Source organism: Schistocerca gregaria, chromosome 1 (assembly GCF_023897955.1).
Source record: "Schistocerca gregaria isolate iqSchGreg1 chromosome 1, iqSchGreg1.2, whole genome shotgun sequence".
Lineage (NCBI taxonomy): Eukaryota > Metazoa > Arthropoda > Insecta > Orthoptera > Acrididae > Schistocerca > Schistocerca gregaria.
Genome location: NC_064920.1, coordinates 368,590,780 through 369,590,632, shown reverse-complemented (window position 1 = coordinate 369,590,632; position 999,853 = coordinate 368,590,780). Strand labels below are relative to the sequence as shown.

The 999,853-nt window shown below is 43.3% G+C and overlaps 1 protein-coding gene and 1 pseudogene across 2 annotated transcripts; one reads left to right on the top strand and one right to left on the bottom strand.

Annotated features, from left to right (window-relative positions):
* Positions 1–103,677: 103,677 nt before the first annotated feature.
* Positions 103,678–619,016, bottom strand: LOC126346926 (sestrin homolog). Of its 2 annotated transcripts, none has more exons than XM_050002228.1 (8): positions 618,810–619,016; positions 107,583–107,753; positions 107,214–107,396; positions 106,423–106,660; positions 106,001–106,290; positions 105,709–105,899; positions 105,455–105,599; positions 103,678–105,338 (listed from the first exon to the last, which is right to left on the bottom strand). In XM_050002228.1, exons 1-8 carry the CDS (start codon positions 618,951–618,953, stop codon positions 105,252–105,254), a joined length of 1,449 nt encoding a protein of 482 aa, XP_049858185.1. In that variant the 5' UTR covers positions 618,954–619,016; the 3' UTR covers positions 103,678–105,251. The 2 variants fall into 2 exon arrangements, with proteins under 2 accessions (XP_049858185.1, XP_049858186.1); XM_050002229.1 differs by lacking the exon at positions 618,810–619,016 and adding an exon at positions 110,411–111,151.
* Positions 619,017–620,670: 1,654 nt separating this feature from the next.
* LOC126290726 (5S ribosomal RNA) lies at positions 620,671–620,788 on the top strand (annotated as a pseudogene).
* Positions 620,789–999,853: the final 379,065 nt, after the last annotated feature.

The window sequence follows — 999,853 nt, the reverse complement described above, 5'->3', positions numbered from 1 at the left end:
TAGCTATTCATGGGAGTATAAATCAACAGATGGCAGAGTTCCACTTGTTACGTCTCACTGTGTACGATTTGTATTGCTGAAATTTCGTAAACGCTCAAAGTGGGTGTTCATTGTGGTAAATTTTCTTACAGACCTAACTTTCCAACAAAAGGTCATGACATTGTCCAGTGCTTGGATTTTAATCTTGAGAGAAAATCGCCTTATATAAAACAATTCTAGGTGCAATAATGTCATCTCACTTACATACACTGACAGAAAAAATCACTACACCAAGAAGTAGTTGTGTGACAAAGTTGGTTGGCATGTTTCTGTATATGAAAGATGATGTTTGTTCAACCTTTGCACCCTTCGTGTGACAGTGGCGCTACTAGTGCCACTATGAAAATGGAAATCAGATTTGCACACACTGTAACAGTCGTGAGTGTTAGTTACTTTTGAGACTGGACGTGGTGAGTTGAGGTTAGTCAAGAATGCCTTTAAGGCAACAGAGATTCCATTATCATCACCTCACTGAATTTGAACAAGGTCGTGTAATAGGGCTATGAGAACCTGAATGTCCCTTCTGCGATATTGCAGAAAGACTTGGTAGGAATGTAACCATTGTACAAGACTGCTAGCAGTGGTGGTCACTAGAATCCAGGATGCATCAGAAAGAATTACCTGATTTAAAAAAAATCATATGTATTATGTTATTTGAGATATGTGGATGAACAACATACTGTTGGAAAGAGTGTACATTGAAGTTTTACGTGGTTCCCACTAGGTAGAAGCAGTGCGTGCCCTCTCCAGTTCTGGTAAAAATGGTGTCGGGACAACAGAAAGCATTTTATGTTCTACATTTTGCACAGTGCAGGTCAGTAGTAATTGTTCAGCATGACTTTCGTTCTGGAGATGGTGTGAGTTGTCCTACAGCACAGAGCATTAGACAATGGCATGAACAGTTCTGAGCAACAGATTGTTCGTGCAGAAGTAATCCACTGGGCCATCCCATAGTGTCTAACACAGACATCGAACACATCCACCATAGTTTCACAAGGAGTCAGCAGAAATCCATTCACAGTGCACCTCGACAGCTCAACATGCCCCCAATGTCATCTGGCATGTGTTGTATCGACATTTACGCATGAAACCATACAAAATTCAGCTACTGCAAACTCTTCATGAAGTTGACAAATAACGAGTGGAGTTCTGTAATTTTGTTCTTGGCAAGATGGAGAATGACAGTTTCCTTCCACATTTTAGTGACGAGGCAACATTCCATTTAAATGGAAAGGTGAACCATCATAATGTGAGAATATTGAGTATGGAACAATCACATGAAGTTGTACAACATGAGAGGGACTCTCCCAATTTTTTTTTTTTTTTTTTTTTTCACTTTCTCAAGAGGAGTAGTATTGTATTGTATGTTAACCAGGGGCCCGCCGCAACTGCAGTGGTCCACAACCCCATGACGACTACCGCAGTCCATTTCACCCCTCCCCCACCCCACACCGAACCCAGGGTTACAGTGTGGTTCAGCCTCCGGTGGACCTCCCCCCCCCCCCCCCCCGCCCCCCCCCCCCTCACAGCACGTCTCACTCCAGACGAGTGTAACACCTATGTTTGCATGGTAGAGTAATGGTGGTTTACGCATACATGGAGAACTTGTTTGCACAAGGGGAACGAGCCCGAATTTGCTGTGGCAGATGGAAAACCGCCTAAAAACCATCCACAGACTGGCCGGCTCACCGGACCTCGGCACAAGTCCACCGAGTGCATTCTTGCTGGGGACCAGGCACTCCTTCCTGCCTGGAAAGCTGTGCATTAGAGTGCATGGCCAATCCAGGCAGGCAAAAGGAGTATGGTCCATTTTTCTGTGCTGAGAACAGTGTTACAGGAAACATACATTTCAATACGCTTGAGAACTTTCTTTTCCCACAGTTGGAGACTGATCCAAATGACTTCCTTTACCAACAGGTTGAGCCACTGTCACACTGGCATCTGGAAGTGCAGGAATTTTTTAATCAAAGGATTACTGAACAATGAATTGGTCTCCCTGGATCAAATGATTCAGCCTTACATTACTGGCCTCCAAGGTCACTGGACCTGACTGTATGTGATTATTTCTTGTGGGGGTTTATGGCTCATCTTACTGTGTCTGCAGCAGCAATTTGAGCAGCAGTTGGCACCACAATGACACAATAAACCGTTACAAATTGGTTACTTTAAGGACACCTCCAAGCCAAATGACTTGTAGCATCCTTCCCACTGGCCTTAAATCACTGCAATTTGTGATTTCAGTGTTGTCAAGGAAGAACTCAATGGGGGGAAAGATGAAGGTGCTCTGTTTTGTTTTCCGATAAAAGCTCCTTCTGCCTCGACGCCATTGATGGTCAGTTGAAGCCCTACAACCAACCTATCTGCCTGCTAGACACACTTGCCTACACAATGTGTTATGGCCTGGGGTGTGATTTTGTATGATAGCAGGAGTACTCTTTTTGGTTATCCCATGCACCTGACTGCAGATTTGTATGGCAATGACCTGTTATGCTGCCATTCATGAACAGAACTACAGGGGGTATTTCCAGCAAATTAACACATACCGACTACAAACTAGCTCTACAGAGTATCGAGATGCTGCCTTGGCCTTCTAGATCATCAAATTTGTCTCCAATTGAGCATGTATGGGATGTCATTGGGTGATAACTCCAGCATCATGCACAAACAGCATTAACCATCCCTATATTGTCTGACCAAGTGCAACAGGCATAGAACTCTATCACACAAATTGAACTCTTGCTTTCAGCATTCTAGTGGTTACACTGGTTATTAATGATGAGAATTCCACATTTGCAAAGGCTTGTCTCGCACTGTGATCTTACAGTGTTAATCTTTACATGTGTTACCTAGACAAATGTATTTTCAAAATTTCACTATTCTACAATTATTGTTCAGCATTGTGATTTGTTTTCCTGTCATTGTGTGTTCCATCTCTGAGCTGTTAATTGGACATTCGTTAGTGAATAATATTATATAGTGAGAGGCAATACAGTCCAAGAGCTGTCAATTAGTCATTACTGGTGTGGAGGTTAGTTTTCACCTTCTCATTTGAATTCATGTTGCTTAGTCAATCTTTGATATTTGTTTATTGTAAGGTGTGTATCACTGTAAGATTGTCTAGTTGGTACTGTCCTACGACTTGGGAAAGAGATGTACACATTAAGCTACTCTCAACTCACCAGTATGTGACCACATAATAAATTTCATGAACCTGATAGCTAGTACTAGAAAGAACATCAGAAAGTACTATTAATTCCACTATCACTAAATTACCATTTTTGTTTTCTGAGGTATCATTCTTATTTCGGTTTACATCATGTTACCAAAGACTGATTCTGTTGTTACATGATTAATGACTGATGGTGCAAGGATATCCAACACAAACTACAAACAAATGCAGAAAAAAAATACAGTGTATTAATCTGACAGCTTGTTGTCTATGGTTAGTATCACTGCCTCTTGATCATGGGGTTTCGAGTTTAATTTCCAGCCTGGTCAGAAATTTTCTTCACTCAGGGACTGGGTGTTTGTGTTGTCCTAACTGTTCTATCTCATCTTCATTGACACACAAGTCACCAAAGTGGTGCTAGACAGACAGACTTGTACTGGGCAGCCAAACGGACAATAGTGCCACCCATCTGGCAGGTGAAGCAAAGTAATTTGTAAACACAGGAATCCTGATAGAAATTATATACAGGTTGGTCCATTGATTGTGACTGGGCCAAATATCTTACAAAATAAGCGTCAAACAAAAAACTACAAAGAACGAAACTTGTCTAGCTTGAAGAGGGGAAACCAGGTGGCGCTATGGTTGACCCACTATATGGCGCTGCCTTAGGTCAAACGGATATCAACTGTGTTTTTTTAAATAGGAACCCACATTTTTTATTACATATTTGTGTAGTACGTAAAGAAATATGAATGTTTTGGTTGGACCACTCTTTTCCCTTTGTGATAGATGGCGCTGTGATAGTCACAAACATATGGCTCACAATTTTAGATGAACAGTTGGTAACAGGTAGGTTTTTTAAATTAAAATACAGAACGTAGGTATGTTTGAACCTTTTTTTCTGTTGTTCCAATGTGATACATGTACATTTGTGAACTGATCATTTCTGAGAATGCATGTTTTTACAGCATGATTACCTGTAAATACCACATTAATGCAATAAATGCTCAAAATGATGTCCGTCAGCCTCAATGCATTTGTCAATAAGTGTAACAACATTCCTCTCAACAGCGAGTAGTTTGCCTATTGTTATTTTCACACATGCATTGACAATGCGCTGACGCATGTTGTCAGGCATTGTCGGTGGATCACAATAGCAAATATCCTTCAACTTTCCCCACACAAAGAAATCCGGGGATGTCAGGTCCACCTGTCATGAAATATGCTATTCAATACCGCTTCAACCTCACGCAAGCTATGTGCCGGACATCCATCATGTTGGAAGTACATCGCCATTCTGTCATACAGTGAAATATCTCGTAGTAACATCAGTAGAACATTACATAGGAAATCAGCATACATTGCACCATTTAGATTGCCATTGGTAAAATGGGGGCCAATTATCCTTCCTCCCATAATGCCACACCATACATTAATTTGCAATGGCGGAATGTTTCGTTATACCATGTACTTATACGTTTGTGACTATTACAGCGCCATCCATCACAAAGCGAAAAAAGTGGTCCACCTAAAACATTCAATTCCTTTACGTACTACATGAATATGTAACAAAAATGGGGGTTCCTTTAAAAAAAACGCAGTTGATATCCATTTGACCTATAGCAATGCCATCTAGCGGGCCAACCATAGCACCATCTGGTTTCCCCCTTCAAGCTAGACGAGTTGCGGTCTTTGTAGTTTTTTCGTTTGATGCTTATTTCGTGAGATATTTGGTCCACTCACTATCAGTGGATCACGCTGTATGTTCTTAATGATCAAGTTACAATGGTAGAAACAGAGGAATTGCGTGAGGAAGGGATGAAACAGAAAAGTAGTTGACATGGTTTCACTACATTTAGTGATAGCCTGCATTCTCTGACTACAGTAGAGCTCGGACCGCAGGTCAAAACCCGAGGCTAGATTTGCAGTAGCCACCAGAAAGATCGCGGGAGGCGCACATCGGCACAGCGCGTCACGGACGGTAGGTAGTTGCCGCAAGTAGAGTCCCGTCCACCAGAGGGCACACGAGAATTCGGCCGAGACCTCTGCCGGCGGAACAACAACAACAACAACTCAGGCAGCATGGGCCGTGCCCAGTCAGTTCACATCGGGCATGCCTAGGAGACAGTTCCCGGTCTACGTTATGTGAAGGGCGACGAAAAACGTGAACCGTGTTACTACACAATTGGCGACGAGGATGGGCTCGTACTTTCGCGTGTTGCGTCGTTGTTCCGGTTTTGCAGCTTATCCACGGCATGGAGGATTTAGTGCGGGTTTTGGTTCAACAGCAGACGGAGCTCATGGCAACCATGAAACAAGTGCTTCCGGCGTTGCTCTCCACGTAGTCTGCTTCAGCGCCGTTCCCTCCTCCTTTTCCCCCGTATGACGAGACGGCGGAGGATTGGGACGCATATGAACATCGGCTTCAGCAGCATTTTCAGGTGTTTCATGTTGCCGATGCGGAGGCATGTCATGCTCTTTTCTTGTCTTGGACATCTCCCTCGCTGTATCAAGTTTTACGGCAGCTAGCGCCGTAGTAGGAACCTTCGTCCTCGTCTTTTGACGCATTGTGTTCATTGCTGTCTTCATATTATCGCCGCCGCACGCATGTTGCGGCGGCTAGGGTCGAGTTGTATCAATGCAGGAAGCAGCCCCATCAGTCTTACCGGGCGTGGGACGCTACCCTGCGCAGTCTTAGTCGCAAGTGTCATTTTGTCATGGAGCTGTCGCGAGAGTCGTATGCCCACGTTATGGTGCGCGACGTCATCGGTCGTTCGGCCCCTGATAGGGAGGTCCTTTCCTTGAGGAAGTCCTGTCCATTGCTCAATCGTATGAAGTCTATCACGCTGCAGGTCAACATTAGGAAGCGTGGTGCGACGTCGCGGCGGTTCAGGGCGGCGCGGCCGCTTCCACTGCGTCCGGGGTGAACGACGTGCGAGCGGTACAATCCGGCAGTTACGTCTGCTCCCGCGCACGGGGCATAAACAGAGCTCCGACCGCCGGCCCCTGTTAACCGCCCTGTGTGTCGTGCTATATACATCACGATCAGTCAGAGTGCCCCCAGCGTTGGGCCGTTTGTCGCAAATGTAATAAAAAAGGACACATTGCTAAAGTCTGAGGCTCAACCTCATAAGAATCGTAGGAAGCAGGTACAGAGGACATGGACGTTGACATTCAGGAAGTTTCATCAGGCCAGGCTCCCGACGCATCGGCACACAAACTCTTTATCGAGGTGTCGGTTTGGTCGCGCCGATTACAACTGCAAGTAGATACGGGTGCGGCAGTTTCTTTGTTGAATGCACAAACTTACTCCGACCGTGGGTCGCCCCCGTTGGCGCCAGTTTACCGGCGTGTACGCAGTTATGGTAAACAGTTCATTCCCCTACTGGGTCAATTCACTACCGACGTGACTTACAAATCAGTCACTCGGCCCATTACTTTTATTGTTGTCAGTGATGCGAGCTTCGCTAACCTTTTTGGCTTGGATGCCTTTCAAGCTTTCGGTTTTTCTATCGCTGACACCGTACAGTCGGTCTCCGAAGACGTTCCCTATCAATCATTGGAATCTTTGATCTCTGACTTTCCGGATATCTTTGAGGAGGGCCTGTGGCGTGTTCCAGACTTTGAAGCTCATTTAACGCTGAAGGCGTCGGCTGGCCCTCGTTTTCTACGCACGAGGCAGATCCCCTTGGCTCTCCGCACTCAGGTAAAAGAAGAGCTAGACCGACTGAAAGCCCTTGCGGTCGTTCTTCCCATTTCTTCTAGTGAGTGGGCTTCGCCCCCTCGGTATTGTCAGGAAACCCTCAGGAAAATTGCGTCTTTGTGGCGATTTCAAGGCCACCATTAATTCCCAATTGGTGGTGGACACCTATCCTTTGCCTCGTGTGGATGAGTTGTTCTCTGCCCTGGCGGGAGGCCAATATTTTTCGAAAATCGATCTTTCGGAGGCTTATCATCAGATACCACTTGATGAGGACTCCAAACGGCTGGCGGTCGTCAACACCCCGTTTGGCCTTTACCAATACCAGAAGGCCAAACAGGTTCCTCGTGCAGCATTATAGAAACAGAACTTCACCTGGGTCTCGACTTTTTTACCATTTTGAAGGAAAATGAAGGATGAGAGATTGGGTTCAATGTCTGTTCCACTTCCTCCCTTATGACATCTTGATTGCTAGCCGTGCAATTCAAGTGCCTTCTGAACTTCCTCTCTCACTATCTGACGAACACTTGTGAAATAAGTTGCTTCCTCCATCACAAACATCAATACAATGTTTTGAAGCAGTTCAACTTTCTTGCATGTAATTCTTTTTTAATGCATTGTCTCGATATACTGGCATCATTTTATGAAGTTGTCTGCTGTTGAAACCTCCTTCAGGAGTAGGGCTCGATACGTGTCCTCAACAACACTCTTCATGACATGTGCAACCTTATCTTCCTCCTTCATTCTAAGATCCACTATTTTACACAGCTCCAAGATGTCTTGAGTGTAAGATGCTATCGTTTCTCCTGGACGCTGTGCCCTGCACTTTAATTCATCTTCAGCCTTGCACTTCTGTTGTTATGTGTTGCCGAAATACTTCCGCAGTTCCACCTGGAATACTTCCCAGCTTGTGAACTTCTCCTTGTTGTTCTCATATCATTGCTTGGCAGTGCCCTCCAAGTAGAAAAATATGTTATCCAAACACACAGCGTCATCCCATTTGTTAAATTTGGCTATACACTCAAATACCTTCATCCACTTGTTTGCATCTTGGCCATCATCACCAGAGAACCTGGAAGGACGTCTCATGTGGTGGCACACAGTTGCCGTCATTGTGACATCCCCTTCTTCTTCCGTCTCTGATAGTTTGCGATCTGTAGAATATGGCTCAAACTCGGGTTTCTCACAATGCAAACGGCGGCTCTGTCATGGCCTGATGGGAGCCACTGTGTAATCGATAACGTGTGGTATCACAAGTTACAATACCCAGCGTCTTCTCCAGAATAATGTCACATAGAGGAAGGTGTAAGTAAATGAATGATGAACACTAAATTCACTTAATGAAGGTTTATTCAGCACTTGCATATGCAAGAGTGCAGAGCGAACTGCCTCTGGTCAGAACACATACAGTATACATACTTCTACAGAACATTCCAGTACAATGATTCTTGCCATTTGTGGATACTTCTAGAATGTCCTTGAACCACATATAGATATTAAAATTTTACAGTTAAGGTGAGTTTTGAGCTCACGACCCTCCGTGCAACAATCTAGTACCTTAACCACTACACTACAGCGACTACGCTACTCAGCTTCTTCTGCAACAATATTATATCTGTTATCTATTGTCAGCTAAAAACTTACGATTTTGGAGAAGTCAATTTGCTATAGACTCACCTTGTGGCAATCTAAATAGAGCTGTTTCACCTTGGAGGGAATGTGTGTGACAGTGTCTCTGTGTCAACTCCCTCGAATCATAAAGAGAAAATAAATAAATAAAAAAATAGAAAAGGTGAAGAGAAAATGTGCTCAGTGAGAAGATTAAGTTATAAGTGACTGATAAACTGTGTATTAATTTGTTCTAAAATGTTCTAGAATGAATAATAGGCCACCACATTGTTGTCTGAAGTGCTTGGAGAAGTAGTACCAGTGTGTGCAGTGACAGTAGGTGATGGACTTTCTACCACTGGCATTTGGGATGCCACTGTTGCTACTGAAGAAATGATGAAAATTGTTATAATTCATCAGACTATTTTAAAGTAAACTGTTGATAGTTGAATATTTGAAGATAGCCATGGAATGCAAGATACATTAAGTGTGTTATGAAAAGTATAAGAATATAATTAAAATGTATTCTAGTATGCGAAGATATTTGTGTGACTGTAAGGAACTGTGAGAACTGATCAATAATGAATACCCAGTGTAACTTTTAATTAATTTCAAAGATATTTGTGAGAACTGAAAGACATAGCTATTCTGTAGAATTCCTAAAAACTCAGATGACTTCAGTTTTGGATTCTGTGTAGCTTCTGTCTCAAGAAAATAATATCTACATACAAATTATTTGACTTGTCCTATATCATTATGTACCCCTGTACAGTATATGATTCACAGGACCAATAAATAAATATACAATACATGATTTACCAAAGACATTGGAAGCCTCTTTGAAAAATGTAATGTTTCTGGATGATCAGACAGAAGAATAAGCTGTTTGCTGTGCATCAGAATATTAGAGGACAAAAAAAATCAAAGTGAGTGCCATGTAAATATGAGAATCCATAAGTTAAACATAGAGGACTGTAAATTAGCCCATTTCTGCAAGAAAAATATAGTGGGAGGAGGACGTAGTTCAGATTTGAAACTTATTGACAGATCAAAACTGTGTATTGGATCAAAACACAATTTAATCTGCAAGGACATTTCCAATTGGTGCTTAATCTACTGCAGAGTAAAAATTCATTCTGGGAGCACAAATCTATTGAAACTACTACCTTCTGCTTAGATCAGCAAATGGAATCCTATGTTTGTGAGTTGCTACTACAGGAAAACTCATTTATAATCATTGCAGTATAAAGATCCCCATTGGAAAAACTTTCAAATATTCTTAGAAAAACTCAATTCTGCAGTCACTCGAGTGGAGCTGACACATTAATGATGCAGTCATTATAATGGAGCTGGATGAGGTATTTGAAGTAACATAGAAAGGAAGGGGCACTGGAAATGAGAGGATTTACATGAGGGAGTTCAAAAGAGTCTCTCTACAAAATATTTTAATTTTCTGAGAGACCCAGATAAAAGAAACTGTTCAGCTATGTTACTTGTAAGGTTAGTTCTGATGTTTCCAACTGAATCACCCAGGAAAGTGCTAAACTAATATTTTTGTAGCTAAGTATTAGTGGTACCCCAACATTTTTGTAGATGAGTACTTTATCAATGACATAAATGCTTATCCTATTATGAAGGGCCTCTCCGACAATGATACACAATCAGCTATACTAAATAACTTATTTGATTAGAAAGAAGTAACAGAATCAAAAACAGAGTAATTAATGAATAGACAACAGAAATTTTCAAGGCAGCCGTACAGGAAGCTTGGTACAGGGATGTGTAAAATGTGACAGATGTCAGTTTCAAATTTAATCATTTATAGATGGACTTCTATCGATATTTAATACTTGATTTCACAAAGGGACAGCAAAGTATTGCTCTAATAATACACCAAGATGGCCCTGGATTAGAACAGGAATCAAAAGAGAAAGAAAAAGAAATTTTGTGAAAATGATTAGCACAAGCAGAGTAGAAGGACTGATTACATATTATAATAAATAGACAAACTCTGCTGCAAGGAGGAAAATATGAAAAAAGACCTCTGTACACTGTCTGAAATCAATAATTCAATAATTTTGATAACAAAATTAAATCTATATATAGGCAATAGTTAAAAGAAAAAATGCAGATTGAGCCTTTTAAACATACATTGTTAGGGAGAAGATGTGCAATCTTGTAGTAACACGGTTCACGTTTTCCGGCGCCCTTCACATAACGTAGACCAGGAACTGTCTTCTAGGCATGCCCGATGTGAACTGACTGGGCACAGCCCGTGCTGCCTGAGTAGTTGTTGTTGTTCTGCCGGCAGAGGTCGCGGCCGAATTCTCGCGTGCCCTCTGGTGGATGGGACTCTAATTGCGGCAACTACCGCCGTGACGCGCTGTGCTGATGTGCACCTCCCGTGATCTTTCTGGTGGCTACTGCACTTCTCCTCCTTCGGGGGGTGAAGCCACTGTGATCCACTGCATCGGAAGGTGGAGCGTCATGCCGGAGCAATGGCCTCCACGTCCATCGGTTGGCTGGAGTCGAGGGGATCTGCCAACCCTAGGGCTGGAACCTTCAAATATGGCTGGATGTGACCCACATGAAGAGGCCCCCATCGTTCCACCACCAGAGCCCGGGACAGAGCGGGAGACAAGCCGTTGGACTCCGGATCCTGGTCCACCTTGGGAGGGCCAAGACCCAGTGACGGGGAAGGTACGACCACAGGTGAACCAGCCTCCTGAGAAACCGGGCCTGAGCAGGGAGCAAGCTCTCACTGGGGCATCTCGAACAATGGTGATGCTGGTGCTGGAGCTACTCGAAGCTGCCAAGTCTGAGAACCATCGCAGTGCAGTGGAGTCATAGGGGGGGAGGGGCGGTAGCGTCCCCTGAGAAACCAACACGGGTGCCAGCAATGGGGAAGCCGGTGCCCGAGGGGTCGGAGGGTGGGTGCCCAAACGTGGACGTAGCTGATTTTGGTGACGACATACCTCCTGGTCCCCCATCTGCAAGGTATAGAGCCGGTGGCCATTTCGGCACAGGACCACCGCTGGTATCCAACGTGGATTGTGACCAAACCCACATGCCCAGACCAACATATCCAGTGGAAAGCCGGGTACTCCCTTTTGCAAAGACTGGTGAGGACCAGGCAGGAGGAGGTGCAGCAGAGTCCTAGGTTGGCGCCCGTGGAGGAGCTCTGCGGGGCTGCGTTCTCCCATTGGTGTGGGCCAGTATGCTGTCAGGAAAAACGTCAACACCTCCTCTGCAGGAAATTCGTGCACATATTTTTTCATCTGCGTCTTAAATGTGCACACCATGCGCTTGGCTTCCCCATTCGATTGTGGATGAAAGGGGGCAGAGCAAACGTGCTGAATACCAAAGTGCCTACAAAAATCCTGGAAGATCTGTGAAATAAACTGAGGTCCATTGTCCAAGACCAGGGTGATTGGCAGATCTTCCACAGGAAAGATTTTTGCCAGTGCCTGGATTGCAACTTCTGAAGTGGTTGAGGAGCAGCGAACCACATATGGGAATCGCTAATAAGCATCAATGACAATGAGCCAAAAGCCATTGAGAAACGAGCCCACAAAATTGATGTGAACACGTTCCCATGCCTGGGTTGCAGGCGGCCATGAAGAGAACGCTGACCTGGGGGATGCCTGTTGGCTTGCACACTGGGAACAGGCGACCACCAAGTGCTAAATTTCTCTGTCAATACCGGGCAAGTACACGTCTGTGAGCCAAGGTTTTAGTACAGGAAACACCCCACTGCCCCTCATGTAATAAAATGAGGACTACCCTTCACAAACTTGCAGGAACAACCACGTGAGGGGCTGTATCATCGGTAGCCAGAAGGAGAACTCCTTCCAAGACAGAGAGGCGGGCTCATAGAACAAAATAATTATGAAGAGAGTCCGAGGCCCGGCCTGGAGGTCGGGATGACCACCCCTGCTGAATGAGGCGAACTACTTGCCAGAGAACTGGGTCATCTGCCGTTTCCCTGGCGACTCTAGAACTAGTGATCAGGAAGCCATCAACCGCTTGGCGGGACGCCACATCGAAATGAAAACACATAATCTCCTCTCGATCGAACTTAGGATCCAGGCCCACCGGAAGATGTGAAAGAGCATCTGCATTGGCATGCTGTCCGGTAGGGCAAAAATGAATGTCATAATGATACATAGAGAGGAACAGGGCCCAGCACTGTAGTCTGTAGTATGTGGGCTGCCCTATCCGGAATCTGAGAGGCGGGGCCAAATAACAATATTAACGGCTTATGGTCAGTGATTACCTGAAACTTCATGCCATACAAGAGGGTGAAACTTGGTAACAGCGTAGACAATGGCCAAAGCTTCTTCCCCCACCTGGGAGTAATGGGCCTGCATGGGACTAAGAGTTTTAGACGCAAATGCCGGTGGCTGCTAGGAACCATCTGTGTTGCGATGGGCCAGGACCACCCCTACCCCATACTGCGAAGCATCTGTAGCCAGGACCAAGAGCTTATGGGGGTCAAAAGCAGCCAAACATGGCACTGATGTGAGGAGGCCTTTCAACAAGGTGAACGCTCGCTCACATGCAGGTGACCAATCAAAAGGAACACCCTTGCGCACAAGGCAGTACAAGGGGCAGGCTATGGTGGAAGCCCTGGGAATGAGCCAGTGCTAATAGGCAATCTTGCCTAAAAAAGCTTGTAACTCCTTCATCAAAGTGGACTGCGGAAGGTCGACAATACCTTGGACCAAACTTCCTAGCGGCTGGATGCCGTGACGACAGATGGTGTAGCCCACATACTCAATGGACGGTTGGAAGAAGTTTGACTTACGCAGGTTGCAACGCAAGCCCACGGACCTGAATTTGGGAAAGAGGGTGCGAAGGTTGTGCAAGTGTTGCTTCATGCTGTGGCCTGTGACAATCATGCCGTCCAGGTAATTAATACAATGAGGGATTGTCGACGTGACGTGCTCAAGATAACACTGGAATATCACCGGGGCACTCGATATTCCGAAGGCTGATGTCTGGAGGGCCCACCATAATCAACCAGTATGTTTCCACTGCGGACGACCAGGACATGTGGTGTGCTATTGTTGAGAAAGGCTGCAGTTATATGTGATGCCCACACCAGAAGACAGCAGATTGGCCTTAGGCAATGCCAACTCCAGGACGACGAAGATGAACAAGAAGATGTGGGTGCAGGATGACATAGGTCACAATCGCTGCAAGATAGCCACTGGTGAGGACTATCCCCAACACGCCGATCGAGGTCTCCATCACCTAGCCACTGTAACCTGGAAAACTAAAGGATGCGACCTTCCTTGGAGGTGAGACTGCCGAAGAGAAAAATCCTCTACGTTCAGTCACTACAAAAATGATTGGAAACTAACTTGATATCCTCATGGATGACCAGCCCAAGCTCTTGTGGACCCTGGAGCATCATATTCAGTCATTTCAGAGGAGTACCATTGCCAGTTGCAGAAAACTGTATTCGTTGAGAACAAAACATATCTGCTGAAGGTGGCTGATGGAAAATATGTAAAATCTACAGGAAGATGTCATTTGTGTGGGTATAAGTGGCCATACACAACCCTTAGAATTCATCATCTTACAAGAGTGTAGTCATGACATCATTCTTGGATGGGACTTCTCAGGCAATTATAGACTGTGGTCGCTCGAAGATTATGCTAGATGTGATAAGATACTGTGGACAGTAAGATGCTCATCCGAGTGTGTGGAGACTATGTGTGCTGGATGAAATGATCATTCCTGCAGTCAGCGCTAGAAAGGTAGCTGTCATGTGTCATGCCATGCATCAACCCACGGATCTTGTAGTGGAATGTAAGAGAAGCATACCACTGGTCATCCCAGCCTCTGTCATCTCGTTTAAGAATGGATTCGGTGAATTGTGGATAGTTATCTTTCAGCGAGAACTGCGGATCCTTCCAAGATGCTTGTGTGAAGCAAATGCTGAGCTGTTAATTGAAGAACAGCTGAGTGTTATAGAAACCTCCTATGTCGAGTCTGTTGGTGAAATTATCACTACCACTACGAGACAAGATCTTCTAGCTCAACTATCACCAGAAGGAAAAACGGAAGAAGCTACTTGCCATTCTTCAAGAGTTCTCTGAATGTTTCAATCCACAGGTGTGGACTGGAGACCATCAAACAATAAACCAGAGAGAATATCATGTGTCAGCAATGGAACATCAAATAATTCACAGTGAGGTAGAGAACATTATGAAGAATGACATCATTCAGCCTTCGCAGAGACCATGGTCATAACCAGGTTTTTTGTCAGGAAGAAGGATGGCAATTGGCACTTTTGTGTTGATTACAGGAAGCTTATTAAGATAACTAAAAAGGACATTCACCCTCTTCCACAAATTGATGATACACTAGATTGTCTGAAGGGGGCTAAGTTTTTCTCAACCACGGACAAGTACTCAGAATGCTGGTAAGCCAAAGTTGTTGAGGCTGATCATGAGAAAACTGCATTCATCACCCCCTGAGGGCCTGTATGAGTTTAAGTTAATGCCATTTGGTTTGTGTAATGCACCAGCAACTTTTGAACGAATGATGGATAATCTTCTAAGTCACCTGAAGTGGATTATGTGTCTTTGTTATTTAGATGACATTATAGTGTTTTCAGAGACATTTGATGAACACATAAAAAGGCTGAGGGCCATTCTTAAGTGTCTCCAACAAGCCAGACTGAAACTTAATCCAAGAAAGTATCTCTTTGGAGCAAAAGAAATCAGTATACTTGGACACCTTGTGTTAAACAAAGGTGCGCAGCCAGACCCAGAAAAGATGAGAGCTATAATGGAATTTCCTATTCCTAAAAGTTTTAGGGATCTGAGAAGCTTCTGTTTTTATTACTGTCATTTTATCAAAAACTTTAGTATCAAAGCCAGGCCACTTCAAGAGTTGTTAAAAGCTGATGCTAAATTTATCTGGGGTGGCACTCAAGAAGATTCTTTCAATGTGCTGCGTAAAGCTCTGACAACTTACCCTGTACTTGGTCTGTATGATGAGGGAGCACCTACAGAACTACACACAGATGCCAATGGGTATTGGATCGGTACTGTTCTGGTGCATATTTCAGATGGAAAAGAGAAGTTTATAGCCTATGCTTATAGGACACTTACAAAAGCCGAGAGAAACTACTCAACTACAGACAGAGATTGTCTTACTGTGACCTGGGCCATGTGCAAGTTTCAACAGTATCTCTATGGAAGGCCATTGTTACAGACCATCATTCACTTTCTTGGTTGGCAGGTCTTAAGGATCCAACAGGATGACTCACAAGGTGGGCACTACGTCTTCAAGAGTATGACATTACCATAGTGTACAAAAGTGGAAGAAAACACCAAGATGTCGACTGTCTCTCAAGAAACCCTGTGCGAGACCATCAGGACTTTGATGAAGACAGTGACTGTCTCACTGCACTCCACGATCTCTCTGCTGAGCAGAAGGAGGACGCCAAGATATCTCAAATTATGCTTGCCTTGAATCAGTCAAAGGATGTGAAGGGACAATTTAAGGTAGTTAATGGATTACTTTGCAAGAAAAACTTTGATCCATTTGGAAAGAGGTGGTTACCAGTGATTCCTAAACACAGGAATCTTTTCTACAGAAATTCCATGACACACACACATATTTAGGATTTATTAAGACATATGATAGGATCTGCAAGAGATTTTTCTGGCCAGGCTTATTTAGGAGTGTTCGTCACTTTCGAGAGTGCCAGAGGAGAATGGCAAACCAGCTGGACGACTCACACCAATTCCACCAGCTGAAATACTTTTCCAGCATGTTGGGATTGACCTCCTCAGACGATTTCCAATGTCTGCTAGTGGCAATAGATGGATTATTGTTTTCACTGATTATCTGATGTGCTATGCCATTACAAAATCCACAAGAGCTGAAGCATTTGCAGTAGCCAAATTCTTCATAGAAGACATTGTATTAAAACACGGTGCCCCAAGGTCATTAATTATGGATAGAGGGAAAGTTTTTCAGTCGAATCTTGTGACAGAGATAAACCATCGGTGCAACATTACTCACCACAAGGATGACTGCCTGCCATCCGCAAACTAACGGGCTTACTGAATGCCTTAATAAGACCTTGGCCAACATGCTATGAGTGTTCATCAATGTCGAGCAGAGCAACTGGGATGACCTTTCATGAGGTTTGCCTACAACACCACCAAACAAGATACTACAGGATTTACGCCATTTTTCCTGGTGCATGGGCGTGAGGCAATGACGATGATGGACACTGTGTTTCCTGATGATATGGATGGCAATTATATCGGCCAGGTGTTAACCAGAGCTGAGGAAGCTTGGCAGTTAGCTCGACTCTGCACACTGCAGGCTCAATAAAATGATCGCCGAAGGTGTGATGTGAGCAACCGGCATGTTATCACCCTGGTGACCTCATCTGGATCTTCACTCCTGTTTGTAAGGTTGGTCTCTCTGAGAAGCTACTCAGGCGCTACTTTGGACCTTATAAGCTTGTAAGACAGTTGTCTGATGTTATTTATGAAGTTGAAGATTTTACCCCAACACAAGAGGACAAAAGATCAGAGATATGGTCTATATCCTTCAAATGAAGCCATATAAGGATTCTGCAACCCAGGGTAAATTCGAAACTCCAGCAACAGGCAACAAGCGGAAAGGTAATGAAGAATGTGGTGGCAAGGGAAGTTCTAAGAATATCACCGCCAGGGTGAACATCAGTCATCAGGAGTCAGAGTATGCAGGACCAATGACTCATTCCCAGACTAAGAGAATGTAACACTCTTAAGGAGGGAGCAATGTTGCAGAAGACACTGAGTAGTTCAAATGGCTCTGAGCACTATGGGACTTAACATCTGTGGTCATCAGTCCCCTAGAACTTAGAACTACTTAAACCTAACTAACCTAAGGACATCACACACATCCATGCCCGAGGCAGGATTCGAACCTGCGACCGTAGCAGTCACGCGGTTCCGGACTGAGCGCCTTAACCGCGAGACCACCGCGGCCGGCCACTGAGTAGTACCATCACTGTAGTGTAGTGGTTAAGATACTAGGTTGTTATATGCAGGGTCATGACTTCAAAACTGACCTGAACTGTAAACTTTTAATTTCTATATGTGGTTTTAGGACATTCTAGAAGTATCCACAAATGGCAAGAATCATTGTACTGGGATGTTCCGTAGCTGTATATATTCTTCAGCTGTAAATATACCGTATGTGTTCTGGCCGGAGGCAGTTTTGCTCTGTGCTCTTGTGTGTGCAAATGCTGAATAAACCTTTATTAAGTGAAGTTAGTGTTCGTCATTCATCTACTTACACCTTCCTCCATGTGACAATATTTTAAGCAAGGTACCCATACCCAAGTCCCCCTCCCCCCCCCCCCCCCCCCCCAGATTTTTGGGAAAGGAAAAAAATATATAGAGTGGTCAAGCATTTTTCTTTCAAGACAATAATTTAAAAATCAGTATTATGCGGGTTTTTAAGAGAGTCAGAGGTGAAACTTTATAATGGCTACTTACAAGTCACCAATCATCTTCCAAAATATTAAAAATACTCCATACTCCCATTTCTTGTCGCCCCCCCTCCCCTACAAACTATTGTATGGGTGCCTTTGATTTTAAATTTTACAGTTGTAGGTTCAGACCTTTGTGGGTCATTGCTTTAACATTTCTAAGTACTTTATATTCTCAATATTATTAATCACACTTGTTTAAACAGATTGTTTTCATCCATATAATTGGGTGTTGCTACCTTCTAACCAATGTGTGCCTATTAAAATTTTTGTAGTGCTCTTCATTCCATAAACCATCATTATTAGCATTAAATTATAACCACTATCTTCAGTATGTCCATCTTTACATAAATCTTCTAATTTTCAATGCTCCTTCCTTCCCATTTGACTTTAAATACAATAAATATAACCATCATTTCTCATCCAGCTCCATTATAATGACTGCAACATAAATCTGCCAGCTCCAGTAAAGTGACTGCAGTTTAGGGTTAACAGCCCATCCAGTAGTTGTCTTACTCATTTTTGACAGCATCCCAAGCATGACTGAAACATTTATTTTAAACAGCTTCATCCAGTGCCTGTCATATCTGCTTAATGGCTCTACAAATGTAATTGTGATGAGTTTGTAAAAAAATTTGCATTTACACAGTGATGCTTACTTCACATACATCTTACATTCTTACAGGGTATAACAAAAATGTGTGTCAAAGATTTAGGAAACATTCCTTACACAGAGGAATAAAGTATCAATGAATATAGTCAATTTTTGGAAATATAATGTAATAGGATACAGAAAAAACCTGCTGACCAAGTAGTGGCAGAATAAAATATGTATAAAGGTATTGAAAATTTGCAAGCTTTTGGAGCCAGTGGCTCTTTCTCCTAGGAGAAGGTTCAAAGAGGAAGGAATAGGGGTAAAGGTACAGAAATGGTGGAGAGTTTGGAATAGTCACCCAGAAGCCCAGGTATTAGGAGACTTGCCACACAGGATGAGAAAGAAAGACTGACTGTTGGGGATGCACTGAATGAGATCTGGAAACCTGAGGGTTTAAAGCTGGAAGATAGGGTAATATGGAAGGCAGAGATTAGTGGCAAAGCATCATGCATGAGCTAATAAGAGTAGAAACTAAATGCATTGTATGCGGAGGAGAAGATAGTGGCGGGCAAGGAAAAATGGGCAGGTCAGAAAACAAAAAATACAGAAAACTAAAAGGGAGTGAAGAAAGGAATAATTGCTGAGAAGAAATGCTGAGATCCAAGAATCTAACGTAAATTAAGGCTAGGTTGGTGCTGAGAAACAACCAATAACATGTTGCAACACCAATTCCCAACTGCAGAGTTATGAGAAACTGGTGGCTGGGGAAGAATCTAGATGGCTTGTGTGGTGAAATAGGCACTGAGGTCATTATAGTCATTCTTTAGAGCAAGCTCTGCAACTGTGTGGTAGTCATGCCAATGAAAAAGGCCAAACAGCATTTATATATGTGACAGCTGGTACAAGACTTGTTGATTCACAGGTGGTTCTCCCTTCAATACTGTATGTTTTGTAAGTTACAGGACTGGTACAGCTGGTATTAGGAGGGTGTATAGGGTAAGTGTTACAGTGGGGAAGTTCATAGGAGTAGGAGGCACAGGATGGGGAAATTAATGTAGAAGGAACATAGAGTCTGAAAATGATACTGCAAAGATTGAGAGGGTGACAGAAAGCTGTTCCAGGTGTGGTAGGCAAAATCTCAGATAGAAAGAAAGAATGGACCTCATATCAGGGCATGATTTTAGGAAGCCATAGCCTTGTTGCAGTAGCTGATTAATCATTTCAGACCAGGAAAATACTGAGTGACAAGAAGTGTATTTTTAAAATTGTTTTTTATTTTTGGAAGGCCGGAGGGGTCAGCCATACTAAATTTGGATGTGATGGGCAGGGAAATGCGCCTTTGAACTAGGTTGGTGGGGTAATTACATCTAGTGAAGGCTGAGGTAAGAATCACAGTTTATTGCTGTAAGGAGTTGACATCTGAAGAAATATGTTGGCCAGGAATGCCAAGGCTCTAGGGGGAGAGAACATTATACATGGAAAGGATGGCAACTGCCAAAATGTAAGTACTACTGTTTGTTCATAGGTTTAATGTGAACAGAATTGTGTAGCTGACTCTTGGTGAGGAAAGTAATATGGAATTTGGAATAGGACCATTTGATATTTAATTGGAAAATTCTAAGAATTTTAACACATCAGTCTCTGAGTTCATATGGCAAAAATATCATCAATGTACCTAAACCAAACCAGGGCCTGCAGTTGTTGAAAAGTATAAAGTTGATTAAGGTGAGTGTGAAAAAGCAAGGTGCGAGTGGGAGAAGGTGCGAGTGGGACAGGCACAGATTCCAGACAATGTAGGAAACAATTGGCATCTTTAATGTAGGAGAGAAGTCTTTGTACTGTGGGTAGCAGGTGTTGATCAACTTAGAGAGGTACACATCCAGTGAGTGCTTTGAAGCCAGCAGGTAGGAGACAACCAGGGTGATTGGGTTTGTGGATCTTAGGAAGAAGGTGAAAGGTAGGGTGTGCGGTTTTGGTAGGTTAAAAGTTCTATGGATTGAGATGTTAGTTCTTGTGAGAGGCCTGAGCTTTTAAAAAGGGCAATAGGCCAATTCCCATCACAGAGATGTGATCTTGATGGCAGATTCTGTATATACAGCTGGCATAGACCCTCACTTACATACTCCAGTCAGTCAAGTACCACAGTGGTAGATCTCTTGTCCACTAGGAGGACAATGATGGAGTCTTCAGTTTTTATGGAACAAAGAGCCTGGAGTTCTGCAGTGGACAGGTTAAGATCATGCTGTAGGGACCTGTGGGAGTTAGGAATTATTGGAAGACTTGTATGGGATGATTTTGAGGGAGTGTGGTGGCGAATCATGTTGGGACCATAGTTGGAACTGTTCAAGGCAGGATTCAGTATCAGATTTACTGCTGGAAAGGCTTTGGGATTGGGTTGCAAACTGATATTTTCAGTTGATATTACAGGTGAGGGGAAGTACATCCTCCACCAAAGCAGCATGATTAAATGCACATTTAGGACTGAAAGTGAGACCCTTGGATAATAGAGGTGCAGGGCACTGTACTGTTGTGACTGGATCTTGTGATAATGCGTTATCTTTGCTCTGGGAAGCAGCAGAGAAGGTTAATGGATGTTAAGAAGATTGGCCAAGGTTAGTTTGTAGGAGAGGAGTTTTGGTTGATGGTGTGGCTGTTTAGGGAGCTGCAGAGGGAAATAAAGGGAAACACCACTGTCGAAGTGGTTTAAGGGAAGGTCTGCAGAAACCTGCCCGATCCTTGCACCAAGTAATATTGACCACATGACTGTCCGGAGACTGCTGCATGGGGCAATGGAATTATGGATATAAGGTCCATCTAACAGAAAATCAGTGGTACCTGGCAGAATTTTGTTACTGTTTTTATTTTTTGTATTGTCTAAGTCCAAGACATGTAAAATAAATAAATAAATAAATAATTTCATGCCAGTATATAATTTCTTGTACTGTATTTAATTATGTTTCTTAACCAACATTTTAATATTTAATACAACATCCATTTACTAACTATCTCTTCAAAAATGACTGTGATATTCACCTTGTAGTTCCCTATCTATCTTATCTCCTATAACAAACAGATTCAGTAAAATGACCACTACATTTATTACATAACTCTACAATCATGACTGTGATACTTTGCTTTAGATTTATGCTTACGCTCTGCTGCACTGAACCAACAATCCTGTTATAACAATTTAGCTCCACATGCTGTAGGTGAAAACAAATGAACAAGAATAACATGTTTTCATTACATAACTATTTAAATTCTCTTTACTTTATTCTTTTCATTAAACAATAAATGGATAAATAAGGATATTTTGCTGTGGGTAAGTGTATAAATCTTACCAAATAGCTCTTGAAATGACTAAATCTCTTTCCAATTCTGTCACTGGTCATGTGTGGAATTTCACACTTTGCAATCTTTTTAGATGCTCTCCAGATAAAATCTTATAGCAACCTTCCAGATCTGGGCAAAAAGTGCATCTTCAGTCTATACTTCCTACCTTCCTGTACCTATGCAGAAAATTGGGATAGGGATCAACGTAAATATGATTTCCGCCCTTTTTATTGCTCATGAGAACCACACATTGCATGTTGTCCACCATACAGGGAGACCTTCGGAGATGGTGGTCCAGATTGCTGTACACACCGGTACCACTAATACCCATTAGCACATCCTCTTGCATTGATGCATTCCTCTATTCATCATGGTATACTATCCACAAGTTCATCAAGGCACTGTCGCTCCAGATTATCCCATTCTTCAATGGCGATTTGGCGTATCTCCCTCAGAGTGGTTGGTGGGTCACGTCATCCATAAGCAGCCCTTTTCAGTCTATGCCAGGCATGTTCGATAGGTTTCATGTCTGGAGAACATGCTGGCCACTCTAGTTGAGTGATGTTGTTATCCTGAAGGACTTCATTCACAAGATGTGCATGATGGGGGGCATGAATCGTCATCCATGAAGATGAATGCCTCACCAGTATGCTGCTGGTATAGTTTAAACTATTGGTCAGAGAATGGCATTCACGTATTGTACAGCTGTTACGGCACCTTCCATGAGCACCAGCAACATACATCGGCCTCACATAATGCCACCCCAAAACAGCAGGGAACCTCCTCATTGCTGCACTTTCTGGACAGTGTGTCTAAGGTGTTCAGCCTGACCAGGTTGCCTGGTTGAAGGTATATGCGACACTCATCGGTGAAGAGAACATGATGACAATCCTGAGTGGTCCATTCAGCATGTTGTTGGGCCCATCTGTACCACCCTGCATGGTGCCATGGATGTTGGGAGTGAAGTTGCGTGTCATGCAGCCTATTGTGCACAGTTTCAGTCATAACACGACGTCCTGCAGCTGCATGAAAAGCGTTATTCAACATGGTGGCGTTGCTGTCAGGGTTTCTCCAAGCCATAATCCATAGGTAGTGCTCATCCGCCGGCCGTGGTGGTCTCGTGGTTCTAGGCGCCCAGTCCAGAACCGTGCGATTGCTACGGTCGCAGGTTCAAATCCTGCCTCAGGCATGGATGTGTGTGATGTCCTTAGGTTAGTTAGGTTTAAGTAGTTCTAAGTTCTAGGGGACTGATGACCACAGCAGTTGAGTCCCATAGTGCTCAGAGCCATTTGAACCATTTTGCTCATCCAAGGCAGTAGTAGCCCTTGTGTGGCCTGAGCGAGGCATCTCATCGACAGTTACCTCTATGTTTGAACAACATCACTTTGGTTCACTCCAAGATGCCTGGACACTTCCCTTGTTTAGAGCTCTTCCAGGCACAAAGTAGCAATGCAGACATGATTGAACTATGATACTGACCTTCCAGGCATGGCTGAACTACAGACAACAGGAGCCGTGTAATTCATTCATGGTGGAATGACTGGAAATGATCGGCTGTCGGTCCCCCTCCGTCTAATAGGTGCTGCTTATGCATGGTTGTTTACATCTACGGGCAGGTTTAGTGACATTTATGAAGAGTCAGAGGGACTGTGTCTGTGATACAATATCCACAGACAAAGTCTATCTCCAGGAGTTCTGGGAACTGGGGTGATGCAAAACTTTTTCTGATGTTAGTAATACTTTTTTTTTTTTTTTAAACATCGTACGTCTATGTAGTGTGCGATCAATTCTGATAACAATTCACATTCAGACGCTTATTGTAATAATATTTCAGACCAATGCACACTTGAATCAAACAATGGAAAATCACAGCAGGAATATCAACATTGTAGGAAAATATGCTGTTCAGAGGAGATCTCCACCCCCTCATATTTCCACGGACTTATGGACGGCCCTGCAAGAGTTATGGTGTCAATTCCCTCCAGCTCTACTTCAGATATTAGGTGAATCTATGCCACATCGTGTTGCAGCACTTCTGTGCTCATGGGGGCCCTACACAATATTAGCCAGGTGTACCTCTTTCTTTGGTTCTGCAGTGTATATTCAATTTGGTACCCCATTAATCTACAAAACATGACTATTGCTAAAAACAAATGCTTCCCTGTATTTATTTGTGTGCTTGGGCATTATTGTTAGGTATTGCTCTACCTACACGTACTATATGTTTATAGTTTCCTTAACATTTCTGTAGAACATCACACCTAGCTTCCTGAATATTCTCTGTCAGTAGCTTGTTTCAGTTTTTTCAACCACTTTTGTCTGATTACACTCAAATTTCCATTTTTTCCACATTTTCCAAATCAGTTTTTTACATCTGCTGTTAATTCTCTATGTATAGCATTCATTTTGTCACCAAAGTCTGTTAATTTATCAGTCATAGACTCTATCTGAGAATATAATTTTTTATGACCTGAGGATCCATGCGAAACTTTTTCACTTTTATAGTTTTAAATATTGACAGTATTTGGAGTAAGTGTAGTCACTGAGATAAGGGTAGTTGTGGGGATGAAGAGAAATCATCTTTTAAAATGAACCAAATGACATGAAATAATAATCATGAATTTATGATACATCTTTGTGTATACATTTCTATGGATCAAAAAATGTGTTTCGCATTCAGGATGTTTGTCCTAGCATGTACAGTGGGCTGATATCAGGGGCTGTCAGTAGGACCACATAACCTATAACTTCAACTCGACAAACATTTTCAGTTACATTAAGCACATTAAGCTGTAGTAGCAAATAGGTAAGTTACAATTCAAGGTGACAATGACAAATATGTTTGTTGCTTTCGAAAGTCAGCTTGTGAAATTGGTCTATCACAGTGGTCATGGTTATTATCTATGACAATGCTGTATTCAAATTATCCAGCTAATAAATACTTTAAAACAAATAAAATGGTACTTGTAATAAGATAATATGAAACAGGTGTCTCTTATTCATGATTAATAAGTTAGCATCTCAAAATATAGGTATGACAGTTAAAAGTCTATTTTGTGTTAAAATTTTTCACAAACAGTAAGTTTTAGTGGAAAATTGGTATGTAAGAAGTCGGTTAACAAACCTTTCTAGAAACAGCTCATTCACCCCTGGACTACTTGTATGTGTTAATAAAAAGGCATGCAGACTTGAGAAATAATATATATGATGATTTAACTAATTAATGGAAAATCTCATATAAAGATGTGAAACAATTACTAACAAAGAGATAGAGGGGCTGGCCAGTACTTACCTCAGCTCAGTAAAGCCGATAGAAACACAAAAAACAACCGAAAATTTAAGTTCCTAGCTTTCGGAATAAATGTTCCTTCATTATAAGATTAGCAAGGATGGAGGCGAACCATGCCTCCATCCTTGCTACCTTCCCTGTTTTCCTTTCCCTGTTGCTTCATAACCTGGGTTGTGAGTAACTAAATCCACTTTCCCTTCTTCCCTTTCTTTCCCCTCTCTCCTCCCCGATGAAGGAACATTTATTCCGAAAGCTAGGAACTTAAATTTTCGGTTGTTTTTTGTGTTTCTATCGGCTGTACTGAGCTGAGGTAAGTACTGGCCAGCCCCTCTATCTCTTTGTTAGTAATTATATATGATGATTAGCTGCTAACTTGCCAACCTTAATTCTTTGAAACCAGAGTCCAATTTGTCACATAAATTTCTTGGCCTACCATGGATTATTCCTGGCTAGTGGTGGTAATTCTTCTATTTTGCCTACTAACTACTGTAAAATGAATGCCATTAAAAACCTATCCAAAATATGTCAGCTATGACATTTTAGTGCAGCCACTGTGTACATCAGTCACTGACGAGGTTGTGTGTGTTACTATGATGAGGCTGTGATTGTGATTCCCTGCTTGCACAGCCAGACCCTTTGCTTAATGACCTCCCACACTTGAGTTTGAGGGCAAAACCAACACTCGCAGCCTGCAATATATGTCAGCATCGAGCCTGATGATACTTGGATACAGTACAGCATCCCCTCTAGGGTAAGTTCTGGACCACTAGACACAAAATCGCTCATACTGCTATAATGAAGTAAGTGAACTAGTGTGCTCACAGTCCACCCTGAGAATGCCACCTGTGCTGCCTCAAGGACCATACACCCTCAGCACCCCACACACGGAAGTCATCATGCCACCACAGATCACACCGCTCTCCCATCGTAACTTGACCTTCTCCCTAGTATCGGTTGTATAACAGTAATATTCTGGCAGAAAGGCACCAATGTGGCTTTTCTGCTTTTTGGGTGTGCAGGCATAAAATGAAACAGTCTACTTACCAGTATTATGAAAAACAAAGTTGCTACTCACCATATAGTTGAGATGCTGAGTCGCAGATAGGCACAACAAAAAGACTGTCACAATATAAGCTTTTGGCCAACAAGGCCTTTGTCGAAAATAGATGACAGACACACTTGTGTATGCACACTCATTCATATACACACACCCACACACACACACACACACACACACACACACACACTCACACACACACGACTGCAGCCTCTAGCAGCTGAAGTCACACTGTGTGTGTGTGTGTGTGTGTGTGTGTGTGTGTGTGTGTGTGTGTGTATCTATCATCTGTTTCTGACAAAGGCCCTGTTGGTCCTTTATATTCCATCCTGGATTTTCCATTGTTTAAACTGTCTACTTATTTGTTCCCACACTTCTGGTACTCAGCACTCAAAGAACAGTTCAGATATTACTCAGGTAAAACAACCCTCTAAAGGTACCTAAAATTAAAATCTCCAAACAAGCACAACAGACATTTAACCAAATTGGCAATATTTTGGCCCTGGATCTACATCTGACTGTGTATTTGGATAAATGCTTGCCTAAACAAAAACTAAAATTCAAGTCTTCAGAGCTCTTTTTCTGTGAATTCCAAGGAAAATTCATTACCGAGCAGTTCTCACAGTTCCTTACAATCACTCAAGTATCTCCAGCGGCCAATAAAACTGCTTCATTACATTTTAAATATATTCTGAAACTTTTTGTAATAGGCCTACATGTAATGCACCTTGCATCTCCTAGATGTCTTTCCTTAAAATAGTCTGGCCTGGTGGAACACAAGAGCATTAAGTCAGTTAGAAATTACACAAACCAAAGACTGATGAATTACAACAATCTGCATTATTTATTCATTAGGTTTGCTCTTTGGTTGCCGGTCCACTGTTATTACTGCTGTCTCTGCTCAAACGGACATAGCTTGGTATTTTGTGGTGGCATATTATTCTTTCTATAGCATTTTTAGAACAAATTAAACATGGTTTATTCCCCAATTGTGACAATCTCATCACTCAGCAAGCTTTCTCTTTACATTTTCCTGCTTCATTTACTTATTAGAGAGAGTAAAACAGGTGTATGAATGGTCAACATAGGCAGACCACCACATCCTTTCCAGTTATGTCCAAGTGAAACAGTGTAAGGTAGCTCCAGGTGGTAGACATCCAACAGGTTTCATCCTGATCTGAGGTCAGTCACATCTAGCTGCCTGCAGTTGTTCTTTGGCAACACATGGAGACATAGTGCTGAGCTGCGGAAACTTCTCCTGGATTTCAAACTAGAACTTGGTGTTTGATGGTCACAGTGTGGGTGAAAATGATTTAGTTCAACATCTTTCCTGCTCATGTCTATATGCACTGGTTTCAGAGGTCCAGTGATCAGTCATGTAGTTTCATTCATTGTGACATTGACCTGTTTTGCATGCAAATCATACGGGGCTCACATATGCCCCTGCAGAGAAACATAGTGTCATAGTGGAGGCTCTGATGGCTCGGGAATGGGCTCCCAAGCTATACCAGTGAGTTTCTAAATGGTATTATTTCAGGCTGATGCTTTTAGCTTGGTGCTGAAACATTGATTGTGGGATTTAAAGGAACTGTCTAAAATAATGTCAAGATGTGTGTTCCAATTTGGTATTCTCCCATTAACTTCATCTGTTCACCTGTCTGTTTCAAAGGGGGAAAAACAAAGACTTGCAATTTCTGAGGATTAAGTTTCAGATGGTTTGTACTATAACACTTGGTGAAAGTTTACAGTGTTGTTCTAAGAACTTGTTCAGCTTCCTAACTCTTCTTTGCTTGGATTGTTAATGCATGATTATCTGCACATTTGAAGCTTTTGCATGTATTAGGGGTTGTTTGGTTCTTGCTCTGTTGAATGGCTTCATGCAGTTCTTCTTCACCAAGTCTTCACCAAGTTTGCAGTGGTGTTCTAGGAACTTGTTCAGCTTCTTTAGTTTTCTTCACTTGGATTGTTAATACATGATTATCTGCATATTTTAAGCTTTTGCATGTATTGGGGGTTGTTTTGTTCTTGCTCTGTTGAATGGTTTCTTGCAACTCTTCTTCACTAAGTCTGCAAGAGAACACAGTAGTCTCAAGGAGGGCCGGCTGGTTTGAGAACATTTTTTCACAGCAGTGAATTTGTCATTTGGTGCCCTCCCCCTCATGTTTTCCATTGTACTCTTCCATCTATGTCAGTTTTTACTATAAAATGTGATATGTATTGTACAGAAATCTTGCAGTTGCTTCTTTCATCTTGGCACTCCAGGCAGCCACTACTAACTGCAATATGTTCTATACAGAAATCTTGCAATTGTAACACCTCTGTTGCCCTCTTGGCTTGGGGATCTAAGCTGCAACTTTTGTCTCTTGTACCTTAAAGTGGTCCTGGTTTCAGGCTAAGCTTGTCTCTGCATCTTAGCTCCAGCACCATGTTTGCCCACTTTCCCATTTAGTAGATGCAAATGAGCAACCTTATTTGGAGATACACTAATGGAAAAAAAATTGCAACAGCAAAAAAAAAATTAATGTAGACTAATGAAATCTTTGGTATACATTTGTCCAGGTAATATATCAAAGTGATTAACATTGCCAAGATGAAAGGTTAAAGTAAGCACAAAATAAGCCATTGCATATATGAAATGCTGGTTCATTAGTAACCAGTTTTTTTTTTTAAATTTAATCATATGGCTAGGGCACCCTGCCGGGCAGGCCGTTTGCCAGGTGCCGGTCTTTCAAATTGATGCCACTTCGGCGACCTGCATTCGATGAGGATGATGATGAGGACAGCACGACACCCAGACCCTGGGCAGAGAAAATTCCCCGATTCAGCTGGGAATCAAACCTGGGCCCAGAGGATTGACAATCCATTGCACTGACCATTCAGCTACCTGGGGTGAACTTAGTAACCAGTGTAACTGCTGGAATATTGAATGCAAGCATGCAAATGTGAATGCATTGTGTTGTACAGGTGCCGTATGTCACTTTGTGTGATGGAGTTCCATGTCTGTTGCACTTGGTTGGTCACTACAGGGATGGTCAGTGCTGTTTGTGGATGATACTGGGGTTGTCATCTTATGATGTCTCATACATACTTGACAGGAGACAGATCTGGTGACTGAGCAGGTCAGGGCAATGTGTCAACAAGCTGTAGAGCATGTTGGGTTATAACAGCAGTATGTGAGCAGGTGTCATCCTTTTGGAGAATGCCCCCAGGAATGCTGTTCATGAAGGGCAGCACAACAGGTCATATCACCAGACTGATGTACTAATTTGCAGTGAGGGTGTGTGGGACAACCACGAGAATGCTCCTGCTGTCATACAAAATCATAACCCAGACTATAACTCCATGTGTAGGACCAGTTTGTCTAACATACAGACAGGTTGGTTGCAGGCCCTCAACCGACCTCCTTCTAACCAACACATTGCCATCCCTGGCACCAAGCAGAGCCAGCTTTCATCAGAAAACTCAGCAGACCTCCATCCTGCTCTCCAGTGAGTTCTCATTCGAAATAACTGAAGTCACAGATGGGGATACTTTGGGGACAGTGGAAAGTATGCTACAGGGCCTCTGACTCAGAGCTGTCTTTAAATAATGATTTTTAACAGTTTGTTGTGTCACTGTGGCACCAACTGCTGCTCAGTTTGCTGCTGCAAATACAGTACAATGCGCCAGAGTCATATCCTCTCTCTCAGTAACACTATCTGGCCATCCAGAGCTCAGTCTTCTTGTGACTGTACATTCTCGTGACAACTGCTGCCAGAAAGAATGTATAGTGGCTAAATTCCTGCCAAGTGTTTCTTCAGTATTTCAAAATGATCATCCAGCTTCTTGTAACCCTATTACACTACTTTGTTTAAACTCAGTGAGGTGTTGATAATGGCATCCTTATTACCTCAAAAGTATTCTTGACTAAAATCAATTCACCATGTCCAATCTCAAAGGTAACTAACACTTATGGCTGTTACAGCATGTATGTAGAGCAAACCTGGTTTGCATCCTTATAGTGGCATTAATAGCATAACTCTTATGTGCCTAACAACTTCCGTTTCATTTGCACAAGTCCTTCTTGGCAGTGTGATGTTTATCACCATCACTGTATGTTAGTGTGAGTTATCTTCTGAGTAGGTTTGTTATTCAGCCAATGAAGTAGTCTCCACACTGTCTGACTGTCATTAGTCACATCCAGACTTTCTAAAATTTCTACTCAGTGTGTTTTCTTGGTTTCTGCCAGAGAGCTGGTAAGTTTCAAGATAGCATTGAAAGTTTGAGCACTGAATGGATTTGCATCAATGTGCTTCATACAGGATGTCCCAGGAGAAATCATCAATTTTAAGAGATATGACAGGAATGGTTATTCATAGCAGAAAAGTGTCATAAACATGGGCTCTAAAAGGTGTATCTTAAGAGCTATGAGTGATTATATCCCTGAAACTGACCAATCCTCCTGGGACACTCTGTATATTACTCAAAGCTTCACTATTAAGGCTGAGATTATACTGGGTGCTGCAGCCATGTGGAATTGATTTGCTAGATGATTCTTGCACAGCAATCACAAAGAGATTGTGTGATGTAGGTTATGGATTTATCTTGGACATGAGTCGATCTAGTGTCCCAGACAACCTGCTCCAATTGGCTTTCTTGTCATTACAATGCCTTTTGAATTATATTGTTTTAGGTCATACAGTGGGAAAAATTTACATGCAATAGGCCTGTGCTGAGTTTTGGGATTGGAGAGCTGATGCTTTTACCCCATAAGGGGGAGACTGTCTCTCTGATGAATCAGTGTTATATCCTTGTTTCCAAAGTCCACTATTAAACAATAGTGATAATTGCTGTTGTGTATTAATTGCAGATTAGTAGAGTCAGTACATTCTATAACTGCTTCACCATCAGCTTCATAATCCCAAACACTACTGAAACAAATGGAGTGCTTTCATTTATGTACATTGCTTGCTTTGTGAAAAGGAAAACCTGTGTCAGGTGGTTTATATACTGATGATCTACACTGCTAGTCACCTCAACTGAGAATCTGGACATCTTTCAACTCTATGAGTCCTGTGGAGAGCACTGACAAACCAGGTTTGACAAATATTGTACTATCATATTGTTGATGAGGTATTTTAGTCACAAGATATTTCTAGATACCTTGTGCATTCTTTTGTGTTTATCTCTATGAGTCTCCTGAACACACAAGACATCAAACTGACACTCATGGCAAAGGTCTTGCTGGAGTTCCTCTTTTGTTGCAGGTATTCTCTCTAACTGATAGATATAATTGTCTAAATTTGCCTTGAGAAAAACCTTTTAGAGTGGCAGATTCTGGAATTGAAAGTATCAGCCACCAGAAAATGTTCAGTCATTATGATGTTGCCCACTGTACACCTTCATGTAGGTTCCTTTCATATATGTAGTTCAAGAATAGATGTGGGCCAAGTAGGATGGCATATTTAATTTTATTCCTGTGGTATCATTTAGCATGTTAAGATATGACTCTATTCATAATTTTAATACCCTGAAGTTTTTATTTTCATTTAGTAACTACACAAGCAAAATCAGGTTTCAAAAATACCAACAGGATCTTTTTTCTTGTCTAGTTTCACCAGAAATGAGTTCATGAGATTATGTATTGCTTTGTCTCTAGAGAAACCTTTATAGAAGCCAAACTGAGCAGGTGTAAGAAGGTTATTGTTAATAATGTGATTCAGTATTCTGTTAGGAGTAATTTTTCAAAAAAAAAAATGCTTAAAGGTCACTTTCATAGCTTCTTTGTGCAAAACTGTGTTGTGACAGTATATTTCAGTGTTTCAGGAGATATGCATTGACTTATTGACTGTTTACAAAACAAATTCAGTGGGAGTGCTTTCCAGGTAGCATAAGTTTTCTGTTCTTAGGATGAAATACCATCAGAGTCAGGAGAGCTACTGCTTTTTAGTGGCCCAATGATTTATGTGATACCTAACAGCAGATTTGGTAAAATTGATGCCTTCTAGTGGAGTGGGCAATGCTTGTATGAGTAATGAACCTGCATTTCATGGTCCATTTTTTTCACCCTGTGCTAGGAGAAATAACTAAATTTAGTGACCAATGATTTAAAACTATGAAGTGTGATTGGAAAGTTTTAAGAATGGATCCGCTACTGCTTACTGATTTGGTGGGCAGGTACATGAAGGGTGGGGAGTGAGTCATTGCCTTGTCCTTGAATGCCCTCTGACAGGAAACTGCATTTGTGTTATTCAGTTCATTGTGGCAGCTGGATGAGTGCAGGTTGGTTAGGGCTTGTTGCTGGATTCCATCTGCATGAAAATGGACGTATAATCGGAGCAATGAGTTCCTGTGAAATTTTGTTTTAAAACCAGGAAATCTGCTTCTGAGACTTATGAATTATTAGAAACAACTTTTGGAGATAATTGTATGAAGCAGTCAAATTTTTTGTCTGGTTCAAAAGATTTAAAAATGGCCATGAATCATTTTAAGATGAACCACAGTCTGGCCATCCTTCCACTTCAAAAATTAATGAAAATGTTGTGAAAGTTCATAACATAGTGCACTCTGATTGTAGACTTACAATTAGGGAGATGGCTGATGAATTTTGACCAAATTCCAAATTTATGTTTTTCCACAACCACCATATTGCCCTGATTTGGCCCCTGCAGAATTCTACCTGTTTCCTAAACTGAAATTTTCACTGAAAGTGAAGCAATTTGACTCGATTGAAGACATCCAGGCAAATACGGAGAGCATCCTTAACACACTTCATGAAAAAAATTTCAAGGAATGTTTCTAAAAGTGGGAACACCATTGGAGTCAGTGTGTTCAGTCAGAAGGGGACTATTTTGAAGGAGAAGCATCACAGTAGCATGTAAGTATCACCACTGTACAATTACAAGCCCATTCTTAAAACTTTACAATCACACCTCGTATAATCACCACTACTGTGCAGTAACATGTAGATGTAGATGCAGATTCTTGTGAAGACATTATTTAATCATGTAAAAAGGTAGTACTACACTGTTCATTCATTTCAGAATGTAACACAACTGGCTGACATCATAACCATGGCAATGCCTTTTGCTTTACCATCTTCTACACAGCCTTAACTGTGTTCTTGGTATTTTGAATTTCAATGCCTTGTACATAGTTTTTGCTAATGCTAGTGCATCTTCAAGTCTAGCTTGTAGCTAGTCTTCTACTTTCTCCCACTGAATTTTGCTGTAGTTACCTTTGCCTCATTGTAAAGGAAAACTAGATTTATATTTTTGGGAAGAAATTAAATTTCTGTTCTATTTTGTGCCCTTGGCAATCTTCTTATCATTGTTTGTCTCTTTGGACAGGGGACTGAGAAAGCATCTATGGCAGTGAAATTGTACTTTTATTTTCTGAGCTTGATGTGTTTGATGAGGATACTTATTTACTGTCATTTGACCAGCATGGTCAAACAAACTATATTTATGGGGATCACAGGTATTTCAAGAAAATCAATGGTACTTAATAATAAATTAGCAACTCCTGATCCAAACCAAAATTGAAAACCAGCAAAATTATGTGAGCTCACTCAGTACTATTCAATATGAAATCAATGCTGAAATCACTACATACTTCTCAGTTATTCACTGTAAGTCTTATAATCTCTGTCTAACTTACTGATGAAGTTTAAAACATTTCCTGTTTGGGGCCCATACACTGTTAGAACCACTGCCTTGTATTCTTCTAAGCCTATTACTGAGACACAGCACTGTACTATCCTGTCCTGTACTGTGAAAACCACTGTGAAGTGCATGTCATAGTGTGTTTCTCAATGCATCAGTTATTAGGGGCTTCTTCCCATTCTACTCACATATTGAGTGTAGTAAAATTGATTGCTTAAAACCCTCTCAGTGAGATGCAATTAGCCTAATCTCATCTTCTGATCGCTATGTGGATGGTACATGTGGTATTGTAGCATATTCTTGGGTGCCTTGCTTAATGCTGGCTCTTGAAATTTTGTTAGTAGACTTTCATATGATAGTTTGCATCTGTCTTCAACTGTTCACCAGTACAGTTTCTTCAGCATCTCTGTGACACTCTCGCATGTGTCAAGCAAACCATTCCAATTTGGTACTGCTTCCACACACTCATGTAATATTTGTGGATGGGTCACAGAAGTGTATGGTAGGTAATCTCCTTGTAGACTGCATTTCCATATAGTGTTCTTCCAATCAAACAACATTAAGTTCTGAGTATTCTGGGATAGTAGCTCATGATGTCATGCTCCAAGTATCTGGTGCTGCTGATAGATGTCACATTCAGTGAGTCATCCCTATACAGAGATCCAGTCATCCTTTTCAAGAAAGTAATCACAATGTATTTGAATTATTGTCATATTTGTTATACACTATGTATGTGTTTGTATCCCAATCAGACAGCAGGCTGTATGCAGTCAGTAGGGGTAACTTTTTAGTGATCCAGGTATCTTAGTACCATTTACTGCTTTTCTTTGAAATGGCTGCTGCTTACACTACTTGCATTATTTTGTACTAAAAGTAACAGTTTTATTATCTCTGTGATCTCTAATTATTTTTCTGTTGTCTTGCTAACTTGTTGCAATCTTTTAGGTTTGTGATTATCCTTTAATTGTGTTGGCTGTGAAAAGAACTTTTGCTGACAGTGATTTCATTTGAAGAATGCTGGGTCAATACAAGTATTTTAATACTTCAAAGTAAAGCTACAGTACTGCTTTAACACTGTTTAGACTTGTTATTCCACACAGCATTTGATATAGGAAACATTTTTTGTTTGTTAAGTCTGTTTAAAGTTATCCTGAATGACTGTGTAACTTTGTATCAGCATTAAAATTGAAATTTTCCTCTAATAGGACATAGTTACTTTCACATTTACAAGCACTCAGGGACTGTAGTTGTAAAATATTACATTGTCTGTTTCGATGTGTAATTTATGTTGCGTCCAGTATTTTCAAAAAATGGTTAACAATGACACAAAGTTGCCCCAATTGACTGTACAGGAGATTTTATTTGACAAGGGAACCTTATGGACTTGTCACATTAGATTTTTTTATGTATGAAAGGATCTGAAACTCTGCAAACCGGCCATTAGTTTCATAAATCATTGCAACACAATTTGAAAGAAGAAAACGTTGAAAAGTTGCCTCTGAAATAAAAATTATTTCCTACCAATGTTAATTGCAATATTTACTCAAGTATTTTGTAGATGCTTGTTTGTATCAAAGTATGGTGACAGAAGAGTCTTCTTAACAATTTTTCTTACCTTTATTTAAGTTCTATATTTTTTACCAAGTGGAAACTGTAATAAAGAAATGGGTGGAAATGATGTTTATATTGATCTCTATTCCAATTTTCTGTACAGGTTCCGGAACTCTCAGAACTGAGGTGATACAAAACTTTTTTTGATGTGTGTAAAATGATGTTATTTTCATTAGAAAATTATCAAAATTTGCACTTGCATAAAATAGAATTTAAAAGTAATTGCCACAAAGCTGATTCAAGCCAGAGACTCTTCTGCCACCAGTTGTTGACACTAAAAAGTCAGCTACAGGCGTCTACAAAACATCTGCATAGATTTTGCTTTGAGCAGTGGTAGTAAATCCTCTCATTTTTAGAAGTAATTTTTTAAGTTTTTCTTTTTTAAATTTGTGTCCCAAAAACCTTTTGAAACTAGTATCTTCACACAGACTTTAAAATCCTATAAATATACATTAAAAAACTGAAGAATGCCAGTCCACAAGGTCCCCTTCTCAAACAGAAACTCATATATACACTCACATTCATAAAATCTATACAACTTCCTCTCTTATCAGATTGCAAACACATTCAGAGTGCATAACAAATCTGGCAATTTTTCAAATACCAGATGGTTACAATTACAGTACAGATACTCACAGAGGTGCAGTGTGGCTTGTAATATCATGTGGCAGCAGAACTTGGTCAATGCAGAACCAATTAATTCTGGGAAATAATTATTTTCAGTTGTGGCCACTAACAGCAAATCCGGAGCTGTACACTGTTTATATGAGGGTATGACATCTACATTGTCATTTGAAAAGCCATAAAGTGAGTGAACAATATGGCTATTCACTCTTAGTGAAACTGCTTTATGTGAATGGCAGCAATTGCAGTGCTGCATTGAGAGAGTATTGCTGACTGAAAGGTCATTGAATTGTTTAAAGAAGATGACAGTGAAATTCAAAAACACGGATGAGCTTCATATAGCACCTGCAACAGGGAGGCATCCTATCCCAGTGGAAGTTATTGTTGTGATCGGCGTTGCTCTAAATAACCGTGAAGCACATGCCTCAGGTACAACAAATGCTCATGCAGCAGCATGAGAATTGTCCAACCCATGGTCTACAGTACAGAAAGTTTTGCAATCTATTTTACACTGGTACCCATACAAGATCCAGACAGTGCAGCATCTGAAACCTAACAGTCTGCAATAACATTCTGAATTTGCTCTTTGGTTTCTGGCATGGACTGAAGTTGATGACATGTGGCCAGGCAATGTTCTATGGAATGAGGAGGCACAAGGTGTAGTGAATGCACAGACCTGCCAAATCTGGGATACTGTTCAACAATGTGTTGTGCATGAAGAGCCCTTACACTCACTAGTATGTGACTGTGTAGCATGGATTCACAAGCACCTTTATTCTAGGGCTGTTCTTTTTCAATGAAACTATATCCAGAGGGCCTGTAATGTGTACTGTAACATCTGCACATTTTCAAGACCTCTTTACACAGCATGTGAGTCCCGCTTTGGAAGAGCACAACTGTGCTGAAACCACTGTTTCATGCAAGCTGAGATAACATCCCGTGTCACTCCCACAGTGAAAGACCTACTTAAAGTAACCTTTCATTAATGCTGAGAAACAATTAATTTCGATTGTGGCCACTAAGAGCAAACCCGAAGCTGTGTATATGAGGGTATGGCATCTACACTGTCATTTGACAAGCCATAAATTGAATCTGAGTCTGGAGATATCGAAAAGAATGCATTTACCAGGACATATTGAATTTTTTCTTGATCTGCAGGCAATTGTACAGGAACACATTGCTCAGATTCACTGGAACTGTTGTGAGCAAATGTTGATCATGTTGTTTTATGGACGCACCATTTCATGAACATCTCCAGTGCTCATTTTGAACAAATTGTGTAAATGAAGCTTAATAATACAATTGAGCTGCTCAGGGGAACACAATGGTAAGCGCCATTGCCGTGTATTTTGCGGTAGATGGCTAATGACAACACCTGTGGGATGCACAATGCAGTAAACTTACTAGTAATTCCAATTTAACTCAACAGATGTCAGGGAGGAGCTTAATGGCAAGCGCCATTGTCTGTCTGTGGCGGAAACATAATGGTAAGTGACAGAGAGAATGCCGGCAAGTAAAAACATCTCTGAGATTATGACAATAGTGAACATGGCAGAAGACGAGGAATATACTTCCAATGATACTGATATCTTAGAGAGGGATCCAGAATATATTCCTAATGATTCAGATGACTCAGAGGTACGTTATTTTGTAAACATACTGTCTTTAGTACATTTCACGAACATAATGGTAAGTGCATGTACATACCATTATGTTCCTGAAGTACAATTGAAAATTATGTTCGCCGACAAGTACAAGATGTGTACAGTCCAGATCAGTGGTGCGAGATCATCAAGATGTCGGCTTGTATATAATATGAAATGAGAGGATTTCTATCAAATATGACACTCTAAAGAAGTGTTTGTCCTCAGAAAGAAGACAGTTGATGATCGAGCTGTCAACCTAAGGAAAATATGTAGGTGGAAGGTGACATTCGAATATCCATCATCTTTATTCATCAGCGAGACATTTTGCCATCACATTTGGCATGAAATAAACTTCAGGAAATGTGGAAGGCAAGGACCAGTTCCTACGCTTCGACTTAAATACAATGGGCCAAGGCTTATTGAAAAGAAGAAAGTTGCTGATGTCCTGTCGCTCCTAAATTACATACCTCCTGTCCACAATGGATTTTTCTTGTCACTAAACCCAACAGTTTTAGATGAAAAAGACATTAGTAATGAGAGTGATGAATGATTTTGCAGTTTCAGTAAAGTGTTGAAGACTTACTGTAAAATTTAATATGTAATGTTCTATCACTATGTGTTGTTAATGGTGTATGGTAATGTAATACCTTTCGTATATTTCATTTGTTTTAGTCAGTTCTGATTTTCATTTATGTCTGTATAGTAGAAGATAGATGTTAGAATCACTACAGAATAAAAGGACTGTTCAAAAAAAATTATACAGATTTGCAGATCAATTGAAACTTTAGATGTGCTGTATCTCGAAACTGTGATTTTGGCGCTTACCATTTTGTTCCCCCAAGCAGCACAATTAACATTATGTTTTACTCACTTGTTTAACTTTTTCTGCCCTTGTCCTGATGCTAATCCATTACACATGGAAAAAGATTAGCAACTGGTGGCCAAAACTGGAACTAATTTTCTTTGAGCATAAATTGGTTCTTTAGAATAATTACAGTTCACACTGAACCTATGTAAGTAGTTGCTCTTTAATTACAACCACCCAGTACATCACAGTCAGTTTCACATGTCCTGAAAAGGGACTACTCACTGAGTGTAACATCTACCCACCATACAAGATACTTGGTGGCATTACGTCATGAACTGTGACCCCAGAAAACTCAACCAAAGTTTTCCACCTACTTTACTTACAACTGCACATGTGATCATTCCATTTCATATTCATAATATTTTTTCATCTGGTGATGTGCACAATATTACACTTCTGAACAACGCCTGAAACTGGCCTGCATTCTGGTGAAGTCCCCTGTACTTAAACAGGCTTGGACAATTGGACTACTTTTGATCACATTAAAACGGGCCGTGAAAGATGTGCACAGACTGTCCATATTTGGGGAAGGACTGCATCACTGTCATGTGACTGTGGTGCTGAGTGACAGATAGTTCATATTTTATGTCCCGTATGTGTTGCAGGCTTGTTCGAAGCTTTCCTGTCATTGAAGAGTTCTCTTATAAACTATATAAAAGACCTTGATATTCACCTATAGTTATTGTCATCTGTATTGTATCTTGGTGGGGAGCTGTCTTGAGGTGTTTACATGTTGTAGTTTAGAAATATTTTTGTATATAGATAGTTATTCTTGTGATTCAAAAATTCATAATTTATACCATATGATAAATAAAATAATAATAATCTGAGCATCTACACCAAGTGATACCTATATCAATCATCTTTACACAGGTACAAAAATGAAACTGGGTAAATACACCTGGATTTTCATTTGTAAGGAAATATTTGAAAATGGGGTTGGGCTTTTCTGGTTTTGCATTGCTGTCAGCAGTTTCAGTTTAGTGACATTCATTACTAAGTTGGATGCCCAAAGAGACTTTACATACGGCCAGAATTTTTTGAGTTTTGTGAGAAACGGCTATTTTGTGTTCACAACTAATCCTGATTTCTTTATACAACAGTCATGCAGTCAGTGAACTGACTGAAACAAGGACTTAAGGGTGAAAATATTGGAAAATACAGGGATTTGACTGAGTGCTCTTGTTACACTGAATTATTCTGGAATTAATCATGCACGTAAAGTCTTACTGGAAGCATTCTGTCCCCTCTCTAATTGCCCAACTGGATCCTTGCAATGTATCTGAAACCTTGTAATTGATTTAGTTAATCATAACACTTACATTTAATAATCACAACTGCTTTAATATCTAATGAAAATACTAATGAAAAACATTTTTCCAAGCCTGAAAGCATGTTGTACATGTAAAATTCTCTAATTTTGGAGGCATTTTAATAACAAATCAGATATATGTTTTTTGGCTAGTAAGATAGATATGTTTCTAAAGTTCAGAATAAAATATGGAAAAAGAATGTCAGTTTCTGAATTTTCAAACATTTGTATGCAGATTGGGGAAACAGTTCAGGTGGAAGAATGAACACTGAAAAATAAATGGGGAAATATTATGCCTAGCAAAGAGCCTCAGTCTCATATAACGTACTGTACAATGTGCAAGATGATAAAGTTTTCATGGATTTCAACATAAGTTATTATGACAGAAAAAACTGTGGTGCTGTAGCTCCTATGGTTACTATAATTCTATGTAATGCAGCAGTGATTTTGAAATGAAAATTCGTGTGTGAAAAGTTAATTAATGGAATTAACATTGGGTGACTTAATGAATAAAACTGTAAATTCATAGTCTTTGTTTTCACATCCATTCTTTATCAATTTTTTCAATTCTTGCTCATATATGGATCCAGTTTTTATCTTGTAGTGGTTACTGATAGTTATACTCCAACATTTTCAGTAAACAACTATATACTGCTCCTGCAGCAATGGAACTGTTGTATGCATGAGTTTGGTTTATGCAATCACCTCTAGCAACTGTGGGAGATAGCATGAAGTGGCTGGTTTAGCCATTTAATTCCTGGCTTAAATTAAGGTTTTTATGCCTCTAATGTTGTGCTGTCAACCAGAATGTCAGCAAAATTCCAGTAATTGTTGACACATAATCCACAGGCAAGATTCACAAGAATATTGTAAGCATTACATAGTATGACTTCACCAGCTGCTGAAACATATCTGAAATGTGAATATTGTAAATATTCTGCCACCTACTTCTTGTATCCATTACAGGTACTGAAATTAATTGAGCTTGTAACAAAACAGGTGGGTTCTCACCATCTGTTACTTTTTTTCTTCCACCCCCCCTCCAAAAAAGTATTTCTTTTTTAAAATATTTTCAATATTATCATTTATATGGAATGTGCACAGTACCCAAAATCTCAAATATTGACTCAGGGTTTATCCAACTTTACTTTATTATCCATTACATTCTGTCAGTTATTTGGATTCCATCAATGTTATTTGTTTAGCTAAATACTGTGCTAATTACAAATACCAGTAATTTTAGATTGGGTTGACATTGTTTGGATGTAAACATATACCTGATTACTAACTTCCTGATAAAATAGATGAAAAAGATATGTAAATTTACTAGACTCTTGCTGATCTGACCATTCCTTGCATTTATGGGTACCATATTATTGGAAGTGCTTGATTATTGAGAGTGTCTTAAATTTAGTGATATAGTGTAAACAAATAAGAATTGTACTTTATTAATGGCAAAGATACATTCAATTCCATAGAAAAATTTGTCCTTGAGTGTGTATGTATGCTATTACTCACTATGAAATAGGTCCCAACAGCAATATGCTTTATTACATAACGGCTTTACAAGTATTACATTGGTATTGCATGTTTCTGATCGTTGCATATGTACTGCAGGAAGAAGTCTACAGATTCAGTATCAGCAGTGTGAGATATCTTCATGTTCCCTCCTCCTAAGTCTTCTTTTTCATCATTTACACCATAATTTTCTTGTGTGCTTTTGATTATCTCGATGTCTGTTAAGGTTTGGTCATAAATAACAGTTGCTCAGTTCAACTTATTTCTAATCGAAAGTTTCTGCTAGAAGTCTTGCATAGCATGTTTCCTTTTAGAGGCCATGATACTGTATGGTAAAGGAAGCTATCATTTCAAATATGTATGACATTGTAATTAATTAACACCACTGTTGAAAACAAGAATTTATTATTATATGCATCATTTCTGCTTGAGTGACTAGAGGCTAGATATGGGCTGGATTACTCAGAGACCAGACTACTGAGGGCCAGATTAGTGAGAGTTTTGTGTAACTATAATATTTATACAGTCAATATCACAAACATTTTATTTTGGAAAATACAGGGATTTAACAGAGTGCTCTTGTTATACTGAATTTAATTTCAGAGTTTTTTTAGTTAAAACATTATCACTGGTGTAGAATTTCATGTTTAGACAAACTAGCCAGTGTAATTCAATTGGAATTATTGTTGTATTTAAAATACCTCATCTAAAAACAATCTTCTTCCACTATTCAGTTACTCAGAAATGTATATCTTCAATTGTAATTTCTGAAAATTTAGTAAACAACAATAGGTCAATTCGATTTTAATTCTTATAAATCTATAAAGGTGTTGTGTTCGAAGCCATTTTGGGTCAATCTCCAGAAGATTATGAAATGTGCAACAATTATGCTCAAAAATATGGGATAATGTACTGTAGGTGATTCACTTCAGTTTATAAGCCATAAAATGTACCGTGATCTACCTAAATTTCATATATGGCAGTTCACTCCATGATTCAGTCAATGTTTTTTAATGACTGACTGTGAACTGCAATCAGTTTCATGAACTATGTTAATCTCCAGTCCTGCTTTTTGTGACAGTAGGGTCAGACTGTGAACTGTGTTGCTTCCAATAGTTGGTATCTTCATTCATTGTTTTCATGTAGAAATTACTGTTGAACTTTAAGGACAATGGTTAAGAACTTTATCAGTGACTATGTTAATTGTTTGTTTGCCACACACATGAACTGTTGTATCACTTCAGTGTTAGGTTATTGCACTTGAACAGTTACACTATAGATCATAAAGCAAGTGTAATATGTGGCTAGCTGATTATCTGTGCATAAATTAAGTAGATGAGACTTGATTTGCTTACAAACCGTAGGTTATTCAACATATAAATGCAATTAAAGTGTCTGAACTGTAATGGCAGTGTAGACTACATCATTGACAGTAGGCTACTTATTCAACCAGTTTACAGCCGAACTTGATGGTGGTGAAGCTACCAATAACATATGAGTGCTGGTAAAAGCAGATATGCTGCAATTCTGCAAGTTGTGTATAGTATACAATGCACATTAAACCATTATTTCACCACTTGGGGAATTCATTTTCATAAGGGATAATGTATGACACCACATACTAGTATACTAATGGCAATGAAGCTAAAAAAAAAAAGAAAAAAAGAAAAAAAAAAAACTCTTGTGCTCCTGTGAAAGTCAAGCAGCTAATTCATCAGTGCAATAGTCACATATAAAAGAAAAATTACACATGATGATTTCTGTGACAACTGAAGTCTGGTACAGAAGCCCATCAGTCATTTACCTTACAGGAAATTCCACCATCATATTGATTCTAACCAATATCGGAACACACATTTTCAAGAAAAGGAGTAACAATACTGTCTGTACAGTTCACAAAACATATCCCTAGCAACAACAAATGTGATGAAGATGTGTGCTATGAGAGACAATTTTGCTTCCTTTCAACAATAAAGAACCTATCATTTTAGTACTTCCACTAAATAACAGAATGTTGTTCTAAAATCACTGGAAAAATATTTTCTTTTATAAAAGTGCTGACCTTCAATGTTAAAAACCTTAAGAAATTTCAGGCTCCATACAAAATTAATCAAATAGATAAAACTAACCTTAACCAACACTGTATCAAAAGTCAAGTTCGGGGAGGAACAATCTGGGCCATCATCCTAAAAACAGGTTTAAGACAAGGAAATTGCTTGGCACCCCTACTGTTCAACTGTGCTTTAGGATACATAATGAGGGAATTAACCCAAATTGGAAGACCCAAAGACAACATAAGTTTAAATTGTCTAGGATTTGCTGATGATCTTGCTCTCTTGTCCAACAGTATTCAGGAAACCAACAAGAAGTTATCTCAGTACAAGAAATATCACAGAAAACTGGTCTTGGAATATCTTTTGAAAAAACAGTCATCATGTTAACAGACCCACCACTCTTAAACAAAATTACCTTAGGAAAACAAGAAATAAAAATTGTAGATAAATTTAAATATCTGGGAAAAATCATGGCATAATGTAACAGAATAAACAAACTGACTAGAGTACAATGTATCACCAAGAACACCTACAACAAAAAGAGCCTGTGAACAGCAGCAAAATTAAAACACTACAAAACAGACCCTCAACCAGAAATAACACACACAACTGAAACCATCTTCAAAACAACTAACACTGCACAAATAGACAAAATACTCAAAATAGATAGAAGAATCATCAGAACATGCATCAACAAATCATATCAGAAAGAGGGATACTGGAGAGTAGCTACAAATGAAACAGTCTACAAGGAAATAGAACTGGTAATGAGTACAATCAGGAAGAAATGCAATTCATTTTTCAGACATCTAATCAGTACACCAGAGAACAGGATCATCAGAAGAGTAACAGAAAAATTGTGGAAGACCTAAGAAACAAAACTGACAAAATCAGGAAACTCGCAGACAAACAAACCAGACTGCAAACGAGAATCAACAAACAGACAATAGGAAGAGTGATTTCTGATGAAGAAAGAAGGATGAGATCCGAGAGAATGAAGAAGTACTGGGTTGACAGGAAATGAAAAATTTTTGCAAAAAGTCAGCTAGAGTGGTCCAATGAAGGCTATAATGTAAATAAAATAATTAAAAAAATAAATAAAAGTACTGACATTGAAAGTTACCTGTATTACCAATGGGCAAGGAAACAGTTGGTACATTCCCATTAATTATAAGTCCTGGGAGAGGAAATGTTTCTTTTTTTTCAGCATTACTGGGCCTGTGCTGCTAAACAAAAAATATTCAGACATGGGGGATGTAAAAATGAAAACACTGGCATACTATGCTTACTTTCATTCCATAATGTCATATGGGATTATTTTTTGGGGTAATTCATCAAGCCAAGCTAAATTTTTCCAGGCACAGAAATGTGCAGTATGAGTTATATGTGGTGTGAACTCAAGAACATCCTGCAGAAGCCTGTTTAGGGAACTAGGGATAGTAACTACTGCTTCCCAATATATTTATTCATTAATGAAATTTGTCATTAAAAATTTACCACTTTTTCAAACCAACAATTCAATTCATGGAATCAGTACTAGAAAGAAGAATAATCTTCACAAGGATTTAAAGTCACTTATCTGGTACAAAAAGGTGTGCATTATTCAGGAACACACATTTTCAATAACTAGCCAGCAGCCATAATAAGCTTAACAACCAATGAAATTCAGTTTGAGAGAAGCCTAAAGGATTTATTGGTGGCCAAGTCCTTTTGCTCCATTGATGAATTTCTCAGTAGAACCAACTTATTTTTGTATTATAACTTCTGTACAATTTCAGTGCAGTAATGTGCTCATTGTAAATAAGTGTGTGTGTGTGTGTGTGTGTGTGTGTGTGTGTGTGTGTGTGTGTGTGTGTGTAAGTACAATCTAACTTCTGCACCATTTCAGTGCAGTAATGTGTTCATAGTAAATAAGTATTACAATACTTCTATTACATGTTTATTACATTATAAATAAATAAAAACTCTTTTATTTTAAATTCAGTGCATTAGTGTTTGTAAAATAATTCTTTCATACCATGTTCCATTAAGTTTCGGGTGTGCAGCCGCAAGAAATCTCCTTTCATATCATGTTCATTAAAAAAAATGAGAATCATTCCACTTGGGACCTGTGGAAGTTACATTAGCTTATTCATTTCAGTTGTAAATATTTGTCACGTATTATTGTTTTTCTGAAATGTTCTACATCCTGGAGCAATTGGAATGAAAGTAAATCTAATCTAATCTAATTCAGCAGGTGTATTCAAGGCTTTTCCTGGATGGCTGAACATGCTCTCATCAATGAAGGAATGACATGAAATTTTGAAATTCTGATAAGATAAAACTTATGTCCCAGTTAACACCATGTACTACATATAAAAAATAGAATTACACTATTAGGGTGTAGATTCATCTTCAGTCATATTATGCTGGATGGTCTACAGCTTCCTTCGACAAACAGAACCTAGTTATACATTCTGAGCTGATGTACTCTTTGAAATAATTGCACTGACATCTCACTTTCTTATTTCCACCCATTTAAGATGAAGAGGGGAAAAGTAAAATTTCACAGAATCATCTAACTTATTCCCCAGATAATCTGTCTAACCTAGCCCAAAACTGCTGAATAATTTATCTCAGTTTATACTTCTGTTAGAAATTATTCTACATCTATACTCTGCAAACAACCTTGAGGCGCATGGCAGTCCCATTGTATCAGTTATTAGGATTTCTTCCTGTTCCATTTGCATATGGTGTGTGGGAAAGATGACTGTTTGAGTGCCTTAGTGCATGCAGTAATTATTCTGACCTTATCTTCATGATTTCTGTGTGAGTGATATGTAGGTGGTTGTAGTACATCCCTAAGGTAATCACTTAAAGCTGGTTCTTCAAACTTTGTTAACAGACTTCCTCTGGATAGTTTATGTCTATCTGCAAGAGTCTTCCAGTTCAGTTCCTTCAATGTCCCTGTGACACTCTCCAATGGACTAAACAAACCAGTGACCATTCGTGCTGTCCTTCTCTGTATACATTCGATATCCTTTGTTAGTCCTATCTGGTACAACTCCCACACACTTGAGCAATATTCTAGGATGGATCACATGAGTGATTTGTAAGTAATCTCTTTTGTAGACTGAACACACTTACCCAGTATAGACCACCTGCTTTACCCACAATTGAATCTATGTCATCATTCCATTTCATATCCCTGCAAAGTGTTACACCCATGTATTTGTATGAGTTGGCCAATTCCAACAGTGACCCATTGATATTATAGTCATATTTATTCGTTTTGTGAATTGCAAAATTTTACATTTCTGAACATTTACAGCAAGTTGACACTTTCTGCACCACTTTCAAATCTTACCAAGATCTGACAATATTTATGTAGTTTCTCTCATATAGTATTTCATTACAAATAAGTGCATCATCTGCAAAAAGACTGATTTTACTAGTAATATTATCTATAAGATCATTAATATACAATATGAACAGCAAGGGTCACAACACCCTTTCCTGGGGCACACCCAAAGTTACTTCTAGATCTGTTGATGACTCTCAATCCAAGATAACAAGCTCTTTCCCCTGTACCAAAAAATCCTCAATCCAGACACAAATTTTACTTGAGGAGAGGTCAACAGATAATTGCACCACATATCTTAGCAGCATAGGTGTGGTATTGAGTCAAATGCTTTTCAGAAATCAAGGAACAATGCATTGACCTGGTTGTCTTGTCCACAGCTTTCAGCATGTCATGTCAGAAAAGTGCAAGTGGGGTTTTATATGATCAATGTTTTCGAAAACCATGCTGGTTGGCATTGAGAAGGTCATTCTGTTCATGATATCTCATTATGTTTGAGCTCAGAATATGTTCTAAGATTCTACAGCAAATTGATGTCAAGAATATTTGATGATAGTTTCGTGGATCACATCTGTTACCCTTCTTGTAGACAGGTGAGACCTGATACTTTTTCCAAGAACTAGGCACCATTTTTTGTTTGAGGGATCTACAATGGATTATAGTTAGAAAAGGGGCTGACTGGACTGCAAATTCAGTATAGAACATGACAGGAACTCCATCAGGGCCTGGAGCTTGTTCAGTTATAATGATTTCAGTTGTTTCTCAAAACCATTGACACTTAATACTTATTTCATTTGTCTTTTCTGTGCTACAAGGATTAAATTAGGGCAGTTCTCCTGGATTTTCCTTTGTTATGTGTTTCTCCATGCTATTCAGTTATGCTGAATTTGTACAACCATCATATGAGGGTTGGAAAGACCCAGTAAGATCCATCTGCTAAGGAATAGTCATGAAACCATAGAAATCGCTGGGCTGTGAATACCAAATACAGTATTTTAAAGCCAAGTGCAGTGCATTTGTCATCTGGTTCTATGGGAAAAGATCTTGGTAAACAAGATATTATAGTGATTATTGGGGTTATAGGAACAGTTATCACTGAAACCTCAACTTCAGAATTGATGATGACATCAGGCATACCACTGGTAATATCCCTCACACAAATGTGAAGAATGTGTCCCTATTTGAGAAATGTGACAAGCACTGGTTGAAGAGTTTGTTGAGCATGTAAATGCAGAATTTCAAAGACACCAAACAGAGTGGACTAATCAATGTGGGTGTGGCTGAGGTGTTGTTCTTACCTAGTTGCAATAGAAACAGAATGATCTATATCCAAATGGTTCTGGTATGAGATTACCTGCACATAATTGTAACAATAAGAAGAAAAACAAAAACAAAAAATTGGCAGGTCAAACAACACAGAAGGCATACAAATTGACTTTTCCACCAAATCATAAAAAGCTTGTTAAATGAGAAATAAGAGCTTCTTATATCACTACAGGTAAATGAAAAATCTGAAGATGTTTCTATAGATGTGCTCTGCATAACAGAGCATAATTTGGAAGTTACAGAAATTGAGCAGATACAAATTAGTATCATATTACTACAGGCATAATTTGAGAAAAGGGGGAGTAGATGTACAGGGTAGTTATAATTAAGCTTCCATTACTGGAACTAGTGTGGACAGAAAACTATTTACTGTAAGGGTACCCAGCTTTAAAGGAATGATCTTTTGATTGTGTGCTGCAGAATGTGCATTGTTAGTAGTGTTAGGGCTTTCATTTGCCATTAGGCACTGGTACTGGTAAGGCAACATAGGGCTCAAACACAAGAATCATTGCAAAGTACACATGCTGACAGTCAACATGGGTCTGGACAGTGTGAGCAGGGCTTTATTTGTAAAGCTGTTTTATTAAAACAACAGCAATAGTGCTGCTGCATTTCATGAGTATCAATGCATAAAATGAATACAGAGAGATCCTCTGTCTGTGCCGGGGTTTAAGACTATGATTTGGAAGTTCGCATTAACTAGTGATTTGGGTATTGCTACTGGAGAGGTCAACAGCCAGTTGCACCACATATTGTAGCACAAGTTACTGTTGCCAGGGCTGAGAACGGTGGACACAGTGTGCAATCTTCATTCCATGGTTCACCATTAAAAAAGTTTTATGAATAATTGTCCTGTAATATCTATATAGTGTGGGTCCAGGCTGTTGTGAATGTAGATGGCCATTACATTGAGTAATGTTTCTAACCTGGAATGTAAGCATAGTACACAATTAATAAATATGACCCTCCTATGTGGAAATTAAACTGTGTTTCTTTCAATGGTTTATTTTTTCTCTCTCTTCTGCATGTCCTTGCAAATGTTTCTACACTGTTTCATTTTCCTATGATCACATGTGGGCCCTCTCAAGCAGTAAAAAAACTGGAATAAGTCCCAAGCCACTACACTGGAAAGCACTTTTAATGTTGTACTTTAATAATAGACTTGGAAATATACAAATAACACTTGTGACAGAATGTAGGCTCTCTATTTTGTATGTTTAAAACTTCATCAAGGAATTTTGAGAGGGTACTTACTAATCAGACTTAGTAGAATTAAACATAAACTGCACTCATGGATTAGGTCTTTTGGCAGTTCTGACTTCTGTCTACAAGGCAGTATGAGTATCGGTAGGTCAGCAATCACCTCAGCTGTTAAATGCCCATAGATGAATGCTGGTGACGTTGCTGCTGCTTTATTTTAGAAGCCCCTCATTTGACCTTACAGGGGCTGAGTGAACTCCATACCAGACATCCCTAACCCAGAAAAAAAATCTGAGGAGGTACCAGGAATTGAACCCAGGTCCTTCTGCACCAAAGGGAGGTTTCAATACTGATTTTGCATCCAAGGGAATAATTGTATTTGGAGATTTCAATACTGATTTTGCATCCAATAGTTCTGACTCAAGGTATTTAGTATTGATGATGTCCATTTTTAGTTTGATTCCCAAAGTAGTGTTCCCATCATTTATATGAGGATAGACTGCAACAGCTACTGATAACTTATTTGTAAAGCCAATTGTCTTTCATCAAATGGATGTGAGTCCCATAAGAAATGATTGATTTGGTCATGATGGGCAAATGACAGCAGTACAACAACCCTATCAACCAATTTAAGGTAAGAAAGGAAAACTAAAATTTCAGAGAACAGTAAGTTCTGACTCAGTTTCCCTATACAGGGAGAATTGCTGGATGAACAACAGGAACAAGTTTACCTATTACACACTACAGATGACAAATTATGATATTTTCTAAAAATATTCTTGTATCACTATGAATCTAATTTTCGTTTACAACAGGTCAGGAACAACTACAATGGATGCTAAGAGGAAGATTGGCTAACACCCAGGATTGAAGTATCTTGTACCAGGAAGATACAACTTTATTGAAAGCAGAGGACTAGCTACAATTCAAACATTAAGATACATTACATACAATATAGCAAAATTATTCATTGTGTCATCAGAAAAGTTTGTATTAAGCACAAAAAATTCAAAGTACCAAGTACAAGTAAATGTCACAAAGAGCTTTAGTAGGCAGCAAATGAATAAAACTGATCAAACAAGTGATACTGAACTCTCTGATAACATCAGCAGTAAGACAGGTGGTATTAAATTCTAATCATTGGCCACTGAGTTCAATGAGTTCTTCCTACCAATACCTGAAAACACAGGGACAAAAATGCACCATTGAAAGCAAATTCATTAGACTTACTTGCACAGGCATTACATACTCCACCAACAAATATCAGTTTTGCAAAATCAACTGTTAGAGAGACCATAAAAATTATTGCATCACTAAGAAGCAGTAACTCTTCCAAATATGATGATATTTCTTCAGACATTGAAATTCTCTGCTGATTTGGAAGAGACCCTTTGCTTTAACTCTGTAATCATTGAATGGGAAAGTAAAATGTTATGGTTGTAAAGTATTCCCCTTCAAACGGATCTCATCTTATACTGACAATAGAAAATGACGATGACATTAAAAAGTGATACATATGGAAATAAGGCTAAATTTGGAGTGTGAAAAAAATTAAATATGGTGTCATGTAAGGCTTTGTGCATGGACCACATAAAATGATTTTTCTGGGACTCTTAAAAATTTTTGTTGATGGCATATGTATGCAAATAAAAGGTACAAACACCTTGCACACAGTTGATTCATGGTAAATAATTGAAATTTTAAATTTACAAAAACTCATACAGGATGGATCAGGTGGAAAGGTACTTGCTTTGATGGGTGACTCTGAACAAAAAATGTCATACGAACATATGTCCTTTTCTTAACAGTTTCCAAGGAAACTAATGAAAATGCAGGTGGTCTAACATTTTTTATAGTTGTGTACTTTTCCTTGCAAAAGATGTTAAAAAAAAGTCCACCATCAAATACAATGCATTTTGCAGCTCTTGTGGACAGCTGCTGTGTTGCTGATCAGAGTTCATTTGTATGGTCCTCTACTTGAGCACGTGCACATAAACTACATGCAAGAAGTTCCTCCTTTGTGTCCACTCTGCACTTGTAGAATTCACTCTGAAGCAAATTCCATAAAGAGTAATCCAATGGAGTAAGATCTGGTGACATTGGTGGCCATGAAATGCCTCTATGGTAACAATGACCAGGATACATTTTAGTGAGGTATTGTGCTGCTAGCTGTATGGAATGTGTAGGAGCAATGACATGCTGAAAGTACGTATGACATTGTGTTGCCAAAGGAATATACTCCAAGGAATGTGGCAATACATTTGTGGAAAATCAAGATACCATACTCCATTAAAACAATTATTTAAAACAGCTGGACAAATGAGTTGGTCTTCAATAATGCTGCACCTCACATTCACTGAGAAGCGTTGTTGGAAATTCATTTCCACAGTAGTGCGTATATTTTCATCTGCCCATCATCTACTGGTGAAGAAGGACATGTGGCTGATGCCCATGATTTTCAAATAGCTGTATGTCAAATACAGTTAAGAAAAGTGCAAATGCTCATTTGAAGTTTTTTTATTCAGAGTCACTAATACTATCAACCCTCAAAGCATGGACCCTTCCTCCTGACTCAACCTGTATTATGCAATTCAGAATAAATAAAACTAACATAAAGGTTCAAAAATAGAGATCAATGGGTCTACACTGGGTGAGGTGCCATGGGTATCCTGGCTGCAGTGTCAGCAAGACATGAACAAGTTAACCAGAAATCTCAGGCCTGCACTTACAATTCATGTGTTGGTCTGATTATGGTTTTTGACAAATTGTATTTGTAATTAATAAAATAAGTGAATTTAGGATGAACAGTGCAATTTACAGCCACAGTACAGTTCCGAAGTGAAGTGCAAATTAACCTCACAATTTTTTCAGATGATGCACTTACCTGTAATGCAGTGCCATCTGAAGGAAACTGCCCAAATATGTCTGATCTTGTGGTGAAAAAATTGGCAGCTTGCTTAAAATAATGTAAAACTGTGAACTTCACAAAATAAAAAAATGTAGCATCCTATGACATTAACATCAACTGAGTCACAATTGGAACTGGCCAACTCATACAAATATCTGGGTAAGGATATGGAATGCACCAATAACATGGCTCAGTTATGGATAAAGCAGGTGGTAGACTTCAGTTTACTGATAAAATACCAGGGAAGTGTCATCAGTCTACAAAGGAAATTGCTTACAAATTACATGTTGGAACCATTATACAATATTGTTCATGCATGTGGGATCCATACCAAATAGGATTATTGGAGGGATAGTGAACATACACAGAAAAGGTCAGTACATCTGGTCACAGGATTGTTATTGGTTTTCTAAGTATGTAATGAAAAAAATAATAAACCTCATCTGTCAACCTCTGCTAAAGTGATACCAGTCTTTAAAAAGGGAGATAAGCATCTGCCCCAGAACTATTGACTAGTTTCTATTCTTCCAATTTTCTCTAAAGTTTTTGAATATCTAAGTGAATAGTGAATAGTGTTTTATTCTTCTCATAACGTACAATTTCTAATCATATGATTAGCATACAGGAGACACGTCAAAAAATGGACAAAACAACTTAGACCTAATTGGTATAGAGAATTTTAACATTAATATAAACTTTTATTTTCCTATCCTCCCATTTGTGAAGGACAGCTACATTTGCACACAAGACTATATGTAAATTTATCCTGCTCAAATGTTCAGTTCATCCTTCATGAACTCCTCAACAGTGTAGTAGCAGCATTTGATAAGTATATCATATAGTTTAGTTTTCAGTGTCTCTAGGTTCATACTCAGAACATTCTTTCCTTTTAGCTTGTTATGAATTTTCATTGCCATATACTGAGGAGACTGCACATATAGGTTTAAGTGATGAGTAGGAAGCATGAAGTTGTCTTTGTTTCTCGTGTTATATGCATGATTGAAACAGTTTTTCTCAAATAACTCTATATTGCTGTTTAAAAATATGATAATATCATAGAGGTGTAAGGAGGGAACTGTTAATAACTGTTGTTTTTCAAATAGTGGCCGAAATGATCTCCTTGGATGGGCAGTACATGTTACTAATTTATCTTTTCCGTAACTTTAGTATGCGCAATATATCACTTGAATTTCCCCAAACAATAATACCATACCTTACAATTGATTGAAAGTAGCTGTGGTATGCAATTTTCCTTGTATTCATGTCTGTTACACCAGTTAATATTTGCATAGCAAATGCAAAGCTACACAGTTTGTTTAACAGGTAGTCAGTTTAAATTTTTATCTAGGTTTAACTCTAAAAACTTCACAGATTTCACTTCTTCTATATCCTGATTTTTATGAGTTACTTTAATTTCTTGGGGCTTTGACTGTTTTGTTCTGAAATGGGCCATGTGAGTTTTGGGGATGTTCAATCTTAAGCCATTCAGTTGGAACCATGTTTCTAGTTTGTTCATTGTGTTTATTATGTAGAGAGGGATGTTTTCTGTCTCCTGTGGAATCTGCAAATAAAATCGATGGAGCATTTATGTTGTTCGGTAAATCATTAACATAGAACAAAAAGAAAATAGGTCCTAGAATCAAGCCTTGAGGGACACCCTGGGTTACTGTTTTCCATTTTGAATAGTAATTTGCTGCATTTGATGAGACAATCACTCTTTGTTTCCAATTTGATAAGTATGGAGTAAGCCAATTTAGAACATTACCCTTGATCCCATACTTGTCAAGCTTATAGATGAGCAGTGCATGATTTACAGAGTCAAAGGCTTTTGTGAGATCACAAAAGATTCCTGTAACTTTATTATGGTTGTCTAATGATGTGCTGATCTTGTCGATAAACTTGTTAATTGCATCAATAGTACTTTTGCCATGCTGGAAACCAAATTGTTTTTCCGTAATAATATCATATTTCTCCATAAAATTTCGAATCTGCATAGCAGCAGCATTTTCAAAGATTTTTGGTAGGAGTGGAAGGAGGGAGATGGGACGATAATTCCTCATATCTTCTCGACCCTTTTTTGAGCAACGGGTTTACTTCTGCATACTTCAGCACCTCTGGGAAGCTTCCTTGTTCAAAGGATTGGTTTATTATTTTAGATAGTGTACATTCAACTAAATAACTATTTTGAAAAGCATGATCTCCTCTCCAACAGACAGTTTGCATATCAACATGGTAAAAATACCACTACTGCTGTCACTGAAGTTGTTAACCAGGTGTTAACTGCAATCGAAAATAAGGATCTAGTATCAGTTGTACTTTTTGATCTTAGCAAAGCCTTCGACTGTGTACCATCTAAAACTGCATGCAAAACTGGAATTTTATGGCATACACAAACCATCTGCAGATGTAATCGAATCATACTTAAGTAACAGGAGACAGTTTGTATCAATTAAAAATAGATGCTCCTCGCTGAAGGAAGTTCAGACTGGAGTGCCTCAGGGCTCGGTCCTAGGTCCTTTTCTGTTAATCATTAAAATTAATGACTTACTTTACCATGTAGGAATTCAAGTGTGTGTTGTGCAGATGACACAACATTGCTAGGTACACACCATGACACAACAGAACTGCATCAGGCAACACAGGAAAAACTAGAACTAGTAACGAACTGGTTTTCTTCTAATAAACTCCTAAGTAATCCTGATAAAACACAAGAACTAATTCTGGGATTAACTACAGCTGTTGAAAGCAAATCAGTAAAATTTTTAGGATGCCATATTGATTCAAAATTAAACTGGGAGGAACACATTAGCCATATCTGCAGGAGAATAGCAAGAGTTTGTTATCTCATCTGGAGACTGACAAATGCAGTCACTGATGAGTATCTAAAGGTGGTATACTTTGGCCTGTTTCAAACACACATTTCCTACGGCATATTGTTATGGGGACATTCTTGCTTTGTCAGTGAAGTTCTGAAAATTCAAAAAAAAGTAATCAGAATAATGAGGAAAGTGAAGCCCAAGGAACACTGCTGCCCCCTCTTTATCAAGCACATAATATTAACTGTTGTGAATCTATACATCTGCACAGCACTGATTTATGCCAAAAGCAATTTAAATGAGTTTGAGACCAGAGAGAACATATATCCCCACAACACCAGAGGCAAACTGGACTTCAACATACCAAGACACAGACTCACAAAGACTGCAAACTCATCTTCAATAAACTTCCAGCATCTGCTCGGTCACTGAGCAGTAATATTTTCAAATGTAAGATTTATGATTGGTTACTCAAACACCCATTTTATAAGATAAGAGAATATTTTGAAATACTCATTGACATTAACATACAGAGTGTCACAAAAAGGTATGGCCAAACTTTCAGGAAACATTTTTCACACACAAATAAAGAAAAGATGTTAAGAGGACATGTGGCCGGAAACACTTAATTTCCATGTTAGAGCTCATTTTAGTTTCGTTCAATGTAGCACGTTATCATGATTTCATATGGGATACTCTACCTGTGCTGCTAGAACATGTGCCTTTAAAAGTATGACACAACCTGTGGTTCATGCACGATGGAGCTCCTGCACATTTCAGTCGAAGTGTTCGTACGCTTCTCAACAACAGATTTGGTGACTGATGGATTGGTAGAGGCGGGCCAATTCCATGGCCTCCACACTCTCCTGACCTCAACCCTCTTGACTTTCATTTATGGGGGCATTTGAAAGCTCTTGTCTACGCAACCCCGGTACCAAATGTAGACTCTTCGTGCTGGTATTGTGGACAGCTGTGATACAATATGTCATACTCCAGGGCTGCATCAGAGATTCCATGTGATGGAGGGTGGATGCATGTATCCTTGCTAACGGAGGACATTTTGAACATTTCCTGTAACAAAGTGTTTGAGGTCATGCTGGTGCGTTCTGTTGCGGTGTGTTTCCATTCCATGATTAATGTGATATGAAGAGAAGTAATAGAATGAGTTCTTACATGGAAAGTAAGCATTTCCGGACACATGTCCACATAACATTTTTCTTTCTTTGTGTGTAAGGAATGTTTCCTGAAAGTTTGGCCGTACCTTTTTGTAACACCCTGTATAAGAACATTCCTAAAAGATAAGGAATTAAATTGTAAAAACTTTACTGTAAAGTTATTGTTAATCGTATATTTAATGTTCAGACCTATTCTGCTGTATGTGGTCAATGGTGAATAAACTGAATACTGAATGGGAGAGCGTCACAGAGGTAATGAAAGAACTGAACTGGAAAACTCTTGAAGATAGATGTAAACGATCTTGAGAAAGTGTACTAACAAAGGTTGAAGAAAAGGCTTTAAATGGTGATTCTAGGAATTTACTACAATGCCTTATGTATTGCTTACATCAGATTCGTAAAGACACAGATGCATTCATACAATCATTCTTCCTATGCTTCATACATGAATGGAACAGGAAGAAGCCGTAATACCTTGTACAGTGGGCCATACCCTACACCATGCACTTCACAGTGGTTTTCAGAGAATGAATATAGAGGGCTCTAGACTGGCATATGCCTGAAGATAAGCATCAGATTTTGGTTCATTGATAGAATGCTAGAGAAATGGAGACTATCTGAAGAGGAGACAGCTTGCAAAACACTAGTGGCACTCATCCTCCAATACTGCTCTGGTGTCTAAGACTCATACTAAAAAGGGCTAACACATACAAACAAGGGCAACATGAATGGTCGCAGTTTTATTTGACTGATGGAAGAGGGTAAAGGAGATACTGAAATGACTGAACTGGCAGAAAATGGAAGACAGATACAAACTGTCCTGTGAAAGCCTACTAACAGAGTTTCAAAAGTCAACTTCTAGTGATGAATCCAGGAACATGCTACAACCCACTATGAATTGCTTCCATAGGGATTGCACAGACAAGATTAGACTAATTACAGCACCCGGAGAGGCATTTAATCAATCATTCTTCCTATGCTCCATACATGAAAGGCAGGGGGAAAAAGCCCTAATAAGTGGTACAATTGCAAGTACCATCTGCAATGCACTTCACAGTGATTTGCAGAGTATGAATATAGAAACATTTCATATACCTTTACTGAATATATACAGGGGGAACGTTAATAAAACTGACAAACTGCAAGGGACTGATTCTTGGAAAATGGTGGAGAAAAGGTCTTACAAACATGTGTCTGCAAATGCAGCACTGCCGTGGTAGACAGAGCTGACAAATAACAGTTCCTCTGATCATGTGCCATGTGTTCCTTGTGTGTTGCAGCATTATGTAAGCAGCAGAATGATCCTGTCAGTATTCATGATGGGAACAAGCCAAGATAGTGATTGTGTGCAGCCAAGCAGATGGGAACAATGGAGAGGCAGCATGACTACACCAAAACAAGTACCCACACAGACACCAACCATGCCACATAACATTCCAAGCCCTTTTTAGGTGTTTGTGTGGTCATGGGTCCTTTCAGACAGACAGACATGCAGGACTGTCCATACATCAGATTTGGAGGTCCGGGTATGTGGCCTGCCAACATGGTCTAAGCCAAAGTACAGTTATGTATTCCTGCATGACAACTGCTACTGTCCCTATCACCTGCAATACCATGGATACCACTCAGAGCATCTATTGTGAAATGGATGCGATGCAGCTCTGTACAGCATTTTGAGATGAATTGTTGTTGTAGTATGTATATTGCCCATTTCTGGACATATATTCATGTTCAGAAAAAGCAGAACACCTTGAACAACAAGAGACAGGAAGTCAATATTCACAGGACATGTGCATTAGTATGTTCTGTACAATGAGCAGCATTTCATTAATCTCGGTTCAGCATGTGTCCTGTTGCCTAGTAGGCACAGGGTCCACCATGGATTGTGATAACTTGTTCCATGTATGATGGCTTCAACATGTATAAGGTGTGAATGGTGTCCTGTGTTATACCCATCCAAGCAGCATTCACCTGGTTCCAAAGTTCATCTGTAGTAGTTGCCATTGGGTCATAATACTGCACCCATTTTTGATTGGCAACAAGAGTGGCAATCTGGCCGACCTGGGCAAAAGGCTGACATCCTGTGACATCTAGAAGGCATGTATTCATGCAGCAATATGTGGTAGTGCATTATCTTGCTGAAAAATGGCATCTGTGCTGCTGTGCAGGAAGGGTATGTCTATGAGTCGCAGGACATCATTCACGTGGGTCACACTGGTCACAGTGCCCTGAATACATACCAACTATGATTTATGGTTGTACCTAATAGTACCCCATACCATAAGGCTTTGAGTTGGTGCTGTATGTCTTTCACAAATTCAGTCACTATGATGCCAGTCCCCAGCCTGTGGCGAACATAAATGTGGCCATCATTTTCAGATAAAAAGGACATGGATTCATCCAGAAACACTGTCTGATGCTATTCCTGTCCCCAGTGATGCCGTTCCATACACCATTGCCATCTGGCCTGCTTCTGCATATTCAGAAAAGGTATGTGGAGAAGGGGACGATGCACACGAAACCCTTAACATAACAAATAGTGATGGACTGTCACCCCTGGTACTGTACAATTGTTCCACTGTTCTCCTATTGTGCCACAGTCCAGGTGGATGCAGATCTGTCCTGCAGTATCATCCTGATGAGGTGTAGGTCTGCTCTGGGAAGTGGTCTGGGTGGTGTGACCTGACCCATCTCGTCATGTTCTATGGCCTTCTGTGAACCATTCTGCACACACCCATCATACTGCTGAAACACTTCATCCCACATGAGCAGTGATTTCCCAGATGGATGCATCACATTCTCTCATGCCAATGCTCTCTCTAAGACTCACTGATCCGATGACACGGTTCATGCATACATTTGCATGGCAACCTGCACATCTGCTCACGTCACACTGATCCATAAGCTTTGTTTTATAGCAATAAAGAGAGCTGTGGGCAGATTTTACCAGTAGGTGGTGTTGCACTGCAATTTTGATGTTGACCTTGAACCCATGGGCCAACATGGTTCAAATTTTAATCATTTCTGCACAACATACTAATGTACATATCTTGTGAATATGAACATCATATCTCTGCTCATTCAAGGTGTTCTGTTTCTTCTGTATATGAGCGAATGTTCATAGGACCTTTTTCCTCCATGAAGTTTATTGGTTTCATTAATGTTCGCTCTGTATACTGAGAGAAAAAAAAATTTAAATCTCAACTGGACTGACAGTCAAAGTTGGGATTATTAAACAATTTAATGTAGCTTCTGTAATCAGTAAAAACTGGACAGCAATTCGAAATTTGCCACTGCTGAATTGCAGTCTGTTGACTAATTCCAATGCAGAGTAAGCCACTATCACTCATGACAATATCAATAACACCTGTATTTAACAGCAGTGGTCTGACAAAAACAAAAATTTTAGGGATACATCTTTGTAAGCATACGGTGTGATATGACAGACAGTGAGCCGATTGGGTCTGTTGCGTGAACAGCAATGTTTCCATCATGGACCCATGTACATTACAGCCATCAGGTGGCACAGCATCTAAACCTAACACTCTCCAAAAAAGGGATCAGCAAATAATGTCAAGCTTCTACACCACCTAACCAATAAAACTGGACAAAAGTTATACTGAATATGTTATTTGAATTAGTTTGCACTAACACCTACTGCAATATTTATGATTCCACCTAAAACATACTGTACATGCATAATGATCATAATTTTCTTCTAATGTTAACCTACTGAATAATTTATGTTAAAATTTTATATCTTCTTGATGTGGCCAATAGGCAGTGCAGATAATAATTCCTTAAGTAGACAATATGTTTTTTTTGTAGTAATTCAAACTGTGATAGGAGAAAGGATAAGCCGTCATTTTTTGTCATTCATGTTTTAAAATATTGCCCCAGACTCAAACTAGGTGACATTTAATATAGTATCTATAAATCTGAGGACTCAAGAATATTATGAAAAGAATTGATCACTAGTCACCGTCCACATGGCATGTTGAGGAGGAGAGAAGTCAGCACTGCCTGGTGGAGTGTGCAGTAGCTATCCTTTCTTCTGTTGACAGGTTGGCATTCTTAGGAAGAGTCCTGTGCAAGGATGGTGAGGTTAAGCTGGAGGTAAGGAATTCTTAGAAAGTGGCCAGGGGATGGTAAGATGGGACGGGAGCACAGGATCACAGTTAGTTAGTTAGTTACATATTCCATGGATCATTTTGCATGATAGATGGTAATGATGTGGAATGTGTCATTTTACATTCACATCACAAATTAATTTGTCCATACAGCTACATTCTGAACATTTCAAAAGAAAAAAGACATGTAGATCTGAGTTAGTAATTCCTACCCACCACCTTTTACACATTACAGTAATAGAAATTCTTCAGTGGAATAAAAGGAAGCAACATTGTGCACCCCTTTTGTGCTAAAGACAAACTTAATGTGGAGAAACGAATATCATTTTTTCTTCTGGTATTGTAAGTTTATATCTCATTCTTCCTTTTGAACTGTAGTGTATTATTTACAACAAATTTCAAGAGGGAATAAATATTCTATGAAGCAGTAATCAGAATTCTCTATTCCCTAAACATGGATGGGGGCATGAACTGGGAGAGCAGGGAACAATGTTGGAATTACGGGGCATTGGTTGGAAGGATTGCTGGGGGGGAAGGAGAGTAGGTCTTTGACAAGTCCAACATGGTTAAATTCAAGTGTAGGGCTGAAGGTGAGCAACTGAAACTTCTGGGGAGCTGAGGGTTTTGGTGGAAAGATTAACAACAGTGATCTGGGATTGTTTCAGCTCTGGATTTATTGGAGTGTTTTTATAGGGAATTTTTGGAGATGTGTAAATCTGAAAAGGTCAGTTAGGCAGGCTCTGGGTGCTATGAGGAGTTGATGAGGAGGAACCCTGTAGGTAAGATAGATGTTGGATATTGGTGCCCAAGGCAGCAATAGGATGGCATAGGCTGCATGACTTGCGCAGGTAGTGTATGGAATGCTGGTGTGCAAGGGATTCAGTTTCAGATGTGGGATGTATGTAGCAGGGATTGCACAGTAGAATTATCTTTCAGAGGGAGCAGAGATGGTTCTGGGATTCTGGTGTCATGGAGATGTGTTTTTGCAGTTATCAGATTTGTGAAGGACAGGGACTGCAGACCCTGAAAAGGTGAAGGCATTGTGACAGGAGAGTTGGGATTCCGAAAATAAAATTTTATAATTAGGCCTTTTAGATTCAACTAGTTCTACTTCCCAGTGTTTGAATTCACATTAGGTCTTCTGGTGAGTAACCTAATTTTATTTTCCAGGAATTCATTTCTGCAGTTTCCTTTTTTTACATTAAGTTGGCTGGACCATTGCTTTACAAACTTTACTTTTTATTCTCAGCTAATATTACATGGTCCAGTAACACTGATATGAGCACTGCTATGTCTGACATCAGTTGAGCAACAACCACTCACAGACGGCAGGTAGCAGAACTGGCAGCGGAGGGTATGTAAAGTGTGTCGGGAGGACACGAAACAGTGCATTCATTGTCATAATGTGGAAATGGAGTGATTCATCTGACATGCTAAATGTCACAGTATTGGCTTTAGGGCCAAGAGTGGAAGCTTTTCTGGAATGCCTAGGTTTGTAAACTGTTCTTGTGTTGCTGTGATTACAGTATATCATGTAATGCAAAATGGCGCCATCCAAATTGAGCTCCAAGGGAACTGTGATGCACCACAGGCCATAGATGACATGGATGAACAACAGTAGTAAGGTATACATGTAACGTTGAACAGCTCACCACCCAGATGAACCAGGGGTTACCGACAGTGCCTCCTCAATGATCATTCAGTGAATGTTGCTGCACATGGACTTCCACAGCAGGCGCCTATTCCATGCACCCATAACAACTGTTGTTCATCGGTGAAGAAGACTGGCATTTTCATGCCGGTACCGCAACTGCACATCCATTGACTGGTAACAGGTGGCCTTTTCAGATTAATCGTGTTTTATGCTAGATTAGACAGATGGCCATTGGCGTGTACTGCATGAAACCTCTGAAAGCAAACACCTTACAACAGTTGTAGGAGTGATCCAGACGAGTAGAGGGAATGTCATAGGCTGGGGAAGAATGTTTTCATGGCATTACCTGGGTGATCTAGTCATTCTGGAAGGCACAATGGATCAACACAAGCATGCATCTATCGTTTGGTTTTCCTTAGTGGGATGGCATCTACCAGCAGGACAGTGCAATGTGTCATACCTCACAGTGTATGTGCACGATTTAAAGAGCATCGGGATGAGTTTACCATACTCCCCTAACCACCAAAATTCTTGGATGTAAACACAATCAAGAATCTGTTGGATCACTTTAACAGGAATCCTCAAACAAGAAACAAAACACATCTGCCCAAGGCACTGGAGTTAGCATGATTCCACATCACTGTCAGTCCACACTGCAGAAGGTGATCACATTAAGGTGACAGGACACTGTATTTTTTTTTATTTATAAAGGATGGTGCCACATATCCTTCCTTGAACTTAGACAGGGGACACAGCCTTACATTCGTGGAGGGATTGGGCATGTTCGCACGAAGCTGAGGACTATACTGATGGTAGTGTAGCTGCTGGCAGGTTTAAACAAAACTAATAAAATGGGTTGAAAAATGTTCCATCTTTTCCTACATCTTTTTTCCATAGGCCCATTTCCCCAGCGCCCTAGGACCCAATAGTGAAATGGACAGAAGAGGAACTTTTCACATCAGAGATACACAACAATCATGTAGACAGAAGAAGTCATGCCACATGAAGTCACTTCTCTACTGTCCTTGTGCTCATGACATTCTGTTGCAGTTCTAATGTCTAAAATCAAATGTCCCATGTCCATGTGCCACGACAATTTTTTTCCACAATTGTAGTCAATGGGTTATGTCTTTTCAAGCTGAGAAGCATCTTAAATAAAGTCAGGCGAATAGCAATTTTCCTGCTAGTTTTCTTTAAGTCTAGTGGTAATAGGATAAGAACAGTAGTAGCAGGCTTGTGTGAGACAGGAAGCTGCTAGTCTGAACCTGCACATTGACAGCAGATATGTGTTGGTCGTCTTTCTGAAAACGCCTGTGACTACTCAGGGATCAGTTCGCGCATCTGCCTCTGAGTTGGTCTATTTAGGATAACCAGTGCCTACCCTGAATAGGAATTACCCTAGAAAAGAGTAGTCATACTTACATCTAACTGGGAATATGCACCCTGGAAGTCACTCCCTATATGTAGGTGGAAACCATGAGAGAACAATATGATTATGACTATTGGAATATGATTATAACTTCTGGAACATCACCTGTGAGCCAGCCAGATTAGATAGGGATGTTGCTGCTTTAAGTTATCCCAGACTACCAGGTGAAGAATACCATCTTCGAAAAGAAAGGATGCAGGAGAGTCACACAGTTTGCAACAAAAACAAAATAGTGAAAGAACCTTGATTAATCCCTATTGCTATCAATGTAGGAATTATGATCTTCAAAGTCTTCTTTCTGGAAATGGTTTTATTATCCCTGTATCTGCCAATGAGCCCACTTTAGGCAGCAATGAAAATACAAGGAATCAGTTCTATCATCAAGTGAACAATGTTTGCATTAAGATACCCATTAAATATAAGCTCTTGTTACTTGGTGACTTCAATGCACACTGGAAGCTGCAATGCAAATGAGCTGCTACTTCTTGGTCTGTGTGCTGAGCATGAGCTTTTTATCACTAGTAAACACTTCTGTTTATCCAATCATTACAAGTGTGAGGATACACATACACTGCAAATACTGGCATATCATTGACTATGTCCTCAGTCACCAGTGTGACAGGAAAAACATTCTGGTCACAAAAACAGCTTGAAAAATTAATGATTGCTGGACTGGTCGCAAACTGCTAGTTAGCCATCTCATACACTGTAAACCTTGACCTTACTTCTCAAATCATTCCAGGAGAAAATTCAGCATCAAGAGCCTGCAGGATAAAACTGCTCTCTCTTTCAAGACAAACTTTAACTTAATGTAGAGAGATCTGCTTGAGTTACACTAATTATTCATTCAAACTGTAACTAGTTTGGGATTTTAAAATCAGATTTTCAAGTGTATGAAACTGTAACACAAAGAGGTGGAGGAAAGAAATATAATTCAACATATATGTAAATACCAAAAGAGCAGACTGTTGAAACAAAATGACTATTGTATTTAGTAACACATTACATGCAGTTGGACTAGTTAGTGCAATAGCTCCAATCACTGCACTTTGGCGGAACTATAAAAAAGGGGAGGGCCTAATAATTAAACCAACACAAAAATTAACATTCAGGCAGATGGGACAAAGGAAACAGAAACCGAGAACAAGTGCTGTAGTCACACTGCGCAATCATGTGGCAGGAATGGCAACCATGAGTGAGTGGAGGGCGATGTCGGAGATCTGGGACCAAAGTGTGGTGCAGGTGCCAATGGTGCACAAGCAAGTAAATTAACATTATCAGTGAAGATACAGAAAATATGAACTGATTGGTCAGAGCACCTACAGTAGTTCATTTAAGAAAATAATAGAATGCAAACAAGCTGTAGTATGACAATAGGCTAAATAACTCTCAACCACGTGACAGTACATGATATTTAGGCAACAAGGCAATGCCACATAGGTAAAATGAATGAAAAAAGAATAAAAACAGTAACTACAATGATAAAAATTAAGATAATATAGAGCATGCTAAGTAAACGATCACATGTATGATGCATTATGGGCTTAAGTGATGAAAAATAAAATGTATAAAACTGTCAACAAACTAAAATGTGCATGTATTAATGTAAGCAGTGAAATAACAAACAAAAATGATCATGCTGGGTGCCATACACTGTACACAGGAATAATGATATGAAGAGCTAGCTAAGATGGGAAGCAGCTAAATGAATAGGAGAAAAACAATCTTGAACCTTCCAGACTAGTTTAAAAAAAAAAAAAAGTGCCATAATAGGCAACAAGGCAAGTGCACATAGATCAAATGATTTAAGAGGGGAGTATACAGTAAAATCTATGATAAAAAGTAATGGTAAGATAAACTATACCAATTTATTCATCGTTTACGTATGATACATTATGGACTCAAGTGATGTGTGTGTGTGTGTGTGTGTGTGTGTGTGTGTGTGTGTGTGTGTGTGTGTGTGTGTGTATACTATCGTAAAAGTTCTAAAATATATGTATTGGGATGCTAGGAACAAAATGACAAATCAATATGATCATGCTGAGCATCCTTAGTTAGCTATAATAATAATAATACAGAAAGGACTAAGGCAAAAATATTAACAAACAAATGGAAGTTTAGAGAAATAGGCTTGAACCTATGGCATATTAGTTTAGAAAGATGTAGTTATTGCATATGTTTCAATGTGGTTTGCTCATTTATAGTGGATTCTGGTTTGAACTGTGTAAAATTTCAATTTCTTCAAATAAAGACTCAACTTTTTCACTTTATATAAAGAATACCTGTGTCAGGGAAGAATGGTTGCATGTACGTTATTAGTAAGGCAAATCTTGAACTGCTCAAGTCCTAGTGCTCTTTGAACTGAATTGCAAAAATACACCTTGTTTGTTGAACATAAACACATTGGCATTCATTACAGTTAATCTGATAGACACCTGACAGTGCAGGCAGTTTCTGGTTATGGATTTCATACCATCTAAACTGTAGGTCCACTTGGTTTGGTACGTAAAATGCAGTAGTTATACTGCATTTTTTTAATCATTTACACACTTCGTTAGAAATAATTCCTATGTTTGGTATTTTACAATACACCAATATCATGAGAAGGAAAATTGCTACTCACCATACAGCAGAGATGTTGAGTTGCAGATAAAAGATTTTCACACTTAAAGCTTTCGGCCAACCGCCTTGGTCAACAATACACACACACACACACACACACACACACACACACACACACACACACACACAGCTGCAGTCTCGGCCAAGTGTGGTTTCAGTTGCCTGAGACTGCAGCTGTGTGTATGAGTTACGTTTGTGTGTATGTGTGTGTGTGTGTGTGTGTGTGTGTGTGTGTGTGTGTGTGTGTAGTTGACAAAGGCCATTGGCCGAAAGCTTATCTGCAACTCAGCATCTCCGCTATATGGTGAGTAGCAACTTTCCTTCTCATAATATTGTTACATTCCATCATGGAATTTCCATTGTTTTGTTTTACAATATATGTTGCAAGCCATTTCCTTTAAAGACAGGTGTGAGAGAGATCCTGTGATTATTATCTTCCTGCCTCTTACACTGCATCTGCTCATTAAGCATGTCTACTATGTGCGTTGAATATCCATTAGTATGTGCTATGTACCTAATAATTTTCATGTCTTTCATTCTTTTGTGTGTTGAATGATACTTGGTTGGCCTGCTCCAACATGACATATAATGATGCCATCTTACATTCATATGGGTGGTTGGATGAACAGTGGATGATACTATTTGTACTTGTTTCCTATCTATAAATGTAATACATAATTTTATTTCCTTGTAAGGTGACAATGACATCCAGCTACAGCAAGGAGAAGTTGTTGTGGTGTTCAAGTGTAAATTTTATATTCGGATGCATGTTATTTAGATCTTGTTGCAATTGTTGGGCACATTCACTGGGACCACTGTACAAGAGAAGTACATAGCATCAATACCACACTATGTTGTGTAAATTATTCCTCTCCTTTGTATGTTACAGTTTCATTCATATGAAGTTGGGACTTTAAAATCCTGAAACTGGTCATGGTTTGGAAAAATAATTAGTACAGCTAAAGCAGATCTCTCTAAACACTTCTCAGTTGAGCATATCCTACATACCAAATATTGTACAAACTTATAGATCAACTTACCAAATGCCAGCTAACATAACAAATCTTGAACAGGAATGAAGTGCTTCAAAAACACCATCAAAATAATTACAGAGGAGGTCAATGGTCAACACAAAGAAGACAAACGACTGATTTTATGGCAAGAATGAAGTGTTTTGGGATCACAGTCAGATTATGTCACTTCTTGCCACAATATTTCAGCTGACAACCATTCATCCGTCTTCAGATGAGTGTTTTGCACTGGAGATTTCTAGTTCACATAACTAACTTTTCACCAAAAATTGGAATAGAGATGCATGCGCAGAGGTAGCTAGCTGCTACATGAGTGATCTCTGTCAAGTTTAGTGCCCTCTTCAAATATTTTTCCATCTATGCCATGTAGGTGCATGGGTAATGCATGTGCATGCTCTGTGTTGCAATGTGAATGCGTGGAGCTAAAATTCAGAGGTGAAAATTAACGAAATTAACTGCCACTAAACATGCCGTTAGTCATAAAATGTTTTCTTTCAGAAGAAATTTAAAAAATCACAGATCCCACACTTTATCCAGTTGAAAGCCGCCATCATGACTTCCACCAAATGTATTTCCATTGATTCCTCAAAAACTGAATCCCAGAATTATCTCATTGAGGAAAAGATTTTTGTGGTAAAATAATCCATCAACTGTCCTGTGGAGGTACACTGACTTAGTGGGCTGCAAAAGATGAGTGTGGCAATCATTTTCAGTGCATCTGTCATGCAATGTGCAAGTTGTTTGACCAATGTAGGCTTTGCCACAATGGCAAGGTATTCTGTAGATTCCAGCCCTCCACAGTTCCAGATCATCCTTTGCCAAGCTGACAAGAACACAAGTCTCTTTAGAAGAGTGAAAGATTACTTTGACACAATGTTTCCTCAAGATTTTGCCCAATTTTGACAAAATATTCCTAATGTGGAAGGAACAATCTGGACTTGAACCACTCCTCCTCCACTTGATCTTGTGGCTGGTCACATTTCTTCTTCTGTAACGCTGTGCTCATGTGATGTGGACAATTTCATTACCATCGAACACAGATTTTAAGTATTCCAGTTCCTTCCAAGATTGTCTCCATCAGACACATGTGCCCATTGCACTAAAGATGTCCATAGTTTCTGATGGGTGGTGGCTGATAAGACACCTGCAGATACAGGTCTGCACGTGTGGGCTTATGGCAAACAGAATGCCCCAATGATCCACACCAAGATGTTCAGAAGTTGCAGATAATCACCTTTCTCCACTTCCATCATACATTTGATGTTTTTATGGGCAGAATTCAGATGCCGCAAAAAGTGTGACACTTCTCCTTCACCATGGGGCCACACTAAGAAAGTATCACCAGAAGATTTTTGGTTTAAGTTCTGCTGAATCAAACAGAAATGTTAAACTGAGATACGAATGACCAAGAACAATTGATGGCAACAAAAAGCCATTGAATTGTAATGTCTGCCAGTTACCAGGAACTTGTGGGAAGCTGCCAACAGTACAACCAATCTCACTGACAGTGAGATCATCTTGAGTTACTGGAAAGAACATTTCAGTTAATTTTTAAACCATAGTTCTACTGCTGATAATGACTTCCTCAAACATGTCCCATAACATCCAGAACAATCTTGGATGGCAGTCCCATGACATTTCTAGAATTTAGCAAGTTTGTAGAACTAGATAGTATGAAACTGATAGAAGCATCCAAACCTGACGAGATTGCTGTGGAGGTCATTCAAAATGCTTCTAAAAACCAGCCTCTTTTCCTCATTTCTTCATATCTGGGAAACCTGCTAGGAACCAGCTGACATGAAGAACTCCATACTTACCACGTTTAAAAAAGATAACTGAAGCACCTGTAATAATTACTATGACACAGCTTTGCTCTCCATAGCTGGTTAAATTTTTGTGTAAATTCTGTTGTATTACCTGCAGACTCTTTCTGAGACCGTATTTTACAAATCCCAGTGTGGATTTTGCTCCTTCAGAGGCATTGTTGATATGATCCTCTGCGCTTGACAACAACAGGAATACTGCAGGGAGTGACAGAAGCCTTTATTACCAGTGTTCTGTGACCTAAAAAGGCCATTGATATGGTTCCCAGAGAAGCTATGTGGAAGGTCTTAAAACTATTTGGCTGCCCTGAACACTTCATTGGACTGAGTCATGCTTCCCATGATGCAAGGACTGTATCAGAATGAAACATCTGATAAATTCTCTATTATTAATGGGCTCAAACACTGATGTGTCATCACACCAATATTGTTTGCCCTGTATCTCGCAGCCTTACTTTGTGAGACATCATCTGTCAACAATGCATCTCAATGTATCTTAAATACAGATTTGAGAGAGGACATTTTTATCAGTCCAGGCTCCATTCTAAAAAGTAACTGCGGACAAGAATGTTTCTCCAGCCTCTACACCAGCAGAGCTGCAACTGTCTGTAAATTGTTTCAGTAGTGCATATGAATGATTTGGCCTGACCATCAATGTCCAAAAAAAAAAGAACTGTACTCATACAGCCAACTCCTGGAACTTTCTTTTCAGATTTCTCTATTTCCAGCACATCACTGAAATAAGTAGATCACTTCCTCTATATGTGCATGTTGCTTTTGGATGTGGCCCCAGACTGATGGTGAATCGGGCAGTTGTTTCTACCCTGCTCAATGGTTGCAAAACCAGAATGCTGTATTGCCTTGATGAAACAACCATCAAAACCTTAGATACATTATGATCATCGAATGGAATGACTTTTTAACAAACACAATGGTGTTTGGACAGGCAAAGACGAACAGAACAGAAGTCACTGCAATTGATGCTGAGGAAGTGAATGGCTATAATTTCTTCCCTTGTGAGGTTTGTGTTCTTGGGAAGGGGCCAAGGGAAAGATGGTGAGGCCAAGCTGAAGGTATGAGCAGGAGGAGACAATGTTCCAAGTTGGTATTAGGTTGGCTCTGAATGCATTCCTAAAGTAGTACTCCATGACCTATTCAACAAATGCCAAATCTTTGTCTATCCCCATGCCACTCCCAGTCCCTTGCCATATGGGCCATACACCTTTGGTAGATCCAGAGAAAAAACCTGCATGATTCACCTACCCAGCATACCCTATTCTAGGCCTGTCACAAGTTTATCTCTCCCATCAGAGGCAGGCCACCTGTGAAAGCAGCTATGCCATGTACTAGCTGTGCTGCAATTTTTGCCCAATATTTCATGTGGGCATGACTACAAAACAGCTATCCACTAGAATGAATGGCCACTCCACACTCTAGCCAAGAACAAAGTTGGCCACCTGTTGGGACAACATGCTGCTGAGCAGAACATGTTCAAGTTCAATGGCTGCTTCACAATGCATTCTTTTCTGAACTATGTAAATGAGACAATAGAAACTCCAGGTAGGAATATCAACATTGTATGAAAAGATAGACTGCTATTTACCATAAAGAAGATCTGTTAAGCTGCAGACTGGCACAGTTAAAAGACACTTACACAAAGCTTTCAGTCACAGCCTCCATCAGAAAAAGAGAAACATGCACCATCCATACATACAAAAAAGCACACCTCATGCACAAATGACTGCCATCTCCAGCAGCTTGGACCAGAATGTTACATAAATGAGAGTTATACTTGCAACATAACCTCCACTCCCATAATTCTCCTGGCCTCAACCTCTGCTAACCCATTGTCCCCACACCCTCTGTCCTATCAGCCCATCTCCACATCATCTTCAATGTGTGCAGCACATCACTGGCTCCAGTACCTGTGTGTCATGTGCCTAACTTTAACCTTAGCATTTTAAGCCCCACCAGCACAATGGTTGTGCAGATGTTAGTTAGTTAGTTAGTTAGTTAGTCTGTTTGTGTGTGTGTGTGTGTGTGTGTGTGTGTTGTCCATTTTCAACAAAGGCCTTGTTGGTTGAAAGCTCAGTTTCAACAGTCTTTTCATGGTGCTTATCTGCAACTCAGCATCTCTGCTATATGGCAACAACTGTCTGTTTCATAATATTATTACATTCCATCCTGTATTTTCCACTGTTTTATTTCATATATATTTATATAACTTTTGGATTCTCTGTATGTGGCTTATTTTAACTCAGTGATGTATTCAATATTCCATTACTTTAGAGAAATACAAAAGTTTTCAGGAACATAAAAGAAATAGAAAAACAGTTGGAGTCAAATGATGAAATGAGAGGAAAATAGCCCGTTTTCTGCATGCCCAGGGACCTCAATACATGATAAAGAAAATTTGTAATAAATTAAAAGGGAACTATTTGATGCAGATGAATTTAGGTCAAGGTAGCATTTGTTTGCAACTCGATTTCTTGTATTTTCTGTGTTACTTATTGGAGAATAAGTATATTGCCTGTAGTTGAGCTTACCTTTCTAAATACATTGTGTTCTCCAGTGAGAACTTTTTAAATTACTGTAAGGATGTAACTATTGGCAGATAAAAATTGTGTGGCAGACTGGGCCTCAAACCTAGAACCCTTGCTTTTCATGGGCAAATGCTCTGGATAACATCCATACCAACTCTCGGTGTTTCAATTACATCAATAATATCCTCATATTCTGTAAACTTCACAGAACTTCCTCTGTATGTAGTGGGACTAGCACTCCTGGAAGTAAAGATATTACAGAATGATGACTTAGTCACAGCCTTGGGGGCTCTTTCCTGAATGAATTTTTTCTGTTCTATACCTAAGCTGTGTATTAGACACTGAGCAAAACTTTATTCTACACATCAGCTAGATTTGGCACTTTGTGGTTTAGAATTTCACATGAACAAAACTGTGAGTACTTTATAGAAATAATTTACTAACATACTGTATATTTATGAAATTTTTGTGATACAATTACTAAGACACCACAGAATTTTACAAAAACATTTGTACCTCAGGCATAGTGACATGGATTTGTAAAGTAAATGTACTTTGAAAATAGTTTTATGGTGGAAGAACATCTATTGTACTTGGAAGGAAGGTCAGAACTTAACCTGACACACAGTTTGAACAAGAATTGGGAAATTGGTCATGGTTCTCTGAAAGGAACCATTTGACTTATACAAAAAAAAAAAAATGCATTAAATGGGAAGATGAGGTCCGAATTACATTTCAGAAATCTTAACCATCATACTACCTTACTTAGTATTTCTCATGGAATATTGTAGCACAGTGGTAAAGTTCCAGATTCCAAATGCAAAAGTCTCTGATTTGACCCCTACTTAATCCTAGGATTTCTGTCTGACACTTATTTTCTTTACATATGGCATTTTTTATGTAAAAATGTTGAGTTTTGTCATGGTTTAGAGTCCATATTAAACTGTAGGTCTCCTTGTAGCTGGCTGGATTAGCCAGTTCTAAAGATGGAAGAAGGCAATAGCATACCACCTCCAATAAAACCAAGCATATTTAAGCACTGTGAAGTTTAAATCAAACTTATTTATAGTCCCTTGCCCCTTCTGCTTCTAATAGTAGTATACATGGCTTCAGATTTGCTAAACTAATAATATTATTGTTGATCTTAGCATCCTTTATTATTGTTATTAATGCTAATTATTATTACTAGGAATGATTTGTAACACGTTTTGATATGTGTTTTTCATGGTCTTATGTAAAAGAGGTCCTTAAGTCCGTAATATGTAGCATGCAAAATAAACTATACATAAATAAATAAACATCCATGTACTGCTCACAAGTGACACACACCCTTCTTACAATGTTAGTAAGTTCATGAACTTTGTCCTCTACAAAATAAAACCCTCTTCGCATGGAGTTTGAGTGACCTGTCCACCTCACTGCACCCTATGAAATTTCTCTCTCCTTCCTGTAATTCCAAAAACTTAGGTCACTGCTGAACTTTTTAGTGTATTTCTAAAGACAGTGATGGGAGTTGCACCTTATGAAGGTAATTGTCAACTCATTTATATGTTCTTATTACCATCAGGACAGTAAAGCTTAATCTTCCTTTCTTTCTTCCTTCCTTCCAACCACACTATCAGTCAACAGAAGATGTATACTGAGTACCACCCTAGGGGGTGTGCAAATGAGACTCCCATATGTCCTGCTGAACATATTTTGTGTGAGGTTGTATGGCAAGAAATGAGTGAGTCTGACACCTTGCACATCCATCTTCTATACACTCCCCGCAAAAGTAACAGTCCTGGACAACCCACTGTCACTGGCTATTGTGGTCCTATTTAAACTATTTCCACTCTTGTTGACCAATACTTCCAATCAACTGTCCAAAACCTACCTCTAACATCAAAGATACAAACCACTTCCTTCACTTACCTTCCACCATCATTCCCCCATTACTTTCTGGATCCCAACTTGTCATTGTTAAAGCCTCTTCCCAATACACCAACACCCCTCATGCCATGGTCTTGCCGCTACTGAATATGTCTCCCAACATCCTCCAAACTCCATATCCACTACCTCATTCCTCATACACTTTACTTACTTTATCCTAACATACAACTACTTTTACAGTGAAACAAATAAATCTGTGGTACAGCCATGGGCAACCATATGGCACACTCCTGTGCCAACCTGTTTATGGGCCATGTAGAGGAAACCTTCCAGCCTCACAAAATGCCAACTCGTAGTCCATTTCAAGTTCATTTGATATTTTCATGATCTGGACTCAGGGCCAAGACACTCTATCCTCATTCCTTCACAACTTCAATACCTATTCTCCCACCTACTTCTGCTGGTCCTCCTAAACCCAAATTTTCACCTCCCTGGACACTGACCTCTGCCTCTCTGATGTCTCTAATTCACACTTCCAACACCAGCCACCAACAGTACCTGAATTTTGGCAGCTGCCATCCCTTCCACACTAAAAATCCCTCCCACACAGCTTGGCCTTCACAGACAGGCACTATCCCCCAGACCTAGTCCTCAAATGGATTTTCCATGCCGTATCCTCACACACCTCTAATCCTCCCACCAGCCCCAAGAATCAACTACAAATGAGTGTCACACGTATCATCTAACATCACCCCGAACTACTGAACCAAATAATTTGCCAGGGCCTTGATTACCTATCTTCATGCCCTGAGACATTCTACCTAGATCCTTCCCAGCTCTCCTGAAGTAGTGTTCTGCCACCCGTCCAACCAACACAACATCCTAAATCCATCTTTACACTATTCTCACTCCCATCTCCTTGATACAAGGATCATATCCCTGTGAGAGATAAAGGTACAAGACCTGCTAAGTCTACCCACTCAGCTCTTCCTATTCCAGTCCTGTCACAGACTCACTCTACCCCATCAGAGGCTGGGCCACTTTTGAAAGCAACCATGTCATATACCAACACTGCTGCAAATACTGCACAGTTTTCTTTAAGTCAGTATGACTGACAACCTGATGTCCACCAGGATGAATGGCAATGGCCAAGCTGTTGCCACAAACAAAGTTGACAACCCAGTGACACAACATGTAGCTGAATATACACTCCTGGAAATGGAAAAAAAGAACACATTGACACCGGTGTGTCAGACCCACCATACTTGCTCTGGACACTGCGAGAGGGCTGTACAAGCAATGATCACACGCACGGCACAGCGGACACACCAGGAACCGCGGTGTTGGCCGTCGAATGGCGCTAGCTGCGCAGCATTTGTGCACCACCGCCTTCAGTGTCAGCCAGTTTTCCGTGGCATACGGAGCTCCATCGCAGTCTTTAACACTGGTAGCATGCCGCGACAGCGTGGACGTGAACTGTATGTGCAGTTGACGGACTTTGAGCGAGGGCGTATAGTGGGCATGCGGGAGGCCGGGTGCACGTACAGCCGAATTGCTCAACACGTGGGGCGTGAGGTCTCCACAGTACATCGATGTTGTCGCCAGTGGTCGGCGGAAGGTGCACGTGCCCGTTGACCTGGGACCGGACTGTGGCGATGCACGGATGCACGCCAAGATCGTAGGATCCTACACAGTGCCGTAGGGGACCGCACCACCACTTCCCAGCAAATTAGGGATACTGTTGCTCCTGGGGTATCGGCGAGGACCATTCGCAACCGTCTCCATGAAGCTGGGCTACGGTCCCGCACACCGTTAGGCCGTCTTCCGCTCACGCCCCAACATCGTGCAGCCCCCCTCCAGTGGTGTCGCGACAGGCGTGAATGGAGGGACGAATGGAGACGTGTCGTCTTCAGTGATGAGAGTCACTTCTACCTTGGTGCCAATGATGGTCGTATGCGTGTTTGGCGCCATGCAGGTGAGCGCCACAATCAGGACTGCATACGACTGAGGCACACAGGGCCAACATCCGGCATCATGGTGTGGGGAGCGATCTCCTACACTGGCCCTACACCTCTGGTGATCGTCGAGGGGACACTGAATAGTGCACGGTACATCCAAACCGTCATCGAACCCATCGTTCTACCATTCCTAGACCGGCAAGGGAATTTGCTGTTTCAACAGGACAATGCACGTCCGCATGTATCCCGTGCCACCCAATGTGCTCTAGAAGGTGTAAGTCAACTACCCTGGCCAGCAAGATCTCCGGATCTGTCCCCCATTGAGCATGTTTGGGACTGGATGAAGCGTCGTCTCACGCGGTCTGCACGTCCAGCATGAACGCTGGTCCAACTGAGGCGCCAGGTGGAAATGGCATGGCAAGCCGTTCCACAGGACTACATCCAGCATCTCTACGATCGTCTCCATGGGAGAATAGCAGCCTGCATTGCTGTGAAAGGTGGATATACACTGTACTAGTGCCGACATTGTGCATGCTCTGTTGCCTGTGTCTATGTGCCTGTGGTTCTGTCAGTGTGATCATTTGATGTATCTGACCCCAGGAATGTGTCATCAAAGTTTCCCCTTCCTGGGACAATGAATTCACGGTGTTCTTATTTCAATTTCCAGGAGTGCATTATGCTCAGTTTCAATGGTTGCTCGACAACCTTGGTAATTTAGATTGTTGAATTCACTAACAGCTTCTCTGAATTACACAGGTGGGACTTGTGCTTGCAACACATCCTTCACTCCTGTAACGATTTTGGCCTCAATTTTCACTGTCCCTGTAGCCTCTGCCCAACAGTTTCCCTTCTTCCTCCATCCTGTTACTCCCTCTCCATTTGTATTCCCGCATCAGTCTCAGTATGGGTTTCTCCTCAACGGCTCCAACAACCATGCATCATATGTCGAGCCTACACACCTACAATGCCTCCCTCCCGCATTCTTAATCAGCAAACCGGCTGTCTTGCTCTGAGCCACTAGCCACCCATCCCCAACCTCTCCCCTGCCTCCTGCCACCCCAGCTGACACAACACCCATCCCAACCAAATTCAAATGCAGCGCTGGTATTGTTTGTTCAGCCGGCACCATGTAGGTGCCTAAGTGAGGGAGAGAGGGAGGGAGGGAGAGAGAGAGTGTTGTTTGTAGTCTAGCTCAAAAAAGGATTACTGTGGAAGCTTTCCTTTTTGTGCATATCTATCAAGAACTCAACATTTCTGCTTTTCAGTGAATGATTCCCTTTATTCCAAAGTATTTATATTCAACCAGAACTTCCCTACAACAATAATGAAATAATAAATAGAAAAGAGGCAATACTTTGCAGTAGCAGAGAAAAAGGGAAGAAGAAGCAAATAGTGGACAAAATGTGGCTGTAAATGGAAAACACTGCACTGTATTTTTTAATTCGTAAATCATTTGATGTGCTGTAGGTAAAGCTGAAGGGCAAGCTGACACAGGGATATTATACATTATGCTATGTGATGTAACAATAATTAGGGTGATCCACCACAAGATAATCTGCAAGTACTATCTTGATGAATATCCACAAAATATAAACAAAACAAAAAGAAATGTGAAAATTATGACACATTGACAAGGGAGGGAGGTAACAGAATGAAACAAACAGACTGCAACAGGAGCCAAAAACGCTTGCTATTACGGGGTTTGTGGCTGGAATCAAGCATATATCTGAAAAATTCTGAGATAGTGGTGATGGGAAGGAAAAATATAAACTGAGTTCATCATGAAGTGGGCATCAATGTTATGACTATAATACTGCAAGACATCCACTGTAATAGGCTATCATGTATTACCGGTGTATCATCTCTGAAATACTGGTGACAATCATTGTTTTTGCTATTACAGTAAGCAATAAGGAGGTACAAAAGTAGTAAGTTTTAATTATCACCTTGAAAAAAATTAAGCTGCAACCATGAATGTTGATGATAGTGTTGGTCCTTCTCTACACATTCTTTTCAGCATGGCACATACACTCTAAGACAAATAAAATGATGTGCTACAAAGGTATTATCCAAATGGAATGGAAATTGGTAGATGTGATGCACATGTACAGACAAACAAATTATTACAGTTCAGAAAAAATGAATGATTTATTCAACATAAGGAGCTTAAAAAATTGAACAAGTCAGTAATCTGTTAGTCCACCTCTGGTCCTTATTCAAGCCATTTTTCGGCCTGGTATTGACAGACGGAGTCCAATTGGTGCATTAGGTCATCAAAACTTAGAGATGGTTGGAGGGCCCTGCCCACAATGCTCCAAACACTTTCAATTGGTGAGAGATCTGGTGAGCTTGCAGGCCAAATTAGAGTTTGGCATGCACAAGGACAAGCAGCAGGAACTCTTGCTGTGTGTGGGTGGCCATTATCTTGCTGAAATGTGAAGCCCATTTTGCTGTCCTTCATGGCAAGCCACCCAGGGCTTGCATTTAAGCAAGATAATGCCCATCTGCAAATGATGAGAGTTTTTACAGCTTGTTTTCATGCTCATCAAAACCTACCTTGGCCAGCAAGGTCACCAGATATCTCCCCAATTGAGGAAGTCTGGACCATACTGGGAGAGCCCTCCATCCATCTCAGGATTGTGATGATGTAACACTCCAATTGGACAGAATCTGGCAGGATATCTCACTGGAGGACATCCAGTCAGTGGCAAGTTGAATAACTGCTTACATAAGCAGAGAATTTTGCTGTAGAAGACTGGATTTTGATGTCTTGAAGATCGTGTTGTTATTATCAAAATACCCAGTGGTTATAATTAAACTGATGGTATTCTGAGTGCTGCAATGCAGGCTGCATACATTGAAGAACACTAAATGTCATCGGGTTGTTTGTTGATTGGTGTGCTCACAGAGTATGTGGAAAAAATAATAGTTTCACTTTCTGTCACCATGTGAAAATATGGTGCAGCACACAGTCAGAATGTGGTGTCATTTAAGGAAAATAGGAGCAATGATCAGATACTTGATACTCATTGTTCTGGTACATTTATTAGGATATGGTCACAAGTCACAACATATGTTCAATTTGGCCTCCCTACTCATCAACATGCTGCATCTGTAACATGGCATAATTGGCAATTGCTTGCAGCATATCTGGTGTAATACATAAGTTTCCAATGCACTGCTTTGCTCCTTTGTCTTGGGGTCACAGTGAGAAATGCAGCACCTGTCCATGGTGATTAGGCAGCTAAGGAAATCATCTCAATTTGCCTGACACAGCTGCAACATTTCCACTAGTGCCTCAATCCTGCGGCCTTTTTCACAGATCATGAGCAGTCATCAGGCCCACAGGATGGCAACCTTTTACATGTACAAAATGTCAGGCAAGATATTTTTAATTTTTCACTGTCGCCATAACTGTGACATGCCTATCTTGGAGCAACAGACCTCCCACTTCTCTTATGGTATGTAGCTCTTCACTGAGAGATAGCCTGCCACTTCATTCTTTGTCGTTCACACCTGTCTGACTATACTGGAAGCATCTGGACCCCCTAATCACTGTGTCATAGAATGGTGAATTGTTGCCATACACTTCCACCAACTCAACATGTATTGTTGTAGTGTTGTCTCCTTTTAGTCCAATAGATTATTGCTCAAACAAATTATAAATGGAAGAGGTGCTTACTATTCTGCAAACTTTTAAGGCTGTAAGGATGTTAAACTTAACCAGAACAGAACGACAATAAGGTGCTTATGTTTATCACCAGTGCATCAATGAATGAGCCAAAATGACTAATATGAACATACTTGCAAAAGAAGCATCATACACAGTGGGAAAATCTTAATCAATCCCAATACCAAGATCCTCTCAAAAACAGAGCATAAACTGTATGGAAATTAGCAGACATCCTTTATAAGATTATTACTTCCTGGTTATAAATACAGGTTGTCCCAAGAGGACTGTTGAACATTCATAGATATTGAGAGAACAATCATTTGAAGCAATTATCTCTAAACATGGACTAAAATGCATACCTTATGAGCTATCAGCAGAACTTCATGTTCACCACTGTGAGGTATACCTCTTCTACTGACCAAGTGCTCATAGCTCTTAAAGTATGCATTTTACAGCCCATGTTTACTAGACAATTTATTCTTGTTTTGGTCTTTACTACCTCCTCCCAGAATATTGAAAGCAAAGAGTTGCAGTAAGAGAGATTTGTTTCGCAGTATCAAAAATGAAGAAATGCTCACTGCCCTTAAACTATGCATTTTTGAGGCGATATTTATTAGACTTTTTGCTTCGATTGACCACTCCTGTCATATCCCTGAATATTGACCGTACTTCCCAGGAAAACTTGTTATAACACAAGTCAAGACTGTGTCTCCCACTTGGATTCAAAATAAGATATCTACCTACTACAGACAGTGCACTACAAATTACCACAACTAGGAGCATACTGCTCACAAAAGGCAGACACTTGGATTTGAGTCATGGCTTATGATATGCAGAGCTGGGGTAAAAGAAATGAAACTAAAGAGGTTGAGATGGTATGAGTATCGAGCTAACATCCCAGAGATGTTGGGGCTCACATGCAATTCCTCTTCACTGAAATGTCTTGGCTCAAACTCATCTAGGGGTTGAACCACATGTGTTACCCTAAATTAGACACTTGTGACCCTTTGGTTAAGTTGTCTGGCTGATGCAAAGTTTGTGAAATACAAAGTTAATATAACATATAATAACAGTAATAATACTATCAGAAACTAAATTAATAACCTATAAATTATGTAGGCCACACAGTTGGCAATTGGTTAGAATAACATTTATTCAGGAAGCAAACTAATAGTGAAAGTGGTTGTATTTAAAGTTACTGTTACACTCGAGTGCATATCCATTTGACACAGTTCGATCATTCACTATCTCATCGTGAAACACAAGTCCAATACTCCACCTTGTTACTTACAGGAAAAGGTAGAGTTCACGCCAGGCGTGTGGATGCTCTCCACTCAGAGACTAAGTCTCGCAATACAACACAATGTAAAATTTTCTAAGTCTTTTCACTTCCTAGCTGCCTAAACACCGACTGTTCACTTTCACGTCTCAATCTGGACAGTACCCTTTGGTGTCTCCAGTCTAACTGTCTGCTTTCACGTCTGCCCCAGCACTGTCCCTCTGGCCATCCCCAGGCATGTTTTCCCCATGCTGAATGTCTCTCAACTGACTAGGGCAGTTCCCTTTCCTGAAGCTGTCTATCTGATTGGCTACAGCTTATTCTACATTATTTTATATTTTAACATATTTAAATTATCAAAGCTTGACCACTTTCATGTTCTAAATAAAGAAACAATAATATCTATTGTTAAATTCTTTTACATAAAACCAATACATCTTCCTTCTTAACTCCGAATGTCACGGCCAGTAGCCTTGCACCAATGTGCTTTCTGACAAATAAATAAGGAACAAAAGTAACTTTTATGCACTAAACTTTACATCAAATATTATATTACCTAATGATTCAATAAGGTGTCATGCAGTAATCGTCCAATGTGTTTTGTGTGGAGGAAATGATGAAATGATACTTAACTGAAAATACTGATAACTTAAATTTACTATGTCTTCTAAACAAATTAAGTTACAGAGTTTATATTTACAACATTTGTCATTTTAATGATGCGCTTCTATATGAAATGTGGATTGTTAAGATCGAGCAAGGCATTCGGATTTTAGCATTCAGGTCTTTGTTACAAAACCTGTTAATTTCACTTTAACAGTAAATCCTAAACTATTATACATATGATCAATATTCAAGTTTTATTGGCATGAAAGTTATAGAGGATGTCAGATTAAATTTACTGTGGCTTCATTCTCTGCATTACTACAGAATTACATAGTTTTCATAAATGTTTCCCTTTATGGCCAATCATAGGTCCACCATATTTAACACTGCTACATCTCCTTGGCTGTGAACAGCTTCTACTTGGTTTCCCTATGACGTAGGTTCTCGTCTGTCTCACTCACACTCTACAGCGCTTAGGCCTCAATAGACAATAGATGTCTGTGAGCTTCCCCATCTTGTGGTGAATCTGCACTCTTTGTGGCATCTGGTCCTGGACAATAGGGTTCCTTTCACAATTCCTGAAGGCTGACTCTTTTGGCCATATACTGAAATGAGAGAAAATGCTCGTTAACTCACACACCTCCACTTCATAACATGTTGGCCTGCTGTATATGTATTGAAGTAGCACCCAAATTTATAAGACACAAATTCATAATACAACAACATAAATAACCTAAGTGCCAGATCAATAGTGTAATTATTTGTAGTGGTGTTAATGTAGCATACTTTAAATTTAAAGAAACTTATATCTAACATAAACTATGAAATGCGGCATATTAATGAAATGCCAAATAAAACTATACTTTTACCAAAACTGACATGTCTATTGAAATGCCGGAAAAACATCAGAGCCACTGCGCTCACTTTCACAGAACCTTTTTGTCACAACAAAGTCTCCAATGGCGCCCCACAGAATCAGAACTGAGTACACTGATGAAATTCTGTATGGCTCTGCATTCCATCGCCAACATTTTTCGAGTACAAATCTGTTGAAATTCAAAGCGGGTGTATATACCAGAAAACAAAAAACCACCCAGAAGCTCCACTGAATGCTTCCACCAGTGGAATCAATACAAACAGATCTAAACTACACAGTAAGCAATTGATTTACAGCATTTGCAAGATGCTCATAAATTCTTCAATGATTGTGACACGTTATACAAGTCCCACTAGAGACATGCATCTCAGGACAGTTTCCCAATCAACTTCATCGGCAAATTAATATTTTATTTTAATTTAAATAACTCCCTTAGACTCAAAACTAACAATAATTGTGAACAAATCTCACCCCTCATTTAATTCCGTGCTTGAAGCTGCATACACAAATCGTTACTCCAAACAACAATAAATTATTCCTCCAAAAAATTCTCAGATAAGTAGATAAACACACATCTCTCTTCCTAGATATGCATTATTAATTTTCATTTTCCAAATTTCTCTGACCTCCATGCGCCCAAATTGGCACGACAATAACTTATAATTTGGAAAGTACAAAAACATAAAACCATCCAAAAACTTAAGCATAACACATACATACACATAAATAAATTCCTTATCTACCCCCAAACATCTAATTTATATGCATACTGTGCACTGATTTTTGACTTGGTGCCATTCACCAAATAATTGAGTTCTCCAACCTCCTAGAACCCAAATGTGCATCTAAACTATCTCTTTATAACTGCACATAGCTTATGCCAAAAAAACACTAATGCGACAAACAACAGACAGGCTACAATAAATCTTGAAATAAAACACTGCAACTCAACCCTCCAAACTTGCCACACATATTTTCTGTTCATCCCAATCATGTGTGCGATCTGGTTGTCCCCCATCAAAAGATTCTTAAATTTTACTTTCCTTTTTTCACCCTCAATTTCAAAATCAAAGCACCTTCCCACGCAGTGAAATGAAGTTGTGTATTTATATAAGAAATCTGTTACCCGCACTACATCTTTTACAAGTCCATTCACTACAAAGCATCCTATACTAAAATGATCCTCCTCACACTTGAATTCCAAGAGCACTTCTTGCCTGATTGGCTTACTTAAACTGCCAACTGCCATTTTAATTTTTACACTATTTACTTGTAGTAATACTAATTTCTTATTCTTTACCCTATGTACAAAATCTTCTGACACTACCAACACATTACTTCCAGAATCAAGCAGTGTGTCCTCTTTCTCATCATTTACTTTAATTTCAATGATAGGTTGTATATTAACCATTTCTTTTCCCTCTAAACACGGTTCCCTCAATAAATCATTCTCTACATCTCGTCCCTTCTCTTCCATCTCTAGAGTACACATATCCTGTTTGATACACCCCTCAATTTCGTACTCATCCCAAAATAATTCATTAAATGATTTTTTCACCCCAATTTCATTTTTTCTCCCTTCTAGACCACTCACTACCTTAAACATCTCTCAAGTCCATAACAATCATAATGTTCTACCATACCATTGCCAATCAGTTACAGTAAAATCACATTCCTCCTTAAGATACCATTCTGCCCAAATATCACTTTCTATATTAGAATCAAACTCACTGTGTTGTTCCTTAAAATTATTGACATTAATAGCTACATCATTATCACGAAATAAAGCATTACTTTTTATTTCCACATCATTACAAATACCTTCACAAACAGCCCTTTCAACAACCGATGATACATCATGTAACTCACTAAATAAAATGTCATTTACCTCCGTCGACAAATCACCAATATAAGAACCATTCATAGTTTCATCCCCCCCTCTGCTGTTACATCACATAAATTGTAGCTGCAGCATCGTGCAATTTCAGAATCAATAACAGTACCATTAAATTCCACTGCATTTTGATTTAAACCTGAGCATAATACCTTGTTCTCTCCTACACACTCTTGTGCCTCATTAATTTCAGATCACTTATCAAAGTCAGGTCCACATTCATACTCAAAAAAACATTCAAGGTGCACAGATCCATCCAGACTCTTGGGTTCACCTCCATTAGTAGAAAGATATGCACAGATTCCTTCCTCTCAAGTATCAATAGCAGCAGCTTCATCTTTCATAACTTTAGCACATAAAACATCATTACTACCTTCCTTCGAAAATAGTTCACCAATATCCGCCAATAAACACACAAATCATCAACAGCTGATGAGACTAATGCTACACTGCCCTCATTACCTCCTTTACAACTTTCTCCATCACAATATCACCTGAAACATCATCACTATAATCGTTACTGCTGGTTAGTACCTCTGTAGAATTTTCTATACCATCTAACTCCACCAAATTCAGCTCCACCACAGCCTTCTTTTTGCACATACAATCTTCCATTGCATTAACATTCACACACTCTTTTGTCTCACATTCATAAAAAAATCATTTAGCCCTAAATCATCATCATCGCCTTTATCATTATCTTTCATTAGCTTAGGATTGTGCCTTTTACATATGATCTGATTTGAAAATTCACATATTTGATTCTTATCTCTTACTAATTTCATTTAAATATTCTGATGCCTTTCTGCTGATTTATTGACACCTATCACATTCCGTTTACTTATGTCCTATTCATCGCCAGTTTATTTTGCCATCTGCAGACTTACGATGCGATGAAACTTAGTTTCCCGATCTTCCATTACGCTGGTTCATTTCGCCATGTGCCAGTCCTTAAAATCTACGTTCTTGGTCTCAGTCCCTGTTAAGAAAGTATCTGTTCCCATTACCGCATTGAAATTTATCATTGGATGTGTTCCTGTTACCATTTCCTTTATCAGAACTGCTGTTTGCGTTCCATTGACAACTTCCCGGATGTCTTTCATAGTAATCACTTCGACTGTAGTTATGATTTACACTTTGAAAACTATTTGTCTGCTTACTTGGCAGTTTAAATTTCAAGGCCTAATCTAATTATTCTACAAAAGTCCAAAAATTCATCTATTGATTTGCTAGGACTGTGCACTAGATCCCATTGCAAATTTTCCAGTAACTACCTTTCCAACACCGTAATTTCTGTAAGCACTCCCAATGAACGTTTCACATGCATTAACCTCGCAAGTTCACATTTAGAAAACTCTCTCATTGACCCGTTCCTGTATTTAAATGTTGGCCCATTCAGAAACTCATTTTGGAGTCATGTTTGCTTCACTTCACTAGAGAACTTGTTCAGGAAACTGCTTTCAAATATTCCATACGTAGTGAACGTATCACTGTATATATTTGCCCACGATTGCGGCTTACCTTTGAAATGTCTTTTCACAGATTTTATCTTTGCCTCGTTGGACATTCCCCTTATAAAACCATTTCTGCATGCTGCTAGAAAATTTACTGGGTGATATTTCCCATCATCTTCAAAACATGCGACCATTCCCAAATTCATCCACAGAACACTGATCATGGTAGGGGTCTGGTATGCAGCTAAAGAATTCAATTTGCTTTTTATTTCATTGATTTGGTTTTTAACTTCACCATTTTCAGTTTTAATGCCAGATTCTTCTTGTTCCTTTATTTTATCTACTTCTTTCTCCACTTTACCTATTCGAACGCATAAGTTGCTAATAGCCTCTGTTGTCTCAGCCATTAGAGCATCTTGGTTACTCATACAATTTCTTACATTGCCTCCCAGATCTGCCTGCAACTTCTCCACTTTATCACTGAAATTTTTCTCTGCTCAATCTACCTTAGAGTCAAGTCTCCCAACTTCGTCAGAAATTTTACCCATTTCTTCCTGAATGGTTTTTAATTTCCTGTCTTATCTATTCCTCAATTCAACTAGCCATTTTACCTACTTCATCTTTCAAAACCAAAGCTATTTCAGCTTGAACCGAATCAGTTTTTAAATTTACATCAACCATATCAGTTTTAACACAATCAATTTTGGATCCCAATCTTCTTATCATTTGCATTAACTGCAACATCATGTCCCCCCCCCCCCCCCAAATTCATCTCCCTTGCCTGATTTTGGACTACTTGCTCTAATAAATTCAAGTCGATCATGCTCTCCTGCTCTGACTTTGGGCTAAGCGGCTTGCTAGTATTTTCAGACCCACACAAACTGGCCGACTGCTTAATATTAGAAATGTCTATTACTGGCGATTGAACTACAGAATAATACATAATCTCACTATCAGCACAGGTACTTAGCTTTGTCATGCTGGATCCTTCTGCCATGGTACTGCTGCCAATGTTGTAGTTGAAGCCAACACTACATCTTGTAGGATCTGCTGTGGTATTGCCGCCACTGCTGCGTGATGAATCGCCATTGAAGATGCCACTGCTGGCTGGAATGACATGCTTTCGATGTCACCTCTTCTTCTGTGTTACTTTTTTATCGTTCTTAACCACTGCTAAAACTCGGTACACACAACTGCCGCAAATTTTGTAGCTCAGAGCCTCCCACACACAATGCCTAAACTGCCACAGACTTGGGACCTATGTCACAGAATTTTGTTAACTGTGAGAATTGCAATTGTAATTTCACAACTATTAAAGAAACCTAATTTTCAGTCCCAAAGCAATCTCACATTTAACTTTTGCAATAGGTTCTGCCTATCAAAGTTCAGATAATACTGTTGGAAACACTTTGCAGAATTCAAATCCCATTCTAAACTTTGCAGAGTTCATATTCTGCAACTAGCACTTTCCAAAATCCAATCCTGTTCCAACACTTTGCAAGATTATTATCCTTCAACTAACACTTTCCAAGTTCCTATCCCAGATGAGCCCCCAATTGCAAGCTAACATCCCACAGAAGTTCAGGCTCACATGCAGTTCCTCTCCATTGAAATGTCTTGACTCAAACTCATCTAGGGGTTGAAGAACTGCACGTGTCTCATTACACGCCCTAAATTAGACACTTGTGATTCTTTGGTTAAATTGTCTGGGTGATGGAAAGTTTGCAAAATACAAAGTTAATCTAACATATAACAACAGTAATAATAATATTGGGAACTAAATTAATGATCCATAAATGATGTAGGCCACACAGTTGGTATTTGGTTTGAATAATGTTTATTCAGGAAGCAAACTAATAGCGAAAGTGGTAATATTTAAAGTTACTGTTACACTCAAGCACATATCCATTTGACACAGCTCGATCATTCACAATCTTATAGCAAAACAAAAGTCCAATACTCCACCTCATTATTTACAGGAAAAGTTAGAATTCACACAAGACAAGCGGCTGCTGACCGCACAGAGACAAGTCCCGCAATGCCACACAATGTGAAATTTTCTAAGTCATTTCACTTCCTAGCTGCCTGAAGACTGACTGTCTGCTTACGTAACTCAATCCGAACTGTATCTTTCATGTCTCCAGCCGAACTGTTCACTTTCGCGTCTGCACCAGCACTGTCCCGTTGCCCGTCCCCATGCAAGTTTCCCATGCACTGAATATCGCTCAACTGACTAGGGCAGTTCCCTTTCCTGAAGCTGTCCATCTGATTGGCTACAGCTTATTCTACATTATTTTACATTTTAACATATTTAAATAATCAAAGCTTGACTACTTTCATGTTCTAAATAAAGTACCAATAATATCTATTGTTAAATTCTTTTACATAAAACCAATACATCTTCCTTCTTAACTCTGAATGTCACGGCCAGTAGCCTTGCACCAATGTGCTTTCTGACAAATAAATAAAGAACAAAAGTAACTTTTATGCACTAAACTTTACAGCAAATATTATATTACCTAATGATTCAATAAGGTGTCATGCAGTAATCGTCCAATGTGTTTTGTGTGGAGGAAATGATGAAATGATACTTAACTGAAAATACTGATAACTTAAATTTACTATGTCTTCTAAACAAATTAAGTTACAGAGTTGATATTTACAACATTTGTCCTTTTAATGATGCGCTTCAATGTGAAATGTGTATTTTTAAGATTGATCAAGGCATTCAGATTTTAACATTCAGGTCTTTGTTACAAAACCTGTTAATTTCACTTTAACAGTACATCCTAAACTATTATACATATGATCAATATTAAAGTTTTATTGGGACCAACATTAAAATTTACGGAGAATGTCAGATTAAAATTACTGTGGCTCCATTCCTTGCATTATTAAGGAATTAAATAGTTTTAATAAATGTTTCCCTTTATAGTCGGATCATAGGTCCACCATATTTAATACTGCTACATCTCCTTGGCCACAAACAGCTTCTACTAGGTTTCCCTATGACATAGGGTCTCATCTGTCTCACTTGCACAATACAGAGCTTAGGCCTCGATTGACAATAGACATCTGTGAGTTTCCCCATCTCATGGTGAATGTGTACTCTTTGTGGCACCTGGTCCTGGACAATAGCATTCATTTCACAACTCCTGAAGGCTGACTCTCTCAGCCATATACTGAAATGAGAGTGAAATGCTCATTAACTCACAAGTATTGAGTCAAATTTAACAAGAACATGGTACTATGAACCCACTTTCCTGCATGGTTTTGCACCCATTCTGGCCTGGATGGATACACTGAATTGGTTAGGAATGTGTTGCAAAAACATTGGGTCATCTCTTCAGGCAAGCTGGTACACAATTGTAACTGGCCCTTGATATCTCAGATACTGTCACTGGAGTTTATGGCTATTGAGGACAGATCTGGCAATCTTGCTGGCCACAGGAGCACCTTGACATCACACAGACAGTTCATAAAGCACTGTCCAGTTGAAATATGCTACCATAATATCACATCATCAGAGTTAACACATGTGGATGCAGAATGTATCTGATGTACTGTTGTGCCATCAGAGCTCCCTCAGTCATTTCATTCGTGACCAGAAGTTATACCAGATGACTCCCCACACCATGATGCCACGAATAACACCACTGTGCCTCTCCAAAACATTCGAAGAATGGGCCCTTTTCCCAAGTCGCTGTCATACTCACCAGGAAGGGTCATCCAGGATAGTACAGAACTATGATTCATCGCTTCCCGGTCATGGCACCACACCAAATGCAGCCATTTTTTTCTTGATGTTAATAGCAGACAATGCTTGGGACTTTAATTCCCCAGCCTGGCTGACAGTTTGGGGTGACACAGAATGTTGCACGGAGTCCACTACATGTTCTCGGATGGCAGATGCACACGAGAAAAGGCTACAGAATACCTGGTGTAGAATATGGCTATACTTCCTTGCGTTGATCAGATGTGGTCGATGGAAACTTGATGATGAGCATGCCTGCCCTCACCTTCTCATGCAATACAACTTTCAAACACCCCACAAATTTGGATCTTGAACATTTCAACCACCTGGCCAAATGGAGGTCCACAGTGAAACCCCTTTCAAACTCACTCTGGTGTCAATAATGATGTCCCACCTGAATATGCAGCATCTGCATGTTCTTCATCATGATCACACAACATCTGACTCTGTTCACAACCATCATATGCCTTACAACCCCTGGTACCAACACGAAACATGAACAATACTATGCAATTATTTTACATTGGCATCCAACCATGTCATCTTAGTGCTTCATGTTTTTTGTCAGACATCGTCGATTTAATGTGTCACATGTGTTCATTGGAGCATATAGTGTGCACACAACAAAATATTTATTTCTTTCCACTGCTATCACCATCAGGAAAGCAACAGGCAAATTCCATGCTGTTTATGCAAGACAGTATCACATAATTTTCTTTTATACTCACTATCTCAACCAAAAAATCAGTTTTTGTAAGAAATTAAGCATGATAATGCACCGGTTTCCCACCAATAATAATGTACTTTTCAGTGATTGTGAACCTGGCTGATTAACACATTGTCAATTGCATTGCTAGAAGCTTTACATTCTTACACAATGTTGCAATAATAGATAATGGCACCATATCTATGTCATGTTTGACATAATGCATCAAAAATGGCTCTGAGCACTATGGGACTTAACATCTGTGTTCATCAGTCCACTAGAACTTAGAACTACTTAAACCTAACTAACCTAAGGACATCACACACACACACCCATGCCCGAGGCAGGATTCGAACCTGCGACTGTAGCAGCAGCGCGGCTCTAGACTGGAGCGCATAGAACCGCACGGCCACCGCGGCCGGCTCATAATGCTTCATGGAGGCTATAGTGGACCTATAAGCTTAATGTATCAGTTATATATGAGATTGAATATGCATACTGATATCTTTTTTTACATGCCAGTATTTCTTACCTTGAGGTATTTATTCCCAGAGGTGAGGTCATGGCTCCAACAACAAAGTCAAAAATTCTACTGTGACAGTATGAACATTGGGTTGGGTTGTTTGGGGGAAGAGACCAAACTGCAAGATCATCGGTCTAGGGAAGGACAGGGAAGGAAGCCGTCTGTGCCCTTTCAAAGGAATCATCCCGGCATTTGCCTGGAGCGATTTAGGGAAATCACAGAAAACCTAAATCAGGATGGCCAGATGGGAGATCGAACCATCGTCCTCCCGAATGCTAGTCCAGTGTGCTAACCACTGCGACACCTCGCTCGGTCAGTATGAACAGACTAGTCTCTAATTGAGAGAAGTTTGTTTGTCACCATGGTGACTATGTTGAGAAATAAATTTGTAGAAATGAAGAATAAAAATGCAGATTGTTAATTGCATTTGTTTTATTTTTAAAAAAAAGCCTTAAGAGTTTTCACATACAAATTTCAGAGGCATTACTTTTCAACTCACCGTTGTAGATTTAGAAAAAGTTTTTAACGGTGTTGACTGAAACATACTCCTTGATATTCTGATGTTATCGGGGATAGAATATAGAGAGTGAAAGGTTATCTACAAGTTGTATGGAAACAAGGCTGCAGTTGTAAGAGCAAAGGATATGAAAGGTAGGCAGAAGTTGAGAAAGAAGAAATGTTCATATTTATTACTCAATTTCTCCATACAAAAAGCAGTAAATGAAGCTAAGGAGAAATTTGGAACCAAAATCAATGTTCAGTGTGAAGCAATAAAAACTTTATAATCAAAATATCCATGGATGTACTGCTGGTCTACAGTTTCCAACGTGCACAATATTTCGGCAATCATACATGTCGCCTTCATCAGGTAACTGACGGACTGAGCTCCTGTGAGCGTGCTGGCACGGAGATCCGTACGCTATGGCTGCTCAGAGGCAACTGGGTTTAGTCCCGGCGGCAGCTGATTTAAATACCCTCAGCCCGCGGCACACTCCAGAATATATTAATTAAGAGCGATATAGCATACACGCGCTGTGGTCTTACTACCTGCGTGTGCCTGCTGGTGCGCCAACCTAGTGCCGAGGCAAGCGGGTTGCGTAACCAGCCGGCTAGGGGCCCAACGGGCAGTCCGGCACTACACTTTGTTAATTTTTTCAAATTATTGCATCCTTGAGCCCCCGTTCACCAGATCTACATCTAGTGGTTTTAGGCTGACACCCTCTGTTACAGGAGACAAGGATAAATCTATATTAATAATTGTAATACAAAGTAATATCAGCAGTTACAGTTACATTCTCAGCAAGTACACCAAGTCCTTTCATCCAAACATGTATTTTCTCATCATTAGAAACTTTTCTACATGAACGAGTATACAGAGTAAAAACATATTACTATAAACAAAACTAGGCCTACTTTGGGTCTTCGGATCAATTCCACAGTGCCACGTCTTGTAGGCGATGACATCTCGGTCGGCAAAAGAGTCTAGTCCAGATAGCGATGCGTTCTCACAGCGACCACAGTGACCACCCACTGTCAGCATAAATGGGCCACTGCCGCGACCGAACCCAGTTCCCTCTGAGCAGCCATAGCGAACGGATCTCCGTGCCGGCACGTTCACAGGAGTTCAGTCCGTCAGTTCACCTGACATGTATGATTGCCAAAATATTGTGCCCGTTGTACACTGTAGACCGGCAGTACACCCGTGGATATTTTGATTATCAAATACACCGGTAGAAAACTCAAGAATCACAAAAGCTTTATAGTCCAACAGTGATACTGCAATTCTTTCACGAATACTAAGGGACTTGGAAGATTCGTTAAATGGAACTGATCATGTGTTTAAAACAGTTTATAATATGAACACCAATAAAAATAAAAGATAGGTAAGTGGGTGTAATTACATTAAGATAAAATATCTGATCACGTGGACATCCGCTACTGAGGAATATATTTATAAAATAAAAAATCCATTTCAGATACCAGTAATTTCTTAATTTATTGCAGGATTTGTTTCAAAACATAAAGCTTCATCTTCAGGTGCCAGCAAATAATTACATGAAGATACATTTTTGCCCTGATTACCACACATTTATGTGTCCACAATTATTTGGTGGCACCTGAAAATGAAGCTTTACGCATTGAATCTGGTAATTCAATAAATTAAGAAATTAGTATTGTGGAACATTAATATGTTACATTCAAGTTATTAATACGTCTATGTTCGTCCAAGAACCAATGGAATATTCCATAAATAGAATTAAGAAATTATTGGCACTTGAAATAATTTTTCTGTTTTGTAAATACATTAAGACAATTGATGCTGAAGAAAATAGATTGGGAAATCAGAATTTAAAAAGAAATTAGAAGTTAAATTTTATTATTTGGGTAGCAATTTAACTGATACTGAAAACTGGGGGTAGAAAGAAAAGCTTCTCTGGGAGGAAAAAGATCTTAATGCCAAATACGAATTTAAGTGGCAGAACATCTTTTATGAATGAGTGAGAGGTGATATGGAATGAAACATGGGTGATAAATAGTGCAGACAAGAAAAGAATTGAAGCTTTGAAACATGATGATACAGAAGAATATTCAAGGTGGATCAGGTAACTAATGAAGAGGTACTAAGGTGTCAAGGAACAGTCAGTAGTCGTACCTCCTTTTTTCATATTTATATGCACAGAACCGACACTTTCAGTGCAGCATTTGCCAGTGCAACAGCGGACATATGTGGGCTGTGCAAAGAAAGACAGAAAAAAGGAACTACACACTACAGACTCACAGTAAGCGAACCAAACTATTAATTAAATAAAAATTTAGAGTTGGTGAGACACAGTAGGTACGCAAATCGTTATTTTGCACAGGCCAGCTACAACATTCGAGAAGCAGTCAATAGAAAAGGTAATATTGATGAAGACGTAAATGTAACACATTAATTGAAACTCAATGAAAACCCACAACATGCCTTGGCATAAATACAACAATGTATAAAGTGGCTGGTTACTGTATTTCTTCAAGTAAAAAAATTTGTACACAATCAAGGTATGTGGATTTGAAAAATACTGTTCTTTATAATTTGTTCATCATATTTATAGGTACTTTTTTAAAAATAAAAATAAGTATGTTGTCATTTAAAGAAGAGATTTCATTCCTTTACGCATGTAACAACAGGTAATTGGCTAACAAAAGGTAACCACTAGTGGTAATGCTTAGAGCAGGTACTTATATTTGTGCAAAAGAAAGTGCTACATTAGTGTTGCACGGTTATCAGTGAAATCTTATATATGTTATGTTGCAGTATGACTAGGAGGTAGAAGTAGTGCAGTCACACCATCGATAACACCCTTCCTTACACAACTTTATACAATTTGTGTGAGATGTTATTCCACAAAAAGGTTCAGCATTATCACATTACTGATGATTAACTTAGGCAACTGGACTTAAATTAATTGTGTTTCTCCAAAACATGCCTTTAATCAGTGTAGAAAAAACAGTGCAGATTGTAGATGCAGACTGCCAATCTGATTCAGACCTATTTTTAATCAGGAAAGAAGTTGCAGTAATTGAACTTGAAATTTCAGTTAATAATTAACTGGGTTCACTACATTTTTACACCCAAGAGGTGACATTAACACATAATAACTGTAAAAAATAGTAGCATATTAGTACATTAAATCTTGCTGTTGACAACTATTTAACACAAGCTCTCCTTCTTATTGCATGTAAAATTTAGTGATTACCACTTCATAGAGATTTATGATCTCTGACTGCAGAAGATGATCTTTGTGTAGGGAGTTACACACCAAGCCTCACATTCTTGTCTCGGAATAGTACTATCTTTTTTAAGGCAGGTAATGGCCTAAGAAAATGATGTACATGTGGAACTATAGTTAGCAATGGAAGCTTAAATACTTGTTGGAAAACTGTAATTTCATTTCTTAAGGCACTATCCAAAAAGGTTGCCCATCAACGTGATCTTAAAATCGGTAAAGTGAAGCCATACGTCAGCTGGACTAAATTGTGATGCTTTTGTGTATTTCTGACAGATTTTCCAATACTGTGTTACTTCATCTTTGGAGGGGGTAAAGAGCAGTGAAAAACTACTGCAAGTGGCTGAAGAAGCCAAATCTTACCTTTATTGATATAGGATATCTCATGGCAAGGAGTTCTCCTTAGAAATGCAGATTCATCTCCACATCTTGGTTGGGAAAATAACTGTCTCTCATCTGGTATGCTGTCTTGGTTAATATAGCTGTACTATTTCCTGGAATTTCTGTGTATACTATCTTAACTCTTGGGCTGAAGTACATTGTGTTATTTAATTTTTTTTAATTTCATTGTTATACAAAAATAGAAATTCTTGCTTTTAGTTACCTGATTTGAATGAGACTGTAACACAACATCTGGATGTGAAGCATGTGCCAGAGAGTGGTCCGCCAATCATTGCCTATCTCACGTTATCCACACTGCCTCTGCACATGTACAAATGATTTACACAGGATGATAGAAAACAGTTTAGCTAGCTCTAATTGTGTTAGGTGTCTCATTGCTTATGCAGTTCTTGCAAATCCCTGTGTCTTCTGCTGTGTCATGCGGGTACACATAGTAGGTAAGTAAACTGTATTTTGCACAAAGCAACTGCAACAATTACGGAGCAGTGAACAAATACTGTAAAACTGATGAGGACGTAAATGTAATACATCAATTGAAACTGGATGAAAATAAATTAATTCTACAAACAAAGCAGTAAAACACTCGTATCTATAACTGCTGGTGTGGGAATCATAAGAAAAATCACACCAACATCAGAAATACTATTTTTCTGTGATTATATAATTGATTTGTCACTAACTGATCACTGCAGCAACCTACCTAAATGTTCACAATAAATGAGCAAAACAGGCCAACTAAAGTTGCAAACTGCCCTTTTGATAAAATTTATATTTTGGAATACTTAACAGTACAGTGCAACACAAAGTACCAAAGTCCAGAAAGGTATTACATCTAGCTGCCTCTATTGACAAATTGTATGCAGTCCTGTTTTTCATGTGATTACAAAAGGAACTATTTTGAAATATCTACTCTCATTTAACAGTGTGCTTTTGCAAATACAGCAGAGTTGTTTATTCCATTTTATGCTCAATATTTTGATGATCAATCCAGTTGTCTCCTTCAGGCGCTGACAGCTGTGTTGTTAATCGCATTCACTGCCTGGACTCCAATGAGAAATATTGTGCATAAAATGGAATCAAAAGCTTGGCTGTTTACCCACAAGGTCTTCGAGGAAACCTGAGACATCACATAGCTATACTTGTTCAACAATGACACTCATCATGAAGGGCAGCCTTCAGGGGTGATGAAGAATACTAACAAATTATGACTTGCACTAATCTATTCATAGTGTTAACTATGGGAACAACTTTTAAATTACTTTTCACATGTTTAAGGGTGTTAGGAGGAAACAGGTACTTTGGAACAATCCATCATTCCTCTGCTACTATACAGCTGTTGATTTTACCTGATGTGTTTAAACAAAGTATTTATGTATACTTACACAGACCATTATCAGCAGTCTGTATAACCATTAAACCAAAATCTGGTTAATATAAACATTTAAGTTAAGCCGAATCTCCATCCCTGGATCCAGATGTTCTTATTAACTGTAACCCAAGTGGCTAAGGATGTATTCTTTTACTTTATCTGTAAATGCCTGGGAGACTATTGCACCAGAATATAAGACTCCATTATGAATCCATCCAGTACTGTAATTGGGAATTTCACAGTTCATCCCCCACCCCCTTTTAAAAAAAGCTATGTTCCGTGAAACCCTGGAGTTCTGTGGAGATAGCTCAAGGGTTCTTTGAAATTTACCTACTTCTTTCAAGACATTCACCACTTTAAGAGAATTATATAAAAGGAAATGTTTGTATTAACAGTCTGATTTATTTTCCTTTGTTAACAATGTTATCAACAAATGTCTATTTAAACTTTATTCAGTGTTAAAGTATTTTTGTCTTAAAATCATATTTGATACTGGGATGCTAGGTGAAAACATTGTTATAAACAGCTGCACCAAACCCGTCAATATTTATTGTTAATGCACAACATAGTCTTAAGTCTGCCAAATAATACAAAACTTTTAGCATACTGACATCCAGTTCATTGCTGGAAGAAAAACTTAAATTAGTGGAATCCTAGTGCGTTTGGAAAGATGAATGTCCCCAATTTTCAGAAAAGACCATCTTGGTACATTCATTATTTGCAACTACATGTATGTGTGAAACAGGGTTCCTAACTTATGTTTTGAGAAAAAGAAAAAAAAAAATACTGCAACAGACTTTATGACAAGCCTCTCTGAGAATTCAACTTGTATCTGAAACACCTAGTTAAATAGTCTGCACTGTTAAGATCCAGTATCCCTCATCTCATTAGAATGTAAGATTCCTGTTTAAGTTCTTTTAAAAAAAATTGTATTAATTTAGAAATTACTTTTTGAAGTACATAAATACTATTGCATATATTTGTCATGTTTGGTGTAAATAATCTACTTGCTGAAGATTCCATTAAAAACATACCATGGAAACAAACCAGTGATCTCACAATAAAGTGGAGTGCTACTTATGGAAAAGATTCAGAAACACTTAAACAAATCCATTTAATTTGTCAATGAAGTTTACAACGTTTTCTGTCAGGTACATGGTCACTATGGGTGGGAAACCAGTGACCGATGGACCAAATACGGGCCACACTTATTTCAATCCACCCCACAGAAGAAACTCTGGGTGAACATATAATAAGTATACTCTCAAAAACATGTATTTTAAGGCATAATTTCTTGTCATGGTGTGTCAGGAAAGGGGTGCCATTCATATGAGTGTGTTACCCCATGAACATTAACACTATAGAAGCTATAGATTTGACTTTATGCACTAGAAGCACTGCTGTCATGTCACACAGCAAGGTGAGCCGCAAGCTTAAGCAGTCTTGTGACTCAGATGGATCACCGGAGTTTGCCTATGCCTGATGTAGACTGTTAGAACTAACTTGAACGTTTCAGCCTTTTTCTGGAGCACAGCACCGAAACATATGTCCAATGCAGTACTTGTTGTGGTCTATGACCTGTGAATTTCTTCCACCTTTATGTTTACAGCTACTCTTCCATTCCACAAATTCCAAATGTTTTGTTGTGCAAAGCACATCTGTAGAAATCCTCTTCCAGTTTACAGTTTTCTGTAGTGATGTGAGAAGCTTGTCTTTCTTACTTAACAACCTGTCTCTGTTCTAAGAAATGTCAAAATATTTTACAATTGTTGCTTTTGTGCTGCTGTTTTCTTTCTTCATTTACTGGCACAACTGTGTCTACAATTACTTAGGAAAAATATTATGCAAGACAGTGCTGCTAAGTTATGCAAATAAAGTCTTGTAAGAAACATTCGCATACAGACTATGTGGCATGTGGTGCTGTTATGTGAGGGGTAACTGTCAATCAAAACTCCACAAGATTGCCCCCCCCCCTCTTACTCTTTGGAGATTCCTGAAGCTCTGGACTACACACTCAACAGTACTTTGTCCAGAGCTGCTGGTATCACTCAAAGGGTGACACTTCAGATTTTTAGGAGGAGGATTCTTGGTGATATCCTCAATTGTAAAATTCAGATTCCAACTGGAGAAAAAGAAAATGTTATGAATTAGGACAGCATTACTTAATTTTGGAACTTGTGTTTGAGGAACAACTCAGTTCCTTTTTTGGGGGTAGAGAATGAGTTATGAACTATTTTCACAGTTAATTGACACTTCTTTCTTAATTTCACTGTGTGTCCACAGAAACAGATGAAAGAATATTCAGTTTAAACTAGAGTTACATTCTCTCTTCACTTGCATTTAAACTAATGAGCAAGCAACAAACCAGAATATTAATTAAGCCGTTCAATAATTCATAGGTGCCCAACTAGGAACATGTTAAAGGGTGTCACATATTGCAGTTAACTGCTTTTTTTATATATATCTACAATAACAAGAGCACACATTCTTGAGTGTCCTCTGTTACTAACATGAGATAACAATAACTTTTCTGGCACTACACTACAAGAGCAGAGGATTGAGAGAGAGAATTGTATCAGTTCAACTTTGTATGCACCTTGAGGACTATTCAGTAATGAACTGTCACAGAAAGCTTGAAACAGGATTGTTTACTGTTTTATGTTTAGCTAATTAATGTTTAGCTAATTAAAGACTGTGATTGTGAGTGAAGTAACATATTAAGCTATCTGTGTAAGCAGTCGTTCATCAGTGGAATATTTCCTGAATGGTTAAAATATGCTGAAGTTAAGCCACTGTTTAAGAAGGGAGATAAAGAAATAGCATCAAATTTCCGTCCAATTTCACTTTTGCCAGCATTCTCAAAAAATTTATAAAAAGTAATGTACAATCTGCTTTATAACCATCTTATCTCAAATAACATACAAACTCACAGTTTGGATTTCTAAAGGGTTCTGATATTGAGAAGGCTATCTACACTTACAGTGAAAATGTGCTTAATTCATTAGATAAAAAATTGCAGGCAACTGGTATATTTTGTGATCTGTCAAAGGCATTTGACTGTGTAAATCACAATCTCCTTTTAAGTAAATTAGAATATTATAATGTAACAGGAAATACTGCAAAATGGTTCAAATCTCACATCTCTGGCAGGAAACAAAGGGTGTTATTAGGTAAGAGACATGTATCAAGCTATCAGGCATCATCCAACTGGGAACTAATTACATGTGGGGTACCACAAGGTTCCATTTTACAGCACTTTTTCCTGTGTATATTTATGACCTTTCATCAATAACATTACCAGATGCCAGGTTGGTTTTGTTTGCCGATGATACAAACATTGCAATAAATAGCAAATCAAGTGTAGTCTTAGAAAGATCAGCTAATAAAATATTTTTGGACGTTAATTACTGGTTCCTAGTCAATTCCTTGTCACTAAACTTTGAAAAAACACACCACATGCTGTTCAGAACTTGTAAGGGGGTGTCCCACAAGTATATGCCTAACATATGATGACAAGCAGATAGAAGAATTGGACAGTGTTAAATTCTTGGAATTACAGCTTGATAATAAATTCAACTGGGAAAAGCACACCACAGAACTGCTGAAGTGTCGAATCTCTATTTGCAATGCAAATTGTGTCAGACATAGGGTATATAAAAATGAAAAAAACTGGCATACTATTATTACTTTCATTCCATAATGCCATAAGGGATAATTTTTTTGGAGTAATTCATCAAGCCAAGCTAAAGTTTATCGAGCACAAAAACATGCAGTAAGAGTTATATGTGGTGTGAACTCAAAAACATCCTGCAGAAGACTGTTTAGGAAACTAGGGATACTAACTACTGCTTCCCAATATATTTATTCTTTAATGAAATATGTCATTAAAAATATATCCCTTTTTCAAACCAACAGCTCAATTCATGGAATCAATACTAGAAATACGAATAATTTTCACAAGGATTTAAAGTCACTTAGTCTTGCACAAAAAGGTATGCATTATTCAGGAACACACATTTTCAATAACTTGCCAGCAGCCATAAAAAGCTTAACCAATGAAATTTAGTTTAAGAGAAGCCTAAAGGATTTATTGGCAGCCAACTCCCACTATGTTGATGAATTTCTCAGTAGAACCAACTGATTTTTGTGTATATATAAACATCTGCACAATTTCAGTGCAGTAATGTGTTCATTCTAAATAAGTAGTTGTAAATAAGTAGTTTTATTACACGTTTATTGCCTAATAAATAAAAATCTTTTTTTATTTTAAATTCACTGCATTAGTATTTGCAAAATAATTCTTTCATATAGTGTTCATTAAAAAATGACAACCATTCCACTTGGGTCCTGTGGAATGGTATGTTACCTTATTTGCTGGAGTTGTAAATATTTGTCATGTACTGTTTTTCTGACGTGTTCCACATCCTGGAGGACCTCCTCACCATGGATCAATTGGAATGAAAGTAAATCTAATCTAATCTAGCCTTAAACTTTGTTCTTGAGAAAAATTGAATCCAGCTGAAACTACCAGGTGTCATTGATGCAGGTTGATTTTGTCTAAGCTATAAGAATTAAATATCAGCTGAACAGCAACACAGGCCTGAATTTTTCTGTTGTATCATGTTTTTCAAGCTTTGATGATGGATTCCTGTGTGTATGCACTGCACCCAAAAATGAGCTTGGTGTTTTCCATCATTTTTGCAAATCAATTACTCAATGTATTTTATACTGAAAAGAATCACAGATATAAAGCTAACTGACAGACTTAAATACACTGGAAATGCTGTCATTTGTCAGTTTATGGTAAAAACTGACAAATCAGCAGATGGCAGCACTTCCACCATAACATTTGTTGTATGTCTGAACTGTTAGTGTTGACACTTTTTGTACATATTCTGTGATCAGAAGTGTGTGTCAGCAGGTCTATGTTAAAGGCAAACAGTGTTTGAAATGGCATCAAGAGGCTGTAAAAAAATTACATATTCCTTTTGAGGTGTAAAGGGCATCACATTCTGTGGCATTTCAATGTGACAGTAGATCAAAACAAAATTTTGGCACCCTGCTACATCTGCTGTGTGTGTTGAACTGAAGAGGTGGTCAATGGGTGAACAACATGCTTCCAGATTTGACATTCCAATGGTCTAGTGAGAGCCACAAAATCACAATGATTGTTACTTTTGTTCAACTAGTTTTAAGGTATCAACATAAAGAATAAAATTAACATTATCTATCCAAATCTGCCATCAGCTTAACATCCTGTCCCTCATGGTCAAGACAGAACACTGTCTATGCAACCAGAATAGTTATATGAAGTAGATGACTCAGAAATTTAATGAAGTGAAGAAACCAAACATAATGAGGAGGACTGTGAAACCTAGCAATTACACACCTCAACCATTTACACAAACTTAATTATTTGGCTTGCTACTCGCATCTGACCAAAGAGGCTTCAAAATTACTTGGTTCAAGGCTTAAAAATAAGAATTTGCTCACAGCCAACACTTTTCTTGGTGCAGGTACAGGAAAAAGATATTCCATACTTTTTGGAAGAAGCATACTTAGTATTCTGCAAAGATGTGTATGGACTGTTCCAACACATTCTGCACAAGCACACTGATTGGAGAGTGTTCCTTGATTTGTCAAAATGAAGCCTTGAAGTTATCCTGCTTCACAACAGAACCAGGTAAGCATCAACCCCCTTAAGGCATTCTGTACACTTCAAATAATAATATGACAATTTACAATTTGTTCTCCAGAAAACTAAGTATGACAATCTTAAGTATTACATGTGGTGAGTAATATTTAAGAGCTTTAGACAGCAAGGCAGATACACAAAGTTTCCTTGTTTATGTAAGTTGGAGAGAGGGAGAGAGAGAGAGAGAGAGAGAGAGAGAGAGAGAGAGAAATATTGGTCACAATGAGCTGCTTCAGAATTTTTCTCCAAAAACCTCTCACCAAGCAGACAGAAGTTCTTTTTCCACCTCTGCATATTAAATGAGGTTTGATGAAAAATTTGTGGAAGTCTTACCAAAAGATCATAAATATCTTGAGTACATTTTTAACAAATTTCCAGCCTTAACTGCAAAACAAAGAGGGGGTGTGTACAGATACCGACATAGAAAACAAAGATTGCAATTTTGAAAAAGAAATTGAAGTCACTGAAAAGTGGCCTGGGACACCTTTCAAGACTTAGTACCGCATGTTCTGAACACCACTACATGCATGGAAAGGTCCGAAACAGGGCATGGCTGGTCCAAATATATGTCAACATGGCTAAAATCATGAGACTTATTTTCTGTATTTTGTTTTTAAGTCAAAAAAAAAGCATTTTATACTAAACAAACTTATTTCACTGACACTAATTTCATATGGAATTTTTTGATATATACTACATTTGGAAAATTGTGATTTGTGAAGAATTCTGCCCAGAACTAAGGTCATTATCAGGTTCAGTGCACCAAGATGCAGATGAATCAATCACCAAAAGTTACAAAACAGAACCATCACAGGCTAGTGTAATTTCTTGTTTTTTAGAATAATCACTAATCAGCTGCATTACTTACACAGTCATGAGCTACCTACACACAAGCTTTTGTACAAACTTAAAATACCTCACATTTGAAATGCAAATTAAAATAACCATCCTGCCAACAACAAAAAACAATATGCAATTAATACAGGATTTTTGCTTTTAAGGACTCAAAACTCTCAATTTAGAACTGTAAATTTAAAGTCTTCCGCGCTGATGCGCTCCTAAATTAAATCAAATATTGTTCATGATGAAGGATGACAGCTAAAAACAGTTGCAGGATAAAAATTCACACTGTTGTCTTGATAGTTCATAGGCAAAGTAATGGTGCTAAAACTGTTCGCTTTGACCCTGTGCCCATAGTCATGTTGCACAAATGGAGAAGATGTCTTAATTATTGACGACACCTTTGGCTCAATTGTTTTATTAATCCTTATTGCATGATGTAATTTTAGATTTTTTACTTCTGATGAAGGTATATTTATATGTACTGAAACCTTGGTCAAGAATTTTAATAAATTTTTATCCTGCAACTGTTTTTGGCTGTCATCCTTTATCTTGAAGAATTTCACCAATTGCTGTTGCAGCCACGTTTAAAATCTTCAAATATCATTGCTTCCTGCTACTCTGTCCAATTGTTGCTAGTAAACTGCAAATGCAACCAGTAACTTCAGATTCAGTCTGTCATACAACATGCCATTAAACAAATTCTCTTTAAGTGTTCTCATTTAGTGCAAACATTTATAAATTAAGTTTAGTGAAAACATTACCAAAAAGCAAGGTAGAATCTCATTCTACATTCTTTCACCAACTTTGATCCTGTAAGAAACTTATACACAATGATCATGGGCTACAGGTAACGAGAGGCACACAGCAATCAGTCGCAATCCCATTAGTTATTGTAACTCTTGCATATCTAGATTTTGGCTATAAATAGCAATCTTTGGTGCACACAAATGCACTGAAGATAGGTATTTATAGCTGAAGATCTAGAAATGCAAGAGTAATAAAGACTAATGGGATTGTGACTGATTGTTGTGTGTGTTCTACGTACCTTCTAAAATCTGTGATAATATCATCTGAACCACTATACTTTAGAGGTGAAGAATTAGTCAATTATAATTTTACTGCACAGAATACAGAGGTTTAATGCTGGTAGTTTATTCACTTAATCCTCCAAGATGTCACACATAGCATACAGCTCAGTTGATTATTTGTAAAATTGATCTGTCATACGAAGAATCGGTATCTTCGGAGTGTCAAATGAAATGAGAAATAACACTATTTGATCAACTGTTTGCATTTTTCTTACTTGTGTGCAATTCTGATTCCCATAAAAAGGGGACATCTAATGTATGATAATCTATACTTTCAATAGTATCACAGTGCTTATTGTAGTGTGGTAAATATGGTTCAGAAAAAAGGTAGACAGTCAGATTAAAAACACATTTTCTTTATATTCACTGTAATTGAAGTCTCGTGTTGCAGATGAATTACAATAATTATTACCATAATACTGTGATCATGCTATGAGTAGAGAGCCTGCAAGTACACAGAGATGTTAACTGACTGACCAGAATGCAGACAAGAAAGAACCTCTATCACAAATCTACAAATCAAATAGCCAGTTGTAGACCTTGAGAACGTTTCAATTCAACAACACAATATCTGATAAAAACCATTAACTTTAAAAACTATCATGGAATGTGCAAGGAAGAAACAAACTTCTTTTGGGTTTAGAGAGGAAAGTTAAGTTAGTGGCTTGTACAATATGTTCTGCTACTGGGAGTAATACAATAGTTGCTGAAAGGTAGGTAAGTGTGTGTGTGTGTGTGTGTGTGTGTGTGTGTGTGTGAGAGAGAGAGAGAGAGAGAGAGAGAGAGAGAGAGAGAGAGAGAGAGAGAGAGAGAGAGAGAGAGAGAATATTTGGTTTCCCTTGCACAATCCGTAAAGTCAGGTAACAAAATACCAGTTAAGAGATCCAAGGTGCATAATGCATCAGGTGGGCTGTTATTCAAAACAATTTCTTTAGGATTGAGCGCAACTGTGACCATTACAGCAAATGAGAATGAACATCTCAACATTAACAATCACATTAAAATGCTGTTATATTCTCAGTGCACAATGGGCATAAAAAGCACATTAAATCATTCAAAATCTTCACATATCAACAATAACATAAAACTAGTCTAACTTGTGACTATTCACACATAAAGCTTCACTGAAGCAAATATAATTATTTGTTTTACAATTTTTAAAATCTGTTCTTCTGGTGTGTAAATATGCCAATTTAACAATATTCAATAAATGAGCTCCTCTGAGCTTGGGCTTACAAATTCGAAATATATTCTCACAATTAAAATGAGTCCAACCTGCTCGGTACTTTTTTTGCTAAATGCAGCTTCTAAGTACAATAAGATACTTGGATCTGAGTATTTTAGCCATGTTAGAGTCAAGCAACTGATTTTAATTGTTACATCATGAGGTCAGAAAGCTAATGTTCATGATTAAGCACTTAAAACTACAGAGATCTAATGGCTAAAACACTAATAATATTTTCACATTGCAAAAAATTTATTATATTCGTACTATTAATCAAATGGTACTTTCCACCTCAAAAGCTGCTGTTGAGTAAATGTGAGAAGATTGGACTCTTGTTACAAACCTACATGTAGAGCTAACATATTTCATCTAGAAACAGATCACAGTCATTCATTTATATGTTTGTGCTGTGCAAAACTTGGTGTAGTAAGGAAGGGTTGTGCTGCAGGGTGGGATACAATACTCCATCAGTGTGATACATCAGTTGTTTCATATTTGAAATACAGAAAGACATATGTAGAAACCACTGTGGCCAGCGTAGGTATCTGAATGGTTATCTCAAATGCAAATTCAAAGGTATTTTCGAATGTACAGTAACAGATACTGAACAAAATTTAATTCGGTCCTGCACAAGTCACACGCATTTTTATCACACACCTGTCTTTGGTCACTGCAGACTTTAAGAGAGCCTACGTCATATACTGCATCACAGCACGAAGTGCATATAAGAGCTCCGCCTGCATGCGAGCTTCCAGTACCATCAAATTCACGTGCACCTGTAATTTGAAATTCAAACATCATTCCATGCCCAAGTCATTTATACTATAGAGTAATTAAGACTGGCACTTTACATCTCATGCAAACACAAAATATACAGCGTGTATTAACTGACCTTTTCACTGTGCTTGAATTCTCTCAGTACTTTATCATAGTCTTTCTTTGTTACTCTCTCCGGGAAACAACACGCCAGCTTGATGAAAGCCTTGAGATTTCGCTCTAAGAGCTGATTTACTTCACCATAATCGTAATCATCATGCCTACAACAAAATAGTTGAAAGTAAGGTACCATGTCACTAATAGATGGAGCAGGGATCACACTGCAGCAAAATTCTATAATAATAGAGACTGATAATGAAAGGTATTTACCTTATGCCAAACATACACTGAATGTAATTCCAAATGGCACGACGGAAGCGAGATGTATCCACATCTTGACGGCAACCCATAGTGTAATAAGTGAGATTATATGCAGTCTTAAATTTCTCATCCAAAAGGTTTCCTACATCATTGTACAAACGGTTGACTAGTGAATAACCGTGGTCATCCCACGAGTAATCCTGTAAGCAAAAATAAATTAGTATGCTGACTGAAATAGCAATGGAGTGATAAATGATGACCACATAATATGCAGCATTTATTTTCCAACACGTGTACTCACCTGTACCCTAAATGTAGGAATGGAAACTTCCCCTCGACGGGCGAAGTCCTGGTACAGGTAAGTTGGATCCTCCACAAAATGACCAATGTCTGCTTTCAGTTGTGTCTGAGGCTCTGTAGCAGGAGAGAGTTCAGCACTTTGACTTTCAACATGCTCAAAGCGCTTAGTCTTCTCTTCCTGAGAAAATTCCTCAGCACGCTCAGACAGACTTTTCATACGCTGCATTAGCGTGTCCACGCCCACCTCTTGGTCGACTGGCGAAGCAACAGGGACAGGCCTGTGCCACTGATCTGTGAAAGTCAAAGACACAGTAAGTCAGTGTACACAAGGACGCCTATAGTTTCGGTACATAAAAACTATTTCTAGCTACGTTTCTTACAATTAGAAAGTGTCAAAATATATGAAACTGACTCGACACTCACCATCCCTGTCCGATGCAGCTGCTGGTCCTGACGTATTGGTTGCAGTGCGAGGTGAGGAACTGAGAGGAATGTCATCCTCACCAGCACTGTTGGCTGTCTGATGACTACCCTCATGATCCAACTCTTCATTCACACCACAGCCAAACACAAAGCTAGAGAGTGAGTGGAAGTGTGCCAGAAGAACAATGGCATGAACCACCTCTGCTAAGGACCAACTGTCTTTGCCCTTTGTCAGTCTCTGGAAAAGGAAAAGTCAAATCAAATTGTGCAATCATAGTGGAAAAGTTAAATAATAGTGAACAGTATGTGTACCAATTTCTCTCGAGTATACTGTCACAAGTAACGGTGTACAATACGTAGAAGTCAGGCATTTAAAAGTCTTTCATGTTACAACAGAAAATGATCTTATTTCTTCTTAATGATATATAATGTTATTATCATATCACAAATTAGAGTGGCTGAAAATCCCTTAGAGTAAAAATTTCACTACTCATTACAATTCTAAACTTTCTGCTGTTATCACAAACTGGTACTTTAGGTCATTTAAATTATATCCCTGAGAAACACTGAAGAAACCTTCAGAAGTGTCAAAACTACATGAAATTGTGCAAACTCAAAGGAAATATTTAAGGGCAATTTGTTTCATTAATGAAACCTTCAATTCCAAAAGCTACACTTTTCACACACACGTAATGACCAACACTTTAAACAAGAAATAGTAACAATTATTAATATGATAAATAAATTTCTCGGAATGAACTATTGATTGGTATATTTTGTTTTTGGCATACCTCAATATGATGTTTGTTGAGCAGCCATGGCCTGTGGGCCAGGATTTTATTGATATCATACAGGTCACGCAGTTTCTGAGGGATTTTTGATAATCCCTTCAGCCAATTCTGATCACCGCCCTGCAGCAGAAACTCTTGCTTCTGCAGATTGATGAGATAGCTGCACTGGTGGCGACCAGCAGCCTGCAGAAAAACAATTACAGCCCATGACCACAAGTTCACAATTTTCATTGCAGCATATGATACCAATCAACCGATAAGCCTCATGTACCAAGACTAATTAAACAACGGGCAGTATGGCTATGTCAAGGATGTACTTTCACATTTTAGTATTATCTTTAAGTGGACAATACTTTCAAAACAGCTTACCATAATGGCTATGAAATGCCTATAGTCGTATGGCAGTGGCCCATCCCCACGAAGGATGAAGTTCTGCGTCCGCAGGAAGATGTCCAGGTAAGTCGGGTGGTAGCCCATCACCTGTGTCACGTGATCTAGCCGATTGTTCTGCAGAAAGGCATCAATGAATAGTGCATGCGTCTGTAACAGAATGAAAAAGCAAATAAGTGTTTATGCAAAGTTTAATAACATAATTTTATATGCAAGGCTATTTTAACTGCATTTTAAACTGTGGTTACAATGGCAAAATGTTGTTAAACGATGTTTATGACAGCAGCACCAGGAATGCAGAGTAAACAGAAAATGATTGAAGTAAACATTCTTCGAAATATAACTTAGTTGAAGATAATTCACAGGAAAAATGCAGCAATCTCATGAAAGTTTGGTATTTTCTTTATAAATGAGTTAACATTCTGGATAATGGCTGTCTGCTGAAGATCTAAGCAGGGGAGTCTTGTCATGTTAAGTATACATTCTATCAGTTCCAATACTGTGCACAGAAAGTGCTATATTATAGTGGGGTATCACTCTGCTGTTTTATCACAAACTTGCTAGTATCTATGGCTGCTTTTTAAGTTCAATGCAAGACCAATTAACGATTCACTGTTACTGCTCATTGTTAATTGGTGCAGGAACTGCAATCACTAATGAAATTTACAAACAGAAAATGTTGGTCAGTATTGAATGATGTAACAATTTCTTATTGCCTTGTACCTATCAAATAATTATGTAGTTTTCCATTCCTTTCTGCTCGTTGATGGTCACATTCTGTGGACAATTATCACAATGAACAATCTTAACTGCTTTACTTGTTTTTGTTATTCTTGGATTTTTATATGTCACTGCTGCAACAAGGAATAGGACCCTACTGTAGAAATTTCCACAGGATTTGCTCTTAATAATTACGGGCTACAGCTATTTCACATTAAATTTCTCAGTTTTGTCAGTTATCAGTTCACTTCCACTACTACGGTCCTGTCACATTCAAGTGTTTCCTCCAATTCCAGCCTTAGGCATTAATACGATGTGGTATTTCAATGATACGGCAATAACAGGCGAATAATTGGATAACGAGATGTATATACCTGCGTCAGATTTCAATTATATAGGGCGCTATTCATGGTTAGTTTACCGGTCCTCGGTCTCACTAAGAAATCGGTTTTCCAGCTTTCGCGACATATTCCAGATAACTAGTGATAAGACTAGTAACCAACCTAACGGCATTCTAGTAATGCCTGCTCGGTCTAAGCATTATTTCCGAATAGGTACTTCAGCCTCTAGGCAAGGAGTTAAAATCATGATACAACTGATACGGCAAAGCAAGGAAGATACAGCTTCCCGCAAGCGTATGACAACGTCCTATCATCCGAGAAAAACGGACATTTTCCCACATTCCCGGTATCGTCGAATGCTCGCGGCCGGAGGCGAGTAGTGCATTTCGCCAGAAGTTCCACTTCCGCGCTTGCCGGCCGGTGCTTCAGCTGACGAGCGGTCAGCTGCGAGGCCGTCCACGGGCCGTGCTGTCCTAATTGGCAGGCCGCTGGCACTGGTGGAGCTGCCGCTGATAAGATGCGAGCCCATTGTCGTGGGAGACGGCAGTAGTCCATCTATTCAGATTAGGTGCAGGTTATCACTAGCGACCTCTGCCCAGACTGACAACGTGTCACAGTTTAACTAAACAACCTCACATATTCAATAACAGTAATTCTGAATATAGTGACTTAATTGGAATCATGCAAATACGTGCTTTTACAATGATATGCTGAATCACCATTCGTTGCATAATGTTTGAAAATACGGTTCACAGAATGTTCCGGCAAAGAGCGAAGGCTTCAAATCATCCGGCGTACCGTAATAAAGCTTGGGCCGTAGCTAAAATATCCGCTGAAGAAAGCAACGGACTGGCAGGATTACAACCTTATTCAAACCTGGGAGGCATACTGAAACAACCTAGATCTTTTTATCAGTTATAAAATTTACTTTTTCACGAATCTGTTAATAGAAAGTGGATTCTGACAAGTAACATGAAAATTACCGGACATCTCCCGTCTGTGTGCAACACTTAACATTTAAAACAATCATTCTGCTGCAAACAGATCTAATTCTACAGACTAGCGTTTCAGAATAAACAAAGCCTATTATTTCTGTTCCAATATATAATATTTCCTGCAGTTACAGACTTGAACTTCTACGCTAGCTGTAAGTTAAGCCCTATCAAGAAAGTATACACATCTCACCAAATATTCGTTACATCATAACTTACAATGAACAGCTGAGTATCATTCATTTATTTGGAACATACGACGATCGACTGAATTCAACAAAACGATGGAAACTGGCTACAATGAAGGCTCTCTTTACAATTCGGTAAAGACGTACTATTGAAAGGATGGCCAGACATCTGACGTTTCTTGACTAGTCGGCTTTAGGAATACTAAAGAGGGGCTGGTAGAGTGCCCCGTTATTTAACAGAATGTAGTTTCGTGGACTTGATGTGAAATTTGTAGGGCACATATGATCAGAGTTAAGCATCTCCTTTTTCTGAACTAACAAAATTACGAAATACCGGCAGCACTATTGTGTCCATGAGAGAAGCAGTTTTGGAAGCAAATGAAGTTTCGAGGGAAGAGAGAGCATAAAACAGTTTAGCTGTTGAGGGGAACTTAAAATTGCGTCAAGAAATTTTTCAGTTTTGCCGCACACGGTTGGTTTCAGCACAACTCGTCACACAATGGCCGTTGCGAAGCTCTTCGAAACGAGGATTGTTTTAGACAGAATAGTAAGATTTCGTTACTTACATCGTGGCCTATCTGTCCCATGTCGGCCGCAGGTGTGAGGGCCGAAGCCTCTGCGGTATCGCTGACGACGGGAATGGTGGTGGCCGAGCGCCTGTTTTTAAGAAAGCTAACACTGCACCTCACTCCACTCACTCATGTCACCGCAGCCAGCTCCCGACCCCGACTGACCGAACGCGTCCGCAGCAGCTTACAACTGAGGCTCTGCTGGCTCATGCGAGGTGGGGGGGACGGCCCGGGTGGGGGAAGCCGGTCTCCCATTGGTTCGTGAGGCAACCAAACAGCTGGTTACATCAGCCCACATAGCAACAAACCTCCGGCACATAGCGCGATCAGCTGCAGGCTGTGACAGGTCGCAGAGCGCAGCAGTTGTGGACAGCGCTTGTCTTCCAGCAACGGGTGGTTAGCGGATTCGATCAATATTCATAATACTGGGGTAGGAAAAAAAAGGAGGAAGTTCGAACGCCCCCTACAAACGACGCGCATTCTACGTGAGGGAGGAGCAGCAAACTCTCTCCCCCGGCAGGGTGGAGCGCTTCCCTGAGGCTACGTCCGGGCTAGAACAAAGAACTGGCGGTTGGGGGCAGGCGTGGCGCTTCAAACATGGCACGTTTTTCTACCACAGGGAGGCAGCGTCGTCTTCGATGGACAACAGCAGCACTCCGGCCGGAACTTCACACCGGTAGATAGCGTCAACGCACTTGCGCCTCGAAGTGTAGGGGAATAATGTAAAAAAAAAAAAAATCACGCGACATTAAGCAATAGTATCATATCCAGTGGAAGGATTATGTCTGCGCCAATGATTTGGTAGTTCGGAAAATTAACGATTTTTTTCCTGTTACTAATATGACTTCTGTTCTGTGTTATTTTTAAAGGTAGTGACCACTGCCAAAGGTGTTATTGCTTTGGGTTTCGTTATTGTACTAACTGACCATAAAGTAATATCTTGAAATAAATCGTCAGCAAATAGTGGCCTGAACTTTTCGGTTCCCTGTAAATGACTTTCGGTCGTATAATAGAATGTTACTGGACCAGCTGTAGACCCGTTTCGAACTGGAGAGAATTGTCGTTCATGTTCTTGAGCTTGCTAGCAACAGTTACCTCTTGCGGCGAATCTAATCCAGCGGTTTTTCCAAGTTTAGCCCACACAGAGAGAAATCTTACGGCAGTCTTCTTCCACAGACGATGCGATGCACGCTGTCAAGATGCGGAAGCGACTCTGCCTCTAGTACTAGTAACAGTTTTGTACATCTATGTATAAATTTTGCAAACATATTGGACCTGTCATGATGCTACAATTCCATAGGAAAAACAATTCGTTTACAGACTTGGCTTAGTTTGACAAGGATATGGAAATTCGTGGAGGTATGTGCCGTCTATGCAACTAAATGAAGGCAGTTTGTTGCCATATGCGTTTCGCTTCATTTATTTGGGAAGCATCATCAGTGGCCTGAAATACATGTTTCTTTTTTATATATACAATAAGCGTATTATCTGCTAGATATAATCTGTTGATATATTACATTTTGTCGGGTTTTTTAGGTTAGAAGCAACTTCTGTAGCATAAGTTCCATAAAATGATGTATCTTTCGTTTTACTTACGATTTCCAGCACTGCTAACACATAGGTGTTTCTGGAGATGTATTTGCTGGCCTTCATGCTCCAGTTAGCCGAATCAGGTGTTGTGAAAATTGTCGACAGTGGCCTTATCAGTAAGTAATTTAGCGAAAGCCTAAATAAAGAAGAATGAGTATTAATGATGTCCTGCGGCGGGACGCTGAACCTTTACAATCGCACCTTGCTTTCTTTTTCAGGCTGTCTGAGCACGATAGTTAAAATTTCTTAAATGTTTCAGCTGTTACCTGAATGATAGCAACGCGAGTGCCCTTGCATCAACGCATTTTATGCTTAACATTCCATCACAACAGAAATGTTTATGGTTGTATTCGCAGACCCGAAACAATTATATGCTGTAATAAAAAAAATCATAAAGCAGTACATTTACTTTACTCACAATCATTTTACGTCACTCGCGCGTGTTGGGGTGGGGGGTTATATCATTGTCAGAAGAAGCGAAAATGTCCACAGAAGGCGGCAAAACTAATGTTGGAGAAGTTCTATTAAAAAAGTCTTAAATAATTTAATAACAATTGGTTTGTTACGATAAATTAATGAGAAGTTAGTAGCTACATCACGACCAATTTCCGCAATGAGTACAGGTTCTTCCTGTACGGAACAGCTCTCATAGATGCGTTTCGTTGTTCACGAAATGAGTTGATCTGCAGGTCTGGACTTGTCGTCATGCCTCGTTCGGTCGCCAGAGGCGCTGCTGTCGCCCGCGTTGCCAGTTTGGGAACCCGCCTCTCTCAATACGTTTCCGTCAGTGTTTTTGGTTTCAAACGTCGGTTCCAAAGCGGAGCAGCTACATTAGAGTTTATACGAGGTGTAATCTCTTACACTGTCGCTGCGGATGTGTTCCGTCCTGCTGAGTGTCACATTAGAGAGATTCCTGTGTGCTGCGTGAGCCAGTTGTATTGGTTTTATGTGTTTGTCGACCTTATAGTGTAAAAATATGTCATTTTGTATGCGGCTAGTACTTAAATGTCAAACAACAAATTCATTGGTTCGTATTTAATTTCACGGATTGTTCTTGGATTCAGTTTGCGACTTGATGGATTTTTGTACTACAATAGGAAACAGTTTTCAAATATTAGGTAACAAGAGCAACCATTTAACGTTTGTCTGTTAAAAACTGTTGACACTGAAAATGCGTACCAGGATTACTTCACGCGTCAGATGCCAAAATCACTTTAAATCCAGGCACCAGTAAAGTATTTGTGTAGTACGCTAAGAAAAGTGGCAATCGACGAGTAGATTGGCTTGAATATTAGTGCTTCAGAGGTGGATCCCATGCCTTTTTCAGATAACCAACTCGCTCCCGTTAAAGAGGAACCAATAGCTCCAGGTTATAAAACAACCCGGCATGCACGAAACGAAACGACTACTAGAAAAAGTAGTAAGACAAAGAAGACGAAATACTAAGTTTGTTGCCTGGCACCTAGCAATCGTTTAACCTTGAATATTCATGACAAATCAGACACAGAAGACGAAATACTAAGTTTGTTGCCTGGCACCTAGCAATCTTTTAACCTTGAATATTCACCAGTTATGTTTTGTCTTTGTAGAAGATTAGGACAGGAATGCACAAATTTCCAGAAATAACACATCACGAAACATGACGTAAGTCGAATAGAAACTGGAACGAAATGTGACATAGGTATTACGATACAAATAGAAATTCAGCAATGACACAGAGCGAAGATCATAATACAGCGTACTACTCCAGCACACAATTTCCGCAAATCAAGCCAAGCTAACAACAAACATCATTTATATCGTAGCCAAATCATTTGTGGTCGCTGTAATAACTGTCTGCTGACAATACAGATAATAGAAACCAAAAACAGTAACGGCTAATTTAATATCATTTCTAGTATTTTTAGCTGTCACTTCCACGCGCCGACTGAGAAGTAATTATACTCGCGAGGAGCAAGGTCATACTGCCGTTTGGCCATTCATATTCTAATTTTTCGTTTTTTAATCTATATCGCTTCACCAAATGTCAGCATAGTACTGTAAACAGATCATTGTAAATTTCGCCATATACATCGGTTTCGATCGATTTAGCATCTTCTTTTATATCTTTATTTCACGAGTCACGGCGTGACGTTTGTGTCTGAGGGGTACTAGAGACTCGTTTGATGCAGCTCTCCATGCTACGCTATGCTGTGCAAGCTTCTTCATCTCCAAGTAACTACTGCACCCTACATCTTTCTGAATCTGCTTCATACTGGAACACACTATACCAGAAATACCCTCCCCCGCTCCCCACAAACCCCTAATTTGTTGTTATACTTTGTGATCAGGAACAGCAATATCGATAGGTATCAGCACACGAGATCTAAAAATCAAGTCGTATTTTGCGGTGAAACGCACTAGATTGTGTAAGCGGTGGTTAATAATAAAATCAACATTATGCCTTCGTCGCTAATTTACCCTTTCCTATCCAGATACCGTTCCTATTCCATTACATATGGAAACATTTTTATGCCTTCCTCGTGTTTACCGTTTCTTATGAAGATACCGTTCCTATTCCATTACATATGTAAACATTTCTACATTACTTTCTCCCATTCACAGCGCCATATTTGCACCTGGTGGTCAAAATTGGAACTACTTTTTCCCAGTATACCAAGTTTCACTGCCACGCCATAATTACAGCCCACAGTTTTCTTCTGTAAGTAGATGCACTTTAATTTTAACAACCCAACACAATAAAAGTGACAACAACGTCAGTAAAATTAGAAAGAATCAGATCTATGAAAAAGGATGTAGCCACTCGTTTCGCCCTATCACATTATTAGTGAACAGAATACGAAATAGGAGAGAGGGAGGGAGAGAGAGAGAGAGAGAGAGAGAGAGAGAGAGAGAGAGAAGGGGGACGGGGGGCTGGATAGTTTTGTATACTGTCTCGTTTCTACATTTTATGAGTCTTGTCGAAGATTTTGTGTCAAAGCAAGCATCAACGAGGCTGAATTTATGGTGACAGGCTCATCTCACAGGAAACAGCCTCTTAAAGTACATCTTGATGGAATCTGAACCAGACTGCTAGGTTTAAATATGTAGCGAGCACCTTAACACTGAAAAGTAATCTCGATGTTACATTCAGTTATGGATTGACGCTACTTCATCTGCTTCAGAGAAATTAATGCTCAAAATATTTCGCCCCCACGATATCGAACTGGCGACGATAAATTCTGTTTGTATGTCATTAGTACTCTCGAATCTGTTGTACTCTTCTTATGCGCCAGCCTTATACCGCAGGCACATACACACACTAGACAGATTCTATCTCCAATTTCTACCTTATATGTTATGCACCAACATCAGATATACAACGGCGAGTTTTGTGTGTTTGAGGACGCATGTTTGCTGCTTGCATCCGACTCTGACGGCGCCTAAAGGAGTATTAACTTTAAGGTATGTAATATTATAGGGCAACGTAGATATATTTACACGCGGGTCAGTAAAATAGTAATGCGAAGTAATGATTCGCGTTACCTTGTTTTATAGAACTTCATAGCGGGTTACTGTAGTCCAGAAACATGTTGTATAATTCAAACATTGTCCACAAGTAGTTCAGAATTTCAGTATTTCACAACAGATAATGTGGTCGAGTTGAGTCAGAAATTGGTGTTTCGAAGAGCTAAAGCAGCCATTACTTAAGGGTACCTAATGGGACAGCAGCTGCGTTGTTAGCTACACGTCTCGTGCATGACTGAAGAGAGAGGGGCGAAGCGCCTAGTCTATTCTTTGCCGGACGACGCCTAGTCTGTTCTTTGCCGGACGACACCTTGGGCAAGACGGCAGATTCTCAGTTACAAATATGTCCAAAACATAAGAGACAGTGCAACACTGAGCTTGTCCAAGTGGGAACCATCAGAAGTGCGGCGACTATAATGGAATGGTGAAGCTGAGACGACATGATTTCGAGGGACAATGGTCTCAACACTAAACGAGATAATTTGAATGCTATGCCACCTGCAGCCATAATATATGACTACGAGGGTCATTCCAAAATAAATGCATTTTTTTTAAATCCATCTTTTATCTACATGTTTGAAAGTTTTAGTGTGTAGATACATCCTTTAGGAACAATATGTTCACTTCTCCACATAATTTCCATCCCTCTCAACTGCCTCACTCCATCTTGGAACCAGCGCCTGTATACCCGCACGGTAAAATTCTGGATCAACCTGTTGGAGCCACTGTTTGGCAGTGTGCACAAGGGGGTTACCATCATCAAACCATGTTCCACGAAGAGAGTTTTTCAGTTTCCTAGAGAGATGATGGTCACAGGGAGCCAGGTCAAGACTGTAAGGCGGGTGTTTCAGTGTTGTCCATCCGAGTTTTGTGATCGCTTCCATGGTTTTTTGACTGACATGTGGCCGTGCATTGTCGTGCAACAGCAAAACATCGTGCTTTTGCCGATGTGGTCGAACATGACTCAGTCGAGCTTGAAGTTTTTTCAGTGTCGTCATATACGCATCAGAATTTATGGTTGTTCCACTTGGCATGGTGTTCACAAGCAAGAGCTCTTCGGAATCGAAAAACACCGTAGCCATAACTTTTCCAACAGAAGGAGTGGTTTTGAATTTTTTTCTTGGGTGAATTTGCATGTGTCACTCCACTGATTGCCTCTTCGTTTCTGTTTAAAAATGATGGAGCCATGTTTCATCACCTGTCACTGTTCTTCCCATAAATTCATCTTCGCCATTCTCGTACTATTCCAAAAGTTCGCTGCATACCGTTTTTCTTATTTCTTTGTGAGCCACTGTCAACATCCTGGGAACCCACCTGGCACAAACATTTTTTAACGCCAACACTTTCAGTATTCTGCAAACACTTCCTTCCCCTATCCCAACGTAGCGTGACAATTCGTTCACTGTGATGCGTCTGTCAGCAGTCACCAATTCGTTAACTCTCTGCACATTGTCTGGAGTGTGTGCAGTATGAGGCCTGCCGCTGCGAGGACGATCCTCAATATTGCGGTGCCCGCTTTCATCACGTAACCTGCTTACCCACCGACTAACTGTACTGCGATCGAAAGCAGCATCTCCATATACCTTTTTGAACCTCTTATGGATGTTTCCCACTTTCTCGTTTTCACAGCACAGGAATTCTGTGACAGCACGTAGCTTCTGACGAACGTCCAGTGCAGCAGCCACCTTGAAGCCATGCTGTGACGGCGCCACTCACGGGAACAGGTTGAACTAAGTTTGAAAACAAGCGGGAAGGATGTAGCTACACACTGTAAAACTTTCACACATGCAGAATGAAAACTGTGCTTTTACAAAAATAGTGTGCATTTCTTTTGAAGTGACCCTCGTATTTTAATGGTGTTCTGGGGTGCTCCACAAGCTCTCGTGCTTTCAAGGCCAAAACTTGGTACTGCTGCCATATTAGAGCACTTGAGCAGGGGACCAGCCAAGTCTCATCAAACTAACGACTACAGTCGCTATACGGGAAATCAGCTGGGACAGAATGGTGACTTTGCAGCCCTCTGTTACACATTTACACAGCTTACACCGTAAATTACGGGGTACAAAAGTGAAGGAAGATACTAGTCCACCGTATGTGGCAAGCCAAAGTCAGACTGAGGAAACGCTATAACAGTAACTACGCAATGTCTCCTGCCATAACTGGTCACGGCATGATATCATCCACATCATTGTTTCCCGACAGCACTAATTAGTGTTTACGCGCCTGTTGCCGTTACGCTGTTATCTGTTAGCGTAATGGAGCCGTTAGGGGATCACAGCAGCTCCTCTAGCGAGGAGAAAAAATTAACGCCGACTCTGGCAAGTTCTTGCCGCGTTTCACTGCTGCACTTGGACAAAGCGCAGCTGCGCCTTCCACGCCCTCCGCTGTTTATAACTGCCTGTTACTCTGTTCCTGAGGCAAACAGTGCCTCCTGTGAAATTACACTACTGGCCATTAAAATTACTACACCACGAAGATGACGTGCTACAGTCGCGAAATTTAACCGGCAGGAAGAAGATGCTCTGATATGCAAATGATTAGCTTTTCACACCATTCACACAAGGTTGGCGCCGGTGGCGACACCTACAGCGTGCTGACATGAGGAAAGTTTCCAACCGATTTCTCATACACAAACAGCAGTTGACCGACGTTGCCTGGTGACACGTTGTTTGATGCCTCGTGTAAGGAGGAGAAATGCGTACCATCACGTTTCCGACTTTGATAAAGGTCGGACTGCAGCCTACCGCGATTGCAGTTTATCGTATCGCGACATTGGCGCTCGCGTTGGTCGAGATCCAGAATATGGAATCGGTGGGTTCAGGAGGCTAATACGGAACGCCGTGCTGGATTCCAACGGCCTCGTACCACTAGCAGTCGAGATGACAGGCATTTTATCCGCATGGCTGTAACGGATCGTGCAGCCACGTCTCGATCCCTGAGTCAACAGATGGGGACGTTTGCAAGGCAATAACCATCTGCACGAACAGTTCGACGACGTTTGCAGCAGCATGGGCTATCAGCTCGGAGACCATGGCTGCGGTTACCCTTGACGCTGCGTCACAGACAGGAGCGCCTGCGATGGTGTACTCAACGACGAACCTGGGTGCACGATTGGCAAAATGTCATTTTTTCGGATGAATCCAGGTTCTGTTTACAGCATCATGATGGTCGCATCCGTGTCACCTCTTGTTCTCATTGATGGCAGTTTGAACAGTGTACGTTACATTTCAGATGTGCCACGACCCGTGGCTCTACCCTTCATTCGATCCCTGCGAATCCCTGCATTTCAGCAGAATAATGCACGACCTCATGTTGCAGGTCCTGTACAGGCCTTCCTGGATGCAGAAAATGTTCGACTGATGCCCTGGCCAGAACATTCTCCGGATCTCTCACCAATTGAAAACGTCTGGTCAATGGTGGCCGAGCAACTGGCTCGTCACTATACGCCAGTCACTGCTCTTGAGGAACTGTGGAATCGTGTTGAAGCTGCATGGGCAGCTGTACCTGTACGCGCCATTCAAGCTCTGTTTGACTCAATGCCCAGGCGTATCAAGGCCGTTATTACGGCCAGAGTTGGTTGGTCTGGGTACTGATTTCTCAGGATCTATGCACCCAAATTGCGTGAAAATGTAATCACATGTCAGTTCTAGTATAATACATTTGTCCGATGAATACCCGTTTATCGCCTGCATTTCTTCTTGGTGTAGCAATTTTGATGGCCACTGGAGTACAACCACGGATGGAAACCTCAAGAAAGTGCACCGTATGGTGGTAGAGTTAACTGTAAGGACGCTTCGCGTGAGATGAGTGCCTTACAGATCAGATGTTGGTCCAAACCAAACGCGATAACAAATTTCTCGGCAATTTTAGGATATTGTAAAAGAATGCGGCGAGTTGTTGCTCTGGTTGAGATGTGGCTTCTCCACGCCAGAAAACGAAACAGCATTGAAAGCAGTTGCTGCGAGCATATGGACCAGCGCCAAGAAAGGCGGAAGGCTATGGCCAGTATATTCTGCGATTCTTTTTTTTGATTGTCCCGAAAAGGGTAAAACAATAGCTGGCTATCATCACTTCCGCTTGTACTCGCACGTAAAGTAATATGTGGATGGAAAACGTTTTCAGTCCCGCGTACAGGCTTCGGCAGCCATAGGTGGATGTCTTGCACACATTGCGCAATGGCTTTTCAGGAATGGTATTTATTCACTCGAATGATGTCGCACAAATTAAATGCGCATTAAAACCTACGTCCAAACATTAGTGCCTTTTTTACCTAAAAAATAGAACATACTTCCAGGCCAAGAAATTGTCTACTTAACTTGTCATGCACGTCTCGTCGAGGGAAAACGAATAATCGAAATTAGACTCTTTGACATATTTACTTCAGGAACGTGACTCGTTCATGAAAGTGTACCTGCAAAGAGGATTGTCGATAATCTTCTTAGGTAAACGGAGACAATTGTCTTATGAGACAAAAACTCCTACCATATTCCTGCGTTGATGATAGCCGAAGCTGAGACTCAAAATCGAACAGTTGAATCACCTATAACAGTAAGAATCCACGAATAATGGTTTCCAGGAACGTACTACTGTTTCTATTCCACCATTAGGCCAGCAAGACGATTTCCTTTTTCGTCTAGCGATATGTCGACATCTATGTCACTGAGACGTGAGAGCTACTTCAAATACATACAGCTTAGGGAACTAATCGGTCCATGGTCTTGCTGAAGAAACAAACCCTCACTTCGCTAAATTAACCGAGGAGAAACTCTGTGGAAGCCACATGAAGCTCTACGTGAATTCAAACTAGGCTGTCTGCGGGTAGAATAAGAATTGACATCCTCTCCCAGCCCCACCTCAATTAACCTCATCAGCCTCTTCTAAAACACCTATTAGTGTGCGAACATTTTTTGACATTTACTTTCTTCTTTCAGACTCAGTTCACGTGGAGAGAATTATAATCGGAGTCGGCTTCTTGGTTAGCAAGTCATAAAGAGGCCCTTACACGTTCAATAATATTGTCAACCGTCAATATACTGACTGTCTGAGGATGCATATTAATGTATTGTCAGTACTAGAAATATGAAAAAGCAGTATTGATGGCTTTCAAGATATTCTCAGTGTTGTCAATACATATTGCATCTGTGAGGCCAACTATTGACGGCGTGACAATATTCTCCATTCAGATGTTGACAGCTTTACATATCAGCCACATGGACTTAGTGTGCGCTGGTTGTTGTCAATTCGTCTTTTTTCGGATCGCATCTCAGATTCAAATTTTTTTTAAAGTTTTCTTTTAACATAAAACAACTATAATAAACCTATGCGAAGGTGTTTATTGCATATACCACTTTAGGATGATTAAGAGAGAATTCTCTATGACACTGCTTGCTTTAGGATATGCTTACTAGTGTAGGTTGATGAATTACATAGCAGCTTGGAAAAACGCTTCCGCTAAAAAAAAATACATCATATATCTGCAATAATTAGTAACAGGTCTGCGAAATACATTTCAATGTCGCCAAATTATTACAAAACATAAGAAAATATTTTACGCCAGTTGCCTGGACATATCCTTGCGAGGCAGATATAATTGATTCACAGATTTCCTTAGAATTTTAGTAGCTTTGTTTGCTGATATTATAGAACTAGTCTTCGAGCATCCGAATGATCTTTATGTTGCCAGAAGTCTCAAAGGTAGTCCTAATCTCTCGTTGACTGCGATTGCCTCCCTCATTAACGTATCTGCTTCCGTGTTTTACCTCTTTTCAACATTAATATCTTCTTGTACCGGTACGGTGTATCACTCATCAGAAAAAGTATGAAATCTCTAAGGCGCTTTTTTTTTTCAACGCATCGTCGAACCTATTTCCACTTTTTCGCTGTCTTCTGCTGCTTGCGAGCTATAGGTAATATGACTGCAACAAACGCTCTCTTTTGGATGTTCCGACATCTTAGCCTTGTAAACCCGCGTTGTCAGCTGACGATCTTAGTAAATACTACTAATGGCGTGAGGTCGCTTCAGTCTACTGAAGATTTGACAAACTAGTATTGTCAATAAATACTGAACGTGGGCAGGCCCCTTAAACAGATGACTTGAATACGTTCCGCAATAAGTCGTCAAAGGTAAACTAATGAAAAACAAAACCGCATCAACCAGTCACAGATCTCTTTTAATAGCTTGCAAGTCAACACGGTGTTCTGAGGTCGATCTGCTTGCTTCATTATTTTAGGGGGGAAGGGAAGGGGAGAAACACTACTTTTTTCATGGTAACCATAATGCCTAATCTTGGGAAACCGAGACAATGAAACAAATGGGAAACTTAATAATAAATTACGAGTACTACATTTACAGCATATTATTATGACACTCTACGCTGCCTGGTCAAAAGTGCCTGGATACCTATTACTCGACATTGAAATGAAATGATCGTATGGCATTGTTGGCCGGGAGGCCCCATCTGGGGATGTTCGGCCGCCGTATTCCAAGTCCTTTTTAGTTGACGCCACTTCGGTGACTTGCGAGTCAATGATGATGAAATGATGATGAAGAACACACAACATCCAGTCATCACGGGGCAAAGAAAATCCCTGACCCCCAGAGATCGAACCCGGAACCCCGTGCGCGGGAAGCGAGAACGCTACCGCAAGACCACAAGCTGCGGTTTACTGGCCATTAATATGTCCACACTTTGCTTTTATGACAACTGGAAATCTCCTAGAATCACTTTTAATGAGACGTCTAAATGTATTGCTCTAGGACAGAAGACTGGCAATGCAATGCTCTCCGTCTTCTTTTAAACTGGAGGGTCTGCCTATCGTGACGTCGCGTTGTCAATTCCGCGTTACATAGAGGTGTGCGGATGCTTCTGATAGGATAGTGTAGATTTCGAAGACACAGTTTCATTTTTGTTATAAAACAACAAAAGACACTGATGATAAAATTGCCCGCATCTCGTGGTCGTGCGGTAGCGTTCTCGCTTCCCGCGCCCAGGTTCCCGGGTTCGATTCCTGGCGGGATCAGGGATTTTCTCTGCCTCGTGATGGCTGGGTGTTGTGTGTTGTCCTTAGGTTAGTTAGGTTTAAGTAGTTCTAGGGGACTGATGACCATAGATGTTAAGTCCCATAGTGCTCAGAGCCATTTTTTTAAATGATGAAATTGATTCGGAAATACACAGGGCATAACACAACGCTACAAAGACAGTAGACAAAATATGTCATTAAGTCTTCCAGAAAAAGAATATTGCTGACTTGAAGATCATGTCGTGCAAGTCACTGACAACACACGAGGCGGGAACTTTGACAAGTTATTATGTTTCATAATTCCTTTTTTGAAAATGATTTGATTAAAACTCTAAACCGGTTAACCATCTGTGTGATCAGAGGCTGAAAAATATAATTTAAAGAATCAGCAAAACGCTCAGTATTCCTCCCCTAGTTTGATTACGTTAAACTACGTCTTCGCGCTGAGACAAATTTCAATTTGTTTAAGTAACGCACTGCCAGTGGACGAGCAATTTATCCAACTCCTTGCAATTTGTTGTGTACGGCATCTGGCACGTAAGATACCATTCTGATGGTTCACATGTGAAAGTAGTGGAGCCTCGTTCATTTGGATTAGGTGGGACCGCAGGATATCCGGATTATCGAAAATACGAATAATCCAGAAATTAAACAAAAAATAAATGGTGTACGTTAAATGCCATAAAAGCGTTATATTTACTTTCACGTAATCACGCAGATTGTACCGTATTTTCGAGCTTTATGACCGGATAATGAAAAATACAGTGACTTATTCACACTGACGTAATCAGGAAAAAGTTTCTTTGGAACGAGGTCTGAAAGATCGACATATTCACCTGTTACTTTATTCAGTGTGCAAAAACGGCGCCGGTGAATCACAGATAGCTAGCCAAAGTGCATACAACTTGTTGTTTTTGGTCACTGCGACTTTCTTTTCTCTTTGATGTCATTTAACACTCGCAAAGACAGGGGGTAACACGCAAGTGCACAACCTAGTGTTAGCGTTTTAACCGTCACCGTGCAAGAATCCGTGTGTGGTGGTTCACCGTATTTGTCCTAGCAATACCTACGCATTTTACATAACGTGTACTAACAATGGGGGGGGGGGGGGGGATGCCTTATGCCCACCACAAAAATAGTGTTAGAAAAATGTCGGTTGATCTTTATGACCACTACAATTTAAAAAAGAAATACAGATTTCGTTAACTGCCGTTGACTTTTATTCACAAAACATTCCTTTTAAGTAGGTACTGGTGTATAAATAGGGTTCAGAAACTGAATTTATCTTTTAGCACAATTTTAGCAATATCAACCCATTTTTCGCAGGGTGTACACAGACAGGAGGGATCTTTATGACCACTACAATTTAAAAAAGAAATACAGATTTCGTTAACTGCCGTTGACTTTTATTCACAAAACACATTTTAAAGATATACTGATGTATAGCAAGAGTCCTCAACTTGTATGCAGGAATGCGACATTGTTACAAAAAGTCACATTCTCTACTAAGACTTAAATTTTTGGATTATGTTTCGCTGAAAAATTCAAAACTATTAAGAAATCTGGTATACGGAATCATTAAAAACAATACACTTTTTCCAGAATTTTAAAATATGAAGTACATGATCAGGTTACAATATTTTCACAAGGTTGACAAAGTTCACCTCAAAAATGGTTCAAATGGCTCTGAGCACTATGGGACTCAACATCTGAGGTCATCAGTTCCCTAGAACTACTTACACCTAAGGACATCACACACATCCATGCCCGAGGCAGGATTCGAACCTGCGACTGTAGCACCAACGTGGTCCTGGACTGGAACGCCTAGAACCGCTCGGCCACCACGGCCGGCGCCCCCCCCCCCCCCCCCCCCCCCCCCATCGAGCGAGGTGGCGCAGTGGTAGCACACTGGACTCGCATTCGGGAGGACAACGGTTCAATCCCACGTCCGGCCATCCTGAGTTAGGTTTTCCGTGATTTCCCTAAATCGCTCCAGGCAAATGCTGGGATGGTTCCTTTGAAAGGGCACGGCCGACTTCCTTCCCTGATCCGATGAGACCGATGACCTCGCTGTTTGGTCTCTTCCCCCAACCAACCAACCATCCCCCCCTCCCCACCTTGGTATTGTGAGGGTTGATTACAGGATTGTGGCCGCCGATTGATGCCCTAATTCCGGTGTACCAAATACTGCACAGTTAATGTACTAAAAAAAGTGAAAATATCAGGGGCCGGATGAGCCGGTAATTTGGATTAATGAGGACAGTGTAATCGAGGCTCCACTGCATTTCCTAAATATACTAACAGGGAAAAATCGCAACATCAAAAAATAATTAATATACAGTAATGAAAGTTCGAGAATACAGTTGTTAGGTAACATATTTAAGTGATTAAAATTGCAAAATATCAGATTAATGTAAGGGTGAGATTAGCCATTGCAAATGTGAAGTACTGGTACATTATTAACCGGTGCACCCGCCAGAATGTTGAATGCAAACATGCAAACGTGCTTGCATTCTTTCTACAGGTTCTGTATGTCAGTTTTTTGAACGGAGTGCCAGGCCTGTTCCACTTGGTTGCTCAATGCTGGTTGTGGATGAAAAAATGATTCAAATGGCTCTGAGCACTATGGGACTTAACTTCTAAGGTCATCAGTCCCTAGAACTTAGAATTACTTAAACCTAACTAACCTAAGTACATCACACACCTCCGTGCCCGAGGCAGGATTCGAACCTACGACCGTAGCGATCGCGCGGTTCCAGACTGTAGCGCCTAGAACCGCTCGGCCACCCCGACCAGCGGTTGTGGATGACGCTGGAGTTGCCGTCCGATGATGTTCCATATGTGCCCGATAGGAGACAGATCTGACGATCGAGCAGGCCAAGGCGACGATCTGTAGAGCCTGTTGGGTTACGACCGCGGTATGTGCTCGATATTATCCTGCTGGAAAACACTCTACGGAATGCTGTTCATAAATAGCAGCACAACAGGTCGAATCACCAGATTGACGTAAGAATTTGTGATGAGGATGCATAGGATAACCGAGGGAGTGCTCCTGCTGTCATACGAAATCGCACCCCAGACCATAACTCCTATTGTAGGTCCAGTGTGTCTAGCATCCAGAGGGGTGTTCGCAGACCCCCAACTGGCTTCCTTCTAAACAAGACACAGCCATCACTGGCATCGAAGTAGAACCAGCTCTCGCCAGAAAACACAACAGACTTCCACCCTGCCCCCCAATGAGCGCTCGTTTGACACCACTGAAGTCGCAAATTGTAGGGGTTGGGGGTCGGTCAGTGGAGTGCACGCTGCAGGACTTCTAACTCGGAGCTCTCCTTGAAGTAACCCATTTGTAACAGTTCGTTATGTCAGTATGGTGCTAACTGCTGCTGAAATTGCTTTTGCAGATGCAGTACATCTACATCTACATCTACATTTATACTCCGCAAGCCACCCAACGGTGTGTGGCGGAGGGCACTTTATGTGCCACTGTCATTATCTCCCCAGTACGGTGCCACAAAGCTATACTCCGAACACGACGGTCTTCCCTCTTGGTAGTGCTTCGTGGCCGTCCTTGGCCTATCTTTTGTGACTGTACATTCTCGTGCGCATCGCTGTCAGTGCTCGTGCACAGTTGCTAAATTTCTGCCACGTCTTTTTGCTGACTCCCAGGAAGAACACCCATCTTCTCGTAGCCCTATTAAAGGACCTCGTTCACACTCAGTTGGGTAATGATAATAGCGTCTTTGTCGCCTTAAAAGCATTCTTGACTAACATCAGTTCACCATGTCCACTCTTTTAGGTCACTAACGCTCACGACCGTTACAACGTGTATTTAAAGCAAACCTGATTTTCAACCTCATAGTGCGACTGGTGCGAAATCTGACCAGACGTCATATTTCAGATGTAGAAATACGCCCACCAACTTCCGTTTATGTCGCACAACTCCTGCTCGGTAGTGTGATTTTTTTTTTTTTTTTTTTTTACCTGTCAGTGTATACTGAGTTACTGGAGGTCGACACCAAGTGGGATACAAATTTGCATTCGTTGCTCGCACTGTTGGAAACGTTCATGCATGTCGCTTTCTGCGAGGCCGTGCCGAGTTCTGGCTTCTTTGCCTTCCGGTGGTGTGCAAGACCAAGTCTATAGTAAACTGTTCGGACACTGTCGCTTCGTTTGTGGACCAGCTGAAACTTACCACAGCCTACGAACACAGTTCGAGGTCGCAGAACAGTCACGTGCTAATACGCCACGAAAATAGCGCACTGACATTGAGAGCACTCTCTTGTATATATATCGTAGAAAGACTGACAGCAAAGTAACAGTCAAAAATCCCGCAACTGTAGGTATTGACAATGCACTGCAACTAGTCGCAAGATTCGTTGTAGTACTTGAGACTGTCTTTCTAGTCAAATTAGTGCTCAGAAGTCAATCTGTTTGTTCTGTTATTTTGGGGAAAAATATGTTCCAGCAAAGATCGTGTTGTAATAACGCGCAAAACGTTATCCCAATATGTAGGGTTGTCATATCTGGCTGGGACCTCGTCAGGACTCTCTGAGATGGGGGAGTTGAAATAAAGTAAAAATTTATTTAATATAATTACTTTTTATTTAGAGCACAATTACATGAAACTTGTTGCGGCAGAAGTAGTTGGTCCACCATATTTTTCGGAAGACTTCACCCTTTTCACCAAGTCTTTTTTTCCCTTTTACGTATTTACAGAACCCCATGAAAGTCAGCTTGTAGTTGAACTGGCGTAGTTCCTGGTAGCAGTCTACTTCGTTCATCAGTCTACTGGGCGAACATCAGGGAAAATACTCTTTCCACAATGTTTGTTTTGTGCGTAAATAGAAAACGAATACATGCATAATTTTAGCAGTTGGCTTTTGCGATCAGAATTTTCGGTTTCCTTAAGAAAGTAAATCAACCTTTCTTCCACGGAGTGTTTATACTTCCAATCATCAGAATCACGCTTAGTCTCTAAAAAGCTCTTCAGATACATACAGGGTGTTTCCGTAAACACGGGAAAAAAGTTACAGGGTATGGGGAATGCTCCTGCGAACAATTTGAGGTAGGGAGTTTGGGATCGGAGAAGCCAGCTTAAGGAGGTATGGAAGTGAACTTGCGTACCAGTTTACACGTACTGTGCTGTTTATTTACAAGTACATTTTTTATTTCCTGCAGGGATAAGCTTGATTACCAAGAAGTCGTGACGTACGTTTTGTTTACTTTACGTGTCCGTAAGGTGGCTCTGTTGTATCGAATTTACATTGTCCCATGACAGAACGTGCTATGAATCAACGACAGAGCCCTTCGTCACTCAGTGCTATTCGAAGACGTACAGTACAATACGATGGGGCAGAACCGGTACAATATTTCCTGGTCTCTGAATTGGAAGGGGAGGTCCTATTCCATGACCTACGAGGTCACCTGACCTGAATCCTCTCGATTAGTTCCTTCGGGGATTCCTAAAGTCACTTGTGTATGAGACCCCAGTGGGTAGGGAGATAGAATTAGTTGCCAGAATTGTAGCTGCCTGTGATGTGATTCGAAACACACCAAGGGTATTTGTCATGGTGCGTCAGGACCTTGTTTGCCCATGTCACGCGTGCACTGAGGTTGATGGCCGTCAGTTTCAGCACGTTTTGTAAGATAGAGTACAAATGGTACGTTCATTGTGTCAACGGTGGTATTTGAAGTTGACTACAACTAATGCAAATAAAAAGGTACACAGTAACGTCATTTTATTCCTATCATCTCTTTAAGCTGGCTTCTCCGACCCCAGGTTTCCTACCTCAAATTGTTCAGTGGAGAATCCTCTATGTCCTGTTAAATTTTTGCACGCTCTTACGGAAACATTCTGTATATTCCTGAAAACAACTGTCGCCTGAAATCTTCACACTATTTTTAGTCAGATATCTAAAGGTGTTTTCAATCATCACCCAATCTGAGATTTCAGATACTGTAATACAATCAAATACTTGAGAAATGAGCTATTTCTTCTAATAAATATCAAGTAATCGAATGCTATGGTACAGGAAGCCATTGCCTCTTCCTCAAATGTCGAAGTCAAATTAATTATTTCCTGGTTAGGATTCTCATTCTTTATTTTGTTCAAATTCATCTTGGTTTGCAGAACAATAAAACTGGCAGTCTTCCTTTCATTCAGACATATTTGAGTGTCGATTAACATATTTCTTATTTCACTTAGCGAGACTTTTATTCTTCTCCACGCTTTTTATTTTTATTTTTTCAAACAGAGCCAAATTTGACTCCAGAAACACGAAGTAAATTTCACTGATCGGACTACTGAAAAAAATCTGAAATTATTTTAGGTGGTCTGCCTTCGGCGTCAAAAAGTTGTTTTAATGGAATCAAGAGCTTAAGAATTCTCTCAACTGCGAGCATTAACGATAGCTATCTTCTTTTTGATTAAGATAGAGCACAGAACGCTTTCACCTTTTCTGTCCTTACCGTGTATATTGAAAAGTAATAAAATATTTTCATGGCGATTGTTTCAATGTCGACAGTTAAGACAGGAGCGCTTGATGTAATATTGTGGAGAGTACGGGCAGGGCATTAAATTCCTCCATTTTTTCCTAGTTGTTCTTTAATTTGGTGAAACACATACCGCAGTCCGCGTCGATGAAGCCCTCCGAAGTTGGTACAATGTATCCATAAAAAGCGATTAATAAATCGAATGGAATTTGCGGTTGTCTTAAAGTGCCTGGACAAAACATTGCAATTGTCTCCGATGTTTCGTTATTTAGCCAATCAAACGTCAACAGCTTTTGCTGGACTCCATCCGTTTCAGTAAAGTATTGAACAACTAAAGAAAATATCTTTAGGGCCTTGTGGTTCAATGCATCGGTGTCTGTGCCGTGAAATGAAACTTCCTGCGGTTGTTTTATGCATTCCGACACGGAGTGTAGTGCGAGAATATTTTGAACACTAGCTGCAGATTTGGTCCTGGCTGTAGACAGCTTTGCGGCGACTTAGGACTCAGCATACATACCGGCATTCACTTTTACGATACAATCAAGAGAACTCAAGGAATGACGATGCTTGACAAATTCAAAAGCTGTTGTTAGTTCTGAAGCAGCGAGCAATTCTTCCTGGGGATATTCTTTAACCGTGAATGTAGAAATAAGCTTTGATGTCGATGCTACCGCGAATCTATTTTTATAATTCTTCGCAGAAACGTGATGCCCCAAATTTGCCTTACGTCCATGAGTTACTGGGATGAAACAGCTACAAATTTCTTGTAGCCCTTCCGGCCGGTGTGGACGAGCGGTTCTGGGCGCTACAGTTTGGAACCGCGCGACCGCTACGGTCGCAGGTTCGTATCCTGCTTCGGGCATGGATGTGTGTGATGTCCTTAGGTTAGTTAGGTTTAAGTAGTTCTAGGGGACTGATGACCTCAGAAGTTAAGTCCCTTAGTGCTCAGAGCCATTTTGAACCTTCCTGATCCGTATGTCCTTTCTCGAGCAAAATCATCCTAGAAGTGACACTTTCCATCTTTAGGCATTTTCATAACCTATGGTAGGATAAGTTTATTAGACGGTAAACAGTCGACAATAACGCTTCAGTCATCGAAGTACACGTCACTGTATACTTCACGCCCGATATATCAGCAGTAAACACTTCAAACATTACTAATTTACACTCGTTGTTCGTATTACGTTACGAAAGAACCTTCTTTTCACATCGCTATTCAAATGGGAACTGCCTGATTCTTTAGTGGGGCGCTGCTTAAAAAGTTCCAGCCGCACCCTACCGGAAAGAATCTTCATCGAATAATAGCGCGAGGTTTAGGAAGTGTTTGCATCGTCGATACAAGATATGAAACATGCAACGCCATCTGTGAGGCAACCTTGTCAACATAAACTTGCTGAATAAATAAAACTGACTGAGGTTGCATTTTACATGTTGCGCTAACAGATGGCGTTACTTCAATACTTCCGCCAAGCTCGTAAGAGTGTCTTGCAAAATTGGGTCTTGTCGGGATGTCGGCACAAGAAGGTCCATAACTGTGACGGTCACGATATATCGGGACGTATGGCAACCCTGTCAATAGATTTACATATTTTATGCAGGGATGTTATCGTCTTGCTATAGACGTCTGCAAGTGGGTGAGTGGGCGCAGGAAGGACCACTTTCACCTCCTGGAGTTTGTGTACAGCATTTTTTTTTTTATTCATTACAGGATTCTCACTATTGTCTAGCAACGATCGTCTGCGATTCTACTAAACTGCATACCGGACACTCCCGAGTGCGATTTGAAACACTTTCGGCTTTTGCAACCACTACTTATCTTGGATATTTTGGGTCGTGAAGCTGTTTACGGTTAATTATACAGATGCCTTGCTGCAGCGGCTGTTTTGAGGCTGCCCTGCACTCAACGTGGATGCGTACCGTTGCTTAACGGTCCCGAAATAACGCAGTCAACCTTTTCTCAGGCACTTCCGTATAATGCCCTTGTCGAACTGCAAAACGTGACGAATGCAGTACACTATTGTGCGGTTTCACAGTACATTTTAAACAAGGCAGTCGTATTCGTGCCCGTCATCCATTCCCATTACTCTTACGGAAAAAACGAAGAACTCAAAATAATATAATATATCCAGTAACTTTATCATATGTAGCCAAACAAAGTGCTGTAGATGACATTGAAGTTGGACGAGTCTTTTTTAAAAGAATATTCTCTGTTTCTCCACTACGAGGAGTATCTTCTGGTGTCTACTTTTATTGACATCCAACAGGATTTCGTTCAGAGTTGTTTTTCTAGTATCTTTAATGTTTAGTTTCAACCAAACGTTACGGTAATAGAGTATATACTTTTTGTAACTGTTTTCTAGCCTTATTTCGTGGCTGGTAGGAAATCGTGGGTTTAATCGTATGAGAATAGAATTTTAGGTTGTTGGCTCAAAAAGGTGACGTCCATATTCACATTAAAACAATAAAGACATTTACTTTATGAATATGCTGTTGAAGTACGGTTATTATGTAGGAATCAAAGTAACTTATTTTAAAAATATTAGCCGGATATCAATCATCTGAGATACACGGAGTTTGATCATATTTATTTCTTGTGGTGCAACATGTCTACAAACTTATCGAATCACTCACGTCAAAAGCGACCGTTTTGGAATCCTGTCCTCTCTTGGCAAAATTTCTGCGGGCGCCCGTACGTAAAGCTATAAAATAAAGCTAAAATCAGTCTTTATTTGTGTAGTGCCAGATGGGAGAGAATGCTTACATTCCCATTAAAACTTTTCTCCGTACGTCATCGCATCCTCATTGGCTTTATTGACAGCGTGGTGTCACTGGTCACGGTACCCTGAGTTCGAACAGTGCTCCAACTCTACGGAGTAATGGCGTCGTCGACATAGGGAGCGCTAATGAAACAATGTGTCAGAAGAATTAGAAGCGCAGAAACGGGTTTGATAGAAGGCACAATGGTACAAATTACTATAGGTATGCAGGCGAATGAAGACTCGCAGAAATAACTGAAGATACTTGACTGATTTAAGAAATATTAAAATGTAGGAAAAATTGGAGGAATAAGTGACAGAAATACCGACAAATAATTCAATAGACGCTGTTGAACTACAAGAAAAAAGTGCATCTGATTGAATGAAGGCGCGTAAGGGCGGAACAGACTCGAAATGATTAATCCTTCATTGTTGCTGCTGACGAATCGATCCTCCCTTTTTGACTAACGTTGGTCGCTAAGCGAGGCCCCAACGGCGAAGCTCCCATCACCGAAAAGAACTCTGGGCTGCAAAATAGTCCTCCCTATCCATTAGAGTACGTTATGAAAGATAATGAAAATGAAATATTATTATCTGTATTGGATCTGTCATATGGATATTTAATGAACGAGACACTAGAAGTCTTTTTTTTTTGACAGTTAACGTGGTGAGAAAATGGAAACGGATGGTACAAGGAACAATCAAATGCAAACGAGGCAGATGGAAAAAGGTAAATAAATTCAAGAATAAGATTTTCACTCTGCAGCGGAGTTAGCGCTGATATGAAACTTCCTGGCAGATTGAAACTATGTGCTGGACCGAGACTCGAACTCGGGACCTTTGCCTTTCGCGGGCAAGTGCTCTACCACAATCATTAGAGAACTTGCCCGCGAAAGGCAAAGGTCCCGAGTTCGAGTCTCGGTCCGGCACACAGTTTTAATCTGCCAAGAAGTTTCATATCAGCGCACACTCCGCTGCACAGTGAGAATCTCATTCTGGAGACATCCCCCAGGCCGTGGCTAAGCATGGTCTCCGCAATATCCTTTCTTTCAGGAGTGCTAGTTCTGCAAGGTTGGCAGGAGAGCTTCTGCAAAGCTTGGAAAGTAGGAGACGAGGTACTGGCAGAAGTAAAGCTGTGAGGATGGGGCGTGAGTCGTGCTAGGGTCAGTGGTAGAGCACTTGCCCACGAAAGGTAAAGGTGCCGAGTTCGCGTCTCGGTCCGGCACACAGTTTTAATCTGCCAGGAAGTTTAAAGGTAATTAAATTGTTTATTAATATAATTTCTTAGATTTCCCCCGTGATTTGTTGTCATCTCGTAGAATCGGATGTACTGCCGGTAGTCCACGTCCTCTCAACACGATGACAAACTGTCATTTCATAAGTAATCGCCGTAAGTGTAAATATATTTACCCCACGGTGAGACAAGACAGTCAGAGTCTCCATGGAAAAAATGTTTGTCGTTGCCCATGGAACCATGACTGAACCCAGGCGTCCACGTCTTCGCCGGAGCAAACCAACGGCCACGAATATCTGTCTTCAGGGCTTCAAGAATATGGAGATCGCATCGGGAGAGATGGAGATTGTATGGAGGATATGCGTAGCGTACGAGAAACAACCTTGGCACCAAAATTCCCGCCCACATGTCGCCGCTGGGAAGCCCCTACATATCCCCCACATGGTCCCGATCTCTCCCCCTGCGATTTCCATATTTTCGGAGCCCTGAAGAGACATTCGTGACGTCGATTTGCTTCGGACAAAGGGGTGTACACAAAAAGCGCAAATTGGTTACAAAATACGGCATGCACACACTTTTTTCAACATGTAAACGTTACTACAGAAATTGAGATTTACGTTATGATATGTTCCACACGCCTGCCATCATTGGCGCTGATGTGGCGCAGACGAATAGCGAAATTCTGCATGACCATCTGATGTGTCGGAACATCGATACTGTATATGACCTCCTGGATGGCTGTTTTCAGCTCAGCGGCGGCTTTGGGGTTATTGCTGTACACCTTGTATTTAATACAGGCCCTCAAAAAAGAAGTCGCATGTGCTCAGATCTGGAGAATATGGCAACCAATCGAGATCCCTGACAGTAGCCTCTGGGTACCTCAGAGCTAGAATGCTTTCCCCAGAGAGCTCCTCCAGGACACCAAACACTCTCCTGCTTCAATGTGCTGGAATTTCTCTTGCATGAACCACATCTTGTCGAAATCAAGGTCACTTTGGATAATGTGCATAAACCATCTTCCAAAACCTTCACGTACCGTTCTGTCAAGTCTGTGTGCGTGAGTTTCTAAGGGATCCAACTGTTGAGGTCATCGGTCCCTAGACTTACATACTACTTAAACTAACTTATGCCAAGAACAACGCAAACATCCGTGCCCGAGGGAGGACTCGAAACTCCCGCGAGAGGGGCCGCGCAATCCGTGACATAGCGTCTCAAACCACGCGGCCACACCGCGGCTACCCTTCGGTGGTCACCGCGCCATCGAGGAATATCTCACCGACTATTCCGTGACTGGACACTGCATACCTCACAGTCACCCGTTGAGGGTGACGAGACTTCTCGATCGCGAAATGCGTGTTATCAGTCTCCCAAATGCACCAATTTTGCTTATTGAACATATCGAAATGAAAGTGGGCTTCGTCGCTAAACCAAACCATACAGCGCTTACCAATTCCCGTCATGCCCCGCGGCCACCGTCCTACCGCAAACATTCAGAAGCTATGACGATTTTATTTCATACAGTTCAATAATTGTCACCCTGCATGACACCACTAGCGAGAACACAGCAGTTTATTCTAGAACAGTTTTTGGTAGCACTGACTTACCGCTCTATGGAAATATCGCATTGACGACACAAGCACCAAACGTGCTGCTTAAACCAGGCTGTTTCTGCGCTGACAGGCAGTTACAGGTATTTCTTTGAGGGCTCTGCTTCAAGTCGCGCGCGTGTGACATGCGCGGAAAGAAGTTTCCTGGAAAAGTTTCAGCAATATCGGAGGTGTCTCCACGGTGCACGGCAGTCTGGCAGACCTGTATACGTCGACTCACAGAAAGCGACAGCCGATTCCGGGAATACCAGTCAGTGCTCCGAGCAGCTGAATCGAAAGAGCCTCGTCCTGTCCCTATCTCTCACCTTATCTTATCGCGCTCGGGGTGTTAAATCCTACGTGATTCACCACTTCTGAAGTGAGACGGATATCACTAAATCCTGCTGCTTGCCCTCGCTGTTGGAAAAGGTTATTTCAAATTTAGATCCAGTTTACGCTCTCTAAAAGATTTTACTAATTGGATGCATTAAGTGACTCTCTGAAAAATGGCATTTTTCATTTGCAATGAAGTATGGCAAACACGGCGAAGTGACACATTGAAACTTTATATCCTGACGCTACGACTTATCTTAGAAGAAAGATTAAGGAAAGGCAAACCTACGTTTCTGGCATTTGTAGACTTAGAGAAATCTTTTGACAATGTTGATTGGAATACTCTCTTTCAAATTCTGAAGGTGTGAGGGGTAAAATACAGGGAGCGAAAGGCTACTTACAATTTGTAAGGAAACCAGATGGCAGTTATAAGAGTCGAGGGACATGAAAGGGAAGCAGTGGTTGGGAACGGAGTAAGACAGGGTTGTAGCCTATCCCCGATGTTATTCAATCTGTATATTGAGCAAGCAGTAAAGGAAACAAAAGAAAAATTCGGAGTAGATATTAAAATCCATGTAGAAGAAATACAAACTTTGAGGTTCGCCGATGACATTGTAATTCTGTCAGAGACGGCAAAGGACTTGGAAGAGCAGTTGAACGGAATGGACAGTGTCTTGAAAGGAGGATATAAGATGAACATTAACAAAAGCAAAACGAGGATAATGGAATGTAGTCAAATTAAATCGGGTGATGCTGAGGGAATTAGATTAGGAAATGAGACACTTAAAGTAGTAAAGGAGTTTTGCTATTTAGGAAGTAAAATAACTGATGATGGTCGAAGTAGAGAGGATATAAAATGTAGACTGGCAATGGCAAGGAAAGCGTTTCTGAAGAAGAGAAATTTGTTAACATCGAATATAGATTTATGTATCAGGAAGTCGTTTCTGAAAGTATTTGTTTGGAGTGTAGCCATGTATGGAAGTGAAACATGGACGATAACTAGTTTGGACAAGAAGAGAATAGAAGCTTTCGAAATATCGGAGGGGCTCCAATGTTAGGCGCGTAATGGGGCCCCATAGGGATATGGCGGCTAAGGAGGGGAAGAAATCCAGTGTGCACTCCGTGTGCATTCCGGGAGGAGTCATTCCTGATGTGGAAAGGGTCCTTCCGGATGCCATGAAGAGCACAGGGTGCAGCCAGCTGCAGGTGGTGGCACATGTCGGCACTAATGACGTGTGTCGCTTTGGATCTGAGGAAATTCTCTCTGGATTCCAGCGGCTATCTGATTTGGTGAAGGCTGCCGGTCTTGCTTACGAGATGAAGGCAGAGCTCACCATCTGCAGCATCGTTGACAGAACCGACTGCGGACCTTTGGTGCAGAGCCGGGTGGAGGGTCTCAATCAGAGGCTCAGACGGTTTTGCGACCGTATTGGCTGCAGATTCCTTGACTTGCGCCATAGGGTGGTGGGGTTTCGGGTTCCGCTGAATAGGTCAGGAGTTCACTACACTCAGCTGGCGGCTACACGGGTAGCGGAGGCTGTGTGGCATGGACTGGGCGGTTTTTTAGGTTAGAAGGCCTCGGGAAAGTGCGGGATGGGCTGCAATGTCAAAGGGTGCTTGGCAATTACAGGACGTGCTTGGATCAAGGAACAGTCGGAATTATAGTTGTAAACTGTTGTAGTTGCGCTGGAAAAGTCCCTGAGCTTCAAGCGCTAATAGAAAGCACAGAAGCTGATATCGTTATAGGTACAGAAAGCTGGCTAAAGCCTGAAATAAGTTCTGCAGAAATTTTTACGAAGTCTCAGACGGTGTTCAGGAAAGATAGATTAGGCAGAATTGGTGGTGGAGTGTTGGTGTCTGTCAGTAGTGGTTTATCTTGTAGTGAAGTCGAAGTAGATACTCCGTGCGAATTGGTGTGGGTGGAGGTTATACTTAACAGCCGAATTAAGTTAATAATTGGCTCCTTCTACCGACCCCCAGACTCCGATGATACAGTTGCGGAACAGTTCAGAGAAAGTTTGAGTCTCGTAACAAATAAATACCCCACTCATACGGTTATAGTTGGTGGGGACTTCAACCTACCCTCGGTATGTTGGCAAAAATACTTGTTCAAAACCGGTGGTAGGCAGAAAACGTCTTCCGAGATTGTCCTAAATGCATTCTCCGAAAATTATTTCGAGCAGTTAGTCCACGAACCCACGCGAATTGTAAATGGTTGCGAAAACACACTTGACCTCTTGGCCACAAACAATCCAGAGCTGATAGAGAGCATCATGACTGATACAGGGATTAGTGATCACAAGGTCATTGTAGCTAGGCTCAATACCATTTCTTCCAAATCCATCAGAAACAAACGCAAAATAATTTTATTTAAAAAAGCGGATAAAGTGCCACTAGAAGCCTTCCTAAAAGACAATTTCCATTCCTTCCGAACTGACTATGCGAATGTAGACGAGATGTGGCTCAAATTCAAAGATATAGTAGCAACAGCAATTGAGATATTCATACCTCATAAATTGGTAAGAGATGGAACGGATCCCCCGTGGTACACAAAAAAGGTCCGAACGCTGTTGCAGAGGCAACGGAAAAAGCATGCGAAGTTCAGAAGAACGCGAAATCCTGAAGATGGGCTAAAATTTACAGACGCGCGAAATTTGGCACGTACTTCGATGCGAGATGCCTTTAATAGGTTCCACAACGAAACATTGTCTCGAAATTTGGTAGAAAATCCGAAGAAATTCTGGTCGTATGTAAAGTACACAAGCGGCAAGACGCAGTCAATACCTTCGCTGCGCAGTGCCGATGGTACTGTTATCGACGACTGTGCCGCTAAAGCGGAGTTATTGAACGCAGTTTTCCGAAATTCCTTCACCAGGGAAGACGAATGGAATATTCCAGAATTTGAAACACGAACATCTGCTAGCATGAGTTACTTAGAAGTAGATACCTTAGGGGTTGCGAAGCAACTCAAATCGCTTGATACGGGCAAGTCTTCAGGTCCAGATTGTATACCGATTAGGTTCCTTTCAGATTACGCTGATACTATAGCTCCCTACTTAGCACTCATACACAACCGCTCGCTCACCGATAGATCTGTACCTACAGATTGGAAAATTGCGCATTTCGCACCAGTGTTCAAGAAGGGTAGTAGGAGTAATCCATTTAACTACAGACCTATATCATTGACGTCGGTTTGCAGTAGGGTTTTGGAGCATATACTGTATTCAAACATTATGAATCACCTCGAAGAGAACGATCTATTGACACGTAATCAGCATGGCTTCAGAAAACATCGCTCTTGTGCAACGCAGCTAGCTCTTTATTCGCACGAAGTAATGGCCGCTATCGACAGGGGATCTCAAGTTGATTCCGTATTTCTAGATTTCCGGAAAGCTTTTGACACCGTTCCTCACAAGCGACTTCTAATCAAGCTGCGGAGCTATGGGGTATCGTCTCAGTTGTGCGACTGGATTCGTGATTTCCTGTCAGGAAGGTCGCAGTTCGTAGTCATAGACGGCAAATCATCGAGTAAAACTGAAGTGATATCAGGTGTTCCCCAGGGGAGCGTCCTGGGACCTCTACTGTTCCTGATCTATATAAATGACCTGGGTGACAATCTGAGCAGTTCTCTTAGGTTGTTCGCAGATGATGCTGTAATTTACCGTCTAGTAAGGTCACCCGAAGACCAGTATCAGCTGCAAAGCGATTTAGAAAAGATTGCTGTATGGTGTGTCAGGTGGCAGTTGACGCTAAATAACGAAAAGTGTGAGATGATCCACATGAGTTCCAAAAGAAATCCGTTGGAATTCGATTACTCGATAAATAGTACAATTCTCAAGGCTGTCAATTCAACTAAGTACCTGGGTGTTAAAATTACGAACAACTTCAGTTGGAAGGACCACATAGATAATATTGTCGGGAAGGCGAGCCAAAGGTTGCGTATCATTGGCAGGACACTTAGAAGATGCAACAAGTCCACTAAAGAGACAGCTTACACTACACTCGTTCGTCCTCTGTTAGAATATTGCTGCGCGGTGTGGGATCCTTACCAGGTGGGATTGACGGAGGACATCGAGAGGGTGCAAAGAAGGGCAGCTCGTTTTGTATTATCGCGTTATAGGGGAGAGAGTGTGGCAGATATGATACACGAGTTGGGATGGAAGTCATTACAGCATAGACGTTTTTCGTCGCGGCGAGAGCTTTTTACGAAATTTCAGTCACCAACTTTCTCTTCCGAATGCGAAAATATTTTGTTGAGCCCAACCTACATAGGTAGGAATGATCATCAAAATAAAATAAGAGAAATCAGAGCTCGAACAGAAAGGTTTAGGTGTTCGTTTTTCCCCGCTCGCTGTTCGGGAGTGGAATAGTAGAGAGATAGTATGATTGTGGTTCGATGAACCCTCTGCCAAGCACTTAAATGTGAATTGTAGAGTAGTCATGTAGATGTAGATGTAGATGAGAGGAAATAAAAACTTTGAGGTTCGCCGATGACATTGTAATTCTGTCAGAGACAGCAAAGGACTTGGAAGAGCAGTTAAACGGAATGGACAGTGTCTTGAAAGGAGGACATAAGATGAACATCAACAAAAGCAAAACGAGGATAATGGAATGTAGTCGAATTAAGTCGGGCGATGCTGAGGGAATTAGATTAGGAAAAGAGACACTTAAAGTAGTAAAGGGGTTTTGCTATTTAGGAAGTAAAATAACTGATGATGGTGGAAGTAGAGAGGATATAAAATGTAGACTGGCAATGGCAAGGAAAGCGTTTCTGAAGAAGAGAAATTTGTTAACATCGAGTATAGATTTAAGTGTCAGGAAGTCGTTTCTGAAAGTATTTGTGTGGAGTGTAGCCATGTATGGAAGTAAAACGTGGACGATAAATAACTTAGACAAGAAGAGAATAAAAGCTTTCGAAATGTGGTGCTACAGAAGAATGCTGAAGATTAGATGGGTAGATCACATAACTAATGAGGAGGTATTGAATAGAATTGGGGAGAAGAGGAATTTGTGGCACAACTTGACTAGAAGAAGGGATCGGTTGGTAGACATGTTCTGATGCATCAAGGGATCACCAATTTAGCACTGGAGGGCAGCGTGGAGGGTAAAAATCGTAGAGGGAGACCGAGAAATGAATACACTAAGCAGATTCAGAAGGATGTAGGGTGCAGTAAGTACAGGGAGATGAAGAAGCTTGCACAGGATAGAGTAGCATGGAGAGCTGCATCAAACCAGTCTCAGGACTGAAGACCACAACAACAACAACATTTTATACAAGTGCGCCACGGCGATTAAATGTTTGTTATAGGCGTTTCGCTTTTTTTAGCATCCGTAGTAGCAGCAGTAGTAGTAGTAGTGGTAGTTTTCTTCACCCGCAGATCATTTTTACAAGGATACTGAACAAGTCGTGGTGTTACAGACAAGCTGAAAAAGGATAGTTTAATAAGAATGGGTGAGAGAGTCGGCCGCATCCTTTATTGTAGCAATCATCGCAGAATTTGTCTTAATTAATTTAGGAAGAGCACCCTAAAGCTAAATCAGGCTGGTCGGATACAGGCCAGTCCGTTTGATACAGGGCAAAATCATTCGGCTTTATGGCGCGAGTGTGATAGACATACAGAGTATTCGGACATTTCCATTACAAACTTCTAGGACTTGTAGGAGGGAGTGGGTACACAATATTTTGAACAGGAATTCCTGTCCGGGAGCGTATCGCTTCAGTTAAGATGTGTAACGCGTCCAAGTCAGCCGAGAGAGAGAAAATAGTCTGAGTTGCTCGTCCTAGTATACAACAGGACAGACAGGACTACTGCTGGTGGGGTCGTAGGCAAAGTTTAGTGTAGGGGACTACTGTAAAGACAGAGGAAGATCTGCTGCCACTAATTCTTCCCGTCATCTTCATCATCATTTAAGACTGATTATGCCTTTCAGCGTTCAGTCTGGAGCATAGCCCCCTTATAAAATTCCTCCATGATCCCCTATTCAGTGCTAACATCGGTGCCTCTTCTGATGTTAAACCTATTACTTCAAAATCATTCTTAACCGAATCCAGGTACCTTCTCCTTGGTCTGCCCCGACTCCTCCTACCTTCTACTGCTGAACCCATGAGTCTCTTGGGTAAACTTGCTTCTCCCATGCGTGTAACATGACCCCACCATCTAAGCCTGTTCGCCCTGACTGCTACATCTATAGAGTTCATTCCCAGTTTTTCTTTGATTTCCTCATTGTGAACACCCTCCTGCCATTGTTCCCATCTACTAGTACCTGCAATCATCCTAGCTACTTTCATATCCGTAACCTCAACCTTGTTGATAAGGTAACCTGAATCCACCCAGCTTTTGCTCACATACAACAAAGTTGGTCGAAAGACTGAACGGTGCACAGATAACTTAGTCTTGGTACTGACTTCCTTCTTGCAGAAGAGAGTAGATCGTAGCTGAGCGCTCACTGCATTAGTTTGCTACACCTCGCTTCCAGTTCTTTCACTATGTTGCCATCCTGTGAGAATACTTGAAACTGTCCACCAGCTCTAACTTTTGTTCTTCCTATTTGGCACTCAATCCGTTTATATTTCTTTCCCACTGACATTACTTTCGTTTTGGAGATGCTAATCTTCATACCATAGTCCTTACATTTCTGATCTAGCTCTGAAATATTACTTTGCAAACTTTCAATCGAATCTGCCATCACAACTAAGTCATCCGCATATGCAAGACTGCTTATCATGTGATCACATATCTTGATCTCACCCAGCCAGTCTATTGTTTTCAACATATGATCCATAAATAATATGAACAACAGTGGAGACAGGTTGCAGCCTTGTCTTACCCCTGAAACTACTCTGAACCATGAACTCAATTTACCGTCAACTCTAACTGCTGCCTGACTATCCATGTAAAGACCTTTAATTGCTTGCAAAAGTTTGCCCCCTATTCCATAATCTCGTAGAACAGACAATAACTTCCTCCTAGGAACCGGTCATATGCCTTTTCTAGACCTATAAAGCATAGATACAATTCCCTGTTCCACTCATAACAGTTCTCCATTATTTGCCGTAAGCTAAAGATCTGGTCCTGACAACCTCTAAGAGGCCTAAACCCACACTGATTTTCATCCAATTGGTCCTCAACTAATACTCGCACTTTCCTTTCAACAACACCTGAGAAGATTTTACCCACAACGCTGATTAAAGAGATACCTCTGTAATTGTTACAATATTTTCTGTTTCCATGTTTAAAGATTGGTGTGATTACTGCTTTTGTCCAGTCTGATGGAACCTATCCCGACTCCCAGGCCATTTCAATTATCCTGTGTAGCCATTTAAGATCTGACGTTCCACTGTATTTGATGAGTTCCGACTTAATTTCATCCACCCCAGCTGCTTTATTCCACTGCAATCTATTGACCATTTTCTCCACTTCCTCAAATGTGATCCTATTTCCATCATCATTCCTATCCCATTCTACCTCGAAATCTGAAACATTACTAATCGTATTTTCACCTACATTGAGCACCTCTTCAAAATATTCCCTCCATCTGCCCAAGGCATCCACGGGATTCACCAGCAGTTTTCCTGACCTGTCCAAAATACTTGTCATTTCCTTCTTACCTCCCTTTCGAAGACTGCTAATTACACTCCAGAATGGTTTTCCAGCAGCTTCACGCTTAGTCTCCAACCTGTTTCCAAAGTCAGTATGTTGTAATTCTTCCCGCTGTACTAGAAATTGAAGAGACACCTGGTGGGATGGAAAGTGTGTACCAGAAAGTGCTCCGTATGTACAATCTCTGTAACAACGTTGGTGGTCGCCACATGGAACCACTGTTGTAATGCATCAGTACTGCTCTGTACGTACAATATGCTGTGTTCTTTTCTGTTTTGGAATAACCCAAACACACAATGTTAAAGTGTTAATACAAACAAATGTGCTTAAGTGATAAATGGATGTTTGTGTATGTTTCCTTTCGAACTGTTACCTAACAACTGTACTGCATCAGGCCTAACTCATTTTCTCAACCAGAAGTGGATGAGTTAAACATCTGAATTGAAACCGTCTTAGAATGAAAACGATACGTTTCCGGACATCGGTTCCTGTTCAAAATATTATGTACTCACTCTCCTTCGCAAGTCCTAGACGTTTGTAACTCGAATTTCCGAACACTCCGTATGAAATCATTTCATTTGGTTACAGAAATTCACCAATACAAAAGAAAAGAAAATCGTAATTTATATCAGATACTAAGAGACCAGCAGTAGACGTACAAAGTGATGAGTACCATAACTGATATTTTATGAAGAAAGATTCGAGTATATTCCACTGCCCGTCGTAATCTGAGCGTCGCGTCTTGAAGGATCTATGTGAGTAGGAGAAACAGAATACCCTTTTCAATAACTTTAATACTAGTGAACTAATATTAGAATCAGTGAACTAATGTTACGTACAGGAAAGGCCTTACGCAGTTATCACTAGAAACATCCAATCGTTGTAAGTAAACATCTGGTGATAATCGTTGAATGTCAATTCTAAAAGTCGTCTATCTTTGTTGGAATGTTATTTTTGCACAGGAGCCAGATACACTAGCTGCATTCGTCAAACCGAGCTGCCTTTTTTTAATTCCATATGCTTCGCGAACGTTTCGCCAGGAGAAATTTCGTAAATACAGCTTCCGCAAAGCAATTAAATTGGAAAATTAACGACAGCCTATACGGAATACGATGAAAATAAAACACAATTCCAATTGACACATTAAGTTGATACTTAGAGCGTGACTGAAATGTACGAAATGGATGTGTCAGCTCGGCACCTGATTGCTTCGAACAATAAAATAACAATTTCAGCGATGTATGATTCCGTTAATGGTGGTGTCTATGATTTACATAGAAAGTGGTTGCTATTTGTTTCACAGAGATGCTCTCGGCACAGTAAGGGTCTGATGTCGAAAGCCGCGAACAGCGAAACATTCATGATAGCGCCACAGACATTCTTTATCGAATCACTTTATGCACTGAACTGTTTGTTGTTGTTGAAAATATACCTCCAGGACACAAATACCTTGTGATCGAGCATTTTCGTCTTTCAGGGTGAAATCACAACATATTATAACGACATAAGAACGTACGAGAATTATATCCAAAACACTGAAAGAGAACATTGAAATCTGCGAAATGATGATCGATTTGACTTTAATAAAGGCAAAGGCACCACAGAGGTACTTCTGATGTTACAGTCGATAATGCAAGAAAGATTTAAGAAAAATCAAAACCCGCTCATAGGATCTGGCGTCCTAGAAAAAGCGATCGACAATATAAAATACTGTAAAGAGTTTGAAATCCTGAGAAGGTATACGTACGCGCCAAAGGAAAAAAAAGATACTAAGTAATACGCACAGGAGTCAGGATGGGAAGATAACAATGGAAAAGAATGAGAGCAATGCTAAGACTAAAAGGGTACTGACGCAGGGGTGCTATATTTCAAAACTGAAAAGCATACGAATATTTATTCGGATATGAAAAAATGCAGGCCAAAATTCTATGGGTATATTAAAAGAATGGAATGGACCAGATTATCCGGACAGGTTACAGAATTGTACGAAAGTGGCAGTAAAGCTAAAATTGAAAAGATAAAATGGATCGGTGCAGTGAAAGAAGATCTGGAAGAATCGCAGATAACAGAGCTTGATGTCCTAGAAAGAAAGACAGAAAAATAGCAAATTCACAATTGGTCATTTGGCCAGGCAGAAAAACTATAGAGGACTTTGTCTGAAAAGTGGGAAAGAGCAGATTCAGCGAGAATGAAAGTAATATGGGCACAGGAAAAGCTAAAACGAAACTCTGAAGATGCCCTTTGTTGTACATTCCATTCGCCGGGATGCGTGGTACAGTGAGTCGCAAGTGGAACAGTGGCATCATGTAGCGACTTAGAGGATACGGCCTGCCTCCGAAACGGTGCGTTTGCACAGGTGCCGGTGGTTCCATCGCCAGGTTGGGTTGCACGTGAGCCGACCGCAGCCGGTTCTAGCAACGCCTGGCGATTAGATAACGCAACGTGGCTGCAGCCGCTATCTCCCAGATACCGCCCGCTGCTTCGTGCACATCTTGAGGAAGCGTGCTCGCCGACTCAGCACTGGGCGGCTGGTACAGGCTCCAACAATGACATTTTTTGCCAAATAATAAAACAAATTACACTCTCAGTTGCGCTATTTATATTTTATTTATTCGTGTCAGAAACATGTACATCTACATATCTGCATCAACATATATAGTCCGCAATCCACCATACGGTGCGTGGCGGAGGGTACCTCGTACCACAACTAGCATCTTCTCTCCCTGTTCCACTCCCAAACAGAACGAGGGAAAAATGACTGCCTATATGCCTCTGTACGAGCCCTAATCTCTCTTATTTAACCTTTGTAATCTTTCCGCGAAATGTAAGTTGGCGGCAGTAAAATTGTACTGCAGTCAGCCTCAAATGCTGGTTCTCTAAATTTCCTCAGTAGCGGTTCACGAAAAGAACGCCTCTAGAGACTCCCACCCGAGTTCCTGAAGCATTTCCGTAACACTCGCGCGATGATCAAACCTACCAGTAACAAATCTAGCAGCCCGCCTCTGAATTGCTTCTATGTCCTCCCTCAATCCGACCTGATAGGGATCCCAAACGCTCGAGCAGTACTCAAGAATAGGTCGTATTATTTTTTTACGAGCGGTCTCCTTTACAGATGAACCACATCTTCCCAAAATTCTACCAATAAACCGAAGACGAATATCCGCCTTCCCCACAACTGCCATTACATGCTTGTCCCACATCATATCGCTCTGCAATGTTGCGGCCAAATATTTAATTGACGTGACTGTGTCAAGCTCTACACTACTAATGGAGTATTCAAACATTACAGGATTCTTTTTCCTGTTCATCTGCATTAATTTACATTTATCTATATTTAGAATTAGCTGCCATTCTTTACACCAATCACAAATGATATACAAGCATTTACGATGTATAAAATAATGTTCAATATTTACATGTCGTGTTTATATATATTTACAAGACAATTATTTACACTTTTGCCGCCCAGAAGTTAGCGACCTGTATTGCATTTGGTGTTGCATGTAGCAGGGCTTCTGTTGTGCATGTTGCTAGACGTTAGGTAAACTGGAGCAGGTGGAAGGTCGACTGCGTTGCTCCACACACATAGCGCGGCGGCTACTCTAGGAAACCCCATTTAGTCGGATGTAACTAACATTCTCTTATCAAGGCTCGCTAAACGAATGTTCGTCAGCGGTAAAGTGACTGAAGTTATGCTCTAAATATACCTTAAATTAGTATGAAAATAACAGTGCATGAGAAACATATCACAGTCAGTCACATTGCAGTGTGCAGAAGCAATGGACTGAATGAACCTAAATCACACGAAGAGTAGAACAGATTTTAGATTAAGGGGAGCAGGACGTCAAACGGGCTGACTTGGAGCAGGAGAGGCACCACATGACATTTTAATTTCCACTGTCTATACTTTTATGAATAAATTCATAAAACTTTGTCACCATGACCAGGAAAGATTCAGGATTCACACTCATAGTAGTGGAAGTTGAAAAACAACAACAAGATAATTTTTTTACATGTGAATTTTCATCGTTTTTTCACTTACTAATGGCTGCATTTGTTGCAATAGGTACACTTTTCTTCGTAAGTAAGAGAGATTCTACGATGAATTTTGCACAACTTACACACCATACTTACAGGAGTATGAAACTCTAGAATTAATTTAATTTATAAAAAATGAATAGGCTATTACATTTTAAACTTCATATTTAGATAAAACTCAAATTTTATAGTTAATTATTCCAATTTTTACTGCAGTTTGTAAAAGATTTGGAAAATTCTACGGTTTCATACACCTGTAAGTAAGGTTTGTATGCTGTGGAAAATTCATTGAATAATCTCTCTTACTTATGAACAAATATGTACCTATAGCAACAAATGCAGCCAACAGTAAGTGCAAAATTCACAGGTAAACAAATTACTTTGTTATGTTTTTGAACTTCCACTGCTATGAGTGTAAATCGTGAATTCTTCCTCGTCATGCTGCACTGTTTTATGAATTTATTTGTAAAAGTATAGACAGTGGAAATTAAAATGTGCTGCTGTGCCTCTCATGCTCCAAGTCGCCGATTTGACGTCCTACCCCCATTAAGAAGTGATCGAGATAGCAATGGCAACAGCAGTTACCGTCAGATCTCTGAAGTAAAGTGCTGTCAGGCAACGGCTAATTTGGATGGGAGACCGTCCGGGTATGCCGAGTACTGTTGGCAAGCGGAGTGCACTGGGCCCTTGTGAGGCCAATTGTGGAGCTGCATGATTAAGACGTAGCGGCTCTTATCACGAAAACTGACAGCGGCCGGAAGAGCAGCATGTTGACCACATGCACCTCCATACCCATGTCCAGTGAGGATGACCCGGCGGTCGGTCGGTACCACTGCGGCTTCCGACGCCTGTTTGGATGGAGCAAAAACATAGGGTCCTATTTAGGATCTGCAAACCTCTAGGCTGAATCTGCAGTGGAGACACTACCAGGGAAAATTTTGTGAAATAACATTTCAGAGCAGTTTTCGAATTAAAAAACCACGACGCAGCATTTACTGTTTATTATTTAATTCTATAAAATTTTTCTATATAATTTATTATGTAACGAATTGATGAGATTAAACACAATTAAAGGAAATGAAGTACTGAAATCATTAAAACATTCAGTATGATAGCAACAGTTCATTACTTAACGATACGATAAGCTCAAAAAATTAAAGGAACTTAAATATTGAAATCATTTAAGATACTCAACACGATTTATTAGGTTGATAGTGTGTGGTACAGTGTGTGTATCTGAAGTGCATTAGTAAAAAATTATGCCCCTTGCAAATTTTACAGCATGAATTTATTAAAGCGGCTATTTCTGAAATGTAATTGCAGTTGCGCTCAAACGACTTGTGAAACAAGGACGCGAAAATTAAAGGTGAGTTTTACGTTCAAGCAACAATCAGTTTATTTCAGTTTTAAAGATAACGTATTGTAGGCAACCAGGGAAATACCAGACAAGATATGCAATGTAACAAAACCGGCGTTTTATTAAAATAAGGTTCGTTTGTGAATGAGAGTAAGAATGAAGCGCGATCGTTGCAGTAAGCATGCATAGTCTCCCAGCGCGCGTTTAGGCACCATTTGCTGTCTGTGCCCGGAGCTGCCGAAGTTTTTATATTGTTTAAGAACATTCAGTCACCCCCCGACTATGGGATATGATCTGTAATTCGATTCTAGAGAGAAGAAATTTGACATTAGCTTAAATTCACCGTCAGATTTGGGAAATTTACGGTGAATATGCTGTTGCTGACTGTAAAGTTCCAAAGTGGATGAGAATGTGTAAGGACGGGCGAGTTGTGCTTTATGAGTGACGCCTTGTGTGACTTTCTTTGATTTCTGAAGATCTGGTTCGTAATGTGAAGAACAAAATTCGAGAGAATCGACAATTAACGATGTATAAGTTATCAATTTCCACAGGTTCCAAGGTCAGTTTTGTACACGATTATTTCGGAGAAACTAAATTATCGAAAATTGTGTTGTCCGGGCGTTCCAAGACTGCTTTCGCAATACAGCAATTGGGGCAGTGCGTTATCATTTGTTACTCTTTACAACCAGGAAGGAGTTGAGATTTTGGACCACAACGTTACAGGAGATGAGACTTGGGTGTCTTGCATGACTCCTGAATGAAAGCAGCAGTCAATAGAACAGCGACACACATCGTTCACCTTACAGTCCAGATCTTGCATCGAGCAGTTTTTACTTACCGGAATTCAGTGGTGATCAACGGTTCAACAACGATGAACAAGTGAAAACTGAAGTCGTAAACAGTATTTTCTTTGACGTCGAAATCCAAAATCTGTTGAGTGGTATGACAAATGTTTGAATAACAATGCAAATTATATAGGAATGCAGATAAAAGTAGGTAGAAAATGGACACAAATATATATTTGTAACATTCATATACTTTTTTCCTTACTGAAAAACGGATCTTACTTTACAAGAATACCTCACGTATTATACAATAGTTCCCCGGAATATCTCGTTAACTAATAAAGCTGTATGAAAATAATTTCCTCAGCTTCAAGAGCTCAGTAATCTGCGTCTGGGGCAATAGGAGGTAAAATTATTTGCGAGTCACTGTTTGAATGAAATTAGGTATGGCAGAAATCTCGCTATTCCCCGATATTAAACTTACTTAAAACTGTGAAATTCCGTTATCCCTTCTTTTAAAAGTCTTGGCGGTTTTCCCAATTGAAGTGCCATGCGCTTGGCCAGTTGCCGCTAGGAATTCGATGCAAGGGGGAAAGGGGTTTGAGAGGTGAATGCTGACTCACATCAGCTGTCTACTGAAAAAATCTGCTGAATAAGCCCACATCCGATAAGCATATCCTCAACTTCTACGACTGCAAAATGATGCTCCAAAGTACTGAAATAATACTTTTTTACTTTAAATTTTTGTAGTTCGTGCCCCATCATGGTGCGGGCCACTCGGTTAAACCTGGATAGCCTGTGCATAAATGCTTCCCTGACTGGAAAGGTGAAAATTATCAAGCGTTTTCACTTTAAGGCATCACCTGTGGCCTCTATAATGATACAGTTATAATACACTTTTGTTTTGATATGTGTTATTCGTAGATTATAAAACGGTTCAGCCGCATGGTATAGGACGTCCTGTCACAGTTCGCGCAGCTCCTCCCTTTGGAGGTTCGAGTCCTCCCTTGTGTGTGTGTGTGTGTGTGTGTGTGTGTGTGTGTGTGCGTGTGCGTGTGTGCGTGTTGTCCTTAGCGTAAGTTAGTTTAAGTTGGATTAAGTAGTGTGTAAGTCTAGGGACCAATAACCTCAGCAGTTTGGTCCCTTAAGATGTTACCGCAAATTTCCAGAAACGGTTCACTTCTCACTTTTTATGCAAAGAAGTGAATGCTTAAAGTTCTTCGTGTTTTTAGTCGGTATCGGTGTTTCCTCTCATCTGGTCACATGTAGATCGCCTCCATGTGAAGGACTGTAAGTAATCACTTATTTACATAAAATGCGAGAAGTCAACTCTTTTATAATAAACGAAAAATCAAAACAAAAGTGTATTATAACTGTGTCATTGTAGATCCCATTGATGATACCTTAAAGTGAAAAAAGGTAAAACACTTCTGGGAGAGTATAATACAGTGCAGCAGGAGAAGCCGCTTTTTATTTACAAAACAAATATTTCTGTGCTTACGAGGGGCGTTTGAAAAGTCTGTGCAGAGTATGAGAGATGGCACCACCGGCGCGTATCGACGTCATGTTTAGTTAGTAGCATCTTTGAAATGAACGCACACCAAGTTTCAGCCATATTGGTCTACTTCTTTGTGTCTGGCATTCGTGTGAATCAAGGAAGTCGAGTGATTGTCAAAAAAGGGACGAAAAAGAATTTCGTGTGGCGATTAAACATTACTTTATGAAAGGCAAAACGCCTCAGGAGACCAAAGAGAAGCTTGATAAGCATTTCGATGACTCTGCCCTTCAATTAGAACAGTTTACCTTCGTTTCAAAATTTTCGGAGTGGCCATATGGACACAAGTGATGCTGAACGTTCTGGACGCCCTGTGGAGATTACTACTCCAGAAATCATTGATAAAATCCATGATATGGTGATGGATGACACAAGGGTTAATGTGCTGAGATTACTAGTGCTGTGGGCATCTCGAATGAACGGGTGCATAATATTTTGCATAAACATTTGGACATGAGAAAGCTATCCACAAGTCGGGTTCCGCAATTGTTCACGCTTGACCAAAAACGGAATCATGTGGAGTGTTGTAAGGATGGTTTGCAGCTGTTCAGAAAGAATCCGCAGGACTTTAAGAGTCGTTTCGTCACTGTGAATGAAACATGGATACATTACTATACTCCTGAGATCAAACAACAATCTAAACAATGGGTTACCAAGGGAGAATCTGCACCAAAAAAGGCGAAGACCATTCCTTCAGCCGGAAAGGTTGTGGCGACTGTCTCTTGTGATTCGCAAGGGATAGTCCTCAACAACTATCTGGAAAATGGTACAACTATTACAGGTGCATATTATTCGTCGTTATTAGACCGTTTGAAAACCGGGCTGCAATAAAAACGCCGGCGATTGGACCGCAAAAAAGTCATTTTCCTTCACGACAATGCACCAGCACACACCTCAGCAGTTGTGGTCGCAAAATTAATGGAAATAGGATTCCAACTCGTTTCACATCCCCCCTATTCTCCAGACTTGGCTACCTCGGATTACTATTTGTTCCCCAATTTGAAGACTTGGACAATTCCTATTATTGGAAAGGGATCAACAAATTAGAACAGCGTTGGACGAAGTGTATAAATCTAAAAGAACACTATGTCGAAAAATAAAAAAGATTCACCCCAAACACGTAAGTAGATTTTATTTTTGCACGGACTTTTCAAATGCCCCTCGTACTACGGAGAATGGTCACGCAAACAAACTTGCTAGAAGCATCTTCTTCACCAAGACTTTATCACCACACAGCTCACCATAGAAGCCAACTCCACCAAATCTTCAATACCCCGTATTTAATTACATCATATTTACCATCTGTGAATGATTTTTAATGTGACTTTTTACGTTAAAACACCTGTAAGCAGGAGAGAGATTACATCGCTGCTGCCAGTAGCACTCGCACGGGGAATTAAATAACAATAAACAAAAAAATCATTTTTTAAATTTTTGTTTCAAAATCGAGAATACTGCAAATTCCACTCGCATATAAATAAAATGTTTTATAGCCGTAAGCGGCAAATAAGTGTTTAATTCTTGGTCACTGTTCCCCAGCTGATGTCCACTCTTGATAATTTGTGCAATGGCATACAGATATCATGGATGGAAATCCCCTAGACTATATCTTAGCCGTATATGATTCCATGTCACGCTTTTAGCTGCTCTTATTGCACATTTCGGGGCTTCACACTACACTGCATTCCAGAAGTCACGGATTACGTAGAGCTCAGATACTTGCAATTATTTGTTCGTTGTCGGGACCGTAATCTACGATGTAAAGTTCATCTCAGTCTCAAGTATCTTCCTTGGAATCGCAATGTGATTCCAACTTCAGTGTATTATTTGTGTTCTCGGTCATGATTTCCCCTACACCACTAACCATTGCGCTATCAATTTGGAGGGTCTCTTAAGGTATTCCTTTTCTGGTTATTTACGTCTTTTCGTCAGGCTCCTGTCTGATCTTTTGATAATTCTATAACATCTCTTTTACACGTATTCTCTCTATTTTTCATTATAAGAGCAACCAAATCCGGGACGAGGAAGGAAGAGGACTGTATCATGTTCCGTACGCTTTGCCGAAGATAGTTATCCATCCAGCTGTGAAAAGAAGGTCAGTTTGTGACAAGTGATATCAAGCACAATCAAATGATAGCGGATAAGTCCCCAAAAATATGATACAACCTCATTATCTGAAAATAGTCTTCAAAACTGTTAAGGGTTTTATCGCACGGACAGACAAGGTCTTCAGTGTCCTCATTATGCATGTATTCAGGCAGATGACTGAAACGCAAAAAGCAGAGAAAAAAGTATAACTATACGGTGACCAAAAAATGCTAAATTAATAAGCAATAATGAAATTAAAAGAATCGAATCTGTTTTCTCTATAGATTATTAAACTAGTGAGGAACGAGGTACAGAGCTGCGGATAACTCGGAATAATTTTAAACATCTTTTAAGCATTTTGAATACTCCTTCACAGTAACCCTATATTATGCAATGCGGCTACTCTGTAAACTTATTTTGTGCACGGGAAAATGCAAGTGTCTTCACTCAATCGGAAGTTTTCGATCCATGCCAAGTCTCCAAAGTACTGGAGTATAATAACCATCCACCATTGAGCCCTTTGTACTTTTTTCCGCAATGTGTATGATCTGTTGTTGTTGTGGTCTTCAGTCCTGAGACTGGTTAGACACAGCTGTCCATGGTACCCTATCCTGTGCAAGCTTCTTCATGTCCCAGTACCTACTGCAACCTACATCCTTCTGAAGCTGCTTAGTGTATTCATCTCTTAGTCTCCCTCTATGATTTTTACCCTCAACGCTGCCCTCCAATACTAAATTGGTGATCCCTTGATGCCTCAGAACATGTCCTACCAACCGATCCCTTCTTCTAGTAAAGTTATGCCAAAAACTCCTCTTCTCCCCACTTCTATTCAATACCTCCTCATCAGTTACGTGATCTACCCATCTAATCTTTAGCATTCTTCTGTAGAACCACATTTCGAAAGCTTCTACATCTACATCTACATCTACATGATTACTCTGCAATTCACATTTAAGTTCTTGGCAGAGGGTTCAACGAACCACAATCATACTATCTCTCTACCATTCCACTCCCGAACAGCGCGCGGGAAAAACGAACACCTAAACCTTTCTGTTCGAGCTCTGATTTCTCTTATTTTATTTTTATGATTCTATTCTCTTCTGGTCTAAGTTATTTATCGTCCACGTTTTACTTCCATACATCGCTACACTCCACACAAATACTTTCAGAAACGACTTCCTGACACTTAAATCTATACTCGATGTTAACAAATTTCTCTTCTTCAGAAACGCTTTCCTTGCCATTGCCAGTCTACATTTTATATCCTCTCTACTTCGACCATCATCAGTTACTTTGCTCCCCAAATAGCAAAACTCCTTTACTACTTTAAGTGTCTCATTTCCTAATGTAATTCCCTCAGCTTCACCCAACGTCGACTAGTGTATGATCCTAGGTGGGTACAACGAAACATTTAAAATGCATTAATAGCGTGTAAAAGATTTTAAAACAAGTCTACTTCTACTCTCACCTTCCCCCTCTCCCTCGCTCCCCATCCCATACACTCCTACTCCCCGATGTCATGCAAAAGGCGGTTAGTTCGTTAAAAATACTGATGAGCTCATTTCAGTGTGATGAAGAAAGCGGAATGTCCCATTTATGTAAAGCATCTGACACCTATATTTCATCAGGATTGTAAAATCGATTCAGGCTAACATTGAAACGCAGCTTATCGTGAAAGAAAGACGAACATTAAACAGTCGATGCCTGTGGCGTCACCTTTGAATGCACGGAATCGACTTCAAACGAAGTGATATCGACACGTGAATCGCGCCCGCTTTTTGGACACAATTTAAAATCCACTGTGCCCGAGCGAAATGGATAAATTAACATAGTGTGTTTATAACTCGGTGGGGATGAATGAAACTGGGGTAGCCGGCCGAGTTGGCCGAGCGGTTCTAGGCGCTACAGTCTGGAACCGCGCGACCGCTACGGTCGCAGGTTCGAATCCTGCCTCGGCATGGATGTGTGTGATGTCCTTAGGTTAAATAGTTGTAAGTTCTAGGGGACTGAATGACCTCAGAAGTGAAGTCCCATAGTGCTCAGAGCATGTTGACAGATGTCTCCCAGTCGTGCACAGAAAACTGGACGCCACATGGCTTGAGGTCAACGTGATTATAGCGCCAAACCGGGCTGACCCAACAGCGAAAAGACAGTGCGTGTCAGTCAGCCGAGCAGTTATGGTGCACTGTGGTAGCGTTCTTCATTAAAACACAGCCAGGAGACAACGTATGGATGACTCCAGGCGGAGAAGGATCATCGGTAAACTGGGAGAAGGACGAAGTCACAAGAGAGTAGCCTGGGAGTTTGATATTGCTCACAACATTGATTCGTATGCATGGAAAGGGCATCGAGCCACAGGCACTGCCTCCTAGAGAGGAGATGGTCGACCAGGTCTACTACAGCAGCACTGTGCAATAGGCAAGATGGGATTCAAGTCATACGGCGTGTGCGATTCCAACCACATTTAACAGGACTGCAAGGCACACAGTCGCACACTCGGCAGTGGCACGTCAACTATACGGTTACGTCTCTTCGCCTGACACCAGAGCGTTGTTTCCGCTGACAGCCGCACTTCGGAGCCACCGTTTGCTATGGTGTCAGGAGCGTAGAAACTGGACCAACGAGGAATGGGGTCGTGTGTTGTTCTCGGATGAGAGTAGTTTCAGTATGAGTAGTGATTCTGGACGTACCCTCATATGCCGAGGGGTGGGAACCCTTAATCCACCCAGGAACATCGTCGAACATGACCGTTTTGGTGGTACAGATGTTAGAGTGTGGACAGGCATAATGTTGCATTGGCGTACTAACTTCCAAATTGTTGAACAAAGTAACTCACCGGTCTATGTTATTGCGACACTGTGCTCGTTCTTCATGCGCCTTTTCAAAGGTGGTTTCGGCTCTGGTTTATTTTTAAGGGGGACAATGCGCGACAGCTTCGGATAGCGCACTTTGAGGGACTCAGGTCATGAAAGAATGTTCATACATCCGAGCGCCGTATTTAGAACATGAATTCGTTTTAAGGAGATCCCAGATTCTAACCCCTGTTCGGATACCCCGATTTAACTTCTCATTGTTTCCTATAAAACACATCATTTGAATGATGGGAAGGTTGCAGGCCGTAACACCATCGTTTTCATTCTTTTCCAATTCCGGTAGTGGTCTCTCTCTCTCTCTCTCTCTCTCTCTCTCTCTCTCTCTCTCTCTCTCTCTCCCCTTCCTGGCCCTCTCTCCCGGTCGTTTCAAGCAAATTGATTTCTTTTGATCAGGCAAGAATAGTTCACGTTTGTCAGTCTTTTCTCGGCGTTTTCAATGCTTCAGTGATCTCGTGCAATTTGGCTTCTTCCTCTGTAATTTTCTCAGTTTTGAAATACGACAGTTGTTTTCACATCCTCGCTACTCGTAATTCCTGGTTTTTTTCGCTTTGTCTACTATTGGTCCGAAATCTGCCTGATCATTTCATTAAAAATTTCGTTCTTCTTAAATTTTTGGCTCGACTAGATGTGTAGGCCTCTTTGCGCCATAAATATTCTGCTTCCTCCTTTCTCGTCCCTACCTCTCCCCTGGGCCTCCATATCAAAGATGAGAAAAATGAAGTGGTGAGTCGTTTTATCACAGTGGCAGAACACTGTTTCCTCAGGCGATTTAACAACCATGAGCAATGACTACAAGTGAAATAGAGGGTGATTTTTTTCACTGTGCACTAACTCTAGGCATGTGACGATAAGAAACCAAAAAGATGTAATGAACTTCTGTCCAGAAATGCAAGTTTTCCATGCTACAAACCATATATTTAATCAAACACTGTTACGGAGACTGCAGTCTAATACTCACGGTGTCCTCCTACAGGATGGTATTATTCCTCATACGTCGTGCCCTAGCGCCCTCTCCTGCCATAGTAATTGGTAATGTTTTGTCCGATACATTTCTCTTGCTAACTCACTTCTTAATGGATGCGATGCAGCGTTCTACACAATGGTTCAGTATTCGAATCTACAGCTTGCCAACATGGTTTTTACTTACAGAAAGGCAAATGGCAATGGTCGGCGGGCAGCAAGGATGTATCGTGAGACTTTCACCCCCCGACTGCAACCACAGCATTCAATGCTTGCAACAGTGTTTCGCCGTATGTCTTGAGACAGGGTCGTTTCAGAAAACAAGAAATCATGAGGGACGTACCCGAAATGTTAGGACACCAGAGGAAGATGTGATTAACAGTGTGAAAGGCGACCACCGTGTCAGTACCAGACAATCGTGTGAAACATTATCCATGACAACTGTTACTACGGAATCACTTATAGCGTGTGTTGGGCTCATTAGCGACAGACTTTGCACATCGGGGGCAGTTTTCCCACTGGTTTCTTCGCCAGGCAACCACAACTCCGGGATCTGTGTCATCCTTCCTATTCACAGACCAGGTCACCTTTACGAGGAGTGCTGTCTTCAACTTTCGTAGCAGTCATCTGTGGGATAGTATGCAGAACCCCCATCATCAGCATCTGTACAGCCGGAATGTGTGGGCCGGGATAATAATCGACCGTATTTTGGGACCAGTCTTCCCCTCCACGTCGCCTAACAGGCCGGAACTATCGGCGTTCCTTGCGGGTGACTTTGCCTCCCCTGCTGGAAGAAGTTCCACTGATAATTCGAAGGGTTATGTGGCTGCTACATGATGGTGCTCCAGCTTCGTGGTTAACATCCGGACGCATCTCAATCGTGTCTTCCCTGGTCAATGGATAGTTGTTGCATGGCCTGCTCGTCCACCGGATCTTAATCTGTGCGATTTATGGTTATGGAGCCATCTCAGAAGTATCGTGTATGCAGCGTCCATTCCAGATGTAGAGAGAATAGAGCAGCGTATTCATGCTGCCTTTGACCCTGTTCGGATGCAGCTTGGCCGATGTGGACGTGTGAGACAGAACAAGCGCGTGCACGCATGCGTTGAGGCACATGGAAACCATTTTCAGCACATACTATAACTGTGGTTCCATGTTAGAGCGCGTAATAGATCACAGTCTCTGTAACAATGTATGATTGAGTACACGGTCTCTAGCCTGGAAACCGTTTCCGGACATAAGTTCTTTAGACCTTTTTTTGTTCCGGTTCCTCTCATCGATCAATCCCTACAGTTTGTACACGGTGTAAAAATTCACGGTGCATAATTGTTAAATTTGTGCAATTTGGAAATCGTTCCATAAATTCAAATTATTTCCAATTGTTAACAAGTTCATTATAATGTTTGACGGATTTCGCAGAGTAATGTACGCACATTACAAAACCTTGTTACAGTTTCAAAAACCACACAAGGCAAAAAGTTTTCACATATCGACAGTGGCAGTTCAATAGCGGAGTCAAGAGAGAAAACTGACACTACAATTACTTTTTGGCAAGTAAGTATGTGCGAGTATACACTTTCCTCGTTCAGTTGTGCGAACGTATTAATCTTTTTCAGATTCTCATCCAAGGAAATGTACGAGAAACACTTACACATAGAGGAGATGATGATCTATTCTTTACCATTTCGGTGACGCCTCACAACCCAAAATAGGAGACATGAAATAAAAACCGTCTTCATCTCGACCACAGATTTCGACTGTGTAAGGGGATGAAGTTGATGGAGCCCACTGACAAAAACCAACAGTCACACATAGGGTCAGTTGTTTTGCTGTCTGATCCTGCAGAAAGATATTCGTTAACAGAACTACGACATATCGTGTGCAACGGGATACCATTGAATTTCGAAGGAAAGGCTTCTGTAAAACGGGAATCGACAGTCTATTATAGCAGGGCAATAAATATCTTAACAGTTGGGAAGATAATAAATCAGATAACAAAGCTTTCTTTCATAAGACTTTTTGGCATCTGACCCGATTTCGTTCTACTGTCCCTGATACATTTACGGTAAGAGAAAAATTAGTAGATAACGCGATATCTACTAACAGCGTGCAAAATCTTTAAGGTCAAAATGATACAGACGATAGAGAACCCTAAACTGAGAATTTTTATTAACCTCTTGAAGAACGGCTCCAGAGCCTGTGTAATTTGTTTGAAAGACGTTTACATTTATCGCAGTTTATATTTTATTATGTGCTACTGTAGTTACGGCAATGTGCCGTTTTGAAAACAGTTTTCTTACAGACGACCAACAAAGTCGCTCCGGGCGGATATAATTAAAGTACCTCATTAGTTAACGATATTTAGTCTACACATTCTTCAACATTTTTCTATTGCACCACATTTGAAAACGATCCTTTCTGAGCTGCTTTGAAAGGCTTCGTAACATTTAAACTGATACTTGAGATAAAAAAGTCTCTATTTTATATTGTTTCTACTTTGGGCAGCATAAGTTATTTTGCTGCCCAAATAGCTAAACTCATCTAATACTAGTGTCTCATTTTCTCGTATGTTTCCCTCGGTTTCGTCTGATTCAGTTCGACTACATTCCATTACCCTTGTGTTACTTTCGTTGATGCTCATTGTATGATGTCTTTTCAAGACCATTCAGTTCAGTTGGTCTTAGGATTGATCAGCCATCTCTAACAGCACCCCAGTGTCGTCAGCAAACGTAAATGATTTCGTATCTTCTCCATGAATTTTTATTTCATTTTCAAATTTCTCCTTGGTTGGGGTTGGGTTGGGTTGTTTTGGGGAAGGAGACCAGACAGCGAGGTCATCGGTCTCGTCGGATTAGGGAAGGACGGCGAAGGAAGTCGGCCGTGCCCTTTTAAAGGAACCATCCCGGCATTTGCCTGGAGCGATTGAGGGAAATCACGGAAAACCTAAATCAGGATGGCCGGACGCGGGATTGAACCGTCGTCCTCCCGAATGCGAGTCCAGTGTTTAACCACTTCTCCTTGGTATCCTTCACAGCTTGTTCACTGTACAGACTGGACAACATCACGGATAAGCTACAACAGCCTCCATCACTTCTCAACTACTGCTTTCTTGTCACGTTCCTCGACTTTTAAACCTACTTTCTGTACTAGTTGTGAATAACCTTTCGCCCCTCGTGTTTGACCCCTACTACTTTCAGAGCGATAAGAAACCAACAGAAGGAAACGAATATGTCAGGTAGTCGAGTCTTGATTGGAGAATGAAACGCATGTTTGTAAAGTGCTTATATTTCTGCATCGAACTTCCAAAACAACATGTAATCGTCTGTGATGTGTCAGCTGAGGTTTTTACATATGGGGTTTCGTTAAGTGGCTGTTGTACGAAACCCCAGTACAAACTGAAGAAGAAGTGGTTCATACATCCGTAACTGCCTGTCCATTGTAAATGGGACATCACAGACAACTGAAAGAGTGTGGCTAAATTACGCGCACTTTTGCGGTGAACACATTCAGGATAGTGGTCGTAGATTTGAATAGTTGCTACGAACTTCAGTTGTCGCTATGAGATGCAAGTTGTCTTACAGTCTTTTTCGACTATTAGATCGTTACCTAAAAGTTGCAAAATACTGACAAGAATTATTTTAAAAAAAACTGGTAGAAGCTGACCTCGAAGAGGATCAGTTTGGTTTCTATAGAAATGTAGGAACGCTACGACTTACCTGCAAAGATAGGTCGAAGAAAGGCATACCAACGTCTGTAGCATTTGTAGATTTAGAGAAAGCTTTTGACAATGTTGACTGGAATACAATCTTTGAAATTTTGATAGAAGCAGCCAGGTAAAATATAGAGAATAAAAATTTATCTACTACTGGCACAGACTGCAGTGCTAAGAGTTAAAAGATATGAATAGCAAGCAGTAGTTCAGAAGGGAGCGAGAGAGGGTTGTACCCTTAACCTGACGTTATTCTATCTGTACAGTGAGCAAGCAGTGAACGAAAACAAGGAGAAATCTGGAGGGATAGTTTAGGTTCAGGGAGAGAGAATAAAGGCTTTGAGGTTTGCTGACGACATAGTAATTCTCTCACAAACGGTAATAGACTTGAAAGAGCAGTTGAACACAACATATAGTATGTTGGAAAAAAAAGGTTAGGCGATGAACATCAACAAAAGTAAAACAAGGGTAAATGAATGTGATCGAATGAAGTCTGTCGATGCCGAGGGAATTAGATTCAGAAATGAAACACTAAAAGTAGTAGGTGGATTTTTCTATTTGGGCAGCAAAATAACTGATGAGGACCAAAGTAGGGAGGGGGGGGGGGGGGGGTTTATAAACTTACAGGCTGGCAACAAGCAGAAACATTTCGGAAAAAGAGAAATTTGTCTTCAGTTAATATAAATCTGAATGTTGGAATGTCTTTTCAGAAGTGTAGTCTTGTACAGACGTGAAACATGGTCAATAGGGAGTTCAGAACAGAAGAGAAAAGAAGTTTTTGAAACGTGATGCTGCAGAATAATGATGAAGATTAGTTGGGTATATCGAATAACCGATGTAAGAGCACCGTTTGGAACTGGGGGAAAAAGAAAGCTATAGCACAGTTTGAGAAGAGGAAGGGATCGATTGGTAGTGCACGTCCAGAGGAATCATGGAATCTTGAATTTGGAAATGTAGTTTGGGGGATAAAATAGTAGCGGAAGACCACGGCGTGAATACAGTACCCGTACTCACATATCCCCTAACGTCTGTTTAATTTTGACTCCAAATGTTTGAACAACCTCCGAACACAGGAGAATATTGTCACTGGCTGACGGTGAAACTATACATAAGAGGCGTATATATTTGCGCACAACTTTTCCTTCGTGTTCATGTAAGGTTTATTACGGATTTAGAATAGTTTGCAAGTTACAGACATCTTTACATACAACTTTCCGCACCATTTTTGGTGATTTTTAGGCGACTGCGTCCAGGAGCTAACGATAACTAGTTGAGCACAAAGATAAACAAACTTTATAGGCCTGTACATTCACTAACTGTGATAACCGGTAACGTATTGCGTCACGGAAACTTTGTCACAGAGCCTATCTCGACGATCTGAAACGAAAAAATTAATCTATCCTAATCAGTTTAGCATTTACATAACCTACGCACTTAAACTTACGTGCTTTTGAGACTCTGACTGATGAGATAAGTACGCGGACAGGAAGTGGTAGTGACAAGCGACATAAAGCATGCACAGCTGTTCTAGTTATACTGCGGACCAATTTTTTTACCGTCAGGTGACAAGTAACTGTCGTCTTCGAAGCATGGTACGCGGAAACAGCACATACTGCAATAGAACTGGTCCGTCTGTTGATATCTGATTTTTTTGTGGGACTCGACAATACCGTTTCCGTGTCTTTACTAATACACTAAGTATTCCTGAGGGGGGGGGGGATAATCGGAACTATAGTGTCACACCACCACATAAAATAAAAGCAATCTCGGGCAATGCAACAGAACGCTCAGCATACGTATGTGATGGATGCGAAGAGAAAGCAGGAGGCGAGAGAGAGAGAGAGAGAGAGAGAGAGAGAGAGAGAGAGAGAGAGAGAGAGAGAGAGACGCAACAACACAATTGGAAAAGAATGTCAACGATGCCGTCATGACCTGGAACCATCCCATCATCCATTGTTATTGTTGTGGTCTTCAGTCCAGAGACTGGTTTGATGCAGCTCTCCACACTACTCTATCCTGTGCATGCTCCTTCATCTCCCAGTACCTACTGCAACCTACATCCTTCTGAATCTCCTTAGTGTACTCATCTCTTGGTCTCTTTCTACGATTTTTACCCTTCACGCTGCCCTCCAGTACCAAACTGGTGATCCCTTGATGCCTCAGAATATGCCCTACCAACCGATCCTTTCTTCTAGTCAAGTTGTGCCACAAATTTCTCTTCTCTCCAATTCTATTCAAATAGAATTTGAACCTATATTCTTCAGGAAACGAATCTGATTTCGAAGCACGCCGTTTGGATGTTGACTGATTGCTGATACTGAAATAGTCTCTTCGAGCTAGGATAAAACTTGCTATTAGTACAATTCCATTTATTATTATTTTTTCGACTAATTTATTCATAATTTAATGTTATACATCTGAAAAACTGAGGTTCTCTTGATGTCAAGGTCACTAGCGGCGGAAGAATCATGTGAGATGAGGTGATAATTGCTTCTACTTGTTGTGAATTAATTACATTTAAATACGATGGTGGTTTGATAAGTATTGTAAAAAAGCAAGAAAAATGTTTGTTTCGTAAACAACTCACATTACTTCTAGACATAGTCATCTTTGAGGAATATACACTTGGTTCAACAATCCTCGAGCTTTTTCATCCGATCGGAAAAATAGGTTTTGTCATACTCTGCAAAGTACTCGTCAATTGGAGCTATTGCAGCTGTCACATCCTCATTTTATGAAAACTTCTTCCCAGTAAACCAAACTTTCGAGTCAGGAGTCAGGAAGAAGCCACTTGGTGCTAAGTCAGGTGCTGAGGTGGACAACGAACCAATTGAAAGCCTAATTCATGCAATTTCGCCATTGTTATTGCTGGTGTGTGGGATGGTACATTATCCTGGTGACAACAAGTTGCGTGACAACTTTGGTGTTTTTTGAGTTAACGCAAGTCTCAAACGACCCAACAATGAAGCTTAGGAGTCTATTTCTGGTTACGCCTTTTTCCAAGTAATCTACGAGGATTATTCCTTTGGAATCCCAAAAAAACCAGTGCCCATTACCTTACCAGCTGACTAAATGGTTTTTGCCTTCTTCGGTGCACTTTCACCAGTCTTTGCCCACTGTTTTTTCTTCCATTTTGACTCTTGTGTGCAATGATGGATCCAGGTTTCGAAACTCCCCGGAAGATTAAAACTGTGAGCCGGACCGAGACTCGAACCCGCGAACTTTGCCTTTCACGGGAAGGTACTCTACCGACTGAGGTACCCAAGCGCGACTCAGGACCCGTCCCCACACCCTCAATTCTGGCAGTACCTCGTCTCCTACCTTCCAAACTTCACAGAAGCTTTTCGTTAACAGTCAGAAATCGGCACAAAAAACTTACGGATTACGATTAAACATCATCAGGCATTGTTTTGAAATGTTGTACTGGTGCGCTTTTGGTCGACTGTGAGCAATCGCGGCAGTCATCTCGCACAAAGCATCTTCTAGCGAATACTCCGTGCAGGACATAATGCACTCGTTCAGTTGAGATGCGTGCAGTCTCATGAATTTTTATTCGGCGGAGTCGCACTACCATGTCATGGGTTTTGTCAGTGGCTTCCTTTGTGGTAAACTCAACTGGACGGCCGGAGCGCGTTTTGTCTTCGGAGCTTGCCGGATGGGCTACATTTAAAAATTCATTAATCCAGAAGTACATAGTCTTCAACGATAATGTTAAGTCCGCGTGAACTTCATCCAGTTCTATTTTGATTCGTGTGGTAGTCCCCCATTTCAAATGAAAATGTTTAATAACAGTTTAACGGTTTTCTCCATTTTCAAGCGCAGTCGACACACTGACCAATTTAGAGGGCTGTCAACAATAAACTGCCCGCTGAACATTGTAGACATTAATTATTCGATCCTTGGAATAACAGAGCTTACCAACCGTAAAGGCGCAATAAAAATGTTCCATTCTTGCATGGAAATTAATCGAGACTTAGCAAACAACCCTCGTAATTATGAGTCTGTAAATTCCTTTAAATAAAAAGAAAATCTCTATCATATTAGTAAATAGTCGATGTTCAAAATCCTGTCGGCGTCGAGGTTACTTCAGAGAAACATAGTTATGATAAGGGTAAGATCGCTACTCACGATATAGAGGAGATTTTGAATCGCAGATAGCACAGTAAGAACGAACTAGGAAAGACAGGCCAATAAAAGCTTACATTTTCTTATCACAGCTGCGTGTCACTTCCAAGTGGACAATAAAACAAAATTACAATATCAGTTTATGTCTGTATGTCTTTCTGCACAGTCATATAGCGGCAAAAATCAACAAACAGCACAAGCCGTGAAAATGTCGCATTTTCATTTTATTATCGGTGCTTGCAATAAAGGTGTACTAATTTTGAAAGGAATACCGCTGTCGAACAAATATACCCACTGTTGCGTGCGGCTGATTGATGTAGTGAAGTATTTTGTCGTGGCTATATTAGGTACACCGCACACGGCTTGAGTTTGGTTTTAAGTTGAAGGTTTAAGAACAGCGTTGTAGTGACTGAGTGGTACCTGAACGTACAGTGTGTAACATAGTATTATAGTGAGCTTCTCAAATGCAGCAGGCTAAAATACAGCGCCGTGAGTGTCATTTCAATGACAAATGGTCACAAGAAACAGGCTTTTCGGGGTGGCTATCAAAACAATATGAATGTACGGGATACTGCAAATCATGCCGTAGAAGTTTTACATTGAAATACGACTCAGTGAAAGCGGTAAAGCATCCTGCCAGTACCAAGGCACATACTGATAATGTGCGGGATGTGTTAACAAATTCCACTGTTGAACTATATTTCGTGGCAATAGGAACTAGTCAGAAAGATGGCAGTAACGGAACTAACATTACCACATCATCGAGTGAAACATCATCATAATTACCTTTCACAAGATTGTGGAAATGCTCTCCTACCTCACTATCATCCAAAATTCACTGTGGACGGACTAAAGCTAAAGCTATCTATAGTAAAGAATTTTTTTGGCTCCACACACTCTGCAACAAATTCTAGAAAAAGTTGATACAACTCCATTCTTGATTGCATGTGATGCTGCAAATAAAGGAAATATGAAATTATTTGCAGTTGCTGCCCCGGTCTAGTAAACAGACATACGGACGGTAGAGCAGTGTGCTTACCACATGCCCCTTCATATCCACATCCAGTGATGCCTGTCGGCTGAGGATGACACGGCAGCCGGTCGGTGCCGTCGTGCCTTCGTGGCCTATTCGGCCGGAGTTTAGTTTTTTTATGCCGGTACTTCGACCAAGAAATGGGAACGACTTCATCTGTTATATATTTCGACGAAGACGCTGACGAAACGTCAACTTCTATAGCCAAGAAGCTTATAGATAGCATCATTGAGACTCGTCTTTCAGGATCGCAACTTGTTGCTTATTGTACGGACAACTATTCCAATTACGGAAAAAAACAATATGTTTTCGTGGAGTTGAAAGAAATGTTTGAAGCACCAAATCTTAGAACAGGAAACTGTCACGTGCGTGTACTGCACAATACAGCGTAATATGGACTAAAAGTACCGTCATACGATGTTAAGTCGTTAGTGGTTCAGGTATTTAGTGAGTTTTCTTCAAGCGCGAGGAAGGCGAGTGAGCCGAACAACTTTCTTGAGTTCCTGCAATCAGAGCACTTCACACTATTCTGAGATGTTCCTGACCGTTTTTGACTCTTTTTATCTGCTGAGATTACTCCAGAACTGGCCATTGTTCACGTCCTATTTTCCACGCCACTGTGAAGACAATACGGTCAAACTTATTTGGACCTTCGTAGCCCATGAAAACGACATTGAAGTGGACGATGAAGTAACACTCCCAGATTTTACATCTATTTTGTCCACAATGTTCTGCATTTATTTAATACAACCGTAAAACACGTGGTTCAAAAAATGATTCAAATGGCTCTGAGCACTATGCGACTTAACATCTGAGGTCATCAGTCCCCTACAACTTAGAACTACTTAAACCTAACTAACCTAAGGACATCACACACACCCATGCCCGAGGCAGGATTCGAACCTGCGACCGTAGCACTCGCGCGGTCCAGACTGAAGCGCCTAAAACACGTGGAAAGTGATTATATGCAGATAACTGATATATAATGTACATTCCTGAAGTTGTGTAAATAAATTATTAATAGACAAAGGAATAATTTCTTTGGATTCAAGGTATTGCAAGAGCTGAAAAATAGTCCGCAATATGAAGAAGCAAAATTTGTCAGAGCAGCTCAGCAAGGCTATACTAGGATTCTGCAATATCAAGAAAAGTGTTTTGACTTCAGTGAAGATTTAATTTTCATGTTTGGTACTCAGTTAAATCTTGAAGAGTCCCTTAAAATTGAGAACATAATGAAACATATGGATTATTTCAACAGTAATATTAACGTTGACTGACTATTTCCTGATATATGTGGGCTGAATGACGTCTTGCCATTCATTAAGGACTTAACCTGATTCAAACATTTCAAACAAATGGGTGACATTTTTTAAGATATACAAAGCACTTAATTTGCTGAAAGTAGTTCAACGTGTGCTAACAGGGCCAACGTTCATGGCGTTTGTAGAGCGGGTTTTCAGTGTGATGCTAAATATCCGGAGAAATGAAAGAAACAGACGAAGTGGAAATGGTGAGGGCTGAACTATTTGTGAATTTTAACTACCGTATGAAATGTGTTGATTTTATTAATTTGTCTAATCCGCCAAGGGGAAAGAAACCGTTAAAGCTGTGACGTCTGAAAAGAAGTGTAACTTCAAAACATAACTAGCAAAGAAACTAGAGGCTCGCAGAAATGGCTGGATTCGCAGTATTAACCGTGAGTATCGTGTTAAATAAATGCATGCTTCCTGTTGTAGCATCTGTAATGTATGTATTGTGTAAAGTGTTGTGAATAATAATAATACATTTTTCAGCTGTCCGGTTTTGGCTCCAGTGAAAGTTGGCATGCTGGGGCATGTGTCGAGAAAATAGCCAGGTCAGTTATAAGGGAACACTTGTAGCAATCGCCTGAAGGCATTGAACCCGCGGCATGTCCAAACGTGGATGTGAACTCTGTGACTCTCGGATAAGGGTACAGTCGTCACCGTTGGCTTTTTGCAGAGAAGACTTTTGTTTACTCCGTCTAGCCGGTCTTGCAGGTAGCTCTGGTGCGTGTTGGGTTTTGATACTGGGCGCGATGGATGGTTTTCTTTTACGAATTTGCTGTCCTAAGCCTACCCCTTCATAAGAGTTCACTTTGAAGGTGTTTATGACGTAAGTATTTATCCACTATTTTGTTGTGTTTAAAAAAATGGTTCAAATGGCTCTGAGCCTATGGGACTTAACTTCTGAGGTCATCAGTCCCCTAGAACTTAGAACTACCCAAACCTAACTAACCTAAGGACATCACACACATCCATGCCCGGGGCAGGATTCCAACTTACGACCTTAGCGGTCGTGCGGTTCCAGACTGCAGCGCCTAGAACCGCCCGGCTACTCCGGCCGGCTGTTGTGCTTCTTACCCTAGGAATTTTGAAGTGCTCTGTTGATCAGAGTAGTATTTAAGACGTGATACCACACACACACACACACACACACTATATATATATATATATATATATATATATATATATATATATATATATATATATATATATACGAGTACGCGCATTTGGGATACGCAGATGTCTGTGTGCACTCATTTTCTGGGAGAATAAGGAGAGGGCGGAATATTTTAAAGTGATTTCATCCTCAAGAATACGTCTTGTAGCCTGTGATTATTCGACTGTAGTCTGGAACATCCGAAAGAGTGAGTGAACCCATGACACGACGGTTGAATTGATAAACTGCATATCATTGTGGTATTTCTAACTAAGGTTCGAATCCTGCCTCGGGCATTGATGTGTGTGATGTGCTTAGGTTAGTTAGATTTAAGTAGTTCTAAGTTCTAGGGGATTGATGACTTCAGACGTTAAGTCCCATAGTGCTCAGAGCCATTTGAACCATTTGAACTCAGCGACCAGTTGCGGATATTTGTTCATATGAGCTTTTTGTGCCAGGAATCACCTCCTGTTGGTTACCCCTATTCTTACTGGCATCTTGATAGGGGCCCCTGCATGCAACCTGTCTGCGTACAAGGCACACTGTTGTGATTTCATATGACAGCAGGAGCGTTTCGTGGTTATCCCACGTCAGTTAAATGTACTCTCAAAACTTTCATTATGCGGCATTAATTATTTTTTGTACACTTCTGGCCATTAAAATTGCTACACCAAGAAGAAATGCATATGATAAACAGGTATTCATTGGACAAATATATTATACTACAACTGACATGTGGTTACATTTTCACGCAATTTGGGTGCATAGATCCTGAGAAATCAGTACCCAGAACAACCACCTCTGGCCGTAATAACGGCTTTCGTACGCCTAGGCATTGAGTCAAACAGAGATTGGATGGCGTGTACAGGTACAGCTGCCCATGAAGCTTCAACACGATTCCACAGTTCATCAAGAGTAGTGACTGGCGTATTGTGACGAGCCAGTTGCTCGGCCACCAATGGCCAGACGTTTTCAGTTGGTGAGAGATCTGGAGAATGTGCTGGCCAGGGCAGCAGTCGTACATTTTCTGTATTCAGAAACGCCCGTACAGAACCTGCAACATGTGATCGTGCATTATCCTGCTGAAATGTAGGCTTTCGCTGGGTACGAATGAAGGGTAGAGCCACGGGTCGTAACACATCTGAAATGTAACGTCCACTGTTCAAAGTGCCGTCAATGCGAAGAAGAGGTGACCGATACGTGTAAGCAATGGCACCCCATACCATCACGCCGGGTGATACGCCAGTCTGGCGATGACGAATTAACGCTTCCAATGTGTGTTCACCGCGATGTCGCCAAACACGGATGCGACTATCATGATGCTGTAAACAGAACCTGGATTCATCCGAAAAAATGACGTTTTCCCATTCGTGGACCCAGGTTCGTCGTTGAGTACATCATCGCAGGCACTCCTGTGTGTGATGCAGCGTCAAGGGTAACCGCAGCCACGGTCTCTGAGCTGATAGTCCATGCTGCTGGAAACGACGTCGAACTGTTCGTGCAGATGGTTGTTGTCTTGAAAACGTTCCCATCTGCTGACTTAGGGATCGAGACGTGGCTGCACGATCAGTTACAGCCATGCCGATAAGATGCCTGTCATCTCGACTGCTAGAATTACGAGGCCGTTGGGATCCAGCACGGCGTCCGTATTACCCTCCTGAACCCACCGACTCCATATTCTGCTAACAGTCATTGGATCTCGACCAACGCGGGGAGCTATGTCGCGATACGATAATCCGACATCGCGATAGGCTACAATCCGACCTTTATCAAAGTCGGAAACGTGATTGTACGCACTTCTCCTCCTTACACGAGGCATCACAACAACGTTTCACCAGGCAACGCCGGACAACTGCTGTTTGTGTATGAGAAATCGGTTGGAAACTTTCCTCATGTCAGCACGTAGTAGGTGTCGCCACCGGCGCCAACCTTGTGTGAATGCTCTGAAAAGCTAATCATTTGCATATCACAGCATCCTCTTCCTGTCGGTTAAATTTCGCGTCTGTAGCACGTCATCTTCGTGGTGTAGCAATTTTAATGGCCAGTAGTGTAGTTGCTATTTGTTCTGTCAGTGTATGTATGCTATGTTTACTGCTGACACGTTCCTCACTGAAACGTTTCATGTAAGTATGCTCTCCGGAACAAGTAACAAACCTAACTGACTAAAAAATCTTCCTGAGTCATACTTGCGAGTGAAAGTGAATACAACGGCGCAGAGTTCTCGGGGGACACGTAGGGCTCTAGAAACGCCGCCACTGCGCCGGGAAGTCCGCGATGAAGCGGCAGTCCACAATAAGCGGCACACCTTGCGTCCCAAAAATAAGGCGCCTCCCGGTCAGTGGTGCGGTCCGGATATAGTGTCACCTCACCTCGGCTCACCTCGGCTCGGCTCAGCGGGCGCCCCGTACAGAAGGCCGGTGGGCCGCCCACGGGCGCTGATTCAGGGCCGAGGACGGGCACCGGCCAATGGCAGAGCCGGCTCTTCCCGCCAAACCGTCTCCGTCTGGGCCGCCTTCCAACAGTCCGGGTTCCGCATTAACCGCCAAATGCAACTGTCCAGCTGTTGCCGTACTCGGCACTGGCTGCGGCAATGGAGGAGAACAAGAGCACAATGACGCTACAGCGATCGGCGGTTATCACCCACCTAGTGTTGGGATATGTGCTCAGCCATAGTCTGGATTTCAAAAGGTCTGCTCTATTAAAGACAGCTGCTTGTGCCTAATAAAAATTTTACATCATAATATATCACCACTTTGGGTTTTCGGTGACTTAACAAATACATTTGATAATGGCAATAATACACTAGTGGCCATTAAAATTGCTACACCACGAAGATGACGTGCTACATTTAACTGACAAGAAGAAGATGCTGTGATATGCAAATGATTAGCTTTTCAGAGCATTCACACAAGGTTGGCGCCGGTGGTTACACCTACAACGTGCTGACATGAGGAAAGGTTCCAACCCATTTCTCATACACAAACAGCAGTTAAAAGGCGTTGCCTGGTGAAACGTTGTTGTGATGCCTCGTGTAAGGAGGAGAAATGCGTACCATCACGTTTCCGACTTTGATAAAGGTCGGATTGTAGCCTATCGAGATTGCGGTTTATCGTATCCCGACATTGCTGCTCGCGTTGGTCGAGATCCAGTGACTGTTAGCAGAATGTGGAATAGGTGGGTTCAGGAGGGTAATACGGACGCCGTGCTGCATCCCAATGGCCTCGTAATTCTAGCAGTCGAGATGACAGGCATCTTATCCCCGTGGCTGTAACAGATCGTGCAAAACAACAACAATCTGCACGAACAATTCGACGACGTTTGCAGCAGCATGGACTGTCAGCTCGGAGACCGTGCCTGCGGTTAGCCTTGACGCTGCAACACACACAGGAGTGTCTGCGATGATGTACTCAACGACGAACCTGGGTGCACGAATGGGAAAACGTCATTTTTTCGAATGAATCAAGGTTCCGTTTACAGCATCATTATGGTCACATCCGTGTTTGGCGACATCGCGGTGAACGCACATTGGAAGCGTGCATTCGTTATCACCATACTGGCGTATCACCCGGCGTGATGGTATGGAGTGTCAATGGTTACACGTCTCGGTCACCTCTTGTCGCATTGAAGGCACTTTGAACAGTGGACCGTACATTTCAGATGTGTTACGACCCGTGGCTCTACCCTTCATTCGATCCCAGCGAAACCCTACATTTCAGCAGGATAATGCACGACCGCATGTTGCAGGTCCTGTACGGACGTTTCTGGATACAGAAAATGTTCGACTGCTGCCCTGGCCAGCACATTCTCCAGATCTTTCGCCAACTGAAAAGTCTGGTCAATGGTGGCCGAGCAACTGGCTCGTCACAATACTCCAGTCACTACTCTTGATGAACTGTGGTATCGTGTTGAAGCTGCATGGGCAGCTGTACCTGTACACGCCATCCAAGCTCTGTTTGACTCAAATCCCAGGCGTATCAAGGCCGTTATTACGGCCAGAGATGGTTGTTCAGGGTACTGATTTCTCAGGATCTATGCACCCAAATTGCGTAAAAATGTAATCACCTGTCAGTTCTAGTATAATGTATTTGTCCAATGAATACCCGCTTATCATCTGCATTTCTTCTTGGTGTAGCAATTTTAATGGCCAGTAATGTAATATAATTTTAGAAAACTTTAATTTTTATATGGATCACCACTCGTCTGGTTCCCTCCTATTTAAGAAACAGGATGCAGAAAGCTACACTAGGATGCCTAAATAAATCAAACAAGGAACGAATATCCTCTGCATAAAGAGAATTCAGAAATGAAGTCCCATAGCGTTACACTATGATTCCAATATTGTTCTTGCTCTATGTTAATAACCTACCTTTTTATTTGGATAAGAAAATAAAATTATTCCTTTTTGCGGAGGATACAGTCTCCATTGTCTAATCGGTCCAAGAAGCACGCAGAAGACAAATGGCGTTTTTGTTAAAATTATTACTTGGGCTCACACAAAAAAGACTAGCTTTAAACTGTGGAAAAATACAGCTCATTCAGATTTGTACTGTGAATACTCCCTATGCTGTGAATGCATTTCCTTACAAATAAATTGTAAACGGTGTATAAAGTTCTAAGCTCTTGAGCGTGTTTATGGACGAAAATTCAAGTTGGAAAACCCACATAATAAACCTGCCGAACTTTTCAGTTCAGCTGCTTTTCCCATAAGAATATTTGCCAAGTTTGGGACTTAGAAACCACTAAGCTAGCGCACGATAAGTTTACATATTTTCACTGTCTGATATCCCACAGGACAATATTCTAAGGTTAACATCTCTGTAAGGGAAAAAGTATTCACTGCACAAACAAAAGAAACTAGAATTTTGTGACGAGTTCATACACGTAAATCTTGTAGGCATCTCTTTAAACAATGAGTATTAGCCACAGCCTCAGGAAATTCCTTGTCAACAATCCACTGCAGCCTGAGAGTAGCAGAGATATCCAATTCTAGAAGCAAAAATGATCTGCACTTCCGTCTAGCTAATCTACCTAGCACACGACGAAATGCCATACTCAGCTACAAAAATCCTTGATAAACTGTCCATTGAAAAAAAAATGTCTGACACATAGCCTAAGGTTTTTTTCGAATGTCGAGTAAAGTTGTTTCTGCATCACAAGGAATGTCTTGAACTTACTGGTCAATTAAAAACCTGTTAATGACATTTCCACACCATAACCTTTATTCTGAATATGATCTAAAGAACATGGAACAAACTAACATGGAAGAGGAATGGAAACATAAAAGCTTCAAGTGAGAGCTACTACACAAAGATGGTCTGAACAATTTTCTGCGTGACAATGAGAATGAGAGTTTGTGTTTGGAAAACCTTATATTTTCCAACATAATCTCCTTTATCATTAATATACTTCATCCAGCGATGTTCCAGTGTCATATATTCCAGGTGACGATGTCAAAGCCGGCCGCTGTGACCGAGCGGTTCTAGGCCCTTCAGTCCGGAACCGCGCTGCTGCTACGGTTGCCGGTTCGAATCCTGCCTCAGGCATGGATGTTGTGTCATTAGGTTAGCTTAGAGCCATTTGAACCATTTGACGATGTCAATCAACACCTGCTGCATTGTCGAATCGAGCATGTGCTCCGTGTTAATACAGTGTACACGAAAGGGACAATCTGAGCACTACATCATTCCAATGCCACAAGTTCCAATTTGTTACCTAACCTAATGCAGTGAACGTCTTGGACACGAATGCTGGCTAATTTTTGTCCGCTGAAGTTAGTCACTTGTGGTATATCATAGCAGTAACGGAACAAGGAGCTAAAACACTTTTATTTAAAACGAGCTTGTATTTACAACAGACTTCCGCAGCTCGTGGTCTTCCGGTAGCGTTCTCGTTTCCCGCGCACGAGGTCCCGGGTTCGATTCCCGGCGGGGTCAGGAATTTTTCCTGCCTCGAGTTGACTGGGTGGTGTTGTGTCGTCCTCACCATCATCATACACCCCCATTATGGTCGGAGGAAGGCAACGGCAAACCACCTCCACTAGGACCCTGCCTAGTCGGCGGTGCGGGTCTCCCGCATCATCCCCTACGCTCCTCAGAGTATGGGACCTCATCATCACCACTTAAACGTATGTTACGCCTCTCTTTGTCTCCAGTAGTGCTTCCAGGTTAAAAATAGCTCTACAACTACTGTGAAATATACATATTGAACTACACATGCAACTCAGCAACACTCGTACACTCATTAATGTAGTCCAGTACCTATATACCATCATCATCCATTATCTCAGCCTTTACCCACGTCATCTGGTGCTTCTTAGCACTATTAAAATATCTTATCACAGTCAGCCCTTAAACACAGCAATTTCCAAAATTGGTTAACAGTATTCCAGCGTGCTTGAAGACCGTGGTCAGTTGGTTTAATTCGAAAGCTTTTTATCAAGGAGAAATAAATATTTGAGAAAATTTGCAGATCACGTGTTTCATCCACAAACTAACGGAAATGTATCATGACGGCTGCATCGATAAATTAATACCTATAACTCTGAATACGTAAAATTCAATGGTGCTCTATCGAGCTTACGTGCCGTTTCCCGTCCTCTTTACAGGTGGAACACATTGCTGTACAATGAGGTTAATAGCGACAACAATGGTTATAAAATTGACAGGAGCAGTTACGCACCCGGCTTTTGTGTAGAAAACGGCATTCCATAAAATGCCGCCACACTCGCTACTGAAGGTAATGGTGCGGTTTACGATAGTCTAGATCTTTGCACCCCCAGCTTTGTGGAATGAGGTTTTAAACGAGCAAATGAAAAGTAACCTACCTTGTAGTTGCAGGTGAGGTACGAGGCTAATGGTGCGCTTCTCGTAGATGAGGTCGTATTGGCTTTCCGAGATAAGAGTAGCCAATTTTCTACGATTAATCGCCCGAATTAGCAGACTAGAAAACACAGAATAAAGTGTTTTGAATGCAAAATTAATATTTCGATCAGATATGGACCTGTCGACAACTTTCACAAAGCGGGTGTGAGGAGCTTATTTCCTGTTGTACGAGAGAAGAGAACGCAGTAATGCGTTGTATAGCACACACACCCAATATAATTTCCTCTCCTTTTTCTTTCTCCCCTCTTCGACTCATTCTCATCTTTTCTCTCCCCCCCCTCCCTCCCCTCTCCAACTCCCACCCCCTACTTCTGTTTCTATGTCTCCTTGTCTATCTCCTCGACACTGTTTTCGCACCTCCTGTTGACACTATTGCGTCTTTCACCCTCCCCGCTCTCTTCCAGACCAATGTGATTTAACCTGTCAGAGTAAAAAATAAAACGTTTTTCGTATAAATAGGCGGAATAACCCGTTATTAAACTTGCTCCTTTCCTAGCAGCAGTATACCGTGGATCGCTGGAGGAGCGAGACGCAGGTCATTCGAAAAGATGAGCGAAGCTACAGTGCCATATCGCTGACATCAGTATGTTGAGGATTTTTGGTATATATTTTACGCTCGCGTATTTTGGCATTTCTAGAGACCGAAAGATCTCCGCCGTAAGAATCAACTTGGATTCCGCTAACAATGACCTACCACGCTTTGTTCGCCCACGGGACCCATGAAACAGTACATACAATCGTGCAGATTGACGCTTTATTCCCTTACTTTCAGAAGACGTTCGGTATAGCCTAGCGCTGCCGACTAATGAACGAAATAAGAGCATACGCAACATCAGACCAGATTTGTGATTGGACTGAAGAGTCCTCAGGAAACATAGCACAGTGTGTCTCAACGGTAACAAATCCCTAGCCGCACATGTATTCCGAGGGCGTGTTACAGAGCATAACATCGGAAGTCCCAAGAAGCTTTTCGTGGATGATGCTGTTCTATACAGAGAAGTCTCAACACTAGCAGACTGTAGTGAAACGCAGAAAAACCTGCAGGTATAGGAATTGGTGGTTGATCCACAATACAAACAAGTGGATTAATGTGTGATCAAATGATTGCTGAACAATCATTGCAAGCAGTTATTTCCATTAAATGTCTGGGAATAAGACTACCGAGTTAAAGTGGACGACTACATAAACCTAATCGCAAGTAAGGCAGTTGCCAGACTGAGATTCATTGGAAGAACGGGGTAGTGTAATCTACCCAGGAACGAAGTAGCTTACGAAATCCTCTTCTGACCAATATTTGAATATTACTCGCCAGACTGGGATCCGTTTCAGACAGGATTAATAGAGGAATTAGAGAAGATCCAAAATAGAGCAGCGCGTTTCTTTGTAAGTTCATTCGGTCAACGTGAAAGTGTCAGGGAGATGCTCATCCAACAGTGTAGACGCTATAAGACAGGCCAGTGTGCAACATAATGCTTTATTGTTATAGTTCTGAAAAGGTACGATCCTAGAAGATTTAATGACTATACTACTCCCTCAATGTTGGAACACGTGAGGCAATACTGACCCTACGACTTATCTTAGAAGCTAGATTAAGGAAGGGCAAACCTACGTTTATAGCATTTGTAGACTTGGAGAAAGCTTTTGACAATGTTGATTGGAATACTCTCTTTCAAATTCTGAAGGTAACAGGGGTAAAATACAGGGAGCGAAAGGCTATTTACAATTTGTACAGAAACCAGGTGACAGTTATAAGAGTCGAGGGACATGAAAGGGAAGCAGTGGTTGGGAAGGGAGTAAGACAGGGTTGTAGTCTATCCCCGATGTTATTCAATCTGTATATTGAGCAAGCAGTAAAGGAAACAAAAGAAAAATTCGGAGTAGGTATTAAAATCCATGGAAAAGAAATCAAAATGACATCGTAATTCTGTCAGAGACAGCAAAGGACTTGGGAGAGCAGTTGAACAGAATGGATAGTGTCTTGAAAGGAGGATATAAGATGAACATCAATAAAAGCAAAACGAGGATAATGGAATGTAGTCGAATTAAGTCGGGTGATGCTGAGGGAATTAGATTGGGAAATGAGACACTTAAAGTAGTAAAGGAGTTTTGCTATTTGGGGAGCAAAATAACTGATGATGGTCGAAGTAGAGAGGATATAAAATGTAGACTGGCAATGACAAGGAAAGCGTTTCTGAAGAAGAGAAATTTGTTAACATCGAATATAGATTTAAGTGTCAGGAAGTCGTTTCTGAAAGTATTTGTATGGTGTGTAGCCATGTATGGAAGTGAAACATGGACGATAAATAGTTTGGACAAGAAGAGAATAGAAGTTTTCGAAATGTGGTTCTACAGAAGACTGCTAAAGATGATTAGATGGGTAGTCACGTAACTAATGAGGAGGTATTGAATAGAAGTGGGGAGAAGAGGAGTTTTTGGCATAACTTGACTAGAAGAAGGGATCGGTTGCTAGGACATGTTCTGAGGCATCAAGGGATCACAAGTTTAGCATTGGAGGGCAGCGTGGAGGGTAAAAATCGTAGAGGGAGACCAAGAGATGACTACACTAAGCAGATTCAGAAGGATGTAGGTTGCAGTAGGTACTGGGAGATGAAGAAGCTTGCACAAGATAGAGTAGCATGGAGAACTGCATCAAACCAGTCTCAGGACTGAAGACCACAACAACAACAACAACAACAACTACTACTACTACTACTACTCCCTCCTACGTTCGTCTCGCGATAGGACTGTGAAGATAAAATTAGAGATTCGATCTCATACGGAGGCTTAACAATAAATATAATCGTTCTTTTCGCGAATCATTGGCGAGTGAGGTGCAAAGTACCCTCAGCCACACACCGCAACGAGATTACGCGAGTGCCGATTAGCCACTGGAATCGGACATATATACGTACAGAGCGATTTAATGTGGAACGACCACACAAAACTAATCGCAGGTAAGGCAGATGCCAAACTGAGTTTCACTGGAAGAATACTCGGGAAGTGCAGTTCACCCCCAGAGAAGGTAGCTTACAAAGCCGTAGTTCGATCGAAACTTGAGATTAACCTTTTCGCCGCGCACCATTCGTGACTCCAACGGGAAAGAGAGAAAGCGATACTGGTACACGAAGCAGCCTTCGTCACATACTGCGATAGCGTATGGGGTGCAGAAGTAGTGTAACCAAAGAATCTAAAAACCTTGGGTAACAAATAACAACGCTTACAAAATTCAGACTTACCTCTTTTTTTCCTGTGTGTCTGATTTTTACCAGTCGTCTTATTTGTGACTGACCATGCTTTCCTTGGAACCTCTGTAATGACTGCCATAATCAGTGTCATTTGTTATTTTGATCGCAGTATACTAGCAGTTAGAGGTGAGCCGCCAGTAGTGGTAGAAGTGGACAGAGAGATGGCAGAGTTTTGAAAGCCGACGATCTGGACGAGTGTCTGTCAGAAAAAGGAAGACGCGAGGGATTAGCCGAGCGGTCTAAGGCGCTGCAGTCATGAACTCGGGCATGGGTGTGTGTGTTTGTCCTTAGGATAATTTAGGTTAAGTAGTGTGTAAGCTTATGGACTGATGACCTTAGCAGTTAAGTCCCATAAGATTTCACACACATTTGAACATTTTTGAGAAAAAGGAAATTTGTAAGACTGGATGTCATGAACTGATATATATATGACTTTTGAACTTTATTAAGGTAAATACATTGTTTGTTCTCTATCAAAATCTTTCATTTGCTAACTATGCCTATCGCCGGCCGCGGTGGCCGTGCGGTTCTGGCGCTGCAGTCCGGAACCGCGAGGCTGCTACGGTCGCAGGTTCGAATCCTGCCTCGGGCATGGGTGTGTGTGATGTCCTTAGGTTAGTTAGGTTTAAGTAGTTCTAAGTTCTAGGGGACTGATGACCTCACAAGATAAGTCCCATAGTGCTCAGAGCCATTTGAACCATTTTGAACTATGCCTATCAGTAGTTAGTCCCTTCAGTATTTAAAATCTTTTATTTAGCTGGCAGTATTGGCGCTCGCTGTATTGCAGTGGTTCGAGTAACGAAGATTTTTGTGAGGTAAGTGATTCATGAAAGGTATAGGTTATTGTTAGTTAGGGCCATTCTTTTGTAGGGATTATTGAAAGTCAGATTGCGTTGCGCTTAAAAAAATATTGTGCGTCAGTTTAGTGATGATCAGAATAAGTAAAGAGAGAACTGTCTGAGTACGTACAGTTTTACTCAGCTACCTTTGTATCAAATAACGTAGAAGTTTACTAGCAAAGTAATTCATAATATTTCTAAGGGGATGTTAAGCGTATGACCGTCGCATTGAACGGAGATTGTGTTGAAAAATAGCTTTGTAGCCAAAAAAGTGGGCAATAATACGAACTATTGGAATTCTGAATAAAACCAACCTGCTTTCCGAAAAAAATGTGTTGCATTACTTATTGAACGCCCCTCGTCTGTTCGTATGTGAAGTAGCGTTTATCCTAAATGTAGCTCAACAACTGGCGACGTCTGCTGTTTTCACAATAAAACATGCATGTTATGTTGTTCAGCTTAAGACACTATCCCATTTAAATAAGGTAGAAAACATCGGTTCAGCGATTTCTGTTCTCTCAGCTTCCAGTGTAGGGGGTCCGCTGTTTTCCCACGATCTGGAAAATTTATTTAATTTTGACGTTGTTGGCAGATGCCCTTCCTGTCGCCACACTGTCATTTAACCTAAGGAAGGAAGGAGGGGGGAGCGGGTTTGCGTGCGCATCTGTCTCTAAATCGTGAAAACTTTGTTGTGTTGTGTTACCTGTTCGTGTAAACAATTTTCTGGGTAGGAGATTTGAGATCAGCCAAGCATCTCCTGAAAAGAACGTGGAAAACCGCCAAAAACTGATGCTGGCCCGTGTACCAGATCAACAAATCGTTAATCGGCCGTGCGGATTCAAAACGCTGTGGCCCACTTCCCAGTCTCGCAAGCTAGCACAATACGCGTTAAGGAACGCCAGCAAATATTTTCCTTCTCCTTCCAGTGAATATACGAAATCTGCTTCTCAGTATGCACTGCACCCAGATGTCATTTGTATCACATTTTCTTTCGCAGAACATGCCACGAAACGTATCTCTCTCTCTCTCTCTCTCTCTCTCTCTCTCTCTCTCTCTCTCTCTTTCTCCTTCTCTTTCCTCTAGTACTGCCCTCTTTCCTCTAGTACTGCTCGCTTTCTAATGATCTCATCTTCCTTCCTAGTCGACTCTACAAAATTTCACCCTGAACAGTTGCACAGTCTGTGTGCTACTTACCAAATTTCTCTTTACTTTTATGCATAGCATTGTTGCCGCAAGAAGCACCGTCATTAAATTCCTAATCTCGTTCGTTGAGCTTATGATTTACGACAAATCTCGTTCACACTGAAAGACCAGAGGAAGCGCTAATACTCTCCTTTCTTTCCCTTACCTCTTAAGCTTTGTAGATGACAGCTACAAGTTCGTTTGAGTCAAAATGAAACTATTTGTTCAGTAAGATTAGCAACTTACCGCATATTTTATGCACGTTGTCAGCCCGGCTAAGGTTTATATATTCTTTTATTAAAAGTCGGAAATATTGATGTATTTGTTTACAAAAATAGGAAGTATCAGTTCTTCCATAGCCGGCTGCGGTGGCCGAGCGGTTCTTGGCGCTTCAGTCCGGATCCGTGCGACTGCTACGGTTGCAGGTTCGAATCCTGCCTCGGGCATGGATGTGTGTCACATCCTTGGGTTAGTTAGGTTTAAGTAGTTTTAAGTTGTAGGGGACTGATGACCTCTGATGTTAAGTCCCACAGTGCTCAGAGCCATTTGAAACATTTTTGAAGTTCTTATATATAACAGAAAATGTTAATTTCAGCGCATTTACAGAAGGAAGTAGAAATGACGATAGGAAAGCGCAGAAAAGAAAGCTGCGAATTACGTGCCGCGCGTGAAAATGTTGACGCAACCTTAATGACAAAAGAATCACTAAAGTGGTCGGCAGGGATTAACGTGAAACTACGTTTCACCCTGTTCCCTCGAGGACCGTGTTATTATGTGATAGGCTTAAGCGCTGCACTTATGGCCGAAGCCCACAGATCGTTAACAACCTGGTGATTTCCTCCCGACCAGAAAATCAGGCTCGAGCGGTTGAAATCAGCGAAGGCTTTTATTAGAAAACCAGACCGATACTTGTCTCTAATTATAAAGGAAAATACGGCATGTATAAATCTGTAAGGCCGAGAGAGATTGCAGGTGCCCCTAATGGATAATCGTGACAACCATGCCACGACTAATTCCCCTCTTCCTCCTCCTCCTCCTCCCCCCCCCCCTCTGAAAACAGTTCTCTTCAGTGGTGGACAGTAAATTACAAATGGACTTTTAACAACCACCTACTACACGTACGTATGGCCTCACATGAGTCTTCCGAACAACAGTACATGTGGCAAGAACCAGGGCCTCATCTGTCGCGCGCGGGGTAGCTGTTCGGTCACGGGCGCCTTGCCACGGTTGGCGCGGCTCACCCCGTCGGAGGTTCGAGTTCTCCCTTGGGCAAGGGTGTGTGTGTTGTCCTTAGCGTAAATTAGATTAAGTAGTATGTAAGCCTAGGGACCGATGACCTCAGCAGTTTGGTCCCATGGAAATTTCCAAATTTTTCCTCATCTGTCAAACGGTTTTGGCATTTTATCCCCCAAGAAAATTCATGCAAACTTGGAAAACAAGTATGAAAATGGGAGGCTGAATACAAATTCAAATATGTGAGCGACATTCCAAAACTGCTTCTATAGATCCAAACATCGAGGGAATGGACAATGTGGTATTGGATGTTCGGTGGTTAAAGATTTGTGAAATAGTTGACGCTAAAAAGGGTAAAGGGACCCTCACATGCTCAATATTATTGCGCAATGCTAATCGTAATTATTGCCCAACAATATCGATCGGCCGAAAGTGGTATGGACGATTTGAGCAATATACTAAACGAAACTACAGAGCTTGAAAAATACTGACGCTCGCTCAATATGCTGCGCAATATATTGTACCGCGTAAGGGTGGTATTGTCGAACACACGGCACTTCCTTCTAGGAATTCGTGATTTGCTGACATGCAAAAAACTGATACAGCGACGCCATATGAATATGAATACATCAAAAAAGACGAAAGAATCATCTGTTGAAGTGCATTTAGGGGAGTAATTTAATTACATATTTAATACTTATTCTGTAATTAGCTGCAGTAACATTCGACAAATTTATTCGTTCGTCTCAGAAAGTCGAATTATTTATTACACAAATAGCTACCGAACAGCAATACTACCGTTCCCATACAGTTATGTGCCTTAGTCTTTTCAGGGTTATAGACAGCTTACAGCATTGAGGAAAGTGAAATCCGCCAAGTATATGAAAAGCAAATTTTCTGTGTACTCAAGGTGTAACGAAGTTCACCAGTTCGTTGAAAGATAGCACGTTCATCCTTATAAAAATTCCGACAGTCATCTGGCATTGCTTGAAGGTCTTTTAGCACGTTAGTATGGCCGTGTGTAGAACGCCTTCAAAGCCACCTTTTTGCCCCCCGCATCGCCGCTTCCTCCTGCTTTTTTTTTTTGCAGCACTGGGCTCCTGTAATCGCAATACATGGGAGTTCTAAATCATCGAGCGCAGACACGTTCTCTACGAAGGCAGAATTGTAGCTGACATGTACCGTGTATAAATATTGCGCAGTAATATTGTGCCATTCTTAACCTCATAATTTCGCGCAATGCAATGACACAATATTATTGTGTGCAATAAATACTGGCCATGTGAGGGGCCCCTTAACATACATTCCACACGAAGAATGAAGCACGAGAATCCTTTCTCCCGATAAATGTCACATTTGTAGGATGCTGTCCACATGCAAATATGAAAACTAATGTTTCAATCGTTAAAGGAATCCTCATGATTTTGAGTGCCGATTTGTCACTGTGGTTAAATTATGATTACTCTGTACGCCAATCTTAACGACAATTGCAAGCTTTAAAATTAAGTGGCATGCAGGATAGGGCTACTGACTAAACATTTTCTTCTCCGATTAATATTTCTGCTTCTGTGATGTTATTTTGAAGCTGTTTTTGCGAGAGCATACATGTATCATTGAGAGAATTGTGGAATTCTGTAGCTAAGTTGACGTTTTCGTCTTGGCTCGTCAATGTATCAATGGATTTAAATATTTTCCTTTCCGTGAGTGCCGTATTTCGTACTTGCTGCTTTATTTGTTAACTATGCCATTTTTTGTTGCTAAAATGGTCCTCTCACTCAAGCGTTCTTTGTGTACGCAGTTTTTCCCTAGGAGAATACTCGTTTTCGATGAGTTGTTCCTTGGTCTTTACTACGTTACACAACTCATCATTACGACGATTTTGCTGGAGTCTGGAAGAGTGCGACATGTGTCGTTCCCAATTTGTTTTGCAGAACATTCGAGAATATTCTAGAACTTCCGAAAACATTCGTTACCACTGGGTAGTATTCGCAGAGGCGCCAGAACATTACATAAAATCTCGTATTTTTCTCTTGAAAAATACATTAATGTTAAATAGACAGAAAACGTTCCAGTCAGCACAACGATACGTTGGAGGTTACTTCCTAACTCATATCTCCACAATCACAAAAGCTACCACCGCACAAGCCTTACAGTGCACGACGAGGGAGCCAAGGATAGCATCAGATACAAAAGTCAGTGATTGGAGATGGGTCGTTTTGGAAATATCGTCAACTTCACCCACAAGCACTTTAATGGTGGTTTTCCCATTCGTCATCTAAAGAGCCCTAAATACAGTCGACCACACTGGTAATGTGAATTTATTGCAATTTGTAAAATTACATTCTTTCTGTTTTGATTATACAGTATTTTGCCTTCTTGTATTTGACTTTGATGTCTACTTTCAAAACCGCTCAATTTCTCCCATTATATGGATTTTATCTGCTCTAAAGACAAACCGTACCAAGTCATCAGAAAAAATAAGATGATTCTGATGTGTTCCGTTAATACGTATTCCTTCTTCTTTTCCCCACCTACAGCTGGCTATTTCTTGCAGGTCGCAGCATTATCGAGAAAGCTTCGGAGATTTGGTTTCCTAAGTCTTCAACCAGTCCTAAATTTCCCAATACCCTTATGCGGTCTGCACAACCAGTTTCAGAATTCTAAGGTTGGTTGAATCAATGCTTTGTTTCTCAAACACCGTTAGTACACATTAAAAAATTCCTTAAAAAAATTAAGCACGCTTTTAGTTGAGACAGATCCTAGATTCTCGCACTAAACAAGTATTTCCACTGCTCTAATCAGAAGGTGCAACGCTAATTGACATTCCAGCTTGTATCTTACAGCTGCACATTTAACTTTTCTCTAAGTACGGAATTCCACTTGTTCATCTAAACTGCTTTACTTCTTATCACATACGCTCGTTGTCCTCATAATGCATCGTGAACGCCTACCCGTGCCACTGAGTTCGTCGTACAAAGTGACAAATACTGAAATCGGACACTCAACAAACAGATACCGACTACCGACGAGTAAACAAGTCGCTTATCAAAACAATGGACGATAAATATGATGACGCATGAGAACAGCACAGTCAGCGTTTTCTACTGTCTCGCATATCGTCATAGGTCACTCAATCCACTAACAAGTCCCCAATCTGAGGGAGTCATTGGTGCATGACGGTTGCTCACATGTTTATCATTCAGCGAACTAAACCACTTTTCAGTTTTTTCCATCCTCGGCTAGAGAAAGAGACTCGGTGGCATACAGTAGACATTACATCCATTTTTCCGCATAGAGGGAAAGCCGCTCTTTTTCTTTTCATACGTACAAGAATGTTGAAACGATATTTTGCCGCCCAGTCATCGACGAGATTATCAGCGGATATGAAATTTGTAAGATTATTTCACATGTAGAAAATGAGTTTTTGCTATCAGTCACATTATGACAGTTGTTTGATTTTGAACGTAAAACGACATTCATAAAGTTACTGATCCAGAAAAATCAATTTTTTTTTTATCGGAACAAACCTTATATTGATGAAGTCACAGGCTTTCTCGCAACCTTTGTACAATTTACAAAGAGAGAGCATGGTATTTGCTTACATTTCTCACGTTTACGGGAAGAAACAATCTCGTGTGTTACTTAATGAGCTGCGTTGTTGACGCCTGGAATGGCGGGACGGGGACAGAATTTAACGTACCGCCGACGTGGACAACATTACTATGGATCACGAACTCAAGGCTGAGGCTGAGAGGAATATCGCCCACCGCATTGTTGAAGGAACCATCCCAGCACTCGCAGGAAACGGGAAGGACCTGTCAGTCTTGTCGGATGAGGATCTAAAATCGGCTGCTTCCACTTGTGGATCCAGTGTTTTAACCTCTTTGTCTTTTCGTTCGGTAGCAACTGCGAGGCGACTGCGAAGTAAAACAAAAGTATACATGAGGCTGGAGCACTATTTCACAGTTGAAGATCTTATTCCTCCGGGGTAGCAGCATGATAGTTATATACCGTGTTCGAGAGCACTCACTTCAATTTCTGGTCTAGGATCCCAAACTAGGTTTCTCTTGTTTCCCACAAAGCTGGTGCTATTTATCAGAGAATATGCACTCAGCACTTCCCTTACTTCGTATCTGATGAAAGCCATGTACTGGAAACTTTGCAGTGTGACACTTCAAAATGGTTCAAATGGCTCGGAGCACTATGGGACTTAACTTCTGAGGTCATCAGTCCCCTAGAATTTAGAAGTACTTAAACCTAACTAACCTAAGGACATCATACACATCCATGTCCAAGGCAGGATTCGAACCTGCGACCGTAGCGGTCGCACGGTTCCAGACTGTAGCGCCTAGAACCGCTCGGCCACTCCGGCCGGCAGTGTGACACTTAGAGAGAGACAGAGATTTAATATGATTGCATGAAAAAACACAGGGGCGCTGTAATTAACTGAAATGTATTTTAGTTAGCAACTAAGTTATTAAATAATAAGACTAAACGTTTGAATGACTATTTACTGTGTATTTCCAATAATGGAAAGAAGCGGAAATTAGATCATGTTATTGCCGGCCGCGGTGGTCTCGCGGTTCTAGGCGCGCAGTCCGGAACCGTGCGACTGCTACGGTCGCAGGTTCGAATCCTGCCTCGGTCATGGATGTGTGTGATGTCCTTAGGTTAGTTAGGTTTAAGCAGTTCTAAGTTCTAGGGGACTAATGACCACAGCAGTTGAGTCCCATAGTGCTCAGAGCCATTTGAACCAAGATCATGTTATTCCTTAAACGTGTAAGTAATTTCGGGTTATTTTAATCATATTGTAACAACCTTGTATTCATAATTATTAATTTTTACGAAGATGGTGGTGACCGCAAGACAGGTTCCTTTGTACGAAACAGGATGCCATGAGCGAGGGGTACCAATGCTGAGAGGTGGATAGCGGTTGGGACAGGCCAGGCAAGGCAGCCAAATAGATCTGTAGGCTTCCCGAAAGACTAGCTTGAAACAGTAAACTAGTTCTTTCAGAAACTTCCATTTAGAGTGACAAGTGAAAATAATATCAACGACGGTAATACGCTGTTTTCCTGTTGGGACACAGGCTTTAAGTAGGCCCCAGTACGATCACTCAACCTCACTGCTGCCAGTTTTCTAATGCGGCTAACATGAAACGTTTTCGTGGCCATGTAAGTGGTTGTGTGCAAGGCTATAGTCAGATTTTAAATATTCACGTGGTTTCCATGTTTTCTGGATTACGTAATTTATAATCGCCATAAAGATTTTATACCCGTGCGATTCTAGGCGCTTCAGTCCGGAACCGCGCTGCTGCTACGGTCGCAGGTTCGAATCCTGTCGCGGGCAAGGATGTGCGTGGTGTCCTTAGGTTAGTTAGGTTTAAGTAGTTCTCAGTCTAGTGGACTGATGACCTCAGATGTTAGGTCCCATAGTGCTTAGAGCCATTTGAACCATTTGAACTTGACAGGCACAATATGTAAGTAATTTCAGTGTGTTCTTGTGTTACCGACATGGGTGTGCATACACTTGTCGTTTATCCTCTGTACAGCTTTCTCTATTCATCACATAGCTGTGATTAACGTAGATTCATTAATATAACATTTCACTGATTGTTTCACACGTATAATTAGAATTTAGAACCCGTTAAAACATTTATCCCACTATGACGCAAGACGGTCAGTGCCTTCATGGAAAAAAAACCATGATTGTACCCAGGCCAGCACCTCTTCGTCCGAAGCAAATCGACACCCACAAAAGTCTATCGTCAGGGATCCAAAAATATGGAAATCGCACGAGGAGGAATCAGGACTGTATGGAAGTTCTACAATGACTTCCCTGCACAACGTTTGCGCTCGGAACTACTTTGGCAACGTGCGACGTGCTCCATACAGCCTCGGTCTCTCGCCATGCGATTTCCATATTTTTGGAGATCTGAAGAAAGACATTCGTGGTCGTTTCGGACAGAGTGGTGCATGCCTTGGTACAATCATGGTTCCTCGGGCAACTGCGAACATTTTTCTATAAAAGCAGGTACGGTCTGGTCTCACAGTGGGAAAAATATATTACGGCGATTACTTATGAAATAATAATTTACTTTTTTTCACGTCTGTCTCGTTTCATTTGCCGCTTATATATTCTACCCTTATATACCGTATGTCCCTACGAATTATTCAATGCATATAGTGACTGCATGACATAGATCTATTTAAGTATGGCCTCAACAGATAATAAAAGACCTCTTTTACGAGACGCCTTGCCCTGACCAGCAGGGCCATGTTTTCTTACCGCAACAGCAGTTTCTGCTACAAGCCTGATGTGCGGCTCAGAAAACCGACACTGTACTTCACACACAAGTGATAGAAGAAATTGTGATCGTGCTTACTTGTATTTCAAGAGATTGTCATTCTCATTCCGTTCAGCATTTTACAGTTGTATAACACATACAAGTGACGATCTGTGTACCGCAGAGGTAAGACACTTAGTTTTTATCACCAGATAATGGACCCTATCGTGGCCACGAAGACGTTGTTGTATATAGAGCCATAATTAGATTTTAAATATCCACTGGTTTCTACGAGACGTATTCTAAAACTAAGGTCCGATGACCAAAATTGCTGATCGTAGGCGTGAATGAAGTTTCACGCATGCAGCACTCTCTACCGACTCTTCAGGAAACTACTGCAGTGTTGGTTTGATTCAGTAGACATTTGCCAGTCGGTGGGAACAGACTGCAATGGCCGAAACAAACGTAGATACCCGCCAGTTTTGAAGTGTGCAGTGTGATTACATTTTTACTGGCAGAACGATCTTCAGCTGTTGAAATCCATAGTGAGTTAAATCTAATGTATGGATCTGAAATAAGCTGGCCGCGATGGCCGAGCGCTTCTAGGCGCTTCAAGTCCGGAACTGCGCGACTGCTACGGTCGCAGGTTCGAATCCTGCTTGGGCATGGATGTATGTGATGTCCTTAGGTTAGTTAGGCTTAAGTAGTTCTAAGTTCTAAGGAACTGATGTTAAGTAAGTCCTATAGTGCTCAGAGCCATTTGAACCATTTTGAACCTGAAATAATGGGTGACAAAGAAGTTCGAAAATGGCGTAGAGAATTTCGAAATGGCCGCACAAACGTTCGCGATGAACAGCGCACTGGCAAGCCCAGTATTCGGACCGACGACGTCGTTAACCAGGCAAACAAAACTCATAAGTGAAAGGGCGATTGACGATTAATGGTCTGGCTAATGAATGCCAGAATGTTGCTCGAAACTCAATTTATAGGATTGTCTTTGTACAGCTATACGAGATGGGTTTCTAAAAATGCTCACTGATCTGCACAAAGAGCAAAGAATGAGTAGTGCACGACAGTTTTTGGAGCGCTAATAGACACGTTGGAGATGATTTGTTTTCCCACACTGTTACGCGCTACGAGAAGTGTATATCGTACGCCAAAGCAGAATCGAAACAACAGTCAATGCACTGGTGCCATTAAAGTTCACCCAAACCAAAAAAGTTTAAGCAATCTCCGTTCTCGAACCGAAAAATGACACCAATCGGTTTTTGGGACGAAAAGGGCGCTTTTCTGATTGATTTCATGGACAACTACAGCTGACGTATACTGTGAAACGGTAACCAAACTGTGACGTGCGATCCAAAATCGAAGCCACAGGGAACTGTCGTCTAGCATAATCCTCCTTCACGACAACGGACGCCCTCACACCGCTGCCAAAACCAAGGAGCAGATTCAAGATTTTCGTTGGGAATTTTTTAAACACCCTCCCTTCAGTCCTGACCTTACATCAAGCGACTATTTTCCCAGATGGCTCTAAGCACTACGGCACTTAACATCTGAGGTTATCAGTCGCCTAGAATTAGAACTACTTAAACCTAACTAACCTAAGGACATCACACACATCCATGCCCGAGGCAGGATTCGAACCTGCGACCATAGCAGCAGCGCGATTCCGGACTGAAGCGCCTAGAACCGATCGGCCACAGCGGCCGGCAAACAAAAAGGAAACCACGAAAGAATGTGGTCATAGGCTCTTACTTAGTTTATGTGAAACGCCGTTGAATTTCTCTTTTTCTATTTTCTCCTCTTGCATTTGAATAAGTGGCTGGGTGGACAAAGATTTCCAAACGAAGATGTACTCGATATTGACGTTACCAACTGGTTCAATTCCCGGGAGGCAAACTTCTACGCAAAGGGGTTAAAGAAGCCGGTACAGTGTTACAGCAAGCGTATAGATGTGAACGGCGAGTATGTGGAAGAGTATATGTTGATATGTAGTAAAATATTACTGTCAATAAAAATCTTTCCTTGTGAGTTTATTTTTTGTAATGACAAACCAGACCTTAGTTTCGAAATAGGTCTTGTATGTTTTCTAGATGACAGAATTTATAATCACCGTGAACATTTTACACTTGACGAGCACGTCGTTTGATGGTGACGTGCACAACATGTAAGTGATATTATGCTTCTGCTTTAGTGTGTTCTTGTGTTATTGACTCAGGTGTACATAAATTTGCTGTTTATCCTCTGTATCAGATACCACTGATGATGCATTGTACATCCTAATACCAGTTTGGCAAACAAATACGTTTGTGAAGTTTGTTTGCGCGGCCATCATCCGCAGCAAGCACAGAAAAATTGGATTTGTAAATAAAAACCGCCTTTTTCTTGTTTCACAATATTTTATTTGTTCCAGACGTGTTTCGTCTTTTAGTTTAAGGCATATCAGTGGAACAATTGTTCAAGTTTTTGACGCATTTGAGGCGCAGCGGACGGTATACAACAAGATTTCCTGTCTCAAAGAGTAATCACTTTGTTGGAGAACGGAAGTGCTAGCAGTAGGAAGCGGGCCACTTCCACGAAACCCAAGAGGCGTGTCGGCGGTACGCGTGAGAACAGCCGGCCACGCTCCAGACGGCTGCACTGGACGACTGGGACACGGGCAGGTATCACGAGACCCCCTGCCGGCCTTGGTACGGGACCGCAGGCACCGGTGTCTGCTTACCTACCGCCACCCTCCACACCTTAAGCGTGCTACACCCGTAACCGACCTTTCTTTTATATACACACGGCATTTTCCCGTCGTCTCGAGTACCATTTCCTGTTGTTCCGAGCCGTTCTCCTCCTAGAGTCTGCTGACCCACTGGGCCCCGAGTCCCCTCGTGCTCTGCCGGCCGTTGTAGCCGAGCGGTTCTAGACGCTTCAGTCTCGAACCGCGCGACCGCTACGGTCGCAGGTTCGAATCCTGCCTCGGGCATAGATGTGTGTGATGTCCTTAGGTTAGTCAAGTTTAAGTAGTTCTAAGTTCTAGAGGACTGATGACCTCAGATGTTAAGTCCTATATTGCTCAGAGCCATTTTTTGAACCCACGTGCTCTCGACGGGCAGCGAATGCCTCTTCCCCACCAGTTTACCCAACCAGCAAACACTATCACTTGTGGACAAGCAAACACAGTATATGACTTATGAGTCCGCAGCTCGTGGTCGTGCGATAGCGTTCTCGCTTCCCGCGCCCGGGTTCCCGGGTTCGATTCCCGGCGGGGTCAGGGATTTTCTCTGCCTCGTGATGACTGGTGAGGTGTGATGCCCTTAGGTTAGTTAGGTTTAAGTAGTTCTAAGTTCTAGGGGACTGATGACCATAGATGTTAAGTCCCATAGTGCTCAGAGCTATATGCCTTATGAAGCTGTGAGGGGCGTTCATAAGAAAAGACACGGAACAACGAAGTGGGAATAATATAAGTTTTTATTGAAAAGAAACTACCTGAGGCCTGAGTACAACTATCCCACTGCTTCACGAGCCGAATTCTTGTGGGTGTGGCAGAAGCCAGATCTCCACTGCGACCCTCAGTTCATCTTCCGACTTGAAGCGCTTCCTTTCCAGATGTTTGTTAGTGGACCAGACACCTGAAAGTCACAGGGCTACACGTGCGGGCTGTAGGGTGGATGCCCAAGCTGCTCCCACTTGAACTTGGCCATAACACTTTCTACATCTACATCTTCATTTATGCTCCGCAAGCCACCCAACGGTGTGTGGCGGAGGCCACTTTACGTGCCACTGTCATTACCTCCCTTTTCTGTTCCAGTCGCGTATGGTTCGCGGGAAGAACGACTGCCGGAAAGCCTCCGTGCGCGCTCGAATCTCTCTAATTTTGCATTAGTGATCTCCTCGGGAGGCCTAAGTAGTGGGAAGCACTTCCTTTGTTAATGGAGTACATTTTCTAAGGACTCTCCCAATGAATCTCAACCTGGCACCCGCCTTACCAACAATTAATTTTATATGATCATTCCACTTCAAATCGTTCCGAACGTATACTCCCAGATATTTTACAGAAGTAACTGCTACCAGTGTTGGTTCCGCTATCATATAATCATACAATAAAGGACCCTTCTTTGGCTCTGAGCACTATGGGACTTAACATCTGAGGTCATCAGTCCCCTAGAACTTAGAACTACTTAAACCTAACTAACCTAAGGACATCATACACATCCATGCCCGAGGCAGGATTCGAACCTGCGACCGTAGCAGTCGCGCGGTTCCGGACTTCGCGCCTAGAACCGCTAGGCCACCGCGGCCGGAGGACCCTTCTTTCTATGTATTCGCAATACATTACATTTGTCTATGTTAAGGGTCAGTTGCCTATCCGCTGCAGATCTTCCTGCATTTCGCTACAGTTTTCTAATGCTGCAACTTCTCAGTATACTACAGCATCATCCGCGAAAAGCCGCATAACTTCCGACACTATCTACTAGGTCATATATATATATATATATATATATATATATATATATATATATATATATATATATATATATATATATTATGAAAAGCAATGGTCCCATAACACTCCCCTGTGGCACGCCAGAGGTTACTTTAACGTCTATAGATGTTTCTCCATTGAGAACAACATGATGTGTTTTGTTTGCTAAATACTCTTCGATCCGGCCACACAGCTGGTCTGATATTCCGTAGGCTCTTACTTTGTTTATCAGGCGACAGTGAGAAACTGTATCGAACGCCTTCTGAAAGTCAAGGAAAATAGCATCTACCTGGGAGCCTGTATCTAATATTTTCTGGGTCTCATGAACAAATAAAGCGAGTCGGGGCTCAAACGAACGCTGTTTCCGGAATCCATGTTGATTCCTACAGAGTAGATTCTGGGTTTCCAGAAATGACATGATACGCAAGCAAAAAACATGTTCTAAAATTCTACAACAGATCGACGTCAGAGATACAGGTCTATAGTTTTGCGCATCTGCTCGACGACCCTTCTCGAAAACTGGGGCTACCTGCGCTCTTTTCCAATCATTTGGAACCTTCCGTTCCTCTAGGGACTTGCGGTACACGGCTATTAGAAGGGGGGGGGGGGGGGGGGGGCACTTTGTGTGACCTTGGAGACGTGTGGATGTCCATTATCGTTGGGCATAATCACTCCCTCAGTGAGCATACCAAGGCCGTTTGCTCTTGATAGACTTGAGTGCCTCACAGTACACGTCGCTGTTAAAATTTTTTTCGTATTTGAGAAGTACTTGAGAAATTCGATGAGTATCGGACCTCGGACATCGAAAAAGACGGCGAGCATCGCTTTGCCTGCCGAGGGCACAGCTTTGAACATTTTAGGAGGGGGCGACAATGCATGCCGGTCTCGTAAACTGACATACGGCCGGGAGAGCGGTGTGCTGACCACACGCCCCTCCACAGCCGCATCCAGTGACGCCTGTGGGCTGAGGATGACACGGCGGCCGGTCGGTACCGTTGGGCCTTCCAAGGCCTGTTCGGACGGAGTTTAGAGTTTAGACAAGACATGCTTCCATTGCCTAGATGTCTCAGTATGTCAGCCCAAAGCGGCATATGCAGAACTCAACTAGTTTGGTTGTTACACGGTTTCGTACATTTTTATTTGAACTTCTTATATCTTCTGAATGCACCTCGTGGTCTAGTGGTTGGCGTCCCTGCGGTAGCCGGCTCTCGGCAGGTCGGAGATTTTCTTCGCTCGGGGACTATCTGTTTTGTGTTGTCCTCCTCATTTCGTCTCATCTTCATTGACGCGCAAGTTGCCGATGTGGACTCAAATAGAAAAACTTCCACCAGGCAGCCGAACAACTCCAGACGGTGACTCCCGGTCAGTAGCGTCGTATGATAATTTTATTTTCATCTTCTTCACATATTTATAACCCAGACTTTTCCGTAAGAGGGATAGTTCTACAGTTTGAATTACCACCGCAAAAATTTAAATTATACAATTAAAATTTTATTTATTAAAACTTTACTTCGTTGACGGAACTGCGGTAACGCAGTCTTACGGCAATCTGGGTGCAAAGATGAATTTTTATCTGACTGCAATTGAATGAACTTCATTTTCGCTCTAAGACGATCAGTTTTGAGGCTTCTGGCCTCATCTTTACATGGATCTGTTCATATCTAGGAACTGCAGGAAGCTAGTGCATACGTAACACAAAAGCATTACTTACTGATTACGAACGGGAAACATCCTTGACCTCTTCGGGCCATGAGAATAATTAATGGCGTTATTTTCAACTAAAATATGCAAATAAAAATACAGTTTCATAAATCATAAGTCAGAAAAAGTTATACTACGACACTGTCCAATATACGTATGTTGAGTATCTTGTGAGAGTGCCGGTAATTATTTTATATTGTCGTATTGAAACTGCCAAACAGACACGACGGTTTTACAGTTTATTATTCGTACAGATTAAATTAATAAACATACACAATGTGTGTGTGTGTGTGTGTGTGTGTGTGTGTGTGTGTGTGTGTGTGTGTGTCACATTTCAGTGTCGTCAAACGTATTTGCGCCACAAATAAAGTCAAAACCTTTTGATGAAACCTCTGTAATTTACCGTCTAGTAAGGTTATCCGAAGACCAGTATCAGTTGCAAAGCGATTTAGAAAAGATTGCTGTATGGTATGGCAGGTGGCAGTTGACGCTAAATAACGAAAAGTGTGAGGTGATCCACATGAGTTCCAAAAGAAATCCGTTGGAATTCGATTACTCGATAAATAGTACAATTCTCAAGGCTGTCAATTTATCTAAGTACCTGGGTGTTAAAATTACGAACAACTTCAGTTGGAAAGACCACATAGATAATATTGTGGGGAAGGCGAGCCAAAGGTTGCGTTTCATTGGCAGAACACTTAGAAGATGCAACAAGTCCACTAAAGAGACAGCTTACACTACACTCGTTCGTCCTCTGTTAGAATATTGCTGCGCGGTGTGGGATCCTTACCAGGTGGGATTGACGGAGGACATCGAAAGGGTGCAAAAAAGGGCAGCTCGTTTTGTATTATCGCGTTATAGGGGAGAGAGTGTGGCAGATATGGTAAGCGAGTTGGGATGGAAGTCATTACAGCATAGACGTTTTTCGTCGCGGCGAGACCTTCTTACGAAATTTCAGTCACCAACTTTCTCTTCCGAATGCGAAAATATTTTGTTGAGCCCAGCCTACATAGTGAGGAATGATCATCAAAATAAAATATGAGAAATCAGAGCTCGAACAGAAAGGTTTAGGTGTTCGTTTTTCCCACGCGCTGTTCGGGAGTGGAATAGTAAAGAGATAGTATGATTGTGGTTCGATGAACCCTCTGCCAAGCACTTAAATGTGAATTGCAGAGTAGTCATGTAGATGTATTCTAAAAGGCACAGTCTTGTAAAAGTCATACCAATTCAGTTTCTAAAATATCACAGAGGAGTCCTACTACTGTTTACATCTACATGGATACGCTGCAAATCACATTTAAGTGCCTGGCAGAGGGTTCATCGAACCACCTTCACAATTCCCTATTATTCCAATCTCGTATAGCGCGAGGAAAGAACGAACACCTAAATCTTTCCGAACGAGATTCCCTTATTTTATCGTGCTCATCTATTCTCCCTATGTAGGTCGGCGTCAACAAAATATTTTCGCATTCACAGGAGAAAATTGGTCATCGAATTTCGTGAGAGGATCCCGTCGCAACGAAAAACGTCTTTATTTTAATTATGCCCATCCTGTGTCATTTCAGTGACATTCTTTCCCCTATTTCGGAATAATACAAAGCGTGCTGCCTTTCTCTGAACTTTTTCGATGTACGCAGGTATTGGACCTCCTCTTCCCATGCGATTCCCGGCTCTTCACAGAGATAGTCTGTCACACTGAAAACAAATTTCATTTAATAACTCAAAAAGTAAGGATGTATAGACGTATTTTCTTTCGTATGAGGAATCTGTACGCGAATTTTTGCCTTCAGTACGATGAATAAACTGTGGAAGATATGAGAAATGAAAACTTCCTTGACACAAAGTAATCGCTGCACAGAAAATGCTGTTACGATAATATCTGGTGCCCATCCTCAAACTTAATGTACACAACTGTTTTAAAAAAGAAGCATAATAAAACTAGCCTCACAACACACTTACTCTTCTACGGCATTTGCTGTGAATAACTGGGCAAAATTTAAAAATAAATAGCCTAGCCTCCACAATCCACGACTTAACATTACTGCTTCACAGAAGGAAGCAAAGTACGCAGGTATAAAAAATTTTACCACCTCTCACGTGATGAAAAAGGTGCTGGAAGGTAATGGAAGTTTTAAGTACAAATTGGAATCATTTCTATTCAATGACACCGTCTACTCATCAGTTGAATTCCTGAGTGGTTGTTATGTTTATCAAATTTTATAGAAAATTAAGTTTTAAAAAATCCAGTTATATAAACGTCTTTTAAGAAAAAGAATGTGTCTTATTTGTAAACCTGCTGACACACTGCGAGTTATCACTAATATGATCCACGGAACACGAAAAAAAAAACTCTGTTAGTACACAACTACATGCTATATCAGAAGGTCACCGCCCATTCATAACAATTTATACACACTTTAAATGCTTGAACTGTCTCCACAATATAGCCTCTTGGCGTCGTTCTGAATCGGTGCACAGTGAGAGCTGTCTTTTACCAGCGGCGTACTAGGGTTTCACGCTTATTCGCAACCTCACATCGAACAATTACGTCGCCGAATGTCTGTTGATGACGTAAGCCCCACCTGATTGCGTTTCATGTAATCTGCTCTGCTTTTGAAGAAAGTCAAGAACCAGGCAGCACGGGACACACGCATGTTCGTCGTGTGTGTCTCTCCTCTCGGAATCTTATCCGCTGCCAAGGATCCACTACCGGCAGAGCGCGTTGCACAATACCCCGCCAGTTTTGCGGCAGATGAATGTCGATACAGGCAAGCCACACCTCTTCACCTTTATTTACACGCGCCCAACTGCGTCCCAATGGTTCTTCAGACAAGGACACAACAACTTATGGGCACAGCCTTGATAAATCCGCGCACATGCATTTTTCCTTATCGGTGTCATTCATAGTCGAGGGCGAAAGAGGCAAATTTTGGTCCTCGTCAGCAGTGAGGCACTAGCTTATATCTGGCTACAAGGTTGGATTTTACGCTGATTTAGCGCTAAAACTGAGTAACTGGATCAAGCTGCTGGAAAACCATTCAGGAGTGTAATTAGCAGTCTTCGAAAGGGAGGTAAGGAGGAAATGACAAGTATTTTGGACAGGTCAGGAAAACTACTGGTGAATCCTGTGGATGCCTTGGGCAGATGGAGGGAATATTTTGAAGAGTTGCTCAATGTAGGTGAAAATACGATCAGTAATGTTTCAGATTTCGAGGTAGAATGGGGTAGGAATGATGATGGAAATAGGATCAAATTTGAGGAAGTGGAGAAAATGGTCAACAAATTGCAGTGCAATAAAGCAGCTGGGGGGGATGAAATTAGGTCGGAACTCATCAAATACAGTGGAATGTCAGGTCGTAAATGGCTGCACAGGATAATTGAAATGGCCTGGGAGTCGGGACAGGTTCCATCAGACTGGACAAAAGCAATAATCACGCCAATCTTTAAACATGGAAACAGAAAAGATTGTAACAACTACACAGGTATCTCTTTAATCAGCGTTGTGGGTAAAATCTTCTCAGGTATTGTTGAAAGGAAAGTTCGAGTATTAGTTGAGGACCCATTGGATGAAAATCAGTGTGGGTTTAGGCCTCTTAGAGGTTGTCAGGACCAGATCTTTAGCTTACGGCAAATAATGGAGAACTGTTATGAGTGGAACAGGGAATTGTATCTATGCTTTATAGATCTAGAAAAGGCATATGACCAAGTTCCTAGGAGGAAGTTATTGTCTGTTCTACGAGATTATGGAACAGGAGGCAAACTTTTGCAAGCAATTAAAGGTCTTTACGTAGATAGTCAGGCAGCAGTTAGAGTTGACGGTAAATTGAGTTCATGGTTCAGAGTAGTTTCAGGGGTAAGACAAGGCTGCAACCTGTCTCCACTGTTGTTCATATTATTTATGGATCGTATGTTAAAAACAATTGACTTGCTGGGTGAGATGAAGATATGTGAACACAAAATAAACAGTCTTGCATATGCGGATGACTTAGTTGTGATGGCAAATTCGATTGAAAGTTTGCAAAGTAAAATTTCAGAGCTAGATCAGAAATGCAAGGACTATGGTATGAAGATTAGCATCTTCAAAACGAAAGTAATGTCAGTGGGAAAGAAATATAAACGGATTGAGTGCCAAATAGGAAGAACAAAGTTAGAACTGGTGGACAGTTTCAAGTACTTAGGATGCATATTCTCACAGGATGGCAACATAGTGAAAGAACTGGAAGCGAGGTGTAGCAAAGCTAATGCAGTGAGCGCTCAGCTACGATCTACTCTCTTCTGCAAGAAGGAAGTCAGTACCAAGACTAAGTTATCTGTGCACCGTTCAATCTTTCGACCAACTTTGTTGTATGGGAGCGAAAGCTGGGTGGATTCAGGTTACCTTATCAACAAGGTTGAGGTTATGGATATGAAAGTAGCTAGGATGATTGCAGGTACTAGTAGATGGGAACAATGGCAGGAGGGTGTCCACAATGAGGAAATCAAAGAAAAACTGGGAATGAACTCTATAGATGTAGCAGTCAGGGCGAACAGGCTTATATGGTGGGGTCGTGTTAGACGCATGGGAGAAGCAAGGTTACCCAAGAGACTCATGGGTTCAGCAGTAGAGGGTAGGAGGAGTCGGGGCAGACCAAGGAGAAGGTACCTGGATTCGGTTAAGAATGATTTTGAAGTAATAGGTTTAACATCAGAAGAGGCACCAATGTTAGCACTGAATAGGGGAACATGGAGGAATTTTATAAGGGGGTTATGCTCCAGACTGAACGCTGAAAGGCACAATCAGTCTTAAATGATGATGATGATGATTACTGAGTATTAAATGAGAGTTCGCTTTGACCAGGGTTAGTAAACCTGACTTTGGAAACTTTCCTGTTTTCTTTTCTGCAAGCGCACGAGACATGACGCGCAAGGAAGTGCCCTAGATTTCCTTAGGATGCTCGAATACCTGCCGCAAGGTAGTCCTGTACAAACTTGTACCTGCAGCACCGCAACTGAAGGGCATGACCTTACGGCTAGCCGCTGGTGACCGCATGTCAGCTGACTGTGTGGACAGTCTGACATTGTGAAGTAATGCGTGTGTTGTGTGTGCAGTGACTGATAATGAGAAGTGAATGAAAAGTGTACCACCAGGCTTTTATTATTATTATTAAATAACTTGTTTGCAAAACAGTGTTACACACTTGAGATAAACCGAATGAAGTAGCACTGTTTTAAACAGCGTGCCGTTGTATTCAGAAGGATGGAGGTTCCATTCTTCATCCGACCATCCTCATTTACCGTTTTCGTTGTTTCCCTAAATTACTCTCCAGCCATGCCACCGCGGTCGACTACTTGTTCCATCGTTCTCAAACCAGCTGGCGAAACGTTACAAATATCGTCACAATAACATATCTCTTAGATATGATATTCTTGTTGTTCTTAAATTGTATCCCAGTAATATGTCCAATAAAATCACAAAATTCATCCACGAACTACCTTAAAAACTTCTACTACTACCACTACTCGTGCACCTATAAACTGAATATTTCACTTATAGTCCTTCCCGTCTCCTCTATATTTACTTTGGTGCAGACATTCCCTGCTACCATAGTTATTTCCAACATGACAAATATGAATTATTCCTACTTAATCCTATTAATGAAATATAAACATCTTTCATAAATTGTGGTTTGACAATAGACAATAGAAGTATACATGTCTTGCATTATCACTTAAGCCTTTTTCCGGGTAAAGTGAAACTATATCTCTGTTAAATTCTTTAGCAAGCATACCTTTCCTCGGTGGTGTCATTTTGTAGGGCAGTATGACCATATCTGACAAATCAGACGGCGAGGGGAAGGGAGAAGAACATCTGATGAACCAAAACATTCTACAGCGCACAAGACGCTAGTGCAACCAATTCCAGAGCGCCTACAGGGCGTTTGGAGTTCTTACCGTACCAGGTAAGCATGACTTTGTACATGAAAGGTTTTCAGAAACGCGCCGCTGCATCCACAACAGAGTACAGCCCTTATGGAAGTGTAACAGATGTGCTCAGACAACTTAAGTGTGGAACTTTCAAAGAAAGTCGATGTCGTTCTTGCGATACGTTGTATGGTTCATTTAAAAAACCGGTACTCGAGTTAGACTGAGAAATTCCGCCTCAGTGCTGCAACACGTGTCGGGTCATGAGAATAGTATGAGAGAGATTAGAGCCCATGACAATGCTTACATACAGTCATTTTATTATGGATCTATTCAAGAATCAAAAAGAATGGTAGGTGTCTAACACTTGTAGAAAGTAGCCTCCACCGATCACCATACAGTTGAAAGGTCTCTGTTGGATTCCTTTCATGTTAATGTCTTAAATGTGTTGTCATTTACGGCATAAATTCCTCTTCTAAATTTACTGTGGTGTTTCTAACTATCTGGGAGGAGACTGAGCAGTGAAACGTGTCACTTTTACACATAAACAAGAACGATCTGTCACACTACTACACTTTAAAACACAGTTTGTATGTAATTCATGTCACACAGTCTCATACGGAACCTACATCCGCTTTCTTTTATATACTGTGTATGATAAGATACTGTCATCCCCATTCCCTTCTGTATGAGAGGATGAATAAGCAAATGTATTTCTAGTTGCATGCTGTCTGCTAGAGAACAGTAGGACCAACGTCGGAACAGGTAGCTACGCTTTCTAGAAGCAAAGAGGTTTCTATTCCTAGTATGGTCCTGTCCGTCCCTTGTCATGTTGGTATAGGGAGCTGCCCCTCTGGTCACTTCCGTTTGTATTTGTGTAGCACGCTCGGTAGGATCCCAGGTCAGTCTGTCCGCGGCGGGCGTCTGAAGTGGTAAGATCTCCGGCTAAGCGCGTGTCTGCTAAGTCCGTAGGACAATGGATTTCTTAAGTTCAGCCTAACTGAAAATTTAATCACCTTTATTTTAGATTTAGCTCTAAAATATCTAATGTTATCTTAAATTGCAACGCAGTGTATTTCGACTGTGAATTCAGAATATCTTCCAGTAGTTGCTTTGTCACTACTTTGTGAGTGAAGTGGAACCACGTGTTGATCAGTAACTCTAAGATCATCATTCTTAAATGCGAATGTGCGTGAGATTGTAACGTCTCGTCTTGACAATATTTTTCAATATAGCAACTTTTCTTTATGTTCAACCAACGTGGGGTGTACTTTGTGAGACCAGTACCACGTGCTTATACAATTGTTTGACCCGTCAGGTTAATAGTAAGACGATAGTAATCAGTACGAGGTTTTTCTTTCGTAAATTGCTTTTCGATATAATTTATTTTAATCATCAAAATTATTGTGGAGTTACACTCTTTGTGTAAACCAAGTTGACCACGTGAAGCATGTGGTGTAATAATCAAAGTAGCCCCCAGCTATTCTTTTCTGGAAGATTTCACAGAGAGTTAGTATGAATTTAGTATACCAGTCTGTGGTAATTACATGACGGACAGGACTGCGCTACGAGTATAACTTCTTTGGGTGAAAATTGAATCGGTTGGTTGTGGTTAATTTCCTCTTGGATATGCTTCAACGTTCTTCGTGTGTTATTTTATGAATACAGTGTTGTATGCAGTCTCCCAATCTTGGCTCCATATTTGATGTGTTCCGTAAGATTACAAACTCACATTTTCACAATCCTAAATAAGGCACCAGTTTAGTTATGAATCAAGTTTAATATGCTGAAATTTCAATGATCAATGTTAAGATAAATTTCCAAATATAAACTGATTTATTTCCTTTTTAATTAAATTTTCTTTTTATATATATCACCGGTTGTCGTATGACGATTAAAAGATTATAATTAATGTTAGTCTGGTTGGTAATTTGGTAAGCTAGACTGGATACCTGGTGAAACAGTTGCGCAGTAATGCAAGGTTAACTTCCCCAGACAGCTCACAGCTTTTAACCCACTTTTGTGGTCTTGAATAGCAGCACCACTTGCAGAACAAATTAATGCAACAACATTGCACAGTGGATTGTAAAATATGCATGTAGATGTGAACGAGGACGGTAACGACTGTGCATAACAGACGATTCCTGCAAGGCCATGAATAGTGTTGCATTATTCCTCATCAAAGAAAAGCAGGACAGTTGGTGGCCCATCTGTATATAGCTCCCGAGCTTCTATAAGACAACATTGCAAACACACTGTAGCTCCGTCCTCTGGTCAAAATATGCTGAGATGAAATTTCTTGACAAATCAAAATTGCATGGTGGTTCAGGTTCCTAACGCGGGTATTCGCCTCTGCGGAAATCTCTCATACTGACGGAGCCCTTCCGATTAGGTCCGGTCAGTTACAAAAATTCAGTCTGCCAGTATCTGTCTCCAAATATTACGAACTTCACAGAGTGATTTAGCTATAGCCGTAAGCCTCAAATATGTCTTCAACCGTATAAGATACCTTAATTTTGTTTTCAACCAGATGAATTGTGATAAAGCTCTCACTAAATGACGTATAGTCTCTCTTCACAGCTCGATTACTTGCAGAGATATCGGTATCAACTTCACTTTTCGGGCAGAACTGTAGTAATTTTTGTTGCTAGTTCTAAAAAAAGAGAAATTCAACAGCGTTTCTTATAAATTAAGTAAGAGCCTGTGACCACATTCTAACGTGGTTTCCTTTTTGTTGCTGTTACTGATATGATTTTTCGGTGTTCGTGTGTACTTTGACTCATAACGCGAAATTGTTTAACAATATCTCAGTTCCCTGTTTATTAAACCCGTCCAGTTTTCCGACGCGCGCCTTTCGTTCAACGCTCTGGCAGAAACAAGAACAGAACTGTTACCGTAGTTAACGTGAATCTTCCGTATACGTCGCAAAATTATGTTGTCCTCCAGTTGGTACGTCTATTCAGATGTATATTATAACCAAGTGTTATTAGTATCAGTTTTAAGCCGAATAATACTCCACCATTCCGCTTTAGTAATTAGGCTCTCTTAGCCGAGTCAAATTGGAGCGCTCCACCAACGTGACTCGACAGTTCTGTACGAAGAAAAAGCCGTTCAAATGGCTCTGAGTGCTATGGGTCTTAACTTCAGACGTCATCAGTCCCCTAGAAGTTAGAACTACTTAAACCTAACTAACCTAAGGACATCACAAACATCCATGGCCGAGGCAGGATTCGAACCTGCGACCGTAAAGGTCGCGCGGTTCCAGACTACAGCACCTAGAACCGCTCGGCCACCCCGGCCGGGTGTATGAAAACACAAACTTCCGCGAAAGACAGCAATAGATTTCGTGTTCTAAAGAGATAAATCCTGTTTAGAATACTGTTATTTCCCGGCAACACCGTTTGCCTCTCTTAGAAATACAATATTAGCTGCAGAAACAGAAACATATCCATTTGAAAAGTTGATGCCGGTGTCCCTGTAATTAATGTAGTTATGAAAAGAGCTTATATCTCATTTACTGAGGACAATTCATTTGGGTGAAAACAGAACAGCGGTATCTCAAACGGTTCAGAAAGTATCCGAAGGCGAACAGCTAAACTGACTCACCCTTTTCGTCTTGCTGGGCTAGAAACTTGGGAGTAGGGAAAAAATGTGAGGCGTCCTGGTTGCAGTCCTGATCGGAAAAAAAAGAACTCGCTTGCAGACTGAAAAAAATAGTTCTTGCATACAGAGTTTAATTACCGTGATAAAGAGCAGGCAAAGAGGCTCACCCTGTGCTCCTTCCCCGGAGTCAGACATTGGATTCGTTATTGCCCTAGTCACTGCCGCCTAGTGTCCCGGGAGCTAGGCTGGCGTGGCGTGGTGTGAGCATGTGACCGGAGTCACAGACCGAACACGCGTCACCGTGCCTGGCCGCGCACTCGCCACTCTCACGTGAAGGATGCGCGTTTAACGTACCCTCCGTAATAAACGACTTAATATAATGAACACCCTACCCATAATGCACACCTAATGAAGCATCTGACGGTGAAGGTCGAAGGATTCGACCTCTCGTGCTACGAACAGCTGTTCGAGAACAAGAGGCCTCCATGCTTCCGCGGATAGTATGCAAGTCTCTCATGGTACCGAGAGCGTGTCGTATGAGGATCTGAGTAGGGCACCATTGGGCATAGTTACGTGTAGGCTGATCCAGAAGTATTCTAGGAGTTGATAGTGCAGAATATTTCGAATAAAACATTCCATATAACACGTGTTCCATTTTTAATGGTTACTGGGATATAGCTGGTTACAGATATAATTTTTCATTTCACGTGTTGGTACAACAGCTACTATGGGTTTATTTCTCGATTATCATTTTGGTTTTGAAGTTCAAGTTGTGAAGCTGTATCTGGGTTCACAGGACTCAATTTTTCAACTAGGACTGTGGTTAGTTAGCTAATTCTGCTGCATCGTTTAAGCATGTTGTACTTATTTACAAATCCTGAGGGTACCGATATGGTATTTGTGCACTGTTCTTGCAACGGAAACGCTGTTGCTGCTGGAATAGAATACGCTAGGTGATTACCTCGCTGCAAGTAACAGATTCAAGAGTGAAATGTTCACTCTACAGCGGAGTGTGCGCTGATATAAAACTTTCTGGCAGATTAAAACTGTGTACCGCGCCGAGATTTGAACTTGCGACCTTTGCCTTCGGTGGACAAGTGGAGCACTTGCCCGCGAAAGGCAAAGGTCCCGAGTTCGAGTCTCGGTCCGGCACACAGTTTTAATCTGCCAGGAAGTTCTCTAAGGAAACTACGTGAGTCTAGTGCAGTGACCAGCAGACGTTTTCCATCCGAACGTGCAAATGAACAATTCGTGTATCAAGAGGAAAATATTATTCTGGTTGTAGAACGTAATCCTTGAACAAGCAAAATTTCTGCAAGGCATCGTTATTCCACATACAACAATGCAAGCACGGCCTCTGCCTCTGTCGTTTGCAGCAGATTCAACATCTTCGAGAAGGAAATGCAAGTAAACGATTGAAAGTTTGCCATTTACCAATTGTAGGTCGTCAAGTAACCCCATTAGAAGAGATTACTGATGAAGCCACTTTCCCTCGTGATGGTATCAATAATAGTCGTCCGACGGAAATCCACATGCTTTTGTCGAGATACGTTCTCAAGTAAGGTTTTTTTGTAAATGTGTGGTGTTGTGCGACACCGTTCAGTTCATTGGGCCTGTTGCATTACCGCATCGTCTTACGGAGCCCCGATATCGAGACATTTTCGAAAGCGAGCTTCCGCCATTTCTGGAAGAGCTGCCTTTGGCTACTGGGGTTCTCCCAGCATGACGGGTCCTCGGGCGAATTCTAGTCGTTAGGTGACACATCAGCTAACTCCAAGATTCACAGGAAAATGGATCGGCAGTAATGGTCACGTTCCTTGTCCACCAAGGTTCCCAGATCCTATCCCTTTAGTTTTTTTCTATAAGGACGGTTGTAAGTCTACGAAGACAGAGTACAACACAACAGACGAACTTATCATCTGGATTACGAATAGCGTTCCTCACAGAAAAGAACGAAAAGACGACAGAAGTGCTCCAAGTGGTGTTTTCAATAGCTGGAGCCCACCCAAGATCACCTTGCAGATATTTATTTAAGCAACTCGGGATACTCACAGTACCTTCGCAATATATATATATATATATATATATATATATATATATATATATATATATATATATATATTCACGTATGAAATTTGTCATTAATAACCCATCCCAATTCAAAAATAAAAGCGAGAAGCATAGCTACAACACTAGAAGAAAGGATGATCTTCACTATTCCGGATTAAATCTCACTTTGGCACAGAAAGGGGTGAATTATGCTGCCACAAAAATCTTTGGTCATTTATTAGAAGTCTGACAGACAGGCAACTAACATTTAAAAGCAAATTAAAAGAATTTCTGAATGACAACTCCTTGTACTCAACACATGAATTCTTAGTAAAAAGAAAACTTATGTCGATATATATATATATAGTGTAAAGAAAACTTATGTCGAAGTGACACGTTCCACATCATTACGAAATGTCGTATTCATGATCTACGGAACAAGGATTAATGTATGAATGTATTCAAAAGTGCATGGAAGTCTGACGTAAAAGTTAAGAAGGTCGACTTTGGACTTAATCATTTGCCTCTGCTTCACATCTTCGAATATTTATTAGAGGTCCAGTCTCTCAGTTGTATCTGTATGATCAAGAAAAAACGGACACGCGTTATACGGAATCTTTTTATTCGTACTCCTGAAACAGCCTGTATGCTTCCACATTCCTCTAGACGTTGTACAGAGTACGAAGCAAAACACTTCCAACGAGTATTACGGATTTTCTGTAGTATTCCACTCGCGTATGGAGCTAGGGAAAATGATCTCTCTCATCTTATTCTCTTGATCCCTAGGTGAGGTATACGATGTAAGCAGTAGAACTAGGGCACAGGTTTCCTTGAATACTAGGCCTCTATATTTATTTAAACAGTGGTTCGCCTTGAAAGAGGTCGGTTTTCTTCCACAGATTACCATTTCGGATTCCTGAACGTCTGCATTACACTTTCATATGGGCTATCCCGGCCGGTTACGGTCCTGCAACCACGACTCTGGATTTGGTCGGAGTCTGCTTTCACGCCTACTTGGAAAGAGCTTCAGACGCTGCAGCAGTGCTCTATATTTCGTCACACTAACGTCTTTTTTTATGACTCAGATGCGCTGCACTTCCCCTGAACCCTTTGTACTTGTCTTCCCTACTACTGATTTTAATATTTCTGTATAATATAACCGCGAAATGTTTAACTTTGTTACGGTCTCCGCAAGTTTACCATTAACCTTGTAGTCGAACAGGTCTTCGTTGTGGACATTATATTGAACGTATCTACATTTAAAGAGATGTGGCACTTACGTTATGTACCAGGTAGAGTGGTCAATGTTCAGAAAAACGGCAGGAACGATCATTCGAAGCAAAATAATAAACATGGGCTCTAAAATGCATACCTTAAGCATTATGGGCACTACTTCACCTTCTATGCAGCGAAGCAAATCTCTTTTACTTCAAGATCTTTGCTTTCCATATTTTCAAAGGTGGCAGTATGGACTAAAACACGAAAAATTGTCTAGCAAAGATCGTTTCTATCATAGCCCTGAATATTGAGCATTTATCCTGAGATATCTGTATACTGTTGCGTGTTGTAATTTATCATTTTTGGCTAGAATGAGATAGGATACTCTTAAGAACCATCAATCATCATAGCAAAAATCGCGAAAATACAGAAAATATTAAGACGGCAACGAAGGGCTTCTTTACAATTTACATATGCTGTAGCAGTCTAATGCTAGTTAGTGCATCAAAATGGTTCAAATGGCTCTGAGCACTATGGGACTTTACATCTTAGGTCATCAGTACCCTAGAACTTAGAACTACTTAAACCTAACTAACCTAAGGACATCACACACATCCATGCCCGAGGCAGGAATCGAACCTGCGACCCTAGCAGTCCCGCGGTTCCGGACTGCAGCGCTAGAACCGCACGACCACCGCGACCGGCAGTTAGTACATCAATCAGTGTAATCATGACTAATGGATAGCTATATAGCAGATATTATAAGCATCTTGAATTACAAGCGTAAAATGTGGGTCTTCACATGTATCAAACTATTAAACTAGGAAGAGCAATTAGTACGTGAAGATAAAATGTTTTCTTCTCTATCTTATATGTTCTCTCCCTTGCAGACACATTTCTACTGATACAGACACCGACACAGCAGGTTCTCTAACAAAACCTGGAGTTTACAATCAGTTACTCAGAAATGAAATTATGTATTGCTTTTCACAGACAAGAAATGGCGATTTCCCGCCACGAAACAGATCAATAGTGGCGTGATACCTTTGCAGAATAGGTATTTCACTAGAAAGTATCTTTAAAAAAGGGCAGCAGCTGACAGGAGAAAGGTGTGATGGAAACTAAGTGCAGACGTGTGTGTGTGTGTGTGTGTGTGTGTGTGTGTGTGTGTGTGTGTGTGTGTGTACTCATGCTTGTGTGCAAGCTGCGGGGAAGGGGGTATAGGGGGGTGGGGATTCCCACCACTGCTATCGTCACATGCAGATTCTTTCTGACGGGCACTTCCTCATGTTACCTAATTTAGAACATTTGTATCCGATTTCAAGCGCGTTAGTAAACAGCGCCAGCAGTACATCACCAAACAGTACGAATAGTCTGTTGTAACATGCATTTTCACATTAGCATCTAGCGCTTTGCAGTAAGAGAAAAACAATCGTAAAAAATATATTTTTCAGTTCTTCTGAACAACAGGTTTATCTTTTCCGGGAGAGAACAGAAAGGCACTCCCAAGAACACGTCACTGTGTATTACAGTCTACTGATATGGGACGCCTTTGGCAACAAGACTTTTCTAAGTTAGACTAGGCATGGAAACTCATCTTTGTCGAAAGCTATTGACAGATGTGTGGTAGTCCCTTTCCGTCTTTCTGTTAGAAGAGGCGTCCTTTTATTGCAGATAATTTCATGAATGACTGAGGACAATCAGCTGTTGTAACTACCAAGAAACACACGCGATAGCAGCATCAGTTCCAATCTGTTGGTGGAGGATACCAAAACGTGAGGCTATCCACTGAATTCTGTCGCCCTCAAAAGAGGTGAAACGTGAATACGTCTTGGCGATTATTTTTTACGGTTTCAAAATGGGTTTGTCTGTGACTCAGTGCTTCAAGTGACTGTTTTGGGGGATATTTTTTTTTTCATTCGATGGTCATGATCATTCGTTAATTTGATGAAATAAGCCACGAAATAATATCCCTCGAGAAGCTAAATTGGACCAGAGACACAGCATAAACATTTTAAAACGTACAAGGGAAGAAATGTGCTTCGCGTTCGGAGAATGATGGAAGGGGATACCCTCTGTACTTAACACCACTGTTATTGTGCGTTTAGAATTTATCTGCAAATGTCTCTCAGATTTTTCATGAGAGCCGTTTTGACTAGAAAATTTGTATGACGCAAAACTGTTAACACAGGAACAGAAAGATCAGCTCTTGGGAGTTCTTGTCAACAGTCACAGTTTTCTGGAAAATCACGACTAAGATTCAACATCGGAATAAGGATTGAGGCAAAAAGAGCATAGAAACTTTTGCGATGTGGTGCTACAGAAGAACGCCGACAATTAGGTGGATGGATCGAAAATAAAAGAGAAGGTACTTAAACGAACTGGAGAGAAAAGAAATTTTTGACAAAGTGTGACTAAAAGGAATCCTGAGGAATCAAATACTAGTCTGTTTAGTAACGGAGGGAAGACTGAGGTGTAAGGGTACCATTATCGAAACCTTCCCTTAGACAGAACAGCTCAATTCCGCAATTGTGACATCGATGGTCTTCGAATGTTCAGGGCTTCACAGGCTCCCGTAGACGATCAAACCATTTGTCAAGCGTCACTTGTCTGTCAAATTATTTGGCACTGTGCTGCTTTGTCTGATGTATTTGCAAAACATAGACCGTATTTGAGAGCAATTTTGACTGAAGTCCAATTTGACAAATAGGTTTCGGTGTTTACACATGAGTTTTTCAAACAGAAGTGATTTGCTTACCGGTCTTCGAAGGTGTCGTACCTTACGAATGTTGATGTTTCGCCTCGCATTTTCGATTTAAAAGTTTTTTACTGCGTCTTAACTCTTACTATCGCGAGTTTCATAACTGTGGAGCACAAGGTCAAAAAAATTTATGAACAATAGCAAAAAATCATTGTATGTTACTAAACATTACACAAGCAGACGTAAAGAAAATAAAATCAATATTTTACGCATGACGACAAGAGAGAGTGTAGTAAAATAATACTGTCTACCAATATTTCATTTATTGCTTCGCATATTTTCACAATAACGGCAATCAATTTACGAGATACAATGCAGAACACAAATTTTAAATCCTCGGTATATTACAGATAATCGTTGAGAAACTGGAATAGTTTTTCACATAATAGTCTTTTTCAATAGGGGGGCGATGTACCTATAACAAGTTATTAAATGTTTGACTCACCATTCGGAGAAAGTTGATGTTATCATCAGGTTCTGAACGTAATATTTTCTTTAGCATTTTTTCAGGAGTATGTTTATTATCTACCAATTTCAGCCATTACCTAGACCAGTGTCTTGTTTTCCTTTTCTTCTTTATTCACAGCTGGTTGGTTGGTTGACATGGAGGAGGGGAACAAACAGTAAGGTCACCGGTCTCATGGGATTATGGAAGGATGGCGAACGAAGTCGGCCGTGCCCTTTCAAAGGAACCATCCTGGCATTTTCCTGAAGCGATTTAGGGAAATCATGGAAAACCTGAATCAGGATGTCTGGACGCAAGTTTGAGCCATCGTCCTCCCAAATGCTAGTCCGGTGTGTTAACCACTGTGCCACCTCGCTTGGTTGAGTCACAGTACTGAAGTCAATGCAAGAAATGCTTTTTCTGTATACGTAGCCATTTTCATAGCTACTTCAAGAGAGTGAGATAAGGATCGAGAAACTCAGTTTGTGCGTCTACACGCTTCTTTGACAAACATGTGGATAGTTAGTTCGTATACCGGTGTGTTAACGCTCCGCGCCAGAGGCTAACACTGTTGCTTACCGATAACGGTGGACCGTTAGACTGCTAGCGTTTTTAAAATGAGGGGAGGGAGGACGACACACGCACACACACACACACACACACACACACACACACACACACACACACAAATTGAGATAGAGAGAGAGAGAGAGAGAGAGGGGGGGGGGGGGGGGGAGAGATGGGGAGAGAGATGAGGAGGAGTCGGTGACGACTATCCGAGCGTGGAGGTTGGACTGCGGTCGTGTGTGAGAAGAAAAGTGATTTGCGGAGGGAACATACTGTGTATAATTGGGAAGAATGATCAGAGGCGAAGATGTATTTAAATACGAGATTTATTTGTGAAAAACTCTAAATCTCCGGTGTCGTATAGAGGCGGCATGGATTTGTTGGGTGAAGCTACTTTATTCGAAAACGATTCACCGTTGTCACTGAGCTTACTCAACGGCACAATTTTCACAATTAGTTCTGAAAATTCGCTAAAAAAATGAACTGTGCCTATATTTTTCAGTTTCTTACATAAAGTTGGGGAGAATTGTCAATATCTTATAACGTATGTCCGTATTTATAATACTATTACAGCTACTGCCATCATCAGATAAAACTTAGATCTTGTAAAACAAGGTTAAATGTTAGTATCAATCTCTTGTGCCAGTTTTAGAAGTTCTGTGTTTTGATCTAATGATAGCAGCAGCTGAAACGACCTTACAGATAAAAGACATATATTAAGAGTCCTGCATAGTTCTATTTCGAAAATATCGATATTCTTGAGCCAGTTAATAACTAAAACGCATTTTTACATCAGAGAAGAACCCTGCAACTAATGCAGCATTCTCTTCCCCAAGCTGTTAAAACAAATGGTTCACCTGTATTACTACACATGCTGGAGCTCCTTCTACAACAAACTTCTACATGCAGCAGCAAATGAAACGTCGAAAAAATCGCGTGACGAGTCTGAAAATGAAGCTGTCACAAAAACAGAAAATGAATTTTTCGATTCTGAATCAGATTCTGGAGATCCCGACCTGGAACCCCAACGAAGTTGTTTTTCATAATCATCAAAGTAAATTCTCCCAAAACAGAAAAGCAACCTTCTGAAACAAGGTTTTAAAAGGCATTGCGGTGGAAACCAGTGTAAAAACCGCAAATGGTACATTTCTGTTACACATAACAAAGAACTGGAGCAAAAATTGTTTTTGAATTTCAAATTTACCTTCTATTTGTAAACCATTTTAATCTCAAATGCCGAAAATTGTTTTCATTCGTGTAAATGTATAGTAGTTTGAATGAATGTTTTTATTTGTCGCTTATGAATAAGGAATAACAACTTTCAGTCGGGTTCGTTACTCGTCATTTAAGTACTTTTCGCCCAATTGTGCTCCTAATTCGTTGACAACTGTACACAGAAGTTCGTAAACCCTGGTCTGAAACAGAATAACCTATTCCACGCTAAACATCGATCATGTGAAACCCAACAAACACTTTTAACATAACATCCTGAATGCCATGCATCAAGATATGTGGATGCTTTATTTCTTGACTTCCGAAACCCATTTGACTCAGTACCACAAAAATGGTTCAAATGGCTCTGAGCACTAGGGGACTTAACATCTATGGTCATCAGTCCCCTAGAACTTAGAACTACTTAAACCTAACTAACCTAAGGACAACACACAACACCCAGCCATCACGAGGCAGAGAAAATCCCTGACCCCGCCGGGAATCGAACCCGGGAACCCGGGCGTGAATCAGTACCACACCTGAGCTTATTCTCGAAGGTACAATCTATGCGGCATTACGTAAAATTTGCGACGGGAATGAGGACTTTTTAGTAGGGAGGAAGCAGCATGTTATCGTAGAGGGAGTCATCAATACATGTAGAAGTAACTTCGGGAGTGCCCAGAGAAATATGTTGGGACTTCGCTGTTTCTGTTGTATTTTACAGACCTTGGAGACAATTTCAGTAGCAACTTAAGACTTTTTGTTGAAGTCATTATCTATACTGAAATACTGTATGACAAAATCTGCACAAATACTCAGTTGCATCTTCACAAAATTTTAAAGTGTTAAAGAAGATTGACAACTTGCTTTAAACGTTCAGTAATGTAAAATTATACACTTCACAAAATGAAGAAAACAGTATCGTATGACTACGAGTCACTGTCGGAATCGGTCATCTCATACGAATACCTGGAGGTAGCACTTCGGAGGGCTATGAAATGAAACATAAAGTCAACCAAAGGTAAAGCTTGTGGCAAACTTCCATTTACAGATAGAATACTTGTGAGTTGCAGTCAATCTACAAAGCATATTGCTTACAGATCACTCGTATGACCGATTCTAGAATATTGTTAAAGTGTGTGGGACCCATACAATACAAGATTAACAGGGAATGCTGAATGCACACAAATAAGGGCAGCATGATCGGGCACACAACTGTTTGGCTAATTGGAAAGTGAGACAAAAATGCTGAAAAACCTCAACCAGTACACGCTTGACGATAGATGCCAACTACCCGAGAAAGCCTACTTACAAAATCTTCAAGAACCAATTTCAAATGATGACTCTAAGAACACGCTACAAGCTCCTACTTATTGCTCTTGTAGTAACTGTGAGGACATGATTAGACTAATTAAAACGCACATTGGTGTTTAAACAACCATTCTTCCCGTGCTCCATATGGGGAAGGGAACGGGAAGAAGCCGTAATAACTCTGCCGTGTTCTTCACAGTAGTTTGAAGAGAAAGGATGTAGATGTAAACGTCTGTTGCCCCCAACAGAGTGGTAACGCAGTGGGGGGTCTTCAAACCCCATAACTCTCAACTGTTATATTAGAACAAATAAGCCCTCGGTCACAAATATTAAGTCAAAATTGACCAAGTTTCGACGCTACTATGAGCGTCGACTTAAGAATTAGACTAACTGTTGTAAAACATATTAAGTATATAATACATTAATAAAATTAAAGTTTGTACTGACTGGAAAAAGAGGCAGTACTTACAAGCCCTTAGCGGCTCGCCATCTTACTTACAACTATTCATGACGTCGCCTTTGCGGCTTAGATCTTTTTTTGTATGTGACTTGTAAGTACTGCATCTTTTTCCAGTCAGTACAAACTTTAATTTTATTATTGTATTATATACTTAATATGTTTTAGAACAGTTAGCCTAATTCTGAAGACGGCGCTCATAGTAGCGTCGAAACTTGGTCAATTTTGACTTAATATTTGTGACCGAGGGCTTATTTGTTCTGATATAATTCTGACACGGTCACTAAACCTTAGGAGCTATGTTCGAAGTTTTACTTTCAACTGGTTTTTTTTCCCCCGATCTGTCGCGATTTTCTTTTCACAACCCCCTATGTGATGTGGCTCATATTGTCTTGTCTCCACATGAATAAAGACGGCACTGATCAGTCCTAGTCGATGTAGATGATATCAGGTGGCTATAACTAAAGAGCAACTAGTTACGGAGGCCCATTGTCGGTTATAATTGTAGTATGGCAGCGAAACTTGGTACTTACGCAAATGCGTTAATACGGAACCGATTTTCGCTAGAAAAAATTAGTTCCCGTATTGCCTACCAGGTATAAATCTGACAGTGTATAACATCTCGTCGACGTCTCCAGAGCTAATATAAAAAAAAGGGTAAGCGGCGGTTAATAACAAAACCAAAATTATGCCTTTCTCATTTGTTTAACCTTTCCTGTCCACGTCCCGTTCCTAATCCATTACACATGGAAACATTGCGGCGCGGGGTAGCCACAGGGTCTCAGGAGCCTTGCCACGGTTCGCGTGGCTGCCCCCTCGGAGGTTCTAGTCTTCCCTCGGGCATGGGTGTATGTGTTGTCCTTAGCATCAGTTAGTTTAAGTTAGATAAAGTAGTGTGTAAACCTAGAGACCGATGACCTCAGCAATTTGGCCCCGTAGGAACTTACCACCACCATCACCACCACTATGGAAATACACTCCTGGAAATGGAAAAAAGAACACATTAACACCGGTGTGTCAGACCCACCATACTTGCTCCGGACACTGCGAGAGGGCTGTACAAGCAATGATCACACGCACGGCACAGCGGACACACCAGGAACCGCGGTGTTGGCCGTCGAATGGCGCTAGCTGCGCAGCATTTGTGCACCGCCGCCGTCAGTGTCAGCCAGTTTGCCGTGGCATACGGAGCTCCATCGCAGTCTTTAACACTGGTAGCATGCCGCGACAGCGTGGACGTGAACCGTATGTGCAGTTGACGGACTTTGAGCGAGGGCGTATAGTGGGCATGCGGGAGGCCGGGTGGACGTACCGCCGAATTGCTCAACACGTGGGGCGTGAGGTCTCCACAGTACATCGATGTAGTCGACAGTGGTCGGCGGAAGGTGCACGTGCCCGTCGACCTGGGACCGGACCGCAGCGACGCACGGATGCACGCCAAGACCGTAGGATCCTACGCAGTGCCGTAGGGGACCGCACCGCCATTTCCCAGCAAATTAGGGACACTGTTGCTCCTGGGGTATCGGCGAGGACCATTCGCAACCGTCTCCATGAAGCTGGGCTACGGTCCCGCACACCGTTAGGCCGTCTTCCGCTCACGCCCCAACATCGTGCAGCCCGCCTCCAGTGGTGTCGCGACAGGCGTGAATGGAGGGACGAATGGAGACGTGTCGTCTTCAGCGATGAGAGTCGCTTCTGCCTTAGTGCCAATGATGGTCGTATGCGTGTTTGGCGCCGTGCAGGTGAGCGCCACAATCAGGACTGAATACGACCGAGGCACACAGGGACAAGACCCGGCATCATGGTGTGGGGAGCGATCTCCTACACTGGCCGTACACCTCTGGTGATCGTCGAGGGGACACTAAATAGTGCACGGTACATCCAAACCGTCATCGAACCCATCGTTGTACCATTCCTAGACCGGCAAGGGAACTTGCTGTTCCAACAGGACAATGCACGTCTGCATGTATCCCGTGCCACCCAACGTGCTCTAGAAGGTGTAAGTCAACTACCCTGGCCAGCAAGATCTCCGGATCTGCTCCCCACTGAGCATGTTTGGGACTGGATCAAGCGTCGTCTCACGCGGTCTGCACGTCCAGCACGAACGCTGGTCCAACTGAGGCGCCAGGTAGAAATGGCATGGCAAGCCGTTCCACAGGACTGCATCCAGCATCTCTACGATCGTCTCCATGGGAGAATAGCAGCCTGCATTGCTGCGAAAGGTGGATATACACTGTACTAGTGCCGACATAGTGCATGCTCTGTTGCCTGTGTCTATGTGCCTGTGGTTCTGTCAGTGTGATCATGTGATGTATCTGACCCCTGGAATGTGACAATAAAGTTTCCCCTTCCTGGGACAATCAATTCACGGTGTTCTTATTTCAATTTCCAGGAGTGTATTTCGATGTGTCTTTCTAGCATTCACAGCGTCAGATTTACACCTGGTGGCCAAAATTGGAACTAATTTTTTCTCGTGGTAAATCGGTTCCTCATTAACGGATTTAGAATATCTACTAAGTTTCGGTGCCTTAGGATAGTTGCAACTCACCCTGGACCTCTGTGAGTAGCTGAACTGTAGTTATAAACACCCGGTACATCGACGTGTTGTTTGTGCCAGCGCATTACTTTGCACCTGTATCTTCAGGTGCGTCACCCGACTTGCGAGTTCCCATCATCAGATAAAGAAGCTCTCAGTGATTACAGCACTCTACGACACGTGTCCGGATGGAGTGGACGTGTCGGGCAATGCACTCCCGCTTTCCGCGAGCAGGGCAGAGCTTTTAGCGCTCCCAACGGCCGCGCATTACCACAAAGCAAGCAAACAGCGGGCGGTGTGCGCTTTCTGCAGGAGCCGTGGCATGACGAACGACGCGTCTGTCAGAATAGCTCGGGCGCCGGTGTTTGTTCGGCCGCCAAAGCGGCGAACACGTGGAGCAGCGGCCGGCCAGCCTTAATTACCAAACCGCGAGGCGGCAGCTGGCCTTGAGCCGCACCGAACACAGCGAGCGTCCTCGACATTCGCGTCGCAGGCTTCACGCGTGATGGCCGATTCTCCACGCCGCGTCGCTTTGTGGCCGAACCTATCGGAACACCGCAGAAATAAATCGAAGGAAAGAACTGCAGTGACATAACACACAACCGCCACGGACGGGGGGACTCTCCACCTATCACGCAATAGGTGCGCACGAGAAGCCCTCTGGCCTGCGCTTGCCAACATATAAAATTCACCTACAGTTTCTCTGAAACTGAGGAAATTTTAACTTGATATAAGGACTGGGAGCTCTCTTTATATGCGAATAAAGGTAAGACAATGTCCACAACAAATCGGTCTGCAAATTTAACCTTCACGTGCTCGCGCGGGTGGTGAAGTGACCGCTTTTTTGCAATTTCGCGCCATACTTACTCCACAAAGGTAACGAGACGGCGGGAGGGACATGTATTTTCTAGTTGCACCTTTTTCCGACAGATGTTGCTCAAAGTTCGTCCAAGTCGCACCTCCCTGCCTCTCAGGACAAGTTCAAATAGGTCCGAACACGTTCGGCGGTCAGTTTACCGCCTTGAGAGCGCTTACGGCACTTACAACAACGGTCAGTTACCGCCTTGCGACCGCTTACGAGACTTTGTTCCTACTCGTCTACTTCGGAATGTAAGTATTTCTTTCCTCTATAATTCCTCAATTTTATAGACTCTTCCAATTATCTAGTGAATGTGCATGTGCTCCAGAATTTCAACATCAAGAAGAACACAAAGGTGGCCTGCATGTATATTTTTCCGCTTACTTGACGTGGCAGGAATAAATTCGTTGCGCATTTTTGAATTCCACACAGGTAATATGAAAGAAAAAAGGAAAAGACAATTCTTACAAGCGTTATCTTTGGAACTGACGAGCGAAAACCTGAAAGAAAGAACTAAATTGAAGCATTTACCAAAAGATTTGTTAGTATTTTTGGAAAATTACAGAGACACTGACGTAGTTTATACAGCTGTATCAACCCCTACAAGGAGAGGAATATGTTATTTGTGTGGCTCAAAAAAGAATATAAAAACAAAGCGAGAATGCGGTGAATGTGGAAGAAACGCCTCTCTACGACATTCAACCACGACAGTTACGTGCAATAATTGTTGTCAGCCTCAAAACGAAAATGAAATGGATACAGACTGATCAACATTTTTCATGTGACAGAAATGTTTGTGACGTTTTCAATCAAAAATTCTTTTTTCAAATCAAAATTAGCTTTTCTTGTGACGAGCTAAGACAGTGAATAATTCTTGTTTAAGTATTACATTATATAGTCCCAAAACATTACAATTAAAAAAATGTTCTTATATTTCTTTTAGGTATTTGGCTTCCTTTTTGTATTCCATTGTATATTTTATTGTTAAATAAATAATTTTGATTACAAATGTGTTTGCAATGTTGTGTGAGATATCCTATGTCGATATTTTATAGAAATATGACGTTTAAAAACGGAAAACCTCAAGAGATTGATGATTGCGCTCGCGTGACTATTTCTAGAGCGAGCGCATGAAGGTTAAATACCTGGGGTCGTGCATACAGAGGGACGGAGACCTGGAAAGCGAGCTACAACACCGAATAAATTGCGGTTGGAACAACTGGAGGAAAATGAGTGGAGTGTTGTGTGACAAGAAGGTGAGCATTGGGTTGAAAGGGAAAGTGTACAAGTCGGTGGTAAGGCCTGCTATGATATACGGGGCAGAGACATGGCCAATCACAATAGCTCAGGAAAGGAAGATGGAAGTGGATGCTGAGGTGGATGTGTGGGGTAACAAGGAAGGACAGGATTAGAAATGAATTTGTTAGAGGAGCTGTGAAAGTGGGACCCATGGGGAAAAAGATACAAGAGAGCAGACTAAGGTGGTATGGACACATACAGAGAAAAGGAGAAGAGTATATCGTAAACAGAGTCGAAGGAGCGAGAAGGGGAGAAGGACCGTAGATGAGGTGGAAGGATAAGATGTCCGGGGGCCTAAGGGAGAAAGGATGGAAGAAGGAAGAGGCAATGGATAGAGTACTATGGAGGAGAAGGATCCAGAAGAGCAACGCCAACCCTGCGTGACGTGGAACAAGGCGACGATAAAGAAGAAAGAAGAAGAAGAATGTCCACAACAAATATTAGTAAAACAATAGTATCGGAGAATAGAGGTAATGATGTGTACAGTATTCGAGGGTAATACTAAGAAGCGATCATAGACATTCAAATAGAAAAAGGAATGCTACTCGGATAGTTTTGGGACGAATTCCTTTTACTCACCACAGGCGCAAAGAGACAAACAAATAATGCAAGTAGTTTGTTGAACATGTTACAGCAAGTAGCACATTACATTCTTTTTATATTTAAATGATTAGATTATATTAGATCTGGAATAATAACCGTTACCGGTCACAATAGAAGATGATTTTATTTAACACACGATCAGTTCCGGGCTTTTGTCCATCTTCAGGCGGTCTACATTCATGTGCATGTTTCCGCACTCGGTGCTGGAGATCACTGTTTAAATCAAAAACTAATAATATGATGGTGGCTAAGTAGACAGTAATAAAATATTTGGAAATGATTCGTTCGTGTCTATTTATTCATCACATTTTTGTTTTTGATTTAAACAGCGATGTTCAACATTGAGTATTGAAATATGTGTTGTTGTTGTAGCCTTCAGTCCAAAGACTGGTTTGATGCTACTCTCCATGCTACTCTATTCTGTGCAAGCCTTTTCATCTTCGAGTAACTACAGCAACCTACTTCCTTCTGAATCTGCTAACTACATTCATCTCTTGGTCGCTCTCTACGGTTTTCATCCCCCACGCTTCCCACCAGTACTAAATTGGTGATTCTTTGATGCCTCAGAATGTGTCCTACCAACCGAACGCTTCTAATCAGGTTGTGCCACAAATTTCTCTTATCTCCAATTCTATTCAGTACTTATCTATCCATCTAATCTTGAGCATTCTTCTGTAGCACCACTGCTTGTCTAAACTGTTTGTCGTCCATGTTTCACTTCCACACATGGCTACAATCCATACAAATACTTTCAGAAAGTCTTCCTGGCACTTAAATCTATACTCGATGTCAACAAATTTCTCTTCTTCAGAAAAGCTTTTCTTGCCATTGCCAGTCTGCGTTTTATATCCTTCCTTCTTGGACCATCATAAGTTATTTTACTTCCCAAATAGCAAAATGCATCTACTGTTTTAAGTGTCTCGTATCCTAATATAATTCATTCAGCATCACCTAATTTAATTTGATTATATTCCATTATCCTCGTTTTGCTTTTGTTGATGGTCGTCTTATATCTTTCTTTAAGCACACTGTCCATTCCGTTCAACTGCTCGTCCAAGTCCTTTGCTCTATCTGACAGAACTACGATGTCATCGGCAAACCTCAAAGCTTTTATTTCTTATCTCTGGACTTTAATCATACTCCAAATATTACTTTTGTTGCCTTTACTGCTAGCTCAATGTACATATTGAATAATATCGGGAAGAGGTTACAATCCTTTCTCACTACCTTCCCAACCAATGCTTCTCTTTCGTGCCCCTTGACTCCTATAACTGCAATCTGGTTTCTGCAAAAATTGTAAATAACCTTTCACTCCCTCTATTTTACCCCTGCCACCTTAGAATTTGAGAGACAGTATTGCAATCAACACTGTCAAAAGCTTTCTCTAAGTATACAAATGCCATAAACGTAGGCTTGCGTTTCCTTAATCTATCTTTTATGAGAAGTCGTAGGGTCAATATTGTCTCCCGTGTTCCCACATTTCTCCTGAATACAAACTGATCTTCCGCGAGGTCGGCTTCTACCAGTTTTTCATATGTTTATGAATGTAAGCCGCCCGATGGCTGGTAGCGGTTATTAATCTACATCCTGTAAAGGAACAGTCACTGAGTCCAAGTGCATCCGTTAGGCTTAAAATACATGTACGTTAGATGTATTTTTGTTCCACTGATCCATAGTGAGGAAATCCTTAAGTATATAGAACATGTCATAAAACAAGACTACCTAAAATAATTTGCAAAAAAGTGGGGGCCACGCTAATGTGTTTTCCGCACATCTCAAGTGAAACTGTGCTCATGAGTGTGCAATACGTCACAAATATCTTAAACACATTTTCTCTCGATAGATAAAATCCATCATGTCACAAAATATGTAAATGTACGATGTACTGAGCTGCATATGGATACTTCTTAGGTTTAGGCTTAGGTACGCATCATCAAAGAGAAAATCAGTTTACAATACTTACTTACATTGACCACATTACTCCACTGGGATATGGGCAGAAGTCAGATTTTATGTGAACTAGTGTTATTTGATATTAATAATAGCATACAGCCGGCCGTTGTTGCCGGGCGGTTCTAGGCGCTTCACTCTGGAACCGCGCGACCGCTACGGTCGCAGTTTTGAATCCTACCTCGGGCATCGATGTTTGTGTTGGCCTTAGGTTAGTTAGGTTTAAGTAGTTCTAAGTCATAGGGGACTGATGACCTCAGATGTTACGTCCCATAGTGCTCAGAGCCATTTGAATAACATACACACATCAATCGGACCATCTAGGAAATTTGTCAGTGGAATAAATGGAGTTGGCCACCAATAAATCCTTTAGGCTCCTCTTAAATGAACTTTATTGGCTCTTAAATCCCTTATGACTGCTGGAAACTTATTGCCAATATGTGTTCCTCAACAATGGACGTCTTTCTGGGTCAAAGAAGATTAATCTTATTTTTAATATTGTTACCATTAATTGAGATGTTGGTTTGAAATAGACATATTATATGACAAATTTGATTAAAGTAAAACTGTACTGGGAGTCAGTACTTATAACGGCAGTTAAATGAAAACGAGACAGATGGGAAAAAAGTAAGTAAACTGTGGGACGAGAAGGTCAGTGTTTCCATGGAAAAATTGTTGGAGGTGCCTACGAAATCATGATTGTACCCCGGCTTGCACCTCTTAATCCAAAGCAAATCGACGGTCAGCAATGGGTGAACCCACAAGTTGTCAAGGTTGTTTCAACTACCCTGCCGTTCGCGGTAAGCCATTGCACATCATCCATACAGCCCGATCTCTTCCCACACAATTTCCATGTCTTCGGAGCCCTGAAGAAAGGCATTCATTGGCCGTCGGTTTTGTGCGGACGAAGAGGCATGGTTCCGTAAGCAACCGCAAGCATTGTTCCGTGAAGGCATTGACCGTCTTGTCTCACAGTGGGATAACTGTATTAACAGTTACAGCAATTACTTCTTAAATAATAAACAGTTTACTTACTTTTTTTAATCTGTCTCATTTTCATTCGACTGTTCCTTATAGTAAATCTAGTTCTTTGACAAGCTCTCTGCAGGAGTTCTGCAGTTAATATCATAACTAATTCCTACTAAACGGTTTTGTACTTGAATGATTTAAGCTTGACTTGATGAGTTACCCCAAAAAATGATCCCGTACGGCATTATGGAAAGAAAAAAAAATGTTTTCACAAATGAGCCATCAGTTTTGTGTGTCATCTTGGCATAACAGTGTATCTCGTCGTCATCATCAATTACGGTACATTAGGGTGCACTGAATAATGACGACGCGCGATATGTCGTCGAAACGTGTCAATATGACATGGACAGCCCGAGACGTGCGGCATGCCGGAGAGGAGATTGTGATTCATCAAACCACTGCAAAACATGAGACATTAATTCTTCGTTTCTTTCTTATTTGGGAATGTTTGCATATGTTGTGCATGTGTTTCTCAGAGCGATGTGTGATGTCTCATTCCATTGTCAATGAAGAACACCTTTTTGCTCCCGGATGTGGTTGCATCCTGTTTTCGTCTTCCAGCTGAGTCACAGGAGGCATACAATGCAAATGTAAAATGGCTGAAAGAAGGCGATAAGCATTCTGAAAGAGGGTGCATATAAACACGCACGAACGTGACTCATGAATAAATAATCCTGAAAACAGTCTCGTCCCACATTTGAAAACCATGTACTGCAATGTAAGACACTTTTTTGGTGTTGGATTCTCTGTCAGTGTTTGGAAGAACATAATGACATTACTGTACAAGCAACACATTTCATAATATTCTGTAACTTTCAGTTACACCTTTTTGGTGTAACTTCACGTGAAATAATTTCTCCGACTATCCTACCTTTATTTAACTGTAGTTGCGATGTACCAGTTGCCATTTGAAGCCTGTCTCAGTAGCTGAAAACTGTTCCGTAAATGAATAAAAACTATTGAGGAACATCGAGATAGGTATAAAAAAGCATCGATTTTGTAATCAGTTTCTAAATTGTGAAACGTATTTATCAAGGAACGTCGAAATAGTTCACTAGCATACGACGAATGGCTGGCGTGTAATACCTTACGCAGACATATGAATGGATTGGAATAATTTAATAGATTAAAATCGAAAATATTCCTTAAAGTGTCATCTTTAATTATATATGTTTATTTTCAACGTAGTTTCCTGAAAAGTAGATACTCAGCTTGTGATGTTTATCTAGTTTAGTGAAGAAATCACGGAAGAACTCACCGCTCTGTTTCGACAAACAGTCCCTGACGACTATTCGAATTTCATCGCTGTTGTAATAGGATGCCCTCTTTAATTACGTATACCCTTTTTCAATGTAGTTACTTGAAAGAGAAAACAATTCTCACCGTGTGTAACCAATTTAGCGATGCAGTTACGGAAGAACTCAATGTTCTGTTTCCGAGAAACTTTCTTGAATCCTGTTAGCCGCACCGCACTGGCTATTATTGTTAGGATTAAATCATCCTATTATTTTCTAATGTTTATTATTATGTAGTTTCAGCTGTGTAGCCATTCTTAAGAGCAACGTAGTTAAACTCACGTAATTGGCTTACAGTCTAATTGTCTATGTCACACGATTTTAAAAGCAGCTGTGAACACCACTGAAACTGAAATATGCGACGTCCTCTGACGGCTGTGTGTCATGGTTACTGCAACGGGTTGATGGTGGAACGCCCTACCACAAAAATTCGTTACAACCTTGTGTACAACATGGGCGCGCGTTACAGAGCATGCGTTGGCGTCGATGGTGACCATACACCCTATTTAAAACGATATCTTGCGTTCTGTAATGTCCACCTCTTGCCATATGAGGGTAAGTCCGGCACTGTCGAACATGGTCATTTTGGTAGACCAGGTATTACGATGTGGGAAGGTACAATGTGCTGACCTCCAAATCTTTGAATAACTTACACTAATAGCTCAACGTTATCAATCAATAACGGTGACTTGAGCGTAATTATTGTTTTTGAATAAAAACGTCATGTCTGTTCGTCTCATTGCGTACTTCTTTCAATTATCTTCTGTATTATACGGTCGTGGTTCTTTTTATGCATAGTTCAATTTTCATCGAGATTGGCAGTGTCACATCATGCGAAGGTTACTTTCGTTCTTAATTCTTACTCACCATTGTATTTTGTCACTGGACATGTTTTGTTTCCGGAATGGAGTTCGTATCCGGTGTGGGCTGAGTCGGCAGTACTTATAAGCTTCTATTTTCTTCCACCGGGGTACATCTCGCGCGTGAAATACGTGGTCTGAGTGACTCGTGCGGGAACTGTATTCCTCCGACATCAGTTAGTTCACTTTATCCCCCTTTTTTTACAACTTGTTCATTTCGACTTAAAATTAAATTGTGATCTGACCAGAATGGGGAGATTATCTCTACTTTATACTTCCGTTCTTCTGTTCAGATAAATTTAAATTAACGCTAATTAAGGATATTTTCTCACTATGTAGCGCAAACATCATGTAGCGCCGACCGCGGTGGCCACGCGGTTCTAGGCGCTGCAGTCCGGAACCGCGCTGCTGCTCCGGTCGCAGGTTCGAATCCTGCCTCGGGCATGGATGTGTGTGGTGTCCTTAGGTTAGTTAGGTTTAAATATTTCTAAGTTCTAGGGGACTGATAACCCCAGATGTTAAGTCCCATAGTGCTCAGAGCCATTTGAACCATCATGTAGCAATAAAGAAGCACACGCTTTTTTTTCGTAGAGACCAGAAGTAAAGCAAACTGGGATTTGTGTTTGTATTCATAGAGGGAGGTCCACAGCAAATTTCAGAAACATCCATTTGCATCTAATGATATTGAGACGGAAGTAAGGAGTGACGAATATTTTTACGGGAGTTTGTCTCAACAGAACGGAAATTAACACTGCAAAATTTAGTCGTTTCACTGGCCTCTGATACCATCACAAAAATCGAGCGAGGTGGCGCAGTCATTAACACACTGGACTCGCATTCGGGAGGACGGCGGTTCAAACCCGTGTCCGGCCATCCTGATTTAGGTACTCCATGACTTCCCTAAATATATTCTATGGCTTGCGCCTATGTCCCGTATTGTGTCCGGGGTTGGCGTGGTTAATTCGGATTTGGCATGTTAAAGTGAAGTGGTGGCCGGATGCTCTTCCTGCCGCCACCCCGTACCCCTGGGACGGAACCAGAGTACCCCATCTATCTGCATCTAGTGTAAATCATGGAAAAGTGCAGATGTATTTCAAGTGTCTTTGAGTCGTGTAACTGAGGCGGGGCGTGAAGACCAGCCCGGTATTCACCTAGAGGAATGTGGAAAACCGCCTAAAAACCGCATCCAGGCCGGCCGGCACACCGGCCCTCGTCGTTAATCGGGCGGGCGGATTCGATCCGGGGCCGGCGCGCCTACCCGAATCCAGGAAGCTAACCTGGCGGGTCCATAACTTCCCTAAATCGATTGTGACAAATACCGGGGTGGTTCCTTTGAAAACGCACGGCAGACTTCCCTTCCCCATCCTTCCCTAAACCTATGGGACCGATGACCGTGTTGTTCGGTCCCCTCCACCGAATAAACCAACCAATCAGCCAACCACCACACAAGCGAGGGCGTTGGTTCCTTGATATGTTAGTAACACATCTGGAAATAATAAACCTGGTGCACACATCCTTCGAGATGGCACTGATCAGGGCCACTGTTTTCGTGTGTTGCAATTACGACAAGCGTCCAGTGTACTGTTTAGGTGTGTACGGCACTACGCACAGTAGAGGAAGCGCGGCGCGGAGCGACCTTGTTGTGAGCTGGCCTTGGCAGCTCCGTTCCGCCATACTGCACTCGCTAGTGACGCGGCTACTGTATAGGCTTGGGACGGCGCCCAATGCTCTGCGGTCACCTCTGCGCCGATACAATGACGACCCGCCGCAGAGGCCTTGGTGCTCCAGTCTGCGAGTAAAAGGCCGTCAGGCGCCAGCGGCCGCACGCAACTCTCCCATCTACGAGGGTCACTCCAAAAGAAAGGCACACTATTTTTTTTAATCCATCTTCCATTCTACATGTTTGTAAGTTTTACAGAGTGTAGATACATCCTTTAGGAAAAATATTTTCATTTCTCCACATAATTTCCATCCCTCCCAACTGCCTTACGCCATCTTGGAACCAGCGCCTATATACCCGAACAGTAAAATTCTGGACCAACCTGTTGGAGCCACTGTTTGGCAGCGTGCACAAGTGAGTCATCATCTTCAAAGAGTTTCCCAAAGAGATGATAGTCACATGGAGCCAGGTCAGGACTGTAAGGCGGGTGTTTCAGTGTTGTCCATCCGAGTTTTGTGATCGCTTCCATGGTTTTTTGACTGACATGTGGCCGTGCATTGTCGTGCAACTGAAAAACATCCTGCTTTTGCCGATGTGGTCGACCACGACTCAGTCGAGCTAGAAAGTTTCTTCAGTGTCGTCACATATGCATCAGAATTTTTGGTGGTTCCACTTGGCATGATGTCCATAAGCAAGAGTCCTTCGGAATCAAAAACACCGTAGCCATAACTTTTCCAGCAGAAGGTGTGGTTTTGAAATTTTTCTTGGGTGAATTTGCGTGATGCCACTCCATTGATTGCCTCTTCGTCTCTGGTGAAAAATGATGGAGCCATGTTTCATCACCTGTCACAGTTCTTCCGAGAAATCCATCTCCACCATTCTCGTACTGTTCCAAAATTTCGCTGCATACCGTTTTTCTTGTTTCTTTATGAGCCACTGTCAACATCCTGGGAACCCACCTGGCACAAACCTTTTTTAACGCCATCACTTTCAGTATTCTGCAAACACTTCTTTTCCCTATCCCAACGTAGCGTGACAATTCGTTCACTGTGATGCGTCTGTTAGCAGTCTGCACATTGTCTGGAGTGTGTGCAGTACGAGGCCTGCCGCTGCGAGGACAATCCTCAATATTGCCATGCCCGCTTTCATCACGTAACCTGCTTACCCACCGACTAACTGTACTGCGATTGAAAGCAGCATCTCCATACACCTTTTTGAACCTCTTGTGCATGTTTCCCACTTTCTCGTTTTCACAGCACAGGAATTCTGTGACAGCACATTGCTTCTGACGAACGTCAAGTGTAGCAGCTATCTTGAAAACATGCTGTGACAGAGCCACTCACGGGAAGAGGTTGAACTAAGTTTGAAAACAAGCGGGAAGGATGTATCTACACACTGTAGAACTTCCACACATGCAGGATGAAAACTTTATTTTTACAAAAATAGTGTCCATTTCTTTTGGAGTGAACCTCGTATCTCTGTTTCTCACAAATTTGCTAAACGTCATTCGGAAGTCTCTGTTTCTACGTGGGGCATTCAATAAGGATTGCAACGCATTTTTTTCTGAAGCATACTGGTTTTGTTCAGGATTCCAGTACACCATATTATACCTGCTCTTTTGGCTACAAAACCCTATTTTTTCAAAATAATTCTTCGTTCAATGCTGCAGCTTTACGCCACTTATTGGGAAGATCTGTATGCCCGAATGGTATCACTCTACTGGTCGACTCAGGAGCCAACGTCTTGCTGCATCAATAACCTCCCCATCATCCACGTACTGCACCCCGTGGAGTACATCCTTATCTGGGCCAACCATATGGAAATCGAAAGGTGCGAGATCTGGGCTGTAGGGTGGATGACGAAATACAGCCCAATGAAGCTTCGTGAGCTCCTCTCGGGTGCGCAGACATGGGCGTGGCCTTGCCACGTAGAAGAAGTTATTTTTTGTGGCCTGACACTAAAGCCGTTTCTTTAGTTTCCTGAGGGTGGCACAATACACTTTGTTATGTGTCGTTGGATTTGTTAATTTTGAATGCGGCAAAGGATAACGTTCTGACTGTTCAAGTCCAGGGTGGTAAACAGACATTCCATATAGCTATTAATTCTGGCCCTATTTCAAAGTAATCAAAAATGCTACTGTAACATTCCAAGAATACATAAACTGATATTAATGACAAGTCTGGGATTTAACCTAAAATGGTAACAATATCTCCCTTTTCCATATTACATTTAATTTACCAAAGCTCTCATGAATCAAGTTACAACCAATAAGCAAGTTTAATTACCTCTTCTCGCAATAAATCAGTTAATATTTAAACATTGAATATGTAAGTACTGAAACTATATCTCTATACGTGAAAATGTTATCAACTGAAACAAGTAAATCTTTAGCAGTGAAAATTAGACCTACGTCGCAGCTGTACAATGAACTACGGTGGGGGAGGATGACTTTATCTAATCTATTCTCATGTACTCATTGGAAGGTAGGTTAGTAATTAGCTCTTGAATTTCTCTATTCAAAGCGTACGCATGGTGGAGTATGCAACTCTCGCAAAATTGGACTCAACACTTAACTTCGCCAAAAGCGCTTCGTACATTACCAAACGGCAACTGCGGCGGCGTTGTCTCCATGCTGTATCTGAAATCGCTAATTCTCTACTCCAGCGCTATGCGTTCCGTGGAACGTTCAAATTCCCCTAGTCGAAATTATTGGCAATTTGCACACTCGCTCTGGGTTGAGGCGACGTGCGCAAAATTCAGCCAGAAAAGATTCCTGTAGGAATATTTAACTGTTGCCGATACATGAAGCGTATCGCCCTCACTTCGCAAACGTAAAGTAGAGTCGCGCCTTTACCACACGCAGGTGTGTGACCCGCCGCTAGATGTGAGCGCCCGCTCTCTCTGTCTCTGCGTCTTCAGTGAGTTCTCGAAGTACCTTTATATGACGTTATCATCCCCACCTTTATTCGTCACACGTCTGGCTTCCGCCGACTGCTCCTACGTTAAAGGTAAATTCCTATTTTTCTTAGTCGGGTCTCCACTGGTTAATGTACTCTGGCCACTTACTTGCGCCTCCGCCGTGTTTATTCTGATAGGTATTATACTGACTTTCCCTTATTTCTGTCTGCAGTGCACCTGGGCTTTCTATTGTTAAAGCTAATTGAGTCGTTCCAATGTCATTAGCCACCTGCCCTGTCCATCTCCAAGCTGCGTTCACTTTGTTATATTACATCTACATCTACATCTACATGACTACTCTGCAATTCACATTTAAGTGCTTCGCAGAGGGTTCATCGAACCACAATCATACTATCTCTCTACTATTCCACTCCCGAAAAGCGAGCGGGAAAAACGAACACCTAAACCTTTCTGTTCGAGCTCTGATTTCTCGTATTTTATTTTGATGATCATTCCTACCTATGTAGGTTGGGCTCAACATAATATTTTCGCATTCGGAAGAGAAAGTTGGTGACTGAAATTTCGTAAAAAGGTCTCGCCGCGACGAAAAACGTCTATGCTGTAATGACTTCCATCCCAACTCGTGTATCATATCTGCCACACTCTCTCCCCTATAACGCGATAATACAAAACGAGCTGCCCTTTTTTGCACCCTTTCGATGTCCTCCGTCAATCCCACCTGGTAAGGATCCCACACCGCGCAGCAATATTCTAACAGAGGACGAACGAGTGTAGTGTAAGCTGTCTCTTTAGTGGACTTGTTGCATCTTCTAAGTGTCCTGCCAATGAAACGCAACCTTTGGCTCGCCTTCCCGACAATATTATCTATGTGGTCCTTCCAACTGAAGTTGTTCGTAATTTTAACACCCAGGTACTTAGTTGAATTGACAGCCTTGAGAATTGTACTATTTATCGAGTAATCGAAATCCAACGGATTTCTTTTGGAACTCATGTGGATCATCTCACACTTTTCGTTATTTAGCGTCAACTGCCACCTGACACACCATACAGCAATCTTTTCTAAATCGCTTTGCAGCTGATACTGGTCTTCGGATGACCTTACTAGACGGTAAATTACAGCATCATCTGCGAACAGTCTAAGAGAACTGCTCAGATTGTCACCCAGGTCATTTATATAGATCAGGAACAGTAGAGGTCCCAGGACGCTTCCCTGGGGAACACCTGATATCACTTCAGTTTTACTCGATGATTTGCCGTCTATTACTACGAACTGCGACCTTCCTGACAGGAAATCACGAATCCAGTCGCACAACTGAGACGATACCCCATAGGCCCGCAGCTTGATTAGAAGTCGCTTGTGAGGAACGGTGTCAAAAGTTTTCCGGAAATCTAGAAATACGGAATCAACTTGAGATCCCCTGTCGATAGCGGCCATTACTTCGTGCGAATAAAGAGCTGCATATTACTCATGCCCCGTGTCATTAAAAGAATAAATCGTTTGTTATTCCGTACATGAGATGGTTCTAATTAATTACTGTTGTCAATAATATTATTTGCTGGGGATTTTATTCGGTATCGTTGTTATGAAGCTTATGTAAGGCCCGAAAATGTGGACACCTTACAATTTCAGAGTTGATCACAGTGCCATGAGGGAGGACATTAAACAGTATAACCCTTTCAGTGTCCCAAAAGACGATCGCCGTGACTTTAGCGGCCGAGGGTGCGGCTTCGAAGTTTTTCTTCCGAGGAGAGATGGTGTGGCGCCACTTCATCATTGCCAATTCCGGTTCGAAGTAAGAAACCGTGTTTCATCACCTGTGACGATATGCGACAAAAAAAAAATTGTTTATGTTCAGCCTCGCAACACACAAACAGTGCCGCATAGATGGTCTTTCATTGCTCTTTATGGTCTTCTGTTAGGCCGCGCGGTACCCAGCGGGTACTCACCAATTGGTGGAGCGTATCAACTACAGAGACGTCCAGTCGGGCATCGACGTGTTTGATTGTGATTCGTCAATAACCTCGAATGAGAGTGTCCGCACGTTTCAACATTGCAGGAGTCACAGCTGTGTGTCGGCACGCAGGACATCGGACAGGTTTGCGTGACCTTGTGTGATCATGACAGACGTCTCACCCGACGACTCACCGTGCTTTTGTTCACTGTTAGGTCTCCGTAGACATTCTGCGCCTATGAACATCTGCGATGCTCTGGTTTTCCATCAAAAGTAACTCAATGACAGCTCTGTACCTGGAACGCACCTCCGTTACTGTCGCCATTTTGAAGGCTACGTACAGCACCGCCACCAATCGGAAGTTCGTGAAATTCTGGGGTCTGAAGTGGGTATGTTCTACGAAGTCGTACAACAAATCCCGCACGCTTTCAACGCAAATTTTTCGAGAAAACAAATGTACTCCGCTACTTGTTGAACTGTGCGATGACTCTCGACTCGGATGTAAGCCGTTTCGAAGCCTGGTGGTGGAATATTTCCACTGCCTATATTTGGCCGGCAAGCCGAGGAGAGATGGTGGCTCGAAGTTCCTCATCACCAGTCTTTCCTCCAGTGTCCTGGATTAAACTGCGTACCTTCCCGCAGTGTCTCAAAGTGATCGCATGTCACACTCCAGATGATGTTCCGTCCATCGGATAGGGATGTTAAACTCGGCGGCCCCCATGGTGCGATTCGAAAGGCTAGGGCACCGGGTTTCGCCTTCTCCGTTTCCTTCATCCTCAGACAACGCAAAGCAAACATTAAACTGCACAAGCACTCAGCACGATCGTCCACGCTCCACAGAGACGCATTTCAGAAGAGGTCGAAGAAAGACAACGCCAAACCACCTGCACTAGTGCTTCGCCTACAACGGCGCTGCTGTATTCCTGCATCTGCTGCTCTACGTTCATTTCCTGAGTATGGGAATACTTTGATATTGGCGATAATTTAACCTGTTTTATTGTTCAATCTCCGATTTTCCCTAGCAATCAGTTAGCAAGTACAGGAAACTAGAGTTTCGCACAGATAGGCGGTAATCACCGGTATTTTGTTATTGCACCATTAACGACGGCAGCAGTCAGCCTGAGTGTATTTTTTTAGTCTGTTTCTCACGCTCGTTTAGGCAACTGCTGGGCTGGTCCCCACTTTCCACCCCAGACAACACAATTCGCAAACAGTTAAAACACGATCAGAACCAAAAAAAATGTTTACTCGATTCACAGGTAGGTGGCGCTCAAGACTTCTCTCCCTCAGGTAAGTGACGACTGCGGAGGCAGAATGAGCATCCGGCCAAAACTTGAGTAGAGCGCAGCCCGAAACAACATGGCGCAGACGATGACGAAAAGACATGAGAAACAGCAACAAGCAGTCACATCCGTTGAATATCAGGCAGCATGTGTACAGAGCGATTTAAAGTAGGACGACCATGTAAAATTAATGGTAACAAAGGCAGCTGTCAGACGGAAATTCACTGAAGTACGTTCGATACAGTTCCATATTGCCACTTAATGAACAAAACGCGAAAATGCGATATTAGACCAGACGTGTGACTGGATTAGAGAGTTCATAGCAAACGGAACATATCATCTCATTCTTAAAGGATATAAATCTTCGAACATAGAAGTAACTTCGGCCGTACCCCAGAGGAGTGATATACCGGGTGATCAAAAAGTCAGTATAAATTTGAAAACTTAATAAACCACGACATAATGTAGATAGAGAGGTAAAAATTGACACACATGCTTGGAATGACATGGGGTTTTATTAGAACCACCCCATATTGCTATACGCGTGAAAGATCTCTTGCGCGCGTCGTTTGGTGATGATCGTGTGCTCAGCGTACACTTTCGTCATGCTTGGCCCCCCAGGTCCCCATACCTCAGTCCGTGTGACTATTGGCTTTACTTACCTGAAGTCGCAAGTGTATCATGATCGACCGACATCTCTAGGGATGCTAAAAGACAACATACGACGCCAATGCCTTACCATAACTCCGAACATGCTTTACAGTGCTGTTCACAACGTTATTCCTCGACTACAGCTATTGCTGAGGAATGATGGTGCACATATTGAGTATTTCTTGTAAAAAACATCATCTTTCCTGTGTCTTACTTTGTTATGCTGATTATTGCTATTCTGATCAGATAAAGTGCCATCTGTCGGACGTTTTTGAACTCTCGTATTTCTTTTTCTAATAAAACCCCATGTCTATCCAAGCATGTGTGTCAATTTGTACCTCTCTGTCTACATTATTCCGTGACTTATTCAGTTCTCAAATTTATACTGACTCTTTGATCACCCAGTACATACGAGGGTGAGTCAAATGAAAACCTTAAATATTTTTTAAAATATTATTTATTGTGGAGAAGTTGTACAAAGCTGTATCACTTTTCAACATAATTTCCCCACACTCAATGCAAATCCTCCAGCGCTTACAAAGTGCATAAATTCATTTAGGAAAAAAATTCTTTTGATAGTCCGCGCAACCACTCATGCGCCACGTGGCGTACCTATTCATCAGAACGGAACTTCTTTCCTCCCATTGCGTCTCTGAGTGGTCCAAACATATGGAAATCACTTGGGGCAAGGTCTGGTGAGTACAGTTGATGAGGAAGACACTCAAAATGCAGGTCTGTGATTGTTGCAACTGTTGTACGGGCAGTGTAGGGCCTTGCATTGTCATGTTGCAAAAGGACACCTGCTGACAGCAATCCATGTCGCTTTGATTTGATTGCAGGCCGCAGATGATTTTTTAGGAGATCTGTGTATGATGCACTGGTGACAGCGGTCCCTCTAGGCATGTAATACTCCAAAATGACGCCTTTTTCTTCCTAAAAGAGAGTCAGCATAACCTTCCCTGCTGACGGTTCTGTTCGAAACTTCTTTGGCTTTGGTGATGAGGAATGGCGCCATTCCTTGTTCGCTCTCTTCGTTTCCGGTTGGTGTACGTGAACCCGGGTTTCGTCCCCAGTAACGATCCTTGCAAGGAAGCCACCGCCTTCTCGTTCAAAACGCCGAAGAATTTCTTCACAAGCATCAACACGTCGTTGTCTCATATCAGGAATCAGCTACCGTGGCACATATCTTTCAGACACTTTTCGAAACTGGAGCACATCATGCACAATGTGACCGAGCGGACTAAGGCGCTGCAGTCATGGACTGTGCGGCTGGTCCCGGCGGAGGTTCAAGTCCTCCCTCGGGCATGGGTGTGTGTGTTTGTCCTAGGATAATTTAGGTTAAGTAGTGTGTAAGCTTAGGGACTGATGACCTTAGCAGTTAAGTCTCATAAACTTCACACACATCTGAACATTTTTTAATCGCAGGTAAGGCAGACTGCCAGACTGAGATTCATTCGAAGAATCCTCAGGAAGTGTCGTCCACTCACGAAGGAGGTAGCTTACAAAAATTTCTTTTGACCTATACTTGTTCGTCAGTCTGGGATCCTTGACGTATATGACTGATGGAGGCTATAGAAATGATCCAAAGAAGAGCAGCGCGTTACGTCAGAGGTTAGTTAATCACTGTGAAATCACCATGCAGACGCTCATCGAACTCCACAAGAATGGAGTTGTGCATCACGGTGTGGTTTACTGTTAAAACTCTGTGTGCACATTTGCCTAGAAGAGTCAATCAATATATTCCTTTCCCCTAGAAAATCTCGCGAAAAGACCACGAAAATAAAATTAGGTTCTATCGCACAAGGAGGCTTCCTGCGGACCATTCGCAACTGCAACAGGAAACGGGTGTAGTGAAAGTAGTACCCTCCGTCATGCACCGTAAGGTGGCTCAGAGAGAACTGATGTAGATGCAGGCCGGCCCAGATCTAGAGGAGCGGCGATTTCAGGGGGGGGGGGGGCGACAAAAACATATTCTTGAAGAAAGAAACCCTGTTTCACAAAGCGCCTAGCATTCAGTGCACGCCTGTCTATCGATTATTCATATTATTTTGAAACGTATTCCAGTTAGTTTGTGAACATTTTTAACACATTCCAAGCTGATTTCTGAACGAATCATAAGTTGATTTTTTCATGCGTGCATAGTGTACATGATGACTCTGCCAGGGGAATCCCCGTCGTAACAAGAAATGAAAAACTTCCCCGCAGATAAAAGGGGCGGCGCTATAAGAGCTGAGTCGATTAAACCCGAGCGGGTGAATGCCAATCGCTGTCTGTTTATATAGTTGATTGGGTGTGCGAAAGATCAATGTTGTTATAATTATTAGCGAAATCCATACATTCAGACTACCAGAGTGGAAATAAACGACTAACAGGAATAACAGGTAAGAAAGGTTACATATTATCTTCTCGGCGTATCCAAGAAAATGACATTTTGACAGAAAATTTTTGCCAGGAGTTCTATTCTCGGAATAGCGCGGGTAAAAAGGCGCTTTACGAACACCTAATAACGCCTAACGGGAGAATAAACGGTGATAACTGAACTGGTGATTGTGGCTGGGTCAGCGAAGTTAACCAGAGAAAAAGTTTTTACAATGGCAGGAATTAGTGATGACAAGATCGTTTGTTAGAACGAGGACGGAGAAGAAAAGGGAGTCATCACACTAATTAAGTGGAAGAATACGACGATTTCAAATTTGTAGCCAGCCTCTGTGACCGAGCGGTTCTAGGCGCTTCAGTCTGGAACCGCGCGACCACTACGGTCGGAGGTTCGAATCCTGCCTCGGGCATGGATGTGTGTGATGTTCTTAGGTTAGTTAGGTTTAAGTAGTTCTAAGTTGTAGGTGACTGATGACCTCAGGTGTTAAGTCCCATAGTGCTCACAGCCATTTGAACCAAATTTATATAAACATTTCGTACTAGGGATTTTCGGTCACATGCTTGAGAAACTGGAGCATAAGAATGAAAAGTGAAACTATTTCGTAACATAAATCTTTTTTGCTTTCAGTAGACCTAAGAGGCATTGGTACTGGTACTTCGTGAATTATGTTCTGTCGTGTTCTGTATGTAAATGAGGTACATGAAAATGACCGTTTGTGCTGAGACTGTCTCACTTCTTTGGCGTGTGTTACAATTGCTGCAATGTTAGAAAGGCCTATTTCGTTTTATCTAGCAGATAGTGACAAAATAGACATAATCAAATCGAGAAATCACACCAGTCTTTGGTATTATTCACATTAACAGCTTTTTCTGCATTAGGCAGCGATATTTTGATTTTTCATGTAGCAAAACGTTTGATGATCTTTGATGAGGTGATAGATTCTTCCGCTGAAAGGAAAGAATGCCGTGTAAGGCCGTAGCAAGATTAGAGATAAAAGAAATTCCGGGACCTAAGGCTTGAAGAATTGTGTACTGTCTTGCTTGTCTCTTGTCTTTACTGGTTTTATGTTTACTATACTTTATTTTATGTCATACAAAAGAGACAGTTACTCGCTAATAGGCGACAGAGAGTTAAGTTTTGTGAAGATTTCTTATTCTCCCTGTGACAAATAATCCCAGCCAGTATAAATCGTGAGTCTTTTTAGAGGGTTACGATGTCAGACCGGCCGACTAGAAGCAGGAGAGGCTTCACATGGCATTTTAATTTCCTCTGTCCTGAATATAGGTCTGCTGACATCGATTACAAAACAGACACGAATTCCACGGAGCAAAATACAGGGACGTGCGATAGAAGATGCACCTGCTATCCCCATTCGCTCTCGCGACGATAACGACGCATTGCAGCGTTGTCTGCAATACAGATAATTTGAGGTGCTGAAATACAGGTAATTTGAGCTGCTGTGTTCATAAAAGCTGCGACAAGTTCCATCACAGCTGATCAGCTCAGCGGCAGTGTATGAGTAGTTTACTATAAAATTGTTCTAGTATGCTACTGCCAAAAAGAAAAACGTGAACGTAGTGGAACGAACGTTACTGATGCTGCAATGTTGTGTGCTTACTAAATGTCTCTGTCTACTTGTCTACTTACGTATACTTTGCAGACCACTTTTGAAAAGTTCCGTCACCTCCACTTACTTGTTTGTGCCATTCAACCAGCGTAGTTGCTACGTACGTTGTTTTTACGTTTGCTTACAGTGTGCTTGGGTGTTCCTTGAATGAACTGCGACTTGCTAGTCACCTACGCATTAGCTATGCCATAGTCCTGCAATACTCGTGCCAACGAAATACACTTGAAACCATTATGGTTACCGCTAAGCAAGTATACCTCAGTAATACCAACTTCACAAGCAGTATTGAATATCTTTAACTAAACGCACCATCAAGGAGGCCATGTGAACGTATTTCATAATACGGAGCGTCATAGTATGTTATATTGGGCTACGATATTGAAATAAAGCATAGATACTTTTAAAATGTTGTTGTTGTGGTCTTCAGTCCTGAGACTGGTTTGATGCAGCTCTCCATGCTACTGTATCCTGTGCAAGCTTCTTCATCTCCCAGGAGCTACTGCAATCGACATCCTTCTGAATCTGCTTAGTGTAATCCTCTCTTGGTCTTCCTCTACGATTTTTACCCTCCACGTTTCCCTCCAATACTAAATTGGTGATCCCTTGATGCCTCAGAAAAAGTCCTACCAAGCTATCCCCTCTTCTTTCTCTTTTCCCCAGTTCTATTCAATACCTCCTCATGAGTTATGTGATCTACCCATCTACTCTTCAGCATTCTTCTGGAGCACCACATTTCGAAAGCTTATATTCTCTTCTGTGTAAACTATTTATCGTCCACGTTTCACTTCCATACATGGCTACACTCTATACAAATACTTTCAGAAATGACTTCCTGGGACGTAAATCTATACTCGATGTAAACAAATTTCTCTTCTTCAGAAATGCTTTCCTTGCCATTGCCAGTCTACATTTTATATCCCCTCTACTTCGACCGTGATCAGTTATTTTGCTCCCCAAATAGCAAAACTTATTTACTAATTTAAGCGTCTAATTTCCTAATCTAATTCCCTCAGCATCACCAGATTTAATTCGACCACATTCCATTATCCTTGTTTTGCTTTTGTTGATGTTCATCTTATATCCTCCTTTCAACGCACTGTCCATTCCGTTCAGCTGCTCTTCCAGGTCCTTTGCTGTCTCTGACAGAATTACAATGTCATCGGCGAACCTCAAAGTTTTTATTTCTTCTCCACGGATTTTAATACCTACTCCGAATTTTTCTTTTGTTTCCTTTACTGCTTGCTCAATATACAGATTGAATAACATCGGGGAGAGGCTACAACCCTGTCTCACTCCTTTCCCAACCGTTGCTTCCCTTTCATGTCCCTCGACTCTTCTTGTAACTGCTATCCGGTTAGTCCTAGAATACTCGTGCCAACGAAATACACATGAAACCATTATGTTTACCTCTAAGCAAATATACCTCAGTAATACCAACTTCACAAGTAGTACTGAATATCTCGAATTAATCGCACCATCGAGGAGGCTATGTGAACTTGTTTCATATATGGAGCGTCATAGTGTCTTAGAAAATGGTGTAAGAGGTGCATGATTAAAGAATTTGTTGCTAGCGCAGTCGAGCAGATGTGATTTCGATGGATTGCTCACGCGCTGCCTGCGATATGTAAGCTAGAAGAGAATCTGAGACCAAAGAGCAGTATTGACTGCAGTAAGAAACTTGTGTAGCAGAAGGAGTAAGTTGTTACTAGCGAGCAGTCATGTCTGGTGTATCGTGTTGGCTGGGCCGGTCGTGTGCAGCGATGGCGAAGCCTGAGCGTTGTAGGATAAGGTAAAAGCAGCCTCGCGCATATGTAGTATTGTTACATCAAGTCCCATGTAAATGTTTTTTTAAAAAATCTGTTAATAATAATCTTTCTCATAAAAAGTAACTTTTGACAGTCATCTCAATTTAAAGAATTCACTAATGTCTCCAATCCTTGGCCATCCCGATTATTGGAAAGAAAAATCAGTTCTTTCCTTTTATATAAGACAAATCTATCGGCCAGCATTGCACTTGGCTGCGCCAGGAAAATTTCTTATAGGAGCAGATATATACGCGTTATCCGGCGATCTAATTAAGGTAAGATTTTTCAGTTTATTCAGAATGATGTATCAGGGTCATGACGCAGCATTGTTGACGTCCAAAATTTACCAGGTTAAATTGACTGTCAATTATTGAAAGGTTATAAGTGACCCACATTTTTTTATTGAGAGATTAGTCACATTCTATTATTGATACGTTACGCAATTTTCCTGTTGGTAGGTTATACTGAATGTGAACGACATAATTATATTTTTTTTTACTGTTGAGAGGTTTAGGAATTTTTCTGTTTTGAGGTTACACTAAATGAGAATATTATTCATATTATTTTATCTTGTGGGGAGGTTACAATGGAAATGGCTAAAATGGCTCTGAGCACTATGGAACTTAACATCTGAGGTCATCAGTCCCCTAGAACTTAGAACTACTTAAACATAACTAACCTAAGGACATCAGACACATCCATGACCGAGGCAGGATTCGAACCTGCGAGCTTAGCGGTCGCGCTGTTCCAGACTGAAGCGCCTAGAACCGCTCGGCCACACGGGCGGGTCATAGTATGTTAGATTAGGCTACGGTATTGAAATAAAGCATAGATACTTTTAAAATGTAGGATAGAAAAAAGTTATATTTTGAAACCTTGTATGACCGATAATTTCTAAAAAATGGAACATTGAGGCTTCCCGGCAGAACCCGAAGGGTACAAAGGGACTGGACCCAAAAATCGGAACAGTCTCGGCCAAACCGGGAGGTCTGGTCGCTTTGCCGAGTCATACTCAAGTGCTGCATAATCACAGCCCACTTACCATTAAAGACGGAGGGTCGCAGTTGGTTGGCCTGGTCGTTAAAGGCAAACTAGTGTGGGTGGCTGTAGCAAAAACTGAATGAGAGGAAAAGCACCAGCTGCTGTTGGAAAACGTGAGCAATTTCCAGCGAGACTATGCGAGCAATTAGACCGGAAGGGGGTGTTCTCCGAAAGTGTTTCGTCAGGCGAGGCGGCGTTCGTTGCCAACATATTAGCGATGCCCGCACCAAGGTCGCGCGGCCGAGCAAGGTCATGGGCTCAGCCGGGGAGCTCACGCGCTGACGCAACTCTCGACCCATGAGTTGCCCTCAAGTTTCAAACCACGCTGCCGCGCTGACCGCCGTACAGGTGATAAAAGTGAGTGGCAGTAGAATCCAAAGTGAGGAATAACTGCAGGACCTCTTGAATGGAATGGTCTAATGAGCACACGGCGTTGACTGAGGGTAGACCGTATAAAGACGAAAGGAACGAGTGGTACCAGAAATGAGACTAGCGATAAACTTAACATCAAAACTGGTGAGCACGAAGTGGACTAAGTTGAGGATTCTGCTACCCTGCAAGCAAAATAACACGTAACGGATGAATCAAGGAGAGCATAAAAAGCAGACCAGCACGTGCAATAAGGCCATTGCTGGTCAAAATAAGTCCAGTAGCATCAAACATCGGCCCTAATGTGAGTGAGAAATTTCTGAGTATATACGTTCGGAACACAGCACGGCATGGGAGTTATAATGGAACATATCAGTGTTACACTTTCATTTTTGAGTAAACAACACGATATATACAATAAAGGTGACATCCGTACAGTAACTATTTTCGTACACCTTTAATTTCAGACTTGCATTTGCGTTCAAACAGATAATAAACTAATTTCTTTGCATTCGAATGTAAAAATTTGTAGTGAATAGACATTTCGGAAGAAGTATTATAATACTAAACCTCTGTGAATCGTGTTCTGAAATCCTGGGAAAACTGATAACGTTAATTGTGACTTTAATTTTTGCTGTTCTTTGCAAATTAGGGTTTCAACATTAATGTTGGGAATATGTCCACAAAGTTAGAAAAATGGATTATACTCTAGAAATGGTTTTATCGTATTGTAATACGACATTTTTGTATAGTTGTTGCATGTTAGTACCTATTGCTTTCGGTGGGTTTCAGTAGTTGTGAGTTGGATGTCGTGTATGTTACGGCGGAGATGTGCGTACAAGTCGAACGTGCTGTATTTGGCCAGGTGAAGCTATGAAGTATGAATTAAAAAGTGTGAAGAGTCAAATTTAACTCCTGTGACATTTTATTAAAGCAATTAATCATTTAAGATAAAATGAAATCAACAACCTTCTTCATGAAGCAGAAAAAATGATGCTCCGAGATTAACTGTGCTAAGAGTACGACGATGTTGTATTGGACAATATTAGAAAATGTACAGTACTAATATCCAGAATCAAATCGAAATAGTCATCCTAATCATAATCTCTTATGTTCTACTTTTTAAGGAATTGAAATCCATTTGTACAAACCAGTATACCGTGGAAAAAGTGAAATTTGTCAAACAATATTTTAATACTTAGCACTGTAATTATTTAAAAGACTTAAGGTTAGAAAGTGAATAGTGAACTGTAGGAAGATATGAGAGGAAGACAATGGAAATGTTTGAAATGTTGTGCTGAGAAAGAGGTTTAAAGTTAATTAGACTGATAAGTAAGAGATGAGGAGGTTCTCCGAGAATCGGCGAGGAGAAGAACATTTGGGAAACGTTGACAAGAAGAAGGAACACGATGGACTTCTTTTAAGAGATCGGGGAATAACTTTCATGGTACTGTAAATTTTATACACGTCTTAATACACGTCTTATTCATTTAATTTGTGACATGTGCACTGTTCGCACAGCTGTTCTCTTATTGTATGGCGAAAGATAGTACTATGGGATATCGCACTATAAGGCATGTTTGCTTTTAATTTTTACCCATTTTATGTTAGTTTGACATTAAAATATTCCATAATTGTTCGTTTATGTAAATTACAATTCTGTACAATTAATGTGAAAAGTCGAAGAAATGGACTGGCCCTGTAATTTTTTTTCTTTACAAATGATCTGAAAGTGACGATGTAATTTCGCTGAACTAGTAATCATTGCGTATTTTTATGTGATCTGGACAAATGAACTTCTATAATAAGAACACAACCGTGTTTAGATTCCGAGATCGCCTCTAGTAAAGTTGACAATGCAGGTAAACGTCGTAACATATTAAAACACTTAGGTAGGTTTCTTTATCCTTCCTCTACGTACATGTCAAGTGCATATTACTGTGTTATGCATTCTTAATAGCGTGTAGTGTTGCCACGGCTGATTAGAGGAAAGAAAGATAGAGGAACTCTGGAAATTTGTGGTAAGGTCCTATGGGACCAAACTGCGGAGGTCATCGGTCCCTAAGCTTACACACTACTTAACCTAAATTATCCTAAGGACAAACACACACACCCATGCCCGAGGGAGGACTCGAACCTCCGCCGGGACCAGCCGCACAGTCCATGACTGCAGCGCTTCAGACCGCTCGGCTAGTCTCGCGCGGCGGTACCACCGCACTAGAATACGTTGGCAGCCTTGGCCACTGTGGTTAGTAGATTATGATTGAAAAAAAGAAAGCGTGAAGGAATTGCCTAATACGTCTGCGCTAGCCTTAACGCCCCGCCTTTTCACGTAGTGATAACGACGACATCGGAGTAGTATTTATCGGCAGCGCCATGCAAACATTCTACGGCAGACCGACAGTATGTTCCTAGTCTTCGAGCTGAGCAGACCGTAGTGTAATGGTGATTTCTCTGTAAGTAATTCTGTAAATAAATCAGTGTAATTTTCCTGACGTTGTAGTATTTGTTCCCTATACACGTAACGTCCGCCAGTGCCGGGACGATGATTCAGCCCATGTCTCTTAAACTAGCGCAGCACATCCTAACTTTCCAATCTTAAAATGTTAAGTAGGCGAATTCCTAGTCACTGTTTACTTCTCGTTCGCTTTTACATAATTGCCCTGCAGAAGGACACGAGCAATATAATTCTGACCGGTGATGAAAAATGCAGCGACTGCTGTCAGCATATTGTCTAGGCGTCATCAGTTCACTTGCCATCAGGACAGAAAGAATTGAAAACGAAGGAATACGTATATCACGGAAATGTTTTTATCTTGATCAGGTAAAACATATTTATTCAATAAATGAACAAAACATGTTAGTCAAATCTTTCATAATGCATATGCACTTTTGATTCTTACAAGGGAACCTCCCCATTACACCCCCCTCAGATTCTTTGGCACAGTGGATAGGCCTTGAAAAACTGAGCACAGATCAATCGAGAAAACAAGTTTAATTTTTCATTTTCAGACCATTATTATCCGTCCGTCCGATGCGAGGTAACTGCGCCGTAGTATGGGGACGCTACACCTAAACAAGAAAACCTAAATCGGGCAAGGTAGAAGAATCTTTTTACCCATTCGCCAAGTGTACAAGTTAGGTGGGTCCTCAACATATTCCTGTCATGTGACGCACATGCCGCCACCAGTGTCGTATAGAATATATCAGACGTGTTTTCCTGTGGAGAAATTGGTTTACCTATGACCTTGCGATCAAATGTTTTCCGATCCCATAGGAGAGGCACGGCCTTTCGTCTACTAATCGCACGGTTTTGCGGTGCGGTCGCAAAACACGGACACTAAACTTATTACAGTGAACAGAGACGTCAATGAACGAACGGACAGATCATAACTTTGCGAAAACAAAATTTTTACTCGAGGAAAGACTTTTTTTTAAGGTGGGGGAGGGCGGGGATGGCAGAGTGATCAGGGGTGGTAACCCGAGGCCTGGTCACAGTGTTCCCCTCGTCCGTCAAGGAATCAGGGATGGGAAGGAGAAATCTTCTGTGGGAATCATTATTTATTTATTTATTTATTTTTATTTACTGCTTTTTAATACAAAGTTAATGTGGTTTTACTTTATACCACAACAAAAATAAATGTATCTAGCACCGCATCGTGGTCTGAATCTCGGCACGTTCCTACACCGGGGTAATGTATATGGGGAAAACGAAAAAAAGAGTGCTTCATACAGGATGTAGAAGGGTGTGTCGCTACTCTCCTTACGCTTCATCATCAAAGGTACGTCTTCACGTATATCATGTTATTCCACCGAGAATCGAACTTAGTCTTGTCAGCTCAGTTAGTGGGTGTCTTCTCCTACCTGTTGATGATCCAGCTGCGTGGAGGGTCGCGTAGGGCACTCCCTAAGTAATTAGAAAAATACTGTCTGTATTTTGGGTTCCGTACGATCTTGCAATGACGTTCTTGTAGATAGTTCCAAAAGTCGAATACATCTTTAGGTCCATCGTGAAATAAGTAGTGTACCGCATGCACACGGATCCACGTAACAACGTTGGTCTTGGCGCGCGGGAAATACTGTTGATCCGAAAATAGTAGAAACCGAGGTGTAATGTGTTCCGGAGTCACTCGTAGAAAATACAATATTTGTCGCACCAAGCGTCATACGTCTTCTGCCGCGCCACATGTGAGACGGTGTTCGTCCGTGTCTGCTATCCCGCAGTCTACGCAGAGAGGAGATTCCGCCATGTTTATCTCGTGGAGGCGTGATCGGGTGATCTGTTTACCATTGACTGTGATATACCATGTGGATCGGACGGCTGTGTCCAGTGTAATCGCGTGAATCGTCTTCCACACCACCTTCCAATTAATCTGAGGGCTTTTGGTCTCCACGATGTTTGGTGGGCGCCACTGCTGTAGGACATGATATACACTCCTGGAAATTGAAATAAGAACACCGTGAATTCATTGTCCCAGGAAGGGGAAACTTTATTGACACATTCCTGGGGTCAGATACATCACATGATCACACTGACAGAACCACAGGCACATAGACTCAGGCAACAGAGCATGCAAAATGTCGGCACTAGTACAGTGTATATCCACCTTTCGCAGCAATGCAGGCTGCTATTCTCCCATGGAGACGATCGTAGAGATGCTGGATGTAGTCCTGTGGAACGGCTTGCCATGCCATTTCCACCTGGCGCCTCAGTTGGACCAGCGTTCGTGCTGGACGTGCAGACCGCGTGAGACGACACTTCATCCAGTCCCAAACATGCTCAATGCGGAGGCAGATCCGGAGATCTTGCTGGCCAGGGTAGTTGACTTACACCTTCTACAGCACGTTGGGTGGCACGGGATACATGCGGACGTGCATTGTCCTGTTGGAATAGCAAGTTCCCTTGCCGGTCTAGGAATGGTAGAACGATAGGTTCGATGACGGTTTGGATGTACCGTGAACTATTCAGTGTCCCCTCGACGATCACCAGAGGTGTACGGCCAGTGTAGGAGATCGCTCCCCACACCATGATGCCGGGTGTTGGCCCTGTGTGCCTCGATCGTATTCAGTCCTGATTGTGGCGCTCACCTGCACGGCGCCAAACACGCATACGACCATCATTGGCACCAAGGCAGAAGCGACTCTCATCGCTGAAGACGACACGTCTTCATTCGTCCCTCCATTCACGCCTGTCGCGACACCACTGGAGGCGGGCTGCACGATGTTGGGGCGTGAGCGGAAGACGGCCTAACGGTGTGCGGGACCGTAGCCCAGCTTCATGGAGACGGTTGCGAATGGTCCTCGCCGATACCCCAGGAGCAACAGTGTCCCTAATTTGCTGGGAAGTGGCGGTGCGGTCCCCTACGGCACTGCGTAGGATCCTACGGTCTTGGCGTGCATCCGTGCGTCGCTGCGGTCCGGTCCCAGGTCGACGGGCACGTGCACCTTCCGCTGACCACTGGCGACAACATCGATGTACTGTGGAGACCTCACGCCCCACGTGTTGAGCAATTCGGCGGTATGTCCACCCGGCCTCCCGCATGCCCACTATACGCCCTCGCTCAAAGTCCGTCAACTGCACATACGGTTCGCGTCCACGCTGTTGCGGCATGCTACCAGTGTTAAAGACTGCGATGGAGCTCCGTATGCCACGGCAAACTGGCTGACACTGACGGCGGCGGTACACAAATGCTGCGCAGCTAGCGCCATTCGACGGCCAACAGCCCTCTCGCAGTGTCCGGAGAAAGTATGATGGGTCTGACACACCGGTGTCAATGTGTTCTTTTTTCCATTTCCAGGAGTGTATATCCCGCGCCGACGCCTGTTTCGTCGGTGCTACTGCGATACGGACATAGCTGTGTTTAATGTAAAAGTTCCCGAAGTAATAGAAGGGTGGGGGTATGTCTTGCGTCGTCAGTGGGGGCATAAGGGAGGGCGGAGCTGAGACTCCAACAGCAAACCTGTCAAACTTTCCGGGCGGTGGCGCCACAGCTTGATGTGTCAGCTGACATACAGGGCCACAGCTCTGTCGTGGACATGGACTAGACCAAGACCTCCCCTTTCTGGGGGAAGGGTCAGTGACTCATAACTGACTTTGAAGAGCATGCCTGTATTGACGTAGGTTCCGAATGCCGCTAATAGACGTCGAGCCATCAGTAACGCTATTGGAAGAACACGCGCTATGTGTGGAAGGCGCGATGCGAGGTAAACATTGACGAAGTGTGTCCTTTGGAGTATGTCCAGGGTTCGCAGACGAAGGTTGAAGATCTGGACCCGAATTTGTTGTAATAAGCGGCGGTAGTTAAGAGCCGCAGTGCGCAGTATGTCGTTGTGAAACTCTATTCCGAGACATTTGATAGTGCCACGAAGCTGTAGGGGTTCGACACACGCTGGGGTCAACCCGTCTCCTATGGCCATGGCGACGGATTTGGCGACGTTGAGACAGCTGCCGGAAGCCACACCGTACGTGGTAATCCATTCTCGTGCTCTGTTGACATCGTCGCGATTGCGGAACACGAGGACCAGGTCGTCTGCATATGCTGTACAGCGAAATGTGACGTCACGTAGGTTAAGACCGGTGAGGCGTTGACGGAGGCCACAAAGGAGCGGTTCCAGTGCCAGAGCATATAGTAACGTCGACAAGGGGCAGCCTTGACGCACGGAGCGGTAAATCGCGAGGGACTGCGAGAGACGCCCGTTAACGAGTACTTTGGAAGCCTCGGAGGAGGCACATCACGATATCTGTGAATTGCTGTGGGTACTGCATATGCTGGAGAACGGACGTTAGGTACGCGTGATCCACTCGATCAAAAGCTTGGCTAAAATCTAGTGATACCAGCGCTCCCGGGATGCGGCGTGCCCTGGCTAGGGCTATTAAGTCACGGTATCGACACAGTGCTGTGTGGATGTTGTTGATACCCCCTAGGGAAGTCTGATCTGGCGAGATGACGTAAGGTAGCGTCGGTCGTAGACGGTTTGCTAACAGTCTGGAGAATATCTTCATGTCGCAGTTGACGAGTGTAAGCGGGCGGTAATCTTGTATTCGAGCCCCACCTTTAGGTTTGTGAACCGGTATAATTATTCCTTCTACGAAGGTCACAGGGAGCGGCACCGCGGGGGACATAAGTTCCCGACAGATGTCTGTTAACTTGGGAGCCAGTAAATAATGGAAAGTTCTATAAAACTCCACAGGGAGCCCGTCCGGGCCAAGAGATTTATTCGCAGCTCCTTTACCGATGGCGTCGATAACTTCGTCTTCCGTAATGTCGTTCAATAATTCAGTTTGTAAATCCTGTGAGACAACGCCGTAAACCAGTTGTGAGACTGCTGTCACCGTCGTTGGGTCGGAACATTGAGCAGAATAAAGTCGTGCGTAATAGTCGAAGAAGGCTGCAGCAATATCGCGTTGTGTGGTGTGACGACGGCCGTCCTCAGTGGTGACGGCATGTATCAGCGCCCGTCTTCGCAGTGTACGTTCTCGGATGACGTGGTACATGGTGGGTCGTTCCGCTGCGAGTCTGTCTTGTGTTCGCGCTCGGACGATCGTCCCTTCGAGGTGGCGACGCATATGGGCTACGATCTGTGCTTTCGCACGCTGAACTGTCAACTGTCGTTCCGGTGTGGGTGGCAAGGAGGCGCATTCGCGAAAGACGGTGAAATAAAAATCAAGGGTCTGCCGCCTCCAAGCAGCAATCTCACGACCATAAATAATAAAGGTTCGCCGTAGGGCCGGCTTGGCGCAGGTTAACCACCAACTAATCGACGTAGGATACTTTGGGAGGCGGCGGACGCACAAACTCCACGTGTCTTCGATGGCGCGCCGACAGTCCGGAGAAGCGAGATGAGCAAGGTTTAATTTCCAGGGATGTCGGCTACGCCACACCCGTTGGCGACGAAGGGTGACGGCACATATATAGGCCTCGTGATCAGAAAAGGCTACTGGCCACACCTCCGCGTCACTCACCGTTGCCGCGAGAGAACGGGAGACGTAAATCCTATCGATGCGACTAGACGAGTGACTCGTGAAATGGGTGTATCCAGGTCCATTTCCTCGAACATGTTCCCATGTATCTACCAGCTGGAGATCGTCGATGAGTGTCCCAAGTTCGGGGCACGGTGAATGGCGTGGCAGCTGATCTTTAGGTGCTTGGGTGCAATTGAAATCGCCCCCTAATATCAAGTCATCGTGCCTGCCCTCTAAAAGGGGTGCTATTCCTTCTGCGAAGAAGAGCGATCGGTCACGACGGCGATTCGTTTCGGAAGGGGCGTACACATTGATAAAGCGGACGCCTTGCACCGTTACGGCCATTCCTCTAGCGTCGGGGAGATATCGGACTTCGTCCGCCTCGAGGCCCTCTCTGAGGAGAATTGCGACTCCACTGTTAGTTGGCGAGGCGTGGGACACATGAGCCGTATAACCATACATCCCCGGGAAATCGGCGACGAAGACTTCTTGGAGAAAGACAATGTCAACGTCTGGTGCATTGAGCATGTCTTGGAGTAGCAACAACTTCGTACGTTTCCGAATGGTGTTAATGTTGATGGTCGTTAAGCGATAGGTCTGTAGATCGTGTCCTGCGGTGGGGGCCGCCGACAGTGTCACCGTAAAAGGTGGGGCCTGTGATCTGCTGTCCGCGTCCGCGCCGTCATCTGTTGCTACTCGGGAGGGGCCGAGTTGTGGGAGGAGAGACCCCTCTCCTCATCCACCACAGCGGCCGTAGAATCTTCTTCAATGTCATCCGCCCAAGGTCCGTAAGTTAACGGTGGCTGCGGTAGAACACTTGTGGGCTGAGTGACTAAGGGTGAATCCGCAGTTGTTTCCGGTCGTGTACCAACGGCGGGTAATGTGTTGGCCATCCGTTTGCCCGAGAGAGCGGAATCGGGTTTGACAAAATCAGACAAAGTGACCGGTGAGGGCGATCTCGTGTCATCCATTTTCCTCGTCGTTTCGTCGGGCGTCCGGTCGTCAACTGGAGAAGACGTCCGCTGGAGGCAATCGTCTGAGGGTGTGCGACGTCGCTTTTTATGTTTTCTCGGTGACCTTTGTTTGCGGACGTGGGTTTCTGTGTCCGAAAGAGCTTGTGGCTCCCGTATAACATCCCCCTCAGGTAGAAAGGCAGAGGTTGGTACAGCCCTAGCGTCGAGTTCCATTCTCTCGTCCGAATCTTCATGTGGAGTCGATGGGCGGCGTTCTCCAACCTCTGCAGACACCGTAATGGTGTTGGTCAATCCAGGACCGGCGACAGGCGCGCATTCTAACGCTTCCTGTCTTCCTGGGGGGTTGTCGTCTGTCATGACAGTCGATCGTGTCACCTCTGCGTAATTGAGGGGGAGGGCCGTGAGCGTAGAAGGTGGTGTCGTGTCATGCAATGGAAGTTGTGTAACCCGACGCTGAATACACGCCGAGCGCACATGACCCTCCTGGCCGTAACCAGAACAAGTACGAGGTTGTCTGTCGTACATTACTATTGCTCGAGAGCCACCTATGACTAAGTAGGACGGCACATGTTTCTTTAATTCAATTTTCACTTGACGGACGTGGTTGAGGACCTGGTACGTCTCGAAGGTGTTCCATTTTTCTGCCACGTGACTAATTACCGTCCCATAAGGGCGGAAAGCTGAGGTAACGACGTCCGGTGGTACTTCGAAAGGGAGTTCGAAGACTCTTAGTGTGCGTAATCCTAGTCCAGCATGTTCAACAGTAACCTCTCCGATGTGACCATCGGAGTGTTTTAACTTGAGAGTATTCACGCATCTGTTCACAACTGCATGACATAACTCATCATCGACCATCTTGACGTAAACGACGCTACTTGTGATGGATAGGTGGATACCGATGATGTGCTGTGTTGGTATTTGAACTTCGTCACGGATGAATCGTTGGACTTCAAAGGCTCGTGGTCGTGCGTAGTCGGGCTGGAAGGTGATCTTGATGGTAGCTTTTCTGTACGAATGAGCCATGGCGACTCAGTGTTAACGGACGCGAGTATTAGCTGCGGCGAGGAAGTAAACAAAGTAGGCGCGCTCGCGACTCTGCGGACGGGACGTAAACAAGACGTCCTCGCCGCTCACCGGTCGAAAGCAGACTGAATTTGAACCAAGGACCTCTCGTTCCACAGCTGCCTACGCTAATCACGGGACCACGGCGCTCCTTAACTCACACTATCCTTTATGTTGCTTATCTTACACATGGACTACTCAGTTTGTATCTTTTGCTTATTTTTTTCATAGTTTCACACAACTTCTTCCTGTGTTTTCGATTTATCTGTTTTCAGTTTTTCAAGGCCTATCCACTGTGCCAACTTATAACTAAATCTGAGGGGGGGGGGGGGAGATGCGATGGGGAGGTTCTCTTGTTAGAGACCACCTGCAAGTTAAGCTACGGTACTCTCTTGAGAACTAATGTTCAACAAAAAGACGTAATTTGCAACAGTCCCTTCATTCGAAGCAAAGCGAAACCTCCGATCTTCTCTTTGACTTCATGAAACAAGAATAGCTCGTAGGTTGCTGGATAACATGAACTGGATGGTTCAAATGGCTCTGAGCCAATGGGACTTAACATCTGAGGTCATCAGTCCCCTAGAACTTAGAACTACTTAAACCTAACTAACCTAAGGACATCACACACATCCATGATTGAGGCAGGATTCGAACCTGCGGCCGTAGCAGCAGCGCGGTTCCAGACTGAAGGGCCTAGAACCGCTCGGCTATGAACTGGATGGATGAAACATTTACAACAGATTTAGTTCAAGAAAACAATGCCAGACGCTGACAGAAACGGAATGAAAGCCCCTTACGCAAGGTGAAAGCTTACATCAGGCGACGTAATGCATTCTTGCTTTCGATCAAATGAAATTAGGGTAAGTAGTTTCAATCACACGGCAGTCTTTTAGTTTTATATTAGTTTAAGAGGAAAATTAGTAAAGGGTTATAATGCAGCACTCTCTCCCAAATGAACTGACGAGGTGAGAATCATGTACACGGTCCAATCACATTAACGTCATCACCACCCATGTTCGATGTCAACGTGCAATAACCACTCACAGACAATAGATGGCAGCGCTAGCAGTGGAGGGTACATTAAGTTTATTGAGGGTACGAGGCAAACAGGGCAGTAGTCGTAATGCAGAAACGGGGCGACTCATCTGACGTCTGAAAGTGTATGATCACTGGTTTTCGAGCCAAGGTTGGCAGCAATTACGAAACGGCTAAGTCTGTTAACTATTCGCGTGCTGGAAGTATACCGTGCACGGCAAAATCGCGCTATCCAAAACCGGCGCCGGGACATCTAAGGTGCATCATGAGCCACAGATCGCAGGGGTGAATGATGGTTACGGAGATGTGTAAAGATGAACAGACGTACAACTGTTGAGCAGCTATATCAAAACTGGACATTATTGTCTTTGGGATTGCCGCGATCGTTCTTTGAATAAAAATAAGGCATTTCAGTCTTTGATTTTTTTTTTTTTTCAGTGGCCAGTTTCAGGCTAGCTGCTCATCCTCAGATCATATATTGCAGTAACAGAGTAAACTGTCAGAACAGAACTTTTCTTTATGGCAGCGAACCAATAGTTCTGTACTGGCAGGTTACTCTGTAACTGCAATAGATAATCTGAAGATGGGCAACTAGGCTGAAACCGGTCATTGAAAATAAAAATAGCGATCAAAGGCTGAAATGCAATATTTTTACTGTTGCGCAACTGACGGCCATATGAACCAAGGGGCTACCAACAATCTCCCATCAACGATCGTTGAGCAAACGTTGCTGCCTCTCTGCAGCAGATGTCTGATTAATGCACCCATGCTGAATGCTGTTCATTGGCGAGGTGCATATATTTCACGCCAGTACTGCAACTGGATGCCAACCAAATGGCAATATGGGGCCTTTTCCGATGAATCACCTTTTATGCTCTATCGGACTGAAGGCAGTTACCCTGCAACAATCCTCTAAATGGTCCAGGCTGGAGGAGGGAGCATTATGGTCTGGGGAATGTTTTCGCGCATCTATCCTTGGGGACCACGTCCTCTCCTAAATGTAGTTTGTTTTTCCTCGGCACCCTGACGTCTACCAGCAGGACAAAGCAACATGTCACACAGTTCGCAGCGTACGCATGCGGTTCGTAGAGCACCAGGGTAATTTTACCGTTCTCCACTGGCCACCAAACTCCTCGGACTAAAACCCGATCCAGAATCTGTGGGACAATCTCGATCCTGCTTCGTGCCATGGATCATCCTCAGCCGGGAAACTTCCCGCAGCTGGTCACGGTAGTGGAGTCGACATGGTTCCAGAGAATCAATGACTCTCCCTGCACGTATCGGAGATGTGGTTACTCGGGCTTTTGAAAGGTGGTCACATCAATGTGACTGGAGAGCTTACCGCGATTAAGCACTCGGTAATCTCGTTTCCAGTCATCCACTGTCCAACGGCGTAGCTCTTTACACTAACTCAAATTTCTCCTGGCACTGAGTACAGAAACGAATGGCTTATGAGGAACTCTTCCATCATTTAACCCCATTATTTTTAACTCTCAACGGGCAGTCATTGTACTCGCTGCACTGCTATTAGCACTTTGGCAACGACGAGTGATTCCTTTCAAAGATATCACGTGATGTTTCTACAACCAAAGGCGATGGTCCTGTCAGTGCATGTGGTCTGTCTGGTCTTCGTTCAGATGTGAGTGCTCCTTCACTTTTCCACTTCACAATCACGTCACCTAAAATCGACTTGGGCAGCTGTAGAAGGATTGGTATGTCCCTGTCGGAAGTGTTACTCACGTGGCGTCTAATGACTAATCCATGTTCGAAGTCACTGAGCTGTCCTTATCGATCTTTTCTGCTGTTACAGTTTGTCCACTGACAATACTGCTCGGCTTCTCTTACACTGACGGATGCCCCTAACGTGACATCTATTGGTCGATTTCGCATTACATACGAGTGTCCGGATACTTTAAATAATATCTGATCAAAAGTATTGTTCGTAGGTCCCCAAAGAAAAATGTAAAATGATCATGTACTTCCTTTTGAAGATAACTTGGAGAGTTATGCTGGACCAGACCGTACGCAATGGACGGTCTCCTCACGACGAATTTGGACTCTTGGCGTCCTTCGTGATCAACACTGGAGATACACCGTGGTTCACAAGGGAACACCTGGAACGGAACCTGGATCAATAATGTTACGTTGTCTTCACTGGCGAGTGGAGCATTTGTATGGCGGCTAACTATCGTCGTAGAAGAGTATCAAGCAGGTGAGTTAGCAATGCACGTGTCAAGGATGCGTCTGCACAGGTGCAGCGGGTAGGTGAGACCGCCATGTTTTGAAATGGAATCGTCTACAGATGCCGGACGTCTCTCACTGCTATAGAGGGTAGCTTAGGGGATGTGCAGTATCCGGTCAATGTGTTTCAAACTACTGTCTAACCCCAGAGTCCACATTCAGGCTATGGATTGGTTTTCACGTCTACAATGCCGAAGTATAATACATCAATCAGGTGTCAAGTGAATGGAATGGCGGACAGTATCTGCTCACATTAATCCAACTGAGAGTGCTTCAGACCAGCTGAAACTTGCCGTGCCTTGTTGTAGCAACTTCCTCCCCCCCCCCCCCCCCCCCCCTACCCTGGCCACCAAACGGCGATGGTTTTGCGCACGCCCTTCTCAAACTTGTTACAACGCTTATCCGAATAAATAGGTTCTGGCCTGAAATAAGTTCTTGTTTCTTGCCTCCCCCGCGCCATGTACAGACCACAAGGATGCCGCCGTTGAAGAGGACAGAAATGTCCGGATCACCTTGCTAACAGCATTCCACAGCGGATCAAATTGTGTTAAAACGCACAGGATGCAACAATGCGACACTGAATGTTACCTAGTAACAGATTTTTTTACTTCACAGATGTACGCATTCGATCAGTCTCCCTTTGTTTATGAGTACATTTTTAGAGTTCCGTGAGGCTTAATTTTTGTTTTCCTCTTTAGTCGAATTTCAGCAAACACAACTTTACAGATATGCCGCTGCTGCAAAACCTTCTTTGAATAGTTTAATAAAAGTGATACACAACAACCTCAGCTCATTCATTCTTCCCAATGTCAGTAGAACGTTCCCAAGTAGTTGGCGGTGCGATATACAGGTTATCAACGAAATCCCATTAGTATTTCAACTACACTGACGGAAAAAAATCGCAACACCAAGAAGAGTGCGACATAAACGAAAGTTCGTAGCTCCACTATGGGTGCGTAAATCAGATTTGCTTTAAACACATACTGTAACGGTCGTGAGCGTTAGTTACCTTCGAGGTTTGACTTAGTGATTTGATGTTAGTCACGAATGCCTGTAAGGCGACAAAGAAGCTATTATCAACACCTCACTGAGTTTGAACGAGGTCGTGTGATAGGGCTACAAGAAAATGGATGTACCTTTTGCGATACTGCAGAAAGACTTGGCGGGAATGACTACTGACAGCGGTGGTCACGGGAAGATACGGAGGTAAGAAGACTGTGCTCCGAACGGCCACATGGCACTACCGAGAGGAAAGGGCATCGTGTTCAGCATTTGGCTCTGCCGCGTCGTACTGCGTCTGCAGCAGCAATTTGAGCAGCAGTTGACACCACAGCTACACAGCGAACTGTTACAAATCGGTTACTTCAAGGACAGCTCAGAGCCAGACGCCCTGCAGCGTGCATTCCACAGACCCCAAACCAACGCTATTTACGACCAGTGATGTCACGCCAGACATCATTGGGCCGGCCTTGGTGACTGTGCGGTTCTAGGCGCTACAGTCTGCAACCGAGCGACTGCTACGGTGGCAGGTTCGAATCCTGCCTCGGGCATTGATGTGTATGATGTCCTTAGATTAGTTAGGTCTAATTAGTTCTAAGTTCTAGGCGACTGATGACATCAGAAGTTAAGTCGCATAGTGCTCAGAGCCAATTGAACCATTTTGGGCGAGACCTCATTGGAGGGCAGGGTGGAGATCTGTTGTGTTGTCTGACGAAAGCTAGTTCTACCTCGATGCCAGTGATGGAATTGTGTTGGTTAAGAGGAGGCCAGCTGAGAGCCTCCAAACAACCTATCTGCATGTTAGACACACTGGACCCACACCTAGAGTTACGGTCTGAGATGTGATTTCGTATACAGCAGGAACGCCCTCATGGTTATCCCTCCCAACACGAGTGCAAATCTGTACGTACGTTTGGTGATACGACCTATTGTGGTGCCATTCATGAACTGCATTCCACGAAATGTTTTCCAACAGGATAACGCTCGCCCTCATACCGCTATTGTAACCCAGCACGCTCTACAGAGTGTCGCCATGGTCGATCACCAGACCTGTCTCGAACAGAGCACATGTGGGGCGTCACTGGACAACAACTTCAACGTCATCCACAAACGGCACTACGCAGCGCTGTAGTGACCTACCAAGTGCAACACGCATGGAACTCCATCCACCATATAGACATCCGGCACCTGTACAACACAATACATACACATTTACTTGCTTGCACTTATCATTCTGGCGGTTACACGGGTTATTTATGTCCCCCACTTAGGAAGTTCGAGTCCTCCCTCGGGCATGGGTGTGTGTGTTGTCTACAGCGTAAGTTAAAGTTAGATTAAGTATTTTGTAGGTTTATGGACCGATGACCTCAGCAGTTTGGTCCCGTAAGACCTTACCACAAATTTCCAATTTCCGGTTATTTACACTATTGGCCGTTAAAATTGCTACACCAAGAAGAAATGCAGGTGATAAACGGGTATTCATTGGACAAATATATTATACTACAACTCACATGTGATTAGATTTTCACGCAATTTCGGTGCACTGATCCTGAGAAATCAGTACCCAGAACAACCACCTCTGGCCGTAATAACGGCCTTGATACGCCTGGGCATTGAGTTAAACAGAGCTTGGATGGCGTGAACAGGTGCAGATGCCCATGCAGCTTCAATACGATAAAACAGTTCATCAAGAGTAGTGACTGGTGTATTGTGACACGAGCCAGTTGCTCGGCCACCACTGACCAGACGTTTAAACTTAGTGAGAGATCTGGAGAATGTGCTGGTCAGGACAGCAGTCGAACCTTTTCTGTATCCAGAAAGGGCCTACAGCACCTGCAACATGAGGTCGTGCATTATCCTGCTGAAATGTAGGGTTTCGCAGGGATCGAATGAAGGGTAGAGCCACGGGGCGTAACACATCTGAAATGTACGGTCCACTGTTCAAAGTGCCGTCAATGCGAACAAGAGGTGACCGAGACGTGTAACCAAAGGCATCCCATACCATCACGCCGGCTGATACGCCAGTATGGTGATGACGAATACACGCTTCGAATGTGCGTTCACCGCTATGTCGCCAAACACTGATGCGATCATCATGATGATGCAAACAGAACCTGGATTCATTCGAAAAAATAACGTTTTGCCATTCGTGCACCCAGGTTCGTCGTTGAGTACACCATCGCAGGCGCTCCTGTCTGTGATGCAGCGTCAAGGGTAACCGCAGCCATGGTCTCCGAGCTGATAGTCCATGCTGCTGCAAACGTCGCCGAACTGTTCGTGCAGATGGTGGTTGTCTTGCAAACGTGCCCATGTGTTGACTCAGCGATCGAGACGTGGCTGCACGATCCGTTACAGCCATGCGGATAAGATGCCTGTCATCTCGACTGCTAGTGATACGAGGCCGTATTACCTTCCTGAACCCACCGATTCCATATTCTGCTGACAGTCATCGGATCTCGACCAACGCGAGCAGCATTGTCGCGATACGATAAACCGCAATCGCGATAGGCTACAATCCGACCTTTATCAAAGTCGAAAACGTGATGGTACGCATTCCTCCTCCTTACACGAGGCATCACAACAACGTTTCACCAGGCAACGCCGGTCAACTGCTCTTTGTGCATGAGAAATCGGTTGGAAACTATCCTCATGTCAGCGCGTTGTAGGTGTCGTTACCGACGCCAACCTTGTGTGAATGCTTTGAAAAGCTAATCATTTGCATATCAATGTATCTTCTTCCTGTCGGTAAAATTTCGCGTCTTTAGCACGTCATATTCGTGGTGTAGCAATTTTGATGGCCAGTAGTGTATCTCACTTAGATGGGTAAATCACGTAACTAATGAGGAGATATTGAATAGAATTGCAGAGAAATTTGTGGCACAAATTGACTAGAAGAAGGGATCGGTTGGTGGGGCATATTCCGAGGCATCGAGGGATCACCAATTTAGTATTGGAGGGCAGCGTGGAGGGTAAAAATCGTAGAGGGAGACCAAGAGATGAATACACGAGACAGATTCGATGTAGGTTCCAGTAGGCAGTAGGAGATGAAGAAGCTTGCACAGGAGAGAGTAGCATGGTGAACTGCGTCAAACCAGTCTCTGGGCTGAAGACCACAACAACAACGTCACTTAAATGGTTGCCACATAAATGTATTCCTAAAATTTCATTACACTACTTTGATTATTTTTTGGTGTTGCGATTTTTTTCGTCAGTGTATGTTATTGTTATTTTGACGCTGTTGGAAACTTCTGATATGACCTCCGTATGCACAGGTATTTCTCTTCAGGGAACTACTGAGACATTCGCTATGGAGAAAGGGGACAGGTCCTGACAAGTGGACTGGTGGGTGTCCTTGAGGACCTGACCGTGAAATGGGACTCGCACTTTTCGTGACGAGGGGGCCATGACGTAGCCGATGCACATATCAGATAAAGCCGCGGCGACGGCTGGCCAGCTCGGCCGGATATCGCGGCACCTGGCGTGCTCGTAATTTTCCGCTCGCGACTCTACTTGACAGTTGGGCTTTAAGCCGGCCGCCGAGCGCTATCAGTGTGTGAACGCAGCGGAGCCGATAAACCCGCAACCAGCGCTCCCTCCGCAGAGCAGCATAGTGTTTCAACAGCAATTTGTCGCAAATTACTGGGCCGCATCACCGCCAAAAATATATTGCACTTATCGTGGCCACTACGTGCCAACTATTGTGGCTCGATCGTACAACCTGTACGAGCTGCTGCCACGACTCCTGTGAAACAAACAGAAATGAAGGAACGTTAGGGTTTCGTGTCCCGTCGACGACGAGATCGTTCGAGATGGATCGCTAGCTCGGACTGGGAGCGGATGAGAAAGTTCCTTTGGGCTTCTGGCGATAAATGGTTCGAGACAATTTTCTCTACTTCTACTTCGGTTCCTATGGAAGATTGGACTGAACATCAGTGTAATGATGGTTTAGGTGTGGTTCTTCATCTATGCATGCGCTTTCCAAATCTCTTCGTTTCTGAATACTTAGAACGTTCCACGTCCTCAGTAATCTGACTACGTATTCTAACCTTTGTCTCCCGTTCTCAAATTCCCCCGTATTCAGTATACCAACTGTTATTATTGTTGTTGTTGTTATTATAGATGCAGCTCCTCATGCCGTCTGTTCTGTGCAAGCGTCTTCATCTCTGCAAAACTTACGTAACCTGCAGTCAACTGAAAACTAGACAGGTGGAAAAAAAGTAAGTAAACTGTTTGTTATTTCAAAAGTAATCGCCATAACTGTTAATGCGTTTGTCCCGCTGTCAGACAAGACTTGAGACTCTGTCTCAAGTCAATAATACAATAAGAAACGGACGGTTCTGGTGGATATCGATATCTCCAGTTGGATACAAATAAATCTGTGTACACTAATATACAAGTTGTGATCGAAAAGTAACGGGAATTTTTGTTTCCTTAAAGAATCTTTATTTTGTTAATCAACATAAACATTGTCCCCTTCAAAGTAAATACCCTCCGATATAATACATTTGCGCCCGACCTTTTTCCTATCTTGGATGCACTTCTGGAACTCTCTTTCCATTATGTTGTTCAGGAGATGAGGGCCTTCAGCGATTCTGTTTTTATCTTACAACGGTGCCAAAATGAGGTGCTTCATGGTTGTCTTGAGCGTCGGGAATAAAAAAAGTCGCAGAGGGCCATGTCCGGCTAATACGATGGCTGAGGCAACATAACGATCTTACTTTTTTTGCCAAAAAATCACGAACAAGCATTGAAGTGTGAGTGGGGTCATTATCGTGACGTAAATTCCTCAAGTGAGTTCCTCACAGTTCTGGTCGTTTTCTTCGGATTGCTTGACTTAAACGGCGCTTAACTTCCAGGTAGTATTTCTTACTGACCGTGCGACCCTAAGACAGGAAATCATGATGCACTATCCCATTGTAATGGAAGAAAACAGTGAGAAAAACCATCACATGTGATCGAACTTGTCGAACATCGTTCGGTATTGACTCTTCATGCAGTTTCCATTGGGATCACAGGGCCTTGGCTTAGACGTCAAAAACCCATGTTTCGTTACGTGTTACAACCTTCTTTGAAAGGTCTGGATCATTGTCAACTTCATTCAAGAATTTCTAAGTGATGTCTACGCGATCTCGTTTTTGGTCGAAATTCGACAATTTCGGAACAAACTTAGCTGCGACAAGTATCGTGTCAAAACATCCCAAAAATTGCTTAGCATGAGCCAACGGATACGCCGACATCATCAGCAGCATTCCAGAACCATTTCTTTTACTTCTTCCACATTGTCGTCAGTCATTGATGTGCTAGGGCGTCCAGGGCGGTCACTGTTTTCAAAGTCTTCTCGACACTCTTCGAAACGTTTATACTACTCGAAAACTCGTGTCTTACTCAAAGCAGATCCGCCAAAACCCACAATCAATTTTCCTAACGCTGTGATGCACTTTATTCCATTTTTCAAGCAAAATTTTATAGAAACTCGTTGATCCATCTTTTTCGAAAATAAAAATTCGCCGAGCACTCTGAAGCACTTATATAACCTTATCGACTGTCAACAATAAAGTAAATTTTCAAAACAGATGAAAATGCAAACATAAACCAGGAACATGTGTACCAACAAGATAAAAATGGCTTTGAGCACTATGGGACTTAACATCTGAGGTCATTAGTCCCCTAGAACTTAAAACTACTTAAACCTAACTAACCTAAGGACATCACACACATCCATGCCCGAGGCAGGATTTGAACCTGCGACCGCGCAGCAGCGCGGCCCCGGACTGAAGCGCCTAGAACCGCTCGGCCACCGCGGCAGGACCGTCATTGCGTGCAGATGACTAAACGGCGTAATTTCTTCATCGAAAATCATACCTTTAATTATGACATTAATACCTACGTTATTTTACCGATGTTGGATCTCGTTGAACCCCGCAGCCCTTAAGAACAGTTGTTGAAGAAAGCAACCAGCATTAATAGTTTTAGAAAGACTTTATTTTAATGCCGTTGCCAGTTTCTACCTATAATGCCTATCTTCAGATTACTAACTTTGCAACTACAACAGTGTATTCGTCAGCAGTATGCTGTCACCTCCTGCTGAATTTTACAGTGGGCGGCGTTTCATTCAGTTCTTACGCCTTCAGTTGTGCACTTTTTCATCCGAAGCAGATCTATGGCCACAGGCGTTTTTTCTCTAGGCAGGGCCAAGGATGTCGCCATGGTTGTTATGAGTACGCTGCAGAAGTTTCGCTAGGAACCCCTTACACATTCTCCATAGACGTCCTATCTGTCCCCAAGTGATTTCCATATTTTCGGAGCCTTGAAGAAAGACATTCCTGGCGGCCAATTTTGTCCGGACGAAGAAATCCAATCGATGGCCAACCGCAAACATTTTTCCATGAAGTCACTGACCATATTGTCTCACGGTCAGAATACGTATAGGTAGTTATGGCGACTAGTTTTGAAATTATAAACAGTTTACTTAGCTCTTTTTCATCTGTCTCGCTTTCATTTAACTGCCCCTTACAGAGTGTTTGCAAATTCTTCAATGAATTCTGACCTTTCGACATTGGCACCAGTTCCTTATTCAGTGTACAAACTGTGTCAGCGGATTCGCATATGGCTGGTCATTGTGCATCTAACTTTTTGTCCTTGGACTTAACAACCTTCTCTCCCCTTGACGTCATTTTACAGTTCAACAAATGGGAGCAACACTGCTGCAGAAGTCAATGTTAACTTGTTAACTGGTACCGTGCCAGGATAGTGTATGACGGTTAGATGAATTTAAAGTTAATGACTGTCACCGTCTTTTGTTGCCGCTATTGCTTCTGAGTTATCAAATTCTGTACAGCTACTGAAAAAATAAAAAATAAAATAAAAAGATATGGATAAATCGGGTAATGAGGGCAGGATAAACAACGACGTTCCACTGTAGTTAATGTCCTTGATTATGACACTGTTGCAGAAAATCTTAAACCGTAAGGTGGATTTCAAACGCAGGATGCGTCGCTGAACGCAAGATTAACACGATTATTGCAAGCCTTCTAGGTGGTGGAATCGGGAAGGATGGAATCGGAGACTTCCACTACGCGCTTTTTCATCTCCGTCCCGCGCCGCTTTCCTTGTTCCAGGGCAATAAAATGACGGTTCGGAAGTGCAATAACGCGAGACCGGAGGAAGACTTATTGGCGCTCAAAGGAGCCGAGGAAGAGGGTTTGGTGTGGAGGGGGGGGGGGGGGGGGGGGAGGCGACGGTGGCGCCGACTGTGGCGAAAAGCTCGTTAACACGTAGCGATCTGCAGAGAATAGCGGCAACCGATCACGGGGAAGAATGGCCGACACTAAATCGCCGAATGCGGAAATTGGCGCCTCCAGTCGCGCACAAAGGGGAGCACAATGCGAAAAATGTCGTCCAGCGAACAGCAGCGAGAGAAAGCAGCCGCCAGAAGACATATTTAGGACTGGTGGTGGAGGAGGGGTGGGATGGATTTGTGAGCACGGCGAACAGATGGCGCGTAGCTAGCAGCAGGGAATTCGGAAAGTCCGCCGTCCTTATTTAACCGTAGCCTACCACCACAGGAGCCATTGTTCCGTTTATTTTCGACTGGTAGTATAGTTTGTCAGCTCGTCTTAACAGTCAGTTTCGTTCTCCAAGTAATTTAATGACATTCTTTTTGACTTGAGGGCGTTACTCCCTCATCTTCAGGAGATCAGACATAAGCTCACAATACAAAGTAATCGTCATCCCGTCAAAAAAAGGACACTGGTGGCTTCGGATCGGTGTAGATGGTAGCAGGCGATCGTGTGACTCTATACCGCTGACGTAAGTAAAGACTGTAGTACGTTCCACTAGGTTGTACAGGGAATCCTAGGAGGGACTGTCAATATTCAAGGATTTGAGAGGGACGCTCATATGAAGCACAAGCTTTATACTAACATGTATTTTATTCCGAACTATTTCCTAGATACAACACATGTAATGTGCATTGTTATTACTAGATCTGACGACTTTACATACAGCTGGTTTGAATCATACTTAACAAACAGAATGCAAAAAGTTGTGCTGAATAATTCAAACAACGTTGGAAATGTAGAACATTTTAGCGACTGGGGAGAAAACATTAAGGAAGTCTCACAGGACTCAATTTTTGGATTCACTGCTATTCCTAAGGCAGAAATACACCCCGAGCAAAGAGATTGAAACTAAAAGGATCTTTTGAGCTAGCATACAACGTGGAAGAGGTTGGGTGCGAAAGACATATACGTGAATGTCACTGACCCAAAAACAAATGTTCATTAAACGTGTTCTATCTCCGAAACCATTCAGAATGGAGTATATGTCCATACACGTTGGTTTGCCTCAAATGAGCGCTGCTTTCATATCCCTGAATACTGACCATTCCTTCTGGGACACCCATTATTAGGGATAGCAAAAACCGGCCGGGCAAAACAGAGACCAGTATTTTAGTTCTAAACAACTGGTATTTGTTTGGTGTCAGCTACAACAGGAATTTTTTTATATTTTACTACTAACCGGGTAAAAAATAGCATTCAATTTGTCACAACAGCGGTGCTAATTTTTTTATTTTTAAATAAAACTTTTTTTAAAAAAAACGGGTAATTCTGATTCGTCAAACTTCCACTGCTGTGAAATGTTGGGCTACTTTACGAAGTGGTAAACGTGACCAGTACTAGCTTAATAACAACGCCGATAGTTAGGAACGAGCACCACGCACATGACAAAAGGGCCTGTAGAACAGTGCTGACACAGTAATGTAACTGTTGTCCTTTTCCAGCCAGAAGCAGTGATCCTTTCATTATTTGATAGCACAGTAAAAGGTGTATGACAGGCATTTTAAATGTAGCCAACGTTATTTGTTGCTAATAGGAACTTCTGTGGCTTATGAAAGAGTGGTAACATCTTTGAATAAAATTGTTTCTGATAAAAGCAGTCAATTTACAGATCACCACAGTATAGAACGAGTATTTATGAAAACTATTTTAACTACTGTCAAGTAATTGTTCCTGGTAAACGGTCTATTTTTACCTACTATCTAAATTGCTCATTTGAATTTTTAAACAAGCATTTTTAGTTTCTGTCAGCATCAAATTCGTTGTATTCAATTTCTTATTAAAAAGAAAGTAAATACGTTTGAGTACAAGACGGGTTTTTTCATTCAAAATGATTGAAGGAAAAGAACGCAACAAATTTTACACAAAAGCTTATTTTCGTCCTTCCGTTTCTACGAAACAATAGAAATAATAAATAGAAAGGAAATTACGATAATAGAAATACATTAAAAACTTAATAAACGATTCATAGTTTTTAATAAAAATAGGAAGTAGCTAATCTGCTGCCCGTGTCTACATAATATGCTTTTATCTGCTTACAGCTGTTGGAATCGGATAACTTAACACGAAAAATAGAATTCTTCAACTCCGTTTTCACCCGCTGGCACTGACTTCGTAAAACCCGAATAATGGTATGATCCTCGTTCACCACGTTATTTTCGAGTTTAAAAATATTAGAATTAATAGGAGGATACCGGCTGTTTTTTGTAATATTCAAATGGCTCTGAGCACTATGGGACTTAACATCTGTGGTCATCAGTCCCCTATAACTTAAACTACTTAAACCTAAATAATGTAAGGACATCACACACATCCTTACCCGAGGCAGGATTCGAGCCATCGACCCTAGCAGCAGCGCGTTTCCGAACTGAAGCGCCTAGAACCGCTCGTCCACTCCTGCAGGCTGTAGTATTCAATCCCTTATTACATTTCGAGAAAATCAGCGAATGGTAGACAGACGAAGTTTTGTTATGTATTGTATGTGGTATTTTGATCGTATGTATCTTGAAACGTATAACGCAGAAGTCGCATGGAGTCTTAGAATATTTCAAAATTTCTTCCGTGATTACATTTATTACTAGAAATAACAGAAACAAAAAATCGAAATCAGTTATTTCAGAAACCGGTGGTTTTGAGCTATCTTAACAGTCAGGTTAAACTGGACATGAAAAAAAAATCGATAGGATCGAAAAGCGGTTGTTTCAGGGTAACCGAAATCACTGCCCTGTATGCGATCAGTGCAGTAACTTGTGTCGACCTGGAGTTGTTAAAGTATGTCAGAATGAAGCTATCGTGACCGAACATTTCCGTGACCACATCGTGAATGAAGTTGCAGATTTCTTGATGTGTCAAAGTGTCTACAAGCTGTTGCGTACCGTTCACAGCCACGTAACACGGCGTAATACCAGTGGTCGAGTGGTTGTAAAAAAAGCTACTAACCAAGGTACAGGTCTCGACGACAACCTGAACCGCTCTCCAAGTGATCACTGTGAAGGGAAGTGTATGCGGTGGGCGTATTTGGATTTGGGTACCTCGCAAAGGCCACGTATCACAGCGGTGTATAAAGCTGCACTTCGTCACTGAGACAAACAGCACAGAAACCGGACACTATCTGACTGGAGTGTGGTGCACGAGAAGCGATTCTGCCTGTTTTAAAATGATGCGAGGCGTCGACGACCCGATGACGCGTGATGTTTTGGGCGTGGTTTCGTCTTGGAGCCACTCATTGAAGTGGCCGTGAACGAGGAACAGGATGATTACTTCACCATTCTCCCCGTCCAAGTGTTTACCTTTCTCCTATATCCCCAAGATGCAATGTTGTGAAGACCAACGTTTTCTGAGTGACAACAACCGTGTTCAAAGGACTACGTCCGAAAGAGCCCTGGAATGGCCAACACTAAAGCACCCTGTGGCACCGCGACTGACCGAGTGGGTAAGCTGGTCTTAATACCACATAAGCCAACGACTTAGCCGCAGTGTTAACACCGGTTTCCGTCAGATCACCGAAGTTACGAGCTGTCAGGTTTGGCTAGTTGGGTCATCGTACGTGTCTATCGAGAGCCGTTGGCAATCGGGATGCGCTCAATCCTTGTGAGGCCAATTCAGGAGCTACTTGATTGAGAAGTAGCGGCTCCGGTCACGAAAACCACAACGGCCGCGAGAGCGGTGTGCTGACAAAATGCCCCTCTGTATCCGCATCAAGTGACGCCTATCGTCTGAGGATGACACGGTGGTCGGCCGGTCCCGTTCGGCTTTCCGCCTGTTCGGGCCAACACCATATTTACTGCCTGGAACTATTGGAAACAGCGGGTGGTACGTCACGCTCAACAACCCTGCAATTTCATAGCTTCACAGGATGTAGTCATCAATCAGTGTCTTCTTATGGGTATGGCATTCCTGAATAAACTTATGGACACTCTTCCTTGCCGAAAAGAGGCCATTCTGAAGGCTAGAAGCGGTGCTGGATTCATGTCTCCTGGGGACGGCTAATTTTTTCTACGGTGTGGTTAAATATTTTGCCGCATCTCAGTGGAGGCCCACAAGGGTTCCTTATTCGTTTCCTTGCTGCACACCCTGAACACAGCGGAACTCCCGACATCTCCACATAATCAGTATGATTGTCCAGCTTAGGGAGCGGAGACTCCACACCACTTGCGGCAAGTTGGAACTAGTTCTCCAACCCCGCGAACGGTCAAGCATTCGTCGTCACGAGACGCCCAGTCCATGTGGACTTGCAGCAGTAGACATCCTGGGTGCAGTTCTGCAACAAGGAAACACGGCCAAAAAGAGTTCGCAGTATGGCATTCCTGCAGCGTGTTGCATGACGTCAAAAGAGCCGGATAAGCAGGTGTTCAAGGGATCATTAATTCTGACCTTTCCCTTCGTCCTCAAGTGCAGGCCGTTGAATTACATATTTGCTGCTGTTGTCAGGAACAAAAACATCTTCTCATGTAAGTTCCTGTTCACACCGTAATCAACTCGCCGCCCTTGTTAGTCCTAAGAGTTTGTAAACGTTATGTACGAATACCATGTTTATTTGTAATTCATTCCCCCGCCTGAGACGTCGCAGTCTTGCCGAAGAACACTCGGACGGTCACCCGAATTCAGGTTTCCCGCGGACACCTGTACCAACCTAGGCGAATGCGGTGATGGTTCGCGTGGCAGAGCCACAGACTATTTTTGTCGCATCTCTAATTACCTCGATGTATGGCAGGCATGATGCAACACGTAATCCTGGATGGAGGGTCATTTGTAGACAAGAAGTAAAGACTTCTTGCGTCTCTCAATATAAAGGAAGACACAGACCAACAACGGAATGGTTCGGCCAGGAGGGCTTTGTGATTTGGAACGTGCGCTAGCCATTGGATGTCAACTGAGTAACAAATCCATCAGCGATATTTCAACACTTCTAAAGCTGCCCAAGTCTACTGTTGGTTACACGATGAAGGAACAACCACAACTAAACCACGATGAGTCAGACCTCATGGACCGTCGAAGTTGAGAAGTGCGAGGAGGGGGGGGGGGGGGAGGTAGCTGTAAAAATTGTATAAAACAAAGGGAAGGAATCATTCGTCAGTTCCAAAGCTAGCACACTGTGCTTAAGGAGTTAACAAAATTGGGTTCAATGGTCGAGAAACTCCTCACATGCCACACATTTGTGCAGTAATGCTAAGCAACGCTTTAGGCTGCGTAGAGAGCGACGCCAATGGGCATTCATTATTGGAAAGGGCGATTTGGAGAAGTGAAATACGCTATACACTGGAGCAACCCGACAGAACCTGGTACCATGTGTAGTGCCATCAAAGACGTACACAAGATGTGGTATTGCGATATGGGGGATGTTTTTCGTGATTAAGATGCGGTTCCCTTATTGCGCTTGAGAAAATGCTAAATGCTCAAGGATATGAACACATTTTACGGGACTCTTTACTGTGTACAGCAGGCGAACAGTATCGGGAAGGTTATTGTTTGTATCAGGTTCATAATGCACTCTGTCATAAGGCACCATTTCTTAGACAATGGTTTATGGACAACAGCATTCCCTAAGTGGACGGGTCCATCAGTGTCGAGATCTGAGCCCAGTGTAACACCTCTGGGATGAGCTACAACGTGGACATCTATCCAGAACCAATCGTCCAATATAACTACCTTCTCTGGTTTTGGCTTTTGAAGTAGAATGGGGTGCCATTCGTGCACAGACAATAAGACATCTCGCTGAAAGTGTCCCTAGCCGAGTGCAAGTCTTCATAAAGGCGAAAAGGGGACACACGGCATAGTAATGTTCACTAATAGGTGCCCAGAAACCGGTACTTTTGATGAAATGGTGTATACAGTTAGATCTCAGAACAGAGGAATAATGTGCACTTTCACGCAACGAAACTACATGCTATCCTTAACGTACTATTAACGAGCTGCAACTAGTCAGTCATACCATAAAATAGATCGAAGTAATAACGCGTTGAGTTACGGAGTTTGAAGATTGATTCGTCTCAGTTGGCGATAAAGCAACTGAAGGCTACGATTCAACCAGTGGTAGCTTAATAGGAAATTGCTGTTTGTCTGTAAAAGAGATTACGTACAAACTACTTGGCCGGTACATAGTCAAATATCACCGATGCGAATGTTCGCGGGCTCCTTTGACTGCCGATATACTGTACGTAAAAGAAATGTTAATAAATGGTGCCTGGCCTATAATCGAAGGAAGATGATGCCGTAAATCTCGTGAGAACGCGCCTGGAAAATTTTAAGTACTGTCTTCGAGGGCAGACACTGCGATATTCTCAACACCCAACGCATACATTCTGCAAAGACCGTGCAGATAAAATCAAACAAATAACATCTTTGCATGAGAGTAATTTCTTTTTTATTATTTTTTAACGCTCGAGCCTTGAATGGAATGGGAGAAACCTTAATATATATGAGAGCAATAAAAAGTACCCTTTGCCACGCACCTGACAATTATTCGCAGAGAACAACTGGCATACCTGTACTCCAGTCGCAAAATTTCAGAGGTTGTTCAAGGTTATTTTCTGAGTATTTTGGGTCTAAGGGACGCGTGGTCTCTTGTGACTCGTTACGAAGCAGTTACATTTTGTTGATTTCTTATATCCGTTTATCTTTGTATCTGTACCGCACTGAAAATACGTGCAAAAAAAGTGCCGTTGTCGTCGGTGAATTCTGCATGTCTTGTTTGGGAACAAAACTGTTGCATTTTCTCGCAAAATTTGCTGCTCAGATGAGTAACGTCACTTCACTCTTCGCCATGAATCATGCATTCGGTACTGCTTCATTCTCTTTCAGGTTCCTTTTCCCAGCAGCGTTAGTTGTACGTCAACAGCGGTACACAGTAGTATGCATAAATCAACTGAGGAAGAGTTGGTTGACACGCACCTCTTCAGAGGATACAATGGAAGAGCGGCAGAACGACTGTATGCTGAGCTGTTCTCGTGGCGATGGGAAGCATTTCACAGCACTTTCACCTCTGTGCAGAGGCGCCAATACCAAACTCGATACTTCCGTGTTAGAATGGAAGATACTGGCATCTCAGAATACCCGTCTCTAAAAGAATCTGTTACAGGTTATTGGCGATTTGGCTTCCAAAGAGATCAAACCATAACCACATTATGCAAGTCTACAAACTTATACCGTGCAGTTTGTTTTATCACTTTACGTGATCCTAACGCTTTTTGTTGTGCCAAGCTCATAAATGCCAAGAATTTCTCTGTATCACGTAAAATTTTTTCGCAAATTAACGGTGAAGATTTAGAAATTTCATACTAATCACAAAAAATCAAAAAACTTAATTGGAAGAAATATGATAAAATAAGGTGCCTTCCCATACTATAATGAATTATATATCTTCGGTACTACACACATCAAAAAAGTTTTGCATTACCCCAGTTCCTAGATCTCCTGAAGATAGACGTTGACTGTGGATATTATGTAACAGGCACAGTCGCTTTGACTGTTACGAGATGTCACTAAACCCGCCCAAGGATGTAAACAACCATGCATGAGCAGCGCCTATTAGACGCAGGTGGTCCGACAGCTGATCGGTTCTAGTCATTCCACCAGGAAGGAGGTACACGTCTCGTCTGTAGTGCAACCAAACCTAGACGGCCAATACCGCGGTTCGATTGCGTCCGCATTGTTGCTTTGAGTCAAGAAGGGCTCTTAACCAGGGAAGTGTCCAGGCGTCTCGGAATGAACCAAAGCGAGACAGCAACTACCGATGACATGCCTCGCTCAGGCCGCCCAAGTGCTACTACTGCAGTGGATGACGCTACCTACGAATTATGGCTCGGAGGAACCCTGACAGCAAGCCCACCATGATGAATAACGCTATTCGTGCAGCCACAGGATGTCGTGTTACTATCCAAACTGTGCGCAATAGGCTGGATGATGCGCAACTTCACTCCCGACGCCCGTGGCGAGGTCCATCGTTGCAACCACAGCACCATGCAGCGCGGTACAGATGAGCCCAACAAAATGTCGAACGGACCGCTCAGGATTGGCATCACGTTCTCTTCACCGATGAGTGTCGCAAATGCCTTCAATCGGGCAACCCGGTCAGGCTGAACGCCTTGGGCACACTGTCCAGCGAGTGCAGTAAGGTTGAGGTTCCCTGCTGGTTTGGCGTGGCATTATGTGGGGCCGACAGGCGCCGCTGTACGATACGTGAATGCCGTCCGATAGTGCAACCATATCGGAAGCATACTGACGAGGCATTCGTCTTCATGGACGACAATTCGCGCCCCCATGGAGCACATCTTATGAATGACTTTCTTCAGGATAACGACATCGCTGGACTAGAGTGGCCAGCATGTTCTCCAGACATGAATCCTATCGAACATGCCTGGGATAGATTGAAATGGACTGTTCGTGGACGACGTGACCCACCAACCCCTCTGAGGGATCTACGCCGGATCGCTTTTGAGGAGTGGGGCAATCTGGACCAACAGTGCCTTGATGAACTTGTGGATAGTATGCCACGACGAATACAGCATGCATCAATGTAAGAGGACGTGCTACAGGGTATTAGAGGTACCGGTGTGTATAGAAATTTGGACCACCACCTCTGAAGGTCTTGCTGTATGGTGGTACAATATGCAATGTGTGGTATTCATGAGCAATAAAAAGGGCGGAAATGATGTTTATGCTCTTCTCTATTCCAATTTTCTGTACAGGTTCCGAACCTATCGGAACCGATGTGATACAAAACTGTTTTGGATGTGTGTAATACAAAGGCGCAATCCTTATAGTCTATGCCTATCATCCTCTAAACTCCCAATTCGAACAATAATTTTATCTTGGAACTCTTCCATTTGGTCCGTGTTTGCAATTCGAAATTTTCCTTTTGTGCACTGCCTGGGGAAAATAAATATTTAGCTATCATGCTGATATTTCACTTGTCCTGGTACCTTTGTTCCATTCCTTTACTCTTTTGATGGATCCCCTCTCTCTGGAGAGTAGCTTATGTGTGAGTTATAATGTACCTCTTCAATACCGCATATTCGGTGAGTTGCCCTCAGACCGGACATTAGTCATTTTCGAGTGAGCTCCATCGAACGACACATCCGCATATGAAAATACGATGTTTTACTTAGTAAACTATCTTGCCGTCGGCTTTGTTGTCTTCTTTGTACACATGATAACGTCAACAGTTTTCCAGGATGAGATTTTTCACTCTGCAGCGGCGTGTGCTCTGATATGAAACTTCCTGGCATATTTCGTCAATAGGTTTTTTCCAATACAGAGAAAATTAACTAACAAAATGATTGTCAAAGTCGGGTAATTCTCTAGTGAACAAAAAAAAAAATCTGCTTTCTGAAACCTCATAAAACGACTCAATTTCCATTTACAGCCACTTCCCGCCAAGCCTCTACACAATGAAGAAGGACAGAGGTACTGTCCCAAGCAAAAAGGTTACGTCTTTGTCACAGAAAATCGTTGGTACATATTTAGTAGGATTAATAGAACTAAATTAACAACTTCTTTATGTTAAAACTTAAACATTATTTAAAACAGATATGAATGGAACAGAAATATTTAGGCGGGTAATAATTGATTCTTAAGGACACTATTTGTGTGTGAACTTTTTTTTATGTAAAGGAGGATACAGATAGCCCAGGTATCGTAGGATTTCTGATGTGTCATTACCTTGATTACATTACAGTGTTCAGGAAGTGCAGCTTCAAGCTCACTGAGGCATCCAATACTTCGAAGTGATACAGCATGTTTCTCACTGTACTCTAGTACTCAGTGTCTTTGTAGTTGCTGTGAAACTCGATGAAAACTTCTTTAAAGTATATCCACGCCGATATTTTAATGGATTTCATTATTAGTTAGTTTCCTAATGTTGGGGCCGACGGAAACACTTTCTTCCAGATTGGCTTCTGACAGTCTCGGAAACCTAATTGTCACGTACTTGAAAGTGTCACGACTTTGGGAGGACTTTATTAAATTTTCATTATTTCAAGTTTTACGTAAAGTGAAAGTAGGAATTTCTTTCTTTGTGCCACGAAAGATCGAGTGGTCTGTTTTCCACTCCAACTTTCGGCGTTCTACATAATCATATTTTCTAAGGCCAGAACTCGACTTCTACATAACTGTCCCATATGGAGGTAGGTGTGTAAGAGAATATGAGATAAAAGAATTATTTTGTAGCATGTAACAACGCAAAACATCACAAAAGAATACTGGTGCTATTGTAACATAGCTACATTTTGCGTACCTCTCGGAAAGTCTCAATTTGTGTCAATACTGCATGTGATTGAAAATTTTACGTACCTGAAATCAGCATCCAAAAATACGCTTAAAACAGCTTTTAGCCTTAAGGAGAAAGTATCATTGTTAATTAAATTGGAACTAAATTATGGACAACCACAGGGATTTGTTTTAGCCCCATCACTATTCAATTTATACATTACTGATATACCAACCACAATATCAACTAAATTCATCTATGCTGATGGCATCGCACTGTTAGCACAGAGCAGTAATTTCGAAGATGGTGAACGAATTCTTACGGAGGATCTGGAGAAAATGTCAACTTTCTTTAAGACCTGGAGATTGACCCCAAGCACATCAAAAACTGAAGTCTCTTGATTCCATCTAGAGAATCGTGCTGCGAACTACAAACCAAGAGTTCTGCTCAATGGACAAACGTTGAGGTACAATCCTTTCCCAAAATATCTCGGAATCACTCTAGACAGAACCCTGAGCTACAAAGAGCATATCACCAAGCTTTCTCATAAAGTTGCTGCAAGGAACAACATACTCCATAAACTCAGTGGTACCACCTGGGGAACCCCTGCTGACTGTCTGCGTTTAACTGGCATCAGTCTTGAGTACTCTGCTGCCGAGAACTGCACACCTGTCTGGTTGGAAAGTGTACATGTGAAGAAGGTAGACACAAAACTGAACGACACAATGCGCTGCATTACTGGTTCCATCAAATCAACCCCATGCCACTGGTTACCTGAACTGAGTCACATCCCACCACCTCACTTAAGGCGGAAACAGGCCAAGAAAATCTCTGCATCACCCTCTCTACAACTGCACCAGGAATTCTGTCATCCGCCACAGCAACGATTGCGATCAATCAGACCAGCAAGTGTTACTGCAGGACAACTCATCGCGGATGGTTTCGATCTAAATGAAAGCTGGAAGTATGAATGGTCAACAAAAACATTGGGAACAAGAGCCCATCACCTTGATCCCACAAAGAAGCCAAAAGGTTTTGACCTACCGAGGAACCTTTGGTGCAGCCTCAACAGGTTAAGGACTGGGCATGGTTGTTGTACGTACTTCAGGTACAAATGGGGCTGAATCAGTTCACCAGTGAGTGAATGTAATCAAGAAGAGCAGACAATCGAACATTTAGTCCAACGCTGTCCACTTCATTTATATCCTGGAATTCCCGATGACTTGTTCACTCTCACAACCAGCTTAATTAACTGGTTTAAAAACACGGACTTTAAGGTTTAATCTTGTCTAATATCATATGTATATTGTATAAAGTCATTTGGTTTATATCAACTGTATATTGCATAAAATCACCATACGATTAAATAAACTCTGGAACGAGCTATCGGAGACCATGGGTCCCTTATTCCAAAATAGAAAAGATCTCCGAATAACTTGAGAAATTATTCTCGGTAGAGTTCTGGTTCATCCTGTAGATGCTGGCATTAGAGCCTCAGATCCTTATCTTTACTTTATCAGAAAATACAGTACCATCTTTACTTGTGATGAAATGAAAACCGTATGTACTAGAAGAAAGGTTTTGTCACAGTTTCAGCGGGAGCACAAAGAAAGCGTATATGTTTTCGATGGCTATGGAACATTATTCGTAGAAAAGTGGGAAGCAGAACGTACCATTACTGCTGAGAAATCGGAAAGCACGATACGTGTCTGCCCGTCTCGAACGGTTATGTTCTTAGAAGTAGGAGACGGACGAGGCAGAAACAGCAACAAGTTCAGAGAAAAGTATCGACGTCAGTGGACAGAAGTGTAAACACGCCGCAAGAGCTCTCTTCTGGCCGAACAACAGGGCGGACGTGACTGGCGGCAGGTTGTCATTCTCGATCTGCAGTTCTGTCGCAAGGGCGCCGAGTGGGCAACAGGTAGGGGGCTGCACAGGTTGTTGGGTACGATGAGCCTCTGAGTCATCCAACGTCACCGTGGCCTTGAACTTCGTATTCCTTCAGATAAATAAAGTGAAACCACTTAGACGATAGTGTAACTAATAACACTGTCCGTCCTATACACAGCTATCTCCGAGAACAGCCTGGGACTTCAGCACCGAGGCTCTGGACAAAGTCGTAAAACAGGCAAGTTTAATTTCCTGTCGCCAATAAGCTCTTATTAGAGGCAGAGTAATGACTAAGCTACCCCCAGAAATTCACATACACAGATGAATTCAGTGATATCGATACACTGACTGTGCCCCCACTATATATCTATGAAACAATTAAGCACAGCTTTAATAGAGAAATACACACAGTGATAGTAGACAAATTAGGGGAGATTACTGTCTTGAAATTAAACGGTTTGTTTGAACTGGAAAGACTGCATTCTGTATATCAAACTACCGAACAGAATAAAAAGCACAGAATAGACAACAATGTTTCGAACTGAATTGAAAGATTACTAAATCTCAGGTGTTTCTATAGCGCAAAATAAGGTTTAGAGTAGAACATTTTCACAGCAAGTAGTCATTATGCAGTCAGAAGGTATAAGACATATATAATGCGTTATTGTGTAGAAGTATTTCTGCAGTTAATTTTTTTTTTGATTTTTCGTAGTTACATTTCAGTACGCTGCAAACTGCTTAAGTAAGAATTGAAAAGAAAAAAGGAGGAAGACTGGAGTTTATCGTCCCGTCGATGACGAGGTCATGAGATATGGAACTCAGGTTCGAAATGGGGAAAGAAAGAAGGCCTGCCCTTTCATAGAACCAGCCCGGAGTTTACCTTATGCGATTAGCGAAACCACGGAAAATCAAAACGCAGATGGCCGGATGGTGGTCTGAACCAGTGACCTCCTGAACCCGAACCCCGTGTCATACCACTTGGCCGTCTGACTCGGTGCACGTGTTAAGGAAGAACTGGCGTGAATGAATTGGACTAATTTAAAGATTCTTCTTTTTATAGTAAATTACGGTAAGATTGCAACAAAACTGTTGTGCACCTATGGCTCAAAAGTGCTATACGACTATTTTATAAGTTTCTTGTAGAGGCCTTTCTCCACCGCAGCAACATACATTATGAAAACAATAGCAACAACCCTAGTTAACATTTGATAAATTCAAAGATTTTTCTAAAACTTTATTTTTCAAATGGCTCTGAGCACCATGGGACTCAACTGCTGTGGTCATCAGTCCCCTAGAACTTAGAACTACTTAAACCTAACTAACCTAAGGACATCACACACATCCATGCCCGAGGCAGGATTCGAAATTGCGACCGTAGAGTCGCACGGTTCCGGACTGCGCGCCTAGAACCGCAAGACCACCGCGGCCGGATTTTCATTTTTTTTTTTCAAAGAAATAAAGAAACGTCTACTGAGGATGCCACAACTGTGTTGAAACATGTCAGGATAAAGACAAATATACATGTGTGTTGTGTTTCACGACGAAACTTGATATATTGTGGAAAGGGGCCAGTCGTGCTGTGTCCAGGCCTAACGTTAGACGGGCATACAAAGCTTCAAAGCTTTGTTAATGGTCGGAGGAATGCTGCTAACGACCAGAGGTACACAGATGAGAAACTGCTGTTGCTCAAGACTTTCTTTTCATAGGCTGCTACAATTTGCCTGCATCTAGTGTATGGTTTCTCACAGATCATGACGTACGCTGCACAGTCCGCTCAACTATGCCAAGAGATATGAATGTTATGCGGCATGCCTCAAATGCGATGGAGAGATGAATTTCAACACATCAGCCGTCAGTTTGGTGGATACGTAGCACATCATCATTAATTCAACGATAAAGGGCGGTCGTGCTACAAGCAATCAAAACCTGAAGAATTCAAAGAAATGTTTCCGCAACAGAGCGAATAAACGATATGCCAGTACATCTGTCAGTTTCTAAAAGGCACATGACCGCGTACACAAACAACCTCTCTTCAGAATATTGGCCCATAGAGACAAAATCAAAAGTAAAATTTCTGGGAGAGCACGGAGTTTAAAACAGACACAGGAGTATAACGAGAGGATGACTTACCACAGTTACTGCTCAATCGTGCCCTTGAAAAACTTCTAAGAGCAGGGCCTAGAGGAGGTGCACTAATACACCGACTAGGACCTAAACCCAAAGGTTTATAATTAAACTACTTAGCCGGCCGCGATGGTCTCGCGGTTCTAGGCGCGCAGTCCGGAACCGTGCGACTGCTACGGTCGCAGGTTCGAATCCTGCCTCGGGCATGGATGTGTGTGATGTCCTTAGGTTAGTTAGGTTTAAGTAGTTCTAAGTTCTAGGGGACTGATGACCACAGCAGTTGAGTCCCATAGTGCTCAGAGCCATTTATTAAACTACTTAGTCTTTGTAAACGACATAGCACTAACTACCATGTACATTACTGATGCACAAAACCAGCTTCAAATATCATAGGAACAAGATGGGAAATTAGACTAATAATTTCATCTGAAAAACAAAATTCATAACTGATATTTAAATAGCTGCAAGTGAGCTAAAACTCGAAAATAAAACAAGTATTCTGTGTTAAAATGTTAAATACTCTGGTGAATGAATTACTGAAAATTGTAAAGGAAAGAAGGCCATAGAATTCATACTTCAGAAAAGAGAAACCGCATTCCAGTTAACAAAAATACCTTTCCTGGAACTGCAAAAGCCCGCATCTCGTGGTCGTTCGGTAGCGTTCTCGCTTCCCACGCCCGGGTTCCCGGGTTCGATTCCCGGCGGGGTCAGGGATTTTCTTTGCCTCGTGATGGCTGGGTGTTGTGTGATGTCCTTACGTTAGTTAGGTTTAAGTAGTTCTAAGTTCTAGGGGACTGATGACCATAGATGTTAAGTCCGATAGAGCTCAGAGCCATTTGAACCATTTTTGAACTGCAAAATCCGACATTGTACAACAGTGAGCAAAACAGAAGCTCTCTATGTGTCAAGTACACTTATCTCCATAGCAGTCAAAGCACGTGAAATTATAGCAAAAGCCGAAGACTGAGAAAAAAATGGAATACATCGCCAAAAATCCAAAGCAGAAGTCTTCAGGCAAATTCCTGAAATAGCGGCTACAATGTGTATGCAAACAACCCAACTCATGGCACAGGCCCGAACTGACAAGGCAGTCAGGTTCTTACATTCTTCAAAAATAAGCTGACAAAACCCAACTGGTGCAAAGAGAAAACGACCTTAAGGAATCAAGCTATGCCAAATTTACAGTACCGAGATGCAAACAGGGCAGTCAGACAAACACAGGGGATTCGAGGAGGAAGAGAGAAGTATAGAAAAATAGACATGGACAGAGAAAACAAAACACACTCACGCGTTGTGGATGAAAGAATAGTGGGCCAAAGGGAAGGCTAAAAAGCGTTGGCTACGCGTGGTCCTAAGCAACCCATTTGCAACAAATGGTTCAAATGACTCTGAGCACTTTGGGACTTAACATCTGAGGTCATCAGTCGCCTAGAACTTGCAACTGCTTAAAACTAACTAACCTAAGAACATCACACACATCCATGCCCAATGCAGGATTCGAACCTGCGGCCGTAGCGGTCTCGCGGTTCCAGATTGAAGCGCCTAGAACCGCTCGGTCACAGCGGCCGGCCATTTGCAATAGAAGAAGATGTGCTTTCAATAGACTTTTGGTGGTGCACCTTACTGTGTCAACATGAAGCGAACACTTGCGTTGTATAATATACGATGGTTCACTTACATTAATGGCCCATCTTGATACAAATAGACGGTGGAAAAGAATATGGAAACATTGCAGATTCAACACATTACCATGCCTAAATTGGTGTATGGTACAAAACCTGTCGGTATTCAAAAAAGCTTCCAGCCGTCTCGGGATGGATAAATACAGGCCCGGTATGGTTATCAAGGAAATCTCACACCAATATTGCTGTAAAAAAGTGCCAAGCTCAGGTAATGATCATAGGGGTGAAGAGCAATCACGCACCCTTCTCTCCAAAGAAGACCACAAAGGCTAAATACTTGATTGTGGGGGTAAGGGGAGATGCGACAATTCATCTTCGAACTCTCAAAACCATTCTCGATCGGTGCCAGCTGCGTGAATTTGGCCCCTGCCGTCCTGGAACACATCATCCCCGATGAGGAACAAATATTGAAGCATCGGATGGACTTGGTCAAAAGGATGGTCACATAATCCTTGACAGTAATGCACCATTGCAGAGAAACCTAGGGGCCAATGAAAAACCGCGATATTGCTGCCCGAACATCACCGAACGACTGCCACGTTTTACTCTTGGGACTTACACTTGGCCAGAAGTTCCGGACAGTGTGCAACAAGACTCATCCGACCATATGAAGTTCTGCCGTTGCTCCATAATGTAGGTTTTATGGCTTCGGCACCACGTTCTACTGTTATGGGCATTTGCATTACTGATGAGTGGTTTTTGAATTCCAACTCGCACTGCAATTCCCTCCACATACAGGGTGAAAAGTATTTAAACCGACAAACTCTGAGAGGTTGTAGGGGACATCAAAACAAGTATTTTTCCCTAATGCCATTTTTTCCCCTGAGGAGTATTTAAACCGGTAGAGGAAGATGTCTCTGGCGGCAAATTAATTAAATCAACAAACACTTTTTCATTTTTTATGACCAAGTGACAACACATTAACACAACCCAATTTCAATTTCAGTAGATTTTCAAAAATGCCTCCATTGACACGTAAACAAAGGTTACACCGTCGGATCTTGTTCTGTCTGACACGGGCAAAAACTCACGGAGTATTCTGAATTGTTCCTGCTGCTGCTACTATCCGGGCAACCAGATCCTCTTCTGATGCAACAGGAGTTGCGTAAACAAAGTTACGCATCTCTCCCCACACAAACAAGTCCAGAGGAGACATATCTGGAGATCGAGAAGGCCGTGGTACAGGACCACCTCTGCCAAACCACGTTTCTGGGAACCGCCAGTCCAGGAATCGACGCACACGACGACTGAAATGTGCCGGCGCCCCGTCATGTTGGAACCACATGAGTTGTAGGGAGCGGGACGTCTTCCAGCAATTCTGGCAATGCTCTGGCGAGAAAATTGTAATAGTGCCTGCCATTTAATGGCCTAGGTAGCAGATACGGCCCAATTCAACAGTCCCACATATTAACGGAGAACCGCACTTCATGAGCGCTAGTAACTGTGGCATGTGGGTTATCCTCACTCCAAACATGCGAATTGTGCATGTTGAAGACTATCACGCACGAACGTTGCTTCATCGGTAAACAACACAGAGTATGGAAATGTAGGATGCATTTACACTGTTCCAGGTACCACTGCGAAAACTGTGCTCTGGGTTGGATAATCAACTGGTTCCATGTTGTGGACACGCTGTAATTGAAATGGACGTAACAACTGCTCTCGAGGGACTGTTCCTACATTCGTCTGATTCGTCCCCATGTTACGTGGAATTGCACGGGTGCTGATTGAAGGATCCCGCTCCATATGCTGCAAGACAGCTTCCTTAACTTACAGCGTTCCTACCGTGCGACGGCGTCCGTGTCCAGGTAATCTGCTAAATGACGACCTGGTCTCACGCAGACGTTGGTACACAGCAGCAAAGGTCGTATGTGTGGGCTACGGCGATTAGGATATTGTTGTTGATAAACCCGCTCAGTGTACTCACTCCAGATGTATCGCTCCATCAGTAAACAGAGACAATGCACTACTACACTGGTGGACAGCAGTTGCCTACAACTGAAGAGCGTAATACGCCCTCTAACAATTGAAGATCGTAATACGGCCTCTAAAAACTCAAGAGCGTAATATGGCGTCCACCGATTTAAATAATGCTCATAGGAAAAAGTGCCATTAGGGAAAAATATTTGCTTTAATGTCCCCTACAACCTCCCAGAGTTTGTCGGTTTAAATACTTTTCACCCTGTAGAACTCCCTTCCCGTTGTTTTGGTGCTGGCAGTGTTCGCGAGTGCCGCATTCAGTTCTGCAGTGATTTTTGCAGTTGTTGTCCCCTTATTTTTCGTCACAATCCTCTTCAATGTCCGTTCGTTATGATCACTGAGTGCACACTTTCGTCCGCGTTGTGAATTGGATTTTTTCCCCACGTTTCTTCGATATGGCGCCCCTTGAAACAACAAACATTTCGGCTATCTTGCACACGGAAGCACTAACAATTTGGCCACGTTCGAAATCACTTAGCTCCGACATTAAGCACTCTCAATACACACAACACTGTCTTGACCACGACTGCCACTTGTAACACATTGAGGACACTGAACAAATGCCGTTCGTGGTCAAACACAATAGCGTGACCTGCGCACTTGGCTGCATTTATGTACAAGCATGCACTTTTCGCGGTGTTTCCGTATTTTTGGCCAACCACAGTATCTACTGTATAGCAGGCTTTAGTTCATGTAATCGTATATCTAAGCGGTCAGAGAAGAGTGCTTTGTGATGTGGTTTCAAAAACCGTAACGTTCCTTCCAGTAGAATTTTATTACCGATGTTCTGCGATATCTGTCTGCGCTTACAGCACGCCCGCAGCTGGAGGACATCCATTCGTGATTTAGTAGGGCTGGAAACTACTTTGCTGAGACGCATGTTAGCTGTCTCGTGTGTTTACAGGCTTCAGTGGCGGACGAACTTTGTACACGCCGTTAAGGAGACGTAAAAACAGTCCGACACAGCGCCTATGAACGACGCCACTGCACAACAACGACGCTATTGCCCTCCGACGGTTGGAGGCCACTAAGGACGTGGTGACGTCACACTCCCGTGTTATCTCGTTGAGTACAGTTCCTTGTCAGGGTTGCCGATAACCCATTGTATATGCACCCTTGGTTGTACACAGTCGGGCGATGACGCACATAAAGGCAAACTTAATATTCTGGATAAAGCAATGTCAGTTACAGGAAATCCAGTATGTATTTAGACATCGTCTAAATAGTAATGCAATATGTTCGAACGCTCAGAGTAATATAACGTAATGCTTCTGGCCATCAAGATCAGCCTTATTGAATTGTACTAGTTTTATATGAATCTGCACAACCAGTGTGCTGAGGAAAACATTTGAGAGAAAAACAGAAAAAGAAGACAATAACAATGGTAACTTAGCCATACTTTGATACTGAAGCGTTTATCGTGCACTGAGGTGCGAACCTGCCGACTGATATATGTAAGAAGTAGAAGATACCGTGTCACTCATCCGAGTAGTTTTACAAATGAAAATTTCTCGTAGAACAACGTACTTATTTATTGTGTGTGGTAAATTGAAGATACGTAATGCACTAGGAATCGATTACCTGCCATTCTCTGGGAGTGCGGTATCAATTGAAGTATCCAATTACAGCTCACAACCGACTCAATATTTCAGCCATTTAAATTTTCTTCCAGTCTGTTCAACATCGGCATCGACATCTACATATATATACACAACCACATGCACATCCATATTTTACAAATCACTGGAAAGTGCATGGCGAGGGTACTTCTCATTCTACCACATATTAGAGTTTCTTCTCACTTAATTTACGTATACAGATCAGGAAGATGCTTAAATTGCCTTTATGCATTCACGCTGCGTCGACTTCGTCATTCGGATGGTATGTGAACATTTCGTAAGCATACCAGTCTCATGCAATGCGCAGCGAACTCTGGAAAACATTCTCTGATTAAGAATTCTGCACATAGACAGTATCGGCGGTACTACTGTTCAGCAGCTGACGACCTACCAACGCAGTGACCGTGAACAAAAGGCAAAACGGAGGGAAGTGACGTGTGAAGGCTGAGGAGACATGAAGGAGACGTACTGCCTTTAACAAAAGCAGACTTTGGAGTTTTCGGCTGCTGTCTTCACCGCACGATCTGTAAACGAACAAGCGTTCAGCAAAGATATTTAAGTTGGGATCCTGAATACGAGCTTAGATATTATCGGTTAACGAGAATAGTTTTAATGCAAGATAACATTGTGCAGCAAATTTGCTTTGAAGACCTGTAAATTACTTGTATTTTGGAATTCGGCATTTATTTAGATATGATGCAAATACTTAACTTGAGCTTCGTAAATACGGACACTGTTTTATATCGTGAAAATATTTATTTACCTAGCCTTATGTCCCATAATGTTTAGTTAAAGTTTTCTTAATAATTGTATATTTCTGAGGTGAAGAAGTAGTGGAATAACATAACACATTTGCACTGATAAGATTCAGTAAGCATCGACTCAAAACATTACTAAACTAAACCAAAATAAGAGGGTTGCCCAGAAAGAAATGCACCGTATTTTTTTTTTCTTCAACAATTCTTTATTGAACATAACGAGAATTACACACACGAAAGAATGGTGTTTTATCTACACACCCTATTTTTCCACGTAATTTCATCCCGGTCTATGGCCTTCCTCCAGTGTAAGCCCTGTTGGTACCAATCTTTGTCCTGGAAGCGGAGCCAGTGCTTCGCTGACTGAATCACCTCCTCATAGTCAAAATGTTTTCCTTTAATGGCTCAAACAAGTGAAAGTCAGAGGGAACTGGGGCAGGGCTGTAGGGTGCATAGGGTAACAGTGTCCAACACTGTTTTGCGATGTGTTGAGCACTACGCCGATTTGTGTGGGTCCAAGTGTTATCGTGTTGCAGCAAAACATCCCCTGGGTTGCTGTGCCGCCGAAGTGGCCGGAAGCGTGTCTTGAATTTTGTTAATGTGCTGACGTATGCTTCCAAATTAATGGTACCGCCTCCTGGCACCACATCAATGAGAATCACGCCTTCCCAGTCCCAGAACATGGTGATCATGACCTTACCGGCGGAAGCAGTTGCTTCGAATTTTGTCTTCTGTGGGGAGTGGAAATGGCGCCATTTAAACGATCGTCGTTTTGTTTCGGGCTCAAAATGGTGAACCCAGGTTTCATCACCTGTCACGGTCCGGGACAAGAAGGCTTCCCCCTCATATTCAAAACGTTACAACGGATCTAGAAAAAAAAAAAAAAAAAAAAAAAAAAAAAAAATCTGTGCGATTTGTGATCCACCGTTACACGCGGCAGGACCAGTCTTGAACACACTTCCGAATATCCAAGAGTGCAGATAATTGCATCTGCACTTCTTTTGCTGATTGACAGATGCCGCTCCAACTGCCGAGCCGTAATGCGTCTGCCCTCGCGAATGACAACTTCAGCTCGCTGCAACATGTCCGGTGTGACAGCCGTGGATGGTCTCCCCGATCGCTACAAATCGTGGAGCGCCGTCGAACTGCCTTCTGATGATCTCAGCCTCCGTGCGCAGCGACTAATTGTACTTCAGTCGACAGCAGTTGCTCCATAGACTTTGCTCAAGCGTTTGTGAATATTCCCAACAGTTTCTTTCTCCAGTGTCGGCATGTTCCTACAACTGCCCTGCACCTACAATATCTGTCCGAAGTGACGGAAACTTTGCGCGCTCACTCGGGAGACTTCAGATAATACATACGTAACGTTTCGCATTCGTAGCATTGTTTTCGGCTGAGAAGAAAAACGCGGTACAATACTTTCTGGGCAATCCTCGTAAACTGAAAAATTTTCTGCGTTTTTTATAGTTTCTTACAGAAATTATCAACTTCACGCAAAAAGTCATTAATGTATAATGGGTAAAGAAAATAATAGTAGGTACCGCTAGAGTACATGCTATTCAATACTATAGACACTTTAACCATCATTATTGTGTTCTGTCCTGGCAATTTGCAAAATTTTGATGAAAGTATAAGCCGGCTGCGAGTTTCAGCTTGTCAGTTTCACCTGGAGCGTCCGTAGCAACAGTTTAACGGTAATTATTCTCGGCCATAATGGCTATGTTTGTGAACCGTGACTGTCTGGGATAATTATTTATTTCTAATTTCAGCTACCAGTCATTGTATTTATTTTATGTTTAATCTAACATAATCCAACGCGTTTCAAACATGTTCTGTTCATCTTCAGGCGTTTATACATATATACATACATACAGAGAAATGTTACTTAAAAATTGACAGTCTTAAAGTAGATTAATCTAGAACTCTTTGCCCATTGTTTGTTACTGGAGCGGCTGGTGTGGCATTTGGGGAGGGGGGCAGTGGATGGCTAGAAATCGAAATCAGTGATGTATTCTGCTGATGTTCTTCCTTGTGGTTGTCTATGTATGATATCACAGCGTGTATAGAATGCAGATAGATTTGCATCAGTTATGTGTTACGAAAATAGTGTGAAAGGATTTTATACGACAGTTGTATTTTATCACTGAACTACGTTGGCAATCAAAGATAAAATACAATGTGCAATAGTGTAAAGTTAAACAGCTCCGCCATTACATCACTGATGCAAGTGAAACAGCAAGATGATGAAATCGTAAGTGATCAACTGTCATATCAAAGCCTTTCACACTATGTTCGTAACACATAACTGATGCAAATCTACTGCATACTATACAGGATGTGATATCATACATAGACAACCACAAGGAAGAACATCAGCAGAAGACATCACTGATTTCGATTTCTAGCCATCCACTCCCCCCCCCCCCCTCACCCCCCCCCCCTCCCGTCCCTTAAATACCACACCAGCCAAAGAGTTCCAGATTAATCTAGACTAAGACTGTTAATTTTTAAGTAACATTTCACTGTATATATGTATAAACGCCTGAAGATGGACAGAACATGTTTGAAACGCGTTGCATTATGTTAGATTAAACATAAAATGAAAAAGTGACTGGTAGCAGAAATTATAAATACATAAGTTTAACGGTAGTCTGGCAAAATGGCAAGGGGTAACTTCTCGGCACACCTCTTCTCCATGACTGCAACATCCTCATGTAATCGCTCGCCATACACATCAGAAACTGCTCTGCAATTTTCATAGAAAAAGTCGACGTGGACGTGAAGGATGTGTATTTCAAAGACATGCTACAGGCAGACTTTCCATAACACGAGAAAACTCACGTGCAGCCTCTTTTTAATTTTGTGCTCTATTGTTTAGTAAGAAAATGAAATTTAAAACTTTCCCGTGGAGCCTTTACATCGTCACTTAACATTTCCTGAAGCTGCTTGTCTCTGAAAAGCTCTCGAAGCTGCGGACCCTCTTTATCTTTTGATTCACTCAATCGTGGTAATTTTCCCTCAAAGTGCTTATAGGGCTCATTTCCTTTACAAAACTTTTCATGAGTTACATAAAAAATTCTTCAGGAAAAAACGTAAGAACAAATCACAATCACTACTGCCTACCGTACTAACTGAAGAAAGGTACTGAATTAATACGACACGATTTCTATTGTATTGCTTCATTCTTGTAATATACTCCGTCCAAAAGATTCTGCGGCTGGTTTTTTTCCCCTGCCGTACAAGCGACGTCAGGGCGGTAACTACAGTAGCAGCTTCAACTAACAACTGTAAACAGCACATGTGTATTCGACCAGTCAATTGTGAGCAGGCAGTGTTAAGTAATGGACGTGCGGCCGTAGTGTGTCAACGTTGCGTCACAAACTGCAGTGGAGCAACATCTCTAGATCAAGTGTCCGAGACATCCTCCAGAATATCTTGAAGAAGAGAAAGGTATGTGCACTGTTTGTACCACACACGTGGTCTTCTGAATAAAAACGACGACCCCTGGACGCCTGCCGTGACTAGGTTGAAATGAGAACGCGGACAGTTCTTTTCCGGAAAAAAACAACACAGGTGACGAGACTTGGTGTCACCAATACGAACCTCCCACAAAGCTACCAAGTGCGGAAAGTCACACGAAGGTCAACGCTTTGGCGACATAATCGACTTTCAAGACAATGTGATGCGCGACTTGGACAACATTGTACTCAAGTGGGTGGAGAACAAATGAAAGACTATAACCACCATTTTAACGTCTTTCAGTATTTTATCAATCCAGTTGCAACTTCCCCTTTGTATGTAAAGAAAGACTGTGCTGGTAAATTTCTACGTTATTTGATACAGAAACAGCTGAGTAAGACTGAACGTATTCAGACAGTTTTGTCTTTACTTATTCTGATCACTTCTAAAGTGACACAAAGTATTTTAGTGCAACGCAATCTGACGTTTAATAATCCCTGCAAAAGAATAGCGCTGACTAACAATAACCTATACCTTTCACGAATCACTTACGTCACAAAGATCTTCGTTACTCGAACTGCTGCAATACAGCGAGCGCTATATTGCCAGCTAAATAAAAGATTCTAACTACAGAAGGCACTAAATACTGATAGGCATATGGTTAGCAAATTAAAGATTTTGATAGGGAACAAACAATGTATTCACCTTAATAGTGTTCAAAAGTCATGATATATACAGGGTGTTCAAAGTCAGTATAAATTTGAAAACTTAATAAACCACGGAATAATGTAGATAGCGAGGTAAAAATTGACACACATGCTTGGAATAACATGGGGTTTTATTAGAACAAAAAAAAATAAGTTCACACTATGCCCGACAGATGGTGCTGGACAGCAAAACTGCTACCGTGTCGGTTGAGAGGTACGCCGACATGTTACAGAATCGCATCATCCCCAGCCTGGATGATAAACACCTGCTGGAACGTACGATGTTTATGCAGGATAGCGCTCCAGCCCATATTGCTAGACGCTTGAAAGATCTCTTGCGCGCGTCTTTTGGTGATGATCGTGTGCTCAGCCGCTACTTTCGTCATGCTTGACCTCCCAGGTCCCCAGACGTCAGTCCGTGCGATTATTGGCTTTGGGGTTACCTGAAGTCGCAAGTGTATCGTGATCGACCGTCTTTTCGAGGGATGCTGAAACACAACATCATACGCCAATGCCTCACCATAACTCCGGACATGCTTTACAGTGCTGTTCACAACATTATCCCTCAACTACAGCTATTGTTGTGGAATGATGGTGGACATATTGAGCATTTACTGTAAAGAACATCATCTTTACTTTGTCTTACTATGTTATGCTAATTATTGCAATTCTGATTAGATGAAGCGCCATCTGTCGGACATTTTTTGAACGTTTGTATTTTTTTTTTTTTTGTTCTAATAAAAGCCCATGTCATTCCAAGCATGTGTGTCAATTTGTACCTCTCTGTGATTTATTCAGTTTTCAAATTTATACTGACTTTTTGATCACCCGGTATATATAAATTCTTGACATCTATTTTGACAAATTTCCTTTTTTTGACGGAGTCACGTCCAGATCGTCCGCTCATATTAACATCACAAAACTCTATCATCTCTCTCCCCACATCCACCACTGCTGGCGGCTCACCAACTGCGCAACGCTACGGGCTGTTCACATCCAACTGCCCGACACTACACTAGCGAATAAGCCAATAATGCGTCCAACGAGCCACAAACTGCACACAGCGCACTCAGCGTGTTTAATAGAGAGCGCTACATAGCGTCACCAACATAAAAACCTAAACAACTTACTTACACAGTCTCGAAACTTTAGGGACTTACGTGGTATGGAATAACTGCACATACGTTGCCACCGAATGCCTTTTTTTCGCAGATGGAGGAAAACCTATGTAAAACAAAACCCAGTACTAGGTTTATATTTTCTTCTTGATGCTTACTATTAGCCCAATGGAACTGACACGAATTAGCTAATTTCACACAATTAACATTTTCACTGTTGCGTGATGTAACGATAAGGAACAATTGTAGGTTCCCTGGGTAATCGGGACCGTGCGAATACTGTCGCAACTGATAGTGAGCTCGCTTCGTCAGTAGTACTGAGCAATCAGCGAGTGGCTCAGACGGGGAAGCGAGGAAGGCGTCTGACCAGCGCTTCGTGTTCGCTGATCCTCGCTGACGTCCCCTCTGGGAGCCTCTCCCGCACTCTTCTTGTCCTGATGCTTCCTATTACTCTGTCCCACCTGCGAAAGCCGCAAGTCTCTCTGGTTCACGCTGCTACTGTTTACGGACGATTCGTTGTGAGAACTCCCTTCCTCGTCATTGCTTCTGCTGCCTAGCAGTGACCACACTGCTTCGTCTATCAGAATTACTCCGAACCGCTTCTTATATAGCTCTGCGCTTTGGTAAGCAGCCAGTCGTAAGGCTGAGAACTGTTTTGATCGAAAGCGAGGAGTCAGCAGCTGCTATCAGGCGTGCGCTATCTGGCTTCCGTTGATATGCAACTGAAAACTGGAAACGCGCGACGCTGCAATTCAGTGTTGTTATGTCTTCAAGTCGGCACAGAGCCGCTGACTCGGCTTGAGGATTACGCTACAAAAACGTCTGGTGGGGTCGTTAGAGGTATGGTGGTACTAGGACTGGGTGAAGGTGAAGATCGGGGCCGGCCGTGTCCTCCCTGAAGGTATCATCCCAGAATTCGTTTCAGTTGATTTGGGGAAGTACGACATGTCTAAAACTGGATGAGATGAAGGAGGCATGAAGTTCATTCCTCTCAAACACGAATCTGTCGTCGTGGCTTCGCAGTGCGTCTTTCAGGAGACGTAAACAGGTGGCATGACTACTTACTCCACAACTCTGTCGTTCACAGTGTTGTTAAACACCACCAGTCCAGTAGTTTACTACATATTACAGATACTAACCAAAAGCAAAAGTGAACGAGTCTCATGTGTCAACACATTTTCTGGCACAGCAGCGTTACTGGGGACATGTCTTACTTGAAAGGAACCAGAAGACTGTTATTTGTCTGCATGTACAGTCACAAAGTAACGCACATTACAATGTGGCTAGACAATGAAATTTAGCAATGTAAGCATTGGTCTTTTATCATCTAACCGACACCTAACTTTTATTTCAGGTTAAACAACACTAACGACCAGTCTGTTATGCGAGCCAAACGAGGTGGCACAGTCGTAAGGACGCTTGGAAGGAGTTGTCTTCAAATCTACGTAAGGCCATCTACATTTAGACTTGCTACTGTTTCTCCCCCCCACCCCATGAACCATGGACCTTGCCGTTGCTTGGGAGGCTTGCGTGCCTCAACGACACAGATAGCCGTACCGTAGGTGCAACCACAACGGAGGGGTATCTGCTGAGAGGCCAGACAAACGTGTGGTTCCTGAAGAGGGGCAGCAGCGTTTTCAGTAGTTGCACGGGCAACAGTCTGGATGATTGACTGATCTGGCCTTGTAACAATAACCAAAACGGCCTTGCTGTGCTGGTACTGTGAACGGCTGAAAGCAAGGGGAAACTACAGACGTAATGTTTCCCCAGGACATGAAGCTTTACTGTATGATTAAATGATGATGGCGTCCTCTTGGGTAAAATATTCCGGAGGTAAAATAGTCCCCCATTCGGATCTCCGGGCGGGCACTACTCAAGAAGACGTCGTTATCAGGAGAAAGAAAGCTGGCATTCTACGGATCGGAGCATGGAATGTCAGATCCCTTAATCGGGCAGGTAGGTTAGAAAATTTAAAAAGGGAAATGGATAGGTTAAAGTTAGAAATAGTGGGAATTAGTGAAGTTCTGTGGCAGGAGGAACAAGACTTCTGCTCAGGTGAATACAGGGTTATAAACACAAAATCAAATAGGGGTAATGCAGGAGTAGGTTTAATAAGAATAAAAAATAGGAGTGCGGGTAAACTACTACAAACAACATAGTAAACGTATTATAGTGGCCAAGATAGACACGAAGCCCATGCCGACTACAGTAGTACAAGTTTATATGCCAACTAGCTCTGCAGATGACGAAGAAATTGAAGAAATGTATGATGAGATAAAAGAAATTACTCAGGTAGTGAAGGGGGACGAAAATTTAATAGTCATGGGTGACTGGAATTCGACAGTAGGAAAAGGGAGAGAAGGAAACATAGTAGGTGAATATGGATTGGGGCTAAGAAATGAAAGAGGAAGCCGTCTTTTAGAATCTTGCACAGAGCATAACTTAATTATAGCTAACACTTGGTTCAAGAATCATAAGAGATGGTTGTATACATGGAAGAATCCCGGAGATACTAGAAGGTATCAGATAGATTATATAATGGTAAGACAGAGATTTAGGAACCAGGTTTTAAATTGTAGGACATTTCCAGGGGCATATTTAGATTCTGACCACAATCTATTGGTTACGAACTGTAGATTAAAACTGAAGAAATTTGCAAAAAGGAGGGAATTTAAGGAGATGGGACCTGGATAAACTGAAAGAACCAGAGGTTATACAGAGTTTCAGGGAGAGGATAAGGGAACAATTGACAGGAATGGGGGAAAGAAATACAGTAGAAGACGAATGGGTAGCTCTGAGGGATGAGGTAGTGAAGGCAGCAGAGGATCAAGTAGGTGAAAAGACGAGGCAAGAAGGAATTCAAACGTCTCAAAAATGAGATCGACACGAAGTGCAAAATGGCTAAGCAGGCATGGCTAGAGGACAAATGTAAGGATGTGGAGGCTTATCTCACTAGAGGTAGGATAGATACAGCCTACAAAAAAAATTAAAGAGACCTTTGGAGAAAAGAGAGCCACTTGTATGAATATCAAGACCTCAGATGGAAACCAGTTCTAAGCAAATAGGGAAAAGCAGAAAGGTGGAAGAAGTATATAGAGGGTCTAAACAAGCGCGATGTACTTGTGGACAATATTATGGAAATGGAAGAGGATGTAGATGAAGATGAAATGGGAGAAACGATACTGCGTGAAGAGTTTGACAGAGCACTGAAAGACCAGAGTCGAAAGAAGGCACCGGGAGTACACAACATTCCATTAGAACTACTGATGGCCTTGGGAGAGCCACTCCTGACAAAACACTTCCATCTGGTGAGCAAGATGTACGAGACAGGCGAAATACCCTCAGACGTCAGGAAGAATATAATAACTCCAATCCCAAAAAAAGCAGGTGCTGACGGATGTGAAAATTACCGAACTATCAGTTTAATAAGTAACAGCTACGAAATACTAACACCAATTATTTATAGACGAATGGAAAAACTGATAGAAGACGACCTCGGGGAAGATCAGTTTGGATTCCGTAGAAATGTTGGAACACGTGAGGCAATACTGACCTTACGACTTATCTTAGAAGAAAGATTAAGGAAAGGCAAACATACGTTTCTAGTATTTGTAGACTTAGAGAAAGCTTTTGACAATGTTGACTGGAATACTCTCATTCAAATTCTAAAGGTGGCAGATGTAAAATACAGGGCGCGAAAGGCTATTTACAATTTGTACAGAAACCAGATAGCAGTTATAAGAGTCGAGGGGCATGAAAGGGAAGCAGTGGTTGGGAAGGGAGTGAGACAGGGTTGTAGCCTCTCCCCGATGTTATTCAATCTGTATATTGAGCAAGCAGTAAAGGAAACAAAAGAAAAATTCAGAGTAGGTATTAAAATCTATGGAGAAGAAATAAAAACTTTGAGGTTCGTCGATGACATTGTAATTCTGTCAGAGACAGCAAAGACTTGAAAGAGCAGTTGAATGGAATGGACAGTGTCTTGAAAGGAGGATAGAAGATGAACATCATCATCATCATCATCATCATCATCATCATCATCATCATCATCATCATCATTTAAGACTGACTATCCCTTTCAGTGTTCAGTCTGGAGCATAGCCCCCTTATAAAATTCCTCCATGATCCCCAATGCAGTGCTAACATTGCTGCCTCTTCTGATGTTAAACCTATTACTTCAAAATCATTCTTAACCGAATCCAGGTACCTTCTCCTTGGTCTGCCCGACTCCTCCTACCCTCTACTACTGAACCCACGAGTCTCTTGGGTAACCTCGCTTCTCGCATGCGTGTAACATGACCCCACCATCTAAGCCTGTTCGCCCTGACTGCTACATCTATAGAGTTCATTCCCAGTTTTTCTTTGATTTCTTCATTGTGGACACCCTCCTGCCATTGTTCCCATCTACTAGTACCTGCAATCATCCTAGCTACTTTCATATCCGTAACCTCAACCTTGTTGATAAGGTAACCTGAATCCACCCAGCTTTCGCTCCCATACTACAAAGTTGGTTGAAAGATTGAACGGTGCACAGATAACTTAGTCTTGTTACTGACTTCCTTCTTGCAAAAGAGTGTAGATCGTAGCTGAGCACTCACTGCATTAGCTTTGCTACACATCGTCCCAGTTCTTTCACTATGTTGCCATCCTGTGAGAATATGCATCCTAAGTACTTGAAACCGTCCACCTGTTCTAACTTTGTTCCTCCTATTTGGCACTCATTCCGTTTTATATTTCTTTCCCACTGACATTACTTTCGTTTTGGAGATGCTAATCTTCATGCCATAGTCCTTACAATTCTGACCTAGGTCTGAAATATTACGTTGCAAACTTTCAATCGAATCTGCCATCACAACTAAGTCATCCGCATATGCAAGACTGCTTATTTTGTGTTCACATATCTTAATCTGACCCAGCCAGTCTATTGTTTTCAACATATGGTCCATAAATAATATGAACAACAGTGGAGACAGGTTGCAGCCTTGTCTTACCCCTGAAACTACTCTGAACCATGAACTCAATTTACCGTCAACTCTAACTGCTGCCTGACTATCGATGTAAAGACCTTTAATTGCTAGCAAAAGTTTGCCTACTATCCCATAATCTCGTAGAACAGACAATAACTTCCTCCTAGGAACCCTGTCATATGCCTTTTCTAGATCTATAAAGCATAGATACAATACCCTGTTCCACTCATAACACTTATCCATTATTTGCCGTAAGCTGAAGATCTGGTCCTGACAACCTCTAAGAGGCCTAAACCCACACTGATTTTCATCAAATTGGTCCTCAACTAATACTCGCACTTTCCTTTCAACAATGCCTCAGAAGATTTTACCCACAACGCTGATTAAAGAGATACCTCTGTAGTTGTTACAATCTTTTCTGTTTCCATATTTAAAGATGGCGTGATTACTGCTTTTGTCCAGTCTGATGGAATCTGTCCCTACTCTCAGGCCATTTCAATTATCCTGTGCAGCCATTTAAGACCTGACATTCCACTGTATTTGATGAGTTCCGAGCTAATTTCATCCCCCCCAGCAGCTTTATTGCACTGCAATCTATTGACTATTTTCCCCACTTCCTCAAATGTGATCCTATTTCCATCATCATTCCTATCCTGTTCTACTTCGAAATCTGAAACATTACTGATCGTATTTTCACCTACATTGAGCAACTCTTCAAAATATTCCCTCCATCTGGCAAGGCATCCACAGGATTCACCAGAAGTTTTCCTGACCTGTCCAAAACACTTGTCATTTCCTTCTTACCTCCCTTTCGAAGACTGCTAATTACATTCCAGAATGGTTTTCCAGCAGCTTGACCCATAGTCTCCAACGTGTTTCCAGAGTATTCCCAAGATTTCTTCTTGGTTGCTGCAAATATCTGTTTGGCTTTGTTTCTTTCCCTTTGTGCTCATACGGCAAAGACTACCAAATCCACTGGTTAGTCCCTCAGTTGTTAGGGGTAAAACCCAATGGGACTCGGGGCAAGTAGGGCTAGGAACCCGCTTCCCTGGTACTTTAAATATGATGCTGGCAACAATCAGAGATGAACATCAACAAAAGCAAAACGAGAATAATGGAATGTAGTCGAATTAAGTCGGGTGATGCTGAGGGATTAGATTAGAAAATGAGACACTTAAAGTAGTAAAGGAGTTTTGCTATTGGGGGAGCAAAATAACTGATGATGGTCGAAGTTGAGAGGATATAAAATGTATACTGGCAATGGCAAGGAAAGCGTTTGTGGAAAAGAGAAATTTGTTAACATCGAGTATAGATTTAAGTGTAAGGAAGTCATTTCTGAAAGTATTTGTATGGAGTGTAGCCATGTATGGAAGTGAAACATGGACGATAAATAGTTTGGACAAGAAGAGAATAGAAGCTTTCGAAATGTGTTGCTACAGAAGAATGCTGAAGATTAAATGGGTAGATCACATAACTAATGAGGAAGTATTGAATAGGATGGGGGAGAAGAGAAGTTTGTGGCACAACTTGACTAGAAGAAGGGATCGGTTGGTAGGACATGTTCTGAGGCATCAAGGGATCACCAATTTAGTATTGGAGGGCACCGTGGAGGGTAAAAATCGTAGAGGGAGACCAAGAGATGAATACAGTAAGCAGATTCAGAAGGACGTATGTTGCAGTAGGTACTGGGAGATAAAGAAGCTTGCACAGGATAGAGTAGCATGGAGAGCTGCATCAAACCAGTCTCAGGACTGAAGACCACCACAGCAACAACTGTTTCTCTAAATCACTTAATACGAATGCCACAATGATTTCCTTGTAAACGGTGTCAAGTCCAAAATCATGAGTTGTACGAACGTGACAGGGAAACAAAGGCTGCTGCAGAGAATTAAATGAGTAACAATTATACTGAGAGACAGTTAGAAACGTCCAACGCTTATTCTTACAGAATTTAATTAACTTTTGTATTTTTACTTGAGAAATGCGGTTTCTAAGTGTATGTGAGAGACCACAGCAGGGCCGACCACGTGTGGCATCAGGAAGAGTAACCATTATTTGTCTGTAAGGGTACAAGTGTACCGCCTTGGTACTGCACATTAAGTGGCAGCTGACATTACAACATCTATTGGACGTGTTGTACCGAGGCAAACGCTATACAGAAGCCTTCGGCAGAGTGGCCCTTAATGTCGGAGACTTTCTGTATGTGTATCTCTGAGGTATCGTCACAGAAGGGAACGTTTAGAGCGGAGTCGTCGACATGTCACCTGGACGATCGAACAGTGGGCCAATGTTCTTCTTACAGATGAGCCCCTATTTGGTCTGGAGAGTGTTTCTCGATGGAATCGCCTCTGGAGTGTACATGGACTGCGATTTCGGGAGACGATTTCGCGACCTAAAGACTGCGGAAAGAGACCGATATCGATGAGGATGATCCCTAAAGCAGTGCACAGGGATAAAGCCGACTGCGCGAACCGTTCTTCAGGAAATTGTACGAGTGAATCGGTAAGGTTTAGCTGCTGTCAGGTATCTTGGGACATCACGCGCGGCTGTCGCAAGGTGCTGTGGGCCCAGACTTTGTACTGATGGACAATAATGCTCGACCTCATAGAGCAGGGATGGTTGATGTTTTCTTGGGAACGGAAGACATTGCACGCATGGCGTGGTCTGTCCCCTCTCCCGATTTGAATTCCATAGAAGATGTCTGGGATGCACTCCGGAGACGGGTTGCATCCCGTCAGGGTTGCATCACGTCAGCATTCACCAACTACTCCCCCAAGACTTGCGAGCAGCTGTGCAGGAAGAATGGGCGTCATTTCTTCGACATGAGATTGACGCCATCTTTCACTCCGTGTCCCGTCGCTGTCACGCCTGTCTTGTTGTCTAAGGTCGTCACACCCAATACTGAGCACATTGATCAGTTGTCGGAATGCGTGTGCAAATCCGTTAAGATGAGAACACGAAGAACATTTTTGTCTACCATTACGCTAGTTGTAGTTGTATACATTCTGTATGCTTTATACTTTTTCTGCTTTATTGCCATCTTTCTTTCTTTTGCTACTGCCTGTACCCGCATTGTGCGCAGGTCGGCAGGGTTAAGTACGGAATGGGCATGGTTAATTTTAAGGGGTGGCCGGATGCCCTTACTGCCGCCACACCATACACCCTGGGACGGAAGTAGTGGACCCCAGCTGTCTAGTGAAATGTATTTCAAATGTCTGTGAGTCGTGTAACTAAGGCGGGACGTGGGGACCAGCCCAGTATTCACCTAGGAGGATGTGGAAAACCACCTAAAAACCACATCCAGGCTGGCCGGCACACCGGCCCTCGTCGTTAATCCGCTGGGCGGATTCGATACGGGGTGGCCGCGCCTACCCGAGTCCAGGAAGAAGCGCGTTAGCGCTCTCGGCTATCCTGGCGGGTCACTTTACTACTATCTGTTTATTCTGTTTTATGGCAAAATAAACGAAACTTTGCAAAAATTCCGTTTGTTGCTTTTATTTTGATACTAGTGTACTTAATGGATGTTTAAGGACACAACTGTTATTTCTGACACCGTCTACAATACCTCAACCATTGCCGGTAACACGGTGAAATGGCATAGACATACCTCAACAATAGGTCATAGATATTATCAAAGTTCATTTTGTCTCAGTCAATAGCTCTACTTCCCAAATTATAATTTCGTATCACAGTTACATTATAACCTACTAGCTGAAAGAAATATAGCAACAAGGAATTGGATGATTGCTATATTATATTCAGTTAACCGAATGTCCAGCCCATCTCTCTACAACTTTCATCACGGATAAAATAATATATATATATATATATATATATATATATATATATATATATATATATATATATATATATATTGTCTGAACTCCAGACCGGACGCACAAATTGTTGCGGCCGGATTTGAATTTAATTTTACGTTTGAATAATGGCATTTGTTCTACTGGTCTGCAGCTGTATTTCAGAGTTATTTATTTCTATTATATTTGGGTACAGAGGCCGCAACGGTGCGAATCATTAGAGAGGGACATTGTCTTTTACTTGGTACGGGAACTGCTGCATGCAAATGTTTCAGAACGTCACAGGTCGCTTTAGCAGCGAGAAGCATTTAGTGCAGTAAGATGACGTATAGTTCACATTTCGTCCAGTCTCTCAAGAGGAACATGCACTCCAGAGAACAGAGATAAAGTTTTCCTATCGGGAAGAAACACTTGAAATTTTAATATACTGATAATACATGACATGTGACAGCACGGCACGTGTTTACTTTTTTCCGTGGGCTTTCCGTGCTGCATCTTGACAAGATCTACTGAATGCGCGGGGCGACCATCAACTCCCGCTAACATTTCAAAGAAGCATAACTTGGGAACTACTGCGGGTGTGGGGGGGGGGGGGGGGGGGGTTAGGAAGGGGAAGGGGGAGGGAGAGAGAAGGAGAGAGAAAGAGAGAGAGAGAGAGAATATCGTTGTTTGTTGCAAATCGAGTATCAGCTCCCAAAATCTTCTGGCTTGTCATTTGTTACAGATTTGACTTGAAGTGCACTGGAATGACGACGGACAAGGAGAAGGCGCTGCGTGTCATCTGGTATGCAGACTCCAGATCTGTGACAACGGTTCAGCGAAATTACAGACGCCAGTATGACAGGCCACGACTGGAAAAAAAAATAATCAGGTGGTAAAAAACTTTAACGAGACAGGCACTGTCGAAGACCTTTCATCAAGCGGATGTCCCTTGCGTCTCAAACACGTGTCGTCAGAGGGTAAGCTGCATTTCAACGCAGCCGCCAGAGGTCTATCGGTCGTGTATATTATACCACGCGAACTGCAGAATGCAGGAAGCATGAGCTACTGGTACATAAAGTGTTTGCGTACAAAATGCAGATGGTCCAAGCATGCAGCCAAACGATCGTCCTTTGTCGTATGGATTCGTGGGATCCATGCTGGCCTCTATAGATGGTTACAACGACTGCTTAAAAAGTACCTATTTTCGGATGAAGCAACGTTTCATGTTTATGGACATGCGAATCACCACAATGTTATGATTTGGGGCTCTGAAAAACCCACAGAACACACGTGAACTCGTCCGCGATAGCAAGAAGTTTATAGCTTGGTGTGGCGTTGTGCACGATATGGTGATACTAGCATTTTTCTTCGCAGAGAAAACGGCAACGCGAAATGTTCACCTGGACATGCTCGAACAATTCCTACTGCTATACATGGAAGAGTTGGAGTCCATCAATCTTCCAATCTTCCACCATCACGGTGCACCCCCACATTGGAATTGGAGCGTATTGTAGTATATATATATATATATATATATATATATATATATATATATATATATATATATATATATACAAGTATCTTCTACTGCAAGCTCTTTGCTTTCCATATTTTGGGAAGTGGCAGTATGGATCAAAACAGGAAACAAATGTCCAGTAAACATGTATTCTAAAATTCATACCTTAAAAGTTACGAGCATTCGTTCATTAGAAGAGTTATGTTTCAGAGTAGTGAAGATGAAAAACTGCTCTTTGCTCTTAAGGTATACATTTTCGACCCTATGTTCACTGGGACTTTTTTGCTTCTAGTATCGCGTACTTTCAACTGCATGCGTTTACACCATTAATTACGATAGACCCTGTATATATAATAGTTAACCATTATCTATTTAAAAGAAATATATATATATATATATATATATATATATATATATATATATATATATGTATATATATATAATTTTGTCTCTGTGTAGTGTAATTGTAATGTGTTGTATGAAATTGTCACATAAATAGATAATAGTTAATTATTTTTGTCACCTATCTTCTTACACTCTTTTAAATTGTAAAAATGTTAACACAGACTTCTCACACCCAACATTTCGATGTCATAAATAATTATTTACTTTCATTGAAGTTATGTTATCGTGCAGATACTTTATTGCACACCAAAGCAAAAACGATATATGAACATGATCTCTTTTTGTCTCAGGAACTGAAACCGTAGGGTTCGAATGTATGTATAGTTATTAGCAGCACACTGATTTGCTGATTTTAATTGCATGAAGTGTATTTAGTTATAGCTTTCTCTGTAATGTTGCCTACGTGAATAATAACGTACTCGATATATGTGGCGCAGTACGGCAAAATTTGCATCAGAAAATAAAAATAATGGCGGTGATGCTTCAATACTTTCATAAATGCATAAACTGAGTAAGTTTTCTTAATAAAGCGTATAACACGGCGAAAATCCCCATTAATGTAGGAGTACACAATAAATACCCAGTCTTTGGAAGCGGTAACATCCATCAAGTATTTGGGTGTGACTATTCGAAATGATCTCAAATGGAATGCTCAAATTACACAAGTAACGGGCAAGACGAACTCCAGATTGCGGTTTATTGGTAGTATCCTGAATCGATGCAGTCCTTCAACAAAGGAAATAGCTTACAATACGTTAGTTCGTCCAGTCTCAGAGTATTCTTCGTCTGTATGGGGTCCTTGCTAGTTTGATCTGATTCAAGAGATTCAGAAGGTCCGAAGAAGAACGGCAAGACTCGTGACTGGTACGTTTAGCCATCGCGAGAGCGTTACAAATCTAATAGAAAGTTTGAAGTGGGACACACTTGCAGATAGACGGCGCGCCAAGGCGAAGGGGCTGCTCACTATATTCCGAAATCTGATCTTCGCCGAGGATGTGGAGCATATATTATTACCACCAACTTTCAAATCGCGCAATGATGACCATTTAAAGACAAGGGAAATTAGAGCTCGTACTGAGGCGTTCAGAGAGTCGTTTTTCCCTCGCGCGCTCCGCGAGTGGAATAGACGGGGAGAAACATGACTTTGGTACGAATTCCGCCCTCCGCCTCACACCGCTTGGTGGTTAGCGGAGTATATATACGTAGATGTAGATGTAGATACATTGCCGCTCCGAATCGACACGGAAAGGCCTCCGGACGTGCCTAAAGGTTGTCATTGAGACCACCCCTTGTTTTGGGGCTTTTGTTTACAAACATCTCGCGGTCGCTTTCTAAATGGATGCCTGTCACGGCAGCGCCTACGAGTCCACTGAATGACTGTCTGTGTACAGGAACATTCGTAAAATGCCCAACATGTGTGTGTGTGTGTGTGTGTGTGTGTGTGTGTGTGTGTGTGTGTGTGTGTGTATGTATGGTGGATGGCACCGAGGGTGTTGCGGAATTGAGGATCTTAGACGGATCTTATTCACGCCTGTGTCAACGTCGCATTACACCAGCGACCATGCCACATGGGGAGAGGGGGGGGGGGGGAGGGGGCTGAACAGGAAGACTTAAGAAGCATAAACACCCTTTGCTGCTTCAGCTCACGTTCAAATGTCGTAGAATGGTTTTGATCAGTCCCTTGTGGTTCCACCTCATACCCCAGAGCAAAACACTACAAAGAAGTGTGATGAAGTCCAATGCAGTTACAAGCCCACGATTCCTTAGAGAAGGGTTGGATCGCCTGTGGGGTGCCAGCAATGCCAAAGGGTGTCAACAACGTCGTCCTGTTGCTCGCCGCACTCCGAACTGTCGTTTTCGACCGCGAAATGTGCGGGAATCAACGTCTCAAGGAAAGCCCTATACGCCATCCCCTTAGATATTTTCGTGTCGATTCTGTGCGGTGGTGAGTCTGTAATGTTTTACTTGGCCAACTACAAGAATTTCGCGTTATTTCAACGCTAAGCGTCACGGCTTTGACCTCCATCCAAGAGTCCTCAAGACAAGGGGATAGACGTGAGTAAGGAGAGGTGTAAAGACTCACCAATTCTGAGACACGTCCGTGGTGGCGTTGGGCAGAATTGCGGTGAAATTTGGTCTCAATGTGCCATTGTTATTTATTTATTTATTTATTTGCTGCCATTTATAAACGACATGCCACCTTGATATTACAACAAGTTGTACTTTCACAGTACGCAATTGTACAGGTACATGATGTGAACTTAGTCATAGCTAACACTTGGTTTAAGACCAATGAAAGAAGGTTGCATACATGGAAGAACCCTGGAGATACTAAAAGGTATCAGATAGATTATATAATGGTAAGACAGAGATTTAGGAACCAGGTTTTAAATTGTAAGACATTTCCAGGGGCAGATGAGGACTCTGACCACGATCTATTGGTTATGACCTGCAGATTAAAACTGAAGAGACTGCAAAAAAGAGGAAATTTAAGGAGATGGGACCTGGATAAACTGAAAGAACCAGAGGTTGCACAGAGTTTCAGGGAGAGCATAAGGGAACAATTGACAGCAGTGGGGGAAAGAAGTACAGTAGAAGAAGAATGGTTAGCTCTGAGGGATGAAGTAGTGAAGGCAGCAGAAGATCAATTAGGTAAAAAGATGAGGGCTAGTAGAAATCCTTGGGTAACAGAAGAAATATTGAATTTAATTGACAAAATGAGAAAACATAAAAATGCAGTAAATAAAGCAGGCAAAAAGGAATACAAAAGTCTCAAAAGTGATATCGACAGGAGGTGCAAAATGGCTAAGCAGGGATGGCTAGAGGACAAATGTAAGGATGTAGAGGCTTATCTCACTAGGGGTAAGATAGATAGTGCCTACAGGAAAATTAAAGAGACCTTTGGAGAACAGAGAACCACTTGTATGCATATCAAGAGCTCAGATGGAAACCCAGTTCTAAGCAAAGAAGGGAAAGCAGAAAAGTGGAAGGAGTATATAGAGGGTCTATACAAGGGCGATGTACTTGAGGACAATATTATGGAAATGGAAGAGGATGTAGATGAAGATGAAATGGGAGATACGATACTGCGTGAAGAGTTTGACACAGCACTGAAAGACCTGAGTCGAAACAAGGCCCCTGGAGTAGACAACATTCCATTGTAACTACTGACAGCCTTGGGAGAGCCAGTCCTGACAAAACTGTACCATCTGGTGAGCAAGATGTATGAGACAGGCGAAATACCCTCAGCCTTCAAGAAGAATATAATAATACCAATTCCAAAGAAAGCAGGTGTTGACAGATGTGAAAATTACCGAACAATCAGTTTAATAAGCCACAGCTGCAAAATACTAACTCGAATTCTTTACAGACGAATGGAAAAACTAGTAGAAGCCGACCTCGGGGAAGATCAGTTTGGATTCCGTAGAAATACTGGAACACGTGAGGCAATACTGACCTTATGACTTATCTTAGAAGAAAGATTAAGGAAAGGCAAACCTACGTTTCTAGCATTTGTAGACTTAGAGAAAGCTTTTGACAATGTTGACTGGAATACTCTTTTTCAAATTCTAAAGGTGGCAGGGGTAAAATACAGAGAGCGAAAGGCTATTTACCATTTGTACAGAAACCAGATGGCAGTTATAAGAGTCGAGGGGCATGAAAGGGAAGCAGTGGTTGGGAAGGGGGTGAGACAGGGTTGTAGCCTCTCCCCAATGTTATTCAATCTGTATATTGCGCAAGCAGTAAAGGAAATGATAGAAAAATTCGGAGTAGGTATTAAAATCCATGGAGAAGAAATAAAAACTTTGAGGTTCGCCGATGACATTGTAACTCTATCAGAGACAGCAAAGGACTTGGAAGAGCAATTGAACGGAATGGAGAGTTTCTTGAAAGGAGGATATAAGATGAACATCAACAAAAGCAAAACGAGAATAATGGAATGTAGTCGAATAAAGTCGGGTGCTGCTGAGGGAATTAGATTAGGAAATGAGACACTTAAAGTAGTAAAGGAGTTTTGCTATTTGGGGAGCAAAATAACTGATGATGGTCGAAGTAGAGAGGATATAAAATGTAGACTGGCAATGGCAAGGAAAGCGTTTCTGAAGAAGAGAAATTTGTTAACATCGAGTATAGATTTGTCAGGAAGTCATTCCTGAAAGTACACTACTGGAAATGGAAAAAAGAACACATTGACACCGGTGTGTCAGACCCACCATTCTTGCTCCGGACACTGCGAGAGGGCTGTACAGGTTATGATCACACGCACGGCACAGCGGACACACCAGGAACCGCGGCGTTGGCCTTCGAATGGCGCTAGCTGCGCACCATTTGTGCACCGCCGCCGTCAGTGTCAGCCAGTTTGCCGTGGCATACGGAGCTCCATCGCAGTCTTTAACACTGGTAGAATGCCGCGACAGCGTGGACGTGAACCGTATGTGCAGTTGACGGACTTTGAGCGAGGGCGTATAGTGGGCATGCGGGAGGCCGGGTGGACGTACCGCCGAATTGCTCAACACGTGGGGCGTGAGGTCTCCACAGTACATCGATGTTGTCGCCAGTGGTCGGCGGAAGGTGCACGTGCGCGTCGACCTGGGACCGGACCGCAGCGACGCACGGATGCACGCCAAGACCGTAGGATCCTACGCAGTGCCGTAGGGGACCCCACCGCCACTTCCCAGCAAATTAGGGACACTGTTGCTCCTGGGGTATCGGCGAGGACCATTCGCAACCGTCTCCATGAAGCTGGGCTACGGTCCCGCACACCGTTAGGCCGTCTTCCGCTCACGCCCCAACATCGTGCGGCCTGCCTCCAGTGGTGTCGCGACAGGCGTGAATGGAGGGACGAATGGAGACGTGTCGTCTTCAGCGATGAGAGTCGCTTCTGCCTTGGTGCCAATGATGGTCGTATGCGTGTTTGGCGCCGTGCAGCTGAGCGCCACAATCAGGACTGCATACGACCGAGGCACACAGGGCCAACACCCGGCATCATGGTGTGGGGAGCGATCTCCTACACTGGCCGTACACCTCTGGTGATTGTCGAGGGGACACTGAATAGCGCACGGTACATCCAAACAGTCATCGAACCCATCGTTCTACCATTCCTAGACCGGCAAGAGAACTTGCTGTTCCAACAGGACAATGCACGTCCGCATGTATCTCGTGCCACCCAACGTGCTCTAGAAGGTGTAAGTCAACTACCCTGGCCAGCAAGATCTCCGGATCTGTCCCCCATTGAGCATGTTTGGGACTGGATGAAGCGTCGTCTCACGCGGTCTGCACGTCCAGCACGAACGCTGGTCCAACTGAGGCTCCAGGTGGAAATGGCATGGCAAGCCGTTCCACAGGACTACATCCAGCATCTCTACGATCGTCTCCATGGGAGAATAGCAGCCTACATTGCTGCGAAAGGTGGATATACACTGTACTAGTGCCGACATTGTGCATGCTCTGTTGCCTGTGTCTATGTGCCTGTGGTTCTGTCAGTGTGATCATGTGATGTATCTGACCCCAGGAATGTGTCAATAAAGTTTCCCCTTCCTGGGACAATGAATTCACGGTGTTCTTATTTCAATTTCCAGGAGTGTATTTGTATGGAGTGTAGCCATGTATGGAAGTGAAACATGGACGATAAATAGTTTGGACAAGAAGAGAATAGAAGCTTTCAAAATGTGGTGCTACAGAAGAATGCTGAAGATTAGATGGGTAGATCACATAACTAATGAGGAAGTATTGAATAGGATTGGGGAGAAGAGAAATTTGTGGCACAACTTGACCAGAAGAAGGGATCGGTTGGTAGGACATGTTCTGAGGCATCAAGGGATCACCAATTTAGTATTGGAGGGCAGCGTGGAGGGTAAAAATTGTAGAGGGAGACCAAGAGATGAATACACTAAGCAGATTCAGAAGGATGCAGGTTGTAGTAGGTACTGGGAGATGAAGAAGCTTGCACAGGATAGAGTAGCATCGAAAGCTGTATCAAACCAGTCTCAGGACTGAAGACAACAACAACAACAACATGATGTGAAACTTATTTGTTATTTCTTATTTTTAATAATGATTAATAATATTGCAACTTTAAATTCTTAAAGACTTAAAAGTAATTAAGAAAAGAAAATCTTAAAATCATCGATTTATGAACAGAAGATTGCTATTTCATCCCCAGAATATCTTACCAGTGAGAGTGATACGATGACTAATTTATATATTTGAACTGCATGCCCTTGAGGGGGAAAAAAAAGATCGCTATGGTTCTCTTTGCTTTCAGCCGTTAAAACATCAAATTTCCTACATCGCCGCGACCGGAAAAAGACCCTGCAAGAACGGATGCGACGACGACTGAAGACAATCGTTCAACGTGACAAGTGCAACCATTGCGCAAATTCCTGCAGATTTCAAGTGTCAAATTGCGAAGAATTCAACGAAACATCATCGATATGCGCTTTAGGAGCCGAAGGCACACTCTTGTACCCTTGATGACTGCACGACACAGAACTTTATGCCTCGCCTGGGCCTATCAACAACATGGGACTGTTGATGACCGGAAACATGTTTCCTGGTCGGACGAGTTTCAAATTGTATCGAGTGGATGGACATGTATGGATACGGAGACAACCTCATGTCAGCAGGGGACTGTTCGAGCTGGTGGAGGCTCTGTAATGATGTAGGTCGTGTGCAGTAGGAGTGATATGGGGCCACTGACGAGACGCTTCCAGGTGACACGAATGTAAGCACACTGTCTGATCGCCTGCATCCATTGATGTCCACTGTGCATTCAGACCGACTTGGGCAATTCCAGCACGACAATGCGACACCTCACACGTCCAGAATTGCTACAGAGTGGCTCCAGGAACACTCTTCTGAGTTTACACACTTCCGCTGGCCACCAAACTCCCAAGACATGAACATTATTGAGCATATCTAGGATGTCTTGCAAAGTGCTGTTCAGAACAGATTTCTTCCTCCTCTTACTCTCACGGATTTATTGGCAGCCCTGCAGGGTTCATGGTGTGAGTTCCCTCCAGCGCTACTCCAGACGTTTGTCGAATCCATGTAACGTAGTGTTGCGGCATTTCTGTGTGATCGCGAGAGCCTTACACGATATTAGGCAGGTACACCAGTTTCTTTGATTCTTCAATGCATAACTTTAATATATATTATGAATTAGGAAAAATTGTTGTAGAATAAACAAGAATCTTCTACTTTTGAAGGAGACGTAAAAGACAATAAACATTTGTGAAATTAACAAAATTTTGGAAAATCGAAATATAAACCCCCTGCAGGATCGGGAGCGCATGACCGCACAGGTGTGGTAGGGTACGTGCGTGACCGCGGTGAGCTGCCGTGGTATATTGACGCCCGAGGCCTACGAGATAGACAGTCAGCGGCGCGTACGTCACGAAGGTTGTCCTGCACTCGCTCGCTCAGCTCAGCAGACAAAATGCGTTTCTGAATCTGTCAACTAGCAGCTGGGCGTGTAAGTACTAACGAGAATTGCATCTTCCACTGGAATCTGCTATTATGAAGTCTTACTGATTAACAGTACTACAGCAAAATTTAAGATCAATACTCGATATAAATGGTGTAAGGGCTTGTTCATAGCACTTAGTCTCTTCTGCTTAACAGTACTCATTAAATGCTGGAAGTGGCGCCTTATGCAACTGATAATCATTTTAGCATGATTTTATTTTACTGTACGCCAGTACAGCCGCAACAAGTAGGCCCATGGACTTCCCATCATTATAGGACTAATCAGAGTAAGATTCCATAATAGCGGATTCCAGTAGAAGATTCAGTTTTCTTTTGTACGGACACGCCTAGTTACGAGTTAACAGGTGTAGAAACGTAGTTTGTCTGCTGATTTGAGCGAGCGAGCGCAGGACTACCTTCGTGACATATGCGCCGTGGCCTGTCTTTCTCGTAGGTCTCGATTTACGCCAATGTCACGTCATTAACACACCTCGTACTTCACACGAACTTCTGAGCGCTGGCCTTTATGTTGCACGCGTGGACACCTTGATGTCTGGAGCGCCGTCGAACCCGACGGTGACACCTCAGGCCGCTACGCTTATGCACCATTACCGACGAAGGTTGCAGACACATTTGAGCCAAGTTTCAAACTTCTGCTTCGCAATGGAAGGCAGTACTGGGGTTTGGAAAAAGTGACCCTTTGACAGTGTTGCGCGGTGTAGTTACAGAACAAGCGAGTGGAGGGTGTGCGGACATTTGCCACGAATTTACCTGCTCCGAAGGGTTGGGTCCCTTGTCTCCTCCTCCTCCTCCTCCTCCTCCCCATCGCTTACTGAGCCTTTCCGCTGGTTTACTTATCATAACACCAGAATCTCTCTGGATTTTCCGCCACACGTCTAGAGAGAGTTTCGTTGTGGAAACTATTAAATGCATCTCGCATTGAAATCCTCACCAAATTTCGAGCCTCAGTAAAACTTCGCCAGTCTTGGAGATTTTACGTTCGTCTAAATTGTCTTTTTCGGTGCTCCTGCAGGAGCTTTCTGTCCTGTTTTGTGTACCATGGGGGATCAGTTCCGTCTCGTATTAATATATTTGGTATCAATCTCTCGAGTGCTGTTGATACTATGACTGTGAACTTAAGCCACATATGGCCTTCACTTACACAGTTTGGAAGGATTGGAGACTGGCTCTTAGAAAGGCGTCAATCGAATTTTTAAGTTGCTTTTATAATTAGATATATTTCGCGTTTACTTTTGGTGAATTTCTTTGATACAGAATTGAGCCTCGCTACGTCTGTGTGTTCACTAATCCCTCGATCCGTCGTGATGCTTAGGATTATTTGTGGCTAAGAGATGAAGGGTGTCTTCGTAACCATTTACAACTTCGATGGCCTCGTGAATTAATTCTTCAGAATAATTTTAAAAAAAGCATTTAGAACAATTACGGAAGTTGTTTTCTATCTACAATAGGGTCTGAAAAAGTATTTTTGTCAACACACGGAAGGTAGATAGAAGTCAGTCCCAACTATAATTGTATGAGTACGGTACCTACTTGTGACGAGACTGAAGTTTTCTTTGAACTGTTCAGCAACTGTTTCATCTGAGACCGCGGTTGGTAAAAGGAACCAGTTATTAATTTATTCTGGTTGTCGAATATAACCTCTGCCCATACTAAGTCACAGGAACTATCTGCTACAATGTCGCTTGTGAGCTGGAACACATTTTATATTATTTTTCCATAAGTTGTGCTTCTTGTTTCTGTTGTAGTGCAGATGATTACAATTACGGCTTTTTCCTCCAAAACGTAGGATGCTGCCTCTGTGACCCTATAAATACCAGAGCTAAATAATGTAGAAAAACAACGTACGTTACAAGCACAGCACTCTGCATTACTTCATTTCCTTATTTCTAACATTTTAAAATTGTACGTCGACTTTAGATGACACGTCAATCATAGATGTTCTTACCTCTATTTAGTGAACGTATTTTCAGTCATGTTTTGAACACTGTCCTGCTACACTTTACCAACTAATGTTTCGCCGCAAGGGATATCGCATTATAGAGAGTACATTAATATCGAGTATGTCGTTCTTCTTTTCAAATATTCACATACCCATTTCTTGTTTCCTTGTTGTCTTTTGGGCACGCAGTTGTTGTAATTAAAGTAGGCACAAATGCAGTGATAAAAAATAAATGAGTAGCGTACATTCGCATTCTCTTTAGATCGCTCCTTTGTTGTTGCTCCCATGGCGATGGACTGTTTCTATCCCAATCAGTAAGCGTGAAAGGAAGCTACCGTACAGACAGAGGAATCTATATTAATACTTGGCAGAACTAATTACATACTGAAATAGTCGTCGGTATTGCTTTCGATTCCCAAAAGTTATATTTAGATTTCGGAAGAAGAAGGTCCCTTACGTACTGGTTGTATCAAGTAAGATGTGGAGACGGCGGTTTGAAAGCGGACAGAATTAGTACAAGGAGGGGCGTCCCTTATGTGAGGAATCGGTACCTGGCGAAGTGGCAAGTGTGGCAAATGTCCGGCATTCGAGTGGAGCAGGCGCCACCTGCAGAATCGGGAGAGCAGGGCCGCACAGGTGCGGTGGGGTACGTGCGTGACGCGGTGAGCTGCCGTGGTATATTTACGCCTGAGTCGCCGGCCGCGCCAGCGTGCCAGCGCCCTGTGCTAGGTGGTGGCGAGGCCGCCGTCACGTAGGCCCTGGCCCTGCAGCCATTAGCAGGACATGTCGAGCCAAATCCGGGCCCTCTCCTGTCGCCAGGACACCATTTGCCCGCCATTTGGCTCGCCAGACTGCCGCCCTAAGCGAGGTCCATTAGTTCTGACACGAGCTTCCCCTCACGTCGTTCTGATGTTCAACTGCACGCGACTATGTTGGCTGTTTACTGCACCGAGCTGCACACCTACAAACAGTAAATTGCTGAGTGGCACGGGGGGGGGAGGTCGATTTTAATGTTAACAGAATATTAAGGACAAAAAATTATGCGTCTGAACCTTACATAGTTGGACATTCGCTTTCGATTTAGTTGAACTTAATCAGGTGACGCTGAGGGAATTAGGGATATGGGGCACTAACAGTAGGAGATAAATTTTGCTATTTGGTGAACAAAACTGTCGGTGCCTGAAGTAGAAAGGATATAAAACTTAGACGGCCGAGGTGGCCGAGCGGTTCTAGGCGATACCGTCTGGTTCGAATCCTGCCTCGGGCATGGATGTGTATGATGTCCTTAGGTTAGTTAGGTTTAAGTAGATCTAAGTTCTAGGGGACTGATGACCTCAGAAGTTAACTCCCATAGTGCTCAGAGCCATTTGTTATAAAACGTAGCTTCGCAATAGCAGTAAACGCATTTCTGAAAAAGAGGTATAAGTTATCGTCTAAAATAAGAGTAAGTTTTAGCAAAAAATGGAAGGAAGGAGAGCAGCCGCGCGAGATTAGCCGAGCGTGTAAGGCGCTGCAGTCATGGACTGTGCGGCTGGTCCCGGCGGAGGTTCGAGTCCTCCCTCGGGCATGAGTTTCTGTGTTTGTCCTTAGGATAATTTAGGTTAAGTAGTGTGTAATCTTAGGGATTGGTGACCTTAAGAGTTAAGTCCCATAAGATTTCACACACATTCGAACATTTTTTTGAAGGAGAGCAGGAATGTTGGATTTAAAATTTTGCTGATTTGGTCTCCTCCCCCTGCTCAACCAACTGGCCTAGACAGGCCACCAGGCGTATTTTGGAAGCAGCACTCCGTCTACAGGCCACAAGTGGCCCATCGGGACCATCCGACCGCCGTGTCATCCTCAGATGAGGATGCAGATAGGAAGGGCGTGAGGTCAGCACACCGCTCTCCCGGTCGTTATGACGGTTTTCTTTGACCGGAGCCGCTAATATTCAGTCGTATAGCTCCTCAGTTAGCATCACGACGCTGAGTGCACCCCGAAAAACGGCAACAGCTCATTGCGGCCCGGATGGTCACCCATCCAAGAGCTGGCCACGCACGACAGCGCTTAACTTCGGTGATCTGACGGCAACCGTGTATCCACTGCAGCAATGCCGTTGCCGTATTTTGGAAGAGTTCCCTAGAAATTCGTACCCTGGAAATCCAAAAATTGGTTCAAATGGCTCTGAGCACTATGGGACTTAACATCTGAGGTCATCAGTCCCCTAGAACTTAGAACTACTTAAACCTAACTAATCTAAGGACATCACACACATCCATGCCCGAGGCAGGATTCGAACCTGCGACCGTAGCAGTCGCGCGGTTCCAGACTGAAGTGCCTACCGCTCGGCCAACAAGGCCGGCCCTGGAAATCCCTCGGACTTCTTGGGCAGTAGATCTGTTCAACATAATTTATAAATTAAGTGCATTTTTATTTGTATTTCTAAAGTGATACGTAAATGCCATATGAATAATAATAATAATAATAATAATAATAATAATAATAATAATGTACTCATTGGGATATTGAAGAAGATGTGACAATACCGTCAAGAGGTCTTCCCATTTCTTCCCATTTCGCAACTAATCAACAAGTCTCCTCTTATATATGGTTTAAGGACGACGTAAATCAGCCACGATCTTTCCTCTTTTGAATAAAATGACATTTTTACATTCCTCTGTTTCAGAGTAAGAATTTCGTCATACTGTATTTGGAGATTTTACATTCCTGCATTGGCAATGTTGTTTCGGCAGTATCTTTAAAATTAAATAAGTCATTTATATGCACTGAAATTACATGGAATGGTTTCATAGTTACAGCTTCCACAATATTTTCGAAAAACAATTTGTTTTGTCTGTTCTATTCTCTAAATTTTTTACTGCTTCTGAAGCCCAAATTGTCCCCTTCCATACGAAAGATATTTTACTGATGCAAGCAGAAGGTTACACAGACTCTGCTTACCACACGAACTTCACGTCAGCTAAACGGAGGAGCCTTAACGCACAGCACTTACAACTACATAGGGAAGCACTGTTTGGCGCGAAGGCCATGCGCCAGCTAGTGATGATTGTCTGAAACATTATCTCCACGATCTGGCACTTGGAACACATCTGGGGACATGCAACGGAGTACAGAGAACACAACGCCACTGAGAACGCATTTTGCGAAAAGAATGGCACTTCCAACGTTCGTCAACATCCATGCTTCAAACATTTGCTGAGAAATCCGGCAAGACAAATATGATGGAACGGACGAAAAAAAAAAATGATTGAAATGGCTGTGAGCACTATGGGACTTAACATCTGTGGTCATCAGTCACCTAAGACTCAGAACTACTTAAACCTAACTAACCTAAGGACATCACACACATCCATGCCCGAGGCAGGATTCGAACCTGCGACCGTAGCAGTCACGCGGTTCCGGACTGAGCGCCTAGAACCGCGAGACCACCGCGGCCGGCCGGATGAAAAATTGCAAGGGCGATAAGAATGTGACAACTTATTACAGGTAATCGAGGATGGAGTGTAGAAAGTATGGAGAGACGAGGCGCCCGGTAAAGAATCCAAAGAAACGGAGTACCGTTTCAAACTGATCGAAATATCAATTACTGAAAAGACGAGTGGAGAACAGGCGTCGACTATGCACGAAGAATGGTCTTCGGATTTGATTGAAGCGATTCCAGGACAGTCGAAAACTTTGATCAGGAGAATTTGAACCTCTCACCTTCTGCCGAATTCACTGTTTCATTACGTCTCCCGGTCTCAGCGTAACTCTCCGACAGGTAGATGTATCAAAGAATTCCGGCAGATTTCTGCGAGCACCCTACTGTCCGACCTCGCGTACCGTTGTGAAAGTTTCCACAGGAACGAGCTCTCTGTAATCGCACAATTCCTGCTTTGCACTGTGCCCTCCTTCGCGGAACATCGGGATCTCCTAATGGCCTCTGTCATCAAAACAATATACAGTAAATTCCACGTATCTCTGTCGAGCCTGAGGCTGTGTCGCGTAGCACCTCGTACTGTTACAGAGAGAAAACCCATTCTCTAAAAACAAATAACTGTAAGGTGTCTGTCCGTTCTGACTACACTCAGAATCATAAATAGTTGTTTGATATTACGCCGTTTGTCATTGCACACAAAAGTACGAACTTTGGTTACAATGAGGAACTGTGGATTCTCTGAGTTTCTGGTATTGTAAAGAATATGACTGGCTGAGTAGTAACAGTAATCAACAATAAGGAAGCAGAATGCTCTTTTTTTATCTCATCACGTTTTATAAACAACGCTTCTGCCGCATTAAATACAAATGTCTAGTTTGGCAAGAGTAGTTTCGGCAGCATGCGGCCATCATCAGGTGCTCATCTATTGATTATACAATTTTTGTACACAGGTACAATGTTTTTGTTGCTCTGTCTGCCGATGAGGTTAGGTGGCGAGGTCCTACCGAAAAAAACGTGCAGTGGGTTATGCTACAACTTTTACATTGTACACACTGATGAACCAAATCATTATGACTACATTATGTTCACCTTCCGCACGCTGTATTCTCAAAATGTCCTTGGTAGGTTTCCAGAGATATATGCCACCAGATGTCTATGTCCAGGTGACGGAATTCCCGTGAATTAACGCGGTTTGTGGATGTGGAGCTGTCGCCCGATAAGGTCCCAGATGTGTTCCATCGAATTCAGATCACACGAATTTGTTGACCAAGACATCAATGTGGCTCAACTATCAAGCTCCTTTAAGCTCTGTATTACTATTATGGCCTTCTTACACAGTTATCCTGCTAGAAGATGCCATCACCGTTGGGGAAGACATGAATGGGTACATATTACCCGCTATAATATTCAAGTAGTCCGCAGCTGTCGAAACCTCATAGGAATCCAGGTCAGTGTTCCCCGTAGCATAGTACTGCTCCCACAGGCCTGTGTCAGCGGCGCTGGGCAGCCGATCGCCTCGATGACAGCGTGTCGGGGCACGAGCATCGACTTGGTGTAGCAATAAACGTGATACAGCAGACCACGCGACACGTTTCCACTGATCCACAGTCCAATCTCGACGATCCCGTGCCAACTACAATCAAAAGTGAGATGTCATCGGGTTAGCATAGGGGAGCCCCGAGCTCAACGATGTGACCGAGCGAGGTGGCGCAGTGGTTAGCACACTGGACTCGCATTCGGGACGACGACGGTCCAATCCCGTCTCCAGCCATACTGATATAGGTTTTCCGTGATTTCCCTAAATCATTTCAGGCAAATTCCGGAATAATTCCTTTGAATGGGCACTGCCGATTTCCTTCCCAATCCTTCCCTAACCCGAGCTTGCGCTCCGTCTCTAATGACCTCGTTGTCGACGGGACGTTAAACACTAACCACCACCACCACCACCACCACCACCACCACCACCGATGTGCGCTTAAAGCCGTCGCTACACGGACCGTGCATCCGAACGTTGAGCGTGCCGAGTTTCTGGCGCCATAGCGTGGAATGTACTCGAATTAAGTCGGGTGATTCTGAGGGAATTAGATTAGGAAATGACACACTTAAAGTAGTAAAGGAGTTTTGCTATTTGGGGAGCAAAATAACTGATGATGGTCGAAGTAGAGAGGATATAAAATGTAGACTGGCAAAGGCAAGGAAAGCGTTTCTGAAGAAGAGAAATTTGTTAACATCGAGTAAAGATTTAAGTGTCAGGAAGTCATTTCTGAAAGTATTTGTATGGAGTGTAGCCATGTATGGAAGTGAATCATGGACGATAAATAGTTTGGACAAGAAGAGAATAGAAGCTTTCGAAATGTGGCGCTACAGAAGAATGCTGAAGTTTAGATGGGTAGATCACGTAACTAATGAGGAGGTGCTGAATAGGATTGGGGAGAAGAGGAGTTTTTGGCACAACTTGACTAGAAGAACGGATCGGTTGGTAGGACATGTTTTGAGGCATCAAGGGATCACCAATTTAGTATTGGAGGGCAGCGTAGAGGGTAAAAATCGTAGAGGGAGACCAAGAGATGAATACACTAAGCAGATTCAGAAGGATGTAGGTTGCAGTAGGTACTGGGAGATGAAGAAGCTTGCACAGGATAGAGTAGCATGGAGAGCAGCATCAAAGCAGTCTCAGGACTGAAGGCCACAACAACAACAACAACAACAGCATGGAATAGCACGTTCTGGAGCCTTTCCGAACGTGCACAGCAATATCTAGCATGTCAGATATTCTGATCATGCGTCTGAGCGTTGACCAATCAGATGGCACAACGCCGCCTACGTTACATGCACGCCATCTGCCTTCAGCATTGCGCTGTTAGGCGCCATATTGGCATTCAGTTCAAACCTAAACGTATATATGTCGTCTCTGACCACCAGCAAATTGAGAATCACACGAAAACCCGTTGTTAACTGCATGATTCGTTGCAACAAAATAATGAGAGATAACATATTTGTGGCAAAAGAATTATTGTAATTTGCGTATTATGAGAGTATGTCATTTGAAGGTAGTGACTCTCTGAGGTTCCACCAAAACACATTGTTCTTGGTACAATTTGTTATAATTACATTTCAGTTAGTAACATAGCTACGATTAAAGCGTTTAGCAAGTGACAACATCTTAGAATTGGCCATAAATGAATTGTTGTCACTTTAACGTAGTGAGTAGCGATGATGGCTCTGAGCAGTATAGGACTTAACTTCTGAGGTCATCAGTCGCCTAGAACTGAGAACTACTTAAACCTAACTAACCTAAGGACATCAGACACATCCATGCCCGAGGCAGGATTCGAACCTGCGACCGTAGCGATCGCGCGGTTGCAGACTGTAGTGTCTAGAACCGCTCGGCCACTCCGGCCGGCTTATGCGATTCAAGGATATCATGTAAAACCTACAGTACGATGAGCAGTACCTTAGAAGAGAATGCAAATACAAAATTTTATCCTCAGTGAAAAGTAATCTTGTATCATTACAGTAGGGCACTTTCCCACTGTTATTGGTTAATGGATAGAGTGAAGTACATGGGAAAAGTGGAAAGATGCGACAAAGTTTCGAATATGTAGCATTCTACATTTATACTCCGCAAGCCACCCAACGGTGTGTGGCGGAGGGCACTTTACGTGCCACTGTCATTACCTCCCTTTCCTGTTCCAGTCGCGTATGGTTCGAGGGAAGAACGGCTGTCTGAAAGCCTCCGTGCGCGCTCGAATATCTCTAATTTTACATCTCCTCGGGAGGTATAAGCAGGGGGAAGCAATATATTCGATACCACATCCAGAAACACACACTCTCGAAACCTGGCGAGCAAGCTACACTGCGATGCAAAGCGCCTCTCCTGCAGAGTCTGCCACTTGAGTTTGCTAAACATCTCCGTAACGCTATCACGGTTACCAAATAACCCTGTGACGATACGTGAAGCTCTTCGTTGGATCTTCTCTATCTCCTGTGTCAACCCGATATGGTAAGGATCCCACACTGATGAGCAATACTGAAGTATAGGTCGAACGAGTGTTTTGTAAGCCACCTTCTTTGTTAATGGACTACATTTTCTAAGGACTCTCCCAATGAATCTCAACCTGGTACCCGCCTTACCAACAATTAATTTTACATGATCATTCCACTTCAAATCGTTCCGCAAGCATACTCCCAGATATTTTACAGAAGTAACTGCTACCAGTGTTTGTTCCGCTATCATATAATCATACAATAAAGGATCCTTCTTTCTATGTATTCGCAATAGCAATGTTACTCAGGCTCTTGGCATAGCAAGTGTGGAGAAGTGAAGAGATTAGGAAAATGCAGACAAAGATGGAGCATGGAACTTAACCTGTCGTAAGACTGACGTTCCGTTCGGTCTTCCAGAACAGCCGAAATAACAGGAGAGAGAAGTATCTGGAACCACCTGTTGCCAAATGGCCGGGAAGCGAAGTAAACATGGCGACAAACAAAACCGTAACCTCCAACGAAGCTGGCCTGCTTAATGGATCGGAGCAGTTCTGGGCGCGTTTCGGATTGCGACAACGTCGCGATTGGGACAGAAGCGGCGAAAACATTCGAACAGGGGTCGTGTACACAGCGATTAAGCCCGAAATGAGGAAAAATCCGGAAACGGGCGGGCCGGGAGTGGAAACTAATGGACGGGGGGCAGTCACGACGGTCGAAATAACGACCACTGAAAGGGGCAGTGGGGGAGACCGTATCTACCGGGCGCGGCGCGGGGGCGCAGCTGTTGACCAACAACCAACCGGTGCCCGGCTACCGAGAAATACGCCGCTCTGTAAGAAAGCGGAACGAAAGCCATAAATCACGGCCAGGAAGCACACACGCGACTGGCGCGTATTGCTCAACAGCCGACGCCGGTCCACTTGGACGGGATGTTGACCCTTTCGCCAGTTGCTTGTCCGGGGCAATGCACCGGATCGCTTAGCGCAGCAACAATATACCATTACGACGGGCTGTCTTGTATGTTTTTGCAAAAGCAATGTAAGAAAAACAGCTTTTCGTACAAATATTGTTATTGAGAACGATGTCTTTTGCAACGGCACTGTTGCATAAAACATTTTCCGACTTCTCGTCGCATCAATTAAGCTTAAAACTTCAGGCTTTCCACGATGACCTCCATCGTACCCGTCAGGAGCAACCGACTGTTCAAAATGTAGCTGTAGTGGCTATTAACTGCAGTAAGTGTTCTCCAATAAAAGAAAACGTGAAAATGTTGAACATCCAAGCGATGAGTCATTGGCCGTATTCCTTCCTTTCTGCGGCGCTACACCCAAAAAAACAGGCAGACTCCTGGGAATAAGAGGTACACTATGTGATCAAAAGTTTGCGGACACATGGCTGAAAAGAATGGAAAATTCGTGGCGTCCTCTATCGGTAATGCTGGAATTCAATAGGGTGTTGGCTCACCCTTACTCTTGATGACAGCTTCCACTCTTTCCGGCGCACATTCAGTTAGGTACTGGAAGTTTTCTTGGGGAATGGAAGCCCATTCTTCACGGAGTACTGCACTGAGGAGAGGAATCGATGTCGGTCGGTGAGGCCTGGCATGATGTCGGCGTTCCAACACATCTCAAAGGTGTTCTGTAGGATTCAGGTCAGTCTATTACAGGGATGTTATTGTCGTGTGACCATTCAGCCACAGGCCGTGCATTGTGAATAGGGGCTCAATTGTGTTGAAAGATGCAACAGCCATCCCCGAGTTGCTCTTCAACAATGCGAGGCAAGAAGATGCTTAAATCATCAGTGTAGGTCTGTGCTGTGATAGTGCCACGCAAAACAACAAGGGGTGTAAGCCCCCTCCACGAAAAACACGACCACACCATGACATCAAAGCCTCTGAATTTTACTGTTGGCACTACACACGCTGGCAGATGATGTTCACCAGACATTCGCCATAACCACTCCCTGGCATCGGATCGCTAATTGTGTACCGTGATTCGCCACTCCACACAACGTTTTTGCACTGTTCAATCGTCTAATGTTTACGCTCCTTACACCAACCGAGGCGTCGTTTGGCATTTACCGGCGTGATGTGTGGCTTACGAGCAGCCTCTCGACCATGAAATCCAAGTTTTCTGACCTCCCGCGTAACTTTCATAGTACTTGCAGTGGATCCTGATGTTTGGAATTCCTGTGTGAAGACATGGATACATGTCTAACTATTGCACATTACAACCCTCTTCAACTGTCGGCGGCCTCTGTGAATCAAAAGACGGGGTCGGTCTGTACGCTTTTTTGCTGTATGTGTCCGTTCACGTTTCCACTTTACTATCACATCGGAAACAGTGGACCTAGGGACGTATAGGAGTGTGGAAATCTCACTTACAGACGTATGACACACCTGACCACGTTCCAAGTCCGTGTGTTCCACGGAGCGCCCCATTCTGCTCTCTCACGGTATCCAATGACTAGTGAGGTCGCTGATATGGAGTACCGGGCAGTAGGTGCCAACGCAATGCACCTAATATGAAAAACGTATGTTTTTGGGGGTGTCCGGGTACTTTTAATCACATCGTGTATAAGATCTATTTTCCGACATCCTAAGAAGATAAAGGAGATGCTACGCCCCGTGAGCGACAGTCTCAGCCTCAGAATCCCTGGGATTCATAATATCTCTTGTGACTGCCGAAACAACTGCATCTGTCAGTTCATCCGTATCGTTCCCGACGCTGTCTCACACGTGTACGCGTCATCTCTGCGTCCTTCACGGTTATCTGTCAAAATCTGACGCTGTTCTTGCATCGTGTGTACCTTACCAGGCCTGGTAACAACGCTAAACACAAACTGCACTAATGCTTTATGGTGGTCGTTCCACCTGTCTCAGAGAACTGCAAGCACTAATCGTCTACATGCTCGCCTATAATGTGGAGAATACGAAGTTACAGGGTGACAATTACAGAACTATATGAAATAAAATCGTCATAACTTCTGAACGGTTTGAGTTAGGGCGTTCAAACTGCACGGTTGGCCGCGGGGCACAGTATGCGCATGCATGGTTTCGTTTACTGACGAAGTCCACTTTCATTTGGATGGGTTCGTCAATAAGCAAAATTGGCCTATTAGGGGGATTGAGAATCCGCATTCCGCGACCGAGAAGTCTCCTCACCCTCAACAGGTGACTGTGAGGTACGACGTTCCAGTCACGTAATAATGAGTGTGATGTTTCTTGATGACACGGTGTCTACAGAACGGTACGTGAATGTTTTTCGAAGATGATTAATCCAAAGTGACCCAAGACGAAGCTCAGTCCCATCGAAGCAGGAGAGTGTTTGATGTCCTGGAGGAGCACTTTGGGGACAGCATTCTGGCTTCGGAGCACCCACAGGCATATGGCCGCCATATTCTCCGTATCTCAACACATGCGACCCCTTTTTGTGGGGCTATATTAAAGACAAGGTGTACAGCAATAACGCCAAAACCATTGCTGAGCTGAAAACAGCTATTCAGGAGGTCATCGACAGCATCGATGTTTCGATACTTCAACGGGTTATGCAGAATTTCGCTATTCGTCTGCGCCACATCCTCGTCAATGATGGAAAGTATACAGAACATGTCGTAATTTAAATGCGAATATCTGTAATGACGTTTACATGTTGAATGAAGTGAGTGCGCGCCTCAATTTGTAACTAATTTACGTTTTTTTCATATAGTTCAATAATTGTCACCCTGTGCATTGACATCTGACCATGTCTTCTGGATTCTCTCGCTGTTTTGTCAGGCATTGTACACAATACACTTTATTAGATGTTCTAGGTTAAATAAATAAACAGAACATCAGTGCCGCATCATTGTTCAAAAAATGAGTGTGAAATCTTATGGGACTTAACTGCTAAGGTTATCACTCCCAAAGCTTACACGCTACTTAACCTAAATTATCCTAAGGACAAACACACACATCCATGCCCGAGGCAGGACTCGAACCTCCGCCGGGACCCACCGCACAGTTCACGACTGCAGCGCCTCTGACTGCTCGGCTAATACCGCGCGGCGCCGCATCATTCAGTGTCCACTGTATAGTTGTAGAACGGCAAGATTGGAAAACAAAATGGTTCAAATGGCTCTAAGCACTATGGGACTTAACATCTGAGGTCATCAGTCCCCTAGAACTTAGAACTACGTAAACCTAACTAACCTAAGGACATCACACACATCCATGCCCAAGGCAGGATTCGAACCTGCGACCGAAGCAGCCGCGCCGTTCCGGACTGCGCGACTAGAACCGCTAGACTACCGCGATTGGTAAATCTTTAGGGGGTTGCCGCGAGATACCAGTACGTTCCGAGTGTAGAGTGTTTCAAGCGCTGAGCTGAGAGACCCCTTTTGACCGCGTGAACAATGCTTTCGTCAGGCTGTTGTCTGGGAGAGTTCCACTGCTGATCGCTGCAGACGGCACAACTCATTACTGCTGACGTGAGAGGATAACGGGGCAGCGCTCACGCCAGTGCCGTATAATAAAACATTAAGGCTTTGTTGTCTAGGCAGTGAGACTAGCTTCGTTATATGTTTCCAAGATTAACTTAATTCGTCGACACAGGAAGTTAAATCACCCTGACTATTCCTTGAATGGTGTTAGCTTACGGAAGAGTTCTAAATGTGGCACCAAAGAGACTTATATCCTCGTTACAGAAATGTACAGCTGTTTGTCAATACCCCTGTATCAACTACAGTATTAATTAAAAATTGACGACACATAAATAATAAGATAATAAGAGGTAAGATCAACATACGGGACGTCGATCTTGGCAACCAATTCGGCACGAGTGGCCGAGCGGTTCTAGGCGATCCAGTCTGGAACCATTTGGCAACCAATTACAACACGATACCCACCCCCATACTTCGGATATCGAGCAACGTAGTGCAGTAGTTAGCGCACAGGTTCAAAGTGGTTGAAATGGCTCTGAGCACTATGGGACTCAACATCTGAGGTCATCAGTCCCCTAGAACTTATAACTACTTAATCCTAACTAACCCAAGGACGTCACACACATCCATGCCCGAGGCAGGATTCGAACCTGCGACCGTAGCGGTCGCGCGGTTACAGACTGAAGCGCCTAGCGCACAGGACTCCTCATCGGAAAGACACCGCGTCGTGTGCCTATTTAAGCACAGAGGTTTAGGTTTTTTGCGATTTTCCTAAATTACGTAACACAAATATAGGCATGATTTCTTTCAGTATCCACGTCCAACCTAACCTTGTGGTCCGTCACTAGCCACATCCTGGTGGACATGAAGTTAACGTTCCAATCCTTTTTCACTTCTCCTTAGCAACCGAGTAAACTGTTTCATGTCCAGGAACATCTCTGTTGACGGAACAAAACTCGAAGTGCCTTACGGATGACAGACAGACCACAGTGTTCATGAGTGACCGATGGAGATTTTTACAATCCAGGATCCTGGCTCATTATACAGGGTGATTCAAAAAGAATACCACAACTTTAAAAATGTGTATTTAATGAAAAAAAACGTAATATAACCTTCTGTTATACATCATTACAAAGAGTATTTAAAAAGGTTTTTTTTTCACTCAAAAACAAGTTCAGAGATGTTCAATATGGCCCCCTCCAGACACTCGAGCAATATCAACCTGATACTCCAACTCGTTCCACACTCTCTGTAGCATATCAGGCGTAACAGTTTGGATAGCTGCTGTTATTTCTCGTTTCAAATCATCAATGGTGGCTGGGAGAGGTGGCCGGAACACCATATCCTTAACATACCCCCATAAGAAAAAATCGCAGGGGGTAATATCAGGGATTCTTGGAGGCCAGTGATGAAGTGCTCTGTCACGGGCTGCCTGGCGGCCGATCCATCGCCTCGGGTAGTTGACGTTCAGGTAGTTACGGACAGATAAGTGCCAATATGGTGGCGTTTCATCCTGCTGAAATATTAATTGTTGTGCTTCTTGTTCGAGCTGAGGGAACAGCCAATTCTCTAATATCTCCAGATACTGTAGTCCAGTTACAGTAGCACCTTCGAAGAAAAAGGGACCAAAAACTTTATTGGCTGAAAGGGCACAGAAAACGTTCACCTTAGGCGAGTCACGTTCATACTGAGTTGTTTCCCGCGGATTCTCAGTGCCCCATATACAGACATTCTGACGATTGACTTTCCTGTTAGTGTGGAAAGTTGCTTCATCACTAAACACAATCTTTGAAACGAAAGATTCATCTGTTTCCATTTGAGCAAGAATAAAATCACAGAAATCGATTCTTTTAATCTTATCAGCTGCAGAAAGTGCTTGAACCAATTTCCGACAATAAGGTTTCATAACTAACCTTTTTCGTAGGACTCTCCATACAGTTGATTGTGGAATTTGCAGCTCTCTGCTAGCTCTGCGAGTCGATTTTCCTGGGCTGCGAACAAATGCTTGCTGGATGCGTGCTACATTTTCATCACTCGTTCTCGGCCGTCCAGAACTTTTCCCTTGCACAAACACCCATTGTCTGTAAACTGTTTATACCAACGTTTAATACACCAGCTATCAGGAGGTTTAACACTATACTTCGTTCGAAATGCACGCTGAACAACTGTCGTCGATTCACTTCTGCCGTACTCAATAACACAAAAAGCTTTCTGTTGAGCGGTCGCCATCTTCGCATCAACTGACGCTGACGCCTAGTCAACAGCTCCTCGAGAGAACAAATGTATAACTAAATGAAACTTTATAGCTCCCTTAATTCGCCGACAGATAGTGCTTAGCTCTGCCTTTTGTCGTTGCAGAGTTTTAAATTCCTAAAGTTGTGGTATTCTTTTTGAATCACCCTTTATACAGAATTATTTTAGATGAAGCTCATCACGTTGTTTACTTTGAATTATCCAGCGTAGTGGAGTGGGGCTGAATGTTTGGAAACAGGACGCAACTGTGGACTCTGGGAATGCACTAAGCGTTATTGCTCATATTTGAGGGCAATGTAGGTTTCATCAGTCCTCCAGCTACCTATCAAGCACGAATCAGTCATGTCTATCCCTCTAGAAATGAAAACAGGTGAGGCTGTACTATTCGTTCAGTTTTGACGAAAGGTGTGATACCACTGACGGCTCCATTGCACATCTGGCATCGTTATTACACAGAAAACATATGAGGAAAGAATCGTAATGTTATTGTTTGTTTCAATGAGGAAGTTTCCTTCACGTATTACACACATGTTTTGACGGTACTTCTCCGCATGGGATAGGCACGGGGCATCCTTACATTTATTCTTCCGCTAATAGATATACAGAAACAAATCATGATACTTAATATTTTCTTGGCTCTTGATCTATGTCAGCGCTGAACCTACTACTAATTCTGTTTCTTTTTGAGAATGTTGCAGTTCATCATTTCTAGAAATCTGAGGATTGGAAGTTGAAGTGCGATGTAACAGATCTTATTTCACCCGTTAAAAAAGGATACGGGGCGCTGTCTTCTTCTTTTTATATTTCTTGGAATCCGGCAAAGATATTCCATTCGCCCAGCTGCCCACTTGCAGTTTACTTTCAATACAGGCATAATTCCGTGTGTTATTCCATTTTAAATTTACTGACCCATTCCTTTCCCCAATTAACAACTTGCTCAGCAGTCCTATTTACGAAAGTCCGCGCTCACTACGTTATCTTAGTTCTGGTTACAGACTGATAGTAAGCTTTTCGTCCAACACTCGTCGGGAACTCTCGGAAACTTTTACAACAGCATTCCATAGCGTTCGTCCCTTCTTTTTCGTTTTCCTGTTAATTCAATATTAGTACTCAGTTGCTCCAAAAACGAAAAATTCGCAACTCATTCACACCTGTTTTACTCTATTTTCATACGTTCTATAATTAGTTCTATTGGTCGTTGAAGTTTGTGTGTTTCTTTGAAGGTAAAAACTAAGTCAACAGCTCTGTCGTGGTCTACAGACTTTTGCGCCTGCTTAGATATCTGACAGTATCCTCACGCCGCTGGAAATAACCGAATAATACGAATTTCCACATGACAGATGACGTCCTGGAACAAACGTACAGCCTAACTATATGAGGCGACGAAAGTCATAGAATAGCGATATGCACACACACAGATGACCCAAGTATCTCCTACACAAGGTATAAAAGGGCAGTGAATTGGCGAAACTCTCATTTGCACTCCAGTGATTCATATGAAAAGGTTCCCGAAGTGATTATGGCCGCGCGACAGGAATTAACATGCTTCGAGCGCGGAGTGTTAGTTGGAGCTACACGCATGGAACATTCCATTTCAGGAATCGTTAGGGAATTCAGCATTCCGCCATTCACGCTATCAAGAGTGTGCGGGCAATACCAAATTTCGGACATTATCTCTCATTACAGGCAACGCAGTGCCCGAAATTTGAAATTTGTGATGTGGACTATGGGACGAAACTGCTGCGGTCATCGGTCCCTAGACTTATACACTAATTAGACTAACTTAACTTAATTTACGCTAAGGACAACACACACACACACACACACACACACACACACACACACACACACACCCATGCCCGAAGGAGGACTCTAACTTTGCGAACCGTGACAAGACGCCTAAGACCACGCGGCTACTCGGCGCGCAGTGACCGACGGCGTTCACTTAACGACCGGGAGAAGCGGCGTTTGCCTACAGTTGTCAGTGCTAACAGACAAACAACACTGCCTGAAATAACTAAAGAAATCAATGCGGGACGCACGTCGAACGCATCCATCAGGACAATGCGACGAAATTTGGTGTTAATGGGCTGTGGCAGCAGACAACCGACGAGAGTGTCTCTGCTAACAGCACGACATCGCTTGAAGCGCCTTCTCCTGGGCTCGTGACCCATATCGGTTCGAGCATAGGTGGCTAGAAGACTGTGGCCTGGCCAGATGAGTCCCGATTTCAGTTGGTAAGATCTGAAGGTAGGGTTCGAGTGTGGCGCACACCTGACGAAGCCAGGAACCCAAGCAGTCAAGGCACTGTGCAAGCTGATTGGAGCCCAATAATGGTCGGAGCTTCGTTTACATGGATGTTCAGCTACTTGAAACTATTCGCAACTTGAAAACTATTCGCAGCCATTCACAGATGTCATGTTCACAAACATCGATGGGATTTTTATGGATGACAATGCATTATGGGCTGTGCGGCTGGTTCCGGCGGAGGTTCGAGTCCTCCCTCGGGCATGGGTGCGTGTGTTTGTCCTTAGGATACTTTAGGTTAAGTAGTGTGTAAGCTTATGGACTGATAACCTTAGCAGTTAAGTCCCATAGGATTTCACACACATTTGAACATTTTTGAACAATGCACTATGTCACTGGACCACAACTATTCGCGACTGGTTTGAAGAACATTCTGGATAGTTCGAGTGAATCCCATCGAACATTTGGGGGGCGTTATTGAGAGGACACTTCGAACGAAAAATTATGCACCGGCAACACTTTCGCAATTATGGACGGCTATGGAGGCACCATGACCCAACATTTCTGCAGGGTACTTCCAACGATTTGTTGAGTCCATGCCACGTCGAGTTGGAGTTGCTGCACTACGCCGACAAAGGAAGATCCGATCCGATATTGGGAGATATCCCGTGACATTTGTCACCTCAACGTGTATACGGGATTCAACAGTGTTTGCTATTTACTGCGCTCGAAAACGCCGTCTGTAAGAGATACGAGAACGTGGCCACTACACAGAGGGTAAAGGTTCACTCACAGAGGACTGCTTTACCGAAAGATAGCACAAGTACATTTACATTTAGATTAATAGTTGCACTTTCTCGGATCCAGTGACCTCCCAACCCGCGTAGCGGAGGTGCTGTTTCCTACCTGGAATGATCTTCACCGGCGCAAGCGCGGAACTGTGTAAACAAAACCGTACTGTTGTACGGATAACGATTCTGTTCAGCGCTAATTTCCTTACACGATTCACCGCTCCCTCTAATGCCTCTAATTTGACGCCTGTTTTCATACCAACGCTAAGTGAGAGTACAGAATGGCGTGATATAGCTGCCCTTTGTGAAGGTCGCCTTCGTGATATGTAGTCTGTACCTACGTCGTTACTGTGAAAACTACTGTAAAGTGCATGGCAGAGGGAACTTCCTGTTGAGCCAGTTATTATAGCTTCTTTCTGTTCCTGTCACATACGAAGTGCGGGAAGGAAAATAGTCTGAATATCTCTGTGTGCACTTTAATTAGCCTAATCTTATCCTCACGCTGTCACTATTTCTCCTCCCCTCTCGCAACAAGTATTACTTGCCGTTAGCCAAACCTTTAATATGTCACCGGTGATATCATTATAATAATCTTTTAACAGAATAATTTGTTACACCGGAGTTGAGTACACAACTTCAGCACAACTCCAAGAAATCGCAATTCGGTGATATAAACCATTCGTATCACTAATTTAGGAGAATCTTGAAAATCTGCGGTAATACCAATCTCTGCCTTAGCTATCGTAAGAATCAAGCGTTTATCGGTAGCACAGATTACGAAACAACAGTCTATTGATCTGATGTCTTTGGCCTCCCAGTCAGAATGGCTCTGGCTCTGAGCGCTATGGGACTTAACTTCTGAGGTTATCAGTCCCCTAGGCCTTAGAACTACTTAAATCTAGCCAACATAAGGACATCACACACATCCATGCCCAAGGCAGGATTCGAACCTGCGACCGTAGCGGTCGCGCTGTTCGAGAATGTAGCGCCTAGAACGGCACGGCCACTCCGGCCGGCTCCAGTCAGAATGGGTCAAGGGTTTCGAACTAATAGCTATGTAATTAATTACCTGGAAAGTGAATGTCCAGATCTTTTGCACATAGATACTGACGGATCCGAAGCATAATAGAGAGTGGGCTGCGCATGTTATTGTCCTATGTTGCAGATAGTTAAAAAGATTCGATTTCCACAATTAAGTTGCATTTACACCGCAGAAGTATCCGCAATTAAAGAAGCAATTGTGTTTGGAACTGATTAAGGGAACAAAACATTAAGTCTAACGTACTCCAGAAGTGCTCTGGAGCAATCAGAGTGTCGATAGTGGAAATCTAGTAGCATTATGATGTGATAGAATTGGTAATAAAACCTAACAAAGAAAACAAATCCGATCACCAAATGTGGTTAAAGGGCTACTCATGTATTCCGTATAATGTAATATTGTAGATGCTCTTTTAAAAGACGGCATCGAAGAAGTGGGCCCAGTATTTACATAGCTTCCATACAGAGACTTTCTCCATGTTTCAAGAAACAATGGCAAATGTCGCAGCAGAAAAAGAGCTTTTCGTTCCCTTACGTCCAGCGCACGTTGCGACCCATACTGTGGTCCAGCCAGAAAAATTTCTCAATGAGTTACGCGACATTATTATTATATATGGGAAGCGCATATGAAACTCGTACGTATCAAATAGAGAACCTGTGATTTGCTGCTCACACTGAACATTTATAAGGTCCTTGGTAAACCTGTTTGATTTGCTCTTTCATTTGACATATCATTTATAACTGCAAGCTTAATATAATAAATATTATAAAGCGTTATAACCCCCATATTCATTTATAAACACCCTGTACTTCTCCTGCAGTGATGCCATCGTTTTACACTTTAATTGATAGCAGCCCTCCCAGCGGCAGGTTAAGGACCAGAAACTTGATAAATTTATTCTATTTCATTGTGCATGTGTGAGGCATTTGCCTGTTAGGCCATCTTGGTTGAAATTATTGAACTTTCCACCTTTTCCTCAGTCTTCCTAAATATCTTCTACTCAGAGAGTAATATCATTAATTCTGTTATTCGTCGTCTTACATTCTTTTGATCTGAGCCTTGCAGTTATTTCTACAGTTGTGAGTCTGCTCATTTAAGCTTTTCACTTCCAGTTTTTCCTAATGTCTGCATTCATCCTCCTGTTGGACAGCGTGTGCCCACATATTCTTCTTATGAATCGCATCTCTAATGTTTGTATTGTTTGTTCATTTCTTTTTGTTAACACACTAAAAACAGGATATCATAGACATAAGTAATTAATAACTGATGTTTGGTATCAGGGTAAACATTCTGTGACACCCCATGTAGTTGTACAACTGAAATACAAAAAGGATGACTGGGCAAATGGAAGTTGCACTTGAGTTACTTCATCGAAGGAAGTTTTTTTTTTTCAGATCGCATTGTCCGTGCCCTCACGAAAAGCACGTGCTTTAATAACTTCCCATGCCAGAGCAACCAGCGTTATAGAAAGACGGAGGAATAAAGACCAGCGAATTCTCCTCTGTTTTGAGTGCTGAAACGTCATTATCATTCGGAATCTTAATTACGAACAAATTAGCCAGCTTGGGCGGAAAAAAAATTACCCGCTCATATTACAACATTCTGTAGAAAGAGGGGCAAAATGTTCCATGAAGACTAATGAACCAACTTAGAAAGCGATTCGAGCTCTCGGGCTGATTACTTTCTCCTCCAGCAGGTATTAAGAGATTGCGATCGATTCGCTGATGTGCCTTTAATTAAAATGGGGAACGCGTCGGTAGAAGAGTAAAAATTCGCTCTCCGCCTCTGCTACAACTGACTTTCCTCAGCCCACGCATCTTCGGCGAGACGCTCCAAAAAATTGTGAAGACGATGGAACTTATCATGAATATTACGAAGATATCAGACGGACACTGACAGGTTGCAGTAGTAATATCCTTTCTCCTTCATACTACTCTGGTATCCTCGGATAAACGACTGAATATTCCCGGGCATCTACACGAGTGTGGCCAGGACGTGAGCTACGGTAAGAGGTTGACCGGGGGGTCTGTGGGGGAGGGGGGATGTTTACTCATATTATTTTAGTAGAAAGGGTAGTGGTGGCTAAAGCGAAGCCCAGTTTCTTGCAAAACTGTATTTATTAACGATCAAACATATTAATTCTACCATTGTAAAAGAGGTACACGCTAGCTACAATCTGCTTAACTCAGAAAGTGTAGTTTGCATCAGATCTATGAATGTTATTTTACTTCGAATCAGGCAATATTCAGCTAAATGCCAATACTTTCTATATTCACATTTTCAACAATTTTTGACGCAGAATACTAACACGGGAACATACATTGCCCGCTCAAGCTATCTGTCTTTTTCAGTGTCAAGAATAATAGCGACGAACGACAAAATACTGCAGAGATTTCTCGGAGGTCGGCTCTAAGTACACTTGCTGCTAGTCAGTTTTATCTTTGCATGTTCTGACTTTCTTCAAACGTATGAAAGTTGGAGAGGGCGGGGGGGGGGGGGGGGGGGGGAAGAGGGTGTAACAGGATGGTGCGAGTACAGTTTTGCGAATAATCATTCTTTGCATTGAGACCCTGTAGGATCACGTAAAGTATTCTGCTTCATTTGAGCATTCTTTCTTGTCTTCCACGATTCTTTCATTTTTTCGCCATGGAGTGAGTCTCTTTCTGCGCTCCGTCCACTTTGTCCCTGGTTTCTTTCCGACTTCATTCTCTGACCCAACATTCCACTCGTATATCTTCTCTCTGAATATGTCTTTCTTCTATTGGATCGATTTGTGCTTTTTCTGGGTAAAGTTTGACTTGTGTGATCCATGGTATTGTTGGCCTGACCCTTTGTATGTATGTCTGAATTCTGTTGGGTAGTCTTTAACCTTCTTGTTCTGTCACCTGCTGCTGTGCTTGACGTATTCTCTGTGGTTTTCTAGAGTGTTATCCGCATCTCACTTCTGTTAGCTTTGGGCCGCGAATTTTTCTCGTGGTTTTGCATTCTTCACTCAGCATGCTTCCCATGTCGCTTTTCGTATGAAGTGTTAGTGTCTCATATGCATACAGTATTTAAGGCTTGATTACTGTGTTGTAGTGTCCAAACTTTGGTTGAATGGATATGCATTTATTATTATCCACTGAAGTGCCATGGAAACTGGAACAGCTGCCTAATATCGTGTAGGGCCCCTGTGAGCACGCAGAAGTGCAGCAACACGACGTGGCTCAGACTCGACTAATGTCTGAAGTGGTGCTGGAGGGAACTGACACCATGAATCCTGCAGAGCTGTCCATAAATCCGTACGAGTACGAGGGGTGGAGATCTATTACGAACAGCAAGTTGCATGGCACCCCAGATACTCTCAATAATATTCATTTCTGGGGAGTCTGGTGGCCAGCGAAAGTGTTTAAACTCAGTAGGGCGTTCCTGGAGCCACTCTGTAGCAATTCTGGAAGCGTGGGGTGTCGCATTGTCCTGCTGGAATTGCTCATGTCCACAAAATGCACAATGGACATGAATAAATGCAGTTGATCAGACAGGACGTTTACGTACGTGTCACCTGTCAGAGCGTATTTAGACGTATCAGGGGTCCCATATCACTCCAACTGCACACACCCCACACCATTACAGAGCCTCCACCAGCTTGAACAGTCCCCTGCTGACATGCAGGGTCCATGGATTTATGAGGTTGTCTCCATACTCGTAAACATCCATCCGCTAGATACAACTTGAAACGAAACTCGTCCGAGCAGAAAACGTGTTTCCACACATCAGCAGTCCAGTGTGGGTGTTGACGGTCCCAGGCGAGGTATAAAGCTGTGTGTCGTGTAGTCGCGAAGGGTACACGAGTGGACTTTCGGCTCCGAAAGCCCATATCGATGATGTTTCGTTGAATGGTTCACACGCTGACACTTGTTGATGGCCAGCATTGAAATCTGCAGCAATTTGCGGAATGGTTGCACTTCTGTCACGTTGAACGAGTCTCTTTAATCGTCGTTGGTCGCGTTCTTGCACGATCTTTTTGCGGCCGCAGCATTACCGGATGCCTGATATTAACGGTACTCGTGAAATGGTCGTACGGGAAAATCCCCACTTCATCGCTAACTCAGAGATGCTGTACCCATCGTTCATGTTAGCTCTACGTCCAAACTCACTTAATTCCTGATAACCTGCCATTGTAGCAGCAGTAACCAATCTTAACAACATCACCAGACATTTGTTGTCTTATGCAAGCGTTGCCGACCTCAGCGTCACATTCTACCTGTTTACATATCTCTGTATTTAAATATGCATGCCTTGACCAGTTTCTTTGGCGCTTCAGCGTATCTTTCACTGAGAACCGCAGTTCTACTCATTTAGATAACCGCCGATGGTATGTACGTGCGCGAAATTACACTGACATCCGCTAACATCTGCAGTCTATTTAACTTATCTCGTTAGGCAGTATATAGGGTGAACCAGAATTCTGTTGACACTCTTTCAGAGGTTAAAATCACTCGACGCCATGACAACCGCGCTGGCACTACTTAGTGAATATTTTATTTCAGCCTTAGCAGTGAGTTAAGTTCTAGCGCGCCACCTGTGAGCCTTTTCGCTAAGGCTCCACAGGGCCTTGACACTTGGTTGGCTGTCTAGTTGAAGGCATGACAACGCGTGCTCACAGCGTCGTAAACAAACCGAATTTTGTTCGTGGGAAGGTTTCTTCATTGGTGAGTTATCATCGTCACAGCCAGTTCTCCGATTTGGCGCTGCTTATGGTTTCGTTGCTTCATATTTTTACTAAAATTTTTAGCTGTTTCCTAATTCTTTTTAGTGCCCATTCATTTGCCAATGGTGTATCAGCCTAGCCATTATATATGTGTATTTTGCATTCGTTAGTTTTTTCTGCTCACTGAATTTGCCTCTTTGCCTAAGTTAGGTACTCCATGCACGCTTTAACAGCTCTCATTTTCCTACTGTTATTGCCTTTTTTTCGTGTTGCTTTTAGGTCATGTAATGAAGCATTGACAGTGGCTGTCTGGCTGTTAGTTCTCAGCCCAGCTGTTAGCTCGAAGCCTCGGTCACGATTAGCAAGAATTTTTATCGGTAAGCTCAGTTATGGTGCAATATTTTATGACATGAAACTTATACCCCTCAGCATCCCTGAAACACAAATGTGGCCCTGTGCTCCACAGTCCAATTGACGTATCTATTCCTTTTGTTATTTTTAATTTATTCATTTATAACTGACTTTAATAGCAATTTAAACTTATACCAGTTTATAGTTTCGCCAGATTGTCTGATGACGCCTACAACAGGCAAAACACGTCACATGTGAAGGTTAAATGAAACTATCTTGTGCAACCAAGACACTTTTTTTTCTGTTCTCTTTTAGAGATGGCGGTATGGAGCAAAACAAGGAAAAAAATCCAATGAACATAGGCTCCGAAACATATACCCTATGAGATAGGAATACTTGTTCGAAAGACGAGCTGTTCTACAGAACAAGTGCTCATAGCTCTCAAGACATGGATTTTAGATATATTTACTGGACTTTTTTCTTTGTTTTGATCCATACTACCACCTACCAAAATATGGAAGCGAAGATATTGACGTATAAGGGATGTGTTCAGAAGTATCAGAGATGAACAAGTGCTCATAGCTGTTAAAGGTACGCATTTTAGAACCCGTATTTATTACTCATTTTTGTGTTGTTTCTGTTGAAGATCAGATCACTTGCAAAGCTTTCTCTTCACTGAACGCGCACAAACTGAGGAGAGGGCGCTGTCGTCAGTCTCTGTTGTAATTATGACTTCACATACCATTCGGATGCGACTACAACAACGACTGCTGGAAACTGGTGCGATCGCAACAATGGGGGGAGGGGGGGGGGCGACTGTGGTACTGTACGGACGCGTAAACACTATGCTTTTGAATCTTCGTACGCAGGAGAGAACCCAACGACGAGTTCTCGAAACACTGCCCACGTCATGGGCTCGTACAGAGTGTACAGGACGAAGCTCTTTGCCTCTGCTGTGTGTCTTCTGTGGTGCGGGAGATTTGAAACTGATTTATTTCACACCCAAATGGTTCGTTTTCGGATATGGATTCCTTACCAAAACGTTGCCTACTTAGCCCCTTCTACATACACTATGTAATGAAAAGTATCCGGACACCCCCAAAAACATAAGTTTTTCATATAAGATGCATAGTGCTGCCACCTACTGCCAGGTACTCCATATCAGCGACCTCATTAGTCACTAGACATCGTGAGAGAGCAGAATGGGACACTCTGCGGATCTCACGGACTTCGAACTTGGTCAGGTGATTATGTATCACGTGTGTCGTACCTCTGTACGCGAGATTTCCACACTCCTGAACATCCCTAGATTCACTGTTTCCGATGTGATAGTGAAGTGGAAACGTGAAGGGACACGTACAGCAAAAGAGCGTACAGGCCGACCTCGTCTGTAGACTGACAGAAATCGCCGACAGTTGAAGAGGGTCGTAATGTGTAATAGGCAGACATCTATCCGAACCATCACACAGGAATTCCAAACTGTACCGGGATCCACTGCAAGTGAAGCTGCTTATATGATATACAGTTTATATACATAAACTTTGGTATAGCATGTTGAAACATGAGTGTTCTCTTACGTCTAATGCTACATTACTCAACTTATTCAAATTATATTCGTCATCTTACTCAGAACACTTCAGCAATTTTTTAAAGTGTAGTCAGTCGGAGGGCATTTTCCTATTTAATAAATAAGTCGACTACATTACAAGACGTGTGCTTACGATTTGTCACACACACTCTTTATATGGTTGAGCAAAGAACTTGAGACGCCATTCGCAGCGTTCGTTACAAACTGCAGTACTGCTCTTCCCCTCACGTTACAGTAACGTTCGAAATTAGGAAGAAGAATAGAACATTGTCTTGTGCGAGACAGTTTGCAGCACCTGAAAAAGTTGTCATCGAATCAGAGCATGCTTCATTATTTGCTTTGCCTTACTCATGACGTAATTCAAAACACCTAAGAAAGTTTTGTTTGAGATGAAGGTCGCGAAGGGTGCCCTTGAAAGTCTGATTTCTGAGAAGACTTGGCGAGCGGCGTTTTCCAACATCGGAGAGTACGCTTAACGGCTGAGTCACCACATTACAGTGCAGTTTCTCAAACTCGTGGAATTCTGAGCAGAGCATGACTCGTGGAAAAGCCATTAGCAACATAATCTGTATTTCATCAAAAATGAACTCATTGTGGCCATGACGGATGTGACCGCACGTCGCTTAACTTGTCAACAGCGGACGATGTCCAGATGTTAACAGTGAGCAATGGTCTCCATCCGTCTGTGCCCCGTACATCTCGATACAAAAGACTGTCCTTGGATTTTTATTGATGGTAATATCTTCAGCTGTTATTGAGGATCCGGCATGGCAGCCTCAATTCGAATCGGCAAGATGACGGTAGAAATCCTCGCTCGGCCATCCAAATTTATGTCTGTCTTGATGTCCCTAAATGTCTTAATGCAAATGACGGGATGGATCCTTTGAAAGGTCGCGACCGATTCCCTTCCCTACCCTTCCATAATCCGAGCTTGTGCTCAGTCTCACATGACCTCAATGTCGCCGGGACGTTAGGGGCTAATCTTTCTTCCTCTTTCAATTCCAGTTGTTATATTACTAACCTGTAAAGCTCTTCTTACGGTTGGTATCGAACAACAGCATCAAGATTCATATTCCTCTTCAATTCCTTACCAATGTAAGGTAAGAATATAACCTTATACTGCAACAGTCGTCATCCGCTACTAGAGTTATGATAAAACAGGGTACTTATAAATTATTTATACAAAATAACATTTAATTGTATCTTCAAGTATTTTTCACGCCTAACACTGTTAGTTCCCAACGTTAGTACTAGGTGGCATGCTCAACTGATTTATTTTCGAATCATTGAGTCGTATAACGGTGCGAAGAGCCGTAGTGCTATTTATGCTTTCATGAATCCAAATCCGCTACTACAGTTTAGAGACAATTCAGGACTATGTATCACAAGTCAGCACTTCAAAGAGATGTTACTAATTGGTATAATCATTTCACTGGTTGTACACAGGGAGCCGGGTCAGGATCGACCAGTAGTGTCTGAAGCAACAATTGAACAAGTTCGGCGGTCTAACATTCGTAGTCTCAGAAAGTCAATAGAATGGAATATGCCTAGTGTTACAATGTGGAAGGTACTACGAGAACGCCTCTCATTCGGACCCTACAAACTGCAACATTAGCAACCTTTAACAGAAAGTGAAAAAAAAATAGCGAGCTGAGTTTCGAGTAAAAATGTCTAAGAAATTTCAGACTGAAGATGATTTTCTTTATAAAACTGTGTTCAGTGACGAAGCCATCTTCTGTAACTACCACAAAGTGAACTGGCATAATGTTTGGATACGGGGTGAGCAGAACCACGTCACATAATCGGACGTGTACGGGACTCGCCTAAGGTAAATGTTTTTAGCTCAGTAAGTTGTAACAAGACTTAGGGTCCTTTCTTTCTTTTTTCTTTTTTGTCGAGTCATCTGTATGTGGCACGTGGACATGCCTGAATATAATCTGATTACAACAGGATATGGACTCAGAATTTATTTTCCAGAAAGAAGGCGTGCCACGACATCATCATTCTGAAGCTGTCGCGTAAATCCGTAGGAATGTGCCGACCTGGATTAGACGTGGTGGAACAATATTCTGGCCACGACTATCACCAGACTTAACTCCAATGGAATGCTGTGTATCGGGTTACATTAAAGACTGAGTGCTTGTTGCTCCGCTTCATCAACGAGCTGCGAGAACGGATAACACAAGCAATTGCCACCGTAAATCAAGACTTGCTTCACAGGATTTGGCAAGAAAATTTTCTTACACCCTCTGCCTTTGTAGGGTTCCAGGAGGCTGTTACACTGAGCATTTGTACATAAAACATGAAGGTATACTGCATTCAGAGCTGTATCAGACATTTCTGTAAGTTGTTTACCTTCTCCACAATTAAAGGTTACTTTAGGGTAACTAATTTATGGCCGGCCGCGGTGGTCTCGCGATTCTAGGCGCGCAGTCCGGAACCGTGCGGCTGCTACGGTCGCAGGTTCGAATCCTGCCTCTGACATGGATGTCTGTGATGTCCTTAGGCTAGTTAGGTTTAATTAGTTCTAAGTTCTAGGGGACTGATGACCACAGCAGTTGAGTCCCATAGTGCTCAGAGCCATTTGAACCATTTTTTGAACTAATTTATGAACAGCGGGTATAAGCAAAGTGTGTCAGAAAATTGCCTCTTCGGGAACACTTAAAATAGCCGTAAGCGGAACATGTCTAACAATAACAACACTACTAGACAATTATAATGGCGTCAGAGTACCTCGTATGTAAGTCACTACTTTTGCTCCTATTAAAGCAATGTGTGTGTGTGCGTGTGTGTGTGTGTGTGTGTGTGTGTGTGTGTGTGTGTGTGAGAGAGAGAGAGAGAGAGAGAGAGAGAGAGAGAGAGAGAGAGAGAGAGAGAGAGAGAGAAAGAGAGAGTGAAAGAGAAAGAGAGAGAGAGAGAGAGAGAGAGAGAGAGAGAGAGAGAGAGAGAGAGAGAGAGGGGGGGGGGGGGTTGAATTTCTGTGGATATAATAATTTTCTTATTTGTTTAAAAGACTTTGCAATGAGAGAATGATGTGAGAAACAGTAAAATGGTTGGTGCTCAGAATGGTTCAAATGGCTCTAAGCACTATGGGACTTAACTTCTGAGGTCATCAGTCCCTCAGAACTTTGACCTACTTAAACCTAACTAACCTAAGGACATCACACACATCCACGCCCGAGACAGGATTCGAACGTGCGACCGCAGCAGCAGCGCGGTTCCGGACTGAAGCACCTAGAACCGCTCGGCCATACCGGCCGACTAATGGTTGGTGGCTGAAACAAATACGGAAGGGGGGAGGGCGGAGGGAAAGGCGGGGAATGACGAATATTCTGCCTGTGAGTGGAGGGGATGGGGTATCAGTTGAAATACACAAATAATTGTAACAAGTCTTTTATTTTATGTATACAGTATACATTTCGGACGATTGTCTCTCCATCATCAGGAGCGTTTATATAAATTAATAAGACACTGACAGGCATACACACAGACGAATGGCATATATGATTTCTCTCGGGAATTTATGGCACTATCTGGTAGCGGAGAAGCAAAACAAACTATTTTTAGTACCTGGCTCCATAGTACGTGGATGCCTTGATTGTACTGCTAAGTATTAACATAGAGTTATATACTTTTCAGTGCTCAGAGCATTTATTATGGCTTACCTATGCAATCAGAACATATTTGTAGCCATATACTAAAACATTTTGTTTTATGAATTATATGAATGCGTGGTGTCTCCTCTTTCTGTATGTCCGAAAGAACAGACACCACGGATTCATATTACTGATTCCCCTAGATGAGCAATGGATCCACCTTCCTCAGTGCGGATGCACAGGTGTGTCAGACCTCCTGCGGGAATCTCACAGTAGCCAACATGCAGGAAATGGACAGGGACTGCAGATAAGTGAAGCTCTGTGAAGATGTGGATCGGTCGTGAATCGCGCAGAAACAGCGTTGTTACGACAACAGTATCCCGGATAGCGCAGTAGTTAACACACCCGCCTAATAAGCAGGAGATTCTAAGTTCGAATGCCGGTTCAGCACAAATTTCCACTACCCACCGCTGATTCTGAGTAATGTCCCGATACAGCTGGCATCATTAATCTCTTTCCTTTCCTTTGAATTACGTAACCATTACGGCACCTCACCTCAACTTCCCGATACCAGCCGGCCGATGTGGCCATTACGGCACCTCACCTCAACTTCCCGATACCAGCCGGCCGATGTGGCCGTGCGGTTCTAGGCGCTTCAGTCTGGAACCGCGTGACCCCTAGAGTCGCAGGTTCGAATCCTACCTCGGGCATGGATGTATGTGATGTCCTTAGGTTAGTTAGCTTTAAGTAGTTCTAAGTGCTAGGGGACTGATGACCACAGATGTTTAGTCACATAGTGCTCCGAGCCATTTTTTTTTTCTCGATACCAGCAATATTCTACTGTGTTTCTGTTAAGAAGTGAACATATTTCTGAGACAACATTCAGATTTGATTTCATTAATGTAGAAATACTTTGATACATCGATATGTTTATATTGCAATGATATTATTCTTATGTGTATTCTTTCTTTTGTCACTATGATCTTTGTCGTACTTGTAACTCTGACTTTTGAGCACGTAAGCGATTATTAGAAAGTCAAGTCTTGGTCGTCAAGTTGAAAAGACGCAAAATTGTAGTCAGTTTACAAAATGTGAACTTTAACAGTGAGGAAGATTTTTTCAAGCATGTTTTATATTGTGAAGTGATGTTTTGTGTTACGTGATACTGCAACAAACGTAATAAAAAAAGAAGTGTAACTTAAATTCTGAGTGCTGATTACTTTTTTTACATCATCATCGTGCTAACTTGTAAAAGTTTAATCTTCAAGAATGGTTTATGAAACACATCTATAAAACTTTTGAATATCGCAGAATAACACCTAGGCCTCTTTGCATCCGAGCTTGGAATCATCACTACCTAGATTTTTCGACTATTGAGCCACGAGTTCACAACGAGCCCAGCGTGGGAAACACGAAAAGATGAGTTTCTAGTTTATCCATTATTTCATGAAATGACTTTATTAACTGTGCTCTAATGACACCTGCCACATAATGTAACTTTGTTGTTGCCCGAAAATGCAATATTTAGCAGCGTGAGCAACACTTCAATCATAATTAACTTTTGACCTTTGTTGTGGTAGGGTTGTTAGAAGGTGCCCCAAAAAGATCGATTTCACTCCTGCTTGTACGACTCTACTGTTTTATAAGACCGCAGCGACGCACGGATGCACGCCAAGACCGTAGGATCCTACGCAGTGCCGTAGGGGACCGCACCGCCACGTCCCAGCAAATTAGGGACACTGTTGCTCCTGGGGTATCGGCGAGGACCATTCGCAACCGTCTCCATGAAGCTGGGCTACGGTCCCGCACACCGTTAGGCCGTCTTCCGCTCACGCCCCAACATCGTGCAGCCCGCCTCCAGTGGTGTCGCGACAGGCGTGAATGGAGGGACGAATGGAGACGTGTCGTCTTCAGCGATGAGAGTCGCTTCTGCCTTGGTGCCAATGATGGTCGTATGCGTGTTTGGCGCCGTGCAGGTGAGCGCCACAATCAGGACTGCATACGACCGAGGCACACAGGGCCAACACCCGGCATCATGGTGTGGGGAACGATCTCCTACACTGGCCGTACACCTCTGGTGATCGTCGAGGGGACACTGAATAGTGCACGGTACATCCAAACCGTCATCGAACCCATCGTTCTACCATTCCTAGACCGGCAAGGGAACTTGCTGTTCCAACAGGACAATGCACGTCCGTAGGTATCCCGTGTCACCCAACGTGCTCTAGAAGGTGTAAGTCAACCACCCTGGCCAGCAAGATCTCCGGATCTGTCCCCCATTGAGCATGTTTGGGACTGGATGAAGCGTCGTCTCACGCGGTCTGCACGTCCAGCACGAACGCTGGTCCAACTGTGGCGCCAGGTGGAAATGGCATGGCAAGCCGTTCCACAGGACTACATCCAGCATCTCTACGATCGTCTCCATGGGAGAATAGCAGCCTGCATTGCTGCGAAAGGTGGATATACACTGTACTAGTGCCGACATTGTGCATGCTCTGTTGCCTGTGCCTATGTGCCTGTGGTTCTGTCAGTGTGATCATGTGATGTATCTGACCCCAGGAATGTGTCAATAAAGTTTCCCCTTCCTGGGACAATGAATTCACGGTGTTCTTATTTCAATTTCCAGGAGTGTAGATGATGCTTGTCCATTTGTTATAACAACTGAAGTCACAGTTTCTCGCGTTACAGCGAAAATGGCTGCCGTGGGTTTCACCCTTTCATTTCAGATGGCAACTGCAGTAACAGTATGAAAACGGAACGGAGCTCACGCGCGTTACCTAGCAAAACAAAGGCTGCGGACTGTTTGTCCTTCGACATCCGCTCAGCGCGCAGCAAACATCCGCAGAACTGGCGTCCGCAAGATTACCGCGCTTATCAACTGGGCTGCGTGTGTTCGCTTGCGGGGCTCTGCGTCCCACCTCCAACGTCTTCACTCAGCTAGACACTTCAAAATCTGAGCTCGCCGGAAAGAACTGCGCCAAATGTTTGGTGAATAACTACTTTCACAACTGTAATCATCAGTTTCCTAAGTGTAATCTAGGTTTTAAAAAGTACCTTACACGTAGCTCTCATAATGCTACGTGAAATGAATTCATGAAGATAATATGTAAGTCAGGTAGCATTTTAAGAAATGTTGTTTTTTCGTGGATTTCAGTGAGAATATTAATTTATGCGGCCCTCCATGCTAGTCTATCCTGTGCAAGTCCCTACATCTACGAATAACTCCTGCAACTTACATCAGTTTGAGACTCCTTACTGTATTTAACCTTCGTCTCCTTCTACAATTTTCAGTCCCCAAATTCCTCCCTCCAATACCAAACTGACAGTTCCTTGATGCCACAGGAAGTGTCCTGTCAGCCAATTCCTACGTTTAGTCAAGTTGGGCCAATTTTTTTTTTCTCCCCAATTCGACTCAGTTTCTCGTCACAGTTAAGCGATCTATCCTTCTCAGCTTCATCATTCTTTTGTAGCATTGCATTTAAGAATCTGTCAGCCGATTCCTGCGTTTAGTCAAGTTGGGCCAAATATGTTTTTTCCTCCCCAATTCAACTCATTTTCTCTTCATAGTTAAGCGATCTACCCATCTCAGCTTCGCCATTCTTTTATAGCATTGCATTTAAGAATCTTCCAGTCTCTTCTGGTCTGAACTATTTATCGTCCACGTTCCACTTCCGCATAAGCCTGCACGCCAAGACAAATACCTCCTGAAAAACTTTACTAGAACTTACATTTATATTCGATGTTAACAAATTCCTCTTTTTCAGAACCACTTTCCTTCCTATAAACATTCTGCATTTAATATTTCCTCTACTTCGGTTATCATCAGTTATTTTGCTGCTCACACAGTAAAACTACTTCTAGCATCCCATTTCCTTACCTAATTCCCTCAGCATCGCCTGATTTAACATGACTACATTCCATTACTCTTGTTTTACTTCTTAAGTTTTTCATCTTAAAATCTCGTTTGAAAACACATGCATTCCGGTCACCTGCTCTTCCAAGTTCTTAACTGTCTCTAAAATAATTACCATTTCATTGGAAAGTCTCTGAGTTTATATATCTTTTCCCTAGGCTTTAATTTCCTTTCCAAATTTCTACTTGATTTCCTTTACTGCTGTTCATTGTACAGACTGAATAACATCAGACATGTCTCACTCGCTTCTCAATTGTCGCTTCCATTACATGTCCGATTTCTACAACTACAGCTAGATTTCTGTGCAAGTTATAAATGACCTGTCTCCCTGTATTTTATCTCTGCTACCTTCAAAATTTCAGAGTGTTCTCCAGTCAACAGTGTCAAAGCTCTCTCTGAATGTAGAATCGCTGCAAATGTAGGTTATTACCTATCAGAGAGAAATATTTGTAAAATCACTAGAAGTATGGAACACTTTTGTTGTAACTTTCATGTGGATGAGTCTTATAGCAGCCACCTGAAATGATAGGTGTAACACGTGGTGCGGACGACAGAGTTAAAAACGTTTGTGTAAGACACACACGAATAAGGTAGCCTACAAAATCCTCGTTCGACCTGTTCTTCCATATTTGTTGCTCATCTTCAACCCTTAATAAGTAGGATTGTATTCGGAAAGACGACAGTTCAAACCCGCGCCCAGCCATCCTGATTTAGGTTTTCGGTGATTTCCCTAAATCGCTTCCTTTGAAAGGGCACGGCAGACTTCCTTCCCCATCCATCCCTAATCCGAGCGTGTACTCGATCTGTAATGATCTCGTTGTCGACGGGACTTTAAACACTGATCTCCTCCTCCTCCTCTTCTTCCTCCTCCTCCGAGTAGAGATGATAGAGGGGGTAAAGGATAAACACAGAAAAGAGCAAGTTTCGTGACAGATTCGTTTAGTAAACACAAAAACATCACGGAGGCGCTCCTAAAACGTCACTGGCAGCGTCTACAAGACAGGCGTTGTTTGTCGCAAGCGAATTTACTGTTAATATTCCGAGAGCGCTCGTTCCAAGAAAAGTCTAGCCGCAATTTACCTCCTCCTAGCCATATTTCACGAAATGACTGGAATGCTCAAAGCTGAGAAATTCTGTCTCATGCGGAGGCTCTCCCTACGCAACATTTGCGAATGGTTTGGCAAGAGAGAGCGGAGAGAGGGGGCGGGTGGGGGGGGGGGGGGGGGGGGAGATTTGTAGTGCTGCCTGAGACACCCTCCGCCTCACACCGTAACGTGGCTTGTTTCCAGTATTCTGCCTTCTCTTCTTTGATTAGTCCTAGTTAGCACCCGGAGACCTTAATATTCGAATAGGTACTCTATTTACTCCAAACGTTTCTTTAATTTTTCTACAGGAGGCACCGATATTTCCCATAGTCACGAACGCTTCAACAGATTTGCATATTCCTGTAGCCATTCCTACTTTGCCATTTTGCACTTTCTCTCAATATCATTTTTTTCAGAGGTCTGTGTTCCCTTTTGCCTGGTTCATTTGCTGTATTTTTATATTTCCTCCTGTTGTCAATTAAATTCAGCATGTCGGGCATTATAAACAGATTTCTACTCGGCCTTGTCTTTTCGATCCTCTGCCATTACTATTTCATCTCCCAAAACTAACAACTTCTCTCCTGTTGCAATTCTTTCACTTCTTCAGATATATATGCACATCTTCTTAACTGTTTGTTTAATGCGCCCTGGTATACTTTCCTTTTCTTGCATAATTTCTCAATAACTGATTTCCTGATGACGTTTTTTTGCTTCCAGTTATTTTTAGTCTCCGTTTCACCAGTCTACTATCACATGAAATTCCGAAGAGGCTTAAGCCCGACATATACTGTACCATTTCTTTTCAGTTTCTTAAAAAAATACTCACTTTCATTTACACTCCCATTTCGTCCTTGCCAAGATCATTTCCTTTCTGTTTGCTTTTAGAGAAGTATGATAATGATATATCCTTAGGCGGACGAATAAATGGTTGAAGAACTAAAGAAGTTCTTCGCTGGATTCCGGAAGATAGAAAAGACGCGTGGGAGCTACATAGATCTATACAGTTGTATACCGGAGTTCATGACAAGTGTGGAGGAAGACTTTATTCAGCAGTAGATGGCAAGTGACTGATAATGACTATGATTATTTCGATAATTTTAATATACAACTTGCTGCCAGGGGTCAAGCCCAAGGATCGAGCATAATTTGGAGACAGACTTTCCGGCAGTAAGGTATCCAGTCAAAAAAATGTCATTCTGAATGACAAGAGCGAGTACTTTAACAACTTATTAGTCATTAATAATACAAATAAAAGATTTAATACGAAAGTGAAAAAAGCGCCAGAACAAGAAAGAGTTGCGTTCTGTTGCCTGATCTCTCTCTCTCTCTCTCTCTCTCTCTCTCTCTCTCTCTCTCTCTCTATTCGTTTAGTCGGTTGCGACTCTCCATGACGCCATTAACCAAAGCACGCCAGTTTCTTCTGTCCTGCACTTTCTCTCGTAGGTTTTCCAGGTTCTAACACATTACTTCTGTGATACCATCGATCCATTTTGTGCTCTGAGGTCCTCTTCTTCTTGGGCCTTCAATCTTCCCCAGCATTAGTGTTTTTTCCATGTGTTCCATGTCGTCTCATTATGTGTCCAAAGAAGGTTAGCTTTTGTTTTAGTAACAGACCTTCCAGGGACCACTCTTGTTTTATTTGCTCTAATATTGACCTATTCGTCCTCTTAGCAGCCCACGGAACTTCAAGAAGTTTGCTCCAACACTGCATTTCAAAGGGTTCTATTCTTCGCCTTCACTTTCTAATGGTCCAGGTATCACATCAATACATCACAACAGGAAAAGCCTTGCAATACGGGTCTTTGTTTGCTAAAATTATATCTCTACTCCTTAAAACCTTGTCAAGGTTTGACACTGCCTTTCTACCAAGCAGCAAGCGTCTCCTGATTTCGTGGCTGCCAACACCATCAGCATAAATCTGGGGACCGAGACAACTGAACGCAGACATTACCTTCATTGTTTCTCCTCCTATATGTTATTAAATGATAGGTATAATTTCCATAATTTTCGTTTTCTCGACATTCAACCTAAGCCGAGCTTTTTCACTTTCTTCTGTCACTTTCAGCAAAAGAGTCTTTAACTCTCCTTCACTTCCTGCCAACAGTACAGCATCAGCTGCGTGTTTAAGGTTGTTTATATTTATCCCAGCTACTTTAATTCCGGTTTCTTTTTCATCTAGTCCGATATTCCTCACAACGTGCTCTGCATGCAGATTGAATAGGTAATCTGATAATATGCAGCCTTTCCGTACCCTTTCCTGAATCTTGATCCATTTAGTTGCTCCATACATAGTTCTCACCGCGGCATCTTGGTCGAAGTGTACATCTACATCTACATGGTTACTCTGCAATTCACACTTAAGTGCCTGGCAGAGGGTTCATCGAACCATTTTCGTACTACTTCTCTACCATTCCACTCTCGAATGGCGCGTGGGAGAAAGGAACACCTACTTTTTTCCGTTAGAGCTCTGATTTCTCTTATTTTATTATGATGATCGTTTCTCCCTACGTAGGTGGGTGTCAACAAAATATTTACGCATTCTGAAGAGAACGTTGGTAATTGAAATTTAGTAAATAGGTCTCGCCGCAAAGAAAACCACCTTTGTTTTGTGACTGCCACCCCTACTCGCGTATCATATCAGTGGCATTTTCACCCCTATTGCGCGATAACAAGAAATGAGCTGCCCTTCTTTCAACTTTTTCCATGTCCTCCGACAACCCTACCTGGTAAGGATCCCATACCGCACAGCAATATTCCAGCAGGGGACGGACAAGTGTAATGTAGGCTGTCTCTTTGGTGGATTTGTCGCATCTTCTAAGTGTCCCGTCAACAACGCTCCGTATGAGATGAATGAGCGGTATTTGGCCCTGGCGAACACTTCATTCCATCCGCTGCGATGGGTCGGACCATTGTATGATATACTCGGATAAAGTTGTGAATTAATTTTTAACTCGGGTGTAACGCCTGAGACCAAAAGTATGCGAACAACCCTATGTGAAGAAGAAACAAATACTAGATAACAGGAGAGGCGGTGTCGCCACTACAAAAGAAGTCGAGGAGTATTATGTCGGCAGTTGGGAAACAGTGACAGCAGAATGGGTCGGTCAGGAGGGGTTAATGGCTTCGAACGCGAGTGTTACTTGAGTAACAAATTCATCACGACTACTGTCCGCCCCCGGTAGCTGAATGGTCAGCGTGACGGATTGTCAGTCCTCTGGGCCCGGGTTCGATTCCCGGCTGGGTCGCCGCCTGCGGTGGTCTAGCGGTTCTAGGCGCTCAGTCCGGAACCGCGCGACCGCTACGGTCGCAGGTTCGAATCCTGCCTCGGGCATGGATGTGTGTGATGTCCATAGGTTAGTTAGGTTTAAGTAGTTCTAAGTTCTAGGGGACTTAAGACCACAGATGTTGAGTCCCATAGTGCTCAGAGCCATTTGACCCGGCTGGGTCGGGGAATTTTGTCTGCCCAGGGACTGGGTGTTGGGCTATCCTCATCATCCTCCTATCATCTCCACCGACTGCATGTCGCTGAAGTGGCGTCAAAGCGAAAGACTGGGACCCGGCGAAAGGCCTGCCCGACGGGGCGCCCTAGCCACACGATTAAATTAAATTAAAAATCAGGACTATCCCAACTCTTCCAAAGTTCCCAAGTCGACTCTTGGTGAAGTGAATGCAGAAATGAAAACGCGAAGGAGCAGCCATCACAGCTAAACCAAAACAAAGGGCACCTCATATATTAACGGTCAGGGATCGTCGAGTAGTGCGTAAAACCAGCGCAGAAAATCTCTCATGAATTCCAAAATGCTGTCAGTAGTCCAGCGTAGGAAGTTAAAAAGAATGAGGTATAACGGCCGAGCGGATCGTCATAAGCAACTCACTTCTTGCAGTCAGTGCTGAGAGACGTTTGAGGTGGTGCAAAGAGCGGGGCCACTGCCCACTAGCTGTCTGAAAACGAGTGATTTGGAGTGGTGAATCACGCTATACACTGTGGTAGTCAGACGGAAGGCCAACGGCCTTGCCGCAGTGGCCACACCGGTTCCCGTCTGATCACGAAGTCAAACACTGTCGAACTGGGCTGGCACTAGGATGGGTGACCATCCGGTCTGCCGAGCGCTGTTGGCAAGCGGGGTGTACTCAGCCCTTATGAGACAGGTTGAGGAACTACTTGACTGAGAAGTAACGGCTCCGGTCTCGTAAACTGACACACGGCGGGGAGAGCGGTGTGCTGACCACATGTCCTCCATATCCGCAACCAGTGACGCCTGTGTGTTGAGGATGACACGGCGGCCGGTCGGTGCCTTTAGACCTTCATGGCCTGTTCGGGCGGAGTTTAGTTTTAGTTTTTATCGAGATGGAATGGCTTCGATTTGGCAAATACCTGGAGAACTGCTGGGGCCTGCCATTCCTCCACAAGCATTTAGGAAGTGTCTCCAGCAGAGCTTAAGTGGTCATGGGTGGACACGCCTCATTTTAATGCCAACTAACTACTTTTGATTCTATAGCGTATGACGCATCGACTCTCGCTTGTTCAGTGTCATCTGCGCCACAGAGTGACATTATTTTACACAAATATTTCAGACTGGCAGACTGGTCGCGGTAACAAAAGACGGTGACAGATTGACTAGAGCAAGTTTGAGAAGAAAGTTGTTCCCTCGCACGTTGCACTGCTGTGATACAGCTCTCACCGCGGGCTGACAATTTCCTCTCCGCGGCAACAGCGCTGTTTAGGGTCTAAATAGGATGATGGCTGCCACTTGCGTCCCTCCACAGGCACAAGGCCCCTCTGCGACACGGGGCTTGCACGTGCTGGGTGTTCGCGTGGGCGGCGCGTGGGATTACATCAGCAGATAAGTAATTCCAGCGTCCGTCTGCGACAACTACACCGCCTCTGCACGCACCTGACCTACCTTCGAGGTGCACGTTCCGAATCCCGCACGTAGTACTTGCGCAGATATGGTGAGTTTTACCTGCACAGAGACTGTAGCTCATCTCTAATCTAGAAAGAGGGTGTAACTGTTGAAGAGAATTCGCCTTCCAGCCTAAATCTGTCCACTCCGATTTCAGTTTCCCGCAGTTGCTAAGTTTCATTTCAATAATATTGAAAGAAGCGTCTTCAACGAGCACACGGCTGATTCTTTTGGAAATAGTTTACAAGATGAAGTAGTGAATAAGTGGTAAACTTTTACTTTTAATGGTGGACACTGAAAGGAAAACAAAAAGAGGTGAAATGATTGTGATAAGTGGGGCCACAATGAAACTGTGTCAGAGCTATTACTACTGTTCAGTCGTGTGGGAGCACTGCGGCGAGGTGATAAGCGCCATCTTGTTAAGAAGTACCGTTGGAGCGCCACTGTAAGAGGTTCCTTAGAGGGTCTTTGATTGCACACACCATCTTGGCATGTAGGAGGTTTGATATAAGACTGTAAGATCAGGAAGGGGGATTGAATTTGACACAGCTTCCATTTAATCTGCGGTGCTAACACCACTATTATCGAGGTAATTTTCCTTCGTTGCTTGTATTTATTGACTCATTCTTTTTGTAACTACAAGACAAGAACTCTGTTTTGTTATTTATTTCGAAACCGTTCGAACAGGATATAGAAATAGATGGTGCAGGTTCAACACAAGAAGAATCTTATAGCTCTCCCTCTCTCCCTCTCTCTCTCTCTCTCTCTCTCTCTCTCTCTCTCTCTCTCTCTCTCTCTCTCTCTCTCTCTCTCTCTTTCTTTGCATCTCTCTCTCTCCTGTTAGAACACTAACTTTTAATGACAGTGCGCACGGAGATTTTTGATGTTTACAACACGTATTTTGTTTCTTTCAAATTATACTTCAGTCTCATAATTTTTTACAATTGACAAATAGGTTTATCAGCACTCGCTGCTAGTCAAATTTTTTGACACTTTACACAACTTTTATTACGCGACACACTTCGGGGTATAAATCAGGTCAACTGGCAATACAATGAGGTGACTTAACTCATGGGATAGCGATAGGCACATATGCAGATATATGAAGATGGTATCTGTTCTTTCAGATATACGGATACCATATTCATATTGACCATCTTCTGTGCGGATGCACACACTTTTCCCGAACTGTTACGGGAATCGGTAAAGCCACGAGTAATGAGTGTAATGGGCAGGGGCACTAAGAATATAGTGCGGGACAACAAGTTGAGAAAGTGAGTCCCACGGGAGGCGTGCCAGAGATAAGTCCCTGCAGTCGCACTATCGCCTGTGTCCTCGGTGGCTCAAACGGATAGAGCGTCCGCCATGTAAGTAGGAGATCCCGGGTTCGAGTTCCGGTCGGGGCCCACATTTTCAACTGTCCCCGTTGACGTATATCAATCCCTGTATACAACTAAGGGTTTTCATTTCATTGTATTGATTTAATTGTAAATACATATACAGATGGCAGCAGTACCGTGCACACAAAGTATGAAAGGGCAGTGCGTTGGCGCAGCTGTCATTTGTACTCAGATGATTAATGTGAAAAGGTTTCCTACGTAGTTATGGCCTCATCACGGGAATTAACAGACTCTGAACGCGGAATAGTAGTTGCAGCTAGACGCATGGAACATTCCATTTCGGAAATAGTTAGGGAATTCAATCCAGTGTGTCAAAAGCCTGCCGAGAATTCCAAATTTCAGCCAGCATTTCTCAGCGTCGACAACGCAGTGGCCTACGGCATTCACTTAACGACCGAGAACAGCGGCGTTAGCGTAGAGTTGCAGTGCTAAAAGGCAAGAAACACTGTGTGGAATGACCGCACAAACCAATGTGCGACCTACGACGAACGTATCTTTTTGGAAAGACCGGCGAAATTTGTTGTTAATGGGGCGGCAGCAACAATCGACGCGCGTGCCTTTGCTCGCGGCCGGCCGTTGTGGCAGAGCGGTTCTAAACGCTTCAGCCTGGAACCGCGCGACTGCTACGGTAGCAGGATCGAATCCTGCCTCGGGCATGGATGTGTGTGATGTCCTTAGGTTAGTTAGGTTTAAGTAGTTCTAAGTTCTACGGTACTAATGACCTCAGATGTTAAGTCCCATAGTTCTATGAGCCATTTTGAACCTTTGCTCGCAGCATCACTTCGCCTGCAGCGGGTCTCCTTGGTTTGGAGCCTAGAACCGTGACCTGGTCACATGAGACCCCATTTAAGTTGCTGAGCTTGGGCCCAAGTTGTCAATAAGGCGCTGTGCTAGCTGGTAGTTGCTGCAAAAGGTGTCAACTGTGTTTACGTGGAATGGACTGCGTCCTCTGGTCCATCTGAACTGGTTATTGACTGGAGACGGTTATGTTAGGCTCCGTGGAGACTATTTTCAGTCATTCGTGGATTTCATGTTCCCAAACAACGCTGTTATGTTATGGGGCCACAGCTAATCGCGACTGGCTGAAGAACATTATGGTCAATTCAAGCGAACGATTTGGCCGTGTCCGCATCTCGTCGTCGTGGGGTAGCGTTCTCGCTTCCCACGCCCGGGTTCCCGGCTTCGATTCCCGTCGGGGTCAGGGATTTTCTCTGCCTCGTGATGACTGAGTGTTGTGTGATGTCCTTATGTTAGGTTTAAGTAGTTCTAAGTTCTAGGGGACTGATGACCATAGATTTTAAGTCCCATAGTGTTCAGAGCCATTTGAACCATTTGATTTGGTCGTCCAGTTCGCCCGACAACATGAACCCCTTCGAACATTTATGGGACATAATCGAGAGGTCATATCTTGCACAAAATCCTGCAGCGGCAAGACTTTCACAGTCTACAGAGGCAACACTGCTCAGTATTTCTGCAGGCGACTTCAGACCACCAATTGAGTCCATACCACGTCGAGCTCCTGCACTACTCCAGGGTAATGGTTCAAATGACTCTGAGCACTATGGGACTTAACATCTGAGGTCATCAGTCTCCTAGACTTAAAACTACTTAAACCTAAGGACATCACACACATCTATGCCCGAGGCAGGATTCGAAACTGCGACCGTAGCGGTCGCGCGGTTCCAGACTGAAGCGCCTAGAACCGCTCGGCCACAACGGCGCGCTTACGCCGGGCAAAAGGAGGTTCAACACGGCATTAGTAGCTATCGCATGACTTTTGTCACCTAAGTATAAATGACAATACAAAATCATTTAGCATATTCGCATCAGTAAGTGTGGCGCACTGATATGGTTCATTTGGCATATGTTATGGAAGCTCTGGAGAGAAATAGAACCGAGCGAGGTGCCGCAGTGGTTAGACACTGGACTCGCATTCGGGAGGACGACGGTTCAATCCCGCGTCCGGCCATCCTGATTTAGGTTTTCCGTGATTTCCCTAAATCGCTCCAGGCAAATGCCGGGATGGTTACTTTCAAAGGACACGTCCGAATTCCTTCTCCGTCCTTTCCTAATCCGATGAGACCGATGACCTCGCTGTCTGGTCTCCTTCCCCACAACAACCAACCAAGAGAAATAGAAGCACATATTTTAGAGAATGACACTTCATATTAGCACTAGGGACGACACACTCCGTGTTTATCGATCTTGGACCTAAGCTTGAGAAGCACTGCCCTTCCACGGTCGCTATAGCAGATTTTGTTATTGTTGTCACTGCCTGGAGAGTCGTTTAATTTCACCAGGAATGTACCAGTCACTATACAGGACGTCAGGGTGTACTTATACAATGATGGCCCTCGCGCACTGACCACGAAGGCTAGAGAGCCAGCGAGTCTGAATGTGGTTTTTTATGCGGTTTCCTTCATCCTGCAAGGGGAATACTGGGCTGGTACCCACGTCCGGCCTCAGATACGCGCTACGCAAACATTTAGAAAGCATCTTCACACTTGCACATCAGATTTACTGTAGACGCAGACAAATTTGGTACACAGATTCCGGTGAATAAGAGACTCACGACCACAGATGCTTAGTCTCTTCAAATCCAGAATCATGATCATATCATCATCGTCACTATGATGCAAGATCAAAACAGATCTTTATTCAACTTCATATATGATGCTGACAGGTGGCAATATGTAACGGCTTCTGCGTTACCGGTCGGTGTACCTTTGGAATTAGCAGTTAAGGCTGCGAGACGATTTTAAAAATCTTGGCAGTTGACACTTATTCTGTGTTTGAGTTTTATGTGAAACAGTCATTTAAATTACCATGACCGGTATTACACTAAAGGTATAGGGATACCGTTTTTAATATATGAACTTTTCTGTAACGTAACTGACTAGAAATTAGGGAAGGACTGTGCCCTTGAAATCCGTCGTTGCTACGTTATTTAAAAGTCCAGTCTGAAATTTTTGTTAACGTACAGCAGCTGACATTTGCAGAAAGCTTGCTGTTAAAAATACCACACAGCAATTCGCTCTCGAGTGAAGGCCACCTTTGTTCCGTTGCCTGTTTTATTTGCTCTTTGCCTGTTCCGTTCGCAGTTATGATACTTCATAAATACTCTAGCTCATATGTCTCTGTCGTCTCTGAATGCGCGCTTTGTTGGAAGTGCAGAGAGGGACATTCTCACAGGGATATTTTTAAATTTGTTCCTAGCGGCTATTCTGTGCACGCTTTGACCTTCCATGAAAACATTGCCCAGTGCGCAATGAAGACGTGCTCGTAGGGAATTAGTAAAAAAGATAACAAATGAAATCAATGAATTAGGGAGCATCTGTGAAAAAATACGTCCAAAATTGTACTAATGAGAAAACAGTAGAGGAAGTAACAAATTTTAATTAACTGCGGCGCATGCAATGTATCACATGACGATGAGACTGATTTGAAATGTAAGACAAAAAATTTAACTTAATCAATGACGCTTTCAGATGAACCATACAAAGTAAGATAACAGACGCTTCTGCTACTTTACAAAACACTGCCCTCTCAGTTATAATGTATGGAAGCGAAACCTGCATAACAATAAAATAAGGATACTCTAAGAATGTGGAGCGTGGAAATGAGATTCCTCAGATTTGTAACAGGATACACAAGACGTGATCGAAAGACAAATACAGAATAAAAGTAGGATTAGGACTGATATCTCTAAAAGAGAAAGTAGAAGAATACAAAAAGACACTGAAAGAGCACATCACTAGAATGGAAGATGTTAGACCACCGAAAATACTATGTAAATACAAACCAACTGGACGGAGATACTTAGGCGGACTGAAAACCACATGGAAGGACTTGTACTAATTTCTGTTAATAGGTGTAACAGGCAAAGCCTAATGTGTGTGGCAGAGAATTATTATTATTATTATTATTATTATTATTATTATTATTATTATTATTATTATTATTCCAAAGCTCCCACAGTGGAAGACGCTTAGTAAAGATGGTTCATTTTCCGTCCTTGTTCTTCTGGTTATTTTTATTTGCCTATCAGTTTTTCATCGCTTCCGTGAATTTAGCTCTTCTTTCTTCGCTCCATTTTGTTCCGGTTCTTTGGGCTTCTGTCGCTGGTTGAACCTCCCATTTCTCTACTTTTATTCTAAAATTGTTCCTTACGTCTATTTCTTCTTTGGTGATTTTGGCTAATTGCAAGTCTTTTTTAATATTTTGGATCCATTCTCCTCCATTAGCGAGGGAATCTACGTATTTTACTATTCTCTTTGTTAGTCTGTGTTCGGAAAGCCTCATCATGTGGCCATAAACTTTGAGGCGTCTTTTCCTCATGTCTGTCTCTATGTGAGAATATTCTTCAATTTGGGACATTTTCTGTAGCCTATATCCATTCTCGGTCCATCTTGGTCCCAACATTTTCTTTAATTATTTTTCTTTCTTCTTTCTCTAGATTTTCTATATCAATTTTCCTATTTAGTGCCAAGGTTTCGCAGGCTTATAACACTGATGGTTTAATTACTGTTTTGTAATGTTTAATTTTGGCATTTAAAACTAAAAATTTTTGTTATAGAGATTTTGCAATAATCCTAAACCTTTACGAACTTTTTGTATTCTATCCTGTTCTGCATATTTTTCAGAGATAATTTCTCCTAGATATTTAAAGTGTGATACTCTGTTAATTTCCCCATATTTGATTTGTAATTTAAAAATTTCTAAATTTGTTGTTGTAAACACTCTCTTTTCAAATGATATGTGCAGGCCGACTTCCTCTGTGCATTCTTTTAGAGTTTCTGTATGTTTCATAACCGTCTCACAAGAATCTTATTGTGAGATCGTTTGCAAAGGCTAAGTAGGGGTTTCGTAGGTCCTTTTCTTTTTGGTTCCTAATGAAAAACATTTACGGTCAGGTGTTTGTTTGTGACAAAGACCGTTACAGGAAGCATATACCTGAATGTGTTACCGCAGGTACGAGAACATGCCGAAAATTTCATTTTTCAACAGGACGGAGCACCACCACCGCACTGCCATCATCATATTATAAGAGCATTCCTTAATAAAGAGCTGCCTCAACCACGGATAGGCCGTATGCGGCATACGAATCTCGCACTGCGTCACGGGCCTCCAGGTCGCCTCATCTCGCAGTATGTGGTACCTTTTTGTGAGCGTTAATGAAAGACTTCTATGCGCCTACTTAATCAACTACTCTGCGTCACTGTGACGCCGCTTAGCAACAGGAGTGTATTCAGCAACTACAGATCAGCTTGCAAAAGTATGGGACGAGTTCAACTATCAATCAGGATAATTATCGTGCGTCAGGCGGAGGACACGTTGAAGTTCGTGAAAGGTAAATGAAAACTTTGATCCTGAACGTAATGGTAAAAACTACTGCAATGTTTTATGCGCAGTTATCTAATTGCAGTTCTAAGATTTACCCAAGTTTCTACGTTGATTCATGTAGAAAATAAAGTTTTATTTTAGCTATTAGCAATAGCTGGTGAAAGCCCTAAGATTGGAAATGCAGATAAAAATTTGGGTATAAAGTACCGACGAAATAAAAACTATAAAACGGATCTGTTAGAGAAACGGTAGATACATTCACACTATAAAGAAAATATGAGGTTAAAATGTTGAATGAAAAACTTCAAATGCTTCGAGAATATCCGTAAATAAGCAAATGACATAGTGATACATCGTATCAAGTACCCGTGTAACAAATAAGCAAAAGATGGATTATATTATGTACAGAAAGTACCATCTGCAGAAAATCACATTGTACATATCTACTCTGTGGCAGTTCTGTGGCATCATGTCTCTGTTGACAATAGTCAACACATCTTTGTGACTATTTGTCGTTGCATTTATTTTTTTAGCTTGTACTGTGGAACGTCAAGTGTGTGGGATGTATACCGTGTGTGTGTTTATGAATAAGAGGGCAACAAAATGGTTCAAATGGCTCTAAGCACTATGGGACTTAACATCTGATGTCATCAGTCCCCTAGACTTTGAAACCACTTAAACCTAACTAACCTAAGGTCATCACACACATCCATGCCGGAGGCAGGATTCCAACCTGCGACAGTAGCAGCAGCGCGGTTCCCGACTGAAGTGCCTAGAACCGCTCGGCCACAGCGGCCGGCTGAGAGGACAACAACAAAACCCAAGTAAATGTTATTTCCACATTAGTCATTACCTATAGAGACAGATACATTAGTAAATACAAACCTGCGCCTCTTTATATTACAGTAAAGGCAGCAGAATACTGCAGCAACCCACACACCGAAAACATCACGCCTGAAAATGGCATCATTGTCGACAAAAGCACATGATGAGGGGAATTATTTCGCGAAACGCAAAAAGCCTCAATGGTTGTAACACGTGTCGCTTTGTAATGAACGGAACTACAGAAGACATAGTCACTGAAATCGGATGAATCTTCCTGGAACACCATGTACAGAGCATCCGCACTTTCTTTCGTAGATGCGGTATTGCAACAGCCCCGTTCTCATTTGTGGAGCTGGTGAAATTGTCGCCGCCGTGGTGAAAGCAGGGCGTGAGGGTAGCGGCGGCTCTGGTGATGGTCGGTGGCAGCGGCTCTGTGGCGACAGTCGACTTTCTGATGCAACCCCTGCGAACACTTGCGGCGCGGCGCTGGCAAACCTGCCCACCACCTGTTCGCGCGCTGACCGTGACAATGGCACAAACAACGTGCCGGTGCGCCCGTCCGCTATCGCCACTGCCATTCCGCAAAGAGTTCCTTCATACTGAATCTATATCACCCCTCACGCATTTACGTTTACATCTACACTCCGCAACCCTCCTGACGGTGTGTGGCGGAGGTTCCTCTGGCGACACTACCATTGCCACCCCTCTCTAGTCCTTCTCTCTAATGGTGCGCGGGAAGAACGACTATCGAAAAACTTCCATATGAGCTGTCATTACTCTGATTTTCTTGTCATGGTCATTTCACAGGGCCGCGCGGGATTAGCTTAGACGGCCGCGGTGGTCTCGCGGTTCTAGGCGCGCAGTCCGTAACCGTGCGGCTGCTACGTTCGCAGGTTCGAATCCTGCCTCGGGCATGGATGTGTGTGATGTCCTTAGGTTAGTTCTAAGTTCTAGGGGACTGATGACCACAGCAGTTGAGTCCCATAATGCTCAGAGCCATTTGAACCATTATTTTTTATTTTTTTTATTTTTTGATTAGCCGAGCGGTGTCAGGCGCTGCAGTCATGGACTGTGCGGCTGGTCCCGGCGGAGGTTCGAGTCCTCCCTCGGGCATGGGTGTGTGTGTTTGTCCTTAAGATAATTTAGGTTAAGTAGTGTGTAAGCGTAGGGACTGATAACCTTAGCAGTTAAGTCCCATAAGATTTCACGCCTATTTGAACATTTTGATCGTTTCACAGGACATAGGTGGGAGGGAGTAATACATTACGAGGCTCATCTTCGAACGTACGCTCTCTGAATTCCATCAGCAAGTACATCGCCTGTCTTGCAGCGTTTACCAGTGGACTCTGACGAATTTCTTCGAAATTCTCTCGCGTTTACTAAACGATACCGTGACGGAACCTACCGCTCTTCGTCGGATCCTCCCTACCTTTTCTGTAATCCTACTTGGTAAGGGTGTCAGACTATTAAACAAAATTCAAGTATCGATCGAACAAGTGTTGTACATAACACTTCTTTCGTGGTTCATTTTACATTTCCTCCAGATTTTTTCAATTAATCTCTGCCAGCCAGCTACTTTTTCTACAGTTGGATTTTGTGTTCATCCCACTTCAGCCGCCCTTGTGTGTTAACCCTCTCTGACAATCTGAACTTTCAACAATATTCACAGTCGTAACGGCAGGAAAGTAATTCACTGTCGAGAGAGTATCGGAATGATACAGGTGTACTTGATTTAGTAGTGGTTGGTTGGTTGTTTCTGGGAAGGAGACCAGACAGCGAGGTCATCGGTCTCATCAGATTAGGGAAGGACGGGGAAGGAAGTCGGCCGTGCCCTTTGAAAGGAACCATCCCGGCACTTGCCTGGAGCGATTTAGGGAAATCACGGAGAACCTAAATCAGGATGGCCGGACGCGGGATTGAACCGTCGTCCTCCCGAATGCGAGTCCAGTGTCTAACCACTGCGTCACCTCGCTCGGTGATTTAGTAGTGCTTCCTGCGACCAGAGATTGCACCGCACGAACAATGTAACGTCACTCGCAGTGTATTTATTTATATTACGGCCATACATCGTGATGACAATGACGAGGCTTGCCGTAACAAGTCCTCAGGTAACATTTAATACAGTGAAGCAAATACTATAGGGAAGTACGTGTTATTATTGTTATGGTCTTCAGTCCGAAGAAAGCTTTGGTGCAAGCTCTTGTATCCGGCGCACGTCTTTCTCTCTGCATAAACACCCCCAGTTGAACCTGCTTACTATATCCAGGCCCTGGTTTCCCGCTGTGATTTATACCTCTTACACTTGCTTTCATTACCAAACTGAAGATTCCGTGATGCTTCAGGATATATCCTATCAGCTGATCACTTCTTTTAGTCAAATAGTGCCAAAAATTTCTTTTCTCCCTAATTCGATTCAGTACGTCCTCGTTAGTTATTCGATATATCTATCTGCACTGAGGTGATAAAAGTCATGGATAGCGAATGCACATATACAGATGGCGATAACATCGCATAAACAATATATAAAAGGGCAGTGCATTGGCGGAGCTATCATTTGTACTCAGCTGATTCATGTGAAAAAGTGTCCGACGTCATTATGGCCGCACGATGGGAATTAAGAGACTTGAACGCGGAATGGTAATTGGAAATCCACAGTGTCAAGAGTGTGCCTTGAGTAGCAAATTTCGGGCATTCCCTCCCACCACCGACATCGGAGTGACCGACGGCTTTCAAATGGTTCGAATGGCTCTAAGCACTATGGGACTTAACATCTGAGGTCATCAGTCCCCTAGAACTTAGAACTACTTAAACCTAACTAACCTAAGGACATCACACACATCCATGCCCGAGGCAGGATTCGAACCTGCGACCGTAGCAGCAGCGCGGTTCCGGACTAAAGCGCCTAGAACCTCGCGGCCACAGAGGCCGGCGACGGCTTTCACTTAACGACTAAGAGCAGCGGTATTTGCGCAGAACCTCTGTTAATCCATTGCAGACCTTGGACAGCAACTGGTAAAATACTTAACAATGAAATTAGCCAATCAGCCGTGCAGTTGATAAGTTATTTTCTGTATCAGTTTCGGCTATTCATTATGCCATCTTCAGGTCCCATATGCGCCTCCTAAAAATAATGGATATTGTCATACTGGGGCCATATGTTTCTGGATGTTGTCAATTAGTACTTCAAGGGCTTCCTTCGAATACTTGACTGCAACTGTCAAGCCAAGTCTTTGAATGAAGAAGAACGAATTCACGACGTCCACATATGGGCCAAATATGCGAATTTCGTTTATTTTTAGAGCTGTATATGGTGCCTGAAGATGGCATAATGAATTGCCGAAACTGGTAGAGAACATAAAATAACTTCTCAATTGCACGGCTGTTTGGTGAATTTCACTGTTAAATATTTGCATAGAGTCGTCAGTGTTAACAGACAAGCAATATTGCCTGAAATAACCGCAGGCATCAATGTGGGAAGTACGACGAACGTATCCGTTAGGACAGTGCGACGAAATCTAGCGTCAGTGGGCAATGGCAGCAGACGACCGACTCCACCTCCAGCGCCTCTTCTGGGCTCGTGACATCGGTTGGAACCTGACGACCGGAAAACCGTGGCCTTGTCAGCTGAGGTCCGATTTCAGTTGGTAAGAAGTGATGGTAGGCTTCTAGTGTGGCGCAGATTCCACGAAGCCATGGACCCAAGTTATCAACCAAGCACTGTGCAAGCTGGTGGTGGCTCATTAATGGTGTAGGCTGTGTTTACACGGAATGGACTGGGTCCTTTGGTGCAACTAAGCCGAGCTTTTACTGGAAATTTCTATGTTCGTGTACTGGGAGACCATTTGCAGCCGTTCGTGTACTTCATGGTGCCAAATAACGATGAGATTTGATTGGATGACAATGCGTCTTGTCACCAAGAACATTCTGGACAGTTCGAGCGAATAGTTTGGCCACCTAGATCGAACGACATAAATCCTATCCAATATTTATAGGACATAATCAGGAGGTCAGTTCGTACAGCGAAATCCTGCACTGCTAACACTTCTACAATTATGTACGGCTATTGAGGCAGCATTGCTCAATACTGCTGCAGAGCACTTGCACTGACTTAAGTCCATGCTACGTGATGCTCCTGCACTACACAATATTAAGAGCAATTACATAATTGTTGTCACATCAGTGTAATCTTCAGCGTTCCTCTGCAACACGCCATTTCGAAAGCTTCCATTCTCTTTTTGCCTACGCTGTATATTGACCACGTTTTACGTCCCCACTAGGCTACACTGCAGATAATTATCTGCGCAAAATACTTCGTAACAGTTACATTTATATTCGATTTTAACAGAAATTCATATTCTTACTACTGCCAGTCTGCATTTTACATCTTCCCTACTTTAGGCGTTTAGGTTCAAATGGCCCTGAGCACTATGGGACTTAACATCTGAGATCATCAGCCCCCTAGAACTTAGAACTACTTAAACTTAACTAACCTAAGGACATCACACACATCCATGCCCGAGGCAGCATTCGAAACTACGACGGTAGCGGTCGCGCGGTTCCCGACTGAAGCGCCTAGAACCGGTCGGCCACACCGGCGGACAGTTACATTGCTGCCCAAAGAGAAAAACACATCTACTACTTTTAGTGCTTCATTTAGTTACTCTGCGCTTCCTTTCTTTTAGTCTTGTTGGTGTTCATCTATATTGTCTTTCTACGGCATTCTCCATTCCGTTTAGCTGGTCTTCCAAGTCCTTCACTGTCGCTGATAAGAGTTACAATGGCATCGGCAATCCTCAAAGCTTTTATTTGTAGTCCTTGAACTTTAATTCCATTCCAAAATGTTTCCTTGTTTTCCTCCACAGCTTGTTCGGAGTACATATTGAAAACATCAGGCAATAAGCTACAGCTGTGTCTCATTCCCACATCAGCTATCAAAAATGGTTCAAATGGCTCTGAGCACTATGGGACTTAACATCTGTGGTCATCAGTCCCCTAGAACTTAGAACTACTTAAACATAACTAACCTAAGAACATCACACACATCCACGCCCGAGGCAGGATTCGAACCTGCGACCGTAGCAGTCGCGCGGTTCCGGACTGAGCGCCTACAACCGCTAGACCACCGCGGCGGGCCATCAGCTATCGCTTCGTTTTCGTGTCCTGCGACTCTTGAAGCTGCAGTCTGGGTTTTTTTGGTATGAGTTGTAATTATTTTTTGCTCCCTGACTATAAATGCTACTTTGACAAATGTATTTCTCATCACTGTAAGCCATTGCTAGGTTTTCACTTTCTCTTGGTTACCCGCCTTCTTGCCCCTCTATCAGATTTTTTTTTCCATCTGTTCTTTTCCACATCTCCCTTCCCAAGTTCGTCTCTTTTACTCTCTGCCTCTGTTTCTCTCCATTATGTTCATATCTCTCTCTCTCTCTCTCTCTCTCTCTCTCTCTCTCTCTCTCTCTCTCTCTCTCTCTCTCTGTCCTACTCTCTCGCTCTCTCTCTGTGTCGTTCTCTCTCTCTCTCTCTCTCTCTCTCTCTATCTCTGTCCTTCTCTCTCGCTCTTTCTCCACCCCAACACCCCCGCCTTCTCTCTCTACCGACTTTTTCAACTCATCTGTCACAAATTCTTTACTTTCACCTCTTATTTGTTATTGCTCTCTCTTAAGCATTTCTGCAGTTAACTTTTAGAGTTAAATATCCTATTCCTTTGCAACTTAACACAACGCCTAACGTTTACCACACCTGTTTTGTCACCTTACATCAGCAACCCTGCAGCCTCCGACGTCGTTATTTTCGGTGCGCTGCTGCTGGTCCTGGAGAATGCCAGTAACGGATGCTCTGGAGCTGGAACAAAGGCAGCCACGCGGTGGCCGTTTCCTGCTGCACGAAACCAGGAGTTCAAGCGGAGCGTGTCGGGCCGTCGCCCGTGTACTGTATATATCACCGGCGGGTTTTTATCTTCGCCGACCACAGGCCACTGGGCACTCAGTGCGTGACCGAGATCCGATGCTATCTGTCACTTTAATAACAAGCCGCCGCGGAGGTCCGCAGCGCTACCGGTCCGATATCATCTGATCTGCCGCTGTCCCAATGTGCGCGGCGCCCTCTCCACCCCCTCTACATCCCGCGCCATCCATAATTCACAACCACAAACAAATGTTCGGCCAGTGGGAAGCGTTCCTCCAAATTACGGGAAATTTACGCACACACGAGAACAGGCACAACAGGGAACCTGGAGAAATGAAACTACGGGTGATCAAAAAGTCGGTATAAATTTGAAAACTGAATAAATCACGGATGCTTGGAATGACATGGGGTTTTGTTAGAACAAAAAAAAATACAAACGTTCAAAAAATTTCCGACAGATGGCGCTTCATCTGATCAGAATAGCAATAATTAGCATAACAAAGTAAGACAAAGCAAAGGTGATGTTCTTTACAGGAAATGCTCCATATGTCCACCATCATTCCTCAACAATAGCTGTAGTCGAGGAATAATGTTGTGAACAGCACTGTAAAGGACGTCCGGAGTTATGGTGAGGCATTGGCGTCTGATGTTGTCTTTCAGCATCCCTAGAGATGTCGGTCGAACACAATACACTTACGACTTCACGTAACCCCAAAGCCAATAATCGCACAGACTGAGGTCTGGAGACCTGGGAGGCCAAGCATGACGAAAGTGACGGCTGAGCACAAGATCATCACCAAACGACGCGCGCTAGAGAGATTCCACGCGTCTAGCAATATGGGGTGGAGCGCCATCCTGCATAAACATCGTACGTTCCAGCAGCTGTTTATCAGCCAGGCTGGGGATGATGCGATTCTGTAACATATCGGCGTACCTCTCACCCGTCACGATGAAGAACAAAGGCCCGATAACGGTAGCTGTGGTAAATCCAACCCATGCCGTGACTTTCTCGTCGTGCAATGGAGTTTCCACGACAGTTCTAGGATTTTCGGTAGCCCACATTCTGCAGCTGTGGGCGTTGACAGACCCTCGTAGTACCTCTCAGCTGTCAGGTAGCAGTTTTGCTGTCCAGCGCCATCCGTCGGACATTTTGTGAACTTTGTTTTTTTTTTTTTGTCTAATAAAACCCCATGTCATTCCAAGCAGGTGTGTCAATTTTTACCTCGCTATCTACGTTATTCCGTGGTTTATTAAGTTTTCAAATTTATACTGACTTTTTGATCACCCGGTACTTATCGCTACCGGAGACCAGAAAATTAATTGAAATAGGGTTTCACCGAAGAATGTCGCACATGATTAACGAATTATTCATATATGATCCAATACAAAGGGTTTAAGAACGAATAATAAATATTTTATGTGGTACTACTGTAGATTAATTCGAATAAATCATTCCGTTCAATTTTTATTGGTCGCAGAGACACAGATGGTTACAAAGGTAAGTCTTCATTTCGCGTGTGTTGTTACTCCAGTTATGGGTTTTCGTTGTTTTTTTCCGTTTTCTGTCGCTACTCTGTTGCTTCAAAATTCATTGAGGTTTGTTCCGCCTTTCCAGGTAAACGAAAGGCAGTTTGTTTATTGTTGTTTTTTGCCACAGGCGTTTCGCTTCTTTTATTTATGAAGGATCTTCAGTGAGCGGTTCTAGGCGCTTCAGTCTGGAACCGCGCGACCGCTACGGTCGCAGGTTCTAATCCTGCCTCGGGCAAGGATGTGTGTGATGTCCTTAGGTTAGTTACGTTTAAGTACTTCTAAGTTCTAGGGGACTGATGATCTCAGATGTTGAGTCCCATAGTGCTCAGAGCCACTTGAGCCATATATATATATATATATATATAAAGTGTATTATGTAATAGTTATGTTATTACGTTGCGTTTTCTCTAGTTTTTTCTCTTGTTTTTCAGGTTACAAACAACTTTTGCAACAAATGTTTCGTGAGGTTAAATTATCGTTTGCTGCTCTTTACGATTGCCAACGTTGCTAGTCTACGTATGCAATCGTGGAGATGTGTCCATTCGGTTCCCATACTCCAGCTGGCGTTTTTTCATCCACATTTATTAAAACACATCACCTGCAGTTTCCACTGTGTGATCAACATGTGTGCGTTTACAGTGTGTAGTGTTTCTAGCAAACAAAAGACGAAAAATAAGCACACTGCGACAGTTGGCAATACTACTCACTATAAACACACACATGTTGATCACACAATGAAAGTTGCAAGTGATGTGTTGTAATAAATGTGGGTGAAAAATCGTCAGCTGGAATATGAGAACCGAATGAACACAACTCCAGGAACACACTCTTGGCAATCTTAAGTGACGCCAAACGTTAATTTAACTTCACGAAAGTTATGCTGCAAAAATCTGAAAAATATGAGAAAAACATGAGAAAACGTAACGTAGTAACATATTTTTAACTACTTGTATGGTGTTCCAGACGTGATGGTCAATATTCAGAGATATAACAGGAATGATAATTCGAAACAAAAAAGTGAAGTAAACTTGGGCTCTAAAACGCACATCTTAAGAACTACGAGCAATTCTTGAAATTCGGTACTGTGAAACAATTCTCTTCTACTGCAAACTCGACGGCCGCAGTGGTCTCGCGGTTCTAGGCGCGCAGTCCGGAACCGTGCGACTGCTACGGTCGCAGGTTCGAATCCTGCCTCGGGCAAGGATGTGTGTGATGTCTTTAGGTTAGTTAGGTTTAAGTAGTTCTAAGTTCTAGGGGACTAATGACCACAGCAGTTGAGTCCCATAGTGCTCAGAGCCATTTGAACCATCTACTGCAAACTCTTTGCTTTTCATATTTTGGGAAGTGGTACTATGGATCAAAACAAGGGAAAAAGTCCAGTAAACAAGTGCTCTAAAGTGCATATCTTGAAAGCTGTGAGCACTTGTTCATTAGAAGACATGTGTTTCAAAGTAGCAAAGATGAATATGTGCTCACAGCTCTTAAGGTATGCATTTTAGGGTACGTGTTTACCGGAAGTTCTTTTTTCTTGTTTTGGTCTGCACTACCACATCCCAAAATATGAAAACCAAAGAGCTTGCAGTAGAAGAGATTTGTTTCACAGTATCGAAGATCAAGAATTGTTCACAGTTCTTAAGGTATGCGTTTCAGAGTCCATGTTTACTTCTCGAATGATCATTCCTGTCATATCCCTGAATACTGACCATCACTTCTGAAACGGCGGCGTCGAAGATCAAGAATTGTTCGCAGTTCTTAAGGTATGCGTTTTAGAGTCCATGTATACTCCTCGAATGATCATTCCTGTCATATACCTGAATACTGACCATCACTCATATAGCGAGGTGGCGCAGTGGTTAGCGCACTGGACTCCCATTCGGAAGGACGACGGTTCTAAGGTTCAAACCCACGTCCAGGCAACATGATTTAGATTTATGGTGAGTTCACTAAACTGTTTCAGGGAAATGCCTGGATGGTTCATTTAAAAGGGCACGGCCGACTTCCTTCCCCATCCTTCCCTAAACCGATGAGACCGACGACCTCGCTGTCTGGTCACCTCCCTCCGAATCACGCAACCAACCACATATATGACAGATCACTGACGATACTTCTTAAATAAAAGAGCGAAATGCGCAAGGCAAAAAAAAAGCGCCTTTCATTTAGTTGAAAAGAGGGAACATAACTCCATGAATGTTATGGGTTTATTTATCGACTGTCATTTTTTATTTGAAGTTCAAATTGGAAAGTAGACCTTGAGTTTACGTAACGTAAGTTTTCAACTGTTATTGTGATTTGTTCTAATTCTACTGTATCGTTTAAGCTGACCGCACGCCTTTAAAAATTCTGAGTACGTCGATACGATATCTGTCCGCTCATAATTGCAGAGTTCCAGATTCAAGAGCGCTTATTCGTGCTTTCATTAAACTGAGTGACCCTTGTACCGGGCCCAGCTGTCATACCTCGTCTGAACGTGCAAATGAACAGAGAATGCATAAAGTAGAAGACATTATTCAGTTGGTCGAATGTAGTCCTTCGGCAGGAAGCATGTGCAGAATTTCTACACGTTTCCCTGTTCCACATACAAGAATACGCCGGCCATTAGTAGGCGCAGCCTCTAACCTTATCATTTACATCTGGATCCGCGCCTTTCAGCAGGAGATGAAGGTACAAGAAGGACTTCTGTCATTGACTAATTGAAAAACGCCAGGTAATCCCATTAATACTGTCCTGACGGTATCAGTAACACCTGTAACTCACATCGGTATTGCGGCGATAATCCACATGCCTTTGTGGAGGTATATTTTCAAGCACGATTCGCTGCAAATTTGTGGTGTGGTCTGAGAGGCAATCAGTTGATTGCGCCTGTTGAGTTACAGCAGGAGATGAAGGTACAAGATGGACTACTGTCATTGACTAATTGCAAAACGCCAGGTAATCCCATTAATACTGTCCCGACGGTATCAGTAACACCTGTAACTCACATCGGTATTGCGGCGATAATCCACATGCCTTTGTGGAGGCATATTTTCAAGCACTATTCGCTGCAAATTTGTGGCGTGGTCTGAGAGACAATCAGTTGATTGGGCCTGTTGAGTTACAGCAGGAGATGAAGGTACAAGATGGACTACTGTCATTGACTAATTGCAAAACGCCAGGTAATCCCATTAATACTGTCACGACGGTATCAGTAACACCTGTAACTCACATCGGTATTGCGGCGATAATCCACATGCCTTTGTGGAGGCATATTTTCAAGCACTATTCGCTGCAAATTTGTGGCGTGGTCTGAGAGACAATCAGTTGATTGGGCCTGTTGAGTTACAGCAGGAGATGAAGGTACAAGATGGACTACTGTCATTGACTAATTGCAAAACGCCAGGTAATCCCATTAATACTGTCCCGACGGTATCAGTAACACCTGTAACTCACATCGGTATTGCGGCGATAATCCACATGCCTTTGTGGAGGCATATTTTCAAGCACTATTCGCTGCAAATTTGTGGCGTGGTCTGAGAGACAATCAGTTGATTGGGCCTGTTGAGTTACAGCAGGAGATGAAGGTACAAGATGGACTACTGTCATTGACTAATTGCAAAACGCCAGGTAATCCCATTAATACTGTCACGACGGTATCAGTAACACCTGTAACTCACATCGGTATTGCGGCGATAATCCACATGCCTTTGTGGAGGCATATTTTCAAGCACGATTCGCTGCAAACTTGTGGCGTGGTCTGAGAGACAATCAGTTGATTGGGCCTGTTGAGTTCACCATTTTACAGGTCCCTGTTACTAGACTTTCTTGAAAAAAAGCCTCCAGCATTACTGGAAGTAGTTCTTTTGGCTATAAGATCTGGTATGTTCATGATTCGGCGCCCGCACTTCCTAGTCACCATCTAAACCTAACATTCCCCAGAAGATGGATCTGCAGAAATAGTCACGTTTCTTGACCACGGAGGTCCCTGAAGCTTACCCGTCTATATTTTTTCCTGTGGGGATGACTGGAAGCCGAAGTCTACAAAGAAAAGGTAAACACAATAGACAAATTGGTATTTCGGATTATGAATAGTGGCGCACTGATAAAAGAACCCCAACATGACCTCAGAAGAGCTATACGTAATGCTGTCAGGATTCGAAAGTGCTTGATATTGAATTTAATCACCTGCCTTTACTGAACAGTACTTGTTTTGGTTACATTCTAACAGCTGAATCTCCGTAAACAATAAAAACTGACCAAAACAGGCAACTGGAGGTCAAACGCCTTGCGTGACGTGTCCGCTTCACGGCTTGGCTGCAGCAACGATCTCAGGTCAGTGCCAGCTCTATGTCCTTTATTCCCATGTGATACCGTGTGTTCACGTGTGGTTTCAATATTCTGCAGAAAGGTGCATCGACTCATTTTTTGTAGCGAGCGTAATGCAGGAGCGAGGACCGGTCGGTGTGCGTAAAGGGCGAAACGACATTCGAAAATAAACTAAAACTGTCGATTGAACGTGCTGAAGTTTATTTTACTGGTCTGACTAACAGTGAAGCAGCCAGGAATAATATAAATTCCGCGCAAGCTGATGAATTGGCCGTAAACGCTTGTGCCATTTCCGAATCGACAGTATTCTGTGTTAACGGTGCAGTAACATCGGCTGAATCTCCTAAATCAGCACGTCTTTTGAGTCTCCAACAAGAAACAGAATCGGAAACAAAAATCTTCGGAATTTGACGATTTTAACACAACAGTAGTTCGTAGAAATGTACTTGGTACGACTGTTGATATTTTTAAAAATATCGGGAGTCCGATATATCGACACATAGAATGATCGTTATACGGCATCGATATTTCGAGAAAATTATCGATATATCCGCAGAGACGATATCATACGGAGCTATAAAAATATCGCCTTCACATTGTAAATATACTTCCTGTTTTAGAGCTGTTTAATTACTGATTTATTATTAGATATTCTGTACATCAACAAGCTAGCAGCCTGCTTGTCCTTCTTAGAGCAAAAAATGAAAGGAAAGCTATGTACGTCGACGCTTGACGATAACCACTTCGCTAACAATGGTAACTGCATGTAAATTGCTCAATAGAAAATGTCTGATGGGTCAGTCGTTAGGATTCATCTACATCTACATCTACATGGATACACTGCAAATCACATTCAAGTACCTGGCAGAGGGTTCATCGAACCACCTGCACAATTCTGTATTATTCCAATCTCGTATAGCGCACGGAAAAAATGAACACCTATATCTTTCCGTACGAGCTCTGATTTCCCTTATTTTATCGTGGTGATAGTTCCTCCCTATGTAGGTCGGTGTCAACAAAATATTTTCGCATTCGGAGGAGAAAGTTGGTGATTGGAATTTCGTGAAAAGATTCCGTCGCAACGAAAAACGCCTTTCTTTTAATGATTTCCAGCCAAAATCCTGTATCATTTCTATGACACTCTCTCTCCCATATTTCGCGATAATACAAAACGTGGTGCCTTTCTTTGAACTTTTTCGATGTACTCCGTCAGTCCTATCTGGTAAGGATCCCACACCGCGCAGTAATATTCTAAAAGAGGACGGACAAGCGTAGTGTAGGCAGTCTCCTCAGTAGGTCTGTTACATTTTCTAAGTGTCCTGCCAATAAAACGCAGTCTTTGGTTAGCCTTCCCCACAATATTTTCTGTGTGTTCCTTTCAATTTAAGGATTCGTCAGATATCGGATTTGTCCGGAACACTTCATGTCTACTTCCTTGTTTTTTTTATTATTATTATTTTCATTTCTCCCAGTGCCAGCGACCCAGCAGTTGGAGTGTGAAAAATGCGTGGTGAAGCTAAACACTGCATTCTCTGTTGGTAGCGCCGAGCGTCAATTACGCCACCATTTCCCCTCACATGTCTCCGCCCACCGCAAAACCAATTTTGTCGTTTAGATTTCTAGCAACTGTTTTTAAAGAATGCCGACGTGAAGAAATAGCGCAGTACATAACATAAGTAATGTTATTCCTTTTACACAGCTGGCCAACTCTCCTCCCCTGCCAGTGTAATGAGACTTCTTTTTTGTGCCACCTATACTTGCTTCACACAGTCATAGAGAAAGACGACGTGATGAAGCTTCAAAAAGTACGACTCTTTCAGACAGTTAAAGTAAAATTACGCTCCACCATTTCAAAAAAAAAAAAAAAAAAAAAAAAAAAAAAAAAAAATATTTACCGAAAATTGTGAAAAAATATAATATAAAATGAAGATACGGGCACTCGATATTGCCATTCCGATATCAATATATCAAGGTGAAAGTACCACCGATATATTTGGATAGTTTTTGGAATAAATATCTATATTTTATGAACAGCCCTAGTCACGCGTTTGCGGTCGCTACAATGAGTTCTCCGAGTGCACTAGCAAGTACGGACGTCGTTACTGTCTTCGCGCTTCCCTCTGAGCGCGCATAAAATGGACAAGGTTTTCTTTACCAACCATGTTGTAACTGCTTTCTCCCGCGACCGCGACCCCCTGAGCAAGGCTTTATGTGTGCCTAATGCAGCTAAAGAAGACTCATTTATTTTTTGAGTCCTAATTTGTGTTTCTGTTCGTTTCTACAGGCTGAGGTAAAAAATAATGTTCTTGAAAACTTCAAGTAACTTAGCTTTTAGTTTTTTTCTCATATTCTAGACTAAAAATAGAGGTGTCCAATATTTTTTCGGTATTTTTACTAACATTCGAAATTATCACTAACAGGCAATAATGTAAGAAGTTTAGATGACCTTGACCTTTCTAGTTTAGTGGAGGTTACTACAGTTAGTATGTTTACCACCTCTTGAAGTAAATGTCTACTCCTCCAGAACCACCATGCGCATTTAGTTGTACGTAAACATTAGTCTAGGTTGCTTTAAGCATACCGTCATCTTGCCACCTCACCGGATAAAGTATTAGTGACCTTCTCGAAAGAGCACACTGGTCGGTGTGGAACACTGAATGGAAGGTGTGTGTAGGCCTTTCCAGCGAAACTTCCGCAGCATCTCTCCCCGTGCGGTTATCACATTTTTGGAGCCCCGAAGAAAGACGTTCGTGACCGTCTATCCAGTCCCAAGGAAGAGGTGCACGCCTGTGTACAATCATGTTCCGTAGGCAACTGCTAAAATTTTTTCCGTGAAGACACTTACCAACTTGTCTCACAGTGATATAAATTTAGCAACAGTTATAGCTATTAGTTTTGAAATAATGAACTGTTAACTTACTTTTCCCCGGTGTCTGGTTTTATTTGACTGCGTCTCATACACAGGGCGGTCAGAAACACTTTGAAAAGCTTGTAATTACGTGCTGAGAAATAATTGTTCACTACACGTTACGCCGATTCAGAGTTAACTAGCAGTGAAGTTAGCTAACCAGTCCATTCCCGAGCAAATTATAGCGGCCCGCTAGAGACGGTGTCACCAAAGTGTCCTTTGTCTGCTTTCCTAAAAACTAAACAAGAAAACGATGCTAAAGTTGTATTAAATTTGGAAATGGCACAGTAGTAAGGATAGACCCGGAGCCAAAGGCTGAGTAGTCTCGTGCGCTATCATCTGCGCTAGGAGAACAACTGACAGTAATTGTATATGGCGGGTCTTTCGGATCCGCGCGCGCAACGGTCTAATTGGCTAACTTCAATGCAAATATGATTCGGAAACGGCGCGACGTATCGATTTTTTCCCTTAACAACTATTTCTCAGCACAATCTACTCTGCAACATCCTTGCAATCTTTTCAGACTGCTCCTGACAACTTTGTATATCTGTGTACGTATGTACTTAGGAACAGGTAGATGGTATGTATAGCTGCCTTAAACGTCGCTGGAAAATGTAGGTAGCCTTCCAAAACACTGTTCAAGAATGGGGTTGCTATCATTACATTTGACCTAAGATACCCGATATTTAATTCAGGCAACAAAGGTCAAGGGTCCCGAAAATGAATAAATACTCTGATCAAGTTTTCCTTGAGGCTCGTCCTAGGCACATTACGAACATAAGCGTTCCACAAGGTGGGTACAAAAGTGGAGCGCCAATACACCTGCAGAAGTTCTCGCCCGAAAGCGTAGGCTTCTGAGTTCTGCCCGCGATGAGAAGACGAAGAAAATCCACAGTGATGCCTAATCAGCACAGCACGAGCGGTACTGAATGTCGGACCAGCTACGTACTCGTAATTAAGTTGATACAGTTCTTAGCAAACAGAACACAGCATTTGATTCTTAATGGAGATAAATCTTCAGATGAAAAAGCAACTTCGGGTGTACTCCAAAAGAGTGGTATAGGGCCATTATTTTTTGCAATACGCATAAATTACCTGACGTATGACGTCGAAAGTTTGATGAAGATTTTCGTGAATGATGCTATTGTATACAGAGGAGTCGCAACGCTACAAAATTGTAACAAAATGCAGGAAGACCTGCAGAGGATGGACGCATAACGCAGGGAGTGGCAGTTGACGCTCTACATAAAAAACTGTAACGTATTTCTTACAAAAAAGTGAATAATCATTCTTCTCACAAACTGTTCGGAACTGGAACGGGAAAGGGTACATAAAGTGCCCTCCGCCACTCACCATCAGGTGGCTTGCGGAGATACATAAAAACACAAAGAAGACATTCAAACATCATGCGAACTTACAGTTCCATAAGCACGTTGGAAGAAATACCATTCATGACATTCTCGATTAGAAATGAGCGGTAATGTATACTACTGAGCTTCTCACACAGCGAACACAACGGTTACGTCACATGGCTATTACAAGGAACATGGGCTTCATTCTCCATTTGGCTACCAGATTTCAGGTGTGACGGTTTCCTTGAATTCCTCTGGGCGGGTCCGGCGTTATTCCTGCAACTGGCTCAAAAGCCATTTCTTTCTCCACACTTCTCCAGTACATCTGAGCTTGTTCTCCACTTACAATGACTTGGATGTTGACGGGAAGCTCAACTCTCTCTTCCTCGCGGCCGCTGGAAGCAAGAAGCGAGCTCTGCGGGTAGTGCCTAGGTGACAGCACGCCTCTTATCAGCTAGCTTGCGGTGACTCTCTCCAGACTTGCGACGGCCCCTCTGAAGCAGATAGTGGTCCATATTTAGCTGCGAAGTGCCCCCTGGGGGCCACAATATTTTCTGCCCCGAAAATGACCTCCGTGGAAATCAGGACGGATTACTTAGACAACGACCACGAGAAACCCAACAATTCGAAACCCATTTGGCATTCTTCTCGCACGCTATACTAAGTACCGCGAATAGAAAACACTTTTGTGTGGGATATCTAATCATCTTTGAGATTGGTTTGCGAATCTATTAACAGGAACATTGGAGCACTTTATCCTGGATGGATCCATTATCTACAGACACAGAAGTAATACCTAGTGCGTCGCCGGCCGGTGTGGCCGAGCGGTTCTAGGCGCTACAGCCTGGAGCCGCGCGACCGCTACGGTCGCAGGTTCGAATCCTGCCTCGGGCATGGATGTGTGTGATGTCCTTAGGTTAGTTAGGCTTAACTAGTTCTGAGTTCTAGGGGACTGATAACCTCATATGTTAAGTCCCATAGTGCTCAGAGCCATTTGAACCATTTTTGAACCTAGTGCGTCACACAGAAGTGTAGGGCGATAGTTAGCAACGAATTTCATAGATCAAATTGATGGTAAAGATTGTGATACTGAAAAAATATATGCAAGTTGAAAAATAATTTATATGGCTACGAGCTGTACATTTACATGTTTTTTCTGTATAATTGGCTAATTATTTCCTCTACAGTACAGAAGTAGCTTTTAACGAGATATGTAGTCTACATTTGAAAATGCTTCATCAATCTGTCAGATGTTTTATTTCCCCAGGCAGATGGTCGAAAGCTTTACAGTTGTAACTTTCACACAGTTATATGCCAAAGTTTGAATCAATAAGGCTTTAAAGCAGATCATTTTTCACTGTAATGTTGTACTTGTGAATATATTTGTTCCTCTCAAACTCAAAAGGACTGTTGATAACAAATTTCAGAAGTGAATAAATGTACTTAACAAGACCCCTCCAAGATTACGTGTCTCAACTGTACTTATAATTATTGTTACTTTTTGTGCAATTAATACTTTTGGCCTAAGTGAGGAATTCCTTCAGACTATTATTACACGTGACATCAGCGAAAGAAAATATGCAATACATATTAACTTACGAATCTCTAAATCCCCAAAGTTGGCAATTATACTCATGTCAGAAGTAGTCGAACTTAAACGTTGTAGCAGGTCTACTATGTGGTTTTTCCAGATTAAATTTTCATCAGTTTGTACATCTAAGGACTTGGAATTTTCTCTTTATTCATTATTTCTTGTTGGTATACTAGGTTAATAGGATGAGGGGTATATTTGACTGTAGGAAGCCGAACGAACTGTGCTTTCAAAGTTTCAAGCTAGCCCATTTACGCAAAACCAGTCAGTACGTTTCCCAAAAACATCATATACTATTTTCTCTGTATATGCTTCTTGCTCGATTTCAGAAAAATGCTTGTATCATCTGCAAACAGGACTAATTCTGCCTCCAGATTCAAGTAAAATGGTGGTTGGAAGAAAATACTGCTGGTTTCTTACTGAAGATGAAAACAGTAACCAATCAGTTTTAGTTGCTCGGTGAGATACAGGTGGCTCCGTTACCAGTTCTGAAGTGACAGGTTCGTCTTCAAGTCGCTCTTCACATTTACTTTGTAACTTTAACTTATGAATGTGCAGACAACAAGATGTCGGCTGTTTAAAGCTGTGAGCAAAGTGTATGGGAACGGTGCTGAGAAGGAGTACGTTTCGTACAGAGGAACACCATTCTACAAAATATTACATAACCAGCTTCGTAAGTGGACAAGTTAGCTCTTTTATGAAGGAAGTTCTACGTGGTTTATGCATGGCTGGCATCTTATTCGGCTTTAGTCAAGAATCAGATACGCAGTGAATAGATAAGAGGTGGTTTTAAATCGGTGCCGATTACTACTACAGTTGATGAAATCCATGTGGGTGTGGTTCAGATACAGACTTGTCCAGAAAATTGTAATGAAGCAGAGCCTCTCCATTACTTCGAGTAAAAGGCACTAATGCTGACCTCTGACGGTTACGCAACTAACATATGTCCGGATGGAGGTGAAAAAGATGAGACTGGGTCAGTAAGATGCAGATTAGCGAAGGGAATGTGGCCTAAACCATACAATGTCTGCGTCTACACCTACGTCTAAACTCCGTAAGTCACTCTACGGTGTGTTGCGGAGGGTACCTACGATTGCACCGTCATTTTCACCATTTTCTGTTTAACTCGCGTATGGTGCGTGGAAATAATGACTGTTCATAAACATACTCTGATTTTCTGGTCGTAACCATTTAGCGAGACATACATGGGTTGGGCAAAAATATGGAGTCAACACGAGAAATAGGAGGGTTGGAAATTTAATAGTGGCAACTATTTTTTTACAGCTCGTACAAAATAGACAGGTGTTTCAGAGTTTTACTGACCTTCAAAGAAGTCACCAGCATTGTGTATAACCTGTTGCCAGCGATGTGGAAGTCGTAGGATACTCTTAGCAGTGCAAGTTGTGTTGACAGTTCGAGCGGCGCGGTCTATTGCCCGACGAATTTTTACCAGTTCTGAAGCGCATGCCGTGAAGTGTTTTCTTCACTTTAGAAATGGGAGTTCAACTTAGGCTTAAGCCAGGAGACTGCAGTAGGTGGTATAGCACTTAGCAGCCCCATCAGTCAAACAAATCAGTAACAGCTTGCACTGTTCGTGCTTGAGCATTGTCCTGCAGAAAGTGTCACCACTTCTGTCTCTATGCGGCTCATTTTTCGAACACAGCCTACGACTAGCTTAGAGACAGAAGTGATGACTATCGCTCTCCCCTGACTGATTTCGACAAATCGGTAATGCCCTCGCGCTCACTAAACAAACCCGAGACCAAACGCGCCGCTCATCGTTGAAACTTTGCTATCTGTTTTATTGCTCCCACTTGATAAGAGTCCCAACAAGGAACAATGCTCAATAACCGCACAACAAGCACATTGTAAGGCGCTTCTTAAGTTGATTCATTACATTTCCTTAAGATTGTTCCAATGGCTAGGATGGTTCAAAAATGGCTCTGAGCACTATGGCACTTAAGATGAGGTCACCGGTCCCCTAGAACTTAGAACTACTTAAACCTAACTAACCTAAGGACATCACAGACATCCATGCCCGAGGCAGGATTCGAACCTGCGACCGTAGCGGTCGCGCGGTTCCAGACTGAAGTGCCTACAACCGCTCTTCCACAGCTGTCGGCTAATGTCTCTAATGCTGGAAGATAGTTTATGTTGTGTTTTCATTCCACATTAGGCCGCTCCAGGTGGTTACTCCTAGGTATTTTACGGTTCTTACGGTTTCCAGTGACTTTTCCCCAACAGCGTAATGGAACAGTTAAGTATCTCTTCGCCTATTTACTCGCAGCACTTCACATTAATTTTCGTTCAGAGGCAACTGATCCTCCATAGGTCTACCTGCCTTCCGCAACAGTCTGCTGATATTACCACGTTCTTATAAACAACAGTGTCGTCTTGTCTGCAAAAAGGCTTGTGGAGCTTCCGACGCTATCCACTACATCACTTATATACAGGGCTACTATAAATAATTCATTCGTTTTCGAAGTTCTATAGTTTCTGAAGTAGTACACGTACAACTGTGCCTGATGCACAACTATAATCGTAAACTCACCGAGTTTGCACTGTGTCCACGAGTAGGCGTTATAAGAACAGTTCAGATGGTTCAAATGGCTCTGAGCACTATGGGACTTAACATCTGTGGTCATCAGTCCTCTAGAACTCAGAACTACTTAAACCTAACTAACCTAAGGACATCACACACATCCATGCCCGAGGCAGGATTCGAACCTGCGACCGTAGCAGTCGCGCGGTTCCGGACTGAGCGCCTAGAACCGCTAGACCACGACGGCCGGCTATAAGAACAGTGCCTTGACAAAGTGGCGACAAAGCAAGAAAAGAGTTGTTTTTTTTAGTTGGAATACGCGACATGTTTATCTGTTACAACAGTCCAGCGTGCATTCAGAAGAATATGGGAAAGAACCGGCATGTAAACAAGGCAATGTGCATTGTGTCGACAGTTTAGGAACACTGGTTGTCTTTGTAAACAGAAAAATACCGGTAGACCTAGTATGTCAGATGCAACCCTGGAGGAGAGGGGTAGTCAAAGTTTCGTATGCAGTCCGGAAAAGAGAAATATCAACAGTCCGTGCAAGCCACGAACTCCAAAAAGTACAACAAACTGTGTGGCTATTTTGCGATAGCGTTACATTTCACACCATACCATATGTTGCTTGTGCAACCATTAAAACCAGAAGACTATGGCCGGCGCCTTCGATTTTGTTTCACATTACAGGAAACACATGAGAAAGAAAGTTTCGCCTCCAAGCTGACATTCACCGACGAAGCAAACTTCCAGCAATCTAGAAAGGTTCATCACTTCAATATGAGAGTTTGGAGCACTGTACAGTCTCATGAAATTGCTGCGCACGAACGAGATTCGCCTAAAGATAATGTTTACCGTGCAATGTCATAGATGAAGCTGTACGGACCGTTTTTGTTCTGTGAAACGACAGCGACGGGTATATCTTACCTTGATATGTTGTAGTTGTGATTGTTTCGGCAACTGGCTACTGATTCAGAGAAGTTCATCTTCCAATAAGACGGCGCCCCACCTCATTGGAGCATCGCTTTCGTCACTATCTAAACGAGGGAACTACCTCATCGCGGAATTGGGCGTAGTGGTGAAGATGATGTGGGCCTGTTCCCTTAGTCCCCTACATCGCCAGACGTAACATCTTGTGACTTTTCCTTTGTGTAGTACATAACGGACCGTGTTCACGTACTCCACTGCCAAGAACCCTGGACAACATCAGAGATCGCATCAATGGTGCTGCGACGATCACTAAGAGGAAGTTGGTACATAGCCTGTGGAACGAACTTGACTTCCTCGTAGACATGTGTCTTGTGACTGGAGTGGCACTGACAGCACATTTGTAGAGTGGCAAAATACGAACTTGGTGAGTTTACAGTGCTAATCATGTCTTAATCTTATGTGTACATGTAATACACTACTGGCCATTAAAAATTCTACACCAAGAAGAAATGCAGATGATAAATGGGATTCATTGGACAAATATATTACACTAGAACTAACATGTGATTACATTTTCACGCAATTTGGGTGCATAGATCCTGAGAAATCAGTACCCAGAACAACCACCTCTGGCCGTACTAACGACCTTGATACGCCTGAGATTTGAGTTAAACAGAGCTTGGATGGCGTGTACAGGTACAGCTGCCCATGCAGCTTCAACACGGTACCACAGTTCATCACGAGTAGTGACTGGCGTATTGTGACGAGCCAGTTGCCCGGCCACCATTGACCAGACGTTTTCAAATGGTGAAAGAGCTGGAGAATGTGCTGGCCAGTGCAGCAGTCGAACATTTTCTGTATCCAGAAAGGCCCCTACAGGACCTGCAACATGCGGTCGTGCATTACCCTGCTGAAATGTAGGGTTTCGCAGGGATCGAATGAAGGGTAGAGCCACGGGTCGTAACACATCTGAAATGTAACGTCCACTGTTCAAAGTACCGTCAATGCGAACAAGAGGTGACCGAGACGTGTAACCAATGGCACCCCATACTATCACGCCAGGTGATACGCCACTATGGCGATGACGAATACACGCTTCCAATGTGCGGTCACCGCGATGTCGTCAAACACGGTTGCTACCGTCATGATGCTGCATGATGCATTCGTGCACCCAGATTCGTCGTTGAATACACCATCGCAGGCGAACCTGTCTGTGACGCGGCGTCAAGGTTGATAGCAGCCATGGTCTCCGAGCTGATAGTCCATGCTGCTGCAAACGTCGTCGAACTGTTCGTGCAGATGGTTGTTGTCTTGCAAACGTCGCCAGCTGTTGACTCAAGGATCGAGACGTGGCTGCACGATCCGTTATAGCCACGCGGATAAGACCCTGTCATCTCGACTGCTAGTGATACCGGGTCGTTAGGAGCCAGAACGGTGTTCCGTATTACCCTCCTGAACCCACTGATCCAAATTCTGTTAACAGTCATTGGATCTCGACCAACGAGAGCAGCAATGAGATAGGCTACAATCTGACCCTTCTCAAAGTCGGAAACGTGATGGTACGCATTTCGCCTCCTTACATGAGGCACTACAAGAACGTTTCACCAGGCAACGCCGGTCAACTGCTGTTTGTGTATGAGAAATCGGTTGGAAACATTCATCATGTCAGCACGTTGTAGGTATCGCCACTGGCGCCAACCTTGTGTGAATGCTCTGAAAAGCTGATCATTTGCATATCACAGCATCCTCTTCCTGTCGGTTAAATTTCGCGTCTGTAGCACGTCATCTTCGTGGCGTAGCAATTTTAATGGCCAGTAGTGTACTTTGTAAAATATAGAGTTCTAAATAAGAATGAATCAATTTCTTGGGACGGTGTACATAGCAAACCTGATTTGCATCCTCACTGAGGCGCTACTAGCACCACTATTACCCGACTGGCTCAAAATTTGAATAGACATCATCTTTCAGACGTAGAAACACGCCTACCAACTCTCGTTTTTATGTCGCACAGTTCCTTCTTGGTGCTGCGATTTTTTTTTTTTCGTTACTTTATACGGTCCGATACTCGGTAAATAAGTATTTTTCTGATGTGACTTCTGAAATTTTCCCGGCGTATTTGTTCTTCTAATAATTTCCGGGTATGCAGCCGGATCCCGTCGGCATTCTGTGGCAGAATGGAAAAGAAGAAGCAGAGTTGAACTTTCGTTATTTGCAACTTTTCCTTTTTCGCAGTCGATGTACTGCCGCTGGAATTGAGGAGGCGGTGCCCGAGTTCCTCGTGCTCAGATACCGGCCTGAGTAGATACTGCGAGCGAGGGAGGCGAACCTGCGGCCCGCGCCACGCGACAAATATTTATGCGGGGTGAGGCCTGGAAACCGCCCAGCGCCTGCGCGCGTCTCAGCCGTCTTCGGCGCCGCCACAGCCGCTGACGAAACCGCACTGGAGGGTTGCGCGCGGGTAGGATGGCTGGCCGACAGCCCTCCGACGTTTCCACTCGGCCGATACCTCGCAAACACCGCCGGTGACAGGCACAAACAACAACGCATCCGCGTTATTTTCCACCGGCGATTTGCTTTTTCGTGCTGTTTTTCCTCTCCTGTTGAGCAGCCGGTGGATGTCCAACGCCGAGGTAGTTGGAGTATTCCAGCTGTTAAAAGCCGATTTCCGGTAACGGCCAGAAAACATTTGTCTGTGCAGAGAATGTTTGTGTGAGGTCCATTCAGACAATATCATTAATGTACTTTATTTTTGCGAGGCAACGAAGCATCCTATTGACCTGCCGTTGGCGGATCTTTATCCGCCACAATTTCTGGAGTAACTACAATATTTCACATTGTTTGCCATCTCCTTTAGTTTAAGACCTTTTGTATTTTGAGTGTTCATTGTGATGTTTACAGTGATTCATTTACAAGACCAACAATCGAACATGAAATTTTGTGGGATACTGGGGTAAAACATAAAAAGAACATAAAGCCGTAAATAGCCACATCAGCAACAACTCCCTACAGCGCTTTATGGTACCTACTGGTTACGTCTCAGAATATCTTTACGTGACGCTTGGTTCGACTTCTTTTTCTCCTTAGCGCTCGTCCCGTCTCGTATGAGCTCAGCTGTAATCAAGACATCAAAAAAAAAATATTTTTTTAACTTTATGGTAGGATGCCATTTCTGCCGCCGCAGTTAAGAGAGGGAACACATTAGTGAGTTCCAATTGATGTACTGGCCCCCAACTCGCCAGATCTGAACCCGATCAAATACATCTGGGATTTGATTGAACGAGGCGTCAGAGCTTAATCGCGCCCGTCCCCGGAATTTCATGACACGACGCGTCGCCGCTGTTATCTGTGCCCAAGTTGGACGTACCGACGATTAGGTTAGTGCTCGTAATATTCAGGTTGATCAGTGTATAAATCAGTGCTGACTGGTAGCAAATGTCTTTAATTCTTTTGTCTACAGAACGTACCTCACTCTTCAAAAAAAATGTTTCAAATGGCTCTGAGCACTATGGGACTCAACATCTGTGGTCATCAGTCCCCTAGAACTTACAACTACTTAAACCTAACTAACCTAAGGACATCACACACATCCATGCCCGAGGCAGGATTCGAACCTGCGACCGTAGCAGTCGCGCGGCTCCGGACTGAGCGCCTAGAACCGTTAGACCACCGAGGCCGGCGTACTTCGCTCTTTCATTCAAAAATTCAGTAGCTGTACTACCACATTTAACTTCATTTATTCCGTAAAAATGATCTCAAGTGCCTGTGCAGAATCCCCATCAACTACTTCACCAACAAGGAGGGGCAGCCAAATAAAAACGACAGATGGATAAAAGTAAGCAACATGTATATTATTTCAAAGGTACATCTACAGACAAATAAATTATTGTAATTCAAGAAAAATTGGATGATTATTTTGCTGACATGTAAGCCCACGTTGGCTTACCATGAAGGCCAATAAAACGGGACGCAGAACACCGTCGACGTACCACTGTGCTAGAAGGGTGCCTCGCATGACAAACAGGTCATGCTACGAAATGAAATTGCACCTCAGACGATCACTGCTGGTTGTCGGACCGTATGGCGAGCGACAGTCAGACTGGTATAGCAGCACTGTATAGGGCGTCTACAGACACGTCTTCGCTAGTAATCAGGGCTCAGTTCGAAACAGGACTCATCACTGAAGACCATTCTAGCCCAGTAAATGAGATCCCAGTCCGAATGTGCCCGGCACCACTGCAAACATTCTCTTTTCGTTTCCAAACCATTTCATTCAAGCACACTCAAAACACGGGAACAAAAGTACAATACCGGTACAGCTCGTAACTCTGTAACGAACATATCAGTATTTAATAATTTTTTCTTAATGCGGGGCCACAGTCATATTATATTTCTTTGAAGTCAGTACCGTCGCAAGGCTGTTGTTTATTTCCAGTGTTACATTTACACTTACACAATCATGATGTCAGCTTCAAAGTGCCATTATCAAGTGTTTTCTCCAATGCACGTTTAGCTGGTCTTGAACTAGCTTTAGTGTTAATGTTAATGTAATTTGGTATGACTTGTTCAGTTCTCCATTTTTTTGTTAAATCTAATCCACTCAAAAGCTTTCAATAATTTTATCTTCAGCCGTTATGACTGTGGCCCCGCATTATGAAAAAATTATTAAATGTTTGCTTAGCCAAGCATTTGGGGATGCACTTCACTTCCAACAGCTGAAGAAAAAATTATTGAAAGCTATTAACTGCAACAGACTTAACAAAAAATGCAGAACTGAACAAGTGATACCAAATTACATTAACATTAAGACCAAAACTACTTCTAGACCAGCTAATAGCGCATTAGAGAAAATACTTGATAATAGCACTTTGAAGCCGAAATCATGATTGTGTAAGTGTAAATGTAACAATGGATATAAATAACATTCTAATGGCGGCACTAACTTTAAAGAAATATCCGTGTTTACCGTAGTAAATAGTTGGAAATATAGGACCCCTGATCTCTATGCCACCTGCAGTGCCAATGTAACAACACTACATATACCGTACCGTACTAACTCTATAGCATTCATTTTCGCATTAAAAAAGGAAATGTAAACAAAAAATTAATAAGGATAAAACGGAAATCTGGATTAATGAGGGCAGGGTAGAAGACTCTCTTCTGCACAACACGCTTGTAGTATCATTCTGTTTCACTGAGAGTACCGTAACGGCAACAGTTTACCTGGACATGTTGGGACTTCAGGTTGTACCACAGTTACATGGTAGTGTTTCAGCAAGACGATGCACCACCACAAGGGGGGTATTTGTTCGCCAGTTCTTGGATGAAACCTTCCCGGACACAGTAATAAGTAGAGACGATAAAATATCATGACAACCAATTTCACCAGACATAAACCCTCTCCACTTTCCGGGAGTTACGTTAAAGGTAAAATGTTCAGTTAATCAGCTACTGATGTTTCACCTCTTACGAGATGCTGTAGAGGCGCTGACGCATGAGATGCTGGCAAAGACACGGAGAGAAACTGATTATACCTTAGACATTCTGGGTGCAAGAAGCGGGGCACATGAGTTAAGCTACCATTCGCAGCAAACCGCATCTGTAAATTTTTGTAACCAGGGGAAGGTTTTATGCTCGCCCTATACTGTGTGACCAGCGATAGTTCCAATACGCTTTTCCGGAGCTTAATGAAGCAGGCAAAAAGGAATACAAACATCTAAAAAATGAGATCGACAGGAAGTGCAAAATGGCTAAGCAGGGATGGCTAGAGGACAAATGTAAGGATGTAGAAGCTTATCTCACTAGGGGTAAGATAGATACTGCCTACAGGAAAATTAAAGAGACCTTTGGAGAGAAGAGAACCACGTGTATGAATATCAAGAGCTCAGATGGCAGCCCAGTTCTAAGCAAAGAAGGGAAGGCAGAAAGGTGGAAGGAGTATATAGAAGGTTTATACAAGGGCGATGTACTTGAGGACAATATTATGGAAATAGAAGAGGATGTAGCTGAAGACGAAATGGGAGATACGATACTGCGTGAAGAGTTTGACAGAGCACTGAAAGACCTGAGTCGAAACAAGGCCCCCGGAGTAGACAACATTCCATAAGAACTACTGACGGCCTTGGGAGAGCCAGTCATGACAAAACTCTACCAGCTGGTGAGCAAGATGTCTGAGACAGGTGAAATACCCTCAGACTTCAAGAAGAATATAATAATTCCAATCCCAAAGAAAGCAGGTGCTGACAGATGTGAAAATTACCGAACAATCAGTTTAATAAGTCACAGCTGCAAAATACTAACGCGAATTCTTTACAGACGAATGGAAAAACTGGTAGATGCGGACCTCGGGGAGGATCAGTTTGGATTCCGTCGAAATGTTGGAACACGTGAGGCAATACTGACCTTACGACTTATCTTAGAAGCTAGATTAAGAAAAGGCAAACCTACGTTTCTGGCCTTTGTAGACTTGGAGAAAGCTTTTGACAATGTTGACTGGAATACTCTCTTTCAAATTCTGAAGGTGGCAGGGGTAAAATACAGGGAGCGAAAGGCTATTTACAATTTGTACAGAAACCAGATGGCAGTCATAAGAGTCGAGGCGCATGAAAGGGAACCAGTGGTTGGGAAAGGAGTGAGACAGGGTTGTAGCCTCTCCCCGATGTTATTCAATCTGTATATTGAGCAAGCAGTAAAGGAAACAAAAGAAAAATTTGGAGTAGGTATTAAAATTCATGGAGAAGAAATAAAAACTTTGAGGTTCGCCGATGACATTGTAATTCTGTCAGAGACAGCAAAGGACTTGGAAGAGCAGTTGAACGGAATGGACAGTGTCTTGAAAGGAGGATATAAGATGAACATCAACAAAAGCAAAACGAGGATAATGGAATGTGGTCAAATTAAATCGGGTGATGCTGAGGGAATTAGATTAGGAAATGAGACACTTAAAGTAGTAAAGGAGTTTTGCTATTTAGGAAGTAAAATAACTGATGATGGTCGAAGTAGAGAGGATATAAAATGTAGACTGGCAATGGCAAGGAAAGCGTTTCTCAAGAAGAGAAATTTGTTAACATCGAATATAGATTTATGTATCAGGAAGTCGTTTATGAAAGTATTTGTTTGGAGTGTAGCCATGTATGGAAGTGAAACATGGACGATAACTAGTTTGGACAAGAAGAGAATAGAAGCTTTCGAAATGTGGTGCTACAGAAGAATGCTGAAGATTAGATGGGTAGATCACGTAACTAATGAGGAGGTATTGAATAGGATTGGGGAGAAGAGAAGTTTGTGGCACAACTTGACTAGAAGAAGGGATCGGTTGGTAGGACATGTTTTGAGGCATCAAGGGATCACAAATTTAGCATTGGAGGGCAGCGTGGAGGGTAAAAATCGTAGAGGGAGACCAAGAGATGAATACACTAAGCAGATTCAGAAGGATGTAGGTTGCAATAGGTACTGGGAGATGAAGCAGCTTGCACAGGATAGAGTAGCATGGAGAGCTGCATCAAACCAGTCTCAGGACTGAAGACAACAACAACAACAAAGTTACTTTTACTTCTGCCGATGACTGCCCCTCCAAGATGACAAGCTCCGTCCTCCCTAACGGGAAATGCTCAAGGCAGTCACAAATTTTGTTTGGTAACTCATAAAGTCGCATTTTTGCTAATAACATTGATGTGGTGCTGATTCTAACACTTTTGAGAAGTCAAGAAATAGTTCAGCCACCTGACTTACTGTATCACAAGATTAACTCCAGTAGTCGCTTACTAATGGTTTAGTGACATGTTGTAACATGTTTCCTTTTCTCAATGTTTTTCTTTTCTTGTCTGGTGCACTCTTTTGCACCCTGGCTGAATTTCAGTCTAACGTTGCCGTCCTGAAATACTGTAGACAGAGCGCCGGAGTATTTTACAGCGTGACGTGTTACACACTTGCGCATGAGATACACATAATCTGTGGAAGCTTGTTATCCACTTGAAACAGTCGCATAATGTGAGAATTTCGGGAATATTTACTTTAGCTCAAAGAGAGCCGTCGGGAGATAATGCGAGCCTATCCTAGGCAGATAACTAAGCGCAAACTAGCAGCGGTTCGTTGACACAGGCGTCCGCTGTCAGAACGGAAGCCGACACGCAAACCGACAAGACAAGAGCTCTTCGCTAAGGAACAGCGGTAGCGGCTCGTCTATCTCAGCCCCCACTGACGTTCATCACCCTGTCCGCCCCTCTAACTAGCTGAACATGTCCCCGAGATTTCGCTACGCGGCATGTAGGACGACTGAACAGGCTCAGTATATCGGGTGCTCTTAAGCCTTACAAGTTGCTTCAGGGAATATGCCACGCTCCTCTACGGAACAAAAATGATGACAGCCATTTCGGATAATAGCTGGAAGTTGTTAATGCTGGAACTTGAAAGTACGCTCCAAATAACCTGAGCTACTTTTAACGAGTCATGACATTTGAGTTTTACAGACGAACTTTACAGACGAATGGAAAAACTGATGGAAGCCGACCTCGGGGAAGATCAGTTTGGATTCCGTAGAAATGTTGGAACACGTGTGGCAATACGGACCCTACGACTTATCTTAGAAAATACATTAAGGAAAGACAAACTTACGTTTCTAGCATTTGTAGACTTAGAGAAAGCTTTTGACAATGTTAACTGGAATACTCTCTTTCAAATTCTGAAGGTGGCAGGGGTAAAACAGAGGGAGCGAAAGGCTATTTAAAATTTGTACAGACACCAGATGGCAGTTATAAGAGTCGATGGGCATGAAAGCGAAGCAGTGGTTGAGAAGAGAGTAAGACAGGGTTGTAGCCTATCCCCGATGTTATTCAATCTGTATATTGAGCAAGCAGTAAAGGAAACAAAAGAAAAATTCGGAGTAGGTATTAAAATTCATGGAGAAGAAATAAAAACTTTGAGGTTCGCCGATGACATTGTAATTCTGTCAGAGACAGCAAAGGACTTGGAAGAGCAGTTGAACGGAATAGATAGTGTCTTGAAAGGAGGATATAAAATCAACATCAACAAAAGCAAAATGAGGATAATGGAATGTAGTCGAATTAAGTCGGGTGATGCTGACGGAATTAGATTAGGAAATGAGACACTTCAAGTAGTAAAGGAGTTTTGCTACTTGGGGAGCGGAATAACTGATTATGTTCGAAGTAGAGACGATATAAAATGTAGACTGGCAATGGCAAGGAAAGCATTTCTAAAGAAGAGAAATTTATTAACATCGAGCATACATTTAAGTGTCAGGAAGTCGTTTCTGAAACTATTTGTATGGAGTATAGCCAATTATGGAAGTGAAACATGGACGATAAATAGTTTGGACAAGAAGAGAACAGAAGCTTTCGAAATGTGGTGCAACACAAGAATGCGGAAGATTACATGGGTACATAACTAATGAGGAAGTATTGAACAGGATTGGGGAGAACAGAAGTTTGTGGCACAATTTGACTAGAAGAAGGGATCGGTTGGTAGGACATGTTCTGAGGCATTAAGGGATCACAAATGTAGTATTGGAGGGCAGCGTGGAGGGTAAAAATCGTAGAGGGAGACCAAGAGATAAATAACTAAGCAGATTCAGAAGGATGTAGGTTGCAGTAGGTACTGCGAGATGAAGAAGCTTGCACAGGATAGAGTAGCATGGAGAGCTGCATCAAACCAGTCTCAGGACTGAAGACCACAACAACAACAACATTTGAATCAATAATGGGACACATTTGCAAACTTGGGAGGTGATAATACAAAACTGAAAGATTAAATGCATACGAGGCGCGACAGTAAAGTAATGAGTCTGCTGCGAAAAAAATGATGCTTACCGTTTCAGTCAAGTTTAGTGTTGTCTCCTTCAAAGTAAGTCCCTTCTGGATGCACACACATTTTCCAGCGCTTCTGCCAGAGAAGGTAACATTTCTGGAACTCATCTTCTGTAATATCCTCCAAGACCTTCGTCACAGCTTTTTGGATATCTTGTGTTGTTTGAAAATGGAGTCCCGTGACCGCCGTTTTGACTGTTGGAAATAGAAAAAAGTCGCACGGGGCGATATCTGGTGAATAAGGTGGGGGAAATTTGTTTTGAGGTTAAAAATTGCTGTACTGACAAAGCAGTATAGGATGGCGCATTATCGTGATGCAGAATCCAAAATCATGTTCACTTCTCACAGAAGTTCAACAGCAACTGTAGCTTTCGCATTATGATGGTAAAATTAATTAGCGGCGTCAATGATTGCAGCACTTATGGGTAAAGTAAATATCCATAATGTTCGTATCTGACGGTCAAACTAATCTCATGAACTTGTACAACCTCGAAAAGATTCCCCAAAATTAAAGATTTTCTGTGCTGTGTCCCGACATCAATTTTTTTCCCCATAAACCTACCATAACAGGGGTGTCTTAACTGAATATGTTGCAAACATTGTTCTTTCCCGAATTAGAAGGTAAACATGAAAACTTTATTTGGCACCAAGTTTGAGGCTCTCCCCATTGGCATCTCTGTGTACGATAGTGGTTTAACCTCGAAGTTCGTGATACTTGGATTGGTCGTAATGGTCAGTACGATAGAACTCTCTTCTGCTGGCCTGCGCGTCCATATGGCCTCGCCATGTGATTATTTTCCTTCGCGACTTTATAAAAGATCATATCTATGTTCCGCCACTACCTAATGATGTGCTACAATCGAGACACATAATTGAAGAGGCTACCGACGCCATTACGCCGAACTTGTTAATCAAAGTGGTTTTTGGGTTGGATGTGTACCCGGTAACTGAATGTGGACATACTGAGCTTTTGTAAGAAAAACTGGGTCAGTGTTTCTTCAACTTGATGTTTGATTTGTTGTAAGTAGTCTAAATTAAACTAACGTAATATACATTCTAAGGCAATATAAAAAATAAAACTTCGCACTACCGAGGAGTTAAGCAAATTGGTCACAAATTGATAATCATACAGTTATCGAAGGAAAATGTACAGCTGCAGATGGATGAATCTGTGATGCCGCTGCGCAATTGCATCGCAGAGCTGACAAGGATAGTAAACATGGGACATGTCAATGCCAGAGCATAAATTCCTTGCAGATTTCCTTCCATGTACTCAGTCAGACAGTGACGATGCCTCGCAGACAAGCACGTGAGCAGTATACGCAGGTATCAGCATTTGAGAAAGGACGTGTTGTTGGGCTCAAAGATACCGGTTGGAGTGTTCGGCGAATCGTTCGAAATCTTAATATGGCCGGCCGCTGTGACCGAGCGGTTCTAGGCGCTTCAGTTTGGAACCGCGCGAGCGCTTTGGTTGCAAGTTCGAATCCTGCCTCGGGCATGGATGTGTGTGATGTCCTTAGGTTATTTAGGTTTAAGTAGTTCTAAGTTCTAGGGGACTGATGACCTCACATGTTAAGTCCCATAGTGCTCAGAGCCATTCGAACCATCTGAATATGAGATATGCCGCTATCCGATCATGTTGGCAGGAACGGTTGAACCACAGCCGAACGCAGCGGCGAGAAGGAAGCGGTCGACCTAGAGCGGCGACAGAATGTGAGGACCGCGTAATCGTCAGAGAAGAACTCAGGGCCCGATCATTATCATCGATCCTAAGTGCAGCTGGTGCTTCACCGGCCACAAGGATCATTAACAGGCGGCCCACAGTAGGGGGTGGGGTTAAGCTCACGACACCCCTTGGGCCAACAAGCGTGCTTGCGATGTTCTCGGGCACATTCGGCCTGGAATCTCATTTGCTGGAGTCGAATTGTTTTCAGTGATGAGGCCCGCTTCGAACTGAGCCCCCATGACCAGTGAAGACGTGCCTGGAGATGTCCCAGACAGCGGTGGGATACCAACCGGTGAGAGTTTCTACTGCTTGTCTACGTGCTTGTCAAACCCTAGCATGTCCAGAAAGGTCGACGGATCTCTCTCCAGCTGAGAACGTTTGGAGCATTAGGCGCAGGGTCCCCCAACCAGGTCGGGATTTTGACAACGTACTGGATAGAATGTGACATGATATACCTCAGGAGGACATTCATCAATTCCATCAATCTATGCCAAGCCGAATAACTGTTTGCATAGGCACCAGAGTTGGGTTGGGTTGGGTTGTGTTGATTTGGGAGGAAGAGACCAAACAGCAAGGTCATTGCTCTCATCGGATTAGGGAAGGAAGTAGGCCGTGCCCTGTCAAAGGAACCATCCCGGCAGCGGTTTAGGGAAATCACGGCAAACCTGAATCAGGATGGTCGGACGCGGGATTGAACCATCGTCCTCCCGAATGCGAGTGCAGTGTGCTAGCCACTGCGCCACCTCGCTCCCCAGACTTGGACCAACGCTTCACTGACTTGCTCAATGTATGTAGCTCTTTCTCTTGAATACATCATCCAGTCGTCTTGAAACTGTAATCATTCGTTCGTCTGAACATGTGCATCACATTTACAGATGTCCGTCTCATTCCGGTAAGTTCTTCGTGGTGCGTGGTTTTTTGTCTTAGAGTGTACCAGTGAAAATGGGACACTCTTTTATGACCACCTTGTATTGTGCACCCGTTGTTGCTTCGAGGTGTAGTTTTCAGACGCGCCCACCGCCGTTCCGAAAGACAGCGGATGCTCCTTCGGCAGGATTGCCGGAAAAGCGGCAGGAGGCCATGTCGCGCTGGAGCTATAGCGCTCTCTCTTCTGGTAATCTGCCGCCAGGCGGGCTCACAAGGGAGATAACCCCCCCCCCCCTCTCTCTCTCTCTCTCTCTCTCTCTCTCTCTCTTTCTCTCTCTCTCTCTCTCTCTCCCCAGGTTTCACCGCGGCAAACCTTCAACACAGCGGCACTCTTTGAACTCTCACGTTCCTCGGCGCACAACCGTCCATCCCTGTGATCTCAACGTCGGAGAGATTTGCATCGTTTTTCCCCTTCGTTTCCTTCAAGTCTCTTCCGTTAGTCGTTTTGTATCTACTGGAACAAAAAATTACACCGTGGGGAAACTGTAGTTTCCACTCAAAGAATTCACCCCAACTCAGGCAGAATATCAGCTCTTCTATAACGCTACTCAGTGGCAGAATACGAGCGTCCTCTTCTACATAATTTCCAGAAATTTGTCTACTTCGGATGTAAATTTAAGGTTAGGAGGCCTTTCCGCAAGGTATTTGTCTGAACTGCAGCACTGCACGGAAATGAAATGTTGTGACGACAAACAGATAAGAATAGATTGCAAGGTTTTGAAACATAGTACTACAAAGAATGCTGAAGACCAGATAGGTAGATCACATAACTAATGAGGAGGTATTCAATCGAACTGCGGAAGAAAGACATTTAAGGTAAAATTAGACGAAAAGAAATAATCGATAGACATGGCACACCAGCCACTATGGACTGAACTATTTGGTAATGGAGTGAACGCGCGCGCGCGTTTGTTTGTGTGTGTGTGTGTGTGTGTGTGTGAGAGAGAGAGAGAGAGACAGAGAGAGAGAGAGAGAGAGAGAGAGAGAGAGAGAGAGAGAGAGAGAGAGAGAGAGGGGGGGGAAGAGGGGGATGGAGAGGGGAGGCATTGTGCAGTGACCAGACTCAAGTGGATATAGGTCCCATTGTTACGTAGAAATTGAAAAGCTTGCACGGAAGATCCGCTTCGAGCCATACTTCCGACTGAAGACCACAACATACTGATTCTCGAAATTAGATCTTGAAAGATAACAAAATTCTGAGACGTGCACTTTCTTCACTCTGTTCTAAAATCTGCACGCCAACGAATATGCAATCAAAAATCAAACAGCAGTTATTAGTACGAAGAGCTATTATCACAGTTCAACTGTCAGATAATCGAGACAGGGAATTCCTCACAGCATCTTGAGTCTAGACTGTAGTATAACTCAGAAATACCCTGGCGAGATAATGTCTTTAAAACAGCTATCTTCTGGATAAATTGATTAGACTGTCAGATAATGGAGACGGGAAATTGTTTAAAGCATCCGGATTGTAGTATACTAAATAACTGATACATACGCTGGTAAAACAATGTATTTAAAATAGTTGTCTTCTGATTTTGTTGGTGGAGGCTCTGCGCGATGAGAGATGGATCAGTATGCTTGTGGTACAAAGAGTGAGCGAGCCCCCCTTCCTTTTGCTCTATCCAAATTTCTGAAACTGTCAACTTCAATTCTCTCTCTGCGCCGTCAGAGAAACAGGTGTTTGGTTGCTAGCTGTTCAAGGGCTCAAGGAACTACTCAAGAAGATCGACGTCTTGTGACCAGAGCATAAACGTATCGCCAACATAACGATAAAATGAAGTTGGGTGAAGCCGGACACTGCGACCAAGCGGTTCTAGGCGCTTCAGTCCGGAACCGCGCTGCTGCTACGGTCGCACGTTCGAATCCTGCCTCGAGAACGGATGTGTGTGACGTCCTTAGATTAGTTAGGTTTAAGTAGTTCTATGTCTAGGGGACTGATAACCTCAGCTGTTAACTCCCATAGTGCTTAGAGCCATTTGAACCATATATTTATTTATTTATTTATTTATTTTAAGATGGGTGAAATGGAGCCAAGTTTACCTCACAATCCTCAAAAGGATCCCTGTAGAAATTTTCCACTGCTGGGAACTATGGGAATCCCGTAGCCCTTTTGTAAGTCATTTTATAAAACGTATTTATTTATTTAGTGCTCATTTTGCCTTAACCCTAACGGCCCTCTCTTACATCTGACTATTCACAATAATAATAATAATAATAATAATAATAATAATAATAATAATGGAAACAAATTTGGGTGAAATCAACAGAGTCAAACACTTTAAGTATCTCGGCGAAGTTATTGAACCAACAGGACTCGAGAAAATAGCACAAAACAACCGAGTACAGAAATTCAAGAAAGCATTCGGACTTGTTCAAAGCATATATAACAAAAAATGCCTGTGAAAAGGAACTAAAATCAGACACTACAACACAGTTATCAAACCTACAGTCACATATGCAAGTGAAACGCTCTCACTGAATAAAAAACTAGATTTACAAGATATTAAGAAAATAGAGAGAAAAATTATTAGGAAAATTCTGGGACCACGATACACACAAGATGGATACAGACTGCAGACCATCGAAACAACTGAAAAACTATCAAATATCGAAAGTGACATCAGAAAGAGACGAATGAAATTTTATGGACACCTACACAGATTACCTGGAAACAGATTAACTAAACGTCTATTGGACTATGTGACATCACTTAAAGCAACAATACCCTGGGTAACTGAAGTTAAGAAGGATCTGACAAAAGCAAAAACTGACATAACAGACGCATCAGACAGGGATACATTCAGAAGAAAAATTGACAAGTGGAAGTTTACTTCAGAGACGGCACCAAAACCATACCGACCAAAGTGGACTGAAGAAAGAAAGAAGGCCTATGGGGAGAAAATGAAGAAATATTGGCAAAACAAGAAAAACCTAAAGAAATATTGATAAATCACCTGCTTATCGTTCTCCTATGGGGACATTCGCTAATAATAATAATAATAAAATAATAATGACACTAATTATAAGAACAATAATCATAGTAACTGTGAAGGGCATTAAGAGTGATACAGATTAGTTTAGCACATCTGAAGCGTCGCTTGGTATCGTCAGAAGCAAAAGGAATAAAGAAAGAGGAGAAGATTGAAATGACAGCGACAGTGCCTATTAGGAAAGAGAAGAATGTAAATATATAATTCTCTTGATAATGGGCAGAGAAAAGTTTCTGGGTGAATGGGAGATGGACGAGAGTGAGTTGCAGACTAGTATATGGAAGAGAAGGCTATTGTGACGCAAGTTCGGCCGTACCTGTCTCCTGAAATCTAGAAAGAACTCAATGTCTCTGGTGTTTTGAGGGTGATGGTGCCAATGTCAGGTACATGGTACAGAAAATGATTTAGAGAACGCGTCAGTGTGAAATGAAGGTACAGCGGAGATTTTACTTTGTGAGAACAAGTATTTCTGCTATCCTGTTCATCTAGTAGTGTAAGAGTTGATGATAAATAAGAGTGCATTGATCGAGAGGACGATATGGCAAACATTGAATATGATAGTCTCTACACTTATCGGCACGCAGTAGTGACAATTGTTCGTAGGCAGGGGTATTATGGTCGAAATGGCGTACGTCACAAACGTATGGTACACAAGCATTCACCGCCAGTTCTAGCCAGTGTGAACTTTGGTATGAAAGTCCATGGAGAATAGCGTCACCGTAGTCAGTTATGGAGAATATTAGTAAGTGTACGAGGTTCTTTTAAAGTTCGAAAGAAAATCCTTCCTTATACACTGAAGAGCCAAAGAAACTGGTACACATGCCTAATACCGAGTAGGGTCCCAGTGAGCACGCAGAAACGCAGGAACACGACTTGGCAGGAACACTACTCACATCTGAAGTAGTGCTGGAGATAATTGACACCATAAATCCTGCAGGGCTGTCTATAAATCCGTAAGAGTACGAGGTGAAGGAGATCTCTTCTGAACAGCACGTTGCAAGGCACCCCAGATATGCTCAATAATGTTCATGTCTGGGAAGTTCGGTGGCCAGCGGAAGTGTTTAAACTCAGAAAAGTGTTCCTGGAGCCACTCTGTAGCAATCCTACCTTCTGAAATGGTCCAAGTCCGCCGGAATGCACAATGGACATGAATGGATGCACGTTTTCAGACAGGATGACTACGTGCGTGTCACCTGTCAGAGTCGTATCTAGACGTGTCAGAGGTCCCATATTACTCCAACTGCACACGCCATTAGAGACCCTCCACCAGCTTGAACAGTCCCCTGCTGACGTGCCGGATCCATGTATGCATGAGGTGGTCTCCGTACCCGTTAACGTTCATCCGCTCGATACAATTTGAAATGAGACTCGTTCGACCAGGCAACATGTTTCCAGTCATAAACAGTCCAATGTCGGTGTTGACAAGCCCAGGCGAGGCATAAAGCCTTGTGTTGTGCAGTCATCAAGGGTACACGAGTGAGCCTTCGGCTCCGAAAGCCCTCTTCGGTGAGGTGTCGTTGAATGGTTCGCACGCTGATACTCGTTGATGGCCCAGCATTGATATATGCAGCAATTTGCAGAAGGGTTGAACTTCTGTCATGTTGAATGATTCTCTTCAGTCGTCGTTGGTCCTGTTCTTGCAGGATCTTTTTCCGGCCGCAGCGATGTCGAAGATTTGATGCCTTACCAGATTCCTGATATTTACAGTACACTCGTGAAATGGTTGTACGGGAAATTCCACACTTCATCGGTACCTCGGAGATGCTATGTCCCATCGCTCGTGCGCCGGTTGTAACACCATGTTCAATCTCAATTATCTCTTGATAACGTGCCATTGTAGCAGCAGTAATCGATCTAATAACTGCAACAGGCACTTCTTGTCTTATATAGGCACTGGCGACCGCAGCGCCATATTCTGCCTGTTTTCATGCCTCTATATTTGAATGCGCAACCCCATACCAGTTTCTTTGTCGCTTAAGTGTGTATTCCTGTACTAAGTGAAGTAAAGCTGAGAGTTTAGTACGAACTGCAGTTACGTGTTCAGTCCTGACTAATTGTTGGTCCAGAAATGTCCCCAAGTTCTTTGCTGAAGAAAGAAGGTGCCGTTTGGGATGAAAGGCGGAAAGACACACTGAACGTTTTTTGAGAGCGACCAGTATTGTTTGGTTTTAGATGGGTTAGCTTTTAAACCTGTATTCTGCTTCCATTAGGATAAGGCAAGTAAATAGCATTTACATGGTGGATGGCTGTGCACAAGTGTGTCGGACTTCCACTTCGACATAACCGAAAGTCGCCAGCGTACGGGTGATAAAATGCAGTGTGAGAGAATATTTGACACATCATCAACATATAATGAGGACAGTAGTGGGCCCAATACTGCACCTTGTGGGATCCCTAATACTACATTCTAGAGATGGGTCGTTCGCAAACAAACGGGTCCGAAGAAACGGTTCATCAAGATGAACGGAACGAGCGAGGAACGAATTCTAAGGAACGGTCTTTCATAGTTCACTTCGGTCGCGGCTTTCTACTTATAGTTCCCGGGAACGGGAAAACGGTCGGTCTCGTTCCCGCAACGGCACGTCGGCCGGTCTCGCTCCAGCCATTGTCGCGTTCTCGTCTGTCTCGGTCTCGGTCTCACTCGACCTTCTTCGCATGGCCTATCGTCGCGGTTCCACTGCGGACTGCTCATACTTAGTTCAGTATCGAGTTGTTGTTCGTTTCGTTCGCTCCGCACGCCAATGCTACATCTGTTTCATACCTTTTTTGAACTCTGAACTTCTGGATCTTTTCCTATTCTATTCAGCGTCCACGACCGGTAATTAAATTTTTTTTATAATTACGTAAATTACATAAAAATACCTGGTATGTAATACATACATCTTTTCAGGTAACAAAACAGCATACCAGCTTACTTCACTATTTCGATAAAGAGCAGAGGAAATACCTGTAAAAAGGAATATTTTTTTTGTTATTACACATGGAAAGGAAGACGGCACGGCACACAAGAGTGAACATTTTCCGCCTTTTTTTGATGCAAGGTAAAAGAGCATGTTCATTGTTATGGAAGGCAGACCGACTTACAACCAAATGAAGTCCGTGCTCCATAATCGGGTGTCTGGTGTCACATTTTGTAAAGAGAATATGATAACTTCTACAATATTATTTCAGTGGTACAGGGTGGCGCAGGAAAAATAGTGCCCGAGTACTAGACTGCTCATTGTCGACCACCAATCGTCATCTATTGTTTCGAAGTTGTTGTTTGCATTAACTTATTTGTTATTTATTCACTGCCTAATTATTACATGTTTATCCATTCTGCCCCTAGCGGTCAACAAATCGTGCGTAACTGGCGACCAGTCAGTACTCTGGGCCGGTTATTCGTGCTCCACCTTATAGTGTTGCACTACAATCAGCCACATAACGCTACAGTTGGCTAAATGCGAGGTTTTGCAGAATCACGAAAATTACAAGTATGTGAGAATTCTGTTATGAATAAGAACTCTGTACTCCAGGGGGGAGGCAAGTGCCCCTCTTGCCACCTTCCATCTTCAGTCACCTATGCCACTAATTTTCAATTTATGATAAGAACCACATACCAAGCACAAATGAACGGTGAACGAGTAAAAATGAACTGCTCCCAAAAAAGAGCGATCACCAGTGAACTAGTTCCCAAGGATGAACGAGTTTGCCCATCTCTACTACAGTCCTCCAGCGTGGCCGTATTGTTCGAGTCATTGCACACTGCTGGCGGAATGTAAGGTACGAGTGAACGATTTTAAAACACTTAGAGAAAATTTTTGCAAGAAGTAGATGGTCGTCTCTTGGAACGTCTCGAGGGCGTTAATTAAATAAATGAGGAAGAACTCGAACGAAATGCAATTATTCTGTAACGAGCCACAGAAGACGAGTCCCTAACAACAAAATTGTCAGAAAAGTCCCTGAAAATGGCTCTGAGCACTATGGGACTGAACATCTATGGTCATCAGCCCCCTAGAGCTTAGAAGTACTTAAACCTACCTAACCTAAGGACATCACACAACACCCAATCATCACGAGGCAGAGAAAATCCCTGACCCCGCCGCGAATCGAACCCGGGAACCAGGGCGTGGGAAGCGAGAACGCTACCGCATGACCACGAGCTGCGGACAAAATGTCCCTGAACAATCCGTGCTGCGAGAAGACATTTGGGTGTATACGCCATGCCTCTTCCATAGTTTGCGAGGAACGGGTTGGGCCGCTACTGTATACAACGGACGTGCCAGGGACAAAGATTCTCGCAGCAGATGACGACCCAGGAACTGCTAGAACGCCATCTGTCAGATGAAAGCTCTATCGGTACGGTAAGACTATGAGCTCGTGCTGAAACGAGCAAAAGCAGTGGCGCGTTACTACCCGCTGTTGAGTGCGGCAATCGCCAATCCCGGCTGCCGGCAGGGAACGGTCGGAACCAATCAACGTTACTCTTTTGTTCGAGGGCGCCGGCTGGAGTCCGCTAAGCACGTGCGAGGCTGTGTGTTCGCAAGAAACGCGGCGCGAGAAAGCCGCACCCGCGGGCATCGGCGTACAAAGAGCGCACGCGGTAACGGCGAATTACTGCCCGCCACGGTCCGAAAGCACGGTGTGACGACAGCTCCCGCAGTTATTACCCGCTACGTCCGCGGGCGAGCGCTGCCGCACTAGAGCGCCTTGTGACTGTAAACGGGGCTACTGCATTGTAAAAGTAAAATGGCGATCACCGCGAGGCTTTCTCTGTCGAGCACGTGTTCCAGCAGTCATTTGGCGGCTACTTATACGGCGGTACTTTGCTCTGGATTCGTGAAGAGAACACCTCGTCAGCACCTGAAGTTTCACGTGCAGACCAAGATGTGTGAGACGCCTATGAATCTGTACAAGTGTTCCAAAATAAAAATCCTCACCCGACATCTGAAGACATTGTGACACCGTGTTTTACTGTACTCGAAGCACTTTCCACAGATGCTCACAACAGCAGCATGCGTACAGGTGGCAAGCTTCGCCATTTGCGATATGCTCGTTCTAGGCGCTGGACCTTAATGATCTGGCCTTATGTCGATGTATTTCCCTATTTGCGACCCGTAGCGTCACTAGAAAGATTCCTCAATTCGTCTCTCTGCTCCGCATACGTGCAGGATTTCATACTAGTGCCTTCAGGGTATGAGAAGGCGACTGTGCGGACACTGCAACACACAAAGAAAATAGACACATTGCAAGACTCCGTCTGGAGTCGAGATTGGGAATTCAAGGCGCTACTGGGCTGAGGCTAAATAAAAGCTGTGCCCGTGATCTGGATGTAGGAGTTCTGTGTCGTCAGCAGAGAAGAAATATCGGGTGGGTGGGTCGGTCGGGAGAGTTCAGTGATTTTGAACGTGGACTGGTCACCTGTGTAAGAAATCAATCATGGAAATTTCAGTCCTTCTACAGCTGCCCGTATAAACTACTGGTGAGGTGGTCGTAAAGTGGGAACGAGCGCGAAGGAACAACGACAGCTAAACCACGACCAAGGAGACCTCGTGTACTGACGGACAGGGAGCATAGATCACTGCAGAAGGTGGTTGTAAAAATCACATAAAATTAGCGAAAGGACTCACTCGTGTGCTTCAGAGTGCTATCAGCAATCCAGCTGGGACAATGCTCGGCGTAGCGAATTAAAAACAACAACCGTCGAGCGGCTTCTCATAGAGCACACATTTACTAGTCAGTGCTCACCGACTCTTGGACTGTTGTAAAGAACGACGCGACTGAATAGTGGATGAATAGAAAAGAGTGATTTGCAGTGATGAACGACGCTCGATACTGTGGCAATGCGATGGAAGGGTTAGAGTTTGGCGAATGCCTGGAGAACGTCACCTCCCATCATATGTTGAGTGAAGAGTGAAGCAGTCGGTGTTGCGGTATGGGGTGTTTTACGCGGTTAGGGTGTGGTCCCTTTATTGCACTTAAAACCACGCTAAATGGGAAAGGATGCGAATCCATTTTACAGCATTGCGTACAGCGCACAGTAGAGGAATAGTTCAGAGGCGACGACTGTTTCTATCGGCATGACAATGCACCCGTTATAAAGCAGCATCTGCGAGGTTTGTAGGGAGCAACATTTCTGAAACGTACTGGCCTCCCTAGAGTCCCAACCTGAGCCCAATGTAACATCTCTGTGATGAGTTAGAACGTCGACCTCGCTCCAGACCCCAGCACAAAACAGCAGTAACATCTCTGGTTTCGCCTCTTGAGGAAGAATGGACCGCCATTCCTCCAAAAAGATTCAGCACTTCTCTGAAAATATCCCCAGCAAAGTTCAAGCTGTCATAAAGGCGAAGGGTCAAGACCTCTCATATTAACGACCACTAATACGTGTCCGGTTTGTTTTGACCAGAAAGTTCATAATAGTGGTTTGCTGTAAAGCTACACTGGAGAAGCGCTGCATGTATGGTGGGAGAGCGCGCTATCAATGAAGTAGTACTATTCAGGGCGAACTGAAAAAGAAAGCTGCTACCTTCCGTCAAATGCAGGAAGATCGGATATCTGTGCACGTGTGCTTCAGCGAGAAATAAGAAATTAAACACATTAGTTTGAAGTCTGTAATTTAGAGTCGTCCAGAGTACGAAAATGGCAAACGTAGCATTGGAAGTAATTAAACTATACTGGCTCCAGATATGTCAGATGACACTACTGTATTGCTGAAAATCGGCGGCGTTGTACAGATGACGGAGCGATGTGTGGAGTAGGAGTGTGGAGTAGGAGTAGTAGTAGTAGTAGTAGTAGTAGTAGTAGTAGTAATAGTAAGAAGAAGAAGAAGAAGAAGAAGAAGAAAAAGAAGAAAGAGGAGGAAAAGAAGAGCCTAGCTTGTACATCAAGGGACGGCCGCCAGCTATGGAAGTATACCGCGTATGACCGCAACCAGTGACGTCATAGTCCCAATTCAGTTCTTTCTGTGACGTCTATTCCGGAAGGAAGAAGTAAAGTTTGGGATTTAAAGTTCCGGCGACGATGGCGTCTTAGAGACGGAGCAAGGGCTCTGACTTGACAAAGATATGGAAGCAAAGAAAGACAGAAATGAAGATACGTACGACATTATTGGCTGGGAGACACCAAGGAGTGGGTTCAGCTGGCTCATCGGAAAGAGTTTTCTCCATCCGACCTCAGCGGCCTCTTTCCTGGCGATCTGTCCCAGTTGTGTCGAGGCAACAGCCAAGTACGGAGGAGGTGGTGTTACCATACATGGCAGTTTTTTGGGTCCCGTTATTGCACTTATGGAAATGTCGAATGTGGGAGGATATGAAGACATTTTACAGCATTGTATACTAGAACTGTTGATATTTTTAAAAATGTTGGGAGTCCATTGTATCGATATTTTAAAATGTATCACTGTCGGTTCCCGACATATCGAAAAATGTACCAATACGTCGATACAACGACGGAAAATATATCGACGTACCGGCCTCAAAATATCGGCTGCACATTGTAAATATACTGCCGGTTTTAGAGCTGTATATTTAAATACTGATTTATTATTAGACATACTGAACTTTAACAAGCCTGTCTTTGGAGCAAGAACTCATAGGAAAACAATGTACGTTCACGCTTGGCAAAAACTACTTTGCTAGCTTTTGTAACTGAATGTAAGTGGCGCAGTAAAAGGTGTCCGAAGGCTGCGCCGTGGAGTTTCCTCACATGACGGATTTGTCCGGAACATTTCGTGTCGTTTTCCCTGTTTTTCCGTTTCTGCCAAAGCCAGCGACCTAGAAACTGTAGTGTCAAAACTTAGTGGTGAAATTAACGTTGCATCTTTCTGTTGGGAGCGCCGAGTGCCAATTACGTCAGCATTTCCCCTCACAAGTCTCTGCCCACCACAAAAACCTACCATACCATTTAGATTTATGTTCATCATTTTCAGCAACTGTTTTTAAAGAATGCCGATATGAAGTAATAACACACTAGTCGCGTCATAAATTGTGTTTCAACGCAAGTGTGTGCCATTTCTTCACATTGGAAATCTTGTTATTGCATACACAACGCCAACCCTCCGCTCCCCCCCCCCCCCCCCCTCCCCCAAGTGCAATCGGACTATTACTTTTGTACCATCTATACTTGCTTCACATAGTCAAAGAGAAAGACTAGACGTAATGAAAGCTCGAAAAGTAGTAAGACTGCTTCACACGGGGAAAGTATAACTAAATTATACTATAATTTTAAAAGAACAACTTTAAATTTTCATCGAAAATTGCGAAAAGAAATTAAATAAAAATATCGGCACTCGATATTGCCATTTTGATATCGATATGACAGCAATATAATACCGACGATATGTATGGATAATTTTGAAAATTATCGATGTACCGATCTTTTATTGGCGTCCCTACGTTTGTAGTGCGTGTACAAGAAAAATTCGGAGATGATGGCTGCTGCAGCACCCTGGCACATAGCAGTGTCTGTGACCCAACGGTCTGTAGACAACAATAATTCCTGACATGGACTGGCCAGCCGAGAATCCTGACCTGAATCCAAAGGAACACCTTTGGGCTGAGTTACAAAGTCAACTTCGCTCCAGCCACTAACGCCCAACATTACTATCTTCTCTGGTTTCGGCTCTTGAGGATGAATAGACTGCCATTCCTTCATAGATATACCGACTCCTCATGGGAAATGTCCCCAGCAGAAATGAAGCCGTCGTGAAGGTCCAAGTGGTCCAAATGGCTCTAAGCACTATGGGACTTAACTTCTGAGGTCATCAGTCCCCTAGACTTACAACTACGTAAGCCTAACTAAGCTAAGGACATCAAACACATCCATGCCCGACGCAGGATTCGAATCTGTGACTGTAGTCATGAAAGCGAAAGTTGAACTGAACTCTTATTAATGCCCACTAGTAGGTGTCCTGATACTTCGGATCAAATGGGGTAAACAGTGGCTCTGGTATCTATCAGATTTCCTCTTAAGGAACACGTCGATGGGACAGGAAATGGCCACGGGCGAAGGGATCGCCCTGATATTTGTGTCAAGAGATTTAGGGAAACCACAAGAAACAGAGACGCGAGGTCCGCTTCCGTCAACGCTCTTACGCGAGGGTGTTCATGAAAAATACAAATTATTAAGAAGACGAACCAAATCCATAATTTTCAAGATAAGGGATGAAATTTAGTACTATGTTGTACATGAAATTAACAGGGTTTTCTGTTAATTTCATTGCATTATGTACATTTAAGCTTTTCATTAACACATTTACTGTTATAGAATTTAAATATTTAAATTTTAAAAAATAATGTAGGCCAATGTACATCTTTCACAGAAACTATTCAAGAGATTTCTGCAAAATATTCTGTTTAATGTCTTCAACCTCTCATGAAGGTTTTTGAATATTCCGATTAGGCGAATTTTAAGAATTTTTCAATTAGAATTCTCTAAGCATAATATAAAATCCACGCAAACTTCCAAGCTCTTTGCTTCGTATCTGAGCTTACACTCAGAATTTCAAAATCTACCCTTGAGTTTATAGAAGCAAGTGTATACTGTTTCGTAACTCTAGCCTTAATAGATGATGAGAAAGAGGAATATAAGGTTCATAAGATAAAATTTTCAGGAAACGCAATTTAAAGTTCAACCTAACCCCTTTTTTCTTATGTCACCTCTTCAGAAGGCCGCAGATTTGTACTCAGTGTCCTCTTTCCCTCCAAGGCTTCTTGTTTCTTGTTTTCTGCCATCTTTCCTTTACCAGGTATTCAATTGACTTTTCAGCTGTACAGAGGCGGCGAGACTCTTATTTCTCTCAAGATGTCTTGAGCGAAATTTCCTATGTTAAAGCCCATTCCCACGTTCGCATAACTAAATACAAGGACTGCGTAATAAGTTGCAATTATGACAATTGTAGCAGATGAAAATGAGGTTTTTGGGCATCGTTATCATATGAGTGAATTTGGACACATATGTGGATTCAGGATTTAGCAGTGACGACACTTTTTTAGAAGTTCAGGATCGGCTAGAAACCTGTGATGAGTTTGACAGAATCCAGGATACAATTTGGAAGCCTCTCCCTGTGAGTACAACCCACGCAATCGTTGCTCACCGAGATAGTATCGAAATGTTGCTTCAAAAAGTGGGTGTGGCAAGAAGGTCGTCTCACACATTTAATATTTTATTATCTTTTTTTTTCAGGCACTTCGAATGCAATTTCAGCAGGGAAGCTTTGGGAACTTATTCTCTATGATTTCTCCTGATAAATAAAAAAATACATTGAAAATTTACATTTTACGTCAGTTTCATGAACGTTCCACCTAGCTGCAAGTACAATACTGGCCATTAAAACTGCTACACCAAGAAGAAATGCAGATGATAAACGGGTATTCATTAGACAGATATATTATACTAGAGTTGACATGTGATTACATTTTCACGCAACTTGGGTGCATAGATCCTGAGAAATCAGTACCCAAGACAACCACCTCTGGCCGTAATAACAGCCTTGATACGCCTGGGCATTGAGTCAAACAGAGCTTGGATGGCGTGCCAGGTACAGCTGCTCATGCAGCTTCAGGACGATACCACAGTTCATCAAGAGTAGTGACTAGCGTATTGTGACGAGGCAGTTCCTCGGACACCATTGACCAGACGTTTTCAATTGGTGAGAGATCTGGATGATGTGCTGACCAGGGCAGCAGTTCAACATTTTCTGTATCCAGAAAGGCCCGTACAGGATCTACAACATACGGTCGTGCATTATGCTGCTGAAATGTAGGGTTTCGCAGGGATCGAATTAAGGATAGGGCCACGGGTCGTAACACATCTGAAATGTAACGTCCACTGTTCAAAGTGCCGTCAATGCGTACAAGAGGTGACCGAGACGTGTAACCAATGGCACCCCATACCATCACGCCGGGTGATACGCCACTATGCCGATGACGAATGCACGCTTCCAATGTGCGTCCACCGCGATTTCGCCAAACAGGTATGCGACAATGATGATGCTGTAAACAGAACCTGGATTCATCCGAAAAAAATGACTTTTGCCATTCGTGCACCCAGGTTCGTCGTTGAGTACTCCATCACAGGCGCTCCTGTCTGTGATGCAGCGTCAAGAGTATTCGCAGCCATGGTCTCCGAGCTGATAGTCCATGCTACTGCAAACGTCGCCGAACTGTTCGTGCAGATGGTTGTTGTCTTGCAAACGTCCCCATCTGTTGGCTCAGGGATCGAGACGTGGCTGCACGATCCGTAACAGCCATGCGGATAAGATGCCTGTCATCGGGACTGTTAGTGATACGAGGCCGTTCGGATCCAGCGCGGCATTCCGTATTACCCACCGGAACCTACCGACCCCATATTCTCCTAACAGGCATAGTTTCTCGACCAACGCGAGCAGCAATGTCGCGATACGATATACCGCAATCGCGATAGGCTACAATCCGACCTTTATCAAAGTCGGAAACGTGATGGTACGCATTTCTCCTCCTTACACGAGGCATCACAACAACGTTTCACCAGGCAACTCCGGTCAACTGCTGTTTGTGTTGAGAAATCGGTTGGAAACCTTCCTCATGTCAGCACCGGCGCCAACTTTGTGTGAATGCTCTGAAAAGCCAATCATTTGCATATCACAGCATCTTCTTCCTGTCGGTTAAATTTCGCGTTTGTTTCACGTCATCTACGTGGTGTAGCGATTTTAATGGCCAGTAGTGTAGTTGGACCTAGAGCTGTTTCCGCTACAGAGGCGCCGTACGCCTCTGCCGCGCTGTTCCTCGCAGCAGTGAAACCGGCGCTCCGCGGCCGCTGCCCCGGAGGGGCGAGGTGAGGTGGGGTGAAGGAGATGCGGCCACCGTCAGCAGCGCCTGCGCCTGCGCCCTACGCGTGTTTTTGCCGGCTCGGCTCGACGCTCAGCTGAGGCGGCTGACTCATAATTTCGGTCACGCTTTCGCAGGCTCCGGGTTCCGCGCGGCGAGCACAGGCGCCGCTCGCCGGCTCCCACGGGCGAAGCCACTTTAGCCGGCTTCCCCCGGCCAGGCCGCAACAGCTGTTGCCGGCACCAGCGCCTCCCAAGTGTTTCCGTCTCCACGGCGGTTCTCGCCGAAATACTGCTGCGCTGCACGACCCGGCTCAATGGCGGAAATTCTCGCGGGCGTGGAAGTAGCACGCCGGAAGCCTAAATCTATCTGGTGTAGACCGTGTCGTTTCATCATTTACACCTGCAGCTACAAAAAAAAATGTTTGTAATGGCTCTGAGCACTATGGGACTTAACATCTATGATCATCAGTCCCCTAGAACTTAGAACTACTTAAACCCAACTAACCTAAGGGCACACAACACCCAGTCATCACGAGGCAGAGAAAATCCCCGATCCCCGCACCTATATATATCTACATCTACATATCTACATATCTACATACATACTCCGCAGTCCACCATACGGTGCGTGGCGGAGAGTACCTCGCACCACAACTAACATCTCTCCCTGTTCCACTCCCAAACAGAATGAGGGAAAAATGACTGCTTATATGCCTCTGTATGAGCCCTAATCTCTCTTATCTTATCTTATCTTTGTGGTCTTTCCGCGAAATATAAGTTGACGGCAGTAAAACTGTAATGCAGTCAGCCTCAAATGCTGGTTCTCTAAATTTCCTCAGTAGCGATTCACGAAAAGAACGCCTCCTTTCCTCTAGAGACTCCCACCCGAGTTCCTCAAGCATTTCCGTAACACTCGCGTACACCTACCAGTAACAAATCTAGCAGTCCGCCTCTGAATTGCTTCTATGTCCTCCCTCAATCCGACCTGATAGGGATCCCAAACGCTCGAGCAGTACTCAAGAATAGGTAGTATTAGTGTTTTATAAGCGGACTCCTTTACAGATAAACCACATCTTCCCAAAATTCTACCAATGAACCGAAGACGACTATCCGCCTTCTCCACAACTGCCATTGCCCCACTTCATTCATATCGCTCTGCAATGTTACGCACAAATATTTAATCGACGTGACTGTCAAGCGCTACACTACAATGGAGTATTCAAACATTACAGGATTCTTTTTCCTATTCATCTCCATTAATTTACATTTTTCTATATTTAGATTTAGCTGCCATTCTTTACACCAATCACAAATCCTGTCCACGTCATCTTGTATCCTCCTACAGTCACTCAACGACGACACCTTCCCGTACACCACAGCATCATCAGCAAAAAGCCGCAAATTGCTATCAGCCCTATCCAAATGATCATTTTTGAAGATAGAAAACAACAACGGACATACCACACTTCCCTGGGGCACTCCAGATAATACCCTCACCTCCGATGAACACTCACCAATGAGGACAACGTACTGGGTTCTATTAATAAAGAAAAGTGTCTTATTTATCGTCACCTATCCAGAGAAGTTTGGCCAGGATCAATATAAGAAAATAGGCAGGTGCAAGTACCACTCGCGCTCTGACGGTTCCGGAATCTCGACGATTTTTGCCTGTTATCGACACTGATGCTGGCAGCATATCGGTCCAAGTCCAAGACTTTCGAGAATGTTAAAATTTTAGTTTTGAAGTCGGATAATAAATGGTAAAAGAAAAATTTCTTTCATGTGATATAGTAACGGATTAACTACTTTCTGATTTTTCCTTTACTGCCGGTTCCTGTGGACGAGCGGTTCTAGGCGCCTCAGTCCGGAACCACGAGGCTGCTACGGTCGCAGGTTCGAATCCTGCTTCGGGCATGGATGTGTGTGTGATGTCCTTAGGTTAGTTAGGTTTAAGCAGTTCTAAGTTCTAGGGGACTGATGACCTCAGAAGTTAAGTCTCATAGTGCTCAGATCCATTTGAACCATTTGAACAGCACTCCATATTTTTTACCTTCGAATCCGCATTCTCTCCTCAGTACCTGTTTACCAACGTAAGACAGTGGGCTTGTAAGGTGGCTATAATTTCGCATCTTACAAGTACTCATCTACTTACTTTGCCGTAAGTCACAACCGGAATTAGGTATCATTTGATAGTTTTTACATCGTATATATGAGTATGTAAAGAAGACTCACATTGTCACTTACAGCTTGTAAATAGTTGTTAAAGTTTATTGCATGAAAGGTAACTGAGTATCTGTATTATCAAAACGGCGCAATGAATGATTGCCTATACTAGTAGACGTTGGAACGCCAATGTAAATGAAACGGCAGGCGTAACTCAGGCCCTGGGTGGACAAGCCCGCGCAGGTGTGTTGATCCTGCTTAACACAGGAAGTGCCCCTAGACGGACGGTCGGGGCACCTGAGAGCTGAAGCATAACAGAGTGGCGGCTGGCCGGTACTGTAGCTATGCCGGAAGAAAAACGGTGAACTCTGAAAATCTTGGACGCAGCGGAGACGAGCAAGGAAGCGTTACTTCGGAAATCACGCAGGCTGGGTTATTTCCGAGGATTCTTACTCTGAGAAGCGTAACATTGTATGAATTCTTAATTAACGGGGATAGGTATTTCCCCGCAAACTTTCCGCGCTGGACGACAAAAGACTAAAATATGGTTGGTCGGCGTTCCGAAGAATCTGTAGAGAGGGAGAATATTCCGTGGTTTCTAGAATATGATTCGCCTTCTGCAGTTACGAGGGAGGGGAGCCGAGTTTTGCTGGGAAGCCAGCGGTGGAGAGAATGAGGTGTTCTGTTGTGAGCTCCCGTGTTTGACGGTCGCTCAGTATCATCTTTGTTGGTACAGGCGGACTTGCTGTCTTTGCTCTCAGGAGATTTTATAATTAGAACGGTTAGGTACTGTACTGTTGTGAACTCATACGATTCTGCACTTCGCCTCCGGTAAGGGAGTCGTCATTGAATACGCAGTGTTCAGTGGTTGAGAGCACTACTTCTGCCTATAGTCACGTGAGACATTATCTGAACTCCGTCCTTGTGGCTGGGAGTTCGCGTTTCTCGTCTGTAGAAGAAAGTATTAGATTATACTAGTCAAGAGGACCGTCTTTTGCCGTCCTAGTGTTTGAATGAGTTTTTTTTATATATATATTTTGTGGTTGGAGCTCTTCCGTCGTCACACACGTGTACGAGAACCATTACTCAGACGCACCGGACGCAGTTCATACGGTGATATTGCTAACTTCTTCGGCTTATTAGGGCTATAAAACTAAACAGCTGTGATCGCGTAAACTGTATTTTCACTGAGGTTGCATATTACTGTAGATCATCCTTGAAAGTAGTGTCTTCTAGTGTTTGGTATGTAGATGATGTCAGTCATCTCGCGTTAATTATATAAGATCGCGTAGCCGTAAAAAGGGACAGATCTGGACAACTGATCAATCGTATTAGTTATGAAATTCATATGTAAATCTTTATGTCTATTGGGCATTGATATATAAATCTAAAATATATCAATCTACAATGAATGTATAAGCAGAAACTGCATTTATCATTTTGTAGTTACTAGTGCCGTTTAGACACTGGACTCACATTCGGGAAGACGACGGTTCAATCCCGCCTCCGGCCATCCTGATTTAGGTTTTCCGTGATTTCCCTAAATCGCTCCAGACAAATGCCGGGATGGTTCCTTTCAAAGGGCACGGCCGACTTCCTTCCCCGTCCTTCCCTAATCCGATGAGACCGATGACCTCGCTGTCTGGTCTCCTTCCCCAAACACCCCAACTAGTTCCCTTAATCATTTATTTATGTGTAGGTTGTAATGTAAGTGTTTAAAGCGCAAGAAGAAGGAGATATCACCATTAAGTGATTCTAAGATCTGTTTCAGAGGGTAATCAAACAGGGTCAAATCTTCATTTTCGCGTTCAGTTTTTTCCGTTGCGCACATTCATTTTACGCCCGCCTGGAGTAGCATCTTGGAGACTATTCACATTAACATGACGTTATTAAGAACGCAAAACAAAAGTGACTCACTCTTACTAGTACACAAAGCAGGTGCCGAACGTCATGTAACTGGTCCACTTGCTCGAGGTGACATAAATAAATGCAAACACAAGGGAAATGCACATCGGTCATTCAGTTAACCGCCTTTCACTGATGGTTTGTTTACTGTTAGCTCCACCGAGTGTACGGGTTGCGTGACTCCGGGCGCCCGCACTGTGTGCTAGCACAGGAGAGTCGAAGTCAATTTTGTTTTACCTTTTGAATGACGTCATGTCAACATGAATATTATCCTGCGATAGGTTTTTGACACGCCTGGAAGAGAGGCGTTAGATTACCGAATAAAAAATATAAGGTGCTACTTAAAAAAAGACGTACTACTACAGTTCATGGATTCGTAACAAACAAAGATGCAGTAAAGATAATCATGTGGGGCAATATACCCCCAGAAGCTAAACAAAACGTGCTTGTTTTAAGCATAGGTTTTATGCTGTACTATTTATTTATTTACCCGCAGTAATACAAGTTATACTACGAGCTTGTTTCAGCATTTCGCCATTATCAAATGTACCTGTGAAGATGGTATAATGGATACAATATTGTTCCTTGCGTCAGTGGTACTCTGAGTCTACATATGGCACCTTATGCTTACGTCTTAGCTGGTATGACGTGCCCCATATGGCATCTTGGAGCGTATGTAGACATAGACTAACACAGACATAAGCAACAATATTGTATGTGTTATACCAACTTCACAGGTACGCCTGACGATGGTCAAGAGCCGAAACGACCTCGTCGTTTAATTTTTATCATTGCGAATAAATAAATAAATAAATAAATAAATAGCTCAGCAAAATACTTGTATATAAAATAAAATACTTTGAAGCGCCAAAGAAAATGGTATATGCATGCGTATTCAAATACAGAGATATATAAACAGGCACAATACGGCGCTAAGGTCAGCAACGCCTATATACAAGTGTCTCGCGCAGTTGTTGGATCGGCTACTACTGCTACAATGGCAGGTTATCAAGATTGAAGTGAGTTTGAAAGTAGTTTTCCGAGAGATGTGACACAGCATCTACAAGGTAGCGCTGAAGTGGGGATTTTGCCGTACGACCATTTCACGAGCGTGCCGTGAAAATCAGGAATCCGGTAAAAAATCCTATCTCCGACATCGCTGCGGCCGGAAAAAGATCATGCAAGAAAGGGACCATGACGACTGCAGAGAACCCTTCAACGTGACAGAAGTGCAGTCCTTCCGCTAATTGAAGGAGATTTCAAAGCTGAGCCGTCAACAAGTGCGAACCATTCAACTAAAGATCATCGATATGGGCTTTCGGAGCCGATGACTCTACGAGACAAAGCTTTACACCTCGCCTGGGCCTGTCAACACCAACACTTCCGCTGGCCACCTGACTCCCCAGGTATGAACATTATTGGGCATATCTAGGATGCCTTGCAACGAGCTGTTCAGAAGAGATCTCCACCCCGTCGCACTATTAGGGATTTATGGACAGCCCTACAGGATTCATGGGGACAGTTCCCTCCATCACTACTTCAGACATTAGTCGGGTCCATTCCACGTCATGCTGCGGCGCTTCTCCGTGCTCCTGGGGGCCCTACACTATATTAGGCAGGTGTACCAGTTTCTTTGGCTATTCAGCGTATGTCATTCTTCGATCTCACGGAAGCTGCGGGCCCACTAGAAAGAAAATTTGCTTGATATGTGTTTTATTTTGCTTATGGACAAAAAGCTACGTATCTGGGGTGCCAAGATCAACGGGACATCATGAATACTTCTCAGGCCACCTTTTGGTGTGTAGCGGAATATACTTTGCATGACACAGTCGTTCCCCTCTTTCCTATTCCGGTCTGCAATGGTGAGTTAAAAGAACGATTGTTGCTATGCCTCCCTGTGAGGTTGCCTCTCTCTCCAATTTTATATTCGTGGTCTTTTCATGAGACACACATTTAGGTTGAAGCTACTTATTGACTGACTCTTCTAGGAACGTACATTCTCCGAACAGTAACAGTAATCTTTCCGGTGATGCATATCGCCTCTCTTGTAGTGCCTGTTACTGAAGTTGGAATAGCTGGTCCGTGTCGCTATCGTGTTTACTAAAAGAACCAGTGACGAAAAGTGCTGCTCTTCTTTGAATGTTCTTTATTTCCGCTCTCAATTCTGTCACGTAAGAGCTCCAAGCTAGAGAGAGTATCAACGATCGACAGTTTTGCAAGCTACCTCCTCCGTGTGGTAGACTACATTTCCTGAGGATTCTCCCACTCAAATCGCAGTCTTGCACCTAGCTTTATGTGGTCGTTCTGCTTCCGTAGGCATGCTTCTCCATGTTTAATGGATGTGAATGGTTTTAGCGGCTGTTTTGCAATCGTCCAATCATACGATTATGGCTTTTACTAGCTGGCCGTTGTGGCCGATCGGTTCTAGGCGCTTCAGTTCGGCACCGCGCTGCTGCTATTGTCGCAGGTTCGAATCCTGCCTCGGGTATGAATGTGTGTGATGTCGTAAGGTTTAAGTAGTTCTAAGTATAGGGGACTGATGACCTCAGATGTTAAGTCCCATGGTGCTTAGAGACATTTTTTTGTATTTTACTGAATATTCACGCGCAATACATTGCTTTCGTTTATTTTCAGGATCAACTGCCAATCCCTGCATCAAACATCGGTTCTCGGTAGGTCTTTCTGCATGTCCCTACAATTTCCAGCGTTGCGACTTCTCTATATACAAAAGCATCAACTGTTAGCAGCCTCATGGGCCTTCCGACGTTATCCACTGGACGTTTACATATGTAGTGTCAACATTAATGATCCTTAGAACTCGCCTGCGGCAGATCCGAAGCTAATTCCACGCAGGTGTCTATAAAGTTTCTCTCCGTTAAGAATGTCATACTGTGTTCCACTTGCTAGAAACTCGTCACACAGTTGGTGATATTCCGGGGCCGGCCGCGGTGGTCTCGCGATTCTAGGCGCGAAGTTCGGAACCGTGCGACTGCTACGGTCGCAGGTTCGAATCCTGCCTCGGGCATGGATGTGTGTGATGTCCTTAGGTTAGTTAGGTTTAAGTAGTTCTAAGTTCTAGGGGACTAATGACCACAGCAGTTGAGTCCCATAGTGCTCAGAGCCATTTGACCCATTTTTTTTTAATATTCCGCTCATATCTGATTTATTAGGCGACAGTGCGGAATTGTATTGAACGCTTTCCGGAAGTCAAGCAACACGGTTTAATATTGGCGTTGGCAACTATTGCCTTGTACGCACGAACTTGTAAAGGAATACCAATACCCCTCCCCACAGAAGATCGAAATCATCCGGTTGGCAACAACCTTAGGTCTTCCACCAACTGTCTTTGCCATTTACTCCTGGCAGTTATCTTTTCTTACGAAATGGGTGTTCAAAAAGGCGCCACAACACCATACTGTAGTCCCACTCGAAAGAAGCAGGGTTGAAATCACCTCTTGCTATTCAGATATACACTCCTGGAAATGGAAAAAAGAACGCATTGACACCGGTGTGTCAGACCCACCATACTTGCTCCGGACACTGTGAGAGGGCTGTACAAGCAATGATCACACGCACGGCACAGCGGGCACACCAGGAACCGCGGTGTTGGCCGTCGAATGGCGCTAGCTGCACAGCATTTGTGCACCGCCGCCGTCAGTTTCAGCCAGTTTGCCGTGGCATACGGAGCTCCATCGCAGTCTTTAACACTGGTAGCATGCCGCGACAGCGTGGACGTGATCCGTATGTGCAGTTGATGGACTTCGAGCGAGGGCGTATAGTGGGCATGCGGGAGGCCGGGTGGACGTACCGCCGAATTGCTCAACACGTGGGGCGTGAGGTCTCCACAGTACAACGATGTTGTCGCCAGTCATTGTAGCTAGGCTCAATACCATTTCTTCCAAATCCATCAGAAACAAACGCAAAATAATTTTATTTAAAAAAGCGGATAAAGTGCCACTAGAAGCCTTCCTAAAAGACAATTTCCATTCCTTCCGAACTGACTATGCGAATGTAGACGAGATGTGGCTCAAATTCAAAGATATAGTAGCAACAGCAATTGAGATATTCATACCTCATAAATTGGTAAGAGATGGAACGGATCCCCCGTGGTACACAAAAAAGGTCCGAACGCTGTTGCAGAGGCAACGGAAAAAGCATGCGAAGTTCAGAAGAATGCGAAATCCTGAAGATGGGCTAAAATTTACAGACGCGCGAAATGTGGCACGTACTTCGATGCGAGATGCCTTTAATAGGTTCCACAACGAAACATTGTCTCGAAATTTGGTAGAAAATCCGAAGAAATTCTGGTCGTATGTAAAGTACACAAGCGGCAAGACGCAGTCAATACCTACGCTGCGCAGTGCCGATGGTACTGTTATCGACGACTGTGCCGCTAAAGCGGAGTTATTGAACGCAGTTTTCCGAAATTCCTTCACCAGGGAAGACGAATGGAATATTCCAGAATTTGAAACACGAACATCTGCTAGCATGAGTTTCTTAGAAGTAGATACCTTAGGGGTTGCGAAGCAACTCAAATCGCTTGATACGGGCAAGTCTTCAGGTCCAGATTGTATACCGATTAGGTTCCTTTCAGATTACGCTGATACTATAGCTCCCTACTTAGCACTCATTTACAACCGCTCGCTCACCGATAGATCTGTACCTACAGATTGGAAAATTGCGCAGGTCGCACCAGTGTTCAAGAAGGGTAGTAGGAGTAATCCATTTAACTACAGACCTATATCATTGACGTCGGTTTGCAGTAGGGTTTTGGAGCATATACTGTATTCAAACATTATGAATCACCTCGAAGAGAACGATCTATTGACACGTAATCAGCATGGCTTCAGAAAACATCGCTCTTGTGCAACGCAGCTAGCTCTTTATTCGCACGAAGTAATGGCCGCTATCGACAGGGGATCTCAAGTTGATTCCGTATTTCTAGATTTCCGGAAAGCTTTTGACACCGTTCCTCACAAGCGACTTCTAATCAAGCTGCGGGCCTATGGGGTATCGTCTCAGTTGTGCGACTGGATTCGTGATTTCCTGTCAGGAAGGTCGCAGAAGGTTGTTCGCAGATGATGCTGTAATTTACCGTCTAGTAAGGTCATCCGAAGACCAGTATCAGCTGCAAAGCGATTTAGAAAAGATTGCTGTATGGTGTGTCAGGTGGCAGTTGACGCTAAATAACGAAAAGTGTGAGATGATCCACATGAGTTCCAAAAGAACTCCGTTGGAATTCGATTACTCGATAAATAGTACAATTCTCAAGGCTGTCAATTCAACTAAGTACCTGGGTGTTAAAATTACGAACAACTTCAGTTGGAAGGACCACATAGATAATATTGTCGGGAAGGCGAGCCAAAGGTTGCGTTTCATTGGCAGGACACTTAGAAGATGCAACAAGTCCACTAAAGAGACAGCTTACACTACACTCGTTCGTCCTCTGTTAGAATATTGCTGCGCGGTGTGGGATCCTTACCAGGTGGGATTGACGGAGGACATCGAGAGGGTGCAAAGAAGGGCAGCTCGTTTTGTATTATCGCGTTATAGAGGAGAGAGTGTGGCAGATATGATACACGAGTTGGGATGGAAGTCATTACAGCATAGACGTTTTTCGTCGAGGCGAGAGCTTTTTACGAAATTTCAGTCACCAACTTTCTCTTCCGAATGCGAAAATATTTTGTTGAGCCCAACCTACATAGGTAGGAATGATCATCAAAATAAAATAAGAGAAATCAGAGCTCGAACAGAAAGGTTTAGGTGTTCGTTTTTCCCGCTCGCTGTTCGGGAGTGGAATAGTAGAGAGATAGTATGATTGTGGTTCGATGAACCCTCTGCCAAGCACTTAAATGTGAATGGCAGAGTAGTCATGTAGATGTAGTGGTCGGCGGAAGGTGCACGTGCCCGTCGACCTGGGACCGGACCGCAGCGACGCACGGATGCACGCCAAGACCGTAGGATCCTACGCAGTGCCGTAGGGGACCGCACCGCCACTTCCCAGCAAATTAGGGACACTGTTGCTCCTGGGGTATCGGCGAGGACCATTCACAACCGTCTCCATGAAGCTGGGCTACGGTCCCGCACACCGTTAGGCCGTCTTCCGCTCACGCCCCAACATCGTGCAGCCCGCCTCCAGTGGTGTCGCGACAGGCGTGAATGGAGGGACGAATGGACACGTGTCATCTTCAGCGATGAGAGTCGCTTCTGCCTTGGTGCCAATGATGGTCGTATGCGTGTTTGGCGCCGTGCAGGTGAGCGCCACAATCAGGACTGCATACGACCGAGGCACACAGGGCCAACACCCGGCATCATGGTGTGGGGAGCGATCTCCTACACTGGTCGTACACCTCTGGTGATCGTCGAGGGGACACTGAATAGTGCACGGTACATCCAAACCGTCATCGAACCCATCATTCTACCATTCCTAGACCGGCAAGGGAACTTGCTGTTCCAACAGGACAATGCACGTCCGCATGTATCCCGTGCCACCCAACGTACTCTAGAAGGTGTAAGTCAACTACCCTGGCCATCAAGATCTCCGGATCTGTCCCCCATTGAGCATGTTTGGGACTGGATGAAGCGTCGTCTCACGCGGTCTGCACGTCCAGCACGAACTCTGGTCCAACTGAGGCGCCAGGTGGAAATGGCATGGCAAGCCGTTCCACAGGACTACATCCAGCATCTCTACAATCGTCTCCATGGGAGAATAGCAGCCTGCATTGCTGCGAAAGGTGGATATACACTGTACTAGTGCCGACATTGTGCATGCTCTGTTGCCTGTGTCTATGTGCCTGTGGTTCTATCAGTGTGATCATGTGATGTATCTGACCCCAGGAATGTGTCAATAAAGTGTCCCCTTCCTGGGACAATGAATTCACGGTGTTCTTATTTCAATTTCCAGGAGTGTAGATTGTCCCAGAGACGTCAGTAATAATTATTTGCATTCAACTAATTTAATATCGCTTGAAACAAATCAACTACACGTTTCAAGGAACATTGCTCCCCTTATCAGATTTTTGACACTCAGTTTGTCACGTTAATTAAATTAAATGGTACAAAAAGCTTTCACGATTCCCACAGGAAAACTGAGTTCACCTCGGCATGGAAACTGGTGGTACTTCACAATTTCTAGATTTAAAAATTAAAAGGCAGGGTAATAAGCATGCTTTTAGCGTTTCTAAGAAACCGACAACTGATGCTGTAATTCTTAATGAGTCGTGCCGTCAGAGGGCTTATAAAGATGCTGCTTTTCGGAGTTTAGGGTACAGGGCGGTTAATATGCTGTCTTTCTAGTTCTAGCTATTCACCGCTGTGTCCAGCTGTTCCGGTTCATCCTGGAGATTTCATGGAACCATGCAAAATTACTCGACGCATTCTCAGGGTGGGAGGGTGTGATATTCTTTGATGCGATGAGTTCAAGCCTTGAACATTTTTTTAAAGAGTATGTGACTACATAAGGATATGAAGTTTTCTTTCAATAATAACAGAAACGTTAAGGATTTTCGATCATAAGTCTGTATCGAATCGTATTAGTACACTATATGATCCAAAATATCTTCAAACATACTATTGAACGTTAATAATGGGGTACGTCCGCCCTTCGCCTATAGGACGTCTTGAACTCTGCTAGGGACGCTTTCAACGAGGTGTCTGAATGTCTGTGAAGGAACGGCAGCCCATTCGTCCTCAAGAGAGTGGGTACCAATGGTGGAGCGTGGGCTCTGGAACGAAATCGGCGTTCTAACTGTTCCCAGAGGTATTCCATTGGGTTCAGATCGGGGCTCTGAGGAATGTTATCCACGAACTACACAGATGCTGCTTTATGACAGCAAGCATTGCCATACTGAAAGAATCATCGCGCCGAATTCTTCCTCAGATATGCAGCACTCAGTGCTGTAAACTGTCTTCATATCGTTCCGCATTTCGCGTTGTCGTTGTTTATTTCCGCTTTTTCGCGCCATTATTCACAACCATCCTACCCAGAGCTCAACTGTCGCTGGTCCGTCTGTACACGGGGTCTGCTTTGTCCCGATTTACACCACTGGCCATTAATATTGCTACAACAAGGAGAAATACAGATGATAAACGGCTATTCATTCGACAAATATATTATACTAGAACTGACATGTGATTACATTTTCAAGCAATTTGGGTGCATAGATCCTGAGAAATCAGTACCCAGAACAACCACCTCTGGCCCTAATAACGGCCTTGATACGCCTGGGCATTGAGTGAAACAGAGATTGGATGGCGTGTACACGTACAGCTGACCATGCAGCTTCAAGACGATACCACAGTTCATCAAGAGCCGTGACTGGCATATTGTGGAGAGCCAGTTACTCGGCCACCATTGACCAGACGTTTTCAGTTGGTGAGAGGTCTGGAGAATGTGCTAGCCAGGGCAGCAGTCGAACATATTCTGTATCCAGAAAGGCCAGTACAGGACCTGCAACATGCGGTCGTGCATTATGCTGCTGAAATGTAGGGTTTCGCAGAGATCGAATTAAGGATAGAGCCACGGGTCGAAACACATCAGAAATGTAACATCCACTGTTCAAAGTGCCGTCAATGCGAACAAGAGGTGACCGAGACGAGTAACCAATGGCACCCCATACCATCACGCCGGGTGATACGGCAGTATGGCGATGACGAATACACGCTTCCAATGTGCGTTCAACGCGATGTTGCCAAACACGGATGCGACCATCATGATGCTGTAAACAGAACCTGGATTCATCCGAAAAAATGACGTTTTGCCATTCGCGCACCCAGGTTCGTCGTTGAGTACACCATCGCAGGCGCTCCTGCCTGTGATGCAGCGTCAAGGGTAACCGCAGCCATGGTCTCCGAGCTGATAGTCCATGCTACTGCAAACGTCGTCGAACTGTTCGTGCAGATGGTTGTTGTCTTGCAAACGTCCCCATCTGTTGACTCAGGTATCGAGACGTGGCTGCACGATCCGTTATAGTAATGCGGAGAAGACGCCTGTCATCTCGACTGGTGGTGATACGAGGCCGTTGGGATCGAGCACGGCGTTTTTTATTACCCTCATGAACCCACCGATTCTGCTAACAGCCATTGGATCTGGACCAACACGAGCATCAATGTTGCGATACGATAAACCGCAATCGCGTTAGGCTACAATCCGACCTTTATCAAAGTCGGAAACGTGATGGTACGCATTTCTCCTCCTTACACGAGGCATCACAATAACGTTTCACCAGGCAACGCCGGTCGACTGCTGTTTGTGTACGAGAAATCGGTTGGAAACTTTCCTCATGTCAGCACGTTGTAGGTGTCGCCACCGGCGCCAACCTTGTGTGAATGCTCTGAATTGTTAACCATTTGCATATCGTAGCATCTTCTTCCTGTCGGTAAAATTTCGCGTCTGTAGCACGCCATCTTCGTGGTGCAGCAATTTTAATGGCCAGTAGTGTAGTACACATTGCGATAGTGCACAGTGTCTGCCTCTGAATGAATCCAGATTCCCCGAAGAGTGAGCGCAGTTCCAGGAGATCTGCGCGGGGAGGGCCGCTAAAAACCTAGCACCGGCACGACACGCCCGGCGGCAGGCGACCTGTGCCGTGCTGGACCTTTTCTCGTGTCGGGTGAACGACCCCGCGGAGGGCGGCCACGTGCTTCCTCGCGATAAGGACCAGCTGGCCGGCCTACCGGGAGCGGCGCTCGCTTTGTCCGGCGCCGTCGCCGTCGCCATCGCCTTCGCACGCGCAGCGTCCACCGCCGGCGAGAACGCCGCCGGATGTCCCAGAAGGGTGGAAGGCGTTCTCACCTCTCGCGAGAACCCATGCGAGTAGCAAATGATCCCGCGCAATCCAACAGGCCACATTTCTTTAAGAGATAAGCACTTGAAGACGTATAATTTCAAAAAATGGTTCATGGTTCTAAGCACTAAGGGACTTAACATCTGAGGTCATCTGTCCCCAAGGCATAGAACTAATTAAACCTATCTAACCTAAGGACATCAGGAACATCCATGTCCGAGGGAGGATTTGAACCTGCGACCGTAGCAGCAGCGCCGTTCCGGACTGAAGCGCCTAGAACCGCTAGGCCTCAGAGGCCTGCCGTATAATTTACTGTCGTCCTCAAGTTTCGCGCACCAGTGCAGTTTTAACGTATCGGGAAATTACATGGCCGGCCTTTGTGGCCGAGCGGTTCTAGGCACTTCAGTCCAGAACCACACTGCTGCTACGGTCGCAGGTTCGAATCCTGCCTCGGGCATGGATGTGTGTGGTGTTGTTGTATTAGTTAGGTTTAAGTAGTTCTAAGTCTAGGGGACTGATGACCTCAGATGTTAAGTCCCATAGTGCTCAGAGCCATTTGAACCATTTTTTTTTTTTTTTCAAGGCGCTGGAACATCGTTGGATCAAGTGCAAGGAGACAACGCTGAAAAATAAAAAAAAAGTTTCAGTGACGTACGGATTTTTTTTTCTACTCCGTTCCGAGATATTTTCAAACCACCCTCGTAGTACCGAAGATAAAGGAAAAAAAATACACAATGGGACGAATGGAAATTGCTCCGTTCAAAGACAATAATTTCGCTAAAGTGAACACAACTGTCGATAGTCTCCTGGACACTATGCTGTGTTCCCATAGTGGCCGTAAGTTTGGTAAGGAGTTCTTGCGTTAGGACGTTCAATTCCTTCAGCAGCGCTGCTGACCACTGCTGCAATGTCATTGGTGCATGGGACATGCTGCAATACGTCTAGCCAGCACGCCTTAGTCACTCTCTACGATTTAAGTCGGGGGAATGGGTAGGCCAGTCCTCTGGGTTCCAAGAGGTCATCCATCTGAGCAGCTCGTACCGGTTGCGGATCGTCATTATAGAAATGAATTCAGGGCAGAATGCATCCCTCTAAAAGAGAAAGATGGGAAAGGAATAAAGTGTGACAACAACATTAACTGGTGGGTGTGATGTGCTCAAAGATCTGGAGTTCAGTACACCCATGCTACATTGTGCTTCCCCAGACCATAATAACTGGACCACGAAAACGATAATATTCTACAATGGTTCAAATGGCTCTGAGCACTATGGGACTTAACTTCTAAGGTCATCAGTCCCCTAGAACTTAGAACTACTTAAACCTAACTAACCTAAGACCATCCATGCCCGAAGCAGGATTCGAACCTGCGACCGTAACGGTTCCGCGGTTCCAGACAGTAGCGCCTAGAACCGCTCGGCCAAACCGGCCGGCATACCAATACACTCACAGTAAACGTACATAGGCAGAAACAATATCAGATGACAACAGGTCGAGGTTCTAACGATACCTTCTGACCTGAAACAGGTAGAAATACGCCATTGCCAACCAACATGCTACATAGGCTATTTTACACATCCACATACTACAGGGAGGTCCATTGATAGTGACCGGGCCAAATATCTCACGAAATAAGCATCAAACGAAAAAACTCCAAAGATCGAAACTCGTCTAGCTTGAAGGGGGAAACCAGATAGCGCTATGGTTGGCCCGCTAGATGGCGCTCCCATACGTCAAACGGATATCAACTGCGTTTTTTAAAATAGGAACCCCCATTTTTTATTACAGATTCGTGTAATACGTAAAGAATTATGCATGTTTTAATTGAACCACTTTTTTCGTTTCGTGATAGATGGCGCTTAATAGTCACAAACGTGTAAGTACGTGGTATCACGTAACATTCCGCCAGTGCGGACGGTATTTTCTTAGTGATACATTACCCGTGTTAAAATGGACTGTTTACCAACTGCGTGTTGATGTATGGCTATTGTGATCAAAATGCCCAACGGGCGTGTGCTACGTATGCTGCACGGTATCCTGGACGACATCATCCAAGTGTCCGGACCGTTCGCCGGATAGTTACGTTATTTAAGGAAACAGGAAGTGTTCAGCCACATGTGAAACGTCAACCACGACCTACAACAAATGATGATGCCCAACTAGGTTTTTTAGCTGCTGTCGCGGGTAATCCGCACACCAGTAGCAGACAAACTGCGCGAGAATCGGGAATCTCAAAAACGTCAGTGTTGAGAATGCTACATCGACATCGATTGCACCTGTACCATAGTTCTATGCACCAGGAATTGCATGGCGACGACTTTGAACGTCGTGCACAGTTCTGCCACTGGACACAAGAGAAATTACGGGACGATGACAGATTTTTTGCACTCGTTCTAATTAGCGACGAAGCGTCATTCACCAACAGCGATAACGTAAACCGGCATAATATGCATTATTGGGCAACGGAAAATTCACGATGGCTGCGACAATTGGAATATCAGCGGCCTTGGCGTGTTAATGTATGCTGCGGCATTATGGGAGGAAGGATATTTGGCCCCCATTTTATCGATGGCAATCTAAATAGTGCAATGTATGCTGATTTCCTACGTAATGTTCTACCAATGTTACTACAAGATGTTTCACTGCATGACAGAATGGCGATGTACTTCCAACATGATGGATGTCCGGCACATAGCTCGCGTGCGGTTGAAGCGGTATTGAATAGCATATTTCATGTCAGGTGGATTGGTCGTCGAAGCACCATACCATGGCCCGCACGTTCACTGAGTCTGACGTCCGCGGATTTCTTTCAGTGGGGAAAGTTGAAGGATATTTGCTATCGTGATCCACCGACAACGCCAGAAAACATGCGTCAGCGCATTGTCAATGCATGTGCGAACATAACGGCAGGCGAACTACACGCTGTTGAGAGAAATGTCGTTACACGTATTGCCAAATGCACTGAGGTTGACGGACATCATTTTGAGCATTTATTGTATTAATGTGGTATTTAAAGGTAATCACGCTGTAACAGCATGCATTCTAAGAAATGATAAGTTCACAAAGGTACATGTATCACATTGGAACAACCGAAATAAAATGTCCAAACGTACCTACGTTCTGTATTTTAATTTAAAAAACGTACCTGTTACCAACAGTTCGTCTAAAATTGTGAGTCAATGTTTGTGACTATTACAGCGCCATGTATCACAAAGCGAAAAAAGTGGTCCAACAAAGACATCTATATTTTTTTACGTACTACACGAATAAGTAATAAAAAGTGGGGGTTCCTATTTTTAAAAGAACGCAGTTGATATCCGTTTGACCTATGGCAGCGCCATCTAGCGGGCCAACCATAGCGCCTTCTGGTTTCCCTTTCAAGCTAGACAAGTTTCGTTCTTTGTCGTTTTTTTCGTTTGACGCTAATTTCGCGAGATATTTGGCCCGGTCACGATCAATTGACCACCCTGTATATCACTTCCCTCTACATAATGCAAATTATTTCCACCACACTCACTGCATTACATTTTTCTTTTTCTTAGACATTTGCATGTATCAATTATATTCTCTTCAGCAAGGCAGAAACAAATTGTATAGAACCATTTTAACAACTGTTAAGTACTCAATTCGCTGTAACCTTAGAGTAATTTTTATATCATGTTCTTTATATTATTAAAAAAAGCATTAACAGCTGTATATCAATAACATTGTAATACTGAGAAGTTTTTGCTGTTGGATTCAGAAGCATCCGCCCCAACTTACATTTAAAGCCGGTGGGCTACTCTGTATTGTTAACGGATTAATACGCGTTAAAATAGCCAAACATATATGCATTTACGCTCTAAGAAATGCCAAAAATATACATTACAAGGTGAGTAATAGGCACTCAAAATACAGCAGCCACACGCCAAAAGTGAATCGACGAATACAAAATAGGATCTCATTACAGACTCATACATTAAATTAACAATCTCTGACATTTACGCCAGTAAGGTCAGCTTGCTGAAAGCTATTAGTGTTTTTTGTTATTACAATACAAGTGTTTTTTCCAAACTCTGCAGTAAATATCTTCTTTTGTCAGTCAAAGTAATTTTCAAATTTGAAACGATTCCGTCCACTACACACGGCTTTGGAGGACGGAACTCCAATGGATCCATGTCGCTACGCGTTTCGCATTGATTTCACCACTAACACCGATGTGACATCATGAATAAAATGTAAACACACTTTCGTTTCCTCTGTCCGCTCCTTGGTGACGGAATCATATAGTTCCAGAGAAGAGCCAAAGGAACTCCTGCTCCCTTCAGTCATTGGACTACTAATCTCTCGTTACTGTATTGATCTTGCCAAAAGCCGAGAAGCGATTCTTCTTGGTGTTGTAGGTCTCAGGGGCACTCTGGGATGCTCTCTGTATGAGGCACCTCTGGGTATCTCTGTGAGCCGCCGCTCAGCCAGTGCCGAGTCTATTTACATTAGCTATCAATTCTTGTTTTTCCACATACCTCACTGACAATCTGTCTGCTGTAAGATTCCACCGGTTTCAGGGCAAGCATTGACTGTGTAAAAAATGTTAAGGTCAACTGCAGCAGACAACTGACTATATATCCAGCCCGCAATTACGCATAGTGGAAACGCAACACGCTGTACGTGTGAGGAAGATTGAAGTTGGAAAGACGTTGACAGTGGTGGGAGAAGGGATCGATCGTAACCATGGAAAACAATGATTACTGCATTAAATTCAGTAGAGAACAGAAAATCAGTATTATAATGGTGAGACTGCGAACTGCATTCCTACAGAGTACCCGTCCGTTGTTTTGTCCAGTGAGCTACGGTATACAGCTTTGCTGGGAACAAGAAAGAAAAGAGGTTTATATCTCGTCGACCTGAAGGTTTCTGAACATTAAGCATTAGCAGAATGAGATTTTCACTCTGCAGCGGAGTGTGCGCTGATATGAAACTTCCTGGCAGATTAAAACTGTGTGCCGGACCGAGACTCGAACTCGGGACCTTTGCCTTTCGCGGGCAAAGAGCTGCGAAGAGCTTCTGTTAAGTTTGGAAGGTAGGACGCGAGGTACTGGCAGAAGTAAAGCTGTGAGGACGGGGCGTGAGTCGTGCTCGGGTAGCTCAGTTGGTAGAGCACTTGCCCACGAAAGGTAAAGGTCCCGAGTTCGAGTCTCGGTCCGGCACACAGTTTTAATCTGCCAGGAAGTTTCATTAAGCATTAGCTCCGATTGGACAGTAATGGTATGTGGTGAATGCCCGGAAGGGGGGGGGGGGTAGGGGGGGGGGGGTAGGGGGGGGGGGGGGGTAGAAACTGGTTCTTTAGTAATTTAGATAATTATACAAGTTAACCTACTACGTAAGTACATTAGTAAGTCCTATTTCTAACTGTTAACAATTGACAACCTGCAGCTTTTACTTTCTAACACTACAGGTTAATACTACAATGCCTTCACCACTATGGGGACTATTCTACTGTTATTTACTATGCATGTTGTTATGATGATTAGATTATATTTTCTTCTACTGTTAGAATTGGATACTAATTTTAATATGTTACTATGACTACTCTACCTGCAGCGTTACAGGTGTGCCAGTAGAAACAAACCTAATTTTGCTGGTCTTTCCCACTGAGCTAATCCCAGTGGGAGTGCCCCTGGCACTGGGCTGGCCGATGACTTTATCGCTGCAGTTCTACGCTAATCTAATTATCCTATTTCTGATCCTATAACTAATCTATCTCTATATCTACTGTCATGATCGGTGCAATGTCAAGTTCGGTGATGATGTACTACCCCCGCCCCCCCCCCCCCCTACCTAGTCCTAAAACATGGCGGATTCCAACCGTGAGGCGGCTGGCCAAGTCCATGCCCCGGCGGAACAGGGAAGGTGTACGGAGTCTAGGTCTGGTGTTTATTCTTTAACTGTTTCTTAGATATTCTTTGAGGACTTTGCTTGAGATCGCATCTGTTAGTTTATTCAGGACATTGAATGTGTCCTCTTGCCTGAGCAGGTGGTGCGTTTCGTTGTTGGGTAGTTGTTCCCTAAGTTGTGCAACATCGTCGAAGAGGGGGCACTCGTACACCACATGGTCTGGAGTGCTCTGCACTGCTCCACAGTGACACGCTGGTGTAGCTCTCTTCCCAAAGACACAGACATGTCGGGTAGGGTCCATGTCCGGTGAGGAAGTGCAGCAAGCCTCTAGTTGGTTTGTAACTTTTAAGTGTTTCTCTATGTTTGGTAGCAGCTCATGTGTTCTGCGCCCTGTCTCATCGTTATCCCAAAGATCCTGCCATAATTCAGTCCCCCTTCTTTTAATGCTTGATTTACCTCCTACGTGAGGAAGGGCAGAACAGAGATTTGAACACCGTCACCGTAACTATTTCACTGGTTGAGGCAGTGGTCTCGACTTGAAAGAATCGCGGTTCACACCCCCGACCAATAATTCATAATTAAACTTTTTATGGTTTCCCCTAAATGAGTTTAGTTGGATAGCTGGATGATCCATTTGAAACAAAAAGAGCCGATTTCATTCCTTATTCTTGTCCTATGCGTGCTTGCGCTAAATCTATCTTGTAAATCTATCGTTCATCCCATTTCGAGTCACCCTTTAACCAACGGTCCACCACCATAGGTTGGAACACGGAATATCTGAGAAAATAAATAATAAATTCCACTACCCTTACTGACGACGTTATTCTAACTTTGTCGGTAGTGTTGATCAGAAACTTTTCTGTACTAGAGCTAATTTTATTTTTGTTTTGTAGATAAGTAAAAAATTGAGTCATCTAAAAATGAAAAGACGTGCTACAGAATTATTTTCCTTCACGAAAGTCATTGGTTTCGCTAGTTATTCTTAAATATTACCACGTTTTATAGAATTTGTTGGGGTCTGTAACCACAGTTAAAAATTTAGAAATTGTTTATTAGTTTCAATCACTGTATTTTCCTATCTTTATTGACTCGACGCCTTTCGGTAGCAAGTTGCTGTCTTCAGGTGCTCTACAGTTATTCGTGATATCATCCTTTATCGAGCCGTCCCATCGGGTGTATCATTATCCACAGAAATTAAATGCTAGTTATTTTCATTTAAATAATGATGCAATTAATGAGTACCAAAGGAAGAACCGCAAGGTGCATTAATAGTCTACTGTATGGTTATCATTCTCACAATAAGAATTTTTTTTAAATGTCGGACTAACCGTGGTACTTTTATTTATACCATCATTCAACAAAGAGGATAAACCCACGTAGAAAACATCACTGGCGGAGGAGGCTGAAAGAAAAGCGAACCACGGTGAAAGTAGCAGTACGTTAGTGTCAGCTGACTAGCTTCGCTATGAAGTCGTGAGTAACAGTATACATTAGACCGATTGCTTACGCTCATATACTTGCTCCCAAATACCCAATGTTCTTCAAGAATCATTGAGGATTTAACACGAATCCCGCTAATATTACTAATTTTTAAATACTTTCTGTTCCGAATGAGATATTGCCAGAAATTCTTTTGGTTTGTGTCTGCTTTTTGTCATGTGTGTGGGAGGTGGCGAGGGGAGGGCGGGGGTTTGGGGCTCTTGACGACGATGCTATCATCGTGCATACGAAATCAGTACCATCGAACGTGCTTAAAACGGATAAGAAGTGCGACAAAAGAGATAATAATCAGTCTCAGATAAAATCCCATTCACTCTTCTCCAATCTCACCAACGATCACCCACGCAATCGCACTAGCTCGCATCATGGAAGACAGCGATACAACTGTTCAGATGTAAAACTGTTGAAAAAATGTAACTAAGATGTAACACAGTACGCATAATTGGCCAGTAATACGTAGCGTGAGGTGTGTGCATAAATGAACACCACTATCTTATCCTAGAGTGTTATGTTTTGCGTAAATGTTTTATTTGACAATTCCCAAGTTACTATTACCAACTTTATCGCCTTCGGTTGCTAAGTGTTCTTTGTTTCGCAGCACAACAGCACATGTAGTTCTGAGCTGTGCAGTATGGACAAATGTCACGCAATCAAGAGACACTTCTATGCCGAATAATTTATTACCTAGCACAATGTTTCTGTGAACTGTTCTCTACTATGCGGATCTGGTATTACAGCTAATCACTGGGTTATGTGCATGCATCTGATTTTCTTCTTTTGATACACAAAAAAGTTAAGTGGTCATCATTCAGAAAGCACGTTGGAGCATACAAAGATTTGACGGTATTGGAGGAGTAGTACTCCAATTTTTCCACAGCCCTACGAGCGGACTTGAGCAGCCATTTAATTGCCAACATATACTGTGAACCGAGGCGTCATCTGGAATTTGTCTCACACCTTCAATGTATTTCTGAGATGAAAGTCCTACTAACTGAGAAAAATATAATCCCAGAGGTGACCGGATATAGGAAGTTTAGGATTTATAACGAGACATTATCTACGAGGTGAAAAACTCAGTACTACCAATATTAAATGAATCCGTTAGCAAGTGAATCTTCTTCCCATTACAGTACCAATAACATGCACATGTCCCCGAATGAAGCCATACATGATCTACTTGAACTGATTCACTTTATTGGGAATACAACGAAAATACGTAACTCATACAAGAAGTGTGGAATGAGACTGCTTGAGATTCACGTCTGCTTAATATGAGATGCGAAGTGTAAGGTAACTTACATTGTATCATGCATTCAGAACGTTTTTCTCTTTCCGCTCTACGTTAGCATACAAGTTCATAAAAGGTTTAGCGTTACAGACTTTATCAGGCACCTTCGCACGAAAACTGAACCACAATGTCTACTCGTATGGCAGGCATGGGCGACGCTAACCACACATTGTTAAACGACATTTCCCAGCTGTGTCAAGGACGTGATGAGAAAGTAGTTACAAAATTATTTGTCCAATTTTTTTATCTGCTATACTTGCCACTGGAACGATGTAAATTTAAAGTGTGTGGCCAATTGGAAGGTCCGATGCTCACCTGCAACAGAAAGAGAAAATTAGAAAAATTAGACTGTACCAGAAATTTCCATTTGTGCACAGCAGAAGACAATGATAATTACAAAATCAACATTGAGAAAAGTATTTTTCCTTTAGTTGGGAAAGATACTTTTACTTTTAAATGGGAACATTTTACGGTAGGCTTTAAAGTGACTGTTATTGACATTAAATGAAACAAGTTTACTGTTCCCAGCCACTGTTTACTTATTTCCAAGAGGTGTTTCAAATGTTTAAACCTCCATCAACAGGTGGATTTCGCGTGCGTGTGCGTGTGTGTGTGTGGTGTTACGATTTTTTGGAGGAACTTACGGCATTCTCTAGTGGAGAAACAAAACACTACTTCCGAACTTAGTTTTGCGCTTTTTTTGACAAAAAACTAAATGCATGTCTAACGCAAAAAATAAAATAAGTAAAATGGAGCACCTCGCATGTAGTCAACACCTTTCTCTTCTGTTATATAATCCTAGCGCCTAATAGTTTCCAGACGTTATACATGTTTACAAAATATGACAGTTTACATGTGATGTATTACGACAGTGAAAGGAACCTGTGACCACTAGAGGTAGGGTACTCCATTTTACTTATTTTATTTTTACCGTTAGACATACGTTTAGTTTTTTAACAAAAAAAAAGCCCAAAAATATGTTCTGAAATAGTGTTTTGTTTGTACACTAAAGAGCTTGAAACGCCTCGCGGAGATAAACAAACAGCGACTGGTAACATTAAGCTAGTTGTTTCATTCAAAATACATTTAATTCACCATTTTATGTGTATCATTAGTTTCAGATACACTATAATCCATTAGAACATACCGAAACGTGTAAATTCGAGACAAGTTTTGGCAACAGTTGAATGGCTCGGATACAACTAGGACAGCAACAAATTTCCAACCCTTATTACGGATGAGCTATATGCCTCCACCATCGGTTGATGAGCGTTAGCCTCTACGTGATGAAGAGAGTAGCAACTGCAGCTTTTCACGACGACAACACTCACCACTGCACTAACGCGGTCTGATATATTTCATGAGTGAACTCTAGGCCCATGACGTGTAGAAACAGAAATAAATCTGAATATTTTGACTGAACTGAAGTGTTTAATTTCGTGCGACTGTTTTGTTTCCGATACTAATGAACTATCAAACTGAAACTTCTGTGTTGTTTCTAGCCTTCTGGTCAGGTCAGAAATCTGCCATGAATCCAATCAAACTGCCACGGGAATCACATCAACGGTATAAAAAATTACACCAATTTTACCTAGTCTCGCCGCTGAAAGCGAATCTGCCGACTTTTAGCAAGCCGGCCACTGAGACCGAGCGGTTCTAGGCGCTTCAGTCTGGAACCGCGCGACCGCTACCGTCGCAGGTTCGAATCCTTCCTTGGGCATGGATGTGTGGGATGTCAGGTTAGTTAGGTTTAAGTAGTTCTAAGTTCTAGGGGACTGATGACCTCAGATGTTGAGTCCTATAGTGCTCAGATCCATTTTTGACCTTTTTGCAGCTTCATCTCACAAGGGTAGGAAAGCATCGATTGATCAGGTAATCTGAGTTATGTATCTTCATTGGAAGAGGAGGAGATTAGTGATTAACGTCCCGTCGACAACGAGGTCATTAGGGACGGAGCATAAACTCGGATTAGGGGGGGATGAAAACAAAAGCGGCCGTCCCCTTTCAAGGGAACCACTCCAGCATTTACCTGAAGCGATTTAGGGAAATCACGGAAAACCTGAATCACTCTTTTATTGGAGGCGTAAAGAAGTCGCGTAGAGTTTAAAGCGCGCTTCGCACGTCGCTTGAAGCACGTGGCCAGCGGCGGTAGGTGGATTCTTACGCGACCTCGCGACAGGAAGCGGAAAAGAACATCTCAGCATTGGATCGCTGGTCGTCCAATGCCATACTGTACACTTTCTCAAAGCTTTCATTTGTATCTGCGGTTTTAAGACACCGCCTTCATTTGGATCATCTTCAGCGTAAGTACGGCTGGTTGGATTTCAGCTCCCTATCTCTTATTTCTTCTGAAGGACTCCTTATGAAGCCTCTATGTCTTTGGGTGCGTTTCCCGTTGATGATAAATCATCAAAAACAAAGCACTTTGTCACGTCAACAATTTCGTCCTATTTCGGTAATGCCAGATGTGTACCACGGTATTTCAACCGTATCTTTCCTTGAGCTTTAGCTTCCATCACATATTCTCGCGTTAGATTTCTGTGACTCTGCTTTCTTTTTCAGTCGAAACCTCAGTGAACTATAGGTTTGATTCAGTCCAGGAAGTGGAAAAAAAGAAAAAATACCAAATCGTCATCGTTTTCATTCGGGTTATGCGCCCATAGATAACAATCTTGGTTTATGCATGGTGCGTCACGTTTTTCACATGCTAGTATACTACTTATGTCTTCTTTGAAATTCGCCATTCTCCTTTATTGTGCTTCTTGTGTTTCTCGGTGGCTCAGTGGTAAAACGCCAATCTAAAGGTCTCTGTTTCAATACCAAGTCAGGTCCAGGATTTTTATCTGTCTCTTATCACCAATTTCATCTCGGACAATGATTCGTTAATTTGAAAAATATCGAGTTGCACTGAGGTTCGGAAACCACGTTACTCTGTAGCATAAATCCTGATTTCGAGAGCATCCGCAAGTGAAGATCACGTTGACTGAATTAAAAATTGGCTGCAGTTGTAAAAACATGCAGAGAATTTTTTCATTTAGTTATCTTGAAACTGAAGATCCTCCTGTAACTGGATGCACAGACCAGTTCGAAGGTGAGAGAAGGATATGGGATACCATCTCCACCTGAACCACGCATTGTAAAGCACTGTCGTGTTTGAACCAATCACGGACTGATAACAGCTGTACCCATTCTTGCGATATTCTTTACGATCTTTCTGTACTTGACTTCTAAATTCTCTTCCAGGATTTAACTGTTTACGATGCGATATTCTGCTGCACACTTTCGCCTCCGTAGGCGAGCGATCAGCGCTTACGACAGACATGCGAAGGATCCTCGTTCAACTCTCGGCACTGCCGGATTACGCCATATGGCAGTGGACGACTGCCGTCGGTCGACATATCACGGCGTATACAGGCTCACTGCTCCAAGGACTGCACAACAGCGTCTCAGCTTGACTTTAAGCGAAAAAATACCTTAAGTTAGCTGGTATAAAACTTCCCTTGCTGCTCTTAAATTTGAAGGCTACGAGGTTTCTTTCTCAGCGGTGTTCGGTTTTATCTGTTCTCGTAGGTGTCTGATTTTTCCTGACGTAAGTCTTGCTCTCTTTGCCTTGGCTTGGTGTTAATTATAAACACGGCTTTGGCTTTGAGTTCATTGTTTTCTCTTATTCTGTACCTATGAGATCGGAAATGATCGCTGGGTCGTTTGCGATAACTAACTGTTCGACTGTCTGGTTTGCGATTTTGAAGCCCATTTTGACCCTGTTACACAGTGCTTTGCACCACACCTGGATAACTATCTTCATGAGACAGCTGAAAAGTTGAAACGTCCAAACGTCCCCTTAGAACAATCATAAATTACTGTGCTGGTAAAACTCTTACGTTATTTGATTTTCAAACAACTACGCAAAACTGAACGTACTCAGATATTCTCTCTTTACTTATTCTGATCATCACTAAACTGACACACAATATTTTTAGCCGGCCGCGGTGGTCTAGCGGTACTAGGCGCTCAGTCCGAAACCGCGCGACTGCTACGGTCGCAGGTTCGAATCCTGCCTCGGGCATGGATGTGTGTGATGTCCTTAGGTTAGGAAGGTTTAAGTAGTTCTAAGTTCTAGGGGACTGATGACCACAGATATTAAGTCCCATAGTGCTCAGAGCCATTTGAATCATTTTGAACCAATATTTTTAGCACAACGCAATCTGCTTTCAATAATCCCTACAAAAGAATGGCACTGACTACCAATAACCCATACCTTTCATGAATCACTCACCTCACAAAAATATTCGTTAGTCGAACTACTGCAATACAGCGAGCGCCAATACTGCCAGCTAAATAAAAGATTCTAACAACGGAAGGAACTAACTAATGATAGGCATAGTTGGCAAATGAAAGATTTTGATAGAGAACAAACAATGTATTTACCTTAACAATGTTCAAAAGACATCATATATTTATCAGTTCATGATATCCAGTCTTACAAACTTCCTCTTTCTGACGGACACACGTCCATATCGTCCGCTCTCAAAACTCTGGCATCTCTGTCCCCACATCCACCACTGCTACGCTACGCGCTGTTCACATCCAACTGCCCAACCCTACACTAGCGAATATTCCAGCAATGAATACAACCAGCCACAGACTGCACACAGCACAGTCAGTGATTTTCATCCACAGCGCTACGTGGCGTTACCAACATAAAAACCTAAATAGCCTACTTACAAACTAAATGCGAAAGCTGGTCTTTAGTCCTGATATCGGCCGCGTCAGAACTCCCTCCTCGGAGTTTTGAGTTGGTATCAGTCGAGGACCGTTCGACAATCGCTCTTATTTTGTTATCTTATCCCGTTTTTACCAGTGTTTGGAACAGAGTGTTTTGTTATAGACAGTCTTACCCCTGCTGGGGAGCAACGAAGATCGTCACGAACTTGTTCCAGAAATCGAGATACGAAGTAACAGTTTAAGATTGATAACCTCCTCGGCATAAGAGTGACCTTTAGTAAATCATTCTTGATATTCTTCCAGTTATAAGACAAGCTGCGCCTCTGATTGGGTGTGAAAGACTTTCGAGAGAATCTTGGATGTACTCAGATGAGTAAGAGGCCACTGTAGTTTTTCGCCATAGATATGTCTCTTTTTGTGTAGATGTGAATCGGGGCTGATGTCCATCCATCTGGCACGTCCACAGCTACTACCGAAAGTCGTGTTAACGGAATATTTTCGCAGATTATATTGGCACTTTCTTACGTTACTACGCAAAAGTTACCATCATAACAATTACTACGACATCTATGCGTCAGGCAAAGACCTTCTCACCTTGCTGATGAGGACACATGCTTGCTTACCAGTTGCACAGTGATACAAATCAGTGACACAATTTCATAAACAATGGAATTACAACGGTCATTCGAGAGAAGATGAGGTTGGAGACACTGAGCAAGGAGCAGGTACTGGGGAAGTACCGCCGTTTAGCGACGTCTGTTCGCACAGTATGAGTAGTAGCTCACCAACTGTACCTATGGACAAATATTTGGGAAGCGCACTGACCCATTTTAGGGAAACCACCGACTTCCGTCTTGAAGCGACTCGTTGGTGGAAAATTACAGAACAAGTGAGAGCTTTCATCACCAGACGTCCGTTTCTCTGTGCCGATCGTCGCTTCCGATAACGCAGTGAGTCAGCCTAGCTGTTGGCCAAACAAGCGGACATACGAGACGCGCTGAACGTATGGCACGGCAGACGAGCTACGCGTGCTGTGCCATCGTTCTAGGTTTGCCTCCAGTGTCCAACTGTTTGAAACTTGTAACAAATTTACGAGATTTTTCTCCACCAAACTGGGCGTTCTCGTATTTCCTCTAATATTTATCGACTGTCCTCGAATATCGTTCACATTTTCAAACTTCCAGTTTCCAGTAAAATATACGAAGATCCAAGGTGGATTGTGTGGGGCATGGGGTGGAGGTGTAAAGTGAGTCATGACTCCCCCTGTAAAAAACACATTTCACTTGAAGCGTTTGTACACTGATGTGCAAAACTTAAGGACGAGATAGATACAGTAACAAAACACATTAACTACTCGGTGGAAATCAATGAAACTGCGGGGCTTTTATCGCGTATCCCTTCCCAACGTAAAGTCCCGAGCGACTGGAAAAAGGGGCAGGTGACGCCTATATATAAGAAGGGAAGAAGGACGCATCCTCAAAATTACAGACAAATATCGTTAACATCGGTTTGTTGCAGGATTCTCGAACATATTCTCAGTTCGAATATAATGAATTTCTTGAGACAGAGAAGTTGCTGTCTATGCATCAGCACGGCTATAGAAAGCATCGCTCCAGCGAAACGCAACTCGCCCTTTTTTCACATGATATCTTGCGAACCATGGATGAAGGATATCAGACGTAAGCCATAATCCTTGACTTTCGGAAAGCGTTTGACTTGGTGCCCCACTGCAGACTCCTAACTAAGGTACGAGCATATGGGATTGGTTCCCAAGTATGTGAGTGGCTTGAAACTTCTTAAGTAATATAACCCAGTACGTTGTCTTCGATGGTGAGTGTTCATCGGATGTGAGGGTATCATCTGGAATGCCCCAGGGAAGTGTGGTAGGTCCGCTGTTGTTTTCTATCTACATAAATAATCTTTTGGACAGCGGAGATAGCAATTTGCGGCTGTTTGCTGATGATGCTGTGGTGTACGGGAAGGTGTCGTCGTTGAGTGACTATAGGAGGATACAAGATGACTTGGACAGGATTTGTGATTGGTGTAAAGAATGGCAGCTAACTCTAAATATAGATAAATGTAAATTAATGCAGATGAATAGGAAAAAGAATCCTGTAATGTTTGAATTCTCCATTAGTAGTGTAGCGCTTGACACAGTCACGTCGATTAAATATTTCGGCGTAACATTGCAGAGCGATATGAAGTGCGACAAGGATGTAATGGCAGTTGTGGGGAAGGCGGATAGTCGTCTTCGGTTCATTGGTAGAATTTTGGGAAGATGTGGTTCATATGTGAAGGAGACCGCTTATAAAACACTAATATGACCTATTCTTGAGTACTGCAAGAGAGTTTGGGATCCCCATCAGGTCGGATTGAGGGAGGACATAGAATCAATTCATAGGCGGGCTGCTAGATTAGTTAATGGTAGGTTTGATCATCACGCGAGTGTTACGGAAATGCTTCAGGAACTCGGGTGGGAGTCTCTAGAGGAAAGGAGGCGTTCTTTTCGTGAATCGCTACTGAGGAAATTTAGAGAACCAGCATTTGAGGCTGACTGCAGTACAATTTTACTGCCGCCAACTTACATTTCGCGGAAAGACCACAAAGATAAGATAAGAGAGATTAGGGCTCGTACAGAGGCATGTAGGCAATCATTTTTCCCTCGTTCTGTTTGGAAATGGAACAGGGAGAGAAGATGCTAGTTGTGGTACGAGGTACCCTCCACCATATGGGTGATTGCGGAGTATGTATGTAGATGTAGATATTGATGTTGCCAGAGGCTTCCCGGTCATGCAGAGTAAGCGGGATCTCACGTGACATGGTTTCAGCATGAGAATAGCGCCAAATTGGACGGGCCTCACAACACGAGGCAGCTGAAGGAACTGGTAAAGAGAAAGAAAGACAGAGAGGGAGAAAGTACGTCAATCAACGAACAGTAACGGTGCAATTTGGTGGCGTTCTTCATTACAACGTGGCCCGGACACAACATTTGGATGACTTCATATGGAGAAGAATCATGAGCAAACTGCAACAAGGACACAGTGTGACGAGTGTAACGCAGGGGTTTGGCATTGTTCACAGCACTTTCTTACGTATCCATGGGGAGCGTTCCGAATCACATGCACAGCTGCCCTGACGGGTGGGACGGGGGATCGATCACGGTGAACTACTACAAATGGCTCTGAGCACGATGGGACTTAACATCTGAGGTCATCAGTCCCCTAGAACGAAGGACTACTTAAACCTAACTAAGCTAAGAACATTACACACATCCATGCCCGAGGCAGGATTCGAACCTATGGCCGTAGCGGTCGCGGTTCCAGACTGAAACGCCTAGAACCGCTCGGCCACTGCGGCCGGCCAACTATTACAGCTGCAGATGACTGCCACATTGTGGAACAGCGAAAAAGGGACCCACGACGAACAACAGGTGCAATTGCAACTAAATTCAACTGCAAGGCAAGTAGTCACACGGTCCACAGTGGCAAGACGACTGAATTGGGGTAGTCTGTTTGCCCAACTCCCAGTTTTATGGTTTCTCCTTTCATCAATTAAATTCAATATCTCTTCCGTTAACCAAGGATTTCTAACAGCTCTCGTCTTTTCACCAACTTAATCCTCTGCTGCCTTCAATATTTCATCTCTCAGAGCTACCCATTCTTCTTCTACTTTATTTATATCCACTGTTCTTGTCAACAGTTCCCTAATGCTCTCTCTGAAACTCTGCAACCTCTGGTTCTATCAATTTATCCAGGCCCACCTACTTAAATTCCTACCTTCTAGCAGTTCTTTCAGTTTTAATCTACAGTTCATAAGCATTAAATTGTGGTCAGAGTCCACACCTGTCCCTGGAAATGTCTAACAATTTAAAACCTAGTTCCTAAATCTGTTTCTTACCATTATATAATGCACCTGAAATCTTCCAGTGTTTCCAGGCGCCTTCCACGTATACAACTTTCTTTTATGATTCTTGAACCAAGCGTTAGATATGATTAAGTTATGCTCTGCGCAAAATTCTACCAAGCGACGACCTCTATCATTCCTTACCCCTAGTCCATATTCACGTACTACTTTTCATTCTCTTCCTTTCCCTACTATCGTATCACAGTTCCTCATGACTATTACATTTCCGTCTCCCTTAACTATATGAATATTTTCTTTTATCGCATCATACACTTTTTCATATAGTTCAATAATTGTCACCCTGTACTAGCGTGTGGCGAGTACACCATTGACAACAATTACTCCCGTATCTACATCTACATCTACAATCATACCCCGCAAGCCACCTGACGGTGTGTGGCGGAGGGTACTCAGAGTACATCTATCGGTTCTCCCTTCTATTCCATTCTCGTATTGTTCGTGAAAAGGAAGACTGTCGGTATGTCTCTGTGTGGGCTCTAATCTCTCTGGTTTTACCACCCACAACGAGTCTATGCAATGTTTTTGAATGTTAAAGTTGTTGTTGTAGTTGTGGTCTTCAATCCTGAGACTGGTTTGATGCAGCTCTCCATGCTACTCTATCCTGTGCAAGCTTCTTCATCTCCCAATACGTGCTGCAGCCTACATCCTTCTGATTTTCTTTTGTGTATTCATCTCTCGGTCTCCCTCTACGATTTTTACCCTCCACGCTGCCCTCCAATACTAAATTTGTGATCCCTTGACGCATCAGAACATGTCCTACCAATCGATCCCTTCTTCTTGTCAAGTTGTGCCACAAATATCTCTTCTCACCAATTCTATTCAATACCTCCTCATTAGTTATGTGATCTACCCATCTAATCTTCAGCATTCTTCTGTAGCACCACATTTTGAAAGCTTCTACTCTATTCTTGTCTAAACTATTTATCGTCCATGTTTCACTTCCATGCATGGCTACACTGCATACAAATACTTTCAGAAATGACTTCCTGACACTTAAATCTATACTCGATGTTAACAAATTTCTCTTCTTCAGAAACGCTTTCCTTGGCATTGCCAGTCTACATTTAATATCCTCTCTACTTCGACCACAAAAAATTATTTTGCTCCCCAAATAGCAAAACTCCTTTACTACTATGTGTGTGTCACTTCCTAATCTACTACATTCCATTATCCTCGTTTTGATTTTGTTGATGTTCATCTTATATCCTCCTTCCAAGACACTATTCATTCCGTTCAACTGCTCTTCCAAGTCCTTTGCTGTCTCTGACAGAATTACAATGTCATCGGGGAACCTCAAAGTTTTTACTTCTTCTCCATGGATTTTAATACCTACTCCGAATTTTTCTTTTGTTTCCTTTACTGCTTGCTCGATATACAGATTGAATAACATCGGGGATAGGCTACAACCCTGTCTCACTCCCTTCCCAACCACTGCTTCCCTTTCATGACCCTCGACACTTATAACTGCCATCTGGTTTCTGTACAAATTGGAAATACCCTTTCGCTAACTGTATTTTATCCCCGCTACCTTCAGAATTTGAAAGAGAGTATTCCAGTCAACATTGTCAAACTCTTTCCCCAAGTCTACAAATGCTAGAAACGTAGGTTTGCCTTTTCTTAATCTAGCTTCTAAGATAAGTCGTAGGGTCAGTATTGCCTCACGTGTTCCCATATTTCTCCGGAATCCAAACTGAGCTTCCCCGCGGTCGGCTTCTACCAGTTTTTCCATTCGTCTGTACAGAATTCGCGTTAGTATTTTGCAGCCGTGACTTATTAAACTGACAGTTCGGTAATTTTCACATCTGTCAACGCCAGCTTTCTTTAGGATTGGAATTATTATATTCTTCTTGAAGTCTGAGGGTATTTCGCCTGTCTCATACATTTTGCTCACCAGATGGTAGAGTTTTGTCAGCACTGCCTCTCCCAAGGCTGTCAGTAGTTCTAATGGAATGTTGTCTACTCCTGGGGCCTTGTTTCGACTCAGGTCTTTCAGTGGTCTGTCAAATTCTTCACGCAGTATCATATCTCCCACTTCATCTTCATCTACATCCTCCTCCATTTCCATAATATTGTCCTCAAAAACATCGTCCTTGTATAGTCCCTCCATATAATCCTTCCACCTTTCTGCTTTCCCTTCTTTGATTAGAACTGGGTTTCCATCTGAGCTCTTGATATGCATACAAGTGGTTCTCCTTTCTCCAAAGGTCTCTTTAATTTTCCTATAGGCAGTATCTATCTTACCCCTAGTGAGGTAAGCCTCTACATACTTACATTTGTCCTCTAACCATGCCTGCTTAGCCATCTTGCACTTCCTGTCGATCTCATTTTTGAGACGTTTGTATTCCTTTTTGCCTGCTTCATATACTGCATTTTTATATCTTCTCCTTTCATCAATTAAATTCAGTATTTCTTCTGTCACCCAAGGATTTCTACTAGCCCTCGTCTTTTTACCTACTTGATCCTCTGCTGCCTTCACCACTTCATCCCTCCAAGCTATCCATTCTTCTTCTACTGTATTTCTTTCCCCCATTCTTGTCAATTGTTCCCTTATGCTCTTCCTGAAACTCTGTACAACCTCTGGTTTAGTCAGTTTATCCAGGTCCCATCTCCTTAAATTCCCACCTTTTTGCAGTTTCTTAAGTTTTAATCTACAGTTCATAACCAATAGATTGTGTTCAGAGTCCAAATCTGCCCCTGGAAATGTCTTACAATTTAAAACCTGGTTCCTAAATCTCTGTCTTACCATTATATAATTTATCTGATATCTTCTAGTATCTCCAGGGTTCTTCCATATATACAACCTTCTTTCATGATTCTTGAACCAAGTGTTAGCTATGATTAAGTTATGCTCTGCGCAAAATTCTACTAGGCGGCTTCCTCTTTCATTTCTTAGCCCCAATCCATATTCACCTACTATGTTTCCTTCTCTCCCTTTTCCTACTCTCGCATTCCAATCACTCATGGCAATTAAATTTTCGTCTCCCTTCACTACCTGAATAATTTCTTTTATCATACATTTCTTCAATTTCTTCGTCATCCGGAGAGCTAATTGGCATATAAACTTGTACTACTGTGGTTGGCGTGGGCTTCGTATCTATCTTGGCCACAATAATGCGTTCTCTATACTGTTTGTAGTACCTTACCCGCATTCCTATTTTCCTATTCATTATTAAACCTACTCCTGCATTACCCCTATTTGATTTTATGTTTATAACTCTGTAGTCACCTGACCAAAAGTCTTGTTCCTCCTGCCACCGAACTTCATTAATTCCCACTATATCTAACTTTAACCTATCCACTTCCCTTTTTAAATTTTCTAACCTACCTGCCCGATTAAGGGATCTGACATTCCACGCTCCGATCCGTAGAACGCCAGTTTTCTTTCTCCTGATAACGACATCCTCTTGAGTAGTCCCCGCCCGAAGATCCGAATGGGGGACTATTTTACCTCCGAAATATTTTACCCAAGAGGACGCCATCATCATTTAATCATACAGTAAAGCTGCATGCCCTCGCGAAAAATTACGGCCGTAGTTTCCCCTTGCTTTCAGCCGTTCGCAGTACCAGCACAGCAAGGCCGTTTTGGTTAATGTTACAAGGCCAGATCAGTCAATCATCCAGACTGTTGCCCCCGCAACTACTGAAAAGGCTGCTGCCCCTCTTCAGGAACCATACGTTTGTCTGGCCTCTCAACAGATACTCCTCCGGTGTGGTTGCGCCCACTGTAAGGCTATCTGTATCGCCGAGGCACGCAAGCCTTCTCACCAACGGCAAGGTCTATAGTTTATGGGGGGGGGGGGGAGGGGGGTGTTGCAGTTAACTGTAGCTAGTAGCTAATGTAAATAAATGTAAACAAACACGTACACAGTAATGTGATTTTATTCCTATTATCTCCTGAAGCTGGCTTCTCCGACCAATGTCCTGTTAAATTTCTGCACGCTCTTAGGAAACACCCTGTATAGTGACTGATTACAGTTATTGTTCTACACCCTATAAATAAACTATCACGAAGTTCAACTGCACCCATTATGGATAAAATACATTTACAGTACATAAATTTCGTCGACAAAAACAGACAACAGCGCAGAATCGCTGCTGGCGCCAGCAAAAAAAGAAGGGAGACAGGCCGGGAGACGTCACGTGGAGCGGCTGGCGCCGACTGTCGGGAAGCGACATGGAAACTGAGCGACCGTGTCAGGCGTCGTGTGGCGTGACCGCCAGGGGGCTGTTTTCAGCGACAGGCCTAATAAATCTCAGCCTAGAAAGCAGGTCCTGTCCAGGCACGCAGAAGACCAGTCGCCAAAACAACCCCCCTGCCGCTGGTGGCTTTTACCACCCCCGCTACATCACACCACCCAGCCGCCATTAGGTGTTCTGCCTGTGCTCACGTACACAGCCGGGCCGACCAGTAGAGCACATACATTCTACATAACGCCCGCACTGCTCTGTAGTGACTATCACTACGAAAACTCCAAATAGTACTGAGAGCTGCGGTGCATACACACCCACCAAAATAAGTTTTGAATCACCCCGGTTCCCAGAACTCCTGAAGATAGACGTTGACTGTGGGTACTGTATCTCAGAAACAGTCCCTTTGACTCTTCAGAGATGTCACTAAACCCGTCCAAAGACGTAAACAACCATGCATGAGCAGCGCCTATTAGGCCGAGGGGGTCCGACAGCCGATCAGTTCCAGTCATTCCACCAGGTAGGACGTACACGGCTCGTGTTGTCTGTAGTTCAACCATGACTAGACGGTCAATACCGCGGTTTGATCGCGTCCGCATTGTTACTTTGTGCCAGAAAGGACTCTCAACAAGGGAACTGTCCAGGTGTCTCGGAGTAAACCAAAGCGATGTTGTTCGGACATGGAAGAGACACAGAGACGCAGGAACTGTTGATGACATGCCTCGCTCAGGCCGCCCAAGGTCTACAACTCCAGTCGATGACCGCTGCCTGCGGATTATGGCTCAGAGGAACCCTGACAACAACGCCACCATGTTGAATAATACTTTTCGTGCGGCCACAGGGCGTCGTGTTACGACTCAATGTGCTCAATAGGCTGCATGATGCGCAACTTCACTCCCGATGTACATGGCGAGGTCCATCTTTCCAACTACGACCCCATGCAGCGCGGTACAGATGGGCCCAACAACATGCCGAAAGGACCGCTCAGGATTACCATCACGTTCTCATCATTGATGAGTGTCGCATATGCCTTCAACCAGACAAACGTCGGAGACGTGTTTGGAAGCAAGTCGGTCAGGCTGAACGCCTTTACACACTGTTCAGCGAGTGCAGCAAAGTGGATATTCCCAGCTGTTTTCGGGTGGTATTATGTGGGGCCAACGTACTCCGCTGGTTGTCATGGAAGGCGCTGTCATGGCTGTTCGATACGTGAATGCCACGATAATTCGCGCCCCCATCGTGCATGTCTTGTGAATTACTTCCTTCAGGATAACGACATCGCCCGACTACAGAGGCCAGCATGTTCTCCAGACATGAACCGTATCGAACATGCCTGGGCTGGATTGCAAAGGGCTGTTTATGGACGACGTGACCCACCAACCACTCTGAGGGATCTACGGCGAATTGCCTTTGAAGGATGGGACAAACTGAACCAACAGTGTATTGATGAACTTGTGGATAGTATGCCACAACGAATGCAGGCAGGCATCAACACAAGAGGACGTGCTACTGGGTATTAGAGGTACCGGTGTGTACAGCAATCTGGACCACCACCTATGAAGGTCTCGCTGCATGGTGGTACAACATGCAAGGTGTGGTTTTCATAAGCAATAAAAAGACGGAAATAATGTTTATGTTAATCTCTATTCCAATTTTCTGTACAGGTTCCGCAACTCTCGGAACCGAGGTGATGCAAAACTTTTTTTCACGTGTGTATTTATTTACGTAGCGAGGCTCAGGACCAAAATCAAAACAATTAACAATGTTAATGAATTCTTCCACAATTAGTGAATGTCAGAGTTTCGGTCTTACATTAATTTTGCTCATCATAATCGATGTTACCGGAAAGCCTGTAACTGTATTATTGCTGATTTAAATAATGGAAAACTGCATCACGTACTTATTTTTTTGTGTTAAGCAGAACGCATTTTGAACGTTTATTCTCATTTTCCACTGCATTTACTAACAAATTATTTTTTGTGAAACATTGGCATTAGTGTTACTCAACCTCTCTTGCGCTGTGGTTCTCTTTTGGGGGTTATATTACTATCGGAAAATATGACAAAATGAATCTTGGAAAGTTTTTAAATCCTAATGTTAGAAATTGTATTTTTGTTTGTCTTCTTTAAGTATTGTGCCTCCTCCATTACAAAGAATATCACATAAAGGGGTAAATCATCAGCTACAGTGTTTGTGTAACCGAAAAATGCTACAGAGAGTTTACGTTACGACGGCTTCACATACAATTTGAACAGAGTCAGAAGGTCAAAACGCTGAATTGCAATGGAACTCCATCTTTTGTCTGTGGGAAGCGTTATGTTAATTTTTGCGTCGATAAAAGAAGGAACTCTTCTGTGGACTTTCACAAAGAGTAACAACTATACTGGTCAAAATTATCAAATTCCTACGTGTTTTCATGTGTCAGAAAACAATCTCTGTAATTATTTAGAATTTATGTTTAACTCATTTACATCCTTAAATTGTAACAAATGCAACAAATATGTAACACTTCTAAATATATTATATAAAAATGACACCTATTTAGCATCACAAATGTAGCACATATGACTTATCACAGTCAAAGTTACTGAAGACATGGCTGACAACGTTATATATCGGGTGATCAAAAAGTCAGTATAAATTTGAAAACAATAAACTACAGAATAATCTAGATAGAGAGGTAAAAATTGACACACGTGATTCGAATGACATGGGGTTTTATTAGAACCAAAAAAGACGCGTGAAAGACCTCTTGCGCGCGTCGTTTAGTGACGATCGTGTGCTCAGCCACCACTTTCGTCATGCTTGGCCTCCCAGCTCCCCAGACCTCGCTCTGTACGATTATTGGCTTTGGGGTTACCTGAAGTCACAAGTGAATCGTGATCGGCCGACATCTCTAGGGATGCTGAAAGACAACATCCGACGCCAATGCCTTACCATGCTTTACAGTGCTGTTCACAACATTATTCCTATATTACAGCCATTGTTGAGGAATGATGGCGGACATATTGAGCATTTCCTGTAAAGAACATCATCTTTGGTTTGTCTTACTTTGTTATGCTAATTATTGCTATTCTGATCAGATGAAGCGCCATCTGTCGGACATTTTTTGAACGTTTGTATTTTTTTTTTTTTTTTTTGTTCTAATAAAATTCTAAGCATGTGTGTCAGTTTGAACGTCTCTATCCACAGTATTCCGTGATTTATTCAGTTTTCAAATTTATACTAACTTTTTGATCACCCGGTATATTTTATGGCAGCCACTGCACGTTTTCTTCGCAATATGAGAGAGTGACATAAAAAATGTTTAATGCTCAATTGTGCACGCTGTTTTGAAATAGTTCAATTTATCAGTAAATTTGTTTTGAAGCTCTAAATTCTACAGTATTTGCAGATTAGTTTATGGGAACTCCGGCCCACCTATTATGCAATAACATTTCTCTTTTTTTCCGGAGAACTGTTTCATCTCATTTGTGCCATCACCAGAGGGTACTTTCAGTCAGGTCTTATTCTCTAGAATGTTATGTTCTATAGGACCTCATTTCTATTAATATATAGCTTGCCACACTTATTTTAGTCCCGGCCTCTGTGGCCGAGCGGTTCTAGGCGTTTCAGTCTGGAACCGCGCGACCGCTACGGTCGCAGGTTCGAATCCTGCCTCGGGCATAGATGTGTGTGCTGTCGTTAGGTTAGATAGGTTTGAGTAGTTCACCCCAGATGTTAAGTTCCACAGTGCTCAGAGCCATTTGAACTTATTTTAGTGCTAGTTGTCCTCATCTCCATTGCCATTTATTGCAGAAATGTCCTCAGAAGAACTGTTCTTCCATCTTCTGACTTAACTTGCGAATGTGATTCAGCAAAATCGCGTACCGTGATTCTATCCGCACTCCTGCCACAGACGTGGTTGCAATTGGGGGCAGGTACCACAAAAACAATTATTGCAAGGTGTATAACAACACAAGAAAGGTGTATACAACCAAACTCTCTACAGAATAAGACCTGAATATAAGTATCCACTGACAGTGGCACATATTTGTTTAAGCTCTTACAGCGTTAAAAATTTTTTTTTTTTTTGCATACTAGGAGACCCTAATTTCTGAGACGTAACTTATTACAAATGTATCATTTTGCCTCAAAGGTTCATCACAAGGGATTTAGCATAACAACTGACGGGCGTTCGCCACAATGCCAGCACTATGAAAACTTGTATCCCTCAAAGGTTAAGGAGAGTTTACACGGAGTAGTTATATATTTTTGCTGTAATCTTTAAGAAGGCCCGTATTACATTATCATTTTTCTTTGCCATAGAAATATGATCAAAACTCGTCAAAATTCGTTGACTATGTTCTTTGACGTGGCGCTAAAATGGGGTTCTTGTAGTCATATTTTTTTTCATAGTTCGGAATAACGGACAATAAACACTGATTATTATGCGCTGCAATTGTTTGTATCATAACTGCTTTGTGTAAGCGGCAGAAGAAAAGGAAAAAAATTGTTCAAATGGCTCTGAGCACTATGGGACTTAACATATGTGGTCATCAGTCCCCTAGAACTGAGAACGACTTGAACCTAACTAACCTAAGGATATCACACACACACACACCCATGCCCAAGGCAGGATTCGAACCTGCGACCGTAGCAGTCGCGCGGTTCCGGAGTGAGCGCCTAGAACCACGAGACCACCGCGGCCGGCGAAAAAAAGGAAACACAACTTGAGCGAAGCCGCGAGTTTAATGAGGAGATGATAAAAGCATTGAGCAAAATTTATTACGAGAGCTGCAAGCGGAATGGGGGAGTGTGCATTTCAGTATTTGCCCAGTAAAGTGGCTCCTAATATTACAAAGCAGAATACTCACTTGAATAATGCTATATGTGCAGAATACAGGTTCGCCATAACACTGCTATTTCTTGCTACAGAAGAGAACTGCTCAAACTTACTACACAGCATTCGAATACCACAGTGCACATTAACCAAAATAATTCCAGAAAAGTCTGAATTGATTTATAGAGCACTGAAAGAGGAATGTCTGAAGACAAATGAATGTTTAGTGCGCTATATTGGCATTAAGAACTGTTTTTATTATTGAATAATCTAAGTAATAGAATTAGTGTTCCAACAACAGCAAAATTAATAAAAATTACGAAAAGCTGAAGCACTTTTCAACCCATGGCTTCCAGAGTTAAAAAATAGACAAACCAGAATGGAGAGCTAAAAATTTTTTATTTTTTATTTTAGTGTGTGTCGTCCTATATTCTCACTTACTGAAAAAATGCATTGGTATTTCCCGATGTAGAGGCCGATAGCTGTAGCTGTGGTTGTGGATCTTAAGTTGCCTGCAGTTTATCTAACCTGGCCACCAGCACACGATTAATAGCATGCATTGTACCCCTCGCTCATTCCCTAACCTCTGTCGAATGAAGTTTATTATAAACAGTCGAAGGAACTCACCAACTAAACTCAGCAGCCGTCTTTACAAACACACTACATACCTCAAATAGCTGTAGCGATGCCAGCGCTCCAAGCGGTTACTTTTCACACTGCAGCGAACAGAAGACGAACGACTTTTATGATCTACAGCGAGGCCCTAGGTTTGGTCGTATTTCTTTGACGAAAGGCAAGATTTGACAAGATCGCCCCCCTTTACACTATCAAATTTCTTTGACATAAATATCTGACGTATAAACTTTGACTAACAATAAGAAATATGACAGTGTAACGGCGCGACCGCTATGGTCGCAGATTCGAAACCTGCCTCGGGCGTGATTGTGTGTGATGCCCTTAGGTTAGTTAGGTTTAAGTAGTTCTAAGTTCTAGGGGACTGATGACCTCCGATGTTAAGTCCCATAGTGCTCAGGGCCATTTGATAGTGTAATACCGGCCAAAACAGGAAAGTCACTGCACATTGCAATGCTCTTTCATTTCATCATGTCGTTTTCACAAAACTGCATACAAAACAGGAAGTGCTAAGTTTATGAAAATTAAATGGCGTTGGGAAGGAAACACGCCGCGATCTCAGAGACAAAGAGACAGGGCACCATTTGTAAGGTAACGACTTTGGTCGTTACAGGAAACGTGCGACTAGCGGCGTTCCGGAGAGGAACAAAGCAGAGCGGTAAGTCAAAGCGACACGAAGGCCTGGCTGCGGCTGGCTATGAAAAGAGCGGGGAAGACCGGTCGATGAACTATGGTTGCCAGTGAATGTTCTGCTTACCTGGGGCAGGCGCTATCGCAGCATTTTCTAAGACGACCGGCAAAATTATAATATTTCCACTTTCGTACACAAAGCGAAATGTTTAAACTGCTACACTTACACTGGCGCTCCCCAAGATAGTGTTATACGCCCCTTGCTGTTCCTTATCTATATAAACGATTTGGGAGACAATCTGAGCAGCCGCCTTAGGTTGTTTACAGATGACGTTGTCGTTTATCGACTAATAAAGTCATCAGAAGATCTAAACAAATTGCAAAACGATTTACAAAAGATATCTGAATGGTGCGAAAATTGGCAGTTGAGCCTATATAACGAAAAGTGTGAAGCCAACCACATGATTGCTAAAAGGAATCCGTTAAACTTCGGTCACACGAGAAATCGGTCAAATATAAAAGCCGTAAATTCAAGTAAATACCTTAGAATTACAATCACGGACAACTTACATTGGAAGGAACACACTGAAAATGTTGTGGGGAAGACTGCGTTTTATTGGCAGGGCACTTAGAAAATGTAACAGATCTACTAAGGAGACTGCCTACACTACATTTGTCCCTCCTCTTTTAGAATACTGCTGCGCGGTGTCGGATCCTTACCAGACAGGACTGACGGAGTAGGCCTACATCGAAAAATTTCAAGGAAGGGCAGCACGTTTTGTAATTATCGCGAAACATGCGAGAGAGTGTCACTGAAGTATTACAGGATTTGGGCTGGACAACATTAAAAGAAAGGGGTTTTTCGTTGCGACGGAATCTTCTCAAGAAATTCCAATCACCAACTTTCTCCTCCAAATGCGAAAATATTTGCGTTGACACCGACCTACTTACGGAGAAACGATCACCGCGATAAAATAAGGTAAATCAGAGCTCGTACGTTAAGATACAGGTGTTCGTTCTTTCAGCGCGCTATACGAGATTGGAATAATAGAGAATTGTGAACGTGGTTCGATGAACCCTCTGCCACGCACTTAAATGTGATTTGCAGAGTATCCATGTAGATGTAGAACCCTATGTCCCTCTAACCTGGAGAAGGCTATTTGTGAGGGCAACGTGATTCAGTTACAAGAATATGACAAGTTAACATATTCATTATACGCTATGTGATCAAAAGTATCCGGACACTTATTAGAGGACATTAATGTAGGGCGTGTCCATCATTCCCCTTTATGAAAGTACGTGAAATCTACTGGGGACACTTTTAATGAGACGTGTGAACGTCTGTTGAGGAGGGCAGCCAATAAATTCTTAAGAGCGAAAAGCATAGAAAATAGTGATGTTGGACGCTGGGGTCTGGACCGAACTCTACGTTCTAACACCTTCCAAAAAGGTTTCACTGTGCCTAAGGCAGGAATCTGTGCAGGGTAGTCCATTTCCGGGATACGTACAGAAAACGTTATCTCACACAAACTGCTTTATGACAGGGTGCATTGTCATCTTGATAGAAACACCCATAATCTCCGAACTATTCCTCTGGAAATGGAAATGAGCGTTTGGTGTCATTGGCCGGACCATGTCCGCCCGCCTTGGTGCAGGTCTTAATACATTCGACGCCACAGTGGGCGACCTGCACGCCGGAGGAGGATGAAATGATGATGAAGACAGCACAACACCCAGTCCCTGAGCGGAGAAAATCCCCGACCTACCCGGGAATCGGGCCCGGACCCCTTAGGACGGCACTCCGTCACGATTACCATTCAGCTATCTTTTTTTATCCCATTTTGTTCTATATTGTTCGTTGAATTTGTTCGGGGCGGACGTCCGATGACTCCCATTTAGATTGTCCGTTGATCTGTTCATTCAGTTTTCTGTTACACGCTGAGCTAGCGTGCCGGGATTATCGGGGCAGACACTGTTCCTCTAATGCATACATTACACAATGCTGTAAAATTTGCTCATATCCTTCCACATTTAGCGTTCTCTTGAACGCAATGAGGGCACCACAACCAAACCACGAGAAACGCCCTCATGCAGTAACACCACCTTCTCCATACTTCGCTGCGGACACTACACATGACTAGGGATAGTTTTCTCCAGCCATTCAAAAACCCCAAACCGTTCCATCTGATTGCTGCTGGGTACAACGTCACTCATCATTCTACATTACTCGTTTTCAGTCATCCACTGCCCGCTGGCGTCGCTCTTTAGACCACCTCGTGCGTCGCATAGTAGTGACTGCAGACGTGTATAGCTTATTAGCCGCTGTTGGCAGTTGTAAGCTGCTCTTTTTTTTTAAACTCCTGAGGCAAAAAATGGTTCAAATGGCTCTGAGTACTATGAGACTTAACATATGAGGTCATCAGTCCCCTAGACTTGGAACTACTAAAACCCAGCTAACCTAAAGTCATCACACACATCCATGCCCCAGGCAGGATTCGAACCTGTGGTTCCGGACTGAAGAGCCTAGAACCGCTCGGCCTCCTGAGACAAAGTCAGTGTGCTAGTTCGACTGCTGGTAGCACTTTTTGGAAACCACGAGTGGTTCCTTTCGCTAATTTCATGCGATTTTTTATAACGACATTCCGCAATCCCCGAGGATCTTGTCCATCAGTACATGAGGTCTACCCGGGCTTGGTTTACCTGTGCTAGTTCCTTCATCCACTTCACTGACAGCTGAAGAAATCCCAACTTATGACCTAGACATCTTAAGCCAATATTTTCGTAAATGAAGGCTCCAACAACCTCATTTTAAACGGAAGTTGCATGTTTCCTACCTGTCCAATAGATTGCCACAGCCTTGACGTCTAATTTGAGGAAAACAAACTTCATCATAATATGTGTCCAAAATACCTTGGAATCACGTCAGATATGACACTTCCTTTTAAGGAAAACTTGACCTGGACATTTGCAAAAGCTCGAAAGCAGAACCAACGCTCTCCATAAACTCTATGGCAGTCGCTGGCGATCGTCAGCAGACGCTGTTCGAGTATCACGTTCCACCTCCTGATATCAGATGGAAAAAAGACTACAATATGTGATCAAAAGTATCCGGACATCTGGCTGAAAAGGACTTAAAAGTTCGTGGCGCCCTCCATCGGCAATGCTGGAATTCAGTATGGTGTTGCCCCACCCTTAACCTTGACGGCAGCTTCCACTCTCGCAGGCATACGTTCCATCAGGTGCTGGAAGGTTTCTTCGGAAATGACAGCCCATTCTTCACGGAGTGCTGCACTGAGGAGAGGTATCGATGTCGTTCCGTGAGACCTGGCACAATTTCGGCATTGCAAAACATCACAAAGGTGTTCTATAGGATTCAGGTCAAAACCCTGTGCAGCAAATCAATTGTTGTTCTTGTCTTCAGTCCTGAGACTGGTTTGATGTAGCTCTCCATGCTACTCTATCCTGTGCAAGCTGCTTCATCTCCCAGTACCTACTGCAACCCACATCCTTCTGAATATGCTTAGTGTACTCATCTCTCGGTCTCCCTCTACGATTTTTACCCTCCACGCTGCCCTCCAATGCTAAATTTGTGATCCCTTGATGCCTCAAAACATGTCCTACCAACCGATCCCTTCTTCTAGTCAAGTTGTGCCACAAACTTCTCTTCTCTCCAATCCTATTCAATACCTCCTCATTAGTTATGTGATCTACCCACTTAATCTTCAGCATTCTTCTGTAGCACCACATTTCAAAAGCTTCTATTCTCTTCTTGTCCAAACTAGTTATCGTCCATGTTTCACTTCCATACATAGCTACACTCCAAACAAATACTTTCAGAAACGACTTCCTGATACATAAATCTATATTCGATGTTAACAAATTTCTCTTCTTCAGAAACGCTTTCCTTGCCATTGCCAGTCTACATTTTATATCCTCCCTACTTCGACCATCATCAGTTATTTTACTTCCTAAATAGCAAAACTCCTTCACTACTTTAAGTGTCTCATTTCCTAATCTAATTCCCTCAGCATCACCCGATTTAATTTGACTACATTCCATTATCCTAGTTTTGCTTTTGTTGATCTACATCTTATATCCTCTTTTCAAGACACTGTCCATTCCGCTCAACTGCTCTTCCAAATCCTTTGCCGTCTCTGACAGAATTACAATGTCATCGGCGAACCTCAAAGTTTTTACCTCTTCTCCATGAATTTTAATACCTCCTCCAAATTTTTCTTTTGTTTCCTTTACTGCTTGCTCAATATACAGATTGAATAACATCGGGGAGAGGCTACAACCCTGTCTCACTCCTTTCCCAACCACTGCTTCCCTTTCATGCCCCTCGACTTTAATAACTGCCACCTGGTTTCTGTACAAATTGTAAATAGCCTTTCGCTCCCTGTATTTTACCCCTGCCACCTTTAGTATTTGAAAGAGAGTATTCCAGTCAACATTGTCAAAAGCTTTCTCTAAGTCTACAAATGCTAGAAACGTAGGTTTGCCTTTTCTTAATCTTTCTTCTAAGATAAGTCGTAAGGTCAGTATTGCCTCACGTGTTCCAACATTTCGACGGAATCCAAACTGATCCTCCCCGAGGTCTGCATCTACCAGTTTTTCCATTCGTCTGTAAAGAATTCGCGTTAGTATTTTGCAGCCGTGGCTTATTAAACTGATAGTTCGGTAATTTTCACATCTGTCAGCACCTGCTTTTTTTGGGATTGGAATTATTATATTCTTCTTGAAGTCTGAGGGTATTTCGCCTGTCTCATACATCTTGCTCACTAGCTGGTAGAGTTTTGTCAGGACTGGTTCTCCCAAGGCCGTCAGTAGTTCTAATGGAATGTTGTCTACTCCGGGGGCCTTGTTTCGACTCAGGTCTTTCAGTGCTGTGTCAAACTCTTCACGCAGTATCGTATCTCCCATTTCGTCTTCATCTACATCTTCTTCCATTTCCATAATATTGTCCTCAAGTACATCGCTCTTGTATAAACCTTCTATATACTCCTTCCACCTTTCTGCCTTCCCTTCTTTGCTTAGAACTGGGCTGCCATCTGAGCTCTTGATATTCATACACATGGTTCTCTTCTCTCCAAAGGTCTCTCTAATTTTCCTGTAGGCAGTATCTATCTTTCCCCTAGTGAGATAAGCTTCTACATCCTTACATTTGTCCTCTAGCCATTCCTGTTTAGCCATTTTGCACTTCCTGTCGATCTCATTTTTGAGACGTTTGTATTCCTTTTTGCCTGCTTCATTTACTGCATTTTTATATTTTCTCCTTTCATCAATTAAATTCAATATTTCTTCTGTTACCCAAGGATTTCTAGCAGCCCTCGTCTTTGTACCTACTTTATCCTCTGCTGCCTTCACTACTTCATCCCTCAGAGCTACCCATTCTTCTTCTACTGTATTTCTTTCCCCTATTCCTGCCAATTGTTCCCTTATGCTCTCCCTGAAACTCTGTACAACCTCTGGTTCTTTCAGTTTATCCAGGTCCCATCTCCTTAATTTCCCACATTTTTGCAGTTTCTTCAGCTTTAATCTACAGGTCATAACCAATAGATTGTGGTCAGAGTCCACATCTGCCCCTGGAAATGTCTTACAACTTAAAACCTGGTTCCTAAATCTCTGTCTTACCATTATATAATCTGTCTTACCATTATATAATCTATCTATCAATTACAGGGATGTTATTGTCGTGTAACCACTCCGCCACAGACCGTGCATTATGAACAGGTGCTCGATCTTGTAGAAAGATGCAATCGCCATCCCCGAGTTGCTCTTCAACAGTGGAAAGCGAGAACGTGATAACAACATCAATGTAGGCTTGTGCTCCGACAGTGCCACGCAAGACAACAAGGGGTGCAAGGCCCCTCCATGAAAAACACGACCACACCATAACAGCACCGCCTCCGAATTTTACTGTTGGCACTACATACGCTGGCATTCGCCGTACCCACACCCTGCCATCAGTGCACACATTACACACACATCCTTTCGAATGACATCAGGAACTTAATATTATCGCTAAGTGTCCATTATGTCCACTACATACTTTGAACGTCCCCATTTATCCGTCTTGGTAATGTTTCGGCGTTGTTCAACACATCGGCTGTCAGAGACGGAACTCGAAATGAATGTGGAATCGTGAATGCGCAACACGAGAGATTCATCACAACTGGGAACAATGCAAGGAAAAAGGTAATCTAAGAATACGAAGACAGGAGCACAAGGCAGAATCCGCCGCATATCCTCCACTCTCTACACAATAAACGCGTCTCTGTATTTGATCTGGCATATGGCATTTAACATTTGCCACTACCCTGACTTCAGTGTTAAATACCATTTCACTACCGTATTTTAATTAACTTCATTATTACTGCTCCAAGACGACACGTAAATTGTTTGTTTTCTTCAGAATGAGATTTTCACTCTGCAGCGGAGTGTGCACTGATATGAGACTTCCTGGCAGATTAAAACTGTGTGCCCGACAGAGACTCGAACTCGTGCTTGGGTAGCTTAGTTGGTAGAGCACTTGCCCGCGAAAGGCAAAAGTCCCGAGTTCGAGTCTCGGTACGGCACACGGTTTTAATCTGCCAGAAAGTGATCGTTTTCTTGCTTACCGCTGTTGCTGAAACTCGTTCTAGTTTACTATCTAGCAGAGCACAAAGTAAGAAACCCGTTTTTACTTCGCGTTACGATGATATGACAGTCGAAACGCGTGGTGATCGAGACACAACTGTCACTTGTGACTAGCGCAGGAAACTCATTTACCGCGTCCACCCATTACTTGTGATAAAAACTGCCAGCGTTTCCATTGCTTTGTGGCAGCGTGTTGTCGCGTCCTATCTTTCGTGGGAACTCGGAGCGATCAGCAGTACGGGCAGTCATCTGCCACGGAGCAAAGAGGGATGGCTGACGCAACAGAACTATCTGTTAGCCCAGTGTTTCCGGAACCGGACAACATTCAAACCGTCTAGACGGCTGACGAAAGGACTTAACGGCCTACCGTTGGACGGTCAGATAAAGGCAAATTCAGAAAACACTCGCTCGTGTGTATTTGCCTGCTATCTGAAACAGTCGAACGCAAACGTTTATCTCCGACATCTCTCGGGAAAGCTACTGAGACTCTTGTTGCTCATTCTGCACATCAATGAATTGACAGACAGTATTAATAGCAACCTCAGACCTTCTGCAAAGGATGCTATTATCTAGAATGGAATACTACCTGAAAAATCTGCGCAAATATCAAAGCACATACTAGTAAGATCTCAAAATGGTGCGAAGATCCGGAACTTGCTAAATTTGTATACTTCACAAAACGTACAAAAGTAGAATCCTATGAGTACAGTATCAGTGAACTGCGATTGGAGTCAGTCATCAGATACAAATAACTGCATGATAAAATTTGAAGGGATATGAAATGGAATGATCACGTAGTCTCTCTCACGGCTGAAGTAAGTAGCGGCGTCAGTTCCTTGATACAAAACTAGGAAAATTCAGTTAGTCTACGAAGAGGATTGCGTACAAAATACACGTGTGATCCATCCTGGACTACTGCTGAAGTGTGTGGGACCCACACCAATTAGGACTAACGGGGGACGTTGGCCTTATATAAAGAACGGCAGCAAATCCGGTCAGAGGTTTCTTTCATCAGTGGGAAAGTGTCACAAAGATGCTGAAAGAATTCAACTAACAGACGCTAGAAGACAGACACAAACTATTACGTTAAAGGCTCGCAGAATATTTGAAGCACTTAAGAATGGAAAAACTGGTAGAGGCCGACCTAGGGGCAGATCAGTTTGGATTTCGGAGAAATGTAGGAACACGCGAGTCAATACTGCCCCTACGGCTTACCTTAGAAGATAGGTCAAGAAACGACAAATTTATGTTTATAGTGTTTGTATATTTAAACTTTTGACTAATTTGACCGGAATACTCTCTTTGATATTCTGAAGATAGTAAGGTTAAAATACAGGGAGCGAAATGTTATTTATGTCTTTTACAAAAACAGTTACAAGAGTCGAGGGGTACGAAAGGGACGCTACGGCTGGGAAGGGAGTCCGACGGGGTTGTATCCTATCCCCGATGTTACTTAAACTGCACACTGAGCATGCAGTCAAGGAAGCCAAGGGAGAATTTGGAGTAGGAATTAAAGTTCAGGGAGAAGAAAGAAACGCAGTGAGGATTGCTGATGATACTGTCATTCTGTCAGAGACAGCAAAGGACTTGGAAGAGCAGTTGAACGAAATCGACAGTGTCTTGAAAGAAGGATATAAGATGAACATCAACAAAAGCAAAACTAGGATAATAGAACGTAGTGGAATTAAATCAGATGATACTGACAGACTTAGGTTAGGAAACGTAGCTCTGAAAGTGGCAGATGAGATTTGCTACTTGGGCAGTAAAATAACTGACGATGGCCAAAGCAGACAGATTATAAAATGTAGACTAGCAATGACAAGAAAAGCGTTTCTGAAGAAGAGAAATATGTTAACATTGAATATTGTTCCGAGTGTTAGGAAGCCTTTTCTCAAAGTATTTGTACGGAGCGTAGTCATGTCTGGAAGTGAAACATGGACGATAAACAGTTTACACAAGAAGAGAATAGAAGCTTTTGAAATGTGGTGGTACAGAAGAATGCTGAAGATTAGGTGAGTAGTTCATATGACTAATGAGGAGGTAGTGAATGGAATTGGCGAGAAAAGCAATTTGTTGCACAAACTGATAGAAGAAGGAATCGGTTGATAGGACACACTCTGGGACATCAAGGGATCACCAATTTAGTATTGGAGGAAAGTGGAGAGGGGGAGAATAAAAACCGTAGAGGGACCAGTAAGCAGATTCAGAAGTATGTAAGTTGCAGTAATTATTCGGAACTGAAGAGGTACAGAACTGTGTAGCATGAGGAGCTGCATCAAACTAATCTTCGGACTGAAGACCACGACAACACAGCTTCAAATGTATCTTCCTTTTATGGGTGGCGAAGACGTAATTAGACTAACTGCAGCGCACAAAGAGGCATTTAATCAGTTGTTTCCCCCGCGCTTGATATGCGTTGGAAAGGGAAGAATCGCTACCATGCGTTTCAGCGCCAAGTACTCTCTTTTGTGCAGTTGGCATTAGTTTGCAGAAAAGATGTACAGATATACACTCCTGGAAATGGAAAAAAGAACACATTGACACCGGTGTGTCAGACCCACCATACTTGCTCCGGACACTGCGAGAGGGCTGTACAAGCAATGATCACACGCACGGCACAGCGGACACACCAGGAACCGCGCTGTTGGCCGTCGAATGGCGCTAGCTGCGCAGCATTTGTGCACCGCCGCCGTCAGTGTCAGCCAGTTTGCCGTGGCATACGGAGCTCCATCGCAGTCTTTAACACTGGTAGCATGCCACGACAGCGTGGACGTGAACCATATGTGCAGTTGACGGACTTTGAGCGAGGGCGTATAGTGGGCATGCGGGAGGCCGGGTGGACGTACCGCCGAATTGCTCAACATGTGGGGCGTGAGGTCTCCACAGTACATCGATGTTGTCGCCAGTGGTCGGCGGAAGGTGCACGTGCCCGTCGACCTGGAACCGGACCGCAGCGACGCACGGATGCACGCCAAGACCGTAGGATCTTACGCAGTGCCGTAGGGGACCGCACCGCCACTTCCCAGCAAATTAGGGACACTGTTGCTCCTGGGGTATCGGCGAGGACCATTCGCAACCGTCTCCATGAAGCTGGGCTACGGTCCCGCACACCGTTAGGCCGTCTTCCGCTCACGCCCCAACATCGTGCAGCCCGCCTCCAGTGGTGTCGCGACAGGTGTGAATGGAGGGACGAATGGAGACGTGTCGTCTTCAGCGATGAGAGTCGCTTCTGCCTTGGTGCCAATTATGGTCGTATGCGTGTTTGGCGCCGTGCAGGTGAGCGCCACAATCAGGACTGCATACGACCGAGGCACACAGGGCCAACACCCGGCATCATGGTGTGGGGAGCGATCTCCTACACTGGCCGTACACCTCTGGTGATCGTCGAGGGGACACTGAATAGTGCACTGTACATCCAAACCGTCATCGAACCCATCGTTCTACCATTCCTAGACCGGCAAGGGAACTTGCTGTTCCAATAGGACATTGCACGTCCGCATGTATCCCGTGCCACCCAACGTGCTCTAGAAGGTGTAAGTCAACTACCCTGGCCAGCAAGATCTCCGGATCTGTCCGACATTGAGCATGTTTGGGACTGGATTAAGCGTCGTCTCACGCGGTCTGCACGTCCAGCACGAACGCTGGTCCAACTGAGGCGCCAGGTGGAAATGGCATGGCAAGCCGTTCCACAGGACTACATTCAGCATCTCTACTATCGTCTCCATGGGAAAATAGCAGCCTGCATTGCTGCGAAAGGTGCCGACATTGTGCATGCTCTGTTGCCTGTGTCTATGTGCCTGTGGTTCTGTCAGTGTGATCATGTGATGTATCTGACCCCAGGAATGTGTCAATAAAGTTTCCCCTTCCTGGGACAATGAATTCACGGTGTTCTTATTTCAATTTCCAGGAGTGTAGAAACATTTGTTGTAGAACACGTCAGAAAGTAAGTCCTTCCAATTGATGTTTCTTCTAACATCTCACAGCTCGGCTTCATTTGTATTCAACTTTCCCACAATGATGGAATGATTAGTGAAGCTGAATATACCAGATTTCTGGGACTGAGGGCTTTCGTGGACATACGACTTTCCGAAGAATAGAATGTAGTTGCCTGTACGAATAGAATACTCTCTCAATCTGCGCGAGTAATATACAAGGGGAATTCAACAAATAGCGCAACACATTTTTTCTCGGCCAATTTCGGTTGGAAAAGTGCTGAATTTGCTGCGGAACATAGTGGAGTATTCCAAGGTTCAGTCCCTCTGGCTTCAAGGAGATGCGTTCCAAGCAGAGAGATGTTATTGAGTTTCCTTTGGCGGAAAACCAGAGCGTCATAGACATTGATAGGTGCTGGCAGAATGTGAACAAAAGCACGCTTAGTCGATGGCGAGGCGTCTACCATCGCAACAAGATAGCGCAAACCTGTCCGACCTCCGGCGTGCTGGTCAGCCGCACACAGCTATGACATCTGCACTGTTGGAACGTCACCTCACGCACAACTCGACACAACTCACACACTCGTCCGCCAGTTTGAGTACTCAAATGTGTGTTCCCGGTGGGTTCCTCGACGCCTAACAGAAGACGATAAAGAGCAACGAAGGAGCACCCATCCGGAATTCCATGGAACCACACTATTGGTCGTTGTCGGAGCCAACGTCTTGTTGCGTCAATGTCCTCTCCTCCATCGACGTACTGCCTCATGCCGAGTGCAGTCTTTATTGTGCCTAACAGATGGAAGTCAAGCGGTGCGAGATCTGGGCTGGAGGTAATACGTATCACTGATTAGTGGTTTTGCAATTCCATCTCGCCCTGCAATTCCCTGTTTATGTAACTCCCTTTGTGTTATTCTGGTGCCGACAGGGTTCGCGAGTGTGGCTTCAGATCTACAATGACTTTTGCATCTGTCGTCTGCTTATTTTTAATCATATTCCTCTTCAATGACAGTCCGTCACGATAATTCAACACACCCTTCTGTCCGCGTTGTGACTCAGCGTATGTTTTTCCCGCTTTTCCTTTATGCGGCGTAAATCTTCGACATAATGCCTTTTTAAATACACAACACTTCGGTGCGAACATCAAGAATTTACTTGCATTCGGATTCAATTATCTTCGACATAACGCCGTCACAACAAAACTCTGCTGTCGCCACGACTGACACTTGCAACGTATTGACGATATTTCGTAGGCGTCGTTCGTGATCAGATATAACAGCGCAACCTGCAGGCTTAGCTAGCACCTGCATATACGATGCAGAGCCAAAGAAACTGGTACAGCTGCCTAATATCGTGTAGTCCCCCCGCGAATACGCAAAAGTGCCGCAACACTTGAAACGTCCCCTTACAAAAATTATTGAATTACTGTGCTGATAAACCTCTTACATTATTTGATTTTCAAACAGCTGAGCAAAAGTGAACATACTCAGACATTTCGCTCTTTACATATTCTGATCAACACTAAACTGACACACAATATTTTTAGCGGAACGCAATCTGACTTTTAATGATCCCTACAAAAGAATGGCCCTGACTAACAATGACCTATACCTTTCATGAATTCTTGCCTCACAAAAATCTTCGTTACTGGAACTACTGCAATACAGCGAGCGCCACTACTGCCAGCTAAATAAAAGATTCAAACTACTGAAGGCACTAACTACTGATAGGCATAGTTAGCAAATGAAAGATTTTGATAGAGAACAATGTATTTACCTTTATAGTGTTCAAAGGTCATAATATATAGCAGTTCATGACATCCAGTCTACCAAATTTACTGTCTCTGATGGACACATGTCCAGATCATCCGCTCTCAGAATTCTGCCTTCTCTCTCCCCACATCCACCACTGCTGGCGGCTCACCTCCAACTGCGCAATGCTACACGCTGTTCACATCCAGCTGCCCAACACTACAATGGCAGACAACAATGCAAACTATCCACAGACTGCACACAGCACAGCCAGTGATTTTCATACAGAGCGCTACGTGGCGTTACCAATAAGAAAACCTACTTACACACTACGTGGCATGGACTCGACTAATGTCTGAAGTAATGCTGAAGGGAACCGATACCATGAATCCTGCGGGGCTGTCCATAAACCCTTAAGAGGTCGAGGCGGTGGAGATATCTTCTGCACAGCACGTTGCAAGGCATCCCAGATATGCTCAATAATGTTCATTATTGTGGAGTCTGGTAGCCAGCGGAAGTGCTTAAACTCAGAAGAGTGTTCCTGGAGCCACTCTGCAGCAATTCTGGAAGTGTGGAGTATCGCACTGTCCTGCTGGAATTGCCCAGGTCTCTCGCAATGCACAATGGACATGAATGGATGCAGGTGATCAGACATGATGCTTCCATACGTGTCACCTGTCAGAGTAGTACATATCAGGGGGCCTATATCACTCCAACTGCACGCGCCCCACACCATTACAGAGCCTCCACCAACTTGAATAGTCCCCTGTTGACATTCAGGGTACATGGATTCATGAGGTTGTCTCCATACCCGTACATATCCATCCGCTCGATACAATCAGAAACGAGACTTGTCCGACCAAGCAAAATGTTTCCAGTCATCAACAGGCCATTGTATGTGTCGAAGGGCCCAGGCAAGGCGTAAAAAATGGCTCTGAGCACTACGGGACTTAACTTCTGAGCTCATCAGTCCGCTATAACTTAGAACTACTTAAACCTAACTAACCTAAGGACATGACACACATCCATGCCCGAGGCAGGATTCGAACCTGCGGCCGTAGCTGTCGCGCGGTTCCAAATTGACGCGCCTAGAACCGCTCAGCCACAGCGGCCGGCGAGGCGTAAGGCTTTGTGTCGCGCAGCCATCAAGGGTACACGAGTGGGCCTTCGGCTCCGAAAGCCCATACCGATTATGTTTCGTTGAACGGTTTGCACGCTGGCAGTTGTTGATGGTCCAGCATGTGCAGCAACTTGAGGAAGGGTTGCTCTTGTGTCAGCCTGAACGACTCTCTTCAGTCGTCATTGGTCGCGTTCTTGCTGGGTCAGTCTCTGGCCGCAGTGATATCGGAGATTTGATGTTTTACCGGATTACTGATATTCACGGTACACATGTGGAAAGGTCGTACGGGAAAATCCCCACTTCATCGCTACCACGGAGATGCTGTGTCACGTCGCTCGTGCGCCGACTGTAACACCACGTTCAAACACACTTAAATCTTGGTAACCTGCCATTGTAGCAGCAGTAACCCATCCAACAACTGAGCGAGAAACTTGTCTTATAAAGGCGTTGCCGGCAGCAACGCCGTTTTCTGCCTGTTTACATATATCTTTATTTGAAAACGCATGCCTGTAACAGTTTCTTTGGCGCTTCAGTGTACTGGGTGATCAAAAAGTCAGTATAAATTTGAAAACTGAATAAATCACGGAATAATGTAGATAGAGAGGTACAAATTGACACAGAAGCTTGGAATGACATGGGGTTTTATTAGAACCAAAAAAATACAAAGTTCAAAACATGTGCGACAGATGGCGCTTCATCTGATCAGAATAGCAATAATTATCATAACAAAGTAAGACAGAGCGAAGATGATGTTCTTTACAGGAAATGCTCAATATGTCCACCAATATACCTAAACAATAGCTGTAGTCGAGGAATAATGTTGTGAACAGCACTGTAAAGCATGTCCGGAGTTATGGTGAGGCACTGGCGTCGGATGTTGTTCGGATGTTGTCTTTCAGCATCCCTAGAGATGTCAGTCGATCACGATACACTTGCGATTTGAGGTAACACCAAAGATAATAATCGGACGGACTGAGGTCTGGAGACCTGGGAGGCCAAGCATGACGAAGTGGCGGCTGAGCACACGATCATCACCAAACGACGCGCGCAAGAGATGTTTCACGTGTCTAGCAGAATTGTTTGTTTTTTTCTAATAAAACCCCATGTCATTCCAAGCATGTGTGTCAATTTTTACCTCTCTATCTACATTATTCCGTGGTTTATTAAGTTTTCAAATTTATACTGACTTTCTGATCACCCGGTATATTGAAACATGCATTTCTCGCGGTGTCTCCATATCTTTGTCCAACCCTTGGACTATGGTCTCTTGTTTCATTATTATTACCACTGTCTTGTGTTCTTATGGGAATGAAAGACCTAAGCACACCTCAATTAAAGCTCATGTATAAGGAACAAGTGCGTCAGCAGCAATCTGCATGTCGGCTATTGTGTGGGCGATATTAACATCAACCGTTACTTGGCGCATTCACGGTGGATTTTACACGCCCTGCTGTGGGCGGTGAATAGGGGCGCCTTTGTTGTCCGCCGCGAGTAGGAGGGTAGCTGCCGAGCTGTCAGCTGCCGAATCAGTGTGAAAGCCGGCGCGGGAATCGAATGGGGCCAAGTGAGCGCGCGGGCGCATATTTTTACAGCGACAAAGGGAAGGAGGCTGCGTGCGGCCACCTGCTATTCCGTTGCTCAGACTCAGCACTCGACACTGGGCTCGGCTCCCACAGTGGGGGAGGGTGACGGGGTGCAACCACCTGTTCCTGATCTCGCGGCCGTTGCCGCCCTCAAGACGCAACTTGCAGGTCACCTGCTCCGCTCACCTGCAAGCGCCGACCTGCACCTTCTCTCCATGAAGCGCACCTGGTCGCCGCCACTCCTCGGCGGCATTTTCGCACGGTGCTGCTCAGCAGACACACCCCGAACACCTGCATGGGCGTTTGAATTAGCAGTCTCCACCCACCTGAGTACAACGTACAGAACGTTCATACAACCACGCGAAATCGTTAGAAAGTACCTCCTTTGGCATGCAGTTCAAATCGCGCGGCACACTGGCTGCAGGGTGAGCTCTGTCATCAAAGCCTTGATCCTTCATGTGAACATTCGCAATTTGTGACTTTGTTGTAGCTTCGTATTGCTAACAACTCTCGTCACCCGTGACTGTTCTCTTTTTTTTCTGGTAAGAATTGTCCGCATTTTGCATTTCAATCACGTCACGGCAGCCGTCCACGCGTCCACCCGGTGCCAAACTGAATGTCTGCTTGCGTAAGTGCCAGAGATGGACAAATACGTTATTGACTCGCTCTATTTGTGAACCTCTTCCTCTTGAATAAATAATCCAGTTTCTTTGAAACTGTAATCATTTGTTCGTCTGTACTTACGGATTTCCGTCCCATTCGGGGTGCGTCCTTTTTTGTGTGTTAAGAGTGTACTGCAACCCATCACTTTCTGCTCCTGCGGGGATCGTGAAGACGTCAGGTTAATCACAACGCGCAGAGCGGTGTTCAAGCAGTCATTCTTCTCGCGCTCCATTCGCGAATTGAACGGGAGGAACCCTAATTACTGGTACAGTCGCAAGTATTCTCTGTCCGCAATATTGTGGGACTGTGTTCAAGGTAGAAAATTTATTGTGCGATTGGCCTAGTATAATACGACTAACCATATTCTTAATACACTACTGGCCATTAAAATTGCTACATCACGAAGATAACGTGCTACAGACGCGAAATTTAACCGACAGGAAGAAGATGCTGTGATATGCAAATGATTAGCTTTTCAGAGCATTCACACAACGTTGGCGCCGGTGCCGACACCTACAACGGGCTGACATGAAGAAAGTTTCCAACCGATTTCTCGTACACAAACAGTAGATGACCGGCGTTGCCTGGTGAAACGTTGTTGTGATGCCTCGTGTAAGGAGGATAAATGCGTACCATCACGTTTTCGACTTTGATAAAGATCGGATTGTAGCCTATCGCGATTGCGGTTCATCGTATCGCGACATTGCTGCTCGCGTTGGTCGAGATCCTATGACTGTTAGCAGAATATCGAAACGGTGGGTTCAGGAGGGTAATACGGAACGCCGTGCTGGATCCCAATGGCCTCGTATCACTAGCAGTCGAGATGACAGGCATCTTATCCGCATGATTGTAACGGATCGTGCATCCACGTCTCGATCCCAGAGTCAACAGATGGGGACGTTTGCAAGACAACAATCACCTGCACGAACAGTTCGGCGACGTTTGCAGTAGCATGGACTATCAGCTCGGAGACCATAGCTGCGGTTACCCTTGACGCTGCGAACCGCGCGAATGATAAGGTCGCAGGTTCGAAACCGGCATCGGGCATGGATGTGTGTGATGTCCTTAGGTTGGTTAGGTTTAAGCAGTTCTAAGTCTAGGGGACTTATGACCTCTGAAGTTAAGTCCCATAGTGCTTAGAGCAATTTGAACAAAAATCAACATTTTTCCGTAAGGTTGTGTCCACTTTTGAAAATCCTGAATGTCGCATGACAGCGCATCACTAGTCATTGCCTGAAGATGTCCAACAAGCAGAAAGGCTGCCCTGATTAGAAACCTCTCAGCAGCCTGTGGCCCCCAACGTCTTCTTTGAGACCGCGCATCGTTCTTTCCGACAGATAATTCGGTGGTCCGCCATGTGCATAGCCACGCACAGAGCTACTGCGTGGTTCGACGAATGTGACATGCTATCCACCGATAGTGAAACCGGCGCTAGGGCTGTAAAAGTTAACAACTAAATGTTCTATCGTATGTATTCGGTAATATCGAGAAACATGCCCGTTACAAAGTACTCGTTATTTTCGTTACTGAAGGTCATAACTCATTTAGCCACCACACATAAATAATGTTGTGCTGGATTAGCAAGTTATGGGCGATTACCCTGTTCTTGAGCTTGCTATCTAAGTGGTTTTTCTTTCCTGAAGAGACTTTTCTCTCTTCGTACTTACGCACAAATGACATGGCTGTACTGGCATTAATGGTAACAGCTGAAGTTGCAGGAGTTGCCCAAGGGAAGTGCGATAGGACCACTTTTGTTCTGTCTGCGCAAACAAGATCTGACGGATAGGATGAGTAGCAATCTGCAACTGTTTTTTGATGACACCGTACGGGAAAATGTCATCGCTGACTGACTGTACGAGAGTATAGAATGACGTAAACAGAACTTCTGTTTGGTACGGTGAATGGCAGCCTGCTCTAAATGTGGCTAGATGTACGTTAATGCAGATGAGTAGGAAAAACAATCCTGTAATATTACAATAGGTTATTAGTGGTTTGCTGCTTGATACATTCGCGTCGATTAAATATGTGGGGGTAACACTGCTAAGCAACATTAAATGGAACTAGCACGTAACATAGGCTGTAGGAAAGGTTTAGTTTAACAGAAGAATACACGGATAATGTACCTCATCTATAAAGGAGACCGCATACACAACACATGCGTTGACGATGGTGTCTGGTTTGTGGGGAGCTCAACTGCTCGGTCATCAGCGCCTGTACAAAGTCCCAATTTTTACAAAGTCGAATTTTAACACAGTCCAATCTTGCCACTGTCACGAATGATGATGATGATGATGATGAAATGATGAGGACAACAGCACAAACACCGGCGGCCGCTGGGACCGAGCGGTTCTAGGCTCTTCAGTCTGGAACCGCGCTGCTGCTCCGGTCGCAGGTTCGAATCCTGCCTCGGGCATGGACGTGTGTGATGTCCTTAGGTCAGTTAGGTTTAAGTAGTTCAAAGTCTAGGGGACTTATGACCTCAGCAGTTGAGTCCCATAGTGCTCAGAGCCATATGAACCATCGTCAGTCCCCTAGACTTAGAACTACTTAAACCTAACTGACCTAAGGACATCACACACGTCCATGCCCGAGGCAGGACTCGAACCTGCGACCGTAGCGGTCGCTCGGCTCCAGACTGTAACGCCTAGAACCGCACGGCCACTCCGCCGGCGGGGACTGATGACCTCAGATTTTAAGTCCCATAGTGCTTAGAACCATTTCAACAAACACCCAGTCCCCGGGGCAGAGAAAATCCCCAACCTGGCCGGGAATATAACACGAGACCCCGTGATCCAGAGGCAACAACGCTACGCACTAGGCCACGAGCTGCGAATATAACACTTGCGTGAAGCATTCTCGAGTCGTGCTTGGGTGTTTGGCGTCCCCGAAACATTTGTTACCAATAGATTAGATCAACAACCGAGTATTACGGAAATATTCCACGAACTCGAATGGGAATTTTTGGCGGTAAGAAGAGGTTATTTTCGCGACTCATTGTTGGGAATGTTAGGGACCAATATTTGTGGCAACTGCAGAGCAATTCTGCTGCCACCAACGAAAAATCCCGCTGAGCGTCCGTGAAGACAAGATAAATCAGGGCTCGTACGGAAACACAGACATAATCATTTTTCACACATTCCATTCACGAGTGGAACAAGTAAGACAAGAGTAGACGGCGGACTTTTAGGTAAAACCCTATTATTTCCCTGAGTTCCTAGTTGCTAATAACTGGTACTTACGGGTTTCATGGCTAACTAAACTTGAAACCGTTAATTTTATAGCATCTGAAATAGCCTAATTCGAAGTTAACGCCTGCTTTGCCTATTTCAGCGTTAAATTCTAAAAGGTACTTTTTCTGGAATTTAGCATAAAAGTGATATATATTCAAAACATTAGAATCGCTTACAAGGCTGCTAAGACGTTAGTAGTTTGCTTCTTAGGTTTTCCTACCACTCTGGTTTGCGATACTTGGGAAGGAAAAAATGACTGTAGCTCATATAATCCTAGCTAACTGCCTGTTCCGACGCAAAAAGAAATTAGCAGGCCCTGAAATGACCTCAGATGAAAGAACACATACCTAAGGCGAGACTTAAAGCTGCCTAGCCATTGCAAAAACAGAAAAACACTATCGCACTCCTTGGTTACACACGGACTCTCATTGTAGGAAAGCGAGGTCATTGTCGAATTTTTGTTATCCACCCGCCAACGTGAACTAGTGCGGAATGTGTTGACGGATGCATGAAGTGTTAAGATGCTCATAATTCAAAACCTATTCTAGTTTCAGTGCGCGCATAGTTCTGTACAAGAAAATGGCGAATACTGCTAGTTGAAAGTCTAGTCGTATAAGACTGTGGTTACCGTAGTTTCCGCACTATACGAAAGATGGAAAATTATGTTCTGACAAGCATGCAACAAAGCGTTTAGTTGTTATGTTTTTAAGCTTGTTAGGCTTTCTGCCATTACAGAATTGCGAATTTCTTTTCACGTCTTTCGCGATCAGAATATTTGTGAAGTAGATTATTTTATAAATACAATTTGAAATTATACTGAGAGACACTCACACACTGAAAACATTACGAAAAAATGGCGTAGCACAAAGAAACACACTTAAAAACGGGAATCACGTCCCTAAACGCCGTCGTGTAAAACATAAATAAAAGAAAGTCAGAACTGGTAGCAGACAATTATTTATAAACAAATCCAATGTTTTCACAGTCGCAGGCTTTCAAGGAAACCGTTTATGATGGACAAAATCAAACGGGGAATTAATTCGCGGAAAATTCCACAGAGCGTGCGCTTTGTATCCATTGTTATTGACGATGCAGTGGCGCTTGCGAGATTATGTAGGTCTTGTCAAGGACACCGAGTTATCAGCTTTGGCATGCCGACATTGTGAGTCACACGGGGAAACGTTCTAGTTATCAGAAGTGTAAAATTTTAAGCGGCGGCAACCGCATTCTTTTCCTTACGAAGCATTCCACGTCTCCAGCGACGTGGCTTCGGTACGTTTCCGAGGCGCTAGGGGACATGAATGTTCTCGAAACGAGGAAGCAAATAGAACGTACACTTACAGCATTATTTTAAATTTGACTTCGGTAACAAGTCTCATTTAATACAGATTATAACACACAGAACCGTCTTTACGAGGTCAAGCAAATAAACAGCACATACCCCAATATGTTTACTCATCCATGGTTCCTGACCGCGCGACTGCTACGGTCGTATGTTCGAATCCTGCCTCGGGCATGGATGTGCGTGATGTCCTTAGGTTCGTTAGGTTTAAGTAGTTCTAAGTTCTAGGGGACTGATGACCACAGATGTTACGTCCCATAGCTCTCAGAGCCATTTGAACCATTTGAACCATGGCTCCTGCAGTAATCAGCGTATCTCAATTTAAAGAGTAGTGTAATGCAGAGGCACGTGAAAATAAATAGAGCAACGAGTTTTACTCCACATTAGGTCTCTAATAACTAGTAGCAGAGGGAGTAATCAAGTGGAACAGCCATCAGCTGGACTTTTGCCTTGTACACCAGGCGTGGTCCTATTTCACATGGATGGTCTTGCCTTGTTTCTACCTGCTATCCATGGACCTACAGTTCAACGCACAATCCGATCGAAGGTGCACCTTGCTAATCATTGCAAATGACCGAGTACGATGTAACGGTCCATTCTTCTCAGTTACCCCATAAAATAAATGAATTTTACAATGTTGTTTATGAAGCAGGCAATGTAAATCTTTCACGTTCTTGGACAACATCATCTTTTTTTAAAGAAATTCAGTCATCATTAAGGGGCCCAACCGAGGAGTTAAAGCTGCTCGTCCAAAATGAGGTGTTCATGGCGGAAGTCCTACACTCTGCAAATGCTATCGGAAATTAAAAAAAGACAAATGATTTTGTTAAAGTGCAGGACGCAGCGCACGGAGAAATAGCACAGTAACTGAAATTTGAAAAAAGATACGATGATGGCGTATTTTTGAAACAAAGATGTAATTTTGTCGTGCGTTTTTGGTCACGCTTTTTGCAGTAACTGATAAATAAATTACAATTAAAAAATTAGCCTATTACTCCCTGTGGACATGTTCTAGGAGTAATTCAGCCGAATTTCAGAAAGATGTCTATATTAGTGCGCTTGAAATCCATTCCGTCAGCGTGAAATACACTGATACTGTGAAATACAATGGATCTTTTCATGACCACTTTTCTTACGCCCTGTTACAATGCTTTCTGATAGATACATTAGGTGTCAATCCGCGTAGATAAACGAGCAAATCGGACAACTTCATTCACGGGCGCGTCCGAAAACGATAGCATCTTCCTGCCATAACGATACTACAGTGCGTTTGTTCTGAATCAGGATGCAAAGCTCCTTTGGACACGCATGCATGTACAAAGGAACAGGCACTGCTGCGACTACAACCGTTATGAAATATACTAAATGTGTTCACAATTGCGAATATGTACAACCATCAGCTGTTGAATGGAATGTAGAGAATCAAAATTTGTGCCGGACCGAGACTCGAACCCGGATTTCCCACTTATCACGAGTGGTCGCTTTACCGTTTTTTTCCCTACATCTTTTTTTTTGTTTTTTGAACATCGAAAGTGTCAGGACTGAGGTTTTTTTATCCATTATTAAGAAAGGTACGAGAAACAGAAACCATCATTATTCACAAAATAATCATAATACGTCCTCAAACATGATAACTGTCCTGAAAGAAACCTCGCTGCCATCCTTCCATGCAGCATGAAATAACAACAAAGTCAAAGTGGGGCCACCTCCGGCACCCTAAAGATAAGTATTTATAGATGTTGTTGTTGTGGTCTTCAGTCCTGAGGCTGGTTTCATGCAGCTCTCCATGCTACTCTATCCTGTGCAATCTTCTTCATCTCCCAGTACCTACTGCAACCTACATCCTTCTGAATCTGCTTAGTGTATTCATCTCTTGGTCTCCCTCTACGATTTTTACCCTCCACACTGTCCTCCAGTTCTAAATTGGTAATCCATTGATGCCTCATATTATGCCCTACCAACTGATCCATTCCTCTAGTCAAATTGTGCCACAAATTTCTCTTCCCTCCAATTCTATTCAATACTTCCTCATTAGTTATGTGATCTACCCATCTAATCTTCAGCATTCTTCTGTAGCACCACATTTCTAAAGCTTCTATTCTCTTCTTGTCCAAACTATTTATCGTCCACGTTTCACTTCCATACATCGCTACACTCCATACAAATACTTTCAGAAATGACTTCCTGACACTTAAATCCATACTCGATGTTAACAAATTTCTCTTCTTCAGAAACGCTTTCCTTGCCATTGCCAGTCTACATTTTATATCCTCACTACTTCGACCATCATCAGTTATTTTGCTCCCCAAATAGCAGAACTCCTTTACTACTTTATATGTCTCATTTCCTAATCTAATTCCCTCAGTATCACCCGACTTAATTCGACTACATTCCATTATTCTCGTTTTGCTTTTGTTGATGTTCATCTAATATCCTCCTTTCAAGACACTGTCCATTCCGTTGAACTGCTCTTCCAAGTCCTTTGCTGTCTCTGACAGAATCACTATGTCATCGGCGAACCTCAATTTTTTATTTTTTCTCCATGGATTTTAATACCTACTCCGAATTTTTCTTTTGTTTCCTTTATTGCTTGCTCAATATACAGATTGAATAACATTGGGGAGAGACTACAACCCTGACTCACTCCCTTCCCAACCACTGTTTCCCTTTCATGTCCCTCGACTCTTATAACTGCCATTTGGTTTCTGTACAAATTGTAAATAGCTTTCGCTCCCTGTATTTTACCCCTGCTACCTTCAGAATTTGAAAGAGATTATTCCAGTCAACATTGTCAAAAGCTTCCTCCAAGTCTACAAAGGCCAGAAACGTAGGTTTGCCTTTTCTTAATCTAGCTTCTAAGATAAGTCGTAGGGTCAGTATTGCCTCACGTCTTCCAAAATATCTACGGAATCCAAACTGATCTTCCCCGAGGACGGCTTCTACCAGTTTTTCCATTCGTCTGTACAGAATTCGCGTCAGTATTTTGCAGCCGTGACTTATTAAACTGACAGTTCGGTAATTTTCACATCTGTCAACACCTGCTTTCTTTGGGATGCGAATTATTATATTCTTCTTGAAGTCTGATGGTATTTCGCCTGTCTCATACATTTTGCTCACCAGATGGTAGAGTTCTGTCAGGACTGGTACTACCAAGGCTGTCAGTAGTTCTAATGGAATGTTGTCTACTCCCGGGGCCTTGTTTAGACTTAGGTCTTTCAGTGCTCTGTCAAACTCTTCACGCAGTATCGTATCTCCCATTTCATCTTCCTCTACATCCTCTTCCATTTCCATAATTTTGTCCTCAAGTACATCGCCCTTGTATAGACCCTCTATATACTTCTTCCACCTATCTGCTTTCCCTTCTTTGCTTAGAACTGGGTTTCCATCTAAGCTCTTGATGTTCATACAAGTGGTTCTATTATCTTCAAAGGTCTCTTTAATTTTCCTGTAGGCTGTATCTATCTTACCCCTAGCGAGATAAGCCTCTACATCCTTACATTTGTCCTCTAGCCACCCTTGCTTAGCCATTTTGCACTTTCTGTCGATCTCATTTTTGAGAAGTTTGTATTCCTTTTTGCCTACTTCATTTACTGCATTTTTATATCTTCTCCTTTCATCAATTAAATTCAACATTTCTTCAGTTACCCAAGGATTTCTACTAGCCCTCTTCTTTTTACCTACTTGATCCTCTGCTGCCTTCACTACTTCATCCCTCAGAGCTACCCATTCGTCTTCTACTGTATTTCTTTTCCTCATTCCTGTCAACTGTTCCCTTATGCTCTCCCTGAAACTCTGTACAACCTCTGGTTCTTTCAGTTTAACCAGGACCCATCTCCTTAAATTCCCACCTTTTTGCAGTTTCTTCAGTTTTAGTCTACAGGTCATAAACAATAGATTGTGGTCAGAGGCCACATCTGCCCCTGGAAATGTTTTACAATTTAAAACCTGGATCCTAAATCTCTGTATTACCACTATATAATCTATCTGAAACCTGTCAGTATATCCAGGCTTCTTCCACAGATATGAAAACAAAATTCGAAGTACATCCCACTGCTAACTGTACAAGTGTAAGTTCTCCCTAGTCATATACTCGTATAGTTATCCTTAGCTGATCACTTTACTTGGTCGGTTTCACAATGCCGTTTGGCTACGCGAGCACGTTTCACGGCCATACATCGTCAGCCATATGTTAACAACCTGTATTCGTACATCGACTATGTATATTCCCGTGCAGGCCATATATTTTACTTACAGTATTGCAGTGCCTGTGTTATTCGGGGCAAGCTATTTTCAAGTAAAATGTGTCCCGGTTGACGACATATCGAAGTTTTGGATCTGGCCGTAAGTCGTGCACTGATAGCCAAATGATAAGGCGACCGACGCCCGGAGTGGCACAAATTTTCACTGTTGTCATTCTGTTCAACAACTGATAGTTGTCTATAATCGCAATTGCGAATACATTTAACGCATTCCTGCCACTTTGTCACGTTTCCGCGATGAACCATGTTACACCGCTAGTTCCATACAACCGACTGACATATACAGGGTGTTCGAAAATTCACGTTACAAACTTCCTGAACTTGTAGAGGCGAGTGAGTAGATAACTATCTGAATGGATCATGTGTGCAAAAATGTATCGTTCCCGTGATACAATCATTTGAAAACTTGTTGGTAACGCGACCACTTTTACAAGTAGCTGATTAGACATGACTCAGTACATCACATGTTTTACAATTCTACTCAGAAATAACCAAAGAAATTGCTCGTGTACCCGTTGGCGGTATTTCTTCAACGTGATGCTGTGCGGCATCTTGCAGCTCGGATGTGCGACGTCCGCTTGGAGCACCAAAGTCAAGCCAGCTGTCGGTGAAGGTACCGTTTCCCGAAGCCGTTGTGTAATTGTGGCGGAAAGGGTATGTGTTGGAGACGGACGTTGCGGAGAACGATCCTGATAAGAGCGACGAGCAGTTTTTCCATTACCGTGAGCTTGTCCATTCAGAAGGATTATGCCTGTGTGTTCTGCAAAAGTGTATTCCGCCGCCGGCCGGAGTGGCCGAGCGGTTCGAGCCGATTCAATCTAGAACCGCGCGATCGCTACGGTCGCAGGTTCGAATCCTGCTTCGGGCATGGATGTGTGTGATGTCCTTAGGTTAGTTAGGTTTAAGTAGTTGTAAGTGACTCTTGACCTAAGATGTTAAGTCCCATAGTGCTCAGAGCCATTTGAACCATTTTGTATTCAACCATGTTCCTCTAACACTCAGAGACTCGTGAATGACGCTTGACCAGGTCAGAGAAGTAGGGTAGACAGACGTTCGAAATGGTTCAAATGGCTCTGAGGACTGTGGGACTTAACATCTGAGGTCATCAGTCCCCTAGAACTTAGATCTACTTAAACCTAACTAACCTAAGGACGACACACATATCCATGCTAGAGGCAAGATTCGAACCTGCAACCGTAGCCGTCGCGTCGTTTCAGACTGGAGCGCCTAGAACCGCTCGGCCACTCCGACCGGCCTAGACAGACGTCAAGTGACAAATGACATATCCTGATCCGACGTAATCATCCGCCCCCCCCCCCCCCCCCGACCACAAGATGACTACCCTGTTGCATACCTACCTAATAAATATGTTGTCAAACGGCTATAGAAAGGGATAGGTATGTTTCCGGACATTGGTTCCTGTTCAGAATATTGTGTACTCTACAAAACCTAGAAGTTCATAACATGCATTTCCGAACACACTGTACATTCACTGTCACGACTTACGTACTGTACCAGTTCTAGACCATCTACGGCGACCATCGAGCCCACTTAAGGGTGTTATCAATATTTCGTCTGGTGAACTGGCATAGTCGCTTACATTATAGATTAGGTAGGCCCTACCAGCATGTGGTCGTACATCACGAGGTGTAGAGTTAAGCGACCCACTAATGGCTCCTCCATCATTCGTGAAAGTTTTCGTGGTCGTCACGGAAGCACCCTGGTGTGTTGGCTAGCCACAGGTTTTCAGAGGGAAACCGACCTGCGCTCTGTGGGCTGAAGAGGCCGCAGTGGAGTGTCCCCCCCTCGCCCCTCTGGACCGGACCGTTAACGAAGCACGGGTGGACGCGCAAAGGGCGGGTCGGTCATTAGCGACGCCGCGTTGTTTACTCAAAAAGTTGTCTACGCGCCGCGAGTCACGGGGCCCGTGCACAAAGTGGACAGATAGCGCGCGCGAGCTCGTGTCGCCGCGTAACTTTCCGTCCGTGTGTGCGGAGCAAATTATGTGTTTCGCTCCTTCCACCCACTCGTCAGTCACCACTCCAGTATGTTGCGACAGACAACGGCGTAAGCCACGCTACTGTTAAAGAAAAAAAAAGTCTAGGAAATGTACCACGCAGACTGCAGAACACATTTTAATCAGAGGTGCAGGCAACAATGTCGACATGGGATCTCAAGTTGATTCCGTATTTCTAGATTTCCGGAAAGCTTTTGACACCGTTCCTCACAAGCGACTTCTAATCAAGCTGCGGACCTATGGGGTATCGTCTCAGTTGTGCGACTGGATTCGTGATTTCCTGTCAGGAAGGTCGCAGTTCGTAGTAATAGACGGCAAATCATCGAGTAAAACTGAAGTGATATCAGGTGTTCCCAAGGGAAGCGTCCTGGGACCTCTGCTGTTCCCGATCTATATAAATGACCTGGGTGACAATCTGAGCAGTTCTCTTAGATTGTTCGCACATGATGCTGTAATTTACCGTCTAGTAAGGTCATCCGAAGACCAGTATCAGTTGCAAAGCGATTTAGAAAAGATTGCTGTATGGTGTGTCAGGTGGCAGTTGACGCTAAATAACGAAAAGTGTGAGATGATCCACATGAGTTCCAAAAGAAATCCGTTGAAATTCGATTACTCGATAAACAGTACAATTCTCAAGGCTGTAAATTCAACTAAGTACCTGGGTGTTAAAATTACGAACAACTTCAGTTGGAAGGACCACATAGATAATATTGTCGGGAAGGCGAGCCAAAGATTTTGCGTTTCATTGGCAGGACACTTAGAAGATGCAACAAGTCCACTAAAGAGACAGCTTACACTACACTCGTTCGTCCTCTGTTAGAATATTGCTGCGCGGTGTGGGATCCTTACCAGGTGGGGTTGACGGAGGACATCGAAAGGGTGCAAAAAAGGGCAGCTCGTTTTGTATTATCGCGTAATAGGGGAGAGAGTGTGGCAGATATGATAAACGAGTTGGGATGGAAGTCATTACAGCATAGACGTTTTTCGTCGCGGCGAGACCTTTTTACGAAATTTCAGTCACCAACTTTCTCTTCCGAATGCGAAAATACACTCCTGGCAATGGAAAAAAGAACACATTGACACCGGTGTGTCAGAGCCACCATACTTGCTCCGGACACTGCGAGAGGGCTGTACAAGCAATGATCACACGCACGGCACAGCGGACACACCAGGAACCGCGGTGTTGGCTGTTGAATGGCGCTAGCTGCGCAGCATTTGTGCACCGCCGCCGTCAGTGTCAGCCAGTTTGCCGTGGCATACGGAGCTCCATCGCAGTCTTTAACACTGGTAGCATGCCGCGACAGCGTGGACGTGAACCGTATGTGCAGGTGATGGACTTTGAGCGAGGGCGTATAGTGGGCATGCGGGAGGCCGGGTGGACGTACCGCCGAATTGCTCAACACGTGAGGCGTGAGGTCTCCACAGTACATCGATGTTGTCGCCAGGGGTCGGCGGAAGGTGCACGTGCCCGTCGACCTGGGACCGGACCGCAGCGACGCACGGATGCACGCCAAGACCGTAGGATCCTACGCAATGCCGTAGGCGACCGCACCGCCACTTCCCAGCAAATTAGGGACACTGTTGCTCCTGGGGTATCGGCGAGGACCATTCGCAACCGTCTCCATGAAGCTGGGCTACAGTCCCGCACACCGTTAGGCCGTCTTCCGCTCACGCCCCAACATCGTGCAGCCCGCCTCCAGTGGTGTCGCGACAGGCGTGAATGGAGGGACGAATGGAGACGTGTCGTCTTCAGCGATGAGAGTCGCTTCTGCCTTGGTGCCAATGATGGTCGTATGCGTGTTTGGCGCCGTGCAGGTGAGCGCCACAATCAGGACTGCATACGACCGAGGCATACAGGGCCAACACCCGGCATCATGGTGTGGGGAGCGATCTCCTACACTGGCCGTACGCCTCTGGTGATCGTCGAGGGGACACTGAATAGTGCACTGTACATCCAAACCGTCATCGAACCCATCGTTCTACCATTCCTAGACCGGCAAGGGAACTTGCTGTTCCAACAGGACAATGCATGTCCGCATGTATCCCGTGCCACCCAACGTGCTCTAGAAGGTGTAAGTCAACTACCCTGGCCAGCAAGATCTCCGGATCTGTCCCCCATTGAGCATGTTTGGGACTGGATGAAGCGTCGTCTCACGCGGTCTGCACGTCCAGCACGAACGCTGGTCCAACTGAGGCGCCAGGTGGAAATGGCATGGCAAGCCGTTCCACAGGACTACATCCAGCATCTCTACGATCGTCTCCATGGGAGAATAGCAGCCTGCATTGCTGCGAAAGGTGGATATACACTGTACTAGTGCCGACATTGTGCATGCTCTCTTGCCTGTGTGTATGTGCCTGTGGTTCTGTCAGTGTGATCATGTGATGTATCTGACCCCAGGAATGTGTCATTAAAGTTTCCCCTTCCTGGGACAATGAATTCACGGTGTTTTTATTTCAATTTCCAGGAGTGTATTTTGTTGAGCCCAACCTACGTAGGTAGGAATGATCATCAAAATAAAATAAGAGAAATCAGAGCTCGAACAGAAAGGTTTAGGTGTTCGTTTTTCCCGCTCGCTGTTCAGGAGTGGAATAGAAGAGAGATAGTATGATTGTGGTTCGATGAACCCTCTGCCAAGCACTTAAATGTGAATTGCAGAGTAGTCATGTAGATGTAGATGTAGATGTAGACATGTGAATGCCGTAAAGGCATAGACACGACAAAGTGTGCGAAACTTTACTTTGTGCTGAAGTCCATTCGAGCTATCGGAGAGCACATAAGGAAATCTCTCGCCTGAAGACATCTTACGCTGCTGACAATAGATGACAGAGGGTAATGGCCTTGCCGGCCGTTGTGACCAAGCGGTTCTAGGCGCTTCAATCTGGAACCGCGCGACCGCTACGGTCGCAGGTTCGAATTCTGCCTTGGGCATGGATGTGTGTTATGTCCTTAGGTTGGTTAGGTTTAAGTAGTTCTAAGTTCTAGGAGACTGATGACCTCAGATGTTAAGTCCCATAGTGCCCAGAGCAATTTCAGCCATTTGTACAGGGCTTTGTTTTTCTGCTTTTGTAGGTTGCATCATGATCAAGTGATATCAGTTTAATGTACCATCTGGTGAGCAAGATGTATGAAACAGGTGAATTACACTCAAACTTCAAGAATAATATAATATTTCCAACCCCAAGGAAGCAGGTGTTGGCAGATGTGAAAATTACCGAACAATCAGTTTAATAAGCCACAGCCTGAAAATACTAACTCGAATTCTTTACAGACGAATGGAAAAACTAGTAGAAGCCGACCTAGGGGAAGATCAGTTTGGATTCCGTAGAAATACTGGAACACGTGAGGCAATACTGACCTTACGGCTTATCCTAGGAGCTAGATTTAGGAAATGCAAACCTACGTTTCTAGCATTTGTAGACTTAGAGAAAGCTTTTGACAATGTTGACTGGAATACTCTCTTTCAAATTCTAAAGGTGGCAGGTGTAAAATACAGGGCGCGAAAGGCTACTTACAATTTGTACAGAAACCAGATAGCAGTTATAAGAGTCGAGGGGCATGAAAGGGAAGCAGTGGTTGGGAAGGGAGTGAGACAGGGTTGTAGCCTTTCCCCGATGTTATTCAATCTGTATATTGAGCAAGCAGTAAAGGAAACAAAAGAAAAATTCGGAGTAGGTATTAAAATTTATGGAGAAGAAATAAAAAATTGAGGTTCGCCGATGACATTGTAATTCTGTCAGAGACAGCAAAGGACTTGGAAGAGCAGTTGAACGGAATGGACAGTGTCTTGAAAGGAGGATATAAGATGAACATCAACAAAAGCAAAACGAGAGTAATGGAATGTAGTCGAATTAAGTCGGGTGATGCTGAGGGAATTAGATTAGGAAATGAGACACTTAAAGTAGTAAAGGAGTTTTGCTATTTGGGGAGCAAAATAACTGATGATGGTCGAAGTAGAGAGGATATAAAATGTAGACTGGCAATGGCAAGGAAAGCTTTTCTGTAGAAGAGAAATTTGTTAACATCGAGTATAGATTTGTAACTTGTTGCACGAAGATGTTTGACATGAGCAGTTTGGGAAGTAATATACTGACACATCGAGGTCAGATACCACCCACAGTATTTGATTATCGATAAGTCACAAAGGTCAATCACCTGTAGACCGTAATAATAAACAAAGAATGTACGTGCGAGTAAATCCGTGTAACACTAAAACAGATAAATGAAATAATAGCAAAATTTTTCCTCTTCACATCACAACCGAAACATCCAGTGGTAAATGCCAATGCACATTTATAATTATGAGCAACATTTAGTAAGAGCCTGCTACTACGTGGGGGAGAGAGAAAGAAATTAACCAGCGACCTGGTTCGCGCGCTTCATGCGCGGTCTCCGAGTCTGACGGTCTCACGACAATCGCGCGTCGAAAAAGATACGAATGCATTCGACCGAGCGATTGATTCTAGCCGGCCGTGGTTGCCGTGCGGTTCTAGGCGCTTCAGTCCGGAACCGCAGGACTGCTAGGGTCGCAGGTTCGAATCCTGCCACGGGCATGGATGTGTGAGATGTCCTTAGATTAGTTAGGTTTAAGTAGTTCTAAGTGCTAGGGGACTGATGACCTAAGATGTTAAGACCCATAGTGCTCAGAGCCATTTGAACCATTTTTGACTGATTCTACTGACTGTAAGACGCCGAGTCGAAAGAGCATGTGCACTGCTCCTCGAGACCTAAATACAGAACGTCTGTGTGTTTCTATAACCGAGTTGGAATGTTGCAGCTCGCTGGACCAGAGCAGTCCAATTCGGGTCCGTTTTAATGCCCCCTAGACGATCAAACGATCCGTCAAACTTAGCCTGTCTATCAAATTACTTGAGAGTGTGCTGCTCTGTCTGCAGTGTTTGTCAAATAAATACCGTGTTCGGGAAAAATTTTGATTGACAGCCTATTTAGAGAACATAGAGGAACAAAAAAAGTAATTTTGGCCTTGTGAGGGCTATTGGAGAGAATGATGGGTATGAACAGAAGAACTTCTACTACCTTCACTCACTCAGAATTTTTTTTTGAGAAAGTGAATTGGGGGTTACTCTTTAGAACTATGGAAAAAATAGGACTTAACTGGAAGGATACAAGCACCGTCCGAACAGGCCGTGGGGTTCCAACGGTACCGACCGGCCGCCGTGTCACCTTCAGTGGATGCCGGTTGCGGGCATGTGGTCAGCACAGCGCTCTCCCAGCCATTGTCAGTTTCCGTGAGTAGCGTCACTACTTCTCAAACAAGCAGCTTATCAATTTGCCTCACAAGGGCTGAGTGCACACCACTGGCCAACAGCACTCGACAGACCCAGACGGTGACCCACCCAAGTACTAGCCAAGCTCGACAGCGCTTAACTTCGGTATCTGGCGGGAACCGGTGATACCACCGCGGCGAGGCCGTTGGCTGACAGGAAGGATAGAACTGTATCAGAAACAAAGCAAAAAAATAAACATCAACAAGGTTGAGGAAAGGGCCATGATTAGAAAAGCAGTTGAACAAGGATTCCCATAGTTAATGTATTAGTTGAGGAAGCTATTCGAACGATGAAGGAGACGACGAAAATAAAAGCCTATGGGGAAAGGATACATCATGTCTGATTGCTTATAACACAGACCGATAAAAATGAGTAAAATGGTTCAGAGCACTATGGGACTTAACTTCTGAGGTCATCAGTCCCCTAGAACTTAGAACTACCTAAACCTAACTAACCTGAGGACATCACACAACACCCAGTCATCACGAGGCAGAGAAAATCCCTGACCCCGCCGCGAATCGAACGCGGGAACCCGGGCGCGGGAAGCGAGAACGCTACCGCACGACCACGAGCTGCGTACAATGAATAGAATGTCCCAAGTCCTATCAGACACTTTTATATTACGGAAATTAAATGTGAACAAAGGAAAACAAGAGTAATGGTAGTACGGAAAAATACGGGAGGAAAAAAAATCATGAAATTTTACAAACTTCCAACGTGCTCGAGTAACAACTTGTGTTAATCAGTACAACGAAAAACCAGTCCAGAGTTGTAAATTTTACATACTGATAACTGCGCTGTAACCGTTCGTTGCATATTTTTGATATGGTTTCCACATTTTCGGAAATACCATTTTTGACTATGTTACAACGATTTGAAAATGGCTCTCGGCCCGAAACCAGATGATAACCGCGCAGCTGAGCGCCCCACAAACCAAAGGTCATCATCTTTCACCTACGGGAAAGTTCCGGAGTGCGGACAGGTGGATTGGTGAACCTTTCCTCGACCTTTTCTGGGCGTAGATTTCACAGGGCGCAGTTTACAGGACATCGTATATCCTCTGCAATGCTCTTCACAGGGGTTAACGGGGTACGTTGTAAGAGGTCCATGATTAAGGAATTTGTTGCTAGCGCACTCGAGCAGATGTAATTTCGATGGATTGCTCACGCGCTACGTGCGATATGCAAGCTATAAGATGGTTCAAATGGCTCTGAGCACTATGCGACTTAACTTCTGAGGTCATCAGTCGCCTAGAACTTAGAACTAATTAAACCTAACTAACCTAAGGACATCACACACATCCATGCCCAAGGCAGGATTCGAACCTGCGACCGTAGCGGTAAGCTATAAGAGAATCTGAGACCAAAGAGCAGTGTTGAGTGCAGTGGGAACTGTGTAGCAGTAGGAGTAAGTAGTTGCTAGCTAGCAGTCTGGTGTGTGAAGTTGGCTGGGCCGGTCGTGTGGAGCGATGGCGGAGCCTGAGCGTTGTAGTATAAGGTAAAAGCAGCGTCGCGCAGATTTAGTATGGTTATATCAAGTCCCATGTAAATGTTTTAAAAAAGAATCTGTTAATAATAATCTTTCTCATAAAAAGTAACTTTTGACAATCATTCATTTCAATTTAAAGAATTCACTAATTTCTCCAATCCATGGCCATCTTGATTATTGTAAAGAAAAATCATTTGTTTCTTTCTATACATGACAAATCTATCGGCCAGCATTGCACTGGGCTGTGCCAGAAAAATTTCTTATAGGAGCAGATATATACGCGCTATCCGGCGACCTTATTGAGGTAAGAATTTTCAATTTATGCAGTATGATCTATCAGGGCCATGACGTCCAAAATTTACCAGTTTAAATTCAGAGTCAATTATTGAAAGGTTATAAGTGAGCCACAGTTTTTTATTGACAGATTAGTCACATTATATTATTGATAGGTTACGTAATTTATTTATTGGGAGGTTACGATAAATGTCAATGTTATAGTTATATTTTTTACTGTTGGGAGGTTTCGGAATTTTTCTGTTGGGAGGTTACACTAAATGTGAATGCTATTCATATTATTTTTTGTGGCGAGGCTACAACGTACTTGAATGTAGATGCAGAAAGACAAGGCAAGTCGCCTCTAGTAGGAGCACGAGCGCAATGCGAGGTAGCCGCGTTGGCGGCAAAGCTCTGAGGTGACTGTGGGGCGCCCGTCTCACTTCTCTTTGGACTGACAGCGAACAGTAAAGTACGAAAAGAGACTCGGGAGGACGTGGCCCACCTGCGGGCAAGGTCAGCTGCGGAGGCCGCGCTCCCTTCCGGTGGTCGGGAATGCAGCTGGCCGACCAGAACGCTGCCATCTGCGCGCCGTGCTGCTAATTCTGACTCTGCCGCGCGCCGACTTTAAAATACTCCGCCTCTGGACAAAGAGCCACGGACGCTCCCCCTACCCACCGCTCCGCCATACAGCAGTCACCGCGGCATGCAGTAGGAATAGGGTTGCCACCTGTCCCAATATATCGGGACCGTCGCCGTTATAGACCTTGTCCCGCACATCCAGACAAGACCCAATTTTGCAAAACACTGGTACGAGCTTGGCTCAATTACTGGAGTAATGCCACCTGTTAGCGCAACTAGTAAATGCAACATAAGTTAGTTTTATTTATGCCAATGTCCACCTGCTTAGCCGGATGGTAACGTTGTAACCTCCCAACGAGAGAAAAGTTCCAGAACCTCCCAACAGTCAAAAATATAACTATAACATTGACATTTAGCGTAACCTCCAAATAAATAAATTCCGTAACCTACCAATAATATAATGTGACTAATCTCTCAATAAAATTGTGGCTCACTTATAACCATCCAATAATTGATTCTGAATTTAAATTGGTAAATTTTGGACGTCAACAGTGCTGCGTCATGGCCCTGAAAGATCATTCTGAATAAATTGAAAATTCTTATCTCCATAAGGTCGCCGGGTAACGCATATATATCTGCTCCTATAAGAAATTTTTCTGTCACACCCGAGTGCAATGCTGGCCGATAGATTTGTCATGAATTAAAAGAAACAACTGATTTTTCTTTTCAGTAGTCGGGATGACCAAGGATTGGAGAAATTAGTTCAAATGGCTCTGAGCACTATGCGACTTAACTTCCGAGGTCATCAGTCACCTAGAACTTAGAACTAATTAAACCTAGCTAACCTAAGGACATCGCACACATCCATGCCCGAGGCAGGATTCGAACCTGCGACTGTAGCGGCCGCTCGGCTCCAGACTGCAGCGCCTAGAACCGCGCGGCCACACCGGCCGGCGGAGAAATTAGTAAATTCTTTAAACTGAAATGAATGATTGTCAAAAGTTACTTTTTATGAGAAAGATTATTGATAAGAGATTTTTTAAAAAAATACATGCGACCTGATATAACAATACTACACTCCTGGAAATTGAAATAAGAACACCATGAATTCATTGTTCCAGGAAGGGGAAACTTTATTGACACATTCCTGGAATCAGATACATCACATGATCACACTGACAGAATCACAGGCACATAGACACAGGCAACAGAGCATGCACAATGTCGGCACTAGTACAGTGTATATCCACCTTTCGCAGCAATGCAGGCTGCTATTCTCCCATGGAGACGATCGTAGAGATGCTGGATGTAGTCCTGTGGAACGGCTTGCCATGCTATTTCCACCTGGCGCCTCAGTTGGACCAGCGTTCGTGCTGGACGTGCACACCGCGTGAGACGACGCTTCATCCAGTCCCAAACATGCTCAATGGGGGACAGATCCGGAGATCTTGCAAGCCAGGGTAGTTGACTTACACCTTCTAGAGCACGTTGGGTGGCACGGGATACTTGCGGACGTGCATTGTCCTGTTGGAACAGCAAGTTCCCTTGCCGGTCTAGGAATGGTAGAACGATGGGTTCGATGACGGTTTGGATGTACCATGCACTATTCAGTGCCCCCTCGACGATCACCAGAGGTGTACGGCCAGTGTAGGAGATCGCTCCCCACACCATGATGCCGGGTGTTGGCCCTGTGTGCCTCGATCGTATGCAGTCCTGATTGTGGCGCTCACCTGGACGGCGCCAAACACGCATACGACCATCATTGGCACCAAGGCAGAAGCAACTCTCATCGCTGAAGACGACACGTCTCCATTCGTCCCTCCATTCACGCCTGTCGCGACACCACTGGAGGCGGGCTGCACGATGTTGGGGCGTGAGCGTAAGACGGCCTAACGGTGTGCGGGGCCGTAGCCCAGGTTCATGGAGACGGTTGCGAATGGTCCTCGCCGATACCCCAGGAGCAACAGTGTCCCTAATTTGCTGGGAAGTGGCGGTGTGGTCCCCTACGGCACTGCATAGAATCCTACGGTCTTGGCGTGCATCCGTGCGTCGCTGCGGTCCGGTCCCAGGTCGAAGGGCACGTGCACCTTCCGCCGACCACTGGCGACAACATCGATGTACTGTGGAGACCTCACGCCCCACGTGTTGAGCAATTCGGCGGTATGTCCACCCGGCCTCCCGCATGCCCACTATACGCCCTCGCTCAAAGTCCGTCAACTGCACATACGGTTCACGTGCACGCTGTCGCGACATGCTACCAGTGTTAAAGACTGCGATGGAGCTCCGTATGCCACGGCAAACTGGCTGACACTGACGGCGGCGGTGCACAAATGGTGCGCAGCTAGCGCCATTCGACAGCCAACACCGCGGTTCCTGGTGTGTCCGCTGTGCCGTGCGTGTGATCATTGCTTATACAGCCCTCTCGCAGTGTCCGGAGCAAGTATGGTGGGTCTGACACACCGGTGTCAATGTATTCTTTTTTCCATTTCCAGGAGTGTACATAGGCGCAGGGCTGCTTTTACCTCATAATACAACGATCAGGCTCCGCCTTCGTCCCCACGACTGGCCCAGCCAACTCCACACACACAACTGCTAGCAACAACTTACTCCTACTGCTACACAGTTCCTACTGCTGACAACACTGCCCTCTGGTCTAAGATTATCTTATAGCTTACGTATCGCAGGCAGCGCATGAGCAATCTATCGAAATTACATAAGCTCGAGTGCGCTAGCAACAAATTCTTTAATAATGGACCTCTTACAACGTGCTTGGCTCCCATGCACTGGGCCCGGGTTCGATTCCCGACTGGGTTGGAGGTTTTCTCCGCTCGGGGACTGGGTGTTGTGTTGTCCTCATCGCCGGCCGCAAGTCGCCCAATGTGGCGCCGACTGAAACAAGACTTGCACTTGGGGGCCGAACCCGACTGGGACATCCCGGCCAACAATGCCACACGATCATTTCATTTATGTCAACAAGTTAATGTTGACAAGGTCGTCTCACAGATTACACTGCATGTTGCGTATCCTGTATAGGCGATGCAAGCACATTATCTAGCGCTATCATTCGAGAAAATACCAGACTTCTCCCGTAGCACGGGGCTGGAAGTTTTTAAGCAGCGCGGAGGAATCGGTGAGTGTGATCTCATAAGACGATTCTTTCTGAACGTAATACGAACAACGAGTGCAAGTTAGTACTGTTTTAACTGTTTACTGCGGGTTGCATTGGGCGTGAAGTGTACAGTAACCCGTACATCGATGACTTAAGTGTTACTCTCGATTATTTACCGTCGAATAACCTTATCTTACTATAGCTTACGAAAATGATTAAGGATGGAAAGAGAAAGAGGAAATTTTCGGATGATTACCAAAAGGTCGGACGCGGTAGCCGAGCGGTTCTAGATGCTTCAGGCCTGAGCAGCGCTGCTGCTACGGTCGCAGGTTCGAATCCTGCCTTGGACATGGATGTGTGTGATGTCCTTAGGTTAGTTGGGTTTAAGTAGTTCTAAGTTCTAGGGGACTGATGACCTCACATGTTAAGTTCCATAATGCTCAGAGCCATCTGAACAATCTGATTCTGAACAGAATGGCGGCGAGCTGGTATGACACGGACATACAAAAACTGTCAAAGCGTCTACACAAATGCAGCGACAGAAATGGTAATTATGTCGCAAAATAGCTAAATGTTCAAGCAGTAAACTGATGTAAACCATTCTAGAAACAAACACGTCTATATACTTATAAAAAACTAGGAGACCTTACTTTTGGGATTACCCTCGTATATAGCCCCATATGAATCCTATCCAACATTTACGGAACGCAATCGAGAGGTCAGTATGTGCCCAAAATCCTGCACCGGCAGCACTTCCGCAATTATGGATGCCTTTAGAGGCAGCATGGCTCATTATCTCTGCAGTGGTGTACCGATGGTAGTTGAGTCCATGTCACTCGAGTTGCTGCACTACGAAGGGCAAAAGGAGATCCGACCCGATGTTAGGAGCTATCCCGTGATTTCTGTTACCTCAGTGTAGATGATGTACATTACTGGCCATTAAAATTGTTACACCACGAAGATAATGTGCTACAGACGCGAAATTTAACCCGCAGGGAGAAGATGCTGTGATATGCAAATAATTAGCTTTTCACAGCATTCATACAAGGTTGGCGGCGGTGCCGTCACCTATAACATGTTGACATGAGGAAAGTTTCCAACCAATTTCTCATGCACAAACAGCAGTTAACCGGCGTTGCCTGGTGAAACGTTGTTGTGATGGCTCGTGTAAGGTGGAGAAATGCGTACCATCACGTTTCCGACTTTGATAAAAGTCGGATTGTTGCCTATAGCGATTGCGCTTTATCGTATCGCGACATTGCTGCTCGCGTTGGTTGACATCCAATGACTGTTAGCAGAATATGGAATCGGTGGGTTCAGGAGGGTGATAAGGAATGCCGTGCTGGATCCCAACGGCCTCGTACCACTAGCAGTCGAGATGACAGGCAGCTTATCCGTATGGCTGTAACGGACTGTGCAGCAACGTCTCGATCCCTGAGTCAACAGATGGGGACGTTTGCAAGACAATAACCATCTGCACGAACAGTTCGACGATGTTTGCAGCAGCACGGACTATCAGCTCGGAGACCATGGCTGCGGTTACCCTTGACGCCTGCGATGGTGTACTCAGCGACGAACCTGGGTGCACGAATGGCGTAGCGTCATTTTTTTCGGATGAATCCAGGTTCTGTTTACAGCATGACGATGGTTGCATCTGTGTTTGGCGACATCGCGGTGAACGCACATGGGAAGAGTGTATTCCTAATCGCCATACTGGCGTATCACCCGGCTTGATGGTACGGGGTGCCATTGGTTACACGTCTCGGTCACCTCTTGTTCGCATTGACGGCACTTTGAACAGTGGACGTTACATTTCAGATGTGTTACGACCCGTGGATCTACCCTTCATTCGATCCCTGCGAAACCCTACATTTCTACAGGGTAATGCACGACCGCATGTTGCAGGTCCTGTACCGGCCTTTCTGGATACAGAAAATGTTCAACTGCTGGCGTAGCCAGCACATTCTCCAGATCTCTCACCAACTGACAACCCCTGGTCAATGGTGGCCGAGCAACTGGCTCGTCACAATACGCCAGTCACTACTCTTGATGAACTGTGGTATCGTGTTGAAGCTGCATGAGCAGCTGTACCTGTACACGCCATTCCAGCTCTGTTTGACTGAGTGCCCAGGCGTATCAAGGCCGTTATTACGGCCAGATATGGTTGTTCTAGGCTCTGATTTCTCAGCATCTATGTCCCCAAACTGCGTGAAAATGTAATCACATGTCAGTTCTAGTATAATATATTTGTCCAATAAATACCCGTTTATCATCTGCAATTTTAATGGCCAGAAGTGTAATTAGGTGTGGCCGACAGCAATGGTGAAATTAGCCGTCTGGAGTTCCCCTACTTCGAGCTGGTGCAGAGGTCCAGGAGCGAGGCGTGAGCACTGCTGGCGGCCTCCCCGTGCAGCCTCTGCCAGCCTAGCCTGCGGTCAGCCGGCACTCGCTTCCGCCAGTGCTTGGGTCCCACGGCCCCGCCCGCCGCAGCGAAACGCAGAGCGACGGAACGCAACGCCCACCCTGCGGTTATCGCCCAGCACCTTTTTAAATTTCCCCGCCGATTGTCACAGGAAGTTGCCGCCTTTCCCCTTTGCTACTAGCCGGCAAGACAGACTGTAAATCCTTTATGACCGTGTTCGCCAGCTTGCTTTCTCCACGTCTCTTACCACAGAGGAAAGCCAGGGAAGGAGTGCTCCTAAACGCTTGTACGGAAATCGCAGGAAGTTACGCTGCTTTGTCGCTCCGGACACATAAAACTCACAACCTCACGTAGTACGTCAGGCATCAGGAACGGCTGACCCCCAGCTGGGGGTCTGGTCAGTAGCTTTCTTTGTCCTAACTCGGATGTTATATTCGCCAAAGGAGAGAGTTCACGCAAGTGTGTTTAAATCCACTCCAGCACTACTGATTTACGTTCCGTATGTGTCTCTAAGCTCGTGCCGGCCGGTGTGGCCGATTCTAGGCGCTTCAGTCCGGAGCCGCGCGACTGCTACGGTCGCAGGTTCGAATCCTGTCTCGGGCATGGATATGTGTGATGTCCTTAGGTTGATTAGGTTTAAGTAGTTCTGAGTTCTAGCGGACTCATGACCTCAGATTTTAAGTCCCATAGTGCTCAGATCCATTTGAACCATTTCTAAGCTCGTATCAGACGAAAATCCGAATGGTTTTTAAGCCGGATGCGGCCGTTCTTTTGGGAGGACGACGGTTCAAACCCGCGTCCGGCCATCCAGATTCAGATTTTCAGTGATTTCCCTAAATCACTCGAGGCAAACGCTGGGACGGTTCTTTTCAGAGGACACGGCCGGTTTGATTCCCATCCTTGAAACAATCCGAGCTTGTGCTCCGTCTCTAAAAAAAAAAAAAAAAAAAAAAAAAAAAAAAAAAAAAAAAAAAAAAAAAAAAAAAAAAAAAAAGGGTTCTGAGCGCTATGGTACTTAATTTCTGAGGTGCCCTAGAATTTAGAACTAATTAAACCAAACTAACCTAAGGACATCACACACATCTATGCCCGAGGCAGGATTCGAACCTCCGACCGTCGCGGTCGAGCGGTTCCAGACTGTAGCGCCTAGAACCGCTCGGCCACTTTAGCCGGCGCTCCGTCTCTAATGACCTAGATGTTGGCACAATCTTGCTTCCCTCCTTTTACAGCTGTTCTTTCTTCGAGAGATGTGAGTTTCCGGTAGGTTATGGGATGGGGAGAAGAAACATGAGAAATGGTTCAAATGGCTCCACGCATTGTGGGACTCAACATCTGACGTCATCAGTCCCCTAGACTTAGACCTACTTAAACCTAACTGACCTAAGGACATCACACACATCCATGCCCGGGGCAGGATTCGAATCTGCGACCGTAGCAGCAGCGCGATTCCGAAGTGAAGAGCCTAGAACCGCTCGGGCACAGCGGTCGGCATCATGGGAAACAGATAGTCTGCAGAATGCATCGTTCCCTCTCCAGTGGTGTGCGTGGCGTTTTCAAGCTGTCAGATTGACATTGTGTGCTGGACCGAGAGTCGAACTCAGAAACTTCCATTTTAATGATAAGAATCCACAGTTTTTGTTCCTTTTTCTACACTGCCTGACAAAGTGAGACACCAAGAATTTCAGGGGTGAAACGAAATCAAACTTCAGCGGTTGAGAGGGCTGTGATGTTATTTGAGTGGTTACTGCCGTTATCATCATCATCATCATCATCATCATCATCATCTTCTTCTTCTTCTTCTTCTTCTTCTTCTTCTTCTTCTTTTTGCTTTCAAGGATAACGCTGTTGCCAGTTCCAAACTCACAAATAAAATCATTCCCATCCTTTTAGATGTCTTCCAATATCTCTTTTCCCTTTTAGTTGAAGATCACCTGAGGAATTCTGTGAACTGGTATTCTCGTATTTCTTACGGTGGTCAGACGTCACATCACCACGCATCCAAAATTGGGCCACTGTCACATCCGAATAACCCACAAACCTGGATCTAATCTTCACGATATTTTTGAATTTTTTCATTCATGTTCAAAAATATTTAAGTCTGTTATAATATCTTCGTTTTTAATCGTATCACTTATTGTGCAGTCCTTCGTCTATCTTACGAACATCATCTCTGCTCTTAGAATTTTATTGTATTTTTTATTTAATTTAATTTTTTGTGGTAACCCAGTTATCGCTTCCATCGGCTAACACAGAAACCGCCATTACTTTATAGAACTTCACGAGGTTTGTTTTTGTTCTCTACTGCTCAATGTTCTGTTGATGGTACCTCTGACAGCTTGGAAGCTGTGTATTTTACTCTCAATATCAGAGTCAAAATCAAAACGTGATTACTGTAATTTATAAATACCTTGGCAGTACATATCCATTTATCTGTATGATGTTACACCACTAAGGACCACAATGTGTCCAATTTCGGAATGACAACAAATTGTGACCTCCCCCAGAACCTTAACCTGGCTCGTCGCTTTTCATTCACAAAGCACACTGTATTATCGAGATGCCGGTTCTGGCGGTATTTGGGTTTCTTTTTTTTTTTTAAGAAAAAAAGAAAAGAAAAAGAGAGACGTAGAAGCTGACTAATTCGTGAGCAGGAGGTCGGGCGACTGTACCTGGCGTGACGCGGGGGTTCCTTTGAACTCCATGAGCGCTGTATAAGCTGATGATCACGTGCCGCGTGGGGAGCCTCGGGCCACGGAGCCAGGTCAGCTGGCCCACTGGGAAGCAGGGCGGGCCGTAGCTGTTGTACCTGTAGCAGCAGCTGTAGGCGCCCCGGCAGCCAGCAGCCAGCGGAGAGGTCTGTTCAACGCGCCTGGTCGCTTCCCCGCCCTGGTTTTGTATACTGGCCCTGCCGCTGCTGCCAGCTCTCGCATCATTCGGTACTTTGGCACTTCTGCCACTTCACGGTAAAGTCCGCAGCTCCTTCTCCTGGCAAAACCTTCACCGTCAGTTGGATATTTCAGGGCTTTTCCAATAAAATAAACGGTTTTCGTAGAACAGCTGCAATTAGTTTTATAGCGGAAGCCAATGTTATGATGTACAGTTGGCCGACAAAAATATGAAAATATCAGAAACACAGTTCATACTCGTAAAGCTTGCCTATCGCGGCGTAGGAAAACCATTGGCATTCAATACAGCCTCCACTTGCTTTGGAATTCATATATTGTATGGTTTTCGGCCGAGTGTCTTTAGAAAGCTATTAGTGTAAATCTAAATTGGTATGAATTACAGGCATGTAACTTGAATAGTACATAAGTTATTGGAGGTGAAAGTCGCCGATTACTATCGATCGCTTCAGGCCATAAGTACTCCACAGTTACACGAAAAAACGGTAGCAGAATGCTTATAAATACATTTATTCGTCTATGTCTTTGTTTATATCCGATATACACTATTCATGAAGAAATTGGTCAATTATATACTGTGTTTTAGAAAGCACAGAGACATTAGTCTACTGCCTTACTTCTGTTCTATTCCTTTGATGTTTATTTAATTGTTTATGTATTTAATAATGTGTGTTAGAGCGTGTTTATGGTCCAGCCGTAGGAATATTTATTTAATTTTAAGTTATTTAAATGTAAATCCAGTATTTCGAAGGTGTTTCATTATGAAACTTCCTGGCAGATTAAAACTGTGTGCCCGACCGAGACTCGAACTCGGGACCTTTGCCTTTCGCGGGCAAGTGCTCTACCAACTGAGCTACCGAAGCACGACTCACGTCCGGTACTCACAGCTTTACTTCTGCCAGTATCCGTCTCCTACCTTCCAAACTTTACAGAAGCTCTTCTGCGAACCTTGCAGAACTAGCACTCCTGAAAGAAAGGATACTGCGGAGACATGGCTTAGCCACAGCCTGGGGGATGGCAGAAGTAAAGCTGTGAGTACCGGGTGTGAGTCGTGCTTCGGTAGCTCAGTTGGTAGAGCACTTGCCCGCGAAAGGCAAAGGTCCCGAGTTCGAGTCTCGGTCGGGCACACAGTTTTAATCTGCCAGGAAGTTTCATATCAGCGCACACTCCGCTGCAGAGTGAAAATCTCATTCTGTGTTTCATTATGTTTGGGTGGGTGCGTTGTCCTGAAGACATGGCGCGAGCGCTCTAGCCAATCACAGCGCTCGTGTTGGGGAGAGTGGATGGAAGAAGGAGATGAGTTCTGGACCATTCAGAACGGTAAGGCACAGGACACTGGAGGCACTGAACAGAGTGTTCTGGACAGTTTGCGCTTGCCGACTTCTGCTCTTGTGATATTTCCGTGGCTTCTACAGTGAAGATGTAGTGGGCGTTTAGAAGTGAACATGTTGCCATTCGTAACTAATTACGTGCAGTGGGAATCTACAGTTTCCCTGTAATTCAACTTATATTTTATTTAACTGCTGGACCACCGACACCAATAAGTGTTTTGCAGAAATATACCGCGTATTCAAAAGTACTTCTACTATCGTACTCATCATTTAAAGTCGTTAAGATAGTACCTGCAGATTTTATTTAATTGGAGTCTTTCATTTATAAATATCTAACATTCATAATTCGCAATTGCCGAGTGATAGAAACCTTCGACCATTCAACTCATGTGTGCATTCTTATCGTATACTGTACACTCAGCAGTATTTGGCCTGTAATGCGGCAGCTACGTATCCCAGCCCCTAAACAAAACCAGCCAAAACTTTTTAATATTCCAACTCTTGAGTCGGAGGGTACGTAGTAGACGGCCATACCAACATCACCATTTCATTACCTTTTATCTGAAAGCTCGCAGTTGCTTGCCAGATATTTTAAAATATCGCCTGTTAAGTAAGATCGTGGTAGGCTTAATCAACAGAAAAATGTATCTGACAATAAACTAAAACATATATACATATCATATACGAACAAAGGAAAAATGCAAGGCACTTCGAGACATGCATGAAACCAAGTTTTCTGCATATTCAAATGGAAGAGACCCCCAAATGCATTCAATATGCGTTGACAGTTGTTTCAAATTGTAGATCTTCCTCCTTGCAACTTCTTTTTAACATAAAACCGTACATTTTCAACAGAATTGGCATCAGGCGACTGTCGAAGCCAGTCCAGTACCTGCACACGTTTCTCCTTTTCCCGGTCACTGAAAAGCCTGCTGTGGTGCTTCGGCATCGTTGTCCTCCTGCAGTATCCAATGTTCATTTTTGTCGATGAACCAACGTTTGGCAGTCGGCATCAAACATCTTTGATAAAGACGACACGTCACTTGCACTCATGTTCCTTCTTGTGTACCTCAGTCAAGAATTCAAAGTCAACTAATGCTTTATGGACACTGCATGGAGGACAAAGGTTTCCCCTGTTGGGTTGTAAAAGAATTACGGCGATACCTTCCACCACCTGTGTGTAACACCGCCCACGTTCATATTTAATGGACTGTACACCATACTCATTATTGGCGCTGCTTTACTGCTTGCAACATACTTTTGTACGTAGCTCTCACGAGTAGCCACTTTGATAGGCCGCAGAATGTCCCAATGCCGTTAGCATATGTGGTGCTCTAGCATGGCAGTTAATTATATTATTAGTCATTGGAGGCAGCTGCAAAAAATCTTTCAATCATACACTACTGGCCATTAAAATTGCTACACCAAGAAGAAGTGCAGATGATACGGGTATTTATTGGACAAATATATTATACTAGAAATGACATGTGATTACATTTTCACGCAGTTTGGGTGCATACATCCTCAGAAATCAGCACCCAGAACAACCACCTCTGGCCGTAATAACGGCCTTGATAAGCCTGGGCATTGAGTCAAACAGAGCTTGGATGGCGTGCACAGGTAGACCATGCAGCTTCAACACGATACTACAGTTCATCAAGAGTAGTGACTGGCGTATTGTGACGAGCCAGTTGCTCGGCCACCATGGACCAGACGTTTTCAATTGGTGAGAGATCTGGAGCATGTGCTGGCCAGGCCAGCAGTCGAACATTTTCTGTATCCAGAAAGGCCTGTACAGGAGATGCAACATGCGGTCGTGCATTATCCTGCTGAAATGTACGGTTCCGCAGGAATCGAATGAAGGGCAGAGCAACGGGTCGTAACACATCTGAAATGTAACGTCCACGGTTCAAAGTGCCGTCAATGCGAGCAAGAGGTGATCGAGACGTGTAAGCAATGGCACCCCATACCATCACGCCGGGTGATACGCCAGTCTGGCGATGACGAATACAGGCTTCCAATGTGCGTTCACCGAGATGTTGCCAAACACGTATGCGACCATCATGATGCTGTAAACGGAGCCTGGATTCATCCGAAAAAATGACGTTTTGCCATTTGTGCAGCCAGGTTCGTCGTTGAGTACACCATCGCAGGAGCTCCTGTCTGTGATGCCGCGTCAAGGGTAACCGCAGCCATGGTCTCCGAGCTGATAGTCCATGCTGCTGCAAACGTCGTCGAACTGTTCGTGCAGTTGGTTGTTGTCTTGCAAACGTCACCATCTGTTGACCCAGGGATCGAGACGTGGCTGCACGATCCATTACAGCCATGCGCATAAGATTCCTGTCATCTCGACTGCTAGTGGTACGAGGCCGTTGGGATCCAGCACGGCGTTCCGTATTACCCTCCTGAACCCACCGATTCCATATTCTGCTAACAGTCATTGGATGTCGACCAACACGAGCAGCAATGTCGCGATACGATAAACCGCAATCGCGATAGGCTACAATCCGATCTTTCTCAAAGTCGGAAACGTGATGGTACGCATTTCTCCTCCTTACACGAGCCATCACAACAACGTTTCACCAGGCAACGCCGATCACCTGCTGTTTGTGTATGAGAAATCGGCTGGAAACTTTCCTCATGTCAGCACGTTGTAGGTGTCGCCACCGGCGCCAGCCTTGTGTGAATGCTCTGAAAAGATAATCATTTGCATATCACAGCATCTTCATTCTTTCGGTTAACTTCCGCGTCTGTAGCACGTCATCTTCGTGGTGTAGCAATTTTAATGGCCAGTAGTGTATATTTCGTTGAATCAGATGTAGCGGATACTTCTTGAAGTAGTTTGAGCTCTGACTCTTTTCTTAGCTCATCACTTCCTTTTACAATTCGTTAAAACCAGATTACAATCCTTTTCATTGCAGTAATTGACTCAGGTAGTTTGTCAGTCTTTTCAAAGGTTTTTTTTCTGCTGCCAAATTGAAACTGTGAGCAGAACACGATGCATGACTTTTTCTGCGAAATGCTCTTCCTATCCTGTGGTCACTGTAACAATATTGTTATCAGACAGACTCAGAAAAACATTCATTTGGACGACAAAAAAAAAATTATTGACAGTATAGACTTTTTGCCACCAGCGTAGATCGATATTTCGTCTTTAACCGATTCAATAAGAGGAACGTGCTGGCGCGCGTCTCGTATTGAATGGGTCAGTATATTACGATATCTCACGGAGTTCAGTAACGATATTTAAATACCGATATTAGAAAAAAATGGCTCTGAGCACTATGGGACTCAACAGCTGAGGTCGTAAGTCCCCTGGAATTTAGAACCACTTAAACCTAACAAACCTAAGGACATCACACACACCCATGCCCGAGGTAGGATTCGAACCTGCGACCGTAGCAGTCGCGCGGTTCCGGACTACAGCGCCTAGAACCGCTCGGCCACCACGGCCGGCTATCGATATTAGAGCTCCCAGAGTCGACCTATTGTAAATATCTGTGATCATCGAGCGTACCCTACCCCGAATTCGGACGCACGCCTCGGGTACATCAATTCAGCGCTCTCCTAGTGGTGGTGTGTGGACCGTTGCCAGACGCGGGACTGGAGGATTGTGGGCGGCATGCCAGAAGGAAGAGCCGCGAGGCCGCACCGGCCGCCAGATTCCATCCGTGGCCACCCGGAACACCTCGGTGTCCACTGCGGCCGACCTCGCTAAACTACACGGCACCGCCGTCCTTGTGGCAATCGACACACAGCTGCCAATATGGTCTTTTGTTTTGTCCACGACGGAAATGTTTACAACCGCGAGTGCGTCACGTAATTCAGTGGCGAATAAAAGTCGCCTGGTCAGCGTATTGTTAACTTTGTAGCCACATATCTAGGTGACTTTATTAGTCGATAAACGACAGCGTCATGTGCGAACAACCGAAGACGGCTGCTCAGATTGTCTGCCAAATCGTTTATATAGATAAGGAAAAGCAAAGGGCCTGTGACACTACCTTGGGGAACGCCAGAAATCATCTCAGTTTTATTCGATGACTTTCTGCAAATTACTACGAACTGTGACCTCTCTCACAGGAAATCACAAATCCAGTCACGTAACTGAGACGATATTCCATAAGCAAGCAATTTCACTACGAGCCGCTTGTGTGGTACAGTGTCAAAAGCCTTCCGGAAATCCAGAAATACGGAATCAATCTGAAATCCCTTGTCAATAGCACTCATCACTTCATGTGAATAAAGTACTAGTTGTGTTTCACAGGAACGATGTTTTCTAAACCCATGTGGACTGTGTGTCAATAGACAGTTTTCTTCGAGGTAATTGATAATGTTCGAACACAATGTATGTTCTAAAATCCTGCTACAAGTCGAGGAATCTGCAGCCTACACGGTCGCAGAACCGTCTGAGCCTCTGATTCAGACCATCCACTCGGCTCTGTACCACAGGTCCTCAATCGGTTCTGTCGACTATGCTGCAAATGGTCAGCTCTGCTTTCATCTTGCAAGCAAGACTGGCAGCCTTTACCACCTCTGTTAGCCGCTTCAAACCAGAGACAATCTCTTCTGATCCAAAGTGACACACATCATTGGTACCGACGTGAGCAACCACCTGCAGTTGGCTGTACCGTGTGCTCTTCGTGGCATCCGGGAGGACCCTTTCCACATCTGGAATAATTCCACCCGCTATTCACACGGAATGCACATTGGTTTTCTTGCCCTTCTTGTCAGCCAAGTACCTAAGAGGCCCCATAACGCGCCTAATGCTGGAGCTCCCAACTACCAATACTCCCACCCTCTGCGATTGCCCGGATCTTGCAGGATGAGTGGTTTCCTCTGAAACAGGGCAGGCGACAGCGTCTGGCTCAGCGACAGTGTCAGCCACAGACAGCACCTGGAACCTGTTTGTCAGACAAACACACACACACACACAAACGCGCGCGTGCATTACATACATTCAGTCCTCTCCCAGCAGCCACACCACTCCAGTTCTGACGAAACATTCAGAATTAGCGCCACAACAAACATAAGACAAACGATGAACAAGTGGGCAGCGACAATAACATAACACCTCTCAGTGAGAATGGAGTCAGAACTATCAGCTCAGATCACGTTTCGCCACATTTAGTGTATGGGAACTAATGATCGAAAGCTGTGTGAAACACTATGTGGAAACACTGCACTGAATACTTCTGCACATGACATGCTGTCAAAAAAATGAAGAAAAAAGACAATAATAATGTAGTTCATCTAGCGATGTAATTTTAAGGCGAGAGTCTAAACAAAACAAATCAAATTGCACATATTGTTCGAATGGTTCAAATAGCTCTGAGCACTGTGGAACTTAAATATCTGAGGTCATCAGTCCCCTAGAACTTAGAACTACTTAAACATAATTAACCTAAGGACATCACACACATCCATGCCCGAGGCAGGATTCGAACCTGTGACCGTGGCGGTCGCACGATTCCAGACTGAAGCGCTAGGCCACACAGGCTGGCATGCATATATTGTCATTCTTAGGCCTGTAACAGTTAGATTATTACAAAATCTCATATTGTACTTGACAGAAATAAACATCTGACCCACAGGAGGTGACAAATAGGTGTCGAAACATGTCTGGATAAATAGAAAAGTAAACTAGTTGTGTTTGCATAAGGCGGCTTTCCATAACAACCCAGTTTTAAGATAATGGCTTAATGTCTTCTCGTCTCACCTGTGTCTCTTCAAGGAAACCAAGGAACATCTAACAAAGTCTAAATCGGAGTAATAGATAGAGATTTGACCGTTTAACTGAAGGTGGGGGAATGTATCTGACTTGTGCCACGTCAGTGGGAAATTTCATTATGATTTCCAGTGGCAGTCTTGACATGTAAGCGCCGTGCGGTTCTCGGCGCTACAGTCTGGAACCGAGCGACCGCTACGGGCGCAGGTTCGAATCCTGCCTCGGGCATGGATATGTGTGATGTCCTTAGGTTAGTTAGGTTTAATTAGTTCTAAGTTCTAGGCGACTGATGACCTCAGAAGTTAAGTCACATAGTGCTCAGAGCCATTTGAACCATTTTGACATGTAGGGCTGTAAGTAGGCTATTTAGGTTTTTATGTTGGTAACGTCACCTATCGCTCTGTATGAAAATCACTGGATGTGCTGTGTGCAGTCTGTGGCTGGTGGGCATTGTTGAAATAGTCGCTATTGTAGTGTTGGGCAGTTGGCTGTTAACAGCGCGTAGCGTTGCGCAGTTGGAGGTGAGCCGCCAGCAGTGGTGGATGTGGGGGGAGAGATGACGGAGTTTTAAGAGCGCATGATCTGGACGTGTGTCCATCAGAGACAGTAAATTTGTAAGACTGGATGTCATGAACAGATATATATATTATGACTTTTGAACACTATTAAGGTAAATACATTGTTTGTTCCTTATCAAAATCTTTCATTTGCTTACTATGCCTATCAGTAGTTAGTGCCTTCAGTAGTTAGAATCTTTTATATAGCTGGCAGTATTGGCGCTAGCTGTGTTGCAGTAGTTCGAGTAACGAAGATTTTTTTAAGGTAAGTGTTTCATGAAAGGTATAGGTTATTGTTAGTCAGGGCCATTCTTTTGTAGGGATTATTGAAAGTCAGATTGCGTTGCGCTAAAAATATTGTGTGTCAGTTTAGTGTTGTTCAGAATAAGTAAAGAGAGAACTGTCTGAGTACGTTCAGTTTTGCTCAGCTGTTTGAAAAGCAAATAATGTAAGAGGTTTATCAGCACAGTCATTCATAAATTTTTCTAAAGGAACGTTTCAAGGCAACCGAATACGTCCCTGTTCGCAGGGAGTTCTACACTGTTTGAGACTCTCGGGAAGTGGGCATAGGTTGTAACACACAAAGAAAGAAGTTACCATTAAAATCTTCATCTAATAGAACCAGGATATTTTAAATTGCCGAAAACAGTCTTCACAACAGTATGGTTGCAGCCAAGAATTAATAACTAATACACTGACAGTTAAGTACAAACAGACGTTTTTAATAAATTATTAAATGCCTAGTGGTAGGAGAGTAGCGCACAATGTGCCGTTACCCAGAACCTAAATATTACCTCTGCTCTCGAAATACTGTAGCAGACAAGCTTTCTTTATAAACTAGAAATATCAGTGCACAGATAAGAGTTCGGTCGAGGCGATAAATGGGGTCGGGTGGTCTGGGTGGCCAAATCATTCGCTCTAACTATCCAGAATCTTCTTCAAACCAATCGCGAACAATTGCCGCCTGGTGACCTAGCACATTGCCATCCATAAATTTTTTTTATTTTGCAATAGCTTTTAGTAATTTTGTATATGTAACGTCATTGTACTTCCTAGATCTAACCTCTCCGACAAAAATGTGGATCAAAAAAATTTCATAGTGCATATCAAAAACCTTCGCAGTCTATAACAACTTTTTTAGTTTCTATATGTGCAACACCCTTGCACTTCCTGTGGCTAAGTTCTTTGACCATAACCTATATGTTTCTGTATGAGCAACATCTTGACATCTGCTACAGCCAAGTTCTTTGACCAGAGCCCACATGTTTGTATGTAAACATAGTGTATTTCACAAGTGCACATCGTAATAGTGAAATATGCAGCTAAACTTGGTAAAACTGATATATGGGCGTGAAAATGATAATAAGTGTGCAACTAAGTGGCAAAATTGTCACCACAGCGTAACTATAATAACGGTGCTTGATCTCTATGTAAGTACAGATATATTTTCCTCAAATTTACCGCTTGCAATTGTATCTGTTTAGTCAGCAGCAAATAATTTTTTTGTATTTATACGGTGATCTCCAGCAGTATAAAAATGTGCATGTATGTATAAACACCTGTGGATGGGCACAAGCCCGAAAACAAACAAATAACCTTTTGTTGTGTCTGGTAGCGGATATTTTACTATATTCAATTTCATTTAATTTTCGTGTAAAGTGGATGGCCACACAGGTCTATTCTTTTGTGGTTATTATTATTATTATTATTATTTTATTATTATTATTACCGCCTGTACTTGGTCCAAATTGTCTCACAAATCATTCGGGCAGTATTTTCAAATGTGAATCACGACTTCTGCTTTACATTTCCAATCCATATCCTTAGCGAATTTTTGGAGCGGTAAGATATAAAAAAATCATTAATGAGCTTAGACGTGGTATTCTGACTCCATGATAATAAGTAAAATGTACAACATAACTATTTGTCAGATGCAAACGGTTAGTGGGTCCATAGTTCGATTTTTAAAGGAAAGAAGCTGGACTGACTGAAGTAACAGTTTAATCTATTTTCATTTTTTGATGTTAATCGTTTGCCTGGCGACCCAACTAAGAAAAGCAGATTGTAGCAGTGTTTCAGATAGAGTAGAAGAAACCTTAACAGCCCGATGATTAGAATCTTCAATCTCGAGAAAAACTACTGAGTTACGTAAAAACAGCCTATAGCGCGTTTTGATTCTGTCAAGCTATAACAATAGAAGTGTTACCGTTCTCAGTACCGACCATTTATGACAACAGGCAGTAAAACATTAGGAGCCTTGTAGAGGATGACGAAGGAACATAACGCTATAAAGTCTGTACAGATGTACAAAGGTCGCCACGCGGATGGCGTGGCTATGTACTACGAGAGAGAGAGACGGATTAGCGACTGACGCAAGTAATAAAGAAGGGTGGGTGGCAATGAGAGATATTGTTTTTAATGAGAAGTCCATCAGCTGGCTTACCGAGTTCGGTGTTTCCCTCTTGTGGGTAATGCTTGGCTCTACCACTGCAAAACGCAAACCACGAACTAATCCTTTCATCTTCTGCGGTCTGGCTCTCCCCACTGATAATTGTTCCTCGCAGAGTCAGACAGGCGACAACTCTTCACCGTTACAGAGCACTTAAAACTTCAGTCTCCAGAGAATGCCGGTCCGCTGGTCCACGCTTCTCTATAATGTGGCTTCAAGTGGGTTGTGCGCATCATAATTTATCGCTAGAGCACAATTCAGAAGCTCGCAGCTCGTAGCCTAGTGGCTAGCGTTGATACCTCAAGATCAAGGGGTCCCGGGTTCGATTCCCGCCCAGAGACTGGGTGTTCGTGTTATCCTCATCATTATTTAGGAAATGGCGAGGCGGGAACTGGAAAAATTGGGAAATTGTATGCGCGCTGATGACCTCGATGTTGAACGCCCCACAAGCCATCATCATCATCATCATCATCATCCTCATCTCATCATAACTGAGAAGGAGGTGAAGATGAAAGAGACTTTCAAATGCAGGAGAACAGAATGTTAATTTTAACATCCCATTGGCACCAAGGTAGTTGGAGATAGGACACTAGTTCTCCTATACAGGATAGTGGTAGGGGTATCTGCTGCGGCAGTCATTGCACACTTAAACTTTCCTCTTGGTTGACCTACCGATGTAACGCAGTGATTGGTACAGTACAGAGGAGGGCAGTTCAAACACCTGGGCGGAATTCCATCTTTATACAATATTTACAATGGTTTTCCTGTATCGCTTAAGGCAAGTGTCGGGGTAGTTCCTTTGGAAGAACACAGCCATTTGCCCCTCCCCCCATCCCCACCCCTCACCTAAACAAAGCTTTTGTGCGGCCTCTAAACTTCGACGCCGGTGGGACGCTGAACTGCAGTCTGCTTGCCTCACTTCCTTCCTTTACCTGACTGATCCGTAATCCTATACAGCTATGGCCGTTCTAAAGGAACTATCGCAGCAGAAAAATTTAGGAAAACTGTTGTTTTTGTAAGCAGTACACCCCAGTTTATTCATACTTTCATACGTCATTCTGCCTAGGTTCTGATCTTCTGTTGCCATTTGTATTGTATTCTATGTTAACCGCGGACCTAGGAACGACGGAGAGACTCCGTCCCCGCCGCAGCCGCAGTGGTCCACAACGACTACCGCAGTCCACTTCACCCCTCCACCGCCCCACACCGAACCCAGGGTTATTGTGCGGTTCGGCCCCCGGTGGACCCCCCAGGGAACGTCTCACACCAGACGAGTGTAACCCCTATGTTTGCGTGGTAGAGTAATGGTGGTGTACGCGTACGTGGAGAACTCGTTTGCGCATCAATCGCCGACATAGTGTAACTGAGGCGGAATAAAAGGAACCAGCCGACATTCGCCGAGGCAGATGGAAAACCGCATAAAAACCATCCACAGACTGGCCAATTCACCGGAACTCGACAAAAATCCTCCAGGCGGATTCGTGCCGGGGACCAGGCGCTCCTTCCCGCACGGAAAGTCGTGCGTTAGACCGCACGGCCAACCGGGCGGGCTACTGTTGCCATTTAGTTATTATTAATTGTAGTTCCATTTCAGTTACGAAAATTCCTATTTGGTAATAGATTTCGTGCGGTGATTTTGGCGTGCAAACCTCGGCTGCCATTCATTTCAAGAAACGGTTACAAAGCGTGCTCCGGCCGTGCCAGCTCAAGCACTTCCGTGCCCTAGGAGCATGACCTCCGGTGACAAATTCTCAGAACAATGGCAAGAGGGGCTGTCTCTCGTCCGCCAACAGACAGCCAGCGCCTGCATTGCCCCCCATGAAGATTACATCATATATTCACATGGATGTTTCAGCGTGGGTCGATACCTGTTACCGCTTGAGCTAATCGGTCTGTGAATGTAGTCATTTTATATACTCCATATGCACTGTTGCAACAATAAATATTGAGTGAATTGGGAACCGCTAAAGGCGTACTAATTTTTTCCGACATAATTTTTTTTGCCTTTTAGCGTATGAGGGACTTGTAATTTTGCACTGTGGAGACCCTACGTCAGGCAAATAAAACAAGGATTTGAACCACACTACTGCCCTCGACTGAACAAACTGGCGGCAGCAGCCAGTAAGTGGCAACTCGCTACTACAGAAGTGTATTGCTCCGGTGCTGTTTCTGCTCTGGTAGGACGTAAGCTATGACCGCCTGCGGTTGCTCCAGAGCCCCTTAACGACCGCTCGGAAGGACGGGGCGTGTCGAACCCGTCATTTGCCCGGAGAGTGTATGAGAATCACGCGCTCTGCCTCCTCCTCCTCTTCTGCGGACAGATACTGCGCTGACCGCAGCCGAGTGAGTCATCATCGCGCCACCGCGATTACCGACCACACACAAATTTATACACGGCAGCCCGATTAGTTCCCGATCAAAGATACTATCTGAAATTAGTTCGTGCTGCCGCCCCCCCCCCTCCCCCCCAATGATGACGGTTACAACCGGCTGTCTGAAAGGAACTCTCTGGAAGGAACATTACCGGTATACATGTAGCACGAGTGGCTGTTTTACATGTGAGTATAAGGTGGGCGGAAATACGAGTTCGGACGAGAAACGACTATAGCTTCTGGGCGAGTTTGCTAGCCTGATCGTGGCTTACAAAATGTTCTCTGCCAGTCATCCTTCATTATACCCACTATGGATTGGGATGCTAATGACATCATTACCATCTTCATTTCACTTTGGACATGCTATGGGTTCTATAGATTATATAAGGCAATCAAAACCAGTACAGCGACTACAAAGAATTTTTTTACACGATACTGCAGTGTCTATTTCGTTGAGAAGTACAACGGGATGTTCCTTCGGACACGCGTGCGTGTCGCGACAGCTCGCGATAAGCGAGAAATCCGGGTTCGAGTCCCGATCTGGCACAAATAATTTTCTTTGCCGTTATTCAATTACACATTTGATGGTTGTCCAAATTCGCAACTCGGAATACATTTCATGTAATTTTTTTTTTTTTTTTTTTTTTTTTTTTTTTTTTTTTTTTTTTTTTTTTTTGTCTCCATTCCGAAGGCTGGTTTGATGCAGCTTTCCTAGCTAGTCCATCCTTCGCAAGCCTCTTTATCACTCAAGAGCTGCTGCGACGTACATCCACTTGAACCTGCTTACAGGAATCATCCTTTCGGTGGCTCCTACAATTTTTACCGTCCATAGTTACATCCATTATCAAACTGATGAGCGTTCCGTACGAGGGCCGTTTGAAAAGCCCGTGAAAAAATAAAAATACTTACACCTTGGGGTAAACCTTTTTTTATTTTTTGACAGTCTCCTTTTAGACTTATACACTTCGTCCAATGCTGTTCTAATTTGTTGATCCCTTCCGAATAATAGGAATTGTCCAAGTCTGCAAAATAGCTGTAAGTTGCTGCAATCACTTCCTTGTTTGAATAAAATCTTTGTCCCGCCAGCCATTTATTCAAATTTGGGAACAAATAGTAGTCCGAGGGAACCAAGTATGGAGAATAGGGGGCATAAGAGACGAGTTGGAGTCCTATTTCCATTAATTTTGCGACCACAACTGCTGAGGTGGGTGCGGTGCACTGTCGTGATGGAAAAGGACTTTTTTGCGGTCCAATCACTAGCGTTTTCTTCTAATCTTCAAACGGTACAATAACGATGCATAATATGCACCTGTAATAGTTTTCCCCTTTTCCAGATAGTCGATGGGGATTATCCCTCGCGAATCCCAAAAGACAGTCGTTATAACCTTTCCGGCCGAAGGACTGGTCTTCGCCTTTTTAATGCAGATTCTCCCTTGGTAAGCCATTATTTAGATTGTTGTTTGATCGCAGGAGTATAGTAATGTATCCATGTTTCATCGACAGTGACGAAACGACGCTTAAAGTCCTGTATATTCTTCCTGAACAGCTGCAAACCATCCTTGCAACACTTCACACGATTCCGTTTTTGGTCAAGCGTGAGCAATTGCGGAACCCATCTTGCGGATAGCTTTCTCAAGTACAAATGTTTATGCAAAATATTATCTACCCGTTCATTCGGGATGCCCACAGCACTAGCAATCTCACGCAGCTTAACTCTTCTGTCATCCATCAACATATCATGGATTTAATGAGTGATTTCTGGAATCTTAACCTCCAAAGAGCGTCCATAACGTTCAGTATCACTTGTGCCCATATGGCCACTACGAAAATTTTGAAACCACTTATAAACTGTTCTAATCGAAGGTGCAGAGTCACCGTAATGTTTATCAAGCTTCTCTTTAGTCACCTGAGCCGGCTATGTGACCGAGCGGTTCTAGGCCCTTCAGTCCGGAACAGCGCTGCTGCTACGGTCGCAGGTTCGAACCCTGCCTCGGGCATGGATGTGTGTTGTAATTATGTAATAGGCGTATTTAAACTGTTTTAGCATGTAATTATCTGAACTGTTTCTTATTTAAATTATTTTGTTAATTAAATTGCATTGTGTATTATTGAGAAAGAGCGGGAAACCGCGCATAGATACATTTTGAGAAAGAGCGGGAAACAGCGCGCAGTAATACATCTGTAATGGTAGCAGGGATTGTCTGCACCAAAAACCATTGTTGGCGGCGAGACCGCACTTTTGTAGCATTGAGCGTTGGAAGCGAGCAGTTGCGAGTAAGATGTGAGACGAGGCAGTCGTAGCTAGCGAGACATGAGAGGAGGTCGCTGTAAGCGAGGTATGAATTAACACTTTGAAAGAAGCGGTGTGCTCGCCAGCCACTCGCTATATGTAGCGCACTAGTTTTTAAGAATTTTTGTAAAGAACTATGCCCCTTGTAATTGTTTGTCAAGATCGTTCTCAGAATATAGTTATGTAATTTTGATGGAAAATTAGGTATATAGCGCAACGCTACTTTTTAAGAATTTTTGTAAAGAACTATAACCCTTGTAATTGTTTGTCAAGATCGTTCTCAGAATATAGTTAACTTCTACCAGATTAAATGCATTAAGAATTTTCTATCCCAAAATCATTCACGTAAATGCTTTACGGAATTTATTGTTATCTTAAAAGAAAAGTCTAAACTGAGCTTCAGCTTTTATCAAATCTAAATTAACTTCAACTTAAAGAATTCCAGTCACAAAGTATTGTGAAACTCCACCAGCAGCTTATAATTATGTTAAAGAGAAGTAAGTATATTCATTCCACAGTTTGCTGTAGCAGTCAGATGGCGATCCAGTATTAATAATTAAAGGTAAGAATCAGTCTTAATAATTTCAGGTAACGACTGAGGGCCACGGCGACAACACATTTTATGTTTCGTCGTAATAATCAGCAGGTAGTCTTGACAGAGCAGCAGTTAAAAGATTTTAAGAGACGCAGCGTTCAGTCAGCAAGCAAACGTACATCCAATATTAGACGGGAAGGTTTCAGTGTGATGTCCGTATGTTAGTTAGATTTAAGTAGTTCTAAGTTCTAGGGGACTGATGATCTCAGATGTTAACTCCCATAGTGCTTAGAGCCATTTGAACATTTTAGTCTCCTGAGGCGTTCTGCCTTTCACAAAGTAAAGTTTAATCACCACACGACATTCTTCTTCGTCCATTTTTTGACAATCACCCGACTTCTTTGATTCACACGAATGCCAAACACAAAGAAATAGACCAATATGGCTGAAACTTGGTGTGCGTTCTTTCCAAAGATGCTACTAACTAAACACGGCCTCAATACGCGCCAGTGATGCAATTTCTCGGACTTTGCACGGACTTTTCAAAGGCCCCTCGTATTTCAGTATGCGTCCTATCAACTAGTACCTCCTTTTAGTCTAGTTGTAACATAAATTTGTTTTGTCCCCAATGCGATTCATTGTCACCTCATTAGGTCTATCCATCTAATCTCCAGCAACTGAGCGATTGACGGAAACTTATCATCCGTAGATAAATACGAGTCACAGCAGCTTTTGCTACTTTCGTGATGGCGTTCTTTCAAAAACACTGAAGCTGCGCAGCACTGTCAGAACAATATTTTTGGAGGACTTGCCGTCTTAGCCTCTTTCAGTTTTCGTCAGCGTTTCCAGAGTAAGGTTTCTATAGGGTATACAGTTTTAATTAGTCAGCACGTTACGTTACAGCTAACACTAGTCTACAGAATCACTATTAGTTTTCTTTTCAAAGCGTCCACAGCTGGTAGTCTCGCGGTCGCGTTCTCGCTTCCCGAGCACGGGGTCCCGGGTTCGATTCCCGGCGGGGTCAGGATCCACCTGCCCTGAGATAACTGAGTGTTTGTGTTGTAATGACCATTTCATCATCATTCATGAAAGTGGCGAGATTGGACTGAGTAAAGGTTGGGAATTTGTACGGGAGCTGATAACCGCGCAATTCAGCGCCCCCAAACCAAACATTATCATAGTCATCCTCTTTTGAAAGCCTAACATATATGGGTTGGATAAAAAGCAGTGACAAACGGCTATAATTCGTAATAGACACTACTGACGAACGTTCGCCGTATCACATGCCCTTAATATAATCGCATCTCGATCATCTTCCCCCACAGAGATAGAAGATGCCGTCCACTATTAGCGCTTGCATCTCTGTCAATGTCTCGCAAGGACCACCCTATGTCACGGATGATGCCTTCTGTTGCGTTGTAGCGCTTGACACGAAGAGCTTCCTTCATTTTGGCAAACATGTCTTGATGACACTGGCTCTTATCAGGTGAACACGTTGGATGTCCCAGTATCTCCTATCCCCATGTACAGAAGCTATCCCCATGTACAGAAGCACGTGCGCGGGGTTCGGAGTGTGGCATCGTGCGCTGTCAGGAAGGATTGTGGAATGCTGCGCTAGAAGGAAACGTTGTTGTGCTTTTCGACCACTTGCACACTTGATCCACGCACATTGTTTGGGTTTCCTGAACATACTGTTAGGACGCTTGAGCTGGCCTCCCGCACTTTCAGACAGTATACACAGCAGCTGACTCAAACACAGTCGTTGCCGCTCACTGCACTACTTCGAACTACCCTCTGCTGACAGCTACAGACAGTGGGCATGCCATGCGTCAGGCATCCTTCATGTTGCAGCAGTATTGCCACTACTGTGCATCCGAGCCATGTACATCGGGATATGAATCGGCGATCTTGTGTTTTCTCCAGAGTTCTTAACCCTTGTCTGGCAGTGACGTACATTAAAAAGATGATGCAGACACCGTGGTGCGGGGGAGAGGGACGCGACGTTATGGCGCGTGAACGTGTTACTGCTGCCACAAATTCCAGTAACACGAGCAAATTTTTACATCTTACTGGCTCCGTATGTAGATACACTTTCAGTGCGGTCAGACCACAGCGGAACCAGGTAGAGGTGGCAGGAGGTTCTGCGCTGTGACGGAAGACGGCGAAGAGGACCGGCTGCGGCGTGCTGCCACCACGCAGCACATGTGCCACCGGTCTTTCCCTTGCACGTGCGGGACCCGCATCTGCCTTCACTCAGCCGCGCCCAGCTGATACAGACTGCGCTGTCAATGTTACTCGATGCACGTGTCACGTCTCTCCGAAACCAACAGCTGCACGCCCATTGCACTGTCCTCTGCGTGCACTCGATGCTGTGATGGAATCGCTTACAGTATCACAGGAATGGCGACGGTCCGCACAGCTTTCATTTTAGATCGAGGATGTGGGCGTTCCTTCTGAGAGGCAGACATAAAATAATAAATAAAGTCACCAAATCGCATCTACCATGACAGCGTCTCAGATAGCTCTCTCTTTCTTTCTTTCTTTCTTTCTTCCTCCCTGTTCTTCACACATGTAATTAATTATCCTATCGGAGAGGCTGCCTATGGTAGACGTCGCGATTCTGTTCAACCAGATCCCAGAGAGCACCAGCAGGTGGTCGTCCAGCACTCTCGCAAGGCTTAACCACAGGGAAGAGTATAATTACTTGCTCGCTTCGATTTCACTCTTTCAGTAGAGTCTTCTCCTTACCATTCCATCCCTACTGTATACCGAAAGACAGGTCAGTATAAGGGATGGTGCAGCGCTGTAGTCACGAGGCTAGAATCGTACTCAGTAGGAATTTCCATCCAGATATATGATACAGGTTTGGCCATGGCGGTTTCCATGATCAGTGATGAAATGATCGAATGGCATTGTTGGCCGGAATGTCCCAGTCGGGTTCGGCCGTCAAGTGAAAGTCTTATTTTAGGTCGGCACCACATGATGAGGATGAAATGATGATGAGGACAACACAACACCCAGTCCCCAAGCGGAGAAAATCTCCGACCCGACCGGGAATCGAACCTGGGCTCAGTGCATGGGAGGCAAGCACGGTACCACCCAGCTACGCAGGCGGACTTCACCATCAGTTACGGTCAATCGAAGACTATGCAATAACATGCTACCACAACCGTTTCCTTAACCCCATGCTCCGTCTCTGGAAGACTTCAACGGAACGTTACACTCTAATGTTCTCACCTTCAGGAACGTGACACTACTAGAAACTGGAATGTCAACACCCTGAAGAAACAATAAATGTCAACAATAAACATCAACACCGTGAAGCAACAACAAATGTGACAAACGTTCTATTTACATGACAGGCAAATGTAGCTTACATGAAAGCCAATCGCTGACGAGTACAGAAACATTTGAAATGTCTTGTAGAAGAATGGTCAACATTAAGTAGTTAGATGGATAAATATGGAAGAAGTGCTAGATCAAATAGTGAATAAAAGAGTTTTATGCTTTACTTTTTAAGCACAGAAAGTAGAGAAAAATGTAATGACTAGGGAGAAATCACGAAGGGTGTACCAAAGAGGCCAATTTTGGTCTACTCCTGTTCCTAACGAATGGGAATGGCCCTCCACTTAACATTCATCAAACAGAATTGGTAACTTTTGCATATTATACTAGTCTTATAATAAATTCCATTGGAGAGAAATCCACAGAAGAAATTGTTGATGATATATTTCAGAGAATTAGTAAGTGGTGGTTCTAACATTGACCCTCCCTAAATCCTGACAAAACGTACTATCTTCTATTTTGTACAACAAATAGTATCGTATCAGCAATTTCCGTAGCAAATGAAGAGGAATCAGTAAGTAGTGCAGAATGCTCCAAATTTTTTGGTGTAGATACTTTGCTGACACCGACGTGCATAGGCAGAAACGATCACCACGATAAAATAAACGAAATCACGGCTCGTACCGAAATATATAGGTGTTCGTTCTTTCCGCGATTGGAATAATAGAAGATTGTGAAGGTGGTTCGATGAACCCTCTGCCAGGCACTTGTGGTTGGCAGAGTATCGATGTAGATGTAGGCGTAGGTGTAGCTGAAAGCTTGAAATGAAAGAAGCTTATTACTCAGGTGCTTCAACAATTAAATTCAGATGCTTTCATTCGTTGTATAATTGCTAGTCTTTGACACAACGGTATCAGCCTCTTACTACAGTTCGCATTTTTGCCACTCAGTAATGTAATATGGAATAATTTTCGGAGCTAACTCGTCACGTAGAACGTAAGCACTGTTGCCACAAAAGCTAGCACAGGTGGTGACCACCAGCAGTCACCCGGTACATAACACTTCAGATAGTCAGGCACCTGTACGAAACATACACTCGGTCATAAAATTCATCAAAAATAATCCATCACCATTTCAGAAGAGTAGTAATGTCCATATCTACAACACTAGAAGAAAACAATGATCTTTATTACCCATTGTTAAAAGTGTTAGTGGCTCAGAAAGGAATTCAGTATGATCAAGAAAAATCTTTGATCAGTTATTCAATAACATAAAAGGCTGACATGTAGCAAAGCAAGTTAAAAAAAACAACTAAAACCATTTCTTTTGTACAACTCCAGAGGCGAAGTTTTATTTAAAGACTGGTAGCCTTTATTCTTATCGATATGAAATGGACACTGCTATTGCCACCATTTTAAATTCCTCGTTTTATGTAAGTAACCGATTTGAAGGATATGCTAATTATAGGTAAGGTTTGTATGAACATTTGTACAACACACTTCATCGTATTTCAGCATAATAAAAATTTTTAGTAAGAAAATGGCTAAATGATTGAAAGCCAGACTAGAGACCCAGCAGTGTCGTGTTTTCCGTGCGAGCTCTCATTTCTATTATTTTATCACGATGGTCTTTTCTCCCTATGTTGGTGGGAGTCAGCAAAATACGAGGGCTATTTGGAAAGTAAGTTAATTATTTCCAGCCACTTACCTACGTAGTAATCGGTTCGACTGAGACATCAGCCGTAGCCTTGCGTCAACTTTCCAATACCCTCGTCATAGATGGCAGCCGCCTGCGCTTTCCGCCAATTGTCTGCGCTGGCCACTGAATTTGCCTTGCAAATAACAACGGCGAAATGCGTTTGACACAAAAATTTTGTTTCATTCAGTTGTGATTAGACGATGCCAAAGACAAAATTCTTAACATACGGTAATGTTTCACAATATGTGGTACTAAACAAGAAAATAAGATACAAAGGGTACAGCAGAAAGGCGCTGTTTACTGTGTTCCAGATAATGTTCGCTGTGATTGTAAAATGTAAACTTTCACGGCCGGAATTGCCACAGTTAATAAAATATTCCGGGCTATTATAGCGTGGTCGACGGGATTTCACTTTAAAACCCGAAGTTTCGTCCCCATCTGCAAAGGAAAGGAAAACTAGGTAAAATAAAGTGAATACATTTCGGGTTACGAAATACAAAGGGCGCGCCTAGGGAGAAAGTTACTACATTTAGGCCAGTCTAGGAGGTCAAACAACTAATTGAAATGGGCAACGGAAGGATAGGCGATTCTTGTTAACTTACGTTGGTGGCCGGTCATGGAACGCAGATCCAGAGGCTCTGCCTCCCTGGAAAGAGGTCTGTTCTCCTCGATGCCTGGATCACAAGAGAGAGAGGCAACTGCGTTCTGCTCTGCAGAATCCTCCAGCGTCCACACACGTGAACTGTATCCTACGCACACTGTTGGCTAAAAGCGATGACGTAAATTCGCTAGCGGTTTCAGCAGAGGGCTCAAGGGTGTCTTTTGTCAGCAGCTTTACCTGGACAGAACTGCCTCGGTTCTGAAAGGTAAGCAACTTGTGTCACGTAGGGGTAGCGGAAGTTACTCTAGGAGAAAACTTGTAAAGATTTGACTGGGGCCTATGAAATAATTTTTTTTAACCATTTCTCTAAAATATTTTTTGACTGGCTGCCAGTCTTTATATTCCTCCCCACTTCCAGACGAGTGGTGACTCACATTGTTTACAAATGGGTGTCAGTCACTTCTCTAAAAGAATTGATGGGAGGTATTGACCTCCGTCAGTGGCAGCAGTTTCAGGGACTGAGGTCGTATTGTCAAAGCCAGCTAATGGTGCTGTCTGAATATGGCCCGAGCCTAGGAGGAAATCGGCCATTTCAACAAAACAACCATTGTGATCAAGATTGTTTTTTATTACTTTTATATAGATTATTACGTCACTGTTCTCCCAAAAATGTTATTACGGCAAATAAGAAAACTAAGAAAATTCTGAGTTCATCCGTACATCCAAAGAGGAATAAACTGCAGGACGTATGTAGCACGTAGGGAGCTGTAACAGGCGAACTCAAAGTTCGCGGTTTTATATATATTCTAGACAGTTCCACAGTGCTTTGGCGCAGTTTACTTCTTCCGCCATAACACATCGTTACCTTTATTTTGAAAACTCAAACGTCTCGAGATTTCTGTACAAGGAACAGTAGTAGTGGTGGTGGTTTATGCTCCTTAAATCATTTGTATGTGAACATCGTTGTATTTCAGAATGAGATTTTCACTCTGCAGCGGAGTGTGCGCTGATATGAAACTTCCTGGCAGATTTAAACTGCCTGCCGCGCCGGACCGAGACTCTTAACTGGTAGAGCACTTGGCCGCGATAGGCATTGGTCTCGAGTTCGAGTCTTGGTTCGGCACACAATTTTAATCTGCCAGGAAGTTTCACAGTTGTATTTTCTTGCATAAGAGATTCGTTGCTTTTCATTGTTCGTTTCCACTTGGACAACGTAATTTTACAAAATGACAAAGGATGCTAGTCCACGCAAAAGAATACTATCGGTATGATTACCAATTTTTTGGACATTTGCTTCCATCGACGTACCGGTAATTTTATTTCAAACAATAAACGTACAGTACACTACACATGCAACATGAAATTCTTTTCTCACTTCATACACCGCTTTCTCTATCAAATCTGCGCTACGGTAGCCAGGGACTTTGTTGTTTTAGAAAATAAGTTGTTTTCGACTTGCCGTACAAAGCTCACAACCTACAATTTTGTCTACATATTTGATCAATACGGAGTGTTGTGTTCGAGGATACGACGCAACTCAGATCGCTTGGGAACGCGGGCGCCGAGTCGCTGGCAACTGGTCGGCAACGCGTCGCAAACGAACGACTTGACAGTTACCCTGTAGTAGCGCCGTCTGCGGAGCCCTATTTAACTACACAGGAAGAAATACGCTGCGGACCCGTTACCATCTGACGTCGACAACGAATTGCCGTTGAGTCTCTCTGTGCGCGGAGGTCCTAAGTCCCGTTATAAATGGTTGCTTAAATCAGTTCGAGATCGCAAGAAGGCAATGGCAAACCGCCTCTATTAGCAGTAAAACACTGCTCTACAAAGCAACTTGCGGGTAGACGCTAGTTTTATCTTTTTACGTAAGTCTCTTACGGATGGTCAAGGTCGTCCAATAAAGAGCGGAAGGAAGTGCGCTTGATGTGATCCCCGTTTCGGAAACCCTGTTGGGCGTAGCGGCAGGAGGAGACCGAAGGTGCGGGCGGCTGGCCCTGGAGGAATTCCGGCCAGTGAGCCGGCCTTTGTCTGGCGTGGCCGCCGGGTTGCGCGACGCACTCACGCACCCGGAACTGACCTACCCCAGCAGCCGGCTGTGGCCGGGCCGGAACCACACCAGGAGACTCTCTCCGCCTGGCACAGCCGGGTCCCTGGCGCCGGGACACTGCCGGCCGCCCCAGGTGCCGCCACACACACGCACACGCACACACACACACACACACACACACACACACGCTGTATCCCTGTGAGCATAGCGTCCACTGCAGTGGACAGCTGTTAATGGTTGCTTCTTTGGCATTTTCAATCAGTCCTGAGGCTGCAAATGCACGCAGTTCACTGCAGTTGGCACTCCCTACTGGTGTTGTGTCCTGCATGCATTTGCAGCCTCATGACTGATTGAAAACGCCAAAAAATTGACGATTATAAGTTGTCCGTTGTTGTTGTTGTGGTCTTCAGTCCTGAGACTGGTTTGATGCAGCTCTCCATGCTACTCTATCCTGTGCAAGCTTCTTCATCTCCCAGTACTTAGTGCAACCTACATCCTTCTGAATGTGCTTAGTGTATTTATCTCTTGGTCTCCCTCTACGATTTTTACCCACCACACTGCCCTCCAATGCTAAATTTGTGATCCCTTGATGCCTCAGAACATGCCCTACCAACCACTCCCTTCTTCTTGTCAAGTTGTGCCACTAAGTCCTCTTCTCCTCAATCCTATTCAATACCTCATCATTAGTTACGTGATCTACCCATCTAATCTTCAGCATCCTTCTGTAGCACCACATTTTCAAAGTTTCTATTCTCTTCTCGTCCAAACTATTTATCGTCCATGTTTCACTTCCATACAAATACTTTCAGAAACGACTTCCTGATACTCGATCTAACAAATTTCTCTTCTTTATAAATGTTTTCCCTGTCACTGCCAGCCTACATTTTATATCCTCTCTTCTTCGACCATCTCCCTTCCCCACTACTGCTTCCCTTTCATGTCCCTCGACTCTTGTAACTGCCGTCTGGTTTCTGTACAAATTGTAAATAGCCTTTCGCTCCCTGTATTTTTTCCCTGCCACCTTAAGAATTGGAAAGACAGTATTCCAGTCAACATTGTCAAAAGCTTTCACTAAGTCTACAAATGCTATAAACGTAGGTTTGCCTTTTCGTAATCTAAATTCTAAGATAAATCGTAGGGTCAGTATTGCCTCACGTGTTCCAACATTTCTACAGAATCCAAACTTATCTTCCCCGAGGTCAGCTTCTATCAGTTTTTGCATTCGTCTGTAAAGAATTCGCGTTAGTATTTTGCAGCTGTGACTTATTAAACTCATAGTTCGGCAATTTCCATATCTGTCAACACCTGCCTTCTTTTGGATTGGAATCATTATATTCTTCTTGAAGTCTGACGGTATTTCGCCTGTCTCATACATCTTGTTCACCAGATGGTAGAGTTTTGTCAAGACTGGCTCTCCCAAGGCCGTCAGTAGTTCCAATGGGATGTTGTCTACTCCGGGGGCCTTGTTTCGACTCAGGTCTTTCAGTGCTCTGTCAAACTCTTCAAGCAGTATTGTATCTCCCATTTCATCTTCATCTACATCCTCTTCCATTTCCACAATATTGTCCTCAAAAACATCGCCCTTGTATAGTCCCTCCATAGTCTCCTTCCACCTTTCTGCTTTCCCTTCTTTGCTTAGAACTGGGTTTCCATCTGAGCCCGTGATATTCATACAAGTGGTTCTCTCTTCTCCAAAAGTCTCTTTAATTTTCCTGTAGGCAGTATCTATCTTACCCCTAGTGAGACAAGACTCTACATCCTTACATTTTGGTCGTGCGGTAGCGTTCTCGTTTCCCGTGCCCAGGTTCCCGGTTTCGATTCCCGGCGGGGTCAGGGATTTTCTCTGCCTCGTGGTGACTGGGTGTTGTGTGATGTCCTTAGGTTAGTTAGGTTTAAGTAGTTCTAAGTTCTAGGGGACTGATGGCCATAGATGTTAAGTCCCATAGTTCTCAGAGCCATTTGAACCGTCCTTACATTTGTCCTCTAGCCATCCCTGCTTAGCCATTTTGCAGTTCTTGTCGATCTCATTTTTGAGACGTTTGTATTCCTTTTTGTCTGCTTCATTTACTGCATTTTTATATTTTCTCCTTTCATCAATTAAATTCAATATTTCTTATGTTACCCAAGGATTTCTACTAGCGCTCGTCTTTTTACCTACTTGATCCTCTGCTGCCTTCACTACTTCATCCCTCAAAGCTACCCATTCTTCTTATACTGTATTTCTTTCCCCCATTCCTGTCAATTGTTCCCTTATGCTCTCCTTCAAACTCTCTACAACCTCTGGTTTAGTCAGTTTATCAAGGTCCCATATACATAATTTCCGTAAGTTGTCCACTGCAGTGAAATTCATCCATCGCAAGGGTATAGACCGTTAGACAGTATCACAGATGAGCTAATAAACAATTTACTAAAAAAAAGATAAAAAGGAAAAAGAATAATACAACCGTAGTGGACCATAGTGGTACGACCAGAATGTTTACATGAATGTGAGTGACAAGCAATGAACTATAAGCTGGATAGAATAGAGGTACTTGAAAGATGGATAGTTAGAAAAATAAAGAGCGAAACACAAACTGCAGACGACTGGAATGTCAGAATTAATGAGGAGATCTACAAAAACGTAGAGAAATTATCAGAAGTAAGGGTTAAAAGGAGATTAATCTTTCTTGGAGACCTTCACTGAATGAATGACAACGGGATGACGAAACAAAAATCCTGTTTTTCTAGAAGAAAAAAATCGACAATAAGACGGATTACAGAAATAAGGATAAATCTATAAAGAAACAACATCAAATAATGGGAAATAGCAGACAGAAATCACTGATTTGCTGCTGGAACGTTGTAACTAAAAAAATCGTGACGATTTTCATACAGGTACCAAACGAGGGTTGCCGTGCTTTCAACTACTTAGTTTCAATTACTTTTCTAAGTCATCCAACTGCACACTTTCGTAGGAGTTCCGTTACTTTTCGAAGTAGTTAAAACCAGACAGCTGAACGCAAGGCAACCTTAATTTCGTTCCTGCAAACTTCGGAATAAGAAATCAGGGACAACATGGACAGAAGAAAGGGAAAGGCTACATGGCGAGAAGAGGAAGGCGTACTGGAAAGATATAAAACAACAAGGAAAAATGGGATATTGAATTTGTTAGAGAATCTTAGCTCGCCAAACCGAAAATTAAAAGAATTAAGAATCAGGAAATTATCAACATGCATCTCCTTCCTCGGCAACCCCCGCCCCCGCCAAAAAAGACAAATATCTTCAAACGATACAAAATAAGAATTGCGTTCCAAACAAACTATAACTATTGTCACAGACTACCTCATAACTAAAAAGCAGTCAAGATAAGTTGTGATCCTCTGGTATATAGAAAATCATGTGCAGTAAACACCTGACTCAGTAGACAGGTCAAACAGACCGCAGCTTCCACACCACATTCAAAGAACACGTCAGTGCCTTCTGCTAAAACACAAACACAAATCTGCAACAGTTGCCATGTAACAGATACGGAACATTCATTAGATGGTATACAGAGCAACCTAAAGATACAGAACAAAGGACACAGAACGTCTTTGTATTAAGAAGTAGAAATATACACTCCTGGAAATGGAAAACAGAACACATTGACACCGGTGTGTCAGACCCACCATACTTGCTCCGGACACTGCGAGAGGGCTGTACAAGCAATGATCACACGCACGGCACAGCGGACACACCAGGAACCGCGGTGTTGGCCGTCGAATGGCGCTAGCTGCGCAGCATTTGTGCACCGCCGCCGTCAGTGTCAGCCAGTTTGCCGTGGCATACGGAGCTCCATCGCAGTCTTTAACGCTAGTAGCATGCCGCGACAGCGTGGACGTGAACAGTATGTGCAGTTGACGGACTTTGAGCGAGGGCGTATAGTGGGCATGCGGGAGGCCGGGTGGACGTACCGCCGAATTGCTCAACACGTGGGGCGTGAGGTCTCCACAGTACATCGATGTTGTTGCCAGTGGTCGGCGGAAGGTGCACGTGTCCGTCGATCTGGGACCGGACCGCAGCGACGCACGGATGCACGCCAAGACCGTAGGATTCTACGCAGTGCCGTAGGGGACCGCACCGCCACTTCCCAACAAATTAGGGACACTGTTGCTGCTGGGATATCGGCGAGGACCATTCGCAACCGTCTCCATGAAGCTGGGCTACGGTCCCGCACACCGTTAGGCCGTCTTCCGCTCACGCCCCAACATCGTGCAGCCCGCCTCCAGTGGTGTCGCGACAGGCGTGAATGGAGGGACGAATGGAGACGTGTCGTCTTCAGCGATGAGAGTCGCTTCTGCCTTGGTGCCAATGATGGTCGTATGCGTGTTTGGCGCCGTGCAGGTGAGCGCCACAATCAGGACTGCATACGACCGAGGCACACAGGGCCAACACCCGGCCTCATGGTGTGGGGAGCGATCTCCTACACTGGCCGCACACCTCTGGTGATCGTCGAGGGGACACTGAATAGTGCACGGTACATCCAAACCGTCATCGAACCCATCGTTCTACCATTCCTAGACCGGCAAGGGAACTTGCTGTTCCAACAGGACAATGCACGTCCGCATGTATCCCGTGCCACCCAACGTGCTCTAGAAGGTGTAAGTCAACTACCCTGGCCAGCAAGATCTCCGGATCTGTCCCCCATTGAGCATGTTTGGGACTGGATGAAGCGTCGCCTCACGCGGTCTGCAAGTCCAGCACGAACGCTGGTCCAACTGAGGCGCCAGGTGGAAATGGCATGGCAAGCCGTTCCACAGGACTACATCCAGCATCTCTACGATCGTCTCCATGGGAGAATAGCAGCCTGCATTGCTGCGAAAGGTGGATATACACTGTACTAGTGCCGACATTGTGCATGCCCTGTTGCCTGTGTCTATGTGCCTGTGGTTCTGTCAGTGTGATCATGTGATGTATCTGACCCCAGGAATGTGTCAATAAAGTTTCCCCTTCCTGGGACAATGAATTCACGGTGTTCTTATTTCAATTTCCAGGAGTGTATATCCACAGAAAGGAAGCTGGGAGAAATATGCTCGACGACAATAGAGCAACAGTCTCAATAATCTTTTTCAAAAGCTTTGACAAAGTACTTAAACCATTCCCATAATTTACAATTTCAATGCACGCAATTTATTTAATCACTCCCATTCATTTCCCAATAAGTATATGTATAGCAAGTTGTAATCTTTTTATATATAAACATTTAATATAATAACTGATAGCGCACGTATCCATATTCTGTTGCAACCCATTGAAAATTTTAAAATACCGGAAATTATATATATATATCACCTAATTTAATAATTGTATTGTCCGAACGTCCATATTCTGCTGCAGTCTGTTCACTTTTTTACATCTACATCATGCTCCGCAAGCCACCTAATGGTCTGTGACGGAGGGTCTTGTAATGTCACTAACTGATCCCGCCTACCGCGTTCCACTCGCGAATGGTGGAAAATTGGAAATCTGTGGCAAGCTCTTACGGGACCAAACTGCTGAGGTCGTCGGTCCCTAAGCTTACAGACTACTTAATCTAACAAAAGGACGACGCCCACACCTATGCCCAAGGGACGACTCAAACCTCCGACGGGGGTAGCCGCACGAACCGTGACCCCGCGCGGCCGTGAATGGTGCGTGGGAAGCAGAGTTGTCGGTTAGCCTCTGTATTGGCTCTAATTTCTCGAATTTTATCGTCATGGTCTTTACTCAAGATGCATGTGGGCTGAATTGATATGATGCTCGACTCTTGCTGCAAAGTGCACTCTCTATATTTTAATAGTAAACTTCTGCCTGATACATAAAGCCTATCGTGTAATGTCTGCCTCTACAGATAGCTGAGCATCTCTGTAACGCTCTCGCGCCGACTAAACGACACCGTGACGAAACGCGCCGGTCTTCTTTGACTCTTCTATCAGTCCAATACGGTATGTCAAGAAACACGGCATCATAATGAGAAAACATACACTGATGAGACAAAAACATTATGACCACTGAAACTTCCTGGCAGATTAAAACTGTGTGCCGGACCGAGACTCGAACTCGGAGCCTTTGCCTTTCGCGGGCAAGTGCTCTACCAACTGAGCTACCCAAGCGCGACTCACGCCCCGTCTTCACAGCTTTACTTCTGCCAGTACCTCGTCTCCTACCTTCCAAACTTGTTCGCGAAAGGCAAAGGTCCCGAGTTCGAGTCTCGGTACGGCACAGTTTTAATCTGCCAGGAAGTTTCATATCAGCGCACACTCCGCCGCAGAGTGAAAATCTCATTCTGGATTATAACCACTGCCCACTTGTGACGTCAGATTTCACCTGGCGGCTTTGCGGGCACGTGACGTGGTGACAAAAAGTACGTAAGCGAAGCAGACACGGACGGGGAATCACGCTCGCGAAAATATAGGCTGCGAATGGGGAATTCCATTGAGATATGCGACTTTGACAAAGGGCAGATTATTCTTCTTCTTTCGAATAACCAATTTGGAGGGTACGATGAATCAACTTTGGCTACTTTTCATTGTATTAGATTGTATTAGATTTCCTTAGTTTCCGAATTTCCTTCATCCTTTTAGAGTGTTGCTCCCTTTCTTCTTGAGTCCACTTTCGTCTAGTTGTTTTCCTTCCCTCCTGAAATGAAATGAAATGATCGTATGGCATTGTTGACCGGGATGCCCCATCCAGGGAAGTTCGGCCGCCGTATTGCAAGTTCTTTTAGTTGCCGCCACATCGGCGACTTGGGCGTTAATGATGATGAAAATGATGATTAAGGACACACAACACCCAGTCCCCTGCTTGGAATCGAAGCCGGGCCCCCTTCGTGGTAGGCGATAACGCTACCTCTACACTACGGAGGCGGACTTCCCTCCTGAAGTTCTGCCTTTTGAACTGCCTTTCTGAAATATGTTCTGTTTTCTACTGTGTCTATTGTAATTCCAGCGTTTTCCATGTCCTTTTCAGTCTCTATGAACCATGCGGGCTTGGATTTGTAGCTATTGAGTAATGTGAATATCCCTTTGGTTAGTCTCTTGTTATCCATTCTGAATATATGTCCAAAAAACTGTAGTCTTCTCTTCCTTATTATATCAGTTAGGTTTTCAGTTTTTCAAGTACAGCTCTCTGTTCGGTCTTAACCTGTATTCAGCCTCATTGTTTCTTTTGGCTCCCAGTATATTCCTTAAAATTCTTCTTTCGACCTTCTCTGGTTTCTCAAGATCTCCATTTCTTGTTAGTTTAAGTCTTTCTGCCGCATACAGAGCTTTAGGTCTGGATACTGTTTGGCAGTGTCTTAATTTCGTGTTCCAGGACAAGAATTTTTTGTTATAAACGTTTTCGGTCATGAAACACTCTTTCCATTTTGTGTTCTCTAGTTTCTATTGCTGTCTTTTCTATTGCATTGTATGTAATCGACTCTCTTAGGTATTTAAAGGAATCTGTTTTGTGTATTGTATTGTCAACTGCAATATTTTGAGGAGCATCACAGATGTTTGTCATGAACTTTGTTTTTTCAAAGGTTATTTGTAATCCTACTTTGGCTGCTTCTTTTTGCATTTCTCTTAATTGTTTTTGGGCGAATTATTATTACGCGGATCCTGTGAACGAGTATCTCGAAAATGGCGAAGCTGGTCAAATGTTCATGTGCTACTTTCACGAGCATCTACAACGTACAGTGAAACTACCACTAGGCGCTAAATGGTTAGACGTCCACGACACTTCACAGAACGCGGCATTCGGAGAATTGTGTGCTCTGTAAAGTAGGATAGAGGGTGATCTGTGGCACCTCTGCCGAAAGAGCACAATGCTGTTGCACACACAACTGTTTCGGAGGACACCGTTCATCGAACATTGTTGAACATGGAGCTCCGCAGCAGACCACCCCTACGTGTTCATACCTTGACGGAACATCATCGTCATTTACAATTGGAGTGGGCACGGACCTTCGGAATTCGGCCGGCTCTTTAGGTTGATCAAATTTTTGCTACACTAGGTCGATAGTCGTTTTCACAACTGCCGTCATCGAGGTGAAAGGCGGCTCGAAACGTGCAGCGCGCCGCGCATGCAGGCTTGTGGAGCAGTACTATGCCTGGGGAGACATTCTCCTGCGCTTGCATGGGACCGGTAGTAGTAATCGAAGACACACTGACAGCCTGCGAATCACTGCATCCCTTGATGCCTCTCCCGATGCGATGTCACTTTCTGCAATATAATCGTCCGTTTCTCGGGGCCACGACCGTGCTAAAGTGGTTTGACAAGCATTGTAGTGAACTCACGTTGATGTCTCGGCGACCAAATTCGCCTGATGTAAATACTATGGAACTCATTTGGGTCGCTATATGGTGCCTTCACCATGTACACAAATAAGCGAACAGCTATTTATGCGTAATCTGTGCGCGCACCTAATGCCACATACCTCCACAAACTTCCGAATAAACCGTCGGATCCCTGATACGCATGTAACACTAATTGACTATGGTTCATCTAAATTTTTGTAACATTTTGCTTTAAAATTTTCGCATATTTATACCATATATTCTGTATATGTAATGTAAAGTGTGCTATACTGGAGTTTGAAGTTCTTTGTATTGTATGTGAGTAATGTATGTAAAATACTAAGTAAATTGTTTATTACGCCTAATAGTTTTCTGATGACATTTTGTTCAAAATGGCTCTGAGCACTATGGGACTCAACTGCTGTGGTCATCAGTCCCCTAGAACTTAGAACTAATTAAACCTAACTAATCTAAGGACATCACACACATCCATGCCCGAGGCAGGATTCGAACCTGCGACCGTAATAGTCGCACGGTTCCCGACTGCGCGCGTAGAACCGCGAGACCACCGCGGCCGGCTGACATTTTGTATTTAAAATTATATTTGTGTATAAACTGTTCATGCTGATGTAAATTTGGCAATTGTAAGAAGTGGTCACGTTTATGAACAATGTAAGTAATAGGTGCTGTGTAAAAGCCAGTGTGCTTTTGTATGGAACGAAAGCGGCTCTGGGGAGTGGAAAAGGTGGCAAGGGCGATTTGGCACGGTACCTAGAACAAGAGCGTGACGTAAGACACACTGTTTGCAGGCAGTGACTGAGGCAACACCTTTGTGGAGCAGGAGCAGCTTTGACTGCAAATTTGCACAAAATGCCTCGGATGAAGACTGTCAAAGGCTTACGGCATAGTTGTGAGTTGTTGGTCTACTGTATGTGAAATTGAACGACGCCAAGGAGAGACATTGAGCCCATACAGCAAGATACTTGCAGGCCGTACTATGGGAGTGTAGTCGTTATAATTGTTCGCCACTCCCAAGCCTACAGCCACCAAATAAGATTTATCTGTATTTTACTTTTGTATAGCGTGAACCATTAATTTAAGATGTGTTTTAATGATCATTCTTGAACTTCAAACTGGTTCACCCTGTTATTACATCCCAATCAAACTCCTACACAAGGTTGCTTCCTGGTGTTTGATTAATTCAAGTATCCTGTTTTACAGACCTGTCAAGTGACAAGTTAATATAAAGAGACGCTATTTAAATTGTTTTTGTGTAAATAATGAGAAAGTTTTCTTAACTATTGCAAAGTGTTGTAATGAGAAGTTTCCTTACGTAAAATTCAATCAGAGTGAAGCCTTGTTACTAGAATCTCTTAAATGACTATACAGAGTTAGTTCAAAGAATAATAGCTTTTGAAAATAAATTCCGGTAAGAAACAGGTTTTCTTGAAGTGAAATGACCAGTATAAAAAGTATGTGCTTTAGTATCTAAGTATTTTAGTATTTAAGTTTGTTGATTATGGAAAGTGCTTTTCTAAATATCCCCCCTAGCCAATTTGTTTGGTTTCCTTGACGTTATGTACAGGGATTTTTCTCTTTTAAAATCATAATGTATAAGTGTGTAGTCCAACATTGTTTACGTGGAGTAATATTTATTTAAAGAAGCAACTTAAATAGTAGCAAGAAAATAGGCAAAATTCATACTTCTGCTTTTCAAATACTTCACTGTTTCAGTGTCAGCATAAACCGAGCGCCGTTGGTACATATTTTAAACCACTAAATGAACCTGGAACTGAGTTGCCCTAGCTTCAATATAATACTATTCATACTGCGTTTCTTTCACACCGCTGGGCAAGATCTTAGGAAAAATTCACGTTAGGATAAACATTTGTTGTTGTTGAAATTAGTTTTCGCTTTTTTCCCTCTGGTCGTGACAATTCTTGGCGATAGTGGTGGTCTTCAACCTAAACATGATGTGAGAAATGGCCTGTTCAGCTGTAATTGTAGATAATAGTGGTTGAAAAATTGTAAACAAATCGTGAAAGTGAAACTGTTGTTGACATTCTTTTAGATCAATATTAGGTACAATAACAAATAATCAGGCCGTTTCTAACATCAGCTGGAGTTGTAGGGCACCCCATGGAATTTTAACCACAAGCGTGAATAAAAAGTGAAAACCAATGAAACCAACAACGAATGTGTATCTTAACGTGTACAGTGATATGATGATGAAACTGTTGGTTCGCCGTTGTTGGTGTGAATAAATAGCCCCACTGAAAGTGATTGGTCGCTGTTTCCTTCTTTTCAAGAATCAACCTGCATTTTGTACTTAGCCACGATATAAAAACGTCAGTGTTCGCCGAAATAGCACAAAAAACAGCATGACGCAGATTTTTTTTGTTTTTTGTTTTTTTACGATTCCGCTCTGACTGTGTGATAATAGGACATGTTTTTAACTCATGTGATGATGGTCACCATCAACCGAATTCGATTGTCAGAGGAGAAACAATTTGTGGTCATAGCTGGAAAAAAAGAAACACACATATTTTACTAAAAGCATTTCCATTTTTACAGATATTAAATTCCAAAAATTTCAGCTAATTTTCGGAGAATATCTACATTATCGCGAGAGCTGAAAGTCTAAAAAAAGTGGTAGGTAATTCTAAAAAATTACAAGCTTCGTTTGAGTGGCGCAGTGGTAAGGCAATGGACTCGCGTTCGGGATGACGACGGTTCAATCCCGCGTCCGGCCATCCTGATTTAGGTTTTCCGTGATTTCCCTAAATCACTGCAGGCAAATGCCGGGATGGTTCCTCTGAAAGGGCACGGCCGACTTCCTTCCCCGTCCTTCCCTAATCCGATGAGACCGATGACCACGCTGTCTGGTCTCCTTCCCCAAACAACCAACCAACCAACCAACAAGCTTCGTTTAACACTGGGTACCTTTCAGTTGCGTTCCTGATGATATGCGCGAAGTGAACTGGTTTGCTGCCTTAGAGGCTGTAGAAAACATACCTAGGAAATAGGTGCCCATTCAAGAGGCTGACCGTACTAGTCGCCAACAACAAATGTGACATTGTCCGTGAGTCCACACGTGGAACCGGCAGATCACAGGAAGTAGAGGGAAGGAGAGACAGAAGGGGACATATGCTCAAATAAGAACAACGAAGCTGGAAATAACAGGAGGCTGCACTGCATCGCCTCCCATTATATGTTATCACGTAGCTGTAGATTACAGATCAGCGTTTACAGTCTTAGACCTAAGTGAACTTACTTCGAATTTACACCGTCAAATTAGGGAGGTATGGAAGTTAAAAATGTCTGCTGCTACTATAGCTCTATAAAGAATTGCATTTCACAAGTTCTTGTCAAAATATTGAGAAATGATTTTCCGGTGGTGTACTTACGTGAACAGCAATTTGTTGAGAGTCACAGTAACCAGGCTGGCTCTCAGCACTACGGGACTTAACTTCTGATGTCATCGTCAATAAAATTCTTCTGGGTTAGAGACCGCATTGTCATTTATAAAATTCCAACGTTTCGGCGTCTGTTGCAAGACGCCTTCCTCAGGGTGTGTTGCTAACCTCAGGGTGAGGTCATCAGTCGTCTAGAAGTTAGAACTAATTAAACCTAAGGACAGCACACACATTCATGCCCGAGGCAGGATTCGAACCTGCGACCGTACGCGGTTCCAGACTGTAGCGCCTATAACCGCTCGGCCACACTGGCCGGCAGTAACCAGGTTCAAAAGGACGTTGGGTGCAGTAATTATAAAGAGATGACGAGGCTTACGAAACATAGATTAGCAAGGGGAGCTGCATGTGACCAGTGTTTGGACTGAAGAGGAAGAGGAAGACGACGACGACGACGACGACAACAACAACAGCAGCAATATGATTATCTTGTTGATGAAATGAAATGAAATGCTGTGTGGCTAAGGCCTCCCGTCGGTAGACCGTTCGCCTGGTGCAAGTCTTTCGAGTTGGCGCCACTTCGGCGACCTGCGGGTCGATGGGGATGAAATGATTATGATTAGGACGACACAACACCCAGTCCCTGAGCGGAGAAAATCTCCGACCCAGCCGGGAATCGAACCCGGGACCTTAGGATTGACATTCCGTCACGCTGGCTACTCAGCTATTTTTTTTTTGAACGCATATAGACTTTTATTTACAAAATAACAATTGTCGTTTTACAAATACAGTTTACATTTTACTGTAAAGACGAGACAATCCATTCTTTGCTTTTATTTTCCTGTTACTGTACTGTCCAGCTAATTATTACGTTTGGTGCTTTGAAAAAAAAAACTCTTTTTCGAGAGTCTCTCAGTCAGAGTTCGTTATTTCTTTCTTGCACTGTTTATTGTTGCAGTTTCACTTTTCTGAGTCTTTGTACACTACATTTGTACGTGTGGCAGAATGAATTTTGAATAATCATTGCTTGTACGATCTAGTTATTAACAGAGAATAATTAGTAAAAATAATTAGTAAAAAAAGTTATTTTATGGAAATTTTACTTATTACTAGTTGTGGTATTATTATTATTGTTATTATTTTGTAGATATTTTGAGTTGTGGATGTGCTCTGTTCATTTTAAAATAATGTTGAGTTATTACTATCTTCTTATTTAATCTTGTGTTGGAAAACAAGGGGGAGGCATTTTACGTTCACTGTTGGAAACGAGACCTTAGTTCGACATGCACTAGGCATGAAAACAATTTGACAGAATATTAACGAGTCTATCAGTTGTCAGCTGACAAAAAAAAGAACATTACAATGGGGCCGGACATCTTGTCGATATAATGGATTGATGTAGTCTGTGCTCCGTGAAGAATTATCTTCAAAACAGAAGAGATCACATCTAAACCATCTTCTACTATTTATATCAGAGCTTTAATAATCTCAGTTATATATAATGCTCGACAACTGCTAAGGAACGGAGATGTCGTTGGACAGGAATAATGACAGGGAATGATGGACAACATGAAACACGGTACGTAGTGATAGAGGTGGACAACGAAAAATGGTACAGATTTCACGGCATGGAAAAGCAGCATAACAGACATAAATAATGTTCGTGTTTGACACAGGTGAAACTCCCAATATGAATGTCGATATCGGACTCTCAGTTAGGAATATGTCATCCTTGGGCACTAAAGCACATTTTGCACCTGTTATTCATGCTTGCTACTAAACCGCTGGCGGATGTTGTCCAGCTCCTCTCTCAAGCCGATTTTCAGTTCTTGTCCGGTTCAGGGAGGAAGTGATCATGGAGAAACACATCTGTCAAGAGCATCCCAGACATGCTCTACAGCGCTTAGGTCCTGGGAGTATGCAGGCCATTCCAAACGTTCAGCGTCTTCACTTTCCAGTGTGACAGATATATCAGCGCTTCTGTGTGGACCTACTGTGCCCCTAACCAGACGTACAGGATCCAGAATAATACCCCTGCATTACCGGTGTGCTGTAAGGTACTTCGCGCACGGATATGTGGCGGTGTTCGTCGAGTGTGCAAAATGGCTGTCCACACCGTTACGCCTAGGCCATACCTTTGACGTTCATGAACATTGTGTGGTACTTAACTTGTTCCCCTCTCTGCCCTCACTAACAGGTGGTCAGAATCACATCCCACAGAGAAATGGGATTCGCTGGAGACCATCACTGTTGGCCACCGTTGGTGACCCCAACCAATATGCTCCGTGCACCAACGAACTCTTTCTCGACGATAGCGTGGTTGAAGTGGGATGTATTTCAGAGGGTTCCGAGCATACGAACCAGCATGATTTAACCGCCGTGAAATGGTTCTGGCAGAGACATGTGTACCGGTAGCAGTTGCAAAGTCTGCAGCTATCTTCCTGGGAGTGAAATGTCTGTTTCTTTTCGCCACTGGGGCTACGTACAGATTCTCTTGCACTGTGGTGCTCTGTCCGTGACCGCCGGTATGCTTTTGCACAACATTTCCATCTTCAATGACCTTTTAAAATCGCGACATGATACTATTGGACACACCCAATACTGTTCAACTGGTCATCCGCCATCGTAAGCTCTCAAATGATGTCTCGCAGACATTTTGCCGCACCACATGGGATGTCGCATTAGTCAGTTCCATAACAACCTTCGTCAAACACAGTACTGCAAGAACTGTCTAATGGGAGTTGTACGCAAACTACGCTGCAGTTAACACGTCCCGCCCTCTACATGTGCTCTTACTGTCACTGGCTGGCTGTTCCGTAGCAATTGTCCGTTGTTCCATAGCAACAGGCAGTTGTGTCAGTTCTTCCTGAGCAATTGTCAAGCAGTGTATTCATCTTGAAACCAGACCTTAAACTTGGACGGACACGGAGCAACGCCGGCGAGGGCAGAACTTGAAGAGTCTGTACGTTCCCCGTGTCTCCGCAAGCCGTCATTGTCAACGGAGTTCGCCGAGAGTCCCGACTACAACACTTAGAGGCGGATTCTTCGCGAATTCTGCGCTCGAGGAACCCGAGCACACTCCAGCACAATGGGACTTGAGGCAAGTCCGCCGAGTTCCTTTGTGGCAGCAACACGGTGCGTAACGGATAAACGCCGATCGCACGGAGTCCCGCTTTTGTTTGACAAGTACCGGCATGTGCAGACTCCTGGTGTGCGACCGCTACGCCCTGCCTAATGAGCAGCAATCTGCATACTAACCTCACGACCGGGAGGTGCGCCGACGACACTGCCAGAACACGCGAAGGAAGACTCGAGTGAAATGCTTATGAACGCGAAACTTCGCGCAAACGTTCTGACAGGAACAAAACTTCCTTATTTTGGCAGCGGAAACGTAGCTGGGTTCCCGAAGTTGAATGTATTCGGTTCCCATGGAAATTGCAGACTTACTTTGAAACTCAGTCCTTTCCAGTTGGAGCACTAAATCGTCTTAAATAGCGATAAAGCTGTTTAGGAAAAAAACTGACGTAATGGCCGTGGCGCTATGAAAAATAAGTGATTTCTTGCTGAAAGTAAAGACGGCAACGTGTCACTATTATGTAGTCTACTTATTAAAAAATATAGCGCTATTATAGGTTTCGAACAGACAGATCAATGTTCTTATTTATATTAGATCTCTTACGTAGTACTGTCTACCTCGCGTCGCCTGTTGCCCGCTATGGTGAAAATCTCGTGCAGTGGTTGCGTCCTACAGCAATAATGGGTACTTGAAAAGGATGATTTCGTATTTTAGTAATTCTAAAGATGAGCTATAACAACTTAACTAATTTTATAAGTCGATTAACGAATCCTTTTGAAGTTCTGGCTAGATATTGAGAGGAGCAACAAGTTTGGGCACTTACGTGATTTGGAAGACACACTGAATATACAGCGCGCGCGCGCGCACACACACACACACACACACACACACACACACACACGGATGTATTTATATATTTTAACGTTGTAGCTCTTGTTACGTTCTGTGCTTGAGCAGAAAAACTGGCGAGATATTCCGCCGTAATACACTTTTTTTACCCCCACATTTTTACACCACTATCTTCAGTTGGTTTTATATTATTCTCCCACAACTCTATCAGTTATTTTCCACTGTATGTACAGCTTCTGATGGTTTCTGATTCTGTGGATGTTTTCTCCATTGTTTTAGACATGTTACAACACTAGTTCTCTTTACTATCACTACTGTTAACGGTTACACACCCATTTTACTCATTCTACCAAAACAACACGAGGCTTCTGCTGTTAGCTCACGAATTATTGTAGCTACAAGAATAATAAATGAGGAAAATAAAAATGAATCACATGGTTTTTGCGTAAGGCGGAATTCCTTTCCAAAAATGCTTTCTTTGCCATCGAGCGCTCATATGCTCCATGCATGAATACGGAAACGCTTGCTATGAAGTACTAAATCGCCGATTAAAAGTAACCGTTAACCATTTTCTGTAGATAAGTGCAACCTATATATATTTTCATCCAGAACTATACAACAGAGTCACGGCTTTTACGGTAATTTTCACCGCATTTATGGATAGAGTTTTCGGTAGAAGTTATGTAACTAAACAGGACAAGACGAGTGGGGGAGAGGAAGAGAACAATCTAGTTTTGCTTGAAGTTTTGCTGTCCGTATCGAGATACGACGACGAAGCAAACACCTTTTGGATGTTCAGTAACAGTTCTGCGTGGCTCTTTCGAACTTTTGTGTCGTGAAATGTTACGTCCAACGTTTGTAATCGAGATCTGATAGTATCTTTTTCTCCTCCGTTAGGTATGATGATTTTTGCTGGGTATTTAAAAAAAGAAAGAAGGAAGATTAGGGCTTAACGTGTCTTCGACAATGAGGTCATTAGAGACGGAGTACAAAACCGGGTCGTTTGTGAAGGATGGAGAAGGAAATCGACCATGCTCTTTCAGACGAGCCAAGCAGGCATTTGCGTGGAGCGATTTAGGAAAATCACGGGAAAGCTAAATCAGGACCGTCGGGCGCGGACTTGAGCTGTCCTCCTCCCGAATAGGAGTCCTCTGTCCCTATCACTGCGGCACCTAGCTCGGTTAGCGCTCTGAATTTGTTTGTTCGTCCGCTGCTTCTGTACTTTGTACATGTTTATTTTAATAGACTTGAGCACCTTCGTTCAATCGCCTTTTATTTCTTTGTCTAACGAGAACATTTTAGTCTCTTAATGTTCCTCCAGAGATGACCGATGATCCAATGTGGTAGTCTCGGCTGCAGGTTCTTTGAGAATATGACTCTCTTCAGTTTCTTGTGTCAGTTTGCTGGCGTTCCCAGGCTCATACCTGAATTATTTGACGTCCGCCTAGAATTTAATTTCAGCTCGCACATTAGATAATCCTCTCGCGTGTTTTCTGTATTATGTACTCAGCTGTCGCCTACTGCAGAGGCCCCTAGCAAGCTGCAATCACGGGATTCTTCGCCTACGTTGCGCGACAGAATATGCAGTACATATTTTTGGAAATTTGAAGGGAGCTGCAGAAAAAAAACTTTATGTTCAAATGTGTGTGAAGTCTTATGAGACTTAACTGCTAAGGTCATCAGTCCCTAAGCTTACACACTACTTAACCTAAATTATCCTAAAGACAAACACACGCGCCCATGCGCGAGGGAGGATTCGAACCTCCGCCGGGACCAGCCGCACAGTCCATGACTGTAGCGCCCTAGACCGCTCAGCTAATCCTGCGGGGCTATATATATATATATATATATATATATATATATATATATATATATATATATATATATATATATATTACACAGCCCTTGAAGCAATACTCTTCTTCAACAAATTCTGCGCCTATAGAGAGATATGGAGATTGGCAAGTCCTCTCTTCGCGAATTCAAGTTTTATGGGAAAGGAAAACAGGCTAGGTACATACGAGGGTTGGAACTTTAATAGTGGCAACTATTTGTTTACAGCTTGTACAAAATAGATACCTGTTTCAATGTTTTCCTGACCTTCAAAGTAGTCACCAGCATTGCGTATAACCAGTTGCCAGCGATGTGGAAATCGTAGGATACTCTTAGCAGTGCCAGTTGTGTTGACAAAATGGTTCAAATGGTTCTGAGCACTATGGGACTTAACTGCTGTGGTCATCAGTCCCTAGAACTTAGAACTACTTAAACCTAACTAACCTAAGGACTTCACACACATCCATGCCCGACGCAGGATTCGAACCTGCGACCGTAGGGGTCGCGCGGTTCCAGACTGTAGTGCCTAGAACCGCTCGGGCAGCCCGGCCGGCAGGTGTTGACAGTTCGAGCGGCGCGGTCTATTGCCCGACGAATTTGTAGCTGTTCTGAAGCGAATGCCGTCAAGTGTTTTAGTTTAGAAATCGAGTCGAAATCAGGGGAGTGCAGCAGGTGGTATAGCAGCCCCATCAGTCAAACAAATCAGTAACAGCTTGCACTGTACCTGCTTGAGCATTGTCCTGCAAAATGGTGCTCAGGTCCTGCAGAAAGTGTCATCACTTCTGTCTACAGGCTGTTGATTTTCGCACACAACCTACGACCAGCTTAGAGAGAGAAGTGATGACACTTTCTGCAGGATCTGACCATCATTTTGCAGGACAATGCTCAAGCAGGTACAGTGCAAGCTGTTACTGATTTGTTCGACTGATGCTATACCACCTACTGCACTCCCCTGACTTTAGCCCCCATGGGTTCAATTCGATTTCTAAGCTGAAGGAGACACTTCACGGCATCCGCTTCAGAACTGCTACAAATTCGTCGTGCAATAGACCGCGCCGCTCGAACTGTCAACACAACTGGCACTGCTAAGAGTATTCTGTGCCTTCCACATCGCTGGGAACGGGTTATACACAATGCTGGTGACTACTTTGAAGATCAGTAAAACTTTGAAACACGTGTCTATTTTGTACGAGCTGTAAATAAATAGTTGCCACTATTAAAGTTTCAACCCTCGTATATCCTTTTTCGCAAGCACCACGCCAAGTTACATAGGTTTCCTCGATTTTACTGTGACAACTTATAGTGTGTATCAGCAGATAAACCTTGGAGCGCGGGCTTTATGTGATGTTCATGAGAATGAATAAAAAAAAACAAAATAACAGGTCTCAACTCGGGGCGTCGAACCATTACCTTGTTAGCCCAGGTGTCGTGCTAGTCAACTAGGGCACGGCCAAACAGTTTTTCTTATCGGGTATTCTACATTGTCGGCTGAAGGTGGCAAAAAGACCAGAACATCTACGACTTGGATCAGAAGGCGTTTGTTCGCAGCATGACGTCGCGCTTCCACACACCTCTGCAGTGGCTGTTCAAGGCACTGCCGGCTTGCGAACAGAGGTCAAGTCTTTGTCGCTAGACGTCACTGGTTACTCGGTCCACAAAACAGCACTTTTATTTGAAAAACAGTTCAAAAGATTTTCAACGGGGTAGAGGAAGATAGTCTCCTATCTGCAAAACTAACCGAAGTATACGTGTCTCCATAAATTACTGCTACCAGTCGGCTTTTGTTTTATTGCTCAATTTTTATTGTCCATCGCCGGTTTCGAATCGCCTAGCGTTTCATCATCAGATGGTACACATTCGTTGCATGTTTGCAGGATTGTGCGGGGCGTGTAGAGTAAGTAGTATCTGCTGGTTTGTTCTTGGTGCACAAATTATTTTTGCAAAACATAATGTGTGTTTTCGAGTGACGTTAATTTTACACCACTTCACAAATTACGCCTCAAGTAGCAACTTCTACGTGCTTTACAAGACGTCATGTAAAGCATGTGGAAGCTGTTACCTGTGGCTAAATTTGTGAAGTGGTGAAACATTAAGGTCACTGGGAAAAACACGTTATGCCTTCCAAAACAAGAACAAACCAACAGATACCACTTACTCTACACTATCACCACAATGCTGCAAACATGCAATGAATGTCTACCATCTGATTATGAAGAGCTAGGCGATTCGAAACCGGTAATGGACAATAAAAATTGAACAATAAAACAAAAGGCAACTGTTGCAGTAATTTGTAGAAAGCCTCTTTCATTACAGTCGCAGTGTTCCACGTCCATAATGGATAAAAGTTTTAAAGTATATTTGGTTTTATACGGAAAACACTAAAAAATACGGTGAGTGTAGCGCGTAGAACTGAGGAAGGAGTACCTCCGAACAGTCAGTTAAAAATAAGTCGACGCTCGACATACACACACACACACACACACACACACACACACACACACACACACACACACACAAACTTTTAATTAGTTAGTGCAGTCTCCATATTATATTCCACTAGTGACTTTCATTACTACATTACTTCAGTGCCCAAACACTTAGTTTGTAGTAGTACATTAAGACAGCAGTTTAGACGAGTAAGAGAAAGAGCAGTAATTTTTGGGAAATTACCTGGTGGTCTGCATACATAAAATAAAAGTGATTCATATAGTTAATAATGTGGGAGGATTAACACCATCCGCAACTGGTCGTTGGTGTACGCCTAAGTCCCCTGCAATGACTGCTTCAGACATTTAATGTACAAATTGAATCGTTCTCGTCCCTGAAGGCTCTCCATTATAGTGAAATTTACGAACAACGATGTGTGACTGAATGAATAAATGAAAAATAAATGCAGCAACAATCGATAATTTAAAAAACGATTTGCTTCGTATTGTTGAGCTGTAGCTTAACGAGTTTTAGACGTGTACTAGGCAATATGTTTGCAATGTATTCTGCTAGGATCTTCGTAGCAACACTGATGTGAAGAAATAAGAACAGTGAGAGAACTAGAGTCATTAGCGTCCATAGGTGCTTTATGTAGTATAAAACTAAGTATGTTCGCTTCTTAGAAGGGTCTGTAAACACCCTAAACCAGTGGAAAGTAATATAAGGAATATGTAAACACAAAACAGTGAATGGCTGCTGTCAGTCTTTCCTCAATAGCAACTTGAACTTTTTTTAAATTCTCATAGTTTTCTTCAACACGTAGGATCGTACAGTACAGTACTTACAGCAATTGCCGGCCGGGGTGGCCAAGCGGTTCTAGGCGCTACAGTTTGGAGCCGCGCGACCGCTACGTTCGCAGGTTCGAATCTTGCCTCGGGCATGGATGTTTGTGATGTTCTTAGGTTAGTTAGGTTTAAGTAGTTCTACGTTCTAGGGAACTGATGACCTCAGAAATTAAGTCCCATAGTGCTCAGAGCTATTTTCGAACTTGCAGAAATTAAGTAACGAATAACAGAATTTGAGAGACACTGAATCACTACTGTGACAGTAATTTAAGATTAGAACGGCGAGATTCCTCAGTACAGCAAATACATTAGTATTGAAATACAAGTCTGCAAGAGTTCCAGTGTAGCCGCCAATCTTTGGATAATTTCTCGGTCACTTTTTATGTGTTTCTCGGTCACCTTTTTTGTCTTTTCTAGAGCTCTTGTTTTTTTCCATTACTCAGGGAGTTGGAACTGTACGCAAGGACAGTCATACTGTGCGCAGTAATTGACATAATTAAGGCTCAAATGGGAACACACAAACACAATTAGGTCACTAAACTTAACAAGCGGAGAGAATAAACATCTGTAAAAGAGCGCATTTTAAATGAAGCACAAATTCACTCCTTGTACTATACACGTCACCTCTCCAACCGGCAGTAGTTTTATGTAACTTTAGTAACGAGATTAGTTTAACTGTTAAAGGTTGAAAGAAAAGCTGGTGATCAGTCTGCAAGCTAGTTTGCTGAGCTACATTTCCAAACTCACCACAATGGTAAAAGAACGAGTTACCAATGCACTGGTGATATCATAAAAGGATGGATATACCCTGGCGACTCACTTGTCTCGTCTCGATCAACTAGGACACCGTGGTAACGGTAAATTTCTCAGCTGCTCACAACAACACCCACGTACACTACCTGGACGAAAAAATCCGACACTCCTACATGATGCGAAAATGACCACTAAATGTATTGAGAGGCGAACTCGCGAGTATAAAAAAAGGCGGGGAGTGATGTGTCAGTGGAGACACAGATCAGAGTGGAGCTCACTCACTTCCAACGGGGTCTAGCGTTTGGATGTCACCTGACTAATAAATCCTTCAGGAACGTTACTACTTTCCTATAACATTTGGAGTATATTTTTGAAGTGGAAACGTGAAGGAACAACCAGAGCTAAATCAGGACCAGACACATCTCATTTACTGACGGACAGGCACCATCGAGCAATTCTGAGAGTTGTTCTAAAATGTCGCATGAGATCAGCGGAAAGAACCACTCGCCGGTTCCGAAGTGCTGCCAATAGTCCAGCTTGCACGATGACTGTGCATAGGGAGTTTAAAAAATGGTCGAGTAGTTCCTCATGAGTCATACATTTCTGTAACTGGTGGTAAGTGACGCTAGAGGCGGTGTAAATAGAAACGCCAATGGACGCTGGATAAGTGGAAACGAGTGAACTGGAGACACGAATCAGGCCTTACTACGTGGCCGACCAATGCAACAGTTTCGATTTGGCGAATGCCCGGATAACATTACTTGCCATCCTGTGTAGTGCCAACTGTGAAGTACAGACACCGTGCTGTTATAGTACGGGTGTGTTTTTCGTGGACAAGGTGTGGTCCCTTATTACGCTTATGAAAACGATGAGTGGAGAAGGATATGAAAACATTTTACAGCATTATGAAGCGTGTACAGCAGAGGAAAAGTTCGGAGACTGTCATTCTATCAGCTTGACAATGCACCCTGTCATAAAGCACCATGTGTGAGGCAATGAGTTGTGAACAAAAACACTTACGACATGGACTGGCCAGCACTGAGCCCCGTCTTCAATGTGTCCCTATAACCTGTCATAAAGGCAAAGAGCGGGCGCACTCCAGATTGGTCTCTCTATTATTAAACGGCTATACGGGGGACGGTACACGGTCGCAGTTCCAAGTTGCCGATCAACCGGCTACCACGGGCAACAAAAATTTGGTTTTCAGTGTTTTATATAATTAGTGACAGAATTTAAAAAATTAAAATGCTGCCATAGTCCACCCAATAAGAGGTATATGTCAGCGCTGATAATTTAGCGAATTCAAAAAATGGTTCAAATGGCTCTAAGTACTATAGGACTTAACATCTGAGGTCATCAGGCCCCTAAACTTAGAACTACTTAAACCTAAATAACCTAAGGACATCACACACATCCATGCCCGAGGCAGGATTCGAACTTGCGACCGTAGCAGCATCGCGGTTCCGGAATTAAGCGCTTAGAACCGCTCGGCCACAACGGCCGGCTAGAGAATTAAAGAATGTAGACAGTAAACTAGGCAACATTTACAAATGTGATGCACTGAAGTACCGAGAATCCCTATCACACCCTGATGCTACGATTCTGAGACAACTTTCGTGCCGCCCGGTTTGAGGCGGAGTTTCGAGTCTTCCCTCGGGCATGCGTGTGTGTGTGTTGTTCTTAGCATAAATTGTCCGCCCCCGGTAGCTAAGTGGTGAGGCCGGTCCCGTCCTTAACATGCAGTCTCTTAGATATCCTCCGACCAGCTTCTCTCGATCCACCGATCAATGAGGCACCTATTTCTCCATTTCGCCAATTGTTTTATAGAACTCAGCTACGTTCGGGTCGATCTTCCAGTCACCCGTCCTCCCCGTTCAAAAGGTAATAATCGTTTGTTTATGCTGTCCAACCCTTGCGACCCCATGGTGCTACAGCATCCTGACATTAACTGGCTAACTGTTTGGGCGTGTGTGAATGCACGCTTTTTACCGTCGACTATGTCTGCACTCTGGTATGTTTTAGTCTCTGGCAAATTCCCGAGTAATAGTCGACTTTATCGCATTGGACTGGCCACCTCCCCACTCTGCCCTGACTGTCAGCTCGAAGACACCGACAAGCACCGTCTTACGTTCCCCTGAAACGAAACGTATGGCTCCTCATCCAACGAATCGTGGGCTTTTACCTCCGTGCCCCGCCAACGACGGTAACCCCGGATTTCTTGTTGTTGCCCCAGACATTTCACTACCCTCTTGCTAAGCACCATACCTTAATCTGGTTTCGAGGACAGTCTTTAGAATACCTCTTTCAGAGTGGTCCGCATACCGTCCTTGACTTCTGTTACAAAGTTGTAACCGCGCATAGCACCCTCACCCGAAAACCATCTTACCGACAAACTTTTGCCGGTTATCTCCGCAGCGTCTTCCTTGGCCCCCCTCAAAGTTAGAGTGTGCCATGCCTGCCTGTCACATGATGCAACGCCCTTTGTAAGTAGGCTGTTTAGGTTTTCTTATTGGTAACGCCACGTAGCGCTCTGTATGAAAAATCACTGGCTGTGCTGTGTGCAGTCAGTGGCTGGTTGGCATTGTTGTAATACTCGCCATTGTAGTGTTGGGCAGTTGGCTGTTAACAGCGCGTAGCGTTGCGCAGTTGGAGGTGAGCCGCCAGCTGTGGTGGATGTGGGGAGAGAAATGGCGGAGTTTTGAATTTAGTAAGATTGGATGTCATGAACTGCTATATATATTGTGACTTTTGAACACTAGTAAGGTAAATACATTGTTTGTTCTCTATCAAAATCTTTCATTTGCTAACTATGCACATCAGTAGTTATTGCCTTACGTAGTTTGAATCTTTTATTTAGCTGGCAGTAGTGGCGTTCGCTGTATTGCAGTAGTTCGAGTAACGAAGATTTTTGGTGGGGTAAGTGATTTGTGCAAGGTTAGGTTAATGTTACTCAGGGCCATTCTATTGTAGGGATTTTTGAAAGTCAGATTGTTGCGCTAAAAATACTGTGTGTCAGTTTAAGCACAGTCATGTATAATTTTTCAAAACGGGACGTTTCACCTTATCCACATTCTCATGCATCGACCAAAAAAATAAAAAAGGAAGAATACAGAACATGTTATATTTTGTTGTATTTAAGGTTTTTCTAATATTTTTTGTTTAACTAACAGTCATTTGTATATGTTTAAATGGTACCTTGAAGAAATCTTGCATAGTGTGTATATATGTACTGTTAGTTTCTTTAATAAAGATTATTGAGAAAAAAAGGAAGAAGACAAATATGTTATCTTTTGTTGTATTTAATGTTATTCTAATATTTTGTTTAACTAACACTCATTTGTATATGTTTGAAAGGTACCTTGAAGAACTGTTGCTTTGTGTATATGTAGATACTCTCAGTTTGCTAAAAAAAAAGTGGTCAGTCCTAGGGGCCCGGGTTCGATTCCCGGCTGGGTCAGAGATTTTCTACGCTCAGGGACTGGGTGTTGTGTTGTCCTAATCATTATCATATCATCCCCATCGTCGCGCAAGTCGCCGAAGTGGCGTCAAATCGAAAGACTTGCACCAGGCGAGCGGTCTACCCGACGGGAGGCTCTCGTCACACGACATTGTTATTATTTGCATAAGTTAGTTTAAGTAGTGTCTAAGTCTGGGGACCGATGACCTCGGCAGTTTGGTCCTCAGGAATTCACACACATTTGAACGTTTTTTGAACAACTTTCGACTAGGGTACACACCTTCACCAGTAATACTTAGCATCTTTTCTTGAAAACTAATATTACGTTACAAATACTTCACTACGTATGCACTCAAGTTGGTGGTTGTTCTCACGGCAAGGAGCTAATGGAGCCGGTGTTGGGTTCCACACAACTGGACCGGCTTACTGTAGTTTGTCTACCTTGGTAAGGTGAGGATGAGTCATTATGCTGCTATTCCCAGGCATCGAAAAGAAACGGTTGCGCTCTCTGCTCCTCTCTCCATAAAGTTGGTCGTATTTCGTCGCCTCACAAAGCTGGAACCGTTACGCACACGTGTTCCTAATAATAGAATCCGACGCGAGATCTAAATGTTATGCCTGGAGATACGTGGAAAATCTCCCGGCAAAAAATAATTACGACGTCTGCAGTCGCTCGGGGCCAGGCACTTTAAATGTAAAATACATCTCGGCGGCCGTATTTCAGTTTAAGAGCCGGGCAGGGGGCAGCTCCTGGGCTTGATAAGTTACTGCCCAAGTGTGGGCCTCCACCCAGGGGTGCACAAGGCGGCGGCCGCCCGGAGCCGGGGACAAAGGGTCACTCGGCGAATGGCTCTCCCTCAGAAGTGGACGCCGAGCGCCGTTTGTGTGTATACATACGGCTGTCTGTCTGCCGCCACTGTAGGCTGTTGAAGTAAGAATAATCGGGAAGCATGCGTCGGAGAAGCTAGCTTAAGGAGATAATAGGAGTAAAATCACTTTACTGGGCACTGTCTTATTTACCTTAGTTAACTGCAAATACGGTCACTGACATAATAAACCTTACATTTGTTAAATGAAACAATAAGTTTACTGTTACCAGTCACTGTTTATTTGTTTCCACGACGCGTTTCGAAGGTTTAAACCTCCATCATCAGGTGGATATACATCAGTTAATATGGCATTTGTGTGTTTGTGTTGTGTTACGATTTCTTTGGAGGAAGTTGTGACACTGTCTAGTGGAGAAAACAAAACAGTATTTCAGAACTTGGTCTGTTTTGACAAAAATTGAACTTGTATCTAGCAGTAAACATAAATTAAGTAAGATAAAGTACCTCCAGTGGTCACAGGATCCTTTCACAGTCGTAACACATCACATGAACACTATCATATTGTATAAACAAATATGGCGTCGTAATCTATTAGGTGCATGGATCGTACAGCAAAAGAGAAAACGTTCTCACAAAGTCCAGAGAATATACGTCCTAACAACATTATTACAGAAAACTTTTTTGAAGGATTTGGAGGTGTTGAATACATTTGTTGGAGTAAATACTTCAGGCAGTATGTAAATACAATTTTGACAGCTTAAAATAGCATAAAGTTCATACTCATTTATACAATCAGGTGAGGTGTTAGAAACTTTAAGTACAATAATCATATTGGCTACAGTGATAAAATAAAATAAAATAAAATAATACACAATTTACAATTCTTATAGGGGTTCATAGGTAGATATGAAGGGCTGGAGGCAGAGGGGGAAGGAATATAAAGAGAACATGAGAGGGAGGGAGAGGGTGGAGAGAGAGAATGTATGACAGCAAACTTTACAAGGCAAAGGATCTTAAGATTATATCTGTTGCATGTATTAACTGTCTAAAGGTTGTGGTAATACATTGGTAAATGCTTAAAAAGTGCACATGGATGTGCATTTGTATCAGCAGTTGTATACATAGTTTGAAGCTGACAAGGGGTACAAGCTGTTGGTGTGATTGTATATCTGTAAATGAAGTCAATCTCCTGTACACTCAGGGCTGTTATGGTAACATAAATAAATATTAGTGGTAAATCTTAGGGTCTGTGTGTGTGTGTGTGTGTGTGTGTGTGTGTGTGTGTGTTTGTGTGTGCTTAGCAATTTTTAATGACGTAGGCAGTTGTTGAAAACGGAGATGATACTACTGTAAATATTGTCATTTTTGTCATTTAAGATGCATTCAGGTTGTTTAGTTTGATGTTTGTATATTTGGAGTGTTTCAAGGATGTCTAGTTTTCTGCCTTTTGGTTGGATGTGTAGGATGCTGATACTTGTGTTGTTAACATGGTGTTTTGTTTCATGCAGGTGTACTGTATCTTACAAAATGCGGTGAAAATGATGGCTATATTTACTGGTCTCTGGACTAGAAGTGGAGGTCCTTTACCATGGCCTGCGGGGTTACCTGACCTCCTTGATTATTTCCTGTGGGGATATCTTAAGTCACTTGTGTATAAGACGCCAGTGGATACGGAGGTGTAATTAGTTGCCAGAATTGTAGCTACCTGTCATGTGCTTCGAAACACAGCACGGATATGTGTCAGGCTGCATCAGAAACTTGTTCGCCGATGTCTTGCATGCACTTTTTTTATTTACGTTAAGTTACATTGACTGCAAATAGCATCACTGACATAATGAACCTACCATTTGCACTGTATCTTACAAAATACGCCTCTAACATAAGTAGCGGGTCAGTATTGCCTCGCGTGTTCCTGCATTTCTCCAGAATCCAAACTAAATTTCCCAGAGGTCGGCTTCTACCGATTTTTCCATTCTTTTGTATGGAATTCGTGTTAGTATCTTGCAACCATAACTTATTAAACTGAAGGTTCGGTATCATTCGAGCATGTCAGCATGTGCTTTCCTTCGAGTCTGAGGGTACTTCGCCTGTCTCACACGCCTTGCATGCCAAATGGAAGAGCTTTGTCGTGACTGGATCTCCCAAAGCTATCAGACGTCTTGACGGAATATCGTCTTTCCCCTCCCTTGAATTGACCCTCTATAGAAGAGTATGTAAATGAAGAAGAAATGGGAGAAATGATACTGCGTGAAGAGTTTGACAGAACACTGAAAGACCTCAGTCGAAACAAAGCCCCAAGAGTAGACAACATTCCATTAGAACTACTGACAGCCTTGGGAGAGCCAATCCTGATAAAACTCTACCATCTGGTGAGCAAAATGTATGAGACAAGCGAAACCCCCATCCATCAAGAAGAATATAATAATTCCAATCCCAAAGATAGCAGGTGTTGATAGATATGAAAATTACCGAACTATCAGTTTAATAAGACATGGCTGCAAAATACTAATGCGAATTCTTTACAGACGAATGGAAAAACCGGTAGAAGCCGACCTCGGGGAATATCAGTTTCGATTCCGTAGAAATATTGGAACACGTGAGGCAATACTGACCAGACGACTTATCTTAGAAGCTAGATTAAGAAAAGGCAAACCTACGTTTTTAGCACTTGTAGACTTAGAGAAAGCTTTTGACAATGTTGACTGGAATACTCTTTTTCAAATTCTAAAGGTGGCAGGGGTAAAATACAGGGAGCGAAAGGCTATTTACAATTTGTACAGAAACCAGATGGCAGTTATAAGAGTCGAGGGACATGAAAGGGAAGCAGTGGTTGGGAAGGGAGTGAGACAGGGTTGTAGCCTGTCCCCGATGTTATTTAATCTGTATATTGAGCAAGCAATAAAGGAAACAAAAGAAAAATTCGGAGTAGGTATTAAAATCCATGGTGAAGAAATAAAAACTTTAAGGTTCGTCGATGACATTGTAATTGTGTCAGAGACAGCAAAGGACTTGGAAGAGTAGTTGAGCGGAATGGAAAGTGTCTTGAAAGGAGGATATAAGAGGAACATCAACAAAAGCGAAACGAGGATAATGGAATGTAGACGAGTTAACTTGAGTGATACTGAGGGAATTATATTAGGAAATGAGACACTTAAGGTAGTAAAGGAGTTTTGCTATTTGGGGAGCAAAATAACTGATGATGGTCGAAGTAGAGAGGATATAAAATGTAGACTGGCAATGGCAAGGAAAGCGTTTCTGAAGAAGAAAAATTTTTTAACATCGAGTATAGATTTAAATGTCAGGAAGCCGTTTCTGCGAGTATTTGTATGGAGTGTAGCCATGTATGGAAGTGAAACATGGACGATAAATAGCTCAGACAAGAAGAGAATAGAAGCTTTCGAAATGTGGTGCTACAGAAGAATGCTGAAGATTAGATGGGTAGATCACGTAACTAATGAGGAGGTATTGATAAGATTGGGGAGAAGAGAAGTTTGTGGCACAACTTGACCAGAAGAAGGGATCGGTTGGCAGGACATGTTGTGAGGCATCAAGGGATCACCAATTTGGTATTGGAGGGCAGCGTGGAGGGTAAAAATCGTATAGGGAGACCAAGAGATGAATACACTATGCAGCTTCAGAAGGATGTAGGTTGCACAAGGTATTGGGAGATGAAGAAGCTTCCACAGGATAGAGTAGCATGGAGAGCTGCATCAAACCAGTCTCAGGACTGAAGACCACAACAACGACAGTTAACTGCAAATACCATCACTGACATAATAAACCTACCATTTGTTTTGTATCTTACAAAATATGATGAAAATGATGGCATTTAACTTCAATGCAAGCATGACATAACAAGTCTGTGACGCACCCTGACAAATATCCCTGGTGTGTTTCGAATCACATCACAGACAGCTACAATTCAGACAACTAATTCCACCTCCGTATCCTCTGGGGTCCCATACACAAGTGACTTTAGATATCCCCATAGGAAATAATCAAGGATATTCAGGTCAGGTGACCTTGCAGGCCATGGAAAATGACCTCCTCTTTCAATCCAGCGACCAGGGAATACACCATTGAGATGGTTTCGGACATCCACACTGAAGTGAGGCGGTGTTGTGTCCACTCCCTATCAAAAACAGCGAGGAGTACGATCTCCAATAACTCAGGTAGAAGTATTTGCACGAACCTCAAGTGCAAGTAGCTACGTAGATGGGCAGGTAGAAGATATGGCTCGTCGATCTTGTTTCCTTGCAGAAAATAAATAATGTACACGTAAATAAAAACGTCGCACTATATGTAAACTTGTACGCATGTTCAAACAACTTACGGGTTTGCTGCCGGGTGATGTCGTCGACCACCGCCGATATTTCGACAGGAGCTCACCCTGCCATTCTCAAGGCACAAATGCAAGGAGGAAGAAATGTGCAAGGAAATTTAATACCTCCGTTCACAGAGGAGGAACGAGGAAGATACCACACACAGTACAAGTGTCAACCCAAAACAAGATGACCAACACCAGAAATATCGATAGTGACTAATCAACAGGTGAGGTAGCACTAATTCTGTCCCTCTGTTTTTTGATGAGAGACAGAGCCGGATTCCAAGCAGCATTTAAACAAAATCCACCATCTCTGTTAATAAGGTTGCTTGATAGTTTGTTTTCATCAGCTTCCTTAATAACACTATCCCAACAGCTGGACGTGCAAGCCAGAATCTTCGTGTTGTTGTATTCCATAGGTTAACCGGTGTCAAGGCAGTGTTTTGCAATAGCAGATTTGCTCGGCTGTTGTAAGCGTGTGTGACGCTTATGTTCAATACACCGGTCTTCCACAGTCCTGATTGTCTGACCAATGTTGCTGTTGAAATCAAACTATCATGCAACCTTATTGACAGAGATGGTGGATTTTGTTTAAAAGCTGCTTGGAATCCGGCTCTGTCTCTCATCAAAAAAACAGAGGGACAGAATTAGTGCTACCTCACCTGTTGATTAGTCACTATCGATATTTCTGGTGTTGGTCATCTTTTTTTGGGTTGACACTTGTACTGTGTGTGGTATCTTCCTCGTTTCTCCTCTGTGAACCGAGGTATTTAATTTTCTTGCACATTTCTTCCTCCCTGTTTTTGTGCCTTGAGAATGGCAGCGTGTGCTCCTGACAAAATATCGGCGGAGGTCGACGACGTCACCCGGCAGCAAACCCGTAAGTTGTTTGAACATTCAATTCGCCGGGAAAAGTTAAGGTCTCACATTGTACGCATGTTAGTTGTAAATACGCTGGAAAACAGTAATTATAGACAAAGCAGTAGACACGTTTAGTTTCATATCTCCTTAAGCTGGTTTCTCCGACCCCAGATTCCCTGCCTCAAATTGTTCAGTTGTCCTGTTAAATTTTTGCACGCTATTACAGAAACACCCTGTACAGGCAATCTCGAATTAGAACCGTCTACTGGGTTAGATGCTTAGTAATATGAATACTTTTTTTTTCAAATATAGGCTTCAAATGAACTTTCTAAAATCCTTCTCACTCGCATTTTTCCTGCAATTGCTGATCACATGTGACTGAGTTTCGAGACGCAGTTTCTCTCGAGAGCGTTGGTTAGTTTTTCGACAAATGTCTCCAATGTTCGCGAAGAAAGCCGGTGATCCGGCGCCGAAGCAACTTCAAGTATTTGAAACGTGGTGCTATCGAATAATGGTGAAAATGAAGTGGACACACAAATAAAGAAGCATCACGAGCAGAAGGTGAGGAAAAGAGTCCGTGGATGACCAATACCAACAGCAGGGACAGGTTGGTGGGACATAAACTACGGCATCCACGAATAGTGAACTTGGCGCTAGAAAAGTGGTCCTGGGAAAAATACCGGCTGCTCCAGAAGTGGGTCCTCGGATACAAACATCCATAAGGCATAAAATATGAAACATTGATAAATACTTTTTATCTTGAATTGCATGGGACATATTCAGTTTTTGTGTGCATCCATACTTACTGTTACTTTGTTCGTTACGGGGCTTAATCACGTAACAACAGCGAAATCGGACACAAGTTGCAAACAACGTGCACTTAAACCAGGAGAAATCGCAATGTATGCTCTGGTACCACGATACAGTCACCTAAAACAGTCCACATGAAATGTGGCTTCATCTGAGAAAATGGCACGTTTAAGATAGTCATAATCTTCTTCAATCTCAGCCAACATGGCAATAAGAAAATCATAATGACCACTGTAATCCGTTGGTTGGAGGGGATGCACGATCTGGACTTTGTACGCAAGGAAAATTAGTTGTTTATGTAGGATGCGGTGCACTGAAGCGCGGACTAACGTCTTGGGACTTGTCACGTAGGTCTGCGCGTTAGATCCAGTTCTCAAACATCCCAGACGCTCCTTGTTTTCTTAAACTTCGCATACCACATTCTGATGCTTTTAACGTCTGTTGGCTGTCTATTGTATGCAGTCTGGAAGTTTCTCTGGACTGTTTGTGGTGACTGTATCTCCTTATGGCAGGGGAGACATAGGAGTTTGTCCTGATTTCAGAGCATGTTGTCTGCAAATGATATACGATTCCGCTATTGCTAAGACGCTGGGCTCTGTAACAAATAATGTACCAGTAAGTATGTGTGTACACAACAACATAAATATGTCACCTACAGTTCAAGATAAAAAGTATTCGCCTATGTGTCATAAGTGATGCCTTATGAAGAGAAAAGACTTCTGCCATACCCGGTATGTAGATAGCGCAGCCAATGGCTAGAGTATGCAGAATAGGTTACAGAGGATAAGCATAAAAAGATTAGCACAAGACAAGAAACAATGAATGCGAGATCAAAGCAGAAGTAAAACTGGGGATTGTACTACTCGACAGAGGAGAAACTAGCACATTATAGCGAACGTGTGTAGCTTAATCTCCAAATCTGTAATACAGCACAGCAGAGCATATTCAATTGTATCAACAATATATGAAGCAATTTGCAGTGTCAACAATGCAGGAGTATACAGGTGGCAACAAGCGTTGCGCGCCAGCGTCACATCTGCTATCTGAGCTCGTTTGTATGACCATTCTCTTACTTGTCTTGGCCTAGAACGCTCTTGGTTTAATGCTAACAGCCACTGTAGCGGGCTCTTCGTAAATATTCTAGGGAAAGTTGTTTTGCTCTGGTGCAGTAGTTTAGTGGCAAACGTTACGGATTTGTGTGACGAAAAAATATTTATGAATGTTACAAGTCCAGTTGTATCACAATGCTTGTGTCATTAAGCAACTGATGAATCCTCAAAGTCCAAGTGATAGGTAGCACAAACCACCTTACTGTGGCACCCTCTCACGTGACCTATTTATTTGGAACGAAAAAGGTATGTCATAATACGTACAAAAAATTCAAAATAACAGTTCTCGTTTATATAACACCGTTACATGCGATGAATCCTCTCTTTATTGTAATTCCTTAATAGAAGTCAATGCCACAGCTGTTTAAATAACCTGGACTGTCATTAAAAGATGGACGCTTGTTTTCTTCGCGGTGAGAGGGAGTTGGACGAACGTGGTACTCCAACTCTGAAGGAACAGAAATAAAGGCTCGCAGGATAATGGGTGTCTCAAGTGGTGGAGACACGTAAATCCATCGGCCCAAGATCACGATCGATCGGTTTATTGCTCTAGCACAATAACAGTTTAACGTATCAGTCAACATTTTGTGCAGACATTAAGTTACAAGAGTGTCAGATTTCTAGAAATTCTTTTCTTAAATTTTGACCCATACCATGACTTTGTCAAGTTGTCGCAAGCGATGGTTTAGATAAAGCGACGGCGATGTTTTATGACTGAAGATGATGAATCTATGAGTAACTTGGTTGTCTGATGACACTTGGAAAATTGTTATATGAACACGGAGACACGCACTGGATGCGGTAGATTTTTTCCCTGTACTTCCTGACGTTACTATATTCCACTTCTAAGGTCTCCATAAAAACAGTTCGTTCAACAAGGTGGTGGTTGTGATTCTCCGTCCAAAGGCAGGTTTGATGCAGCTCTCCATGATACTCTATCTTGTGCAAGTCTCTTCGTCTCCGAATAACAACTGCAACCTACACTCTTTTGAATCTACTTACTGTATTCATCTCCTGGTCTCCCTCTACGATCCCCCCCCCCCCCCCCCCCCCCACACACACACTTCCCACTAATATTAAGATGTGATCCCTTGATGTCTCACAATGTGTCCTACCAACCGATCTCTTCTTCTAGTCAGGTTGCGAAACAAATTTCTTGCCTCCCAATTCTATTCCGTACCTCCTCATTAGTTACGTGGTCTACCCATCTAATCTTCAACACTCTTCTGTAGCATCACATTTCTAAAACTTCTATTCTCTTTTTGTCTAAACCGTTTATCGCCCATGTTTCACTTCCATACACGACTAAACTCCTGGCAAATACTTTTAGAAAAGATTTTGTAACACTTAAATCTATATTTGGGGTTAAAACGATTTCTCTTCTTCAGAAATGCTCTTTTTGTCGTTGCCAGTATACATTTTATATCTTCTCTACTTCACCCATCATCAGTTATTTTACTGCCCAAATAGCGAAACTCAACTATTACTTTAAGTGCCTCATTTCCTAATCTAATTCCCTCAGCATCATCTGATTTAATTCGACTATATTCCATTATCCTTTTTTTACTTTTCTTGATGTTCATCTTCTATCCTCCTTTCAAGACACTGTCCATTCCGTTCAACCGCTCTTACAAGTCCTTTGTTGTCACCGACAGACCTACAATGTCATCGGCAAACCTCAAAGTTTTAATTTCTTTTCCCTGAACTTTAAGTCCTACTCCAAATTTTTCTTTGGTTTCCTTTACTGCTATTCAATGTACAGACTGAATAACACCGGGCATTCGCTGCAACCGTGTCTCACTCCCTTCTCAACCACTACTACTCTTTCATGCGCCTCGACTCTTCTTACTGCCGTCTGGTTTCTGTGCCAGTTTCAAAAAGCCTTTCTTTCCCGGTAACTTATCCCTGCTGCCTTCTGAATTTCGAAGAGAGTATTCCAGTCAACACTGTCAAACGCTTCCTGTAAGTCTACAAACGCTATAAATTTAGGTTTGTCTTTCCTTAACCTATCTTCTAAGATAAGTTGGAGGGTAAGTATTCCCTCGCGTGTTCGTCTATTTCTCCAGAATCCAAAAACCATAACTTATTAAACTGAAGGTTCGGTAACATTCATGCCTGTCAGCACTTGCTTTCTTTCGAAGTGGAATCATTACAATTTTCAAGTCTGCAAGTCTGCAAGTCTTGCATGCCAAATGGACGAGTTTTGTCGTGGCTGGCTCACCCAAGGCTATCAGAAGTTTTGACGGGAGGGATACCGTCTATTCTGGAGCCATGTTTCGACTTAGGTCTTTCAGAGCTCTGTCAAATTCTTCTCGCAGTGTTGTATCTCACCTCTCATTTTCATCTACGTCCATTCCCTTTCTATAACATCACTTTCAAGTTCATCTCCCTTGAATAGAACCGCTTCATATCTTTCCACCTTTCAGCTTCCCTTCTTTGCTTACGACTGTTATCCAATGTGAGCTCTTGATATTCATACAACTGCTTCTTTTTTCCCCAATGGCCCCTTTAATTTTCCTGTAGGTTGTATCTATCTTTCCCTTAATTAAATATACTTCTAAATTTTTACTTTTGTTCTCTGGCCATTTCTAGTTAGCCATTTTGCACTTCCTGTCAATCTCATTTTTCAAAAGTTTGCATTAGCCTTCGCCTGCAGTTTTAAATTTTCTCCGTTCATCAACAAGTTAAAAATTATCTCATTCGCCTGATTTCCAAGCATTTTCCGAGCTCCATTTCTGAAGACGTTGTGACAAGCAACAAAATGGGTACGCATTGCAGTGAGAGTATGTGATTTCAGTCCCAAGAGAATGTCAGTTCCACTTACACCGCCGTCCACCGCCAGTTCTTCAAAATGGACTCGTTCAGGCCGGAAACCAACTTCTGCGCCTAGGCCACGAAGTTCCATTCGCAAAGTGCGTGTTCTCCTGCACGTGGTATCTTATGGAAGAGGTACACTCAAGAGGCCTAAGAGCAGCATGTGACTCGCGAGCCGTGGTTTGTCGGCCACTGGTCTAGACCAAAGGTAGCCTGGTCCTTACCATCAACTAGTGGGCGTACCAGCTTTCGTGGTGGACGGTTGGAGGTAGGGGTTTTAAAAACACTTTCATATCCTTTCCATAAAATTTTGACGTTAAGTGTTTGGCAGGTACTTATTACTATGGTGTAATCTTTTGTAGCTCTGCATTACGAATGTTGAATAGTACAATTACTTCTGTGCTTTATACATCACCATAAGTGTAGAACCGGTAGGCGGTTAGAAAATTGTACTACTAACAGCTTTAAAAAGATGGGCAGTAAATTAAAAAAAGTTGACTTCCACTGGTCTTGATGAAGATGTGGAAAGTCGCCTAAAACCCCACTGAGGCTAGCCAGTCTACCATACCAACGGAATACATGTTCTGTCTGAATTGTGATTAGTTTGTTCCTCGGTCATATGATATAAGACATGAGGGAAAACTGAACACAGAAGTTTGGTTAGCATTTTCAGTGCTAGCGGCACTCAATGGCATCGCATGTCTGCTTTGTACGGTCGGAGGATGACAAATGTTACGATGTTATTTGCTGGAGTGATGTAACCAACTACGAAAGGGGCGCCTGTTACCGCGAGAAGGAACACGCTCGGGAGAGGCTGACCGCGTCATTAGGCTCCGTATCATAACACGAGCAAAAACTACTGATGGAAAGGTTTTTGTTTTCTTTTTCCTTCGGTATAAATCACGATGACACAAACATCATTAGCGAACACCAGCTGCAATGCCAAAACTTCCTGCCTAGCGCGTTTAAACAGCAGATCGCACAGGAACTCGTAGAAAAACAGTACATGCTATGATGGTTTACACCAGGGATTGCCGACTCGCGGTCCGCGGGGCTCTAATTTTTGGCCTGCATTGTTGTTTCATATGAAAGAAAAATTTAACTTTTATTTCACGTAAAACTCTCGAAAAAACATCCGTCAAGTATCTTTCATATCCAGTTACAATACGAATACCTCAGTTCATTGATTCACGTATCGCCAGATTTTCGTCTATACTTCTGTTTGAAATAAATTGCTATGTTGGATTTATTTGGAAAAGCCCGCGCGCCATCTTGAAGAAGTTTAGTTGGCCATGGTGATATGCGCCCAACAGTCAGAAGCAGTACGGATTGAGCAGCCGGATACGTTTGTTGCGCTGCGCGAGCGAGTGCCAGACATAGCCAATACATTTCATATTTAATTCTACTGCAAACTCACAACACTATCGGCCGTAAAGTTACCGCCCTTCACGTGTATACGTGGTGCGTATTCGATGGCGATAGACCTATCATCAATTCAGCCGAGTAAAGCAGTTTTTATCTTCTCACAATTAATTGTTTTTAATTTTGATAGACTTGCATTTATTTCATGTCTTCAGTTATGGTTAGCAAGTACACCAATGACATTAGCAATTGTTTCTGCCTCAGTACTTTCTTTGAATTTTAGTGCTACAAAATAAATAATACTTAATTGTAACAATGTGTTTTTACTGATGACGTTTAAGGATTCCGCATTACAAAGCTAGAAATGGCATCTTCAAAGTGCAACTTTGTCAACCTGTCATTCTCTCTTATTTACATCAGCTAATAATGTTATCGACTTGAAATGTACAACAGTTTTAAGAAACCATGATAACAAAAGAAATCGAAATGGGGGTCGAAATTATAAAATAAGTCTACTAGGTTAAGTGAAGCATAAGTAATTTTTTTTAAATTTATTTATGATGCATGACGTTCAGAACTAAAATATCAAATTCCTAAAGCAGTTGAATACTGTTCTGAAAAATTCTCTCGAGAACAGACTATGAAGTTTCCCAAGTGCGTATACTACTGAAATGAAAGAGCGATAACTCAACTAGCAGTGTAGCTCTGTAGTACGATGCTAGCCTTCCGTGTGGAGAGCAGGGTTCGATTCCTGGGTGCGTTGTATTTTTAAACATAGATGGATAGTTGTTGATACATATTTTGAAACATATCCACATGTTCTACAAGCACTGGTAATTGCTGGATAGCCGGTTCGAGCCTAGTTTCGAGCATTACTTTTTTAATTTTTTTCATTCAGTTCGAATACCTACATCACATAAATATATGCTAATTAGCACATGTTTAACTGCCATTTTTATGAAAAAGGCACTTCTTCGTATTTCTAATTACACGTCCCACACAAAAATCCAGTTTTCAATTTAGATATAAATCCCTAATCACCGATCGTTTATTATATAAGGTTGTTTTAAAAAAGAAAAACATTTCAAATTAATTTTTTTCCATCTTCATATAACCTATGCTTCACCTGGGGGAACATGAACCTTTATTTAAAAATTTACAACTGGGAATCGGAAGCCATCCTACACCACAGCTCACAGTACATCAAAATAAACAACTTGCTTTACGGAGTTAAACGACTTCGAGGAACTTTAAAGTAGATTTTGTAGGACATTTTTAGGAGTTGCATCGAACTACTTTAGGTAACTGATATTTGATTCTTAACTTCACCTCCCATACATGTAAAAAAAAATACAAAATTCCAATTACTGTTTGGTCTCTCTGTCAGTTTACGACTTATGGTGAAAAAATGACTCTTTCTGTTCAAGACGTAAACTTGGTATAGCGTCAACTAGTAAACAGGTAGGACCTAAGAAGAGGAAAGTTATAGAGAAGCTGAAAAATTTTCAAGACAAGTAGACTGTAAACCATTTTCTTGTAGAATATAACAAAAAAAACCATGCATCTGATATGCAATGAAACAGTCTCAACAGCAATACGGGCCTAAACGTGTAGTTATGTTTGATAAGTACAAGGAACACTTTCGGCCAGATCAGGTAAACAACTTAAAAAGGTTACTTTCTGCTCAACGGCAGACATTTACAAAGGCGAATTCAGAGTCAACATGCTATGTGAAAGCGAGTTATGCAGTAGTTCTCATACTGGCAAAAAAAAATCAAAGCCATATTCAGGTGGCGAAATGGTTATGGAATCCTTAGAAACCGCTGTTGTAATTTCATGTCCAGAAAAGAAAAAGGATTTCTCAAAAATCCGTATTACCCTCCTGAACTCACCGATTCCATATTCTGCTAACAGTCATTGGATCTCGACCAACGTGAGCAGCAATGTCGCGATACGATAAACCTCGATCGCGATAGGCTACAATCCGACCTTTATCAAAGTCGGAAATGGTACGCATTTCTCCTCCTTACACGAGGCTGTTTGTGTATGAGAAATCGGTTGGAAACTTTTCTCATATCAGCACTTTGTGGGTGTCGCCACCGGCGCCAACCTTGTATGAACGCTCTGAAAAGTTAATCATTTGCATATCACAGCATCTTCTTGCTGTCGGTTAAATTTCGCGTCTGTAGCACGTCATCTTCGTGGTGTAGCAATTTTACAGTAGTGCATCAGAGGGCTCTCTGTCAATTACTTGAATGGCCTCGAATAAATTTATTCATCCTTTTCCTCTAGTAAAAATTAAATCGCGCATAAGCTAAAAAATTGTACTTTGTAAAACACTAAATGTAGAACGATATCATTCGTACTGACATCCATTAATGTTACATATTTTTCATATTGAGGTGGTTTTCTAGAGAAAGCTTAAATTCCGAATTCGTGTCTTTTTTTTTTATTCCGCGCCGAAAAAATACCATTTCTTCTCGTTCATTATTTTCTATACATGTTTCACTGACGTTACAGCATCACTGGTGGTTTTCATTTTATTTTATTTGACAGTATATTTTGATGTGCATGTCGCCGCCTGCCGTGCGCAAGATCATTACAGATGACAAACTGTATAAATTCGAAACGAGGACGATAAACAGTTCATACAAGAGCGGAACAGAAGCAATGCAGTGCTGTAGGACAGAGCTGAATATCAGATGGGTGTATAGAATAATTAATGAACTGAACTGGGGAGCAAATACATTTATCGCATAGTGTGACTAAGAGAAGGGGTCGTTTATCAGGCCAGGTCTTGAGGGATCAAGAAATCGTCTATCTGGTAATGGAAGGAAGTATGAGAAGGAAAACAGAGAGAGGACCACGGTTTCACATCTTTGAGCACGTTCGAATGGATGATGGTTGCAGTAGTTAATGCGAGAAGGAGAGGCTTGCAAAGAATAGAGTAGAATGGAGAGCTGCAGCAAACCAATCCTCGGAATGAAGATCATGACAACATAGATATGTCGCACATAGGCATAAAATGAGCTTTCAAATGGGCTGGTAACTAAAATAATCAGAAACCACTTGTGCTAATTTTAAATCAATGAAACATTTGTGGGAAGAAGTGAACTGTAAGAAATCGTGTTTTGCTCAGGTGGAACCCCAGAAAAATATTTACTGTTATGTACTAGCCGACCGCTGGTGGCCGAGCTGTTCTAGGCGCTTCAGTCTGGGACCGCGCGACCGCTACGGACGCAGGTTCGAATCCTGCCTCGGGCATGGATGTGTGTGATGTCCTTAGGTTAGTTAGGTTTAAGTAGTTCTAAGTTGTAGGGGACTGATGACCTGGGATGTTAAGTCCCTTAGTGCTCGGAGCCATTTGAACCATTTTTGTTATGTACTACTTTTAATTGTTTCAATCGATGTTTGTTAATACTTTATTTGCAGTCATCGCGTCTGTGTCGCATCCTTCGTGCTCCAAGTACGGCCGTAGTAATTATACATACCCGACGCGGCATCGAACTAGTGGCCTTCGCTTTGAGATGCGGCGAGGTTTGCCCAATGACTCCAGGAGACGACGAGATGATGTGCTTGCAAGGTCACCCCCTCTCCACCCCTTTAATCTCTCCCAAAACTGATTCCAATGCAAGTCTAGTGAGGTGGCGCAGTGGTTACCTCAATGGACTCGCCAAGGAGAAGACCTGGGATTAAATTCCACGTCCAGTCGTCCACATTTAGACGTTCGTTGTTTCTCTAAGTCGCTGTAGGTAAATGAGGGTATTTTTTCCTTTGCAAAAGACATAGCCTACTTCCTCCACCATCCTTGTCAAATCCAAACTTGTGCTCCGACTATAGTGCTCTCGTCGCTGACGGGGCCATATCTTTATTTCTTTTTTCGAAATGAAAAAAAGTATTAAAACATATGAGGCAGAAACAGAGTACGAAAACAAACCAGTGACATCAGTAATGTGGTTCACTTCATTAATAGTCTGAATGACCTTACTGAAAATACCAGCCGGCCGATGTGGCCGAGCGGTTCTAGGCCCTACAGCCTGAAACCGCGCGACCGCTACGATCGCAGGCTCGAATCCTGCCTCGGGCACGGATGTGTGTGATGTCCTTAGGTTAGTTAGGTTTAAGTAGTTCTAGGTCTAGAGGGCTGATGACCTCAGATATTAAGTCCCATAGTGCTCAGAACCATTTGAACCATTTGAAAATATATGTTCGTTCCCTCAGAAATTAATTGTGTAAGTTCGTCCCCTATTATCCACCCGCTGGATAAAATTTTCATGCTTCTCCTAACATGAGGGCTGCGTTTGTAGTGAGCTTACAAATTACAAACGATGGAAGAATTCTATTCTGCCAGTTTCGCGAAAGTTCTGTGACGTTCGCATATTAACCAAAAGGTCGTCAAAGAATGCTGGAAGCCTAAGCTCATTGCAACTGTCCCGGCTCATTTCCACAAAACGTCCATCGTGACAGTTATTCATTGTTTTAAAGACCATGTGCCATTAATATACCCTACGGGTAACACGTATTATTCGTCACGATAAACGCGCCCGAACCGTGTGGCTTACTACCAAGCGCGAACACAGCTCCCGACATGTGTCCCAGCAGTGACTCTCTCTCAGGCATACTTTTATCACAACATACCCTGCATACTGGCGATCACCAAACCAAGCCAGAAGCAAACAGTGATGTACTCTTCGCGTTACACAGCAGTCTATAATTCACAATACTTATCTGAACCCCACATACATCCTAAGACAAAAAAGACGCACCACGAAGTAATGATCCGGATGGGGCGGAAATGTGATGTACGAGGGTTTTTAAATAATCAAAGAGACCAATTTCTCTGGGGAAAAAAACTGCTAGTAGGGGAAGTTTGGTACTTTTTTGGCTTTAAGTTGGCATCACCGGGATGAGCCCTGGTCAGCTGATGCATCAACACTGTTGCGTTTTTAACCTCAAAAATACATTTCAAGATGGTGAGTCCGCTTGAAACGTCTACATTAGTTGAACAACGTTCCGTTATTCGTTTTTTGCTTGCTGAAGGCGAGAAACCAGTGAATATATACTGTACAATGCCTATCAAGTTTCTGGTGAAGGTTATATGAGTCGTGCAAATTTTTACAAGTGGGTAGAGCAGTTAAAAAGTTGTCGTGACTCAGTGACTGACGAACACCGTTCCGGCCGACCAGTTGCATTTTCAACTCCATCTCTTGAAAGTCGAATTGATGACATTATTCGTGCCCACCACTGATATTATTCGTGCTCACCGTCGTGCGACTGTGGGAATAATAGCTGATAAGGTTCAGGTTAGTACTAGTACAGTTCATAAGATTACCTGAAGTACCGCAAAACATGTGCAAGATAGGTGTCCCGCAGCTCGTGGTCGTGCGGTAGCGTACTCGCTTCCCGCGCCGGGTTCCCGGGTTCGATTCCCGGCGGGGTCAGTGATTTTCTCTGCCTCGTGATGACTGGGTGTTGTGTGATGTCCTTAGGTTTAAGTAGTTCTAAGTTCTAGGGGACTGATGACCATAGATGTTAAAGCTAAAGGAACGTTATGAAAGACAAGCTGAGCATTTCCTCAGCTAAATTTTAACTTGTGATGAAATTTGGGTTCACTATAATCAGCCCGAAGCAAAAAGACAAAGCATGGAGTGGAAGTACACCAACTCACCTGTCAAGGAGAAATTCACAACCCAAGAATCAGTAGAAAAAGTCAAGCTGACGGTGTTTTGGGATACTGAAGGTCCAGTCTTTTTTGATAATCTCTAAGAGCAGCGTAGAATGAACAGCCAATAATACTTTTAAACAAGATGAAGCCAGCCATGAGGGAGACACATCCTGGATCTCGGAGGAGAGGTGTGATTCGCCAGCAAGACAACTCACGTCCTCATACTGCTCACGTAACCCGTGAAACCATCGACAAAATAGTCTGGGAAGTATTGCCTCACGCCTTCACAGCTCTAATTTCCATTTGTTAGGTGCACTGAAGGAGGCATTACATGAGAAGAGGTTTCGGGACAATGAGGATGTCAACAGTTTGTGGGAAATTGGTTCAAACATCAAGATAAAGAGTTCTTCGCAGCCGTAATAATAGTACCCCGTTGGAACAAGTGCATAAATGTTCAAAGGGATTATGTTGAAAAGTAGAATAAGTATTGTTTTGTAAAAATATACGCTTTTTTGTCCAGACCAGTTTGTCTCCTTAATTATTGAATACAAATTCTTCCAATCCATATGTGCCATACAACAAACCAGTGCTTAACAGTATTGGTTAAAAACAGTCTTGGTTGCATTTTTTTATTTTATTTTTCAACGACCCATTTCGCCTTGTTCAGGCATGTTCAGGTTATCTTTTCTAGATGGACGCGAGAAGCATCAATATCTGCATAACGCGTTCCCGTTGAAGCATCTAGGCACCTGTGAACGGGAACGCGTTATGCAGATCTTGGTGCCTCTCGCGTCCATCTAGAAAAGATAACCTGAAGATGCCTAAATAAGTAGAAACGCGTCGTTGAAAAATAAGAAACTAAAATTGCAACCAAGACTGTTTTTAACCAATAATTATTGAATGGCCCTCGTACGTGTACAGACAAACAAATGATTACAGAGTCAGTAAAATTCGATGATTTATTCCAGAGAAAGAGCTTTACGAACTGAGCAAGTCAATGACGCGTTCGTCCACCTCTGGACTTTTGTAAGCAGTTATTCGGCATGGCATCGATTAATAGAATTGTTCGACGCTCTCCTGAGGGGTATGGAGCGGAATTCTGTCGAACTAGCGCCTTAGACCGTCAAAGTCTTCAGATTGTTGGACAGTCCTGCCTATAATGATCCAAAATTTCTTAACTGGGAAGAGATCCAGCAACCTCTATGGCTAATGTAGGGTTTGACAAGCAGGAGCATAAGCAGCAGGAACCCTCCCCGTGTGCGGTTCAAATGGCTCTGAGCACTATGGGACTTAACATCTGAGGTTATCAGTCCCGTAGAACTTAGAACTAATTAAACCTAACTAACCTAAGGACATCACACACATCCATGCCCGAGGCAGGATTCGAACCTGCGACCGTAGCGGTCACGCGGTTCCAGACTGAAGCGCCTAGAACCGCACGGCCACACAGGCCGGCCCCCCGTGTGCGGGAGGGCATTATCTTGCAGAAATGTATACACATGATGGCTTGACATGAAGGGCAACAAAATGCGGCCTGGAATATCGTCGACGTACCGCTGTGCTGTAGAGGTGCCGTGGACGACAACCAAAGGACCCTTGCTATGAATAGAAAGAGCACCCCAGACGATCTAAGACCATCACTCGTGTTTATCGGGCCGTATGGCGGGCGACCATCGGGTTGGTATCCCGCCGCTGTCCGGTGCGTCTCCACGCACGTCTTCGGCCTGGAGTCTCATTGATTGGAGTAAACTATTGCCTTCAGTGACGAGTTCCGCCTCGAATCGAGCCCCTATGGCCAGCGCAGACGTCGGCTATGGATATTGTGCCGTATTGCTTGCCAGTTTGTGCCCTTGTATTTCTCTACTATAATGTTCCATGCTTTGTGTTTCATTAATTTATGGTGTAATTCCTTTACGTCTGTCACATTGTTGTCGCTGGTGTCACTTGAATATAACTCTATTCGACGAGAAAGTGCTATAGATGACAGAGACCGATCAGCTTCGGAAGCGGACGATGTACTCCTATAGCAACAGGAAATTCGCCCGATAGCCCTACAGTTGACTGTATTCGACTCTGCGGGCGTTGGTACAACAGCATAACCCATCCCACTAGTTCTTCAGGTGCTCCGTGCTCTAGCAGGGCAAGACAAATCAATTCGTATGACACTCGGTCAACGGTCTTTGCGAGATACAGGAAGGCAAGCTGTAGGTGCCTTGACTTCTCAAGGTGTTTTACAATAAACTGGAGAGCAGTACGGATAGCGTCCATCGCCCCATAGCCCTTCACGAAACCACATCGAGTGGTGGTGAGACAGGTAATGTGTCGGATTCTATTATTATTATTATTATTATTATTATTATTACGTATTGCTGATGCACCTTACAAATTTTCATGATTACTCGTGGAGGAAGTCTGGTAAGATTTAAAAGAGGGCCTGGAGGCTGTAATACTGTCAAATGAAATAAATTCTTAAACAAACAAATAATTAGTTTCAGGAATTACTGCAACCAATCGCCGTTTTTTCTTCATTCGAATCGCCTTGCGATTCATCACCAGATGATACAATTTAGTTTGGCGTACTGTGGGGGTCGTGTATCTGTGGCAAATACAGAGACGAAAAAGTGAGCACTGTATGTGGAGAGAATATTACGATTGTAAGATTAATTTGATGGTATTACTCACTGTTTTTACTCTTGTGGCAGGCACTGCTATGGAAAACATAATCTGTGCTTATCAGTATCGTTAAATATCAAGCGAAACAGGCACTTTTCCACCGATGGCGACTCCCACATACTTAACAAAATATAAACAAACCAAAGGGTGTGGATGTTGTTGTCTCTAAAGAGTTTTGTGGAGGCAGAGATTTTCTTTGCTCATTTTTCGTTTTGTGTGGCATTCTTAATAAAATATATATTTATTACATTACTTTCTTTATAAAAATTACTAATATGTTTTTACATTGCAAAATGCCACACAAAACGAAAAATGAGCAAAGAAAATCTGTGCTTCCAAAAAACTCTTTGAAGACAACAACAGCCACAGCCTCTGGTTTGTTTATATTTTGTAAGGTATGTGGGATTCGCCATTGGTGGAAAAGTGCCTGTTTCACTTGATATTTAACGACAGTGGTAAGTACACGTATGTTTTCCAGAGCAGTGCCTGCCACAAGAATAAAAACAGTAACACCATCAAATTAATCTTACAATCGTAATATTCTTTCCGCATACAGTGCTCACTTTTTCGTCTCTGTATTTGCCACAAGTACACGACCTCCACAATACTCCAAACTAAATTGTATCATCTGATGATGAATCTCCAGGCGACTCGAAACCGATCACGAATAAATAAAAATTGAAGAAAAACCGGCGATTCGTTGCAGTAGTTGCTGAAACCTTTTAACAAGACAGTCGCAGTCTTACAAATCAAGAATGGATAAAAGTTTTAAACAAATATTTTCCACAGGACGTTAAACTCTACCCTTCCTTCTTTCTTCTCTTCCTTCGTGTGGTTCTGAGAGATGTTTCACTTAGAATTTTATTTCTGAATCTGTTAAATGCTCCTCACAGACCCACCTTACTCTATTGTCTACAGAGACCAGAGTCGGGTCAAAATCTCTGTCGACGTCCGCGCTGAACTGTGACCCAAACAGAGTTCAGAGACTGCTGTTAAATAGAGTGACATAACTCGGGCCTGCACACAGCGTTAAATTTAAACACTGATACACTGGGGAAAATGGTGTCCCGTCGGTAGCAGCACAATATCTGTGAGTAGTTTCCATACACAATGGGGCGCCTCAGACAATGCCCAGATAGCGCTGCCCATTGTTTACCAGAGTGGCAGTTCTCTGTTCACAGGGTACCAGGGCGAGAAAGAGTAGTCGAAGCGCGGATACATTGCATTGTTTATGTCGCAATATAACAGTGCGCTGACGAAAGCTAGTAAGAATCCAGAGAGATTCCGGTGCGTCAAGTAGAATTCTCTCTGAGAGACGGGAATAATAAACACACATATCGGTCATGAATAGATTTTGTATTATGTATGAGACTTTGCTCTAAGTTTTCAGATGAATTCTTGTATTATCTCACCTAGTTGCTGATGTTGTGTGCTACTGCTGATGCTGTGTGCTACCGACGTGGTCAAAAGTTTATAACTGAGAGCGTAATATTTAACTAATAAAGCGAGGCTTGTATTAACCCAAAAAAGAATGTAGTTAACAATTTGAAGGTATTTAGGAAATCACGTGTGAAGCTTACGGCTTAGAATCGATGATTTTGTAACGTAAAAAGTAAATAATTCAATTCTTTGCACCTAATGAACAACATAAAGATGACACATAAAATTTAACCATGACCGATATTCGTATTTTGAGATACATAAAATAATATCCCAGGAATATTCCATATTCTACCTAGGACAAGCAAGCTGTGTTTCCCAGAGCACTTTAAAGCCCAGGTGCACATCAGCAGTACTCATACACGTACACAACACAGGACGTTAATTCGTAAATGTAGAGCAGAATGTCAAAGCACTCCACCATCGGAACAGCGATCATAAAATGGATTCACACAAAAGAAAGTACGAAGACAGAATATTGAATGAAAAACTGGAACGTGATTCGGCGAATTTCTTCGGATTTTTCGATAGTATCCAGCAGTACATTAAAATAAGTATCATTGTAAATAATACATAATTACATAACTTTTCCGATCACATACGAAAAATTCCCTCTGCATGAAAGAATAGTATACATAGTGTGTGAAGGATCTGTTGCGTCATCTCTGTTGATTGTATGGGAAAATATCTTTGCAATTGTTTGCTACTGGACGTTCCCCACTTACATCGTATATTGTGTGAGTGATGTTTAAAATGTGTGTGTTTCTATATGACAACAAAAGCGTAAGTGAAATGTGTGTATGTTTTCTTTTCAAACATGCCATGTTAAAAATCCATCACTAATTACAAAGCTGCGCGTGTTTCTACAGTGTCCAAAAAAGGTAACAACCTCAAGGGCTGTGTTCGGTAGCACCAGGGAAAATAATGTACTTATTGAGAAGTTGTAGTGTTAGTGATTCATTTGTCACGCTCATCGGCGATCAAATGGCGCTCTGGATATGCACTCTCTATGTTGACTGTGTAGGCAGTAACTGCTATGAGTTTAGAGGAGAAAAGTATTGGTAGTATTCATTCTAGGGTGTAACCATGCTCCACTTACGAGGACGTACTCCTGTTCAGCCATTTGAACGAGGTCGTATTGTGGGTCAACGGGAAGCTTAATGGACGAATCGAAGGACTGCTGCCGGCCGCTGTGGCCGAGCAGTTCTAGGCGCATCAGTCCGGAACCGCGCTGGAGCTACGGTCGCAGGTTCGAATTCTGCCCTGGGCATGGATATGTGTGATGTCCTTAGGTTAGTTAGGTTTAAGTAGCTCTAAGTCTAGGGGACTGATGTCTTCACATGGTAAGTCCCATAGTGCTTAGAGCCATTTGAACCATTTGAACCATTTTGAGGGACCGCTCCACTTATTGCGCACAGTGTATCGGTGGTGTGTCGCATTTTTCGATATTGGTCAATGGAACATTCCCACACCTGCAGACCAGTTTCTGGACATTCCCGCAGTACGGACGCACTTCAAGATCGCCGCGTTGTACGAGCCGCGGTGCCGGACCGAACATCATCCTGTGAAGAAATCTGGGTAAGTGTTCCACTTGATGCATCACCAAAAACCATTGGCAACCGTCTGCTTCTAGCAGGACTGGGAACACGTGTGCCTCTGGTCAGGCTACCACTGAATCCACGATAGCGCCAAGCACGGCTACTCTCTTGTTATGAAAGAGGCGGCTGGAGATTGGGATGGTGCTCTTTTGTCTTCAGCGATGAGAAGAGATTCTGTCTGCATGCGAGTGACGGAAGTTCAAATGTACAGAGTAGATGTGGTGAGCAGTCTATTACGGATTGCTCCCGCCTGCGACACAAAGGTCCCATCACAGGCTAAGTGATGTAGGAGACCACCAGTTACAGCCCACGGCCACATTTGGTGTTTCTGCAAGGTAAAGTAACTAGAGCACGCTACAGTGCACAGGCTGTTATTCCCGTGCTACTGTCATTTCTTCGACAGAAAAATGATGAGGTTTTTCAGCGGGACAACACACCTCCTCATGCAGCTGCTGCGACGCAACGTGGCCTTCGTACTGTACAACTGTCCTGCGGAGCAAGATCACCAAATCTTTTGCCAACTGAACAAGTTTGGGATCTGATGAAACGGGATCTTACTCGTTTTCCAGGGCTTGCAAGAAGCATGCTGAGTTGCAACAAAAGACGCAAGATGCTTGGGACAATCTATCGTAGGCTGCCATTCGGCACCTTAGTATTCTTTATTTGTGAAGGTCCATCTTGATCACATCAATCAGTGGTACCCAATCTCTCTTACACCATTATCCCTGAATGCAATCAGACATTAGCTAGTACTCCACCATCCGCCCTGCTATCTGCTGCCCCTCTTCTTCCCCCCACATTATCACAAACTTAGAATGAGAGACTTTTAGGTGCGCGCTTTGTGTGTGTGTGTGTGTGTGTGTGTGTGTGTGTGTGTGTGTGTGTGTGTGTGTGTGTGTGTTAGAGTGAATGATGAATGTCGAAGGAATTCATTGTGCATCAAAACTGCTAACCACAATTCCTCCTCAGAAAACAAACCTAGCTATCCACACTTGTTACAAAATTATTTTCAGCCATAATGGCTATGTTTGTGAACCGTGACTGTGTGGGATAATTATTTATTTCAAGTTTCTGCTACCAGTCACTTTTTATTTTATACTTAATTTAACATAATGCAACGCGTTTCGAACATGTTTTGTTTATCTTCAGGCGTTTATACATACATACATACATACATAGAGAAATATTACTTAAAATATTACTTAAAATATTTTTTTCTTGTTACAAAACTTGCTTCCCTTTCCATTGCGGCACTTGGTTGACCTGCACACTGCAACCGCCTTTGAAAATCAAACAAGTGCAGACGTATGCACTATAATAACTGTTAATAAATCGCTTCATTGCTGCACTCCTCTTATCTGAAATGGCTGGCTGTTAATGCTATGTGTGTAACCACTCTAATAACAACAATAATAGTAATAAAACAGTGCACAGCAATACAGCATTCCTTATGTAATTATTGCTGTGTCGTGCTGTCAATTAATTCAGTTATTTGTTTCGAAGCGAGTAATGAAGTAATTTCTGGGCTACTGCAGGTACTATCTAGAACTTGAAGAAGACATTTTCTTGAGATGTTTAGCATTTGTTACGTATATGTCTCACTTTTATCATCAGTAATGTACGGGACAAAGCACAGCATATGCGTGTAGTGGGTGTAGAATGTGACGAACCTGTAACTTCCATCGGATTAATGCTACTAACTGACAAAAGTAATTATTGATAACTTATAGGATCAGTATTAGAGTCTTATTGTGTTAATACTAATGATCTTTTGAAAATAAGTGAAAGAGAATTGAATCGTTTAGTTTTTACCCCTCAAATTCACAATTACCGGTTTCCGCTATTGCCATATTCAGATTTGTTACAAGTAGGAAAACTGTGGTGTAACCAACATATCTCAATTAGCTGAAACAAAATCTGTAAAATACCTACTGATAAAAAAATATATTAACATGATTAACGGCCATGCCAGATGTGGTGTCTTATTCTGACTTTTCCACAATTAAGTGTTATTTACTTTGCCGGGTCAGGAGCTTCCTCTTACGACCCTTTCTATATGGATATTAAATATGCATTTAATTCCACATATTGTACCGGTGTCAGTTCATATTTTACTGTCAGGCGCTCATTTTGCCATATGAAGTAATTTAAATTAATTACTGTGCATACTGCATTTTAACTGTTGATTTTATGACACTGGTCAATCATGTATTTCTGTAAGTACTGCACGCTTCCAGGCCATCACCAGCACTTACTACGTACCTACATATACAGATTTTGACCTTGATAGATAGTACATGAGAATATTTTTATGGTTTCTATGGCTTGTATGCATGGCTGTTAATTGTGTTACTATTTTTTTCTTTTCTCGTACATCACTAGGCCTGTTACAGATTTTCCTTCGCCTAGCTGAACTTGGTTACACCATTGTTTTTTCTTGGAGAAGTACATAATACACACTACGCTGTCTTACAATACATTTATTCACCATTGGTTTCGATCATGGACCATTTTCGCAGTGGAAAAATATCTGTTGTAGCAACTTTACATGGCATACACGCTCTGTAACCAGAAAAGTATACGCCTCTGCTGATTCAAAAAGGTAAGAAAAATGATACTTAAGTTTTCATGTCAACAACGCCGTATACTTTCATGCTTAAATAACGCATATGCCATGTGAAACTGCTACAGTTGGTGTTTTTCCACTTTCGAAGATGGCCCGTGATCGAGACCGATTGTGAATAAATGTATTTATCGAATCAGTTAACGCAGAGGAAGGTATCAGTGATCATAAGGCAATGACAGCATCAATGACCACACGTCCTACAAGGAATATTAAGAAAGGTATGATGATATATTTGCTGAGCCAGGGTGAAAGGATACAAATTTCAGAATAGCTCAGCAGTCAGCGTCAAATACTCGGTGATGAGAACAATGAGGCGGAGAACAAATGGAAAAAATGGTAAGGCATCGTTCAATATGGCCTAGACAAGGGTGTTCCAAGTAAGGTTTCAAGGGGTGTTGAAGATCCACTTGGTTTAATAGCCGTGTCAGAAAAGCGGTACGTAAATAAAAAGCACTTCATCTCAGATTCAAGAGAAGTAAAAGCCCAGCTAACAAGCAAAAGCTGAACAATGAGCGTAAGGAGAGCAATGGGAGAAGTGTTCACTGATTTTGAAAGTAAGACTTTGTCAACCGACCTGAGTAAAAACCCTAGGAGATTTTGGTCGTATATAAGATCAGCAAGTGGGTCAAAATCATCTATTCATTCTCTCAGCGACGACACCGGCACAGAAACGGAAGATAACAGAGAGAAGGCCGAAATACTGAATTTGGTCGTCCGAAGTTGTTTCACTGCAGAAGATCCTAACACTATCCCTCCTTTCCATTGAGGTAACCGATCGCGGAATTAAAAAGCAGCTACAATCGCTTAGTAGTGGAAAGGCGTCAGCACCAGATGAGATACCTATGAGATTCCATTAAGATTATGTGAAAGAACTTGCTCCCCTTCTAGTAGTAATTTATCGTAGATCGCTTGAGCTACGAAAGGTATCTAATGACTGGAAAAAAGCCCACCTCATTCCCGTTTTTAAGAAAGGCCGCAATACAAATCAGCACAATTATAGACCTATATCGCTGACGTCAATATGTTGTAGAATTATGGAACATGTTTTATGTTCAAGAATTATGGCGTTTTTGGAAAATGAACATCTTCTCTATAAAAATCAACATGGATTCCGCAAACAGAAATCCTGCGAAACTCAACTCGCCCTGTTCCTCCATGAGATCCACAGCGCAGGTTGATGCCGTGTACCCTGATTTCAGTAAAGCATTTGACATGGTCCCGCATTGCCGTTTAATGAACAAAATATGAGCTTACAGAGTATCGGAGCAGACTTGCGATTGGGTTCAAGACTTTCTTGCAGACAGAACTCAACACGTCGCTCTCAACGGAACAAAATCGTTAGGTGTAAAGGTGATATCCTTACAATAAATACGTATAAATGATCCAGTAGAACGCGTCGGATGCTCTTTAAGGCTATTCGCAGATGATCCAGTTGTCTATACCAAAGGAGCAGCGCCAGAAAATAGTAAGAATTTGCAGAACGACCTGCAGAGAATTGATGACTGGTGCGGGCTCTGGCAGTTGACCCTGAACGTAAATAAATGTAACATATTGCGCATACAAAGGAAAAGAAATCCACTACCGTACAGCTACACTATTGATGACAAACAGCTGGAGACAACGTCTGCTGTAAAATATCTAGGCGTAACTATCCAGAGCGACCTTAAGTTGGATGCCCACATAAAACAGATAGTGGGAAAAGCAGACACCAGACTCAGATTCATCGAAAGAATCTTAAGGAAATGTAAATCGTCCACGAAAGAAGTGGCTTGTAAGGAGTTTGTTCGCCCGATTCTTGAGTATTGTTCATCTATCTGGGATCCCTTTCAGGTAGGACTGATAGAGGAGATAGAGAAAGTCCACGAAGAGCGGCGCGTTTTGTCACGGAATAGTTTAGTTGACGAGAGCGCGTTATGGAGTTGCTAAACAAACTCCACTGGCAGACACTACAAGAGACGCGTTGTGCATCACGGAGAGATTTACTATTGAAATTTCGCGACAGTACTTATCAGGAGGAGTCAGTCAACATATTACCTCCCCCACCCCTCCCCCCACATGTTGTTATTGTGGTCTTCAGTCCTGAGACTGGTTTGATGCAGCTCTCCATGCTACTCTATCTTGTGCAAGCTTCTTCATCTCCCAGTACCTACTGCAACCACATACATCTCGCGTATTGACCACGAGGAGAAAATTCGAGAAATTAGAGCCAATACAGAGGCTTACCGACAATCATTCTTCCCACGCACTATTTGCGAGTGGAACAGGGTTGGAGAGATGAGATAGTGGTACCGAAAATACCCTCCGCCACCTACCATTAGGTGGCTTGCCGAGTATGATGTAGATGTATATGTACTGTAAGACAGCACAGTGTGTATCATGCATTTATCCAAGTACAGCGATGCTGTTACTGAAAAAAAAATGCCCTGTTTTTCTACTCGCAACAGATCTGAAGATGTCAATAGCCAAATTCAGTTCAAAAAATGGCTCCAAGCACTACGGCACTTAACATATGAGGTCATCAGTCCCCTAGGCTTACAACTACTGAAACGTAACTAACCTAAGGACATCACACACATCCATGCCCAATGGAGGATTCGAACCTGCGACCATAGCAGAAGCGCGACTCCGGACCGAAGCGTCTAGAACCGCTCGGCCACAGCGGCTGGCTCAAAATCAGTAATTGTGAATTGTACAATTTATGCGATCAAGACGGCCCTTTAAGAATAAAGTACTGATCGCGGACTCCTTTACAGACTTTATGACTTCAATTCATTCTTTCGCGATCGTGTGCATACTTGAATACATGGCTGCGTTGCCGCCAGTGAGGAGGCGAGGAAGGGGGGGGGGGGGGGGGCGACACTGCGTATTGGTGCGACTGTTTGGGCATCCTTTACTGCGACATTCTTGTGTTTCACTTGGCCTGAATTTGTCATCATGTACTCCTACAATGATGAACTACCTGTCATTTCACTTATAAATAGAAAGACCTTATTTTAGGGTGAGGATCCTGCGTTGTTTCTTCTTCTGTCAGTGTATGTTGGAGTATAGGCAAAAGAATAATGAAGCACCTTACACGTAAAAAAAAAAAATTAAAAAAAATTACGTATTAATTCCTTAACACACAAAGAACGCACTTTAAAATAGCCATCAATTCCCGAAAACGTCGTGCAAGAGACAAATAAAACAGAATTGTGACTGGCGCCAGAAAATATTAATTAAAGAAAAATATCAGCGTGTTTACATTCTCAGGCTTTCACCAACCGTTTCTAATGGCCAAAATAAATTGTAATCGGTGTTGGGTCCCACGGAGATTTCTGACCTTCGGAGACCGTACACCTGTGGTGCCTTGCCGTCTTTTCTTTCTCCTGACAGCCAGCAGTGAGTCGGCTTTTAGGCGTGGCTCTCTGTGTGCATCCCTAGGTATCAGCTGAGGCAGCCAGCACAGGGGGAGCTGCAGCCGTCCGGTACTTTTCCACTGCGGCCTCCTTCCATTCCCTTCCCCACCCCTTCCGCTCCCCTCGAACCCTCCGCCTCCCGTGCGCCGTGCCGCACCGCTCCAGGAACAGCAGCAGGAGGAGGAGGAGGAGGAGGAAAAAAAGACGAGCGCAACGCGCTTGCCGACGGACGGACGATTCCTTGAAGCAACATACTTTTTACCTCGGCGGACAGCGGTGGCGGTGCGAAGGCGGGGCGATCGACGAGAAGAAGACAGACGGTGATACAAAAAAGGGGGGAGGGGAGGGGGGGGGAGGACAGAGGAGCGAGGCGGAACAGAGACGGAGAGAAGTAAGTTGACTGCGAATGAGGAGGACGACGAGACAGGGAGTAACTGCGAGTCTTTCATCCGGCGGACAAAGGAGTCACTCGAGGACGGGGAAGAGGCGGAAAAAGAGACAATATATTTGATTACGGACACAGTCGGGCGAGAAGAATATTCCCCCTGCGCCATCCCGCGGCGCACGCCGCCTTCTTGCAACAAGAGAAGTCGCCCGCGGAGACGAAATAAGCGCGACTCGCGAAATATATGACGGAAGCGACAGCGCGTAGTGTCGAAAGACAGCCGTAACGAGCGGCAGTGGAAGAATGGGGGACTCCCTGGCAGTGAGCACTTATACATAATGTTAACGCTACGAGGCCGGGAACGGAAGGGAGGGAGGGAGGAGAGTGCGAAATTGCGTTTGGCAACGGCGGCAAAAGTTACCACCTCATTCACTTCACTTGCACATCGTCTGTCATAAAGTAAACGGGACTTAACGTAGTAAGGAGATAAGAGTATATGCTGGCGACGTGTGTATTTCAAAGCTGTGCTGTTAGTGTGCGGTAGTTGGCAGAATCAGTGTGGTTCTGAACATTTGTGATGAGACAAAATCGTTTGCCGAGCTGGGAGTTGTACCAAGATCAGTGTGCTACCAGTCTACGGACCTACCAGAAACTTCAGCTTGTTACTTGTTTTCCTCCTTATCCTCCAATCAGCTCTAGACTACTGGTGTAACGCTTCTGGTAGAAATGATGCAGCGAACTAAGATCGCTTCGCGTAATAGTCATGAATATCGATACGTGTTCTTGTCTGGTATGCTTGTCACAGGGGCACTTCGCAGCATATATTCCGCTGAAGTATAGAAAAAAGCAAGGGGCAACAAAATACGTAAGTTCGTTTTATTATTCATGTAGCCACATCTCCCCCTGCTCTCCTTGGATGAGATGGCAAAACGCCTTCCAACTTCCGTAACCGTAGCAGTATGTTAATGAAGCATGTACCAACGAAACGCTTATCGACGGGTCATTATAATTCTCAGCGTAATTAAACTTCCAAAGCAATCTCAATAAAGTTCTCCTCCTTCATTTTCACCCGGCGACAAGGTTAAAATTACCACTACTTCAACACCAGTGGCCTATAGCAACCTATCTGCATTCAGAAAAATAGTTCAAATGGTTCAAATGGCTCTGAGGACTATGCGACTTTTGAGGTCATCAGTCGCCTAGAACTTAGAACTAATTAAACGTAACTAACCTAAGGACACCACACACATCCATGCCCGAGGCAGGATTCGAACCTGCGACCGCAGCGGTCGCTCGGTTCCAGACTGTAGCGCCTAGAACAGCACGGCCACTCCGGCCGGCTGCATTCAGAAAAATCCGAACATAGAATTGGAGTATGTGCACCGTTAACTAGCACTTTGTTGCAACTTCAGCAGGAATCTCCACAAAAGTAAAACAGGGTAGCAATTCAAAGCTGCCTAGGTTGAGTGTCGCAATACAAATAAAAGACTCCAAGTTTCCAAGTGAAACAAATGTCATTTACTAGCTTTAACTCAACATCGAGAAGTCCGCCTGTTTCATCAAATTCTGCCTCTAGCTGGCTAATAGCTTCACGATGACCTGGCGCAAGATCAGTACCTACCAACAACATCCGAACTTACGAAGTAGCAATCAATTCATGTTTGCCGAAACCAGGAAAACTGATAAGGTCCACCGCTGCGCAAGAAAACTCTTCTCAGAACTCTTGAAAGCTTTTTTTCAAGCTGCAGGAAAACTTCTGTTTCTCACTATAGATCACTAGGTTCCGGCATGAGAAACCAGTAACACTGTTGAACAAAATCTTCCCCACCTCCCCGACCCTCACCCCAGAGGACCCATATCTCACCTCCTACAGCCAGCGGAAATCTGCTGACCATCTCCCAGGTCCCTAGAGCTCCGAGACTCTACAGAAAATATTTAAACGTTAAGGACTTTCAAACAATCAAAGCTGAGGCGAAAAATGATTGCTTTTTGACTCAAATGCGGGCACATGATTGGTTACAAACTTTCTGTGGTAACAGCACTTACCTGGAATTGCATCTCGTACCAGAAATCCTTGCAATGTTATTCCCAACTTAAATGATACTGGAAAATTACTTGGCGTCATGGGTATGATTCTAATCCTTAAACTAGTCCACCACACGTGAGTGTCAACGTTCACTAAGCACTGGCTAGCCGATGTGGCCGAGCGGTTCTAGGCGCTTCAGTCTGGAAACGCGCGACTGCTACGATTGCAGGTTCGAATCCTGCCTCGGGCATGGATGTGTGTAATGTCCTTAGGTTAGTTAGGTTTATGTAGTTCTAAGTTCTAGGAGATTGATGACCTCAGATGTCAAGTCCCATAGTGCTCAGAGCCATTTGAACTAAGCACTGTGAGACCATTTTAAGCGAATTAGCGGAAACCAAAGTATTAGGTGTAGCCTTGAAGCAAATACCTCCAGCCTAGACAGCCTATGGAAACTCTGCAGAAATATATCCCTCATGTAAGATCTGACTTAAATAACATCTCCTCCGAACACTTGCCTCTGTCGGACCCGGGAACGATACACAGATGAGCCAAAACATTACGACCAATTATACGAGTTCATATGAGGGGTCTCTGTTGTGTCGGACATGTTTATAATTTTATGGATACGATGGCTGTTTGATGAAAAGTTTGAGTGCAGGCGCGCAATCAAAGTCCGACCTCCTACCAGAATCTGAAATTCGCGAATAGGGGTCGTTGCGATGCGGCATGCGAGACGCTTTGGGAATTTGTATCTGACGGGAAGCATGTCCGGATGGCCGAGGCGGTTAAGCCAAGACTTCCAGAGAAGCTGAGCATCCGCGTTTGAGTCCCAGTCCAGCACCAATTTTCTGCTCTCGCTGTTGCATTGCCGCAATGCCCTGTGCGGCTGGAAGTCGTTATTTCTTTCCGCTGTCTTTCCAATCCGGTTTCCTTTCTATTCCTTTCATCCCAATTATTCCTGTGTTGTGATCACTGTCCAATGCGAGACTAAATGCCGCCTGGTGGCGTTACAGGCACGTGAGGCAAGCATGTAAGAGGTCTAGAGACGAATTGGGAATGTTTTTATAGATGAGAAGGGCCACAAATGGGAAAATCCACGGACATAAACGACTTTGACAAAGCACAGATTCTTATGACCCGGTGCCTGAAAACGAGAGTCGCCGAAATGGCGAAGCTGGTCACCTGTTCTCGTGCTGCTATCGTGGCAGTTTATGGAAAGTGTTTTAAGGATGGTGAAACCAGGAGAAGGCGACAACGTTTTGGACGTCCACGCCTCAGAGAACATGGACGTCGAAGGTTCGACCGTCCTATGAAGCAGGGTAGGGAGCGACTGCAGCACATCTGACAACGTAGTACAGTGCTATTGCAGGCACAAGTGTTCCGGACTACACTGTTCGACACACACCATTCAACACGGGGTTCCGCAGCAGACGACCCCTGCGTTTTCCTATATTAAGCTAACGCCATCGTCACTTAGGATTGCAGTGGGCAAGAGTTGGTCGAGACAGCACCGTCGATGAATGGAAACGGGCCACTTAGCTGGATGAACCACATTTCTTGTTACACCAGGTGGATGGTGCACCACGGAACCGTGGGGTCGGTATTATGCTATGGGGGTCTTTGATATGTGCTGCTGTGGGAAATATGGTAGTAATAGAAGAAATCATAAAAACTGTGGACTACGTGAACAATATTGAAGACGACCTGCATCCCTTCATACTGATGTCCCCCTGATCGACGGCGATGGTTGTTTTGTTGGTTGGTTGGTTGGTTTGTTTGGGGGAGGAGACCTAACAACGAGGTCCATCGGTCCTATAAGATTAGGGAGGGATGGGGAAGGAAGTCGACTGTGCCCTTTCAAAGCAACCATACCGGCATTCGCCTTAAGCGATTTAGGGAAATCACGGAAAACCTAAATCAGGACGCGAGTTTGAACCGTCGCCCTCCGAAATGCGAGTCCAATGTGCTAATCGTTGCGACACCTCGCTCTCTCGCTGCCAGCAGGATAACTGTCCGTGTGACACAAGGTCAGAATCGTGCTACAGTGGATTGACGAGCATGATAGTGAAGACACGTTGGTGTCTTGGAGTCCAGATTCGATTGATCTGAACCCAAAAGAAATATATCTGGGACGCTGTCAGACGCCAGCTCGGCACACACTAAGCACTGATCCCTACTTTACGAACTGTACTACTTCTGCTTAGGACTCCACGTACTTCTAGTGATCTAGCATGGTCTTATCAAATCCATGTCACCCGGAATCACTACCATACTGCTTTCCAAAAATGGAGGAACACTATATTAATCAAGGTGTCATAATTTTTTAGCTCATCAGCGTATGCTGCAGCTCGTTAACACGAGGAAAGAAAAACAGTACACATTAGTACTGAAGTCATAGAACTAGTTGAAGGTTTTTTTGTGGTTAGGGCAGTAGGAAACAGTTTCTGGGTGAACAGGAAAAGAGATAAACAAAGGAGAAATCGTGTTTGCAGTGCCTTTAGTGGTCTAAATAGAATTTTCCAAACTATGCTTGTGGCCTGTCTCTAAAGGAAACTCATAGTCAGTGTCTACGGCTTTTTTAACTTATGGCAGTGAGACAGGGACCTTTAACGTCAAAATCGTTAAAAGCTTGGTGTTGCGTAACGAGAAATGCAGAGATATATATTGGGAATTCAGCTATCTACTTGTATGGTAGATGGACCAACCAAGTTCCTTGCTGGAGTCCGTGCGGTAGGAAACGTCTGAAACTCTGAGTTAATGACAGGTAGATATATGATACCAGGAAACATTCGGTAGTAACGTGGATGGGCACAGGTGAAAACCCAAGTTGCTGGAAAAGTTTAGAGGTTGTATTTATCTAGCTGTGGATGTTAGACGTCTCACTCCTTCATTAGGATTTTTTCTGTCTCTTCTAGCAATTCGCAACATATACACTGTGTGATCAAAAGTATCCGGACACCCCCAAAAACATAGGTTTTTTATATTAGGTGCATTGTGCTGCCACCTACTGCCAGGTACTCCATACCGCGACCTCAGTAGTCAACTGATAGTGAAGTGGAAACGTGAAAGGACACGTACAGCACAGAAGCATACAGGTCGACCTTGTCTGTTGACTGACAAGAGACCGCCGACAGTTGAAGAGGATCATAATGCGTAATAGAGAGACAGCTATCCAGACAATCACACAGGAATTCCAAACTGCACCAGGATCCACTGCCAGTACTGTGACAGTTGCGCGGGAGGTGAGAACTTGGATTTCACGGTCGAGCAGCTGCTCATAAGCCACACATCACGCCGGAAAATGCCAAACGACGCCTCGCTTGGTGTAAGAAGCGTGAACAATGAACGATTGAACAGTGGAACGTTGTGTGGAGTGACGAATCACGGTACACAATGTGGCGATCCAATAGCAGGGTGTGGGTATGACGAATGCCCGGTGAACGTCATTTGCTGGCGTGTGAAGTGCCAACAGTAAAATTCGGAAGCGGTGGTGTTATGGTGTGGTCGTGTTTTTCATAGAGGGGGCTTGCACCCCTTATTGTTTTGTGTGGCACTACCACAGCACAGGCCTACATTGATGTTTTAAGCACTTTCTTGCTTCCCACTGTTGAAGAGCAATTCAGGGATGGCGATTGCATCTTTCAACTCGATCGAGCACCTGTTCATAATACACGGCCTGTGGCGGAGTGGTTACACGACAATGACATCCCTGTAACGGATTGACTTGCGCGAAGTCCTGTCCTGAATCCTATGGAACACCTTTGGGATGTTTTGGAACGGCGACTTCGTACCAGGCTTCTCTGACCGACATCGATACCTCTCCTCAGTGCAGCACTCACTGAAGAATGGGCTGCCATTCCGCAAGAAACCTTCCAGCACCTGACTGAATGTATGCCTGCGCGAGTGGAAGCTGTGACCAAGGCTAAGGGTGGGCCAAGACCATAATGAACTCCAGAGTTACCGATGGGTCCGGATACTTTTGATCACATAGTGTATCCCTCCATTTCTCGCTCAGCAGCACAAAGTCTTTAACGATTTTCGTGTGGAAAGTCCAGGTCTCACTACCGTAAGTTGAAACTGCCAACACACACTAAATTTCCTGTAGAGACAGGCCAGAATTTTGCTTTGGAAAACCCTATTTAGCTTACTGAAGGCACTGCAACGCATATTTTCCTGCAGGTACAGTTGTGCTACGGTATGGATAGCTCGATACTGTGAGAATGGAATTGCGCGGCAACTGAAAATGTACTCCACAACCGAAGTGTGCGGAACGGTACAGTTCTTGTGGGCAAAACGCCTAAATTCCATACAGATCCACCATGAAATTTTGGCGGTTTACAGATCAAATGTAATGTCGCGTCCAGCTGTAGTGAAATGGTGCCAACGATTTGATCAAGGCCACACAGTCGGCGGTGATGCTGATCGGGAAGGAAGGCCATAAATATCGATAGCAGATGATAGTGTCCACGATCGAGGAACCGATTCGCAGCTATCGCAGAGTGACTATCACTTACACTGTTCAGCAGATGCGCACTTCAATTGGCGGTGCACAATTCCGCTGTCCGAGATCAAATGGTTCAAATGGCTCTGAGCACTATGGGTCTTAACTGCTGAGGTCATCAGTCCCCTAGAACTTAGAACTACTTAAACCTAACTAACCTAAGGACATCACACACATCCATTCCCGAGGCAGGATTAGAATCTGCGACCGTAGCGGTCGCGCGGTTCCAGACTGTAGCGCCTAGAACCGCTCGGCCACTCCGGGTGGCCTGTCCGAGATTTTCTGCAGTACGTGAAATTGTGCTCACACGGCACTCTGGGATCACCATCACCTGGACACAAGCGCGCAAGGTGTGCAGCGTCTCTGAACTTCCTTGATCATTACACTGCGTTCGGAATTCAATGATTTCCTAAGCCTCGTCATTATGGGCGATTACTTCACACCTCCAACAAAGAGTGTGTCTATGGAATGGAGGCACACATACTCGCCTCCACGGAAGAAGTGAGAAATTGCGCCCTGTCGTGGACACTGTCCCCTTCGATTGTGAAGGAGTTGTGTGCATAGAGTCTATGGCGAAGGGCACAACCATTAATGCTAATTCGTACTGTGCAATACTGACTTCGCCGGGCATCGCCACAAGGAACAAGATGCGTGGACAATTGTGCAGAAGTCATTATTCACAATGCGAACTTAGCTTCGCCGTTTTCGGTGTGAGGTTTGGAAGCATCCACCATAAAACCCAGATCTTGCACGAAGCGATTTCCATCTTTTCGGCGATCTAAAATAACCTCTGGGAGGGAAGATATTTTCCGACAACAATGAAGCTCGCAGAGCGGTTGTCGAACGGTTCCATCACCAAGGAGCAGACTTTTATTGTCAAGAAACTGAATGATTGGTCGAATGTTCCGAGCGTTCCTTGCAGAGACTTGGTGATTCTGTTTAAAAATAATGTATATCTGTGCCACCTTGAAGTGTAGTTCAGCAATCAATAAACTTTAGTTAGCCTGCAACTGTAATGTGTAACTTAATTTTACATGCTTCTTGTAGGACAGAAAATTGCTGTTTTATTTCCACTTTCCCTCACAGAAAGGAAAAGAGAATTACTTTGATGCAGCTGCTGCACTGACTGAGAGTGGATGTATTAAAAAGCTGCCGTGAGAAGCGTATTGCTCTCGTTCAAGTACACAGCTAAACTAAAGCGAAAACAATCATTTGGGATTACAAAACACTCGTCGGACATCCTCCCTCCCCCTGATTCTCTCTCTCTCTCTCTCTCTCTCTCTCTCTCTCTCTCTCTCTCTCTCTCTCTCTCTCTCTCTCTCTCTCTCTCTCTTACTCTCTCCCTCTTTCTCTCTGACTCTCAGTTTGCAACGTCACCTGCGCCTGTACACAGAAAGATTCCTGGGAGAACTATTTTAGACTTCCCGAAGAAAACGTCTAAGAACAACAAAGCCGAGATGCTAGGGCAAGGACAGTAGTTTACACTTTAGCCAGAAGCCGGTTCATACGCTGTCGGGACATATGAGATCGTTTCGCAGAAAGCTAAACGCAGCCACCTCTGGTGTCTTTCAGGAGAGCAGACTGTTTTGAGGCGTATCGCAGTCGGGGGATCGCTTTCCTAGACAAAGAAGTCGAGTCCGCGAACTCTGTCAGATGATGTATAAACAACGAAGCACTGGTACCAAGCTTCGAGATTTCTACAGAGATCGACGAGCAGTAGTGGAGGGAAAATGAGCTAACATGTTCACCAGCGCGCAGGGCCGTTTCCGCGGAGGGGCAAAGCAAATAAATTGTACGTGGCTCCTACTGGAATTAACTGGCCACTTGGTTGACTTGGTTGAATATGTACCTTCCGCCGACGTTCGCAGTTCCCCGTACTTCCATAATCTCCTTCCCCTCCGTACCCCACAAAACTGCCCCCCCCCTCCTCTCTCTCTCTCTCTCTCTCTCTCTTTCTCTCTCCCTCTCCTGCGCTAAGAAATGCTGCATCTGTCTTTTATCGAGCGCGCTGTTCTACGGATATGTGAAACGGCAACGAGAGAAATCTGCACTCATCACTCACACAGAAAGCTGTCAAATTTGTGTCCACTATTCCTGGCAACTAGCTGTACTCCACATCAAGGCTTACCTCCAACCCGAAAGACGTCGTCCACCAGGAACACTCCTTAGTTCTTGTTAGTCACACTCTGCCCCCACTGCGGAAGCTCTCCTCCACCCACTCCAACAGTCAGTTTCAGGACGACCCTGTAGTCCGATACGGCGATTGCACTGTTCGCCATTCCAAGCGCCAGCTGCCGTACGCGCATGCGCATGCTTCCGCTTGAAGAAAGCGTATGTCCTGCAAATTATGTCTCTCGCTTGCTTATGCATAATTTATCATTTACCACACCATCAGCGATGACAGCTCCCAACAAATGAAATATAAATTCACTAAACAGCTTGCTACGATCCTGTGTAATGGTCGCATTAGCTACAGCACACTTCTGAACGCGCGTTTAGCTGTTGGAGAATGCGTGACGTAGATGCGCAGAACAAGCTTAAACTCGACGGCTATCGTTCATGACGCAACTATAACTTTCGTAGTGCTCATTTCGTACGCACTGCGTGTTTGTGTCCGTTCCATTGTCTCATTTCTTAGTGTAATTCTATCAGCATTGCCCGATTTCATTCCGTTCAACCGATCTCCCAAGGACTTCGGCTTCTATGACAGACAAGGGAGGAATTTTAGCGTTTAACGTTTCTCTGACGGACTTAAAGTCTTACCAACAAACCAAAGAGTTTTTGTGTCTTGTCTCTGAACTTTAATACCATTTCCAAATTTGTCATAGTACTGTAACGTTTAAAATTAACCTGCACTTGAAGTTCTGTGCAACACTGTCAATTTTTTTTTTCTGTAAACTACATCGTGTACACTTAAACGCGGCTTCACAGTCCGCCTCGCATGTTCGACACATTGGCCCCGAAATGTAGGCATTGGTGCGTGTTGCAAGTTGATTCTTGCAAATAAGAAAACAACATACAACCACTGTTCATAATGCTATTTATTCACACACATTTCTGCGTTACTGGTTTGAAACGGACAGATTAATGTTCAGACGGATGTTCACGTTTGGATTACATTAGTCGTTGTTCATTTTAGTTCTCGGTTCTTCCTCCCCCCCCCCCCCCCCCAGCCCCCTTGTGGCCTAAGCTCCTTGGGGTGGTGGTGCCGTCGAAATTCCCGAGTCATTGTGTTGGATTACTGGCCGCTTTTGTTCACGAAATAGTAAAAATTATGAGGGACTTTCAGTAGTGGCCGAGACAAACTGGTATAGAACAAAACTGTGTATTTTTTACGAAAGGAGACTTTTACTATATCTCAGCACAGTCCCCACCAATATTAATACGCTTATCCCAACGATGAACTCGTTTTTGTAATGATGCAGAGAAGTCTTTGTCTTGTTGTTTGAGCCGTTTCTCCATTAATTCATTGGCCTTCTCGTTGTTGCTGAACTTTTTCCCACGTAATGCCTCCTTGAGTGGACCAAATAAATGAAACCCCACAGGAGGCAATTCGGGATATAGGCGCGATGAGAAAATATCTCCCAATCTATTTTTTCAAGGGTTTCTTGCGAGGGGGCGAGCATTGTCGTGTAGCAATATCATGTCTTTTCTGTGAGATTCGCGACGATTTTCTCTCATTGTTGGCTTTATTTTGTTCATCAGCATATATGAGTAACAGGCACTGTTTATTGTACGCTGATCTTCAACTTAATCATAAAAGACTATACAATGAGCATCCCAAAAGAGGTCAGTCTCAGACATTCGACCATTTTTAAATTGTTCTATCAACTTATAAAAATTTCTGCTGTGCGCACAACTTTCACCACACTGTAAAATCATTCGAGAAATGATTTTAGCTGGTTTTTCACCTTAAGAGAGCAAAAATACGATCTCTGGACAACGTTCAATTAATGTAGGAACTTCAAGCGGACACACCATCTCTAAATCCAATGTTGTGGTTACAACCAAAACAAGTTTTATCCGTCAGCTGTTCTCACAGTTCTAATCTATAGATCAATATCTTAAAAGGGACTGTTAGAACATTTTAAGTAAAAATGTCTGTTATATTTCAGTTTTGACAGCACTTGGTCGCAACGGTCAAGATTAGGTATTTTGTATATGACAAATTTGTTGAAAGTGCATAACTATGGTTCAGTCTGGGCGTGTATTAGTTCCGCAAATATTAGCTGTTGCGTTTTACTGCAATGAATTCTACTTTTTCCACAACCTTCTGACAAATGATCAGGGTAGTGAGTATTATATTCAAATGTTTAATGTTTTGTATGTTTATCTCTCTGACTTGTTCCACAAGCACGAGAATCTTATCATTTTTTGGTCTATGGAACGAAAACTGAATCTAATGTAATCTAAATTAATCACTGATGCCAATCTGAACTCATGAAAGTACAAAACTCCTCCTGCAAAATGTTTCATTTGTACATCAGTTTGTCTTGCTAATTATTTAATGACTTTCGTAAATAAATCACTTTACTCCTATACACCCCCCCCCCCCCCCCCCCCCCCGACACTAGGATTAGTTTTTACTATATGGAGGTGGTTGGCGTGTGGTTTCTCTACGCTATGTGCATATTTGTTTATCAATATCGTGCTTTACATATTTTTTGCTATTTCGTGAATACAAGAGGTCAGTAGCATAGCATGACGGCAACAATATTACAAGGAACTTTCGCCATAGCCACGCGGTCTTGGGGGTCTTGTCACGGTTCGCGCGGCTCTCCCCGTTGGAGGTTCGAGTCCTCCCTCGGGCATGGGTGTGTGTGTCGTCCTTAGAGTAAGTTAGTTTAAGTACTGTGTAAGCTTAGGGACCTATGACTTTATCAGTTTGGTCCCATAAGACCTTACCACAAAACTTTCGCCACAAGGAGGAAAGGAAGGCCATTGTTGAGCCACATGTGAAACGTCATCCACGACCTGCAACAAGTGATGTTGCCCATGTAGGTGTTTTAGCTTCTGTCGCAGCTAATCCGCACATCAGTAGCAGACAAACTGGGCGAGAATCGGGAATCTCAAAAACGTTCAAAATGGTTCAAATGGCTCTGAGCACTATGGGACTTAACATCTGTAGTCATCAGTCCCCTAGAACTTATAACTACTTAAACCTAACTAACGTAAGGACACCACACACATCCATGCCCGAGGCAGGATTCGAACCTGCGAGCGTAGCAGTCGCGCGGTTCCGGACTGAGCGCCTAGAACCGCGAGACCACCACAGCCGGCGTCAAAAACGTCGGTGTTGAGAATGCGACATCAACATCGATTGCACCCGCACCATATTTCTATCCACCAGGAATTGCATGGCGACGACTCTGAACGTCGTGTACAGTTCTGCCACTGGGCACAAGAGAAATTATGGGACCATGACAGATTTTTTGCACGCGTTCTATTTAGCGACGGAGCGTCATTCACCAACAGCGGTAACGCAAACCAGCATAATATGCACTATTGGGCAACGGAAAATCCACGACGGCCGCGACAAGTGGAACATCAGCGACCTTGGCGGGTTAATGTATGGTGCGGCATTACGGGAGGAAGGTTAATTGTCTACCATTTTATCGATGGCAATCTAAATGGTGCAATGTATGCTGATTTTCTACGTAATGTTCTACCGATGTTACTACAAGATGTTTCACTGCATGAGAGAATGGCGATTTACTTCCAACATGATGGATGTCCGGCACATAGCTCGCGGGTGGATGAAGCGATATTGAATAGGATGTTTCATGACAAGTGGATTGGTCGTCGAAGCATCACACCATGGCCCGCACGTTCAGCGGATCTGACGTCCCCGGATTTCTTTCTGTGGGTAAAGTTGAAGGATATTTGCTATCATGATCCACCGACAAAGCCTGACAACATGCGTAAGCTGATTGTGAATCCATGTGCGAACATCACGGAAGGCGAATTAGTCGCTGTTGAGAGGAATGTCGTTACACGAATTGCCAAATGCATTGAGGTTGACGGACATCATTTTGAGCATTTATTGCATTAATGTGGTATTTATAGGTAATCACGCTGTAACAGCATGTGTTCTCGGAAATGAATAGTTCACAAAGGTACATGTATCACATTGCAACAACTGAAATAAAATGTTCAATCCTACCTATGTTCTGTATTTTAATTTAAAAAAGCCTACCTATTACCAACTGTTCGTCGAAAATTGTGAGCCATCTGTTTGTGACTATTACAGCGCCATCTAACACAAAGCGAAAACATTCATATTTCTTTACGTACTAAACGAATATGTAATAAAAAATGGGGGTTCCTATTTTAAAAAACGCAGTTGATATGCGTTTGACGTATGGCAGCGCCATCTAGCGGGCCAACCATAGCACCATCTGGTTTCCCCCTTCAAGCTAGACGAGTTTAGCTCTTTGTAATTTTTTCGTTTGACGCTTATTTCGTGGAGATATTTGGCCCGGTCACGATCACTGGACCACCCTGTATAAATACAAATGGAGATTGCTTTAAAATAAACTATTGTTTACCACTTTCAAACAGCAGAGTGCAGTTATTGCAACGAAATTCCGGTTTCGTGCTCCTACAGCTGGTAGCAATGGTGCGTGCGTTGTAGCTGCGTGGAGCAGTCAGCTGAGCCGGCCGCACAGCAAGTGGGCAAGTGCACAAGCAGGCAGCAACCTGCCGCCACCCGCGGCCCCCACTTATCCCCCAGAGCCCTCCCTCCCACACACCCACGGGCAAGCCGAGGGTCCTAACCGCCAGGCGCAACGGTCGTAGACGACCGCTTCCCCGCCCGCCCACCAGCTGTGAGAAAAAAATCTCCAATCCAGGGAGCGCCGAAAACCGTATTCTGCAAGACGTCAACACGCAGCTTTCTTATATCGTCTGCAGGCGAGTTTTCAGCTCTACAAGCACAACAGAAGTGTCTCGCATCCCGAAGGCTACATGTTCATATCTTGTCGGTCTTCTTTCTGTAAGCTTCTTCTTACCATAGTCTTTCTCTGCCTCGTGATGGCTGGGTGTTGTGTGTTGTCCTTAGGTTAGTTAGGTTTACGTAGTTCTAAGTTCTAGGGGACTGATGACCATAGATGTTAAGTCCCATAGTGCTCAGAGCCATTTGAACCATCTTACCATAGTCTCCTTGATTTTTAGTGGTTTACCTTGTTTCGTTCCTCTTGAAGAATTCCTGTACCACAATCTTCTTGAGTACCTCCTTACTCACATCACTGAGAAAAACTTGGGAATGATCAATTTACGAGGATCAGTTTGGGAAAAGGCGTTTGACAATAATTGAATCGGTATGCATGAGACACTATGCCTACTTAATATGTTCCAAAATTCTACCCACAAGAACAGGATTTTCCGCTGCTCATTCGACGGTTTCTAATGCTGACTTGAAGTGTTGTCGATAGCCCTTGGTATACGTAGTTACTAAATTTTTTCTCATTATCTTTATCATAAAGAAATTTTATGCAAATTATTAGAGATTTACGAAACTGAATACGAACTCGAATTCTTCAGGGGACGATTAAGGATGTCTTATTAGAGAGAGTCAGAGTATGAAGCCACCTGTCGCTAAATTTGCCCCGCAACGTAACGCAGCGTAGAATGTGGCAGCCGTCACCCCTCTGGAGAAGAGGCCGCGGCGTCATGTGTATTAATAGGGGAGCTGTCATCTGGGCGCTGGGCGGTTCCCACGCACTCGCCACGTCGCATCATCACCCTGGACGAGGTCCTCAAAGTGCAAGTTTGTCGCAGGTGGCCGAGAAGCCAAGGAAAACCATCAGTGGCCACCGGAATTAAGTTCTGTATAACGCTGTACTCCAAGTGTCTCTCTTCGTAGACGCTGGTGATGCCGAAGTACATTACTGGCCATTAAAATTGCTACACACGAAGATGACGCGAACTTTAGCCGACAGGAAGAAGATGCTGAGATACGCAAATGATTAGCTTTTCAGAGCATTCACATAAGGATGGCGCCGTGGCGACACCTACAACGTGCTGACAAGAGGAAAGTTTCCAACCGATTTCTCATACACAAACAGCAGTTCACCGGCGTTGCCTGGTGAAACGTTGCTGTGATGCCTCGTGCAAGGACGAGAAATGCGAACCATCACGTTTCCGACTTTGATAAAGGTCGGATTGTGGCCTATCGCGATTGCAGTTTATCGTATCGCGACATTGCTGCTGGCGTTGGTCGAGATCCAATGACTGTCAGCAGATTATGGAATCGGTCGGTTCAGGAGGGTAATACGGAAAGCCGAGCTGGATCCCAACGGCCTCGTATCACTAGCAGTCGAGATGACAGGCATCTTATCCGCATGGCTGTAACGGATCGTGCAGCCGCGTCTCGATCCCTGTGTCAACAGATGGGGACTTTTGCAAGACAACAACCATCTGCACGAACAGTTCGACGACGTTTGCAGCAGCATGGACTATCAGCTCAGAGACCATGGCTGCAGTTACCCTTGACGCTGCATCACAGACAAGAGCGCCTGCGATGGCGTACTCAACGACGAACCTGAGTGCACGAATGGCAAAACTTCATTTTTTCGGATGAATGCAGGTTCTGTTTACATCATCATGATGGTCACACACGTGTTCGCATTGACGGTACTTTGATCAGTGGATGTTACATTTCAGATGTGTTTCGACCCGTGGCTCTACCCTTCATTCCCTGCGAAACCCTACATTTCAGCAGGATAATGCACGACCGCATGTTGCATGTCCTGTACGGCCCTTTCTGTATACAGAAAATGTTCGACTGCTGCCCTAGCCAGCACATTCTCCAGATCTCTCACCAATTGAAAACGTCTGGTCAATGGTGGCCGAGCAACTGGCTCGTCACAGTACGCCAGTCACTACTCTTGATGAACTGTGGTATCGTGTTGAAGCTGCATGGGAAGCTGTACCTGTACACGCCATCCAAATTCTGTTTGGCTCCATGCTCAGGCGTATCAAGGCTGTTATTACCGGCATATCAAGGCTGTTATTACCGGCAGAGGTGGTTGTTCTGGGTACTGATTTCTCAGGATTTATGCAGCAAAATTGCGTGAAAATGTAATCACATGTCAGTTCTAGTATAATATATTTGTCCAATGAATACTCGTTTATCGTCTGCATATCTTCTTGGTGTAGCAATTTTAATGGCTATTAGTGTAGAAGCATTCATAGTGTAACTAAGAGGTGCAGAAAACCTTTCAGAACACACGTAAAAAAAGTACATAAATTTGGTAGGAAGTGTATTAAGAACACTTCATTTTCTTTGTGGAGCTCATTTTCCAGAAATTTTCGTAGTACATTAGTTACAGTAAACAAATAAGAACAAATGTCAATACTGAATGAAACACTTTCTTACATGAAATGTTCAAACAGCCTTCTTGTTCACGTCTAAGTTGATTTTTCTTCATGAAAGTGAATGCTTTATCAATAAATATGCTTTTAAAGATTTAGCCTTGAGCGAAAGATAATTTCCTGTTTTTTTCTTCACGTATACAGGGTGTTCGTAAATTTGTTGTACAGAAGTATCTTTTAACTGTGAAAACGTTAGGTAACTCACAGAGATGTTTGATCTGCACTGAGTGCAGTATTTCTTTCAGTTTTATTCCCACTTAACGCTGTTAGTCCCCGACGTTCCCACTAGGTGGTGGCTTGCGATATTTAGTCCTGGATTGTCTCTGAACTGCAGTAGCGGATTTGGATTCATATAACGGTCAACAAACTGCACACGCTCTGCACCGTGATACGAGTCCATCATGACTTTTGAAATAACTCATTCGCACAAGCCACCAAGCGGAACTTCGGAAACTATGACTGTTAGGCTGTAATAAAAATGTATACTTCATTCACAGCTTTATCGAACACTTCTGTAGGTTATTTACCCTTTTCACTAGTGACGGTTTCTTTTGTATAGCTGATTTCAACACCCTGTGTTTGTTTAAAACATGGCTCACCGCCATGAGCAAGTTTTCCTTTTTATGTCTTAACTTTGCACGTTTTCGTAGATATAGCTGTCTATATTCTGCAGTAAACCCGGTCATCTGCAGTATTTCTCAGTTTCCTGCTGTAGAAAACCATGTCGCTGTATACGACACGTTCAAGACGATGGAACAACTCAATGTTTCGTAGAGAGTGATACAGCACATCATGCGAATACAGTTACAAAGGTCTGAGAATTTGGAAACCACAAAAACCGCAGGTGACAAACTGTATTGAAACATCAGCTGTACTACGAAAAGATGATGACGAAATGTTAAAGCAAAATAACGGCAAACGCACTGAAGATGGCTAAACATCAGCAAAACATATAGGGCGAAGAGTAAGGCAAGAAATTGTGTTTTGCTCAAGGCGAATCTTTCAAAAATGATTCTGATTGTGTCTAGTTAAGCTGCAAGAAATTATTGGAAGTGATAAGAAAAAGGAAAATAATCTTGGATGGGGCATATACTATGTAGAAATTATCTGCAACAAAAAAATTATGGAGCGAAAAGTGGAAGGAATGGTAGGAAGAGAACTGGAATGGTGGATGACATTAGAAATGAACGCACATACAAACAGATGAACGAAGACGCTGGCCGCGCGGAGTGTCCGCGCGGTTTAAGGCGCCATGGTCACGGACTGCGCGGCCCCTCATGCCGGAGGTTCAAGTCCTCCCTCGGACATGGGTGTGTCTGTGTCGTTCTTAGCATAAGTTAATTTAAGTCGTGTATAAGTCTATGGACCGATGACCTCAACAGTTTGGTCCCTTAGGAATTCACACACATTTGAAGAGCTCAGACCAAGACACGGTGGACAGCCTCCAGTTAAAATCTGCCACAAGACCAACACACTAAAGGAGAAAAGAGGACTGGTGGTAGTTTTATTCCTCTGTGGACCACTTTTACAAAAATAAAGCAGATGTCGTGATATAACGCCTTACGAACAAGACACAGAATTCTTACATATAGGCATTTACGTACATACAGGTCTAGTTTTACTAACGTTGGGACAGGTAGTTGGCAGTGGCCTTATAGCAGCTCGTTAGCACACACAAAAAAGACTTAAAAGTTGCGTGCACTGTTATGAGAACACAGAGATAGTGAGGCTTGAGACTGAAAAAAATTATAAAAGAATTTCGGTTAAAAACTATTGTTTGATTTGAGGGAGTATGTCGACGTTGTGATGTTAACAATATTTCCTCGTCCTACGTTGCTGATTTGCTTCAGAGATTAGGCTGTAAAGTATATGGCACGAGATAGGAATATTATTCATCACAAAATTATCTTAGTGCGTAAAAAAATTATCCTTGTGGATCCGCTGCAACATTTGAGAGAGCAGTCGAGAAATCCGGAGGCACCTTCATTAACTGTGAAAGGTCCTTAATTAAGCTATCTTTTCCCCGATCAAGAAAATATACTGCCTACATATAATCTGTTCTCAGCGTTTATTACGACGCCGTAGCACGAGTTCTTATCAAACAGACCGTGTTAGCCACGGAACATACGCCAGACCTCCGTTACAGGAGTTGGTAGGCCAAATATTCGCAAGATAACGCAACTGTTACCGATGTGAGCATAATTTTCTCGCTTCAGGAAAATACTACGAAAATAATGCAGCAATTAAATCCAGTTGTAGCAGCAATTTCCATAGTTACAAAACAATGCTCGCGTGAGTGGTTAATTGTACCGACTTGCACTCTAGTTCTTTGTTACACTATTGCTGGTGCTCTGTGGAAGATCGGTTTTAAAGAGGTAATGCAGTTTGGCTTTGCATGTCCCGGATTCACTGCTCAGTACGTCATTCCAAGTAGGACCATACACTTAGCATCGGAGTTGTTGAAAAGAGTTTTTTAGCAAGTTTAGAAACCCGGTGACGGGCAGGAAACAGGTCAGGAACATTGTTCTATGTAATCAGCACTGAGACCACATTTCATCGACCGAAGTAAAGATTGAGTTGGCTCTGAGTACGTAGCACAACCCACGAAAAACAACCCAACTTTGAGTCCACTGCGGCATCCGATCTTAGCTGATCTTAGTTGATCACGCTTGTTTAACATATTGAACATGTAGTTACTTTTCTCTTATTTACGCTGTTTGTCTGGACAAATGAAATGTCATCTGAGGTGATGTTCTTTATTTGGAAAAAAGAGTCAATAAAGGGCCCTATCTTACTTTAAAAAATAATGGGCAATCACAGGACTCTGTAGAGCTTCAGAGGATGGTTATTATTCTGTTGCCGAGTGGAAGGATTCGTTCGGGTCACATTTAAGCGACAGTCCACTACATTCTTTCTCCTATAGTATGAGCGTTTGCAGCTTCTCCAATAAACAGTCAACTTCGTCATCGTCTCTGTCAACAACAACAACAACAACAATATCCTTACCCTCTTTGGCAGAAAGTTACCAGCTGCTCAGTGTCATAGCAAAGACTTCTTGCGTGTGAAACAGCAGGCAGGAAGGCGATAATAGTGGAATGTTTTCTGCAGATTTGTCAGTTTGGTCATGTAAGCTTAACTGGTAGAGTGAGGATTAGCGAACGTCCATCATCTATCATAAAGTCTAATTTTTAAGAACATTTAACGATATCCACGTAAACAGATTAGTTATGCTCTGTACTGTCAACACTATCAGAAAGATAGCAGACCGTGCGTCCTTAATCCTTCGTTCGTCCTGCGACAGATATATCTTCTAGTGCCGTTACTGATTTTGGAAGACCAGTAATGAAGAGTGACTTGGGTATCTTATGGAAACCTTCGTCGGAGCATGGTAATAGTTTTCCGTGATACTTTCAGAACTGAGACACTTCTTATCGGTCATTAGTCGAATCGGTCAATTTTCTTCGCCGCAAAAAAATTTCTATTTCTATGCGTCTCACCACTTTTTTTCATATCAGGTCCATGGACGCATAATATGTGTGACTAACGATCACCATGTCTGAAAGCACAGGTGAGCTTTTCCTACTGATTTAGAACACACTCTGATCAAGAAGTGAGGGTCAAGCAAGGCCACAATGTAAAAATGAATCCAATAATATTCTCACCTTGACTTACCATCGGCTAGTGACAGACTTACCTCCAACCCACCTGTCCTGTGTGATGCAGTTCATGAGGAATGCTTTTGATGTAGTATGGCAGTGGCAGTCTTTAGATTTACCGCTAGCTCTTTTGCAATGTCTAAAAAAAAGAGTTCGCATCGGGTATGATTGTTTGTTTTACGGCGCAAAAATAACGAAGGTCATAAGCTCCCAATCATGTATGATGGTTTGCTAGTAACAAGTTCCGCATTTACATCTAACCCAACTGTGAAAAAGGTGCCTCTTCAAGGGAGATGTATCGTATCTGAATGTCTCCTTTTATCTTCTAAGCTTCTCGAACAATGAAACATTGTATACAGCTATAATCCTAAGTTTGATTGCTTCTGGTGTACAACTAGGCCCCTGTGATCACATACCGAAGTCGAAGCGCGTTTTTCAACCTCTAGCCACATAAAGGAACCACAGAGTTTATAAGAACAGGCAATAAATAATTACGAAACTTCGGAGAAGGTGCCTTTCACAGAAACGGCGAAATGCCTCTGAAAAATTAAATAAATACAAGGTGTACAACTTTGGTTCCTCCGTTTGCCGAGAACTATTAGTAGCGGTCGAAAGAAACACATCGCAGACGTCAGGCAGTTAGCTTCAACCTCGGTCAACATAACCTCATTCAAACATTAGTGGTTCCCGGGTTCGATTCCCGGCGGGGTCAGAGATTTTCTGTGCCTCGTGATGACTGGGTGTTGTGTGATGTCCTTAGGTTAGTTAGGTTTAAGTAGTTCTAAGTTCTAGGGGACTGATGACCATAGATGTTAAGTCACATAGTGCTCAGAGCCATTTGCACCAATCAAACATTAGTCGATTTGTGTCTGCATCATCAAGTTGTTCTTGATTGAAAATGTCAGTTTACGAGTCTAATTCCCGTCATTCGCGGGAGGTGTTACTATTTTCTTTCAATATGAAGAAATCAGGGGCTGAGTCTCGTCGAATGCTCTCAAGTACGTATGGTAAGGATGCTGTTAGTGAAAGAACGTGTCGTGAGTGGTTTCAACGCTTTAAGAACGGTGATTTTAACGTCGTAGACCGGCATAGTGGTGGAAGAGAGAATTTTTTCGAAGATGCAGAATTTGAGACATTGCTGAGTGAAGACTCGCTACAAATTCAAGAAGAATTGGCACGATTAGTGGGACTGACACAGCAAGCCATTTCAAAACGTCTCAAGGATACGGGCATGATTCCGAAAGCGGGAACTGTGTGCTGAAACCAAGAGACGTTGAACGGTGTTTGTGTGTTTGTGAAGAGTTGCTTCAGAGGCAAAAACGGAAGGGATTTCTGCATCGCATTGTGACCGGGGACGAAAAATACGTTCCTTATAATAACCCTAAAGGCAAAAAATCATAGGAATATCCCGGCGATGCTTCCATGTCGACTGCCAAACCGAATATTAATGGCTCCAAGATCATGCTCTGCATTTGGTGGGACCAGCTCGGCGTCGTGTGTTATTATGTGTTAAAACCGAGTGAAATAATCACAGGTGCTCGTTATGGAACGAAATTAATGCGTCTGAGCAGAATATTAAAAGACAAACGACCGCATTGCAGTGAGAGACACGATAAAGTGATTTTGCAGCACGACAACGCTCGACCCCACGTTGCAAAAGAGATCAAAACGTACTTGGAAACGCTAAAATGGGAAGTCCTACCCCGTATTTCCAGTCATTGCTCCCTCTATCACTTGTTTAGATCAATGGCGCATGGCCTGGCTGACCAACACTTCCGATCTCAAGAAGAAGTCACAAATTGGATCGATTCGCAGATCGCTTCAAAAGATGAACAATTTTTTCGACTCGGGATTCGTACACTGCCCGAAAGATGGGAGAAAGTAGTGGCCAGCGATGGAAAATACTTTGAATGACACATGTGAAACCAATTTGTTTCATTAAAGCCTCAAATGTTGGGGAAAGAAACGGCGGAAGCAAAGTTGCACACCTTGTATTTTGCAGTAATAAAAAAGCCATGTTATCGGTCATAATGAAACAGGATGTACATCTCCTGGAAAAAGCGGATATGTTGATGTGGAGAAGGATGCTGGAAATAAGCTGGAGAGAGAAAAGGCGAACGAGTGTGCCCTGAAGGAAGAAGAAGCAACAAGGGGTTTGATCACTACCACAGAAGAGAGGGAATCAAAATCCATTATTCACACAATAGATCACAGTGAATTCTCGTCCATCATATTGGAAGGATAGGTTATAGGAAAGAAAGGTAGATGATGACTGCAAAAGAATCATCTGAATTATGGAATTAAATTCAAACAGTACGCTGACTTGAAACTCTCAGTAGGAAGAGAGAAATATGGCTGCAGCAACAAGGCTTAGCCTTTAGGAGCTGCGGAAAATGGCCTTATTGTTCTAATTTTATCATGGAAGAAAAAGTTGGAAAAATATTATGCACGTTTCACGAATTTCGTCATGGGATCACGCACCTTGCACACGAAATTATTCAATCTCCCGCTAACAATAATGCGGTTTTCTTTTCTTTTGACTGACCGTTGCATTTCCGAGTACTGTCTGAAAGTGCAGGCGACGCCGCTTCATTGCACTTCGGTGGCGGGGAAAAGAGACTTGTTCGCAGGCACTAGAGCATGCTAATCGTCGAGTCTTTTGTTCAGGCCAACTCAAGGCAGGCAGTTAACGTTGCACGTTTGACCTCGTTTCTGCGCTCGTAATTTAAAGATGGACAAAAGCAGCGGCCGCGGCGACAGGGTAATTTGCTTCGCAGTGCACCGGCGCATTTGTCAAGCCGAAAGTCACTTCCGTGAGCCACCGCACCGCTTTCGCGTATAGTTCGATAGTCGCAACCATATCGCTAGCGCTTCCGTTCTTAGGTTCATTTCTCAAATGGTTCAAATGGCTCTGAGCACTATGGGACTTAACATCTGAGGTCACCAGTCCCCTAGAACTTAGAACTACTTAAACCTAACTAACCTAAGGACACCACAGACATCCATGCCCGAGGCAGGATTCGAACCTGCAACCGTAGCAGCAGCGCTGTTCCGGACTGAAGCGCCTAGCGGAAGCGTACAAGTTTCATATTGACTAGCACCCCAGTGAATATACAGTTACGGGTGAAAATACAACAAATGAGATATTGGAAATTTTCTCCTGATTTTAGACGTGCCCAGAACTTTGCAAAAACTGTTGCAGTAGATTGGAGGAAATCATCCTCTACGAAACATGCTTTGTCAAACAACTCCGTGTCATATCTCAATTACCTGTAAGTTGCAGCCTTTTACATAGCGTCAGTTATTGATCTTTACTTATACGGGGCGAATTTGCTACATGAGGACAAACTGAAGGAAACGACGCCTGAGAGAATAAGGAGTATAATAGGTCAAACAGACATATGAGCGGAAATGTGTTACAAGGGAGGTACAAGCGCTTGCTGGAATCGCGAACTATGGCGTTCGGGTTAGAGCTTGTTCTGCGCACGTACGTCACGTATTCTCCGACAGCCAATGGTGCGTTCAGTAGTATTCCGAACGCTCTGCTGTGAATACCGTAGCTAATTAGAGGATTAAACATTATCGTAGCGAGTTGTGTAGTGAATTTCGATTCCATTTGTTGCGAGTTGTCATCGCTGATTGTGGTGGAAAGTGATAAATTCTGCAAGCGAGAGACGTCATTTGCAGGGTATGCTCTTTCTTCAGACAGAAAGGATGCGCATGCGCCTACCACAACTGTCGCTTGGAATCGTCAACAATGCAATCCCTGTCCGTGCCTCGACACGCGCGAACCGCCATCGTTCGTGGGTCGGACTATAGGAGGTGTGGGCCGTATATCAATCAGGAAGAAGGTGTGGGCCGTATATCAATCAGGAAGAAGCACACATGGTTTTTACATTCGGACAGGCAGATGGCAACGATAGGGCGGCAACTCGAGTATAAGTAGGTCCAGTTGTTTACAAAACTGTTTCGTCCTTGTGTGCTATAGGCTCGTTTACGGAACTGGGTAACCACGAAAGGTGTTGGAGGACCAAGCGTCGAACACTTGTAGAGATCACTCAGTGATTAGCGCCAAACAAATGGCCCACCATCATGGGGTAAGCTAGACGACCGCGTGGAACATTCTCAACTTAGTCTACAACGAGTGCAGGGCTCATTACCTACGGTCTCGCCTCCGCGACGACGGTTTTCAAATGGTTCGAACGGTTCTAAGCACTGTGGGACTTAACATCTCAGGCCATCAGTCCCCTAGAACTTAGAACTACTTAAACCTAATGACATCACACACATCCATGCCCGAGGTAGGATTCGAACCTGCGATCGTAGCAGCAGCGCGGTTCCGGACTGAAGCGCCTAGAACCGCTCGGCCACAACTGCTGGTGCGACGGTTTTGTCGCTGTTTCGTGGTACGAGCCAAGAGATTTCTATTCAAAATGGTTCAAATGGTTCTGAGCACTATGAGACTTAACTTCTGAGGTCATCAGCCCCCTGGAACTTAGAACTACTTAAACCTAACTAACCTAAGGACATCACATACATCCATGCCCGAGGCAGGATTCGAACCTGCGATCGTAGCAGCAGCGCGGTTCCGGACTGAAGCGCCTAGAACCGCTCGGCCACAACTGCCGGTGCGACGGTTTTGTCGCTGTTTCGTGGTACGAGCCAAGAGATTTCTGTTCAAAATGGTTCAAATGGTTCTGAGCACTATGAGACTTAACTTCTGAGGTCATCAGCCCCCTAGAACTTAGAACTACTTAAACCTAACTAACCTACGGACATCACATACATCTATGACCGAGGCACGATTCGAACCTGCGGCCGTAGCAGCAGTGCGGTTCCGGACTGAAGCCCCTTGAACCGCTCGGCCACCCTGGCCGGCGAGATTTCTGTCATCCATCCTTATGAGGCTTCTCTTATGAGGGGTGGTATAGTCAACCTCGACAACACCCACATGTGGGCTATCGAGAAACCCCGTGGCATGGTGATAGCGAAACATCAGGACCAGCTCAGCCTCAATTTTGTGACAAAGGATTATTAGCGACAGACTCGTGGGGCCAGTCATCCTTCCACAATAGCGTCACAGGCGAGGCATATCTGCATTTCCTGCTGGAAGACGAGCCTTTGGTGGAACGAAGGGTAAAGTGGCTTCGACAGTATGGTGGTCCGGTTCACTTCGGTAGTTCCACGCGGAGGCATCTCGACAACATCTATACTGGTTGATGGATGTGACAAGGTCACCGGACGTCAGCCCTTTTGATTTCTATCTGTTGGGACATCTGATATTAGGAATGGCGTGAAACAACTACTTTTCTTGTCCAGTTTAACATGACTGTTAGAAAGAGCTTAAAATAACCGGTTTCCGACATAACTAATTTTTTTTTATTGTTACTATTTCCAGTAATAAACGTAGGCTTCGAACAAAGACCGAAAAATTATAGCGAGGATGAGAGAACAGGGGATCTAGATTGATAGATGACTGAGGCTGTAGCAAAAACTGGCCTCATTGCATCCAGCATAGATGACAAAGATGAATGAGACGCCGGAACCACGCGACTGATAAGGTCGCAGATTCGAATCTTGCCTCGGGCATGGATGTGTGTGGTGTCCTTAGGTTAGTTAGGTTTAAGTAGTTCTAAGTTCTAGGGGACTGATGACCACAGATGTTAAGTCCCATAGTGCTCAGAGCCATTTGAACCATTTTTGAATGAGACGGGAGCGGCAGTAGCATGATCACGTCACAAGTTGATGACTTCCCTGCTTCACCATATTAGGATGATATCAATTTTTCACTCTGAAACAATCACAAAATTAAGAGGTCAGTTATTACCCCAAGTTTACAGCGTGGCAATAAAATTATACGAGTAGCAATCAAAATGACCTTCTCTTCCATGGAATATTGTCGATGTTTTCTCCTTATATTATGCCGCAAGGTTGTTGTATTTCCTCTGTTTTTAATCTATTAAAGAGAATGGAACTGTGGTGTCACCGCCAGACACCACACTTGCTAGGTGGTAGCCTTTAAATCGGCCGCGGTCCGTTGGTATACGACGGACCCGCGTGTTGCCACTATCAGTGATTGCAGACCGAGCGCCGCCACACGGCAGGTCTAGTCTAGAGATACTCTCTAGCACTCGCCCCAGTTGAACAGCCGACTTTGCTAGCGATGGTTCACTGTCTACATAAGTTCTCATTTGCAGAGACGGCAGTTTAGCATAGCCTTCAGCTACGTCATTTGTTACGATCTAGCACGGCGCCATATTCAGTTACTATAATTACTATCTCCGCTTTCTGAATTCTCATTCCTTGTCATGTTCTAGACCTCACGTCAGTATATTTCTTCCCTCATCACGCCAGCCTGCTTGAGCTAAAACGCGTGCATTTCGGCCTCCACTCGTAACACGGTGTTGGCTCTTCTGCTAACACAAAAGGAACAGCGTACTTCACTCCTACCACATTTTTTACAATACTTTCAAAACAGAGAGGTGTCATTCTGCAATACAACCAATGTCCGAGGATGATAACTAAAACCTGAAGAATGGATCAGGTGGGGGCAAGTCTTGCACGCATATCATCTAACAGGTAGCGCAACACGGCAACATCCACAAGGGCAATTATTATATTAGCAATGCTATACCTATTTTTGTGTGTTCTTTACTCGTTGCTATCGTCGACATTATAATTAAAATAGCACTGATCACTTTCCCCACTTTCTATAATAACCCCATATTTTAACGAAATGGAATTTTTGTGAAGAAATGTTATTAGCTATTTAAATGTTTCATTTTGAAAAGAAAAATGTTAATACTGCTGCTATGGCAAATTGATGTGCCTGTTATTTACCCCGTTACTAGTAAAAATGAAAAAAAAGCTACTATAACCGAAACCGAGCAAAGACCGAAAAACACCACTTATTCGGGAACAAAATACCGGTGTATGTTTTAACCGGTCCGCTTTTACATCCCTACCTGAATTACCGGGTGGTTACACTTCCCGTGTTGAACACGTTATAACACGGAAACTAACTACTATACGAATACCAATCGTGGTAGATCCAGAGTGTGAGGGTGCATGAGTTCCAAGCATCACAGTGCTACCGACCAGTTCCAACTATGGCCAACAGGTGTCGCGATCAGTCATCGCGATTCATAGTCTCAAGCACCTGACGAGACGCAGCATTTTTAAATATAATTAGAAAATATAATCTATGCTTTCAGCTTTAACATACAACAAAATAACAGAAACACATTCATGATGTACTTATATAACGGCACTCCAAACATTTATATACATACTTCTCTACACCACTATATGCACAAATATTTGGTAAAATAACTAGTTTACTTATTCACCATTACTCATGATGATAAAAATTCTGAATGCGAACGAGGCAGCGGTTAACGGCTAGTAATCAATAAATGTGATATGATCCGGCTGCAAAAGCAGTTTTCTTCCCTTACGAAGGACTGTAGTTGTCGGAAGTAAAATTAATTTACGACGCCTCATTTTAGGATATTTAAAATTTGAGGATAATGGGTCCCGAGAATCTCTGCTGGGGGATGTTTATCTCTTAGTAGAGACTGACAGGTACAGTATTCTTTTATAGCTTTACATTCAGATTGTCTTTCGTTGTGTTATTGGTGGTACCTAGATAGAATTGTCTAATCGTATAGCATCATCTTCAACGCTCCTTCCTAACGTATGGGCTGCATTGTAAAAAAAATGAAAAAAAAACTTTTTCCCGTGCTATTGTTTGCTGACTTAACAGAATTAGCACCACAAACTACACAGCTGATAAAAAGTCGCTACATCTGCGTTCTGAACTGTCATTTCACAACTATTTGATTATTTTCGTATCATTAGCCTCGTTTTGCCTATAATAATGTTGGGAAACGAGAGAGAGAGAGAGAGAGAGAGAGAGAGAGAGAGAGAGAGAGAGAGAGGAAACGGGAACGCTAGATTTTTAAGTAGCGAGGTTCATATTTCGTGATAAGGTGATTGAAGAAGAAATAACAGGGCTTGCTGAAATATTGTGCTTCCGACTCTTTAATGTGAAAATGACGGCGACCGCGATAGCGTATACAATTGCATTTCCAGCGTCGTTTGTCGATATTTGTCTCATCATAAATTAGAGATATCGATTAAAATCACTGTGGAGGAAACTTACTGCAACTCTCTCCGATCTCAGTACTTGTGACTGACCTTTTACCTGTGTCACAGATAGCACATGAGAGAACATAGCGACGTCTTAGAAAACAGTCCACCAGACAAAATGCGAAGGAGACGATTTTAATGCGAGGAACGACAAAAATCTAATGTGAATTCCTACAAAAGTATTGACGCTCTAAGTGCTTATTAACAATGAAGTATGGGTGTTAATGAGATACCGAGAAGGTATAATACCAAACGGAAGACCGAGAGTAGTTTCTCAGCACACAAACACACATCGTTGCTACCCAACAGATATTCTGCCGTTCTGGAAATTCACGCAGCTTAAAGACCTTATGATGTCCCGAAAACAATAACAACAAAAGCGACAAACAATTTGTCATGTGCTGATGTGTTCTATAATGATACTCATTCGGAATCATTCGACGAAAATTTCCTTTACTACTGACGCACTACACTTCAAAGATCCGGCTTTTGAGGTTGCTAAGCTGTCTCCAGGTAAGCCATTACTCACGCTGCCAATGAGACGCGTCCGAGCTCTAAAATATTTTTTTCTGTTAGCGAAAAGGAGTAATACACATGGTGCAAAAAGAGGTGCGGACACAGCTGATAAAAACTCACTGCACCTGTGTTCCGAATTGTCATTTCAGAACTATTTGATTATTTTCGTATCATTTGACTTGTTTCGTCTATAATAGTGTTGGAAAAGAGAGAGGGGGAGAGAGGGAGAGAGAGAGGGAGAGAGAGATGAAACAGGAAAGCTGGATTTGTAGGCAGCGAGGTTCATGTTTCGTGATACGGTGATCGAAGAAGAAATACCAGGGCGTGCTTCCTACTTTTTAATGTCAAAACTCTTAAAGATTTTTGAATATAACAAACATGATTAACATTATGCATCTTTATTCTTAACCCTCCAGTGGCAGAGAGCTGCAAATATGTACATGTGAAGAACAAAGCATAAATGCATAGCGTTTTTGTTTCACATGGTCATATTCCGGTTCTTATAGGTTCATTTACCGATTGTTATTTCTTATTTGTAGTGCACTGTTGATATCTGAGTTTCCATATTGTCGCTTGGAAATAGTAAATGGAGCTGTGGACGCTAGAAAATAGTGTGCCAAGTAGAGAAATCGGAACGTTTCCGACATGTTCTTGTGTTCGAGTTCAGCAGAGAACTGACAACGGCGCAGGCAGCCACCATTTGCGTCGTGCGTGGGGATCATACCACTGGAAAACCGCCGGCCCGTGTGGCCGTGTGGTTCTAGGTGCTTCAGTCTGGAAACGCGTGACCGCTACGGTCGCAGATTCGAATCCTGCATCGGGCATGGATGTGTGTGATGTCCTTAGGTTAGTTAGGTTTAAGTAGTTCCACGTTCTAGGGGACAGATGACCACAGATGTTAAGTCCCATAGTGCTCAGAGGCATTTGAAGCATTTGAACTGGAAAAACCATGCCAACAAAATGGTTTTCTCATTTTAAATAGGATAGTTATGATATTACTTAATCTCCACGTTCCGGAAGACCTTCGGGATTTGACGAAGATCGTTTAAATACATCGATCCACAACGATCCACGTCAACCTGTACGCGAGAACTGGAAAGTGTGATGAACTGTGATCATTTCACCATCGTTCGAAACTTGCGTGTGTATGGGTACCGCATGCTCTAAACCAAAATCACATAAATCAACGGATGGACATATGTGTATCTCTTCTGGCTCGTCATCAACTAGCTCATGAACAACACCGACCATTCTTATCCTGTACGGTTTCTGGGGACGAGAAATGGTGTCTTTATGCTATCGTAAGGAAAAGAAAGGAATGGCTGAGTTTGAACGAAGCAGCGACCCCCTGTACAAAGACCTGCGCGCATCCGCAAAAGATAATGTTACGCATCTGGTCGAACAGCGACGGTGTGGCGTACTGTGAATAGCTTCCCCGAGGTTGAACCATCACTGCTGACATTTACTGTCAACAACTGAGGCGTCTTGCAGAAGCAGTCCAAGAACAACTGGCTCTGAGCACTATGGGACTCAACTGCTGTGGTCATCAGTCCCCTAGAACTTAGAACTACTTAAACCGAACTAACTTAAGGACATCACACACATCCATGCCCGAGACAGGATTCGAACCTGCGACCGTAGCAGCCGCACGGTTCCGGACTGCGCGCCTAGAACTGCGAGACCACCGCGGCCGGCCCAAGAACAACGACCAGGAAGTCTGCTTGTAGTTATGCTACTCCACGATAACGCCCGCCCGTAGCCTGCTAGACTGACAAAAGAACACTGTACGGCAGTTGGGCTCGAAAGTCATTCCGCACTCACCTTATTCACCCGATCTTGCGTTCTCAGATTTTCACCTTTTCTTCTCTCTATCGCACAATCTTTTAGGAGCTTCCTTTCCGGAATGCGCTCCGGACATGCTTCGACGAGTTCTTCGACTCAAAACCACGTGATTTCTACAGTCGCGGAATCGAGAAATTACCTCAGCGTTGGCAGACTTGTAAATAGTGAAGGAAAACATATTACTGATGACTAAAGCCCAGCGTTGGCAGACTTGTAAATAGTGAAGGAAAACATATTACTGATGACTAGAGTCTCTGTTATGTGTGTCTGTTGTGTTTATTAAGCTTATGGAAAAACTCTATGAATTTATGCAACAGCCTAATAGAATGTTGATAATGTATGTTTTATTTTAAAAAGCTTTAAGACTAATCACATAAAAAAATCGGAGGCATTACTTTCTCAGCACGACGTCGTAACAAAGCACTTTTAAAACTACATAATTAAAATGTTTGACCCACTCTTACGGATGAAAGCCATACGCAAGGTTGCATAGTATGCTCACATTGCTTGCATACATTAGCACAATAATACGAATATAATTTAGAAACGCCAGAGGAAATGTTATTTAACTTTGACCTACTAGCATAAATCAAAACCATTTGTATCCTGTTAACTTGTTCGTACTACTAAGTCAGTTGTTAGTTTCCGTCGATAACCTAAGTGGAAAGATATACAAGGTATATACGAAGGCTGCCTACAAACATACATAGATTGTAGAATAGTTTGGCATAAAGAATCCATGGTTCACAATGTGCCCATGTTGGGGAATTGTGTTTCAAAAGAGTCTGAAACAAAGTTTACAAAAGGTTCCTCGTAAATGGCACCCTACGATGCCTGGTACATGGTCTCAACATCAACTTGTAGCAGGAGTACAGACGAGTTTGTGACAGTTTAGCTGAATGACGTGTTTGCGAAGATCGAATAAGACGACATTTCTGCAGAGCTCAAGACGTTTTAGGTAGCTTCTTGCTTTCTAATTCTTTGGCACAACTCTCAACCAAACCGACACAATCCAACGTAATCCAGCTACTCTGTCACCACAGTTACGTTTTCTGATTTCACATTTGCTGGCTTGCCGGCAAGAGTTCCCAGCTTCGCAGATGTGTCTCTCCGCACAGATGTTCCAACCTAGCTCACGCGAACTGAGGTTCAAAGACACCTTGATATACAGTTTAGGCAACTATGGACTGTTTGTAATGCTCCTCTTCCATGATCAACTTGCTAATCAGATGAGATAGAGATGGAAGTCTTCTGAGTTCCTGTGAGAAGCCTACTTTACTGAATTACTGTCGACACTCAGGCGTACCAGGTTGTTAAGGAAGGACGTATCAGCGGAACTTACACACTAGTCTCCAGGCATGTATGTCTGACATCCATGTTAAATGTGTCATGGTCATGATTTTGAACACATTGAACACTTTATTTAAGGAAAAAAATACAGTGAACAATGTTGCAACAAACGTTAACTGGGTTGTCCATTGTGAGAGGTTGTGCCCGGAACTTGATATTCCCGGCACACTCTTCACACTGTGCATATTGCTATCCCATGACTTCTGTAACCTCATTCTACGTGTAGGAGGAAGCAATAAGCTGATCGAGTCCTCCAGGAATCTACGCACTCTCAACTTTTGACAGGAAACCACGCAGTGTAGCAGAATGCCCCTCTTGCACCGTCGCTCACTGGAAGTGGCTGAATATCTCTCTGATGTTTTCGTTCTTACTAAATGAACCTGTAATTAACCTAAAACGAAACGCGCTGCTCTTCTTTGGATCTTTTCTATTTCCTCTGTCAGTCATACATGGTACGTATCCCAGACTGACGAGCAATATCCAAATATTGGCCGCGACGAGGGTTTTGTAACCTATCTGCTTTGTGAATGAGCTATAATTCCTGAGGATTCTTCCAATGAATCTGAGTTTGGCACTGCCTAACCTGCGTCTAGTTTATATGTTCATTCCACTTTAAACCACTCCGTACGTACACTCCAAGATATTTTTTGGAAGTGACTGCTTCCAGCTTTCCATATTGTCTTCTCGTCTTTCACGTAAATGACATATTATTGATACATGACATAAACAACTCTAGTTCCACGCTTCCTTATCTTTTACCTTATATCTGTGGGCTGTCCACAAAGCTGGAAATGTGGTAATTAGAAACAGATATTGCAGTCCTGTAAACGGTTCCTGTTAAGCGTACAACTCTAGTAAAGTACAGGAAGCGCCGCTAAGTACCCTTCCAGTTATGGCAGAACTGGGTCAACGATAGACACAGTTCACTATTTTCTCCAGAGGACTAGAGTAGCCTGAAGTGTCATAAAAGTTAACGGCAGTGGTTAAGAAGTTACAAATACGGATTCAAAGCACGACCGATTTCATACCGTGCTAATATGTTGCACAAAAGAATTAGGAGCGCAAAGAAGCTGGTACACAAATAAATGATGGCTATATCCATAGCTCAAAAGCCAGATTGAGCATTCACATGGCCTGTATCACGATTCGCAGTATAAAAATCTGTTTGGTTTGTAATATTTCGGTGCTTTTCTGATTTTCGGTGTCTTAACGTGCTAATTTCAGTCCTATACTGTAACATCTGTTTCTTGATTGCTATATACTGTCTAGTTGAAAAAGAAAACACAAGGTAGACTGGGGCAAATTGACGATGTTGGCGGTAAACAACATTTTATTATAAATTCGTTTATGGAGATATGGCTTTGGAAGACCTAAGATCAAATAAGGCAGAGGGGATAGATAACATTCCATCGGAATTTCTAAAACCATTCGGGGAAGTAGCAACAAAACGAATATTTCGCGTTAGTGTGTAGAGTGACACCATCAGACTTTCGGAAAAACATTATCCACACAATTATGAAGACAGCAAGAACCGATTAGTGAGAGTATTATCTCCTATTCAGCTAAACAACTCATGCATCCAAGCTGCTGACAAGAATAATATACAGAAGAATGGAAAAGAAAATTGAGGATGTGTTATATGGCGATCAGTTTGGTTTTAGGAAAGATAAAGGCACCAGATGGGCAGTTCTGACGTTGCAGTTGACAATTGAAGCAAGACTGAAGAAAATCGAGAAATTTTCATAGGGTTTCTCGACCTGGAAAAAGCGTTAGAAAATGTAAAACGGTGCGAGATTTTCGAAATTCTGAGAAGTCTAGGAGTAACGTAAAGGTAAAGGCGGGTAATATACAACATGTGTAAGAATTATGAGGTGATAATAAGACTAGAAGACCAAGAACTAAGTGCTCGGATTAAAAATGGTTTAAGGCAGGCATGTGGTCTTTCATCCCTGCTGTTCTATCTGTACATCGAAGTAGCAATGACAGAAATAAGAGAAAGGTTCAAGAGGGGATTAAAATACAAGGTGATAGGATACTGATAACAAACTTTGCTGATGACATTGCTGTCCTCAGTAAAAATGAAGAAGAATTACATTATGTGTTGAATGGAATGAACAATCGAATGGCCGGTTTGTGGCCGAGCGGTTCTACGCGCTTCAGCCTGGAACAGCGCGACTGCTACGGTCGCAGCTGCTCTTCCAGGTCCTTTGCTGTCTCTGACAGAATTACAATGTCATTGGCGAACCTCAAAGTTTTTATTTCTTCTCCATGGATTTTAATTTCAACTCCAAATTTTTCTTTTGTTTCCTTTACCGCTTGCTCAATTTACAGATTGAATAACATCGGGGAGAGGCTACAACCCTCTCTCACTCCCTTCGCAACCACTGCTTCCCTGTCCCTTGACTCTCGTAACTGTCATCTGGTCTCTGTACAAATTATAAATAGCCTTTCGCCCCCTGTATTTTACCCCGGCCACCGTCAGAATTTTGAAGAGAGTATTCAAGTCAACATTGTCAAAAACTTTCTCTAAGTCTACAAATGCTGGAACGTAGGTTTGCTCGTCCTTAATCTTTCTTCTAAGATAAGTCGTAGGGTCAGTATTGCCTCACGTGTTCCATCATTTCTACGGAATCCAAACTGATCTTCCCCGAGGTCGGCTTCTACCACTTTTTCCATTCGTCTGTAAGGAATTCGTGTTAGTGCATAGATAGTTGAAGATTGCCCACTGATAGCCTTGACCGCTCCGAATTCTTGCAATCCATCAAAAAGGCGGTAGAATATATCGGCAATATAGATATCGGGCTGTAGTTGTGTTTCTCGTATGTTTTGTGGTTTATGTGTTTATATGTATTTGTATGCGTATCCCTTTTTTAATGACCTGTATGTATTGTATACAACTTAATGTTTGGATCGTAGACTATTAATACTTAGTTACTTCATGTGATGTGTAACGCCATATGCCAAATAAATAAAATACATGCACTGGCGGGAAACAATAACAACATCAAGAAAGAGTAGTGCGACATAAACGGCAGTTGATAGGAGTGTTTCTAGATCTGAAAGATGCCGTCTGTTTGAATTTCGCGCCATTAGTTTAAGAGTGGTGCTAGTAGCTTTAATTAACGGTCTCGAGCGTTAGTTACCTTTGAGACTGGCCGTGGTGAGTTGGTGTTAGTAAAGAATGCTTTTGAGGCGACGAAAACGCCATTATCAACACCTCACTGAGTTTGAACGAGGTCATGTAATAGAGTTACGAGAAGCTGGATGTTCCTTCCGCAGTATTGCGGGAAGACTTGGCAGGAATGTAGCCACTGTACATGATTGCTGCCAGCAGTGGTCGCGGGAAGATACGGCCGCAAGAAGTCCCGAGGTCCGGACGGCCATGTCACACTACCGAGGGGGAAGATCATCGTGTTCGATTTATGACTCGGTGTGTCGAACCGCGTCTGCAGCAGCAGTTCGAGCAGCAGCTGACACCACAGTGAAACAAGGAACTGTAAGATATTGGTTATTACTACTGATGTAGTCAGTTCTGTCTCGGCACCAGTGATAGCTGTGTGTCTGTTAGTAGGAGGCCAGGTGAGAGTCTGCAATTAACCTGCCTGAGGCCGAGACACACTGGATGTACATGTGATGTTATGGTCTGGGGTGCGATTTCGTATTACAGTAGGAGCACTCTCGTGCCTATCCATCGCATCGTAACTGCAAATTTGTACATCGGTCTGGTGAATCGACCTGTTGTCCTGCCGTTCATGAACAGCATTCTACGGGGTGGTTTTCAACAGGATAACGCTCGCCCATACACCACTGTTGTAACCCAACATGCTCTACAGAGTCTCCACACGTTGGCTTGGCCTGCTCGATCACCAGGTGTGTCTCCAGCTGATTGCGAATGGCACATCAGCGGATGAAACTCTAGCGTCATCGACAATCAGCGTTAACCGTCCCGGTACCGACCGACAACGTGCAATAGGTGTGGAATTCCATCCTACAAACTGATATCCGGCACATATACGACACAGTGCAAGCACGTTTGCGTACTTGCTTCGACGTTCTACATCTACATCTATACTCCGCAAGCCACCCAACGGTGTGTGGCGGAGGGCACTTTACGTGCCACTGTCATTACCTCCCTTTCCTGTTCCAGTCGCGTATGGTTCGCGGGAAGAACGACTGCCGAAAAGCCTCCATGTGCGCTCGAATCTCTCTAATTTTACATTCGTGATCTCCAGAAACGCACCCTCTCGAAACCTGGACAGCAAGCTACACCGCGATGCAGAGTGCCTCTCTTGCAGTCTGCCACTTGAGTTTGCTAAACCTCTCCGTAACGCTATCACGGTTACCAAATAACCCTGTGACGAAACTCGCCGCTCTTCTTTGGATCTTCTCTATCTCCTCTGTCAACCCGACCTGGTACGGATCCCACACTCATGAGCAATACTCAGGCATAGGTCGAACGAGTGTTTTTAAGCCACCTCCTTTGTTGATGGACTACATTTTACTCTCCCAATGAATCTCAACCTGGCACCCGCCTTACCAACAATTAATTTTATATGATTATTCCACTTCACATCGTTCCGTACACATACTCCCAGATATTTTACAGAAGTAACTGCTACCAGTGTTTGTTCCGGTATCATATAATCATACAGTAAAGGATCCTTCTTTTCTATGTATTCGCAATACATTACATTTGTCTATGTTAACGGGCGGTTGCCACTCCCTGCACGAAGTGCCTATCCGCTGTAGATCTTCCTGCACTTCGCTGCAATTTTCTAATGCTGCAGCTTCTCTATATACTACAGCATCATCTGCGAAAAGCCGCATGAAACTTCCGACACTATCTACTAGGTCATTTATATATATTGTGAGAAGCAATGGTCCCATAACACTCACCTGTGGTACGCCAGAGGTTACGTTAACGTATGTAGACGTCTCTCCATTGAGAACAACATGCTGTGTTCAGTTTGCTAAAAACTCTTCAATTCAGCCACACAGCTGGTCTGATATTCCGTAGGCTCTTACTTTGTTTATCAGGCGACAGTGCGAAACTGTATAGAACGCTTTCCGGAAGTCAAGGAAAATGGCATCTACCTGGGAGCCTGTATCTAATAATTTCTGGGTCTCGTGAACAAATAAAGCGAGTTGGGTCTCACACGATCGCTGTTTCCGGAATCCATGTTGATTCCTACAGAGCGGATTCTGGGTTTCCAGAAATGACATGACACGCGAGCAAAAAACATGTTCTAAAATTCAAGAACAGATCGATGTCAGAGATATAGACCTATAGTTTTGCGCATCTGCTCGACGACCCTTCTTGAAAACTGGGATTATCTGTGCTCTTTTCCAATCATTTGCAACCTTCCGTTCCTCTAGAGACTTGCGGTACACGGCTGTTAGAAGGGGGGCAAGTTCTTTCGAGTACTCTGTGTAGAATAGAATTGGTATCCCGTCAGGTCCAGTGGACTTTCCTCTGTTGAGTGATTTCAGTTGCTTTTCTACTCCTTGGACACCTATTTCGATGTCAGCCATTTTTTCTGGCGGGTACACCAATTGTTAATGACCCAGCATTTCACATTTGCAATGGCTTTTCTCGTGTTACATTAACCTGTGAACTTGCAATGTAAATCACTTACATAGACGGAGAGCTTCTGTTAAGTTTGGAAGGTAGGAGACGAGGTACTGGCAGAAGTAAAGCTGTGAGGAGGGTCTTGAGTCGTGCTTGGGTAGCTCAGTTGGTAGAGCACTTGCCCGCGAAAGGCAAAGGTCCCGAGTTCGAGTCTCGGTCCGGCACACAGTTTTAACCTGCCAATGTTTCATATCAGCGCACATTCCGCTGGAGAGTGAAAATCTCATTCTGGAAACTTACCTAGACATTTGTGTTCCCGAAATTTCATTACTGCACATTAATTATTTTTTGGTGTTGCGTTCTTTTTCGTCAGTGTATTTAGAGAGCAAATCGAAAGTAACCTAGTTTGCCAGAATCTCCTCCTACTTGTGTCCCTGTAACTTCTTCAGCAAGCACCTGCCTGGACCAGATGTTTCGAACTCGCCGAGTATTGCAGGAGCGGGGAAGACGCGTCAGTAGGACAGGCGACTCAGCTCAGGGACAGACAGGTATTCCTCGCGCAGATGGAGAGACACAAAAGAAGTGGAGCGGCTGGGTGACGCAGGCGTGACTCACGGCCACAACAGGTGTCGCCGTGCAGGCTTTGTCCCTCCGTCGGCAAACAAACCACCTACGCTCCAGTGCAAGCCAGCCACGGGGACCGTCTTACGCGGACGGGCACTTATCTTCCTCAACGTCAGCAGGTGACCACTCTGCTGTAGCCGCCCACGAACTGCTTGTCTAACGCTTCAAGCAGTATGTCTCTGGTTACGTTTACTTTTCTTTTCCGCTGCAGTTTCTTCATTTCCTCTGCTCCTCACTCCAAAGCCTCACATCTAGCACAGGCACTACATTGGATTCCAGCACGTCACGGAAAGTCACCTCTAATGGGATGGAGAAGCAATAAAATGTATGTATTATAACCAAGATCAGCTGTGTCAGTTTTCTACAATATCTCTAAATAAGTTCAGACGAATGGATGGAATGATCACTTTTGTAAAGCGCCATCTAACTTCTACTTTTACTTCATTGCCGAGAAGGAAAGAGAGAAAGCAGTAAACATTAAGTCCGAGAGAGTCCTTAGACACTATATGAAATTCAACTTCAGTAAATCTGTAAATCATTGCACGTATGTACGTTCCATATTTCTCTCCTAAACCACTGCGTCGATTTCAAGCAAAACTGTTACACATCACTGGAAAAGAAGAACTGTGGAGTAAGGACTACCTATCTACCACAGGGGTGGGGGTGATATGAGTGACATAACTAAGGAACGTCTAGAACAGTATCAATAAATTTTTGCTCTTACGCGACTCATTATTTTTGTTACTTGTATAATCGTTTCTATACAAATCCTGTAACTGTAACATAACTTTATTTCCCACAGAGAAGCTGTAACATCTAAAACTATTAGAAAACGACCGATATTACTATCGTAGCAATAGTTTTCGTGGTCGTTAGGCTCTTTCGTCGCAGCCCAGGTGAAGATTCACCCTTAGGGGCGGGGGGAGGGGGTTCAAAGACAGTGACATTCAGGCATAAGTCTGTAATGCCTGAAGCAATTTCTACCGTTCTCGCCACACGTATCACTTGCTATTTGGAGAAAATTACTCTGACAACAAGACAGCCCTGGCATCCTATGGCTTAGGGGGGGGGGGGGGTTGAAAAGGGGCGACATAGAAACGTAAAGCCGGCCGGAGTGACCGAGCGGTTCTAGGCGCTAAAGTCTGGAACCGCGCGACCGTTACGGTCGCAGGTTCGAATCCTGCCTCGGACATGGATGTGTGTGATGTCCTTAGGTTAGTTAGGTTTAAGTAGTTCTAAGTTCTAGGGGACTGATGACCTCAGATGTTAAGTTCCACAGTGCTCAGAGCCATTTGAACCATTAGAAACGTAACTCAGGAACGCCTGGAGCAGTTTCAACCAAATTTGGCGAACATAGTAAAGCTCAAAAGTATTTTTTAGAGGCAGTGTTATATCGTTAGTACCGTTTGCATGGGGTCACAACAGAGCAACGCTTATAACAATGTCACTCCATCACGTAGCTGTGGTTACGTATCTGGGAAACAAGGAAGGTCATCAGTAGCAATGTAAGTGTATATACAGTACCTTTAGCTCAAAAGTATTTGTACTTTGATTTGGTGGTACGGCATTGATAAACTATTGTTACTTAGGTGTTCAGACAGTGTTTTTTATTTGTAGAGACAATTATAAGTGCTCAAGTAAATGTGTCCTTTACCTAAGCTAGTGACTCCCCCTCCCCCCTCCCCCCCCCCATCTTCTTTAGTCTATGGGAGAAACATGACCCCGCAAGTAGGAATGTTTCCGACGCTTTACAATGTCGGAGACAGAACAGACAATAATTATAAGAATCCCCGAGGCTTGTTAACCTTTACCGCCAGTACAAACAGGAGCGAGTTGCTTTCATATTAGACTTTTGGTGTGGGGGAGCTGTTAGCAGCCAGCGAGGGTGTGCAGCACGAGGTCCTGCCTGGTTATAAAGTACACCCCTACGCGATGAGTCGGATGATCTGAGGTACCTCGCTGTCAATTGCAAAACGGGTCAGGTACTTTTTCAACCTGAAAAGAATGTCCCTGCATACGTGATGGTTCATGCAGTATGCTAGTCTCCACGTACAGGGTGTGATTCGAAAGTTACAAGACTTAACTCAGTACAGCGGACTAAAATTCTTCAAAATATGATCCTTCGTCAGCAACGCAGTGCTGCCAGGGCGTCTTCCACTGTTCGTAGCCCTTCTGGAAAGCCTCGGGCGTGATGCTGTCAAGGGCTCTCGTCGAAGCCTGCTGGATGGCGTCGATGGAGTCGAATCGCTTCTCTTCTAGGCCTGTCTTGATTCGGGGGAAGAGGAAAAAGTCACTTGGAGCCAAGTCGGGGCTGTAGGGTGGCTGCGGCAGTGTTGTCACGTTGAAGTCGACATAAACTTCGGCGGCGGCGCGCGACGTGTGAGCAGCCGCGTTGTCGTGGTGGAGAATCCAATCGCCCTCGATCGCCGGGTGGACGCGGCGAACTCGATCCCTCAAGCGGAGGAGCACTCCAGCGTAAAAGTCACCTGTGACAGTCTGCCCATGACTAACAAACTCCTTGTGAATCACTCCTTCACCATAAAAAAAAGAAGCATGCACTTCACAAACGACTTGCTCATGCGTGCTTTCTTGGGTTTCGGCGATGAAGCTGTGTGCCATTCTGAGCTTTGACGCTTCAACTCAGGATCGTACTTGTAGACCCAGGTCTCACCCCCAGTAACCACTTTCTGCAGAAGGTTCGGATCAAGATTCAACCGCTGGAGCATTTCCTGGCAAACAATCATGCGCCGTTTCTTCTGATCCACGGACAAAACGTTTGGCACCGGTTTGGCACACACTTTTCGCATCATCAAATTCTCCGTCAGTTCGTTACCTGTGACCCTCCACTACTTCCCCCACACAGCGGAACCAGTCCACGAGCGCTCCCCTAATTAGAAATGAATCAGTCTTGAAACTTCTGAATCACACCTTGTACGTAGAGGCAAATCGAAGCCTAATGGCCTAAAGCAGGTATCTAAATCAGTTCGCTATAGTGCTGGTACTAAATCACTTACATAGACGGAGAGCTTCTGTTAAGTTTGGAAGGTAGGAGACGAGGTACTGAGAGAAGTAAAGCTGTGAGGACGAGGCGTGAATCGTGCTTGGGTAGCTCAGTTGGTAGAGCACTTGCCCGCGAAAGGCAAAGGTTTCGAGTTCGAGTCTCGGTCCGGCACACAGTTTTAATCTGCCAGGAAGTTTCATATCAGCGCACACTCCGCTGCAGGGCGAAAATCTCATTCTATATACTGAGATGTTATTTCACGATAATCGACGATACATACGAAACATATGTGAAACAGTTTTAATCACACTAGACACGTACAGTGATGTCAGGTTACGACAGAGAGCTGGATGCCATTAATTTAACTGCGTCAAACACCTCTTTCTTGTAACGTTGGTCTTGGAGACCTGCCGCGTGTGTTACGTCACAAAGTTGCAACACATGCCAGGAGCGCGTCTCTCGACAGCCCACGAGTACGTATGCGCTCACAGGAACAAAGGGAGCAGTGCCGCCCATATTCGACGGCTATCGCTGCGAGCACTCCTACACAAGACCCACTCGTGTGTCTGCTATCTTCGTAAACAATAACATTGATTTTTTCACGCTAGTCCCTACTGTACAACGTATGTGATTACATCTGACCCTATAAAGCGTTTCCATTCCCCGTGGATTGTTTCTGAAAGCACAGTGCTGCTTGGTCGCAGTTGTTGGTGAACATAAGCATCTACATCTACATTTACATGATTACTCTGCAATTCACATTTAAGTGCTTGGCAGAGGGTTATCGAACCACAATCATACTACCTCTCTTCTATTCCACTCCCGAACAGCGCGCGGGAAAAACGAACACCTAAACCTCTCTGTTCGAGCTCTGATTTCTCTTATTTTATTTTGATGATCATTCCTACCTATGTAGGTTCGGTTCAACAAAATATTTTCGCATTCTTAAGAGAAAGTTGGTGACTGAAATTTCGTAAATAGATCTCGCCGCGACGAAAAACGTCTTTGCTTTAATGCCTTCCATCCCAACTCGCGTATGATATCTGCCACACTCTCTCCCCTATTACGTGATAATACAAAACAAGCTGCCCTTTTTTTACATCCTTTCGATGTCCTCCGTCAATCCCACCTGGTAAGGATCCCACACGGCACAGCAATATTCTAACAGAGGACGAACGAGTGTAGTGTAAGCTGTCTCTTCAGTGGACTTGTTGCATCTTCTAAGCGTCCTGCCAATGAAACACAACCTTTGGCTCGCCTTCCCCACAATATTATCTATGTGGTCTTTACGACTGAAGTTGTTCGTAATTTTAACGCCCAGGTACTTAGTTGAATTGACAGCATTGAGAATTGTGCTATTTATCGAGTAATCGAATTCCAACGGATTTCTTTTGGAACTCATGTGGATCACCTCACACTTTTCGATTTTTAGCGTCAACTGCCACCTGCCACACCATACACGCAGAAGATGACGATCGCATGCTCGGCAGACCTCACCAGGCATGCTAGGGACCGCGGATGGCATCAAATGCAGCAATCTTTTCTAAATCGCTTTGCAACTGATACTGGTCTTCGTATGACCTTACTAGACGGTAAATTACAGCATCAAGGTAACTGCTCAGATTTGTCACCCAGGTCATTTATATAGATCAGGAACAGCAGAGGTCCCAGGACGCTTCCTGGGGAACACCTGATATCACTTCAGTTTTAATTGATGATTTGCCGTCTGTTACTACGAACTGCGACCTTCCTGACAGGAAATCACGAATCCAGTCGCACAACTGAGTCTACATATAAAGAGTGATTTTATTAAATAAAGATGAAGTGCAGGAAACGATCCATAATAGGATAAGGAGCAAAAAAGGTCATCCAGACTCATGGTCGGAAATGCGTGGTGTTTGTACTACAGGGTATTTACTAATTCATCATGGCTGTATAGCACGGTGCAGTGTACGACATGCTGTGACGGGATCACGGTTAGGCAACGTGCTGAGGTGGCCGACGAGGGCCTTAAAGCATGGACGAACACGACACAGCAGCGACCGACGCACATTTTCAAATGTGCTATCCTGCAATCGAATAGAGTCACAGCAAACACCGACTCAAAGGAAGGCCTCGGCGCTTGTTGGTGACGTCACGTCAGCTAGGCACGGCGAACGCCACGTCTGTTGCAGGCAGAAACGCCTGGGCGTGCTTATCACTATAAATCTCTTATTTTTGGACAAAGTGTTTCGTATTGTTTTGGATTCTGCAGTTTTACTTAGATGAAAGATTTTCTTACTATCCTAAAGCTACAAATGAAGGTCATAGTTCTGTATTACTGAATCCTGTCGAAACAAACGTAGATCAATATGAGAAGATGCTTTGCCCCATTGCAAGCTTCGGAAACCTTACATTCAAGAAACTATATTTACTTGATCCATTTTGTTATCGAAACTTACCCCAACCCCCTTACAATGAACTCGTTTCTTTTATTTATTTATTTTCGTTTGACATCGTCACTGGAAATGTGAACTAATTTACACGTGTAGATGTCCAACTGTTGCCAGTCATTAGATTACAGACGTTTTCAAAGAAAGGAATTCTAAACAGGAAACAAAATAGCTTCATACGCCGAAAATGCTGCTGAGGTTAAACTATTTTAAACATGCACATTATAAAAGATAAATAGTCCCCTCTTGCAACTGAAAGGAGAAACTTTATAAGATAAAAAAATTTTATTTGATTAAACAAGTATCTCTCTTTTGCCTCTTCTTCTGTCCCCCACCCTCTCCCCCAATGTGTACAAACGCAAGATATTTCATTAACATTCAGTGCTCCTCACCCCATAGTCAACCAAGATACCTAAAGAAGAGCACCAATACTTTCACAGTTTCTTGTAAAAGCAACCCATTACAAACGTAACTTCCTCAGATTTAAAATAAGGTAAAGAAGTACGAATTCTGTTGCTGCTGCATCATGAATTTGTTTTTGTATGTCAATCCTTAAAACAGGTGGAAATTTAAGTTCAGGAATACACTATTTGTTAAGAAGTGTAACGAATTGCATAATTAATTGATTGCAGAAATCTCTCAGAACAATGTCCGTTGGTCAGCTACCGCCAATAGTTTCACATTTTCCTGTCCAATAGTTTCACATTTTCCTGTGTCAGAGAGGGAGACACCACCATTATGAGTGTGCCTGCAACAGACCTGGCGTTCGCCGTGCCTAGCTGACGTGACGTCACGAACAAGCGCCGAGGCTTTCCTTTGAGTCGGTGTTGGCCACAGGCGGCATTAATGCGTTGTTCCAGTGTCCGCACGTCCGGGATGGGCTCTGCATACGAGACTTCTTCCTGGTGCCTCCACAGGTAGAAATCTGAAGGGTGGAAGTTCGGCGAAGAGGCAGGCCACGGGGCTGGACCACTTCGTCCTGTCCATCAGTCGGAGTAAATGCTGCCGTAATGCTTCTACACGGAAATGGAGAAGTGAGCTGGAGCACCATCATGTAGTGGCCACATTACCCTTCGTACCACCAAGGGCACGTCATCAAGTTGAGGGGGGGGGGGGGGGGGGGCGAGGAGGAACAGTTACCCGCAGGAAGTGCAGATATGCCCCGCGTATGAGGTGTTGTGGAAGGATGACCAGTCCTACGAGGGGGCGGCGATAATCACGATAATCCCCGTCCACACATTGCTACCGTCATGACATGAGTATTGTCTGCAGCTCACAGATGGGTGTTGTAAAGCTTGACTATACCATCCCTTGTAATTTAGCCTCGTCTATGAATTGGTGGCCGGCGGTTGTGGCCGAGCTGTTCTAGGCGCTTCAGTCTGGAACCGCGCGACCGCTACGATCGCAGGTTCGAATCCTTCCTCGGGTATGGATGTGTGTGATGTCCTTAGGTTAGTTAGGTTTAAGTAGTTCTAAGTTCTAGGCGATTGATGACCTCAGATGTTAAGTCCCATAGTGCTCAGAGCCATTTGAACCATTTTGTGTGTGTGTGTGTCTGTGTGTGTGAATTGGTTGGATAAAAGAAATCCCAGCAGTACGACGTCTCTCGGGTTCGATTCCCGGCGGGGTCAGGGATTTTCTCTGCCTCGTGATGACTGGGTGTTGTGTGATGTCCTTAGGTTAGTTAGGTTTAAGTAGTTCTAAGTTCTAGAGGACTGATGACCATAGCTGTTAAGTCCCATAGTGCTCAGAGCCAGCCAGTACGACGTCCTGTGCGACGAACGAGGGACAAAACGTCACCGCAAGATCGTAGGTAATAAGGCATGCACTCCTCGTGGGTGGCACGGATAGCGGCAGTTATCGAGAATGTTCCACACGATCGTCTGGCTTACTTCACACCAGCCTGATGCTCATACCGGGGTCATATTCTACGAGGGTAATCCCAAGAGTAAGGTCTCCTATTTTTTTTATAAGTACATACACCTGTTTATTTTTACAATGGTTTACACCACTTGACAGCCTGAACATTAAGCTGTTTTTCGACATAATCACCATTTATGTCGATGCATTTTTGTAGATGCTATGGCAGTAGAAGAAAGATTAAGAAAAGGCAAACCTACGTTTCTAGCATTTGTAGACTTAGAGAAAGCTTTTGACAATGTTGACTGGAATACTCTTTTTCAAATTCTAAAGGTGGCAGGGGTAAAATACAGGGAGCGAAAGGCTATTTACAATTTGTACAGAAACCAGATGGCAGTTATAAGAGTCGAGGGACATGAAAGGGAAGCAGTGGTTGGGAAGGGAGTGAGACAGGGTTGCAGTCTCTCCCTGATGTTATTTAATCTGTATATTGAGCAAGCAGTAAAGGAAACAAAAGAAAAATTTGGAGTAGGTATTAAAATTCATGGAGACGAAGTAAAAACTTTGAGGTTCGCCGATGACATTGTAATTCTGTCAGACACGGCAAAGGACTTGGAAGAGCAGTTGAACGGAATGGACAGTGTCTTGAAAGGAGGATACAAGATGAACATCAACAAAAGCAAAACGAGGATAATGGAATGTAGTCCAATTAAATCGGGTGATGCTGAGGGAATTAGATTAGGAAATGAGACACTTAAAGTAGTAAAGGAGTTTTGCAATTTAGGAAGTAAAATAACTGATGATGGTCGAAGTAGAGAGGATATAAAATGTAGACTGGCAATGGCAAGGAAAGCGTTTCTGAAGAAGAGAAATTTGTTAACATCGAATATAGATTTAAGTGTCAGGAAGTCATTTCTGAAAATATTTGTTTGGAGTGTAGCCATGTATGGAAGTGAAACATGGACGATAACTAGTTTGGACAAGAAGAGAATAGAAGCTTTCGAAATGTGGTGCTACAGAAGAATACTGAAGATAAGGTGGATAGATCATGTAACTAATGAGGAGGTATTGAATAGGATTGGGGAGAAGAGAAGTTTGTGGCACAACTTGACTAGAAGAAGGGATCGGTTGGTAGGACATGTTTTGAGGCATCAAGGGATCACAAATTTAGCATTGGAGGGCAGTGTGGAGGGTAAAAATCGTAGAGGGAGACCGAGAGATGAGTACACTAAGCAGATTCAGAAGGATGTAGGTTGCAGTAGGTACTGGGAGATGAAGAAGCTAGCACAGGATAGAGTAGCATGGAGAGCTGCATCAAACCAGTCTCAGGACTGAAGACAACAACAACAACATGGCAGTATTTGTATGCCCATGTCATACCAGCTCGCCGCCACGCTGTTCAGAAAGTTACGAACATCTTCTTTCACCTCGTCGTGCTTTAGGCAACGTGTGCTTTAGCTCAATAAAGTTTACCGTATCTGGCGAGAAAAACACACATTATCTTGTAGCTGTAACGACGGAACGAAAAGGTCCTCTGGAATTGTAAAGCAACCACGGACAATTAGTCCACACAAATGAAGAAATTGACATAAAAGTTATAAAAATGCAACGACTAAAGCCCACGTATGGTTTAGACGAGCGAGAGGGGAAAACGCTAACAACGAGGAGCAACGATGCAGCACGGTGGCGGCGTGTAGGCCTTAGCATCTGGATTCTGGCGGCTGGCGGTTGCCCACGAGGATTCCCTGTGATGGACGCGGACGTTAGCTGTTTTACCGACAAAACTGAGGTTGAATATCTATCTCTGTTGGGGCCTATTTAAAATCACTGCCCCTGCAAGAAAACAGTATACTGTCAGGATAGGCACCTAAAAGTATATCTGTCTTGCGAGCGAGTTCTGAGGAGACCCTTCAGATGTGCGAGGTTTCAATCACCTGGCCTGTCCTAACCGAGACTACCTCTCAACAACGTATCCCCGGGATTATGGTGTTCTTCTTGAAACCCAGGAGCTTCTTTAACAGTCATTCCTATGCTGGTGGCCACCGATAATTACGGTTTGAAGGGCGTTGCCGCAGAATTAGCTTGGTCCAAAATAACTCCTATTCAGAGGGAGTAATATTAAGTAATTTCCGTCCCATTCTCCTCTCCGGGTACACAGAAAATCCGGAAGGAAGGCAGCGTTTCCTTTAATTTTAATTTACAGCTTAATTCTCTCATAGAGTTCATGTTTTAGGAGGTTATAATTGAAGTACGGCTACCCACAGAGGTCCAGTGAGAGCTGTAATTATTTTATGGCCTCGATGCTATTCTAATATGCTGACATGGAACCAATTTACACGAGAAAAAAGACTTAGTTCCAATTTTGGCCACCAGTTACAAATCTGGCGCCGTGAGTGCAAGAAAGACGTGTATAAATCTTTCCATACGCAACGGATTTAGAACGGGACGTGGACAGAAAAAGTCAAACAAGAGACAAAGGCATAATGTTGATTTTATTATTAACCCTTTCACACCATCTGGCTGCAATGTGTACATCAACTTTTACTGTGTCTCAGCTGTAACAGACGTATTTTAGCCCAATGGAAACCTGAGGTACACACCTGTGAATGTTCACCCTTTCCATCATGCGCAAGTGCTATCAACTGTTGGGCATCACTTTGACAATATCATCAAGTCAATGTAGCAGTGCGCAGCAGCTTGTGAACACCAGAATACACCGATGCGATTGGTTCGCTGTATTCCACTCTATAACTGAATACTGTTTTGTTATTTTGCATGGTAATTAATGAACGATCATTTTACAACTTATTACAATAGAGAATATTTCGTAATTAGTTTTTTCAGTCCATAAAATGTAACCAAGTGTACAAAGTATCTATTAAAAACGGGTACGCATTTTTGTATAAATCTAAAATCACTACAAAATCGCAACTGTTAACTACCGCTTACACAAATTGTTCAGTATGAGCACCGGGAACATCGAAGAGATGCTGCATCCGTAAAACGAGGAATGTGTTCTTGTATACTGACCTTCAGATCAGGTATAGACCTATGGCTCTGAGCACTATGCGACTTAACTTCTGAGGTCATCAGTCGCCTAGAACTTACAACTAATTAAACCTAACCTAAGGACATCACACACATCCGTGCCCGAGGTAGGATTCGGACCTGCGACCGGAGCGGTCACGCGCTTCCAGGCTGAAGCGCCAGAACCGCACGGCCACACCGGCCGGCGGTATAGACCAAACGCGTCTCTTGTAGACGGGTTCCTTTAGATATCTCCAGAGCCAAAAGTCACATAGACTCAGATGAGGTGATCTTTTAGACCACGCATCTGGAAATCCTGGATATAACACATTCCACGGAGGTTGTATCAAGCAGATTTTTCATTGGGCGTGCGACATGAGGTGTTGCCCCGTCTTGCGGAATCACATACTGTACAAGAAGGTCTCGATAACGCACAGGTGTCATGGTACATCTACCAGTTCCTCTGGTGTATTCCCTTCAAAGCAGATGGAGCCGAGAATAAAGGTGCTTTTGAATTCACGCCACACAGACACATATGGTGAATGCAATGGCTCGTCGCGCACAACACACGGTTTAGCAGTACTCCAAATTCGTCAGTCCTGTGTATTCACTGCACCCTGTAGTGTTAAATGTGCCTCCTCGCTCCATAAAATATTTCCGGCCACGTGTCATCAACTTCGATCTATGCCATAGACCGAAGAGCAAATTCAGAACACTGAGGTTTCATTTGCTGCACCGTCTGAATCTTGTTCGGGTACCAGCGTGAAGTAGACTACAGAACTTTGCGTATTGTTGACCATGGGATGGACAGTCATCGTGATACTGCACGGGTACTAGCACTGTCTAGGGCAAGTGCTGCGTGGTCAGTTACAGCAACAGCAATATAATCAATAGCTTTAAGACGCCTTCCTCTTCCAGGTGACACACGAAGCTCGCCTGTGTCTTCGAATTTTATTATTATCTTCTTTAATCCATTTAATGACATCGGGCCTCTTCTTAGATTTTTCATTGGCAATACTCTCTCAATGCAGAACTGTAATTGCTGCCCTTCACATAAAAAAGTTTCACCAGCAGTGCACGGTCTCTCTTCTCGATACCCATACTGTTCACTCACGCTTGTCAAATGACAGCGTGGCTGTCATACAAACAGTATACAGCGTCAGCGTTGCTCCTGGTGGCCATAATTGGAACTAATTTTTTTTCCAGCATGAATTGGTTCCGCATTGACGCTTTAGCATGTGTATCATGTTTCACTGCCATATGCTAACTGCAGCCCATACTGGACCTCTGTGATCAGCTGCACTTTAATTGTAACTATCCGATAGTGTCACAAGATGTCGCGTGGTAATCTGATTTAGGCCATACAAGTGTTTTGTTTGCAATCTCTTGTTGTAGGCAAACTGCAGTTTTCCAGCACCCAAACAATGACTCTTAGCCTGCCATTTGGTATACATTAATGTAAATCTGTAAGATCTTTCTACTTTTATACCATTTCACCCTTTACTCCTCATAATTTGTATGAGCAGACTGACTCTAGTTGTTGGCGAAACAATACAACGATTTTATGTTTCGTAAAGCGTGAAGCTCTGCGCTTTCCTTCAAAGAGTTAGTTGCCACCCTTTTCAACAGGCCAACATTTTGCCGGTATCTAACTTGATATTAGTGCAACGGGCAGGTAAGTTAGAAAATTTAAAAAGGGAAATGGATAGGTTAAAGTTAGATATAGTGGGAATTAGTGAAGTTCGGTGGCAGGATGAACAAGACTTTTGTTCAGGTGACTACAGGGTTATAAACACTAAATCAAATAGGGGTAATGCAGGAGTAGGTTTAATAATGAATAGGAAAATAGGAATGCGGGTAAGCTACTACAAACAGCATAGTGAACGTATTATTGTGGCCAAGATAGATACGAAGCCCACACCTATTACAGTAGTACAAGTTTATATGCCAACTAGCTCTGCAGATGACAAAGAAATTGAAGAAATGTATGATGAAATAAAAGAAATTAATCAGATAGTGAAGGGAGATGAAAATTTAATAGTCATGGGCGACTGGAATTCGAGAGAAGGAAAAGGGAGAGAAGGAACCGTAGTAGGTGGATGTGGATTGGGGCTAAGAAATGAAAGAGGAAGCCGCCTGGTAGACTTTTGCATAGAGCACAAATTAATCATAGCTAACACTTGGTTTAAGAAATATGAAAGAAGGTTGTATACATGGAAGAACCCTGGAGATACTAAAAGGTATCAGACAGATTATATAATGGTAAGACAGAGATTTAGGAACCAGGTTTTAAATTGTAAGACATTTCCAGGGGCAGATATGGACTCTGACCACAATCTATTGGTTATGACCTGTAGATTAAACCTGAAGAAACTGCAAAAAGGTGGAAATTTAAGGAGATGGGACCTGGATTAACTGAAAGAACCAGAGGTTGTACAGAGTTTCAGGAAGAGCATAAGGGTAAATTGACAGGAATGGGGGAAAGAAATACAGTAGAAGAAGAATGGATAGATTTGAGGGATGAAGTAGTGAAGGCAGCAGAGGCTCAAGTAGGTAAAAACACGAGGGCTAGTAGAAATCCTTGGGTAACAGAAGAAATATTGAATTTAATTGATGAAAGAATAAAATATAAAAATGCAGTAAATGAAGCAGGCAAAAAGGAATACAAACGTCTCAAAAATGAGATCGACAGGAAGTGCAAAATGGCTAAACAGGGATGGCTAGAGGACAAATGTAAGAATGTAGAAGCTTATCTCACTAGGGGTAAGATAGATACTGCCTACAGGAAAATTAAAGAGACCTTTGGAGATAAGAGAGCCACTTGTATGAATATCAAGAGCTCAGATGGAAACCCAGTTCTAAGCAAAGAAGGGAAAGCAGAAAGGTGGAAGAAGTACATAGAGGGTCTATACAAGGGCGATGTACTTGAGGACAATATTATGGAAATGGAAGAGGATGTAGATGAAGATGAAATGGGAGATACGATACTGCGTGAAGAATTTGACAGAGCACTGAAAGGCCTGAGACGAAACAAGGGCCCAGGAGTAGACTACATTCCATTAGAACTACTGACGGCCTTGGGAGAGCCAGTCATGACAAAACTCTACCAGCTGGTGAGCAAGATGTATGAAACAGGCGAAATACCCTCAAACTTCAAGAAGAATATAATAATTCAAATCCCATAGAAAGCAGGTGTTGACAGATGTGAAAATTACCGAACTATCAGTTTAATAAGCCACAGCTGCAAAATACTAACACAAATTCTTTACAGACGAATGGAAAAACTAGTAAAAGCCGACCTTGGGGAAGAGCAGTTTGGCTTCCGTAGAAATACTGGAACACGTGAGGCAATACTGACCTTACGACTTATCTTAGAAGAAAGATTAAGGAAAGGCAAACCTACGTTTCTAGCATTTGTAGACTTAGAGAAAGCTTTTGACAATGTTGACTGGAATACACTCTTTCAAATTCTAAAGATGGCAGGGGTAAAATACAGGGAGCGAAAGGCTATTTACAATTTGTACAGAAACCAGATTGCAGTTATAAGAGTCGAGGGACATGAAAGGGAAGCAGTGGTTAGGAAGGGAGTAAGACAGGGTTGTAGCCTATCCCCGATGTTATTCAATCTGTATATTGAGCAAGCAGTAAAGGAAACAAAAGAAAAATTCGGAGTAGGTATTAAAATCCAGGGAGAAGAAATAAAAACTTTGAGGTTCGCCGATGACATTGAAATTCTGTCAGAGACAGCAAAGACCTTGGAAGAGCAGTTGAACGGAATGGATAGTGTCTTGAAAGGAGGATATAAGATGAACATCAACAAAAGCAAAACAAGGATAATGGAATGTAGTCGAATTAAGTCGGGTGATGTTGAGGGAATTAGATTAGGAAATGAGACAAAGTAGTAAAGGAGTTTTGCTATTTGGGGAGCAAAGTAACTGATGATGGTCGAAGTAGAGAGGATATAAAATGTAGACTGGCAATGGGAAGGAAAGCGTTTCTGAAGAAGAGAAATTGGTTAACATCGAGTATTGATTTAAGTGTGAGGAAGTCATTTCTGAAAGTATTTGTATGGAGTGTAGCCATGTATGGAAGTGAAACATCAACGATAAGTAGTTTGGACAAGAAGAGAATAGAAGCTTTCGAAATGTCGTGCTACAGAAGAATGCTGAAGATCAGATGGGTAGATCACATAACTAATGAGGAAGTATTGAATAAGATTGGGGAGAAGAGAAGTTTGTGGCACAACTTGACCAGAAGAAGGAATCGTTTGGTAGGACATGTTCTGAGGCATCAATGGATCACCAATGTAGTATTGGAGGGCAGCGTGGAGGGTCAAAATCGTAGAGGGAGACCAAGAGATGAATACACTAAGCAGATTCAGAAGGATGTAGGTTGCAGTAGGTACTGGGAGATGATGAAGCTTGCACAGGATAGAGTTGCATGGAGAGCTGCATCAAACCAGGATCAGGACTGAAGACCACAACAACAACAACAGACATCACACCACATGGTCATCTCCGTTATATGTCGAATGTCTGAGAATGCGTTCGCCATCTTATTAATGTATTGTACGAACACTCCCGTGTGACTCTCCGTCCAGGATAATGTGCGGTGTTGTATCACAAAATTTTCAAACAAGCCCCAAACGTGGTCAGATATCCCACAGACACACATTTTACCAACACGGCGTCCATGGGGAACTAATTGAAAAGGTTTTTGCGAGAGGACAGCGACGGTTCTGTACAGATAAAAGCAGTGGGTAGAAGTTCGTAGGGTGTTGGCACGCATCTTACGTCCATATGTATGAGAAGATACGTGTGACATGGAGTTGAGACTTTGTTACATCTTGCAAAGCAATAGGATTTGTTGACCGCAACATTCTGTCAAAAGTAGCTAGTCATGGACATTTGTCCTCGAATAGGTAGCCTTAGGAAGGAGCTGTAACATACCATTGCTCGTATTTTAACTACTGGAGAACATCCAAGGTAACTGTAGAAATGAACACCTATAACGAGGAAGATTCAAGGTTGCCATGTAGACAGGGAAACGGAGAAAGAATCGATTACTACTGGTATGGCGTTCTTTCATCTAGATATCGACACTTTTTGACTCGACACATTTGAGTTGATTATTTTACTAATATCAGTATTTTATAGCAGACATCGTATCGAATGACTCTAGTAATAATTTACTTCATTTTTATTATGTAACCGAAATTTTCGTCGCATGACTCAGTTCTAGCATTTTCAGCAAAGAATGCTCGAGCATCATCAGGCCAACAATTGAACGAGCGGGCTACAGAAAAAGTGTCCGGAAACATTTGCAATGCTTTACCAAACTCGAGAGAGTTACATTCGCATTCCGTTCACGTGGAATCCTCTTGTTTTCACGATTCGACTTACTCAATAAAATTACTGTCATTTTGGAGAGGACTACATCTACATGTATACTCTGCAAATCACATTTAAGTGCCTGGCAGAGGGTTCATCGAACCACCTTCACAATACTCTATTATTCCAATCTCGTACAGCGCGCAGTGAACCAACACCTATATCTTTCCGTACGAGCTCTGATTTCCCTTATTTTATCGTGCTGCTCGTTTCTCCCTGTGTAGGTCGGCGTCAACAAAATATTTTCGCATTCAGGGAGAAAATTGGTCGTCGGAATTTCGTGAGAAGATTCCTCCGCAACGAAAAACGCCTTTGTTTTAATGATTGCCACTCCAGTTCACGTATCATGTCTGCGACACTATCTCCCCTATTTCGCGATAGTACAAAACGAGCTGCCCTTCTTTGTACTTTTTCGATGTTATCCGTCAGTCCCTCCTGATGCGGACCCCACACCGCACAGCAGTACTCTAGAATAAGGCGGACAAGCGTAGTGTAAGCAGTCTCTCTGGTAGACCTGTTGCACCTTCCACGTGTTCTTCCAGTGAATCGCAGTCGTTGGTTTGCTCTACCCACAATATTATCTACGTGATCGTACCAATTTAGGTTATTTGTAATTGTAATGCCTAAGTATTTAGTTGAATTTACAGCCCTCAGATTTGTGTGACATATCGCGTAATCGAAATGTAGCTGACTTCTATTACTACTCCTATGAATAACTTCGCACTTTTCTTTATTCAGGGTCAATTGCCATTTTTCGCACCATACAGATATCTTATCTAAATCTTTTTGCAAGTCGTTTTGATCATCTGATTACTTTACAAGGCGGTAAATGAGAGCATCATCTGCAAACAATCTAAGACGGCTACTCAGATTGTTCCCTACGTCGTTAATATAGATCAGTGGTGTGTGTGTGTGTGTGTGTGTGTGTGTGTGTGTGTGTGTGTCTGTGTCTGTAATCATGCAGCGCGAGGAAGCCAGTGCAGTAACACGTAAGATTGAAACCAATGTTTACACACTGAAGGAAGGGGAGGTCTAAAAAGCCAAGTATGGACTACATTTCTGTTAGTTGTAGACGAAAACAGTGCGTCTACTGGGTACGAATCGTGCAAAAACTGCTCCACATTAGTGTGTTTCCAGTCGGAAACCACTCATTTAAAGAAACATAGTTGCAAGAAACCTCACAAAGATGCAGCTCCTTCAGGGATACCGGCAGTAATAAAAAACAGTATTACAGCAAAGTGTGTTTCAATGTGCGCTAATGACCTCTTAATGCTGATTCCGGTGAAGGTTGCAGAGAACTAGGCAAAGAATTAATGCATCTAGGTGCGCATTATGGAGAAGATAACGTGGCAGATGTAAGCCAGTTAAATCCGGAACGCGTTAGTGATTTACTGATCAACAATAACTGTAAACTTGTTTCTGTTGCAAAGAAGTGAAAAGTGTGACAAGTTACGTCTGTAAATATTCAATGTTCTTTGTATGCTTTCTTTGTGAAGATGGTTCTCTTCTGGATTACAGGGACAGCACTTATTCAGTGTTTCCTGTTAATGAAAGGAAAAAATATATCTTCTGTTTGGAAATGACACTAGTCTTCTATCCGCGATTGTGTATCATTTTAGTTTCCAAGTGGTTTATGAATTTAACTGTGTCACGTACCCGTTCTAGTAGATGTTACTTTTGTGTTAAAACGAGAGAGAGACAGAGATAAATACATTGCGAGTGTCGGTATGATTCTGTGTGGGCTCTAATCTCTCTGATTTTATCCTCATGGTCTCTTCGCGAGATATACGTAGGAGGCAGCAATATACTGCTTGACTCTTCGGTGAAGGTATGTTCTCGAAACTGTAACAAAAGCCCGTACCGAGCTACTGAGCGTCTCTCCTGCAGAGTCTTCCACTGGAGTTTATCTATCACCTACGTAACGCTTTCGCGATTACTAAATGATCCTGTAACGAAGCGCGCTGCTCTCCGTTGGATCTTCTCTATCTTTTCTATCAACCCTATCTGGTACGGATCCCACATTGCTGAGAAGTATTCGAGCAGTGGGCGAACAAGCATACTGTAACCTACTTCCTTTGTTAACGGATTTCATTTCCGTAGAATTCTTCCAATCAATCTCAGTCTGGCATCTGCTTTACCGACTATCAACTTTATATGATCATTCCACTTTAAATCACTCCTAATGCGTACTCCCAGATAATTTATGGAATTAACTGCTTCCAGTTGCTGACTAGCTATTTTGTAGCTAAATGATAAGGGATCTATCTTTCTATGTATTCGCAGCACATTACACTTGTCTACACTGAGATTCAATTGCCATTCCCTGCACCATGCATCAATTCGCTGCAGATCCTCCTGCATTTCAGCACCATTTTCCATTGTTACAACCTCTCGATACACCACAGCCTCAGCGAACTTCCGATGTCATCCACCAGGTCATTTATGTATATTGTTAGTAGCAACGGTCCTATGACACTCCCCTGCGGCACACCTGAAATCACTCTTTCTTCGGAAGACTTCTCTCCATTGAGATTGACATGCTGCGTTCTGTTATCTAGGAACTCCTCAATCCAAGCGCACAATTGGTCTGATAGTCCATATGCTCTCACTTTGTTCATTAAACGACTGTGGGGAACTGTATCGAACGCCTTGCGTAAGTCGAGAAACACGGCATCTACCTGTGAACCCGTGTCTATGGCCCTCTGAGTCTCGTGGACGAATAGCGCGAGCTGGGTTTCACACGACTGTCTTTTTCGAAACCCATGCTGATTCCTACAGAGTGGATTTCTAGTCTCCAGAAAAGTCATTATACTCGAACATAATACGTGTTCCAAAATTCTACAACTGATCGACGTTAGAGATATAGGTCTATAGTTCTGCACATCTGTTCGACGTCCCTTCTTGAAAACGGGGATGACCTGTGCCCTTTTCCAATCCTTTGGAACGCTACGCTCTTCTAGAGACCTACGGTACACCGCTGCAAGAAGTGTGTGTGTGTGTGTGTGTGTGTGTGTGTGTGTGTGTGAGAGAGAGAGAGAGAGAGAGAGAGAGAGAGAGAGAGAGAGAGAGAGCGGCGTTGGATGTGCACAGTACAATGCAGCGAGCCGGGGCGAGGCGAGGTCGCCAGCAGTGACCGGTCATGCTCGGTTAACCGCTTGTCCGGAATCCGGACATCAGACATGGGGCGAGTACGTGACCGAGCCGAGTCAAGTGGGGCCCGACACGAGCGGCTCGGCCCCCCGTCAACAGGCGAGGGCCCCCCGTCAACAGGCGAGCCGTGACCGGTCAAACATTGGGCGTTGCAGTACTCTAGTACTCACCTCCATGTCTCGCGTGCACGTTTCGCAGACCCTGCAGGGGTTGAGCAGCAGCAGGGACACGTAGCTCTTCATGGCGGCCATCCCTCGTTTTGGCTTCGCGTCGCTTCCTGACTCGACGCTTCCGTAGGTTCCGGAGTGAGTCATCGTGACTGACGCGACCGCTGGTTCCTCTACAGGGATCTGCCACCGACGAGGCTGCGTCCACTGGCCACCGACGGCTACTAACAGCCCAGCCAGAGCCAGCCGCTGCTGTGCTCGAGATAAGCTGCGCTGTATTTGCTCTTCGCTGGACCACGGGGGCGCTCCGTTTCGGAGGTCACACCGACGATGGCCAAACAGTGGACTAGGTCAGCGGTGTGGACCATTGTCTCCAGTTGCGATTTCGACAACCGCCTGTCGATTTGCGAAATCGGGACAGATAAGCGGTTCCAGTTTCTGGGTCGACTGATAGCGGAGACAAAGGAATAAGTCTTACTGTTCTCAAGGCCATGGCATGACGTGGTCCAACAAGATTGATGCAACACCTATCGAAGAGCATACTAGTTTATTTTCACCTCTGATTTTTACTGTCAACATTGTTTTAACAAACAGGTAGTAGTCCTCCATTCAGAATGAGTTTTTCATTCTGCAGCGGAGTGTGCACTGATATGAAACTTCCTGGCAGATTAAAACTGCGTGCCAGACGGAGACTCGACCTCGGGACCTTTGCCTTTCGCGGGCAAGTGCTCTACCATCTGAGCTACCCAAGCACGACTCACGTCTCGTCCTCACAGCTTTACTTGTGCTAGGATCTCGTCTCCTACATTCCGAACTTTACAGAAGCAGGAGCTTCTGTAAAGTTCGGAAGGTAGGAGACGAGGACGAGGCGTGAGTCGTGCTTGGGTAGCTCAGATGGTAGAGCACTTGTCCGCGAAAGGCAAAGGTTCCGAGTTCGAGTCTCGGTCCGGCACACAGTTTTAATCTGCCAGAAAGTTTCAGTCCTCCATTGTCTAGCATTCCGTGTCATACCCTTCGCCACTGCGTTTGTATAGCCAGTGGTCCTCGAGAATATTGCCACATGGTGAAGTACAGGGTGTTTCAAAAATATTCACTCGATTGCACTGCACTACATCTTCCAGCCGGCCGCGGTGGTCTAGCGGTTCTAGGCGCTCAGTCCGGAACCGCGCGACTGCTACGGTCGCAGGTTCGAATCCTGCCTCGGGCATGGATGTGTGTGATGTCCTTAGGTTAGTTAGGTTTAAGTAGTTCTAATCTCTAGGAGACTGATGACCACAGATATTAAGTCCCATAGTGCTCAGAGCCATTTTGAACATCTTCTACATGACTTATACTATGAAAACTTTGAGTGATTTTTAACTAGCGCATAAGACATTGTAGTTGTTATTGTCATGCTACGGTCGCAGGTTCGAATCCTGCCTCGGGCATGGATGTGTGTGATGTCCTTAGGTTAGTTAGGTTTAAGTAGTTCTAAGTTCTAGGGGACTGATGACCACAGCAGTTGAGTCCCATAGTGCTCAGAGCCATTTGAACCATTTGTTATTGTCAAACGAATTATCCGGAGTTACAAGAGCATTGATAGTTCCCAACTAGAGGGTAATTACGCCTGAGGGGTAAATTGTAATTTTTTGAGTGGTACAAACAGTAAAAACAAAGAGGATTCAGTTGTGCTTCGGTCACGAAACTAAATTATTTTTAAAAGCTCATTACTATTATAACCATTTCGCAAGTTACAAATAATTACTTTTTTAAATACTTGCTTTAACTCGTGGTCCAATGACAGATGTTACAGTGTGAACATCATCTTCCTCGCATAGTCCGCTCACTGCATAAATACTTTGTGCCGTGCATCTATGACAGCGTCGCCAGCGGCCTTGCCGCAGTGGTAACACCGGTTCCCGTCAGATCACAGAAGTTAAGCGCTGTCGGGCTGTGCTAGCACTTGGATGGGTGACCATCCGGTCTGCCGAGCGCTGTTGGCTAGCGGGGTACACTCAGCCCTTGTGAGGCAAACTGAGGAGATACTTGATTGAGAAGTAGCGGCTCCGGTCTCCTAAACTGACATGCTGCCGGGAGAGCGGTGTGCTGACCACATGCCCCTCCATATTCTCATCCAGTGACGCCTGTGGACTGAGGATGACGCGGCGGCCGGTCGGTCCCGTTGGGCCTTCATGGCCTGTTCGGATGGAGTTTTTTTATCTATGACAGTAGACTTGATATATATATATATATATATATATATATATATATATATATATATATATATATATATATATATATATAGGTCACATATGCTTACAAATCTAACGAAAATCTATTGCTCGATGTATAGGTAATTCCTACAACAGACCACAAATTGCTTCATTATCGTAGTGAGACACAGAGGATTCAAACAATAAAGTGATTTACAAACATCAGGTCTAAGTATAGTGTACACATTTTAATTTCGTTGCTTTTAAATGACGGTCCAAAATGTAGGTTAATCAAGTGTCGCTAAGAACAGGAGTGGTGCAGGGGAAGCACGTTTCAACGTTTACCCTCATTGTGGACCGTTAGCTTTCTTTTCTGAGAAGGAGTTGTAAGTAGCACTCGCGAAGAACTGAAAATTGCTTCATTCTTTAAAAAAAATAAAGTTATTAAGAATAAGTAGTAACAATTGTCTCACTGACTCGTTCTTGATTTAATAATATACCTACAAAAACTTAATATGATTTATCCTCCATCATTATAAAAATTAAAGTTATCGAAGGAATTTCTTTTTCATTCTAAAGTTAAATTACGCGGTAAAGCTGATGAGGGTGTAGGGAGGTAGAGTACTGGCTAATATCTGATCGCACGCAGTGATAACGGTCTTAGAAAGCTTCGAAATCACTGTCCTATAAGGGGCAATCAAATGAAAACGGGACAAATACAAAAAAGTAAACTGTTTGTTATTTAAAAGTAATCGCAAAAACTGTTATTACATTAAGCCCATTATAAGATTACAGCAAAAAAAGGCGAAATGCATCTGGGAGAAATAAATTACAGTTGCAGCAAGAAAAGGCGGTTTTATTAAAAAAAAAAATATTTTAGGTTAGGCTTTACCGTGGCTTACTGATATCGAATGAAACGACAAGTTTACTATTACCAAGCACTGTTTATCTATATCCGCAACGCATTTCGAAGGTTTAAACCTCCATTTTCAGGTGGATTTACATGTGTTAGTGTGACTTACGTGTGTGATGTGATATAACGTTCTGGTATATATTAAAAAACTAATGAACAGGTACTTAATCGAGCTGGGGGAAAAAGTAATTTATGGCACAACATAACAAAAATGAAAGGATCGGTTGATAAGAAACACCGTGATGCGTCAAGGGATCGTCATTTTGAAAGTGGAAGAAAGCGTGATGGTAACAACTGTAGAGAGAGAGAGACTAATGCAGGAATACAGTGAGCAAGTTCAAATGAATGTATATCGCAATGATTATGAAGAGGTGTAGATGCTTGAACAGGATAGACTAGCTCGGAGAGCAGCATCAGATCGGTCTTCGGACTATCACCACAACATACGTCTTATCTACGATAAACATCCATTTTGCGTCACTCACTAGCTCTTGTGTTTTTCCTTTGCTTATGTTCAGACTATGCCTGGCAAGAGCGAGGAGCTAAGAAAGCTAAGACCGTGTCTTCACTAAGCCTAGAAACAATCAAAGGTGGAGAGAAACATAGCCTCGACGTTAACATGGTACAAAGTCGAGAGAAACAAGAAAACAATGTGGGCGACCCAGCGAACACAATGATTTATCAAGCTATGTCAACGAACAGCGTAAATACTCGTAATTTATGTCAGATGACTCTTATGCTGCCAAGTCCTTTGCACCTGCCGCTCTGCACCTACACACGCCGACGACAATATATTTTTCTAGACCAGTGGAAGCTTCTCTTCAGCAGCTAGACATGTTTTCGTTGCTTCTTAACCCCGGAATACAATTTCTCTGCCCTGCTACTTATTTGAGCGTTAATGTCATATGTTGGTACTGAATCTGAATGTTTCGGGTAATTAACGGCGGTACTATTTAAGGTAGTGAGCATGCGTCTGAGAGCAAGGAGGAGCTTTAAGTCAAGAACTGTGTAATAAAGTCTGACAATGAATAGCTAGACAAACAAGAAGTGCAACTCTCTCTGCCAGCAATCGATAATTCGAAACCAAATGACAACATGATTTAGGTTACTCGACGCAACACTCAACAAAGTATTTCTTTCAGTTTCGGATTTTCACAATATGGTGTGAATCGCATCATAACCTATTTGATAGTCCAATGGTTTGCTCTCGCCGAGTTTCTCGCCACCTCAAGGCTTTTGTGAAAAGTTCAGAGACCTAAATTTGTCAAAGCTTCGCGCTTTAAAAATTTGTATTCTACACAGTTAGCCATTTTCGGTAGAAATATCATTCTCAAGAGGCAAATAGTATGCATTAGCACGCATCTGCCACGCTGTTGCCCGTGCAAGCGTTATGTTGCGATACCACAGAATTGAGGTACTGACTACTCAGTTTAAACGGCAGATAACACCGACGTACACATGTTTTGCTAGATTAGACACGTGCTTATGCACACGATTTGTCACTTGATAATGGTCTCGGGGAAGATCAGCTCAGATTCCGTAGAAATGTAGGAACACGCGAGGCAATACTGACCCTACGACTTATCTTAGAACATAGGTTAAGGAAAGGCAAACTTACGTTTATGGCATTTGTAGACTTAGAGAAAGCTTTTGACAATGTTGACTGGAATACTCTTTTACAAATTCTGAAGGTGACAGGGATAAAATACAGGGAGCGAAAGGCTATTTACAATTTGTACAGAAACCAGGTGGCAGTTTAAGAGTAGAGGGGCTTGAAAGGGAAGCATTGGTTGAGAACAAAGTGAGACAGGGCTGTAGCCTATCTACGATGTTATTGAATCTCTATATTCAGCACGCAGTAAAGGAAGCAAAAAAAAAAAAAAAAAAAAAAAAAAAAAAAAAAAAAAAAAAATTGCCGATGACATAGTAATTCTGTCAGAGACAGAAAATGACTTGGAAGAACAGTAGAACGGAATGCACATTGTCTTAAAAGGATAATATAAGATGAACTTCAACAAAAGCAAAATGAGGATAATGGAACGTAGTCGAATTAAATGAGGTGATGCTGAAGGAAGATTAGGAAACGAGACACCTAAAGTAGTGGATGAGTTTTGCTATTTGGGAAGCAAAATAACTGATGATGGTCGAAGTAGGGAGGATATAAAATGTAGAAGTAATGGCAAGGAAAGCGTTCTTAAGAAGAGAAATTTGTTAACTTCGAGTATAGATTTAAGCATCAAGAAGTCTTTCTCAAAGTATTTGTATGGAGTGTAGCCATGTATGGAAGTGAAATACGGGCGATAAATAGTTTAGACAAGAAGAGAATAGAAGCTTATGATATGTATTTGCTACAGAAGAGTGCTGAATATCAGATGGGTAGATCACGCAACTAATGAGGAGGTACTCAAAATGGTTCAAATGGCTCTGAGCACTATGGGACTCAACTGCGGTGGTCATTAGTCCCCTAGAACTTAGAACTACTTAAACCTAACTAACCTAAGGACATCACAAACATCCATGCCCGAGGCAGGATTCGAACCTGCGACCGTAGCAGTCGCACGGTTCCGGACTGCGCGCCTAGAACCGCGAGACCACCGCGGCCGGCGAGGAGGTACTAAACAGAATTGACGAAAAGAGGAATTTGTGGCACAACTTGACTAGAAGAAGAGGTGGGTTGGCAGGACACGTTCTGGGGCATCAAGGAGTCACCCATTCAGTGCTGGAGGGAGGCCAAGAGATGAATACACTAAGCTGATTCAGAAGGATGTAGGTTGCAGTAGTTACTCGGAGATGAAAAGGCTTGCACGTGTGAGCATGGAGTGCTGCATCAAACCATCTTTGGACTGAAGACCACAAGAACAATGATACTTCTACCTAAATTGGCCAAACGTGCAAAATAAAATTTTAACAAGCGTTGTGAAATGTATTCCTTCAAGAAATTTGTATTTTGCTTACCAGATATTAGGTGGAGCTCTTCTCTACAACAATGACGCTTCCACACAAACTTGATACACTGTTACCAAACGGTCACAAAGCTCCAGTCTGAGAAACATTTGTCGTTCCTTAAGCGCTACCTACCAGAGGATCTGATATTGCGATTGAATCCGTACCATACGCCGAAAAAGAGGGTACAGAGGCAGTCAGGGTATTAGGTAGGTTTTGTATGCATTGACTTTCCAGAACAAGCGGCGATCATTACACACGTAGCTTACAAGCTTTGAAAAGGAATTCGGAGTGAAGAACAGCCCCCGTTATTGAAGTGTGGCAACGCTAGGCCACACATTTCCGTCGCCACAACTGCCTAGCTAAGGAAGGTTACACCAAGCGTAGTTAGTTACAGATCCACAATGCACTCTCTGATTTCTATCTTTTCCTTAAACTGAACGATGAGCTTCATGGAACTCATTATTACAGCAAAGATAAACTTGAACAGCCATGGTTGCGGAAACAGGAGATGCAGTTGTTTCACAACTGGTTCGTTAAACTATAGTAGATCATTGTTGATACAGGTGTCGTGTTTGCTGACTATGTTAAGAAATTTAGTACTGTAGTTATTAAGCTATATCCATACGAAGTACTACTAACTACGACAGAGAAATAATCAGTTTGCCTTCGTTTGACTAAGATACAAAGATTGATGTTTCTTGATACTCCAAGGATCGTTTTAAATAAACACTCCAGCTGACTGTTAGTGCTGATAAACGAATACTGGCGAAAGGGTGTGTTAGGTAGTGGCTGTCAGATTCTTGTCTTCCTCTACTATTGGACCCTTCTGATCATCCCATTTTCATTCGTCTTCCGAAGCATTTTTAGAATCTACGAAGATGGTTCGCAGCACCAGTACTAAGGCAGTTAACTCAGTGTCTGCATGTGTGAATTTCATTCTGTGAAGTAGCACTAAACCTAAAGAATTATTTAGCCATCTTTTTTTAAATTGGTAAAATGGTTCACAATGTGGCCCATTTCAATTCCAAATTATGTGCCACATCCCACGAAAAATCGTGGCAACATCATTTTGGAGCAGCATAAAAAAACTAACTCAAGGCATTAAGTTCAATACTAGGCATATGGCCTTTGACGTGTTATTCGAGATAACAGCCAACAGCTAGCTAGTCATGAAGCAATTAACATGACAGCAGGAACTTTCAACGCGAGTAAAGCATTTCCACAGTTGAATGGTTGAGTCCCCACCATATTCCCCTCCAGTCAGCTCAGAAAGAAAGAAATATAATCAACCAAGAATATAGTAATGAACTTGGATTTACAGACAATCCTGTGGGAGCAACATCCGTAACTGACAATTATACCAGAGATTTAAAATACCGCTACAATTTTAAGGTTATTTTATTTAGAACACGGAGTACTCTGCGCTCGCTGGTAGCACACCGCGTCTTGTACTCGTCCACCGTGGCGTTCGGAGTCACAGCAAAAAGTTGAAGTACCTGAAGAAGAGCGTGTAAGAACCCGAACCCGGTCGAGTTTTAAATAACAGAACCTTACAACTGTAGCGGTATTTTCAACCTCTGGAACTTGGATTTGTTAAAATGGTTTCTCCTTAATGACAGTTGTTGAGTAACAATGTTTCGGATTCAAGCAAAAGCCGTCATTTGTTCGTACTTTTTTATCACTCTCACTTGCTCCTTGCTTTGCTTCCGAAAATAAACTCTCCTCCTGTCTTACCTATTTGTACAAACGATTACTCGTCTTTGCTTTCTTACGAAGGATAACAACGATTTATTTAACGATTACTCATTTTTACTTTATTGCGGAAAATAACAACTGCTGATGTAGCCGACTGTCCTTTCAAGCATGTCATCACATGCTACTATAATCCATACAGTAATCTTGACATATTGTCAGACGGATATCGCAAGTTGGTCTCCACCAGAGAGAAACAGACATTTCCATTCTGACACATCTGTTTTCACCCTGCAATCTATAGACGTCGCCTGCACCTCTTTACAACTATTACGATTTACCGTATCTTGTAAACGCCATCTACCTTTCCGAAGTTCCCCCTCTTGACTCCTGATTTTATATATTTCCCTTCTCCAGAGTGAAGCCGAACTCCACTGACAAAATTTCGGAGGTTATCCAGGGATCTTTCCTGGGTAATTTGGTACAAGGAATGAGTCGTCTCCGTAGTTCGTTACAGAGTGATTATGCAACTGCGGTTCATTCCGTTTTTTACTCCAGTTTCGTATGCTTTTATGAAAATACTTTCATAACAGTGAAAAAAGCCCGTACTATGCAGTCAGTAAAACGTGAGAGGCAAGTGTACTGTGAAGTGGTTGCTGTCGCTGTGGAAACATCTCATCAAAGCGTCATTATGCTGCTCTCCCACTGCAGTCACGGAACTCATGCGAGAAGTCTTGGTTAGTACGGAGAGTAAAGGGGCTAAGCTGCTTGGTTATCAGTCTCTTTCCGTGGTCACAGAGGTCTCGGATCAAAACCATACCCCTGAAGAATCCTGTCACCTAAAACCTGGGAAAGAAACAAAATGTGAAAAAACGAACTGTGTAACTATACAGAAGGAGAAAACGAAAGAAGCAAGCGAAAACGGAAATAATTAACTATACCCGGGCCCGTGAAATATGTCACTTGACAGTTCGCATGTGGTTGGCTACACTGCGATTGCGAGGTTGCAATAGCTGCCACCGCACACGCCCACAAGTCGGAAGTACGTTTTGTAAATGTAAGCTACAATCAATGTTTATACGTAAGTGCAACAAAGTACGTTTTTTTAACAATGGAGAGAACGACGACGGAGACAAGCGTTTGATAATATATTAAACCGGGAAATAAAAACACCTGAAGTTAATGACAATATCTATGAAAAGTCGTCCAAATTGTTACAGTAATAGCTGCATGTAAAACGTCGTATAATAATGCAAATCTAAGCATACCAAATAACACGCTATCCACACTAACAAAAAGAAATAAAGCAAAACACACATAGCCTACCCGATTGCAGAGAGAAAAAGAATTAATTCTGTATACATATCCACTCACCAATTTACGATGTCTAATGGCGCAACTCCATCCAGTTCTCCTTCACTGTCATCGGAATCGGCGCCAAAACCGTTGTCATCATCATCATCATCATCATCATCATCATCATCATCATCATCATTAAGAGAAATCATTTACTGTTCGTTTTCATTTATAATGCCACATCATCATTAAGAGAAATCATTAACAGTTCGTTTTCATTTATAATGCCATCTATAGTCTGTTCTTCTCTTATCAATTTAGATACATGGTCTACTTTTTTTCCTCCATGATGCAGCGTCTACCGTAGCAAGACCTTCACGTAGCAGTCTTTCCACTTCTGTTATAGCAAAAGTCTTGTTACGTCTGATGTACGCCTTGACTTCACTCCAAACCAATTCAATTGGAATCAGATGAAACTGATAAGCCGATGGCCTGATTACCAAGTGACCCTCCTCGCTTGCAATTTCATCTACGACGTATTTAGGCGTCACAGGCTTATTTTGTTTCACGAGCGAGTATAAGAGTAGTGTCATGCTCATGTCCGCAGCATGTCTCTTGCCTGCAACCACTGCACCATAGTTTCTTTACGGTCACTAATGGTGGGAGTTTTATCTAAAATCACTGAATGGAACAAAGCAGTAGAAGGTGTTTGGGCTGGCTGATGGCAAGAATGAGAAAGGATGAGCCAGCCACTCTGCAACACACTGAATTCTCCAGCCTAAAAACAGAATGCACGAGAAACACAGATTGTGAAAAGAGGAGCACGAAATCGAACAAACAGCACCAAAGAGGGAGAGGAAGAGTTAAATGGAGGTAGAGTGAAGGCCTAGGTAAGAAGGCCACACGCCCGCCGTTAGACTGAGTGGTTACCCCCCCCCCCCCCCCCCCCCAAATCTAGAATAAAACATAAAATAGATCAGCCGTTGAGGCGTCAGCACTTAACACCGTAGACAGTGCGTCAGGGATGGTTAAAAGATCGCCTCAGGACGGTTATAATGGGACAGTCCAACAACTTGTGGACTACTGTCAATCGAGAGTCGCAGCGGCACAAGGGTGGAGACGGAGGAGGTGAGCGAGAGTCAGACAAGTATGGCCGATGAGGAGCCGGCAAAGGACAACGGAGTCTTTCGCATGGAAGACCGTCACACATACGTTGTCTCCTTTATAGCATGGAACTTATTTGGCGTACTTTGGGTGTGCCATTTGATATTCCCGATCCCGAAAACTTAACGGCGTAGGACCGGTCGGAGATCAGTCTCTGGTGTGCCGATATTCAGAGTCAGTTTATCAAAAAAATGGCTCTGAGCACTATGGAACTTAACATCTGAGGTCATCAGTCCCCTAGAACTTAGAACTATTTACACCTAACTAACCTAAGGGCATCACACACATCCATGCCCGAGGCATGATTCGAACCTGCGACTGTAGCGGTCGCCCGGTTCCAGACTGAAGCGCCTAGAACCGCTCGGCCACAAAGGCTGGCAGTCGGTTTAACGGTAGCCTGTTTTGACAGCCTTTCAGTAAGTTCATTACTCGGGATTCCGACATGTCCTGGGTTCCAGATGAAGGCAACTGAACGTCCACGGTTTTCGAGTGCATAAACAGACTTCTGGATAGTCATTACCCAAGGATGGCGACAGAAGCAGTGGTCGAGAGCTTGGAGACTACTTAAGGAGTCATTGCAAATGAGGAAGGACTCACCTGTGCAAGGACGGAGATGTGAAAACACTGCAGCCGTCCGGCATTGAGCGCTGTTCAATATGTTTAACATGAGCTTGAACAAGCCGACGTGACCATCAACCATCCAGCCATCGGCGTAGACTGTCTCTGAGCCCGGCCAAGTCTGTAGAAATTTGCACCACTGTGTAGATATTGTCCGTACGATATACATAAAAACTTGAATGGATATAAGAAATGAAACTAAATGCAAGTGCTCTGAATGGGCCATCCACAGAGTTCTTTCAGCAAAATACTCACAAAATATATGTCCACCACCTCCGAAATTTTGTCGTTACAGTTCGGACTTACCACGTGTAAATTTTGTCCATTTGCTTTGCTATGCTTTGTCACATGGCATTATCTATACGACAAGTTATTTTTCTTGTTGCGCAGCTTCATTTGGTGTCTATAAAACGCTTTTGATGCCTTGATAGATACAAACGAAAAGTGTAAATAGAGGACAATGAAACAAGCAGATAATCCTAATAAACACAGATACAGAAAGCAATGGTTTGCCCCGTAAGAAGTAGTATGACTAATACGAAGACTGATATTTTGACAAAGTACGTGAACACTTTATAACAGAGTTACCGAGGATAAAAACTAAAAAACTGTTGAGCACAAAGACATTACAACAAGTGTTCCACGTGGCCATCGTTCAAGTGACGGGACGCTTAAGAACGTCCCTTCGTCGATGCCAGCACACGTTCAGAAAGAGGAGGAGGATCTTAGTGTTTAACGTCCCGTCGACAACGAGGTCATTAGAGACGGAGCGCAAGCTCGGGTGAGGGAAGGATGGGTAAGGAAATCGGCCGTGCCCTTTCAAAGGAACCATCCCGGCATTTGCCTGAAGCGATTTAGGGAAATCACGGAAAACCTAAATCAGGATGGCCGGAGACGGGATTGAACCGTCGTCCTCCCGAATGCGAGTCCAGTGTGCTAACCACTGCGCCACCTCGCTCGGTAGTCAGAAAGAGGGGGGGGGGGGGGAGGGGGGGGGCGCACGAGGGAGCACTTGCCGCCTGGGATCTGTCGTAGACGGGCAGACACTTCATGAATTTATAAATCTACATGGATACTCTGCAAATCACACTTAAGTGCTGGCAGAGGGTTCATCGAACCACCTTCATGACAATTCTCTATTATTCAAATAACGAACAGCACGTGGAACAAACGAACACCTATATCTTTCCGTGAGAGCCCTGGTTTCCCTTATTTTATTATGATGGTCGTTTCTCCCTACGTAGGTCGCTGTCAACAAAATATTTTCGCATTCGGAGGAGAAATGTGGTGATTGTTATTTTGCTATTTCCGTCGGAACGAAAAACGCCTTTATTTTAATGATATCCATTCCAAATCCTATATCACGTCAGTGACACTCTCTCCCCTATTTTGCGATAATACAAAACGTGCTGCTCTTCTTTGAATTTTCTCGATGTGCTCCGTTAATCCTATCTGGTAAGGACCCCAGACCGCGCAACAGTACTATGAAAGAGGACGGACAAGCTAGTGTAGGTAGCCTCTTTAGCCGATCTGTTAGATTTTCTAATTGTTCTGCCAATAAAACGCAGTCTTTGATTTGCCTTCCCCACAACATTTTCTTTATGTTCTTTCAATTTATTTTGTTCGTAGCGGCAATTCCTAGGTATTTAGCTGAATTTACGGCTTTAGATTCGACTGATTTATCGTTGAACTGATGTTTAACAGTTTAACACTTGTGTGCGTGACCTCACACTTTTCATTATTTGGTGCCAATTGTGGATTTTCGCACCATGCAGATACCTTTTCTAAATCGTCTTGCAATTTGGTTTCATCTTCTGATCACTTAGTGAACGATGAATGAAAGCATCATCTGCAGACAGCTGCTGAGAATTGTCTCCTAAACCGTTTACATAGATAAAGAAAAGCGTAGGGCCTAGAACACTACCTGGGGGAACGCCAGAGATCACTTCTGTTTTAGTCGATGACGTTCCGTATTTCTACAAATGGTTTGCCTCTTATTCTGCTTAATCGCAGATTTAGTGTTGCCGTATGCGAGAAGAAATACTGTGGCTTTAGTGAACATTACATTGTTCGATTTCCAAGTAGTTCACGGGAAACCGCACCGTTTGTAGTGTTGTGGCGACGTTTTCGGCGTTGTTATGCAGTCTTCGGGGGATGAACCTTTACAGAACATTGCTAAAACAGCGTACCCTATCTTTTCTCTGTCGCTTCCTTGTACACTCCTTAATGAGTTCCAGAAGTAGACAATTCCAGTACCTATCACAGTATCAACATGTCTGAAGTATTCCTGCCCGACATTTCGTCCCTAGTTTCCATATGAACGGGCCCTTCTTCTGCTGCGCATCTTAATGTCAACAGGAAATTTGTATTTGATCCATCAAAGCGTGCTGGTGCGTAATCCAGTTTTATTCAGTAGAGTGACTTAGCAGACTGTGAAGAACCTTGTCATGCTACATTGTAGGTATGTGCTGTAGGTGTGGATCCAAATACGGAAGAAATACCAAAATAGTGAAAAATCATGGTCATAAAGGTATTAACCCCCTTATGGGATGCAACGTATCGCGGCATCCAGCCATTGATTTACACGTCCTGTAGTCTAGTTGCCCTGTCTACACAATAAAGTGCCAAATCATGGAGACGACTACCATTTTGGTAAAATGGTAATTCTGGAATCTTTCTCCCTCTTGGATAAATCTCTGCGGAAACCCATGATCTCCGGTGTATTCCGAATGCATTAATAACCATCCACAATGCTGTTTAGGGGTTCATCGATATTATAGATAGGGCTGGAGTTCAACAAAGCTTTTAAATATTCACACATACAAAAAAAAGAAAAAATACAAATGTCGAAAGAACCTGGGAGGCTGTTGGTGCGAGCCACGAGCGATACACTTACTGTCGAACATACGTATTCAAAATAGCTACGTGAAAGTGTGCTGGTGCACCAACATGCATGCTCCACATACACATCCTTTCACTATAAGAGACTATACATTAACAGTGTCATAACACTAGCATTACTGCGCTTGTGGTGCTTGTGGTTTCCAGATAAATGTTCGTTAGGATTAATTGCCTGTTTCACTGTCAGCTACTCGCCATTTCCGTTTGTTTTTATATAAGTTAGGGATGCCGTATAGTTACATGTCTTCCACATATCTTAACCACGATGGTTTCAATGAGTTTTTGTTCGTAGTTGTTACTTACTCACTGTGTAGCTTGGGGATTCCGTGGCTAAATGCCTTAGGGTCTCTCTGATAAGTGTCTTAAATTTCATTTATAGTAATGCTTTGCTTAAGTAAAAACTTGGCATCTGTTTTCGATACAACTTTAAACTGTAACTGTATCTAGGCGAACCCATTCTCAGGTGGGAAGAATGTAAGGGATTCAAACTATAATCCAGCCATGCTTAGTGAAGCACTGTGGGACTCATCAATTCATTGATGAATGCTTTGCTTTACTCAGCCATTGAGCAACTAATGAGCAATGCTCTTCGTGCTGCTACTAGCTGATTACTTGCGGAGAAATGTCAGTTACATCACCGTTTCAGTGTTTGCGTCAATAACACTGGAGTGTTTGAGAATGTGCACAACAGAGGTAATCTGTTTGTAGATTTGGCGTCAGAAGAGAATCCCCTTCAGTCGGGAGCAGCGACCTTGTGGTGGCTGGTACTAAGGTATCCAGGCTGGAGTGGTGAGCAGTGGTGGGGAGGGGGAGGGGATGTCGGGATCCTCAACAGTGGAGAATTCCGTGCCTTCCTCACGTTGGGCTATAACATCTCATCTCAGCCAACCACACCTTGACGCTTCTCGTCTGTAATAATCTATTGGCTGGCTGCCCTCGCTAGGTATCTCCCCGTCCTGTACACAATAGATGACAAAGTGCAAAGGCCATTGACTGTGGTATCTCGACGAGCAGAAGCGTAGGATGGTTCATCTGCAAACAGAGAGAGACACACACACACACACACACACACACACACACACACACACACAGAGAGAGAGAGGAAGCGTAGGATGGTTCATCTGCAAACAGAGAGAGACAGACACACACACACACACACACACACACACACACACACACAGAGAGAGAGAGAGAGAGAGAGAGAGAGAGAGAGAGAGAGAGAGAGAACACATCGCTTGCTGTAAACAGAAGTGACTGGCGTCACAGCACAAAATACATAATACTGCAGTAAAAGATCCTTCATGGTCTGGTTTACCGACACTACTTTATAAAAGGGCGTAGCCGGCTCCAGTCCGGTCCTGGAAAACGTGTGTGAATTATAAATAAGCTAAATGAGAGATTTAAGTACAGCTATAACAAGATTTACGCGAACACAACTGCTTTTAGGGCGTTATAGGCACCTACTAACTCACAGAGCCTAAATGAAAAGTGTATAAATATAATCAAAATATGACTAACCAGCTTCCGAGAATGGAATGATCAAAAGAGATCTTTTGTATTCCGTCTTTCACAACCTTCAAAGAGGTGCACACTGCTCTTAGCACACGTTGGGCACGTTGATTACATATACTCTGTTGTTGCCTTCCGTTTCACGTACGCCAAAACCGTATAATAGGCATATTCATAGAATGCGCATAGCGTACAGCTCATGATCCCAATAGCAAACGATAAATGCCAGGTGGATTCGTGATGTAGCGCTCCAAGACCGAAAGTATTAACACTGCACGCAGTTGTCATGTCTTTACAGATGTTACTGTTACTGTTACAGATGCAAGTCAAAATACATGGAAGAAGGAACAATCACTTTTCATAGGTAACTGCCACAAAGTCAAATGACTCTTGAGGCAATGTATGTTGGCATCAACAATTCTTTACTGAGCGTGTAAGAAGATTTATTTTAAAGTATTTAACGTTAGAAAAAAGTCTTGGGATAAAACGGTATTATAACTGCATAAATAGTAATATATTTATCACCCGTTGCTTCGCTCGCGTAGACTATATGGTCTGACAGTCTTTTTTAATTTTTTTTATTTCATCGAATTTTTATGTTGGCCACAAGCTGCAACGCCTTCTAAACTTTTCACGCTACTTAAGACCATAGAAGCGTGGTCTTTTCTGAATATATTTCTGGCCGGAAAGCAATTCTGGTAGCTGGAGTACAAGATTTTTGTTAATCAGGGCTTTTGCATTCCGGCGGCGATATTTCAATAGAAAAGTTCATCTCCAACAGACATTCCTTTATAGAACCGTCAAGTGAAATATAAGTTTTCACAGATTCAGCTTCAAAATTTTTTAATAAAAAGAAATATTTTCTTAAAGATTTTCAATTCCTGTTTCACCTTCTTAGGGATTGAATTTCCAAAAACAGTGTACACTTTAATTTCTAACAGAGTAGCAAAATACGAATCATTATAGACTTTACTTTGAATGATGATATAATAAAATAATTTCATAGAAGTTTTCAACCCCATTTTCACTCCCTTAGGGAGTTAAATTTCCGGAAACACTGAAACACGTGTTTCTTTATGTCTGACCGAGGAACCAAATATCAATTTTCGTAGGTCTAGATTCAAAATTGCCTAAATAGCGATATGCTTCATAAACACTTTTCATCCCCTATTTCACCCCCTTAGAGGAGAAATTCGAAAAATCCCTCTGTAAAGGACGTCTGTAGTATAAGATGAACGCCCTCTGGAAATTTCAAATTTCTATCCTTGGTGGTTTTGGGTTGGACGATGATGAGCTAGTGAGTCAGTCTGTTGGGGAAGTACCTTTTATGTTCAGAGGTATGCTGTTTATCAAGAATGGATCTTTTTTACATGATGTACCAAATGTTAAATACAGCAACAGATAAAATAAGTTACAATAATAGTAACAACATGGCACCTAGCACACTAAAAATTAAATAAGGGAAAATCGAGCCAAATATTTAGGGAAAAACCCTTCAGGAGATGGCCCGGAAAAAATTAATTACGAAATTTGTTGAAAAGAAATGGAATCTGCCTTCAGACTTAGAACAGATATCTGTAACAAAAAATGCATCTCAAAATACACGAAACGGGGGTATTACAACACAATCATCGAATCATCAAACCAGAGTATCTTTATGGGGTTGAAATACTCATTTTAAACAGAAAGTGCGACATTTAAGAGATCCAAAAGAGAGAAAGAAAAGAAAGTTGGAAAATTTTAGGTCCATACTATCCTGAAGAATAAACATACAAACAAGGTGCAAACAATGAAATAAAAAATATCAATATTTATTCGGATATGAATAAGCATAGACTAAAACTTTACAGCATACTAAAAAACGGTAGAGTAATTGAGACAGTTTGTACAACTCAACGAAAGTCGTAGTAAAGCTGAAATTGAAACAATAAAACGGATCGGTGCAATGAAAGAAGACCTTAAGGAAAGAGGACCAACACAACTGGATATGCCGAACAGAAAAAAATGAAGGTAGAAAAGTCACGACTCTTGGTCTAGCAAAAAAATACAAGAACATTGGAACAATGTAAACTCACGACCGGAAAACAACCCATAATGAGAGACTGAAAATAATGTGGACACAAGAAAGCTAAATGAAAATTATGAAAATGCTCTTTGCTGTGCACTGCGTGGTACTGCAGAGAATCCACACACATTATAAAAATGTGTGTGTGTGTGTGTATGTTCCACGTCTCCTCTTAAACCATTGGAGCGATGTCAACCAAACTTGGTACACATATTCCTTATTGTCAGTCAACAATAGCGTAGCGATAAGAACTACCTGCCTATCATAGTTGAGGAGATATTACGTTATTAACAATGGGATGCGTGGAAATCTGCCTCATAAGGCATGACGCTTAAATTGATTGATTCTTTGCTGCTAACTTTATTCGCAACATATTTTCAGCAACATCATGAAGTTTTAATTCATCTACTCTTTACTACTAAGACAGTTCTACAGACGAGTCAACTTCAGATATGTCCTTGACTCCTGGCAGCGCTTTCGACAGCTCTCAACTACGATGCGCAAACAGGTGTACGCGAAAGCGATAGCTGTCTGTAGAGACGTTTACAAAAACCTTTATACGAGTGTTCCATTATTGCAGAGGCGGTTTCACGAATACATGGAAATGTAATTTTTTTATACGTTACTCTACGAAAATATTTCAGTTTTTCTTTTCCATTCTAATAGAAAATTTGGAAAATGAATTCTCTGGCAGTGCCTGGTTCGTCAGCTGATAATAATAATAATACTCGTCTTGCAACATGTAACATATGATGATGGACAGAAGACTGAAACCACATATTCAGTATGAAACTACGTATGATCAAGTAACTTGTAGCACGTTATTCTTTATAAACCTATACATGTGGAAACAATTTGTTAAAACACAGCATCATTATTCAATAACGATTGTCTTTTTTTAAATCATGGCTTTCTGAATATCTATATTTTGTTACTAGCAATACTTTTGGCGCCGACCGCTGTGGCCGTGCGGTTCTAGGCGCTTCAGTCTGGAACCGCGTGACCGCTACGGTCGCAGGTTCGAATCCTGCCTCCGGCATGGATGTGTGTGATGTCCTTAGGTTAGTTAGGTAACCACTGCGACACTTTATCTGTATTACTTTTGGACTGGCTGGTATACTGCACTTTCACTGTATTCAACCCTGTGAGGATGACTCAGCTGGGGAATAGAACTTTACAAGACTCCTGCAACATTTCTGATATTAACATCCTGGTACAAAGCGTCTTGTGGATCTGCCATCACTTTATGATGTCTGTCGACGGATGGGCATTAAGCCGTCGGCACACAGACCGTGCATCCGAACGTTGAGCGTGCATAGTTTCTGACGTCATAGCGTGGAATACGAGGCCTACGAGAAAGGCAGGCCGCGGCGCGTACGTCACGAAGTTAGTCCTGCGCTAGCTCGGTCGCTCAAATCTGCAGACAAACTACGTTTCTACAACTGTCAACTCGTAACTAGGCGTGTACGTACAAACGAAAACTGAATCTTCTACTGGAATCCGCTATTATGGAATCTTACTGTTATTAGTCCTATAACGATGGTTAGTCCATGGGCCTACTTATAATCTGTTACGGCTGTACTGGCGTACAATACAATAAAATCATGCTAAAATGATTATCAGTTGCATAAGGCACCACTTCCAGCATGTAGTGAGTAATGTTAAGCATGGGAGACTGCATGCCATAAACAAGGTGTCATACCATTTAGGTCGAGTATTGATGTTAAATTTTGTTGTAATGCTGTTAATCAGTAAGACTTTATAATAGCAGACTCTAGTGGAAGATGCAATTCTCGTTAGTACTTACACGACCAACTGCGAGTTAACAGGTTTAGAAAAGCATTTTGCCTGCTGAGCTGAGCTTGCGAGTGAGTTCAGTACTACCCTCGTGACGTACGCGCCGCGGCCTGTCTTTCTCGAGGGCCTCGGTGGAATAGCACGTGCAAGGCAATATCTAGCAGGTCAGATATTCTGAGCGTGCGTCTGACAGTTGACCAATGAGATGGCACAACGCCACCTACGTCACTTGTATGCCATCTCCCTTCAGCACAGAGTTGTCAGGCGACATATTGGCGTTCATTTCAAGCCTATACGTATATATGCCGTTTCTAAGCACCAGCAAATTGAGTATCACTGGAAGACCCGCCGTTAACTGTGTGATTCGTTGCAAAAATATAATGAGAGACATTACATTCGTGGCAAAATAATTATTGTAACTTGCGTGTTATGATACTGTGCCATTTAAAGGAAACGACACACTGACGATCCAACAAAAACGCATTTCTCTTGGTTCAATTTGTTATAATTAAATTTCAATTAGTAGCATAGCTACGATTAAAGCTTTTAGCAAGTCGAAATACATTAGAATTGTCTGTAGGAGGTCTGTTGTCAGTTTAGCGTAGTGAGTAGCGTTACCGACTTTATGAAATTGCATGCAATGCTGAGGGTTCGCGTTTCGCCATCGCTAAATTTTTTTCCCCCTAACATTCTCCTAATAGGTACTGACGCATTATTATTAGTTTAATATAGGTGTTCAAAAAATGGTTCAAATGGTTCTGAGCACTATGGGACTAAACTTCTGAGGTCATCAGTCCCCTAGAACTTAAACCTAACTAACCTAAGGACATCACACACATCCATGCCCGAGGCAGGATTCGAACCTGCGACCGTAGCGGTCGTGCGGTTCCAGACTGTAGCGCCTAGAACCGCTCGACCACACCGGCCGGCTAATATAGGTGTATATTATAACATTTGATGTTATGTAAGTATGAGTTTACCTTTTTTTTAGGAGTGAGTTTGTTCGTTTGGCTTAATCTACAGGACAGCTTGCCGTACTTGTATAACGATATTTTGCTTCTTTTTCTTTTACGTTGCGTAATTCACATGCTGCAAAAATTCTGCTACTGGGTAGGAACAGTGACCAAGTAAGAATGACCTTTGGGTTTTACTAAAATGTGGGAATGGTTAAATAATGGTTATCTTATGTGGAGAACTATTGCAAATTTGTATCGTACTGTTTGCAATAGAACTTTTATAAGCCTGTGTCCTTACATACTGGACATGGTACTTTCCGTTTCGTTTTAAAACATGTACATGGATATTGAAGTTTTTATTTGTGTATATTACATACAGGACAACGTGACTAGCCTATGGGCAGGAAGCATTCCCCACACACAGAGAAAGAAAATATGTTATGTGGACATGTGCCAGGAAACGCTTACTTTCCATGTTAGAGCTCATTTTATTACTTCTCTTCAAATCACATTAATCATGGAATGGAAACACACAGCAACGGAACGTACCAGCGTCACTTCAAACACTTTGTTACAGGAAATGTTCAAAATATCCTCCGTTAGCGAGGATACATGCATCCACCCTCCGTCGCATGGAATCCCTGATGCGCTGATGCAGCCCTGGAGAATGGCGTATTGTATCACAGCCGTCCACAATACGAGCACGAAGAGTCTCTACATTTGGTACCGGGGTTGCGTAGACAAGAACTTTCAAATGCCCCCATAAGTGAAAGTCAAGAGGGTTGAGGTCAGGAGAGCGTGGAGGCAATTGAATTGGTCCGCTTCTACCAATCCATCGGTCACCGAATCTGTTGTTGAGAATCGTACGAACACTTCGACTGAAATGTGCAGGAGCTCCATCGTGCATGGACCACATGTTGTGTCGTACTTGTAAAGGCACATGTTCTAGCGTATGAAATCATGATAACATGCTCCACTGAGCGTAGGTGGAAGAACATGGGGCCCAAACTAAAATGGGCTCTAACATGGAAATCAAGCGTTGCCGGACACATGTCCACATAACATATTTTCTTTATTTGTGTGTGGGGAATGTTTCCTGTAAGTTTGGCCGTACCTTTTTGTAACACCCTGCAGATATCCTCCACCCGTAGCTTCTGGGGAAACTTGGTACGGTACCCTACTCGGTTGGAGGCAGTGATGTGTGAATCATTGCCTCCAGACGTAGCGTTCTGCGGAGCGCGGAGGAAAGTGTGTGGCTAGAGGGGGAGCTGGTAGTTTGGGAAGCGCAGCTGGGTGGAGGGGGAAGGGTGGGGTGGTGTGGAGAGCACAGGACGGGGTGGGTGACTCAGGCGCGGGGTTGCGGCAGGTCGCGGCCAGGGGAATGCGGTGGAAACTTCCACTGGGCCGGTCGGCTTTGTCCGCTGCTGCTGCTCTTCCCCCACCCTGCCGCTGCTACTGTTGCTCGGGCTGCCTCATGTCCACTGCACGTGCCCATCCCACTGGCCACGACTCTTACCCCAATTTCCAGGAAGCCACGCGTCACGTTGCGCAAACGTTGATTTCGCATGCGAAGGACTCAAGCCACCGCGCATTCTTTCTCCCTCCATTCAACATGATCCTCGATCTGATGGCTAGTTTAAAGCAGCTCTTAACGCTTTGCAGATTTCTTCGTAGCCGTATAACTGCTACAACCATTAGGCGTTCGCAGGAGCGATCAAGAGCCGCCGGCCCTCACGAAACTTGGAGCACAGAGTTTATATGGCTCAGAGCACTATGGGACTTGACATCTGAGGCCATCAGTCCCCTAGAACTTAGAACTACTTAAACCTAACTAACCTAAGGACATCACACACATCCATGCCCGAGGCAGGATTCGAACCTGCGATCGTAGCGGTCGCGCGGTTCCATACTGAAGCGCCTAGAACCGCTCGGCCACACCGGCCGGCCTTTATATTCACATACTGAGTAAATAAACAGCAAATTTCTGCAATGAAATACGTTTTTTGTGTCACCTATAAAATTAGTGTATGTCCACAAATCCGTCGATTTTAAAATTCACTACAAAAACACAGGGTGATTTCGTCACACAGAATCATGCAGCACGTAAGTCTTTACCACATTTCACGTTTTAATAACTTTATAAACTTTTGTTAAGTGTTTTTATAGAGATCATAAGAACTAGATCTCCCTTAAACTTTATCAAATAGTGATCAAAAACTCTCTGTATCTCCGAGTGCAGCAAACCAATAACGGATACCAGTCGAGTCTCCAGCAAGAAAACAACGAAAATCGTAACAACCATCCGAGAATGGATTCTTACAAAATCCGAAACCGGTCATGGTTTGATCCAAATAAACCTTATTAAACCATACTTGTGGCTGGCTGCTCCATCAATTGTAAACATTATAAAATTGTGGAATGACAAGTCTCGAAAGTGACCAACTCATTTATATAGAAAAGGTGACAATTTTAGAGTCTTGCTTCATCTGTGGAAATTGTTTGCAGACCACCATAACTGCAGTCTACATTTGCTTAAACATGCTTACAATTTCTACTCCCCCCCCCCCCCCCCATTTCCATTTATTGTCAATTCTGCCATTTGTTGATGCCTTTAGTACTGTTCTTCTCTGTCTAATTCTGCGCAGTACTTCTCAATCAGCTACTCGATTTACTAATGTAATCTTTAGCGGTCTTCTTTAACACCGTAATTCAAAAAGTTTTGTTCTTTCATTATTATTATTATATTATTATTATTATCATTATTTATTTGCAAATAAGATCGGAGGAGTTCATTTGCCTTCCTTTGTGCCCATATTTTCTTCATTCTCTTCCCGTGGGTTTCTTTCTCTCTTCACACTGTGTTGTTCCAGCGTTCTTCTGTGTCTTTCTCCTCTTGATCAACTTGCCACTGGTGAATTATGCACCTGAAGATTTCGCGGTTTTTGGCATCTGCTAGAGTGATGAATGATCGTTTAAGAACAGTGTTGATCTCGCCAATACATTTCATTGAGTACGTTTTGGCTTTATTACTGTTGTGAAGAATTCTACTATTTGCTTTGAACGTCTGCCTCTGCTCAATCTTTTAATCTGTCCACTTAACGCGCGTTTTCTGATGTGACTATGAATATGCCATTGCAGTTACCTAGGAGATGCGGTCCTATACAGTTAAGTAAAAGGCTGTTTACTTTATGCCTCTATGTGTTTCGCTTCCTTTTTTTATGAGTCACGTGGATAGTCTGTAACGCATGTTTGGTATGTACATATAATAAATGTGTCATACAGAGTTTCCCTGGAGGGTATTCGGGGATATGACAGGAAAGCTCATTTTAAGCAAGAAACCTCTGATGGACATATGCCCTATTCCAACTAGTTTCCCAGACAGAACACATTTAATGTACATCGTGTTTCCGGGCTTGTGCAGCGTACGTATGTTTTACCCACCCACTGTCTGTGACATTTTATTCTAGCCTAAACCATCTCCTTGCCCACCCTACTTTGTTGCTTTCAAACTCTGCGCGGGAGTCTAAAATTAGCCCTTTGAACGCGCAGTTGTCCTTGGTGTGTTAAGAGTGAAGTAGACCGAGGAACTGACTGTGAGAGTACATCAAAGAGAAGCATCGGTTAGCTGTGTTTGCACAATCGGTGGCTGAAATGCCACACATCTAATGAAGAACATGAAGATATGGTGTATGTTTGGTGCATGTTTGCGGGTTATGCGATGGTTCTTCTCGTGCTGCGTCGAGGAACACTTTCGGCGCTTTCCGACACGTCGAATTCCTGATAGTATAGTGGCTACCGCTGCGTGAAACGGGTATTCTTCCAAGTTCCCAATTTCTTCTGAACCTGCAACTCAACAACTTGTGCAGAAACAGCAACACATGGTGTAGGTGGTGCAGCTCAGTCCTACTGCCAGGAAACGGCGACTTTCTGCACGTGTTAGTGACCCGCGAACAACCGAAAAAAAAAACTCGCGGAAAATTACTAACCATTTCACACACGGCCTGTCCACAATCATCATATTGGCGACAGTGCCACACGACTTGACTTCGGCACTGGTTAAAATGAAAATCATCATCTCCGCTAATACTTTTCACTGACGAAACCGCATTTGAGTGGAATGGTATCAACACCACACGTAATGATCACCAACGGTCGCAATAAAATCCACGCGCTACAGTGGAAAGCAGTTCCGAAGTTCGTTCTTCAGTCGGTGTTTGGTGCGGCATTATCAGTAACATGTTGATATATCCCGATAGTTTTTGAAGAGAGGACGACGGAAAAGAATTACTTGGAATTTTATTTTATTTTTAATGCGTTCGATGAACACCTTGAGGCCACGCAGACTGCATTTGCACTTCCAGCACAACAGAGACCGCCACCCCCACATCTTAGCAGACGTGTGACACAACATCCCAACCGCACTTACCCTAATCGCTGTATTGTCCTGGAAGTACAATTAACCGGCCACCACGATATTCAGACCTTACACCATGAGATTTTTGTTTATTGATTGGGTAAAGTCTGAGGCACATTAACGAAAGCTGATCATGGCGACACGAGCTGCTTGTCCGTCGTTAGGGAGCGTGTAGAGACGTTCGGATGAGGTACGCAACAAGTTCTCCCAAGAGTGCACAAATGCATTGTTGTTGACGGTGGATATTCGAACATTTATTGTGAACTTTACTATAGCTATAATTTGTCCTGTATGATAATGCTGAGAGGAGAATCTGTTAAAATATGTATTGTTCAATTGATACTTTGTAAAACGAATGTTGTAATAAGATACTGCAGCCCATGGTAGTCCTTATTCGCAACTGTGAATTCATTTGATGCGAATGTTGTAATGTTTACTAACTATTGCACATATATTGAATAATACAGAAAACAAATAACAATGTACATCAAATGTGTTCTACCTCAGAAACCATTCGAAATAGAGCATATGCCCGTAAGAACTTTTTCGTTTCAAATGATCGTTCCTGTCGTATCTCTCAATAATAACCATTCCTCCAGGGACATTTTGTACAATAAATATAATAATATAATAAATAACATCGAAGGGACGCATGCAGGTATTTCAATTTATTACATATACTCTGTATGAGGTTTACTCATATATTGTTGTACTACAGTGGTTTCATTATTCTCTTATTCTTAGGTAAGAAACAACTGTTTGGAAAGCAAATTTCGTAAGTTTAAATAAGTATTTGCGTATTCTTGCGACTTTTTGTATCTTGTTATCACATGAACTATGGGGATCCTTGTCCGCCGGCCGCTGTGGCCGAGCGGTTCTGGGCGCTTCAGTCCGGAACAACGCGGCTGCTACGGTCGCGGGTTCGAATCCTGGTTTGGACATTGATGTGTGTGATGTCCTTAGGTTAGTTAGGTTTAAGTAGTTCTAAGTCTAGGGGACTGATGACCTCAGATGTTAAGTCCCATAGTGCTTAGAACATATGAACCATTTGAAATGCTTTGAGAACAGACTTTTCTAATGCTTAAATTTATATTTGATGGTAGCAGTTTATATTTGTCAGAAATGCTTCTTTCTTTCCAGTCTTCATTTCACATTTTCCTTTCTTCTGACATCGTCAGTAATTCTGCGGCACAAGTAACAAAATCCATGTACTTCTAGACCTATTAGTGTCTCATTCCCTAACATAGTTCCTTCCAACTCTACTGCACTCCATTACTCTTGCTTTATTTTTATAAGACATCATCGTCAAATTTTGCCATTAAAATAACTTACCCATCATATCACAGGTTGCCGTTTCGGCCATTTAGCCACTTGAAATGGCGTGCATGGAAAATTTTGTGATTCAGCAGTAGTCTGAATTGTAAAAGCATTTAACTAGCATGCAAAGTGTTTCAGGAGAATGGTAAATATTTAAGAAGATGATGGTATAGGCTAATTCCTATAACACAATCCGTATAAAGCACGTCAAAATTTTACTTGTTTCATACAGCTGGTTACGGAGCTAAGTTTTCATTTCGTGCAGCTGCTATTGGTTTACTCATCGACTGTGTTTTTGGTTTGAAGTTCAAGCTGTGAAATTATGACTGAGTTCACATTTTCAATTTCTCAACTGATTATGATTGTGGGCCACTTCTACGGAATCGTTTAAGCATGCCTCAAGTATTTACAAGTGATGAGTACGTCGATAAGGTATTTGTGTATGGGTGTGGTAATGGATTTGTCATTGATGCTATTATTAAATGAGGACAGAGAAGAATATATAGAAGAAGAAACAGTGGGAGGAAAAGGACATGAAGATGATGAGATCCAGATTTTAGGAAGTGAAGTACTTCAGGCGTTGAGAACAGGAAAGAATTGTAAATCACCGGGACCAGGCAATATCAGTCTGGAGTGTCTGAAATATGGTGGTGACAAAATTGTGAAACTGATAACACAGCTCTTCAACAAAATGATACATGGAGATTCAATACCCAACAAGATGAAGCTAGGTTAAATTAATACAATATTTAAGAATGGGGATCGCAAAATTTGTTCGAACTATCGAGGAATTTCTGTTACAAACACATTAATGAGAATTTTTGTAAAAGTAATTAAAAACAAATTGGAAAAAAATTTAGAACCCAAGGAGAACAATGTGGATTCACGGCTGGAAGATCATGTGTAGACCATATTTTCACATTATGACAGATTTTGGAGAAATATAGGGAAAAATCAAAAAATATAGGATTAATTTTCATAGATCTAGAAAAATCGTATGACACTGTTCCAAGAAAATTACTTTGGAGAGCACTACATATGGCAAACATAAACCCTTCCTTGATTAAAATAATACAACAGATGTATAAAGAAAACATTTGCCAAGTGAAAGTTGGTAATAAACTTTCACAGAAATTTAGAACAAGCAAAGGGCTTTTGCAGGGCTGTCCCATGTCATCATTATTATTTAAAACCTATATAGATATTAGCCTTAGAAAATGGTCTCGTAAATGTAATAGTATTGGATTAGAAATAACAGATGGAGTTTACCTACACCATTTATTGTTTGTTGATGATCAAGTAGTCGTAGCACAAGATGGGGAGGATGCTAACTATATGTGCAATCAACTAGCAGTAGCATACAAAACTTGGGGTTTGAAGATTAATTACCAAGAAACATAATACTTGACTAATGATTCAGATGAGCTATACATTGATGGAATGAAAATAAAAAAGATAAACACTTTCTGTTATTTGGGATCTATTTTAGAAATCGAGGGAAAACCAGAGTCAGAAATCAATAAAAGAATTAGTAGCGGACGGAGGGTCATTGGGATGCGTAACTCAATCTCTTGGAGCAGGAATGTAATGAGCAGAACTAAAAAAATTAATATACAAATCCATATTAGAGAGTGTGGTTCTGTATGGAACGGAACCTGGACAATTAACAGGAAGTACATTAAAAATTACAGATGGGCTTCTGGGCAAGATCGGCAAGAATCGCCAGGAAAGAAAAGATAAGGAACACCGAAATAATAAGGAGAATGGAAATAAAAGAAAGAATATATGACATAATGGATAGGAACAAATTACAGTGGTACGGCGAATGAAGAAAACCAGAATACCAAAATTGATACTGGAGTGGGAACCGGAGGGGAGAAGAAGAAGAGGACGACCTAAGACCACCTGGCTCCAAAATGTACAGCACACAACGAGGAGAATGGGCGCACAGGAAGAGGGCACGCAAGATCGAAACACCTGGAGGAATATTTTGAAAATATAGTTTAAGAACGTTTATTGTTTGTATTATAATTTCCAAGTAAATTATTATGTTGGAGATAAGCCTCTGTAATGAGGAAAAGCTCAAAATAATAAATAAATTGGTGATTGCAGAGAATATGGCATAAGTTTTCCTGACTGCAGAGAAACAGGCTGAAGAATGGTTACTCGTCTTTTCACTAATCTGTGTGAGACTTGTGGAACGCTCCGCGGTCGTATTTCGTATGAACGTGCAAATGAACAGAGTATGGATGAAGTACGAGACATTACACATTTGGTGGGACGTAGTCCTTCAATAAGCTCACGCAGGATTTCTATACGTATTGGTGTACCACATAGAAGAATATGGGGTATATTAAGTTTGCACAGCCTTTGTTCTTATCGTTTACATCAGATTAAATACCTTCAGGAAGGAGATGAAGATAATTTATAGTAATTTTGTCACTGATTAACTTCAATTTGCCGAATAATCTCATTAATGCAGTTTTACTGATTGAGGCCACTTTTACTCGTGGCGGTATCAGTCACAGTCGTTAATCACATCGTTGGTCCGATGAAAATTCAGATCCCTTCCGGAGACGTACGAGATGTTGCTATAAAATAACGGGATTATTGCTGTAAAATATTTTATTTCGAAAAATACGTTATTATTTATCGTGATCCTCAATACATTCTCCTCCGCTATATGCTAATTTGTCATTGATGGATGTAGTGCTGGAAGACTTCCTCTGTGAGCTCTCTGATAACGTGTGCCGCTTTTTCTTTCCCTGCTACAACGGACTGGAATCTTGTTCCTTTTAATACAGATTTGATCATGGGGAATAGACAAATGTTACGCGGTGCTAGGGCTGGCGAATAACTAAGATAGTCTAACACTGGGATGCTGCACTTTGCTAGAAACATCGTAACACATAATGCGAATATGAGCCGAAGTACTGTCTTCATGTAAAACTCATGACTTGATCTTCCACAATTCGGCTCTTTTTTCCTTCTTCTTATTTTACCACGGATTTGAGCAAGAACCTCAAGATAGTAATGTTCATTAATAGGTTGACCTTCAGTAATCCACTGAAGATAAAACAATTCCATGAATATCGAAAAAAACCAATCATCATCATCATCATCATCGCTTTGAATCTTAATTTGCTCATTCGAGAGTGTTTCGCTCTCGGTGAAGTTTGGCCCTTTCAATGCATGGATTGTGGCTTAGTTTCTGGATCGTAAGTGAAAAACCAAGGTTCGTCACATGTTATCACTCTTTCCAAGAAATTAGGATGATTTTCACTGGTATTCCAACAGTCATTACAAACATTTTCACAAGCTTCTTTTTGTTCGATCGTGAGAATTCTCGGCACCTGTTTCGCACACACTTTTCGCGAGTTAAATTGCTCCTATTAAATTTATCTTACGCGTTTGTTGTCAGTTCCTACAGTTTCAGCAATCCATTGAATACTCAGCTGCCGGTCAAATAGAGATTTATTGCCTACGTTTTCGATGATTTCATCCGATTTTTATGTTTAAGGGCGCTTGAACATGGTCTTGCAAAATGATGGCCAGGTCCTGCAGAAAGTGTCATCACTTCTGTCTCTAAGCTGGTCGTAGATTGTGTTCCAAAAATGAGCAGCATGGAGACAGAAGTGATGACATTTTCTGCAGGACCTGACCATCATTTTGCAGGACAATTCTCAAGCACATACTGTTACTGATTTGTCGACTGCTTGGGCTGCTAAGTGCTATACCACCTACTGCACTCAGCTGACTTAAGCACTCGTGAGTTCAACTCGATTTCTAAACTGAAGGAAACACTTCACGGCACTCGCTTCAGAACTGCTACAAATTCGTCGGGCAATAGACCGCGCCGCTCGAACTGTCAATACAACTGGCATTGCTAAGGGTATCCTACGACTTCCACATCGCTAGCAACGGATTATACACAATGCTAGTGACTACTTTGAAGGTCAGAAAAAAACATTTTTGGCGAGCTGTAAATAAATAGTTGCCACTATTAAAGTTCCAAACCTCGTAACTAGAGGAAATATTGATAGCTCAAATGACTCTAAGCACTATGGGACTTAACATCTGAGGTTATCAGTCCCTTAGACTTAGAACTACGAAAACCTAGCTAACCTAAGGACACTACATACATCTATACCCGAGGCAGGATTCTAACCTGCGACCGTAGCAGCCGCATGGTTCCGGACTGAAGCGTCTAGAACCGCTCGACCACAGTGGCCGGCCGATTGATAGTGCCTATAGGAAAATGAAAGGGACATTTGGGGAAAAGAAAGGCAGATGAATAAATGTCAAGAGTCAAGAGGGAAACCAGTACTAAGCAAAGAAGGGAACGTGTGCTCGGGATCTTTTAAGGATGTCATGCTTCAACAAAATCTCCTAATTTTGTAAGCCGCGCCACTTCAAATACAACACTCGAGCTATCGATAGATGTCTCCGCCATTGGGTCCGAGAAGATTTTATTCGAAAAAGGGCACGCTGAAAGATGGAAGGAGTATAAGAGGGGCTGGCCAAAGGAAATGAACTTGAAGGAAATATTATAGAAAGGGAAGAAGACGTACATGGAAATGAGATGGGACATACGATATTGCTAGGAGAATTTGAGAGAGCACTGGAAGGCCTAAGTCGAAACAAGGCTCCTGAGGCAGACGACATTCCGTCATAACTGTAGATATCCTTGGAAATACCAACCATGACAAAACTATTCCACCTGGTATGAAAAACGTATGAGACAGGCGAAATACTCTCAGACTTCAAGGAGAATGAAGTAATTCCAATTCCAAAGAAAGCAGGCGTTGACAGGTGCGAATATCATAGAACTATTAGTTTAATACGTCATGGCTGCAAAATACTAAAATTAGTTATTTACAGAAGAATGGCAAAATTAGTTTAAGCTGACCTCGGGCAAGATCAGTTTGGATTTCGGAGATATATAGGAAAACGCGAAGGAATATAACCCTACGACGTATCTTAGATAATGGGTTAAGGAAAGGTAAACCCAAGTCAGCAGCCTTTGCACATCTGGAGAAAAGTTCTACAAATGTCAACTGGAATACACTCTTTGAAATTCTGAAGGTAACAGGGGTAAAATGCAGGGAGAGAACAGTTAATTACTGCAGGGAGAGAACGGTTATTTACAGCATGTACAGAATAACAGACGCCAGTTTTGAGTCGAGGGGTATGAAAGGGAAGCTGTGGTTGAGAAGGGAGTGAGATAAGCTTGTAGCCTATCCGCAACGCTATCCAATTCGTATACTGAGCGAGAGTTAAGGAAATCAAATAAAAATTTGGCAAAAGAATTGAACTTCAGAAAGAAGAAATAAAAACTCCAAGGTTAGCCGGTGAAACTGTAAATCTGACGGAGAGAGTAAAGGACGTGGAAGAGCAGCTGAATGGAATTGACAGTCTGTTGAAAGGAGGATTCACGATGAACATCAAAAAAAGCAAAACAACGGTAATGGTATGTACTCGAATTAAAGCAGGCGGTTCTGAGGGATTTAGAGGGGGGAACGAAACTCTGAGAGTAGTAGATGAGTTCTGTTGTTTGGGCAGTAAAATAACTGATGATGGCCGTAGCAGAAAGGATGTAAAGTGTAGCCTGCAATGGCAAGAAAAACGTTTCTGAAGAAGAAAAATTTGTTAACATCGAATATGGATTTAAGTGTTAATTACATCCGGAGATATTGTAACCTAAAGTTGACGCTTGAGTACCACTCCTCCGCTGTGAAAAAGACCAATAAAAAGGTGTTAGCATGTGGACGTAATGTGCTGTTCCAGTCTCTTCTGTACCTACTAAGGTCCATCACCGTTCCCTTTGGATCCCTACGTCATTCGGTGCTCTCCGATACACACGATCGAACAGCGGAGGAGTGGTACTCAAGCACCAACTTTAGGTTACAATATCTCCGGATGTAATTAACATTTTACAATGCAACAAACGGCACTGATTACGTATTTGTTTATATGTTCAGATGTGCTAACAAAACTAACGGGGTTCCATTTAAAAAAAACGTAGGTTTGTGTTAAAAAACACACTTTTGTGCATTTTTTTATGGTTTGTATTAACCAATTACACTATCCCCTCTCCTCACGTTCGGTCTGTGGAATCGGTTCGTCAGTATTTGATGTGGTTTACGATATATATATATATATATATATATATATATATATATATATATATATCGTGATTTCTCGGGATTTAAGTTCTCTTCCTTTAGTATACTTTACTCCTCTTTAATTGAATTACCATTAGTAATTCTGTTTTTATTTTTTTTATTGGTTACCAGCTCTGAAAATGTCAGGTCCATTCTCAGTGTGTCTGGCGAACTGTGCACGGCGAATAACAGAAGGCTGTCCCAGGAGTTTTATCTCCGCACACAATGATCGTACGACTGCAGGCGTTCCCCCTTATCTTTTCGAAGACCATGACTCACAAGCTAAATAGCCGGTTGTGACTATTGTCTGTAGCCTTGGCTAGAAATAAAACGCGAGTCCGTGACGGTCCAGAAGGAAAGAAAGCACTGTGCAGCTAAGTGGGGATGAGGCCGAACGTTGTTAGCTGTAGTGTCTGAAAACCGTAAGAACAATGCCACTACAGAAAGAGGTCAACAGCTTATGCTGATTACAGTTCGATAAAGTTCTGTCATTAGTGTTCCTTGTATCTCCTTGGATTTAAAATAATCTTTTACGAAATAGCATGGTTCGGGAATGAGACTATCCAGTCGCTACGCTGGACTCTTACATTTTATCTTTGTTCTGTCTTGCATTCAAATACGTATGACACTGAGAATCGTGCAGCATTAATTTACTTGTTCCAACTAGTAACGCTGTTTCCCCAACTCCAGTCAGTCAGTGACCGCTTTTTATATCAACTGAAACTTTCAGTGCGCTGTTCCAGTCACAATTTATTTTATTTCCAGTACGCGTTTCTAGAAAACCTCCATCATCAAGTAGATTTATGTGAATGACACGTATGTCTTGCATATACGACTTTGAGGTAACCTGCAACACTGTCTAGTAGCAGAAAACAAAACAAAACACTATTTTGGTATATGGTCCAAAGTTTTGTGAAGGTCTTTCCAAAGACGATCATAAATATAAATGTGTAGTTATCAACAGTCCCAGTGGCGTTTCTATCACCTACATTTTCTATACAGTGGATTCAGTGAAGATGGCGTCTAGAATATAATAAGTGCAAACAACAATAAAAATAATAATGCTGCCAACAGTCACAAAAACAAAACTTTTTAACAACTCGCAAAGTATTCTGGAGATCTTTGCAACCAAATATCTCCACAGTACTCTCAGAGTTGTACTAAAACAGTGTTTTGTTTTTGTTTCTGTTGGCAATACTATTATTTTGTATGTTGTTTACACTTATTAGATTCCAGGCGCCATCTTTGTTTACTTCTGTGTGTACAAAGTGTATCCGATGTAGACACAACAAAAAAAGGAGAGCTTGACCACTGGCGATATTTTTACATTGATTTTTTCGTTTATCTTTGCGAAGACCTTCAAGAAAGCTTTCAGCCATGTAGCAAAACAGAGTTTTGTTTTTGTCTTCTGTTACTGAACAGTGTAATACGTTACCCTAAAATCGTACACATACACGTTGTATTAACTCACATAAATCCACCTAATGACTGAGGAAACGTATAGCTGAAATAAAATAAAATGTGACTGTTAGCAGTGAACTTGAAGTATCAATTGATATCACTCTATAAGTTGTTTTAGTCGCTGTCTGGTTGGCAAGAAATAGAGGTCACAAGTTTCTTTTGGCTATTCCACATGCAGGTGAAGCCAAACACAGATGATTAGATCCTCCAGAGCAACGGAACTATGGGAATATTAATTGCTACGTTTCACCCGCTGTACTAAGGAGGGCCAGCCCTTTCGTATATGATTATTAAGACCGAGAGATTTAAGAGGCCTTCGAAGTGCGACAGCTGTGAACATAGTTGTTGTCGTCTTGTAGAACAGCATACTGTCCACACTTCAACACCCGATCTGCTGCCTAGGGGAAAATAAGCGTTAATGGATTGCTCTTGCCACGTGTACTTGGAAGTACTAACCAACCTAAAAATATACTATTCGTAATAGCTATAATTATCAGTCGGTAAATGAGGTAAATACGTTGTTCAACACATTATCCTCCATCACCAACGAAAATTCCTAACACCATGTAAGTTGCACGGGCCCACGTTTTATGTCTTAAATTCTACAAGTATTGTCATAGCTATAAAAATTCACAAGCACAAATCGTTAGAACTACCGGTATCTGATTTCAAACATTTTGATGCCATTACAACAAAGACATATGGTTAATTTCAGGTTCAGTTCAGTTTCTTTTCACTTGAATCAACGAAAATAGTGCTTCCTCCTACAAGTATGTGGCGAAAAGACCGCGAAGGTAAAAATTAGAGAGAATCGAGCTGACATGGATGATTACCTGCAGTCGTTCTTAGCACGAAACATTCACGACTGGTACAGGAAAAGGAGGAAATATTGGTACACAAGGTACCCTCCGTCACACACCAGACAAGACAGCGAGTTTATATAGCATCGTCATCCAGTTCTGAGGTATGTTGAAAGCTAAAATTCAATTGCGAAATTTGTACCGAACAGGCAAATCGACAAGAAAGCGACGTAACAAAGGCGTGTTAAAATCAAGTACAACCGACTTCCACCCACAGATCACGTCATCAATGACTTGCGTCTGCGATAGTGTGTCATAAATGACCACATGATACTGATTCTGTTGCTTAATCTACACCACTGCAAAGCAACCACTAATCCCTTCTATGAGACTGATTGTGATTCTGTCTATGTATTTATCTATTTACACGTCTGGTTCGTAAGACCAAATTGAGGGGCAAATACCAAGGTCATGGTACCTGCCAGTACATGAAATCACAACATAAAAGTAATAACAGATAAAAATAAAATGTTTATGGACTCAAGAAACGACAAGCCATAAATTTAAGTAAACAAAATCAACAATATAACATAGAATCAGTTTAATTTTTCCAGGAACTCTTCGACAGATTAGAAGGAGTGACCCATGAGGAAACTCCTCAGTTTCGATTTGAAAGCGCGTTGATTACTGCTAAGATTGTTGAATTTTTTTGATAGTTTACTGAAAGTGGATGCAGCACTATACTGCACACCTTTCTACAACAAGAGTTAAGGACCTGGGATCTAAATGCAGACTGGATTTCTGCCGCGTATTAACTGAGTGAAAGCCCCTAATTCTTGGGAATAAGCTGCTATCGTTAACAAGAAACGACAGTAAAGAATGAGAGGGCAATGTCAAGATACCCAAACTAATGAACAGAGGTCGACAAGAGGTTCGCAAACGTACACCACTTATTGTCCGAACCGCCTGTTTCCGAGCCATAAATATCCTTTTAGAATCAGAGGAGTTACCAGAAATATAATACCATACGACATAAGCGAATGAAAATAAGCAAAGTAGATTAATTTTCGTGACGAATGATCACTTACTTCAGGTACCATTCGAATAGTAAGAATGGCAGCATTAAGTCCTTGAAGAAGATCCTGAACGTGAGCTTTCCACGGCAGTTTACTATCTATCTGAACACCTAGAAATTTGAACTGTTCAGTTTCACTAATCATATGCCAAATCTGTGAAATTAAAACGTCGGTTTTTGTTGACCTTTGTGTTAGAAACTGTGAAAACTGAGTCTTACTGTGATTTAGCTCTAGTTTATTTTTCTACAAGCCATGAACTGTACTGTTTGAAACGGTGCCTATGTTACACACAACACCCTGTACTACCAAGCTAGTATCATCAGCAAACAGGAATGTCTTAGAGTTACCTGTAATAGTAGAGGGCATATAATTTGTATAAACAAGGATCAGGAGCGGCCCAAACACTGATCCTTGGGGACCCCCACTTGACTGTACCCCTCTCAGACCCCACATCACAGCCATTCTCAACACTGTGAATAATGACCTTTTGCTGCCTGTTGCTAAAGTAAGAGGTGAACCAATTGTGAGCTACTTCGCATATTCCGTAATGGTGCTACTTCTGGAGCAATATTTTATGATCAACACAATCAAAAGCTTTAGTTAAGTAAAAAATGTGCCTAGCGTTCGAAACATTTAGTTTCATCCATCCAGTACCTCACAGAGAAAAGTGAATATAGCAGTTGTTAAACGACGTCTAAAGTCTAAATGTACATTTGACAGCAAATTATGCGATAAAAATAATAAATTATCCTTGCATACACAGCCTTTTCAATAACTTTAGGAAACACTGATAGCATAGAAGTAAGTCTACAAGTGTCTACATTATCCCCTTTTTTTTTTTTTTTGCTTTTTATAAAGCGGCTTTACTACTGAGTACTTTAATCGTTCATAAACTGACCATTCTCTAAGGAAAAATCACAAATGTGGCTAAGTACAGAGCTAACAAGTGCAGCATAGCACTTAAATATTTTGCTGGGCACTGCATCACATCCATGAGAGTTCTTAGTCTTCACGAGATTTAATTATTGAATCAATCTCCCCTTTGTCAGTATGACAGAGGAATATTTCAGAGGCCGGCGTGAGTGGCCATGCGGTTCTAGGCTCTACAGTCTGGAGCGGAGCGACCGCTACGGTCGCAGTTTCGAATCCTGCCTCGGGCATGGATGTGTGTGATGTCCTTAGGTTAGTGAGGTTTAATTAGTTCTAAGTTCTAGGCGACTGATGGGCTCAGAAGTTAAGTCGCATAGTGCTCAGAGCCATTTGAGCCTTTTTTGAATATTTCAGGCATTTTTCAGGAGAGTTACATGATTCCCTGTGACATTATTATTTCAGCTGAATCGAAGTCAGTGATTCACCACAGTGGAATTAAAAAATTGGTCGCGATAACGCGAGAGAGCTTTGTGTAGTTGGGTGACATCGAACGACAAGAGTACCTAATAACGTTCAATTAATGATGATAGTGGTCATGATGATTACGACCGAACCACATACGCCGAGCTGCAAAACATTCAACAGAAGCCTACGGAAATATAAATATGCGGCCATTCAGGTACGATGAAAAAGGGGAGTAATTGGTTTCAAAATAGACGGGAGGCCTGAAAAGAGGATCGCAGTGTAATTAGCGTCCGACGTTACTGTAACTGCGCGGAAGCGGACAGCATTTGATTGCAGTGGGCCCGCGGACGTGAACAAATGGACGCTACTACACTGGCGGACAGAAAGACACAAAGGCAGGCGGGCAGGCATATGTGCAGAGTCACGGCGCAGACAAAGGCTCGCCTCTGCGCTGCGTGACGTGACGTGACGTGACCTGACGGGCCGCGACGTGCCAGCGCACGCATGCGGCGCGCATCGCCTCACCGGCAGATAGCGGCTTCCGAGAAGCGCGAGCCGGCCAGACGCGGCGGAGCCCGTGCCACGTGTGTCTGTCGCAACAGCGCCCAAGCCTGCCCACGCGAGACAGTGGGGCGCGCTTCTGATGCCAAACGCTCTGCTCAAAAGCGCTGCTGTCCCAGAGCGGGGCTAGCCGTCCCAAGTGATCTGGCGCCTGGCGGGGATGAAATAATGGACAAAAATACGCAACCACATTGCCACACTTAACCCCGCTCAATTTTCTCTGACAGGGTTAAATTCAGTATGCGCCATTTTCAGTACCTTTCCGTTAACTCCAATCATCGTTGTGTTTCTGTTACGAATGATACATTGTTTATGAAACATTATTATAGTCTGGAGGACCCCTGTCATCCGCGCAAGCTCTGCTGCCACAATCTGACACAAAGTATACCACTGACCATTAAAATTGCTACACCACGAAGATGATGTGCTACAGACGCGAAATTTAACCGACAGGAAGAAGATGCTGTGATATGCAAATGTTTAGCTTTTCAGAGCATTCACACAAGGTTGGCGCCGGTGGCGACACCTACAACGTACTGACACGAGGAAAGTTTCCAACAGATTTCTCATATACAGTTGACCGGGGTTGCCTGGTGAAACGTTGTTGCGATGCCTCGTGTAAGGAGGCGAAATGCGTACCATCACGTTTACGGCCTGTAGCCTATCGGATTGTAGCCTATCGCGATTGCGGTTTATCGTATCCCAACATTGCTGCTCGCGTTGGTCGAGATCCAACGACTGTTAGCAGAATATCTACATCTACATCTACATGCATACTCCGCAAGCCACCTGACCTGACGGTGTGTGGCGCAGGGTACCCTGAGTACCTCTATCGATTCTCCCCTCTATTCCAGTCTCGTATTGCTCGTGGAAAGAAGGACTGTCGGTATGATTCTGTGTGGGCTCTAATCTCTCTGATTTTATCCTTATGGTCTCTTCACTAGATATACGTAGGAGGCAGCAATATACTGCTTGACTCTTCGGTGAAGGTATGTTCTCGAAACTGTAACAAAAGCCCGTACCGAGCTACTGAGCGTCTCTCCTGCAGAGTCTTCCACTGGAGTTTATCTATCATCTCCGTAACGCTTTCGCGATTACTAAATGATCCTGTAACGAAGCGCGCTGCTCTCCGTTGGATCTTCTCTATCTCTTCTATCAACCCTATCTGGTACGGATCCCACATTGCTGAGCAGTATTCGAGCAGTGGGCGAACAAGCATACTGTAACCTACTTCCTTTGTTTACGAATTTCATTTCCGTAGAATTCTTCCAATCAATCTCAGTCTGGCATCTGCTTTACCGACGATCAACTTTATATGATCATTCCATTTTAAATCACTCCAAATGCGTACTCCCAGATAATTTATGGAATTAACTGCTTCCAGTTGCTGACCTGCTATTTTGTAGCTAAATGATAAGGCATCTATCTTTTTATGTATTCGCACCACACTACACTTGTCTACATCGACATTCAATTGCCATTCCCTGCACCATGCGTCAATGCGCTGCAGATCCTCCTGCATTTCAGTACAATTTTCCATTGTTACAACCTCTCGATACACCACATCATCATCTGCAAAAAGCCTCAGTGAACTACAGATGTCATCCACCAGGTCATTTAAGTATATTGTGAAGAGCAACGGTCCTACGATACTCCCCTGTGGCACACCTGAAATCAGTCTTACTTCGGAAGACTTCTCTCCATTGAGAATGACATGCTGCGTTCTGTTATCTAGGAACTCCTCAATCCATTCACACAATTGGTCTGATAGTCCATATGCTCTCACTTTGTTCATTAAACGACTGTGTATCGAACGCCTTGCGTAAGTCGAGAAACACGGCATCTACCTGTGAACCCGTGTCTATGGCCCTCTGAGTCTCGTGGACGAATAGCGCGAGCTGGGTTTCACACGACCGTCTTTTTCGAAAGCCATGCTGATTCCTACAGAGTAGATTTCTAGTCTCCAGAAAAGTCATTATACTCGAACATAATACGTGTTCCAAAATTCTACAACTGATCGACGTTAGAGATATAGGTCTATAGTTCTGCACATCTGTTCAACGTCCCTTTTTGAAAACGGGGATGACCTGTGCTCTTTTCCAATCCTTTGGAACGCTACGCTCTTCTAGAGACCTACGGTACACCGCTGCAAGAAGGGGGGCAAGTTCCTTCTCGTACTCCGTGTAAAATCGAACTGGTATCCCATCAGGTCCAGCGGCCTTTCCTCTTTGGAGCGATTTTAATTGTTTCTCTACCCCTCTGTCGTCTATTTCGATATCTACCATTTTGTCATCTGTGCGACCATCTAGAGAAGGAACTACAGTGCAGTCTTCCTCTCTGAAACAGCTTGGGAAGAAGACATTTAGTATTTCGGCCTTTAGTCTGTCATCCTCTGTTTCAGTACCATTTTGGTCTCAGAGTGTCTGGACATTTTGTTTTGATCCACCAACCGCTTTGACATAAGACCAACATTTCTTAGGATTTTCTGCCAAGTTAGTTCATAGAACTTTACTTTTGAATTCATTGAACGCCTCTCGCATAGCCCTCCTCACACTACATTTCGCTTTGCGTAATTTTTGTTTGTCTGCAAGGCTTTGGCTATGTTTATGTTTGCTGTGAAGTTCCCTTTGCTTCTGCAGCAGTTTTCTAACTCGGTTGTTGTACCACGGTGGCTCTTTCCCATCTTTTACGATCTTGCTTGGCACATACTCATCTAACGCATATTGTACGATGGTTTTGAACTTTGTCGCCGTGCTGGATCCCAACGGCCTCGTAGTACTAGCAGTCGAGATGACAGGCATCTTATCCACATGGCTGTAACGGATCGTGCAGCCAAGTTACGATCACCGAGTCAACAGATGGGGACGTCTGCAAAACAACCATCTGGACGAACAGTTCGACGACGTTTGCGACTATCAGCTCGGAGACCATGGTTGCGGTTACCCTTGGCGCTGCATCATAGACAGGAGCACATGCGACAGTGTACTCAACGACGAACATGAGCACGAATGGCAAAACATCATTATTTCGGATGAATCCAGGTTCTGTTTACAGCATCATGATGGTAGCATCCGTGTTTGGCGACATCGCGGTGAATGCACATTGGAAGTGTGTATTCGTCATCGCCATACTGGCGTATCACCCGGCGTGATGGTATGAGGTGCCACTGGTTACACGTCTCGGTCACCTCTTGTTCGCATTGACGGCACTTTGAACAGTGGACGTTACATTTCAGATGTGTTACGACCCGTGGCTCTATCCTTCATTCGATCCCTGCGAAACCCTACATTTCAGCAGGATAATGCACGACAGCATGTTGCAGGTCGTGTACGGGCCTTTCTGGATACAGAAAATGTTCGACTGCTGCCCTGGCCAGCACATTCTCCAGATCTCTCACCAATTGAAAACGTCTGGTCAATGGTGGGCGGGCAACTGGCTCGTCACAACACGCCATTGACTACCCTTGATGAACTGTGGCATCGTGTTGAAGCTTCATGGGCACCTGTACCTGTACACGCCACCCAAGCTCTGTTTGACTCAATGCCCAGGAGTATCAAGGCCGTTATTACGGCCAGAGATGGTTGTTCTGGATACTGATTTCTGAGAATGTATGCACCCAAATTGCGTGAAAATGTAATCACGTTTGAGTTCTAGTATGATATATTTATCCACTGAATACCCGTTTATCATCTGCATTTCTTCTTGGTGTAGTAATTTTAATGGCCAGTAGCGAAAGTCTGTATTGCTTTGTTGCTTTCCTAGATTCAATCGATCTTTCACGTGCGTAAATTTAGACGTATTGGAACTCATTGCATTTACCTTCCGTGTTACCTAGTGTTCTCTTTTTTTTTTTAAATTGTGGGATAAGCGTTAAAGACAAAAAACCTCGGGCAGAGTTTAGTAGAGATCCTAATGTATGGGTGGAATGGTTCAGTGAGCTGAGAGCTGAAGATGCTCACAGTGATAGCGCTGACTCACAGAGGCTGAGGATTCTGTTCATGAAAGCGGTCATGATTCAGGAACAGAACAAGAAGTGTCAGAAAATGATGGATATGAATCACAGGAAGAAGTAAGTCAAGAGGATGCATTTTTTTTAGGGAAATATGGAATAACTAAACAGAGGACAAATAAATATCCTACCAGTGTTAGAAGCAGATGTTTTACTTTTATTAGGGATTTGCCTAGACCAAAAAATCAAGCTCGTATAAAAAATACAGAAATAGAAATTCTGAATTTGTTCTACGATGAAAACATATTTAGCATTATCGAAACGTGCACCAATATATACATCAATGAAGTTCGTGGTAATTTCTCTATGGAAAGGGACGCTAAAGAAACATATGCGATAGAGACCAGAGCTTTCATTGGTTTGTTATATCTATGTGGATGTTTGAGAGTATATCGAAATTGTGGGATAACAAACCGTTTCAGGTTTCTGTTGAGATGCCTGAGGTTTGATAATATCCGTGATAGAGGTCTTCGCAGAGAGATTCACAAGTTGGCTGCTATCAGAGCTCTCAGAACGGTACTTGAACTATTCACGAACAATTGCCAAAAATATTTTTCACCTAGTGAATATCTTACTATTGACGAACAGCTGTTGGCATTTAGAGCAAACTGCCCGTTCAGGCAATATATTCCTAGCAAACCAGCAAAGTATGGGTTGCTTTGGTTGATATAAAAACAGCTTACACTTTGAGTTTAGAACTGTACGTCGGTAAGCAACAAGAGGGACCATGTAATGCCAGTAAATCAGCTGAAGATATTGTTCTTCGAATGGTGAAACTGTTTCAAACGTTAGAACATTTTATACAGTGTACAAATATTAAATGTATTATTGTATATTTAGGTTTAATAAAAAAATCATAAAACCAGTCATAAAGACCGTTCAACGTGTGCTAACAGACCGTTTGCTTTGTGGATGAGACCAGTCATCCGCGCGAGTGACGATGTCACGAATTTTCGCCCGAGTAACGAAGGGTTAATACGGCGTAAGAAAACCGCTGGCATTCAAAACAGCTTCCAGTCATCTCGCAGTGGTTAAATACAACAAATCGTGTATGGTTTTGAAGGGAATCTCATACCATTCTTCCTTTAAAATAGTGACAGGTTAAGATAACGGTGATGGGGGGCAGATAGCGATCACGCACCCTTCTCTCCGAAGTAGACCACATAGGCTCTATAATGTTGAGATCTGGTGTCCGTGGTGGCCCGCCGAGATGTTATAATTCATCCTCGTGTTCCCAAAGGCAGCCTTTTAGGCCCGTTTCACACTGGGACACCGGTAATTGTGATGCACTCTCCTGGATCACCTGTGTCCGACACCGCAGGTATTGCCAACTGATTAGTTAGTGAAATGGACTCGAGCGACGAGGAACTTTCGTTAATACTTCTAAGCAAGAGGCGGAGAAGAAGAATGAAGACAAAACGTTCATTACACTTACATCCACTGCTACGAGGTCGGCAGGAGAAAATATTGTTTTATACTCTTTACGCCGATATGAGACAAGAAGAAGAGACCTTTTTTCAATATTTTCGAATGTCGAAAACTTCATTTGATGAACTGCTAGGAGAAGTGAAAGAAGAAATCACAAGAATGGACAATAATATTTTAACTGTATTTTTCGGACCGTAAGGCGAAGCGCCCTGAGACGACGATAAGAGGCACACTTAATTTTGCTATGAAAATTTTGAAATATAAGCATTTTTTTAGATTTCTTTTTCATTCGTCCTGTAGGGTGAGTTCATAGTTTCCGCGCTCATCCATATGGTCCCTTCTTATTGCATTAAGACTGTGTAAAGGTACTCTTAATACTGGTAAACGCAAAAGAAAATGGGCGATGAATGCAAATGTGCTGGAAGGACGCTACCCTCCTAGCCTTTACAGGCGTAGCAACTAGATTTCGCTATTCTTTTATGGTCCGAAAAAAAGGTATTAAATTTGAAAAAGAACCTACAACTTACCAAATTTGTTTTTTTTAATCCATGCTCTTCTCACTGAAATCGGGCACAAACTTCGGTATAATTTCTTGCCAAGCATTCATTTTCACCACTTTCTTGCTATAGTAATCGTTTTTAACATCCCAAACAGCAGGACGACTTTCTACTTCACTTATAAAGTCTTCCATGTTAATCATATCTAAACTCATGGCTACAATGTGTATAGTTTAATTACAATGAATGTTTCGCGTCATTGTCTCAGAAATGACTGCCGTCTGTTGGCAGATCTGCAGCGCTGTGTCTGTGAGCTGTGCCCCAGTGTGATCTGTGTCCGTGATCTGTGCCCCAGTGTGAACACTCCAATTCAAACTAATGCATGTCCGGCAATGACTGCTGTGTACACAGTGACCTTGTCCGTCACATGTGCCGAGGGTGAGTCACTGCTGCGTCACAGTGGTTCGTTGAGGCAGTGTAGTGTCATGGTGTGAATGCTTCAGTTCAAACGAATGTATCTCTGTCGGTGACCGTCACCAGCGTCCCAGTGTCAAACGGGCCTTACGATGCGAGCTGTATGTGCAGAGGCCCTGTCGTCTGGATCATAGCATCACCTCTGTGCAACGAACACGGTACCATGCGATGCACTTGATCAGCCGAAACGATCACATAATCCATGGCATTAGTAGGACACGGTAACCATACGCCCAAGAAACGGCTGCACATATTTTCACCGAACACACACCGCGTTTCACCTTTGCGACTTAAACTTGGCCAGAAGTTGGAAGCAGTGTGAAACAAGACTCATCCGACCAAATGAATATCTTCCAATGCTCCAGGGCCCAGGTTTTATGGCTTCGGCACTTGCCAGCTCATGGAGCTCGCTTCGTGTTGTTTTGGTGGTGGCAGCATTCGCGAGTTCGAAAATCAGTCCTGCAGTGACTTTTGTAGCTACCGTCTTCTGATTTTTCGTCACAATCCTCTTCAATGATAGACCGTCACGATACTCAACACACACTTTCATCCGCTTTGCGACTTAAATGATGATGTTTTTCCGCTTTCCCTATGTGCAGTAGAAATCTTCGATACGGTGCCTCTTCGATCAAAACTTTAAGGACCACCAACAATTTGCCAGCGTTCGAATTCACTTAGCTCCGACATAATGTACTCACAACTACACAGAACACTTTTCTGACCACGACTGACAGTTGGAACTAATTGAGGACACTGCGCAGGTGCCATTCGGGTCAAACACAACAGTGCGAATTACTGGCTTGCCTAGCATTTTCATTTATGTTCAAGCATACGTTTCCCGGGGTATGTCCATGTTTTTGATCAAATCGTGTAGCTCCCAGACAGAACAAAGACAGTCTAACGGAACAGGGGCTTCTGATCTGACGCGACTTAACTGACAATCGAACCACACGACAATCGGATTTTTTGTAACTTTTTATATTTATAACATGTGAACTTCAGAATCCGAACATCAATGCCACAAAGCAATTAAATGTAACTCTAAAAATTCTCGAGAAAAATCTTCTTTGAAGTTATCCAACAGACTTTAATAAATTCACTAAAAGTTGCATAAATTTCGACCACCCATTGCTCTAGCAGAAAAAAAAAATGAACAAAATAAAAAATTTTGGTAGCGCTCGAGACGTAATGTAAGGAGCGCCGGTTCGAGTCTCATTTCTTCCGTGAGGTTTTTATGTTCAGTTCGAATGCCTACGTCATTTAAATACAAAAATCTTCAAATATATGCTAATTAACACACATATAATTGTCAGTTTTATGAAAAACGCACGTCTTCTTATTTCTAATTACATACTGCTCGCGAAATTCCAGGCTTCATTGCAAATATAAACTCTTAATAACCAATCTTCTATAAAAGATCGTTTAGTTTGAAGAAAACACCACAAACTCAATTTTTGAGGTAGAATGAAAAAACGGTGGACTGGAAATCAAATACTCTTTATTTCGACAGTGTCCATTGTTTTGTACCACAGATGAGGTCTCACACAAAGATTTCCCTTGTACCATAAAGTTTCATAATAAAGTTACATAATAACGTTTATAAACTATTTACTAACTTAAAAAATGGAAGTCCATGTTACACCATACACATCATAGTCTACAATTGTATACATCAAAAGAAAAGAAATAAACAAAGAAAAGGAAATAAAAAATATGACAACATAAGAAACTGTAGCCCAGTATTTGCCAATCGCGACGGCTTCAGAGTTTCCCCGACATCTGGTTATCAGTTGTACATCTTGCAGCAAATATTCTACATTGGTAAAAGTGCTCCATAATCTGCTGAACTCCACAGTCACAAAATGTCGATGATGTACAGCATTTCTACAAATTGTCTTTTGACCTTGCGACCGCAGTTCTGAGCCTGTTCGGAGTTTTCCACGTGGGCCATTCTTCGACGAAATTACCAGCTAGATTTTCTGACAGTGTTATCCACTGGTGTCCAGATCTCATCTTCCATATAGATAATCGAAACACGTCCTGTTGGACAGTGTTACCCGTTGTCCCCACGAAAATTTTCCTCGACGTCAGTCGTGGGGGAGGAAGATGCTGACTATGTATAACGTATGCATATCGGAGGTACATACCTTACGCCTTTCTCTGCGTGTACCTATTCACGCTCGGTGACTGTAGGGGAAATTCCACCTGAATGGTATTAGTTTATTCGACGGTGTAGTTTTCAGATTACCAGAAATTAATCCACACGACTCATTAACAACAATATCCGCTTGATTAAACTGTCAGAATGACAAAGGTTGAGTGAAAAGTAATGCCTCCACCTTCGTTAATTGGGTTTGGATGGGAATTTTTTAATAAATGAAACGGATAAATAATCCTAAGAGTGTGATCTTTAATCACCAGCCAGATGGATACATTTCTGCCAACGGTGAACAAGTTTTCTGAAACCGTCACGGAAGAAGTCGACACTCTGTTGCTGCAACCACAGTCTCTCAGTTCTCTCAACGTCTTCGTCAGAAGTATAATGATGTCCCCGCAGATCGTCTTTCATTATCGGGAAAGATGGAAGTCAGACGGTGCTAAATTTGGACTGTATGGAGAACGCTGTGCGGTGGTGAGATTCGGTCTCTGAAGTTCTGCTGTGGTGGCACGTGAACTGTGTGGTTTGGCATTGTTATGCTGCAGGAAATGTGACCCACACGTTCTTGTGAGATGCCGATTGTGATTGCAGTCTCTCTCTGAGTGATACGGCGTTCGTCCTAAATCAATCTGTCAACATTTTGCTTGTGAAACTCGCTGGTTGCTGTCACATCACATCCAACTCTTTGTTTGTTACGCAGGCCGCAACGTCTTTAAACTTACTCGCCAACAACGGACAGTATTCACATCAACACACTCACCATAAACTGCTTTCATTCTCTGATGAATCTCCTTTTGGGTGACACCGTCTGCTGTCAAGAACTCAATGACTGCACGTTGCTTAAGTCGCATTGACCGACCGTCTGAGTAGGGTTCCATCCTTTACACTGTAACAACACAACCATTCAGTGCTAAGGCATCCCACCAACTGGAACTGTAGAGAAGAGGCTACGGAACAAGCCAGTAGCTGCCAACCCGTTGAAGAGTTACGAAGGTGGCGGCATTACTTTTCAGTCAACCCTTGTATACGAAACAAGGCTAGCATGTTCATCTGCAGCGTACTGTCAAAGTTTCAACAAACATTGTTAAGTGAGGAATCAGGGAATATACTACAACGACCTATGAACTGCTTCCGTAATGAGCACTAATATAATCTTGAACTAATTAGGGCGTGCTCAGAGCATTTAAGGAATTATTCTTCTCGCGCTGCACGCGCGAATCGAACGGTAGAGCCCGCAATACGTGGTACAATGGGCAGTACCCCTCTACCGTGCCGTTTATTACCCGACCACAATATTATTGCATTTGGCCATCCGTGGCCGTTCCATTAACATGCGGTGACGTTGCAGTAAACAAACACTGGTGAACAAAGAATACACATCGTGTTGTGAATGATTTCGAGATAGTTGGGCACATATTATCAAGTGGTTCAGCGAGTGCGTGTGAAATATCACGATAACACCTAACGTAAACCGACTGAGGCGGTCTACCCCCAGGCGCAATAGCTCTGTTATCGAGTAATACAGTTGTTTGCACACAAAAACAATGTGGTAAGCTTCTGTGGACCGAACTACTGAGGTCATCAGTCCTTAGAATTACACACCACTTAATCTTAAAGTAACTGACGTTAAGGATAACACACACACACACACACACACACACACACACACACACATGGCGGGGAAGGACTCGAACCTCCGACGAAGGGTTGTTTGCACAATGGCATTTCGTCTCCTTTGTGCGAACATCATGGGATCCGGAAGCAAAGACCGTGTGAAACGAGCTCGATCTGTTGATCCACGACAAACAAAAGCATTAGATACTGGCGCAGAGCCGGATGCCGTGAGTATTGCCTTCCGCAAGGCGTTCGATACCGTTCCGCACGGCCGCCTAATGAACAAAATACGAGATCAACTTGTAATTAAGCTGCAGAGCTTCTAGCTAACATAACACAGCATACAAAATTAGTGAAGATTTCGTGGCCGCATGTTGACATTTGCCAGTTGGCTTCTACCTTCGGTTCTTCGGCCAACACATAGGGAATGTACCATGTACTCTGTGCATATGGAAAATTCGATGTTGGAATGACTGGGGGATCAATGAACACCGAACATGAACGAAATTGCAGGTTGGTGCTGGGTGGAGAATTGGCCGTGGCAGAGCACGCGCTTTGTACTAACCACACAATAAAATTCAAAAAATGGCTCTGAGCACTGTGGGACTCAACTTCTGAGGTCATTAGTCCTCTAGAACTTATAACTAGTTAACCTAACTAACCTAAGGACACCACGCACAGCCATGCCCGAGGCAGGATTCGATCCTGCGACCGTAGCGGTCTCGCGGTTCCAGACTGCAGCGCCTAGAACCGCACGGCCACTTCGGCCGGCCAATAAAATTCGCTCACACGGAAGTTCTTGCTATGGAGGAAAGCTACCACGTCCGCTTGTTCAGGAAACCCACAAACATAACAGCAGATTCCATAAGAAAAATTTTCATTTCCGTGCTGTAGCGAACGACCGTTGCAGATTACAAGGGGAGACTCACGGCGGAAATGAGCGGGGAATAGTCCTCAAATGTTGGCGCGACAGGTACATAGACTACTGGCCATTAAAATTGCTACACCACGAACATGACGTGCTATAGGCAGGAAATTTAACCGACGGGAAGAAGATGCTGTGATATGCAAATGATTAGAGTTTCAGAGCATTCACACAAGGCTGGCGCCGGCGGCGACACCTACAACGTGCTGACATGAGCAAAGTATCCAACCGATTCCTCATGCACAAACAGCAGCAGACCGGCGTTGCCTGGTGAAACGTTGTTGTGATGCCTTGTGTAAGGAGGAGAAATGCGTACCATCACGTTTCCGACTGTGGTAAAGGTCGGATTGTGGCCTATCGCTATTGCGGCTTATCTTATCGTGACATTGCTGCTCGCGTTGATCGACATCCAATGACTGTTAGCAGAATATGGGATCGGTAGGTTCAGGAGGGTAATACGGAACGCCGCGCTGGATCCCAACGGCCTCGTATCACCAGCAGTCGAGATGACAGGCATCTCATCCGCATGGCTGTAACGGATCGTGCAACCACGTCTCGATCCCTGTCAACAGATGGGGACGTTTGCAAGACAACAACCATCTGCACGAACAGTACGACGACGTTTGCAGCAGCATGGACTATCAGCTCGGAGACCATGGCTGCGGTTACCCTTGACGCTGCATCACAGACAGGAGCGCCTGCGATGGAGTACTCAACGACGAACCTGGGTGCACGAATGGCAAAACGTCATTTTTTTGGATGAATGCAGGTTCTGTTTACAGCATCTCGATGATCGCATCCGTGTTTGGAACATCGAGGTGAACGCATATTGGAAGCGTGTATTCGTCACCCGGCGTGATGCTATGGGGTGTCATTGGTTACCCGTCTCGGTCACCTCTTGTTCGTATTGATGGCACTTTGAACAGTGCACGTTACATTTCAAAGGTGTTACGACCCGTGGCTCTACCCCTCATTCGATCCCTGCGAAACCCTACATTTCAGCAGGATAATGCACGACACCATGTTGCAGGTCGTGTACGGGCCTTTCTGGATACAGAAAATGTTCGACTGCTGCCCTGGCCAGCACATTCTACAGATCTCTCACCAATTGAAAACGTCTGGTCAATGGTGGCCGAGCAACTGGCTCGTGTCACAATACGCCTGTCACTACTCTTGATGAACTGTGGTATCGTGTTGAAGCTCAATGGGCAGCTGTACCTGTACACGCCATCCAAGCTCTGTTTGACTCACTGCCCAGGCGTATCAAGGCCGTTATTAAGGTCAGAGTTGGTTGTTCTGGGTACTGATTTCTCACAAATTGCGTGAAAATGTAATCACATGTTAGTTCTAGTATAATATATTTATCTAACGAATACCCGTTTATCATCTGCATTTCTTCTTGGTGTAGCAATTTTAATGGCCAGTAGTGTATAATCTGCGGCCACCGTCTCAAGTCCAGTCTTCGACCAGCAATGGGTGGTGCAGCTTTGACAACACCAGACACTCGCTTTTGAAACATCAGAAAAACTGCCAAACAAACGTCGGCCGAAGAACCCGAGACAGAAGCCAACAGGCAATATGACGGAAGACAAGATTTCATTCTCAGCTGAGAGAAGTCTGTAAATGTAACTTCGAACGTACCTCAGTAGAGTGTGAGACAAACGGCCATTATTTTTCGTAACACAAATAAATAACGTAGAAGACAACACTGTAAGTTCCATGAAGCCTTTGGCGAATAGCGCTGTCGTACAGAGAGAATTCACAATGCTAGAAAATTGAGGCTAAAACACGGGAAGTCCTAGAGAGAATCGGCGCTTAGATCAACGACTGGCAAGTGACCCTCAACATAAATAAATGTAACGTATTGAGAAAACATAGACAGAAAACCCATTATTATACGATTACACGATTACGGAACGATCACTGCAAGCAATTAATTCCCTAAAATGTCTAGGAGCATGTGTACAGCTGAGGTAAGGCTGATGCTAGACTGAGATTCACCAGAAGAGCCGTCGAGAAATGTAGTCCATCAACAAGAGGTAGCTCACATTACAATACGACCAATACGTTAATACTGCGCGTCAGACAGAGATCTATACCAGGTAATACCGACAGAGGAAATAGGAAAGATCTAAAGAAAAGCAGCATGTTTCGTTGGAGGTTCATTTAGTAAGCACGAAGATCATGGAAGAGTCATCCAACATCTTGCTTCCTCCTACGTTGTTGCTGTTGCTGTCTTCTACATCTACATCTACATCCGTACTCCGCAAGCTACCTGACGGTGTGTGGCGGAGGGTACCTTGAGTACCTCTATCGGTTCTCCCTTCTATTCCAGTCTCGTATTGTTCGTGGAAAGAAGGATTGTCGGTATGTTTCTGTGTGGGCTCTAATCTCTCTGATTTTATCCTCATGATCTCTTCGCGAGATATACGTAGGAGGGAACAATATACTGCTTGACTCCTCGGTGAAGGTATGTTCTCGAAACTTTAACAAAAGCTCGTACCGAGCTACTGAGCGTCTCTCGTGCAGAGTCTTCCACTGGAATTTATCTATCATCTCCGTAACGCTATCATCTCGAACAGCTTTGATGCAGCTCTCCACGTTAGTCTATCCTGAGCAAATCTCTTCATCTGCGAATAACTACTGCAACCTACATCTTTCTGGACGTGGTTACTGTATTCATCTCACTCTTCAATTTTCAAACTTCCCTCCAGTATTAAATAGGCGATCCCTTGTGTCATAAAATACGCCTTGTCAATCGATACCTTCTTTTACTCAAATTATGTCACAAACTTCTCCCATATTCTATTCAGTACCTCCTCATTTGTTACTAGATCTACCCACTTATTCTGCAGAATTATTCTGTAGACCATATTTCGAAAGCTTCTCTTCTATTCTTGTCTGTACTCTTTATTGTGCACGTCTATATAAGGCTGCACTCCATACAAATACCTTCAGAAGAGACTTCCTAACACTTTCTTCTATATTCGATGGTAACAATTTTCTGTTCTTCAGAAACGATTTTCTTGTCATTTGCCAGTTTACATTTTGTATCCTGTCTGCTGCTGCCTACATCAGTTATTTTACTGCCCAAACAGCAACTCTCATTTAAAACTTCGTGTGTCTCGTTTCCTGAACCATTTCCTTCGAAGTCGTCTGATTTAATTCCATTAACCTTGTTTTCCTTTTGTTTGTGGTCACCTTTTATACTCTTCCCAAGCCACTGTCCATTCCGTTCGTTTTCACCCAAGTCCTTTGCTCCTGTTGCCTGTCTCTTGCGAACAAGCCATGAAGACAAAATTAGAGGTATTCGAGGCCACACGGAGGCTTAATACCAGTCGTTCTTCCCGCAAACCATTCGCAGCTAGGAAAGAAAACGGAAGAAGTACTGTGATACACAAAGTACCCTCCGCCACACACCGTGAGGTATAGATGTAGATGCAAATGGTTGTGGATACTTGTGGTGGTGAACATTTCTGACGTTGCCAACGTAGACTTAACGCGAGAATCTTGAAAACAAGAGAAATTCGGAGGTATGTGAAGTCACTGGTACAGATTTCTCTGACAAAAAACGCTAGCCGCACAGGTAGAAGATCGCCTAGTAATGTGGGCAGAGCTCTCCTCTCAGCGCTTCGCCGTGGTGAAAGTGGCCGTGCTTAATTTCTAGAATTTCAGGTGGATTTCAGGTGTCGGAACGTTTCAGCCGTACAGCTACCACACCCGGCACTGCACCCCGTGCGCCAAGTGATAAAAATAATCACAAGTTCACACTAAAACCATAAGATTTAGTATAAAGCAACAGGTGCTTCCGTGTCACTTTGCTCCCGAGTTCTGCTCGATATACAGGATGATCGTGACCGGGCCAAATATCTCACGAAATAAGCGTCTAACGAAAAAACTACAAAGAACGATTCTTGTCTAGCTTGAAGGGGGAAACCTGATGGCGCTATGGTTGGCCCGCTAGATGGCGCTGCCATACGTCAATCGGGTATCAACTGCGTTTTTTTAAGTAGGAACCCCCATTTTTATTAAGTATTCGTGTAGTAAGTAAATAAATATGAATGTTTTTGTTAGACCACTTTTTTGGCTTTGTGAAAGATGGCGCTGTAATAGTCACAAACATATGGCTCACAATTTTAGACGAACAGTTGAAACAGGTAGGTTTTTTTAATTAAAATCAGAACGTAGGTACGTTTGAACATTTTATTTCGCTTGTTCCAATGTGATACATGTACCTTTGTGAACTATCACTTCTGAGAACGCATGCTGTTACAGCGTGATTACCTGTCAATACCACATTAATGCAATAAATGCTCAAAATGATGTTCGTCAACCTCAATGCATTTGACAATACGTGTAACGACATTCCTCTCAAGAGCGAGTAGTTCGCCTTCCGTAATGTTCGCACGTGCATTGATAATGCGCTAACGCATGTTGTCAGGCGCTGTCGGTGGATCACCATAGCAAATAACCTTCAACTTTCCCCACAGAAAGAAATCCGGGGTCGTCACATCCGCGCGAACGTGCGGGCCATGGTATGGTGCTTCGACGACCAATCCACCTGTCATGAAATATGCTATTCAATACCGCTTCAACCGCACGCGAGCTATGTGCCGGACATCCATCTTGTTGGAAGTACATCGCCATTCTGTCATGCAGTGAAACATCTTGTAGTAACATCGGTAGAACATTACGTAGGAAATCAGCATACATTGCACCACTTAGATTGCCATCGATAAAATGGGAACCAATCATCCTTCCCCCCATAATGCCGCACCATACATTAACCCGCCATATTCGCTCATGTTCCACTTGTCGCAGTCATAGTGGATTTTCCGTTGCCCAATAGTGCATATTATGCCGGTTTACGTTACCGCTGTTGATGAATGACGTTTCGTCGCTAAATAGAACGCGTGCAAAAAATCTGTCATCGCCCCGTAATTTCTTTCGTGCCCAGTGGCAGAACTGTACACGACGTTCAATGTCGTCGCAATGCAATTCCTGGTGCATAGAAATATGGTACAGGTGCAATCACTGTTGATGTAGCATTCTTAACACCGACGTTTTTGAGATTCCCGATTTTCGCGCAATTTGTCTGCTACTTATGTGCAGATTAGCCGCGACAGCAACTAAAACACCTACTTGGGCATCATCGTTTCTTGCAGGTCGTGGTTGAAGTTTCACACGTGGCTGAACACTTCCTGTTTCCTTAAATAACGTAACTATCCAGCGAACGGTGCGGACACTTGGATGATGTCGTCCAGGATACCGAGCAGCATACATAGCATACTCCCGTTGGGCATTTTGACCACAATAGCCATACATCAACACGATATCGACCTTTTCCGCAATTCCTAAGCGGTCCATTTGAACACGGATAATGTATCACGAAGCAAATACCGTCCGCACTGCCGGAATGTAACGTGATACCACGTACTTACACGTTTGTGACTATTACAGCGCCATCTATCACAAAGCGAAAAAAGCGGTCCGACTAAAACATTCATATTTCTTTACGTACTACACGAATATGTAATAAAAAAATGAGGGTTCCTATTTTAAAAAAAAAGCGCAGTTGATATCTGTTTGACCTATGGCAGCGCCATCTAGCGGGCCAACCATAGTACCATCTGGTTTCCCACTTCAAGCTACACCAGTTTCGTTCTTTGTAGTTTTTTTCGTTTGATGCTTATTTCGTGAGATATTTGGCCCGGTCACTATCAATGGACCACCCTGTATATCGACACAAGTTTGTAGTCTTCGTGACTGTGACGTCATGTTTTGAACTGCTGCCAGCCGCAACGTTGAAACAGTTGAATTTTAGCCATGCTATTAGATCGCTGAGGTTACTGGCAGTTGTAAACAAAATACGATATGCACCGATCTCTCTCTCTCTCTCTCTGTCCCCCCCCCCCTCTCTCTCCCCCGCGCGCGCGCACACACACACACACACACACACACACACACACACACACACACACACAGAGAGAGAGAGAGAGAGAGAGAGAGAGAGAGAGAGGTCGCTGGGAGGCGCTTGAACGCCGTTCCAACCGAAATTAAGCCCTGCTGAGTAGCGTACTTGTAGACGCAGGAAGAAAGGCTATCAGAAGTTTCTCTTACAGCAGCGACAACCTACAGCTGCCAGGACGCAGAGCTGGTGCAAATTGTACGTGGACAGACGGACAGGCGGGCGGCGTGGTTGGGGTCGCGGCCGCCGCCGCGCTGCGAGCGCTCACCTTGACGTGAGTCAGGCGGCGGCGGCAGCGGCAGGTAGCGCTGCTGCATTAGCTGCAGCTGATCAGTCAGCTGTGCGCGTGACGCAACGGCCCGGGGCAGCGCGGCTCTCTAGGGGTCGACGATCCGCCGGGGCTGGCCTCGGGACAGCGCCAGCTGCTGACTCGCGGTCAGCTGGTGCAGCAACCAGCAGCTCAGCTGGCGGCAAGCGCGTGCGAACTAGCGCACGCCGCTTCCCCCCTCCCTACACCGCTGCGTGACTATGCGCCATCACGTTGCCACTTTAACTACCCGCTCATTTTGCGTGTTCACACTTAACACGCCTACATCATTATGTCAATTCTCCTACCTAAACGTTGCCCTAACCACTGAGCAACACGGTTAGTTTCCTTCAGGATATGCTGAACAATACTATATTTATTACGTTGCGAGGAACACAACGAATTTGAATTTCATAGAGTGACTATACGTCCGCAATGTTTGAAGCAAACTGAATTACCGTCTACCATTTTATCTGTAGTCAATGGCGTCGTTTGCTGTCAGCCCTCTTCAAACTGACGTTGATTACCTTAAAATAGCTCATGCTGGCTTTGTTTTTTTCTCAAAAATAGTAAAGAGTGCTGATACTTGTGTACACCGGCAGTAACGAGGACTCTTATAGTCGAAATATGGATAAAGTTTTCGATGTAGATAGAACTGCAAGACGACTCAAAACATTTTCGTTCACACATGATAACTTCTTGTTGCTCACAAACTGAACGAAAAACAATGCAAAATGAGCACGTAACACGGAATTTTGTGAAGTAAACTTCGAAATGTGTTGTTGTTAGCTAACAGAAACGGTATTTTGTTTGTATTAAAAATATGTAAAAGCAGTATAATAATTAATTTTTTTTCATCACTCGTCTGACAGGTTTGATGCGGCCCGCCTGTGCTAACCTCTTCATCTCAGAGTAGCACTTGCAACCTACGTTCTCAATTATTTGCTGGATGTATTCCAATCTCTGTCTTTCTCTACAGTTTTTGCCCTCTACAGCTCCCTCTAGCACCATGGAAGTCATTCCCTCATGTCTTGACAGATGTCCTATCATCTTGTCCCTTGTCCTTATCAGTGTTTTCGACTTATTCCGATTCTGCGAAGGACCTCCTCATTCCTTACCTCATCAGTCCACGTAATTTATAACATTTGTCTGTAGCACCACATCTCATATGCCTCGATTCTCTTCCGTTCCGGTTTTCCCACAGTCCATGTTTCACTACCATACAATGCTGTACTCCAGACGTACACTCTCAGAAATTTCTGCCTCAAATTAAGGCCGATATTTGATATTAGTAGACTTCTGTTGGCCAGGAATGCCCTTTTTGCCATGGCTAATTTGCTTTTGATGTCCTCCATGCTTCATCCATCATTGGTTATTTTATTACCTAGGTAGCAGAATTTCTTAGCTTCATCTACTTCGTGACCATCAATCCTGATGTTAAGTTTCTCACTGTTCTCATTTCTACTACTTTTCATTACCTTCGTCTTTCTTCGATTTACTCTCTGTCCATACTGTGTTCTCATTAGACTGTTCATTCCGTTCAGCAGATCATGTAATTCTTCTTCACTTTCACTCAAGATAGCAATGTCATCAGCGAATCGTATCATTGACAACCTTTCACCTTGAATTTTAATTCCACTCCTGAAACTTTCTTTTATTTCCTCGACGTACAGACTGAATAGTAGGGGCGAAAGGCTACATCCTTGTCTCACATCCTTAATAATACGAGTACTTAGTTCTTGGTCGCCCACTCTTATTAGTACCTCTTGACTGCTGTACATATTGTGTATGACCCGTCTCTCCCTATAGCTTACTCCTACTTTTTTCAGAATTTCGAACATACATTGTCGAATGCTTTTGCCAGGTCGACAAATCCTATGAACGTGTCTTGATCTTTCTTTGGTCTTGCTTCCATTATTAATCGCAACGTCAGAATTGCCTCTCTCGTGCCTTTACTTTTCCTAAAGCCAAACTGGTCGTCACCTAGCGCATTCTCAATTTTCTTTTCCATTCTTATGTATATTGTTCTTGTAAGCAACTTGAATGCATGAGCTGTTAAGCTGATTGTGCTATAATTCACGCACTTGTCAGCTCTTGCCGTCTCCGGAATTGTGTGGATGATGCTTTTCCGAAAGTCAGATGGTATGTCGCCAGAATCATACATTCTACACACAAACGTGAATAGCCGTTTTGTTGCCTCTTCCCCCAATGATTTTAGAAATTCTGATGGAATGTTATCTACTCCTTCTGCCTTATTTGACTTTAAGTCCTTCAAAGCTATTTTAAATTTTTATTCTAATACTGGATCCCTTATCTCTTCTAAATCGACTTCTGTTTGAGTCAATTTGAATTAAAAACTTACTATGTGCGACTGATGACTAATTAGGATTACTATTGACCAAATTGTAGAAAGTTCGCTTCATGGGTCCTGGTTGTAAGATTTCATCCTTTTTTCCGTAAATATTGTGGGAAATTGGACAGTTCAGACTGCCTTGCACAAAGGCACATATTTCTGTCCAAAATGATACGAGCAAATGTAGCTCACTGTAGTTCGAAACATCATCTCCCGTTTCATATTTGCTGCCCATCTCACCGTTAGGCTGGTCCATATCTACGATATTTTCGAGCCGGGGCAAAAACTAGATGTCGCGCTCCTCCCCCCATCCCCCCCCCCCTCGTGCGTTGAAGATTGGACGTCAAAATTTAAAAGAATCGATTTTTCAAAAGTGTGTTCACATTGAAGAGTTTCATGTCAAAAACATACATGTTCGAGGAAATGTAAGACATGTTATTTGATTTTAAGTGTACCAAAGTGCAGTGCACGCCTCTTCACACAGTATTCTAATGCATGACACTGTATTTCGCTGTGTGGAATTCAAGCGTGTATATTTTGAAATGGACGCCAAAATGTCCTGTGGTGCTTCTCCTGCTCCCAGTCGGCCGGTTTGAAATCCTACCCCCCTTAAAGAAAACTCACAATTAATACAGGGTGGTATTATTTGTGACCGGGAGAATAAGAACGATTCAAAAAATTTGCGCTCTTTATTGTCTTTTTAGCTAATAACTTACACTTTTGTCTCATATAAAATTAAGTACAGGAAACATAAAACCAATAAAAACAAGAAACAAGCAAGAGAGTAAACATTTCTGCTATCGTTAGATCCTAACATTTTTTTTTCTCTGCCGCGCGGGGTTAGCCGGGCGGTCTTAGGCGCTGCAGTCATGGACTGTGCGACTAATCCCGGCGGAGGTTCGAGTCCTCTCTCGGGCATGAGTGTGTATGTTTGTCCTTAGGATAATTTAGGTTAAGTAGTGTGTAAGCTCAGGGACTGATGACCTTAGCAGTCAAGTCCCATAAGATTTCACACACATTTCAACATTTTTTTTCTCTCTATCTTGCAACAATTTTACACAGTTTGCTTTACTTTCTGCAAAAGAATCTATTACCTCATTAAAGTTCGTCAAATGTCTTGCTACATGAATAATCACAATGTCGTTGTCTAATAAAACTGAAAGATTTGTTAACACGAATAGTACCAAAGATAGGGGTCGTTTCTCGATTTGATTACGTCTATTTTGTCACTGCCTGCTATATAAAACCAAAACGCTCTTTCTAATACTGCAGCAATTGTAACATACGCGGAAAAAGCGAGGCTGATTTGACACAAATGGTCATTTTTCTTTACCTCATTTACATAAATAACATGACAAAATATAATTCGTGATGTACCAATATCAAATGCCTATTACGCCTTCTACAAGCAAGTAGTTTTATGTTAGGAAATAGTTTCACACTGCATTCATACGCTCCAGTTCTTCAAGCATGAGACCGAAAAGTAGTAGTACGAAATTTCTATATAAATTTGGAATCGTCATGTTCTTTTCTCCTTCCTCGTTCTAACAAACAATCTTGTCAACACTAATTCTGCAATTACTCCTGCTGTTGTCAAAACATATTCTCCTGTTAACTTCCGTAACCCTGCCAGAATCACTAGTTTACTTATTCCGCGTTTATTCTCCGGTTAGGCGTTATTACGTGTACGTACAATGAGTTTCCCACACTATTCCGAAAATAGAACTTGAGCGACTGTTAACCGAGAACTGTACAACTGGCCATTAGTAGTGTCAGTTCTGTCAAAAATTTGTCAAAGTTTCATTTTCTTGGATACACGGAGAAGATAATATGTAATATTTCTTACCCGTTATTTCTGTTAGTCGCTTGTTTCCACTCTGGTTGTCTGAATCTATGGATTTCGCTAATAATTATAACAAAGCTGATCATTCGCGCACCCTATCAACCACATAAACAAATAGCGATTTGCATTCAACCGTTCGGGTTTATTCGGCTCAGCTCGTATAGCCATGTCCCGTTTTGTCTCGGGGAATGTTTTTTTGTTTAGATGCGACGGGGATTCCCCTGGCAGAGGTATCACATACAATACGCACGCATTCAAAAATCAATTCATGATTCGTTCATAAATCAGCACACACTGTGTTCAAAAATATTCAAAAACCAATTGAGATGCGTTTCAAAATCATATGAATAATCGAGAAACTAACGTGCCCAGGATGCTAGGCGCTTTGTGAAATAAGGTTTTTTTTTTCTTCAAGAATATGAATTTGGCGCTCCATGAAATTTCCGCCCGAAGCAGACATCACGGTTTGCCATCCCCCTCCCCAACCCCTTCCCCCTCCTCATAAATCCGCGGCTGACGTTAGCTCCTGTCACTTTGATTCGTGCAACTGAACGCTAACTCTCTTCAGGAATGTTTAATTTATATTTCGCTAAACAAATTTTAAAGAAAAATCAAACGCTTTACCAAATGAAGCAGTTTACTTTCCGCACAGACAGACGACAGACTGGCTCCTCTCAATGATGTGACCACCGTCAACGTGACAGCCGAGTTACAGCAGGTTGCCACAAGGGACGCTGCAACTCGTGTGTCAGCCACTCTATGAAATTTTAACTCATTGGTGGGACCCTATGAGCCAAAGTTACTTGGTTAGGGAACGGTTCAGCACATACCTTTCAGAATGCCAGCACTACAAAGTAGTTATGGAGATAGCAACAATACACCTTTAAATCCGAATTAACCTTTACAAGAAATTCGATGTTTAAGTTTAAAGCAAACAAAGTGAATTTTGTTCCACAAATATTTGTTTAACACGAACCGCATCACGGAATATCTGGCTACCGTCAGGTGTCAGTTGACTTGAGTCCAGAACAGACACAGAAATCGCAGCTAACTGAGCGTGCAAGCCGCGTATCTCTGCATCACCTGAATGTAGAACTCTGGTGTACGGTTCTTGTCATCTGCGTCAGTTCACCATGTCGTAGATAGGCAAAACATTTCGACAATCTGTAAGTTTTGAACGTTTATTTACCCGTTTCAGATTATCAATCTTTATGGCACGGACTACAGAAAGGACAACATTACATAATAAGAATAATGGCTTCCACCACGTAACTGACGAATTTTACAACAGCTTTCGTGTTTTTTTTCCGAAAAGGGTATCAGGAAATTCAGTACTCCAAAAATATTTCATGTGCTTTGTTTCTTTACTTACTGTGCACATCGTGCAGAAAACACACAAGCGTACAGTTCACGATATACATCGTCTGTTGCATTGCACATTTGTCTGTGTTGTCAAAATGAACCATGTGTAGCACCTATTCAGTACAGATAATTTTCTTGTTAACTCAATGGGTAATGGCCTGACGAAGGAAATATGATATCGCATCTGCAGTATATCTCTCTATGTCAGTAGGTGGCAACATAAAAGCTGGTAGGCAACGTATACGTTCAGATACCAACTATGTAAAAATTTAAATCGTTTTACACTGAGAGGTAGTTGCCCTTGAACATTTTAATATCAGTTTATAATTAACAAGTAATTGCTTTGTTCATATGTAGTATTCATCGATAGTGGCATAAGTGAGAAAGCGAAGCAAAGTTCATTCCAGATGTGTTTGCATTGTATACGGCTTGAATTTAAGAATTCCACGTATTTAAAGGTTTGCTTAATATAATACCTAATTTATAGGTTTCTACAAATGAAATAGTTTCTGCGCCACTCACTTGTTTATTTTGCCACTACGAGTTTCGATGGTTCAAAAAATGGTTCAAATGGCTCTGAGCACTATGGGACTTAACTGCTGTGGTCATCAGTCCCCTAGAACTTAGAACTACTTAAACCTAACTAACCTAAGGACATCACACAACACCCAGCCATCACAAGGGAGAGAAAATCCCTGACCCCGGCGGGAATCGAACCCGGGAACCCGGGCGTGGGAAGCGAGAACGCTACCGCACGACCACGAGATGCGGACTTTGATGGTTCACATCATCTTACACTATGTGATCAAAAGAAACCGGACACCCCCAGAACATACGTTTTTCATATTAGGTACATTGTGCTGCCACCTACTGCCAGATACTCCATATCAGCGACCTCAGTAGTCATTAGACATCGTGGGAGAGCAGAACGGGCTCTTTGCGGAACTCACGGACTTCGAACGTGGTAGGTGATTGGGCGTCACTTGTATCATGCGTCTGTACACGAGATTTCCACACTCCTAAACATTCCTAGGTCCACTGTTCCCGATGTGACAGTGAAGTGAAAACGTGAAGGGACACGTACAGCACAGGGCGACCTCTTCTGTTGACTGACAGAGACCGCCGACAGTTGAAGAGGATCACACGGGAATTTCGAACTGTATCAGGATCCACTGCAAGTACTATGACAGTTAGGCGGGAGGTGAGAAAACTGGGATTTCATGGTCGGGCGGCTGCTCATAAGCCACACATCACGCCACATCGCTTGGTGGCTACACGACAATAACATCCCCGCAATGATCTGGCCTGCACTGAGTCCTGACCTGAATCGTGTAGAACACCTTTGGGATGTTTTCGAACGCTGACTTCGTGCCAGGTGTCAGCGACCGACGTCGGTACCTCTCCTCAGAGCGGCACTCCGTGAAGGATGGGCTGCCATTCCCCAAGAAACCGTCCAACACCTGATTGAACGTATGCCTGCGAGAGTGGAAGCTGTCATCAAGGCTAAGGGTGGGCCAACACCATATTGAATACCAGCATTACCGATGGAGGGCGCCACGAACTTGTAAGTCATTTTCAGCCAGGTGTCCGGATACCTATGATCACATAGTGTATTCAGTTGGAGGGAGGATTGTGCATTTACATGGCTGGTGTTTGTGGAGAGTACAGACGTCATTTTACAATAACAGACCAGAGACAACATAGGTTACTGACGCTGATAATGAACTCCGTTCTACAAGTGCAAAATTTTGATCTGATGGTGGCAGTAACCAAAACGACGTAATAAATAAAGAATTATGTGAAGCGGTCCGGGCAGTTTTATTCACAAGATTGCAGACCCATAGAGAAAATTAATTTGATTTGTGAAACGCCGGATCAGTTTTACGATAACTTTGTCAATATCTGGATGACAAGACATTTTTGTCACGATGAAACAGAAGTATCACCGTTCTTTGCACTCGTTCTGAAACAAGCCTTCTTGTTCTTCTCCAGAAACTTGTAACATGCGATGCAATTGGTTCACGTAGTCGCACAATCATAAAGTGATCTCTTGTATATTCTAATGGCACGTAGTGGTCGCCATGTTGGAGATGGGCAAGCAATTAAGGAGGAGAATCTTTGGCCGACACACGTAGAGAGCGGAAGTTCGACATCTAGTTTAGGTAGTGATCACTGGTGCAGGCCGAAAATTTTCGTACTTCGTTTCTTCCCCATCTACAACATGGCGGCCACACAGTGTTATTAGAACGCAAAAGAAATTACTTTCCCGTTGTGCGATCACATGAACCTATTACGTCGGATGTTCTCAATGCCTGGAGAGAGACAAAACCAACTGTTTTGCAACTGATGTTGAAGACGATGAGATTTCTGCTGTATCATTTCAAAGCAACAGAGTGAGCCATACATTGAGTGGATGATGAGAAAACTTATTTTACTTTATTTCATGTAAGCCTTATCCATACCAGGTGTAGAAGTATGAAACCGGAATTTGGTTGCAATAATTACACGTCTGTTGATTGAAACTGATAAACAATATTTTATTCAAAATAATCTCCATTGATAGTTATACATTTCTCCAACCTCTCTGGGGCTATGGATGCCATGCCAAAAAAAAAGTTCTTTTTTTGAAGCGAACCAGACAGCGAGCCGTTTTCGCACATTTTCATACGGTTTGTAGCGTTGTTCAGCGAGAGCGTGTACCAGTGACGCAAACAGATGATAATCGGACTGAGCCAAGTCTGGAGAACAAGCGGCATGCACTAGTATTTCCCAACTGAATTCCTCGATTGTTTCCCTGATTCGTCTTGCTGTGTGTAATGGGGCGTTATCACGGAGCAATATGACTGTGTTGCCATTTTCCGTTTTCCGGTCGTTTTTCGCGTAATGCTCGATTTAAACCGATCATCTGCTGTTGGTAGCGATCAGTGTTAACGGTTTCACTAGGTTTTAGCAGCTCATAATAGATGACAACCTTCCGATCCCACCAAACATAGAGTATTGTCTTCTTTCCAAAGCGATTTGGTCTTGCAGTGGATGTCGATGGTTTATCTGGATTCACCCATAATTTTCGACGCTTATGCTTCTGAAAATATGTGCATTTTTCGTCATCTTTCATTGTCTGATGAAGAAACGAGTTTCTTTTGTATATGGAGAACAGCATTTCACAAGTGGTCTTTCCATTTGCTTGCTGTCTTTCCTTCAGTTCATGCGGAACCTATTTTACCATATTCTGCATCTTTCCCATAGCTTACTACCAAAGAGAAACGGCTTCCTGCGTCATATTCAATTGTTCCCCTTGAGTTCGAGTGTCATCTTCATCCAATAGGCCTGCAATTCGTTGTCTTCGAACTTCTTCGGTGATTTCCCGCGCTCGTCGTTTCTCACGGCAAAATCACCATTTTTGAATTTTTTGAACCACTCGAAAAGCTGTGTTTTCCCGAGAGCATGTTCACCGAAAGTTTCGACAAACATTCGATGCGATTCTGCAGAAATTTTCTTCAAATGACAGCAATAAAACCAATGCTGTCCGCATATCGTAGTTCGTAGGCACAGAACTCCTCATGTTTACGAGTTTGTAATATACAGATGTATGGAACTTGAGTTACTGTGCGTTGACTTTCGTCGTCAGTCGTTTCACGAAGCAGGCGGCGCTCCGGACGCAGTCTCACAAACCCTACACTGACGGATAGCACAGTCTACAGGGAAATTCTGGTTTCATACTTCTATACTTGGTACATTCTAATGTACAAAACACCAGGAGAGGCACCAGAGAGGTGCTATATTATCCAAACCTTTGAGTTGTTGTAGTTCGTAAAATATAGTGTCGTAATCAATGCAAACGCCTCTTGAACAAAGTTAACATTAACTGTGTGCTTCCGGGAGTTCTGCCAAGTTTTTTTCGACAGTCCACCCGGCCGTCTTCGTCAGGTGCTGCGAGTTTTGCTGTTATATGTGCTCGCTGCCTAGACTCCAAATCAGACTGTGAACTACTGTAGTTCTTGACCGTTATTTACAGACGAATTTGATTACCTGTATCGACTGCGACCATTAATGCTGTTTTGTTGTTGAAAGCTGCCACAGTTGTTCCGTAATAAGCAGATTCTCGCAGCGTTTAGTAAACATGCCCTTCTGACAAGTAAAATTACGAACGAACTACGCATGTACTCATCAAGTACGAACTGGTATTAAAATGTGGAAGGGTACCTACTTCTCAATTTAAACGTATTTTTTTTTACATGGTTGGTATTTCAAGTAACGTGCTGCCTTCCAGTATTTGTGTTGTCGCCCAAGATCATATAGGCAGGTACTGAAAATGTATTTCTGTAAAGAGAACATTAAACACAGACACATCAGGAAGGTACCCTATTTTGACATCAGAGAGAAATATACAAAATGGTTCAAACGGCTCTGAGCACTGTTGGACTTAACATCTGAGGTCATCAGTCCCCTAGACTTAGAACTACTTAAACCTAACTAACCTAAGGACACCACACACATCCATACGCGAGGCAGGATTCGAACCTACGACCGTAACAGCAATTCGGTTCCAGACTGAAGCGCCGAGGATTTGTATATCTGAGTACCTCTAGTTGGCAGTTATTCTCGATTCGAATTCTGGAATATTTACTCCGTCTTCTTTGATACAGGAATCGTGGAAAGCTGTGTTTAATAACTGCGCTTATTGGTGCTGTCAACGCAATATCACCATTGGTTGATAAATACTACACTTACTTTCGAGCACTGCATTGCTTATGGCTGTTACACTAGTGTATGATGCCGTCCGTTCGTTTGGGGCAACAGTAATTTGTAATTACAAATACTGAGCACTGAGCAATTATGTGCGTTACTCTGGCATGTGTGAGACGCCTATGTTACGGAGATTTACGTTGGAGCCCTTTACACGCTCGCTGGGCGCGTAGAGCTGGGGGTGCTTCATGCAAGGCAGCATATGACAACGCACACACAAATTTAAACTTTCATGCCACTGGCCATGCATTAGAGGGGGTGTGCAGGCTTGCTGATATCATGAGCCCTGGAATATCGTGGTTAACATGAGAACAACAGTTGACTCTAGCCCACATAAAAGTGCGAATGCAGCAACTACACTGGCTATGCGTTACAGCGGGGGAAGAGTGGGGGAGGGGCGGTGGAGGTGCTTGATGTAAAATTTGCTAATGCACAGGGGGGTGGGAGGCCCCCTCCTCTCCTTGACCACGGCACGTGGCTGGATATCACGATTCCTGGAATGGCCTTAGAGATAAGGAAGTGCTGATGCTGCTGTGAGTGAAATATGACATGCGCAATTGTCTCAGCTGTCTTAAGACACCAGGAACAAATGCTAACACATGATGAGTCAGCGTTTTCCGCCAGAACCCTCAGTGCCCTACTACTTGTGCTCTCTGTCACGAGCAACGTTTAGTGCGGGATTTACATACTTTTGTTCCAGGTGTCACTATTGTGCCGGCTTAACTATGGATGTTATTCATATTTTCTTGGCATTGAAGGACATGGCAACAATATCTGGGAACTTTGCAAGCTGATTTACAATTGTTCGCCCCTGTAACTTCGTATACCGTGTACTCCACGACTGCCACTATGTCTCTTCATACCCTAATCGGCAATAGGGGACGCATTCCTTGGTGAGGTGCCCATATCACGTCTCGCTGAAAATTCGTTCAGGACCAACGCCTTAGTGTTGCATAACGTGTGACACCACACTCTCGAGGCGTGCCAAACTACACTGGTGTGGAGAACGTAAGGCATCAGTAACTGCAATGCGTCTGTCCAATACATCCTACAAGCGCTTGATCGGTTTTGAGTCGGCGGTACGGACAGCCCAGTCCATTCGCCGAATATCCGAGTTCGATAATGTTCCCGGGTGCGTTACGTACCCTCACATGGCGAGAGGCGGGAACACACAATACACACTCAACATTATAGAAAACGATCGTTTTTACGGTCCAGGTGTTTTGGTGTAGGGAGGCATAATGTTGCACGGGAATACTGTCGTCCAAATCCTTGAGCACTGTACACTCCTGGAAATTGAAATAAGAACACCGTGAATTCATTGTCCCAGGAAGGCGAAACTTTATTGACATATTCCTGGGGTCAGATACATCACATGATCACACTGACAGAACCACAGGCACATAGACACAGGCAACAGAGCATGCACAATGTCGGCACTAGTACAGTGTATATCCACCTTTCCCAGCAATGCAAGCTGCTATTCTCCCATGGAGACGATCGTAGAGATGCTGGATGTAGTCCTGTGGAACGGCTTGCCATGCCATTTCCACCTGGCGCCTCAGTTGGACCAGCGTTCGTGCTGGACGTGCAGACCGCGTGAGACGACGCTTCATCCAGTCCCAAACATGCTCAATGGCGGACAGATCCGGAGATCTTGCTGGCCAGGGTAGTTGACTTACACCTTCTAGAGCACGTTGGGTGGCACGGGATACATGCGGACGTGCATTGTCCTGTTGGAACAGCAACTTCCCTTGCCGGTCTAGGAATGGTAGAACGATGGGTTCGATGACGGTTTGGATGTACCGTGCACTATTCAGTGTCCCCTCGACGAACACCAGAGGTGTGCGGCCAGTGTAGGAGATCGCTCCCCCACCATGATGCCGGGTGTTGGCCCTGTGTGCCTCGGTCGTATGCAGTCCTGATTGTGGCGCTCACCTGCACGGCGCCAAACACGCATACGACCATCATCGTCACCAAGGCAGAAGCGACTCTCATCACTGAAGACGACATGTCTCCATTCGTCCCTCCATTCATGCCTGTCGCGACACCACTGGAGGCGGGCTGCACGATGTTGGGGCGTGAGCGGAAGACGGCCTAACGGTGTGCGGGACCGTAGCCCAGCTTCATGGAGACGGTTGCGAATGGTCCTCGCCGATACCCCAGGAGCAACAGTGTCCCTAATTTGCTGGGAAGTGGCGGTGCGGTCCCCTACGGCACTGCGTAGGATCCTACGGTCTTGGCGTGCATCCGTGCGTCGCTGCGGTCCGGTCCCAGGTCGACGGGCACGTGCACCTTCCGCCGACCACTGTCGACAACATCGATGTACTGTGGAGACCTCACGCCCCACGTGTTGAGCAATTCGGCGGTACGTCCACCCGGCCTCTCGCATGCCCACTATACGCCCTCGCTCAAAGTCCATCAACTGCACATACGGTTCACGTCCACGCTGTCGGGGCATGCTACCAGTGTTAAAGACTGCGATGGAGCTCCGTATGCCTCGGCAAACTGGCTGACACTGACGGCGGCGGTGCACAAATGCTGCGCAGCTAGCGCCATTCGACGGCCAACACCGCGGTTCCTGGTGTGTCCGCTGTGCCGTGCGTGTGATCATTGCTTGTACAGCCCTCTCGCAGTGTCCGGAGCAAGTATGGTGGGTCTGACACACCGGTGTCAATGTGTTCTTTTTTCCATTTCCAGGAGTGTATATTCACAAGTCAACGTTCCTGTGACACTGTACTACTTTCCCCTGTACGTCTTTTCAGGGGTAAATTCGGCCCTAACTTCATTTTTATGGGTGACAATGGACGGCCACTTCGAACTACGGAGGTGGAGAAGCTGTTGGAACGAGACGATATTCGGCGAATGGATTGCTCGTTTCGCGGACTTAAATCACATCGAGCACGTCTGGGGTGCTACGCACGCTTGCATTGCCGTCGTGGTGGTCACACGGCCTTTTAAGTACCACGCCCCTCCTTTCGCAGTGTCCAGCGGACCATCATGAATCGTGGTGTCGGTATAGTAATTGCCTTGGAGCGAAAGTGTAATTTCTGGTGGCTTCATTGCGTACTTCTTTCAGTTACCTTCTATATTTTACTGTAGCCTTTGTTTTTATGTATGGTACTACTTTCGTAGAGCTAAATTATTTGGCAGCGACACATAATGCGAAAACTACTTCCGTCTTGTGTTTCGCACAGCAGTGTATTATTGCTACGCCAGAATGACGTTGATAAGAGATTAACAGGCCTTTGAGGCTAGCAACGATCCGAGAGATACCAATATTATACACGATAAATAACAAGTTTTCATTATAATTTGACGATGATTTTGTGTGTGTTACGATGGCAGTTGAGAGATTTCGAGTAGACAATGCGCCAGTATATAAGTATTCTCCATAATTTTTGTTGGTCATTATTGAAATTATTTGAGAAGTTAATAATTTTCAAGACAATTACCTTTCCCTTATAAGGATGCCGTTTGTGCTACGTATGAACGGTTCTTCGCAAATGAATACACCAGAAAGGCGCCAGCCAAGCGGTTCTGGGCGTTACAAGCAGTCAGTGCCTTACAACCTAACTTAACTAAGCAGTCTGGCCAAAACTGTGACGAAGAGCACAACTACGTTGGCTGTGAAAAGTGGAGCCCTGTGCACGGTCAGCCGTTTTCTTCTAAAACCAGGATTTTAAATAACACCCGCAACAAGAGCTCCGTCTGTCTGGAACCCGATTTCTTCTGCCGTCAAGACAAATTTCCGCGGGTGTTACAGTCAGTTTCCAATACACATAGTCGTGTCGTTTAGGCTCCATGCCGACAAAATTTAACTTAATGCTACAGGCACTAGGAAGTCTACAAAAGATTGCCAGTTAGTCACAGAAGCGGTTCTTGCTTGCTAGTTGCGACAACCAGGTCACCTGGAATTACGATGTCCTCCATTCCGACGATTAGATATCTGCCATATTGTACTGCCATGTGCCGTCATTAGACAGCTCCCTGATTACTTTTTTTTAAACTGATCGTTGTCTGCGCTCCAGTAATAACCGTCTCGTATCCAGTCAATATACCCGCTTTTTAAAGTGCCTTTCTAGCTTATTCAATCGTGTGAGCTTCATTATTTTTAATGTATCTATGGTTCTTTCACCAAAAAATAGATGTTCCATTGAGTCTGTAGTTGACTCTTATTTAAGCAGACTTCCGCTGTCCCCTTTCATCTTAATCTATAACCACGCCTAACCTATTGGAATCTCCTCAGTAGTAAGAGATGAATTCTATGCCTCAGGCACGGTCAGGGTAGTTAGTAGAATGACAGATTCTTGTTCCCAAGACAAACGCGGTTTCACCTTCTCAAAACATCCAAGATTTTAAATTATTAATTCGGAAGAATTCTCCCTCTCTGTGTCACTAACACACGCACAATCACCATATTCAGTCACTCATTCTTGCCGCCACGTTGTAGAAATCGCACTACTGAGCGCCTATTTCATAATCCTTAAGTGCACATTCCTATAAAAGAAATAAAATATCTATGAAATTTACTTGCCTTTGGATGATATCGGTTTAGGCTCAAAAGGAAACGGCGCTGCTCACCTGCAACAGAACATCAAACAACAAATGTTAGTAAATTGGCTCTGAGCACTATGGGACTTAACATCTAAGGTCAGAGGTCCCATAGAACTTAGAACTACTTAAACCTAACTAATCTAAGAACATCACACACATCCATGACCGAGGCAGGACTCGAACCTGCGACTGTAGCAGCAGCGCGGTTCCGGACTTACGCGCCTAGAACCGCTCGGCCACAATGGCTGGCGTGCTTTATGCTGTGGTAACAATACGTAAGTGCACTATAGAAGTTGCAGTCACACATACATATCTGAGTCAAAAAAAATGTGTCCAGAAATATGTTCTGCATTCGGAACGTTTGTCCGGGTTTGTACGACAGGCAGAGATCAGGGACTGCCAGTAGACCTACGTAACCTATAACATTAAGTCGACAAACATTTTCAGTAATAGTACGCACGTTAGGCTGTAGTAGCAATACGTAAATCAAAATTCAAGGCGACAATGGCAAGTACACTCCTGGAAATTGAAATAAGAACACCGTGAAATCATTGTCCCAGGAAGGGGAAACTTTATTGACACATTCCTGGGGTCAGATACATCACATGATCACACTGACAGAACCACAGGCACGTAGACACAGGCAACAGAGCATGCACAACGTCGGCACTAGTACAGTGTATATCCACCTTTCGCAGCAATGCAGGCTGCTATTCTCCCATGGAGACGATCGTAGAGATGCTGGATGTAGTCCTGTGGAACGGCTTGCCACGCCATTTCCACCTGTCGCCTCAGTTGGGCCAGCGTTCGTGCTGGACGTGCAGACCGCGTGAGACGACGCTTCATCCAGTCCCAAACATGCTCAATGGGGGACAGATCCGGAGATCTTGCTGACCAGGGTAGTAGACTTACACCTTCTAGAGCACGTTGGGTGGCACGGGATACATGCGGACGTGCATTGTCCTGTTGGAACAGCAAGTTCCCTTGCCGGTCTAGGAATGGTAGAACGATGGGTTCGATGACGGTTTGGATGTACCGAGCACTATTCAGTGTCCCCTCGACGATCACCAGAGGTGTACGGCCAGTGTAGGAGATCGCTCCCCACACCATGATGCCGGGTGTTGGCCCTGTGTGCCTCGGTCGTATGCAGTCCTGATTGTGGCGCTCACCTGCACGGCGCCAAACACGCATACGACGATCATTGGCACCAAGGCAGAAGCGACTCTCATCGCTGAAGACGACACGTCTCCATTCGTCCCTCCATTCACGCCTGTCGCGACACCACTGGAGGCGGGCTGCACGATGTTGGGGCGTGAGCGGAAGACAGCCTAACGGTGTGCGGGACCGTAGCCCAGTTTCATGGAGACGGTTGCGAATGGTCCTCGCCGATACCCCAGGAGCAACAATGTCCCTAATTTGCTGGGAAGTGGCGGTGCGGTCCCCTACGGCACTGCGTAGGATCTTACGATCTTGGCGTGCATCCGTGCGTCGCTGCGGTCCGGTCCCAGGTCGACGGGCACGTGCACCTTCCGCCGACCACTGGCGACAACATCGATGTACTGTGGAGACCTCACGCCCCACGTGTTGAGCAATTCGGCGGTACGTCCACCCGGCCTCCCGCATGCCCACTATACGCCCTCACTCAAAGTCCGTCAACTGCACATACGGTTCACGTCCACGCTGTCGCGGCATGCTACCAGTGTTAAAGACTGCAATGGAGCTCCGTATGCCACGGCAAACTGGCTGACACTGACGGCGGCGGTGCGCAAATGCTGCGCAGCTAGCGCCATTCGACGGCCAACACCGCGGTCCCTGGTGTGTCCGCTGTGCCGTGCGTGTGATCATTGCTTGTACAGCCCTCTCGCAGTGTCCGGAGCAAGTATGGTGGGTCTGACACACCGGTGTCAATGTGTTCTTTTTTCCATTTCCAGGAGTGTATGTTTGCGTTTCGGAAATATATTTGTTTAGAAAAGTCTACTAGTACGACGGGCAGAGATAATGAACTACCACAATGATCACGGTTATAACCTGCAAGTATGCTGTATGAAATTTATTCAGTTAATAAGTTCTTTAAATCAGATAAAATGATATTTGTAATAACATAAGATGAAAAGGCAGTATATTATTCGTGATTAATAAATTGGCTTTTTAATATATAGGGATGAAGCTGGGCATCTATGATGTCCTCTTGTGTATGATAGATAAAAGTTTCATGTTAAAATTCTTCAGAAATAGTTTTAGCGCAAAATCGACATACTATGTCAGAAGCTTGTCAAGAAACCTTTCTAAATGGTTCAAATGGCTCTGAGCACTATGGCACTTAAGATCTGAGGTCACCAGTCCCCTAAAACTCAGAAATACTTAAACCTAACTAACCTAAGGACACCACACACATCCATGTCCAAGGTAGGGTTCCAACTTGCGACCCTAGCGGTCACGTGGTTGCAGGCTGAAGCGCCTAGAACCGCTCGGCCACATCGGCCGTCTACGTCATTCATCCCTGTACGATTAGTATGTATTGAGAAAAAGGAATGTTGACTTGAGAAGTAATGTATAGTATGATTGTATTTTGTATGGTGTTGTCCGTGATGAGGAAAAGAGGCAGCTCCATAAAATTACTGGCGAACGTCAGCAACTTGCTGCGCAGAACTTCTACTCATCATCAGTTATACACCTGAAAATGGCCACAAGACTCCGCGTCGAAATGTGGCACCAAATTACTGTCATACGGCATTAGATCGCCCGAAATTTCATGGAGCTGTCACTTTTCGTCATTACGGACTACGCCATATACACTACCAGATCTTAACGTGAACTCCTTGGTAAGTTCAATATACTGATCACACAAGACCTCAATAAAAGTGCTCAATGATGGCTGCCCAATAGCGCCGAAACGTGTCGGTCATTAAATAGAACTGTCGTTTGCATAACAGGCGGACCTGGATTCCTATGACGTAGACTGCAAACAAAGCTGCTGCCCGAGTTTCAAAAACCAAACCATGTTAGTATTCTTTCAGATTTCTTCACTTTTTTGTGCACCTTTCTTGCGAATCCTATTGGTTTCGCACCTAAGTGGCTTATACTGCCGCATTTATCTGTTTCTCTGAATTTGCTTTGTGTTTCCTCCTTTTGTCAATCAACTCAAGTACGCTGACAGAAAAAAACCGCATCCGGAGTTGTGCGTCGTAAACGAAAATTGGTAAGCGTGTTTCTGCATATTAAAGATGTTGTCTATTTCAATTTCGCGTCAGTCGCATAAGAGGATGCAAATCAGGTTTGCTGCAAATACACGCTGTAACGGTTGTGAGCGTTAGTTGCTTTTGAAATTGGACGTCGCGAGTTGACGTTAGTCAAGAATGTCTTCAGGGCGACAAAGACGCTATTATCGACACCTCACTGTGTTTGAACGAAGACGTGTAATGTTGCTTGTGCGATACTGCAGAAAGAATTGGCAGGATAGAAACCATTGTACATGATTGCTGGCAGCGTTGTCGAAGATAAAACTTCCCCTTTGAATGTAAAGAATTATTGTGTTGGTAAAACTTCTATGTTACTTGATTTTCAAACTCCAGACATTTCTGAACTGTCACACAATATTTTAGCGCAACGCAATCTGACTTTCAATAATCACTACAAAAGAATAGCCTTGACTAACAATAACGATTACCCTTCATGAATCACAAAAATCTTTGTTACTCGAATTACTGCAATACAGCTAAATAAATGATTGTAACTACTGAAGGCACTAACTACTGATAGGCATACAGTTAACAAATGAAAGATTTTGGTGAAGAACAATGTATTTACCTTAATAGTGTTGAAAAGTATATATATTTCAGTTTAACAGATTTCCTTTTACTGACGGACACACGTCCATATCGTCCGCTCATATTAACATCTCAAAACTCTAGCATCTCCCCCCCCCCCCCCCCCCCCCCCCCACATCCACCACTGCTGGCGGCTCGCCTCCAACTGCCCAACACTACGGGACATCCAACCGCCCAGCACTACACCGGCGAATAACTTCCAACAGCGATTCCAACTAGCCACAGACAGCACACAGCTCAGTCAGCGGTTTTAATACAGAGCGCTGCATCGCGCTACCAACACAAAAACCTAAACAGCCTACTTACAACGAGAATGTACGGATGCGAGAAGACCGGCTCCGGACGGCCACGTGCCACTACCAACAGGGAAGACCATCGTGTCCGGCTTATGGCTCTGGCGCATCTAACTGCATCGGCAGCAGCAATTTCAGCACACACCAACTGTTACAAGTCGGTAACTTCAAGGACAGCTCCGAGCTGAGCGCCCTGTAACGCGCATTCGACTGACCCCAAACCATCGCCACTTGCGACTTCAGTGGTGTCAAGCGACAGCTCATTGGAGGGCAGGATGGAGGTCTGTTGTGTTTTCCGATGATAGCTGATTCTGGCTCGGTGTCAAAAATGGCCACCTGTTGGTTCGAAGGAAGCAGTTGAGGGCCTGCAACCGACCTGTCTACGTGCTACACATACTACACCTCCACCTGAAGGTATGGTCTAGGGCACGATTTCGTAAGACAGCAAGAGCATTCTCGTGGTTATTCCACGCAGCCTTACTGCAAATTTGTACGTCAGTACGGTGATCCGATCTGTTGTTCTGCCATTCGTGAACAGCGTTCCATGTATGTTTTCTAACAGGATAACGCTCGCCTGTACACCGCTGTTGTGACCCAGCATGCTCTATAGATAGTCGACGTGTTGCCTTCGCCAGCACAGTCACCCAATCTGCCACCAATTGCGCACGTATCGGACATCATCGGACGACAACCCCAGCGTCATCCACAAACGGCATTAATCGTTCCTGTATTGGCCGACCAACTGCTACAGGCATGGAACTTGTAATGGTACTTGAATAACGTAACCATTACGGCACCTCACCTGAACCTTTCGATATCAGCAATATTCTACTGTATTTCTGTAAAGTGGTTAACATATTTCTGAGACGACATTCAAATGGTTCAAATGGCTCTGAGCATTATGGGATTTAACATCTATGGTCATGAGTCCCCTAGAACTTAGAACTACTTAAACCTAACTAACCTAAGGACAGCACACAACACTCAGCCATCACGAGGCAGAGAAAATCCCCGATACCGCCGGGAATCGAACCCGGGAACCCGGGCGCGGGAAGCGAGAACGCTACCGCACGGACGACATTCAGATTTGATTTCATTAATGTAGAGATACTTTGATACATCGATATGTTTATGTTGCAATGATATTATTCTTATGTGTATTCTTTCTTTGGTCACTATGATCTTTGATGTACTTGTAACTTTGGACGCGTAAGCAGTTACTTGTTACAGAGTCGGACCTTTAAAAAATCAAGTCTTGGACGTCATGTTGGAAAGACGCATATTGTAGTCAGCTTATAAAACGTGAACTTTAACAGTGAGGAAGAGGTTTTAAAGTATGTTGTGTGTGTTACGTGATACTGCAGCAAAAGTAATAAAAAAGAAGTGTAACTGAAATTCGGAGTGCTGATTACTTTTTTACATCACCATTATCCTGCAAAAGTGTAATCTTCAAGAATGGTTTGTGAGGCGCATCTACAAAACTTTTGAATATAGCAGAATAAAACCTAGGACTCTTTGCATCCGAGCTTGGAATCACCACCACCTAGATTTTCGATGATTGAGCCATGATTTCACAACGTGACCAGCGTGGGAAACACGAAAAGATGAGTGCCTAATTTATTCATTATTACATGAAATGACTTTATTAACTGTGCCCTAATGACACCTAACATATAATAACTTTGCTGTTGCCCGAAAATGCAGTATTTAGCAGCGTGAGCAACACCACAATCATTATTAAATTTTGATCTTTGTTGTGGTAAGGTTGTTAGAAACTCCATCCCACAAATTGACATCCGGCACTCAACAACACAATACATCCACGTTTACGTGGCTGCATTCAACATTCTGACGGCTACATCCTGATGTACCAGAATTTCACATTTGAAATGGCTTATCTCGCGTTTACATTGGCGTGCGATCTTGCAGTTTTAATCTCTTAAATATATTACCCAGACAAATGTATTCTCGAAATTTCGTGACTCTACATTAATTATTCTTTGGAGTTTCGATTTTTTCCCCCTTTGCAGCTACCTTTCAGCTATCTAGTGTCCCTCCCACACAAATCGCTGTTAAGGTGTGAGCGTGCACCTCTGTGCCACGGATAACAGCACGGAGCTACGATATAGAGGTCGGGACTGATTAAGCCGGAGTCAGTTTCTGTAAATAGCGGCACGACACCTTCATTGTATGCAGGGGCAGCGCACAAGGACGCTCCCACGCAATTGTTAATGGCCGGCGGCGATCATCCGACTCCACGCAGTCCGGCGAACGAGGCCGTGAGTGCCAGGGGTGAATCACACTCAGGCCACGGGGTTCTCACAAATTTCCACACAATGCCGTACTCACTTCGGAAGCGCGCGAGCGGCCGTCCGCCCACGCTACGTCGCGAAACTTCCGCCTTTTCCAGAAAAAGATGCCGACGCGACACCGCAGTTTCCTCCGAAAACCGCAGCGGCCGGGTGAAGTACCAGCGCGATAAGGCGGCCACATGTCTTGTCACCGCGCAGACGCGCTTTGTAGTGGAGGTTTCGCGATATTACGTCAGCTCTACAAAGAACGCATCTGGCTGCTATGGCTGTTGCATATCGGGTGGTTTCGTTAAGCTGTGTCACGGCGGACGAAAATGCGTTCCTGGGAGTCTACATGGTCGAGTTTTGTGAGGTCACGGCGTGGAATTTCACGACATACAAGACTATTGAGGCAATCAGATTTTTGCTTCACGGAGAGGTAGGTAGGCGACAACATGCAAGGTCGTGTTCTACGTCACAAGGAGAACTTGGGATACGCTATACTGGACTTCGTCGTTTTCTCTTGAAGCCCGTAGTTGGTGGGTTTTATGTTACAGCTTACGTCCTACGTATATACGTTGTTTCAAAGCATCGGCACATTGAAGTTCTCTCGAAGACATGTCATCATTGGTACGATCTGCTGTAACGAAATGACAGAAAACGTCATATCAGCTGTTAAAGAATTTCCTTACTCTGTTGCTTTCATATTGTAACTTGTGTGTTAGTAAGTACGACATTTCGAGGCAATACTACACTGAAGATTTATCGAAAGCACTTTGTTTTTGGTATGATTGTTATAATTAAATTTCAGTTAATGACGTGTCGATGATTAAAGCATTAACGAGGTAGTAAACATAAAAGAGGTGATCACATGTCACAGAAGTAGTTCGTGGAGTAGTAGGTAGAAGCACAGAGGTACAAAATTAAGTGTAGTTAGTTCGCGCCCATCCATGACGAAATACTTTTTTTGTTCAACTGAGCGTTTTCTAAATAATTCTGGAAGTTTATTATATATGGGGCGATCAAAAAGAAACGAGCCGGAGGCATAATTTCAGAAACCAGTACCTGTATGTTTGAAGTACTGACCCTGGCTGCTGGTCTACTTCTCCCACTGTGACACAAGGCGGTGAATGGCTGTCTCATAACATTCCCGGGGCTGCGATGTTAACAAGTTCCGCACTTACAGCTGGACTTCATCATTCGAGGAGAATCGTTTGCTCCTCAGAGCCTTTTTAACGGGACCAAAACTGGCGTAATCACAGGGAGTGAGGTCCGGACTGTATGGAGGGTGGCCGAGAACCTCCGATTTGAACTTCTGTAGGAGTGCCGCGACTTTGTTGGCCGTATGAGGCTTCGCTTTGTCATGGAGCAGAATGACCCCACGAGTGAGATTGCCTGGTCGTTTTGATTTGATCGCTTGGCGAAGGACGGAAAAAGGTTTGCGAATAAAACTGGGCATTCACTGTTGTCCCGTGCTGCAGGAAGTGAAAGAAGAGCGCCAGCATAAAATTCCCTGCATTCGTTTGGACGATTGATGTATGCTGCTGCTAGCTCTGTAAAATCACATGACGTGCACGCGTGCCCTCTAGCGACGGGCTGTGAACTTCCACGCTCTGGTCCGAACCACACGTTACACGCGCCACGATATTACCCTCCTGTCACCGGTTGGCGCATTCCAGACTCCGGTTCGTTTCTTTCTGAACGCCCCTTATAATTTAACAAAAGTATGTTTTGTAATATTCGATGTTAAGTAAGAAAGTAGGAGGATTCTGTCTCAGGAATTTTGTGAAGATGTTAGGAAACTCTGACCATCGAATTGTATGATTACCTTCTAAGTCGATGCCTCATTCTATTGTGGTTCGGAATTTGTTTATTCATTTAAAGAACTTTCTAGATTTCTGGAATAAATACTGTATATAACATGTAGACGTGCACTATCACTACCTCTGTCTCTATGTCTTTTATCTCTCTCTCTCTCTCTCTCTCTCTCTCTCTCTCTCTCTCTCTCTCTTTCTTACACACACACACACACATACATTTAGAAGAAATACAGAAAATATAACACCAGTACTGCAATAAATAAATGATTTTCTTGCTTTATATACAAGAGAGCTTGCACTACTTTTATTAGGATATTTAGTACTGTCTTGTCTCAAGTTTCATTTTTCACATGTTCTGAAAATTGTGCTACGTGGGGCGTTGAATAAGAAATTCAACAATTTTTTCTCCTCTAGTTTCGGTTGGAAAAATGCAAAATTTGTTGCGGAACATCCTTCTTCAGGCTCTATAGTTTCATGAAATTCTAATACGTAGCCTTGAAAATGGCGTCTGCAACAGAGGTGTGTTCCAAGCAGAGAGCTGTCACAGACGTTCTTTTGCGAAAAACCAGAGCATTGCAGATATTCATAGACGCTTCCAGAATGTCAGCGGAGACCTGGCAGTGAACAAAACCACGGTGTCATCATCGCGACAAGGTCGCGCAAACCTGTACCATGTTGCACGTGCCTGCTAGCCTCATACAGTTGTGACTCCTGCAATGTTGCAACGTGCGGACACTCTCATTCCAGGTGATTGATGGATAACAAACAACTCGCAACTCAACTGCACATCTCTGTTGACCGTGCTGATACACTCGTCCATCGGATGGCGTATTGAAAGGTGTGTGCCCAGTGAGTTCCTTGCTGCCTAAAAGAACACTGCAAAGAGCAACGAAGGGCCATCTGTGCGGAACTGTTTGCACGTTAAGAGGCTGATCCTGACAATTGTTTGACGAACTTCGTCACAGGCGATGAAACAAGGCTTCATGGCTTTGAAGTGGAAACAAAATGGCAAACCAATGTGTGGCGCCACACCACCTCTCCTCCGAAAAAAAAGTTGAAAGCCGTACCCTAAGCTGGTAAAGTCTTGACGACGATCTTCTGAGACACTAAAGGTGTTATTCTGTTTGATGTCCTCCTCATGGTGCAACGATCAACTCTGAAGTACCGGATGATTAAAAAGGCAGTACAAATTTGACAACTGAATAAATCACGGAGTAATGTAGATAGAGAGGTACAAATTGACGCACATGCTTGGAATGACATGGGGCTTTATTCGACCGAAAAAAAATAAAAAGTTGAAAAAATGACCGGCAGATGGCGCTTTCATCTGATCAGAATAGCAATAATTAGCATAACAAAGTAAGACACAGAAAGATGATGTTCTTCACAGGAATGCTCAATATGTCCACCATCATTCCTCAACAATAGCTCTAGTCGAGGAATAATGTTGTAAAGCATGTCCGGAGTTACGGCGAGGCATTGGCGTCGGATGTAGTCTTTCCGCATCCCTAGAGATGTCGGTCGATCACGATACACTTGCGACTTCAGGTACCCCCAAAGCCAATAATCGCACGGGCTGATGTCTGGGGACCTGGGAGGCCAAGCATGACGAAAGTGGCGGATGAGCACACGATCATCACGAAACGACGGGCGCAAGTTTTCAAATTGATACTGACTTTTTGATCACCAGGTATATTGCGCTACCCTCAGAAAATTGAAGAAACGACTTTCGGTGTATTCGGCGCCACAAAAGTGCAAACTTATTTCTCCTTCTCCATGAGAACGGAAGGTCTCAGCCGAGAGGAACACACAAAACTTCATTCGACTGTTCTTCATCATCCACTCTACATCCCGGATCTCTCACCTTCCAACTTCCATCTGTTTAGTCCACTAAAGGACGCACTGTGCGGGAAGCAGTACGTGGGTAATGGGAAGGTTGTTGATGCAGCAACACGTTGCTCTAAGACGTAGACTAGTAAAGTGGTGCCATGCGAGGATACAGGCAGTTCGGGTAAGGAGGAGCAAGGCCGTCGCAGTGAACGGAGATTATGTTGAACAATAAGGTTTGTAGCGAAAAGAGTGTGGAATAACGTTGTGTTTTGGTATCCTGAATGAAAACAAACTTGCTTTCAGAAAGAAATGTGTTGCATTACTTATTGAACGCCTCACATAAAAACTGCTTTGGTGGTTCACTGGATGAAATAATTTTTATCTTATTTGAAAGACTGTTATAAATTTGTGTCGCGCTTTTTCTAATGGAACCTTTATAGGTCGATGCCTTTACTGACAGGACATGGACCTTTCCTTTTTGCCTTATAATATGTTCATGGGTGTTGAAGCTTTTATGTAAATATATTTAAAAAATGGTTCAAATGGCTCTGAGCACTATGGAACTTAACTGCTGAGGTCATCGGTCCACTAGACTTAGAACTACGTAAACCTAACTAACCTTAGGACATCACACACATCCATGCCCGAGACAGGATTCGAACCTGCGACCGTAGCGGTAGCGCGGTTCCAGACTGTAGCGCCTAGAACACCTCGGCCACCCCGGCCGGCAAATATATTAAAAACATATCCCTGATGTTAGTCAATCTGTATATTGAGCAAGCAGTAAAGGAAACAAAAGAAAAATTCGGAGTAGGAATTAAAATCCGTGGAGAAGAAATAAAAACGTTGAGGTTCGCCGATGGCACTGTAATTCTGTCAGAGACAGCAAAGGCCCAGGAAGAGCATCTGAACGGAAGGAGGATATTAGATGAACATCAACCAAAAAAAAGCAAAACGAGGATAATGGACTGTAATCGAATGAAATCGGGTGATGCTGCGGGAATTAGATTAGGAAATGAGACACTTAAAGTAGTAAAGGAGTTTTGCTATTTGGGGAGCAAAATAACTGATGATTGTCGAAGTAGAGAGGATATAAAATGTAGACGGACATTAGCAAGGAAAGCGTTTCTGAAGAAGAGAAATTTGTTAACATCGAGTATAGTTTTAAGTGTCAGGAAGTCGTTTCTGAAAGTATTTGTATGGAGTGTGGCCATGTATCGAAGTGAAAAGTGGACGATAAATAGTTTAGACAAGAAGAGAATAGAAGCTTTCGAAATGTGGTCCTACAGAGGAATGCTGAAGATTAGATGGGTAGGTCACATAACTACTGAGAAGGTATTGAATGGAATTGGAGAAGAAGAGAAATTTGTGGCGCATCTTGACTAGAAGAAGGGATCGCTTGGTAGGGCATATTCTGAGGCATCAAGGGATCACCAATTTAGTATTGGAGGGCAGCGTGGAGGATAAAAATCGTAGAGGGAGACCAAGAGTTGAATACACTAAACAGATTCAGAAGGATGTAGGCTGCAGTACGTATTGGGACATGAAGAAGCTTGCACAGGATAGAGTAGCATGGAGAGCTGCATCAAACAACTCTCAGAACTGAAGACCACAACAACATTAAAAACAGAGCAGTGTGTTTAGCATATGGACAAGAGGGGAAATGCGCGTCGAAACAGAGCTAGCATAGCCATTTTTTGCCTGTCCATTTTCGTAAACATGTCAGATAGAGTTGAAAACTGCCGCTGGATCGCTGCGGTCACAAATCACGACCAGGAGCACGTTCTATGTGATGTACCGGCTCGTTTCTAAGCGTGCACCAACGACGATGTAAATCTCGGCTGCCGTGATCAGAGATGAGAAATAACGTTTCGAAAGAAGACTGCTTTACAGAGTAACGATTTTTCCACAAGCCTCGAAGTACCATTTTGTTATTACATGAAACGCTTCGTCACTCGCATGCATTGTTTCCCCCACGCATTTCGTGCCTGACTCTGGTCGACTCGGTAGTTTCCGCGTTCCTCCAGTTTATTACCTCGCGGACTTACGGTGACGGGAATGTTTTGTTATTCTCGTGTTTTCTCTCTCGCATGTGGTTTTGCCGACTATTTATTTATGTAAACTGTTTATATGAAAATAAGCTAAAACTTCATCTAATTAACGTGCACTTCTTATAACTCATGCGACAGCAGACTCAGATACCTTCGTTCATGGCAAGACACAGCTGTTGCTCCATTCAACCGCACTGTCTATCGCTGCTTGCTGACGTGCAAGAAATCCTGGTCTAAATCATCTGATGATATCTAATATCTTATTTATAATAATCTAACAATCATTCTTAAAATATCTCTTAATGTGATTTGCCGGTTTTTTTGTAATCACATTTATAAATGTACCACTGCATGGTAAACTATTTCTAGACATAATTTACTTCCAAGACATAGTTTACTTATCAATTGTTACCTACCTGAGTATCACGTCATCGTATCACACCAAGAACTAGTAAAGCAAGGGCAACTCTCCTTTTCCACATCTATGCGCTGCTTCCTCAATGTGTTCCTACCAAAAATTATCTTTCCGGCGACTTAAACAGTTTGTAGAACAAAAGACTGTTGCTTCACTTTGTTTCTTGAGGCAAGCATGGAGTGTCAGACTATACTCCGTTCATCATAAGAATAAACCTGATGTTCACAGACACAAACGCGAAGATTGGCCAGAAGCCGTAGCACACGTACATTGGTGGTGTTACGCTCCTGGAAGTTGGTCCTACTCATGTATGAAATATACAGGGTGTCCCAAAAAGAATGACCCGATTTTGAACAGAGTTATTTATTAGGAAGAAGGGCTTAACACCAACGAGTTACATACCAAATTACTCAAAAAAGAGAGAATTTTATAAAAATCCATCATAAATGTTCACTACGTCCTCCATTGGCTGCACGGACGACATCTAGCCGATAGCCGAATTCATCCCAAACTGAGCGCAAGGTGTATTCTGTCACTGAAGCTAGAGCAGCTGATATTCTGGTTTTTAGTTCATCAATGTCACGAGGTAAGGTAGGAACGTTAACACTTTGTTTCATATATCCTACGGGAAGAAATCACATGGTGTTAAGTCAGGGGAGGCCAAAAGTGTGAAGCCTGGTGTCGCGGTCCTGTACGCAATATCCAACGTTGAGGCACGTTGGCATTGAAGAAACTGTGCACGTTGTTGTGCCTGTGTGGAGGTGCTCCATCTTGCTGATAGACGAAATTGTCAGAGTCAAGTTGTGGCAGTAACCAGTTCCGTAGCATTGCGAGATATGATTGTCCTGTTACGGTTTCTCCCTCAAAAAAAGTAGTTTCCATAAACCTTGCTTTGTGAAACAGCACAAAAAACATTCACTTTTGGTGACTCACGTTCGTGTTCAATTGTTTCATGAGGATTTTCGAGCCCCCATACAGGCACGTTATGACGGTGAACCTTTCCGCTAATATGGAAAGTTGCCTCATCGCTGAATATCAACAGTGACATGAAAGTGTCATCTTCCATGTCCACGAACCAGGTCAGCGCTCGTAGTGGTATCCAGCGAATTTTTTTCTGTAGCTCTAGACCACGCCAATTACATCTGACGCTCTTTCAGTTACCTAGTGACATTTGTCTCAGTATTATTACAAGCTAAAATCGGTCAGTCTTTTTGGGACAGCCTGTATTATCACTAAGTTACGTTAATGAAACTTTATGATATTCAAATGTATTAACAAGCATCGACGTATTTCTTAATCAAGCTTTAGCTATGTAGCTCTTATTTCAAAAATCGTATAGAGTCACAGCCCCCGCGCTTTTGTGCTCGGATTGTCGTGCTGTTAACTCGCAGTATCAATACGGCTTGGGCTGCTTGTTATTCCGTAGAGAAACACGTGTGTGGAACACGATTGAAAAGTGCTGAGAAAAAGGTTGTTTGTAATGTTTTTCATTTATTTACGGAGATATTCGACTTTCAAGTTTTCATAGGGACTGTATTAGATACAATCAAGGCATTAATCTATAATGTATGTATAGCGCAATCGGCAGCGGAGTAAATTTGTAACGCTCTGCAGATCATGGTTCGATGGATGAAGTCCCCTCTGAGTTACTTCATTTTATCTTTAAATTTGAAATACTTACATGTCGTAATTGTAAAATTCATCATAACGTTTTTATGAATAATGCACGTCTTCTTGTTTCTAATTACCTATTGTACGTGACACTCCTGTTTTCAATTTAAATATAAATTCATAACTATATAATTTTATGAAAGACTGTTAATAAAGGTTGAACAAATAAAGAAAACATAATTTAATTTAAGACATAAGTGAAAAACCAAGCAATCTTTATTTTGACTGTGTCCAATTTTTTTTTATTCCACAGCTGAAGATAAGTGTCGCGGAAATATGAAAAACAATCATTTTCACAGCATCGAGCACACCACACAAATGTTGCATTTTTACCTTTACCACTGTGCCATTACAATATGAACCCAACAGAACTGACCTGGAGCCACTTTAAGGGATTTGCACCGACAAATAACATGACTGTTAACAGAAGTAATGGAACTAAAGCACGCAGCTTTTTCACATGTCACTGCCGAACGTTGGCGGGATGTAGGGAACGGCACGTCACAAAAGAAGCAAATGCGGCACTTGAGCGGCTTCGTGGATTCTGTTGTTGATTGAAACGTTATCAATGTAGCAAATGACAGTTCCAGAACTGAAACGTATTCCTCGGATTTGGATGAGGAAGGAGCTAAGAGATTACCTGACGACTGACTGTAATTAACACCTTCATTGGCTTCAGTATTCAACAGTACGATGAAATCACTGCAGTACGCTTTTGCATCACACATAGCACGCTCAGAAAAATTACCCTGTGTTTAGGTTAGGAATTTTCATTACTCTTGTTTGTAATTAGAATACTATGTAAGGTGTGAACGAAAGCGTTTCATGTTTTCCATCTGGCCAGTTAAGAAGCGCGCGGTAGTGCTTGAGTTTGGCCGAATATTATTTCATTCTTTTTTAAAATTAAATGAGACTCGAAGCTATAATGTTACTTTGATCGTCTCTTTTTACTTTTGAACTGCAACTGCTCACACCATTGCAGGTTAGTTGGGCCGCAGGCTGGCCAGTGCTGTCAAAGTTAAATGCGACGGTAAAGCTGTTGTCTCGCACTATCGCTCGGTCCACGTGCGTTAACACAGCATAAAACGTATCCTTATGATCGTACTTGACTGTACTAGACACAGCTTGGCTTCCGTTCCACGTGAAACGAAATCCAATGAAATTCAAGCTAACGCGGTAGAATACGTGGCGTAATGTTTACATCAGATTTATTCTTATGATGAAAAGGGTATAGAGAAGCGCTCTCCGTTTGTCCAACCCCGGAAATGCCTCAATAAATATCCATTTCTATTAATCATGAAAACTGTCTCGTAAATCTTCGGCTTTGTAGCTACCACTTGCTATCGGTCCCCGTCTTCTTTCCTCTCTCTATTCTCCCTGAGACGATCTCCGGGTTACATCTCTTAAATTAACATGTCTTTCCGACATATAAAAGGCTAACTTGTACGACGACGCCTTCCGAATTATCTTTTTCAACACATCACACGAGAGACAACTTTTGCACCGACAAATGTAAACCTAATATGAGCCACGCAGCTGTTTTTCTTGTTTTGGGCTTACGAGTTTTGATAGATGACAAAATTGTTTTGGACATTTTTATCTAACGATTTTCTGTCGGTTTTTTGTGTTTCTAATTGAAAACAAAGGTGCAGGTGAATTAAAGGAAATCAAAAGCTATTAGTATCGGAAGAATACCAAATAACCAAACGTTCCATTATTTGCTATGCATTTCACTGAAACCGTTATTCTTGTACAGATTAAGGTGTCTTACTGCTCAACCGCGATATTACTGCAACTGGCCATTATCGGAAACACACGGTAACGTTACAGTAAACAAGTACAGTGGCGGCTAAGGAAAGCGCATCACACTGTCAGCTGTTTTCAGATCTGATGTGCTTACACCGTCAACATCGATTACAGGTTGACTCTCAATAAACCGAAAGAAGCGCCGTAACTCCCAGTTGCAGTAATACTGTGGTCGACGAACACTTTATTTCCAGACGAGAGTGCGCAAAAACAAGGAAAGAGGCTCCTTCCTTTGTTGAAAGTCCTTTTACGGTTCACATATACTTCTAGTGTTTGTTCGCTTGGCCGCAAGGCAGCAGCACCTACTGGGTTTAAGAAGGGTGGCGTTGCGCGAAGCTACAGCACTCAGGGAAATGAAAAAACGCGAGGAGCTCGAAGTGAAAACAAAGAGCTTAACGGGGCAGAAATACGTAGAAATGCTCTCTGACGCGCGATAGGTACGAATTCTGTCTTGTTGAGGTGTAGTAGTACTCTTCCTCGAATTATACTGCTCAGTATGCATTTATTCCACTTCTGCCGAATTATAAGAGTGATTAGGTCTCCGTGGCAAAAAATTAAAATACTCTCGCACTATACTGCCAGTTAGTTGCTGCAAATAAGTTCAAATTGTGTCGTTGCTGTATTTTACAGTATCCAGATGGTGTAACCAAAATAATTTTTTTCTGTAATAACTGTTCAGTAGAAGCTGTCAGCGACTAGGGTGAACATGTCGAACTTCTCTTGCTGAGTGCTTTTTTCGGTGGAGTCAACATTGATGGCACCCACTGACAAGTCGGTTTTTCTAACACGAAGACTGTATTGTTACAACACCCAATTGAAGTTCCTAGTTCATGACCATGGAATTTAACGTAACAGTTACTCTATATAACACGGTCTCTATATCCTAGCATGGCAGCTTACTTGTATTCGATAGGAGAGGATTCAAATCCTGTTTTATTTTTTCTTGTCTCCCTAAATCGATTAGGTAACGATGGCTCGTTCAAAAAGAGAACTATCTCTCTATGTCGATGGGATGTTAAACCACTTTCTTCATTTTGGTCATATCATAGATTTTTAAAGACATGTGAGATTTCGTCGGAGATAGTATCATACACTAAAGCACCACACCCACCATTTTTGTGTTCAGCAGTACTACGGCTTACTTACGAACGGTATTTCTAAATGCGTCTGTTGTAAGCAAAGGCACGTGCCTAAGCAGGTGTGCATGTTAAGCATCCCAGCTGTTTAAAATGTCAGTACAGTATATCATTTACTATAGCTCTTCCTACAATGTCAAACAGTTCGCAAGTGACCGTAATTCAGTTACAGAATTCTGACTGGTGTTTCATTGTATCTGTTTCCAACGACCTTCGTCGACGGGGACTTTTTTTTATCGCTGCAGCAGAGAAGAGGCGTTACTTCTGAGTATAAGGGAGGACATTCAGAATATAGAGACCTTTTTATGCTCCCCTTACTGCTACAATTGTAGAGCGCTGTGTAGATAAAGGTTTGAGTAGAAGGCTACGTCCAGAACCATACTGCTCTGTGCTGCTGGAACATGTGAGCCGCTGAGATCCAAAGTGGTATAACTCAATTTTTCCCACTTCTGAGAAATGAAAGGTTTTCAAATGGCTCTGAGCACTATGGGACTTAACTTCTGAGGTCATCAGTCCCCTAGAACTTAGAACTACTTAAACCTAACAAGCCTAAGGACATCACACACATTCATGCCCGATGCAGGATTCGAAGCTGCGACCATAGCGGTCGCGCGGTTCCAGACTGTAGCGCCTAGAACCGCTCGGCCACACAGGCCGGCTGAAAGGTTTTGCGTTCCGTTTAATATAAATTCGTACTTTACAGAAATTCGTGGTTCATTTGATGAAATGTACGAATGAAATATTATAAGCACGTTTACTACAGACATTTTATTTATTTGTATCTTAAAATCCTCTTTGTAGTCCCGGGAAGTCGGAGTACCACTTTTTCTCACGGAGATTTTCTCATAATGAAATTTAACTGGTATAACTGGCCTAACCACTCTTCTTATAAAAGTTTTGGCGGAGTTGAATACCTGAGAAGGAATATGCTATCTTTTAATCTCCTTAATTGCAATTTATTTATAAAGCATATACAATGTGATACAGTAAATGTGAGTCTGCACTTACAGCTCCCATTATGCACTTTTATCTCACAAACTGAATTAAAAGAATTTCATTATTGTTGTTAACTGCTGGAATGTTATCTATTGATTCGTTCAACAGTGCATTCATCTACGTATTATAAATACATTGTTGTTTCTGAATGTCGAAATTTTTTGAAGTGTAATTCTTGTCATGGTGACATTTCAAGAGGCTTTATAATGGCGCATGTTTGTTTACTCGATTTCACCGTCCACATCATCTTCCTCTGCCGAAGAGCCAGCATGTCGATGTCCAGATTCTTGACCCGAATACGCAGTTTTGAGTTGACTGAAGAAACCGTGGTGCGCCAGAGGGATGTACGGGAGAAGTGTCATCATGTCTTTTGTTTTTGTCTTGATGACAGACCACACAGCATCGTTAGAGAGATAAGTTTTGTGGTTTATGTATTTAATGTGAGACTTCATTGCTTGACTCGTGCAGCGTTAACCTATACTTCAACATGGAGTGCTAACTTCCCTTATAGAGACAATATCTGCTTTAATAACATCTAGGTATTACAGATCTGAGGGAAGAGAACAATGCTCATACTTACTAGCATTGCTACAATGCTTTTTTGATTTCAGTAAATAAACACGCTAAACTGAACAGAAGAACAAAACCACGTGGTCTTGCCGCTTCACTTGTACCACTGTTAACGCGAACGCAAGAATGCATTTGGAGCTCTCAAGTGGCTCCATTGGGAGTTACCGTTATCCCACTTCTCTAGAACAAATTTCTGTGCATTCTGAGAAAACTGAGTGGTGTAGCTCAAAAAATAACGATTTTGAATTAGACCACTTTGGTTCTCAGCGGCTCATACACCTACAGCATTATGTTTACAGCAATGTGTTTTAGTCTGACTCGTCTACTGGGTGAAAGGACAACAGTAGTCTACTTTGAAAATGCAGGCAACAAAGTACGGATAGAAAGAAAAATAAAATTTTGTAACGTAATAGTCACAACTGTTTTGACAAACGACTCAGAATCGCAGACAATACGAAGCCAAGACGAAATGCAAATATAGGCCAACGGAAAAGAAATTAAGGGGGGCGCGTAAAAGATTGCGATCAGATAAGTAATGAAAAAATCAGAGCTGAACAGAGAATTTATTCAGTTAACTAATTAATAAACCAAATGTGAGAAGTGAACGAAAAGAAGACTGCTGGTTATCAGATTTGTAACCAACTACGCAATGTAGTAACAAAGACTGGAGATAGCCGCCAGCTATATAGTGTAAAGAGACATGCATCATCAACGCAAAAAGAAACACAACGTGTGAAATGTAAGACGTGAAAATGGTACGATTCACGTATGCCTTACGTCAAGGAATTGTTGTGATATTAGTTTGTTAAATAGTCGTTATTCTGAAGATAAGAGTAATCGGCATGATGAACATCAGCAAGTAGCAACTGACGAAGAATAGTGCAAATATTAAGAATAAAGTTATACAGGGTGAGTCACCTAACATTACCGCTGTATATATTTCGTAAACCACATCAAATACTGACGAATCGATTCCACAGACCGAACGTGAGGAGAGGGGATAGTGTATTTGGTTAATACAAACCATAAAAAAATGCACGGAAGTATGTTTTTTAACACAAACCTACGTTTTTTTTAAATGGAACCCCGTTAGTTTTGTTAGCACATCGGAACATATAAACCAATACGTAATCAGTGCCGTTTTTTGCATTGTAAAATGTTAATTTCATCCGGAGATATTGTAACCTAAAGTTGACGCTTGAGTACCACTCCTCCGCTGTTCGATCATGTGTATCGGAGAGCACCGAATGACGTAGGGATCCAAAGGGAACGGTGATGGTCCTTAGGTACAGAAGAGACTGGAACAGGACATTACATCCACATGCTAACACCTTTTTATTGGTGCAGCAAATGATGGCCACCACATTGAACATCTATTGGCCTAACATGTCGGGACACACCCTATTCCACTCCGTAATTGAAAACGGAAACCACGTGTGTACGTGTACATCGCCCCTCATGGTAATGTACATGTGCGCCAGTGAAAAATACCAATAAAAAGGTGTTAGCATGTGGACGTAGTGTGCTGTTCCAGTCTCTTCTGTACCTAAGGACCATCACCGTTCCCTTTGGATCCCTACGTCATTCGGTGCTCTCCGATACACACGATCGAACAGCGGAGGAGTGGTACTCAAGCGTCAACTTTAGGTTACAATATCTCCGGATGTAATTAACATTTTACAATGCAACAAACGGCACTGATTACGTATTTGTTTATATGTTCAGATGTGCTAACAAAACTAACGGGGTTCCTTTTAAAAAAACGTAGGTTTGTGTTAAAAAACGTACTTCCGTGCATTTTTTTATGGTTTGTATTAACCAATTACACTAGCCCCTCTCCTCACGTTCGGTCTGTGGAATCGATTCGCCAGTATTGGATGTGGTTTACGAAATATATGCAGCGGTAACGTAGGTGACTCACCCTGTATACGTGTTTATTCTATTGTGTTACATACATTCCGTATGTATGAATTACGAAAGTTAATAACTTTCACTCTTTCAACCTATTGACTCACAGAATCATAATACGTTGTTTTACATCCCGTGGTGGATGAGTAAGAACAGCACCAGTCACTTTCAGTATTATTTATTCATGACAGTGTATGTTTCGCGTGACAAAGCTTATCTTCAGGTGTCCTGCTTTCATCACTATAAAACTGAATTTAGAGGGTGTCAACATTGAATCTTGAACAAATATTTCAGTGCACATTCAAGCACTCTGCATCACAGGTGTGGCCTAAAACGTCAAAACAGCACTGATCATACAAAAATGTGGCATTAAATAAATAATTAAATTAGTCAAACTTTCCTAGGTAGATGTCTGGCATTTCGTCTTAAGGTCCGGAACATGAATCATAGGTACAATAAAAGGGTGTATTTTCGTGATTTCTGTTTGTTAATTCACTGTGCCATGTAGTTCCTTGTCGACAGTATACAATATTGTTGACCTAGGCGTAAGAGCTCAGTGAAAAGTTGCTGTAGAATTCTATAGTGATAGAAGTGTGCGCACTATTCCAGAAAATTTGAGACAACGAATCAATGTAAGAGCAAAAACTATATACCATTTTCTTAGCGAGAAATCTTACCAATTGTACTTAGTTTACCTCAACAAATCTAAAGCTTAAGTTCAGGAGGGAAATTCTTAGCTCCTTGCCGTTTGTGAAGGTGACGTTATGCACGGTACACTGTTTTCGATTAGACCTCCGTTTCTTTTCACATTATGAACATAGTATGCTAAGCAGAATTGACTGGTTATGTATTTAGCTTCACGTTTATGTAAACATTCATTCATTTCGCCATATCACGAAATTACACATCTCAAAATACTTTCAGGACATTGTACGTCCAAAGGGAATATAAAACATAGAAGATGTCAGATCTGAAGTAATAGAAGCAGCGGAACTTATTAAGAACCAAAGACTATACGAGGTTTGGAACTATGATAGTGGCAACTGTTTATTTACAGATCGTACAAAACAGATACGTGTTACAAAGTTTTACTGACCTTCAAAGTAGTCACCAGCATTGTGTATAACCCGTTGCCAGTGATGTGGAAGTCTTAAGATACTCTTAGTAGTCCCAGTTGTGTTGACAGTTCGAGCGGCGCGGTCTATTGCCCGACGAATTTGTAGCACTTCTGAAGCGAATGCCGTGAAGTGTTTCCTTCAGTTTAGAAATCAAGTTGAACTCACGAGAGCTTAAGTCAGGGGAGTGCAGTAGGTGGTATAACACTTAGCAGCCCCATCAGTCAAACAAATCAGTAATAGTTTGCAATGTACGTGCTTGACCACTGTCCTACAAAATAATGGTCAGGTCCTGCAGAGAATGTCATCATTTCTGTCTCTATGCTGTTCATTTTTGGAACACAACCTAAGACCAGCTTAGAGACAGAAGTGACGACACTTTCTGCAGCACCTGACCATTATTTTGCAGGACAGTGCTCAAGCACGTACATTGCAAGCTATTACTGATTTGTTTGACTGATGGGGCTGCTAAGTGTTATGCCACCTACTGCACTCCCCTGACTTAAGCCCTCGTGACTTCAACTCGGCCGGCCACTGTGGCCGAGCGGTTATAGGCGCTTCAGTCCCGAACCGCGCTGCTGCTACGGTCGCAGGTTCGAATCCTGCCTCGGGCATGGATGTGTGTGATGCCCTCAGGTTAATAAGGTTTAAGTAGTTCTAAGTCTATGGGACTGCTGACCTCAGATGTTAAGTCCCATAATGCTTAGATCTATTTGAACAATTTGAGTTCAACTCGATTTCTAAACTGAAGGAAACACTTTACAGCATTCGCTTCGTCAGGCAATAGACCGCGCCGCTCGAACTGTCAACGCAACTGGCATTCCTAAGAGTATCCTACGACTTCCACATCGCTGGCAACTGGTTATTCACAATTCTGGTAATTGCTTTGAAAGTCGGCAAAACTTTGAAACACATATCTATTGTTTTCACCGACACACAAACGACATGTGCAACAAGTTCCTACTTGCGCTACTTTTTCATCAAACCGCTGCCCTATGTTATCAAAGCAAGCCCTCGATGTGTAGAACGTAGCGCTTAACAGGTCCTTTTTAAACGCCTTTTAAATATGTTTTTTTAATCACGTTGTTCCGTGATAGAACATGCTGTTTTGAGTTTTATCTGTATTATTCCTTTTAAATGTTAGTTCAGTCTAGATCTAGTTTCATTTGCCATCCGTGCAATGTGTTTCCGTATTTCCTCAATAATTACAATGAAGAGCCAAATAAACTGGTACATCTGCCTAATATCGCGTAGGGCCTGCCTGAGCACGCAGAAGTGCTGCAACACGACGTGGCATGAACTCGAGTAACGTCTGAAGTAGTGCTGGAGGGAACTGACACCACTGACACCACGAATCCTCGTCGGCTGTCCATAAATCTGTAAGAGTACGAGTGGGTGGAGCACAGGCATGCCGAGATATGCTCAGTAATGTTCAAGTCTGGGGAGTTTGGTGTCCAGCGGAAGTGTTTAAACTGACAAGAGTGCTCCTGGAGCCACTCTGCAGCAGTTCTGGACGTGTGGGGTGTCGCATTGTCCTGCTGGAATTGCCCAATTCCGTCGGAATGCGCGGCAGACATTAATGAATGCACGCCGACTATAACCTCTCCTTGAAACCCACTTAAATCTTGATAACCTGTTCAAAAAATGGTTCAAATGGCTCTGAGCACTATGGGACTTAACATCTTGGGTCATCAGTCCCCTGGACGTAGAACTACTTAAACCTAACTAACCTAAGGACATCACACAACATCTAGCCATCACTAGGCAGAGAAAATCCGTGACCCCGCCGGGAATCGAACCCGGGAACCCGGGCGTGGGAAGCGAGAACGCTACCGCACGACCACGAGATGTGGGCGATATCCTGCCATTGTAGCAGCAGTAACGGTTGTAACAACTGCGCCAGACACTTGTCTTATACAGGCATTGGCGAACGCAGCCCCGTATTCTGCCTGTTTACACATTTCCGTGTTTGAATAAGCATGCCTATACCTGTTTCTTTGGCGCTTCAGTGTGTATCTGGAATAATTCTGGTCCTAATACACTACCCTGAGGAAGTCCTATATTAATTTATTTTGGTTCTAGTAAATGGTTTAGTGAAAGTTTAGCCTTCTTCGAAGCTTGTGTTACCTCTAGTCTTTGTACTGTATCCGCTAGGTATGATACATTGTGCTCCTGGTTGTTCTGCTAACGTATACCTTCAAACTCACTTAAATCATGATAACCTGCCATAGTAGCAGAGGTCGCCAGACACATGTCTTATATAGGCATTGGCGACCGCAGCGCCGTATTCTGCCTGTTTACGTATCTCCGTATTTGAATACGCATGCCTGTACCAGTTTCTTTGGCGCTTCAGTGAATATCTGGAATAATTATGATCCTAATACACTACCCTGAGGACCTCCTGTATTACTTTAATTTGGTTCTAGTAAATGGTTTAGTAAAAGCTCAGCCATCCTCGAAGCTTGTGTTTTCTCTAGTCTTTGTACTGTAGGTGTGATATTGTGCCCCTGGTTGTTCGGACCAATACGAGAAACTGGTGTGGTCTGCTACTAGCGCTGCTTGCCACAGAGCGAAGGGTTATGACTGCGGCTGCACGTTTAGCTAGGCCATCACGCGTGCGCGGGCACGAACAGCGAGGCGGCATTAATCCAGCGGAAATATTGGGGAGACCCCGCAGGTAAAGGAAACGTCACGGCCGGAGAAACGCTAGCGACGTAAAAGTCCCGTCCCTGCAGCCGCAGCCAGCAGAGTTCCGGGAAGAGGTCGGCGCTCCGGCCGTGCTAGTGGCAGCTAGCGGGTGCTCATCACGGCGGACTCGGCCGGTCGCTACTCGGCAATCACGACCAATTGGGACAAACGGGCCGCCCACCACGGCCCCACGGGCGAGCCCGCGTCGTGCACCCAGACCAGCTCTCCCTACATCACTCCCAGCTCTGTTTGGGCGCAGACGTTCTTAGGGTGGATTTATTCCCTGTAATGCTCAGAGTGTGATGGTATCATGTTTCCAACTGACATCATCGCACAGTGGTTGACCCGCCCGGTTAGCTGGGAGCGCTAATGCGCTGCTTCCTGCACTCTGGTTGGCGCGCCGACCCCGGATCTAATCCGCCCGCCGGATTAACGACGAGCCTGGATGTGGTTTTTAGGCTGTTTTCCACATCCCTTTAGGTGAATACCGGGTTGATCCCCACGTCCTGCCTCAGTTACACGACTACACGACTCACAGACATTTGAAACACATCCGCACTTTTCCATAATTTACACCTGACGCAGACAGATGGGGTACTCTGATTCCGTCTCGTGGGGAGGGGGGAGGGGGGAGGGGGGAGGGGAGGGGCGGTGTACGAGGTGGCGGCAGGAAGGGCATTCGGCCACCCCTTCAAATTAACATGCCAAATCGGATTTAACCACGCCAACCCCACGCACAATGAGGGACAAAGGCGCAAGCGATAGATAGATCACTGCACGGTTGGCCAAGCGAGTCCAACTTTTTATAGTTAATACAGCCCTCTAAACTCGAGCTGCTGTCAACATACACTACTGATTGAGGGCTCATTCCTACCTGACATGAATCTACAAGCGAAGGTTCAACCTTGAAGGGTCAGGTAGGGATGAGACGTCTACTGTAACAATTAATTTCAGACCAATCAAAGAGAGGAGGGTGCAGAAGACAAGGTTGTGTTTTAAGGATAAGTCGACGAACGCAGTAGTGATCTTCTACAGGCAAGACGATTATGAACGTCCAACTCATTTATTAACTACACAGCAAAACTAAGACACCACACTGCTACATTAAAAGGTGCAAAGTTTTCAAAAGGCACAGGTTGGTGCCCAGGGAAACCTCTTTCACGTACTGCCGAGACAGGGGTGCAGAGTAATGCGGCCTCAGTACTGCTCTTCGCTCGAACCATCCAAGCGCGCGAATTCAGTGTGAATCATAGTCCGCCACTACCATAGTTTAAACGTCTGCAACAGAACTAAGACTGGTCATTGACTACAACAACTTTACCTTGTACAAGAGTGAGGGAAGTTCATAACGGTACAAGCTCACTAACTTTGTGATGGACAGCCCAAGGAAGAAGATATTTACTTGTAGTCATGGACAATATACTTCCAATCTTTCTATAAAAAACATTGTCTGTATGTGAAAAACTGAATAAATTGATTCCAAAATCTTTCTCCTCATTTAACATCTACTTCAGGTATGCCATTTAATTGCTGAGAAAAACTGTTCGTAGACCCCGTGTTGCGCATCTGAACTGTGACTTGAAATAAAGCTTTAAAATTTGTGAAATGAAAAATCTGAAACAAAGAAAATGAATGTAATTGAAATGCCAAAGGAAACTAATTCTGTGCTCAATGAAAATTGTGTAACCAAAGCTTGGTACCGAAGTACATTATGCACATTGCGTGATATGAATTGCAATGTTTTATCTGGAATGTCCACAAAAATAAATTACTGCTCTACTGGGAAGAAAATAAGCGTTTGAAGTAACCAACACTGTTCACTGAATGTTAATCTACTGACAAGCACGACATCTGACAATCCTGGATACCCACTGTTTGCTCAAGAATGCAAGGTGAGTCCTGCTCTGAAATAAAAATGACTTCCCCTTTGCTGAAGATACTGTTTTTGTGTCTGGAGTGCTGACGTTCTCGAAAGCATGTACAAATCATGAGATGCAGCAGCTAAAGATAAATAAGCTAATTTAAATATTTTTTTGTTCGTCAGAAAAAGCCTGTTGCTGCATGTGGCGTAAGGCGCAACGCACGCATAACAGAATATTTGAAACTTTACAGTGAATCATGGAGGTGAGTTTTACTTTCAAGAAAATCATTTTTGAGAAATCAAACTCTAATTACTGACAGAAAGACTGCAAAGCATAAGAAGACTCTCAACAGTTACAAAATTCTCTCATTCCAAAGAAACAACAGACATGCCTTTAAAATTCATCCAACATCTCCTACATCAATATAAAGAACAACAAATTATTACAAATGAGTTTTCATCTCTATAATCATGTATTCCTAGTAGCTTCTCCCAGATTCACAGAAAAAAGATCTCATTCTACGAAAAACTCAACTGTTCGCTGCTACGCCTCCGCAGCTAGTATTGTAGCCCCTGGATCACAGGGTCCCGGATCCGATTCCCAGGAATGGCGAGACTGGAAAGTGAAAAGACTGGGAATTTGTAGAGGCGCTAATAACCATGCCATTGTACGTCCCACAAGCGAAATCATCATTGTCAAATAAGAATTCCCCCACGCTGCACGACTGACTGCCCAGCAAGTCAACCACAGATAATACTCAAAACATGATTGAAGGGTCTTATTCACTACTCTTGTAGTGCGCTCATCCATATTTATCCCAATACAGTAAAGATGACGACATTGAATTAGCAAAACCAGTGTGGAAGGGCACCACTGACAAAAACAAGAATAATAGGTGGTTGAAGAACTTTAAAGAGACAGGCAGTATCAGATACCTTCTTCGAAGTGGAATCCCCCTGTACCTCAAATACATGGTGATAGCCTGAAGCTTATCGTTTGGTTTAGGTTAGGTTAGTGTTGTTTAACGTCCCATCGACAACGAGGTCATTAGAGACGGAGCTCAAGCTCGGGTTAGGGAAGGATGGGGAAGGAAATCGGCCGTGCCCTTTCAAAGGAACCATCCCGGCATTTGCCTGAAACGATTTAGGGAAATCACGGAAAACCTAAATCAGGATGGCCGGAGACGGGATTGAACCGTCGTCCCCCCGAATGCGAGTCCATTGCGCTAACCACTGCGCCACCTCGCTCGGTTTTATTGTTTGGTGTGACCTAATGCACGATAAGGTAAGAGAAAACCATAACGGGAAATGTTGAACTGGACATGCTCTAACAGTTCCTGCTACTACAGATCGAAGGGCTGAAGCTGCCCATCACCATCCAGTACGGTAGCACACTCTCACAGCAGAGTTTTTCAACATACGAGATGTGCTAAATGACACCTTTCGTGAGAGGTGAATGGATCATGCTGCTCATATGGCATGGCTTACGCGCTCTCCCATTGTCACCCCACTATACTTTTTTGTGTGAGATTACGACAAGGATCGCGTGTACACAGCACTGGTCAATGACATTGCTACCCTTCGTGCACGAATCAATGAAGCAATCAGAACAGTTGATGCTGACACGTACATGGGCAGAACTCGAAAATCGCCTTGATGTCATACGAGCGGCAAGTGGAGAGCACAGTGAAATTCTGGAACAGCAGAAAAAACTTCGAGACCTGCTACAAATAACTTCGAGACGCGCTAAACGTTTGACAATAATCCACTGTGCTCTATCTCTAATATACACATTAAAAAGTTTTGCATGACCACGATTCCGAGAGTTCCGGAACCTGTACAGAAAATTGGAATAGACATCTACATAAACATCATTTCCGTCCTTTTTACTGCACATGAAAATCACACATTGCACGTTGTACCACCATACGGCGAGACCTTCACGGGTGTTGCTCCAGATTGCTGTACACACCGGTACCTCTAATACCCAGTAGCACGTCCTCCTGCGTTGATACATGCCTGTATTCGTCGTGGCATAATATCCACAAGTTCATGAAAGCACTATTGATCCGGATGTCATTCACAAGATGTGCACGATGGGGGCGCGAATTGTCGTCCATGAAGGCGAATGCCTCGGGAATATGCTGCCGATTTGGTTGCACTATCGGTCGGAGGATAGGATTCACGTATCGCACAGCCGTTACAGCGCTTTCCATGACCACCAGCGGCGTATGTCGGCCCCACATATTGCCACCACAAAATAGCAGGAAAGCTCCACCTTGCTGTACTCGCTGGTAAGTGTGTCTAAGGCGTTCAGCCTGACCGGGTTGCCTCCAAACACGTCTCCAACGATTGTCTGGTTGAAAACATTTGCGACACCCATCGGTGAAGAGAACGTGATACCAATCCTGAGCGGTCCATTTGGCATGTTGTTGGGCACATCTGGCTGAATTTCTTTGCAAGATGTGGCAACCCTGCAGGCTTGCTTAGGTACAATATCTTTGACCTTGGTCTATAAGCTGCTTCTAGTGCAAGCAGCACATCGATGCAACTGCTCAGTCGTGAGTTGTGCTGTAATAAGTTAACACGTGTTTGTGTCTCTCGTCACAGAAATGGAACCACATAACATTGCGCAACGGTATGCCATTTCTTTTTGCGTTAAATTGGATGAAAACGCGACGACAACTTGCGGTAAGCATCAGAAGGCTTTTCGAGAGGAGGTTATGTCAAGAGCTCAAGTTTTACGTTGGCACAAAATGTTTAGTGAAGGCAGAACGAATGTTGAAGATGAAGACCGCAGTGGACGACCATCAAACTCACAGACGGATGTCAGCTTGGCCAGGGTGCGTGAACTCGTACGATCTGATCGAAGATTATCCGTGAAAATGATTGCAGAACAACTGAACATCAATCGAGAAACGGTTCGTCTAATAATAACTGAAGATCTTGGTATGAGAAAGATTTGTGCAATAATGGTCCCCAAAAATCGCACACCACAACAGTGAGAAACACAGAACAATATGGCAGCGGTTCTGTTAGAGCAAACGGAAATCAATCCAGAACTGTGGAGCCGTGTTATCACTGATGATGAAAGTTGGTTTTTTTCAGTACGATCCAGAGACAAAATGTCAAAGTTCGCGATAGTGCTCAAAGGGATCACCCAGACCACAAAAAAACTCGCATGTCAAAGTCAAAAGAAAAATGCATGCTTGTGTGCTTCTTTGATTCAAGGGAATTGCTCATAAAGAGTGGGTACCTTCTGAACAAGCAGTTAACCAATATTACTACAAAGAAATTTTAGAAAGACTTCGTAAAAGAGTTTTTCGTGTCCGTGCCAACTTTGCTGATAATTGGATTGTGCATCACGATAATGCGTCATCCCATACTGCTCTGTCAGTACACCAATTTTTAACCTCAAAACAAATTTCAGTACTACCACAGCCACTTTATTTACCAGATATCGCTCCGTGCAACATTTTTCTATTTCCAAGAGTCAAAACGACTATCAAGGGACACCATTTTCAAACAACACAAGATGTCCAAAAAGCTATGACGAGGGTCTTGGAGGATATTACAGAAGATGAGTTCCAGAAATGTTACCATCAATGGCAGAAGCGCTGGAAAAAGTGTGTGCAATCAGAAGGGAACTACTTTGAAGGAGACAACACTAAACTTGACTAAAACGGTAAGCCGACCGTTGTGGCTTCAGTCTGGAGCCGCGCGACCACTACGGTCGCAGGTTCGAATCCTGCCTCGGGCATGGATGTTTGTGATGTCCTTAGGTTCGTTAGGTTTAAGTAGTTCTACGTTCTAGGGTACTGGTGACCTCAGCAGTTAACTCCCATAGTGCTCAGAACCATTTGAACCATTTGAAACGGTAAGCAACATTTTTATCACATCAGTCTCATTACTTTATTGTCGCACCTCATATTTCAGTTGATTATATTAGAAATATGATTAAAGTGGTGCATGTAAGTGAATGTTTCCATAACGGAAACAAAAACAACATTTACGGGTTTAATCCCATAGTGAGACACGGACTTTAAAGGCGAAAGCCTTCCAACGCTGAGGGTTGCTCATCTGGCAGTGAGTAAGTGCTTGATGCGAGTTACCAGGAGAAACACAAAAACGAGCAAATGGATCAGGAAACAAACTAGGGTGAAAGGCATAATTGTGACTGTAATAAAAATTGAATGAAGACAGGTGGGATGCATATTCAATCAAGTGGACTGTTTGAGTTAGAATGAACAGTCAAGATCGCAATAATATTTATTTATTTACCGGTTTCGGCTGATGTAAAAGCCATCTTCAGATTTTTTCGCCCCCTATGGCTCGTGCTGACGGCTCCTCGATTATCTCGTGGTACTGGGATCATATACTGTGTATGATCGTGGTATCACGAGACACCAGCCATAGAGGGCCAAAAATTCTCAAGGTGGCTTTCACACAAGCCGAAACCGATAAATAAATAAATATTATAGCGACCTAGATTCTTCATTCTAACTTAAATATAGCATCAGGTCGGTGTTCTCCATAGACTATGTTGTCTAAATTTACGAAATGGAACCGGCCCAAGTGGCCGAGCGGTTCTAGGCGAAAGAGTCTGGAACCTCGCGACCGCTACGATCGCAGGTTCGAATCGTGCCTCGGGCATGGATGTGTGTGATGTCCTTAGGTTAGTTGTAGGGGACTGATGACTAAAGAAGTTAAGCCCCATAGCGCTCAGAGCCATTTGAACCATTTTTTACGAAATGGACTCTTGATGGACGAAGGAAGTTCTTTGTTCACTTGTTGTTGTTGTTGTTGTTGTCTTCAGTCCTGAGACTGGTTTGATGCAGCTCTCCATGCTACTCTATCCTGTGCAAGCTGCTTCATCTCCCAGTACCTACTGCAACCTACATCCTTCTGAATCTGCTTAGTGTACTCATCTCTCGGTCTCCCTCTACGATTTTTACCCTCCACGCTGCCCTCCAATGCTAAATTTGTGATCCCTTGATGCCTCAAAACATGTCCTGCCAACCGATCCCTTCTTCTAGTCAAGTTGTGCCACAAACTTCTCTTCTCCCCAATCCTATTCAATACCTCCTCATCTCCGTGATCTATCCACCTTATCTTCAGTATTCTTCTGTAGCACCACATTTCGAAAGCTTCTATTCTCTTCTTGTCCAAACTAGTAATCGTCCATGTTTCACTTCCATACATGGCTACACTCCAAACAAATACTTTCAGAAACGACTTCTTGATAGATAAATCTATATTCGATGTTAACATATTTCTCTTCTTCAGAAACGCTTTCCTTGCCATTGCCAGTCTACATTTTATATCCTCTCTACTTCGGCCATCATCAGTTATTTTACTTCCTAAATAGCAAAACTCCTTTACTACTTTAAGTGTCTCATTTCCTAATCTAATTCCCTCAGCATCATCCGATTTAATTTGACTACATTCCATTATCCTCGTTTTGCTTTTGTTGATGTTCATCTTACATCCTCCTTTCAAGACACTGTCCATTCCGTTCAACTGCTCTTCCAAGTCCTTTGCCGTCTCTGACAGAATTACAATGTCATCGGCGAACCTCAAAGTTTTTACTTCGTCTCCATGAATTTTAATACCTACTCCAAATTTTTCTTTTGTTTCCTTTACTGCTTGCTCAATATACAGATTGAATAACATCGGGGAGAGGCTACAACCCTGTCTCACTCCTTTCCCAACCACTGCTTCCCTTTCATGCCCCTCGACTCTTATTACTGCCATCTGGTTTCTGTACAAATTATAAATAGCCTTTCGCTCCCTGTATTTTACCCCTGCCACCTTTAGAATTTGAAAAAGAGTATTCCAGTCAACATTGTCAAAAGCTTTCTCTAAGTCTACAAATGCTAGAAACGTAGGTTTGCCTTTTCTTAATCTTTTTTCTAAGATAAGTCGTAAGGTCAGTATTACCTCACGTGTTCCAACATTTCGACGGAATCCAAACTGATCCTCCCCGAGGTCTGCATCTACCAGTTTTTCCATTCGTCTGTAAAGAATTCGCGTTAGTATTTTGCAGCCGTGGCTTATTAAACTGATAGTTCGGTAATTTTCACATCTGTCAGCACCTGCTTTCTTTGGGATTGGAATTATTATATTCTTCTTGAAGTCTGAGGGTATTTCGCCCGTCTCATACATCTTGCTCACCACCTGGTAGAGTTTTGTCATGACTGGCTCTCCCAAGGCCGTCAGTAGTTCTAATGGAATGTTGTCTACTCCGGGGGCCTTGTTTCGACTCAGGTCTTTCAGTGCTCTGTCAAACTCTTCACGCAGTATCGTATCTCCCATTTCATCTTCATCTACATCCTCTTCCATTTCCATAATATTGTCCTCTAGTACATCGCCCTTGTATAGACCCTCTATATACTCCTTCCACCTTTCTGCCTTCCCTTCTTTGCTTAGAACTGGGCTGCCATCTGAGCTCTTGATATTCATACACGTGGTTCTCTTCTCTCCAAAGGTCTCTTTAATTTTCCTGTAGGCAGTATCCATCTTACCCCTAGTGAGATAAGCTTCTACATCCTTACATTTGTCCTCTAGCCATCCCTGTTTAGCCATTTTGCACTTCCTGTCGATCTCATTTTTGAGACGTTTGTATTCCTTTTTGCCTGCTTCATGTACTGCATTTTTATATTTTCTCCTTTCGTCAATTAAATTCAATATTTCTTCTGTTACCCAAGGATTTCTAGCAGCCCTCGTCTTTTTACCTACTTTATCCTCTGCTGCCTTCACTACTACATCCCTCAGAGCTACCCATTCTTCTTCTACTGTATTTCTTTCCCCTATTCCTGTCAATTGTTCCCTTATGCTCTCTCTGAAACTGTGTACAACCTCTGGTTCTTTCAGTTTATCCAGGTCCCATCTCCTTAATTTCTCACATTTTTGCAGTTTCTTCAGTTTTAATCTACAGGTCATAACCAATAGATTGTGGTCAGAGTCCACATCTGCCCCTGGAAATGTCTTACAACTTAAAACCTGGTTCCTAAATCTCTGTCTTACCATTATATAATCTATCTGATACCTTTTAGTATCTCCAGGGTTCTTCCACGTATACAACCTCCTTTCATGATTCTTAAACCAAGTGTTAGCTATGATTAATTTGTGCTCTGTGCAAAATTCTACTAGGCGGCTTCCTCTTTCATTTCTTAGCCCCAATCCATATTCACCTACTATGTTTCCTTTTCTCCCTTTTCCTACACTCGAATTCCAGTCACCCATTACTATTAAATTTTCATCTCCCTTCACTATCTGGATAATTTCTTTTATTTCATCGTACATTTCTTCAATTTCTCCATCATCTGCAGAGCTAGTTGGCATATAAACTTGTACTACTGTAGTAGGTGTGGGCTTCGTATCTATCTTGGCCACAATAATGCGTTCAATATGCTGTTTGTAGTAGCTTACCCGCATTCCTATTTTCCTATTCATTATTAAACCTACTCCTGCATTACCCCTATTTGATTTTGTGTTTATAACCCTGTAGTCACCTGACCAGAAGTCGTGTTCCTCCTGCCACCGAACTTCACTAATTCCCACTATATCTAACTTTAACCTATCCATTTCCCTTTTTAAATTTTCTAACCTACCTGCCCGATTAAGGGATCTGACATTCCACGCTCCGATCCGTAGAACGCCAGTTTTCTTTCTCCTGATAACGACATCCTCCTGAGTAGTCCCCGCCCGGAGATCCGAATGGGGGAATATTTTACCTCCGGAATATTTTACCCAAGAGGATGCCATCATCATTTTATCATACAGTAAAGCTGCATGTCCTCGGGAAAAGTTACGGCTGTAGTTTCCCTTTGCTTTCAGCCGTTCGCAGTACCAGCACAGCAAGGCCGTTTTGGTTAATGTTGCAAGGCCAGATCAGTCAATCATCCAGACTGTTGCCCCTGCAACTACTGAAAAGGCTGCTGCCCCTCTTCAGGAACCACACGTTTGTCTGGCCTCTCAACAGATACCCCTCCGTTGTGGTTGCACCTACGGTACGGCCATCTGTATCGCTGAGGCACTTGTAAAAGATAAAACGAGGTCGAGACGCGACCTACCTGGAAGCGAGGAGATGAGGTAAGTAAACGAGCAGAAGCAACTTGTTGACGTGTAGACGAAAATCACAATGCAACGAGAAAGATGTAGAAGCCTTTCCACAGCACTGAATGTCAGATGCTTGTTGTTGTTGATTATTATTATTATTATTATTATTATTATTATTACAGGAGGGTCAACATTTATACAATGTGGATTAAACAAAAACTGGTGTAAGAGTGGAAACTCTCACGAGCTAGAAGACTTCTCGCCAAAGATTCAGTGAGTAACAGCTTCCCCTTTCCATTTAATGTTTTCAACCTTCTACTTCTTCCAATCTCATCCTCCACCTTAGATTAGAGGGCGTTGGGCTCTTACGGAGGCATAGACACAGTCGTTTTTCCGACGCTCTATTCGCAAGTGGAACAGTACAAGAAATGGCTAGAAGTGGTACAGAGTGTCATCCGCTACGCACTATACCGTTGAAAGGTCTCTGTTCGATTCCTTTCACGTTAATTTCTGAAATCTGTTGTCATTTACGGCATAAATTCCTCTTCTACATTTACTGTGGTGTTTCTGACTATTTGGGAGGAGACTGAGCAGTGAAACGTGTTACTTTTACACATAAACAAGAATGATCTGTCACACTACTACACTTTAAAACACAGTTTATATGTAATTCATGTCACACAGTCTCATACGGAACCTACTTCTGCTTTCTTTTATACACTGTATATGATAAGATACTGTCATCCCCCTTCCCTTCTCTGTGAGAGGGTGAATGAGCAAATGTATTTCTAGTTGCATGCTTGATGGTAGCAGACAAGCCTGTCTGCTAGAGAACAGTAGGACCAACGTCGGAACAGGTAACTACGCTTTCTAAAAGCAGAGAGGTTTCTATTCTTAGTATGGTCCTGTCCGTCCCTTGTCATGTTCGGTATGGGGAGCTGCCTCTCTGGTCACTTCCGTTCGTATTTGTGAAGCACGCTCGGTAGCGGGCCAAGTCAGTCTGTCCGCGGCGAGCGTCTGAAGTGGTAAGATCTCCGGCTAAGCGCGTGTCTGCTAAGTCCGCAGGACAATGGATTTCTTAAGTTCAGCCTAACTGAAAATTTAATCACATTTATTTCAGGTTTAGCTCTAAAATATCTAATGTTATCTTAAATTGAAACGCAGTGTATTTCGAGTGTCAACTTCAGAATATCTTCCAGTAGTTGCTTTGTCACTACTTTGTAAGTAAAGTTTAACCACGTGTTGATCAGTAACTCTAACTAAGATCATCAGTCTTAAATGCGAATGTGCGTGAGATTATAACGTCTCGTCTTGACAATATTTTTCAGTATAGCAACTTTTCTTCATGTTCAACCCACGTGGGGTGTACTTTGTGAGACCAGTACCACGTGCTTATACAATTGTTTGACCCATCAGGTTAATAGTAAGACGATAGTAACCAGTTCGAGGTTTTTCTTATGTAAATTGCTTTTCGATCTAATTTATTTTAATTGCCAAAATTATTGTGGAGTTACACTCTTTGTGTAAACCAAGTTGACCACGTGAAGCATGTGGTGTAATCATCAAAGTAGTCCTCAGCTATTCTTTTCGGGAAGATTTCACAGAGAGTTAGTAGGAATTTAGTATACCAGTGTGTGGTAATTACATGACGGACAGGATTGCGCTACGAACATAACTTCTTTGGGTGAAAATTGAATCGGTTGGTTGTGGTTAATTTCCTCTTGGATATGCCTCAACGTTCTTCGTGTGTTATTTTATGAATGCAGTGTTGTATGTAGTCTCCCAATCTTGGCTCCATATTTGATGTGTTCCGTAAAATTACAAACTCACATTTTGACAATCCTAAATAAGGCACCAGTTTAGTTATGAATCAAGTTTAATATGCTGAAATTTCAATGATCAATGTTAAAATAAATTTCCAAATATAAACTGATTTGTTTCTTTTTATTTAAATTATCTTTTTTATATATATATCACCGGTGGTCGTAAGACTATTAAAAGATTATAATTAATGTTAGTCTGGTTGGGAATTTGGTAAGCTAGACTGTATACCTGGTGAAACATTTGCTCAGTAATGCAAGGTTAACTTCCCCAGACAGCTCACAGCTTTTAACCCGCTTTTATTGTCAAACAGCACCGCTTTAATAACAAATTAAAGCAACAACATTACACCGTGCCTCGCGGAGTATGTTTGTAGCTTTAGAATATAGTACTGGTCCACATTTGGAAGGCAGTTCATTAGTGATTCTGCATGTCGTGGAGTCAACACGTCCTTGCTGGGCTTTCTGAGGTACGTGACACCAGATGTCACCACACAGTCCACGCAGTTTCCGTAAATTACGGTTCGGTGGTTTGCAGGAGCGGAGGTGGCGCCTGATAGCGTCCCAGGTGTGTCCGATCGGGTTCAGATCAGGCGAATTTGGTGGCCGTGACATCAACGCCAATTCAGTATTAGGCTCCTCAGACCATTGCAGAACGGTTCTGGCCTTGTGCCACGAACAGTTATACTGTTGGAAGATGCCTATTTCGTCAGAGAGAAATTAAGCGTGGAGAGATGCAGATGTTCTGCACTCGTGTACACGTACGGCGCACTGTCCGATGCCTTGTCGTACCTTGTATACCGTCCGCTGCTGGTGCTACCACATGCCGTCTGTGAGTGGTTACTGCACGCTGACGTCGAACATAGCAAGTGGTCGCATGAATGTGACTAGACAGTGTATTTCGGAACTATCAGAGGACAAACTAGGCGCGTATTCACTTTAGATGGAGGAAACCGACCCTCATTATGAAACTGAAACTAATTAAGTTAGACAGAATGATAAAAGCCTATATTTCAAACGGCCAGATTGAAATTAATAAGAGACAAATTTTTTTTGAGCGGAGTTCTAAGATTAGTGCATAATTTACTCAGTTCAGAATGTCAATTCCAAAATCTATTGCCATCGATGTTAAATGACAGCACATTGCTAAATTTGCGTATAGTAAAGGGCAATAATTTTAATTGCCAGCAGGAGATTAACTCGTGTGCTTTTAGCCAACCTCTAATTCGCTGCAGCCAAGACAGTAGTGTGGTCATTATTCCCAATGTCATACTTCCAACTCCCGAATCTCTTCCCCAACACCAGTCCTCTACCAGCCTATCAAATTGCTACCTATTTTCGGCTCATACCGAGCGAGATGGTGCAACGGTCAAGATACTAGACTCTCACCCAGAAAAAGTTCGAGGTTCGTAACTTCGTCCGGTCCTGCAGATGTAGTTTTTCCTAGTTTCTGTAAGTCGCTTAAGGAAAATGTCAGAATGGTTTCTTGAAAAGACCCAAGCTGATCTCCATTATCGTTCTCCAAGGCCAGTTCCTGTTTCGATGCTAATAACCTTGCCCTAGGCAGGACGTTAAAATCTTATCTTCATTCTTTACTCGGGCTACGTGTAATACCTGGGAATAAACTCTATTTCCTGCAGTCTTACTACCAAGAAGAGCTGCAAGAGCTAGTATCAAGATTTAGTCACGCATGCCACCTATTCTCGATGAGTGTAAACAGCAGTAAGACCGTAATTATAGTTCAGGGTGCTAACACAAAGCCGAATATCACACAAGGATGGCACTACTCTGCAAGTCGTAGATAACTTCTGCTATCGTGGATCTACTATAGAATCAAACATGTCTGTTGAGACGGAAATTGTTGCTCGCATTGGTAGAGCTGCGACAACTTTTGGCAAACTCTCTACACGTGTTTGGAAAAACAACAAACTCTCTTTGACCACCAAAATTCTTGTATATCAAACTTGCGTCCTCAGGACCGAGTGACCAACAAAGCAGTGCTATCTAAAACTAACTGCAACAGTATTTGAGCTATCTTGAAGCAGAAACGACTCCGCTGGCTGGGACACGTCCACCGTATGAATCCCGACAGATTACCAAGTGAGGTGATGCTTTGAGAGATCTCTATAGCCAAAAGACCTGTAGGACGTCCTCTATTGAGGTTCAAGGACTCCTGTAAACAAGATATGGAGAGCTTTGGAATCGACACAAACAGATGGGAGGCACGAGCTAGCATGAGACCAGAGTGGCGTGATGATATATCATCTGGAATGTCGAAGCATGATGGAGGCTTGTTAGACAGATTAAGGCAGAAAAAGCTTCGCAATGCTACCACTGCTCCGGTCTCAGCAGCCAGAAACACTTGTGACAATTGCGGCAAGAGATGCCGTGCTGGCATTGGCTTGACAAGTCATCCTCCAAACATTATATTTGCGTGCTCTTCATGTTCTCTCGGAGCTAATTCCCAGCCTCGACTCCTTGGCTTGATTATGCAACCTGTCTCCATATCTACCTGTCCTACTAGCTTTGCCCATTTTCCTTTCCAAACGACGTTCATCTTATTTCACACTTCTTCCTTTTCTTTGTAAAGCCTTGGTCTGGTATCTCCTTCTTTATCACCTCAATCCTTTGTTCTACCTAACAATCCACATCACCGTTCCCCATCCGCAGCACCTAAAAATTGTGCCCCTCGAAAGGAATTACCAGGGTGAATTGCTATATCAGCAGTAAGAGATTAATAAAAGGATTCTTGTCATACACGCACATGGCCAGGGAGGTTACTGCTGCACATGTTGTGTGTGAAATCTTATGGGACTTAGCTGCTAAGGCCATCAGTACCTAAGCTTACACACTACCTAACCTAAATTATGCTAAGGACAAACACACACACCCATGCCCGAGGGAGGGCTCGAACCTCCGCCGGGACCAGCCGCACAGTCCATGACTGCAGCGCGTGAGACCGCTCGGCTAATCGCGCGCGGCGTGCTGCACATAGCTCAGTGAATGAAGAGCAGTCAGGCGAACTGGAAACGTGAGAGCAATTGTCAACTTGTCTCGCCGTCGTCGAAGAGTGCAAAATAAACGTAGTAGTTCGAACGGTTCACAGTGATCGTTCTTCTGGAAGTGCGTTCATCATTCTGTACGCTGATTGTGAATACGACAGAGACTAGTTTGTGACACTAGAGGATAAAAGAGGATCGTACGTGGAGACCATTAAACACTGGGTTTAGCTGAAGAACCAGAGCGTGAAAAGATCGCCCTCTTGCCTTTAAGACCGCAGTAAACAGTTTCGTCCACAGTGTTGGTTTGATGCTAGAGCATTGAAACGGGCGTGGTTCTCTGCGTGTGAACGGTCTGAGTCTGTCTGCTGCGCATTTCAACAGGTAAATTCATGCCACTGCACCGAATTTCACTGTTCAGAAAGCACGAACGCCTCGGTCTGCAATGGGCACGTGAACGCCGTCGCAGCCGCGCAGAGTGGAAACGTGTGGTGTTTTCAGAGGAGTTCCGGCTCAACTTCTGCTATAGTGATGGGTCTGCGTACGTGTTTGCCGCAATTTGATAACGCGATTGCTGGGTGCCACAAAGGGCGAACGCCAGTGTGATGGTTTGGCGTACAGTTGGGCATAACACGCGATTTACAATCCTAGGTGTTTAGGGCAATCTGATCAGGAACTGTTATATCCGGTTCAAATGGCTTTGAGCACTATGGGACTAAACCTTTGAGGTCATCACCCCCCTAGAACTTAGAACTACGTAAACCTATCTAACCTACGGACAGCACACACATCCATGCCCGAGGCAGGATTCGAACCTGCGACCGTAGCGGTCGCGCGGTACCAGACTGTAGCGCCTAGAACCGCTTGGCAATCCCGGCCGGCTATATCCGGCAAGTTTTAAATTTCAAGGCACTTTCCTCACTTCAGGCAACACTATATGCCTACACGCATATGATGAGCAATGTACAAGCCTTCTTCGTTAAGAACGACGGGTACCATTGCTACCCTTCTTATACGATTACCTGCCACTCACCGCACAATTCTGGAATATAGTTACTCAGACTCTTGTTCGCCACGAGAAGACAGATTCTCCAAGATCGTAGATGTCTACACTGATTTCATGACACAAAGAGGCTCTAAGTGAAACAAATGGGCGGTTCAGATCAGCAAGAATCCTCAAAATCCGAATCAGTTGTGTAGGCCTATTGCCGTGAATAAAGTATGTGGTATAATGATCATACCGGTTACATCTAAGGGAGCGTAGGGTATGTCTGCGTAGCAGTTAATTGTACGCATTCAGTATTTGAAGCTTGCGAGAGACATGACGTCTTCCGGTTAGTGCTGCTTCCTTCTAATTCCCGTAAATAACAAACACGAACCAGAAGGAAGCCGTCGTTTGAGATAGGGAATGCGTGAGTGTGAGGCAAAGGAAACAGGTCACTTTGTTGTTGTATTCAGCAGACGGAAAATAAGAAGCTAAGCTTAAGGATATTGCTGATTTACTTGTATTTAAAATATTTTATGAAAATCTATTATTCATTGTATCATTGTAAGGATTTACTTTATAAATTTATTTATTTATTTAATCGTATGGCTAGGGGCCTCCGTCGGGCAGACCGTTCGCCGGGTGTCGGTGTTTCAATTTGACGCCACTTCGGCGACCTGCAGTCGATGAGGATGATAAGATGATGATGATGATGATGAGGAGGAGGAGGAGGAGGAGGAAAGTACAACACCCAGTCCCTGGGCGGAGAAAATTCCCCGATTCAGCCGAGAATCGAACCCGGGCCCAGAGGACTGACAATCCGTCACGCTGACCATTCAACTACCGGGGGCGTACTCTTTCTAAATATAGTACTTTAACATACAGAATCTGACGGCGATAGTGTGTAATGCGGGCTGGTGTAACGGTGCGCTGAAAGGGAAAAATTGCACACTGCATGACAAAGAACCAGGAAGAACCCGAAACGAAAAGAAAGTAAAGAATTAAAAGAAACAAGAAGCGAGGTGGAAGAAGTAGTTTTAGAAATCTGTACGTGGGTGCTTTACTGAGCAGCCACAAAACAAGGAAAAGGAAACCACAAGTATGGAGGAACCAGCAGAGTCAAAGCAATTATCGGATGTTTCCAGCGTTTGTTAGAATGACATTTATTACGGTAACTAGTTTGCTGGCGCATGTAATCACTACCTACACATAGTAAAGGGCTTAATGAGTTATGCTGCGTCTGTGGACAGGTAGGCAAAGACAAAGAATTGTAGTACTGCTTGGAATCGCGGTGCATATAATGCGCACGAAATACTCCAAGCCCGTGTATGTGATTATCGCTTATCCACAAAAATATTCATTTTTGAAATGTGAAAATTTAAGCGATTACGCATTCCATACTACTGTTTAAAAACATTACAATATTCTACTTTCCTGTCAGAAATTGGCAGATAATACACGTGATTATTATTTTTACTCGTGTATATTTAATATACACTGATGTGACAAAAGTCATGGGATAGAGATATGAACATACGCGAATGGCGGCAGAATCACGTACACAACGTATAAAACCCAGTATACTAAGGGAGCTGTCATTTATACTCATGTGATTCATGAGTAAAGGTTTCCTACATGATTATAGCAACAAAAATGGAACTAACAGACTTTGAACACAGAGTGATAGTTGTAGCTTAACGTATGGGACTTCCCAGTTTGGAAATCATTAGGGAATTCAGTCTTCCGAGATCCACAGTGTCAAGAGCGCGCAGAGAACAAATTTCAGGCAATACCTCTCACCAAGGGCAACGCAGTGCCTTCAGGCAACAACCGAGAGCAGCAGAGTTTGCGTAGACTTTTGTCAATGCTTACATACAAGCAACACTGCGTGAAATAACCGCAGAAATCAATGTGGGGCGTAGGACTAACGTATCCGTTAACAGTACGGTCAAATTTGGCGTTAATGTACTACGGCAGCAGACGAGCGACGCGAGTGCGTTTGCTAGCAGCACGACACCGCCTGCAGCACCTCTCCTGGGCTGGTAACCGTATCGATTGGACCCTAGATGACTGGAAATCCATGGGCTAGTCAGAAGAGTCCCAATTTCAGTTCTTAACAGCTGATGGTAGGGTTCGAGTGTGGCACAAACTACAAGAAGGCATGGACCCAAGTTGTCAACATGGCACTGTGCAAGCTGGTGGTGGCTCCATAGTGGTGTGGTCTGTACTTACATGGAGTGGACTGCGTCCTCTGGTCCAACTTAACCGATCATTGACTGTAAAGGGTTATGTTCAGCTACTTGGAGCCACGTGCAGCCACTCATATACTTCGTAGTCCCAGATAACGATCGAATTTTTGTGGATGACAATGCACCATGCCTGGCCACAATTGTTCGTGATCTGCTTGAAGAGCGCATGATTTTTTCACCCAGATCGCCCAGTATGAAGCCCGTAGAATATTTATGGGACAGAATCGAGAGGCCAGTTCGTGCACAAAGTCGTCACACCGGCAACACTTTCGCAATTATGGACGGTTCAGTATTTTTGCAGGGGACATCCAACTACTTGTTGGGTCCATGCCACGTCGAGTTGCTGCACTACGGCGTTAGCAGGTAAGCCATGACTTTGGTCACCTCAGTGTAGGCCTCCTTTCACAAACGCGTTGTTCCCCAACCACTGCGGATAATTACCTCAAGACATGGGGAATCTTGAGCAATCGCTTCTTCGTGGTTCAAATGGTTCTGAGCACTATGGGACTTAACATCTGTGGTCATCAGTCCCCTGGAACTTAGAACTACTTAAACCTAACTAACCTAAGGACATCACACACATCCATGCCTGAGGCAGGATTCGAACCTGCGACCGTAGCGGTCACACGGTTCTGGACTGAGCGCCTGAACCGGTCGACCACCGCGGCCGGCGCTTCTTCGTGTCTTCGTGATACTTGCGGTTACATTTCATTGTATTGTTTTTCACATTTAAACTGGTTCAGTACAACAAAGTAGAGACTTATCAGTAATCTTAAGCAGTTACTTTCAGGTCACACAGTATGAATGTATGAAAATAAATTATTTTCTCCTACTTTTTCCAATTCATACTGTTGCATAGTTAACAAAAGATAGTGTGATACAGGAAACAAAAGAAAAATTCGGAGTAGGTATTAAAAGCCATGGAGAAGAAATAAAAATGTTGAGGTTCGCCAATGACATCGTAATTCTGTCAGAGAGAGCAAAGGACTTGGTAGAGCAGTTGAGCGGAATGGACAGTGTCTTGAAAGGGGGATATAAGATGAACATCAACAAATGCAAAAAGAGGATAATGGAATGTAGTCGAATTAAGTCGGATGATGCTGAGGGAATTAGATTAGGAAATGAGACACTTAAAGTAGTAAAGGAGTTTTGCTATTTAGGAAGTAAAATAACTGATGATGGTCGAAGTAGAGAGGATATAAAATGTAGACTGGCAATGGAAAGAAAAGCGTTTCTCAAGAAGAGAAATTTGTTAACATCGAGTATAGATTTAAGTGTCAGGAAGTCATTTCTGAAAGTATTTGTATGCAGTGTAGCCATGTATGGAAGTGAAACATGGACGATACCTAGTTTGGACAAGAAGAGAATAGAAGCTTTCGAAATGTGGTGCTACAGAAGAATGCTGAAGATTAGATGGGTAGATCACATAACTAATGAGGAAGTATTGAATAGGATTGGAGAGAAGAGAAGTTTGTGGCACAACTTGACCAGAAGAAGGGATCGGTTGGTAGGACATGTTCTGAGGCATCAAGGGATCACCAATTTAGTATTAGAGGGCGGCGTGGAGGGTAAAAATCGTAGAGGGAGACCAAGAGATGACTACACTAAGCAGACTCAGAAGGATGTAGGTTGCAGTAGGTACTGGGAGATGAAGAAGTTTGCACAAGATAGAGTAGCATGGAGAGCTGCATCAAACCAGTCTCAGGACTGAAGACCACCACCACCACAACAACAACAACAACAACAAAATGGTTCAAATGGCTCTGAGCACTATGGGACTTAACTGCAGTGGTCATCAGTCGCCTAGAACGAAGAACTACTTAAACCTACCTAACCTAAGAACATCACACACATCCATGCCCGAGGCAGGATTCGAACCTGCGATCGTAGCAGTCGCGCGTTTCCGGACTGAGCGCCTAGAACCGCTAGACCACCGCGGCCGGCCAACAACAACAGTGTAGATACTAAAAAACCTGGTATATTCTTAAATAGTACCTATAAAGAGCAGGTATATCAACTCGCTATAATCGAGCTTTCACATGTTTCGTAATGCTTGTGGAATTATTAGTCTCCTGCACGTTCATTGACAACTGTTGCAAATGTACTGTGCTGTTGTTTGCTACCTCCAGAAGTTCAAGACGACCGAGAAGTCGCCCAAAAGCTGGTCGGCTCCAAATCGCGACGCCCATCTGCGTAAATCGACGGGTCACGACGCTGTCCTCCCGCCTAACGGGGTCGCAGAGCGCAACGGGCAGCGAACAATCGGGAGCAATAAATCCGGCGGAAACATTGCGAACTTTCTGGATAAAACGGGACGCTGTAAGACCACTTGGAACGCCTTCGAGTAACGGCACACGGAAGACCGCACCAACACGATGACTGCGCAGACATCCTGTACGAGGGAAAGGCATTTTCCCATTCACAGGTGGCTCTAGCAATCACTGTTTCGGAACATCCTCATTAACTTATAGCTTGTTAAATTACTATTTACAGGGTCCAGTCACATTAATGTGACCATTGCCTTTGTTCGACGTCAACGTGCAAAACTACTAACGTATGGCAGGTGGCCGCACTGACACTAGGCAGTATACAGGGTCTAAATTCTAAGTTGACAAACCAGAATAACTCGAAAAATAGGCTTCACACGAAAAAATGTGTAGAATCCACAGTTGATTATTTTCGAGGGGGACATCTGCTGGCGCTAAAATTAGCCCGCCACCCCAGCCCCCTGGGAGGAAACTCTAAAATTTCAAATGGGAACCCCCATTTTTATCTGCAGAATCCGATTCTACATAAAAAATTACGTACATTTTGTCTTAAACATCTGTTTTGATTCTTGGTTGCTGGTGCTGTAATTCAAGAAAATCCATGTTCTCATTTTTGAATGGAAAATGGTTACGGATAAATAAAAATAGTAATTTACTTCATAAATTTTGATTCACTAGAACTAAAGCTCTCCCTCTCTCCGCCCTCTCTGCATATGGTGGGGTTTGAGAGAGAGGAATTAGAGTTTTACAAATGTTGACCCAAATATTAATTTTTTCCGCAGATTCTGGTAAGTTTTGTTTATTTCCTGGTCATGAGGCCACACAACTTTTAATTATCAAACAAATCATCTCACCAGCTAACTAACTAACCAAACATCCTACTTACTAACGAGTGAACTCATTAACTAAAAAACTAACTGACTCACGTACCTAATTTTTTATTAGATTCGGAGTAATTACTCTTGTTTGTAGAGAAGGCTCACAACTGGCGTGCTGGCTTAACTTGAAACGTTTAGTTTCGGGTGGAAAAACGTAGAAAACGACATTCATAAATTTATGGGCTTAAATCACATTGTTCACACCATTATTTTATTTTATTTCGGAATATCGCGGCTGTTTCGTGGTTTATACCTTCTTGAATTACAGCGCAACTACCAAGAATCAAAACAAATGTTTAAGACAAAATTAACGTAGTTTTTTTTATGTAGAATCTGATTCTGAAATAAAAAATGGGGGTTCCCATTTGAAATTTTAAAGTTTCCTCCCCCCCTCCCCAGGGGGCTGGGGTGGCGGGCTAATTGTAGCACCAGCGGATGTCTCCCTCAAAAATAATCAACTTTGGATTCTACACATTTTTTCTTGTGAAGCTTTTTTTTTCGAGTTATTCTGGTTTGTCAACTTAGAATTTACACCCTGTATAAAGAGTGTCAGGGAGTCGCTGAAAATAGTGCAGTCGTCTTCACAGAACCCGACACCAAAGCCAGCGTATTAGCAGACGCCTCTTCGGCAAAATTCACCCCGGTGGACGACATCATCGATGACGAACACGGCTCTTGGTGGAAGAGCGGCTTCCTGCCCTCCTGGCCGCCAGAGCGGAAGATGGCGTGTTTGAAGAATTTGCAGCAGAAGAGGTGCAACAACAGTTCGCTCTCCTGCCAACCAGGAAGGCAGGTGGGTGCGACCATCTAAACAACGCGCTGTTGAAACAACTGCCGCCTGACGCAGTCTGCGTCCTGACGACAATTTTCAATGCCCTTCTGAAGAGCTACAGCTGCCCCTCGGCTTGGAAGTCTGCTGAGGTGGTGGCCATTCCAAGGGAAGGGAAGGACAACAGGCTGGCCCGGAATTACAGATCGACCAGCCTGCTGCCGTCCACTTCAAAGGTCTTCGAGCGTCTCTATGCGAGAAGGCTGCGCTGCGAGGTCAGGAAGAAGGCCTGCTTCCTGACGAGGAGTTCGGATTCCGCTCTTGACAACAATGAATAAAGTCATTTACAAACTGCTTGTGTAATTCGCGTTAAGACTTGGGATTAAATTGTAACCGTTCAGATATATTTATAAGGAAGGGGGGAGGGGACGGCGGAGGGTTGTAGGTGTATATTTCGCTTTGTCAGAAAAATGTCGGTTAATCCTAAATGCCACTGTATTTTATTATTTGTCAATGCAATTTATATTTTACATTACTCAGTAGTAGTAGAAATGACAGACTGGAGTAGCCCTGTGTAGGAATGAATGAAACAGCGTTCCCGGAGGCCAATTACTTGTGAAAAAATGAAAAATATTATTTGAAGGAAATTTATCTTCATGTTACGCTAAAGAACTAGGGAAGTACATTGCAGAACACCTTCAGCTATCCTCCGTCGCAAGCCACCTTACGGCGTGTGGTGGAGGGTGCTTGAGCTACTACCATCATTTTATCTCCTTTTCTCTTCCATTCGGAAACGATGCGTTGGAAGAATCTCCAATTTCTCTAATGTTCTTGTCATGGTGCCTACGAGAGAAGTATGTGCGAGGAGCTAATATGTTGCGTGACTTCTTAAAACTAACCTTCTCGGAATTTTAACGTTAAACCTCTTCGTGATGGTACAACGCCCCTCTTTCAAACGTCTGCCACTGGTACTGGATGAGCATCTGGCGCCTACTTAAACGGACCTGTGACCAAACGTGCTGCTCTTCTTTGAATATCTCCTGTCTCCTCTATCATGACTATCTGGCAGCGTCCCAGACTAGTGCGTACAACTCAAGAATCGGTCGAACAAGATTTTTCTATGCTATTTTTTGAGTAGGTGACTTACGCTTCCTTAGGATTCTTCCACAGAATCTCAGTTTGGCATCTGCTTTTTCTGTAACTAGATTATGTGGTCGTTCCACATTAAATCGCTCTGGGCTCATAGTGCTACATATTTTACATTTGTTGCTATGTCCAAATGATTGATCGGTTACTATGGAATGGAACAATAATCAAATCAAATGTGTGTGAAATCTTATGGGACTTAACTGCTAAGATCATCAGTCACTAAGCTTACACACTACTTAACCTAAATTATCCTAAGGACAAACACACACACCCGTGCCCGAGGGAGGACTCGAACCTCCGTCGGGAACAGCCGCACAAGCCATGACTGCAGCGCCTACGACCGCTCGGCTAATCCCGCGCGGCGAACAATAATCGGTCTGTCCAGCTATTTATTTCCAATACTGAACATTTATTTGTGTCAACAGTAACTGAAGTCCCTGCAACAAACGTTGATCTTCTGCAAGACTTTCTACATTTTGCCACAATTTTGAAACGTATACGTATTGCACTTCTCAAACCGTACTCCGTAATCATTAAATGTCAATTCCGGATTAATTCAACTATGTAAAACGCAAAATTGAAATTTCAGTGTACATCTTTCTAAAATAGGTGGATGTACAGAAATTTAAAGTAAAGTCGTATGAGATAGGAAAAAATAGAACCTGTGAGACTGTGACACCAACGTGACGGTCATTTTGTGAGTCGTCTTACTGGCTACAACTCGTAACTTTCACACTGATGCCAGAGACTTATATGAGAAACACAATGGCGCTTTTCATTTTCGAATTATGACTGATGTTTCTTCCGTACAGGTAACGTGAAAGTTGATGCCGTTTACAGAAGCCTAACGCATTTAGATCGTCCCGATACCAGGGAAGAAGGCCACCCGTGTCATCACGAAGGATTCCAATCAACACCACCCAGAAGGCAACCCATTACCTCTCGCTAAATTCCGTAAAAGTTGCTGGGTCGCAGATCCAGGCGTTTTCGTACTGCTGTTCCCTTCTTAGTTCAGGTACACTAACAGCAGCCCGATATATGCAGTTATTACACCAAGCTGTGCTGGTGTCACTTCTGTTTGAAGATGGGACGTTTCTATCTCTCTTTCAGCACGATGGTGCCCCACCTTAGTAATGCCTACCAGTCCGAACATACCTGGGTTTTGAGTTTTCACAGAGATTGATAGGTCCGACAGATCGGGTGGAGTGAGAGCCACGTATTGATTTAAGCCAGTTGGATTTTTATTTGTGAAGATCAGTATGCGGATAAGAAGAAGCTTACTATTTATGGACAACACGTTGAACACATGCTATAGCATTTATATACAATCACCAGAATTTGTCTCGTTCTGTATAAATGCGACATAACTAGAGAATGAATAAAGCTATGCTCAAATCATAGGGACCACAGTTTTTCTCCAGTGATTCTCTATCTGTACGATACGACCATGACACCCCCCCCCCCCCCTTTTCCACATGAAATTTACGAGTTGCATCCACGATGGCGGCTTCCGAAATGGACGCCATGTTAGTAACACAGACTCAGTTTTCGCCCATCTCCCGTCATACTACACGAATGCCACTTTTTGTTTCCTCACCAGCCGGCCGAAGTGGCCGAGTGGTTCTAGGCGCTTCAGTCTGGAACCGCGCGACCGCTACGGTCGCAGATTCGAATCCTGCCTCGGGCATGGATGTGTGTGATGTCCTTAGGTTAGTTAGGTTTAAGCAGTTTTTAAGTTCAAGGGGACTGATGACCTCAGATGTTAAGTTCCATAGTGCACAAAGCTATTTGAACCGTTTTTGTTTCACCTACTATTGTTCCACATCCTTGGATCACCGTGACATAAATAGGATTCAAGTCTCCAGACTTAAGTTTTGTCAAGATGTCTTGGAGGGTGTATGAGGGGCGTTCAAGAAATAATGCAACACTTTCCCACTGACCAAATTCGGTTGAAAAAAAAAAAAAAGACGACGAATTTATTGCGGAATATCTTGGAATATTCCCGATTCAACCCCAGGTTGCCACGCTATACGCTGTCTTCCAAACGGAGGTGCGTTCCGAGCAGAGAGCTGACACAGTTTCTTTTGGCGGTTAGCCAGAGCATAGTATATATTAGTAGACGCTTGCAGGGTGTTTATGGAGACCTATCACTGAACAAAAGCAAGGTGAATCGTTGAACGAGGCATCTGTCATCACTGCAACAAGGTTGCCAAATCTATCCGATCTCCCGTGCTGGCCGGCCGCACATAGCTGTGAAATTGAAGGAACAACCTGAGCGTGTTTGTCGCCACAAAAATGCAAACGAACTTCTTCTTCTCCTTGACAATGCAAGGTGTCACACATGTCTGCACACCCGAGTGTAGCCCACAAAACTTGATTGTACTGTTCTTTCTAAGCCGCGCGTGATTAGCCGAGCGGTCTTAGGCGCTGCAGTCATGGACTGTGCGGTTGGTCCCGGCGGAGGTTCGAGTCCTCCCTCGGGCATGTGTGTGTGTGTGTGTGTGTGTGTGTGTGTGTGTGTGTGTGTGTGTCCTAAGGATAATTTAGGTTACGTAGTGTGTAAGCGTAGGGACTAAAGACCTTAGCAGTTAAGTCCCATACGATTTGACACACATTTGAATATATTTTTTTTTTTTGTTCTTTCTAGTCCACCCTACAGACTGCATCTATCACCTTCTGACATCCATCTGTTTGGCCTAATGAAGGATAATTCGGGAGGACGACGGTTCAATCCCGTCTCCAGCAGTCCTGATTTATGTTTTCCGTGATTTCCCTAAATCGTTTCAGGCAAATGCCGGGATGGTTCCTTTGAAAGGGCACGGCCGATTTCCTTCCCCATCCTTCCCTAACCCGAGCTTGAGCTCCGTCTCTAATGACCTCGTTGTCGATGGGACGTTAAACAACACTAACCTAACCTAAACCAAACGATAAGCTTCAGGCTATCACCATGTATTTGAGATACAGAGGGATTCCACTTCGAAGAAGGTATCTGATACTGCCTGTCTCTTTAAAGTTCTTCAACCACCTATTATTCTTGTTTTTGTCAGTGGTGCCCTCCCGCTAAGGTGGCGTAAGACCGCCGAACTGAACAGAGATTATTTTGAAACATAGGATTTTGTAGCCCAAAGAGTGGGGACTAATATGCTGTATTGGAATTCTGAATAAAACCAAGCTTTCCAGAATGAGAACTCTGCAGCGGAATGTGCGCTGATATGAAACTTCCTGGCAGATTAAAACTACGTGCAAAGGTCCCGAGTTCTAGTCTCGGCCCGGCACGCAGTTTTAATGTGCCAGGAAGTTTCAAAGCCAAGCCGCTTTCAGAAAAAAAAAGTTTTGCGTTACTAAATGAACGCACCTTTGTAGAATAAACAGTACTTAGAAAACTTAACAACAATTCATATAGTAATAATTCAGCGCAGTGTACTTGCGGTATCTCTTGGCATACTTAAAGCGCTCTACGAAAGGCGTAGGAGGTATATCACTGATTACAAATCGAACGTGAATATAAATATTACTAACAGAAATGTAAAAAATGAACGAAATAACAGGAACGTTTACGCGACTAACTTCGAAGGAGGCCTCCGAACGATTTTAGGGTGCTGCCACATTAGTTAGGGTAGCGCATGAAGATTTTTATTTGGTGTCTTGGAAAGAAACCGGTGGTACAGGAAAAGAGAGAGGGGGGATTGGAAGACGAGAAGGCGAGAGAAAAGATAAGAATGTGCCAGAGATGCGGACCAATAGTGGGTACTTCAGATAGCGTTGACAAATGGGGAAATACCGCTGCAAGTCGGAGAGGAAATGAGTGTCACGCTGTGTATCATAGAACCTGGCACTGTTGCACAACTGATGGTAATACCAGAACGGAACGGGAAAAGTGAAGCGCTGAACGTCGGACACACGTTTCAAAATTTTATTATTATTCGGAAGCAGACTAAATGTGTACAGCAATGTCCGCTGTACCTTCCTTTTTTAAAAAAATTAGAGAATACGTGATCAGCTTGCATAGCCAGCTATGAATGATTGTATCTGTAAGAGGAACTGAATGATATTGTGCTCACGTCTTAGGAAAGTCGTGAGAAAAGTGCAGCGCAGAAATATCCTGCAACACGGTTATTTTTGTGTTATAGCTTGTACCTTTTATTGAGCGAAATGATAAGAGGATACCAGAGGTATAAACAGGATGAGTTTGAATTCTACAGGCGAGCTTTCACAGGTTGATCAGTCTTTTTTCAGACTGTTTGTTACACGGAACACTTGGTCTTTGCACGACCATTACAGAGTTGTTCGTTTGCTTTATTAATCTAGTTTCCTTCTGCGGTCGACATTTTGAACAGCCCGCAAAAAAGTTATCTAACGGTCAAGCGCATTCCTGGTAACAGATAGGTCGTGGAATCAAATCCTGTTCGAACCACCCATTTTTTCAGTCTGTCCTTAACATCTCCATCATCTGAAGATTCATCAGGAACTACACGTGGGTCGGATTCCAAGTCAAACGGTAGGTCGCCTTTCCCTGCTAATGTTACTGGGGTAGGTTAGCGACACGAGTCTTTGAAGCGGCGTCCAGTTGAAAGGATTAAATGTAAATACTACTTTAAGAAAGAAAATCATGAATGTTCTGTTATATAATAGGAACAAATGCAAAATTTGTAGGGGAAATCATCACTGCCGTCTGGCAATGTGTCCTGGCCTGAAATTCATTCGGTTAAATAAATCATTCACTCAAACTGTGTGACTGGTTGGAGTTTTTTCTTCAGTGATACTGACGCAAACAGCCACAGTGTTCTCAAACCATCGTTGATAAAATAATATTCACATGTAGCTTAACATTACTTGTTTGACAGCAAAGTAATGTGTACACATACCACATCTTCACGTTAAGTGCAGTGCGAGTAGAAGACACCTATAAAATGGTGGCATGAGTACACTTAATAATTGATCACTTTTTCATTCGTTCTGTGTTTTACTTTGCAAGAAACTGTGCTTCGTTCTCCCCCCCCCCCCCCCCCAACTCCTCTTTCTCTTCCTCTCCCAATTGTACCCTCCTTCCTATTCCTGCTGCAACATCCCGCCTCTCCCCTCCACCAGTTCAGATCATGTTTACGTTCTTCAATTAACGTCTGAAGGTTGTCTGTTCGTAGAAAAGGGAATAATCCTTTAGAGTTCTCATATGATGGACTGAGATCGTACTATTTCTAGATAATGAGTTTGTTTGCGTGGCTGTCCTTCGAAGTAAGTACAGAAATAAAATAAATAAAAAACGCCTTCTCTTGCTCCTCAGTATTTCATCTCTCCCTGACACGTTTCGCCTCTTTTCACTTTAAGGGATCTCAGTGGGATCTAGAATGATACAGTTTTGTTTTGATATGTGATATTAATAGATTATAAAGCAGTTCACGTCTCATTTTTATGTAAATAAGTGCTTGCTTACGCTTCTACGCGTCCTCACATCAGGTCACAAGCTGGAGGACGCACTACCGCTCTATTTACGCACCATAAGTATGTTTTTATGTTACAAACTTTTTTCTTCCCGCCTTTTAACTTGTTTGCACTTATATTTGCGATGAACTATCAATCTTCTGTCACTAATTACATATACTTGATCTAAAACTGTGATTTTCGAGTTAACTATGTGACTCATCGTTTTTGGTTTGTTTACGTACATGTTGCCAGTCTTGCGTAGTACATGCTAGAAACTAACTGAGTTCTGAGATTTTATATATATATATATATATATATATATACTCCTGGAAATGGAAAAAAGAACATATTGACACCGGTGTGTCAGACCCACCATACTTGCTCCAGACACTGCGAGAGGGCTGTACAAGCAATGATCACACGCACGGCACAGCGGACACACCAGGAACCGCGGTGTTGGCCGTCGAATGGCGCTAGCTGCGCAGCATTTGTGCACCGCCGCCGTCAGTGTCAGCCAGTTTGCCGTGGCATACGGAGCTCCATCGCAGTCTTTAACACTGGTAGCATGCCGCGACAGCGTGGACGTGAACCGTATGTGCAGTTGACGGACTTTGAGCGAGGGCGTATAGTGGGCATGCGGGAGGCCGGGTGGACGTACCGCCGAATTACTCAACACGTGGGGCGTGATGTCTCCACAGTACATCGATGTTGTCGCCAGTGGTCGGCGGAAGGTGCACGTGCCCGTCGACCTGGGACCGGACCGCAGTGACGCACGGATGCACGCCAAGACCGTAGGATCCTACGCAGTGCCGTATGGGACCGCACCGCCACTTCCCAGAAAATTAGGGACACTGTTGCTCCTGGGGTATAGGCGAGGACCATTCGCAACCGTCTCCATGAAGCTGGGCTACGGTCCCGCACACCGTTAGGCCGTCTTCCGCTCACGCCCCAACATCGTGCAGCCCGCCTCCAGTGGTGTCGCGACAGGCGTGAATGGAGGCACGAATGGAGACGTGTCGTCTTCAGCGATGAGAGTCGCTTCTGCCTTGGTGCCAATGATGGTCGTATGCGTGTTTGGCGCCGTGCAGATGAGCGCCACAATCAGGACTGCATACGACCGAGGCACACAGGACCAACACCCGGCATCATGGTGTGGGGAGCGATCTCCTACACTGGCCGTACACCTCTGGTGATCGTCGAGGGGGCACTGAATAGTGCACGGTACTTCCAAACCGTCATCGAACCCATCGTTCTACCATTCCTAGACCGGCAAGGGAACTTGCTGTTCCAACAGGACAATGCACGTCCGCATGTATCCCGTGCCACCCAACGTGCTCTAGAAGGTGTAAGTCAACTACCCTGGCCAGCAAAATCTCCGGATCTGTCCCCCATTGAGCATGTTTGGGACTGGATGAAGCTTCGTCTCACGCGGTCTGCACGTCCAGCACGAACGCTGGCCCAACTGAGGCGCCAGGTGGAAATGGCATGGCAAGCCATTCCACAGGACTACATCCAGCATCTCTACGATCGTCTCCATGGGAGAATAGCAGCCTGCATTGCTGCGAAAGGTGGATATACACTGTACTAGTGCCGACATTGTGCATGCTCTGTTGCCTGTGTCTATGTGCCTGTGGTTCTGTCAGTGTGATCATGTGATGTATCTGACCCCAGGAATGTGTCAATAAAGTTTCCCCTTCCTGGGACAATGAATTCACGGTGTTCTTATTTCAATTTCCAGGAGTATATATATATATATATATATATATATATATATATATATATATATATATGTGTGTGTGTGTGTGTGTGTGTGTGTGTGTATGTATGTGTGTGAGAGAGAGAGAGAGAGAGAGAGAGAGAGAGAGAGAGAGAGAGAGAGAGAGAGAGAGAGAGATATTTTTTTTTGTTTAGCTTTGTGACTATGTTACTATCGTACTCATTGCTTTGGGGTATGTGCGTTATTATATCCAGTTCTTTTTGGTAGTTTTCTCTGTTGAGTAGCACTGTGTTGAGTCTATGGAGCATGTGTAAACGTGCTGCTTGCGTTTGTGAGTGTGGTGGTTCGAGGATTGGGGAATGATAATGTCACTTGCCGTGGGTTTATGGCAAATTTCGAACATATGCTTATTGTTTTGCTTTTTGATTGTTATATCCAGAAAGTCAGTTTGGTTATTCTGCTCTCCTTCCATTGTGAATTTTACATTTGTCATCCATATACCCAAACCAATATACTACGTTGTATTCTTTTTCTACTATTATTGTGAAAATGACCTGTTGAATGTGGTTTACAAAAATATTTGCACAAGAGTCCTGACTGAGGACAACACTGACAATCCATCTTCTTGTAAATAAATTCTTAATTCGTTATTGAATTGGAAGTAATTTTGTTTTATTATGAGCTTTATTAATGTGAATATTTCATAAATCTGTTCATCAGGGAGTTGACTATGCTTTTTCAGGTCCTTATATATGGTTTCTATTGTTTCTGGTAGTGATATGTTGGCCTACATGCTTCCTGTATCAAATAAGAAGAGTGTTGTTGTGTCTAGGATTTTTATACCTTTTTATTTGTTGTATTAGCTGTGTAGTATTTTTAATCGTTCTGTCTTCTTATACTTTGAAATTTTCTGACAGTGTTTTTACGAAGTACGTGAAAGCTTGTAAGTGGGGGATTCTCTGAAATCCAGTTTTGGTCTGACAGAAAGTTTTGGTTTGTGGAACTTTGGTTGGCTATGGGGACACGTGCAGTGGGATTAATCTATATCAGCTTTCTTTTATCTGTGTTACCCAGTGCGATATCTATATTTTTCAGAGTATTTTTTACTTTTGTCTAGAATCTGTTTGTTGGGTCTGATTTTAATTTTGTAATGTTATTTTGTAAGATGAATTCGAGTGTTTTTCCAATTTATTGTTCGTTGTCTATCAGCAGTGTTGTCTTTCCTTGTCTAATTTTGAAGCTTTTCCATAAGTTTTTTGTGTGTTTCAGATTCTGTGTTTGTGATGTATTGGTTATTATATTATGGATTTCTTTGTCTGCTATTTCTCGGGTTAATCCAATGCTGACACTGCTTTTTTCTCTCCTCTTCTCCATCCAATCAACTTTCTCCTGCTATAATTATTTTTTTACACAATCTTTATCTATATCTGAATTTACGTCGCATTTTAATCCTTTCTCCGACAGTTGTCTTTCTCTACTGTTTATTTGTGTGCCTGTAAGGTTCGCTAATCTTCAGTAGGATATGAGTGTGTTTTTGTTGATTTCGTATTGGGTTACTGTGCTGCGATTGAAGTGCTTTGGGGGTGACCGAGCGGTTCTAGGCGCTACAGTCTGGAACCGCGCGACCGCTACAGTCGCAGGTTCGAATCCTGCCTCGTGCGTGGATGTGTGTGATGTCCTTAGGTTAGTTAGGCTTAAGTAGTTCTAAGTTCTAGGGGACTGATGACCTCAGACGTTAAGTCACTTAGTGCTCAGAGCCATTTGAAGTGCTTTGTGTTGACTAATCTTTCTTCTATGAGCTGTTTCCATTATTTTTACAGCAGTTTCTGTGTGACTTCTGACCTAGCTGACCAGATGGGAGTAAACTGCCATACTATTAATGGCGTTTGCAAGTTGCAAATGTGTCTTCTATATCTCGTAATTTAGCCCTTGTTTTGTAGAGAATAAAGAATTGATTTCAAGTTTTAACTACATCTTCAGAGCAGTATGCATTGCTTTTGGAGCGCTGGGTGAACGGTTTTAAACCTTTACATTGATAAACTGATAGTGCATCACAACAACAAGAGCAAACAAGATGGAAAGTGGGAATAAAAAAGTTCGGAACGTAAAAACTTGCTTACATGTCGTAAACAGAGCTCCAGTGCGACCTCCAGCATGTGACGAGATGAGAGGAAAAACAAGTGCCAACTAAACACTCGAAGAACTGTTACTAATCACCTATTTACATAAAGAACGAGTCGTGAACTGTTTTATAATTGTCAAATAACACACAAAAAGACAAAACTTCATCATTTTATATCCGACTGATGAATCCTTAAAGTGAGAAAAGGCTAAACGCGTGTGGGAGAAATAAAATACAGTGCAGCAAGAGCATGTGTTTTTTATTTACAAAAGAAGTATTTGTAAATACGTGATAAATTTACCATCGAAAAGAGACACATATTAGAGATTTCTTGAGTTCAAGTCACGATAAAATTGAAAGCCAAAAAAATATAACCCCGTATAGTTCTGAGATAACAGACAGGCATCAAAATATAGAAATATTAGAAACAAATAACAAGTATGTGTACCTCCACATTTCCTGTATAATGAGCGGGCTGCGTTCAGTTGGTCTCCTCTTTTACATAATGTTGCAACATCTACAAAGAAGGTAAACTTTTGTGCTTTAATTCACAAATAGGTAATGATATACTTGTTCTTGTGCAAATAGCTCTTTTGCAGTGTACTCATAGTTAGAGTAATTGCTACCCTAATGAACGTCATAATGTGATACAGTACAAATGAAACTGTGTCAAATTAGTGAACAGGGATAACTTTATGGTTCAAGTAGAGAACTGATGGACTGAGAAGCATGAATTTGTTTATCTTTGCTTGGGTGCCGTTTTTGGAATCAGTTGTGTGCAGGAAAATGAACTTACATGCCGAAATTTATTGTCGGCCAAAAATAATAAAGTTGTATGGAACAAGGCAAAGAAGTGTTTCATAAAGTCAAAACACAATGTTTCACGAAGAAACCACAGTTCTATAAATTAAAATGCTTAGAGATTTTCTGGATAAGTCATTTACGAGGAAACTGAAATTCAGAAAAACAAAAATAAATCTACGAATCGTAAGTTGAAGCATGAAAGTAATATCATGCATGGTTTTCGTGATATTCGGCAGGTAATAACGCATTTACCAGAATGAACTGAAGTTCATTGGACAGGTGGGAATGCGATGTGAACATATTCTGGTTTGATTCCGTTGTTGTTCTCATTTGTGGCACACAAAGGAGCTTCATAGTTTCACACAACTCAACTAAACCCACGCGACGGCAAAGGTACTTCTGCCTACGCTATTGGCATAGATACAACGAAACAATAACTCGGGATTGGACCGTTATCTCTATTGTTCAAATGCTTCTAATTACAGCAGCGTTTCACAATGGTTTTCTGATACTCATACAGGTATGCCATTTTCTTTCCGCCTGCACCCATGTCCCACTTTATTCCAGCCAGAAATGAGATAACCGATTTTTCGCACAGATAACAGCTTACGATGTCACAACATCAGTCAATTTCGGTGATACGTGAGAAATGCATTGCGTTTGGTCCCAGCAACGAGACAGGTGCAAGTGGCTCATATTTCGTGACACAGTGATACTGGTCCTAATTTCGTTACTGCATATTACCAACACACATGCTGCAATAGAGAGGTGGGGAAACAGTGCAGGAGCCACTTGCTCAACAAAGTAATCAATCACTACCACGATATGAGAGCGATTTGTGGAGCGAAAATGCAGCAATTTACAAGTGAGAACATTTTCTTGGGCTTCCAGCCGTGGCAACTGGTTTACAACCCTGAGCTTTCGTCCGAGTGGTCCTCAGTCATTGTCAGTACTGGTAACTGTTTTGCAGTATCGCCTGTGAGATCACAGGCGCCCTGTCGGACGTCATGTAGTCCTAAGGTTCCCGCAAAGCGACGTTGCCTTTATCGTTAAACCGACGACAGATTCGTTGTATAGCCTCATGCAAGTGAAGAGCTAGGAGAGTTCCTGGATCACAACAACAACATCCAAAACAACATCAAATTCACGATGGAGGTCGAGACGGACGGCGCCTTGCCACTCCTTGACACCCTTCTCCGCCGAAAAGCAAATGACTGTCACATGCGTTTCAGACTCTAAAAGCTGCCGAAACAACTGACTCACGGAAAGTGTTCAAAGAAAACGGCTACAACAAGCGACAAATTTTGAAAACCATTTCACCGATGCTTCGTAAGCAGAATACCCTCGAGGAGGATACGAAGAAGCTTGCGTTTTTGCCTCTCTGTAGCTCATTAACAGTAACAGCCGGCTCCAAAAGTGTCGTAAAATCGACTCGGTCTTGAGGCCGCCAGCAAAAATTTGACAACTCGTGATGCCAAAAGAAATATGATGTAGGGCTCAGAACGCCAGGGATATACAAAAGATCGTGTGAGTGTGGACAGCTTTATATTCCACTGTGCGTACTATTGAACGGAGCCGTATACAACGCGAAAGGTGTTTCCGTCTACGGGTTCGTGAGAAATCAGCGAAAACAAAACATGCTCTAGAACACTTTCTTCTTTGTACCCCTCTTTGCAATCGCAGAATACCTCATGGTCTCTCTCTCTCTCTCTCTCTCTCTCTCTCTCTCTCTCTCTCTCTCTCTCTCTCTCATTTATATATATGCTTCATTCAAAAAACTTTATTTGGCAATAATCTGCAATCCACATTTTAGTAAGAGAGGGTTATAAAATCTATAAAATGTAAAGTAATAGGAAGCTATAGTGTATCAAAAGATCTAATAGCCGAAACAGAAATGTCTTTAGGTCTCACCTAAATATCTAATGATTTTGTTTTCACATGAAGAGCACTAACATTTTTTGTGTGATGAGAACATCAATGTGACGGTTGGAACTGTGTTTCTTTATGCTGTTCTTAAGTGTCTGGTATCAAACTAGTTCAAACGCCCCCCAGGGTCACTCTCCATGTTCAGACGACTGCGGTGTTTTGTTTTCATGATGGCTAGTATCGAGAATCCGGTCCCACATAGGTATGTAGATGAGAACTGTACGAGGAATCTTAAGGCTTTCCCTGCCACTCCTGGATGAAAAGGAACGAAAGTGGCTCAAACTTTTTGGAGTCCCATTTCCTGAAATTGTTCTTTACTCCTCGAATCACATTTTATTTCAATTGCATCCTCTTGTATTTCATCAGGAAATATATACACATCAATTGTGCTAATATTGGTAATTTACACTGCCAGTCATCTGAAGATAACGAGGAAAATAAAATTTTCGCTGTTTTTGAAGCATTTCCGGGTGTTCCCTCATGATAAGTCTCCAGTTTTTGACATCACACTGTCACTTACCCACAAGTCCACTGAATCGAGGAAAAAGTTAGTAACGGGAGCATACAGGCGACGTTCCCGTAGTTGTATCTTTCAGGGTTTCAAAGAACTGTGCAAGGTATGCTATGGAAAACATAAAGCTGTTATCAGTGGATGGATGATGAAGCTCAGCTTTCCAATGAAACAAATGAAACAGATCTATCCCTGATTTCAAGTCACACAGCCTGCTAAATATATTGCCCTTCGAAAGCCATCGGACTGGTGTTCAGTACTGAGATCATTACAAAAGACTCTGAATAAAACGAGTATTCACAGCACTTGACTTAATTTTATTAACTACACCGACAGCCACTTTCAGAGCAGTGTTGAGTTTCTCCGGTGAAGTCTTGGAAGCTGAGGCGTGTCTGTGGATCTGACAGTGCGATCCAATAAGCTCACGATTTTTTAAATTTAGTAGTATTTAGGAAGCCGGGAAGTGCACGTAACATGGCTGGTGACCAGTCAGTACAAATCCCTATAGGTCTGTCCCAAGATACACTACTTTCAACCAAAAATTCATTAACGACAGAAAATACGGCAGATCCTTTTGATGTTGCTTCCTAGCTTTTAGAAAACAAATGCTCTTCCATTATTTTCTTTTCTTCCACTAATCAGAAGTATAATATTAAGTGAAACTGTTGAGCTATATCAGTAGAATTTGTGACGTATATATATTTTCTGTGCCTACAGTGTCACGTCTTTCAGTGTCACACAAATTTTTATTTTTAAAGGAGATCACTTAAGACTATTTCCATGGGTTCGCCCCTCAAATTTCTCCCTCATATCACAAAATTGTCGTCAAATGTAGTACAAACTGAAAAAATAAATTCCTTTTAAAGCACAGTTTCGTATATAATTTATATTCAAAAACTTACACCTGTGTCGCAGAACAAATCATACATCGCGAATACTTTACACAAGTTTAAGGGAAGAAATGCTTCCGACAATTATTACAGTATTTGAAGAACATCAAAATATGAACAGGCTGAAATGAACAAACAGTACATGAGAGTATCTTAATCAATTCAACTGTAAAAATATAAGGAGCATATTATTAACAAAAAATATGCAAAAGTGAAATGCCAAAATGAGCACTTCTCAATTGGGAGTAAATCAAAACAAAATGGCTGAAAGAGAGCACAATAACATGAGTCATAAACGAATAAGAGCTAAGCAACTAAGCAAATAAGACAATAGACAAAAATGAGATGCCAGCAAAATGAGAGCTGGGCACTTATACACTCCTGGAAATGGAAAAAAGAACACATTGACACCGGTGTGTCAGACCCACCATACTTGCTCCGGACACTGCGAGAGGGCTGTACAAGCAATGATCACACGCACAGCACAGCGGACACACCAGGAACAGCGGTGTTGGCTGTCGAATGGCGCTAGCTGCGCACCATTTGTGCACCGCCGCCATCAGTGTCAGCCAGTTTGCCGTGGCATACGGAGCTCCATCGCAGTCTTTAACACTGGTAGCACGCCGCGACAGCGTGGACGTGAACCGTATGTGCAGTTGACGGACTTTGAGCGAGGGCGTGTAGTGGGCATGCGGGAGGCCGGGTAGACGTACCGCCGAATTGCTCAACACGTGGGGCGTGAGGTCTCCACAGTACATCGATGTTGTCGCCAGTGGTCGGCGGAAGGTGCACGTGCCCGTCGACCTGGGACCGGACCGCAGCGACGCACGGATGCACGCCAAGACCGTAGGATCATACGCAGTGCCGTAGGGGACCGCACCGCCACTTCCCAGAAAATTAAGGACACTGTTGCTCCTGGGGTATCGGCGAGGACCATTCGCAACCGTCTCCATGAAGCTGGGCTACGGTCCCGCACACCGTTAGGCCTTCTTCCGCTCACGCCCCAACATCGTGCAGCCCGCCTCCAGTGGTGTCGCGACAGGCGTGAATGGAGGGACGAATGGAGACGTGTCGTCTTCAGCGATGAGAGTCGTTTCTGCCTTGGTGCCAATGATGGTCGTATGCGTGTTTGGCGCCGTGCAGGTGAGCGCCACAATCAGGACTGCATACGACCGAGGCACACAGGGCCAACACCCGGCATGATGGTGTGGGGAGCGATCTCCTACACTGGCCGTATACCTCTGGTGATCGTCGAGGGGAAACTGAATAGTGCATGGTATATCCAAACCGTCATCGAACCCATCGTTCTACCATTCCTAGACCGGCAAGGGAACTTGCTGTTCCAACAGGACAATGCACGTCTGCATGTATCCCGTGCCACCCAACGTGCTCTAGAAGGTGTAAGTCAACTACCCTGGCCGGCAAGATCTCCGGATGTGTCCCCCATTGAGCATGTTTGGGACTGGATGAAGCTTCGTCTCACGCGGTCTGCACGTCCAGCACGAACGCTGGTCCAACTGAGGCGCCAGGTGGAAATGGCATGGCAAGCCGTTCCACAGGACTACATCCAGCATCTCTACGATCGTCTCCATGGGAGAATAGCAGCCTGCATTGCTGCGAAAGGTGGATATACACTGTACTAGTGCCGACATTGTGCATGCTCTGTTGCCTGTGGTTCTGTCAGTGTGATCATGTGATGTATCTGACCCCAGGAATGTGTCAATAAAGTTTTCCCTTCCTGGTACAATGAATTCACGGTGTTCTTATTTCAATTTCCAGGAGTGTATACAGTTGCACTCGTGGTGGCACCTCGCGGCCCGTACGAAACACGCGCGCCTGCGACCGCAGTGCACTCTTAGCGCTCGCGGCGGCGTCTAGCGGCCCGTACGCAAATTTCTCAGTCGCCTCCCCCCAAGGGCGGGGGGGGGGGGGGGCGGCACTACCCAACTTAGGAACCTCTGCTCTAGGTGATGGGTGCCGAACTGCATTGACGAGCCATCTTTTATTGATCGAATTTATAGTTTCTGAGATAGCATTATAAAAGGAACGATCGAGACGGTCTTGCAACCAGTACATTACCGTATAAGACGCCGATACTGGCACCAGTGACATTACAGGTGGTAGCACGGGTATGTAACGACGGCAGCAGCAACCGAACGATAGTCATCACGTGACAATGGACGGCGAACACTTGCCCCAAAACTCGAGGATTTTTAACCAACTGACGCAGTTGGAAGCTCGAGAACGTTCTACCAAGGTATAGGCGTGAAACCACGCAATCGTACAACAAATCAAGATGTTCTAAACTAGTTTGAAGAATATCTTTGTTTTCTTCATTTATGTGGACACATCTTGAAGGTATTTCAAACTTGTCTTTGCAAGTACAAGAAAACGCATGTTTTTGCCAGCAAACGCATTTCGTTTTGTTGATACAAAACGTAACCTGAACTGATACGAACCATCATCAGAACCACAAACAAACTGCATTCAGAATTATGTTAAATAGACTCATAAGAATCTCCTTAACACTTTTTACTATCAAAAAGTTATGTACTCTTACACCATAAGACAAAAAAACTACGCACCAAGAAGGAATTGTCCGAATCAGACTGAAATCTGTAGATGTGATGTAAAAAAAAATGATTACAGTTTCAGAAAAATTGGTTGATTTATTCAAGAGAAGTAGTTTCACAAACTGAGCAAGTCAATAACGCTTTGGTCCACCTTTGCCCCTTATGGAAGCAGTTATTCGGTTTGGCATTAATTTATGGAGTTGTTGGACGTCTTCCCTCGTGGTGCGTAGTTGTTTCTCTTTCTCTTTTTGTCTTGTAGTGTACCGTATATGCACAACAGCACATCAAGATTTGTCTTTACGAGGGGAAACAACGGGGTTGTTGGAGTCGAATTAATGATAAGTATAGCGTATACAGAGGTATTCACTGTGGGTAAGGAGGTGGGGAAAATTACATCAACTAGAAAAGAATTTTAGTAGGGAACGGCAAGCGGATTCGTGTAGACGTGGAGGATGTACGAAGAATGCAATCTCCATGTTCGTCCGGTTGGAGTTTTTGTAGCTGTAGTCAGTGCTTTCTGTTGGTTGGTCAGCAGGTACGCAAGTGAATCAATCACATTTTCATCATGTTTTGACAACTGATATGGTGTATAAAACTAGATCACATAAATGAAACCTACGAAACAAATTACTGGAGTAATGGAACATCTCTCAAGCAAAACAAATACAAATTCGTTACAGTAGGTTTCTTACAATTCCAGAATGAGATTTTCACTTTGCAGCGGAGTGTGCGCTGATATGAAACTTCCTGGCAGATTAAAACTGTGTGCCGGACCGAGACTAACTCCGGACCTTTACCTTTCGCGGGCAAGTGCTCTACCAACTGAGCTACCGAAGCACGACTGACGCCCGGTACTCACTGTTGTACCGGACGTGAGTAGTGCTTCGGTAGCTCAGTTGGTAGAGCACTTGCCCGCGAAAGGCAAAGGTCCCGAGTTCGAGTCTCGGTCGGGCACACAGTTTTAACCTGCCAGGAAGTTTCATTTACTTACAATTGTCTGTACTGCTGCTGTACACAACTGTTTCTTTGGAACAGACGTTCAAGATCTCGCCAACAATCATCACTACTGCCTACCCAGCAACGCATCGCGGAGAGCACTGCTTGATCCACGAGGGGACTCCGGAAAGTAATTTACACGCTGATGTGCAGGCCAAGTAACTTTTATTGAATGTTGCACTCCACTTTAAAGCGACGCAAGCACTTGAGGCTGTTCTTGATTACAGTCGCCTGAATACTGTAAACAACGGTCTAAACGTTCAATTCCTTGACGACAGGAATCCGTCCCTTAGACTCGGAGTCGTTCGAAAACCGCTATTTGAACGTCTTCATCGTTGGAAAATCTCTTTCCCCTCAGATGTTTCTTCGAGCTTGCCGAAAAAGTGAAAATCGTATGGTGCACGGTCTGTACTTCCTGGTCAGCATCACACACATCTGTGTGACCTTGGTCACTTTGTTCGCACGATTTTACTACGGCTGGACGCGTCATTACATTTGGTCCAAATACCACCAAACTCTGTTTCCAATTTTTGCCCACAAGAAGAGTTCTCTCCCACGTACTTCAACTTCGAAGTGTGTTTCCAGTTGCTACGACATTGCAATCACTATGATGTATCTTTTATCCGTGCCACTGCATCTTGCATGAAACCCGGAACACGTACTGTCTCTGACAATGAGCGACTCCTGTTGCACAGTGGTCTTAGCCTGGGACGACGAGTGTAACTCACTTTCTCAAGTCCCCACGTGACACCTCACCAGTATATGGCGCAAAGCTTCAGTCATCTAGACGTCCTAGCAGCCAAGTAAGCTCTACATGTGACCCAATAGAAGTCCATCTCTAGTGGGCTCTAACATTGCGTACACAGTGTGCTAGTGCATCGTGTCTTGTTGAGACCTCACGATGCTATGGATTACCAGATGCACCTCTTCTCGGAATCGTGTACGGAAATTCTGAAGAAGACATTACCGTTATTTCTGTTCAGTGAGTGGGGAAATGTAATTACTCGCTAAGAATAAATGGAGATCTCGTTTCTTGTAGTCATAGACTGTAAAGAAACAATAAGCCAATCATAAATGTATGCCAATCTTATATTTTATTATACCTGACAACGTTATTAATGCACTTGGCCTCGCGTGGCCGTTACGGGGTACAAGAGGTGACGTTGCAGTAAACAAGTACAGTGGTGACCAGGGAAAACGCATCGCACTGTGAATGCTTCCAGGATAGTTGTTCATTGACTATCAAGTGGTTCAGCGTGTCCTCGTGAAATACCACGATATAAACTCACTACAAGCCAACCGAAGCGCCCCCTCTCTCTGGCGCAATAATATTGTGGTCGACTTGTATGTAGCGAAACTTTATGAGGTTATAGTGTCATTGTTTAATGTCACACCTCGCTTTCGACTGCATAGTATCTGAGCAATAAATAGATTACCATCACTCCACAGATCAAAATGTCTCGCACCGAGCGAGGTGACGCAATCGTTTAACACACTAGGCTCAAATTCAATAAGACAGCCGTTAAAATCTCCCTCTGGCCAACCAGATTTATGCTTTCTATGGTTGTCCCGTTTGCTGAAGCAAATACCGGGATGGTTCCTTTACAAAATATACGTCAAATTTTCTTATCCGCAACGAGATTGAGTTCCTTTCCGAAAGAATACACCATCGATTGAACGTTACGTCCTAATCTTCCTGCCTCATATGTCTGGCGTAAAAGAACGAAATGTTTTGTAAAAGTGTATCTTCCCAGTTTGGAAAGGAAACAAGCCGCATAAAAACGTCTTTACAGAGAGTAAGTGTAATACTTTCGTTCTTTTTGTGTATGACAACTTCTGGTGCTAGATTCTCGAATAACATTTCCGCCGAAAACATTGTTAATTACATTGCCGCGTTAACACCTTCGGTATTTGCAAAGTCTGTTCAGTGATAAGCAAATAATGTGAGGCAAACTTCATTTTTTTTTACAATCATTTTATGTTATAACGGACAAAGAGTCTGTAAATTTGTTCACTGAGCATATGTAAATTCTGAGCACAGTCTCCTGAAAGTATCCCCGGGTGAACACTGTAAGTCGTGACGAAACACAGCATTTATTCATGGAGTGACGTAGCAGATTTATTTACTACATAACAACGGCTACGCAAATATTTTCCACATTTCGAAGGAAAATCAAATGCTGATATGTTAGGTAGCTTACAATTTATGCGAAAGAAAAAGGTTAGAGTTCGGTCCAGATTGTACAATGATGGGAAAGGATATCTGCCGCGTTGCTCTTAAAGGAACTATCCCAGAATTTTCCTTACATAATTCCGGGAAACCGCGTCAAACGTAAATGTGGATCGCCACGGAGGTATGTAAACCACATTCCTCCCGAATATGAGACTTGTATTTTAGCCAATGCGTGGTACCTCGTTTGGTTCTGATTTTGGAACCGAAGAACAATGAAAACAATGGCAAATTGGAAGGCACGGTAAACGAACATGACATACGCGTTGTGTACCAGAGGAGACTTAAACAAGAAGTAGAACAGGAAGACCAAGCGGAAGGAGGGTTGGAAAAACGTAGAAACTGCAGTTAAGAAAGCAACTCAAGAAGCCCAAGGAAAAGAGAAATTGATAAAAAAAGAAAGGGTTTTAAATGTAGGCACCTTAATTAGATAAAATTACAAAGATGAAACAAGGCTCTTATTCAAGTATCCCAATGAACCAACGATGGTCGGATTTACAAACAGGAGGGAATTGTAGGAAACGAGCTCGTCAAGAATCTTGGAACAGATTCATGAGCGTAACAGAAGACGATATTCACGAAAGGCAAATGATAGCCGACAAAACAAAGAAAGTCCTCGGTCAAACAGAGAAAGAAGTACTGAAATGAATAATAATCAACAACAAAAAGTTTAAAACGTTAGAAGAACTTGTGATATGAAGAAGCATGCTCCACAGAGAAAAAAAGTGGATTAAATTAAAATAGGATGTTTGTATGATTTATGTATCGATGAACTAAGACAAGCTCTCAACTCAACAAAGAATAGAAGAGCTAATAGTATGGATGGTATAAGCGCTAAACTGCTAAAGTATGGAGGCATCCTAGTACATAAGCGACTACTACATTTATTTATACGTGCTGGAGAAATGGAGGTATTCCAGAAGCATGGTCTTAAACAAAGGTAGTTTCACTTTTTTTGTTAGAAAATATCAATAAGTGCCAGAAATACACAGGGAGCAGCTTACTGGACGCTGCATTCAAAATTTATGCAAGAACATGAAACTAGGGGTTAAATGTAATAGCTCAGAGCTTATTAGCTGTTATTAGCTGAAGAACAAATAAAATCTCGTAGGGGCAGGCCGAAAAAAGATGCACTATTTACAGTTAAACAAATAATTGAAAAATAGGGAGTATAATAGAGAAACTCGTTTAGCAGTCATCGGATTTATTAAGTCACTCGTAATGGTGACAGAGAGAAACTGGACAATTACAAGAAAAATTTATGAGATATAAATACTATGGTGTCCAAAATTACAGCAACAAACTGCTATTTCCCTATCCTGTGTCTAATTCACGATATAAGCGTACAAACTGTCAACAGATATCCGAACGATCGTATTCTGCGCTGAAGGTGGCATTTAGGCCAACGGAAAACTAGGCCAACGATGACATCAGAGCACCTATCAAACGGGGTAGCGTCTGTCGGATAGTTCCATATCCACAATCGCTGTGTACACAGTCACAGACGGTGCAGTATGGCACAGAGCAGGCGCCTATCAGACTCTCTGCGGTGGAGGGCGGTAGGAAGAATGGGAGCAGGACACTCGCAAACTCATGCGGCCTGGTTGCTTAACGTGAATCATTCTTTTTTGAAAGATTTCTTGAAGGCTTCTCTTTATTTCCTGTATGATTGTACAATTTCGGCCTTAGGCGGTTTTCAAGTATTTTATGGGCGGTTTTTTAGTAGTATCTTATGTCATATACGTTGTCGTTCCTATGACATCATGTCATAACGACGCAAATGACATAAGCAACTACTAAAAAACCGTCCATAAAATACTTGAAAACCGCCTAAGGCCGAAATTGTACAATCGTATAGGAAATAAAGAGAATGACAGCTGAAGGCTTCAAGAAACCATTCAAAAAATTCATCGCAGCTGCTGACTCTATCACACTGAAAATAATAGTCAATCGTTCTGTTGTTTCCCGGAAGTGGCGACAGTTTATAAAGACCGAAATTTTATCTCGAAGACCAGGGCAGGCCCGACCACATGTGACATAAGAAAGAGAGGACCGTTCATTGGCTGTAAACGCGCGACAGTACCGCCTTAGTAGGCCCCTACTGCGCAGCAACTGGCGTCTGTTCCTGCAGGCATCCGCTGGACGTGTTGTATTGATGCAAACGGTGTAGACAAGGCTTCGACAGAGTGGCATTTGTTGTCAGAGACCTGCTGTATGTGCGCTTCTGACGCGTCTTCATAGAAGGTACAGTATAATTTGAAGTCGTCAGCTTGCTATGTGGACATTCGAAGAGTTGGGCCAATATTCTTTTCACATATGAGTCCCGATTTGGTCTCGAGAATGATTTTCGACAGATTCGCATCTGAAGGGAATGTAGAACACGATTTCGAGACTCGAACATTGCGGAAAGAGACCGTTATCGAGGAGGATCGCCAATGGTGTGGGCAGGGACTATGTTGACCACCCGTACACCTCTTCATGAAATTGTACCGGTGAATTGGATAGGTTTAACTGCTGTCAGATAACGTGACGAGGTCTTGGGGCCTCATGAACGGTTGTTACCAAGTGCTGTGCGCCCATACTTCGTACTGATGCTCGACCTCATAAAGCACGAGTGGCTGATGTTTTCTTGGAAACGGAAGGCCTGCTCGCTCTCCAGATTTCAGTCCCACAGAGCATGTCTGGGGTGCGCTGGGGAGACGGGTTGCGTCACGTCAACATCCACCAGTCTCCAAGACTGCGAGCAGTTCCGCAGGAAGAATGGACGTCATTCGCTCAACATCACACTGATGACGTTATTCACAGCATGCTCTGTCGTTGTCAGGCTTCTATTGCTACCACATCCGATAGTGAGCCGGAATGCTTGTGCAAATCTGTTACGTTGGAAAGAAACGGAGAACATTTTCGTCTACTGTTCTGTATGTTACAGTTGCTGACATTCTGTGTTCTTTACATTGTTTCTACTTTGCTATCACCTGTCTATACTGTTTTGTGGCAAAATAAACGCAACCTTACAAAAATTTCTGTTTGTTACTTTAATTTTGGACAGCAGTGTAGTACTCCACCTGTAGCCACAAACATAAGAATTAGACAAGAGAGAAGCATTTCAACCACACTTTTTACCGTTTATTTACATGATGCAGTCCGGAAATGGAACAGGATTTTTAAACGGCAAATTTCAGCTTGAATTGCCTTTTTATGCAGATGAGGCCATATTGATAACGGAGAATGAAGATGATCAACAAATGTGAATACATTTATTAGGTAAGATCTGGGGAGAGTATCATTTGAAGATATCAGGAAAGAAGACAAAAGCAGTGGTTTTTAAAGGAAAACACTCTGTACGGAAAAACTGTGATTAATAACAGAATAATAGAAAAAGCCAAACGTTTTAACTATTTAGGTTGCGATGTCACATAGGAGTATGACGAAGACACAGAAAAGAAGTCAGCAAAATTTGATTATTTATCTGGAACAACAAACACACAAAACGAGAAAAAAAGAGTGTTATTTTATAACAGAATGGCAGTTCCAACAATTACGGAAATGAATCAAACGTTATAAATAAATGTTAGCACTATGCGTTTCGAGAATTTGTTCTCTCAGGTGTATAAGTAGTATGTGTGATGTTTCCATGTGTGTTTTTCTTCCTCTCCTGCACTGTAGTGGTCTTTCGGAGGTTTTAAGGTACTGCGCCTCCTCCATTACGCAGAATACCACACACACACATAAATCATCACTCACTCACACTGCCTGTTTTTGAAATTCGAATGCATTGCAGTACCTTATAACCTAAAGAACAATACTACAGTGCAAAGAAGGCAAAAAAACGCGCATGCAAGCGTGACACAAAATACTTTAAATATTTGCACTTAGCAATGAGAATAAATAATCGAAATGCGTCGTGATAGACAAGAAATGTAACTGGAGCAGTGTTTCATTATTTAAATCACGAATAAGGCAGCCCCAGTCTTTACAAGATATCGATTATGATGAATGAAATTAAGTAAGAAAATTTAAGCCACCTGGGAGAAGAAATCAAAGAAAGTCGAGGAAGCGATGGGTACCGTAATAAACAAACAAAAAAGGCCTGATGATTGAAGTGAAGATGATGATGAAAACGAGAGTTACATTGCAGCGTCTTGTCGTGTTGGAGAACAAACTCGGATAACCATTCTGCCATTCAACCGAAATGATTCAATGGACCAATGTAAATGAGATCGTCCATACGGGGCTTTGAACCCCACTCCTTTCAAATACGAACCCACTGTCTACTTCGACCAGTGAACCAGCTGAGGATAGAGGCCGACTACTGTTAATGCCAGTGGAGACGGAGAGCAGCAGCAGTAGAGAAAACATTTGCTTTTGCAATCACTCTGATATCATCACTTTTCTTTCTGGCTATCAGCCAATGCCTTCTCAGCTCTTTGTTGCAGATAACTGCTTTCTCAGAGATCTGTTTACAAACAAGTGACGTGTGTGCCGAAACGTGATTCGCCTCCTCCCCTCCTCTTTCCTCCCTCCCCTCCCCAACATTAGTGGCGGCAGCTCTATTGCCAGGCATGTAATGCGAAAACGTTGAGATTGATGTTGGTAACTTCATTCTGTAACGCCAAACTAATGCGGCAGGTCATCCACAGGGTATATTTCATTCACAAATTCTGTGGGGCGACTGCATTTTATGCGAATGCTATGCAGCAGTTGTTGTTTGACTGAAGATGTGAACCATTTACTGTACATGTGGGTTGTGTACGACCAAGCATAGGTATTTATTAATCCTGGTGGAATGGAAACGATTGCCGTATGTAACATTCGGACAACGATTCCCGTTTTGAATGCGTGAAATGTGAGAGCAACCCAGATTCACCGTCAAATCTGTGAAAACTGCAGGGGCGAGGAGATGCGTGATCCATGGTCAGCAGTTGGGGACGAATGCTCAGAACTGGATATGGTATGTTCACGCCGCAAGGCGAATTTCTGGAACGGTCAATGGGCGTATCTTGCGAGAGCCGTTGGACGCTGTGGATAGGGAATACGAATACGCAGCAAGTGATATGACAGAATTTGCAACGAGGAAACGCGTACATAGCCACGTCTCACTACACCATCATAAGTGAGAAGCATCCTCAAAAAATTTAACAATCACGAGGCACTAGACCCTGACAATATTTCAAGCACCTGAAGAAATGTGTGTGTGAAATCTTATGGGACCTAACTGCTAAGGGCATCAGTCCCTAAGCTTACACAATACTTAACCTAAATTATCCTAAGGACAAACACACACACCCATGCCCGAGGGAGGACTCGAACCTCCGCCGGGATCAGTCGCACAGTCCATGATTGCAGCGCCTTAGATCGCTCGGCTAATCCAGTTGGGGTTGAGTTGTTTTGGGGGAAGAGATCAAACTTCGAGGTCATCGGTGTCACCGGATTAGGGAAGGACGGGGAAGGAAGTCGGCCGTGTCCTTTCAAAGGAACCATCCCGGAATTTGCCTGGATCGATTTAGGGAAATCACAGAAAACCTAAATCAGTATGGCCGGACGTGGGATTGAACCGTCGTCCTCCCGAATGGCACCTGAAGAACTTCCCAAGGAAGCCATTGGTACTACTAACTGGCATTAACAATGCATGTTTCCTTACTCGGTGCTTCCCAGACAAATGAAAAGAAACCACGGTAATTCCCATACTACAGAGAGCCAGAGCCTATGATATAAGGTTTGGAAGGAGAACCTACCCTAGAAAATTCGGGAGATCACGAATAACTTGCATGGACTGTTACACTCGACTAACTACCAGATTCTTCCACAGTAGATGTTTTTCGGTGCACGGTGAAGGGCAACTTTCGAGAGACAAAACTGCAAATTCCCAACGACTCCGAAAGTCAGCACTGCCTATCAACTACATTCTCAGAATTCTACGTGGTCAAACTGCCCAGTTCGCGGATGCCACGGAATATTCCACGGCCGGATGGAGCACGAGACATACATTCGTCGATTTTAAGGTCAATTACATCTTACTAGCGAATGGTGCCGAAAGAACAAAATGAAAGTGAAAGCACGGGAGACAACTGCTGTCTACTTCAGCTAGAAAACGGCTCTGTTATGTGACACGCTACGAACACAAAACAGGAACGTCTCGTGAAACCTTTTATCCTGTACCTTGAGAGCAAAGCTAAAAAATCCTCTGTTCTTCCACAAATACCTACAGGGCGTATGAACAAAAATGGTAGTGATGGCGAAGAGTGTCGTCCCCCTTCTCTTGAGTGAAGGGCTAAAAGTCTCCACTAAACCTACATTATACAAGGGTATGGTACTGTCAGAGACACTCCATGGAAGTACTGTCTGGATAGTAACGAATAAAATTCGACACAACGAAAAGGAAATATTCCAAAAAATGCTATAAAAGGGTTTTGAGAGGGAACAGCCACTCGAGAATAACAGGTCTCTACCACGACTTCGACTGGTATATGTTTGAGACAATTCAGAAGTGACTAAAAAAAATCTACATAGCAATATCGACCACGATTGTAGGGCTGTCAGACAACTGGACCATCAAGACACAAGAATCAGCGTCGCTAATACCCATTCCCAGTTTCTAAGATGTTGGCCTACATGGCGTAAAATAACTTTCGAACAAAATTGACAGTGGTTGGCTTATGGACGCCTGTGCTCTTAAAACTTCTCCAAAGTGAAGTGAAAGAAGCATAGATCTCAGCTCTTACACGCTATGATGAAGTGAAGGGCGACTGGAGGCTATTGGACATCAAATACACTTGGGGTTTTTAAAAGAATTTGAAACACGAACATCCGCTAGCATGAGTTTCTTAGAAGTAGATACCTTAGGGGTTGCGAAGCAACTCAAATCGCTTGACACGGGCAAGTCTTCAGGTCCAGATTGTATACCGATTAGGTTCCTTTCAGATTACGCTGATACTATAGCTCCCTACTTAGCACTCATATACAACCGCTCGCTCACCGATAGATCTGTACCTACAGATTGGAAAATTGCGCAGGTCGCACCAGTGTTCAAGAAGGGTAGTAGGAGTAATCCATTTAACTACAGACCTATATCATTGACGTCGGTTTGCAGTAGGGTTTTGGAGCATATACTGTATTCAAACATTATGAACCACCTCGAAGGGAACGATCTATTGACACTTAATCAACATGGCTTCAGAAAACATCGCTCTTGTGCAACGCAGCTAGCTCTTTATTCGCACGAAGTAATGGCCGCTATCGACAGGGGATCTCAAGTTGATTCCGTATTTCTAGATTTCCGGAAAGCTTTTGACACCGTTCCTCACAAGCGACTTCTAATCAAGTTGCGGAGCTATGGGGTATCGTCTCAGTTGTGCGACTGGATTCGTGATTTCCTGTCAGGAAGGTCGCAGTTCGTAGTAATAGACGGCAAATCATCAAGTAAAACTGAAGTGATATCACGTGTTCCCCAGGGAAGCGTCCTGGGACCTCTACTGTTCCTGATCTATATAAATGACCTGGGTGACAATCTGAGCAGTTCTCTTAGACTGTTCGCAGATGATACTGTAATTTACCGTCTAGTAAGGTCATCCGAAGACCAGTATCAGCTGCAAAGCGATTTAGAAAAGATTGCTGTATGGTGTGTCAGGTGGCAGTTGACGCTAAATAACGAAAAGTGTGAGATGATCCACATGAGTTCCAAAAGAAATCCGTTGGAATTCGATTACTCGATAAATAGTACAATTCTCAAGGCTGTCAATTCAACTAAGTACCTTGTTAAAATTACGAACAACTTCAGTTGGAAGGACCACATAGATGATATTGTCGGGAAGGCGAGCCAAAGGTTGCGTTTCATTGGCAGGACACTTAGCAGATGCAACAAGTCCACTAAAGAGACAGCTTACACTACACTCGTTCGTCCTCTGTTAGAATATTGCTGCGCGGTGTGGGATCCTTACCAGGTGGGATTGACGGAGGACATCGAAAGGGTGCAAAAAAGGGCAGCTCGTTTTGTATTATCGCGTTATAGGGGAGAGAGTGTGGCAGATATGATACACGAGTTGGGATGGAAGTCATTACAGCATAGACGTTTTTTGTCGCGGCGAGACCTTTTTACGAAATTTCAGTCACCAACTTTCTCTTCCGAATGCGAAAATATTTTGTTGAGCCCAACCTACATAGGTAGGAATGATCATCAAAATAAAATAAGAGAAATCAGAGCTCGAACAGAAAGGTTTAGGTGTTCGTTTTTCCCGCTCGCTGTTCGGGAGTGGAATAGTAGAGAGATAGTATGATCGTGGTTCGATGAACCCTCTGCCAAGCACTTAAATGTGAATTGCAGAGTAGTGATGTAGATGTAGATGTAGAGTCATTCCAGCGACGATAGAGGCCGCAAATGGTGAAATCTACTGACCTGATCGGCTCTTATACGGAGCAGGTAACTACTGCTCCGTGTCTTGGAACGAACATCTCGGAAAAGACGAAGCTGGACGGTTGCTCGCATGTGCTGCAGTGAGCGTCTGTCGGAAGTGGTTAAGGGACAGAGAAACCACGCGTAGGCGAAAAAAGTGGTTCAAATGGCTCTAAGCACTATGGGACTTAACATCTGAGGTCATCAGTCCCCTAGACTTAGAACTACTTAAACCTAACTAACCTAAGGACATCACGCACATCCATGCCCGAGGCAGGAGCGCGGTTCCGGACTAAAGCGCCTAGAACCGCTCCGTCACAGGGGCCGGCCGAGTAGGCGACAATGAGGTGTTTGGACGTTCACGCCTCATCACAGAACTTGGGGTTTGGAGGCATTGCCCCTCTGTCAAGCAGGAGAGGTGGCGACTTGTACAGGTATGATGACAGAGTACAATGTTAGTGTAGGGATAAGTATTTCGGAGTACACCGTTTCACCACACACTGTTGAACGTGGGGCTCTGCAGCAGACGACCACTACCTGTAACCGTGTTGACTCAACAGCATCGTCGAGTACAACTGCACTGAGCACGGGATAATCGAGACTGGGCGTTGAATCAATGCAAATGTCTCGCGTGTTCGGATGATCCACACTTCTTCTTACACTAGTGAATGGCCGAGTCCAGATACGTCATCATCCAAGCGTACGGCTGCTTGAAACATGCACCACGCCACGGAGGCAGGCTGTTGTTGGCTACGAATGGGCTTATCAGTGGTAGTAACCGAAGGCACGATAGCTGTGAACTACATTATTGCGGACAACCTGCATCCCGTTATGGACATCATCCGTGACAATGATGACGTCTTCCAACAGGATAACTGTCCGTGTTATAAGGCCAGAAATGTGCTACATTGGTTTGAGGAGCGTGGTAATGGACTCTCACCAAATTCGCCTGATCGGAACATGGTACGTTATATCTTCGACATTATTGGACACCAGCTCAGCATCCACAAACCTCCTATTCGCAATATAAAGGGACAGCGTCGCCTGTGCGTAGACTTCCGGTGCCACATACCAACAGAAACCTACCAAGAACTTGTCGAAGATATGCCACGCTTTGCTTTTCAAATGTGGACCTTTGCAAACGTGGACCAACACGCTACTAAACAGTTTGTCATAACACGAGGTGTGTGAGAAAAATAATGAGACAGAGAACAGTGCGAACGTTATTTGTTCTACTTGCGTAGTCCGGGGTGTTCATCCCTTCCAGATGCTCAGTCCGAGTTCCAGCTCCGTATAGCCAGCACGTGATTTTTGAGAGCGCCGTCAGTGAAGTTGTGTGTTTTGTCGTGTGTTACGAAAATGGAGTAGCGGCATTTACAACAACATTAAGCCATAGAGTTTTGTGTTAGACTTGGAGAATCCGCGTGTGTGACCTTTGAAAAGTTGGAAAAGGCCTGTGGGGTACATTACTTATCACGAACACGAATTTTTCGCTGGCATAAATCATTTTTGGAAGAACAAGAACACACTGAATATGAACCCAGTATGAAAACGTCGAACGTGTGCGGGCTCTTGTAATATCAGACCGAACCTGGTCTCCAAGACAAACTGTCAACCAAGTGTTTCCAAAGAAGTCCTTCACAGGCTCAGTAAAATGGTGAATCGAGTGAGATCAGACATTGCAGACAAGAAGGTGCTCTCCATCATGATAAAGCGCCATGTGACACGGCCACTTCCATCACGGAATTTTTTACCAAAGAAGGCATTCCAGGTGTTTCACAACCCCCCCCCCCCCCCCACCATCCCCCGTCTTCACCTGATGCGAGACCTTGTGACTTTTTTCTGTTCCAGAAAGAGATAAATGTCTTAAAAGGACGTACTTTCGTACTCTGGACATTTAAAAGAATGTGACAGGCATGTTGAGGGCCCTACCAACTGAAGCCTTTTAGCGCTACTACGAAGACTGGGTGCCTTGAAAGGAGGATATAAGATGAACACCAACAAAAGCAAAACGAGGATAATGGAATGTAGTCGAATTAAATCGGGTGATGTAGAGGGAATAACATCAGGAAATGAGACACTTAGAATAGTAAAGGAGTTTGGCTATTTGGGGAGCAAAATAACTGATGATGGTCGAAGAAGAGAGGATATAAAATGCAGACTGTCAATGGCAAGGAAAGCGTTTCTGCAGAAGAGAAATTTGTTAACATCGAGTACTGATTTAGGTGTCAGGAAGTCGTTACTGAAAGTATTTGTATGGAATGTAGCCATGAATGGAAGTGAAAAGTGGACGATAAATAGTTTAGACAAGAAGAGAATTGAAGTTTTCGAAATGTGGTGCTACAGAAGAATGCTGAAGATTAGATGGGTAGATCACATAACTAATGAGGAGGTGTTGAATAGAATTGGGGAGGAATCTGTGGCACAACTTGACTAGAAGAAGTGATCTGTTGGTAGGACCTGTTCTGAGGCATCGAGGGATCACCAGTTTAGTATTGGAGGGCAGCGTGGAGGGTAAAAAACGTTGAAGGAGACGAAGAGATGAATACACTAAGCAGATTGAGGAGGACGTAGGTTGCAGTAGGTACTGGGAGATGAAGAAGCTTGCACAGGATAGAGTAGCATGGAGAGCTGCATCAAACCAGTCACTGGACTGAAGACCAGAACAACAACACGAAGACTGGGTTCAGCGACTCCGCTGGTGTGTAGCTGCCGAAGGGAATTACTTCGAAAGGGACAATATTGTTGTTCGAAAAAAGTTGAAACTTTGGAACATAAAAAACCAATCTCATTACTTTTATCACACAACTCGTACTTCGGTCCAGAGATACCACCATTACAGTTTCTGAGGGCTCCTTTCCGTGGCGAGGTGCCTCACGCGCAAGCCTTTGTTGTCGTACTGCTGGGTTCTCGACGCCGCAGTAGTCAGAGCCAGGGGGCAGGGCTGGGCGTGGCTGGGCGAAGCCCTTGTTCCGGGCGGCGCTATTTCCGTGTGTTTGCTTCCCGTCCCGCAGCTACCCACATCGGGGCCAGAGCTGTTTGCTGCTCTGTTTCGGATCCGATTTAGGGGCTCTGGTTGTTATCCCTGTCAGCCTCCGCGGTCGAGCCAATTTATCCCAAGTGGCCTTTAATTCATCTGGCGGCCTGGCCGGCCCACGCCACAGGGCCTCCTGCTACTGGCAGTTGCCAGCACTCGTGCCGGGAAGCCAAAGCAGCTCGCGGCACCAATCGAGGCCGGGCGCCAGCGCTGCAGGCAGGCAGGGGAGGCACCGGCGGGGTTGTTGCCTCAGTCCCAAAGGAAACGCAATATAACCTAATCTACAGCTCTCTCTACTGCTTCAGTCACGCCTAACAACAGCGTTTCGTTTAATGCCACAGGTTCCAGTAGCATGATTCCACTAACAGGTGCCCATCTAGTAACTATACTTTATTTCAAATGGCTCTAAGGACTATGGGACTTATCATCTAAGGTCATCAGTCCCCTAGAACTTACAACTACTTAAACCTAACCAACCTAAGCACATCACACACATCCAAGACCGAGGCAGGATTCGAACCTGCGACCGTAGTGGTCGCGCGCTTCCAGACTGTAGCGCCTAGAACACCTCGGCCACTCTGACCGCCTGTACTTTGTTTGTCTGACTACCTTTTCAGTAAGTAGTTTTTTGTTTTGATGATTTTGTGTGGGAGATTGAAACTATTTGGCGAAGTTTCGTTGGTACCGCGGTGAAATTTTCCCTGATTGACACTCCAAGCCGGTAAGGTGGCCGAGCGGTTCTAGGCGCTACAGTCTGGAACCGCGCGACCGCTACGGTTGCAGGTTGGAATCCTGCCTCGGGCATGGATGTGTGTGATGTCCTTAGGTTAGTTAGGTTTAAGTAGTTCTAAGTTCTAGGGGACTGATGACCTTAGAAGTTAAGTCCCATAGTACTCAGAGCCACTTGAACCATTTTATTGACACTCCAACACTACGTTGTATATAATCTTTGATATAACCTACAACTGTCTCCTTACAAGTTGTAGGTTAACTCATTGGGAGCATGCCATTTAAAAGTACGCTCTGATTATCTAGGAAACTTAGCAAAGGGCCTACAAGATGCGAAGAAACAGATAAACATATTCCAACAGGTAGCAGAAAAAATTAAATTACAAATTTCGTTTGGAAAAAAAATATATACATGGCCAAAGTTAAAGGCGCACCACCTACATCTACATATAAACTTCGCTGTTGGTGTGTGGCAGAGGGCAGAATTCGCGCCAGAGTTATATTTCCCCCCCCCCCCCCCGCCCCCAAATGGTTCTGAGCACTATGGGACTTAACTGCTGAGGTCATCAGTCCCCTAGAACTTAGAACTACTTAAACCTAACTAACCTAAGGACTTCACACACATCCATGCCCGAGACAGGATTCGAACCTGCGACCGTAGGGGTCGCGCGGTTCCAGACTGTAGCGCCTAGAACCGCTCGGACACATCAAGCCGCCGCCACCCGCTCCCCCCCCCCCCCCCCCCCCAACCTCTGTTCCACTCGCGGATCGCGAGATGGAGAAACGACTGCCTGAACGCCTTAGTACGAGTTCTAATTTCCCTTATCTTTGTATGGTGATCACTGCGCGATTTTAAAGTTAGTAGTAGTAATATATGCTCTACATCCTCGGCGAAGATCGGTTTTCAGAATTAAGTGAGCAGCTCCTTCCGCTTAGCGCATCGTCTATCTGCAAGTGTGTCCCACTTCAAACTTTCTACGAGATCTGTAACGCTCTCGCGATGTACCAGTCACGAATCTTGCCGCTCTTCTTTGGGCCTTCTAAATCTCTCGAATCAGACAAAACTGGTAAGGGTCCAGGACAGACGAACAATACTCGAAGACTGGACGAACTGAAGTATTGAACGCTATTTCCTATGTTGAAGGACAGCATCGCTTCAGGATTCTACCAATAAACCGCAATCTAGAGTTTGCCTTACTCGTTACTCGTGTAAACTGATCATTCGATTTGAGATCATTTTGAACAGTCACACCCAGAATATATTCACTCCAAAAAGTGGAAAAATGAACAAAGTTTCAGAATTTAAATACTAGGGAGGTAATTGAGCCAAATTCTCTGGACAAAGCACCTAACATAAAAACAGCGAGAAAAATGGAAATATCATTCCACGCAACAAAGGACACGCACAATAAAAGCTTTTTGTCAATTAATATAAAACTGAAGCCTTACAGTGTGGTGGTTAAGACTGGGTGTCGTTAAGCCTTAGAATGCGTCGCTACAAACACAGCAAAAAGTTAAATAATTTGGCAATGAAATAAAGAAGAATGATTCGAAAAATTTCAGGTTCATATATGAAAATGGGACCTGGAAATTGAGAAGCATGAAAAAAACTGAGAATATAATAGATGCAGCGAGAAAGCCAAGGATTATATTTCATGGCCACTTGGAAAGAATGGATAACAAGAGGGTGAAAAAAAAGTATTCAACTTCTTTGACAAAAATCGAAAAACCCACTTTTCATGTTTTACGGAAGTTAAGAAAGATCGACAGGATTTGAGAAAAACAGACAAGTACATAGAAAAGAGACATAATTCAGGAAAAAGGTACAAAAAGTTCTGGATTTCTAGAAGTAAATACAAAAGAAGAGATAAGAGACATGGACAGAAGAAAGAAGACAACAGACACAATGAAGAATTATTGTGAATAAAAGGAAGGAAAAGAAAATGATGCCATAATCCGCTGTTACACATGGTCCTGAGTTGGTCAAATCCGAATAATAATAATAATAATAATAATAATAATAATAATATAATAAAAATACATAATGTTGGAATATAACTCATAGTAAATCTCTTCACAGAGCAAACGAAACTTTACCAAATAACTTCCCTGGCACAAGTAACAACAACAACAATATCGTGTTTATGGTACGAGTAATCACACAGAGAAAAGTGTGATTGCTAACTGAGCACTTGGTGACGGTATCATGGTGCCGAAACACGTCGAACCAGGCTACCCGTTATTATTCAAACGTGACTAAAGCAGAAAAATAAGACAGTCACATTAATTCATTCATTCATTTCTTCATTCACACATAGTGCTGTCTAACTCACACCATGAAAGGGAGCCTGCAGGCAGGCGGAAGGAGTGAAGCTGAACAGCTGCTGCAGGCTACGTCTGTAACGTACAGACAAATAATAAGGAAATTAAGACTAGTCATAATGATCCCATGCTGAAACACATGGGAATTATTTCTAAACGACTTCATGTATGGATACATGCTTGTATATTAGGGGAATACAGATGTTTTGAAAAATGCCACTCCTCTTCTACTATGCAGTTGTTCTTTTTATCTAGTACTTCAATGAAAGCCGGCCGGAGTGGCCGAGCGGTTCTAGGCGCTACAGTCTGGAACCGCGCGACAACTACGGTCGCAGGTTCGAATCCTGCCTCGGGCATGGATGTGTGTGATGTCTTTAGGTTAGTTAGGTTTAAGTAGTTCTAAGTTCTAGGGGACTGATGGCCTTAGACGTTAAGTCCCATAGTGCTCAGAGCCATTTGAACCATTTGAAGTACAAAGAAAACATTTACGTAACTTTACACAAAGCGCTGTAGGCTGTCTACACACTGGCAAAGCCAAGAAATGTTTAATATAAACATTACAGTTATGTTGAATTTATTTCCCTGTGTCCAAATTTGCTGATAATTGTTGAATGAATGGGTAGAGAGGTATGCTTTTGCCCTGGTTTTGAATGTCTATGTAATTCAATTTCCTCCCTGATGCCTGCCGGTAACCTCTTCCACATTTTTGTACTAGAATATAAAACTCCATTCTGGAGTTTTCAGTCTGCCTTTAATCTAACCTTCACTCGACAACAATGTACGGATTCGCCAGAAACGTCACTTGGTTAAAATTCCATGTTAAACTGTAGACTGATTTCCCCAGTTGGGTAACTGAGGTATATTAGGGACACGCAAGTCGCCGATGTGGCGTCCAGCTGAAAGACGTGGACTCGGACATTCAGCCACAGAAAATTATTGTTATTAATCTGGTGTAATTTTAAGAAATAAAATCTGCTCTTGTGTTCCAATGGAAGCGAAGAAACCTTTTGACGTGGAACACTAATGGCGTCAATCTCTGTAAAATGCTTTACACGTTACGTTGATGCCTGTAATGCAATAACGAAAGTCAGGTGACAGCTTGATCTGTGATTTTTTTTTTTTTTTTACGTGGGTTTTTTCCGACCTCCGATCAACGGCAAAAATCAAAATGTTTCATTGGCAACGTTTAGCAACACCTCGCAGCTGTCTCTATACACTCGCCACTCCGACTTAGGCATTTGTCGTGGCGTGGTACCAACTTTCCATTATCCTCTTCATAGACGGCAACCCCCTGCCATTTCTGTCAGTTCCCTAGGCTGGTCTACAGCTCGTTGTCTGCGCCAAAATGCTGTTCTCATAGTCAGCGATTCACGTGACCGAAGAGATGAAAATCAGAGGGGGCCAAGTCCGGGCTGTATGCTGGGTGATCGGACACTCCACCGAAAACGCTGCGGGAGCGTCGTCGTTCCAATAGCAGTGTGTGGCCGCCAATTAGCATAAAGAGGGAAACGTATGAATGACGTTACGTGGGCTGAGTGAAATCAGGCGATAAACCTCACCAATAGGCACTATTTCCTAGGCGTCTTTCCGTGTTCAGTGTGCTCTGAGATCTGAAAAGTGGTGCGATAGGCAGACATACTACACTACTGGCCTTTAAAATTGCTACACCAAGAAGAAATGCACAAGATAGACGGGTATTCATTACAAATATATTTTACTAGAAAGGACGTAGGAATACATTTTCACGCAATTTGGGTGCATAGATGCTGAGAAATCAGAACCCTGAAAAACCACCTCTGCCCGTAATAATGGTCTTGATACCCCTGGGCATTGAGTCAAACAGAGCTTGGTCGACGTGAACAGGTACAGCTGCCCATGCACCTTCAACACGATACCACAGTTCATCAAGAGTTGTGACTGGCGTATTGTGTGGAGCCAGTTGCTCGGCCACCATTGACCAGACGTTTTCAGTTGGTGAGAGACCTGGAGAATGTGCTGGCCAGGGCAGCAGTTGAACATTTTCTGTACCCAGAAAGCCCGGTACAGGACCTGCAACATTCGGTCGTGCATTATCCTGCTGAAATGTAGGGTTTCGCAGGGATCGAATGAAGGGTAGATCCACGGTCGTAACACATCTGAGATGTAGCGTTCACTGTTCAAATAGCCGTCAATGCGAACAAGAGGTGACCGAGACCTGTAACCAATGGCACCCCATACAATCACGCCGGGTGAAACGACAGTATGGGGATGACGAAAACACGCTTCCAATGTGCGTTCAGCGCGATGTCGCCAAACACGGATGCTACCATCATGATGCTGTAAACAGAACCTGGATCCATCCGAAAAAATGACGTTTTGCCATTCGTGCACCCAGGTTCGTCGTTAAGTACACCATCGCAGGCGCTCCTGTCTGTGATGAAGCGTCAAGGGTAACCGCTGCCATGGTCTCCGAGCTGGTAGTCCATGCTGCTGCAAACGTCGTCGAACTGTGCGTGCAGATGTTTTTGTCTTGCAAACTTCCCCATCTGTTGACTCAGGGATCGAGGCGTGGCTGCACGATCAGTTACAGCCATGCGGATAAGATGCCTGTCATCTAGGTTGCTAGTGATACGAGGCCGTTTGGATCCAGCACGGCGTTCCGTATTATCCTTCTGAACCCACCGATTCCATATTCTGCTAACAGTCATTGGATCTCGACCAACGCGAGCAGCAATGTCGCGATACGATAAACCGCAATCGCGATGGCTACGATCCGACCTTCATCAAAGTCGGAAACGTGATGGTACGCATTCTCCTCCTTACACGAGGCATCACAACAACGTTTCACCAGACAACGCCGGTCAACTGCTGTTTGTCTATGAGCAATTGGTTGGAAACTTTCCTTATGTCAGCAAGTTGTAGGTGTCGCCACCGGCGCCAACCTTGTGTAAATCCTCTGAAAAGCTATTCATTTGCGACATGTCACAGAATTTTCTTCCTGTCGGTTAAAATTCGCGTCTGTAGCACGTCATCTTCGTGGTGTAGCAATTTTAATGGGCAGTAGTGTAGATACATTTCACATGTGGTAAAAGCATCACCGGATTTTCGTAGTAGTTTTAATTTCGCAATCGTTCGAACGTTAAAGAAAAAAATAGCTCTCATACACTGATTTTGAAAGTAGACATATGGTGCATGCTTCATTTAAATGATGTAGGGGTGATATTTTACAGAGAGTTTGCTACTTCATTTGTCTTAGGCATATTCCAGTGAGCTACCTTGATGAAAGGGAATAATATGGAGGGGTATTCTAGTTTCAAAATTTCATTTGTAACAGATTTTGGTTATGCATTTTACGTAATGTATCTAGTTCTTGCTAATACACAAACGCAGAATAAGAAATGGGCTTGTGGTTTACCGTCTCATTGATAACAGTGCCATCACACAGAGCACAAACTGAACTGGGGAACGGCAAGGAAGGAAGTCGGCCGTATTCTTTGGGCAGGAAATATTCCGAGTTTTGCCTTAAGGGGGGTAGGACGTGAAACGGGCCAACTTGGAGCAGGAGAGGCACCACAGGACATTTTAATTTGCACTGTGTATAAAACTTTGTCAGCATGACCAGGAAGGATTCGGGAATCACACTCATAGCAGTGGAAGTTCAAAAACACGAAAAAATAAAATTTTTTAATGTAACATATCATGATTTTTTGCGCTTACTGTTGGCTGCATTTGTTCCTACAGGTACACTTTTCTTCATAAGTAAGAAAGATTCTTCGATGAATTTTGCACAGGTTACAAACCATACTTACAGGTGTATGAAACTCTAGAATTTATTTAATCTATGGAAAAATGAATGGGCTGTTTCGTGTTTAGAGAAAATTCGAATTTTATAGTTAATTATCTCAATTTTTACCACAGTTTTTAGCAGATTTGGGAAATTATAGAGTTTCATACACCTGTAAGTACGGTTTGTATGCTGTGCAAAATTCATCGAAGAATCTCTCTTACTTATGAAGAAAAGTGTACCTACAGCAACAAATGCAGCCAATACCAAGTGAAAAAATAATGAAATTTCACATGTAAAAAAAATGGTTTTGTTACGTTTTTGAACTTCCTCTGTTATGAGTGTGAATCCTGAATCCTTCCTTCCTGGTCATGCTAACAAAGTTTTATGAATTTATCTGTAAAAGTATAGACAGTGTAAATTAAAATGTTCTGTGGTGCCTCTCCTGCTCCAAGCCGGTCCGTTTCGCGTCCTACCCTCCCCCCCCCCCCCCCCTTAAAAATTTAGGGAAAGCACGAGTAACTGAATAAGGATGGCGCAATAGGGATTTGCGCCGCCGTACTCGAACACGAGAGCCATGTTTTAAACACTACATCATCTTCGTATGTACACAAGAACAATATGAGAACGTTCATGATATGAAATAAGCACTACGGTAAACCTGAAACATGTCCTCCACAAGAAATACTGTAACTCGGACGGGTTACAGCTGTTAGCATGTGCAATACTGTCGGACGTCGGTGCTGTTGTAAGCCCAAGAAACTGTCTCCAAGCTATAAATTCGCGGCTATCAACAGGGAGACACTTACGAAAGGGTCGTCAGTAGCCAAGGGACCCAGGCCTTACGGTGAAGCGCATTACGAAGTCAAGGTCTCTCAGAAGTTGCCAGCAGATGAAAGTCCAGCAGAGCTGCCTAATTGGTCACACGTCATATGTGCAACTTAACTGCAGCGAAGGTTGATGGTGCACCAGATTTCCGCATGCCGGTTACATAAAAGTTGCGAGTTAATTTAGTTTAACTTTTCCTTCCCTGAACTTCATTTTAACTAGAGGGCTCAAGGACTTCAATTAACTTGAGAATCGATTGGTAACAGAAGACTGATACAGCCGCATAAAGGGCACTTTTAAGACACACTCTCAGTCATTCTGAAGAAAGCAACTGCATTTCCAGATTGCTAACCATGTCCAGTCCTCTTTGTCTTACTATTTGAAATGCAATATATTTCGTAATAAACTTATGTAAATCCTTTGAAAGTAGTTTCAATAATATATTGTCCAGAATATCCTTTAAACATCGAGTCAACCATAGATAACAAATGGGATTGAAATCAATATATACATTATAAAAATTAGTATACAATGTGTGCACCACTAAAACTCAGAAACAAGTGCCGGTTATTTGTTGTGGTAGCGCTCTATCCCCCATCCATGAAGACGGTTCCTGTTTTAACCTGGAGGACGTGCTTTTGAACATACAAGGGCTGAAAGCTTCGCCCTCTAGAAAATTATAGAATATTCCAGATGATTCGAAAGTATTCAAGAACTTTCGAGAATATTCGAGAGCATTCAAAGATTCCCGAATGTTCCACAATGATCCGGGATGTTCCGGAAAGTTCGGGAATAGTCTGGAATATTCGGGAAGATTCCAGAATGTTCGGGAACATCCCAGATCATTGTGGAGCATACCAGAACACACTTGAACGATGTGGAATGTTCTGGAACGCTGTGGACCGTTCGAAGCAATTTTGGTATGCTTTGGAATTCGCCACTGGTAAGGCCACCCATTGATAGGGGTATATAAACCAGGACCAGTCGTTCTAACGTCAGTTTCTTATTAGTGACGAAGGGAGGAATCGAAAAGTAGTCTAGTGAGCGAACAAAAACAAACAGTGGAGTGTGAGTAGTCAAATTGGTACAGTGACTGAGTATGAAAATGGAAAATAAAATCTGAAAAGTGTGTGAAGTGTACTTATTGTATTTGTTAGTAAAAAGTTGATTTGGTTTATATTTTAGGCAATGCCCAAACATAAAAGAGAGCAGGCGATTGTACTAGTTCTGAAGCAAAACGGCGAAAACACAAAGGACAGCGAAGAAACGAAACAGACAAAGAGCGCGGATCACGTGTAAGTTCCCAACGAACGACAATGAGCAAGAACTCAAGAACAACTAAAGTAACGGATTGAGGAATCAACAACTGCGACACAGTCATATAATAAAAGACTGCGAACTCAAGTCAGTCATGAAAATATTACCCTACGAGAAGCGCGGGCGAGGACTAGTAAACAGTACAACCTAACAAAAGAGACATTCCACTACAATCAGACGGAAGAATATGACGCAAACAAACACGCCGTATCGGAAAAATGGATAACATTTGCTAGCTTTGCAATGCAAAATATTCAGTACAGAAACACCTAGATTCCGTTGGATGAATGTAAAAATTCAAGTACCACCACTGCAAACACCTCCGCTGAAATATTTACATTACATGACCGGGGAAACTCCAGAATCAGAACACTTTCTTCAAAATATAAAAGTGTACAATGCCTGCTTCCAAACGACTACTTTCTGTGTCACTTTGATCAACACTACAAGAGACGAAATCGATTATGTTTTTCCCATCCAAGGACAAATATATCACAATATGGGATCATTATTTCCACTACCCAATGAAAACCATAAATTTCTGAAAGAAAATTTCTTCAGAAACGAAGAAACAGAAATTCGTCAACGATGCACAGATGTCAGTGGATTGAGACGAGAAGTAGCCCAAGATCTTCAGAGGATCTTACACGAATGTCACCGACTGATTCACATATTCCGAACAGCACTGGAACGAATGGTTTCTGACGACAAAGTTATAAATCGAGCCGACAAAAGGACTACATGGAAACATGAACAGCAATTTAATGCACATCAATAAACGAAGTCGTTATCGTAATTGTGGGCAATGAAAATACAAGCTATGACATAACTGTGTAACGAATAAAAGGAGGACTACAACACATTGTAGAGAGAAACCCTTCATATGATGTCCTCCAATATCCACTGCAATTTCTGCAAGGAGAGGACGGATATCATTTTAATATGAAACAAATCCAACCTGAAATAGGCAGTAGAAACGAACGAAGTAATGACCGCTATCGACAGGGGATCTCAAGTTGATTCCGTATTTCTAGATTTCCGGAAAGCTTTTGACACCGTTCCTCACAAGCGACTTCTAATCAAGCTGCGGAGCTATGGGGTATCGTCTCAGTTGTGCGACTGCATTCGTGATTTCCTGTCAGGAAGGTCGCAGTTCGTAGTAATAGACGGCAAATCATCGAGTAAAACTGAAGTGATATCAGGTGTTCCCCTGGGAAGCGTCCTGGGACCTCTACTGTTCCTGATCTATATAAATGACCTGGGTGACAATCTGAGCAGTTCTCTTAGACTGTTCGCAAATGATGCTGTAATTTACCGTCTAGTAAGGTCATCCGAAGACCAGTATCAGCTGCAAAGCGATTTAGAAAAGATTGCTGTATGGTGTGTCAGGTGGCAGTTGACGCTAAATAACGAAAAGTGTGAGATGATCCACATGAGTTCCAAAAGAAATCCGTTGGAATTCGATTACTCGATAAATAGTACAATTCTCAAGGCTGTCAATTCAACTAAGTACCTGGGTGTTAAAATTACGAACAACTTCAGTTGGAAGGACAACATAGGTAATATTGTCGGGAAGGCGAGCCAAAGGTTGCGTTTCATTGGCAGGACACTTAGAAGATGCAACAAGTCCACTAAAGAGACAGCTTACACTACACTCGTTCGTCCTCTGTTAGAATACTGCTGCGCGGTGTGGGATCCTTACCAGGTGGGATTGACGGAGGACATCGAAAGGGTGCAAAAAAGGGCAGCTCGTTTTGTATTATCGCGTTATAGGGGAGAGAGTGTGGCAGATATGATACACGAGTTGGGATGGAAGTCATTACAGCATAGACGTTTTTCGTCGCGGCGAGACCTTTTTACGAAATCTCAGTCACCAACTTTCTCTTCCGAATGCGAAAATATTTTGTTGAGCCCAACCTACATAGGTAGGAATGATCATCAAAATAAAATAAGAGAAATCAGAGCTCGAACAGAAAGGTTTAGGTGTTCGTTTTTCCCGCTCGCTGTTCGGGAGTGGAATAGTAGAGAGATAGTATGATTGTGGTTCGATGAACCCTCTGCCAAGCACTTAAATGTGAACTGCAGAGTAGTCATGTAGATGTAGAATAGTTATGTTTTCAATCAAAGTTTTTTACCTCTGAAACTTTAAAATTTACCCTTTTATTCTAACTACCACCCAATCTCATATCAACTGCCGCAAATCTCATATTAACTCCACGAGCGAAGCTGGGTACCCCAGCCAGTATCTTATAAAAGGTAAAAATGAAATTCACTTTATTTCCAGAACAAGTGAATGCCTTGTATTACTTGCATTGCTCAAAAATTGCTGCAGTACGTTAACAGAGTTAAATCCAGGAATACGCGCACATGACAGAAATTAATATTGCTGATAGTAAAACGTTGGCCGAGCGGCTCAGGCGCTTCAGTCCGGAACCGTGCTGCTGCTACGGTCGCAGGTTCGAATCCTGCCTCGGGCATGGATATGTATGATATCCTTAGATTAGTTAGGTTTAAGTAGTTCTAAGTCTAGGGGACTGATGACTTCAGATGTTAAGTTCCATGGTGATTAGAGTCATTTGAACCATTCTGATAGTAAAACAACTGTGACTCGGTAGATAAGACTACCAGTCTGTACACAAAATAGTATTACAAGTAAACCAACTGGTTAAATTTTAGCAAACAGGTCACAGGCATTTGTTTCACATTTAAGAAGATAAACGAGGACGTGAAGAAGGAAACCCTATGGAAAAAAATATTAGCATATACAGCTACCATAGGAACGTAAAAGCTGGAGGAGTAGGAAATTGCCGTGACATTTTCAAAGAAACCGTCCTGGCATTAGCCTAGACCTATTTAGAAAAATCACGGGAAACTATATCTGGAGGGCGCGAACGTGGATATTACATCGAAAATCAGATAACCGACAGTTATGCCTCTGCCTTATTCATTTATGATGTGGCCTCTTCAGATTTCTTTCCCTTTGAGTTATGGGGAACAGATTATAAACTGGCATAACGACAGAGAACAGTGTACATAGTCTGTAGAGCGTGTCTGTGGAGCGGTACCCTACATATTTTTCCTAAATGAATTTGCTACGTGGGATGCCTAACAGTAAGTAATAAGCGTGTTGTTGACAGTTGGGCTGCGGCTGACATATTAGTATTTAACTGTGTCTCGCACAACTTTTTATAGCGCTTGAATCTTTATCTATGCACTCTTATTACGTCTCTGAAAACTTTATCTAGTTTACACAAGAACCGAATGCTTCTCTGAGAACACTTATTACATAAGATTAATTCTGCGGAGACATTTTGAAATAAGGATTCTGAGAGCTCCCCGCTTGCTATGTTTAGAAAGTGTGATAAGCTTTCTAAAGGTTCGTTCGTCATGTGCGGTGACCTTAGTTTTTGATTCTATTTATCCTTGTGTTCTATCAGTTGCGTCACACAAACATAAGCGCAATGGAGGTCGCGACTTGATACGGTACCGCTGACGACGCGGAAGAGTCTCGAACTGTCGAAGTACACGGAATATCTCCAGGGACGCAGAGATCACAAACTGCTAATTCGCTTGCTCCTCCGTCAAGGCTGTACTAATAAGCTTCCGGGATATAATTTCAAAAGCTGAGCAAATATGTTCAAGGATCTGAACCCTCCGAACGAGAAGCAAAATATTCAGATATGGAATTATTAACAAGGAACTACGTCTTCCAATGGCCAGAAAATAGAATTGAACAAAAAACTATGGCCTTAGATGTTAAGTCCCATAGTGCTCAGAGTCATTTGAACCATTCTGGTAGCAAAACATCTGTGAATCGCTAGATACCAATCTGTACACAAAATAGTATATAGAAAAAAATATTTGCATGTACAGCTACTGTAGCAACTTAAAAGCTGAATGGAGTAGAAAATTACCGTGCCCTTTTCAAAGAAGATTTCTGTATTCAGGGGCCAGTAAATACAATTGCAAGAAAAAATTTCTTCAAGGCAACTATTTGTTTGTTATTCTGTCTTCGAGTCTGAGAGTGTCCTTAGACGGTCGCATACACTTTTCGTCGTTGTCGTTGCGGTGTTCAGTCCTAAGACTGGTTTGATGCAGCTCTCTATGCTACTCTATCCCGTGCAAGCCTCTTCATCTCCGAGAAACTACTGCGCCTTACATCCCTTTGAATCAGCTTTCTGTATTCATCTCTTGGTCTCCCTCTTCGGTTTTTGCCGCCCACGCTTCCCCCCAGCACTAAATTGTTGATCCCTTGAAGTCTCTGAATGTGTCCCATCAACGGATCGCTTCCTCTAGTCAGGTTGTGCCACAAATTTCTTTTCTCCCCAATTCTATTCAGTACCTCCTCATTAGTTACGTGATCTACCCATGTATCTTCAGCATTATTCTGTAGCACCACATTGCAAAAGCTTCTATTCTCTTCTTGTCTAAACTGTTTATCGTCCGTGTTTCATTACCATACACAGCTACACTGCATACAAATACTTTCAGAAATAACTTCCTTACACTTCAATCTATACTCGATATTAACAAATTCCTCTTCTTCGGAAGCGCTTTTCTTTCCACTACCACTGTACATTTTATATCCTATATACTTCGACGATCAGTAGTTATTTTGCTGCCCAAATAGCAAACCTCATCTACTACTTTATCTAAGTCCCTCAGCATCACACTTTACGTATCAATTAAATAATAAACAGTGGTTCTCCTGCTTTCTAGAAATAGAGGAAAAATTACACACGCAGAGCAAACATGTTTCAGTTAACTGTCTGAATACTCGACACAGGCTGAACAATGTATGGTGTACATTTGTGTGCGGTTATTGTTAATATCGGTTTAAAAATGGTTCAAATGGCTCTGAGCACTATGGGACTTAACATCTGAGTTCATCAGTCCCCTAGAACTTAGAACTACGTAAACCTAACTAACCTAAGGACATCACACACATCCATGCCCGAGGCAGGATTCGAACCTGCCACCGTAGCAGTCGCGCGGTTCCGGACTTAACCGCCTAGAACCGCTCGGCGATAACGGATTAGGTTACTGTTTTAAACAATGTAGTTTTGACGTATTTTTTCGCTGTTTTTCCTTTTTGGCTGTTCCGGTTTCAAAGTCGACATCGTCTTCAGCCGTTCGCAAACGTTTTATAAGTAAAAAAAGCCATATATCACCCCATTACTAACGTCGAACATAAATCCATGAATTACGGATTCCCGCTTGGAACGTTCCTTCGACTGCGGAAGACAAATAAGCCTACCCACCATAAAAAGGATGATTATGGTACGCTGGAGCCATATAGATCGGTATATCTTACCGAGCGAGATGGCTCAGTGATTAACAGCCGGCCTGGGTAGCCGAGCGGTTCTAGACGCTACAGTCTGGAACCGCGCGACCGCTACGGTCGCAGGTTCGAATCCTGCCTCGGGCGTTGATGTGTGTGGTGTCCTTAGGTTAGTTACGTTTAAGTAGTTCTAAGTTCTAGGGGACTGATGACCTCAGATGTTAAGTCTCATAGCGCTCACAGCCATTTGAAGTGATTAACACAATTGACCCGTATTTGGGGGAACGACGGTTCAAATCCACGTTCGCGTGATTTCCTTATATTGGTCGGGGTTAAACCCGGGATGTTCCTTTCAAAAGGTCACGGCCAATTTCCTTATCCATCCCTTCGTAATCTCAACTTGTGATCCGACTCTAATGTCCTCACCGTCGAAATTGTCCTTCCTTCGATGTATCTTACAAATCTGATGACTGAAGAAACGACCCGCTTGTAACTGTTTGCAAAAACACAGAGTTCGACAGACATCGCTCATGTCCATGTGGTAGACAGACGGAGTGCTCTATTGACGAAGTAATTCGAATTGGGAAACGCATTCGTTAAAATGAATATCATCTTACACACTCCAAGTCGAAAAAATGACACAAGTAAAAGGAATTATCCGAATGGGACGAAAATCGGTGGATGTGATGTACATGTACAAACAAATGATTGGCATTTCACTGAAGTTGGATGATTTATTCAGGATGAGAAGCTTCACAAACTGAGCAAGTTATTAACGTGTCGGTCCACCTCTGCAAGCGTCCGCCCCGATGGCTGAGCGATTGCCGGCACGGTAACTCAGCGTGTTCGGTCAGAGGGTTAGCTGCCCTCTGTAATATACACACACTCTCCTGGAAATGGAAAAAAGAACACATTGACACCGGTGTGTCAGACCCACCACACTTGCTCCGGACATTGCGAGAGGGCTGTACAAGCAATGATCACACGCACGGCAGAGCGGACACACCAGGAACCGCGGTGTTGGCCGTCGAATGGCGCTAGCTGCGCAGCATTTGTGCACCGCCGCCGTCAGTGTCAGCCAGTTTGCCGTGGCATACGGAGCTCCATCGCAGTCTTTAACACTGGTATCATGCCGCGACAGCGTGGACGTGAACCGTATGTGCAGTTGACGGACTTTGAGCGAGGGCGTATAGTGGGCATGCGGGAGGCCGGGTGGACGTACCGCCGAATTGCTCAACACGTGGGGCGTGAGGTCTCCACAGTACATCGATGTTGTCGCCAGTGGTCGGCGGAAGGTACACGTGCCCGTCGACCTGGGACCGGACTGCAGCGACGCACGGATGCACGCCAAGACCGTAGGATCCTACGCAGTGCCGTAGGGGCCCGCATCGCCACTTCCCAGCAAATTAGGGACACTGTTGCTCCTGGGGTATCGGCGAGGACCATTCGCAACCGTCTCCATGAAGCTGGGCTACAGTCCCGCACAACGTTAGGCCGTCTTCCGCTCACGCCCCAACATCGTGCAGCCCGCCTCCAGTGGTGTCGCGACAGGCGTGAATGGAGGGACGAATGGAGACGTGTCGTCTTCAGCGATGACAGTCGCTTCTGCCTTGGTGCCAATGATGGTCGTATGCGTGTTTGGCGCCGTGCAGGTGAGCGCCACAATCAGGACTGCATACGACCGAGGCACACAGGGCCAACACCCGGCATCATGGTGTGGGGAGCGATCTCCTACACTGGCCGTACACCTCTGGTGATCGTCGAGGGGACACTGAATAGTGCACGGTACATCCAAACCGTCATCGAACCCATCGTTCTACCATTCCTAGACCGGCAAGGGAACTTGCTGTTCCAACAGGACAATGCACGTCCGCATGTATCCCGTGCCACCCAACGTGCTCTAGAAGGTGTAAGTCAACTACCCTGGCCAGCAAGATCTCCGGATCTGTCCCCCATTGAGCATGTTTGGCACTGGATGAAGCGTCGTCTCACGCGGTCTGCACGTCCAGCACGAAAGCTGGTCCAACTGAGGCGCCAGGTGGAAATGGCATGGCAAGCCGTTCCACAGGACTACATCCAACATCTCTACGACCGTCTCCATGGGAGAATAGCAGCCTGCATTGCTGCGAAAGGTGGATATACACTGTAGTAGTGCCGACATTGTGCATGCTCTGTTGCCTGTGCCTGTGGTTCTGTCAGTGTGATCATGTGATGTATCTGACCCCAGGAATGTGTCAATAAAGTTTCCCCTTCCTGGGACAATGAATTCACGGTGTTCTTATTTCAATTTCCAGGAGTATATATTATATATATATATATATATATATATATATATATATATATATATAATAAAAAACCTGAGTTAATGGAGCAACGATCGAACTGAAACGGGTGTCTTGCGACGTCCGCCCCGAGCAGATACAACGAACAAAAACGAACAAAATGAGATCAATTAAAAAAATAAACAAGAAACACAAAACCAAAAAAATGGTCAGCGTGACGGATTTCCGTCCTACGGGCCCGAGTTCGATTCCCAGTTGGGTCGGGGATTTTCTGAGCTCAGGGACTGGGTGTTGTGATATCTTTATCATCATTTCATCCCCATTCGGGGCTCAGGTCGCCCAATGTGCCGTCGAATGTAATGAGACCTGCACCAAGGCGGCTGGACCTGCCTCGTAAGGGCCCTCCTGGCCAATGACGCCAAACGCTCATTTCCATTTACCTCTGCAAGCAGTTAATCGGCTTGGCACTGATCGAGTGAGTTGTTGTATGGCCTCCTCAGGGATATCGTGCCAAATTCTGTCCAATTGGCGCTTTAGATCGTCAGAATCTCGAGTTCGTTGGGGGACCCTATCAATAATGTTTGCGTCTGCTCTTCCTGTCAGTCTTATTCTTCTGTAAAAGTTAGTAAGTGTTGAAACACTTTCGTCCTTTATTATCCTAGAGGTGTCGAATGAAGCAAAAAATGTACGCCATATGCCCTCTCTGCAGGTAACAATGTTGAGAGCTTTAACCACACAGAAAAATTCTCTAGTCTTCGGCACTAATCAATTGTCGCGAAGCGTGATTCAATATTTCGAACCTATTCGTGAAACGCTGTGCGGCGGCGCGGTTCTTTCCGTCCCTTTACGACGGACCTGCACCTACCTGTGAACATTGTCTCAGCAGGTCATCAGTCGGAAAGCCGAGTGAAATCTACTGTACTTCGACGTGAACCAGGCTGCAATTTAAGTCACTAATCTCCGTTTAGGGAGAAAGTTAGCACACAAATGAAAGGTTGGAAATTTTGTCCTCAATTAATATATTCTGAAACTTAGGTGAACAAGTATCACTGCCAAGCCCGTGTTAGTCTTAACACAGTCACTCACAATCCCTTTCACTCACGTTAGCAAGTTTATGGTGTTGCATTTCCCGAAAACGTAATAGCTACAAAAATACCGATTGATTTTGATTGATAATGCTCGCCAAATATTACGTCTGTCGATACCAAATGCAGACACAGTTTTTAGCCACGGACCTGCTCAATACGCCACGCGGAAAATATGTCTTTTCTCGTCACAAAATTTACTTAAACATTCCGGAAAAATTATGCCGTCACTTTCCAAGCCTTTTGATGCATGAAACACTGCTAGATGGGGCAACTTATCGTTTCCATCGGAACGACAACCACACACGTCCGATCTGTTTCATTGCTAGGCTCCGACTCTTCTCTAGAATACTCTGTCTTCTCTACCAGCAGAGAAAGGCGCGCGAAGAATATTGCACTACCATTGGTCAGTTTACTTAACAGCCAATAGCACAACAACACTCTCCTGTGTCAATCCGCGCTTTTCATCCATTACCAATCGCAAAATGGTGAATCTAACGACTGCATTTTTTACCGACGCAATTATCTAGTATGCTGAAGTTCTGCTTATGCATAACGTTATTTACTATTGTTATTTATACCTGAATCAACTTTCCCTATACCGTAAACTTACTTTATAAATCTATTCTACGAAAATCCCCTTTGTCCACATTCATACTTCTTCGAAATGTTCCCACAGTAAATCCCAGTACATAATTCGTTAAACAATTATCTTCATATTAACCTTAAACAACCCTTACGCATCATACTGCTAAAACACATTTATAACATTTTACGTACACAAAAAGACATAATAAGACTTTATGAAAATACTAGAACAGTTTATGAAAAACATTCTATTACTTTAGTGCACTCTAGTGGGCATAATCGAAACTAAAATCACAGTCCCCACATCCAATATTGCCTTCTATATGCGGATATATAAACTACCTGGGCGTCCCGTCTCGCGTCACCATCTGTCACTGTTCAGCTCTGAGACACATCTCCCACTTAACCGCCTCCAATGCAGGATCGGTATATGGCGCTACGCCTCAGCTGGAGATGTCAACGTTACACATGGCAGCCGCAATTTTTTAATAACATTGTCGGCTTGAATTTTCAAAATTTTTAGGTGTGTCCATTGATGAGAGGTTAAACTGGAAGCAACACATTGATGGTCTGCTGAAACGTCTGAGTTCGGCTACGTATGCTATTAGGGTTATTGCAAATTTTGGTGATAAGAATCTCAGTAAATTAGCTTACTATGCCTACTTTCATTCACTGCTTTAGTATGGTATCATATTCTGGGGTAATTCATCGTTGAGTAGAAAAGTATTCATTGCTCAAAAACGTGTAATCAGAATAATTGCTGGAGCCTACCCACGGTCATCTTGCAGACATCTATTTAAGGATCTAGGGATCCTCACAGTAACCTCACAGTATATACACTCCTGGAAATTGAAATAAGAACACCGTGAATTCATTGTCCCAGGAAGGGGAAACTTTATTGACACATTCCTGGGGTCAGATACATCACATGATCACACTGACAGAACCACAGGCACATAGACACAGGCAACAGAGCATGCACAATGTCGGCAATAGTACAGTGTATATCTACCTTTCGCAGCAATGCAGGCTGCTATTCTCCCATGGAGACGATCGTAGAGATGCTGGATGTAGTCCTGTGGAACGGCTTGCCATGCCATTTCCACCTTGCGCCTCAGTTGGACCAGCGTTCGTGCTGGACGTGCAGACCGCGTGAGACGACGCTTCATCCAGTCCCAAACATGCTCAATGGGGGACACATCCGGAGATCTTGCTGGCCAGGGTAGTTGACTTACTCCTTCTAGAGCACGTTGGATGGCACGGGATACATGCGGACGTGCATTGTCCTGTTGGAACAGCAAGTTCCCTTGCCGGTCTAGGAATGGTAGGACGACGGGTTCGATGACGGTTTGGATGTACCGTGCACTATTCAGTGTCCCCTCGACGATCACCAGAGGTGTACGGCCAGTGTAGGAGATCGCTCCCCACACCATGATGCCGGATGTTGGCCCTGTGTGCCTCGGTCGTATGCAGTCCTGATTGTGGCGCTCACCTGCACGGCGCCAAACACGCATACGACCATCATTGGCACCAAGGCAGAAGCGACTCTCATCGCTGAAGACGACACGTCTCCATTTGTCCCTCCATTCACGCCTGTCGCGACACCACTGGAGGCGGGCTGCACGATGTTGGGGCGTGAGCGGAAGACGGCCTAACGGTGAGCGGGACAGTAGCCCAGCTTCATGGAGACGGTTGCGAATGGTCATCGTCGATACCCCAGGAGCAACAGTGTCCCTAATTTGCTGGGAAGTGGCGGTGCGGTCCCCTACGGCACTGCGTAGGATCGTACGGTCTTGGCGTGCATCCGTGCGTCGCTGCAGTCCGGTCCCAGGTCGACGGGCACGTGCACCTTCTGCCGACCACTGGCGACAACATCGATGTACTGTGGAGACCTCACGCCCCACGTGTTGAGCAATTCGGCGGTACGTCTACCCGGCCTCCGGCATGCCCACTATACGCCATCGCTCAAAGTCCGTCAAATGCACATACGGTTCACGTCCACGCTGTCGCGGCATGATACCAGTGTTAAAGACTGCGATGGAGCTCCGTATGCCACGGCAAACTGGCTGACACTGACGGCGGCGGTGCACAAATGCTGCGCAGCTAGCGCCATTCGACGGCCAACACCGCGGTTCCTGGTGTGTCCGCTGTGCCGTGCGTGTGATCATTGCTTGTACAGCCCTCTCGCAGTGTCCGGAGCAAGTATGGTGGGTCTGACACACCGGTGTCAATGCGTTCTTTTTCCCATTTCCAGGAGTGTATATTCACTTATGAAATTTGTTGTTAACAATCCAGCCCAGCTCAAAAGTAATAGCAGTGTGCATAGCTATAACACCAGGAGAAAGGATGATCTTCACTATGCAGGGTTAAATCTGACTTTGGCACAGAAGGGGGTAAATTATGCTGCCACAAAAGCCTTTGGTCACCTACCAAACAGCATCAAAAGCCTGACAGGTAGTCAACCAACATTTAAAAATAAATTAAAAGAATTTCTAGATGACAACTCCTTCTACTCATTGGTTGAATTTTTAGATATGAATTAAGGTTGGGAAAAAAACTAACTTAAGCATTAGTGTCATGCAATATTTTGTGTAATGTAATATCTTGTACAGACATCTTTCATTAACCTGACACGTTCCACATCATTACGAAGTGTCATATTCATGATCTATGGAACAGGTATTAATCTAATCTAATCCAGTCACTACCCTCATCAAATCGTTTCAACCATCAACACTGTTGGCGCCATCGTTCCGCACCCACTACGGACAGACGACAGCCTGAATATGCAGGCAGTACGACGAAATCTCCGTCAGTGCTGGTAGGAAATACGATCCTTTGTGCATCGCAAGGCAAGGCAGTAGCATATTCTGAGCAGGGACTGGCGGAAGTTTGCTGCAGTGGCGGCGAGGAGGGCTCGACGTCGGGCGGAAGCTGCAGTCCACGGCTCGGGGAGGGCGCAGGAACAAAGGCACGGGCTATTTATACGGCGCCGGGCCGGGCCGGGGGAGCAGATTATTTAGGAGGGCCGGCGAAGGCACAGCGCGCGGCGACGCCCGCCCGCTCCGCGGCGCTTTGTCGCTCCCGACTCCCATATGGCGACCGCGGCAGGACGTGTGGGTGCCGGGCGCGACAACGGCGCCGTAAACGTCTGCCGGCGGAACTGTAAACCGGCGAAACAATAATGGAACGCAGGAAGCGAAATGAATGCACACCAGCTTCCGAAATTCCGCATTGTGCCATTCGCATCCACGCAAGATCGTACTGGGAGAAAGAATTTATTAATGTTGTGTTATGTTGACAATGCCAGGTGACAGAAGTGTCTCCACTGCAATATAAACAAAAAGACAATAAAGACTGAGAATAAAGGCAATTGGATGAAGCTACCTCATTTCGGTTTTCTTCTTTCACATTATTATATGTTGAAGGATTGCCACCTGATGAGTATTGGGAGTCTTACACAGAATGTCGGTAGCTAGATCCTCATTCGTCATTACGGCACAATCTTGCAGTGGCTGTGTTATTCTGAATTACGATGTAGTGTTCCTCTGTACATGTATGCGTGTCCCAAGGAACATTGCATAGTAATTCGGAGTAACACAGGCACTGCAATATCGTATTTATCCGCCGACGCCGGGCAAGCAACTTTCAAGTAAAATGGTTTCCCTATACGGGAATATACACTATGTGATCAAAGGTATCCGGGACATCTGGCTGAAAATGACTGAAACGTTCGCGGCGCCCTCCATCGGTAATGCTGGAATTCAATATGGTGTTGGCCCACCCTTAGCCTTGATGACAGCTTCCGCTCTTGCAGGTATAAGTTCAGTCAGGAGGTGAATGATTTCTTGGGGGAAGGCAGCTCATTCTTCACGGAGTGCTGCGCTGAGGAGAGGTATCGATACGGGTCGATGAGTCCTGGCACGAAGTCGCTCAAAAATATCCCAAAGGTGTTATACAGGATTCAGGTCAGGACTCTGTGCAGGCCAGTCCATTACAGGGATGTTATTGTCGTCAAGCTCTCCGCCATAGACCGTGAAATATGAACAGGTGCTCGATCGTGCTGAAAGATGCAATCGCCATCCCCGAAATCAAATGGCACTGAGCACTACGGGACTCAACTTCTGAGGTCGTCAGTCCCCTAGAACTTAGAACTACTTAAACCTAACTAACCTAAGGACATCACATACATCCATGCCCGAGGCAGTATTCGAACCTGCGACCGTAGCAGTCGCGCGGTTCCGGACTGAGCGCCTGAACCTCTAGATCACCGTGGCCGGCAATTTCGCTATTCGTCTGCTTCATATAATCGCCAAGGATGGCAGGCATATCGAACATGTCATAACCTAGATCCGAATATCTGTAATGACGTTTACATGTTGTTGAATAACGTGTGTGTACGCCTTAGTTTGTAACTAATTTACGTGTTTTTCATACTGTTAATTAATTGTCACCCTGTATCTGAGTTATTACTAATATAGTTCTTCAGCACAGTATATTTTTATCGGAAGTAATAATTTCAGATACATATGGTGTGGACAGTATTGTTTCACTGTTCTTGTGGTGTCCGTGATGCGACGCAAGTCAAGTCATTGCTCTGTATCATTACAACGTTTACTGCCAGCGATATAAAGTGAGTAAGGACCAAGTCTCACACCTCCGTCTGACAAGCCAGACGTAGATTCTGTATGGTTTCCCCCAAATCGACTAAGCCTGGATGAGTCCGCTACAAAGGACGTGACCGATTTTCTTCCTCATCTGATCGTTATCTCCGTCAAATGACGTCGTTGTCGATGGAAGGAAAACTGTTATCTCCCTACTTTCTTAAACACATAGGCAGTCCAGCACAACGAGTTAATCAGATTAGCTGGCATTTCGAAAATGCTGATTAGTGCTGTAGTTTCGTCCAACGAATGTCCATTCCTCTATCAGGACGAAACCTTCCGTAAACTGTCGGTACACTTCTGTCTCTCTAGCAAGGGCACGTTACTGACAGGGAGAGCGGTGTGATGACTCCATACCCCTCTGTACCGCATCTGGATGACGCCACTGGTACAGGATGACACGGCGGTCGGTCGGCCTCGACTGGCCAATCCGGACCAGAGCGCCGAGCTTTCGTTGATTTGCCTAACCCGGACACTAATTTTCTAAAGCAGTACGCCGCGATTCTCAAAGAAACTAAAAGAATCGTCTTTGAAGATTTCCGAGAGTTGTTATATAACAATCCTTCAGTGTTATTAATTTAGCTGTCGGTAGCTACCTGCAAAATAAATTATGTGGCATAAGTCTTGCCACAACCGGAAGATGGGGCCAGAGCAATTTCATCCGCTCTTGGTCACTTCGTTAGCCGCGGGCATATATTTGAAGTGAAATATGAATCGCTGCCATTAATTACAGATAATGGAGGTTTAACCCTTACAGACGTGTGCAATAAAGCAAAAGCATTGTGCTTCCGTAGAACGTACAAACAGTGGAAGAAGCCGCCTAATAACGTGGCAGCATCTGTATTAAATGAAACAGTGCGAGCTACCATGGACCTCCCCCCTCCCTCCTCCCATAAGCGGATGTCCACGACGTTCCAAACACATTATCTGGAATGATTCCACACTGAATATAGTTATATTAAAATGAGAATTCCTGAAAAACATACGGCCAAACTAAAGGAGGGGAAAGAGGTATACAAGAACTTGGTGTGAAGTAGAAGTAGGAATGTCATGGAACAAAATCTGGAAGAACATACACGACCCGCTAACGTACGGTCAAAGCGGCACTACGTCGCCAACATAAAAATTGCAACAAACTAAACAATACCTACCTGCGCTCTCACTGACACCGAAGAACATCTATTTGTTTGTGAAAATACAAGCAACATATGGGCTATTCATCCCAAAAAAATTAGCAAGTATCCAAAGGGCATCGCCCAACACAAGAACACCGATGAGTCTTCTACATCCACATGAAGAACCTTACCTAAAAATGAAGAAAAATATCGTCAACTGGTTAAGGGGACAAACAATATTTCACATATGCGAAAAACAGAAAAGAAAAAGAAAAAAAAGAAAGAGAGAGAGAGGAGTGAAGAAGATTTCTGGCTGTAAGTGGCTGCATTACACTACGAACTACAACACATTAACAACTGTTATGAGAAATAAGCATTTTTCCTCGAAAGAACTGTAATGTGATTCCTACATAAGGATCAACTAAGAAATTACTCGTTGGACATTTTCTTACAGATTTGTGTACTGAAGGCTCAAATGCGAGTATGTTGTAGAGTATATAAATATTTATAAAATGAGTTTGCTTTCTTTTATCCTCTGTTATGTTATATGATGATGTGAAAATGTACAATAAAATTTGTGTAATGTCGCGGGTACGCATCTTGCTGGCATCAACTTTTTAAAATTTCATTTAATAATCCATATTTACTAACAAATGGGAATTTTAATTAACAAATATTGGTTTATCATTTTTTTGATAAAACTAGCATATTTTCATTTTTAATTACTGGTCGTATAAAACTAAATTTAAATTTGAGACAGACATGTGAAATGTCTTAGTGTTAAATGAAAGAGATTATATACATCAATTACACCGTTCAATCTCTAGAAATTCGATGTTTCGAATGTTAATTCCAAATTTTAATTTATTTTGATTACTAGTGTTTTATACGATTCTGGGAAGTCTGGAAAATGTCCATCTATAGCAACTATAATCTCTTCATTGGACTGGAAATATTTTCAACGTCAAGTATATCGTTACATGGGCGAACAGGTGAACGTCGGAGAATTGTATTCTGGCGAAAAGTGTCCCAACAATTCGTGATTCAGATTATTTGTATTCTTTGCATTACCGTAGCAACTTTTAATTTCAGTAAATGTCTTTTCGAAGAGCTGATTAACATTATTTTAATTTTACTATAAACGACTTGTAGGCTTTCTTTCGAAAGACCGCTATTAAAATATTCCATTCGTCGGCGAAGACTGTCTACATTACAGCAAACAGCACAATGGCATCAGCTAAATCAAGGTGGTTCAGGTATTTCTCCATTACCACGTACTCCATCTTTTCTGCCAGTTTTTGCACCTGGAAACTTCCTGCAAGACACCTCAGAATAGTTCTGGAGATGCCAAATACCCTTGTTTGACTCTTCTTTCAATTCTGGATTTCCCCACTATTCTTGTGAAGACTAACGTGGTAGTGGTAAGGTCCTATGGCACCAAACTGCTGAGGTCGTCGGTCCCTAGGCAGACACACTATTAATCTAACTTGAACTAACTTACGCTAAGGAGAACATACACACCTATGCCCGAGGGAGGACTCGAACCTCCGACGGGGGAAGCCGCGCTAACCGTGACAAGGCGCCAGACCACGCGGTTAACCCGCACGGCGAAGCCTAACGAAAGTTACAGCAATCATCTGTGTATGCCAGCATACGTTGAATATATGCACTCTTTCTGAAGAGTCTTGTTGGTTGACTGCTTACGTATATCTTTCGAAATCTGCAGTTTTTCACTAACTAATCGGAATACTCCATGTTACAATCAACTCAAGAATTATTAAGGGAGAAACTTATTGTATAGTTTAAAGTTCCTATCAAAAGCGATATCTTTAAAGGTGAAGAACAAGATCAGTTGCACAATGATGTGGAAGGAAACTGCTAGTTGCTTCGTTGCTCACACCAAGCGATTATTTGCCTTAAGCGAATTAGGCGAACACATAAAGGCGATTGTACTGACTGTTTGCGTTGCTTACTCCTGAGTATAGGCAGATGGAAGAAGAGTGGCACTTTTAACATCCCAGTGCACATGATTTCGTTGAGAGATGTATAGTCTCATACAGACGATCCTAACTGCGTTGAAAAACAATCCATTTGCATTTGGTAGAAATAAACCAATGGAAAAATTTCAGCACCAAGACTGAGATATGCCGTATAAACGAAAGTTAGTAGTGCTTCGACCTCTGAAAGATGATGTCTAATTATATCTCACGACCGAGAGAGGTGGCGCAGTGGTTAGCACACTGGACTCGCATTCGAGAGACGACGATTCAAACCCACGTTCGGCCATTCTGATTTCGGTTTTCCGTGATTTCGCTAAATCGCTTCAGACAAATGCCTGGATGGTTTCTTTGAAAGGGCACGGCTGACTTCCTTCCCCATCCTTCCCTAATCCAATGGGACCGATGACGTCGCCTCAAACCAAGCAAGCAAGCAAGCAAATCAAATTTCACGCTAGTCGAATAACAGTGGCGCTAGTAGCCATCTGTTGGATAGGAGGAAGCCAGTCGAGGGCCTGCAACCATCTTGTCTGCGTGCTAGACACTCTGGACACACACCTGGAGTTATGGTCTGGGGTACGATTTCGCATGACAGCAGTCTCATGGTCATCCCACACATACTGACAGTAAATTTGTACGTCAATCTGGTGATTTGATCTATTGTGTTGTCATTCAGGAACAACATTCCAGAGGGTGTTTTCCAACAAGATAACGCTCACCCACATACAGTACAACACTTGACGTGGTAGCTGGAGCGGTGGTCACCTGAATGTACCGTCGAAAGAAGACCACACTCCGGACGGCTACGTAGCACTACCGCCAGGGAAGGCCATAGCGATCGGCTTATGGCTCTGGCGCATCGTACTACATCTGCAGCAGCAACTGGAGCACCAGTTGGCACCACTGTGATACAGCGAACTGTTACAAATCGCTTACTTCAACGACATCTCCGTGCTGGAGGCCGTGTAGCGTGAATTCCACTGACCCCAAAACACCACCATTTGCGACTTCAGTGGTGCTAACCGAGAACTCATTGAAGGGCAGAGTGGACACCTATTGTGTCCTCTGGTGAAAGCTGGTTCTGCCTCGGTGTCAGTGACGGCCGTCTGTTGGATAGGAGGAAGCCAGTCGAGGGCCTGCAACCATCCTGTCTGCGTGCTAGACACTCTGGACACACACCTGGAGTTTTGGTCTGGGGTACGATTTCGCATGACAGCAGTCTCATGGTCATCCCACACATACTGACAGTAAATTTGTACGTCAATCTGGTGATTTTATCTATTGTGTTGTCATTCAGGAACAACATTCCAGAGGGTGTTTTCCAACAAGATAACGCTCACCCAGATACCGCTGATGTAACCCACCACACTCTACAGAGTGTCGACGTGCTGACTTGGCCTGTTCGATTGCCAGATCGGTCTACAATCGGGCAGATATGTGACATCATCGGACGGCAACTCCAGCGTCATCCACAAACCTTATTAACCGTCCCTCTACTGACCAACCAGTGGAACAGCACGGGACTGCATGCCACAAACTGACATCTGGGTACAGTACAACACAATGCAAGCACGTTTGGATCCTTTCATTCAACATTTTGGCGGTTAAAACGGTTATTAATATACCAGCATTTCCATTTGCAATGGCTTATCTCGCACTTACATTAACCTGTGATCTTGCGATGTTAACCACTTAAATATGTTACCCAGCCAAATGTATTGCCGGCCGGGGTGGTCGAGCGGTTCTAGGCGCTACAGTCTGGAACCGCGCGACCGCTACAGTCGCAGGTTCGAATCCTGCCTCGCGCGTGGATGTGTGTGATGTCCTAAGGTTAGTTAGGTTTAAGTAGTTCTAAGTTCTAGGGGACCGATGACCTCAGAAGTTAAGTACCATAGTTCCCAGAGCCATTTGGACCAAATGTATTACAGAAATTTCATTACTCTACATTAATTATTCCTTCATGCTGCGATCTTTTTTGCATTAGTGTATGCTGTACACTGATAAGCCAAAACAATATGAGCACTGCCCACAGCGAGGCTGAATGCCTGCTGGTGGTGTTGCGGGCACGTGACGCAGTAAGAAAAGAATCTAAGCGAAAGAGAGACGAATGGGCAGTCGTTACAGCGAAGATACGGACCGCAAATGCCGAAATCCACAGATATAAGCGGTTTTGGCAAGGGGCACAGTCATTAGTTAAAACTTCTTAGCTAAAAATGAAACGCCAGCACAAAGAATTTTTACTATTCGACCTCGGCCTCTTAGCCCAGCAGTTTTAATTAATGAAGAAGCCCGTCGTGAAAGCCTACACGTCATGATTAAAGAGCACATTGTTGTGGCACTGCGGCCGGAAACGAGAAACTCTGAAACGACTTAACTGGTCGCCTGTTGGCGTACTGCTGTCGTGAGCAGCTATGGAAAGTGGTTGCAGGATGATGAAGTAACGAGTAAGCATGATACTGCAGATCCACGTCTCATCATAAACCATCATAAAACGCAGAGGTCGGAGGAATCAGCAACGTGTAACCCAGGATAGGCAGCGATCTGTGGCCGATCTGACGACAGACTACAGTGCTGGTATAGGCAAAAGTGTTTCGGAGCACACCGTTCAAAGGCTGTCGTTCAACGTGAAGCTCCAAGTCGCGCAACCCCTGCCTGATACCATGTTGATCCAACGACATCGCCGGTTATGATTGCAGTGGTCACAGCATCACCGAGTTTACACTGTCGCTTGTCGAATGAACCGCACTTCTTGTTGCATCAAGTCGACGATTGGGTACGTACACGTCGGCATCTAGGCGAATGGCTGCACGAAATATTCACTGCGCCACAGATGAAGGCCGGTGAGAGCAGATTCAGACTATGGGGTACATTGCGTTGGGCTTCTATGGTATCCGTATTGGTAATCGAAGGCGTCATGATACCAGTGCACTATGTGAACAATTTTGCAGACCACCTGCATCGCCTCATGCTTGAAGTCTCCCTTTACGGCGGTGACGCCTTCCAGTAGGATACGTGTCCGCATCGCAAGGCTAGGATCGTGCTACAGTCGTTTGATGGGCGTCACAGGGAACCCACATTGATGTCTTGGCCAACAAACACGCCTAATCTGTACGAATTGGAACACATATCGGGCACCAGGTGCGTGCCTGCGAACAACCATCCTGTAATTTGCTGAACTTGTTCGACCCGTGCTTAGACATCTAGTGCCACATACCTCTCCAATCCTAAGGACTTGTAAAAATGGTTCAAATGGCTCTGAGCAGTTTGGGACTTAACATCTGAGGTCATCAATGCCCTAGAACTTAAGGACATCACACACATCTAAGTCCGAGACAGGAGTCGAACCTGCGATCGCAGCAGTTGCGCGGTTCCCGACTGAAGCGCCTACAACCGCTCGGTCACACCGGCCGGCAAGGACTTGCAGAATCCATGCTGTGCAGAATCTTTGCTGTGATGATGATGATGATGATGATGTTTGGTATGTGGGGCGCTCAACTGCGCGGTTATCAGCGCCCATACAAATTCCCAACCTTTGCTCAGTCCAATCGCGCCATTTTCATGAATGATGATGAACTGATGAAGACAACACATACACCCAGTCATCTCGAGGCAGGTGAAAATCCCTGACCCCGCCGGGAATCGAACCCGGGGCCCCGTGCTCGGGAAGCGAGAACGCGACCGCGAGACCACGAGCTGCGGACAATCTCTGCTGTACTGTGTTTGAAAAGGGAAACAACACGCTATTAAACAGGTGGTCATAATGTTTTGTTTCGTCGGTGTATATCCATTGACTGTGTACGCACGGAAATGTGACACGCAAGTTAAGGTGCAGTTAAATGCTTGTACTTTTGTTTCCGGGTGGTATTTAGGAGTGCCCCCCTTCAGCACCTCTGCACATCATAAAGTATCGCCTTGTTCTGGAGGAGGGGGAGCGAAAGCGTGGCCTCTGGTCGGACCGGCAGTTACTGAGGGTGACGCCCACCGACACAATGGGAAGGCGTGTACTGGGCGTTAGGCGGCCTGCTGCTTTCGCAGACCACAAACAGCCCCGCGAGAATAAAACAACTCCTAACTGTTTCCTAAGTACTGCTGCCCACGGAATGTGCAAAATAATAACGGGAATTTCGTTTTTTTGGAAACAATTTCATTTATTCATCTACATCAGATTTATCAGCTTCTGAACTTTGCGCAATACATATTATACACTTGCGCTTCTTCCAATGACCCAAACACATCTAGAATTCCATCCTTGGGCAGCATTCACATTGAAGTGCCAAAGGAACTGGTATAGGCATGCTTATTCAAGTACAGAGATAAGTAAACAGTCAAAAGACGGCACTGCTGTCGGCAAAGCCTATAAAAGACAAGCGTCTGGCGCAGTTGTTACATGGCTTACTGCTACTATAATGGCAGGTTATCAAGAGTTAAGTGAGTCTGAACGCGGTATTATAGTCGGCGCATGAGCGATGGGGCACAGTATCTCAGAGGTAGCGATGAAGTGGGGATTTTCCCGTACGACCATTTCACGAGATGACCGTGAATATCAGGAATGCGGTAAAACATCAGATCTCCGAGATAGCTGCGGCCGGAAAAAGAACGGTACCAACGACGACGGAAGAGAAAATGGTTCAATTGGCACTAAGCACTATGGGAGTTAACAAAAAAATTGGCTCTGAGCACTATGGGACTTACCTTCTGAGGTCATCAGTCCCCTAGAACTTAGAACTACTTAAACCTAACTAGCCAAAGCACATCACACACATCCTTGCCCGAGGCAGGATTCGAACCTGCGACAGTAGCGGTCGAGCGGTTCCGGACTGAAGCGCCTAGAACCGCTCGGTCACACCGGCCGGCGACTGAAGAGAATCGTTCAACGTGGCACAAGTACGATTCCTCCGTAAACCGCAGCAGATTTCAATGCTGGACCATCAACAAGTGTCGGCGTGCGAACTATTGAACGAAATATCATCGATATGGGCTTTCGAAGCAGGACTACTCGTGTACCCTTGATGACTGCACGACACAAAGCTTAACGGCTCGCCTGGACGTGTCAACATAGACATTGGACTGTTTATGGCTGGAAATATGTTGCCTGTTCGGACGAGTCTAGTTTCAAATTCTATCGTGCGGATGGACGTGTACTGGTATGGAGACAACCTCATGAATCCATGGACTTTGTATGCCAGCAGTTCAAGCTTGTGGAGGCTCTGTAATGGTATCGGGCGTGTGCAGTTGGAGCGATATGAGACCCGTGATACGTCTAAATAAGACTCTGACTGGTGACACGTATGTAAGCATCATGTCTAATCACCTGCATGCATTCATGTCCATTGTGAATTCCAGCAGGACAATGCGACACACCAGACGTCTATAACTGCTACAGAGTGGTTCTTTTGAGTTTAATCACTTAGGCTGGCCACAAAACTCCACGAACATGAACATTATTGAGCATATATGCGATGCGTTGCGACGTGCTGTTAAGGAAAATTCTCCATCACCTCGTACTATTACGGATTTATGGACAGCCCTGCAGGATTCATACTGTCAACTCCCTCCAGCACTACTTCAGACATTAATCAAGTTCATGCCACGTAGTGATGTGGCACTTGACGTGTTCGCGGGTGTACCAGTTTCTATGGCTCTTCAGTGTATAATAACTTTAAGCGGATCACATCCCAAGGTACGATGGAGTCCGACTTCCGCGCTAATTTTTTTCGAGCGATGTAATACCGAACAACATGGGCGAGAGCGTCCAACAGTATATGGCTGGAGGGCGAGCCTCTCTTAGTGTTTACTGCTTCTGTGGTGTGTCTCCACCGGTAAAACTGTGTACCCTTGTTCACCACCGTTAAATGGCACAGTGATACGTACAGGGGTAGGAGTGCCACTATTGGATGCTCTATGCTAGGAAAAAAGATCACTTGAACTAATAACTCGGGAGGAATCAGCTGAAAAATCACCGTAAGTACAAACCAACCTATTCTTAATGAACTGTTTTTCGGTCTAAAAAGCAAATCAGAAGGTAAATAAACTTAATTACAGACCGCTGATGATGCTTTACCTCAATAAAGCGAAACGCCTCTGGTGAAAAAATCACTCACTTGTAGTTGCAACGAGGGATAAGAAATACGATCATGAATTATTGAACATATATGGGATGCCTTGCAACGTGCTGTTTAGAAGAGATGTCCACCCCCTCGTACTCTTACGGATTTATGGACAGCCCTGCAGGATTCGTGGTGTCAGTTCCCTCCATCACCACTCCAGACATTAGTCGAGTCCACACCACGTCGTGTTGCGGCACTTCTGCGTGCTACACGATATTAGCCAGGTGTAACGGCGTATTTGGTTCTTCAGTGTAGATCGCTCAGCGATGTATTTTTAGTGGTATCTTATGCTTGTAAAATGACGGTGCTTTAAGCTTTTCTTCATTTTTGCGAAAGTAAAAACGTCACGGGAGGGGGTGGGGGCGCCGGTATGTTTGGCTAATATGGACGATGCGACATTCTTATGGTACGTTACTGATTCTGCAAGGCGAACAGGTGCATTAGCGTCTCGCAGAAGCACTGAAACATTTCGCTACAAAACAGGGCGTTTTTTGTCCTCATTTCTTCACGCAGACAGCGTTGATTGTGGAACTGGTGCTCCTTATTGGTCTACGACGTTGAGATCGAAGAACAAGGTGAGCGTAAGGTTGGCATTTGACCGCACATGCTGTCCTTTTTCCGTTCTTGGCTAACCAAAATGCTTCCATTACTGAGCCTTAGTTTCGACGTAATATGCTTAAATCCATGTGTCATCACTCTTTATGAGACGTTTCTGTAGTTCTGTCGTTGTTGACTTCATCTAGCGATTCCTAGGCAACTTACATTGGTCGGAGCTTTTGTTCGAAATTTTGGAACTGATTTTGCTGTCACTCGTTTCATGACCAAAACATCCGAGAAAACGCGTACCATGCGCCAGATAGTATGACAACATCGTCAGCGATTTCCCTTATTGTTTTTAGGCGATGGTTGATAATCAAATACTTAACTTTTTCTACAATTTCAATTTCAGTGGTTGATGATATGCTGGGGCGCCCAGAAGGTCGTGATATTCAACGTCTTCACGGCTTTTTTCGAAATGATTTTTTTTTACCAAAACAACAACGAGAAAACACTGCGAATCGAACTAACACAATACGCGAAATAATATGAGCTAACAATTATGCGCTAACTAGACAACATGAAATGTCATTATTAAATGGTTCAAATGGCTCTGAGCACTATGGGACTTAACAGCTGAGGTCATCAGTCCTCTAGAACTTAGAACTACTTAAACCTAACTAACCTAAGGATATCACACACATCCATACACGAGGCAGGATTCGAACCTGCGACCGTAGCGGTCACACGGTTCCAGACTGAAGCGCCTAGAACCGCAAAATGTCATTATTACTTGTATTTAGCTGCCTTTCTATTGCAGTAATAGAGTGAATGAGGAGAAAATGACGAGCAGTAGCCTTTCACAAGTGTAGTAGTTTCCTCACTTTTCAGCATTCTAAACGATCACCATTATTCGAGCAGTCAGGCATGTACGGATTTTTCTCTATTTGTTGGATGTGGTTGTTGCGGTCTTCAGTCCAGAGAATGGTTCGATGCAGCTCTCCACATTACTCTATCCTGTGCAAGCTTCTGCATCTCCAAATAACTATTGCATTCTACATCCTTCTGTAACTGCTTGGTTTATTCATCTCTTGGTCGCCCTCTACGATTTTCATTCTCCGCGCTAATCACACACCAACATAGTGAGGTAAATATAGGAATGGCTGGGGAAATTCCTACAGACTATATAATAACTCCCAACTGCTTCGACAAGCCTTACAACATAATAATTGGAAGTAGGGAGCAGTCGGGAAAAAACAGTTCGACACCGTAGGGGGGACACCGTTTGGTTCATCGATGGGTCGAAAACAGACCAAGGCGTTGAGGCTGGGGTGTGCGGAGTTCAGCCAAGACTGGAGAGCATAATCTCTCTAGGAAAACTGGCCCCTGTATTCCAAGCTGAAATTACTGCAATCAGGGTGTGTGTGGAGTATAATATGCGTAGGTACTACAGTGACCGTAGCATCTATATCTATTCAGACAGCCAGGCAGCCCTGAAATCATTGGCAGCTCCTGCAACAAGATCTATGATTGTTGCAAATTGCCACAGGGCTGTGGTGGAGCTAGGCGGAACCAGTAGTGTAAATCTAGTGTGGGTCCCTGGCCACTCAGGGATCTGTGGCAATGAACAAGCCGATAGAGTGGCTAGGATAGGGGCAACAACTACATATATTGGACCGGAAACTGTCGTGAGTATCACCGAGGCTATGATGAGATTAGAACGACGGAGCTGGCTTAGGAAACAGCACGTAGGATACTGGACTAAGGTCCATAAACAGAAACATGGCAAGGTAATGATGTCCAAGCTGTGTTTTGAAAGAAGCTCTGTAATCCTGGGATTGAACAGGAAAAAGATCAAACTCATGACAGTTGTCGCTTACGAAGTCGTAAGCAGCAGCAGCAGCAGCAACAACAACAACAGTGCGGTCTTTCGCGTCTTATGCGACAAGCGTGCTGCGTCCTCAGTAGACTTTCCCAGTAGCCGCAACACTGCTCGGATAAGTGGGTGTAGCAGGAATAACGCGGTAAGACGCGTGCGACCTATGGAGCTCCTATCCGCTCGGCGGCGTTGCAGATGGTTAAGCACAGGCGAGCGGCGAGGGGAGGCGCCTATTTCCGCCCCTCACTACGGGGCAATCTGAGGAAATTGGCCGGCGCCGGGTTTTAATGCAAATACTGCGGATCCCTGCGGGGAGAGCGCCGTCTGTGAATTTTCACTCGCCCCCCGCCGCGGAGGAGGGATTAGTCTCGCTCGACTAATCCCCGGGAGCGGCGGCGAGGCATGTTCCCGACACGCCGATGTGTCGTTGCCTGGTTACGACGGTATTCAGATTTTATTGTGGCCGGCTGCCGGCTGCGTCATCTTACGTACACGACACTGATGTGCTGGTAACGTTACTACCAAATACATTACTTTGCGCTGACCTAACTAGGATACGGCAGGCGGCGCGTGTGCTCCAGTCACGGTCTTGCCACAGGATTTTACGCGAGATATCCCGATTTTTAATGGTGTCATGACCCGTCCCAGTTAAACCATACGCCGGGCGCCAATATCACTACTTGTAGACAGAGCTAAAAATACGAAATAAACTACTGGCCATTAAAATTGCTGCACCGAGAAGAAATGCCGATGAGGAACGGGTATTCATTGGACAAATATATTATACTAGTACTGACATGTGATTAAATTTTCACGCAATTTGGGTGCATAGATCCTGAGAAATCAGTACCAAGAACAACCACCCCTGGCCGTAATAACGGCCTTGATACGCCTGGGCATTGAGTCAAACAGAGCTTGGACGGCGTGTAAATGTACAGCTGTCGATGCAGCTTCAACACGATACCACAGTTCATCAAGAGTAGTGAATGGAGTATAGTGACGAGCCAGTTGCTCGGCCACCATTGACCAGACGGTTTCAATTGGTGAGAGATCTGGAGAATGTGCTGGCCAGGGCAGCAGTCGAACATTTTCTGCATCCAGAAAGGCCAGTACAGGACCTGCAATATGCGGTCGTGCATTATCCTGCTGAAATGTAGGATTTCGCACGGATCGAATGAACGGTAGAGCCACGGATCGTAACACATCTTAAATGTAACGTCCACTGTTCAAAGTGCCGTCAATGTAAACAAGAGGTGACCGAGACGTGCAGCCAATGGCACCCCATACCATCACGCCGGGTGATATGCCAGTATGGCGATGACGAATACACGCTTCCAATGTGCGTTCACTGCGATGTCGCCAAACACGAATGCGACCATCATGATGCTGTAAACAGAACCTGGATTAATCCGAAAAAATGACGATTTGCCATTCGTGCACCGAGGTTCCTCGTTGAGTACACCATCGCAGGCACTCCTGTCTGTGATGCAGCGTCAAGGATAACCGCAACCATCGTCTCCGAGCTGATAGTTCCTACTGCTGCATACGTCGTCGAACTGTTCGTGCAGATGGTTGTTGTCTTGCAAACGTCCCCATCTGTTGACTCAGGGATGGAGACGTGGCTGCACGATCCGTTACAGGCATGTGGAAAGCTGCCTGTCATCTCGACTGCTAGTGAAACGAGGCGTTCCGTATTACCCTCTTGAACCCACCGAGTCCATATTCTGCTAACAGTCATTCGATCTCGACCAACGCCAGCGCGATACGATAAACCGCAATCGCGATTGGCTACAATCTCATCTTTATCAAAGTCGGAAACGTGATGGTACGCATTTCTCCTACTTGCACGAGGCATCACAACAACGTGTCACCAGGCAACGCCGGTCAACTGCCGTTTGTGTATGAGAAATCGGTTGGAAACGTTCCCCATGTCAGAACGTTGTAGGTGTCGCCACCGGCGCCAACCTTGTGTGAATTCTCTGAAAAGCTAATCGTTTGCAAATCGCAGCATCTTCTTCCTGTCGGTTAAATTTCGGGTCTGTAGGACGTCATCTTCGTGGTGCAGCAATTTTAATGGCCAGTAGTGTATGTTATGAGGATTAAAACATTATACAGACGGAGTTTAGAAACTTAGTTTCACCAGGTTTATTTCTCTTAATTTAATTTTTAGATTTCTTGCTATGAAAGAACACAGTAACTGATCAATGATTTGTAGCAGCCAAATCATAAAAATAACTAATTACTCGTAATTGTTTAAGCTTTGGCTCTTTGCAGCTCCAGAGCAACTGACAAGTCCTGAAGTTTTGCTTGGTTTGGAACTGGATGTTTTGAGACTGTTTTTCGAGGGCGAAACACGTTGCCGACACTTAACGTACAAGGGGAACGGGGAGCTCAAAATTGGTCCCCGTGGCGTAAGTTATTCTTCGTAAAGGCACAGCAGGCCAACATACGGAATGTGACCTTAATTCCAGACAAAATGTCTTATCTCCAGCCGAGATAGTACAATGAATCCTTTCGATCACGATTGGGAGACTCAAAGATCGGAACTACCGAAGCAGTCGGTGCAGAACAGAGTCATAAAACAGAGTCGTCTACTTCTTGTGTTCCAGAAGTTTGTTTGCGCCTTTGTTTAAGATCAGATCGTTCCGCAAGGCTGCTGCAAGGTATTTGATCTGCGCGTCTGATTTTAATAAGCTGGCCTTGGCGTTCTGATCCAACAGAGAAATTTATGAGTTTGTCGCGCCGGCAAAACTGATACGTATGGCAGACGTGCTTCTGTGGCACACAAATGATTTTTAGGATAAAAGTTGAATGCAGATAAAGCTGGAGTCACTGGAAATTATCAGAAATCAAGGAAGGAGCAGTCATGATAGGAGAAATGTAATTAGAAGTTAACAGGTGCTTACACTACGGAAATTGTAAAAAAAAAACGTAACAAGTACAATGATGATACTTTCATCAGTCGCTAATTTCAGGTGGACAAGTTGTAAGATACTGAGCTGTACCTATGTTTATTTTCTGGAATTTAATCTGACCGCCATTATTCGATATACCAAATCTAAGATTCCGTGGAGACATTTATCCTACTGGTACTCAACGTTTCCTAGACAACTCCATTGCGGTACAATCGACCCCATTTTCCGGTCGCTGTCCATTTTCCTCTGCCGGAGTTTTATTCCCAGGCACTATGCGATCTTACATGACCACTCATAAGTAAAAATCCTGGACTAATCTCCTATGGGTTCTTACAATTTACGAGGAGCGCTCAATACATAATGCAAGCCATTCTTTCCGGTTTTATTCGGAATTCCAACACACCATATTTATCCCCACTCATTTGGTTCCATGGTTCAAATGGGACTTAACTTCTGAGGTCATCAGTCCCCCAGAACTTTGAACTACTTAAACCTAAGTAACCTAAGGACATCACATACATCCATGCCCGAGGCAGGATTCGAACCTGCGACCGTAGTGGTCCCACTCATTTGGCTACAAAACATTTTTCATCATAATGCCCGTTCAATACGATGGTCATACGCTACGTTACTGAGAGGCCTGTATGCCCTGATGGTACCACTCTACAGGTCTACGTCGGAGCCAACGTCTTACTTTATCAATAACCTCGTCATAATCCACGTGCTGCTTCTCGCGGAGTACATCCTCCACTGAGCCAAACAGATGGAAGTCATAAAATGCCAGATTCCTGGTGCAGGGTGGATGAGGAAGAACAGTCGAACGAGATTTTGTGAGCTTCTGTCGGGTCCGCAGACATGTGTAGGACCATGCGTTGTCATGACGAAGGAGAAGTTCGTTTGCATCTTTGTGTCGACGGACACGCAGAAGTTCTTCCTTCAGTTTCGCAAAGGAAGTACACTACACTTCAGAATTGATCGTTGCACCGTAAGGTAGGACATCGAACAGAATAACCCCTTCAGAGTCCCAGATGACAGTCAGCTTGACTTTACCGGCTGAGGGTGCAACTTTGGAATTTTTGTTCAGAGGAGAGGTGGCATAAAGTGCCATTTTGTTTCCGGTTCGAAGTGATGAACCCATGTTTTACCGCCTGTGACGTCCGGCAAAAGATTGTCACGGTCAGGCTCGTAATGCGCAAGCAACTCCGCACAGATGGTCCTTAGCTGGTCTTTATGGTCTTCTGTTAGGCGGCAAGGAACCTCTGAATACTGTTGGTGTATGTGTGTGTGATCACTACCAACAGAGACTTTCAGGTGGGCACCAAGGCATTTAATTGCCATCCGTCGATCACCGAGAATGAGAGTGCCTGCGCTTTTCAACATTGCAGGAGTCACAGCTTTGTGCGGCCAGCCTGCACGTGGAATATCGGAGTTTGTCCGTATTTGTTGCGATGGTGACATACGCCTCGCCAACGACTCATCGTGCTTTTGCTCACTTTGCGTCTCCGCAGATATTCTAAAAATGGCTGTAAGCACTGTGGGACGTAACACCTGAGGTCATCAGTCCCCTAGACTTAGAACAACTTAAACCTAACTAACCTAAGGACATCACACACAACCATGCCCGAACCAGGATTCGATCATGCGACCGTAGCTCCAGCGCCATTCTGGACTAAAGCGCCTAGAACCGCTCCGCCGCAGAGGCTGGCTGTAGATATTCTGCAAGCGCCTATGAATATCTACGGTGCTCCGGTTTTCTGCCAAAAGAAACTTAATGACAGCGCTCTACCTGTAACGCAGCTCCGTTACAGATTCTATTTTCAAGGCTATGTATAGCCCCGCCATCTATTCGAACTTCATGAGACTCTAGGGAATGAAGCCGGTATATTCCACGATGTCCCACTACAAATTCCTCACTGTCTCAACCTAAATTGGCCGAGATTAAAAATGTGTTACATTAATGCTGGAGGATCTGCAATGAATTGACCCATGGTGCAAGGGAATGGTAACTGAATCTAAATGTACACAAGTGTAATGTGCTGCGAATACAAAGAAAGATAGATCCCTTATCATTTAGCTACAATATAGCAGGTCAGTAACTGGAAGCAGTTAATTCCATAAATTATGTGGGAGTAGGCATTAGGAGTAATTTAAAATGGAATGATCACATAAATTTGATCGTCGGTAAAGCAGATGCCCGACTGAGATTCATTGGAAGAATCCTAAGGAAATGTAATCCGAAAACTAAGGAAGTAGGTTACACTACACTTGTTCGCCCAGTGCTTGAATATTGCTCACCAGTGTGGGATTTGTACCAGATAGGGTTGTGGAAGATATAGAGAAGATCCATCGGAGAGCAGCGCGCTTCGTTGCGGGATCATTCTGTAATCGCGAAGGCGTTACGGAGATGATACATAAACTCCAGTGGAAGACTTTGCAGGAGAGACGCTTAGTAGCTCGGTACGGGTTTTTGTTGAAGTTTACAGAACATACCTTCACCGAGGAGTCAAGCAGTATATTGCTCCCTCTTACGTATATCTTGCGAAGAGACCATGAGGATAAAATCAGAGTGATCAGAGCCCACACAGAGGCATACCGACAATCCTCCTTTCCACGAACATTACGAGACGGTAATAGAAGGGAGAACCGATAGAGGTGCTCAAAGTACCCTCCGCCACACACCGTGAGGTGGCTTGCGGAGTATGGATGTAGATGTAGAATTACTGAATGCTCCTCGTAAATGTCGTGACAGGGGAATGCATTGCCTAATCAGCAACTAAGAGCTTTCATTGGTTGTGAAGCTTGTTAAAAATAATCACACATTTTTGCTTGAAGAACTGGGCTATAATTGGTGACAGGCCACCATAAACGAACTAACCGAAACTCAGGTTACTGATTGTGAGCATTCACGTGGGTCTGAGTGGTCGGAGGAGGAGGCGCTGTGAGTGAGGTCGTGAGCAGAGTGTGTGCTCGCCGACCGCCGGTGCTCACTCCACTCGGCTCGACTCGACTCGACGCCCGCGTGGCCGCCCGGCCGCCCCGCCATCACCACACGACAAAAACGAGTCCCCTGGTCCGCTCCTGCGCGGTACACTCAGGTCACACGCAAATGGCTCCCCACACGGTCTCTGATGTCGACCACCGTGCAGTGAATTATTCCCACTACTCCCTTACAGCCTCTGTGCCGATGTGCAGGTTGTGCCATAATTGAAACACTGCGAGGTGTCGGAGGGACTAGCACACTGGACTCGCATTCGGGAGGACGACGGTTCAATCCCGAGTCCCGTCCTGATTTAGGTTTTCCGTCATAATAGCTCCAGGGAAATGCCGGGATGGTTCCTTTGAAAGGACACGGCCGACTTCCTTCCCCGTCCTTTCCTAATCCGAGGAGACCGATGACCTCGCTGTCTGGTCTGCTCCCCCAAAACAACCCAACTCATAACTAAAAGCGAGAAAGTACGCGGAGCTGGCAAAAGTCATGGAATACTTCCTCATATCTTGTCCGACCTGCTTTTGCTCGTCCTAATGTAGCGCCTCGACGTGACATGGACTCAACCAAGTTGTTGGAATTTCCCTGCAGAGATACTGAGCCATGCTACCCCTACAACCGTCCGTAGCTGCGAAAGTGCTGCCAGTGGAGGATTCTGACCCCTCGATTACGTCCAATAAATGTTCGTTGAGATTCATATCTGCCGGTCTGTGTAGTCAAATCATTCGCCCGAATTGTCCCGACTGTTCTTCCAACCAATTGCGAACAATTGTGGCCCACATGGCGCAGTGTCATCCAGCGGTTCTAGGCGCTTGAGTCTGGAACCGCGCGACCGCTACTGTCGCAGGTTCGAATCCTGCCTCGGCCATGGATGCGTGTGATGTCCTTACGTTAGTTATATTTAAGTAGTTCTAAGTTCTAGGCGACTTATGACCTCAGCTGTTAAGTCACATAGTGCTCAGAGCCATTAAAGAAAGAGCAACCACACACACACGATGAGAGGCCCACAATCACTGGATGAACACGCTCTGGGAAGATAAGAAGACGAAAGCTAACAATTGGTTCCACATCCTTTTGAAGGCTCGAACAAAATAATGTCTCTGGCTTTTTAGCGTTGACTTGAGTGTCCGAGCCAGATCATGTTAGTGTCGTCCTAATTTTATATGCTTCTACTAAATTTCTTGCTGGTTTCATTATCGAGTGACTGCAACAGCAGCAGGGAAACTTTCCATTACGATATCTCACTGTGAGATGTATATAAAATAGAGATGAGAATAACATCATCTCGTTTTTCAAGCCGCGTGATTTCGAATAGCATTCTCGAGCTTTCTATGGCTATCCCCGCTATCGAAAGCTCGAGAATGCTATTCGAAATCACGCGGCTTGTAAGCCGAAAAGATTTTATTCAGACATGCCGCCACGAAAGGCTTCGAGGGCACAAAACAGAGATGTGTCACTGGATGTCTTACTTCTGAACAAATAGTGCCGATTGAAATCCACTGACGCTTGCTAATGGAGACGTTGTAGCAGTCGTGCATATCACCACGTGTAAGAAAACCTTGCGCCAGTCAATATTGCTCAGGTAACATCCTTGATTATGAACAGTGTCTCGCTCAGCTCATCCGTGACGATAGGGAGATTCTAACCAAGCAGTTGTGCGCACATAAAGTTCAATATTTACTATAATGCCTTAGACAAGATGTTAGACAATCTCAGTTTTCGGCGAAGATGAGTTGTGATGTCACCACCTCGAGGTGTAATGCAAAAGACACTCGATAGTGTGGTGGTATCCGAATTTTCCAAGAAAGAGTTTAAAGGCACAATCATCTACTGCTAAAGTTCGTGTGAGCAGACGAAACTACAATCGTCCGGTCACAACTGTGTGTTCTTTCTGTGCTGTGGGAAATGGTTCACTTTTAACAGGTGATGATGACGTTTGGTTTGTGGGGTGCTCAACTGAGCGGTCATCAGCGCCTGTACGAAGTCCCAGTTTTTACACAGTCCAATCTAGCCACTGTCGCAAATGATGATGATGATGATGATGATGATGATGATGATGATGAGGACAACACAAACACGCAGTCCCCCGGCAGAGAAAATCTCCAAACCAGCAAGGAATCGAACTCGGGACGCCGTGATCCAGACGCAGCAACGCTGCGGACATTGCAACAGATGAAATATTAGTTCACTTTATAGCATTAATGAATAATAGATTTGCTTAACTTTGACACAGTTTTTTGCCACAGGAGTGCTGAAGAATTTACAACTGTCACGTGCTAGCAAAGCACCACTTGATCCACTAATTAACAAACTGTTGACATTAATAACAGTACAAGTTCATCTGAAACTTTAAATATTCGTTGGTCAGACGATGATGTTCACTGCTGTAGGTGGGCTTTCTAACTTAGCCGAGCTCTTGCATGCTCCACATTATGCTGACGTCAGCGTGAGGGCCATACGGTGCTGAGAGGGGAGGTATAGTCTACAGGAACATCTCCAATACGTTGTTGGGGATTGTAGCGAGCTCTCGCTAATGTCTGTGGTATCCATGTGCGTTCCCGACTTTGGCGTCACACCAGGCTCTATGGATGATACCTCAAAAGTGATATGCACTGTCTTCGGGATGGGCAAGACGTGGTTTTTTTTGGACGTCTTGGAGCTTACAGCAACTGTTAAGTTCGGAACGCTGCGAGACAATGCCGAGTACGATGAAAGCCCGAATTTCCAGAATCGAGCCAGAGAAGAAGAGGACTTCCCTTGTAACATAATAAAGCCACGCCCTAGAATAGGTCTGCTACCATAGGACTCACTGCCAAATTTAGCTCGAACACGTCCACCGTACAGTCCTTATTTAGCACCTAAAGAATTTCATCTCTTCGGGACATTGAAACACTTGCCATGTGGCCAACATTTTCCACTGTCAGGCGCTGTCGGCAAAGCTGTAGGTCGGTGGTTAGACTCTGCCACTTCAGGATTTTACGAACGCCGCTCTTGTTCCTCGCCGACAAAAGTGCGAAAAAATGATGGTGACTGTGTCGACAAATGACAGTGAAATCTTGCTCTACTTAACTTTCTTATTGAGCTTGTGAATCAGTTATAACTGTCATGAAAATAAATGGGACGCATTAGTTTCAGAGGCAACGTCTTTGCGAAGTGGATACACCGGTTCCCGTTGGATCATCTAAGTTAAGCGCTGTCGGGCGTGGCCGGCACTTGGATGGGTGACCATCCGGGCCGCCATGCGCTGTTGCCATTTTTCGGGGTGCACTCAGCGTCGTGATGCCAATTGAAGAGCTTCTCGACCGAATAGTAGCGGCTCCAGTCGAAGAAAACCATCATAACGATGGGGAGAGCGGTGTGCTGACTCCTCGCCTCTCCTATCCGCATCCCCCACTGAGGAAGACACGGCGGTCGGATGGTACCGGTGGGCCACTTGTGGCCTGAAGACAGAGTGCATTAGTTTCGGAATGACCGTCGCAATTATTAAATAAATAAAATATTACCCTAGGTCGATTTGCATCTTCACTGCTGGCGATCGTTGTTCAGTCAGATTCTCGACGAGCAGGCGCCTGTCATCAGCAGTGTTGATTATTAGTAACGGCCAACTGGAGCAACCGCCGTAGCTGCGGACGTTTAACGGAACACAGGCCGTTGCCGCGGACGTGCTAATTCTACGAATAACAAGAGCAAGAAGAAAACATCCGCCGAGCTGCGTGCAGAGCGTCAGAACGTGTGCGGTCGCCGTTATGAAGCTCCGTTAGCGCTTTATTTCAACAACTCTGCTCTCACGTTTCCGCTCTCGTAGCGGGGTTCCGCGTCTAAACGCCAGCGCGCTGTGATCGAACGCAGAGTAACAGCGTACCGAGACGTTTCGCGCTGTTGAGGCTGTTTGCAGGCAACGGACGAACCAGTTCATCGAAATTACGGGCGGAATGGGAGGGGATTGGCGTTTAACGTCCTACTGACGACGCTGTCTTCAGGGGTAGAGCGCTCTATCAATCGAACACTAACGGTAAAGTGTAGCACTTGTCTTCTAAAACGGGTGCGGAAAACTGTACCTGCCGCCCTCTCTTCAAATAGCCATAATTTAAATATAAAAGTTACGAGTATGTTGTCAATTGTACAAGTGAATCAGCGGTATGACGATGATGATGATGAGGTCCCATACTCCGAAGAGCGTCGGGGACGATGCGGGAGGTCCGCACCGCCTACTACGCAAGGTCCTAGCGGAGGTGGTTTGCCATTGTCTTCCTCCGACCGTAATGGGGATGGATGATGATGATGATGATGATGATGATGATTATGATGATGATGATGACGACACTACAACACCCAGTCATCTCGAGGCAAGGAAACTCCCCGTCTACGCCGGGAATCGTACCCGGACCCCGTGCGCGGGAAGCGAATTCGCGAGAAAAGATTAACTAAAAACGTGTTATCCAAGTAGTACCAATCTTTAAACGACTAAATAATACTGAAAATTGACAGAGAAGGTAACTATCTGGCTAAACCATCCCCCACTTTTATCTGATCATGTGAAACACGACATCGATAGCGGATTTGATTCATTAATCCTTAATGCTGCAAACAAGGGCAGGAAAGTTGCGTCGAAAGCTTTGGGGAGGTAAAAAGGCCGCCAGTTTTGGTTGGTTGGGATATTTTTGGGGAGGAGACCAGACAGCGAGGTCATCGGTCTCGTCGTATCAGGGGAGGAAGTCGGCTGTGCCCCTTCGAAGGAACCGTCCCGGAATTTGCCTGGAGCGATTTAGGAAAATCACGGAAAACCTAAATCACGATTGTCGGACACGGGATTGAACCGTCATCCTCCCGAATGTGAGTCCTCGGCAGTTTTTCCCGGTAGGTGGTGTGGCATGCATACGACAGTCTAGCACGAAGGGTATCGAACGCAGTACACCTCCATCTCCTTCGGCACTATATGGCCACCGACGCCTTGCCAACTCTAGCAGATACTTAAGCAAGGAAGAGTCGGGGGTGGTCACTCCCTCACTAGTTGGTATCTGGAGCCAGGCTGTGAGGGGGGGGGGGAGAGGGGGGGGGTGCTCAACAGAGAAATTCCCTCGGCGAGGCTAAAAGGACGCCAGAATCCCGTTGTTAAGCCCCCATTCACAAGGTTCTCAGCTGTCGATTTTCAGGGCTTAGTACTCAATGTCTGTGCTGCGTCTACGGGCAGTTATAGTTATCGAAGGGACTCCGTCAATCATGCATTGTTTCATTTAATTTCAGTGCACCCGCTGCTCACAGTTAAGTGCTATCCAAATACATTGAAATCAGCCTGGCAGGCCAACGATTTACCTCACTGCTAAGCTACGCAAAAGCTTCTTGTACTCGTTTTTCACTCATGAACGTATCTTTTTATAGTGTTGAGTAACAGCAGTACGGACGAGTTACTTCATCCATTGCAAACCGCGGTCAGTATCAGTAAAATTACAGGACACAATCGTCGCCCACGAGTAGGTAAAGAAGCCTGCATGATTTGTACGAGGGGTAAATTGTTTAACCATCCTCACTGCTAGTGAAGTAATTTCACACGCATGTCTCTCCGCAAGTCTATCTTTCTGCACCATTTACCACCACATAATCGACTCCTACGTTCCCACAGTATTGCAACAGAAAATCGCACGCGATTTACACAAAGGTAGGCAACGGGAACCGCAAACCACACGTTTAACCCCATCATTCTCAAATACAGCTTGTTCCAGATACGACGCAAGTGCAGTCTGCGGCGTTTCGCGGGAACCAATACCGTTGTAAGCAGACTTCGACCGGTGCATGACACTCCAATCCGCTGCTCCGATAGGGTGGCAAGTGGGGCATCTGTCTTAGCCAGAAAAACCTAGACGAGTTAGGGACTGCTTTGAAAAGACGTCCGAGCGAACCGTTGCTCCACACTACGTACTGCTGCGTCAGTAGCAGCTATTCACACATCTCTGCACAGACTCTATCTGAAAACTTGCGATGAAACGGCAGTACAACGACTGATCAATTCAGGTAATGATTCTTGACATCAGTACTGCAGTTGGTCTGTAACATGCTTCCTGGCTTTGCCTGTTCTGTTCCTATGGCTACTACACTTCCACTGTTCGATGTCTACATCTACCTCTACATCCATACTCCGCAAGCCACCTGACGGTGTGTGGCGGAGGGTACTTTGAATACCTCTATCGGTTCTCCCTTCTGTTCTAGTCTCGTATTGTACGTGGAAAGAAAGATTGTCGGTACGCCTCTGTGTGGGCTCCAATCTCTCTGATTTTATCCTTATGGTTTCTTTGCGAGATATACGTAGGAGGGAGCAATTTACTGCTAAACTCCAGTAGTTATCTGGAGGTGTTGTTGGATGAAAATGTCGGAGTCCACTTTAATCATGCCAATAAATTTTATTTATTTGTTGCAAGCGTGCCAGTGGTGTTTTTGTGACTCTCCAACCCTAGTGACTACGAAATGTATTGCTATTTTTTTTTTTGTTCAAATGGTTCAAATGGCTCTGAGCACTATGGGACTTAACATCTGAGGTCATCAGTCCCATAGAACTTAGAACTACTTAAACCTAACTAACCTAAGGACATCACACACATCCATACCCGAGGCAGGATTCGAACCTCGACCGTAGCGGTCGCGCGGTTCCAGACTGAAGCGCCTAGAACCGCTCGGCCACACCGGCCGGCTTTGTTGTTGTAATTATCGGCGAGAGCTGCTGGAGCCTATTTTCAGGGCGTGCACTGAAACGTTAGCGATGTACGTATTCCAGTCCTGTCGTGAGATCTCTGAATCCTGATAGTCGTTTGATTGCTACAGGACTTTTAAGTACTGATTTTGTAACATTCAGAGGTTAAACCCTGTTTCGCGGGTCAAAGCGAGGCTGGCGACCCTTAATTGCATTGATTTCACATGTGCAAGCTGTGCAGTGAATTAAGACGGATCCGCCAATACGCGTTTCCGATTAATTTCGCGAAGCGGTACGTCGCGTAATTGGTTTCGCGCGCCGCACACCGCCACGAGTCCGTGGATTCTGTCCACGGCCGCCAGTGTGACTTCGGGTGATTGCACGGAAGCCCCATGGTACAGCCGAAAGGCACGTCCCAGGCTGCTGCAATGTGTGCACGGTGGAGAGGTCGAGTGGGCAGTTCTCACCATCAGAAATCTCTCTTAGTACTCTCATAGTGGCGTCAGCGGGACGTGTCCTTGCGCTGTCCTGCAGAACTGCAGAATATAACCGTAGATCTTTTGATTAGTTATTAGTTTCCTGAAAGGACGGAAGACGGAGCAAAGTAAATTTTGCATGATGTGTCGCTGCCAAGCAACTGGAACCGTACACAGAAAGAACTGCTATAGCGCGGTACGGAAGGAAACTAAAAGACCCGGCCGATGTGGCCGAGTGGTTTTAGGGGGCCTTCAGTCCGAAACCGCGCTGCTGCTCCGGTGACAGTTTCGAATCCTGCCTCGGGCATGGATGTGTGTGATGTCCTCAGGTTGGTTAGGTTTAAGTAGTTCTTAGTTCTAGGGGACTGATGACCTCAGATGTTAAGTCCCAACTAAAAGAGATAAACTAGAGATGAACAGACATGACTTTTTATTCAAAGACTATGAATAAAGTCGGGTGATTCTGCGGGAATTAGATTAGGAAATGAGACACTTAAAGTAGTAAAGGAGTTATGCTATTTGGGGAGCAAAATAACTGATGATGGTCGAAGTAGAGAGGATATAAAATGTAGACTGGCAATGGCAAGGAAAGCGTTTCTGAAGAAGAGAAATTTGTTAACATCGAGTATTGATTCAAGTGCCAGGAAGTCGTTTCTGAAAGTATTTGTATGGAGTGTAGCCATGTATGGAAGTGAAACATGGACGATAAATAGTTTGGACAAGAAGAGAATAGAAGCTTTCGAGATGTGGTGCTACAGAAGAATGTTGAAGATTAGGTGGGTAGATCACGTAACTAATGAGGAGGTATTGAATAGGATTGGGGAGAAGAGAAGCTTGTGGCACAACTTGACTAGAAGATGGGATCGGTTGGCAGGACATGTTCTGAGGCATCAAGGAATCACCAATTTAGTATTGGAGGGCAGCATTGAGGGTAAAAATTGTAGAGGGAGACCAAGAGATGAATATACTAATCAGTGCTGGGCATTACAAAAGGCGGGACGTGATTCTTAATACGGCATATGATCGCCGAGGACAGCAATGAATGCTCTGCATGTGCTCCCATCCCGGCCACAAGTCGGTACGGAGTTTTTCCGGTAGGACGTTTCATTCCTCCACCAGAGCGACTGATAACTGCTGGGTGGTCATTGGTCCATATGGACGTGCTATAGTACATCTCCGCAACGCATCCCACACGTGCTCGATGAGGTTTAAGTTAGGAGAACGGGCAGGCCAATATATTCACTGAACACTCTCTCGTTCCATGAGCTGGTGCACATACTCACTTGGATGGGGTCGCCCATCGTCATCCATGAAGTCAAGGCGGAACGAACGTACGAAAAGAAGTTCATGGGGACTGATCCACCACGGTACACAAAACACGTCAGAATACTGTTGCAGAAGCAATGAAAAAAGCATGCTAAATGAAGTAGAACGCAAAATCCCCAAGACTGGCTAAGTTTCACGGAAGCTCGAAATTTAGTATGGACGTCAGTTCGAGATGCGTTTAATAATTTCCACAATGAATTATTATCTCAAAATATGGTAGAAAACCCGAATAGGTTCTGGTCGTATGTAAAGTAGACCAGTGGCAAAGAAACAGACAATACTGTTACTGCCCGATAGAGATGGAAATGTTACCGATGATGGTGCCATTAAGGCGGACTTGCTAAATACAGTTTTCGGTAATTCCTTGCACCATTACAAATTGCGCTGCCGATGTTTGGGTGTAAACGGTACACAACATACTGGTAGTCAGGCAGTGTGGGTGGTGAGACTGCGTGCCTTGCAGTCCTGCTGAATGTGGTTGTACTTGTACCCGCTGTTTGACGTGGGTCCCTTGTTGCTTCTTGCATAATGGAGCGGTCATCTGCTGCTGTAGTTGACCGTGGCTGACCACATCCACTCCTTCGGTCACCACTGGGTGTGTTTCGGAAGGCTACGCAGGCAGGTGAATCAATGAATCAATGCTGCGAGTAATACCGAACTCTTAGGTTACACTCACCATACTTCGTAGTATTTCCACTTTCCGGATGATTCTTCCGCGTGTGGAGTCAGGATGTTGTCTCCGGTCCATGTTTTAATGAAGACTGTCACAGTGCACCGCAACTGCACTTTTCACGTTTTCCAACTGCCTCGTGCTGTGGTGCCGACCGCATTTGGCGCTATAGTCACCCTAACCTCACGTCGAGTGACGTCCAGCTCTCTGTGTAAGACTGGAAGACCTCTGGCAACACACTCTTGCACTTTCATTCATTTCCTTCCGAATATTTAATATATTATATTACTTTATTTGTATCAGCCCTCAGTTGTGCACACCAGTGTATAATATTCACATTTCCACCAGAAGCTATAGTTTTGTAGAAATCGATCGGCCAGCTAGTTCGCGTTGCAGTAACTGCACGCCTGACACCTGTTTTGACATCACCTAAAGACTGTTGTGGGACTGTTGATTTTCGTAACGCCAACTTCATTGTTCTGCGAGTTCACGTACCCCGATAACTGCAGCTGTGAATCAGAATAAAAGGACGTTACAAGATCGACCTCCAGATATGGACAGCTGCAATAGCATCTGAGTTGCTCAGTCGACGTAATACGGTAGCTTTGTGAGGTTTTAGCTTGAGTTTGTGCAGGGCTGTTTGACCACACGCACGTGTGTAGTGCTAAAAGGCGCAACGATTTTATCGGGTTTCTTTCCAAGATCGCTCCTAACACGTACAGATCATTCTCGGCTAAAATGGATGGGCCAGCTGCCGCATGTGTTCGAGCAACGATTCTGCAAAACGCCAGCGGCGAAGTATATCGCGTACGTGAAACAGACTATTCGGTGAAGAGGAAGAGATTTTCCCCATTTCGTTTCAAACAAAGCGACTGACGAATGAAATGAGTCTCAGTCGGACTCTATTGGAGAGATCTGATTGGCCAATTTGGTAGGAAGTACTCTCCTATGCAAACCACAATCGCAAAAGTTTTGGCCAGGCGCTATCACTTCAATCCAAACCCTAAGCAAAAGTTAGCAGTACGACTTTCTATGGTTTCCGCACGACGCAAAAAGCTCGTGTTCCAAGAAGGAAGTTTCAACTAAATGTTGATCACTTTTTTGTTAACTGCATCTTGACCACCGAGAATTCCTGTTACATTTTCAGTAAGGGATACACTCATACACCACTGTACTTTCCACAGTGTGCATAATAGTTTTTACCAATAGTGTTTAGAAATATTAACCCGTAAATTAAACTGTAGATAACTGAGACTGCAAGGCTCGAAGTAGTCCCGAGGCTTTCAGACCAGGCTGGCTCACATGGGGTAACATCTCTCTCTCTCTCTCTCTCTCTCTCTCTCTCTCTCTCTCTCTCTCTTTCTATCCAAGTCGTTCTTATCATCTGTCATCGTATCTTCTTAAAATTTGAACATTTTTTGTGTGTTTTCAGTTTCTAATGTATTTTTAATTTATTATTACTTCTAATGTAATTGCTGGAAACAGTAATTGCTTTTTGTAATATGATAAAATGTAAGGCAACATGTGTCTAAATGAGCAATACATCAAATGAAATCAAATCAATCTCCGATAGGATGAAAAAATAAGAAATAACTGGGTTAAATGTGCAGTCACTGAAGGAGAGTATGTTGAGAAATGGTATAACTTTTTAGAAAATATAGCTTTACAGCAGACTTATCGCTCTACACTGGTATCGAAGTGGCAAATTTCTTCAGCGGTGGAGCTAATGATTGTAATATCGTCGCGACCTTACACTGTATGTAAAAGAGACCAGGTATTTCCCAGTAAGGCTGTTTTCCTGCCAGCTGTTTTCTGCGGTACTCTCTTTTCGCGGCGACGAACAAATTTGAGCTTCAGAAACAAACACTTAAAGTGATCAAAATAATTGCCACTGGGCGTGGAGTCGACGGTTTTCAAATTTCTTTCTGCAGTCGTGATTTAATTGGGATATAACGTCCGCCTGTTATGCAAAACACTATTTTTTCATACGACCCAAACATATTTCTCCACCATTGTGCCATCGTCATTTGTTTTCTTTTGTTCAAATTCGTGGATTGTGAACATATTTGAAGTGATAACTAAACTACGAAAATTAGGCCTAACGACAGTTTTTATTTGTTGTTGACATTACCTTAATTTTATATTATACGGTTATGCAGGACGCTTTGTTCATTATCATGTAATGGTAGCTTGTCATCTGCAACTAAATGATGTTAATGTGAATTTGGTTGGCGAGCGAAAACATCACTATGTTTCTAAATGTACTTTCGTTGGGTTAAGATGTTTCTCTTTGGTAATTCCTTTTCCATTTGCGTTCTCATGAGTTGTTAAGAATAATGCTCAAATACTACACGTATTTTCCGGAATTACGTTTGTAAGTAAGACTTTTCATTTTGTCAGAATGCAGCGTAAACATTGTTATTGTGTGTCCAGGCCCACTTGGTGTTCACTTGTTCTTAAGTATGTTTGGCGCCAAATTTGAATTTTGGTCTCTCTCTCTCTCTCTCTCTCTCTCTCTCTCTCTCTCTCTCTCTCTCTCTCTCGCCGGCCGCGGTGGTCTCGCGGTTCTAGGCGCGCAGTCTCGGAACCGTGCGACTGTTACGGTCGCAGGTTCGAATCCTGCCTCGGGCATGGATGTGTGTGATGTCCTTAGGATAGTTAGATTTAAGTAGTTCTAAGTTCTAGGGGACTAATGACCACAGCAGTTGAGTCCCATAGTGCTCAGAGCCATTTGAACCATCTCTCTCTCTTTCTGTCTCTCTCTCTTAAACACACACACACACACACACACACACACACACACACACACACACACACACACACACACACAGAGAGAGAGAGAGAGAGAGAGAGAGAGAGAGAGAGAGAGAGAGAGAGAGGGTCCTTGTGTCATCTTTCCCGTAAGCTTCCGTTAATGTGCTGTATAGTGTGTATTTATTTATAATCCATTTTCCTCCTGCTAATACCTTATGTACGTGGAAGTTTTCTTCTTCTGTAACTTTATGGTGCAGGCTGTGGATGGATTTTAGTAATTTTAAATCTTCTTCGATTTCAGTTGGGTGGTGCTTGTGGACAATAAGATGGTTAGCAAATGTGCTACGTGTGCTGTTACTTTTTAGAGCTCTGAGGTGTTATGAAAATCTTGTTTTAAAGTTGCTGTATGTCTATCGTCTCTCTACTGACGGACCAAGTGTTGCATTTGGGTTGATGTATGTATGATCTGCAAACACGGCCAATGCAAGAGCAGCAAATCCAAATGATGAACATAATTTAACCGCTTGTTCCACTGAAAATTTGTATGGAATTCGTTCCCGCTCACGTTGCGCGGTCAAGGTTATTTTATCGCCGCATTGATATACACAGCTGCAAAACATGTTAGCCAGCAATATTTATCTCGATTATCGCCAAAAAATGAGATGAAAAAATACTTAACGACCAGTGCAGTAGTAAATCAGCTGTCCAGTGGTCTTGCAACTGAAAGCCGCTCTCGGGGACACAACAGAGGGAGTATGCAACCGAGAAAAGTGGTGGAACATTCGCGAACAGTACGGACGGCGCAGCAAGAAAAAGATAATGCGGGGGCCAGCTGACTCAGTTCAGGGAACGGGCAGGAAAAAACGCGGTTACGGCCAGCAGTAAGCCAAGGCGAGAACCATTAGGGCGCGGTCGGCTACGTGAGTCACGCTTCGGAGGCTGCGGGCCCGCCTTCGGAGCCCGGTGAGCGCCGGGAACCGCCGTGGCTGGCCCTGAAGCTTCACAGAATATCGGCGGCGCTATAGCGTTCCTAGAAACAGCGGAGCGAACTCATACAAAGAGCGCGAAACGTGCTGTGAACAGTGCGTCGCGTCTATGCACTAGGACTGCTGATATTTTTAAAAATATCGGGAATACAATATATCGATATTTAAAAAATGTCATTGTAAGCCCTAGATGTGTCCAAAACAGTATCGATGGAAAATATCGACGTACTGGCCTATAAAAATACCGGTTGCACATTGTAAATACACTCCTGGAAATTGAAAAAAGAACACATTGACACCGGTGTGTCAGACCCACCATACTTGCTCCGGACACTGCGAGATGGCTGTACAAGCAATGATCACACGCACGGCACAGCGGACACAACAGGAACCGCGGTGTTGGCCGTCGAATGGCGCTAGCTGCGCAGCATTTGTGCACCGCCGCCGTCAGTGTCAGCCAGTTTGCCGTGGCATACGGAGCTCCATCGCAGTCTTTAACACTGATAGCATGCCGCGACAGCGTGGACGTGAACCGTATGTGCAGTTGACGGACTTTGAGCGAGGGCGTATAGTGGGCATGCGGGAGGCCGGGTGGACGTACCGCCGAATTGCTCAACACGTGGGGCGTGAGGTCTCCACAGTACATCGATGTTGTCGCCAGTGGTCGGCGGAAGGTGCACGTGCCCGTCGACCTGGGACCGGACCGCAGCGACGCACGGATGCACGCCAAGACCGTAGGATCCTACGCAGTGCCGTAGGGGACCGCACCGCCACTTCCCAGCAAATTAGGGACACTGTTGCTCCTGGGGTATCGGCGAGGACCATTCGCAACCGTCTCCATGAAGCTGGGCTATGGTCCCGCACACCGTTAGGCCGTCTTCCGCTCACGCCCCAACATCGTGCAGCCCGCCTCGAGTGGTGTCGCGACAGGCGTGAATGGAGGGACTAATGGAGACGTGTCGTCTTCAGCGATGAGAGTCGCTTCTGCCTTGGTGCCAATGATGGTCGTATGCGTGTTTGGCGCCGTGCAGGTGAGCGCCACAATCAGGACTGCATACGACCGAGGCACATAGGGCCAACACCCGGCATCATGTTGTGGGGAGCGATCTCCTACACTGGCCGTACACCTCTGGTGATCGTCGAAGGGGACACTGAATAGTGCACGGTACATCCAAACCGTCATCGAACCCATCGTTCTACCATTCCTAGACCGGATAGGGAACTTGCTGTTCCAACAGGACAATGCACGTCCGCATGAATCCCGTGCCACCCAACGTGCTCTAGAAGGTGTAAGTCAACTACCCTGGCCAGCAAGATCTCCGGATCTGTCCCCCATTGAGCATGTTTGGGACTGGATGAAGCGTCGTCTCACGCGGTCTGCACGTCCAGCACGAACGCTGGTCCAACTGAGGCGCCAGGTGGAAATGGCATGGCAAGCCGTTCCACAGGACTACATCCAGCATCTCTACGATCGTCTCCATGGGAGAATAGCAGCCTGCAATGCTGCGAAAGGTGGATATACACTGTACTAGTGCCGACATTGTGCATGCTCTGTTGCCTGTGTCTATGTGCCTGTGGTTCTGTCAGTGTGATCATGTGATGTATCTGACTCCAGGAATGTGTCAATAAAGTTTCCCCTTCCTGCGACAATGAATTCACGGTGTTCTTATTTCAATTTCCAGGAGTGTATACGGCCGGTTTTAGAACTTTATACGTAAGTGTGGATTCATTGTTAGATATTCTCTACGTCAAAAAGTTAGCAGCCTGCTTATCCCCCTTAGAGTAAGAACTCAAAAGGTAAACGATGTACGTTCACCCTTGGTGATAATCACTTTGCTAACAATGGTAACTGCATGTAAGTGGCACAGTGAAACGTGTGCGATGGGTCTGCCGTTGGGTTTCGTTACAAATCGGTTTTGTCCGGAATACTGAATGTCTACTTCTCAGGTTCTTCATTTCTGCAAACGCTAGTGTCCTAGCTTTTGCACTGTCAAAATTGAGTGGCGAAGTTAAACGTCGCAGTTTTCTGTTAGTAGCGTTGAGCGCCGACTACGTCAGCGTTTCCCTCCGCACGTTTTCGCCCACTGCGAAGACCTATCTTATCGTTTAGATTTTCGTTCTTCATTTTCAGAACTGTTTTTGAAGAATGCCGAAGTGAAGAAATAGCACACAAGTTGCGTTAAAATTGTTTTTAACACTACTGGTGTGCTATTTCTTCACATCGGAAATCTTGTTATTCCATTAATAAAAATGGTTCAAATGGCTTTGAGCACTATGGGACTTAACTTCTGAGATCATCAGTCCCCTAGAACTTGGAACTACTTAAACCTAACTAACCTAAGGACATCACACACATCCATGCCCGAGGCAGGATTCGAAACTGCTACCGTAGCGGTCGCGCGGTTCCAGACTGTAGCGCTTAGAACCGCTCGACTACTCCGGCTGGCTATTCCATTAACACTTCCACCCCTAAGTGCAGTCGGATTTCTTCTTTGTGTCACCTATACTTGGTTCACACAGTCAAAGAGAAAGACTGGACGCGATAAAAGCTCAAAAAGTAGCAAAACTCCTTCACACAGTGAAAGTAAAATCATATGTTACTACAATTTCAAATATCTACCGAAAGCTGCGAAAAAATATAATTTAAAGTAAAAATATCGACATTCGATATTGCTATTTCGTTACCGATATATTGGGAGGAGGCAAATCAGCGATATACATCGATATTTTTGAAAAATTATCGATGTAAAGAAATTTTATCAACAACCCTAGTACGCACTGTGAAGATAATGCAGGGCGAAGTAGCAATACTTTTTCTGACACTGTGGTTCTAGCTAATGTAAGTTTGTGCGTCCGCCATGCTGTTGCTGTTGGGCTGGTGGATACATGTGTCTTATTAAAGGTAGGGATTTTAGTCCCAATAGAATGACGCCAAAGTGATAACTAGATTAAATGGTGGAATACTGCTTGTGATGAATATCGCACCTGCTGCCCTAACTGCAATTTCTTTCCCTAACTCCAAATAAACGACAGCTTACCAGAAAATCTTCCCGTCTCCTCGGTCATGGCAGAATGGGAAATCGAAACTGCAACAGGTGTTTCAGTCAGAAAATGTAGAATAAGGGACAGCGGGATGGCCACAGACAAGAAACACAGAAGTAGAAAGTCGGTTGATTTTTTATACACGGTTATTCCGTGATGAGATACGAACTTTCAGGGATGATGGAGAAGCGTAAATGTGTCAATTTAAGCTAAGGGACCCTAGTCCGAAAGTGAGTCGAAATTTATATGTGAAAATCGTTCTGATACTTTTGACAGTGGAATACATGTGGCAGCGCTGTTGTTGCTAAGACTGCAAGATAGGTAACATTCAGAGTTGGTAATATGGACCATAAAATGAAAAAATTAAACATGGGCGCTTGTTCATCTTCCCTACTGTGAAATACATCTCCTCTAATGAATAAGTGCCAATAGCTCTTAAGTTACGCATTTTAGATCCCATATTTACCGAAATTCTTTACCTTGTATTGGTCCATAGTACCTCCTCTAAAAATATAGAGACTAAAGAGCTTGCAGTAGAAGAGTAGTGTTTCACTAAATGGAAAGTTAACAAGTGCTCATAGATCATGAGGCACGCATTTTTACTAGATGTTTTTTTTCTTGTTTTGGTCCACACCTACACCTCTCAAAGTCGGCTATCCTACAGTTTAGCAGCAACAGTACCGCTGCATGTATTCCACTGTCAGAGGTATCAGAACAATTTTCACTTACAACATTCGACTAGGTCGTTTCAGGAGCAGGATCCCTAGCCCCAAAGTAATTCACTTACGCTTCTCCATTATCCCTGAAAGTTTGTAAGACCATATCACCCTATATACAGTATACGTCGAACCATTAAGCAGAGTCAACCTTTACAGAATGAGGTAGCACCTACTGACAGTTCCGGATTTCATGTAGTATCGCCTGTCTTCCTCGGGAATATGAAAGTTTCCAAAGGTGAACAAAATGTACGTCGAGCCCCTACGGAGTGCGTAATAGTCAAAGCGCGGGAAACAGCCCTGAAAGGAAGATGACATTGTTGACCACGAGAGAAAACGAGATATGAATGCAGAAGGCGGCTTGTGCGCAGATTCTTACGCATGCAACGTCAGAGTATGGTGTGCAGCCGGTTCGCAGAGCAGACTTCGTGCGCGCGTAATTTCAGCCATCGCAATGGTCGCGTGCAACCTTCCCGCGACGCGACAGCGCTCAGGGAACAGGTATAGGCATGAGTATTCAAATACACTGCGGTCGGCAACGCCTATATAAGACAACGACCGTCTGACGCAATTGCTAGATCGGTTGCTGCTGCTACAATGGAATGTTATCAAGATTCAAGTGAGTTTGAATGTGATGTTATAGACGGCGGATGAGAAATGGGACACAGCATCTCCGAGGAAGTGATAAAGTGGGGATTTTCCCGTACGACCATTTCATGAGTGTGCATTGGATATCAGGAATCCGGCAAAACATCAAATCTCCGACATCGCGGCGGCCGGAAAAAGATCCTGCAAGAACGAGACCATGACGACTGAATCGTTCAACGTGACAGAATTGAAATTTTCTGCCAGTTTTAATGCTGGGCCATCAATAAGTGTCAGCGTGCGAACCATTCAACGAAACATCATCGATATGGGCTTTCGGAGCACTGCACGACACACAGCTTTACGCCTCGCCTGGGCTCAACAACACCGACATTGGACTGTTGATGGCTGGAAACATGTTGCCTGGTCGGACGAGTCTAGTTTCAAGTTCTATGGAGCGGATGGACGTGTACTGGTATGGAGACAACCTCATGAATCCATGGACCCTGGATGTCAGCAGAGGACTGTTAAGGCTGGTGGAAGCTCCGTAATGGTGTGAGGCATGTGCAGTTGGAGTGATATGGGAAACTTGATCGTCTAGATAGGGCTCTGACAGGTAACACGTACGTAAACATCATTTCTGATCACCTGCATCCATTCATGTCCATTTTGCATTCCGACGGACCTGGACAATTCCTGCAGGACAATGCGACACACCAGACGTCTAGAATTGCTACAAAGTGGACCCAGGAACACTCTTCTGAGTTTAAACACTTCCACCAAACTCCCCATGCATGAACATTATTGGGCATATCTGGGATGCCTTGCAACGTGCTGTTGAGAAGAGATCTCCACCCCCTCGTTCTCTTACCGATTTACGGACAGCCCTGCAGGATTCATGGTGTCAGTTCCCTCCAGCACTACTTCCGTCATTAATCGAGTTGATGCCACGTAGTGGCGTGGCACTTCTGGGAGCTCGCGGATGCCCTGCACGATATTAAGAAGGTGAACCAGTTTCTTTGGCTCTTTAGTGTATAATGACTTTAAATGCATCAGACCCCAAGGCAGTAGACGCCAGTGCGTAGTACAAAGTAAGATGGCGTCCGACTTCCCCGCTAATTTTTACTAGCGATCTAATACCAAACAACAAGGACGAGAGCGTGCAACGGTATAGGGCTACAAGTCGTGCCTCTGTGATTTTTATTGCTTCTGTGGTGCGTCTCCACCGGTATAAATGTGTACCTCTGTTCACCACAGTTAAATCGCATGGTGATAAGTACAGGGGCAGGAGTGCCATCATTGGATGCCCTGTGCTAGGAAAAAAGATCACTTGGACAAATAACTCGTGGGAAACTTTAGTCTACTGAGGTGGGAGATGAAAGCATGTCGAAAAGCACTTGTGGCGATGTGTTCCACTCACCAAAGGAGCAACGTTGAGGCAGGTAGTATGAGATATTTACACAGAATGAAATAAGGTTCCTTGAGTTTCCTGCAACCTTCTGTCAAAAATGGTTCAAATGGCTCTGAGCACTACGCGACTTAGCATCTGGGGTCATCAGTCCCCTAGACTTAGAAATACTTAAACCTAACTAACCTAAGGGTATCACACACATCGCCGGCCAGTGTGGCCGAGCGGTTCTAGGCGCTTCAGTCTGGAACCGCGTGACCGCTACGGTCGCAGGTTCGAATCCTGCCTCGGGCATGGATGTGTGTGTTATGTCCTTACGTTGGTTACGTTTAAGTAGTTCTAAGTTCTAGGGGCTGTTGACCTCCGATGTTAAGTCCCATAGTGCTCAGAGCCATTTGAACCATCACACACATCAATGCCCGAGGCAGGACTCGAACCGTGCGACCGTTACGGTCGCACGGTTCCAGACTTAAGCGCCTAGAAACGCTCGGCCAAAGCGGCCGGACAACCTTCTGTCACCTACGATCGGTAGAAGAACGTATTGCTCGATCATAAAAATCCGTTCATTTACGTGTAGCTTCCCATAAGTGAATTTTATGTTTTGTAAGAGAATCTACTGCCAAATCGCTTGCGAAATACATCAGAATAGTTCGAGGAACACTCCACGACCATGAGAGACCTTATCGGGAGCACACTGTGACCAGATCTCATGTCTGTCTTGTACGACACCTATAGAGATGGATGTGCCTTGGGCCTAGCTCCATCCTATTTCCGGGAGTCTCGAGCTGGGGCTGAACGCTCATGAACCAGAATGGCCCCGTGTCGACGTTCTGACTTATCCCAAGTCTGTTCCATTTACTTCAGGTTGGGAATCTGGTTAAGTGAGTCCATTTCAGGAATGTTATTGTCCGCATACCATTGCCTCACAGATGCTACTTTACCACAGGGTACATCGTCACGCTGATAAAAAACCCCACTTTACGCAGTCCACAATACTGTAAAATGTGTTGATCTCCTTCTCCACTCAGCGTTTTCGTTAGCGCAGTAAGGGGATCACATCATAACGAAAAACATCTCCCTACCATAACACCACCATCCTGTACTCCGCTGTTAGCACTACACATCATGGCAGATAACATTCTCCTAGCATTCGCCAAAACCATCCCTTGCACAGCACTGCCACAGGGTATACCGTTATCCTTGCAGCGAATTGCCACAAGATATAGAGTGAGTCACCGCTCCAAATCACTCATTCCTAGTCACTCACTGTCCAGTGGCTTCGCACTTAACACAACCACTAACGTCGCTTAGAACTGTACTGCTCTACCATTGTTCGCCATCCTCTTTGACTTCCCATGCAAGTCATTGTATAACATTACTGGCCATTAAAACTGCCACCGCACGAAGATGATGTGCTACAGACGCGAAATTTAATCGACAGGAAGAAGATGCTGTGATATGCAAATGATTAGCTTTTCAGAGCATTGACAAGAGGTTGGCGCCGGAGGCGACACCTACAACGTGCTGACATGAGGAAAGTTTCCAACTGATTTCTCAAACACAAACAGCAGTTGACAGGCGTTTCCTGGTGAAACGTAGTTGTGATGCCTCGTGTAAGGAGGAGAAATGCGTACCATCACGTTTTCGGCTTTGATAATAGTCGGATTGTAGCCTATCGTGATTGCGGTTTATCGTATCGCGAAATTACTGCTCGCGTTGGTCGAGACCCAATGTCTGTTAGAAGAATATGGAATCGGTGGGTTCAGGAGGGTAATACGGAACGCCGTGCTGGATCCCAATGGCCTCGAATCACGAGCAGTCGAGATGACAGGCTTCTTATCCGCATGGCTGTAACGGATCGTGCAGCCACGTCTCGATCCCTGAATCAACAGATGGGGGCGTCTGCAAAAGAACAACCATCTGTACGAACAGTTCGACGACGTTTGCAGCAGCATGGACTATCAGCTGGAGACCATGGCTGCGATTACCCTTGACGCTGCATCACAGACAGGAGCGCCAGCATCATGATGGTCGCATCCGTGTTTGGCGACATCGTGGTGAACGCACATTGGAAGCGTGTATTCGTCATCGCCATAGGCGTGTCACCCGGCGTGGTGGTATGGAGTGCCGTTGCTTACACATATCGGTCACCTCTTGTTCGCACTGACGCCTTTTTGAACAGTGGACGTTACATTTCAGATATGTTACGACCCGTGGCTCTACCCTTCATTCGATCCCTGCGAAACCCTACATTTCAACAGGATAATGCACGACCGCCTGTTGCAGGTCCTGAAGGGGCCTTTCTGGATTCAGAAAATGTTCGACTGCTGCCCTGGCCAGCACATTCTCCAGATCTCTCAGCAATTGAAAACGTATGGTCAATGGTGACCGAGCTCGGTACAATACGCCAGTCACTACTCTTGTTGAACTGTGGTATCGTGTTGAAGCTGAACTGTGGTATCGTGTTGAAGCTGCATGGGCAGCTGTACCTGTACACGCCATCCAAGCTCTGTTTGACTCAATGCCCAGGCGTAACAAGGCCGTTATTACGGCCAGAGGTGCTTGTTCTGGGTACTGATTTCTCAGGATCTATGCACCGAAATTGCATGAAAATGTAATCACATGTTAGTTCTAGTATAATATATTTGTGCAATGAATACCCGTTTATCATCTGCATTTCTTCTTGGTGTAGCAATTTTAATGTCCAGTAGTGCAGCTTGACTGCTGGTAGCACGACGGAGTGATTCTTGCTGCTAATTTCATACCATTTCCACAACGGGCCTCCACGATGCTCTACGATCCCCATCCGCCAGAACACAAGGTTTGCCTGATCGTGGTTTAGCTGTAGTTGTTTCTTCGCGTTTCCACTTCACTATTAGATCACACAAGCGTCGACTTGAGCGTCTTTAAGAGCAGTGAAGTGTACCCGAGGGATTGGTTACTCAAATGATACCGAATGATTAGTCCACTGAGCTCTCATGACCCACTCATTCTACTGATACTGCTTTTCTGCTTCTATCACACCACTCCCCGCCTCCTTTTGTACTGGCGGGTCTGCCTCCCGCAACGTATAGTGATCAATTCCCCATTAAATAACGATGTCCGAGTACTTGTTGCAGTTTAGCTGTGTCAGGGAATGGTACAGATGAGAGTCTGTGTAAAGAAGTCTCGGAAACAAGATTCTCTGACGCCCTGAGGTGCCGGATCTGGGAGCTACCATACACTTAACGTCTGCACCCTGTGGCCTGCAGCTCCGCGCGCAACGGCGGCGGGAGACCAACAGGCTTGCGGGCCGCGGCGCGCGCTGTTTTGAGCGCCGAGGACACAACAAACGGCCGCTGACGTCACACCGGCACATGGGCGCTCGCGGCATATATTTTAACGAGGCGTCCAAACAGGAAGCAGCGATTAGATAGCAGGCCGCTGCACACGACACGGCCACTCTCCGAGGCGGTCCACGAACGACAGCGGTGCGGTCTCACTCCTAAGGGATCCACTAACCCGGGAGCATAGTCAGGTTAATCCAAGGCTATCTCACGAATAGAACATTCTCTGTCAAGGTAGAAACAGCCACCTCCACCAAAAGGCGTATTCGTGCTGGGGTGCCGCAGGGATCGGTGCTGGGGCCCGTTTTGTACAGTCTGTACACTGCGGAAACTCCCACGGCCCCCCTGGTGCACACCGCACAGTACGCTGACGACACCGCCTTTTACCCTCGTAATGCGAGTAAGGACCTGGTCATTTGTAGGCTACCAGGGGTTTAGATAAAACAGAAACCTGGGCCCGTTGCTGGCGCATCACCATCGGTCCTGAAAAGGCACAAGCTATGCTGATCACCCGGAGACTCGGGAGACGCGGAGCCACTCAACGCCCCCCCCCCCCCCTTTCAACTGCACCTACATGGATCCCGACTCCCCTGGCACAGATCCGCCAAGTATCTCGGCATAAGCTTGGACTCGAGACTAACGTGGAAACCCCATATAGACGAGATCCACAGAAAGGCCTGCGCCAGAATGTCCCCTCATACTGCCAGCAATGGAGTATGCGTGCCCTGTCTGGGGATAAGCGGCAAAGCAGCACCTGGACAAATTCCAGAGGCTGCAGAACCGCGCCCCACAGAAGACCTGCACGCTGCTGCCGAAATCCAACTCCTCAAAGCCACCCGGAATGGCCGAGTGGTTCTAGGCGCTACAGTCTGGAACCGCGCGACTGCTACGGTCGCAGGTTCGAATCTTGCCTCGGGCATGGATGTGTGTGATGTCCTTAGGTGGGTTAGGTTTAAGTAGTTCTAAGTTCTAGGGTACTGATGACCTCAGAAGTTAAGTCCCATAGTGTTCAGAGCCATTTGAACCCACTCCTCAAAGGAAGATTCCAGGATCTGGAAAGGGCTTTCTACGAGAGCTCTTCCAGATCTGGAAATAACCTCATCTACTCCTTAGGTCGGTATGATATGTCCAGCGAGAGGCACAAACGCCCTATAACGATCGTCGACTACTAAGTCGAAGAGAAAAATCCCAAAAATCTCAACCCTGACACCAATCCTTAATCCTTAAAATACCAAACATCTCGCCAACCCCATGCAAGTACTAGACACCACCAGAACACCAACAAAACACACAGACAGCAAAAACAGTCAAAGACAATCACACTCCCACAACACACATTGTGGAGTAAAAGCCAACAGGCTACAAACTCCTCTATACACTTCCCCAAGGAGGGGAAAGTAAAAGGTGAGAGAGACCGAGACGAAAGGGGGGTACCACTCGACTATCGCTCCCTCCTAGAGTTACACAGGTGGCTGCGTATAACCTTTGTTGTCAGTCATGATCAGTTACGTTGTGGTCCTTCTGTTGTGAGGCTGGCATCGAGTCCTTCCACTTGACGTCATGCTTGGTGGACTACGTACCCGATCATCGCCAGAGCTACGAGAGGCATTCAGAAATTGTTTACAATTGCATTGTTTTACAAAACCACTCGAACTATGACCACGTCCTTTCGTGGTACGATGAACTGGTTCCAGTACACCAGACATGCACTAGATGGCAGTTGTAAACAATATATGTAGTAAAAGGACGACGCTCATTTGTTGTTATGTCGAGAAAGCTACGGACAAGACGGAAGCCGATTATCATGGACAAAGTTCGATCGCATGGTTTTGTGGAAGGAATAAGTCGAAACAGAAACAGGATTTCGCATAGGCATCGGGGAAGGTGGTCGAAAGGAGTGCTCCTGCAGCACAAGACTGTCTGGCCCACACCAACAATGCCACAGCTACAAAATTCATATTCCTGAGGTTAGTTGTTGTACCACACCCACCATGTTCACCAGTTCTCTCTGTCTGGTTACGGAACCGCGCGACTGCTACGGTCGCAGGTTGGAATCCTGCCTCGGGCATCGATGTGTGTGATGTCCTTAGGTTAGTTACGTTTAAGTAGTTCTAAGTTCTAGGGGACTGATGACCACAGCTGTTAAGTCCCATAGTGCTCAGATACATTTGAACCATTTTTTTTCTGTCTGGTTATGCTTTATTCGATACCATGAAGGACACACTGTTGGATGAGAAGTTGGGCACAATGTTGAACTGCAGGCAGCTGTCACCAGACGATGCGAAGCAGCCCCAAATAATGTTCCGGAGAGGCAATAATGAATTTGACGAGAAGGCTGGGCAGCGGTGTATTGACGCCGGAGAGGAATGTATTGAGAGATCCCATCTACATTGACTCACGTTTATGAACAAATAAGGTACAAGAAGCTACTGTTGTAAATCGTTTCCGAACGCCCCTCGTATTAAGCAGAAGGGCAATCCTGCATACTGATTGTACACCGTTGTACTCCCCTCCACCTCCCCGCCCTTCGAAATTTGAGGAAGAGTGAATGGATTTCTATACCATAGCATTTGTTTAGTTAGACAGTTGAGCTACATATTTTAATAAATATCAAGTATTTGATTGGATGACGCTGTCTGAAAGCTCAGACTGGGTCATGACTGAAAACACACACGACTAAAAATGATGTGAATATTTTAGGCGACAATTGTTTTTAGCAATATATGTATCTGAAGAGAGTTTTGGAAATTAAGCGTGACTGGGAAGAATGGAGGTCTAAACAATCCGTGGAAGAAAGGTGGATTTACTTTCTTAAGGAAACTGAAAAACCCGAATCAAATGCCGACTGCTAAATCATTCGAGCATTTCTTTTCCTACTCCTGAGCACAACATCGCTGTGGAAACAATTTTTCACTGATGTTGGCCCAGTGGAAAAAAAATGGTTCAAATTGCTCTGAGCACTATGGGACTTGACATCTATGGTCATCAGTCCCCTAGAACTTAGAACTACTTACACCTACCTAACCTAAGGACATCACACAACACCCAGTCATCACGAGGTAGAGAAAATCCCTGACCCAGCCGGGAATCGAACCCGGGAAGCCGGGCGCGGGAAGCGAGAACGCTACCGCGCGACCACGAGCTGCGGCCCGGCACAGTGGACTGATGAAAGAAATCAGCTGCTGCCAAAGACTTTGGAATCAATTTTACGGTACCAGTTTAACTACAACCTGACTTGCATGGAATTTTATAAATACGTAGAGGGGAAAAAGGACTTTCTGAAAAAAATGATATCTTCCGAAAACTGTGCTGCACCTACAACTTCTGTCACAAGAAGTTCCATTTAATTGTATATTAATTAGAAAATAATTACAATAAATAGCTTTTTTACTTCATTACTGCACCCCCATCCCAGATTGTTCCGACCTAACTCAGCCTCGACCATGAGAGGCAATCGACTTCTTCCTTACTTGCAGGGGTCTCAGTTAATTAGGAGGCTGACGAAGGTGGACAGGGGGCTCAACGCTAAGAGAACAGGTTAAAGATTAACAGTGAGATGTATTCTGTCAGAATTCGCAATTATACAGCTGACAGCAGCCTTCACTGTCGCTGTAATACTACATACATACCAGGGAAACGTTGACAGTGATATCAATCAGTGGATGCAGGAATTAGTACACGAAATTACAAAATGCCTTAAACGTCACCTGCACTACTAATGTGCTGCAAAAATCTAAATTGTTGGCGGAATCCGAACATGCTAGAGAGACGTGATCCATGAGATAACGATCGAGGAGACAAAGAGGGGCGGTTACGGTGACTTCTAACAACATAGCTGAAAATGTCTCGCGGCTACGCCTTTCTTATCGGAAGATCTGGATATCGTACTATATAAAAATACCTTTAAACACTTATCAATGTAAATACTCTTTGTACCCAAAATCTCATCACAATCTCTTATTAGTTTCAGTAGGAGATACAGCACTAGTCAGAGACAAAATTCACGTACATATGAATATTAACTGGAACATGCATAAGCAACTCATTGATACTACCATTGCTGTTTTCTCCCACATACAGACAGTTGAAGGGCTGGGACTAAATAATATTATTTAGAAACCTTTTGACCATAGCGGCTAACCCCGGCATTCTGGTCCTCTATCCTTGCACGAAACATGCCACCGAACTTCCTCTCGAGTTGCAACGATTAAAGAGAACTGACAACCATAGACCAGAACCCTAGCAACGGATGCGTGATCCAACCCTTAACCGCGGCTTTCTCAGCGGAATTGGATTAGAAGCTAACTCCACAGATAGGTTAGCAACCGCTTCACTAATAATTTTCAGAAAAAAAATTGTGGAACATGACGTGGCACAGCGGCATAGTAGACAATGTAGACAACTCAGGCTAACAGTGGACTGCAGAGTTGACAACAAACATTTGTAAATCACGGGCATGAAATTTTAAATCTGAGACTTTTCCCCACGTTTCCCACACAGGAAGAGAGGCTTCAGCGAGCGTTTCGTTGAGCCTTTGCAAAGTACCAAACAGTTTACGGTACTTAATGTAAAATACAATCACAGATTCATACTAGAGGGGTAATAGCAATGCTGGCGACTGCAATCATGGGTCTATTGTGTGGATATTCAATAAGTTGGAAAACCTGTGTGTCCAACTAACTCTCAGGTTTGACCTGCATGTTTTACTGTTTAGAAAACTCTAAGGCCTGAACGAATCTTTTACCCATCTTTCCTAATTTTCTCTAATAAATTCTTATTCTCAGGGACTACTGCCGATACTACAGAAAATCCGGTATTATGGATGGGTGTCGCCTCATCCTGTAAGTGTTTCTTCACATTTATTATGGTTAGTAGTTGTGTATATGTATATATAAGTTCAACGGACAAAAAGTTAGTTATCCCAGTGTAAACGCACAGATGAATCGTTAAGCATTTACAGATACCGCAGTGATGAAGTCACGTGCTCACCCGCGCACGCTGCCTCTATGTGAGCATAAATGTGGATTCACACTTGTCGGGACGGACCGTCACTGTTTAGAGCGTCGACAGTCAGAGGAATTTCTGAGGATTTTAGTTTTGTGCTTACTGCAACGGTATGGGCGGCTTTTGTTGTTAACAAGTCACCCATAGTGCGCCAGTAAGAATGAAACTAAAACTTTGGATCCAAATAGACAGATAAACAACATTCATGGCGATACATTGAAGCACGTTCCATCTCCTTGTCACAGAGCCAGTAGTCAGCACTGTGCTTGAAATAGCTATGTAGCTTCTGGAAAACCATCTGAAGGTTCGAAAACTGGTTCACGGAAAGAATAAATAATAATTTTTAAGAAAGTGACTGGTTACAGTTTTGTGTAATATCATTGAACTAGGAGTAACTTGGTGAATGCCTTCCATGAAGCCAACTGCTGGTTAGGTGCCACCGGCTGCCGACCCGTGGGCTACAACAATAAAACACGCCAGCACATGAGCTACAAAGTTGGCGGACATAGCAAGCTACAGAGTCTCCCGACTGCTAACGTTTGCTAGGGAGTCCACGCGCCAAGTCACATGTCGCTCACTGTATCTGTGTTCCACGGGAAAAAATAGTTTATCTACGTCACGCATTTAAAGATGGTGATTTCACGTTTTTTAGTAATGTAAACGTCTTGTGTTTCTAGAAAGCCAAGTCATTCAATATGGGGAAGTGACTGACCAATGGTGCCCGTGAAATAAACGAGACAACGGTCTGAAGATACGCGGCCTCCCCTGCATCGACGTGAGCGCCATCCTAGCGGCGAGTTTTCAGCTCGTATGGCTGGACAAAAAACTGCTGCGCATGCGCAGGAGGCGGACATGCAACTGTACGGTGCCCATCGTCGCACTTTTTGCCGGCTCTCGCACATAATAGCGCGTTGCCTCACCGCGTGCCGCCTTTCTCCAGTTCTTCAGCGGACACGTCGGCCTGCAGATGGAAAAGCTCTGTAAAACACACCGCGCCCATACGTGCCTTCCACTCTGCACACTTAGTTAGACACAGCGACGCGTTGCGTCAGCACAGTCACGTTCTTAGCGGGCGAGACACTCACAACTCGCTTGTCGGTTTCGCCTCCCTCCCCACCCCCACTCCACCCCCTCACAAAAATGGACAAAAATAGGGAACAAGAGGATGCAGGACAAAACCGTGGTGGTACTTCTGCATTACAGTCATGGGCTGGGCGCATATTCCAAAGTGCTATTACTCTTTTCAGCCAGTCCCAGACGCACACAAAACAAGAAGAGAAGAGCTAAAGACACAAAACAGCGGGTATTTTGGTACGCAGGTGTAAAACTCTTGAATCTCTCTCACACACAGTGTTTTATTAAAGTGAATAAAGTAAAATTGTACGGTTAACAGCAACCTACATTATTAAATTTTGAATGCACACACACACACAACCACACACACACACACACACACACACACACACACACACACACACACACACACAAACCTCCTGAAATGAGCAATGGATGGCCACTTTTACAAACATACCAACACACCAACAGCTTGTAATCCCTGTCAGCTTGAGGTATACAATTAATATAGTATATATGTCTGTTGATTTTAAAACATAACCAGTGTGCAGTTCCAATTTTTGGTTAGATGTAACACGTAATAGATACAATCGTAATAACCTCCTACTCAGAGAAACTTTGTACTCCTTCAATCTGTCCTTTCACTCTATATATATGAATCTCTCTCTCGTTTTTCTTTCTCTCTCCCTTCTTTAATTTCCATGACTTAATTTAGCTCTCTGTATGTTTCCTCTGATATTTCCCAAATGAACAATATCTTGACTAACTCACAGAACTCAATACATCCACCCAAATAAAACCAACAGTTTGTACCCCACGTCAACCTGATATTACATATACAGGTAGCTCTTCATATAATTAAGAGTATCTCTTTCTGCATGTCTTTAACTCGATATCAGCGCACTACTTCGGCATTTACTTAGTTATAACATGTAAGTTTAAGAAACCAACAGCTTTCGCATGACCAAGACTTACCTCTCTTTGTCGCAGTCCTTTCATTCTCTGATTCTGAATCCCAGGCAAAACGGTTAATTAAGTATAATTTCACCGATGTTGGCAACATAATTATTCCTCTTAAGACTTGCAACATGTCACCCGATTACATAAACGACTACAATTTGAGTAGCCCTCTTAGGTTATTTGCAGATGATGCTGTCATTTACCGTCTTGTAAAGTCATCAGATGACACCAAACGAATTTGCAAAATGATTCAGATAAGATACATGTGTGGTGCGAAAAGTGGCAATTGACCCTGAATAAAGAAAAATGTGAAGTTATTCACATGAATAATAAAAGAAATCCGCTAAATTTCGATTAAGAGATAAGTCACACACATCTGAAGGCTGTAAATTCAACTAAATACTTAGGGATTACAGTTACAGGTAACCTAAATTGGAACTCTCACATACATAATGTTGTGGGTAGAGCAAATCAAAGACTGGGATTCATTGGCATGACACCTTGAAGGTGCAACAGGTCTACTAAAGAGACTGCTTACACCACGCTTGTCCGCCCTGTTCTGGAGTATTGCTGTGCGGTGTGGGATCCGCATCAGGTGGAACTGTCGGATGACATCGAAAAAGTACAAAGAAGGGTAGCTCGTTTTGTATTATCACGAAATAGGGGAGATAGTGCCACAGGCATGATACCTGAGCTGGAGTGGCAATCATTAAAAAAAAAAAGGCGTTTTTCGTTGCGACTGGCTCTTCTTATAGAATTTGCAGCACCAGTTTTCTCCTCCGATTGCGAAAACATTCTGTTGGCACCTACCTACTTAGGGAGAAATGATCATCACGATAAAATAAGAGAAATTGGGGCTCGCACAGAAAAATTTAAGTGCTCGTTTTCCCGCGGCCGTTCGAGAGTGGAATGGTAGAGACAGCTTGAAGGTGGTTCATTGAACCCTGTTCCAGACACTTAACTGTCAATCGGAGAGTAATCACGTATATGTAGGTGTAAGCTTTATAAACTTGATAGGAGAGGACTTGTATACCACCTGAAATACTGTATTTACTCTAAAGTATATATTCATCAACTCAACCAAAGATCTCCATATATGCTTAACAAAATTAACAATTAATACGTGATGTATTACGACAGACAATGGAGCATATTTTAGTTGTTGCATTTATTCTTACGTTTAGCCAAAAACATCCCCACAAACCATGTTCTGAAACAGTGTTCCGTTTCTCCACTAGACAGTGCCACAGATTACCTCAGAGTTGTAACATCAAACGCACATATCTTATTAATACATATAAATCCATATGATGATCGAGGTTTAGACATTTGGAACGTGCTGTGGTTATAAATAAACAGTGACTGGTAACAGCACACTTTTTGTGACTAGTGAACTTCGAGGGGCATCTTCAGCCACCTACGTGGAAAGCTTCATCGTTGACGCAAGATGGCATGTTTCCTCCGGGAAATGAGAGACTTGTATGTTTAGTGTATCTGCTGAGTGTGGTGACAGTAACGGGTATTTGCAGGTGAGGATCCAGGGTAACGGGTGGAGAGGGAGCGGGGGTGTACTATGGGTGTCATCACCGCCATCCCCCTTCCCACTCCACCCCCCCCCCTCAACCTAAAAAATTAGTCGCCATTATATTTTTACACACATCAGTTTCCAAGTTTGAGAACTAAGCTTTGGAGTACACAACAGCGTGAGAAGTAAGAGTCTCGAAAGTGGCGAGGAACTGCAGAAATTACACGCTCTGTTTAATACAGTCATGCTCATAAATTAAGGGTAATGCTGATACATGGTGAGACAACGCACTGGTGGGCGGTTTGAGGCTTTAAATCACCTCGTGGTATGACCATGCGGTGCATTTGACCTGCGGCCGTCGCACGGTGGCTCCAGCAGCAGGCCACATACGCAGAGGTGTGTTAGTGTATGTCAGAGTACAGTGCAGCGAGTAAGTGCGCAGACATTTTCAGACGTGCTAATTGTGACTGTGTGTCGAAAATGGCTCGAAGAACACATATTGATGACGTTATGGGGGGTTTGATACTAAGGCGACTGGAGGCTGATCAAACACAGCAGGTCGTAGCACGGGCCCTCACAAAGTGTGATCTCAAGATTATGGCAACGATTCAAGCAGACAGGAAAAATGTCCATGCGCTACAGTATCGGACGTCCAAGTGTACAACACCACAAGAAGACCGATATCTGACCATCAGTGCCCGCAGACGGCCACGGAGTACTGCAGGTAGCCTTGCTCGGAACCTTACTGCAGCCACTGGAACAGTTGTCTCCACACACACAGTCTACAGACGACTGAACTAACATGGTTTATTCGCCCGGATATCTGCAAGGTGCATTCCACTGACCCCTGGTCACAGGAGAGCCTGTTAAGCCTGGTGTCAAGAACACAGTACCTCGTCATTGACACAGTGGTCCCAGGTTATGTTCACGAACGACTCCGGGTGTAGTCTGAACAATGGATCTCGCCGGTTTTTCATCTGGCGTGAACCAGGAATCAGATACCAACCCCTTAACGTTCTTGAAAGGGGCCCGTATGAAGGTCGTGGTTTGATGGTGTGGGATATGATTATGATTGGTACACGTACACCCCTGATGTCTTTGACAGAGGAACTGTAACAGGTCAGGTGTATCGGGACGTCATTTTACACCAGTATGTCCGCATTTTCAGGGGTGCAGTGGGTCCCGCCTTCCTCCTGTTGGATGGTAACGCACGGCCCCACCGAGGTGCCATCGTGGAGGAGTACCTTGAAACAGAAGATTCTAGGTGAATGGAGTGGCCTGCCTGTTCTCCAGACCTAAACACCATCGAGCACGTCTGGGATGTTCTCGGTCGACGTATAGCTGCACGTCTTCAAACCCGTACGACACTTCAGTAGCTCCGACAGGCACTGGTGCAAGAATGGGAGGCTATACCCCAGCAGCTGGTCGAACTCCTGATCCAGAGTATGCCAACCCGTTGTGCGGCCTGTGTACGTGTGCATGGTGATCATATCTCATATTGATGCTGGGGTACATGCGCAGGAAACTTGGTGTTTTGTAGCACATGTGTTTTCTTAACTTATCACCAATACCGTGGACTTACGGATCTGTGTCGTGTGTGTTCCCTATGCGCGTATGCTATTAGCGCCAATTGTGTGTAGCACATTCTGCAATTATCCTTAGTTTATGAGCATGAGTGTAGTTGCTTGCGTGAGGCCCTGTCCACTACATTGGGTTGTGGCTCCGACCGGTAACTTTCTAGCACATATTCACAGGCCTACTGTCAACAACGAATTCGACATGGCTCGTGATTCCATAGGTAGAAGTGGCAAACTACGGGAAGTTAAGTAATAGCAGATGGGAAGGGGAATACCCTAAACTAAAAACACATCAGGTGGTCTAACTTCTGAAATGCAGTCGAAAATTACTGAAAGAAACATCATCTTGATTTACACGCTAGTGCAGCAATAGTTGGCAGACATGTGTTCATCATCATAGTGCTAAGGCAAACACTGGTAATGGTGAGGGTACCTTTAGATTTTAGACTGTGTGAATTATTACACTGTCGAAGTTGTAACAGCTTGTTGGTAATGTTGTTCTTTAATTAACTACGTGACACATGTAGTTCTTAAATTTTGGCACTTCAGCTTTTCAAACAGTATATTAATGGTAACTGTAATTTTTTACGCATTATGCTAAAGCAGTATACTAAGGACTAATATAAACAAATTGTTACTAGCATCTTAAAACATTTTATGTATTGTATTGTAATCAAACAGTTTCTTATTATAATATTGAAACCTTTTGTATGCACTGGCTGACAAAAAACTGAAGCACGCAGAAGGGAACAAGGAAGCGAAATGAAGCAAAGTGGGTTGAGAGGATTATTCAACTGATTACAAAATCGAGTCAAATATACAAAAAATTTGGCAGTGTGAGCCCATTGAGGAGTATGAGGTCGCACCCATTTGGTGTGGATGCGTGCTCTGTTCCGGTTGCGGAGGCAGTCATAAAGCTGGTCTGACCTCTCCTGAGGCATTCTGGTCCACAGCTGTTGTAACTGGTCCTTTATACATTAGATACTGGCACTGGAACAAGTTGATCCACGCTCGTTCAATGGGTGACAGATCTGCGGACCTTGCTGGACACAGCAGTACATCGTCATTACGAAAACGGTTCATGAAGACACGGTCCACGTGTACACGAGCACTGTCCTATAGGAAAGTGGAACCAAGGTATTGTAGCATGACATATAGTACATGTGGACACAGGATATCCGTAGAGTACCGTTGTGCCGTCACAATTCCCTCGATCACCACCGGTCGTGAGGTCAAGTCACACCGAAAGGCTCCAACCACCATGCCGCCAGGAATAAAACCTACATGCCTCTCCAAAACATTGGAAGAGTAAGACCTCTTCGCACGTCATCATACTCGATGACAATGAACAACCGGGGTAGTGCAGGGCCGCGATTTATCGCTGAACACGGTACGACCTCGTTCATCCCTGTTACGGCACCATTCCGAACTGGGTCGTTTGGTTTGTGATGTTAACGGCAGCCTACACATGGGAGAGGTAACTCTTTAGTGCGCTTGCTGCGGTTCTCTGACCAGTGGTGGGGATGACACAGAATGTTGCAGGAAATCCATTACTTTGTTCTCGGATAGCGAGCGCAGATGTGAAGGTGTCACCGTGTGCTTGGTGTACAATACAGGGATCTTTCCTTGTGGTCGTCTAGAACTTCGACAACGTGTATGCCTAACCCCATGATTCCATGCACTCTTTATCGGGAAACAGTCACACTGGAATAGCCCACAAATCTGGATATTGCGCATTTCGACTAGCCTGCCAAGTGGAGCCCCACAATGGATCCCCTTTCAAACACTGTCAGCCACTGGTAACGCTATCTCACACGAGTACGCGTATGTCCATGTTCTTCACAGTGATCACTCTTTATCTGACACTGTTCACGCACCTTATATACGCTAACAGGCATCGTAAACACGAACAACGCTATTACACATTGGTGGCCTTTGTGAGACACAGAATTGCAACTCTAACCTCTTATAAACCCGCGAATAATTTATAAACCCGCGGTTCGTGTCTACGTGTACCGAGTTACATTGACATCCGACCACGACCACTGGATACTTCACTTTTTTGTCGAGCAGTTGTTATTATTGTAACAAAAAGAAAAGAAAGTATCTGTGGCACGAGGTCCCACGTTCAATTCCCGGCCGGGTTGGGGATTTTCTCTGCCCGGGGACTGGGTGTTTGTGTTGTCCTCATCATTCGTGAAAGTAGCGAGATTGGACTGTGTAGAGATTGGGAATTTGTACGGGCGCTGATGACTGCGCATTTGAGCGCCCCACAAACCAAACATCTTCATCATCACCTCTCCTTCCACTACCGGCCAAAGATCGGCGCTGAAAATTTCTTCCACCGCTCCAGTCGGCTACCTACCGAGTCACACAGCTCTACGTTAGCGGTCTCGGCTGCGCAGACGGGTTCAACTCCACCGCCAGCTATATCCATACGCAACAGACGATTATAGTAAGAGATCCAACTCTGCAGTTGTTAATACAGGTCGGCTGATAGGAAATCATTTCATAAATTTTAATTAGTTAGTTACTTTCACCATTTGTAGTCAGAATGCGCGTTTGACTACTGCAACTGAATCCTGCAAATCTATTTCTCATATAACCGCATCACACAGTCAAGCTATTCCAGATTACAGTCTATCTCCGTGTGACTTAACACCCCTTTCCTGTTTTCTCAGGCGCATAAACAGCCTACCCAAGAGGTTGAATACGTTCTCTACTCTGGCTTTCATCTGGTTAGTAAATTTGTTGTACAATGTTTAGCTTTATGTGGGTAAATGCCCTTCTAACGCCATACCTGTCAGTTAATCAAATGGAAGAAACTCTTGCTCTTGCTCTCTCTCTCTCTCTCTCTCTCTCTCTCTCACCCCCTCCCCGAGTGGAGTAAGCATGTTTCTGCTTGTTAGCCGGCCGGTGTGGCCGTGCGGTTCTAGGCGCTTCAGTCTGGAACCGCGTGACCGCTACGGTCGCAGGTTCGAATCCTGCCTCGGGCATGGATGTGTGTGATGTCCTTAGGTTAGTTACGTTTAAGTAGCTCTAAGTTCTAGGGGACTGATGACCACAGATGTTAAGTCCCATAGTGCTCAGGGCCATTTGAACCATTTTTTCTGCTTGTTATGCTATTTTACGTGTCTGCGTATTGCGTTTCCCGAGGCGTAGTTTGCGGAAAGGCGCATCATTTGCTGAAAAGAGCGTCGAAAACTGCATAAAAATTACGCTACGCTGGCTGGTGTACCAGAGCGACGGACAGTAATCCGCAGCGCAGATTCGATCCGGTAGGCAACCCCGGTCGCCCACCTCGCACCCTCCCCTGTGTGTTGCAAGCTAGCCCGCTGCGCGTTAGAATGTACAAGCAGGTTAATCAGTGTATATTCTTCTGCCAAAGGATCAATTCATCAAGTTTTTTATGGCAGTCACAATGTAACTGCACTGTCAATATATGGAGAATGCAAAGCATAGCTTATAATCTTCCCCAGGTATAAGCTCACCACTCACAACAGTTACGCCTCAACTGCAACTACCGATAATACGTCCAAGATAAAAGCGTGTGAGAAGTCCCTCACTTTAGTTGCAGATCAGAAACCTGGCGTATATTATGACGTCGCAACTTAACACCCGCTTTCGAAACTCAAGTTTACAAACTAAATATCTAGTTGCATAAATGAGACCAAACGTAACCAGAGCATGGAATAGCACGAGCAGATTAGAACAGGACTATGCTGTACCATGCTTTACCTTATGATTTTTATTTTATTAACGTCACTTATAAATGACCTGCCATCTAGTCACTAAGATAGGTCGCATTTTCGTACAGAATGATTTATGAACAAAAGGTAGGAATTTAGGAAGACAGAAAAGAGGCTATGACGTAATACCACTTGATGACATATTATAAATTAGGGAATTTTTTTTCTAAAATAACAAGATTCTTACATGCTGCACTGTCAGTGCATCGCCCAAACTGTTAACATCACTTACGTTAGAAGTCTAGTACCTTCCAGTTGCGGTAGGCTGCAACGGCAAAAAAGTGAAAGAATGCACCGCCGTTCTGGCCACAGATCGGCGAATCGGAACCGACCGACCGCCATGTCACCCTCATTGTATGGCGTCATCGAGATGCGGTATGGGAGAGGCGCGTGGGCAGCACACCACTCTCCCGGCCGGTGCCGGTTTAACAGAACTGGCACCGCCACTACTCAGTCTACATCTAAATCTACATCTACATCCATACTCCGCAAGCCACCTGACGGTGGGTGGCGGAGGGCACTTTGAGTACCTCTATAGGTTGTCCCTTCTATTCCAGTCTCGTATTGTTCGTGGAAAGAAAGATTGTCGGTATGCCTCTGTGTGGGCTCTAATCTGTCTGGTTTTATACTCATGGTCTCTTCGCGAGATATACGTAGGAGCGAGCAATATACTGCTTGACTCCTCGTTGAAGGTATGTTCTTGAAACTTCAGAAAAATGTTTCAAATGGCTCTGAGCACTATGGCACTTACCAGCTGAGGTCATCAGTCCCCTAGAACCTAGAACTACTTAAACCTAACTAACCTAAGGACATCACACACATCCATACCGGAGGCAGGATTCGAACCTCGACCCGAGCGGTCGCGCGCTTCCATACTGAAGCGCCTTGACCCGCTCGGCCACTTCGGCCGGCCTCGAAACTTCAACAAAAGCCTGTACCGAGCTACTGAGCGTCTCTCCTGCAGTCTTCCACTGGAGTTTATCTATCATCTCCGTAACGCTTTCGCGATTACTAAATGATCCTTTAACGAAGCGCGCTGCTCTCCGTTGGATCTTCTCTATCTCTTCCATCAACCCTATCTGGTACGGATCCCACACTGGTGAGCAATATTCAAGCAGTGGGCGAACAAGTGTACTGTAACCTACTTCCTTTGTCGTCGGAATGCATTTCCTTAGGATTCTTCCAATAAATCTGTCTGGCATCTGCTTTACCGACGATCAACTTTATATGATCATTCCATTTTAAACCGCTACTAATGCCTACTCCCAGATAATTTATAGAATTAACTGCTTCCAGATGCTGACCTGCTATATTGTAGCTAAACGTTAAAGGATCCTTCTTTCTATGTATTCGCAGCACATTACACTTGTCTACATTGAGATTCAGAATAGTGACGGTCCTACGACACTCCTCTGTGGCACACCTGAGATCACTCTTACTTCTGAAGACACCTCTCCATTGGGAATGACATGCTGCGTTCTGTTAACCAGGAAGTCTTCAATCCAATCACACAATTGGTCTGATTGTCCATACACTCTTACTTTGTTCATTAGGCGACTGTGTGCGTCGAGTAACTCCCCAACTGTCATCGCGAGGCACAGTGCACCACATTCCAGTCCTCCCACCTCGGAAAACTCCATAGCAGTAGCGAGACCGGGAGCGGAACCCGGGTCCCCCGCATAGCAGTTACTCGCGACGACTCCCTTTCTTTTTTTTCTCCTTACCACTCAGCGAGCAATTCCAGGTGACTAAGCGAAATGCAGGAAGACTGGCAGAGGATCAGCGATCGGTGCAGGAACTGGCAGATGACCCCGAATTTGAATAAATTTAACGTGTTGTGCATAGTTAGACCACGATATCCACAACTTTTCAAATACGCTACTGACAACAAATCACTGGACAGTAGTTACCATAAAATACGCTACTGACAACAAAACTCTGGCTACATTAGCTACTGTAAAATAGTTAGATGTAACCATCCAGAGCGACGGAAAGTGAAACGATTACATATAAAAAAACTTCAGGAAAATCAGAGGCCAGGCTGAGATTTATTAGAAAAATCACAAGGCAATGTAATTATTCTGTGAAAGAAATGGCTCTCATATCATTTGTAAGACTGCTTCTTGAGTATTCTCATCAGTCTCGGACCGTTGCCAAGTAGGATCAATAGAAGAGTGTGACAAAAGCCAATGAAGGGCGATGCGTTTCGTCATGGGATAATTTAGTTCGCGGTACAAGAGAAGCATTGTGCGTCACCGGGAGGATTACTGACTTCACTATGAGAGCTCGTTGTGCAAGGAGAGTTGGATCCCATGTAAATTCCTCCTACATTCGTTTCACGAAATGACGCGACAAGAAAATCAGAAAGTAAAGTCGTTACGGAGGTTTACAGACAATCATTCCCATGCACCATTCGCGAACGGCACAGTGAAAGGTGGAAGGCATAGTGGTATCAGAAGAACCTTACGCCACACACCGTAAAGTGGTTTCTGGAAGGTAAGAAGTAGGTATAGGTGTAGGGACCGCCATGTGTCAGTACTATCAATTGGCCGGCTACGACGAGAAGAAGAGATTTGATAAATGACATGTGTTAAGACATCAAGCAGTACCTTGCATGGTACTACGGGGTGCCGTAGAGGCAAACACTGTAGAGCAGTGGTTATCAACATTTCGTAACTTCCACCCACTTTTGTATCTCTGTTAGTAGTAAAATTTTCTGATCACCCACCAGTTACACATAATGGTGATTTATACAGTTGGGAAGTAATTTTACTTTATAAAATTTATAAAGCGGAGTTACAGCAAGTTAAAGGGTGTAATAATAATTACTTACCAAATACTTAATGTCAAAATTTTGTTACAACCTAATGAAAATGTTCTTAAAAATCCCTGCCACTTGCTGCCCATCATGAAAACTGGGACGTCCATTACTAGTGGGTGGTAGGGGCCAGGTTTACTACCACTGCTGTAGGGCATAGAAGAAGGCAGGGCGGCATCAGACGGGCCACAAGACTGATGAAGAATAATATCCACACTAAAAAAAAAGGAAAAGTAGTAAATTGCGCATAACCAATAACGATGGGTGCCAAATTTGAGCGGGGAGCTGCAGCTGCAGTCGTGTCGGGTTATTGGCTGTCTCTGCGGGGCACAGGTAATAATGAAGTGACTGGCAGGATGGTCGTCACAAAGAGAATGCAACATCCGCCAGGGCAGGCTGTTGCGAGAGCCGCTGGCTGCGGCAGGCTCAGACTGCCTGGTGCCAGTGGAAAATCACGCGGGCCGCGCTCCAGCCTCAGCCCTCTCCATGCACCTCCCCCTCTCCGCTCCTTCTCTCCTCCACCTCTTCGTTTATCCTCCCCTCGCCTCGCCTTCTGCCTCCTTCCTTTCACGCCTTTCTCCACCCGTTCCCGCAGAGCCAGAGCTGCTGCTGGCAGCGCGGAGGCACCGGGCCCTCGCCCTAACCTTGAAATAGTCTCTCCCTCCCCCCCTCCCGCTCTCCCCCCCCCCCTTCCACACTAACCCAACTCCTGAGAGAGCTGGTGCAACCGACGCTCCTCCGCCCGCTTCAGTCCCGGGTTGCCGAGCGGCTCGGCCCAGCTCACCTGACTCGCTTCCTCACAAAAGAAAAACACACTCGCTTCCTAGAACAGATTACGTAGCCTCACAGGTGTCCGCTGGGATCACCGCGAGGGGAGAGCCCTGAGGGCAGCTACAGGGATTCACACCAGAGCGGTTGGTGTCGCGGCGACAACCTGCTACTGCTCGTACAGGAACTCACTTGGCGACAGCAGCTGGAGATGGAGACAACCTGAGTGCACACAGCATGTCAGGTACAACTGGCTAGCTGCTAGTAGCACTCTCGCACTAAGGGTTGCTTACAAACTTAATTAATCGTTTTGCAAACAAACTTAATTGTGTACACAGTTCATCGACTCCGGTAATCGAAGATCTGTCTCCACCTGTCAGTCTGTTGAGACTTCCTTTTGTCGGTAGCGGGTAGACACACCATGCTGAAATTTTTGTCACGTATTAAGGTGTACGGTACCTTGGCGGTATAATGAACATTAGCTTCTAGGTCAATGCATTCAAAAGACGCGGCCATTTATGTCACATATTTTAATACTCGATAACTCATTAAAACCTGTGGGTTGCTTACCGTTGAAGTAGAATCATGAAATTTGGCAAGTAGAAACGTTTCATAGTACAAGTAAACGGGAAGTCCGCAACTGTTAATTTCTAATTGTATCACAGGAAAAAAATATTTCTTTTGTTATTTGTTATCAGACTTCAAACTGGAAATTAAAACATTCTCGAAAGTCTTGGAATCCCTGGGCCGATATCTTTCCAGTATCAGAGTCGATAAGAGGCAAAGATCGTCGAGGTCCTCGATTTCTGAAATGGGCGAATTGTGTATGTACATAATTGTGTACACTGCTCGCACCTGGCCAAATGATAAAAAAGTTCTTTTCCGTGTGGTATAATTACAAATTAATAGTTTTCGGACTTTTTTCTTTGATTGTAGTGTAAAACCCAGTAAACTTTATGACTCTCGGTCAACGGGAATTATTCTGTAGATTTTGATGAGTCACTCAAAATATGACATAAATGTCCGTATCTTTTGGCTGCATTGACTTAGAAGCTTCTCTTTTCTACATCACCAAGATCCCATAGACCTTAATACATGACGTAAAATCTCAGCTTGATACATCCACCCGTTCCTGAAAAGAAGAAAAAAAAAGGAGGTTCTGAATAGTCAGAGACAGAAAGACAGACAGACGGGTGAAAAAGTGATCCTGTAAGGCTTTCATTTTTACCATTTGAGATACGGAACCCTAAAACACAATAATATACACGTCTCGGTGTCAGCTGGTAGTTTCCCTAGATATTTACCCCTTTCTTACAACACGGCAGTTTTTTAAGTTTTGCTTTTGCCAGGTCTCTTTGTTGTTGCTCTTTGCCTGCTTCCAATCTACGAACAATTCGGATTAGATATACTTTTCCAGTCGTAAATACTGCACAATGTTTCGATGTTTTTGAGTTTTTTGTGAGCTTTCTTTTAAACTGAGTTATGCCTGATTTTTGTTGCAATATCATATCATATCGCAACAGCAAGAAAAGCACGTGTGAGAAACAGGAATTTGTTAGCATGGAACATAATGTTTTTTGAAAGTTTTTGCCTGGAGCGTGGCCTTGTGTGGAAAAGAAACGTGGACAATAAACAGTTCAGCCAAGAAGAGAACATAGGCTTTTGAAGTGTGTTGCCACAGAAGAATGCTGAAGATCAGGTGGGAAGATCGAGTAAATAATGGCGAGGCACTGAATGAAATTCATGAAAAAATAAATTTATTGCACAACTTTATTAAAAGAAGGGATCGGTTGATAGGACATATTCTGAGTGATAAACGAATCGTCAGTTGTGCAGGGGAGTGTCGAGGTAGAAACTGTAGAGCGAGATCCAGGCATGAATACAGAAAGGAGGTTCCTATGGATGGATGTTGCAGTAGCTATTCAGAGATGAACGGGCTTACGCACGATAGGCTAGTATGGATAGCTGCGTCAAGCAATTGTTCGGCCTGAAGAGCACAACAACAAGAAGATACGTCGCATCTGGAAAACGTGTGTGGCAGTGCCAACATCAACATGTTTATTTGCAGTAGGAATCGACATCCCATTCTTCGTAAAGCTGTCACCGCCGAAGTTATGTACAAGCTACCAGCCCCATTAAGCTGAACTAGCGCGGCACACGTCATTCTGAGGTTAACCTTTATGAATCCTGGTGCGGAACGGAAAGCAGAATCATCGACAATATTTGATGTGTAGTGCAAAGCTATGGGGACATTTATTTGTTGATCATGAGACTATGTTATATATCACATACGTCTTTGAATTTCTGCCCCTCCCTCCCTCCCTCCCCCCCCCCCCTCTCTCTCTCTCTCTCTCTCTCTCTCTCTCTCTCTCTCTCTCTCTCTCTCTCTCTCTCTCTCTCTCTCTCTCTCTCTAACAACAACTCAACACTGCGCTCTAAGCGCACTTATCGCAGTCATGTACACAAAGCAGTTGCAGTTAAGAAACAACACACAACGTTCGACAAGGAAACGTGTCCGGTTTGTGCGTATAAAGGGAGCTCTTTCTCTTTCCATGAGAGTCTGTTGTGTTGAAGATCGCGTCATTTTGTAAAATGAGCCAATGTTTCCGTGACTATTGCATGCGTCCTTCGTCGGGGTATGTAACGCCATCGATATAAGCGCCTGCAGCCGACGAGCTCATGTCGACGTCTAGGGCATTGCGACACTTGACATGGAAGCTTTTTATTTTGTTCAAAAAGGTTTAAACGATACGATGTTTACCACGTCGAAAAGTGATAATGAAGTTAGTTATAGACCATAAATAAATGACAGTATTTGTGTTTTTCACGGTGGTGCATCTATCCGTTTCTATGAAATGGTTTCTCGTTTGGTTACGTTCCATGACGTACGTCGTATCTCGATGTCCGGGTCTGTTCACGCGCCGGCCAGTGTGGCCGTGCGGTTCTAGGCGCTTCAGTCTGGAACCGCGCGACCGCTACAGTCGCAGGTTCGAATCCTGCCTCGGGCCTGGATGTGTGTGCTGTCCTTAGGTTAGTTAGGTTTAAGTAGTTCTAAGTTCTAGGGGACTGATGACCACAGATGTTAAGTCCCATAGTGCTCAGAGCCATTTGAACCATTTCTGTTCCCGTCTTTGCAATGGCGATGTTATAAGGTTACACGAACGTACAATAACCGTCGATTCGAAGACCACAGAGCTTTACTACGTGTTATGTTATTGTTTCCCTTCGACTTATAAACTGAGCAAACTTCCTCTGAAGATTATTGGAAAATGATTCGAATCATTATGCTGAGTGTCACTTTTCAAATCGTAGAAACTCTGCGAAAGGCGACAAACTCTGACTACAGATGAAACATTAGGACTTACTCTGAGTCTGTGGAATGGGCACCTTATCTCTGAAATAAATTTCCTGTTCTTGTGATTCTTCCGTTCCTTAATACCGTATTCGAACATTTCTACCCCTTGTTAAATGAAACCGAGCAGTTTTGTGGCAATATCAACGAATGGCACCTGCCTAGACGCTCTGAATTTAAGTAAAAAAAAAAAAAAAAAGAAAAGATAGGATATCTAGCCGTATTAATCGGCGCTGCGAAGGATAGGCTATGTATCAGAAAACCGAGAGTGTACGTCTGCTCTGAATCCCGTCACGATTAGCGTGACGACACTGACTCCATTACCGATGCCGTGTTGCAACTGCGTTATGAAATCCTGTGAACGTGCAAGTTCTTAGACGACTGCGAGATCCTCGAACAAATGGAGCAGCTGAGTGTTTCCTTCTTTTTTAACTTCTCCTAATACAATATACGTGAGCACAAACCATGATATCATATCGCGTTGTCGGAAAGAAAGCAAATAAACGGTATAGTAAGTCACAAACGTATTAGGATATCGAAAATTTTTTGTCTTACATAGACGATTGTAATTTCGTTATATCATTTGCCTAGTTTGACGAGTTCAAGCGGTGTACTGAAAACTGCGCTCTCTGAAACTTGCGTCCAGAAACGGTCCGCTAATCCCAACAGGTAGTAGAGCTGCGGGACACTACCTGGACGTTTCTGGGCTCGCATTTTCAAGCCATGCCACAAAAACACTGCGAACTGAGAGGGCCAGTGTTAAGAGTGCACAAGAAATCGATAAACGTTGCAAAACCAAGGAAGGTGTATCAGATGCTGTTTCAGGTCCTAGTCATTTGATCAGAAACGAAACTACCCACTATTATACAAAAATCAGTTGACAATTATTATAAGGTTCCCTGCACAAACTTCACGACTAAGAAGACTTTTTCTCAAACTGTTACAACTCTGTTTTGGCGTTAAGATTTTTCTTAACTTTCTTTCTTTCGATAACGTTATGTAAAAGAATTCTTTATTTTTTTTAAAAAAAAAAAGAGAAGTTAAATTAATTAAGGATTATCTTGAGTTTCCAATGAGTAATGCTGAAGAAGAAGAAGAAGCACTCCGTCTTCAGGTCAAGAGTGGCCGACCGGTATCATCCGACCGCCGTGTCATCCTCAGGGGAGAATGCGGGTAGGAGGGGCGTGGGGTCAGCACACCGCTCTCCCCATCGTTATGATGGTATTCTTGACTGAAGCCGCTACTATTCGGTCGAGTAGCTCCTCAATTGGCATTACGAAAAATGGCAACAGCGCATGGCGGCCCTGATGGTCACCCATCCACGTGCCGACCACGCCCGACAGCGCTTAACTTCGGTGAACTCACGGGAACCGGTGTATCCACAAGGCCGTAAGGCAAAAGTGTGTAATTTAGCAGTTAATCAATAGAAAATAGGCTAGCTGAAGATATCGATATTGATGAACCAATTTCAAAATATTCAGCCGAAAAAGAATGAAGAAATTCTAAGCTACGTACTAGTCACTTGTCACTAAGAAAATCTTCAGTTACTTGTTCTGCTTTTTTAACAATCAGTTAAATGTGGGCATGTGCTTTTTAATGCGCTTTTTTATTAGTTTTCATTCATAAAAAAACTGTTTGGGAAGTAGTAACATTTATTTTGATTACATAATAAAGCATATGAAAAACCTCCTATACGCAAAATTTGCATTTTATGCTTTTATAAGGTCCTCAATGTGGTGAGGGGGGGGGGGGAGGGGGAAGGGAGAGGGTGACAGATCTGCACCGGGCACCAAACTACCAACCTACATCACTGTATAAAAGTCAGTCTGAACCAGAGTAAAACATCGAATGCGTAGGTAATCAAACAGAGAATTCTTTGTACAGTTCTGTACAAGGTCGAAATTGATCACAGCAAATATCGCCAAGACATTCAATAACATTTAAACAGCTCATGAGTCTTATCTTTACGTCATTAAATGTGTGTTTAATGTATCTTAGAGGCTTTAGAAACTGAGTGACAAGTTCGGTCAGAGAAACAAAGCTTATTAATTTTAGCTCAGTATATCCTCACTCATCATCATAACAACCCAGCGAAGACAAGTTTTGCGTTTGTTGCTTTACGTCGCGTCGACTGTTAATATCGTTAGAGATTTAGCTTTCGTACACATGTGAATTTGTTGTCTCAGTTCTTCATTTTCTTTGTATTCAAGAGTAGCTCCTAGATCTTGCACTTTTCTGGGTTAAGACTTTTTCTTGTGGAAATAGCATCCACGCTCTTCGGATGTTGGTAGTACAATTTCAATCGCGGAAATCGCCGCTAATTCTAAATCTGCGGTCATTCGATTCTGGAATATTTTCCACCAAATTTCGGGAAGAAACGAATGTAAGTCTTTCTTCTTTTGTTGGGCAATAATGGAAAGGCAATTGGATATATGTTTGTCTCATTATTTGTACTCCAAAGTCGGCGTGAATGGTGTATACTTGCGAAAACTATTTGCTTCAGCACTTCCGTACCATCAACGAAGAAGTCTTGTTTACTTCATAGAGCTTCTCTTCCTGCTCGTCTGCTAAAAACTGTTATCCTTTCTCCTAATATATCGTTGCTTAATAGAAAACTGCTGCCATCATTCATTGCTAGTAACTCTGCCTTGAGGGCAATTTCTTCTCTTATCTGCGGATTTCTCTTATTTTCATGAGATTTTGCCCGCCGGTAGTACAAAGTTCTCCTAGTTGCTTGCTGCTCTGGCATTCCAGTGATAAAACCGTGTCCTCGATTGTGCCGGCAGCCCAGCTCCTATGAATATGTTTTGGAAATTGAAGTCTCTTCCTCTCGTGCCCTTTTCTTTGCCCAGTTTCAGTCTTCCCTACGTCCAACCGCGTTTCATCCGGAGCTCCACATTGATGGACGAGCGATAAAAGCACCGTCGAATCCTTAGTTTTAAGTATTCTTCGGCAATGGTTTGCCTTCTGTCTCGAACAGCGCCACGCCGCAGTCCGTTCTTCTTTCCTTTTCTTCCTATGTAAGAATAACCTTCATAGTGGTAACATAGCTTACCATGAATTATCGTTGAACTTTCTTATCGGAACTATTGTGACAGAAATACACAATACACTGTTTCTTCAGACAGTCTTCTACTGTGAAGGTGAGGTCTACAGAGGCGCAGTTCGACTGCGTCTAGGGAACAGGTAGTTTCTAGTAATTACGATGGTCCGGGCGCAAGGGTGAACCGTAATACGAAGGGAGTGGGTATTGGGCGCATATTTCAAAGATTTCTGGGTGGACGCAAATTTCACTGGGCGCAGTTCTCATGGATTCGTTCAAGCAACCAATGGCCGAGCATTGCAACATTATATTTCGGTAATTCTGCTGAGCTTCTACAGGCAGTGGTAACGTGTGTCTAGGGATCAGGTAAAAGGTCTGTAACAATAAAAAATGCGTAAGTACAAACTTTATGGGTATCGATGGTAACATTTTGGGAAAGCAACTGACGGCGGTTAATAGATGCAAATAGTAAAATATGGCCGACCGGCTGAGTGCTTGCACACGCACCTGTGCATGGGCTGCAAAAATTGTGCATATCCACCCCTGTTAGAGACGGTTAGTCACTGCCTTCCTCATACCAGTGCATGATGAGTATCAAGTGGATTCCTGTGAAGAGTGGTTATGCGGTCCAACTGACGCCTGGTCTTATTTTCTTAGAAACGGTCGCTATCGTGCAGATACAAGAAATGCATAAGCAACAGTGTTCTTGTTTCTTCAATTCATGCGACGCGGGGATTTACTGTAGTACTTGAAATTTACATTTAACGAAACTAAAAGTTAATTTAGTTACTGTAACTTTACCAATAACGATTTACGTTTTCGTGTTGTAATTATCAATATAGGAGAATGTTATTACAAGATTTTGTCAGCAGTGTGGGGAACACACAAGTCTTTCGTACGAAATCTGTAAGTGCAAATGGTAAGATAATTTTTTTCCATAATATCTAGTACTTCTAAAGTATATAATCTAGAGTGTAATCCGTGTCCTCCAGAAGCGTGGAAGCCGGTTGCTGTGACCGAGCGGCTCTAGGCGCTTCAGACCGGAACCGCGCTGCTGCTCCAGTCGCAGGTTCGAATCTCGCCTCGGGCATGGATGTGTATGATATCCTTAGGTTGGTTACGTTTAAGGAGTTCTAAGTCTAGGGGACCGATGACCTCCGATGTCAAGTCCACAAGTGCTTAGAGCCATTTGAACCAGAAGCGTGGAAATTTATGGACGCTGACTGAAAAAAAATTGAAGCACCCAAAAGACATGCTCGTGTATCCATGTGACCTCGTATATGTGCACAAATGCACACCATAGGCAGGTATGTAAAGTCGCCGTTCTCTGCCGGCAGCGGTGGCCGAGCGGCTCTAGGCGCTTCAGTCCGGAACCGCGCAACTGCTACGGTCGCAGGTTCGAATCCTGCCTCGGGCATGGATGTGTGTCATGTCCTTAGGTTAGTTGGGTTTAAGTAGTTCTAAGTTCTAGAGGACTGATGACCTCAGATGTTAAGTCCCATAGTGCTCAGAGCCATTTGAACCATTTTCGCCGTTCTCTGCGACAGGTAGAACAACCCTCTGAGTACATTAGTGCTGTTCGCGTTTATTGTTCTTATCAGGCCTGATAGGATATTGAGTGATCACTATGAAGGACAGAAAGATGCTCTGCGTACGCGTACGAGACAGAGCTATCAGCGAATGGCCTCATCGTGCATCTCCAATTGGCCAGTTGGTTGAATCGTGCAATATCCAGATTTGTGGGCCGCTCGGATGTGACAGTGACGCGATGTGTTGCTAATTTGAGCATATTAAGAATAACTAGGCAGGTCTTAATAGGAAAAAGATATATGCCGTCTTGTAGATGGGAAGGACAGATGTTTCCAGATTACAGAAGTGTATAGTGACATTTGATAACAAGGTGCTCGCCTGTTTTAACTTTAAATTAAGGCAACAATTTTTTAATGCAATAGAAAGTCAAATGCAGGGTAACGAAATTTTCCAGCAGAGCTGGAAGTGTGTTCATGTATACAACCAAAACGATTGGCATCTTAAGAGAGTTTTCGAGAGTATCTGATGATGGAAATATGTAAATATGTTTTTAATTAATTGTATGGATTTTATTTTAAATATTCTTGTTTCAACACGCAATGGTATTGCAGGACTACTTGAGAATGGGATACATACCCAAATCGAACGTGGAATAAGTTGGATATCAAATTCGTTTCGGTAGTCTGGTGAAAATGTTATCATTTAATCAATGTGGTGTTATTTCAAACTCGCCTCCTTTATTGTTGTTTGTAATCGTACATGTGCTGTATGTTAGCGAGACCCAATCGAGTAAGAGAAAATATTGTCAAATGGAAACAACGTTGACAAATATTCACACGACGACAGCAAAATCCACACTTAATGTTTCGCTAGAATTTGGAAAGTAAATGTCAGCTCGTGCTAAATGATGGCAGATGCCTCCATAAGAGGCCGCAAGAAACGTGTGTCTAACCAGCAAGCTCCTCATGTCTTGGTGGTGTAGTAATGAATAACTCTACACACATGAAAGAAAGGAAGAAAGAAAGAAAGAAAGAAAGAAAGAAAGAAAGAAAGAAAGAAAGAGAGAGAGAGAGAGAGAGAGAGGCCGATAAAAAATGTCAACACATTGCCTATACCAAATGAAAAGCACCGAGGAAACCGATGAGCTAACTAATACTAGCGGAGAACGGATGACTACCGGTAATATCTATTCACTGCACCAGGCATAGGATTCTGTACGATACAATTAACCAGCGAAACTGATGCATAACATCTGATCGCCACTTGCCCTTAAAGTCCTACAAATTGATGTTTCTCTCCCAGATAGAATTCGAAACAACTCCCCCTGTGTCGAATGGCGTAATGTCTATTGCGATTTAACGGAATCGTGAGAAACTGTGTACACTGCAGACAAGAAACCTAAGAACGACAACACTTTCCGTGACTAAATTTTATTACCAGTTAAGTGACGGTTCTGGGACTATACGGAAAAAGGAATAAATAGCAGGTAACTAAATGTTAAACTTCAAGTGGCTCTAAACACTATGGGAGTTAACATCTGAGGTCATCAGTGCCCTAGACTTAGAACTACTTAAACCTAACTAACCTAAGGACATCACACACATCCATGCCCGAGGCAGGATTCGAACCTGTGACCGTAGCAGCCGCGTGGTTCCGGAATGAAGCGCCTAGAACCGCTCGGCCACAGCGGACGGGGCTGGTAACTAAATATTCTAGGCCTAAGTTAGTTGACAGCTTCATCTCTCACTCGAATGTCTGGCAATATAATCAGAATCCGATAGCTCATTAATTTAATCGAAAACTGGACCGAAGTCTCAAATTAGATAGAATTTTTACGTTGTAATGTGCTGAATAAATTGACTGGTATAAACTCACCAGGCTACAGGGCTCCACGTCTCTGGCATTCCTAGATCGTCAGTTTCTTCGTCCGATATACCGACATAATGGACGTTGCCTAGATACGAACAAGCAATGACGTAGTCGAAAAGACAAACGCAATGGGGATTTTTATATCAGATATCGAGATACATTATTGAAGCTTTGTAGCAGAAGATGACATTTTCGACAGTTTGTAGAGAATTCTACGAGAATCTATGTATCTAGAAATACCGTCTTATTGCGAAGAAAGCAACCACTCTGTAAGACAGCAATGTCGCTGCAGATTGATGCCGTGTTCCTTGGCTTCCAGAAGGTGTGCGGTACAGAATACGAGAATACCGAATATCAGACCATCAATGAGATTAGACTAAAGAGTTAATATGAAACATAAAACAACGCGGTCATTCTTATCGGAGATAAATCTTCGGACGTAAAAGTAACTTCCGAAGTATACCAAGAGAGTGTTATACGGCATTACATTTTAAAATATATTTAAATGTCTTAGTGGACAACGTCGGAAGTTACATGACGATTTATCGCTCCGTCGGCGACAATGCCATTAGGGATGAAGCACAAATTACAGTCGGACATACGTGGGCTAGGAGAATGGCCGTTTCCTTCTCAATGATACCGCTCTGACACTGCACGAAATAAAGGTAGGGATACCTCGGAAAACCAGAATTGATTTAATTAGAGGGCTCAACTCTGCTCTTCCGTGTGCGAGTCCTGTACCACAACTAATGCTCGCAGTCGCTAGATACCGGACAGTCTGAACATCTATGTTTGTATCAACATATTTACTTAGGATTTTGCATTTTTTTCCGCCATGTTCCGTGCAGGACAATTATTCGGACATGTTCAAGAAACACAAGGCCAGTGCCAACACATCAGTTAGTTGAGAGAGTGCAGTATGGCCTTCTGTAACTAGAAGACCATTATGGTGTCAGTGTAAAGGAAAAATACAACTACCCACTCCATTCCAATATCAACTGGTTGATAGCAGAGGAAGTGGGCAATTGCTAACAGCGGAAATAATCTTGTAAACTGCTGTCCGACAAATGACTTAAGGAAGAAACCAGAAATTTCTCCCACGCACCTCCACAGAACTGGTTTTATCTCCTTTCTTTTTCTTTCATCAGCAGTGAGGTAATTAAAGGGTACGCTATAGTTTCTTGGACTAGACGAGGTAGTAGAAGTGTGACAGATTACGTCGTATCGTCATGCAGACCGGTTTGTTACCTAGTTTCGATGCACAAGTAGCTAGACTAGGACAACTATACGAGTCGTTTCCTATCGTTCAGAGAAACGATTTACCCTTAGAATACGTTCAAAACTGACCTCGCCAACCGGGGCAAACGCCAGTTTGAGACCACAGGCAACTTCACAGTGTTAACGCGTAGCAACTTTCCAGTGTTTTTGGATTTCATATAAAACATCACCAGCAAAGCTATAAATTTCATTTAAATATAACTCAATAAATTTTTTGGTTCTTGCCTATTTTCAGCTCTATGACATACAATAAAACTGTATTAACAGTATTTAAACACTCACAATTTGAAGTATTTTGTCAAAGCGTTGGCGTGTAAACGCTGTTAAAACAATGTGCTTTACTCAGGACAATTTAAGTCGGACATGTCCTGGAACATTCCATAAGCTATAAATAAAACTAAATTTATAGCGCAGCTAATGTCGGCTCGAATAATATTATCCTTCTCAAAAAAACATAAGTAATTCGTAAAGTTCAAACATCCCAGCGGCAAGTACTTCGTTTAGCCTCCACTCCCAGGATTTAAACAGAAACTGAAAGATTAGTAGATCGAGTAAAAAGTAACATCTCATCATTTCAGGTCTCCATCCCGCTGAAAATGTAGACCAGAGACGACCTTGATCTGATCCATCTACCTGTTACCTGATCTTCCCCTGAGTCTCTTACCCACGATCCTCCCATGATTATTTTCTCTAGATTTTCTCCATCTCATATCGCAAACTCATTCTAACAGCTGTTCGTGTTTCAAATTCTGGAATATTCCATTCGCCTTCCTTGGTGAAGGAATTTCGGAAAACTGCGTTCAATAACTCCGCTTTAGCGGCACAGTCGTCGATAACAGTACCATCGGCACTGCGCAGCGAATGTATTGACTGCGTCTTGCCGCTTGTGTACTTTACATACGACCAGAATTTCTTCGGATTTTCTACCAAATTTCAAGACAGTGTTTCGTTGTGGAACCTATTAAAGGCATCTCGCATTGAAGTCCGTGCCAAATTTCGCGCGTCTGTAAATTTTAGCCAATCTTCGGGATTTCGCGTTCTTCTGAACTTCGCATGCTTTTTCCGTTGCCTCTGCAACAGCGTTCGGACCTCTCTATCAGCTCTGGATTGTTTGTGGCTAGGAGATCAAGTATGTTTTCGCAACCATTTACAATTCGGGGGGTTCGTGGACTAACTGCTCGAAATAATTTTCGGAGAAAGCGTTTAGGACAATCTCGGAAGATGTTTTCTGCCTACCACCGGTTATGAACAATTATTTTTGCCAACATATCGAGGGAAGGTTGAAGTCCCCGCCAACTATAACCTTATGAGTGGGGTATTTATTTGTTACGAGACTCAAATTTTCTCTGAACTGTTCCGCAACTATATCATCGGAGTCTGGGGGTCCGTAGAAGGAGCCAATTATTAACTTAGTTCGGCTGCTAAGTATAACCTCCCCCTAAACCAATTCCCACGGAGTATCTACTTCTACTTCACTACAAGATAAACCACTACTGACAGACACAAACACTCCACCACCAAGTCTGCCTAATCTATCTTTCCTGAACACCGTCTGAGACTCGGTAAAAATTTCTACAGAACTTATTTCAGGCTTTAGCCAGCTTTCTGTACCTATAACGATTTCACCTTCTGTGCTTTCTATTATCGCTTGAAGCTCAGGGACTTTCCCAGCACAATTACAACAATTTAAAACTAAAATTCTGACTGTTCCTTGATCCAAGCACGTCCTGTATTTACCATGCACCCTTTGAGATTGCAGCCCACCCCGTACTTTCCCGCGGCCTTCTAACCTAAACAAACCGCCCAGTCGACGCCACACAGCCTCCGCTACCCGTGTAGCCGCCAGCTGAGTGTAGTGAACTCCTGATCTATTCAGCGGAACCCGAAACCCCACCACCCTATGGCGCAAGTCAAGGAATCTGCAGCCAACACGGTCGCAAAACCGTCTGAGCCTCTGATTCAGACCCTCCACCCGTCTCTGCACCACAGGTCCGCAGTCGGTTGTGTCGACGATGTTGCAGATGGTGAGCTCTGCCTTCATCTCGTAAGCAAGACCGGCAGCCTTCACCAAATCAGATAGCCGCTGGAATCCAGAGAGAATTTCCTAAGACCCAAAGCGACACACGTCATTAGTGCCGACATGTGCCACCACCTGCAGCTGGCTGCACCCTGTGCTCTTCATGGCATCCGGAAGGACCCTTTCCACATCAGAAATGAGTCCATCTGGAATGCACACGGAGTGCACACTGGATTTCTTCCCCTCCTTAGTCGCCATATCCCTAAGGGGCCCCATTACACGCCTAACATTGGAGCTCCCAATTACCAATAAGCCCATCCTTTGCAATTGCCCGGATCTTGAAGGCTGAGAATCATCCTCTGAAACAGGGCAGGCAGCTTCATTTGGCTCAGCCAGAGACAGTACCTGAAACCTGTTTCTCAGACGCACCGAGGAGGCTTTCTGATCAGGCTCCGGGGATGTCTTTCACTGCCTGCCACGCCTTGGAACGACCTCCCAATCACCCACAGGCGAGGGCTCAGCCCCACTGCGGGCAGCAACCGGGGCAACAACACTGGCAGAGCGATCTGGGGACAGACGGGACGAGGTTGACATCCCCGTGATACCCAAGTCCGGCTCCCCACAGTGGTGCCCATTGGCAACAGCCTCCAGCTGCGCGACCGAAGTCAGCGCCGCTTGCAGCTGTGAGGGAAGGGATGCCAACTCAGCCCTCATCCGAACACAGCAGTCGCAGTCCCTGTCCATTCTAATCGATGTTGAACAACAGTTACTGAAACACGAGTCTGTGCCTAGATAACGCAAGCGAAACACGCAAAGAATGTATTAACTAACCTGTACAAATGCCTAACGACTGCGCTACAATCTGCCTGAATTTACGATTATAGTAACTAAAACTTGAAATTACACCTCCTATACGAAACTCACACGCAATTTAAGTAAGAATCTACGAAGTAAACACTAAAGCGCGATGCTACAACTCTCAAATACTAAAATACGCCAGAAATTTATGAATTGAACAATGCCAAGTACCAAAAACACGCAAAGAAATTGAGAATTAAACTATGTAACAAATAAGTAAGCTAGGGGTATACGACTTGCTGCTGCAGCTGCTTATCCAAAGGCGGTAGGGAGCACTCTTCATCTGTGGAAGACTAAACATCTGTCATGCGGCACTGTTACATAGCCGTCGTTCTGCTGTAGCGTCGAAATGGTTGAAAGAAAACAGTGTCCTCTTTGTCACGTTGTGTAGGCATGTAAAATGTCTTTGACCAGCAAAAAATATCTTTTGACTTAAACGTTACTTGACTAGCAGATGATATCTATCGAAACTGCAAGCAGTCGCTTTCTATTTCTTCTTCTAATTCTCATCTACGCAATAGCGAGCCTTCGAGAAACTATAGGTTGATCAACATATGGCGGATATTTAAAGGGTCTTTACATTTAGTAACAAGTGTCTCGCTTCCCACGCCCGGGTTCCCGGGTTCAATTCCCGGCGGGGTCAGGGATTTTCTCTGCCTCGTGATGGCTGGGTGTTGTGTGATGTCCTTAGGTTAGTAAGGTTTCAGTAGTTCTAAGTTCTAGGGGACTGATGACCATAGATGTGAAGTCCCATAGCGCTCAGAGCCATTTGAACCATTTTTTTTTTTTTTGTAACAAGTGCAGCAAGTAGCCTGGTTCGTAATGACGGTGAATTTCGACAGATTTGTCGAAATATGTACATAAACAAATGATGGCAAATATTATTATTTTACTTAAACATCAAGTAACTCCGGTAATTGTAAATATAGCACTTTAAAAATATCGGCTACACAGCACGGTGAGAAAAACGGCACTTGCAAGTGTCCCAGTAAGTGTAAGAAACAAAATATCGTCGCAATCTGAATTAAGTGCGCAATTCCGCAAGATCTATGTAAACCCAACTATGTTCAGCAGAACCACGATACAGCGACCTGCTCTACCAGGTAACAAGTACGAAGTAGCTATAAATACCCTCCGTCGGTTATCAGCTTATAATAGCTCGAAAGCTGGAGAATGAACAAATAAAAATTTTAAAATCATTAAAAGCGAATGGACGTAATTTCAATGTCAATGATCCTCTTCTTATACAACAGTCGCAGTGCGTAGTGTACGCAAAGGAAAGAATGGAAAAAATTCAAATAACTTTCGGCAATGCTGCCGGGTGACGTTGTCGACAAACATCGATATCTCGACAGGTGACCATCCTGTCATTTTCAAGGAAAAACTACTGCAAGTAAGCGCTGTGCAAACGAGTTTAAAACATCGGCTTGCAGAACGATTCCGGAAAGGCAGCACTCTCTCTCTCTCTCTCTCTCTCTCTCTCACACACACACACACACACACACACACACACACACACACAGAGAGCGTGAGCATTAGCACCACTACACAACCAAAGGTTACCGACGCCAGAAGTTACTGTTTGTGAAAATTACTAAACAACGAGGCAGATAGCATCATCTCTGTCCTTGTGCTTTTTGACATGGGAGAGAGCAGCATTTTACGCAGAACTGTACTAAAAACCTCCACCCCTATTTAAAAAAAACTACTTGAATACTATATTATTAATAGGAAAGTCGATAGTTTTTTTTTTTTTTTTTTTTTTTTTTTTTTTAGAAACAAGTACAACACTCCATGTACTGTGCAGTATCTTAGACATACGAATAACGGTTTTATCACCAGAGTCGACTTACAACTGCCGAATTACTGGAGCTTTTGTGAAAGAGTATATCTGGCAATGTACCAATTTGGACACGCAAGGAAGACAAATTAGATGTCTCATTTTCTTCTACATTCACTCTGCGAGGCACTCTAACATAAGAAACAGGCTTGGCGCTTTCAGCGCAACATCAGTGCACGCATTTGTTTTGGGTGTAGACGTTACACAACTCCTCTATTTTTCTTTTACTTGTTTACCTTTTGTCCCTGTTAGTAGTATCTAGGTCGTAGCACCATTTCTAAACAATTGTTCCTGCCACCAGTCAGGCCGTCAGACTGGGATCCATCTCGGCCGTCTCTGGCTGTGGCTATGACAAAGACCAGTGGTGATGCCGCGTCGCAACCTGACGGCTTGATTGGGGGCAGGAGCGATTGCTTGAAAATTATGCTACGATCGCGAAAGTACTAGCAAGAACGAAAGATAAACAAGCAAAATAAAAACAGTGGGGCTATGGAATGTCTGTTTCCGAGACAGACCCGCCAACAAAATTGTCCTTGAAAAGTAATGGAAAAGATAATCAGAGTGTCTACATGGACAAGGAAAAATAATTCCCGAATTTTTCCCGGATTTCCCGGTTGAAAATACACTTTCTCCCGGGTGAAAATACATTTTTTCCGTGTTAAGTGACTGTATACTTTTTCTCGGCACTTATTAATCCTTTTATGGTTTTATACAACGGCGTAGAATTTCCCGGCACTTTAGAAAATGAAACTCAGGGGAAAAAACACGTTTTGGAAAAATCTCTGATGTGCAGAAACATACACACTGCATATTTTCGTGTTACGAAGGTATAAATTCGAATTCCACCAAACACCGTATGTTACTTTGCGAAGCATTAAAATCGCGATTGCGACGCGCATTTGTAAGCCAGTCACAGCTCATGTCACCTGATCTCGCCAGCTGATGACAGCATTTGACACGTGATGTAGTCAGCCAATATCAATATCACTCTTAAGTAGCGCGAACACACAAATAAGAAAAATTAATGGCTTAAATTAACGTACTATTGTTGCTACAAGAAAAGAAAAGCTATCACATATAATATTGGTCTCTAAGATTAATACGCTGCAAGAGAAGCTAAGCTTCCACATATGTTGTTGATTTTTTTTGCGCGTCATACATCACACAAATGTACCAGTAAAATTTTTTAATAACGACGCAAATATCTGATCTTCTGGGCTCCAAACTCTTCATATGGTCGTCCCCAAAGAGTTGATTTTTAAATGAGAGTCAAACGCTCTGTGATTTAAGAAATTAGTCGTAAACTCTCGCACATAGTTTATATTACATAAAAGGAAATTTACTTTGAAAGTAACGTTTTTCAAAGCAATATTCGCAATATTTTTTCGTGACCTATTAGAAAGGTACGTTTCAGCAGTTGCTACAGAGCGCCAGATAACATGCGTCACTGCACTTGCGCAGCTACGATTCACGCAGGAAGCCCGTATGTTCGTACGTGTGAAACATTAAAAGATCTTGCATTAAAACGAATCTAATGTAAAAAATTGTCACGTCACGCTCATTGGAGGCAATTGGTTGTTAAGAAGCACTGCGCAGTCGTCCTAAAGCCTTTGACACACTTTGCTCTTGGCAGACGCTTGTATGAGCACTGTGTTTTGTTGTTGTATATGGCGCATTTTCTTTGCGACTTAAGTTTTATTTTCGTTTTTTTCTCTCGTTCATTATTTGTTGCTGCAGTATTATCCTGCAGAAGCGGGATAAAGTAAATTTTTTTGGTGGAGTATTGGTTCTTACCAGTCAAAAACACAAAAATTTAACTGAAAACTAAAACACTGAAAAATTCCCGGAACTCAAAAAGATTCCCGGAGTTTTCCTGGTTTTCTCCCGGATGAAAAAATTCCCGGGTTTTTCCCGGATCTCCCGGTTGTCCCGGGTCGTAGACACCCTGATAATGAAAATTTCGGTGCACCTTTTGACGTGTACTGACACATAGGGAACATTTCGTGCATTCTATATGGTTTTTCCCTCCGTAGGAGTTCTTAAGTTTCATTTGGCGCCTCTGCGTTGGACGTGGCAGTTCGTGGCCTCGTCCATCAGACAATCACAGGGATACATCCAGAGACCATCCGGCAAAGACTCTAACATCGTTTCGCCTCCTCCTCTCTGGGGAGCCACACAGTGCAGTAAAATCGGAAAGCATGGCCATTGCCCTCGCATGCGGCTCTCGCTCCGTGGGAAAGGTAAGGCCTCAAATACTCCTCCAGAACAGCTCCTTTTATTTCACAACGAGACGGGAAATCATTTTGCGAAGTCACTTCTCGTAATAGCGGGCGTTCCAACAGTCGTCCGCCTAGCGTACTCATGCAACTGGAAACGGATCTTCGGAAAAAGGGAGTTGGGTACTCGACCCGGTTGTGTGGTCTAGACAGTCGTAACGAAGAGGTGCTCATAGCGGTTCCGATGACTTGGGTACTGTAACTGTTATACTCTGAATTTGAAGTGGCGCAAGTGGTGGTCCCTCTACAACAGGTTTGCAGCAAAGAATACTTTCATTGTCTGTCCTTTAGCACGATATAAATCGGCTACAAATCTCTGCACCTTCTAGTCTCTTCAAAAAAAAATGAACAGAAGAATTCGGTAAAACCTGCCATCAGGGACGAGGCCATTGGATACGCAGTACAAGCTTACAATCGGCGTTGGGTAGGGAAGAAGGTCACCAGTATCGTTTCGAAAGAAACATCCCGCCATTTGCCGTAATCGATTGAGGAAAACTACGGAAATCCTAAATCTGGATGGCCAGACTAGGATTAGAACCGCCGTCATCCGGGAAGCTAGTCTGTGGTTTTTTATCGCCCGTTATTTCGGAATAGTGTTGGATAGCGATGTTATTCTTTCGTTTTGTACGTTGTAAAAGGTCCATGACTAAGGAATTTGTCGCTAGCGCACTGGAGCAGATGTAACTTCGATGGATTGCTCACGCACAGCCTGCGATGTGTAAGCTATAAGAGAATCTCAGACCAGATAGCAGTGTTGGCTGCAGTACGAACTGTGTAACAGTAGAAGTAAGTAGTAGTTAGCAGTCGTGTGTATCGAGTTGGCTGGGCTGGTCGTGGGGGAGGGGGGGGGAGGAGGAGGGGGGGGAGGGGGGGGGGGGACGGTACCTGAGCATTGTATAGGGTGTTTCAAAAATGATCGGTATATTTGAAACGGCAATAAAAACTAAACGAGCAGCGATAGAAATACACCGTTTGTTGCAATATGCTTGGGACAACAGTACATTTTCAGGCGGACAAACTTTCGAAATTACAGTAGTTACAATTTTCAACAACAGATGGCGCTGCACGTGATGTGAAAGATATAGAAGACAACGTAGTCTGTGGGTGCGCCATTCTGTACGTCGTCTTTCTGCTGTGAGCGTGTGCTGTTCACAACGTGCAAGTGTGCTGTGGACAACATGGTTTATTCCTTAGAACAGAGGATTTTTCTGGTGTTGGAATTCCACCGCCTAGAACACAGTGTTGTTGCAACAAGACCAAGTTTTCAACGGAGGTTTAATGTAACCAAAGGACCGAAAAGCGATACAATAAAGGATCTGTTTGAAAAATTTCAACGGACTGGGAACGTGACGGATGAACATGCTGGAAAGGTAGGGCGACCGCGTACGGCAACCACAGAGGGCAACGCGCAGCTAGTGCAGCAGGTGATCCAATAGCGGCCTCGGGTTTCCGTTCGCCGTGTTGCAGCTCCGGTCCAAATGACACCAACGTCCACGTATCGTCTCATGCGCCAGAGTTTACACCTCTATCCACACAAAATTCAAACGTGGCAACCCCTCAGCGCCGCTACCATTGCTGCACGAGACACATTCGCTAACGATATAGTGCACAGGACTGATGACGGCGATATGCATGTGGGCAGCATTTCGTTTACTGACGAAGCTTATTTTTACCTGGACGGCTTCGTCAGTTAACAGAACTGGCGTATATGGGGAACTGAAAAGCACCATGTTGCAGTCCCATCGTCCCTGCATCCTCAAAAAGTACTGGTCTGGGCCGCCATTTCTTCCAAAGGAATCATTGGCCCATTTTTCAGATCCGAAACGATTACTGCATCACGCTATCTGGACATTCTTCATTAGACGACACTGCGAACACCTCGTGGTTTATGCAAGATGGTGCCCGGCCACATCGCACGGCCGACGTCTTTAATTTCCTGAATGAATATTTCGATGATCGTGTGATTGCTTTGGGCTATCCGAAACATACAGGAGGCGGCGTGGATTGGCCTCCCTATTCGCCAGACATGAACCCCTGTGACTTCTTTCTGTGGGGACACTTGAAAGACCAGGTGTACCGCCAGAATCCATAAACAATTGAACAGCTGAAGCAGTACATCTCATCTGCATGTGAAGCCATTCCGCCAGACACGTTGTCAAAGGTTTCGGGTAATTTCATTCAGAGACTATGCAATATTATTGCTACGCATGGTGGATATGTGGAAAATATCGTACTATAGAGTTTCCGAGACCGCAGCGCCATCTGTTGTTGACAATTGTAACTACTGTAATTTCGAAAGTTTGTCTGCCTGAAAACGTACTGTTGTCCCAAGCATATTGCAACAAACGGTGTATTTCTATCGCTGCTCGTTTAGTTTGTATTGCCGTTTCAAATGTACCGGTCATTTTTTAAACACCCTGTAGTATAAGGTGAAAGCATTATTGTTATATCAAGTCCCACGTAAACGTTTTAAAAAATCTCTTAAAAATCTCATAAAAATTAACTTTTGACAATCATTCATTTCAATTTAAACAATTTAATAATTTCTCCAATCCATGGTCATCCCGATTATTGTAAAGAAAAATCAGTTGTTTCTTTTTCACATCTATCGGCCAGCATTGCACTGGGCTGTGCTAGAAAAATTTCTTATAGGAGCAGATATACACCCGTTAACCGGCGACTTTATTGAGGTGAGATTTTTCAATTTATGCAGTATGATCTTTCAGAGCCATGACGCAGCACTGCTGACGTCCAAATTTACAAGTTTAGATTCACAGTCAGTTAATTATTGAAGGGTTATCTTAGAAGCTAGATTAAGAAGACGCAAACCTACATTTCTAGCATTTGTAGACTTGGAGAAAGCTATTGACAGTGTTGACTGGAATTCTCTCTTTCAAATTCTGGAAGTTGCAGGGGTAAACTATAGGGAGCGAAAGGCTATTTACAATTTGTACAGAAACCAGGTGGCAGTTATAAGAGTCGAGGGGCATGAAAGGAAAGCAGTGGTTGGGAAGGGAGTGAGACAAGGTTGTAGCCTCTCCCCGATGTTATTCGATCTGTATATTGAGCAAGCAGTAAAGGAAACAAAAGAAAAATTCGGAGTAGGTATTAAAATCCACGGAGAAGAAATAAAAACTTTAAGGTTCGCCGATGACATTGTAGTTCTGTCAGAGACAGCAAACGACTTGGAAGAGCAGTTGAACGGTATGGACAGTGTCTTGAAGGGATAGACTGGCAGTGGCGAGGAAAGCGTTTCTGAAGAAGAGAAATTTGTCAACACCGAGTATAGATTTAAGTGTCAGGAAGTCGTTTCTGAAAGTATTTGTATGCGTGTAGCCATGTATGGAAGTGAAACATGGACGATAAATAGTTTGGACAAGAAGAGAATAGAAGCTTCTGAAATGTGGTGCTACAGAGCAATGCTGAAGATTAAATGGGTAGATCACATAACTAATGAGCAGGTACTGAATAGGATTGGGGAGAAGAGGAGTTTGTGGCACAACTTGACAAGAAGAAGAGATCGGTTGATAGTACATGTTCTGAGGCATCAAGGGATCACCAATTTAGTATTGGAGGGCAGCGTGGAGGGTAAAAATCGTATAGGGAGACCAAGGGATGAATAAACTAAACAGATTCAGAAGGATGTAGGCTGCAGTACGTATTGGGACATGAAGAAGCTTGCACAGGATAGAGTAGCATGGAGAGCTGCATCAAACCAGTCTCACGACTGAAGACCACAACAACAACATATGTAAGCCACAATTGTATTGAGAGATTAGTCACATTTTTTATTATTCTGAGGTTACGGAACAATAAACTGTTGGTAGGTTACGCTAAATGTGAACGATATAATTATTTTTTACTGTTCAGAGGTATTTTTAACTGGGTTACGCTGAATGTGAATGCTATACTTAATATTTTTTTTTATCTGTGGGAGGGTTACAACTGTGTTGGTTTCTTGTCCAATAGCTGCTACGTCATATTGGATAGTGCCCTGTCATATAGTTCTGCGACCTCCTCTTTCTCACATCCCATTTATTTTCCTAAAGAATGTTATACTAGGTTCTATATCATCCGACATTCTTACTATATGACGAACCGTCTCTTCCTTAGGTTTTTACGACCCGTGGCTCTCCATCGATTACAGGTCTAGATATATTCCTTAACTCTTTCTTTTCAGACGTCGGTTTATCTAGGCTTCACAGCCACATTGTAATGCCGGCATTGAAGGTGACATAACAGAACTTTGATTTTGGTTTTGCGTTTTCTCTTTATTAGGATTCTTACACAACTGTGAGGTGTTCCTTTGGCATCTGAAGACGTGTGTCTAACCCAAAATTTGTTCTGTTGTCATTCCTGAAGAGACTCCACAAGTAGTTGAGCGGTTAGCTCTCTCCGTCATTAACCAGTCAGTGGCCAAAAATACGTAATCAATGGAAATTGTTTTTTATAAAAAACCAACGTGTATATAAAATAATCAAACTTTCCATTGAGACTAATACGCCGTTCTACGTCGCTAGTGATGATTTCAGTTACTTACGTTTCAAGAACACAATACAACTTCGGCCACAGAAAGTGTAAATCTAAACGTGTGAAAGATAAATACGTATAATACATCTGTTGGTACGATGTTAAATTATAAACCGTATCGTATAAAATAAAAAGGATTCATAATTTATAACTGTTTATGGCGTACAATTGGCTTCTTATACTTGTATTTGACGATCATTCCGATTTTACCTTCGTAATGCCGGGGACACCGTTGTAAATTTCTGTTCACTTAATGCCACTAGCCAAATTTAGATGAGCGAATCAGTTTGTTGTATCGCAAAAAAAGTAACTAGCGTCTGCATTTTCGGTGCTATTTCATTCTGAAAAACAAAAAAAAAAAAAAAACTAAATTAGACAATGCTTGAAAATGGGCATCAATTATTTTGGTGAAGCCTACTAGAATTTCAAATACTAGTACCAGGTTAGAAATCTATGAATATACTAGTCTCCTACGCGCACGTAAGCATCGAAATAACCCCAGTTACGTGGTGACAAAACTGCAAAACTGGGCAAATGGCTGAACAGTTTTCACTGTGCACATTCTGAGCGTTTTATGTAACTTGGTTCGCTACTGTTTTGCTCCAAGTGGCATTCAGAATAGTCAAACTCTGCCACGACAAAATTTCTTACAGGTTTATGTAGGCTAACATCACAAGGAAATTTGATCACGAAGCTCTTCTTTTGTGACCTCGTTGTTTGTTTATAACACCTGCGCGTTTTATGTTTTGGACATGCGCTATTAGTTATAGAGGGTTGTAGTTGACAAAAAAAAAGATATGTCGCAAAAATAATTGACTTTTGAGTAACTGTATATATCAAAAGGGCGTCTGCTCCATACTTGTGGTTGCCAACTTCTGAAAGCGGCTTTTTTTCTACAAAATATCAATATTTCACGTTTGCTAAAGGTCTACAAGTATCCATTTACATTTATCATTCCAATCACTATTTTGGAGAATAATGTTCAAGATCACATGTTTTTTTGAAAAGCAGTACTAAATACTTGCACAAATTAAGTATACCTTGAATAAAAAGGGAACATGAGAGTTCCTCTGTAATTTTTCAACTTTTCCGAAACGTCTTACACAAGAAAATAGAAATCAACTGTCAAGACATTTAATCCAATCTAGTTTTTGCAGGTGAGTTTTCGTAGTGTTGCTTCCGGACGCTGGTGGATTCAACAGTTGAAGAAAACCGGTAAAAAATATAGTTTCGGTACTCTGGATGCTTCATGTCACCACTTGCTGACTAACAATTCCAGTGACTCCAGCAAAATGGTACAAAATATTGGAGACTTGTCTGCTGAACAACACGAGGCGTTGTTGAGTAGTTCTTGATAAGTTCCAGCTCAATGTACAGTTTTTCTTCATCATAAATAAGTTTTTCGGATCGATAGAGACAATACTGTAAAAAACCTTTCTTTTATTAACACATATATCGTCCATTACGGACTGCTTACCAAGGTCAACAATTACTAATACTCTGCCTCTCCTCACTAACAGAAGCACTACATTTTGTGAACTAGTGCCGGCCGGAGTGGCCGTGCGGTTCCACGCGCTGCAGTGTTTACGAGGAATGAACTGGATCCCCTGGTCCAACTGAACCAATCATTGACTGGGACTGGATATGTTCGGCTTCCTGGAGACTTTTGCAGCCATTCATGGGCTTCACGTTCCCAAATAACGACGTAATTTTTATGAACGACTGTGCGCCGTGTCACCAGACCACAACTGTTCACGATTGGGTTGGAGAACATTCAAGACAGTTCGAGCAGATGAGTTGACAACCCAGATCACCCGACATGAATCTCATGGAACATTTATGGCATGTTATGGACCGTTCAGTTCGTACACAAAATCCTGCACCTGGCAGCACTTTCACAGTTCTGGACGTCTGTAGAGGCAGCATAGATCAGTATTTCCGCAATGAACTTCCAACGACTTGTGGAGGCCATGTCACGTTGAGTTAATGCACTACGCTGAAAGAAATTATTCAGGTAGTGAAGGGAGACGAAAATTTAATAGTCATGGGTGACTGGAATTCGTCAGTAGGAAAAGGGAGAGAAGGAAACATAGTAGGTGATTATGGATTGGGACTAAGAAATGAAAGAGGAAGCCGCCTGGTAGAATTTTGCACAGGGCATAACATAATCATAGCTAACACTTGGTTCAAGAATCATAAAAGAAGGTTGTATACATGGAAGAATCCTGGAGATACTAAAAGGTATCTGATAGATTATATAATGGTAATACAGAGATTTAGGAACCAGGTTTTAAATTGTAAGACTCTGAACACAATCTATTGGTTATGAACTGTAGATTAAAACTGAAGAAACTGCAAAAAGGTGGGAATTTAAGGACATGGGATCTGGATAAGCTGAAAGAACCAGAGGTTGTACAGAGTTTCAAGGAGAGCATAAGGGAACAATTGACAGGAATTTGGGGAAATAAATACAGTAGAAGAAGAATGGGTAGCTCTGAGCGATGAAGTAGTGGAGGCAGCAGAGGATAAAGTAGGTAAAAAGACGAGAGCTGCTAGAAATCCTTGGGTAACAGAAGAAATATTGGATTTAATTGAATGAAAGGAGAAAACAGAAAAATGCAGTAAATGAAGCAGGCAAAAAGGAATACAGACGTCTCAAAAATGAGATCGACAGGAAGTGCAAAATGGCTAAGCAGGGATGGCTAAAGGACAAATGTAAGGATGTAGAAGCTTATCTCAGTAGGGTAAAATAGATACTGCCTACAGGAAAATTAAAGAGACCTTTGGAGAGAAGAGAACCACGTGCATGAATATCAAGAGCTCAGATGGCAACCCAGTTCTAAGCAAAGAAGGGAAAGCAGAAAGATGGAAGGAGTATATAGAAGGTTTATACAAGGGCAATGTACTTGAGTACAATATTATGGAAATGGAAGAGGATGTAGATGAAGACGAAATGGGAGATACGATACTGCGCGAAGAGTTTGACAGAGCACTGAAACCCCTGAGTCGAAACAAGGTTCCCGGAGTAGACAACATTCCATTATAACTACTGACGGCCTTGGGAGAGCCAGTCATGACAAAACTCTACCAGCTGGTGAGCAAGATGTATGAGACGGGCGAAATACCCTCAGACTTCAAGAAGAATATAATAATTCCAATCCCAAAGAAAGCAGGTGCTGACAGATGTGAAAATTACCGAACTATCAGTTTAATAAGCCACGGCTGCAAAATACTAACGCGAATTCTTTACAGACGAATGGAAAAACTGATACAAGCCGACCTCGGGGATGATCAGTTTGGATTCCGTAGAAATGTTGGAACACGTGAGGCAATACTGACCCTACGACTTATCTTAGAAGCTAGATTAAGGAAGGGAAAACCTACGTTTCTAGCATTTGTAGACTTAGAGAAAGCTTTTGACAATGTTGACTGGAATACTCTCTTTCAAATTCTGAAGGTGGCAGGGGTAAAATATAGGGAGCGAAAGGCTATTTACACCTTGTACAGAAACCAGATGGCAGTTATTAGAGTCGAGGGGCATGAAAGGGAAGCAGTGGTTGGGAAAGGAGTGAGGCAGGGTTGTAGCCTCTCCCCGATGTTATTCAATCTGTATATTGAGCAAGCAGTAAAGGAAACAAAAGAAAAATTTGGAGTAGGTATTAAAATTCATGGAGAAGAAGTAAAAACTTTGAGGTTCGCCGATGACATTGTAATTTTGTCAGAGACAGGAAACGACTTGGAAGAGCAGTTGAACGGCATGGACAGTGTCTTGAAAGGAGGATATAAGATGAACATCAACAAAAGCAAAACGAGGATAATGGAATGTAGTCAAATTAAATCGGGTGATGCTGAGGGAATTAGATTAGGAAATGAGACACTTAAAGTAGTAAAGGAGTTTTGCTATTTAGGAAGTAAAAAAACTGATGATGGTCGAAGTAGAGAGGATATAAAATGTAGACTGGCAATGGCAAGGAAGGCGTTTCTGAAGAAGAGAAATTTGTTAACATCGAATATAGATTTAAGTGTCAGGAAATCGTTTCTGAAAGTATTTGTATGGAGTGTAGCCATGTATGGAAGTGAAACATGAACGATAAAAAGTTTAGACAAGAAGAGAATAGAAGCTTTCGAAATGAGGTGCTACAGAAGAATGCTGAAGATAAGGTGGATAGATCACGTAACTAATGAGGAGGTATTGAATAGGATTGGGGAGAAGAGAAGTTTGTGGCACAACTTGATCGGAAGAAGGGATCGGTTAGTAGGACATGTTCTGAGGCATCAAGGGATCACAAATTTAGCATTGGAGGGCAGCGTGGAGGGTAAAAATCGTAGAGGGAGACCAAGAGATGAATACACTAAGCACATTCAGAAGGATGTAGGCTGCAGTAGGTACTGGGAGATGAAGAAGCTTGCACAGGATAGAGTAGCATGGACAGCTGCATCAAACCAGTCTCAGGACTGAAGACAACAACAACAACAACAACAACAACAACAACAACAACTGGTCATAAGGAGATCCAACACTTCTACACTATGTGATCAAAAGTATCTGGACACTTTGGCTGTAAATGACTTACAAATTCGTGGCGCCCTCCATCGGTACCGTAATGCTGGAATTCAATATAGTGTTGGCCCACCCTTGGCCTTGATGACAGCTTCCACTCTCGAGGTATATGTTCAGTCAGGTGCTGAAAAGTTTCTTGGGGAATGGCGGCACGTTCTTCACGGAATTCTGCACTGAGGAGAGGTATCGATGCCGGCCGTTGCGGCCTGACACAAAGCCGGCGTTCCAACACATCCCAAAGGAGTTCTATAGGATTCAGGTCAGGACTCTGTGCAGACCAGTCTATTGCAGGGATGTTATTGTCGTGTAACCACTCCGATACAGGCCGTGCATTACGAACAGGCGCTTGATCGCGTTGAAAGATGCAACTGCCATCCACGAATTGCTCTTCAACAGTGGGAAGCAAGAAGGTGGTTAAAACATCAATGTAGGTCTGTGCTGTGAAAGGGCCACGCAAAACAGTGAGGGGTGCAAGACCACACCGTAACACCACCGCCGGCCGCGGTGTTCTCGCGGTTCTAGGCGCGCAGTCCGGAACCGTGCGACTGCTACGGTCGCAGGTTCGAATCCTGCCTCGGGCATGGATGTGTGTGATTTCCCTAGGTTAGTTAGGTTTAAGTAGTTCTAAGTTCTAGGGGACTAATGATCACAGCAGTTGAGTCCCATAGTGCTCAGAGCCATTTGAACCATAACACCACCGCCTTCGAATTTTACTGTTGGTACTAGACACGCTAGCAGATAACGTTCACCGGACATTCGCCATACCCACACCCTGCTATAGGATCGCCACATTGTATACCGTGATTCGTCACTCCACACAACGTTTTTCCACTGTCCAATCGTCCAATGTTTACCCTCCTTACACCAAGCGAGGCGTCGTTTGGTATTTACTGGCGTGATGAGTGGCTTGTGAGAAGCCGCTCGACCATGAAATCCAAGTTTTGTCACCTCCCGTGTAACTGTCACAGTACTTGCAGCGGATCCTGATTCAGTTTGGAATTCCCGTGTGATGGTCTGGATAGATTTCTGCCTATTACACATTACGACACTCTTCAACTGTCGGCGGTCTCTGTCAGTCAACAGACGAGGTCTCGGCCTGTACGCTTTTGTGCTGTACGTGTCCCTCCATGTTTCCACTTCACTATCACATCGCACACAGTGGAGCAAGGGGTGTTCAGGAGTGTGGAAATTTCGCGTACACACATATGACACTAGTGACACGCAATCACCTGACCACCTTCGAAATCCGTGAGTTCCGCGGAGCGCCCCATTCTGCTCTCTCACGATGTCTAATGACTACTGAGGTCGCTGATACGGAGTAGCTGGCAGTAGATGGCAACATAATGCACCAAATATGAAGAACGTATTTTTTTTGGAGGTGTCCGGATACTATTGATCACATAGTGTATCACCTCATTATATATCGGCCACACCGAGAGTTCAGCATAGCTGAACGTCGCTGCATGTCATTTCATATTCAATTATTTCATCGCCGTCATCGTATCCACTTCATTTCAGGTGATTCAGTTCCTTTCAAAGGTGAATTGTTTCAAAATATTACAGTTGACAGAAAAGCAAGGAAAACAATTGAAAAGAATGATCAATCTTCCTTCGTCGGTTTTCGTACGCCTAGTGAGGATTTGCTCGGCCTCGGATGACCCACACGTCGAAGAGAGAGGTCGCCTGCGGTTGGCAGCTGGTGGCTCAGGTGACAGGTTAGTCTATTTGCTCGACTGAGTGGCTGTCGCGCAACCTGAGCGCCTCACGTGACGCGCTGAGTCACATCCGCGATTGTCTGCGTTTCTCTGGTGACGGGGCAGTCGGGTTCGCTTCGTTAAGCGCTCTCCAGCAGGCGCCGGTACCTGCACAGTATGTGCCGAAGCAGATCGTGAGTCACTGCCCTTCTGCTGTTGGGCTGTCATGTCTAATGTGTGAATCACTGTCTAGGAGCACAGGGCGTACAGGTATCTGCGATGAGGTCGTAACAGTACTGAGTATCGCGCGTACATTAAAACACAAAGATAAACATTCTGAAGGCTAATGCCTTATCGATGCAACACCCCGCCGGCCGCTGTGGCCGTGCGGTTCTAGGCGCTTCAGTCTGGAACCGCGTGACCGCTACGGTAGCAGGTTCGAATCCTGCCTCGGGCATGGATGTGTGCGATCTCCTTAGGTTAGTTAGGTTTAAGTAGTTCTAAGTTCTAGGGGACTCATGACCGCAGATGTTAAGTCCCATAGTGCTCAGAGCCATGTGAACCATTTTTCGGCTTATTAGGGGCTATAAAGGTTCTTAGTTTATTTCCACTGAGGTTCCACAGCACTGTAGGTCATTTTGAAAAGAGGGTCTTCTAGTGTTTGGTATGGAGATGATTTCAGTCATTTCGAGTTATTTATGTTACATCGCGTGGCCATAAGAAGAGGCAGAGTGCGCAACTGATTTGCAATTTTAGTTGCAAAATATAAACAATTGTACTATAAGGGTTGATTTTAATCTATAATAAAAATATATTGAGGAACAACGTTTATCATTTATCAGTATTATTTGGCTTCATCATTAATTTATGTTTAGGTTGTAATTTATATCTTAAAGAGAATTAAGAGATCCTAAGATCTGCTTCAGGGGGTAGTCGGACAGGGTCAAATGCTCATTTTAGCGGTTATTATTTTCCGTTGCGCTCATTCATTTTACACCCGCCTAGAGTAGCATCTTGTAATGGGTCCCCTGATAGTTCTAGATACGACTCTGACAGGTGACCCGTACCTAAGCATTCTGATCACCTGGATCCATTCATGTCCGTTGGGCATTCCGACGAACCTAGATAATTCCAACAAGACAATGCGGCACCCCACACGTCCAGAATTGCTACAGAGTGGCTCCAGGAGCATTCTTCTGTGTTTAAACACTTCCGCTGGCCACCAAACTCCTCAGACACAAACATTATTGATCATATCTCTGGTGCCTTGCAACGTCCTGTTCAGAAGAGATCTTGACCTCTTCATATTGTCACAGCCCTCCAAGATTCGTGGTGTCAGTTCCCTCCAGCACTTCTTCAGATAGTATTCGACTCCATGCCACGTAGTGTTGCGGCACTCATGCATCCTACACAATATTAGGCAAGTGTATTAGTTTCTTTGGCTCTTCAGTGTATATAGGGTAAATTTTCCTCATATATATCCATACATGGGTATCGAAATAGCAATATCGAGTGCCGATAATTTTATTTTGTATTTTTTTCTCAAGTTTTGATAAATATATGAAATTGTTCTTTTGAAACTGTAGTAGAACACAGTTTTACTTTCACTGTGTGAAGGATTGTCACTACTATTCGACCTCTCATCACGTCCACTCTTTCTCTTTGACTGTGTAAAGAAAGCATAGGTGGCAGGAAGAAAAGAAAAGTCCCATTCCACTGCCAGCCGAAGTGGCCATGCGGTTCTAGGCACTTCAGTCCGGAACCAGTAGACTGCTACGGTCGCAGGTTCGAGTCCTGCCTCGGGCATAGATGTGTGTGATATCCTTAGGTTAGTTAGGTTTAAATTGTTCTAAGTTCTAGGGGACTGATGGCCTCAGATGTTAAGTTCCATAACGCTCTTCACATCGGCATTCTTAAAAATCAGTTGCTGAAAAAGATGACCATAAACTGAATGACAAGATTGGTTTTTACGGTGGGCGGAGATGTCTGAGGGGACATGCTGACGCAGTCGAGAAACAGCAGGGTTTAGCTCCACCACGCAATTTGACACTACAGCTATTAGGTCGCTGGCTTTGGCAGATAAGAAGAAACAGAGAAGTCGGCATAAAGCGTTCCAAACAAATCCGCTATGTGATGAAACCGAACGACCGATCCGTTGGATACCTTATACTGTATTGGTCCACTTACGTGCAATTACCATTGTTATCGCCAAGCGTGAAAGTGCATTGTTTTCCTTTCAATTTTTACTGTAAGGGGGATGAGCAGGCAGCAAGCTTGTTGATGTACAGAATAATTAGTAATAAATCAATACTTAAGTGTATAGCTCTAAAACCGACAGTATATTTACAATGCAGAACTGATATTTTTGTAGGATAGTACGTCGGTATCTTTCGGTATATCAGTACATTTTTCGGTATACCGAGGACTGATGATACTTTCTAAAATAGCGATATATCGGATTCCAGGTATTGTTTGGAAATTTCAACAGCCCTATCTCTCACAGCATGCTTTTGTTCCAGAGTGGTACTACGTGTTCTGGGAGTCCCTATTATACCGCCGTCATGTGGGCACTAGTCCGGGCGGTTAGGGAAGTCGCGACGCGGAAAAAAGTTGTGTATTGCGGACACGTCCTTAAGCTGTGTCTAGTGGGGCGGAGCGGAGGCGGTAGCGTGGGAGAGCTGCACAAAGGGCGCGCTGTGCGTGTGTTATCAGCGACCGATACGCACCGCCTTTGTTCCTCTTTGCCCGCCGGCAGCCGCAGTCCCGGCCAGGCTTTCTGCAGAACGCTCATCGGCACCACATTGTTCGGACTCCTGCGAAATTGTCGACTGGCCTTCCTTTAAGTGTGCCACTTACCAGTAGAAATTCTACCGCAAAAAAAAAAGACCCTTCTCTTTTCTTAACAAATACGCCCTCCGTAATGAAATGTAGTCACGTCATCATCTTCAGGTAGACTACGGTACTTTAACATCGTTGAATTTGTGTGTAATTACTACGAAATGAATACCCTTAGGTGCATACAGGCGTTGATATAAGTAAGTCAACGGGGACAGTTGAAAATGTGTGCCGCGACCGGGACTCGAACCCGGGATCTCCTGCTTACATGCCAGACGATCTATCCATCTGGTTTTTTCTTTTTTTTTTGCGCATTTTGTTCGTTGTTGATAGTTGTGTTTGGCCGTTGCGGACGTCACATGACATCGGTTCAAGTTCGTTTGTTGATCCTTACACTCAGTTTTTTATTACAGAAGCCAACCGTCTCTCTGACCAAACACGCTGAGGTACCGTGGCGGCGATCCATCTGAGCCACCGAGGACACAGAAGATATGAAGATGGTATCTGTTCTTTCGGACATCTCCGAAAGAACAGATACTATCTTCATATATATATATATATATATATATATATATATATATATATATATATATATATATAGTTTGTATGTGACACACACGTGTATTCTCTATTGGCAGAGAGCGCTGTTGCATGAGGGTCTGTCTCATCTTGCACTGGTAAAGAAGCATTAGCGTTATTCGAAATTGCAGATTTTCACCACTTTTTCAGTTTAAAATTAAAGTAATTAACTCCACATTACTGTACAACTATGTCGAAATAAGATTCTATTACATTAACGTACCTCCACGTCTTTCAAACATGACTTGCCGCATCACAAATCTTTGTCTGAAAGCATCTTTTAAAATAAGTTATTGACAGCACACTCACAATAATTGCAAACGAAGTTTCGTTTGAAATTATTACGATTGTGTCAGCAGCAAATTATTTTCAATACCATCATTATGCGTCTTCAGCTCGACTAAAATTTCGCCCTTTCCGAAACATCTTTGGGCTGTAAGACTTTTATATAATTTAACACTGAAAAGCTACAAACGAGTGCCTTCGCTGTGCTAGCATACAGCATGTATATTCTCCCAGATATACAATAAATATACCAGCAGCATTCATACAGGAAAGTATGTAAACCCTTTCATTGCTTTAAACAACTGTAACGTGTCTCCACCACTAGAAGCTGATAGATTGCCTATCTGTCATGGTGCTGTCTGCGAAATAAAGGAGTCATGTACATGTCACAAACAAATTCAACCGTGTGAAAGTACCACCGAAATGCGAACTGATGTTTACAGTAAAAATAAGAGACACCAAGTTGGTGTACCAATAATAATTTTCTTTTTTTTCTAGATTTCCATCACAATCGTTTCACCTCTTCCCGACTGACTTTTTTTTTAATTTTATTGTTTATTCCGACGCGTCGCCTTCGGCAGGGTCGAGGTTCTACAACTGCAGCAACCCTTCCTGTACGTCAGAGAGTGAGGTCACAAGGAGTAAGACGCAAGAGCAGAAAAGTTTACCAATAACTGCCTCAATTAAACAGTTAGTACAAACTTTCGGCCAACGGTCTTTTTTTAAAAAAAGAAAAATCATGCAGTATGTAGTGACAAACACGCGCGGAGTTCGCTATGGCACTATCAATATACATACAAAGAAGAAACAACAGCAGCAGAAAAAAGTGTGTTCATAAGGAAAGCTTTAAAATTAGGAAGATTATGGCAGAGGCGGTAACAGAACAGGTCTGAAGGGGAAAAAAGAAATATGGTGAAAAGGTAAAAGAATAATGATGCAGCAGAAAAAAGTAAATGATAAGGAATTAAATCTGGCGTATGGTTATTACGAAAAGCAAACACATACAGTTGTTAGCGTTCATCCCCGGAATGTTAGGGAGTTATCAGGTTCATATGTGAGGAACGACGGATTAAAAGAACATGTTCCGTATTAAAAACGTCTGCATGTGTTCTATAGTTGCTCGAAGATTACTGGCGAGGTCCACAAACGCCTCGAACGCGGCGATCAGTACAAATTGTTCCTGAAATTGCACACCACACACCAAACCTAACATAATGAATTGTTATGTATTATTCTGGATTTTTTAAAACACCGCCTGGCAAATAAATGGAGCATGTAGAACACATGGTTGGATGTCAGTGTAACTTTGTACACCTGCACACCATTGGCGGACGCCTAAATGACTATAATCCGTTCAGCATAAGGATATAACTGAAGTAAACATTGCACTATGTGTTCTTCCGCGTTTGCAGCAATCTCACTGGATTTCCATTTCACGTGGGACCGCAGCCAAGCTGTCAAGTACGATAATAAGGGTACGTTTCGTGCTGTGCGTTATGCGCACGTCGACTTGTTAGTGGCTGGCCATGGTGGCCGAGCGGTTCTAGGCGCTACAGTCTGGAACTGCGCGACCGCTACGGTTGCAGGATCGAATCCTGCCTCGGGCATGGGTGTGTGTGATGTCCTTAGGTTAGGTAGGTTTAAGTAGTTCTAAGTTCTAGGGGACTGATGACCTCAGCAGTTAAGTCCCATAGTGCTCAGACCCATTTGAACCGTTTGACTTGTTATCGTTAATACGGGACAACAGCTTTACCGGCGCATTTAACTTAGGCAGCGCGGGCCTGTCAGCTGGTATACGTAGGCCTGGAGTGACGTGGCCAGCTACAGTTCACACGAAAAAAAGAGACAAGCAAGGGAGCAATACAATTTCGAATGTCATTTAATTTTTAAACCGAATGAAATAATACACTGCAAATCTCCCACAATACGCTCCTTAAACGACTAGACGAAGCCCGCAACTCGTTATCATTTTTAGCTATCGTACTATTGTAATTAAAATCAAAAATGATGAAGATTATTAACTTAACCACAGGCTAATTTTTCTAACCTCAGGCTGATTTTTCTAACCACAGGCTAATTTTTCTACATAATCTGTGTGTAACGCAAGAGAGTATTGAAGGATTTAACTGTATAATTAAATATTGAAGCCACTGAAGGCATTACTTACAGTCAGTCGCCTGGTAATGTCTTAGCTCCTTCCTTATCCGGCTCGGAGAAATACATTTCGGTTCTGGAAGTGTCACCTGCTACGTTGATAACGAGCCTATCAACAACAGAAGCCACGAAGCCAACCAGGTGCAGGATTTTCTCTTGTTTTATGACGAGCCGTTCTATATCCCGCCAGCCTTCGGCAGTGACGTGGAAAAGCTGCGTGCGTTAGCTCAAGTACGTCTGGCTGATTAAAGGTCTTGCTCCTTCTCGGGCCAAATCCCGCAACTTGGATCCAGATCAGTTCTGTTGGGTTCATATTGTAATGGTACAGTAGCAAATGTAAAAATGCAGCATTTGTACGATGTGCTCGATGCTGCGAAAATGATTTTCATGTTTCTAAGATACTTATCTACCTCGTTGGTATGAAACGATGGATATGGTCCAGATAAAGTGGATTTGTTTTTCATTTCTGCCTTACAAAACTAAATTATGTTTTCTGAATTTATGCAACTTTTATGAACAGTCTTTCATAAAACATCGATGACTGAGAATTTTTATTGGAAATGGAAACAGAAATTTCGCGTCCAATATGTATTTAGAAACAAGAAGACGTGCATTGTTCTTAAGAAATGATGATGAGTTTTATAATAACGAGATGTAGGTATTTCAAATTGAACGAGAAGTATAACTGAAACCGGGGAGACCTGAATTGACGTACGTATAACCGCATTTCGTTCACATTCCATTACGCTACGTACTGCGCTACACGTTGAGTGTAGAAATGGTTGTCGACTGCATTATTTACAACACTGGGAAAACTTAAAGGTCGATTATCGCCGAAAATTAAAAAAAATTAAGAACAGACTATTTCTCTCACTTTTTAACCGTGTTCCACGCTCGTGTTTCACCACAGAGCAGAAAGCAACCTCAGCCATTTTCATACTGCGCATTAACAGCACGACGATCTGAGCACAACGCTAAAGACGCTGTGACTGTACACGATTTTTTAAATAAAACTACATAACTAAAGCGTGATTAAGAAAAACGTTGATGGCTAGTAGTACATTTGAATGTCTTAAAGTTTCATTTAACGTAACTTAGTAATAAGATATCTGATACGCACGCAGGACCTACTTCCAAGAGCGCAAAAACGCCAGTGTACGTGTGCTATGGCTTCTGACCAACCATCGCGTTTGTGTTTATTTACATCAGATTTATTCTTATGATAAACGCACTATAGAGTTGCAATTCTCTACGACAGGTAGAAAGGTTCAAATGGTTCTGAGCACTATGGGACTTAACATCTGAGATCATCAGTCCCCTAGAACTTAGGACTACTTTAACGTAACTAACTTAAGGACATCACGCATGTCCATGCCCGAGGCAGGAGTCGCACCTGCGACCGTAGCGGTCGCGCGGATCCAGACTGAAGCGCCTAGAACCGTTCGGCCACACTGGCCGGCTGAGTTATTCAATCTACGAAGTCCGATACAGATATATTTTCAGAAAAATTACCCACGGTCAAACCTACAACGAACTGATCTTACGCAAAAAGCCATTGTCAAACGCGCAAAGTTTTGCATAAACTGATCACATACTATTATCATTATCTATTATTATTTCCCACCATGAACCATGAACCTTGCCGTTGGCGGGGAGGCTTGCGTGCCTCAGCGATACAGATAGCCGTACCGTAGGTGCAACCACAACGGAGGCTTATCTGTTGAGAGGCCAAACGTGTGGTTCCTGAAGAGGGGCAGCAGCCTTTCCAGTAGTTGCAAGGGCAACAGTCTGGATGATTGACTGATCTGGCCTTGTAACAATAACCAAAACGGCCTTGCTGTGCTAGTACTGCGAACGGCTGAAAGCAAGGAGAAACTACGGCCGTAATTTTTCCCGAGGGCATGCAGCTTTACTGTATGATTAAATGATGATGGCATCCTCTTGAGTAAAATATTCCGGAGGTGAAATAGTCCCCCATTCGGATCTCCGGGCGGGGACTACTCAAGAGGATGTCGTTATCAGGAGAAAGAAAACTTGCGTTCTACGGATCGGAGCGTGGAATGTCCGAACCCTTAATCGGGCAGGTACGTTAGAAAATTTAAAAAGCGAATGGATAGGTTAAAGTTAGATATAATGGGAATTAGTGAAGTTCGGTGGCAGGAGCAACAAGACTTCTGGTCAGGTGACTACAGGGTTATGAAAATAAAATCAAATAGGGGTAATGCAGGAGTAGGTTTAATAATGAATTGGAAAATAGGAATGCGGGTAAGGTACTACAAACAGCATAGTGAACGCATTATTGTGGCCAAGATAGATATCAAGCCCACACCTACTACAGTAGTACAAGTTTATATGCCAACTAGCTCTGCAGATGACGAAGAAATTGAAGAAATGTATGATGAAATAAAAGAAATTATTCAGATAGTGAAGGGTGATGAAAATTTAATAGTCACTGGTGACTGGAATACGGTACGAGGAAAAGGGAGAGAAGGAAACGTCGTAGGTGAATATGGATTGGGGCTAAGAAATGAAAGAGGAAGCCGCCTGGTAGAATTTTTGCACAGAGCGCAACTTAATCATAGCTAACACTTGGTTTAAGAATCATGAAAGAAAGTTGTATACATGGAGGAACCCTGGAGATACTAAAAGATATCAGATAGATTATATAATGGTAAGGCAGAGATTTAGGAACCATGTTTTAAACTATAGGACATTTCCAGGGGCAGAAGTGGAATCTGAACACAATCTATTGGTTATGAACTGTAGATTAAAACTGAAGAAACTGCAAAAAGGTGGGGATTTAAAGAGATGGGACCTGGATAAACTGAAAGAAACAGAGGTTGTACAGAGTTTCAGAGAGAGCGTAAGGGCACAATTGACAGGAATGGGGGAAAGAAATACAGTAGAAGAAGAATGGGTAGCTTTGAGGGATGAAGTAGTGAAGGCAGCAGAGGATCAAGTAGGTAAAAAGACGAGGGCTAGTAGAAATCCTTGGGTAACGGAAGAAATATTGAATTTAATTGATGAAAGGAGAAAATACAAAAATGCAGTAAATGAAGCAGGCAAAAAGGAATACAAACGTCTCAAAAATGAGATCGACAGGAAGTGTAAAATGGCTAAGCAGGGATGACTAGAGGACAAATGTAAGTATGTAGAGGCTTATCTCACTAGGGGTAAGATAGATACTGCCTACAGGAAAATTAAAGAGACCTTTGGAGATAAGAGAACCACTTGTATGAACATCAAGAGCTCAGATGGAAACCCAGTTTTAAGCAAAGAAGGGAAAGCAGAAAGGTGGAAGGAGTCTATAGAGGTTCTATAGAAAGGCGATGTACTTGAGGACAATATTATGGAAATGGAAGAGGATGTAGATGAAGATGAAATGGGAGATACGGTACTGCGTGAAGAGTTTGACACAGCACTGAAAGATCTGAGTCGAAACAAGGCCCCCGGAGTAGACAACATTCCATTAGAACTACTGACGGCTTTGGGAGAGCCAGTCCTGACAAAACTCTACCATCTGGTGAGCAAAATGTATGAAACAGACGAAATACCCTCAGACTTCAAGAAGAATGTAATAATCCCAATCCCAAAGAAATCAGGTGTTGACAGATGTGAAAATTACCGAACTATCAGTTTAATAAGCCACAGCTGCAAAATACTAACACGAATTCTTTACAGACGAATGGAAAAACTAGTAGAAGCCGACCTCGGGGAAGATCAGTTTCGATTCCGTAGAAATACTGGAACACGTGAGGCTTACGACTTATCTTAGAAGAAAGATTAAGGAAAGGCAAACCTACATTTCTAGCATTTGTAGACTTAGAGAAAGCTTTTGATAATGTTGACTGGAATACACTCTTTCAAATTCTAAAGATGTCAGGGGTAAAATACAGGGAGCGAAAGGCTATTTACAATTTGTACAGAAACCAGATGGCAGTTATAAGAGTCGAGGGACATGAAAGGGAAGCAGTGGTTCAGAAGGGAGTAAGACAGGGTTGTAGCCTATCCCCGATGTTATTCAAGCTGTATATTGAGCAAGCAGTAAAGGAAACAAAGGAAAAATTCGGAGTAGGTATTAAAATCCATGGAGAAGAAATAAAAACTTTGAGGTTTGCCGATGACATTGTAATTCTGTCAGAGACAGCAAACGACTTGGAAGAGCAGTTGAATGGAATGGACAGTGTCTTGAATGGAGGATATAAGATGAACATCAACAAAAGCAAAACGAGGATAATGGAATTGTAGTCGAACTAAGTCGGGTGATGCTGAGGGAATTAAATTAGGAAATGAGGCACTTAAAGTAGTAAAGGAGTTTTGCTATTTAGGGGGCAAAATAACTGATGATGGTCGAAGTAGAGAGGATATAACATGTAGACTGGCAATGGCAAGGAAAGCGTTTCTGAAGAAGAGAAATTTGTTAACATCGAGTATAGATTTAAGTGTCAAGAAGTCATTTCTGAAAGTATTTGTGTGGAGTGGAGCCATGTATGGAAGTGAAACATGGACGATCAATAGTTCGGACAAGAAGAAAATAGAAGCTTTCGAAATGTGGTGCTACAGGAGAATTAGATGGGTAGATCACGTAACTAATGAGGAGGTATTGAATAGAATTGGGGAGAAGAGGAGTTTGTGGCACAACTTGACCAGAAGAAGGGATCGGTTGGTAGGACATGTTCTGAGGCATCAAGGGGTCACCAATTTAGTACTGGGGGGCAGCGTGGAGGGTAAAAATCGTAGAGGGAGACCAAGAGATGAATACACTATGCAGCTTCAGAAGGATGTAGGTTGCACAAGGTATTGGGAGATGAAGAAGCATCCACAGGATAGAGTAGCATGGAGAGCTGCATCAAACCAGGCTCAGAAGTGAAGACCACAACAACAACAATTATTATTTGTCTGTTCTCTGATATTCTCAAACCAGACAGGAAAAGCCAAGATAAATCAAAAACATTATGCTGATAAGTGGGCTCATACCGTCAAGTCTTCATAAATTTGACTTGCAGTCACTCAGATAACGTCACACATCCTCATTTCGTTTCTCCCTCCCCTTCTGGATACTTTACTTTTTTCAGGCTATGTATTTCGGCTTTCATTTTACTATCTTCCGCTTCAGTGTGCAAGATACGCAGCTTATTGTACAATTTCGCATTGTTGTACGTAGGAGCACATTCATGTGTATCAACCATGTAGAAATTAACTGTTGCTGTGTCAACAATGCAAAATGCCTCTGAGCACTATGGGACTTAACTGCTGTGGTCATTAGTCCCCTAGAACTTAGAACTACTTAAACCTAACTATCCTAAGGACATCACACACATCCATGCCACAGGCAGGATTCGAAACTGCGACCGTATCGGTCGCGTGGTTCCAAACTGAAGCGCCTAGAGCCGCTCGGCTACTCCGCCCGGCGTCAACTATGCAGTCGTATATGGGTGTCAACTGCGGTATTATCACCTGTATTCTAGTTGTCAGGAGTGAATTTCAGCGGACGGTTTTCTTGGCCTGCTCGGCCTGGCACGCTCTTGTTTTGATGTGGAGCAAAGCAGAACAGCTACTTTTCCTGTCGCCAACGCCACAATATAACGCATCATATAACATCCAGCCTATCGCGAAGCACATCACAACGTTAAATACGCAACAATTAACCTTCGCTGTGCGGTGTGTTTGCTGTGACGTCACTGTGCCTTATTCAGCGCCCAATAGTATATAACGCCGCAAGCGAGGACGGGACGTGGCGTGGAAGCTCAACTCCGATAGAGAATCGGGGCCGATTAACGTAATTAAAGAATGCAAAAACCATCAGGGTTGTGCAGAAGCGGAGCACCGCAGTCGTTAGGCGTCCGATGCAGATTTTTACGGCGTGCCGAGCCGTTACTCGTACCAGAGGGGACTCCTTCACACGACATTAGTCCGGCCCCGGCCATTAATCGTGAACGTGTCGGGGCCTCCCGGAACTCTGCGCCTAATTAACAGCGGCGCTCCGTCGCCTTTTAATGGTCCCACAGTCGGTCGCCTGCCCTAGTACCGCTGTCTGACGGCTGCTCACAATTAGACCCCGATCCGAGATACGCGGATGGGCCGGCTTAACAACACCGGCAGCCGCCTTCGATGGCGGTCACAGCACGCTAGCAGCGCCGCGCGCTTATCGAGATACACGGAATCGCCCACGCGACCAGTTTCTCGGCTTTGCATACTATCAGGGAAATATGAAGATATTTTTGAACAGAAAAAAAAAACGGTACGATTTTGAGATTTGAAAAAAAAAATTGTCTACGAAACAAGGGCAAAGGCATTTCAAGAGCGCCCTGTAAAAATAAGAGTGGATGTTGGAGGCAAAATCGTAGCGTGAAATGATGACATCGACGCTGGGATGAAGCGATCGCGATACTGCTATCAATATAAACATTTTATTTCTCCATGGCAAATCTTGTTGTTGTGGCCTTCAGTCCTGAGGCTGGTTTGATGCAGCTCTCCATGCTACTCTATCCTGTGCAAGCTTCTTCATCTCCCAGTACCTACTGCAACATACATCCTTCTGAATCTGCTTAGTGTATTCATCACTTGGTCTCCCTATACGATTTTTACCCTTCACGGTGCCCTCCAATACTAAATTGGTGACCCCTTGATGCCTCAGAACATGTCCTACCAACCGGTCCCTTCTTCTGGTCAAGTTGTGCCACAAACTCCTCTTCTCCCCAATTCTATTCAATACCTCCTCATTAGTTATGTGATCTACCCATCTAATCTTCAGCATTCCTCTGTAGCCCCATATTTCGAAAGCTTCTGTTCTCTTCTTGTCCAAACTATTTATCGTCCATGTTTCACTTCCATACATGGCTACACTCCATAGAAATACTTTCAGAAACGACTTCATGACATTTAAATCTATGCTCAATGTTTACAAATTTCCCTTCTTCAGAAACGCTTTGCTTACCATCGCCAGTCTACATTTTGTATCCTCTCTACTTCGACCATCATCAGTTATTTTGCTCACCAAATAGCAAAACTCCTTTACTACTTGAAGTGTCTCATTTCCTAATCGAATTCCCTCAGCATCACCCAATTTAATTCGACTACATTCAATTATCCTCAATTTGCTTTTGCTGATGTTCATCTTATATCCTCCTTTCAAGACACTGTCCATGCCGTTCAAGTGCTCTTCCAAGTCGTTTGCTGTCTCTGACAGAATTACAATGGCATCGGCGAACCTCAAAGTTTTTACTTCTTCTCCATGGATTTGAATACCTATTCCGAATTTTCTTTTGTTTCCTTTACTGCTTGCTCAATATACAGATTGAATAACATCGGGGAGAGGCTACAACCCTGTCTCACTCCTTTCCCAACCACTGCTTCCCTTTCATGCGCCTCGACTCTTATGACTGCCATCTGGTTTCTGTACAAATTGTAAATTGATTTTCGCTCCCTGTATTTTACCCCTGCCATCTTCAGAATTTGAAAGAGAGTATTCCAGTCAACATTGTCAAAAGCTTTCTCATCGCAAATAAACTGTTCAAAAGAATTTGGGGTGGGGGGGGGGGGGGGGGGGGAGAGCGCGTATCAACGTCCGGTACGTTTAAGAAGTAACAACGCAGTGCCATCCCAAAAAAATTGAAGAATGAGACTTCTCCCCACGTTGCCGCTATACTCGCCAAATATGGATATCCGGACAGCGCAGAGCCATGATTCATCGCTGAACACAGTGCGACACCATTCATCGGCAGTCCATAGTTCCCTGTCATGGCACCATTCCAAAGTGATGATCTGCGAAATGCGATCGCTCTGCTCTCGTTGCTCTCTCTTTACTACTTATAAGCCATGGACCTTCGTTCACTCTAGTTAATACAGACGAGTAGCAAAAATAATCTTGTAATGTTTAACTAGGGTATTAGTTGTGTATTCTTTGACATTGCCACTACAATTCAATATCTAGACAAAACGTTGCAATGGAACGTGCTCGTAAGCGAAGGTGGCGGTCAAGTTCGGATTATGATGTGAATTCTAAGAACGAGCAGCTCATCTATAAAGGAGACCGCATATGAAACACATGTGCGACATTCTTGAGTCTTTAGGATCTCCACCAGGTCAGATTGAACGAATTAAGAGACATGTTGCAACATTCATTGGCGTTAGTTTCGATAAAGACGCGTTTGATGCGGAAGCGCTCTGTGACTCAAACAGGAATCCGTGGAGGGATGTAGACGTTCGCGAAACACTATTGAGAAAGTTTAGAGAACCGGCATTACAACAGACTGCAGAACGATCCTACTGCCACCGAACAAACAATTCGTGTAAGGAACACGAAGACAAAATAAGATAAATTAGGGATCGTAAGGAAGCATACAGAAATTAGTTTGTCCGTCGCTCCATTTGCAAGTGGCACAGACAAAGGTGTGATCAGCAGTGGTGCATGGTAGCCTTCCGTCACGCACCGTTTGGTAGCTTGACTAATTTGTATGTGGTGATAGGTGTAGCTGTGGAAAGTACTTCACAGTCAGACACCTGTGATTTCACTGTGTATAGAGGCAGAAGAGGCAACCGAAGAAGGAAAACCCTCATTAAAATTGTTCTTGGGGGAGTCGCAGGAGCCACTAGCAGCTAGCTACTGAAACCCCACAATAAAGAGAATAAATAAACAGGGAAAAACGTAACTACAACCACTTCTCAGGGCTTCACTACTTCAGGAACGATGCTGAAGACGGAGAAAAAGGAAATTTTAACGAACACATTGTTAGTCGACTGGTACATAATTCCCAAGTGAGATAGGTTCTTCACGTTACACTGTCATTAAACAGCAGCAGTAAGCGGCGCTTCCCACTGTACTTAATTTTTATCTCATTTTGTTTTATGAGGTTTCCTTCCCGCAGTGCCGACGTCGTCGAACTTTTTTGCTTTGGTTAAACTTTTGTTTGTGGAATATTTCTTTTTCGGTCCCTTTTAAGAGAATAGTGACTTTAAATGTCTGTGTTTGTCGAATTACCGCTCGTATTGACATAATCTGTTAATAAGATCGTTTGCAAACTCGCTATCTGGAGCTTATCAGAGATATATTTCTTTGCTATACACTTGTGCATCTACATAGACGGACACAGATGTGCACGCCTGGGTATAATCACGGTTCCGTAGGCAACCGCGAACATCTTTCCATGAAGGGAATGACCGTCTTGCCTCACAGTGGGGATAAATCTAATATTAACATTTATGGCGATTACTTTTGAAATAATAAACAGTTTACGCACTTTTCCATATGCTTCGTTTATGTATTCCCAGAGTTTTTTTTTAAGCTGGTCCTTGTAATTTTATACATAGTCTTCCTCGGGACACTTTGGATCTATCTTCAAGCGTCTTTCAGTTCAGTTTCTTCAGTATCTCTGTGACAGTCTCCCATGGGTGAAACAAACCTGAACCATTAGGCCTCCTCTTTTCTGTATAAGTACAATATTACCTGTTAGTCCTGTTTGGTACGAGTACCACACACGTGAGCAATATTCTAGGATGGGTGATTTGTAAATAGTCTCCTCTGCGGACTGATTGCATTTCGCTAGTATTGTATCAATAAACCGAAGTCTGACACCTGCTTTAGCTACGGCATTCAATGGGATCGTTGCATATCATATCCCTACGAAGTGTTATATGCAGATATATGTATGAGATAACCGGTTCTAACTGTGACTTTCTCATATTGTAGTCATAGGATACAATGGTTTTCGTTTTGTCGAGTGGACGTTCTACGTTTTTGGACACTTACAGCAAGTTGTCAATCTTTGCACTATTTTGAAATCTTTCAAGACCTGGCCATATTTGTGCGACGTTTTTCAGGCAGTACTTCAATATATACGACAGCACTATCTACGAAAAGTCTGAGGTAACTAATAATATTGTCTGCAAGGCCATTTATATACAGTATGAACAAAAAGGGTCCCGAGACACTACCCGTGAGCGCGCCAGGAATTATTTCCACATCTGGCGATAGCTCTCCAGTCAATGTAGCATCCTGCGTCCTCCCTACCAAAAACTCATCAATCTAGTCACAAATATCAATTCATATCCCACACGATCGTACTTTCGGTAATACGCGTAAATATGATACTGAGTCAATTGCTTTCCAGAAACCGAGAAATGTGGCATCTTCATGATTGCCTTGACCCATGGCCTTCACAACAAACAGACGTCAAGGATATTGGACGGTAGTTTTGTAGGTCACTTGTGCTACCCTTCTTGTGGCCAGGTGTCACCTGTACTTTCTTCAAATTACTGGGCACAGATTTTCGTTCGAGAGATCTATGGTCAATGAAGGAGCTAAATAAGCCATCAATTCTGTATAGAATCTGAAGCTTTGTTCAATTACAGCGATTTAGTTGTTTCTCAATATCATTGACACCACTCATCTCTGCAGTCTGCAGGAATTAAATTGGGCCAATATCCATCGATTTTCATTTGTGTCGGAACATCTAAAACACGAGTTCAGAGTCTCTCCTTTTCCTGTGCTACCCTCAACTTCATTCCTTGTCCTCGAGTGTCTGGACACTCGTCTGAAATGGTAAAGAAGGGAATTATCTTCTTGTACTTCGATCGAAGCCCACTCCTAACTTGTTTAGTTTATTCTCGGTTGAGGCAGATACGCCACATGTCACTCAGTCCCAGCAACGAACCGGGGAACCATGCGGCGATCGCAGTCTGCTCATTCGGAGATAGTGCATCCGTCATATGCCCAACAACACTAACGTATTTTTTATGTTAATACAGTTTTACACGGAAAAGAAAGCGGCTCTAAGCCTCAAATACGCTATCGGCACTTTCGTATGTGTTAATTTCGTTTCGCAATCACTCAGTGAAGGGCTGCGGCAAACACAAGGACCCTGGAAATCATCCAGGAAGGTAGGCTAGGATTTAACGGCCCGTTGACGACGAGGTCTTTACGGAGTCTGCACAATCCCGCACAGTACAAGGAATGGGAGGAAAGTCAGCGGTATACTTGTTACTGGATTTACCTAAGTTGGTTTGCCGGCCGTAGTGGCCGTGCGGTTCTAGGCGCTGCAGTCTGGAACCGAGCGACCGCTACGGCCGCAGGTTCGATCCTGCCTCGGGCATGGATGTGTGTGATGTCCTTAGGTTAGTTAGGTTTAAGTAGTTCTACGTTCTAGGCGACTGATGACCTCAGAAGTTAAGTCGCATAGTGCTCAGAGCCATTTGAACCATTTTTTGAACCTAAGTTGGTTTAGAGAAACAGCAGCAAGTTCCTTCCTCCCGAACGCGAGTCCAGTATCTTCACCACTGCACTGCCTCGCTCAGTGACATTCAGTCAGATCTAAGAGGAAAGTTCCACAAACCTAGTATCAGGAAAATACTTGGCTCCAATGTATTGTTAACGCTTTTGTAAACATATACACGGTCAAGCTATTTCCCTACGATAAATTCAGATAGTGCACTATCGTACGATAGTACATTCGTGGATGGTGCAGGCTGTCCGATCGCTGACAATGACTAATGGTTTATCATTGTTTTTGTTTTTCTAGTTCGTCGACAGTCTTTCGAGTATGTGCTGTAGTGTGTTTTTATGAACCGTGTCACTGTCTACATCTTGATCTGTGCAACATAGTCCCCTTAGCAACCACCTTACATTTTCCTGACAATATCACTGTTCCATTCTCCTTTTCTGAAGCAGAGAAATTTGGTAGCGGTAATTCACAGAAATTTAGAACAAGCAAAGGCCTTTTACAGGGCTGTCCCATGTCACCATCATTATTTAAAACCTATATAGATATTAGCCTTAGAAAATGGTCTCGTAAATGTAATAGTATGGGATTAGAAATAACAGATGGAGTTTACCTACATCATTTATTGTTTGCTGATGATCAAGTAGTCGCAGCACAAGATGGGCAATCAACTAGCAGTAGCATACAAAACTTGGGGTTTGAAGATTAATTACCAAGAAACAGAATACTTGACTAATGATTCAGATGAGCTATACATTGAAGGAAAGAAAATCAAAAAGATAAACACTTTCTGTTATTTGGGATCCATTTTAGAAATCGAGGGAAAATCAGAGTCAGAAATCAATAAAAGAATTAGTAGCGGACGGAAGGTCATTGGGACGCTTAACTCAGTCTTAACAGTGGAAAGGATGTAATGAGCAGAACTAAAAAATTAATATTCAAACCCATATTAGAGAGTGTGGATCTGTATGGAACGGAGACCTGGACAATTAACATGAACCACATTAAATATTACAAGCTCTAGAGATGGACTTCTGGAGAAGATCGGCAAGAATCTCCAGGAAAGAAAATATAAGGAACACCGAAATAATAAGGAGAATGGAAATAAAAGAATGAATATATGACATAATGGATAGGAAGAAATTACAGTGGTACGGGCATGTATGACGAATGGAGAAAACCAGAAAACCAAAATTGATACTGGAGTGGGAACCGGAGGGGAGAAGAAGAAGAGGACGACCTAAGACCAGCTGGCTCCAAAATGTACAGCACACAATGAGGAGAATGGGCGCACAGGAAGAGGGCACACAAGATCGAAACACCTGGAGGAATATTTTGAGAATATAGTTTAAGAACGTTTATTGTTTGTATTGTAATTTCCGAGTAAATTATTATGTTGGAGATAAGCCTCTGTAATAAGGAAAAGTTGAAAATAATAAATAAGTAATTTGTTAGAATAGAATATAAATTTAAAAGTTAGTAAGTCTTCCATGAAAGTGTTTGTCTCGAGTGTAGTCGAACGGAGGTGGAACATGGACGACGAGTAATTCAAACAAGAAGGAAACATTACATTGGTGCATAAGCTCTTACGGTTTTTGTTTTGCATGTTGGTATTCCAGCTGCTATGGGTTCATTTTTTTATTGTCTTTTTTATTTGAAGTTCAGTGTTACTGTCGGTGTCTACATATCGTCATTTTGTCATTTTGAGCTAGTGAGTGGAGCTGTGGGCGCTATCAAATGTTGTGCCAAGTGGAGAAACTGGAACATTTCCGACATATTCTTCTGAATTTGATGCCATTTTGACTATTTTTCGACCGTGTCTGGCTTAAGAAATATGTAAAAGTTTTTTTAAATTACCGCTACCGGTCACAAACTTCGTCAACTATTGTACTTCTTATTTATTTAGCGACATGTTTCGAGGTAATACCTCATCTTCAGGCTAAATGGCATTACAAAAACAACTTTACATTAAGGCCATACTGATGTTACATCATCTTTTCGTAAGTGCTCTGGTCGTCCTGTGGAAGAAGAGGAATCTTCGTAAGAGGTGATGTCACTTTGGAAGCTGGACTGGTGTTTGCACGATAATGTTTTGTAACGGTGATCCACTTTTTTTCTTCTGGCGTGGCAGTCTCCTTGTGATGCGCTGGGGTGCCTCCATTTCTGTGGCTCTCCTGTTCACTGTTCACAAATTTCATTAACATAGCAGTAACATGGAAACACGATCACAAACAGTTCTGTAGAGCAGTGGACTAGATGGCGGTCGAAACCAGCTGTCTTCGAAACCGCATCAAACAATCTTAGCACAACAAAAACATTTCTATTCTTCGCTTCTCTTATCGTTGCTAAATGGTCTAGCACTGTAGGCCTTATTAGGAGTTCCAACAGCCTAGCCTTCCACCTTGTAACATTTTCCTGGAAGCTATGTTCCTCACGTTTTGTGTGCGACATCTCTTCGTTTCGTACACTACTTGTACACTTCAGTTTCAAGAACCTCCTGTAACACCACATTTTAAATGGTTCCAGTTTATTTGCTTTGTATTTTCATCATTTCTCACACCTCCTCCGTACACCATTGTGATTTGGAGTGCGAGTTATTATAAAACTTCTTTCGAAATTCTTGCCGGCTGTGGTGGCCGTGCGGTTCTAGGCGCTTCAGTCCGGAACCACGAGACTGCTACGGTCGCAGGTTCGAACCCTACCTCGGGCATGGATGTGTGTGATGTTCTTAGGTTAGTTAGGTTTAAGTAGTTCTAAGTTCTAGGGAACTGATGACCTCAGATGTCAAGTCCCATAGTGCTCAGAGCTATTTCAACAATGTTTTTCGTAATTCTAGATAAATAAACGCAACAGTTAACTTTTCCCAGGAACCTATCTCATCCTTTTCGAGTCCATACTCTAAGCCCCCATTATTCTTGTCATATTTCAGCAATTTTGGTACCAAGATAGCTGTATCACGAATGAAGACCAAATGTAATGTGAACGTCTAGGGCAATAGAAACCAACTACTAGCTAAGCTGGACAGTGAAGTCGCAATAAACCATCTATGTTCTTGTTACAGAAACGTTCCCAACATTGGAGTTATGTGGTTTGGGAAAATCGTGTTAGCGCTGAGTCAGAGAGAACAGGTGAAGACCGGCACCCTGTCCTTCTCTACTACAGAGTCTAGTGTTTTGGGAAGTACACAGCGTCGCTGATTAGGGTAGCCAAAGACAGGAAGAGTTACAAATTATCAGCATTCTGGGCAAATGTTTGTATCTGATTCGATATAAGCAAATGTACCGAGAAGGCTCTATAATGTTCAATTACATCGTCCTCTGAAGCAGACGTAATGTTCAGATATCTTCGATATCCACCGGGAGCGATTTAAGTTTGAACCTCCACACAAATCTGCATCTACTTCTGTCCTCTGCAGGGCAACGAATGGTTCGCAGCAGAGGACATAGCGCACCAGCACCGTTTTTCCCTTGCCTGCTCCATTAACAGACGGTACTACGTGTAACTTTTCTTCTTGTGCATATATGTGTCAGTGTAGTGTAGAGTATAAGTGCACGAAACTAATTACTGAAAAATGTGGTTACTTAAGCCCTGTATTTTGCAGTCGAGTGAACACTGGTGTCTTACCTGACGTCACAGTGGACAATACGCCAACATAAAGGCAACAAAAATTATACCTCAGCTGAATTACTAAATCTGTCTGAATGTTGTTGTTGTTGTGGTCTTCAGTCCTGAGACTGGTTTGATGCAGCTCTCCATGCTACTCTATCCTGTGCAAGCTTCTTCATCTCCCAGTACCTACTGCAACCTACATCCTTCTGAATCTGCTTAGTGTACTCATCTCTCGGTCTCCCTCTACGATTTTTACCCTCCACACTGCCCTCCAATTCTAAATTTGTGATCCCTTGATGCCTCAAAACATGTCCTACCAACCGATCCCTTCTTCTAGTCAAGTTGTGCCACAAACTTCTCTTCTCCCCAATCCTATTCAATACCTCCTCATTAGTTACGTGATCTATCCACCTTATCTTCAGTATTCTTCTGTAGCACCACATTTCGAAAGCTTCTATTCTCTTCTTGTCCAAACTAGTTATCGTCCATGTTTCACTTCCATACATGGCTACACTCCAAACAAATACTTTCAGAAACGACTTCCTGATACATAAATCTATATTCGATGTTAACAAACTTCTCTTCTTCAGAAACGCTTTCCTTGCCATTGCCAGTCTACATTTTATATCCTCTCTACTTCGACCATCATCAGTTATTTTACTTCCTAAATAGCAAAACTCCTTTACTACTTTAAGTGTCTCATTTCTCAATCTAATTCCCTCAGCATCACCCGATTTAATTGGACTACATTCCACTATCCTCGTTTTGCTTTTGTTGATGTTCATCTTATATCCTCCTTTCAAGACACTGTCCATTCCGTTCAACTGCTCTTCCAAGTCCTTTGCCGTCTGTGACAGAATTACAATGTCATCGGCGAACCTCAAAGTTTTTACTTCGTCTCCATGAATTTTAATACCTACTCCGAATTTTTCTTTTGTTTCCTTTACTGCTTGCTCAATATACAGATTGAATAACATCGGGGAGAGGCTACAACCCTGTCTCACTCCTTTCCCAACCACTGCTTCCCTTTCATGCCCCTCGACTCTTATTACTGCCATCTGGTTTCTGTACAAATTATAAATAGCCTTTCGCTCCCTGTATTTCACCCCTGCCACCTTTAGAATTTGAAAAAGAGTATTCCAGTCAACATTGTCAAAAGCTTTCTCTAAGTCTACAAATGCTAGAAACGTAGGTTTGCCTTTTCTTAATCTTTCTTCTAAGATAAGTCGTAAGGTCAGTATTGCCTCACGTGTTCCAACATTTCGACGGAATCCAAACTGATCCTCCCCGAGGTCCGCATCTATCAGTTTTTCCATTCGTCTGTAAAGAATTCGCGTTAGTATTTTGCAGCTGTGACTTATTAAACTGATAGTTCGGTAATTTTCACATCTGTCAGCACCAGCTTTCTTTGGGATTGGAATTATTGTATTCTTCTTGAAGTCTGAGGGTATTTGGCCTGTCTCATACATCTTGCTCACCAGCTGGTAGAGTTTTGTCATGACTGGCTCTCCCAAGGCCGTCAGTAGTTCTAATGGAATGTTGTCTACTCCGGGGGCCTTGTTCCGAATCAGGTCTTTCAGTGCTCTGTCAAACTCTTCACGCAATATCGTATCACCCATTTCGTCTACATCTACATCCTCTTCCATTTCCATAATATTGTCCTCAAGTACATCACCCTTGTATAAACCTTCTATATACTCCTTCCACCTTTCTGCCTTCCCTTCTTTGCTTAGAACTGGGTTGCCATCTGAGCTCTTGATATTCATACACGTGGTTCTCTTCTCTCCAAAGGTCTCTTTAATTTTCCTGTAGGCAGTATCTATCTTACCCCTAGTGAGATAAGTCTCTACATCCTTACATTTATCCTCTAGCCATCCCTGATTAGCCATTTTGCACTTCCTGTCTATCTCATTTTTGAGACGTTTGTATTCCTTTTTGCCTGCTTCATTTACTGCATTTTTATATTTTCTCCTTTCATCAATTAAATTCAATATTTCTTCTGTTACCCAAGGATTTCTAGCAGCCCTCGTCTTTTTACCTACTTGATCCTCTGCTGCCTTCACTACTTCATCCCTCAGAGCTACCCATTCTTCTTCTACTGTATTTCTTTCCCTTATTCCTGTCAATTGTTCCCTTATGCTCTCCCTGAAACTCTGTACAACCTCTGGTTCTTTCAGTTTATCCAGGTCCCATCTCCTTAATTTCCCACATTTTTGCAGTTTCTTCAGTTTTAATCTACAGGTCATAACCAATAGATTGTGGTCAGAGTCCACATCTGCCCCTGGAAATGTCTTACAATTTAAAACCTGGTTTCTAAATCTCTGTCTTACCATTATATAATCTATCTGATACCTTTTAGTATCTCCAGGGTTCTTCCACGTATACAACCTTCTTTCATGATTCTTAAACCAAGTCTTACCTATGACTAAGTTGTGCTCTGTACAAAATTCTACTAGGCGGCTTCCTCTTTCATTTCTTAGCCCCAATCCATATTCACCTACTATGTTTCCTTCTCTCCCTTTTCCTACACTCGAATTCCAGTCACCCATTACTATTAAATTTTCGTCTCCCTTCACTATCTGAATAATTTCTTTTATTTCATCGTACATTTCTTCAATTTCTTCGTCATCTGCAGAGCTAGTTGGCATATAAACTTGTACTACTGTAGTAGGTGTGGGCTTCGTATCTATCTTGGCCACAATAATGCGTTCACTATGCTGTTTGTAGTAGCTTACCCGCATTCCTATTTTCCTATTCATTATTAAACCTACTCCTGCATTACCCGTATTTGATTTTGTGTTTATAACCCTGTAATCACCTGACCAGAAGTCTTGTTCCTCCTGCCACCGAACTTCACTAAATCCCACTATATCTAACTTTAACCTATTCATTTCCCTTTTTAAATTTTCTAACCTACCTGCCCGATTAAGGGATCTGACATTCCACGCTCCGATCCGTAGAACGCCAGTTTTCTTTCTCCTGATAACGACATCCTCCTGAGTAGTCCCCGCCCGGAGATCCGAATGGGGGACTATTTTACCTCCGGAATATTTTACCCAAGAGGATGCCATCATCATTTAATCATACAGTAAAGCTGCATGTCCTCGGGAAAAATTACGGCTGTAGTTTCCCCTTGCTTTCAGCCGTTCGCAGTACCAGCACAGCAACGCCGTTTTGGTTAATGTTGCAAGGCCAGATCAGTCAATCATCCAGACTGTTGCCCCTGCAACTACTGAAAAGGCTGCTGCCCCTCTTCAGGAACCACACGTTTGTCTGGCCTCTCAACAGATACCCCTCCGTTGTGGTTGCACGGCCATCTGTATCGCTGAGGCACGCAAGCCTACCCACCAACGGCAAGGTCCATGGTTCATGGGGGGGGATCTGTCTGAATATATCATTCAAATTACTTTAATTAAAGTCCGCTGATGATTTGCAAACCTCAGAATACGAAAACTGTTTCACACGTGGATTTATTACACTTTTTTAACTGAAATGAACTTTGTGTAACAAAAAAATAACTTCTAAACTGTACGTAAGACATTTGACCTAATCACTGATTATTATGACTCTGGTCTGTATGTGTAGTGTAACTGTGACCCTGAGCTATTCTTGCACTTACCTCGGGGCAGTAAAACTTCTCTCGAAAGTGGAGCACAGCAAGCAGTGCCGGAGCAAGGATACAGTAAAACGGTAAGCCAAAAATGACATTCAAATGCGTGTGCACCACCATATACAATGCGGACACAGCAACATACAATTTCTTGCTTGGGAATAATTTTGGGCACTAATGTTATACGAATGATTTTTCTGCAAACAGTTTTACACTAAAAAATTAATTTCAAACTTCACTTTCAAGATCGTGAACAACATTGACTTTACACAAAAATGACAAGTTATATACACCATTCTAACAGGCTGATTATTCAAAATTTTGTTTTACACATTAAGTAACCTACCCAAAATGCTCTCTATTCTTTCACAAAATGTATATGCGGGGGAGGAGAACTAACTTCTCTAGCTGTGAGCAATCCATGAGAAATGTTTTAACCAAATTTCAGTACGACAATTAATTTTAAAGCAAGTATGCAGGATTTACCTCGAATCAGAGTTATTTACAAAACTGTTTTCAAAATCCAAAAACACCCTCAACTTCATATTATCCAATCATTTACAGTATAGCTGTATTCTGTAATTAGCAGCTCAATTCCAGATGAAAATTCCTTGACCATTCAGTTCCACGTCTGCTTCTCAACACACCTTTACTAATAATAAACGATCTCTCTGAGAGCGCTTTCGGGCAGAGACGGTGTAGTCTAACAACACAACAAGGATCGCGGATCAACATGGTCTGCTTTAAAATGTATGCATATCGATATGTAAAAGTAAGAAGTTAACAGTCCTTAAACTTACTGGCAGATTAAAACTGTGTGCCTCACCGAGACACCGACTCGGGACCTTTGCCTTTCGTTGAGCAAGTACTCTACCGCGAGCGGCAAAGGTCCTGAGTTGGAGTCTCGATCCGGCACACAGTTTTAATCTGCCAGGAAGTTTCATATCAGCGCACACTCCCCTACAGAATGAAAATTCCATTTTGGAGTCAACAATTCTGTAATGGCCAAGATGACATGCACGTACACATTGTCATGGCAGGCTAACCTTTACTGAATGCTGCAGTACACCTCAAAGTGACACAAACATATAACATTATTTTTCATCGTAATCAGCAAGTTTCTGTAAACAACGTCGGAACGCTCTAGCAATCGTTCGGTTTCTCGACTATAAAAACCCGCTCCTTGGTCACGGAACCACCTGAGAACAGCTGAACAAACGTCCTCATTGTTGGCGAACGTCCCATCGAAAACGCTGATGCAAATATTGTGTTGTGCTCGACGTGTGGGGTGCTGCATTATCGTACTGAACAATTCTTTGCTTAATTTTCCACCCCTCTTGTTGTTTATGGCGGCGTTAATGGTTGCGCCCTTTGTCATAAGCTCCGCGTACACAGTTTCTCCACAGTCGAAGAAAGCGCTGATTGGCGCAACTTTGCATTTCTTGCGCGGAAGCCAGGTGATGTGTCTCCGTTCTATAGACGCTCTCTTTGGTGCAGGTGTGAAGTCATGGGCCTACGTCTCATCGCCCGTAATGTTACGGTATAGAAAGTAACGTCTAAGTAAGTCCGGAGACTCTGCGCCTTGCTGTATAGGTGACACTGATCGCGGAACGCAGAGTAAGCACACTTCCCGATACTTCAGACGAAGTCGTGCGCTGCAATGAACCCTGCCTATAGAGACGCGTATCTGCTGAGTAAAGTTCACGACAGTCACTATGCGACCGCTGCGAATCAGGGCTTCTATTGCCTTCGCGTTGTAGGCTGTGGTCGGTGTCTGTGGCCTACCTTCTCGATCACCATCGCCCACGTATGTGCGGTCTTGCTCACACTGTTGGCACCATTCCACTACGGCTGGACACGACATTGCGTTTTGTCCGCACACCGCCAGAACATCACTGCAAAGCTACACAGAGGTGACAAAAGTCATGTGGTACCTCGTAATATCCTGTCGGATCTCCACCTGCCCCGTGTAGTGCAGCAATTGGACGTGGCATGGATTCAACGAGCCATTGGTAGTCCCCTGAAAAAGTATTGGGCCATGGTGCGTCGCCAACCGCTGTGACCGAGCGGTTCTAGGCACTTCAGTACGGAACCAAGCGGCTGCTATGGTCGCAAGTTCGTATCCTGCCTCGGGCATGGACGTGTGTGATGTCCTCAGGTTAGTTAGGTTTCAGTAGTTCTAAGTCTAGGGGATTAATGACCTCAGATGTTAAGTCCCATAGTGCTAAGAGCCATTTGAACCATGCTGCCTGTATAACCGTCCATAACTGCAGAGGTGTCGCCGTTGCAGGATTTTGTGCACGAACTGATCACCTGATTATGTCCCATAGCTGTTCGACAGGATTCATGAGGGGCGATGTGGGTGGCCAAATCATTTGCTCTAATCGTCGAGAATTTTCTTCAAACCAGTCGCGAACAATTTTGGCCTGCTGATGTGACATCGTCGTTTGGGAACATGAAGTCCAGGAATAGTTGCAAATGGTCTCCAAGTAGCCGAACGTAGCCATTCCCGGTCAATGGACGGACAAGAATACCCAGTTCCTTCCATGTAAACACAGCCCACACCATTATGTAGCCACAGTGCCTTGTTGACAACTTGGGTCTATGGCTTCGTGTGGCCTGAGCCACATTCGACCCCTATCATCAGTTATTACTAACTAAAATCGAGACTCATTTGTCCAGGCCACGGTTTTCCAGTCGTCAAGGATCCAACCTAGATGGTCACGAGCCCAGGAGAACCGCTGCAGGCGGTATCGTGCGCTTAGCAAAGGCATTCACGTCGGCCGTAAGCTGCCGTAGCTCATTAACGCCAAATTACGCCACACAGTTGTAACAGATACGTACGTCGCACATCTATTTCCTTGGTTATTTAACGCACCGTTGCTTTTCTGTTAGCAGTGACAACTCCACTCAAACGCGTCTACTCTCGGTCGTTAAGTGAAGCCCGTCGGTCACTCCTTTGTCAGTGTTGAGAGCTAATGCCTGAAATGAGGTACTCTCGGCATACTCTTGACACTTTGGATCTCGGATTATTGAATTCTCTAAGGATTTCCGAAATGTAACGTCCCATGCGTCGAGTGATTTCTTGTCGTAGTAATTGACACAAAGCCATCGACTAAAACAGAACTGATTTCTGGCGTTCCTCAAGGTAGTAATATAGGCCCTCTGCTGCTCCTTGTCTACAAATATATAAATGGTTTAGAAGATAGTCTGAAGAGCCGTCTCAGGTTGTTTGGAGGTGATGCTATCGTTTATCGTCTATTAAAGTGATCAGAAGAGCATAACAAATTGCAAAACGATTTAGAAAAGATATCGGTATGATGCGAAAATTGGCAATTGACCCTAAATAATGACAAGTGTGAGACCATACACATGAGTGCTGAAAGGAATCAGTTAAACTTCGGTTATTCGATAAATCAGTCAAATCTAAAGCCCATAAATCCAAGTAAATACCTAGGAATTACAATTACGAACAATTTAAATTGGAAAGAACGCTTAGAAAATGTTGTGGGGAAGGCCAACCAAAGACTGCGTTTTACTGGCAGGACACTTTGGTTTAAATGGCTCTGAGCACTACGGAACTTCTGAGGTCATCAGTCCCCTAGAACTTAAAACTACTTAAACCTAACCAACTTAAGGACATCACACACATCCATGCCCGAGGCGGGATTCGAGCCTGCGATCGTAGCGGTCGCGCGGTTGCAGACTGTAGGGCCTAGAACTGCTCGGCCACCACGGCTGGCCCAGGACACTTAGGAAATGTAACAGATCCAATAAAGAGACTGCCTACACTACGCTTGTCCGTTCTCTTTTGGAGTGCTGCTACGCGTTATGGGATTCTTGCCAGGAAAGATTGAGAATATTGACGAAGTTCAAAGAAGGGCAGCATGTTTTGTATTATCGAAAAAGAGGGGAGAGAGTGTCACTGACATCATACAAGATTTGGGGTGGACAGCAATAAAACAAAGGCATTCTGCATACTAAAATTCATTCAGTGAGCCAAGAATGGTGAATCTGCGCTGGGTTTCCCTGTATTCTGGAAGAGGAAGTTAAATTTTCGCTGGTCACTGTGGCAATGTCTGGAGATACTCCTCTCTAGATTGCATTTTTCGAGAGGTAGAGAGATAAGAGGAGACGACGATTCCGTTTCAGAACCTGCCGTGGAGAGGACCTGTCTTGACGTCAGTGACAGCTATTCTAGGCCGCCATCTCCGCCATTTTGCATTCGGTGCTGACTTGTGCAATCGGGTACATGTTCTTCAGTTACAAGTAAGTTCCACATTTCGCAATTAACGCTGCCCGTTATCTGAGCAGCTGAAAATTTGCAGAATTTGCAGAGCAGTTTAAATTGCTTGATTACTTGTCTTATTTCGTGAGTCACGCACACGATTACTTGGTATTTGAGAGCTGTGCAGATTGCGAAAGTCATCTGCGCTTCCGAGCAACGGCCTTGCCGCAGTGGATACACTGGTTCCAGTGAGATCACCGAAGTTAAGCGCTGTCAAGCGTCGTCGGCACTTGGATGGGTGACCATTCAGGCCGCCATACGCTGTTGGTATTTTTCGGAGTGCACTCAGGCTCCTGATGCCAATTGAGGAGCTTCTAGACCGAATAGTAGCGGCTTCGGTCAAGAATACCATCATAACGACCGGGATAGCGGTGTGCTGACCCCACGCCCCTCCTATCCGCATCCTCCATTGAGGATGACACGGCGGGCGGATGGTCCCGGTAGGCCATTCGTGGCCTGAAGACGGAGTGCTGCGCTTCCGAAGCAGTCTTCCAATCAGATTTAACTTGTGCTCTAATGTGTTAATGGTATATTAAGGTACACGTAAGTTTCTAGTAAGCTACTGTTTGCGGTTAATATTCAGAGAACTGATAATTTCACATGATTGTAATTGCACAGTAATAATTGTCTTTGGTTCATGTAGAACGTCGTATACAACAAACCGATATCGTTCAATGCTATCCTGCTTTGCGACCCTAAACCTGATTACCCTAGAGCTACTCCTAACTAAGCACCTCGTAAATAAAAAAAATACAGTCGCTTACTCGCGTACGCAGTTTGTTGTTTCCTCACTGTGATGGTATTTTCGTTGCAGTACAGGTGTCTACGCTTCGGTCATTCTGATTAATTTATTGAAATTAACGTGTAGTGGGCACTGTACTCGCTCATCTAGCAGTTCGATGTTGAAGTCGCAAGTGAGTAGGCAGATATCAAACACAACTGCCGTGCCCCAACACGATTTTGACATACCGTCTCACTGGGGCGGAAGCATTTTAACAACATAAGAAGGTTAAATTTCAACACTGATGTTTCGATGGGCGAAGATGGAAGGCACTTGGTTTACGAGACGTTTCCTTCTAGTATTCCAACATAGGAGGCACTAGCTTGTGACTTTGAGGCACTTGGTTTAAGGGACTTTTCCTGGTAGTATCCTAACATAGTGCTCCAGATATGTGATCGGATCATTGTGTGTCAACTAGTTGACGACATTTCGGGAAACACTGCTTGCGAAACCGGCGGCGCTTTCGAAATACGTCCTCGGATGTCTCGTTCAGTCCACTCAAAGGTCACCTGCGCGAGTCAAGGAAAACAAGGGACCAAATGGAATGCCCTGTGGGAAGCAGGAGGTTGCACCACACCACCTCCAGATAAAGCATCGCGAGGCACGGCACGTACGGGCGCACGCCGAGATTTACAAGCCGTCCGCCGTGAAGTATGCGGCGGTCAGGCCCATTAAAACGAATTCGACGCCGCCGTGCGTGGGCGAAACCAGTGGCGCACGTCACGTCACAGCTCCACAGCTCGCAGCGGGCGCATTGTGAAATCAGTGACAGTGCCGACTGCAACGAGACACCCGCAGCCAAGGATGGATGACTGCCGCTGCCGCTGGCGACCAATGCGGCGCGCGTCCGCCCCTGACGTCAGAGCACGCCCCTCGCGCTGCCGGGGTCGGCCGGGTGCCGGCTTCCGCGTCACGCGGAGCCTGCTTGCTATGCGGGCGCCGTCCCCGCACCCGTCACGGACCATATCGCTGCACTTGATGCGTTGACGCTGCTGCGCTAAGAGAGCTGCGCTGACGAGCGCACTTACCGGCTGCCAGCGCGTCTGGCGGCCTCCTCCACCCGTAGGAAGCAAATCGAGGATCTCAGCACATCACTGCTTATGATATGTACACTGACAAGGGGAAGGCCTCAGACGCGGCCAACTGATTCGGCTCACATTTGGCAGGTCGCTTGTGTACAACCTAAAACGAAGGACTCTAAGATATTTTGGTTCAACACTCCCGCGTTTTTGAGAAAAATCTCCCCTAAAGGTTATGACAAGCAATCGAGTCAAAATTGGCGGGATCGATAGATAATTGTAAATAGAGCATTTTTCATCATCAGGTATAGGGACCGAAAACGCAAACTTTCCAGAAATCAAGGAAAGAAACTTTTACAACTGCCGCTTCTGTACCCACATAGTAAACGCTTTGCGCTAATAGCGCAACGGCCAAGGTAACTGGCGGGGAATCGGAAAACCCGGGTACGAACCAAGAAGAAGCCTAGCAGATGCGATTCTTTTCGTTGTATTTTTCCATATCTCAATTGATAGTGGTAGGAGTGTTAATAAGGTAAGTAAATCAATAAGGAATGAAAATAATAAGATAGGCAGACTAATTTTCCAAACGCCGTGAGTTAGTAAAGTATTGAACTTTTTAGTCTTGTCACATGAAAACAACTCCGAGTAAGAGTGCTGCGAATTCGTAACGAGGGACCACACATAGCCAACGGCGCGACGCCTGTTTACAGCGAGGCACCGGACAGAATGTACGCGGGGAGAGTTATGTTGTCCCGGTTGCCTCTTCGTTATATCATAGTTGTGAACCTGGAAGAATGAAGGTGTCCAGCACGAGCCTTACAGAAGTCAGTCGGAAAGAGTTGTTTTCCATATCTGATGGTGAAAAATGCTCTATTTACAATTATCTATCGATCCTTCCAATTTTGAGTCGATTGCTCGTCATAAACTTTAGAGGTGGTTTTCTCAAAATTGCAGGGATGTTGACCCAAAACATCTTAGAGTCCTTCGTTTTAGGTTGTACACAAGCGACCTGCGAAATTTCAGCCGAATCGTTCAGCCGTATCTGAGCCCTTCCCCTTGTGAGTTGACAAAAGTCGTAGGATAGCGATATCCACTTGACAACAGTATACCGTTCACAAGTTACTAGTGGAGCTGTCATTTGTAATGAGGTGATTCATGTGAAAAGGCTTCTGACGTGAATGTAATTGCACGACGGAAACTGACAGGTTCTGAACTAGGAATGGTAGTTGAAGCTAGACGGATGGAACATCCTATTTTGGAAATCGTTTGGGAATTCAATATTCCGAGCTCCAATGTGTCAAGAGTGCGTCGACAAGACCGTATTTCAAGCATTGCTTATCACCACGGACAACGCAGCGGCCGACGGCCTTCACTTAACGACCGAGAGCAGCGGTTTTTGCATACAGTTGTCAGTGCTAACAGACAGTCAACATCGCGTGAAATAACCGCAGAAATCTATGTGGGGCGAACGAAGAACGTATCCATTAGGACAGTGCGGTGAAATTTGGGGTTAATGTACTAAGGCAGAAAACAACCTAAGCTAACAGCACGACATCGCCTGCAGCGCCTCTCCTGGGCTCGTGACCATATCGGTTGAATCCTAGACAACTGGAACAACGTGGCCTGGTCATACGAGTCCAGGTTTCAGTTGGTAAGAGCTTACGGTAAGGTTCTAGTGTTGCGCAGATGCTACGAAGCCGTTGACCCAAGTTGTCAGCAAGGCACTGTGCAAGCTGGCAGTGGCTCCATAATGGTGTGGGCTGTGTTTGCATGGAATGGAACGGGTCCTCTGGTCGAACTGAACTGATCACTGACTGGATACCTAGAAACCATTTGCAGCGATTCTTGAACTTCATCTACCCAAACAAAGGAATTTTTATGGGTAACAATGCACCATGTTACCGGACCAGAATTGTTGGCGATGGGTTTGATGAACATTTTGGACAATTCGAGCGAATGACTTGGCCACTCAGGTCGCCCGACATGAGTCCCATCGTACATTTATGACATAAATGAAAGGTGCGTTTGTGCACAATATCCTGCACTGGCAACACTTGCGAAGTTATGGACGGCTATAGAGGCAGCAGAGCTCAATATTTCTGCTGCCGACTTCCAGCGATTTCTTGAGCCCATGCCACGTTGCTGCACTGTTCTGGGCGAAGGAAGGTCCGACACCATGTTAGGAGCTATCCTATGACTTTTGTCACCTCAGTCTACACACTGCCTGATCATAAGTATCCGGACATCCATAGGTAATGCGGAATTGAACACTAAATGTCACGGAGCTGTTCTGTTGTGCCACACGTACTTGCTTTACACAGTCAAAGAGAAAGATTGGCCGCGATGAAAGCTAAAAAGTAGTAAGACTCCTTCACATAGTGAAAGTAAAATTCTGTCCTACCAGAATATCAAAAGAACTACTTCAAATATTTTCCGGAAATTCTGAAAAAAATATAAAAGAAAATAAAAACGTCGTCACTCGATGTTACCGTTTTGATATCGATATATCGGGTACCTAAGGACATCACACACATCCATGCCCAAGGCAGGATTCGAACCTGCGACCATCGCGATTGCTCGGTTCCAGACTGAAGCGCCTGCCTAGAACCGCTCGGCCACAGCGGCCGGCTCGTTCTTAGCAACAGTCTGAAGTTCCTGACTGTTGAATTTTATTGGCTGCGAGCATGGTCCAGGCAGTTGGATGAACATTTTTATCAGAGCTATACTAGATATCTGTTTGATGATGCTTGGGTGCAGTAACTTAAGGATTATCAGGTACCTCTTACTGTACTGTACAACTGAATGTGTTCTAACTGGTATGTGTACCCCCGCCGGCGAAACATTGCACTAGACAGTTCGCTTTTTGTCTAGTTAGGTTGGCTATACTGTAATAGCGATGTTGCAACAGCAGCCGCTATATACACACAGCAGACGATACAGTTTTCCGTCCCGTCTCGAAAATGCAACCGATTGAGCAATTACAATGTATATAAAAACTCGTTTTTAGTTGTACTACGATGACAGGAAGTAAACAACCGTATAATAATGCATGTAAAACCATAACAATGTGCACCCTTTCGATAACAGAGCCAAGAAATACAAAAAACAAGCATCTGACGACTGGTACTTAAAAATCAATAATGTACGTAGTTTACAAAGTAAATAATAACAGAGATTGCAATAAATAACCAATATTAGTAATTTTTCACTCACCAATTTACAGCGATAATGGCGCAATTCCATCCAGCTCGCAATCGTCACTGTTGTCCAATTCAGCGCTAAAACCGTCTTCATCGTCGACATCGACAAGACATCATTAATTGTTCATGGCCACTGATAATGCCTTCTATTGTCTGTGCTGCTTGTATAAGCTTCTCGACGTGCTCTACTTTTTTCTCCATGAGGCTGCATCCACAGTCACAAGAGCTTCACGCAACAGCTTTTCCACCTCTGTTATTGTAAAGGACTTGTTGTTGTTCCTTACATACATTTTTACATCACTCCATACTAACTCAATTGGGTTGAAATGGCAGTGATATGGTGGCAGCCTTATTACAGTATGACCCTGCTCCTTGGCAATTTCGTCTACTACGTATGTAGGTGTCGTAGGCTTATTTTCTTTAACAAGAGAATATAACTGAACCCTTGTCATACTCATATTCGCTGCAATATTTCGAGCCTGTAACACTGCACCATAACTTCTTTCCGATCATTTGTGGTTGGGGCTTTGTTCTGTATCACCGAACGATAAGGAGGATTGTCCATTACAATTGTTGTAGGGACAGGAAATTGTTTTAAAAGGTTCCTGAACCACTCAACAAATAGTGTGTGATCCATATCTTCATGGTAATCACCAGTCTTTTTTGATCTAAAAACTAAAACTGCGTCAGGGACAAAACTACTGGGGGAGCCTGCATGGACCACAATTAATCTAGCTCCTCTTCCCGTTGGCTGATGGCCGCTACTGCTGGGTGTGTTATCCGTCCAACATTTACTGAGAGCTTCCTCGGCATTAACCCACGTTTCGTCTAGCCAAATTGTGGAATGGATGTCTCTGCCCACAATTTTTTGCAAGAAAATGCTACGAGCGGTAACAATATGTGCCCTCTCTAACAGTACTTTGCGTCCGTCTAGCGTTTTGTAACGGAAACCCATATCTTTTAGCACAACTTTTAGTGATGTTTTACCACCCATGAAGAGTTCTTTTAAAGAGATTAATAACTTAGCTACAGTCGGATACTCTTTTCTGTTGTAGTAAGCATAAACATGCCTACGAACTGCATCAGTCTGGAAAGAATCTAAATCTGTGATAGGACAAGGCCGCTTTTTATTCTTTCCCGGGGTTGATAAAAATGTATTATTTGATCCAGACAGCTCGGAATCATTACGGCTCACTTCAGTATCTTCCAAGTTTTGTAGTAATACTCCCTTACTTACTACCGTTCTTGCACTAATACCAAGAGTTTTCGACGTACGTTCCACCACTTTGTCGGCAGGTAATTGATGGCTGTCCATGAATGCTTACGTAGTTTTTCTCCTGCTCGTAAAACTCAAGAGTTCTGCGTAGCAACTCCAGTGCCTGACTGTTTAGAGGCACCCCTCGACGCAAAGGATTGTCACTAGGTGAACGAAGTCTTTTTCGGTGGTATTTTCCAAGTACTTAAACTCACAACGTAACAAAAGTCACAACGATATAGCACACAGTACAACGAAAACACGCGGTAAACAACATACAACTCATGTTGTATACACATTCACTAAACAAAGCCGGCAACGCGGGAACTTTGACGTCACAGCACGTGAGTAATAGCAGTGCTCACTGCGCTGTGATTGGTTGGCGCCCCACGCTGAACGCCTAGCGCCTATCGTTCTTCACTTGTTACTCTGTTACGCTGCCAAATTCATACGCAAACGTCAAGTGCAATGTTTCAGCGGCCCGGGTATAGTTACCTTTTAAATATGTTTAATATTTTTTGTTTTACTTATTTACTCCATGAAGGTCGGTTCACTCAATATATGTACATGGGTCTCTCTTTTTTGGTACATGTGTATCATGTTCTTGTTTTGTGGCATCATCTGCATTTCCGAGAATCTCCTCATTATTCATTGTGGATCTATGGAACAAAAGGTTTACGTTACCTAATCTAATTTAATCTAATCTCGATATCTATAGGACTCATAACCACTCAGTTCTTTAATTAAATCGTGATCTAACGGCAAAGTGCTTGATTGTGAACCGAACCGCGGGACTGCTACGGTCGCAGGTTCGAATCCTGCCTTGGGCATGGATGTGTGTGATGTCCTTAGGTTAGTTAGGTTTAAGTAGTTCTAAGTTCTAGGGGACTGATGACCACAGATGTTAAGTCCCATAGTGCTCAGAGCCATTTGAACCATTTTTTTGTGAACCGAAAGGTTGCGAGACCGAATTCCCGTCAAACCACGGAATTTTCAGGCTTTAGGGACACATAAGTCACCGAAACTGAGACATGAACCATGGGAAATTATTAGATATACTTATAAACAAGTACACTATTTTTAATAATATTATTATTGTATGAATAGATAAGTATATTATATAAATATACCAATAAGTAAATTCGCACATTAATGTGAAAGAATTAATGTCGGAATGGTTCCATATAACAAACTCCATCCGAAAATGCCTCATAAGACTCAGCGGTACCGTCCGAACAACGAGTCATACTCTGCTGACAGACGACGCTGAATGTGGATATGGAGGTTCATGTGGTCAGCACACCACTCTCCCGGCCGTTGTCAGTTTTCGTGACCTGAGCCGCTGCTTCTTAGTCACGTAGCTCCTCAACTGGCCTCACAATGGCTGAGTGCACTCCGCTTGAAAACAGCGCGTCGGACGCGGACGGTGACACATCCAACTGCTAACCAAGCCCAAAAGCGCGTAACTTTGGTGATTCGACGGGAACCGGTGTCAGCACTGCGGCAAAGCCGTTGGCACGCTTCCATATGCGCTAGCTAAATCGTTGGACCGCCGGTCAAACGGCGTCACGCGATAACGGTGTGGAGGGGCGGTGTCGTGGACTTAGCGCTCCATGACGTCAACATGTTGTTTCCGGCCACAAATAAAGTGCCGTCGCCATCCCGACAGTCAAAGGAAGACGTAACTTTTTTTGAGGCTCTCGTCTAAAATGTCGTTGTTGTGGTCTTCAGCCCAAAAACTGGTTTGATGCAGCTCTCCTGTTACTATACCCTGTGCAAGCGCAACCTACACCCTTTTGAATAGCTCACTGTCTTCATCTGTTCGTCTCCCCCCCCCCCCCCCCCGCACGCTTCCCTCCAGTACGAAATGGATGACCCCTTGATGTCTCACAATGTGTTCTATCAACCGATCCCTTCATCTAGACCGCTACGGTTGCCTCGGGCATGGATGTGTGTGATGTCCTTAGGTTAGTTAGGTTTAAGTAGTTCTCAATTCTAGGGGACTCATGACGTCAGACGTTACGTCCCATAGTGCTCAGAGCCATTTGAACCTCCTTCTAGTCTGGTTCTGCCACAAATTTCTTATCTCCCAAATTCTACTCAGTACCTCCTCATTAGTCACAGATCAACTCATTTTATCTTCAGCATTCTTCTGTAGCACCACAGTTCAAAAGCTTCTATTCTCTTCTTGTCTAAACTGTTTATCGTCCAAGTTTCACTTCCATAAAAGGCTATACTCCATACAAATACTTTCAGAAAAGACTTCCGAACATTTAAGTCCATACTCGCTGCTAACAAATATCTCTTCTTCAGAAACGCTTTCCTTGCCATTGCCAGTCTACATTTTATACCCTCTCTACTTCGATAATCATCAGTTATTTTGCTCCCCAAATAGCAAACTTCATCTACTACTTTAAGTATCTGATTTCCTAGTCTAATTCCCCCAGCATCACCTGCTTTCATTCGACTACATTCCACTATCCTCGTTTTGCTTTTGTTTATTTTCCTCATACACCCGCCTTTCAAGATACTGCTCCATTCCGTTCAACTGCTTTTATACGTCCTTTGCTGTCTCTGACAGAATTACAATGTCATCGGCAAACCTCAAAGTTTTTATTTCTTCTCCCTAGACTTCAATTCCTACTCCAAATTCTTATTTTGTTTCTTTTACTGCTTGCTCAATGTACGAACTGAATAACATCGGGGATACGTTACAGACCTGTCCCAGCCCCTTCTCAACCCCTGCTTTTGTTTCAAGTCCTTCGACACTTATCACTGCCATCTAGTTTCTGTATAAATTATAAATAGCAATTCTCTCCCTCTATTTTACCCCTACCACCTTAAGAATTTGAAAAAGAGTATTCCAGCAAATACCAACTGCAAACTGGTTGGCAAGAAGTACTACCGTACCTGCGTCACCTACAAAACTCCACTGAGCCTGGAGTGACATGGGGTCAGCACATCGCTCCCCTGCCCGTTTTTCAGACTTTGGAGTCGCTAATTCTCAATCAAGTAACTCCATAATTAACATCTTGAGGCTAAACGCAGCCCGTTACACTCGTCCGACCATGGAACAATCTTAGCAGTACCGGTAACTGAACGCGGCCCTACGTGTAAGAGTCACACGCCGTGACTACTCGGCTACGGAGGCGGCCTCCATATACGCTATAATTCCTTTAATTTATCTGTAAAGGTTGTAACACATTTGTACGTCTGAGGGAAAGGAGAAGGAAGGAATGTATTGCCAACGTTCGCGAGTCTTACGCTGGCTGTGCCGTTACTATTCTGCGAGCCAGCCGCAGTGACCGAGCGCTTCTAGGCGCTACACTCTGCAATCGCGGGTTCGAATCCTGCCTCGGGCATGCATGTGTGTGATGTCCTTAGGTTAGTTAGGTTTAAGTAGTTCTAAGTTCTAGGGGACTGATGACCTCAGAAGTTAAGTCCCATAGAGCTCAGAGCCATTTGAACAATTCTGCGATGCTGTTACGAAGCAGCTTCAGGCTCTGACATCGATTTTTAATGGGAGATTCCCAGAGGTGTCAAGAGATAAAAGGGAATAAACAAGTGCTTCCTGAGTATTTGCAGTAGTTGCAATATCCAGTTATCTGTATTTTAGTCACTTAATATTACACGCCATCTGTTTCCAGATTGGCGCACGGGCTCGCCTTATCTCACAAACATCCTAAACGATACCGTACTCATACTTCAACGGAAAAATCGCGATATTTATGAAGAGATAGGCTGACAAATACTGCGTTCCAGTCTTCTTACCTCAGTGGGAAATTCTAGTCTTCACTGGAAATTAAAATAATAGAGCGTGCAGCTCACACTTAGCTATTATCACATAGAAGTAACCTCCATTTCCACAAAGGCAACAACAGAAAATATTTCGGTTGACAGTCTTTCGTTTTAGGGAAATTACTGAAGTTCAAACATTCGACAATATTCATTTTGGCTGTCAAAGCGGTTACTGTAGACGTGAATAAATGATAGGTCAGCAACTTGTTGAGTTACGAGTATTTCAGTCACATTGTTAAGCAAATGTATTTTTTGGGTGAAAAATATTGTCTTATTTTTAATTGGTATACCTACTAGAATATTACTAACGGTTTTTGTGATTGAATGTAGGGTCCTATTTTCAGCCGCTATAACTGGCCTCATAGTTGTCTCGCGTTGTAGTTTTGGGTTTAACCCAAATAAAGAGCACATGCTCTGGGGTGAAACACGCCTAGGCGACTGCGAAATAATTCAGCTCCTCAACATTTATTTCCGAGTTCTCAGTGTTAGTATTAAAAACGAAAAGGATTTCGCCTTGAAGGTTGCAAACATTGAGAAACATTGAAATTAATTTTTCATGGCCAGTTACAACAGACTTCGGTTCCTCATGCAGCCGTACACTAGAACGATCTTACGTGTTAGGACAATAATGAAATATTTGTATCAAGGTCTCTAGCCTACTTTCGTACCATGGGCATTCAGAATGCCATAACATACATGGAATACTGCAATTTTAAAAGCACCGAGGACAACAACAAGGTGGTGTTTAAAATTAAACTTCTCGTTGATATCGAAGTCATTAAAACTGATCTTCGTAGCGTAAGAATGACAGAGACCACACAGAGATCTAGAGATCGATTCCCGTCGATTATCTGAGATTTTTGTGTTGTCAGAAGAAAAGGATCAGGACCTTTTCTTAATGACTCCGGGTGCGAAGTCGCTTCAGTAAATAAGAAGCAACACGTGAGCTGCCCAAGGTGTGTAACATCAGAAAGCTGTACAAGTCTGTGAGCAGTACGAAATTATTATTTTCCTTTCTCAGACGTTATGTCTGGTTAAAAATGAAAAGTGACGCGGAACTTGATCAAGAGCCAATTCCTTTTAACTGTACGGTATATGTTACATTGCATTTAGGAACTTTCGGGTAATTGAACATGTATCAATAATTACAGATTTCTGTAGTTGTATATATAAGTTTGGATGTAGCTGTATTGCGTTAATGTACTGGTGGATGTGTGGTATGACTCCTGTAGTTGATAGTGTAATTGGTATAATGTCACCTTTATCCTGAGGCCACATGTCCTTGACTTCCTCAGCCAGTTGGATGTATTTTTTCAATTTTTTTCTCCTATTTTCTTTCGTATATTTGTTGTATTGGGTATGGATATTTCTATTAGTTGTGTTAATTTCTTATTTTTATTGGTGAGTATGATGTCAGGTTTGTTATGTGGTGTTGTTTTATCTTTTATAATGGTTCTGTTCCAGTATAATTTGTATTCATCATTCTCCAGTGCATTTTGTGGTGCATACTTGTATGTGGGAACGTGTTGTTTTATAAGTTTATGTTGTAAGGCAAGCTGTTCATGTATCATTTTTGCTACATTGTCATGTCTTCTGGGGTATTGTGTATTTGCTAGTATTGTACATCCGCTTGTGATGTGATCTACTGTTTCTATTTGTTGTTTGCAAAGTCTGCATTTATCTGTTGTGGTATTGGGATATTTAATAATATGCTTGCTTAATATCTGGTGTTCATTGTTTGATCCTGTGTTGCAATCATGAATGCTTCCGTCTCACTGTATATATTGCCTTTTCTTAGCCATGTGTTGGTTGCGTCTTGATCGATGTGTGGATGTGTTAGATGATACGGGTGCGCCATGTAGTGTTTTCTTTTTCCAATTTACTTTCTTCGTATCTGTTGATGTTATGTGATCTAAAGGGTTGTAGGAGTGATTATGAAATTGCAGTGGTGTAGCCGATGTATTTATATGAGTGATTGCTTCGTGTATTTTGACAGTTTCTGCTCATTCTAGAAAGAATTTTCTTAAATTGTCTACCTGTCCATAATGTAGGTTTTTTTATGTCGATAAATCCCCTTCCTCCTTCCTTTCTGCTTAATGTGAATCTTTCTGTTGCTCAATGTATGTGATGTATTCTATATTTGTGGCATTGTGATCGTGTAAGTATATTGAGTGCTTCTAGGTCTGTGTTACTCCATTTCACTACTCCAAATGAGTAGGTCAATATTGGTATAGCATAAGTATCTATAGCTTTTGTCTTGTTTCTTGCTGTCAATTCAGTTTTCAGTATTTTTGTTAGTCTTTATCTATATTTTTCTTTCAGTTCTTCTTTAATATTTGTATTATCTATTCCTATTTTTTGTCTGTATCCTAGATATTTATAGGCATCTGTTTTTTCCACCGCTTCTATGCAGTCGCTGTGGTTATCCAATATGTAATCTTCTTGTTTAGTGTGTTTTCCCTTGACTATGTTATTTTTCTTACATTTGTGTGTTCCAAAAGCCATATTTATTATTGTTATTATTATTATTATTGTATACTCCGCCACAGCTGTTCCACTGTACAAGGCGTAGCCTCTAAGATTACAAACCTGACAGAAGAATGATAGAATTGGCAGGAGTCCAAGGCACTGCACAGTTCTTAGGACACGAGAATATAAACAGCTGGAATAAATTGGAAATGATTACCTAAGTGAGACACAAGAGTAAACAGGAAACTGCAGGGTAAAAGATACATAAACTATCCAGAAAATGGCCGCTCCATGCAGGCAAAGTTATTATCGTGAGTGCAGCCTACTGACGTGAAGTAGTCTATCTCCTGAAAATGAGGGCGGACACGAATAAGCGACAGTAAAGCTACTGAGAACTGTCCAAGCACCCTTATGGCTAAGAATTAAGGTAGATACTTATGCAAAGATCTGATTTTACATTGGCAGCAACACTGTACTGACATTGACTTTCATTTTCTGTTCAAGAGCCACATTTAGCTCACATTTAGCATCACTGACTCCCTATTAGCGTTTTTATTCGATATTTCGACCGGGAGAGACAGGGAGGGATGATGGGGAAGGAGGAGGAGAAATTATCTGGAAAAATTGTGGCTACTGTATATGAAGGTGCACTTAATTCGTATGATTAATCTTCTCACGATGCTCATAATTAAAGCAGCGGTCGTCAGACTGCAGCCACTGCGGGGTTAGAGGATGTGAGAGGGGAAATGTTTTATTATTTGTCTCCCTGTACTCATAACCAGTACTGCGACACGCGTACCGATCAGATACTACATGATATAAATTTCAAACGGAAGCAGCAGGGACTCGTGAATGTGCATTATACAGAACGTCATCTTCAAATGCGGTACGTATTTGTAACAAGGAATATGAAATTAAAATAACGTTGTTGTAATACAAACCATTATTAGAACAAAACTGACATTCAAAACATTTTGTAAGACTTGTGGTCTTGTCTCATTCATTGCGTTACGAGGGACATGCAGTTCCTGAAAGAGCCGTTTGTTGTACGAAGTCAAGCTACTGGAGTACAGCAGCTGTTCCTTCAGTACGTAAAGAAACAAAAGACATGGCTTCACCTCTTCTTGCGAACGACATTTTGCGCAAACTTGAGCAAGATTTTGTTAACAATGGCGGTCAGAATAAAGATATCGACGATGATGATCCTGACTTTGTGCAAAAAGAATTGTGTGAACTTCAAGTGAGTACTTCTCGTTTCGATTTCGTAAAAGTTCGTTCAGAGGTTGCGTTCTTTTCTGTCGTTTCTTCATTTTATAAACCAAGAAACACTACAAGGAAATACACGACATAGCAACATCGAGAGTGCAAAACAGCCGTGTGCAAGAAGCCTTGTTTCAAAGTGTATCACACAACAATTTATACTGTGTGAAAGAAGTGTGTAACAATTTGTATATCTAATCCAGAAGAAATAGTTTCAGGCTTTCATGAAAGGTTAGTAGCACACTTAAATGTTGGTTAGTCTTCTTGATTTAAAAAGAATACTGAATAAGCATAAAAATGTCTAACATTCTAAGATACTGCAAGGTTTTCGTGGCCAGCAGTCGAAGTGTTAATCAGTTCATCTTTCGGTCACACGGACAATATTATAACACTTTTTAGGCAATTACACTGTCACGACTTTGGGGTCCCTTAGGGTGACGGCGGTCGGAGACATTACAGTCGACACGAAGTGTTCCGTATTCTGCCAACTTTTAACGATTAGTACTTGGGGACTGGCGGCCAAATTATCGCACTCTCACAGCATCCAGTCTATCAGGGGCACACTACATATTAATTTAAGTAGGTTACAATTTAATAATAAAATCGATGCATATGTGGCTCGAGGCGCCGCCCCAAACTATCAGCCTTGGCTCTTGAGCAAACAAGTTTGACGACCACTATTCTGAAATATCTGTATACCCCGCCAGAACTCCCATGTCGACCCAGTTTCTCTTTATAGGATAATTTGAAACTTACACAGTATTCAGCGCATATTCGTGAGTAAGCTAAGGGTGTAAAAAATAGCTCACAAATCCAAAGGTGCAAGGTTATCCTCGATTAATTATAGGATTTTTCTTCTGTCACTTATCGATTATTCAACTTTGGCAATAACGTGTGTACACGAACCAGTTCACGATACTCCTTGGCTGTCATGGTACCTTGCACGAGGCTCCACTGTACCCATGGATGTCCAAGTGACTGTTCCGCAGAGCGTAACGCAGCCACCGTCAGCTTGTCTCCATCCCGCAGTAGAGGTGTCAAGGAGCTGTTCTCCTGGAAGACAATAGATTCGCGCCCTCCTATCGGCATGATAATTGAAGGTACCGGGAATCATCGGACCATGCAACGCTTTGCACTGCGCCAGCTTCCAGTGCCATTGGGCACGTGCACATTTCAGTCATGGTTGCTGATGTCCTGATGTTAACACTGGTACCTGCATGGATCATACAATGAAGGCTTTCACGACCGGATGGTACTGTTGTTGATGATGGAATACTTCTATTCCTAACGTTTCGTCCAATACTACTTTGGACATCCTCAGAGGTATGGCTGGTCCAGTTGACAGGACTCATCAGGACCAGCCATACCTCTGAGGATATTCAACGTAGTATTGGACGAAACGTTAGGAACAGAAGTATTCCATGGACCACGGCCATATAACCCGGAAAAATCATCAACAACAATATGCATGGATCGTCGGCTGCGGAGGCCCGTGGTTAGGAGTGCTCAGTCGCTGTGTGTTCAGACACACCTGTACTCTGTCCAGCATTAAAGTCTGATGTTAGTTCCGCCACCGTTCGCTGGCTGTCTTTCTTTACCAGTCTGCCCAACCTACGACATCCGACAGGTGTAGTGAGGTATGGACGCCCAACCCCACGACGTCTAGGCGTGGTTTCACCTTGGTTTCGCCGTGTGCTGAAGACACAACAGCACTCCTGGAACATCGACAAGTCGTGCAGTTTCCGAAATGATCGTGCCGAGCCTCTGGGCCATCACAATCTGCCGGCGGTCACAGATGGGTCGCGCGCCTTCCCCTATCTATACTGCACGCTCAGTGATACTACATGCAGTGTGAGTGTGTGTGACTAGCAGTACCCCTCGCCAGGTGAGGCTGCTATCGCCTGGAAGGGTTTATATCGATAGCAGGTCGGCGGTCATAATGTTCTGGCTGATCGCTGTACAGGCTGCCTTATGGTTGGCTCGATAAGTCAGTCCAAGGTCGAAGGAAAGCAACGGCATATCATTTCCAATAAGGTCGTATCTAACGAAGCGTTCGACTGAGGACATCCGCGCCTTCACTTCAGACATTGCTGCGAGGAATTTACAAACAAATGATATTTATGCTGATATTTGACCTGTACTTAACAATTGTTGTATGTCATTATAAATACTGCCTCCTCTGTCTTAGTCGCCCGCTGTGGCCGAGCGGTTCTAGGTGCTTCAGTCCGCAACCGCGCTGCTCCTACGGTCGCAGGTTCGAATCCTGTCTGGGGCGTGGATATGTGCGATGTCCTTAAGTTAGTTCGGTTTAAATAGTTCTAAGTGTGGGGGACTGATGACCTTAGATGTTAAGTCCCGTAGTGCTTAGAGCCATTTGAACTATTTTTCCTCTGCCTTAATGGTTGATATTTCTGATACGCGCAGAAGGCAGTCAGCCTAGTATTAGCTTCCCCTTCTTTTCCAAATAATTCCCGTACGTGATTATAATCGCTTAATGACAGTTTCTTTCATTGTGTCGTCCTTGTGGTAATTGGTGTTGTCAGTGTGAAACATCCGTCATCTATCGCTACATCTATGTTTCCCGCCAATTGGCTGGTCGCTTTGGTTGCCTGCACATTTCGTTTTTCGTAGTGAATGTTTTGAAACTCCGAACTGAAAAGCCGCACGCACGTAGAAATAAGAAGGTCAGCCATTACTGCGTGCCTGTATATAACACCAGCTGAACGCTGCTCTGTTTAGCTCTATGAAAAACTGAATGGCTGCCCGATGTTCGTACTAGGGTTTGTGTTTCTAATAATTAGATTGCGCGACCGAGATGTCACACTGTCCACCCTAATATTATGATATGCAAACGAGGCCGCGGGTAACAGGCTGATACGTGAGGGCATCTGATGTTACTGTACGTGCAAATATTGTGTAATTTGAGCTGCACCGAACTACAGATTACTTATTTTCTTTCTTCGCCATTTTAACTAGGAAATCCACATTTTGTTTTCGTCCCGTACTATACGTGTCAACAACTCATGGTCTGGTGGTTACCGTAGCTGCTGTCGATTACGTGGTCTGGGGTTAGATATGCAGTCGGGTAGGATTTTCTCTGCTCTGAATGGATATGTGTATTGTCCTTATCATTTTATCATACTAGACGCACAAGTCACCGAAGTGGCGTAAAGTAAAATGACTTTCATCAAGAGGCTGAATATCCCGAAAGGTGTCCCTTGGCCAGTAAAACCATATGTACATTTCCATATGCGAGTGCAGCCGTGAGTAACAGCCAGAATACAATGTTTATACAATCCTCAACATGGTTAATCCATATTTCCATGCTAATAAATTACATGCGAAAGTAACTCTTTTGGATCATATTTTTATGACTAAATCGCTGAACCTATTTCGGTGAAATTTGGTATGAAGATACTTGAAACCTGAGGAAGAACATAAGATACTTTAGAAAGTATAGCCGCGCGGGGTAGCCGTGGGGTCTGACGCGCCTTGTCACGGTTCGCGCGGCTCCCACCGTCGGAGGTTCGAGTCCTCTCTCGGGCATGGATGTGTGTGTTGTCCTTAGCGCAAGTTAGTTTATTTTGAATGTAATCCTAGGGACCGACGACCTCAGCAGTTTGGTCCCATAGAACCTTATCACTACCAAGAAAGTAAAACAAATAAATAAAATAAAAATCGACGCCTAAGAGGGGGATGTTACGAATGGAACGCCTTTGTTACGTCAGTGAACATAAACCATGTTAAAAAATTATTAAATATGTTGTGTAATGTACACATTATGTCCAAGCGCCTCTGTATGTACTGCTGTGTCGTTGTGTGCTGCCGTAGTTGAGGAAGGCCCACATCAGGAGCTATGCTTACTAGAACAGGCAGACAAATGAGGCAACTGTTGTTATTACACGTACAGTAGCTTTCTCACCATCACTCTGTCTTTTATAGTTGAAATCTAGTGACTCATCACACAGTCCTCGCAGCAGTCTGTCTCCATTTTGCCCTGTCTTCTGCATCTCGGAGTAGTTGGCCCATGTCTGGTGTGTCTTCCTTTATCTGGTCTATTATCCATCATCTCAGTGGTCTTCCCTGGAATTTTTTCCTTTCGACTTCGCCTTGGATGGTCACATTTTCCAAGTTATCCTCCTATCGTCTGACTATGTGACCAAAGAACTAAAAAAATGGTTCAGATGGCTCTGAGCACTATGGGACTTAACATCTATGGTCATCAGTCTCCTAGAACTTAGAACTACTTAAACCTAACTAACCTAAGGACATCACACAACACCCAGTCATCACGAGGCAGAGAAAATCCCTGACCCCGCCGGGAATACCAAAGAACTGCAGAAATCGCTGAAAGAAATGCTGGATAACCTCTTCTCAACCATGAGTTCTTGAGGGATTGATTAGTTGATCCGCTTGTCCATCCATGATATTCTCAGTAACCTCCTACACGTCCGCATCTCAGAAGCATCAATTCTTTTGCGATCCCCTTCAGTTATTGTCCGTGTTTCAGCGCCATAAAGCAAAACTGGTAACACCAGGGATTTAAGCATTCTCGTCTGGGTAGCGCTCGGTCTCTCCAAATCACTGTCAGCGTCGATGTAGCACCCCTATCTAGAACAATTCTACATCATATTTACTCTGCAGAATCGCCCTCTTTCTGAACCACTAAGCTCAGGTAGACAGACAGATCGATTTCTTCATATTCTGAAAGTACATCAGCAGATGGTAGCGACTTCCCTCTGTGAGTTATCATGGTCTTGATCTTTTTCTCATATAATTGACAATCTAAGGTTCTTACTCTCTCTCCTAATTCTATTCAGAAGTTCCTTCGCTTCCACTTGTGATTATTCGCTTAGTGTGGTGTCATCAGCAAATCTTAAATCACAGATTGTTCTTTCTCCAATTCGGATCTCAATGGCCCAGCCATGATGAGTTTTCTCACAATATATTCCCCAGAGATGTTAAATAGAACTGGTGATGAATGCACCCTTGTCTAACTTCTTTGCATGGCCAGAAGAATTTGAAATACACAGTTTTATCTAGTATGATTATTATTTTACTATCAGAGGAGGCAAGATGATCAGGAACGCCCTTTTGCGCTAGTACGCTCCACAGTTCTTTCCGTCGAACACAGTCGAAAGCCTTTCTACAGTCAAAGAACTAACGGGGTACTGAATACCCTACATTTTACAGTTAGCTGTCGGACGTTAAGAATTTGTTCTCATGTATCTTTATTATGCACAAATCCAGCTTGCTCTGGTGGCATTTCTTTATCTAAGCAGATTCTAATACTCTTGCTGGCATATGAAATTAACGAAATGGTTCTGTAGTTCTCACAACGCTGTGCGTTTCCTTTCTTATAAAACGGAATCATTACCGACATGGTCCAGTCCTCTACCCATTTTCCATTATTCCACATGCAGTTACATATTTCATGCATGATTTCCAGACCAAAATCTCCAGATGCTTTGATCCTCAGCTTTTCCGACTACTTCTTTTAAGATATTAGGGTAATAGCTAGTAATTATAATAAAATTTCTCACAAAACGTAGTCCTACCTTGTTGGATTCGACATTGTCTGCTAAAAAACGGAAATTTCACGTGCTGGGTTTCGGTGGATGATTTTTTCTTACTACTTTCATGAACTGTAACCAAACAGCAAGCCCTCGAATCGTTTCGTGGAACTTTTGGTTATCAGTCACCTACCGGAAGGACTGTCAACAACTAGACTGCGGAATTTCGTAGCCGTCTTGCTTCCATCAGCTCAAAAGTTCGTGAAAACTGACCAGTATTGGCTGTCGTTTCAAAACAACAGGCTGCCAAACACGGTTTAGCATGTTTCTTATCATGAGGCAGAGGACACCGTTAGACATATGGGACATTGCGGTACATTCCAATTTGCTTGAACATTTAGCTGTGAAAAAGATCTGTTCCCGACGGATTCAGCACAATTTGACCGATACTCCGAAAGCAACGTACTGCATATACATTGGATAGACTGACGCGCCACAGAAACAACGAAGTGGACCATTTATCTAGGTCTGGGAATTAGAGAAATAACTGTGACTGTTGCCGAAAATTTTATATGGATTAGACGGGACGCATCAACAGCAGATTTAAAGAGCACGCAAGACTGACTGAGAGCAACAATTCCACATCTGACAGAGACCGCCCACACAATTTCAGAAGACATCAAAACCCTACAAATACTACACACAAGCTAGAAAGTAAAAGTTATGGATGCAATCGAGGAAATAGAAATATAGATGCATACTAAAAGAGAATGAGACAATATGCTGCACGAACAAACAGAATTACATAGTACAAGGTTCTTGCAGAATTTTAGCGAGTATTCGTTGGTATTGAACGACATAAATGTTGCAAATAATTGTCCAGGCAGGATGATGATGTTTGGTTTATGGGGCGCTCAACTGCGCGGTTATCAGCGCCCGTACAAGTTCCCAAGCTTTGCTCAGTCCGAACTCGACACTTTCATGAACGATGATGAAATGATGAGGACAACACAAACACCCAGTCGTCTCGACGCAGGTGAAAATCCCTGACCCGCCGGGACCGCGTGCTTTTGAAGTGAGAACGCGACTGCGAGACCACGGGCTGCGAACACCAGGTACGACATATGACTTCGTCAAGCTAGTGAAAGATTTCAGTTTCAACGCTTGCTAATAATTTGACTTGATATTATAGGATGACTTACTACACACTGATGTGACAAAAGCTGTAGGATACCTCCTAATATCGTGCCGCGGCTCCTTTTGATCGTCGTAGTGCAGCAGCTCAACGTCACAGGGACTCAACAATCCACTGGATGTCTCCTGCGCCGGCCGTTGTGGCCGAGTGGTTCTAGGCGCTTCAGTCCGGAACAGCGCTGCTGCTACGGTCGCAGGTTCGAATCCTGCCTCGGTCATGGATTTGTGTGATGTCCTTAGGTTAGTTAGGTTTAAGTAGTTTTAAGTCTAGGGGACTGATGAGCTCAGATGTGAAGTCTCATAGTGCTCAAAGCCATTTGAAATAATTCGAAGTCTCCTGTAGAAATACTGAGCCATGCTGCCTCTCTATCCGTCCAGAATTGCGAAAGTGTTGCCGGTGCAGGATTTTGTGCCCGAACTGATCTCTCGATTATGTCCCATACATGTTCGATGGGATTCATGTCGGGCGATCTCAGTGGCCTAAACACTGTCGAATTGTCTAGAATGTACGTAAAACCAGTAGCAAACAACAGTGGATCGGTGACGTGCGAACTGCCATCCATAAAAAATTCTAGCGTCGTTTGGATACGTGAAGTCCATGAATGGCTGCAAATGGTTTCCAAGTAGCCGAACATAGCCATTTCCAGGCAGCGATAGGTTCAGTTGCACCAGAGGACCCAGTCCATTCGGTGTAAACACAACCCGCACAATTACGGAACCGCCACCAGATTGCACAGTGCATTGTTGACAACTTGGGTCCATGGCTTCGTGGGCTCTGCACCACAGTCGAACCCTACCATCAGCTCTTACCTACTGAAAGCGGGAGTCATCTGACTAGGCCATAGTTTTCTAGTCGTCTAGTGTTCAAACGACATGGTCACGATGCCGGGAAAGGCGCTGCAGACGGTGTCGTCCTGTTATCCAAGGCACTCGCGTCGCCACATTTCGCCGCTCTGATTTCTGCGGTTATTTCACTCAGTGTTTCTTGTCTGTTAGCACTGACAACTGTACGGAAACACGGAAAAGCGGCTGCTGTCAGTCGTAAAGTGACATTAAGTGCGTTGTCCCTGGTGAGAGGTAATTTCTGAAATTTCGTATTCTCGCCACACACTTGATGCTGCGGATCTCGAAATAATGGATTCCGTAACGATTTCCGAAATGGAATTTCCCGTGCGTCTAACCCCAACTAGCATTTCGTGTTCAACGCCTGTTAATTTCTGTTGTGCAGTCGTCACCACGTCGGAAACCTTTTCACATGAATCACCTGAGTATACATGGCAGCTCCACCAATGCACTGCTCTTTTATTCCTGGCGTACGCAATACTACCGCCATCTGTATATGTGCATATCGCTATCCCATGACTTCCGTCCCCTGAGTGTATGACATGAAATAAGCATGAAAATATTTTTGTACACGAGGTAAAAATACCTATATAATAATTGCTTTATCTCAACGTCAAAGTATACTGATAACGAGGCACCACGTCCCCAACACACATAGGTAGGTGCGGTCAGCGGGGCTGAGTTGACTGTTTGTGAGTACAGTAGAACCCCTCTAATCCGACCTCGGATGGTCCGTCACTCCGGTTAGTGGACGACCACGCTCAGGCTGGGAAGCCTGTGCCGACTTGTTACTGACTGCACGCCTGTCGGGCCACTGTTGTGGTGTCTATCGCTGTGCATATTGTTACACTGTACGTTAGTGTGCAGTTTTATCCTTTGTTGGGATTAAAAAATGACGTTGCTTGCTTTATTCCGTGTTCTCTGCAGTACTTATTACTGTAGATTCATTGTGTGTACAATTGTCTGTTTTTCAACATGTCTGGGTTCAAACGTAAACACGTAACTCTTTCACTCAATGAAAAATTAGCAGTGCTACAAAGACTGGACGGAGGATAATCGCACCAAAAAATTACAAAGGAACTGAATGTATGTGTTACGACAGTTAAGGTTTGGAGGAAGAATCGGAAAGACATTGAATCCTATACAGTTAAGATTGATGATGAAAACACTCTGAAGAATCGCAAAACAAATCGTTTGTACATTATTAAGAACAGTACAGTACTGTAAAAGCAATGCATACAGTGTAATAATTTCTTAATTTATACATGCAATAGTTTATTTCTTCGTAAAAAAATTCTTTTTGTATACAATGCTACAAACGTTTTTTAGTTTACAGTATGTGTCGTTTTTCCTTTTGAACCCAATACATGTTATAGTGTGTGTAGACGCTTCTTAGTTAATATGTTTTTTTACGCCTTGTAAAAACATCCTTTTATATTACTGCAGACGTCTTTTAGTTTTTAAATCGATTACTTTTTTGTACTGAATGTTTTTTTAATATTTTTTGCAATAAATATTTTTTTGGATAATCCGACCTTTTTTTTCGTTCCGACCATGGCCCCGGTCCCAAAGGTGACGGATTAGAGAGGTTTTACTGTACATCTTTGAAGCGCTGTTCGCTGTAAAGTGATGATGATGTTCTTTACTCCTTGACAGAGCGTAGGGGACGATGCGGGAGACTCGTACCGCCGTACTAGGCAAGGTCCTAGCGGAGGTGGTTTGCCATTGCCTTCCTCCCACCGAAATGGGGATGAATGGTGATGACGAAGACGACACAACAACACCCAGTCATCACGAGGCAGGTGAAAATCCCTGACCCCGCCGGGAATAGAACACGGGACCCCGTGATCGGGAAACGAGAACGCTACCGCGAGACCACGAGTTGCTGTAAAGTGTTGTCATCCTGGGCAGGATAATGTTCTGTGTTAGCATAGCGGAGAGTTTTATGTTACTGACATGTTTATTTACACTGCGGCAGCAATTATTTTAAATCGTTGACGGCTGTAAGACGTTGCTCTTGTTCGTGTTTTTCAGAATATACCAGCACGCATTTTAAAATGGCTAACGGTCGTAAACAGCTGATAATGGTGTCAATATAGCGATTCTGTAAAAGACAGGGTCGAAAACGGAACTGTCTTTCGAAAAGAAGCACATCTTAATTAGTGTAGGAAAATGCTCAAAACACTGACCGAGGCAATGCACAATCGATACATGTCATCGTAATAAACTAAACTAAACCAGACTCCGTCCGGAAAGGCCTAGAAGGTCCACAGATACTCACCGACCCACGTGACATTGTCAGCCGATAGACGTCACTGGTTGCGGCCAAGGAGGGGCATATGGTGAGCACATCGCTCTCCAGGGCGTCGTCTGTTTTCGTAATTGGAGACTAAGTTTGTACGTTCTATTCGTGCAAGCTGGAAGGTAAGTAACACTGAACTGTTTGGGTGTTCAAATGTGTGTGAAATCTTATGGGACTTAACTGCTAAGGTCATCAGTCACTATGCTTACACACTACTTAACCTAAATTATCCTAACGACAAACACACACACCCATTCCCGAGGGAGGACTCGAACCTCCGCCGGGACTAGCCCTTTGGGTGTACCAAGATGAACAGAAACTAACAAACACAATTTGGAATCATTTCCAAGAAAATGTCCTATGTCAGTTTAGTTAAACGGGACATGTCGCTACCACTGTTTTAGAAAATCCGAAAGCAGTTGAAGGTGAATAGTATACAACAATTTGTTCGCTGTAAGGTATCTATGAAATCAGAAGTAATAACCGGAAACGTTGCATCATTCTTCATCGTACCAATGGCAGCTGTCACACAGGATGTCAAATTAATTGGTTATCTGACGGAGAAAAACAACATCTTATTGCCTGTTGTCAGCTGATTTATTGCCTAACGACTTCTTTTTGTTCCCTCACATGAAAAAAATGCCTAGAAGATGATTACGATCACCTCCAGAAGCCGTTATATCACTACAGAACTATGTTTCTGAGGTATCATCAGAGTACAAAAATTTCCCAGAATTAATGGGGACGCATGTGAAAATACATAAATTTCAGAAGTGGATATTTTGGGAAAAAATTGAAATGACTTGAAAAGAAAAAGGTTTTGTTTTCATTGCTTTTGTAGAAACTTAAAAGGTGGCCCAACACGAGGCAGTTTTGCTCACATGACATGTCAGGTTATATTTTGTCCTGACGTATGTAGTTGCTACGTGGTTTTTTGTTTTTCTTTGTATTTTTTCTCTTTTTCTGCTTATTACAAACGCAATGAGAATGAGTGTGAATACATGTGATGATACCATTAATAAGATATTAACTTTTTTCTGTTAATCCCCAACCGAGTGCGAGTGAACTATCGTGACACGCTTGTACCAGGTCCGCAGCTCGTGGTCGTGCGGTAGCGTTTTCGCTTCTCACGCCCGGGTTCCCGGGTTCGATTCCCGGCGGGGTCAGGGATTTTCTCTGCCTCGTGATGGCTGGGTGTTGTGTGATGTCCTTAGGTTATTTAGGTTTAGGTAGTTCTAAGTTCTAGGGGATTGATGACCTCAGATGTTAAGTCCCATAGTGCTCAGAGCCATTTGAACCATTTTTCTTTTGACATCTTGGATATTCGGGAATCCAGCCGGATGTTCGCGTCGTTCTCGCACGATATTTCAACAGCGTACCTCGCTGTCTTCTTCAGGTGCTACCTGAGACTCTCTTCAGCCAGATATCAACCCAAGTGCTTTTTTAGGTATGTGGATGATACCTTTGTCATCTGGCCCCATGGTAGAAGGAAGTTAGATGAGTTCCTGCTACATCTGAACTCTTGCCATCCGAACATTAAGTTCACAATGGAAATGGAGAAGGATGGAATACTTCCATTCTTGGATGTTCTGGTGAAGAGAAAGGGAGATGGCACATTTGGACACAGTGTGTACCGCAAACCTACGCACACTGACTTATACCTTCAAGCCAGCAGTTGCCACCATCCGGCACAGAAGAATGGAGTGCTCAAAACACTGGTCCACAGAGCACAAACTCTGTCAGATCCTGATAGTCTGGCCACAGAAATAGAACACTTACAATCAGTGTTCAGCAGGAATGGGTACTCCTCTAGAGATATCCAGAAGGCACTTCAACCTGCCAACCGGCCAAAGGATCCAGAAGAAGAACCAGAAGAGGCAAAGAAGATGGCATACTTGCCATATGCCGGACCTATCTCTACCAAGATCAGCAGGATTCTCCAGAAATATGACATCAGGAGCATATTTTGCCCACCCACAAAAATTGGGGCTATGCTGGGGACTGTAAAAGATGACCTGGGGCTACGCAAGCCAGGTATTTACAACATACCATGCCAGTGTGGGATGTCATACATTGGCCAGACCACCAGAACTGTGGACATCAGGTGTAAAGAACACCAGAGACATACCAGACTCAGACAGGCAACTAAATCAGCCATAGCAGAGCATTGTCTGGAACTTGGTCATTCAATGGATTACAATGACACCAAGATTGTGACACAGACCTCAAGATATTGGGACAGTGTCATTAAAGAAGCAATTGAGATTAAGGTCACACACAATCTAATCAACCGTGACTCGGGATACCAAATCAGCACTGCCTGGAATCCTGCGCTTGAGCTTGTGAAAACTCAACGCAGGACACTCCAGGATTCAGAAGGAAATATAAGTGGAGACCGAGGGAACAGCTGTGAGACAAGGTGTTGGACATTAGAGACCAGATCTGACACACCCCAGTTCATGAACTCGACTTCAGAAGACGGCCAGGCCGGGCGCGGACGGCGGAGGGAACACTGGCCACCAGAGAGGGACAATGTAGCCGCGTCTGGCGGGCGCGGACCTCAGATGGAACACACGACGCGGCGCGGACCGATTAGGGAGCGCCCAGCACGCAACAGAAGTGGAAACCGTAGTAACAGTCATGAGATAGAGTACCTAACATCTCAGATCGGGCCTGACACACCTCAAATGACAACCACAACCGTTGAGGACGGCCAAAACCGGCGCCGACGGCAGTCGGAACATCCGCGACTGGAGGGGTCCGTTGAAGCCGAGTCTGGCGGGCGCGGACCACAGATGGAACACTCGACTGGGCGCGGACCGATTAGGGAACGCCCAGCTCCTCCCAGGCATAAATACTGGACTCGATCGACCCAAGGACCAGTCTCAGGTAGCACCTGAAGAAGACAGCGAGGTACGCTGTTGAAATATCGTGCGAGAACGACGCGAACATCCGGCTGGATTCCCGAATATCCAAGATGTCAACAGATCGCCGGGAAAGCATGAAGAATTACATTTTTCTTTTCTTGTACCAGACGAAGACGGCGCGCTGTTTGAACGATTTTACGGAATAGAATGTAGTCTACGATTATAAAAATCACCAACAGAGAGCCACTGAGGACGAAGAGACAGTTAACATCGAAATTGGAAATTTTAATCATAGGGAAGAAAAATATCACAGAGCATTTCAAGGCTCGAAGTTTTATATAAACGGATGTGGAAGTGTCTTGATTATAAAGAAAAATTACTATCACTTTTAAGTTCGTAAGAAAAAAATTGTGTTCTGTGTTTATTATTTATTATTTTAATGACCAAAGAACCACTTAAAAGCAGCATCCCTAGTGGATAATAAATATTCAGTGACAGCCGAAACTTTATTTTTAATACATGTCTATATCTACATGTGTACTTTTGACAGTGATAAACTACCGTAAAAAGAGTCACTAACAGACACATTATATAAGTACAAGTGGGCTGTGACTGAATATGCTGATTTTACTTCTATAGCGGCCGTGATCCTCTTACGAGAGTGAGTCAAATGAAAACCTTAAATTTGTAATAACAAATCGAAATTTGGCGCCGTCATCCTGTAAGTTGGTAAGCATGCTACAAACAGCGTGCAGAATGGCCTGTAGGTGGCAGCATAGTGCAGATGCATACATACCGTCACAGTATCAGTATTAAGATAGCTGCCCAACTTGCGACTTGCACCAGTTAAGAACAGCGTTCTGTTATTCGGTTTTTGCGTAGTGAAGGTATGAAACCTGTTGAAATTCATCAACGAATGAAGGTTCAGTACGGTAATGCATGTTTGTAACAACAGCAAGTCTACGAAAGGAGTAGGTAGTTCGCAAATTGTGTGACTCCTCGTCCAGGTCAGGCACAACTAGTTGTGACCCCACAGAACACTGCAACAGTTGAAACCACAGTGAAGGAAAACCGCAGAGTCACACTGAATGACACTGCAGCATGTTTACAGATTAGTCAAGGGTCAGCACACCACATTGTGCACGATGTGCTCCAGTTTCACAATGTGTCTGCAAGATGGGTGCCACGGCAGCTGACTCCTGAAATGAGAGAACGACGTGTTGATGCTTGTAAATAACTTCTTCGGCACTTTGAACGAAAATGTGATGGCTTTCTTGCAAGAATCGTTACTGGGGAAGAAACCTGGCTTCACTTCCACCAACCGGAAACGAAGAGAGCAAGCAAGGAATGGCGCCATTCCTCATCACCAAAACCAAAGAAGTTTCGAACAGAACCATCAGCAGGGAAGGTTATGCTGACTCTCTTTTGGGACGAAAAAGGTGTCATTTTGGAGCATTACATGCCTACAGGGACCACTGTCACCAGTGCATCATACACAGATCTCCTAAAAAAATCATCTGCGGCCTGCAATCAAATCAAAGCGACGTGGATTGCTGTCAGCAGGTTTGTTTTTGAAAAATGAGAATGCAAGACCCACACTGTCCGTACAACAGTTGCAACAATCACAGATCCGCATTTTGAGTGTCTTCCTCATCCACCATACTCACAAGACCTTGCCCTCAAGTGATTTCCAGATGATTTGACCACTTAAAGACGCAATGGGAGGAAAGAAGTTCCGTTCTGATGAAGAGGTTCGCCACGCGGTGTGTGAGTGGTTGCGCGGACTACCAAAAGAATTTTTTTCTAAAGGAATTTATGCACTTTGTAAGCGCTGGAGGACTTGCATTGAGCTTGAGGGAGATTGTGTTGAAAAGTGATATAGTTTTGTAGTACGTCTGTACAATAAATAATATTTCAAAAATATTTAAGGTTTTCGTTTGACTCATCCTCGTATATTGCCGTTGCAGTCACGGACAGCATAGACTGAGCATTACACTCACCTACGAGCGGAAGGTTTCAGAAATACACCGAAGAATGTCTGCAGATGATTCAAAGTTTTTTTTTTTTTTTCCTTCGGCCCAACGACGATGGGTTCACCCACTAGGCAACGATGAGAAATTTTAATAATTCATCAGTTTAACAGAACGAGAAGTGAAAAGTACAATTATTAAGTTCACAACTAGTGTAGATGGTGCATAAACTCCGCAGAAACAATAGCTTTTGCGCTGTATTCGTGCAAAACGAAACTGCCGTGGCATCTAGGTCCATCAACGACACACACTTTCCAGGTAATCTACCGTACATTACCAATTTCTTGCTCGATTGGCTAAGTGAAGGTAATGCTGCGTGGCAATCTGGATCACCGCATCAGAAAGCTAATGACCCAGCAACGTCAACACGTTATGCAATGCACCGGAGCTAAGTTCATTATGTTGCCATTCACTCGGCTCGTCAGTTAATCTGATCCGGACACTGTGTCCTTGTCTCTCATTAATCTATTATGGCTACCATATATGGGTTGCACAAAAGTAAGTTCGATTCCAACGTTCGGTAACAGAGCGGATCCCAACAAAACACAGACCACAAATCTCCGTGTCAAAATCTGTATCAAGTGCAGTGCCGCATTTCACCTGCTAGGGCAAGAGTAAAAGGGATTAAGAAATATTAATCAAGATACCGGCCGAAGGGAACGGGATTAAGTAGTATTTTTTGTGGTCGTAAAAGGACGGCATCTGTTATCAAGTCCGTGAAAGGAGAGCAGCATTACGCAGTAGCGGATAAATTGCTACTCAGTTGCTGGGTCAGGCCTCTCCGTTAGCTTGCAGTTCACTTGAGCGGTACCGTCAAATGGGAAATATGGCGTGAATATAACTTTGAAAAAAGTTCTACGCTATCGTATCGGAAGGCAAATGGGAATATAATTCATAGATTTGTTTGTCTAGGTTGGCAGTAAACCAATATAAAATTGAAATTATGAATTTCAAAATTGGTGACATTCTCAGTTGATGTTTTGTTCGCACTATGACAAACTTCGGAACTGGCGCTGAATTTGCTTATTTCGAGCTCTATCTGTAAGTACCAATCTAAATTATGTTCTTTTAACTGAAACACACTGTAAGCAAAATTACAATTACAATTTCGTTTCATTTGCCAAAAGGTCAATTTTAATGTAAACTTTAATCTGACTTGAGTTTCGGGTAGTTGGGCAGGTAGGGTTGTGTTTTCGTTATTTGTGGGGTGAAAAGAAACAGTAATCGTAAGTGTCTCATTAAGTTGTACGATATGATGAACTACATTGGCACTGCTGTCAGCCTAGGAGATTATGCTGGGTTTAAAATATATCGAAGAAGAAAGCAGACATTTAGATTTCAAATATGTAAAATTTATTAGATGGCAACGAATTCCTTTCTTTTTTTTTAACAAAAGGGAAAGAAATAAGGTCTATTAAGCACGTTTATTTTAACAAATGATGCTCGGAACCTCTTCATTACTTCTGTGGGTACGGCCTATATATTAAAATAAATCATTTTTAAACATTATGTCAGTGACCGAATGTATTAACGCACAAAAGGAGTTCAGCAATTGAATGTTAGCCAGCCGCGGTCGTCTCGCGGTTCTAGGCGCTCAGTCCGGAAGCACGCGACTGATACGGTCGCAGGTTCGAATCCTGCCTCGGACATGGATGTGTGTGATTTCCTTAGGTTAGTTAGGTTTAAGTAGTTCTAAGTTCTGGGGGACTGATGACCACAGATGTTAAGTCCCATAGCGCTCAGAGCCATTTGAACCATTTTTTTGTATGTTACAAAATGGCTCTGAGCGCTATGGGACTTAACATCTGAGGTCATCAGTCCCCTAGAACGTAGAACTACTAAAAACCTAACCAACCTAAGGACATCACACACATCCATGCCCGAGGCAGGATTCGAACCTGCGACCGTAGCGGTCACGCGGTTCCAGACTGAAGCGCCTAGAACCGCGGGGCCACACCTGTCGGCTTGAATGTTACAATAAAGTAATCAGAGATACAACAATTTTTTCGGAACAGAATAAGAAACCACAAATAATGCAGTATTATTACTTTCTGTATTGAATAACACTTTATTTGAATCAGATAAATTTTGTTTGTTTTCCTCCTAGATCCAAAACAGGTTTTGACCCCAAAGACCGATAAATAGAAGAAATAATGAGAACAGCACTGCTGTTTCTATTCGTCCTTCTGACCAGGGTGAACAGAAACACCAAGGATTTTACGTTATAGCACGAGCTAGGTCTCAACTCTAATAAACTTTAAAGCTATGCACAGTCCCACACAATTTCCATATTCCTTTTTAAAATTATCAACCATTTCTTTTAAAGCGCTGAAACTGTTTCATTTTTAGAGTGTGTTACAAAATATCTCACGTAAGAAAGGAGCGATGTGATGCATTGGTAAGACACCAGATACACTCCCAAGTCGATGAAAAGGCGTAAAAACAAACCATTTCCACAAGTAATCGAAACGATTTTTTTAAAAATGGCCTAAAACAGAAAAACAGACAAACTTTGCGTGTTATTTTACAGAAATAAATCAAGACCCACAGAAGGTAACGTCTAGGTGTCGGAACATGTCTGGGTAAACAAAGAGACAGACATCGTGTCTTGTACAAGGCGAAGTTTTAAAAACGCAAATCTCATTCACAAGCATGACAGAAATTCCGACAGGAGCTTCAAACCCGGGCAAGATGATTATCTATATCAATAAACGACACATAGTTGACAGCTTCAGCTATGCGTTCCAAGACGTCACTACACTTCTCTGAGCATTTCTGTTTGATGCACTGCTGTGCGTGGACGCGCGAAGCGCAGGGTATCTACGCTGACGCCTCGGACCCCAGCCAGGAAAGCTTACAATAAGAAAAATCGTAATATTAATAATGTGGTGTAGCATCCTACAAACCATAAAAGACGTGCCTATTCACCTGAAATTGTCAGTGAGCAGCTGATGTGAATTATATGACAGCTAATCCTTCAAACATCGCTCTACTTCGCGTCAAATTCCCAACGGCGCCTGGTCAAACGCTTGATATTTCAGTTGACAAAATCTCCAAGGCTCTTAACAAACAAGGGTAAACGTAATTTTGGCAGTTCAAAATAAGTTAGATTGCGTGACAAGCATGTTTCTTCCACGTCTCATTTCAGCCAGACAAGTATCTATTACACGTCAAAGGCGTTTTCCTGGAGTCGAGATCGCTCTAAGAATGCAAAACAAGTCACTTAAGTTGACGAGCATCCGTGGAGAAAGGTCATTCTCAAAACCGTTTTGATCAAAAAACAGGCTTCGAACCTCCATGTTAGACAACAGGTGCAACAGTTTGGCTTGCCCAGCATTGATGGTGATATTTTAAGACAACTTAATTATGATGATCTTATAAGTTGTTTCATTGGTATCAAGTGCAGGTGTAAAACAATTAACCAAAAAGATTATTTAGAGCTTTAGTTTTAAAGTTCATTATTTTGGGAAAGTATTATGTTTCCATTTTATACAGGGTGTTACAAAAAGGTACGGCCAAACTTTCAGGAAACATTCCTCACACACAAATAAAGGAAAGATGTTATGTGGACATGTGTCCGAAAACGCTTAATTTCCATATTAGAGCTCACTTTAGTTTCGTCGGTATGTACTGTACTTCCTCGATTCACCGCCAGTTGGCCCAATTGAAGGAAGGTAATGTTGACTTCGGTGCTTGTGTTAACATGCGACTCATTGCTCTACAGTACTAGCATCAAGCACATCAGCACGTAGCAATGGTTCAAATGGCTCTGAGCACTATGGGACTTAACTGCTGTGGTCATCAGTCCCCTAGAACTTAGAACTACTTAAACCTAACTAACCTAAGGACATCACACACATCCATGCCCGAAGGAGGATTCGAACCTGCGACCGTAGCGGTCGCGCGGTTCCAGACTGTAGCGCCTTTAACCGCTCGGCCACTCCGGCCGGCCAGCACGTAGCATCAACAGGTTAATGTTCATCACGAACATAGTTTTGCAGACAGTGCAATGTTTACAAATGCGGGGTTGGCACATGCCCATTTGATGTATGGATTAGCACGGGGTAATATACGTGGCGCGGTACGTTTGTATCGAGACAGATTTCCAGAACGAAGGTGTCCCGACAGGAAGACGTTCGAAGCAATTGATCGACGTCTTAGGGAGCACGGAACATTCCAGCCTATGACTCGCAACTGGGGAAGACCTAGAACGACGAGGACACCTGCAATGGACGAGGCAATTCTTCGTGCAGTTGACGATAACCCTAATGTCAGCGTCAGAGAAGTTGCTGCTGTACAAGGTAACGTTGACCACGTCACTGTATGGAGAGTGCTACGGGAGAATCAGTTGTTTCCGTACCATGTACAGCGTGTGCAGGCACTATCAGCAGCTGATTGGCCTCCACGGGTACACTTCAGTGAATGGTTCCTCCAACAATGTGTCAATCCTCATTTCAGCGCAAATGTTCTCTTTACGGATGAGGCTTCATTCCAACGTGATCTAATTGTAAATGTTCACAATCAACATGTGTGGGCTGACGAGAATCCGCACGCAATTGTGCAATCACGTCATCAACACAGATTTTCTGTGAACGTTTCGGCAGGCATTGTTGGTGATGTCTTGATTGGGCCCCATGTTCTCCCACCTACGCTCAATGGAGCTCGTTATCATGATTTCATACGGGATACTCCACCTGTGCTGCTAGAACATGTGCCTTTACAAGTACGACACAACATGTGGTTCATGCACGATGGAGCTCCTGCACATTTCAGTCGAAGTGTTCGTACGCTTCTCAACAACAGGTTCGGTGACCGATGGATTGGTAGAGGCGGACCAATTCCATGGCTTTCACGCTCTCCTGACCTCAATCCTCTTGACTTTCATTTATGGGGACATTTGAAAGCTGTTGTCTACGGATCCACGGTAACCAAATGTAGAGACTCTTCGTGCTCCTATTGTGGACGGCTGTGATACAATACGCCATTCTTCAGGGCTGCATCAGCGCATCAGGGATTCCATGCGACGGAGGGTGGATGCATGTATCCGCGCTGACGGAGGACATTTTGAACATTTCCTGTAACGAAGTGTTTGAAGTGACGCTGGTACGTTCTGTTGCTGTGTGTTTCCATTCCATGATTAATGTGATTTGAAGAGAAGTAATAAAATGAGCTCTAACATGGAAAGTAAGCGTTTCCGGACACATGTCCACATAATATATTTTCTTTCTTTGTGTGTGAGGAATGTTTCCTGAAAGTTTGGCCGCACCTTTTTGTAACACCCTGTATAGGTAAAATGTGATTTGTTGATACCTCGGTTCTTTTCTCTTGCATTTCCCAAACAAACGGCCGGCCGGAGTGGCCGAGCGGTTCTAGGCGCTACAGTCTGGAACCGCGAGACCGCTACGGTCGCAGGTTCGAATCCTGCCTCGGGCATGGATGTGTGTGATGTCCTTAGGTCAGTTAGGTTTAAGTAGTTGTAAGTTCTAGGGGACTGATGACCTCAGAAGTTGAGTCCCATTGTGCTCAGAGCCATTTGAACCAATCCCAAACTAACACATATCCTTGCACCTACAATATTTTTTTAAAATTAAAACACGAATTGCATCTTGGAAGTGAGCCTAAACTTTTTGTTCTTCCTTTAAAAAAGTGTATTTGTACAAACCGATGTTCATAAATGATCTCAATTATTTTCGTTCTTGAATCTCAGCCAGTAAATCATAAATTGTACCGTAATATTTTATACAATAAAATAATAATCTTAAATCTTGCTTTACAGGTTTTTAATTCGAAAACTGCGAGCTACTTGACTTTACTTTACACGTCGCAAGGGCCTTTTCGACCCATACGCTTGCTCTACAACCCTCTTCCATTTCCTTCTGTCGAGGTCACTGTTTGTCCATATGCAGTTGATTTTCATCCTAGCTTTGTCCTCTCGGATGTTATCTCGTCACCTAATTATGAGTCATCCTCTTTCTATCGTTCCGTCTATTGTCCTGCAGAACGCTATTCTAGGTGGTTTATTGTCCGTCATTCTTGCTACGTGACCAGCCCAGCACACCCTTCTGATCTTCAGCACTTCGACGATGTTACGGTCTTTCTACAGCTCCCGTAATTTTTCATTTTTCTCTTATCCTACATTTCACATTATTTTCTTCAGTTACAGGTCCAAAAATATTCCTTAGTATTTTCCTTTGATATTAACTGTTTTTCATCTTTTTTTCTAAATACAAATGCCTGACTTTCGTTTAATGTTACCGGCTCAATAGTTGATTGATACAAGCGAATCCTGAAGTAAGTTAAGTATTTTCCTTCAGATATCGATACTACTAAAAAGAGCTTGTTACCTGCTTCTGGTAAGGGAACTATTTCTACATGTTTCCTGTTGCTAAGAAGACTCCCTGATAACACTGACGGAAGAAAATGCAACAGCCTAAAGGGTTGTGTTGAGTTGTTTGTGTTGAGGGATTGCAGTGTTAGTGGTTCATTTGTCATGGTCATCGTCGATCAGACGGCGCTCAGGTAGCCTGTCTGTACACCCTACGTTTCGACTCTGGAAGCAGCAACTGTGCTGAGCTCAGGGGTCAAGAGCGTTTGCAACATGACGAGTATGCTCTCCTACTGAACAGCTTCAGCCATTTGAACGTGGTCGCACTGTGAGCCTTCAGGAAGTTGGATGGAGGTAAAGATGGACTCCTGCACATGCTGGGCACAGTGGTGTGTCGCTACTTTCAACAGTACATCAAATGTACTCGCAGTTGCGAATATGGATAACCATTAGCTGCATAATGGAATGACGACAATGAATATTTGTGCCGGACCGGAACTCGAGCCGGGATTTCTTGCATATCGCGAGCTGTCACCTTACCTTTAGGCTGTCCAGCACGACTCATGGTCAGACCCAAACTTCCATATGTCGTCAACCATTCGTCACAACCTGTATTGTATTCTATGTTAACCAGAGGCCTAGAAACGACGGAGGGCTCCGTCCCCGCCGTAGTGGTCCACAGCCCCACGACGGCTACCGCAGTCCACTTCACCCCTCTGCCGCCCCACGCCGAACCCAATGTTGTTGTGCGGTTCGGCCCCCGGTGCCCCCCTCCCTCCACCCCCCCCCCCCCCCCCCCCCTCAGGGAACGTCTCACACCAGACGAGTGTAGCCCCTATGTTTGTGTGGTAGAGTAATGGTGGCGTACGCGTACGCGGATAACTTGTTTGCGCAGCAATCGCCGACATAGTGTAGCTGAGGCGGAATAAGGGGAACCAGCCCGCATTCGCCGTGGCAGATGGAAAACCGCCTAAAAACCATCCACAGGCTGGCCGGATCACCGGACTTCGACATAAGTCCGCCGTGTTGATTCGTGCCGGGGACCAAGCGCTCCTTCCCTCCCGGAAAACCGTGCGTCAGACCGCACGGCCAACCGGGCGGGCTGTCACAACCTGTACTTGTACACACACTATTTATATTCCTGTACAGGCGAGACATTTTACAGGAATATCGCTTGCCCTTTTGCTCCTAGATAAATACGATACGGCAATGCTTGTGTTACTCCGAATTAAGACGCAATGTTCCTTCGGGCATGCATTCCTAGTAGGTACGCAAGCATAGCTACTCTGCTGTCGTGAAACGATTGACTGGAAAGTGGGATGGCGCTGTGTTGCTTCCTGTAATGAGTGTAGGTTCTGTCTGTAAACGAGTAATGGACGCACACGAGTACGGCGTAGTGTAGTGAGCTGCCTATTCCAGAGGGCTTTCTCCCACCACGACACACAGGCCTCAGCCCAGGCTCCGTGGTGTGGGCGGCCACCAGCTACAACTCACGCTCACATTTAGTTTTTTCTGGATGACAAAGTAATAAGTGCCCACTACAATGCACAGTTTCTTCGGCATGAAGGTTACGCGTTTTTTCAGCATGATAATGCACGTCCACATACAACTCATGCGATACAACATGCTGTTCTTGGTGTACAACAACTGCAGCAAGATCACCAGTTCTCTCACCAACTTATCAGACATGATCAAGCGGGAACTTCCTCGTTATACAGGGCCTGCAAGGACCACTGTCCAACCCGAGAGAAAGGCGCAAGATGCTTGGGCCAAATTACCTCAGGATGCTATTCGGGACCTACACTGACGTTAAAAAAACGGACACCTTCAACGACTAGAGAAAGGAAGTTCATACTCACAGTACATGTATTACAGTATATTCTACAGAAATGATTAGCAAATGAATGATAACGATGAACCCATAATTTGGCACAAAGGAATTTTCTAGGAATAATAAAAGAAAAACAGAGGAACTGTGCTGATTTAGTTTTCTTAGGCACTAGTGAGTGCATTATTTAGCAATGTTGGATCACAAAAACTAGTTTTAGTGAACTTTTCACTTCATAGTTTACCACATCAGGACTCAGACCGAGCAACTTACTTGTCACATTCAGCACTCTTCCCAGCCGAGGTTTTCAGCCACCAACGACAATCCAGGCTCACAGCTTCAATTCTCTCCTACTTTCCAAAATTCACAGATGATCTACTGCACATATTACTACACAGCCAATAAGGAAGAAAAGATATTGAGAAGTAACACCTTAGCCACAATCCAGGGGTTGCTTTTGACTCTTTTACTCTGCTGCAAAATGTGTTATGTTTTGAAACTTTCTGACAGGCTAACATCACACTTATGTAAACTAATGTGTGACCGCCTTTCACTTCAACTTCCTTCACTTCACTTCGCTCGCTTCACTTCAATTAGTTTTTACGGTGTAACGGCTACTTCTCGTCTTTGAAGAGAGACCAACGAACACACTAGACAACAGAAAGGTATCTTCCCTTACCCCAAGCGAGGTGGCGCAGTGGCTAGCACACTGGATTCGCTTTCGGGAGGATGACAGTTCAAACTTGTCTCCAGCCAACCTGATTTAGGTTTTCCGTGATTTCTATAAACCATTTCAGGCAAATGCCAGGATGGTTCCTTTGAAAGGGCACGGCCGGTTTCCTTCCACATCCTTCCAGAATCCATTTCTGATGACCTCATTGGCGACGGAACGTTAAACACTAATCTCCTCCTCCTCCTCCTCTTCTCTTACACCAGTGTTTCTGTGTGCCACCTAGGAAGAGCCTTCCTACAATCCACTAAATATCAGCCCATCTTCTATTTACCATACGCTGAAGAGCCAAAGAAACTGGTACACCTGCCTAATATCATGTAGGGCCCACGTGAGCATCCACAAGTGCCACAACACATCTTGGTATGGACTCGAATAATGTCTGAAATATGTTGCACGGAATTGACACCATTAACCGTGCACGGCTGTCCGTAAATCCATGAGAGTACGAGAGAGTGGAGATCTCTCCTAAACAGCATGCTCCAAGGCATCCCAGATATGCCCAATAATTTCATGCCTAGGGAGTCTGGTTATCAGCAAAAGTGTTTAAACTCAGGAGAGCGTTCCTGGAGCCACTCTGTAGCAATTCTGGACATGTGGTGTGTCCCATTAGTATGTTCTACAGAAATGATTAGCATTTCAGTCACCTCAGTTCAGAATGTGCCCTGTTGACTAGTAGGCACGGGGTCCACCATGGGCCCTGACAAACTGCTCCATGCTTTATGGCATCGACGCGTATAAGACGCGAATGGCGTCGTGTGGCACTGCCATCCATGCTGCATTCACCTGGTTGCAAAGTTCATCTGTGGTGGTTGGCACTGGGTCATAGCTCTGCACGCGTCGTTTCATCATATCTCACACATTTTCGACCGGCAACATGTCTGGCCATCTGGCGGGCCAGGGCAGAAAGCAGACACCAAGAAGGCACATGTTCGTGCAATAACGTGTGGTAGTGCGCTGTCTTACTGAAGAATGGCGTCTGGGGTGTTGCGCAAATGGGGTTGGCTACGGGTCACAAGATGTCATTCGTGTACATCACACTGGTGCTCTGGACACCACCAACTATGATTTGTGGTTGTACCCAATAGCAGTCTTAGCGCTGTACGACTTAGTGCGAATGCAGTCACTGTGATGCCGCTGCCCAGTCTGCGACGAACTAAAATGTGGCCATCATTTACAAATAAACAGAACCTGGATTCGTTTGAAAACTTTATGTCATACCATTACTTCCCACCAGCGACGTTGTTGCATACACCACTGCTGTGTAGCAATCTGCACATTTTATCGATAGGTTGTGTTGCGCCGCGATATCGATGTTGACCTTGAACCCGTGGGCCGATGTGGTTTAAATGATAATTATTTCCGCAGAACATACCAATGTATATTGTCCGGCGAATATGAACGTTCTATCTCCAGTCGTTTACAGAGTTCTGGTTTCTTTTTTGTTTTCTTTTTTTTTTCTGTACATGAGTGTACATTACCGTACGCATGCGAGAATACACACCTGCGTTGCGCCAGTAGTGGTTCAAATGGTTCAAATGACTCTAAGCACTATGGGACTTAACATCTGAGGTCATCAGTCCCCTAGACTTAGAGCCGGCCGGGGTAGCCGTGCGATTCTAGGCGCTACAGTCTGGAACCGCGCGACCGCTACGGTCGCAGGTTCGAATCCTGCCTCGGGCATGGATGTGTGTGATGTCCTTAGGTTAGTTAGGTTTAAGTAGTTCTAAGTTCTAGGGGACTGATGACCTCAGAAGGTAAGTCCCATAGTGCTCAGAGCCAGCCCTAGACTTAGAACTACTTAAACCTAACTAACCTAAGGACAACACACACATCCATGCCCGAGGCAGGATTCGAACCTGCGACCGTAGCAGCAGCGCGGTTGCCGACTGAAGCGCCTAGAACCGCTCGGCCACAGCGGCCGGCTCCGAGGAGGAGTACACTATGTACTAATGCGACTGTTTGGACGCACTTTATAGTTCGCTTTTATATTTGGTCTGAATTTATCATATACACCTACAATGATTAACTACATGTCCCCTCGCTTGTCAATAAAATGACCTTGCCCATTAGGGTGTTGTATTTTTTTTCGTTAGTGTACATGGAGTGGTGAACCATCTTGAAAGCGAATCTATCTACTGTGAAAGGTGGAGCACTCTGGATTTTCCTACTTGTCATCAGATATTCTCTCTTGTCTTCATTCACAAGTAATACCGTATTTGAACGATTTTGTAATAATTCTGTATCATTCCAATCAATTCTGTTGTGGAAGTACTTATTAATGCTGTATAATCTGTGCCCACAAGTCGAGTAGTTCACAACCCTTGCAGTTCTATCCCTTGAGGACTAGTTTTAGTTAATATCCTATCAATCTTCTGTAAGACGATGTTAAACATATGTGAAACTGTGTCCCCTTGTCTCAGTCCAGAGAACACTTAAAAATTTTCAGTTTTTCCTACAGGTGTGTTTATGGGGTATGAAGTTTCGTCTGCACACAGTTTAAGCAATCTGATTAACTTTGAGGCTACGTAAAATCCACGCATTATATTTAGGGGTGTCTGTCGGTGCTTGTTATCATAGGCCTTTTTAAAATCTAGAACTGTACGGGAGAACTGCACTCAAATCACGCACCTTCGCAGTTATTTGTCTCAGAGTGAATAAATGCGAAAACCGCATTGCTAGTCCTCAATTTATTCTTCAGTTACTGCGATCAGTCTGTTCAATGGGCAACTCAACAGGCAGTTTTCCGACTTAGCCATTACAAAGTACCCCTTGCAGAGTACGCACCATGGGTTCAGCCTAGGGGCTGGTAGTCCTAAATACTGCCTCGCCTTTGGTCAGTGTGGTCCATGGACCGCTCTACTACTCAGGGATACCTACGGACGATGCCCCATCTGTGTACGGCAGCAATGCTTATGGCGTGGTTTGCTCTGATCCTGTTTAGGCGGTCCCAAATCACCCTGAGTAGTTGGGTCCCTGTCGTTCGTATAACGTGATCTACGTACGCGTAACGATTGAATTCCGTCTCCCTTTTCGTGCTCCTTCCAGCAGAAAGGGTTGACGCTGCAGCAGAACGGCACCTTGTCACAAACATGTGCGAAACTACAGACAAGAGCTGGGGGCATTATCCAGCACGATGTGGCTCGAATGTATTCTCACACGTACGGGAGCATGAAGCTTCTTCCATTCTCTAATTGTCGCCTGTTGTCGTTTGCGGTCTAGCAGAGCGATGTCTGAGAGGGCGTACAGTCAAGGTATCGGTGTGTGTTTCGACAGTCATAATTCACATTGTATCGTTTACCTGTACACGTATTTTGTTTGTTTTGGTGTTTTCCACAATACTCTGCGGTGAGTGCACTAGGGATTCTGCGCCGGTGCGTAGGATATCTGCTTGCGCGCCCCAGGCTTTTCCTGGCTTATCAGGTCGTATTAATGGAGGAGATGGAGCAGATCCAAGCACAGCGGAGAGTTTTGTCACTGGTTTATTTAGTAAGCACGAGAGAGTTCGGAGCCGATCATCAAACTCAAATAGCAGGCGCTGTCCAAGTGGCATTCTACACTGCGGAGGAATGACTATTGAAATACTAAGAGCGAAAGCGACACGAAGAGTCAGACAACACGTATACACATAAAAAAGTTTTGCATCACCTCGGTTCCAAGAGTTCCGGAACCTGTACACCAAATTGGGATAGATATCAACATGATCATAATTTCCGCCCTTTTTATATCTGAAAACCACATATTACATGTTGTACCACCATATAGCGAGAACTTCAGAGGTGGTGGTCCAGATTGCTGCACCCACCGGTACCTCTAATACCCATTAGCACGTCCTCTTGCACTGGTGCATGCCTGTATTCGTCGTGGCACACCATCCACAAGTTCATCAAGGCACTGTTGGTCTAGACTGTCCCACTCCTCAACAGCGACTCGGCGTAGTCCCTCAGAGTGCTTGGTGGGTCACGTCGGCCATAAACAGCCCTTTTCAATCTATCCCAAGCATGTTCGATAGGGTTCATGTCTGGAGAACATGCTGGCCACTCTAGTCAAGCGATGTCGTTATCCTGAAGGAAGTCATTCACAAGATGTGCACGATGGGGGCACGAATTGTCGTCCATGAAGATGAATGTCTCGCCACTATGCTGTTGATATGGTTGCACTATCGGTCGGAGGATGGCATTCACGCATCGTACAGCTGTTACGGCGTCTTCCATGACCACCAGCGGCGTACGTCGGCCTCACATAACGCCACTCAAAAACAGCAAGGAACCGTAACCTTGATGCACTCGCTGGACAGTTATCTAAGGAATTCAGCCTCCAAACATGTCTCCGACCATCGTCTGGTTGAAGGCATATGCTACACTCATCGGTGAAGGGAACTTGATGCCAAACCTGAGCGATCCATTCAGCATGTTGTTTGGACCATCTGTACAGCGCTGCATGGTCTCTTGGTTGCAAAGATGGACCTCGCCATAGACGTCGGGAGTAAAATTAGGCATCATGCAGCTTATTGTGCACAGTTTGAGTCTAACACGACGTCCTGTGGCTGCACGAAAAGCATTATTCAACATGGTGGCGTTGCTGTCAGTGTTCCTCCGAGCCATAATCCGTAGTTAGCGGTCATCCACTTCAGTAGTAGCCCTTGGGCGGCCTGAGCGAGAGATGTCATCGACAGTTCCAGTGTCTGTGCATCTCCTCCATGTCCGAATAACATCGCTTTGGTTCACTCCGAGACGCCTGGACTGTTGAGAGCCCTTCCTGGCACAAAGTAACAATGCGGACGCGATCGAACCGCGGTACTGACCGTCTAGGTATGGTTGAACTACAGCCAAAACGAGCCGTGTACCTTCTTCCTGGTGGAATAACTGGAACTGATCGGCTGTCGGACCCCCTCCGTCTATCTTTGGACGGGTTTAGTGACATCCCTGACAGTCAAAGGGACTGTGTCTGTGATACAATATCCACAGTCAAAGACTGTCCTCAGGAGTTCTGGGAACCGGGGTCAGGCAACACTTTTTTTTATGTGTGTACATGACCGGAAAACCTTGGGAAGTGGGCCTCATGCAGAGACACTCCGACAGTCGTTCTCCACGAGCGCCTCTTGCGAATGGAACAGGACAGTGGGGCATTCATAGCGCTGTCATATAAACCATTTGCCACACTTGGTAAGTACAGATGCATAGCTGCAGATGGTTACGGATTATCCGTAACTGTTACGAATCTATTACCTTAATTACGAAGTTACGTGGAAATTGCTAAAAAAATTACGAAAATGTACGTTTTACAATTTGATGCTTAAAAAAATCGAAAGAGGTACTGTTTATATTTCGCTGATCGAGGGACCCACGCGGAACTTTCGTTCTTTTATAGCTTTAAATAATAACAGTATTTGAAATAAGTGCAGTCACTGGAATAAAGGTAGTCGTCGGAGTGAAGAGCTAACATTTAAAAAAATGAACCGAACGACGTCACTGTTATGATCTATGACAATGCTGCATACAAATTATTCAGCTAGTAAGTACTTTAAAACAAGTAAAATGGTATTTGTAATATAACAATACGAAAAGAGAGTCTCTTATTCGTGATTACCAATTTAGCTTCGTAGATTATAGGTATGAATCTGAGCATCCGTGATACCGTTTTGCCTATGTTAGTTAAAAGTCTTCAGAAGTAGTAAGTTTTAGCGCAAAATCGGTATGTAGTGTCAGAACCCGGTTTAAAAACCTATCTAACGATACCTCATGCACACTGTACGCGTTGAGAAAAAGGGGTCTTGACCTGAGAAGTAGCATAATTATCCTACGCTATTAGGATGTATAGATTGTAATGATTTTCTTCCTGAGTACACAGTGAACTTGGCTAAGGATGATTTTGCACCACGGCTTACTAAAAGCCGTTGGAACACTGCGTTGGAAACCAGTTCTGCAACATCGTCCGCGACTAGACTACCGCTGTCGTGTACGTCTTAGCAACACAAAACCATTGTTCCACGGCTGTGTCGGTGCAGATCAAAGGAACATTTTTCCTGGCCTGCTACCACCCAACGCCGCTACGCAGCGCTAGCAAGTTACGTGAGCTGCCGCCTTACGAAAGGGTGGAGACAGCAAACAAGATTTACGATGCTTCCTAAGAGGCAGAAATGGATGTATGTAGGCGGCAGCAATCAGTTATAAATGTGGATGTGGCAGGGGGATCACCAGCTGCAGATTCCTCCGCCTCATTCATTAGAAGTGTGACACTGATGCTGAAGAAGTTTTCTCTACTGAAAACGATAATTTTGATTAATTTTAACAAAAATCATAATAAATATGTGATCAATTGACTATATGTTTCACTGCTATTAACATACATGAATTACGTTTAAAACAATTCTTCAACCACAGTGATAAAAACTACAGGTACTATTTGAGAAATGGCTAGCTTTGAAATGTGTAATAAATTCGCAAGGTGTTGATAGGAATCCTCTATATTAAAATAAAAGAAAGAGAGAGAGAGAGAGAGAGAGAGAGAGAGAGAGAGAGAGAGAGAGAGAGAGAGAGAGAGTAACAGTAAGTCTTTACTTCACAGGAACTGCTTGTCTGAAAGCTGTGTCTTCCTCTGAAACAACTGGTCCTGTAGTATTCATTAGAATTTCAAAATTGGACGGCGACATCCTAGAGAAATTATCCAAACCAGAACCGTCATCCAAAATCAGCTCATACAGCATGCATATGTCATTGGGGAACTCGGATCATTTGAAACTTCCTGCCAGATTAAAATTGTGTGCTACATCGGGACGCGAGCTTGAGACCTTTGCCATCCACAGGCCAAGTGCTGCACCACCTGAGCTATCCAAGCACGACTCACGGCGCGCTCACACACCGTAATTTCCACCACTTCTTTCTTCTTCTCCTACCTTGCAAACTTCAGACAAGTTATACTGCGTACCTTGCGGGAATAGCACTCCTGGAATGAAGGGTATTGCGGAGAAATGGCTTAGCTGCAGCCTAGATGATTATTTACAGATTAAATTCCCATTCTGCAGCGCAGAGTGCGCTGATTTAAAACTTCCTGGCAGATTAAAACTGTGTGCCGGATTGGGATTCGAACCTGGGGTATATAGGAGCACTTATTTCAAGTTTGGAAGCTGTAGAAGGTGTGTTGGTGGAAGTGAAGAAGTAATAATTCATTTGGGAAATCTCGTCATTTAGGTTGTCATCAGAAGATGATCACCAACAGAAATACTCTGATCAGCCAGAATATATTCACCACCGACGTTCTATCGATATAATCCCGTCCAGGAGAAGGCAGCGACGTCTGGCGAGGAATGACTGCTAGTCAGACACGCGCACGGCGTATGAAGCATCAGTGAGAATGCTGTCCGTATGTAGAATGGGTAAGGTGCGCGATCTGTGTTTGACCAAGGGGAGATTGTGATGACCCGGAGGCTCGGCATGAGTATTTCGGAAACTGCACGACTTGTCGGATGTTCGAGGAGTGCTGTAGGGAGAGTTCTCAAACAAGTGGCGAAACCAAGGTGTAACCGTGTCAACACGTCGGGGGGTTGAGCGGCCACCCCTCACTACACGTGTCGCACGTCGTAACCTGGGCAGACTGGTAAAACAGGACAGGCGACGGACGATCTGTGGCGGTACTTAAATCAAACTTTGGCCGGCCGGAGTGGCCGAGCGGTTCTAGGTTTAAGTAGTTCTAAGTTCTAGGGGACTGATGACCTCAGAAGTTAAGTCCCATAGTGCTCAGAGCCATTTGAACCATTAATAATAATTAATTACATCAAACTTTAATGATGTGAAGAGTACAAGTGTGTCTGAACACACAGTGACAGAACACTCCTAAAGATAGGCCTCAACAGCCGACGGCCCATGCGTACGTCAACGTCAACATCACGACATCAGCAATCAAGACTGAAATGGGCACCTGCCCAACGGCGCTGGACATTGGCGCAATATGAGAGCGTTACAAGGTCTGATGAATACCGATACCTTCTTCGTCATGCCGATTTGAGAACGCAAATTCGTTGTCTTCCAGAGGGACAGCTCCTTCACAACAATACTGCGGATTGGAGAATAGCTGACGGCGGCTTCGTTACGGTGTGAGGAATATTCACGTGGGGATCCATTAGTCCAGTGGAGCTCGTGCGAGGCACCATGACGGCCAAGGAGTATCGTATACTTGTTGCAGACCACGTACACCCCTTCATGATGATCATGTTTCGCGACGACAGTGCCATTTTTCAACAAGATAATGCGCCATGTCACAAGGCCAGGAGTGTGATGGAGTGTTTCGAGGGACACAGTGTCGAGTTTCAATTGATGTTCTGGCAGCCAACTCGCCAGATCTGAACCCGATCGAACACATCTGGGACGTGATTGAACGCGTCGTCAGAGCTCAACGCCACCTCTCCAGAATTTACGGGAATTAGGTGACTTGTGTGCAGATGTGGTGCCAACTCCCTCCAGCGACCTACGAAGGCCTCCCAATTGCTTCCACACCACTACGCGTCACCGCTGTTCTTTGTGCCAAACGTGGACATACCTGCTATTAGGTAGATGTTCATACCGTTTTACCTGATCAGTGTAAATGATCATCGCTTTCCTTTTCTTGGCCAGGTGCGGTACTTTGTCAGCATTTCTTTTCTGCTGTAGTGAACGTATACTGCAGCACAGGTAAGAAATTAAAATCAGGTTGCGCGCTCGTTCTTGCTCTTTCTTGACTTTTCATTGTTTTCGTACCGAGCGAGGTGGCGCAGTGGTTAGCACACTGGACTCGCATTCGGAAGGACGACGGTTCAATCCCGTCTCCAGCCATCCTGATTTAGGTTTTCCGTGATTTCCCTAAATCGTTTCAGGCAAATGCCGGGATGGTTCCTTTGAAAGGGCACGGCCGATTTCCTTCCCAATCCTTCCCTTACCCGAGCTTGCGCTCCGTCTCTAATGACCTCGTTGTCGACGAGACAAACTCTAACCACCACCACCATCATTGTTTTCGTCACGTATTGTGTGTGTGTGTGTGTGTGTGTGTGTGTATGTGTGTGTGTAAATCTGATTATGCAGAACTCGCCAGGAAAAGCAAGAGAGGAAACCAGCGAGGACATCGAGGCACGTATCAGCGGGCACGTGCGGAAAGTTGAGCTCATCCCGGCGGATGGCTTGGGCAACACAATGCAATCGGCCCGAGGCAGCCGCTCACCGACTTCCCGCTGCACCGCAAGTTAAGCCATTCTTCAGGGCTCTTTCGAGGCCTGCGGAACATTGAACAGAAAAAAGAACATAAAAAGACAGTCTAAATACCGTTCCTAATCTCTTCTGTTATGTAAGACACAACATTGACATTTCGGTACGATGTCGTTTCAAATCCCCATCCGTGATTTGTCATATACTGGTCAGGCCCAGTGGTCGGCAAACTCATTAATCATCAGAGCCAAATATCAACAGTATAACTATTGTAATTTCTTTTCAGAACCAATTTTTTTTAAACTTTGAAAATTTGGGTACGTACGTTGCTCGTAATTGATTAGGGCTTGTTATTGCTAAAACCCTGTTCAGACTGGTTTAGATATGTTGGCAGAGGAAGATCCTTTCCAATTTCTCCCACTGTCCGCCTGCTTAACCGAGTCGTAACGTGCTTGCCTCCCATGCAGCGGGCCCGGGTTCGATTCCCGGGCGGGTTGGAGATTTTCTCCGCTCGTGCACTAAGTGTTGTGCTGCCCTCATCGTCATTTCTTCCTCGTCACCGACATGCAAGTCGCCCTATGTGGCGTCGACTGAAATAAGACTTGCACTTGGCGGCCGAACCTGAACGGGGCCTCCCGGCCAGCAATGCCATACTATCATTTCATTTATTCAATTCTCCCATTCACAATCGTCATATATTCTTGTTTCGTCTATCTCATTTTTTTCATGCTCTCTGCATGTCCAAACTATCTCAACATACCTTTCGCAATACTCGACACTGTATCTTGTCCCTCCCCCACGCACCCTTAAATTAACTTAATAAACTTTACTTCAAATTGCAAGTTTTAGTTGAACTACAGGTACGTTGATAATAATTTGTATTGTACTTAACAACGATATTATTCACTGACAAAATTAAATTATGAGGTACCGGTAGGTATAAAATTAAATCCTAACAATGTCTGATAAACATTAAAATGAACAATGGTCTTGCGTCTCCTTGGAAAGTTAGGGTAAATTGACTGTTTGTTGTTGTTTTTAATTTTAGGCACTATTCCAGGATCTTATGAATAAGAAGACTTCTCCCTTTCATTTGATAATGCTCATGTTTCAAACTGATTGTTTGCAATAAAATGTAAACCTGTTAAGAACAGAACACGACACACAAGCTTTTTAGGTGATTAAACAAGTCAAGAATACTACTTCAGGTGCTAAAAATTAACATATCTTCCTTTCCTGGTCTTTGAAAGCGGACTGCTTGTGCTCTGAAGTAAGTTCACGTTTGTTTTTCTCATTAGTTCAATATCAGCACAAAGACATTCAAATTCGAGCTCTTTTTTTTTTAATCCAGAAATTGCATTTTAAAGTTACTAATGTCAGTGATGAAGGGAGAAAAATTTAATTCTCTTACATTAGCATTAAAAGATTCTGAAATGTTGAAACATTTTGAAAGAATTTTCTCTCATATTTAAAAGCGTTGTTTTGAAATATCAAATGTCAATATAAGAATTATTTTATTGGCGACGTTTCAGCAGGCTGCTAAAGTGAATCACAGTTTCTCTTTAAAAATCTTAAGCAAAAAAGAGGTAATCGTTTAAGAATGACATAACTTCTTCTAACAACGAAAAAACTGTTTTCTGTTCGTCAGTCTTTCCGATAAAGCTGATTTAGATGAGACGTAATGTCGACCATGAAAGAGATTTTTTGGATCTACAGATCGTTCGTTAGTTCTAGATGGTGAACACCCTTCTCAAGCATAAATGCTTTAGTTTCCGTTAAAAAGGACGAGAAACGTTTCCTTTTGCTAACCAACGTACCTTTTTATGCAGAAGCAGGTCTACGTACTCCATATTCATTTCAATTAAAAATTGTTTAATGTGACAATAATTAAGAGCTTTAGCACTGTACATGCTGGCCCACATGTGGTATTCTGTGGAAGAGCCACACTCAAGGAGCCAAACAGCAAATGTATGGATCGCGAGCCGCGGTTTGCCTACCACTGGTTTAGGTAACGGCATTCTGTACTTGTGAGTTTCACTTGTTACTTTAGAAAAGTCTATCAAGTCGGAAACTAGTTCGTGAACAAATAAAAAATATTTTGCGGAACATCATCAAAGTGTTTCCTATTTAATATTGTTATTTATTTTATTTATAGGATAAATAGCTGTAAGAAGTACTTCCATGTTAACAGCCAGCATTACGTCATAAGGTACTTCAATCAAACAGCGCCACGTAAACCTCAAACGCCACCCAAGTAATTTCGTGTAACGCTAGTGTGCTTTATGCGTCAGCATTGTGGTGCCAACTAGCGGCAGAAAGAGGTTTTACAAGTTCCCCGCCACCCTCCATCTCAACGTTACACCCGCTATTGTGTCTCACGTCACTCAGCTATTGTGTCACCGCTATTATATCTAGGTGAGAATTATTGGTTGTTTCTGCCGCTGTATTAATGAATAACTGTACAAAATTATATATTTTCGTGATCCTTCAAGGTCCTTTTTTTAGGTTACAAATCTTAATTTATAATAATACTTTCTAGTATTAGACAAACGAATGTATACTCTTACGAAATACGTGGTAGTACTTTAAAGTCATGGTGGCGTTGTAGATCTACATACAGCAGTGTAATGTCGTTATAGGTCCACATACAAAAGATTTATGTTATTACATTTACGGTACACTACCTAAATATTCTTTACTTTAATATATGTATTTATAATAAAAACAGGACTTTCTTTAATTTTAGATGCCGAAAAGAGCACTACGGTCAGAAGAGCACTTGAAGGATACAATGAATGCAGTAAACGTAGGAACGATTGTGAAAAGAGCTTTAGAATTTCCTAGGAGGACTCTACACGATTATATCCAGATTGGATCACTTGCCAGGAAGTTTGGTCGAAGTCCTCACCTTACTAAGAAAATGGAAGGAGAACTATGTTCTCGTATTTTTAGATTGAGTGAGATTGATATGCCAATAACTGTGAAAGTATTGTGTGTCTCTGATTTCAACTTTTGCCTACTTTTACCATATGCTTTCGATGTGTCAGAAAGGTATGCTGGCAGGAAGTGGCTGAGACTGTTCCTCCAACCTCACCCTGAGGCAGATGCAAGTAACACCGAGGACACGCAATGAAATTAAATAAATTTGTTGTGGGAGATCTTTTTCTAAGTTACGAAGTCTTTTGATCGAGAAAGACCTAATGATGGCGCCAGAGAGGATACACACGGTGTTTGAAAAATAACTTCCTAGTTTTAATGTCTCCTAGAATCTGTACAAAATGACATACACTACTCTACTTTGTGGTGTTTGATTCATCAACTCTGTTAAGTTTGGCTTCCCTGCAGTTGGCGGGTCTGCTTAACCTTCAAGTCGGCATCAGTGTTGTTTATTTTCCTCTGTTCCCTCAGTTCAGTGCCGGCCGCGGTGGTCTCACGGTTCTAGGCGCGCAGTCCGGAACCGTGCGACTGCTACGGTCGCAGGTTCGAATCCTGCCTCGGGCATGGATGTGTGTGATGTCCTTAGGTTAGTTAGGTTTAAGTAGTTCTAAGTTCTAGGGTACTGATGACCACAGCAGTAGAGTCCCATAGTGCTCAGAGCCATTTGAGCCAACCCTCAGTTCAGTCCAAGCGTGCGTGCAAAGAAACTTCGCAACAATGTGTACGCCGCAACAGAAAGCGCAATGTGTTATTTGGCTTTCTTTTGGGACCACAAGAAAAAATGTTGCGTACAGTGAAAAGAACATAGACATCGGTCATTTATGTGAAAGAAACGTCCCCGCGGTTGGGACAGTTACACCTGAAATGTTGGTGAATACGTGGGGAGAAGTGGAACATCGTCTCGACGTGTGCACGGCAACAAATAGATTCCACGTTGACGCCTACTAACATTATACAAAACTTGAAGGAATTCTCTTTCATGATATGTATTCATTGATGTAATTTTTCATTAATTTCTCCATTAAATTTATACTTCAAACTAATGAGTTCTTTTTCGCATACCCTGTATAATATCGATGAGAAAGGGTGCCCGCTCACTGAACATCACCACCAAACGGTTCTGGCAAGGAAAGGCGCCAAAAGAGTGCATTTGGTGTACCGGAGCATGGAGAAAACGTTATAGTTGTTGCATGCGCCAATGCTCTTGGTACATCAATCCTAGCAATGGTTCAGCTGGAGAAGTGGTGCTGATATTTGATGGAGCATCATCCCTCTAGATGTGAACATCGCTGCCTCTGCAGATGGCTCTGATCACTATGGGACTCAACTGCTGTGGTCATCAGTCCCCTAGAACTTAGAACTACTTAAACCTAACTAACCTAAGGACATCACACACATCCATGCCCGAGGCAGGATTCGAACCTGCGACCGTAGCAGTCGCACGGTTCCCGACTGCGCGCCTAGAACCGCGAGACCACCGCGGCCGGCGCCTCTGCAGATAAACATGACGTCATACTGTACTGTCTTCCTAGCGGTACAACACATGAACTGCAGCCACTGGATAAAGCAGTTCTCAAACCTGTGGGGACGTTCTGGGGCGAAGAAGTAATGCATCAGCGTCCTATATGTGGTTTCCTTTACAGTAAACCGAATTCGACCATTCACCTTCCTTACCACAGTTCTCACACGCTCGTTCCATTTCATAACGCTATGCAAAGTTACGCCAAGATATTCAAACGACATTACAGGTTGGTTCTTACTACTTATCCGCATTAATTCACATTTTTCAGCATTTAGTGCTAGCTGGCATTCATCACAGCGACTATAAATTTTGTCTAAGTCGTCTTGTCACTTTCTGTAGTCACTCAACTTCGACAGCTTACCGTACACCACGGCATCATCAATGAACAACAGCAGATTGCTGCCCACCCTGTCCGCAAAATCATTTATGTATATGGAGAATAATAATAGCGGTCCTACACGGTTCGCTGGGGCACTCCTGACCATACGCTTGTCTCTGATGAACATTCGCCGTCCAGGACAACATACTGGGTTCTATTACTTAAGGAGTCTTTGAGCCACTCACATATCTGGGAACTTATTCCATACGCCCGTACCGTGGTCAACGGCCCGAAATGGGGCATCGAGCCAAACGCCTTAGGGAATTCTAGAAATACGGCATCTGCCTGTTGCCTTTCGTCCGTGGTTCGCAGTGTATCATGTGATAAAAGGGCTGAGTTTCGCACCAGCGATGCTTTCTAAAACTATGCTGATTCGTGGATATAAGCTTTTCAGTCTCAAGAAAGTTTATTGTGTAATTTGACCTGGGAATATGTTCAAGTTGCACGCTATAGCCGCCACTGTCTCCCCGGCCAACCAGTACATCCCACGTGACCGATCTCTGCTCTCGCGTAGGTTAGCCTTGAACTTTCCGAATGCATCATTCCCTAATGTAATTCCCCCATCATCACCATATTTAATTCGACCTCTTTAAATTACTCTTGTTTTACTTTTGTTCATGTTTATCTTATAACCTCTTTCCAAGACTATCACATCATCACAAAAATTCCTGTCAGCATATCATACTGAAAAGCTGAGACAATAAAGATCATATAAGAATTATATCCAAAAGAAGTGGTTACTCTGTCAGAGACATACATAGGTGAATACATCCTAAAAGATCTCGACTTTCTAGGCAAGAATTTGCACGTACGCTAGCACGCTGTGATTTAAGCTAGATGGACAAGGCTATCTCGATGATTAATGAAGACGTGTTAGTCTTTGTTTCATGAACCCTTCGGCACTTGTGGTCTCGGTTAAAAAAGATTATAAATACCTTTAGCTATATTATTATTATTATTATTGTTATTACTATTACAATTTTGGGGGTTATCAGTCATCTGACGTATCTGATGCGGCCCATCAGGAGTCTCTCTTCCGTACCACCCTCTTCGTCTCAGAGTCCAACGTCCTCAATAATTTTTTGGATGTGTTCCAATCTCTGTCCTCTCTTACATTTTTTTATTCTACACAGCTCTTTTAAGTACGACTGAAAGCTTTTGCCAAGTGACTCTTCTTACTGTCAACATTTTCCACAAGTTATTCTCCTAGCCGATTCTGCGGAAAACCTCCTCACTCCTTATACTATCAGTCCATCTAATTGTCATTATCCTTCGATAGCATCCATTCTCTTCTTCTTCGGTTTTTCCACTGTCCACGTTCCACTTCCACACATTGCTCAGCTAAAAACTTCAGAAATTTTCAGAAATTTATTCTTCAAATTCAGGCCGGCATTTCATACTAGTAGACTTTGTTTGGCGAGAAATTGCCCATTTGTCTGTATTAATCTCGTCCTCCTTGCTTCGTCCGTAACGTGTTATTTTCTTTCCAAGGCATCAGAATTCCCCCGCTTCGCCTACTTCGCGACCACCAATTTTGATGCTATATTTAACGCTGATATCGTTTCTGCTGCTCCTCATTATTTTCGCCTTTCGTCTATTTACTCTAAATATACGGTGTGTGCTCATTAAACTGGCCATCGCACTGAACAGGTCCTCCGGTTCCTTCTCACTTTCACTGAGAATATACTGACTACCAAAGTTAGTGCATATTTAATGCTTTCATGGCTAATTATTTTTCCAGAGTGAAAGACGTTAATGTGTGGTTAATTAATATCAGAGTCAGGAGCAAAAATACGAAAAAAATGTTTCCCGCCATTTCGTTTTCCAATGCGGGAAAGGATGGGATGTACAGGATTATTCATACATCTACATTGATATTGTGCAAATCACACTTAAATGTCTGGCATGGGGTTCTTCGAACCACCTTTACAATAATTCTCTGTTATTCCACTCTCGAACAGCGCGCAGAAAAAACGAACACCTATGTCTTTCCGTGCAAGCTCTGATTTCCCGTATTTTATTACGATGATCGTTTCTCCCTATGTGGGTCGGTGTCAACGAATTTTCGCCTTCGGAGGAGAAAGCTGATGACCCAAATTTCGTGAGAAGATTCCGCCGCATCGAAAAACGCCTTTGTTTTAATGGTGTCCATCCCAAATCCTGTATCATACCCTATTTCGTAATAATAAAAAAAGTGCGGCTCTGCTTTGAAATTTCTCGATGTACTCCGTTAATCCTGTCTAGTAAGGATCCCAGACAGCGGAGCAGTACTCCAAAAGAGGATGGACAAGCGTAGTTAGGGGTATCTCCTTAGTAGAACTGTTACATTTTCTAAGTGTTCTTCCAATAAAACGCAGTGTTTGGTTTGCCTTCCTCACAAGATTGTTTATGTCTAATTTAAATTGTTCTTAATTGTATTTCCTAGGTATTTAGTTGAATTTGCGCCCTTTAGATTTGACTGATTGATCGTTTAACCGAAGTTTAATAGATTTCTTTTGAACTCATGTGGATGAGCTGACACTTTTCATTATTTTACTACGTTCTATTACTTAAGAAGTCTTTGAGTCACTCACATATCTGGAAACTTATTCTATATATGTTCGTATATTCGCTAACAGTCTGCCGTGAGATACCGTCTCAAATGCTTTTCGGAAATCTAGAAATATGGAATCTCGCTGTTACCCCTCGTCTATAGTTTATCCTTGTCCGCCCCGATAGCTGAGTGTGACGGCACGGTCGCTCAGCGTGTTCGGTCAGAGGGTTAGCAACCCTCTGTAATAAAAAAAAAACTGAGTTAATCGAACAACAACGAACTAAAACGGATGTCTTACGACGTCCACCCCGAGCAGATGCAACGAACGATAGCGAACAAAGTGAGACTAAAAAAAATAGAAGAGCGTGTTAGGTTACAGGCCTAGCTGCCTTCTGTAATAATAATAATAATAATAATAATAATAATAATAATAATAAAAAGACCTGAGTTAATGGATCAATGATGAACTGAAACGGGTGTCCGCCAGCGTCCGCCACGAGCAAATGCAAAGAACAGAAATGAGCCAAATGAGATTTTAAAAAATTAATAAATAAAAAAAAGTGGTTATCGCGGTGGTCTGTCACGCCAAGTGGCCCGAGTTCAATTCCTGAAGATTTTCACCGCTCAGGGACTGGGTGTTGTGTTGTCGTCGTTATCATTTCATCATCACCAGTGGAAAACGGGGACCCACCACCGGAGTCACTTCCTTAGACGCTCTGACGAGGCTTCCCCTTGAGAAAACAAAGGTTATATAGTTTATCCAAACTTTTTCATGTGAGAAAAGGGCAAACTGAGTTTCACACGAGCGATTTTTTTATACTCGAACTCAGGATATGATCTAGAATTCTGCAGCAAAACGGTGTTAAGAATATTCGTCACATCATCAACAGTATAATTGGCAGCTTTAGAAGGTTTGAAATGTCCCTGATGGTTTTGTTACTCAGGTGACTTCCAGTGAATAGTCCACGTTCGAAGCCGGCCGGGGTGGCTGAGCGCTTCTAGGCGCTACAGTCTGGAACCGCACGACCGCTACGGTCACAGGTTCGAATCCTGCCTTGGGCATGGGTGTGTGTGATGTCCTTAGGTTAGTTAGGTCTATGCAGTTCTAAGTTCTAGGGGACTGATGACCTCAGAAGTCCCATAGTGCTGAGAGCCATTTGAATCACCTCCAAAGTTACTGAGCTCCCCTGACCGACTCACTCTACCGTTGCTGCTGCCCTACCGGCAGCAGAATATTTCCCGCTTGCAGTGGCGGGTTCGGGGCTAGTGACATCTAGTGGTCAATTCCGCATTGTTCCTGGGGCGTCCACATACATCTGATCAGTCAGTCAGTCTACATCTCATTAGCTGTGAAAGGGATAACAGGCCCCCCCCCCCTCCTCCCCCGCCCCACGTACTCATCCCGTCCGAATAATACACTACTGGCCATTAAAATTGCTACACCACGAAGATGACGTACTACAGACGAGAAATTTAACGGACAGGAAGAAGATGCTGTGATATGATAATGATTAGCTTTTCAGAGCATTCACACAAGGCTGGCGCCAGTAGAGACACCTACAACGTGCTGACACGAGGAAAGTTTCCAACCGATTTCTCATACACAAACAGCAGTTGACCGGCGTTGCCTGGTGAAACGTTGTTGTGACGAGTCGTGTAAGGAGGAGAAATGCGTACGATCACGTTTCCGACTTAGATAAAGATCGGATTGTAACCTATCGCGATTGCGGGTTTATCGTATCGCGACATTGCTGCTCGCGTTGTTTGAGATCCAATGACTGTAAGCAGAACATGGAATCGGTGGGTTCAGGAGAGTAATACGGAACGCCGTGCTGGATCCCAACGGCCTCGTATCACTAGCAGTCGAGATGACAGGCATCTTATCCGCATGGCTGTAACGCATCGTGCAGACACGTCTCGATCCCCGAGTCAACAGATGGGGACGTTTGCAAGACAACAACCATCTGCACGAACAGTTCGACGACGTTTTCAGCAGCATAGGCTATCAGCTCGGAGACCAGGGCTGTGGTTACCCTTGACACTGCATCACAGACAGGAGCGCCTGCGATGGTGTACTCAACGTCGAACCTGGGTGCACGAATGGCAAAACGTCATTTTTCCGGATGAATCCAGGTTCTGTTTACAGCATCATGATGGTCACATCCGTGTTTGGCGACATCGCGGTGAACGCACATTGAAGCGTGTATTCGTCATCGCCATACTGGCATATCTCCCGGTGCGATGGTATGGGGTGCCACTGGTTATACGTCTCGATTCACCTCTTGTTCGCATTGACGGCACTTTGAACAGTGCGCGTTACATTTCAGATGTGTTACGACCAGTGGCTCTGTCCTTCATTCGATCCCTGCGAAACCGTATATTTCAGCAGGATAATGCACGACCGCATGTTGCAAGTCCTGTACGGCCCTTTCTGGATACAGAAAATGTGCGGCTGCTGCCCTGGCGAGCACGTTCTCCAGTTCTCTCACCAACTGAAAACGTCTGGTCAATGGTGGCCGATCAACTGGCTCGTCACAATACGGTAGTCACTACTCGTGATGAACTGTGGTATCGTGTTGAAGCTGCATGAGCAGCTGTACCTGTACACGCCGTCCAAGCTCTGTTTGACTCAATGCCCAGGCGTATCAAGGCCGTTATTACGGCCAGATGTGGTTGTTCTGGGTACTGATTTCTCAGGATCTATGCACTCAAATTGCGCGTAACTGTAATCACATGTCAGTTCTAGTATAAGTTATTTGTCCTATGAATACCCGTTTGTCATCTGCATTTCCTCATGGTGTAGCAATTTTAATGTCTAGTGGTGTAGCAGCACAGTTGTACATTAAAGTGAGAGTGAGCCCCCAGGCGTCCAAGCGGCTGACGGTGGCGGCTGTTTAGTGACAGAGGAGAAGCCAGCTAAGTGGCGTGGGCGGCAGAGTAATCGCCTTAAGGCTGCGCGGAGGCCCTTTGCGCGGTGGCTCACATTGCGAGACGGGGGCGGCGCTCATCCCCGGGATTACCTGGCAACCTCCCGGGCTCAGGCGCTGCCGCCGCTGGGAACTTTCCGCGAGACCTCGTCACGACTTAACAGGCGAGGGCGAACAGAAGCAAATATGCGCGCGCCCTCTCAAAACGATTCGGTATCACTGTTTCGCTCTCGTGTCGTGAGGAGGGGGTCTGGTGTCGTTACGCTGAATGGTCAGAAATCGTAGAAAGGAACGTTTTTTAAAAATCAACCTTCTTAGGAATGGTTTTTTGAGGGGTGCCAAGAACTTCATTTAAGAGTAGCACTTACATCAACATCAGTGTCCTCAACGATAGACCTACATCTCTAACGTCGATCAGTTGTAGAATTTTGGAACACGTATTATGTTCGAATATAATGATTTTTCTGGTGACTAGAAATCTATTCTGTAGGAATCAGCATGGGTTTCGAAAAAGACGATCGTGTGAAACCCAGCTCTCGCTATTCGTCCACGAGACTCAGAGGGCCATAGACACGGGTTCCCAGGTAGTGCCGTGTTTCTTGGCTTCCGCAAGGCGTTCGATACAGTTATCCACGGTCGTTAAATGAACAAAGTAACAGCGTATGGACTATCAGACCAATTGTGTGATTGGATTGAAGAGTTCCTAGATAACAGAACGCAACATGTCATTCTCAATGGAGGGAAGTCTTTCGAAATAAGTGTGATTTCAGGTGTGCCGCAGGGGACTGTCTTATGGCCGTTGCTATTCACAATATACATAAATGACCTTGTGGATGACATCGGAAGTTCACTGAGGCTTTTTGCGGATGATGCTGTGGTGTATCGAGAGGTTGTAACAATGGAAAATTGTACTGAAATGCAGGAGGATCTGCAGTGAATTGACGCATGGTGCAGGGAATGGCAATTGAATCTCAATGTAGACAAGTGTAATGTGCTGCGAATACATAGAAAGATAGATCCCTTATCATTTAGCTACAAAATAGCAGGTCAGCAACTGGAAGCAGTTAATTTCATAAATTATCTGGGAGTACGCATTTGGAGTGATTGAAAATGGAATGATCATATAAAGTTGATCGTCGGTAAAGCATATGCCAGACTGAGATTCATTGCAAGAATCCTAAGGAAATGCAATCCGAAAACAAAGGAAGTAGGTTACAGTACGCTTGTTCGCCCACTGCTTGAATACTGCTCACCGGTGTGGGATCCGTACCAGATAGGGTTGGTAGAAGAGATAGAGAAGATCCAACGGGGAGCAGCGCGCTTCGTTAGAGGATCATTTAGTAATTGCGAAAGCGTTACGGAGATGATAGATAAACTTCAGTGGAAGACTCTGCAGGAGAGACGCTCAGTAGCTCGGCAGGGGCTTTTGTTGAAGTTTCGAGAACATACATTCACCGAAGAGTCAAGCAGTATATTGCTCCCTCCTACGTATATCTCTCGAAGAGACCATGAGGATGAAATCAGCGAAATTAGAGCCCACACAGATGCATACCGACAATCTTTCTTTGCAAGTACAATATGAGACTGGAATAGAAGGGAGAATCGATAGAGGTACTCAAGGTACTCCGGCTCTGAGCACTATGGGACTTAACATCTATGGTCATCAGTCCCCACTCAAGGTACTCTCCGCCACACACCGATAGGTGGCTTGCGGAGTATGTATGTAGATGTAGATTTGTTAGACGTATTCCAATCTCTATCTTACCCTATAAAATTTATCCTCCACAGATCCTGAGATACCATGGAAGTTTTACTTGATATCTTAAAACAAGTGCTATCAACCCGCCCCTTCTTCTTGTCAGTGTTTACCTTATGTTCATTTCTTCGCCGATTCAGCGGACAAACTTTTAATTCCTTGTCAGTCCTCCTAAGTTTCAACATCTTCTTTTAGTACCTTACACTTCGATTCTCTTCACTACGGTTCTCTCCCCCTCCGTCCATAGCTCATAACTCACTACCACCCAGTGCTGTCCTCCAAACATACATTTACTCCTCAAACTAAGGCCGACTTCTTTTGGCCAAGAATGCTCTCTTTTCCTCTTTTATGTCTTCCTCGTTTCGTCCGTCATGTGTTAGTTTGCTTTAAGACACGAGAATTCGTTTATCTTGCCTGCTTCGTGGTTATCAGTTTTGTTAACGTTTATCGCTAATCTCTTTACTTCCATCTTTATTCGTTTTCCTCTCAACCGGAACTGTGGGTACCTTAGGCTACCAAATTTATTACAGGACCTGCAATTCTATCTCACTTTCATAATGATAGCTAACCTTATATCCTATCATCCTCAATTTTAATCGCACTTTTAAATCTTTCTTTCGTTTCCGCCATTGCTTTTTCTATGTAGAGACTGAACGTCATAGACGAGATGCTACATCCGTCTTATACAATATATAATACAAGTATTTCATTCTTGGGCTTCCATTTCTATTTTTCCACTTTTGTTCTTATAGATACACTACTGGCCATTAAAATTGCTACACCAAGAAAAATGCAGATGATAAACTGGTAGACATTTGACAAATATATTACACTAGAACTGACATGTGATTACATTTTCACTCAATTTGGTTGCATAGATACTGAGTAATCAATACCCAGAACAACCACCTCCGGCCGTATAACGGCCTTGATACGGCTGGGCATTGAGTCAAACAGAGCCTGGATGGCCTGTATAGGTACAGCTGCCCATGCAGCTTCAACACGATACCATAGTTAATCAAGAGTAGTGACTGGCGTATTGTGGCGAACCAGTTGCTCGGGCACCATTGACCAGACGTTTTCAATTGATGAGAGATCTGGAGGATGTGCTGGCCAGGGCAGCAGTCCAACGTTTTCTGTATCCAGAAAGGCCTGTACAGAACCTACAACATGCGGTCGTGCATTATCCTGCTGAAATGGAGGGTTTCGCAGGGTTCGAATGAAGGGTAGAGCCACGGGTCGTAACACATCTGAAATGTAACGTCCACTGTTCAAAGTGCCGTCAATGCGAACAACAGGTGACCGAGACGTGTAACCAATGGCACACCATACCATCACGCCAGGTGATACGGCAGTATGGCGATGACGAATACACGCTTCAATGTGCGTTCACCGCAATGTCGCCAAACACGGATGTGACCATCATGATGCTGTAAACAGAACCTGGATTCATCCAAAAAAATTACGTTTTGCTATTCGTGCATCCAGGTTCGTCGTTGAGTACACCATCGCAGGCGCTCCTGTCTGTGATGCAGCGTAAAGGGTAACCGCAGCCACGGTCTCCGAGCTGATAGTCCATGCTGCTGTAAACGTTGTCGAACTGTTCGTGCAGATGGTTGTTATCTTGCAAACGTCCCCATCTGCTGGGTCAGGTATCGAGACCTGTCTGCACGATCCGTTACAGCCATGCGGATAAGATGCTTGTCATCTCGACTGCTAGTGATACGAGGTCGTTGGGGTCCAACACGGCGTTCCGTACTACCCTCCTAAACCCCCCGATTCCATAGTCTGCTAACAGTCATTGGATCTCGACCAACGCGAGGAGCAATGTTGCGATACGATAAACCGCAATTGCGATAAGCTACAATTCGATGTTTATCAGAGTCGGAAACGTGATGGTACGCATTTCTCCTCCTTACACGAGGCATCACAACAACGTTTCGCCAGGCAACGCCGGTCAACTGCTGTTTATGTATGAGAAATCGGTTGGAAACTTTCCGCATGTCAGCGCGTTGTAGGTATCGCCACCGGCGCTAACCTTGTGTGAATGCTCTGAAAAGCTAATCATTCGCATATCACAGCATCTTCTTCCTGACGGTTAAATTTCGCGTCTGAAGCACGTCATCTTCGTGGTGTAGCAATTTTAATGGCCGGTAGTGTATCATATGTCACCAATCTTCCCTTATATTGTACCCCTGTCTTTACAAGAATTTCGAACATCTTGAACCATTGTATACTGTCAAAAGCTCTTCACAGCTCGACAAATCCTACGAACGTGTCCTGATTTTTCTCAAGTCTTGGGGTATTACTCATTGGTATCTTGCATTGCTTCTTCCTCATAGGCCCTACAGCTTGAATAACGTGTGGGATAGGCTAAAACCTGTCTCACTCCCTTCTCAGCTACTTCTTGCCTTTCGTGTCTTCGACTCATATTACTGCAGGCTGTTTTCTGTACAGGTTGCTAGTAACTTTTCGCTCCATATATTTTGTTCCTGAACCTTCAAAATTTCTTGGTGTAGCCCAGTCAAGATTTTCCAATAGCTTTCTGTAAACCTGCAAATGTTACTAACGTAGGTCCACTTTTCTTCAACCAGTGTTCTACAATAAGACGTAGAATCAATACTTGTATCTCTCGTTCGTCTCCAGTCTATACTTATTTTCTAAATATCATAAAATATTAACTTCCTAGACTGTTGCCATTTTCTTAACCTGTAAAACGTTATGATCGATACAAGTGCACTCTTTCCTCCGATATCAGCGTGAAATACTTGGTTACGGAAATAAACGTAAAGTTTTGGTGCACAAGTTTGGGGTCTAGGCTGTGTTGTGATTGAGGTACTACCGTTTTTCTTCTTCTTCCGTGATTAACGTTGGCAGTCAATGTACAACATCACTGCTTAACTGTTTCCCATAAGCAGATCTAGTACGATGCTTTCGAAGTTACACAGGACAGGATCTGTTTCGTTGTATTCCACGTAGAGCGAATTGATACCATGAATTTTGCAGGGCTTTCTATAAATCCGCGAAGAGTGAGAGGGGGTGTATCGCCACACGTGATCCCCGTGACACACTGAGTTACACTGAAGAACCAAAGAAACTTGTACACCTGCCTAATATCGTGTAGGGCCCCCGCGAGCACGCCGAAGTGCCGCAACACAACGCAGCATGGATTCGACTAATGTCTGAAGTAGTGCTAGAGGAAATTGATACCACGAATGCTGTAGGGCTGTCCATAAATCCTTAAGAGTACTAGGGGGCGGAGATCTCTTCTGAACAGCACGTTGCAAGGTATCCAATATGTGCTCAATAATGTTCATGTCTGGAGAGTTTGGTGGCCGGCGGAAGAGTTTAAACTCAGAAGAGTGTTCCTGGAGCCACTGTGTAGAAGGTATGGGCGTGTGGGTGGTCGCATTGTCATGCTGGATTTTCCCAAGTCGGTAGGAATGCATAATGAACATGAATGGATGCAGATGGTCAGACAGTATACTTACGTACGTGCCACCTGTCAGAGTCATGTCATATCACTTCAACTGCACACTCCCCACACCATAACACAGCCTCCACCAGCTTGAATAGCCCCTCTTGACATGCAGGGTCCATGGATTAATGAGATTGTCTCCATACCCTTACACGTTCATTCGCTCGATACAATTTCAAACGAAACTCGTCCGACCAGGCAACATGTTTCCAGTCATCAACAGTCCGATGTATGTATTGACGGGCCCAGGCGAGGCATAAAACTTCGTGTCGTGCAGTCGTCAAGGGTACACGAGTGGGCCTCCGGGTCCGAAAGCCCATATCGATGATGTTTCGTTGAATGGTTCGTAAGCTGACACTTGTTGATGGCCCAGCACTGAAAACTGCAGCAATTTGCGGAAGGATTGCACTTCTGTTACCTTCAACGCTTCTCTTCAATCGTCGTTGATTCCATTATCGTAGTAGTTTTTTCGGCTGTAATGGTGTCGAGATTTCATGTTTCACCACATTCCTGATATTCACGGTACACTCGAGAAAAGGTCGTACGGGAAAATTTCCACTTCATCGTTACCTCGGAGATGCTGTGTCCCATCGCTCGTGCGCCAACTACACTCCTGGAAATTGAAATAAGAACACCGTGAATTCATTGTCCCAGGAAGGGGAAACTTTATTGACACATTCCTGGGGTCAGATACATCATATGATCACACTGACAGAACCACAGGCACATAGACACAGGCAACAGAGCATGCACAATGTCGGCACTAGTACAGTGTATATCCACCTTTCGCAGCAATGCAGGCTGCTATTCTCCCATGGAGACGATCGTAGAGATGCTGAATGTAGTCCTGTGGAACGGCTTGCCATGCCATTTCCACCTTGTGCCTAAGTTGGACCAGCGTTCGTACTGGACGTGCAGACCGCGTGAGACGACGCTTCACCCAGTCCCAAACATGCTCAATGGGGGACAGATCCGGAGATCTTGCTGGCCAGGGTAGTTGACTTACACCTTCTAGAGCACGTTGGGTGGCACGGGATACATGCGGACGTGCATTGTCCTGTTGGAACAGCAAGTTCCCTTGCCGGTCTAGGAATGGTAGAACGATGGGTTCGATGACGGTTTGGATGTACCGTGCACTATTCAGTGTCCCCTCGACGATCACCAGAGGTGTACGGCCAGTGTAGGAGATCGCTCCCCACACCATGATGCCGGGTGTTGGCCCTGTGTGCCTCGGTCGTATGCAGTCCTGATTGTGGCGCTCACCTGCACGGCGCCAAACACGCATACGACCATCATTGGCACCAAGGCACAAGCGACTCTCATCGCTGAAGACGACACGTCTCCATTCGTCCCTCCATTCACGCCTGTCGCGACACCACTGGAGGCGGGCTGCACGATGTTGGGGCGTGAGCGGAAGACGGCCTAACGGTGTGCGGGACCGTAGCCCAGCTTCATGGAGACGGTTGCGAATGGTGGAGACCTCACGCCCCACGTGTTGAGCAATTCGGCGGTACGTCCACCCGGCCTCCCGCATGCCCACTATACGCCCTCGCTCAAAGTCCGTCAACTGCACATACGGTTCACGTCCACGCTGTCGCGGCATGCTACCAGTGTTAAAGACTGCGATGGAGCTCCGCATGCCACAGCAAACTGGCTGACACAGACGGCGGCGGTGCACAAATGCTGCGCAGCTAGCGCCATTCGACGGCCAACATCGCGGTTCCTGTTGTGTCCGTTGTGCCGTGCGTGTGATCATTGCTTGTACAGCCCTCTCGCAGTGTCCGGAGCAAGAATGGTGGGTCTGACACACCGGTGTCAATGTGTTCTTTTTTCAATTTCCAGGAGTGTGTATCACCATATTCAAACTCACTGCCTGTTTACATCTCTCTGTATTTGAATGAGCATGCCTATATCAGTTTCTTTGAAGCTTCAGTTTAGTACTGTGTCACTTGCCAGTGTATCGTGTAATCAAATGTTCAAGGTGCTTTTCGGGAAATACTTCCGTACAGTGTCACAAGAATCTTCGTTCTTACTGTTACCGGCAGTTTTGCGGTTGAGAGTGTTCCCTGTCTTTCATCAGCGGGCTGTATGAGGAAAAAGAAACTTAGTTTCACTTAGATCTATGCCACTGCGCTCTGTTGTTGTTATTTAGCAACAGTGTGCTTCTAGTCGTGGCAGCTGACGCTACATGCCACCAGAGTGCAGAACTTTGGAACATGGCGTTTTGGAAACGCTACACTGATGCATGAGCAAATGAATAAAATCCTGCACTTTTCCACCGGCATTCCGACAGGTAGCACAGCCCCTTGCAATTGAGATTATGGATTAGCTCTGCTCTGTGTTTTTCCCCCCACATTCAATTACAGTCTGAGCAGTATAACCTTCCACTGACTCTGTTGTTCCTTGCAGCGGTTTTTCTATCCGCTGCAAGTGAAACCACCGCGACCGAACAGCACAAGTTACTGCTGCCAATTATGCAGTAATTTTTTAGCGGATATGTAGAGCGTATGACATTAACTAAACTGAGTCTTTACAATAGGAGCGCAAGGATAAAACTATTATCCCGCCTATATAGAGTTACACAACAAGAAATATTGAGCCGGTGCTGTCAATAGTATTTTAACGGCACTACGACTCTAAGAGTAAAGCGACCATATCACCCAAGATAGTCTTAATTCCTTTAATTAATTTTATTGGTTTTCGGCAGCAAAGAATACAGACATTGAACTGCTTATGTTAGTGACTAATATTGAATTTTTAGGACACAGCTTTTTGTACACAAATAAAATTGCAAGTTCAGTATTTGCTACGCCAGCGCTTAAACCTTTAATTTTGAGGTTGTTCTCACTTCTTTATGTTTTCATATTTGTTGGCAGGGGATCTTCATTTTTGCGAGGTTTTCTCAGAGTTTATTTTGTTGCGGAACGTATCTGAAATATCCCAAAATAATATGATCAAGATCCCCGTCGTCTTCTCGATGTTTGCTGTATGTGTAAGAGTCTATCATTCAAATACTGTAAAAGCGCGCAGGGAAACTTAACGGTCCCAAACTTATTCTAATGATAGACGTTACATATATCCTTGGGATATTTTTCTGGCTGTACCACGGTGTAGTCCGCCAAACAAAGCTCTTCTTCTGCTATGATATTCATCACTGCGTTTCGCACAGCTATTTCTCGTCTTAAGCGCAATGACTTATGCCAAAATATTACGGGCGGTAGCACATTGTGTGATTTCACTGCTCTTTTCACGTCTGTGACAACTTGCTCTAAGTATGCTCCTATAGGCTGCTTCATAACATGTACTGGAGCACCTGAGCATAATCATCATTCACGATTTTTGACATCAACTGGAAACTAGAACCGCGCTGCTGCTACGGTCGTTGGTTCGAATCCTGCCTCGGGCATGGTTGTGTGTGCTGTTCTTAGATTAGTTACGTTTAAGTAGTTCTAAGTCTAGGGGACTGATGTTAGCCCCATAGTGCTCAGCGCCATTTGAAACATTTTTGAAATCAGAAAATGTAAACACTTGAAAAAGGTCATATAGGCCGAAACGACTTGTGTTTGTGATGCGAGTGGCTTGACAAGTCAGCACAAAGGTGGTTGGGAGATAACGGCATATTACGTACAACAGCAACGCGGCTAGCAGAACAGTGGGGTGTTGAAACCAACATTCGGGTTGAGAACAGTTCCATTCATATCTCACAGTTAAAACTGTACAGCAAGTAATCTGTCCAATATAAATGGCAAATAAGTGAGAACTTGGCGCAGAGCATTCACCAGCGGTAATTTGCGAGTCGGTTACATCAACTTTTCACGTGATTCACGCGGCCCCATGTTCCTAGGGCGAATGTTTCTGGACTTTCTAATGACACCAGCGGATTCATGTCTCCTACGTTTTAGACATTTTTGTTCATCTTGAACAAACAATTTAATAGAATAAATAATCAGTACGAAGTCAGTCCGAGAGTAATGTTTATATGAACGCTGTAGAGGATCAGCAGTGGCGATAATCGCTTTTCAGTCAAGTGAACTTATCGGAACCTGAAATCTTGTGTTTGGACACGAAGAAATTGAATTAGAAAGAAGCATTGATGTGGACTTCCTGTTCTTGTTAATAACCAATAATGACTTCTGAGGAGGGGAGGGGGCTTACCACTCATCGGGGGGGGGGGGGGGGGGGGGAGGAGGAGCAGAAGATAATTTAATGTGCATGCTCCCGATATAAAGGCCTTTCAAAGGAACCATGCCGGCATTTGCCTGAAGCGATTTAGGGAAATGACGGGAAACCTAAATCAGAATGGCCGGACGCGGGATTCAACCATCGTCCTCCCGAATGAGAGACCAGTGTGCTAACCACTGATGTTTAACGAAGGGAGAGAACAATTAGGGAACCCAAAATAATCCAGAATCGGCTATTCTTTTAAACCCAGTACCTTACAATTCTTATTCAGTGTCTTTATCAATGTCGTAATAGCGTTCGATAAGCTTGCTGATGGCGCCCGTCAGTTACAATTTAGCCTTTTCCGGACTAAAGAAATTAGCTACGTCAGTGAGTTGGTATTAGTCAGTTGACTCTGATCTTAAACTGCGATGCAAGTGAATAACAGGCTATCATATTTCTTTTTTATCTCTCTTCCTAATGTCTACCCCGTCGTTCATGGATCGGTGATTTCATAATTTGGCAAATTGTGTTTTATTATTTAACTTTGTGACCGGATGCCGTTCAAGACACCACAGTTGTCAGTTAACCTAACGCAGATAAGTCTTGTGCGCCATCTGTCTGTGAAAAGTAAAAATTTTGTTCCCTGGCTCTAAGCACTATGGGACTTAACATTTGAGGTCATCAGTCCCCTAGAACATGGAACTACTTAAACCTCTCTAACCTAAGGACATCATACACATCCATGCCCGAGATGTTAAGTTCCATAGTGCTCAAAGCCATTTGAACCATTTTTACTTAAACCTAAGGACATCATTAGGGAGAGTAATAAAATGTCATGGCAGGCGTTCCTGGACGCTGTCAATCGTTCCACTTCTTCTATAAACCGATAGCAGCAGTGCTCAAGCAGGGGTGCCTCCAAACAACCCCCAGAGACATTGCTAAGACGCTGGCCAAGCATTTTACATAAACTACTGCCAATGCAAGCCAGGATTCGGCTTTTTATCGCTACCGTGCGACTGTACAGAGGGAAAAGTTGCACTTTTCCCGAGTGGAAGATCGAATCGGCACTGTCTGAGACTCATGACACTGCACGTGCTCACCACAAAACCTGGTACTGCATGCTTCGACATTTGCCAGCGGCGTCAAAGGAAATCCTCCGCGAATGTTTTAATCTAATATGGCAGACAGCAACTTTCCCAACTCGTGGAGGGAGGAAATTCTGATTCCTCTCCCCAAACCAGGAAAAGACCGCGAATGTCCCAGTAGTTATCGGAGTATCGCCTTAAGGAGACCATGGAGTGAATGGTTAACCGTCATCTGGTCTGGTTGTTAGAGACCAGGCAGGATTCGAACCTGTGACCGTAGCAGCAGTGCGGTTCCGGGCTGAAGCGCATACACCCGCTCATCAACAGCGGCCGGATTTTGTTCCTGTGTTGTATTTTAACTGTCGTGTGATGTATTTTATGTGGCAGAGGTTACGGCTGAATTTAGGATTTGCCTAAAAGAGAGTGGAAACAGCTTAAAATCAACGCGAAGGCTTATTGGTGCGCCACATACAACGGTCGTTATTCTGAAGCGCGGTTTCGATTTGAGTCTTACTCAGCCCCTCCACCGTTTCGCAAGCTAGTGCACTGCGCGACATACTTTACACAGGTAGGTCAATACGTTCCTTCCTTAGAAAGAGAATAAATTATGCCTTGCAACTATCGATGTTCACATTCCACAAAGATGAATCATGCTTTCGGTGAGTATTTCCTTGTGCGCGACTGCCAAAGAAAGTTGCAGAAATAGTTGGAAATATTTTCAAGACTGGAAAAATTCATTACACGTTTGCTTTTTTGTCCATCGCGTGATGAAATATTTTGAGAAAACAGAGAAAACGCTCAGCAACTTCTGATGAGGATGTGGCAGTATTGTAATTTGTTTCGAAAAAGAACACTTCTACGTTATGTAAGAATGTGGTTTTCAAATACACTCCTGGAAATTGAAAAAAGAACACATTGACACCGGTGTGTCAGATCCACCATACTTGCTCCGGACACTGCGAGAGGGCTGTACAAGCAATGATCACACGCACGGCACACACCAGGAACCGCGGTGTTGGCCGTCGAATGGCGCTAGCTGCGCAGCATTTGTGCACCGCCGCCGTCAGTGTCAGCCAGTTTGCCGTGGCATACGGAGCTCCATCGCAGTCTTTAACACTGGTAGCATGCCGCGACAGCGAGGACGTGAACCGTATGTGCATTTGACGGACTTTGAGCGAGGGCGTATAGTGGGCATGCGGGAGGCCGGGTGGACGTACCGCCGAACTGCTCAACACGTGGGGCGTGAGGTCTCCACAGTACATCGATGTTGTCGCCAGTGGTCGGCGGAAGGTGCACGTGCCCGTCGACCTGGGACCGGACCGCAGCGACGCACGGATGCACGCCAAGACCGTAGGATCCTACGCAGTGCCGTAGGGGACCGCACCGCCACTTCCCAGCAAATTAGGGACACTGTTGCTCCTGGGGTATCGGCGAGGACCATTCGCAACCGTCTCCATGAAGCTGGGCTACGGTCCCGCACACCGTTAGGCCGTCTTCCGCTCACGACCCAACATCGTGCAGCCCGCCTCCAGTGGTGTCGCGACAGGCGTGAATGGAGGGACGAATGGAGACGTGTCGTCTTCAGCGATGAGAGTCGCTTGTGCCTTGGTGCCAATGATGGTCGTATGCGTGTTTGGCGCCGTGCAGGTGAGCGCCACAATCAGGACTGCATAAGACCGAGGTACACAGGGCCAACACCCGGCATCATGGTGTGGGGAGCGATCTCCTACACTGGCCGTACACCTCTGATGATCGTCGAGGGGACACTGAATAGTGCACGGTACATCCAAACCGTCATCGAACCCATCGTTCTACCATTCCTAGACCGGCAAGGGAACTTGCTGTTCCAACAGGACAATGCACGTCTGCATGTATCCCGTGTCACCCAACGTGCTCTAGATGGTGTAAGTCAACTACCCTGGCCAGCAAGATCTCCGGATCTGTCCCCCATTGAGCATATTTGGGACTGGATGAAGCGTCGTCTCACGCGGTCTGCACGTCCAGCACGAACGCTGGTCCAACTTAGGCACAAGGTGGAAATGGCATGGCAAGCCGTTCCACAGGACTACATTCAGCATCTCTACGATCGTCTCCATGGGAGAATATCAGCCTGCATTGCTGCGGAAGGTTTATATACACTGTACTAGTGCCGACATTGTGCATGCTCTGTTGCCTGTGTCTTTGTGCCTGTGGTTCTGTCAGTGTGATCATGTGATGTATCTGATCCCAGGAATGTGTCAATAAAGTTTCCCCTTCCTGGGACAATGAATTCACGGTGTTCTTATTTCAATTTCCAGGAGTGTAATTATTCATTTCTTTTTCCTGCAAGCATGGAAAATAGTGTCAACAGAAGTCCACGTTAAGTATTAGGTTTACAGTGCTTCAAATACGAAAATATCTTCAGCAATAAAGAACGTTCTGTGCGCCGGTTGATAGGTTAGGTCTCATGATGGCTTCTGGTGTTTTCGGTGTGTCTTTTAGCCCCAAGGAAACATCACAACTATTAGAAGTCCGAAGCTCGTGGTCTAACGGCTACCGATGCTGCCTCTGGATCACGAGGTCCCGGGTTAGATTCCCTGCCGGGTTTGATTCCCGGCCGGGTTGGGGATTTTCTCTGCCCGGGGACTGGGTGTTTGTGTTGCCCTCATCACTTCATCATCATCATTCGTGACAGTGGATAGATTGGACTGTGTAAAAAAATGGACTGTGTAAAAATTGAGACCTTGTACGGGCGCTGACGACCGCGCAGTTGAGCGCCCCACAAACGAAACATCATCATCATCATCAACAGCGATTAGAAGTGCTACGTGCTAGCGTATAGATGTTTCCCCAAGGCAACTGCTCAGGATGGGGGCTTTTCTCTCGTTTGCCACAGGTCGATGATATCGATGATGAATCCCTGTCACGGTACCGACATTTTCTGTTTGCAAGGCTCCGCTTTCATGATCTTAATTGCTTGTGCCCTAGCTGCGAGTCGTCGTGGTGGAGGAGAGGACAACGATAGTGGTGGGAGGTTCCATTGTGAACGAGCACTGAGCCGTAGGGGGGGGGGGGGGGGTGCTTCCAGACAGGTGAAGCCTGTTGACATGTATATCTCACATAACAGCTAATGAGCCTGCAAACGGTCATATTAACAGGCTAGGTCAATATCACCAACTGTTCGACAAATATATACCAAGTCAATAGTTCCTCGCTAGAGAACCAAAAAAAGAATGATGACATAAACAAAGAATCATCCAAAACAAGATAAGAAACCCACATCATGCTGCTAGAATAAAATCTCATAAAACAAAAAAGGGGGGAAAAGAAGCAGCGGAGAGGACAACATCGCTTATACGATATTGGCTATGTAAGATAAAGAAAATGTGTAATTTGGAAATTATGAGTGAGTCCTCTGACAATCTGGACGGCAATATATATTACCTAACAAAGAAATTTTCTTCTCTTTCTTCCACTTCCTTTTCAGGTAGTGCAGCTTTAGAAATTATTTTAGTCGCCATGTTTTATTCGCTTTATTGACCGATTTACACATTGCTTGTAATCTACATCTACATTTATACTCCGCAAGCCACCCAACGGTGTGTGGCGGAGGGCACTTTACGTGCCACTGTCATTACCTCCCTCTCCTGTTCCAGTCGCGTATGGTTCGCGGGAAGAACGACTGCCGGAAAGCCTCCGTGCGCGCTCGAATCTCTCAAATTTTACATTCGTGATCTCCTCGCGGGGTATAAGTAGGGGGAAGCAATATATTCGATACCTCATCCAGAAACGCACCCTCTCGAAACGTGGACAGCGAGTTACACCGCGATGCAGAGCGCCTCTCTTGCAGAGTCTGCCACTTGAGTAAGCTAAACTTCTCCGTAACGCTATCACTCTTACCAAATAACCCTGTGACGAAGCGTGCCGCTCTTCTTTGGATCTTCTCTATCTCCTCTGTCAACCCGACCTGGTACGGATCTCACACTGATGAGCAATACTCAAGTATAGGTAGAACGAGTGTTTTGTAAGCCACCTCCTTTGTTGATGGACTACATTTTCTAAGGACTCTCCCAATGAATCTCAACCTGGCACCCACCTTACCAACAATTTATTTTATATGATCATTTCACTTCAAATCGTTCCGTGTGCATACTCCCAGATATTTTACAGAAGTAACTGCTACCAGTGTTTGTTCCGCTATCATGTAATCATACAGTTATATCAAACGTGAATGACTATAATGAACTTTCCCTTCGATCCAAGACGCTATGTAGGAAAGAGAGACGGCAATCAGAACGCTCAAAGTGTGCAGGCGACAGCCAACTGAAGTATGAAATTACAGTGAAATACGGACCATTAGCTGCTTACAGGCGTTGATAAATATCAATCGGCGAGACTTGAAAATGTGTGCCCCGATCGGGAGTCGAATCCGGGATCTTCTGCTTACATGGCAGACGCTCTATCCGTCTGAGCCACCGAGGACACAGAGGATAGTGCGACTGCAGGGACTTATCTCTGGCACGCTCCCTGTGAGACTCACATTTCCAGCTTACCGTCCACACACTATATTTGTAGTGCCCCTGCCCACTATGCTCTTTACTCGCGGCTGTCAATCTACCGATTCCTGTAAGAGTCCGAAAAAATAGATACCATCTTCAGATAGATAAGGCTTACCGCTCAACGATCTTCTTCTGTGCGGGTGCACTCACATTGCTCAAACTCTTACGGGAGTCCGTAGACTGACTGCCGCGAGTAAAGAGAATAGAGGGAGGGCAGCGTCACTACAAATATAGAGCATGGACAGTAAGTTGGAAATGTGGGTCTCACGGGGAACGGGCCAGAGATGAATCCCTGCACTCGCACAGTCCTCTGCGTCCTCGATGGCTCAGTTGAATATAACGAAGCTAGAGATCCCCGGTACGAGTCCGGTAGGGGCAGACATTTCCAATTGTCCTCGTTGATATTTATCAACGCCCGTAACCAGTTAATTCGAGAGCTGTGTCCGAAAGAACAGATACCACTTTCATTTATCAATTGAAGTGGCTGCCTTTCGGAATAAAGGGAGGACTCGCCAGTGCTCAGGACGAGAATGCGTGTTTCTGTGCCGATGGCATTTTATTTTGTAGGAGTTTTATTTGGGTTACTTTTTCCTGTACGTTTATTACCTTTTCTTCGAATTTTTTTTCCTCTCGTCCACATTAACACGCGAAATGCCACTTCCTTGCTGAAATTTCCCCATACAACGCATGACGCCATATCCAGTAACAAATAAAGAAATGTAAATACGTAACACTGCAACCAGTCACTTGTAGAAAAGTGTGTGAAGCTCGCGCTATTCGTCCACGAGACTCAGAGGGTCATAGACTCGGGTTCCCAGGTAGACGCCGTGTTTCTTGACTTCCGCAAGGCGTTCGATACAGTTCTCCACGGTCGTTTAATGAACAAAGTAAGAGCATATAGGCTATCAGAACAGTTGTGTGATTGGATAGAATAGTTCCTAGATAACGGAACGCAGCATGACATTCTCAATGGAGAGAAGTCTTCCGAAGTAAGACTGATTTCAGGTGTGCCGCAGGGGAGTGTAGTGGGACCATTGCTATTCACAATATACATAAATGACCTGGTGGATGACATCGGAAGTTCATTGAGCCTTTTTGCAGAGGATGCTGTGGTGTATCGAGAGCTTGTAAAAATGGAAAATTGTACTGAAATGCAGGAGGATCTGCAGCAAATTGACTCATGGTGCAGGGAATGGCAATTGAATATCAATGTAGACAAGTGTAATGAGCTGCGAATACATAGAAAGTTAGATCCCTTATCATTTAGCTACAAAGTAGCAGGTCAGCAGCTGGAAACAGCTAATTCCATAAATTATCTGGGAGTAGGCATTAGGAGTGATATAAATTGGAATGATCATCTAAAGTTGATCGTCGGTAAAGCATATGCCAGACTGAGATTCATTGCAAGAATCCTAAGGAAATGCAATCCGAAAACAAAGGAAGTAGATTACAGTAAGCTTGTTCGCCCACTGCTTGAATATTGCTCACGAGGTGGGATCCGTACCAGATGGGGTTGATAGAAGAGACAGAGAAGATCCAACGGAGAGCAGCGCGCTTCGTTACAGGATCATTTAGTAATTACTCCAGTGGGAGACTCTGCAGGAGAGACGCTCAGTAGCTCGGAACGGGCTTTTGTTAAAGTTTCGAGAACATACCTTCACCGAAGAGTCAAGCAGTATATTGCTCCCTCCTACGTTTATCTCGCGAAGAGACCATGAGGGTAAAATCAGAGAGATTAGAGCCCACACAGAGGCATACCGACAATCCTTCTTTCAACGAACAAAACGAGACTAGAATAGAAGGGAGAACCGATAAAGGTACTCAAAGTACCCTCCGTCACACACCGTCAGGTGGCTTGCGGTGTATGGATGTAGACAGATGGACACCAACGAAAAAAGCCGCCCATACTGTGGCAGTAAGAAAGAAATTACATTTTGCACCCTTGTCGACAGATAAACAATAGTCATGGCGATATATTAAAACGTGTTCCACATTCTTGTCACAGAGCCAGCAATTAGCATTATGTCAGAATGCTGAAAACGTTCAAAAACCGGTTCATGGAATAATAAATAACTGTTCAAAAAAGTGACTGATTGCAGTTTTAAGTATTTACATTCAATTATCTGTCAAGGGTTCTATAATATAGCCGGCCGGTGTGGCCGAGCGGTTCTAGGCACTACAGTCTGGGACCGCACGACCGCTACGGTCGCAGGTTCGAATCCTGCCTCAGGCATGGATGTGTGTGGTGTCCTTAGGTTAGTTAGGTTTAAGTAATTCTAAGTTCTAGGGGACTGATGACCTTAGCAGTTAAGTCTCATAGTGCTCAGAGCCATTTTTTCTATAATACACGCAATGGATAAGTTTAATACGTAAATAAATGTGGCGTAGTGGTTAAGACAAAGGACTCGCATTCGGGATGACTGGGCTTCTTTTCCCCATAGGTCAATCCATAGTATGGTCACCTTAAATCAAGTGAGACAAGTATCTGAATTGTTGCTTCCCTTTTCTTCCCCTATCCGAGTTTGTGGCTCGGTTAATGGACTTGTCTGTCTTCCTTCATTTAAAACCACCTTTTGTTTTTCTACAATAATTATTATCCATTTCATTCAGGTCTGCAGCCACATATCACGACCAATACAGCTCCACATCATTCGGATACGGTATCGAGGGGCACGTGGTTAGCACACCGCTATCCCAGCCATGACACATTCCCAGATCTCAGAACCTCAAGCAGCTCCTCAGTTACCCTGTTCTAGTACCCCACCATGGAAAAATTCCTGTCAGTACTTTGAACTGAAGCAGGGTCATCTGTACCGCTGTTTGACACACTGTGCTTTCAGCTATGGAAGTAGATTACATACAGGGTGTTTGACTATTATAGGTACAAACAAATGGGGTGAGTAGAGAACAATGAAATAATCGACTAATCCTAATAAACTGAGGTTCAGAAACAAATGCTTTCCACATCTCAGCTTACGAACAAGTGCAGTCATGCCAATTTTACAACACTGTTCATGCCCAAGACTACGTTTATTTCGAAACACTGCAAGTGAGGCGTAAATTACAAGCTGATAAATTACGCTAGTTTGACTATATCACCATTCCGTGTACCTAAGAGTTTCGGCAACAACTTGTATCGGTCACGGCTCGCCAATACCACTGCCTGGCCCTGGTTCTCCCGCTTGAACCCAATGGATATTTTTGTATGGGAATATTTAAGTCATTTTGGTGTATTCCAGCCCATTTGATTGTGTCAATGTACTCAGGAAGCGAATTGTTGTCAATGTATTTGAAAGGTGACTTGGATTTTTGAACTTGTACAGACATCGATCAGACGTCATTCGCCTGATCGGTGGTCATGAGGAACACTTCTTCTAATGTGTTTGTCCGCAACGGCATATCTGGAATTTGCTAATCCTGAAGAAGTCTGTTATGAAGTGCTCATGTACTCAATCGTAATAAGCTGTACCAAAGAAACCCGTAGTTTCCGGACGTATATTTATTAGGGTTACTTTCTGATTTCGTTGTCCTCTTCTCGCCCCTTCTGTTCGCACCTACAACAGCCGAACGCCTTGTATAGTACTCGCAAATACAGAAGTGACAAAAGTCTTGGGGTACCTCCTAACATCGTACCGTTCCCAACCGTACCGTAGCAACTCGACTTGGCATGGACTCAACCAGCACTTGGAAGTCCCCTGCAAAAATACTGAGCCATGCTGCCTCTACAGCAGTCCTGAATTGTGGAAGTGTTGCCGGAACAGGAATTTTGTGCACGAACTACTTCTCGATTATGTCCCAAAAATATTAGATGGTATTCGCGTTGGGCCATCTGTGTGGCCAGATCATTCGCTCGAACTCTCCAGAATGTTCTCCAGCCGAGTCGTGAACAAATGGACCAGAGAAGCCAGTCTATTTCATGTAAACGCAGCCCACACCATTGTGAAGGAGCCACCAGGTTGCTCAGTGTCTTCTTGACAACTTGGGTCCATGGCTTCGTGGGCTCTGCGTCACTCTCGAACCCTGCCGTCAGCTTTTACCAACTGACATCGGGGCTCGTCTGAGCAGTCACTGCTTCTCCAGTCGTTCAGGGTCCAACTGATATGGTCACAAGTCCAGGATAGTCGCTGCAGGTGATCTCGTACTACACTACTGGCCATTAAAACTGCTACACCAAGAAGAAATGCAGATGATCCACGGGTATTAATTGGACAATTATATTATACTAGAACACTCATGTGATTACATTTCCACGCAATTAGGTTTACATCCTGAGAAATCAGTACCCAGAACAACCACCTCTGGCCGTAATAACGGCCTTGATACGCCTGGGCATTGAGTCAAACAGAGCTTGGATGGCGTGTATAGGTACAGCTGCCCATGCAGCTTCAACACGATACCACAGTTCATCAAGAGTAGTGACTGGCGTATTGTTACGAGCCAGTTGCTCGGCCACCATTGACCAGACGTTTTCAGTTGGTGAGAGATCTGGAGAATGTGTTGGCCAGGGCAGCGGCTGAACATTTTCTGTATCCAGAAAGGCCCGTACAGGAGCTGCAACATGCGGTCGTGCATTATCCTTCTGAAATGTAGGGTTTCGCAGGGATCGAATGAAGGATAGAGCCACGGGTCGTAACACATCTGAAATGTAACGTCCATTGTTCAAAGTGCCGTCAGTGCGAACAAGAGGTGACTGAGACGTGTAACCAATGGCACCCCATACCATCACGCCGGGTGATACGCCAAATACACGCTTCCAATGTGCGTTCACCACGATGTCGCCAAACACGGATGCGACCATCATGATGCTGTAAACAGAACCTGGATCCATACGAAAAAATGACGTTTTGCCATTCGTGCACCCAGGTTTGTTGTTGAGTACACCATCGCAGGCGCTCCTGCCTGTGATGCAGCGTCAAGGGTAACCACAGCCACGGTCTCCGAGCAGATAGTCCATGTTACTGCAAACGTCGCCGAACTGTTCGTGCAGGTGGTTGTTGTCTTGCAAACGTCCCCATCTGTTGACTCAGGCATCGAGACGTGGCTGCACGATTCGTTACAGCCATGCGGATAAGATGCCTGTCATCTCGACTGCTAGTGATACGAGGCCGTTGGGATCCAGCGCGGCTTTCCGTATTACACTCCTCTACCCTGCTAACAGTCATCTGATTTCCACCAACTCAAGCAGCAATGTCGCGATACGATAAACCGCAATCGCGGCAGGCTACAATCCGACCTTTATCAAAGTCGGAAACGTGATGGTACAAATTTCTCCTCCTTACACGAGGCATCACAACGTTTCATCAGGCAACGCCGGTCCACTGCTGTTTGTGTATGAGAAATCGGTTGGAAACTTTCCTCATGTCAGCACGTTGTAGGTGTTGCCACCGGCGCCAGCTTTGTGTGAATGCTCTGCAAAGTTAATCATTTGCGTAGCACGGCATCTTCTTCCTGTCGGTTAAATTTCGCGTCTGTAGCATGTCATCTTCGTGGTGTAGCAATTTTAATGGCTAGTAATGTATAAGCGAAGGCATTCGCGTCGGTTGTCTGTGCCATAGTCTATGAACTTTCGCAGCATTGTGCTAAAGCATACGTTCGTCATATGTCCCACACTCTTTTCTGCTGTTATTTGACGCAGTACTGCTCGTCTGTTAGCACCGATAACTCTACCCATACGACGCTCTTGGTCGTTAAGTGAAGGCCGATGGTCCCTGCGTTAACCGTGGCGAGAGGTAACGCCTGAAATGTCGTGTTCAGGGAACACGATTTCCGAAATGAAATGTCCCAAGTAACTAGCTCCAACTACCTTCCACATTCGAAGCCTGTTAATTCCCGTCGTGCGGTAATAACAACACCGTAAACCTTTTCACATGAATCGCTTGAGTACAATGACAGTTTCGCCAGTGCGCTCTCCTTATATACCTTGTGTACCCTACACTATGGCCATCTGTTTCTGCACATATCGCTGTCACCTCAGTGTGAATGGGTCTGATTTGCTCGTTACTTAGCTTCGATATCGTATAGGGATTTCTCTGTATGCTTGAATATTAAGAAAAAGTGGAAAAAATATGGATGTCAATTTAGATTCGTATTGTAACCAAAGATGCAGCCAATTCAAACGTCCGGTCGAATCTATTTCCTAATGAAGCCCAAAGAAAGTGACCTACTTCTTTATCAGTGGTACGTTCAATGTAACGACACGTAGATTACATACCAAACGCAGGTAGCGAGCTGAGACCTACGGACTGGACGCAGGCAGCTGGTGGAGAGCGGCTACGACTGCGGCTGTCGGCTGACTCACCTGCAAGATAAGAGAGAAAAAGGCAACTGTTACTACAGGCACGTGCTCAGCATGTAAGTACATGGGAAACAGTGCGGTAACGAAATTGAGATGTCGATGCTCACCACCACTGGCTCCACAGCAGATATGAACCTAAGAGTAAAGAATCACATGTTGAACGCCTGTAATTGTACGCGTACTTATTAACTGTCGGGAATTATAAATACGGCAAGGCACCTAACAGCGTGTAAGAATCACGTGAAGAATGGCTGGTACGGCGCTAGAGAATGAATATTTTAACTAAATTTGATGGCACCAAGGCTCGTGGTTACATTATTTTGCAGATGCCAGAGCTGCCTCCCACCGAATTTTTGAGAGCAGTGTTCGTAAGGACATTAAAAACAGAAGAAGAGATTTCATATGTTTGGAGATATTTACTTATTGAAAAATATTAATTTATGTAAATTATGAGGATTGCGCGGCCCCTCCCGCCGGAGGTTCGAGTTCTTCCTCGGGCATGGATGTGTGTGTTGTCCTTAGCATAAGTTAGTTTAAACAGTGTGTAAGCCTAGGGACCGATGACCTCAGCAGTTTTGTCCCTTACAAATTCACTCACATTTGAACATTTGGAAATTATGTATGTAAATTGTCTATATCTGCGAAGGTGCGAGAATACATATTATAATATAATAATGAGTCATTTCTGTCGGAACACGTGCCTAACGTACGAATAAACATATGAAGTGTACACACTCAGTACGCAAGATGCGTTAATAGCATATTATTCATTTTACTAACTGTTGCAGAAATCAAACTTCAATATTAGGTCCTCAGTTGCTACTCACATAGACTATGTTAATGACACAGACCAAGCAGAGTTAGTTATTTTAGCCCATCTTTTACGCCTCGTGTCAACCGCAAGGCGTGGAGATTGACAAGTCAGTGCTTTAACGCACTGTTCTTACTTTCATTCTGCAAGACCATATGGAACTGTATTCTTTACTGTTGTAATTCATCTTTAAGAAAAGGAATCTTCCTTGGGCAATAGTGTGTCATAAGAATATTATGTTGTCCTTATCCTCGATCATCGTGTAGACGTTTTTCCCATGAAATTTGTACTTAATCCGTTACAGTTAAAAATGCTGACATAATTACAACACTACAAGAAAAAATGACTCGTTACTTTTCGATACATTGATTTTATCTCGAAAAGTGGTCAATAATGGTCCCACCGAAAAGCTCATTACCTATTCAACGGTATTAAATGTGTGATAGACGCCAAAGCCGAATTTGAAAGTAGGATGGAAACGTTCCTTCTGGACAACTCCTCCTATTCTACAGGATAATTTTTATATACGAACTTGTAGATTATTTAAAGGATTATTAATTTATATGCTGTTTTTTGTCTCGTGAACTCCTTTGTAAATGGTAAGTACGCAGCCATTTTTAAATACCAATTAAGTTAGTGTTCCGTAAACTGACTTGTGCAAAGTGACCCTTTGCACTCGTAACTAAATGAGTGGAGACTTTCATATAGCATCGTTTTGTGGCAAGGGGTAAGCGTTCTTCTGAACCGCGAGGCTTGAGAGATTTGAACGTGATGGAACTCTTTTCACTAATACGTAATACGGAAAGAGCACAGATGTAGACGTCAAGACGATGGAAGCCAAAGCTTCATCCAAGAAATCACGTCTGAGATTTGTCGCATGTGCGAAGTAGAGTAGCGATGGTCATTGAGTGTTAGGAATGAGATGTTTGATTATACGAATATAACTGTTGACGGTGCTACGATATTTTTGACGTCCATCTGCATGTGATTTAGATGTTCCGTTATTACTGAAGATACCGTATAAGGTGTGGACTTCATTTTTGTTACTAGCAGTTACTTCCACTCCTTGCAGTGCATCTTTGCCCACATGTCATGGACCAATGGCCGACTCGTGTTGTTGCGGTTTAATGCTGATATCCTCGAATTTGCTGAGTTTCAGCCTTGTCCATTTCAAATGAGTGATATCTGCCATCAAGAATCAAGTACCGTACCCAATAATTCCATGCCATACGTTTTTTTTTTTTTTTTAGTTTTAAACTGAGTACCCTGTAAACCCAGTGCTATATAATGAACTTAACTATTCTGCTCACAGTTCCAAGTAACAGTTTACCTTTTATTAAAACAAATCTGCTGAAATATTACAAATTCCTACTTCAATCGTGAAACAGTAATATTCACTCTTCGATATGTCACTTTTGACATCTTTGTTTCATTATACTGCGCGATTGTAAATTCAATAATTTAATGACAAACGCGCTTCTCGCTGCTGCACGCCACAGCCCCTAATCCCTCGGACCAACATCCCCTGTAATCAGGTGGCGTTCCTCTGACCGCGCACTGGTCACTGGACACTGTAGACCGCGGTTAAACTAGTGCTTGCTCGCTCCGGTAAAGCTTTCTTGAAACCAGTACTGGAAAAGAAACATAGCAAGGAAACAGGTCCAACAAAGTGCAGCAAACGTAAATAATTCACAGCCCAGTCATCACCATCTCGTTATTATACAGCAATGTCTGTAACGTACTTATAACTTTCGTCTCGAGCAAACTCTTCGACGCAAATTACCTTAGAGTCCGATTCCTGTGAGAGCCGACGAGCTCCCCTCGTACTATCACTATAATTGAATGCTGTCAGTGCTGTGGATGTAAATGTGAGCAGATTTTCTTCAACGTGTACTGTTGGAGAGAGCTTATAAGCATTTCTGAATGCTATCAGCACTTGTCACGTAAACGTGAGCAGATTTTCTTCAACGACTTGGGTTGGGTTGGGTTGTTGTGGGGGAGGAGACAAGACAGCGAGGTCATCGGTCTTCTTCAACGTGTACCGTTGGAAAAAACATATAAGCATTTCTGAAAAATCAGGGCATACACAATTCTTACCATGATGCGGTTTACAATTACTGTGTAAAATTTCTTGTCGTTGAGAGCTACAGCGATTTCCGCGGAGAAACATTTGTTATTCAAGGTAAGTCCTTGAATTTAAACCTGGAATGCATTTCAATATTAGGGGTGTTTCAAAAGTCCGTGCAAAAATAAAAACTATTTACGTGTTTGGGGTAGACCTTTTTTATCTTTCGACGTAGCCTCCTTTTAGACTTATACACTTCGTCCAACGCTGTTCTAATTTGTTGATCCCTTCCGAATAATAGGAACTGTCTATCTGCAAAATAGCTATTAGTTGCTGCAATCACCTCCTTGTTGCCCGACAGACATTTCTTCAAATTTGGGAAAAAGTAGTAGTCAAAGGGAACCAAGTCTGGAGAATAGGGGGGATGTTAAACGAGTTGTAATCCTATTTCCATTAATTTTGGGGCCACAACTGCTCAGGTGTGTGCTGGTGCATTGTCGTGATGGAAAAAGACTTTTTTGCGGTCCAATCGCCGGCATTCTTCTTGCAGCTCAGTTTTCAAACGGTCCAATAACGATAAATAATAGGCACCTGTAATAGTTTTACCCTTTTCCAGATAGTCGGTGAGGATTATCCCCTGTGAATCCCAAAAGACAATCGCCATAAGCTTTCCGGCCGAAAGAATGGTCTTCGCATTTTTTGGTGCAGTTTATCCCTTGGTAATCCATTGTTTAGATTGTTGTTTGGTCTCAGGAGTATAGTAATGTATGCATGTTTCATCTAAAATGACGAAACGACGTTTAAAGTCGTGCAGCTTCTTCCTGAACAGCTGCAAACCATCCTTGCAACACTTCACATGATTCAGTTTTTGGTCAAGCGTGAGCAATCGCGAAACCCATCTTGCAGATAGCCTTCTCACGTCCAAATGTTTATGCAAAATATTATGTACCCGTTCATTCGAGATGCCCACAGCACTAGCAATCTCACGCACCTTAACTCTTCGGTCATCCATCACCATATCATGGATTTTATCAGTGATTTCTGGAGTCGTAGCCTCCACAGGGAGTTCAGAACGTTCAACATCACTTGTGCCCATATGGTCACTCCGAAAATTCTCAAACCACTTATAAACTGTTCTAATCGCAGGTGCAGAGGCACCGTAATGTATGTGTCAATATTAAATTAATATTTGAATCAACATTTGTAAAACTCTAATTCCTCTCACTCAAACCCCACCCTGTGGGGAGAGAGGGAGAGTTTTTGTTTTACCGAATCAAAATTTACGAAGTAAATAAGTATTTTTTGTCTATCCGTAACCATTTTCCACGCAACAATGAGAACATGGATTTTCTTGAATTACAGCACCAACTACCAAGAATCACAACAAATGTTTAAGACAAAATGTACGTAGTTTTTTATGTAGAATCTGATTCTGCAATAAAAATGGGGGATTCCATTTGAAAGTTTAAAGTTGCTTCCCGCCACACCCCGAGGGGGTGGGCTAATTTTAGCACCAGCAGATGTCCCCCTCGAAAATAATCAACTTTGGATACTACACATTTTTCGTGTGAAGCTTATTTTTCGAGTTATTCTGGTTTGTCAACTTAAAATTTACGCCCTGTATACGGCCCCCACCCTGGCGTGTTGATATGGGATGTAGCTGGGTATGCAACACGATCACATATATGCCGCATAGTCGGTAATTTCGACAGCAGCTGTTACATTTGTGACATGTTAATTTCGGTGGCTGTGCCGTATCCCTGTCGTCTCCATGACGTTTTCTTTCGACAAGAGAACTACTGCTTGGTTCCTTTGGTATCTTAACCTTGATACACAGCATATTCGACACCTGCCTTGCACGTCCTCCAAATCTCTCAACAACTGAAAACATATGGTTACGTTTTGCCGAGAGACTGCCATACCACCACTTGTCAACAACTACGTTTCATGATCTCTAGCGTAAAGCTGAAGCGACCTGCAATGACATTTCCGTATCTGCATCCAGGATCATTTCGACTCTATGCCCAGCCGGGTTAGAGCCGTGACTGCTGCTACAGGAGCCAGCTCTGTGTGCTAAATTTCACGCTCTGTACACCTCAAAATCTCCTACATATTGAATCACGTATTCTTTTTACTATATTAAATACGCAAAAAAGGTACAATATCGTTGTCTGCCCTTTCTTCTGTTGCACTTTTAATTACCAGTAGCGTAGTTTAATAAGCCACGGCTGCAAAATACTAACGCGAATTCTTTACAGACGAATGGAAAAACTGGTAGATGCAGACCTCGGGGAGGATCAGTTTGGATTCCGTCGAAATGTTGGAACACGTGAGGCAATACTGACCTTACGACTTATCTTAGAAGAAAGATTAAGAAAAGGCAAACCTACGTTTCTAGCATTTGTAGACTTAGAGAAAGCTTTTGACAATGTTGACTGGAATACTCTTTTTCAAATTCTAAAGGTGGCAGGGGTAAAATACAGGGAGCGAAAGGCTATTTATAATTTGTACAGAAACCAGATGGCAGTAATAAGAGTCGTGGGGCATGAAAGGGAAGCAGTGGTTGGGAAAGGAGTGAGACAGGGTTGTAGCCTCTCCCCGATGTTATTCAATCTGTATATTGAGCAAGCAGTAAAGGAAACAAAAGAAAAATTTGGAGTAGGTATTAAAATTCACGGAGACGAAGTAAAAACTTTGAGGTTCGCCGATGACATTGTAATTCTGTCAGAGACGGCAAAGGACTTGGAAGAGCAGTTGAACGGAATGGACAGTGTCTTGAAAGGAGGATATAAGATGAACATTAACAAAAGCAAAACGAGGATAATGGAATGTAGTCAAATTAAATCGGGTGATGCTGAGGGAATTAGATTAGGAAATGAGACACTTAAAGTAGTAAAGGAGTTTTGCTATTTAGGAAGTAAAATAACTGATGATGGTCGAAGTAGAGAGGATATAAAATGTAGACTGGCAATGGCAAGGAAAGCGTTTCTGAAGAAGAGAAATTTGTTAACATCGAATATAGATTTATGTATCAGGAAGTCGTTTCTGAAAGTATTTGTTTGGAGTGTAGCCATGTATGGAAGTGAAACATGGACGATTACTAGTTTGGACAAGAAGAGAATAGAAGCTTTCGAAATGTGGTGCTACAGAAGAATACTGAAGATAAGGTGGATAGATCACGTAACTAATGAGGAGGTATTGAATAGGATTGGGGAGAAGAGAAGTTTGTGGCACAACTTGACTAGAAGAAGGGATCGGTTGGTAGGACATGTTTTGAGGCATCAAGGGATCACAAATTTAGCATTGGAGGGGCAGCGTGGAGGGTAAAAATCGTAGAGGGAGACCGAGAGATGAGTACACTAAGCAGATTCAGAAGGATGTAGGTTGCAGTAGGTACTGGGAGATGAAGCAGCTTGCACAGGATAGAGTAGCATGGAGAGCTGCATCAAACCAGTCTCAGGACTGAAGACAACAACAACAATAGCGTAGTTCTCCTTCTAGATTACCCTGACTTGCGTTATGTCTCAGATGGTTCAAATGGCTCTAAGCACTGTGGGACATAAAATCTGAGGTCATCAGTCCCCTAGACTTAGAACTACTTAAACCTAACTAATCTAAGGACATCACACACAGCCATGCCCGAGGCAAAATTCGAACCTGCGAGCGCAGCAGCAGCACGGTTCCAGACTGAAACGCCTAGAACCGCTCGGTCACAGCGGCCCGCTGTCCTAGGTGGTATAACATATCAATGGTATTAAGAAGTAAGTCCGATGTTAATGACAACAGGCTAATATCTCACACCTCTATCATGACCTACTGGAAAAGTCTGTATATGTAGGCGTGGCTCATTTGATACCGTTATCTTAAGACAAGTCGTAAATGTCAAACGCAAAAACACGTCTGCGTTTCTTTCAGTAATTAGGAATCGATTACTGTTATTGATTAATGTCTGATAATGTCTTAAGCAACATGCGTTTCTCGATCTTCACGCATTAAGACAATTTCATATTGACTCCACGATCTGTTCAACATGTGCGACGGGCAACAACGACAATTTGACATATCCATCCGATGGCAAAAATATTTACTTTTGAATTGAAAATTTATAGCTTAATATGCAAATATTGTTTACAAATTAGTACCATCACAGTAATTACGTGAGAGAGTAAGAGCGAGCAATAATACGTTTCTTATCTGCTGTTGAGACGCTCGCATCAGATTTATTATAAATAATTTCCTTTATACTGCATGCCTTTTTTCCAGCGTTGAAACGTCTTTCATTGTACGTTGTTAAGCGATTCTATGCTTTTCTTCGGTTAGTTAAACAAATGTGCCACTAATCGCGCATTTCTTTAAATCTGCACTTTACTATGTACCCAGCTGGATAAGTATCCCAGAATGATTGATGAGCAAAACTGAATAATTAGTCGAAATAGGATTTTCCAGTCGATATTCTGCGTGAATGAAATGCGCTGCGCTTAAGATTCTTTTAATGAATCTTCACCTGTAATTGACCCTCCCCAAAGTAAAGTCATGCGTCAGTTCACTTCATATCGCCCTGGAAGAATTCTATACATTTGACGATTGTGACTGATTTCAGAGCTTTAATTGCTGATGATGTGGTCATACAATTTTGACTTTATTTGTGCATGCAGTGTTAAGTTTGTTTTGTGTGGAAAATCAGCTATCACCGAACCAAGCATTGATTATCTACGGGACCTTCTGCGTTTCCCTTTTTCGCGATGCCACTTACATCCAACACATAAAGTCCTCAATTACATATTTGTTGCATATCTTCCAATCTCTCTTTTCCCATGCAGTTTTTACCATTTACATCTCCTCCTAGTACAATAAAAGTTGTTCCTCGAGATCGCAACATATATCCAATAATCCTATCCCTTCTTCTGTTCAATATTTTCCACATATTCCTTTTCTTGTCGATAGTGCAGAAAACCTTATCATTTCTCATCAGTCTACTTAATGCCGAACATCCATCTATAGTATCACATCTCAAACGGGTCGATTTCTTTTTTACGGTTTTCTAACAGTCTACCCATCACTTCTACACAATAAATTTCTCCCTTCAACTAAGGCCGATGTTTGATACCAGTGGACTTCTTTTAGCGAGGAATGTGCTCTTTGCCTGTGCTAATCTGTTTCTTCTATCCTGCTTGCTTCCGAGGAAGGAGGAATTCCTCCATTTCGTCTACTCGATAATGTCTATCGAGCAGTTTAGAAGTATCACGAACTACTTGTCTGAAAAAGGTTTTATTCTTCGCAGACTCGCCGAAAGCATTATTTCACGTTTCTAAAACTTTGCTCTACTTTATTTCATTCTTGTAGTAAAATGTAATACATTTTCTCTGGTCTGTTTTTATAGAAAATATCTCCTATAATACCAAAACTCGTGTAAGTTTTTGACAGCTGGCAAAATACGAGGGTCGGTCAAAAAGTAATGCCTCCCATTTTTTTTCTACTTAAAAAAATTAAGTTAAGTGAAAAATTTGAATTTGGCGCCATTCCTCAAACCTTCTTCTGCAATCCACTGCAGTAGTAACTTTCTGTGTCAACAGGTGGCAGCACAGCAGAAATTTGTAAGATGGCCGACATCGATGTTCGTTTGAGACAGCGTTGTGTGATTGAATTCTTGAATGCAGAAGGTGAAACGCCCATACGCATTCATGAAAGACTCAAGAAGGTGTATGGTGTTGTGACAGTGGATGTCAGCACTGTTAGACGATGGGTTCGTCGTTGTAAGGAAGCTGAAGGGCAAACACCGTTGACTGACGAAAAGCGGAGCGGCAGGCCGGTGAGTGCAGTGACTCCACACAACATTCAGCAAGTTGATGACATCATTCGTGGTGACCGTCGGGTGACTGCAGATGAAGTGTGTCGCATTATTTCTCTTAGTAAAGTGATCACGATTATTAAACAATTGGGGTACTCAAAAGTTTGTGCACGGTGGGTTCCAAGAATGTTAACCGATCAGAATAAAGAGGCAAGGAAAACAATAGCCTCCCAACACTTGCAGCGCTTCCGTTTGGAGGGAGATGAGTTTCTGAAAAAAATTGTGACCGGGGACGAAACATGGGTGAATTTTTTTGAACCCGAATCAAAGAGGCAGTCAATGGAGTGGCGTCACACAAGCTCGCCGAGGAAGAAAAAATTCAAAATTGTGCGATCGGCAGGGAAAGTTATGGCAACAGTTTTCTGGGATACAGAGGGTGTGATTCTGGTTGATTTTTTGGAGCAGGGATGCACAATAAATTCTGTTCAATACGTCACAACCCTCAAAAAACTTAAAGCACGTCTTCAGCGAGTTCGCCCAACAAAATCAATGGGAGATGTTCTTCTTTTGCATGACAATGCAAGACCACACACCAGTCGTCACACCTCTGACGAGATTGTCAAAATTGGATGGGAAGTTTTGCCTCATCCCCCATACAGCCCTGACCTGGCACCATCAGACTTCCATCTGTTCGGGCCACTAAAAGAAGCTCATCGTGGGATTCATTTTGAAGATGAGGAGGCCATCAAAACATCCGTGCGTCAATGGCTTAGGAAGCAGAGCTGTGATTTTTACGGTGCTGGGATACATGCCCTTGTTCAAAGATGGGCCAAAACTGTAGAGATGGGCGGAGATTACATTGAAAAATGACAAAATGATCCTCAATGTTGTGGTTTTCAACCTATGTAATTGCATTTAAATTTCCTGACAATTAAACGTAGAAAAAAAATAGGAGGCATTACTTTTTGACTGACCCTCGTACTTAATATTCGAGATGGCTTACACTGTACAAATGCTTTCCAGACATGTTTACCAACACAATAACGAAAAAGTCGTATGAATTTTCAAATATGTTCCTACGAATATGGCACACAAAGCAATCGTAATAATCTGTTCTAAGGGAGTAGATAGTGATGGAGTGAGAAAAAGTGTGATTAAAAACGTTGTCAATAGTATTATACCAGTTCTAACAGACTACTTCAATCTCTCGCTTATTCGTGGTACGTATCCTTCTGAACAGAAGTAAAGATCAGTCGAATAAAGAGCGAATAATGATAACCCAATATTACACTGTTCATGAACAACTGACGAATTACTTCAGAGCTGACAAATTATTCGATAAATGTCAGATTTGTGGCGCAGTGGCTAGAACACTGGACCCGCATTTTGGAGGACGACGGTTCAAACCCGTGTCCGGCCATCCTAATTTAGATTTTCCGTGATTTCCCTAAATCGCTTCAGGCAAATGTCGGGATAATTCCTTTGAAAGGGCACCGCCGACTTCCCCATCTTTCCCTCCTCAGATTGGACCTGTGATCTCGCTGTCTGGTTCCCTCCTTCAAATCAACCAACCAACCGATCCGAAAATAACGCATTACAGAAACTGAATTAATCAAAGTAACTGATAACATCAAACATCCTACGGACAAACGTGAAACCACATTTTTGACACTGGTAAATTTCGACAAGCCTTCTGGTACTGTTGATTTCGACTACACGAAGATTTCCGTTCCTCATTCGTTGTTCTCTTCTTTCCTTCCAGTATTCTTTCCTCTGTTTACTATGTTTTTTCTCTCTGTATTCTGATCACGTCCTACCAAATTTTTTTCATTCCTCCTGCTCGGAATTCTTCCCTATTGAATTGTTTTGTCCGCTTAAGACTCCTCTCAATAGTTTTTTCAGCTTTTATATTATTTTCAAATAAATCCTTTTTTACTTCATGGATCCAATTTTTTGTTGACTATTTACCCGACAAAATATTTGAAGGTCTGTTTGGCTGATCTGCTGTATTTCGTGTGATATAAATGTTAAAAAATAGAAGTATTATTTTTCTCGTTACTTCTTACATATTTTCTATGTTTCGAGAAATTTCATTATTACTGCGCAATTTCCGACTTTCCATAGTTCTTCGTGGACCTAATATTTTCCTAATGATTCGCCTTTCTAATATTTGCAGTTAATCTAAATTATAATTTAATGCTAGACATCCGCTTACATTTAGACATTCTGGCTTTACTACTGCATTGTAATGCCTTATTTTTACATTTTTAGACAGGCATTTTTGTTGTAGAAGTCTTTGGTTGTAACATAAGCCCTTCCCATTTTGCGTGTCCTCTCCCCTATAGCAGCTTTTCCCAAACCAATTTCTTGGATTATGTCCCAAAGTTATTTAAATTTTTTAACCCTTTCGATAAGGGCAATATCTGTTTACAGAAATTTCGATGCCTTTTCAATGTTTGTAAATAAATTTGATTTTCTGTGCGGAAATTCTTAAGCCGGTCCTAGTGGCCATTTCTTCTAAAAGATTAATTTGTGTTACAGGAGATTTCACAATTTCGGTAAGCATAGCAAAGTCATCAGCAAATGCAAGACAATTTATTCCATTGTTTTTGTTTCCTGTTCCCAATCTCATTGGTGAAATATATATTTATTCAGTTCTTCATTCCAAATTCTCACTATTTTTTCTACAACACAATTAAAAAGAATTGGTGATAGGCCATCATCTTGCCATTAAAATGGTTCAAATGGCTCTGAGCACTATGGGACTTAACTTCTGAGGTCATCAGTCCCCTAGAACTTAAAACTACTTAAACCTAACTAACCTAAGGACATCACACACATCCTTCCCCGAAGCAGGGTTCGAACCTGCGACCGTAGCGGTCGCGCGGTTCCAGACTGTAGCGCCTAGAACCGCTCGGTCACGCCGGCCGGCACTTGCCATCCACCTATTTTTATTTGGAAGGGCCTATAAATCTCTCTTTAGATATTGTGCCTGTAAGTGTTTCATGAGTGAAATTTGCTAATTTAGAATTTACGCTAAGTTTTCGGATTATTTTGTCCGTAGTTTTTTTGTCAACGGAAAGAAAGACCATTATGAACTCAATAAACATTACTAAAATATTTTTTGACTTCAGTAATCTGTGGCGGGTGATTGACTTCAAAGTAAATATTTGTTCAGAATACAATCTGCCCTTCTTAAAAATTCCTTGGTATTCACTTAAACGGCTGTTCAGTGTTGTTTCTACGCTGTTTAGTAAAATCTTGGCAAATATTATTACTATTATCATCATTATCACTACATATTGCTGATGTACCATACAAACTGTAATATTTACTCAGTGAGAAAGTGTTGTAAGATGTAAGTGAGGGTCTGAATGGCCTTAGCTTGCCTGTTGAAATAGATGTATAAATAAGTGAATAAATAATACAACACACGAAATTACAAAATTACAATTACATTTTGAACAGATCGCCTATGTTTCTACAAGTGTTGCCTGGGACACTTTCACCTACACTCTACAGTAGCGGCACTCAAATGGCTGGTAACAGGGCGCCGTTAATTGCGGGGTATGTTTCCTGTGGAGGACTCCCAGGTTTCCGTGCTGGAGTAGAACGCCAGTTCACCTCGACTCAGCTCTGACAAACAGGTAACCGTCCAGGACTTTCCTCACGCATCACGCTCTAAATATAAAGCAAACTCTATCTCCCGCTGACGATAACACACAGCCGCTTTCTGCACAGCACACCATAAATTACACCCATACAGGAAAGAAAACACGAGATCGCCATTCCACCTCGACCTAAGAGACGACAGGTTGCAAGTCTTTTATTTTGTGTCGTCTTTGTCGAACGGCGAAAGTGAGTTCCTTAGCTTCAACCTTCCTGTTCCAATTTCTTGATTACCATCATGACAGTAGTAACCTCACTCGGTTCCTTTATGTGATCTTCAATGAGACAGACAGGCAACATATCGCTGCAAATTATTTCCAAAGGTAGGAACGCTCACGAAAATTAAAGTGGATTTCCTTTATTCGACGTTTCCAACTGCTTTTGAAAACGTGTCGATATAAGATAAGAAAGTTTTCACATTTCATCAGTTATTATAACCATATATATAAAATCTAATAGTAACAGTTCTTGCATTTTGTAAAGATGAAAGAAAAAATTTCACTTTTTGTGGATTTTAAGTTGCTAATCTATGAAGGTTCCGAACGGAAATAAGCTTCCTTGAGTACATACCTAACAGATGCTAACTCTGAATAAAATCTGAAAGGGTCGTAATCAGAGAAATTCCATTGCTTCCAGATTTGTTCTTGGAGAAGTGAAACGCAAAAACCAATTGTGAATTGTGGAAGTGCAAATGGTGTCATCGTATAACATATGTACTGTGTGTTGGATACTTCAGCGTTTCTATTTTGATGCTCACCAGCTTTGTTCTTCGTCCTTAACATGATCACATACCGAGGTGGAAAGTCGCACTATCCTATGACTCATTTATAAAGTCGCCTCGCCTTTATAAACCTAATACATTTATCGAACTGAAAATGGTTCTTGTCTCTTAGATATTTTAGCACAATGGCTATATCTTTCAGCTGGAAAGCCTTTTGTGTGACAGTAGAATTTCTCGTGTTAGGCAAAGTCTCTCGATAAAGTTTTCTTTTTTTTTTTTCGTGGAACGGCTTTTGACTGAAAACATTATGGGTTACTTCTGTTATGAATATCAGCTGAAATGCACAATTAACTGTAACCAGCCGCTATAAGTCATCTTTATACTGCCAATTACTGAGGATGACACCTCCATTCTCCACCGTAGCCGGCCGTTGTAACCGAGCGGTTCTAGGCGCTTCAGTCTGGAACCGCGCTGCTGCTACGGTCGCAGGTTTGAATCCTACTCGGGCATGGATGTGTGTGATGTTCAAATGTGTGTGAAATCTTATGGGACTTAACTGCTAAGGTCATCAGTCCCTAAGCTTACACACTACTTAACCTAAATTATCCTAAGGACAAACACACACACCCATGCCCGAGGGAGGACTCGAACCTCCACCGGCACCAGCCGCACAGTCCAAGACTGCAGCGCCGTAGACCATCGGCTAATCCCGCATGGCTGTGTGTGATGTCCTTAGGTTAGTTAGGTTTACGTAGCTCTAAGTCTAGGGGACTGATGACTTCAGATGTTAAGTCCCATAGTGCTCAGAGCCATTTGAACCATTTTTCTTCACTGTACTTATTTCAGTTAAGGAAACATAGACGGTTTTTTTGGGTATCCTATGACACTGCCGTGATCACAAGCCGAATTTTCAATTGTGTTTATACTGCAAACTTCCACTTTTGGTGAACAGGTCTCAGAGATTACATATTAATAACAAGTTCTATATGAGTATTTGTTATTTAGACTACTGTATAGATACGTAGCTCGTAGTACGTGAGTTTGACTTACGCATGGACGTTCTTTCGTCTCTGACTTTTCACCTGCCTCGTGATGACTGGGTGTTTGTGTTGTCCTCATTATTTCAGCCTCATCCATGAAAGTGGCGAGATTAGACTGAGCAAAGTTTGGGAATTTGTACGGGCGATGACAACCGCGCAGTTGAGCGTCCCACACACCAAACATAAAAAATGGTTCAAATGGCTCTGAGCACTATGCGACTTAACTTATGATGTCATCAGTCGCCTAGAACTTAGAACTAATTAAACCTAACTAACCTAAGGACAGCACACACATCCATGCCCTACGTAGGATCCGAACCTGCGACCGCAACGGTCGCTCGGCTCCAGACTGTAGCGCCTAGAACCGCACGGCCACTCCGGCCGGCAAAAAAAACAAACATCGTCATCATCAGCCTCATCATCATCACCATCATCGTCATCGTCTATGACCGAAAGATGTGTCATAGTGGTAAACGAAAAACGTCTTTGCTTTAATGACTTCCATCAGAACTCGCGTATCATATCTGCCACACTCTCTCCTCTATTACGCGATAATACAAAACGAGCTGCCCTTTTTTGCACCCTTTCGATGTCCTCCGTCAATCCCACCTGGTAAGGATCCCACACCGCGTAGCAATATTCTAACAGAGGACGAACGAGTGTAGTGTAAGCTGTCTCTTTAGTGGACTTGTTGCATCTTCTAAGTGTCCTGCCAATGAAACGCAACCTTTGGCTCGCCTTCCCCACAATATTATCTATGTGGTCCTTCCAACTGAAGTTGTTCGTAATTTTAACACCCAGGTACTTAGTTGAATTGACAGCCTTGAGAATTGTACTACTTATCGAGTAATCGAATTCCAACGGATTTCTTTTGGAACTCATGTGGACCACCTTACACTTTTCGTTATTTAGCGTCAACTGCCACCTGCCACACCATACAGCAATCTTTTCTAAATCGCTTTGCAACTGATACTGGTCTTCGGATGACCTTAGTAGACGGTAAATTACAGGAGAGCTGAGAAAGCATAGCCACTCTTCGCTGCTTCAAATCACGCTCAAATTTTGCCGAATGGTTTTGAACGGTTTCAAGTGATTCCATCCTGTACACCAGAGGCAAAACTGTGATATCGCCCACGATGTGGCAACAATATCACAATACAAACTGTCGTTCTGTATCGCGAAATATTCGGGAATCGATGTCCCCAAGGAAAAGGGTAGTTTCACTGACGTCGTTAATGCGACACATTGCTGCCTTTTCATGTCGATTCTGAGCGGTGCTGTGTCCGAAATTTCCTCGGTCGCTCATAACAAAACCACATGACTTCAACGCTGAGCGTCGGAGTGGTGACGACCTTCCCCATCGTGTAACTCGTCCACAATGGCGTTGCGCAGAATTTTGTTGATATCTGGTGCCAATGTGACATCAGTAACCCACTTCAGACTTTACATGAACTTCTGAGCAGTCGATTTTTTTTTTTTTTTTTTCGCGTGTGTCGATACTTTGCTGTTAGAGGCGTCACTAAGTCCCAGAGTGACATCGAACGGCGGCACACTTTTTGCATCATTACAGAGGAAGGTTGCAGCCACCTTTGATCCAATTGTCTCCAAGCGTTGTATTGGAGACAATTATGGGGATTCGAAAAAGTGATCGTTTAATTTTGTTGCGCCGTGTAAACTGATAGGTTTGTTTGTATTACAACCAGACATGTAGATTTCGACACACGATAGAATGACATGGAGCAAACCAATAGACCACCGTAGGACGTGTATAATTTGTTTTATTTTGACTTGTCAGTGGCGAGCGGTCGTAGATAATAACAGCCCTGGTGGCAATACGGTGAACTCCTAACGTATTTGCAACGTATGAGTTCCTAGCCGCGTCCGTCGGCAATTGCTGGTCGCTATCGTTAAACGCCAGCGCCTGTTTAACGGTTTCCGGGGGGACAGGGACTGTTCTCCAACCTAGAATTAATGAACTGGCCTTTTCTTAAACCAGCTAAATGGTGGTGGTCTGACCTGACGCCGCTGATCTCAGAGGCGACTGTTTTCTACAGGATGGCCGAAGTTTCCCAATACACTTTTGAAAAAGAGACTTGTCGAAGAGTTGGTAGGAACTACCTTACAACGAATACAATCTGTGTTAGCAGGGCGTGGTCAAATTGAAATGGCAGGTTCTGCTCCGGGCGGCTGACTGGCCGAAAGACATCCTTATTTTAAGTAATTTCGGGACCAACAGCTCGCGGAATGGAGTACCAGCTGGCAGCCATCGCAAGGACGAAGTTTGTTGGCTCTAGATGGGCCATCTGTAGTACTGTCTGACGACATTGAAGTAGACTTGACGAGGTCTTATAGTTAACAACGAAGTCCACTTGTTCCATTAAAAGCTAGTGACGATTGTTTTAATTTTCGATTGTAATCCTGTTTCTGTGTGGAGGAGATACTACAAACAGGTTACAGACAATGTAGTGACTGATTACAATGCTCGTTTCCCCGACCAGTGGTCGGGTCTGGGAGTCTTTTGAAAGTAGCTGAAGGGCAGTGATTACCAGTATAGAAGAAGTGGCTATTCTGAATTTGTGACGGATGTGCTGAGTGATATCTGTGCGGAGAGGGAGCGTGTCGACATTTCTGCGTCTGCGAAGCCCAAAACACTGCAGGTAATGCTTTGCTTTCGTATGCGTTGGACACTAAAGGTAATGCTTTGCTTTCATACTCGTTGACTTCGCCAGCTCACAGATACACTGTCAAATCACAGCGTAACATAGATCTCGGGTTAACCTACTTCTCAGTCTGTTATTACAACCTGGTTTTTGGTTTCTCACTCGTTTACTTTACCGAGTCACAAACGAACTGTCACTTTCCAACCTAAACTAGACCTTAGGCTAAGCTATAGATCTGTGTGCTTAGACTCGATTTTTTTTACTTTCATATTCGTTCGCTTCGCCAACGCACAGCGAAGTTGTCACTTCTTCGTTGACACTTCAAATCTAACCTAGACCTCAGGCTAAGTTACAGGTCAGTTTGTCATCACAAACACTTATTCCGCCTTCACATCCATGGTCTTCGCCAACTCATAACGAAAGTATTACATTCGAATCGAACATACACATCAGGGTAAGCTACAGTAAGCTACAAATCAGTGTGGCATCGTATCGCTTCGTTGCTTTCACATTCTCTGACTTCGCCAATTCACAACCCTCTCATCAAATCGGCTTTTTGCTTCCATACTCGTTGGCTTCTCCAATTCACAGCCAGACAGTTGCTGATAGGCTGAATATCGTAAAACATACAACCATCAAAAAGAAACGCAAAAAGTACATCTATTTAAAAAGACCGACAAAAATACTCTTAACGCCTTTTTAATAGACAGTCTCCACTACTTCAGATCTGATCACGTAAGCGTAGAAAAGAGTACAAAAGATATGGAATGATTTCAAAGAGATAGTATCGACGGCAATTCAGAGATATATACCACATAAATTAATAACTGATGATACTGATTCCCCATGGTACACAAAACGGGTCGTTGCAGAAGCAACGAAAGAAGCATGCCAAATATAATAGAAAGCAAAATCCCCAAGATTGGCGAAGTTCGAAATATAGCGCGTACTTCAGTGCGAGATGCTTTTAACAATTTCCATGACGAACCTCTGCCTAGGAATCTGGCAGAAAACCCAGAGAGATTCTGGTCATACATAAAGCAAACAAGCGGCAAGACGCAATCGATATCTTCACTGCGCGACAACAACGGTACACAAAACGGGTCGTTGCAGAAGCAACGAAAGAAGCATGCCAAATATAATAGAAAGCAAAATCCCCAAGATTGGCGAAGTTCGAAATATAGCGCGTACTTCAGTGCGAGATGCTTTTAACAATTTCCATGACGAACCTCTGCCTAGGAATCTGGCAGAAAACCCAGAGAGATTCTGGTCATACATAAAGCAAACAAGCGGCAAGACGCAATCGATATCTTCACTGCGCGACAACAACGGTAAAGT

What these genes read in the sequence shown, in the direction of transcription:
- LOC126346926 (XM_050002228.1), bottom strand. Translation starts at nt 618,953, where the DNA reads ATGACTCACTCCGGAACCTACGGAAGCGTCGAGTCAGGAAGCGACGCG. An exon ending in CAGTGTATGTTTGGCATAAG is followed by an intron (nt 105,600 to 105,708) that starts GTAAATACCTTT and finishes ATTTTGTTGTAG; the next exon opens with GCATGATGATTACGATTATG. An exon ending in AATTCAAGCACAGTGAAAAG is followed by an intron (nt 105,339 to 105,454) that starts GTCAGTTAATAC and finishes TTCAAATTACAG; the next exon opens with GTGCACGTGAATTTGATGGT.